Source organism: Strigops habroptila, chromosome 7, assembly GCF_004027225.2.
Source record: "Strigops habroptila isolate Jane chromosome 7, bStrHab1.2.pri, whole genome shotgun sequence".
Classification (NCBI taxonomy): domain Eukaryota; kingdom Metazoa; phylum Chordata; class Aves; order Psittaciformes; family Psittacidae; genus Strigops; species Strigops habroptila.
Genome location: NC_044283.2, coordinates 48,626,868 through 49,714,721, shown reverse-complemented (window position 1 = coordinate 49,714,721; position 1,087,854 = coordinate 48,626,868). Strand labels below are relative to the sequence as shown.

Genomic DNA, 1,087,854 nt, shown 5'->3' with positions numbered 1-1,087,854 from the left:
ATGGATTTACTGTGGGGAAACAATGCAGAAGAAAGCTTTAAATCCTTATTTATCACCAGCCAACACAACACGCAGCCCTTATCATAGATGGCCCTGCCTCATCCCTCTGTCTCCATCTAGGCTGGAGGCACTGCCCCTTGCTTTGGCTGTCACCCGCACAGCCCAGAGCCCATGTTTGGCCCTGCTGTGCCCTTGCCTACACAGAGTACCAATGTGATGATGGAGCATGAGACCCAAGCCCCAGGTGCCTGGGTGTGTGTGAAACCAGGGCCTGTCCAGTCTTCTGAGCCCTAGTTAGGTGAACCTTAACCAGGGGTGTTTTAACATTGTCCCACTGAGCTGTATGTCTTCTCAGTTGCTGTGACCAGGACAAATGCACCTCAAAACACATCACAAAAATAAAAGATTCTAAGCCCCACACTAATGTAGCCAAATCACTCTTTCAGAAATCTTTTTTCTTTACTCTGCTTTTTTCCTATTAAGTATCTCTAATCAGGCAAAACTGAAAATCCCCATTACACACACAGACTCTCTCACATGATTCTAATTCATGGAGGTAAAAATTCCCCAACACAAGGATTTCTCATTGTGTCACAGGGCCCTTAGGTCACTCCCATGCTGTTTTATTTATTAGAGTAAAAAAAGCTCCAGGACCCTACTCTCCAATGTGACTCGCATGACATCTCCAGGGTCAGCATGTCCCTGTGCTGACTGTTTGGGTAGCAATCTGCTCTCAACTCACCAGAGCGTACAGTCCTTGGTCTGCTTCATTTTGCACTTAGCCATGCTAGTGAAAAACATCCTTTTCCGCTTCAGTTCTCCAAAAGCCTTCAGCTTTTCTTGGAGTAGCCACTTGCCCAAGGTATCTGCACATGTAGCATCTCAAGACTACCTTACATTAACTCATGAGGACTGAAGGAGAACTTGCAGAGAGACTTTTGCTGGTAGGCGTTGCAGCAAGTTTCACCCTTGGCAAGCCTGCATGCACTCTGCACCATACCCACCCATTGCACAAAGGCCAGCTCCACTCCCAGCTCAAAGCTGGCAGTCTCAGCTTTAAGTCCATCATTGCTTTACTGCAGCGTGATCAGTTCATAACAAATGAATCTGCTTCCACAGACAGGGCACAGAATTAGAGGCAACTCATTAGTTCGAGATCTCTACATTCTTAGTCACTTTTCAAATATTCTCCTATTTGAGAAGCAGCTTTTCATTAGAGCTGAATAGTGAAACAAGAGATAGCAAGCTGAGCAAGAAACCTCAGGAGCAGCCAGAACTGTGGCCTGCCTGTTCTTCCTTTCTACCACCACTGGATTTTAGACAGAGCTTGCATTTTTCCCTCTGAACAAGGAGACAAGTCTGGAAATTAATTAAATGCAGTAGTCAGTTAGCCATGCAGATGCAGCCTATCTCAAAATTACTCACTTAAATCTTGTTTAAATGCTAATGAATGCCTTAGGTGCCAGATAATGGGCACCGCAAAACTCTGACAGAGAATATCACCTGCGGTCCTGAAGTACAAAAGGCACTCGTAAAAGGCAAAAGCAGCCCATAAATTATGAACCGATTAACAATGCACGGTAAAATTATTCTCAATTAAGCAGCAGTTAATCTAACGTTAGCTGTCTGTGTGCTACAGCACAGAACTATGAGCTGTGCTTTTACGGCAGTGCTACTTTCGCTTTTGCTGTTTTTCTCAGAGGTAAAGCTAATGCAAATATTTACAGTCACCATATAGCTGGAGTTCAGTGCAAAGTAACCCTCTCTCTAAAGAGGGTAATGGGAATATTGTCTATAGCCTAACAGTTTATTTCCCAGACTCAGCTTTCTGGCCAAGCAGAAAAATAAATTAGATAGTTCTAAGTGTTTCTGAGAAGCAGGGGCTGCAGTCAGCTTTTGACAGGGCAAGCTGTTATGCTTCAGTCATGGTGAAGCCCAAACTGCCCTGAACTGGTATCACAGGAGCACTTTCTTTTTTCTGTTTGGTGTTTTGTGGTTTGTTTGTTTTTGTTTGGGGGTTTTGTGGCTTGTTTGTTTGTTGGATTGTTTGTTGGGTTTTTTTCTTTTCTTTTTCCTGTCCTGGTTTGGAAAGATACCCAGTGCTGAATTACATGCTCTCTCATACATCCTGTCCACCACAATAACTTGGGTTAGACAAGAGACTTCCTTGCGTAGGAGGAGCCAGGACTGGGACACAGAGCAGCTGGCCAGGGAGTCAGCATCCAGCCAGCTGGGCAACTACACTCACCCAATTCATTTCGGGGCAGCTTTGTCAGTCAAAAAACCCCCATGGTCGAGTTTACTCTTACTTGTCACCTCTTTTTTTCTTCTCTTAGAGCCCTGTTCTTCCTCTGGCTATGCTGACCATCTTCACTTTTCATCAGCCTGTTTTCCTCCAGGCATGTTTTCTTGCATTACTGCTTCTGTAGCTGCCATCCTCTCTGCCTGCAGCTCGCTCACCGTGTCAGTGGTCAGGCCAGTTTTTAAGCCCATGGCTTTCATCACATTGAAACATTACCACCATTGGTGTTTCCAGTTTAGACTGTTAGCCATTAAAGCTCTGTTATAAATGAATTTGTAGTCTTTTTTTGTATCCTGATTTCTTCTGTATTTTAGCTTATCAAGTTTTTATTTTTTTCTTTATTGGTGCTTTTCTTTTTAAAGAAAAAGTGATGTCTACAAATTAAATATACTCCTTATTTATAATGTCCCCCAGAATCTTGGTAAATTGTGTAAACAGAGGAAATAAGTGTATGTTATTACTGGACTCCTTTGTAGTGACTGGGTGGATGCATCTGAAGCCTGGTCACTCATTGAGAAGCTGTAAGCTAGGCAAATCTGTTTTTTTCCCTCCTTCTCAGGTAAAACAAAGACCACCTATGTGGGGGCCACAGTTCGTGCTACAGGTTAAACATTGCCCCCTATCAAGTCCAAATCAGTGAAACAGCAACTAAATCTTTCAATTCTGGGCAACACAAGAGGCCTTTTGAGGAACTCCAGGTTACATACTTACGTGTTAAACATGGCCTGTTTTAGGGAGTGAAACGAACATGAAGCTTCTCAATACATCACAGCCTGGACAGCTTCATCCTCAGCCCCGCTGTGAAGCATTAGCCTCATTTTACAGATGGTAACCAGAGGCAATAAACATTCATACATGCGAGGAATCAACTGTCAAAGAATTGAAACCAGTTCTTCCAAATTCCTGTGCAGCTACTAACTACCGGATTACCCTACCCTGGGCTGACAAAGCCCTTTCTGCTTCTTCAACCACAGTGATGCATGGGAAGGAAAAAGTAAAAACGCCTCCAGACTTCATATTTACCATTCTTGACAGAGCCAAGCACATTACAGGAGTAATGCCTTCAACCATCCATGGTCATACCTCTTGAAGCGAGCTGCCTGCTTAAATTTCCTTTTCCTTAATGGCAGGGAACAGTTAATGCAGAAATCCATGGCTCAGTGTGGTTTAATTACAGTCCATCAGCTGCGCAGGAATGTCTTGCTGAGTGATGTCTTTGAGCTACGTTTGGCATATGCTACAAACACCAATACAGTAGGGTTTGGCAAGTAAACAGCCAAACTTTCAGAGTGATCCTTGCAGTTGTTTATATTAATGCCATGGGAGAAGAGGTGCAGATTCACCTATAATCTTTTATGCAATATATTGCCTTAGTGAGGGAGGGAGTGGGTGCAAGCTGTGGCATGAAGAGAGCTTTGCCTGGCAGGTTGGGAGCAGCCTGGCACAAGGGTTTGGACAGACGTCGCAGGAGGGAAGTGCGCAGCTCCCCTGCATTATTCCTGCTGGCACCACTAATTCACACAGCCTTTTCACAAGACAGGTCTGTTCAGCAGTTCAAGCATTGGCACACAGAAGATGCCATTTGGGGCTCAGCCACTACAACCCTGTGTCATCTCCACCAAACCAAATCACTTCAGCTAGTTCACATAATTGTACTGGCACAAGACTGAACAAAACAGTGAGATCCCAGAGTATCAACAGGTCTAACAATACATTTACAAGTGTATGGAAATAAACTAAGGAAAAAAAGAAAAGAAAAATCAACATAGCTTTCCTGTTACGTTGGCTTAACTGACCTGGATTTTATAACTATTTAGATAAAACCATACGAAAACCTCTGCATGCAAAGAAACCTCTCTAGCCCTTTTTAACCACCTCCAGAGTTACATTTCTCTGGTAAAAAAAATAAAAAAATAAAAAAGAAACCAACCGTAAAAGCAGTAAGATCTGAGAACATGTCAAGGAAATCTTATTTTAGCTGCTGCCCACAAAAAATAAATATATTAAAGCAGCTAATAGCTATTCCCACAGTAAATAAAATACATTTAATCTTTACTGACAGAAGAGAATCGGGAGAAAAAACCCCAAACAAAACAAAACAGCAGGGAAGCGTATATTTATACATTTTAAGAAATTGAACCAAATTTGCGCATATCAGTGGCATATTTATGTGTGAATTACATTACAATGATTTATTTGAGAAAAAGCCAGTTCCTTGTTGGCTTTGCCAGGTCAGCTGCCACATAGATCTGGGTGTTACTATCAGAAGAATAGAGCCTGCATTGTGCTAATATTTTTGGCCGACACGCCACACATAAATTAAAATGAGCAGGAGGGATAGAAGGGACCACAGGCACCTAAGAGCATCCTGCATCCCTGACTGGCCTAACAGTGACCTCTCTGTGCACTCACTGGGTGGATGCAGGAGCCACACAAACATGAAGTGTCACCGGCCCGAGCCTGAGCCTTTCCCTCCCAAGATGCTATAGTGTTTCTTCCCAATTGAATTTACATCTTCCCAATTTACATCTTCCCAATTGAATTTACATTTCTGGCCCCAGCTGTTCCCATCGGAAGGCTGTCCTTACCTCTATTTGTTTTAATGGCCAGCAACCTGCATCTTATTTCCAGGCTAAGTTTAGTCACAGACAAGTTTAAATAGCTTTTCTCCCTCACTGCTGTTTCACTCCCCAGTATTTTTAGATGGAAATCATATCCCCTGTCAACCTTCATTTTCCTGGACCGGACAAGTTGAGCTTGCCTTGCCTCCATTTGTAAGGAAAGATCACGACACCTCTGGTAATCTCAGAAGCGTTTCTTCACACCTGTTCAGATTTGTATTTTCCTTGGATGTGATACATCAAAATCATATGTAGCGTCCTGAGGACACCTTACCGATGTCATCTTCTTTAATGGATTTACTGTTTCCACTGGAAACATCTCGTTTTACGTGTCCTAGAATGACACTTTCTCCATCTCCAAAGAAAATTGTATCGGTGCTCCAGAGGTACCAGCGAGTTGCCAAGTTGACTCATTTTTTAATACTTCCATTTTCAGCTTACTGATGAGTAATCTCCGTAAGTGTGCTTTTGTCATATATGCTTTTGAATTTAACTTGAGTTTTCATTCTTCTCATAACATTTTTTAGACCTCCCTCCCTCCTGATAGTGCCTCCCAACTTTTTATCATCCACAAATGTCATCAGCAAACTTGTAGTCTTTGTGCCTAGTTAACCGATAAAAATATTAAGAAGGAACGATTCCAAGACCTTTTAATTTTATCACCATATGTTTTATATGTATATATACATAGATAAAATCCATTAACTACCTTTCTGCCTGGTACTTTTTTTGCAGTATTACCTGCTCACCTTGTGGAGAAAGATGGCCTTCAGCAGCATAAGGATTGGAGTAGGACATCAGATGCTGTCCCAAAGCCCAGACAAATGGGATCTGACACATTCCTTTTGTTTATAATTGCTGCAATGAAGAAAGCTATGAGGTTAGTCTGACATGAGCTGCCCTTGGCAAGCCCAAGAAGGCTTGCTGAGAAGAAACCACAAAAGTGCTGCAAGTAGTGTCTGTAGAGATGTTCAGGAGCCAGCAAAAGTCACAGGCCACTCAGGGGCCTGAGGGAAGAAGCAGAGAGCACCAGTATTAAAGTATAGTGAAGTTTCACGGTGTCTTAGACACAAAACATTATCATGCCAACGTTGGCAAGGCAGCAGAAGCAGGGAACTCAGCAGTGTCATAGAATTACAGAATAGTTTGGGTTGGAAGTGACCTTCAAAGGCCATCTGGTCCAACCCCCCTGCAATATGCAGGGACATCCTCAACTAGATTGGATTGCTCAGAGACCCATTTGTTTCAAAACTGGACAAGGAACAAAAGAAAGATGGGGAAAACAGTATGTTAGAGTAGGGTTTAGGCTGTTAAAGCAAGCGTAAAAAAACTTTTTACACAGATTAAGGAAAGAGAAAAATCTGCTGTTGGGAGGCAAGTATCAATGCTTCTTGTCAGCAAGGTGGTGGTCTAACATGGATAAATCAAAACTGTGGATATCTAGGTTATTCTCTAAGAGCTTATTTGTTGTATCCACCTATGGAAAAACATATCAGCCAGTTCCTGTAGAGGATGGACAGTATATAAACAACTGCAAATGAAGTAGGACCTAATGCAGTTGTCTTTACGTGCCGCCTTGTGCAGTCCAAAGCATCTGTGCAGCTACAGGTGGGACATGTAGTCAGATTAATCAATCTAGGGATAAGCAGGAGCTGACAGTACTTTGGAGGAGTGTGAAGTGCCTGCAAAGTATTAGCTGGGCGCAGGCCTGCACTTTCCTTCTCTTTGTGTGAGGACAACTCTCCAAAGCACAGTGATACAATCCCCTCACTCTCTAAGCTCTCATTTCAAAGAAAATATGACAGTGACAGGAAGGTGGAACCAATCACCTTTTTCACGGTGTACACATCAAATGCCTGACCCAGGTTCCACGGCAGTAGCTGTGCTATCTGCGCTACATGATAAAAGCATATTGGAGACTAATTAAAACAACAGCTAGAAAGCTGGTGGAAGGGTAAAATAAGTGAAAATGTGAGGGCGAAAAGTTAAACGTTTTAGCCAGCACCCATTGCCTCTAAACTCGTATTATTTCTAAAAATACAAAAGCAGGAAGCTGGTAGGAAATGTTGATGCCAGTAGAAAACTTATAGCAAATAAAGGGCCATGCCGGTGCCCAGTGTAAAACTGAGCTTCCTGAGCATGAGGAACATGCTCAGACAGCCGCGTCCTAATGCTACTGCTCTGCTCTATCATCAGCTTGACTGAAACTTCAAAGCCTATTAAAATCAAGCAGAAACTTTCTGCGGCTCCAGCTCCTAAGTTTAAAATTGGCACTGGGCTTTGTCTCGGATTTCACCTCTTCCCAGCCCTTGTAGCTCAATACCCCTTGTTAGCCTGCCCGGGATGGTTTCTGTGCGTCTCTCTGAAGAACATTTGTCACCCGGGACTGCTCCAGCCCCTGCTTATTTTGTGGGGAAGGAATTTTGGCAGCAATTAGCTGAAGTGAGTTTCTGGACCTTCAGCCTGTTTGTTTGACCTCTGGAAGTAGGTGGCTAATTCAAGGACAATGGAAGCTGTTGTGTTACCTGTTTCCAACATGCCATCAATCAGGGGAGAGCAGGAGTGAAGTCAGCCTTTCTGTTTTGATAAGAGGGTGGCCAAAGATCTCTGGAATGAGAGGCACTCCAGCAGCCACCCCGGGCACAGGGACGCCTGCTATTTATACACCCCGGGGGCAGGGCTGGGGAACAAAGTTGTTCTTCTGCTCCCATTTTATTTGCCTGAAACTAAAGGGGAAGGGCACAGCTTTTATCATCCAGAAGCATGCATGGGCAATGCTCTTTTTTTAACTTTTTGGTTAAAAGAAGAGTTGTCAGTATAGCATTATGTTATATACATGTTATTATGTCTAAATGTCATTTCAACTTTCAAAACCAAAATCGCTCTAAAGTTAACCCACGTGTAATGATGATATACCTGGTCTGTGCTCTGCACATCAGCAAACAGAAGACTGCTTCACTTGGAAACTGATTGTGTGAGTGACACGGTGGACAGGCATAGCAAAACAGAACAACTGAAAGACACAGGAGGCATGCACCAGATTTTATGTGGCAGAAGTAAAATTACCAGTGTTCCACAGAGTTTAATTTGCTTGCAGAGCTATGTTTGAAGCTCAATTATACACATGTTTATGCTAAGCCTCACTGGAAGCAGATCCAAGTCATCCCGAAGGCTGGGATTTTTCAAGCCGACCCAAGACATACTCATTGCAGTACTTTGCCTTTGAGGAAGAGAGCAGTAGCACTTAATTTCATTCGAAAGCGCCCTTTTCCTGTTGACAGAGATAAGCCCCAAGAGAGTTGCATCCAGTTCTCATCCAGTGCTAAATATGACAGAAAAGAGTCTTTGGGAAAAGAAGCCCAGCACAAAACCCTAGGGAACACTAATTGTAAGCTTATTTTAAGCATCTTGCATGGTCTGAATAGTTTACAAGGCTGTTCCAGTTGCTGAGAAATCAGAAGTCTTGGTAATAAAGACCCTTGGGAAACTGATCCATCAGTTTTACAAGTTTACAGCGCTGCTGGAAAAGGGCCAGCGAGCTGGTCTCTGGAAATGAATGAAATATTTCTGTATTACCTCATATAGCTTGCAACACCGTAGTAGCTGAGTAACTCGCAAGCGTTACTGCATTCATCATTGGAGTATCTGAATAATCCAGGGAAGTACAAGCACAAGTGGCTATAAAAATAGTTTCACCTGACTTTTGTGGGCAGGGTTTCCACCACTTCTAGCCTAGCAGGGAAAAACCTTGTCTAGAAGCTTCCCTCTGTGGGGCACAACTCAGACACTAAGCATGGAGCCTGGCCATCCCCAAGGCAGGTTGCTCTGCCATTCCCACCCCAGGGAGGGCTCCCACCCCACCAGGCCAGCTCTAGCAGGGCAGCAATGCTCACCTATCTTCAATTTCTGTTTCTCAGTGGATTAATGACAACTTCCTGGGAAGACAGAGGCACATACAAGAATTACCAGATAAGCCTCATCCCACAAACTGTGGACTGAGACAACATGAACCAAACATGTTGCAAAAGAGCGCTTAGGAGCCATAGAAGCTTTTCATTAATAGTTACATGACCTATAACTTAGGCCTTCTCATAGGTTATTACCATCATGTTATTTTTAACACTAGCAGTCACTGGGCATATATCTATGTTTTCAAACAAAAGCATGGCGCCAGCCCAGAGGCTTTTTGCAAAACAATTTGCTGCTCCTTCCCCCTCCACCTCCTCTTTTCCTTCCCTCTCCACCCATAAAATTCACATCCAGATTCAGTTATCTCTGTTTAGCTGACAGGAAGAGCAGAGGAAAAAAAAATAAATTGATGATAGATTTAAGAAAATAACACACTGTGTATACAGTACCTACATACCATAAGCCACTTCAAAATGCCATAAGCCAAAATATGTGCTAGGAGCAGGCTAAGCAGACTTATTTCAAAATAGCTGCTGTAGAAAACAAAAAGAGATGAGGAGCTGATTGCAGAGAGAACAGAGCAGATTTTCCATGTCTCACCAAAACTTATGCAAAATAAAAGGCTTCTAACCAGCTCTATTTACGAGAGGGAAAAGAGCATGAGAAATTACTTTTTTCCTTCTTGCACAAATCAGAACGTGATTGCTGAGAACAATACGTCCCGTCCCACAGTGGTAACCTTACAGCCTTGGGCACTCTGCTTGAAATGCCTCATAAAGCAAACAAACCCTTCTGGAGTGAACCACCTCCTTATCTATTCAGCAAGAAAGGAAGAGGTAAAGGATGAGCGATGGCAGGAAACTGGCATTTCATTCCAGTGACGAATTTTGACCAGCCTTTCATTCCTGTCACTGGAGATGTAGTGCTTCAGGGGACCAGAAAGACAGGGATGAATGTACGCAGCTCCTTTTAAGGAGTAGAGAAGCTCTCTTTTTGGCAAATAAACATGTTTCCACTGTTGTTCAGTCATCAGGATCACCAGACAGAGGGTGTGGGCTTATGTTTTTTCTTTTTTTGGGTCTGTCTAGTCAGACTTTGGCATAACTTCCCCCACCCTGCCTCACTGATCCCTGCAATGATTTTGGCAGTCCATCTGCAAGACTTGCATGTTCTGGCTAACCTGATGAGCGATTTCCTAGGAAGTGAGCTGTGTCAGGAATGCCTTAATCCCTGTGTAGCTGCACCACTGATCCAGCGGCTGGGCAGGTTCCTGCATCGCTGGGGACAGACAGCTAATGGGGCTCAAGCAGCCTTGGACACAGTGGGCATGCCAAACTGTAACTACCAAACTTGTAAGCATCTCTAGCAGGAGGAGATTGTAATCAGTTGCTTGAGATGATGTTAGTAAGGTCTGACTTAAGACTAAATGTGTGGGGGAAAAGGTGAGCTTAACAGCTATATATAGCTGTTGCAAGCCCAGAAATACACAGGACTGTAAAGAAGGTTTGATGGAGGTAGATAGAAATGTGAGTGAAAGGTAGGACAAAATGAAGCATACTGGCTAAAAACAGGTGCTGTAGGACTCACTCCATAGCTCTCCTGGATAGAACAGTCCCTTTGCTAGACTATGGAAATGAAGCAGATTTTATCTCCCTGCACTTCAGGAAGGCATCAGATCTAGGACTGCTTGGGAAGCTATTAAACAAACTGCAGGAAATGGGGATGCCTACAAAAAAAGGAAAATTGGTAAGAAACTCCCAAATGGGAAATTTCAAAGAAGAAGCCCATGAGTCTTTGTAACAAAGGGACGTACGAGGATGCAGGAGGGCTTCATGCAGTTACTCAGTGTAAGTTTTGAAATGGAAAGTATTGCATATCTCACTGGCTGTGCTAATGCAAAAAATCTGTTTTCTTCTTTTTGATGATAAATAACTAGGGGGTATTCTTAACAAAGAGAGAGAGTGGAATAAATTAAGGCTGGACATTGGCAGCCTTGAAGGACTGAAACCCTGGACCAAACTTGCAAGCAGCTGGGACAAGGAAACCTCACTGATTTTTCAGGATGGCATTTGCTCTTGCTTACAAAAGATGGTGTGGTGTGAGCAGAATAGGGAAGTGGTGAACAAGGCAGTGTAATGCAAGTTGGCTTGCTGTAGGAGAAAAAGTCAAATTTAAAGAAAATGAATTGCCAGTTCTCCACCCGCTTGAATACAGGTAGATCCTCTTCTCGTCCTCAGATAAAGTTCTTAAGCGTAGTTTCTGAAACATGTTCAGTTTTCTGCAAAGAAGAGCAGCCTGGCCCATCAAACTTACTCCTACTTCCTCATTTTTAACCAGAAAGAAAGACTTCTGAACCTGGAAAACGGTTTTGGCTGTTCATTTCAGCCTGCGCATTTGGTGACTGCTGGCCAACCTCTTCATGGCTGGATGTAGCTTGCGAACCATGACTAGGTCCCTTCAACCACAGAAAACATTTTGCTCTCTTAAGTATCTCCCTTCATGTCTTGAGACTGACAAAGAGTTGGTGTCTGCTGCAAGTTGTGATGTGGGTTTGCTCTTCAGGAGCAAAACCAGGAGTGCCTCTTCACACAGCCTTGCAGCTTCCCAGTGGAAAGCTGTAATTACTCATTGGTGAATTGGGATTGTTAAGGCAAAGACAAAAAGTATGACAAATAGCTTTGTGAGGTGCTTTGATATCATTCAGACTGCAGGCAGAGATAAAACTAGAAACTATTGCATCCATTATCAGGAATAATAATACACAGTTGCCCTTTATATGCATTAATCAGTTTTGGAGGAAGAACTATTTTCAGAAGCGAATGGCTTTGAATAAGCTTACATTTCATTTTGTCTTAAAAATTAGTGATATGAAACATAATCTTTAATCCTTGAAACATTTAAAATAACAGGAATAATTTGTTTATGGCTTTTCTGTCTTCCCCATATCTTTGGGAAGTATTAATTTCTCTAGCTAAGGAGAAGGTACAGGATGTTATTCCAGTAGTGATCTTTCCTTACATTCAACTTTATTCCAACAGCTAGAAACCTGACTTGACCCTAGCTAAATTAAAAGGAAGACCTATAACAAGCAGGAGTTTTAATAAAAGTAACATTCCATCAGGTACACAAAGTTTCTGGAACAGCTAAACTTCGCAAACAGAGTCATGGATTTTGGCAAAGCATTGACATGCTTTGACGAGGTCACCAAAGGTGTAAAGTAACTGCAAGACATTGTATTTGATTATCTCTGAGATTTATGGAGGATTTGCTTGCTTGGAAAGAATTTTTAGAATGATTGGCATACACAATTTGTGCAAGCTAATGGTGTTGGGATTTTATATACAATTCTATTTATATACAAACTGGGGGTAGTTTTGCTTCTTGATCTAAGCACATGCGTAGGCAGCGGGTGTGAGTCTCCATTTGCTACTTTCACGTTCGTTTGGACACATCCCCACAGCGAATGCCAAATGATCCCATAGAAGGGCAGCATTTTGCTCCCACTTTAGACTGTCATAGGCCTGGTCAACAACCACCAGGGCATTAATGAAATTGCTCTACTGAGAAATGGCATTGGCCAGCAAGGATCCGAACAAGATTTATTAGCAGCCTTTATGTAATGGACTCAGAAGACTTCGTGTACCTTTATTCTAATAACAGCCCATCCAAGTGATGAAAGGGATTTAATGGAAAGATAGCTGTAGATCCTATGTACTTTAAAAAGCATCTACTATGCTCTGAGTGTTTACTCATGTCTTTGCTTGCCCTTGTCTTTCAGTTTCACTCAAAGGTATGTTTAGGCCATGTACGTATATGACCATAAATTCCCTGAGGCTTACACTAAAAGCAAAGAAAAAAGTATCGGTTTTAAGATATGAAGGGGGCTGGGTGGAGTTACTCTGCTGATGTCAAATTACAAGCCCTCTTCCAAGGAACAATGGTCTCCTCCCAAGGTCTCACCACCAGCCCCAGGGTCTGGTGAAAAAAAGGATTGAACAACATCCTACTTTTTCCCATAGATGTGCCTCAAAAATGGATCTTGAGCACCTTTAAAGGTAACTAACTGCTTTCTTCTGCCTGCAGATGAGTAAAGCTACGCCTGAAGGAACAATTCTAGCATACCTCAGCAGGAGCAGAGGAACAATAGCAAGGGATGCAAACAGTTCCTACTTTAGAAGCAGGGATTTCTTACTAGAAAAATGGTGAGAAAGGAGGAGGATCATGCCATAGGGATTTTAGGTTTTTTTTTTTTTTCCTTGTTTTTAAGTGCTGGGGAAAAGGAAACAGACTGAAGATGGGGAAACAGATGAGAATCAGAGAAACAAAGCCTTGTACCTTTGTGCTGAATGTGGAGGTGGAGGAGAAGATATCATGGGGCTTGGAGGTGAATTTGTTGGATTCACTCCACTGTCTGTTGCTCTCCAGCTGGGGCATCTAAGTGACAGGCAACCCTGTCATCCCTGTAGGTAGAGAGGTCAGAGCAATAGAAATAAAAAAGATTATTCCAGTTAAATTTAAAGGTTAACAAAAAAAAAACCAGCTGAACTAATGCATCGCATAGATCCACAACAGCTTTTGCGCATCTCTTGTTTGAAGAGGGATTTGTAAGGCATGTTGTTGGTTAAGGACTATTTTGAGAGCTGACTCAGAGGCAGAGGTATGGCCAAAGAACTAAAAAAATTGCCAGCCTTACAACAAAGGACAAAACATAAACATGTTTTTTTCCAATCCATCCTTCTCCAGAATCACTGACCTTGTCCCAAAATTTGTTTGGTGTTTAGTTGCAGTCATCTTGGGAGCCACATTGCCCACATTCCCTCTGGCTTGGTGAAGCACAGCCATCACTCGGCAGCACACGTGGCTGAGAATTATCACCTAGGGTCATTCAGGCTGGAGAAGTGAAGCAGACTACAGAGCTAAATCTTTTTCTTCATCAGATGGGGAAGAAAAACTGCTGTTTAAAAAACATTTTAGTTAGGAAGGAGCTACAGAAGCAACACTAACTGCAGAGCATGACACAGGATCACATCAGCTAGTACTGTTCTATGTGATGGTCCCTTTCCTAACAGGTTCAGCTCAAAACCTGTTTCTCTGTTTAACTGTGATAGAAAGTTTTGTTATCATTTGCAATTCCCTAAGCTTTATTTTGCCAATTTCTATTTATGGCAGCATTCTCTCCCACAGATGTTGCCATCTCCTCTACTTACAGCTAATTCCTCATGTGCTGCAATTTCCTGACTGGCTTCTTGTTTTTCTTCAGGAGTTAAGTGTATTTTTACTGTGTAATCCAGGATTTGCGCCAGTCAGATAAAGTGGGCTAGGCTATTCATTTACTTTTCAGACTGTGAAGAGAGTCTGCTTTAGTTTTATAGATGCTAGATTAGATTTTAGTTTAAATTTAGATGTTAGTTTTGTAGATGTAACGCTTGAGCCACTCTCCTTTAATAGTGGGGGTCTGAGATATTGCTGAAGTTGGTAGAGGAGGCAAAACGGTTTTCCTCTAGCCCAGAGTTCACACTGTCTTGTGGAATGTGATGTTGTAGAGGTTTTAAAGCCTAAATAATGGCTAGACTCCATGGGTGCCAGGATTTGTAAGTCTCTAGTGCCACTACAGCTGACACCTGCAAGAACATAATTGAGGGTTTGGAGCATGAGATGAAGAGATGAAACTCCCTTATTCCTAGCAGCTCAGAGAGTGGATCTCCAAAAAACACAAAGAGATGAAACTCCCTTATTCCTAGCAGCTCAGAGAGTGGATCTCCAAAAAACCAAAATAATAAAAAAATCCTAGCTACCTAAAGCGTACTGAAAAATCTCTGCTATTTAATATCAATAATACACATACAGGTCTAGGAAAAGAAGAGGAAAAGAGATAAAATGACTTTTCTCTTTTTGTGGTTTGTCTCTTTCTGGCTGCCACTTCCCTCCTTGTAATCTTAGCACCAGGGATGACCAGGAGGGAAAGAAGAAGCAAAAGGATCATTATCTAGAATGAAAAAAGGCTCTGCTTGCTTGTGGTCAAAAAAAGTCCCCTTTCTTCTCTGTGGTTTGGAGGACTAAGCAGGAGACAGTGAAGTCAGTGCAGAGACAAAAGGAGATTTTTCATGCCTGAAGGGTCTTGACCTCTTTGAAAATTGCTGGGGCAGGTTCAGCTCCTTGCAGTTGTCCCTGTTCTCCCTGTAATTTTTATATTTGTGGTTTTGTTTTGGGGGTTTCCCTTCCCTCCCTCCCCCCCTTTTTTTTTCTTTAAATCAATTTCTTAGGAAGTTCTGTGCCCTCTTTAGGGATGGAAAGTTCCTCTTGGACCAGGAGGCTAAGCTGTGCAGATGCACTGCTACTCACATATCAATGACAGAAAATAGTCTCTCTGAACAACAAGGTAATTCTCATTTAATTTTAGGAACACTATGGCAAGCGGTTCGTGCAGAGAGGAGAAAGAGCAACAGAGAGAAAGGGAAAAAAAAAATCCTCTGTAAGATCTAACTGATAACTGAAAAACAAATAAAGGAAAAAAATCTGTTCCACTTGGTATTTTAATAACGTTTTCATCTTCATAAAAGTAGACTTTAGAAAATAGCCTTCTATGCACTTAAAAATCAAACCTAATCCTGACATGGTTTTTACTGGACAACCTGAACTGTTGGCTAGACTTGTCTGGGACAGGGATTTCAGAAACTCTTCCTGGTTTTCCTATAAAAATTCGCGAAGATCCTGGCAACTACTTTATCAACAGCACTGCTGTAGGTTCTCAAATGCAGATGTTACTGCTGGGAAAAGAAATCTCACTGATGACACCTAGTGTTTTCGCAAATCACAGTTGAGAAGACGTTAATGGGTTCCCAAGAGGCCTCTCCAGCCGCGGGTGGCCCTGGGGGGAGAGGGCCGGTGGGTGAAGCTGCAGTTCATGCCCAAGGGCTCACTTTTACACAACTGCATCTATGAAGAATACCTACTGAAACCACTTTGCTGCCGTCATGTCAGCAGAGAAGGAGACTGAACCTCAGGGAATACACATCTGCTGACAAAGGAGAAACCCCCACCAGTTACAGGCTTTCCCACTTTCCCAGAAACCTGGTAACCAATTCTCCTAAAGGATGTTTGTGCAAGGAGGTTTACTTGAGTAAAAAGCAAATCACAGCCTTAGATACAGTAACACACAACTTCCAAGTTGACTACGTTTGCTGTGAACTGCTAACAGCACCTGATAATAAAAAACACCGGAGGTGCAAGTAATGGTTTCTACTGATCTTCAGCAGAAGAAATGGACTTCTGACTGTGGATGTAAAATGAGCCCAAGAATAGAAACTTCTCTTTTTACTAGTTTGAAGAAGCAGCTATCATGAATTTAACAGTGACCGGTTTTAGCAGCAGGTACACAACTGGGTTTCCTGACAGGGCTTGTTTAGCAGCTGTACAATAGCACAGTAGAAGAAAGTCTGGAGTCAGGCTTTTCGGCTGATATGAAGCACTCAACATCAGTATTATGATATGAAGGGAAAACAACAGATTGGGTGCAAGCTTGTCATACAGGAGTCCTGCTGGTTCCTGTCAAGTGGCAAGTGAACGGTTTAGCTGGTTGTGAGGAACATGGTGAAGAGTCATAAATCTTTGTTTCCATCTCCCTGCTTTGGGCAGGCAGAAAACCAGCCAGAGCAACTGAGAGGATCATGAAAGAATGAAAGACTGAATGAGTTTTCTCAAATCTCTTAATCCTCAGACACCAGTCCAAACAAACAGGACCAGTCACATAGTCACATGCATCACAAATGGCCAGTATCCAGACTAATTCCTAAAGAGTTAGAAACAGTGGATAAAGCTTTACACCCCCCCCCTTTTTTTTTTAACCAGCAAAACCAACAACAAAAAAACCCAATATATTTTTAAAGCATAAGAGTACTGAGACCAGCTGAAAAGGGAAGAGAGCAAATTTGTCTTTGCCTTGTACCGTTCGTTGCACATAGCATCCTGTAAACTTCAGCCTCAGCCTATAGACCTTGAAAGCAAAGAAAGAAAGATACAGAATTCATACGTAGGAATGCAGATGCTGAGAATAAATCAACAGAGACATTTCAAAGGAGGTACAAGGCTGGCAGAGCTATGCATTGGCACAGCCTCTAATTTAACAAATGAATCCTCAATGCAGTGTATTTCTGGGAAAGCTTCCGGTCATTCCTTTCTCAGCACATCACTGCACGCTGAGTGAAGCGATAACTGAGTATTTACAGCCTAGCCATGTCAGGGAGTTGACAGTCCTGCTGATTTAAAGAATGGTTCTAGTAGGAAAAGCAACTCTGTGAATGATAAACTCATGGCTTTCTATTTATTGTGTCTCACTGATTTCCAGATCAAGTGAACTGGAAAAAAAAATTACAAATCAGTCAGCCAGATTAGGTTCATTCTTGTTTACCCATCAATGGCAATTGAAAACCCATGAGTCAAGCTCTGCCTTTGCTGAGCAAACTAAAACTGAAACATACAGTATAGCTTTTCTGCTTTTGCTGTTTAGATGAAAGAAATGCCTCCATCCAGAGCTCCTTTCCCTGCGATGTACAGCTTCTCCTTGGCAGCCAGGTGCCCTGGAACCCTTCTCCGGAGAGGGTCCAGGGTCTCCCCTCCCAGGTAGCAGAGGAGGGGGAAGACGGTGCTCATTTATTTCTTATGGTAGGAAAAAGCAAACCTTAGGCACAATTTTAGTGAATGCATTTCCCTCTACTATTGTTTTTAAGCTCTTCTTCCTGTCCTGTACACTTGAAATGCCTGCTGTTCTTTTACCTTAGTCCTGCTAGCTATATATGTTGCATAGCAACATAAATCATTAATAACTCCATCAAAGTAAGTGGAAGCAAGCCAGTAGAAGAGAAAGAAAATACAGTCCAATTTTTTCACTATTAATCTGGCCCATGTGTTCTCCATTTTCTTTTCCATTAGGCAAATAGCCACTGAGTATTCAATGCTGTATATAATATATTGCAAAAATGAAACCAGGCAGCTTAGTTCAGCTGCTTGAATCATGCGAGGCCATCAGCATTTTAAGACTGCCTTTCAATTTGCAGTAGATCAAACTTTGTTTTCCACCAAAGCAGAAAAGGCTGGATTTTCTGTTGCATTCTTTCTTCCTGCTCACCTTTTTTGCTCTGTGATATGGCCCAGAGATCCATTTCCATCAGTTTGCTCTGTTATGCTGCAGCTTTTAAAAATTTGGCTATGTTTAGGAAAGCACTGGAAAACAGAAAAAGGAAAAATGAAAAAAAGGGAGAACTGCCAAGCCATAGGTGCAGTTGACTCTGTTACCTTCAGTGAGGAAGCATGGAAACCAAGGAAGAATGCTTTCAAGATGTAAATGCTTCCTTTAGAAGTATTTCATGAGAACTGGGAGACAAACAATCCATATAAAGCAATGGTTTAACGTGTTTCAGGAATCTCGGATCTGCTTTCTCACAGGAAGCTGAACTCAAACTTTGACCTCCTGTTCCTCCATCTCTCAGCATTAGGTAACTGATGGGACCCTGAGGCACTCCTGGAGCAATTTTTAACTGGTAAAAATGGAGAAGAAGGGGGCTCTGTTAATCCCCAAGGAAACATGGCTTCTCTTTGGGCACAATGCTTGAATACTAGCTTATATTAAAAAAAAAAATCCAAACAAACAAACAAACAACAACAAAACCTCTTGAAAGAGTTCAACACAAACCCAGCAGTTTGATTTCAACTTTTTCTTGCTTATGTTCACTTCACATTTTGGTGCATGGCCACTATTGGTTCTCCTGCAGGTCAGAGCACATGAAACTAGGGATAAAGTGACAAGCATCACTTCAAAAATGTCTGGGTTTAGAAGGCTGGTTGCTCTTCAATTAGCACATAGCTCTTTTTTTTATAAGCTCCCTTGTGTCTCTGAACACAACTAATGGTGAGCTGCAGTCTCTCCCAGGAAAGACCCTGAAAGCAACTAGTGGAAAAATGAGTAACTATTATTAATAGTTACATGTTCTACACCTACTGCTTTAATAGCAACTCCTGCCACTATCTCATCCATTATCTTGTAGCAGCATGATGGGTGGCCACGAATACTGATCAGACTGAGATTTTTTTGCTGCTCTAAAGAATAGGCTCTTGATAGCAGACAAATAGAAGAACAGAGTAACTTTTCTGTCTTTTTATAAATTTTGTCTATCTCCCTCCCTCATCTGCCCTTTGTCTCCTCCTCATCACTGCCAGCATGCTTCCTATTGGTGTAGTTGCAACCACGTATTAATGCCAGCAATAGTATAGTAATGGCATCATAAAGCGGCAAGACAGCCTTGGCAAAGCACATCAATTACTGGGTTGCAGGGCATGAGAACTAAGAAGTATCCTGATTAAAAGCTTATTTCACATTTCACTATTACTGACCTACTAAATGCTTCCTATATTACTATTAGTATTTCAAAGGCAAGCTTTCAAAGCCACAGCAGAAAAAAGGTAATTTTCCTTTTTTAAAGGATTTACTAGTTTTCATGATAATTTTCTCCCAAGCTGCTTTGTAGCAACAAAGTGGTTAGAAGCCAGATCTATGCCTCTTGCTGGCTGCAGCGAAGGTTATCAGCAGTGATTTTGCAGAAGAAACTTAACTCACCTGTCACCTGCAGCGCCAGTATCTTAATTAAGGTATCTTAATTTCACATGGTAGCAAACACCAAGCATTTTTGAATAGAGATGTAAATAAATAATGTCCAGGTGTAACAAAGCACGAAGAGCTGCAGGAGAGCCTGGAAAACAGTGCTAGAGATTTTTTCCAGACCTCGTAGTTATGGCTTATGTGTATCTGAAGTTTAGAAAAGCACTACAACTCTTCAGTATGTCCTACACTAATAAAAGTAGCTGAGAAACCCCACAGATGCCTCTTGTACAGAGAGGAGCTCAACTAAAGATGTGTATAGAAGATTTTCTCCTGGGAAAATAGCCCTGTAACCTCTTTGCACCATTTTTGCTGGGCCTCAGGGAGGTAAATCTATGCCAGGAGGAGGAAGGCATGAAAAATAGCATGAATCAGAGCCTGTGTAAATGCGGGAAGAGCAGAAGCTCCTGCTCCCCCAGGCTCCTCTTGCTGCCTCCATTGGGCCATTGTGGAGGGGATGCTAGGGCAGTAGGGCTGTGACAACCACCAATCCACAATAAAACAACCTGCAGCATGCTGCTCAGCTAGACAGAGCTCCAGGAAGAAATCAGTCCCTCCAAAAATTGTATCAGTTGAGCATATATATGTGCACAGCATTTAACAGCCACACTGGCAGGCACATCCTAAGACTGCTGAAGGGATGCTGTCTAGACTCACATTATCTGTCCACCCAAATTCACTTGTTCTTTTGAATCTTCCTTTGCAGCACATTTAAAGGATTTCTCACTCCTCACATCTTATTCTGTTCATGCTGCAATATTCAGCTATTTATTTCTTGTAGCAACCCAGGGAAACAAAAAGAAGTATTACCTGACTCAGAGCTATTTCTTCAAACCCTTTCTTTGCAGGAATGCCCCTCCCAGCCCTATTTTGTAAAGGGGAGCAAAATCACACTGCCAGATGTTAACTTGAGACACCTGCCACAGTGGCAGACTCCTAGCAGAAGAGTGTCTGAAAGAAAGGCTCAAAAGCTGAAATTGACTGAATTATTTTTCAGGTTACCCTGCTGTGCCAGTTTTAGGCAGTTTTCATCCTGCCTCCCTTTATTCTGCGTTCGCTTCTTCCCCACTGTATTGCTGCTCACTGCTCTTCTCTGTGCAACTCTTCCAAGTTTCCACTAAATTTTTCTCTCTTGCTCCTTGGTCCATACATTTCATGCTTTAAAATGCCAGCAACTTTGTCTCTCCCCCCACAATGGGCCTCCACTATACAACAGCTTTTAGCTATACAATAGCTTTCAGTTCTGTTGCATATTCGTATTAAAAATTAAATTTTAGAAGGCAATGATCCCTGCTGCTTTTCCTCTGGAATGGGCTTTGCCAGACGCTCTCGCATTATGTCACTCAGATTCAATTTCACTTTCCTTCGGACTAAATATTGCCACAGATACCTAACACTTTCACTCTGCTGTATAAAAATAGACAGACCTTTCGTCCAGTTTTTTTCAGATCTATTGCAATTCATGGGTAGTACAACAGAAACCTTTGCAGTGAGCGGTTCTGGTTTCTTCCCAGACTACCAACCAACTGCTTGCGTTTAGAGGGCTGGAGTCTAGCCCTTCGTTATTAATGTGACAAGAAGTGTTTCCACTCACCCCAGTGCCCAGGAGCTGGATATAGCCCCTGCATCACCCAAAATCCAGAAGGACCCCTGTGGTATGTGGCACAGGACATTCCCAGGAGCTGCAGGCCTCTGCTTTGTTTTTAATGTGCTTGTTTCCTCTGAGTGCTTTAGAGCAGCATGAGGATAAAAGGTTATATTTTTAAAAGATATTGCTGCTTCAAACTCGGTAACATGGCTTTTTCCTGGACAATGCCACTAAAAGGCCTTACAGCTTCCCTTGTCCTTTAGCTACAAAACAGCCTCCTTGCTTTCACTACTCCCCTCTTTTGCTGCTGGTGGAACTAGGAAAAGGTGTTTTCACTGGCAAAAGCCCCCCATGAAGTAGGTGTAGAGACACCCATGACAAACTTTGTGTAGAGAGGGGCTCAGCAGGACATAGCCAGGATTTCAGGCATGATACAAAATCCCTAAATCGATCATGAGAAATTTTTAATATACCTGAAATACCCTTGTTGTGGAAGAGACTATGCCTGGAGTCCTGCCTGCATGCCCCGGTCTGCCTTTGTGGACAACTGGCTGATGCATAGGTGGGCATATTTTGAGTTATAGCAGCATGAAAGCATGTAGGATGTATCAGTTACAGAAGACTTTTTTAGGCTCATTTTCCGTGTAAAAACCTTTCCCTTGAGAGGGGTGGCAGCAGCAGGGTGGAGGTAATGACCACAGTATTTGACAGCCTGCTCAAAAGCAAGCCCCTCTTCCTTGGGGGTTAATGACCCTCTATGCTCACCCCATGGTTTTACTTGTGGGGCTACAACAGATCTGGGCATACCAATATAGCTACCACAGCAGCACCTAGCTGTAAGCATTAGCCAGGAAGAACAGCATACGGAGAAAAGCTGCTCATTAAATTGAGGTAATGTATTCCAGGAAAACGCGTTATATTTTGATTACGGGCATTAAGAGCGGGAACTGCTAGTACAGCACTTGAGATAAGGGAGAGGCCAGGTGGACTTAAATAGCAAGTCTTAGTATGACTTCTTATGTAATAATCTGCCCCCCATCACCATGAGGTCTGCGTGTCTCAGGCAGCTAAAAATAAAGCAGCCTCCCCCTGCCTTTCTCTCTGTCCAGCTTGTGGGAGGAAAGACTTGACTCACTCGCTTGTGTTTGGGTGAGCCCTGAGAGCCGCATCGGCAAAGGGAAACAAGGGTCACGCATACTGAAGCAATACTGGTCTCTCCCTAAACCAGAGGAAATATAGACAGAGGAAATATATTCACCCAAGTTATTAGCTGACCTGAATGGACCAGAGGCTGCCTCTGAAAGGTGTCACTTTCTCTCTGCCCTGGCTCCAGGGAGACAAATACCTCCTGCTGAGGCACTCCATGCTCCCACCCACTCTGGGCTGCAGAAAACCAGTCAGGGCTTATAGCCGCTTACCTTTTGGCTTTTTGGGGTTTGCTGCACCAAAAATAGACCAAGGCTTTTCCTGGTCTCCCTGCTCGTGAGCCAACAGGAGGCGATGACTGCCTGCAGCAGTGGCTATGGCAGGTCATGCTGTGCTAGCAGAGGCAGGATGGGCGCTGGAGATGACAGAGTTCCTCGTACTTCGCCAGGGCAGTATGAGGATGTTTAGGCAGATGTGCTGTGTCCTCATCCTTATGCCACCCTCAGCTGTTTCCTTTCAAAGACAGTATAAGCATAATATTGATTTTCTAACAGGATGTCCCATGCAGCACACTCACTATGCTTGGACTTTCACTGTCATTTGCCAATGTTTTGTAACATTGAGACTAGAAAGTTCAGTTACTGTGCCAAAAAGAAAACATCCTATAGACTGGAATAGAAGTGTGGGCAACACTTGTTCCAAATTGGTTATTAAAAAGTGTTATATTCTTTGGCAGAGAAGGCTTGGAAACCCTGCCTTTAGATATACCTTTTTTATATTGATTTCTGGCATTGCCATGAGACATGCCAGATTGAAGAATGACAATAATATTATGCTAATGCCTGATATTTAGTCATGTGTCCTAGAGTGGGTCCCAGGTGTATGTTTTGGTGACTATTCCAGCTGTGCATTTGAATCCGTCATTGAAATTCACCATATTATATGGGTAGAAATGTTAAATGGCAAAATTTGGATCCCAGTTGAGATCCAACATCACGGTTATTGCATTGTTTAGATCCAGGGGTTTGTTTTGTATTTATTTTTGGTGTGATACCTATGGCTGAAACCCAAGTATTTCGGGGACTTTGACCACATGCTGTAGTCAGGGAGGGTGAAGGGTCTGGTGTCTGGGCTTGGACAGGGGTGAGGAGGAGACTGCCACAGTGCTGCTACTGTCTGGGCACATGCTCGTGCTTCGTCCCAGTCTCTGCTAATGTTAAATGAGGATAATTAAGTTTTCCTTCTTCCCAGAAGAGCTGGAAAAGAGCCTCTTGATAAATTATTCCCCAAAGCGCTTGCCAACTACTTAAACAGTCTGTAAATATTTTGCAGACACTCTTTAACTGCAAGCACATCACATTTCTGCTCCAAGTTTTTCAGGCTTTTTCCCAACTTCCCAGCAATGCTGCTGGAAGAGCAGATGGAGGGCAGGAGCACATGGGGGTCAGAGAGGAGGGAGCAAAACTCCAGATCAGGGCATCCAGGGGCAAGGACAAGAATAAATGACCCAGGGCCTCCTCCCGGGGTGAGCAACTAAAGCAGCTTTGTAGTCTTCACATGGTATCCAGTGGCTTCACTGCACTGCTGTGCCAATGGGATGGACCTCCTGGGTTCAGCTGGACAGGACAGGACCCCTCAGCTGGGAGATGGAGATCATGCAGCCTCGGTGGGGCTGCAGGGAAGGTGCCCACCAGGCAGTGATTATCTGTTCTCTTGCAGCCTATGAGAACTGGAGGGCACCAAATGCAGTTACCAGGTGTTGCCTCAAAACAAGCAAAGGGAGGCTCTCTTTCATGTACGTTGCAAGTAAACCACAGAGCCTGCAGGATGTTTTGGTAGTTAGGCTTGCACATGAGTCCCAGAAGCGACTCCATAAATCCGTGAAAGAAAAAGAGGTCTGTGAAAGCTAATTAAATACAATTTCTGGCATAGAACTGCTGAAGGCTGGGATAGCGTAGCAGGAAAGTATCCATACCTGTTTTGCGTCTCTTCCTAGACACTTGTTGCTGGTCACTGTGGGAGACAGGATATTAAGTCAGCCAGACCCTTGGTCTGGGTCTGTATGATTTTTATTTTTTTCTGTGAAAAGATGAGTTTCTGTTTATTCAGGCTGGAGAGCAAAGCTTGAAAAGAAAGTCAAGACTCATGAAAATTCACTCTGGTAGTCCTCTGCTTTTTACATGCTCTATTATTTTAGAGTCTGGCTTGTTTAAGTGTTTGCAATCCTGAGCCTCCCTGTGTCCACTGGAGTCCAAGTGTGGACTTTAGTAGCACAATGGAGGAAACTTCTTTATTATCTGCCCTTTACCTTGACAGTACATTGATTCCCATCTACAGACTGATTTTATCCCTTTTTTTCCCCTTGGGTATTGAAAACATTGACTTCTCCGCAGCCTGTGGTAGCAGAGTTTTCAGTATTCTAGCATCAATGAGTGTTCCAGTGCACAACAGCCTTTACTGAAACAGAGAGATTCAAACCAGCAGACTTTGTGGGGTGGTTAAAACCATCCTCCAAATTTTCGATTTTCAGCCCTTCTCTCACACAAGTTTGGAAACAGCACCTCAGTCAAAATGGAAACATGCCATGGGAGTTTCTCCTCTAGAAATCTCAGCTGCTAAGTCTTGCTGGACAGGAAGCTTCACCCAATAGCAAATGCATCAGTAGCACCAGAGCGTGGCAGGACAACCCAACTATGAAGGACCATCTGCCAGGCACTTTCAGCAGTGCTCAGAAGCTGCTCCAGGAAAAATCATCTCAGAGGAAAAGTAAATCCAGACCAGCACAAAACTAAAGGCTTTCTGAGCAAGCACCCCAGGCCAGCAGGGATATGTGCCAAGGCATCCATGAGAAAAAAAGAAAGAAAGAAAAAAAACCAGTCACTCCGAAATAGGCAAGATAGTGAAACCATGGAAAACCACAGAAGACTTCTTTTCACTTGCCTCTTTCTCTTGGCGTCACAGACCAGCACATCTGGTAGACTAAAGGCTGGAAGGATAAGGCATGTATTGGAGAGCCCCATGGGCCTGTTTGGGGCTTCAACACTTGCTCCTGGGCTCTCTGATGCTGAAAAACAAGGTCTTGAAGCTACACTGCAAATTGTAAACACAATTTGGGGCCAGGAGGAGAAGGCCAAATAAGCTCAACTCCCAGCCCCAGAAAAGTGGTGGCTTTTAGGCAGCATGACAGCGAGGACAGAAATATAACAAAATGCAGGCTCAGCCCTTCCAGGCAGCTGGAGCTCAAGTTATTTCCATGTTGCAAAATTCCAGGCAATTTTTCCACTTAATTTGCAAAAAGGATGACAGAGATTCTACTGGTCACTTGGCAACTTTTCCCCTCCTCAAATCAGAAGCAGTTACTTGCCTGATGGTTGTACATTGTCAGGAAATTTGCTGCATTCTCCAGCAAGACTCTTGCCTTGTGCACTCTCCTGACAGTCACCCACGCACTGAGACTCAAAAGAACCTCAGCCTACTTAAAATCATCAGCAAATTGTTCATCTCAAGACATTTTTAATACCAGGATTTGTTTCTGTGGGAATTTGCACTTTAAAAGAATTAATTATAAACTTATTGAAGCAATCGGTGTCTGACACTGGCTACTGATTGCTGCCACTGGGGCTACAGCTGGCCGCATGTCATTGCTCATGTGAGGCTTGAGCCTAGTACAAAACACAGTTGTTTCTCTTGTGTCCACAACGCACATGCCCCAGGCTCAAAAAATCCCCTCAATGCTTAAAACCCCATGTAATTTTCAGAATATGTTAATTCACAGACAGTTTATGGTAACTTATTCCTGTGCCAAAATAGACACTTTGCTAGTACAGTCTGTTTTCCTCCCCAGGCACATGTAAAGATAGCAGTCATATCCCCCTCCGTCTTTTTCTGCTGGGTTTAACAAGGCAAATGAAGTTTGCTCTCGTAAGAGAACCTTTTCATCCCCTTTTCCTTCACATGCTGGTGCCCAGAAAGCTGAGTCCCTAGAGAATGACCGAAGCATGACAAAGCTGCTGGTGGCTCTGAGTTCATTTCTGTTGGATTGTCCATAGATGGGGTTAGACTAAAAGGCCTGGGTGTATTAATTGTCTGGATACAGCTTTTTACATCTTTTATGAAGATGGAGTTGGCCATTTCTCTGCACTACTTGTGGCTCAACAATTTCCACTATGAGCTTCTGTTTTCATTTGGTTTACATTTACCAAACTCAAATGCGTTCAGCCTCACATTTTCCACACTTGTAGTGTGCTCTGGGCTGAAATTTTTTTTCTCCATCTCAGGAAATAGGGATCATTTGTTTCCAAGAGCACGCCTGTGGAAAATTAGTTGTTAACATTACATACATCCATCTGTTCCTTTGAAGGGCTTTACCACCTGCTTACAGTGGAAAGGAACCTGAAATTTGGAAGGAAAAACTCTAGGGAGGCATCCTCTGTTGTCTCCATGAAAATCTACTCACCCTCAGTTCCCTATAAATTTCTGGAAAACACCATTTTCACCTGCACCCACTAGCGCATGTGTCTGACCATTATATGGGGATCAGACTTGCTCCTTGGCACGTGTATCACCCTGGGGACCATGCATGGCAAGCACCCCATCTCCTCATATGTTTCTGCCCATGTCTTTGGCTCATTCCATCCAGCACAAGGTCCTGAAGATGACAAGGGTCTTCTGAAGCTTTGTTTTCAGGTGAAGAACACAACTGACTTTTTAAATAAAAATGCCTACATGATACACAACCATAGAGTAAAATTTTCAGAATAAAAATGTCAATGTATTGTGTAAGAGTCCATCCCCTTCAGAAATTTTCTCTCAGGAAGCTCTACCATGAAGTATTGGCACCAGGATTGCTGGCACGCAGATAAATCCCCCCGCTGGCACAGGGAAGAATTAGTAACGGTGGATTTACACCTGACTTTGACATTTTGCAGTTAACTTTTCATGTCCTGCTACCACCTGTAGCTCTGACAAGTGCAACCAGAGTGCAAACATGAGTGCTACCCAGGCACATCATTAAGCAAGTAAAATATATGGACAGACATCCGAGTTCTTAGTAAGCTCTAGTGCATGTTAATACACAGGTAAATGTGACAGGCACAACAAAGGCATCCCAGCACCAAACTCTCCACTTCTATACCTGTCTATTCAAGGTGTGCAGACAGAACATTGATGTATAGTCTGAGCCTGTGGATGAGGTGCAAAGCAAGAAATGATCATCAGCTTGTGCTGATATGACCCATTTCAGCTGCATCCATCTTGTCCAACTTCATCCTGCAGTTATCCAGTACATGTGCTTTTGAACCGAAGCACTATGGTCAGTTTTGATCTACTCTTATAAGAGGAGTCCGCACTTAAAACACTGCATTATACACAGCTAAGTTTCCAGCTCCTTACTAGCCTACATGGCTTTCATGTGTTTGTGAAAGAACCAAACAAAAAATATCAAGGACACACAGGAAATCAATAAAAAGCAGCTGTAAAAAAAGAGGGGAAAAAAATAAAAGGAAATTAAAAAAGAGGGTATTGGCCTCCCAGTATTTTCCTGTTTTGCACATCACAACATAAACATTTTTCAGATAGCAGAGTGGGTTTTATTATTCAGGGGTGTCTCCTGAGAGGAGAGAAATGGAAGGATGTCTGGCAACTGAATGAGCTTTCTGGAAGAAAGTGGTACCAGGTCGTGCTTCATACCAACCAAAGGCAGCAAAATTCATTAAGATTCAAGTAAGGTCTTTTTTCTTCTTCTTTTTTGGAACCTTTATATAACCATTGATTTAGCTATAAAAAAATAAATTCATTGTCCAGGGAAAAAGAAAATGTTTACACTTGTGGTCTGAGTCTTCTGTTACTCATGAACACTGGAAATATCCTATAACTGTGCTGTTATACAAAGATTCAGCATAAAAAATACAATTGCTGGTTAACTGTCATTCAGATTTAGGACAAAGATCGAAGACTGCTGTCACAGTTCTAGTGTATTGACTTTGGTTAATTTTTTTCAGATTTGTTCATCCAATTCCTGACATTCCAGTTGAAGTCACTGTATTTCAAAACCTGCTGATCAACTTCAGATTTTTACCATCTCGGTGAACTCTAATTTTAGATGCTCTGCACTCAAGCAGTAGACTGCTTAGTTGCGTATGAGCAGTCTCAATGACTTGAAAATAAGGTTACATACGTAACTTAATATTCACTGGATCACAGCACAGGTTTCAAAAGCTTTGATTCAGCTTTGTCATTTCTCCTTCTGGCTCCTGAAATTAATGATTAAATAAGAAAAACAAGCAGTGGATACATTAGTTTAATGCCTAAGATTTTTTTATTCCATGCGAGTGAGTCAATACATTCCTTTGTGAAATAGGAAGCAACAGTTAACATTGTACAATTTTATGTGCAATATTCTATTGTGGCAACAGAGAAGTTTGCAAATTTTTCCTGTATTGTGGTAGTCAATTTAAGACTCGTTTAACTCTGTGACTGATGTTGCTGCAGAAGTCTCACAGTGAATGTAATGTCTATCTGATATTCCATACAACTTTATGTTTTATCTCCCTACTGCTATCTCATTTGCCATTCTAGCCTACATCAGTTGATGTAAACAGTTATCTTGACATTAGCTTTAGAAGCAATGGTACTAATAGTATATGACATTAACAGTATAAAAGTGAAACACTTCTTTGCACATACCTCAAGCCCTCTAGTTTTCTGATACACTTTGCTAGTACCAGCACATATCGAGAGATCACTGGAAAGTCATCTTTTAGGCTAACAAGAAGAATGCAAAGCTTTGTCTGGATACAGAAGAATTTGTTGACCATTACTTTAGGTCTTACTTTCTTCCTCCTGTCTGAAACTACAGCAATATCCTGCCTACACCAAATACGTTTTCTTATTGTTATTTAGAGTAATTAGAACAGTAAAAGTCGGGTATAAGACTTGGAAGCCTTATAAGAACACTTGCTTCTCAACATCTGGCTCAAGAAGAAAGGAGATACAGCAGCTGATGATATTAAATGCAAGAAGTAGCAGGGTCGCTGGCTGCAAGTTGACGTATGGGGAAAAAAAACCCAAACAACCAACAAACAAATAAGAGAGAACAGGTTCAGCAACAAAAAAAAAATGGAAAGAATCAGAGATGGCAGGACAGTATGCTTAGCCTAGGATTAAGCCTCCCCTGCTTTCCATGAACGTTGTATTTAATTAACATTTGATTACTCATTGTCCCTGCCCATGACAGGGGGGTTGGAACTAGATGATCTTAAAGTCCTTTCCAATCCAAACCATTCTATGATTCTATGACTGCGGCCAAAACCACACCCTGGTTGAAAGCCTGGCACCAAGGACCTGCAGGAGACCACATTCCTGTCCCTGGCAGCTGCTCCACGCTGCCTGCTCACTGTGCCCAACCTTGGATAGAGGAATTGCCTTTAGAAATGCTGAGCTGATGGCAGATGGCCTTGTCATTCCAGGAGTGGGTGGGCACAGCCTTCAGCAGGTACCACAGCGTGATGCTGCCCCGGCTGAGCCCTAGCTCCCAGCACCATGCACCAGGGGAGCACACAGACAACCACATGTGATGTGGCTCCACCGCCATTTCCCCCCCTTCTCTACAAGGTAAGGAGGAATGTTGGCCTTGTTTCTGGTGAGGCTCTCTAGACAGCAGAGTACCTCAAATTATAAATAGCAGCATTAAGAGTGTTAGCATTGCAACAGGCATCCTGTCTCAGCAATCACCTCTGTAATCCACCAGTGCTTTAGTTTTCCCCCTAAAAAAACCACAGCCTATACCAAAAGCAAGCATCTCAAAGGTCTGCTGTGCTGACACCCTGTGAAGCCCCAGGTCTGCAAGTGAGGTATTCCTATCTCTCTTGTGCTGCTTTGGGTTTTAGCTTGTTCTTCAGTGGTGTTTTTGCTAGCTAGTTGCAAACAGGATTTGTGTTAACTTTTGTAATAAAAAAATAGTTTAAAGAATATACTTCTATGTTTCTATTTTCCATCTGTTTTTTGCATCGGCAGAGCAGGAAAAGAGAAAGTACTTCTCAAGACCAGCCAGTGCATACACAAAAATTGGAAATGCTCTCAATGGCCTCTGCACAATCTAGAATACAGTCAAGGGAATAAACCAGGACTATGAACATAAACTCTCACTGTCTTGTGGGATGTCTGAATGCTACTACGTTCACTGGACCAAACGTTTGCACTATTAAATCCAGATAAATGCCTGCATTCTACTAAGACATACTGATAATTATGCGGAGAAAAATATAGTTCAAGTTGTCTACATTCACAAGTCAGAGACAGAAAAGAAGGAAGTGGAGAACATGGAAAAATGAATAATTAAAGAATGCAGTTAGGAATAAAATGCTAGGAGGGTCCTGTGAGCCTGAGCCATAAAGTGAAGCACAGATGAAATAATACAGTCAGTAACCACAGATAATGATGCAAGTGCAGATCCTGTAGCAAACACCACAGTACTGTGTTTTCTCCCCAGGACAATGTTTTACCTGCTCTGAAATCCTCTGGTAAGTGACCAGTAGGAGAAGACATCCACTGTGTCATTTTAGAGAGGAGAAGAATCTCCTCTGAAGAGACAAGTTATATAAAGCAGCCAAGGCTTTCTTTTTATCAATGACTTGTCAATGCAGCTGTGAACATTCACCCTTTTAATCACAGACTCGTTAGGATCCACACATATTTAATCAAGACTGTAACTCTGAAGGTGCTCTAAATGCTTCTATAGGTAGTAGCATATGTTTTAGCACACAGCACCTTGTGTTTCAACATTCAGGTGATCATGCTAATGCTGAGGTAAAATCTGGACTTCTAGCACTAAACTGCGAAGGCAAGCAGTCACTTCCTGGTTACACCATCTGTTTATTTTTAGCAAGCTGCCTATTTAAAAAACAAAACACAACAAAAGCAACACTGACAATAAGTTGATTAAAATCTAGTTCAGATCATTGATCCATCTGTGTTACCACTGGGGCTGGTGGAAGCTGTGTTCTTGTGGCTCTTCCCATCACCGTCCAGAAGACAGCGGCCAAAACAGGAATGCCATTTCATGCACAGGTAGCAGAAACATTCAGCAGCCACCCCTGCTTTTGCTCAGTCATTTTTCCTTCTGCTGGCACCTCCATCTGTGGTTACAAATCAGGGCCCCATGAAGCAGGCGGACGACTCGACCGATGTCACTCGATCATGTTGCCTGGTCTTCCACTGCTCATTTCCTGCAGCATAATCTAAAAGAAAGCCTGTTTCCATGCCTGATCTGGTCTGGACAAAGATAAATCTGAAGGCTGCCTAGTGACTACTGTATAAACATACAGAAAGTCTGATGATCTAACCTACAAGGCCTTGGTTATTTGGTATAATTAAGTGGAGAAGATGCCAAGAAAATAATTACCGGAAAGTTTTCTTTTGAGAAACTTATGATAGAAATTTCTCAACAGCTTCAAGGAACTCCATGGATGAGCTAAGCCCTTCCAAGTCCAGCAGATTGCCCTTTTTGTCATGAAAGTGGAATAATTCAGTCTCTTCCTCTTCCAGTTCCTCTCGAAATAGGTTGGTCTCTGAGGTAGGAATGATGATGATGCGAGGGACCGTATTGCTAATGATGCAGCCCAGGACTCCATTCACTTGACTTTCTTGAGTTGCCATTTGTGGAGTACATGAGTCCCCTCCTCCACTCACACTCCTGCTATTCAGACCAACAGGCAGAGAAGCTGCTTTTAGGGAGCTGGTCACAAGGGTTGCAGAGGTACCATGTAAGACTGGCTGCCCAAGCACCTTCTCCAAACAGCTGGAGGAGAGTGAAACCTGGAATGGAGACATAAGCTTTAGTGTTGTCATACAGCATATGACCATGGAAACCAGTAGTTGAAATGTTCATCACCACTAGCCATTTTTTGAGTCACCGGTCATATTTTCTAAACACTTGAGTCATTTACTAGAAAGAGGGAAAATCATGGTGCGTTAACATCTACAGCTTGGAAAGCAGGATGTTAAATGAGGCAAAAGAAGACATGCCTAAATATCAGCAGAGACCAAAAAGAGAAGAAGGAAGAAAAGCCCATTCATATATCTGACTTATTTTAAGAGAAGTATTTATCCCTTTTTAACACATCCCAAGGTACCAGATAATTGTATTTCTCTCTCTCTCTCTCTCTCACCCCCAAATGGCTCTTGGTACTGTCTCAGGACAGTCAATGGCTTTGCATTCATATATTGGATAGTACTTCTACCAGCAAAGAAAGGAAAACCAGCAACTGCTATTTTGCTTTGCTAACCATTTCCCATCTGCCTTCTTTGAGAAAACTCTTAATTTCCTACTTGGCCCTGATGGCAACTCCCCTGTGACCTTTCCATAACTCTTTGTACGAAGTATGCAAATCCAGAGTAAACTAAATAAGCTTTGAAACTGATATTTAATATTTAAATACTCTGGCAATGGAAGGCATGAGTGACCAATTTTGGCTTGCTAGAGAAAATGACAGTTCAGGTTATAAAATGCCACATATAGAGAGAAGTTAGAAGTCCCTCCTTCCTGGAGGAAATCAACATTTAAAGTAAAATGCAGTTTTTACCTCATTACTATGTGAATTCCCAGGAAGCCTAATGGAATTCAATGTACAGCAAAGTTTTACTCAGATTGCTATGAAGCCTCTATCAGAGTAACAGTTCTGTTTATTTCTCTTCATACACTTGTAAGGCGTATTAATTAGCTACAATGAGTCTCTCCATAGCTTGAGCTTCCCATAATAGTTTTGTAAAAATTTTTCCTCTATTGGAGATACTCCTGTTCTAGTCATAAACCTCATTAATTCAACTTTAGTCTTCTTGAAGCATTCAGGCATGTAATTCCCATGGATTTATAGGGGTTTGGTGCTAAAACATCTTTTTAAAATGTTAGATTGGTTTCTAGCATGATTACAGCCAGCAGGAGCTGTAATTTGGCTCCTTTGTCTCCACCTAGTCCATGGCCTGTGATCCTGCCCTTGTACTGAGAAATCCTTAAATCAAAAAGGGAAGAGGGGAGGGAGAGGGAGTATGGTGGCTGGTTTTAGTTTTTATTTATTAAGATTTAGGGGTCATCATCTCAGTAAGTAGTTTAGCAGAATATCTCATTGCATAGTGTAAGTCTAGTCTGATTTTACAGACAGAGAACAAAACACATTTGTTTTTCATACAAATTATGTTGTTCAAAAAACCGCAACAAACCACAACAGATTTTTTAGTCTCTCTCTCTTCCCCTCTGTTTCTCTGTCAGTCTGAGTACAAAATAAGATACTAGTATATACTGAAGCATTGTGTAAATTCACTCCACAAGCAGGAATCATTCACCGATCCCTACTGATGAAGATTTCTCCAGCCACTCTACCTACCCAAGTGGGGGGAAGAACAATGTGCTAAAAAAAGTGGTTTAAATCAACCTGACAGAGAAGAAAAGTCTGTTCCTCGAAATGAAAGATAATTATAGAATGAAAAACCTAAAACCACTCTGCCTTGCTTCAAGTGCTGTTTTCACTGCAGCAGAAGGGTTTCTTTTGGATATGGACACCACTTCTAAGTTTTTTTAAATAGTTTTCGTGCCAGGTAATTCCCTTGACATGAAACCTGGATGCAGAGAGCACACTTGGCAAGTCTCTTTTGAAATCAAGTATTCAAACCTATCTTATCCTCATAATACATGCCTGCATTTTAATGCTTCCAAAAGGCCTCTTCACTGCCACACCAGGTTTCCAGATGTCAGTCTACACCAAGTCTGTTACCATTCTAACTAACTGCAGTAAGTCATGGGGCTGGAGCATATCTTTGTGGCATATCTTTGTTGCAGTCCCATGTGTTTTTGTGCTCTGGAACGCATCAAGCCTGGGGTTTTGACTGGCTTTTTGACTTTCAATTGGGGGATGCCTTTTCTCTTTTGACAACCCATCTACAGCTGTGCATTAAGGAGTTTTGATCTCAGCCAGTGAAAAGAATTCAGAGGTACATAATTTTTTAGATGTTGTTTAGATAGTCTTAAAGAAAACAAAGGAAGTATAAGATTACTTAAAAAACCCCTCAACTCTATTTTGTTAAATCAAAAAGTTAGGTGACTCTTCACCAAATTCACACTTGTATTTCCATAACGGAGCATTTTTGAAAGTGCTATAGTTGGAATTCCGTCATAGACAATCCATTAATGTTATTGAAACCTTAAAATAAATATCTAAAAACGCAGTGGGGTTTCTTTAGTGTTCGTTGGGATTTTTTTGAGGGTAAATGGTGGCCACATAGTGAAACACTCTAACTGAGCTTGACAAATACATATTTATTCTGATTGATAGAATGAATAATGATGCACTTCATTTAGCTAACACACAGAGGAGCTTCACACCACACAGGAATCTTTCTTTGCTGAACATACTAAGAAAAGCAAATGAGGCTTTGAACATTCAATGTAAATAAACTCCACACATCTCGATGAACACCACTGAAAGCCTCAGCATGAAAGTATTTTGTTTGAAAGTTATTTATCAAAATAATCCAACAGATGTCTTTCAAGGACAAAGTATAGCATTCTTGTGGGCTATGCAGTTAATAAATTCCATAATCCAGGATCATTTTTTAAATTACTGAATACTTTTATGCAGACCACCCCAGATTTATTTTCCTTCTCCTTCCTCATGAGACTGAAAGCCGGTGGTTCTCCAGAACCTGGAGACAATCTCTTGTCTTTTTGACACTTGGCTACCACGCTGGACGCGCTGGGCTAGTGATGGAGGACAGCAGAGGTGGGTAGTAGATTTGAGCCCATGTCGCCTGCCACTATATTTGAATTCATTGTTTTTCCATCAATACTATCACAACAGTTGCAGGGAAAGATCAAGGTTTCTCAGGACTTGATCTTAAGGAGACACATGAAAGAAGACAGGGAAGACGCATGCAGGAACCAGTTCATCGGCTGGCTGGAAATTTCCAGAATAGCTCCTGCATTAAACTATGCTTTCTCTAGACAATTTGCCTCAGAACTAGAAGGGAACAGAAGGGACAGAAGCAGACGCTGTAGCTGACCAAGGTGTGGATGTTTGTTTACACACACTAGAGTAACCCCAAGAAAGGGTGCCTGCATCAAAAAGTAGGTGCTACTCAGTCCAGACAGAGGATTGTAAACCTGCCAAAAAATGCAGCACTTTGATATGCTTGACATTGTGCCACCCATACAAATACTCATTTCAAAACTGGTGTTATGGTTCTGGCAGATGCTGACTCATAGATGACCTACTGCTCTCATCCTATGAAGTTCCTCAGAACAAGGGGCTCCTGGATGGCATGACACCAAACTGCAGCGGTTTGGGCAACGAGTGTGATTCATCCGCAGAAGATGCGCTGAGTACTCACCATCTCCTCTTTCAGTGAGGGAAGGGTGGCAGCTGCCAGACTCTCCCACCCTTAGGGAGAAATGGGAGTTTCTTTCGTGTCTTCCCCCTCAACAAAAATAAAACATTTTAATGTTTTTTCTGAAAAGAAGGAAAAAGGTGGCTTCTATGATGTCAAATTCTTTTGCAACCCTGACTTTGTAATAAAAGGAGGCTACCACAATGTGGACACAAGGGTCAGGATGGGAGGAACCAGAGCTGGGTTAGATAAACAGGAAAAGAGACAAAGATTTCAACTTCTTACATTTGAAGCTACTGACTGTGCTTTCTGTAGCAAGAATAACACTAAAATGGAGAGTCCCCAGCAGAGACTTTTCCTTACCTTTTCTGCAGTTGCTGCATCGCAGCTGCAGGTCTTTGGGAGCAGGTCTCTCTTCTCCTGTCTCGGACTTGTTGAGAAAGAGTGACTTCGGCAAGGCTGCAGTTTCTTATGAGCTGGCTCTACAGGGTCAAGCTCTACATCACTCCAGGTCTAATCACAAATGATGAAGAATTTCAGACAGGTACATCCTTTCTCAAATTCTAAAACTTCTCCAACACTAGCAGAAACCACACACACTTACAGAAAACTAAAGCTGTTATAACACAGGCCTCACCCTCAAAACTGTACTGGGGAGAGGCTTGATTTTTAATCTTGTCACTGACCCTGGACTATTTTTCTGAACCAAAAAATTCTTTGAAATAATGAAAAATTATGTAATCTCTTTTCACCAGTATGTTTTTCACCCTTTTTTATCTCATTGTTTGTGCTATGCTTGTAGCTGCATAGCACCTGAAGTCTAAAGATGGGAGCAAATACCACCAATATGTTTAATACGGCTTATGGCATTCTGCATGACCATCAGCTGGTACAAAACCATGGACATGAACAGGTCCAAACCCACATTTGTACACATCCTAGCTGGATAACCAGAATGCCCAGGGCTTCTCAAGCCCCATGAACTTGCTGCTTCTCTGAACCATCATTAGTGGATGGGAGGCAATGAGTGGATTCTGCACTGATTTTCTAATAGCATGCCAGTAATGGAGCACAATCATGACATTGCAACCGTGCCATTCTATTTACAGGCTTGGGCAGAGGCCATCCATCATCCCTAACTTTGTGGTGACTTTTTTATTGAATATCAATGGTGAAATCTTTCCACTACTTTGCACACCAGCTTTTAGATACAGATGCATGGATGAACGGACAGATAGGCTTCCACACAAGTGGGAAGCTAGTGCATAATTCCACTGCATCACCTTGCTCACACATCTATGTATTGCCACCTCTTTATTTTTCCTCCCTTGTAGAATCAAACTGTAAGTACAGCTTTATATGACTTGTGACTATGTTGGCTCCCAACACTAAGATGTACACAACACACAGAGGAAAGCGTTGGTGGCAACGGGCGTGTCTTTTACAGTGTTGCTGATGTCATTCCTGCCCATCAACACTTTATTGGAGCATTCCAAACTTTCACTCAGTCCTGCTGCCATGCGAGAGTTGTTGAGCTTAGCTTTTATTTCAGCAGCTGCTGTTTCAGCTAAAAACTGTACAGCTGCACTGAGCTGTCAGTTGCCCCAAGGACAACTACCTTTGGATGCATCCACTTAGCACAACATGGTGCTACACATTGCTAACAGTAGGTGTTTTGTTTGTGAATCCTAAGCCAAAGTTGTGCCAAAGACTGAATCCTCTTATCCATGTTATACCATCTCTTTAAACAGCACCCCCAACCAAACACACACAATAACCTGCTAACTCCCAATTAACCAAAACCGAGTAGCGACCAACAGTGAAGAACAGAAAGCTTCTTGGATCAAGGTGTGTGATCCAGCTGAAATTACCTCATTTGACAGCAAACAATGGATTAATGGGGAGAGAATGTAGGAATGAACTGTAAGTCAAGGAAATTTAAAACTTGAAGGGGGCAAAAAAAGGCTGGAAATAAGTAAACGAGGAACCATCCCTGTTTTAAACTATGCCAACCCATTTCCATGTCACTAGACGTGCTATCTATGACCAGTGAATGAATCATAGAATCATAGAATAGAATCAAGTAGGTTTGAAAAGACCTTTAAGATCATCAAGTCCAGCTGTTACCCCAGGACTGCCAAGTCCACCATTAGACCATGTCACTAAGGGCCTCATCCACACGGATTTTGAAAACTTCCAGGGATGGTGATTCCACCACTTCCCTGGGCAGCCTGTTCCAATGTCTGACCACCCTTTTGGTGAAGAAATTTTTCCTGATACCCAATCTAAACCTCCCCTGGTGCAGCCTGAGGCCATTTCCTCTTGTACTATCCCTTGTTGCTTGGGAGAAGAGACAAGCTACCTCCTTGCTCCATCCTCCTTTCAAGTAGCTGTAGAGAGAGATGAGGTCCTCCCTGAGCCTTCTTTTCTCCTGACTAAACCTCCCCAGTTCCCTCAGCCGTTCCTCATCACACTTGTGCTCCAGACCCTTCACCAGTTTCGTTGCCCTTCTCTGGACTCACTCCAGCACCTCAATGTCTCTCTTGTAGTGAGGGGCCCAAAACTGAACACAGTATTCCAGGTGCAGCCTCACCAGTGCTGAGTACAGGGGGATTGAAGCACAAATGTAAACAGACAGGTAGTCCCCATGATCTCAAGGGGAATCAGGTACGTGTGGGTGCTCTGTTTGCTCAAGCTGTTCTATATATGTAGTATATATATATACACACATACTCCTTTTCTAAAAGTACAGTATTGGCATGTTGCACATACTAACCTCATATTTCAAGGATGATCTGGGTATTTTACAGTCTACAAAATCATCACAGTCGATACTTTCATGCATCATTGCGTAATCAGTGGTCTGTGAATGGAATTAAGTCAGCAGGATATATTACCTAACTTTAATTTACATTGCAACAGAAATATTTATGCATTTATTTAGAGTATTTAATCTGCTTAAATCTATTATATATATATAATAAATCTATTATTATTTAGAGCCAAGACAAACACTAAATTTCATAGCCCATACAAAGTGAGTCACCCTATTTTTCTATCTTATTAAGGTCTTTGCCCTAATATAGAGATAAACATGAAAGTGCTTCCTGTGCCCTGAAGACTATGGGAGCCTAGACAAGCAAATCAAGGCCAGGCTGGATGTGGTTCTGGGCAACCTGATCTAGTTGAAGATGCCCCTATTTATTGCAGTGGGGTTTGGACTAAATGACCTTTGAAGGTCCCTTCCAACCCAAACTATTCTATGATTTGGGGATCCTCATGCTGTGCAGTACGGTAGTGTCACACTCCACAGGAGCCCCATCACACACTTCAAACTCACTTTGGCTCAAAGCTGAACAACAGTACACTAAAAAAGGCTTTGCTAAGAGAGGCCTTTCACTCTTCCATTTATTGTTTTAATTTAAAAGAAATTTTATGGTAGACATTTTATGAAACACTATAGTAAATGCTTGTAACTTCTAGACAAGGTCTGCTTGAACATTGCATGGTATTTAATCACCTGCTAATTTTGAATGACAAAACACACCCCATTTAAGTGATTCCATGATGTTTAAATATCTTCATTATACCTGTCTGTAATGCAGTAATCCATAAGCTGTTTAGTGATAGCTAGGAATACTGCTGTGGTACGTGACATACAGTCACAAAGTGGAAGAGGACCCCTATTCCTAAATGATTCACAACTTCACAAGCTGTATGGCTGAGGCTACCCAGTGAATCACAGTTAGTCACTTCAACTGGAAGTCTACCTGATGCAGCTATATGGTTAATATGCAAGAGAGGAAGCAGCAGCATGGACTGCGAAGTAACCTGTCTTTTGTAATGGGATAGATTTTGTTTCATTAGGGCTCAGGCAGTGAGCCTTCCCCTCAGGGACTTCAAGTGGTTGAAGTGGTTTTTTTGTTTGTTGGGGGTTTTTTGGTTGGGTTTTAGGTTTTGGTTGGGTTGGTTTTTTTCATTCTGTTTTGTGATTTCTCAGCCGAAGGCCTGAATTTCATGTCAGCACCCTGGGCATAGTGCTCACATGGGCTGGGACTGCTTGGTTTCCCAGTGAACACTGCATTTTTTGCTCAGGTGTGTTTGCTTTACAGTCTGTCTTCTATGACTGAGTTCAGAAACCTCCCTGATGCTGCTCCCTGAAAGGAACTTCCTTCTCCAGGAGAAAATTCAGTGCTAAATTATCTTGTCTGAGACTGGTGCACTTTCATGCTGGTTTTCCTGGTGGTCCTAGGTCCATTTCTACATCAAGAAGCTCAGTCTTCCTGAAAATACTCACTGTTGTTACAATCTCAGTGAAATGCAGCTCCATGGCCTGACTCTCAGCAGCAGCACCCTGAAAGCATGCAAATAATGGAGCCCCATCCTCGCTCAGACCGCTGCCACCTGGCTCGAGGGGAGAGCCAAGAGTTTGCCACTCAGTCTGTCACAGTGATTTATACCTTTGTGAAAGGTTACTGACTGCAGCCGTCACTCTGGGAGGTTTCTTACATCCAAGCTCAGTGTGGAGCACTGCAGATCCCTGCAAGGGCCAGCCCCAGCCCAGCCCCAGCCATGGCAGCCATCTCTCCCCAGAGCCACCTTCCCAGCACCTCTGCAGGCAAGGTTGGCTTCCTGTGGCTTAGAGGGGCAGGGGAGGTCATCCTGAGAGGTGCTATGAAGACACCCAAAGGGTCCTTTTATTTATAACTCGCTGAATCACCAGCCTTACGAAACACCCCACCTTGCCCTAGGTGCAGGAGTCTTCTACTCCTCATGGTTAAAATCCAGGGAAACAAATAAAAAAGATTGTCCTGCAGGAAATGGACTTCCCTTAAACTAATAAGACAGCTTCTGGATAGGTTAGAAAACTCCTCCAGCCCCCTCAGATACTGAATTATAGGAAGTGATTGGTGACATGGGGAGGGCCTGATAATGGCTCTTTTAAATTCACATTAAAGGCTTAACTGGAACATCCATAGTCCCAGTAAGCATCTGAACCATGCAGATGTGCTGCCCCTCCCTCCCCCCTTTTCCATTCTCTAATTTTGAATATGTATTTGTAGAGTCACTTATTTTGGAAGTCGGAAAAACATTATACTCACTTTCCTTCATGGAAACAAGAAAAGACTTACAGCTTCTCCAGTGGAAACTGATGAAACACAAGTGCTCTTGGTCCTGCCAGCAAGAGACTGATGGCTGGAGAGAGAAGTCCTGAATGATGACTCATTCATGGAGCCTCTCAGGACATCATTCTTCGATATTCGTATTAGGAACCTCAAGCAGGGAACAGCATTGTGGATGGTTTTTCTGAAGGAAAACAGGACAAGAAAAAGAACAGATGGCACATTGACGGCATGGCTTTGAAAATCACGTGGTGAAAGTACCGTCTCTTTCCACAACCTCAGCACAGCTTCTGTTTTGATTGAGGAGGTCTTAAAGACTACATGGAAAAAGCGTGGTATATCTAGTGGAAACTACTTAACAGGCTGAAAGGAAAATAGCAGGTGGCTTCTGGGCCTTGGGTCAAAACACATATGGAAGAGCTGCATGGATAAGTAATAAGAATTGAAAATATATTGAAGAATATGATTGCTTCTGATTTAATTAAAAGGCTAGCCCAGAAAGCTTTCAGGTTAGCTGGTACGAAGTTCTTCACTGTGCAAAGGCACAGGAGAAGTGGAAAAGAGGAAGGAGAAGAGGGCCAGAAGAATCAGATATTGTTACTTATTTGTATCACGGCAGCTCCTATAAACTCCTATCAGGAATTAACACTCCGTAAAAGCACAGGGGAGAAGGATGGTCCAGGCCCCAAAGAATTTTAAAACTTCCTTATTCATTAAATAGAAATCTCAGTCATGGTTTTATAAGTCTATTTCTCCTGACCTCATCCCTGGCCTCATATGGAGCAGAAGAGCCCAAGAGCCTCTCCTGCACAATGCCACCTGGCCTTGCTCCTTGCTGCCGCCAAGAACTGGCAGGGTGATGCTAGCCAGAGCACTCCATTTGCTATAACACCTCCCCAGTGCCTCCCAGTCTGTTATTTCAGCCCAACAGATGAAGTTAATTTTGGCATAAAGCTAAATGAAGGAGTCAAGAAGCAAGACAGCAACAAGGCATATGGAAAACAACTGATGCACAGGACTTATGGATCAGTGAAGGATGTTAGGATATTGACTTTACACTGAGATGCAAGTCAAGTGGATGTATACTGTAAAATCTTTGCTTCTATAGTTACCAGGTTTGTTGAATAATTAGTACATTTTAAGTCATCATTTCTATTCTTGGAAAAGATCCCACACATTCAAGTATCAGAGACCTGATTATGGGGTCACTAGTTTGTCAATCAGTAAAAAAACCAAACACAAACCCACCACCACAAAACCCCACAAACCCCAATATTTGGCATCATCACCATTCTCAGTATACCAGACTTCTGTGTGTCCTTCCTTACAACTTCAAAGGCAACTGAACCGCAACTCTGTGCCTACAGTGGAGACGAGGACTGAAGAAAGCTTCCTGTCGCACCATCATTCCTGATTCTGTTGAGGTACCTGCCAGTGAGCTGGCAGAGCCCCACCGAGCTGCTTAGAGGTGCAGAAGGCTGCCCACACGGAGCTGGATAAAAAAGAGAGCTAGTCTCGTGCAGAAAATAAGTTCTGAGAATCAGCAGGGATTTACAAGACATGAGAAAATGCTAAGCCCCAATAAGCTCATTTTCATGTTGAAGACCTCAGGCGGGTGCTGAAAAAGCAGTTGACAGCTTTTATCCCCAGCTGAGAAGCTGAGCCACTTCCCTCAGAGATAGATGTAACTTTTGATGTCTGCCACAGCCTACCTCGTATTGTAAACTATTCAATAACTTCAAGTTCATGTAAAACATACCATCCTGTTTATTAAGTAGGATTTCATGCAGAGACCTCACGCTGAAGGTTCAGGAAATGTATGTCTAATGGTGAATTTTCAAGGACAACATAAGAACATTATTATTGATGTTTTGAGGAACCAGAGTTTCATTTTTACTAATATTTAGGAGGACTGTTGAGGGACATTTTGTGGGCTGGAACGAAGGAACAGATTTTGAAAGGTGTTTTAATACTGTATGTGTGAAGTACAAACTAGGTATAAACTGAGGCGCTTATTTAATGATATTTTTATAAACCTTTGAAATAAATATCAAAGTAAAATATGTAATAATTGCAAACACATTTTTTAGAAAATAATGCATATCAAAATTATTTATGATTATTCAGTTATTTATGATGGACCAGTTTTGAACAAATAATTTTTGTACAATTGTGCTTCACTTGGTAGCAAATCGGAAACACAAAGGTACAGAATTTCCCTGCTTGCTATGAACAAACGACTACAAAACCTAAAACTTCCAAAATCTAAGGAAGTTTCAGCATTCACTCTAACACAGCCAAGTGATGTTCTCTCACACACAGGTCGTTAAAGGAGTAAAAACTTCCTTCTCACACAAAACAGCATTTCCTGAATTAAAAATTTGTACACATTTCCTTACTTACTCACATTTGTTACTTCTAGTGATAGTTATCAGGGAAAGAAGTAATTTTCTTCTTTATACTGGTGGGGAGTGGGTTGGCAGGGGTATACAACAATCCATCTCTAGACCAGTTCTTAAAAGCCAAGTGCCAGCATGAAGGTCACTGTTACATTTTCTGTTACATTCGTTGTAATTTACTTTTTTTTTTGTTGCTTAAGATAAGGAAACTCCACAAAAAGACTTCTCTGATTTGCTGGGGTGTTAAGTGACAGCAATTCTCTGTGCAAAAAAGCACCTTGCTCTTGTAGTTGTACATCATTTGTTTGGGACATATCCGAATTCTTTAGGTCCTGATTTCTAAATTCCTCCTTCTAGAAAGATTTGGAAAATAACTTAGATTTAATTTGTTTCGGTAGTTCCAATACAAAATGGTAATTCATCCCCTGCCCAAACCCTTAAGTCTTGTGCCTGAACAGACTGTCCCACTTATCCATCATTGAATAAATTACTTTCAACTCATAACATGAATTATTAGAAGATTTGGAAATTATCCAGAAACTCTGATCTTTACATACATATTCATTATTTACTGTTCAAGCAAAATTGGTCCTGCCAACATACTGTCACCAGCTGAGTTGCTGGTGTACTGTAGCTGCTTTTTCAGTTTTAAAACTGCATGCTTAATGATCACAAGGGACCCAACATTACTTCTTTTCCTGACTGAAAGACTCCCAGGTCTTTCAGTGAAAAGTATTCACGAGAACTCCATAAACCCTTCTCTTGTTGATATGTCTAGAAATACAAATTAGGAAGCAGGGAAAAAGTAAAACAAAACACTTTTTAAGAGTGTCTGAAATTTTGTTGTGGAAATTTTTTTAGTTTTACTTGGAAAGGCCAATGCTGGTGGTAGAAAAAAGACTAATTGAAGCAGTTCACTCTGTGGTATCTCCTTTGAAAACACTGACTTGATCTTGCAGAAATAATATAAGGAATCACTCAACATAATAGCTTTGGATTAGAAAAAAAAAAATACCAGGTTCATAATGTGTCAGCCAGCCATGCAAAACTTCTCATTCAACTTCTGCAAGCCATCAGAGACTAGTCATTCTCCTATTCTAAATTAAAATGCTCTGGAACCTTCAAAAACTAAGATGAGCTCAGGTTTTTGGAGGATGTAAAGCGATGTTAGTTACGATAGCAGGCATTTTCAAACATAATATACGTTTTCACCATTTCTAAGTGTATTTCCACCAGCCTTCTGAGAATCTTTAACTGTTCTTACAACTGCACTGTCATTTATCAGGCATTCAAAACAACAAACTCAGTTTCCAGCTCCCAAATCCTAGTTTTCGGGCAACATAGCTTAGCAGCTTTTCCACTTCCTAGATGAAACAAACTTCATACCGACGACTAACCCTGCCATCTAGTGGCATTTGTACATTTATCACATTTATCAACATGGCATACCCATGTTTCATCCACACTTTTAATGCAGCACCTCTTTGTGGTAGATATGTTTTGAAAGACTTACAGAAAAATCTAGAGTTATGCTGAATAGAAGTTCATTACAAGCATTTTGCTTTTTATATAATAAAGTATTTTTCACTGCCAATGTTTCAAAAACACATTATGTCCATGGCAGGGGGGTTGGAACTAGGTGATCTTAAGGTCCTTTCCAACCCTAACTATTCTATGATTCTACGATTCTATGTACAGCTCTGGGAGGGAATTGCAAGCTCTGAGCTGTATCTCTTATGTGAGGTATAGCTGCTTCTGAGTACACTGCTGTGAGTAATAAAGGTGGGGAAAAAAAGCATTTAGGAGCCCACCTAATGCTAGAGATAGGGCTGAGAACACAATGGAGTTGTATCTCTTTCCTTACATTAACCAACCAAAGAAAAACCTCAAAAACAACCCCTCAAGCCCCCCTAATTTTGCCGGATTTTTGGAAACCAAGTATTTTAGCAGTTTTAACAGAAGTGACTTATTTTGCCAGTACCTGAACATGTTTCTCAGCTGAAGCTGGCAGGACATGTCTAAATAAAACGTTGACTACAAAAAAGTTTTAGCTTGTATAGTGTCTCGAAAGTGCAAGGTAAGTTTGCCCTTGTTTGAAACCATTCAGCAGAATACCAGGCCGGCTTATTCCCTTGCAAAAGTATTTTGTTAAGTCCTTTATAACTGACTCTAGGACCACACGACTGAAAACATAATCATTTTAAACGTGTCCATACTCTGCATGCCTCCAGGTTCTCGACGGCACAAAGAGTAGGTGACCTTTCTGAAATGCAAGGTGGCTTCTTCTCATGCTTTCCTCAAATGTCAGGGGAGGCTGAGCTGGTCTCTGGAGGTTAATTGGGATGCTCTAGAGAAGTTATTAAAGGAGATTATAATGGACCTTCTTCTGCAAAGAGAAAGGTTTCTGATTCTTTAGAGAAGTGTCTTTTATGGTATATTAAATTATCATCCTATTCACCTATTCCTGTAGGTTTCACAGCAGAGCAATAGTATGGAAATCTTCATTTTACAATGCATTGTTACCTTTCTAATCATCTACTCTGCGGGAACAAGTTATCTTCATACTCTCTATCTCTTACCTTACTGCAGTCGGAGGGCCTGGATTAAAAGCAAAATTTATAGCTTTCTGCTCAGAAACTCATTCACTGACTGTGAGAGGCTTGAGAAGGAACTAAAATGGCAAAAGTTGGCTAACCATGCAGCTTATTGAGACTGAATAGTGTTTGAGTATTTGTTAGTGAAACTATGCTGGGCTGGCAGAGAGTTCTGTTTTAAAATATACACTAATTGATATCTGTAATAATAAGTAGAATTATAGTATAATTTGCTTATGAAGACATAGGGTCAGAAATACTCTTTATCTGCAAAAAACATTTAGGCCTTTCAGAGAAGTCATCAACATTTTGCCCACTGAACCCCATTAGAGTAGAGTAAAACAACTTTTAAGTCTCAGCTAGTTTTTGAAAAAGAATGGAGATTCTTTTCCCTGAAACAACTAAATTAAACAAATACGAAAACAGCCTTCAGAAGATACTTCTTTCCACAGAGTATAGTATTTCAGAAGTGTCTGCTTTGTTTTTCAAAGGCAAATACTTGACCAAAGTTAGCAAGCCTGCTAATGAAAAGGCAGTTTTTTCAGTATGTTTGGAAAACTTTCTCATTTGCAGGGAGCTCTGCCTGGATTACCAGCTTCCTACAGCTCTCACTTTGCACAGAATTGCTATGAAAATGCTGTTTACTTCTCACAGCTCCCAAAGACCAGCAACTTATTCACATTTGTACTGAAGTTGGTGTAAAGAGAATAACTTAAGTGCTTCAGAAAACCAAACCTTGAACATATACATACATAGCTTCTTAAATTGGTGATGATGGGATTTTTGAACCCTGTTGGTTGAGACCTATTATCTGGAGAGATCTATTGCGTCTGTCCCTGATATGGCAAAAGATGACCCTGAGTATCACCTCCTCTTCCTCCTGTCAGTCCCAGTGTTGTGCAGCTCCACAGGACAGAGCAGGGTTGTGAGGGGGAAGAAAGGTGAAGACAGGGACTGTTCTCCCCTGTTGGACACCCCTGAGGCCATATCCATCTGCTATCTGGGCTGCCCTGTATCAGATGGATGCAGGGAAGGGTCTCATCAGATGAATCCCATCATGGGGTGGTGAGGGCAGGAGCGCACACTGCATGAGATGAGGGTGAGGGAATGAGTGTAGTTTGTTCATTGTAAAAATCACAATTGTATGTACAGTTATAGAGATATTTATATGTTTACTGTACCTGTATCTTGGGTGAATTATTGCATATATGATGGGGTTGTAGATTGCAGAAGCTTTGGCAATAACTGCTGGCACAGATTTGGAATATGGTGTTAGGGTGTTGGCTCGACTAAAACAAAGCAAAAACATTACACACAGCTATGCCATGGATTAATACCAACTTACTAAAACATATTACTCTTTTTGACCATTTTTGTGCTGTGTATGAAATGTTAATTCATTCAAATGCATTCTTTGCTCAGATGAAAGGCTTGCATTTGACAGAATGTACTTGATTTCATTTATTTGGAGAAGATGGAAGACTTGCAAGTAATTAGTTATCTATTTGAGGGTGATCAGGAACACAAAGAATCACCTTCCCTGTTTCTACACCAGAGGAAAAAAAAAAAACCGAAATAACACACCAAAACAAGCCCCATTGTGGCCATCTGGGAAAAGTGAATGCAATAAAAAAAGAAAACAGAATTAAACCTAAAAATCTTTCAGCAACAACATCCGTGCTGCACAGTAATGGTTGTCAATGACTTAGTTGCAAACACTGCAGAAGGAAGAGAGGACTAGAAGCGGTTTGAAACCAATATTTTCTTTTTAACCCACAGTCAGTCATGTGTGATCAATGTCAGCACAGGATAATTACAACTAATACAGAATCACAAAATAGTTTTGGTTGGAAAGGACCTTTAAAGATCATCTAGTTCCAACCTCTCTGCTATGGGCAGGGACATCTTTCACTAGACAAGGTTTCTCAAAGCCTCATCCAACCTGACCTCGAAATCAAGAATGTGTGCTGGCAAGAAAACATGTCCCTTTGGGGCAGAGAGCAGTTGGAGGAAGACGGGAGCTCAGGCATGAATATGAGGGAATATAATTTATCTTCTGCCCTTTGTCAGAGGCAGCAGTGTATGGAGGAAGCTTCTTGAGAGAACAGGTATTAGAGAGAAGAGATTAACTCCTCCAATTCATACAAAGAAAGTATCATGGGGGAGAGGAAACAATGTATAACAAAATGCAGATAAAAAGTCATAATAGTTTTAAAATACATAGAAAAATAATCACTTTTCTGGCTTTATCCACAAGAATATAGTGAAGAATGCAATACTACCTCTAATGTAAAAACTACTTAAAACCCTTTCAAAGGAAGGGAGATCTGCTTCTTGTGGGTGACAGTACTAACCATATTTGTATTTCAGAATAACCCATGCTCTTTGGATTATGTTTCCACTTACCCCGCCCAGGCAATCAAGGTGACACAAGCATATGGAGACCAAGACAAGACAAACACAATGATGGCCACAAAAGCAATTTTTGCCAGTTTCCATTCATTCTTCATGGATTGAGAGAGGTAGGATTTCCGGCTGCAGGACCCCAGCTTTTGAACATCTCTGTGAGGGGAAAAGAATACAAATACATTAGCAGGAGGGTAAAAAAGTGAGGTGCAACATCTCAAATATGTTCTCAGCAACATGCAAAGTGGAGCAGATTTCATCTTTCCCTCCTCTAACTCTTCTTTTGTCCTCTGACACTTAAAACCTCTGGTAATTCATGTAGTGAAATTGTCCCAGGCATTCTGTCTGAGCTTTGTTTGCCTGTGGAACTGAGCCAGAAGAACCCCTGGGACTACAGGACAGGACTGCCGTGTCCATATCCTAACACAAGGAGGGTTTCAGGTTGGGAGGGCAAGAAATTGGCACCCCTTTCCTTTCATTGCTCTCAGAAGTGGAGCAAGCAAAGGCACAGCTGGATGCAAAAATCAAATCTTATGGCTTTTCCTTTTCGAGGGAGTAACAGCTTGCAGAAATTCAGCTCATGAGGTAATATGCGCTGGAATACCCTGACTAGTCTGAGGAACCTGGCCCCAAACACTTACAGGGACATTCCCTGCAGATTCATTCACTGAAGAAGAGTATTTTCACAGGGAAGTACAACAGGTAGTCCTAATATTTTTGCAAAAAAAAGTCCCATCAAATTATCTTCTCATATCTGACAAACACCCCCCACTTTATTGGAAAAATTGTTTCATATAGTTTAGCATAGAAATAACAATTTTTACATATCAGTGTTGTTAAATGAAGATATATTTCTGTGATTATTAGCCAGCAGGGTAACAAACTGCTTCCTGGTGCACTGTGAATATACTCATAAAGTGAGAGTACTGTATTAGCGAGCAAAAAGGCACAGAAAAATCTTGTGGCCATTGTGCTTCATGGGTGTACAAGATGCCATTGTTTTTAAGATGCATTCTTAAAAACCAAGACTAAGGAAAAAATATAAAGTTCAGTAAGAACTTCAATTTAGGCATATAGCTAAACAAGTTTGTAAAAATGGAATTTAGCCTTGTGAAGCCAAACGACTTCAACAAGTACCTAGGCACAGAGGAAAGCCATCAGAGTTGGTGACACTGCAAGCAGTGGGAAGGACTCACAACCCCACCTGGTGCTGGATCAGACCAGAGATAAGTCATGTGCTCATTAAGAGAGAAATTATTAACAGAATGAAGTTACTTTACAGATATAAAAGTCTGATGATTTTTTTTAATTTCAAATCTAGACCAAGAATTTGGGAAAGAAAAAAAGAAGTGTCCTAACAAGCACAGCCGAATATTGTGTGCACAGTTGTGATGCCTGGGTGAACCACAAGGTTTTCTGGGATGCCTGCCTTAAATAAAACTGACAAAAAGTATGACGAATGTTATGTTTACAGAGCAGCTCAAAGGCAGATGATGCCCCCATTGCTACATGCTGAAAACTGTGCTGGAATGCACAAGGACCATGTTTCTTGTATTGAAAATCTGAAATACAAATAATCCAAACTATCAAATTATCTGATGTATTATTAACTACCACATATTGTGATAAGATTAGAAACACCAGGGACTTCTTCCCCTATGCCAAAATACACATATCCATTCCAGTTTTACATTGATAAAAATATTTGTCTAGTCACAGCTGTTAATGATCTGCCACTTAATATCCAATTTCAGTTCAGGTTAATTTTTAATTCAGATTTTTCTGCAGCTAAAGAAATTGAGAAAGTCTTCTAATACAAGAAAAGGGAAATTCACTTATTTCAGCTACATTGCTTACCTGCCAGTACGTCTTATGGCCAGGAACATAGATAAATAACAATGGAATATTATTATCAGGGGAATAAAAAACACGCAGCAACATAAAATCATGGTGTAACTTCTGTTTGCAGGGGAGTAGGTTACATAGTCCCATGTACAGGATATCATCAAGCCCTCAGGCACATAGGAACCTATGAAATACATGGAATACATTATTCACACATACACCCAAAGCTTGCGCAGTTGCTGATCCAACAACTGAGCGCTTAAAATAAACCTTGTACTATATACATAGTCTGCAAGAGCTAGGCTGGCCGTATTATACGTGTGGTCTGAGAGTGTGAGTGCACGTGGGGAGAGGAGGTCCTGACTGCCAGACTCTCACATATAGCTAATACTCCTTCTGCAATTTGTTCTGCTTGAACACAACCTGAGGGTAGGGGGAGGAGGGTATCTGTTCTGTAACATATACAGATATAGGGTACAACAAACCATGAGGCACTGGCTAGGCATCCTCCCGAGAACTTATCGAAAACCTCATTGTTTCGTATGCCAAGCAAGGCTAAAAGAGGCCACATAGAGAACACTAGAAGAGGTAAGAGAGCAGACAACATACTCCACCCGAGGAGCGGAGCCACGCTCCATGCCAGCGAGTACAGCCACACGAGAGCGATGATCTGCATGGTGCGTTTCTTTGAGCTCCACTGTATGGATTGCAGGGGCTTAGTGATCACAAGGTAGCGGTCAACAGAAATAGCTAATAAAGTCATCATTGAGGTTATTCCGAAGAGTGCCCCACAGAAAGCGTACAAGTCACAGCCTGAAGTAGAAAATGGCAATGTCAGGGATTTTCTTAAAACAGATGCATGTTTTCTCTCAGTGCCTGACATGATAAACCTCCCAGTTTTTTCCTGGCTCAGTACTTCTCTCCCATTAGAAGGATTTTCTTAGCCTCACAATTTTATAGTTATTAAAAGTTTATTAGAAAACCCACAAATATCAATAAAATACAAATACATGTATTTAACAAGTCCTACTCTCCACTGCAATTGTGGGCTGCAACTGGGAACCTCTTGTCAATGGAAAACTGCCTCAAAGAAAATCCAATCTAGTTAAAGTTACGTTTTCCTGGATTGTTGCCCAGTATACTGACCTTAACAGGCTGCAGCAGACATCTGTCTGCTAATGACAGATGTGTGTTTAAAACAATGGCTTTGGTTTATATGGCTTAAAAATGTAGAAGTGGTTTAAATTTGATGGTTAAAAGACCAGCTGGAGCGCTTTAAAAAAAGCCTGACAGTTTTTACACGAAGCAGGGTTTTTTCTCCCTTTTTGCGTTCAGGCATTGCACTAGCAGATGAAATCTTGTAGAGTTACACTGTCCCTAATTCGATTCAGAAACCTGTGCCAAATGATCATTTTTTGAGATCTTGTGTCAACCCATGTGGTTACAGACAACAGCCCACTGGTAACAGGAGGCAGTCAAAACACCAGATTCAACCTTAAAGCAAACTTCTTCTAAAGTCTTTGTAAGTAACCTGCAATAAAGGACAGAATCCTACTCAACCCAAATCAATTTCTTCACTTGTGGCAGCATGCTAATTTACACTGATTTTATCCAAAGGCATGAACAGAACTAAAAACATCCTCAAACTGAAGAAGAGTCCCTTCTGTGCTGCTAAATAATACATGGTCTCTGGGCTTGCTCCACTAATACACGACCACTACTTGGTGCTAATTTTCACCCAATGATGTGATCAGCAGCACCAAGCAGAGCATTGAGCCTTCTGAAGAACTTGCTATACTCACATTTCAGCTACAATTTGAGCATGCATCACCTTTGCTCTCTTGCAGTTGGAAAGAAAGGAGCTTAAATTTGCAGAGTCCTCAACTGACTATTGTTATTTAAATCTCTTAATTAAATATGAGATTCCTAGAAGCATGCTAATGGATATCAACATGCATTTCAAAATAAAAGTAACTCCCTCTTAAACTAATACAGAAAAAAATATTTACAACTTAATAAAACTTTTCTACCCATCTACAGTCATTTCATCTGCCCTTACAAGCTAAACAGTAAGAAGATTACATGTTGATCTTGATTCCTTTCTTTCCAAAATAAGTTAAGATCAAAGAATGACATATATAACACAAAACATGCTATCCTGCTGACTGATGATGTCAAGAACCAGGGCTGTCACTCAAGAATCTTGTGCTGCTCTCTCCACAGCACAAGCCGAGGTTGTTATGGCTAAAATAGGCTGCAGACAGTGTAGAGCTGGTGAGGAACAAATTAGTGTTGAAAAGTACCTATATCTCCAAGTATCCACTCTCTGTGCAAGCTGTTGACAAAGCACATGGGTGCCTGAGAAGCTGACATCAGGAAGTCGCTCACAGCCAAATTCATTATAAAGTAGTTTTGGGGTGTCCTCAGCTTCTTGTTGCTTAAAAACATGAGAAATAACATGATTTTAAATAGATAAAGTGAGCAGTTAACTTTATAACTTGGCTTACTAGCATGAACAGATACTATCCAGTGGTTACTTACAGTCAGTCAATTGCTAATCATTAAGCAATTACTGCAGCCACAGATGTAGTTATTTCAAAATGATGACTGACAATAGCAGGGGGGATAAAATAGGTTGTTTCCACCTCAAAATGGGGAGAATTCTAGCTGTCTTGAAAACCATGAATTTGTTCAGGACAAGAGCAGTTCCCTGTAAGTGCAGTAATAACTGTGAGCATCCAGCACTGCACAAGACCAGGATCTGAAGCACTTACAGAGCTAAAGTATCTGCTTTGGGTGAATTTCTAAAAGCTGCTGACCTCAAGAGTCACCACATTACCACCGATTAAATGACCCTTTGCAGAGTGCTACGGCACAAGCAACCCATGAGCAGAGATTTGAAAAAACATACTTCTCATATACATCTTGTAAGGGAGAACAAAAGCTCTTGGCTGCAGATGGGCAGGCAACATTGAATTCCAGAACAAAGAGTGTGAAAGCAGCAGCCGGTCTACAAGCAAAATTTATCCAAAGAAAACAAACATCACTTCCAGGCTGTTTTCCCCACATCTCACTACTTCATGTAGCCTCACTTCATAGGGATATCTGGAGTTACAACCTCCTTGGAAACTTTCTGCTAGTATTCAAGGTTACCCTTGGCTCTAGCCAAGAAGAATAAAGATACTGGTAGCATAATAAAGAACCTGTCACTTTTACCTGGGGTTATTTGGTTGAATATGCCCTTGTTGCTCTGATCGAATATTATGTCCCACTAGGAAAGTTAAGTTAATTTCTGAGTTCATTTCACCCAAATCTACCTTAAAACTGGCACTTTTGAAGGATGTACTGAGAAGGCATAACAGTGACCTAGTAGTCCCTCAATGTCAACCACTGTATTAGTTGCATGGTGAGATAAAAAGCTCTGATACCTAGAACATGAATTCAGGACTTTTCACAGAGCTAGGTACATACAATACAAAAGGAGGTAACACAGCACACTCTGTGAGACATAGGGAAAAATCAGAATTTATAAATAACTTTATTTCTGCAAACTGCATGCAGTAATTTTTAAGACTTGTTTCTTTTCCCTCAAACACCTTCTTTAGTGTAGATAGTTGAACAACTGAGGCCTTTCTCATGTGCTTTAAAATACCACTGTTGCAGACAACATGAATGCCTTTCCTCATGCTGATAAAGTAGTACTGAAAAAGAAATTGAGAAAGCCATCTCAATGCTGCTGCAATTCTAACAAAACCTTGGGTCTCATAACTGCCTGCAACAACTGGGTGAGAGAGGGTGAAGAGTTCACACCTTTGCACGTGCTCATCTGCCTATGGAGATTTTCCTACTTTGACAATTTAATGCTTTTATTACACTAGTTAAACAAACAAATTTCAAGCAAAACAGAGAGCTTGTGCTGCATTTCAGAAATCATGACGGTATCTACAGTTGCAGGGAATCCAATTTCTTCTCTATCTCATATTAAAAGCCAGTTATTCAAAATAACTAAAGTAATATATTTGTCATAAACATTTAAGAACAAGAAACTAATGGTTGGTTCATAACGCCACCAGTGTTTCTAGCATCATAAGCCCCTCTGCATAAACATGTACGATGACAGCAAGCAGTAAGCGAGGTGGATTTTGAAATCCAGCATCACAGTATAACACAGAAGGTGGCTATTTTTTTTCCATGAGACTTTTGCATACTCCAGCTGCAGTAGCTTTGGCTGTCTATTACGCTGTCAGCAGCCAAGTGAGCAAACAAACTGACAGAAATCCCATGATCTGCCTGAAGCAGGGAATACACTGATGGCATGAGTTCATCTCATGTAGCACATTGCTTTCTTGGTCCTTCCAGGACATCTGGGCTGCTGGGAGGAGCAACAGGTTTTGTCAAGTATTTCTGTACATTCTACAGGGTGAGTGAAGAAGTCTGCAACCAGGAAACTGTGGTTTCTATCATTAAAAGTATTAAACTCTTCTTCAAACTTTCAGTTGAAATTGTTTATAGAACAAGGTATTCTCAGGAATTTACACTGAGGTCATCAGTGATGTGTATGGGGGGTGGGGTGGGTGGAGGGTGTTTCCTTTCCCCTGTTTGGTGCAATAAGCTATTGCTTGGATATTTAATCCAAGAGGGAACCAATGCAGAACATCTGCACACACATACACATGTGAACCCTAAGGCCAGTCAGAAGAACTGTAAAAGGAATTTTTGTACCTGTAAAACGCATAGAGAACGAGGAGGTTTCCGATGATGCCAATGGAGCCAATAATGAGCACACATGTTCCTACGGTGTAAAGAACATAGTCAGGGATCTCTGCCTTGGTCACAGTGTGTGGCTGGGTGCCCATGTTGAAACCCTGAATGGAAAGCAGAGGAAAAGGAAAGCTTAGCCCATTCAGGATACTTATTCCAGTAGACACATGCTCAGCCTGTTGCAGCAAGGCAGAGCATTCACTTCCCCATTTCATGCAAATCAAATACACACCTCTGAATTCTTTTTTCAGCCCTTATAATCAAGTTTTCCTCGAGTAGCCTTCGTTACTTTTAAGAGTACATATTTATATTTAAAAATGCAACAACAGGGGAAACACACCGGGAAAAAATACCAAGGAAGTTATGTGGTGATGTGGAAAGGGCAAAGATGTACTAGCATAAAACTCACTCTGGGTAACTGCTGCACTTTGAGGGTGCAGAGCTAGCTGACAATACAAACTTCAGTTCAACAAGGAATTGCCCATCATAGTTTGGTATTATTAGGAGCACTGATATCAAATCCCACTCTTAACAAACGTTAAATCCTCTGGGTCTCCACAAACTCCCTATCACCAACTTACAGTGCTGCAAAACCTGGGAATTCCCCATGGAAAAGGTAGGAGACCAGAGGTAAAACAGCAGTGTAGCATTGCCTGTGTAAGCACAAATACATTAAATAGTCTTGACAACTCTTTCACTGTCCTTTATCTCCAGCACATGAATAAAACCCCACCAATTCTCTGTTTTGTTTTGGTTTTTTTTTAAACAAATTCAGATTTATCACTGGATAAATTCAGCAGAAGGGCAGCCTATAGCTAACCCACTCAGCTCTCATTAACATTATCAGCAAGAAGAGTCCGAATTGCCTGATGAAGATTCTTATTGATCGAGCCAAAAGCAGCTAAGCCATGCAGAGCACTCACACAGGCAACTTGTCACAGCTAAGGACCTGCTTCGCATCACCAAATTTCACTGGTGTGCAACTCAGCAATGCGCTGGGTGTGGGACAAGGCTGATTTTGGTCTGTGAGAGAGGATCTAGGTGACAGAACAGATTCCAGAAGGTGATTATCACCCCACTAGTAGTATTTAAGCAGTCATTTGAAAAGGGTGAGAATAGCCTTTCTTTTTCCCTGTTGCCAGCTCCTAATCTCCCATACTGCTACTTTTCCATTCTGCCTTCTATTATTCCTCACTCATCTATGAAGTGCACACACTACAGCTCCCCCCTCGTACAACAGTTCTAGCTGTGGGCATTATCCCCTCAGCTGTATAATCCCACTGGGAGTGCTCCCCAGGGCGGGTAGCGTTCAGCAATAGGGAGCACTGGGTGAGATGCATAACACACCGCAAGCATCTGCAGAACAGTGAGTCTGGAGCAGAAACGCTGACAGAAAAGCTCTGGGCTGAAAAGATACAGGAAATGGTACAAGAGCTATGGCTTCAAAGCAGAAAGCTGCCTTCAAGCCTTCTCATCTGTCTGATGCACTCTGCCCATCATAGGGTGGCTGCCACCAACATGACACTTCACTAAAGTTTACATTACAGTAAAAGTAGAAAGAAACAAAGGGGAGTGTCTGCTGGTGCTGGCTGTGCCAGGGGGCTGCCACTGCTGTTCCCACCAATTAGGCAGCAAGAAAAAATGTCACCCTGTGTAGCATTTACCCCTGAAAAGGTGCAAGAGGTAGTGTAAGAGCAGGCAGCACACAGGGAGGTGCTGCAAGGAAATAAATACAACTGTGGCTATTCAGTGGCACCGAGCACAGACTGCACCATGCTTTCAGAGCAGGGCTGCCTGGGCACAGAAATTAACCATATTAAACTCCTTTCCTCTTCCCTCAAATGTAATCTTAGCAGCGTGTGTGCACTAAATCAGAACCCTGCCTCATTTCTGGCAATGCATACCAAAGAGGCTAAACTGGGGAGTTAGAGAAAGGATCCTTTTTCTTTTCTTCCTTTCTAGCTTATCTGTTAGATATGCTCAGGGTTTACATCTAAATACCTCTATATAGAGAGTTATTATATAGACTAATATTACACAGATGTAATTCCCGGCAAGTAGTACTTTCCTGTTGTATGCATTATGCTTTACTTCACCATATGGGTACTCGCTGTTGCAGAAACTCAATTCAGAAACGCACTATGAATTTCACACCCAAAGGTGTCTCGCGTTATCTCTCTGCTGAAGAGATGCTGACTTGGATGTTTTGGCCTCGTTTATTAAGTTCCCGGTGATGAACAGCGTCAAAAGCTGAAAATGTCTCCTGTGACACATTTGTAAACTCAGATTACAGTTTGCTGGCAATACTAGATGAAATATAAACTACTAATGCTTACAAAGTGGAATTTGGAAGGCAATAAATGCTGGGGCTACACAGAGCCTGCAATCTCAGCAAGATGTGAGGAATGTTTGAATTATATAGGCTTTGAAGAAGGGATCTTGTCTTCAGGGAAGTCCATAAAATACCAGTCACTTTTGCTGCATTAGTAATAGTAACAAGAATAACTAAGATCTGAATGAAAAGACGGCTACTTACTCACTCTGTTGGTGTTACCCTGAGACAGCAGGAAGTGGCAAGCATCCAGTTGTATGAAATGTGGCAAGCTGATAAAGACAGAAAACCATTTATAATGCTGTAATTTGGATCTAAGAAGACAAATGTGCACATCTATGCACGTGTGCATATATATATTTCAACAGAAAACCTCAACTTTTATTAGCTTGAAGCTATTTGAACCTAAAACAGGTTTAGCCTGTTTTATTTAGAAAATTTCCACTAGTTTAATTAAATTATTTTTTTATCAAAGAGAATTTATACTGTTTCACTCAAAAACACAAATGTAAAAAAGCAGCCCATGAAGATGCCAGTAATTGCAGCACGGCCAGCTTCTGGCATACTTGCCTATTCTGTACTCACTTTGTTTGGCTCCTTCTAAATTAATGCTACAGTCACTTGAGTTTTGGCTCTATAAGATGTTGGACCTGACAACCCACATAAATCATGATGTGGTCTTACCCTTATATGCAATGTGACTACAATATCAAAATGCTGTCACCTACACAGCAGCTTGGAGGGCTTTCCTGGCAGGGAAACTAAGAGATCTGCAGGCAAATAGAGGATAAACAATTAACAGCTGTCCCTCAACTAGCTGGCAAAGGATGCAGGCACCAGATATAAAAATAAACTTGGTCTATTTCTCCCAAAATAAAGACAGAAAACTTAACAGATGAGGAAAGTTATTCTATGAAAGCTTTTGTAATTCGATTTTTAGTGACAAAACAATCTCCAAATAATTAGAGCCATCTGTTTCTATTTTCCAGCTAGTAAGCTTAATAAAGATTGCAATGCAGAAGACAAAAAAATGTGGTTGAAAAAGGAGAGCAAGGGCATGTTCCCTTCAGTGTGTAGGGGTAGAAAATACTGGATCGAATTCAGAAATGGTTGTATGATTAGTATTAGGTGTATATAAGAGTATCTAAAGCTTTACTTACACTCTGATTTTGGTCATGGATGCAAGCTCATCTTGTGGAAATTATTTACACTGAAATGAGCTTAAGTAAGGGCTAGCTTACATGGGGGATTAATGTGCACTAACAAGGGAGTGAATTAACAGCATAGCAGCCTCTCTTGTGCTGACCTGCTACATGGATTTACAATGTAGAAGTTTGATTTTACTGTATAAGACACTTAAGTCTGAAATCTCCAAGTGTAACTGTATAAAGAAAAATATTAAATAATACTTAGGTATGATGAGATAGGAGCAATCCAGTGTGCTAGATACTAGGTAGTACTTGCCAAGTTCCTTGTAATTTCTGTGATGGTCAGTATAAGAGGTAATTCAGTATGAAGCACCATCTGGTTTGAATTGATGACAATATGTGGGGCTTAGTGATTATGTTGTACGTAGGAACTCTCGAATCAGCAAACAGAAGACTATTGCTATGTGGTGACTAGCGATGGTCAGGCATTTTTTAAATGATGATATATTTAAAATGAAAATTTGCGGAAAATATGAATACCTTTGGGTATTAAAACAAACAAAAAAAAATCCCAGCAACACCTCACTGTAAGTACAGATGAATTTGATCCTCAGAAAGCCAAATCAAACTAGTGATCATCTGCATGTGGAAAAGCTGCTTTTCTTACCAGTCTCTGGATGACACTCTTCTTTCACAGCTCATTCCAATCAGTTCACATGCTAAAGCCAGGGGTACTCAAACACATATGCATTTAATTAAGAAGACAACTGGTTTAGCAAATGGAACTGTGAATTTGATGTAGTTCATCCAAAAGTGACAAACAAGAATGGGAACTGCCAGTGCTGTGTACAACAGGACAAACAGCAAAGGCAGCTGGGTACCAAAGTCAGGCGTCTGCTCCAGACTTAGGCGGGTGTTTATCCAAACAGAGGTCATAAGTTTGTGGAAAAAAGAATATTTTTCTATAATAAGATATCTATCTAGTTAATTCCATTCCAGCAAGTGCTTCTGGACTGTTACTGAAATGAACAGCCAGTTGAAAAAAGCTTTTAGTACTTCAAGACTCACTTGGGGTATGTATCCTTTATTTCACATGTTTAGCACAGCCCCTGCTTTGTTGAAAAGATGCTTTCTTTCGGGTCCTCAGTATGTGTGCTGAAACTTCTCATAGTTGCAAGCAATCTAATGGAACATAGCTAACGCAGTAGAAAAATCTCCTAAAAAATCCAAGAGAAAACCATCAAAACCTGATAAATTTCTCAATATCATGAGAATATTGATATATATGAACTCATGATATTGGTTACTCAACAAGGTACTCAACAAGATGTCTACATATCCAGCCTTATAAGTCAATGAAAGCAAGGGTAATCAATCACTCACATGTTTTATAATTAATAAGGCATTAATGTAAAAATTATTCACATGAGACTAATACAACAATAAAAAGTAAACAATAAACGTGAAAATAAGTGCAGCTGAAAAACAATCTGGCTTGTGTTCCAGCTCAAACACTAACTGCTTGGGTGGGGATTAGCAAACGTGATGATAGCTTACTCGAAGTTTTGCAAGTTATTCTAGTGAGTGTGTCTGCACAACCTGGCCTTGGGAGGAACGCTGTGTTACTCATTCTTTTGTGCTTGTGGGAAAGCACTGGCAAGTAACTAGCACATATTCTTCTCTGCCTTAATCTGAGTTAACCAAACTTTGAGGCAACAGATTTTTATTCCAAGACCTGAAAGTTTTAAAGCAAGATACCAAAGGCATGTTTTCCAAAGGCATTTCTGTTCCAGTACTGATATACTTTTACAATCAAGACAAATAGCACTAACCAGGTCTTCACATCTTCCTCTACAGAAATTTTATCTTCATTTAAACACATCCAAATCTAACCTTAGAGTGCAAAACTTAAAAGAACCCAATTCAACTATGACTTAAGCATTTTTGAAAAGCAAGACAAACAAAAGCCCACTACCAGAAGGTATAGTGGGCCATAAATGCCTTCAAAATTATCTGATGCTATGTCCAAATGCACCTCAAATTACAACACAAGCTGTGCACGCTTAGCAGGCAGCGTGCTCAGGCAGGCAGCATGCTCAACAGATCTAATCAATACTAACACTGCATCAATGCATATCCATTCAGTTCAATGCATATCCATTTGGCCATGAGAGAACACAATGCAACAACAAAGCAGTAGATAGAAATCTCAAGATATATTTTTAGAGGACTAGAGAATATTAAAGAAAATCATGTGCAGTCAAAACATGGCATCAGAGTTACTTCCTTCAACATAAGATATTCTGGAGTCTTCAGGGAGAAATCATTTACACACAACAGCAAATATTTACATTTTTATCTTATAACACATCACGTTTTCCTAGGTTATTTTTCTCCCTCAGAGCATCTTAGTGCTAACTGCAGTTCTTTAATAATCACACAAATTTCACCCCGAACAAATAAATCCCTTTATTCTACGCTTACCACTCAGCAGTGAGAGCGCTCTGAACTCGCTGGCACTGTAACCCTTTGGCATAAGATGGGCTCTTCACCTGAGCTGCTTTCCCCTCTCCACTTCCTTTGAGCTTCTGTAGCTCATCCTGGTCTATTTTACGCATATCAGGCTGCCAGGTGACTGCTGCTCCCATTTCATCAGTCATGGATGCCTCCCACCAGGATACTCCTGCTCCAGCCTGCCCACTGTGCCATGAATCAAGAGCAATTTCATGAGCTGCCACTGTTTGCTGATGGCAACACAGTGCTGCAGCACCCATTGCCTGCTGGGACCAAGCCCTCTCCCACTGCTGCAGCCCCAGGCTTCAGGCCAAGCAGCAGGAAGCACAACTGCTGGGTGATGCTCATGTTGCTGTTTTTAACAGCAGCACCTGAAGAAATGTCTTGTGTGCCCACAGATGTTGGCAACATGTTACCACATTTTGAAATTCTGATCTCTGCCAGTGGATATAACATCATATCCTGATGTTTCAAAGAGCTTGAACATATAATCTGGATTCTGGGCAACTAGGCTTTTTTATTTGTTTGTTTGTTTGTTTATTTAAAAGAATATTTTCTTCCTTACTGTTGAAAACTCAAAGCAAATCCTTCACCAGCCACCTCTGGCTTTATGGATCTAGTCAAGATGTGAGTAGTCTTTTCACTGCTGTCTGTTTGGCTTCCTGGGGAGACCCACTCAGCTGCTGCCAGAAGATCCATGTGTGAAAACTGCTCTGAGAGGTGGGCTTGCATTTTAAACAGATCCCATGAAAACGTGCTTATTTTTAAGGGTTGTGGGGAAAAAAGAATCAGCAGCTGACATCAGCTTTTCAAAGGGTGATTACCAAATGAAAACACATACATCCTAATAAGCCAGTTAAGGCAAGATGTTAATAACTTACACTAATCCTATACAGTCTTGCTAATGCTACTTTTAAAAATACCAATAGCTAATATTTTTCATCAATATGGCAATTTGGTTCCTGCTGGATTCTCTGCTATTTTTTCCTGTTCTGTCAGCTATGAAGAAGTGTGGTGAAGGAAGTGCAATGTGGAAATACACTTCCTCTATTAACTACATTTCAGTAAAGTTTTATTTACAATTTTTACTCTCTGAACTTAAACACCTGCAATTCTACCAGAGAATCCATCTCACTCTCTACATTTCCCTATTTATAAACAAACTGATTTTTCTTCTGTAGTATATATCTTTTACTGAAGGCCTGAAACCAGAGACATTCTTCACCAACTAGGATTATTTCCATATTTCAACAAGAAATCTTGGCCATGGGTGGTAGCATGGGGGTGGAGAGCAATTTAAAGCAATTCCCCAGTTTCTTGATGCCATTTGCATCATTCTACCATGTATGTTTAGGAACATGAAAACTGCTAAAAGTAGTCAGATCAGAAGCCCACCAACTCCTGTATCTTACATTTGACAGTGTGTGGCAACAGATGCTTTTAGGGGAAGAACATGGGGAATACAGGAAGGGTACATCCTCAATCTGTTAACTTCAAGCATGTTTGCAATATTAGTATGGACACTGTAGCATTCAGGTTCTGTTTAGATCAAAGAAATATCTAATCACTCTAAACTGAGGATTATTTCCATGTAATATCTGCTTGCTTCTATTTAATATTCCTCTGTGCATGGAAGGGGGATGTGCAGAAGGCAGAGCCAGACTCTTCCCAGGGGTGCACAGTGAACAGGCAAGAGGCAACAGACACAGTCGCAGCAGGCAAAGTTTTCAATGAGATTGGCGAAGCACACAAACAGCCCAGAAAGGCTGCACAATCTTCATCCATAGAGAATTACAAAACATTGAAGTTAGCACTGCTTGGAGCAGGTGGTGGGACTTGACAACCACTCTTCCAACCTAAAATATTTCATGATGCCAGCAATAAAAGTGTCGAAAATATACAGTCTAAAAAAAAACGGTTTAGGCCATAAGTAAAATGAAATCTTATTTCAGTGACTTGAGGACAGGTATGCTGTCTCAGTAAATTGAAAATCTTCCTACTTACTTTCTTTTACTTTCACAAGGAACTGGGGACAGACAACAAAAGTCAAATGAACCTATATGCATGTTTTGCACCCAGACAGCATAGACTAATTTCAATTAGGGACCATATTGAAAAGGAAGGCTGTGGTAAGTGCTCCACTTCATTTGTAACAGTTTTCCTACTGTGGCTTTAAGTCCCACGTGAAAAGACAGACTTCCAGAGGTTTTTAGGCACTTCACACCTATTGATTGTAGGTGTGGCAATACACCTACTCTTCTCCCATGTTGCTGAAAATACTCTTTGGTGTTTATTGCACTGTAGAGGCTTAAGTATCAGGAAAACCTGGCTTTGAAATATTTTATGATTAATTTTAGAGAATTTAACTGGATCACTGAAACATTGTTTAGTCCAATAGCCTATGCATTTTAGTCGGACATATTCCCACTACATACTCTAAAAACCGTTTAGAAAAAACTACCTTGCCACCATAGGTAATGGAGATAATGGAGGTAACTGGGAAGAGAAGGAAATTGAGATATATTTAAGATCCCATCTCTGCAGTGAAAGGCAACTCTTTATTGCCAAATGAAAGCATCTGGCAGTAACAGAACCTCCCTTAACTCTCCAAAACAAGAATAAAACAAGCTGTCATCTAGGAAGGATATCATTGCCATTCCAGTCACCTGGAGGGAATTCCTTGTGGATTTAGCATTACTAAAAGGACAAACAGACCAACGTGCAATGAACAAGTGAAACTGGCAGCTCAATTTACAATTACTGCAGTACTGAAGACTTATTTCAGAGGAAAGTTGAAGCAACACTGGCAAACTAATAAGTAACTGTAATATGGGCATAATTAGAGAGAAATTTCGGCAATCAAAAGACTCAGATTTATAAAATGCTAAAATAATGGAGTATGCTTTGGTACATTTAGTTGTAATAGGTGTGTATATTAAAAGTAATTTTGGTATCTCTCAAGAAACTTAATTATCTTACGGTGTTGCTCATCTTGGAGAAAGAAGCAATATCTCACACAAAAGCAAGTGCCTTTACTTTAATCTGGGCAAGTGAAGGAGCTTCACCCTTTCCCTCTCCACTGCCATGTGTAGCAAACTGAAAATAGGACTGACGTAGCTGTGTATATGTGGTGTCTTGTTTTAATTCTGCAGACCACTTTTCAAGACTATGAAAAATTACAAAATTTTCAGCACCTCTGTATTAGGAAACATCATCTTCCTCTCACCCTCACAATAATTTCCAGATATGGGAATACAAAATAATTCTGTTGCAAATGGATTACCTAAGGGTCTTGAAGCATCATCCAGGACACCATCAGACTGCTACCTCATGCGTTGTTGAGGAGCGACTGCAGATACTGCAGATCTTGCAGCCCACCAGCATTTGAGACAACCTGTCTTCCCTCATCAGCTGCTTTAACAGTAACTGACTTGCACTTGACTGTAGTAGCACCATTAGAGTTTTCCAAAGCACCAACATTAATCCCAGGGCTCTTTGGTGCTCTTACTGTCACCGCTACCCTTCATTTGCTAATGCTCATCTTCTGTGCAATGGTCTACTGCGTGGTGAGGCCAACACTGCATGTTTCTAAGCCATGCTCACCCTTCCTCTATCACGGTGAAGGTTTAGTCAGCTATGTTACTTGAATATTATCACAAGTTTCAGTATAGAAATCATAGCAAATTTTATCAGGTGTATAAGAAACTATGCATATTTTTCTTTTTTAAAAAAGGCAAGTAGTTTATTGATCACCAGAGTTACTGTTTGCAGAAAGTTCAGTGGAAGTACTTTGTCCCTTTTGTAATTAAAAATAACCCAAAACAAATAAATTTCCTTCTCACTTGAGATCAAATCCTTTTTCAGGCACTACTAACTTAACAGGTCAAAAAGAAAGCACGCTCCTTCCTGTTGTTCTATTAACACTAGACTATCTGTAGGTGTTTAAATGTTCGTTTTACTATCCAGTCAGTGCGGACTTGGTTTCATTTAGCCAGTCATTTCATTGGTAGCACACCTATCCTGATGGCAGTCAGTAAATTTCCAGAGGCATCAGGCACATATCCCACCTGACATTCAAGTCTGGTCTGCATCCTCTGCTGCCTGTTAATCATGGCAGGCTCTCACATGGCTCTGTCCATTTGCATGGCAAACATCAGAAAAATCCATTGGCCTATTTCTTGGGCTTTCTACTGGTTGAAGTATGCTTCAACTTTGCAAATGCTATCAAACAAAGCAGCTGATACTATTCCCTGGGTCTGCTCTCAGCAGAAGAGCCGGTAACTCCAGGCTCAGACCTCACTGCAACAAGCTGCCCCAGAGGCATACATAGTGATCCAGTTGCAGAGCAGCCCGCATCTGCATATTTATACAACTCCATGCACTCTGCATGTGTCACATCACATACTGGACTACTGACTACCATCTGGTATCGGGCATTTCTGACTGGTTTGTTATCTACTTGCTAAAAATGCTCTCAAGTCCCAGTATCTACCAAAGCTATATGTGATATTTGAACATCTTTTTATTTCGATGTTTCCCAGGGTGACATCTATCCTCATCACAGCATTCATAAAGTGTCTAATGGCCATACTTTTAAGTGCTCTAGTAGAGTGCAATCTGTTTGTGCAAGTCAGCCTGATGGTTGCCTCTCAGCTGCATTATGAATAACTCCTTCAATTCACTTGCACCAGTATACTAAGATTTCTCACTTTTCAGGGCTTGGAGAGCTTGGCTTGTATTGCAGCTACCGTGTCTTACAATTCTGCATTTCCTGTTACATTTGCATTACTGAGAAACTCTTAGGTACATTGATACCAAAAGCTGAATCATTTCATTTAGTAACATTGCTTTGTGGTGCTCTGGTGGTTCAGGAATCTAACAGCCTCATTTAATCACCTGCAACAATATGGAGACACACACTTCTATTTTGGGCCCAGTCTAGCGTGTGCAATGAATTCTGCTTCAAACTCTGCTTGGCCAAGGACTGCTGGATTAAGCAAACCATCTTCAGCAGTCACACTCTCTCTGCAGGCTGGCACCTCAGCGCACTGAAAGTACAGGACATCCTGGGAGGCATAATTTGCAACCTCTGAAAGCAGTCAGTGTCAGAAAGATTTCAACTTTAAATCCATTGATCAGTTTACCAAGGTGTATTTACACATACACGTTTTTTAAACCTAAGTTTATGGCAAGAGAAAGCAACAGAGAATGTGAACTAGTTCAAAATTTGGCAAGTAAATGGTGACAGGGAACAAAACTTGGACTTTCTAGGAAAACTTAGTGAATGTTTAACAGCAAAAAAATAACCTTCAGAGCCACCATGATAAAGATGTGAAAATAGGCAAAATCAATTAAAAGTGAAGATCTTCAGCACTGCCAGAACACACTCAGTACATTTAAATAATTTGGAGTTGTGAGATATGTGCTCAAACCCCTGTTCACTTGCCACTTAAGAGGGCTCTACAAGAAGCTTTATTCCAGGAAAATGACCTCTTGCAATGAGATCACGCCCACAGTTTCCCTCCCAGGCTGAAGTTTCTCCCATACCATTCCTATAACCCTTTCTCTTCCACTCTTAAGACTAGAAAAAGAAACAAATACTCCTGGTAGACTCCTCTGAATGCCAGGGTTTGGCTGGCTAATAAAATTAATTCCAGGCAAGTTATCAAAGATTTAGGAGGAAATCTTCTATCCTACAATCTATGCAAAGTATTGTAATGGTATAAGGTCAGGGTATACATGGTAGGGAGGGGGGTGAGGACAGGGGTAAACAAATTCTTCATATTCAGTTTGCTGATCTATCTCAGTCTTCTACCCCAAATCATCATAACTAATTTGTAACGCACAAGAAAATCCTCTGCTTTCAAATGATCCTAGCTAAATATATAAACAACTGACAAACCTCCAACAGCACTTCATTTAGGTCACTTTCCATTACATTAATAAGCTCCACAAAAGGATAACAACTCTGCAATCTGCTTTAGGACTTCATTTATACTTACTTTTCTTTTAGTTTTTTCTGCTATTAATGACCATATCACACTAAGCTTTAATCAGCTACATCTTGATGATGCAACAAGTACCATCATAAGCAACCACCTGCTACACCCTCCCCTGCACAGCCAATTTTTCTCATCAGCCAAAACTCCAAATCTATCCTGAAAATCTAAACAAAACAGCACAAATAAAATACATTTCCCTTTGCGGAGAGCTTGGTCAGCTGCACAAAAAAATAAATAAAAATTTATTACATCAAAACAATTCCAATAAGATTGGGTTTTTTTCCTTTTAAAGGAGAAGCAATTCATTTAAACCATTCCTTAGAAAACAAAGCAGAAGAGAAATGCACCCTTCCCTTCTCCCTGCCCAGCTCCCACTCTCTGAATCCTTCCTCCTGACACGTACTTTTTGGGTTCGGCGGTAAGCATCTCCCTTCCCTCCGCACATCTGCTCTGTGCAGGACTGCCGAGCTGTGACTCATGCCGAGGAGCATTTGAAATCCCAGGGTTTAAAAGCCACATGCAAGCAAGCCCTCCTCCGCTCCCAGCCTGATAGCTCCGGGAGCATATCGAACCGCAGTGCTAACTCCCAGCAAACCACCGATGCCGTTATTCAGCCTGACTGGTCCCACCATGACTGTTTCAAGTGCAAAAAGATTACTTAAAAAAAAAGAAAAAAGAAAATCCCACAACACCCAAATTTCTTTATTATTATATATATATATTTTTTTTAAGGATGGATACCCAGAGGAGTTTGTTTCCAGGCCATCCCAGCTGGCTACCTCTGCCCACCACAGCAGCATCCCGAACCCCCAAGGGTACCATCCGCAAGGCTGAGCATCCTCAGGCAGTCAGTGCTCTGCCTGCTCTGTACCTGCTCCCTGCAGTCTTGGGTAGGCAGCCAGGGAGGGAGGGTGAATCTTGCATGTCCCTCACAGCGACTCACGCCAGTGGCCTCTTATGCTTTTGCTGCCAGGAGCCTGGCTCTGCCTTGCCCATAACCCCCTCTAGGTGGCTGAAACCAGCAACCAAGCCCCCCCGCCACCACCCCCTCCACTCCCCGCCTCTCCTGGCTGGTCAGCCAGGCTCTGTCTTGCTCTTTGCATGCTCTGTGCTCCATGCCTATGGCCCATGAACCCCCATGGCTAGGTTAGGGTGGCTCTGCCCTGCTGCACATGTGAGCAGCCACATGCCTAAGCCTGCAGCTGCGTTTCTTGCAGGGCTGTCAAGGAGCAGGGACTGAGTATAAAAACGTAGAAACTCACCTTGGAGTTACCAAAATTTCATCTACAGCATCCTCAACATTGAAGCATCTGCTGTCCTGGAGACACTTGAAAAACCACAGAAAATAAAGTGAATGGCACCACTTAGGGCACAGGAATTTCTTACTTCACAGCATCTTGTTGGTGTCATGTTTGTAAAGCTGAGCTCTCCAGAGGCAGGGATGAAAAGAGCAGGGATCTGATGGCAAGCATGCTCTCCAAGAGCCTCTTTCTCTTACGCTCTGACCAGAAAGACATCACAAAAATAGTTATATTTTTATCCCTAGTTTTATTTTCAATGCATTGACAATATTTTCAACATAATTGGTTTCAGCATTCCTCTTTTAGAAGACATGAATGTAGAGGATTTGTGAGACTGAGCTTTGTATGGAGAAAAAGGGCTCAAAGTAGTACAGTGAGGAGTAGACTGAAATGATTCAAGGGACTTACATGGTCCTGCTATCTGGGACATGCCAGTGGTCACAGCTTAACACTATTTCTGCCCCCAGATTAGCTCTTTTAACTGATGTTTTTAAAGATGATAGAAATTAAACTACAGACATAAAACTTACGAATATGGCAAACATATACCACACAGATAATCTGTAAAATGCTGAAGAATACAGCAGAACATCCTAAATTGCAGGCCTAGATTTCAAAACAGAGTTTGCTTTGGCATTTAATATACTAAAGACATGATGGATATGTTATCATAAAATGAATAATCTGCCAGAACAGGAAAAAAAAAAAAGTGCTTCAGTGAAAACACAACATGCTGTTATGCATTGTACTATAAAAGCCAAAATTATGATATCATTGTTAAACAAATGTTCAGACATTGGTATTGTCTGTTGATCATTATTACTTCATCCTTGGGTTTCATTCCTTATCGAACCACCTTATTTCCTTTCAATTATCTGACTTGACACGTTCTACTTCCCTCCTGTGAAGAAGACCAGTAAAACACAAGATCAGTATTAGCTGCTGTATCTTACAGTCAATTGTACCTTGGCTTATCGATGCTTTATTTCTCAGGTCGGCCTGTTGACTTGATCTCTGTGATCTGGGAGTTGCAGATACATTTGGAAGCAAACTGCATTTCTTTCCATTGCTTTATATGCTCCAAGCTCTAATCCACCAAATGACACATACTTCAGACATTGTAACTGTTACATAGCTTTTTTTTTCCTTTGTTCATTGCATCTATTACCTAAATGATGTGATCCATTAGATTACCTTGATTGCCCTTAAAAATATTGTGATTGATGTCCTATATGTATCGTGAGACATCAAGTATTTGCTAACCTTGCAACTTTTTCCATAAACACTGGATTTCAGAGGAGAAATTATACACAGTTTCAGAAGTACTATATATTGTCTTTGCAGTTTCAGAACCTGTAGATTCATAATTTGTTAGCTGATAACATATTTTATCACTAATGTTTTTTAAATATTTGTTAAGGCAACAGAGGCCACATGAGAAATGATCAGCCCTCTGACATCCATGGATGGGTTCCCTTTTTCCCTCTACTTGCAGAAATGTGGAAATGCTGCTCTCTGAAACAGTGTGAGACCTGATGAGCTGTTCAGATGTCCTTTCCGAGGAACTGCTTGCTTTGCTCGTGGTGTTGTTCACTCCAACATCTGCAAGCTCGAGCTGAAACTTCTCTGAGGTCAGGCCACCACACACAATACCTTGCAGAGCTGGACCCAAAATGAACCCTATTTTGTGTGAGGTATTCTAATTAAAGCTAAGAATCGGATACCAAGGGAAAATTAAATGCCAACTAAAGCAAACTTTTGCAAGTTTCAGATGTGTTTAGACTGACAGGGTTTTGATTGATGGTTTGAGTTGGCTCCATGAATGACAGAGTTTAGGTGCAATTAAGCCTCCAGCTAGCAGCTTACTGGACACTCCTGACTCACACATCTCTCTTCCCTGCACTCACACCAAGATTAGTTCTTCATCAGGCCTTTCTATTTCAGCTGTTTGTAATTAATCCTGGGACATGCGAAAATACAGATAATCATTCAAGTGAATACAACCAGACAAAGTATTTGGACTCACTGAGCATTATGAACTGCATTTGCATGCTTAAACTCGTGATGTGTTTCACTAAAAAGCACTGAAAATCAATTCTTTAAAATTAGTCATGGGAAACAGGTCGCGCAAGTAACTAAAGTAGGTAAGGTAAATAACTGCCGAGATCCTCTGTTAAGAAACGAATGGTATTAGTTCCATGTGAAGAATTAAAGAAACCAACAGATCATTGAACAAAATGCAGGAAAGAAGTGGGTTTTTTTTTTTTTAATTAAAAAAAAAAGGAGCAGAGCAATTTAGGATGAATAATAGCACTTTACATGTCTATGACACCTTCCATTCCACAGGCTCCCAAAGCAGTTGGCAAAATTTAACAGATTGAAGGACATTATCTCCTGTACACTGAAATCCTTTTATCTGTCACTGAAGGTATCCCCACTGGATCAAAAAGCAGTATCTGTTTAACAGGTTAGATCTGTTGTGACAAACACCACATCTAAGTGAAGCTACAGGGAGAGTATAATTGTCAACAGCCAGAACTGGTGCTGAATCCTGGACTGAGCACTGGTTGGGAAAGGTCTGCTAGTATTTGTCCAGTTACCACTGGTGATGAAGACTTTATCGCAGATCTTGCAGACCTGCCATGCCCAGGGCAGGCATTCTCGTGAGCCAGCTCCTTAGGACACCAGCCTTAATGTGAGATGCCATCACAACCCATAGCCCCGCTTCCTGCAATGCTTGAGTGTTATATTCATCAGACAGGGAGAGAGCAGATTGACTGCAAACATCACACAAAGACAGAAAAAGGCACAAAGACAGAAGCTTCTTGGAAATCTGTCAACATTAGCAATCCAGGGTAGCAAAGCGGGCTAAATTCAGTGTACCTTAAGGACTGTTATCTAGAACAGCAACAAAAGGAGAGTCTCATTGAAAAGCTCCTCCAGGCTACAGGCTCAGTGGTGTGGGAGCAAGTTTCACACTGCCCTTCTCTCACAGTCATGTCAAGGATCTCAGTCCCTTTAAGGGATTATGGCCATAGCTGTGGCCACCAATGCTATGATCACTGAAGAGTGCAAAACAAGGCAAGTACAGCATGATTATTTAAAAAACCCCAAACAATAAAAAAAAGGCAGAAAGAAGAGAGTGTAATGAAAGAGAAATACACGGCCACTGAACTCGTATATTCTAGCTTTAAAAGGAAAAGAAATAGCATCCAAAGCCCTTTCCAGATTTGCTGTTGGAACAAAAGAAAGGTTAGGTATGTCGAAGATCGGTAGATAATCTACAGTCACATGTTCATTTTGGGATGGCAGAGAGGTATGTTTGTAAATGTGTTTTGAGGTGTAGAATAAGGAAGAGTAAAATAAAAGGTGAGAACAGAATCATATGCAGATGAGCAAAATGGATTTATTAAGCAGTCCGTATCTTCCAATGGTTTAAAGTAGCTACAAGGTTGATCCAGGAGTTAATCTTGGGATTGTTATAAACTGCAATGCAACTCTCAATGTCAGCCTACTGAGCTTCTGAGAACTCTGAAAAATCTCACATATTTAACATGGCAGCTGAAACATTTCAATTGCATTAAACGGCATTCCTCTGATATCCCTCCTATCCCCTTATTCTGCCAGCAGGAATGAGTTACCAGGACTCAGCCATGACTTTTCATCCCAGGTTCACCCTTTCCTAGAGTCCTTTCTGTGGAAAGAACAACCCAGCCAAGGTCCACTCTCAATCTTGTTCCTCAGGTGAGGACATTCATTGTCTTGGGTACAGGATTTTTTAGCCACATCTTTTAGTCTTCATGGCCTTTTAAACTTCTGCCTCCCAGGAGGGGGACTTCAGCACCAAGCCACATCCAAGGAGTGTTATGTCTGTTGGAGACAGAAAATAGCAGAGGAAAAAATGCAAATGTCAAAGGGCCGTAGGGCAAAGGAAGAGGAATTCAACTCCATAGTCCACTGGGAAGACACTCACCTGGGAGGCAGGAATACTGGCTCTTAGTTGCTGCTTCTTGCACTCGTATGTACCCTCTAGAAAGGCTGTTTGAACTGGAATGGAAATGGACCTGTCCTGGAACAGGGTCCTCAGATTAACATCTTTGCTGTGCCACCAATCCTGTAAACGAACCCCAATTTATGGTTGTTTGACAAAATTTCAGTAAATAAAATTCCATATTTTTACTTTTAACTCTCTTTTTGGTTGAAAAATACATTTTGTGATACAAGAATTTTCCACAGGAAAGACACTCTGATTTTTATTAACTCAGAAGTTTTCCTCTGGCCCCATTTAACCACAAAGTTTTCTCCAAGAACTTCTGGACAAACCCTAAAAGTCACAACTTTTGCTGTAAAAGTCATGGTAGTGGCAGCCACACAGACGTTTTTTTGTTGTACTGTTATTGTCTATACTGAAATGTTCCATTTCTGGTCAAAGGTGACTTATTTCTATAAACAGAAACATTTTCACACTTTAAAAGCTTAAAACAAAATCCTTTTGCCTAAAAAGCCAGCCTGGAGAATTCCATCCTGGAGGCTGAATTCATCAGCGTCCTGTCAATGCTTACAAGGGCTCTTGGTAATGAGGTTAAAAAACAGAAACCCAAACTTGTTATTTGCTCCCTAATTCAAACACTGTTTTCAAAAGAAACATGCCAAAACAAGGAAGCCCTTACAGGTCCTCAGTTTCTATATGCTAAAGGAGGGAAGAATATACTTGGATGTAAAGTAACTGTGACCAGCATGCCCTTGAAGAGCCAGAGGGACAACTTTTGAAATCCAGAAGGAATACATGTTAGGCAACAGCCTTGCTACCGCCTAGATGTCCCAGCCCCAAACACTTAGCAGAAAATGCTCTTCCCTGTTAAGTGCCAGCTCCAGGGAATCCAGCACAGCCCCTAATATGGCTCTGACAGTCCCTGGTGATAAGGTGACATCAGTTTTGCGTGCGCCAGGCAACATGCTCGCAGGTAGTGGGCTGCCATGTCCTAACTATGGCACTTTGCAGAGTGCGGTGATGGAAGCACGTGTGATGTGACCTTGAGCTTTGCCCTCATAGATAGCACCTCAGTGAGCAGACGCCAATTCCAGCTCTGCAGGTCCCTTCATTGCAATGCATTCCCACCAGTTTAGGGTAGCTAAAATCCAGTTCCTATTAAAATTAAGGGTATGAGGTAGTAATGAATTTCAGAAGCCCTCAAGATGTACTGCGATGCAAAGACCAATACATAACAATTTCTGCAGCCGTTTTACATCCAATAATCCTGCGTTTTGAATTGTCCTTCACATGATATTGTCCTAAAACAAAAGCTGACCCAAGATAAAATGAAATATAAACTACAAGCTCCTTTAAAAAGTTTTGGGTTGTTTTTTCTTTTTTTTAGAGTCTCATCTTAAATATCTTTGAGATTCAATGGCAAATACAAAAAACACTGTTGATTATTAACTCAGAAAACAGCAGCAATAGCGTGCATAACTGAAATAGATGCGTAATAATACATTTATACTGAAGTGAGAAGAAACTTGAATTCCATCTCTACTCTGAAAATAAGCCATCAGTAATACCTTCTGGGTGACAATTTGATAGGAGAATCTGAGACTGTTTTTCAAATATTCTTCCATTCACCATACAATCTCTGGCCTATAAATCTCTTGTCACAGACTGAGCCCCTATCTGGGCTTTTCTCAGCCTAATGCCACATGAGTTTCTGTAATCCCTATCCCATCTGGTACGGAAATCATCAGGGTGCACTTACCTTCTTCAGCAAAATAGGTATTACTGAAAATCCAGCCCTTCACTGAAATCCATTATTTAAAATGAAGCCCTTTTCCTAAGAGCAGGGCATATATACTAAGAGACTTGATGACTACCACGAAGGAGGTTGGTATGGGACTCAAATGTCCGGGCTCCTGCGACCAGCAGGTGTCCTCCTTCCCTCTGCAACAGGCATTAGTAAGAACAGGTACTTCCAGAACTTCTTCCCTGCACTTCTCACAGAAATCAAAACACAAAGAGAAACAAATTCTCTGAGAAGGAGAGAAAGCTTTGCTTCCTCTATAATCATGAAGAAAGCTTTGTAATGAGTTAAACTTTCTTCCCCAAACACACAGCGAATAAGGGATAGCCAGAATGTAAAAGCAGCTATCAGCCCGAAGTGATTTCAGGGGTAGATGCTCTTCTCCAAAGCTCAAAACTGCGGGGCAGAGAGAGAGAAGCAGATGGAATAAGGTATTAAAACAACAGGCTAAAAGGAGATTTTTGTCAGGAGATGTGGTGAATTACATAGGTCTCCTTTGAGGACCTTTTCAGGTTTATCTGAAACAGGGTTCATATTTTTTTTAAACATTTTAAATAGAGTGGGGTTTTTTAAAACACAATTTTATGCATAGATATTACAGAAAATTTTGTATTAGAGCTATAAGCAGGTCAATACAAGAAGAATTTACCGAATATGCTTCAGAAGAACCAAAGCAGCATAATGCAGATTCTGTCAGGCAGACAGCATAGGTTTGTGAGCTCTCAGGTATGTTTAATGTTGTAGTATCTGTCCAGCTATACTATTAAGTTCAGTGTTGCAGCTCTGTCAGAATCCATCAGCTAATGCCAAGGAAGCAGACAATGACACCTCATGCAGCACCACAACAATGGTATAGCTTCATAAGTCATGGAGGGAAAAGATCCTGTGCTCAACTGGCAAGATTTGCCACAGGTTTTTTTGCTGTTAATAAAATAAAAATTAAACTAAAATGTCACTCCATCCACCTCAATCTAGTAAAGTCAAATGATGGCAAATTTGGACTTGGTATGATACAACAGACGAATATAAGCTGCTTTTCAGCAGAAAAACTTGTTCATACAAATTCAGTTTTGTTATTCTTCCTATCAGTTGGTCCTTTGGCCATTGAGACCTCAGTAATGAATCACTTTCCTTAAATCATGGAACTAAATTCTGCTGTTATATCACAAGCTTCGTTTGGGCTTATATATTTGTGTTAGGGTAGCAAGAACCCTTGGTCTACACCATTGATCTTCACACTTGCATTTAAAACACAGCCTTATCCTATTTTCACACTGCTGATGAGAGCTATTTCTGGGCACAAATCACTAATTTATATTGCTGACTTACCAACTTCAAGCTTCCCCGTCGTCTTCTTCAGTTTTATACCTCTTCACATCACTGTGGGGTTTTTTCCCTTGACCCTCTGAGCTGCTAATCTTGCCTCTGTCTGCAGTTACCTTTCTTATCTTGCATGGGTCTAGTCTTTGTACTTTCTCACTTTTAAGCAACTTTCTCAGAAATCCAAGCCAAGGTTTTGCAGCTGTGCTAAATCACAGCAAGGTCTTGGACCACACAAAGCAGAATTATTCAGAAGAGGGTCATGGCTCTAGGATCAGGGATAGAAAAAGTAACTGGAAGGAACTGAAATACCAGATGAAATGGCCAGCAGATTAAGCCTTTGAAAAGCTAGCCCGAAAAAGGCTACTAGGTAGGTAAAGGGGGAGGAAGAAGTGAAAAGAGAAAATACCAGTTGGCTAGGCTGGTAGGCTGGAGATAGAAGTAAAAGTCATTACACAAAGGAATTGTAAAGAAAAAAAGCCAAGCACAAGGCAACCTCTGTCTGCCTATGACAAGGTAGATGTAGAATTGCAAATAACTACATAGAAATTTGAAATATTCCCATGTTTGTAAGATCCAGTTTTTCACTTGGCCAAATACCACATAACGATCACAGAGGTGATAGTTGAGGATGTATTTTGGTGTGACCAAACTGCTTGCATCCAAAATGATTTGATAGTTCAAACAGCAACAACAAGAGCTGATAAATGGAGATTTGACCAGAATATTCTAGTCTATCTAGATACCCATGACATTGAGTTGTGAAGAAATGCATGCTTGGGCAGGCAACTGGATGTCTGTGACTTACTGATCCTGAAGGACCATCTGGCCATGGGAATGCCTCTCAGGATGCATTAGCAATAGCAGCTGACAGCATTACCACAGCCTTGTCAGTTCCTCACTCCACTCAGCAGCAGGAGTTGCTCTTGCCTTTGCTCCTGGTCCATCACATATCTAGATCTCCTTTTTAATGCACATTCACACATGGTAATTTGCAGCCAAAATAGGCTGGAAGGTGCAGCTGCTCTAGCAATTGTAACATAGTAGATTGCAATAACTGGGTCAGCTGCAGTAGTCCCAATTTGGGCAGGGATCTGATCCAGGCCCTTGAGAATCTGTTTCCACTGTCTGCAGCTGGGTGCAGCTTGCGGTTCTTCCCTCTGCTTGAGAGGGACTAGCTAACTTGCTTCATACTAGCTAAACCTGGCCAGAAGAGGGCTGCTCAATCAGCTGATGTTGGAGCTCCCAACCATTTTTGCCTGTATGGGCTTCAGCCTCCCAACAACCGGAAAACTTCTTTCAGCGGCTGCCTTGTCTCCCGTTGGGAGTTGTTTCACACTGTGCGTAAATTATACCAGTAAGCCCCAAAGCAGCTTTCATACCGGTGAGTGGTGTGGGAAATGCATGCCCTGGGGCTCGGGAAAGCCTAACCCGCAAGTCACCTGACCTGACTTTAAATGCTGGAGAAAAAAAAAAAAAAATAAGAGAAGCACCAAATATACTCAATATATTGAGTCAAGGTTTAAATTTTGGATTATGAACATGAAACACAGCTGGAAAAAAAAAATATACAGATATGACAAGACTGAGAACAAACCTAACCTCAGTCTGCCCTTCTCGCTTGACCAGGGATTTCTTTGAGAAATATCTTGGCCTGCAAAACGAGCATGCCATTCTCTACCATCTTGCCTTGCCTGCCAAAGCTGACCTGTGGCTTTGTTCAACCACAGAGCCAAGACAACACCCCCCAGACTCATCCTTCTCCTGGGCACCATCTTTCAGAGCCAATCTTTCAGTGTAACAGGTACCTCCAGCACAGCTGTCTCTGGGCAGCACTGCCCAAGGTACAGCTGAGGCTGTACTGTCTCCCTGCTTCTTGTTTCTTTCAGTGCCTCCCACTTCAGACCTCCCTGATCCTGTTTTGGTCTAACAGGAACGTAACACGGTGCATAGTGTGGCACTGTGCAAAACTGTACAACCTCAATTTTACCCATGCACCAACTTGTTTTTATTTCATTTGAGTGGTCTCATTGAAAGCATGACATTTTCCTTACCACTGTACCACTTTATAAACCATCCATCAACCAAAGGATTAACTACATAAACATCTTGTTAAATTTGCTATCACTATTTCACTGTGATCTGATGATAACCACACAACTTACTGCTAATATTAATTATTAGTCTTGACAGATTTGGCACGTATAATGATTTCTACAGTCCTTTCCCAGCTTAAGCATTTCCCCACATCTAGATCACCACTGCCTCTGTGCCACCTGGAGAGCCTCCTGCTTTCTCCAACGGATTCCTTAACTCTTTCATCTGATCCCACAGCTGCTCCACATCCACCTAATTGAAGTGGTCACATCTGGAAAGGAAATGTAAGCATGAGTTGATATCGTATGTTTGCTTCTGGACATGGTATTTCCTCATGATGTCATACATCTCATGAAAAGACTGTAGGCAAAATGCATCTCAGGCAGAACTGAAAAGAAGAATAAACTGAATAAAGTCAAAATGCCTTCATGAAGGCACATTCATCTACTGTTTCCCTTTGTGGCATAAAAATTACAGCCACTGACCAGGTTTAATCGTTGGCTCATTAAATGATGCCAAAACTACAGCCAAAACTCTGAAAACATACAACTGATATTTGTTTATAAAATTTACTTTAATGGTTATAAAGTATTTTTGGTTTAAAGGGATAACTCGGCACACTTAACAACCAGATTGACAGAAAGCAGATAATTTTAGGTTTACAAATGCTGCTACAAAAATATCTTCCACAAAACTTTGGCTTTAAGGTATGAGAAGTAGATGCCTGGCAAGGTTAGCCGGGGCTTTAGATTTAGTTTCCAAAACTATGTTTTTTCTGGGTCCTTATACTGACAAATATATTTTGTGGTTAACAGAAGTTTAAAAAGGCACTGCTAAACCTTCATTTTTGGTGAAAGCATATTTTGGTAGATTTTAGTGAGAAGTATAAAAGCAGAATTTATGAACATGAAGGAACACCTTACAGAAAGCAAAGGATGATAGAAATTATTTAAATGGATTAATTTTGCAACCATATGTGATTGTATAAGTACTTTTTCCCTTGGACTTGCCTGCTTAAGGGCTCTCTCAAGCTGTCTTCCCAAATGTATTCACAAATATTTCCTATACTTAACATGTTGCTGGTTTTTCCATTTCCTACCCTGGCTAAAAATTTAAAACATTTAATACTATGTCTTAGTTATAACATAGAAAGTCAGTAATGCAATGAAAAAGAATCAGTGTGATATTGCAAAGGGGTATTAATACTACGCAACAAAGTTTCACTAAAAATGAGAACTCAGTAAAGGACTAAATACATCTTCAATGCTATGCAATCATAGAACTAACCAAGAGCTCTTTATTGAGGTTATTTCAAACAGTAATGCATTTTCAGTTAAATTTTTCCAGGGAAGCGCAGATTTTATGTGAAATTTTCTGGTTTAATTTAGAATAATAAAAAAAAAAAAAAAAAAAAAAACACAAACAAACAAACAAAAAAATCCCACAAAAAAAAAAAAAAAAAAACCCACCAAAACAAAAAAAAAAAAAAAAAACAAAAAACAAAAAACAAAAAACAAACCACCAACCAACCAAAAAGCACCAAAACAGAAAAGGAAAAAAACCACTATAACAATTCCATTTCAGGTTGGCTTATCCAGAAATAAGTGTATATAATTCTGCTGAGCCAACTGGCATGATTTACTTCCTGGCAGTTAACATAACAAGAAGCTACCTCTCCCTTTACCCCAGAGGAAATATGTTGACTCACATTCTGACTCAGAGATGACATTACAAGTTTCTCTCTAGCTGAACTGATTGATACGTAGAAGTCACACAAAAGTGGGTGATAAACAAAAAAATTATTTTGGTAAGGTAAGCATATCTATAAAAGATTTTTTTTTTTTTTTTTAAGGACACTTTTGCCCTTTGCCACCCCTCCAGGGCACTCAAAATAGGAAAATCTGGATAAGTACTGAAATTAAAGTGCCTTAGGAAATTTCACCAACTCAAGTCATGTGCAATTTATGAACTTTGAAGTATTAAAATATTCTGTTGAGATTGAAAGTATTCCTATATTTGTAAAGTCTTAGTTTTTAAGGACTTTGATTCCCTGGGAAAAAATTATTACTCTCCTAGAAATTCTTCTATTAACACTTTTAACACTTATACTCCAAGGTAAAGAACATTTCCTCACACAGGCTGTTACCCAGTGATACAACTGCAGCTCCTGGGACCTGACATTTCGGTGTATTACTCTATAAATCCAAGAAATCTTTTAAAGACATGACTCAACTTCATCCTGATTGTGCAAACACAACTCCATGGGGTAACATCTAGATGCAAAACATCTGCCAGGTAGGGAAGCCTCGCAAACTCATCTTTCCCAGGTCACTGTTCGAATGGAAAGCACCATAGAGAAAACAAAACGGAACCACATCCCAGAGCAAAAGTAATTGGGCATCTTGAGTTTCTGTGGACCTGCTGTGCATCGAAATGATTTAAAACCAAAGAAATTTGGAGTCTACTGATGTCTAACATTTCTACAAAGAACTCCCATATGCCTACCCATAAGGGCACAATGGATTCCCCATTCCAGCTCAGCGAAGAACTTATTCTGTGATCAAAACATAAAGCATCCACTTTTTTGCAGTCTCATTTTTCTCCCCATGATGTAAGTCATTCCACATCAAAACGATTGCACTGATGATCCCTAAGACTGAGCTGTCATTTGAGTATCGCTAAATAAAATCTGTCACTGTTATGTGACCGCTAAACTAAGACTAATGACTTCTTCACCAGCAGCCTATGGGCTCTAACAAGCAGAAAATGACATTGATCTTAATCAGATCAGACACCAGCTTCTCTCAAATCTGTCTCAAATTCTATTAGATTTCACGCTTCATTATAAAATCGTTTCATTGCCTAGTCATTTTGTATATTATTTATAAAACATTGTGTTGATATTCAAAAGATGGTAGGCAGTCAGGGTATTTTGCACTAACCTCACACAGTATGTATGGAAAACAGCATCATTTTTTAAAAATGGAGCACATATAAACCAATGCCATGAATGCACTTCACCTGATCATCCAAAGTGGTATGATCAATTGTACCAGCCAGGGGGCATTTCCTGCCTGCCTAAAAGCCCTGCTTCCACAGCCTTTGACAAGGAGAGAAGTGCCATTCATAAATCCATCCTCAGTGTCACTTTTTGCCAGTACACTCATACTTCCCTGCAGAAGAGCTCAACCTCCTTAGAGCTGAGACCTGAAACACCTTCAGTGCAGTGAAATATTTTAGAAACTGAAAGTAAGCATGGAACGCTATTATAAAATGCTGGACTTGTGAAAAATTTAAGGCACAATGAGGCTCTGTTGCTTCACAGTAATTATTTCATTTTGCAAGCAACTTGAAAATTTGAGTGGATGTTTATGGAAAACTGGATCTTTCACCCAAGCACAATTTTCCAAATTATTTATACTTTCTTCATAGTTTACTCTATCAATTTTTATAGTTTACTCTATCAGATTTTTCATAAGTTGAGGCCACATGAAGAGGACCATGACTTGTGGCACATATGCCCCTGTGAATGGGATGAGCACACTGCAATGCTTGATTGCTGCTAGGGAACCTGTCTTCAAAGCATACGTTCCAGCAGCTCACATACAGCCTCTGTTCTGACTCTCCAATGGGCTTGACATATTGGGTGTGCTGAGTAGAGCCCTACCTACCACAGGGGCTCCCGGAGTGGGGGGGCAGCAAAACTTCCATGATAAAAGTGTAGTAAAAGCTGGAAAGCATTGGAAAATAGGATCTGAAGGAATGAGTCTCACTCTGAACACTCAAGACTAGATATGCCAACTTGACAAGTCCTAATCTTCTGGAAGATGAAATCTATGACTCTTCTGGAATGAGGATATACATAGTACAAATAAACACGTGGCCTCACAAAATTACTGATGGTTTCCATTGACTTTATGACTTTAACTATGTGATACTAGGAGATATTTTTATTTAAATATCAATTTCCAGTAATTTTCTGAGGCGAAGAGATCAAATATAGCTGGATTACTTATTCGACAGTCTTCGCTCCCTTTGCCTGAAAGATACCTATCTCTAAGAATTAGGTAAAATATTTCTTCTGGCAAATCTACTTACAACAGCACTTTCATAATGTGATTAATATAAATAGTTTGCTTCAGCAAAAGCTTGCTTTATCTTTGTTTTTGCATTGTATCCTGCTTGAGCGCAATCGTGTAGGTGGACGGGAAGAATGTAAATTCCTGAAACTGTGAAACAAACAGGAATAAGCGACTTTTGTGTCCGGATATAGGACATATGACAGTCATGCTTGATTGAACCATCTAATCTGGAATAACAGAACAAGGTCTAAGATAAGACCTTTAGGCACATGCACGGGTTAAGTAGATCTAAGGTTCATATCAAAGACGACTACTAGCCTTTATCAACTAGCTCTTAAAAGATCCTCCTGGAAGAAAGAATGAAGATTCAATCAGCCGTTGGGAGGTGGGCTTCGTCTTCCTAAAAGTCCTATGAATATGTAAAAGGCTTGACTATAAGAAACTTTGACTCTGTACTCACAAGTGTGCATGCAGGATATGAAGGCATGCACCCAGCGCTGTAAATAAACCTTTGCTCCACCGACTTTGTCCCCGGTTAAATTTTTCTAAAGGTGAGCCTGTTCCTCACAATAAACTTCCATAAATCACGTTGATTGTACACAGTACTCATAAACTGAGAATTAAATTCCCTGTTTATGACATCCGTAAGAATATGGAACTTTGCTTCCAGGCTTCTGCCTTCACTATTTCAGAAACAAAGAGTGATTCAGGACTTGCTGGTTATTACCCACCCATCCCGTGACCAGGAACATAGTCACTGATTTCAAATTCAGAAAAGAGACCACTTTCATGACTGTTTTCCGATAAGGAAGAGGAGAAAAATAGCTATAGATCATAATGTCAGTGGTTTTCACATCTGTGATCTGACTTTTCTACTCAGTTTGTTAAAAATTAACATCATCATTTGGCCACTGCAAGGATGACGCCTAGGATAAGAGGTTTTAAGACTAACTTAATCATGAACAGGCTAGGTTGTTTTCAAGTTTCTGCTGTGTAGGATTTGAAGGTCTTGTGCTTAGAGCTAAGAGGTCACATCAAGTGCTACAGATACTGAGATTGTGCAACACCTTCCTGGAATAAGTTCTGAATTTGCATAATTTGGAAGCAAAACTTTTCCCAGAGGATAGCACAAATTGACAGATTTAGGTTCTTACTGCTGGTCAGTGTACCTTCACCAGCTCCAGCCACATTTCCAGGCACCCCAGTAGAAGAAAGATATGGACTTACTGGAGTGAGGCCAGTCACTTACTAAGGGACTGGAGCATCTTCCCTGCATGGAGAGGCTGAGAGAGCTGGGGAAATTCAGCCTGGAGAAGGGAAGGTTCAAGGGATCTTATCATAAAATCATACAATCAACTAGGTTGGAAAAGACCTTTAAGATCATCATGTCCAACTGTTACCCCAGGACTGCCAAGTCTAAATGTATAAGTTCTTTGCTGTATATAAATGTATTAATGTATATAAATACCCAAGGGCAGAAGGGTGAAGATAAGGGAGCCAAACTCTGGTGAGTAGTGCCCACTGACAGGACAAGAGGCAATGGATATATTATTAAAGCACATGAAACTCCATCTGAACAGAAGAATACACTTTTTGTTTTACAGCCCAAAGAGGTTGGGGAGATAATAAAAACCCAACCAGTCCTGAACAACTGGCTCTAGCTACCCTGCTTGAGCAGAGGGGCTGACTAGGAGATCTCAAGAGGTCTCTTCGAATCCAAATGTCTCTAACATTTGCACCATAATCTGCAGTAGCAACACACACACATAAAAATCATTACTGCTATGTTCTTGTACATATAACATCAATTTTTGCATCATCTATAGCTTTTATTGGGCTACAAGTAACTGCAAATAGTTCCTATTGATTAGCCTCTAGTTGGTGGGTAATGTGAGGAAATGAGGTCAAAGACAGCTTCAGCAATGGAACAAACATCATCTGCAGCATTAGTGGTCTGCTAAAGTGCTTGCAACCAAAGTCATACAAAGGGCAAATCCTGTTTCCATCAACTCATTGTGCTAAAAGAGATAATCCTTGCATTGCCTATGATTGCTTTTGGTTCAGTTCTTTGCTTAGAAGGACCTACATAAAAGAAACCTGTGAGAAAGTGTAAACTATGCTAAACTTGAAGGATGCATGCCAACATTTTTTACCATTTTTCCCCCCCCTGGAGAATGCAAATACATTCCTGTGCCAGTGAGTAACTAAATCAACAACTGCGCTTCTGCAGGTGACAAAATTCTCCTTTGTTTTTCAAACACTAACATGCACATATAGTACTCCTTGAGAAACTCTTACTGCACTTTCATTCCAGAGCACTGCACTGCACTGCACTGTCTCATACAGTGTCCTTAAATCCCTTATACCTGATTTCTGTCAGAAGGTAACTGATCCATCTCAGGTTGGAAAAAGAAATGTCACCCTTCAGCTTTCACTGGGGAGAGAAATCTCCACAGACAACTCAGAAAAGAGATCCTTACTTCTCTAGCTCGATTTTATCGTCTGTGGATTCTTCTCATCACCTTTCTGGGCAGAATTATCATTACTCATGGTAAGAGATCAGCAGTATAAGGTGTAGGCAGATAACACTGTTCCTCTTTCTTTTCTTTTTAAATTGACTTCCTTAAATGAATGTACAATTAATTTAATTCATGTACTTTAATTTCAGTTACTTGAACTCAACAGCTTTCGAAAGTTTGCAAAATATTATATTAGCTATGAAGAACACAAAGCTACTTCCATTTCTTTCAATACTGTTGTAAAAAAGATTTTGCTGTTTCCTTAGAGGAAAACCAGAAGTGTATTACTGAAAGCCTGCAGAGTCTGGCTCAAATTAAAATTAAAAGGAACTTAGTGAGTTTACCAGCTTAACAAAAGTGGATATTTCAAAGCAGAAAGTAGTCAGTAAGGTACTGAGTATGGAAGAAAAGCCATACGCAGCATGGCAAACTTATTCTTCAATGTTTTTCTATTGCCTGAAGACAGGAAATCCATTTATAAGGATTATGTGTTCTTCAGTGAGAAGCAGATAATGTTTACCACTTAAAGGAGACTCTACTTTTCACACTCAGCACCAAAAGAAATGATACAGTATCATCTCATATCTGGGAATGCAGCAATCGATGAAAGAGGATAAGGAGAAAATCGCGTCGAAGAAGACATAGCAGTACTCGAGCAAGTACTCCGTGTCTACTCTCAGGAACGCACCAAGGCTGCAAGCCTGCTTGCAAGGATCTGTGCAGGACACGGCACTCAGCCTGTGAGCTCTCAAATGTCTTAGCTCCCACTTGGCTGTGAGTGTAGATTGTCTCTCCAGCTCCGACTGCCGCCTCCCAAGAAGGGATCTCGTGCTGTGTCTGAGCCACTGGCATTGCTGCCTAGTGGGAAAGAAGCAGCTGGGCAGGGAGACTGATATCGAAATGAGACGAGGATGACTTGGGTGACTTCTAACAAACCCAGGAGACCAAGTGGTCTTTTGCATAAGCAAAAGCTCCCTAATCGCTCATTCAGACAGGTCAGGAGATTAATAAAGAGGTGAGAGATTGGTAAAGAGGTGAGAAAGCTGCAAACTGTCGGACAGACAGCCTAACAGTTAGGGTCAGACAAATACCCCTGCTTTATCTTTGAGTATACAACCAGCCTGGTGTAACCATATCTCTGATATTCAACCCCACCCTAACAACACAGTCAGCTCCTCCAAGCCCGTGTTGCAACCTGCTTTCCTCTCTTCCTGCCGGTGTCTGAATCAGTGGGAACAAAAAGGCACATTGTCTGAACGGGTAAGTGGTTTCATCACAGACTTCCAGAAAAGCTAAGCACTGAAAGAGGAAACAGATACCTTATCTCGTCTCATTTTCAGTCCTCTGCAGAAATGCACTGATTATTTAACATACAGGAGGCTCGGAGGAGCCTCTGTCACTAGCAGGCTGCTGTATAATCACAATTTTAAAGCTTATTGTAAAATACCGTAATATGTCAATCCATGTGCCATGCAGTAACACATTTCTAAATAGGTCAGAACTCCACGAGAAATTACAGGTAAGAAATTATCTTAGTTATCAAAACAGTAAAAACCAAAACCAAACAAAAAATAACCACCGTGGAGAAAAGGACTACTTAGATACTTAATACTCTTGGAAAAATCTTTTTTTTGCTAAGAAACACACACTTACAGACAAAGATGATGTTGCAAAAGCCTTAAGATTACAGCAAACATTTTGGATAAGAGACCAAAATAGCTGTAGCTTAAGAAATGTATGCTTTCCTATGACTTTATGAGGGTAGATGGAATGGTCCAAAATATGTAGGAGTAAATCAAATGTTTTACATCAATGTCCAAGTATTTTTCCTTCCCACAGTAGACAATGACAAAAATATCAATGTCTGTAACATTGCAGAACTCTGTCTTTTCACATGGTGCACTTTTAACTTTTTCTTTCTTGTTACTAAAGGACTCTCAAACACCACTTGTACCCAAACCCAGGAACATTTTTAGTGAAGTGCCAATTATACTTGTCTAACCCTATAAGTAGTGCAGTAGTAACACTCCCAATACATGCACCGAACACAGAGATCAAGCTGCTGTGTGAATGCCACTGCAATTTGTCACTAAGACTTTCTGTGTTTCAAAATTGACAACAACAAAAGCTGCTATAAATTTAGCAGCAAAGTATAAGCATCTCGCTTACACTCCTTACAGTATTTGCTGGATGTGTGCAGTCAGTTATATGGCAGCATCTGTCAGAAGCAGGAGGCTCGCTTCTAATTTTCACTCCTTAAAACCCTGCAGTTTGTGGAAAAAAGGAGAAGAACAAATAACTAAAGGACAGTGGCCATTTGAAAGTGTCACTGTTTCTCAGAGGCTGTTACGCTATCTGCATCTCCTGAAAAGAAAACTGGAAGCAGAAGGGAGGGCAGAAATAAACATTTTCACAGTATCATGATTGATGGAGGACCAAGCATTCAAAACCAGAAACCTCTTGGGAAAAACTCACCAAACAGGAATCTTGATAATTTCAGACTTCTGCAAAGAAAACAGGTAGAACATATTCTGACTGTGGTGAGGCAATAAAAGTACTGATACTGACCTTGCAAGGATCGGCTCTGGGAAGTTGGAGGCATTTCACATTACTTTTCAGTTATGCTGAGGAGAAAACATGACAAATCCAGGAATCCCAACAAGGCAAGCCTGGTCTTCGTATGAAGCTCAAGTCATTGAAGTTGATGAATATTTTCACACTGACAGAAAACAGTAATTGAATTGGTTTTATGTAAGATCATTTTACCCAAAAGTTACTTCCTCCGGAGATGTCACTTTGCTCAGTGCCATCTCTTCACTTTGGAAGCTGTACCATTATGAGCAAATATCTCTGGTTGTTTGCTGGTGATGGACTCATCTTGTCTATCCAAATGTATCCAAGGCATTTAATAACAACTCCCAGTATGTCCCCAAAACTAAAATGAGCGTGTTACCAGAAAAGATTGTCTTTCTTCCATTTTTCCTCTATAGAAGAGGTGTAAAGAGAGAGTGTTTCAATCTACATTTTCATAATTATATGTCTCATAATTACCTCTACATCTGGTTATCAGAGCAGGAACATAGAGCACAGCTGCTGTTGGAAATGGCTTTTTTACCCCGAGCATCCTTCCATGCACCATGCTGGCAAGGCTATTTTAGTCTCTCTGACACCTAAGAAAAAGGAAAAGGACAGACATTCCTCTATTCTCTGGAGCTGAAAGAAGAGTGTCTGAAGCTAAAGGCAACCCCTGGGTGCTCTCCCTGCAGAGCTTTCCCCGTTCTAGACTGATTCTTATCCCAGTCATGCCTGGTATTTGTTAATTTTGAATTAGCTTTGCAGTTTACACTTGTCTAAGGTCAAACAAATACTAGCTCCCTTCCCCTTCTGCTTGAAGCCACTAAAGGCACTGCCTTAATACATGTAAAACCTCTGGGTCTCAACAACTGCAGACAAGCACAAGACAGAGACAAAGCAGAAAAATGTTTATGGCTAGATTCAGAAATGGCATCCAGGTCTATGCACCCAGCTTTGTGCTTCTTCCCTTTCTATGGGCGAATCAGGAATGCAGCTGCCTACCACACAGGGTCACCTGTGGTTTTGCACCCAGAGCTTCAAGCAACTGGAAGCAAGTACCCTGAAAGATATATCCACAGGTCTGAACACTGCATTGACCCAAAAGACAATGCAAAGAAAGAGGTCTTCTACAGTAATAACCTAAAAAATTACAAAAACAGCCAAAAAAACCCCACCCCAAAACCAAAAAAATACACAAATTTTTCAAACAATCTTCTTCCTAATCCATGTTAGTTTCCTTGAAAGTGATTGTGATATAGAATTATTAATTTTGTTGAATCACAAAGGACGGCATTGGAAATGATTTTTTGGGGAAACTCTCACATTTCAAAAGGTTGAAGTGAAGGATTTCTCCTCTTTCAGCCTTTCAGTGCATATCTATAAACAGGGAGTGTGCCCTCCCTGCCCAGGTCCTGCACCTGCTCAGGACCTCCGGGGACTAGGAAGCGAGACCATCCAATACTCGTTCCTGAGATGAAGCAGCTTAATGTTCTTAAGAAGGCTTCTCTTTAAAAGCTTTTGATATTTGCTTGTTAAGTAACACATTTGTGAAATGTTATCCCTGCTGAAACTGATGTAGATAGAATCAGGCAGACAGCACGTTACATTACATTACGAGGTTTAACATTTCATTAATTGCATTGGCCTACTTCTGTGAATCACAGATTATTCTCAGACTCGTAAAGCACATCTGATTCCTTTACGTAGTTGTTCCTGCAATGTGATACAATTGCAAGGGCCCACAAGGGGACAAACCTCATGATTTAGCTATTCAGACGTGAACATGCAATACTTTGATCACATGCACAAAATGAGGAACAAAGGTCACTTGTACACAAATAATTAATTATTAGCTCTTACTTCACTTTGATAGATGGATAACAAAACATTAATTGAAATAAGAAAAGCAGCTGACTGGCCCTGGCTTGGCTATGTGGTTTTTTTCTGTTCCATGAAGGAATTTCTGCAAGATGTAGTGGGAAACAAAGCATTAGTACAGAGACCACAGAAGAGCATGGATTAGCTGTCAGCTGACATACCAAGGACCTTCACTCTGTGCCTCTATGCTGAACTGCATCTTCTGAATAGATGGGTCCCCTGGCTATTCATCAAGAATTTGTGCTTGAATATCATGTATGCATGTAACTTCCCCTATGAGTGGGGAAGAATGTCATTGTTCCTCTGCTAAGGCAGAAAAGCTTTAGGATAATACATGCTACAGGGTAACCAGGTTTTCATTACCTTGGCCAGTTTCTCCTCAATAGGAGTGCTAAGATAAAGAAAGTAAACAGTCTGCCAGCTAAATCAGGACCAAGCATTACTTACATGAAGCAAATGCAGTGGAAAAAGTAATTCCAAATGCTTCATCTAAATGAGCCGTTATGGCCTTGCCCAAATTCTCAAATGCAAAACCAGCAGCTGAGACAAGAGCCTGCTGAAGTTAGCACAAGTTCTTAAGCAAGCTTCAACAGGCTTTGTATCAGGGTCTTTCATATACAACCACTTGCAACCAGGAACTTCTCTACTTCTTACGAATAAAGCCAAGAGACTGCTTCTGAACATGAAGAACTGTGTCTAACAGTCTGCTTTTCACTGCTTATGCTCACAATGTAGCAAACTGAAGATGAATCTTTCAGCTGATGCTTTTCACTCATCCATGCACAAAAGCTCCCTGCTGCCAGGAGCAGAAGCAAAAAAAGTTATCATCTAAATTCAAAACCCCAAAATTGCAGGCTCCTCTGTAGTTGATTACTTCTGTAAGCTGCTCTGTTTCAAAAGCAAATCTCATTATTGCTTGTTTAATGATCTTATCAGTCATCGAACATTGCCTTTTACTAGAGCTATAGTAACACTGGAAGGACCTTTGACGAAGAATGGATAATTTCTTTAAAATGCATTTGTGACCCTTCTGTATACTTTTTACAGAATATAGTAAACAAAGCAATGCCGCATGCATGAACAAAGCAAGCTGCAAATGTTCAAACATGGTTATATTTGCACAGATGGTGTTTTTAAAGTACATTCACATTTTTTTTATGGTTTTATTTCGGATTTGAAAAAAGCACCGAGAACATTGATTCACAATAAAAATTTTGAACATGTCAACTTGAAAAAAAAAAAGCCTTTTCAATACCTCCCAGCATTTCTTTGAGCAAAACTGTTTGTAAACTTAACTTGCAATTGTCAAATGTTAGGTCTGTCTGAAGCTGGTTTCTTTGGCTGAATTTACTGCTTTCCAACAGAGAAGGCAATCTGCTGAGATCTATTACATAGAATCAAAGAATGGTTTGGGTTGGAAAGTACCTTAGGATCATCTAATTCCAGCCGGCCTGCCATGGGCAGGGATGCCTCACCCTAGACCATGCCACCCAAGGCTCTGTCCAACCTGGCCTTGAACATTGCCAGGGATGGAGCATTTACCACTTCTTTTATAAACATAAAAGATCAAGCATCTTCGCTGCTTTGGTAGGTTTCTAAATACAGGCCTAATATCCCTCATTTTAAGGGACTTAAAAATTATGAAAGGTATTATTCACTTCCTATAACTTATATTAAGTGTTAATTTCTTCAAATTTGTAATAGCACCATAATACTGTAATAAAAATTGAAAAAAAGGATAAAAGTCAGGGATGGCGTGAGAAAATTACTAAGGAAGTGAACACGACAGCTGTATCTAAATTTATGTGAAACTTCTGGCTTGAGTAGATTTATTCTCCTGGACACACAAGTAGATGCACTAACTACAGGTTACCAGTCTCGATAAGATGGTAACGTGCAGTGCAGAAGTTGGTTCACTGTAAAAGCCTGGTTGGGATTTCCCTTCCAGTAAGGAAAAGCCTGCAGCACAGTCATGTACTTACTCCTGTTCCAGCTCAGGAGGAGCTGGATCCTTACCATTCCCAAAGCAAGCCATCAGGAAACGCTTCTGCTACAGACGTTTCTACTGACACACACAGTAAGCAAGGTAGCTCTCTAGACGGACTTAAAACAAGGGCAAAAGCATGAGATGCTGTGTCTTGTTTCAAATCTTCTGCTGAACTATTAACTGGAGTGCAAAGTAGAGCAGCAACTGGGAAAGAAGAGGTGGGGAAGGGCTGGCTGTGAGTCAACATCCAGAGCGATCCCACAATGCTTAGGGAATCCCAGGGCAAGAGATCTCCCCTGTAGAGTACTGATCCTGTAATAGCCTGCGAATGCTCTGAAAGGGACATCTGCTGAACTAAATCTTGGATTTAATTTTAATCCCTGTGACTTCCTCTGCATTTATCCAGGGCTTTCAAACTAAGAGAACCTCCATTCTGACCAAGATAGAAAATGTGTCATTTAGTTAATATCTTTGTGTGCCTGTATAAAATGGACAGAAACCATCCTTTCACTGACCTGGTAAGTCCACACAATCGCTAGACACACCATGCAACAGAGCTGTCCATGGGCTTGGCCAACAGCAAGAAAACTAGATGTTGCTCCATGACCAAAAGGCAAATTGTCAAAATGCAAACTGAGTCACAGGTGTTTAACCACACATCCTCCCATGAAGATGCCGTCTAAGGGGAAGATATGTGACCTGGTGTCTCTCCACCCAGGTTTTATAGAAGCCTCATTTAATGCATCATGATGCTAACTAGTTTGTTCTCCCAGCCCTAAAGCTTCCAGAAGTTTGCCTAATGTGTCTTCTGCTTCTGTCCAAGAGCTTCATGCAACAAATATACACAGTCCCAGCTTGACTTCAGTTCAGCAAATTTTTCATGCCATTGACAGCTGTTGCAGGCCAAAAGGGCAACAGAAATTGAGAGATTAACCATCAACAGAGGGAGCTAAGATTAAATCAGTTCAGTGCATTACTAATTTCGTTATTTTAAACTTGCAGGCATGAATCACTCCCTGTTTTGGGAAGTGCAGGAATTTATTGTGTACGTGCGCATTGAGTGGAATCTGGCAGAAAGGAAGAATTACTTTTTCTTCAGGAGAAGAATCCTACCTCTTGATCTTGTGAAGATCTGTGCTCTTGGATGAGAGGTGCCATGAGCACAGCCTCACTAAATACCACTGTTTATATAACCATACTCCCTGCCAGACCCTCAAGTGCTCAGAGCAGTGCAAAGGGGAGGGAATAGCGCCTGCCCACAATACATGGTTTAAGCACAGCTTCCACTGGGCAGGTACTGAGTTACACATTCAAAATAGGAAGTTTAAAAATTAGTCCCACAGTAGCCCTGCCATAGTTTGGAATGCTTTTTTGCCCAATCCACATAAAGGGTTTCCTACAGGCAAAGGGAAAAGGGGCTTTTTGCTACGTTGCCAGACATTTGAGGTGTAATTCTAGCACAAATAAACGCTTGCGCTTCATACGAACTCGACAAAGGGAGCTCTTGGAGTGAAGGTACAGTTTCAACACATTAGCCACCTCACATCAAAAGTAAAAGCTAGGTTACCAATGTTCTTACTGATGCTTTACTATGTATGGTGACCTTGTCAAGGCAGGAGTAAACTGCTGTCTGTTCGAGAAGCGTGGGAACCAAATCCCACAATATACTGCTGTATTCCACATTCTACTCCAACTTAAAATAAATTCAATTTCTTAGCGGCTCAAAATCTTGATATTTGTAAAATAAGCTTGTTTCATATTCCATTTACTTGTCTCCAAGAGCAAAGTTTTTGAGAACTTTGTTCTCAAAATATTGTTTTATTTTTATAAATATTGTTTTAGTTTTCTGCTAATGAAATGAGGAAAAAATCTCAAGCTTCTTTGCAACTGAAGGAACTGTCATACCCCATAGAGGATGCTTTCTGTACAGTAAACAATTAGAAACTGGTGAAATATGGTTTTAGTTAAACCACTTTACACTTCCCTTTTTGGATGTACTCAAAAACCACCACTGCATTGACATGCTGGAGAAAAGGAATGTTAAAGCATAAATCTGCAGCCAAGGCAAGTCCAAATGAAAAAGTGCCACTGTTAAAGTAAATCTCAGTAATCTGGTTCACAACTCAGATTACACCAGTCCCGATCAGAAGACGCTTCGGGGTTTTTTTTGTGAACTTTATCTTAGCCGTAAAGGCTGCTGGTGGTTGAAAACTCAGCTGTTGACATCAGGGAAAAACATGAATTGCATGGAAATGAGCTGACCTGCAGTAAATGATTAATGGTGCGAGCTACAGGGATCTGGCACCTCCTCATCCCGGGGAAGCGTGCTTTGGGTAGCAATGCTCTCTGCACCTGCAAAGAATGCCCACAGCCATCTATTTATATAAGGTGAATGAGGCTCCAAAGCAGATTTGTGGGGTACACATCAGACCTATCTCTTTATCACCGGAAAGCTTTGCTCCAATGCTGCCATGTTCTGGTTGCACACAGAAGGGAAAGCAAAGCACAGCAACATTGAATGGACTTTCCTAAGGTTCTTAAGTACAAATGAATTGGAAAAAGAAAAAGCAAACATAAAAGCACAACATCCATGACAGATAAGAATCAATAACATCACAGAGCTCTAACTACTAACGCGTATTACTCATGGACAGAGCTTGCTCAAATCGTCTTTCCTCTTCTTTACTGATAACAGAAAAAAACCCGCCTTAAATCATTTTTTCTGTATGACAAAGACTTGGAAGCAATATTTTCTTTTTTTTGGTTGTTTTTATTTCTGACTCCTCTGTTTTAATGAGATTGCAGTTATTTAAGGCATTGTTCTATAATTAGATCAGATACTGTAGGGTTTCACATTAGTTAGAAACAATCTAAGATGACAGACATTTCGTGGCTTGCTCCACACTTTTACATTTAAAAAAAACCCCAAAACACCCATCATCTGACTCAGCTCCTCAGTATTTTTTCCTTATTATTATTGCTATCTGCTTTTTCAAATGTCTTTTTAAAATATTTCTTTCCCTTGAACACAAGCTGAAAAACCCTAGTGCCCAATTTGCCGTACTAGTCCAAAAAGTCACAAAGCTTGCTTGTTATCTGAGGGAATGATGCATTTGCTTTGTGTGTGTGTCTGTGCATGTGAGAGGGGGAAGAAAGTCATGATAGCATTGTCATGGGGAGTGGTTTGCATATTAATAAACAGTATATATGAGCCTTTTCCACTGGGGCCAGCACTCAGAGGGACTCCTGTGCACTGAGGAAGGGACCACGTATCACTGCACCAGAGTGAGTTCTGTTTCGGCTTTGTTTACGGCTACAGCCTGGCTCCTCTCTTTCTCTTTTTTCCTTCTAATCCTACTCTGCCCTCCCTAGGGCTGCTGTTACACCAGCTGCGTGGGGGTTAGTCTTGTCCAATTGTGCTACATGTAGAGCAAGCACTGAGAGTATTTCATTTTTAGAGTTTTGCTTGGTTTATTCAACACGAGGCTCTGAGTAGCGCTACTAGCATAGAGAGGGATAACTATGAGCTCTACACAGTGGCTGTAAGTGTAACTCAAGTACCCTGTCTATGTACTTTCTTTGCTACTTACAGGCATCTTTAAACTTCCTGCTGTACTTCAGACATCTGTACAATCACATGCACAGCTAAGATCAGACTTCAGAAATTATGAACTGCTTTTCTAGAGGCAAAAAGGCAGATCACTCGCCTGTTGTTACAGCAAGACCCATTTCTCACCAGTGCCTGATGCTATCAGTACTGAGCTGCTTTGATAATCAGGGTACATGTCAGAGAGACGCTTTCCAAAAAAACAAACTTATCAGCATAGCAGTTGGTATGGGGAAGCTCCTGGCATTCTACAAGGAGTTTTCAGTGAAAAAACATTTCAAAGCAATATTCTATTAGATGTAAAGGCTGACTTATATACTTTCACTTACATAACCAAGCTGAATCTAGGCTAATGTCAGAGGAATTAGATTAATATTTAAGCAGCACCAACCAATTCCTCCAGGTCATTTTTCTGCACTGTTCTGTCCGTTTTCTAAATTCCTGTCTTTTGGTTCACCAATGGATTAACATATTCTTGTCCTAATTCCCACCATTATTCTATAGAGGGAAACCTCATGAATCTGCTTCCACTTGCTCCATTTTTCTCCTTATCAAAACTCACAGGCGTTTTTTGCTGTGGATTTTTGCCTTTTATTTGAAAATGGTATTCTGAGTAACTGTTCATGATTTTTTTTACCTTTAAATTCTAACTGCCACTATTTGCCTGTGTGCATAATCCTCCTGCACACATTTCTGTTAAAAGTCATCTTTTATTCACTGCTCATTTCAAACTACCCAAGCAAACAAACCACAACTATAAGGTATTTTTCCTGGACTTCTATGTTCCTTAGAACTGTTCGTAAACACCAGTTCTTTCATACTCGAAAGTTGCAATAGACTCAGAGGTCTTTTGTAAGTTTACTTTTGTTTATTCTTTTGTTTTCTTTAATCCAAAACAGAATCCACCTCTCCCTAAAAATGCATACATAGTGTGAATAAGTCCATGCTGCAGATGCACGCACACCCAGACACACAATCAAATCTATTTGGATAGAAATAAGACTGAAGCTCTACAATTTTTAAACCAAAAATATACACAAAGCAATTCTTAGACTTCTGGGTTTGTGCACACACAAGCATGTTAGCTAGTCACCTTCAATACAGCACACTTCTGTGCCACTGAAAAACATACTCTGCTGCTCTAGGAGTTTTCTTTTAATATTCCTAGTTGCTGTCTTCCATACATAACCTTCTTTAAGCAGTTAGAAAGCAGAAGTAATTGAGGACGGTGCTCACTTTCAAAATACCTTTGATCAAAATCTCACCAGCAAGTAATTACACTGCTTAGGAGCCACTGACGTATTGCTGGTGTTGGCTTAGCAAGTGGCATCCCATGCCACTAAAAGCTTTGCTTATTCACATCAGCATATATGCTGCAAATCTCAGACAGGTGATTTTTTTTACCCTTTTGTCAGTTAGTCCAAGGAGGGGCAGGGTGAGAAGGAAAACAAAAAAGAATCTGCCATATCCCACATAAACATTTTAAAGTGCCATCATCTTGAAGAACCTCGCTTATCTGGAGTCAATCTGCTAAAACTCCAATAAAATAAGCTACAACAAATAACGGGGGGGGTCAGAAAACCAAAACCAAACCACCTTCATTTTGCACCTCTTTAAAAGTAACTAAAAATATTGCTGGAATAACTCTGTAAAGCATGAACATGAGGTGGGATCGGAGGGAAAACAAGGACATTCAGTGATGCCAGACACATCTACTCTTTGGATTTGGGTAGCAGATCGCAAAGGGAGAAGGAGAACAAAGAAAGGTATTCAGAAAGGATGGTTTGATGTTTGACAACAGGAAAGAACAAATGTGGGACACCAGAGACTGGCCTCTGTAACCGTATGCCTCAGGTAAATGAGCATTTTTGTGTGTGCGCCAGGGTGCTCTGGGGCAGAGCAGGGAACCTGCAGCAATGGGCACTGCCCCAGAGCCAGAGTCTGCCTGGTGTTTCCATGAACAAAGGCAAAATGGGCTGCTAACTGCTGCTCAGAAAGTACTTTCTTCTTAAGTATAGGGACACATAGGTTATAGCATTACATACTGAGCAGTATGTACCCATAGCTCATGGAGTCTTGGATGTTTACTACTTATGGCCAAATGTAGGTGGTCCCCAGGCTCCTAGCCAGGTGTTGCTGAGGGCTGTATGTCCACACTTACCAGCGCTGTTCCCCTCAAGGCAACTGGCAATGTCTGAAGAGCACTTTAGCAAGGTCCTGGGTCTCCTCAGGCTCACTCTGGCTGTGAAAGCAACTTCAAAATACATAAAAAACACATGGCATCTGTGCTGCAGCCCACTGTGCTGGTGCCTCCTGGGCAGGGTGGTATGCACCAGGCACCCCAGGACAGAGCAGGGGGACAGCAGGAATGTGTGACCAGGAGACCTGGTGGGTGGTGCTGGAGAACTCTGCAAAGTGAACAGCATCTGGCCTTGTTCTGGCTACAGGGAACACATGTTGTGCTGTAAAACCTATCTAATTCTTTTTCTTTCATGCCTGTAATTTTGTTTGTTTTTGACAAGTTATACAGTGGATTCACAACATGCAACAGTTCAGAGCAAAGTAGTTTAGACTAAAGGGGAAGGATTTAGTGTTTGTACTCCCCCTTGTAAATACACACATACACATGGGTGAGATAGGAAAAAAGCTCATTTTTTCACATCCAAGGAAAGATTCAAGTTGACAAAACCAGCAGCCACTTAAAAACACAGCAGTGTCACTCACAACTGCATTCTTTGCTTTGGAGGAATATTGTGAGGCAGTGCCAATTTATCTGAAGACTACAGAGGCAGATGCAAGACATGAATTTTACAGGAATGACTGGTGTTTGCAAGAGTTAAGATTATTTAGGCTTTTGTTCTACCACAAAAAGCTTCAGGGAATTCTTAAAATATCTGATGAGAAAATAAAAGACTTAAATAGTCTCTCCTGAAATATTATCCTAACTGCTCCTTAGTCTGCATCTTTCCTGAGATCTCTCCTCTTGCAATTTTATTTACCAGTATTTCACAGTCTGAGGTGTGCAATTTATTCATTTGAAGTTCACTACAACTTGGGAGGCTGCACAGAACAATTATAAAAGTTATTTACATAAAACTAAGGCCAAGTAGCTGCAAATCAAAAGACTGAGGATCAGACAGAAAGCAAAGTCATCGCAGATGCTCTGGTCCTAAATGGAAGAGCCTGGCATGCAAGGCAGCTCAGCAAAGCCCTGTCCCTCATGGCCTCTCTGCATCCACGTCCCTGCTGACATGTAAGCTCTCCCTCACTTCAGGTCAGATGACTGGGGTAAACTTCAAATATCTGAATTCTTCTCGTTTTGACTGCAGCTGCCTGAGGGGCAGTCATATGAAGAGCAGCAGCTATGAAGTCAGCTTGGAGAAACCCAGATGACCCTGGTGTTCTTCCCACAACAGTCTTGACAGCAACCACCTATTCACTGTCCAGTCACGCTGGACTCTCACCTTCAAAAAACCCTCTCAGAATAAGTCTTTTTCTAATCCTCCTCTTTCACTCAGATGTGTTTTTTCCCTGTGTTCTCGAAGGATTTTTCTATAGCTCTGATTTCCCACATTTCTAAACCTTGAAATCCCTTGGACAGATAATTGCCTTAAGGTCTCCACACCCTCTTTTCTAAACCCACACATTGACAGATCAGGCTTTCAGAAGGCCCTGCTCATTTAGCAGAGCTTTACTCATCAGGTCATTTATCATACTCATATCATTAATACTCCTCAGTAATCCCACAGCAATTCCTTGAAAACTTCTCATGTTAGGAGGCTGATTTGCACCACAGGCTGCAAATAACTGGGTAAAGACATACAAAATCCCGCTGAAAAAACCCTATATATATGCTTTAAGCAATGCATATATCTAATCTTGAAAATCATGCTAAGAAGTATCAGGCCACAACCATTACATTTGAGATTTGTTTTCTCAAAACTCAACCCTACAGCAAATTGTGTAAGCATTTACTTGAGACCGTTTGTGTGTTAAACAGAAAAGACTGTGCAGATTTTTTTCTCTTTTCTCTCCAAGGTCCAGGTTGCTATCTGGCATGGAAAAAGAACGGATCAAATTAAAATGTTGATTTTCTATAATTGGGGCAGAGCAGGAAAAAGACACCATCGCTTTTCCAAAAAAGTTTATGTCAGAGAGCTGACAGGAATTAGATAGAATTACTTAAAGCTTTTCAATTTATTCTCTGTCAAAACACAGATTGCTTTGGAAATCTTCCGTTGGAAGATTTGCAGTCTTCCATTAATCTGCCACTATTCTCCAATCCATCTCCCCCAAAAGGGGGGCAGAACGTTTCTTATTTTCTTCAATAAAACCAGAATTAATAAAAACTTTTTTTGGCAAGAAAAGAAACAAAAAGTCATTGCTATTTTTTGTTTTCAAAGGCTGAAAATATCTCTTAAGCCTCTAATATTTTTGTCTCCATGTTAAAAGCAGAAGGTTATGCTTGAAAAAGGGAAAATGAGCCTTTTTCCTTTTTGCTGAGCAAAAGAGAGCACCATCCCAATTCTTCAATTCTCTGTTTCCTAATGAGAATCCCAAAGTCATTAGCTACCCTATTCAGGGACTATATCACATAAGATACCTACTGTATCCCTTATTTTTTCCCAGGGAAAGGCAAAAGTTATTTGTCTTAGTGTTACTTACATCCAGATAAACGGCTTGGATTAAGCCATTGCCTTCACATGGCAGTCACCAACCTTCTTACAAGTGAGTCAGAAGGGTGCAACAGCCAGCCCATAGCATGGGTGGATTTCTCAACATCAAACTCTTTTCTCTCCAAGAAGGGCCAATAGGAGACTATTTCTGTGTTTAATTTCAGCCCTGAAGTTAGACATAAAATATAAACACAGAGAGTCTTTAGAGAGACTAACTTTTCATCCCAGAGAAAAAAATCTAAGGCATTCCTGCAGCAACCTACTTGGTCAGCAGCCAGGAGAGCTGGGCTATGCCCTGCAAACAGGGCAAGGCTGCTTCCCAGCAGCCCTTTTCGGCATTGCTCAAGCAGGAAAAGATAACCAAGCATGCCTTTCCCCAAACCTTTCTGACCGTTACGTTAGGTTAGTCAAATAGAAAGGAAAAAATACTGGACACTGACATTTTCTATCTTTCCTACCTTGCTAAAATGGCAAGATTTACAAAGTTATGGCTGTGGAAGCTTTTCTTTACTTGCCTTCTACAATAACTATTTAAATCTTGTCATTCTGGTTCCTTCCTTTGAAAACTGAAAATTTAAAAAATGAAGTCAAGAAGACTCACTTGGACAGGGAAACATTTTTTTTTTAATTGAGGAAGGAGAAATCTGCTTTAATACTTGGCTCTCCAATTACAGGGATGAGGAATTCACATATCTGAGAAGGACAATAAGCAAGACAGGCAAAATGGAGCTTAATATTCCTAATGTTTCTCAGGTCAAATAAGACAAAGTATGTCTCTTTCCTAGTTAAAATTTTTTCTTTGGTACTGCATACAGTAACACAACTCTCCCCAATCCCTAAGGATCAGAATCAAAAATCCTGAAATAATAGCCTAAGGAAAAACTCTCCTGTAATGTGTAAAGACTCTTCTGTCTGTATATGCGAAGAAAAAAGCAACCCCTACAGCAGCCAGCTTCTCTTCTTTCCCGTTCCAAAATGAGCTTCCTACTAGACATTAGCACTACCGAGCCCTGTGACTGGGAGTAAGGAATAGAAGGAATAATTTTCCCTCCGAAATCCTAGTGTTCCCATTAATCTTCAGCTGATCCTGGTTATAAGACCTTCAAACTGTATACGTGGCATGGTACATCTAGGACATCACAGAAATAGATGAGTAAATATATGAATTGGCTGAACTTGCAGCTCCCTTTCCATCCAAGTAGGATACCCAACTCAGGCTGCTGGGTGTGCATCTATTTCAAACCTACGCATCTAATTTCCAGCCCAACTTTGCAGAAATACCTTGTAAAGAAATAGCAACTGCTGTAAAAGCAGCACTAAGAACAAAAAGAAAAGAAATGTCCACTACGCTTTTCGGCTTTGGCTAGATTATTGCTTAGAGAGGTCATGAACTCTGTTTCACACTTCATAAAGCAGGATGCTTCTTGGCAGTAAGAGACCTTTAAGCTTATGTGAGTGGAAGATGATCTGTTGTTATACTATTGTTTTATAAAATCATGAAAATGGAATGTAAAATATCAGCTCCAGCAACCCAAACACTCCAAACTGGTATGACAGCTGAATCTCATAATAAAATCCACAGAGGTATCCACTGACTGGATCATCACTCACTAGTCCTTGGAGGGACTTTTTCACTTCTCTCATCAGACATGGCAGCACCTTCCCTTCTCGGGCCCTTCAGGAAGCACTGGATTTCCACCAGGAGATCCCGAGGTCCAGCCTGCTCACCTGGTTGCCAATCACAGGCCCTAAGTTCACAGATGCAGCCCTAAGTTGTATTAGCAATGGGAAAGGAAATGGAGCTCCCTCAAGGCCCATGTTTTGGTCTGGTTGCAATTCAAATGAGGATTATGACACTAGGCAGCCAAGACCTCCAGGTCCCCTTGTTTGGCAGGCCCATGGCCAGGGCAACGCTGTGTCAGGTACTAGCTGCAGTGCTTTCTATAAGTGACTCTTAAATTAATGAAGAACCCTCATATTCTATGATTCTATATTAAAAAAAAATACACACACAGTGCTATGCATCGTCTCTTCCAAGGCAGATGGTTTGAGTACCAAATTTTTAGAAACACACAGATGAACCTTAATCCGACCCTACTGCTCTTGCTTGCTGGAGGAAACAGTTGGGCTTTCTTAAATCTTCTATCAATGATGAAACCTCGAGGCAAAGAAACCCTTAATTTCTCACAGTGCAAAGTACAATTAAAAGGGACTTTGAACCACAAGGTCCTTTGTCAGACTTTGGGTGAATGTGAGTAGCTCAAATTAGCTGGTTTCTCCTCCTCTGCTCCCAGCTCAGGGAAAAGCTCTCTGCTGCCTATCACCTCAAGTATTAATAACCTTATCCAAGAAAATTAAAGCCCTGCCTTTTGTTTTCTTTTTTTGTTTTCTGAATTCACATACTGAGTATCTGCATCCAGTTTTCAGTGTCTGTTACTAGCCTGAGTAATATTTCCTTGTATTACTTTGAGGGCTGGATTTTCCAAAACAAGAGATAAACTCTGTTCATCTACAAAGTCCAGCTTTCATGGGGCAAAGACTCAGACTGGGTGTGCAGAACTGCACACTGTCTGTCAGAAGCAGCCTGCTCTTGGTTGCACTGGGCACACACCCAAAACTCATCTTGAGGTGGCAAAATGCAGGCAGCACACTTGTGATTTACCCTTTAAAACAGAGTAGGGACACATACACTATCATCCAGCAAAAGCTAAAGTATTGCACACCTTGCAGGCACCAGGACTGTTTGCTTCCATAGTGTCCTGGTACATTCATAGAGTTTCCAGTCTGCCAATACTTTTTTCTCTTCCGTACTAGTGCTATCTGAAATTCAGCATTTTAGTTCTCAGAGAATGATGTCAGTTCCTTCCTGGGCTCTGTTTTTCCACCCTAATCTTGCTTGAAATTTTAAAATCAATTTGAAATCGATAAAAGCATCCCAAATTCATCAGGTTATATATTATCTTCATAAAGACGTGAACAGAAATTACTTGAAATCTGTTCTAAGACGTCTGAGACACTTGCAACTTCAACCTGAATTTTGACTCATGAGTAACACAGAGGGTGCCACCTTTTATGCACATTTGACCTTCTCTTTTCCTGTTTGATTTTGTCACTGAGTGGCTCCAAAAGTTGAATTAAATCACAAGATCCACTAATCTTCTGTTTAAAGGCATGTTAAAGCCAGTTAAGCTGGCTTTAAGAAAGCTGCAGAGGAAAGCTAGAAAATCAGCTAAGCAGGTCAACAATTTTAAAGTATTAAAGCTAATTTAATAGCAAATTTAGATTAGTGGAGTTCACCGCTTTGAAAGTAGTATGTGATAAAACTGGGGCTGAGTTTTCCACAGGTCTCCACCCAAAAAACCACAAAGCACAAACTCAAAGACCCAGAATAGATCTTTCTTCCCTCCTAGAAGTGGTGTTTTTCAATCATTTAATGATTTTGGATGTTTTTAAAATGTCTTTAATTTGTTCGTCATGATCCATTCCTTTACAAAACACACTGGCAAACGAAGTAAAAGAGGATAAGGGAAAAAAAACCACTAACTTACTTTGTATGTTTGGCCAAAAGCTATTCCCAACACAACCATCTCCTTCATTTAGAAAAGTATCTGTAATTGTTTAGGAAGCGCTACTCCTGACATTTCACAATAAATACAAATAAAAAATAAAACCTACAAACATTTACAAAAACATGCTTACAATAAAGCTATAGAGACCCTTAAAATGTCAAGTATTTTTGGTAAACTCCCTGTAGGACTTCTTTGTTCAGAGAGGGGAAAAAATCCATAAGCTTAAATGTGCATCAGCACTGTAAATATTTGATTACTCCTTACGGTGTATTCACTAGAAATTTGTTTAGCTTTGCTTTAGAAGTTTCAAACAATAGTTCCCACTGCTTCCTTGACAGACCAAAATATTCCACAGTCTACTACAACAGCCAGAAAGACCTCCTGATTTTCAGCCAAAATTCCCTTTTCTTTACATCATCTCACTACTCCTGATTATACATGTCTTTATATACAAAGTTCTCCCACAGTAAGGATTAGACTCTTTCAAAATACTCACCACCAGAAATATTACCCTTCACTCATCTCCAGCCCACTGTGTATATAGCTGCCTACTGCCTTCCTTATGCCTCTACCTTGAAACCTTTTATTTTTGTGCTTCTAAATGCCTTTCAGCTGTCAACAACTTTCTGCTAATGAACCCCTATTGCTGTTTATCAGAGAAGGAAAGCAGACACTGTGGGTTCTGCATGTTAAAGGTCATATCCTCTCCAAATACAGATTGAATCAGTAGTATTTGCTTGCCTCTAAAAAAATTGAAAAGGAAGAACCAAGTGGGGGTTTTTCCCTTTTGACTCCCAAATCAGTAAGTCATGTCTACTTTGAACCTCAGATAACACATGGTCTTTTAAAAATGCCATTCCTTGCCCTCAAATGACCAGACAAAGTCAGGAACAAGGATGAGTGGTGGGGGAAAAAAAAATCTACAAACTCATCCTCTCTTCTAACATTAACTTTGTAGACATATAATCCAAACTCATCCTGCATAAATAAGTAACAAAGTATGATAATATATAGTTTTATCATACAAGCACAATAAAGCATAAGTAGTAATAAATCTGAGAACAGAATTTGAAAATAGAGTAACAAAGTATCGCCACTTAGCTAAAAATTGCTTGAAAAATTTGGAATTGCAAAATTTTTCTCTTTAGAGATAGAAACAGTTACACTTGTAATCTGCAAACTGTGTTTACCAAGCAGCAGACAAACTGGTGACTAACACATCTAGAAATCTAATCACATCCTAATGTAACTAATTTTGCCTGCAGCTTCCCTTTTTTATACAGTGCAAAGGAATGCACTTGCTTGACTTAAAAAAAAAAAAAGGAAAAACAATAATTGTAGTGATGTCCTTTTTTTGAAGCATTTGTAGATACCTCCATCAGTAATTCTGCTTCTCTGCTGGGCCATCAGCTGTGAAAAATCTCCATTTACTAATCTCCTCTGAGCCTTCTGTGTGCTGTAGGGAAACAGGTAACTTTCATTATGAATTAAGCAGCCTCCAGCGTGTTCATTTGCTGTAGATATTTCTTTTTTTGCCTTTGCTACTCTGAGAGTGGAAAGTAGATGTTTTCACTTTTGGAGAGAAAGTAGCAAAGGCAGTTTGCTTCTGTCAGCATGAGTTAAGTGCAAGCTTTCACAGTTTCTGAACAAAAAGCCTCTCCCTCTAAAGTGAAAGCTGATGATACATCTGCCCTCAAGCATATGTTTTCAAATGCAAGATGACTAAATAGGGGGTTGTTTCTATTGCAAGGTTATATAGTTGCACTAACTCATTAAAAAAGTTCCCTTTCTTTCCTAGAGCTGATGATGCATGCATTATTACTAACACTCTGAATCTGATGGATATAAAACGATGGTAAATGACATGCAAAGTCTACTTTAAGACTAAAATGAGGCAGGGTTTTGCTTTCAGTGAGGAGGTGGATAGTTGTTTTAGTTTCCTTTAGACAGTACGTTTACATCTCAGCTGAGCTCACAGATCTCTCATCAAGGTGCTATGTGTGCAGAGTTTAAAAGCCTTCTTTGGTTTAAAGCAGACATAGCTGTTCATCTTTCCTGCATCATCTTTGTTGTACAATCAAACTCATGAACATTTTCTCTTGTTGCCTCTTACACCAAGAAACAAATAGAGCTTTCTTGTTAGATGAGTTCTAACTAGAACTGTAGGGGAAAAAAAATCATATGAAAATTTAATAAAGTCATTTCAGGTTTTCTTTTGGCTTCCATACAAGAAACAGAATTTGACGACTGTTTTTTCAAAACAACAATGTAGACTGGTATCCATATCAATTTCTTTCTTCTAAAATAACTTGGGTTGATTGCCTATGCAACTACGGTAATAGTTAATGAGAAAAATCACAACAGTTTGGCACTTCTTAGCTGTGGTGTTTGATGAAGGTCTCCATAAGCAATAGAGGCTGAGCAGGGCAGGCTTGAGCAAAATTGCTGCTCAAGACAACAACTATCTTCTGTTACAGTATATGATTTTAGATTTGCACTCTGAAAAACTTCATAAAAATGACCCAAGCTTGGAGTCACAAGAAAGATAAAAGAAAGCTGAAAGTTCTTAGTATGTACAAAAAATAAAACCATCTTTCTGGACATACACAAGGAGGAACTGGAGGTTTAACTGCCATTGTCCACGTCCGAACATTGTGGTTGACAAACGCAGAACAAAAAGGCATGACTAATGCAATGATTGCAAAGTACAACACATGATGTCTTACTGTAATATGTCTTTTGCATTGTACAAGCATGTGTTTCAAAAACAAGCATATGGCTGGCTTTTGCATAAAGGAGTTTAGTTACCTGTCTCTAGAGCAACACAGTGCCTTCCCTTTCAGGGATCCAGCATGCCTCAGTACAAGCTGACATACTTCAATCTGCGAGGACGAGCAGAAATCAGCCGCTACCTGTTTGCCTATTCAGGCAAGAAGTATGAAGACCACAGGATAGAAGTAGCAGACTGGCCCAAAGTCAAACCAAGTAAGTAGCATGAGATCTTATGCCCAAAGCTCTGCTAGAAATGCTGTCAAAAAGCATAGCAAATGAAGAGGTATCTAGATGTTTCACGAGCAGAAATACATTTAATTCCTGGCTTTAATTTATTATATGGGCATTTGTCTACACAGCCAAATGTCATTTCTGATGCTCTCACACAAGTCCAGATCCAAATCTTCAGACAATGTAAAATTACTTACCTGCTGCCAAACAGCTGGGCTTTTAGTGCTTATCAATTCAGTTCAGCTTTTGTCTGCCTAAAGCTAACCAGATGCATGCTAATCTTCTCAGCCACTTTGGAGGATTTGGCCACAAAGATCACATTGCAGCCTTCACCTTGGGTTTAGAAAACCAAATTGGAAATAAGTGTCAAGAAGGATACTCCTTTTCAGCCAGAAAGGTCTTCAGAGAGGGAAAGTGATGAGAGAAAACAAAAGAAGTTGATACAGCAAAAAGTAAACAAAAGAATCAAGAGGTGCTAGAAAACAATTGTTCCTAGGAACATGCCATACCAGACTTTCCCAGAGTATTCTGCATGATACCGTATTCCACCCATTTCATGTTTTTTAGTTAAAGTAACCTCTCTCCAGCTATTAAATGTATTTGTTATTTCTATTCATTAAATGAGCCTCAGTTCAAATGAAACAGGTCCTGAGTCTGGAGACTGAGAATATGAAATCAGAGATATCTGTGTCTTCATTTCATGGATTTGACCTGTATTTTGCTAACAGGCTGTGACTTTTCAGATGCAGGGTGAAGAATGGTACTTCTAGTTTGAGGAAAAGGCACAACTAATGCACAAGGTGATTTCTATTAATCAAGCAATGTTTCTTGATAGGTTTTCACATTTAATAAGCCTAGCCAGCAGGCTACCAAATTCTTGCAGGGTGCAGTTAAATGTGGTCTTTTTCCATAATGTTCACAGTGACTTGAATGACAAATACTCAAGCACCACTGCTCTCCAGGTGGCAGCTGAAGCCACTCGTGGCGCCAAATCTGGAAAACACTGGCTAACAATCCACAGAGAGGAGTGTAAATGAAGCAGTGGAAATGGGGTATCATTTTTCAGTTAGGGATGACTGACTTCAGAAACCTCTTCTTTGTAAGAGCTTAAGCCTGTTGACCATGTGGTATAGCTTATTTCTCTCCCACTGCAAGTCTCAGGGAAGCAGGGTAGAAACTAAAAATGAGATCAAGAATTCAGATGAACTGAGGAAGGTTCTGCATAGACCTTATTCATACTTAACTACACACATATTCATACATATACATACACCCATATATGTCCTGAGCCAAGGTTCAGAGAATATTAGCAAAGGATAATTCTGTGTAAAGTTTTGCATACTGATTTTTAAGTAAAGACAAATTAAAAAGGCAAAGCATACATAGTCACTTAAAGGCTACAGAGACATTAATATCCTAGGACAAGATGTTCTAACAACACATCTGTCAGACAAGGAGAAGGTATTGCATCTCTCTTTGAATACTGATGATGTCCCTAACACCTGAGCCAGCACAAAAATCCTTCGTATGTTTTCTTCAGTGCTCACACCATGAACCTATCAGTGAAGCTTTATATGTACAGCACTTGTTCATTACAGTGTATGGCCATGAAGACACTGGGAGCAGAGGCACCCTAGAAATACTAAGACACACAGTTTGTAGCTGTATCTGCTGCATTAATGAGTGTTGGTTAAGTCATTTAACCTTTGAGTGTCTTTGTTTCTGTGGTGTGAACAGTTTTTTAGCAGGTTTACCAAGGGTTAAGTAAGATTTTTCATTTTCTCTGCATAATGGCCTTTCATAGGAGCGTCTACTATGACTGAACCCTAGATGAAATGCCAAAGCAGATAAGGATTTTAGCAAAATGTGGGAGCTGCTGCTTTCGGATTTGTGAAATCGTCTGTGCAAAATTTATGTTGGCTTAGGAGTTCTTTCAATTTCAGGCTTCCATAGACACCCAGGCAGTCAGTGGATGGGAACTGGAATGTATCGTGCTAATTAACCAGGAAAACATAGACCTACAAAGAAATAGTTGGATGTATGCCTGAAAGTGCTATTACGTCTCATACCAGGATGCTAAACTGCTTCTGGAAGGCTCCCTGAATCCTAGCTCAAGCATCAATGTAATGGTAGAATTTGCCACCAGTGGCATGCGCACTGCAGACAATATGCAACTTAAGAGATTCTTCAACTAAAACAAGAGTAAAGGTATCTCGTTTGCATGGTTAACAATGTAATGCTGCTAAGGAAATTGTCTGGAGATCAACTAACTGTCGACTGTCTCCTCCTTTGTGAAGCAATCATTAGTCATAGTATTTCCAGACAAAGTAATCTCCCACAGGCAAATCATTCAGCAAAACTCTGAATAAAAGGTAGCAACGGGGCCTAAAGCCACTGCCCCAGTCTTCCATAAAGTACCTAAACACTGACTTTGCAGGCTATGACTCAACACAAGAAATGGTTGCCTCCTAGCTAGGGACTAGGCTGTGTAGGGTTTGTGTGTCTTAATACCACAACAATATTGCATGCAGCAGAGACGCACCATGCCTCGTGAAAGAAACAGACCACTTGCATTCTCTACTACCCTGAATTTTCAAAATGTGCCCCAGTTCCCTCAGCAGAGGCAGGGACTGAAGAGTCAAAAAACAGTCCTCAGGGAAGCAGATAGCAGGATCCTTGCCAAAAAAACCCTCAATTACTGCTGTGTTCAACAGCGAATATGAAACGAGAGGAACCCTCCAAGCCATTGCGCATACCAGAAGCATAGTTCACTATGATGAGAGATCTTCTACACTACTATCATTCTGTATTCAGATATATATATATATATTCTGTATTCAGATCTTTCTTATGAAGATCGGGCTCTTTTTCCACATGTTGCCTGGACTGGGTTTACTTCAAAAAAAAATAGAAAGAGAGTAGCAGATTCCAGCCACTCTTGTTCTGGTGAAAACAAAAGGGTGGTGTTTAGCAATGATAAGGGGAATTACAGCTGTATTTGATGTAACAGCAGCTAATGTAATAGCAGTTTGGTACGCTGCTTATTTTGCAACCCTCAAAAATCATTCAAAATTGGTTCAATTAATTAAACTAATTACATAATTATATATTGAAGCGAGAGTAAGAAATATCTGACAAATTGCTATGCACACGTGCATACACCGTGTTTGCATTTACCCACTTGCCTATGAAAGATCTAAACCCAGTTCTGCCTCCAGAGTCTGCAAGTACAGTGTAACATCCCTCTTTTTAATAACTTCAAGTATGATGAAATAAGATAAAGAAAAAATTACTTAGGGCAGAAGTTTGGACAAGGAGAGCACTTCACATTTTTTGAACTACTAAGGGAACAAATCAAAGAATTCAAGTTTGCCTAAGAATACGAGGAGTCGGGTCTCTGCACAGAGGATAGGCTTGCTTCATCGATTTTTACAAAATTAAAGTAAGGTTTTGCAACAAATATCACCTCCCAGCCAAATCATCATACCATATAAACCAGAAAATAAATGTATAACATAACATTAATAAATAAAGTAGGAAGCAGACTTGCAGCTGCTGAAAGTTTAATTTTGACCTAGACAGAAGAGCGTGATGTGTTTTGTTGTTTGTTTTGGCATTTTTCTTGTATTTGTTCCTCATGATCCAATTAAATATGAATGAGAAGGAAAACCAGTTACTGTTAGTTATCAAGGCAAAGGAGAACTTATTCTGGCAGAGATATCGTATTAAGAAAAGCATGGCTATGACATTTTTTTCCCCATCTTTGACTAAACCTGCTGCCTTACTATTGCATCCATCTAAGCTGCCTGATTGCAAAACCATTCATTATTCAGGATTTGAGGAACAATCAAATGCTTAAACACAGGCTGCTTAGCATCAAGGCTGTGGATGATTTCAGTAGAGGCAGGAGGAAACATGAGGAAGAGCAGGTCAACTTGCGAGAAACAGGGGAACCTGAACTCACTTCTGGGAGCAAAGCTGAGATGAGTCAGGGTAAGTGTGGTGAGGAAAGAACAGAGATGAGAAGAAGAAGAATGCAGAAGGTAAGATGAGTGGAAAAGGAAGAAAGAGCTAAGGGAAGGAGAAAATTAAAACTGTACCTGCATAGGAGCTCCTCATTGATTGAGGAGGACAACAGTGAGAAGCATAGTACAGCACTAAGCAGTGGTTTCTTCACACCAGCAGCCCACCAGCCTAGCTGCGAGGCTAGGACAAAACTGTGCTCAGCTGTGTTGTGTTTCTCCTCCCTGTCCTTGACAGATAAACTAGCCCACATGAGCACCATCCACTGAGTCATGCCCGGCACGATGAGTGAGGAGCTCATGGTCAAAGGGAGGCCTCAACACTAGTGAAAACCTATAGGCATGCTAGGATGGGAACAGTTATCACAGCCCTTAGGGACTTCGTGGGATGGAGACAATTCATACAGGTGCCCTTGCTTTAAACACACATTAGGCCTCATATCCCGTGCCCAGTATCCAGCAAAGACTGTATAAACATCGCAGTTTTATTCACAAAAGCTAGCCAAAATTAAATTTGTGTAAAAAGGAATTCATCCAAATCCTAAACACCTCACAGATCCTTCAGTGAGACCTTCCTAAAATGAGAAGAGAAACTGCAGATCAGTCTAATGACTTACACTCACCCTTTGTATCAATGTTTTCTTCATGGAGAGCGTAAAGCCTGTGCAGATTTCATGCCAGCATTCAATGCTAAAACCAACGAATAACCAAGACAAAAAAAGCAAGAATTTGCTCATGAAAGTTCAATTCAAAGGATCTACAGATCTAGTTATCCAAACAGCATTCTCTTTAAAAACCCTGTTCCTCTTTTCAGTGAGTTTTCAATCTAAATCTGGAAATCAACACAAGCATTCATAGGGCCTTCTACTTCAGAGGAGCAGCAAAGCAAGCAGAAACTGAAAGGGAAAGGTCATATATTTTGTGCATGCCTGAGAAATGACGCTGTTTATGTGATGACGGCAACAGATTTTTCTAGTTTTCTTTCTTAAAATGTATTTGCTCAAGTGGGAGTTGGAAACTTTGCAAGACAACATTGTTTTGAAAAACATGGAAAGGACATTCATATGGATACACAAGGGTATAAACTGACGTAAGCACAAAGCAGCCCCCAAACTGACCAAAGTTAAAGAAGAACTAGCCGAGTGACATGCACATCCTTCCAGTCTGCCCTACTCTGGCTTAACTGTTCACTCATGATTGTTCTCTGATACATGTTGTTTCATGATTTGCCCCCACAACCTCATTCTACCCCAAAGAGATCTCTCTCATATTCCAGTTTTATTTGGCACCTCTTTCACTTGCTCACCTAATGTAGGAGCCTGGCAGGAATGAACCTACATGCTTTGTTCATCTGGAGTCACACAAACTATGTCTTTCACCAAAACCATGTAAAAATTAGCAGTTTTAATACAATGCTTATACACATGGCACATTTGGCCATGCCCAGAGGTTTTTTGAAGATGTGTTGTCAATGAGCAGAGCTGGGGTGAAAAGCACCACAGGATGCTCAAAGCACGCCACAGAAGCCCATATTGTTGAGTCTAAAGGCAACAGTGCTTAAATTTATGTACAGACAGACGGTTTTCTGTTGTAGTTTGGAGCCCTTGGCTGTGGCTTTTGTTGCACTTCAAGAAATGGGCTACAGGTGAGGTGTCTACAGGCCACATTGAGGTCGTTTGTTAAACCCTGACCCTGACCTTGCCTCCAGCAATCCAACTGCACCCACCCAGCCTGAAGGCTCTTCGCATCCTGCCTTAGGATGAACTGTGTGATACAAATCCATCCCCCTCTTCTCCACTTGGAAAAGAAAGTCTCCAGTTTCCACAGAGAACACATTCCTGCCCACAACAGCCAAACTTCTATGTACTATCAATCTCCTGGTTTTGCTAGGAGTTTTTCAATACAGGAAGTTATTCTTCTAAGTTACGAGAGCAAAAAAATACTTCACTGCAGGTTACTAAAAACTTCGCTCTTGATACATGTATTTTGGATAATAATGCTTCAAAGGCAAAGAGATTTCCCCCCTCCCCAACTTTTCCAGACTGAAAATGAAACTTTATAAGCCATTATACCTTTCTGCCCAAGACAGAGGAGATGTACTATAAATATTTTCTGCTCCTTGACTGTTCTTTGCTATTTTCTTCAGCTGTAAAGCAACGTGGATATCTGCCATATTTTCTGGTGTGCAAGAACAGCACACCCTGAACCCAAGAAGAAACAACAATGATTTTTACAATGATCTGCAGAGCACAAGTGTGCATAAGCACTATGCTTATATTCAAATCACACTATGCTTATATTCAAATCCTGTTCTTTATAAGAAAAAAATGAAATGGCATTTTGAACACACAAGAAAGGAAGGAACATCTCTCATTTACCATCTGTTATGCTTTAAATAGTCCGTTGTTTAGTAATGATGGTGATAGATATGCTGCCTCTTAGTGAAAAAACCCCAAGCTTCATTATAAATCAAATCATAATGCCTTTTGGAAATTTAAGTCGCATGGGACAATGTGCAATAAAATCTGCTCTCATTTATTAATTTTACACTGGCATTATGAATCATGCAAGTATATGAATATTTGTAGTGCAAACAAAACAAAGCTGTATTTGTATTTTTAACTGTAAACTCAGTTTCTTTTCCAGGAAAGAGTAACCAGATCTTAATGAAAATAGCTCAGCACTTAGGAAGAAGCATTTTGTAGGCACTACGCATGTTTTCAAGGAATGAACAGCAATTCTCTTTCATTCTGTCAACTACTAGGAAAAAAAAAAAAGTGAATCCAGAAATAGTCAGGTTCCTGAGAAACAGAATATGAGAGATTACTAGCACTCTAGCACCCAGCTGCCTTTCACACCTTAATCCATATTCCTCAACTGTCATAAAGATGCCTCCCTCCTTTTGCTATAATCAAGAGTTTCTTAAGAAATAATGTATCCATACAAACAAGCCATCTTTCATTTTCCTAGTTGCAACTTCTTATAAAGTAGAACGTCTGACAGAGCTGTGGCTCTTAGACTGTCTTTCCCCTGTATGTAAACACAGCAGAAAATGGTCTATTCGGTTTCTAGATGAAGGAACCATAGTTTCCCAACCTGAGCATCAATCATCATTTTGACAGTTATTGCTACAGAGTTTGGCTTAGTCACTAGCTCAGTTGACCTAGCCAAAGCTGCATCAGCCTACTGGGGCCTCTGAAAAGGCTGCTTAACCCTGCCAGAGGCAGGTGTTATTGTTCCTGAGCTGGATGCACTTTTGCTGTCACCTCTTCTCAGGCATTGGTGTACAGCCTCATGCGGTCTGGAGATCTGAAGGTGGCTGTAGCCTGGCCACACTGGCACCTCCAGCAGTCACACACACTCTCAACCCCTCTACTCACACTTGCTTGAAAGATGTGCTTGTATCCTGCATAAGAAAACATTCCTTCATAGCTCTGTGGCTTTGGAGGCAGCGATGCTCAGGGCACTCTGCACCATTAATGCACATCACAGAACCAAGGCTCTTCTCATTTTCACAACCAGAAAGCTTTTGAGTTTAGCATTCAGGCATGCATCATTTTCTCTTTGGATTCTCAGTGAAGCAATACATGGACTTGCCAGGAACTTGCTGCTTGCTGGATAATAAACATATGAAGTCTTCTGTTCAACATGCTTGTTATTGTTTCAATAACAAGTAGCAGTGCACATTTCCTCCCTGGGGTACAGCAGCTAATGCTCTTTGAGCTCTTGTGCTTCTTCTAGTCACCAGCATCAAAATTCATACTTCTCAGTGTGCTGAACTTAGGGGTAAAAAAAGATATTGTGAGTACTGTGTTCAGATGCATGAAAAAAAAAAAAAATGCACAGAGAAGTCCTGGATGTCTTATGCAGCTGCCAAATTCATTTTGCAGATACAGATTTGACATCTAAGATCCTGTACCTGATGTCATTCACACACTGCATGCTAAACCACAGAGCCACGTGGCAGTGTTCACCATTGATGAAGTCAGCTTGCTAAACACATCATGAATGCATGAGGTTTCATTATTTATCCCTTTTCATTAAGAACTAAAGAACACTCATGGAGTAGAAGTGTCATTCCATCTGTCCCATAAAGACAGTTCTCCTGGAAAGTGCTTTGCATGTTTCCAATAGCCAACATGCTCATTTTTCCACTACTGCCCTTTTACAGTCTTAAGATGAGCATACATAATGTGTAATCCAGATGAAAACCAGGTACAAAGCATTTGGCTGTGACCAGCGCTTGCAGTCACATACTTGGAATTTACAAAATAGCATTCTTTGAAATGCAGAGATTTAAAGTTCCTCTGGTGAACAGCACCAGGCTCCCATGAGCGGATTCTCGCCACCCTAAGCACTATAGTTCTTCCCAGCTTAAGCTTTGCTCAGAGGTTCCAGACCCATTTGATACCATGCTAGCTGCTTCCTCTAAGTGTAGCAAAACAGCAGCCCAAGTTTTCATGTGCATTATGCTACAAAGTTAATAACTGAAAAGTACAATTGATTTCTTATCTCAAACTCTCTTACAGATATCTATGATCTTACAGATATCCGTGACACCTGCTTAGTTTGTCTTCCCCTAATCTTGAAGTCTGGAGACTTCTTCCCTATAAGGCTTCTCCCCCATGGCTTCTCCCTCATCACTTCTCCATACAAGCCAAGTCAAGTAAATTCGAGTATCTTAACATTTGTGGTTCAGTATGAAGGATATATTTGTCTCTAGGTGATGACTGCCAAGTGAAATGTCTTGTCACAATGTAAGTTCTGAAATACAGATACTTCTCTGAATCACTGCTTCTGAATTTAAAACAAGTGTAGATGAAAAAGCACCTCTGTAGGCTTTACCAATCTTTTACTTCATACCCCAGCTGGATCCTGCAAATCTTCAGTAGTACTTTGCTTAACCTTAGCAGTCACCCTCCTGGGGAGGAAAAAACAAGGAAGAGAAGGAAAAACCAAGATTGTACTGAAAAGTGCCCCTGCATGAAGAATTCAGGGTATGTAGGAGCACGTTCAGCCTTTACAGCACAAGGCTAAGAAGTAGGAAATGCAGTACCTGGTTTCTATGCTATAGTTGCCTTCTTGCAGTGTGATCTGGTTATATCCTCAACCTTAGTTCTTTTTCATTTTAGTCCATGCATTTCCATACAGAAATACTGTTAAGTGCTATAACAGTGCATACCCAGCAAGTGGTAGAAGTGCAGCTATTACAGACTCCCACCATTAAGGGCTGTGATTTAACTTCTGGTTGTTTTTTCTTTTTTCTTTCCCCTCCAAGCTATCCCATTCGGCAAAGTCCCCATTCTGGAAGTAGATGGAGTTACCATTCACCAGAGCCTGGCAATAGCAAGATACCTTGCCAGAGAATCAGGTAACATATTTGCCTATTTTATTGCTCTGTTCTGTACCCACCTTTAATGCTGAGGAAAAATACACCCACAGCAAAAATAGAAACAAACCAACAGCTTGGCAAACCCAACCAAGCAGAAGTCAACACCAACATGGCAATAATGGTACTAGGGCTTTCCCCAGCCACAAACAGAAAATAGTTATCAGACTCTTGTTGCATCTGTAGTTTGCCAGAGTCAAGTGCTGACCACAGAAACACCGCATACCACATAGGATGCTTTTAAAGGTGCCACTCAAGGAGTTATGGCTTAAAAAAGCACTGTGTGGTGGCATGCCTATGTTCAGCGGCCTTCATTACCATAATTTGGTGCCAATTTTGCTCACTGGGTTCGGCTACTGTTGTAATCCTGATGAGATCTCATGCTACATCCCCTTGCAGTTCCAAGTTCAGAAAGAAGAAACGGAGCAAGGCACATTGCTAGGATGCCGTGTGACACGGTTTGGAGTCACTCAAAGGTCATGTAGAAAGTAAAAAAAACAGACAAAGAAAGGTTCAGAGTAACAATCCATGGTGTGAAATGCTATGCTGTTCAGAGCCAAACTCACATGGCTCAGCTCCGTATCTGCACTGTGTGTAAAGTGCCTACAGAAGAACTCAGAAATTCCCCCTTAGGTCTGATTGAGTTTCCTCTCTGCATATAGTACCTGGGATGTGGGCTGACTTCTCCAAACAATGAGCTTTATTCATGTGTCACTGAACAACACAAAGTGGGAACCTGTGGCTTCCCTGAGGCTCTTGGGACAGTTTCCCCTGGAGTTAAACTTTGAGCTGCCAGGCTAATGAGAGAGACGAACAGGAGGAGGAGGTTTTGGAAGCATTAGAGATCATCACAGTTAGCAAACAGAGCACTCTGAAGGAGATTTAGGCAACAATTCTGAGCTGGCAGGGAGATTAGATCAGATGGTGACATCACTTGTATCTTTAAATACTTACATGTTATGGAAGTACTCGACCGGGTAGACAAAGTGATGTAAGACTTCTTAGTAATGCAAGTAACCAAAGAGAGTAGTCAGGGCTTGCTTTAGGCCAGCCGTCATTCAAAACTGTCTGCAAAACTGGTGTGGCTGAAGGCAGAAGCATTCACAGTGTGCTGAACGTCAGCAAATTGCAGAGGGAACTGGGAAGTGAGTACGATCCTACTTTTTTATACTCTGAGCAAAGACACATAACTCACCCTTCAAAATATCTCACATTTTCTAACTGAGGAGACAAGCAGAAGTACAGAGGGTTATTCTTCAGGGCCCAGCATGTGTGCAATACTGCATTCCTGCCGGTTTCCTCCATCCCTGATACAATCTACTACTTGCAAGAGAAGAGAATGATAAGCAGCCACATGGTGATGGAAACAGATAAGAAAGCCTGCATTGCACTCACACTGCCTCCCTCCCCACCTCCTGATGAGGCGCTGATCTGGACCTGTGCTCTTTTTACAGTCTGGAATTCCGACTTGGGTATTCCCATCATCTTGCAACAGCCACAAAGGCCGGGGTTCTGGAGCACATTCAGACCATTCTGGTCTCCTGTCAGTGTCGGTCACATTGTCAGCTGCAGCAAGAAGAGCATGCATGGAAAGGGAAAAACATCTCTTCAGCTTTATAGTCAAACTTGCTAGTCCTGCCATGAAGTCTGCATACATGTCACCAATCCTTTAAAATTAAAAAATAGCATTTTTCAGTGCCCATCACTAAGAACTCGTTACTGAATGCTCACAGAATTTGATGCCTAAAAGGAGAAGCACATCCCTCACCTTCAAAAACATACCTTTTCAGTAAGGGAGGTGACTTGGAAGAGGAAGGGTATATGGTTTATGGGAAACACAGAGCTTCCAGGTGAGGCTTAAACAAGAGAAGAGGAGAAGGATGACCTGAATGTGCACAGAGGTGAAAGCATGAACACAGGTCTGTGAAAGGAGAGTGAGGGGAAAAAAGTAGCAGCATTAAGACTGCAGGCAAGCCACAGGACAACAGGGGAGGAAACCAGATTCGTAAACAAGACAAAGTTGGGCTAAGGTGTCTGATTACAATGAAGTAATCAAAAGCAAGCAGGATGCCACAAGAAGATTCTAAATGGGGCTGAACGAGCAGGATAGAGGGAAAGAGAAGCAGACTTTCACAGAAGCAGGAGATTGTGTTGACCAAGATGGAAAGACCATGAGGTGGAGAAGGACATTGAAAGCTGGAATAAGGAAAGATTAAAAGAAAGGAATTAGTGCTGCCCCTCACTGAACGTGCTGGGATAGTGGAAGGCAGAGAGAAGGAGGAAGAAGCAGGAGCCAGGCTGTGGGTTCAGGTGATGAAAAGAACAACTCGCTACTTTGGATAGCTGTATGAGGCTGGAGGGGGGAAAAAAGAAAGCGTTAGAGGAGATTGCACCTAGAAGCAAGGAGTCAAATGCATGTTGTTAGCATCAAACCCTCCTAGAGAGAAGGAATGTATATGGAAATGTTCACAAAGAACAGAGTTGACCTTCGAGGTATGAGAAATTCCTGTTGATGCTGCCCCTAACCTCCCTTCATATGCTTGCTTCCCACAGGTCTGGCAGGTCAGACGCCTGTGGAACAGGCGCTAGCTGATGCCATTGTGGACACCATCGATGACTTCATGACACTGTTCCCTTGGGCAGAGAAAAACCAGGACGTGAGAGTAAGACAATTACTAGTTTAAACAAAAATAGCACATAAGGCATGACTCCACACCTGAGCATCTCCTCTGGAGACACTATATCTGTCAACCACCATGTCCACCATCTCATCTCAGCAAAGCTGAACTAGAGCAGCTCTGTATTTCTTCCTCGAGGCTAATCCAGCCAAGGTCTTCTGCTCCTTCCCACCTGCTCCTTCAGACTTTTTTCACCCTTGATGGAGCTAAGGCCATCATGAACCACCCCTCACTAGTTCTCCTTGAATCAAGGGCGCCATATGTGCATACATCAAACTGCCCTTCAAAGGGGAAAGACCTGACACCTCCACCCCAGCTGACACCATGCAATACCTGTATCGTGTTGCAAACAGACTAAGCTTGAATCTTTCCATTTCTGCTAGCTCAACAAGATTAACAGCCCCATCCCATCTTCTTTTTGTGCTTCTGCAACTTGATTTCTTATGGGGTTTTAACAAGTATCAGTCCTCAATAACATCAGCTGCCAGGGACAAATGCTTTTCAATACACAGTGGTGTAATACAGTGGGTGCTGCTGAAGAGGGGAGGTAGCACATCCCTCACTGTCACTGCAGCCTTGCTCTTCAGACCCCCATGGCCCCTCATCAGTCCTCTGCAGTGCTTCTGCATATACTGACAACAGGCTAACATGCTGCCACGGCTGCGTCAACACATAGTAATGGGCAAGTCCTACAGCATTTGGGGTTGTTTTTGACATCAGTCCAGTCCTTCTCACCAGAGTGCACGCAGGCAGATCAGCTGCTGCAGGAAGAGGGTGATGGATGAGTTAAGTCCCACATTAGAATGGCTCTGACCTCAGCAGGTGACCTGACCCTTTTAGGAAAGTATAACAACAGGTCTCACCATTTGCTACAGGTGCAGCCACTTTCCATTTATTCCAAGTTAAGGGGAGATTTAGATTATATATTAAGGAAAAATTCTTCACTATGAGGGTGGTGAGATGCTGGCACAGGTTGTCCAGAGAAGCTGTGGCTGCCCCATCCCTGGCAGTGTTCAAGGCCAGGTTGCATGGGGCTTTGAGCAACCTGGTCTAGTGGAAGGTGTCCCTGCCCATGGCAGGGGGTTGGAACTAGATGATCTTTAATGTCCCTTCCAAACCAAACCATTCTATGATTTCAGAAACCACAAAACATTGCCCCAAACCAATAATAAATAATGAAACGATATGAAAGTGCTCTGAAATCTTGCAGGCAAAAATCTGAGTATTTGGAAGTTTTAGTGTTTAAAAATATGAATTGCTTAATTTCCTAGTGATTTCCTGAAGTTTCCTAATTTGGGGAGGGGAGGTTGACTCATGATTTTTAATCATTTAGGAACAACCACACTATTGCGAATGTCCTAATGTGCTATTGCTAATGTGCAGCACTACTGCTACTCCTTTACAGGGAAACTCCCATTGTAACGCCTGCCTGTGTCCAAGCTCATGCTCAAGCACTTTCCAAAATAATGACCCAGACCATGTCACCAGTGATTAATTTAAAAGGGGAGAGGGTGCTCAGGAAGCCCTTATATGCCTGCAAGCACGTATGCATGCAAGGGAGTGCTTCGGGGCCAAGGAAGATCGAGAAGCTTAATTGCGGGGAATTTATAACGTTTTCCCACTGTTAGCTGTTTTCCCCCTCTCCTCCCGGGTCTACTGCTACCACCTTGTGGTAGAAGTCCCGTCTCATGGTCTCACAAGGACCGGTAGAAGTAATTCACGTATTAGTCAGAAAACTTCCCCAGGACAGATGATTGCAGGAACACACATCCCTCAGAGATAGATGAAAGGATGTTATGCTACCCGGCCAGTAGAAAAGAGACAACCAAGCGAGGTAAAGGGAGCAGAGGTGGATGCTGCCAGTGGAAGCTCCCTCGGTGCCAGAGACAGAGTCTCCCTTCATCTTACGCCCCTCATAAAAAACTATAGCTGTCATTGCAGCTGCTTTGTCATGCCTTGCAGGAGAGCTCCAGGATTGAGACAAGTAGGTCCTGCCACTCCAAAAGGTAGATCCTGGTCCTGCCCCCACCAGTGCCACTGGTTGACTGCATATTTCTGTAGTTGGGGGAGGTCATTACAGTCATGATCACACATGAGGCAGGTGACGCCTCACCCTAGACCATGTCGCCCAAGGCTGTGTCCAACCTGACCTTGAACACTGCCAGGGATGGAGCATTTACTAGAATTACTAGCATTAAAATACTAGTAGAATTTACTAGAATTTACTACCATTAACCAGAAAAGTTTCCCTCTCTAAAGGAAACAGCTAACCCTTTAAAGGCAGCCTTAAAACTTCCTGCTGCAAGGAACAGCTATCAGAGAAACACCACCATACACAACCTCACCTTCATCCATTAACATAGAAATAATAAGGCCCATACCCTTCAGTGCAGACTTCGGCCTTTAAAAACATATTTTATCCACCTCAAATCTCATTGCTGTGGAGACAAAAAAAGCAGAATAGCCTGCTAACATAAAAGTCCAAAGATAAACCCCGCAAAAGCTCAAAAGCCTGGTTCCACATCTCATATGGGAATGGTTGGTAATAAAAGATAAGTGACCAGCATCTGACAGCACAGAAAGACCGAGCTTAAAGGATTCTGGAAATCTGAGACCCTGTGCACTAGAAAACACAGCACCCAAAAGAGTGCTCAAAAATGACCGTGAGACATTGACAGTCTGTTTTATAGATGGATTCTTCCCAAATCTATGGCAGGACTCCCATCTTGGTGAAGTCGGGGGGCTATTAGCACAGGTAAATGAGCAGCATCTTCCCACACCTTGTGTCTCAGCATCCAGGAGCTCTCAGGTGCGCATTAAGGGAGCAATTGGCTTAAGTCACAGCTCACTGAGCCACAAATGCTGTGCTTTGGGCATTTAAGCCACTTCTGGGCAATTACCTCAGCTTTCCTAAGTTCTATAGTGCCCCATTGCATGTATCCAAGTGTATGCTCTGCATTTCTTTACTTACCTTAAATAACTGCTGTTTGCTGTATTAATCCTGACTTGGACGCTAACACATTCCTTCTTCCAAAGAGAACTGGGAGTGCTCTGAAGTTTGTGCCAGACCAAATGATTTCATTGTCCCCTTTTTCAGATGTCAGCTTTCTTTTTCACAAGCAAGAAACCCCCAAAGTTCAATTTTGTGGACTGCTGTCCTTACACATTGTTGTGCATCTTTGTGTTTCATCCTTCCCCCAGAAACAAGCATTCGATGATATCCTTACGAACAAAGCACCCGAGTTACTGAAAGACTTGGATACTTTCTTAGGGGATAACACCTGGCTGGTAGGGGAGTCTGTAAGTATAGTTTTTATTTCTCTATTCCAATCAGGTTGCCAGAAAAATAAATTCATTGCCTACCGTTGAATTTCTGGATTTCATGCCAGCACATGAAACAACTCTTTTAACTCTTTGTTCTTACCAATACACAATCGGTCACCCAATTGCAAAGTGAAAACTGTTTTCTGTACTATTAGACAAGTGAGGCAAACCAGGACTAGGATCTGCATTTTTTAAATCAGTTTAGAAGCATGTTGACAAAAAGTGTTATAAATGCCTTTGTACTAGTCAATACAGATGGGAGTTTACAACCCCACTTCTAATCACTGATCAATTTATAGAACAATATGAAAATAACTCTGTGAAAATGTAATCTCCCTTTTTACCCCAAACTGGAAACTAACTAAAATACTTTTCTGTAACAGTTTCAGCAGGGAAGATTAATATTACAATGCAAGTAATATTTGTAGCAAGGGCTTTATTCAACCATTTTTTACTTAAATCAAGCCTTGCATTGGAACCTGATTACTCGCTCTGTAATTACAGGCTTAAAAAAAACCTTACACAAACCAGATCAATTCACATTCAGTTTCTGCAGTTTGCTGAGAATATTAGTAGCAGTTCCAGCTTTTGAGATTACCAGCTAAAATTTACTGCTTTTCCTCCCGTTGCCACCAGGTAACATGGGCAGATTTCTACTGGGACGTGTGCAGTACGACACTTCTGTCCTGCAAACCTGACCTGGCAGACAACTACCCCAGGCTGTTGGCTCTCAGAGACAGAGTGCAAGCACTTCCAGCTATTGCAGCCTGGATCCAGAAAAGACCCAAGACTATAATGTAGATCAGCTTTTTAGACTGGAAAATACAAATGCATGTTTAGTTTTCAACATGACAAACACCCTAAGTTATTGATTTTAGAATCATTTAAATGAATTTCAGATGGGTATGCTATGCCAAATCAAAATCTACCACTTGTATCCATTTATAGGAGACTAAAAAGCTGATTTAGTAGAGTAGAGCCCGAGGGAGAGGTGTGGTTTCAACCACATTCCCCCCACTACTAATAAAGAGCTTGATAAACCCGATTAATGTCCTGTGGGCTCTCAAAGGGAGAAGAGATGAATAAACCTTCCTGGAGAGATGCAATCTCAACAATACTTTGTTTACTGTAGGTTCCTGCTCTGGAGGAAAGCAGGGTAATTAACAGAGACAATAAAAAAAACCCAAGACCTGCTTAGTCAACAAACTTCAAGCTTCTTAAGCACTTTCTTTAGCCTGTTTGAAGTGTATGCTGTGCCACTGAAAAAACAACCAATGACCAAAACCCCAAACCAAACAAAAAGCAGCGGCACAGCTGAGGTGATACCCACACCAGTGCCAGTTCTCCATAAGCACACCAGCTGCAAACTCATTCAGCAGTTCACTATCGCTTCCAGTAAGGAGGAGACAAATTGGTGGGGGGCAGTGGTGGAAACCAGGTTTAAAACATATGAATGGTTTGTTGTTCTGGCACTGGGGTAAACAGGTAGGTGGAAATCCTGGCAAGGTGGACAGCCGTAGATGCAAGTGGTTTACACAAACTCAAGGGGAGACAAGTGCTTGCAAGAGGACTCCACTGTGTGGTGTAAGCAGATAAGCCACAACAAACTTGGGTAATCCTCTTGGCTGAAAATGGCCACTGTTGGGAAAGTATTTCCCTTCACACTTGCTTTTCCCTCTCACCATATTGTTTCATTGAATCATACAAGTAACACCAACCAGCCACTAACAGTTCAGAAACAAACAGGTAATGGCACAACTGAAAGCAAGGTCCAATCTTTTGCTGATTCCAATGTGGCATCTTTGCCTCCTTTCCAATTCCTTGCATGCTTTGTTACAGCTCTCCTTCTTCAGCTCCCACTCTTTTCCTCAACAGACTTCAGATAGTTGTATTATTTTTCCCCCCCTCCTGTACATCTTTCCAAGCAGACACATGGAATCACAGAGCGGTTGAGGCTGAAGGGACCTCTGGGTGTCATCTGGTCCAAACTCTCTGCTCAAGCAGGACCACCTACAGCCAGCTGCCCAAGACTGCGTCCAGACAGCTCTTGCTGTCAAGGACGGTGACTCTACAATCTTTTAAGACCCCTAATTAAAAAGGGTAGAAACAGTTACAATAAACATTAAAAGGGCAGAAACACCTATGAGCTTCATAGCACTTAAAGACAGATACTGATCCCAGGGGTCTAGGGATGTGACTGTTTCAGGAGTAACCACTGCTCAGCCAGACTACATTAACCAATTACATGCACATACCACACCGTAACACCACACAAACCACCCTATAAAGCAGGCATTTTGTTTCATTTCACATTTGAAGCAAACAGGAGAGAACATGCACATACAATGGGATAACAGTCGGGTTAGGATCATGCTCAACAGAAACGGGCAAGCATTAAACACTTGTGGTTATCTGTTAAATCCCACTATTTGGTCCAACAAAACAGGTGGAATTAAAGCAGCATGGTAGACAAATTGACTCTTCTTCTTCTCCCTTCCCATATAATAAAGTATTTCTTCACTCTATCTCGGCTGTGCATTTTGGAACATGCAGCACAGCCACAGAAGATGACTCATAAAAGCCAAGCAACTATTAGTCCAAACTCTGAAAACATTTTAAAAGCTTTCATTTTTCATCCATTTTGTACTTGCAGAAATCATGCACAGGTGGAAAAAAATACCCACAGCCATAACTAAACCAAACAAACCAGATGCCCAACTCACAGACCACCTCCAAGCTCCTTTTCCCTACTCTTCACATAGAACTGTTTTAAGTTCCTTCAGAAGATGCAGTGTCTTCTGACTATGATAACCACATAGAGAAAAGTGGTAATTATCAACCCCATATCGCAAACCAGAGTGAATTCTAGGGTGCAATCTTCTGAGAGATTCAGCCTGATGCAGGTTCGCTGAGCTCTGCACAGAGCATACAGCAGCTGAGGCTTTAACAGAGAGCGAGGACAATAAGGACTTCCTCACACTTTGCCTTCCCCCAGCTTCCAAAAAAGCAGCAGTCTCAAACACTCCCGAGTTCAAAAGACTGAATTTCAGTCTTTTCCACTGTCCAGGGAAATGGACATCCTCCTCTCCTACCTCCTCAAATCACATCCTTGCCAGGAGATTATAAACTTCAGGTGAAGGCAAACCTCATCACTGATAGCACTGAAGCTCTTCATTTCACTGAGATGAATTAAAAATTTATTGAAACTTCCAGAGAACAGCAAGACACAAGCTTTGTGTTTAGGGCACTTCACTGTCACAACACAGATCTGGTATCTCCATGAAGGACTGACAAAAAACCCTGCAACCTGGACGGAAAGTCCACTTGGCAGGAATTCTGCTTTTATAATCAGTATCCTAAAACAACTGTTATTGGAGAATAATGAAACATTAGTAATTAAACCAAATCAGTACAAATGGAACACTTCAGCTAGTTTGAAAGCTATTTGCTTTATAAAATGCAAATTATTCCCCCTCTCCCCTTCCCCCAATAACCACAAAATGAAACGTTTTGTTAACCTGTGGAATTTTATTTGACCAAGTTGATACAAAGCCAGAATGGTACATCAGATGACTCATAACTAGCTGGAACAGACTCGAGCATTGTCAAATAAGGCACATATAAAAAAATCTATACGTGTAATCCAGTGAAACTGACAGTTTAAATATATATATTTGGAGGTAGAAATAATTATAAAAATACTGACAGATCTTAAGCAGTAGCAGATTTATTGAAATAATTACTACATAGGTCCCCATTTTGAAAGTCTGTAAAAGATGTTTTTTCGGCATCCAATGTTGGCACATTTGGGCCATTAATGTTTTCAAGCATTAAAAGAATGCCATTGGTGTTAAAAATTTTCAGCAACATGAAATAATAATAATAAACTACAAAAAGTTATAAACGTACATAAAACTCAAGTTAATCAGAAATGTAGAGTCCATGGAGTAAAATATCACTCTTCTTCCTCGAATTTCACAGCATATTTAGAGACCTAATGAAGCTTTCAATAGTGTGGCTATATCCGCTGGAATGGTTCCTTCTTCTCCTAAGGAACAGGAACAAGTGTTAGTACAGCTCAAAATGTTTCACACAGACAAAAGTCTAGATTCCCAAACCTGTGTGTAATCATCTACTACTAAGAGTCTGTCATTGATTTGTGGGTCAGAGTCAGCGGGCACTTCCTGTCAAACTCCACAATCATCAGCACAATCTAGTTTATTTAACATGGGGCAAAAAAAAAGGCTTGTCTGCATCAAAAACTTTCTTTTTTTTTCCTCTTTCTCAGAATAATACATTGCAGCAACCTTAATTCACTTAAGTGGACATCATTACGTGCAAGAGACTTACCTGAATCTGCTGCAGTCATGTCTTGTTCTAACTTCAATTTTTGCTCATTGATTTTGAGCATGTATTCTTCAATAGTCCCCTTACTGATTAGCTTTATGACTTTCACTTCCCTGAAAACCACAAAATAGGATGAATCGATTTTTACAGTTTCTTTGGATTAGTGTAAAAGGGAAGGGTGCTATGCCTTTGCTCAGCTCAGTTTAAAACAAGAAGGAGGAAATGAACAAAAGAGCAACAGAAAAAGCTTCTGTTTCTTCTGTCTTGACCAACCGTGCTCTGTACTGCCAGAAAACTTGTTTTCTCCTGCACTCCAGCCACCACAAAGTCTGGGCTGTCACCGAAATTTCCATTAAACAGAAACAACGTGACTTCCCCCTCATCCCATACTACACAAATAGCAGTTATTAAATGGGTTATATTTCTCGCATCAGCTTATTCTGACAGGACTCTAAAACAGTCCATGCTTTTGCTCTTCAGAGCTTAGAAGTCTCTCAAAGAGAACAGCCAGCTCTGCCAAACAGTCCCAACGACCTCAAATCTGCCTTGAAATAGTTCCTACCACCACAAATTTAAGGATTATAGAGAATCTGTGAGCTAGAGAACTTGGGGAAAACAAAGAGGAGAATGTAAATAATGTTTGTTCTGGCCACCACATGTGCTAAGACACTTAAAATTACCTAGCTCCCATACAATGCAGAGCTGTTTTACACAAATCTCTGCTTAAAACTGAATTTTTAATCGTAAAATATTGTTCTTTCAGCTTCCTTTGAGAACTTGCCTCCAAGAAAAGACAAGCATTACCATTAAAAAGTCTTACCTTGTCTGTCCTACTCTATGGCATCGGTCTTCTGCTTGCTTGTCATTGTATGGGTTGCAGTCAATGTCATGAAGAATAACAACGTTTGCCGAGGTCAGATTAATTCCCAATCCACCAGCTTTGGTTGACAGAAGGAATACAAATATATCCTTATCGTTATTGAACTCATCTATTAGATGTATCCTGCAGAACACAAGAAAACATACATGAGGCTGGAGAAACCACTGTACTGACTCCAGAGTTGAATACAGTAGTTAGGATGATGATCTTCTGAAAGGAAGGACAGTGGCATTGCAAAGCAGCCCAAAAGTATGTTATAAAAAGGTGTTATGCAGAAGGAAAAGTGGTACCAACAGTCCTCAGCAGTGACCAGAGAAACATACTCAGACTGATATATTGATAGCAAAGAATGACAAGAGGCTTAGAAAAACATTTTGAGTAATCACAGAACACAAAGAGCAAGTTGGAGGACGAGGGAAGGCTGAAATACATGAAGCAAATGGTGAGAGGGGAGGAATTTAGCTTCATGACTGTCTTCTGTACTAATTGCATATACAGGGGAAGTAACAGACATCAGCTGTGAGAAGTAATACCACAGCAAGAATGACAAGGGTTTTTTGAAATGAAGGAAAGAGTATCTAAAAAACATTTAAAAAAAACCAGGAAACAGCAGAAAACCAGCATACCTCAAACAAAAGCACTGCAGTATTTTTAGCTGCGAAGGACAGAGTAAACGGTTTGTCCAAAAGAAACAAAGGGCTTTGTATGCCTATTGTAAAAGATATACACTGTACTTCCAAGGAATATCTACAGGTGAGCTTTTGTTATGGCATGCTGTCACAGAAGCAAATCATACACATCACGAACTGCTGAAGACACAAGTTTTGAATTTTGATGGCTAAGACTGTAACCCAACCATCTAAAACTCACCTTTCTGCCTCATCCTTACTAAGGCGATCTGAAATCCAGCATGATCCTTCAGTTATATATAACCCCTTCTATAGTTAATGCTCAGTGACCACAAAATTCTACACATTGCAAAACCAAGGCAGGGGTTTTAAGTCACACGCACCCCCCTCCCCTGCCTCCATTCACACATCATTTTTTTCCCTTCTCATCTTCAGCACAAAAAGTCACATACCGGTCAGAAATCTGTGTTTTTCCGTCCAATCTAATGTATCTATGTTGCTTTTGTTTTAGGAAAACTTCCAAAATATCCAGTATCATAGTAAATTGGCTAAACAATACAACTCTGTCTCCCTGGAAATGACAAAGCGAAACATAAGTTTTAAAACACATCAATGACAGATAATGACCTACATAAATACTTTATTAGTGCAAATATGTATGCATAGTTGATGTTACTTTGAATCCCTATTTTCTGAACTAAAAGACTATGCTAAAGTGCATCAAGTCAGGACTAACTTTCAGTGAAGGTACCGTATCCAGTAGTGCTGCTGCATTAACCCACCTTCTGTCAGTGCAATTTGTTTTCTAGATACTTTGTACTAGATACTTAGATACCTAAGTATCTAGTCACCTAGATACTTAGGTGACTCAAGCAATCTAGAAATCATATGTCAAATGCATAAATGACAGATCTACTCCATCTATAAACATTAACAAAATATTTTCGTTAAAAACTTAAACTTAAGCTATATTGCATATAATATTGACTAGCAGCACTCTTTTGTCTGAAATAATCAAACAGATGCAGAGCACACACTTGTGCAAATTCAGGATACTCTGAAGTACTCTGGTACATGCTTATTTGTAACATAAGCTAGTCTGAATCCGTGAGTCAAAGCAGTGACCTCCTCTTATGTTTACACTTGCTTAACACATACATGATTACTCTAACGCTATACAGACTTACCCAAATGCCAAAAGAAGGTCAAAGTTCATGAGCTGTGAAAATAATGCCAGCCCTCTGTACATTTAGAAAGTAATGTTAACTTGGGATGACTATTCTGAAACTTGGAAAAATGGGAAAGCTTATTTCAGCTGTCTCTAAAGGGATGTGCGTAGGCAGGACTGCACATTAAAAGCTGTAAGTATTGCTTTGCAATGCTGCATATGCACTAAAACACATTGTAATACTCCACAGAAAATCAACTGGGTTGCATACACAGCTAGCAGATGTTAATTTGACCAGCTATTTACAGCCACCCTTCAGATGGACAGGAAAAGATGTTTCAGCCATCTTCAGTACCAACCTTCTCTTTAAGGTCAGCGAGAATGCGGTCCAGTGCCTTAAACTTTCCAGAATCCAAGATCATATCCGTGTCTAACTTGAAGTCATTGATGTGAGAGTATTGCTCACAAAGCAAATGCAGTTCAAAATCCGTCATTACCGTCATATCTTCAAAGATAAGGTCAGGGTTAGCATCGCGATGTGTGGGTTCCTGTTAGCAGAAATGAAACGAAATAATGTAATACACAATCTTGCAAACAGATGACAAAAACCAAGAACACCACACAACAACATCCAGAATTTCTGGGGAAAAAAAAAAAAAAGAGAAACCAAACCAAAAACCAAAGTAGCACAACTAGACATGGACAAAGGCCAAAGCATGGCTCATGCAAGCAACAAAAGATGAACTCTGCAACCCCAGGTTTATAGTAGAGGACCATTATTTTGCAATTCAGTGTTTATAAGAACTTGCACTACCAAAAACTAAGATGTATGTATAACCTCCATAGCAATTACCTAGTTCCCATCAAGCCCTACGACCTTTTACCCCTGTATCAGACCTCTTCCCCTGATGACACATTCCCTAAAAGGGAGGTCGAATCCTTGGATAGATGGTAGAAGACATGGGAAGCCCAGCCCAAGATGTAGGGTGGGTAGAGGGATGTCATGCCTGGAAGAAAGAGGAGAAGAAAAGCCATATCTGGAGGGTACAATGGTATGAGCAGGAGTAAAAAGGGACAAAAATCCTTCACAAACCAATGGGTTACTTCTTCCCTTCCCCCCAGCCTTGACTGGCTTTATCTTAAAACAAAGCTGAAGACATTCAAAGCCAGCTGTACCTTTCTTAGAGCCCTTGTTGCACATTCCAATTTTATTCTTTTTTATACTTTAGAAAGAAGCAACATTTTTCCCCAAACTCCACAGGCATTAAGCCAGCCAAATAAAAACAAAACAAACAAAAAAGTCCTCAACCATTCAATACTCATGCCTTCTCTATTTTAGTTCTGTACAGTCTGGATTTCTTGCTACTCAGAAAATAGTAAACTCAAATGCCCACCCAAGTTAAGCACTTCGGTTTTAAATTCTGGGATGGAGGGAAGAGTTGTTAAGGGGGAACTAATGAAAAGGAGGGGACTGCAGTCCCCCAGCTGTTCTCTCCATTCTAATATCTGATACAAAAGTCAGTGTTAAACATATACAGAGCTTGATTAGAGTATTGGATAGATGCAGAGAAATAAAAAACAGCAATAATGAATTAAGTTTTGCAAAGACACAGTTTCAACCAGAGGACTGACAATAAATAAAAAAAAAACCAAAACAAATCTATTTAAGTTGCATTAAAAATTCTGAGAAATTAAAGACTGCTTCGGAATGTCATCATCTTACCTTGAGCATGAGCTTGGACATTTTCCTGAGCTTGTCATTTGTGTAATACTGGCGATGTAAGAGAGGGTGATTAGCCATTTTTCTAAGCTGCATCATCACATTTCCCATATCAGAGTTTTTCTCTGTAAACAAAAAAGTAAGGCATATTCAGAAGAGGTACACAGATTCCCATCCGACACATCTCTATCTCTCAGATCTTTATTTGTAATACCTGAATTTGACATTTCATCTATAACGTGAACTTAGGAAAAATCCACAGGAGGGATATAGTCAGTTTATGAGTATTAAGACATTTCTACAAAGCAAGGGCTTTGTAGTCACATTTGACATTCCAGACATGAAAAATATCCAGCAAAAGGAAACAAGACTGTCACATACCGTTACTCTTAATATTTTTCTTGAACTTTTTTAGGAGATCACAGTATAGTTGTTCCTGTTTCTCGGACATGGCACACAATTCAGTGAAATCTTTTTTAGGAGGTAGTTGTTTAAGGACCTGACGAAATAAAAGCATACCAGGTAGAAAAAAGGCAGTCAGTAATTCTGTACTCTCTTACAAGCCTGCTTTTAAGCTACTCTGTTCATTCTCCCCATCCCAGCTCCTTTCATTGGCTGCAACGTCACTGAGTCAGCAGTTTGACATATTTAGAACTTGATTTGGATTACACATCACACCCATCACCCAACAAGTAACATGACCAGCACACTCTAAAACTGCTTGAAACAATAATACATGCAATACCTGGAACCTACTCCTCTGCTGATCAGAGATATCTTCTTCAAACCACTGACTACTAAAGCATGCAAATACACAGAAACACTTTTCAGGTCGCTATTAAGTTTTCCCTTTCTTTTATATATGCAATTCTAAATAGAAGAATTCAAAAGGTTTTGGATTTTGACCTTTAATTTTACTATTAGTAGCAAAGATTTTTGGTAACATGAAACCATTATTTTAAAGATAAAATATTACCTCATCTTTTACTCTTCTCAAGATGAATGGCTTTATTATCTGTTTTGCATGTGCAATCCTCTCTTTTTCATATACACTTTGTTCTTCAGCACTCTTCTAAGGAAAACATAGCAGGAATTTAATTAGAGCATGAAGTCTTCAGCTGTGACAACACTACCTTAACTATTCTAACTCGATGAAAAACCCAGCCAGAACAGACAGATCTAACAGGACCACTAGCATTCTGAGATACCCTGTTATATAACACATTCTTTCTTTATATGGTTCATTCATTGCTTCATTTTCTAGATTTTCATCGTCACATTACCCATTTCCATAAGATACCGGTAAAACACAAGTTATGCAGCAACAGCAGTGTTCTAGCAAAATTAAAAACAACACAGGTTATTTTCAAGGAAAGAATATGTACTACTTACTGTTTTTGAAGAGAACATCCTTCGGATTTCAGCTGTGCTGCTGCTGAACATATGTGGCATGACAAAATTCAAGAGGGACATCAATTCCAGCAGATTATTTTGAACTGGAGTCCCAGTCAGCAGTAAGCGATGCTGTGCCTGTTTGTCCAAAGTGGAAAATAGCAGTGAGAAACATTAGTCAAACAGCTTAAAAATTAACATTGGCAGAAACAACAGAGCTATGAAGAAGTGATAAAATGAGACTGGTTTAAATTATAGCTATTTAAACTCAATATATATTTAAGTCTCATGGAATAATTTCTTGCTTAAAATAAAAAAGCTGTTTACAGATCTGTGGGGAACTGAATGCATATCAGTTTCAGACTACTCAAGCGCCTAATTCAGATTTAAGAAAAGCCTTCCTGGGTCTATTAGGGTTTTTCTCGTTTGGTTTGTTTGTTAGGTTGTTTTAAGTAACTTGCTAATTGTCGCTTCTATATCATATTGCTTCTAATGTCATACATTATTTATGCACTACTTTCGAATTGCAAGTACAAGCCATAGTTCAATTGCTTAAAGATCAGCTTCTTAAAAAGGCTTTTGATGAAAATATGATCTTGAAAAATAAGCTGTAAGTAGGTAATCATATGTATATTATTATTGTACAAACACAAACAGTGCTAATTCACAGTAACTGGTGACAGAGCTATACTCAAGTTTTCTCGTTTTCAAAATGCTGCTGACTCAGGCCACAAGCTACAAGTTATTTTAAAGCTAGCTTTTCTTGCATAGTCCTATCGGAGTAGGTCCTTAAATACTACAGTGTTTCAGCACAAGTCATCAGAATAGCATTTTAACCATCTTTACTACTGTGAGAGAAAACCGGAAAATCACTTAATACTGAAACTGAACCGTCATTGTAATGATGCTATAGGGAATTTATTACATTTCTTTGGGAGCTTGTCTCCCTGAAAGAGTTCACAACACAGAATCCACTCTTGAGGCCACACCAACACTTACATCCACTTGCATACTGCAGTTTCTGGAACATTATGTGTACATGAACTTTACAGTTAATACTCATTTTGCCCCAGCCTGTAACTACAAAACAGAAAAAACAGGAGTTGTTCCCTCTAACCCAACAATAATTAAACCTCTTACATTAATTGTCATAAGGTGCTGGTAGCGTACAGAGCTCATGTTCTTGAGCATATGACCTTCATCAAAAATTGCATAGTTAAGTTTCAATTTGCGGAACAGTCCTCGATCGTCTGAGCTGCTAATTGCACAGTTGTATCTGTCAGAGAAAGACATCATAAAAGATACATTTAATGTTAATTTAACATGGACATACTGTTACAACAATCAAATCAGAAACTCTAAAATTGTGAAGAGTTATGGAGAGAACACATGAAGGGCTGTAAGCAAAACTGCCTAGAAGTAACCAACCATAACACAGTTTACTACTGGCAAATTTACTCTATGAGCCAGTACCCAGTAACACTTTCCCTCAAACTGTGCAAATCTAGCACACAGTAATATATTACCTATTATATGTCTTAAGAGATAGTATCTAAAGCCTCTACTACATAGTATCTGTCACACATTAATAAAATTCTAGTTAACTCTGAAAACAAAAATAAGTTCCTTTCCCATCTCACCAAACTCCTAACATTGCTTCTTGTGTTCCACCACTAGAGGTCAGTAGGAGCTAACTAAATCTCACTATTTAATTGCTGTACTTACGTAGTTATAATCACATTGAAATCGACCATTTTATGAATTATGTCCACTCTGAGACGTTTCCTATCTTCTTGGGATCCTATAAAATAACAAAATATAAAATGGGTACAATTACATATATTTATATACGTATGAAATTTAGAACAGTATGCAGAAACACATTCAGCAATAAGTACGTATATTTAAAGAACTGTCTTAAAACAACGCTTCCATGCGCAATTCATCTTTACTTAGGGCGACCATGAAAGCAACTGTACTATTGGATTAATTTCTAAATTGGATTCCTCACCATAGTAAAAAAGGACTTTCAGATCAGGACACCACAGACGAACTTCTCTTATCCAGTTATCTGTAAAACACCATTAAAATAAACAGAAAACAAATAATTTATACTTTATTATGACTTACATAACTTCAGACCCACATCAACATTAAACCAAACAGCAGATTTTAAAGCAAATCCCTTTAAATTCTGCTGAAGGTTAAGAAACTTTCTGTCTCAATGCTGGAAAAACTGGTAACATTTAGGAAAATTAACCCACAACTGGGCTTTAAGTAACTCTTGCTTAACCAGCTCGCACTTTAAACTCCTACAGAAACAGACTCTGCGTGGTCTGTAACCACCATGTAAAAATAACACAATGCTTAACTTTTCAGCCTGCTCTCTTCCCTAGACAGTTAATTGCTCAGAAGGCAAATCACTTCATTTGTTGATACTCGCACCCAGAAGCATTTCATCAGGAGAAACAGTGCCTCCAGGAATAGGCAAGGAAGCTTGACGGCCCGACCCAGCTCCAGGTGTGCAGGCAGCAGAGCGGCCACCCGTGATGTTACCATGCCTAAGGGGAAGCTGCTTGACAGCCAACACAAGTGCTGACCCAAAAACACATCAGAAGAGAGTCTCTGCTAAATGCCACTTGGCCCAGGCCAGACCCAGATTGGAGCTGAGGAGACACCTCCAGGGAAGTGTCAGGAAAGCTCAAGGAGACTGCACTTCCCAGGCATCCCCATGATGGATGGCTTAAGCCAACCTGCCACTACGATTCATGAGCCTCTACGATTCACTTCAGAAAAGCACCTTTGTTTACACATTTATGTACACCTCAGGTTTTAAGTGACATGTATTTTTAAGAGCCATTTTAAAAAATGGGTTCTAGTAGATTTTAAAAGCATACTGAAAATGGCAATTTCAAACTGACACTGAAACAACGAGGTTTTTCTATGTGTTAAGAGGAATTTTTGAAGCCCAAATAAGCATTTTCTATTAAAAGCAGCATTTTCTATCTAAATTAAACTTGCTTTCTCCTTTCTACAATAATTCAGCAAAACCAAATTTAACTCCATAGAGAGTTTCTCCAAACTTATCAGCTTTGCTGACATCTTTTATTCTACCATCTTCTGTCTGCTTTTGACTTAGGTCACTGAACAATCAAAACACTTAACTATAAGACAGTCAGCCTCATCATTTTAGGATTTTGAACTGCTTTGACATATTCTGAGGAAATGAGACACTGAATGTCTCAAATGCCATGAAACCTAATCCTAAGCACAGCCTGAAGACTAGGAATTTCAGCCAACATTTAGTAAGTAAAAAGACTACTTTGTTAAAAGAGACAAATTGTAACATGCAGGTTTATTTTTTTGTGAAGCATACATGCCATATTGAAAAAAATTCCATGTTAGGCCTAATTAATTCAGAACAAGTATGCCTTCAGTATGGTTTGCATTCCAGTTCACATTACTTAAGGAGCTGAGTAACACCATAAGAAAATCAAGTTCTCCTTCACGAAATTACCTTTGTTTCACAGTCTGTCCATGTTTTTTCATTTTTTAAACAAACAAGTAATTTTGAAGCTTGTAACTCACCTAACGTTGAAGCCGGCACAACAATCAAATGCGGGCCTCTATTGCCCTTTTGGTAAAGATAAGCTAGAAATGCAATAGCTTGAATTGTCTTTCCTAAGCCCTAAGAGAAAACAAATCAATTTAAACAAAACTTACAATGTGTAGAACATAATAGTGTTTTGTACTCAGAAGACAATTACTGCATAGTCAATGTTAACGAGAGATTACAAATCTGTGCAGAAAAATCGTTCTGTTTAACCACATTGTTTTATAAAAGACAATTCCTTCTTAGGTACAATTGCAGTCAAACTCAATTATCTTTTCAGATCAACATTTGAGCATCGAAGATTCATTTTTTCCATTTATGAAGTTTTTTATTTTATTCAAGTTCATACCTCAAATCTTCTTGAAAAATTTACCTTCCTGAAACAGTGCTGCAGACAAATGATTACTTGGAAACTAATTGTTTCTTTCTGTTTAAGCCAGTTGTACAAAGGATATTCCAGATATTTCTGAAGCGGAATTTAATATGGAAATCAGATTTAAGATAAGCTTATGTTTCTGGCAATACTCACTTTCCTGTCTTCCGTATCATGGATTTAAAAATTTATCTACCACAAAATACGTACATAAGGTAGGTCTTACAAATACGCAACAAATGGAAGTTGAGAAACACCGCCTATGTCTTAGTGAAGCAAACCCACCTATTCACTTGTGGTTCTTCACAAGATGAACAGAAGCCAGGATTAAAAGCAACTGACAACACAATTAGCAGCTGCACTACCAAGTTTGTTCTGCTGTACAATTACTGGCAGCATCAGCACCAAACAAAACTTCAAACCCATAATCTTTCCTCTGTTGTTTCAAAACTTACAGGGATTTTAATGACAAGAGATGGCTGAAATGCTGGAGAAGCAGAAAATGTTTCTACCCATTTAGTTTTTTCTGTATTTTTAACTACCTGTTTTGAAACTGATGGAGAAGTGTAGAAGTTAGGGGCTCGCTATGGACAAGTAGAGTGAATTATATTTATGGGCAAGGAGCTATTAAAATGAGTGGATTTGAGGATAACCTGTTGTGGTAGAAACTACTTCCACTGCATCAGAAGACACTGTGCGAGTTGTACTTACCAGTGTCCAGGCTACCTTTGACTTTCAAACTGAAAGTAAGAGCTCAGCAGCTTCTAAACATTTGGAGAAACTGTTTGCAAGTTAAGTTATATGAGCTAAAACAAGTTACTTAGAATCTGCTTGGGGTTTCTAGGAAATGAAAGAATTTAACAAGGTCATTTTTGCAAAGTTTTCAACGATTCTTAGATAAAGTTTACACTTACCATTTCATCAGCCAATATGCCATTCAATCCATGTTTATGCAGCAGTGCTAGCCAGTTCAAACCAATCTTCTGATATGGCTTGAGAACAAAACTATTAAAAGATGGTGACATGTTAAGCTTGATTTCTTATTTGTTTCTCCATGAAACACAACTTCACGCTTATGTTAATCATGGAATAGTAAGTTTAACACTGCCTATATTTTAATTCACTCCAGATCTCCGCATGTAGTGAAAACCACATACTTTATTTAGTCACCTGAATACCAAAGAGAATCTCTAAACCTTGTAAGTAGTTTATCTGAATTTTCAACATCTTAAATGATCAAAATTAATGTTACAATACATACCTTTCTTCTAAAATCAGTGATCCACGACCAGTTAAAATCAGTTACACAACTGATAATTTTTAAAATACATTGGCATTTAGCAGCTGCATCACAAAGTTTGCTCTGTTGTACAATTACTAGTGGTGATGGCACCAAACACACACATCTACAAAACATACTCGAGAGCACATCACCTGGTTCAGCACTTTTTGCCAAAGATGCAGCATCACTAATAAGCTCCTTCCAAACAGCTCCTTCTTCCTCTCAGGTTTTATTTTGACACAGCTGAAAATCCTTTTGCTATTTACCACTAACAACCTCCAAGCTTAATCTAGGTTGCTACTCTAGCCATTCCCACTTCACCCCTATGCTTCCCAACCCTTAGGATAATGTTCCCCCACCATACCATTTACACTCCTCCTAAGCTCTTTCTTTATTCCCAATATTCATTTGGAGAACCTTACAAATTTACCTAAAATAAAACCTTCCCCATATCACATCCCTGGTGCCTGTCCCACTGGATACAGGGTTCCAGATAATTTTGTATATCTGAACTTCCTGACCAAGGTCTTAAGTCCAGCTGATAAACTTTACAAGTTTGCTCAGATAAATTCTGATTTAGCATCTTTGAAATATAAGGTCCCCCATTACAAAAACAATTTTGTTTGGTCTTTGATTTGAAGTAAATTGACAACTCATGATCCCATCACTCAAAGTTGGTTTCTACATTCACGGAAAACCTGGAACAAGTAAAACAAGGCCTTGAGCACTGTTCTAAAACCTCACCAGCTTTTCTGATACACCTAAAAGCATCTATTGGATTCCCTCAAGTCTTGAATATCACTTTCTAGCTCACTGAGAGCTGCTAAGTGTCAAACATTTGCAACTCTACTTTCAGAGATCGCAGTTTTGAAAATCCCAGTCTTCACAAGTATACCTTATTATCTGACGCCCTTGTAAGAATAGAAAAGGGAAAGATACCTCTTATTCAGAATGGAAGGTTGCGCAATGTTCCATCCACATGCTCCATCTACAGTAAGCCTGGTTACTTGTTTTGTCAGTTTCCTTGAAATGTCTTCACATTTATTCATGAGCTTTAGAACCACATCCCTCTCTTTCAGCAGTGTCTTGCAGTTCCACACTATGTCTTCAGTCAAACCAGCAGTCTTAGTCATTTTTGCAAGCTGCAAAATAATGAAGAAAAAAAAATAAATACTGGGAACACTGATAACAGCAACAAAGGTGCTACAGTGAAAATCCACAGCTACTCCAGGCAGCAAGGAACTCAAGACAGCAATGGCACCCTGATCTCCTCTCAAAACTTCCAATATTCCTTACACACATGGTCCCACCTTGACCAAGGCTAACTTCCTCTGTTGCTCTGTACTCTCAGTCTAACAAGAGCAGAGGTGGCTCACTCATGCTTTCTAGAGTATGTATCTAATCTAGCATCAATTTTTATTTTTCTTTTAAAGAATATCTCCATGTCACAATCCTTCCTACACCTATCATGAACACAAGCTTTCTCCAAGAGCTCCTGACTTCTTTGTTGTTGGGAGAATGGCTACTTATAAGTCTCGTTCTCACAACCTAGTGCCAACCACAGACCTACCATGTGACACTGTGTCTTTAATTAAAACTTAAATGTACCTTTTTTTTTCCCCCAACTATAAAGCCTTATTAATTTTGACACAGACGCCTTACTTCCAACACTTGTTTCCTCAAGGCCACACTACTTTGTATTTCCTTCCCCTAAACTTTGTTATCTTCACTACAATATGGATATTCTCTGGTTTTAGAGCCAGGCACCCTGTAGTTGTGTCAAAATAGGCCCTTCAGACCCACCAGCTTCTCCCTGATTCCATAAAGGGCTGCCTGCAGAAAGTGTAAAACCTTATAATAAATTTATTTCTGCAGTAACTGGGGTCATATCTGTAATTATAGTATTTTCACGAATATTTATGCATGAAGTTATTTTACTGTAAAGAACAGACATCTTCCTTCTTTATTAATGGATTTAAAGAACTGAAGAATAGCAGGTCCTTTGGATTTGCCATTCTTTTGTTAAAACAGAAGTAATTTCCACAGATTTTTCTGAAATTTAAATCAGCGATGTGTTAAATTTTAGCACAAACTTCACAGGCGCATATCCCCCTAGAATTCCTTCCTTTAAAAACCTATTACCTAGTTAGTACCTCTTAAGTAACTGATCGATTTTGCCACATTGCAGAGTAAAAGCAGAGGGAGAGAAAAAAAATGATGAAATGGTGCCCTCTACTGAGAACCAGTAGAGTTTTGTTAGGAGTTTTGGAGTTTTCTTTGTGGTTTTGTTCCATTTTAAAGAAAACCCAGGAAGTTTACCAACACTCATAGATTAAACCAGGCCAAGGTACACATGTCAACACTCGCGATGAAGTTTTCTAAATAAACACCTCTATTTAGATATAAGAGAGACATAAGGAATGTGATTTTTAATAGGTTATTAAAAAAATTCAACATTTGTTTTTGATGCCTAAAGCTCTGGCTGGCATGAATGTAAATCCTGTAATCTATAAATGAAGGTGTGGAGAATGAAGCCATCTGTTACGAACAGAAATTGTTTCATGTCAGCACAATAACATTAGTCTCGAAGTTAAAACATGGAAAGCTTCAGCCACTGGTTCAGATGTGAAACACACAATACTGCCCTGTCACGCAGAACACAGAGCAGCGAGACCACCACAGACAACTGAACACATGGGCTTCCACAGCATGTGTTGTGGAAGGTCCACTGGAGCTCAGGGCTGCAGCAGCGCTCCTCAGTGTGTAACCACCATGCCAGCATGCCCTGCCCAGGCTTACTTTACACCACTTGAAGGTGATTTAGGATTCCACTTTACTCCTTAAGGGTGAAAGTTAGCCTCAACCTCGGTCTACAAACTCCAGCTCCACTTTAGGCAGCCCCCATTTCTAACCTGATGCATTTGCTGCTTCCCTTTGCAAGTTTGCTTTGGTGAAAGGTGCTTCTGGACTTCCTGCTAGTTTGGTTTTTGTAGCAGTTTGTACATTTGCAGCCAAACAAAATGAGATGATAAAAAAGCCGAAGCTACCTTCCCTTGAGTTTCTATCTCCTCATTCATATACTATTGCAGTATACAGAATATGATGGACAAGTCCAACTTATAAAAGTTGTCTACAATAAAAAAGCCATTTTAATTTATGTATTCCTGGAATAAGATGACCAATTTCCATATAAGTAGGCTTTAGTCTTTATCTTGTGCTGAGCGCCTTATGATCTTTCTCAATTCTAATAATGAGTAAGTACAACTTCTAGTGCTTTACGTTATATTATAAAATGCACCATTACAGTAAAAAGAAACCTTAAAAACAAGCCAATTTCTTTAATGCTGAAACTGAATCAGCTCTCTCCATTATTCTACCACTCTTTTTAATTAGTAGGAAAAATACTGGGTCACTGAGCTACTGGATCTTTACAAACAATTAAATCCACACTGATACAAAACATCTGCTAAAATCTGCTGCAAACTGCTTCTACTCTGGGCAAGTATTCACAGTACTATATAAACATGTGGTTGCTGACAGCAGGAATCTTTATGAAAGGCAAATTTTGAATGCAAACAGGCCCATGCAGCTTTTTTTCTATTAAATATTTTACACAAAAAAGGAGAACAGCCCTGTAGCAAATATTTCTGCAAAGAAATAAGCTCAGGCAAAATCCAACAAGTTTAGAAAGTAATAGCCATATGACAGATGTTCTGGGAGAAGCCAAAGGCTTGGGGCAAAACGGATTTCTTTTGCAGCATACCTGCACCTTGGATTTTTTTCCAACTATCTTCCTCTTGTCTCCCCGCGCTTGCAACACAATATACAAAGATCATTTTGTTTTCCTTAAAATCTGTCTAGTATCTTTTACTATTTTGTGGGAAAACATTTCACACACTGAATAATAAATGTTATTGTTTTACACATATTGAAGAAGTTCTAATCTGCTCTGAAAAAATACAAGCAGATCCTGCATACATCAGTAGTGGAGGTTTCAGAATACATACTGATAATAAAACATACCAATTACTCTGCAAGACGGCCTATGCACAGTTACTGCTTTAAAATCCAAAGCACTAATAACTTAAACCAAGAAAATCTGCCATAATGCATGTCAAAGTTTTTACCAACGTTGCTCTTACCGGGTCTGATGTCTTGCACTTTACCGGAGTTTCATAAAATGTAAAGGCACCAAACCATGGGAAACATTTGAAAGTAATATCCATGTGACAGTAGATAATCTACTTACCAAGAGGTATCGTTTTCCCTCTGTTGTGGATTAGCCTTCTGATGCTTTACCTTGTATTAATAAAATCACAGCAGCTTGCCCCACTAAAAATGGCTGCATTGCTCAGCTAGCAAAACCATGCTAGAGACTAAGCTGCAGTAGATTAAAGAAAAAAGACCAAACACCCCCCACCCCCAAAAACGACAACTGTTTCTTCTATGCAACTGAAAATATCCATGCTGGCACCTTCAATCATGGAGCTACCCTGGAAGCTGCTGCTGTTGCTGTTCAAGTGTCTGCAGCAAAGGTCCTGCCACATTCTTGTCTCCTGCATGGGTTTTCAGCTACAAGAGCTCAGGAGAGGCTAGCAAACACCCCCTTTCCAAGTGAAAGCTCTAATTTCTTCTTCTGCAGTGAAATCAACCAACTTTCTATGCTACAGAGTGAGTGACAGTAAAGTCAGCCAATCAGCTTGAGTTTTCCAGAAAAATCACCCCTTAATTCATTCAAAATCAGGTCATATGACACTATTTGAAACGCTATTGGCTTAGGAGGAACATAGCATTTTAGCCTAATCAGGATAAGGCCACCCATCTAAAGCCTCCCTAGGCTGAAGCCACCTTGACTCTAGGCAGGCTGGGGATAGAAAAAGAAGAATGCAGACCTACCAGAGCCTCCCAGCTATTAAAGGGCCGGAGCGCTATTATCTTCTGAGCTGTTTTCTGAGAACACTGGGGAATCAAAATCAGTTCACTCATGGAAGCACTCTGCAGGAATCTGAGGATTTTCGCTTTGTAGCCATCCTCCATCACTTCATTGCCGCTGCTGTAGTCCTCATCAAAGACGCTACCACCATCTTCAGAAGCTGACTTGTCCTCTGAGTCTATTTCTCTTTTAGTACTCCAAATGTTCATTGGGCCTTTGTCCTTTTTCTGAAAGCTGCTCTCCTTTTTTCTGGGAGATTGCTTCTTCAGTTTCTCTTTTCTCTTACCACTTCTGCTCTTGTCGGAGGTTTTGGTCCAGTCAGAATCGTCACAGCGGGGAGAAAATTCTATGTCTATGCATGCAATATAGAAGGCAACAAGTCAATGCATACTGGTTAAGAGCAAATTAAAACATACTGTTCTTCTAAAATAAAACCTATATAGATATAAAACAAAATTCTAGGATTTAATACACAAGTCAACAGCAGGTGTTCCTAAGAGAAAAGAACAGTTAACACCATGGAAGTCTGTCTAAAACACGTAAATAGCACCAACTCTGAGTGTAAGATGAGCAATGCTAACTTGTATACTGCTCAAATAGCAGAAGGTTTTAAGTAGCTATCTTAAAATATAGGCAATCAACACGACGTAATATGTGTGAACTGCAGAAGCTCTGAGGTAATAGCAGATAGTTAAGAACTCTGATGCATCACTGAGATGAGATACTGGTCCCACTCCACCCAAGTGCAAAGAGATTAATTCTGCTGATTTCAGAAAACAAGCCTACTTTCAACATGAATATTATGTATTTTTTCCATTTTATTACATCTCAGTACAGCATTCTTCTTTGGAAGAAAGCACTTGCAATGTTTCTCTTCTGCCCAATCCCAGCTCACTGCTGATTGACTCCAACCCCGATGTCTACCTTCTTAGAAGTAGCAGTAAGGACCCAACCTCATGCAAACTGATAACTCCACTTGTAAAGAATCCAGTCCTACCCCAAGAATACTTGAACAGCTGATACAGCAAAACATACACATTTCTGACAGCCATTTAACACTGAAAAGTAATCAACTCATTAAATATTATTTAAGTTGTAACTCAATAGATTTACCCAGAATCAGAGTTCTTGCTCCGTACCACATTTAATGCACTGGTATTTGTAAATTGGTTGCATAGTTTAGGGCCTATCTCTAGTATTTTTCTCTCCTATAATGTATTTTAAAAGGATAAAACAGCATATGTCACTTGTCATCTGTGCAGTTATTGGCAATCACTGATTTACAAATTACTCCAGTTAAAAACAACACTTAATTAAACAAGCAGGAGGGGAGCAGATGTCAACTTCGAGACATTTGAAAACATATTTTATGATATACCCATAGGTAATTCCAACTTCTTACGCAAATCTGCATTAGCAAGGCAAAGACATTTATCTTTACTTACAGAGCAAAAGATAAAATAATCATGACACTTAAAACTCTTATCTTCCTCATAATACTAATTTTAAGTATCAGTGCAAGTTTCTAGGCATACTGCTGTCAGGACTGTCATTGATGGACACTAGAAATGATTTGTATCACAAGTCTTTTTGTTTTATCCCGAGATAAAATGGATTATCAATCTGTCTTTACCCTCATCTTCTGCAAATACTCTCAGGGTCTCCAGTGCTTCACGAAACACCCAATCATGTTCTTGAAGTACATCTCTCAGTTCCTAGTAAAAGGAAAGAAATTTTGTATTGTGACAAGATAAGCAAAAACTAATTTTCTGTGCATAATGTTAAGGCACTAACAATTTTAACTGCATAAGGCAAACAAAACCCTTATAAATCAGATGATTCAAAATAAAAGGAAGTCAAAAGGAGAAAACACTTCGCTTTATCCTTATACATTCAGTTTAGGCAGAGCTGCACTCCACTTTTCAAAAGGGTAAGAACACACATAAACAAGCTTTGCTTCCAAAAAAAAAGTATAGTATTAAAATGCCCTGACCAGTTGCAGAGTATCATCAGGTACCAAACTAGTACAAAGCACACAGTGTATCTAGTTGTCCAAGGGAGAATGTGAGAGAGAGGGATAATTTCCTCATGCATTTTTAAAATAGTTCGTTAAATTTGACTATGCCAGGCTTGTCACAGGACCAAAAGTAGGATGAGAAGTTCCATATTCTGATTACATCTAACTGCTCTCAGAAATTACATTCCAGAAGCAGCAGCAGAGACCTTCCTACCCTGAGCTCTTTCCAAGAGTACTGCTGGTGTAAGGCCTGTTTAGTTTGGATCACCAACAGCTGCAATTTTCTCAAGAAGTCAAAACCTGATAGGCCATCAGGAGAGATGAGCTCACCTCTTTATCCAATGCAGGGAATGTATTTTGCAGCTTCTTCACCAGCATCTCTTGCCTCTCCCATTGTCCTTGGGGATCTGCCTCATCCAGCTACATTTAAAAAAGAAATCTATTAGGTTTAATGTAAATTATTAGCCTACAAACAAGTAAAAAAAAAAAAAACCCAACCAAAACCTACCAAAACCCCCACAATTAAAACCAATCAAACCTAATAAACATTGTTTATCCTTAAAGAGACACTCTGAATTACAAAAGCACTTAAGACAAATCTGATTTGCAGAAGTGATTCCTTGTCCGTAGCTGATGTAAGACCAAAACTTTCATAAGCATAGAAAATGTCTTCAGTCTTGAAAGATGGCATTCTTTACTTGATAAACATATACACTGCAAAGTTACATACCAAAATATAAATAATTTAGAACTGTCTAATCTGTATTTATTTAAAATGAAAAGTTAGTAGTGATTCTGGATGATATTTAAGGCAGAAGATGGCAGGGTTAACAGTCACTTAGGTTAGATCACTAAGCATGCAGTATTTAGCACACCAGAGTCTATAAACGTGTCTAATGGTGTGTTTATATGAACATGTACAGGTAAAAAAAGTCCACAAATACTATGTCGCAGCACCATGGAGTCACAGCAAAACCTGGCAAAAGTTTTCATCAACAATAGCTTCGCTAACAGCTACTATCAGCCTGCAAATAGGGACGTTTTTTATGAACCAGTGCCAAAAGTGCTACATGCCACAAGCTGCTCTGTTATGTATTCGCCACAAAGAATTACCCAAGTTTCCTCACAGAACTTTGAATGCAAGCTGGCTGCAGATCTACTTATCTACAGCAGAGATGCCAACAGGCTTGATCAATATTTACTTTGCTGAATGATGCTATTTGCTGAAAGAGCACAAACCAGATCACCCAGGAGCACTCCTTGGTACAGAGGACAATGTTCCTTTCCTCACTGAGCCTATGGTATCATTAACAGTACAGCTACAGTATGGTACAGTAGCTGGCAAAGTATGCTTAAGTCTTAGGAACAACCTTAGGAATGAGACAAAAAGCAAAGGTGAGGGGGGAAAAAAATAAAAACAACCTAACAACCAATCCTGCATGTTTTCTCACTACAATTCTCTTACTATGAAATCTAAAAACCCATATTTCAGCTTTATTTTGTCCCAATCCTTCCCCTTTTAACTGTAATGGAACTGTTATAGCACAGAAATCAAACTGTTGCATAAAACCAGGTCCAGTGAAGCACTGTTTGCTAGGGTGACTGGGTAATAATTCAGTAAAGACTCCTTTGTAACCACTTCCACAACAGGAGTAAACAGGCTATTAGGATATAAACCCACAAAAACTAGAGAACAAAGCAGGTAATTCCATTCAGAATTCCCAAGGAGAAGAATGCAGAAAAACTTCATTCAGATGGCAAGATTTGAATTTGATTAGACTTTCTGATGAAACACACCAAGTTCATGATACCACCGTCACTGACCAAGTCAGGTAATTCCACTTATTTTACAGTGCACAGAGTGAAAAAACAGTACTTACGTAATCTGTCTTTGTCTTTTTTGTGACTTGGTTAGTTCTCTTTTTGCAAGTTGGGGGACTATCTTTATGTTTCCTTTTATGAGGAGCAGCTTTAAAAAGAGTTGAGGCAGAAAGGAAGAATTAATTACTTTCATTAAGCTCACCCCAGAACAGTAGGATCATTCAAACCAACACTATAGTAGCTACTTATTGACTGCACAAGATGTTTACCAGTCTCCATAATAGTTTCCTATTATAGTCTACACACACATTGAAACTCCAAGCAAAGCAGCTGCTTGAAAATACATGTTTATTTACCTCCTAAGTTTTCTTTAGTAGTTTGGCAATTAATCAAGCAATTACCTCTCATATATTACAACTGAAATAGCTCTGCTTATTTTGGTTTTTTAATAATTGCCAAGTGTTTTACACATAAGTTGCATAAAGGTCTGTCTGGTTTTATTTGAAGCTGACTGCTTTTGGAAAGTTGAACCCCCATCGCAAGTTGGAATATGTACTGCCAATCTGGAAGTGCTGATGACTGATTTCTGGCTCAGCTGCACATCAGAGAGGTTACCACCAAATAGTTTTCAACACTAAACCAAATGTCTGAAAGAAAACTATGCATATTAAGTCAGTGATAACCAAGTATCAATGATAACTATGATACTTATGAATAGTTCATATGAGCCAGAACCTTCTGAATATCTTTGGTCCCTGTTGATTATCAAGAGATTATCATCTCAGCATTAAGGCCTGCCCAGTCAGGTGCATTTTCTGACTCTGCTGTGCACAGCTCCTGAACACATTACCATTATTCCTGCACATTAGTTTTGCTTGAAGCAGCAACTGTTACCAGTCCAAATTATTGTAAAAATTCTTAGTCCATGATCTAAAATAGTACTGCAAATTAAATCTTTTGTAGAAGAATAAATGCCTGCAGAGCTTTGATGTCTGACACCAGCATGTCTGGTCACCCTCCTCTCCCAGAATGCCAAAGGTGACCAGTGAACAAGCACACACACACAGAGAGCACACTTCCTTTCCAATCCTGAAGACTGCCTGGACGATCAACACAGAATTAATTAGAAATCAACCTGTGTTCTTCTGAAACCCACCACACCTGTAAGTGACAAAAAATCCCAACTTTCTGAAAGCATTCACTTTGCAAGGTACACTCAATTATTCCTTCCTGTGTTAAGAGAGCATACTGCTGAAGAGATGAAGAAACTCTTATTACTAGATGGGAACAATCCTTGGTGTGGAGGCAGAGCACACCAGGCCTTCCAGAGGAATCCTTGTTCTCTCCAGAAATTTTATGATTAATGAGCAATGTGAAAAGCAGCTCCAGGGTTTCAAAGTTTAGAGAAACATTTGCAATTACTCCAACCAGTATTTGCTGCTACCACTACAAAAAAAAGCCTTATTACTATGACATTCCTTACATTACAAAACAGTAATTTCTGCCTGTTCAAAAAGCAGTGAACATCAGACAGGTTTACTTGAGCTTTCAGCTCAGAAGCACCCTCACTGATTTCATGGTTTTTAAGATGCATAGAAAACACCATGAGAAACAAATCACAAGCCGCAGGTATCAATATAACTTCACATCTTTCATTCACATGCCTATTTTCAGTGTCACATCCCTACAAGTCATACCTCTAAGTCATCTGCAATGCTTCTTGTTTTAGCTACATACAACTACTGAATTCATGCTATAAATACAAATTTTTGTCATTTTGAAAGGACAGAAAAATTTGAAGATGACTCAGCCACATTTTTTTAGCAAAGCCATGCTTCACAAGACAGTATCCTGTCCCTGATCTCTCTTACAGTCAACGCTTCACAACAAGTTAAACGTATCATAAATTGACATAGATAAGCAGATGTTCAGTAATGTCTCAATTTTTAAAAATGTGTCCAAAATGACGTGATTTATACCATCACTTTCAGGCATGCTTACTCCTAACTAAATATTTTATACAACAGCTGTGATTAGTGAGAATTTTGCTGCCAAGATTCTTCTGTGGGCTCGTACTGAAAGTATGTGAAATAGCATTCTTAGATCAACACAAAAATGGCCAAAAGGCAGGGCCTACATAGCAGAAATCAGAGTGTTTTGTTTCAAACACTGTATATATATATATATATAAAAGTATATATATTTGCTTAAATTGCTTTAATATTAATCAAAACCCTTGAAAAGTAATCATAGTTTTCCAGGAAGGGATTTTCCAGGAGCAGCAGCACTCAGAATTAGTGTGTCCCTCAAAAATATGTCAGCTTTAGTTTTCTATTGCCAGCATCCAAGAAGTCCTATCTACAGAATCTGATCACAGTGGTAACCTCAAAATGTTAGCCTGGTTGGGTAAAAAAAGCTTTCTGATAATTGTTTTAAAAAAATCTTTGAAGTTGTATATAAAAATCAGAAGATGAAAATATGGCAAGTACAACGGGAAACTGAATTAGCAATGGATCTACTAGTTTAGAGAGGGATTAAAACTCTTCTCCCTCAGCACATGAGCTTCCTAGACATACTGCTTCAAAATCCATAGGATACTGCATGAAAAGACACATGAACCACTTAGAAAAACTAAAGTAATCAAGAGTGATCATAAATAGCTTTTCCCATTGTCTCCAAAACATGAAGATCTATCAGGAAAACTATGCAACAACTGAATTGCATTTGGAATTTTCAGCTTTTTATAATGATGTTAATATTCATACCAACCTCCCTCTCTTCCCCCATCAATCGCAGTACATCAGTCAAAAAGATTAATATAAGACAAGAAATTTAACCCTGGCCTTACGTGATGTCAAGAAACAAACCCAAAGCTCAAGAATTATGATGCTTTTACATGCTTACCATTTCCTACACACTCCCACATCATGTGCTGGGTTTTTTGGTGTAATTTCTTTTGGGTTTTTTTTGATAACAGCATGAGACTGCATAAATTCAGATGTAGAACAAAAAATCCCAAATAAGCTCTGAGGGCTCAAAGGCATGGTTTGAGAGATGTTTTGCTAGAGAACCATGGGCATTTGTCTGATGTTTAATGGTTCTTATTCAGAATCACAAACAAGTCTTGAAGTCAGCCTGAAGAGAAAATGGTGATGGGCCTTGACACCAACAGTTATGAGTGGCTACATACTCTGGTATATTTTTTCCGTATCACCACATTTCTCACCTACAACATTTAGAGTTACTACAGCTAGCCCATTACTATTTGCCTCAACTTCTTGGCAAGGAAGGAACCAGCAGGAACATAATTCACTTCATGACATACATGTAAAGCAATCCTGAGCTTCACAGAACAAATTCCTCTTTTTTGTTCTTACTTTGGATTTTGGTCCCCGTCTTCTTCTCATCTTTCCCCTTGCAAAGCCTGTCATTTCAGTTTTGTGTTATTACAATAAACAAACAATGTATAACTTTTAGCATATGCTTTACCACTTTTTAAATACCTCTCAAAAAAGTTTACTTTATTGAATTAGCTACAGCTCCTGAAGTTTAGTTTTGGTTTTTTGTTGTTGTTAAACATACCTTCATAACTGAATTGCAAACCAGCAGCTTCATTCATTGTGTGTGCTGATTCTAACAACTGGAAAAAAAAAAAAGACAACTGCTAAGTGATGAGATTTAATCCAGTTGAACAGAGGAGGACAATGACAGATCAGCATGATTGAAATACACTTTAAAAAAACACCTCAAAAATACAGGTATTTCAAAATCCAAAACAAAATAAACATTACCAAGTTAGCTAGACTGATCACATAAGCTGTATTTGGAAACACTTTCAAGAAAACCTAAAGGAAAATGTTTTTAATACAATCTCATTTATTATCACTTTTTTTCCTACTTCAAACACATGAAACATGCTTCGAAGTTTATCTGTTATTTCCTTACAGCCCTAGATTCTTCCTCCATCCATGTGTAAGCTCAAAATAAGTAACTTTTACAAATTAATTGGATGTTGAGACTTTCAGAATGTTTTTTGCAAGCGAGATAACTGCAACAGAAGCAAATGGCCTAAAAGTTAAAAATATAAAGAAAACATAAAAAATGAAGTTATGAAGAATCGTGATTCCCAAGTATCTGTCCACATTTGTAAATGGCATCTCACTCTTCTAGTATAATAAAAAAATTTCCTTTTCAAAAGGCTCATGATTTTTTCTTAATCGCCTTCACCAGTTGCTTAGGCTTTGTCAGGACAGACTGTTCCAGATCCTTCATGAAGGAACAATAGACTTGCCTAATATTTCTCTGTCTTCTTTCAAAAATGTTGTGGATATGTAACTTTGGACAAAAATTTGCACAGCCTCTATGTACTACAAAGTTCTGCTGATACAGGAGCTATCTCACACTCTCCTGAGAATAAATGCCACCAGTACTACATACCACTGAGTAGCACAAGGCTGTTCCCTATAATAAAGCCAGAGGCTTAGTAAGGCTGCCTACAGAACAGTCATGAAAATAAAGCAGAATAACATTATTACTTCTCGTAATTCTTGGTCATTTTTTTCAGGAAAAAAGTCCTTCAGTGTTTGCAGCCTTACAGCTCTGAGGTCTTCCTCTACACTCTTCTTCACAGCTGACAGCGGATCCCCAGCGTAAGCCAACTGGGACAGTTCATCTTCAGACTCTTCATCAACATTCAACTGTTCAGAGCTATGATGTATGGAGAAGGAGGAAAAGAATTAAAATTTATTTTTGCCTACAGATGTTTTACTCTACGAGAACATCACCATAAACCAAAACCAATGGGATCTCACAAAATGTGTTTAGATGCATTCAGTAACACTGAATCGACTTGTACTCAAAGCAGTACCTCCAATTCAGGACAAAATAAAGCATATATGATTGTGTACAGTCTTCCATTTGCAGTAAACACATTTCAACATTGCAACTACCCTATCATTTCCTATGGGGGATCAACATCTAGATACTTGTCAACAAAGCCAGAGTTGTGCACATCAGAAATCTTGCCCTCTCTGTATAACCATAATCACATTCTTACCAAGCAAGAAGAAACACTCATTTAACTGTTATACGAGTATGACTCCAACCCACAAAAACTTGTGGTTAGAGTTCTGTTTTCCAACAGAGTCCAGACAGTAACTTTGGTAGTAAAGCTTGCGGCACACTTCCTTTAGGAAAGTTGTGCTTTTTGCTCTGAACTTTCTGCTTTCTGCAGAAATAAGTATCCCTGATTCAGGATAAGTGAGGGCTGGGATACACTGCAAAAAGAAAAGAATTCACAAAACCCTCAAACATTAGGTAACACATGCACTAAAATGAACAGTGCAAAGACACTCGATTGACCAATTCTGTGCAAAGCCAGGCAAAATTCAGCACAAGCCGGAGCTCATAAGCCTGGCCAGATCCAAGCTAACTCTTGCCACGCTCTCAAATCGTTTATTAGTTCAACTGAATACCACTTGTGAGACAGCTTAGTGGGTTCAGCACACACTGATTAGCACCCAAGACAACACACCATGCCGAAGTGCTGGGCGCTGGGGTGCCTGGTGCATGAGACCAGTGGCTACGTATGAGTAATGACAAGTACAACAGAATGTAATTTACGCTCATTTCTCCCACTAGGAGCCATTTTGCTGTCCATCTCTCACCCCCGGTAATCAGAAAACAGTTTAGAAATTGCAAGCTGTGGCTCTGCAAGTTGGATCCTGCACAGCTTATTAGCATCAGCACCACATGGTAAAAAACCCCACTTGTAATGCTTCCAAATCAGGTTGATCCCAGAAGCAGTGTAACTGCGTTCACACAGCACTCTATACAAGCCAATTTGGTGCAGGCAGCCATCTTGCCATCTCTGTATCCTTGCACAATCAACAACTTAAGCCACAGACAGAAACAGGAATTCACTCTGCTAACTATTTTTGCTTTTTCTTACCAAGTACCTCCCTTAGGTTGAAACTTTGGGGAAGATACATTACAAAAAATTCAAGAATTTCTGCTCCAGTAACTCCATGCTCTGAGGACTGAAAATCTGACAAGAGACTATGCCTGTTAAGGTTACTATTTCTCTAATCTATTTCCACAGATTAGTTCAGCTAGACTATCAAAAAGCAGGTTAAGCCATCTTGTTTTGCATAGCACAAGAACATTTAAGGGGCACAGACAATTAGCACGTATCAGTCACACAGACATATAACTAGCAGGTAATAAATAGCAGGCATTTCTTTAAACCATTCCAACTGGTTGCGAAAAATGTCTGTCTACATCTTGTCTCTCCTGCACTCTCAATGCTGCCTTTTTAGCACCCACACAAGTGACTCTTGCACAGTATTCTCTGCCCTCCCAGCTAATTCAAATATATAAATTTCCAAATCATGAAAAAAAATCAGTAAGCATAGCAAACACATCATACAACAAACACTTAACTTTAGCTCTTATACTTCACACTGAAGCTCTACTTGCTTTCCTGTTCATTACGGTTTCAGAAAAAAATGGAACAAGCTAAAAGCAATTCCAATATGGTTTAAAACTAATAAAGTAAGTATTTTATAGTTAAGCTTTCTTGTGCCATTAAGAGGATTTCAGAGGGGCAAATGCACAAACATACAATGAACATCACACATATCATTCGTTATTAGAGAATTCCTCCCTTTCAAGAGTCTTCTCTGAGAAAAGAGCTTAAGAGCTGGATTCTTTTTCTCTGGAAATCCAGTAAAGTTTAGTTAGGGCAGGTAAATCACCAACCAGTAAACTAGAACCTAGCCTCTGATTTTCAATTCAGTATTTCAATTTAGAACATTGTATCAGGTTGCAGAAAATTACAGAAAACTGAATTAATGCATACATTAAAACTGTATCTCTCCTTGGAGCCCTGTTTTCTTTTGCAGCACTGAAGCTCCTTGGTAGTTCATCTTCGCTGTCTGAAGACACATCTAGATACTGTACCCCTCTTCGGTTCTTGAAATAGGGCTTTTTCATTGGCCTCTTGTCTTCAGGAGTTTCTGGGATGTCAAAGTACTCTGTGGAAGCCATTTCAATAGGAGAAAGGATTGGAGACAATGACATACAACTTACGACTTCAAATATTTAGCTGTATTTAGAGCATCAGATAGGTATCATTTCTTCCTTATACATAGCAACCACTTAAACAGAACTCACATCCTTATGCATGGAAAATTTCTGTAAGCTGTATTCCTTTAAGTATTCACTTACCTGGCAAAAGACCCTCAGCCCTCTTACATCAAACAAATAATTTTTATACTGCAAAGTTTAAGAGATCATGTATGTTATGTTAATAACTACTTAAAATTACATTTTTATTTTTGGAAAAAGTCCTCAGCAAAATCCTCTGAAATACTTCCAGGCAGATCAGGACACAGATAGAAACATACTGGTGTATCTGATGGCTGATTCATGATCTGCTTGTCTTGATAGTTTTCAGAAAGGGAACGTCAGCATTATACTGCAGAAAATTAGGAAGCTACCCTGAGTAACTTGACAGGTAAGTTGCAACTCCTATAATCTATTTAGCCAGTCTTTTCCACATTATGCTTTAGATGATTAGCATGTGGAAGGATGCTTTGTGTTATATATGAAGCACCAGGATACACAGAATCTGTATGTAATCAGGATATGTCCCTGTGAAGACATCTCATGAATCATATACTACCTTCAATGACACTAGCAAAATTGACCCAGTATGTGTGCATTAGCATGTATTAACTTTTCCATTTTGAACATGCTTGTAAGACAAATGAAAGCATAAGCAGCCAGTCTATTCATGTAACTCCTGAATTAGTTATGAATAACACATGGTTAAGTCCCCTAATGTCAGCTACACCTGAAACCAACTCCATGCACATATCTAGATGGGGAAAACATGACCACACAGGGAAACCTACACAAAGCCTGACATACTAAACCTGAAGCAGAGAGAGAATTAGAATACAGTAAATAAAACCAAGAAAGTTATGCTTTATTAGACTTTGCCCTCTTTCAGTAAGAGTACCAAATGCAGCTAAGGCACAGTATGCTCTAACTGCATAAATGGTGTATTTCAAGGTATATTCAACTAAAACTCTGATGTTCCCATATAAGCCTGGGCAAGCTTATGGAGGCTAGAAATGTTCTGGTATGATCTTTAGAAAACCTTGAGGAAAAAAATTTAGTTGATAAATGAGGACTTGAACACACAGCTTCTAGCTCTTCTGTCTCTAAACCTGCATTAAAGAGAACTAAACACTGTGACACTATTGCCACCCCTTAAGTGTGCTATTTCATGTCAGTAATTGAAGAAAAGCATTCAAGGCGTTTTGCAAAAGGTATGAGCCAAGAACTGTACTTAGCCTGACCTAGTGCAGCAGTCCCACACATTCAAGACTTCATTCCTTTCTACCACTTTACCATTTTTACAGCTAGTGCTGGAAAGAAAGAACAGTTGGCAAGCCGAGTAATTTTAAGACCAGACAAATTACGGACCCCAGAGGCATATGACTGAAGAGAGGAAGAACACATGGAGCAGAGAATGTGACAGCTGCAGAGAGCATTTTCCACATGAAAGTAATCTTGTAGAAAATAAATTTTAAATAACTCACTGTGGCAGCATTTGATGGAAACAAAGGTACATCCTAAAAATACAAGCAAATGGCTGACATGGGAAATTACCAGTAATACCGGCTTTGAAAGGGAAAGGTACCCAACAAACTAAAAAATATGGTGCACTAGTGAAAAGGAAGAACCCAAAAACGGAGCTTAACCCTAGTTAAAGGGATGGAAGTGAGCATAACTCAAGCTTCTTTAACATTCATGGGGAAACGTAAATAAGAGTTCAGTGACAGTTGAAGCCTTAAGTCTTCACATGACCTTCACTATGCATAAGAAAAATCCTGCCGAAAGTACAAAACACCCTTCTAAGTAGGCATTAATCCACCAATGTCTCCATTCCAGTTTGGAAACAGAGAAGCAAGAAGGAAGAGCGCATAATTATTGTCATCTCAGCTTTTAATTCATGAAGGAACATCACAGTCTGTCAGAGAGTTAATACAACATGAATTGTCTTGTTTCAGCATCCTATTTCAGCAGAGAATCCCATGTTTTAATTTCCATCTAAAAACCACTATTATCTGGCATTTCCATATTTCTTACTGACCACATTTAAAAGGGGGGTTGTGTTTCTTTAGTGCCAAAGAAGAGTCTGCCTCCCAGGGGACCACCAAGTTCTGCCTCCTACCTGCTGCTGCTGCCACCCAGCCTGGAGTCACTTGCCTGCTCCAGAACCAGGGCACACACATGATGGCCGCCTCCTGCTCCCCTTCTGGCTGATCAGAACAAAGGTCCACTGGCATCGACACAACGGGGAACCCTCCAGTCGCTGGCCCTAGACACCCAGTCCACCCAGGATGGAGCCTCAGTCTCCTCATTAGCTGTCAGCCCACAGGGCCTGCACCCCACTCTGATTGTCAGCACAGGCCCCCTTGCAGAGGCTCACAGACACACACGCCATGGATCTCTCCACCCTCTACCTTGTGGCTGGCACTGGGTTCCCCCATCTTGGGCCTGCCCCATGCATAAATGGGCAACTCAGTCCCTCTGGTCCCTCCCTGGCTTCTCAGGCTACTGCACCCACTAGCTGTTATACCCCTGGTATCCCCACTGCCTCCACAGGGGCCGCACAGCCGGGGGGCACCACAGATATCACAGGCCTCCATGTCCCACACTGGCTGTCACATGATTTTCCACTCACTTTGGTCCCTCTGGCTGCTGGCACCCCAGGCACATGGGCCCCTGCGACCCCTGGTCCTTACTCCAGAGGAGTGCCCACAGAGAAGATTCCACTCACCCAGGAAAGCAGATACAAGAGGATTTTAATAAGCATGATCATGAACAGGGCACGGCCAGACAACTCCACTGACTTATTTACATGCAACTAACCCCCGTTATCCCATTATCCCTCTATTTTCCCCACTTGTTCCTCTTCAAACTACTCTGATCCTTCCACTTTCCCACCTTCAGTTCCTCCCCTTAAACATCCCATAGTAAGCATTGTAAAAACCTGAAAAGCTTTTACTATGCATCTTGCACACCCCCAAAGGTAGCAACCCCCCTCAGCCTGAACAGTGCTCCCAAAAGCCTTGCTGTTTCCGCACAACAATGGGAATCATCCTTATCCAACTCACAGGGCTGTGGGCCCTGATGTGACAGCCTTGGGAGAAGCCAAGGCAGGGGCCACTCCTCCAGTCGGGTTATTCAGGTTCTCCCACTCACCACCATGCCTCTGTGCAAAGAACTGACACAACCCATCCCACCTATGTGGCTGGTATTGAATAAACAGGAGCTCTCCGTTGTTGATAGTGTCCGATTTACATTGTAAGAAGATGGGTGCTAACACAGAGCAAGAGGGAAAAGGTAGAAGAATTAGAGAAAGAATAGCTATGGTTATTAAGATCCTGAGTGAAGAATGACACAGTAATATACTCTGATTTGGATGCATAAAAAAAAAAGTCTCCACTCCTTTCCCACATCAGAGAGCTTTAAATCATGAATAAGAAAACAGACCAAACCAATTACACAGGGAAGGTGTATGAGAGTCAGCTACAAAACTCCTAGTAGAGTTCAGTTTTAATGATGTATCTGTCAGCATAAGTCCTTATATAAAAGGACTTGTCATTCCCATAATGCAAATACAGCATCATGGGCATCCTCTCCGCTCTAGCACATCAATCCTTTCTTAAAACTCATGTGCCTATAATCCAAACATCAGTGATGCTTTCTCAGCTGCTAACTCTGGAACCATAATTTCAGCTGGAAATAAAGGTAATTTCTTCTGCCTCCATCCACTAAGGCAGAAACTTGTTGAGGCAGGTTGCTATAGAGCATAATGCCAGTTTTAAAAGACAATTTGCCAGTGGAGACCAGACACGGAAGAGGCTAGAATAAATTAATGTGATCATCAAATGCAGAAATGAGCTACATGGTGTCTAATTCCTTCATCTGTGATAAAGGCATCAGTTTTAATTGTTATAAAAACCTAAACCTTTTCTAATGTTTGAAAACATGACAGCAGATTATCGTAATGATTTTTAGCACAGGCAAAGTCTCACTTTGCAAAGTACTCTTGTAATCTTGAAAAGCCCATACACATGTAAACTAGGAAGGGCCTAAAGACTTCTAGTTCTGAAGCAGTAACACATTATCCCAAGACAGGCCTCCCTGTAACCGAGACCAACATGCGTGCAGCAGGAAGTTCCTCAGCGGTACCTTCTTCTACCCATAAGGAGATGTGTTGTCCTTGACAGAGTTGCTTTGCTTTATCTGAAAACTGTTTAAGACTAATACAGGAGAAGAGCAAGAGAAACCTTGGGAAACATATCAAATGTTTTTATTACATTTAAACATAAAGAAGCAGGCAAATTTATTTCAGTAATTCCTGTCTAGTAAAGAAAAATAAAGCAGAAAAATTCTGAACATTATAAAGTTGGGCTAGCCAAGAAAGGGCTGTCACAATAGGACAAAAATGCAAGATGCATAAAAGCTGTGAATGGAAATATCAAAATAGGTCTATAAGAAACATGAGAAGTTCACATCTCGACTGAATTAACAAAATTGATCAAGCCAGTTTTCATGATCTTTGTCTTCTAGGCTAAATTATATTTCAAATATATTCCTTCTGCAAGCAGCACAACATGCAAATGACAGGTACTTAGGACAGCTTTGCTAAGAAGCTTGTTGGATTTGTTGGGTTTTTTGTTTGGTTGTTTGGTTTTGGTTGTTTGGGGTTTTTTTTTAAAGGCAACAAAAATCCCAAACACAAAAAAGGAAAGTTTACAAAAACAACACAGTCTTAAAAATAATTTTATTCTTTACAATCTAAACCTTAGAAGAGGTTTAGATAAGAGTATTTAAGTGTTTCACTTGGTGACTTCTCATTTTATTTTTACATAACTATCCAGTCTTCATGACAACTCCTAATTCCTAAACCTATGAAATGCTGAGTTACCTGGAAAAAGCATTCTCCCTCTCTTCCACTTATTCCACTGAACAGAACCCTTTATTAACGGGAGAGGAAGGGGAGAAGAGCAGAAATCCCGTATGTAACACGGAGCCCTCGTATTTAGAGCAAATTATACCCTTGCAGAGTAGTAACAAACAGACTAAACAGTTATTTCCACAGCATGTAATTATTGAAGGCACAATTTCTTGATTATAGGCAATTACAAAGGACTATTAAGGAATGCCTGCAATCATAAGACCATTTTTCGACTCTACTAAGGAAACACAGAAGTATCCCTAACTGGAGTTGTAAACAACAGCAAAAGTAAGTTGGTTTTGATTTTATCATACAAAAAGACTCCATGAGAATAACTAGATCAAACTGCCTATGATTATATGGAGACAGTGTTAAGTTATGGATAAAGGTACTCAAATGCAACTGCTTTTATAATGTTAGAGCAAATAACTTGCTTCGTTTAGTCATTAAATGCAGAGCTTCAATTACTCTTGAAAAAACTTCACCTTGAATTTTATTTTTTATTCCCTTTTTAAAATCAGGCTCACTACAGTCTTTTGGGAAGCACATACCTAGAGCAGAGCCGTAATACACTGCCCCATACGCCCTATAATTCTAAATATAGCCGCCTACACAAACCTTACCTCATATTTTGGGAAAGCCAGCCTCTTCTCACCCAAGTAAAAACAAAACTTAGGTAATACTTAGAGGCTTACCACATTTACTAACATCGCACAACAAACACTGTCAAATGGAAAGTAATTTCCGCCTAGTTTTGGAAAGCACAATCAAATGCATGCTGCTCAAGTCTACAAGAAAATTAATATTCCATTTTCAAAGGGAAGTCTTTATCATTTGCCAAACTAATTCTAAATTTCAGTGTTACTCTAAGGTGCTTCTTAAAGAGACCACTTTAAAATGATGATTACTTCAACATACCCTCCCATGAACCCTCAGAAAAGTTCACTAGGTAATGCAGTCATTGCTTTTTTCCAAATATGCTTTTTAAGTAGAATTATACTCTACAAACTGTGACATAAGCAAAAGACAAGACTTCCTCAGATTATAAAGAAAATTACACCAGACGAATAAAAGCAGCAGTCCCAGTGCAAGCGAATGATGTGACACCCTCAACATCATAACCTGGAAGTGCAGTCACTCGAGTTATATATTTGAATAATACAAAGAAGGTATCAACGAAATCAACCATTGATAACGGGATTATATATAGTCATTTAATTTCATCTACAACTTTAATTTCAATTGTTGAAGCTTTGTAAAGCATGTTTTTTGAATACAAATCTCATTTTGAAATTCATGATCAAAATTATTCTGATTTCTATAGTTCTAATACAGTTCTGCTCCATTTCTACAATTGGAATAGTCTCATTTTCATACACCAGGCTATTTGCATAATTATAAACATCTAATTGAAAATTAAGAAGATAACTTCACTGTTTTCTAACAGACTAATAGAAACCAAATGTGTGTATTACTTAGTAAACAATACTATTTTTTTTAAAGACAATTACAGCACGACACTTCAGAGCATTTTTCCAACTCTTTACAGAGGTATCTCTCAGATATAATTTTATAACTGCCCCCATAGTTGGTTTTTACCCCTCAGTTAACTGATGTTCAGAATGACCACCTACAACTTGGCTGCAAAGTCACTGCAAGCCTGTGTAATTTTGAATATGCAAGTGTATAAAGACGACCAATTCTTCTACTCATCATAAAACAAATTGCTTGTAAAAGTAAAAGGTAAACATGTTCAATACACAACAAGAAGCATTACATACATTTACACCCAGAGTGCAGAACAATTTACCAGTATTAGTTTGTTCTGGGAAAACAAAACAAACATAGCTAGAAAGATAATGGTGTTTCATGACACAGAATAGACATCACTTGGCTGTTTTTTCCAAGATGATTGAAAATAACAGTATCTTTTTGTTGATGCATATTTCAGGACACTTGACAAAACAGATACCTAAAGAAATCCCTAGGAAATTACACTGAACCATTTGCACTCCTGAAGGAAAAAAAATCTGATTTTAAGATTCTTTTTACACACACAGTATGATTGCATGATACCAAATTAAATAGGATCAAAAAACCCATCAGCTATTTTATATAGGTTTTTTTTGTTTCTGTAAGTATAAAAAGTACTATAAGCATAAAAGTATTTCTACAGTAAATAAAGAATTCTGGAGTTACATATTTAGCAGTAGAGAGCACAGAGTGCTATAAACTGGTCATCTGTGTACCTCTTCCACTATAATTCAAGTCTGTTTTGTTTAAACCAAAGCAAGAAAACTTCTGTCTTCCTGTTGCTAATTTGGAAACAAGGAGGTCAGGCATCTGCTAATCAAATCTAGTCTCCTCTTTTACATTTAAATGCCTCGTATCCTGCAGACATAATTTGAATGGTTTAATTTCGCTTAACTTCTATAGATGTAGAAGGTGTTATCTGGCTTTTAAAATTGTCAATTCCTTTCAATGGGTTACATAATGACATGCAAATAAGTGGAAAAAAGTCACCAAACCACTCCATCTTCTTTAAACATTCAGTATCTGTGAACGATGAAACATTATATAAATGCAAAGTACTAGTAACTACATCTCAATTTAAAATGTTAATTAGCACCCCAGTCCTACACCAGGATCTGTGTCTGTGGATTCTTAAGTCAGCTACTTGCTGTAATTTTGCCTGCACATCTACTGTACTCTGTTTTACTGGTAGCTAACATGATCTTCCACTAGTTTTCCTCACAACTAGCCTTCCACAACAGCTCCTCTTTTAGGCTGCCCTTCATCTTTCCTTTTATTGCCTATCTAAACTCATACTCATGCCTCTAAATTGGATATGACATCCCTTCTCCTCCTCAGTCCTACCCACACGCTTCCCCTGACAAAGACAGGTCCACAGGCAGATTAAAGGAAAAGATATAATATTAAAAAAATAAATCGCAATGATAAGTAAGCCATAAAACCAACAGCACCTTCCATTACTTCACACCTATGTTCAGAGTTCAAGGGTACCTGCATTCGTTAACTCCTACACCGCACAAGACAGTTGACTTACCACTAATAGGAAGATGACACCTGTTCCAAAGTGCACTTCCTCAGAGTACCAGTTTTTTCATGCAGTCTATTACAAAGCACACACATGCAGAAGCCACAACTAACAGTTTCTCATGTTAATACCAACTGATGATGTTGCTCCATTACTAAATGGATAGTCAAAGCCTGTCTGATCTCTCCAATAACACTGGTATGTTGACATCTACATCAGAAGTTACATGGAATGTCCAAAATGTATAAACTAATCAGCAACAAACAATTTGAGTTCTTCCATTCTTACTCCTTCAGTAACAGGAAAGCTACTGGTGAATGTGATTACACAGTTGACAGCCATTGCAGTTTATTAGTATTAACTGATGGATCCAAACAGAAATAGCACATCTCTAGTGTATCAGCCAAGCAAACCAATAAATTACTATGTAAGTTTTTCACCATTTCCATGAAAAGCACAAGCTACTGCCAGAAAAGAGGAAAAACACAGCTACAAAAATATTAATAAAATCAGCTTGTGAGAATCAGCAGCAGCTTGCTCAGCTCCTTACAAAATCAGGCCCAACTGAAAATAAAATGTTTTCTTTTCATCTGTGATATTCCACACTGCATTAGCCTAGAACTCTAGTGAGAAAGTTATGCCTATGTAGTGTTGTATTTATCAGACAACTAAAAGGGGTTTTTTTGTACTTTGAAAACCCTGAGTTACTGTAAAATAAGTATCAATAATTAATAAAAAGGAAAGCATAACATAAACATTTAAATTGCAGCTGGTTTATTCAACTGAAAAAAATCTTTTCAGTTTTAGTTATCAGAAGGTTTCTGACTTGACTGTAAATGCACAGGTTCAATTAGAGCAAGCACCGTTACAAATAAGGACGTTTTTGTGGAAACTGCTCTGACATATACATGCACAGAAAAGCACAATTATAGAAGAAAGAAAGAGGGGGATAAAACAAAAGAAAAAATACAATTATTTTATTTCTAGTAATGATGTACTTACACTGTTCTTACCCCACACGCAAAACACCTGACTCACCGTATTTCCCTGTCACATCCGAAGCTGGAGCATCCAACTCGCTGCTGTCATCTGTAGCTTCATCCTCATCACCTCCAGCAGCACCACTCGCCGCAGCAGAGTTACCTGCTGACACTTTGGCTGCCGAAGGACACGTAGTTTCCTGATCGGTGGCTTTTCTCTTACGGTCAAAGCGAAAGCGGTCCAAATTGTAGAAACTCATTTTTCACTCTCACGCCCGTCTGCAGGAGACAAGACGGGCTCGGCTGGGCAGTTCCTGTAGGAAAAGCCAGGAAGAGGCGGCCGGGCACATCAGATACAGCTCGGGAAGACGCCGGCGAAGTGTCGGGCAGCCGCGGCAGCAGCTGGAGGCCCCGCCGGCCGGGCGTTTTCGAACGCGTGCCCCCACTCCCACGGAAACGGGACCCACCTCTGCTGTCAGGCACCGGCGACGCGCCTGCCCGCCGCTGCCCACCCCTGCCTGCACTTGTTTGCCGCTGCCTGCCGCTGTCCACCGCCGCTCACCCCTAGCCGCCGCCGCCCGCCACCGCTCACCCCTGCCCGCCACCCTTCTCCTGCTCCCCCCCACTCACGGCAGCCTGAACCCTCTGGACTCTGGCGACAGGCCCCGCACGCACCTGCCGCGCACCGGAGCCGGCACCGTGAGGCTGCGGGCGGGCAAGGCGAGGCGCGGCGGCCACGCCGGCCGAAGGAGGCCGGCTCCCGAGGCACCAGGTTGCTGGTAAGCGGCAACCCAGGCGCCAGGGAGCACAACACTGCCCGGCGGCAGCGGCGACAACCCGGTTCCCTGGCGTTTGATGCGCAACGGCGCTCGGTTATAGCGTCACCGCCTCCCGGCCAATCACCTCGCGCGGACGGAGCGCGCGAGCGCCTGCGCTTTCGCGCCTTTTCGGTCGAGGGCGGCGGCGGCGTCACCCGTGTCCCGCAGGGTCCCGGCCCGCGCCGGCAGGGCGGGTTGCAGCTTCTAGCCTCTGGTGGTGCAGGGACGCCGGCTTGGTCCATAGTGACTGTGTGTTGCTCTAGTACCCCACCCAGCCAGGGTGAAGGGTGTTGGGCGGGACTGCGAAAAGCCCGTTGTGAAAGTTCTACAGCCGTAAAGCACAGGATCTGGGGCAGTTTTCAGGCTGTGTGCCTCAGCGTGCTTCCCCGATTGTGTCCCTATGGAAGGGTAGATGGAAGTACACGACCGCCTGCTGAAGCCTTGGGTCAGCACACTCTGCCTGACTGCGGGCTTCAGCTGGTGCTGTGTGGTGGTGGTGCGCAGGCAGCGTCGTCTGGGCAGACAGGGCCATGGGGTGAGCTGGCATTGTGCTGAGGACACTGCCAGGGCTGAAACCAGCAGGGCTCAAGGCCAGGTTGGACGGGACTTTGAGCAACCTGGTCTAGGGTGAGGCAGCCCTGCCCATGGCAAGGGGTTGGAACTAGATGACCTTAAGGTCACTTCCAACCCAAACCATTCTGTGATTCTGTGAAATGGTGTCCTTAGATACTGTAAATGGCAGAGAGGTACTGAAACTACCTTTACACGGCTGTCCTTCGTATATTAGCCACGTGTGAAATAAACTGCTTCAAGGCCTGGCTAAAATGAAGAAGTATTCTACTGGGGAGGCAGGTGCAGCAGCTATTAAAAGCATCCTGGAGAGGTTGTGCTAGCTAACAGGAAAAAGGCCACTTCCTCATCTGTCATGTCAGCTCTGTAGCAGGAGGCCAACAGGGCGCTCCCTCACCATTGACATTATTTGCCATTTAAATTTCACTAGCCCAAACATAGCACGTGTGTGCTGTACCACACCCGTTATGTGCTGCTGTCAGCACTACTACCAGGCTGCATGGAGGCAGGGCTGACTGTTGTCTGGCAAACTTGCTACAGCCTGAAAGCTGGAGGTGATCCAGGAATTTCCAGAAATGCCACCTATACATACATTACCTCTACCTGGAAATTTCTTCCTATCAAAATTAGTTTCTACCAGCAGTAGTCAGCAAATCTAGGTCTTGGCTACCTCACACTGAATCATCATCATTATAATAAAGTTCGGTTTTCCAAAGGGGACTCTCATGGAAGTTGTTTCTTGCTCTCTTTGCTGCTATGCCTGTTACAACATATCGTGGTGCTCGACAGTTGCCTACGCCCAACACAAGCAGCTGGTTCAACTCATTTGTGCCTGACTCCAACTCTCCTACCCTTTCCATTAGGCAAATGACAAGGAGAAGTGGTATAGGCTTCAAAAGGCTATTCTGTCTCATGCATCTAATCAACAAACCCATCTGTCATGTTTATTAGTAGTGTCTCCTCTTACTGCAGCCTCAGTGCTGCAGCGGAACAGTTTGTCATTTTGGTCTGTGCTAGAGCAAGAAAATAAACCCCATACTGAACAGGCAGATAAGCTTTGAGGAGCAAAAGGATTTGGAGAACCCCCTTCCAAATCAAGTTTCAGTGAAGATGTCTTGCCTCCAAATCAGATATTAATCTAATATGTGGATAGCAGATGAGTTGAAATTGGCTGAAAGCTGTATTGGTCTCAATCCCAAACTCATATAAGTTGTAGTTGAACACGTAAATTGAACGAAAGACAGATTTCCCCGCCAAGGCACAGGTGGATTTACAAATATGGCTGGTGGTGGAATAGATGGTTCAGAGATCTTGAGGAGGGCTGAATTGTGCTGGAGAAGGATGAGTACCTCAGCTAGAGATATTGTTGATATAAAAAGGCAACCAGTCTAGGGCTCACATAGGAGAACTCTGCTATGCAACTCATAGCTAAGATAAATAGTGGAAGCAACAGGCCAGTCTGAAAAGGGGAGAGGGGTCTGCCTGTCAGCGAGGGTCAGGCTACTATCAACTTGAAATTCCACCCACTTGAATGACAAGTTACCCCCCAAAATGGGAATAAAGCAGTTCATAGGTGCCTCAGAAGCTACAGGTTATAGGAGGAACAAGAATGAACCATGAACTAGGAAATAGGTGATCTAAAGATCCTAAAGGTCCTTTCCAACCCAAACAATTCTATGACTGTAACAAAATACACGTGTGATGGATGGTAACTCACATTGCTTGACTGACTTCGAGGACACAGTCAAACAACGATGGTAGATGTGCAGAGATAAATAGGCTGTGAAGCTGAAAAGCTGAAAGAGTAATGAGCTGAGAAAAGAAAGACGAAATCGAAGAAAGCAGGTGTAAAGGAGAGCATACAGTCAGGTCAGTCTGTATTTGCGACTCAACAAGGCAGTCAGGACCAAGGCAGTCTTGGGGAGGTGGTGGGGGAAGGACATGAGTTCCAGAATTTGGGACAGATAGCAAGTAAAAGCTAAGAAAACAGTGAAAATGAAAGGGCTTACATTTGACACTCCAGAACATGTCAGACCCTACAAGCATTGCTTTAACAGGAATTAGCATGAACCTAGAAAATGCTTCAGCAAATTATTTCAGTTTCTTTACAGTGCTTTGAACTTGAAAAGACTCGGTAATTGGTAGGTATTAGTACTATGAACAAGCTATTGTGAATTCCTGGCAAGCAAGGCAAGCAAAAATCTTTTTCGAGGTGCTAATGACACCAGTTAGACAGCTCATGCTTACTGGAGAACTGGCAGATTGCTGTCTGCTATTGTTTTGAAGGCTGATTTGTGAGATTTTTTTGAAGAATGGTAGGAGAAATTTGAAAAGAATCTATGTACAGAATTGCTTTACATGCAACATTAGAGCTGTTAAATTCGACTTGTTTTTACTTAAGCTACAGTTTTGTTGCTATGCCAGTGATAAAGAGAAGCATACCAGGTGGTGTGTAGGCCTTCAGAGATAATTATGAAGGTTTATAGAGCAATGATATATAATAATGGCCCAAACACTGAGAGGAGCAAAGGAAAACAAAAATACCAGATTAAAATTACTCTTTTTGGAATTGATGCAAATTGAATTTGCATTATCTGTAGTAAAAGTAAATTCAATTTTAGGAGTGCGATAATAAGAGTTAAAATCTGTCCGGATATGAAGAGTTGCATTTCATGTTAGATTTTACAAACTAAGAAGGCATTAGTAAAATTGGTGTTCATTAGTAAACAACGAGCCAAAACAAAATATATCTACAGCTGTTCCTAACAAGTCTCTTTAGTTTCAGCTATTGTTCTTTCATCTTTGATTCATGCCTTTTCTGTGCCCTGTCACTTCAAGGAGTATTGGTAAGGGTGCCGTTTTGTATTAAAAAAAAAAGTCGGGGGAAAGTCTGCATTAACTACAATGTGAGAACGCACCAAAGTTGTACTGTGGTATACAAGCAACAGAGTCTGTGACATAGATAGATCCTCATAGCACATCTGTTGGGGCTTGCCCCAAATATTGTATAGGATTGGTGGGAAGAGTTTCTGCTTTGTTATAAATTGTAAGCAACAAGGCAAGCTGTCAAATGCAGATGGGTTTGTACTTGATCATAAATGAAAAAAAAGAAAAAGAAAATATCTAATAAAATGTTGAAACTAGTTCAGCTACAGCTGGAGGAGCGCTGGGAGTTGAGCGTAGTACATGATGTTGCTGTAGCAACCTCACCATAACTAAATGTATGAATATCCAAACTATTTTGATGTGTGAGCTGCACAGTGATTATACAGTGAGGCCTCAGGTCGGAATTGTCCCAGAGCTGTCTCTTTCCTGTTGCCCAAGAGGGTGTTACTTTTTATTGTCCATTGAATAGACAGCTTATTCTATACAGCAGACAATAAAAAAGAACACCCTTTGGGGAAGAATAAGAGGATAAGACTAGTTTTGTATTGGTATATCTTTATATGAGTGTCATTTTTTGTGTGTCTGAAGATATTCTCAAAGTGGTTCATGTTAGGAAAGTGCTGTTCCAGTATCTTTTTTTTCCTCACCTGAGGTTATTTGAGATAGTTTATTTATTTTAAGCACTATTATGTCAAGATTAATCTTGCAGAAAATAAATATTTCTTTCATTTTACTTGTGAAAAAATAAATACATCTTAGTTATGCTAATTTCCTCCACTTCTGTGAAGTAGTCAGTCGCTCTTCTTGGTTTTATATGTATTTGATTAAGAAACAAAAAGGACAGAAAAAAAAATGACTAGAATTTAGGACATTGTACTTGTTACCCATTTCATTTACTTGGGCAAACGCTATCTCAAAAATCAAACTAAACATGTTTTAAAAACTGGCTGGCTCTCAAATGGCTATGTCTTGTCAGAAACTGTGCATATATAATGGTTCACTGATTTTGAGGTTTATTATATGTTTTCCAGAATGATGTTCTGGAAGAAATATGCAATATGATTCGGTACTTAATCATAGAATAAATGGATTCTGCACCAGTAAAGATGGTGGTTATTTCTCCAGAGATGGAAATGACAGCATGCTGAAGCCTAATAAGCACAACTTTCCACAGTTTCATCCTGCACTGCCCTCCTCCTGCAAAGATTTACACTAATTTTAAGTGGTCCTGCTCCCTTGGACACCATTGTTTTACTCTGTAATGGCCCAGTGAGAAGGTGAACAGATTTACTGGCAGATTTACTGGCAACAGTAAAGTTAATGAAGCTTGGTTTCCTATTAGTTTAGGTCTGTGTCCTTCAGATCCTCCTCTCTCGTTCTGTTTGTAGCATCCCAGCTCCCCATTTAAGTCCCGCATGATACCCTCACCTAGCAGAGAGCTGTCTCACCGTAGCACATGCTGTATATGCTGAGCAGCTGACTGTGGAACAGTTCTGCCTTATCCTGTCCAAGTTTCACTTCCAATGAACTATTTCTTATTATGAGGACTTTTGCTTCTCTTTCAAATTTGATTGAAATTTAGATGTCCAGTGCAAAAGTTTTTATGTGGAGCAGGAAGGAAGGGTTTGCCTGATTGGAAGCTTGTCTTCCTTAAGAAACTGGACTACATGTTACAGCAGCCAAATAGTCCCCTGTAGTAAACTACAGTAATTTGAAGATGCCATTTTGACACTTGTGAAATTACTTATTTACAAAAATAATTACAGAAGGAAGGTGCTAATTTTTCTCTAAGCTCTTAGGAGACTTTAATTCTTAGGCATTCCCATTCAAACTGATTTTTTTGCTTGTTTGTTTTTCTGTCCAAACTGACAATTTTGATGAGAGAGGGTTGGGTATGTATTTGGAAGGAGCAGAGCAACAAGGGGCTAGTCTCAGAAAGCAATCTTAGAGAAAAGCCCAGAGGACATTTCTGGACTGTTCAAGTGCTGAGAAGTTGTATCAGCGCTTGATACCTCACCCAGTCATGATAGCGTACCATGCTTGGGTATGCAAACTAGGGTGTTTGCACTGCCAAGCTCTCCTCAGGCATCACCTCTGGCCTTTATGTGCATGGCCTTAGGAGGGACACAACAAGATCATGCTTACATCAGGGAAATTCTTCTTTGGCCAGGTATCACCTATGAATGTTCGCGGATGGCAGGAGCCTTTCCTCATTGCTTTCTGTATCTGGTGCCTTATATATAATATGATTTTTATAAACTCATTGTTTCTGTATCTTGCTCGTCATATGTAATATGAGTCTTATAAACTTTCCTACACAAAGCAGGAACTTCTCCTGAAGATGCAAGGCAGTGCTGATGCAAAGGAGTAATGCCCAATCTATTGCTGATTGCATAAGGAGTAGATTTCCACTAGTTATTTCCCAGAAATACTTTCTACTTATGAAATAAGAACATTTATCTAAATACGGACACTTATAAATCACTTGCTTACAAAAAAATGTGAATATTAAAGTGCTGTTTATTTTCTCAAAGTCTTTTCATGATCCTAAAGTGATTAAACCACGTGCAATACCAGGGTTGGAATAATTGCTTTAAGTAGGGGATTCAGTTAAGGGGCAAGGAGCAACAAACCAAACCAGCACAGAACTTTACTGCTTCCCATGTCTGTTGGAGTAGCAGTTGTACTGAGTGGCAGCTACAAAGATTGGTACCACTTCCATTTTATGTACCTCTTGAAGGTGTGGACCTTATGATACTACAATTAACATTTCCTGCTGTTATTCTAAGAAATACAAGCAGACTAGTCTGAACTAGCCTTGTAGGTTGCCTGATGAAAAGCTCTGTTTCATGAAATACTTTTTAAATCTATGGTTTATACCAGAGGACTTTATTCTGTCCAGATCTGCTCCTTACAAGGACCTACTGAGTTGTAGATAAATCTGTCTGAGGCTGGAATGTCAGTTTCATTGGAACAATCAGGGAGTTTCACGTTTCATTCTGCTCCTGCTGTACTTGCATTTGGGCACAGCAGATCACCCATGCAGAGTTCACTGCAGGACTGCAGACTATCTTTAGATCATTGAAAACATTCTTGATAGGGTAGTCAAGGATGATCATCTACTGCACAATTTGTACTTACTTCAACACCCCTGGTTGGGTGTTGGCATCCTACGTATCCTAAGCACTTAGAAGCAATATTGACTCAGGAAATTATGCTAGAAAGGAAAGCAGCAGTTGCTGTTTATTTAATAATTAAGGAGTTAAATACATTGAAGAAAATGCAGCTTCATCAAGATCAATTTTGCCTGAACTGCTGTATATATGACTTTTGGAACAGTAAGAAGGGACATAGAAGTCTTATTCCTGTCAGTAATTGCTGGTGTTATTAACTGGTGAAATACACAGTATAATAGTAAACCTTACCATTATTTTTAAAGCAGCATTGGTGAGGATGCACACTGGATTACAAATGGAAGATTATTCTAGGTTAAGATGTTTTAAAAACTGGAGACATTTCTTACATTATTAAATCCTTGTATGACAAAACCTGCTTTACTAACTGAGGAAGTTTCATCTAATACAGACCTGTAGATGACAAAACCTGCTAGAACAGTTCCTAAATTGTTAGGTTGCTAGAACTTGACATACCTAAAAAATCACAGGCATGTGCTTAGGGTTTGATTCCACCAGGTGACCACAGCATGCCATGGCAGTGACCTTAAGCTCTCTGTGAAGCTGAGAATAGACCCAGAATGAGAATTTAGAAAGACTTTCTGAAGATGCTTTTCTACACAGCACCTTCATTTTTACATTGCAAAAAAATGCCCACAGTTTATCAGTTAGATACAGTTCTTCAGCAAGACAGTTTCCATTGTTTATAAACACATATTTATTTCTCTTTATACTATATTCAAGAGTTTGTACATTACCAGGAAAACTACTAGCATGTTAAGGCTGTCAATGAAGGCCCAAAGTCAATAGCTGATGACTGAAGAAATAACCCTAAAAAGGCTTTAGAAGCAAACTAATCAGTATGAGAAACTGAGTTTTAAAGGTGATAGCAATCCTGTGGACATCAGTTTGCCAGTCCTTAGGACTTTAAAGGCAACTTGGGTTCGGAGGTGTATGAACATACATCATTCTCAAGGATCTTGGGCTGATGACCCACAGCTGAGACCTTCCATATTGCTTGCAAATCACAGACTAATCACTTTTTGTTTCAAGGAACAATTTGGTGAGGAGCATAAGCTTGAAAGTGCATGCCAACAAATATTTTACTCCTTCTGACTCAAGGGAGACAAGTAAGTTTTCAGTGTATGCTCCCATGCTTACTTTTTGGCTTCCTGCTATCAGGCTACACTGATGCAACATCCTATACTATTGCATTTTTAACATTGTGTAGTACATAAACTGAGAGAGTAAAAATGAACAGCAAATGAAAGTTCTTTGGCCCAGCATTCATGTAACTGTCCCTATAGTTCACCAAAGCAACGTCACAGGGGCTTGCATAAATAAATACGCACGTAAATAAATACACTTTTGCACAAACACAGTTTGGGTTTTTTTTTTTTTTACAAATTGGATTCATAAAACCTGATCCAGCTATTTTTTCCCAGCTACTTTTGAGAGAGAGGAGGACTGAACCGGACTTCAGAAAGAGTATCTTTCAAGACAGAATTTGGCCTTAAGCAAATTTATTCACTGGCACATTATTAATGCATAAGCAGTAACAGAGTTCTGTCATGTACTGTTAATATCTCAAAGAAACTGAAGTAAGGCATATACAGTCTTTCATTAGAAACATTTATGTGTTATTTTATACTCCTTCCTTTGTCCTTAATTCATGATTTTAAATTCTAAAACCTTATTTTACTGCAAATAGGGTACTAGAAGAAGCCTTCCCTGCACTGCATAAAAAAACCAGCTAACTCTAAATAGAATCGTAGAATCACAGAATGGTTAGGATTGGAAAGGACCTTAGTTCCAAACCCCCTGCCATGGGCAGGGACACCTCACACCAGACCGTGTCGCCCAAGGCTCTGTCCAACCTGGCCTTGAACAGGGATGGAGCATTCACCACTTCTTTGGGCAACCCATTCCAGTGCCTCACCACCCTCACAGTAAAGAACTTCTCCTTATATCTAACCTGAAGTTCCCTTGTGTCAGTTTAAACCCATTACCCTTTGTCCTATTGCTACAGTCCCTGATGAAGAGTCGCTCTCTGGCATAAAGTTATTTTTCTGAAAGAAAAATAGTTGTTTGCATTATTTTTATACTTTCTTCAAGTTTCTTTATAACCTACTATAATCTGTTGTATCAATCTTTGGTATTTAAAAACTTGAGTAAAAGTTTGAGTAAATACCTTATTGTGCATACAGGAGAAGATTAAATACAGGTGCACTTCCACTCCTAGGATGAGTGTTGCTTCCTTCATTTCTGTTTCTGTAATGGGATGTTTCATTTTATTTTGCTTTCCAATAAAATAATCCTTATTTCTAAAAACACATCTCAATATTAGAGAAATATTTTTACTTCTTGTTGCCAAACTTGATTATCTTATTAAGAAGATGTCTTTAAAACTTTGGGATTTAGAAAAGCTCACATAGTTACACTGGGATTTACATAACATTTGTTAAATAGTAACTGCTTTTTAATTCAAATTTTTCATATTCTAAACTTTGCAAGTAACAATTGCTGTTATTAGACTGCCTTTAACTAGTTACACACAGTGAAAGCTTCACCCATTTGGGGAGAGGATGATGCTTTCCCGTTGGTATCTTCATAACAAGCTTTTGTATTTACTCCAAAGTGAAAGGGCTACAACGTGACCAGCTGAAGCTTGAAAAATTTAATGAGAGGGAATGATTATGCCAATAAAATGCCAAGAAGTTATAAGCACTTAATGCACGCCCACACTCCCTGCTAAGGAGTGACAGCCAGCATGGATTTGTGAAACAGTAATGTCAAACCAATTTAACTTCTTTTGAATCAGAGCAGGAAGACTTATGAATACAGGGAAAACAGCAAGTGTTACATATGCTGACTTCAGTAAAGCTTTTCACAGTGTGTCTTTATCACTTACCCATAATTTGGGGTATCCTAGAGCATACTAGATGATCTTTAAGGGCCCTTCCAACCCAAACCATTCTATGATTCTCTGATACCCATAAGCCATAGAAACATGGCCCAGATTAAACTCCAGCACTGGTTAATGGCCCAATAGTGAACGCTCAGCACAGAAGAATGTATCAAATGGTGTGTGTTCATGTGGCTTCTGTCCAGTCCTTGTATTTACAACCCAGGTCAAGGGATACACACTGCACATACCAAATTTGAAGTGACGCCAAACTGAGATGGAACTCTAAGCATGCTGGAGGTCAAGATTAAGATTCAAAGTGATCTTGCAAATTAAAGAAATTGTTTAAAAAGTTATATGTTATGCAACAGCAAAAAACACAGGACAATAAAAAGAGTGGCACAAATACAGTTGGAGCGGGGGAGGAGGAAGCCTATATAACCATTCTGGAGAAGCAGATCTAGGGGTGATAACAGGTCACACCACTCTGAAAAATGGAAGCACCATGTTTGGTTGTATGAAAACAAGTACATCCCAAGACTGTTCTTTGAGTAGAACTGTTATACCTAGTGCCTGGTAAGGCAAGAGCACTGTGTCCAGTCTGGGACATAGTTTGAGGGACACAGCTGTTTTTGTTGTGGTCAAATTTGATATAGTTCAGAAAAGACCTCTGTTTATTCTCATTTCTTTAAAGAAAGATTGAATAAATGGGACATACTGAATATAAAGCAGAGAATCCCACGGAGAACATACCTGCAAGCACATGGAAAGGTACTGCAAGGGAAACATATGTCCCCTATTTTTGTGAAGAAGTAGTGATTGCATTAGGCTTAAGGAATTCTTTCAAATCATAGAGATAATTAAACGTTGGAGTATAACATCTGGTGAGGTTGTGAATTCGTCATCAGTAGAAACTTTTAAGAAACAGTTAGGCAAACATCTGTCAAAGCTGGCATGGGTATAGTTGATCCTGCCTTCAGGCAGAGAAAGGATGGGATGATCTCCTGCAGCCCCTTCCAGCTACATTTAACACATTACAGTTTTCTTTGTATATACTTCAAATAACAAAAAACAATGTTTGAGTCTATTTACAATATAGGTTGTAATTAGACTTTTAGGGATGTAAGAAACCACACAAATTCCCAGCTCCTGCTTCTGAGGTGAGAACAAAAAGAGGGAAGAGGCAAATGCTGAGTAAGGACTCTGGTTCTCAAGCTACGATGAACTGAACTACAGTTCCTGGAGATAGATACTACTGCTTCCAGCTACCTGCCTCTTCTTCCCTCCATGGTATCTGCCTCTCTATAGCGTAGGGACAAAAGGAAAGACAGACCGTGGTTTTGTGGGCAGACTTTGCAGCCCCTTACAGTAACTGCAGCCATTGTTGAGGTCAGATATTTGCTGGTCTGGGGCTGACAAGAGTTCTTTTATCCCTGCTGCCAACCACACTTTCTTATGAACATCAAGACAGACAGACAACTATGGCCAGCACAGACACAGGGCAACTTTTCTTCTCCTCCTGCGATCCCAGCAAAGCCAAGAGCTGGGACACAGAGCTCATCCAACTAATGCGTCTTCTGCCGCAGAGGTGGAGAAACCAAGCTGATATAGCAATCCATAAAGTAGCTGTTGGTTAATGGACATGACCCCATATAAATGCAATGCTCCCCCTGGTTTGTTCCTGTACTGCATGTTTATAAAAGGTCCCTTTTTCACTGTGAGAACCAGCACAAAAGGAGCTTGGTACCACAAAGAATTAACCTCCAGAAGTTTTTTTCCATTTCTGACTTTATATTCACTTCTTTTTGGAGGGCAGGACAAGGGGAATATTTAGTAAGTGCTTCTGAAGACATGCTTCGCGTTTAAGCCTTTGTTAAGATTTTCAATTAAAACAGAATAAACCTTTTGGGATGAAATCAAATGTGCCTCTTAATTGGCACGGCACATTAAACACAAATAAACACATTGTATTGCCTGCGTAGCAAAAGCCAAGAGGATATTTGCGAAGTATTCCCTAGCAAGTACTGTGGTGCCTTATTTTCTAACTCACTGCTATGCTGGCAGCTCAGTTTTCAGATGAAGTCATTAACATTTCTGTCGTTTCTGTCTTAGCTTTATAAACAAACTAATTTCAAGCACGTTCTTTCCTATAAAAAGACTAAGAACAATAAAATACATATTCTTAGGCCTTTGTCTTTTCTATGGCTGTTTGGTTAAACTATCTAGTCAGACTAGATTGTTTAACCATTTTCTACTGGCCAAGGCTCTTTCACCTGTATGTCAAGAATTTCATTACTGCTCCATTAATGTCTTGAGTGCCAGTCTGGAGAAATCTCTCACCGCTGCTATCTGTAGCAAAAGATTACTTCTGTGCTATCTGTTGGTCCACTGGCAATTTTCATTTTAGGCAGAAATCTGGTTGCCAAGAGCCAAAGCAGGGAGATGGATCAGGGATGCTGCTGATGTGGAACCCGAAGCAAGCCTGTTCTGATGGCCACCAGGGGGAGAAAACTGCCACTGGGATTTGGAATGCTCTCAAGGTCAGTTTAAAGACGCACCTTTTATTCTTGCTAAGACTTTTCAGAAACTTAGGTTCATCAGTTGTAGTAGCAGTCTTACTGAATTAGTTAGGAGAAAATAATGCATTTTAGTTTTTCTCTGAAGTACTTTTAAACCCCCATGTAATACAATTTTACTTAATAAATATAAAATAATTATTACAAGGATCATAGAATCATAAAATAGTTTGGGGACTATATCTATCATAAAATAGAAGGGACCTGTTAATGTTGCATATTACCTAATTTCAAAATTAATCGTGTTATTTTTAATAGGTCCAAGTGCATAGTAAGGTATAACTTACCATGAGTAAGTACCAAAAAATATTGCTGCATGTGAAAGGAACAAATCTATTCAACGCGACTATATAGCATAACACATAGTTACCCCTTGGCCCCTAGGAAACTCTGTGTAAGCATATTAAAGAAAATAAAAAGAAACATAACTCAAATATTGGCTTGGTACTCAGAATAACATGCACTCACACTGAATTCAGAACATAAGGAGAGAAGAAATTTGGGGGGGTTTGCATCTTAGTGGAGCAACTAATAAAAGTGTATTTTACATTAAATGCAATAATGTGAGCTCTTCCCATAGTATTTTTATGAGGATTATATCTTGCATCTCTAATTCTGAGCATGTATTCAGAATTACTTCATCACATATCTTCTGACATTGGTTTCTTCCACATGTTTACATTCATTGTGGGGAAAAAACACAGAAAATAGGATGCATGGCAGAAAAGCAAGTTCCACAGAAGAGCTATTTAAAATCCGGCTCAACTGCACCCTTTTAAGAGGCAGCTGGTCAGATTTAAAAGTTGGCATGAATTTTTAACCGCGATTAGGACTAAAGCTCGCTACAACTTGCAGTCAGGGACACGAACTTAGGGTCAGGACCAGTTTTGGGGTGGGGTATAGGTCGTCCTCAGCTCTACTAACGAAAAAGCTAGAAGTGATGTAGCAGCTAAATGTCCACTAGATGCCAGGCTTCCTTTGCGGAGCAGAGCAGCCGTCCCGGCTTTCCACCCGCTTTATACAGCTGGCCTCTGAGTCAGCTCTCGCTCGTGTAGTGGACACAAGCCTTAGCGTTTAGCGCCAAATCCTGATCTCATTCAGGTTCGATGGCAAACCCTCCGGATTTCTCTCTTGTATCTCCCAGAAATTTCTGAGAGGCAAAACCCTTTTCAGAAGGATTAAAAATAGGAGTTATCAGTAAGAAGAATTGGAGGGTTTCTGTGTCCCTCTTTTCTGTACCAGCAGAAAGCTCCCAAGGAAGAGAACGGGGTGAGTTTTGTGATTGACATACTCAATCAGCAAACAAACCTAGCTGAACAGTGGCAAGGAAGATTGCTGACTGCCTCCTGTTCTCCTGGTGCCATCGTCGACAGGTAGGTGACCTCCAACCTCTGGCTGTCATCAAACAGGCTAGGCAGCAGCTCAAAATATTGACTTAAAACTGCACTGGGACAATATTTGCTTTCTGATTATCTCGCTTCTGTAGTTGAGAGTGGCTTCCAGAGTGCAAGCATCCCTCTGTGAGGAGGGGAGCAGGGGAAGACGGGCCAGTAGCTCTCCCACCACCAGCAGTGCCTGGGACAGGTCATGCTCCATCTCACTTGAAGGACCAAGCCAGAGCACTGGCGTTGGGCACACCATGCTCCAGCAGTACTGCACACCTCTCTGGGAGGTCACAGCTGTTCATGATGCTACTCCCTCATCCTGGCACAAATTCAGGCTTTTATGGTGGGATTCGGATTACCTCTAAGAAAATGGCATGGCAATCAGAAGCCACACTGGCTCCAATTTCTAAAGAGACTAGAGTTGTGTGGTGCTTGTTGTCTTGTTAAATGGAAATTCTGGTGGTCGACTCGCTCATCATTAGAATCATAGAATCATTGAGGTTGGAAAAGACCATTAAAATCATTGAGTCCAACAGTTAGCCTAGCACTGCCAAGTCCATCACTAAACCATGTTACTATGTGCCACATCTACATCTCTCTTAAATACCTCCAGGGATGGCGACTCAACCATTTCCCTGGGCAGCCTGTTTCAATGCTTGACAACCCTTTCAGTGAAGAAATCTTTCCTAATACCAAATCTAAACCTCGCCGGTACAACTTGAGGCCATTTCTTCTTGTTCTAGTGCTTGTTCTTGGGAGAAAAAACCCTCACTACAAGCTCCTTTTGTGTAGTTGCACGGAGACATAAGGTCTCCCCTGACCATCCTTTTCTCCAGGCTAAACAACCCCAGTTCCTTCAGCCACTCCTCATCACACTTGTGCTCCAGACCCTTCACCAGCTTTGTTGCTCGTTCTTTGGACGTGCTCGAGCACCTCAATATCTTTCTTGTAGTGAGGGGCCCAGAACTGAACAAAGTGTTCAAGGTGCAGCGTCACCAGTGCTGAGTGCGCAGATCAGTCACTTCCCTACTCCTGCTGGCCGCTCTGTTTCTGATACATCAGTTCCGCTCAGTAGTTCTGCTGAGAGTAGGTACCTTAATTTCAAAGGACTGCTCACAGGACAAGAAAATGCCCAATTTGAGTAAGGGCCTTTGGCAAGTTAGAAGCTACAATAGTTAGATTACCTATTGCTAATTTAGAACATTAACTACTCAAAAATGCCTGCCTATATTATTCAGAAAACCCTTTCTTGAAGTCAAATTAGGATAATGAAGTATTTCTGGACAACAAAACAGACTGATTAATTTGGAAAAAATCATTTCTGGAAAATAATAATAAATGCTTGCTTCTGTCTAGGGTAACGTAGTTGCCACTCTGTGACTAACGCATTTTAACTTCTTTCATTCATTAAAGGGAATTTTGGTGGGTGGACCCGTTTACAAGTATTTGTAACTGCATCTGTATTTCTCCTCTCAGCTCTCAGATTTTGCTTCTGGCTCTGTGGGACTTTTGTAGCTTCATGGCTTCATTTGCAGTGAGCACCCTGTGCAGCTCCAACAAATTCTGAGCAGAGATCCAGGCACTTGAAGGATTTGAGAAAATCACTCAGAGGAGGACAGTTAGTTCTCTACTCACCTACCAGCTCTTCCCGGTAATCCTGCCATACACTACACACTGGAAACAATTAGGGGGGATAGAATAGGGCTCTCTGCCACTTTGCCTGTCATCAGCTTCCCTGTTGAGGTCAAGTTGCATAAACATTAATGGTCCGGCCCGTCTCGTGCTCGACATTGTTGCATCCCTAAACCCAGCAAAACTCTGCAGTATCGAGTCAGAGTAATCGACATATGTGAAAGGATTGCTGCAGTATTAAACTTTGTCAGCCCTGTGAGCTGGAGATTTATTTTACAACTCAATTTTCCCGGTGAGTAAAAAGGAAAAACGATAAAAGCAGTTACTTGGTATCATATACAGGAAAAAATGTTGTTCTCTAAACATTTATGAGGAACCAGCCCATTTACACTGGGCAGATCCTCGTAGATAGAGACATTTCTTTATTCATGTATCTCAGTGAGTGGTAAATGAGGCATGCTCACAGAAGTTATTTGGGATGGAAATGAGTCTAATTAGTCTATCCAACTTAGGAATAGCACTGTGAGGCAAATCTGGGGAAGATGGGAGTTAGCAACAAAACAGCAGTGGAGGAACAGAGTTATGCACTTTGCACAGTTAAGCAGAATATTTATTTGAGGTTTCATTTGACAGAATAAACAATAGATAAGGGGGCAGCTCAAGCAGGCAAACATTTCTAAGAAACTAGTTTAAAAACATTCTTATTTTAATTGCAGGGTCTCTAAGTAGCCTTCTGCATATTCCTACCTTAATTTTCAACTTCATAATTTGTTTTACAGTAACCAGTAAAAAGCTGCTCAGTTACTTCAGGGCTTTCTGAATGAGGCAGGGGCAGACGTGCTCCAAACTTAAATTATACTAATAAAAATTGGTGTCTTTTAAGGTTAGTGAGGGTGTAACAATGATTTTAAAATAAGCTGCTAGAATATGTACATGTATTTTATATACTGACAAATCTTTTAATCTGCAAGAATCACATCTAGTAATGAATCACATTCTTGGAGTGAATAATTCAGCCCTTGACGCCAACCTCTGAGGGAGAATATTGTGGTCATGGTGTCTGAACAGTGTGGTAGCTATGGCTACCTATATAATTCTTAGCAATGGAAAAAAAAGTGACAATGACATTAAATTTAATCAGGTTCCCCTTTTCTGTGGTTCCCACTGGGATGAGCCACTAGTGTCTTGCCTTAAATATTCAAAGCCTTCAAAGTTTGCATGTGTTCATATACTGGGACAATATCCTGCTAATACAGAACAATGGATCTGTCATGTATTTCTCCTGTGGGTAGCCGTAAGTCTGAATTTAGTTAGTATAGGGTATTATGATTGCTGCTTCTTTAGCGATTGTCTTTACATTAGTCTGCACTTAGAAGGAAGAAGAGCAGTAATGAAATGTAGGGGAAAATACAATGAACATGGCTATTTTGGTTTGGAAATATGGAGCAAAGGACTGTGTCTTCTTAAAAAGATCCAGCTTTATTTCCAGTCACACTTCATCTGATATGAATGAGCTGGTACTACATATCACATGGCTGAATACATTTGAGAAACGCGACCTAACATGTATTTAGAAAAGAGACCTTAGAATCAAACTAGAGTAGTTTGATGCACAAATTCTTTGAATTATCGTTTGTTAAAATTCATAAATACTTTTTGTGTTCTGTTCACAGAGCTGTGAAAATGTGACTTTTAATAATAGTTACTAGTGCAGGAACTTTCATTTGGATTTCCTTAACCTGCAGAAAAAGTCAGTAGTGAAAAAGTTGAGACTGACTATAAATGTTTGTGAGTATTGATTTGAAGTAGGTATTTCAAAACAGAGTCCTTAAAAGTAATTCATTTTGTTTAAGTGGAAAAGGAAAATAAGAAGGGTATTTTTGCTATTATTTTGGAGGTAGAAGTTTCACGGCAGGTGAATGTACCACAGTGAAACACTGGTGCCTGTAACTCTTACAGTTAAAGACATTTGACGAAAAATTGTCTTGATTTATAGTTTATTGGAGAGTCCCTGTGATTAGAAAATTATAGTCTATGATGATTTTCTATTCTTTCTCTGACTTTTTGGTACCTTCATGGTGCTTATATCTGTTTGTCTGGTCATGGTAAACCCAAGCCTGTTCTTAATACTTTCTCAGAGAATCAGAGCCACAACTTTGAAAGCATCCTTATAAGGTGTACCATCTCTCACACACATACTCGGAAATCAATACTAGAAAGTGAACACACAAGCACCTTCTGCTATTTCCACATGCAAATCAAAACACTTGAGAAAAGGTGACTACCTCTGCACGCCACATTCTTACAATCTATATCTCATTAAATGAAGTGCAAATAGGATACCTATTTGTCCTGTTGGAACTCAAACTAAAGAAAACGCCACTCTCCTACAGTACAGTACATCATAAATGAAACAGGATGTTATCCACCTTTATTTATTTTACTAGGTTATTATACGGTCATGCATGCTACTCATGATCTTGCTGCCTGAATGCCTCTTATATCTATAATGTGTTCACATGGAAAAAAAAAAGTTTATTCTCTTGCCCGTTCTTTGCTCCATTCAGAAAGATCAAGGACCCAGCTTTATTTTATTTAGGTCATTTAACATTAAACTATTTTATATATATAGATCATGTAGCAAAGACTACATGACCCTCCTTTTATTTTTACATCATAAAATCTATTCTATAGGGAAGGCAGTTTCTAAAAAGCTTGATTTTGAGCCGGTGCAGTTTGCATCCAAGCTATAAAACCAAGCTCCGTGGTATGACCATGGGACATCAGTCTCATCAGCTTCAGTCCCTGAGGCTGCAGCATCCTAGGAATAATCTAACAGTAGAAGCATAGGTTTAAGTTTCATTGAAAATAACAGCATCTTCTTAGGCACAGTTTATCCCCAAAGGGTCACAGAAATACTTGCCCAAACAGTGGCAAGAATAGGACTGTCCATGTTTCCCAGACACGCTTGCTTTCTCCACATGGAGATTTTCTCCAGGTGGGATACAAAGACTCTGGCCTTTTGTCTAGGTTTTTACAGGCTGCCCCACTTAGTGCGAGCCTCTTGTTCTGAATGCAAATTTCACACCAGTGGCTTTTACACATGCACAGACTGATGACACAGCATGCGTGCACTAGTTACAGTTCTTCCTCAATTTAACACACACATGAAGGTCGGATGTCTCAGGCTCCCCATGGATGTGTGCTGCATAGCACATGCTTCTATCCAGGAGATGCCAGATGAAAATGGCAAATCTGCTTAAGATTTCTGGTTACCTTTAAGGATGAAGAGAGGAATTAATTCAGCCTGCTCCTCTGTTCCTCCTTGCTCATTACCCAGATGTTCTTGATGATGATTGCCCAGCCCTACTGCATGTCATACAGATTTTGGTTTGAGATTCATTTACATATTAATCCTGTGTTTGGTCCTGTTGTATGGACACCATTTCAGATTTTGAACAGGAATAGATAAATTTATGTTTTCGAACATCTGTAGGACTAGTATTCCAGTTTTATTTTAACATACATTTTACTTATACTTTTCCTTCACGCACACCAATCCCTTTCAAACCAACCTACTCCCCTTATTGCCACTTCGAAAACTTTGCTGTTATGATAATGCCAAAAAAAGGCTTAAGGGCATAATCACCCCCTGACCTGCTGACACCACAAAGTGATCATAGGATCATAGAACAGTTTGGGTTGGAAGGGACCTTCAAAGGTCATCTAGTCCAACCCCCCTGCAATGACTAGAGGATGTCTGGTCGAATAATGAGCTACTTGTTAAGATACAGAACAACATGAAGCAAGTCAGAAGAACTGAAAGAGTTTTACCTCTTGCAAGTCAGTCTTCTTAACTGGCCAGTCAAGTGCAAGAGACAACAGCTGCTTTGACAAAACAACTTTTGCATCTTTAAAAAAGTGACACCCAAATTTAAAATATTTAAAGGAGTGTCAGACCTTTCTTTTAAACAGAGCAGTAGCAAATGTCTGACTAGCAGGAGCAAGTTGAATAAATCAGAAGCAAATAAAACGCTGGGCCAGTTAGCTAAAAATTACTGTGCCAAAACTGGCCACATGCTTCCTACCTCTCAGCTGGCACCAGGGTTTCCCTAGGAGCTCGGAGGTGTTCAGTTCACTGATCTGACTGAGACCTAAAATGGATGGCAGGGAGTGCGTGTGGGGGGAAATCCCATTTCACATTTAATCTTGATGCAAGTAGATGGTGTGTTTTTCTTCATCTGTGTCTGTTATGAATATTTGGAAGTGTATCAGCTAGTCATGATGTTTTAAACAGATATTATTAGCATTTCTTCTTGGAATAAGTAAAGGGTGATTTCAAAGTAAATGACTGTTAACAAGGCACTTCTTACCCAGCCATGTAGCAAATCTATAAACTGGGACACCTAGATGTAACTCCTGCTAGCCAGTATGTTCTTAAAGGAATCCAAAAAATAAAAAGGTGTTTCCCCACAGAAATAGCATAAACTGGTTTAGGAGCAGATATCACAGAAGTTGAGAGGAACAACAGGTTTCCGAGGAAGTAGTGACAACAGGAGGGCTCGCTAACAGCCAGCAAGGCATGGGCACCACATCTGAAGCACAGAGATGCTAAAGTGAATTATCATCATAAAAATATTTCATTAGAAAAACACTGTTCTCTCTTTGCTGGATAGATCACATCACTGACAGCCAAAACACCACTCCTAATTGTCCAGTGTCAGTAATTGCTACCTAGTGGACACAACTATACATCTTACAATGAATTTACCATGAAGACTTTTTAGCTGTGTTTTCTTCCTGCAGTAGTGTATACTGATGATAAAATACATGCTGCTAGGCTTAGTTCTCATTTGAAATTGAAGGATATACCACCGAGGCCAAGAATACAGCAAACTACAAAAAGAACAGGTTTTCTGTAAGAGAGCATAGAAAAGCGGGTTGTAACAAAATGTTGTGCTTGATACAGAGAGACATAAGTTCAAATATTGGGTTATCAGTTTGAATTTTATCAGAGATTCCTACAGCAATGGCTACAACAAAGCATAAGTTGTAATTTTTTTTTCTAAAAATTAATAATGGGCCAAAAAGAAATGCCAGGGGCTTTTTACTTCCCCCCTTAAAAGTCAAATCAGGATCTTAGCATTAATAAAAACAATGACTTCAGACTTAAACTTCCTTTGGAAATTTAGGGAAATACAGATGTTGCCATCATTTATTTTCTTTCTGCTTACACAGTCAGATCTTAGTGCAGGGCTGTTTAAAAAATATGTGCATTTTTCCAAGTAACTGCATTCTTTAAGCCATGGTTAAATGAAACTTTCACAAGAATATAGCTGTGAAAATGTTTGAATCATTATTTTGAAAGTATGGATACTGGGATTCATTCTGCTATATCATGATACCTAAACTTATGCTTGATGTGTGTTCTGTTACCAACGACTAAAAGAATGCTGTACGTGGTTCACTTATCCTCATTTGACTCTTAAAATTACTTCACCAACTGTTTCATTATCATTGTATTTAAATTCAAAGTCCTAATATGGTCTCAAGACTGAAACAAACATCAGTGTACGTACATTTACACTCTAGGATCTGTATGTGTCTACATAAGTATTCAGTCCCAGTATACCAGCTTTACTCCTTGCACAAAATGTCTTAGGTAAAATACCCAAAGTGCTAAACCTGGCAAACGTGATTCTCAAAGAGGTAAAAGCAATTGAGATGTGCCCACAGTGACTAGTTCCAAAGCATAGTAAGAGTCTTTAAAATAAAACATTGATAAAGCCATTTAAACCAGAGAGAAGTCTGATCATCTCAAGATTTGGCAGAACTGCGTTACTAAAATAACGTTACCAATGGTTAAAAAAACTCAAACCAACCAACCAAACAGGAAGAGCTTTCAGATTATGGCAGCTAACAATAGTCAAGGGATTTCACCTTGACCAAATGGCCAGTGAAGATGTAGACTCAGGCAGGAATGAAGGGCTGGATTCCCACCATCCCACAGTAGCTGAGGCACAGGATAATCTTATGTATAATACAGGTTTCAGATTATATGGTTAATGGGCCACAAAATCACACTTCTGCCTCCTCCAGCCACGTTGTAAAAAGCATGCATACCCCAGCTATAGTTTTGTGGTTTAGATGTATTCTCTTTTTCATGCAAACTCAGTCAATCACACAGTGTTATTTCAGTATGATTAAAATAGTGGCTAGCCAAAATCAAAAGCTCTTCCTTCGACTTTCTACATTAACTATGGGGAAACCAGTTGACTTGCTTTCTGTGGTATAAAAACACTAACCAAAAATAAGGCTGCTACAAACTGAGGCTATGCAGGCTTAATGAAGGTGTGGCTTTTTATTGCTTGATTCCCTGGATCCCTGTGATAGCTCTCCAGGGGGGAGCAATATAATAAAAAGGGTAAGCTGATACGGCCCTTTAGAATAACAATCTTCTTAATTGCTTTATGCATCTCTTCTGTGGACTCGCCTCAAGGGAGCACACCCTGTTGGCAAACAGGAGGTTCTGTAATACAGGTATTAAACGGCGATTCCAAAGTGCACCAACTTGCGTGTGCCTGGCAGAGCCCGGACGATCCTTTATCGGCTCAGCACAGGGGTGATAAGGTTATTTCTTGTCATCATCCTGCGGCACAGCAAGGTTAGTTGTAGCTAATTCCAAAACATGTTCCTGCAAATCAGATTGAATGTTGGGACCATGTTAAGCCTGGGGCACGAGCTACACATCTGCAGCTCTGAACATCCTTCTGGGCTAACAAAACTTCTGACATGGTGCATCCCTGTTTAAAATCTTGAATCCCTTCAAAATGGAGAATATCTTTCCTGGGATGCTGGAGACCACAGGGACACTATTGTTGTCACAAACTGAAATGTACAGCATGACATCTTTGGTGCCCTCTTTTTGGGTAGGATTTGGTGACAAGCAAATATTATACCTTTGTCATTATGACAAAGACTCACTGTTCTTCCCATTGCGCTAAAATAAACCAGCTAAGTCAGCACAGTTGGGTTTCAGATTCCAGGGGACAGTGAGTCTCACTTGGTAGAAACTGCTTTTTATTTCACAGACTGGCTGACATCGACAATATCAGTTTGTGACACACTGATTCTGTTTTGGTTTTCTGGTGTTCGTGAACTGGCCTGTAAAGCCTGCTTACTTCAGAAGCCAGTCATTCCAGAGCTTGTGGGATGCATAGCTTCCTCAGTCTCATAAAGTACAAAGTTGCAAGCTTGCCATTGTGATAGGAGACATTTTTAGCTGCAGTGTTTAAATTAAGAGAAGCTGTGAGAAATCCAGGAACACCTGAATTGTTTATGAACAATTAACGCCATCAGATTAATCAAGGGTCAAAGGAGAGAGGTGGCTACAGTATATAGTGATTAGAAGTGGTATTGCAGGCTAATCTAATATAGTTGAAATGCTGGTTTATACGGTTTGCACAGATACCACAAACACAACAAATAATTTACAAAAACCATCCTGTCAACAACAAACACCACCGTCCTTCAGGAGAGTAGCCACAAGAGTAAGGTCCTTTTGAAAGAAGACACTGGCAAATAGACTCTCACACATACTTTTTCCCACTGTGATTCTATGCTAAAAGCCAGCAAGTAAAATTCAACTTCTCTTCTGGGCTTAGCATAATAACTGACTAGATGACTAATGGCTGGAATACATTTGCACTGCTCACTCCTCCCCATGACCCTGAAGGACTATGGCAGCTCTGATGCGAGGAGTGAATTCGGCATGGGGCTGGTGGGCAGCTGGCTGCTATCTCCAACTTCCTCAGCCTTGCACTAAATGCATTTTAAAGAGGAGAAAAAAGTCTTCCCTTTTCACGATGGGTCCTTGTGAGACCGAAGACAGCATTTATTTTGTTCACTTTGAGAAGCTATTTCATTGGTGCTTCTCTCCGGCTTTGGGAAAAAGTCTACTCAGAATTGCAGTTTAAGATGACCTGATCAGGAACTGTGTCTGCATGGATGGCAGAAAAAGCTATGCCTGCTGCTCTTAGAAGCCAGAAATAACACAGTAAACATTTTAGTTTTCCAATTAAGTAAGACCTGTAACTGACTAATGAAAGAACCCTTCCTTAATTCTTGCAAACAGATTTTTTTATGCCCCAGTGTGTAATATCAGTTGAAGTCTGAAAGATTTTTTCATCCTTGCACCACAGTTCAGTATCAAATGTTATATACACCCTTTGCTCCTAAAAATACTTTTCCTTTCTTTTTTTTTCATACCCAGAATACTTATAAGAGCAAATTTAGTTGAGGAACAGGGAAAAGTGCTCTCAATAAGGATAAATAGAGAAAAATAGCTTGCTAAGGGAGGTAGGCTGCTAAACTCACCAAGAGCTCACCAAAGAACATAAGGATTATTTTTCTTATCTTTTAACAGCCTGCTGGTTTGCAAGTCCATTCATCTTTGTTCTTTTATGTCACTACACATTCCCCAAGATATAGGTATGTGTGTATATTTCCTATATTGAGAGTTAATATGAGCTAATCAAAATCTGCCCCATTAGGAATCTTTGATCTAGTCCTTTATTGTGTTGATACTGTGATGGAGCAGATACCCATAGACAAACAGTGTGCCATTTCTCATATTGTGCCTATTACACAGCCTTTGAACCTCCAACTTTGAAAAAGAGTCATATGTGGTGACGTGGGAGTACAGTGAATCTGTATCAGTCAGGCAGAATTGCTAGTCCGAGGGGTTTTGTTGTTTGTTAAAATGCGTGGATTCTTTTCCACCCAGCTTAGTGCTGTTTATTCTTCCCAATAAATAATAAATATTTAGTGAGCTCCTACAGATTAGATATGTCAGCTTCGAGATGCTTGAACATTTTGAAGTGAAACAGGAAGAAAGGGGCTCAGTTGTTCCCTCAATCAAATTATGTGTTTCAGAAGACAGCTTGGATCACCAAAACCAGCAACACAGAGCCTGTAACTTTCTTCACAACTTCTCTGGTGGCTTTCAACCTTTTTACCTCTGAAGGAGTCTCCCAAATTGCGCAGATTAATGTGAGAAATCCTGCAGCTGAGTTGCTGTGTTTGCGCAAACCCTGGAGAAGCAGGGGCACCTGACTCCTGCCCGCTGCAGACAGTGATGGATGTCCCCGAGCAGCGCCGGGTTCAAGTGCTGGGATTCCTGGCGCACAGACCGTGCACTGCTCTTCTCTCAGATGCCGTATCAAGAGCTAATGTGGCGACAAGGCGTGCCAATCCCTAAGGTTCAGTGTCTGGTAGTTAGACTCATTACAATTAGTCAACTTGATATATTGTTTACAATTTACACCAAACAAGCTTGGGGCTAATTATGACTTAGCTAGTTTGTCTCTTTGATGTCAAGATCCTCTGCAGGAGGCCCAGCTAGTGAACAGCAACTATGTTTAGTCTCAAGCTCAGGTACAGAGAATCAACATGGCCTTCAAATTCAATTGTAGCTTAATGTCCTCAGACATTAAAAATTATATTAGCATAGCTGATAAGCCATAGATTTATTTCTGTATCCTCTGCAAGTAGATTTATTTCTATAGCCTCTTAAAACACCTGCTATCCAGGAAAGCAGTGATTAAGAAAAAAGCCCCACAGCTGTGAATTTCAGACATTGCTAAAGTGCATTCAGACAGAGCAAGACTTCGTCCACACAAAATGCAATGAAAAAGACCCAAATATTGTCTCATTGCATTGAAATTTATGGATTGCATTTCTGCTTGAAATTGCATTATTATGAAAGCTAAAACATAAAAGTAGATGATTTGACCCTTTCATGTAGAATTCTAGGTTTACTCTACCATTGTGCTGCTAACAAAACTGATGTGATCAGACATGCCAATGTATTTATTCTACAATTTAAAATCATAGAAATTAATTAATAAACTTTTTAAGGCAGAAACTAGACTTAGTCAGAAGTTAAATAAGAAAGTAAAGGGTTTTCAATAGTGCTCCTTCCCTCAGTGAGAATAGTGAGCCACAAAAATCCCCTTTGCTGTGGACACCACTGTCAGATTATTGACCTTGACTCTCACTCTCACCTTTGGCACTGGGTGCATAACTCACGTTAGCACCGATTATCCCACCGACTTGCCCACAGTGGCAAGAAGTGTTGTGATAAGAAAAGCTGAGCATCGTATAACCTCTCTTAAGAACTCCTACATCAAATTCGTACATTTTGTAGCTACAAGGTTGGTTTTATACCCTTCATTTTTGCACATCAGCATTTGAAAAAAAATTCATACTTCTTTGGACGTGGTAGCAGTAATAAAGAAGCTGCAGTTAGGTTTTAGCTGACAAGTATGGTGGTGAACCACAAGACAAAATAGCATTCCCTTTGTTCTTGCATACTTGGATGGAGTCTGCCCTGCCTCTCACAGAAGTCAGAATGTACGTCTATTCCCACAGTAAGGTGACATGCTGGAGTGTGGGTTTATTCACTAATTTGTGGTTTACAGTTCTAACCACACTGAGATTATAGACAACATTTAAAACCTATAATCAGAATTTTTATTTTCACAACACCTAACCTTACAGAATCAGTTTTGAACAAAACCAGAATAGCTTCCAGCCTTGGCCTAAAAAACTGCCACATTTGGGTGACAACTGTCACCAGCTGGGGGAGTGAGTGGTGGTGAAGGGAATGAAATCAGTGGAAAAAGTCTCATAACTCTCCCTGAAAAGTTAAGTAAAACCCAGCAATAACAACTTAGGATTTCCCAGTAAACTCTACCTTGTTCCTGAACAGTAATTTTATCCATTAGTACATAAGTATTTTAAGAAATTGAAAGATGGGTGAAAACAAGTGTTAGAAACAAATTCTGAATAGTTTGAATTTTACAGTAAGTTTCCAGACACTCTGTATCCTTTTACCTCTCTTTTTTCCTGTAATTACAGCAAAACTTGTTTAACTACTGAGGCAAAATGACAATAACAGATGGGATAAAAATTGTGGTCATGAAAAACATTAAAATAAGAGTGGGTAGTCAGACAAAGTGATGCCTGTAAATGCTACTTTCCTTGTCTGCCTCCAAAAAACCCACTTGTGAGTAGCACTGGTGAGGGAGAATCCCAGGTAAAGTCTCTGAAAAAAAATACCATGCCTAAAGTGAAATCAACCCAATTTTTCGGATCTTACTTTCAAAAGGTATTTCAGTTGCAGATTTATCCCTTCAAGCATTAAGAGAAGAGGTATGCCCTAAACTTGCACTCTGAAATTGGATGCAAACTTTCCCCATCATTTTAGGTACCCAGTCAGCTTATCCACAGAGATGGGCATTAACCACAACTTTCAGATGCATGGTTTGCATTAACCCATCTCTGTTATACAGAGAAACCTGCAAACTGAAACATCAATATCTGAAAAAGTCCTAACTAGCTTCCTCATGAGACTTTAGTATTTAAAAAAAAAAAAAAAAAAAAAGGAGTTTTCTACTGGATCCCTTTGGGGAACAGCACACTGGGTCGAATTCTTCACAGGGACAAAACTGAAGTCCTCCTGAAACCCCATGTGTATATCCAGGAAGGTAACTGCAGCCACGGCAGTTATTTTCAATATTGAAAGAAATGTAATGGAAAGTTTACTAGTTACAGATGGGATTTTGTGTTTCTTTTGAAGCTGAGGGACCATTGTTTTGCATCTATGGCTGCTGTTATCTGCTATGTTTATTCCACTTGAAAATCTCTGACCTCTGCATTCCCTGTGTCATAAAAAGAACAAAGCAGTGAAAATTGATTAATAAAAGTCTTCTACTCTGCTAGCAAAGCAGCTATGAGCATCATAGAACTTGAGTTGAAGAGCATGTCCTCTGAGACTAAACACCTCTTCTTTCTAGTCTTTTGACACATAGGAACCTGCTCCTCTCTCCCTCCACTGTGTAAATTCATCTGGCCAGCTAGTAGCAAAATTGTATTTCTGTCCCTCCAGCGATAGAAGGATAAAGTTAAGGGAATGTTATAATGCCTTTATAACATGAAAACCAGTGGCAAATCTGAACCACCTGAGTTCTGTCTCTGCAGGACAATGATAAATGTCTGCTTGAAGTGCAAAGATCAAGTGCTGGAAGAGCAAGGTCAGATGCTTTACATGACATCTAATGTGACTGTCACTTCTCAGGCTTGGTAGCCGATGGAAATGTGGCGACAGGATGAACCAATCACTAAGGTACCATGTCTGGCATTTAAATAGAGTGCAGTAATTCCAGCAGTGCCAAATGATTAGAGATCTAATTGCCATTGTCTAATGAATTCCTCTGTGGCGTGGCATGTATGTTCAAAAAAGTGTTAGGCTAAGTCTGGCAAGGTACTCTCACTAAAAATGCATGTTTGAAAGATTAAATTCTGCTTTTCTACTCCTAAATAGTCTCATGAATTAATGAAAGGTTCCATACAGGCATATTTATAAATAATGGAAGACCGTTTTGCTGTTTTATTGGGAATTACCTTTCTATATGTTCCATTTGGCTCTAGGGAAATACCGTTGTCTGTATTAAATGCCCCTCCAAGATGATGAGAATTATAAAATTCAATTTTTTGTTTTAAAAATCATTATCAACTACCTTTCTTTGAAGAGTATATCAACTTATGATTGTTTCAATGTACTAGTGACAGATACAAGATATAAAGCATTGATTAAAGGAGTAGAAAATATCATTTGTTGGTAGACTGAAGACCTCTGTGTATTCCAGTTAAGGGGACTTGATCACTCCCTCTGAGCACCTCTGAGGAAACCGAAATTTGGTGACAGATTGCTCTTCAGTTGATATAATACAAGTATTACACCATCCAGTGGTGTCATCTAACAAGCATAACATGGACAAACTCATCCACAAAGTTAGATGTCCCTATTTAAAATGGGATAGTAGTAATGAGTCACAGAGTTCCCAAAGACTCTCATGACCTTCCTATTCCTGGTGATGTCTAAATAAAGGGGGAATTTTAATTTTTCTTTTTTTATAAAGCTATGTTGTGTTTCAAAGAAGTACAGACTCAGGCAGTCCAACGGTTTGCCTAACACCAAGGAATCCCAGAGGCTGTAGAAACCTGATTCCCATCTGCTCATGTAACCTAAACATTTCCATTTGGATTCAGATTTTGACACTCACTTGCACTACTGCCCCTTACCAAAAAATGCTTTTCTGTAGAATCCTGATTTTGTTTTGTTCCGATTCCTGAAAACTTAAAAAATCATGCAGATAACTGAGAGTCTCATCAGCTGAACATCCATGGCATGGGGTTTTATCTGCCACCAGAGTCCGCCTTCTTCATAAACGGGGAGGTCTTCTAAATGCCTCTTCACGTCACTTTCTGGTCTCCTCCTAAAGGTCAGATCAAAGTGAACAAATGTAGGCAGATAAAGTTGAATGCAAAGGGGTCTAAGCTTTTTTTCAGGCCCTGTGATTGACAGCTAAGGCCTTGCACAGTGACAGTGTCGCTTGAGAGACCCTACACTTTTTTTCCCAGGTTTTCTGCACTCTCTGGTGTCACGGGGGGACAGCCCCCTGTGGTAATGCCAGGCTCCTCACTGTCAGGGGGCTAAGACCTGGTCTAATTCATTGCAGTGCAGTTTAATTAAACTGCACCGGAGTTGTTTCCCTGGTAAAATAAGTGTGGGAAGAGAATGTGTGTCAAAAGAGACATGCCTCTTACTGTGTGTGCTTTATTGTTACACCACAGCTAATATATTGTGGGAATTCCCATGGAGTCAATGATAAACTATATTATCAAGCTCCATAAAATAGGCATTCTACTAGTGAGGGTTACTGTAGCCCACAATTCCATTAATCCTCCTAATTTATTATATTATAGCTGTATGTGAGGTCTCATAAATTTATTATACCCCTTTCATCTCGATAAAAATGCTTGTTTCTCCTCTCAAATAAAAACCCTTATTATTTGTTGTGTCTGTCTCTAAAAAATAAATGTATCAGCCACTTGCAAGAAAATATGATTATTGGCTGAGAAATGTAAACTGCACTTGACATGTCTTCTGCCATAAAATTAAAGAATTTTATTAAACCTTGCTTTCTGAGTACAAAAACCAGTATATGAAGGCCCATTGAATTTTTATTTGCTTTTGTTTTAGAGCATTATGTTCTCTTTTATTTTTATATATATATCTTTACAAGGTTTTTTAATTTAAAGCCACAGAGCCTGCATCTGTCAGCTTTGCCTTTTATGAAGAAGGCAATTTTAGAGACCGCACATTACACGTCTCTTGAAAATTGATCTGGGTGGCAAATAAAATCATTCCATCTTTTAGGGCATTTCACATGAGTAAAATATTTGACAGTATGTTACATTGCACTAATCTATACTGAAACATTTGATGTATGCTAATATATATGCTGTGTTAAGTAAGTCTGTGATGAAAATAGCAAACTTTTCCCCTAGAGCTTGCATCCTGAGGGGAATGCAAAGTGGGCTCCATCTTTCACTGGGACTTAATAGGTGGGATAGAAAGCTTGCTTCATCCACGGTCTAAAAAGAGGAAGTCCTCTATCGTGGTCCAAAGCAAAATGTGAAAGTGATGTTGACTTAGTAGAGTCTTAACATGAGTGATGTCTGTCAGGTTTGATTGGAGAACACAGGAAAGACCATGCTGATTCAGCCCAAGGGCCGTTCTAGGCCAGTGTCTGTGACAGCAGCCAGAATCAGGTGCCTGACTGAGAAGAGGACAAAGTATATGACACTTTTCTTAGCTGCTATGTCAGACTGCTTTCAGAAGATTTCTTAAGTGATGTGTTTTGCCTTATTTACTGATCCTTCCTGGATCTTCAAACATTTCTCTGTTCTCCTCTTGAAATGTAAACTTTTTCTCCTCCCATGTAAACTTTTTTAAATCCATAACATCCTTTGGCAAGGAGTTTCATGCAGCTACTTCATGTTGGGGTGAAGAAACCATATCCTTGCATTCATTTTGACCCCGATTCTTCCACAAGTTATCTAAGTGCCCCAGATTTTATATTAAATGAAACGAAGAATAGCACATCGCTGTCCATTCTCTCCATGCTGCTCCTTATTTAGTTGATCTCTGCTATCCTCCCACTAAGTCCCCTCTGTCTCAAGCTGAAGAGTCCAATCGTCCTCAGTCATTTCATGTGCAGAAGCCACTCAGACACCTGCATTTTAAGAACAGGATTTCCTCACCCTCCTATATCTTTCTTCCTTTTTGACTTCTACTCCCAATTATCAAGCTATATTATAAACTTTGGTAAGTGATGACCACTTGGCTACCAGGTTGGTCAATATTTGTTCACTTATTACTGCAGTGGTGTTTTTAGTGGAGTATATATTCAATGCCTTGCACTGTCTTTGTTCCAAGATGTATCGTGTTGTGGTTGAAGACTTTTGTCAATAACTTACTGAAAGAAGCCCTCCATTTTTCATCAATCAGACTTTAGGTCTACACTAAAATACAAAGGAGGAACAATTAATAAGCCCACTTAGTGCCTGCTAGAAGCTAAGAAACTGGAGAAATGGGAGCACCTGTATCACATAAGTAGTACTCAGAGCTGGAAGATGTTTGTGAGGAGCTTGCAAGATCAGCGCATTAAACTGACTCAGATTACTCCAACAGGTCCCAGGCTTTCTGCCATAGTAGTCAGGACTAAACTTAAGCTCACATCACTTGAAACACAGGGAGACAGTGCTCTTAATAGCTCTTAACGCTGTAAATACCTACCACCCAAGGTACAGCCCATGGCATTCACTAACAGTAATAGTGGTACCAAAATCTGGTTCCAAACCCCAATGGAAAGCGTTGGGAAGCATAATGAAGTGATGCTGAAATCCTCCTGAATAGGAGACTTCCAATTGTCAAGACAGAAAAATCTAAATGAATCAGCTAAACTAAGTCTCTCCCAGGCCACTTTACAATAAATGTCGAAACTAGCATGTTTCTAGCATGGATCTATAAATTGTATAAAGTCGCTAGTGTGAAAGATTACTTTTGAATATAAACAAAAAGGCTGAGGGGGAAAGTTTGAGATGTTGTATTATGGTCTTAAAAGAGGAATAGGGAGGAAGGGTAAGAAGGCTAAGAAACACCCTAGGCAGAAACTCTAATGTGAAAGAGGAGTCAGTGTTGTCTCAAAAGCCACCCAATTTTTTGTTTCAACAGTTTCCCGTTCCAGGCCAGAAAAAGTCACTTTTTAGAAGACTATTATTCCAAGAAAAGTAAAGCTGTTAGACATGTCTGATTTGGTGTAATTAACTGCAGTTCAAGAAATGAACGTGAAGCAAATATTTCACTGGGAACCTGGGAGGAAAAATGGTATTGTTTTCCTAACAGCCTGAAAAGTAAAAACTGGCAGGTATTTCATAACAGAACAACAGGATTTTCTTGGAAGTGGTAGAGGTAAGAATCTGCCTCTCTCCACAGCAGCCTCTTGGCTGGACTAGGATGGAATACTGGACTCAGCAGCCTTAAAATAACATTGTATTTGGTAGGGAATAAGCTCCCGCTTGTGTCACCTCCTGGTGTGGCCACTTTTAGACTATCTTGTGTCTAAAACCTTCTGATCTTGCAACAAAAGGAAGAACTTTTAAATCTTAAACCAAGTACATACCTTGAAAACCAAGAACATTATTAGCTCAACATTTAAACTCTTTGGCTACATTTCTGTTAATTTCAACAAGAATTGTAAGGCTAAATAACCTTAACCACAGAGCTTTGTTTTTTCAAGAAGGAGGAAAGAAAATTCAGTAGGATTTACTGTGCACGGCTACAAAAGCACAGTTAGTGATTTTCACTTAAGTCAGCAAGAGAAGGCAAACCCAATATTCTTCACAAGTGTTTAACTCAAGTCACTGAAACTCAAATTCTTTTGCCTATTACAACAGATCCTATATTAATTGATTTGGGAAAGTGCATGCTTAGGAAAAACATTGCCATTTTCATTTTGTAAGGACCCCTTCTACTGTAGGCTTATAGGACCCAAACAAATTGGAAAAAGGGATAAAAAAAGAGTTTCATAGAATTAAACCATTTTTATCTGTAGGATGATCTGATATATTACAATTATTAGAATATATTAGAATATTAGAATTGGGATTAACATGTCACACAAGACAACTTTCCTTCAACTGAAGTGGACAAGTATGAATCCATCATATGTGCAGCACTTCCTGTCTTATTGAGAAACTGTTTACACATTGAGAAACTACAAGAGCTGCACACCTTGTTCAAGTAGAAACGCACCAACATACCAACGAAGTTACCTCCAGCCCAGACAGCAATCCAAATCTCAAAGCTCACCTCATACATAGATGTTTGGAAGAACTGATTTGAATCATGCCCAGAAGGTTGGCACTGGAAAGCACTGCAAGAAAAGTGAACGCTAACAAAGGGGACACTTCAGGTAGACAAACATATGAGGTTCCTTGCTCTGGAAATCAAGAGGCTTCTGCTTTGAGTCTATAACTTGGCTGAATCCAGCCGTGACATGAAGGGGTAAGAAGGGGTGATGTGGGCTAACAGTACAATTTTTATATTGCTTTCTATTTGGAGTCTGGAAATTTAGTTGGGAAAAAAGATCAGAAGCTTACATGACTTGGCAAGGAAATACAGATTCAGGGCACAGAGGTGTGTGGGCAGGGAAAGGGTCCAAATATGAATTACTAATAAAGTTAAGAAACATTCAGTTCATACAAGGTTCTTCCATGTTTATTGGCAGCAGTCCTGAATTGATGGCATATGGTGAGGCTGGAATTTAAATATCCTCCAATGACAGCCATTTGAAAAGGTTGTTCAATCTTAAAACAAAAATAAAGCCATTACACTCTTTGTCTGGAGGAAAGTTCAGGGAAAGAAAAGGGATGAGAAAGCTGTTGGTCAAGGTTAGGAAGATCTGATAGAAATATGACACAGTTTCTCAACCTAGGGAGTTTTTTTCACTGTACTTCTTTGGGGACTTTGTTAGACTTTACTTTTTGCAGTACTGCTGTAACTTGCATGTGCTTTTGTCATGACTAATACCTTGTGAATAGCTAAAGTGAATACAATTTCGCCCCTGCCTTCCAAATCTGTATATTCTGTGGTGGGTTGGCTGACAGACACCCACCCAGCCACTCTGTAACTCCTGTTCCTCAACAGGATGCAGCAAAAATAAGACAGAAAAAGTCATGGGTTGAGATAAAGACAGGGAGATCGCTTACCAACTACCATCATGGGCTAAACAGAGTCGACTTGGGGAAAGTTAATTTAATTTACTGCCCAGTAAAATAGACTTGGATGATGAGAAACAAAGATGAAATTAAAACAACACCATCTCTCCTCCCCATTTTCTGTGCATCAACTTCCTCATGATTCCTGACTCCTCTGCCTTGCCAGCCCTCTCCCCTGAGCAGCAGAGGGGGATGGATTTGGGGGATTGTGGTCAGTGATGACAGCCCCTCTCTGAGCTCCTTCCTCCTCACACTTTTCACCTGCTCCAGCATGGGTTCTCCACAGGCTGCAGCCCTGCAGGACAAACCTGCTCTGCCATGGGCCCTCTGTAGCCTGAAGGAGACGGGTCTTTGCCCCAGTGTCTGCAGCACCTCCTCCTGCTCCTTCTTTTACCTTCAGGACTGTTTGTCACAGTTTTCTCTCACTCCTGGGCAGCATTTTGCCCTTTCTTAAATACATTTTCCCAGCAGCAGTGGTCCGTTGGAGCTGGCTGATGCCAGCCATGTCCAGTACAGGTCAGGCCCCAGCCTCTCCCCATAGAAGCCGCCCCTGCAGCCTCCACTGCCAGCACCCAATGCTACTACCCATGAAATGCTAAGTGCTAAGGCCATAATTTGGCCTTTTAAAAAATCAGAACAAAAACAGTTAGAGAGAGCAAGGGTGAGCATATGCCAACGGACAGAAACCCAGATACATGTGAACCCCCGCGAGCACCTCCTGCTTTTCCCATTCTTGGCCGCTTACACTTCAAATTCCTCTTAATAAGTTAAGAGGGATATGTTAGCACATTTGCCATTGATAACCAACTGAGGCAAAGCAATTCAAAATTATCCTGCAGGTGACAATCCTGCCTACTGGCATTCAAGGGAACTTCTCCCAAAGACTTTTTAAACATATCCCAGTGAACTGCAGTCTCAATGAGAGAGGGAAGGACTTGCTGCTAGCAGTGTCTGTGCTTACTCCCAGGCAGGCTCAATTCCCATACTCAGTGCAAGGACAGCCTGTCTTACAGTAACCCCCAATCTGAACATGCCCGATGCAACCCAAGTCCCACCAGACATAAATTTTACTTTCACATCTCCAGCCTGCCGCCAGGGCTGGTAGGAGCCTTGTGTCTACACTGAAGATGTGCTTCCAGGGGGTGGTGACAGCTCTCAGAAGAAAGCAGCGAGTGAAAGGGGAACATGACAGGGGGCTCTGTCTGACATGGACCTTAGCAGCATGGGAGAGGTTGCAGGGATGGCGGAGGGAGTCAGCACAGCCTGGCAGGGGACAGGGCGGTCGGCATTAATTCTCACCCTCACACAGAGCCTGCTACTGGCAGCTCGAATCAAAAAGAAAAGTTTGCTTTTAAATCATAAGGAAAGTTTCAGGGTGTGTAAAAAAAAAAAAAAAAAATAAGTCCACCATAAATAATGTAAATTACAATAAAGCAAAGTTTAAAAATGGACTAATATACATTTCTGATCAAAACAAAGACTATTCACCTGACACTGCTCACACACAAACCAGCATTTTTTGATAACGAGAGCACCTTCTGCCTTGACTGTTTATGTGTCTTATTGATTTGTTTGAAACTCTTGCTCGGGACTGTTACGAATTTAGAGTAAAGCAGCGTGTTATAGAGACCAGAAACAGTGTATGTGAAATAACCAAGGTCACCGTTTAAAACCTCAGGAATGACCTAAGAAATAATGTGAAGATTTTCCAATATGAGTTTCCTATTTCTAGAACTAAGAAATGAAAATTAAAAATTAAAATTAAGAATTAAAGTCAGCTTTTAACATAGCCAGTGCATAGTTAAAAGCTGAAGCTCAGCCTTTATGCATCGATTAATTTCAGCAGTTGTGATTGATTGCCGGAGTCAGAGAGCAGTTTTGCTTCCACAATAAGCTGGCTTTATCACTTACAGAATTCATCACTGCTTAAGTGAGAAAAATGCCTGTTCACAGGTAACAGTTTAACCAAAACCCCGTACACACTCTGGAAAGAAAACAGGCAGTGAATGTAAAGGCAATGACAGCTTTGAGACAGAAGGACTTGGGTTCCCAGGATTTCTCATTGCTCTGCTTGCCCTTGCAGATGGAGCAGGCTGATGGAGCAGAGGCTTTAAATGTAATTGCATAAATTTCAGCAAGTTTTAAGGTGAGGGTAAATTAGAAATATGCACTTATTCTATTACAAAGTTCAATCAGAACAAAGCAACAGTTTCACATGGAGCAAAACCACCAATATCTTTAACAGAAATTCTTGGAAAATTAATTGAAAAATAACTTCCAAAAGACTTATCTCACTTTCCTCATATATGTAAGCAAACAGTGATTATGTTTACTAGGCACAGAACACAGTCTTAACAGGGAGACACTCTTAGCACCACTGAATAAACTCCACATTAAAACATATTTCAGAGACATACTGGAAGCGTAGCACAGCAGTAGATCACATTGCCAAATTCAGTCCCAGAATTACCAGGCTGGTAAAATCTGCGAACAGTGCCAAGATATCACCTCAAGATTGTTAGGGAAAAAAGCCCATCACCTATCAGCTGTCATCTTTGGCCAGCACCTGCAATAAAACAGAATAGCTCTGCAAGGAGGATTCATGCAAGTCTCCTCTGTCACAACAGTGTAAACACAGGAGGAGAGGTGGCAGGAGACGTTCTGCAACAGTATGGAAACCTGTCTGGAGAATAAGCAGTTAGGAATAAGCAGCAGCTTTCAGTCACTGGCTATGCCATCAGGCCCTTTCTGAGCATATCATTAGGTCTGTACACATCATGGCTAGTATAACCAAACATTTTTCTTGGCTAGAGTCTTTCAGGAACAGAAATTCAGCTAGGACTCCCAGAAGAAAATCAGGGTCCATCATGAATGAACAGAAATAAAAATAGTGTCTCACAATGGCCATGTTCAGAGGTGATAACATGTGAATTCACATAAATATGATGCTTCACTGAAGAGGAACTAAAACACTTGCCTGCACATGCCATCTTGAGAAGGAAAGGACTAAAAGAAAACATTTCTTCCAAAAGAGGCTTACTTGGTAAAAAAAATACCTGCCCAGATACACTAATCTGGCCACTTTCCTAACACGAACCTGTCATTTCCTAACACAAGCCAAAACAAAAGTGAATGTTAGAAAAGATCACCAGAAGGAATTACAGGGAAGGTAGTGCTGAGAGTTTGTGCTCCACAGACATACCCTCTTTTAGAGGAGTAGGGAAGGGGCCAACTCGGTGCTCTAGCATATTTCAGCACAGGTAACTCCTTGCTGACTACTGAATTTCTCCATGTAGTGTCAGCCGGACTGCAGTGACAAGAGACCACAGTCTCTCGCACAGAGAGCTCTGGGAAAGATCTGTCTGAATTAGACTTCCAGGCACAGTTTGTGAAGTTCTATGAGCTCTTCCAGGTTCCCTAAATTGCAGTGTAACTGCAGAGCAGCTATTGTTAAAGGACAAATGATTATTCAGCAATGAGTTGAAGACAAAAGAACAAGTAATCACTTGTTTTCTTTATAGATTAATTAGACTATAAGACAGAATCTAAGCAAAAAGTGTCATTTGCCATTAATTTCTAGTTTAGTAGATGGAAAATATTTGCAGCGCAAAGTGAGCATGGACCCTGGTTAAATTGCTATACTTTGTCCTGTCTGTTTAAAGATATCAGAGAGGAAAGTGTAAAGGCCCCTAAGGAAAGCCAGCTCAACTCTGCCTGTGATGAAAAGAGCCTGTAATATAACTGGTACCAGCTCTCCAAACCAATCTTTGTGTGAGGAAGTAACTGTTAAGACTTGAAATGGGAAACTGAAAGAGGTCATTCTCCTTTTATTGAGCTTTTCCTTCTTGTCAAACCAGCGGGTTGTGTGTTATACTCCTTATGGGTCACTGATAGCCTATCACAAAGCCTCTCTGTTTGGATACTGTCTCCCAAAACCCCACCAGCCAGCAGAGCAGAAACACTAAGGTAGAGCTACCATCCAAAAAGTTTCCCAGCACAATAGCTGCTGCTGTCATGGTAGGACAATAAAGTGGATTTTATGCTGGTATATTTTTCTCATCATATGCATGACAGAAAGTCTAATGGGCCTTGCTGGTTTCTTAGTGGCTTTTAAGGCCCTATAAAATAGCCCATTATCAGTTTGATCTGTGTTCTCAAGATGTCTGTCTGAACATCAGAGAGCTCCAGCAGGAGCTATGTTTTCATTCCCCCAACCTGCATGGAAGAGATAAGCTAATTAACTGAGAAATAAGAGAGGGAAACTATTAGCATCACAGAAGTGAAAATGAAAGCACTATGAGAATTTATAGATGGGAAGACCTACCCACCTACTGCTTTCTAAGGTCTGGAGGGGTTTTGTTAACATACCTTTTATTTGCCAGCAGTTCCTGCCAAAACTCCTGATCATCAGGGACTTGTTTAATGTTGGTGGAGAAACACTTTATTCTTCAATAATCTACTTGCAGTTTAATCTCCCAACTTTATGGAGTTTCTAAAGGAGGCTGTTTCTAGAGGACAAAACAATTGAGCTTCAAAATTAGTGATGACGAGCCTCAGACAAGAAATTTGGGTAAACAAATAGAAGGGGACATGCTTCTCTTGATCAATACTTAGTGTCTGGCCACTGAAGTCATAGTGGCCTTCTTTCTTGGCAGCTTAGGACTATGCCAATTCACTTGGTGCCAGCTCCTTTTGTGGGACTGGTATATCCTCATCATTACCCTGTATCCATTGTTATCCTCAGTTCAGGAAAAAGTACAAAACTTTCTCTTTTTCCTTTCTCTCACTCTTGGTTTTACTGGGCTGAACTACTGCAACTGAGTCCACAGAGACTAGTACTGCAAGAAGAGAAGACAGATGGATTGCGTAGTTTTTGCAGCATAACTTACAAACTTCATTCTTAGAAAAAAAAAAAAGAGATTGATTTATTCTGTTTTCAGGTTTAGACAGATCCAGATTTGCCTTCTTGCTCCTACAATCACACTTGATAACTTATTAATGAAAAGATGCAAGTCTGAATACATCTACTGCACAAACACATGCTACCATGGACCCAGATTCTGGCAGAATCTCCACTGCCACTCTCAGTTAGGAATACCTTCCCTTGCAACAATTTCCCACAGATTTAGCAGAGTTTTCCACAGACTAAGCCTCATACAATTTGAACATCATTAGCAGAGCTGGAATGATGGTCCAGAAAATGCTGAAGTTTCACGGAGAACAGTTAAAACTTGTCTCTGAAATAGCTCACAACTTCAGACTTGGAAGACTCTCAGGTTCAAGTTAGTTTCCAGAGATTATTCCCATAACTGACATTCATCCTATCTGAAATGAAGGCTGCAGGGGTGACATTTATCTGGCAACATCTTATATTTGGACCTTACAGACTGATGGCAAAATATCTCTCTATTCTGTAAGCGAGTGCATCTAGATGCTGAAGTTCTGCAGAGTGAATAGTCACATTGGTTTTGATGATACAAAGCAGAGAAAAATTTGAAAAATGAAATTTGTCTTCTCTTAAAGAAATGAAAAATATATTTTAAGTTACGTAGCCACCACATGAAAAAATAGGCAAAACAAAAGCATACAATCAGGAGAAGTCTAACAGGTATTTCACCTATATTAATCATATATGTAGAAAGTCAGCTGCAGAACACTTCATAGAATCACAGAATGGTGTGGGTTGGAAAGGACATTACAGATCATTTAGTTCCAACCTGCCTGCCATGGGCAGGGACACTTTTCATTTTTAACTCCTGTCCTGGGAGATATGAAGACATCCTTGTCTCTGCTAAACACTGCAGATATAAAGGTTACCGATAAAAAGGAACAGAGAGAGAGAGGAACAGACCTTGCTCACCTAAAGTAATTTCTCTGAGAAGTTTGACTTTTCTTTCTGATGAGGAGATTCCCTTTCCTGTCACATCTCTTTCCTGAGTTACATTCCAGGAGGCTCCAGACCCCTAACAGAGGAAGTGCTACCAGAGCTGCTCCAGACTGCTCTAACAGCACTAACTTAATGGCTATTCCCATGTTCCCTTCTTGCTGCTGGAGTGGTACTCTTTGTTCCTCTTCCTTGTCTCACTGCAGACACATTCCCATAAACAGATGCTAAAGATGAAACTCATTTCCTTAAAGGAATTTAAGGAAACTACGCTTCTGAACTCCTCCCCCTCCTCCCAACTCCTTCTTAGAAAACTTCTGTGCATAGCAGCAAAATGAATTGTGTCCCTTTCCATTTACTGTTCCTTTAATACTTAAAATGCTTTTCTTTAGATATGCCAAGCTTTCTCAGTGCCAGTTCCTGGAATTCGTCTTGCCTTCATGTGATCCCACAAATACAGGTGGCTGTCTAGGGAGAAACATGCTCCAGGAGCCAGAGGGAAAGGTACTGCTTCCCTACAATGACAAATTTGACTGCAAGGGTACCCAGAGGAGTTCTGCTTCAGGCTGAACAGGTGTACAACTGCACTAACTGTCACTGTGCACAGAACTACTCAGCTAAGGGAGGTAATTACAAGTTAATTCTGGAGCAACATGCCCAGTACTTCATGTGTTGTTATATACAGAAACCCCTTGCAGCAGCTACCAGGGCTCTCCCAACAATGTCATGAAACAGGGTGCAGGCAGAGATGCCCCCACCCATGGAAGTGGAAAGGTGTCTCAGTTTTCCTAGAGCACCTAGGTCAGAAGAGATGAATATGCACCACAGCCTGTTTTTCCTGGCATGCCCAGGCCATTTTCAGGACAGAAAACACTTGTTGAATTACCTAAACATATGTGTTACAGCGGTACCTAGCTCTTTCACAGACATCTGGGAACAACCTGGCTTCTTGCACTCCCCACCCCTCTTCTATGCATTGCAGTGTAAAGACACAGGATTATGTGGCCCAGTGTCCTACAATAGGCCCTTTGAAGAACATGATAAAAAGTAGAAGTTAACAAATCTCTCTCAATACCCTCTTGAAAAGGCAGAACTTTTTTCATCAATTGTTAAGGAAATGTTTCTTCTGTTTACTAGTACTTGCACTAAACGTATATGTATTTACATAAACATTTTGTATATTTACTGTTGGTTTCGAGAGACACGATACACGTGTCACTGAGGTCAACAAGATTTTAATTGCTAAAGAATTTTTTTTCCAAAGCCACCTGGGAATAGTTAAAACAGGATATGGGCTTTTATTCCTGCTTGCCTTCACGAAGCAAGCCCTATTCTCTGCTGTACACATGATAGTTGCTATGCATACAGATAGAGCCTTAACAATACTATTCTGACATTTAAGCATTTCACGCTCTGTGCAGGACAGCCTGGTTGTATTTTTAAGCCTGTTTTTTGGGCCAAATGCAAAGAGACCACTGTGTGATTCTGAGCTTATCTGCTGTATTCCCATCTAAAAAGTTAATGCTTGGGTGTGTCAGGTATCACCTGGGGATTTAAGCAAGAGGCTTTTTGCAGTTAACCCAGTCCCGTGACCTGCTCTGAATTACCTTTGATTCGAAGGCAGCTTAGTTAACCACCAAACTGCCCCTTCCATTAATTGGAATCAAATTCTCCTGAAATGTGGGTGCACAATAATTCCTATTTTGCTTCCTTAATGGCTCTGTACATACTCTGTTACACCTTAGAGCAAAGGTACCAGTGGGACACATGTGGAGAATGTTGTTTTGTTGTGCTCACCTCCTTGAACCTGATTTTGTTTGCTGAATGTTTCTGAAATATCAGCATCTAGTTATACTGGCAGTTGTCTATACAGAGCTTAATCCCTTCTTGGTAAAAGTGCTTTCTCATAATTCGTAGAATCATAGAGTGGTTTGGGTTGGAAGACACCTTAAAGATCATCTGGTTCCAACCACCTGCCAGAGGCAGGGACACCTTCTACTAGACCAGATTGCTCCAAGCCCCGTTCAACCTGGCCTTGAACACTGCCAGGGATTGGGCAGCCACAGCTACTCTGGGCAATGTGTTAGCCCACAGAAAGCACAGGCAACTGCAGCTGCACTGGTGTGACTCCTGCAGCGCCCTACAGTGACCATGGGATTGACTCTGCCACTACAGCCAGGATCAGCTTCTCTTGCAAGTCAGATAACTCCATCACTCTGCAGCAACATGTCCTTAGTTCTAGCCACAAACTATTGCATTGTGCAAAATAGGCAGCAAGGGGATATTTTTAGAAGTTATGTTTCAGAAAATAGGGGTATTTGATGCAACATCAGTGCTGGTTATTTCAACAGTTTACCAAGTTATAACTGTTTTATATATCTTTACTTACGGCACAAATAAGTAGCAACTGAAGAAGAAATATCAACCAGAACTGTGCCTAGAGAACTGCTATGTTGCTAGGATCTCCATCCTTCACCATCAGAGATACGTGGCACGTATCCCATCTCCTTCTTCTGGAGGCTGACTTGCCCACTTAGGGGATGGTGTATATGGTAGATATTCTGTCTTACTTCCACAGCTGATGCAGAGACAGAAGCTTTACAACAGAATCGTTTATGAGGACTTAGGGGACACATGGACATGCTTGTACACAGCAATTGTTGTCATTTTGCCACCCTAATAATTCCTTGGGGACTGGTGCCTTTTGCTTACTGCCCTCTAGGGTTTTAGAAGAAGCCAGGTTACTGGTTATGTTTAAGATATACATTAAATACAACTTTTGGTAAATGAACAACACCTCTTGAAAATCCTGCTAGGAATTATCCCCAGGGTATTTCCTTTGGGAGACCTTAACTCAATTTTGGTGATTTAAAGGTTCTGTCTAGTTCTTTTAAATATTCCTTTGACGTTGTATTGCTCTGCTTGTAATAGATTGTTATTGCCCTATATTGAGTTTGCAGAGTGAAGGTAAATCTTTTGTGATATGATTGTGCTACCCCAAACTCAATATTGTTCAGAGGTCCTTTATAACTCTCTGGTTTCACTGCAACAAGCGGGACAAATTTTCATTTTTACTCTTTTAGATTTTTATTCTCTGTTCTGAAACTCTAAGGGACTATATTTACAGGCAATGCCTAGTGCACTTTTCATGATCTGAGAACTCAAATGCCATGGTGGGACCACTATTATTCCCTTCCTCCCCCACCACTGATTTACAATATATATACAGGGACAGAGAAGGAAAGAGAGAATGCATGCATGTCCTGGCATCCTATAGTAGTATTCCTAATACTATAGAACATAAAAGCTCCCAGTTCTGCTACCAAGTATATAATTGCAATTCTGGCTTTAGAAATATGTAGTGTATATTTTTTCATATAATATCACCAGCCCAATTGCTTATATTGGTAGGATAAGTATGGTAACTAGCTACATACCACAAAAGACTTGTTCATGATAGGTAATGAGCAAATGGCAATAAATATACAGTATATAGCTGTGCTTTTTCTATACTGTGTCTATACATGCAAATGTATACATAAACACACATACAGTGGAAAGTTTGCCTATTGTTGCATCTACCTAAATGGCTTTTTTGAGGACCCTTCCTAGATGGACAAGTTGAATTTCACAAGCATGGTGTCAGGTGCAAGCACGCAATACTGACATCTACATGTCAGGAAACCTTTCCCTTTTTGATGTTATGGGCCCAAAATGTCCTGAAAGCATTCACAACCTCTGAGTGCACAGGACTCTGGCACAGATCTTGAATTTCTTCCTAGGTTGCATGCACAGAGCCAGCACAAGCACCCCCTTGGGTCTCCAGCTCGTCTTTCAGGCTGCCAAGAGCTTTCTGGGTCAGGGAGGGTAGCCCAAAGGCCATTTTTGAAGGAGGCTTTGCAACTGCGGTTCAACAAGCGTGTGTGTCGACCCCACTTCCAGGGCAGCACCTCTTTGCTTGCTCTTGTTCATTACGCACCTTATGTCTGAAAGGTTCCCCTGCTGCCTGCTTTCCTAATAGAGGCTTAAATAAAAACAATCAAACCTTTGAAGACAGAAAATTTCTTAAATGAGGCAATCCACATATCAAATTCCCTCTTCCCTCTTTGTAGAGTATATGGTAATGACAGTGAATATAAGATGGGGTTTTAAAATTTTGTCAGGGAATTAGTGTATTTTTGTATGAGGATATTTTCATTTTGCATTCTGCCAAGTAGCTTGCTAGATAGAAAAATTAATTAAACTTTTCTCAGAGTGATGGAGGGATCTCTTTATACATCAACTGTCCCCAAAGTCTTTGTGTTTCCCGAAATGCTTTGACCCCTTTTAATGTTCAGGTTTAATTTGGAAAGCCACACAGATTGCAGAGGCAGTGTTTCTTCTGAGGAAAAAAGGAGCATTCTTTTTTTCTCATCTTTGTGTTAGCAAAAAATATCTGTACTGCCTAAGGCTATTTAGGAGAGAGGCTCTACATTTATGCAGGTTAATAAAGCAAAGAAAGAAAATAGTTTGTCACTATTGTGTAGCTCTTCTTGTTTCATTTTGGTTTTCATTTGGGGTCTCTTTTTTGTGTGTGCACATACTTCTGGGGAGGTAGGATTTCATTAGAAATGCTAAAGAAAACCAACCTTAATTACTCTGAAACACATCAGTAAACTCAAGCTCGCTGGCGCAGAGTCATGTAGTGTGAAAGGCCAATACACTGGGGTCAGTCATGGTAAGTTAGTGGTTTAGTAAGACTCCCATGAGTCTACCTCTCAAAACTTTAAGTGGTCAGAAAGACAAAATAGCCGTGATCAGCACTCAAAATCGTGTCTCTCTGGGCTGGATGGTTAGCTACAGTTTTCTGCCTACTAATGTTGCAATTATTTGTGGTGGCCTTTGTATCCTGGGTCTCTTATTCTAAAATGTTTGGCTCAAACCCTTTTCCCAGGTGAGTGTACTTTGACTTTCTGTAAGTTAGAGGTCCTTTGTGAGATGTGGCTTTGGCTCAGAGAACATGATCTGCAAACATTTTGGAAGACATTTTGGGCTAAAATCCACTGCAACATTCAGGCAGACACCCCATGCAGTACAGACAGTGCTGGCTGGGTCAACAGACTTACCTCCAGTTTACCAAAGACCTTGGGGTCAATTAGTCTGAATTTTTACGTAGACCCCCAAAACATTTAGAACATACCAAAAAGTTGCTGGGTTTTTGGTGGGTTTTTTGGTCATTGTCATCGTTTGGTTGGCTTTTGGTTTTATTTTTCTTAACATGCCAAGCTGAAAACCCTAGACTTTGAAATTGCTGGGAACACTTATAGGAGAGTGGAGATTGACACTCATCAGGAAACAAAGCAGCTAGTGGTCAGGGAAGTCCCCAGCTGGATGCAGTGAGGGTGTCCATGTTTGGCATTGGGCCACAAATGTTACAGAAGAGGATAATGTCCTCACTCTGACCGGTAATTTGGCTAGATTCAGTCCATTTCAAATACTGGGACTCCATTCCAACAAAACCAAGGGATTTAAAAGCAAAAGTCTCTTGAGAGTATTATTTCTTATTTGGTGAGTTTCCTCTGGTTACAAAGATGAAGCTGTCTTGGGAGGGAGGACGGGAAGGTCTAGAGCAGAGATTGCTGGGCATTCACCTGAATTTTGGAGCAGAGGCTTGGAAAACAAATGGGGGAAAAAACCACAGCCTTTCAATGGTACTAAAAATTCTGAGTACTGCAATAATGTGAATTGACAGAAATGCCTGGTATCAAATAAAAAATACCAACATAATGAGACACAGTGTAGCATGGCAAAGCAATAGCAGCTATAACCTAAATCGACTCAAGATAAGCATCCACCTAAAACCCCAAATGGGTTCCAATCCTACCTGTCTATTCCTGAACATAAAGCAGTGGGCTTGCCAGAAAAACCCAAAACATCCTCTCATCCTCAAGAGCTTCTGCTTCCCCTAAGAAAGCAAACCACAGAAACAACCTTGTAGAGACTTCAGAGGGAGGTTTATTGGGTTATAAGAAGCTGCCCAGATTGCTGCAAGGAACATGGTAAAAGTGCAAGATGCTATTGTAGACAACCCCTGGCACAGTCCAGTGGAGTCAGGCTCCTGGAGAAGCAAGGAGAAAAAGGGGCCCCAATGCCAGTTTTGCCTATTTCACTGTTTTTTTACTTTCATATCTATGTGGAGATCTCTCTGGCTGATGTTTAGCTTTCTTTGTAGTGATTTTATCACTGCTACATAACACATCCCAAGGCATTAACAAAAGAATAAAGCTGCTGGGACAACCCAGCTGATCATTAGGCTCTGATATGCCGAGCTGCCATCATCTGTCTTTTCACAGAGTGCCTTGACTGAAAGGAAGCTGGAAATAAGAGGCGAGGAGGTAGTGCCCAGTGACACTGCAGGGACCACAGGAGGAAGATCACTTAACGCATTTTGCTTTCTTACTGCTAGCTTTGTCTGATCCTGAAATACAGGTGCTGGTAGGTGAGTTTTCCTAGGGTCACTCCCCCTCTTCACACGCTGCATTAACTCCTTCACTGTCCCATGGTGAGAACTGTCACATAGCCCATGTACAGCATTTTGAGAGGTTACACAGAAAATTGGCAAAGGGTTTACAGAAGTCTTCCACAAAAAAGGTGAAGGATTTGCGATGGCAGAAGTACTGAAAACAAGACATTATATTTTCAGTCTTCCAGGATCCTGCCTCTGTTGGGTGCAATAAAGCTTAGTGATTTTGTTTCTTTCAGAAAATTGTAGCTTAATTTACACAAAGTGGAGTTTCTGAATAGCGAAGTGATTCTTTCTGCAACGGGTAGCAGAGAAATAAAATCAAGCATCACCTTTCCCTCCTTCACAGGTCCTTTCCCACCCCTCTTCCCCAGCCTTTGTGGGATTTGTTTTTCCAAAGAGTTAAACTGGGTGGTTCTCAGGGGTTTGCAACACACATAACTATTCCTGAAAAACAATCTGATACATTCAACTTAGCAAAGCCCTGCTCTTTCCCTCTAATCTTTCAGCAGGACCCAAGGGAGGCTAAAGCTGAGATCAGCCTATTCTCCCCTCGAACTTTGATTCACTATTAAATTCCGCCTAATGACGATGACTTTGCCATCTCACGTTCATCAACGGGCTATGTGCAGAACAATGCAGGCCCGACGGCGTATAGAGGGACATTGTTCCTGCCTCTTGGTTGCTCTGTTTGAGCAGCATCACGTGAAAATCCTCATACATGGGAGACATGTAAAACCAGCAAGCAGTATTACTCTCCAGGGTGCGACAGTAACTCAAGTCCTACCTTGTGCATGGGCATTTATATTTATGTGATCTCCTGTTGAGTTTAGAAAAACAACAACAAAACCTACAAAAGAATAATGTATAAGGAAATACCAGAGAATTCGTTGGAAAGAGAAATGCAACGGTGTAGTGGAGGAGTGCCATGCAGGTCCACTGCCCAAGTGACTTAGTGATCTGTGCTAAAATCCTATACCTCCATTTGTACATCTATGCAAGGCAGAAAACAATTTATATAGCTTTTTAAATCCCTGATTCCATGCCTGTTCATAAACAGCACAGCCTTTAGCAAGTCAGCATGTTCCCCATCACTACTAAAACCACTACACAAAACTTGCAGATTTCTATGCCATTTTACAGATGTGCCCTGTAGCCAGGAACAGCACACATTAGTTCAAAGAATTACTCAGTTTTCTTTACTGTCCTGAGAGTTTATCGATTTCTGTGTGAGATTCCCCAAGCAGACACATGTGCACGTATATCTTATGCAATATCTGCAGGGATATCTGCACAACCCAAGCCGCACAGATTGTGCTGTGGGCTGCTGTACGCTTGAGGTCAGCACACACAGCAGTGCTACCCCTGGGACTGTGGGATAGTTAGAAGGTCAGGCAGATGGCCAAAATCCTCTTCCCCACCTGCATTATTCCACCAGGTACCAACCCTACCATACGGTAATAAGAACTGCAGTTCTCAGAGTTTGTCCATCTGTTTTCTACACCCCTATTTGGCTAAACTGCCAAGATTACAGGTAGGCTATTAGGGATGCACACTGTAAGCAGAAAGACCTGAATCTTCCATGTTCCTTTAGCAGGCACAAGGCAAGAAAACAACAAAAGCCTTACATTTGCTAGACTCGCTTCCCTCTTCACACACTATATAACTTTCACTGCCCTGCTCCAATAAAAAACATGCTGAGTACACAAGCATCATAAGCTCTCTGGGGAAAAACCTCACAAGGACTGGAAAGCAATAGTCCAGGCATGAAGCATTTTGATGCTAGCAATTGCTTGGAAACTACAAGTATTCTGTGTCTTTACAACATTCCGTCAGCTCTGTCTCTAAAAATACCCCATTCCTTTAACAACAAATTAAATTTCATTTCAAATAATTTTTTAAACTACTTTTGCAACTGAATTGCTTAATTTAGTTTTCTATTCAGTGGCATGTATACAACTACCCAAACTAGGTGGGATTTTTTTGAGCTGGAGCCTGAATGTGTTAGTTCAACTTTTACCAATGCAGCTCAAAAAGTATCCATGGCAAACACAAGTTGTATGCCCTTTATTTCTCTTTCTGCTTTTTCTACAGTAGGAAAGACATTTTTAAACATTTTATATAAGATGCTCAACCCAAAGGAGTAGCTCATGACCCAGAGGCAGCAGCAAAACAAAGCAGAAGAAATACCCTAATGCCACATATGGAAAAGTATTAGATATTTTTAAGTTGCTGTGCATGCACACACATCAGCTTGGTTTGGGAACATAATGTCTAAAATCACGCTAGCATCAACATTGCTTAGGTACAAAGAAATCCATTCCCTGAAGCACAAAGCTTAATCCGATTTTTCTCACAAAGGCTATTATGAGGTTTTCACTTGAGTTACTAGAACAAACTGATGTGGACATCAAATCAGGTACTAGACCCAAATTTACTGAAAATCAAATTTTAACAGGTTTGGGGAAGTTTAATATACTGTAATTAATATCCAGAATAACTGATCGGAAATAACTGGTAAAAACAGAACTTGATCTACGGATCATCAACATCTCTAAAACAACCATGGTTGAAGTGACCTGTTCATTTATGAAAGGACTTAACGTACCCCGTATTTCGTGAGGGCACTGAAATTCAGGTGCATTAGAACACAAAATACTGTAACAATATTATCCTCACAAGGGAAGAGAAACTGAACTTCAGAAGCTGGTTGATTTTTTATTATTGCTAAAAGGTCTTTTAGTCCTTTTGCTGATTCTACCAACAAAAGAACAAAGAAAGATCTAAGTACTGGCAAAGAATGTTTTAACCCATGTTCCCATCAAAGGGAAACAAATTACTCTACCCTTATCTCTGAAAGGAGATCCAGTCTCAGAGTAACTTGGCCTATACAAGGATGTGCCTAGTACCAAAAAGGAGAGCTCCAGTATGAAAAGGAAACCACTTGGCTTTGTGATTATTTTTATTACCTGCTACACCCTTTTCCATATCAGACACTCACACATTAGTTCATTTACCTAACTGGTCACAATTTCAGAAGCTTTTGTTTCTGGGGTTACCATTTCATTCTCCTGTTTGGCTTATTTTGTCCAGCTTCTCAACTGCTTGCCCCTCAAGCCTGTTTTCTACTTTGGAAGCTGACTGCAGTACACTGAGCAACCTGTCAGACCTGCAATTTAAGTTGGATACCAGGCAGCTCTGTTAAAGCAGTGAATCTGCAATCCTCACATAGTTGAGTCCCTGCTTGTGATGTGGGAAGTTTCCCCCTCACCCTCCCTGGGACAAGAGAGTCTCACTCTTGTTCCCAAAACACCCCAAGTTCAACGGCACACACATTAGCCCCAACTTCGATGGTGGCCTGTGATGGATTTCACATCAAAAGCCAAATTCCAGTTTATCTTGCATAAAAGCAGCACCCGTGCCTTAACTTCTGCTCAAGCACGTTGCCAGCCTTTAGGAAACAACATACCTTTTAAGCATAGGCCCCTTTTAAAAATTGTCTTTGAACAAAATATAACTGCTTTGATCGAGAGTAATCCAACTATTTGTTTTATTTTTTATTTTTGGCAGAAATGTTGGCAATCAAGTATTTCATAAAGCAAATGTTATTTCAGACAGGAGGCAAATTTCAAATCTCCAGCTGGCCTATGAAAAATAAAAATCTCAAAATCCTAAACTTTGGGTCAATTGTTCGCTATGCAGGAGAAGCAAAGAGATTGTTGTAATATCATGTTTTCTTCCATCTTTCACTCATCTTTCAAAACTCGGATGTGAATGGATTTTTCCCCTCTCAAAGCCTCTCCCCTTTAAATGCTTGTTGTCTCTACCACTGATCAAGTTTCTGAGAAATGACTTTATGTAAGAGATTGAGCAAGATAAAGTTGCCACATTTCGTTTTATCTTTTTGCTTGAATTATTAGGACTTAAAGTTGTGGTGACAAGACTGCTACCTTCTAATAGGCCTTGTTGCCATGGGAGTGGGCTTTTTGAAAAGAACAAGGCCCATAGCCACCAGGACCTTTTTTGCTATTATTTCCGTCCTCGACCAGCACAGAAATCCTTAGTCACAGACAGGAAAATGCAGTGTAGTATACACGGTAACACTTGCTGACAGTGAAAAACAAAAAGAGTGGAAACTAATACTGCAGAAAGCTGAATTGCATCACAGCCTACAAGCAAAAGCATTTCTCTTCTGTTAAAGAAATGCTTTGTGCATCCAAACAATTCCCTTGCTCTGGGTTTCTTCAGAGATAAAAAGGAAAGAGGGCTGTCCTCGTACAAAGTAGGCATTTTGGAACCAACAGGAATTTGTTTTCTTCCGGAAAAAGAAAACACCATGTGGCAAAAACAGGCAAATGAGCAAAAAGCATCTACCAGTGGTCCACCAGCTCCAGTGCCCAGCCATCACCTGCACATGGAGCGGATTAGATGCACGAAGAGAATTAAAGGGGAAAGATTGCTGTTCATGTGGACAGGGAGACCTGCTTCTGCCACCCCCATACCAAAAATGCCTTCAGTCAAATAGTGTTTAAGGCCCAGCTGGTGAACTCCATCCAGAATCACCCACAGGAATGCAATATCAGGGGAGAGGTTGAGAAAATCTGGTGCCTTTCCTTGGCCAAATGTTTCACAGGCTTAATGTTTGCATTCAGTTAAACCTTTTGATTAAAGAGGTCTATCAGGTAGAACTCTGACTGCAAAACCATTTTTTGAGATTCAGCACACTCTACCTAGCTGAAGACTCCAAGATTTGTCTGTACTTCAGCAAAGCACATTGCACACATCTGTTAAGAGAGGTGTAAGTATAGCGTGGTGGCTAACAAAAACTGTAAAACAGTTTACCTGTGTGAAAGATGTTCACTCATTTTCTACACATGGCAATAAAAAAAAAAAAATTAAAAAATCAGCTTTATTTAAAAAAAACCCCCAGCTTTATTAATATCTAATTATTTCTCTGAGAAACATACTAATTTAGCTGCAATCTAAGAGAAAAAAAGAATCAGATAGAAAAGCAAATCTCCATAGATCACACCAAAAGACAGTTATCCATGCATTCTATCCAAGTTTATAAACACAACAAATAAAGTAAACATTGTGCTCCTTGTCAATTTCCCGTATAAAAAAACCAGGCTTATGAAAGCATAAAAATATTTTTGAAAGAACACATCAGTAGCAAATTTCAATAGACACACTGACATAAACACACGCACACTTTCCTAAGAAGCTATCTTTCCAGACAAAGAGTGAGAACAAAAAACCACAAACAGATCAGCAAGAAAGAGTACCTTAAGCTGCAAAATGCATCTTATTTGGTAATGTCAAGTTGCTTTCAAAAACCTCTTCGATTTGGTTTTTCCAGCCAAGTTATAACTGATGTTGCAGCTATTCTTCCTCTGCATTCTCAGCACAGCTCTGAATATGGCATATTTGTTTGAAACCACCTATCATAGCAAGACCAGACCTAATTTTTATTTGAAACCAGCTATCATAGCAAGACCAGACCTAATTTTTATTCCCTATACTCTAGGGAATAATCACATTTTAACTTGTGATTTTACAAGTTAAAATCACAATGTTTCCAGAAAAAACCATCATATTGCACACCTTTCGCAGTTTTCAAATTCTTCTCAGTAAATTCCCAGGTCAAGGGGTTGGACACTACCTCCCCATTAGTGCTCCCTTGAGCACAGGTTTGCTGTATTGAGGCCAGTTAAAACCCAGTGTCAAAGCAAAAGCTAACAAATCGCCTCTGACTCCCACGTCTTCAAGGATGGTTGCCCTGTTTGAAATGCAAGCCCCACAATTGTGACCAACCCTGCTCCAATTCTGCAGTGCATCCCCTGTGAGTACCTCAGAGGAGAAAAATACAGGGCAGTAACCCACACACCTTAGCTGAGCCTTGTGGCTGGAAGACAGGTAAGCTGCTGACAGTAACTGACTTGTCTTAAAAAAACCCAAAACAACATAAAGAAGAAAAACTGAACCTAAAACATCAAGACCAGCATTATATTGCATGCCAAGACACAAGAAGAACAAAAAAGGAACCAATGCCATTGCTTTCTCTTCCTGCTTGTGTTACCAGCTAACAGACCAATACATAAGTAAAGTTACTGGGTAGAAAATGCTTAGGAAGTGTCATCCCCACTCCCTTGGGAAACAATTTTCAAAACTGACCAAATTATAAAGAAAATACTTTTTTTCACCAACTCTGGTCCTTAGTTCCCACCTTTAAAGCAACAGCACCAAGAAGAAAACTTAACTGAGCATCTTTACTTTACTGTTGCTTTTTGGAGGGTGAAAATTGTTTCACCTGCCAGGGAAAATTGTTTCACCTGCCTGAAATTTGAAAATATCTTAACAACAAAACCCCAGGTTTATCAAAAAGGTAAAGCTTGATTAATATATAAGAAACAAGATACTCAGTGTATGCCAGCTGTTTATTGAAGTGTGGCTCCTTAATGCTTAGCTCTTCCCATTTTTGCTGGTTGGCAATGCTGCTACTTATCAACAGAATGGGATTTATTTTTTTTCTTCCCAAGCCAGAAAATTTACTACCAAGTCCTCTGAAATTAAGTCACATATAATGGTATTACCACAGTTTGTACTAGAAGAAATGGTTTAGGATGTCAACAAAGAGCATTATCCTGGAGAAGAGTTTAATCAGGCAAAATTACTGCTCACTGGTGGTTAGTTCTAAGAAGTGCATGTGTAAATCTGTAGGTAAATGAAGCTGTTCCCTTGATACATCTGTGAATCTGTACTAGTTTAATTGCTCTGTCTAGAGCAACTCTATAGTTTAATACCCTGTCTTGAGCAGTTGTCCTTGAGTGGCTTTTATTTTTATTTTTTTTTCCTATGAGCAAATGAACAGTTACATTGAAATAAGAGACATGCTTTTAATTGGAGAAGTGAGCAGTTAATACTACAGGTCAAGCTGGGTGGATCAAGGCATCTCAGCAGCTCTCCCTGAGCAGAGCCAGGAGGTGGATGTGGGTGTTCCAGGGGAGGGCTCCAGGGATCACAAGAGTCTTGCAGACAAGGTGGTTTCTTTCCCATTCTCTCCCCATCTCTCACTTCTAATCTGCACTGCTTCTACAACACTCTCCTCCTCTTATGTATAGGACACCCATCTTCAGTCAACACTTTTTGCTGTAAGAGTTGCCTGTGTTTGCATTTACACCCCTACAAAATGCTCTCTCTATTCTCAGTCTCCAGTGCATCCCCCAGTCACTTTCAGGCATCTGCCAAGTTTTCAGGAAAAGGGTTGTAAAAGGGATTTGGGCTAGGAGGAAAGGGCTAGATATACTGTTGAGAGAAGGGTAATGACCACAGCACTTTCTACTCCTGCGTCCATGGAAAAGGGCACAAGATAACTGCTGATGCTTGGAATAAGATGTGAAGCACTGGTATTAATATCAGCTATTACTTATGTGACTAATTCATGCTTTGAGTGTAAGTAGGTAGTTCATAATGAAACAATCAGCTGTTTCTGAACCCTTGCTTACCGTTTAATGAGTTTGCAGTTGGCCTCAGTGATCTTAAAAGTCTTTTCCAGCCTAAATGATTCTATGATTCTATTCTATGAATGCAATGTTTAGTCAAAAAGTCTAAACAAAAAGAATAGGTGTTACAATGTGAAATAATTCTGATGGCTGTCATAATCTCTTTTTAGAATATATAAAAAAAACCAAAAAAATCAAGCAAAATAAAGTCTCTAAGTAATTACAAAGCAAATCAAATGAGGCTTATGAAACATAAATAAGTCACTCAAAATGTATTGAAGAAGAATGCCTATATTAAGGATTAAAATATTGTATAGGGAATTGGGGACTTGAAAGTACTGGTAAGATACTCACTAGCTAAGGAACAGCACTGTTCTCTACTTACTTTTCTTCTAACTACAAAGGAAAACATTAATCCGTTTCCAGGAACATCTGTGCATCCAGTGTTTTTCTTCATGTACACAATAATGTTATTCACACTAAAGGGCGTATTTCATATTAGAAATACCAGTATCAACAAAATGCCAGAAGTTTTCTTGAGAGGCACTGGGAGGTGCCTCTAATTCTGTAATCCTAAATTACATAGACATCACTTCAATTTAATTTATGTAGGAGAAATGTCAAGCGTCCCTGAGAGTGGACCTCCTGGGAAGCATTCAGAAATGTAGATGTTAGGTCTACAAGCCCATTCCTGTTTAATTACATACATCCTTAGAAGCAGAGACTTGAAACTGAGTAGGGGTATTCTCTTGATCCTCATCTTTTCTCAGGCGTTTATTTCAGAACTGCCTTCATTTTTAGTGCTGAACCTACACTTAGTATTTGTCTTCTAAGGTAGTTTCAAAAGGATCTGGATACAGCACTTCATAAAGAAAATTGTCAAACATACATCTGTATAAATGCCGCTGTAGTAAGTTCCGCTGTTATTTCCAACTATGCTCAGGTGGCTGAAAATTTATACCAGACTCTTCCTTGTGGACCCCAAGCACCTCCCATGAAAGTAAGCAGCTAAACAGATCCACATTTCCATCCTACCTCCTGCCTCCACACCCCTACAAGCATGTGTTTTTACACTGACTTTCTTCTTTTCTCTGAGGAGATGGTGTACTGGGGGGAAGCACAAATAAAAAGCCATGGTCTTTAAATTTGATTTGAAGGTGGCAAGTTTTGTGGTGGTTTTGATCTCCTCCAGGCATTCCATAATCGTGGGCCAAGTTGCCTAGAGATCTTTGTCTCCCACACTTCCAAGTGTCTCTGTTGTGGCTGACAGATCCATTGTTTTGGAAGCATGTAGCTGTCATGGGAGGTCATGATCTCCCAGGCGTGAGGCAGTCCCTTCCCTACTCTGGTTTGGGCTTTGAAGATAAAAATGGTAAATTTGAACTTGGGCGTGAGTGTGTTTGTCAGAAAGCTTTCCCTTTCACTCCTTGAAAGCTTGTGCCAGTGGGCAGCGGGCATCGCAACAGCAACCCCGGATTGTAATGATTGTTATTAACATTGTGGTTTAATAGCTGAAGTCAGCTGGGTCAGGGCCCATAGCGCCTGGAATAGTGCAAACATATAGTAAGTGGCAATCGCTTACCCAAAGCACATTTGACCTTTATGTTCCTTCTGTTGCATCCCCTCACTTGTCACCAAAAAATGTCTGCAATGACATCAGTGTAATGTCAACGTGATATTGCCTTGTAAATTTAATCTGAGGGTGAAAACTGGAAGTTCCTGAAAGTAAATCTTGTGCAAACCATTTAGAAATATAGACATGAGGCTCATGCCTGCCCCTACATGATAAAAATCAAAGAAAACCCACAACAAACATGCTAATGTTACAGCCCTGGTGTAGACTCTGTGTCTTCCTATATTGTATCTGTAACATATATCATTTCAGGGCATATTACCTCCCTCTGCAGAGAGGAGGTGACATAAATACAAATATGGGCAAAATCTGCTAACACTAAGCTAACAGGCACACACTCAGCTGGTCCTAATGGAGCCCTTCCTTATGGTTCCTTATGAACCAACCCTGCTGCTTGTTGTGCAACTTCAATTATCAGGTTTTTTCCTTCCTACGCTGATGCTCTGTCATTTACGGGTACCAGCAGAGTGGATTAGAGCTGCTTGTCAGCTTTCTCTGCCTGTGTGAGCTCACAGAATAGCCTGGGCTCATGGCGCGCTGGCCCTGCTCCTGCTCCTCTTGGCAGAGAAATAAGCTCCGGTTTCTGGCAGCGCATCCCCCTGGCACACGACAGATGTGGGGCTGCCCTTGCCCTGGTGCAGCTGGGTAGCCTAACAACGGGACTGGCCAGATGCTCACCCAGCTTTTTCTGCTGTTACACTGAAAGAGGAGTAAAGCATGTTTATAGCAGTGTATCAGTGTGCATGTGGAGGACTGAACTGGTGCAACCACACTGGAGTAAAACAGAGCAAAAAAATATAGACAAAACTTCTATAAGGTTTAAGAAAAACACATTTAAAACCAACCAAGTTGTGTTGGCTCAAAAGCTCGTTAATGCTGCCTGCACCCAGCATCACACACCTGCCTGCTCCCCAGCCCATACCAAGTGGCTTGGGCTTCATTGAATGCTGACCCTTGGTTATATCCAGGACTGGGAAAAAGCAAGCTGCAAAGGGAAGCATTTGTGCTCTAGCCTGCTCTGAGCTGCAAAGCAGTCCCTCTGCTGACCACTGGCACACCTGAAAGCTTCCCTGCTTTCAATATACATTCACCTAGTATGCACCTCCTTGTGTCGAGGGCCACAGCTATCCACATTAATAAACCAATGCTGCCCAAAATGTAGACCACTGCTGGAAAGGCAGCCTGTTGCTGGCCTGTTATCCTAATGGGCAAACCCCATCCTTCAGAGAGAGCAGGCATGCCATGCTCAGGGATGTGCAGTGGGCCAGCAGCCTCTCAGCACACGACATTGCTGACTGGTACCATTATGGGCACACAGCTCACCTGCAACAGCCCTGAACCAGAGAGGGATCTGGGAAGGAACTGGTCACTAAAAAAACTCTGTATCTTCAACTGAGCCCTGAAATGCAACGTACAAAGGTCAAATGCTCCCTTGGCCAGGTAGTGCTGCTGCGCTACAAAGCCAGGCAGATGAGACCATTAAATTATAATAGGTAAACAGAGTTGTCTCAGGGGCCAGTTTGGGTGAATGAGGAGGAAGAGAACCTTACTGGCATTATTCACCCAAGTTCACCTGTAAAAGGTTTTATGGGTTCACCCATAAAAAGTTAGCTAAGTTGCCAGAAATTACTTATTCACATGGTTTACAAAATCCATAGATAAGTTGTCCTTTAAAGATGGAAGTGTTAAATCATTAAAACCAGAACAAACAAGGCACTGTATCATTTGTCCCCACCAAGAAGACGTACTTGACAGATACTTCAGGTACATGTAATTCAAAGTGATGAAGAAAGCCTTATCATGTCAACTAAAGCCTCCCAGGAAGTGCACTTTCTAAGCTTTTCAAGATGCACACAGGATCTTAACAAGGGGGTAGGCTTTGTGGTGCTTTCACTTCCTCAAATGCATTTCTGCATAGAAGGGGTTACTCTTACCAGAGTCCAGAGCAGCCTTTTGCCCTCACTAGGCAGTGTTTGCAGGCAAGCATGCTCTGGATAAGGCAGCTGCACCACAAGTGAAGTTTGAAACAGAAACCCAAACTAAAATACCCCCGCCAGGATAGCAGAGAATATTCTGTCTTGGGACAAACACTAGGATTTACATATTTAATTTGCTAAAATGGCAAAAAAATACCATGGAAAGTATTAATAAAACCAAGAAACCTTTAAAAAGATAAATCATTGGCTTTTCTTGTCAAGAGAAGAGGAATAACATAGTTTCTGTCCAGTTTGCTTGCATTGGTATCGATCAGGCATGAATGGCACAACTTTTCTGCTTATACAGAACAGGAGCATCAGTACTTGCAAGCACAGTAAGAAATAAAGAAATGTTAACAAAAAATTAGTAGCTTACAAAGATTAATTACTTCATGCAAAAATTACCATTCCTGCTAGCAATGTTATTTATTTTTATTTCAACTAGATGAGGTGATGGTTGTTTTGGGGTTAAAAAATTAGTACTGAGGTTTAGATTTTGAAAATTGAACTTCATCTATTATTCAAGTAATTAATTACTTGATGAGTAACACTCCTTGCAAGCTGCATTATCATTGTTTCTATTTTATAATAGTGCCTTCTCCTACTGTTTTATGGAATAAGATACTCTGAAAATGAGGCAGCATTGGGTAGCCCAGGGTGCAGGGTTTTCCAGATATGGGAGAAGACAGGAATTAGCACCCAGCATGGAAAGGGACCCTGAATACTGGGGAAAGAGTCCACATATTAGGGATTAAAGGGCATGAGGTAACTGGGGGAGAAGTGGGGAAAAGAAACCTGATGCAGAGGAGATGATGCCCTTTGTGATATCCTCATGTGTGAACAAAGGGACTGGGGCAGCAGGTAGAGCTCACAGCTACAGCTCCCAGTGACCCACTTGCTCTGGCAAGGCCTGAATTTGCTGACCTTCAGCATCTAATTCAAATATTAACTAAACACTTTGGCTGCATGCAAGGAGGATGTTTGGAGAACTTTGTCGTTTGAATTTTTATTTTTCCAGTTTACTCAGCTCAATCTCTTCGGGTTTATAGCATGAGTAAGTGTGAAGATGAAAACTGACAGGCTGCAGTGCAAAAAGAACTCCAAAAAATTACTTCCTCAGAGCAGAGACTGGAAAAAGGGACTCTTGAGAGCTACTGGACAGGAAAAAACAGGAAAAAGTAGCTCAAATCTCAACCATGATAGGTCAATTTTTGTTATAGCAATAAATAACAGTTTTAGCTTAATGTACATTAAATGAAAAAATAACTTTCAGAGGTAAAGTCAAGAAACACCAGTTCCTTGAGAAGTAGGCTGAGATGGGAGAAAATGAGCTCACCTGGCAAAGTACAGCAGAGAGATTCCAAGAAGAAATGAAAAAGGGACTTCCCCTGGCCCAAGCAAGAGAGGGGCTGGGAGAGATCTACCAGAAGGACCAATATTCTGATCATCTGTCTTTTCAGTTGTTGATATCTTTTATGTATCTTCCAGAGGGTTTTTTTTTTTTTAACTAATTCTTTTATAGCCAAAAGAACTTCGGGATATTTTAATCCTTAAAACTCAAGGCAGACAAAATGCTTTCTCCCTTTTAAATGGAGGAGAAAGTGATGCACAGGTGCAATCATTTGTTTAAGGTCCCCCAAGGAAGTCACTGACAAAGTCAATTAACATCTTGCCCACTCAGCCACAGTGCCCTGCAGAGAAGGCACTTCTACATGATGTGGGTCAAATTCATTGCACGAGCCATACCCACAGATGTTTTAAGTCTATTGCTTAAAAAGATGGGCAAAGCATAGCAAACTTCTTATTTCCAAGTATTCCAAAACTTCATCCTAGCTCAGAGCTTCATCTTGTGCAAGTGTTTTACCATCATATGTTACATTTATGTAGATATATGTATCTCTCAGTAAAATACACTGATGATGCAATATTTCCATTGTAAAGCTGTCAGCAAAACGTTGACCTTTGCTCCCTCTGAAACAAACTTTCCTGTCAATCAAAATCTTGTTATACATGGATATGACATTAGATCTACGAATAACAATCTTGTTGATGGACAGCTCATCTGCAACGACTCTCTTTAAATTGCCGAGAGTTTAAAGCCTTGAATAGCCAACTAACCACACTCCCCTCTAATCCGAGAGCTATGCTTGACAAAATACAATGGTCACACAGACTGTAATTTTCCCAAAGCAAACAAGCAAGCTGAAGAGTTATAAGCATCTGGGGCTACACCTGAAAAGTAGGGGAAACAGTGCAAGAAAACAACTGAAGGTTTGGTAGAGCTTACCCCGCACTGAGGGGGCTGAGATTTAAACTGGGAAATTTTAGCACATCACTTCTAACTACCGGGCTGGGGGGTGGGGAGGGGGGTGGGAGGGTGGAGTGAGGAGTAAAAAGGAAAAAGAAAAAGAAAAAAAGAAAAAAGGTGAAAAAATAGTGAAATTTAGATTTAAATGAATAAATATATCTCTAAACCAAGACAGTCAGAGACAAAAATTAGAGTCACCTTGGGAGTACTACAGCTTCCACCAGTTGGGATGCAGTCACTCTCTAGGAGACCTCACACCTTCTTTATCACCAAAGTAGTAGTAAGGAGCTACTACCATTGGTTAAGATGCGTTTGTCACTCAACTTAGAACGTAGTTACAGACAAACTCCTTGACTTCAGATCACCCGGTAGTTCGGGTTGAAGGGACAGCAAAAGGTGTATATTCCAACCTCCTGCTCGAGTTAGGGTCAGCTAGGAGATCAGACCAGGTTACTTGGGCCTTTATCCAGTCAGGTCTTGAAAACCTGTTCATGATGGTTGGAAATTATCTCATTACTAGAGTACTTCCATAGAGCATGACTCCCAAAGAACTCCACCTCTTCAACCTTTTATCAAATAAGGCCACCAAAAATTAATGTGGTGGAGAGGGGTGGAAAAATCATTCATCCATCAGGATAAATTAGAAAGGATACGCTTGTTTGAGATGATCATTATAGCTTCGAAATAGATACCTGACTTCATTTTGTGTCATTTTGCTCACTCTGCTTCCAGAAGGGTTTCAAAAAGGCTTGTCTGTTTCCTGCTATACTATTCATATGCTCTTACCCTCCTTACAACTAGAAAGGCTTCAGTTAACTAGCCAGCAGTGATTCAGGTTTAGCATCTTACTTTAAAATCTCCAGTGAAGCAAAGCCATGCAGGAGTGCAGAACCACAAGGGCCCATGCAGCAGAACCCATTCACGCCACAGTTGTCCAGCATCCAAAACTCACCAACCTTCTGGCAAGCTCCTGCCCAGCCAAAAGATCCTGCTCTCTCTCGTGCACCACGCTTAAAGACAGCTTACAGAAGAAGAGAATGGTATTGCTGCCAGCTTAATACACTGAGATGGATGGGGAGAGGAGCTCTAAGCATCAGGTGAGTGAAACACTGTGCTGCTGGTATCTACGGGAGCTTTTCAGCATCAGTCAGTTTTAGTCATGCCCTGGCCAACAGGACTCCGCCAAGGAGAACAATCCTTAAAAGATACAACATGGTGGAAAAGACCCAACTCCTACACGTGTTGGATGCTAAATGGTGCAGAAGCACCACATTTATGAAGCACCCTATCAGACACACCAATATCATTTATATGTGCCAAGACCATTTAAGCTCACAGCTTTCTTTGGAGCACTTAGGAATTCCTTAGGGTCTAATGCGATTAGGAAGTGGATTATTTCCCAAGAGTCCAGAGTATAGCTTTCCTTCTCTTTTTGCTTTGGCTTTTTCTCATATACTCTCTTAGCTTTAACTGTAGTCCACACTTCAAAATTATGGGAAGGGAAAACTGTAGGAAACAGAACATGATGTGCTGAGCTGCTTTTCTTCCACTTCTGCCAGCTTTGTAAAGGTAACCATTTTTTCTCTAGGTCTCATTAGCACAGAGGTAGTGGAAAGACAACACTCCTCAGCTTGACGTGAGAAAAAATAATGTGCTTGGGACAGAAAGGGAAAGGGATTGGGAATAAAGGATTTAAAGGAAGACTGTGAAGCTAAACCACCTCCTTGTACTGCAGGAACTTAGTCATTGCTGAGTACCAGGACGTCGCCACCCTTGTTCAAAGTCTAGATCGCAATAACTGGGGATTTTCTCAGGTTGCTGAAGTTTTAACTCGACATCACTTTGTCAATGACTTGGTGGAACTGCTAAGAAACTGGTTTTGAGTACAGTCATTGTTATATTAGTGCAGTTCCACTAACAGAGTTAGTACAGCCAGGTAGTTTGCATGACAGATTTCCACAAACCTACCCCAAATACTTAGCCACAGGGCTCCTCCATTCACACCTCTTTCCTTTCTGCAAAATTCTCAAAAGAAAAGAAAAAAAAAAAAAACAAAAAGGAAAAAGAAAAAGTCAGTCTCATCTCAGAGAAAACAGTCTACATTATTCATCAGAGCCACACCACAGGTCCATATGATTTACAGATCCTGTAATTTAGAAGGCAGGAGAGGGGGGATTGAAAATAGAATCAAGGAAGAAGGAAGCATTATGCTATTCTACATTAGCAACCATAATGCTATAGAAACACTACTGTAAGAAGCAGTGTTTTGGTGTAACATCAAAGAAGATTCACTTTTACTAAACAGAAAGTTTTGAATTAACAGAAGTTTCTGATGAGAATTAAGAACTATACCCCACAACGGATCCAAGTCAAAAACAAAAGTGGAGCCCACAGAATTTCATACCTGAAATATTAGAGTCAAAGTGTTGTTGTTTTTATGGGTGTCGCTTTCAGATTTGGGAAATTACAGGCACCGTGATAAATATTTCAGGCAGTTGATTACAATGAAAAGTAATTAACACAGCTACAACAACAGGTGTTGTATGGGGAAATGCTGGCTTTTATCATGAAGTTGTGGGCGCATGTGCTAAGTGCATTCGTCATTTTCTCCTTTCTTTTATTCGGAGAATGCCCTGGGGAAAGTATTCCAGTGCCAGCATTTATAGGATATAATGAAACCCCATTAAATATGTATCTGACTGCTAACAACTGTGTAAAGAAAGAATAACCTAACTATGGTTATGTAAAGCTGTCCATTCAGCTTGTGGTAGTAGTAGTCCTGTCTGATCTCATTTACCCTGTACTTAACTGCTGGCTTTGAAATGAGGGGAAGAACTGTTACTTTTTGTGTCACTTTATTTCCTTTTATAATTAGCAAATGCACACAACAGGATTCAAAGCTCTGCTTGCTTTAACAGAAATATTCCAGAATACCTTTAAGTATGAACATGGTTGGCCCTAAATAATGAGGGGGAAATGTTTGAAGTGCAAAATAACAGATGTTCAGAGAGCATAACATACTCATGGGTTGAATGTTGTTATATTTGCTCACTCACAGCCCGCTCCTGACAGCCAGGCTCAGGCACAGACTCAAGCAGTTTGTGAGGGGAGGATGCTAGGGTCAGAATCACGTTCATGTTTTCAATTCTCTTTTCCTGCAGAAGTCACTCCTACATAGAAAATACCGATGGACATATAGAAACCTTTTGTTCCCCCCACCCTCCCAATAATGCAAAACACATGCAGAAGCTTCACTCTTCCCCCTCCTATCTAGCCTGACATAACCCTCCCCAGGCTCTGAGGGTCTTGAACAGAGGATAAAAAACAGGTAAAAAACAGCAGAGACAAGCCAGGCGAGCTGCTCCTGCAGAATTGTGGGGGGAAAACAACACTGGTTTCACAGACTCCCATGCTGTCTTGTCTTCCAGACAAGACCCCCATACTTTGCTTTTTTTCCAAGAGATTTCTTGGGCTGCCTGGGCCAGTGCATGATTAGAAGTGGGTCTGGAGCAGCACTTTAGCACAGGGCATCCTCTCCGCATAGACTCCTCACAGCCCATAGGGAGAGGCAAGCTCCTGGCTCTTACGGGGCAGGAGAAACACATATAGCCAGCATTGGTGAGCTGCAAAGTCTCTGAATTCATAAACTTTGTATTTTCGTTCCCCTTCTTGGGTTATTTCTCATTAGGACTATGCAGCAACATGGAAAAGAAAAACATTACTATAGATTGCTGTGGCTTCCCTCTCCAGTAATAAACCCTAAGGAAAAGGGCAAGGAAAATAACATTTATGATAGCACTTGTGATTTTTCTCCAGTAGGAATAGATGTAGGGGATATGTTTGCAAGGCGTGTTTGCTCGTCTAAAGATGAACAGAGTTGTCTCTTTCAAGCCAGTTGCATGAGTTATGAGGGAAGACTTTTCAGCCTCTGAACAGCCTTAACAGACTCTGAACATGCTCATAAAGCGTAATGTTCCTCCCTTCTGAGGCTGCGTGAGTTCAAAAGTCATCTCCCACTTGTGCAGAGATCACCACTGCCTCATAAACTGTGAATTTATGGGGAATAGGTTACATCCACTGACCTCCAGAGACAAAAGCTGAACCTGACATTGATTATTTAATATCTCGCTGACAAATGCAGCTCAGAACAACAAAATATTTCACTCTGGGCATTTTTAAACCTGAGCTTTCGGGTTTGGGTTGGACTTTAAAATCACAGGGTTCTTTTTTTGTGGTGCCTGCCACATTACTTCCCATGATCAAATACAGATATTAACATGTTACCAAAAGGCATTTTCCTTATCACAAATGTAAAGAGTTTCATAAAAAGCATCCAGTGACATGAAATTGCTATGACTGCTTATGGGAGACTCAAGAGTACACTTTGGCGAGTTGAAAAAGGTAGAGCAGACAACGTGAGACAGGTAGAAAAGATTTTTGAGGGTAAAAGGCCCATTGCCACTCGCAGATGTGGGTTTCAACATTAAGCGCCTATCTTAAACCTGCTACCTAAATAGCGACAAACAGCTTGCAATCCAAGTACAAACACATTTATCTGTCAGAAGAGGCTCCTTGGGAAGACTGTGCCTTGACATCTCAAGATTGACTGATAATTTTAATAAGGTCTGTTATCTGGCAGGGGGTTGTTTACTCCTGACATTCAGTAACACTGCATCGGTGCGTACGTGCGCACGCACACCACACATGTGCTGAAAACATGGTTGTTTCCTGGCACCAGGAGCCTTTCCAGTGCAGAAATATTGCTGCACTGACAGGGGCAGAGCAGCTTTGCCTGAATGGCTCTGCCCTTCTGCGTCCCATCAGCGCAGGTCTCGGCAGCCCTCTGCTCAGCACATACCACCATGTCATCGGCTCCGTGGCGTGCCTGGGGCTGCCTCTGCTCGCCCGGCTCTGCCAGCCTCCCTGGGAAGCTGGTCTCCCACAGGGAGGAGTGAGAAACCAAACCACAGGAAAGCAGCTCCCTTTGTTTAACTAAATCCAAACAGTCCCACTGGGAGGGAAGGGTGGATGCTTCCTAGGAAGGGCCAGGCTCTGGTGTCTCCCACGACTGATGCTGTTTCATGCCACACTGAATAGGTCTTATGCACATTTCTGCCCAGAGGTTTCTGCACATCACTGCATAACCCTGGCAGCCAGAAGGGCTGGTGAATGTAGTTGCTATTCCTCTCTCAAAAATACATACATACAAAGAAATACCCAACATCAAGAAAACCAATTTCACTAAGAAACAAAGTGGCTATAATGACAGGCAAGTGCCAGGTAGCTGTTGAGTAAATTCCACAGTCTGAAGCTAGTAAAAGCCAAGCAATTTAACATATTTAGGGAGATTTTTCTCCCCATTTTGTAGAAGATATAGTTATAAAGACTTCAGTTAGGCTTTGTTTTAATGTTATGTATTACATAATTTTGTTCACTTTTCCAACTTATCTTTGGAAAAGCCACAATCCCAAGTGGGATATCTGGCAACAGCTGGAGAAATAACAAGGCTAAACATCTTCAGTTGTAGTATCTCTTGCCATACACGCAAAAATCCATCTGACTTGTCCAAATTATAAGCCACTGAAAAACTCTGCTTGCAAAAATTCAAGTTGTTGACAGAGGCACTCCCTGAGCTACTGAAAGGATGCTGCATCCCATTGCTCAAATCCCAGGGACTAAATAGTCCTGAAGAAGGTCTCCTGCAGCTGCAGCCCTGGACAGAGGAGCTGATGGCAAGGAGGCCACACTTGCTCACACTGCTACTTCTTGAAAAACAGGGAGGACAGCAATAAAGACATCTAGGACAGCAGTGCGATGGGAAAGGGGAAGCAAGTCGAGCACGGGAGAGGCCAGGGCACTGCAAGGGTGAGAGGTGGGCACTTGAAGGCCTAGCAAACAGCTTTGGGCTCGCAAGCCTCAACACTTCCCTGGAGGCAGCAATGACTTCTGAACACCGAAAGAACGGACTTTTAACCATCAGTAACAACAGCTTCCTTGCAGCTTAAGACCTAACTACTGTTACCTGCAACCTGTTAGCTCAGGTTGCAGAAGGAACTAGTCCTGCTGATGGCCAACATAAATGTCAATATGAAGACACAACAGAAACTCTTGTCTACTAACTTAAAAAAATTAAACATAGAAATCGCAATAAAGGCATTTGAGGGTGCAACATCACAGCCCAAAAATTCAGGAAATACTAGAGCTGAAGTTGCTGTTACAAACATAATGCAAATACCTCCTTTAGTTATGTTAGCATGGACCATTTTCTTTTTTTTTTCCTTTCTTTATAGGATAATTGCTTCATTTAATGCATTTGGGGAACAAATCAAGACTGTAGCAAGAAAGGCTGTTGCCTAAGGGTTGCAGAAATTGTAAATGGCCTAGAAAGCAGTCAAGGGGTGGCAGAGTGGCCTTGCACTTTAGAGCAAGCACCAGAGAGCCCTCCCTAGTCTGTAGACGTACCCTCTGCTACAGACATGCTTAACACTGGTGGGCAAGGAACATGGCCAAATTCTTCACAGGTGGCATGTGATTTCTATCCCTCTTGAAAAACCCTACTTCTGAAAAGCTGGAGCTGAAGCAGCAATAACAGTGGTGCCTGCTACAGGACCATAAGCACCTTGGACTGACCACCCCAAGTTAGTCCAGACTTTAGGCACAGTCTCATTATTTCTCTTCCCAAGTGCATCTCCCCAGAAACCCCAAACAACCCACCCTGCTGCCTTACCCCAAAGAGTATTCTTAGAGCTAAACTGGTACCTGTGAAGCACTTGAGATACTGAAAAAAATCCCTTCAAAAGAAATAAAACTAGCTGCTTTATGTACAAGGTAGAAGAGAAGCCACATACAGTAAGGCAAGGGGCCAACTGAACCATATATTCAGTAGGTCAGTATATATTCTCACAACAGCAGTTACCCAGCAAATTAACTAATTAACCAATAGCGACATTTTGTGTGGAGGAATAATACCCCATGATCATGTAAATAAGACTAAAAAAAAACCCCAAAAACTCATGAGCATTTAAAGACACTAAAACCAGCCTTAGGAAGTGAGTTTTCATGATAAAAAATTACCCTGGAACTCTGGAACTTTTTAAATCTTTGTCTTTCCAAATTTTACATTGTTTATAAAATACTTCATATATGGTTTCTTTTTATACATAATCAAGTGTGCAAAGGGATGCTCAGCTCCCGTACACAGGGGTTACATGGCTTTTGGGAACCAACTGATGAGAGCCTGTCTTCAGAGTGTTTTTAGACATGAATTTAATTGTAGAGAGACCCCTTTTGGGCTGTTTTTAACTAATTGGATGTAAAAGGAAATCAGATCACTTCCTCTAGCCTAGGCTTTATTTTTTATTATTTAGAAAAAAGAAAACAAACAAAAATCAATAAACTGACACACAATTCTTTTGTGATACGGACTCTAATTAAAACCTCACTTTAGCTAGGCAGCAGGCACAGAATTTGTGGTACGAGCTGTCAAGAGATGCTGAAAGCGCAGGCAAAATAAAGGTTTGAGGGAGTCTATCTGTAGTATTATTTACAGACAGGACAGCTGTGCTGGTGACTGAAGTAAAACACCCTGGCTAAATATAATCTGAAGCCAGAGATAAGTAAGTGTTTCAGAGCTGCGTCCCTACAAGAGGCACATGTTTAGCTTTTCATGCATCACAATGGATGTCCCACATGAACTTTTTTCTTCTTCAGGTTTCCTTCAGCCCCCGACTGTCCCTGTCACCCTGTGCCAGATGGGAAGTGAGAGCTAAGCCGATCCACCTCTTTGTGGTAGAAACCCCCCGAGCTTCGGCTACAGGTTACTGAAGCCTTCATGAAAAATTCAGAGCTGGTATAACAAGCTTGCTGAAAGTAAAATGCGTGTCACATTATCCACCCTCCCTTTTTGCTAGCGCTGAACTACCATCGCGAGGAGGTAGAAAACATGCCTACAACAAACTTGTACAGGAATATAAATGCAAAAAATAGGCATTAAACTGATTCTTGTTTTCACTTATTTTAATGGTAAATATAGTGTAAAAACTAAGGAGCAATAAAAGAGCACAGAAAATTGATTTATAGAGACACATGAAGTAAGGGACACTGAAAACTGTTAAACTGCTAAAAAGATTGGAGTGTGAAAGTATTTTGCTTAACTTTCTCAGTAGCTAAGCCCTTGTTGTCATGCATCAGATGTCATTTATGAATGGTAGTATGCCACTCAAATTTTTGAAACTATTTCAGATGCTAAATACAGTGCCTTTTAGAGGTGCTGTAAGACATCAAGCAAAACAGTGGAAGGCAGCACAGCCCAAGTAGCAACCAGCTTTGTCATTTGGCCCAACAATCCCATTTGTGCTTTCACCCTGAAATGCAAGGGGACAGACACTTCCAGCACTTACTGCAGCAAGTATGCGAGTTCATCCCTGCTGTCTGACACAAGGAATGCTTGAGATGGGCTATGGAAGCAATACAAATGCAGAACATGGCTCTGTTCAACACCCCCTAGGGAGTTTGCTTGTTGTCTACATAAAAATCATGAAACAAAACCTAAAGTGGTGGATAAACCAGGGAGAGGCCATATAGGGATATATCCTGGTTCAGATGAACAAGGACTGTGTAGGACATTGCTTGTTTCCTAAGCAAGACTCCAACTTCCAAGATTTTGTCCCATATCCATTTGTCACTCAATGATGTTTTTTCCCAATCTAAAGTGCAAGCATGTTTCTAGGTGTTCCCTCCTAAGGTGGAGAAGAAAGCCAAATGCAATGGGTGCCCCCATTGCCACTGGCCAGTTCTGACCCTGCCTGCTAAGAGAGCCCCACAACAGGCACACACCCAGCTCACAATGGAGAAAGCAGAGGAGCCCCTACTCTGGTCTTCTGGAGAAAACACAGCTCCTCAAAGATGCAGTTTGTTCTTCACATGTGAAAAATCCCATGCAGGTGAAGTGTGGGCAGAGAGATCTCCATGGTCTTAACACTTGACTAAGGTCAGTGCTTCTTTCAGCCCTGGTGCCAACATGCACAGTTCATTTCAGGTCACACACACCTATTCATGGGGCTCAGGCACACTTCATAGCTCTTGCGGTGATCACAGGCTCTGCTCAGCTGTTTCAGAAGTTTTATCAAGCTACCATGATTACAGGCAAAACAAAAACCTTACAGCTGCCACATAATTTGATAACCGATTCTCAGAAAGTAGCATTAGTAACAACTGATTGTTTAAATAGAAACCACATTATTGCAGCAGAGGGAGTAATCTCCATGGAGCTTTAACATTGGGCAGGGCTTGACCCAAGTATGATGGAGATACAGGGAAAATTTAGCACCACACACTATTCCGCAACTTCCTACAGCTCCAGTACTCTCTTCTTAAGTAAAGCTTGGGTCATTACTTGCTGATGTCCTATTGATCTGAAGTGGCATGGGTAATCAAGTAGAGATCAAATCAAATCAAAAAAGAGAAGAAAATATGGTTACAATATGGCAAGACCTTCTTGTGGTATTTTTAACAAGAAAACCGTTGAACACTTGAGATAACTCGAACTCAGGGTCTAAATGTCACCTTATGAAACAGCTTCCACAGGGTCCTCTGGGGGCAGGAGTTGCATGGCAAAGTTCAGAAGCATGCTCCAACTCTTAAAGTCCTCTTCTCATTGAAGCATTATGGAAATGATCTTCACTTCTCACATCTCGTTCTACTATGCTGGTTTATGCTTTGCTGGTCATCAGATGAAAAAGAAAATCACCACCAGGGAGAATAAAGCAAGTCTTCAAGACATTTTATGTGTTGTCCCCTGTTGTTCCTGCTGTCCACCTGCCAGGGGTTTACACATGTTGAGCAGAGCCTTCTCTTGGGCACATGGGTTGGTAGGAACCAGGGTGGCGGGGACCCTTCTCCCATTCCATCCTAATAAATTCCTCACAGGGGCCATCACAGCAGAGGGGAAGGTCCTGAGAAGAAGCTTTTGCAGCTAGATGATGCCCCCAGCTTTTGATGCCTGGGGAAACAGAGCTCAGTGGGAAAGGGTCACGGGGAAGGCTGAGCAACAGCGGCCAGTGGATTTCAGTAGCTCCATGTAAGACATGGGACCTGAGCATGCCAAGTGCAGCATACCCGATACTTCACAGCAGGATAAGCAGCATCCACCTCCCTTGTCCCAACCTCTTTTCCCTGGGGAAAACAAAATATGGGTGCACAGAAGGGTACATGGTGCTCCGCAACCATCTGGGCAGTGGGTCACGGCACAGAGCCCCCCTACCTCCTGTACAGGCAACAGCACCCCTCTGACCTAACAGCTTGCTTCGGCCAAGCCAGGACCCGACATACAGCAGCAGCCCTAATAGGTAGTCCAAATATAATCTCCCTAGCAGTTAAATTGCACATGAGAAAACAGATTCCTGGAAGGCATCTCGCTTACTTCTTATACAGGCAACAAGTGTCGCTCCATGCCATTTATAGCAATTACTTTCTCCTGGAAGAACAGACCTTTGCCTTTATTGAATAGCATTTGGATTAAGGTATAATTACATGCTTGCTTGGAGAGTTTAGATAAGAGATTTCAGGCTAAACAGTAGCTAGTGCAGATATAATGTGATGTCTACACACATTTCTTGCTTTTCCAATTCCTTCTTGCCGAGAAAACTTCAATATAATAATTTCTGCATGAATACTCACTGATAGGATGCCACATAAGACTGATATGTACACAAGCTACTGAGAGCATGCAAGTAGTCTCAGGCATGCTGGAGAGAAAACCACAAAGACTAGAAACTCACATGACCACATCGTTTTTTCTACTCACTACTTCCTCCTCTTGCCAAACTCAGACTTTAAAAAAAGGGGGGAAAAAAATAGTAATAATAATAAAAAAAAAAAGCTAAGTAAAATCCTAAGCACTTTTTGCCGTAAACAGCTCTGAGATTTGTGACATGGTTTTACTCAAACTTGAGGTAAAAAATGCTTGCAACTGTTTCCCTAAGTAATGTCTTTTCTCTTGATTTTTTTGGTAAAACTCTGGCTTTTGAGGTCATATCCATCATATCCAACTCCATCGTCAAATACTGGTGCAATTACCTTAATGAAAATGATTAATAATTCACTGGTGTTGTCTTTTATGGTATAGGAAGGCTTGTGACAGTTATTCATAACATTCAGGTTTGTTTGCTAAGGATTTTTTCCTTATTTTCCCCTATCTCTATTATCTTACAACCTAATCCTCTACCTACCTGCCCTGGCTGCTTTTACACTCCCTCATTGTTTACAAAATGAATAATTAATGGATGATAACCTAGAGCCAAATCCCTCCCACCTTATTTCTCCTGCCTAGTCTATGCCATTTTCTAGTTTATTCCAGCAGCTTGGTTTACAGGACTTGATATCACTTACATGTTTGAAATAAAGAAATGGGAGCAAATAAAAGTGTAGCAAGGTGAAAGTTCACGCTAGCATGAGGTATAATATTTATTTGCAGGTCATTTTTGTAGCATTTGTTATATAGCAAAATTCAATATGTCTAGCCTTATTTTTATAAAGCAATACAAAAACGCACAGAGCATCTAGAACAGCATGAAAATCACTGCAAATGCCTTGACCAGTTTCTGAAACACTTCTCCCATTTTCCAGCACCAGCCTATGTCATCCCTGTCTCTCAGGGCATCTTCCAAGCATCCACAAATGCCACTTGAATTCCCTACCTTTCATGGCTCAGCAAAACACTCTCACCCACTTATCACTTATATTATCATATTTTGACAGCCAGTGCACAAATGTCAAAAAATGATCTTTGCCCCAACCAGCAAGTGACAACTTACAAGAGTCTATGAAGCAGAGCCATCTCACGGGCACTCACAGCCCTCCATGCAGGGACGAGCTTCCGCTTCCCTGCACAGCAACAAAAGCTAGGTCAGGGAATGCACATTTTGACTTCCCTGTGATGGCCCCGACTTCTAAAGACTCATTTTTAATTTAATTTTCCAGCTCAGCATCTAAACGAAGACCTGGCCGCCTCCTTGCTCCCATTGCAGTTTTCTTCAGTCACTTTGGACATCAGAGCCCAGGTTCTGGCTCTCAGCTTGCCCTAGGTGTGTTCCTCAGCACCTGCACAAGGAAGCTGAAGCTGCCCAAACTGCAGGTGAACAGTAAAAGCAAACAACAAAAAAGTACACGTGGCCCAGACTAAGCATGCCATGGAATTCAAATATTGGGCATCCATTTTTCTTTTTCAACCTAAGTTGCATACATTTCATTTGGCTTCAAAGAGGCACCAAAAGTTTGGCTACAGCTGTAACCAGGAGCATCCAGGCACTGCACTAGCAATGAATGCATATCAGTCCCACTTAAACCAACTGAAGTGGGCTTCAGTGCCTATAGAGCAGTGCTGATGGACTCCGTATTGTTCCCACAATACCCATTCAGTGGGGATTTTATGAGCCAAAACAGGAAAGCATGTGTTGTTGGTTTTGTTGATGATTCAAAAATTTAAGATGACACACTTCTACAGTTCACCCGCTGATGTACATCATGCAAACAACTACAAAGCCCGTTCAAATTGTTTATATATATAAATGCATCACATACTGTAATCTTACTGACAAAAAGAACATGATTATAAATCAAACAAATGAAATGCAAAACATGCAGCTAATAATTATTAAAATGCATACAAACTGTAAGAACTGGTAATTTAGAGCTTACGCTTTTCATGGAAAAGCCAAATTCATGCCCGCTTCTATAATAATAGAAGACTCTCTTGCTTACCATTAATTTGGGACCTGACTGTCTGCGATGCCCCTAGCAGAGGGCAGAATCAGACTTCTGAGTCTTAGCAGCGCTTTCACTAACACAGTCCTCTGCCTTTCAAGGGAAGGAAATTAGTCAAGCTGCCTGGAAGATCAATGCTTTGAGACTTGATTTCGTTCCAGTGCCCATTCACTGGAAACTCAGAGACATGGTTTGCAACGTGCCACTTCAGAGCTTCAGAAATGAAAGCTATTTTGCGTGATGCTTGTACAATGAGAGAAATTGCAGTTTCTGACAGCAGCTGCCCTGCAGAGTCCCCGGCTCTGGGCAAATCACACTAGGTCCAGACACCACCACTACTTCAAATCACTTTTCCTTTGGGCTTGCTCAAGAGATAATCCAAGACCCCCGAACCATCCCCTGTGGTATTTCTGACACTTTTGCTGCCCTGGTTTAATGATGGTTCTGACACTGGGGGCTTTCCTCAGAGCCATACGCAATGGAAGGTCTGAGTCTGTTTTTATCACAGCTGCCTTCTGAAGGGCAGAAGACCTTCAAGCCTCAGTACCTTTGACAGAGCTACAGGTTTCTGGCAGCTGCAAAATCTACCTGCATCTCAAGTTACTTGAGCCCAAGAGGTTTTCTGCAGAACAATTTGCAAAGCACATTACAAAGCAACACCTTTTTCCCCCCACAAAGTTATTTAATTTTTAAAAATAGTGGAATTGCTTAAAGTTAGAAATTAAATAGAAGGGCACTTGATGTTACCAGGGCAAGAGGGTTGAAGAGATGAAGAGTGGCCAGTGGGACATGAACACCTGGCACTACGTTCTGGATTCCACCAGCCAAAATACCATTTCTGGGGTCTCACTAGGAGGCAACACCTAACTTCTGACCTTTCCTGCTTTCAGACACTAGCATGCAGTGGTAGGATGTTTAACTGCAAGTCAGGAGGCATTGGCTTATTCCTGACTGTATCACAGAGCTTAAACAAGTACCTCTGAATTGGGTCCTCCACATCTAAAATGAAGATGTGAATTCCAAACATAACTCAGCAGGATACTTTGGCTTGCTTCATCCAAGTGCATAATAGGAGTTGTAGTTTTTAGATGGCAAATGCTATGAAATACAAGAAAAGTTTAAAGAAAATAGGTTGGCTCTCTGTTGAGAGGAAGAGAACAGGAAGAAGGCAGAAAGGTTCCTGCAGTAATGGGTGAATGGGCCAATGAAAGATAGCATAGGTATATGGCAGATAAAGAGATCCTCAACGTTTTTTAAAGGAAGATATTGGGAAACACATGAAAATTTAAGATGAGGCATGAGGACATAAACGGAGTCCACACATTTCAGAGTTACCCCATTGCAACTATGTAACTACCAACTAGGTAACTATTAAACTACTGCATGAAATGAAAGGGCAAGAAAGGAAGCTTTTAGTAGGATTTCAGAATAAGCAAGTTTATTTCATGTGGATAGTCCAAATCCCACATTCTGAGTTATAAATGAGGAAAAGAGACACTGGGGAAAGAGAAAGGATTAATACCACCATACTATCTTAAGCTAGCAAACAATCAAAGCATTTTTGTAGGAAAATCTTGTAACTAAGAAAATGCATAGTTGCTTCATTTTTAATTGAATCCAACAGTGAAACCTTTATCTTCTTTGCATTAAAAAAATTAAATACTGACAAAACAACTTCTGAGAAATTTAATGCTCTAATCCTCTCAAGAGACTTTTATACAAGGATTTTTAGACTCAGAAGTTAAACAATTTTCACTAATAAAACCGGAAACATAAAAAGACACTTTGAAAAATTATATTCACCTTTGTGTTGTATGCAAGGTTTGTGGCTTTTATGTATTCATACTATTGACAAATTATTTGAAAACCAAAAGTAACCTATTAAGAAACTATTTCTTTTTTCCTGTTCTTTCTGTGACGCGAGTTCTACACAAAGCTTCAAAAGGAAATTCTTTCCTTGTGTTTTATTTCAGCCATAAAATACACATGATGGTGCCACTGAAACAGGGCAAGACATTTATGCTGCGCTCATATGGCTTTATGCCACCTGGCCAAGAGACGTTAATAAGGCAGCCAGGCACACACCCTGTCGTGTGCACTCAGGTTTTATTGCCCATTCAGAAAACATCATTTCATCATTCTGAAATGGAACAGAACTAACACCAAGAAAACCCCAACATGGATAAAAATTAGTCGGCTAAACTCACAGCCAAAGAAATCTGAATACCAACTCCCTATGTAGGAAAACTATTTAGTTGATTCCTTGACTTCTCCATTGTCACACTTTACCTCCCAGTTACAAGCACAACTAAACCTTTCAGTGCTATCGATACCACGTGAAGCTGCTCTTCAGTAATCCGGTTTACCACCTTTTCTTAGAAACCAACTACCATCTCTTATCAGGCTGAAAAATAGCAAGCACGCACACATGCAGCTATGTGAATTTTCAAAACAGGCCCAGCAATGTGCTGGGCTTGGTGCTGCACACCAGGCTCTGCATACCCTCCAAATCCCCATCCACTAACTGAATAGGTATTAATTTGTGCAAGGGGCTTTTGAAACACCCCTTATGACTGCACAGCAAAGGGCAGACACCTGCTATAAACACCATCATTTTGGAGCCCTCTAGTAGAAGATTCACACAGAGCTGTAGCAGCAGTCGTTGCCCTTTTGATGGGCAGTTCCCATGCCAGAAGAAATTGCTGTGCTGGCAAATTACCAGTTCTGTCTGCTACAGAAACAGGAAGAAAATATGTTTCTAAGTAAAGGAGATGAACTTTCCTATTTTACTTTCTTCTTCTTTTAAGCGGGGATCTGCTCCACATGACCCAACCAACAGAAATGCTCCTGGAAATAAGTACTTTGATCCTTAAATAAAAATATGAATCTAGTAAGGGATCTATTTCTTTTGCAAGGGGAGAGATGTGTTTTATGACCTAGAAGATCATCAAGTTTTCAGAAACCTAAATGACAAAGATTAACTTTTACAAGGTTTTCTCAAAACACACAAGTTGGCATTTGTGCAGTGTCACAGAGACCTTCAAGGCACTGAGCCCATCAGTTCACCTGCCCTAATTTCTTTCAGATACATTCGTACATTAAGTGCATAAATGATTACATGACATTCAAAGCCAGGGCTTACCACGCCTACCAAGTGATCACATTAGAGCCCTAAATGAGAGACCTGTATGACTCCAGCTAAGACACACACACCTTTGTTTGTGTGAGCAGGACTTTGCTGGCCTTAAAGCTGCCCAAAGCTAGAAATATATAGGGAATCTTCAAGCACTAACATGAAACATGCTATGCCTGTTTTAACAGTGCTCTATAACATCAACAACAAGGGCTTTCCCTTCATGCATGGGATCCTCATTTTAATTACGTTGGATCGCTTGTTTTAGTTCAGTTTATGGGCACATCCTGTACACTCTTGCACAATTGAGTAATCCCATTCAATTCCAAAGGCTTATTTATGAGCATAAAGATGACTTACAGTAATAAAGAGCTACACCCTTGTCGTTCCAGCACTCACCTGCTTACAGAGAACGTGGACATGATACAAACAACAAAAAAAAAATTAGATTCCATTTTCAGCCGTGCGTGAGCAATGCAAAACTACACAGAGAAGGATAAACAAGGATCCTCCCTCATCTTCCGATTCCTGCACTGGTTCAAGGTGAGAGAAGGAAACTGGAACTACAGTTCTTGGAAGGATAAAAAGTTCTTGTTTCACTGTGGATCTAAGACACATGCTTCTGCCACTGTTTCTTTCATAGGAAAGAAACACCTACTTTCTAATGCCGTATTTCTGGGGTTTGGATGCGTTTTTTTATGCTGTGAATATTTCAGATTCAAACCGATTATAGTTCTTCAGGAACTGGGTTTTTTTAATCCTTGCTTTTATTATATTTTTTTTACCTTCTATACCTACTTATGTCAGTGGTTTTATTTCAACCAGCAATGAGCCCCCATGTCTCCATCTTACTTCTTTTCCCCACGCAATTTACTCATCTCCTACAGAGGTTTTCATCCTGTTTGCTTCTTGCCTCTCTCAGACAGAGGCCCTGTCACAGCAGAGGACAGGTTAACATCCCGGAGGTAGAGCCAGCTCAGAAGGAAACAGATCTTCCCCTGCCAGCCACAAACTATTGGGATTCTCTCTACACAGAGGCAATTCAGGAAGAGGCACCTGCCAGTATAAATCTACTTGGGCTGTGTAAACAGAGAAGGACCAGAGACTATGAGCTCCAGAGAGAGATTGCTTCCTTGTGATAAACTAAGCTAATAAGTAAGTTTTTAAAAGACCAAGACCTCAAATGTTGAGAGCTTCAAAGAAGGGTCACATTATGTAAAAACTGTGGGCAATATTTGGGGCAAAAATTTTACTTTGTGTTGGCCAGTTGCATCCTTTATTTAGGCTTCAGAGACTGATGAGAAAAAGAGGAAGAGTGCAAAGGCCATGCCTGTAACTCCACAGCTTACCCCTGCCGGTGCAGTGTGGCATGCCAGAGCCAGACATGGAGACACTGAAACAATCTCTCCCCTGATTTGTAACACCTGCTGATGTCTCCTAACTGAAGTCAGGAGAGCTGCTGTGTCATATCAGCTAGCAGACTGAGGCACTGAGAAGGGCAAGGAGAGACTTCCAGTGATTTCGAACACCCGCTCTTCTTTTTTCTCTGGGGTGCGTGTGCTGAATTTTATCTTGACATTTTGGGTCTGCCAGCTCTGTACTCTGAAAATATAGTTCATGCCACACACAAATAACTAATTATGACAGTTACCAGTCCTGTCCAGTCCTTGTAGCTCTCTCATGTATATGCCAAAAATCACCCACTCAGCAGCCCAAAGGATTTACTCCGACATGGTACTTTTTTTTGGATGAACAGTACTGTTAAACTAAATCACCAAACCACACATCTCTCCGTGGACAGCATTCCTGAAGATTCAACAATCTGAAGATTGATTCTTAGCACAGTTACTGTAAGAAATTTTTCTCTGTACATTTCATTCTGAGCATTTTTCTTCAATATTTGTTTCCATTAAAGCTCATAAATTGAAATACAGATTGTATCCATATTGTCTGTTTGCAGTTATATCATAAAGAAAATCATCTTGAGCAGTTTATACAAAAGAGAATGTGTAGAGACCAGAATAAATCGCTAATGTATCACCTGAGTAGTGAACCAAGCTTCACATTTGACGTATTACTCAGGTCTTACAGCTATGGATGCTAGATAGATTAAAACATACACACTGCATTGGGCAGGGTGAGGTGAAAAGGTTTTCACTGGGGTGTTTTGGTGGGGTTATTTTGCGGGGGTTGGTATTAGCAGGAAGGGGCTAAACTGAGGGAACAAAACTGGAGTTAGTCAGGAATCAATGGAAAGGAAGGAGGAAAAGAAAGGGGAAAGGATGGAGCACGACGGCGGGGCAGGCGCTACCATGGACAGAGCCCGCCGCACGGCCCGGCCGCGGGCGGCAGCGGAGGGGAACGGGGGCCGGGGCCGGCGGGAGCCTCCCCCGCGGTGCTTAGGTGGCATCCCCGGGCAGAGCAACCCCTGCAGGAAACACGCCTTCGTGCAAAAGCTCCAGCGGCGCTGCCGCCGCCATCTATGCCAGGAAGCGGAGCGCCAGCCCCGAGTGGCAGCGAGGGCCCGGCGGGCGCTGCCCCTGCCGGTTCTAAGCCTCCGGCCAGGATTCCCTCTGGTGCTGCTGCTCCGGGGCATCCTTCGGAACACCTGCCTCGGAGCGGTTACCGCGGCAGTTATTATTAGGCGGGCGCAAGAGCCGTGAAGTTCAGTTGCAATAAAACGTTAATGATAAAAAAGAAGTTTATTGCAGGGTGTGTAAACCTAAAATTTTAAGTTAATCGAAAGACCAGCTTATAGGCAACTTCAAAGGTTATTTTGTTAAACATCACTGCGTCCTACTATTTACAATACAAAAGCTTAGTTAAATACGTTTTTGTTTGGGCAAACTATTCTTCCTGCAGATTGACTGTGGAAAAGGAAACCGTGACCCCTCACGCGTTTACATTTTGGGCACACTGTGTCCTCAGCACAGCAATTACCTAATACCTATTTTGTAACTTACTATTTCTGAAGGATGGTCGCCATTAACACCTATTTTCCCTAGATAATGCGATGCTGAAGAAAAATCTGGAACAGTGAAAGAAAAGCTGAAATGGATCTGCTGACACTGCACTTCTTCCAATAACTTTTTAAAAAGCTGGTATCTTTAAACCTCACAGGAGGGGCCAGATGCTGACACTGTCATTGAAATCAGTTAAGTATCATCAAAAACTGAAACTGAAGTCGGAGGTACAAATGAAAATGTTTAAAGCTGATGAAGGTATCTGATACTGCCCATCAGTAAGATAAAACGATTCTTGCTCCAACTGAAGATTTTTTTCAGAGCATCAGTTTCCTGCCCAAAAAGATTAACGCTCAAGTAGCTTTAACAAAAAGCCAGTATCTTAAAAACAAATTAATCAAAACGCAAAAATGCATCTAATTATCAGAACTGCATTGCTCCATCTCACCATTAAGATTTGCAGGAAGTGCAAACCGAGGCTGATCCGTGAGAAGGGCACCGCATTGCTTAGAATTGGCTCTGTATTTTTTCCTTTTAGTCAAATAGACACCTTGACTTGATGTTTTGCATTTACATTTCTCAAATTTTAGGTTTTGAAAACTGAAAGGATACACCAAAATGGATGCTTTCATTAAAAAAAAAAAAAAAAAAAAAAAATTCAACTCTGGTAATGTGATGGGTGTTTTTTATTTGAATAAACAAATTAAAGAGCTGCCAAGGAAAACAACGAGCTGTTTTTTCGCAGTATTTCCTGCAGAGTTTCAAGAGTCTTATTCAGTCTCACCTGCCAACTCTATGTACAGACCCTGATGCTGTCCCACCATCTATTTCAGGAATCTCCAGGTCAGATCCCTACATCACCTCCACCAATGTTGTCAAGGTGTGCAGGTATAATAAATACAACTGCAAAACACACCCACAGATATCACTTCATTATTCAAGTGAGTAAGAGCCAAAACGGTCTGAACATTCATCGGCTTTTGAAAACCAAAAGCCTGGCTTTAGATGCTCATCTTTCATTTTTCTTACTTCTATTTTTGGGAATAACTTTTCTTGCCACTTGTTTTAAGGACACTTAAAATTATGACCACAGATTCTCTAATGTAAGTTTTGACCCACTGTTTTCAGTTGGGCCAGGACAATGCTCTTCTATTTACTCTTCTGGATTACTTGAAAAAAACAAAAGGAAACCAAAGATAGAAGTATTCTCCAGGGGTACATAGAGGTTAGTGCCCCCCTACACACACCTGTGTAGTTGCATAGCCACACACAGGCACAGCCAGGGACCCTCCAGCACTGGGGAGGTTGTTCTTGGTGGCTGCCACCACAAGCTCCAGCTGGAGAGATGTCACAGGTACAGCCCTAGGGATACCTATAGCTATACCCTGGGGTGTCACCCAAGCCTCACAGCAGCCCAATACAGGTGCATGGCAGCACTAGAACTCCCTCACATGCTGCCAGCGGCTCACAACTGCGTAAGTCATACCAGACCATGACCCAACCCTTGGAGCAGCCCAGACCTGCAGGCCAAGGTTGTGAAATCGCCATTAAAACCACAGCACAGAGTATTCACAGCCCTAAAGGAGTCCAGCCAAGAAATGGGGTCATTGTAATGATACCTGGCAGCCTTCGCAGGAGCAGCTAATGAAACCAACTAAAACTGCCTTTCCCCAAAATGTGCACCACTCCTGCAAGCCTCAGCTTTGAATGTTGCTCACTCAAGTTCCCCATGGGTGCCAGGGATGGAGTCAACAGTCACGGGCAGCAGCAGCATCATCCAAGTGAAGCAACCCCTTTACTTCCTTTACTTGCTAGCCCCAAAGTTACAGCCAGCAATGCTTCTGAGCTTTCACTACCTTTCTTAACAGGAAAATCCCGAGAACCTAATGGCGAATTAGAGCCCTTCTGTCCTGGTTTCCACTGTCACTGCACCAGACTTCAGTTATTCAAACCTTTTTAAACAAAAAGCTTTGAGGATATATTGCAATGCAGAGAAGAAGTCACCAGACTGTAAGGTAGACAAGAGGGTTATTTGGGTGCTTCACTAGCCAAGTAATAGAGGTATAACTGACTTCATCCAGAAGTCTTCATAACCAGAGTAAATCCACATGAAAGTTTGCTATGAGTATTTTTGCAAGACATTCTGGTAAGTGGTGCAAGGTGACAATGCAAGTCTGGCTGGATTGATCACAGCTTCATTACAAACACTGCAACACCAGTAATTTCAGAATAATAACAGATATTCTTCCTACCTGAGAGGTGACCAAGGCCAGTGAGTACTACATGTGCTGCCCATCAGACTGTGCCTTACCTTCTTGCATAGAAAGTCAGGAAAACTACCTCAGGCCCATACTCTCACCCACACCAGAGAGGAAGCTCGAACAGAAGCAATTTGTGCAGCCTGATTTTGACTGCCTCACCTCCAGGTACTCTTCATCAAACTTAACGAGGGAACAACCTATGGGTCAGGAGAACGATTATGCTCACAGAAGCCTGCATCCTGTTGCCATCCTTCCCAAGGCATTGCAACAGAAAACTCCACCTCTCCTTCCCTCCAACCTACCCTAAATAACAGGCTACACCTGACACAAGGCATCTGCTCTGCATCCTGCGTCCCTGGGTGTTGGGAGAGGATGACCCCACCAAAAAGCACAATGAATCATCTCTCTGCTGGTGAAAAGTCAGCCCCAAACTGAATATCTTTTGCTTTGAACAAAGTCTTGCAACTAGAAATGGTTTTGAAGTGACCGGGAGAAACTATGTGCTACAAGAAGGCAGCAGTGGCACAAAGCCTGCGCTTGTGCCCTGCCTTGGCCCTGGACTCCTGTTGTCCTCACCAAGTCAATTAATGTTGCTTGGCCTCAGGTCCTTATCTACAGACAGGATAATACCTCCCCAGGACACGGAAGAGCAGCTTAGGGACTGAGAACTATGTAAGCAGTGCCTCTACAGCTCTCAACTGTACTGTTTTTGTAGAGTAGTGCACATAGTCATCCTACACATCATCACGGCTTGCTCAGAGTCAGCGTTTTGAGGGACCTTCATGTAACACTGGCCTTTGGTTCAGTCCATTAGTACTTGCATGAGAAAAATAATAACAAAAGAGTATGTGATATACTAAAGTGATACTTTGCCCACAGCAACTGAAATTCAAAGAAATACAGCTGTATGGAAGTACTTATCCTGCTTTCTACTGCATTTTTAAGAGGGAGTGCAGAAGAGCCTTTCTCCCCAGGCTCCCAGCTCTGCTCTTGCCCTGGGGTAGCCTCATTCTGCTCCAGTGCGAACCAGCAGCATGCCAGCTGAAACTTTCTGCAAAATACGTACGCAAAATGACTGGACTTTCTATGGGAAAAAATAAAGTAGCGCACCCCCCCACACCCCCTTTTTTAAAAAGGGGGCTTTAGATGTTGCCTGAGGTGTTACCGCGCACGCCTTTTTCAGAAGCTGGGCTGGTGGATTTAGTAAAGAAAGAACTAACTAAATAGAAAAGGCGGCCTGCTCGCACTGCTCACAAGGAGAAGTGGTGGCGGCTCCTGCCCCGTGCCCGCCCGGTGCTGGGGAGCGGCGGGAGGCCGGGGCGTAGCTGCTGGCCGCGGGTGCCGCCCCGGAGCCGGGAGCGAGCAGGATCCCTCCTCGGGCAGGAGGAAAATATTGACAGTAGATAAGCGAGGTGCAGGTGGGGACTGAGGGCACAGCGGCGCGGCTCCTACCCGGGTCCCTGAGCCTTGCTGTGGGGTTTTATAGGAAGCAGGTGATGTCGCTAAACGGCCTCAAGCTTGTTTCAAAAGTGTCCCCTGAACCCAAAGACTTTACACCTGGGAGGGGGTTCGGGGTAGCCAAGCGCTTCGCCAGTGCATCTGCCTCCCGGCTTAGCAGTGCCATAGAGGAAGGACGCAAACAGAGTTCAGACACTCGCACAGTGAAACGCTTTCTCCTGCCCGGAGCTCCGACGGGTCGCTGTCGGGACGCGCCCCCGGGGGTTCCCGGGGAGTGCGAGCAGGCTGCGCCCGCTCGGATCAGCCCCGGGCGGGGTAGACGGACCGGGCACCCCCGGCGTGACCCGTCCCGGTGCGCCACCAGCACAGAGGTCACCGGCAGCAGTAGCAGGGTCCCGCAGCGCCGGGGAGCCCGTCGAGGGGGATTCCTCCCGCACCTCTGGGCAAGAGCATGCGTGATGCGCTGCTCGCTTGCCACCTATGCACCTCTTGCTTCTGCCTCTAGATAAAAAAGTGCGTTGCTGAGTATTCGATGGGAACGAAAAAAACCCACCCAAAACCAAAGATCTTGAAACATAAAAATATTAACGGATAGATGGAGATGAAATGACACGCGCGGGGCCGGTGGGATGGAGAGGTTTGCTTGTCCCAGACTGATCTTTTAAACGCCAGCCTGACAAGTCGAAGAGGGGTTCACCGTGCCGGTGGGCTGGGTGTCTTGTTTCAGCGAGTCACGTACCGTTTAAGAGGCACTTTTACAAGTTCGCGGTGAGGCGACGAGGCATTAAAAGTTGCTCGCTCGGGAGGAAAACGCGCAGCGGCAGCGCTTGGGGAAAGGGTTAACCCGCTGGACGCCCTGCCTGTGAAACGATGGTAAATTACCCGGCGCGTTCTCCCGGGGAAGAAATTAGACTTCAAAAGGGCTGGAGCCCTCCTGAATATATATCAAGCAGATGGGCTGATGCGCTGTCTCGCTGATGTGCAGTTGATTAACCGCCCCATAAAAGTGCAGCGGCCCCACTCGCCCGCCGCTCTCTCGGGCACCCCGGCGGCGGTAGCGCGCCTCTGAGGGGCTGCTGCCCCGGTATAGAGCGAGGGAGAGGAGGAAGGGGGGGGTCCACCCAAAAGGGACCGTGAAAGGAAGAAGACGGGAGCGGAGGGGAAATAACGAGAGGGGAGAACCGGGGAAAGGAGGGTGGTGGAGGGAAACGGAAACAAGTTGGGATGAAATAATACGAAAAAAAACCTCTTCGTAAGCGGAGGGGATTTGCTCTCCCGCTCCCAAATCTCTCTTTCCTTGGCAGCGCTACAGAGAGCCCAGCCCCATCTCGGCACAAGGCCTCATCGCCAGCCCTGGTATCCGCCGTGCTGAAGCGGGTGCGGCGGGTCGGCACCCCTCACACACACCCCGAGCATCCTCAGTTAAACCGAGCTGGGGTGGGAGCGGCAGGGGAGCCGAGCTCTCCCCGCTCCCGCGGCGGGACGGGCAGGGCGGCCGCTCCGTGCTGGCGCCCGCAGGGAAGCGCCCGGATGCGGCACCGGGCTGGGGCGCTGGGAGGGTCGTACCCATCGCTGTAGCAGCTCGGTAAAAACGCCTTCTCCCTCCTCCCGGTCCGAAGCGGGGAGGGAAAGGAGCACACGCCAGAAAGCCACCCATTGTAGCGTTTAAATGCCTCGCCGCTCAAACCGCCTTTGACACGCCTTGGCCGGGCTCCCAAAGGCATCCTGTGCCATTCGATAGCACTTCAGAAGAGGCCTCTGCGTCCTCCCGCGCCGGGGCAGCCTGGAAGTGGCCAGCGCCGGGAGAAGGGGGGTCATCCACCATCCAGCTCCCCGGGCCGGGCACCAGCTCGGGAAAATGGGCTTCGGGAGAGTCAGCCTCAAGTCAAACTGGGGGTGGCGGCAGGGCAGCATATGGCTTTCCGGGGCCAGACCTCCGTTCCGGGAGCGCTGCCGGCTGCGCGCCCCGATCCAGACCCCGGTCCCGGTGGACACCCAGCCCCGGGTAAAGTTTCTTGTACTTGGCCAGCGCCAGGGCCGCACAACTTGCCCCCGGGGTGCACCGGCCGCTCTGCGCCCCAGCCTGAGCGCCGCGGGCCTGGTCTGCCGGCGGAGGGGGTGCCCCCCACGCCGGGCTGAGGGGTCCCCTCCTCACCCACGGGCGAGCCGCCCCGCACCCTTTTCCTCTCATTTTCCTCTCCCCGCTCTCCCGGGGACAGGCACGTCTCGGGCAGACGCGACAGCGGCTGCGGGACACAAGCAGGACTCCTCCCGTGCTCATGGGCCGGTGCCCACGGCTGGCGGTGTCACAGACGGGGTCACCTGTGTCGGGGGGGCACTACGGAGCCCAAGCGGGGAGATGCCCCACGCGGGGCCGGGGCTGTGGGGCGGAGAGGAGCCGGGGATCTGCCCTCTGCTCCTGCGCGGTAGGAAGCGGGGGATGACCGCGTGTCTCCATGCCTACTGCAGCGGCTCGGACGCCCGTGAGCGTGTGCACGCGTGTGCGCGCCCGTGCGTGCAGGGCTCCGCGTGGGCTCCCCCGTCCTCGGTGGGCGCCTGACTCTCTCCGCGCTGTAGGAGCAGACACGCTGGGCCGCTCCTGCGTATCCTTTTCTCCTCCTTTGTCTTCCCTTTCTTTGGCTTTGACTCTTTCAGGTGCCCCGGCGGTGCCCTCGCGTGCTGCCGGTTGCTGGGAGGTGGCGTGGCTGCCACTGCGCTGCTGTTGTGCGAGGGGAGGGAGGGAAGGGGGCTTGAATGCGGGCTGTTGTGCTCGGCTGGGGTGGGGGGCCGCCGAGGAGGTGGCCCATGATGATGATGATGGAGGGGAGGGGTGACGATGGAGCTCACCGCGGGCGCGCAGCTCCCTGGGGAGCCGCCTGAAAGGCCGCTGCGCTCACCAGCTGACAACGCGTGCTCAGCTCCAGACACGGCGCACCGCGGCCGGGAGCGAGGCCAGACCCCCCCTCCCGTCCCCTAGTCCCCCGTCCCCCCCATTGTCCGTCCCATCGCATTGTCCGCCCCGCTCTAATTAAGAAACACTGGCCCCACGACCAGCTCTCCCCACCCCCCCGTGGTCCCTGAGCTTTTCTGGTCTCCCCTCGCCGGGTTTAACCCTTTCTCCCCATTCCCTCTCTCTTCCCTCCCCGAGGCCAGAGGTTGCGCAAACAGCAGCCGGAGAGCTGCAAGGCAGCAATGCGCCCTGGCAAACCCGCCACCACCGCGCCTCGCCCCCCGAAACCCCGCCGAACAGGGCGCGCAGAGCCCCGCACCGGACCCCGCGGCTGCGGCTCGGAAGGCAGCGGAGCCGTCGTGCACCTCGCACAAAGGCGGACCCACTCCCACCCTCCCCCCCGCCAAAAGACCTCCCCCTCCGCGATGGTTTCGCACACCCCGAAGGATATTTAGCGTTCAGCCAAAATTTAACGCTCGGATAGTGCGCATCTGACTCGCGCTTTTCAAATAAAAGCCCGTTTAAGATGATAAAACCCCACGAAGCAAAGCGGGCGAAACCGCTTCCAGGGGCTGGAGCGCGTCCCCGCTCTTGTTAAAAAACTTTGCGCTGGTCTGTACAAAACAAACATTGTCGCGGGCTCAATAAAGCGATTTATCCATCTTCATTACTTAAAGAAATGTTGTCTCTTTGTTTGTTTGGGAGATATTAAGCATGCTTAGCTTGCAACACATAGTTGATTCCTTTGCTAGTATCTTGGATACTTGGATCTGACTTTGGAAGGTAGGAGCTAATTGCTAATAATGGAGAGAAAGGAACCAGCCAGCATAGCGGGAGTGGCCCGGCATATGGGGAATGAGCAGTCTGAAATACTCAATATTCAAGTTTCCAAAATATTAATGAGATTATAGCAACCTGCAGCTATACGTTACAGCTTGTTAACGGAGTGGAAGAGAGGGGGGCTGCCAGGCGGTTGTTATGCAAACGCTATAGCTGAACCTTAACATGGAAATGCGGCAGGGTATCTCTTTCAAAGAAGTGTTAAAAAGAAAAAGAAGAAGAAAAAGACCCTCGGTCAGGGAGTGCTGTGCTGTGGCTGGAGCACAACACCCCAAACCAGTGATACTGCGCTCCGCCGCATCACTCCCGTGCTAGGAGCCCACACGTGCTCCCTATGTAAAGAAAGACCGGCTCCCAGAGCCCATAAATAAATACTGTAAACCAAAGGTGACCCACCCGTGGAAAGCTGGTGGCTTTTAGGAGGGAAACGGACCCTACGCATGACCTTTTCACCCTACGGGGCCGTACCCCGCCTCGTCAGGTACAGGGCGGCGGCGGGCAGGGCCGGGCGGCTGCCGGGTTACCGGGGACAGGTGCCCGGTGCCTGCGGGAGAAAGCGACGCTCTCACGGGCTCCTCTCCCGCGGGGACTGCTCGCTCCCAGCCGTGCCTGGACACTCCGCACCTCCCCGGTATCACCTGCTGAACCCAACGGGACCCCGGCACCGGCACGGCTCCGGTTTAGCCCCGGGTCTGGTGTCACGGGCAGGCTGGGCAAAGCATCACCACCACCTCCACCCGCCCGGGGTTTAACCCAAGCCCAGGGGCCACATCCTCCTCCTCCGGGGACCCACCGCGCTGCTCGCGTGTCCCCCAAGCCCTGTCTACTTTTTTCCCAACCCTTTCCGCGGCGCTTACGCTGACCCCGCGGGACAGACGAGACTCTGTGGTGCGATCGGCTCGTGTCCCCGACCGGGGAAGGGCGGGGAGAAGGGAACGATACGACTCGAGCGGTGGCGGTCGGGGGACAGCGCCGAGCCCCTCGCCCTGCACTTGTTGCAATTACCTCGGCTCCGCCGGGAGCGGCGGGACGGAGATGGGGCTCGATCCCGGCGGCGCGGGCGGCGGCGGGACACAGACCCCACGGCCCCTTTGCCCGGAGCCGGGGCGGCCGGTCTGCTCCGGGGCTTCGCCGCCCGGTTCTGACACCGGCCCGGATCCGGGCGTGCGAGGAGAAAAGCTGAACCCGATCGCGCTTGCAGGCTACTTTTGTGGTTTTAAATTTATTTCCACGTTTATTTGATCTCAAAAAAATTTAAAATTAAAATACATAAAACAATGGCAGCTGGCTTTGCTAAAATGAAAATAAACGATTCTCGTCGTAGGAAAGGTTGGGTTTGGGTTTTCTTTTTTTAAAAAAGAGAAGCAGAAATAGTAGCGAACACTCCATAATAAATACGTTTCCTATTTACCACAAAAGCAAAGTAAAACGGACATAAAAGTTTGACACGACAAAACCGTTTCGTTTCTAAGAGAGCGTTGGGATTAAGTGGCTTAATTAAATATCGGTCTTCGGCTTGGCAGTCAGTCAGTCAGTCGCTCTCCTCTTGAAACCGCACCTCCAGCCGCTGATAAAGTGCTTGCGCGAAGTTTCCCCCCAAAAGACGCCTATGTGGTGCGCTAAGGAAAATCCATCTTTTCTCCGCTATCTACAGGACACGACGGCGCGTTATTTATTTGTGTGTGCGTGTTCTTCCACAGCAATAAGACCCCGGGTAGGACCGGTGTCCTGGCAAGGAGGGGGACGGCGGCATCCCCGCCCGCCGGGCAGCGGCAGAGGGGCCAGGCTAAATTCTCCTTGAGCATCACCTGCTCGCCAGCGGTGCAAGCCAGGCTCCGCGCTGCAAGGTGGCGTGTTGGCAGGAGGGGACGGCAACGACTTCTAGGCAAAAGAAACTTTAAAAGTGGTAACTAAAACTTGAAACAAAAAAGGAAAACAAAACGACAAAACCAACCAACCCTGACAGACAGGGCGGGTACAGTCACTCGCTAACAGCCATCCCCCTGGTCGGACAAACCCAGGAGCTGCCGGGGGAGGGAGAAGCCGGGAGCATCGCATCTCACAGCGCCCGAAGGCAGCCGGTGCCTCCCGGGACGGCCTCTCACCCCACGGCGGAGTCCGTGCTCCGAGGGGCGGCCGGGGGGGTGCTGGGGTCGGCGCCCCGGCCCTAGCTGGCTTCGTCCGAGTCACTGTAGTGGGAGCGGGGCGAGAACTCCCCATCGCTCCTGTGGGACCGGGGCGACGTTTTGCTCCTCTCCTGCGGCGGCTGCCCGGGTTGTGGCATGAGGAGGGCGGGGGAAGGGGCTCTCTGTCCCATCAGGGCGCCCTCGGCAAAGGAGGGGAAGTGCAGCGGGTCGAGCTGCACTGAGTACCCGCCCGCGGCCGGCGGCGGAGGAAAGCGAGTCCTGCCGTGCCCAGGAGGCGAGGCTCTGGGCGGCCCCGGCGGCGGCGCCGGCGGCGGCCCGGCCGCGGCGGCGCAGGGCGGCTCGAAGGGAGCCCCGCGGTGCTCAGCTTTGCCGGGGGTGTCAGGGGTGGCGGCGGGGCTGTGCAGCAGCTCGGCCAGGGCGCTGATGTAGATCTGCGCCATCTGCAGCGTCTCGTACTTGGAGAGCTTCTTGTCGTTGTTGAAGGAGGGGATGACATTGCGCAGCTGGTCGAAGGCGTGGTTCAGCCCGTGCATCCGCCGCCGCTCCCGCGCGTTGGCCGCCAGCCGCCGCTGCTTCTGCACGCCGCTCACCTGCGCCCGCAGACCGGGCCCGCCGCCGCCCCGCGGCCGCCCGCCACCCACCACCGCCGCCGCCGCTGCACCCCGCGCCCCGCCGGGGCTGCTCCCGCCGCCCCGCGCCGCGCCGCCCCCCCGCTCTGCCGCGTCCTCCTCCTCCTCCTCGGCGGGCAGCAGGTAGCGCGGCGAGGCGGCGGGCAGGCGCGCGGCGCAGCACACGCCCAGCCACCCCGCGCCGAACCCGCACCCGCCGGGCTCCGGGACCGGCGCCGGCTCCGGCGCCCCGCGCTCCCGCGCGCCCTCGGCCCACGCGCCCCGCGGCAGGCTCATGGCTCTCTTAGCGCGGGCGCCGCGCGCACATGGGGGGGGGGGGCTGGCTGGCGGGGGCGGCTCGCGGCGTGGCAGCCCGCCTCGCGCGTGGCGCCCCGACGTCTCCGGTGTCGGCCGGGCGCCGCGCCCCCCTTTAAGGAGCGGCACGCGCCGGGGTCCCCGTCCCCCCCCCCGCCCCGCGTTACCCCCCCTCCCCCTTTCCCCTCCCTCGCGCCCCACCCCTCCCGCAGCCCGCCCTCCACTCGCGCCGGTCGCGTGTCGGCGCGGCCAATGGCGCGCGCGCGGGGGCCGGCGCGTGCGGGGAGCCAATGGCGCGCGGGGCGCGGCCCGCCCGGCGCGCGGCGCAGGGGAGCGGAGGTTGGGGATGGAGATCGGGGGCGCGGGGGGCGGGGAGGGGAGGGAGCCGCGGCCGGCGGCACGCGCGGTCCCGCCCCGCCCCGCGCGGGCTGGCGCGCGCCTGGCGGACGCCCTGCACGCAGCGGCGTTCGGGAAAGGGAGGGGGGTGTGTGCATGTGTGTCCCAGAGCGCTCTGGCAGCGCCGCGTCCCGCACCGGGCAGCCGGGAACCGGCGCCGCCGGCACCGCGCCCTCCCCGCGCTGCCGTCGCCGAGGACGCTCCGTCGCGCCGGGCAGGGCGGGCACCGCGTCCCTCCCGGCGCAGGGGCTCCGGTGAATGCCCTCCTTCCCTCCACGCGCGCGCGGGGTAGCCGCCTGTCCGTCTGGTCCCGACTCGCCCGGGCCGCCGCGGCGCCGCCCGAGGTGGCGGAGCGGTGCCCGGGCCGCTGCCGCGGGGTGCCCCGGCAGCCCGTCCCCCGGGCGGCACGCTGCGCCGCTTCGCGGGGGTTTATGTGCGGCGCGGACGCGTGTGCGCCCTCGGTCAGAGCAAGCGGCTGCCGGAGACAGGCGGGCGGCCGGGATCCGCAGCCGGGACAGCACATGTGCACCGCACCGGGAGCTGCCCCGCTTTCGGTGCATCCCGGTCCCCCGCGAGCAAGTTCTTTTGTTCAGCCGACAATGGCTCCCCAAAGGTGGCGGAGAGGGAAGTAACTCCGTGCACGCATCTTAACTCCCCTTCCGCGCAGCCTCCCCGCCGCCGCCCGCTCGCGGGGAAGAGCGGAGGTTTACCCGTGTGAATAGGCGTGTTGAGAGCAAAGTGATGGGCACAGTATGAGGTAGATACGTTTTTTCAAACGTGAATAACTGGCAAGCCGAGGAGGGAGCCCAGCAGCTCAAAGCCTTGCGGCCGTGACATAAAATGAGCAAGCTCCTGAGTGTACGGAGCCGGCTGAGCCGCTCTGCGCGCCGCCGCGGCTGGGGCCCACCTTCCACAAACAGCTGGATTTGTCCGGCCAAACAAACAGGGTGCTCGGGGTCCGCTTTCTGTAAAGGGAAACCGAAGCGAGCCTTCGCTCTTCTCTTCTTCTTGCAATTATGTTTCAAAGGCAAAGCTGCTGGATCCCACCCCCCCCCCCCCCAAAAAAAAAAAAAAAAAACCAGTTGTCAATTTCTGATCAAAATGAAAACGTTTACTTGGCAAGAAAGGTAAGAAGCAGCAGTTTATGCCTTGTTTCCGTATATTATCCGTGACATTGGCGGGCCGTCTATTTGTACCCAGAAGCAACTTTTATAAGCTCCTATCGTATTACTGCGCACACAGAGATGCTTTTATAATTAAAATAAAACAAGAAATCCTCTCTTCGCCGTGCAGAACGGTTCTATTTGCCAGCTAAATACCCAACCCTTCAGCTTGTCTTTCCATCCCCAGGCACCACACATTCCCTGACTGGCTCCCGGTGATGCAGGCTTGCTTTGTGAGGAGCCCGCTGTACTTGCCTCATCCCTGTTTCCAGTGCTGGGCACTGCAGCTTTAACCCGCTCGATGCAAGGACCACGGGACAAGGCTTGGAGCTGAGTGGGAGCTTTGCCAAGCAGCAGCTGCTGACACACACTTCCAGAAGCCTAGTGAGCTTGAGGCATGGGGAGAGTGGTGCTGAAGCCTTAAATGCCTTGCTCCTGGCCAGTGGGCCATGGGGCTGACACAGGCCCAGGACTCCTGCCCACAAGCCACCCGCTTTCCACGGCTACCTGGGCAGGGAGGGGAGTGGCATCCCATTAGCAATCCCTGCAGATGTGGGGCAACTGGTGCCCAGGCAGGGTTCTGGTTTCTGGGTACCCCCCACTCACAGCAGGAGCTGGAGGCTTCCCTTAGCAGGACCGCAGTGATTTTACGGAGCACATAGGAAGCTTAGCCTACACCCTGGCACACTCCTCAGACAGTTGGCCCAGTCGAGAAACATTACTGGCTGCTTATTTTTCAAGCGTGTGTTCTGTGAACGCACACTTTGAAACTGGAGGCATCCAAGACTCACTTCATAGTTTGCCTTTGAAAGGGCATGCATAGAAAGCCCTTTTTCCCCACCAACGTCACTGCTCAGAGGGGAAAAAATATATTTCATTGAACCCCCTTGCCCTGCGTACACCCGTATGTGCCATGTGTGCACACGCACTCAGAGTCAAAGTCAAAGGCAAGGGGTGGTTTATGTTAGTGCTGGGTTTAGCTCTGCTCTCTCAGAATAAGATAAATGTAAGTAAGTGATGAAGAACTCCTGGGGCTGGCTGAACTCATTTTGTATTCAGCACTGCCCGGCCCTTTTCTCTTCCCTTTCTCCCTCTCTTTGTATGTTCAAGCCTACTTGAGTTTCTTTTTTTCTTTTGTAGAAGTTGGTTCTTTTGAAGCGGTTCGAGGCACGCCCTGCCGCAAAGGGAACTTCACGGGAGTCGGAAACACAGGCACACCGGTCTGAAACACTTACTGTACAATAGCAGGAATGTAGGAAGCCTGGAAAATGAATCTGCTCTCTCTAAGAAAGTGTCAAAGCTTTCAGAGGAAAACAAACTGAACTTCTCCCCGTATCTTTATGCAGATTTCCCCCTGCTCCCCCCCTACTCTGGTTAAGGGCTGAGGCAGCAGCTCGGGGTCAGGCACGTATTAGTGTTACAGCTAAATGGGTCACAAAAGGTGTGGGGGGAGAACAGACCTGCAAAAAGCCTCTTCTATCATTATGGCCAGAGACATTTTCAAAGCACACAAAGCACAGAGGTCAGCCCTCAGCTTAATTGGACTCAACAGTCTAATTGCTCATTCAATCCCATTTTGAGATCAGCTGGCTGCTCTGCCGGGACCATCACCCCTTAGGAAGTATTTTATTCCTTCTTTTTCCTTGCCCCTCTTTCTCCACATGTTCTTTCATTTCCTCCCTTCCTTTTGAAAAGCAGGGGGATCCCTCTCCGTGCCTCCCCTGGCCTGTGATCTTGTCTTCAGGCAGTTCAATGCACAAGTAAATAGAGACAAACTTGTGAGTGTTGCTAACTGAGGTCAGGTAATCCTCACTGGATCCCAACCACCACCTGCCCAGGCCTCCAGCAAGAGGAGGGAAGGGCCATTCCTGCTCACCTGGTGACTGACCTGCACCCTGGATGACAAACCCCATCACCCCATCTAGAAGCTACGACACTGAGCTACCACACACACATACAGACCCACGCACAGTCTAATAGTTTTCAGTCTCATCAACCGCATCGTCAGAATATTCACCCAAAGAAAGCGCTCGTATTTACATTATTTAGAGCAAGTGAGGTTAAAGCAGAGGAGGGCCCAGCAGCAAGTCTTAGACTCCTTGTGCTCAGTGCCTGATGCTTTACTGTCAAGTATGTTCTAAATACACGAGAAGTGACAACCACAAGGAATGCAAAAGCCCAGGTACCTGGGACATCACCACGGACTTGAGCATTGGTGAAACCTGCCCCCTTCCACCCATGAATAACCAGGACCACATTGCCCCTGAAGCAGATGTGCTCCCATTTCCGCAGAGCAATCTTCCTGGGCACATCATTACAACTGCCCAATGTCATTCACTTTGACTCTTTGAGGGTCTATACAACCACCTCCCATTTCCTGGTGACAGTTACCCCCATAAAGACACAGCGCAGACCTGCACGCTGTGGCTAACCCAGCAGACACTTTCTGCTGTATACAGTTAATTCTAGCACAAGTACTCTCACTGCCTCCAAGAGAAATGCAAAGCACTGCTGTAACAATACTTGCCCACCTCCTGAGGTCATTGTGAGGCATAATGAATTCAGCTTTGTAATACATTTGGAAATCTTATCTACAGAATTTATACCTACATACACTTTGCCCTTTCATTTATAAGGCTATAACTGTTTCAGAGAACTGAATTTATGCTCGTAATTTAAAAATAAGACCCTTCATATTCAAGGAAGCATCAGTAACAACAATATCCTTTAGTCACTTTGTTTTAAGCACTTTCTCGTTTTTCCACTCAGCTTGGCAGAGTTTCCACTAAAATTGCTGAATGTCTCAGTCCCATCGAAGTCTTGGTGAGCTGAGGCACTTCTCAGCTGCAGGACACTTGCAACAACAGGCCTCCAGAAAAACAAATCCAAACCACCAAAACCACCACGCAGGGGTTTGCCAGGCTGCCGCCATGGTCTGGTAAGTACTGCCCTGGCCCCAGATGATCAGAGGACCTGGTTTGGCAGGCAGTGAGCAGTTTCCTCCTGTCCTGAGCTTGGGAGCTCTGCCTGCAGGGGCACAGAGGTCTGCATTTGCTTGGCTACTGCCTCTGACAGGAATTGTAACCTGGAGAGCTAGCAATGGCTCAGGGAGGCAGCTTTTGGGTTAGTATCTGCATTACCAAGCATATCCCAGAGCTAAGCTCTTGGGGGAAGAGAAGTTAATGACTTAAGAATAATTATACCCTGCAAAGAATTGGAAGCTTTTCCTTGCAGTTCAAGACTGCTTTAATACAATGGAAACACTAGTATCAGACCCAAGAGACCTATGTCAGAGGCTTTATACCTTCCCTATCAATGAGCTACTGTTGTCTTTTAATAGTGATGTTATTCCAGGCATAGTTAGTTTGTCCTTTGCAGCAGGAACAATTCTGTGTGCGCTCACCCACACCACCCACAGGTCCATCATTTTAGTCACTCTTGAAATGAGCAACAACAGAATGCTACTAACTGTCCCTGCTTAAGACATTGCATGTTAGAAAGTGTGTAAAAACAAGAGTTGACCACCATGCTTTCTTTAGGCTGTTGCTTAATGCGTTTTACTGATACAAATCACTTAATCAAGAAAATAACCAGTGCCATCAACAGTTTTACAGCACAAAAGCAACACTTCATCTGGTTTAACATTGGAGAATTAACACCCATCCATCCATCCGTCCATCCAGCGAGACAATATATTTCCTTCAAACCATATATGGTCACCTCCACTCATTCTCGATGTCTCTTGCACAATATCTCAGGGAGTGTAAGTACTCCAGGTTTGTAAGCATGTAGAATTGGTGGTACGAGGAGTTTTTTTCCCCCAGTCATAGGCTTAAAGTATAAATTAAAAGATTAGCTTGCAGACTCTGTGGCACAGTAGTAACATATTTCAGTGGACAAGTGGGAAAAAAATAACAGCTGACATGTAAGCAAGAGGAAAACAGGAAAAATCTGACATCTTAAACCATCTGTGTTGCCTCTCAACAACGCTGTCACTAGAGCAGTAACATGGGAGCACGGGGGTTTGCTTCAATAGTACTGGGCCTTTAACATTGTGTTCTTACCTTCATTACCTAAAAACCTCTTGGCAATCAGGCAGCCCTGAAGGTTTCTTAGTAGTGGAATTGCCAGTCTGGAATTTGAACCTTTGCAGGTCTCTCAAGAAGAGGTGGTCTCTAGAGTGCAAAGGGTAAATATTTACAGTTGCAGAAGCCAAAACAATGCAGAGAACAGTGGTCCTTCTAAGGGGGGAAACAGCAAGTGAATGGACCCAACCTGGTGCTGATCTGCACCTGACATCGATCCCCCAAAGCAGAGAGCACTTCCTCACGAAAGAAACACTTGTCAGCCGAGAAAAAATACTACCTTGCCATCCACAGGAATCTTCCTGTTTAATCCCTGACAGCAAAAAGCACAGGGTCTTCTAGGAACAGTCAATTTGCAACACAAAACAGCACCAACAGAACTTTCAGGAACTGTGAAAGGCTGTGAAAACAAACCCCTCTGAAGACATCTTCATCTGGTCTGCTACCTTGTATATTAGGATGTTTTAAGAAATTTTAAAAACCTTGTTAAAACAGTAGAACTAGAATAATTCCTTTTCTCCTTTGTTTTGTTTGAAGTGCCTGCAACAGGTGTCCTCATCGGTTGTGTTCGGAGGCAGTGGTGCTTAGCTGCAGTGCTGTAGCTCTTGGGAAGCAACTCTCCTGCAGCAGCAGGCTTGCTAAACCCTGCCTGTGGCACGATCTGTACCTCTCACACACCCCCAAGCTGCAGATGTGATTGCTCCAGAGCTGGAGGGAGCCTTGCTATAGATTGTAAGCATTTCTATTTACCAGGCAAGCAGGTTGCCTTGAACCCCATGAAAGTTTTAAGAATTCCCACAGGGTGAAGCCTAATGTTCACCTGCAGTGTGCAAGAGCTGTGCTGAGGCAGAAGGCGAGGCTAGACACAGCTGAGGGCCTGCTGAGACCAGGAACCCCCAGTTTTCACTAGGTGTACAGCTCTCACTGTGCATGCGACATCCCCTGTGCGTGTCACACAAGTGTTCCATGTCAGCACCCAAGCGCTCGGCTTTGGCAGGAGGGCTGGAAGGAGCAGTCACCATCCTACCTCCCTCATTAGCGAGCACAACCCCCCTCCTCTTGCTTCAGCGTGGCTGCTGCACCCATGCCACTAGAAATCATTTTTAAGGCAGGCCTGTGTGCATCTGCATCCCAATGAGAGCATGAGGAGACCACGTCTTGCCGGGAAGGCAGCGCACAAGCAGCATCCAGCAAGAGCTGCTTTGCTAAACACGAGCCTGGTGTCTCCACGGGTCCCTCCATGCTGCTGCATGGGCAAGTGGGCATTTCTCTCACAGCGAGACAGGTCTCCCTTGGTCAGGGCACCCGCTTCAATGGTCCTGTCAGGTTTGCAGAGCCAGGCTGCGCACCCTCAGATGCCCCCCCAGCCCCTCACCCTGGTGAGATGGCGGTGAAACCCACCGGCCCGTCCCCGTCCTCCCCCCGTCCCCCAAGCCCCTCGGGGGGTGTGCGCCCCGGGGCTGCCCCTCTGCCAGCAACAGGTTGAATATTGTAGGTGTGGGCGATTAAAGTGTCGCCGGCACAATGGCGGTCTGTGTCCCATTCGCCACGCCCGGGCTCCTCTTTGGAAACTGCACACAAGAGGTGACACGGCGCTGGCCCCCGCCATTATCCCGGCGGCATAGCGGCGCGGCCCGTCCCGTCTCCCGGGAAATGGGGCTCCCCCGGCCGCCGCGGGACCACCGCGGCCGCGTACGGCTCCGCGCTGCCCACCTCTACGCCTTTACCCCGCAACAACGGCTGCCTCCCAACGCGTCTCCCCTTCAGCAGCTCCCCCCTGCTGCACCCTGAAGGAAGATGGGGACGGCGAAAGCCTGGTGGGGGGAAGCCGGCGGGACAAGGAGCCCCAGTCCCCGGGCCGCCCGAGCGGGACCCGAGCGCCGGCCGCTGCCGCCGTGCGGGAGCCTGAGGCGGTGCCGCAGCGCCACCATCCGGGCGGCAGCGGGCAGGGCAGGGCCTCCGGTCCCCCGGCGAAAATCAACCCTGCCGCTGCCCCCGCGCAGCTGAGGGTTAACGACGGCGGCCGAGCCCTGCCGGCTGCCCTCCTTCCTCCCCCTTCCCTCCCCACGAGGAGCGCAACCCACCTGTGTGAGGCCGCCAGCACCGGTGAGGAGCCGTGCGAAGCTACCAGCGAGTAAAAGCGGTGGTTACCCGAGACGTGTAACGGAGCGAGCGAGCAGTAAATTTAAGCCAGGCTAACAGACAACAACAAATTTGGTTCCTTCAAGTCTGTTTGTCATTAAAAAAAGCACTGAACCAAATGTAATTGTTTGACAATTAACCAGAATGAAGCCAAAGCTCTTCATCAGGGGAAAATCCACCTAGATGTGGGTAGAAGTTTGCTGCACTGGGAGATTCCGACTCCAGCAGCTGAGTCAACAGTGCCAACAGCAGGGTTTTTCCCAGCTCTTTCCCCTTGTTTTTGGCCACCATTCACTCAGGAATGATGAAGTGTGGAGCAATGAATGGAGACCTGTGCAGAAGCACTGCACCTGCTAGTTCATTACACGGCCTCAGCCTATGAAATAGAAACTCACGTTTGTATTCGAGGTTAATTTCTATTTATATGCCAGCAAATTACTATATATCAGGGATAACAGCCCACTGGCTGTAAGTTTGAGAAGGAAAGCTGCTTGTATGTGTCAATATCTATGGACAAAATATTTAGAAATATTTATGGAAATAACTTTTCCCTTTTCAAAAAACTCATATACACATGAATAGGCCTACATTTGTCAGATGGTGCAGCAAGCCTTTAAAACTGAAGATCACAGTGGTATTTATTGAAGACAATAAATATGTCTTCCAAACGTCAGATTTCCAGGTGTATCAGCTCTACTACTACCTATCTTACATCTTGATGCAGGAAAAACAAACCTCGCTGTGCCCCACATCAGTTACCCCTTCTGTACTGCATAGATAGTCTAACAGGATTCTTTTCTATCATATAATGTATTTTAGGAAATTCTGTTTTGTCAGACCAGGGAGGGAAGAAGAAAACTTCACCTGCAGTCTCTGACACCTGCAGAAATGTAAAACTTATCCAAGCAACAGCAGAGATTACTCAGAAAGGTCTGTAAAAGCTAGAGCAAGACAAACCATTCCAGTGTTGCCTGAGCACTATTTGGTAAAACAACATGCTTTTCTGTTACACTACATCAATTTCTCACTGTGTTCACTGTCATGCCACAGAGACTATTCCTTAAAAACGTGTCAGATAGCAGGAGTAGCAAGTAACCACATTATTAGCTTTGTTCACAGTATTTGCTTTCTTCCTCGCGTTCCCCCGTGTGTAAGCAAAAGATTTAATTAGTAACAACATGGGTCAGCTGTGATTACTCTTACTGTGGTCCACAGTGAATATTCATACACAGGGAATATTCAAATCCAAACAAGACCTCCCCACTGTGTGTGTGAAGAGGCATGTCCTTGGCCAGTGGGGGAGAGGGGCGAGTTTACCAGCGGTGGCAGGGCTACAATGCACTCACAGAGCTGCCCACTCCCCCTCCCCTCTTTATTTCTTTCCTGGCACTTGACAGGGACACAAGCTAAACTGACAGAGCAAGGCAAACATAACACAAACAACCAATGAGAATGGTTCGTTTGTTTTTCCCGACTGTGGTCTGTAATTTCTAGCAGTTGTATAATGCTTACCACCTTCACACCAGGCTCCCTTGCCACAGCATCTTCTGGCTGCCTCTGGGAAAGGAGGGTCCCTCTGCAGTGAGTAAGGGGAATAAGAAACAGCTCTGAGCCTTTTTTTGAGTGGCAATCCAAGCCAGATTCAGGTGGGGCAATTTCCTATGCAGAGAATTTGTGTCTGCCCCATCCCTGGCAGTGTTCAAGGCCAGGTTGGATGGGTCTTTGAGCAACCTGGTCTAGCGGAAGGTGTCCCTGCCCATAGCAGAGGGGATTGGAACTAGATGGTCTTTAAGGTCCCTTCCAAACCAAATCATTCTGATACAATATGAGGCTGGTTCCCGTGGATGTTTGCATAGAGGGCTTTGATCCAGCTGATGATACATCACATCATACACAGTCAGAGAGCTAGCAGGAAAGCCTGAGTAGTTAGAAGGGGCTGCTGAGATGGAAGGAGTTGCTTTCTACCTCCCTGGCTTGGCTACATTTCCCATTGATGGTCATGTACCAGTGTGGGGGACTGGGACACTGTACCCCCCCATAATTGTGCTGTGCAATTGTGCTGCCACAGCTCTGCAGGGAAGGGAAAGGCAGGCAAAGCTCTGCTCTCCTAGTGAGCAACCAGATGTGAACTCTCAAATTAGTGTGGAGGCATCTTTGCCCTGAAATAAGCACTCCTTTTCTCTCTCCATAGCCTCCCCTGACTCTCGTGCTGAGGGTCAAATGGAGGTGGAAGTGGGGGAGGAAGGAAGCAGCTAAAACAGATCTGGGGGGAGCCCAGCTACAGAATACTCACCTGGTGGGCTGTAATATACAGCCCACATACAGGAATGTGAAAAAAACCCTGTGTGGTACTCCTGGGCAGTGGCTGTACCTGAGCGGCTAGTTTGCACGCCCTGTGAGGCTGGGTCAGCCGTGTCATAGACCAGGACAGCAATCCTGGGAAGCACCTGCAGCTCTGTAGTTACTAGAGGAGTTCAATGACTGTCTCCTGCAGACATGCTTGTGCACTTCCCCCCCCACACCTTTTGTCAACTAATGGGTTTGCCTTCAGCTCCTTATTTTGATTTGTGAGGGGAAAGTCTTATAATGGCTGATAGCTGGATTTGAAAATAAAGCTGTTGTTAATTTTTGCTTTGATGCTCTGCAGCAGTCCCTTATCCCATCTAGTGTTGGCGCATCACCCACTTGGAACATTAAAAGAAAGGATGGCCTTACTAGTGCTGGTAGAAATAATTAGCTCCGGTATCAGACTTGTCATGTCATGGCGGGGTGTCATGTGCTTGCTGGGTTGCAGGTAGCTTTCTTTTCCCGCTGGTATGGTAGTTACCGATCCCTGGCATTTGTACTGGGGCTCATACAGCCACTGTGCCTGTTCAGATATGCCCTGCTTTGGGCAGCATTGCCAGCACCTCTGGGGAAAGCTCCCTGTTGTGGGAGGCTAACCAGGTGTGCAAAAGCCTACTGCCCTGATACATGGCACTCTCCAGCTCCTGGTGGGCTTGCACACCACTTCTGGAGGGACTAGGGAGAAATGTGTCACCTACATTCCCACCTCATACATAACCCTGCTTATGAGCCTCAGGTATGTGTGTAACAGCCCCTGCTGCTGTTTTTAAGGGGCCAAAGATGGTCTGAAATGACTGCTGGGGCAGATGAGGCAGTGGTGAAAGTGTGTCTCTGGCCTGCGAACAGGACAACCATTGCCTCTTCTCACTGCCAACCCACTCGGCAGTGCAACCCTCCCTTGGCTTCCTGCTTGCCTCTCTTGCCTCACTATCTTCAAAGTCCTTGTCTTTAGCATTCAGGGCGGAAAGATTTATTCTTCCCCATAGAGCAGCGAACTGGTTCTGAGATGCTGAATTCTTGTTTCTACCTCAGATTTCCTGTGTGACCTGAAGCACAGTAGTTAATGACTTGACAGTTCAGTTTTCCAGCTGTAATATTCTCCTTCCTTCTGACGAATGTTACAGAAAAAAATTGTGTAGCACACACAAAGTGTCATGGCACTGTGATGAACAGAATGGGGGAACATACTTCGTAAGTCTTGAAAGATAGAAAATTTATTTTTATAACTATACCTCTTGAAAGGTAATATTTTTCCTGTGAAAGTCATGGCTCCCGTAGTGTGGGGCATTGGTACTGTTTTTTTGGTTAGGAATTCATTAGGCTGTGAATCACTTTGCCTGCACTGACCATCCTTTGGAGGCTTCTATTTCTGACCTCATGAAAGATGCCTGCAGTGAGACATGACAAGCTGATACGTTGTGATGGTGCATTCGCAGTTGCTCACTGGTCTTGATGTGACGCATGATGCGTGTGTTCATGTCTCAGTGTTTAGCAAAGACTTTGTCTATGACCCATACTGAGGAGCAGGTAGTTGATGTTGACATTTATTTCAAAACAGCTCTGCAGAATGCAGAGGAAACATGGGTATTGGGACTGAGATTTAAACGGTTAAAGCAGGACTGCGGGGCTATTGGTGTCTTTGTTGTTTCAGAGGCTCTGTTTTGTTTTTTCATTACCTACACCCGGGAGCATGCACATGGTAAGCTGCTTTACTTTTCATGTCATCACCTTTGTGCAGATTTGAGAAATTAAACTTATCTGGGGTATTAATCTTGAGTATGCCATATTGACCCGGCTGCAGTGAGTGTTCACAGAAAAGCAGCTTTATATTCTCATTACTTCATAGCATCCTACCTGAGGGTTAAAGAAAGAAGAAAAGATGCTTCTAAAAATGTGATCTATTTAGGGAAACAAAACTAGCACTCAGTTTTGTGAGGACAGGAGGGAAACCCAGGAGATTTTGGCTCTGGCCATGCTGCAGCTGAGTCAGTGACAGCTACAATCACAGCTACAATCATTCACTTGATTGGGGCAGCAGGACTATTTTTTATCTCTACGTGTTTTACCATTAGTCAATAGAAACATCTTACTAAGTGATTCTGTGGAATGGGATAAATAAATTTGCTTCCACTGCTTGCTTTTTGTCTGTAGCTGGTACATCAAAATGTTTGTATGACTGGAATCACCAGGCAAACAACTCATCTTTACATACAGCTGGCTTGTATTTCCAGTGGAGCTACAGCAGCAGACACACTTGACAGTCTTTAACACCATTACTTCACTGTATTTTTATTTAAAAAAGAGAAGGGTCACATAGGTTTCACCTTTATGTAGCTTGTTATAGAGATAACATATGTAGATCTGTAAAATCTTGTGTGCCTAGAGAGGCGTGTCTGTGAGCACAAGCGACAGGGACAATGCCTAAGTTAAAGACAAAGTGAATGACATCTGATGCCAGCAGGACAGCTATTCCCAAGAGGTCACGATTAATTCACAGATTAGGACTAGCCTAAAATTAGGATCCTGATCATGCAAACATCTCTGTGACTAAGGGAACCTCTACTAGACACCCTGTAATGTGCATAAGGGCTTATAGGGTCAGTGCCTCAGTTTGCCACAGCTCTGCCTCAAAAAATAAGCAGAGCTTGTGTCTAAGCTGAAATTTCATGAAATAATAAAAGTAGCCTGATTATAAAAGCTTCTAGCGCCCCGTTGCTAGGCACTCAGTGCCCACTGACGTACGAGCCTACTGGCATTACTGCATTAGGAACCTTTAAAGTTTAACCCCAAGTCACTTTCAATAATCTAACTTCCTTTAGATTTTTAAGTTATCTGGATTCAGATTTTTATTTTAATGTAGCAATGAACTGAGGACTCCTTCCAACGTATCTTTGAAACTATAAAATGAAATCCCCTGAATGCCTGCTAAGCTTAATAGAAAACTGTCAAAAATATTCTGAATGAAATATACCGAAGGTAAAAAGCCAGCAGACAAGCTTTGGATGCTGCAAGTTAAATCATCATGGCTGACGTTACTGCAGTACGTTCTGCATGACTTACTAATGACTAGGCCATTAAGTTTAACGTGTTAATGAAATGTGAGGATTGAGAAGGCCATAATGAAATATAGGCTAAATTCTCTCACACTACAACTTTTGTCAAATCTAAAGACAGCGTATGTCCAGTATCAGAGCAAACTAACTTCTGTGCAAATAGAGATGGCAGAATTTGATTCTATAAAAATAATGACCATGTTCCAATAAAATTTCCAGATTACACTAAAAAGCATGGAGGTGCGATGCAGTATTTCTACAAATCACGTTGTGTACATGTCAGTGCCAATGAACTCTAAAATCATTCTCCAAAATGCTGTCCATACACATATTCTGAAATCTACACCTGATGCTGATAAACATGGTAAGTCTTGGTGATTTACATGGATGGTCTACACTGAGCTGACACACAGGAACCTGGCGAGCTCATGCCATCTCCCTGGGCTAAATCCCTTTGAGTAATGGTGTGGCAAAAACATCCACAAGTGGACACCTTGCCATGCACTGAAAATCCCAGAGCACTCAGGATTAAACAGGAGGAAACACAAGTTTAGAAAACAATTTTATTAGACAAATTATTTAGACAAATTATACACAGAAAGCTCTGCCACTTGTAACTGAGGCCTCCAAAAAGTGTTTTGTGTATCTGTATAATAGGCAACACATCAAAATAGGCCTATTTTAAATATCGTACATGGTTAACAGTTTGTTTTTTTAATAGCTAAAATCACTGCAACATCTGGTATGTCCCTACGTAGCTTGTTGGAAAGAAAGAATATTTTTTTTTTTTTTTAATTATTATTATTTTATTCAGAAATGTGGATGAGTTCATGAATGTTACAAGGGGGAAGCAAGTTGTGCATGCTTTTAGACACTTGCTACCCTGGAAACAAAATGGCCTTTTGCACGATAAGAATTTGTTCTGCCTTACACAGTAGACAACATTTGAAGATTTAGTACAAAAAACAGTGACAGTACAAGATGCTCCCCCAGAACAGAATTAGCATCAAAATAGAATAGATCTGAAGAATATACCTTTTAATTTATCCTAAAGCAAATCACATAGGCTGATTCCTATTAATCCTAGCCAAAGAATGAGTTAGGTTAAAGTAAGTGTATGGTTGCATTAAAAACCAAACCAAACCAAAAAAAACTCACAGGATAAACTGCTTGCTTTCTACTTAACTGCATTTTTAGTTTTAAGGATTACAAATCGAAAGCTCTTCCTACATTTCTAACAGGTAACAGTGTTACTTTAAAAAGCTGGTGCCAATGTAGGCACTGGTTTTGCTCTCACTGCTGTTCTTTCTCTTGTTCTATACAGTTGGCACTAATGTAAAAAATACACAGCTCCTCTACACCTAACTTAACATATAAAGGGTTAAAATGAGTGCCTGTTCATTTTTTTTTTCTCCTTAGAACAATATGTAATTATAATTAAGGCCACATCTGTATTTCTTGAGGGCTTTTTTTTTTCTCCACTAACATCATTATTGTATTGATCAACTGTACTGATCTGGAAAATAATTTATTAACCTTTGACCTATGTTTAAACTTCTCTACAGCTATATTAGTTGTTCATGAACATGGTATACCTAAGAGAGAGTTCCATTTGTCTAATTAATTAAAAGTAAAATTATCAAGGTTAGCCTTATAGAATGCTCAATAGCCAATGCAAAACCTAACCAAAGGAGTTACATCTAGGTACAAACGTTAAATTGCCCCAGATGTCCTAATAAAAAAGTATAAAATATGCTCTGTTGGCAAACGATGCAAGTCAGAATCACGTTAAAGCAACCTGTCTTTTCTAAATGAAAAGACCCCCTGCACTGTACATCTTTCCTGTATACAACACATTTTTACTAAAGCTTTATTAAATGAATTGCAATAGCAATGGCTGCCATCTTTTAGCTATATATACATGTATATATATATACATACCTGTGTGTATATATGTATATATATATGTATGAGATACTAATTTATTTAACACAAGAGAGGCTTCTGCCATATGATACAGTTTACTGTACATAAGAAAAACTTTTATCACTGTACAATCACATAAAGGTCATATGCACTGTTGCAGTGCAAAAGTAGATTTAACTGTAGTCTTTACTGGCATAGTAATGGCTTTTTGTAATCCTACAAAATTGCATTCTGGTATTACGGGGCCTGAATGGTCTTTTAACTTCATTTGTTTTGTTTTCCTTTTTTTTTTCTTTTTTCTTTTTCCCCTTTTTTTTTTTTTTTTAAATTTTTCCATTTTTTTAAACTGCAGGGTTTGCCTTTGGTCCACAGTTAAAAGGACACACAGCAGTGGAGCTCTGACTGGATGCAGCAGAATACATGGAAAGGACTTAAGTTATTGCAATTATAGTAAAAAAAGGCAGAGGGGGAGGAGGAGCAAATGCCCTTCTATAAAGTAATCCTCAGGGTTTTTCTATGCATGAATTGCTGCACGTTTCCTATATTTAAAGTATATGAAAAGCCTGAAGTAACCAAAACCTAACGCGGCGATAAACCAAAGAATAAGTGATTCAAGTAGTAAAGAGAATAAGGGGAGACAGAGGAGACCAGACTGAGAAAGCAGAGAAGAGGAGGAGGAAGAGTTGTTGCTAATAATCCTCATTCTTAAATAAAATAAAACAACCAAAAACAAAACCCCAAAACCCAAACAAAAACAACTCCCAAAAAATTTAAAGAAAACCCCCAAAAAAAAAAACAAAAAAAAAAAAACCCACCAAAAAAACCACTCCCCCCCCCCCCCCCAAAAAAAAAAAGGTTACATCCATGTTAGTCCCATGATATTACAGCTGCTCCTTGCAAAGGGAGTCCTAAAAAACAAACAGTGAAGAAACTTGGTGTGATGCTCAGATGGAGGTGCCTCGGTCTGGGTCACTACCGATATTCAGCCCCAGAGTGGGAGTTGGTTGGTAAGGGATAGATGACATTGTTTTGATGGGGCTTCTGAAAAAGCCACCGTTGGGTGCCCTGTGCCTGAAAGGGCCAGTTCGGTGCTCAGGCACACTGCCGAAGGAGAAACCCGAAGCAGCTTTAGCAGACAGCGTGCGGCTCAGAGTCTGGATTTGTTCTGGTATGAAGGTGGTTGTGGTGATGTGAGTGTTTCTGAAGTCACTGATTTGCTCCAGTGCCTGACGTGTGGGTAAAGTGTCAATGTCCAGCGGGGTCAAGTCAATCGACGAGGTGGAGAACTGTTTATGGGGACTGTCGTCGTCCGTGCAGAGGCTGTTCACGCGCCTATGGAGGTGCTCCAGGTCGATCTCCTTGTCGTCCTGGGGAATGAGAAAAACAAGAGGCACTGCTCACCATCGCCGTCTGTGCTGGGCTGAAGCTTCACAGTGCGATCAGAACTGCTCAGGAAGCACAACACACAACTAACTACAGCTGGCTCTTGGCTGATGGCATGTCTGAGTGTCACCAGCAAACACTCCCACTGCCTGAAGCTGAGTGGGCTAAGCAAAACTTATACCACGGCTCCCTTCAAACCCTGGATCTCAATAACAAAACTCCAAGCACTAGTAGTGGGTTTCTGTCAGGAAGAGCCAGGCTCTGAGCTAGGGCTTGGACTGGACTAGCAACAGCTGAATAACAGTAAACTTGCTGCCACGAAAGCAAAGCATAATCTCAAATGTCTAGGATGATGCAGATTTTTCAACTTGGCAATGAAGACTAAATTTGGATGTCAACATGGGATGCTCCAAGGGATGAGCTTGCTGTCTTTACCATCCTCTCAGGGCTTATGGAAAGTCTAAAAACATCTCATGTTGCTTTTTGCCTCTATAATATAAATTGTGGTGTAGAAAAGCTGAACTTCCAGACAAAAAACCAAGCACTATTGACTCATTGACATCACACAGAAAGCAGTACACCAGGCGATTTTCAACTAAGGTGCCAACAGAGGGATTAATTCTCCCTTTACCTACAAAGAAGCAATTCCATTGATTCTAATGGAATTACACTCTTGTGGGTGAAAAGAAAAGGCGACCTGGGGTATTTATTATATCACCCCTCTTCTTACCTCTGTCCCCTTTCCTTCTCAAATCTCTCCTCCCAGAGAATTCAATTAAACAGGTTTGGTTGTTATAATTGAGAATTTAAAAGTGTGGAAGTTAAGAAAGAGGAGAAAGTCCCGGGTGACATAGTAAATCACCTGCATTGCACATACATATTTCCACCGAACTGCAAAGCTTAATTCAAAGCGGCATTAAGTGTAAACGAGCAGGGGTATTCCCTCAGTCTAGGCAGTGCAGCTAATTCAGAACAAAAACCAATTTCAACTAACCTTAAAATTTACCTTAATCTCTGTGAAATCTACTTTTCCAGGCCACTAGAAATATCTCACACTCTAGGACCTCACAGAGGATAATTAGGCAGCCGATAGATGTGCACTGGTGACTTCCAGCCTTGATTACTGCAATTCACTGACTGGCTTGATCCAGAGCTCCCTGAATCAATGGCAGAACTCCTAGAATAATGTATGGGCTTGAGATCCCTCCTTTGTTTAGGAATGAAGTCAAGTACTCTGAAAGAGTCCACACCTAGAACAAACTGCAGGAGTTCATCTGCTTAGCAATATGGATCACTGAATATTTGCACTGGTACCACACCAAACACAGAGTCTGACTGGAAGGAGACTGACAGGCCAGCTCTACTCTGGGATTTTACCCTCTGAGGGTAGGGACAGGGTGACAAACCAGGGGAAAAGGGGCAGGGAACAGGGCATCAGGGATCTTCCAGGGACTGGATGATCGCTGACCACAGAGGCTTTGGTTTGAGCTCATCATGGGAAGGAAAAAATGCAGTGCTCATTTCTCGGACTTAGCTTTCTGTCTATAGTTTATTCATATGTGGACATAGACATGGATGCACATAACAACTACACAGGTGACATCAAAACCAAACGCATTCACCAAACGCTCTCTCTTAAAAACTTTGGAGCTGCATACATATGCAGGAGAACTGAGGCCACATCAGAAGCAAAAGAAATATACAGAGGCTCTGTTAACACGTGCAAGTCATGACTATGTCGCTGAGGTACAGTCCTAAATATTTTTCCTTTTTAAAAATTTTTATAAATATTTGTGTGTTTTGTTTTTTTTTTTTGTTTCTTTTGTTTTTTTTTTTTTTTTTGTGTTTTTTTGTTTTTTGTTTTTTGTTTTTTGTTTTTTGTTTTTTGTTTTTTTGTTGCTTGTTTTTAATTTTGGGGGAAAAAAAAAAGAAAAAAAGAAAAAAAAACCAAACCACTTTCTAATTTAAAAAGCCAATCATTAAAAGATTGGAATTTCATCACTTCTGAGCCTCTATAAGTTACTCAAAATATTCATCTTTCTTTTACAGAGATGCATTTGGGGCTAGGGTCAGACCAGTGAAAATATATAAGCAGTGATATTCTCCCATGCTTAGCCCACAACCCGATCTCCACCCAATTGATACACCAAAATGAGACCCACTCACAGTAAGATTGTGCATATCTCCATAATATGATCTTTCCTCTTCTCTCTTGTGTGATCAGTAGTGAAATATTCAGCAGTTTTCACATTTAAATTATCATCAGGCTTCAGAGTCAACATCCCATTGAGATTACTGGGGCGGTTGATACTTCTCTCAGAGCTACCGTTTAAGGCTGTCTGCAGACTCAGGCAGACATCACTGAATGGGTTACTTCTGGTACGCGACCAAAATGTTATCTTCGCAACCATAAGACAATTTTTTTCAGTATAAATGCTTGCATTCTGGAGCACAAGATGGCAGCCACCAGGAAAAAGGGTTGGCTTGCTGACCACAAACTGGCCCAATCTGACCCCCGATTCTGGACTAGTGGCCTGGAAGAGCCAATGGATTTCATGGAAGCTAAAATGAATTTTAAGAAAGTTAGTTAAGATGTATTTCTTTGCTGAATGACCCCCACATCCTGGATAGTGGGGACATTCAGCACACACATCCACGTTAAACTCAGTTTTGAGCCAAGCTTTTCAATTTAGTGTTGAGATGCAATTTTAAATGCTAAGCTAATGACCATGTAAGAAAGATCAAGGAGGCCAAATTACACCATTTGTGGAAAGTATACACCTGAATTTCTCTGCATTTGAAAACCGAAATAAGAAATTTTATATAAAATATCCGTGTTGTTTTTTTCTTTTCCTTTGTTACTCATTTTTGTTTTGCACCAGATAAACATGAAGAAGTTCTGAAGTTTGGGTAAACAACAATCAAGTACTTTTAGTTTTTAAAATAATTCACCAGTTGAAACTCTATGGTTTTCATTCCTGAGAAACCCAATTTAAACACTAGAGATTTTTTTTTTCTTTCTTTTTTCTTTTTTCTTTTAATAATGGTCTGGTCCATATCTTGAATAAAAAAAAAGCTTGGGAATTAAAACAGGCAAGAAAAGATTAAACATTCTAACATCAGTGCCAATGCTGTCTAATTAGGTAGTGTAATTAATTCTGCCTAATTACACAGCATTAGGTTAAGCAGGAATAAACACAATGAAGAAACTGCAGAGAAGGTGAGACCACTGCACACAAATTAAGAGCAATACCCCACAAGCTACACAGATAGAAAAGATATAATTGATAGTACTATATTAAAGCTCAGTTTTAGGTTCAGCTTTGGGCATTGCTGCCAAGCACATTTTCATAACTTCTTTTTTCCCCAATGTTTTTCTAGTATTTTATAGAACTAAAGACTTCATTATGAAGGTAAAAAATTTGTTGTAAGACTGCAATAAGGCTCAGATGGCTGGTAAAGGGACAAGTAGATTGCCATGGGAAGGAAAGCATTACACGTGCAGGTGTAGAAGCAAACTCATCTCTGGTGTAAAGTAACGTATCTCCCCACGGTCTCCACCCAAGGGTTTCTGAAACAAGTCTGTAGTAGATTTCAGAGATAAGCATGGCCTTAATCTGAAAAATCTACTGTGCTCTTGCTTCCCTGGACTTCAGATGAAATAATGAGAGCTGAAGTTCATGGAAGTCTCAAGAGGTTAACATTTCTGAAGACGAGGACAAGCTTATTTAAGAAGCTAACTGCTAATTAAAGGGCTAAACTTTGCAAATCTATTTTGAAAGACTCAGCCATGGAGCTTAGGGGATATATTTTTCAAGAAGCAGCTAAGAAACCTTTGAACTTACTGGTTCAGTAAATTAGCTTTCACCAGTGGGAATAATGAACAAAACATTGATGTATTAATAATGTACTATTCTGCAAGTAACAGTTGTGTTTTACTCAGAATAGTTGCATATTTATACATCATCAATATAATTTTTTTCATTCAAGTTTTTCTTAGAAAGAATAGCCAGAGATTTTGAGGAACAACATTTACCTTAACAAACTGGGAAGCTAAGGATATATCTCTGAATTTGATTCCCCACCCTCTCTAATGCTATAAGGACAAGGCAGCAATCTTTACGGTGCATGAAAACTCCCCAGGAGAAATGGAGGGTCTAATACCTCTTTTGACGGAACCCGGGAGCCTTTCCTTTTATTCCACCACGTTTCCAGCATTGCAATGAAACAGGATAGGACAATCCCAGCAGCGAGGATGCAGAAAACACCTGCAAAACTTTTTATGTCCAGGGCACCTCCTTTCTGTTTTGTATCCACAGATGAGTAAAGATCACATTGACTGTTCTTTGGCCACCACTTATGCTTCAGTATGTCCATGTCGCCATTCTGCTGTAGCTCCAAAATCCTTGAGGAGAAAGCACAGAGTCAGGTGTTACAGTGGGGCAGTGGAGGTGGCACCTGAGAGTGCAAGGATGTAATCTGACTACTTGCAACTGTCGCATATGTCTTGGAAAACCGAGCAGCTGATGAATCCAGATGGACTGATTCAGCTGGAAAAGAAAGTCTGAATATTGGCTTGCCTGTAAGACTGAGCATATTGGTATCTATGCTGCACTCAGGAAACAGGAAAGCGCACCTAAGTCTCTCTTTCCTTCTTTTAGGACCTTTAATGAAAATGCTTTACTTAATATACCGTATTTTCTTAACTGGTTTCCACTACAGACTATGCCAATTGATTTTTATAGTGCATTAGATATTTGACAACATGTTTTTTGTATTTTAATCACCGGAGAAGAGATATTTCAATTGGGGGGGGGGGGGGGGAAGAAAATACAAAAAATGCAGTTCAGGTGCACGAAAGGACAATGAGGGTGGAGTGGTGGTAAAATACTGGCATAGGCTACCCAGAGAGGTGGTGGATGTGCCATCCCTGAAGACATTCAAGGCCAGGCTGGATGTGGTTCTGAGCAAACTGATCTAGTTCAAGAGGTCCCTGCTCATTGCAGGAGGGTTAGACTAGCTGACCTTTGAAGGTCCCTTCCAGCGCAAACTATTCTATGATTCTACCTTATTGTAGACCTTTGTAAAGGTCTTATTGTAAACCTTATTGTACCTATTGTATTGTACCTATTCTACCTTATTGTAAACCTTTATCAGGTTGCCTACTTGTTGCTTTGGAGAGAGAGCAGAACCGTGACAACCTAAACTAACCTTGCTCAATGGGAGCATGCGACCTGCTGGTAAGTGACTTCCATAGGAACGTTCTTTGCTGCAGAATTCACTCGTCCTTGCATCTACACACCCAATCACCGTCGAAGATTTACTGGGCAGTTTGCACTGTTTGTGTACTTAGCTAGACTTCCTGTGGATGAACAGTTTGAGAAACGAGAATTTTGTTTGGAGGAAGATTTTCATATTCAGTTTGTTTATTCCTGAGGAGATTGTTTTTTTAACAAACATCCAGCAGCAACTAAAGTAGCAGCTGGGTGCCTCTGGTTAACCCAATAAAAATTTCAATGATTACACTTAAAAACAATAAAACAAGGGGAGTGTTTTCCTTCACGTAATAAATTTGTTTCTCATTTCAGTGTTGGAAGGCAAACAATTACTTGTGCAATCATTTGACACAGCATGCAAAAAATCCAAGTGCACACAAAGCACAGAGATCTGGGATGTTGCTACCAAAGACTGCATTGAAGGGGGAAGAAAAGCTGTTCCACTGACACAGGGCTACCATAACAGCTCAATGCAGTGGTCTACCTCAACCTCAGAAAAATACAGTCGTATGAAAGGGAGTTTGAATGCACCTGGGAAGCACAGGGCAACTACTCTATACAGAGATCATTCAATCTCTAATGCCACTTGACCAGGTAGTTATGTCAATGAAGCCACTTAATTTTCTATGGCAATCCTATGCTGGTTTTGGCTGGGGTAAGGTTGATTTTCTTCATAGTAGCTGGTATGAGGCCACGTTTTGGATTCGTGCCGGCAACTGGTGGTAACACAGGGATAGTTTAGTTATTGCTGAGCAGTGCTATGCTAGTAACATAGCACTGCTGAACAGTACATCACTGAAGGTCCAGCCCTAGAGAATGGCAAACAAGGTCAGAGTTGCCTGGGCTATATTTCAAATTGTCTGAAACCCAATGACAACTTAGGGAAGCCCCATCCCAAAGCTTCCTGCAGGGGAGAGGAATAAGTCAAGGATGGGAGGACTCTATTCTGTTGCAAGAAACAGAATAGCTGTTATGAGACATCCATGTTCAGAGGAGCATTGGAGACACAGGATTGTTGTCATTGCTGCCTACTGGGAGCATGTAGAGAAGCCAGAGCCAGACCCAGTGACAAGAAGATATGTAACTGGGACAAACTGGAACATGAACAATTCTGACTAGATAAGAGGAAAATGGGAAAGGTCAAACACTGGAACAGAGAATTTGTAGCACCTCCATCCTTGGTAATATTCAAAGGCCCACTGAGCAAGGCCCAGAGCAAACCGACCTAACTGGACCTGCTTTGAGCAGAGGGCTGGGCTGGAGACCTCCAGAGGCCCTTTCCTACCATAACTACTCCTCAGCAACTGCAAACAGTCCATACGCTTTTCTCTATCATGTCTTACAGTGCTTGCAGATATAACTCACCATAATTCTGGTTCTCGCTGCCCTTGCATCCTGCAATAGGACTTATGTAAGTATTTTGGCCCAAATATTAGTCTGACAAGTTAGCCAGAGCAGCAGATAACCAGCATAAACAGAACTCTCTTGTATACATTCTTGTGGAATAATAGAAGACGAATTTTCGATGCCCAATCCAAACATTTGGCATATGTGTTTTTGTATTTAGGAATTACTGTACTATCTACACAAGGCAGTAACAGAACAACATTGTTGGGTTTATTTCTTCCAGCAGCAGCTCTAATCCCTGAGCAGGGCTATTTTCTCTCTTTTATTCAGGCAGTAGTAGAACGAGCCATCCAAATGATTGCTCTATTCTCATTAATTAAATGATTCTTCACTTGTCAGTATAATTCCTGATTACAGAAGACATCTTTTTAACAATTGGCATTTGCATAAAGACACTGAACTTTGGCTTGTTCCTTAGCAGAGATTTATTCCTAATTGTACTCCTGCTAATTATCGGCAATTTTCTTTATGGATTTGACATATAAGTTCAATTATTTAAAGGAAAACACAAAAAAGAAGCAGAAACCAGAGACTGTAATTGTATCAACTCATGGAAAAGCTTGAGAAATGGAATGCTTATAATGAAGTCTTGTAAAACTGCAGCAGAAAACAGATGTTGAGAAATAAAATACATATAAAAAGAAATTATAGGAGCATGAATATATAACTATATTAACTTCATAGAGAGAAAAAAAGAGATCCTGCTTCTGTTAGACTTTTAGTAATAACACTTTGTTTCTAAATTTACCTGTTTATGGAACCAAAATAATAGTTAACTTATTAAGAAGATTTAACACTACCAACCTGTTCCCAGTTATAAAACTTCCTATTTTTTTAGCACACTTTCAGAAATGAAAATCGTACTTTTATTGAAATTCCATGAAAAACAACATGATGAAGGGAGGCTTCTTGCAAGTGTGCATAGCACACTGGCACTGCTATACTCGGGTGCTGCAGAAGCTTCCCACACGATGGCACTCTTTCCATAAAAATAAGTGTTTTTGCTGCAGTTCCCGGTGGGTGCCCTCACACACTCTAATCAGATACCTGTTGGGTAGCAGACACTACAATCAGTTTGATATTTGATTTTCAAATTTAATAAATGACTAAAATAATAATGCATTAACTAACTGCTCTGAATGATAATGATGTGATAAATGCTACACTTCCAGCAAGTGCCTCTTCTCACAAGTCCCCGATTTTTACAACTGAACTTTTCCTCGACAACCTTGGCTCCTTTGACCCTGCTGTATTGGTTGTATTGCAACACATAAGCCAGTAGTAAGAGTAGTGGAAAGTAGTAAGTAGGGTGCATGAGTTCCTGCTGTTTTGAAATACCAGTCTTAAAAAAGCTTACAAAAGAAGCCTATATATTGAAATTATCTGATTTGTCTGAAAAACATGGCCTTTAAAACTCGCTTATGGATAGAGTGCAGGTCTTACTATATTTTTCTCTAGCAGGCAAACTGTTACAATAACGTTTTTCAAGGCAATGATGTAAAGTTATTGAGCTGCACAAAAGAAAACGTCTGCATGCACTTTAACTAATTTGGCCCTGAATTCACAGTGCCAAGTGATGTCTAGTGGATCTAAGCACAGAAAACTAAACCACCTGTCGTTTCCAAATCTGCCAGTCATGTGAACAAATCCTACTGAAACAATGGGAAAAGGCCTGGATTTGGTTACTATGTACTTTGCTCCTCGCAGTGAAATGTAATTAGTCAGGAAAAACACCCACAGATAAAAAAATCCCAACTTCTTACGATTATGATATTCAAGGCCAGGCTGAATGGGGCCTTGAGCAACTTGGTCTAGTGGGAGGTGTCCTTGCCCATGGCAGGGGGGTTGGGACTCGATGATATTAAGGTCCTTTCCAACCCAAACCATTGTATGATTCTATGATAGCAAGGTGTCACAAATGCTACAAAATTGAGACATCTCTGACAACAGTTTTTTGATCTTGATTTAGTTTTTCTGAGTAGCGAGCCAGAGACATGACAGGCCATTTAGAATGAGATCAAAAATGCTAATACATGGTTTCTGAGATGCCAAAGGTTACTGAATATTGGTTTCCTGCACGAGGAGCGTGTTATGCAGATGGATAACTTCACCATTGGCACTGATGAGGAAGAGAAGATAATGAGGTGCTACTCTGTCTCTAGTCTCCAGGATCAGGCTGCTGCAAAGAGGAGATGTGCAGAGCCATGCAATGAGTGCCCAATTGAAAGGGGGAGAAAAAGTAAGGAAGTAAATAAATAAACAGGTTATTTGTGTACCTCAGTGGGCTGTGCCTTGGGGGCCAGAGGCAAGGCCCCAGACCATGCGCTGGCTCCTGGGTAGCTCGCACAGGTCACATTTGGGAGTGCTCAGTGCCTGCAGATGTGGTCAGGCACTTGACAGAGCTCAGCTAACTTCTCCAGTGGCCAGCCATGAGTCAAATTCCTTGAGCAAAACCTCCACACTGGAGCTTTTCTAACAAAAATCTGGTACAAAGTCTTCAGAGAATTTGGTTTCCCTCCCGTAAAACAAGATATAAAACTAAGCTGATTTGTGACCATCCTTCAGTTATCAAAGCAGACAGATAGGAACCCACAAGAGCGAGCTGGGTTTTTTTTTTTTTGTTTCAGTGAAGTGACTGCCCAAATCTTTCTTATTCCTAGGAGTGGAATAGGAGTGATGCCGACTCCTATTGCATCTCCCTGAGCAGTCTTTAGTTTTTGGTAAAGCAAGCAGGCCCACCTCCTCTGCAGCAGAGCAGCTTTTGCAGGTGCCACCTGCTTTAGTGGTGGAGAGGGGTGGCCACTGCCCAGCCCAGCTTGGTGCCTCCTGCCTGGGGAAGAGGAAAACACAAAATAAGGATGGAGACAAACAGGATGCTCTTGGGGATCTCTCTCACCTCCTTCCCCACCAGCAGCACTTCATTGTCTCACTGAGACCTGATGAGTTTTCATAATTTTGACCTTATCCTTGGGACCTTGTGGGAGACACAGGTTGATGCTCTCCCCAGTGACAACAAATAATATCGTTCCTCAACTGCCCAATGAATCACATTTGCATCATATTGCAGCCATGGACTGTTACAAAGCTGCTGAGCAGAGTGAAGGATATATCTGTATTCACCTACAGGAGGAAAACATTCCTGTGCAATTTCATCTTGCTCAAACAGACAGAATAAAGAGATAGGGAATGGTTGGAAATAAAACTCAAAAGTGTTGAAAGAGCTGGTGGGAAGGTGGTCATCCAGAATCGGCTGCTTGCCCAGCACCAGCTGCCCTACCCAGTTAGCTATCCCTAAACCTAAGCCTAAAATTAAAAGGGACACCAGATCATTGAAAAGTACAGCCCAAAGGCGAAGGAGGCGTGGGAAGGTGTAGGACAGAAGTAGCTGTCCCGAGGTGAAAGAAAGAAGGGAGCAGTGCCTGCTCCTGAGCAGACTGAGGCAATGATAGGAGAGCTTGCAAAATGAGCAAAGCACCTGGAGGCAGAGAGATCATTGCTATTCCAGTCCTTCCTTCGACTACCGGTCTTGGTATCTGTAAACAGAAGTGCTGGTTTTGAAGAGACTGTCTTCTGTGTGGTTTTCTTTTCTTTCTTTCTCTTTTCCCTTTTTTTTTTTTTTTTTTTTTTTTTTAAAGCCAGTGTTTTAATGAGCTGCCAATCACGGGCTCCATGAGAGGAGATTTTTCACACCAGCCAAATGTAGCTTGGGCTGCCAGATTAGACAAAGTTGTGCTCCCTCTCCACCCATTCCCACCACTTAACCCAGCAAAAGAGTGCCCTTGGGGCCAGCTACAAAACCTGTTTTCTGGCAGGGACTCCAAACAGATTTAAATCAAACTAACTTGTGCCCCATGAGGGTGGGCAGGTGGTCGCCTTCTGATCTGCCCCTCAGCAGTGCTTGGCATCACACTGCTGTTGCTAGGAAGCCAGTGCACAGAAACAAGGATAAGCATCTCACCTTCTAGATATGATAGAAGGAGCAGTAGTAAAACGGACCTGCTGTTCAGCATTAAGGATTTGCATATGAAACAATATGAAAAGAGAGAAAGTGGCTGACCACCTGTTTTGCTCAGCAAAGAACCATTAGCTTAAGAAGATGCAGCACTCATCACTTGAATCCCGCTAATCAGTATCACTTTGTTCAAACTAGTGAACTACTTAGATCTGTTAAACTTACACAGACACTCTCAAATACAGAAGGCCAAATTTAAATGATATGGCATCTGCAGTAATAAAAAAAAATATGAGATTTTAACTATATTTATGATACAACTGTGGTGGAATTTTATAAGGACAGCTCTATAATAGCTTTGTTCAACAAGCCACATAGTTTTGCTGAATACTAACAATTTAGAAACCTAGATAAAGACAGAAATAAAGTTATCCAAGATTTTCATCTTAATTTTAATATAGAAAAAGTTGAGGTGAGCTTAACTGGCATTTCACCATGCAGATCTTTCCTGCTCAAGAGAAACCGGCAATAAACAAAGTAGTATGTATTCATAAATCCCGAATGACAAGAGAACATCTACAGACAGTTGCATAAATATCACAAGTTCATTAAGCTCAGTGCTGTTATGGTAAACACCAAATTAATTAATTATGGTGAGTCATGGTACACTGCCACTCATATTAAAATGAATAAATGTACTTTCAAGGTATATTGGTTCCTGTGCACTACCCGTATTCTATCCTTTTTTAGAAAATTACTTGAAAAATGACAGTTACTAAGCTTTATAAAATATTCAGTACTTCATGGCCACGTGAATGCCTGGGGCCTAATTTTCCTCTTGTTTCATTACCATAAACCAAAAGCACACAAAGGCAGGGAGAGCTCTTGGAGTCTGCAGAAGAACAAAGCAGACTTCGATGAGCTCCCTGCAGTCGGGGCAGCTCTTCACCTCTCCTCCTTGGTTTGCACCCCAAAAGGCTGTCTTGCTAACTGCCCTGCTTCCATTGGATCCATGCTAACATTGAATCTGAGATCCAAAGGTCAGCTGTAGTGTTGCATGTGATAATGGAGGCAGCGCTTCTTCCCAAAATTACACCTACATTAATGCTTGTGCAACACCAGTCAGCCATAAATGACATTTTGACTATATGAGACAGTATGATTACATACATATAACTTCAGGTCCCAAGCTGCATGTAAGCAAATCAATAGCTCTTTTCAGAATTGAAATAATTGACAATTTCACGTAAAATCAGGAAACGTCAGTGTCCAAAGTCAGTGGGAGTTTCATTAACTTACAGACTCTAGCAGACACCAACACAGAGCACACTTGGGAACCCAGCTTTCCGGTTCGGCTGTGACAAAAGTGACATTTTTCTGTGTCAGTAGAAAAAAAATCAGTAGAAAACTGATTTTCCTAATCAGTTCCTGGATTAAGGAAAAATAGAAAGCTTGGAAAATGTCTTTTCAATCACCACATACTTACACGTCTCCTCCCCAAAACCTCACCCAAGCAAACATTTCCTCCAGTGTCACTTGTAGCTGCCCCCTGCCTGAGAAGCCCTGTGGTAACAAGCCACGTAAAGAACTGCTCTCCTGCTTAGCAGGAGAAAGCAAACAATTGAAAAAAGTACTTTAGTTTGATTTTGTGATTGTTTTTTTCAAGAGTGAGATGCAAACAGGTACTTATTTGGATCAATTAATATTTAACCTAGTTAATTCTCAGATTTTTTTTGAGCACAAAGTGCTAAATTAAACACCGAAGTTTTCATTAAGAAAACACCAAAATGAAATATTAAAACACAAAGTGTTTGTCTTTTCTTTTGAGGAAAAAAGTATTTTTAAGAAATAGTTAGATCCTAAGGAATAACTTTCATCTGTTTAGACAGTCTTCTGATATCCTGTTAGAAGGATAAATAAATGAGTTCACTGAACCTGACCTAGCAATGAATGAACATGCAAGCCTCGTCTTCAGCTAAGAAGCAATTACATGAGAAATCAAATTACTAACACAATTAATCTTATGAGTTGTGGTGACTAGTGAAATTTAATTTTTTATATATTGTACATGTTTATGTTACCTTTAAAAGTCAAGCACTCATTACAGCTATGACAATATGGTGTTTGCTAATATCAAAGTTGGACTCCAACAAATTGATAGCAGGCAGAATGAAAGCAAGCCAAAAAGACATAAGAGAGCAGAAAAGGAAAAGACACTAAATCCCACGGAGACCCAAAGCGTATCTGCAGCCAGAAAGGGAACACACCTTGGGTGGTCTTTGAAAATGTCAGTATCATCCTTAAGCATAGTGTGATATTTGGGTTATTAAATACAAGAAAAGATCTTTCATTTTAGGGTAAGTGTCTGGAAATGATCATCTTTGCTTGGAGTCATGCTTCAGGCAGTGCAAAGCCTCATTCTTATACAAACTACCTACATCCTCATTTTGAGAAACACAAAACACATCAGTTGCATTAAGTCCATTAACTGACAGTCTAGAACAGCTCTTTTTAGAGTAAGAGATCTAGGTGACTCTTGCATATTTGACATTTATTTGCTATTTAAATAAGTAAAAATGACAGAATATATAGCTGATGATTCTCTTGGTTTTTTAAACTATTTGTCCAGTGTTTGTTTTTTCTTTTTAAGCCCTAAAAAATGAAAACCAAAACCTTCAAAATTTTCTTTTAGATAGTGCTTAAATGAATGATTTATATAGCTTGATTTAAATATCATCCTTTGGATCATAAAGAACCCAAATCAATAGTTTAAAGTTATCTCCAAGGTAAACAGAGTTGTTGATAGGAGAAGCTAGACAGATAAATACAGAGTCTGAAGATCAAATCACAGTAATATGCTTTGCACCTGAAATTCGACATTTAAAAATATCTCAAAGGTTTTTATCTCCTAGGTACTTGGCTGCAGCAATGAAAGTTTCTCAGATCCATTCCCATCCAGGATTTTAAACGTGTTGGGGTTTGAAACCAGCACTTCTGAACATGAGCACTACACTAACCAACCTTAGAGATTAATGTTGTCCTAAGAGCCCTCTCCAAACAATCCTTTGGACACTGAAAGTGAAAATGTTTAAGGTATCCCATATGATGTATTAGTGCTTCAGAATTTAATTCATTAATTTGCTCTCCCAAGTAAAAGCATTTCACAGAGACACCCCCAAAATACATTCACACTAATGAATACTCTTCAAATACACACAGCAGTATAGTGGCTATCTAGGGAAGCCTAAGGAATTGCCACAGTTCTGCCTAGGAAATTATGAGAGCCCCTGTCAAATTTACAGGAGGCATCTAAGAGTGAATTTGACCACCCTTAAAAAGAATTTGAGATTTCTTACATTAAATCTTGTGATTTGAGAAATGCTACTCCTGCTCTTCAGGCTAAATGTGTGCCAAACCACACTCTTGACACAAGGCTGGCCCAAGTTACAAGTAGATCAGCCAGAGATGGGTGCCCCTGGAAATATTGCCTAGGGCACCTGGGCTGGCCTGGGGCTAGCTCTGCCTCCTTTCCCTTCCAAGATGCATCAGGTAAGCCTCCCTGCAAGGCACACGAGATCATAACTTTCTCTACCTTGACAAGCATTCAGATCTTCCAGCCTTCTTGGGTGTAGAAGGAAATGTCAAAAGATGAAGTAGTACAACTTTGCAGGCAAATAAGCTGCCTGACTGCTGTGCTACACATGGTCTATGCGCAGCCCTAATTGATGCCATGTGTTGCTGCCGCCTTTTGCACTGTGTTGCTCCTGTGTGTGGGGAGATAAGCTAGGCATTGGCCTAGTCACTCTTCTTCACCAGACGTAGTGATTACCTTTAATAACACATCAGTGTGCCAGACTGCCTACCCTGAATATGTAGGTTTTCTGCCGACAGGAGAGTTTACTGGCAGATTTTTAAGACATCTTCCAGTGCTCTTGCAGGACTACCAGCAATACAGAGAGGTGAAGAAGCCTGGCACAAAACCCCTGCTAGCTACTGGGGGTTACAAAACTTAGTAATTCATGGTTTATTGCCCTCCTTTCACTGCAGTGTGTGCCCTGAGGGGCTGCAGTCTACTTTGCATGATAGGAATCAGCACGGTGTTTACTCACAGGATCATGCTATGTGACATTTCCATATTGCAGAAAAGTGCCCAGTGCCATTCAGCCCCTGGTAACAACCTGCAGGAGGACCCGGTGTTCGTTCTGTTAATAAAGTCATCTCCCTGGTAATGCTGCAGTTTTTCAAAAGCTGCAGCCAGCTTGGCTGTATTCTTGTATCCCAAACTTTGCCTATTTGGGTCCTCTGATCCTTTCTGCATTGCAATAAGCAAGGGCTAATCCTGTTCACATCTGTAACAGTATTTTTTTCAGCCTCTGGGGTTTTTAGTGCTTTAGAGCAAGGCATCACAACCAGACCCACCATTACTTTTGCTGGTGCTGGAGGAAGCAGAGCAGAAGGAATTGGCAGCAAGATCTGAAGCTTTGCATTTCACCTCATGCCTTTTTTCCCCTCAAATCTAGGCCCATGCTATTCATGCAAACTTGAAGTAGCTCTGTTCTGTGGAAACCAAGTTTCTTAGGCAAAATATACACACAGCAAATCCACTAGTGTACCTTCCATCAGCCCAGGCAGCAGGAGAAAATAACTGCTTCTCTTTGCAACTAATCCATCCAGGTAAGAACTGAGACTTTCCCATAGACCAAGAAGAGTAAATAAGAGAGTAAGTAACATAAGATTAAGTTCTTGCCACCCGCGAAAACATATCCCTCTTGTGCCCTGTATTTCTAATATTTCATATTGGAGTGTCCAATGATTACATTCAACAGCAAACATACAGAAGCATAAGTTAGAAACAATCTAAACAGTGAGAGTTTGAAGGAGAAATCTCAAGCTTAGTTTCTTAACTGAAAGTTAAAAGAAAAAAATTAAATAAAAATCATCAGCTTCCTGACAGAGCAATAGTACAATCCAAGGGTTTTTTAACTCCAGAAAGATTTTAAGACATTTGACATTGTGACGAAGTTTAGTGATTTTCATGAGAAATTCTGTCTTCTTTCACTGCATATTGATTCACTTGATTATCAAAGTCCACATGGTTAAATCAAGTAATTTTCTTACATTCTATTCTTAAAAGTAAGCAACATAATTTCAGTATTTAGTTTTTCATTCTCAATTATTTCTAAATGTTTGGGGGTTTTCTATGTTTTTAGAGGTGTGGGTTTTTTCCCCCCTCTTCTCACCAATCCATTGACAACTGACCTGAAGAGTATAGTCCATTCAGCTCAGGGGAATAGGAGACATACAAAACATATGTGTGTTGTCATTGCTATGCAAGCTTCACTTGTACTCTTTAAGTGTTTTAGAGCTTAACCAATGAAATCTGCAATTATAGGAGATGCCTTAAAGCAAGAATCTTTCATAGCCAGCCAGATAATGGGCACACTTACCCTCTGTTATTGTACCTACTGTCACTTCTTTTATAAAATTATCAATCCTACTTGTAGTTATGCAATTTCTACCATCCAAATCTCAGAGTAGGAAGCTTGGGAGCAAATAAGTGAACTTTTCTCTCTTTCTCCCTTTCCTCCTTTGTCAGTAGGCACAGCCCATTGAGTAACTTCCCACAGGGGCTGCTGGGCTTGCTCATACTCTCATGACACCGTGCCACAGCAGATTGGCATGGCTCGCTACTACTAACAGAAAGCAATGCCAGGGTTTGCCATGTAACATCCCAAAACATACTCAATTTTCCTGTGGTTTGTGCCAGATAAACTGTGACCAAAAGAAAGAACCCCAGAAATAAAATACAATGTGTTCTCAGGTGCTCCTATCAACTCCCCTCTGCAGAATGCCAATGGCTTTGTAGGGAATTTAACAATTTTATAGCATAGGTCAAAACCAAGCAACATGGCACTGAGATTCAATTTGGATAAGCGGTGAGCCTCCTCAGATGATCTGTACATATCTTTTTCAAGACCAAGGGCATGAGGTCAAATTCTGCAGCTTCTTTCTGACAGCACAGAGAAGCAAACTTTTTTTCTGCTGGCAGAGGCAGATCCAAGAACTGGACAAGGGCTCCTATTGCTGGCCCACTGAATGTTGCTCAGCTCAGAGCACGGGGCAGGTTTGGCGACAACCAGGTCCCATCAGAGATTCTCCCTAGCAAGATCTGCTGCAGTCAAAAGTGGAGTTTGGAGGAGAGACATAAGAGAAGAGGAGACATACAAAAAAATTAAAGCCTCCCAAGTTTAAAGGAAGAATTGAGACTATCTCAGCTTCTCTTGAAAAGCTGTCTGGTGGGAGAGAAGGGGGCATGAATGGCAGGATATTCCCAATCCTAATTTCCCAATTCCAGAAAGTAAAAGTTCATTTGTGAGAGGGCAAAGGAGGATATTAACGGGTTTTTGTTTTCACCCAGCCAGTTCACCTTTCTCTACCTCCATGTCAGACTGAAAATTAGGATTCCACTAAATGGCCCTGCTGCCATGCTGCAGATTCACACCTGCAGAAGATGATGTACAGTAAATCACTGTCCTCTCACTTAGAGCTGCCATTAATAATGCCACAGGAGTCCTCCCCCTGCAACCAGCAGCTGCCTGCAACTGCTGGGAGCAGAGATGTAACACAGCCCCCAGATAGGGAATGGAGAGAAAGTAAAACAGAGCAGCCTGAAAAATAAGATCCTGGCATTTATAATCACATTAACTTCTAAGCCTTTCAAAATATTTGTCTCTCCTCTCCCACAGGAGAATTTCAATAAGCAAGTTATCATAACTTCAGACAAATTTCAGAAACGTGCTATGATAATTTTCTAGAAGTACCTAATCTTAGAAGTATTTTCATTAAGAGCAAATATTACCATTTTGCTTTTACAGAGGAGAAAGCTGAGGCAGAGGCTGTGAAGCAGCCACAGCAAGATCAAACTGCAGGTGAGAGGTAGAAGCAGTGGCTGAACCCAGCCTCTGCTCTCTCTGTTCCCTTTGCAGTGGGTGTAAGAGCAAAGCTGGGAGGAGGGAAAGAGGAGGAAACGAAAAAGAACAGTTTGGCAGCCTACATGACAGGTGGAAAAGGCCAAAGATGTGCAAGTGTATTAGCCATGACTTCCCAAGCAAGCAGTTGGCTGACTCTATTGCTCAGCCTCTACATCAATGACAGCTTCTGAAGGCTTGTGCTGCAGCGCAGCCTCTCCCTTGCTGGTTGTAGGCATTTCCCGAGCACAGCCTCAGGGTTACCGGCAGGGCTGAGCTCCGGGCAGGCTCAGCCCAGAGGGGATCTGCGAGGTGATGGGTTGCAGATAGGGGAGCTGGAAGGGACATGGCCCTCACAGCAGCTGGGCAGTACCTCAGACACTCTCCATCTCTGGAAGGATTAGAGCAGCACCAGTGCACATCAAGGGGTGATGGGAGAAGGGACTGAGATCCTTCTCTACATTCCCAAGCAGAGCTGTAACGCTTCCCAGCCCTTTACACCACCATTCACATCTTGCCTAATGTGCTGTCCTTAACTACAATTACCTCACCTAATTTGGGTCAGACATCACAAAGATGTATCCAACCTCTGAGAATTGGTTAAACCCATAACTGCAGGAACATTCAGATATGGCTGTTATTGACTGTGGAGAGAGTGATCATAAAGGGAAGATTTCCACGGAGATTTTTATATGGATAGTTAGGGCTGAGCAAATTCCAATAAGGTGTTTTGTCTTTTTTTTTTTTTTTTTTTTTTTTTTAGACTAGTTTAGAATTGTCATTTCAATTATAAAATAAGATTTTTTTTTTTTTTTTTCCCCTTCCAACCCTCCCTTTTTGGTCGGGCTTCAGGTCAAATTAGATATTCTGGCCAAATTTCTCAGAAAGATGTACATGCAGGATGCAGGCAAACTGGCCTCCTACCCTGTTTGCCCAACTCAAAGCAAGGACTGGAAGCCAGATCTCCTTCATAACGGGGATTATCAGGTAGAGAAGTCATGCCAGAGACACTGATAAGAGATTTTTGTCAGTGCAAGTAAATCCATAGTTTAGGAAGCTACTGCAGTGTGCAGGATGATCAGATATAGGAACCTTCCTGCATTAAGGAGAGCTGTAAGCCTCTGGAAAAAGCAGATACCAAAGCTTTGGTTTCTTCTTACTTCCCCCTCCCTCTGAAATAGCATTTTTGCTTTCCAGCAAGCTCTTCCCAAAATAAGAATTAAACACCCAGCACAGCATTTCTCTGTTGGTGAGGGCCACCTTCAGCTGTATTGCTGTTGGACCAGAGCCTGCACTAGCCACTCATCACCCTCTCTGGCACAGGGAGGACACATTCAAAAAGACAAAGCTCACCCACACTACCTGCTCAAGAAAAGCTCTTTGTACTGGTTAGAAAGATTGCAGAGGGCTGGCAGCAGCACTGGCTGCTTTTCAGAAGCCAGACCAAACCCTCTACCTCCTAGCACCTACCTTCCCTCAATTCCCACCTCTTAGGATGAGCAGAGTAGTGCAGCCAGAAATCCCAACCAGCAACACATTGAACATAAAGCCATACCCCCACTGTGAGAATAAACACACTCCTGTTACTCAAGGAGCTTGCAGTCATGGCCTGTGTCTTTTGATTGTGTAATTCTGACTACAGGTGAATGGGATAAAATTAAATGGAACCAGCTGCAGAATAGGGCAGCAGAGAATTTTCTTCTTGCTCGAAAAAGAAGCCAGCACAGTGAGGCAGCAACTAATGTAACAGGAGTGGGAGATATATTTTGTTTTAACGCCTCTGCTGTTAGAGGGGAAAGTCAGGCCAGGCAGCCCAGCACAGAAAGCTTTTGCAGGCAAATGAATACTTATACTGGCTAATTCTTACACCCATTTTACTTTAGAGCAGTAATACTCGCAAAACAGTTAGTTCTTGTTCACATCTACAAGAGAAGTCAGGTTTTACTACTTTTCCTGATAGATGAGCTCCCGAAGACTGTGCAAATAGAATTAATATTTAACATGATACACTATGGATTTCTTTAAACTTATTTTTAGTGTAAGCTTGGAGTTTAATCAGGTTCCAAGTGAAATCCCTTAGACTTAAGAATGAAGTTCAGAGTTACTGCTTGCTCTTTGTTTCTTTTTCTTAAATAAATCAAGCAAAGAATAAATCCCATGTGAAGATGTGAGGGTTCAGTAGAAAAAGAGATTCATGTTTAATTCTAAGATGATTTTTGGGACACACTACATTTTCAGGTTTCTCTTATAATTTGTTTATTTTCAGAAGACATGAACCTGTTTTGCATTTGGCACTGTTACCTGTCTTCCCAGCCCTGTGCAGGGCCCTGGGGCTAGGAAGAGACTTTACTGGGTAAGTGGCCATATTACAGTGTCTTCTTGGATGCTTCAGCCTCATTTACCTGCTTAGATTTTGAAGTCAGAGGAAAGAGGGTTCTGCTTGCAAGGGAGACATTTAAGATCACAGGGTTGCTTGAAGTCTTATGTCTAGAAAACACATGGAGAAACCTCCATGCTCCTTGGACATGCTGATCCTTTGCATGGGCAGTGTTTCCACCTCTTGTGATAGAGACTTGTCCCTGAAGTCTGATACACACTGATCAAAGCCAGTGAAAATTTCAGGTTTGCATTTCATTAGCTGTTCACTGATTGCAGTCTGCCATGCTATGGAGGAGAACCATCACAGTGTCATTCGAAGATGCTTGAAAAACAGAGAGGAAAGTGAAAGATGCATTTCCTTTTCTTTAAATGCACCCCTTTCAAAAAGCTAATATCTGTTTTTTGGGGTCTGGTTCACAACTTTGGGGCGTGCAGTCATTTACACCTTCACTATTTCTTTTCAGACTGAAAATGAAGAGATGTAATAGACTTCTGTTTACCTTATAATATTACTTGACTTCTGCTTTATATATGTATCACTGATTAAAAAGCAGACAAAACAGGTCATATGCAAAGCCAGGAAAGATTAGAGCATAAAGGGTTATGATCTGAGACTAGACAAGCAATCATACATTTAAGAAAGAGAGGTGGAGATGGGACGTGAGCAGAGGCTGCAAATACCTGATAAGTAGCAGTACAGCCAACAGGAAGTGATTAGGCTGATAATCGGGTGGCTGAAGCTGAGACAGAACTGATTTAACTGAGACCATCTACAGCAGAGGAAGGAAATCCTGGTGGAGGACAGGGATCTGCAGCAGTAACCATGGTGAAGTCCCCCTCAGCTGCAGGGAGATGTCCCCATACTGGGATGGTTGGTGCGCTAAGGAGGAACGGTGCTGTCAGAGATAATGGCAAATCTCTCCCTAACCAAGGCCCATGGGCACTTAGTGCCTAATTCTCTGTCAAGAAGATTGTGACCTTCTGTGCCTTGTTGGAGTTGCTCTCTACAACTAAGTTTTTAGCAGAGGGGATGGAGTCATCAAGCTGATTGACCTCATCCAGCTGGAGAGGGACCAGTGGCAAAATGGGTAAGTAGCCAAGTAAAGTCAACAGGCTAATTTTATAGTTTCCCTGCCTTCTATCTCAGTAAATCATGTATAAGGTCTTTTAGGACAGTCTGATTGAAAAACAGAGTTACCTGGTAAGTGGTACTGGAGAGACAGGTGCTCATTTGTGTGCTCCATAGAGACATGGAAAAATAGCCCAAATCTTGTTAGTCATGGGGCCTTAAAATGTAATGAATTTCATTTCTCTTCATACTGACGCACAGTTTATAACATCAGTACATTACCTCCCAAGCTGACAATTTCAGACAACATTTTCCAAAGCAGCTAAATAACATCACCATCTCAGGATTTTGCAAAAATAGACCTTAGGTTTGAGGAATTTTATCTTTCTTGCCACATTATAAACAGTGGCTGGTAAAGGTCCACCCAGTCCATCTCTAACCAACAGGACAAGCCCTGCCCATCACCAAATGCCTACTGAATTTTCCCTTACATGACTGCATCTTTGACATGACTATACTCATATTTGACTCTTATCTGGTATGCCACTATATTGCAGCAATATTCTGGTGGATTGCCAGCAGGGTTGGGGAACACCAGCACCTCAAAAACATCACAAGGAGCATACATTACAACGTTTTCTCATCTGCAGATGCTGTTCAAAGAGATGAACGTTTCTTACACTAGCACTTTTTGCTTTGGTACGATGCAAGATCTCAGTGTGAGCATTGAGATCACCAGGCATACACACACAGCTGTGCCAGAGCAGGGTAGCAAGCAAATTCCATCATCTTTATGGAGCATGTAATACCACACATGGCAGTCAAGCAGCAAAGCTATTTTTCCCCTTGTAATTACTTACAACAGCACTTCTTAACCTGTACAGCACTGCATCCCACCCTGCTGAAATGCTATGACCAGCAAATGAGGTATGAAGCCCCCACCTCACCTCAGGAGCCATCAAATATGATAAGGTACAAAAAGCTCTTAATTAGGTTACCATGGTTTAGAGGAGAGATTTATATGGAAGCACGCATGAAGCTTTTTGAGGGGCGCAGAGAGAGGTCCCAGTCTCATAGTGCTTGTACAACATGAGCTCCAGGTCTTTACTGACCTTGACAGAAAATACAAGATGACTCCCCAGCTCCCTCTTGGTTACAAGGTGGGAAGAGCAGCCATGTGAAGCTGTACTTGGTGTCAGATTTTCCCCCAGCATTCAGTACCCACTGTGCAGAGATAAAAGTGATGCAGCCACAGCTGTGATGCTTAGCTCCATGCCTTTATGGTTTGCATCTGATAGAATGCTGTTCAGAAAAGGTCTCCAGCACAGCCACTTTGTCAAAAAGGGAGACCATGGCCTTTCAAAGATGGGAGTCTGTTTTATTCACTAGATTATTATCTGTTCCCACTGGGCTAAGTTAAGCAAAACCACCCCTCAGCTGACTCATTTCAGCAGCCAGCAGCTGCTCAGTTTTTCTTATTAGCACCTTGTAAAAGATTTCCTAACATGTTTAATTTCAAAAACTTAATAGTTGAAAAGAAAAAAACTAGCTCGAAACGTAAGATAAAAGACAACTATAGAAAAAATAATTATCTTAATTACAGAGCAGCTTTGTCCTCTAATGGGAAGGTAATTTTTTCACAAGACATCCTCTAATGGAAGATGTACTTAAAATAGGACTGCAGTTTGCATGCTGCACTGAACACCTATCCCTCACAACTTGTATTTACTCTGTTTCAGAATTTTACTAGTGGGTAAAACCCACCCTTTTTTTCCCCCAGGATTGCAGATTCATTTTGTAGAGCTCCCCTGCTGTGGCATTAAATATCCCATGATATTCAACAAAGTAAATCAATGGCAATCAATATTTTGCTCAGTCATTTTTTTGGGTTGTTGGTTGGTTGGGTGGGTTTTTTGCCATGGCAGGCATTGCTCTCTCTTCTCTGCATATAGAACAGGCAAATTTGCAGAGGTGGAAGACATAATCCTCTGCCTTCTGCCCCCCATGTGGCTGTTGGTCTGCCAGGTGATTCTAGGGAACTGTATCTGAGCCAAAAAGGGGTTGTTCATCCCCAAGGAAGCATTACCTGCACCCACTCACCTTCGGAGATTTGGTGCCTCAGCTGCAAGCCCAAAGCTCCCTCTTTGCACTCACAAATCACCCTGCCCTGAGGTAGCATGCAGTGCATTACTGGCTCCTTCTGTCCCTGTTTCCATCCCCTGTGGTTCTATTATTCTGTCTGTTTCCAAGTTAAAGCCAAATGTGGTGGAATACTGTGGATGTCTACTCCACAGAGACTGCTGAAAGGGAGCTACTGGCAAATAACCTCTTTGTTCTGCAATCACTTTTCTGTCTTCAGCAAAACAGAAGAAAACCCCAAACCCAAAGGAAAGTAAAACCCCACAACCCTTCTTGATGTAGTTAGGTATCCCTTAGCTAATACTGGGTATTGCACTGCACTGTCCAGTTGGGAGCCACTCTTGAATTCTGAAAAATCACATCAGCTGAAATCACATAACTTAGAAAAAAGTTGTCGCTTTGCATGTTTGGAAATTCATCAAGGATGCTGGATGCTCAAGTGGCTCTGGCCAAGGAAAACTGTAGCGGATTCTGAAGATATATCAGTATTTTACACAGGTTATGTCCTAACAGAAACATCATTAAAAGCATTTCTCTGCTACATTTTTTCCTGCAGTGTTGTAAATAATCAATTAAATTCTCTAATAGCATTATCCTTTTAGAGGGGAATATAAAACCTGCCCTTTTCAGATCTCGCATAAAAGTATGCTTCTCCTGAGTGGGAGTAAAGACTTGGAGAGCATCAGGTTAACTTTGAGACTTCAGGCCATCTTATAAGACCTACCAAAGACATACAAGGATGAAAGATTCATGTAAGCCTTAAGCTGAAGTCTTTACATCGGAGGTCCTTCTGATCCACAGGTGCTCCTGAAAGGTTCAAGGGCAGTGTATGAAACAGGCATGCTCTTCTATAAAGACTGAAATGCACAACCATAGCTTTGAGGTTATGACAATTGTCAGCGGGGTAAAAAAACTCATGTTCATGATTATAATGAGAAGATGTGACAGCTATGAGGACTCCTGAAGAATCACAGAATGGTTTGGGTTAGAAGGGACCTTAAAGATCATCAAGTTCCATCTCCCCTGCCATGGGCAGGGACACCTTCCACTAGACCAGGTTGCTCAAAGTCCCATCCAATCTGGCCTTGAACACTGCCAGGGATGGGGCAGCCTCAGCTGCTCTGGGCAACCTGTTCCAGTGCCTCACCACTGAACACTGAAATGACTTAAAAATAGGAAGCTACTTCAAGATTCTTAGCACTCCATAAGTTCGAAAGGATGTTTTGGTGCCACTAACTCACTCTAGTAACCAACATCACCACAGAGTTCTCTGTTTCCAGCAGACTCAGATGCCCTTTAGCTGGCAGAACACACATTCTGTGTGCTTGCTTGGATGTAGGTGGGCAGAAAAGGAAATCAGTGCTAAAGGGTAGAGCCACAACTTCCTGGTAATATCCCAAACAGGAAGTTGGATGTGTTGTATGACGTTACTCCTCCTTGCAGCTGGAAAGCATTTCTTATTTGCCCCAAGAGCTCCTGAAAACTATCTGTCAAAGTGGAGAGAGGGCTGAAGCACAGATTTGATTTCTCGGAGTATGCCAGGGGAAGGATGCTGGATAGATGGTCCCAGCACTGGTGGTGCCAGATGTGCATGTGAAGCTTTCAAAGTGTCACTGTAGAGTGCCACAGGAGCAACTGAAGTCTGAAGGAGGCCAAAAGTCTATTTCCCAGCAGGCCTGTAGACAGGCTTAGTAATCCACACTAATACGCCTTTCTTAAATATCCAAGGAACTAGGCTGAAGTATACTCCCTGGTGTGCCACTAGAAGAAGAAAGGATCACTGGATTTGGTCACAAAGGTGACCATAAGAAAGGCTGCCCAAAGAGCACTGGGACTCATGGAAACATACTGGTGGCTTTCAGGTTTGTGGAAGATCTGAAGTAGGGTTGCCTAGCTCACAAGAGGATTTCCCACCTGGCACACATGAGAGGCACAACCATGGCACTGTCATCGGCAGAGATCCCACACCAGAATCTTGAGCCGCTGACCTCTGGCAGACCTTCAGAGATAACAGAAACAAGACTTCCAGCTTAATCAGGCATAGACACAATTTCAAGTGTGGTGCTATGTAGAGAAATTGCACCTCCTGAACCTAACAAGAAGAGTTAGGCCCTAAGGTCTTTTTCCACTCATTTTTCATTAATTAGGTTTTTCTCTCAGAGGTCCACTTCAAGTTCACAAGATGAGTTATGACAAGAACATTTCCTTTTCTGTCAAGAATGCATCATCCACCACAGATCCATTCTTGATATGGACAAACCATAATAAGATTTATTTCTCATCCTAAGCACTGCTTGGGAAAGTAGTTGCAATTCTCTTCATTTGTCTATGTAAAAAAAAAAAAAAAAAGTATTAATTTACCTGCCTAACCTCTGTTCACAATTCTTTTTGGTAAAAGCTATATATAGTGCAACATAAATAAGAAATCTAAATATTTCATGCAAATGTCAAGACGGACTCTAAATATTATGATCCTACACAATGCAGAGTGTCAAATGTGACAATGAAGACAGGATTTATTGCTCACGGTCCAAACATATAAGCCACCGTTAATTCAAGTGCTGCCAGTAGCTGATCTACTTTGTGCAGAAAAAGTACACTCAAATGCAAATAACAGTTTGAGCTAAGCAAGCTGAGAAAGAAAACCCTTGAAAATATAGTGCCGCAATGGTAAAACAAAACCTACAAATTGTATTTTCAGCACCCAGCCTGGCATATATAATTACTCATATTCGAGAAGGTTGTTTGGCTCAATTTGTGATAATTTTAACTCAATATCTTATTTATCATTGTGGCTTCTGGAACATTCGTTAAAATGGGAATGTTCACACTCACAATTCCTCTTTCTGTTCAAACAGAACTGCTTGTACTTGCAATTCCTGTTTTTCTTCATGCTCTTGCAGTCATGGCTTTCTCGCAACATTTTGTCCTAGGGATAGGTGTAATATTTCTGAACATTATCACCCGTAGAAGAGCTGGCTCTGTGTTAAAGATTCAGAAATAATAGCCAAGCAATACAATTCTTTGCCAGGGAACAGCTGCGCTGTGCCCTCCTATAGGAGACCCTGATTTGCAACTTTGTTGAAGAGGAGGCAAAATAATGCAAAGTACAAATCGATCTTTCATTCTGAGCTGCCAGGAGAAAATACATTTTCCTCTACAAAAGTGTAATTCTTTTCAGAGTTTCCATGTCCTCATTTAAATGCAATGAATAACCAGTAGGCTATATCTACTCTCCTGTCTTGATCCATAAATAACATTATGGAAAGTGTTTCTGCAGAAGAACTTTGTCTAAGGGATACAGCAAAGCTTGACTCTCAATTCTAGCAATCTGGGTTCAAACCTGGGAAATCAAAATTAGGTCTGTATAATGTTGATGTAAATTACTTCCTTTCTTTCTGTACTGGAATAACTTAAAAACACATACCTCCAAAATGAGAAGACAGTCTCTTAAATCGTGAATCAAGTCCAGACATTCTTTCTTTAGGCAAAAATGTAAGTTTTGACAATAAGCAATGCTGATTTTAGAAAATAGAATATGCTAACGAACTTTAAGGCTATTGAGGCTAGAAAGGATCATCATGACAGCATGGTCTCCTGCTGAAGGGAGGTAGAGAGAGACAATTCTGCCTACAGCTCCCACCACAAGCCCAGCTGGTGCTAGAGCAACATCTTTCTGAAAGATAAGAATTAAAATCTCTACCTAACAGAATATCTTTCATGTCCTACTTCCCTGCCCATAGAATTGTTCCAAAACTTAATTACCAGTGTTTAAAAGAAAAACACAAACACCGCCCCGCCCCCACCCCAAATCCCAAGATTGAAGTCATGACTGAGTTCATCTGGCTTCAATTTCCAACCTTTACACTTTGTGATGCTTTTCTCTTCTAGCTTAAAGTACTCTGTTATTAAAATTTTCTTCCAACGTAATCACACTATAATCACACCACAATTGATCACCTTTTCTCTCTGATTTTGATAAGCTGAATAGCTTGAGCTTCTAACATCTTTCATAATAAGCCATTTTTCTCAGATTTCAACCTGCTTTTATAGCTCAGAATTTTTATGATGTATTTGTACCAGAAATGAACTTAGTATTAATGACCAATAAAAAATTCACCACTGTTGCATAAAGAAACAAGTCCTTTTTGCTTGCTCAGTAGCGTCCAACTTGCAAATTCAATTCCCATTATTTCTCCTTAGGACTCTCCAAATGATTAATTTTAGGGGCTGTTCGTAACAGAAAAAGATTATTTCGTTTCTAACAAAATATTTCATCTGGCCTAGAGTAAAATGTTTTGTTTCAGACTTATGTGTCTAAGAACTTCAATTTTTTTGAAGTGAAATGAAAGACAACTAGATATAAAATTAATTTTGAGTAGAAAACTGATATTAACATTTTGATGTCAATATTTGACATTCTTTTTGGGGCCCTAGTTCTGAAAGAGAATCAAATTTATGTCACTGTTCCAGCATATTTGCCTCCTCTTGCCTTCTTTTCCCTCCTGAAATAATCTCAAAAATTTCACAATCTCTATGAGGGTTAAAATTTGGGTTAAGGCAAAGTGCAAAACCAAGACACAGTGACTACAAAGGTCTCATTTCCATGAAGTTCATTCCACTTCAGAGCGAGCCAAGTTAAGTAGGAACATGGAATTCATCTTGCTCAGAAATAATCTTTACGTGCACAGTTGTTTAGATGAAGGTGGGTGGTAACAACCTGAATGCAGGGCCTCAATACATGCCAAAAGAAAAAGAGAGTGCACTGAGTCATTCAATGCAAAATGTGGCTTGGGGAAACTTTATTACCTGTAATGCCAAGTTAGAACTGAGCTGGCGCAGCTGGCAGCTAGGGAAGCAAAGAAATACTCCTGTTTGAAACGTGAATACCTCTGATTTGAAAATTTTTGAAACTATAAACACTGGACCCAGCAATGTCATTTTAAAGTTAATTTTCAGAGAGCTAATACAAGAGCAGTCAATGCTGAAATAAACCAACACACCTCACCGAACTATTTATTGTCAGAACAATGACTATGATACACACCGCCACTATTCTGGAAAACAGCCTTAAGTATCACTTTTTAAAAGGGAAACGAATGCAATAAAGGGTTCTCAGCCACTGCAAGAGCAATAACAATATTAATGTCATTTGAAAAGATGGTCAAAGCACTTTGCTAATGCTCATAAATCATCAGCTTCTTTTGCAATGTAACTGCTGTGTTTGGAAATTGCATTTCCCCACTCATTTATATTATTCTAACCCCTCTTCCAGTCTGTCTGATTTTTAAAGTGTCACCGCACATCCAAGAAAAAGTAAACTTGAGCCTTGGATGTGCTTTTCTCTTGTTTTCATTACAGAAAGGGTAAATACAGTTGCAGGTGCCCCCTCTGAACAAGAAAAGCTGTCGTTCCCCACAAGCAGCCCTGCAATGTGACCACGAGCTGCTGATGGAGTTGCTATGGTTATAAAGATGTCCTCTGTGGGAAACATCTTCACTTGTGATTAGGTTTTGACAGCGGCAGAGGGACACTAGATATGGGAAGGAAAGAAGGACGAAAAGAGCTTCGTCCATTTTATCCATGTGAAAGTGAAGTTATGCTATATCTGAAGTGTTTTTGGAGAAAGCCCTGTTTCTCCAGGAGCAGTGCACCAGGACAAGCTTTGTTGCTGACATACAGGACATTTCCATACAGGCCAGAAGTGACAACCATACACAGAAATAAAATAAGCAGAAGTGGGGCTGGTCTTGACCTGCAGATCTTCCTGCAAGAGACTATTACACTTTCCAAAGGTCAATGAGACAACAAAAAAATTAACTTGAATGTGGCAGGTCCTAAGCGAGGTTTTGTGCCGCTGCACCAGAAGCACTAGAGGAAAACAAAATTTGGGCTTTTCATCCTAGATGCTTCTACTTCTGTTCCTGAAGCCACGCCTCCTCACTAACAGAGGCTGCTAACAAGGGGAAAGGCAAAGAGGAGCTGGGGAAGATAGATATGGCCTGCCTCAACTAGGGCAGAATTTAAAGGATTAAAATATTGAGCATGGCACTGCAGCACTTAGAGACTGCTGAGGAGATTGGTTAAATCATCAAATGATAAAAAAGTCCTCTTCCTTTATCTCCCTCTTCCTCTTCTCTGTCCTTCAGCACCTAGTCCTTTGCACAACAATCCCCCTCTCTTGCTGCACAATTCTTTCCATCTATCCTGCCAGTCCCAGCTGAGAGGGATGAGCATCTGAGATAGTGCCAGAGGGGAAGCTATGCTCCATTCTGCTGTTTATTAAACTTTTTGCCTCATCATGTAAAATGTGTGAGTTCTCTTCCCTCTTCCTGCATCCTCATCTTACATCTTCAGATTAGCCTCTTCCATGGGAGGATGGGGTGGGAGAGCTACATCTGCTCTGAGAGAGATCCATCCTTGTAAAAGGGAAAACTGAACTCTTTATTTCAAAATAACAGGAAAGCTCAAATACTGACAAGCAAGAATCCTTCCAAATGGAGTTTTAATGAAATAAAGAAGGCTGACCAGAATGTTTTGGAGCGTGAAAAATTGTAAATAATAAACAATGTGTTCTGTTTTACTAGCAAATGTCATCACATAAAAATATCAGTCCAGTGAATCATCCTTGATGCTGGCTAGCAGACTCTACGTTTAGAGCACGTCTGCACTGTCTATAAATATTACTACGGCCAGTAAACTCAAGGCAATGGCAAGGGGCCTGTAAAACTGTTGAAGGTACCACACACTGCAGTGGTTGTAAAAAGTGCCGTAAAAGAAAAATGATCTTTTATGAAATCTTTTGTTTGGGAGGAACTTTGCATTTTAAGAGGGCATTTAGCAATTAAGATAGCTTTCCAGAAGCCCACAGATTGTATTTGGAGCCCTGTGAAGTTCTAAAATGATTTCATCCAGGAGGTGAGGGCCCATCCCCATCTGAAGAATTAGAGTGTTCAGTGCTAACACAAAGAACAGCTTGCCATTTCTTCTTCCCTGGTCTTTTACAGCTTTTATCACAGTTGATGTAAGGGGGAAGGCAAGATGCAGAGCCTAAAGAAGTGTTTCCTCTTATAGTTTTGCTTTCAGCAAACGGACGCCCCAGTTTACAAACTCGCTCTCTTCCCAGATGATGCCCAGAGCCAGCGTGAAGCTTCACTGCAGGCACAGAGGCAGGAGCTGGCCCCAGGGCAGAGGGCACAGCGTGAAGGGCCTCTGTTGCTCATGAAGGAACTACTGCTTGCTCTCAGGACATACCTGACACCTCAGGGACTGCGGATAGCTGATGGGCCACATCTATCCATTCATAGTTAGTATGGCAAGGCAGTGCGCGCCTTTCACTTGCAATGAATTCAAGGGAAAGTGCAGGTGCTAAGTCTGCCCGTAGTTTTATATGTTCTCAGCTGAGATGAAACCTGCATCACCTCACGCAAATATTTTGAATTCAAATATGCAAAGGTCTCATTTCCATGCAGTTTATTCCACTTTAGAGCAAACTTTAAGTGAAGTAAGAACATGGTACTCATCTTTCTGAGAAAGATGAGCATATTTCCTGTATATTCAGGAATAAAAATAATATTTCTTCTAAAAGCTTAATACACAACCACAAAGGCTCAGTATGGAAATGAAAAATGACATCTAAAAAGCTACACAGAAGCCAGCTAGAACTAAACTCCATCTATTTTATTTATCCCATGTAGCTAAATACAGTGGCAGTGTAAGAAAACTGTGTGGGGCCTGATGGGCCAACTGTGGTGCTGTGGCTTAGTACCACAGCTGATACCAGGCTTTTACTATTCTTTTCCTGTAGTGGGATACATCTGAAAGCTCTGTGGGGTATCTATAAAAATCAGAATGATGGGGGGTTCTGAAGTGCATCTGTCTTATGAGACAAAAGAAACATTTGGCCTTGACCTCTAGACTGTTTCCTGGTCTTAAGGCAAATACTAAAGGACCTCCAATGCCATGGCTGGGATGGAGACAGCTCACACGACACAGATATTATAAAACTCAGTCTCACTGCCTTCCATTCAGGTATCAGTACTGACAGGATTATGACCAGATCGAGGGAACTTTAATATTAGAAAGCCTGACGCAGCATCCCCTCAGACTAGATGCAGAGATGTTGATTATTTCAGTGGGAAAACAGAAAAAATATTGCTTACAAAATAGATTAGTATTTTAGAGGTTTGATAACATTTGTCAACATGTGCAATCATAACAAAATACGATACACTCTAAAGATTAAGTATGACTCTTGTGTAATGCCAAATGAGTACTCTGGGAGTTGTTTTTACATATCAGAGTTTTAGGACTTGGCCCTATGAGCATTAATATTTCCTTTAGGCATAGCACATTAACAGCAGATCCAGCAAATCCCTTCACAGTACACTATAAAACACGTCTAGAACAAACTCTACCTTACCCACAGAGAGGTTCAATCTTTGGATAATTCAGCACTTCTCATTCCTATTAAAAAAAATCCTTCAGATTGAGATAGATCCAATCTGTATAATCTTTTCTATTTCAATAGTCTCTCTATATCAGGATATGCAGAGCCTAATCAAACACAAATGTTTACTTAAACTAGTTAAGCTCTAGTATTTTGTACCAAAGCCAGCATATCATATCTAACCCTTCTACTTTTGTGGCCATGGTGGTTGGATTGCATCTAACTGAGTACTCAACCTGTTACCATGGAATTGAAATAAAGAGCTCATGAGGAAAAAAATTGCACTCCGTTCACCTTAGCTTTTTGTGGCACCAGCTAGTGACATTTTTAATACGTTCTGTGCTCCACCAAAATTCATCCCACAAATACTTCTGCAACCATGCTGAGTGGGAAGAGGGCAGCACTGTTTCCATCCAAACAAGATTTGCAGAATCACACTATAGGGTATAAAAGCAGTATTTGCTCCTGCAGGCACAGTAACTGAATTCCTGGGCTATAATTGGATGATGTGGTTTGCACTGTCTCCAGAACCCCTTGATGGAATTACATCTGCCTGATAAATTATATAGTTTTTAGGACTTTATTTTACATGATGTGTGGATCCCTGTGTCCTAAAGTCTCCATGGGTATCACTACCTTCTGTTCCTGACATCCCAAGAAAGGCTTAAAATACAATGAACTGTCCTTTGCTTAGACATGAGGCAGAAAGGGAATGTCCACAACCTAAAGGGAGCCTGCTCTTTGCCTAAAGGACCTTTCCTTTCAGAGTGTGCCATTCATTTTCCCTCCCTGGGCTAATGAGAGGTGGCAGGGAAATGGGACATCTGCTGCTGTCTACAACTCCTTTTCTTCCCAGAGACCATCAGCCACCAGGTTTTCATATGCTTGGTAAACTGCAAGCATGACCAGCATCATGGACAAGCTGCTGAGTTTGGTTTGACACAGTATGTCTTTATTAAAGAATCCCAGCATTCTTTTATAGCTGAAATTTTAATATGCCGAAACGAAGTGAGAATGAAGCAGGATTAAATTCTGGGTTCCTCTGATGCCTTTAAGTAGAGGACAGTATATGCTGAGGGAACAGATTTCAATCTGAGAACACAGAAGGAATTGAAAAATAACCCATATATAACTGTAGTAGTCCTAATGGCAGCCTAAGCCCCTGAGAACCCATGAAAGAACAGGGTCTGCCTTTCTCTAGCTATCCCCTGCCTAAAAGAGAATACACAATGAGATTGGAAAGAGAATAAATGAATGAGAAAATAGTAATTTAGTATACTTATTTAATTAGTTCTTTCTGCTTCCAATGGTAATGTGGCAGAATACAAGACTGAACAGAACAAGGTAGCTGCCTGTGACATAATTAGGTCTTTTAAGAAGGGGGAGAAAGACATCCGTTTGCACAGGCTGGCAGAGAAGTGAGCACCCAATTTCCATAGCTGGAAACATGCAGCTTCTTTAATTAATGCATCTGATAAAGCATTTAGGATTTTTTTGTTTGTTTGTTTGTTTTAATACTTTAAACTAAAACACAACTGTTCTCTGTTGAAGCAACTTATTGAGTATTCTCTACATTAGACAATAACAGAGTCCCCAGACAAAAAGATGCTCCCTGGCCCTGAATATGGAAAAAATCACCTTTGCTTGTTAAACAAGAGAGTGAGTAGGAATGAGACATGAAGAATGGAGGTCATCAGAAAGGAAGACTGTCCCAAACCTCTCCTGCTTCCTTTTAGAGACAAAACTAACCACTCTGGATTATGACTGAGTGCCCTGGAGTTGGGCACTCTCCCTTTTCCAACACAGAAAAGGGACCTTGACACGCTTGTGAGGTGGGCCAATGCCAACCTTATGAAGTTTAACCAAGCCAAGTGCAAGGTCCTACACCTGGGTCGGGGCAACCCCAGGCACTGCTACAGGCTGGGCAGAGAAGAGATTCAGAGCAGCCCTGCAGAAAAGGACTTGGGGGTGTTGGTTGACGAGAAGCTTAACATGAGCCGGCAGTGTGCACTTGCAGCCCAGAAAGCCAACCGTATCCTGGGCTGCATCAAAAGAAGCGTGACCAGCAGGTCAAAGGAGGTGATCCTGCCCCTCTACTCTGCTCTTGTGAGACCTCACTTGGAGTACTGCGTACAGTTCTGGTGTCCTCAACATAAAAAGGACATGGAGCTGTTGGAGAAAATCCAGAGGAGGGCCACGAGGATGATAAGGGGGCTGGAGCACCTCCCGTATGAAGACAGGCTGAGAGAGTTGGGGCTGTTCAGCCTGGAGAAGAGAAGGCTGCGTGGTGACCTCATAGCAGCCTTCCAGTATCTGAAGGGGGTCTACAAGGATGCTGGGGAGGGACTCTTCCTTAGGGACTGTAGTGGTAGGACAAGGGGTAATGGGTTCAAACTTAAACAGAGGAAGTTTAGATTAGATATAAGGAAGAAGTTCTTTACAGTGAGGGTGGTGAAGCACTGGAATGGGTTGCCCAGGGAGGTTGTGGATGCTCCATCCCTGGCGGTGTTCAAGGCCAGGTTGGACAGAGCCTTGGACCACGTGGTTTAGGGCAAGGTGTCCCTGCCCATGGCAGGGGGGTTGGAACTAGATGATCTTAAGGTCCTTTCCAACCCTTACGATTCTATGATTCTATGATTCTATGACATCTTAACACACAGCAACATACACTGTAGCATTAAAATCCAGAGACTCACATAAATTAATTTTTTTTTAATGGATGTTTGATCTCTTAAAAGAATCCTGCCCCGAATCCCTCTCTTTGCTGAGACTTCTCCTAATATGTCAAGCCTCATAACAGCTTCAGTGTCCACCTGCAACACACATCACATCTTGGTAGAACTCTTTCCCTTAAACTGATCAAAGTTTTGCTCTAACCTACACTCCTGCGAGACGTAGGACAAGAATTATCTTAAGTGCATCTCTGTTCACTGAACAGCCTAATTTAGGGTACAATAAATACACACAAGTACAGATCTGGATCATGTCTAGTAAGTCATGTCTGACTGAAGCTGATAAAAACCTAGCAACTGATTTTAGTTGGAATTGGATTGAACTACCCAACAGGCCAGTAAAATCAGTATCTACCTGAAAAATACTGTAACTACTCCAAATTGTCTCATAGAATTACATAAAAATGACGCATAGGCTCAAATGAGGAATTCATGCCAGCACACCATCAACAGCCTAGAAAGTAGCATTAAAAAATGTGGTCTGATATGGATGACAATACTCTATTTATTCCTAACTCGATTACATTAATGTTTATGTCTTTCCTGGTATTAATAAACCTGCATTTCCCTGCAACACAAAGAGAGGCACTTTACAGATCATTCAGTCTTATTTATCAGGTAGATAAGCATTTCATCAATTTTTTTTGCTTAGCCATGCTTTGCATGGCATTGCCCTTTCATCTCTTGCAACGGTTTAATTATACAATTAGGAGGTTTTTTCCTTTTTTAAAATTCAACTCAGCCTTGTATTTCAGCACCTTATCTTTATCTGGGGAGATGAGTCACACCTCTACTTAACTTTTATGGTTAAATTTTCAATGTCTGGTGCCATTCCTGGCAGATGTTTGGCATCTGCTTGCTCTGTACAGCACGCACATGGGTTCATCAGGCTGCAGGATTGCAGCCAGCCTCCCCAGATGCTCATAGAGCACTCTATCAGGTACCTCCACACTGATCTGCCCTCTTATCCCACCACCCAGGACTTGGACTGTTTCAGTCCAATCTGTATGAAGGTGCAAACTGCTGTGACCACAGGCCACGTTACTTGCACCTTTCTGTAAACACAGCAGGTATTGGTTAGACACCTTGGGGTCAGACTGCACCCCAAAATCAGTCTGTGTGGGTGTCATGATGATGTCCACCATGCCTGCAGAGGAGGGAAGAGCCAGAATAGCACGGGTGGTGGTTTTCAGTTTGTAAACCAAAGCTGGAAGGGGGTTCAGCCCCCAGCAGGCAGCTATCAGGCATGCTGCCCTCACGTGTGCACAGCTGCACTTGTGCAATGGACTGCCTCATTTTCAGGAACTCAGCTTCTCTCCTAAAGGGAAAAGATATCAGAGAACAAGCTGATAGATGATGGGGAATTAAGCCAATGTCTACTAAACTCCTGGAAGGGAATAATTGACTTCGGTGTGTTTTGGATCTCTCCTTCATTTTGCAGGATTACTATTTTATCTTACATAAGCTTCGGTGCCACTTCTGCAAATACCCTGCTACACCTGATTCTGAAAATCCAGAACAAAGTAAAATGTCTTTGGAGAAGAGAGAGAGAGAGTTGATAACAACACTACAAAACAGACTGTGCATCTTGCAAAAAAATATTACTATCTGAAGTCACTGCCATTCCTTTAATAATACTAGTTAAGCCGGAACAGAGATTTTACAATTTTCTAAGTAAGATTTGCTCACTGCTAGGAACAAAAAGTGAGCACAGTTAACATTAGTCTGGGCAGTGAACCTTCTGAATATGTTTGTAAGCTTCTTACTGGAAGAAAATAATCAATGTTTTTCCAATCATACTCTTCAGATAAGGAGCATCTCTTTCCCCTTTCAGATGGGCTTTATTTACACTGCCATATTTACTGTTGCATGTACAAAACATAAGCAGGTTTTGGGGTTTCTTTTTGTCAGGTCCAGAACATCAATTTAAAATTGATGTACCTAGTATCACTTAAAAAACCAGAACAGGTGAACACAGCATTATTGTTTCCAGATCCATATGCATTTATCTCAGAAACTGGAATATTGGGGTTTTTTTATAGGCAGAACTTTAGCATCTCACCATTCTATTAAAAGTGGGAGTTGCTAGGTGAATTTATGGATTTTGTTTACAGATTATATTCAGTTTGTTTATTCTAAATAAACACTTATGTAAGAATGACACCATATCAGCAAATTGAAGTGATAAATTTCATAGTGGTCATCATGTTACTTCTTTTTTACCATTAATTTATTAAAATGATAACATACACTATATAAACCCAACTAATATAATATATACCATGTATATATTTTTAAAATTTAAATAACAATTATTATTTATTACCAGCAGAAATAGCTGCTTTCAGTGTTGGGTGCATAGAATCCAGTGCAGAGCCCTGATCTAACCTGGATCAATAAGCCTGGATAACTGGCAGCAGCTTTCTGAATATGCAGCATTGATACCAACCCCATACAGTGGTACAGGAACCCTGAAACTATTATCCTTTGAAAGGAGTTTGGTCCATAGGTTTCATAGAATGTCTCCATTTCTTCTGCCCTTCCTTCCATTTCCTGTTCTTGCTGCCTGCTAGAGCCTGGCACTGCATGTGATGTGGGTGTTCAATAGACCAAAGTATGAAAAATACTTAATAATGACTTTTTCTCACCATGGTTAGCATGCATGAAACGAATGAGGCTTCCTGCACAAGGGATAAATCTATAACTAAATGTCAAAAACTATAACTCTCTCTGAAGGTAGCTTATTAAGAATTTGCTATGGTTCATTTTACAGTGACACTGCCATATTCGGGAGTGTCAGAGTACAGAGGGAGCAGCCTGGGATCAATTCATTCTGACATTAAAAAAAAAGAGGAGGTTGAAAAAAAGGAGAAGGAGGGAGAACAGAACTGGTATCTAACAAAGCATCTGGACTCATTCAAAGATAAAACAGATTCAAGATTCATTATTGAGCACCCCAGTCCCAATCAGACAGGCTCTGTGACACAGTCAGGGTGATTATAGCTCACTGGAGGAATGCACGGCAGTCCTAAAGCCCCATTTGCTTAAATAGCATGATATAGTTCTACCTCTTAAATCACTTATTAAAGCTCTATAGAAAAAATAGCATAAGAGCAAAATACACAGTATGCATGTACCAGAAAAGACCAACACCAAGGCTGTTGGGAAGAAAGTAAATTAATGACTATAGTAAACTCAGGTTTCTGATGCTTTTAGTTTTTAAAAGCAATACTGAAACAATGCAACATTTTCCTTAAAAGCAATAGTAAAACACAGCTCTAATTCTGCAGACTGAAAGAGAGCGAGAACATAGGTTTGGAGGTAACAATAAAGAAAAATAAAATCAGTTCTAGGTGCTAGCTAAATAACTGCAAGTGAGAAGTTCCCCTCTGGAAAACGACATCTCTGTATCAGTGAGCCAACCTCACCAGAACACTGGTGGGGAAAGCTTCAACACTGGAAAGGGAAATCTCTCTCTATACTGTCTTCCCCAGCACACACCGTATGTCATCATCTGCTGGTTGGAAAATGAGGAATGGGTGTTTTCCACCGTTAGAGAAGCTTTTAGACCTGTCTCAGGCAGAAAATTACAATGGAGGTCAGGCACAGCCGAAGGGAGCACTGCTCAGGTCGTTTGCTGCCTCCAAATTGCTGCAGAAGATGGTGAAAACAAATGGGAAGTACGAAAACCCAGTGTGTCCCTGCTGCCCCAGCGGGACCCCCCAGCAATGCTTGTCAACAAATGCATGTTCCTGAAGGTGTTTGTTTATGAATTTGCTTTTGCAATAGCCGCCTGAAGCTGAGATGGGACAGTTACCAAACTACCTGGGTGGTTATTGGCTAAGTACCCAATAAAAAGGAATTAAGACATGTTCTAGCAGCTCTGGGATATACAGCAGTATTCCTGGGAACTACCATCTCTTACTGGGAAAAGTTTGATGCCACCTTGTTTGCATGTAAGTGCAAACTCCTGGAGCAAGCCTGAATCAGAGATGTTTGCAACATATCTTGGCTTTGTTTAGCTCTAAGACTCCTCCAGTTCTAGGACAAACAGTTCCCCCACTTACATATTTTATTTCAAAGTTTGATATACTAGCATTTTAAAAGAATAATAAAATAAATAAACAGCCATCTCTTAAGCCCTTTTATCTTCTGGGGTGATTTCTAATGCCACATAAGAAATGAAATCCATCTTCTAATAAACTGAAAGCACCAGCACTGCCAGACCCGTGCATCTTTTATGGAGGTTGGTCTGTAAAAGAGCCTGTTTATGAGAAAGAAAATTACTACCTGGCCCAGACCTTAGACTTTAGGTGCTGCCTGCCTATAAATTTGCAGACTATCCATAAGAAAAAAAGGGATTAAAAATTGGGATGCTCTTAAGAGTTCATAAAAGCAATGGTAATTGCAACATACCTTTATGTTCTTGGGTGGGGATAATGTTATCAGTTAAAATGCACGGGTATCCCTAACAAGCTAGCAATTTTCTCTTGGGGTTTCCACCCTGTATTGGCAGTGTCTTACCACCACAGCTCTGGCTGTGGGTGCCAGCGAGGCTGGATGTGGCCTGGAAAGGAGAGGTGGCGCAGGGTTCTGGGGAGGCCCCACAAGAAACATGTCCGGGGAGAAAGTTGACACTGAATGTCTCTTCTTGTCTCCGTTCAAGAAACTATACACAAATGTAAATACAAGGGAAGGCCCCTAACCTTCCAGAATATGAAGTCTGGTCAAGGATGTGAGAGATCTGAGATTTCTAACACTCTCTCTATAGGTGAAGATGCTTCAAACTGATGCCAGTGGCATTACCCAGGCAAGAACAACTCAAATGACTCTCCTGTTGATTTTTCCTCCTTATGAAAATGAGCAAAACCTGACGTTAAAGAGTCACCTGACATTGCTGAGGTACTGCTGCTGTAACCAGTGCCAGTTTCTCTGATGCTTTATAACACTGTTTATTAATGGAGAGAAAGAATTAAGCAAGTTTAAATGTTTTAAACAGTGAACAAGCCAACAACTGTCCACCACCAATAGATACATAGAGATCAAGTCAAAACAAAAAGATTAAAAAAAAAAATTAAAAGGATGTTTAAACATATTGGTAAGGAATCTCCTGGTTCTTGGGGCAACTCTTTGTGCTCTAATGGAGTATGCTGGCAGCTCTAGTGCCTTTGTAACTTGTTGCCTAGAGACTGATGCTACATGGACCATCCTTAAATGCTCCCCATGTTTATTCTCATGTGTGTAAGTACATTAACCCTGGCTTCCCTTTTGGCAGCGTACTGCCCTGCTTATGTGCTCTAAGCTCCTCAGTGGCTGGATTGATGGGCCGTCAAAAGCAATGTGAAGGGCAGCACTGGTTAGGGGATTCTCTCCGGTCCTACCCCATTTGCAAAACTCTTCCCAAGTGCATCCTGGCACAGCAGCAGCTGTACTCGTGCTTGGGACCTAGGCCTGATGTAAATGAAGTGCTTGGAGAGGGACCACTGTGGTTTAAACTGCTGGGAGTGTGAGCACTGCTAATGCCCTAATGCAGGATAGGAGGCTTCTTTAGTAACTCCATTGAAGTTAAAGGATGATTCACCTCAGCGAAGTTAACTGCATGAGGACATGTTTCAGGACAAAGCCGAAAAAGATTAGAGAAATACTTTTTCAAAACCCAGAAATTTTTTGTGTTTTTTAAGTGGCTGTTGTCTATTATAGCACTTTTGCGCATTTTTAGTCACGTAATTTTTGAGTAAAGAAACAGGATATGTAAGTAATATCTATTATATTTTCTGTTAAAATGATTAAAAGACATCTCTGATGCACATAATGTAATAGAAGGTCTGTGCTCTCTTGAAGAGGCAAGGCAGGATACTTCTGGAAACTTCTGGAAAGGAGATAGTCACATTTGCAAAGGAACAAACTGAGAAGCTCTCTTCCCCCCTCAGCTAACATTATTTTCTGCCTGTTTTCTTCTGTCTGTTTTAGAAGAGCTACTTTCTCACTCACATAGAGAACAGATAATACTTCTTATCCAAAAAAAGCTCCCATTTTAATCACATTAACATTAATTAGAAGAAAAAAAATTTATATTCTAATGATGATAGTAATTACTTGCAGAGATCTCAGTACCTTCAAAGCATTGCATTAGAATGAGTAATGCATAACTGTGCATTCCTTTTATCAACTCCAGTATTATTTGATATTCATTAAATATTTTGTGTAATTAAAATGCACGGTACTTTATAACTGAAAGCCTAGTTGTTTCAAAGAATAGAAGCCACAGAAACAGCTTTCTATGATGGAAGAAAGTTTAATTTTCTCATCAGAAGAACAAAACATGTTTAGATTAGCACATTTACTGTTTATCTTATTATTCCAGGAGCACTGTACACTGCAGTTGTGTGTCTGTTTTTCAGAGAGACTGTGGATAAGTACAGTTTATTAAACCCTGCTGAGACAATCTGTTGTGTCTGTCTGTTTTAATGTTGTTCTAAGTCAGTTAAGCATGTACCATACTTGTTAGCTGCATATATACTAATTTAATGTATTGATGGGCTTGTCAGTACAAATACCTAATGAATATTAAAATACAAACTCAGATACAGAAATGCAAAGCAGAGCCAGCATGTGGTCAACGTTTTGAAGGACAGGCAGAGAAAGGAAAAGACCAGAGTTCAGAGTAAATGGCAGTAAGCACTCATGAAATGAACCTGAAAACAAATCACTAGCGGCTTCCTGGAAAAGATGGAGGAAAACAATAATTAACGGTCTCAAAACCACCGGCTTTACATATATGCTGTGAACTTCGTCTTCTGCCAGCTGATTTCAATATAAATGAAACAAAGGATGGTTGGAAGACCAGTACGCCAGTAAGACAAAGAGAACTAGAGAAAACAGAATAAAGACACTGTACCAGGGGAGAGAGAGGAGGGGAGAATGAGAAATCTCCCACTGTCTCTTCCACGATGCTAATTTTCTGTTTGACAATGGCTCTAAAAATGGATAGCAGTTGATACTTTGCATGCTCTGCATAATACAGTCTTTCAGCGAAAGCATGTACATACAAATCTTTCCCTCTTCAAGTGAATGTGGCAGGAGTTTGTTGGGCATGTTTCTCCGTATCAGATCATATTCAGAGCTGTGGCCAGCTGCTTGTTAGAGATCCAAAGCCTTGCGCACCATTCAGTCTGAGCTCAGAGGCATGCTGTCTCTCCTTCACAAGGTTTGAAGTGAAAAGAAAATTACAAAGAAAAAAACCCTTGGGCCAGGGGAGAAAATATCAAACCACTGTGAGCAGGTAAGCAATGGGGTAGAGACATGTGAGCAGCCTCAGGGCTGATGAAACCAGGAGAAACAGCCCAAGTCATGCACGGTCTGCCTGGAGTTTGATCGGTGCTTCCTTCTCCCTGTCCCACCTCTCTGAAATCATAAAAGCATCTTGAGGCTGATGGGGAACTGGTATATCTACCAGTTGCAGAAAAGGGAAGAACAAAAGAGACGTTAAATAGCAGGAAAGCAGGGAGCCCTGGGAACACCCTGCAAATGTAGTAGGGATACTGAAAGGGGTCCAGTCCAAAAAGTTATCCCTGGAGCTAGTGGCTCATTCATGAATGGAAAGCCTGTGTGGACCTCCTGCTCCCACCCTGCGTGGTGGGCACCCACCACCACCCATCCATCAGGAACTGCAGGGATATGCAGTGTCCCAGGGATGAAGGGACTGCAATGCAGATGCTGTGTGCTCATCAGTGTGCAGGGACATGTGGAGGTGTCAGGAAATCTCTGCCTCCACAGGCGACAAGGGAGACGCAATGCTGAAGTGGGCTCCATCCGCAGTTGTTAGGGAGAGTGGTCAGTTTTGATTTAGAGGCGAGTGATGTTTCTCAGTGGGAGACCTTCAGCAGAGGACAATGGGGGGAAAACCTGCAGATTTATCCATGGCAGAACCCTCCTATTTTGCAGCCAACAGCTGTGTTTGCTGATGAAGAAGAGAGTATGTCTTCATGGATCAAATGCACAAGGGCTTGTAAAAATTTCAAGCATTACAGAAACACCCAGTAGAAAGACAGAGAGCAAACCTTGGGAATGAAAGGGAAAATCAGTGAAACTGTAAAATCATGTTAAGAATCAGAATCCCACATTACATTAAATATACGCTTTCCTGGTGGCATCAGTCACATAAACATTTAACAATAACCTTGTGATTTAAATACAACCTAATATGATCAAATACCTCCCCTTATTGACTGAGCTAGAAAAGAAGGGTAAACATACAGATTTCTCTAACATTTCTCTGCCTCTTTGCTGATTCTCCTCCTGATTCCTCTTCAAATTACTTCAAATGTCCCTCTATAAAGCTACAAGGTGTGAAATGCTCTCTACTTCCCTGATCATTTGGGCTCTGGCTGCTCCTTCTCCAGCCCAGGAAAGCAGTCACAGTGGTGGCCATCAAGAATCTGCTTGAGGAACTGCAGCTGGGTGGAAGGCTGGGGTAGTAAAGAATAGGAGGAAAGACTAATCACAGCTTGGCAAGAGGTACTTCATCACCTTGACTTTACAGGTAAACAATCTCCCCAAGTGAAGCAGTACGGGCAAGGACATTCCTGGTAGAAGAGAACAACAACCTGCTGGGAAACTTCCGGAAGAAACAACTTTTTGGTCCACTTTTTTGGGTAGAGGATAGAAAACCCAGCTACACAGACTGGGAGGGGAGAAAGAACACACGTTTTGAATCCAAAGGTACCTACAGTTTTGTGATGGTAAAGAGCTGAAGTTTGCACTCATTAGAGCTTTCTTACTCAAACCAAAATGTGTGTTGTGGAGAGCTCAGTGCAAAGCCACCACCAGACTTTTAGCTAAGAAAAGTGGGATCTGGACAAGCACTGCTGCCTAGGTCCAACCAGTTTCTAAATCACTGTTATTCTCCTAATTTCCAGTTCTTTTTTTTTTTTTTAATTTGCTTTCTACCATCAGAATAAGGCCTGGTACACAAAGGTAGATGTCAAGCAAACATTTAGTTCAGTTTAATAGGATAAAGTGTAAATAACACATACTCTACATTTGATGCTCACTAAATAAGACTGTGTTACTTCCGCCTCTTGTGGCTTTTTTCATTGTTTCTGGCAGGAAAACATAGAAAGGCAGGAAATGGCTTACTCTGAGGTAGACGGTTTGCTTCTGTAATAATTCACTAAAGGCCTAATCCTGTTGGGTTTGAAAAACTTTGGTGGGACAAAGGATGTTTAATTTAATCAAGTATTAAGGCCATGTGCAAGACAAACAATAAGGAAAATAAAGACAAAATAAAATGGAAGCCTTCCACCAAGACGCTGAAGGAAAGAAAAAGAAGTAATAGACTAACTGATGGCTATATGGAAAAATGGCTAGAAATATTTGCTATGCCTAGGAAATAACCAAAATTTCTGAAATCACCCTTTAAAACAGAAAACAGCTCCTACTGCTGAAAATGGACCAGCCCATAAAATGCTTCTCTGCGCAACAGCAACACTGAGCTGAGCAATGGTGCAACTGTGACAAGAAGGCTGCATGCACTGATTTACTGGAAACTAGGGAGACAAGAAGGGACTCAGGCTCAGCTCCACGTTCCTCCACTTGGGGAAGGATGGTGGCTGCAGCCTAGGGAGCAGGGCTGGAAGGAGACAAGGCCAGGGCACTGCGGGGATGTGCTGAATGAGGCAGAATAAATCCCTGCTCATCTGGAGCTGACCTGGTGAGCACGGGGAGGTGTAAGTGTGCCCACTGGGGCGAAACATTTCTGAATTCACCCGCGCATCCATCATCCAGCACCGGGGCAAGGAAAGCGACCTCATTTCCTTTGCTCAGTCATCTTAACAGCAACAACAACAGAAGTCACCACCTTGAAAACTTGGCTTAGCTAATATATGCAGCCTCAGGTTCCCATCAGTGTCACTCCTGACTGCTGCTTTCTTCAGCACTGCCATGTGCCAAACCCACTTTTCTTGCCCTGCTATTAGTTACCTGGATGCTAGGCATGAAGGTTAGCTGCTTCAGCTGAAGACTCGAGCATCATCTGCTGAGAGTTTTCAAAATACCTCTTTCTACATCACTCTGGTCTTGCAATTTCCTTGTTGTTAAAGGTCCAGAAATTAAATTGGTCTCTGGCACTGCCTTTGGAGGAATTGATGAAATGAAAATGTATCGCAACTAAATTTCTCCTTTGAAGCTATATAAGGTTAGATCTAATCAAGCCGTCACTTGTCAAAAATTAAGAGAAGGCCATCATTAGGCCTCATTTCAGTTGGTTTGAAATCGGTAATTAACTTCTCAGAGAAAACAGATATTTTGCAGGGAATCAGAGATAATGTTTTTTATGTGTGATGTACTTTTTGAGCCAAAAGAGGCTGTAAACATTATACCAACAAATCTCAGTAGGTTGGAAAAATCTTCTTCTGCCCTAATTGGGGTTGGTTTTCAACAGTGGGGAGATTAGAGCTGAAATAAGGCAACGCATTTAAACTGCAGTAAACAGGGCGTTAGCAATGTGAGGCATTCTTATTAACCACTAGTAGAAATGACAGAGGAATAACCACAGCAGCCATCAGCTCTGTCCTGCACTGCTGCCGGCTGAGGAGCCTCAATCTGGGAACAAGAAAGCAGGGAGGGATGCAAAGCAACATCAGCTCATCACAAACCCTAAATTATGGGGCCTCCAGGGTAGGAATGCTCTGGCTCATGAGTGCTTTGCTTTTGCTGGGATCTCAGACAGACCAGACCAAGAAGCAGGGTACAAAACTGCTGGCAGACCTTGGTGGGCAAGTTGCACCAGTCACAGACATGGAAAGACTGGGTTTGTCTGTAACCACAGTGCCCAGTTGCTTTTGCAGTGGTTGCTTAGTTGTTCCTCTTTTGCCTTTTTAAAAAGCTGAGAATTTGGGAAATGACAGAAAGGCCTGTCTTATCTCACACCAGAAAATGCTGATACAGGCTAAAACCAGCAAGCTCTGTAAAATGCTGTAACTTATTTAAACAAACACATCTGCACACACAAGCATAAATATTAAGAATACAGCTGACAATCATAAATCATGCCAACCCACTGCATGCACAGGAAGGGAAACGAAAGCTGTCACTCTGGTGCTAAGACACCACAGTGATGGGCACCATATAAATGGATAGTGCTCATCTAATATAAATTAGATAGCTGTTGCCTAAAACAACTACCATTATGGAATACTAAGTACTGGAAGTTGGGTAAACCAATAATATAACATTTCCTGTAGCAAGAAAGACAGGAGTGCCACAGGAGAATGAAGTTTTCCTTATTAATGACTAGATAAAATACTTGCTTCATTCCACTTTGAAAAAACCCAGAACAGCAGAAGCACAAGGAAATGCAGAGGACAGACGGAGCACTGGGAAAGGCAGAGGACAGATCTGCTTCGTCAGGGAAATGAACTGAGTGATCTAACAAGCCTTTTCCATCTCCAGCTCCTGTTCCTGTGCTAAGGGCAGGATTTTCTTCAATTTGCAGAACTGCCTCTGCCCCAGTCAGGACAGTGTGGGAGAAAGCATGCAAGGGGAAATTTCCTGCCCTCTTTCTCGTAGGGATAAAGCATGCAAACCTGCTAACCAGCACCCTTCATCTCTCAGGGTCTCAGCTGCCACAGCTTTACCCAAATACTGGTGCAGCCTTTGCCACGCCAGCTAAGAATCAAACTGGCAGCTTTTATCTTGTAAAATAAATTTAATACAACCGGGAAAATCAATTTTACTTTGTTTTGTTCTAAACTGGGATCTACTTGCTGACATGGATCATTAAGTAAAGTAGAACGAAAGGGACTAGAAATGAATGAAAACTTATTTAAGAGCGCAGCAGCACTACCTATAAGGAATAACAACAAAAAGGCAAGGCAGAGTATTCAAGGTGGTGGGTGATATTTCATGTTCATCTCATCATGCCAGAGTAGTCCAGCTACTCTGAAATTTGTTTATGTAAATCAAAAAGACAGACACAACATCCTGTGGCAATATGCAATTTGATGAGAGAAAATTAAATTCTGCACAATAGCGACACCCAGCACTGTTACGGATGTAGACCCTTGGAACATTTTTTATTATAATCTCTGTCACACAAGGCTTTGAAATGTGGCCATAAAAAAATTGCTTCATAATAAAGATTTGGCACAAGCACAAGAAGATCTTAGCCCAGAACAGAGTTGTTGATTTCCTTTCTTCTCACTGCACAGACCAAATCCTAAATTCACTTACAAAATGAAAACATATAAATACATTTCCATTAAAGATGAATTAAGCATGACAGTTTGGCCTGTCTTACACATAAAAAAGAGAAAGGAAAGTTGTTCCTCATTTAGAAATATACTGCCTTCATGAGCCATAATGGCAGCCGGGACCTAAGCAATGAAATCCAGCTACTCTGCATAATTATTTAATTACTTAGGGTATTTTAACAAATTCTACAATTTATAGGACAACTATCATTAAAAACAGAGTTTCTTTTCTTAAAGCTCCTTGTTGTGCTTCATCTAAATATGTAATCACAACTGGACTAAAGCTGTTGAAGCCTGTAAAGCTATGAGTTTTCTGTTTCCACTGGATCATGTGGGTAATTCAGGCCAAACAGACCTTGCAAAACTGAGGCAAGAGAAGGAATATCCGAGATGTTGCTGATACAGAAGAGGAGCTCCACAGATCCCTCATGGCATTACAGCCCTTGGTTGGTCTATTTTCCAACAGGGACTTTTTGCAGAATCTGACATTTTTCTCCCCACAGAAAGGATGCTCAGCATGCTGGAACAGATCTGTGCCAAATGGCAAGAAATCTTGATGGAATAAAGAAACCAGGGAACAATGTTTTTTACAAACATCCTCTGTGCAGGCTGACATACAAAAGTTTTAGTTATAAGATGACCAGAGCCTGCAGACCGCTAACTAAAAGTGAAATTTTAGCATATTTATAGTGAATAAAGAAGCGGATGTCAAAGGCAAATACCAACTTCAGCAAATACGTAGTTGCTTCAGTAACAAATTGCACAAAACCCCCCCCAATTTGCTGAAATGAGCCGATCCTCAGAGATCTAGTCAATGACTGAAAATAGGTGTGAAAAGACTTGCAAAATTCCAAATTATCCCTGCCTATTATCCAGTCAGTCTGGAAGGTGATGCATTAATGCACTCTTTTTAAAAGGGATAGAAATTAAAGGTGGTTTTGCAGGACATATGGAAAACTGTGAATTCTCAAAAACTAAAATGTCTCTCCTTTTTACAAATGTGACAGTGCAGAAAGCTAAATGCTTTCCGTAGTTACTCATTCATGATTACAAAAGATATAAATAGCAGCTTTATGAGTTTTAATGAAGGTAGGAGGCATCCAACCTGTGCGACTGCCATGTCGACAATATTGGCAAGGACAGTACAAAAGCATGCGTTTTCTGGTAGGACTGGGATGCTCAGTATATGTAGCTCAGACTTTTGAGAAACAAAAGAGAAAAACCTCTCCATTCGGTGAATTTGATTCCTGGCTATTGTCTCCCAACTTTGCCAAAGGCTATTATATACAGGTATCCTTTATGTAATAGATCCCTCTATTGCATTTTATTTCCTTGGCTCCCACCAACAGTTTCTAGAAAGAATGTGCTGTTATTCACTTAAATTGGACAATTCAACAATAGCGGAGGGAATAATAGAGAGGAACCACAATCCCTCAAAGTGATAATAACCTGCAGAGATATTTCACTGCTCATTTTTTAGCCAAAACCTGACATTTCTCATTATTTCACAGTGCAGACTGCCTAATCCAGAAGTATATCTATCACAAGTAATTCAGGTACAGAACTGACATTGCAATTATTTTTACTAGTACTAACCAAAAATGAACTATTTCTCAGTGACCACAGATCAAATCTCTCCTAGAGATATAGCAGTATACCTGCACTGAAAACTTCCAATTATTGGAATGAAAACATGAAGTTGTTGATCCAAACAAAGTGGTTAAGGAAGAAAGTGTCTCTGATTCAGTTTATTACTTTCCAATAGCCCATGCCTGTCAAATAACAACAGTATTTTATATGTTATTTAACATGTAAAAATCCATCAGAAAGCATAATGAATTTATTTATCAAGCAGAGATAACCGTAGCTGTAGTGCAAAATGCTCACAATAAAATTTCAATCAATGAGAAACGCACTGGAGCCTAGCTTTTGCTGGAGACTCAAAAGCAAGCCCAGTTTTGCTAAGAAGTAAAGGACCCAGGTGAAGAGCACTAAGGCAATTTATTTTTCTCGTCTCACAGCTCTTACATGAAATCAGGCTCTTGGTGGCAATCACAAATACTACCTCTGACTGTATGAAAAAGAGAAAAATAAACTCCATTCTACTTTTATCAAAGCCGTTCTACATTTTTTTGCAACAAAGTGTAGTAAATCTCAATAGCACCATAGAAAAAAAATCAAGATTTCTGTAATTGTCCTACTACAATGAATAATCAGAGACTAAACATTGTGCTATTATCATCAGCTACATCTCTTATGCAATCTACATTTATTATTCTCTAGGTTTGCAAAGAACAGAGACTTTCTTGGAAGAACTCTGAGCTTTAGTTTACAATAGCATTTTCTCCTGTGCTACCATTCTGTTCATGCTGAAGGAGAATCATAGAATCATAGAATCATAGAATCGTAAGGGTTGGAAAGGACCTTAAGATCATCTAGTTCCAACCCCCCTGCCATGGGCAGGGACACCTTGCCCTAAACCACGTGGTTCAAGGCTCTGTCCAACCTGGCCTTGAACACCGCCAGGGATGGAGCATCCACAGAGTGGAGTGCAGGTGTGAGAAAAGTGAACGGAATTGAGATCTCTCCTAAAAAAAAAATGGCTAACTAAATAGAGCTGGTTTCTTGCTCAACTACAGTAATACATTCACTTCAGGCCTATTCCTACACGAATGAGCAAACTGGTAATACTACATTGCTACTTAACTACATGATTGGGATTTTCCTACCAAAGGCCATCTTCAGTTCAAGAACAATAACAAAAAAATCACTACCCCCATATCTATGCCTCCTAAATTTAACATTTTTTATTGAGGTTTCGGTAAAAGTTATTTACCATGTTGAGGGTTGGAGTGCACGGCTAATGAAGAACGCTATACCATACCAGCTAGGAATTCATTGCTTGGAGGTGAATGAGGACAACAAGGGTTGGGGTGTAACAGTGGCTAACGACCTCCAGCACCACGAGGTTGCACAGTGGACAAATGCTTTGCTAGAATACATCAAGCATGGTATTTCTGATTCAAATGGTGGAAGGTACAGGTGTGATCTTGTCTGAATGCTCTGCACAGCTGCCCTTACCCACCTTCGAGCAACCAGAATTGGTGCAGATAAGAGATACAGGGATGAACTGGAGAACAGAGAGACCTTATCTCAAGAGAATAAAAGCCTTTCTGACATGCATGAAAAAGAGGAGAACTGAGAGTGAACGAAGGCAGAAACAGTGACAGAGAAAAGCAATGTGAGGGAAAAGACAAAGTTAACAAAAGCAAACAGTTACACACTGGCTATGAAGAAATACGGACTATAAAGAATGCACTTGGAGTAACACGAAGGAGGAAAAGCTTCCCAGCAGGAACAGCACCAGAAAAACAACAGACCTTCCAGGGGAAAACACTCAAGCAAACAAAAATCCCCCAGACTGGTATTGAGATGGCGCTTGATGAAGTTATGAAAGGACTCATATGGTATGTTTGCCTATCATAGCAGGATAATGGATTTAGTGACCCAGCAGATCTCTTTGATTCTTATGGTCATATAACAGCAATAAAAGCAAATTACCTGTAGCTTTGTCACTTGGGTGTCCTATCAGACAAATGAAAATCTTGGACTGCAGATCTAAAACCAAGCACCCCAGTGCAAGAGTAATGGGTTTTGGCATTCCCTTTTGGTATTCCCCCAGTGATAAAGGAGACATATGGTAAATGAAGGACACCAGACTTTTCATCCCACCACTCCTCCCTTTCTCTGCTCTGCCCTCCCCCTGCCAGTGCCCCTTGGTGCTCCACCTCTGTGGGCCTGCCTGGGAAACCTGGCATGGGGAACCCAGCTTGTCCAGCTGTAAGCCCCAAATGTAGTTCCCTCTATAGCCAAAACATGAGAGAGATCTCTGCCCAAAGACGACATCAGAGGAGTTTCAGAGCACCTAAGGTAAAGTAACCCCAGGAGACCTGTGTGAGGTGCAAGCTGCCAATAGCTGGCTTTTGAAAGCAGTTTATCATTCAATGGCCTACAGTAAGTGGTCTTTCTAAATAGAAATGTCTATACAATAGTAACGAACCATTAACTTTATTAATGCCAACCAAACTTACTTACAATATTACTGTAAGGGAGCATATAAATAGCTAAGTAAATGCAAAGTTATTTCAGAGCTCCACAGGGGATATTAATAATGATAACTTCACTCTGGTGAGAGCCTGAAGACTACTCAAAAGTTAAGGTTTTCTTATTAAAAATACACTTAAGGCTTCCTGGTGCAGCAGAGATTTATTTACAGCAACCCACTTTTAGTACTGAGGGCTTATAACTCTATTACTCTGGCTTTATTATTAGTGGGTAAAACATATATACTAGTGAGCTGAAGGTTAAATCCAAGTGTTGGATAGATGGATGGTTCAGGGACCACTCTTCCTTTATGTGAGGATTTTACACTCTTTACTCTGTGCTAACATGTGATACTGGGAAACATTTTCTTTCCTCTCACTCATTACGTGTCCACAAAGAAATAGAAGATTAACTCTCACTTCACCAGCTCTCTAAATATCTGTAATGACAAACCACTATCTCTAGTGCCTTCTCCTGATGATAATTCTCGATATACAATGTCAGCACAACTATGATATTAAAGCATGTTAGGGCAAAATGCCTTCCAACACTGTTAAGAGTCTTGGCCTCCCACACAAAACATATTATTACAGTATTAGTTTCCTTTTGGTTTTGCTGTCAGGTTTTATAATGGTTCCTGTCAGCTTGTGTCCGACTGCCTCAGAAACATGCACAGTTGACTTCAGCCATCGTTTTATCCATAATTTCATCTTAAACAACCCCAAGCCCAAAAAAACCACAGAAGAAAAATTCCCACTTTATTATCATATCGAACATGTCATGTTCTTGAAATAAACCAGCATCATGAAGCTTTAATCCTATTTCAACTCCTCCTAAATGCCATCAATGAGAAAACTGTCAATTCCACTGTGACAAGAAACCTGCTTCCATTCCCCTAAGATCCTGGTGGACTGAGTATTACTAGCCCATTTTTTCCTTTAAAGATGTTCATTACAAAAGAGTGAAGCATCGAGAAATGCAGTCTCTAGCACAAGATCAATATTGATACATCCCCTGTTGAGATGTTTTTAAATGCTACCCAACATGCGGCAAAAGCCTTCGCTGTTTTCCAAAGCATGTGGTTAAGAAAGGCACTGGAAAGTGGCTGTGTGACTTCAGCAGGCATATGACAGAGCCTTCCTGCAGCAAAGCTGAAACACATATGTGACAACTTGTGTGTAAAGACTCCTCTTTTCCCTCCATTATGAAAGCCAGACTGTCAATACAGAAGTAGATGATGCTTGCCTGGACTTCACCAGTCAATAAGGTAAAAATCTTTCTCCTCTTTGTCTAAACATAAACCAACCATCAAGCAGCCTGGGATATTTGAAAACATCTCTGTTTGTGTCAGGTTGCTCAGAAAAACAATAAATTCATACCAAGATATTCCAGAGGCATAATTTTGTCTTATTAGGTATATCCGACTTGAAAACGCTGTGAAGCATTTTTTCCAAATTTTGATAGAAATGAATTTGATCCTATCTATGGAGCTATGAGCTGAGCAAATTTAATACACACTTCTCTCCTCTTTTCCAGACTTGTTTTGCAGGGAAGGGGATGTTTTATTTTAAGAAAAGAATATCCCAGGAGAGCATATTTGAATAGGTATATATTGTAACACTGCTTCAAAGCCCCAATCTATTAATTTTCTCTGTCATTGTTTTACAGAAAAGAGCATTGATAGGTTATTCTTATGAGCACCTGGCATGTTTACATAATTTTCTTTATCTTGCATTTCTTCTTTCAATTTACATCTATTTACAAGGATTTCAACTTCCTTGGTCAATACAGACAAAATTCCTGTGGGGAAAATTTAGTGGGTAGACAGGTTTAGTAGTTGAGGGTATGAAGCCTTCTATTTTGTGTTGAGGGTATGAAGCCTTCTATTTTGTGCTTATTATCTGGTAAAAGTAATCCATTATTGAATTGGTTGTAATGGTATGCTGTTATCATGTGTGGATATTCTTCAACCTTACGCATAGATGTTTTCAGACTTAGTTCCTTAGCTTCATTAAAAAAAACCCCAAACATAACCAACCCAACCCACCCATGTTAGAAGGGTCAATAGGCAAGCCTGATGTTCAAAAGCACTGAAATGGAAATAACAGCCCATAGGCCCTATCCACAATGTAACAGATGACAGGAGATAAGTGGTTAGCTTCTACTTCTGCAGTCTTTCTTCCCTAGAGCATTCGAGGAGCTGGGGCTAAGCACTGTGGAGAGGCTAAACGACATTAAAGAGAGTCCATGTTTTTTCAAACATGGTGGGCTCCTTTGTAAGCTATTTCTTAGTATAAAATGGCCAAATCACATGCAGGATGGGCAGACATATGACTCCTGTAACTATCTGAAGAATGACTTCATAGAGAATGACCCGTTTCTTTCATTAATTTTTCAAATGCCACCATTATTAAAAACCAAACCAATAATATTCACCTAGGAGCTAATATGAAAAACACAAAGGATATTGACTGAAATCAAACTACTAACCATTACAGCCCCAAACATTTTGGATACCAAGCAGTATTAGTAACTGGTATTTTATGCTTTGAACTGCTACTTCTTCTGGCCATCAGCTTTCCTACCCTCCTCCAAGCATACAAGTTGCAACTGTCTGACAGTAATTGCCATGACAACTGATGCTGGTCCCAAGAGTATGAAAGACAATACTGCCAGCAAAATTCAATAAGCAGTGTAATGAAGTAGAATATATCACAGGAAGTTAGTTGTGGGTTCATGGTATGGACAGTGAGCTATCTGGACGATCCTCTAGACGTCCTGGAGCTATCCACTTCCCAGGCTGAAGCATTCACATATGCTGCTGAGGGTGACCTAAGCGCCCTGAACGTGATGGAGAGACGCTGCAAAGGAGCAAACTATAAGCTTGGAGGAGAAAGACAGCAGGCTGATGGCAAGCGAAGAGATTTACAATGAAGTGAACAGATTTGCAGACAGTAGGGATAGAAAGGCCATTACAACACCTAGTCCAGCATCCCGGTCCACAGAGGATCTCACACTGATGTAGGAAAAGCCAGAGGAAGATTTACAGAGCACGAATCAGGATTCGCATGCATTTTCAACTTCCATGCATTTTCAACTTCCTAAGCTTTCAGCTTACTGACCTTCCCATCCTTGCCAAAAAGTAATCATCTGAAGACAAAAATCTAACATGCTCTTACAAAATTGAAAACAAAAGAAATAAACACTTTTGGTTTTGTATTTATCTATTGAGGCTGTAATAACTAAGGAAATGCCTTAATTATAAGCACAGGTTAACTACATGGCATCATTACCTGGCTGATATGGAGCTGGCTGCCTGGATTAATTGTATCCCTTACTTTCAGGTTTCTTTGATGTGAAACCTTAATTTAGGCTTTCCTCATTTTATGATGACTGATTCTGGTGTTATTATAAGCATTTTTTCTCTTTCGTTCTATCAAATAATGAGTTTCTACTTCCAATTTTAACAAAGATTTCAGTTTAAGAATGTCTAATGACATCTGAGTATCTAGCTAATAGGTAATTTAGCTAACTATAGTGTTATTGTGGAGCAGACAGGGTAACATAGCAGCAATGGTGTGCTAAAAACAGCAGTTCTGATTGACAAGGCCTTGAGCAAATGCCTCATGATTTCATAATTTGTTCCCTATTTTGAGTTAAAAAATAATCCTTGAATATTTTCTCCTTCAACTACATTCAACTCAGCTTCATTCAAACCAAGTCCAAAAACAGCTGAAATTGCTTTGAAAGAAAGCTCAACTTCAGAGTGGGTAATAAGCCTCCAGCCAGGAAACAATTCTCTAGAAAAGCAAATGTTGCCAAGAAAGCTTCCTGTAACCCTGCTGTCAAAGCACTATGATTCAAGGCAAGCACCACTAACGCCCCAAATGAAAGTGAAGCAGACTGCCGGAAAGAACAGCAAACAGAAATAAGGGACTTTCTTGCTCAGATGCAATGTTTACATTGGTGTTTGCAGTACAGCAGGAGGCTCATGAAGCCCAGCATCAGGCCTACGGAGAAAAAGACTTTGATTGTAGGCAGCACATTAGGTATGCTGCCATATCCACGAACAGTAAATCATCAATTTTACCTGCCAGCATCACAAACTGAACGTTAAGAAGATGCCTCCAGTTAGGAATAAACTATACTGTTTATCCAGATCAATATATCAGTGCAGACCTGCAGCATTTCTCCTGCTGAATAAAGATACTGTGCTATTTACACAGAGATAACCTGCACCATTACTATTAAGATTCATCCCAGCAATTCCAGCTGTACAGGATCAGTTGGATGTATATTAGTGCTCTAAAGGGCTGTAACATTTAAACATTTTAGCAAGGAGCTTATCATTGCCTAGACAAGATGAAGGGCTGGCAGCTCTACTTTTTCCTCAATTTGGAAAAAGATACTAGTGTGTATGCAAGTGCCTGTGGGGGATGAGAAAGCTTCTCTGTGAGCAAGCAGATCTTCAGAATTGAACCTGAAATGCAGCACTGTGGGAATCATCTTGAATTGCAATAGGCTGAAAGGAGCACAGCATGGTCTGCTCCCAGTCCTGCCAGCCTGGGACAGAAGTCTCCTGGTGACAGTTGCTTACCCAGGCTTTATTTCAAACACAAGCAAAAAGATGACGGTTCAGCCCAACGAACAAACAAATCACTTACACTTTCCAGAAACTGGGAAAAAAAGGAAATACGAACTCTTCTCTCCTTCACAATGAACAACAGTACTGATCCCAAACAATAGTTGTGTTATTGAGGTGGTTTTGAGACCACCACCTCAAAGAGGCAGCCCTCTCTACACCTCCTGGACCCAGACCTTGCCCAGACACGATGGGAAATGGTCCCCTGCACTCCCTGGGCCCTGCCGCAGACCACTATCCCTGTCTGGCAGTGCAAGGGAGAACAGGTTTCTACACAACACTGGAGCAGCTAAAAGGGTCAGTGTTAATTGAAGCAGCAGTAGGAAAGCACTTTGGGCAGAAAAACGGACACAGCTGGTGGTGCTAAGGCACCAGGTAATTTGAAATAAAGCTGGCAGGAGGGAGAAGAAGGATGCTGTGCCTGTGCGCAGCGCGCGGCTGTGCCGGCTCCGCAGCCTGCAGTCTCTCTTAATCTCAGCTACTGCAACTCCCAGTGGAAGCAGTGAGGCTGTTTCTCCTAACCTCAGGCCTTAAAAAGCCCCCACACCAAAACCACCCTGATTTCTTCTACAATAAAGGCCTCAGAGCAAGTAATCATTTTAGCCATGTGGCCTGCGTTAGGAATAAAGAAGGAAAAGCTGGGAAAATGGGGAGAAAAGGTGTGGTGGGAGAAGTGACGGCTTTGCTAGCTGGCCAAGTGATTTGTGGAGTTACCTTGGATGTGTTATTTATCTCCCCAAGCTTAGTTTCCCACTGCAAGTTGGAGTGACAGCCCCTTCACTTGTAAAGCAGGAGGAGAGTGTATTGCTATGCATTATTCCTCTGCTCTCTTCTACTGGCCCAGCCATACAAACAAACATCTCATTTTGGGGGTGAGAATAAAATATAAATGCTGCTGCCAGCACAGTGACTTACTTGTATATACAACCATGGATGTATTTGTTCTTGGGTTAAACACCTGTCAGAGGTTCTTTCTAAAAGCCCTTATTTTCAAGAGGCCTTATATATTTAACTTGGAGCAAGACTGGTATTAAAAAAAATGAAAAATGAGCATTTTAGGGTTTCTGATTTAGGAAGGACACAAAGATGATCAACAAACCTTCACTTCCTCTGGGTATGAACCATGCTTCATTTTCAATTGCTTTTTTTTATGGAATTTACAATTTTCCCCAGATTTATATAAAATGGTGGGAAAACGCAGGTGAATTTGATGCTGCAGGTGAACCCCGATGAGTTTTTGAAAGCCCTGATAGCTTCACAAGTGTGGCTGTCAGAGCTGACACATTTCTGTAGCTTTGCATAGTACTTCACAGGCAAAAAAAGAAATTAACATCCCCATGAAACAGGGAATTTATGTTAATCTCGAGTCTTACATCTAAATTATACCAAAGACATATTTACAGGATTAAATTCTCCCATCAGCTAAACCAGCATAAATATGGCATAATTCCATGATCCGAAGATCCTCTGCTAATTAATTAAAGTCTCTCCAAAACCAAGGAAATTAATACAACCAAACAACATTAAAAATAGAATGCATACTTCTCAATTAACTCAAGGCTCAGTTCTGCATGCTTCCTCTCACCTGTTGCTCTAGGAATACTCCAAACAGAGCCAAAAAAATCAGTCCTGGGACAGGAACTTCCAGTCCCTGCTCTCAAAGCTGCAAATCTGTGCTTACTACTCTGCTACTTTTCCCTCCAAATATTACTGTAATGGAGTTTGTTTTTTTAAATTAAAAATTTCAAATATTTAATTAAAAAAGCCAAAGAAACCCAAAACAACAGCTTATCTGTCATACGGGCTTTCTGCAGGAATCTAATGTCTTTGGAGTTACTGATGATCTCTTTGGTCATGTTTAGGCATCACACTTGTGAAACTGCAGCCAGTAAAGTTATTTTGCCCTTTTGTGCTTTTTACTAGTTGAAACCTTTCTGGTTTGGTGAGAGTAGCTACAGTATGTAGTTATCTACAAAGCCAGGTAGTTAAGTGGCAGATTTTGTTCACTGCTACGGAAATTTGCCTATTGTTATACTCTTCTTTCAGCTGGAGACAACAGTAGCAAATATAAGGAAAAGGATTTTTAAGTTAAAGTAAGCATAAAAGGACCATTAAATTTCCAAACAAGTGTGTTTCCCCCGGGCTCAGTCCTAAACTGTAAGGGCTTTTAGAGTGAACTAGCAAAGTCCCTGCACGCTATTAAGCACATGCGAGAGAGAGATGTGCTCATGTGCCATGACAAATTACTACCACCAGGACTTAATCAGGAGTGTAAGCACCCTCTCGGGCTAGGCCAAAGCCCCTCGTTATATTGTGCTGTGACTATAATGGACTGATTATTAAAATATTTCTGTTCAGAGGGATCATTAGACGAATATGATAAATTATTTGATTAACAGAAAGTCCAAGTATGACATACTTTACTGACTTACTACCAAGCAGCAGAAAAGAGCCATTTTCAACACCTTGCACACGAACTTAAAAAATTAGATTTTTCCTGATTAATTCTGTTGTATAGGATTATAAATCCTGCCTTCCCTCCTCCTTTTTTTTTTTTTTTTTTTTTAATTTAGTTGGTTGGTCGTTTAAAGCATCTATTTCTGTTCATCTGCTCTAATTTTATTCTGCATTATCTATTGTTTTATTGAGCAGTTTCAATATTCTGGTTCTATATAAGACTTTTCCCTTAGTCAGGAACTGCAGTCTGTAATAGTAGCAATCAAGGCAGTTCAATCTGACAAATGTATGTCAGAAAGAAACTGCTGTGACTTTGAAATATTGAAAATGACTGATAACATAATGTGTGAAGCAGAATAAATGCATACAAATGGAAGTTTTAGCTGAGCAGTCAAAGTATGAACTAAATACAGTGCCAGAGCTCTGTACTGAAAGCTCTACGTGCAGGTGGCTACAATGGCAAATTACCAAATGCACTTTGCAAAAGCATGTTATGGATAAAGTGGCAAGCACAGTTTTATCTCAGCCATATCATCCTTTCTTTCTGCCCGCACTTAGTCATAAAGCAGAATGAAGTCATGTTTAAGTATAAATCTTGGGTCTGGAAAGGCACTTGGTGTTTAGAAAAGTCATCGAAGCTATGATGGCTGGGATCAGGGCCCTGCTTTATTTTGGGCTAACCTAACCTGATTGGCACTAAACCACATTGTGCAAACAAGAGCCCCCAACATATCCAACTGGTTCATGTTAGCAAATGCTTCTATCTGTTTTGACCCTGCAAAAATAGAGAACCAAAGTGTGCTTGTCTGGGAGACTGTTCTGAATCAGGCCAATGCTAGAGACTAAGTCTGTGAGCTATTTCTTGCCTGGGTTGGGCAGAGGCTCTGTAATGCCTGCAGCAGTTGACATCTGGATGTGTGCTCCAGGTGCCTATGTGCCCGCTTCTGATGACTCGGAGCTTTGCAGACTCTGGTGCAGCCCACTCGGGCTGCATGGAAACTGGAGCACATAGCACAGAAGTTTTCCAAAGCCACTTACTGTTTACACCATGCCAGGTAAAAATCTTGAGCCTCTTTGCAGCTTACTTCCTTTGTTTCCTTGTCACCGCCAAGTCTTCTTTGGGATTTGGACAGAGGCCCTTAAGACCTCGTGATACCTCATCTCCTGAGCATTTTTACCTCAAGGATACTGACGTCTCATACATTCAGAGAGTAAAGGCTTCCCCACACCATCTTCACCTTCCATCTTCACTAATCCAATCTCTGTTTAGACATACTGGTGACCCTGCTGGGGCCACTGTCCGACTTCTCCTCCTGATCTCCACCTTATTGCTCCGGGATGCAGCCTACCCCAAGGGTTTGCTCTGAGACACAGCAGAAAGCTTCTCTGGGTAGTTTCCTTAGACTTCTCACTTTGCTAATCTCCTCCCTGCATGGAGCTGAGCAATATGGAAGGTTCCATTTATTCACTTCCCCATAATCATTCACAAGCATCCAGCTCCTCCCTCTCCTCAGTGCCTCTCATCTCATTCCCTCTGCTCCTGCAGCCAGCTTTTCTCTTCCTTGCATCCTATTTCAGTGAGAGAAGACATCTCTGCTTCAAATCCTGCTACTGCCCTTCCTTGGCTCTACGTTCTGGGGACTTTCCACACACTCTTTTTTCCTTTCCCTATCTCTGAACTTGACTGAAGTAATAAAGTAGAGGCTACCACCTTTCTTCACCTACCGATGATTCAAGGATGGGTGACAAGTAACAGATAGGTGTTTTATGGCAGGCTGAGTTAACCCCTGTCACACAGTTCCATGGGTGGAAGCAAAATTCTTAGCTCAGGAATGGATAAATCCCTCCAGTTGTCACACCATCAAGTTCACTATTCATATTTCAGCTTTGAAAACAAACTTTATTTTTAGACAAAAGCCTTTCATTTTTATCTGGAAAACAGGACCAGCTGAAGACTATCTTTATGGTCCAGCTGAAGGTTAGTTACCTTTTAAGCCAACAAAATGGGTTAGAAAAGATCCATTACTCTCTCCTGTTTTGCTACTCTTGCTCATTTTAACTGAAATAGGTTGATCACGGTTTTGAGCAACTTAGGTCAAGAGTCAGGAATCTTTGGCAGGTAGTGCTGGTATGGGGTAGGCAAGCTTAACCTTTATTTGTCGTTATTATGTTCAGTCATCAAGACAGCTGCATGCCCAGATCTTTCCTATGTCCAGGGAAAGCTTTGCACTCATTTTCCACCCCACTTAAAAGGCAATGCTCCTGCCCAGCTGAGTCGGAGTGAGAAGTTAAACCTGTTCCTCTCAAGACTGATGCACACAAATGTAAGAGAAGGTAGCCAGAAAGCAAAAGACGTATTACAGGAACATATGTGTTAACTGTAAAGCTAATCTCTTCTTTAGGAATTCATAAAAAGGCAAGTGCTTGGAGGGAAGCCACTCACTGTGACTTCCAGCTTTACTGTCACTAGATTTATAACCAAGCAGTTTCAAATTCTGCAGCCATGCACTTACTCACTCTATAAAACTTTGAAACAGGTGAACAACTCAGCTTTAAATAAATGCTGCTTCCATATAGTTGGATGAGCAACACTGCTTCCAATGGCTGTACTGCACACATGTTGCAGGGTAATATCTGGTCATTTTATATACCAAGTCTGAGGTGCCTAAAGCTGTGAAGTGGATAGAAAGTAGTAAGAAATAGCTTGCAAAGTGATACTTGCTGGCAATTAAACACATTACAGTTAGTTAGACTGTTTTCACTAGAGTGGTTCATGGGCAGTGATGGGTAACTAATATGCATAAACAACTCACGCAGCTTGCCTTTCTGAAACATTGAATGCAGTGCCCTTTCTGAAAGTGATTTCATTCCTAATCATTCCATTGATCAGGAATAAGAGAAGGCATGAAGCTCTTTTTCATGGCACCTCTTTTCCATTGTGCAACAACTCCATCACCACAGTATCGTTTGGATGCATAGGTGCCGTCCCATCATGAAGATAGCAAGCAGCCCTCTGATTCTCATAGCTCTATGCTATATGTATGCAAGAAGGTCAAATGCCTTTTCCTTATGATTTTCTTTCTTATGCTTCATTCCAATGCTTCTATTTCAGGATCCTTCAACTTACCCCATCAATTAATATTATGGTATATTTAAAAAGCCCACTACTCTGCTTGCTACCTTTATATGTTTTCATTAATTAATTTTCCATTATGTGCATGTTACAAACTTCGGACCTGCTGCAGAAACTTTTAACCCACCTCATCAGTTAAGATTACAGCAGATTAAAAGGTTGCTGAAGTCTGTGTTTCTGTAGCATCTCCATCTCTTTCAGCTTCTAATTGCGAATTTACTGCGAGACCTGCAAGCACCAGATGCACACCGTCAGCAATCAATAAACCCATTTCTCCTGCCCTTGCAACAACAATGGGTGAGAGCCACAGCTTCTCTGCAGTCCTACAGCCAGCGGCCCCTGCTAGCAAGTGAGATGTGAACAGATAATAAAGCGAGGAAACACTTCTGATGACAGCGCAGGAATCTTCAAAACCTGCAGCTCTGCATTAGGCCATTAGAGGGAGTTGGATGCAAAAGGACAACATCCCTAGGGAAAGCTATTGGCAATGTGCTCATGCAGGATTACAGAACACTGTAAGCTTGGATCCGACAGTTGTGGGCTTGGTAGAAAGAAGAAGAGAGAATAGTGGTGGGACAAAAGCTTTCTGCTAGGGCTTTATATGAAGTAATAGATAGCATTTTTAAAAATGAGAACGAAGCTACATGTTTTCTTATAGTCCACTGGAGTTTACATGTCTTCAGCCTGGATTCGGTGGCCTGGGAATGACTCTGCAGAATGCAACTACCCCTAGCTCCCCCTGCAGGTGGGGGGCAGGCGGCTGGCTGGCTGAGAAGCATTTCCACAAGGTGAGTTTCCTGGCATGAAGGCCAACTGCAGTTTATATCTGAGGTATTCAGTCAGGAAAAGGGAAGGTGGATGTGCTTTGAGACCTACGGCCTGCGCAATTCCCAGTTTCACCCCTATGAGTCTAACATAGACAGAAAAAAAAGGATAAACTGTGTTATTTTGGATGGTCGAGAAATATTACATTGGTGTGTTACTACAGGGTTTTTTATTTAGTATTCTGGTTATCTGAGAAACTATCTTTTTATTATGTGCTCTGAAGTTAAGGCTTTTATTAACAGTGCCTATATCTGAATCAGTTATGACAGATTGCTCAGAAATCTGGAATTAATTTTGATTTCTTTTCCTCTCACTAATGTAATTTGAGTTATATGAACTTGTGACATGATCTAAAGGTAGGTCCTAAGAATTAAAGTTTCCTACTTAAATTCAGGAGTTTGCTTCAAGTCCAATTGTTCTCCCAATCTGCAGAGTTTTCTAATTTTCTGGAATAATAAGAAAAAGGTTCATTGGGTGGGGATTTTACTAGTTTATCTGCTGTGTTTTTCAGAATGTTATATATACAGCTCAGAACAGTATTTAAATTCTAAGCAAATAACCAAAGCAAACCAAAGCTGAGGTCTTAATAATGCATCCACTATTCTGCAGATGATCACTGTATTTAACAATGAAAAATCCAATTAGATCGTTATTGTCAGTCCTGTGCAGGGTTAGGATGTTACCCAAAACACTGATTTTCCCCATAACTGGTAAAAGATAAATCAGCGAGTAAGGGACACCCTCTTGGGTTTTCATTAAGAAAAAAAAAACAAACCCAAAGAAAGGAAAAAAAAAAAAACCCAAAACCCAGGTAGGGGAGGATCTCCTCAAAGAAACGGGTACATAGTCCCAAGGACTCAGAAAAAGAAATCAAAGCAGTTAGGAAGGAAGTAATTTTCCTTGCACTGGAGTCTTTGGACGTCATTGACCTCCAAGACACAGAATGAAAATCTAAGGAGAGAGAATTAATAACAAGGAGACAGGAAGAACATATATTTATGACTCAGGGCAGGAACTTTCTAAACTCAGGGTTTTGCTGATGAGATAAAAAAGGACAAGAGAAAATCCATACCATTTATTTAAAGCATATAGCTTCTGATTTGCTAAAGAAAAGTCTGAAACACTACACGATGGCTCTCTTCTTTGCCTCCAAAGCTTTGGACATCTGAAAGTGCAACACTTGCTGCTAGTGAAGTGTGTTTAGGGTTGCCATGAGGAAAGCAGTATAAGTATCTATTTCTTTCCCTCCCCCACAGGAAGAAAAATGTGATTGGCTTCTCAAGCAATAACACAAACTCTTTGCTACTTTTTGTGATTTATGCCAAATTCAATAGCTTCTGTAGAAGCTATATGGTAGTTGTACCTTCCCTACAATACTCCATCACACGCCCCACCTCTCACAGATGACCACCAGGAAGTATGCAACTGCTGCTGCTTCTTTTGGCACACAGACAACTTTAAGTGTTCGTAAACTCATGCTTGGCTGGGGTGAGCGCCATTTGGGGCAACACAGCTGATGAACAACAAGCAGGAGTCCACTCTGTGGGCTCTGAGGGCTTTCCTGCCTTTTTTTAAATTTTGTCACTGTTTCCTTTTATTTCAAAGTGAAGTCTTTGGGGCAGAATGCACAGGAATGCTCTCGGGAGATGAGGAAGGCAAAACAACTACGGCTTGATTTTTCAGCAGTACTGGGTGTTGACAGCTTCTAGTTACTTAAATGGAGAGCTGGCTGCTGGCCTCTGGTATGAACTTAGTGTTTCCTCTCCCTCTGTCTCTAATGTGCTGTGTGGCCAGGACGGTAGTGCAGAAGAAGAGAGAACCAGCAGAAGCAGCAGGGATGTGAGCAGGATCCAAACGCTTTGCTGCTGCCCCCTCCTTGACCCCCACCAAAGCTGGCCACCAGTGCAGTGCCTCAGCCATTGCTGCTGCACTGTAGGAAGCACAGACATCCTATGAAACACTCTGAAAAGAGGTTGCAATTATATTAATACCTCCCAGGGGTGCAATGGAAGTTTTAAAGTTTAGGGCTAAAAAGACTTCCTAACAGGTGCCAAATTTAGTGTCAGCATGCAGCTCCTCATGAACTGACACATCCTCTTCGAACTCTCCTAGTAAATTTGGCAGTTCCTATTATTATAGCCCCTGTCATTACCTTGAAAGAAAAATATATACTGAGAGAAAACCGACACTCTGCCTGGGTGCTCAGAAGGTTAAGTCTTAGCGGCAAAGAAAAGGGAACAGCAATCTACCTGGGCATATCAACTGGCTGCGTAATAGCATGGCTAGACATGTTTCTTAAGATCTGCAACATGTGAACGAAGTCATCAGGATGCTACAACAGGTCCATCATTCAGATGCTACCCACATTATTTTCTATATTGTTGTGCTACAGCCACGTGTCTATTTTCAGGATGGACTTGAAGGACCTGTTTTCAGAGAGGGCATTAGTCACAGACTCATCACAGGATGGACAGTGAGACCCCAGCTGGCCATTCTGCCATGCCAATACAGCAAGAAGCCAATCTCATTCTGCATTCAAACCACTCACTGCTGCTCACGTCTTTGTTTTGGCCTAGAAGAGATTTTCTGCCTGTGAAGAAGAAAGGTCTCAAAGACCAGTTTCTTTACGGTGTTTTCAGTTTGTTACCCTTCTTCACTAAACTGTACCTGCACAATATGCTTTTTTGAAGGCATACTGATATTGCACTTTGAAAGGTATAACTTTTTTCATCAAAAACATCTTGTTCATCCCCAAAATGTTAGATTTCCTTGAGTCTAATTTCCTTGATTTTCCTTGGAAAGAATAATTGTGTACAGGGTTTCATCTTCTGTAATATGTCTAGAATTCATTTTTTTAAAGCCCAGCAAATGTATAGGAGTTTCTAAGTGATGTGCATTTTGCCACATGCTCCACTAGTATTTCACTATACCCAAACTTGCATTTGTAAGAATAATTCTGATTTCAAATTGCATCACTTCAAATATGTGGGAGTACTCTTCTCTCTAAAGGGTATAGGCATCGCCTTACGCTTGTAAAATTATAAACACGGTATGAAGCAAAATGCAAGCAAATGTACCTCAATTGCAGCACATTCTTGTACCATACTTGCCTAATTGTATCAATTCAAAATCAGGTATATACTGAACCTTTTGTGTTAATTTAGCTGTAGCCTAAGGTAAGCATTTTCACTTTCTGGTTCCTTGGTAACTGGAGGCTCATTCCATACTGGTAGGACGGCATTGCATGCAAATACATGGGTACTAGCCAGTTAGCAGCACTTCGAGGCTGGGAGCAGGGTGGCTGTCAGCACTGGCTCTGCAGCATGCTCAAGGCACCGCATCTTACGTTCTTTCTCAGTGCAGTGGGTACCAGACAACCAGGAGGTCATCAGCTGCAGTCCCACATCCCTAATACAGGTACATGGCCACAGGACCATCCCCCTGGCTTTGGTTCTCACCACATTCTCAGTTGTTCCAGGCTTCTTTTTAGCATGACTCAGACTGCCTGTGGTATAAAGGGGCATGCCATCACCATGAGTTATGAGAGGAAATTTCATCAGGGAACTCAATTTTTGCAAGGTCCTGGATGTGTTTTGATGGCACCCCAGCATTTCAAACTGATCGCAGGTTTAATACCTTTCTTTAGTAGCCTAACTGACGGTAAACTCCCATAGAGACTCAAATACTTAACAGAGGTGGTGAGTATCGTTGCAGTTCCCAAAGGCAACAGCATTTTGCATGTGTTAATCCCCTGGAGAACAACATAGCAGACATCCCAAACACAACAGTGTTTTTGGAAATCCCAAATGCCTAAACAACTTTAACACAGCGTTATCCTAACTATAACTCACACCCCATAGCACTGGAGAGAGGTGGTGGGTGTTTACACCTCTCTATTGCTTTTCCTGTTTCTCTGGGAATTGCCTGAATGTTTGGAAAAGGTAATGAAAAGCCCTAAGCTCATGCCTATACTTCCTGCACTGAGACCAAAATCTCCAGTAAGCTTGCCAGACCTTTTACAGCGGCACCCAGGGATTTAATACTGTATAGCTTATGGGTTTATATGAAATTTCATAAAAGAGAAGCCCTGTATTTTCACATAAATATATTTATTTTGGGAAAGATCAAGAAATGCTAATATATTTCAAACCAGTTCCCTGCTGCATTAAAGAATGTGAAATATTCATGTGAACATTTGCGAATCCTATACAGTGAAATCTATTTCCCTCTCTATTTAGCATGCAGGCTGCAGCAGCTGAAAGTTGTTCAGCTTTTTCATTAGGAAGAAAAGTAAGGATGATTTGTGAAAACCACATGGAAGTAATCGTAAGGAATGGTACTGAAGGGTTTTTCGAACAAAATCTTATAAGCTACCTTGTAAGCATGCTTTCTCTTTCATGTGTTTGTTTCTTATATGGCATTTCACAGCTTCAGACTGTAAATCTCTATTTATGGACATAATTAGAAGTGCAATATAATATGCTTTCATAATACAGAAATAAAGATTTAATGAGCAGCACACACGTTTTCAGAATATATATCTCAGGCTCTCTAAAGTCTCCAGTAAGTAGCATCACTCCAAGCAAATTCCAGTTTCTCTGTTCAACCATTACTCTTGATAATGTTATGAGTTACTTTCTCATCAGTGCTAAGTTTTGCGTATCCATTCAGACCCTGCTGTGGCCCAATATCTCACAAATAATCTCCTTCTTTATCCACCTGAACTCTGATAACTATAGCAGGAAATGGAAAATGAGGAAATCTAAGTGCCTATGATCCCCAATTCCACCAGGGAAAACATCTGGCCTTGGGAATTCATGTAAGTCTCCTTATGCTATGGATTCCCTAAGCATTAAATGGAAATTACATTTACTTTCCACTGAGAGATGCTAATATTTAAATATTGCTTGAAGATCCTCAGAGAGAGCTATATATGTGCAAATTTTTATGCTTCTTTCTGCTTCCTACAGCTTCCAGATATAATAATACACTGAAGTGCTGAAATTTTGTTACAAAACAAAGTTGTACTTGGAAATCTCAGGCCTGCACAGACCAATGATCCAGAAGTTGCTAAAAACAGCATATCAGAAGATGCAACCTAGCCTCTCCAGGTACCGAATTCTGTGACAAAGCAGCTAATTGCTTACCAGAACCAGCCATGACTACTTCCCCCATGTACCGAGAACTATAACAAGTATATAAATGATGCCAGAAGCAGTCCCTAAGGGGTGGTTTGGATGCATTCACCTTCATTTGGAGAGCCCTGGTGGCAGGGATGAAAAATGCTCATCTGTGTGGACATGAGCCATGCTCTGCCACTTGGCAGGTTCAATGCATTCAGTAATAAAGTCGCAGCCTATGAAACTCCCCTATGTGTGCAGATTTTTGTACTCAAGCTTACAGGGGTAACGCTCTGAAGGGTCTGACTTAACATCTTCACTAGCACCGGAGATCTCTGGAAGCATTTCTTAGAAAGATTACAGGGAGAAATTTTACCTCTTTGTTTTGCATGGAGACCCCGAGCATTACAGAGATAGAGATTTTTAGCAGAGCCAGCCTGATCATAGCTGGCATATTAAAGTATTTAGTAAATAATTGACTATAAAGCTAATTGTAATATATAAAGTATATATAATTTTCACCGAAATTAAATTTTCATTGATCCTGTGAGAGTTTGTATTATGTTACTGCTATGTCAGCACAAAATTCAACCAAATCACTCCCAACGTAGAACAGATTCAAACAATTCAAGCCTTCTCTCTTCATGCAGTATGCGTGAGCAGACAGTGACTCCTTTGAGTCTGCATACTGTCACTTATTGACTACTTTCCCCCTACCTCATCCTATTGACTGAAGGCAAATGCAATAGCCTGAATGAAGAATATTCTTAAGACGTAAGGGTTCACGTTCATTATGGCAACCACATAAAAGAAATTCCATCACAGTAACTGTAAAATTTTGTTACATGCCTCTAACACAAACCATTAGAAACTGGATTGAAAGAATAGGTTCAGAATGAAAAAGGATCATGAGATTAGCCCACATCTTCTAAAAATCAGACTGCAGATATAATACTTTTTAAATGTTTGGTTGTTTTTCACATTTCACACACATCCTGATTTAGGAATCAATACCAGAGTGAAACACAAATACTGCAAAGGCACAATACATACAATTAACTTACTAATTCTGACCCTAATAGAAACACAGTACCAGAAACATCCCTAGAGATCTCACTGTTGTAGCCCAAGAGATAGATCAGTAGTGGGATAAGCATGTATGCTTTTGGGTACCAGCAGGGGTCTTTTCACTGAAACATCAAATTTTCTTGTACATCCCCTTCAGGTTTCCCATCAGTGTCCCAATTTACTTTTTTCTTTAAGAAATGGCTTCTGCAACAAGAAGGGTTGAATTATGCTGTCCCTTTATAACAAATGATTCAACTCTTTCCTCATTTTCCTGCTAATGAAGTTTAGCCTATCTCATTAACGTTTTCCAAATGAAACAAGAACAATTCAAATTAGAGCAGCACAAAGTATTTTTAATGTCTTTTCTAGGGAAGTAAATAATCCTATGTCTCCGAGGAAATGAATGCCTATATAAGAAATGAACTGGATTGCAAGCACAAGATGTTTCCTTTCATGGAAAATTAAATTAAAAGAATGTTCCAGAGCTAAGAGAGACCTTCCCTTAGGACCTGCTCCTCCTTCTCCAAACCCTTACCTTTGTGAGAAGACATCTCGGTAGGGGCTGCCGTGCTGCAGTGCGATCCCATATCCTCTGTCTGCCACAGCGTTTCCAACCGTATAAAAAGAGCAGTCTGCGTCATTGATGGCCACATACTCCAGTACTGCTGCATCCCACACAAAGGCATAGTTCCCGTGTTTCACCTGTAGTAAACAGAGGAAGAGCTCAGACTATGGACTGTCCAGTCCAAAAGGAGGTCGGTATACCTAAAAATGTGGCAGTTTCTGCACTTCTTTAAAAGAAGTGAAGTTTGGGTGCCCAACAGCCTTCAACACAAAAAGTGTGCCTTGACTGCTGCCATGCAGTGCTTCGGCCAAGCACCTCTGCAGAAATGGAAGAAACATGATCTGAAAACAACATGGTGTCAGTGGAACAGTGCTGTGCAGGAGATCTGTGCTGTCCCTCTTCAAGAAACAAAGGAAACACCAGGCTTCTTCCATCAATGCTAAATTCCACCCCAAATCTCCCACAAAGCTTTTTTCTTTCAGCTGTAAACCCAACCATTTAGAGGAGGGTAGATAGTTATATTGGGAGAAAAGCGGGACAGTAAGCATGGCTATCCAGATGTAAGACCACCGTTGAAGATGCTTCACATTTCAGTCATGCTTCAGGTTGCCATAGGTGTCATGAATTTGTCTTTTGGGCTCTGTGAATGATTGTGGGCAAGATCATGCCATCTAGATTTTTTGCAGTTATTTTTCTCATCATGAAGGGTTTTCATATATTTTCAAAGACTTTTTGTACAGCAAGTTCATGTTGGCCATTTTAACTTTCACTGAGATATATACACAAACCAACTCATTATATTGAAAAGCTTTTAAAGTAACATTGTGCTACCCATTCACATTTGAAACAAATACAGTTTCTTCTTTTCATTTAAATATATGGGATGTATTTCAGCATAATATAATTTCAGCATTTATTCAGAAGCAAGCTTTTAAAAACAGAAATTCAGTCTAAACAAATCCTTCCCTATTTCACTGGATATTTACTTTCCAGTCAAATATGTTTTTCCTGAAAAAAAAAAAAAAAAAAGAAAAATCTCTAGTTGTTCTACCAGATCTTTTACAGTTTTCTGTTCTGTTGGTCTCTATGTCAGACCTGAAGAACCACACTGCTTTTTTCCTGACCCTCTGCTTGGCTTCACTCAGTGCTTTCCTGATGCCATATTAGCCAGCTAAGCTGTAAAACTAGGCTGAACCCATTGACTTTGTATATCTAAAGGGAATAAATATGTGACAGCTAAGTGAAAAGTAAATAAAATGCAAAAAGGCCATCTGGGGCCAGGCAATCCAGAGAGAATTCAAAACCAACTCAGCATATCAAAATAAGCAATGTCAGTACATCATTTAGATTAGGCTTTGACAATGTAGATTATGTTTTTAAAGACTGTTTACATATAAAAGTTACTGAAGCAAGGCACACTGGCTGCTTGCTCACAAGATGTAGTGCACAAGGAACAAATTGCATTTGGGACACATTCCTTTTCACTGCAGGCCTGGGAAGGGAGTATTTCCTATTTCCATTCCTAGGCATGATACAGGGAGGATTTGTGCAGATTTTGGAGCAAAAAGGGAGCAATATTACCTGTGGACTCCACAAGACTGGCAAGATAAAGAAAATTCTTTTCAAAATACACACACACCAATGCAGGATTGGGTCAGTTTAATCTTCTGGGTCTGAAAACGGTCAATAGTTTTCTTTTTTTTGGCCTCCCAGTGAAGGTTTAGGTCTGTCTAAAAGGCCAGGGAATAAGGGATGGAAGTGAACTCGCCGTTAACAAACAATACAGCTTGTATGCTTGTCTTACAGGCACTGCAACTCACAGAGCTCTTCCTAGCTTAGGTTATTCTGATCTTCCTACAGGCACTGCTTGGCTAAGAAATAGATAACACAACTAAGAAAAAAAGCCCTTCCTAGGAGCATTGAAAAGGATAATGACTCAGCCTGAAAAAGAATCATGATGTGCAGACAGCAAGGGAGGGAAACAGGAGACAAAAGCTCAGAAAAAGATCAGAAGGCGGGAAATGAATCCTGAGGAGGATCAGATGGCCTTTGCAAACAAAGGAATTAAGGAAAAGTGGGGTTCAAAAGACAAGCAATTTTACATGCAGAGAGATAACCTTTGGGGTGATGGCAAGAGTAGAGGGTTATGTTTTGGCACCTGCTTTTGTCCTAACCCACCCTTTTAGTATCCTAGGGCACTGAATTCACCCAAGTAAAGAGACTTATCAGCTGCTCAGCTGGTCAGGAAAAATTCTCTTGATTTGGCTGCCTGGCTGTAAAACAACTCACAATGACAATACATAAAAGTGGTAAAAGCATTTACTGTCAATAGTATCTGTGATGAAGTGGTATATATAAGATCCTTAGAGCAGACCCAATAACATCACAGTTCAGGTTCCCATAAAGATATTGCATTTCATAGATAAGATCACAGTGAGCTTCTGTTAAAGCCCACGGGGCAGGAAAGAGATTGAAGAGCCAGAAGGGATCATCCCAGCCATCTACATTTGTCACGTGATTGCTCTATGCAGTAAAATACATTCTTTTTAGCATTTCTGCCCTATCCATTTACAAATCTAGGGAATTCAAATCCATGGAGCAAACCTAAATTGCAACTGTTGTGCTTGCAATCACTCCTTTTATGGAACTACTCCTCAGTCTGATAGTTTTCATTGCTTTTTGGTGTATTTATTTGTACTACTTTTTATAAAAAAATAGCTTTCTTCTGTCATTCCTAGTTATTTTTCCCTTTTCACTTCTAAACACTCTCACTTTGGGGCTGACACTTTGCAATTCCTGGTGAACCTTTCTGTTACTTAGCTGAGCTGCATACAGCTTGCTTTAATCTTTCCTTCCAAATCTCTCATTTCAGTCCTCCCATTAGCAGTGACACTACTTTTGAACTGCCTCCAATTCTTAATTTTTATATATGAGAGAAACACCTGTCTCACTAAGAGAGAATTAGTTATCTGGCAGCTCAAGGAGGCACATGATTCCCTTTTTAGCATACCCTTCTTCTGAGATTCATAGCCTAAACTGTCTGCCCATGGATCTTTCATGCAGCTTAAGACTGGTTTTAGCCTAAAGATCTAAGAATAAAATTTTGCTAGAGTATAGCATATCCAGAATGGTGCTGACATTTCACAGATTTGCACCTACAAATATGGGGTAACTGCACCATGAAAAGGTGGACGATGCTCTGTGGGAAAGGAGAAGGGAATTTCAGAACAAAATGTCAAAACCCCATATCCTTCCCTCTCTCCCTCTTACTATGAGAAGCATGTATTTTGTAGCATTGCTGTAGCTATGACGAAGACTTCCACTTCGGGCCTCAAAATGAACAGCAAAAAGTCTAGCTCTGCATTATGAGAAAAAGTTAAGGAGCTTACAGTCAGTCAATTATGGGGACTAAATGAAAGCAAAAGCTCCTTGGAGAAAGAAATGGTTCTTTGTAATACATATCTTACTACTTACAGAAGATCTGCATCCCTGATTCTACATTTCCACATAGCAGATTTGCATTTTGTGTTGAGATAATAACATTTCAGGATGGTGACAAATCTGCATGCTGTTCACATACCACCGCGCAGCCCAGGATCACCAGGGACGCATTTGTAGGAGGGCAGCATATTATCATTTAGCAGCAACTCCAGCTTTCCAGTCCACCGGGGCATGGAAAGCTGACACTTCAGTCTTCTTCCTTGTGGCATCCTGCCTGTCAGTATGACAGAGCCTAAAGGTTTTTGGAGTATCTGATGACTATAGTAATAGGAAAATGAAAAAAATCCATTAAAAAAATTACAGGCAAAATTGAGCCTGTTGGTTGTTCATCAGGGTATTTTGAACTCATGTGCTACACTGGTCGTTAAGTGTAACTGGGAGGTACGGTACCAGGCAGAAATGCTTGACTTGACTTCACGGTTTTGTGAGCAATTCCAAAGGAGTTACTGTAAAAAGAGTTGTTACATAGAATAGGGACCATCAGCACATAGATGGTCAAACTATTTTTATAATGCTCTTATATTTCTATTTTCTATCACTGCACATCTATGAGATTTTTATTTGCTTGAAGCCCTGCTTGTATATATTAGTCAAAATGATGACTCCACCAAAACCCAGTTGAGTTATACCAGGAAATCACTTAAAGCCATTACACTGTTGCATATGGACATATTTTATGCCAGCACAGATGTGGATACTATTTCTTCTTACAGCTAACCCATTCATGCAGAGTAGGCTGAAAGAAAATATGTACACAATAGGCTGCAGGTTAAACAAAGTTGGCTTTTTTTTCCTTGAGACCTCTCAAATATTTAATCATACATAAAATGTGTTACCTGTTATAAAAACAATGCAACTTTTAAGACCAGTGAAATCTTAAGTTTCAACTGGTTAAAATGATATTAATTTCCTAGGAGAAAATTATTAACAATGCTGATAAAGCACATTTTCTGAATACCCTGTGCTTACACTCAGGTGGCAGAGTGGTGGTGCTTTTTTCTACTCATTTCCACCAGAGTCAGGCACCCTCCTTCCCCTCTGTCTGCTGTACACCTCTACCTGCCTACAAAGTTGCCAGTTGCATTTTAGCCAAGAACACATGACCAGAAACAGACTCTTCCACAGCACAGCAGCAGCAACCCCAGCTCTGACCTAAAACCTGTCAAGGACACTGATTAATCACCTGCTACAGACAGCACTTTCAGGTTTATGTTCTCCAGTATGGACCATTCCACTGCACTGACTACACAGGGGAGAAACACCATCCGATACTGCTAGCCCTATGCCTATCAGTGTGGACCTGAGACTTCGGCATATATAAATACAGAAACTATATTTCTGACATAATCTTTGCATATTCAACAAGCATGGAGTAGCTGCAGCCTGCGGAGGGCTGTACTGCATTCTACAAAACAGCCTGGCCAAGACTGCTATTACATGTGGAATGAAGAGGGCACAAAATTGAATGAACATTTACAAATATACAAGTGAGAGCTAATACACATAATGTGGATATCGTACTTCAAAATGGGAAAAGGCAAAGATAAAACTTGTAGTGGAAGCTTAAATCTAGATTTTTGTGTTGTCAGATGCTGCCAAACAGCTTGACAGCATTCACAACACAGGTACTTTTTCAGCAGAAGGGAATGGAAACACATAGATCTCATTAATCCTCTTGCCAGAGGCCAATGAAGTAGCTGTTTATCAGACTGAAACAGAACTCAGATCTTCTGCCTTCTCAGACATTCCCATTTGCTGATTTGTTTTACTCCAGGGACAAAGATTTCAAGCCTTGGTTTTGTTCACAAAAGGCACAATTCTGGCTAACTTCTATTTGGATCCCAGTGAAACAAAATCTCACATTTCAGCTTTGTTGAATGACCCCCCCTAATTTACAGTTCTCTCAAAAATAAACTTTCTGTAGTTTTGAAGTACCATTTTGGAGCTTCTTGCCCCAAACTCCCTTGCAGGCCAGCACGTGTGGCAGATCTGCATAACTTTACAACGAAATGCAGTCATGCAATCAAAGAGGCAGAATACAAACCTGACCGACACCTCTCTGCGGTGCATGACAGGAGTTGAATTCCCATGGTGGTGTTAAAGCACAGAATGAAAATACCTATACACATAAAACTCTATTCAGTCATCAAGGCAAGCATCTAATTAAATAATAATAATAACCCTTTAGGATGCCATTTTGCAGGGTGTATAAAAAGCTTTTTAAATTCAAGGGGCACTATTTGACAAACATTGAAACTTATTCTTTGTACTTATTCAAACAGAATAGTGCAGAGTAATTTCTAAAAGCATTATTGAGCTAGTGCCCAGGAGTGCACGGCAGCAGGAAATGAAACACTAGGAAGCTGAGGGGAAGAAAGAAGAGGTTAGAAATCCCAGCCTCATCTCCTCTTCAGTATGAAGTTTATCTTTCATTACATCGTCATATCAGCTTCAATGGCATGCCTATTTGCTCCAGATAAAGCTTCACCAGGAAAAGCATTAATTCCTCATATGCAACCTGCCATCACCTTCTTGAGAAAAGCCTCATGATCACATGTTTGCCTGACACACTAGGCAGACTTTGAATAATTCATCTGGAATTAGAAGAATTACAAAGGTATGACAGCTCTGTAATGAGAGGGTGCCTTTGTTTTAGAATTTTCCCAGTGTTCAGTGCAATAACATCTTGCACTGTAATTAAATGCATCTTGTAAGTTACAAGAAAGAAAAGAAGATGCAGAGCAAGACAGAGAGGGGGCCGATCAACGGTACAATTTCTGAGGGACGTGGGAGAACAGAACCAGCTGCTTCTCCAGGTAATCACAGCAAAGCATGAAAAGGGCAGCAGATCATGCTGATCGCTGACATGCAGCTGAACCACAGGTTTATTAAAGCTAACATTAATTTCAGATGGAATAGAAGCAGGAGAAAAAAACATCATTAAAGAAACATCTCAGCAAAGCAGACCTTTGAAAGGCAAGATTTTTTTTTTTAATGCCAGTTTCTCATTTTTTTTATGACAACTAAGTGCTGCAAACAGTAATGGACTATTTTAAGGGTACCACCAGTGAAGGTCATATACAGAAATCATATGGAAGCACTTCAGGTTCCTCAAAAACTTACTTAGATCTGTGGTGGCCAAGTGGCAATCTCAATAACAAGGCAAATTTAAACTAAATGTCACTAAAGTGATCCCCCCATTTTCTGATACATATGTATCTCTGTGGCAGCTAATCCCAGTAAAAGAATATTTAAATGATAAGTACACAGATCAATCCTCTTCATTTGGGTGAAAAAGCAAAGTTCTGTGGATTAAAGTATCATGAAGAAGATAAACCCAGGTGAATTTAGAGAAGCAGCATCCCTCTTTAAATTAAATCAATCCAGCATGACATAACTGAAGGGTTCTTGTCCTGTTCCTTAGAACAGAAGCAGAGTCAATCTAATTGCAATTCTTGGGCAGCATTCCTTATTCAAAGAAATACCTATTGAATACCAACTGTGAGGATAGAAAAATCATCAAAAGTCAAAAAGCTGCTCATCAAAACCATTCTTTTTCAGTGTCTGAAAAAGAAGTTTAACCACAAGAAAATTCTTTGTAAAAGTACCATTACTGAAAAATCCTCCAGTAAAAGCTCATTTGAAACAATACAGTTTCATTTTAGAAACTTAAAGACATTAACTTTCCATGTTTTATATTCCTTGTACAAAAGCTGTGACCACTTTCACAGTGTTTAATAGGATTCAGAATGTCCCACTACTCTCGTAAAAGAATTGAACTATCTTCTTTTGAACCATTTTATCCTTCTCTCTGTCAAGCATTTCCTGCCCAGGTTCAGATGGAGCCAGCTTAGCACTGCAAACCTAGACATGGTATTTTAATGCTCCAGAAGAAATACTTCTCAGTCCCTCTTATTTCCTCGCTCTGAAATTGTACTGCACAATTTAGCAAGTTTCCCCTCATTTTGGTACGCTGCAGAAGGCAAAAAACACTAACTGCTGGCAACCTGCACTGTATCTCACAAGCTTGGGCTGGGGCATGGAGGAACAGGTTTGGATCACAAGGCTAACTGCTCCCACATCAGTTTGCTTTCATACAGATTTTGGTGGTCTTGAAAGCTACTTTGTCTGGAAAACCTGCACAAAGTTAGCAATCTTCTTCTCTAGCAGTCAATCTTCTACTTAAGCACAGCAGTTCATGTGGCTGTGGAAAGAAACTGAGATTTGTCCTAGCCCATTAAGTTTTTTACCTATCGGTGATACCTGGCATCCCCTTCTTCTGAGAATTCAATAAGGGCTGCGCTCAGAGTGTCTCTAAGAATTTCTTTCATCTGTAATTTCAGGTTGCTGCATAGACTGGCAGCATTGATGGTTCCCAGTAAGTAAGCAAACTACTCCAGAAAAGCTCCACGGAGAAATTTCTGCCCTATGGTATTTCCAGCTAAAGCAACTGTTTTAAGCCCCATCAGGTCTTTTGCAAGTGGACTGGTCCCTTCTGAGCATGCAGCCCAGATTTTGGATGCTGCACAAATACATGTTCCTGTACTGCCACGTCAGTGCATTGTTAAGAACCACTGTTCCTCTAACATTTGGGTTCCTAATGCCTCCACACCTCCCCTTGTCACCAGCTTGTCAGGTCTTTGGAGACCCCGCTGCTGAATGCATTTTAGTTTTCACAAGAAGGTACTTCGAACCCACAGGAAAAGAAAACATTACAGATCTGAGCAGAGAAAGTTTTCTCTTTCTTTTGCAGTTTAGGACCCATGGAAAACATTAGGAGGAGGAAGACCAGTGCTGTGGCATTTTTTACTCAGTTCAGACTACCTACTTGCTATCACCATGCAGACAACTGAGAAGACACAACCTAACAAGTTGTCACATATTGTCCCCATAGTCTTAAAAGCTAGCTCCCCCAGCAAGCTGCTGGGCGTGGCAGGGTGCTAGGGCAAAAAAGACAGACAGTGCATCTCCTGCAATCCAAAACACTCAGCGTTTTGTGGTCACTAACTAGGAAGTCAAATCCCGCATATAAAAAAGTTAATACCAAGAATACTGTTACAGTCATTTAAAACACTCAACTAAGCCTCTGCCAGATACAGTGAGTCCAGGTAAAGGAGCAGACACCTGAGTTCTTTACATACCAAGGTAAAAAAAGATCTAAATGGTGTCCAGAAGGAGTTTCAAGGTCAGACAGCACCCAAACCAGGGAAACTAATGCATCTGAGCACTTTTTACTTTTATGTTTATCGCAACTCTAATTCCAAGTGATAGGTTTGGCATTTGCGTCCTTACAGAGTGAAATACTTACAGCCTTTGCCTTAGAGTCAGGCAAATTATTTTATTAACTTCAGTTTGATGTGTATACACTGTGCCACTGGTGTTCTTTTGAAAAATATAGTACAATTGGGTTAAATTCAAGTACTTCTTCTAGCCCTAACACCTTTTATTACCTTGATGCCAAAGCATCTTTGAGACAAATGAGAAAAGTGGAATTCCATTTATGGAACAGAAAAAGCTGATGATACAGGGTTTTTTAAATTTTAATCATGATGATACAATGCAATCAGCTGATTTGCCATCTTAAAATGAAGTAGCATTTCACCTAGAATTAGGAACATCAGGTGAGATTTTCTTAGTTACGAAATGTACTTGCAAACCAGGTATTTGGGCATGCAGCACGAACAACTAAGTGCCCAGCTAACCACGTGCACCAGTAAAGTATCTTAACTCGAATGCATGAAATAATTTCATTAGTAAGCATCAAACAAGGGGAAAGTAAATTAAAACCACAAGCAATAGCATCATAAAATCATCAAATTTACATTCTAGCAATGTGTGGCGGGTATCACCTAGCATCTGTGTGGGGATGGCTTGAAAAATGCCACTACCTTGTTAGGAAATGTAATCTCATTCAGTGTTGTCTTATTTATGTTACTGAAAACCAAAACAACCCTGACTATATCTAAACCAATGGTTAATTGTTAGTTACATTTATGTAATAACCTAACTTAAAAATATCTTCTCTTTTCCAGAACTATGCCATGAGAGGGATAGCACATTGGACAGACATATACTAAATGCAGGGAAGAACTGCAGTTCTTCTCTGGCTTTGGAAGAATTAGAGAGAAGCCACAGTACTTCACTGTACCTGGGAACATGTGAGCTGCCAGCACAGTAGCAAGGGTGGAGAAAAGGTCTTAAGTGTGTGCCAAGGTAAAAAAAATGATTTGCTTGCCCAGGTCTATTCTATTGGCATGCTCCTCATTCCTTCAATCCTTATAGATTTTTAAATGGAAAAAATGAACACAGTTTTCTTCTTCGCTTGTTTGGGGAGGTATTAAAAGATGTTACACAGCTTCTCACAAACCAGTGATATATACCTGACCAAGTTTTCATGAAAAGCAGCTGTGTGTCTGCATCTGCAGGCACAGCCCACACAAGACGCTATGCAGCTGTGCAGTGCTCTGTGTGTAGATACATCTCCCTTCTGTGTTCAGTCAGATTGAAAAATTGTATGCAATGCAACTGCACACATATGGGTTCTTCTTTTGAAAATGTGATCCCTTCAGACACAAATGGAAAGCATAATTCCTACTGATGGACATCTACATCAGGTCCAACGTAGCATCTTTTTTGCTGTATGATTCATGTTAAATTTTAGATAGAGTTTAATTCACAAGATGTATATGTGAAAGCCGAATAAATACAATGCCTAGAAAATATATCCTCCTTTATCTTAGGTATGACATATCTATGAAGAGCATATTTTATTGTAGCTGAAGAAGATAAAACCACAATAATATCTTATCCTGTCTCTTTTAACTGCTTTTTAGCTGTGTTTATTCTTTTTGTTGTATTTCAAGTTATTTAGAGCCCAATAATGCAAGTTCAATGGGAATCTGAGACCCAGTACACGCATCTACTTTTGGCAGCTACTGAGTGAGTAATAGTTCAGCAGACTTACTCTTTACCTACACAGGGCACATGCTCAGAGCAGAACCTAGGTCTAGCAACGTACTAGCTGAATGAACTGAGAGATAAAATGCCTGTATGGACATAAAATATGGCAACAGCATAATAAAAATTAAAAAAATCTACAAATTGAGTATAATATGATAAAGATTAAATCAAAACTAGAGTCACATAATGTACATAAAACTTGTCATGGGGTGTTGGAAACGTCACAGCTTACAGATTTTATAGAGTCGTAATAACTAAAACATACTGAAACACGTACAGAATTGTGTGCAGTATAAATCATGAAAGGATACAGTAGAATTTGACACAGTAGCTGTCAAAAGGCGTACCACGTAAAACTCTATGGGGACTGAAGAAACTCCACCAGGCCTAGGACCAGTAGTAGAAAGAAATTCAAGCAAACCTTCTGCAAGTTTCTCTGTTATGTGGATGTAATTTGTCTTTGTTCAGCTAGGAATGGATCTGGATGTTATATAGTGTTATGTAAAGTAATTCTTGCTCTTATGAGATTTCCTCTCCATGTTACTTGGTTCATGAGATCTGGAACAGTCAAGTCAGCTTCCAAATTGGTGGATGCAAATACAGAGCCAAAGTCTACCACTGACTGTTTTCAATGCATGTCAAATTTAAGCTAATGATTTCTCATGTTCAATGTAGGAGGCAATTAACTCTGAAGATATGAGAAAGGGTGTTGTAGAAAGACAGGGAAACCTTTGATGGAATGTTCTAGGAAGGTGGAGAAACGGGTGGACATGCCAGTTGACGAGAGGCTGACTTTGGCTATGCAAGATTTTGATAAGTGGGATGTTAGTTCAGGGGTGGAGAGGCATGGCAAGAAGGATAGTAAAATCCATCATATACCAAGAATTTACATGATCTTGAGTTACATGCTTGGTTGATGTTTCCACTCCAGTAAACTTCACTTTAATTTTGCAAAGCTGCTATCATGTCTGATAATGTGGAGAGACTCTCAACACCACAGTGTAAGACGATGTATTCAGAAGCACAGTTCTCTAAATCAAGGTTTAAATTATTGGTAGCTATGGAAAGAAAAAACAATACCCTGAGTATTTTCCAAAATTGTAATTCCCAAACATATTTTATATGTCATTATTTTAGCCAGAATTTTGGTATGAGTTCATATGATTTACTTTGGGGTTTGTTTACTTTGATTCTCTTCCACGATCTCATATCGTGTTTCATATTCTGTTGTTCTGCTCCCTTTGTTGCGTTCCATCTGCTGCTCACTTTGTTAAATCCAAAGTGATTTAATGATCAAGCTAACCAAGAACAAGATACCATTTAAAGAAAACCATCTCCTTCACTTACTTCACTTAACTTTCAGCACAACCATAGCATAAGCAAAGATGTTAAATTTATTAATAGCATCATCTGAAGGACTGAAAGCGTTTTGCAAACATTTATTAACCAATGCTCTAATTTTCTTTTTGTGATTAATTATTCCTGCCTTTGCTGTTTACACTTGCCCGATCTGCACCTAAATTATTGTGTGTTGTCTCCACACTATGCTGTGAACTGAAACATTTAGGACTCCAAGAGAGATTCATATAGCAACTTGTGTTTAAAGACAACTCTTGAGGAAATTTTTAGCACTTGAGGTCAAAATTTTGATTCTGAAGATACTGCTGCTCATAATCACCTACTTTTTTCCCATGTCAAATTCTGCTTTTGATCAGGCAGTAGCTGTGTGCCTTTCCCCTATAAGGGGTATACAGGCAGATGTCCTCTCTCACACACCAACAGTCCATGAAGACCCATGAATGAGGTGACAGGGTACCAGTGCCTGTTGAGGGGCCCAGTCCAGCAGCTTCCCCAGTGCATATCTGTGTCCCAATGTAACAGATCCATGCTCAAAACTCCTGCCACAGATGAAATAAAATGTAGATGCTTTCAAATTTGGATGTGTCATCTTTTGACCACCTGCGACGTAGGAAGGTAGCCGATGCCATTTCTCCATGCTGCAGGGGACACATTATTTTTTTAGTGTCTCCCAGAAGTCACAAATTCAAACTCCTTTGGACCAAGGTATGTTTCAGTAGCTTGGATTAATCACAAGAAAGATGTCCTGGCCATCCATTTCTTATTCAAAGGAATATTCAGGAACTGCAGCCAGTGCTTTGTGGAAGATTGATGAGAAATTTTGAGGTTTCCTGGGAATTTGTATCCCAGTTAGGGACAAGACTCGCTAATGGGAAGGTGCCATGTCCTGTTTACTTACAGGTTGAGAGTTCTTGCTAGAAAGGTGTTTGTGTTGGGTTAATTTTCTTCACAGTAGCTGGTATGTGGCCATGTTTTGGATTTGTGCTGAACGGTGTTGATAACCGGGATGTCTGAGTTGTTGCTGAGCAGTGCTTACATAGAGTCAAGGCCTTTTCTGCTTCTCACCACACCCCACCAGTGAGTAGGCTGGGGGTGCACAAGGAGTTGGAAGGAGACACAGCCGGGACAGCTGACCCCAGCTGATCAAAGGGATATTCTATACCATATAATGGCATGCTAAAGCATATAAAGGTGGGGGGAAAAGGAGAAAGCAGGGGACATTTGGAGTGATGGCGTTTGTCTTCCCAAGTAACCGTTACGCACAATGGAGCCCTGTTTTCCTGAAGTTGGCTGAACACCTGCCTGCCCATGGGAAGTGGTGAACGAACTCCTTGCTTTGCTTTGCTTGTGTGCACGGTTTTTGCTTTACCTATTGAACTGTCTTTATCTCAATCCAAGAGTTTTCTCACTTTTACCCTTCTGATTCTTTCCCCATTGCACTGGGGTGAAATGAGTGAGCAGCTGCATGGGGCTTAGTTGCCAGCTGGGGTTACACACGACAGTATTACAAGGAAATCCCATCCTGAGGTCAGAGCAATAAAACAACCAAAGCTTCCGCTCTTTGGTTGATGTTGCAACCAAAACCCCTTGGTACTTACAGACTTGTATAATACAGCTGCTTATCTACTGTTTTTTTTGTTACAGATGCATTGTCTTTTCCATCCATCTTGACACAGTCCCTGGTATTTATATCCCTCCCTCTGTTATATTCAGCAGGGAATAGGGTCTGTTTTATTTGATTAACTAGCCATTCTGCAAACAGCCATAAACACCAATCAACCCCCGTGCAGTGGGAAAGCTTTAGAGCCAGGAATGGTAAATAACCCACTCCTGCCATTGCAATCTCAGCGAGGGAGTTGTGCAGTCTATCTAGATTGGGTATTTTACGCAAACTGATAGAAGAATGAAATGTGATTACAGCCTGGTTAAAATGTTTCTTAAAATACTCCACACGGCACTCTAATCCTCTCCTCCTATAGCTGGGCTATTGAAAAGAAACTGATTTATTGTAGTCACATTTTCAAACTGGACAACTCTGCCACCTAAATCAAATAGAGAAACAAAAACTACTTGCTGGCAATTTAACTAAAGAGAATAAAATGGTGGAAAAACCACAATTATCATTATCTTCAGCCTAAGGAAAGATTCTGCTTATTTAATAGGAGAATTTTAGCTTTATTTTCAGTTGACACTCTTTAAGAAAGCCAGCTTACCTACCTGGCATACTTTCCCCAGTGCTGTCCTGTTACTTCTAAATTTTTAAGCTGATGACTGGAAAGTTCACTCCATCTATTTCTTTCCAAGAAAAGAACTCAGAAAACATCTCAGTTGCTTGAATCAGGTCAGAATAAGACAACAGCAGGAGGCATCATAATATATGGTTTAGAAAATACACGTTATTTTGTTTGGCTTTCTAAGAATTTTGTTGCGTATGAAAGGTGCCACGCTAATGCCAGAGAATGAAAAGTTTTCTTGTCACTTTCATTTGTCACTGCCTATGCAAGTACACCACCGGCACATGCCAGTCTTGCTGGTCTAAGTAACAGGAGAGAGAAAACTACTTTTTTACATCCATCTGATCCTCTACGCAGCTGGGATGACTATATGTTGCTGACTATAACCATGCAAAACCTGCAGAAGCTGAAAAAACTGCAGGTAATGTTTAGAAAAGCTCTTCTGAACTCCCACAAAGGAGCTCAGAGAGATAAAGTCAAGAGGCAAAGCCCAAATAAGATTTTTCCAGGCTACTCTCTAGTCCACTCCAGGAGCCATCCACAGCCTGTATGCACAGCCATGATGCGCATGCAGAGTCCCATTTTAGTTTGGAACACTCCTCTCCTAGATTTCAGAGCCCTGTACAGATGTTAGGAAGAAAGCTGTGGGAAACTTCTGGCTGAATGGAATTTGAACCCCCCCTGAAATATTTAGTGGGAGTTAAGGTGGAGTGTTTGCAATTTGCATTGCTCCAGAGGAGGCAAGTGAATAAGGCTAGAAAGCAAAGCATCCTCAAGAGGTGTACTGACAACAGACCTTAGAGCAGCTTGACAGCATCCACACCGGAGACTTTCTACTTCCTATAGTTGTCCTTTAAAGAAATAATCCCCTACATCCCAAGCTCAGGACTTCATGGGCATGAGTATGGTTTAAGCTCACAAAAATTAATCATATGTTCTGGCACTCTGCTGCGTCATACACCAGTTAATTTTTGTGTAACAATTACCAAGTATGAACCACCAAATCTGGTGCTTCAAATGGGTTCTGCTCTTCCTCTCTCCCTCCTTACACACAACATAAACATCTTTTTTTTTTTTTTTTCCCCCTCAGAACACTTGGGGTTCAATTAATTCATATATTCCAACAAAATGCAGTTTTACTAGAATATTTCCCACTATGTACAATCAGATGACTGAAGACAATCTTAAAAAGCAGCCAGAATGCATAGGAAAAATTTTGGGTTCCTCTTTCGCATTTGAAAAATTAGTCTTTTCCATACTTTATTTCTCTAGATGATATCTTAAACCACAATGGATTTTCTCCTCCTTCCTGTTTTGAGTCTAGGATGACTTTAAGGGCAATCATTTGTTTTAATTAGAGCTTCTGATACTTAGATACTTGATACTTATAAATGTTAGAGACTTAGAAAGCTTGATTTTCCTAAGTATTCTGCCAGTGCTTTTTAGTTTACAATTTAATTTTCCTAAACCATCCTTATTACTTCACTAGCATTTCATTGCCTACCAATATGCTTGTTAATGTACTGATTATTTAAGGATGATAGCCTAAAAATTTGCTATCAGAGCAGCTGCAGGTTCCCCTTGAGCTATCCTCTTTTGCTCTCCTATTATCTGCAGCTGTATGAGTATTAGAATTTAAAAATTCTTAATGATTTAATGAGGGACTATTAAATGTGTCACAGTGCTACAGATCTACTCACTGCATTTGCTTGTCTCTAGAATAGACATTTTTCTTGTTTAGTAACAAGTTATTTACCAGATACTATATACATCTGTCAAACTGTTATGAATGATTGGTATAGCGGCTTAAAAAGATGTGAAATAAGATCTCTCTGTTACTTCTTATACCTCTCTCACCATTTTAGACTTGCAGCCTCATAGTCCATTACTTCTATTCATATCTCTTTTCTGTCGCATATATCTTCTAAACAACCTTACAGTTAATCCCATAATTTGCATTTGTTAATGCATCACATTGTTTTTGGGTATTATTAAAATATGTTAATACACAAAAATAATAGCTGGAAACATTTAAGCAAGAAAGTGAATACATTACTAAGTTTTGTGCCTGAAGCAAGAGTATGCTCGCCTGTTTCCATCAACTGATCATTAAACAGAGTCTGCATTTCCCCTGATCTGTCCCCAGTGCAGCCCACCACACTGTAAGCCTGCAACTGGGCTTCAAAGAGACAGAGTTTTGGAAAGCTTCATCTGATTGCAAATTGAAATTCACAGAATTCATTGCACAGAGAAACAATGTAAGCTGATGGAGATAGCAAAGCGGATGTGTGACTGCACAGAGAGGCAAAGGGTGAAAAGAAGAAATGCTCAGAGAGCTGGGGAACAGTTGGAGTAGCCGGTATCCAAACAGAAGGGATAGTGTCAAAAGCAGAAAAATGAAAAAGTAAGGGGAAGGGAACAAAGTGAAGCAAGAATTCAGAAGGAAAAGAATGAGCCAAGGTTGCTGGATCTGTGTAGGAGTCTGTGTAGTCCCCAGCATCTTCATGAATCTGGAAATGTTACAGAACCTCTGTAGGACAAGCAGTAAGTTAATGGAGATAAAATGGAGAAATAAGAGCTCACAGGACCAGAATAACAGATGCCTAATACCTTTCGTGTCCCCTGTAGCTAAACTAGAGTGCTCCAAATGCCAAACTACTCTGTCAGGCACTCTACAGAGTTTTTCTTTCTTAGGATAACGAGAAACCAAAATGAGGAATCAAAGCATGGACATATGTCTCTGTTGTGGAAAGGGACACAAGCCACAGAGGGTGTTTGGTGAGGGAGCTGTGGCTTTACTGCTGCCTTTGTGTGAGTGAGTGAAAAAAAGCAGGGGAAGGACAGAAGGTACTGACAAAGGAGGGGACATAATCCAAATGTCTGTTTCTCCCTGAGGCAGCAATTTTTGACAGACCTTTTCCACTGATGGTTTTGAAAACAGATATGAAACTAGATCTGGGCAAAAAAGAAACTGTGTGGTTGTTAAACTGCACAAATTCAAAACTTTCTGTCACCCTCCATAGGAAATTTGCTATAAGAAGTGACCTGAAGAAGTAACAAAAAATAATTCAAGAAGGATGTTTTACTCATCCCAATCTTCTTCCTCATAGGTTGCACAGAAATGGCCCACATCTTCTGACCAGACTTGGAAAGCATACTTGTAGGAGTTTGTAACTTCCATCAGGCCTTGTTTAATAAAGAGCAATCTCAGATGCCAAAAAGGTAACAGGACTTGTTATATCATATTCCTTCAAATTCTTGCTAAATCAAAATAAATGACCACTTGCCAAAATGGAATGAAATGCAAGCAGCACATCCCATTTCTGAAGACACCAGGCTCTAACAGAGCAGAGCAGTGAGTGCTGAGCTCAGTCACCCTGCAGTAACAAAACCTGAGGTAACACACATGCTACTCAAAAAACCAGAGAAGGGTGTGAACTTCCACAAGCTGCTGACACACAAGGGGAGTTTCACTACTCTGCTAGCATCACAGCACAGCTTGCTCATTCCTCTACAGGTTTTGGTCTTTTAAAGCTGCTGGTCAAACTCTTTTTCCTGAAGTAATGCCACAGATGGAGGAGCTTATGAAGGTAATACATACAATTTTAGCAATTGCATTAGAAGTAGATTTACGGGTTGAAAAAAGTTTATTATCTAGCAGAGGTTTCCCTGTATTTCTTTTTCAGTATATAATCCAACATGCTTTCACCGTAAGATGCCACATCAGGACCACTGTCACTCTAGCAGCAGTGCCCAGATGACAACTGACACTCTATGAAAAGTCTGCTCAGTATCTCTCTGACCCAAAGAATCTTCCTGTCCCAAACCCTTCCTGGCCTCTGCAGCTGATAAACAGAAGGGAGAACATAATCTAGTTCTGGTTTTGAGAGAGTAATATGCAGCAGAACTTCCATTTTGCTGTGAATACATCCATAAAGACATCTCCTGTTTTGCAATCTTTACTAAAGCCCTTTCTTTACTCGTCACATTTTACTCATGAGATGGTTTGTAACAACACCCATGAGAGCTGTTTCTCTTTCAGACCTCTGCTGTGCAAATCATAATAAATGCACGCATCACATACTAAATACTCAGGAACCTTTTTTTTTATTTAATGGAATATGACAACAGCATTGCTCTGTTAGATTCAAATACGCAAAAATTGAGCTACTTGTTTGTAGGGGTGGCTTCAGCATCCTTTCCTGTCTATGCCATGCTTTCTAACAAGTGCCTCCGAAATACTGAGTGTGGCCAGCTGAGAAAACTTCAGCAACAAATAATGCTAGCAAAAAAATTTCCTTTGAGCATTATCCTGACATACTCATGCTCACCTTTTACAATTACTGACTGAAAATGCACTGTTTTTCTTAAATTATCTCATAACTGTCAGTTTTCTTACTGCCTACTCTCTTCCAGAATTTGTTATCCCCTAAAAATCCCAGCTTCAGGAGGGAGCTTGGAATTTCTACAATTCATCACTTGCCAGTGCAAATGAAAGCAACACTCGTGCTGCTTAGTATTCAGAAATTTAAAGTGTCTCATATATAAAACTTGGGATTATGGTATTCAAATGTGATATGGGCACAGAAACAAATGGGGATACATACTACTCTGGCAGCAATTCCCAAAGCTGCACACTACCAGAAAAAAGCACAGGAGATATAAGGGGGATAAACTAAGCATTGCCAGATACAAACTCATACACGCAGCCACAAGCAGCCACTCTGCATGTTGTGGTCCAGCTAAACTTCCTGTCAGAGCATGGTGTTGTGGTCCTGCCTTCCACACTTATCAGAAATATCCAAAGTTCTCGGGGGGGGGGAGGGGGGAAAGAAAAGAAAAAGGGAAACTCCTATTTGTTATCTCTACAGGTAGAGACAGAGGGCTAACGAACACAAAATTAATACTACTTTTTGCATGTGCATGAGGATTGTTTTAAACCAAATGCTTGGTAATACACCATATGCCTTACAGTGGCACCTAGGCTCACACTGCTACAGAGCTGATCTCTTACCAGCAGGACAGGAATACATTCCAGGTTTTTCTCTCATGACACCGTCCTAAGTAGTCCACTTCTGCACAGGAGAAACCTCAAGTGAAATCTCCACCAAAACAAAGGAATCAATTTTCCTCTGTGGACTGTTTTGCCTTGTTAAACCAGGCATGAAGTACTTAGCTTTGCATTTGGCCATCAGGATGAAGGGTGGGGACCCCTGTGGGGAACCTCTCATCCCATGCTCACTCCTCAAAGGGCTGTTAGCTGTCCTTTTGCAAGCTGAAAAGTCTGGACTCAGCTCTCTGCAGAATGCAATTCTACAGGATTCAAGCAAAATTAGTTTCTCAGGTAAATTTTGCTATTTCTCTTTTTTTATTGCCATTTATAGTCGTGCAATATGATCTTATTTCGATAGGTACTGTACAAAATAAGCTGCCAAGAAAAACAGGTTCCCAGCTTAGGCACTCCAAACCATGACCTAGAGAAGAAAACTGTCTATCTACAATAGCTAGGAAAGAAACGTGGGCACCTAAGTTAGGCACCTAAAGTTACAGATGATGGGAGTATAGTTGTAGCCGCGACAGTTTAAGGATCTAAGCGAAGCAAGGTTTTAAGAAAGAGATACCTTTGAACAGAAAGGATGTGTACATGAGGGAACCCAAGGGAACCTCTAAATAACCAAGCAAACAAACCTCTGAAAACAAGCAGAAAACTTCAAGAGTAGAAAATTGTCTCTGAAGTTAATGCAATTATGTTAATCAAAGAGGCAATTCAAGAGAAACATGTAGTTGGCACCACTGAAGCTGGAGAAAATGAGAGACAATAAGGGCTGATTGCTCAAAAAAAAAAATCTTTTTTTTTTCACCCCTAATTTTTTATATTGTATCAGACTTTTATGAACTTTAGCTCCCATGCTCATCTTTTGAAGTTAGGCTGTAGCTTTCCTTTGAGGATGAAGACTGAAAGGTCAGACACAGAGAGGTTGCTTTCTGAAAAATACTCTTCATCTGATAATGGTCACGTCAATTAACTTAGTTCATTCTTGGGTATAGTAGTTCTTTAGTTTTGCCCATGTCACATTTATGATGGCATTTAGATGACTACAGTGTGAGTCCTCCTCTCTCTTCTTTTTGTCAGCTATAAAATAAGCCAAATGAAGGGGAAGAACATAAAGAAACAACAAGAGAGTGCTGCTCAGTCGATGGGTAGAGATCGTAGCACACCAGAGACTTAGTTGTCAAGGTTTTTGTTAGTGTAATAACAAAGGAGAGTGTTAAGGAGTTTGAAGAAAAGACAAGACTACTGTCTTGAGGGAAAACTTCATAGCTTACAGAAAAGTCCTTGGAGAAGGCATAAAGATGCTTGCTTGAAAAAGGAGTTGCACTGGAAGCTCACGCAAATGATTTCTAATTAAGAAATGAGAAAGCTACAGGGGGAGTCAGGATTGACCATGAAGGGCCTTGAAACTCAAGACAACTTTTTTTTTTCTTTTTTTTCCAGGAGCATTTCCAATAGAACTAAGTGTAGAAAGAGTGCTTTATAAGGCCCTGGAAAATAACACTAGAAACTACTGAAGTGACGGACTGGAGGTTGTATGGGTAAATAATAGACATGTAATGGAAGGTAAATATGCAAATCTTAAATCATAGAATCATAGAACGGTTTGGGATGGAAGGTACCTTCCAGTCCAGCTCATCTAGTTCCAAACCCCTGCCATGGGCAGGGACACCTTCCACTAGACCAGGTTGCTCAAAGTCCCATCCAACCTGGCCTAGAACACTGCCAGGGATGGGGCATCCAAAGTTTCTTTGGGTAACCTGTGCCAGTGCCTCACCACTCTTATAGTGAAGAACAGAAATAGACACACAAGCTTAAGCAATAGAAAGCTACAGGAAAGAAAAAGATGATAAAGTCAGCTACTGCATGTTTTTATGTTGAACTAAGTTGGCTGTCAGATATGGAAAGACAGTAAAGGAAAACACATTAATTTCAGATAAAAGGAGCTTGCTTTAGCGTAAGAGAAGCAGAACTGTAAGTTGGCTCTCTGGAGCCACTAGTTGAATTTGTTTGGACTTGAGAATACTCAGAGATGAGTGCTATGGTCTTGGATGTAGCCCACAAAAATTGGAGAACAGATCTGGAAAATTCTGAAAAATAGTAGAGAGATAAGAGAACGAGCAAGCAAAGACAGTGGTGGAAGGAAGAATGGCATGGCACCGCAGCAGGGCATCAGTCAGTGACATCTGAGGCTGTTGAAGTGACTGGCAGTCATATGCAGACTGATGTTTGAACAGAAGTCATGAGCAACTTGGATGGCATTTCAATGAGAGCAAAAGGGGGAAAGTGAATTTGGGAGTATGCAAGATGAAAGAGGAGAAGATGAACTCAGATAAAATTTTCAGGAAACTTTGGAGACAAAAGGAATACAGTAGTAGTTGGCTTGCTTAGTAGTTGGATGAACACGTCTGTGTAGATCCATTTCTTGATATATAGGCTGACATAAATTTTGACTTACATTTTCATTTGAATAAAGCCAAACTGCAGAAAATAACTTTTACAGGTGCTCTACTCAAGATAAAACCTGTGAAAACTCTCTAGAAAGCCAAAGTTGGATCAAACTTTAGTATATGCTTAGGGGTGTTCATGAGGGAGAGCAAGCCTTTTGTTGAGCCTACCTTGAATTCCAAGAAAATGAGGCAGTGGGAAAAAAGTTTTACATCTTGTTTTTAAAGCTATGCACAGAATCTTCCTCATGTTCTGTTAAATGTCACAGATCAGTTATTACACATCCAGAACACACTGACTCCCTAACTTAAACCAGGCAGCTATTAAGCTTTCAATAATGCCTGAAAATAACACCACACTGTGTTTGTAGTGCTTTCTGGTCAGGATTCTAAATTTTCCCCCTGCTGCAAGCCCTCGATTTGGAAGCAAAGATACACAGTATTATAGGAAAAAATAAAAAAAATAGCCAGACCATCCATGATAATACAAAGTGAGGACAGCAGGTGCATTTTGTACTCCCAGGCACCCGTCAGCTCCAAGTCATGGGCTGTAGAGGGGATGGTAATTACAAAATAGATAAATTGCACTTTCAGCTGTGGGGCTGAACATGTCAAGGTCTTAAGAATACTCCTGAACCTTATTACTTGTAGAGCAACAATAAAACATCTCATCTGCCCAAGAAGCATTTCCTCCAGAGGCAGAAAGGAACCAGGGAACCAGTGCTGGTTTTTAGTTCATCTGGTAATTAGTTTGCTAACCAACAGCTGCATAGCATAGCTGACCCCCTTGTGGTGAATTAGGATATAAGGGGGACTGGAGTACAGTCCCAGAATTTTTATATGCTCTTGCCTTTTTTGCTTCCTATGACTTTCTTAGGTACTGTGAAACTTGTATTGGTACAGGCCCAAAACTCAAAAAGTCTGTCTCAGTTACCTCTTGTTTTCAGTGTGTTTTTCTTGGCCAGCTCCACGGGCAGAAATGTTCATAACAAAGATGTATGGACTTGCATATATTAATGAGGTATTTTTGTGGTATGATCAGCATATCTGCCACCAAAATATGATTCTAATGGCAAATCTCTGAGTAAATTATCAGTTATTTCAGGAGTTTTCTGGCCCATCAATAGCTACTGCTGAAAACAAATTAAGAATAACCATGTCCAGTTATTAACAACTTGTTCTAGCACAGAATTGCAAATCATTATTACCCCTTTCTTCCCCAGACAAATCAGCTTAGCAGAGCTTTGTTATGGCCTATTCATAGGTAGTTTAAACAATATTTAAACAATACTATTACAGTATTCTCAGGAAGGTAAAAGTGCCATCCCCAGTCTCACAGAATCATACGGTTTGGGTTAAGATCATCTCGTTCCAACCACCCTGCCATGGGCAGGGACACCTCACACTAGACCATGTCACCCAAAGCTCTGTACAACCTGGCCTTGAATACTGCCAGGGATGGAGCATTTACCACTTCTTTGGGCACCCTGTGGCAGTGCCTCACCACCCTCACAGTAAAGAACTTCTTCCTTATACCTAACCTGAACTTCCCCTGTTTAAATTTGAACCCATTACCCTTTGTCCTATCACTACAGTCTCTGATGAAGAGCCCCTCTCCAGCATCCTTGTAGGCCCCTCTCAGATACTGGAAGGCTGCTATGAGGTCTCCACAGAGCTTCTGTCTTCCAGACTGAACAGCCCCAACTCTCTCAGCCTGTCTTCAAATGGGAGGTGCTCCAGCTCCCTTATCATCCCCTGATCAGGGCCCTTCTCATGTCCAGGGAAAACAAATAGGCTCAGCAGTTGCTAGCATGTTTCCACTGGCAATGCAAGTAGGATCACAAGAAAAACAAAATCTCAAGACCAAATTCCTTTTGATACCATGTGCAAGCTGAAGAGGAAATATGAGAGCCTAAGAGGAGTTTCTTTTAATGCACCATCCAGAAGCATTATTTCACCTGACAGTCACTTGCAAGTTTCCTACCGGCTAAATGTTTTGCAGATAGAGTTAAACAGACAGAGGTTTCAAACACATTCGGATTCTGACGATGCAGCCTGGGGAAGGAATTTTCCACTTTGTATTGCTGAGAAAAATGCAGACGCTGTAGGCTATGGTATCATGTTCAGAGGAACAACATGGGTAGGATAGGGCATTAGGCACTATTATACTCTAGGGAAGAAAGAGCAGACGGGCACAATGGAAGTGCTTCATTATATTTTAAATGGGAATAGTTCCAAGGATAGGAAAGCCTGTAGTGCTTGTAAAGGATTAAGCAGGGTAATGTGCTTTTTAAGAAGACATAAAGAGGTATGTAATGTGATATATTTAAGCCTAAATGATTTTTCTTGGAGTCCTCAATGAATGTTTAAGCAGGCATGACTTAGGCCTCTGTAAATCCTCTCCGAATAAATAACTTCCATGAAAATAGAGATTCCTTTGACAGAATGAGATGCATATTTCATAACCTATGCAGAAAAGGAAAATCAATTTGAAAAACGTGAAAGACTTAAGAATAATAAAGAAAAAAAGAAGATAAAAGTGAATATTCTTCAGACTAATCCAAGCATATATAGGAATACAGCTACCGTCCCCAACCAGTTTGATTTGACAGAGCAGGAAAACAACTAAATGCCTCCCTACCTTCAATTCAGGTCTTCAACTGCTTTTTGTTGCCTTTTGAGAAAGAAAGAGACAATAAGTGGCAGAAAATATCTAAAGTGCCTGCACTTTCCAGGCTATTTCCTGTTAACGTACCTCTGCTCTCTCTTCAGGGTAAATCTACCCAGCTGCACTCTAACCAGACCTGATGGTGTATATAGCTGTTCACTATGGATGGAATAGGAGCACACACATGTATGTATGCACCTGATTTATGAGAAGAACAGGACTAATAAATATCAAAACTTGAGAACTTACAATGGCACCATCTTCCCATCTTATTTCTTTTGCCTGTCCTGCCCTCCTGTCAGGAAAAGCAGGTCAAAGCAGTAGATTGCCTGATGCAAAATGGGACTATGCAATCACTGTCATTTGGCTGTATTGTATTTTCACTCACACAGGTGCTATTCCCCATGCAGTCACTAGTACAGAGAGCACACAGTCCTGCTGAGCAAGCGAGATGATGCAATGAGTAAATCAACAGTTGATCCCACTCCCTTTCCTCCTGTTTATATATACATTACTATTAAACTGCTACTTTCCTTAAAATGAGTACCACTGTAATTTGTGGAATAAAATCAAGACAAAACCGAAGAACTTTTAAGACATTTGGCAAAGCCTCTTCTCTGATATTTACTTGAAAACCCCATTTAACAGCAGAGAGGGTGCAGCAGGGACTGTTGTTAAAGAAAAGCATGGCCACTGTGTCCACCACATCCTTCCTGCACACCTCTCTCCCATGGCGGTCCCTCCTGTCACAGTTCCTTCACGGTCATTAGGCAGCCTAGTGGAAATCCCTTTCCACAGACGCATTTGGAAGCATTCAAGTCTCAGCCCTCACTTGGCACTCTAGGAACTCCAAGGTAATGGCCTCAGAGAACTTGAATAAACTGCTGTTCAGTCATGCTTTAGTGCTGTTTAACGGTAGAAACAAAGCACAGAGGGAGACCTGTTGACTTAGCTTGTCCAGTGTTATAATCTGGTTAATAGCTCTGATGTGGCCAGTTCAATTCATTCAAGGCCCTGAAGAACATTACTAAGTGTATAAATAAGCTAAAGGGACCCACTAATTCTTTCCTCTGAAATGTTTTCATTTTTCTGAAGCATGTTACAGAGATTATAATCTCTGCCTTTTACCAGCTCTTTCCTCCAGCTTTCTTCCCTATCAGGCCAAATGTGATCTCCCAAAAGCTTCTGTTGAAGAGCAAGTGACAAATAATCCTTTTCTGTCATTTCTTCCTGGAAGGTGAAAGAAAGGAAGGAAACTGTGCACACACAGGTAGATGTGCATGTTCATTAGAATCAGGCCTGAGCCCTCTGATATTTTAAAATCAAAAGGTGGTTGGTTTGCTCACATGCTGCAGCTTGGTTTTTCAACACCATCATTTTCAAGTGCTTATTCCTGGGAAGCAAAGGCATGGAAAATTAAATAACTCAGATATTTCTGGTACTGTAGGATTTAGGACAGCAACTGCCATGTTTCTAGGAATGAGAAGTCAAAGACTGTAACCTGGAATTACCTACCACCATGATACACTGGTTGAATTTTCAGGTAAAAGACATTAGTCAACCCAGGTGTGTTTGACATGCTCTCATTTTTTGTTCTTCTGAAACCTCAAGTATAACTTCGGGAGGGAAACCAGAAAGAGGCCAGCTTTTTTTCATATATATACAAAAGGCAAACTCCAGCTTTATCAGGCTCTTCCAAACTGAGCTAAAATATATTTTCTCAAAAAAAGCAATTTCCTCTTCCAATAAATCTTCAGACTGTCTTTTTTTTCCTTGCTTTTTCAGCTTAGACTTTATCTAAAGGGGTTTCAAAGGTACGGTTTCTCAAGGCCTCACTTGCCTTTTCTTTCATGCTGTTTAGTCCTTCAGAGGAGAAAATATCATCTCAGTTACACAGAGGGTGGATTAGTGATTTTTAAGACTCAAAAAAATATTTGTTCTTTTGTAGTTCTTTCATTATCAAGAGATCGCCAGTGATTTCATCATTCTTTTTAAGATACTCTTTTCTCTCATATGTTTGTATCCAGTGTGGAAACACCAGAAATTACACGTTTTCCTGGCAAATGGATTTTGAGAGAGACAAAAGGCAGAGTTTGTCTGTATTTTCAGAAGTCACTAAGCCAAGCTTAGAACAAGTGAACACATGACTTCATGGATATTTGCTCTAATCAATCTACAAATTTTGAAGTTTAAGATCTATAAAATATGATATTACTCAGATTTGATTTAAAACTCTCTCTGTGAAAATACAACAGTAGGAAGAAGTTTGTAAACAGTGTCATAAACCCATATTCACTTTCATACTGAACCCTTTCATGGACTAGTGTTCTTATAAAAGCTGTAGCTGTCAACAAAAACACTGGGAGGGAGCTCTTGCATTCACAAATGTGCCTACACAAAGCCAAGCTTTTCAGTGCCAGGAGTCTACAAAAAAAAAGTTAATCAATGTCTTGTATAAAAAGTGCTTTCAGCTTTGTACAGTACATTGCCACAACTTCTGGGGTTATAGTGCAGTGATCCTTTTCCCATTTTACATTCTGACAAATTTCATCTCTCATACCTATAAATCCTTTTCAGAGCAAACAGTTCAGGTACTTACATTTTAAAATCTCGTTAAAAGCAAACTACATACTGAGAAGTCACAATCCTCTGTGCTGATGCAATCGGCTTGCAGAAATTGGTACCAGGCATGATCATTATCTGGGTGCAAATGCATCCCTTTTAGTTAAAAGCAACAACTAAGCAAATGTGGTGTTAAAGCAGAGCATCTCCAATGGGAAGAAAAAAATAAGTCATACCAGTACCTTTTGGATGCCTGCAGTCGACTCCAAGACATTGTTCTCTGAACCATTACTTCTGTTAATCATCCTCCACATTTGGGAATACATGCTGTCCCTCTCAAAAGGATTCATCCCTTTCACTCGGACGTGCTCATAGACTGCAGAGTCCAACACAGTGCCATAAGGAATATCCGTCTGCCTTGAGAGATCCTGGAGAGACCTTAATTGTGGGTGAAGAAAAGAGACACAGGGGACTTGAAGCCACATTTTCAAGAGGAAGGAGCTGCAGGCAAGCAAAGGGCAACACACTGGAAGACAGATGTCAAGCCAGTTTCTTTTGTTTGGTGGTTTGGGTTTTGTTTTTTTTTTTTTCTTTTTTTTTTTTCCCCCTTTCCTTTTTTTCTTAAAAGAGAAAGTGAGGCTGAAAAATTGTATGGTTTAAGACAGAAGGAGAAATATGAGGTGAAAGGAAGGGGTGGAAAAAGTCAAAATGTATGGAAGGAGAACAACAGAAGGAGTAAGAGGGTCCTGTCAAATGCCAAGCTCCTTTGAGCAGGGGTAAAGGAGAGAAGGGAGCATTGCAGCCTCTCCAGCCATACGTGGCAAGTTCAGCAGGAGTTGAGTAACTCCTTAAGAGCCTGCAGTGCCACCACACACTGCTGCTGGGGAGCAGAAGTGTTAGCATCAGAACTCACCAAATTAGCACAAAGCACCTGGACTGAGTACTTCTAAGTGCTACTGGGTTACACAGTGAAGAGCAGCTTTTTGGTGGTATTCCTGCACTGAACTGTGCACCCACCACACAGGTCACATCCTACACTATTTTCAGCAACAGGAAGATTTCTGTTCTGGTTTCATGAACTGCCTTTTCAGCACAGTTCATGTTATTTAGTCCAGTAAATTTGTTCTACTTTACATATTGGCTGGTCTTATACATTCCCTGTAAGTAAGAAAAATTAATCAGTTTAGAAGTTACTATAGCATCTCAAATATGGTTTTGTCAACCCTGCTTTGGACTTAAAAATGCATTTTAGAACCGTTCTATACCTCTTGGCTTTTATTTTCCTGTCCTACAGAATTGCTCTCCAGTACCTTTGGTTCTTTAATGACATTCATTAAGGTTTCAAAATAACTACTTCAATATGTTTATTGCCTAAAACCCATTACAATTTTCCTGGCACAAATTAACTTTGTATAAACTGCTCAAATGTAGTGGACGACACCGAAGGACAAATCAAGGGGCTGATTGTTGTGTTGAAGTAGGCAATATAAAATTGTAAAAGCTCATTGCAGCCACAGAAAATGCAAGCACAAATGTAGATAACTCATCAAATTCTAAGTTGTGTTTCCGAAACATGTAAATATAGAGGCTAGTGAAAATGGCCCTATGGGGGTGACGTGTGGGAGGAATTCTTAGATGTTACAGGGATGGCATTGAAGAAAACAGTAATCGAATCTCAAAGGATGTGTATACCTCTGAACACAACAGAAAGCAAGAACGGAAGAAATCAATAGAGCTCAATGCAAGGGTTTAGAGGTTAGTTGAGTCAAAAAGAAATCCTTTAAAATTCAGACATGTGGACTTAGAAAAACATTGATCAATAGCTAAGTTCTAAGCAGATAACATATAGTAAATATAAGGAAGGGATAAATTAAATTTCAAAGAGTAAATAACTAAGGGTATTAAACCCCCCACGATCCTCTCCCCTTTCTCCAACAAGATGGCATTCCTCTTTAAGAACATAAGCAGCAGAGAACCTTCAAAAAATCTAAACATACGGGATCATCAAAGGCTAGCTGCTAGATGAAACTTTTCCTGAAACCAAGTATATTGGTCTTCTACCAGAGGACTAAGACGTGCCCTTTTTTTAGGAAGAAAAATGTGACACTTTACTGGACTAAGGTATCAGAGGAGTAAGTACCGTGGCTAATTTGTAACTGAAGTAAAAAAATAAAATTGTCAAGTCTAGATAAACACCTATGAATTCTGAAAGATTAAATATGAAATGACTGAGCTGTTCGCAAAAATGTGAAAACTCATTACAGCCCATGTGTGAAAAGGAAGCAGTAAATATTTTTAAAAGGATGTAGTGGTAGTCAGGGGAATCATTGAAAGTAAACTACTAAGAAGTTATATTTAGATTTAATAAATAAACTGAAATAAGGATTGATACAATTGTAAAGATCAGTCCTGAAGATTAGACATAACCACCAGGTAGGTTTCGCCAGGGAAAGTAATTCAATCATCTACTAGACTGAAGAATTTAGAAAAGGCTTTCACCTTATCAACCAATTTATGGAAAGTAGAAGTATGGACTGGCTATAATGGTAGAATTTAGAAACGCTTCCTGGTAACTCTCGATAGCATTAGGAAAGCAAATCATCAAAAAAAGCATCCGATGGATGTTCTTGAGGGACTTCAAGGGTAACAAGACCAGCTTTCACAGAACTAAAAGCCTGAACAACGGAAGTGTGGACCTGTTGAGGGGGACAGCAGGCACAGCTATGGCTGAGATGCTCAATGCCGCCTTTGCCTTGATCTTCCCCAACAAGGTCTTCCAGGTCTCTGTGACTAGAGGCAGAGTTCAAGGAGGCAATGAACAAACAGCAGCAGGTGGTCAGGTAAATACCAACTAGACAAGATGGACATTGACTAAGAACACCAGACCAGTGGAAGTCCATGGACCTGGCAGGCTGCACCAAAGTGTGCTGAGAGAGCTGGCCAATGTCCTTAAAAGACTGCTTGCTTTAATTTATGAAAGGTGAAGGAGATTGGGGGAGATCCCTGACCACTGGAGAAAAGAAATGTCCAGACTATATTCAAAAAAGATGATTCATGGAATTAAGGTGGGCCATCCAACAGCATGGGGTGAGTCCTCTCAGAGTGCATTTCTGAGCACATGAAGGAGAAGCAGCTGACTGGGAGCAGTCAACATTGTTTCACCAAAGGTAAGTCATACCTGACCAATCTGGTTGCCTTCAATAATAAAATGACTTAGTTTGTGGACAAGACCAAAGAAATAGCTGTAGTTTACCCTAACTTTATCAAGGCTTTCAATACTGTCTCCCATAATACTCATGTATCCAAGTTAATTGATTAGGCCTGGCTGGGTGGGAAACAAGATAAATTCCTGGTTGGATAATCAGGCTCACAGGGTGGCTCACCTGGAGGCTGGTAACAGGTACCACAGAGGTCTAATCTGGGACATGTCTTTACCAGTAACCTGGATGAGGTAAGCACCCTGTTGTCAAGTTGGCAGATGACATGACACTGGGAGACTGCTCAGACAGCTGACTGCCCCAGGACAGGCTGCCGCCAGATGGACCTAGAAAGGCTGGAGGAATGGGCTGACAGGAGTAGTGAAAATTCAGCAATGACAAAATACAAAGCCATGTATTCCTGTGGAGGAATAACCCCATGCAACAACCCAGGCTGGGGTGCAGCTCTGCAGAAAGGCACCCTGGTAGACAGTGATGGGCCTTGTGAGAATTTCTCTGTTTCACTATTAGGCAGAGTGTTGTGTAGAAGTAAGCGTATTTCTGTTGCATTGACAGTCCATCATCTGTCAAAAGCATCACTGATGAAATGCACTAGCTAAATACAACATTTTATATTCATCAATTCTGTGTTGCTGCTGCCAATTCACTTCTGTATGTCCTGGCAGTGCTTAGAAGTGCACTGTCACAGGGTGAATACTGTCATGGCCTGTAATTGCTGTGTTATTTGTCATACATACTGTTAGAAAAGTCTACAAAAAGTATTTACTGAGTCTCCAGTTTCTAGTGACAACACCTAATGAAATTGCAGTCATTACTTTGCAAGCCATATAATTTCTAATATAACAAGCAACAAAGCATTTTTTCTGAAACATTGCTAACTGGTATATAAATGACATGTATCTGCTGTCACAAAACAGTATGGTTAGAAAGAACACAAAAAGAAAACAGTTCCTCTGTATATCCTGTGGCTATAAAAGCAACCTTGCTATTTTCAGTAAGGCAAACCAACATAAGACATGAGCTGTTAGTGCAAAAGTGTGCTACAATCAGGTATGAAAAGCATATTACAAGCAGCCTGAGAAGCAAGCAAGACAGAGGCATCACCAGCCAGGAAATCACAAGGAGGAGAATTATGTTAATGTCTTCAGGAAGGCATGGTGTAGCTGCCAAGTCTGGCATTAATTAGTCTGCAATTCTTTACTGTTTGGTGTCCTATCCTAAAACACAGGTTTTATCTCAGTTGCCCTGCTCTGCGTCTTTTCACAGTTGCAGGTGCTGCTCTATGCTGAGAAAATGATGGCAAGAGGCAAGTATGAGTATAATACTTGGCAAGCCAAGTATCAGTATAAACTCTAGGGATATGCTAAACACTGTCAGCAGTAAACCCAAGTTTTGGTTCACCTGACTCTATGCTGAGGAGCAAGAAAGAAGTTTTGGAGCCTGCGAGGTGTACATGTATGCATGCTGCTGCATAGGCAAGCTGCAAAAATGGAAACAACCTATCACATCAGCGACTTATCCCCTCACACAAACACGTCGAATGGGATCATAATATATATGACCTCCTTCAGAAACTTTTTTTTATAACCTGCAACTCTGAGACTACTGGTATGACATTCACAACCCAGCAGCCAAGGTACAGCAAAACAAAGTGAAATGACAAACCTTGACAGAACTAATAAAATTATTAAGGCATTGAGGTTCCTTTCCAGCAGAAAGAATTTTTATAACTACTTTGCCTCCAGCCTGGTTTGTAGGTTACACATTGTTCCATGTACCTTTATTCCTGGATTAAACAACTCATTTTCTGTTCAGACAAATACAGTTAGTGGAGACATAAATTCCCAGCCTCACTAGGTCACCCAGTCTCGCTACACAGCTGCCACACCAGATCTCAAAATAAGGAAAAAGTATTCATCAAGCTGGTTAAATCCTATGGGGTATCCGTTGATGCCCAATTTCTGATACTGTTATCCACACTGGATGGGAATTTAATTTTGCAGTAGTTTTACTGATGTCAGTTGAACCTCCTGCAAAGCAAAGCACACATCTAACATGAGAAAGGGATTTATAATCCCATATTTTAAAACATTTATCTCTTTGAATTTCTAATTTTGAAACAATAAGATAATGAATGACAAAAAATTGTCTTAAAATAAAAAAGAAGATATAGTTGAAAAAATTGTTATAAAATAAAATATCTGTAACGGAGGTTGTCTATAGACAAATTCTACTTCTAGGGAAATGACCATGCAGTCAGGTCACAGTTCACTTTATGTTTGGTTATCACTCATGAAGCGCTGTGAGGAAAAATGTTATGTCTGGTCTTTATGATAAGTTTTTTTCTCATTGCAGTTACTAAGGTGATACTAATACTATCCTAATACAACATAGATTAACTACAATATAGGGCTATTCTGAGAATGAATTGAGTCAATTGAGAATGAATTATTAACAGGTACATGTATTTTTCAGCCTTTGTTGATTTTGTTTAGTATTCTACACCTTAATCAGGCAGCAGTTGTCAGGTCACTTTCATTTTCTGGCTTAGTACAAATTAGTGACTTTGTAATTTAAAAAATTATCTCTGCTTTAAACTCGAATTAAAAAAAAAACATATTAGGATTTGCATATGTTTCTTTCCCCAAAGCATACCTTCTGTAATTCAAATCCTAAGCTTAAAATTGGTAAAATGTTTTTCATATGTGTCAGCCGAAAGCATTTAAAAAGTACACAGAAAATATAGAAAAACAGAAGGTCAGCTCCATAAAGGAATAACCAAATTCCTTTTTAGGTGGTTAAACAGCACTGAGGTCAGAGGCTTGGGCATCAATGTATCTCTGCAGATCTGGGTTACAGAACGATTTAGGCTAGCTGTGTCATTAGTCTTGGCTGTTGCACAAAACTGCATGAAGTAGTCACTAAATTTTAGGAGAAAATAACTGATGTCATGGCTGACACTAAAGTCTTTATGACTAATTCAGATAAAGCTTTCCAATGCTTCCCCCCCCTCCCCCCCCCCCGTTTTTTCTAGGACATGAAGGATTAATTCACAGGCAGGCTTAGGGAACAGGGACACTAAGTCAAGAGGTTTGACTGTTGGCAGTGACGGCTGTGTCAGAATCTAGTAACACTGCTTGCTAGCCAGTTCGAAGATCTGGGTGAACCACATTAAAGGAAAAGTTTAAGAACATTCTGCTTTTCAGTATAAGGAAATATCTACTCCAATTACTGCATTCTTCTGTAACCATCCTTGCAGAAAACTTGTAGTCAGTTTTATTGAGCTGTTTAGAGCCTTGGGGACATGTTGTCTTCAAAGGAATCATAGTGTCCTGGTTTCAGCTGGGATGGAGTTAATTTGCTTCCCAGTAGCTGGTACAGTGCTGTGTTTCAGCTGTAGTCTGAGAACAATGCTGATAACACACCGATGTTTTAGTTGTTGCTAAGTAATGTTTACCCTGATCAAGGACTTTTCAGTCTCATGCTCTGCCAGTGAGGAGGGGCACAGGAAGCTGGGAGGAAGCAGAAACAGGAGACCTGACCCAAAATAGCCAAAGGGATATTCCATACCACAGCACATCATGCCCGGTGTATAAACTGGTGGGAGTTACCTGGCAGGGGAGATCACTGCTTGGGTCATGCTAGAGCTAGCTGAAGACCTCCAAATTTATTTGGCATTTACGGAGAAAAGCCACTCTTAATTACTATTCACTCATGTTGCATTTGAGACAGTGATCTAAAGATTTAAGGAACATAGAAGTTATGCTTTGCTTTGCTGCCACAATGTTTTGGCATTTGAAATGCTGGCTGTCTTGATTTAAATGTCATCTGCAATGTGGGGCAAGTGTGACAAAAGATGTATCTAGGAACTACTCAATGACTTGAGTACCTCCACTCCTGACACTGCCTGTTGGCAGAAGATGAAAAGCTGAGCTCCCAAAGGTACGAATAGTAGCAATTTGTCTGCAAAAGGAGATTAACGTTCCTCTAAGTTCATTAGAAATTGTAGCAATTTGATCCAAATTAATTGGTAGAGAACAAATGCCGTCAACATCAAGCGAGGTTATACAGCAAAGACCTACTAGGAAACACTCTAGGGCAAGGAAGCATTTCACTAGTCCTCCATAGCACACTGCCTAACAAAAGCTTGTGTGCTTTTCCTCTTAAAACAGGCTTCTGGATGCCTTGAGGCACTGACTAGGAAGAGTAGCCCAACCTTCATACCAGTCAAGAAAGGCAAGCTGCAAGAGCTCTGAACACAAACTGGCTACACATCCAAAAGCTGAAATGCATTAACTATCAAAACATTTCATGGAAATGACATGTGCTGTGGGCTGCTTGAATCGCCCCATCTTTTGTAAAGATATCACAAGGACCATACTTTCAGCAACACACTGTAATATGTGATGCCAGCTAGAAACTGGAAATGAAAACCTATTAACTACTTGTTACATGTGTACAAACCCACTGATGTAAATTTCATTTTTCTGACTTCTCTGAAGCTGGCTGGATAGCACTACAAGCAGAATCTGCTTTATTTTCCTTAAGTACTTAAACTCATTTCTATTCTGGCCTTCAAAACTCCCCAAGGTACATTCCGATCTGTTAAAAAAAAGAGGGGAAAAAAAAGGCATCAGCTTTTTTCTTTATTGCTTATTCATGTTTCCCAGTTTGCAGTAATTCAGCATGGTAAACAAACAGCCTCTCTCTTATGTGCTGGTTTGAGTTTCAATTTTGGCAGTTTTGTAAACTAAAGTTTTACACTCCCACTGTAGTTAGGATAACTTCATTCCCTAATGGATACTTAACACATCTAATTACTCTCTTTTTGAGCTGAAAGCGCTGTTGAAAAATGTCTTCGTTTTTTCATTCCAGGAGCTTTCCAGCTGCAACATTTTCTACTGAATAAAACATTTCCAGTGACTTTGCCATAAATAATACAGCACAAAGACCAATGTAGTCCCAACTATACATAATAACCTCAGAATTCCACTGAGGGTTTTCTCATGACATCAGAATAAACTGCAAGAAAAAGCTGAAAATGTATTAAATTATAGTTTGGGTATATTTTATTCCTTTGTACACATGACAATAAAACTCAGTCATTTATCACAGTAATTTGAACATTTTCCTGGACTACTTCAAAACTAGAAGGGGCATAATTTCAAAGCAGGATGCAGAGGCATATCTCGTATTTGTAAGGACAAACTGAATGACTGAATATATCATAATTATTTATTTTGCATGTACAAAATCCCATGTTGTTTCTTCACACTCCTTAGTCAAATGTAAAGCTTTTTAAAATTTAAAAAAGAAAAAATTAACCTCCTTTAATGCCTCAAGGTCAATGTTGATAAACATTGATGTAGAATATCCTTTTACTCCCCTATAAATCATGAAGGGTTTATAACTGGTTGAGGTTTTTAGTCGAGGAAAGAAGGATAACAACCATAGACACTTCATTTCCAATTGGGAATGAATAAGGACTGATAATGCCTGGCTAATCTGGGCCATAGGATACCAACTTCTCCCTCTGCCCTCTCTTATTCAAGGAGTAGGGAGAAAGAGAAGTGTAAGAGGATGCTCTCTAATGGGGGGAGAGTCCAGAGATAACCATGCACTCAAAGTGAAGGCTGCTTCTGCTCTTGGGTGTGAGCTTCAGCTTCCAATCACAAATAAAACTTGGCTGCTATTGCAGATGTTTATCTGTCTATGTGCTGTTAAAGCCTGGACTGCTTTTAGTATTTAGAAAATCCTCACCTAGAGGAAAAGTGCATTAGTGAGACCCTGGCGATTGGCTGCCATGCAGTGACACTTGAACTTAACCTATGAATTCACAGGAGGCCAAGGCACCCTGCCCAGTCTACACTAGTGGCTCACTGTCTCAGAGGCACTATTTCGATGAGACTTGGAAAGCGGCTGAACTAGAGACAGCAAGACCTTAGGTGATGATACAGAGAAGACAGGGACTTGAATCAACAACTGGAGTGAGAACACTGGATTTTACCTAAGGTCAGCATTGAGCCTGCAGGGTCTTACTCTTCTGGAGGAAGAAATACAGCAGAATGTGCCTCTCTTCTTTAAAGTCATTCTACCATTTTTGCAAAGAAGGATTTATGGGAAAGGCTAACCCTGTCACTTTCACATACTTTCATGGACTTGTAGCCTCAAGATTAAAAACCTTCTACGAACCAGCCAGCTCACCCCTTGGAGTACTTGGTTTGCTAATGTTTCACTGTATTTTCTAATCTCTGCTTTTACCCAGGAAAAAGGATTTAGTGGTGAGGGAGGTCACTGGACCAGCGGGAATGAGGATAACTCAGCATGCAGCTTGCTGAAGGAGAACAAAAGGGCAGAGAGAGAAAGGGTAGGAGACCTAGAAAGGTTCCTGTGGTATGGAAAGATGAGATGGTCTGGAAAAAGGGCTAGAAGAAGTGACAGAAAAACAGTTCTCCATAAAAGGAACAGGAGAAGACAAAGACATTCATGTTAGGGAGGCATGAAGGAAAAGAAACAATAGACAGAAAAAAGAGAACAATATGATCTGTCAATGTAGTAAGAAAGCACTTGGGAGCAGAAGGAGCAAAGTGACCACAAGTGATTTTTTTAATTGTGTGTTGCTATTAACACATCTTTGCCTTGTTAAGAAAAGGTGAATTCAGCTTTGACTGACTATTCCCCATATATTGAAGAAGCATTGGGGTCCTCATCGAAGTGTCAGAGCACAAGTATTGTGGGATGCATCTGAACGGAAAGCATAACCTGAAAACACACAGCACACAACTTTCCCATTTCAAATACTGATACCCCAGTTATCTCAAACTCATTTGCTTCTTTCAAAATATGTATGTATGCATACATATGTATATATACGTGCCACAGAAGATTATCTGCCAGAGGCCAACAATTCTGATCCTAAAGACAAAATGTCTCCAGAGAGACTGGCTGTCTATGGTATATTGTTATTTTTTTTTAGCTTCCAAACTACTTCTCAGGATGATAAAAATTCCTTCATTTTCTCACACTTAAGTAGAACATATATACCGCTCTACATGTTCACCCTCCTTTCCTTCAGTTCATTCTTTATCAACTTACTGGATGGAGTTCTCAATGCGTGTGATGGTGAGGAAGGCTGCTAGGTTTGCTGTGTAAGAGGAGATGACAATCAAAGCAAAAAGCCACCAAGCTCCCATCATCAGCCGGGTTGCCAGGGTTGTGTATGGAACCTCTCCTCCTGTGGGGAAGAAGGAAAAGCAAGAGTTTTCATTTGGCAGAAGGAAACCCAAATCCTCATTGCTCGTGCATTGCTCAGGAGAACTAGGCCTCCAGGTCAACAGGGAGCTACACTTTCTATGCAATGAAAAGTGTTGAAGGAAGCCCACAGTGTCAGCTGTCATTACTGTATTTCTTTTGCTATTGTGCTGTTAATCACAATTCATCTGCCAGTCCTGTCCAGTAATGGAAATAGACTTCAAGATCTGAGAACAAAACCATCAAAAGTAAATTCTCACAATGTTCTTTCCTTAGAGATTTTATCTACAAACATTAAGAATTTTTGCGATGTAAGGAATGTAAAGTTAAAATAACCCCATTGAAACATAATTACTTTTCACAGTTCTGTAGGCAGGCATATGCTCATGAGAAGCGTATGTGTATGTGTACAACTTGCTGCAAGTGAACCTGGATATGCAAAAAACTAATCACATGTATTGAGGAATACAAAATTGTTTTGTATTCCCATAGTTGCTTTCCTTTAAAAATCCAACTGTCATGTAAACAAAACATTAGCAGCAATTAAACCTACCAGGAGCTGCACACCACCACTTATGTGACCAGAGCCAAGTTTAGCAAGCCATGAAAAGCATTATTTTTTGTTCAAACTGCTGCCCCCAAAACACACTAGTTCAGAGTTTCGAAAGAACTCTTTCAGTTAAAAACATACGAATGACAGATTTTTAGATGAAGGAAAATTCATTGTTTTAAAAACACCCATTTTGTCTGCAGTGTAAGTTTTGTCACAGCTACAAGTAACTAGGTGGGGGACAGGGGAATGCAGCAAACACCCACAGTCAACTTTTCCTCTTTTCCTATACTCTTTTCCTCTTTTCCACAACCCTCTTCCTTTTCCCCTATACTCAGCAATTAGAAAAGTTGTCATTATTGTTGAGGTAGTTTTCTCAGATGCAAAATCTCACAATGGTACAATATCTGGGATTTGTACAAAAGCAGTTTGTTATAGACTCAATCATTTAAGTATTTTGTGCTGAATCTTCACTTACATAAATACTCCTCCATATTTTCCCAGCACGTGGGTGTAAAGGGAATATAAATTAAAATTATTCTCATTCCAAGTACAAATAAGTTTCAATTATATACACAAACTAGATATTTAATCAATTCTTGAATACGAAGGATCACCTTGCTGTTTGGTTAAAAGTTTGTCCTACTTATACAAAGCATTGGGAACTCTGCATCATCATACAGTAACCAAATGTGAAGCTTTCTTCCTACTTCAGTGACGTGGAGTTCTACTATATGTGAAATAATAACTGACTACATTTATATTTTTTGAATATAGGTATTGAAATCCTTTGCCTTTTAAGAATTGAAAAGACAGAATCTATTTTAGACCTGTTCAGTCAGAAATAAAGTTATTTTAATTCCCAAGATGCCATGTGATTATCTGAAATAAGAATCTACTGGTCAGGCGAGGAGCTATTATTTCAATATAAAGACCTTCAAAGATGAACTTTAGCTTCAACATCTGAAGATATGGTTTTCTCTCCTACATAAATTTTAAATTATATTAATAGAATATTTCTACTTTACAAGAGTTTTTGCAATATCTTTGGAATGCTTAAATTTAAAAATGATTTTTAATAAAATTAAAAGAGAAGACAGCTATATCAATTTATCTGAAAAGGCTGTCGGTCCTTTTAACTTTCAGGTGCCAATCCCTACAGATAATCTTCATATTGAACTGAGCTGAGTAGAGTGATAGAGAAGAAGCCAATGATCTCCTGGGCATCCTTGAATTTTCGTGTTTCAGTTTATTGAGTAAAACTCAGTTCTCACATTCTTTTGTTGAAATGAAATGTCAGAAAAGAGAGGACCACTGAAAGTCACACACCTGCTTTCTGGTTTTCAAGTAAGGATGATGTGTAACAAGTGACCATGAAAGCCATCGTAGGTCCCTCAGTCACAGCATCCCCCTACTGTTCATACAGTGTAGTTTTCCTATACATTGGTAAGGTTATCCCCAGTATTCAGAGAATCATAGAATAGCTAGGGTTGGAAAGGACCTTAAGATCATCTAGTTTCAACCCCCCTGGCAGAGACATAGGCATGAGATAGGCAGAGACACCACACACTAAACCATGTCACCCAAGACTCCATCCAACCTGGCCTTGAACACTGCCAGGGATGGAGCATTCACAACATCCTGGGGCAGTCTGTTCCAGTGCCTCACCACCCTCACAGTAAAGAACTTCCTTATACCTCACCTAAACTTCCCTGTTTAAGTTTAAACCCATTCCCCCTTGTCCTGTTGCTACATTCCCTGATGAAGAGACCCTCTCCAGCATCCTTGTAGGCCTCCTTCAGATATTGGAAGGCTGCTATGAGGTCTCCATACAGCCTTCTCTTCCCCAGGCTGAACAGCTGCAACTTCACTGCTACCTTTTCTTTTTTAACACCCATATTAACAATAGACTTTAAGAAACTGTGAATGCTGGTCATCACAAGTGCTTTTACTTCAGCCAGGTGTTTGTGAAATCTTGTTCCTAATTCACAGTAGTGCCTTGTATATCAGCAGTCAATAAATGAAGCTTAAGGACAATGCATCCAAGTACATGTAAAATACATATCAAAATAATCACTCCTGCCTGTACTCTATAATCTTTACACTGAGGCTTTTTAAACCACCATTTCTAAAGCAGGACTGACACTGCAACTGCATAGAAATCATGATTTTTAAGCAGTACAGGCAGTGTACTCCACCTCTCCTAGTGAAAGAAAGAAAGAAACAAAAATCAAAGGAGATCTCTTACTGCCATGGTATTATTTCTTTGGCATCTATTAGGAGACTTAATGTGATACAGTCTTGTTCTATTGTACTGTTTGCTAAAACACTCCCCGCACCCTGACAGCTCACCTTAAGAAACCTCTTCACTCCCCCCAATTTTGTTTCTATGGATAAAACTTTCCAGAGTTTTCTTTCAGTCCAATTTTACATGTTTTCTCAGTGCAGAAGAGTACCAAGTTATTCAGGAGAGCAACGTTCATTGGTTTTACATTAACATTACCATGAAAAAGAGCTACAGACCTAACAGTCACTATTGTTGACTGTAAATTGGTATGCAGAAGGGACATGCATAAAAAACTGCCTGAGCTCTCCTTGCCAATATCTAGTATAAGTTTCAGGTGCACAGACATCTTTATGGATGACAGCATATTTTAGTTATGGGGGCTATGCACAGGACACACAGTGCAAGGGCAGAGGAAGCCAAGAAGATGAATCAAATCTTTCCCTGCTATAGTCTTTCATATCATACCTGCAAAGCTTAATAACCCCTAATGGCAAAGGGGGGTACCTGATGCAGCGTAAACACACGTTGGGACCAGAGTAAAATCTGTCCTTTGACACCTCATTCCTATAGCAAAATTCATCAACAGGAATTAACATGCTGGTTGTGGTTACACTAAACACACTACTGTTGTAGCATGCTGAGCAACACTCAAAAGTACTGAGCTCTACTCAGGAAACAAATGGAAATCAAAGAAGACACTCAGCAGTCCTGGAGTTGCTTTGTCATCTTGAGAGACAGACCTTAAATGAATACAGAGGCTGTATTATTCTTTAGACTTGGCCTTCCAACACACTGGCAGAAGGGTATAAGGTGGCACAAAATACCATTACCTGTAGATCACCTATGTTGTGGCTACAGCTCCTAGTAAAATTCAGCTGACACTTTTGATATGTACTACAACTAATTTAAAAATCTAATCTGCCTTTAAAATTTTCAGATTGGAAGGAAAAGATTTTTCCAGAGTAAAAATCAATCTTATTGGGAGTTTTGTGAAAGACCTGAATTACAGTAGAAGTGACAAGTGAAAAAAATCACTTTTAGTCCTCTCACTCTCATCTAATGCAGCTCTCCTTCATCAATCCTAGACTGGATTCAATTCAATTCAATGCTGGCCTACTTCAGATGACAGGATTAGGCTGCAACTTAAGTTATGAATTTTTGTTTATTCCCGTTTCTTTCCAAGTGCTTCAAGCTAAATATCAGAAGGTAAGAAAAATATGGAGTTGTCTTGACAATGCAAAAAATATAATGTGTAATTACGACAAACCTAAATATCAGGAAAAATCCACCTTAGGAGATAAAATGTGAACCTATACAATTCCCATACAGATTTGTAATACCCTGTTAGCAGTGAGTTTAAAGGTTTCTTCAAGTTAAAAATCACAAGAGAGGATTAGAGGCAAGAAGGAGGAATGAAATAATGGGAAAATGAGCAAAACATGGAAACTGAAGACCACAGCCTCATGAAATCTTGGTATTTCATAATTCTGGACTAAATTAAAAAATTTTCATCTATGTAGTCCAGAACCATGACAGTGTTTCAGACAAAATTGGAAAAAACTTTTTAATGGACGAAAAGAAATGGTGAAATGTTTCTCGGAGAATTTTAACTGCACTGTTGGCATTTCTGAGATCAAGCCTGATGGCAGCCATCTTGCTGAAAAGTAATGCAATTTTTGTTACTAGTTATTCAGGCAGTAAATGGGCAAGATAAGGTCTCGCTCAAATTTAAAATCATTTAACAACTTCACTGGGAATGCACAATAATTTTAAATAAAATTAATTTCTTAACAGTTCAAGAATAATTTTCTCACTATTACTAAAGCAAACAGCTTGGCAGCATAGAGCCTACAATGCTGAGAAAGCTCAGAATTGATTATTGAAAACAATAATGCCTTCTGAAGATTAATTATTGAAATATACTTTAAAAACAACTAAATACAGAGAGAAAAACCACAAACCATTATTCTATGTCCTGAATTTGATAACTGTACTAAATGATGCTTCTGGGGGGATTTGAGAGCTGAACCAGGAGTCTGCTGCAACTACTCCATATGTGAAAGAGAGGCCTGGATGAGAAGGCTCTACCCTTTACCTACAGGAAGGACACTACAAGAATCATGGCTTGCAATTTCTATTTGTGATAACCACAGATGCCATGGAAATCCTGAAGACTAAGTTTTCATTATAGACAAAACTCAATTTGTCACCGATACTTACTATCATAGTTACCCTACCACTCTCCATTTAAAAACGTAACTCAGTTGTGAATAACTTTGTCAGATTTCAATAATTTAATCTGCAATAGTTTCTGCTACAGGTCTGCAGTGAACTGAATTTCTGTGTATGGATTTTTAGCCAGATTTTTTTCAAATGATTTTGAGAATTGTGAAAAAGATGTTAATTGTGATGGTCTTGCTGAGGAACTCTAACACTATCAAACTTAAAAGAAAGGATCTTGATTGTGCTTGGAAAAGGAAGGTGAAGAAATAATAGGGTGGGTTATCTGGGGACAGGCTTTTTTTTTTGTTTTCTCTTGCAAAAATTCTGTCCACAGTCAGTGAATTATTGGCCTTTGGAAAAAAGCACAAAGGACTGAGAGTTGGCTGCTGTTTAGCCTTTAGCTTGTTAGAACAGTCACATCAATTATGCTGTGCATCTGCAATTTCCATTTGCACAAATACAAAGTGTAGAGTTCCGTTGCAAACAGTTTAGATCAATGTACGTCTTATGTTTTCTTTGTGAAAAGGATATTAATAGAGAATAGGTGTAAGGGGAGTAGTTTATATTAACAAAGAGGCAAAGGCATTTTATATTTCAGCTATTTCTGCTACAAGAAACAAAACTTAAAGTTTGACTGAGCTCTGTTATCTTTATAAAACTCTGCAAAGCAGAGCTCTTGAACAGCAGAATCTTTCAGGGCATTAGGTAGTGCTACTATTCTGTTAACACCTTTCTTGATAATATAAATTTTTTTACCGGTTTTCGATTGGAAATGTTCAATTCAGTAAAGGACAAAAAAAAAAAAAAAAATACTTTGCAGTCAATGAAGCCTGTACCTATTTCTACCTGCTGTGAAATAAATACAGCTTGGAAGTTGTTGGAAAATCTCTTAGCATGAATTTTTCTTCCTTCCTTTTCATTTTTCATCCATACTTTTCCATTCTTCCTTAAACAGTGCAAAGTACATTCATTTCCATAACATATAAGCTGGCATGTCATAACCTGAGTTGGTAAGGTTACATTGTGTGCTGAAGTGACCACAGCAGGCATGACATGTATTCTCCAACAGGAGAATACAACTCCTTGAATTGGTAATGCCTTCCAAATAAGCCTGTAAATCAGAGGTTGAATTCCCTAGCCTTGCAAATATTGGCAGATTGCAGTGGTTTGAGAATAGGGAAGGAACTGAGCATGAGGCAGGGCTGACAGCCAGATTATACAAGGTCTGGACAAGTTCAAGAGCCAGCTATTGCTTTTATTCTCCACACCACCTGTTTCTCCCCTAGCATTTTGTCTTTATTGAAACATAGGGTGGTTTTTTTTGTTTGTTTTTTATGGTTTTGTTTGTTTGTTTGCTTGTTTTTTTATTATTTCTAATTAATATATGAAGAAAGACTTTCAGGCATTTTGTTTCACACATGAAACGTTTCTTCAGGTCTTAACTTCCTAAACAAAGAGAACTGCATCTAGGTATTATTACTACCATTACTATTAGTACTGTGACAATACTCCAAATACATTAGGTAATAAGTTATAGGAATTGCTTTTTTCATTCACTGGAAGTAGTAGGATTGGAGAGGAACTAATTTTTTTCACTGAAGTGATTATGAAAGGTTCCATAAAAGCAAAAAAATCAAGCAACAATTTTTTTATTTATTTTTTAATAAATAGAAAAAGTCATGTAACAGGGGGTTTCACTATCAAGATATTTTCACATATTAGTTTCCTAAAATAAACATGAAGTAAATCAGAAAGAAAAAAACACCTCAAATGAGATATTTGAAACATTTAAAAATTTGAAATGTTTAGAAATGTTTATATATTCTTCTATTTACCATAAAAATAATTTAGTGGACCCATTGTAAATTCATGGAAATGTTGGTATTCATTAATCTTAAAATCTGAAATACTAGATAATTTTTTGATGTCTATCTTCCTAGAATATAATTGACAGAGGAGATATTTTCATGTGCCTACTCCAACAGTATTAGAGCTCTTCTGAGTTTATAGCTGGCCTATTCTTCTTCCTGAACACAAGTCCTTTATATTTCAAACACTGTGCTTAAAGGACAAACCAAACTCTTCCTGTGTCTGTCTATACTGAAAATCTCCTTGTATATTCTCTGTCATCAGCTTCTAGCAGTTACCTCTCTTTAGGTAGTGTTCAGTGTCTGGCTCGGGTATGGCTCCCAGCAATACATTATAAAGCATTTTTCTATATGCCACTGGTGCACTTACTATGGACAAGCTTTGGCTTCCTTTTTCCCATTAGTTCTACAGCCTTCCTCCTCCTCATCTGGATGATTTAGAGGAGAAGAACTGTTGTTGTTCTCTTTGAGAAATACTAATAGCTTGTATAAATACATATCTTCAATACCAAACTTTATAATGGTGATATCTTTTGGAACTGTTGAGTGTCTGTCTATACGTGTGAGGTCTTTCAATTTCTTACATCCATATATGTATGGATGAAACACTTGAGTTGAAGGTTTAGTTTGGTCTTTAGGTTTTACATAATATTTTTTGGTCGGCTTTCTAAAACCTGCCCAACACTCCAGGAGTCGGATTAACAAATAGAGGTCCTGGAAGCTCCTTAGCAAGCTGTTTGAAAACGTTCAGGTGAAATTTGTTTGGATTTGCTGATTTTAAAATGTCTGATGTTAGAAGCTGTCATTTAACATTCTCTTGAGTTGCTACTGACATGAAAAGTACTTAATTTGCTTTTTAACAAACAGAAGAGAAATATTAATTGCCTTTCTGGAATAACTATTTTGAATGGTATCATCTTCACCTAATGAACTATTATCACTAAAGTTTCTTTAGCTCCTAATAACATTTTCAAAGCCCTCCTCCCTGTTGTCCTCAACTCTGACTCACTTCTGTGAACACTTGCTCCCCATGGCGTTTTTCCTGAAGTATGTAGCTTCTAACTCTTTGGTTCCACTAATGTTCCTTTTTCTTTTCTCCTCTATATGTGCATTCAAAATGCTTCAGCTTGGGCAGCTTAAGACTTGAAACATACATAATTCAGATTGAATGCCCCTATTATATCATACATCTTCCCTTACACATTACAGATATGCACTACAGAAGCCAATTATCCTCTAATCGAGTGTGATTTGGTGGTCTACAGCAGACGTTGACTTCCATCTCATTTTGTGCTCCAGCCATTAGCACACAGTCCACAAGAAATCAAGATCCAGTCTTTCCAAGTTCTCAATACCTCTGAAATACCTAAAGCCATTTTGACATAGTGGCACTCTTCCTCCCTTTTTGCCCACCTTGATCATCTGTCTTTCAGTGCTTCATAGTGTCATATGTTCCTATTAGATTTTAGTAACACCATGAAGACCAAATCTATATTCGTGAGTAATTCCAACTATTCTTGTTTATTACTCATATGCCTTGTACTGGTCTATAGGCAATTAAAGAATGTGTTCACTTTGTCATTTGGTGCCCTGATTAATTTTTTTCCCCTTTAATGTCTTACTTCTGAACTAAACAATCACTTAATCTCTCCCATTTGTTGTTGTTACTGTAATGATCCCCTGACTAATCTCATTATGCTTGCTTCCTGGAAGATTGTTTCCTTTCAGCTGGGAAGCACTGCTCTCATTGCCCTCCCAGAAGGGAAGCAATGATCCACAAAAGAAAGCTCTCCTCATTTATTTCTCTCCTTTAGGTAACAGGGAGAATATCTGAGACAATATTTCTTCACCTTCAGGCTTATTTCAAATCAATCCTACTAATCTGAAATCTGCAAAGTAGTTTGAGAAGCTGCATCTTATCCATGCCTACAGATTTTTATCAACATCTCTGAAAGGCAGCTAACCTGATGGTATATGCACAACCTTGTGCAGGTAGATGTAGGCTCCCTCCAACCTCCTACCAAGGAGGCTAGGCATAAGCTAACTCCAATCTGAAAGAGAGATTGCCATGCTACCTTGTCACTCTTGGATACTGCTGGCCAGTAATCACCTCCAAGTTACATTTCACATCTTGCAAACTCCCTCTGAAAATCCTCCATTTGCTACTGCTGTGCATCTGTTTGGATGTGCCTTTGGCATTTGGCTTGCATACTAAGGCTCATTGCTCAGCTCTGTTTCCTCATTAATAGGAAGAGATTACCCATACTGAGATTTCAAATGCTGGGGCTAATCAAGGACCGGTGGCACTGCCACTAAGCCCTCATTAAGTTGCAGCCCAGTGTACCCATCTCATAAATCTGGTCAGAGGGCCTTGACACACAACCTGATGGACAAACAGAATATCCAATAGATGGCCCAAATGACTACTCACAAAATATTTTGCTTGAAACATAGGATCCTGTTCTTTGAAACCGTCTTCTCTAGACCTAGAAAATGCTCTAGCGCCAAGGAAAACGGTAGTGCTACACAGTGCAAAGCATTTCAGCCTACTACTGTGTTGGCTGACCACTGGGTTAACAATCTACAGACTGTTTATAAGTTTGAGTCTCTGCTACTTCTATTGTCAAATTATTTCTCTATCTGTCTTTAAACACCAAGCCTGCCCACCTTGCTGTCTCTACTGCAACCACTTCAATCTAGTGACAAAGGGCTAATCATTTGGCCACCAGATTCCCCTGTAAAACTCTGCCAAGACACAGCAGGAACTGTCATAGGCATCCTTGATTAAAATTTTGTTTCAAAATTAATCTATCTGCAGAAGCCTGTCAGACACAGCTATTCACTACATGCTTCCAATCACTTGTTCATGCAGCGCCCTCCTTTTCTCCCTGGATCTAATTTATACACAACAGTAGTTAGAGGCTCTATAAAACTGAAAAATAATTTGTGACAATAGCAGTACTAAGGGCAGATCAAGGAGGGCAGGCAGATACAACATCCCTTTAGGTAAATGGGACCTATAAAGGTCAGCTTTAACTCTGTCCTAACCCTCAGGTACTGAATACAGGCTTTCTACAATGTTCACCATTTCCATTTTGAAAACAAATGAATCAGAGCCTCTTTTAAATCAGTTCTAAATTATGTCTAGACAATGCAGGATTCAGCCTCAGAATAATCTAAATAGAACTGTGCTCTCTCTGCTACTACTTTTTAAAGCTGCTGCTCTTTTATAGCTGTAAAACCATTCCATAAATCAACCCCCTATTCATCCTAAACATAATGATCAGGTTTGCAGAGAGAAGAAAGCAGAAAATCAAAACAGAGAAAAATTGTTTCATGGGAGAAGCACTAGCATGTCAAATCCCAAATTTAATGGACTTTGTTTAAGGTTATATTAAACAGAAATTTAAGCCTCTGATTAAAAATAAGAACAGTACAATGATGAATATTTTTACTTACTTTTCTACTCGGGAATTTTTAGATAAAACCCAAACATTTAAATATATACTGAAAGTATAAAAAAAAGTCTAATAAATGCATTCCAGAAGAAAGGGATCTAATGTGATAATGGAAAGTCTAACCTCTTTTCAGCTGAGCTGAGATTCCAATTTTCTGCATCACTAGCAATGATAATGTTACACAAACAGTGTTCAATCATTAAATTAATTCCCATTAAATCAATGTCCTTAAAGGCCAAACAGTCCTTTAATAATTACTTGATTAAAATGATGTTAGCATAACATATTAGTTATAGTATATTTATAATTCCCTTCCCAACAATAAGTTGTTTCTTTCCACCCATCTTGCTGAAACAGTGACAATGAGGCAAAAGTTGGGGAAGGGAAGCATGCCATACCACCACATATCAAATGGCAGTGGTCTAGCTTCTCCTGGTATCGGTGAGATACTTCAACAACACACCAACACACCTTCATTAGATTTGCATTTCTGTTATATAGTATCTACAGTATGAATCTTTAAGAGCTATAGGAATTAATTCCTGGCTTTTAAGCCTAGAACCAGAAAATAAGTTACTTATTTCAGATGTTAGCAACTTTGCTGTGGTCAAATTCCATCTTTCTGTGGAATCAGCAAAATAAGATGTTTTCAGATGAAAATCAAATCAAAGTGCACCATAGATAGAAGAAAATGTTACAAATGAGAGTGTGTAGTAATTTAATACCAATACACTGTAGTGACTTGTGCAACATAGTTACATGAGACAGTGCTTCTAAAAGTTCTGGAAAACGTATCATAGAAGTATATTTCGTTTTTCTCTTCTGCTGTCATTAGAAAAGAAGAGTAATGACTGCAGCTGAGATTTGAAAATGGAGGTGTTTACTTGTATTTGCTGAAGCTACTGGTAGCTCTTAGATTAAGTATTACTAGACTTATACTACACATATCCAGATGCTGAAATATCATGCAAGTCTTGATATTTGAAAGTGAACCTTTTGATTGCTATAAGTATCACTAGATTGGAATTGTGGGGCTTGCTGCGCACCTCTAATGAATAAGTTGGCCAAAATCTCTCATATTAATGCTGCTGAAATGCACTGTTGTATCAGAAGACTTAGCAGGGTTTCAAATCTAATTTTGGGGTTTCCAAATACAGTACCATTCAATTACATAATGATAAAAAATTGCGCAATAAGCCTAGCAATTTTACCAACAGCTGTTTGCTCAAAAGCAGCTCTGACCAAATAATGTTTTGTTGCCACTTTTACAACATAGGACAATAATTTCACATGATATAGTTATAAACTTACACACCGGCAGAGGCAAACACAGACTAGAGCTCAAAACGCGTGGGTAACAAACACAAGGAGCTGCTGGGGATCCTCTTCTACAGCGCTATGATATAAGCTTTAAGATTGCAGCTGATTGCATGCCCGTATAAAGGCACTATTTGCAGCCACTGTGAATACATCAAAATGATACATGCTTGCTATTATTTTAGAGAATATTGGCACCCAATCTTAACAACTAACCTTGAACACTGGCAACCTTCCGATTAGATTTCCAGAAGTGCTGAGACCCAATCTCCCTTTTACTAATGTCTGGATACGAATGCTCTAATGCCTCAAATGATCAACTACCATTATCATCTGTGGTGCATGCTCATAAGTGCCTAGGAAGCTAATTGTAACATAGTGGAGGCCTTTCCATAGACTACTGACAGTGTAATATGTAGTACTTTCCAGGATGTCAAAAAGAACTGTGCATAATGGACTGAAAACAGGCCATCTGTACAAACAATTAACATTAAACTCAACAATGTCATTAATGAGGTATTAGAGGGCTGCTTTAGCTAAGCGCCTGTCAGGGAGGATATATGAACAAGAGGGAGAAAGAGTCCCCTTTAGCTGAAACTGAGAAACTATGAACCAAGCAAAACAAAAGACAATTCAGTGAGACCATAAGGACAAACAATAATTCCAGTAAAGCCTCCGTGTCTTTTGGCAGGAGCTTCCCCCGTCATCTCCTATCATTTTTTATTTTTTCACCTCTATGTGGCTCTGTGACTCCAGATTTTGGGAATGAAAAGAATTTTTTAAAAAAGATCACATACTGAAAGACAGGTTTTTGCTTGAATTTTCAAAGTATTATGAAATGCTTTAAAAACCTGTTATTGCAAGATCTCCAAGTATATGTCATCACAGAGTGGTACCTGACTACTTTAGAAGCAAGTGAATCACAGACATCTTGGATACATTAGTTCAGTTTTCATGTCACTAATTCTAGTTATCCTTTAATTTTCAGAGTGCTTCTCTGCAGTGAACTCCTAACCTTGCATAATTCAATCATCACTAATGCAAGAGTTCTCATTATGTTCCTAAATAACACATTTTAGGATTTAGACTAAAATTCCACTTCAGGTACATCCTGTAATGTTGTTATCAAAGTCATCTCTAAAACTCAGATGACCTAAAGTAGTACTGTGACAGTTCACAGTGAACAGAGGAAAGAAAAATCTCCTCATCCTTTTAAGTTTCACTGAGAATAATGCTATAATGTCATTTATTGATGAAAATTACTAATACAAATACTTATGTCTGAAAGCTGAATAACCTGGTTTTTACTGCAAATCAGCTATCACCCATCTTAAGATCTTGACTCAGATTCGTTAGAAGTGAAAAGCAACTTCAAAGATGACTTTACTGGATAGTGAGGATTTTCCTCCTTGGGGATAGATATAGAAAAAAGCTATTGTAAGAACAGAATATGTGCTTGTACCTAAAAATGTTCTATTAGCAAGTATATCTGGGCATGAACAACGAACACTCCCACTCAACAGATTTATTATCACCATTCCTTAACAGCCTGTTTGCAGAAGATGTTCTCTTTCCCCTTCACTGTTATCTTTACTCTATCCTGGTGTGAGGGAAGCAGAGTCTTCAGTCAAAATCAGACATGTTCCTTTGTATCAGTTTTTGTCTGCTATATGAGGTATCACACATTTTTAACTAAACACCATCTCACTAACTTCAAAACCACTGAAGTTAGGTGAAGTCCTACTTTATGAAAAGGTGAAGTCCTACTTTATGATCTCTCCTTCCTCTATTGACAGCGGAAGAATAAAAATTAAGCAGCAGGAGGTTCCTACACCAGGATGCTGCTGTAATGAAGGCAATCCCCTTAATCTGCATGCTGGGAAGCTGACCAAATAAAAAAAAGGAAACAAAACCCCCAACAGCTCTCATTTTCCCATATTTGCTGAGAGTGGACCTTCATCTCAGCAATCAAGGAAATCAACAGGGTGGTTAACTTAAAAAATATTATTTGGTATCATTATTTGCTTCCTTTTATTATTAATTTTGGCCTACTTCTTTTATACACATTTTAATATTACAAGAGGTCTGAGGAAAAAAACCTCAACAGCTGGAGAAGGGAGACTTGAGCAGCTTCAAAACCTCTTTTCTACTCATGCCTTTATAGTTTGCAGGCAATTTTCCTGGCACCTACCCACCAGTTGGTGTTATGAAGAGCAGCCTCATGGGTGGATACAGCTATGGCACAGCTGTTGCAGAGGAGGGGCTCCACACAGACCAGAAAAGTGGTGGAAACTACCATGGGTTCCCCTCTAAACCCGTGTTCATCTGGTGCCTTGAATGTCCTCCGCTGAAAAAGGCTGATCTTCTTGTAGGTGAAATTGCTGTCATCCAAGCAGAGGGGGAGTATTTTTAATAAAGCTAAAACTCATTTCCCACTTCCTCCCTATCCTAAACAGCCAAGATTACCAATTTAAGTATAAGCTTCTGTGCAGGAAAATCAAATAGCAGGACAAGCAAGACTTGCTTCTAAACATCTTTGCAGATTAAAATGTGGGTTACAGTCCTTTTTCATGCAAGAAACATTCAGTTATTGGCTAAATTGTTCTTCCTCATTTCCTCAATTAAATCTACATTATACACAGGTGAACCCTGAAAAGTCAAAACTGATTACTTAATCTAACTTATCCATTCTTTACCCAAATGTAATATAAAGTCATATTAGAAATCATAACAATTAAAGAAAATGTTCTGAGTAAAATATTCACCTTAGGATGCTTTTGAAAGAACACAAAAGGATGGATACATGCTACAGACATCCAATTCTACTTTCTCTTTTGTCTCATTTGGTCTTGATCAGCATTTATGCTATAGCCAGACAACAGTAACTTCTCACAGTCAATTAATCAGGCTTGGAGCTAGTCCAAGGGGAATGAAGGTGTTTTTGGGGCTTTCACACCACCATTCATTTTCCACCTCCTCACAGAAGGTGTGTCAGACAGAACACCTCTAAATATACTGCCTCATGTACCCAGTTCTATTACTCAAGCAAGCAGGTGCACACAAGATATTGAAATCATTATTTTAGATGCCTCTGAGAACTGCCTCAGTCTTAACTTCAATTTAGGGGAAAATCCAAACATATCCCCTGGCAGTTTAATGCTAGTGATATCACATTGTTGCAAACAAATGCCCACACTATTGAACATTTTTCTCGGAGCATGCTTATTTCTCGGAATTATGTTCTCAAAGAAAGACAATCAAATAAACCTCCAGAAGCGGTATGCACATAAAGCTGCATCCAATGTTTGCAAATGTGTACTATATACATGACAATAATTCTCAGTATATGTTGTCAGTGATCACCTGTTACCAAACACATTTGAGACACAGGATAAAATTGTCAAAATTCAGTTATTTTTTTGATGCTGGCCAGACCATTGAGACATGAGGAAAAGGAGCATGGATACCACAGGGATGCAGTAACTTTTTCAGGGAGATGACTTTATATCTATATATATATATAGAAGGTACATATAAAGACTAATACATAAGCCTGAATTTAATATAATAAAATGAGAATTTCATAGAATCATAGAATAGTTAGGGTTGGAAAGGACCTTAAGATCATCTAGTTCCAGCCCCCTGCCATGGGCAGGGACTCCTCACACTAGACCATGTTGCCCAAGGCTCTGCCCAACCTGGCCTTGAACACCGCCAGGGATGGAGCATTTACCACTTCTTTGTTCCAGTGCCTCAGCACCCTCACAGTAAAGAATTTCTTTCTTATATACAACCTAAATCTCCGCTGTTTAAGTTTGAACCAATTACCCCTCGTTCTATTGCTACAGCCCCTAATGAAGAGTCCCTCCCCAGCATCCTTGTAGGCCCCTTTCCGATACTGGAAGGCTGCTATGAGGTCTCCGCACAGCCTTCTCTTCTCCAGGCTGAACAGCCCCAACTTTCTCAGCCTGTCTTCACACGGGAGGTGCTCCAGCCCCCTTATCATGCTCGTGGCCCTCCTCTGGACTTGCTCCAACAGCTCCATGTTCTTCTTATGTTGGGGACACCAGAACTGCACACAGTCCTGCAAGTGGAGTCTCACAAGAGCAGAGCAGAGGGGCAGGATCACTCCTTTGACCTGAATTTCAGGGTTTCATGTTTAAAGCTGGAACTCTAATGTCATGAATACACCTGGTGATGTACGTGTTAGAAAAACATGGTGAATAGTTTTTTTCCTAACTTGTCTGGTATTTGACTTTTCATTTTCCCAGTTTAATGTTGTACATTTTAGGATCAGCATGTCTGCTCACCTTGTTACAGGAATATGTCAAGACATGGCATTAGTTTGAAGAGCAATTAAAATTGTTAATTAATGAGAATGGCATTTAAGTTTTGCTTTGTATCAGAAGATATGAAACATGTTTTTATGAAGGAAGATAGGCAATATCTCCATTTTACAACTGAGAACTGACATACAAGATATTTAATGAATTTTCTATGATTAGCCAGCAGATCAGGTGCAGAGTTCAAATTAGGAACTAGGTCTTAGTCCTAAAGCCTTTATACTGAATCTTTTCTGATTTTCTAAACTTAAAAAAAATAATTAGGTTTCACCACTAAATAGAGCATGTGAAGATATAACTGATTTCTAACACATTTTTTTTCAAAATGCTTTTTAAATTTTCCTCTGAATATTAAATACATCGTGATTGAGGTACAGTTAATTAAGAGAAAAAGTCACTAAGAAAATATGTTGCTACAGCATAATGGTTTCCTGCTGATAGAGATATGCCGAGAGTGAGATAAGCAAGACAGAGTAATTTATGAAGCAACAGCACACTCCAAGCAGAGGATTTCAGGAGGATTATATCACACGTTGGGTGGCAATACAAGAAACAGACTGAGAATTCTGAGCAGCTTTAACCATCCGAGAAGTATTATAATAACTTGGAAGTGCCAAGGCTTGGAGCCTATTTTATTGCTCTTATGAAATTTAATTTAAACACGGCAAACAGTAAGATTTGCTCATTTACTGGGCATTATGAACATAATGGCCATTACAGACACCACTGAAGACCAATCAAAACCTCCAGTTGTGACCAGCATTTTAAACTAACTAAAACATAAGGGGATAAAAAACCTGCCCACTAGTGATGCTTTCACAGCATTCATTTCATAACTTTGCTAGGTTAAGCAAGAGTATTAAGATCTCTGAAGAAAATAATACTTTTGCAGGTAATACTTCAAGAACCCATTATCCTATGGTCAAACCCTATTTATAAAACTGTAATGAATATCTGTTTTGTTGCAAACACTGAGAAGTGATTAAATCTTGAACAATTAAGTCATTTTAAAAATATTTCCTGTTGTAGCAAAGAAAAAAAAATCATCTGGCTGGTTCCCTTTCTTACAGACATTTCTAAGTGAAACAGAGCCTTGCGTCTTTACCTGCCTAATCCTGCCAGACCAGTCCAGAAATACCTCCTCTTACATCAAAATACAAAGTAAAATGAACAGAGTGGGATAAGAGAAAGACAGTCTTTCTATTGTGTCTTTCATACTAGGTAGAAAACATTGTAATTTTCTACATAACTTACTATTTTGTCTACATTCAATTGAATTCTATTAAACTAAGCTTATCACTGCATTCTGAAGCAAAATTTGAGAGGCTGCTCTCAAAATAAAATCCTCCAGAACATTCCTCTTCAAGTTCTTGATAATAATTATGCAGCATTTCACCTGTCTCAATAAACGATCTATTATACCAAAAGGGTTTGGAATAACTCTAAATCCTGAGCCTCTGTTTCTTAAATCATTTGTTTTCTCCAGTAATGGTGAGAGCAGAGTGCTCTCTAGAGTATTTCATAACAAGAGCCCATAAAGTAGTAGGAAGCTAATAGAAAACCTTCAGGAGATTAAACTAGGTTCTCAGCAAGTATAAACAGACATTGTGTCATTGCAGTGTGTGGATTCAGTTAATCTTGATGAAGTTTTTAGTAAACCCTATTTTCCCTCTGAGACAGTTCTTTGGTCCCTGTTCATATGGCAGATTTCCAACATTAGCATGTTCTAATGAGGGCAAAATTTCAGGGAATCGCAACAATACCAGGGCTGAAGAAAAACACAACAGTACAGAATAGCGCACAAGTTGACCAAAGACTAAACGATACATCGCTGAGACTGGCTGAGGTAGGAAGTGACCTCTGAAAGTCATCTTGTCCCCCATCCCAAGCATGGCCTCTTAGAGCCAGTTGCCTAGGACCATGACCAGTTGGCTTTGGAATATGTCCAAGGATAGACGTGTATCCTAGGGATATACTGGCAACTGGATGCCAGTGCTCAGTCAGCTGGGTAGCCCCCAGCATGCAGTGGTGCGTGGGACTGTAATTCCCCAGGGGCAGGACTTCACACCTCTCTTGGCTGAGCTTTGTTGAATGTATAGTAATAGAGGCCTGGGGAAGAGCCAAGTCAATGGTGAAGAACAGGAGCAGTAGGACCAGTGGGGTCCCAAGAAGAATGCTACAGCAATGGTGACCATCAACTGCAGTGTGAGCGGGCAGAGAGCAAAACCTGTGAGGAGTGGATTGAGAAGCCAAGGGGAAGTATGGAGGGGGAGAGAAAGGAAACTCACTGAAAATGAAGCCTTAACATTTTCTGTCCAACTGGCAAAAGATAATTTTGAAAAGAGGCAAAATACAGAGCTTTTGCCACTTAGTTTTCTAAGATGAGCATGTGGAAAAGAACAAATTCAGAAGCCATGAAACTAAACTTCAACGTAATTGAAATCCTCCACAGTCTAAATCTATGAATTTGCTTCATCTTTAGACATAAACAACCAATTCATGGTTACCTTCCCCAGGTAACAGATGATATCTAAACTGCTCATGCCTGAATGAATAGTTCTGAGTCAGAAACATTTATTTTCAAGATAATCCACAGTGCTGCGTAGCCAAGATCACCAAAAAGTCTCTGCCTTCTTAGCTGTCACAGTATATTGCAAATTAAGCAGGTATATTGGGTAGTAAGGCAAAGCATTTCAATGCACTAATCATCATTTTTTATTTGAATGAAGGGCTTGAGTAGAAGAAACCCCCACCACTTATCAGTTTATACTCTTTATATTAACTCAGCCTCTCCAGTTACATTGTACCTCTATCCTCAGAATTGTTTCTTCTAATAAAAAATATATCTTACAAATACAAAAATAATGTATATAAATACATACACACTGATCTCTGTAATGAATGAACATACAATTAAAAGGGCAATGAGAGAAAAATGTATCTTTGTATTATGAGAGTCTCAAAATGGTACCTAGACTGGTCACTCCAACATGGGAAAAAAAAAATAATTGAAAGCCAAGTTCAAGACCTAAGTTTAAATGATATAAGCAGCAGTGAAATTAAGTTTCAGTCTACCTTCAAGGAAACCATGAAAAATACTTCAATTTTGCAACTGAGTATGACAGTAATCTTAGATCTGCCTTAAAAAACTATTGGACTGATTTGTGCTGACTCTAGTCTACAGACAATGACACAGTATTTTTCTCTGGTTTCAAAAATTACAAAAGGTTAAAACTTGTTAAGAGAATTTCATCAGAATATCAGAGTCAAGGCTGAAAGAAGATATGAAGTGACGCAGTGGACTGAAGCTACCTGCTAAAATCTGCAGAATTTTTAACTCTTTCAGAAGAAACAAGCAAAAGAAGTCCTTTCCGTTTTAATCAAAAGAAGTTGTGAGTTTCCTTAAAGAGTGACTTGTATTTTTGCACCAAAAGCCTCTTTTGTCTTCAGAGCCATGGCAGGCCTGTAGCCAGCCTGGGTGCTTGCAAATCTTTCCTCTAGCTAGAGAATAGAAGGAGAAGACAATGCCGGAATGTGCTTGCTAGCCCCAAACAAAGAATCCAGTGCTAGAATCAAATCTAGTGCAGAATCAAAGCACTAGCAATCCTTGGTTCATGCTGCTTTGTTTCTGCCAGTGCAGGATATAAAAGCATCACTGCTTGTATATTTTGATCACAGAAATGACTACCTTGTCATGTTTTAAATCAGAAGCTGAAAGACTTAAGTGAACGTGACAGTATTTGAAATGTCCCATGCTTCCACACTTAAGATATGCCAGTCATAATTAATAGCAACAGATTTGCTATTCCAAAACAAATAAAACCTGCAGAGTTTTTCTGCTGAATGAAGAGATGATGAGTAAAAACAGAAGCAAAATTACCACAATAGCCAGTTAGCCTGTCAATGGAAATTACTTTCATTTGTCTGTCTTCACAAGGGTTAGTAAACAATAATGCTTCAGCTAATAAAGTTTTTGTTATATTCAAATTGAATCTGAAATCCAGGCTGACATTATAAATGGATCTCTTTTTTTTTTTTTTTTTGCATTGGATTTCTGAGGTCTTCTGAGTCTTTATGTTTAAATTGGTCTGTAAGTTTCATGTATTTTGGTATCAACCTATTAAATGTGTCATTTTTCCTTCTAGCAAATTAAGGGTTGTCCTGATTGTTGTTCGAAGGAGAGATATATCTACAGCTTCTCCTCTCTCAGTAGGAACCAAGCAAATATTTTATATTATTCTAGTGGATTCTAAAGAGTTGTGCTGAAAACCCACTTGCTAAGGTGGTAAGATCTCTCTTTCTGTGAATAAATGTCTCTCACATTCCAAGTTCTGCAAATGTCTGAAGTCCCACAACAGTTTTGGTGCTCCCAGCTGTCCCACTTTCTTTAATTTATTTTATCCCTTATCTTCAAGCTTAATTCAAGGATTCCCTCTAAGCCCTCCTCAAACACTCATTTTTACTGACCGGTCAAAGAAACCTTTTCTTTGTAAGCAAATGGAGCATCTATTGAAGGGCTCCCTTGATGGCTACTACTCTGGACCTATGACTGAGGAAACTTTGAGACACCAGGCAATGCAGGTTTACTTGGATAGACATAAGGCAAACAATTCAGATGGTCATTCACGAGAGTGAAGTGTGTGATTAAACTAGCTTTGCCTCCTTTAAACCTTTGCTGGGCAGTCTCCTGTAAAGCTTTTAGGGACTAATGATGTTGGGAGTACAGCAGGGATGCTAAGGCTAATACCAAGAAATAAACTTATGTAAAATTAGTTGCAATCATGCCGTAAGGAAACTAATTCACAAGTTTTAACCTAACAGGAAGACAGATATAATGAGTCTAGTTCTGTAACAGACCAACTGCTCTCTCACAGTTGGATTCTGTAAACAATTACACTGGGAATATTTTGAACGGAAAGAAAACTTTATAAACCCACCCACATACATTCAAAAAACTTGTGTAGCTCTCAGCTGGCTCTGAAGTATTTGGTTTTCTTAAAAAAAAAATTCCACAATAAACATGAAACAATCTCTTCAGCTTTCCTCAGCTCGCCATCATTGCTAAAAGCAAATGATAATTTTAAAAGTAAGGTCTCTAGGTCAGTGTGTTTAAAATCATATCTAAATTTAAAATCATATTCTAAACTACAGCTTTTCTTTTTTTTTTTTTTTTTTTTTTGGATGGTGGTGTTAATTTAGCTTTTTTTCCCCTCTAGGAGCTTCATACTTGATTTTCATGCATACCTTTAGCTTTTACAGGTGTCATCTGATTGTTTCTAACAAGGAATAATGTAATTTCTGCATTATATGTCGCCAGTGCTACATAAAATGGTGCTTCTACCTACAGTGTTCCATCCAAATTCATGTTAAAATAAAAAAAAAACTAAGTGGGAGTGTTGAGCCTGCAGCGGCCATGGCTCTTAGTAGAGCAGATGCTCCATGCAATTACAAATAGGTGTACCTGCAGTGCCAGTAGTGACTGATGAACAATTGCATGGGGATATGCCAGAAGGTATTAGTTCTGTTTTGTTGTCAAGCGTTATTATCTAAATCTTCTTTATTCTCATACGAAGCTGTGTTTTTGTATTCCACTTTGCATTACAACCATGATTTGTAGACCAGAATTCTAACTAGTATGTAGCAGGCCAAGATCTGTAGACCCTGATGTCTTTAGGATTCATGGTTATAGCTCTACCAGAACAGGTAGATTGTGAAGAATTTGGGAATATAAACAGAATTGGAGAATAGCCTGGGCTACACCAGATGCTAGAGGGTATTGAGAAAGCATCCAGGAAGGCCAGAGAAGGTTGAGTCTGAACATTATATAGGAAAACTGAGATATATAGCAGAAGAAGGAGGAAAGAGTATCAGCTACAATAAGACCATTTTGCACTGGTGACTAGTCTAAACTTAGTTCAAAAGCTAAATACCAACATTTTCTGTCTGATGCATAAGAACACAGCACTCACAATAATTCTCCAGTATATGCAAAATACTTTTTTTTTCCCTAGAAGAAAATCATCTTTCTCTAACTGTAGTAATAGACAACTACAAACCAAAGCAAGCTAGCATGTAGTGCTCTAAAGGTCTCATAGTTCCCACACTGGGCAGACAAATGTTTTAGAAGCCTTATAGGAGAAGGCTTTCCAGCGCTTCCAGCCTCTCTGGGCTGTGGGAGCAAGGCAGGGAAGAGAAAGGTCTCTATAGCAATGGGGAGTATATATAGGTTTTGTCTCAGAGGTGGGGTTTCCCTCTGTCTCTTACCTTGTTGCACAAAGGATCCATACACAAACCACATGGAGTTGTAGAGGGTTGTGGAGGTCATGGATCCCATCTGAAGGCGTGGAGGGTTGAGCCAGTTCAAGAGGTAGACCAGTAGCCCTACTAACAGCACAGTGCCAGCTATGCATGCCCACAGGGAGAGGTCAAATGGTGCCAAGCAGGCAAACATGTCCACTGTCTTCTCTGCCTTTCGAAGCAGCACGCCCACAGAGTAGTCCATGTAACGTGTTGTGAAGTCCACCACATTTTCCCTGTCGGGGGTGATGGTTAGGGCAGAGATCCCTATGTCAGCTCTCTGAGAAAAGAGAGAGAGAGAGAACAACATGCATGAGTGAGAGCTACAAAAAGGATCTTTGTTCCTCTGTGATTTAAGCAACTTACAGAGAAGCAGATGTGCCAAGGCCAATGTCTTAAGTATCGTATATATGAACACAGAAATGTGACTAAGGCTTGAACAGAATAGCTGTACCACGGGTCTGTCTCTGTAAGCAAACCTCACTTAGTGGACTTGGACACATTAGCTTTCCATGTGATTATTTTCCAAAGAATCAAAACACTTCAAATACAGATAATAGCTGGACAAAATCTATTTCTGGTCATTCTTCTCAGCCTGGCTTACCGAAGCCATCACTGTCATTGTGGCAAAAGGCAGACCTTGTGTATAGCATTTCCAATCAGAGGAAATTAGTTGCCGGACAGAGCCACATGACATACAACATTTTGGTGACATGATGATTATGACAAAGGGCCACTGCACTGGGGGAACTTGAAATTTTGAAAAACATCAATTTGGCTGCAGAAAAGCAGATGTTCCACACAGTTCCTTTGCTATTAATTCCTTTATATCCTCCTCCTAAGCAATTCCATTCTTTACCAATCTGTTCTGCAGCTACCTTGGACTCACTTTGTGCCATTTAGGGTTTTTATTTCTAATTTAAAGAACCCATTTCAGATGAGAAGAGGATGAATAACATTCCTTGATTTAATCATTGTATGTCACAGCATGACTGGGTATTAGGTCTCCAGAGACATCAGGCACAACTACAGCAGCTGCTATTTTATTTTTCACAGGTACAATTATAACTGCAGTGAAAACAAGAAAGAATATTTAAGGCAGACACATTAACACCACTTTGAAAAGCCCAAATACCAAACAAAGACTGTAAATTCTAGATATTTTAATATGAAAAAGAGTACATAAAATACTTAAAGCTGCTACTAGTTTTAATCCATTTCTGCTCTGCCTAAAGCAGTGTGTGGTCCCTTAGAAGGGGGTGAGGAGAGCACAAAGGCTTTGTGTCAAATTTTATTAACCCTCTTGAATTTCCTTCTTCTTGCCCAAAGAACGCAGAGATTACTAGCTCCTTAGAAATGTGATGTGAAATATTAAGTGGCAAGGTATGGCAGCTGAAACTGATTAGAACTAAATTTGCAAATCATCTGGGCTCTTTTAATGCCATCTGCAAAACACTCTGCTGCCCACGGTACAAACATACTTTTAATCACAGTGCATTTAAGACTTCAGTTTCAATGACATTAACTTTATATTAATTGTTCACTTGCTTCAGAAAGTGGCAGAAGATACCTGGACGCCTGATGATGTGGACAAAAAAGTGTTTGAAAATATCGATTTGCTTGAAAGCCATAAATAAGAGCTTCAGCTTTAATTTGTCAGCTAGATTCTCTGGTGTCTTAAGCGAACCTGTGTTGATGTACACAGCTGAAAGCGTGGCTTCATGAATTCACTTCATGTCCCTTCCTAACAATTTTTTGTGAGTGATGATTTAACTGCCCTTTGCCTATGGGCAGCAGCAAACTCAGTCAGTAATCCAAGTAAAAATTTCATCAGAATTGCCCATGGAAACAACTGTAAATATAAATTTATTTTTAAAATCATTTACAAATGTAAAAGTCCAATGCTCTATACCAATAGTTGTCAAATAGGAAAATATGGCTATATTTACTGAAAAAGGTTGGTGTGTTTTGTTTTGTTTTCTCAAATATGTACCAAAAAGTGAAACAGGAATTCAGAGTTAAAGGAAGATAAACAGAAACAAAAAGTCCTAGACTTAGCCCCTGCTGTTTAACTTTAGCTATGTTAGTAATTATCAGCATGTTACCAAAATACCTCCCTACCACACTAGATTATTGTTGCATTTGTATTGCAAGTTGTATTTGTAAGATGTTTAAAGATTCTCCACTGAAAAGCAATATATGTAAGTAAAGATACTTTCACCAAATAATGGATCACTGTAGGACTGAACGATTAATAGAATTTTCTTTTGCCTTTTTTCTCCTTTTTATAAAGACAAATGTATTTATCCATAAAATACATTGAAGGACATTGCATGAAAAAGCACAGTGTGTGGCATTTGTGGAAATACTGCTTCTATTTTACGTCTCTGGGTAGCAGTCTCTCCAAATTTCCCAGCATTATGGTTCTAGTCTGGTTATCAGACAGCTATGGCAGAGGATCAACATTGTCCTAATGGAAATGTTGCATTTCCTTTGTCATATTGTAGCAGCGATCGTCATACAATTATGTCTTGCAATTGAAGAGTGGTAGTAAAGTAAAAAATTGAAAGGAGAGAGGTAAGTCCTGACTTCTCAGTACTCCTATGTTTAACTGTTAAAAAAAGTTACACTGATATATGACAACTCATATTCTTAAATTGCTAAATTGAATCATAAACACCAGTATACCAGAAAACTATGTTTAGCACAAAACCAAGCTTAAGCTTCATAGTTGATCTACTGATGGTGAGCATTCTTCATTATATATAGATTCTGTCAACTTGTATTAAAATTGTAAGACGAAAAAAATTAAATGCTTGTCATTAACATGTCAAATTGTATCAGAGAAGACATCCTTTTGAAGAAGTCAAGGTTCACTTAGTGCTTCTAAGATAGAAAGGCAAACGCATGCAATTATGTCAATATTTAGATATAAAGCTGCCAATCTGAATGATAAACATGAAAACTCTCCACTCACTAAGTTTTTGCAGTACCCAAATCAACCATCAGCATCTTAGATGTCTGTTTAACACATTTCTGATGAATGAAATGTGACTTCTGAAACTGACTGACTGAACAGCAGAGGGCATTATTTTTCTTTATGTGACCAGCTCAGGAATTTATGTCCCTTAACAGAAGTTCTCTTGAGGTCATTGTAGAGCAACATCACCAGAATTGGAAAATCCAGAATAAATGTCCAAATGGGTGTGATAGCATTGTTAGTGGTGTCACAGAACCAGCTCATCAGCAAAGGCTAGAAATCCCTGAAATGCCCCTGTGCTATTGCTTAACAAGCACATCTCATACACATAGAAAGCAATCCTATGATGATTCTTGTGGTTTGTGATCAAGAATAGCAAAAATAAATGAATCTACTTTAAATTTTTCCTATGAGCCTATCATTTTATCCATTTAAATATTAAATCAAGTTTCAAAGAACGACAGAAGCAATAAACCCACGTTCTGCAATTATTAATATGGACATGCAAAAATTAATCAGAGAGAAATTTTTGCGCAAGTTAACACACATACATGCAAATAACTGCTCTTTCACCCAGATACTATTTTTGATTCTCACTTTTCCCTCCCTGTTTGCTTTCTTCCTTCCTGTGCTACTCCCCTTAGGAACATGTGTTAAAAGTGTCTCATAAGAGGCTTCTAGTTGACTTGCAGTTTCTCTTAGAAATCTATAGGTATGTATTTAGTTTTCCTCTTCTGATGGACCTAAGTGGAATCAGGCATTTTTCCCTATGCTATTTGCTTCCTGATGGCTCCTCATTGGGGGGGGGAAAAATAAAATTAAATAAAATCCTAGCAATCAAGGTAGCATGGTGAAATGTGGCAAATAATGGTTGATGGATGTGAATATCCCTGGGAAGTTCAGAGCCATGCTGGAATGAAAACCTACTGTCCTCTCCCAGAAGTAACATTAGCCACATCTCTTGCCTGTCACACAGGCTCATCCCTCTGCTAATGTGCACTTGAGGGTAACTAAGGGAAGCACTGTGAAAAGACACAGATAATTAACAGCAAGAGAAAGATTTGCAGTAAAGTGCTGCTCCCCTGAGATGGTTTCAGCATCTCCACAGAAAGGTGCTGCTCTCTGAACTGATCCTGTTTGTGAGCTGAAGCTCTGTAGGATGCATTGAAAGCCCTGGTCATTTGGCAGGAGAGCGGCAAAAGCACCATGTTCTTCACTCTAAAAGCATTTATCCTCCATAGACCTTCTGATTCAGGCACTCAGCAAACAAAAATTTCCATGGCATGGTTACATTTGGTTTATTTTCACAGGAGAAGGTGTATGGAGCAACGACGTACCTAATATAGGTCTTGACAATCAAATGAGGGGAGGCTTGAATCTGTTCCCAAATTCAAATTAAAGACTAGTTGCTTTGATCTGCTGATTCCAGCTCCTATTTTAGCAGCCAACAGGGACCTTGTCAATCAAAGAGATATCCTTTCCAATGAGATACTCTCTAGAACTACCTGAAAGGAGGCTGTAGTGAGGGGGGTGTCAGTCTCTTCTCCCAAGTAACAAGTGATAAGACAAGAGGAAATGGCCTCAAGCTGTGCCAGAGGAGGTTTAGATTGGATATTCCAAAAAATTTCTTCACTGATAGGGTTGTCAAGCATTGGAACAGACTGCCCAAGGAAGTGGTTTAATCATCATCCCTGGAGGTATTTAAAAGCTGTGTACATGTGGCGCTTAGGGACATGGTTTAGTGATGGACTTGGCAGTGCTGGGTTAACAGTTGGACTTGATGATCTTAAAGCTCTTATCCAACCTAAGCAATTCTATGATTCTATGCACTTAAAAAGAAAAGGTGGCCAGTATCCATTACCCTTGAGTGGGGCTTCCTTTTGCAGAAATACATAGTTCCAAACTTATTTCTGGCTCATGCATTAAGAGGCAAAGAGCACTCCCTCTGTTTCTGGACTTCCTCCATGTGTTGGACAGACTATAATGTAATACTTGGTTGAGAAAACAAGGAAATACTCTGGTTTGAACAGCTTAGACCTTTAATTTAAAACTATTCTCTACTCTTTTGCTTCCCCTTGCAAAGTTGCCAAGCAGACAGATATTTGAGTTCTGGGAGCAGAACTCAGTTTACAGTAAAGAATGCAGCCTTTCAACAAGCTTGCACTTGGTAAGGGGTAGATATACACTGGCTGCTCGCCCAGAGATTCCCTTTTGCCTTAGGAGGCACAGGGAACAGGAGAGAAGGACACAGTGAATCTTTACTGCCAATTATATAAGGGGTAAGGAAGATAAAAAATTATATGCTGACATAGTATTGTGGAAACATATTTTCTGAATTCCAAAAGCAATTCCATTATTTCTTCATGCTATCTAACTGTATAGAAAGATTTCATATATATTAAGACTCATTTACAGCAAAACTTTAGCAGACTGGCAAGTCTGTTCCACGTACAACATTTACTTACAGTTCTAAGAGGTTACCACCTTAAGTGTGTTATTAGAGTTATTGGAACCCCTGTCTACTAAGGGGACAAGAATGCCATATATATTTTTCAGTGAACCATTTGATTTCAGTTGTTATGAGTTCTGTCTTATGAATCATTAACTTCAAATAAATAAAAAATGTTCCAGGCCCACTTTCATCTCTAGAGCCATCTAGTACTAAGACCCCTCTAGCCTGTATTATGCAGTGGCCTGCTGAGTCCTTTGCTGAGTACTGTAGTACTGAGAGAGTAGGGTATAGTATAACATCAGATATAAGGAGCAGAAAAAGTGGTAAAAATAAATCAATAGGCAATTGTGGTGTCATGCCTCGTAATTAGATGAGGGATTTTCTGCTGGTAAAGTTTAGAAGAAGAAGGAAAATACACTTTTCTAAGTGGCTTCAGCTTATCATCTATAATCACAGCTTTGTAAGGCCATAGCGAGATGGCAAAGGAAGTTTATTGTTACAGTAATAGTGTAGATTATGAACCGTGCTACACATACGGCATGTGTGGTTCTTTTCCATTTCAACAGGCTTCCTACTGCTCAGGAAGGCAAAATAGGTTAAACTTATCGCTATTTATTTTCTCCCCACAGGGATTTTTTTTTCCTTTTTCGATTTTTTTCCTCCCCTTTACTACGAGACTTATTTTCCAGCATTTTGCTAACTTTTATCTGAAGCATTGAATGATTAGGTCCTGTATCTGACCACATTGCTCTTAAATTCCACTTGCAGATTTGGAAAAGCACTTCCGTAAACAACCAGTACGTTATTTAAGTTAATATGTACTGGAGTTATTTAAGGAAAACTAACAAATGTAGGTCTCTATAGCTGTGAAAGCTGCCTCTACAGGTTATCTAAGAGCAAAGAAAATATATATGTTCATGGCACAAATAAGACATCAGCAGAACAGAGTCTGCATAGCCCTTTCCCTCTCAATGTGAGAAACTGCAACAGATAAGATGTGAAGAGTGGGAAAAAAATTGGCACATTTACTTGGTTTAATTTATGTATGATACAATATTGAACATTTAATGTAAAATTAAGTAGACTAAATGGTTTATTAATTACAGAATAGAGAATATACTACTCGATTCATACATCTACATAATGTGTTATTATATATCAATAAAACATTTACTGTTGATGACATAGTTCATCTATTCACTCACCAACATTTTTCTAAGTGCTATACATTATTTATGTAATGTATCACTAATTACTGCAACACCAATTTTTCCTCTTTCGAAAAGCCTCTTCAACTCATTTGTGTCAGGTCTTGCCAAATTAATTAGGATGCTGTGCATCCCATTATTTGACTGTATTCAGATTTCGCACTGCTGTACTTTGGTTGGAAAAAAAGAGATTGCCCTGTTTCTTAAATAGTTATCAGCAAGCACTATTTCTAGCTTTTTCTTTACCGCCCAATGTACCTGGGCACACTATTAGATGCTGGCAACACACAATGAACAAAGTGGTATCAATGACTCATTAGAAAAGGTTACTGGCTAGTGCAAAAATAATAAAGCACATATTATTTAGCTTTATCACATGACCTTATTTAGCAAGCTATTAATAACCTTACCTTAAATACAAGTTCTCCTATCAGTCCGTTCCATGACCCATCATCCTGAGGACTCCCATACTTGTGATCTGGTGCAACGTAAATTTCGTACTTAAAGCCAAGGTAAGTAGCCAAGGCTTCCAACACATCTATTGAGAAGCCTTGATACTTCTTTGGTTTTCCCAGAACATTTTCAGACACCATGACAAAGGGCTCTTCCTAAACGGAAAACAAAGGAGCCAACTGTTAGTAAAGAAATTACATCCCACACGTGGATGTCTCTGGCTGGAGAAACACCATATCTGGCAAACACAACTAGTAAGTCATGCTGTCAGGAATGAAAAACATGGCAAAATAGGCCATACCAGAGAAACATGCATTTTTCTTGTCCTTTTACTGTAACCTGAATACAAAATGGTTGCTTTTAAATAGTTCTATCCAAACAGCATCCATTTGATTAGTTTAAGAAGAACCAATTCTGGGACCTAAGTTTGTCTATGAGAATGACTGGTGAATATTCATCAAAAACATCCATCATAAAGGACACGTATAGATACTGAAAGTCGGAATTGGTTGGTAAGACTTCTGAACAATATGCTTTTCTTTTCCTTCTCCCCAAGATCTTGTTTTCTCTATTTTTATTAGTGGTTCTAATAAAATTCTCAGAAAGAAATTATTTTTTGCTAATTTTTATTAATATTTTTTATTTTTATTAATATTTCTAATAATATTTTCAGAAAGAAATTACTTTTCATCTGATTTTCTCCCCCCTTATTCTTTCTGTTGAGTGTTCAATTACTAGACATTCTTCTTCACTTTTTTTTCAATGAAACACAAAAAGAGATCATATTTCTGAACACACAAAAAATATTTGCCATGGATGGATCTCACTTATTTTGTTATTTATTTTCTCTGAGAACATCTGCCTGATCTACCCAAGTAGAGCAAAAGCATCAAATCTCTCCAAGAAGCTTGAGGGAACTGTAACACTTTTTATTTTTTAAACTACATTTTTGCCTTTTAATTTTTTAAATGGTGCTATAATTTAGTATTTAGTATGAGTTTATCAGAAACATAGTATGAGTGCTATAATTTAGTATGAGTTTATCAGAAACATCTATTGTGAGGTGCAAAAAGTTAGTTCTGGCTCATTGTGGCTTGGCCATGAAAAGCACATGAAATCACTTCCTGACCAATTCCTCACAGTCTGCATAATACACAAGCACACAGAAAACAGATTTGTTTTTCTGTAGTATTTGTGGCCCAAACTTTAATTCTATCTCCAGATGCATTTTTGTTGTTCTTTAGATCTTTTTCCCCCCGCTATTATTCTACTTCTCATCTCTTCAATGACTTTGTAGCTTTAAGTACTTTTCACAAATTTTTCACTAAACGTACCTAAATATTTTTAGTTTGGTAGTATGTCACTCTGTGTGAACAGATATCACTGAATTGTAGGCAGGATGTTCTCAGAATAAGAAAGCATCATTTGTAAATGCTTGAGTTAACATTCATGAGGACAGTCATATGCTGAGGATGCTGCCAAAGAAGCAAGGATTTAACCAGACTGCACTGGCAGGATGCTCTTCTCTGTCTGCAGTAAAACCAGAAAAAAAACCTCAACCCCCAAACCAAACCCCAAACCAAATAAAACAAAAACCAAACAAATAAAAAAACCCCCAAAACAAAAAACCAAAACCCAACCAAAGGTGGGGGGGGGGGGGGAAGGCAGAAGGGCTGACTGTCTCAAGTTATCATTTCCCAGTTCTCAGAATTTCTTTCTTCCAAATTATCCAAGATCAGCCAAATGGAATAAAATGGAGGACAACAAGTGCAAGTGATTTTTTTAAAGTAGCTTTCCAGTGCCTGGGTTCCAACTATATTGAAGAAATTTAAACTAAGTTGATGAAAGCCTCTCCTAAATGAGAACAGAGAGTGAATTGAGCCTTGCTGATCACTTGGATGAGAGATTCCCTATATGCAGACGCAAAACTACTGGAAAAAAATGTTTCCACAAAAAATAAATACTGTAATTTATCAATCTAAGCACACTATGCACAAAATTCTAAAGATTTGTGTGTACAAAGGGTATTTTAGGAGTTGATAATTTTCATATTAGAAAGGATTTATTCTTATCACTTCAAGTTATTAGAAAATAATTGTTCGTAAACTGAATTTTTGTTCAGTTAGTTACAAAGCAATTTCTAATTGTACTGATTTAAAGCACTGTTTAAAATGCAGTTTGTCATGACTAATTTCAGTCTTTTATTAAGCTATGTAATACTGTTTGCTGTTCAGAGATTTACCAAAAAGCCCCCAATGTCCAGTGTGCTATATATTTAATGAAATATAAACAGGCAAATAGCTTTATGCAAACCAACTAATACTTCCCAATTTCTGTTGAAGCCTGAAGCAGCAAAATATTTAATCATATTCCAACCCAAACAAAACAAATCTATTGCCATGCAGGGGTTTTTTGTAAACGTTTACACTTCTCGAAAGGCACTGAAAGAGGACAAAAATATTTGTCTTTAATTTTTCCCCCTTTAAATGCTGCAGGCTGAAGCTATGCCTGTTGTCCTTTCGTACGCTAAGAGGGTGCTATGGGAGTTCCTATGGAAAGCCATATACATGCCATCAATATTGGTGTTAAAATGATTGTCTCCATCCTTAAGAAGGCAGATCTTGTAGAAAGAAAATATGCAAAACAAAACCAGCCAATACATTTCTCACCTACTGAACAGAAAAATAGTAAGAACAAAAAATAAGCTCATAGAAAACAGGTGTCAAAAACTGCCAAGCTAACTGATGAATGTGGAGGTGGCAAAATTCACCTGCATGACGAAGCTTCCATTCTACCTTGAACCAGACTTTTCAAGAAAATCCTGATACATTTTCTCTCCAAAGCAAGTGGTAATTCAGACTATATAAGCAGGTCTTTATCAGAGAAGCCATACAATCATGATCGTTGCAGATATACTCAATACTCAGCTGGACAGTCCTGAACAAACTGCTCTAACATTAACCCTGCTTCACACAGATGCCACCCTAGGGTCCCTTCAAACCTAAATTATTCTGGGATGCAGTGAAGTGATCCAAGGAAGGCCACTGTTCCTGCTTCTCCTTTCTTCCACTTTTGGAGCACTTCTCTAGGTGACTGATGAGCCCCTGTGAGGCAAGAGCAGACTTTACAGCTGTAAAGTCAGGGAAGTCTGGAAAAGCAAAGAAGTTGCAATCTGCATGACTGAGGAAGGAAGAAAGAAAGGTAATGAATGGATTGCTCTCCCTTAACTTCTTGATTTTGCAAGATGGATGATCTGCCTCACTGGGCCCCGTAGCCGCCAGATATATTTAGGGGATGGGTTTGCATTCAACCTTAGTGGAGATCCTTTTAATAGAGAAGCTACTTTCCTTCTACTTTACCCCCAATGTGCTTCCTTGTCAACTGAACATAGCATTACTAAGCCCATGACAAGGGCTCCTTCTCAGAACAGCTGTGCAGTTCTCACTGGCTGTTTTCTTCTCGGGATTTAAGATGTGCTGCCCTGATAGGAGGAGGATCGATTTAAGACTTGATGTGGATCAAAAGGATTTCATACAGTATTGTGGGTTAACCGTGGTAAGACAGCTAAGCACCACACAGCCTGCAGCAAAATGAAAGTCAATAGCAAAGAGGTAAAGTTTCTATTAGAATCATAGAATCAACTAGGTTGGAAAAGACCTTTCAGATCAAGTTGAACCTTTACCCCAGGACTGCCAAGACCACCACTAAACCATGTCACTGAGAGTCTCATCTACACAGTTTTTGAACACTTTCAGGGTCAGTGATTCCATCGCTTCCCTGGGCAGCCTGTTCCAATAACCAATTACCCTTTTGGTGAAGAAATTTTTCCTAACATCCAGTCTAAATCTCCTCCGGCACGGCTTGAGGCCGTTACATCTTGTCCTGTCGCTTGTTACTTGGGAGAAGAGACCAATCCACACCTCACTACAACCTCCTTTCAGGTAGTGGTAGAGAGTGATAAGGTTCCCCCCAATACTGGGTGAAGCTGTGCATATTGCTTTTTACAACTGTAAGAAGTCAAAGTCTGGTTCAAGAGATGATTACCCCCTGAGCAAGAGAAACTGCAAAATACTAGCAGACTTGCACTATCTTAGGAAGGCTAAAGGCAGACCCAAGTTAAAGCAAAGTGGCACAAGAAAACGAAAGTGTTGGGAAAGATGACATGATAGTACAAGTACATTGGAGAAGCAGGTCACAAAAACACTTGTCTCCATTCATTTACCTATTATCACTAGGTTTATAAATCTTTTAAGGAAGAAGTTACACATTGAAAAGCTACACATCTTCTTTCCACCAGATCAACTAGCTACCTTCTCATGCAACAGCTCCGCTGATGCTTGGTTCCTTAATTTAATTAATTCAACCACTTGACCATCACAAATCTACTAAATTTTGTCAGGTGAGTTCATGTAATTGCCAGAGGTCCAGACAAATGCCAGAGCCAAGACAAGTGCTGGAGTAAGACTGTACAAGCAGAAGTGGAGGAAGTACCAAGGATGTGCTTAAACCTATTTTCAGATGTTCAACATGATATTATTTGAGCACATTTCACAAATTAGGATTTATCACTGAAATACTTGGTTGAGTAAATGCACAGATTTCATGACTTGTACAGCTGAGAAGTGAATCCAAGGGACAAATGCCTTAAACACAAACCGTTTTCCTTTTGTCTTAGTGCTTTCAAACATTTATACTTACAACTATATCTGTGTTCGGGCGAACCACGAGTGTAAAAGCAGGAAAACCAATAGCGGAAAGCAACCATTATATAAGAACTAAGGAAAGTGGGATCCAAAAAATGAGGTCTAGACCCAGGGAGAGAAAAGTCTTACTCTTGAAAGGACTGCTTGACAGCATAAAAATCGTAATGTGCCTAGTCCAGGGAGAACTAATAACAGGGCAATATAGGCACAAAAAGGAATGTCACACATCCAAAATCCAGCCCTCAAACCTTGCCCTTAATTTTACACGGGGTAGAAGGTAGAGAATTAATTTTGTTTTATTTTAAACATAACAGCGTTAATCAGAAGTTGATAGTATGGTGCTTGGAGCAGTCTAGATTCAAGACTAGTATACAGAAATGCTGCTCTTTCTTGCTTTTTTCCAACAATATAAAGGGTTAACAGTTTTGCCTATTCAGGACTTAGGTTCTGGTGCACATGAAAATGAAGTAATACAAGGTTTTGTAAGCACTTCAAGAGTCTAAGATTGAAAGAACAATATAGAATTTTTATTTACTCTGATGCAATTTGCAGACATGTGCCAATAATTTGGATGTAATAGTTGGTCTGAAGTAATCTTTTAATATCCTTTACTACACCACTTAATAAAGTTAAAAATAAGGAAGAAGAGAAAAGCTTTTGGGCCAAGAAGACCTTCACCTTTGGAAACAGAAGGAGCAATACTTAAGCTAAATAGCAGAAAAGAACAATTACTCTGAGTTTAACTCACGTTAATTAATTAGACAATCAAAGTGAAACATTGGTTTGTAACTGTGCTACAGAGGTGGGTGATAAAGTCAAGCAATAAATTCTGGCCCTAGAGGAGGCAGGGAGGGAAAGCAAGAGAACAAGCGCTTGTGTAGCGTTCAGGGACAACTTACACGTAGGGAAAAAGCATACCCCTAAACCCAGCCTCTATTCAGGATGATTTTTGGAAGCCACTAGAATTGTGACTTTAAATTCCAAGCTTTGATAGCCATCTTTTATTTCTTCAATGAAAATCAGGTTTTGGAGGTTCTGGTATTTTTTCATAGATTCTCTCTTTTTGCACAAATTACAGAAAACTCTCTTGAAAGAGCAGAAAAAGCATTCACATCTTCAACAAAGCATTCTAACTAAATATGTGAGAGAAGAAAATGTTGTGTTCAGTGGCCTGTGGTGGTCTCAGCCCAAGCTGTTAATGATTTTCCAAACACATCACATCGTCAGATTACTGAATAGGCAACAAGGCAGATTTTCTCTATAATTACAAGGGTGGATTCTGTGGCTTTAAGCTGACACTTATTTCAGGTTAGAAACTATATGAAGCCATGGCACACTGCTCTGCTGCACTCATTTTGAGTCATATGCTTGCTCTAAAGGTAAAAATGCTAAAAAAAATATGCTGGGACATACTTTATAAATGGAAAAGCAAAACAGAATGTTTGGTATTATTTTCCTGTGCATCTGAGTCCTCTTTTCTCATCACTCATCAGAAATTTCTAAACACAATGGAATATAATACTTTAATATTGACACTCTGTATTCATTAGAGGGGACTGTGTATTCATTAAACCCTCCCTTCTCCACTTAAAGGAGAAAAAGAGTGTTAAAAAACAGAAGCAAGAAATGAAGCTCAGTTGTGGGCAAGACCATCAATCTGTGCTCGGCACTGACTAGGAACAGTGGACAGACACATTAAATGATTCACATAGCTCTAGCAGAGCCTTGGCAATTGCATGAAATAAACATTCATTGTGATACTTTAAAATTCCCATCACCTGCAAATATTAAGAAACTGCTCTCAAAACTGAAATTCACTCTCATTAGTGGATCTCTCAATTTCCTTTCAATGGCTGCTGGATGACCAAGCAGAGCCATTGTAACCGTCAAGAAGCACTAAGTCTCATAAACCATAACCAAAACATTTTCAAGCACAGGATGCTATTGTCTCATTGCTAGGCATAATTACTTTTTCCTTAACTCATAAAATAATTAACCCCTTGCTTTTAAATGTTAGCCATTTTGCACTTCTTTCCCCAAAAGATTAGTGAAATATGCAGCCCCAAACACTTATTTTCCTCAAGTGCTTTACTGACCACTGTTTTGGGGATTTTATTTGGCTAGGAACAGCACAACAGCTTGTTATTTTTAATTGAACAGCAATGTACATTACTTCATGCTAGAATCAATAACCAAATTTTAATTGAAACATTTCATTCTCTCATTACGGAAATTCTCCCGCTAGCAACGGTTATAAAAATTGCTGCAAAACACAACACAATCCCCACCCCAAATAACACTAAAACAAAGATGAAGGTTTCAAACCTACAAAATCTTGGATAATTAAGGTATTCTTCTCATTCAATATCCTACTGTGCCAACAGGCTGTGTAACAGTATTGGCATCGAAAACCACTGTTCTCAGATCCTGTGCTTTTCAAATATACTGATTAGAAAGTCAGTTGTACTAACAGAAAAGTCTCCTTGCCTGCAGGAAGAAGCTAGTTCATGTCCCAGAAGCTGAATACAATATTAAAGGAAAGGGATTTTACATTTGGCCTTTGTTTGCCACTATCCTTATGCATGTGCTTAGTCTCTCATTTTTTTAAATGACAGTTCTACTGTCATCTTCAACAAGACATGAGTTTGTGCTTTCAGTTACAGTACTTTAAACAATATTTTTTATCCTGAATGAAATGGTGGCTTATGAATTTCTTATGCTATTTAGTTTAATGCTATTATAAGAACCAAATAAAAAAAGGTTAGCTCCCCTCCCCAAGACCTCCCATTGCCCTGCAATAGGACTAAGGCTTCTTTCAAAGCAATCTATGGCAATGGTCAATTAAGATGCGGCCAAGCTTTGCGTATTGATTTTAATTCACAATAACTTTATGCATCTAATAGCTCTTTCTGAACCACTATAGTTGTATGATAGGAATATGGATTGAGACTGGAATTGATTGGAGTGTTTCAGAGTATGTCTAAACAGCACAACACTAGCTATAACATAGCTAGCTCAGATACTGAAATTAGCAAAAGTGTAGTATGGGTATATAAACCTGCTGGGAGCTGCATTATACTTCTTCCAGCCACCATACAAGAGCTCCTATTCATAACGAATTCACATAGTACTTCATGACATTGCACTATCAGGCAGTTGAACCTCCTTTCCTGTCTTGCATAGTATGGATAATTACAATCAGAGTAAGAACCTCTTTCTGGCTAAAAGTAAAATTCCTGTGTGCTCTGTGAACTATATGATCACTCTGGAACGCAAACATGCCCACAGAGCAGATGGGTAAGGGTCAGTGAGAAGAGCAGAGCTGAGGAGCCTTGAAAGGTAGCCCTTGACATACAGGTGAGTTAGTTTGGTCCTACCAGATTTTGCGTTGGACCTACCTTGCTGTCAAACTGTGGCTCCTGCCAGGTCCCAAAACATTTGAATTCCTCATCTAGTATATAGCACCTACTACTTTAGAAAAATGGATTGGAAATATTAATTGAAAGCAAAAGGGGCTGGGTTTCCCAGCAGACTGAAATTAAAGCATGTAAAACTAACAATCAAAGTAGGCATGTCCAGTGTGAATAGCTGTAAGGATTATGACCTACCTGTTCTAATGAAAGCTAGGTAGCTCAAAGGGACATAAAAGAGCTATTAAAAGTAACTTGTGCCCAGTCAGAAGCAATTTCAGTTTGGCCCGTGTAGAGGTGTGACGGAGAGAAAGGGATGGAAAGACAGGCTCTGCCTCTATCAAGGAATATTAGAGTCTGTTATAATAGTAATTTTAATTATTCATATTTTGAGGAAATCTCATCATGGTACAGTAGCACCTGAGAAAAAAATCAGTGTTTTCCAAAAGAAATCCAAATCCAAATGCAAATGTTTGCAGACAGAGGAAAATGGAATGGGAAGATTAAGGGGATGAGGCTATACCAAAACTACATCTCTGGCAAAGCAAAGAATACTTAATCAAGGCACACTCTGTCCTGATTGGTGCAGTTATGCCAATTATGGTGCTCAGTTATCAACACTGATTAGTTGCAAGGGAGCTGAAATGGCTCCTGTCCCCATTTTCTGCCTAGAAGAGTGACCCTAAACAGTGCTGAGAACCCTTGGAAAAGAAGCAGGGCAGACGGCTGAGGGCAGGAGGCACTTTAGGAACCTTACTTTCTTCCATCTCTGTTTGTGAGTCATTGTTCTTAGTCACCAAGAGAGAAATGCACAAATTCCACTCTTACCTGCTTTGTTGCTTTAATACTGTCACTTTCTCTGAAATGATAGAACAAACTTTTTAGTAGGGCCTGTTGTGATAGGACAAGGGGTAATGGTTTTAAACTATAAAAGGATAGATTCAGACTAGGTATAAGGAAGAGATTTTTTACAGTGAGGGTGGTAAAAAAGTTGGCTCACTGTGGAGCTAGTATATCCCAGCACTATCTCCTTGCTTTCTAACAATAGCTAGCTCAATTGAAGTCTAGTTGTCTTTCCTTACTTTCAGAAATGAAAGTCTTTATATGAAGAACCTGAGATAATCAGGCTTAGAACTGCAAGAAAAGTGCCTTTCTTTGGTTGGTTTTTTTTTTTTTTTTTTTTTTACAATTAAATTGTTGCTAACCATTATGTTCATAAGATGAAATCTTTACTTAAGAAGCAGTGTAAAACACATTATATGGAGTTGGGAGATAAGAGCACTATTGCATTTTCTGCAAACTCTAAAAAAACCCACCCCTTAATTACAAATAATTCTGAACTAAAGTTTCTGAGCAGAGTTAGGTCAATACAAACTGATCCTGCAAACCCCTTTTCTTAGTTTGTAATTCTCTATACATGTTACTATGTTCCTTTATTCCAGTAATATTTTAGTTGCCTAGAAATAGATATGGTTTTATGGAAATGCAAGCTAGAAAGAACCTCTAAAACCCTGTTCCCTTTCTCTGACTCTGGATGAAAGTACCTAGACTAAGCAAGACAAACACGAACGTGCTCTTTCTGGACTGACCTTTGACAAAGCAGACTCCACAGCCTTTTTACAACTGAATGCCTAAGTATTCCTAACACTAGAAAGAGTAATAGGAGCTCTGAGGGCTACACGTACCTTGTGATGGGAAAAAATTGCTGTAACTATTAAGTTTGCTTATCCTTAAAATCGTTAAGAAAACTTTTGACCAATCGAAGAGCAATTAAGTTCAATTTTTTAAATTTTAAAGATATGACAGTAACTTTTTAGGAGATTAAAAAGTGATTCATATTGTCAGCATACATCCCAAGCTATTTTAAAAAGTCCTCCTTACATTAGGCATGAGCAAACTATTAAATCCTGTAAGAGTGAGTAATCTTTTAATGTCAGAATTTCAGTTTCAATAAATGCTTGTCCAGAATCATGCCCTGAAATCTGAGTTCATGTTTCCAAATTGGAAAATCTACCCCATGAAAAGCTATTCCAATACCAGCTAACTTTTCCATACATGAAAGCCAGTCTCCTTGTATGTATCTCATACTAAATGACAGCTTTCATGTCAACAACCAGGGTACCTATGAAGAATAGTAAATAGTGAGCCTAATCCTGTCACGCGTCATTACTCCTGATGATTTTGTTCATTTACTAATGAAATTAACTCCTCTACCACTGTTGCTATAATTTACCACCACTTCCCTGAGCATTCTTCTCGATCTGTTTGTCTATAAAAGATCCATTCTTTCCAACCTTCTTTCAAAGATGGATATTGGCAGCAAAAAGGAAGAGAAATTAAGACACAGAGATTTGTTGCTGCCTAGGAAACTTTGCATTTTTTAAAATTAGCAATGGAATATTCTAAAACTTAAAGTACTTGTGTTAACTACAGCACATGCGGTATACACTAAATGCATTCCTGAGTTAGAGTATCTAGAGATTTTATGACAGAATTCAGATAGACTAAACTACATCAATCACAGCTTTTCTGCCATTCCAGCTCCATGACATGACAGAATGAAGGATTCACAGAAGTACACACCATTCAATTGTGAAAGTGGGGAAAGTGATCAGGGCAACATGAGAAAAGTGAGCACCAAAAAAGGGGAGAAAATGGAAGAGGCATTATCTGTGAGATTATTCTGATTGTGCATTATTATAAAATACTACCTCAGTATTTTCTGAGGTATCCCACACATAATCTTTGCTGCAGTTGATCTTTATTTTACAGTCATTCACTGATAGTTTTGTCCTGTCATTTTTTTTTATCCTGTTTGTTCCTCTCTATCTGTTTAAACACTGGGGGTTTTTTTGTCTTTCTTATATCTCTCCCTTTTTCTATCATTCTGAAAGCTACTCCACCTTTTTGGAAAGCACTTGTAAAATTTTGTTTAAACCCGTGTTGGAAGTCAAATCCCAAAGACAGTCTCAGCTTTCAAAGCCAGGACTCAGCTTCATATCTTACTTTTCATCTTCTCCGAGTGGTAAGTTCAATAGAAAAAGGGACTGGAGATGCAGACTTCTGGCCAGCTCATGTCCCTAAAGATACTGTCTGCTTTCAGGTTTGTTTCTTTCCCAATCTGGGCAAAAAATGCTCATGCATTTAATGCCAACCATTGAGAATTAAGCTAGTCCACATATGGTAACATTTTCCCTGGTGTAAATGATGTTTTTTGTTTTTTGTTTTTTTTTCTTCTATGCTTGTCTACTGTTGTGGTTTAATTCTACTCTTCTGCCAGGCCTCTCACTACACCATGTCCCAGAGTGCCCACCCAGAGGCAAAGGTCACCAAACTGCCTCTGGTCCACCTAGCTCAGTGCAAGCAACTCGCCAGAAACAGTGCACAGGGATGTATGGCAAAGCATAATTCAGTATTCACTATTATTTTTCTTTCCTTCATCCTGCCTGCATTTGCAGAACCATCCAGATATGAAAATACATGCCTTCTGTTTAGGAGCTGTGTTGAATTTTCATGTAAAATCACAAATATATTTTGCACTATTTGCAAGTTCTACCTTATGCGCTTTCAGGAAAGACTCTGTACTTTTCAATCCAGGTGTTAATTCTTTAAAAAAGGGAATTTCAAACTTTTTTCCTTTTCGCACAACAGGGGCTTTTTTAGAAACATGATTTTGTGAATACCTGCTGGCCTATTCATTTTCAAACAGGCCATATCTCATCTCATTTCTGATGGCTTAACATTCATATGAATAATTCATTAATTGCCACTGTTACTAAAATGATATAATGAGAATATCTGCTGTATTCTAGCTCCCTTTTAATAAAAATGAGCAGCTGAAAAAGAAAAGGATAAGCTGAAATAGCCAAAATGGATATTTAGCTAAATTTGTTCTTGGACAATTGTTCAGTCAAGACACTCTGAATTTGTTTGGGGTTATTATGCTGACCTTTGATTGAGTTACGTTTCAGAAACTCACTATACATTTCAGAAATTCACCAGCAAGTCACTTGAACTTAAAAGTAACTTGTCAAATTTTAGACTTCAACTACATGTGGGGAAGCAGTCCAAGACAGAGACACCTGATATTTAAGTATGACAAGATAAACCTTTTCTAGAAGTGTAGAAAGTGTGGTACTAATCCAAGTCAGGTTAAAATGCTGAATCACATGTACACAGGCATGACTATAGTTCCCCTTAGAATAAAACACAAGGAATTATTTCTTATCCCCATTTATGCAAAGGTGAGAATTCCAATTAACTTCAGAGGAGTCAGGATTCACTGCCAAATGAAACCAGAGATTTCCAATTTGGGACATACTATATTCTGTCATATTCACAAAGAGATTTTGTTTTAGATCTGCAGATAAGTAGCCCATAATTATTAAATTTATCTAGGGAAAGGATTAGTGGATGGATGCAGATGATGGGAATTGTTCGGCACTTGCTTTTTGAAGGACTGCTTTAGGGAAATTAATCACAATTATTTATCATTTTTTGACTACAGAATGTTTCATTTCATAATAAGTATAATGCAGTATAACTCAGGTGCTACCCTCTCAAATTCTACTGCAATTTTAGAATGTGTCCTTTTCAACCTGAAGGCATAACAAAATGAAATTGGAAGAGGAGAAGGGTTCATACCTAGAAGGACACAAGAGATTTGAAACGTTAACAGAAAAAATTAAGAAATTAATGTTAACTTCTCAAATCTCAATGCAAAAGAAACCTATTCATATTCAAAGGTATCATTATTTAACTTTAACATAAGCCACCTTCTTTGCCCAGATCAAGACCATACTGTTAGAAACTGGCAGAATTAATAACAACTACTAATCATTCATAGTCAAGAATAGATTCTTCACTTTTAACAGAAATTTATTGACATAATTGAAGAACCTGGAGAAAGATGGAAAAGGAAGTATGATAAAGATCATTGCTAGAATAAAGCTGATGGGTGAAATCCCTCCTGCATCCACATAAAAGGCAAGAATCGCACATTTTCATTGCATAGGTTAAATCTCCAGTTTTGTCCTATCCAGAAGATATGATATCAGATGAACACCGCACTTCTGTATATTACTATGGTCTTGATTTACCTGAAAGAGTTCTGTTGATTTGTCCAAACAAAACTTGTAATTTTTATTTCACAAAAATAACAGCATTAAGACGAAATGTCCTTTGATAATAGCTGTAAAATGAATAGGGCTTAATGAAATTCTAGTCAGTGTCTTTATTGACTAAGTTTTTCTAGGAACAAGTTTGTCTAAATTGAATAACAACAAACAGGGAGATTAAAAATCTAATTTTTAAAAGAGAGAAAACAAGTATTAGTGGGTTTTTTTATAGCTTTGCTTCATTTCAGGTGTTACAGCACCCCGGCCAAGACTTCACTCAAATTCAAATAGTATATCTATTTATTCATTCTATTCCAGGAAAAATAACATAATTGCACCATTGTAATAAGCTACATGAATAAAGATGGGAACCAGCTACAATTAGCAACAAGTAAATGCTTTATAAATTTATCCTATAACAACATATATGTTTGAAGTAATGATATGCTAATGAAAGCTATTTAGAAGCCACCACATCCTCATGAATAACCCTTACTTATGCATATTAAGAGCAGTAAGAGAAACTGCTAGAGGGTAATCACCCTAAATCTCTGTCACCCACAGAAGTGGCAGCAACATCTGTGGATATCCAAAGATTAGAAAGGGTTAGAAATAATTAGCACTTTGAAATCCTGGCATCTGCACTGTTCAACTTCTCTTCAGACTTTTTGTTAGTATCTTGATTTTATGTTAGTGTCTGCATGCCTGCCTGCCTTCCTCTCAGCCATTACAGTTTGTGGACGAGGTAGAAATGGTATTTTATCTTCCCGATTTCTGGCATTTAGGGGAAAGTATCATCAGTCAAAGGAAGTGCTCATGAAAATATTGTTACTGGCTCAGGAGTTTAAGTAAGTATTTGCTTCCTCCCTTTTTTCATACAGTTTACAAAATCCTTGCCTCTCATCTTTGCTGAGTAAAGTCAAATGAACTTTGATTTGTAGTGTAGTTCACAGTTGGTTTTGCCTAGATTGCTCTGACCATCCACACAAGGCTCTACAATTTTAAGAGAATAAAGGAAGTTTTATGTTATGAAGCCAATGTGAATAATTTGTATCTTCCCCATATATTGCCGTCAGTGCACATCCAATATAAAACAAGAGCCAGGTAGCAAAACAAGGTAGCAGATTTTAACAAATATTTTAGCTAAATTCAGACTAATTGTGTTTTTCACTAGTTGTGCATGGAAATTATCACCAGTTGTGCTTTAAAACTGTTAACAAAACCAAATAGCTTTTGTGTGCTCCCATGAGACAACACGAGGCCTGCAGTGAGAAGACTGAACTGCCATGTGCTGTGTGCTGAACTTTAAATGTCCACCTTCTGTTTTTATTATTAATATAGAATCCTATCAGCATAACTAATGGTATCTTTGTATTTTTGCAACTTGCTAAATATTCATGCTATAATGACTTGAAAGAAGAACGCTCTCTGGCAGCTCAAGATAACTGGGGATGAAATCAGAGGAATAGAGTGGGGAGAGACAGAAGAAGAAATAAGAAAATAAAACAAAAAACAAACAAACCCCAAGGCTTTAATTTGAAATTATTTTGCTAGACAAAATCCTCTGATCATTTTTGTCAACATAAAATTATAATGAATCAATGAACATCAGTATTGGGCAGAACACAAAGACCAGCCATAGCCACCATGATGCTATTTTGATAAACATGCAATTAAATTAGAAAACCCCCACTGTACTGCTTTGTCTTTTTCTATGCATTCATACATCTTACTTGGTGGTGGTTGTTTGATTTTTTTTGTTGTGGTTTTTTTTTTTTTTTTTGTTTGTTTTGTAGATATTATCACAGGAAGTTCTCTAGTGTACTAAGAGCCAGAACAGACTGGGCACTCTGACAGGTAATAGGTTTTAAAGACCCATAAAATAATTGGAGGAGTAAAAAACTGCTCTGTCACTGACATGCTCTGATGATTTCACTTTCTGCCCATGGCTGAGCCTCTTCCTTCATCATGCAATGTCAGCAATACAAACTGCGCCTTATTTTGATAGCAAGCGATCAGTCCCTCAAACTCCGAGTTGGTAATTAAAACCATGAGTAGATAGCAGGGAGATGGAAATAGTTCAATACAACCTTTACAATTCTGCAACCCTGGGTCAACTTTGTGCTTGGGCATTGGTCCAAAGAGATTTATACATCTTATATTCATCTCTTTCTCTGTCCCTTTCCTTGCCCCTCCTCGCTTCTCCCGCTCTTCTTTTTCCACTCCTTCTGCTCAAGCAGCCAAAATGTATGACAGGAAATACGCTGGCCTCATATCACAAAATACCTTCCCATTCTGGTAGACATTGTTCTACTTTAAACCTACAACTTTGCTGCAGCTGCTTAATGCAAGGTGTCCACACAAGGGAAGAATCTTGCTGAAGAAGAGCTAGGATGGAACAGTAGATGTTTTATTGATACAACGCTACTCACCCTAAGCTGACCCTGAATATTTTCTGAGTGTGGCAATTTGTGTCAGACTGCACTCATTTTGGCAAGGTAATTGGAAGGCAGCTGCATCTTATGAGTCATTTAAAGTTTCAGCTAGGTAACTTTAGCTAAAAGGGCACTTGAAGTTGCCCTTTATCAGTTGATACTGTTGTGTTATCTAATTTACTATGTGTTTGTGGAAGAAATAGGTTTTAATGTGTTCAATTCACTCTGAAATGAACTTTGCTGATACATAATTTTATTTTGTAGAAATTACTCCATTGCTTTGGTATTGACAAGATGAAATCAGACACTAGAACATCGACTAAGTTCCTGGTAAAATGGTGTACTTAATAAAAAGATAAGACAAAAGGAAGAAAATACATTCCTGCCAGTGCAAAGGATGAGGATCTGCTTACCAGCACAGTCACCACACGCAGAACCACTCCTCGCATGTTATTCTCCAACTTTCTGTCTGTTAGTGACCCATTCAGACCAGTGATGGGATTCCAGCAGCCAAGCTGAAAGAAAACAGAAATCATTCTGTCATTGCCCATAAAACTTTGCCAGTCATTCCTTTTAGGTGGCTTTAAGCAGGAACGTATGAAATAAACAGAACACTTTCTGGACTCAAGAGGAGGGAAAGTCAGGCTCGCGCACAGATTCATCTTTAAATTGCAAATTAAGCAATTAGGGATATCAGTTTGTGCTTTTTAAAATACCAGTGTGCAGTGGATGACAGCATCCAAGGTTTGGGGGTAATGTACTGCATTAGAAGAACTCAGGGAGGACTTCTGTATTAATGAAAAACATTTAAAAAGTAGTATTGCTGTAACAATACTTCCACCTTTCACTAATACCCTAATTGGAGAAATAATAGCTACCATAATTTTAGCACACTGTCTCCTTAGCCCATCTTTCCTAGCAGAATTCTGTAGAAAGGAATTACACTAGTTTTAATTGAATCTTATACTAGTCATTGATTATGAAACAGCAGTGATTTTTAGCCAGGTTAAAAATCACATTTTAAGATGATTGAGGAAAAGACCATCGGATAGCCACCTCACAGTACTGAGAAAGGACTGCAACAGATAATGCAGAAAAAGGAGTTCGCTATGAGATGCTTTGCTTTGGTGTTATTGTATTTCTTGGGCTTCTATGGACAGAAGCTTTTTCTCAGGGATCTCTCTAGGACTCACTGCCTTTCAGTCTGAATTTAGTAGATACTGACCTGTAATGTAGCTTGTCTGAAAATATAACTTGCCTACATTTTTACATGATGGTAGATGCTTATCTTGGAGAAACAAACAAACCAACCACTTATCCTTTAGCACCACATACAAACACTACTGGTTTAATTTTTGTAATTCATTACCGCATTAATCTGGCCTGTACAATTGCCAGTATTAAATCCAAAACTCAACAGAAGGACAATGACTGGGCTTTGAAGAAAGGTCGCAATGATGTCATGTAAACTGATTGCCTACGTAAACCCGTCATACAGTCAGAGGTAGGCACCTGCAGGTTCCAGTGCTTGCTCTGAATTACCTCCTGTGTGGATGGTGAATGAAATCTATGGAAGGATGTTCATCTTCTGACGCGGGCAGCTGACTTAAGCCTCTAAACCCAGGCAGTTTTTGTGTCTGTATTTAAAGACACAAAAGATCTTACTCTGACAATACTAAGATTAACATCAGTAGGTTACTGCTGGGCCCAGTGGCTTTTAGTAAGACTAGTCTCTCAGATAATTCAACCCTATAGTCTGCAAGAAATATAAACTGTAAAATATCTGAAACATTGCTGTACTTTAATGCACAGTCATTGAAATGGCAGGGTGCCTGAATCAGCTGAAGGGGTCGGTGAAAGAACAGGAGTACCTTTCCTGACCACGACTGAACGAAAATTTACAGAAAGAATTATTATTCCTTCATGGGAAAAGCCTTTGTATATATGTTTCATAGATCCTTTGAAATGAGACAAAAACCAGGAACAAACTCCAAGTACACACACATAACAATTTAAGAAATGGACCATTTGAAATACTTGTTTTCTTCATTACATCCACTAGGCTATTTAAGAGTAATTTCTAAATTATTTCATTTCAATATATTAATATCAATTACGTGAAGATGCCTCCTTAAGAAATGGGTGCCTCAAAAAGTAAAAACTCCAAACCTTTATGTGATGATAAAGTTTGATGATCTTAAAAGTTTTTTCCAACCTAAACGATTCTATGATTCTATGTTTCCCAATAGAAGATGGCCTTAAACCAATGTTGTAATTTCTCTCTGACATTTTCAGAAGTGCTCAGAGCTGTCCTAATTCTTGCTGCTCTGAAGTTAAGGTTATACTGTTTTCCAGGAATGAGCAAGGGTAATGCTGAGCTTACTTTTAATCTCAAGTAACAACTAAATCAAGGAAGTACTGGATTCAAAACTGCAGCAGAAATCATTGGAAGTAGCAATAGGATATAAGGAGGAACTAAAGTATAAGGCATCATATTCATCTCTTGCAATTACTCATCTTTCCAATACCTATTTCTAAATAAAAGCATAAACATTCACTGCTTGGTTTCCTCATTTCATGTCCCCATCTGATCACAAAGACCCACAACAGTTTATAGTGGCTATTTCTGCTCCTTCTGTACCTCTATAGCATGTCTAGATGTTCACAGCAGTATGGATAGACTGCTGACATGTTCCATGCCCTCATCACTCCTGCGGGCAAAGCCCTCCACACTCTGAGTTGAACGATAAAACTGCTGAAGTTTGTTACCCGTAATAATGCAGTGAAATGTAGTGCATGTATTTGAAGTGTGTGCACTGGACACTGATTGTGATAAACCACTGCCATCCTATAAAGCAAATCATTTGATAGTCTACATTTTCTGTACTAAAAATATTGAAAACAGCACTAAGTTCAGAACAAAAGTGCATTAAATTTACTCAGCGACTGTCATTCTTAGTCACATAAAGAAACTAATTAGAACTTAGATCCAATTAGCATATCCAAATATGTTTGAAGTATAATTACCACAGAAAATGTACAGCTTTTGCCAAATTTAAAACCCTAGAAAGTTACTGAAAAGCTTTTGTATCCTTCAGAGGTTAAAGTCCATTTCTAATTATGTATATTAATGTGTACATATTTATATAACTAACTTTTTAGCCCAATCCATCCTATCTTTTTAAGGAAAAAAAAAACAAAAAAACAACATAACTGATTCCTGGAAATTTAGCATAGCACTAATTTTCCTTTTAAAAGACACATTTTGTTTTCAATTATTGTTCATTTAATTATCAATTCAATTGTTCCTTTATACAGCACAGTCATGGCAAAGACAAATGTGCAGTGCCTTGCCAATAAAGTTGAAATTGATTTTGAGGTGGAGCTGCTTACTATTATTAGGTGAAAACAAATCAACATTTATTGATGACAATTTAAGCTTGTCATTGCAGCAAGAAGCAAATGTAACTATTGCTGAAACAGCAAGATGGGGGTGGGATGACACTACCTCCAGCTCTACCTCTTGCTTAAACTGCTTCTACAAAACACTGGCTGCTTCTGCATTTACTTCTTTTTTCTTCGTTCTTTCTCTGGTAGTTGAAAGAATAGATCAGGCAGTAACAGAATCTCACATTAATTCTGCTTGATTTGTGTAGAACAATATGGGTGACGGGGACTCTCTATTGAGCACATACTTGCTGTCTTCATACCACATGAATTTTGTCAATTATAGTGCTTTTTACTTCCATTGCAGCTTCTTTTATTTATTCTGATGACAGCATTCACTCTGCTACATTCAGGTATAAAATGATGAAGACGGAAAAGTTGTCAATGTTCTGCTTCCTTGGATATCCAATTTACAATCTTTCTCTGATCATCTCACCTCCCAGCTTGTTATCCCCTCTACCATCATTATTAGAATGGGGTTTGCTCACTTGTTTTGCTGCCAGAGCCTAAAGTTGACCTCCCTTCTTCATTAGAAATTTTTGCCTATGTGAACTATGTATTATGGAAGGTCTGCAATTTGTATATCGATATTAAAATAGGCAAAATCTATTTTATGTATATCTGCAATTTCCAGACATTGATTTATAAGGAACTTAGAACAGTAAAATCTATAATGCCTTTACAACAGAGCTTACAGTCAGATTTTCTCCCCTACCATGAAATCAGTGAACTCTGCTGAGTATGTGACAGCTTCAACTTCTTTTCTAGCAGAACATAATGCAGATTAAAACTGTCAATTGATCAGTAAAACACATTGGCCTGGTGTGATCACAGTTGAGTACAATCACAGAAAATAAGTAAAACCAGAATACTGACAATGAATGCATTGCTTAAGTGCTTCTCATTAGAGAATGTAGTGTTCTGTTTCTTCAATTAATATAGAAAAGGTACAGGAAGCGGTTCATCCAGCACTGCAATGCGACCACCTCTGAACTCAGACTGCATCACAGCAACACTACAAAACAGTCAAGAGACTTTTTAGGGAAGCTGCAAGGGAAATCTGAAAGATAAAACACCATTATATCTGCAACTGGAATCGATCAGGATACCGGGATCACTATCACTCCTCCTTCTTGGTTTTACTGCAGAAAGCCTGACAAAACATTTCCAGTGGAAATGCCCACCACAGCGCACTGTTGAGGAACTGCTCCATTAGCAGTTCATAAGAGAGTCACAGAAATACCAGCCTCCTCTGTAGTAGCCATATCTTCTTCAGAAACTCCCTTCTCAATTTTCACCCAGGTCCAACCTGCTTTAGGAACTGACTTTTTCCGTGATATGTTTTCAACAGAAGAAATATGCGTTAATAATGCCCTTTTCCATTCCAAGGCATAATAAATTCACATGACTGGAAAAGACACCATGAAGCTGTCATGAAACATCACTCAGATAGGAGATTCTAATTGTCAGATGTGCTGGGAAGACTCAAAATGGAATACACAACAAAAAATAATGAAGAAAAAGGTGGGTTGGTTTGTTTTTGGGTTTTTTTTTTTTTTTTTATTTGTGGATTCAGCACTTACAAAATTTGCTAGGACAACAATTTAGGCAAAATTCAAGCAGGACAACACAGAAATAGTTTTGCATGGAGTATTCCTGATGCCTCTTGTCAGTTGTTGTCCAACAATATGCCCAACAGTGACTGAGAAATCAGAGACTAATCCTACAGATGAATCTCACAGAAGAAAAGCCAGAAAAAAAATGTTTTGGTTCTCATTCTGATACTGTCAGTTGTATAAAATTTAGTCAGACACTCTGTCACCTAGGTAAAGAGTCCTTTCAGTTCAGCTCCCGAGCCATCACCTAACAGTTGGTCAAACAAACCTGCAAAAAGCCTGTTAGCCAGGGGTTAATCAAGGGCCTTCGTACTCCTGGGCTTGATTAAAGAAACAAGGATCAGTTTTGTTCTTCACAGTAGTTTCCTAAGACTACTGCTTATCAAGAAAGCTTTCTATGCTTAACTTCTCCCTTCACTGGAGCCTAGGTAATAGTCAGCAAGTAATAAGTTGTTAAAATCAATAGAAAATACTGTGTTCAACAAATTGGATAACATATAGCAGCACTTGTTTCTCCTACATTCTGTGTGTTGAAACCTATATAGTTCTGTGCATTCAGTTAATTATTTTGTACAGTATGTTTTATTGCTTTAATTTGTTTCTGGACTAGAAGGAATGACCTGTTCCTGGACTCGCTCTGTTATTTTCAAGTTATGTTACGAGAATGTGAATACCGAAGTGTAGTTTTATATCCAGTGACTTAAGGATTATAATTGCAGCAGTCAAGGTGGTCTGTTTGTTTTAGTAACTGATCACAGACACAAGTGCAAGTGGCCTAAGTGAGAATTTCTTTCCTCGAAGCCAAAGCACATGGCAGAATAATGCTGCACAGAGTTAATAAAATTTTTTGCTTTGGGGACTGCCCAAATTTCCTTTTCTTACTGAATTGAAATAAAGAAGCTAATGGAAAGTTACCTGCTGGTAACCTGCTGTCTGTTTGCCTACTAGCTTTTGACTCAATATTTTCTCAAGGACTCATGCACCCAGATTGGTGCCAGAAGCTATAATTGGATGTTTTAGACCACTGACAAATGCTAAATGTATGGGGAAAAAAGCATAGACTGCATAGCTAGTGTGTGCTCTGCTGTGTGCTCTGCTCCTGAAGCTCATGCTTAGAAGCTTCCAGAAGCCTAATGGCATGATTTTTTGAAAGTATAGTAAATCATCACATCTCAAAGATAATGAGCCATCTACCAAGCCAGTCGTGTCATTCTAATGGTCCCTCACTTTTTTTTCCCCTTCATCTCTAGCTTACTTTCTCTATTACTACTTTCCCTTTCATTTGAAATTTGGTGGTTTTAATCTATTATTTCCCACTCTTAAGTGTCTTCTCTTTTATCACTGGAAAACACCCTTTTTTCCTTCTTTAGTCTTCTCTGTGAACTCAGTACTCCCTACAGTTCCCTAACCTGTGGTTATCTTGCTCCTTCCCATATTGCAATGCCTTTTGCCATTTCTCTGTGTAATTTCAGCATACTTTCTTTCCTCTTTGCTTTTCTTTCCCTTGATCTTCCCCCTGTTGTTTCCCATACCTTTTTCCTGTCTTGCCTTTTTTTATTTTGTTTAGGGTTTGTGTTGGTAAAGGGACCTCACTTTCCACTTCATCCAGCTTTGACTCATCTTTCAAATCACTTTGGGTCCTTTCTCTTTAGCCCTTGGATCTCCTTTTCTCTCAGGCAGTCCTCTCAGGAAACTTCCTCTCAACTCCTCTCTCTTTTGTTATGAGGGAGACGGGACTTAACAAAACACATTATTATATAGCCCTGCCTCTCTTGCTTTCACCTTTCATAATTCTTTTTCACTCCCATCCCCTGAAATCCTTACAAAAGTCCTAAGAAAAGACCCGGACAAGGATAATAATGAGCCAGATAATGATCTCTTTCCCACTGCCTCCATATTTCAATTAAAGTCAAATACTCTGAAAATCCTGTTCTTTGACCCGATGCAGACATCACCCCTTTGCCATTCAGTCGCTTCAGTGTCGATTGCTGTGCAGGAAAAGCTCCACTGGAAATCCCAGTGGTGCTTGGGATTGCGCAGCAGCAAGCATTCCCAGGGAAAGTATCCATCCTTCTTCATTTGTGCTGTACCACAAGCGCAGAACACAGAGCAAACACATGCATGCAGGCTACTGGCATGTGCTGGCATTGCTGGAATGCCAAAATGATCTTTGTGAGGAGGCAGCTTTTGTTCTCCTTTTGCTGAAACTTGAGGCAAAAGTGCAACAGCTGACAACAATATGTTACTAGTGGCTGGGGTTCTGGTCAACAGCTATGGAGATGCCAGTAACCACCCGAGAAACACACTTGCTTTTCAGAATTTATGAACTGATCTGACTTGGCCATATATTACCCAGAATACACTGTGAACAAAAGGACATTGAGAAGGAAAAAAATAAAAGCTTCACCGAAGACAGATATTAGTCATTAAGTCTAACATCTACTTTTATATGTTTTTTTTAACAGCAGATTTTACTTTCTAGAGACCAGGTTACCACCTTGTTATAGTTTATCAGGTGACATAACTAAATTAACTTAAAAGGACATAAATAGGCTCTTCCTCCTCCAAACAAAAGAGAAAGTAATAATCTTTCCCCAAAGCACATGTTCACCCTCTTTCTTTTGTCTTTAGGAGGCAAACCCTCCTTTAGACTATCAAAGTTCTTCATACTGCCAGGGTAAAACTCATGAATATCATTTTCATTTTACACTGAAAGCTTACTCACTGATGTCTGAATTATTTCATGGAAATTGACAATACCAAGTAAGTTCAGGTTTGTGTGCAGTTTAAATACAGTCCGTTTGATTTTTAATTCCTAATTTGTCTCCTTTCTCATTAAGCATTAGAAGAGTTTAAAAGGATGTCTTTTATCTCAATTATGTAAGGTCTAAAAAAAGAATTTAAAAATCAGGATTTATGATTGAACTTGGCCCTTTTCGTGCTGGGACACCACTGCATATTTATGAAATCAAAGAGAAAAATATTCAAAATTTACTTTGAACACTCCAGTTCCTATTAGATCACAACATACAAGATTTCTGTATCATAGTAAAACCTTTGATCAAACCTGATCACAGACAAACAATGAAAAATGTTGTTTTCCATTGGATTGAGTGAAGCTCCCTCTCTACAGGTAGCAACGAAACATGCATTGCACATTTCAGCTTTTCATCAGTTCCCTGAGAGTATACAAACATCCTTCAACAGACTCCCAGCTTTCGCTTCAGCTTAGTAAGGTGCTTTTGGGGGATTTGATTTTTCAGAAAGGTTTTGACAAAGTGGAATATCCACCAAAACTGTTTGTTCTGCTGCAGGGCTTAAAAATTCTGGGGGCAGCATTGCAGAAATAAATCAAAGTTGTCATAGCATAGAACAAATCCAGCACCATTTTCCTTGGAGAAAAGTGGGTTTATGAAGCAGAATTCTGAACAAATGCAGTCCAATAAACCACATAAGTGAATCCTTCAGAGTAAATTGTCGTATGTTGAACACCCTGCTTCTGCAGCTGACCACTGCCAGTGCCGAGTTACCTGAGTACCTCCACACTGCATTGCAGTCAGCTCTGTGAGCAGGCATGCTAAGAAGCATCTTGGGTTTTTTTCTGCAATGAAAACCTCCCCTTGAATGTAACCACAGAATTAGCAGTCCAGGAGTCAGTTCTGGAAGTAAATCCACATGGAGAATTGTGTATTAGCTTCATCACTGTCCAAGCCGGAAAGAAAAAGAAAGGCTGCTGTTTAGCTCCAGCCCAGGAGCTGCAGTAGAAGAGCAGTAGTAGAGACCGGAAGAGAGACCTGCTAAAGAGATCTGTGCTTGTTTTAAAGGCAGCTGACAAGGAACGCTGTGTTTAGGTACACGAGCCCCAGTGAGGCTACAGAACATCTGGATTAATCTCAGTGGTACCTCTTTAGCCCTATTTTTGAAGTGTGAGCAGAACTATCACACCACTGTTCGCATGGAAACGCATCAACGAATTCTACATTTGGTTATCTTTTCATATGAAACACAAAGCTATGAAGTATATTTTCTTCAGATAAACATATGGGAATCTCCTTTTTTTTTGGCAGGCTAAAGGATTTTAAATGAAGCAATACTCCACCACTACTTAACTCAAAAGCAGATGTATTTATTTATTTAGCTACTTCATGCTCCTTGAGCAGTACTGTTGCTGCGGTTTTCTTTACGCATGAAAAACAAGAGTTGCATTCACAGGACTTGAGTAAAGGGTGTGAAATATTCCTAAAACGCACGTACCATGGAAATACATATTCTGAAAACCTTTTGAAAGAGGACACCCTCATTTTTAAATATATACTTACACTTAGCATATTTGGCATTGCTACATAATTAACTTCAGCATGAAACACAGAAGAAGAAACAGACAGAAAAACACATCATGCCTTACTCAAGGCACTGATGTACTGGCATGAAAACGCTCCTTCCAAATCCCAGATACAAAGTCAAAGAAAGGCATGAGTGATAAGATACTATTTTTATCCCAAAGAATGTGGGTGCCTGTCTTCTCAGATATATTCACCCTCTCATCACCAACATGAAAAGCAAAGGAATTAGTATGCAGGTAGTGTGAGAACATGCACCACTGCTCAGTACAGATGATATACCTATCTTAAAGCATATTTGTACCTGTCTAGAAGCTACACAACATCAAAGTAGCTTACACTCTCTGTTGTTCAGCACAGATGAATTTGCCAGCTCCTTCTTAAATATGTTACAAAGGAAGAAAGATCTGACGAGAGCATCTCCTATTCATACATGCTAGTGCAACATGGTTCCCAGGCACAGGGGCTCTGAAACAACCTGCTCACAAAGCATCAACACCACCACCGACAACAAAATCTTAACCTGCCTCAAAATAATGCTGATAGAGCATGAGAAATTCACATGAAAGGCAAATTTAACCGGTTTCTTTTTTACATATGCATATGTGAAGGCACTCCTGCAAGTGCCTAAAGAATGGGGACCTTTGGCAAATGAAACACATTATTACTCGACTATTGCTTTCAAGTTTCTCACTACAAAGAAGCTAATACAACAATGCAGCGAGTGTAGTGCTAGATAATAAACTGCTTTCTGTTGATTCTCCAGGTTCCCGTGACGCTTACATGGGAAACACAGAGATTGAAACAATCTTTGCTTACACATGGATCAATACTGTATTCCTAAAATCCAGGATTTACTCTCACTGTTGGCAGAAAAAATAGAGGCTTGCTAAGCTGGGTATGTCACAGGCTTACTAGCTTGATACTGCCTGGTAAATCAAAGCAACATTTTGTCACTGATATGCTAGAAAATATTCTTTCAGTAGAACCCATATGGTGTATGTACATCACAGGGTGTATGGCTAGAGTGCCACCAGTTTTCAGTGTATTATGGACCAGATACTGCAAGTGATTTACTGGATCATGTATTTTTGAGTTTGGTAGGTAAAGAAAATAAGGTTGTGGGGTGGTTTTTCCACTTCCTCAGCATAGAGCAGCTTTCTTAGGCAGAAGAACTGACAGTGGAGAAATAAAAAATTTAGAACAGCAGTGACCAAGCAGAGTATTAGTACCAAACAACAGCTGAGAAGAAGCAACAGCTTCTTCTGAAGGCTGTTTTCAGACTGTGAAGCTTGGGGCAACAGAGAACAGAAAGGTCAAGTGTAAATCTGAAGAGATGCTTGTGACCAACAACATGGATTACAAAAGGGAGCTTCTTCCCACTAAATGCAACTGCAATGAGAACAAATGTGTTCACCTAGAGTCCTAAAGGTCAGCACAGGGGCCAGGAGCATCAAGCACTGGGAAATCTTTGAGGAACTAGATCATGGTCTGTTTTATACCAGGGGTCCCGCCCTCTGTGGGGTGCAGATAATCCTTTCTAAGATTTTTGCTTGCAGGTGATCTAGCCTCAGTTCCAAAGCACAGGCTTTTTTAGCATCAATAAATTGTTACTGAAATTAGTTCTGTGCTAGAGGCCCTGACAGAACTGCTACATTGATAACCAAATGCTATACTGATAATGATCAAAAGCAATTTCCTTTCTACCTACTAGCACTATAAACTCACCTTCAGCACAAACAACACATACATTCAGCTTCTTTCTTTTCTATATAGCACAGGACATCTGCTACATCAGACCTGTGCTTCTATGGTCTTCTGATGATGCCCACAGTGACACTTTAGAAACATCATCATCTGATCACCAGGAAAAGCGTAATTCTGATTGCACAGTGGTTTTTGCTAGGGGTGGTGCTGTACAGCAATCATAGCTGAGAGTCAGACTGTACAAAACCTGTTTTAAAAGTTTATGCTACGCTTGTGTGCATTACACAACATACATGGTTTAAGGCAAGTTTGGAACCCACTGTATTTACTACTAAACAGTGCTCCACAGAAGAATATCTAAAACCCAGCAGGATCTGTTAGTAGCTAGTTCAATGGAGCCACATACAGGAGTGGGTGATTTTGTATTAGAGAAACAGAGGCATAAGAGAGCATAAATTTTATATGCTGAAGTAAGGGTGGGGAAAAAGCTTGCCTATTAAAGATGGGCTCAGCTAAGTAGTATAGCATTTTGTAAAAAAAGTGGGACATTTCTATATGCCTAATATTTACTAACGAATATTTTAAAAAGCACCACAATAAAATAACATTACAGAAGCAGGCTATGACCCTCTGTGATGCATAACCCACCAATATCTCCAGATCTGGACTAAGCAAACCCTGAGATGTTTGCACCAAAAGCAACTTTAATATGGTGAGTATCTAAAACCCAACAGCCAGGAGAAGTTACCACAGGATCCTTTTTTGCACTTTAAATATTACTCACAAACACTGAAATATTTGTTTTCTTACTTTTCCATATTTGGGAGGATATCTTTATGGCTCATTTAGTATTTAAACACATGAATGTTACTGGTTTCTCTGAGAATTAGCTGCCTATGACCATTTATGGTTGGACCGGATGATCTTAAAGGTCTTTTCCTACATAAATGATTCTAAGATTCTAAAAAGACTACTCTGACAATTAGACTCAAAGTTTCTAAGGAAAAGTGCTAATAAAACCCCCCATATCTCTTCTGCTTTACCATCAACTGGACAAAACTGGAGGCTAAAGAATTTTGGGAAGGAAAAAGCTGAGTTTTGACTACCAAGACAAAATATTTTTAGTAGCTTGCTCTGGAGAGCACAATGGCTGACAGTGGGAGTTGTTTTACAAACTCATTGCTCCATACAGTGCAACTATTTGCTCTTATTATGGTAAATAAGCTTGTTAGAACACCATAAACATTTAAATGGCAAATGATATATAGTAGAATACCTGAAGGCTTAAATAAAGGATCCTTGTGGAAAATAGTAAACCATTAGTTTAAAAGATTAATTGACAATTCTAATAAGCCCTTTCTAGAACAGCTGAATCAGTAAAACACATTTTCATTACAAATGAAAATCACTGTTTTAATAACACTGGAATTTGCCACGACAGTCAATTAGCAATATATCTCAGTAATTAAAACTACAGAAACACATTATAAATCCATCTTGCAAATGATGGGAATTATATTTGCTAGCGCACTATATTCCCACAATAGATCCTGTTTCGCATGCACAATGCGGAGATTATGTAAAGAAACAAAGAACTTTAAACCACTGAGATTTTTCTTAGTTTAAGATTGCAAAAATCCTTCTAAGAATTTATTGGAGCATATATGGCTGTAATTATTTAACCAGGTAAGAAGTTATACTGTGCTCATCACTACAGCGTTTGTAGGATTTAATTTTAAGGAATAATATGAATTTTAAAATCATCTTTCCATTTGAAAAGATCTACTACTTTTAAGAAGAGAGAAATTTTAGAGATTATATTAACAAATCAGTTATATTAAAGATTATATTAACAAATCAAATTGGGCTCAAATTACCTTCTTGAGCACCTTACAGCTATTGTGCTTGCCCTGATTGCTTGCACTGCTTCCCATTTTCAGCAGCATCCACTTGGTATGACTGTAAACAATCTGAGGTAGGAACTACATTAGTACACATTAGTAACTTATGTCATGGAGCTTTTTACTGTAATCATAATTATCATTAAAGTTACAGCTAAAATTAAGTATTTTGTCCTCATTTCCCCCCAAATTTCAGGTATACCTTGTTTATGGTGCCTGCCTGACAGTGACCAGGCTGTTTCTCCTGTATAACCAGTAACTGAGGGGTTGGAAATGTCTATGAATTCTCTTTCTGTATGATCTACTTGTGAATATGCCAGAATGACAGCCTTTATGTTATGCTGATGAAAGTAAGTATGTTAAGCTCCTTCCCAAGAGAAGAGAGAAATTTCTTCAGTTGGAAAGGTGACTTAAAAACAATAATACTGCTCCAGTTGTTAGGCACAGCCCAGGAACAGAATCCTGGACTCCTGTTTCTCAACATCCTGTGGGTACCACTGCATTACCTTCCAATGAATATTCGAAGCTTTTCACTGGGGACACTCATTATCTTCCAATCAGTAGGCCCTAAGGTTAACAGCCATGCTAGAGAAGGTGTAAATATCTCCAAGGCTAAGAGTGCTTGCTTGAAAGAGAACTCTTTCAAGTGTCTAGTGTCCGGACTACTCTCATCTGAGTGTTCATCTCCATCATAGTCATGACAGAGAACTTTACTGGTTTACATAAACTAAGAAAGAAGAAATTATTACTATAATTTCAGACTTTAACACAAACTTCCTCTATTTATTCCAGTTTTGAGGTATTTTTAATATCATAGAATCATATCATGGTCTTTTAAAATTTTGCTGTCAGACTAACCTCCATCTATGCAATCCCTTTAAGTCCACTACTTCAGGCTGAATAAAAAAAAAAAGTCAAAAGAGCCTATTACCTGGTGTGGCATCTATCCATTGTCTAAAGCAGAGATGAACCTATTAGTCTGTCAGCATTAGTTCTGATTTAAACACTTTACTCTAGACACTTCTCATTAACTGTCTTGACATAGCTATATATTATTCATTTAACCTGCACTTCATTGCACTCCTAATATGCAATCATGTTTTGCAAATGCGAACCTGAATATAAGGCATTCAAGGCTAGAATCCTGGTTGGTGTAAGTCAGAGTACTTTAGTAAAAATAAGCCTCATGAGTGTAGCTGAGGACCCAACCCTATCTCTACACCTGCAAATGCAACTATATTTCTTCCTAGGAAAGGTCCTGAATATGTCTCCATTTTTAGTACAACACCTGGGATTTATGCTCAGCTCACTTTTCACTGCATTAAAACACCCATTAAAATGAGAATTTGTACTGTTATAGGAAAGGTAAAATGCCTCTCTGCAACATGCACTAAAACTAAGTGAATACTTCATCTATTTTTAATATACAAATTTATTCATGGAATAATATCCTCTAATAGCTCCAGTTATGGAGATTACAGGCAGTTTCTCCAGAGCATCCAGAATATCCTCTAATAGCTCCTGTTATGGAGATCACAGGCAGTTTCTCCAGAGCATCCAGAAAGCTATGCTGGTTTATCTGGCTGGACAAATTGCCCTTACAGAACATCTCTGTCTTGTGCCTGGACTATCAGGTTTCTGGCATGAACATCTGCATTTATCAATTTAATTCTTACCACCTTTAGAACCCATGAAAATACAGACCACAGACTTTCTAACGTAAGCATTAACAGTAACTTAGTTAAGCATTACACAGCACATGATAGTCCTACTCTCAGTAACTGTCATTCTGAGTTTTTAGCAAATTTTAAATCCTAGAACAATCAAAACTAAGTCCTTAGGCAAACAAGCAGTGGTAAGTCCAAGCCCCTGGCACCCAAACCACTCTGTCTAGTTGTTTTGCCCTTTTTTTTTTTTTTTAAGACAGATTTGAAAACTCAGAGCACTATTAACAATATATTAAACTGCAATATATTCACTAATGTCCTTCTTCCCAGCTAACAGAATTCATAATTATTTCACTTCAGTAGCTAAGAGAATTTCCTTAGTATTTCTTTGCAGTTACTTCTTAGTTCTTGGTATTGCCCTGATGAAAACAAGGTATAAGCCACCCCACCGAGTCTATTGCTACCTTTAATGCACTGGCATCTTCTATTCCCATCTCCAGATAGCTATTAGAGTCGTATCTCTTTTGGAAAAAATTCTCTAATCAGCCCAGTCTGTATCTGTGGTAATTATCACTATGCTCAGAATGACTACATTGAACAGATAACCTTAACATATACACATTATTTTGAATTATGTAGGCTTCTGTCTCTCTGCTCATATAGAAGTGTCATTGTAGCTGTGCTGGTGTAATTCTACAAACAAGCTAGGCTTGTAGAGAGAAGTAATATCTTTTATTAGACCAAGAGATATAGTCAGGGGAGAGAACAAGCTTTGGGCTCAGAAAACTAATGAAAGTCCTCTGAGACAAAAAAGCTTTCTTGTTTTCTCTCCAACTGTATTATTTGGTCTTATAAAAGATATAACCTTTTCCAACTGTCCCTATAGACAGTTCCCTATAACCTGACTGTCCTTGGTCATAATAGATTACTTATGATGGAGATAGGTTAAAAAGGAGTTGTAGAACAAAATAAAGTGAACCAAAAGGCCAAAAACACAGTTAGGGAAGGCAAAATCATGGCCTAGATAAATAGCAGCTCCTTACAGAAAATAGCCTGCCTGACAGTCCTGAAGATGGTCTCTTCAACCTCAATACCAAGACAGGATTGCTTGCCAAGACTACTAACCTCTACACCAAAACACAATGATCAGGTTTTTTGGAGGGAGTGCACAGGTGAGTTGCTAATTAGCCCACTGTCATCTATGTGCAGGTGAAGTGATGTGCATCTAGGAGATTTAAGGATATGTAGGCACTGAAAGAAGGCCTCCCCATGCTCATGCATTGTTTAACTGTGTAATTAAACAATTAAATGAATTAAATTAACTGTATAATTAAACAATTAAAATAATTAAACAATACCATGTTGTATAACTGATGGAGGGATGAGTTACAAAGAAGATGAAGCCAGACTGCTTGGTGGTGGTCCACAATGGAAGAATGAAAAGCAACAGTCAGAGGCTGCAGCAAAAGCAATTCTTTGTGCTTAAGTGACCAAACACAGGGAACAAGGGACCAAAGGGGTTTTGTTTAAAAGAAACAGCTTTTGTGTCACTGAAAACTATGATTTTCCCAAGAAAGGAAAATTATTGTAGATGTCATTACTCAAAGGCCATATAGTCACCATGGTCAACAAAACTAAGAATCAGAGGAAGAAGGGAAGGACATGATTCAGGTTTCCAGTCAGACAGCAGTGATATGCCAGGCATAATTTAGCAGAGAAGTGAAAGACAGCCCTTACTATCTGAAGGTGATGCTCTCTGGGGATCAAGGCAGGACATCCTGTCCACATGCTTCACAGGCAGTTGATGTGAAGGAAAGCAAACTTCTGTAAGTAGAGTGAATTAAAATGGTGTACTTTTTAAAGCCCATCCTTCATCCAAGTAATTTCTATCTGTATTTTCCATCCAAAGAATCCTCTTTCCTTATATGACTCTGATTCTTCGAATTCCAGTTTATCAATCAATCAATCAATCAATCCAGACTACTTTTTACAGTAGACAACTGCTGCCTTAGTTATCTGCAAATTTTAGCAATGGTGGATGTCTAGTTTCTTGAAGAAGGTTCATAAAAATATTTCAAAGGAAAATAAGCCATTTTTCATGCATATAAATAGACCTCAGAACTAACAGCAGTTGTAATACAGAATCGTAGCATAAATTGATGTATTACAAGATAGGTATAATAGATGGAAGCTAAGCAGTAATTATTAAGGTCACCTTATGATATCAGCTATGAAGCATCCTTTTATCATTTGTTTAATACTGGCAATTTGAACTACGTGGGATGGTTTTCTATAACAGATGTCAGTTATGGGTAAAATAAACTGTCATAACTCATACACACATATAATCTGAATTACAAAGGCTTATGTTCAAATAAATTGGTCATTTTCTGATTTCTGAGTAGTATTCAACCTTGGAAATGCTTTAAACACTTTTAAGTGATAATGCAGTAGGTAATGTTTTAGCATAACTTCTACAAAGTTCCTCTACCACTAGTTTTCTACTTGTTTCACATTTTTTAGCTGGAAAAGTTCCAGGTTTTGTCTTTGACTTTTTTTTTTTTTTTTTTTTAACTAGGGCAAAATTTTTCCAACTCTGCAAAAGGAAGACTGCAGGGAAAAAAAAGTATTCTCAAAATTAAAAAAAACCCCAAAAAACCTAAAGGTGTCATAACCTACTTTTAATGCTGTTTGTGACAGGAAGTTCAGTTCAGCAAGGAAACAGTCTGTGAAAAGTTTGCTTATGCTAGCTGAAGCATTTTTGAGCTAGGCAAATATTTTCACTTTTAAACTGTCCTACAAAGATCATCTTGGAAAAATCTACTTTGGACAAATTTTAAAATCCTGATAATACACCTTTCTTGACAGAATGGAAGTCTTAATTCGTAGCTCAGAACAGTAGAATTAGAGCTTTAGATTTTAGGAGGCTTTTTAGAGATTGTTTTCAATCACACCAGAAAAGGCACTTTTTACAGTATTAGCACTAGCATTGAAAACCTGAAATTTCTGAGGATTCCATGAAGCTATTTCTGACAGATTCAATAATGGCTTCCTACTAATCAGTTATTAAAAAATAAAACAACCAAAACCTACAACACCCATATAAAATATACGGGTTTGGTTTCTGCCATTTCTTCTTTGATGAAACAATTCTTTGAGCATCAGGAATGGCTATTTGTTCTTTAAAGCAAAGAGCTCTTTTTATCTTTTTGTTTAGTATAGCACAGGGTTCACAAGTAAAATACCTAAGGAAGGATGTCTCTCTGGACAGAACAAACCCGTCTTTTCTAAGGTAGGCTTGACTCAGTGATTTGTAATTTCTCGAGGCATCAGGTTGACTATTTTATTCCAGCTCAAACTCTCCCATTTTGAAATCAATCATAGGTACCTATCATAATTTGAATTACCACCTTAAAAAACACCACCACACTCTTCCTTACATGTAGCAGAACAAAACAAAAAGCTCAAAAGATAGTATCTTTTCTATCCTTTAACTAGTACAGAAATCATATTAAAAAAGAATTTTGCAAACAGCTAAGTCTTTCACTCCAGTCCTAAATCAAAGACCCAAGAAACTCATGAAAATCTACTGACTTCAGGCATCTCTAGATAACAGAGCTCCAGCTTAGATGCTCAGCTCCATTTTTACTTTGCTATTCTTAAGGAATGTGTCTGAAAAAGTCACTCTGAGTAAACTGTCTCATGGAATGAACTCCAGTTCCTGGTGATCGGTTCACAGCTTTTAGGTATTGACAGAATTAATGAAAAAAAGAATATGGCAAAGCCTCAGACCATCACTCAGCATTGAGCTTTTTGACTGAATGTCTGAAACTCTTTATTGGATCATCTATTAGGAAAGGACTCTGTGGTGCAACTGTTTAGCAGAGAATTCCTAGCTAAAGAGGGAAGATGAGCTACAACAGATGACTTCAAAACATCCCCACACACCCCCAACTCTGGGCTCTGCCATGGGCCTGGCAACAGCACCAACATTTCTAGCAGCCCATGTAGGCTACAAAACTACATGAAATCAAAATAATATCTTCAAATATTAATTTTGGAGTCATATATTGGTTTTAATCCCTGCATCTCTTAGTCCCAGCATTCTGAGACAAAACAGGTAAGAAAACCTTTCAGAATATTGTTAGAATTTAGGAAATAAGTTAAGAAGCAAAGAGAGTGAAATTCTATAGGAAGTAACAGGTGTGCAGTGGGACCACAAGGGATGGGATTAGCTGGAATACAGAAAAGCTCTTTCATGAATTTTTCTGTTAACAATTTTGTAAGCCCTCTCATTATTACAGCTCAAGACCTGCAACTCTAAAATCTAGAGTTCAATATTGGGCTTCTCGGATTTCCTTTTGTTCTTATGCCAAGCAGATGCACTTGCTATTCACTTTCTCTGCAACACTGAAACAGCGTAACAACAGAAAATTCCAAAACGCCAGAAGATGACAGAAAAGACACTGTTGCAGCTGCAGAAATATGTATAATCTGAGTTCATCTGCAAGTGTAAAGAATGCACAGAGGAAAATAAACCCCAAAACCAACTCTTTTGGTTTGGAGCCAGGTTGCACAACACGTAAATTAGCTAGTTCTCACAGACCTCTTCCTAAAGCTTACTGCTGCCATATCGGGTACCTCCTTAAGATTTGTGGATAATGGATGGAAGTTAATGCAATTTGCTTTTTTTTTTTTTTTCTCCTCATTCCAATGACATGAACCCAGCAAAGCCCATAAGCACAAGGAAACTGCACGTACAAAGAGTAAGTTGAAAGAGGAGTTAGGATTTTTCCTGTAGTGAAGCTACTGTTACCTTCCTCCAAAATACAGCAAAGGTGAAAATGAAGCCTCTTTTGCGGCACAGAAGATTCTGCACTTGCAATGCCTATAGTCCCAAATGGGGTATGTGGGAGAAACTTAGGGTAATGAAGAGCTTCCCACTGTCCCATATCCAATATCTTGACAAAATGAGTAGAATCAGACATAAAGGTGTATTATTGCAAAAGAGGAAAATGCAAAAAAACAACAACTCTCAAGGAAAGACACAAAAATAGACAAGGGCCCTGGGCAATCAGTTCTGGATCCAATAAACTCTGTGAAAATTCAGTATCTTTTCATAAATCTTCATTATCTCCTTTGATCACAATCTGCCTTTTTATGACCCATTCTAAATCTTAAAGGGTTATCATCAACGCCACATTAAAGAATCACTGTTCCCTTTCCACCTCACACTCCTACTTTTGAAACCATAGGAATATAGTGAGCCTCCTAAAATGTATACAGTCAAAGGTAAAATGTTGACAGCTGTAATGAGAAGAATAAATTTCCGTTCATCTGGAAGTCATGCTTTTTAAGCCATATATTTCGTAATATAGGAATTATATTTCATAAGAGGAATAAAAGTGCTGAATTTCTTCCTTGATGCAGTGTTCATATATAACAGCAGCAATTCAAATAGCCATGGCCAATGCTGGCGAAAACTGTAGTACAATGTACTGAGTTCTTTCATAGGGCTTTTATCACTCCAAGTAATCTTCAAACACCATTCAGTAAGAACATGTTGGTAGTGATAAGATTCAAAAGAAAAGAAAAAGGATAGAAAAGAAAATTAGTACTTTTAAAAAATTCTTAATGTTTTCCAAGACACAAGTATCTCATTGCCAAATATAAACTGAGTGATCCCCACTGGCTGCAGCCATTACCAACTATTACATCATCTTGGTCTGCATTCAAGTCATATCTAGGGTTTCCAACAATTTGAGTGGGCATTGAACTTAGTCCCTGAATTCTTATTCTCTAGATCAGATTAGCTACCTTACCTTGCTAAGGAGTAGAGTTTCATAAATGCCTACCATAATTTAAAAGAAATAAACTTTTATGAATACCAAAGTGATACAAGTACTTGGTTAGATAACTAGAAGCCTAAGATTAAACTGGGACAGTTCAGAATGAGACTCCAGAACTCATTTTTGAACCAAAATCTTCATTTTCCATCTTTTCAGAAGTTTGTGACACTCCAGCACTCCCTCTGGTACAAAATCAGCCCTGAGAAGATTGCCTAAAGTCTTGAGCACTCCTTTGCTTTGCATATACATTAACAAATGTTATATTGAACCCACTACCTTCCAGTACAAACTATCTCCTATGAAGCTGACTCAAGCAAACATTCACACAAATTCTATTCACATTTACTGCAGATAGCATTCATGACAACACCAAACATCATATTTTATGATAGTTTGGTTTCAACCCTGTAGCTCTCAAAACTGCATGGCTTATTACGTGCTGACAGGCAGTTGATGCTATGGAAAACACAAGTCAAATGCCAGATTACTTTTAAGAGAGGTTGAAAACTGGTAGATAACACAAATAGAATTCTATTAACACAAGATGTGAGCTGGCCTGCAGAATTAATGCACGAATATATTTCTCCACTTTGTAAATTCAGTTCCCACTGCTATTAATGAGAACAGTGCATTTAATTTTCTTTGCACTATACCAATAATCTGGTATCACAAACATGACTAAGTTAAATGCTTCCTACCCTGAATGCTGATTTATCAGATACACAAAAACATATCTATAATATGAGACTAGCTTAAGTGCTATGTTAAATAACACAACGATATTTTAAAAGGGTAAATCAAACAGGAATTGTGAAAGAAATTTCAGTTCATTGACACAAACTGAAATAGGATGTAAATGTCCTTAACTTCAGAATTCCTGAGCTATACAAGCTGACGTCTGTTATATCTGTACTTTAAAATAAATGTCCTAAATTGCTGTGGAGATCAAGGAGATTTCTGAAAGTTTTCAGAGACAGTTCTAATTTTGGCAAGAAGTCTGATACCTTTCTTTGCAAGATTATGATCTATCATCATACATGAAATCTCCAGTGATAAGCATTCTCAGTAATAATGATCCAATATGAAATATTTCATTTACATACTGAATTACCTGGGAGACTTCTACATGATCATCAAGGATTATTAATCCTATCAAGTTGATTAATTTTAATGTGAAACTCTATAAATCTTTAGAATTTTGGATAGAGCTTCTACTTTAACACAGTGATATTGACTAAACTGTGCTACACACCCTAAAAATAATAATATTGATGGAGAAAGATTCAGGGATCAATATGCATAAGACTGAAGAAATTCATGACCCAGCACCAAGAGAGCAGTCATGCAAGAAATTTGATACCACAAATACCAAGGAAGTGTAGAATCACAGAACTGAAACCTAGGTAAAACAGAATGTGGCTTTACTTCCCCGAAAGAAAATTTTTTCTGGTTTTTTGATATGGACATACTAAATCATTCAAGCAAGACCTCAGACTCTATCTTGACTATGTTTTTCAGACCTAACTGATTTGTGTGATTGGACTTAACAGTCTTACTTCAAAGCTTGATGTAAAAAGCAATGAGGATCCACTGGGTTTACTTCTCTCATTTTGGAGCTTCTTAAAGTGGGTGGAGGAGAGTGTTATTGGCATGAAACATTCCCCTATATCTCATTATTAGAAGTAATTGATAATTCTTACATAAAAATCTACATAAAAGTTCTTTTTATGTAAATTACTGCCTTTGCTATTCATTATGTGGTGGCATTATTATAAATATTGCTGTTGTGTTTAGATACCTAATGAGTACTAATATTATCATAATGGTGACTGGGAGAAGAACTAAAGCTCCCATCTGGTGAATTAAAATATACGGAGCAACCTTTGTTCCTCAATAGTTTTGAAATGTCATTGTCAATCAAGTGGTGCCTTATAGTTCAGCATCTGTTGGAAATACTTTCCTTTTCCTCTTTCACTCAAGCTCAGCTGCAGCTCAGTTACACCATATGTGAATTTTTAAATTTTTCTCATTCACATTCAAGAAATATTTTATTTATAAAATTAAAATGATTAAGACTCTCTCCAATTTCACAAGGGTTGTTTAGGGATGACAGCCAGTTACTAGTGGCTTGGACCAGATTAGAATCAGTGACGTAAATAAGGGACATTCTGTAATTTGTTATCATTTCCTGAGCCAAGCACAATGATGTTTTACATGTTCACATCAAGGAGAAGCATGTAATTTGATCAAGCTGCAAGTGCAAACTTCTTGGCAGAGCCTGAGGGAAAGCAATGACAATAATAAAATGGATAGGCAGCTTGTCAAGAGAACTGAAAGTATTTTCAACTGCACACTTTTAAAGAAAATCCTGCAGCAGAGGGGCTCAAATGTTGTTTACGACAGTGCCCACAGCTATCCTGGAGGTGAAGGATTAGTTTTTGAACTGTGGACATGCTATTATTAAATGAATTCAGATAAGAATTAAATTCATTCATTTACTTAACTCTATTGTTGGCAGTGGAGCAAATCCTCAGTGATGTAAATTGGAATTGGAACTATGACAATTTCTAGCATGAGAGTGTCTGACCCTAGAAGTATTTATTTTGCTTGAAAAAGTAAACACTGTTTATATGTAAATGAGACGCAGCTTTCCAGCTCTGTATAATTTGTCAGTATGGATGTTAATTTCACAAAGACTGAGCAACCTCTATTCTAGAATAATAATAGGACTTGATCTCACCAACCCTTTACTTGTAGTGGTAATCTTATTATGGTGGTGGGACTAGAGGAACGAAATAAAGGCTACTGTCATGAACATTTTCAGGTGAATGCATATCATATGATACTTTCTTTTATATAATTTCTTTGATGTGTTTTCTGGTCTCTTTCAACGTAACAAGTGATGCTAAGAGCTAAAATGAAATGCTAGGGCACCTATTAAAAGTCAGCTTTTCGGTGGATTTTCAGGCAGTAGTATTTTTTGCAATTGGATCTGGATGTAGGTAAAAATATGATTTTATAGGGGAAATCTGATATCAAAACTACTGCTATCCTTTCTCCTCTTCATTATAAAAGGATTTATACCTGAATGTAGAAAACATTATGGAGCTTAAACCTGTCACATGAAGTGTTTCTTGGGAGAATTTCCCATCCTGGGACTTTCTCTGATTTACTCCCAGTCTTGATAGCACTGGCCTCAATCTGCAGACTCTGCTTTTAAGGATTTGAAAAGAGCCTTAAAGCATCTTTGAAAGTGAGAGTGCTAAATCCATTTCAAGGTGTGTCATAAGATCATAATAGAGGCTATAGACATATTTTTCAAAAAGGAAATGACAGGTGCAGAAAAGGAATAGCAGCATATTTCATTTCCATTTTCATTTCACCTTCTCATTAAAACACTAGAATTTACTTTGTTTTTATTTTCTTCTGACCTAATTATTATTGACTTCAGGATTGTACAGATCTGCTGTGATTGTAACATACATGTTGTTACGGTATGTTTCAATAACATTTTCTAATAATCTTTCTCCAGATCATTCTGCTGTAACAAAGTTGCTAATAAAATGAATGCATACTTTTGTGTGTTACATGCATGCTGTGATAGAAGTTAAATTACCTAGAGCTCATCTCAAAATGAAGCTTAGAAGCATCTGTTCTAAAAATTATCCTAAGCCTCTCTGTTTGGGGCACTAATTTAATTAGTGAATTTTTTAACTTAGTCTTGTTTGACTCTGCTTTGTTTTGTTTATTCTAAGTTCTTTTCTAATATGCCGATATTATTTCTACCTTCTTTGGGACTATAACCCTAGCTTTCATTAATTCTCTATATCACTTCCTCTTTCCTTCCTCATTTCCTGCTGTCTGCTAGACACAATCTCTCCATCCCTACAGAAAGCAGTGGATATTATTCAGGAACACATTAAAAGCACATGGTTAGGCTTAGCTTCTATCTACCAAAATGCCATGGATGTCATTGGAATTTTAGCCTGTACTTATAAATAAAGTGCCAAAAGACTCAGGCACTTTTCAGATTGGGATGATTAGAAAATGGTAACCTAGGAATCGCATCAGTGATAATATTTATTTGGACTCAAGAGTCAATTGCCCTAACTAAACCCAAACGAGTTCGTTAGTTGTCACTGGATGGAGAATGGTTAACTTGTTTCATACTGACAATATTAAAAACAGACAACCAGCATCTTCCAGAAGAAATTCTTTTTCATACTCTTAATGACACTTCAGTATGTGTAAGGTCATTTACCAACACTAAGACAGCTAGAGTAGATAAGTATCTGTCAGCCCCGTATGGTTGCTTGAAATATCTACAGAGCACAAAGCCAGAATACAGGAATACACAGCAACTTTTTTCTAACACTTTTTCCTTGGCAGTGAAAGTCAGAATGCAGGAATACACAGCAACTTTTTTCTAATACTTTTTCCTTGGCAGTGACTACTGCCATTTTCAGAAACAGGCTATAGGGCTAAGTCGATTTTTAGTCTGACTTCGTACAGCAGTTTTTGTCCTACAAAACCAAAAGACCTACATGCTGTATCATACAGCATTGCCAAAAGAACATCACTGATGTTCAAACCTCATCTATCAACTTTATTTAGGAAACTAGCTTTATGAAGGACAGCAAGTACCACTGCTTAGTCCTACTGGAACCTGAACATATTTCAAACAACTAAATACATGCTTCATTGCTCTATCATCTTTTGTACGGTTGAATTTAAGCATGGCCTTAACTGTTTGCCTTGGATCTGCCCCGGTACATATTTACTTCTAACATCCATACTTGAAACTTAAATCCCTCATAAACAGCCTTCTGCCTTCAAAAACTGTAAAACATGAAGCATTTAATTCAATATCAGTTGCCTACCTTACTGGAACAAACATTAAATCAAGCTCAAAAGCCCAAAGGCAGTTTAAAATAAACAAACAAATAAATAAATTTTGTTTCTTTTCACTGAAAAAGGTGAATTGCCCAGGGAAAAATCTCCTTCCCTTTTCAACCCCCTTTCCTATTGCCTTCCCTTCACTCCACAAATAAATAAGTAGCACTTATTCTCTCCAGTGTGCTGCACACCTCTCCAAAAGTCCCCTTTTACATATGAAGCCACGGGGTTAAAGAATTTGGAATGGGGATTTATGAGCCAATGGGAAAATGTTCTCCTCAAATGGGAAAATGTTAATAGTTTTGGTTTGGTTTTTTTTTTTTTAATAAGAGAATGTGAGTATCTCAACGAGGATGCAGGTAGAACTTCCATAAGCCGTACCTGTGCAAAAAAATTATAAGGCTATAAAACCAGCATTCTGTAGATCATTAAATAAGGCTATTCTTTTCTTCTTAATTTATTGTTCACTAAGTGCATTTTTATTTCTGTAAGGACGTACTATAATGCTGTCTTAACAGGCAGCACATACGAAATTTGTGACCTTCTCTTGTGTATATGTAGGCCATGGGCCCACACAACATATATTTTGCAGTCACACTTACAATTTGCAAGTTGTCAGATCTCTGTAACATTTATTATTAATGCTATCGTCTGAGAATATTTTTATGAGCCAAGACACTTTTTTTTTTTTTTATCACCAAGAAAATGAGCCAGAAATTACACCAAAAGCAACAGCCACATTTTCTAAGACTGAAGTTTAACAGAATGCAGATAAAGGTGCCCTTGATGTTTCCAAAATGTGTATGTTCCCTTCACACTCAAGTTTCAGTATCAACTGACTGTGAAATAAAAGTGAAAAACCCAATGCTTCTAAAAGAATTACAAAAAAATATTTGTTGGACAAAGACACACTTTAGAAAAACTCTTACTAAATTTTCCAGTGAATGAAAAAAATTTTATACCTTGCCTGTCCTGCCAGTTATTCCATTCTCTGAAAACTGTAAATTACTCAGAAAGAAAAACAATGAAGAAACAAATTCTTTGGTTTATATCACACATTTCACCAACATAAAGCTATTTGATCATCATATAAGGAAGTGGAGCACAATATCATGACACACACAAACAGATGAAAAGAAATACAGATACAATTTAATGACTGTGCTGAGGTTTATACTTCTGTTAGATATCTTTACAAGAAAGAGACTGACATCTGTTTTTGGTAGACGGGTATGGAAGTGGCTAATCAGGTCTAAGCACTATTACCTTTAAATAGCTGTGTGTCTCTTTTTCCAAAAAATAACATCAAGTCAAATGTTGCCCAATTTGATTGCAGATAGTGAAATGTAGTTATTTCCATCTTTTGATTTCTGAGAAGAGCCTGAAGTAGATATTATATACCATATGTGTATACGTAAAAGGACTGGATGTCGGCACCGCAATCCCCTTTTCTCCCTGCTCTCAAAGTCCGTTTGTCTAAGTGCAAGATTTTTCAGTTCATTATGTTGATTTATCTTTTTTCTTAAGTAAACACTGACCTTTCCTTCTATTCCCACTTTTCTCTTGAGGTCTTTTAACACAGCCCATGTCCTTAGAAAAGTAAGCCTGTTAATTTTAGCCAGAACCAGACAACCTGACATTTCCAAATTAATGATCTAATCAAACAGGCTTATAATGCTAAAACCGTGATGACAGGTAACTTGGTCATTAGTCTAGCTGTTTGCATTTTGCTTGCATTTATTCTGGCAGGCATTGCAGATCAAGTTAAGAGGCATGAATCTTTCCCAGTCTGAAAAACAGCAGTCAGTTCTGCGCATGGAGAAAACCCAACTGCATCAGGAAATGAAAGGTTGGTCTTCAAACACTGTTGTTTGGAGAAAGTTCAAGTATAATTTCTAATTTCTAGCACTAAATTTGCATCGACGTACTTTAAACAGCATTGTGCATTAACTGTGCACTTACACTTTTTGGCTTTATTGTGTTGAGCTGCTTTTCTACAGAAGTTTGCATCTTACTTTTGAACATAGATTTCTTCAGTGTATCAGCAACATATTTTTCTTTTTTGCAAGTGGGAGTAGACTATGTTTCTAACAAGATGTAGAAAAATGACCTAAGCACAGCAAGGGCATTGCATCTCCAGAACTTGGACAGAGCTGGGCGCAAGCCGGTCTCACAGGAAGTCTGTGCATCAGGCTCACTGGAATGAGGAGACAGCTTCTGTGTTTTACACCTTCCCTGAAACTGATTGTCCATGAAAAGATAAGGTAGTAGTTTCTGATGAAAAAAGATTTCTTTTTCCTGTTTCACGTGGGTGGAGAACACCAACTTCTCTTACACAGGCTACTAGAAACCTATCAAATGGTTGTAATTTCTGCAGTAGGGTCTGAGTCAGGATTTAACTGTAAGCTGAAAGAAAGCTCACACTGACATTCTGTCTCTTCCCAATGCACAAGGAAAACATTTACATTATATGTATTTCTTGGATTCGGGCTGCCTCTTACTTAAGAAGTGTAAAACTTCAGGGAGTCTCTGGTAGAAAATACTTTAAGCACTGTAAAAGGACAGATTTTAGATTTATAGAACCAATAATTGTAAGACAAGTCTACACAATTGTAGTTCTGTCTCACAATGAAGCGTTTTCATCCAAAACCATTTAAAGAAAATATATACAATTATTCATCTACAGTCAGACAAATAAAAGGGTTTTTACAGTAAACAGGCAACATAAGATATTTAACAGCAATCCAAAAAGAGGCTATAAACCCCCCACTTTCAACTTTAATGGAGAAAGAAACACTGTGATTTCATGATTAGCCATAAATGCCATGCAGTGAGGAGAGTTTCCTGTACAAAACAGATGACTCAAAATGAAACACAAAGTAATTCAGACCACAGCTAAGGGAAAGATAGCATAAGAGGAAAATGACTGAAGAATCACATATACAGTAAAAACATAACAATGAATTTGCCTGTGCAACATCAGGATGCCTTGGGACAAGGAAGAAATCACAGCAAGGGCTGCAACAGTCAGGGCAGGCTGCTCCACTCCACCGCACCAGAAGCTGATAGGAACCATCAAAAATGCTGCAAAAAAATGGGTCCACCCTATTGCTTTGCACTCCACAATAACCTGAAGAGTTAGCAGGCAACCTTGGCTGCAGCATTACAAAGCTAGGATTGCTACGTTTCTCTCATGCTGAGGTGTAACATCCCTCTCTTGTCTAGGAGAATCTTGCCTAATCCTATTGTAGAGTATCTTCCAGGAACCTGTTAGGTTTTTTGGGGGTTTGGTTTTTTGTTTTTTTTTTTTCAACTTATATATTATCTATTTTTGGATATCAGTTCAAGCTTCTGGACAGAGCTATAGTTGCACCTACTGTGTTCCTGCCCCTCTTCCTCAGGCTTTTAACTAGTCACTACTACACTGCTGCCAGCAATCCTTTTTTGGGGTAGTAGCAGTAAAGCGTGCATCTGGTGGTGCTCAAGAATATTTGCTGCCTAGCTTGTGTCCTCTCTCACCTTGCCCTTACTCCAGCTTTGCTGTAAAGCAGGACTACAAATCAGCATAATACATAGATTAGCTTCTGAATATTTTAGTAGGAAAACCAATATTGTACAGTAATTATTCTTTCCACAGTTCACAAGTGATTTTCAGTGCTCAGAATTAAATCCTGTTATTTTTACCAGTAGGACAATAACTGCTAACCACAAACGTGTGCTTGTGCACTCAGATGAATGCATTGGTGTGGAGCAATGAGGGAGAATAAGTGAAGATAAAACCATATAGTAAGAAATTAGGGCCTGTGGAACATCAAATTTTGCAACCTATCAGATACACTTACAGTAGGATGAAGATCTTTGATAAAATAAAGTGAGTACAGTTAACAACTACATTCCATCTTAAAGCAATATCAAGTTCTTAAGGTTGTGGCATTTGACTTCAGACATTCATAAATACAGTGCTAAAAGCCTGAAGCTAAATATTACATTTATTACTTATGGAAGTAGTTTCACTGATTTCAACCACTGGTATAAATGAAGATAAACAAATGAATGAGCATATGTAAAAAGAATTACACTGTTACGCACCTGCTTCTCATCATACCTTCATATTTCTGATGTGCTACATTACAACTGAGTCTTAAAATTAAGAACTGGGGACAAAAAAGAAATCAGTCTTTCAAAACCATTTTAGCAGAAGTTAACATGAATGCACATGTCCATGCACATACACATACGGATATCTTAATACACATTTCATGAACATGAGAAAGTCAAAGACCCGTGCTTACAAACGTGGCCACAGAGTTAGAGTACACACATTTCCAGATACTCAAATTTCCACGATCTAGGTCTGATTTTATGGAAGCTCCACAAAGAGACAATGTCAGCTGAAATCAGTGCCCCATTAGATCAATGCTTACTGGGTAAAACAATTCGCTTTACATCCAGAGGACAAAACATACAGCTTTTTGACCTGTAAAAATCCCCTGAATATCTCTAGCAGTGTCCACAGATTTGTAGTTTCAATTTAATCTAGAATAAGCACAGAACAAGCAAGACACAGTGCATAGGTCAAGTGGACTCGGGGATATGGTATCCACAGAGACAAATTTATCCTACCTTTCTTCTACCCATGTCAAATAGGCGGAACTCACGTCCAGGAATTAGGGAAAAGGAAGAGGCCAGGTTGTCAGTAACCAGAAGAAAAAGAAAGAGATAGAAAGATTATTCCCTGCCTAGGCATTGAGGGAGGTAAAGAAGAAATAATTGAAGAAGGAAGTGGAAGAGGCTTTGCAAGGCTGCCTAACTTCACCAATTTTTATAAGGTAAAGGTAATTGTAATGATACAAACTTTAAAGACAGACCTTTTGCTCATATGAATGTATCAAGTCATCATTTTGCCATGCAATGTTTGCTAAGCAAACTGCAGTTGACCATCAAGGTACAACATGATGTGCTCTGTATGTCCTTGCAGAATGAAAGGGTTGGCTTCTGGCTGTTAAAGTGAGATACATCTACTTTAAATACAAGACAATGGAGTTTAGAGCATTCTGTGCCTGGATGTACTGATTAGGAAGAAAAAAAATTATTTTCTTTTTTCTACCTGAGAGTTTTTCCCAGAAACTTTTCACATTAAGCGTCAAATGGGAAATGACTCTATTCTTTTCCTCCTATGAATTAATCTGTTAGAAAAATCACAACAGAAACCATATTGGGCATAGTTCCTGCTTATACAGCACAAAATTCAAGTCAGCTGAATGGAAATGTCTACATGAATCAAGCTTGCTTATTAAAATACTTCATTCAGTTAGCAGGAACACATTACTTGATTTATTTTAGTCCCATGGCCCATCAGTAACCCACAAGTGCCATGTTACAATATTTAACAAAAGATATACTCTTAAATAAAGTATTTGTGAATAAATCAGCAGCAACTGGTCTGCAATGTCTAAGTATGAGCAAAGTATTTGGTTGATGACATTTTTCCTCTTGGTACAGGATGGAAGTGCAAAATACATTTTAAAATCTTCAATTATGTTACAAGTTCAGAGTTTGTCATCGGCATTATTAGTCTGAGATTTATCCTTTTGTTCAAATAGCTCTGCCTAATAAAATGTCCCTATCCTTTTTTTAACTACATAGCTTTCCTATACACTTGAGGCTTTAAATGCATTTTAAATATTAACAAAGCTTTCATTAAAATGCAGAAACAGGGGTAAGGGAGCTACTAGAAAAGGCTTTACTCCATCTCCTTTAGTTTATGTGGAAGTATTAATCAAAACCTTCATTAATATTGTATGAATTCAGAGCCTTCGCACAATTGGAATGCACATTACTTCTTATTTACATTACTTTTACTTTAGGGTACTCCATTTAACAAAAAAATTCAGGACTCTGAGGATATTTATGCAGATATAGAAAGTGCTATATTGCAGAACTCATGTTGCAGATAAGCTTCTGGATTTACAATAGGGAAAACTGAAATTCAGTAGGAACCTCAAGCAACATTTCCAAAAATATGCATTTGATATGACAGCTCCAGCTGTGGGAGAGACTGAGTACTGAATGCTCACGATTTATGGCTAAGGTTTTCTTTCTTTCATTCCAAGACTTGGAGTGAAAAAATATGTACCGCTCACATGTACAAACATTCCTCAGCCTTCAGGAAACTGGGAGAGGTTAAACAAAATTATCAACTGTGTTGCTAAATACAGTATTATGGTGGGAAACAACATGCCTGTTATAAATTAAAGTCACACACAGCAGAAGCTGTCATGACATGTAAGGGAAAGTCCCTTCTTAGATACGGTGTTAAAGGACAAAACCCATAAGAAGATAGAAACAGTTTCATATTAGCAGGATATTACTAATATCCTGGCATCTGTACTAATCTCCTGGGACCTGTGCTGTTTGACATATTCATACATGATCTAGGAAAGCTGACGAATAGCAAAGTGACAAAGTTTGCATCTTCTGCTAAATAATTCAAAGGAGTAAATGTGAAAACGGATGACAAAGAAGTCAGACAGATACCTAAGGAATTTCCAAGTTTCTTTTTTTTTTGGAATCAAAGTAGAAATAGGAAATGTCTTGATTCCAGACTGGAGTATTACCTCAACCTGATACTGAGGAAGTTGCTTACACCATTTGATACCTCCTTGCCTTGATACTACTGTGTAGATACTAACTCCATACTACAGACTTACAAATTTTCCAGTTTTCTCTCTAAACATACAGCAGATGTCTTGCCCTGTTCTTTACATCCCGTGAATGGTGTAGTTGTATAGTTGGCCTTCTTTGCCAGTTCCCAAAGGTTATACAAACTTAACAGGTAACAGCTAATTACAGGCAAGATAGGTCAGGCAATCAGCTCAGTTCCTTAAGAAGAATAACAATAAGAAAAAAGATTTCTATTGAGGTGTTCAGCTGCATAAAAATTGTAGCGCAATAGAAGGACAAGAATAGGACTGATTAGAGACTATGATATGTTCACAGATCATGCTGGGAATCTCTGGTAAGCACAATGCATCTTTAATGCAAATCAGTATAGACAGTCTGACGATGGCCCTTGAGAAGGGAAGCGCAATCAAGCTGCTGCTCGGAAAGACAGAGCCAGTCCAGCAGTGAGCACACAGGTTCTCTATTCCCAGCATCAACAGGAGTGAAGAATTCGTCTGATAATTACGACCATTTAAATGATTTTTGCTGTTAAGTAGGCTGTGAAATTCAGGAAGATATCCTGGGTTTTGCCTTATAATGGCACAATTACTCATTGACAGAGCACAGCAGCACCATTGTGGTGAGCCGCTAGCAAACATCAGCCTCACAAGCTGTAGATAACATCTAATTTGAACAGAAGTTGTAAAGTTTTACCCATATTGTCTTGGGAGCTTCAAAAACCCACTCTCAAAACCACTGAAGTTTTGTGATAGCTTTTTTAAAGAGAGAAGCTACAAAATGAAGGCACATATCTACCTCCAAACTGCACAATCTTATTTTCAGTTGCTCAGCTGTAATTGTGTAGGCCCTGCTCACCAAAGAACAGTACGTGGGTAGTAATTTTTACAACATTTACTCACTTATTCCAACATGGTATCTAGAATTATACTTCTTTCTATGAAAAATCTTCAACAGTCCTACTAAGTCTCTTCAAAACATATGGACCTAACCCTACTGTTTTTAGTAACAAAATGGAGTGGGGGTAAGCATTAATATTCAGCGAAGGAAAACCCGCTTATGTTGAAAAGTCACTAAGCTTCTAAAATGTAGTTTACATTGCACATTAATTCAGGACCTTGAATTAAATGTAGAATTAAAAATAGGTTGAACTAATTTCTCCTATCCCCTGTTCTCTCTAATAGTGTGCGTGATTGAACTTACAGGATTTTGAAATTAAAATTGGCATTAAAAAAAAAAAGCCTACTGCTCCCCTAACAACCACGTTTCTGTCGGAAAACATTGATTTCTTAAAGGTGTTTCACTGACATTTTAAATGCCACATACTATATATAGGCACACTGTCAGCGGCAAGCCCTGCTCCTGTAGACCAAATGCAGGAGATAAGGGGAGAACTTGCACCGGCAAGAGATGGTCATGGTGATTAACTGACCCTACCCTTTCATTCTCCTGACTAAGTTTTGTGGGAGACAGGAGTCAGTAGGGGAGGTCACTTCAGAGAGGTCCAATATGAATGGTTCAAATGAATTGCTTGTGCCCAGGCCCTGCAATCACAAAGAGCTATGTGAAGAGTCGCACAATCCCCAAAGCAGCTGAAATGAGCAGAAAGCTTTACAGGACCGCACTGCTCATGCTATCTGCACATCATATATCTTCACTGGTGGAAACATGTAGGGGGGAAGCAAATTATTACCTCAAGCAGTAAAACTCTATGTGATCTTTGGAACTAGGAGCTACAGTTTTGCTTTGGTTTTTCTGACATACTACACCAGCTTTCATCTCGTGAGGCATCTGAAGATGTCAGATGATGGTAAGTTAGGCACTCAAATTCACAGGAAACAGCTTTGCTAACAGAAAGTACATTTGCTTTTAAGCAGACATTTTTTTCATGGTTAAACAAACACCCCAGAGAAGTAACCAAGAAAACAAGTTAATGAGAAATACTTAAAATTCACATGGATGAATCATCCGTGGAGCTTATTTCTGAACATTTTGTTAAATGGATTAAATACTTGTAAAGTTATAAAAATGCGTTAAATGTTATTACTTCTGCACCTAAACTTAGGAACTTCAATTGGCCATATAAATTTAAGTGCTTTTATCTTCTGAGATGCTTAAGACACTTAGCTTCCATTAACTTTGTAAATTTAGGTATCTAACCCCAACTAAGCAAAAAACAACTCTCCACGCTTCTAGTGTTTTCATCAAGAATACTTTTAGTGTGGGATGGTATTTCCCTCTCTGAGGAACAATTATGTAAATAAAATTAACATATATGTATTTATGTACATTACACACACTTAAAAATGTAGCTAAAATTGCTTTTACAGTGTACTGTTCCATCACACAATCTCACAGTTTTATGATTAGCATATACAATCTTTTCCTCATTTTTTTTTTTAGTTACTGATGTGTTAATTATATAAACATCCTACGACCACAAAGAATGGGAACTTCGGCTATGTGCGCTTTTTTATTTAGTGTATATTCCACCATACCATTTTTAAAGTACCCTAAAAGGTCGTAAATGTAAAGTTACACCTAAAGGGAGTCTATCATATCTGAGGGTTTTCAAGCAGTTTTTCTGAAGTTTCTGAATATAATTTAGTCTTATTTGACTAAAAAATTTAAGCATTCCAGCAAAAAGCACATATATGTATGTATTTGTGTGTGAAGAAGAATTTTATCTAGCTACAGGAAGATAAAAACAGCTTACCACGAAGAAGATCTATCACAAAGGAAAACTCAAGCCAATAGAAAAATCAATCCGACATGCCACAGATACGGCATGCAGTCTAACAAATCCACTAATGATCAAACATCAGGAACAAAATTTGAAGACTAAACATTCTGATGCATGGTAGAAAAAGCAAATCTGAAACAAAACAGAAAGGACCATAGTAAGTGATATCCAATCATGACCAGAGATCAGAGCATGACATAAGATCATAAAATAAAATAACCTCCTCATCATAAATCTGTTGTCAGGATTCATGGTAGCTCTAATGAACTGCTCCATCAAAGCCTAAACCAAAAAGTAAATGGCAAGTGACTCTCTTCTAATTCCCCATCCAAGTCACTTGGCTCATTACACACTTACATTAGAGTGATAAAAGTCTAGTGAGTGAGTCATTTGGCAGAACAAGAAGAAAATACAATTCGATAGCTTCCCTGAGTTTCTCTATCTATCATCAAGTTAGGGAGGGACAAAAAGAAGGAAAAAACTGATCACAAAAATACTAGGAGTTCAGAAGGTAAGGGCAAAAGTGCTGGAGGTTAAGAAGAAAAGAGAAACCAAGAGGTAAAATGACTCCCTGTAAAGCTATTAATCACAGAAGTTAAACCCCAGGCACAATTTCCTAAGATGGTCTCTGGCATAATGTATTCAATTATTGCTATAAAGAAAACTGTGATAGCAAAGCTTTACATTTACCATCAGCGCTTGCGATGAGAGGAGATAGGGCAACTTCCCATTCAAAGAGGGCTCAACAGAAACAACAGGAATGAAACCAAAGCAAACCCAATAATATGTTCTATTGTCCACAAGCAACCTTGAGTCTTTTGCACACTTGCAGTAAGCAATCCCTCCGCGGAACTTAAGCGCCCTCTGAAATAGAGATTTCCAAAAGACGTATGATGACCAGGAGGGAAAAGCCTCAGGGCTTTAGAAATAGCAGGACCTGGAGTCAGAAGTCCATCTCACCTTTGGGGCATTCAGGGTTTCTGAACATCCTGTGTTTCAAGATAGGCAATCTATTTTCACACAGAGAGCTCTGTGGCCTAGGGCTTTACAGGAAAACTGCAGGCCACTAGCTTTTGCATGCATGCACCCATATGTACATGTGTAGATGCACATACACATTAATGAGCTTCTCTATGAACATAAAATGAAGCTGAACTCAGCCAAAAAAATTTCTCCGCTATCTCAGGTCTCCCTAGTGCTCTGTGCTGTAAGAGAGGGGTGCAATTTAAAGTCATGATAAATATTTCTAGAAAAATAAGATATACAAATAATAAGCCAAAATTACAAGCAGGCACTGCACTGGAAATTCTTTTCATTAGTTGAATTATGGGGAGAAATCTGAGGACAGTGGCAAAAAGCTAAAACTAAATGTTTCTTCCTGATTAGTTTTTCAACTTATTAGGAAGTCAGTAGTAAAAGCTGGACAGTGATCTTCTAACTGTAAAGGGGAGTAGAGCAGGTATCTGTAAGCAGCTTTTGGCATTTCACACTGAACTCATGTACTTGGAACCCTTAGACAGCAAAAACAAATCAAAAGAAATAACATGGAAAGTCAGCATTGGAAGCAGACATATTCATTCCCTTCCCACACTTCTCCCAAAAGAGTGTTCCTCAAAACTCTCCTGTTCCCACACTGACAGGGGCACAGGAAAATTAACATCCTTGCTGTTGTATCACCCATCCCACTGGGGGGTTGAGGGTGAATGGGCAGCAAGAGAGTGAGGAAGAGACTGTGTGGTGGTACTTAGTTGCCAGCTGGGGTTAAACCATGACAAACAAGAAAAGAGATGCCTTGCCATTCCACATTATTGAAGGGCTTCTCCCCACCACTCACCTCGATCTCCTACTTGCTTGCCCCATGCTCATGTCTCTAATTTGCACCAATTCTCAGCCTAATACTCAATTTCAAGTAGTGGTCGTCCAAGACTAGTCAAATCCCATAGACAGGCTATGTGGAGAAATGCAGCAGCCAGCCAGGTTTGTATTCCCAAGTTAAAATGTTGGTCTTTCTACTAATGCAGAAATAGTCAGTTGCAAATACCAGCTAGTTGTGAATCTGCCTTCTACAAAAATGCAGTAGGGGATAGGACATATCCCACAAGACTGACTTGAAATAACAGCTACACAATAAAGAAGGCAGAGAACTGTGCGGCAGCCCTGAGGCACTTCGCAACACTGTATACCAAGCTTGCTGCATCAAAATATATTGCATTTTTAAAACATGTTATGATTCTTCTTTTTCTGCTGTGTTGAAAGAGATATGATTGTTTCCTCTTTCAGTAAAGACACAGGCAAAAAATTAATAACCAACTCTCAACCTGGTTCTTGAATTGTTTTTGCTCCTTCTAATTTCCTGCCAAAGCATGTAGTCGGTTTGCAAGGTGACATTTGCAGAAGCTCCTTACAGATTGATTGGCTAAACTGCTGGAGAACCGAGAGAATTCGTATAAAGAATTCGTATAAAGAATGACCTTCATCATTATAAAGTCAGACCTGCTGATATTGCCACACGCCAGAAAAGCCCACCCGCTCCCCACTCAATGCTCAGAGAGGGACGCTGCTGGATGCGGATCACGAGCAGGACAGCAAACAATAGGCTGGATGATCTGCAGAGTTCCTGGCAACCCTCTGGTGAAAAGTCAGGTCATGGTGCTGCCTACTGAGTGCTAGACAGGAAAGGAAAAAAAGCAAACTTTTCCTGGAAGACATCCTGCATAGTAACAAAGAGTTACTTGGAGGGTAATAGCAACTTCAGGCAGTAAACATGCAAATCCCTTCTCCTTGTGAGCATTTGCAGGCTCTCCTTGTCTCTCTGTCACTATTTGCCTCCCTTTAAGCCTTTTCCTTGGAAGTTGCTGCACTCTTGGTTTAGCTCAAACTTTCTATTGCTGACATGTCTACACTTCCATGCTTTCAAACCATGCAGCTCAGGACAAAGGCACTTGCCAAATTTACATTTGGTACAGGACAAGTCATTGCTCAGTATAAAAACATCTAACACCGATTAATAACTTTGCTATACTGCCAATGACAGAAAATTGTGTTTTAAATATTTCTCAGTGCAAAGCAGCATGTCTGTGCTTTGGCAATAGAACAGACTCTGAACTGCTTACATGGCTCTGGACATGTACCAAATTTCTGTTTTCTTTTACTTTGGCTTGAAAAAACACATGGGCAAAAGATGAGACATGTTGGTTTATTTTCTCCCATTCACTCCTTCGTAAACATTGCCACAACACAGAACTCCTGAAATATATGGCAAACCATAACCTTTATCAAAAATGATCCCTTTGGGAGTTGCAAGCTATATATGCAAAATCTGTGGCATTTCTAAATTATAGTTCCTCCTGCAGTGTAAGTTCACAGCCTTTCTGAACCAATAATGCTATCACTGAAGAACTTGCCTGATTACTTTTAAGTAAAACACAGAATTGACTGAAGTTTAACTACAGTCCTTGACTTAATCAGATTTAATCATGGCACAGAAATCAAAGCTCATGTTTTTGTGATGTGTTTCACAAAACCTTTCATAATAGCATGTAGTTAGGAAATTGGTTGTGGTTTAAGACTCCATGTATGAATTCTTAGTTACCCCATTGGTTTGGGGGTAGCTCAGAGAGCCTGCAAAGTAGATCTTCTTTTCACAGAGATCTGAGGAGGAAAGATATTTATAGGCTTTGAAACTGAACTCTGAAATTAGCTATCTAATATCTTCAGATATCATTTGCAGCTCTGAACTGCCTTCTAGGGAAGCACCACCCTCTGCATGTTTTAGAGGGAGATTATTATTTAACATATGCACCTGAATTAGCTGTCTAAAATGGATATGTTTTAATAAAATAGTGACAAGCTCATTATTACAGCAAGCAATTAAAATATCATTAGCTTTTTCACTGCTCACAAGACAGACTTTTTATAAGTTGTTTTAAAAATATTTCTATACAATTATGGAAAAGGATATATTGTCACAAAACTTGAATAAGGTCAAATACATAAATAAATATTGCTATATGCATATGTCCACGTCATAGATCAAACCAGTGAGTTCAGTTACAAACTTCAAGCTGAGATAAACCATACAACCACCACAATCACAACATTCAACTTGCTAGTTTTTCCTAGCAAACAACACTTGCACCAAAGCAAAAATCCTTTTTGCTCTTGGGTTAAGGTTTGTGAAAAAGAGACCAGTTTTAACTCTCACCGAGAGAGGGCAGTGAAATATCTCAAATTATCAGAAGTTCCCACAAAAGAGCCATATACCTTTATAGCAAGCATGATAGCAAATAATCTCTGCAGACATTTAATTTTAAATTCTGTGGAGCATTCAGCTGATGCTGTATTATTTTTAACTAACATCTTCCCACCCTTGAGTAAGTGTACTGTTGTGTTTGGAACTGGAAAAAAAATAGAAAAAGAGATTGTGGATAAAACTATGAGTACTTATGAAATTAAATTCTACTTTTTTTCTATTTCGATTTTCAAAGCAGAATGTTCAGAAGTACCTGAATTCTACAGTGAGGATCATCACAGTGTGTAAGTTTTATTTACAATTTTAGCTGATTTCTCCAGAATGTGGGGACTTTACTGTCTAGCTCTATCCCACACTTTCTTTTTGTTCATAACCCAAAATGCCAAGTTAGAGGGCTGCTTTTTTTCCCAGTTTTTAATGACCTTGTTACAGGCAAGCAGCTGTGCTATGCTGTTCAAGATGATTGATTGTTTTTAAAAAGTCAGTATATCCATTTTTTTTGCCTAAGGTTATGTCAAGACTTTCAGGTTGAGAAGTTTAAATTGACCTAATCCAAAATCTTTTATTAAAATATCTGACATAAGTCTGCTATCTGTGGTCTCCAAACGACTGCAACAGTCAATGGCTTCTTGCAATTCCAAGTCCACGGCTATCCCACAGTTCCAAAAATACAGCTGGCAAAAAGCCAGCACCTTTCTCTTTTTCACATCCAGGTGAAGATCACTGTTTTGCCGAGCTAAGATAATAATCAGCAACTGAACATGTAACCTTTCGGTGGACAGATGTAATCCACAGGAAAATATTCTGTCTTCTACAGAAAAATTTTTGGGGTTTATGTTCAACAGGATTTAAGAGAGATCACACTGATGATAGAATCTGGCCAATCTGGCACATAATTATATATTATTACCTTATTTGCACTTGCCAAGACACCTTTCAAAAGATGTGGGGAAAAAGAAAGGGATGGGAAATGGGAAAGGGGCAGGAAAATACACTTCATTTTATCACTGGTCTTTGAAGGTTTAGAGTAGTTTTAGGTCCTTTTTTTAAAAATGGTTTTAAACAGACCAGACACTTATATATGGCTTTTCCTCTCTTTCTAAGGCAAACGGAATGAATAAGAAAATACAAAATAATAATGAAGACAAACGTTTATTTAACAAGGTATCATAACATTCTGTGTTTTCTTTCTAGATGTTTTAATTTTCTCCTGCAGGAATTATTTGCCTATGCTATACGCTAAAGTGGCACAACAAACTGGAAAGCAGCTTCTAATGACTAATGGACTGACTGACTATTTAGATGTTACAAACCTGTTAGAAAAGAGCCTAATAAAACTTATAAGGAATATACAACCGGAACCAAGAGGAATTTGGAGGAATTGATCTGTAATAAATGTGGAGTATGATGTTACATACTGAACACAGTAAACAAATGGGGATGTGATACCCTATGAGAAAAGAATTACTCATTAAAATTTCCTAAAATGTTTGTCCTCACACACCCTCTCCTGAATTTTAAAAGCAGCATGAAAATCTCTGCCATGAAATCAGTCTGATGTGAAATTCATTCCCCTTTGGACTGAACAGAAATGCTTCAGTACATAAAGATGCTAAAAACATTTGTATTCAGTGCATCAATCCCTGCTTAATACAATCTGTTGGTAGCCTACAGTCACAAAGCAACATAAAGATTGTATTCTCATGTGGGAAGATATCCATCACTTAGTTGGTCTTGTCATATTTGCTTTCCTGCAGACACAATAAGTGGCAAAGCTAAAAGCAAGCAGGGTGCAAGGTCTTCAGCAGTAAAGTTAGTAGCAAGAGAGGACAATAGCTTCCACACGCTGTTCAGTGTACAACAAGCCCCAAGGCCAAACAGAGAAAACAGTTTAACTATCCAGAATCAAGTGTATCAAGAGACTCATTATAACTTTACTATAGAAACTAGCTGTGAATTATTCCAGTCTTTCAAACGTGTTTGAAAAGGTAATTTGTGAACAGATAGGTCAGAAAATATTGGGGAAATACAATTCACCTTAGTATACACTGACCAAAAGGCTGTACTTTACAATCTTTCCGCTAGCAACCAGACATACTGACTATTGAGGTACCGTAGATTGGGCTTTGTATAAAATATTTCCGCTTTTCATTACCACTGTAGAACAGAAAATCCGCTTTACCTGTTCCTCTGCAACAGACTGTTACAGGGATAACAATAAAATCCATCCATGTGGCACTTCATTTTCTAGGCTGTAGCTGCATTCTGGAATAAATTTTGTAGAATTTCAGGCACAGACCCCCATCATTAGCTAAAATCCACTGTGTGAACAAAACTGCTCTGAACTCGCACTATAATTCTCTAACGTCCCCTCTTGGACAACCCCTCCTGTAATCTTTTCTGAACAGGTTCTTCCAGTGTGCAGATGAACCTTTCATGTACTTTATGCCATTGCCTACATCCCTGCAGCAAAGCGTGGAAATTCTCTGACATTATTCTTTGCTAATGCAACATTACCTGTGACACACTTTGCAAGACAAAGCAGGCTCATGCGTTCTCCAACATCAGAAGCAGAAGTTGGAATTTGAGGAAAAAAAAGAGAACAAAGTAGCCAGAAATATACACCTAGCAGTAGGCCTGGATGGCTGGTCCAGGGCTTGCAGGACAAGATAGTTGCTATAGAGCAAAGATGAATAGGAAGATGAAGATAACTCTTAAAGCATACAGAAATGGATACAAAGAAAAAGAGTTTATAAAACTTTAACCCTTGTGGCATGAGTGGGACTGATATTCCCTTCAAGAACTTCATAAATATGTTTTAAAAATTGCATTGATTGACACCATTCCAGTGCGTGGTAAGTGTGGTTTAATCATGGATATATGCTATTTAACTAGATTCTAACTAAAATATTTATTTTCTTACTTCTTATGTTTATGTCAAATATTTGTCTCAAGTAATATAATACTCAAAATAAACTGACTAATGAGATCGCAGACATGCACATTCAATGGAGAAATCACACATCTTATCAGTAGTTAAGAGAGAGCTAAGAGTACCTGAGTGCTAATTCAGAATACTAATAAGTTTAGAGTACTGAAACATTCTAGAGCTAAACTGAGGCAGAACAACAGTGTCAGGACTTTAAAATATGATCTATTATTTTTAAAAGCAATCAAGTTATAAGGCAAAATCAGTAGAGGTGTATACAAACTGCATTTTGCATAAAAATATTCATATAAAACACTTAAAGCTCATTATTAAGGTACTCCATTAGAATGCATACTTTAAATAAGATTTTTATGAGCCATAAGCACATTAATTATTATAAAAGTGCATTTAAAAAAACCCAAGCAAATCCAGCGTTTCAGACTAATAGATTTATGACTAGATAAGGTGCTGAAGCAGCATGGTTCAACATAGATCAGGAAAACTCAGCAAAGTGAGACTAGATCAGAGCTTCAACAAACACCATGAGGAAGCAAAGACAAGATGGAAGAAATACAAAGAGGCAAAAAAGCCACAGGTAAATGGAATTGGAAGCAGGGAAACCTCCCAAAGATAATACACAAAAAGGGTAGCATAGTTAGCACAGGAGAGCAGAGTGTGGTAAAAAGGAAGAGAGAACTCTGGCAATGCATGCAGTAACGCAGGGATACTCCTGAAACAGTGAATGGCCCAGCCATAGCAAAACAACCCATATTTCTTGTTCTAGCCATGGCTTGGCTCCTAATCTCTGGTTTTGCTTTGACTTCTTTATACATCTCTCCCAAACAGAAATGTTGGATAAGTCCATAAAAAACCACGGGGCTTAATTTCCATGCACTTTACTCTCAATGTATGTTTCTGCTGTCTGCAAATATGTTATTAGTTAAAGCCAGTAAGTTATTAGTTTAAATCCAAATGTTATCAACTTCAATTTACATTTGTTTTAAAACAAACATACTAATTTTGATATATTACACTATATTTTTCTGCACCAAGTCATAATATGCTTTACATATATGACCAAAATGAAAGTTAATTTGAGCTCAAATTTCAGCAGAAGACCTTCTGTAATTTATCCCTTCCTACCCTTTTCTGTTTACACATGAAAAATATCCTATCCACTACTATACTTCAGAAAGAAACGGCCATAATAATTTTCACAGGTTTTGAGAAATGGACAGTAGTAGCACTGGAAGTAACAAACTATAAGATTATTTTCTAACAGACATCTTCTACAGGTGCCAGACACACCTTACCATATTCCTAAAAACATAGTATTTCCCCCCATTTATTTCTAGTTTAGATCATTGACATAAATGCAATATTGAGATAGAATTACATATCACTTCTACTTCTGAAGGTCTTTGGGCATATAAGAAAATATAATTCAGAACTTTTACTTTACAAATTATGATTTATGCATAGTAAACTCTGCCATATTTTGAAATAGATAAGCTGAGTAATTTAGCTAGAAACTAACAGTATGTTATAAACAATGGTACAGCATCCAAGTTGAAATCACTGGGATGCTTCTCCTTCTCTTCTTAAATATCATAATTAGTTTCTCATCTGTCTTAAAAACACCACAACAAACAAAGATTTACTGTACTTTAAGCTGCGTTGTGCTAACAGTGGAAAGCAATTTCCACAGTTAGACACATCATTTCTCCTCTTTCTCTTTAGCTAACCACTCTACCCACATGCATTTTCTGATCCAACCCAAATATGAGACTATCTGTTGACTCACTGTTCTCCCCAGTGGCCACCGCTCTCCTCTTGCCAGGGAACAGCTGACTCATGACTCTTTGCTAATGTAAGTTTCTGACACTTGCTATAGGCAAGTGCCTACGTCCTTCCGATGAATTTGGGAGCCTTCAGCAGCTTCATGGATGTTTTCACATTCCTGGCCACTGTAAATCTACTCCCATGGCTGTGGAGGCTGAGGGTGGTAAATATTACACAGATACATGTATAGAAAGATATATAGACATAGAGAGGGTGTTCTTAGTGGAACTGCACAGGCCCTGCATTTTCATTGAGTTCAATTACCAGTCTCCCATTCAGCTTATGACTTCGCTGGCTCCTCTAGATCCCACAGCCTGTGCAGGGAGGACTAAAGGGGCTGAATTCTTGTTTTGGGGTTCTCCCTGCTTTTGTAGAAAGTGACAGTGAATAGTCTACAGCCACAGAGGAAAAGGACGTTGAGCTTATCAGGGCCACTTACCCCACTGCAGGAAAATAGTGACTACTACCGTCAACAAAATATCATTCAGCATCATGCTTAATGAAATACAGTCTTTCCACAAACAAAACCAAAAGCACACAACATCAAAACAATAACAAAACAACACAAAAAACCCCAAATCAAACAAAAAACCAAACCACCAAGCCTCCCCCCTCCCCAAATTAAACAAAACTTAAACCAACTTGCTTCCAACTCTGCTATACACGAATATTCAGTATCTAATATGACAAATATTCTTATTTTCCTGATAATAGGCTAGCTTGCAACAAAGAGATCTTACGGTGAAAGATAGTTCTACCTACTTCAGAAATGGTACCAGCAAAGTTTTGATCATTATGAGCCTTCCAGAACTTTCAGATGTACCATAGGGGCTTCTCTGACAATCATCAGCCTACAAAACAACACAGTCTTCAAGGAGAAGTCCCTTACAATATATGAAAATTAGAAACAATTAATTGAAAGGTTGGACCACATTATCTTTGAATTCCAACCTGGGCTGTCCTACAATTTCATGATTCATTATCGTGGGGAAACATGTTTGGGAGGACATAGCAGGCCACCTAACTGTGTCAGTCTTGGCTTGTGGTTCTTGTAGAAAACCGCAATTTATCAAATTTTGTGAAATCTGTATAGATCTACTTCCACATATTATGGGCTAAGATCTGTGTTATAACACTCAGATGTATCACACTTCTCAAGGCTGTGCATTTGAGTTCTTACATGTGAGAACCGAACAATACCCTTCACCACCCTCAAAAGCTAAAGCTAAACAACCCATTTCCTACTACCAACTCTTCATGCCTCCTGTTAAAAGATCAATTTTATATCAAATTTATATCATCCCACTCCCCTGTCTACATGGTTTTCTAATTAGTATCTATTTTGACTAGGATATCCAATTTCCATCCAAACGTGGAAATATTTAACTCACTGAAGATATAGTTATTATCTCCTACTTCACATGATAAATTAGCTAGAACACCTCCCTCTTTTGGATTAATTGAGGGTTAAATGCACTTATTACTTCTTCCTAATCATGGAAAATATATGTTTTTTCCAGTTACAAGTATTTGTGAAATGAAGCAATTTTCATCAGATGATAGCTTTGATCAAAACCAAATCAACTCTAAAGAGCAAAAGACAAGAATTGAAAACTTTTGAAAACTTTAATTCTGAAAGGTATCTATAATTCATCAAGAATCCCCACCTTAAAACAAGTAAGCTAAGTGTTTTATCCTATTAATTTCAAGGATGCTGAACCATAGCCTTGAAAGAGCACCACTGAGTGCTCCCTTAAAGGTGATGGGAAGTTCCTAATGGGATTTCCAAAATCACATAGAAGGATTACTGCCCAAGAGTTCAATGAAGCATTAAGTCCATTATTAAATCATACACACTTCCTTCTGACATTATTCCAAATGACAGTTCTGAGGCTCTACAAAGATCCCAAGCACTTCAGGTGTCTGAAGTGAATTACAAAGCTAATTTTCTCAGCTGAAGTATCTGAGGATAAAAATTCACCACAACTTACCAGCCACTTCTGCAGATCGATGTTCACCGGGAGGCTTTCACAGCTACTCAAGCAGAAGAAAAAGCCATACAACCATAGCAAAGGTGTTTAAAAAATGGCTCAACCAATTACATTGAAAACTGTAAGGGGTTACTATTTGCAAATATCAATTTGGAAAACCAAGCAGTTCAAGAGGAAGAGAGAAACCCAAAAATGAAGGAAAAATGTCCAATGGATACAGATCAAGTTTCACACGCTAAATTCACCTGACCAACATTCAAATCCAAATTCTCTTTCCCACGGTAGTTATTAAAAAAACACCATGCTATTTTTGCTATTCAAAATCTTTCAGGACAAAAAAAATCTCTGCTGTGAAAAAGAAATTAATGAATTTCTGTATCATTCTTTGCTCTTATGCCCATTTTGAAGTATAGATTAATCACAGAGGAGCCTTTGTGGTTAGGCACTTGCCTAGCAGCATCAACAGAAAACAGGAGTTACTGTTACAATTCCTAGCTTTTATTTTTTATTATTTTTTTCACTGATATTTCTTAAGTTTCCATTGTAATAGCAAGATACGAAAGAAAATTAAAAACACAGCTTTGAGACTGGAAAATATTTCTCTTGTTCTTTGCTGTCAAGATAACTGCATTTTCAACAGATGGGTAAAATGTAACCTCTTATCCCGATGAACAAAAATGAATAAAATACATGAAACTATATAATTTAAAGCGCATAAAAAATTTGTCTCTTTCTAATGAAAGCAATCAGTCAAAACAGGCAGTTCCCAAATCCACTGAAAGCAGTTTTCAGTAAGAACATTCATATCAGTTTTGACAAGAATGGAAATTCTGAGCAGATTTCTGAGAGATGGACTCATCCCTGCCAAAATTGCCAAGAGAAATACTATAGAGCACCAAGGTCATAAGGGGAATTTTTGTTTGACATTCTCAGGGTCACATTGCACTCTCCCCTCCTGCCGCACATTTTCCCTTCCCCCTCTCTGTTCCCAACGCAGGAGCAAACACCTCTTCACTCCAGAGTGCTGCAGTTACTCAGAAGTTTTAAAGATGTTTTGGGGATTCAAATCCCACTCCTTTAGCCCTATAAATGTCCCTGCTAAAAGCCATCCAATCTGCATGCTGGAAACTGGACAAACCTGTATCTTAGTTATTTCAGTTGAATTTTAACCCAGGCACTTAATCTTATTATTTTAGACCAGGAAATCTGGACACTCACTTGTCTTAAAGCCTAAAATCCCCTTTCTGTTTTACAACAGGTCCTGCTATGTTCAAATGCCTGAGTACACTAGAGCTCAGCACGCACGGCTGACTATGCTGCTTCTAAGGAGAAATAGGTCTCTATTGCAACATGTTTGCCTTCGCTTTGCGGGCAGAAGTTAGGAGCTCAAGTTCTGGGTGTTTTTGCTTATAAACCTGACCTTGGCTCTCATTCCCGGTGGAAGTCCTGCTCCACAGGCGAATAATTGCTCATAACACCGCCTCTAGTAACACCTCTGCTCTGCATTTATTAATGATCACTAGAAGATGAACACTGGTCTTCCATATTCCGCTGGCAGCATCCACAAAACCAACAAAACCATCTCTGGCTTCTTTATTTTGTACTTGTTACGAACACTGAAATACTCATCAACAGAAACAGCCTGGGGTGAGGGCAGGCACCTGAACACTCCAGCAAAAATATTTAGACTCCCCCCGTCCTCATCTGATTCACATAGTCCAAAATTCTCCAGGTAGTACACCACTGATTACTTTGAGTCAGTCTGTTTCTCTTTCTGAAGCCTCAGATTTTAAAAGATGCTTTATTCAAACTCAAAGAGAGGGAAACTTTTTAAGCTTCAGGAATACAATTATGGATAGAGGCATTTTTTCCATTTTCCATTAGACTCAAATATACATTTAGTTTGACTTGTAAGCTAAACAGAAATGCAGTTTCAAGTAAATCACAGTTCTCTACTAACACTAGTTTCGTTGTGATAACATGCAAATTCCTATCACTTTCCAGACAAATTAAATTTCATTGAAATTTCACAAAAGGTTTGCAGAAGCCGACAAAAAGCAAAGAATCAGTCACCACATCTTCATCTATTGCACAGCATTAAACAATGGAAGAAAATGGTACTCTTCAGCAGGCTAAAGCAGATTCAAGTACTGTGCTGAACTGGAACAGCAGGTCCCAGCTCACTAAGGTATTTAATTACATTTTTACCTTTAGTACTAAATTAATTAGTTTAATTTCTAGCAGACTGCTTATGCATTTAAAGTTGCTTCTGAGAGTATCATGTTCATATTGTGCCAGGCCCATCTTTTCTATCAACACTAGAGGCAAAGCAGTCAGACACAGCAACATTTATTTTCAACTCACTAGAAAATACACCATCAATAATGTCTCTGTAAATTGCAAGTATATCTTTCAGTCACATCATAAATTGCATGTCAGCCTTTAGAAACAGCTGAAACGGATCACAGCTTAAAGTACCTGGTGCTGATATATACACATTTTTAAAATCACATTACAGAGCTCTCTCTACCTTTGATCGTGATCACAAAGGGAACAGTTGAACCTATAATTTACCTCAAGTAGCTAACCAACAAGCTAACCAAGAAGAAATCCACTCTTGGTTATTAAATAGCATTAGTTAATAAAAGTCAGCAGAACTGTATAACTTCTTTTTTTACCTAATGAGGCAAAAGGGAATAAAAGATAAAAGATGCAAAAAATAAGTTTTAACTTTATAAGAAGGGACAGAAACTTCCCCAAGATCAAAATATACACATGGCATATACGTTGCTTCATCATGCAAATGTAAGAAAAAAATATATACTGGATAACAAAGCAATGCCAATATTAATGTAATCAACACTGCTCTCAGGTGAAGTGAAAGTAGCAATTATTTTACTAGAATGAAACCAAAAAATGCAATAAAGTTTTCCCATATCTGAAAAAGTAACACAATTACAGAATATTCCACATAACCTTTAACAACCTGTGAAATAAAAACCTGCACGCATTGACTCCATAGGGAAGGTCCTGCCATTCACACTGGTAGAAGGAGAGAGGAACACAGCTGGCAGGCTTTAGCCAAAACCTTCAATCACTTTTCACATGAAATGCTTTGTGCCACAGACATCCCTCAGATTAAAGTAGATAAAATTTCCTCCTTAGGTCATCAAATCAAAATAATTTAGGAAAAGGCCTACAATCCTACTGGACAAAGGCGGAGGGGTTGAAGCATCCTGGATTACTTGGGTCCTGCACCCAGGGTATCTGTTTTCCTGCATGCCCACAGCTCTATCCTTGCTCCAAGTCATCAACAGATGTCCTGAATGCAAAGAAAGCTTTGACATGGATATCCTGGTGCAGAGAGGAAGAGATGCAAGATCCTGGCATGACATCTCATTCCTCCACTGGGAGGAAATGACAGAAACCATCTTCAGAAGAGAAGAGAAAGGCACAGGAGGCGGGTGTATGCTAACAGGGTTATAGAGGCAGAGCAAAATGCATCACAATCTCCAAATGTCCACATGTGGCAGGAAAAACAGTGTGGGAACAGGAAGAAAGTCCTCTAAACTTCAAAAGGTGTAGCACAGAGCCTTTGAGGATGAGCCCATTCTGAATTACAAGGAGCACTGCAAGAAATATGAAAACCACTTCATTTCTCCAGTGCTGTTTTCTACACCACAAAGATATAAAACAGTACTCCTCTGAGCTATCAACTCCCTTTTGTTCGTTTGTTTGTTGGATGATTATTCAGAGGAATGGCAGCTTTTATTTCAACAGTATAGATAAAAGTATCGCACTGAAATTTAAATGTCAAAGAGTACATAGTCAAATGTCAAATACCAACAGACAAATGCCAACAGAGAAATGTCAGAAATACACCCATGTCTCCCACTGAATATAACTATATCTGCACAAACGCAAGCCACAGCATGATGTGTAAAAACAAGAGTTTTTCTGCAGTTCCTTTGGGATCGTAACACCACTTGTGTCAATAACATCAGGATCTGGCAACCGTCTGACTGGATTATTCCAAGTACCTGACTCATTTAGAGACATGACAGTATGAAATTTGTATTTCAGCCAAATCCCACGCCTGAGTTTGTTAACTCGTCACTAAATGAAGGACTCAACTCAATGAACTTCCAAATGAATGCTCCCCCACTTTCCAGCAGCCCATGAAAGGTGAAGGTGGGGACTTGCAGACAGTTTCTGCTAGACATATTGGCTTAATTTGGCCAATAAAACCAAACACGAACATGAATTCTTGGTGTTTCTTAAACTGTTCGATTTTTTGAGTCCTAGAATATTAACCTTTGAATATAAATGAACTTTTAGAAGTAAGCAAATGACTCCAGAACCCAGATAGAACTAACTTCAGGCAGAATTTGGACTCCTGAGAAATCTGAATGCATTTAAAAATTTTACTTCTGTTAATTAAGATCAACTGATTGTTCCTCAGGGAAAAAAAAAAATAAAATAAAATTCTTTACACACTTTGTGTGAACCTCTGGTCCCAGTGACTTCAATAGGCCTTTTGTCATGATTTCACCCTTCATTATCTCATATGAAAGTACTTGGAAACATGTTCATTAGGGAAGATGCATTTGTTTAGAAATTTCAGCCAGTATGCTAATTGCAGCTGCTTCCACTAGAGCTGAGAAATAAAAATGGTTAGGTAGTTCTGTACTCAGACCACTAAATACATGAAAACCTGAAGTGTGCTTTGATTAGTGTAGCTAACAAAAATATATCTGACTCCTGTAATTATTGTGATTTGCTTCCAACACTAGTGGCTCATACTCTGTGAAGTAAAACCCAATCAAAGATAAAATATGTGAAATTTTGTCAAAAGAGTAAAACTGACATATGGCATTTTACCCTTAAAAATTTTCTTCTCTGTATCTGATGTAAATGTTTTAGGAACCCCAGCCTGTTTTTGTTTGTTTGTTTGTTTTTAACTTTGTGACATTGATTAGAAATACTGTATTTATTTTAAACCATTTTACTATTCATTTTAGTGTAAAAAATCCAATTTTTAATTGGATTTTTTTTTTAAAGATGCTTCCAAGAACAATTACCACATTCACACCATATATACAGAAATTTCTTTCTAAAGAAAATTGCTTTCTCTACACCAGAGCTCTTTGTAAAGCTTTCTGTGGATCACTGAATGCTGTTTACAAAAAAAAAAAAAAAAAAAAAAAAAAAAAAATCAGAACAGATTAAATCTGTTCTGCTCTGGACACTTTCTTCTTTTTAACCAGCCACACCACACCACAAAACTCTACGGATAGATATTTATAGTGCAACCTTCAACAGGAAAATTTTCTTATAAGTTCTACATTTAATTTTAAACACTTATCTTGGCAAACATAAAAAATACATATTTTCAGCATCTTTTAAGCTTTGCTTTTCTCCTGAACTGTGTCTTGTAACACTGAGTTTCATGGTTTAATTATATTCCATGCAAAACTCTATTCTCTTTGACCAACTAAAAATCTATTTCCTTTCAAAGACAGTGAATGTCTTTTTATCCTTGAACTAAGATAAAGGGTAAACAAGGAAGGTTCAAACAGCCTGTTTGTACTATCTCATTGTTTCGCACAATTTATGTGTGCCCATGGTCCTTAACCTCTTCTTTAAAAGTAAACTGTACCATAGTTTAAATTTGCACTATAAATATAAATTATACCATTAGAAAAGAGTCAGAAAGTACTGGAAGTCTTTTTGCACATTTATATTTCTAAGACCTTTATGTGGGTATCTGCTTCTCTTCTATTTTTTTGTGAAACGGGAGAACACAACTTCATGCTTCCCTCAGGCAATCACCCAGACAGGCTTAAAGTCAAAAACCAGCCAAAGACAGCCAATTAAATTAAATGAAGGGATACAGATTTGTCTTAGGAAGGGCTACCTGGTTGCTCTAAAGAATAAATAGGTCCTTGATGCATAGCATGGAAAATAAATCAAGTCAAAATACATTGAAACAGGCTGAATTTATAGGTGAGGGAATGAGGACTCATCCAACATTCTGGTCGCCTAAAGACTTTGTGAAGCACACCTCCAAATATCAACAAGATCCCATTCTGTTTAGTTTCTAAAGCATCTCTCATGGTCTCTGCTCAAGGTGACATAACTATAGGCATGTGCGTACATCAAGGTATTGACAACAGTTGAAACAGCAGGAACGGAATAACAATTACAATAGGCATGTGCGTACATCAAGGTATTGACAACAGTTGAAACAGCAGGAACGGAATAACAATTACAATAAATAGCGGAGGAGAAATTTCAGGAATTTAGAGACACTTCTTTATCGCTCCCTTCTTTCAGAGCATTTCTCTGTTGCTGCAGAAGAACTTATCTGTTGTATGCAGATAAATGATGTCCTACATTATATAGTGAAGCTGACACATGGAACCAGTTTACATATATTAAGATAACTTTCTCTGTCATTTGCTTTCAGACAATCACTTCAGCTTCCTCACATATAAAAACCAGTGTGATTTGATACACTAAATGAAGAGATCCTAATATTACCTTTCAGGAGATCTGTCTTTGAAGAAGAGTTGCTCCTGGAAAAGCCTATTAGTCTTTTATTTTCCTAAGAGGTACCATATGATTTTTGCTACTTTTGCCATTCCAGATGGGCAGTTGTCCGAAGTTAAGGATATGCATTGCAAATAGAAACTTGCTTCCAACATTCCTTACACAGGACTGAAATTTGTTTTTACAGGCTAGCAAAACTGAAAAAAGTAATTTTGCTGGAGATGTAGGAAATTTCCATTTCCTCAAAGAAGCTAAGCCCAAGTATTTGGACTGTGTCTGGCAGCTGAATACATAACATTGCACTTATTCTATAAAGGTTAATTTTTACTAAAACATCAAGTATTTATTTCATGAAGACAAGAGATTACAGAAATTTTATCTATGTTACGACAGATTTTCTGTACCTATGAATTTTAATCATCTAATGGTTACACATCCCACTTTGACCATAGCACCAATGTGGGTGCTCTAAACATAATTTAATGTAAAATTTGCTATTTCGGAAATGGGTTGCAAGGGTTACAAAATAACAGCTTTCACTGCTCTTTTGGGACAGTCGACCAATAGCTGAACACATTCAGTATTACAATCAATACCTTGATTGACACAACGTACTCCAAGGCCTCTTTGCAATAGTAAAATCAATGTGTATCGTGAAGTTCACTTTTCTCCCATTTCTTACTCCTCTTAATAACACACAACAATATATTATCTGCCATCAAATAGCTTTCTATTACCATGGAACACAAGAAAGGTTTTTAAAAGATCAGTAAAAATAGTCTCTTGTTTGAATACATGTAGCCTCACCTTGCGGATGCCTCTGCCAAGATCTTCTCCATAATTTGTCCCCAAAATTTCAAAATGCACATTGGGATTCCCCCCATTTTCTACAAATTCCAGTTCTCCAGTCAAGCCATTCACTCCACCCTATTGGAAAAACAGAAGAATGGATTGAAAAATCTGAAGTAGACAATTATAATAACCTTTTGTTATTTTATTCTCCAAGGCATTTGTGCACTGACTATGCAATATACATTCACAACTACTAGAATCAGTACAGTTTTCCCAAGACTACATTTCCCTAAAAATTTTGAAGCCTGAATTGTTTCTGTATCATTTAAGTTCTCTGCAGGAGACTCAAACTCAGCAGTGTTAAGCAGATGCAACGCAAGCAATAGTCTTAGTCTATCTGCACTCCAATTTTTGTCCTTTTACCCGCCAGTGTATATGTGTAGACATTCTAGCCCTATTAAAAAGAAAGTTTTCTACTAATTTTAGTGGATGTGGACGTAAAACTAATGACAAATAAACAAAAGAAATTTAACAAAAAATAGTTTGGTTTATTTTTGCATCCCTCCCTTCCCCCCCCCCCCCCCCATGTTTCTCATGCAAGAGATTTCCACATAAGATCAGGTTGAGTTTTGCATAGTTAGGTATTTTTTGAGACCAACATAAGTGATCTGCACAAATGAGGGGCTCGTCTAGCTGAAAATAGGGATTTTTCTGTTTTCCTCCAAAACTCTACTGCTACAAATGCATGAAATGAGCAACAATGCAGCACATTTTTATTTTATTTGCTTTTACTTTTTACAGTTTTGCCAGAAGGGATTAAAATACTAAAGAAAAAAACAGTGAATATTTACTGTAAAGAATCAGAGCTGAAAGGGCTATAAATGCTACAGCAATACTCAAAATATATTCCAGGGTTGATTCAACATGACACTCATTTCATCTTTGTATAAGAACTGTGATGACCTGAACTTTAAATTCAACAGAGACACAGTGAAAACCTTTAGCCTTAAAAAATTTCTTCAGATTTCAGATTCAGGGAAAATTAGATGTTTAACCCACTCCCTCAAAATAATTTGAACAATATTTTAAGTATGTACGAGAAAAAAAATCTGCCCTTGGTGTAAACCCATATGAAACGCACAGCTTTTCTTCAAAACATGAGGCGAGAGTTTTGCAGCTGCGATTTATCCTTCAGTTAAGAGCTTTATTATTTGAACTGAAAGAAATGGAAAATGAATGCTTTATATACAAGCTACCTAGCCAAGCACATGAGCCTTGCTGAATCATGATTTTAAAAGCTCTATTCTCACATCTTCAGTTTGGAGCAAATCCAGGAAGGAGTACAAAATTTGCATCTCCATTGCTGATTATTATGAACTAAAAAAATGTGTCATCCTTTTATAAAGCATCCCATAACAAAAATAAGGAAGTTGATCACTGAGATAATACCTTTAAAATTTACTAGCAACTACTAGAGAGTAGTATTATCAGGGAATAATATAAAAATATTTAATAAAGTGCCATTTTCAGTTAAAAATAAGGTAATACTTTGTGCATATGTATATTTAATCTTTTTTAATCTTTTCTATAATCTTTACTTTCTGGATGAGATAGAAGATTTATGGGGGTTTTTTGGTTTTGTTTTTTGTTTGGTTTTGGTTTTTTTTTTTTGTTTTTTTTTTTTTTAAGGAAAACAACATCCTGATTAAGGGTGCACCTGCACAGTCTTTTGCAGGAAGACCCTGGGTCATTTTGCCCTCGGTGAGAGCCAGCCAGACAATTTTGACACAGATCCCTGTCATTAGTATGACACTGAGGTCACTTATTATGCTTGAGCACAATCCTGTAATAATCACACCTTCATGGCTTTCAGATTGGGGTTATCACACCTCTGGCAGGTTCAGAGTAAAGACAGAGTGCGCTTGTGTTTGCCTGCAAAATCATTTGAACATATCCTTAGGTAAATAACTGAGTTTCACAAATATAAACCTTTTCCGTAAACTTCAATTTGACTACATCCTATTCATGAACCAGAAATAAAAACCTGTTCCACATGCCTTTTATTCTCACATGATCTCATCTGGCTTTTTGATTAACAAAGCCAGAATTTTGTGGTACATATGATGTAGAAATGCCTGCAAAGCAGCACACATCTGTAAAGCTTGGGATCCCCATTTGACCTCTGAAAGCCTCCATCAGGCTGACTTGCCCTCCCTGATAGTATACACCTATTCCTAGTCCTGCACCACTCTGACCCCTTACCATATACTGCTTTTATACACTATGCTTCATATTTCCTGTGTTACTTTTTTCCCCACAATGTGAATTAAACCTATGGGTCTCAAGTAGGTAAAGTATGAATATTAAGCTGCTATAGACCACCTAAGCTGCACCATAATTTCTAGTGAGCCACAAGCAAGGTCTGGAAAACGGAAAGCAAAACTCTGGAACAAAATGATAAAAGAATGGAAATATTGAACAACAACAATAACAACAACAAAAATTTTTATGTAGATGTTTTGTAAAACAGAAAGTGCAGAAAGTGTTTTTCTTTCTTCTTATTTTGTGACAAAGTAGTTTTAAATTGGGAACTTTCAACATAAAAGATTAAAGCAACTTTATTTCCCAGATTGAGAATGCTCCCAATAATTTATGGGACATGAAGATAGAATCATGTCTAAAATATAAATGATTTTTTGAGACCTAAGACAGCAATTTAAAATCTTAGTCAACTTTTAATTTCATTTTTTATAACCTTTGTTCTTATTTGAGCAAATATGACAAAAAAAATGAAGATGTATTTCACCTGTTACATTTGAATTGATGTAATCCACTTTTAACGAAAACACTTTTGTCTTTGTTAATACATAACTCCTAACATATAGAACAGGTTAACTGACTTACCTATCATATTTCGGATTTGAATCTCTACCCAAAACCATTGTGTGTAAGTTTATTTACCTTGATTTTTTAAATGGCTGCAAATACTGGGGCAAGATAGACACTCTATTAGTTAATTTTATTTGTCTGCAACCCAGTGATACCCATAATAACAATTTTTCTCACTCATCTATTTTGCAATTTTATCATGCTTTGAAAATTTCTCATATAAGAATTGGAGCTTTCTTTCCTCAATTGTATGCATTTGCAAGTAGTGTAATAAGAGCTCAGATTAGATGGGAATGCTCCTGGCTTGGAAAGGGAAGAGACAGAAAGACAGAACAGTAAAGAACCACCCATATCATAACAACAACAAAACTAAATCTGATAGGCAACTTCTTGGAGTGCCTGATGCCCCCTGCCTACCCAGGACATACCTTGCTGCTCCTGTAGGCCAGGCAATCTTGCTATTGCTCTCTAGCCCTAATTGTCCCACACAGCCTTTTTGCAAGGCTTACATGAGCCTGTTCTATTGCTTAGGGCTGATGGAGTGGCACAGTGTATTGCCTAGGAAGAGTTTCAGGACATTGCTCCAATTTTTGTGCATAGTCTTTCACATCATGGATCCCTCTAAAACACATACTTGATTTATGGCATGTATTTTATCCCTCTGCTAATGCACAGTGGAAGGAGATCACAAAGAAAACGGACATCTGTATGACAGCTACTAATCCAGTAACTTCTCGATGAGATTTTTCCAAGTTATTTTAGTGGTAATTATGATAAGGGACAAGAGTCAAATAAATTTTTCATTCCATTTAACTTACAGAAACAATGCTATTCGGGGGAAAAGGAAGGTGTGCTTATTATCTACTCTCAGATTCCTCTAAGGTTGAGCTGCAACCATGTGATTTCCTGACACATTTAAAACTGAAGAGTGAAATGCCAGTTGTTAGAACAAAAATGTTTTACTTGCATTTCTGATCACTGCTCTGGGCTTTGCAGAGCTGCTATAAAGCTTGGCAATATAGTTAAAGCCTACTTGAGTCCCATCTAGACTGGCAAGATAAACTACAGTTTATATACGCTTAGGCACCACTATACTCTAAGTCCGTGAAGAAAGCACTATTTACTTAGCAGTGAGGACTTTGCTTAGGCATGTCAGCTTCTCAATCATCAGTCATAAAATATTGTATTTGCTCTGACAGTTCCTGGGCTTTTTTTGTTTTGGTTTGGTTTTTTGTTTTGGTTTGGGTTTGTTGTTGGTTTTTTTTTTCCAAAATACATTAGCTATTTTGCAATTAAAGAAAAAAAGGTGATTACAGGCAGACAAAAGTGCTATAATCATTAAATAAGAGTTTCATCTTTTAGTCTTGGAAAAAAACTGACATCAAAAACACTGTTGAGTTTTAAACTCAACACACCACTTTTAGCTGCTAAGGAAGAGAGTCTAATCTACCACCTGAAAACCAGTTTGGCATCTTTTTCACGTGTCACCACTGAACATCACTGACATTTCTGAGACCAGAACTATTTGACAATTCCACCTATGATTCATGAAACAGCACAAGGTACAACTCATTTTCCACAAAGGAATAGGCTTTGTGTTGCTGCTAGCACTAAAAATTTCTTGCTTGTCAGTGAGCTAAACAAATATGACTGGGAAGAGATCAGGTAAGCATGAGAGAAGATATATGCAGTAACTTCTTGTCATTTTTCTGAGTTGATCCTCCATATAATCCTACTTACATTTATTCTCCAGCTATTTGGGAAGATTAATTTTTCCAACAGTAGAATTGTTTTCTAGTAATACTTACTTGTCTCACTGTGAAATAAACAAGTGAGCATGTGTTTGGGGATAGTTCCTCTTACAGAAGTGAATTTAGAACTAATTGCTAAAGCTGGCCAAATTCATTAGAAGGATTGTATTTCCTGATGAATGTAACTATTTAGCCGGTTCCAGAATGGGTAGAAACAGATATTAATAATTGTAGTGGGCTGAATTCACACAGAAAGAACAGCTTTTGGAGCTGTTTGTAGAAATAGTGATGCAGGAATCAAAAGTTCAAGAGTGAAAAGTAAGAAAAGACAATAGGAAATGATTCAGACAGCTATTCAGACAGACAACCAAGAAATGGTTGAAAATCTAATTCCCCCTCATTCCCTACTCTTGCCTATTGGTTTATTAATCATAAAGAAATTAGTTTATTTACCACCAGATTTCTCCTATTTTTAACAAGTGCTGACGCAGGTAGAACATCAGCATCCCTTTCTCTTACCTTCACACCTTCAGTGTGTAGCTTTATAGAGATTTCCCATCTCTTTTCTTATGTACGCCTCCAGAAATCAGCGAGAGATTCCCTCTGCAGCTAAAACACCACCAAATATTCCTGTTTCTGGGTCTCTGATTCTAGAGGATAAATGTTTTTATTCCCTCCCCAGAATATCTTCCTCCACAAATAGTTTTTCCTGGGTTTTCTTTTTGTTGTGGTGTTTTGTTTTTTTTTTTTGCAGCAAGACAGTTAAGAGCTCTGCTGTGTGAAGCAGGAGATGGCTGCTGCCAGGAGAACAGCTACTTCAGTTGCTAGTCCCTTTCTACAGCAGGCAGGCTGGAATTAGGCATCTCTTCCTTAACTCTTTCCTCACCAACACCATACTTGGCTACAATGCAATGCCCACTGAAACTACATTGAAGAGAGGGATAATCTGGAACAAGACGGTGATTCCAGCCCTGTGATAAAATAAGTCTCAGGTTGTATCTTCAGCCTGAACTAACAGTATGTTCTTGCACTACATTCTTGAACACAGTGACTTACAAATGAAAACACAGAACCTTTTATTCAGAAACTATTTAAATGGTAACTTTTTTTCTTTCAAAGTTAAGGAAAACTGGTATGTTTTTGAGAAAAACTTTTTATTTCACTTGGTTTTTATTTTTGCTTTCATTATTTTTTAATTTTATTGTTTTCCTGACAGCTCAATTCAAAATATGCCGCTGTGATACTGAAGTTCTTATACAGAAGCTTCTTATCAAAGCCATCTCAATCAAATAGAGGAGAAACCCAAAAGAACAGGATACAAGCCTGGTTAGCTGCACATGGCAGGGATTTTATTGGCATTTGATTGACTTTTTTCAGTAAGCTAACCACAACCTTAGAATTTCTACTTATTCCTGCCTTCTTGAATGCCTTCATATTTCTCTTGGAGCTATCTCTTCATGTTTCAGGGTTAAAAGCTACATAAATTGATCTTTAACACAGTGCAGCTCTTCTGTGAAAGGTCATGGAAGGAATTTGTTTTATTAATCACATCGTTTTAGGCGGAGGAAGACAAACTTAGCTAGATAGCTATAACGATGTGGCAATGAATGGAATAAACTCTAACATGTAAAGAGACGAGATGGTGGTAAGAGTGAGCATAAATGATGTTTATGTAGAACAGGATCAGACTCACATCCAAAAACAACACAAACAAGCAAATAATCATAATGCAAAACAGTCAGCAACTCTTTCCATGGTGGAGTACTTCTAAATTTAGAGATGCTAGTATGGCTACCAGACTTTGCCTGAAACTCCAGCTCAGATAATAAAATCTAACTCTAAAGGCAAAGTGGGTATCTTTACTTCTATGGCTCAGGCATCCTATTTGGATTTCAGTAAGTAGAAATAGCTTTTTATTGATGAAAAAGTTTGTAATAGTATTTACAAAAAGTAAGTTGAGAAGAAAAGTTCCAGAACCAGCCTTGCCTGAAACATAGCTTAAAATACATGGGACTGTCAAACGTGAATTTGAAATTGTGCTGATAGGTTAAGAGCAATACAGTTTAGAGCCCCTGAAAGCCATATCCTGCCCCTGAAATAAGAAATGTGTCCTGGATTATCCTTTCAGTCTCATGACTTCAAACTATTAGAACAGAAACCAGAGACAGCCACCAAAGAAAGCCTTCAACTGTTATTTTGGAGCTAATGCAGATTGACCCAGGACTGGGGAAAAAATAAGCAGGGTTCAAAGGAGCCTTCCATTTTGCCTGCATAATCATAATTTCTGGTGTAGTTAAAGACCTAATGCAGAATGGCAACTTCTTGAAACAACATTATATTTTAAATTATTTTTTATTTCTTTTTAATGAAAGCCATAAATAAACCACCTTTATATATATGTATTTTTTTTTTCTTTTTACTGTTCTGGCATTTTTTTGTATTTACAATGTAAATTTTAAGTCTCTCCAGGGATACCTTATAATGGTTTTCCAATACCTAAACGAGGCATGTAGTGACAGGACAAGAGGAAATTGCTTTAAGCTGAAAGAGGGTAGATTTAGATTAGATATTAGGAAAAAAAAAATCTTCACTATGAGGGTGGTGAGACACTGGCACAGGTTGTCCAGAGAAGCTGTGGCTGCCCCACCCCTAGCAGTGTACAAGGACAGGCTGGATGGGGTTTTGAGCAACCTGCTCTAGTGGAAGGTGTCCATGCCCATGGCAGTGGGATTGGAACTAGATGAGCTTTAAGGTCCCTTCCAACCCAAACCATTGTATGAGTCTATGATTTTAATTCAGAAACTGTAAATATATCAAAACTATAGCTTTGAAAAGACAGTGCTAGAACTGGCAAGAACACTACACACTTAAGAAGGGAATACTGCCTAATGCAACTATTTGAGAAATCAAAGACGAGGAAATACAAGGAAAAGGTACCTTCTTGATAGTTTCCAACATTGATCGTCCTCCTTGCCAGGGTTTAGAGTTCTTCCTGATGCAGGTGAGGCTGGCCATGCTGTGCCACTTCCTGTCCTCCAGCTTCTTATGAAAAGCATTTGCCAACAGGAGGACGGTGTCATATATATATAGGTTTGAAATCTGCAAAGACATTAGAATGGGAGTATTAGCATTATTATTTTTGGTCTCCTGCCAGCAGCCAGAATTTGTCATTTGTTTTGCCTCACCCATAATCCCCTGGTAATTAAATGACTTCTTTGATATTAAGAAGAAATTGTAAGAGTCAATAAGTCGTATCTTCAGCTCCTTTAAAAACTAAGGGCTGCCACGCTACAAGTGATTTGCAGGAACAAACTACACACATGTGAAGTACAGGCAGCCCAATCACTGGCACAGCTCCACTTGCAGGATTTAAAGCCCTACTCATGAAAGTAAACAGACTTCCATTTATTTTTAACCAGCTGCCTGCAACTTTCAATTTTCAATCACCAGATATTTGGACATCATCAAATTTTCTTCAAGATTGTTTTATTCTTCTGAAAAACAGAAAATCTGAGAATTTAAAATAAATAATTTCATTATGATTTTTTTCCTATTTTTAAAAATCAGTTCTGATTGAGACAATTTCTGGAATGCAATATGACCTGATGAAATCTTTCTCAGTGTGCAGCTGCATGTTGATTCTACATTTTATAGTGTTTCCTGACATAGTATTTGGCAATGGCTGTTGTTAATTTCTTGCAGGACAAAACTTTTATTGAGTAAATGTGTACATGTTTCACAGTGAGTACAGTTAAACACATATGGTGTGAGGAAGTTCCAGTTTGGCATTAAAGAGAGAACAGTTGAAATCAAGAAAAGAAATTACTTGTGTGCCAGATCCACTTACCCATGTATAATATCTGTACATGTACTTTTAAATACACACAATACAAAGTCAGATGTGAAAGACACATTTTAATGTAAAGGAACAGAAGCTCAGAATTCATGAGCACTTCTGAAACAAGTAATTTACAGTTTAGCTGTATTTCAGTCATTTCTGTCCTCAAATGGCAGGAACATTTAAGTTACTATCATAAGGAGAAACCTCAGCTCTCCTGAACAGAGGTTCTCAGGAAAAGAAATGTATTCAGAAATGCAAGGACCTTTGGGAATATTATTTTCAGATAACCTACTGGTCATTTGAAGCCATGGGGCCTGAAGTTATTGAGAGAAACTCAGATTCCTCAGCTGCACTATGAAAGAGACTGTAGAATATTCCTAGTGCCTGAAAAACAATCAGCCAGCAGCAATTTGCTGACTGAAGCAAGGTTGCTGAGTTTTTATCTCCATCACTCACAGACAAGACAAAAGACATTTCCAAGATTGTGGAATATGTTGACTGCTCTGTGTAAGCGTTTCTCCATACAGATGGTCTGCTCAAAACCTTAAAAGAAAGAAGCTGCCTAAAGGAAAGTACACCAACTTTGTGGAAAATACCCCTATTCTGTCTCTTAAAAATATCCAAGAACTGGGAAAGTCCTGAAGCTATTGGTAGGGGGTGCATGCCAAGGAAGCACAATAATGCTGAAGATCTGAGACACTGATTGGCAAATCCACACATCATCTTAAAAGAAAGGAGGGGAAAAAAAAAAAAAAAAGAAAGAAAAAGAAAAAAAAAGAAGTTTTTCTTCCTGCCTCATTTCTCATTTCCATATAACCTATTTTGTATGTTTTTATTTAATTATGTAAATTCCATCTTTATGCTGACTTTGCCTGTGTCATCCTCAATCTGATCCGTACATTTCCTACAGGAAGGTTTTGTGACAGACTCCTTCCCTGCCTAGCATTCAGGGAAGAGGTGGTCTTTCTCCTTACTTCGCGAGAATTTCCTGGGACATTTTGTCTTCCACACTTTATTGAAGATCTAATGGTCTGCTGATATCCCTTCTGATAAAGTCCCAGGATCCTCCACTGCCTTTACAACTGCATTGGTAGTACCATAAATGCACAGAACTTCTGACCCCTACTTCCCTTTTTCTTTAAAAGACAATGATCCTTCACCCCCTCTTTCTGGAACACGCTTCTTTATACTACTCAAGGTTCTCCCATGACTCCAGTGGCTGTGAGTACTTCCATTTCTGTATTCACCAAGGAACAAATTTACATTCTGCAGATGCACAGGCTAGGCACCTCTATGCATGACAGGATTAAAAGCATGCATTGAGGATCAGGGTTCAGATTAATCAAGCATTTTTAAAATAACATGGATTATTTTTCTGTGTATTGTAAACCTACAAAGAATCCAAAGCATTTCAGCTAAACCTGCACATCCCCAAAGAAGTCAGCACCACAGGGACATTTAAGGGAGACTGAAGGAATTATTACTATGCTGTGAGCCAAGTTTATTTTACACAAGCCTTTGCCAAAGGAAAAAAACAAAACCAAAACAAGATTAAAGAAAGACCCCAAACCAAACAACAACGAAAAACAACCCAAACAAACCACCTCTAGAAAATAAGGTCACTAATCAGACTAAATTGGTACATGAAGGGCTACAGATGCCAAGTCATCATTTCCCAACAAAACGACATTGCTTTCAAGCTAGCTTCCATAACCTAATATCACATAAATAGAAGATTATTGTCACAGTTCCTAAGAAAGGATGCATTCAATAGTCTTAGAGTAATATAGCTGGGTCTTCATTAAGTATTAACAGGGCTCAGGAGTACAGAGTTCAGCGATTATTAAGCATTGTTGTTCCTTCACTAACAGTTCATCTTAACATTTACAACAATCAGCCACTGATAATGCAATGATAAAGACACTAAAATTAATTTCTGCTTCTCAAAATCAGCCTTCCCTATCACTACCAGAAGTATGCTTCATTAGTAACTGTCCCAATGCACACAGAAGGGCTGTAATTTCAAATCACTTTACACTTTTATTCATGTTCCATGTAAATTTACTGGTATGTTTAATGCATTGCCTGGTATCGATTACTGATCCTTTATTTGTTGCAAGCCTCTTAAACTAATGGCTGCACACTTACATTAGCAAGCAGTATCTAACTGCATAACCTCCTGTTGATGCAATTCAAAATTCAGATGTGATTTTTTGCTCCAGAATGTAGAAGAAAGGTATTTAGCAATCGGATTAAGTATGAGTCATTAATCGGGACTAATGGCATTTACTTTATGTATGCCTAGACCATTGCACTTAGTTTTTAAACAAAAGAGTCAGGGTACTAAATACTCATGTGAATCCAGGTTTTAACTTTCTGCCTCCAAAACGATACAAATTTATAGAAGTTGTTGATTCAACTAGGACAGTCCCAGAGACACAATGAGAGATCTTCACGAAGATATTTTTCAGTGTTTTAATAAAGATGCTGAAAAAATTAATTGTTCACACAGACTTTAGGGGCAGTAATTCGGGGGGGGGGGGGGGTGGGGAGGATCAAGAAATCCACCCTTATAATTTCCTGAGAATATTTCTGATTAGTCACACTTTGATGGTATAAAAAAAAGCATTAGAAATTTCAATTTATAACCTGTTTCAATTCCCCACTGTAATGGAAGTTAATTTATAATATTGTTGGGGAGAACAAAGCAGCAGCAAATAAACCCCAGAGCTACTCAAAGGTCTGTGCATCATATGAAGACACAAGGGAAACTGTGTCAGTTTTTCTTCCTCTCATTTTTTAGTGTTGTCTCCCTCAGCCACTAATGAAGTGCAGCCATCTCAGGGAAAATATGCAAAAAGCAGCTCAGCTTTGTAGAACGGTTAAACCAGTCAAGTTTCCATCATTCCTTTGAAGCAAAATGCCATGAAAGCTTTCAATGGCATTATTATAGCTCTCCAAGCTACAGGTTGATAAAGAAGCACAGGTTAAGGTATAAGATCCAATCTAACATATTAAATGGATTTTGCCAATTTGTAGAGAACAAACGTTGGTTTCTAGAACTTTTTTTTCCTACAGTCAGTTCACTACTGAACTGAAAATGAAATGAAACTGAAGTTGAACAGAAAAATACATCAAATGTGAAGCCTTCTATTGACACACGATTCTTATTTTCTGTAGTTAGTAGGACCACGTCGCCATAACAGAATGGAAGACCCTAATGAATTTCACAGTTCCTAAATAGCCTCTAGAAATATCCTATGCATCTATTGACCTTACACAGCCATGTTTATTTTAAGAACTCTAATAGGAACACCATGCAGCATGCTACAGCCAGCTTTTCATGTCATCAATAGCTGTTTACTGGCTGCTTTGTGAACAAGTGTGAGACAAAGGCTCTTACAGCTAACCCAAAACAGGGCAAGACCAGCCACACTTCTCTTTTTCCTCTTACATATTTTTATTTTAAGCAAGGACACTCTTTAACACCTCCCTATTTCTCTACCATTGTATTCTTCCACTCATTAATTTTAGCATCACAAGATGACTGTTCTTTGGTGCTAAGTCAGATATGCTCCTCCTGCACCACTGCCAATGCAGTCATCTTTCCACAACTTCATAAATGACCATGAAAAAAACCCCAAAAGTAAAATCATCATCTCAAGCCAATTTCAGACTCCTGATTTGCGATGGCTTTGTCATGACAAAGACTAACCAGATACAAGAGGACTTGCTCTTGGAAAACTACGTGAAGCCAGGAGGACAGTGATCGTGATCTTGTTGCTGATTTCATGTGATAGGAAGGCTGTTATAGTTTAATTGTGATTTGTAACTACCAACCCTGAAAATAAGGCCTCTTTTGGAACATAGGCATACATCTAAGTGCGTACACTAAGACACTTGCAAGAAATGATGCAGGAAGCCCAGGAAGGCTCTCCTATTCATAACACATTTGAGGCTTAGAGAAGACAGGAGACGTTGGCCATGGAGATGACAGTGAGGTGTCATCATGGAGATGTCATCAGTGAGATGACAAAAAGTAAAATTTAACAGGACATCAAAACAACCACCCTAATGCCTGGAGATCAGGTGGTTTTTTTGGAGTTTATTGTGGAGTGGGGGAGTTGTTCTAGGCCATCAATCTCACTCACCCACTGCCCAAGTATTTTCTTGCCATGCCATGAGCCATTAAACTACATGTCAGAGAGAACACGAAAAAAAAACCATTAAATTACACTAAGTCCCTAGGGAAAAACCTTGATCTGATCTAGAAAGACAGTTCCCAGGTGGGAATAGACAGGTATATGAACTACCTCCATGCTTTGGGAGAAGGGGTCCTTCGGATCACACAGTGATGAAGATATTCTGTGGTTCCCACGGAAACAGCGCTGACTTATGTTTTGGGGGACTGGAAATGTTTGTCGAATAATTGTTAACCTTCCAATTGACCTTCTCACTAGCTCCTGCACATCCACATCATTTATTTCCTGGAAGATAAGGTAAGAGAGAGAATATGCATAAAAGTTAAAATATAGAAATGTTACCACCAGATTATAAACAAAAAAATTAACTGAAAGGGCTGAGAGGAATGTGATTGCTACACAGCTATTGTTCTGCCATTGCCTCAAAAATAACATATGCCTTCTCAGTAAAACAACTGACATACGACCCTTCCAATAATTGCCAAAGTTTAAAATGCACTGTGCCCAAACTTCACCAAATCTTTGTAGATGTAACTGGGCTTAGTTGTTTCATTTTGGGTTTTCTCTCCCTCTCCTTTTACCTTTGATCTTTTACTTAAAAGTGTTTCACAGCACCCTTTGCAAATAATGTGTAAATCAGTAGGAAGTCATGCCATGATGTATTTCTAAGTGTAGCATTACTTAGGAGCTGTAAAGGCACAGACAATTATTCAGGCCTTAATTGTTCATTTCCTGGAAAACAAGTATCAACAACCTATGAACAATGTGCAAGTTAGCAAACACGATTTACCAAAAGGGTAAAAAAAATGCATCAGAGTATTCTAGGTGTGTACATGCTTGTTTATAGCAGGACCTAATTTAAACCCAACTTTTTACTCCATGGGGTACCTATTAAGGCTTACAGTTAAACTCTCAGCTGTATGGACACACACTTTAAAGAAAAAAAAAACAACCCCTAGGTAAATACATCAATATGTGAAATATTAACCTTAAAATATTAACTTTAAGGCAGGTTAGGGAAACCAGAAAAACAGTTTTAACACAGTATAAATTCTTGCAGTTTTGGAATATGGTCCTTTACACCATTGAATGATTGAGGCCCTCAGGGAACACAGAGCGAGAGGAGCGTGAGCTCACAAGCAACAGCAACTGTCTCTAATCTTCACATAAGAACTTGAACTTTAGTTAAACAGCCTTTTTCTGGTGACTCAAATAGGGTCAGCTGGTAGCTTTCAAGGCAATTATGTGTATTTTTCTGCAAAGCAGGAGAAATAATCTACAAAATTGCTCAATCTTTTTAACTAGAATTTATTTTTCATCAAGCTGAACAGTTCGTCCATAACCTGTCTTAACTACAGAGGCTGATGCCCTGAACTTTTTAGACACTTAAATGTCTGGATACCCTCCACCCCCCTGTCTCTCCAAGTAAGGGAGGTGCTCAAGGAGCCTGCACTTAACACACCCTTGCTTGCAGCCACAGTTTATTGAGTATTTCTGATTCTCGTTTGTGTATTTATAGCTTTTCATTTTTTAAAGGATACAGCACATCTGCACTGTTATACCTGTAACTAAATGCCATCATCTGATTTTGCCTCTAGCCTCCTGATCTATGGCTGTAACCAAGACCTTAGGAGACACCAGGAGATAGACTTGAACTCAAATTATGGAATTTTTCTTGTGAAAAGGAAGCCAAGCTTTTCAAAAAAGCAGCTCTTGAAATGCTAAGGCAACTGTCCCAGTAATTTTGGCTTCAGTTCATATTCTTTAAATTAATTATTTTGAAGCAAGTTCTTTGGACATACTGGTATTTAAATTGAATCTTGGTGCTCCCATTAAATCTTAGAAGAAAAATACATGAGATGAAAATTTTAACTTCTACTCTCCTGACAAGTATTTTATTCTTCTTCACAGATTGTCATAGTTTCTGAATTAATCTGTTGTTAATGTTCTTTATGAAATATAGATTTTTCTGCAAACAAAAATAGCACGTGGCATCAGCTGTGTCCAGTGTAATATCTTGCATTTCTGGTCGATTAATTCTTAATGTACCACACATAATGGTTTATCTCATCTTAAAAAGCCGTCTTTTCATTTAGTCTGTATCATTTCACTAGCTGCAAGGTAAAAAACCAAAGCAAAACAAAAAATGCTATTTTAACAAAATGCATATAATTTTCAATATAATTGGAAAGGAGAGCTCAAGAAACTTCTTGTCCTGATTTTAAACTATATCCTTTCTCAGAGGATCTAAAAAAAGTTTGCCTGGTTTCATTACACACCATGCCCAAACTGTAACAGCAAGACTATTAGACTTGTTCTAATAACGTAAAACCTGATAGATGCATGGCCACATTATATTGCTAAGTAATACTTTAAAAGAAATTTTGACTTTCAGCTGCTCAAACATTTATCTTTTCCACCTCAGAAGTGTATTTATTTTTTCTATAGTCAGCATTTTTGGTGCATTTTAATTAGAGTGTTCTCATTTTAACCTTTAGGTTACTACCTCATATTTTTATACATCAACTGAGAACTAATAATAGAATCCAAACACCAAAGAGATTTTTGTCTGGTTGCCAAGGAGGTATATACATCAATAGATTAATGACAGCTATTATTTTAAATGCTGTGAATTCCACTGATCATATAATAAATTCAGATTTTAGATTAACAACAAAGCAATGTCATGCAAAGCCAAATTCAACTTAAGTAATTTGCTATATCTTTGTCATTTTTTAATACTTAGCATTGACTGAGTGACAAGCCTTTTATATAATGATTCTCTAACATCATCCCTCATTCTTGAATTTTGGATCTGACTTAAGAAAACTATATAAAGCAACTATTGTATGAGAGGAAACAATTTTCATTTGCACTTCAAAGGAGGATACAGTATAATGATATAAGGATGGCAGATGATCTGTTACACAAGCACCAAATGTAAAAAAATATTACAAAGTTGGCCGAGCTGAACTGAGTTGGCACCTGTATAAATTTAGGGTAGGTTATGTGGCTTGTATTTATTATTTTTTTTTAAATCAGAAGATCAATACATAGTTTCAAAGCTTTCTTTTGTTAGTCTGAACTTGGAATAAAGGGGAGGTTGTCCTATTTCAAATGGAGCAAAGATAAAATTAGACGTACATTTCATCTGAGTAGGCAAATAAATAAGGAAAGAAATGCTATTTTAAATTAATAAGTCTTTACAGATGAATTAGGAAAAAGGAACTGAAGAGGATCACACCAACATATCAGACAGAGACTCATCGGAAGGAAGACCTAATATACATTGCTGTTCAGCTTTCATTATCTCATTATTTTAAGATAAGCAGCCTAGGCAGAGACCATTCACCACAGAAAAACCGCACAAGTAGGCAGAGACATGGAGGGAGAGAATGTATTCAGTCTTGTAATAAGCACCAAACAAAGGCAGCAATAGTTGCTTATGGAGACATCTTAACTCGGGGCCAAGATAATTCCAGTACTTTTATCATATACTGGACGTGCCTTATTTTCCAGTACATGCTATGTCTTCATCACATTCTTCATGACACTCAGAGAGGAGAGTGTTTCTTCCTCCAAAAGCCAGCAGCAGAGAGCAGGAGGCAGAGCAGGAAAGGGTGGGCACTGCACACTCTCTTGAGGCTGGCTCATGGGCTGCCACTGCCCATGCCAAAGCACACTTGTGCTACGCCCTTCCTGAATTTCTCACACTTCCCAAAGAGGAGTAGCTAGGGGAAAGGCATAACCAGATGAAGCTCCAAGACAAGTAAAGGGAGATATTGAACTTCATAATAATTTGCTCTCTATATATCCTTTATGTTTCTTAGGTTCTGGAGAGTATGATGAAAAAGAGAAGAAAATTGATAGGACGAGGAGAAATCAATTTTTAGCTTTCACAGAGGACAAAATCCAAGAGTTTGGAGATAATAGGGCTAAACCAGTCTGTTCATTGGCTCTCCCCTCTGAAAAAAAAAAGAGCTGGCAGCTTGGTTACCGATCTGCACCAGAGAGAGTGGCATTTCACACCTGACCTGCCATCACCACTGGAAAATGTAAGGGTTCAAATAAACCTAGAATGCTATTATTATTCTATTATCCATATTAAAATGCAGAATTATGTGAGCTCCTAGAACTGAGTTGTGATTTTAGGACCTGAGCTAGATCCGGTCTTAAAAGATAGTTATACTTTATGCTCTTCTTCATGGTGGAGTGCATTGGGCTGCAACACAGTGGAACTAGATGAATGCATCAGCCAAGGACCAGCCCTCCCCTAGAAAAAATGTGTTTATCTGAAAGTAGCCTTTGAATACAACCCTTTGGGTCTCCCAGTCATCTCTTGTGCTATGATGGGCAAACCCATTGGATCTTTTTCTATACATTGTTCTTTAAAAAAGTTTGTTGGGTTTTTTTATTTGGTTGGTTTGGGGTTTTTTTGGTTTGTTTTTGTTTTTGATTTTTTTTTTTTTCCCCTCCAAGAAGGAGTTTTTCCAGACAGATGTCTCTGGTAATTAGAAACCTTTTACTAACTTTTGATCTGAACTTATTCATGGGCAAGTTGAACTCATTTGTTTTTGTGCCAACCTTGTCCTCTGGACCTTGACAATGATGCATTTATTCACACTCTCTCTGTGTTTATAAACAGAGAGCATATCCTCTTTCAGTCTTTGTTTTCACAGGCTAATCAAGCCAACCTTTTCAGTCTCTTCTCACACAAATAAGCTTTTCTGTGCACCCATTCCATTGTAATTTTAATAGAGCTGGTCATAATTGTGCACATTATTGCAGATGAAATCCAACCAATCCTTTGTAGAGTACCATTAATATTTTCACCTCCTTTATGGTAACAGTAGGCAGTGGAAAGTGTTTTGGGCTGTCCTTGAGCAAACAATAGTAACAGAGAACTGGTGGCAGCCATGGGCATAGTAAGATGACCCTGTATGTTTAACGAAGGAAAACACCTGAGACACATGGATTTAAAATAAAAAGGACATTTCTTTCATTTAAAAAGAGCAAAAGAAAGTGATGAAAATCATACAAATGCACCTTCTTCAGTTCCATTAAATAAAATCTAAGCTTACTGTACACTTGTGATTTAAGAGTCATAGTGTATATACAATTTTACTATCTTGGTCTTTTTGAGGTTATATTTACTATTGTGCAGAGGAAAAGAAACAAGCAGAAACAGACAGACAGAGTGTGAGAAATCAATTGTAATATTTTTTTAAGGCATATTTGATCATGACTACATTCAAATCTATGACTCCTGCAAATTTTAAACAAAGAATTGCACCATCTGTTTTAGGGCCCTGAAGAAACAGGAACAATTATTTTCCTCAGTTGACTGCACTGATCAGAGGAGATCTGTATTATTTGCAAAGGTCTAATACAATGTATTATGCTTTAGAAAATTATGAATCCTTTCATTTCATAGGAACAAATCCCCTCCTCCCACACATACATTGCTATTATGACAGTCTTCAAGCAAATTTGCTGTATTACATAAAATAGCAACTAATGGGACTGTAAAAATTAAGGAACTCTTTCCAAGCATTATAGCATTTAGAGTGAGCAATTAAAATAACAGATGTTACCTCAAAAAGCCTAAGCAGATTCCTGATCACAAAACTGAAGGTTATATTTCCTTCTGTACTACTATACTCAGTGTGTTGTATCCCCTTGGCACAGTGATGGAAAAGGAAATCAATTTAATCCTATTTTGGTATCTCAATTATTTGAATCGTATGTGGATTTTGCAAAACAATACATTTTTACTGTAATAAATCATCTGAAATTTTCAAATTAGGAGGCCAGAGAAGCAGTCAACAGTCTGATTTCGCCAATACAGGCACACACAGAGAGATATCTAAATTGTCAAAGATGTCACAAAAGATTCATATAAGCAACAAAATGGGCAGAGCTCTGAGGTCATCAACAGCAAATGGACAACCATATCAAATGGACTTCAATATGAAGATAGCTATATTAAATATCACACAGTAAGGGGCCCATAAATCACTGCATTTCCAAATCTTGCACTGCTTAAGTGAGCGTATTGCAATCTCGTTACTGAACTGGTAAAATGTTGCAATAAGCATGTTATGCAGCATTCACCATTCAAGAAATATTTAAACTTCTGTTGCAATTTGAGATAGCGATAAGGAAAACCAGGACAAAGCATGATACTTTCCATAACATTATCTACAAATCTTACTTATTGCTAATCTCATTCCTGTGTCTGCAAAATATTGAGATTATTAACATTTTGAAACACAGGTTAAAAGTAAGTTACTTAAGTGGGAAAATATGGATTTATGTCCAGAAGCAGATTAAGCAGAGATGGCATTAAACATGTTCATGTTCTTTAAAATAGCAGGAATGACTAAATGAAATACAGAGATTTTAATGACTAGAGTTTACAGCACAGTTTGTCAGAATGAAGTTAATAGTGGCTTTCACCCATTTCACATACAAGACTATAAAACTAATAAGGGACAATGTATGTTTCACTGCACAGATCATTCAGCTTTCCCAAGTGTTGGGACCACAGCCCAGCGAAAGAGTTTTGGAGTGAAGAAGGTAGTTGAGTGGTAACCACTTCCATTGCTCTGCCATTTAATCTGCTGCAATGTGCAAATAACAATGCTTAGAAAGCAGATTCCCAACACCCCCCCCCCCCCCCCGAGACACTAATTTCTGAATAAAAAGCAAAGAGAAAGCACATACACTAGGAATGGATCCTGGGTTTTATTTTGCTTTTTGAGGGTGGAGGAGCTGACACAGCTAAAAACAAGCACCTTCTTTTGAACTTTCCTAGTCAAATACCATTTAAAATGAAAACCCAATGGCAGTGTCTTTAACTTGAACAGCATGCCAGCATCTGAGCTCTGCCTAAGAAACTATTGTTTAATCCATTAATACAGAGATTAACGGCGGACCGGTTTAGATTCAGTTAATGTTGTGGGGTTTTTTTTGAATAATAAGTTTTAACTCTGAAGAGTAGAGATGAACATTCTCTTGAAGATTCCACTCACTACAAATGAATTCTAGTTTAATCTGACAGGAAAAAGAAAACATATATGTTGTCCACATGACCGTCTGTAGCTTAAATCTGGGTTCTCAACCAGTAAGGCCCCATTCAGTGCTGGAAAACACACACATTACTGGTCTGTGTAATTGACCAGTAATTGCATTACAGTGCAGAGCCTAAACCAATAATTTTTGTGGGACCTGGGTTGTTTTCACAGCACTTTCTGTAGCATAATTTTATCTGGAGAAAACTGGTTAAAAATCTTCTGGTTCAAACAAGTAGGCCAAAGTACAATCCCACTGCAATGACGTTATATCTTACTATTTAACCTTGAAAAAAAAACCCAAACCACTTGGATTAAATTACCTCACCATTAGCACACTGTACTAATGAAAATCTAGTAATTATGTATGAAAACATAATACTTATGTAAATCCAGAGAGTAGACACAGAATTTACACACATTATCTTCAAGCAATGTTTTATCCTGAGAATATACAGAAGTCTCATGATATACATGTTAGGGGAGAGTTATCTCCCCAGGGAATTCAAGGGTTCTGCTTTTTATAAAATGAATGAAAAATGTGAATGTGATCAAATCTAAGAACAATTATGTGTTCAATGTCTTATATAGAAAGCTACTTCATATACTGACTTGCCATATTTTAGCTGACAAGCATTCATGGAAGAACCTATTTCACAGTTTAAAAATAGGATTTCAATTTAATTTTCTTTGGGTTTTTTTGCTTCAGAAACATTCATACAGGATTCATGATTCACAACAATGTTCACTTGACAGTTACCTCATTTATAATGATCCAGTGACAGTCGAAAGCAACCAAATTAGTCTCCACGACCTGAAATAGAGAACAAACCAGCTATCAGTCAGCTTGCTTGTGAAAGCCAGAAAAAAAATTAAGTGGATGCTCTCTGCAAATGACAAAACCTGAAGCACCTGCTCTCTAAGACCTGTTACTCAACCGAGGCTGGAGAACCTTTAAAAAATTCTGCAGAAGCCTTTGTGTTATTGTTAGACTTGCTAATTAAACTTGGAAAACACATTTCATTGCTGGCATCAAAGAAAAGAATATGTTTCAGTTGACTGAGAAGAAAATGAAATCGTTTTTGCCTTAATATTATGTGTTGAGAGGGAGCAACAGAGGGGAAGGCAGAAAATTAATATTAAGTAACTCTTGTTAGATTTCTGTAGTTCCTGCCCCTAAGGTGTTTCCAGTGTACACCTACTCTCAAAGCCTGCAAATTAAAAAACCCAAGCCAAACCCAAACCAAATAAACCTACGCCACAAATGGTGGGGTTCATAGAAGTGCAAAGAGCCAGAAGGAAAGAGTTCTCTTGAAAAAGAGGGCTTTCACAGGAATGATGAATGACCGCCTGCTTCAAGCTCCATGCAGGTCATCTAATCCTTCTCCCACACATGATCTTCTTTCCTTTGCTGAAAATTATTTCCATGAGTTGCCTCCATGCTGGACTTAAAATGTACTTCCTAACTCATCTTTCACTCAGCCCTATTCTTCCCCTCTGTGAATCCAGTACAGTTTTGTGGCAAGTCATGTTTGATTCACCTTCACAGTGGAAACAATAAGCGGGAAAATATACATTTGGTCTGTTTCATTAGCTAGGAAAGAAGTCATCAACAGAAAGGAGGCCAGAAACAAACTATAGAGAAGGCTGGACACCTTTACATATTTTTTTTTTTCCTAAATGAAATTGAATTAGCATTGACACTGAAATAGTTTTAAACCCAAATTAATCCTATTTTATTTATATAATCTCTATGCTCACCTTGATTCACAATTCAAAACTACTGGATTCTTAAAACTGCATCGAATCCCATACATAAAAAACTGAAAAACTGAAACAAGATTTGGGACTTACAATGTTTTAACGTTCAAGTAGAGGACTAGTGCTGGGCTGTTATTACTTGGACCATTGCACAGCAATCGTATTTGGCTTCTAATGTCAACCAACACAAATAGCGGTTGCCAAGGATGACTGCAATTTATGCTGTGCCATGTCCAAAGGAAAACAATTTGTCTGGCCATAAATCTTAAGAGTGGCAAAAGATCCCATACTGATAACCTTCATTATTAATTCAGAGGCCATGAGAATTGAGGGTCACTGATTACTTAGTAAAATGATAGGCAAGATTGGAAATTCTGATCTGGAGAGACTGGGAAGAAAAAAGCCAGAGCAGCAGTATATGAACTGACTTCTTATTTGAAACTCTCACAGCACCAATAAAAAATGAGTGAAAACGAAAACCATAGCATCTAATGCGCTTGTGGAAAATGGCAGTAGTATTAGCAGCAGGAATCAGGGTCCTCACTTCATGTGGAACTTAGACTCACTACTCTTTCTCTGTGGTGACAACAGTGTTGCTTTGACATTTTCTTGCATCCTCCACAGTAGGCATCCACACAGCACATATAGAACAGGATAGAAACTGAATAACTAAGTGATGGGAGGCATCACAAAATGCTCAGCCAGGATGGTTAAACTGGAGCATGGCTCTTCTAATCAGATCTCTCCTATCAAACCAGTTGAAAGACAAACACATTCAGGAACACAGAAAGTTTAAAAATGGACTGGATAGTAACAAAGTTCTCAAGGGAGTATTTGCTCCTTATGTAAAGTTCCCAAACACAGAAAGTTTATCCCATCTACAACATAAGTGATGCCATTTAAATTTTCCATAAGACAATGAAGCAGACAATTCTGCCAGTCAATCTATATACATTTCTGCTGAAAGCAATCAGAACTTAAAAAAACAAAAACAAAATCAAACCAAAACAAAACCCCCCAAACCCCAAAATAACACATCTGACATACTGGCTTCTTGCCAGGTTCCTAGTAACCTAGTCTCTCCTAACTTCTGGCTCCAGAATGTCCCACTGGGAATGCCTGCCCTACCTTAACTACTCTGCTCAAGATGAGGTCTCCTAAGATTCCTGTGGCTCCAGGGCAGCAAAAGGGATGTCTTCAGAGTCAAGGCTCCCAGTGGTGTTAGGGGAATGACAAAAATAATTATTTTCCACAAGGGGTTCCTAAGCTCTTTCACTGCTTCAAAATGGCAGTCAACTGAAACTTCAGAATGAAGGAATCCACAAAATGAGAATTCATATTTCTGTTCAGTTTTTAATAACACAGTAAAAGTGGGGTTGATTTCTTCTTTGTGCCTGAAGTTTCAGCTGATCAAATTTTAATGCACTTTATCTTCCATTAAAACTTCGGTTTACAGTTCATTTAGCTTCTTTATAAATACTTGGTTCTGTGTATCTACTTTGCCCAGGCTCTCAAATTTCAAGTAAACAAGGCCTTTTTAACAGAGTAGGGTTCTAAGTGTCATTGTTTTTATTATGTAGAACTCACAGGCTGCTTCAACCAGACTCTGGAAGGGGCTTACTGGTCTCACAAGTCACTCTTATGATTTCAAACATCTCAGGCTACCTATGACAGATTTATTCACAATTTGCAAGCAATAAAATGAAATGCACTCATTTTTTAGCTTCACTTGAAACTCCTCAGCAGAAAGATCATGTTTTATACATTAAAGTTTATGCATTCATGAATCTACTTAATATTAAAGCCATTTTCAAAAAGCTTATGTCAAATTGAGATGAACTTGTAATGTACTCAGAGACATTCAAACCAATATATTTTAAGTTTAGATGGGCTAGGGATAGCCCCTAGTTTAAGAATTCACTTTCTCTTTCAGGCTGCCTGAAAAGAAGCTGCTTTTTGGCATTTTCCTTAGCCCGTCCACCCAAAGCTTGTCTTAGTATTGACAGTGGTTGCTTCAAAAGATGATAAATGATGCCCTGAGAAAGTTGATAGGGTTTTTTTTTATTTTCCCATTTTATTTTATTTGATGAAATATAGATCTACATCTAAACTGGGATTCATCATTAGATTTAGATTTCAAGGCTGTCTTTTCACCCTTAGGTAGTTTGGTCTTATTTGATGAAATCCTAGTCTCACTGGTAGCACTCACGAAAGAGCTGTCCATTTCAGCAGGATCATGATGCTGCATCTCAGTTCCCTCACCTCTGAACATCTCTTCTCCCTGTATGGCCTATATTGTCCATTTAATTAACTTCAAAGTTAGGCAGTGCATATTCTACATCTGTGTGAATTTCAGGGCTTATACTATTATCATCATCATTAATAAGCTTCTGATATTTTCCAGTTGTTGTGCTTCCTATGGTTTTCAAGGCAAAAGAATGCACAGGCACCTACACTGTTTTACAGAAAATAAATACAATATTATGTAAACCTTCACTTTTGATGTTTGCAGGAAAAGGTCATTCAACCAAAAAGTTTTCTTCAAACACTAACAGTAATCATATGCATAATCTCACAATCAGAAGATACTCTTGACCAGCAGTTATTAAGCACAAGTTTACAAGTTCAAGATTATATTAAATCAGTCCAAATAAATAAATATATAAAAATATCTAAAGCCAGCAGCAACACAACCTAGATCCAATTATCCATCAGTAAAGCAGCCATTACTTGGACACAGTAAACCTTTACCGTCATGACACAATGTTCCCCAATGCCCTTGACAGCCTACTCAGTTTGCTGTTTTGTTTACTTAAAAAAGCCACTGCATATTCACTTGGAAGGGATGATAACAAACAAGATTAAAGTAAAAAAAAACAAACGCAAAACAAAACCAACAAAAAACCAAAAAAAACCCCAACCACAAAAGAGCATTGCTGGTTCTGCCTAAAATGGATCATAACCTAAAAGTGCATATAAGCCAGCTTCAATAGAAGTATATAATGCAGTTGTGTAGAAGGTTTCTATGACTAATAAGATCAGAAAGTTAAAACGTGTATTAGTTATGTGAGTGATGGTCTTTTTCTAGTTGAAATTCACATCTGCAGGCATATCAAGTGAGCTGGCATGAACTTCTGTTCTGTGCCAGGGAACAATGAATGAACAAAATAATGCTTGCAAAGGCATAAGGGCAGTAATGAAAAAGAAATCTCACAGCCTGTACATTAGAAGCAATAAAGCAATTTGATGGGGGTGTGTAGGATGTAGGGGTTTCAAGACCCCAAGCACGTGAATACAATGCAAGTTTCAGATTCATCTACTGGTTCTGCTGGCTCTGTGACAGGAAGCGCTCTGTGTGCTCCTGAAAGGCAAGGGACAGATTGGAAATTTCCATACAAGACAGAAGGCAGGTAAACATATTGTTTATGCAGCTCACCTCTTAAGCTAAAACTAAGAAAAATGAGTGTGCATTCATAATGAGGGCTGCACACCAAAATCCTACACAGATATGAAATCGAGGACAGTTGACCCTTTCCGAAACAAAGAAAACCATGCACATACTTGACAAATTCTCTTTTCACACTTCCTCTAGAGGAAACCATACAAGAATTCAGCTGTGTCTTACTAAACACACGAAGCTATATTCAATGCAGAAAGCTCTGTAAAGCTAAACATAACTGCCCCCCCCTTGAGTATTCTCTTACAGCCATCTTTGGAGATAAGACACAGAAACATTCTTTGGCCTAAGCCAAGATGGCTGCTTTTGTGCTTCCAAATATATTTTGCTTTCTTAATTGTGATGAATCATACTAGAAGTAGCTAAAAGAAGCAAAAACTTATTAATTCTGTATCAACTGTTGTGCAGTTCAGACTGATTTTATTTACTGAAAGGGTAAATATTTGAAACAATACTAAAAAAATAATTTTGTGCTCTTGAGATGGCATTTCTGCTGTGCCATTGAGTACCTTCACTGTTCAGGAATATACACAAGCAGATGAATGCCACTGTGAAAGGGGAAGCTGCATCTTGCAGCCTAATGCCCATTGCAACTCACACATTCCTATCTTACACAACTAAATTGGTGTCAAAGAATAAGCAGAGAACAGCCAACATAGCTAACAACTTCAGAGAACATATTTTTCTGAATTCAGCACTTTTTCATCTATATGCTGTTAGTATTCAGTTGTTTTTAATGTGATATCACGTAATTCTCCAGTTCTAAGAATCAAAGCAGCAAGTTAGCAAGCCAGTTCTCAAACAGACTTCATGAAACTGTGGAAAAACTGAAAAAGAAATTCACTCTCTACCCACTCAACCACCGTGCAGACTGAGTTCACACCGGAGTATTTGAAAACATTGTGTCATTAGTTGCATAAGTCTTGCATCAAATGATACAGCCCGTCGAGTATGCAGTGCCATTCATACACCTTCACAGAAATCCACAGCAATAGATATAAAAGATAATTCTTAACATCTTTGTAACTTTAGAAATGTGTTCATGTCAAACTCCAGCAGTTCTCCTAACACCCTAAAAATAAATCAAACTTCTGCTTCATGAGGAAGGTGTTCTGCTTAGTCAAACACAGATGCTATTGAACTGATGAACAAGAACATGGATGAAACAGAAAATAATTCTCTTTTTTTTAAAGAATTCAACTACACAGCAAGGGAGATTTTGCAGAGAGCAGAAAAATGCTGTCAAGGATACAAGTGAGGAGCAAGGACAAACCATCTGTCACTGGCAGTAACTCCAGAGCTTCTGAATCTTTGGAAGAGCCTGACAATTTATCACAACTATTTCTACATTTTATGTTTAAACCTTCAAAGGGGCTAAATGCAAGACAATCTAAAGCAAATAAACCAATAGTAGTGCCAGCATGTAAGCTTTTTGTATGTGCAATAATAAGCAAGCAAGGAAAATAATTTCCCAACAAAAGGGGCAAGTAATTTAATGGAAAATGATATAAAAAGTTCTCTACATCTCTTCTTCCTCCTAGATATGGGCCCACAGCTGTGGGCCAACCTACAAGATACAGATAGAACCCTTACAAAGGAAACCCAGGAAATTTGCAAAATTCATTTCCACGCATATGCAACAAGTTGGACAAGTCTTGCAGACATCTAATGAGCAGTAATGCTGCACGTATGAAAAGAGCCATACAAAATTTGGCCATCTCAAGTATCTGCTGTCTGACACATAGGGGAGAGCTCCTGTGCTCCAGTTTTACCTTTGCCACAGCTGGTACTGCTCTACAACAAGCCACGCAGATGCCATGGCTGACCTTCCTGTGGTAGTGACTGTGAGCCTCCTTCTGCTGGACCACCACAGTTTGATTTTTTTTTCCCACAAACGCCACAGATGGCATTGTATAATCCCTTGCTTTGGAAATGGCTAGTATTTTGACATAATATAGAAAGTGATTTAGAAAGTTAGTCTTCCCAAGATTTCAGCTGGGGCACAAACTCCCTGCTAACCTTTTCCAAACATCCTCTGTCTACAATATGTCCCATTTATGTGGTCTTCTAAACTGAACTGCACTCTTCCAGCCGGAAGACTAGTAAATTGCTTTGATCCAATACCACTAGATTTGTTGCCCATGTCTTTTCCTAGACCAACCTCTTGGAGTCACCACTGCTGTTTTGTAGGTGAATGTGTGACTCAACCTAATTTTCTCTCCCAGGGACAAAGAAATTTGCTGATTACTAAGATATGACAAAAAACAGGCTTCCTGTACACATATGTGAGACAGAACCCCTTCCCCACAAACAAAACAAAAGAAATGCCAACCACCAAACAAATAAAACAAATAGAAGAAGTCAGAGGCCATTTCTTAACATTTTCTTTAACTGAAAAGATGCGATTTGACTAGTTTGGGCACGTAGAGCAGTCTCCTGTAGTATAGACAGCTCCTCGAGCAGTGATACACAAAGCAAAATATGAAAAGTTAGACTATTAAATAGCTATTGTGCAGGTAGTAGTGAGAATGTTAGGGGATAAACTGACGGCTACCTTAACTGATTTGAAGTTTGGAAAGGTAAATGCTTAGAGTTGAACTATTTGGTACGTTGTACTGCATTAAACAAACACTGCAGGACTTGTGCATGGAAATCCTGAGCTTGTCTCCAAATTTTCAGTTGTGTGTGTCCACCTCTGCCCATGCCCGCCTCTCTTCCTTCCTCCCATTCCCCCCTTGTTTTTTATTTCTAGCTGCTAGTTCATTAAATCACCACCATTTTATCAGGGTATCTGTACCATTTCATCCTGCTGGTGCTACAGCAAGACCTTTTCTGTGTCTCTGCTCTCAGCCTTTGAGCTTCTCAGTAGGGAAATCAGTTGCTGATTTATAAAGCTCATTCTTGCACACCAGAAACCAAAGCTCATAAAATTCTCTCTTCACTGAAGGCAATATTTTTTGAATCTAATTTTAATCTCTATCCATTTTGACTCTTGAGAGAGGAAAAGACCACACATGGCAGTACTTATTTTTATTCTTATGGAGAATGATCTCTTTCTGAGATTCCTTTCTCTCAAGTTCCTTCTAAGCAAAAAGCTGAATACATTGGGTGAAACCTGACAGAAAAATCCCTAGGCCATTAGTCATCTAGTTACCAACGATAAAAGCAAGCTTCTATAGCACTTGGTCGGGAAAGATGTTTTCTAGTCTCCTCCTAAGGACAGGTGAGATGGCTGACATAGCTTCATTTGCTTTTCTCATGAGAGCGCATTTCTTGAAAAAGAAAGAAATAGTTGAAGTACTTGATCAGTTTTCCCTTTTTTCAGATTTATTTCAAAAGGTGATACTTTTAAACTAAATGAATTGTGTTATTCTCCTAAATAATTAGTTTTATATTGAGTTGGCTTGCCATTCTAATTATATTTGAAACAAGTAAAGCTCCAGGGAGGACTTCATCTCCCTTGCCCTAAGATTGTAAGAGACTGAGGCAGTTCAAGTAAAGAAATCAGCCCCATGCTAAAGAAAACAAGTCAACAGTTAAATGTTCAATAAAAGTGAATAAACGCAGCATTAATACTTCAGTGAAGTGAGTATGACCATAGGCTTGTACTGAGAACAAAAAATAAAAATGCCTTCTGTCTGGTAGAAATGTCCCTTTTAAACTATTTCCTTCATTATTGAGAAAAGCTAATAATGTATTTATTTTATAGGAATCTGAAACCATACATCTTCCTCTGAGGTCAGCCTGTAGACTATAGGTTTAAAACAATAATAATTATGTTAAAACAATACCTATAAATAATTTAAGCATCTTTCATTGTAAGGATTTTATTCTTACAGTCACTTTTTTGCTATTTCCAAATTTATGTTTTGATTTATAATCCAATTATCCTTTTAAAAAGTGTTTGTAATATCCACTCTGAAAAAACAAATCCAAAACAAAACCAAAAACCCACCACAGAGCTGTTCTGAAACTACTTGGCTTTAATTCAGGACCATGAGCACATTACACTACCTGCACTGGAAGATAGTTGCTAGAAAGCAGAATAGTATTCTCAATGAACAATAACGTGCCTCCCCACCTAGAAACTGCTTATTTCAAAGTACCAAAGTGATTCAACCCCTCACATAAATTCAGAAATTCAGGATTCATTACCGTTGTACAATTGCCTGTATGTTCCTTTCTTGTTAAGAAGTAGATTTTATTCAACGTGATAGTACTAAATTGATACCTGAAGATCTCTTCATCTTTATCTGTTTTTTGCTTTGTTTTGGCGGTTGTTTTCTTGTTGATTGTTTTGTTGTTGGTTTTTTGTTGTGGTGGTGGTGGTTGCTGTTTTGTTTTATTGATACTTTGTTGTTGGTTTTTTTGTTTGGTTGGGGTTTTTTTTTAAAAGCTGAATTCCAGTTGGAAGTTTGAAATCCAAGCAGAAAACTTGAGTATTTGTTTTGAACACGGGCTTTGAATCAAACTGGTGGTTATTGTCACTTATGGTGAAGAATCAAACAAAAGAAGCCTAAATCTATGGTAACGTATCAAAATATCCTTTGTATGGATTAAGAGCTGGAGTCAGAGATTTCTCCCAGCCGTGTTGTTTGTTTTAAACACTTTGCCATCTCCCACGCTTGAACACGTTCAGGAGCTACCCTGAGTGAGCTCACTGTAGAGTGTAGGCTGTTGACAAGACCTGCAATAGAGGAAAAATAATTGCCTTGCTGATTTTGTCATCTCTGTAAGCAATTTCACCAAGGCCAGAATTTCTCAACAGGGAAAGCTCAGGATTAATGAAGGTTTCCCATAGGTTTATATTTATTCTATCCTTACCCATAAGTTCTTTTTTGAAGCAGAATTAAAAGTTCAATTCCTACTTTTAACTCTTTGCAGACTTAATGGGCAGCAACAGGTTTATGCTAAGCCCTACTAATAGGAAGAAATCTTTCAGCCTGCTAGGATGACATGAGAAACTCAGACAAACAGCCATTAACTCTAGGCTTTAACTTGTAGAGAAAAAAGGAATGTCAGATTGACAATGGATCATTCTTAATGTACGCTTTAGGTAATTAGGCAGCAACTGAAGAGAGCTTTGGAGGCTGCAGGAAAAAAAATACAGATGATAAAATGGTATCTGTTGTATATTCAACATATGCTCTTTTGGTAGCTCACATAAAAATATGCAAATTCATATTTACTATTTCTTTAAACCCATTGCCAAAATGGAAACACATACATAATGTTTCTAATTGGGAATCATGATTAACCAGATAAAATTATCTCTTTAGTAAACAGTGAACAGTTAAGAGCGAAGAAAAATACACTTGTGAGGAACAAGATTCCTTCCCAGTATGCATTAGTATGGGTTGACTGAGCTCAGCAAAAGGACATGGATTCAAATTAAGTTGTAAAGGAATCATGTAAGGGTAGTATTTTAAATAACCTTGCCCTTCTCATCCATGTCTGATTTTATACCTGAGTAATTCTACAGATTATAGTCCAGTTACTCTTGCTTTACACCAGTTTAAATGAGAATAATAGTTAATTAGGATGGAAACCACTGTCAGGAAGAGGGTGAAAAACATAGGGTTTGAGGAAGAAGTTGAAGGAAGGAGGTGGAGAACAGCAATACAAGAACAGGGTGACTGTTTCGGAAAGCTGTTTGGTAGTGTGAACAAACACACTGTTTAAAAGCAAGCAAACAAAAAACCTCAAGACAAAACAACAGTTTGCTTAATAGCAGCCAATTTCCATTAAAACTTCTTTTAACCTGATTTTTGTGGAATCCTTTCTGCTACTTGGTATGGGTGCTGCTGTTTTTAAAGGTTTGAAAGAATTTAAATATAAGAACTATTAAACATATAGAATGGTTTTATAGCTTCAAATTGAAAATGCAAAGGCTAGTTCACCTTCTTTTTCCAAGAGTATAAAGGGAATATTTTAGAGCCAGACCCTCTGAATCGCTCTGCATCTGTAAATTAGCCATATTTTCCTCAACAGGGGCTGCAGAATGCTGAGTGCTTTTGAAAACTTGCCCATTCCATTCAGGTTTTTAAATGTAAGTTGAGTGCCTTGAAAATCCATCCCCGATTATACTGGCAGCATGTTGTTTATTTTATTAATGATAGGGAAATACGGTTTTGAATCCTTTTGCGAGTGTTAGAAAACCAAGATCTAGTCTGACCGTGTAGCACAGAAAATGTTAAACATCACACAGTACAGAAAATAACAGTGCTGCTCTTTCTTTTTCTTCCTTGTCTACCTTAGAAACATTTGTTGCTAAGCATCAAATTGACATTATTGAAACAAAGTATTTCATTTTCCTATCACAGGTATTATTAATGAAAGTCATCATTCAAGTGACAAAATATCACTAAAGCCATCAGCTCTTTTTTTTGCTCTTCAGCTTTATGCTGGTGCCTCTCCTGTCACTTCACATATCTGTAGAGAACAACAGCGGCAGTGGTTCAAGCGAGATAGCCTGTATTTCTGACTTGCACATAAACTTAGCATTCAGCTCCTCTCCAAGTATGCAGGCTGAAAGCATTTTTTCCGGTAATAGGAGTTCAAGAACCAAGAGCAGTCTAATAGAGTTCTAGTTGGTTGCAGCCTTGAAGCTCCTCATGAAAAAAAATCCTCTCAAAAGCAAGTGTAGCAAGACAAAAATCTATTCTAAACATACTGAAAATATTCTGACCACTAAATTGCAATATCAAATATGAAGCCCATTAGTCATTTTGGTTTTTGTGCTTCACAACAGATGAATAAAACAGATCACTCTTACTAAGGGTCTGAACGCGTCACAAGCCCAGGAGATCTGCACAGGACTCACTGAGTCTTAGAGAGAGCATGGATCGAAACAGCAGCTTTTTTTCATAATGGTTCTAAATTCTTCTAATAAAGCACCACTACATTTGGGGAACTTCTGCTATTACCCTCCTTTCAGCCAGTCAGCTACATGAAGCTAAGTCAGAATTTAAAGATTTTTAGTATTACCATATTTATGATAAGCAATGTTTGTCCTAACATCAACCATGCAACACTGTTCAGCTTCAGCTTCTCCCCAAGAAACTGCTGGCCAGAAATTTGTTTGCATATCTTAGGTCTGAAATCCTTCATATATAACATTAGAAGTTATTTGAAAAATAAGGTTCAAGGTGAATACAAAGTACTCTGTGTATTACAGCTGCTAATGGTTAAGCTAACAGAAGTACAACTCAGCAGAAACTGATACAGTTTTATTCCAGCCCCCAAAAGAAAGAAAATATGTACTTTTTTTTTTTTTTCCCATTGTTCTCTGATGTTGGTTTAAAAGTAATTGCATCTTGATCCAAAGCATTCAAGAATCAGCTATTTTTTTGAAGGACAGATATTGGGGGTACAAACATGACAGAATTGCAGGCTTAGGCACACCTGTAATACAGCTGTGGCTGGGACATTAGCTCAGCTCTAATACGGGTCAGATCCTAACAGATTAGAAAGAACTTTTATCAGTGAAAGAATAGCACAACTGGCACATGTTCCTTTACAGAAGACGAAACTCTCTAGCTGTCAAGTATGAGTAGATATTCTAAGCCACTTCTGCTTTAAGGTATTGAAAGGAAATGCAAAATTATTACAGAAGAGGCAAAGGTTGCAATCGTAAGAAAAACAGAAAACTGTCAGCATTTAGCATACACAGTGTAATTTGAGCCATTCCATACAGTTCTTTAATAATTTATAGAGATTATCTTGCGAAGAACTATTTCTCAAATTTTCATTGTGGAACAGTTGCCCATTTCTTTTTGCTCACTGAACAAAGAGGCTTAAATTAGATCCTTGCTATCATCTTTTAAAAATAAATTGGAAAGCTTTCATGGAGAAAAGTGAAAAGAGTGGGAGAACTTTAAGAGGATTTGTGCATTCCAGAAAAGGAAAAGCAGCATGCACTTTGTTAAAAATACAATTAGTTCTGCATTTTAAGTTTGGGAAAGCAATGATAGCCTTAGCAAAATGAGCTATAAAGAAAAATGAAAACCTTTTTTAACTTTTGCAAAAAGAAGTACTGAACACCATTCCAGTTTAAGCCCAGATTCCAACTTTTTCTTGATTTTTCAGATTTTTCTTGAAAAGGAAGCTAAACACATTTTTTTTGTTTGTTTGTTTGCTTAGTTTAGTTGGATAAACATCAGTAACTTGGCTCATGGTAACAGTCTCTCTAAAGTCAGTGTAATTACTCAGTTGAAATTACTCATGTGGGGAAAATAATTCATATGTATAAGAGATATCAGGCACAGGCACCTTGATGTAAATTATGAAAGGCACGTTACAGAATGTCATAATTTTTCTAGAATCACATTTCTTTTTCCCACTGGTACTGTCAAACATCTTTTTACCTTTAAGCACTGCATTTTTGTAGCGTTCTTTCAATCATCCTTTTTGACTAACCTGAACCAGAACAGTGATATATGTCTCCTATTTTGACTATTAATATTATGGGCACATGGTCTTTGCTTTTAGACAGTGATAGAAGAAAACTGACAGAACCAATAGCCAGGCAATCCTTGAAGTGATACACGAGCTTTACACAAGAATGATCAACAAGATAGAATGCTATTCTCTCCAGACTGATTGATAGGAAAAACAAGCTGGCTATAAGGCTGTACTTTTAGCTGGGAGCAAGTACATCAGAAGTAGGCCTCCATGTATACAGAGTGCAAAGCTAAGCCAATCAGAAGAATAAAAAGGAAGAAAAAGGAAGAAAGGTAAAAAGTAAAAACAAAACAAAACAAAAAACCCACAACACTTTAGGAAGGTCATTATTTGGTGTGATGCAGGAAGTAGGAGAAATAAACATCTGTCATGAAGAAATAAGTTACAGTGAAGTTTGCTGCTCACCTAAGAAAAATTCTGAATGCGTGAGCATAATTATGAACCATCTCAAGTCCAGCCGAATCCCAGCTTACTTACTGGCTGGCACAGCCAAGTGGTGCTGTGTCAAATTTCAGGCAACTTCCCAAAGCTGAGTCAGGGACAGGATGTCCCCCAACCTTTCCCCACACAGGAACCTCAAATGCAAGCAAGCAGGGAATGTGACCACGGAGCACTGCAGTGCAATTAAACATAACTGCTCAGACATTGCTAACTAACTGTATCTGAACACATTTCTACAGCCGCTTTCAGAGACACGTCAAATTCCCTCTATGTGCTACATGGCACTGCCTACTATGAGGATAGCACTTATGCCCCTGTCAGCCCCAGACCTCTGCCTGGCGTCACCATGTTTTCTCATCTGCCAATGCCACGTTTGATCTCCATCACTGAAGCACCATCAGGATGAAAACAAAGATTTCAGAGGCAGAGGAAAACTACATCAGCAGAGCCTTTGCTGGGTATTTTAGTCCTTTCGCTGGGTGTTCCTGTCCTCTGTTTTTTCAACATTTGTGGCTGCTGGCCCCTACTGAGCAAGGGGCCATCTCCCTGGCTGCCACAGCAAGAGCAGCAAGGGATGCCATGACACACTTGCTCCCACTTCTTGCCAGTTGGATAAGTGGTGCCTTTGTACACATCTTTTTATGACATTTTTTCTTATGTGCACACTAGGAATATTATCTAGAGGAATAAAGATAATTATTAAAAAAAGAAAAAAAAAGAGAGAGGAAAAAAAGTAATATCTCTGCAATCAAACAGACCCTTGGAGAAGGGAAAGGAATGGACTTTTTATAGGTATGCATTAAAGTTCATGAGAGACAGATAAGGATTAAAGCTCAGCGAGAGACAAAAGCTCTACGGAATCATGAGAAATTCAAGTTCAGATCATTTTCAGCACTGGTGCCCTGGTAACATGTTAAAAACCTTCATTAGTGTTATGTCTGATGCTTGCAACATAGGCTACAAACTACAGCTATCTGAAAACCTAGCACTGTGCCGACTATAAAAAACAAGCTTATTTTCCTCTTGTCCTACTACACACAATTCATATATACATATATGCACGCACCACACCTTGTCTCATCCTACATGTTGTCAGCTTTTTCTGAGAGATCAGAAATGTATCTTTGTACCTGTGAAAATGTCCTTCACATGAATTACAATCCATCCCCTAAATTTCTTTCTCAAACCAAGCATTTCCAGGATCCTGGACCACAGAAAATTTTCCTCATAAACATTATAGAAAATTTCTTCCACTGAAGCAGATTCACACTTTGATCCCTGACCCTCTGCACACCATAACATGTCTCCAAAATGGAAGAGAGGCTATCAAAATTGTTTAATGTGTATCTATTTCATTCGCCTCCGAGCAAAAGAAGATGAAAGCAGAGCAGTATCATATTTCTGTCAAAATATGAATCTTCCTGAATGTACGTTTCAATAGTCAATAGATGACTTTTTTGTGGGTTTTGTTTGTTTTACGTTTATGGTAAATAAAAGATACTTTTATCACTATTGTTCTGTGCTTCTATGATGTCTAACAATAGCATCCTGGCACATGACTGAGCGATAACTGAAACAAATGAGATACCTTTCCTAACAAGAAGTTATCACTGTTCTTATGATTATACATTGACATTTTAAAGCAAGGAGTATAATTTTTGCCTATACTTTGAGAGCAAATGCAACAGAAAACTTGGAATTAAATATTCAGTACTGTATCTTTCAACCCCAAAATCAAATTTGATCTGAGAGTAGCTAGGATTAGAGGTATCATGACAATAACTCCTGCTTTGGTTCAGTATAAGGAGGGATACATGGAAAGGAATGAAAAGTCATACTTCTTCACCTAATTCAACTAAAATAGGGTTGATGTCTTGGAATATTTCACGTTGTAAGCACAAACCCTCTTTTTGGAGGCAGCAGGTTTTTCATTATGTTACAGGACCCACTCCATTTGTAGTGTACCCTCATAATGCACCAAGGCTCCCCACAGCTGCATTTCACTTGTTAAAAAGGGCATTTAAAGTACAAAAGTATTTGTCATCTCCTACTCGGAAAAAAGTGCACAGACCACCTCCTTTGGTGGTCTCTGAGGCTTTGTTCAGTTTATGGATGTGTGCTTCTTGAAACCTGATGGTGTTTTTTTGCAAGTGTATATATATTCAGGGAGATGGAGGCACGGAAAACATAATGCTAGGTTAATCAGACCTGTATATTTAACTCCTACAAGTAAAAATATTGTGATCACATTTTTTTTTTTTTTTTTCTGCTCTTTCTCTGGTCCTAGGGACAAAGTAAAAACACAGGAAAGTGTCACACCATGACCTCATGTGCTGAACAAGCCTGTATTTCATGTGCAACAAGTTCCCGTCTGTTGCACTTGAGACAGAGATGGGGCAGTGCTTTGCAGATATGCTTTGGTGCATGCATGCAGGCATGGAGAACATGCACCAGATCTGCTGCATATTAGCTATGAGTGCTCTTTCACACTGGGGCACGGAGCCTGAGCTTTACACCACTTGCAACTGTCACTAAAAAAGACTAAGTAGGGGTGCTAGTTCCACTCTGCTCACTTCAGATGGTGTCACAACCATCCTCTTACCGATCAGGGCACATATAAACAGCAAAGAGAAGGGAGGATGTACAGCTGTACCTTCCTTTCCAGGAGTACATCATATTAAAAGGAACAACTGTGAAATGTGCTACGACATTTTCATAGAACATAGCGTAACAGGGAATGTTTTTTATTAATTTTTAATATAGTTTTGTCCTCAATGGGATTCTGATCCTAGACTCAGCTAGAAAACACATTACTACAAAAAAATGATAATAATGGTGAGGTGGAAAAAAAAACCCAGACATGACTGAATTTTCTGAAAGCAGTTTCCTGCATGAAAATAAGACAGAAAGTAGTGCCTACCAGCTATATGAGCAAAGCTGGAGCATTCTCTAGCTATATTCACACTAGCAAAGGCAATATCCAGTTTCCCAGCACTGCTGCAGCTGAGCTGGTGGGTGCAAGTGAGCACATAAACAGCATTCAGACCTTATTGATGCTGTGTGAACACTGCCTGAGGCCTGTCTACATTAGAGCATGTGTTGGTGCTAATATGAATGCACCTACAGAAGTACTAAATCAGGTAATAGTGACCAATATTGATGCAATCATAACACATTTTTTATTTTAGTCTGGAAAGCTTTCTTTATAATCTTAAGCACATTAACTGGAATTTTACCATCTCTGATGTGTAAGCATGGAGGAAACATGAAGGAAGCCATAAGAAAAAAGAAGAGGATGAAAATGAACACAGAATCATCACACTACCTCTGGGCTAAACATACACACCAAACAACCCCCTGATTATTACTCAGTATGTATAGTAAATGCCACTACAGATGTGAAAGAATACATCCAAAAAACTGTATCTGATTTTAAAAATGTGACCTATAAAATAAAGCAAAAATGATACCCTCCTAAAGAGAAGGAAATGTCAGGAAAATTCCATGGATATTGAATAGCAGAGCACTGAGCCTCAGTCAACAAAAGAACTCAGACAGAGAAGAATCATTTGCAGTTTACACCTACTTGGCTTATTTCGAATTGTGTTTCAATCTCAGGAAGGGAACACAAATCTTTCAGTGTGTACCTTTTTTTCAACCCTCCATCTTCCTCTTTGCTCAAAAGACAATATAAAAACAACAGAAATGGATACATGGCCACGTTAAAGTTAATCCCAAACTATATCCCTGACAAAGATAATTTTAAGAAGCTTTTATTCATACTAAAACAAGTGATGTTGTTTCCATGACAGCAATCATAGTAACAGGCGCTTAGATTATTTTTGTGCATTATTTATATCAGTGTCCAAAACTTGGAAGTGAAGGATTTATGTCAGCTAGTGAGATAATGAATCCAATATAAATTGATTCAGCCTTCGTCCTTACATAACCTGGAAAACTGCTGTTTGATGTTCATTTAAACATCTGACTTCTATTTTCTACAGTACTGTGCTGTAAAATAGGTCCAATAAGATACTGCTTTGCCATCTGAGCTTCTGATCCCCCCAAAAAGAGCTAAGTCAGCAGATGTCTGCCAATTTATACTTGCTGAGCTTAGACACCTAAATTTTAATACGCAGAGCTACATGAGATAAGATTTTATATTTTTAAAATACATGTACATATTATATTGTGGAAAGAAAGGAAATGCTTCCCCCCAAAGGTCTATTTGCTCCCTCAATCTTAAAGGTAGGAACAAATTCTTATTTTCAGCCTCAGGACCTTTGACCTTGTTTCATGCAGTGGAAGCTGACTTTTCAGCCAATTGCTGTTATTTGCCAGTGCTACCACTTCATTCCCAGAATAACTGGATGATATTAGGGATTTACTAGGGCAGAAGCACAACTTGCTCATGGGAATGGAGAGAAAGTGTCTCTGAAAAATAATCATATAGAGATACTTCTTATTTTTGCAAATAATTTTGGAAAAAAAAAAACCCCAAACAAAAAAACCCCAAACCAAACCCAACAGAGTTTCAGTGTGAAGGGCTCTTATTTGCCCTGGCTTTTATGACAGTGATTATCTCCCCACACTAAGATACAGAGAAACTCACCTTTCTTGTCTTAACGTCTTTTCTTCATAGATGAATACCAATGCAAATAACTAAGGACAGAGGGTACTACAATGAATCAGTTTCTTAAAGTGTCTCTAGCTCTGTAATTAAGGCAGGTAAAGCATGTACCAAATACTGACAAAGAAAAGTGAGCCTCTACCAAGCTTATTTAAAATAAATAAATAAATAGAAATCAGTCCCAGGCATACACATCCCCATGTGCCCATGTCTCGTTTTATTAGGTTTGTACTTTTTCTTGGTTTATCCAGTTCCATATTGAAGGCACCAAATTCTGCAGTACAGTGCATTGGTACAATACCCCACCCCACCCTCTCCTAACCCATAAATCATGGCAACTTATTGTATTTAAACTAGATTGCCTATAAGTGCTATAGTGAAAAACACTGCATTCTTACAGTGACCACAATTAGCCTGAAGTTAAGCCCCCAGATAGACTATTATATTCCTTGTGAACCATTTCTCAATGAGATATGAAGCTCTATGTGAACTTTGAATTAAATAAGCAAACTTCTTAGCTCATGGATTGCGGGAAGATGCACATCAGAGCCCAGAACAATATCAATATACCAGTTTAGATCTTACAACATAAATCAAGAGTACACCATCTCCTTCAGAGGAGATTAATTACTGATGTACCATGGTAATGCTTGGGAGAACAGACATTTGGGCACAAGTAGTTTAAGACTTGTTGATTTACTTGCAGTTATTCAATCCTTTCTATTCAATCAGTTACTGTACTAAAAGTCCTTGGGGTGAAGCATTTACAGTTAATTATGGAACTGGCATAATCTGTTTTGCTTTCAAATTAACAATTTATCATAGCAACAAATTAATTCTCTCTTGCTCTTTTTTCTCCTTTTTTCTTTTTAACAGCATATTAGCACATCAACCAGTGCAGCCAGCCTCCTTTCACTCCCATTAATAAGACAGTTTTTCCTTTTAAATTAGAGAAAGCATGAAATTTTACCAATAAATCCACAACTCAGCTATAAATAACTTCATAAGAAAGTTTTCATTTCAAATACAAAATGAGTTACAGATGCAAGTTTAACCAAGACTAAGCCACTGTACATAGTATTGGTGATGAAACCATTAACTTTTGAACAATAGAGAGGTTTTTTATTTACTTCTTGTTTAGTTGCTACTTTCACACAACACTAGCGATTCCAATAAACAGACAACTAACAGTTCTCCTAATAAAATGTTTCATTATGGTTCTTTTCACAAATTTGCTGCTTTCAAAATCTGTAGTGCTCACTATTCATAAAAAAAAAAAGTATAAAGTAATTACAGCAAGGAAGATGCTTTCATGTAACAAATTGGCAGTCTGACTGAATCAAAGAGTGAATGGAACTAAATTGAGATTATTCCTTAAAGTTTTGAAAAAGAGTTTTCTTCAACAACAGTTGATTTTCAGTTCCCAGGTTTTGACTGAAGTAGAGTTATAAAATACACCCTGAGAAAACACAACTATTCTTGTAGTATTTGTGATCTTGTGCGAACCTAGGAATATTACAACAGCTGTTGAAAACTGATTCTTAGGGGTTTTCCAGATTAAAGACTGTTCAACTAGCTGGACATGCCCCCGAAGCTTATCTTCACCAAACTGAGGACTGTTTGTGGTTTACTCCCTCATATTTCCACCTACTGAAAAACATTCTGAAAAATAAGAGAAAACAGACCTTTATTTCTAGGGTTTTTTTCACCATGAAAATTGCTTCTCAGACTAGTCCTGTAGGAGAATCCACAAGGGCATACTGCTGAACACACAGCAATGGCTTCAATGTTAGAAGCTCTGAGCACTTACGAGGACCAGTAGGCAATCAGCACTCAAAAAAAAAAAAAAAAAAAAAAGGCTGCAGAGAGATACCTGTTGTCCCAACTAAATGTAAACATATTAAAGCTAATTATGTTTACTAAAAAAGCATATGAATATGTTGTCAGAGACTGATTCTTCTTCTTAGAGGCAATACGCACACACGTCTTGCAAAACTATGTCTGAAGAAGTGTCTTGATATACAGACTGAAGTTGTTATGCTTTTAAGTAATATTAAGAAACTGAGCTTTTTCCAGGATAAAGTATAACTATGCTATCTTAATTTAATAGCTTTTGGAGAAAACCTTTCAGCTACAGGGGAAGAAGTAGCTCTGTATATATGTATACGCAGATGCATTTTATGCTAAACAATCTAATTTCTTTGTTTTACTTGCAGCTGAAATGGAGAAAAGTCAGAAGAATAAAATAAAAAAGTAACTGAAGAACTATTTGAATGAAGCACAAAAAGCAAAAATTTCACATGCAGCCATATATCCTTCTATTCAAAAGTGTCTCTGGGGCCTTGAGCCAAAATGAGTTATACACAGAGTCCTATAGAGAGTCTATAGCCCCACTGAATTCTCATGTCAGTTGGTTAATCCACATATAAGAATATATTATCTGGGGAGTTTTATTTCAGTCTTTCTGACAATTTAAAACAAGAAGAGAAAACAAGAAAGACAGACACCCCTCTTGGCCCAAAGCCTAAAAGAAAACCCTGTTAATTACGTAAAATGACTTTTGCCTTAGCCCAGTTGCTCTTTTGTAATCACAAGGCTACCTATTGCTAAACCCTTCTCTTGTTTGCTCCAACCAGCATGCTGCACTTTCACATCAAATTTTATATATCCAAAATGAAAGTTCCATAACACCTAAGGGTATGATTCCCCATAACTTGAATCAAAGATAGCAATGCCAATATCTTCACATATACGCTTTCAAAGGGCATCTTATAAAAAACTACCTTCAAAACAAGAAATTAATTAGTATGAAATACATACTTAGTTCCATAACCACATGCAAGAATATGCGCACTTGCTTTTACATGCATATAAGCCATCTAAACTTTCAATAAAAAAGAAATTGGAAAACATTCGATGTGTGGCCAGTATGCCCAGAAAATGATCAAGTAGTCCCCTGGCCAGTCCTCAACTAGCCTAAAATCAAGTGTGAGCAAAGGAAGCAAAGACTCAAAAGAAAGCAAGATATGGGGCATCTGTGACGCTGACCAACTACAAGTGAGGAAGACCAGCCTCCCCTTACAGTATCTATTCACATGTAATAATTCCCACAGGTTTGTTGTTAGAAAGAATGCCATTAGATAATCCACAGTGACACACACGAAAATGCAGATTTCTATGTTTATGGTGATGCTTATTAAGTGCTGGATGCCTTTAGCCACTTGCAGTGATGCTCTCCCCCCACCTCAGAGCTGATGTTGTCAGAAACAGACAGGCAAGCAGGGGAAGCTCAGTGCAGGAGATGAGCATAATTGTGCAGCTCATCAAAGCTCCCCCTTACACCTTCCAACCTTTGCTCTTTTCTTTCCAATTTTCTATTAGTTTCCCTTGCTGTGCTTTTCCTGAACTCCAGCTCAGAATAAAATTGCATTAACAAAATGTCAAGGCAATAACCACACTTTTATTTCTCTCCTTCATTTTTGTCCCCTGCAAAATATATACACACCGAAGGTGTTACTATGGCATTATTATTTTAGATAATAGTTCCAGTTCAGGATAGGAACAGATTATGCTCCATACTCTGTAGAGATATTCTGTAGAGCTTGCTGTCCATATTAATATACAATGTACACTACCCATTATATGTAAAACACATAGTTGGTATTCAGTGGAGAAATACGGAAATAATAGTATGGCAACTATGAGGTTATTTAAGAATCCTAAATCTTATATAAATAATACCAGGTACAACTCAAATGCTTAAGAATCTGTAAGTTTATTTGCTATAATAGACAAAGTTATAAAAACTGATTTCTTGTGCTTTGCCTCCAACATTCAAAACAACTTGATAAAAGCCTGTAAAAAGCCCTTTTCTCTGTGGCAGAAAGGATACTTCTGGCAGTCAGTGGAAAGTTCTCATTCACTCCTTACACACACACATCCTGTTGACTGCAGTTCATTAAACCTCCAAATACAGCCCCAGTCTTTCTATGAAACCACTAATTGACAATTATGAAATGGGGAAGATCCCATCTGGCTGCTCTGTCACAGTAATGACACTTGCCCATGAACCCAGTCCGTCCACTCGTGAGAAAGCCCCCTCCTAAAGTGTCTCCTTTCTTGTCGTACTTTGGTGAACAGTCAGAAGAACTGAGCCAGGTTTAAAAACATTACAGAACTCTTTATGTGGAATTTCTAAACAATTGTTCTTTGTTGTTGTGGTTAAATTTCTACTTCTTTTCCCTACACAAGAGGTGCTTGCAGGTCAGTAGGCAGAGACTGCATTGGTCAAGCATAAACGAAAGAGCTGACAAGGCCAGTTCAGTATATAGAGATATATGTTATAGACATATATACATAAAATCCAACAAACTTCTATTGTATCATAAAGACATAGCACCTTTAAAAGCGGCATCTATCAAAAGCAGGAACCCAGCAATAGATATGTATGTCCATCTGGAATAAATGAGAGCTTCTGCAGGTATATCCCTATATCTCAGCTTTCAGAACTGAAACAAGAGATAGAATACAGTCAATTTTCTTGATCTGCTGTGCAGACATTGGTAATGATGACATTTCAGGTATAGGTTTTTTTCCCCTCTTTCTTAAAAGAAATTGCTATGTCCCTGAATCCCCCCCACAACAGGCTGCTTCACTCAATGTCAAGAACCTGTATAAAATTCTACTTGAGATGGGACACACCATTGTCAGTGAAACATCTCTGAGGCCTCACGTTTACAAAGAGAAAACACCCAAAACAAGGACAAAGTGTTAATGACGAGCAACGATATTATTTTTCTGGCTTTTTTTACAAATTATAGCCAGAGGGCAAGTCCCTTCACCCTGTGAAAATTACAGCATAAGTGCTACCTGGCAGACCGTGCGAAAAGCCAGAGTATCAGATCTGTCACCCCTCATTAAAATAAATAGATAAAACAGCATTAAACTCATACCTGAAGAATGGTATTTTTTTTATTTTAAAACAGGCTTGCAGTGCTGAGATTGAAACACTGTTCTGTGCCAGGATACCTACTCGGAACTCCTGTAAACAGCACTGAATTGACGCCACCCCCTCCATCCCACCCCCCAACATCAGAGCCAAGAAATGCTACTCTTGAAGCTCTAGCCAGCCACACTGTGATGTGGAAAAAGAACAAAATGCACCAGTGATCCACCTCTCCTCTCAAACCCACGGTTTCTTTTACTTTGCCTGTGGAAACAGGACCACTGCTGCTCCTCCAGTGCAAAACTCCCGTTGCACGGCTTTGTCCCTCTGTGAGCTGCAGGGTCTCTGTGGAAACACGGTCCTCCCTTGGGAGGGCGAGGGAGGGCTCCCAGGGCAGCGAGAATCTGCAGACTCAACTGCCTTCTCTCAGCACTGTTTGTATTTTCCAAGAATCAGATGTGCATTAAATTTGTTGCACAAAATGACAGCTGAGCTGCTCCTTTCTCTTTACTGAGTTAATAGCATCAGACACATGTGCCACTGCAGAGTGCAGCCTGCTTGGTGACTGATTTAAGTCTCTTGCTTTACATGTTACCTGGATTTTTAAGGTTAAAAGGCTGTCACAGTGCAGGGACTATGTGATTTTTGCATCTTGTATAGAAGTTAAAGTTGGCAGCAAATTAAACACAAGACAAGGACAGGATGTTGACAACTACCTGTTGTCAAAAACCTCACCATAACTATAACCTTTTCTAAAAAAAAAAAAAAAAAAAAAAAATCCAAAAAAAAAAAAAAAAAAAACAAAAAAACAAAAAAACCAAAAAAACCCAAAAAACCCCAAACCCTAAACAACCCTGCACATTTGTTTCAAAGCGCTTGCTTCTAATTTTTATTATAGTCTTTAGAGAGCAACCTGGTCTAGTGGAAGGTGTCTCTGCCCATGACAAGAGGGTTGAAACTAGATTATCTTTAAAGAACCTTCCAACCTAAACCATTTTAGGATTATGTTCTATGATTCTATGACCTTGGAGCCTCATTCTCCCATCTGGCGCATTTCTAATAAGGCTGCTGATGCAATCCATACTGAAACTAAACTGTTTTAAGATACCAGGAAAGCAAACAGAACTGCAAGATGGGGATGATAATAATAGGTCATGCAACTTCCAGGGACCAGAAAAATTTCTGCCTCTAATGTATGCTTATGAAAATTCACCTCAATTCCCATTCTTCCCACCTCTTTCTTAGTATGCTGTTTGAATCATAAATGGCAGCAAGCAATAAAGTGACTATCCTGAGAAACAAGGAGGAACATTCTGTAGCAGCAGTGATTTCTTTCACTCTCTGGCTCATTAATTAGCAAATATTTTCTTCTGAATGCCCACAGACTATGTCCAGGAGAGTGTCTAAGAGGAGACAGTTTAAAATAAGCAATAGCAGAGCTGCTGTAACACCAGCTAATGAGGTGCTGTGAAGCATATATGCAAACAATTCCCACTGTCTGCAGTTTGAATTTACAATGATTTGTAGGATCAGACCTTCTATTGTTAGAAGCTATAAGCTATTAGTATTTTGAAGAAAGGACTAGCAAACAAAAACTTTCAAAAGGTTTATTCTCCCGTTTCATCATGTGTTGGTTGTTTAAAGACAGGGTATCTCAGAAGCTGTGTTGCCTGGCCAATTTAAAGCAATTGTGAAAGTCTGTTCCCATAATTCCCAAGAACTTAAGTTCAGCAATTCCTAGGAGTTGCAGTAAAAGCAAGCTGGGAAGCACTTTTCTAAAAGGCTTAGAAATCTGAGTGGAAAGAGCTACTGGATTTCAGGAGACCAGTATCAGCTTCTGTAATGCTCTGCATGAGTATGAGAATTGGAAGGAGCAGTTTAACACCACAAGTATTTACTATTAAAGCTATAAATGATAAAAAGAGGAAGACAGTTATTTAGAAAAGCAGTATTAGGGAAATAATAAGAAAAGTTTGCAACTGACATCAAATTTTCATATGGGAGAGGATAGCTTCATATGCACTTCCACTGATTAAGTTGCATCATGTACAGGCATTAGTCTCTCATATGCTCTAAGACTCAAATTTTGTTTCCATAACCAAAGTCCTAAACTGACCCAAAATTAAAGTTCCTCTCATTTTAAGACAACATGACCCAGCTCAGTGGAATGAAATAGCCATCAATGAACAAAAGTGACGACCAGGAAAATAAGACTCAGTGTATTGATACCTGAAATTCAACTAATATTGGGTCCAATGTTTTTAAAAAAGCACAACAGATACTATACCTCAGCATGGCTCTAAGAGATAAGCCCAAGATATATGTGTTATCATCTCTGATTTCATCAGAAACCTTTGCTTTCAGAGAGAATTAATTGTAATAGAATAAAATATTCTATTCTAAGCAGAAAAGTGGATTGTAGAGAAATAATTCTGCAACAGCTTTCCTGGAGCAACTGTATAGATTGAAAAATCCTTATTTTTCTCTCATACAGATTACTCCACTCCTTTCCCCTCTTAGATTTTCAGTCGCCACTGCATAAAAGAAATCTAATATGAAAGTAAAACTAAGCAGAGTGGCCTCAGATGTAAATGAGAGGAGGAAAAAAATACAGAACTTGTCTCCTAAAAGTATTTCTCAGCTATAACTATAGCTGTGCAATTAAATAAGAAAGTTTGGGATAAAAAAAGACAAGACAGAGGTGTCATTTCTGTAGGTTCCTGACAAATCCTGGCAAATTCCTTGGTTAATCAGACAGAAACCCAGAATGGTGAAAAGGGCACTTCAGTTAACAAGGGAAGGTTCTTGCATTCACTTTACGAAACTGATGTCCAAGTAGAGGGAGATAAGGGGAGCTGAAGGGAGGGGGGCGTGCTAAGCACAGTATTCCAGGACAGTATCATAGTTATGTCACACGTATCGTATTATAGCACATAGACACTTGACTACCTCTGGGGTAGATCTCTTGCTTGTGTAGTTTTTCATGCTGTATCCTGGATTTTTCTAAATAAACAATGACAATGAAAAAACCCACAACAAAACCACCCAAACCAAACACAAGCAAACAGAAGGCACAAAACCATCCAACCAAAAAAACCCAAAATCAAAGCCAACAAACAAAACCAAATGAAAATCCCCAAACCCCGCCCCTGTTCTCTCCATCATGATCATAATATAGAATTTACAAAGGGACTGTGAGAAATAAACTATGTATGACTAGGATGGTAGCCTGAGGATGGTGATAAAGTCATAATGCTCATTTTTCTAAAAGTAATAATCATTTGTATCAATGTTTAAGGGGGTGCACATTGTCAAATTTGGTTGTAACTGTTTTGCATACAATTATTTCAGGTTTAATGCAGCAACTCATTCTGTAGTCTATGAACTTTTCATTACTCTGATTCCACTGGTCTAATATTTCAAAGAGATTTGCTCCTACTCTCTCATTAGGTGTTTACTAGATATATTTTGATTTCTGCTGATATTTTCTTGTAAAGTGTTGCCAATTTCTGGGTAATAATTTTAGTCATTGCTTAGGTGGGATACTGAAAGTGAAGCCAGGAGATCTCAAAGGAAGATGCATTCATTTTGGCCTTTCTTTTCTGAGAATCTGACAACCAAATATTTTTCAAATGATATTAAAAAATATTTAGCTTACCAGATTATTTTTTTTCTGTTTGGCAAATACAGTTAGCTGTTTGCATTGCCTGAATTGTCCCTTTCTGAAATAAGGAAACCTCATGAAAACCCACTACCTAATTCCTCAGGCCCTTGAATTTATACCATAATAATATAATTGTTCCCAGCTTACCAGCTGTTAAAAAAGACAATTATATGAACCTGATGTTCTGATCTTAGTAAAAATCCATTATATTCAAATCTATGCAAAAGATTATTTTTCCCCTTGTGGAATGTGGAATGATTCTGCAGATAAAATCTTTTTTAAATGCCTAAGGACAGGATTAATTCAAAGAACAACATAAATCTCAACTTTCTGAATGGCCATTTGCATCTACATTGTTATCTTTATATCTTAGTCTCTAAAATTATTTGAGTGGAATATGAAAAAGTAAGAGGTAGTGTTGGTCTCCTCAGGGCACCTGATTGCTGGTTCAGTTCTTTCCCCCTCCACTGCCCAGCTCTGCCAATAAAACACCAGGCTTAAATTGTAAATCATAATAAAGCCAAGCTGAAAACCTTCCCCAGGGGCAGAACATGTTGCTTCTGTATTTTTTTTTCTTTCAGATTTCACTATAAATCCAGTGTTTTCTGTAATTGCAATATATGGTTGAGCAGTATTCTTCAGAGTGCAAGTCAGTTACATGTCTCATTTCTCCTAAATTAATCTGCTGTGTTTATGAGAAAAAATAGCAATATATACATCCATAGGGGGAAGATATAATCTATATGATAAAAATATAGGAGTGTTGCTTTTAAAAACGTGTATTAATAATAATATCTCTGTAGCTTTCAGCTTGCAAAAACTTCTTATGTGATTACCGATAAAGGATTCATTTCTTGCTCTGGATTTGCATGTTTCTATTCTTCTGTTTTCTCAGAGGTACCATTAATGAAAGCTTCTTTACATGACATTCATTGCCAATTTACAGGATCTTTTCAGGGTATTTAATATGCATATAATATCGATATTTGTCAAAATTTAGATTATATGCAGAAAAAAACAGCATAACTACTCAGCATTTTACTTTTGTGTAACTACATTTGCCAGAAAGAACCAAAAAAAAAAAAAAACCAACAGTTAACAACTGATCTAATTACTAAGAAAAGTATTTTTTGTTACCTAGCATGAAAGGCCAGATTAGACAATCCACTGATGTAGGGGATGGAAACTGGAAGAGAAGAAAGAAGAGGAGCAAAGGTCTCATTCTGAAGGGACTGTTTCAGTTCACAGCTTCTGCTCCTTGAACACAGTCAAGATAAGATAAAAGAAGAAAGGAGGACTTCTGCACTGCTTCTTTCTTCTCCACCTTTAGTGGGCACAGATGCAATAGCATGACCTCTCCTTTGATAGTGTAAAAGACAGGAGGAAATTCTAATAGCTTATATGCAGTACTTGATATGAGTAAGAAACAAGCGCTGTTTTAGTTTCTAGTCCAACTACCCCACACCCTTCCCCAAACAACCCACAGCACAACAAATAACAAAGAAAACCCTTTGAGTGTGATTATAACGTGTTAGGAGTGTCTTAGCATGCTGTTTAGGCAAGGACAGCAGAGACTCCTCTACCATCACGGGATCATGCCTGTGTCTCTTCTCCCACAGTGTGAGCATGTCATGACCATTTCCTGTAGCTCACTGTGCTAGCTACAATCAGGTTAAAATAGAGGGAAGACCCAGAAGACCTTCTTCCCCTTCTTGCTTAGCTCTTCTCTCCACTGTAAGCAGACATCTTTCAGATAAAGGCACAGCAGGACTTTTCTTTAGCTGGACCGTCCAGTACTGCAGCTCAGCATTTTCTTAAGATGGAAAGAGCATTATATAGAAAAACAGTTAAGCTGCTGACACTGTCTCTACCAGGCATTCAGGTTTGAACTCCAAATACGTATTTCCTCTAAAATACTAAGACTGTCTATTGGTGTTCTACTTATTACTGTTTCTGAGAGGACCTTTCAGTTGCTTATAGAAGCATGAGCCCTGTGTTCTTGCTGTACAAAATGAAACACAAGAGAAATACCAGAACAGGGCCTAAGAATCCCTTCTCTTTTCCACTTTTTTTGCTCGCACTATAATGTAGAAGCCATGCTACTCAAAAAGAAACGAAGAGAAAGAAATGGAAAGGGCTTCCCTTACTGCAGCATTTTAGCCTGAATCACCAAGTAAATATTTCAAATGCTTTTTACACTTTAGAAAATTAAATTTTTCAGACACTAGGCTAATGAGACATTCCTCTGGGAGTTTAAGATGCTACAAAAGTTCCTGAATTACAATGTTGACTTAAGCTTGTTAAGGTAGCTATTCAGTAACTTTCAAAATAACAAATGATAGTGGTAAGTTTTCTAGCTAGGAGAAGCATTTACAGGTGCATTTGGACTACACACGCAGTTCTGACTATAAAGTTTAAACAGGTTTTTTTTGTGACTGATCGAAATGGTGTTTAGGAATCTGAAGTTATAAAGATGATATATCTCCTGAATTGCCTCATTTGGAGCACAGATCTTCAGAACTGCATGAGAAAAAGGTGTCAGATAAGTTATTACAAGACAAATTATGTCTCACATTTATATCTTTCAAACACTGGAAAGTGGAATGTAAGACAAGGACCCTTTGCTAGAATGCAAAACAGGTTTTTGCATTAATCTTGATCTAGTTTATTCTGCACGATAAAAAATTGGGACTGAGGTCCATAAGTCACCTACACCAACACAGCTTATTTAGGGGGAGATACAGCTGAGGGTCCAGCCTTCGATGGGGTTGGAATCAGTCCAATTTGAAATTACTCAAGCAAATGTCATTTAAGATCAATCCACCTTACAGACCTTCAATTACCCTTAAAAAGGGAAACATGCTCCTGCATTTCTCAGCACTGAACAGCATTGTTATTAGGTCATTTTACCTGGGCTAAACTAAACCAAGTGACTAAAATCCATAGCAAAAGGATCCTTCCCAAGTACCTGAACTTCAAAAAGAAGGTGTGGCAGTCACCAAGAAGTGAAGGGACTTGTCCACCTTTACAGAGCAAGTCATGAGCAGGCTTAGGAATTTAGATTACTAACCCCTACAATTAATCCAACAGGTCACCACATATCTTCTAGGTTTCTTTTATTTTATTATAAAAACCCTTGCTTCCACGATGACAGAAGTTTCCAGTTTTCCTTGGAAATAAATTTTAACTTCTGGTTTTACATAACCCTGAGAGTCAGGGCTTGTAAATGGAAACATCAGCAGACCCTGAGATACAGCAAAACTATAATGCTTCTCTAATGACTTCACCTTGGCTAATGCAAAGTATTGCCAGTCAACAGAGGGTAAAATTTCATTTTGTAACTTATGCAGTGTGAATAAAAAAAAATAAAATAAAATTAGTTTTTTGCTCAATGGCATTAAATGAAAGTGCTGAATTTTAAAGTCTGCAAATCTCATGCGGATTTCACCTCGATTCAGATATTATACTGGTGTTTGGAAATGTGAGCCTTTCTGTGAAATTTCCATAAAAATCCAATTTACCTACTTTATAATTTTAAAGGCTTAAACTACAGCATATGGTTTGTGTTCTCTGTAGCCTTGAAACTGATTTGGTGTTTTCCTAAGCTTTATTGAATAGTTCATGACCTTTCTTCTCTCCTCCAAATGTCTCTCTTTAAAATATTAATACTAAGAAGTCAAGAAAAAAACCCCACAAACATGTATGTCTGACAAAGAGATGAGGACAGTACACCATGGCTCCTAAGATGAGAAAAAAAAAAGACTCCTGAGAACAGCTTTAAAACATATTTAAGAATTTTAAAAAGCTACCTAGTAGAGCAAATGTACTCAAAAGGAGTCTTCCCCTACTTCTCTCTACATTATCTAATTTCCCAGATTGGATTTACAGCATTGTTTCAAGATAGAGAAGTGATCTGGGGAGTGAGAGTGAATAATGGTACTTATTAGGCAATAGAAAATAAATAGACTAAATGAAATTGTGGTACAGTCTAGTAAGTATAAAACCTTCTAATTATGCAATTAGATTTCCATGCTCTCCTTTCTATTATAACATATTACCTCCCAAGATTATATTCCTTTCTGTAAATATGAACGAATATGTATTATGAAAATAAAGACTTGTAAAGTATTCTATTTCTGAAAAACACCACTGAAATTTCCATTATAAATACACTGGTAGTACCCAGAAGAGAGATTTAAAAACCTGGAGGAATTTGTTCGAGTTTTATCTTTCTCTAAAATAATAAAACTACTCAAAGATCCACTTAATCTGATCATAACCTTAGTGACCCAAAGCCATGTGCCTTCTAACAGTATTTCCAAATGGTATTCTGATTAATTTCAGGTTTTGCATCTGCACAATATATTACGAACAAATATGAGCTTGCCCCACCCACACTCTGACCTGAATGAAAGTCAGAAGCGGCACACACTCCATATTCATATAACCTTACTGTCAGCAAAGATAATTAAGTGATATTCAACATTATACCATCTGAACTCAGTTAGCTTCCTACCCACTCTAAATGCGGACAAAGAAAGCTCATGTCTGCCTCAAACATATTCCATAGGCACAACCCATCAGAAATTCATCTATGACCAATCTCCTGCCCCAAACGCTAAAGCAATTACCTACATTACAAATACTCTTTTATGCATGAACATTTTATAACAGTGTGCCAGTTGTAATATGTTTTCTCTAGGGACATACCAGAAAAATTTGACTTTCTCATTTCATCCACATCCAAACCTCTGGACACTGTTGTGGCTATGAATTTATGCCTGTAAATATATTATTACTAATATGGTATTGTATTTATACTTTTAGTTGTATTTTAGCACTATGAAAAGAAAATGCTCAAGAAGGGTTTCTTTTCCTAACTTTACATTCCAAAAGAAACTTTCAAATACTAGCTTTTAATTGCAGCTCATTAAAGTTTAGAGGTCTCAAAAATTATCTCTTCTGATCAAGTCCCTTTACAGCTAGAGTTGAAAATATTCCCTTTTTTATAAACACAAACATGTAATTGAATTATCTTTCAGATATTCTGAATGAGCAATTTATAATGCAGATAGTTGAACTTGCCTATTATTATTTGAGGAGCATCTTTTGTCTCTCCAGTCTCTGCCATTTCCATACATATTGTACTGTTATTTCATCAGATGCCAATATAATAGTAGCAGTTTGACCATACATCCTTATGACTTGATACTTTTAACCACATGGATTTCACTCCTACATTACATGAGTTGTCAATAGTGATTTTGTTATAAATATAACATATATGTATTACATTAAAAAGTAGATACACCAAATAAAACACAGGAATATATTTAACTCTAAGAGAGACCATGGCATGTGTGATACTTTATGGGCACCAAACTATCATACCATAAAGCCAACCTTTTTAAAAGAGTGCAGGCAAAGCAATATGTAAGTGCACACTTGAACATACCTCACCTGCTGGGATTCAAAAAGGTCTACATACAAATTTCCACTGAGGAAAACTGTGGATAAAAAAAATCAAAGAGAATTATAAATGTTTAACCTCTCTATATGTCACGAATTGATTTTCAGATATCAATACAGATTTAATGGTAACATTTTAAATGCTTGATATATTTAAGAATTTAAATTGAATGTTGGCATGCATCTTAAGTCATTTTGCCTACAGATTCTGAAACTAGATGATTTAATTCAGTCTATATGAATAGCTTGATGGAGCATTGCCATTTCATAACATCAGTAGCCTACCATGACTATCTAAATTTAGATTGAAAGCTTACTTCCTTGTCAGTCTTGTAGAGTAGCAGTTCCCTTAAGAGCTGGTAACACTGATACTGGAAACCTCACTGCTCTCTGAGCCAAATGCAGGAAATATCTTGTCCTTTTCTGGTTCTGAAATTAAAAGCATGACCTGTCTTGATTTTCCTGTTGCAATGTGAAAGCTTGTTGAATTGTGTCTGGCATTTTTAAATAAGTCTTTGCTTACAGCCCTTGATCTTTTCTAAACTGATTTCAAATAATGTACATAAAATCAGATGAATAAGACGTGTGACAGAGGTCCTGAACATTTCTGATTGTGAAGGACAGTTTCTTTCAGGAACTCCAAGTGCTGACTGGTAATCTCCCAGTTTTAATGGTAATTTGATGCCTAATTCTCCTAGGTTCTTAGAATTTGATGTCAAATCTCAGTCTGAGTCACCATACTTTTCCTCCACAACTTGAACCAATCAGAATATTTCTGACTTTCTGCTCAAAATAGTAGACCTCATGTCAGGGATGTGCTCTTCAGTACTTCAAGTGTCACGTTTGATGCTTAGTAAGGTTTAGTTATTGTTGCTGTTCTATTATATGAGGGAGAAAGCACAATTATTAGAATTACAGTAAAGAAAGCTAAGCACAAGGCCAGCTGAAAGATTCTGCACCTGGGTCATGGCAATTCCAAGCACAGCTACAGGCTGAGCAGAGACTGGATTAAGAGCAGCCCTGAGGAGGACTTGGGGTGTGGGCTGACAAGAAGCTTAGCTTGCAAGCGCACACTGCTTCTCAGCCCAGAAACCCAACCATATGCTGGGCTGCATCAAAAGGAGTATCTCCAGCAGATCGAGGGAGGTGATTCTCCCCCTCTACTTCAATCTCGTGACACCCCACCTGAGTACTTCATCCCGCTCTGGGCCCTTAACACAAGAGGGACGTGGACTTGCTCAAGCGCGTCCAGAGAAGGGCCATGAAAATGATCAGAGGGCTGAAGCACCTCTCTTATGAAGACAGGCTGAGAGAGTTGGGCTTGGTCAGCCTGGAGAAGAGAAGGCTTCAGGGAGACCTTAGGGCAGCCTTCCAGTGCCTAAAGGGGACCTACAAGAAATCTGGAAAAGGTAAATTTAGATTAGACATTAGAAAGAAATTCTTTACTATGAGGGTGGGGAGGCACTCAAAAGGTTGCCCAGAGAATTTGTGGCTGTATTTAAGGCCAGACCGGATGGGGCTTTGAGCAACCTGGTCTAGTGGAAGGTGTCTCTGCCCATGGTAGGGGGGTTGGAAATATATGATCTTTAAGGTCCCTTCCAACTCTAACCATTCTAGGATTCTATGACATTACTAATCTATATTGAAACAAATATCATTTTACATTTGCTCACTGCTTAGATTGTGTATGTTTTTATTTCATGTCTAAGCATAAAAAAAGAAACAAAAGCTTCAGCAACTGAGTGACAAGGAATGAGCTTCAGCAAAGAAAGCTTAGGAAAGCATATATGAAATACCACATACAGCCTCAGAGCTGCCATCAGAGTAATCATCTCCAGAACAATTTCTTGCTTATGAACAAATCTCTCTTTGATATTATTCCTTACTCATAAAAAAACTCTGAAAAATTGAAATTAATTTTTCACGTAATAGTTTTCCAAATCCACTCTGCAGTCTCCAAAAAAATTTGAAAGTCTCAGCTCCAGTGAAGAGATTATTTGCATCTAATACAGGATGATGGGCACAATTTACTGTTGTAATCGTGAGGTCTTTCACCGGTTCAAGGACTGAGACAAGGTAATTTGATACAATTCTGACCTACCCAAGTTGAAACAATGGGAATCTCATGTTTGCTGCTTTTATAATGAACTTTGCATATTCCAAGCTGCATCATTTGTTCTTGGCCTCTTTTTACTGTCTTTTTCCTAATGCCTCCAAAATCAGTCTCTATTATACAATGAGAAAGCTGCTACAATAGCAGTGTAAAACACTGGATTTCTTAGTTAAATTATTAACGCTTGTGAAGTTTTCTGAAAACGTAGAGCCATGGATATTGAAGGTAATTTTACTAAAAATACAGTCTTTAAATCAAATTGGTTTGAGGCATACATTTATTTACAATAAGAGGGCAATGGATATCGGCACTTATTAATATAGAATATTTTCTTGCTGTACTTCTGTTTCAAAAAAGAAAGACAGACATTGTGAAATCACTATGTAAAATGAAAAACTTTGCCAGGCACATGCTTAGTGCTGCACAGGTAAGAAAACCAGTTCCAGTGTCACAAGACAAAATGAATCAAACTCTCTCTCTCCAAGAGATGGACACTGTCTGAATAACCTCGCCAGCACAAGAGCTCCCTGTGTCAGATACTAAATGGCAGAAACTAGTGCCAGAAATAGCAGTCGCTTCTTCAGGGTGAGTGGGCACAGTTTAACACAGCTTCGAGTTTGCAACAGGAAAAGCAGCATGTGCTCTCTTGTCACTGAAGATCATCACAAGCATCTTTAGGAAAGCCGGTTCAACACTGTGTCCATGAAAGGATTGTTTCCCTTGTAAGGAGACAGCCTATTTTGAGACCACACATGCTACTTGAATGAACTTTGCTTGCTGTTTTTTTCTAAGTTGTGCATGACTTGACGTCACTAAGGCCACATAAACATAACAGTAAATGACCTCTTATTTATTAATTTCGAATTTTCTGTTATTTTCAATTTAGGCAATATAGATTTATGTTTTAGGCCACCTTTCAGTCTCTTTCTCATACTGGTAAGTAGTTCTTAGTTGATATGTTAAATTCACTACGTACTGTCCTACAGAAATAAACTGCTTTAACATAGTCAAGACTGATAGAACTTGAAAACACTTAATTGTTAATAAAAAAGGTACATTACTTAAAAATAATTTCATAGACTGTTTGGGGATTATACATACACATAGGCAAAAAATTCATTCATACAAATGAAAAATACTCTGTTGCACCAGTGGAAACTGCAGTGTGAGAGAATATGGTCCTGTGCTTTGGCATGTCATGTATACTCAGGCATTCTGTGATACTAACTTCCACCTCTGATTAACCTGTCCTTTAGAGTGACTTTAGTATTTGAGATGGTAAGTCTACATCAGCATTGCTGAAGTTTACAAGCATAAATGCCTGTCACATTTTGAGTGAGACTTAAGGTCATTTAACATCTTAGCACTTCTGAAAATTTTCCCTACAGTCTTACTATGTCAGTTCCACCTTGTTTGTGAGATGGAAACAGTACAAGAAGTTCAACAAAGATCAAATAAATGTATGCCTCAAAACATTACGACTGTAATTAGATGATGCCCCTACATTCTACATTACCAGCAACATTTGTTGTTGCTTAACCGAGGAAAAGTATTTACCCACCTGTCACACCAAACAGTGTTCCTGACATTCTATGAGGAACTAATTGCTATGGATAATGTGATCTTTTAAAAAAAAAAGAAAGATCTGTGGTTCCATCATCACCAAAACTGGAAATGTCAAAGATAATTCATCTGGGATGCAAAAGGGAAGGAAACACAACCCACAACCTCAGAGCCAGAGATGCACTGTTGTCTCTTTATAGGAATATAAAAATGTTGAAGAACACAGTCATTTTTAGAAAATGTTAAAAGCGAGATCACAAAAGGCTAATTTCCCTTTCCAAAAATGCGTGTCTGCAGAAGGCCAACTGTGGAGGAAATGTTGTACTAGATAAATCAAAATGTATGCAACTATCCTTGGGAGACTAACAATAGAAACTCATATGTAACCAATGTGTTCAAACTGCAGAAAATTAAATGTTGTTATTTTTACCAATGACTTCAGAAATTCTCTATGATAGCTTGGTTTATGAAGAACACCTAGGATTTAATCTGAACAAATGTTTGTGGCAGGTTTTTTTCCTTTCAGTAATCATAATGGATAGAAGGAAGATTTAGACAATAATTTTGCACCTCAGTGGCTATGGCTGTGAAACAGCTTAAGAAATTAAATTAGGATGTGCACACTGAATAGCAGTTTATATCCATATATAATGCTCTGATGTGTACAAATAGGGCAAACTATGATTTAGACTGAAGTATTGAACTAAGTCTTAGAGCAGAGGTATTTTATCCCTCCTTTGCTTTTACAGTCCCTAATACAAGTAGGCAGTCAGCAGGACTAGTGTACAAATATTGCATATGAAATTTTAATATACAGTGTCTTCTGTAGCTAAAATCCCACTCCAGAGAAATTAGAGTTGTCAGAGCATGCTACTGGAAGATGAGGAGTTATGATCAGGTCACGTACCAGAGAAGTGTCAATGAGCAAAACCTTCGTAAATTAGAAAAGATGCAAGTTGCATGGTGCAGTCATTACAACTGCATGTTCTTCTGCACTCAGTAATACTCAGCTCTTTTAAATACTATTCTTTATGTTACAATGTATTTGAATGCATAAAGTATAGGAACTGAGATCTAATTCTTCCTTCACGATATTACAAGAATTTAATCTGCTAGTTTTATTGGCATTTCCTTTTACTTATAACTGTAAGGGGGTTTGTCATATTTTGTGTTACCTGAAATGGTTTTTCATCATCTATTTTATTTCCAAGGTTTTCAGAACAATTTAGTTTGTGAGTTCTACACACATTTTAATAATTCTTTGTACCAACCAATTCATACTAGAGCTACATTAAATATTCTTATTATTTCATGGCTTTATGACAACAGCAAGAAACACACTTCACATTTCAAGTTTTAATTGGTTGTACAGAAGCAGTAAAAAAAAAAGGCTTTTCATCTATTTGAACACTGTTAATAGAAAGTAACAGTGTAGCCATCTTACAAGAAAAGTGAATAATTATCTGCTGGGTTAGAATCACAGAATCACAGCACTTTGGAACAACTATGCAAACAATCTAACTAGTGAAAGAGTTGGCACAAAGGAGCTGCAATATGGAATTAGGGACACAGGGAAGATGAGACCACAGCAGTCAGGAAACTGGGCTAGTGTGGGTCCTCAGCACAAGCAAATTCTTAATAGCATTGCACATTGCACAAGGAAGTCCCACAGGTCAAAACCCGTCTGGGCACATGCATAAAGAAGAGAGAGAGAACCTGCTTTCTGAAAGCTAGCATCTGAAGTGTAAAAACAAGCAAGGTAGGTTATGTAGTAGACGGAGACATAGGTAGACAGGTGGATGAGGAGTATAAAGAAGCAAGGGAATATTAGTCACCACAGTAGGCAGTTGTCTCAGCGTAATAGCTGCCTGTGTATTGTCAAGTTAATCATAGGCGAGGTGACAAAAAATTCCAAGGAAAGATTTGAAGCAGGATAGCGAATTGGTTTAGTATGCATTAGTAGTGTGCTCTTCCCACGTGCAAGGGAAAGTCACTGCAGAAGAAGGATCACTAAGAAAGAAAGCAATGAACAATAGATGGGCAAAGCAAACAAGAGCTGACACCTGTACAGCATCTAAAATATAAAAGGCAACATTCAATACTTCAAAAAAAGCTCTGAAAAAAAGCAAAAGCTTTGTATTCTACACCACTAAGAAGGCAGGCCTAAGAACAGGTAGATGATTAGAGCAACAAGCTAGAAAAATAACCTTTCATCAGTACTTTGAATAGCTTCAAGCTGGGTTTGATTGTATTTATCAAGAGCAAGAGCAATTGCAAGGCACGCTGTACCTGTGCACCTTCTATTGAGAAAGTCTGCACCTCAAAGTTACTTTCTAGACAGAATTAGCTAAACACTGGACAGATGTGAAGATCCTGAAAAAGGTCAAAATTGAGCAATAACGGACAGATTAGAAGGTAGCAGCTTGCCCAGAATGATTAACAAATAAACATTAAAACTTGCTTGAGTTTAGGTGATTAGACATTGAACAGAAGAATCAAGCTGTACATGTTGAACAAAAGATATTAACAACAATACCTTGTGCCAAACAAATCCACCCTTCAGCTATTATGTGAGATATGAGCTCCTTGGAAAAATAACTACCACCAGGAAAATCAGTTAAAAGTTATACAAAAGGAATCAGTGAAGATGTTTTGTGAGAAACACAATAATTGTGGAAAAGTAGAAAAATTATATTTATTTGAACAGATATGCTTTAGTGAGAAATATGTTCTTGTGAAAAACATCTAATACTCCATTTGTCTTAAATTCATGAACTGTCTTCTGCCTCAGAATAAACTTTCTGACTAAGTGTTGCATTTCCTAGCAAAAGTGATTAATTCTCCTTGCTGAAAATCTGGTATTTTTGTTTATTGCAGAAAATTAAATCAAAATAGCAAACCCCATCAGGGGGGGTCCTCCTTCCCTAGGAAGGAAAATCCTTAGCAAGTAGAGGTGCAGGACTAAGCAAACTGCAGAATAAACTCAAGTCAACCCAGTAAAGGAGAAGCAGGCTGAAATGGAAGTAGAACTATGAGCTGTGAGGAGGTTACGGGGTTCTCTACCATGACTCTTGTGGAATATGAAAACAAATATCAAATTTGATGGGTTGATCAAACAAAGAAAACCAAAAATCTTCAAGCAACCAGAAGCTAAAAGTCTCAGTTTAGTCTTACTGAGTGCAGTAGGTGTGATTGCCTCGGGCAAGCAAGAAATGTGTGCAGAAGGCAGACAGCTCATCATCTTCAAATCCCAAGCACTCTGTCTTGAGGTCAGATTGATTGAACTGGATAAATTCAAAAAGACAAAGTAGAATATTGATAAAGTTTGCAGGGACATCATAAACCAGTCATATTTCCACCCTAGCAGGCTGTGTGCTACTAAGGAGGAAGGGCATCCGAAGTCATCAGCACATTAACTCCTGGCAAGGTAAAAATACCAACAAACACCACAAATGGGACTTTGTGCGAACACCACCAGATCATCACACAAAGGAGGATCTAACTCAGTCACCCCATGAAAAGCAGGATGCCATCTAATCAGAAAGAACAAGATATGGAAAATTTTATTGTCAGATACAATATAAGTGGAAGTTGCATGCTGACTTTTCCTCTGACAGTATGCAGTAGGCCCCACAAAGACAGCAAGCTGTTGGCTGTGGTCCATATAGGCACCAGTGACAAAGGGAGAGAAGGCAGCAATGTGCAGAAAGGGATCTATCCAAAGCAATGTGGAATCAAGCAGTAATCACTTAAGACTAAGAGGCTGCAAATGATTCCACAGTTAAAGATAGACAAACTCTGTATTCCCAAGAATAGGAGGTGGCAAAAATCTTCCCTAAAACTGATATACAAAAAGAGTCAGACCATGTCCATATTATATATACATTTCCATGCAAATCTTGGAAAGTCAACAAGGCAAGAAGGATGAAGTGATACATTTAATTTTAGGTCACAATTGATGTATGGGGCATCTTGAATATCTTGCTCAGTGGAAGATTTATCAGCTTAAACATTAAAAGAATTTTATATTATATTGTGGTAAAGGGAAAATTCACTATAGCGAGACTTACCTTAAAAAGAAGACGTAAATACATACAAAAGAGCAGTTGAAAGAATAAAATGGTCTCAAGTGAAACCTATATTAATTGTGTTAAAGTATAAACTGTACCAAATGTTCAGAATGCAAGCAAACTATAGAAATATGTTTACTTTGAATCTATTCACTTATATTGATCCTCAACAATCATTCATTTTCTTTGCCCTTCATTAACTCTTCATTTTCTCAAATCTTTCTGTAACAGAGTACCTCAATCAGAAAAGCAGCTTTTCATGTCAGCCAATATTACTTCCCAGTCCTGTGAGGGGATGCACATTTGTACCAGGCTTAAAGTTGTATTTCTCACTCTTACTACATACGTGTATATTTGAACTCAACAAATTTAATGCTGTGAAATTTATTTTAAAATCCAATCAAAGCATTTGCCAAAACTGAAATCCAACAATTTCTCCCAGGGGAATTCTGTGCCTCTGTTCTTCTCCCAAGGGCAAGCATTATGCAATTGAGACATACCTGTTTTCCCTATTTTTTGTAACATACATTAGAAGTATCAAAAAACTTTGAGTATACATATCTTTCTAGTATTGTATAAACATAACGAAAAATTCCTCGAGCAAACACTAACAGTTATACCTCATGGAACAACACTGCACTGACAGAGAGACAGACAATATACTGTAAAACCTCTGATTTGACTGCTTTATATAACAAGGATAGTGAACAGAAACAACTATTTGAGATTAATATTTAAATTTAGATTCCAATGAAAATTCAGTTAATTTCACATGTTAATACTGTTTTCTGAAAATAAATCTCATGTCTCTCAGATTTTCAGACTAGAAAAAAAAAAAAAGGCACAAATAAAAGCATCTGTAAGTTATCAGAACTGACCCTGTATTTCATTACTAGTTCTCTCACTGAACTTTTCCACTAATAGTAAATATACCTATGTATATTATAAATAAGATTACTTGTGGCAACATAGCTGTAAGAAATCAGATATTAATGTCATTTTCCTCTGATAATGGACAGAAGTCAGATGAAAGCACTGATTTTTGGGTCTGTCAGCAGTATTTGATGTGGTTCACCAAGTTTCATGCCGTGGTTCATGCCCATGGGCAATGGCAAAGGTAAGGAATATAGACTGAGGGGTTTGTCTTTTCCCGCACTTGAGGTGTGATCAGACAGCTGGGATGCGAAAGTGGCAGTACATTATGGGATCTCTCACCCTGTTCTGCCTCTTCTCTCATTCAATGTGTGTGTGGTGGCTCCAAGCTGCACACTTTAGCATGCATAAGTCCATCAGCTAGCTTTAAGACAGTGCTTGGTTTTCTACATCCTCGTTGAACACTGGCTTGACAGTCTGCTTGGATTCACTCTTGCAAGCCTAATTAGCATCCTCAGTAATGGCAGGCTGTAAGCCACTATCTAAACAAGATTAAAATGAAGATTGATGAACTGGACAATGAAAAAACACTTTCAGCCCAGCATTAGCAGTTGGCAATATGGATGCCCTAATATGGATGCCTTAACACCAAAGACAGTAACGTTCTCCTTGTAATGAAAGACCCATGACCATAATACACCAGGCTGAAACGTAAGGCACTCGTCTTGGAAGCAAATTTAAAAGACAGTCAGGAGAAGAGCAGCACGAAAAAAGGTCATGTAACTCTGCAGAGTATATAGATATTTGAAAATCTGGGTTTATTCTGCTTGGAATGAAATCCAAGTTTTGAAATTCTATGAAAGAGATTTCAGAGCCTAGGCTCTCAAGTAGTCTGCCCGACTATCTTGGAACCACAGACCATAGGAAACTTGAATTTTTTTGATGGAAAAAACCTTGTAGCTGGCTTCAGTCAGGATCTGAGCTCTTGAAGCCATTGAAGTTTTTCCAACATTTAACTAATTTACTGAATAGAAACAGCAGGCTTTATTCCTTGAATATTGATTCCAACAGCAGCATACTGCTGGCATGATTTCTGCAATATGAGCATACTTTTTGGCTATGTATGTGTTAGACAAATATCTGTGAAATAGAATATAAACAAAACACAGTCTTATTTCATAATCATTAATTTAAAATGAACAAAAAATAAAAGCAGCACAAATCAGATCCACATTTACAGTGCTATCATGAGGATGTGCCAAAGATTTAACAGAGGGCATGAAGTGTGGTGTAATTTACACATTTTAGGCATACATTTTAACCACCTGGTGAGGGTATTTTGCAGGTACATTTCTGTGCTTGTCTGCAGAATATGTACAGGCCCTGTGACTTGGCTTTTCCAATACTAGCTAATGCTTTTAGCTCTAAGGTGCACAGTTTGAACCTGGCTGATGGTTATCACACACTGGTTCTTCAACACTGCCCAATTTAGAGTCTGACAGATAACCACACTGATGAAGACTACTATCTAACTTCATCTGAGACCAAACCAGCAGAGCATTCAGAGAAACAACAGACCTTCACTGAGAAGGCAAAAATTACTTACATATTTTATAAACCACAGAATAGTTTACGGCCATTGACTGACACACTGAATGACACTCTGAAGGGGACTAGAAGCTACTGTACAGCTCAGGTTTGAAGAGCTCACATAAATTTCAACAGCTAAAGAGACAAAGTTATATTTTGCCTTTGACAGAACATCAAAGCATCTGGAAAAGTTCTGACCCAAAATACCCTTGGGCTTCCATGAAGTATGTCTCTACCATGCTATCACCTGGGGATGCCAAAGATGCCATGGGCCCCACCTGCAGGGTTCTCCTTGAAGCAGGAATTCTGCAGACCCAACAACTCCTCTCTCCTGAGAAAGGAAAATTTCAATACTACAGTGTTTATTTATGAAAAACATACCTACCTCTGAAAGCTGCAAAGACGCATTATCTCTCTTTGTTCATACCCATCCAGGCAATTCAAACATGAACTCTGTTTTAAGGAGATCACACATGAAAAGCTTTCATTCCTCAGAGCATCTCAAAATGCCAAGTATGTTACTTTTGAAAGTCTCTGTTTAAATTAAAGCTTGTGGGCAGATGCTTTCATCATTGGTTGACTGAAACTGGAGAAAGCCTGAATCATCCACTTCCCTTTCCCTTCACCTACTTCTTCTCAGCATATTTCTTCTCAATGCAAAATGATGAATAAGATATGTAATAACCTATGAGATTTTTTCCACTGTAATCCCACAGAGAAATGCCCAGTCACACGATGAGAATCAGTCTACTTCCCTAAGCTAAAGCAAGCTGACATTGCCTGAAGGCCTTCTTGTGACCTGTCTCCAAATACCTCAGGAGGAGTTACAAGGAACCCCTGCTCCGGTGCCTTTATAAATAAATGATTGTCTCATGCAAAGCACTCTTTAAGGCTATTTTATTTACTGATTTCCTAAAGAAAGCTGACAAAAATCAATTCCTTCATTTAATCTGTTCTGAATTTGTGTCCATCTAACTGCACAGTAATGCTGGCTCATAAGCCAGATAAAGCACAAAAGACCAAACAAAACAGCCTTCTTTCCCCTTTTAAACACAGCAGGCCATTAGCATCATCACATTTCCCTTTCCTTCTTTCTCCTTGTGTCTTCATCTCCAGCCACTCCTCTTAAATGAATTTGTGCTGACAGCATAAACTCCTACTGCTTCTCATTCTTTATTTACTCCAAAATACAGGAACTTCTGTAAGACAAAAATTTTATCTTAAGTGTTGATTCCCTTCCCAAGCAAATCTCCTGTGATTCTCAAGATTACATTTCAAGAAACCCTAACAGTCTGGAGTATGGTATCAATTTTCAGATTTTGATTCAGAAAATTGTAGAATCACAGAATGGTTTGGGTCAGAAGGGACCTTTAACAATCATCTAGCCCAACGCTTCAACAACCAGCTTTAGCAGCACTGACTGCCTTGTCACTTGTAAAGAGAGATAAAATGAGTGAACCCTACAAGAAAGCTTATTAAAAGATGGGGTTTTAGTGTGGATGACATAGACAACCAGTAGATAACATGTCTTTTCAAAATCAAAGCGATACTTTTTATATCCATTCTCACAATCAGCAGAAGCAGCTGTTATTTTCATTCATGGAAATTCTGAGATGAATCACAACCATTAATTAATTTTCTATTTGAAATTAGAGCACCCAGGGGAAAAAAAAAAGTAAGAAATTAATAAATAATCTTTTGAAACCATTTATAAATAAGCTAAGTAATAAAAGTCGTAACTAGGGAAAAATTATGTAGGGAGGTAAGAAACAAATAGTGCCTAAAGCTAAAATCAGCTCTTGATATCATAGAATCATTGAATCATAGAATAGTTAGGGTTGGAAAGGACCTTAAGATCATCTAGTTCCAACCCCTCTGCCCTGGACAGGGACGCCTCACCCTTGACCGTGTCACCCAAGGCTCTGTCCAACCTGCAGTCTGTAACTCCTTACACTCTGTGGAGACTACAAAGTCAGCTACTATCTGCTAAGTACTTTCAAAATAGAATAAATTGTCTTACAAGAGTCTTCAAAAATCTCACTGCTGATCATGAAGTGTCCACAAAAGCAAGGTGAATCTTGAGGTACTCAGCATTACAGCAATTTTTTCTAATGGTATACTAAGCATTTTTATTACTGTGCTGTTAATCTTTTTGCATGGAAATTCTGCAATTGTCCAATTTTGTTGACCAAATTTTTAAAAAAGAATTTAAATTGACATGAAGATTACTAAAGCGTACATGGCAAAAAACATTACAGCCAGAATAAAACTACAACACACACACTGAAACAAGCAGAAGAAAAACATGGAGGAGACTGCTCAGCTAAATTTCATAAGGAAACTCCCAGCAAACACTATGGAAGGGGTGATAGGGTATAAAATTCTATCTTTACTTTTGAGCAAACTAATGAGGGAGATTCATCAGTGCCACCGGGAATGTTTTTAAAATAGAAGAAAAAACGACTATTAGTTCTCCTCATTTCAGTCTAACAGATAGGCAAAACAATTCAGATATTGATTTCGATTCAATTAATTGTGCTTCAGGGTTAGAAACATTCAACACTGAATTTTCATGGTAGCTAGGAAATCGGTTCTCTTTTAGGGAAACCTAGGTAAGCAAATGCACTGGCTATACATTTATTTACTGGTGGGAAGAAAGGAGGCAGAACAGTTCTGCCGATCAGGCAACATGACTCTGGAGGAAGAATTGGATTAAAAACAGTTTTGTCAGATCTTATCTCCCCTTTAAGTTAATCCTCTCTAGCTGTCATTTTATTTCAAAAAGACACTTATCCTGTGGCAGTCAATTGCATGTTAGTTTTGCAGGTGTTCAGAGTGGACTTTTTGTAACAACTACATGAATCAGCCACCCTGAGTCCTGTAGAAAATATGCACTTTAATACAGTACTGACTGTCTCTACCAATGTGTATATGATAGCTTTGTTTCATTAATGTGCTTCATTTTTACTTTTTTTTAGTCCTGTTTGGCTGGTTGAAGCAATTTGCTCTCTATGGGAAGATATTTGTCTCTCAAGAGGAACACAACAGAGGTGTTTATAGTGAAGCTATATAAAAGCAGGGAGGAAGAATAAACAATAACCAAAAGTATCCGATCTAATTAAAATAGCTGGTATAACAGGAGAATATAATTAACTTTGACAGCAATTTAAGAAATCAGGACCAAGCATAGCCAACACAAATAGAAGAAGAAAAGAATTATTACGTCTTTAAAAATCATGGGAGGCCAGCCCCTCAGTTATTTGTTTTAGTCCAGAAAACAGCGTACCCAGCAAGATCCCAAAGAAGAGAATGTCAATGACTGAGTTGTTAAAAGCCATAAGTAGCAGAAAGAAATTTATACGAAAGCATAATCAAACAATTGTCTGTGCAACAGCAAATATTATGAGATTCCCATAAAGTACATAATACATCTACTCAGTACTTAATCACTAAAGCTCCTCTTGTCTCAAATAAACATGCTAACAGTTAAACTATAATTTTCATAAATATTTGTAATAAATTATGTATGAAAATGTAGTGAAACTAAAGAGTTGTACTCAGACCCATGAATCTGCATTCCAAGTTACAGATCGGGATAGAAAGAGAATTAAGGATAGAAGAGGATATTTAAAAGCTCACTAAGTAGTTCCAAAATTTGAAGAAGAGAGTGCATTCAAATCTAGAATACTGGTCAAAACACAATAATATATTATAGCTTTTGCTGTTGACAACAGAGGCAGACCTGATTCACATCTCGCAACTGTGCTACCCTCTGGCATAGGCTAGAAACCAGCATCATGTGAATATCCATTTATAAAAAATGCCTAGACACCATGAAGCCAAAATGAAGAAAATCCAGAAAGAAGAAAAATGTAGAGATATGCTGTGACTTTCTTATGTTGTAAACCACACAAATGCTCCAGTTCATACTGGCTTTGGATGCAAACTTCAATGAGGGTCTCAGACTATCAACACCACAGGAAAGGATGTAAAACCACAGACGAGCATGGTATGATCCGCAGGATATATTGGTACCACCAGGCTTGTAACATCACGCAGGCATTTGTCTCACTTTTCACATTGCAAGCATATTGCAAGATGAGCATGCCCATATCCTGCCTCTCTTCAGCTGCTGATGTTAGCAACCTTAATTAAAAGACAAAACCAATATGCAGCCAACACACATGTGCCAGCTGAGCTCCTGACTACTAATACGCAACTTTACTTTTCATGAACAGCAAGGTACAGCCCTAGTTCCAAAATTCATAACACTGCATAGGAGATGCAGATGGCCATCAGCTCCTGTTCTTTTACATCTAGACCCTCTGTGTTGGGACAGATTTCCCATTATGTTTCCTCTTCATTTTAGATACTAAAATAAACTACCCTAGCAACAGCAAGCACTGCATTTTGCCCCAAGAACCCAAACACTACGTTGCAAACCTGGGTTTCACTCTCCTCCTGATACTTTCCTGAAAATACAGGAACCAAAAGGATTGCTTTAGGTTAGAGACACAGTAATGATGCATTTGATACAAATCTCTCTGAAGCTGACTTATTTCACCAGTGAGACTTACTTTCCACTTTCATTTTTCTGTAACTAAAATGCTTTATCTTCACACTTGTACCCTATGGTAAGTAAGTGCATATAAAATCGATACCATCACTCCATTCATCAAGTATAGGAAAACAGCATGACTTTTCGCATCCAATCATTCAGCCATCAGCTGGATGGCCTACACTCACAGCTGCAAGAGCATAAAAAGGCAAGGAATTGGACTAACTGGTAAATTCAAGAACTTTCTCAGATTTTTTTCTGAAGGGTAAAACCTAGCGTCCTCCAAGACCCCGCTTCACTTCTTGCGGATTAAAAAGAACTCAAAAAGACTCTTTTGCTACATTTAAAGATGAAAGTTTCAACTTGTTTAACATTCTGAACAAGTTTTCTGAGCATCCTTTTACTAGAGATTTGGAAGATCCTATGAAGTAAAAAATCCTTTAAGCCTCTAGCTCAGTTTGCAGCTATAAATTCTGTGTTTAATGTTGGAGAAAGACAAAAAAAGAAGATATATTTCATTACATGTATATTATCATTAACAACAACAAATTACAGTGGAGCATGCTGAAGGGGATGTATTCCACCACAAGCTATGATGTAGAGAATAAGCTCAAAAAAGGCAAGTATGGTCTACAGGAGCGTGCAGGCCTAAAAAGCTCAAATGCTTTTCAAAAAACAATTGGTGAGAAAGATGATCTTAAAGATTAGAGCGTTCAGCTTACTTATAAGAAAGACAAAGGAGCAAACAGCCATGAACAGTGCATGATCTAGTTTTAGCCTCTGAAGACCAGCTCTCCTAGATAAATTCCAGTATAATCAATATATATTGTTATGATAAAATGACAGGAAAAGGAGGTAAAAACAGCATTAGGCAAGTTCATATGGCTGCTGCTGATCCTTCACCTTCATCACTGCCATCTAATAGAGAACTGCTTGAACAACTCCTGCCTTTAGAGACTTCAGACTTGTATTTTATGTAAATAGGATTTTTTCAAAATTCCCAGAGATCACAAATTTTTACAAAGAAAATACTGAAAATCTCTGAGGGAAATCATAATTAATATCTGCATAATGGAAAAATTACCTTTTTCATTATTATTAGCATCAACTAACTACCAGCTACTGCTATATTCATCAGTGCCCAGAAAATTATGATGTACATACAAATGTGCCAAGCCATCAAGTCACCTAATGGAGTATCCAACGGGCTTAGCATGAGACCTGTGGTAGCTTTCCAGTCCATCACTGGATCAGTTCATCAATGCTGAATTCAATCGACAAATTCTTTCTTGCCCTACCTTCAAGTTGCCTTGAGAAGAAGAAACTCTTCAGGCAGTAGAGTTCATTTTAAAAAACCATAAAACCCAGGGTAGGTTTTAAATGGTAGACGAATATGCTTTTACTTTTGCAGGAAACACATGGATGTACACAAAATAATGTTACCATTTAGCTCTTATGCATTATGCAAAGGTATGCAAGCATTACTCTTCCTTTTATCTAGGGAAAAAGTAATGAAGCGTGATTCAGTAACATGTTCAAAAGTCACATAGCATGTGCATGGCAGAAGAAGAGAAACCAGCTTTCCTAAATCCCAGTTTGATGACTGCTTCTGAATGTACCTGGGACTGGCAGTCCATGGCACACATGTAAAAGGCAAACCAGCAGATTTTAAATGGCAGAAGATCAAAAGCTCAGATTTACAAGATTTTCAAGTAACTAATAGCTGAACTACAGGTACAGCTGTGCCACAAATAGAAGCAAGGTACTACCTAGCACATGCAGTTAAGGGATTAGATGATAATTTATTCTCCAAAGCTAATTATGTGGACTTGATATCTATCTGGAGTCTTCTGCCTTTCTCTGCTATGTATGTTATCTGTTCACATCTGAACAAAAAAACACTGAACAAAACCCATCTGCTTCTAGTGGAAACTACAGAATTTTTGCCATAGGTTTCAGTGGAAGTAGCACCCAGGTGCATTGGATTCCTATTTTCAGCTGCACTCACTTCACCTCTGTACACACATGCTTATATACATTTCTATACATGTCTACAGATTATGCTTGACTAAAACCAGGATAATTTTCTTTATTAATAAAAAGAGAAGAATAAAACAGTTAAATGTCAGTGTAACATTCCTTAGGACACATGTAAAACCCAATGTGCATAGCATCATAGAGCAAGGTATTAAAAAAAACCCAAAAAAAACCAAACTAAACACAAAAAAAACCAAAACAAACAAACAAACAAAAAAAAAAAAGCCAAAAAAACACACAAGAAAAAAAGAAAAGACTGAGCTTCCATGAACTTTGGACACACAAAGGCTGAACAAACCTTGCAGGGAAGAAGTTGAGTAAACTTTCCTAATTCACAGCAAATAAGTTGTTGTGTAGAGTGGTAGGTAACACTAAAGCAAATCCCTGTCACAACCTGTGATTTGCTGCATGATCAGATCTAAAGCTAAAACCTGGTAAAATAATAACCATGTCACTATATGAAAAAAATGGTATTTTTTCAAATACTTAAGTTTAAAATGACCTGTTATTTTCAATAGAGGAATAGTGATAAAATAAATACCAGGACTTGTGCCACCAGGGATAATCTTATTTCACAGAATAAATCTTATTCCTCATTCTATTCATAGTAACCATTAGGAAAAACATGGTGAAGGTTCAATAACATAAGGCATTTTTAAATTACATTTGCTCCTAAAACATTCACCGTCTCTTTTTCACTTGCCTGGTACATTGCAAGAACTCTTCAGTACTTCATTTACATTCTTTATTCTATTTTACCTATCCATTTTAATATTTCATTTATAAAGAGTTATTTTATTCATGAAAGTAGTAATGTAGCTTCTCTTCATTCAAGGTAATCTTATTTTAGTACTGTCCCACATCAGCCTAGGTTATAAAAAAACAGTTCAATTCGCCAAAATCATGTGCAGCAGATCTTACTAATGCCTAAGAGCTACATAATTTTAATTTTCTTTGAAAATTAATATCGACAAATAAAATGGCACCTATACAGGTTGGTACAATAAGCATGTCTGCATACACATGGGTCAACATACAGGACTCATTGCTAAAACTCTCAGATTTGGCAGCTGCGAGTTTTGTTGAATTTTAATACATTTTAAATAACTACAACCCAGCTCTGTGATGCATGGGAGCTTAATTTTAAATACCTGTTTAACAGTAAACATTGCCAATATCTCTAGCATAATCACTTGCACGCATGAAGTCCTGAGACTATGGGGCTCAGTAACTTCAAGTTGATTGCAGAATGGAGCCTTTGGAATAATAAAAAGTTAATATTTTTAATTACACAAACATATAGTGTGCAGTGACCTGAAAAGCAGCACTCTCTCCAATCTGGGAACTGACAATGCTCACTGCATTGATGGCTTGAAATAGTCAAGACCTCACAACAGCCTTGATGGTTATACACATTGCCAATGCTCTGAATTTCTGCTAGAAAAGCTGTTGAATCTTGACACTGCAGTTATAAAGTGTTCTCACCTCTTTCTCTAAGAGGTCACTACCCCTACAACAGAACCAAGGGACATAGCAAGGGGCATCAAGGTGTACAGTCACATCTGCCACGCTTGCCGCTGGGGTGGTAATCCCTCCATTGAGAGGAAGAACTGACAGCTGGACGTGGCACAGTGTTTTCAGGACCTAAAACCAAGACCTTACAGAGCTTGCCTGTCAAAACTCCAGCAAAATCCCTGGCTGATGCCAAGGCTCTTTCACCCATGGCTTACTGGATTTTCAATGTGTAAAGTCTGCTAATCAACATAATTTTCCTCTATATCTGAGAAACCGAATCAGCTGCAGCATCCCTCCCTTGTAGTCTTGTTATCAGCTCCCAAAGTCTTTGCACAGAACACCACATTCAGCTGATAAGGTAGTTTCCTTAGCAAAACAGAAACAAAGTTGCAAGCAGAGCTGTCCTGACAGCATACTGACCCAAGTGAGAATATCTGGCTAGCTTCCTAAAGTCTTGCTTCCCTAAGTTGTTTTATTATCACCAGAACCTCTGCTGCAACCTGAGTTTCCTGGCCTGTTCCTCTTACTACCCAGCCTTCTCACACTTAGCTTTAGAAATCCTTGTTTTGCAAGGCAGGCTCTACACAGAGGTGGCTTCTCTCTGACCTTTCCTAAACCTTTTCTAGTGTTGTTTTGTGATGCCTTTCTGACAAGACTAACAAGGTGACAGAGACTTCCTTGGCCAAAAGGGTCCCTGCTCTTTTGCACCAGGTGATTTTTAATACTTTTGTATTGTGTCACTTGACCCTGGATTTTTGCTCCAATGCTGAGCTGTCAAGGACATCATATTCCTTTTTCTCTGTTTGTCTTCATATCCTGCAAATTCATCAGAGATCAGAAGAATGTGTGCAAAAAAAACCCACCCCAAAATAAAAAACAAGTGGCACACTGTTCACATCAGTCACCAGTGATGTCAGACAGCATAGCAATTTTTGTTCAAGATGGTTGACTCCAAAGTGCTTTTCAGTAATCACAAAAGTTTCAGTGGGAATATTTTGCTTCATCTGTGGGACCTGGGTGATTATTTGAGGGTACAGAAAGATCCCAATCTACTGGGAAAAAAAAAATAAAATAAAAAAAAAAAAAATAAATGAACAAGCCACCAGTATATTCCTGGCATGGCATTTTCCCAGATGCTGCCACAAACTGATCTGGGAAGAGGCCCCAGTCTCCTCCACCTCCATACATCCACACCCCTTACTCCCACTAAATGTCACTATTTCAGCTGAACTTTCCCCTTCTGCCCCTCCATCCCCAGCTCAAAGCAATGAAGGACATTAGGGAATTTGGCTGGACCCTCTCTCTCTCTCACTTTACATTAATCCTGTAGTCAGTAAGAAGAGATGCTGTGATACCTGCTCCCAATTCTTCCTGCCTTTCAATGCTCTACAGAGGGCAAATTAGTACATAATGGTTAAAGAGAAGGAGGGTTTTATCTCTACAGCCAGAACAGTGTATTTACATCTTAATCCCCATTTTCTTGAGTATGTAAGTATAGATCTCATCTCTGCGAGGTTTAGAGATGCAAAAGCTGGAAAGAAAGAAGTGATCTGACATAAAAAAGCAATGCTGCTTAAAAAACAATATTAAAATTAAACCCAATATTCTTACTTAAAAATAAGAATTTCAGAGAGTCGGAGCAGAGATAAATTCTACCGCAAGGAATCTCCAATTTACAGACTGCCTATTTACACAGGCCAGTATCTGACTATTTACTCTGGAAAAGTTGTTACTTGCATAGTAATCAAGCCTACACTTACTACAGCTGTTGCAGCGTGAATGAATCCTCTTCTCAGATAAACAGTGAGGGAGTTCAGCCAAATCAGCCATCTAAGAGGGACCAAAGCAGCAGAGACTATGTGAGGTCTGGGGAAAGAGGCTGACAGCTGAATCCAGCTAGGCAGCCAAAAGCATCTCCTGGGCAGAAAGGCCACAAAAAACCCAAAGGCTTGTCTACATAAGCAGATGTTTCTCATTAACTTCTTCAAGTTTACATGTGAAATCTACCAGGTTAGACTGAACTTCCAAGTTAAAATAATCATGCACAAGGCAGAGTCTTTGGAATAAGCATGTCTATACTTGAGTTGTTTAGGAATATCTTTACCCATAGTCAGTCCACAAGCTTTATAACTTGTTTGTCCATAGAGTACAGCTGCTGGTTCAACTGCAAAACAACAGTTTTTAATATCCAGTGGTAAAACTGTCCCAGCAACTTTCTCCTTGCACAGACACTGAGTGTTGGAGTGCAGTTGTGTAGTTCATTCCAAACCACCAACAGAAATGAAGTACAGCAGTAATCACATTTCTATTTGAGCAACTCTTCCTATTGAGAGGCTCCTGCTGTCAGCTTTACTAGTCACACATCATACTCCAAATAAATGCTGTTATGCTGGCAAAACCTGTAACTGATGTGAGACACTCTCTTTGAGCCCCACTCACAAAAGAAGATAATGACCTTTCCTGGTAGTCTTACGGACTTCCAGGAAAGGAGAAACATTGAGAGTGTTTTGTTATTAGGGGTTTTTTTTGTGTGTGTGTGTTTGGTTTTGGATATTTAGTTGTGGAGAGGGATTATGGGTTTGGATTAGTTGGAGGGTTTGTTGGTGTTTTTTTGGGGGAGAGAGGGTTTGAGTGACTAATGCCAAAGTGACAACTCTGAAAGAAACTATTCACTTTCTTGACAACATACTTCAAAAGATGACAATGACTGCTACTATGCTTAAATGTGTAAAAATAAATGATAAAGTGTTTTGGGTTTTTTTTAAGAGTGTTTTTCTTGAGGAACAACAGGACTTGTGTTCACTAAGTTATTGTAGTTAGAGCCCTGAACCCTGCTGCTTTGAGGTTGAAATGTGAAATATCTTACGGAAAAATAAAACACTTGTGACTTGGGTGATGAAAACAGTGCAGAACAATCTAAAACAGGCCCACAAACTGTTTACATCTTAGAATGCACTGAAGACATTTAGTTAAAGCTACAAACCCTCATTTCTCAGAATTAGCAAGCTTCAGTGTGTAATAAGGACAGCAGACTGCCTAGCCAAATAAACAACAGGAAAAAAAAAAAAATCAAAAAGAAACAAAAAAGCCCTCTTCTGACTAATGTTCCTAAAAGGCATTCACTTGAGACTACATATGCAGAGTTAGTTTTTAAGCCTCAATTTCTGAAGACCTTGGCAACAGGAAAGCATGAAAGTAATGTAAGTTACAAATAGATCCAAAGAGAAATTATTGCAGAGAGAAAGTGTATTTCTACGGAACAGAAAACAAATACATTTTTTACCATTGGTTGATGATGACGTGTATACACACATGGGAAAAACCATATTTGAAACAGCACAGTACTGTGTAAAAAGAACCATGCCACTAATAAAAAAAATACATGTCATAATCGAATGTGATATGAAAGTCTTCTGTCACTAAATCCTGAACAGGATTTAAAAATTCTGTCCATACTGTTTGCAGTTTTTGTTTAAATGCATAAGCACAACTGTAAGCCCATTGTCTTAAATTCTTCATTCAGATCCAGCCCTTCATAAATTCCATTACTCAGTAATGTACATAACAGATCATTATCAAATATTATTTAAATAAAAATTGAAATGCCAATTGGGTAGACGCATTTTATCCACAAATACATATTATATATATTCATATAAATAATAATAAAATTGTCACTTGTAAAAATTATCTAGTGAGGGACACAATGAGCAAAGAAATAGCAATGTAATATCCATAAGCTTCAGCAGAAGTTGGAGTGCTGATTCTTCTGCATGTTTCCTAAGTGCTTTTGCTCATGCAGACTGTAGCTATACTGCTCGGTGTGTACACTGATAAGCATGGAAACATGCCTTTGCATGATGATCTTTGAAATGAAAATATTTACATTCTTAGTTGGAGTTTTTGTTTGGTTGTTTGGGGGGTTTTTTTTTGATTGTTTTTATGAAGTCAAATAAACTGAATGTTTTGACAAACAGCTGTAATCTTGGTGATCAAAACAAGAAGTTACCACTGATAAACACATACCTCTGTTATGAATGATTTGGCTGTCGAAGGGTTCATTATAAGAATAGCCCGTCTCAGAGTATCCCGGTAGCGGTTCAGTTCTTCTATTCGCATAGTGGCAAAGAGCCCCGTGATCATTTTATTGATGTTGTTTTCTACTTTCTGCAATGCTACATCCATTCCCTGTTGAGATACTTTGTCCAAAAACTCTTGTATTCCACGGATATCTAGGCAAATCAAAAGCCAAACAAGATGTTAATTAGTAAGTGGAAAAAAAGACACAAAGAACTGCTCAATTCATCTCACAGAAGTGTTTCGTCCAGTGTCAGGTAGACAGACCCCTTTGGGCTTTAACTTAATATTCATTGGAGCTCTTCCTGAGCTATGCTCATAGCATTTTTTAAAGTACTAAAAGAGGAGAAATGGCCACACATCAGCTACTGTGCAAAGGAACCATTAGCAAACAAGCCTACAAATATTTCTAGCGTGTTTAATTTGTTCTTTCAATCACCACACTTGTTCCTTATTTTTCTTAAAGGACTGACTTCTGTGTTAAAATCCATAACGAGCAGTGAAGCTATGATGACTGTATGATGACAGTGCTTCCTTCTAGTGAGGGTTGTTGGAAGGCAGTTGAGGGGGAGAAAGGTAGGAAGCAGATTATTTTCTTCTGAAGGACTCAAAACTATGCAACACTATGTAGTTTAATGTATCTAAGTGAAGCTTGGGACTGTTCACTCATCCAAAAGTCTTAATGTTGTTCTAAATTGCACAGCTGTTTATTTCCTTCAAAACCAAAACAAAAACGACATAGAGTTGCAATAGTACTGCCTGCCCTCGTGTGGTACTGCTACTGCTGGTGGAATTTAACAAGTTCTTCCATAGCAAACTGCTCTAATAGACCTTTCTGGCTAATTCTGAGTAAATCCTTCTTTAAAAATTACTTGGAAGAATTGATCAGCAAAATACTGTATTCACCAGGTAGCTTGTAATATCTTTGATGTCCCCCAAACTGAAATGGCTAGGTACCCTTACACTGTGATGCTGGTCCTTTGAAAGGCTTTTTCCAGTAGTGAATTCCACAAGTGCAACGAAAAGGCTTGATTCCGCCCCCCCCCCCCCCCCGCTCTTTTGAATGGCTTTATCTAAACCCCCAAACTTGAAGCTTAAATTTAAAATCATTCAATGACTTCATAATTTAGAGCAGGGTCTCCTCGACCTCAGAAAAATCCCTCCAGCCTCAGGGAGTCCTCACTGTCTGACCCCTACACACCACTGCAGGTTCTCAATGTGTTTTCTGGAGCTAAGTCACCAGTTCCCTGATATGTCTCCTCTCCCCAGCACTTGCTCAGACCTGTTCTCCCAGGGGACATTCAGCAGGACATCCTTCTTTCCCTGCTGGCATGCCAGCCTCCTGCACACCCATCCAATCTCATTTACAGAAGCAAGATACAGCCTTAGAGACAACAAAACAGATGCTGACACAGGCACTAGTTATGAGGGGGAAAGGGGAGTGTGAGGAAGGAAACCAGTAACCCATCACAGAAAGAAATTCCTGAAGAAACACTTCTTTAAAAAGAAAGGTTTCTCAGGGTTTAGGGGGCATTTGTGGTTAAAACTCAACCAAAAAGTATTTCTCACATTAGAATACCAAATCTAGTCTCTCCTAGGTGTGTGGTGTTCAATCCCATCCCTGGGAGACTGCAGTTCCTGCTCTGCTTCCCTCCTACACCCTTGGTGCTCTGTCAGTCCCTTGTCTTCCAGGGGAATGGTCAAACCTGAGGCCACAGGCTGATCATGTGTCTTTCTTCATGAAACACCTTATATTTGAGAAAGCTTCCAACTAGATTTTCATAACGGCTTGGCTACTGTGAGATCTTTCATCCTTACATATCATCTTTCCTACTCTCTGCCCTTATACCTGGGGAAGGGGGAAGGGAGGAAGGCTCTATTTAATCCTAACATAGAATGAGTAAACATAGGATGAAGAAGCTCAAAAGGGTTCATACTACTAGAAGCACTTTAGGTGCAATTGGCATATGATGCGAGAGGACAGCAAAATCTGGAAAATCAGACTGAAAGCAGACTGGAGGAATGCTTGAGCACGATAGACTCTAAGCCCTGGAAGAGCTATTACATGAACAGCCATAAACTCTGTCAGGAAAGGGCTTTTGGCTGGCCCTTAGGATGGTCTATTTTGCAGGTGATACAAGTGACATGGTACTGGTACATTGTGATAACAGGTAACCCCAAGAGAAGCCACAGAGAATAAGGGAGCATGTAGCTATTGTTTACTTTATCAGGATTGCAGTAGCTACCTTCTCAGGGGTACACTGACAGGTGACAGCTTTTAGAAGAACTAAAGTTCATTTTAAGATCAGAGAAAATAATCAAAATACCTGAGCTAGAAATCTTTTCGCCAACTTTGCTGGAAAAACTGCACCAAAACTAAATTTAAGCTTTCCCTTTTCCAAGCCCAGCGAATACTCTTTTTACTGAGTTACACATTTGAGGATTTGGGAGGGCCCAACACACTCTGAAAGTTCAAAGGTTCTGACAAACACCAGTGATTTTGGTATTTAACTTCAGGTTAAGGCAAAATAAGATATTTGGGTAGTTCTGTGTTTCACAGAAGTCCAACCGGTCCTATCAAAAAGATCTGAGGCTTAGATATTCACACTCTGATTAGCTTATTTCCAGCCACAAACAGTTCCATAAGGAAAACTAAGGTCTGCCACCACGGAAGAGAAAATGCTCTGCCTGTCTTCCCAGGAGAGATGTACTCACTAGAGAGTGTTACAGATAGCCATCCTCCTCCAGCACCAGATTATTGAGATACTTCAAATTACAAAGAAATAACCATGTAAGAGCTTATAATCAAGCAGTCCATAAAAATAATTCAACAGGGTTAGCCTTGGAAGTTGGATTGCCACAGTCAGAAAGTTGGGTTTCTTATCTAAGTGCTCTAAAATACCATGAACTGGAAAGAAATGGTATTTTAGGCATTTAAGATATTTTAGGCATTTAAGATATTTTAGGCATTCAGCACTGCAACCCCATTCTTCAGACACTGCTGCAATACCAGTATTACTAAACACTTGAAGAATAGTTTAAACATGAATAAAATACATGCTTACCCTAAAAATAAAGTTCCATAAGAGAATCAGATACTAATTACAGCTTCTATTTAATATCTAAATCAGGAAAATTAAATTCAGTCTAATCAGAGATGTTAGAATTTTTTGGCACTTTAAATACCAACAAGATTATTTGAACTGCTACAAACATGCCTAGATTTATGCAAATGATAAAATAACTTATTTCCACTTTAACCCCTTCATTCTAGTGTTTCTGAGGCTCATTGCCCAGAATTACTCAACATCTAGACAAATGGAATAAAAACCTGGGTAAAACTGACCAATTGGAGTCAAAATTATTGAAGTACAAGCAACGCATGTAGATAGGATCTAGGTACACTATCTAAATATCAATGGGAAAAGTTACTTAGGCTATGAAAGCCTTTTCAAAACCTTAAATTCTATAGCATATAGAATTTATTGTTCTCTGTCACCAGAACAGGTTAAGTAGGAACCACCTAAGTTTTATTTGTACTTTCAAAACAAGATCCTTTGACCTTAATTTATAAGCACACTGGAGTTATTGTTCGATATTCTGTATAATCTGTGTTGTCCCAGAAGACAGATTATGAGATCAAACAGCTTTGTTTGCCACAAATATAAACAATGCAACAATTATATTGAATCTTCACCAAATGAAGGGACAAAAGGAACAGAGGTCTGGTAGTATTCTATAGTTCTACATTTATTATCACTGATAGCAACAGTATGGTATCAGTGTAATAAATACACTTTTAGGAAATCGCCACAATTCTAATGGAAAAGATATCAGACCATTCATAAACCTTCTTTACTACTTCTGCCTTTGGCACTGATACAACACAAAGCTGTGGGCAGGAATAAACACACACTTTGTGCATACCCAACTTATCCAGTAGAAGAATGGAGGTATTGGAACATTCACCTGCTGCTGTGAACCAGCAGAGAGCACATAAAAGCACCCTGCTATTTAAGTGCTATTTAAATCATGATAGTGCTTCCAATATTTCAGCAGCAAGTCACTAGCAATGATCATATTCAAAGTGTATGCCAAAGAACAGATGCTGCCACTGAATGGGCAGCATTATCTTTCCTGTGTGGATTGTCTCAAAGTGGCACATATCCACAGTGCACTGTGGAATCATCTTTCTAATAGATAAACTCCTTCTGCAGAAAAATCTGGCAAGCAACCTGTGTCACAGATGGCTCTGCTGCGGAGACACAGGACTGTTCATGTCTGGAACACAGGTGTTTCTCGCCCTGAATTTGCTCACCAACCTGCTGCCCAGCCAGAAGACGCATTTCTATTTTCTATTTAAATCAGATGAGTCACAGTCATTTCCAGAAACACAGAAGAGCTGCCCATTATCACCAGTATCACTCCTTGCTGATGAAAGCCAAAGTTACCACATAGACCCAGACCAATGCAAGAGCCAAAGTTGCTATCTCCCCTCCCAACTCAGTGTCACTACTAATTAGTATTACGTTTTCTGTTTTTTTCACTGGAAGGCCATCACTTCCATTCTACACGTGTGCACAAGAACATAACACCATTCTGCAGTCATACTCAGCATCAGCTATATGGTTAAAACAGGCTGGAAATTTAAAAGAAACATCACATTCTCTTAACCAAAATTGTGGCTGATTTAAGTGATTGTGAAGTTGGCTTGGAAAGTGTAATAAACAAAGAGCAAGGCAAGCAAAATTTATCAAGGATTTTATCAGAAATTACCTTTCCCGACTACCCATACATACCCACGCCATCACAAGGCAGAGGTCTGTATGAAGGCTTTGTGGTCTACACTGCTGGTGCACAGAAGGTTCAATACTGGATGCACCAGACTGGCTGCAGCCACAGCTAAGGTGTGTGAACAGAGCATCCTGCATGGGTGAGCACAAGGCCTCCTAAGCTCTCAAGACCTGACTGATACATTCAAATGCAGGTACTCAGCATAATACTAGGCAAGCCGAGATCTGAGTCAGGTGCCAGCTTTACTACAGACTTATCATTACTGTGTCAGTTATTATGGAACTGACCTAAGAAAGAACTTAGGAAATGAAGCGCAAGTCAAATCAAATGCAAGCATCTAAAGTCACACTGTCTTTTCATCAAACAACTTGTCAATATTGGAGAAACCACAAGAAACAGGGAAGTATCTTAAATGCTGTTGCAGAACATGCCCAGGGCAGAGCTAAGCATCCTTCACAGACTACAGATCCTATACCTAAATCTCCTTAAATGACCAACCCAAAAGCAACACTCAAACCTCACCTAAGAAAAACATTAGCACCATTTAATGGAAAGCTCACCAGCTGTGTGGCAGAAAATATGCACAGTCAGCTGGTAGGGAAAAGGAGCCAGTATTTTCAGATCTGGAGGATTTAAAATCTGCAGCTTTCCTCAATACCAGATTACAGGAGAAATTGTGTCTTTGCTCTCTTTTCATTGAGGTCTTTACATGGCACACATGACTTCCATGACCTGACCTTAGTATTAAAAAAATTAAAAATAGTCCTTCCACAAGGGTTTATTTTTGATCATTGGATCAGGTTTTCCTCTCATTTCTTCTCTCTGGTCCTAAGTAACCTTCCTTTGCCATCTCTGTTTCTATGCAGAGGAATAAATAATTTCAGAGGGGGCAAGTCCCCTAAATCCATCTTGGGGAAAGTCTAATGATCATGATAGCCTAGAACAAAATATGCTGGGGTTCAGGCACGTCATATAGGAAAATCAGTATGTATACACATACAGATTTTATAAACTGTACAAAAAGAGCAGCAGATATTAAATAAACAACTCACATGCTAAGTACCTCTTACACCCTAATAAAAAATGAGAGATCTAAAAATTAGAAGCAGATGCAAAGTTTCTAAAAAATTTTCTCATCACACTGTGGCCAGGAGAAGAGAAAGATGGCACTCTTCACTAGCAGTAATGAATTAATCCATTCACTTCTATCACTGTATTCCATCTAAATTACAAGGCACTCAACTCAGCACTTTGGTTATCTCAACCCTGGTTTATAGTTATTAGCTCATCCTCCCTCTGATACCATTTCAGATCTGAGAACATTTTCCTCACAGTATTCAGATGATTCAGCTGTGGCACTAAAGGTGAATGCACCTGTCATAAATATTCACTGGCTGATTTACACAAAAGAACACTTTATTTGCACAGTTGATGAGAAAAGGCATTGTATAACGAATGACACTGTTCAAATTCTTATCAAGAAAGCTTTATAAGTCTAGCACAGTGATTCTTCCTTTCACAATGATGGATAACATGACAGCAACTGTTAATTATGGAAATGCACTGTACACAAGGGAGATGTGCAGCTCCAGCCAGACTCTGATGGTGCCAGTGCTCTGCTTAAAGCCTTGAGCAAAGCGTTTGCATTCCTGTGCACATGCTGATATTTATTAACATGGTTAAGATCGACACTGAGAAAAACAACAATTCAGCATGATGATTCAATAACAGTCCTTCATACAGCTTTCACAGCAGTGGGATTCCTTCTCCTTAGTCAGCTTATATGTAATTCAGCGAGCCTCCAAAGCAAAACAAAGACATTAAAAAGCCCCCAAATCTACATAGCTTTCGTATTAGCATGTGGGAATTGAGAGGGAGCAGTTACCTGAACTGTTTCAGCTGGATAATCTAGGTTCAGAGACTATAGCAGCAGACAAACTCATAAGTAAATTCAAGCTCAAATGTTTAATTACATATGAAATCTCCTTTATATTATCAAAATTTCTGGAACCTAACAAGTAGGGATGACATTTCTTGGGGGAAACTGAAAGTTTGTAAATGCTAATACTGACTGGCTTTCCCCTCTCTTGCTTGCAACTTCCTGAAATTTCACTTTTCAAAAAAAGAGACAAACTTTCTCAAATTTCTTAACATCATCCAATTAAGAAAAAAGAAAAATATACTTTCTTCCCATTGTTCTATTCCAAATCATAATAAACCCAAATAATTTCAATTTTGTTTGCTATGAACTATGGTGGCACTGCTGAAATATCTATGTAATCCTTATTTTAATGGATCATCCAAGTGTCATTTACATTAACTTTTTGTTTCACGCCACATGTCAGTTATTAGAGATTACCCTTTAAATATGAAAAATCAGTACAGATAGTCTCAAGTAGCTGAATCAATGTTGGGGGGAAACATAGCAACTTTTTGAGTTTTCAAATCATGCAAGACTTTAAGTTTCCAACCTTACTGGTGATTGACACAAGATTTTTCCTTTGACTTTCTCATTTTTAACTAGAAAGAAGGAAAAAAAACCCCAAAGGATGAAAACGATAAATCAAATTGAAGCTAGAACTAATCCTTAAGAGTATCAGCTGCTACCTTAGCTTCTCAGAAATAAAAAGGGAGTCAGACTGTGATTACCCCTCACTCGTGGAGGTTGACAAAGCAATATACTCTATAATCACATAGTTTTGACTGTGTAACCTGCTTTCTATGTCTTCATTCAATTTCTTCTTACTACAGTTTGCATTAGAGATTCCAAAAGGTTTCTAGGAGTTGTCTTTAAGTGAAACAACCTCTTTCAGAGAAATAAACTTTCCCTGCCAAGTGCCTCCAAAGATGATAATGGTTTAGAGTGAAGTGCTGTTTATCTTCAGCATTTACTCTCTTTAAAATCACACCAGACTTGAAAAATTGTACTTAAATCCTATACAACTGTACAACAGAGCTCTATACCTCTGCCTAGATATATACCTTTATTTAATAACATGTAATCTATACTTCTGTTTGTATGATACATCAACTCTCCCTGTAATCACTACTGCTCCCTGTTGGTTTTCACAAGTATGAGGAGCTGTGCATCCCCTTCCAAGGAGGTGGCGAGGAAAGGCAAAGTGAGTGTCCTTGCAAACTTCCTGGTAATAAACCAAGTGTTACTATGTGTGTTATAATCTTATTTCAGACAATTTTTTCTCTTTGCATCCCTCTGCTCTGCAATAATGTTTTCAGTCGGTTAAAAGTTTATACTAAAGAAACAGGAGTATGAGTGGACTGATGCTGTGAAGAACATAAGCTATGAAAGCCATGTTGATAAACTAAGATTTAGAAATACTGTACTAAATATTTTCTAGCTTTTTCCTGTCTGTGCTTCCTCTTTTTCTTGACTGGTTAGAACTCTCAAAAAGAAATTTTCTTTTTCGATTTATGATACTATCTGACATTTATGATGTTATTATGTTTAACTCATGCCTTTTTTCCAGTGGTGGTATAATTTCTTCCATTAAACATGCGAAGTACTTTAATAGTTTCTTCATTTGATAACTGTTCATTTATTTAGCTGCCAAAATATCAGCCTACAAACACCGTTTTAATACTTCTGAGAAGATTTTAAAACAATGCCTTGAGAGTTGAAAACTACTCAGCAATCTATAGTGGAGGTCAGTACAAGGTTTAGGTGTTCAAAAAGTCTTCAAATAAGTCACTTTTAATCTAACATTTGCATATATGAAAGAAATCTCATCTCTCTGCAAAGCCTTGAGATAGCATCTCATTTACAGTGATTACCCATTACATGGATATTAGGAGAACATCTACAGTTTTATTTTGACCTTAGGACTGTAATTCTAGATATAATAAAAAATTTGGTCTTCCTTCCTTACTAACACAACACAGAGAGTTGCCAGGCCAAGCCTCTGAATATTTTATCCAGCAGTATGAATGAATGACAAACCCTTTCTTACCTTTCTACATGTTCACTTGTAGTTCCTGGAATGCATTTCCCCAACTATTACGTGGTTAAAAAGCAGAAACATGGCCATTGTTCCACTAGAGAAATTTTATAGAATAGTTCAGTTATCTCAGAAGTTGGGTGATTCTAGGGTCAACCAAAACGTATATTCAATTTCCAGTGGTAATGTCAACCAGCAAAAGCAAGTTGTTGCAAAGGTTTCACAGTTATATCACAAGTTAGCAGCTAAGTGACACATTGAAGTTACACAGATGAAAAATACATGTTCCTTTCTCTATATGGATGACATAATAAATACTAATGAAAAAAAGTTTGATAATAAGCTTGAATTAATTATATGTTTATTAAGGCACCATGAAGTGAATGAGTATGGGAAGATGGCAAAGAGCCAGATGAGTAATAAACAGTTTTAAGACTGTCTGGAGACAGACTTGAGAATATTATAGTCATTAGGCAGCTGAAAACAGCCCCAGGGTAATTATAAGCATTTGCAATTGATTAAAGAGATCATGATTCTTTTATGAATCTTTATTAAACTTGCATTAAGACTTTAAATTATTTGAAAATGTTATGGTTTCAAACACATGTTTGTCAGTGGTCATCAGATATATGCAAAATGTGTGTAGAGGAAAGTGTCAATGGAAGTACTTAGAAACATAGAACAGTTTAGGTTGAAAGGGACCTTAAAGTTCTAACCCCACTGCCATGGACAGAGGCACCTTTCATTAGACCAGGTTGCTTAAAGCCCTATCCAACCTGGCATTGAACACTACCAGGGGTGGACCATCCACAACTTGTCTGGGCACCCTCCACATTAAAGAACTTCTTCCTAATATCTAATCTAAATCTACCCTCTTTCAGATTAAAAACCATTCCTCCTTGTCCTATCATTACCTGCTCTTATAAAAAGCCCCTCTCCAGCTTCCTTGTAGGCCTCCTTTATGTACTGGAAGGCTGCTCTAAGGTCTCCCTGAAACCTTGCTGTTGACCACAACTCTCTGAGTGCAATCATCCAGCCAATTCCTTATCCACCTAGTGGTCCATCCATCAAATCCATGCCTCTCCAATTAAGAGACAAGGATGTAGTGCAGCACATTGTCAAATGCCTTGCACAAGTCCAGGTAGATAATGTCAGTTGCTCTTCCTTTATCCACCAATTACTTTACATATTTTTTAAAGGAGATACAAAGAGTTCAGGGCCCATATGTACAGATGAGCATCATCTCAGAACAAGCAGCCCTCTTACAAAACAGGAGGCAGCCTCTCTGCAAGCAGCTCAGCCTTTTGAGTTTCAGGTAAAATCCCTTTTCCAGGATTACTAAAGAACAATACTCTTAATCCTATAGCACTATATGGAATTCATTTGAAAACAACCACCCTCCTGGGGCAGGGATGGGGAAAATGGTCTCTTTTACCTTCTTAGTTTCACAGACTTCTCTACTCAGGCTGGAATCCTCAGAAATACAGATCTCACTGTTCTCCTCCTTGAGACTGTATTTTGTGTTTTTCTCCAAAATACTCCCTCAGATTGAGCTTGAGACATCTTTTTAGTGATGTGACCAGGTACCTCACACTACTGCCCTCATCCTTTACTGGTGCACAAATAATCTGAAACCCCTGTGTATGCTGAGGGCCAAGAGGAGAGATCCATGAGCAAGTTTTGTGAGACAGATGCCCTCTAAATTCCTTCCTAGTGCTAACCTCCTCCCTTTCCTTTCAGTGAATTCTTCGGTCACTACTTCAACCTCCATTTGCTATGGGAATGCCTCACAGAGCAAATCCCCTTCATAGCCTTAATGCTGGTTATGTTTCATTTCTTCACAAAAGTTAAATTACCACCTAAGGGAATGGCAAATATCCATTGCCAAATAGACATAGTATTAGTAGGAAGGTCAAAAAATTGTAAGCAAAGATATCTTAGTCCCGGAATCAGTAAATAGCACATAAATCGACTGATGATTGCATATCAAAGCCACACTGGGCTGAAAAACACAAGATTAGGCCAGAAACTGGACAGAGAAGTGGGGTTTCATAACTTTTTTTTTTATATATATAAAATACAGATGGGTTTTAAGGTATTACTGCCATCGCTATAAAAGAGAATAGGAAATAAGACAAAAATCATTCTCCAGAAACAGCCTAATTCCCCCAGCTTTTCCAGAAAACGCGTAGAATCTTTCTATCTGCTCTGGAACCAATAAAACATTAAAAATTAATGTTTTCAAACAGCTAGAGTTTCTCTCTTTCATCTTGGAGATGCAGAGATACCTACACTGTAAATTGCACAAAATTCACGATAATGTTCTTGCAATGATTGACTGGTTTCTTCATAACGAATTTACCACTACAGAAAAGTACCTACGCATTCCTGGAAAATGCAGTGAACTGAAAACTGCCTGAAGACTAAGACAAAAATTACAAAAGCTTTCCCCTTGTTGATACACCACGGAGATAAAAACCAACAATACACTGGGATTCTAGGTCAATTACTCTGCTTATATAGCCCTGGTTCACACATTCGTATCTGAAATGACTATTTGTTTTCCTCTGCAACTGAATGTCTAAGGGTCTTTTTCTCGCTACTGTTTGGGGACTTGCCCTTGACAGATGCCAGTCCATGGATGAGGCTCTTTCAAACTCTGCTTTGATTGCTTTGAACTGGAAACCATAAAGTAAAAATGTAGTAAATTGGCAAAGCTTGCTCAAAATGATTAGAGATTTCAGTGGCTCTTTTTACAAATGTAAACTCTGCAATTTCCAAAGATATAAGTTATAGACTTACAGCATCCAGTCTGAAAATGCCTTCACTGAAGAGAGTGCTGATGGTCCTAAAGAAGAGTTCAGAGACTCAGTGGAGGGACTGCCCAGTCTCTACACCTGCTTTTAACCAGGAGATGCAGAGCTACCCTTTGCAACACAGTGATCGTATAGTTTGAGCTGAGAAGTCAAGAATGAAAAGAGTAAGAACCAGTTTGGTTGCCGAAATGAAGTAAACGTGGCCTGTAGATATTGTGTGGATAGTAATTTTAATATCAGGTTGAGAAAGGCGTCAATTTACTGCATAATTTTGCTGCATTTCATGCCATTTACTCTTTAACTCTGCAAGAAGACTGCTCTTAACGGCATTTGAAGAAACACAGAATTGTCCTTGAATGCTTTTAATATCCTCCTATGAAATTTTCTTAAACAAAATCAGATTTCATGTCCTAGGCAGGCCTTTAATTTGTTTTACCTCAAGGAACAAAACACACTGAATACAAGAAAACTGACTGCAATATTTTCACTGGGAGTTTGATCTAGATCACCCCAGCAGAGAACAAGAATGGGGGGAAAAGACAACTCACCTCATTCTGATTTTCACAAGTTCATCTGCGTTTATACACTAAAGTTAAAGATGCAATCATAGTAAATGAAATAAACAAGTTAGTGTTCTCTTTTCTCACCTTCTCACTCATTAAATGTTACTGGTTTTTAGCTTCACATTTGTTACCGGCAAGGCTCTACCACTGACATAAGACTATGGCTTTACAAAAATATTTCACTTGTTATTCGGCTTAATTAAGTCAACAATAACAAAACACTTTTTTGATTATTATCAAGGTGCCTTTTGTTTTGTTTTGTGTTAGAATAGTCATGCTACCTACAATTTTACTTGGAAATAACCCATCAATTGACCACAGATGTCAATTATTTCTACATTACTTCTTCAATACCCAGCTGGTTATGACTTAATAAAAGAATTACTTCCTTCAAAAACTTCAACTTTCTTTGTTGGTAAAGAACCTATAAGTAGACTTGAACCTTCTAGCATTTAGATGGAAGAAGTGTTAAAATGTTAAAACAGAATATACTTGTCTATTTATATTCAAGAAAGAATTTGGGAGTTTTGAAAAGGATAGCATTGAGGAAGTAACTCTCAGCCCTGCAGAAAGACACATTTCCAATTATAAACAATTCTTCAACTCTCTGATAATGACAAGGAATCTATGACAGACTGCAATATAAAAATCAAAATTAATTTCACTAATAAAACTGTGATACTGATAAATTGATACATAAATGGTTGCAGCCTCTTTTAAAGGATCAAGGAATCTGGTTTAGCACAGTATTTACTTCGGATATGAGCCCAGTTCTACAGAAGGATTTATTTTTCTTAATATGAAAGACATTTTTCTTTCACAGAATGAAATTATTAGTGGAAATAATTTCAGTAATACAACTGAAGAATTTTGTTATAAATTGTTACATTAAATCACTATACAACATAATTTCTCAGAAAGGAGTATTAGAATTCTGCTGGTTGTTGGAACCAGTCTAATACCATTTTCATGCTTTCTAACCTACAAAAAAAAAATTACAACAAGGGGAAAAATATGCATTAACACATATCAGAATCTATATTCCCATTACTTTTCAAGTGTCATTTACTACTATGGAGACATCACTTAATGTTATAATACATACCTTGAGAAAGAAAGCACACATGCAAAAAGAGACCACCAGGGCAAGAAATTGCTCCACTTGCACAAGCATCAGTACTGCAGAAGGCTGTGCAGAACATATTAATAATCTCTCCCTAATATGAATTTAATTCTAATGCAAGCATTGGTCTCCCACCTACTTTAATGTTTAATACTAAATGTTACATTAAAATGTCTAATACTAACTGCTGCAAGCAGCTAAACTGAGCAAAGCTTCCAACTAGATTTTGATTTTAGGGCTGTGTGAGCTGAGAAAAGAAATAAATCTCACACTGCAGCAGATCCTCTTAGGAAGGCTGAGGAATGAAGCTGGGATCTTCCAGAGGAAATTACAACCACCCTTACTTGCACTGACACTGACCAACAGGATGGCTTGCCCCTGGGCTTCCATCCCACATCTGCATGCCCAGTCTTGATTTCTAAAACAGGCACAGAAGCTAACAGTAATGTTCCCTTCCTCAAGCTCTTCTGGGGTTCGCAGGCCAACTCTTACACAAAACTCAAACTGATGCTGGTTTGTTTGCTTTCTTTATTTGTTTGGTTTGGTTTTGTTTTGTTTCTAAATGAATGGCTTCCTCAAACATCACAGAATCATAGAATAATTAGAGCTGGATGGAAATGCAGAATGCTACGTAGTCCAATCTCCTGGTCAAAGCAGGGCGAATACTGAATTCAGACTTCTCCACTCTATAATCCATTAACAATTCATTCCAGCTTCTCTTTTCATGCCCTGAATTTCTCCACCTGTCCCTCTGTGCAAGACCCTCTTCAGTCAATACAGAACCTGGAAAAATGTGCGCTGCTACCATACTGGAAATGCTTTGAGTATATTAATAAAATAGGAGGAAAAAGGGAGAAAGTGACATAATTTGTTAAGATTTATAACAAACTCCTGTCAAGATTGCTCTGTAGGGACTGCTAAGAAAATAATGTCATCATGGGTATGAGGTAAACTACCGCCATAGATCAAAAACTGGCTAAGAGAATTAAGAACAGGCAAAATACTGTGTCAAACCTAACGATTTCACCTGAAACAGGGTACTGAGGAATTAGAGAGGCATTCCACTATGAGCAAGAAGAGGGATTGGAGAGATAGAGAACAATTCTCAGGGTAATGGAAACAACAAGAGAAGCCTTGGGTTAGAGACAGTGAAACTTCCGCTCTCTTGTTCCTTAGTAGAAGTGGAGGAGGAGATAGTCAGTGAAATCAGCAACAAAATTTTATAAAAAACCTGTAGGAAGCAAAAAGAAAATATAGAAACATCTTGCTGCCCCAGGATGGTTGTTGAAGTCAAGGATTTAGCTCAATTTAAAGAAACATAATAGCCCTATTCAAAGTTGCAGCTTAACTTAAAACTCGGGTTGCATTTCAATGCTATTTTGTGGTATTAGTCCCAAACTATGCACACACACAAACAAAACAGACAACACAAAACCCCTAAATAAACACAAAACCCCCACCCAAAATACCCAAACCACACAAATGGTTAGAAAAGGGCAGACTGCTCAATATCTACTAAATACAGATTTTTTTGGCACCTTTTCCTGATGTACGTGACGATGATCACTGATCCGATTCAGATTACCAATCTGTTTCGACCAGTATGGCATTACTGAAGTCAGAACACCACAAAGGCTGGTAGGAAGACTTGGTATCTGCCACATGTCATGTCTGGAGATGATATGTCACTGAATGAGCTACTGGTCTGAAATTTGTTCTTTGCAGGCAGGCATCTGTCTTACATAAGTCACATGCTAGTGAGATTCTTACCCAGAAATCAAGGACAAAACAACATGATGTCTGAACTGCATTCTCAAATTAATAATGAAATTTGGATAATTTAAAACTAATATTTACAGATATAATTATTCAAAAATATTAATTATATTGGGGGGTTTAAACTCAAAAATACATACAAAATGATATCTTTTAGCTGGCAAGATTATGATCTTCATAGGTCACTAGTACTTAAATGCATGAACTCATAAAACAGGAGCAAAAATACTCTGCTGCAAGCTTTCTGGATGGGTTTTTTTGGTGTGTGTTCTTTATCCTGTAGCTGGTGCTTTTAGGTGCTGCTTAGTTATAAATAGGAGTTCTCCTATTCATCATTTTCTATCATTCTAATTTAAGAATTTATTATGTACCCAGGGAACAGAAAAATCAATAACATCTGACCTGAATGAACCAGCTATTATGCACAGCAAGTCGCTGAAGTAAGCAGTTTTCCATAACTCCAAGATTTAACTTTGCAAATAAGTTATAAAATGTTCATCCAAACCAGTCATGATTACTTATGAATTATGGATGCGTCTGAAGAAAACAGGTCTGGTTTCAAAGCAATTTTCCATAGAAAACAAGATCATTAGTTAGATAATGCACCTATACTAGAGAAATCTGTCCAGCTCTCCTCTCAGCCATAGAAAATACCTGTATCAAACTCGGCTGAGTTACCAAGCTGGATGGCACAGCCTTGTGACGCCACCATGTGTGTCACTCTATCACACAACCATCGACTCAGCACTTTTCAGGAGCACTGAATGAACTCAAAATAGAAGCAACATTGCCTTCTCCAGGCCCTCCTCTTCAAGTTCCTCGTTCTGCAAAACTAAGTAGTCTCTACAAGTTCTACATGTATGAATAGCAGCCCCTTCTTGCTGAGGCCCCTGACCTACATTTGCCCCTGCTTCAGCTTCTGGCTATCAAATATACACCAACAAAAAGATTCATCATACAATAAACACTTCTATAAAATATAAAATCTCACACATTGATTGCCACTTGAATTGCTATATTTCTACAGTCCAAAGAACAAGAGAGCTTGCTAAAAACTTTTATGCTTCATAAACACTGGCAGAATAGAAAGCCAGATAAGTTCTCCATTTATCAGCTAACTCTAACAAAGAAATTATCAAGTAAACCTGTAAATGTTGATGGATTTTAGAAATAGATTTCTCTGAGGTGTTGTGAAATGCTGACAGAACTGTAAATGTTCACGAGCAAAACATAATCTATTGGAAGACTATAAAAGTATAATGCGACTGCTTTCAACAGAATTATGAATTTAATAAAAGTCACCCTGCTAAATAAATACATACCATAGTCATTATCATAAAAAACAATGAATTTCTGCCAGGCATATTCTGTGACCACCCTGAAGATGACATCATTTAAGTAGACAGGGGGGCGGACGGAGAGCGTGTAGTCATCGTTGCGGTTGCTCCTGGTGAGTCCGCAACCACTTCTTGGCGTTCCTGCTGTTGAGCGCTGGATGAAGAGGTGAGGGATGTGCATGGCATCTGCCAGCGACTGCAGGGATCCTGCTGACGTACAGCCAATGGAGCTAACAAGAGCCAGGATGCCTTGGTTCATCAGGTCACAGGCTGTAAGAAAACACAGCAATATTCAAGGTGAGAGTGGTTTAGTGCATAGGGCCTATTTTGCTTTTGAAACACAGACACTGGGAATTGAAACACAACAGGTTCAAGCAAGTGAAATATGGATCAAATTTGAGCTGTCTTGTGGTGAAACCTGGAAGACTTCCCTGTCCATCTTGCCCAGAAATTAATTATCCCTTGAAAACAAGACCCACCCGTGTGCCTTTTGAGGACCATTAACTGATTCCAGCTACTGAATTAGCATGACCACCCAAGGAGATAAGCACTCCTCAAAGTCTAGCACAACAACTCCATGAATAGGATCTTTGCATTATACAGAGAAAACTTGCAGAAATAAGAGCTCAGGCTTGTTGTCAACTTTTAAAGACAACTGAATATGATTACAGACATTAACTTGTCCAAGAAAAACTGAGTGGCTTTTGGATTTTAGGGGATGTATTTGATAATCTTTTCTAACTTATTCTTTTTCTTTAAATAAACAAACAAAAAAACCCCAAAAGCTAGTCTTATGAATAGCAAAATGTTTTCAAAATTCAGTGAACAATTTTTATACGTTTACTCTCCTCACTTCTGTAAGAAAGGCATGGGGTTGTTTATGCAAAAATAACACCCTGTAACTTATGGACCTGTTAATGAGGGCTGAGATACAGTAAACGGTCTGAAATACAATACCAATGACATCCATATTAATACCAAAGGTGTTTATCATTATTAACATTAATGCAATCAATAATTATCAAACAAATTAATAATGATTAGGTGTGCAATTTTGAAGGATTGCCATGTGAAATAAAGCACAGTCAAGTGTTTATACTGGGTTTCTAACAGACTTGAGAGCTTGAATGAAGAAACAGCACAGGCTCGTACCATAATTCCCCAGAGTACACCTAAGACTAAATTTTGAAATACTCAATTTACCACTGGCAAAGCTACACCTGCAGTTAACCTGCATTTATACATGTAAATTAGGCAATGGGACAGTAAAGAGTAATATGCATTTACATATGAACATCTAATACTGAAATGTGCAATTACTTATTTTGCAGGAATATTCTGAGGACAAAACAGGTGCAGGCAAAAACAAGAAACCCACATGTGAGAATATATTCCCCTAAAAATATGAAAACATATTTTAGTGCCAGACCTGTTGCCTCATATCATATGGCTCTTAGTGTGACTAACGTTTTACTTCGCAAACACTTATTGATCTCAGTGGAAATATTTACAGTGTGAGGAATGGAGTTCCACATTCAGGCACATGTGGAGAGTGACTTTGTAGCCAAAGGATAGCACAGGAGTTCATGAATGCAGAGAACTACCTTCTAATGCCAGTGCATTATTCTTGTTGAGATACAGAGATTTGGAACATGCCACAGTGGATCCCCCGAGCATGCAGATGCTGCTGAGGCTCTGTCTGATGGAAACACTTCTGAATTCCTTCATGCAGATAAATATGGGAGGGCAAGTGTTTCCACAGGGGGGTATCAAAGTGTTATAGCTTAGGATAAAGTGTTCCTTCTGTATATGCTCTGAATATAGCCCAGCTTCTGGGCTTCAGGTTGAAGGTAATACATTTTCAATAACCACAAGTATCCTTTTTCAGAAAAGTACCAAATATCGCTGGTAATTGGCCAAAAAAAAAATACCAGCATCTCATAAGTTTCTAAAATTCAGAACATTTCAAAACAATCTTATTACGTATTCATCTTTTATGCTGCTTGTTACATTCTTCATCATCACATTCAACGAAGATAAAAGGCTTGTCAAGTTATCTTTGTAGGGAGATGCTGAATCTTTTTCTTGATGTGGTTCTCCTGCACCAAGTCCTGCAATATCTAGGTTGCATATCCCAGTGAGTATGCTACTGCTTGCGAAACAAACTATTTTTAATGATATATCGATCTATCCATCAATAAATACCTGTATCGATATGTCAATAGATATCTTTATAGCTAGATAGTAATAGACAAAAAAAATCAATGTTAGGTTTTGCAAAGCCTGCTTTTAATTAAATTAAAATTTAAGTCTACATGGCCTGGAGAAGAGAAGGCTGCGTGGTGACCTCATAGCAGCCTTCCAGTATCTGAAGGGGGTCTACAAGGATGCTGGGGAGGGACTCTTCCTTAGGGACTGTAGTGGTAGGACAAGGGGGAATGGGTTCAAACTTAAACAGGGGAAGTTTAGATTAGATATAAGGAAGAAGTTCTTTACAGTGAGGGTGGTGAAGCACTGGAATGGGTTGCCCAGGGAGGTTGTGGATGCTCCATCCCTGGCGGTGTTCAAGGCCAGGCTGGACAGAGCCTTGAGCCACATGGTTTAGGGCAAGGTGTCCCTGCCCATGGCCGGGGGGTTGGAACTAGATGATCTTAAGGTCCTTTCCAACCCTTACGATTCTATGATTCTATGGCCCTGATGCCACCTGTTCAAATAAAATATGTAGTATAACCCTCCAGTCTGTCAAACACAACTTTTAAAAATATAGCAGAGTCAAACTGTATTACAAAAATTGCTTGAAAATGTCTAAATTTCCAGGCACACTTTCAGACTGAGAATAACCAGTACATTCCCTGTAATGCTCTGATGTGGGAAACATGGTTTTTGTGAAAATTGTTATTGAAATATGAAGGGGAAGAAAGCAGCATGGAACATTCAGCTCCACAGGGCCGAATGCTAATACTGGCAAACGAACTGAATAAAGGATTAAAATCTTCTCTTTTGACGCTGCACCACATTTGTTACAATAGCCTCAGGACTGAAGCTGCCCGTGTGGCTCCTTCTTCCATGTTATGCTTATGAGAATCGTGTGTGCGGGCCTGGGACAATATGCACTTAATTATGCTCACAAATAGACCTTATTCCTGTACACTTAGAGACTATTTAATACACAGAGAGTTAGCTGCTGGAAAAAGGGCTGTTATCTCAGAGGCAGGCTTTTCTAGAAAATGAGTGCATGAACTGCAGAGTTAGCCTCTGAGTCAGTCTGACTGGATTATTCGTTGAGCAGAAATATAATTTCTACAATATATACACATACAAAGTAAAGCCTGTACAATATGTCAAACTATCATATATGGTATTCATATATTCCTTAGCCAAGCAGAACGTCCGTTGGCTTCAGCAGAAGAGTTGATTGGTAAAAAGCGTAAGACTAAGGTCTAGATGTTTTCTTAACCCTTTTTTCCCCCCCTTACAAACAAGAACTCTATTAAATCCTTTTCCAAGTGATCCAAATCTTTCAACTGTATCTTATCAATTGACTAAAAGCTCTAGTTCAAATATATTTGAAATCCTGTTTACATTCTCTGCTTGAGCCTGAGATATCGAAGTTTATTTTGTCCCATCTGTGTTAAAAAAAAAAATCCACACACATGCATATATATGTAAAAGGACTTAAATGGTATCTCACCATTCAAAACTCTGCTGCAATTTTATTTACTATGACCTCCTTAGAGGTTGAATTTCCAAGCAAGTATTTAGTCTACTGCCAATATGATCAAGGAATGTTAGTTTGCCATCAACTAGAATAAGGAAAATATTACTGTGTCTTTTAAGTCCTCAGTCAGGACAGTAGAAATGTCAAATTCAAATGGACTTGTACACAGCTCCATTGCAAGTTCAACAAAGAAGGAACAGAAGATTAGTAATAGTGTTTATAAAATGCTACTGTTCCATACTATAAGCTATGTTTAAATATAAGTTGTCCAGACATTCAGTCATCCTCATAATCACCAGATAGCAGCTGCTGTTAAAAACTTTATCTTCACTGGCTAAAGGAATAAAACTGATCACAGAATTCTACACATTGCATGGACAGATTATGTAGAATATCTATAAAATAGGATAGAATCATAGAATGGTTTGGGTTGGAAAGGACCTTAAGATCATCTAGTTCCAACCCCCCGGCCATGGGTAGGGACACCTCACACTAAACCATGTCGCCCAAGGCTCTGTCCAACCTGGCCTTGAACACCGCCAGGGATGGAGCATCCACAACTTCCCTGGGCAACCCATTGCAGTGCCTCACCACCCTCACGGTAAAGAACTTCTTCCTTCTACCCAACCTGAACTTCCCCTGTTTAAGTTTGAACCCATTCCCCCTTGTCCTATCATTACAGTCCCTAAGGAAGAGTCCCTCCCCAGCATCCTTGTAGACCCCCTTCAGATACTGGAAGGCTGCTATGAGGTCACCACGCAGCCTTCTCTTCTCCAGGCTGAACAGCCCCAACTTTCTCAGCCTGTCTTCATACGGCAGGTGCTCCAGCCCTCTTATCATCCTTGTGGCCCTCCTCTGGATTTTCTCCAACAGCTCCATGTCCTTTTTATGGTTGAGGACACCAGAACTGCACACAATGCTCCAAGTGAGGTCTCATGAGAGCAGAGTAGAGGGGCGGGATCACCTCCTTCGACCTGCTGGTCACGCTTCTTTGGTAATTTAAAATGTTTCTCCATTGTAGATATACACAGCACATACGGCACATGGCATGTATAGCACACTCTGATGTGCACCCTACACTACATTTAACCCATCAGCTTATCTTGCCTTTCTCAAAACGCCAAGTTACTGAATTTCCAACACTGGTGGGCCAATCACAGTAACACAAAGAGCCATCTTTTAAAATCTCGTCTAGGTTAGTTTGGCACAGCATCTAAAGAAAACAACCCCCTTATTTTTGTGTTTGGTATGGTATTTTTTTAAATAAAGAGCATAGCCAATGCAATTTGAAATAAATAATTTACTTCTAGGCTATCAGCCTGTATAAGCACTTCCAGGAAAGCAGAATTTAAACGGCTGTGGTTACACGTCCCCTTAAAATGTGTTCTCTGTAAAATGGAAATGAAGGTAGGTCCTTAAATAAGTAGTTGCTGTAATTTAGGGAAAAAAAAAATAATCTATAAATAAGAGTGAATTTAAAAACAGATGCAGGAATAAATAAGGGGCACCTAAAAGGACTACTGAGATTTATTGCTATAAATGTGAGCATTTTCTTACTGATTTCTCCTTTTTTCTTCCTGATAATAAATCATGACAAATCACCTTCATACACCACAAATTGAAAAAACAACAACAAAAAAATTAGTATAAGATCTCAGGAGACTTCAGTAACAGCCCTAATTTCCTCCCATTTAAATTACAGAGTAAACAAAGTCAGACCAACTCTTAACACTATTTATTTGAAAATGCTAAATACTGTGCATAAAGAGTGGGTAGTATCCCTTTAAACATTCGGGGATGTATTTTAGGATCCTTTTCATCTTCTACAATTTAAAATCTACCAGGCTTCTTCCAGAACTGTGCTGTTGTTTGGGTATATGTTGAGTGAACAGAAATTAGATCTAAACCATCTTCCCAGAGTCCTGGTCCCATGGGCCTGACTTGGACACCCCAAGGACATCCCCTGGATGTCCTTTCCAAAGCTGGCATAATTTCAGTCTCACTACTCCCGGATGTTCTCCACATATTACCCAATAGAGAAGTGCCCCAAAGCTATTTAGCTGAACGTGAAGCTAGGAGAAAAACCAATCCCCTCTTCATTGATATTTCGGGTGGAGAGTGAGAAGTTATAAACAGTTTTTTCCCTGTGCCTTGTGCTCTGTGTTTTGGAAGTGCTCCAAGGACTCTGAAACTGGGAGGGCTCCATATGATTGGGCCAAATTAGCTTTCTCGCGATTTCTGTAGAAAGTGAGTCACCCCATTTGGACTAATCCACATCAAAATCAGGATAATCAGCTGATTCTAGGGGCAAAATACAATGGCAAGTGACTTCAGCACCTTTAAATGGATACTAGGCAATCAGAACTTCTATGCAGCTTTGAAAATACAAGCTATTAGTTCTTGTTTACTTTGAGTATAATATGCTGCTGGCTGCTCCTCAAGTCCTTTCTTAGTGTTGGGATGCTAATGAAGACTGAGGGACTCTAGCATCTAAATTCCCTGTTGCAAAAGGTGAGGAATAAGGTTAAAGTCTGGATTTCTTTATGCTCCCTCTTTATCAAGTGGCCATGCTAACCACAACGCAATTTTTTGGTCTTTGTCATCTTAAAACAACAGTCCCAAAACTTTCATGAATTCACTGCAGAAAGAGAATGTATTCACATGAAATAAGACATGAAAACTTACAAGAAATTTAAACAAACAAATTACAGGTCTTTTTGTTTGGTGTTCATAATCTCAGATGCAAGAAGTAAGGATAAAATGTGATTATGAGACTCATGATCAAGTCAGCCTAGCCTCCAATTTTCAATAAATCTTTTTAGTCACTTCTGGATAGTGATTCCACTCTTGCAAATTATTTTTCCTTTATAACATAATGGTTTATCCCAGTCTTAGAACTGAATTATTTTGAGATGAGTGACAGCACATTTTTAATATATCCTGAAAATTATTCAGAAGGAAATAAGGGCAAGATTGGGGGGGAATATTATTGACTAGATTTAAAGAATATTCTCCTCTGCAGTGCAGATAACAGAGTCTATCCTGTTCCTTTTCTTGATAAGGTTATAGAAAGCCACTTCATTTACATCTTCTCTGTAAACATTAGCCAATCTCCCCCTCCCCTCCACTACATTATCCACAACTCAGAATACTAACAGTATTTTAAATTCACTTGCAATTAACCTTTAAGGGATTTTAGTTTGTCCTGACTGTAAAACAAACGTGTTTGAGTCTTAACAGCTGTGCTTCCTAAGCCTTGGGATTTCTTTGTTTGGGAAAAATAATCCAAACTTCTGACATCTAAGAGTAACAAATATTACCAGAGAGCACATTTGCATCACTGTTACACCACAAGCACTTTTGGATGTTTTTATGGAAAATCATTTTGTGAGAGTCTTTTCTGGGTCAGATTTGTTCCTGTATACAGGCTTTGTCGATTATGCTAATGTTAAATCCACCACATTAAAATTTAATAAGTCATCTGAGCCTTGAAAACATAAACTAGAAGTTTGAAGGAAGGCATGACTTATACACAAAAGGTATTTTGACACCTTCTCTTGCAGGATGCTATGGGAGAGCTTGAAAGAATCACAGCTTGAAAAGGCTACCAAATTGAAGGCTCTGAAAGTTTTCTTTTTGGACAAAAGTCCCGATTAATTTTTTTTTTTTTCCTCCTTGCAAGCCAGCCTGCAGCTCTTCTGTTCAATTCTACAGAGGCACACAGAGGGCACGTATCTTGGCAGATTACCACACCAGGCAGAGAAACAGCAGTAAAACGTCTTATATTTTTCAAATCTTGTTTCACTCAGTATTCAACAATTGCAGCCAGGTTTTGTCTCAGAGGAGTGATGGCTCCTAGCCTTTCAAGAAGCCTGGACTGCTTTGGAAAACATTACAAATCTTCCAACATTTTAAAGAAGTTACACAGACACAGATCTTCAGCTAAAGAATGGCTTTAGCTGCCATCTCCTCTAGCAGGTGAACATGAATATACTCCCCCCAAAAGTGCTACAGCTTTTCAGGTTGCCTGTGGTTGAGAGGTAAAAAGAGGCTGTAGTGCTAATACATCTGGCCAGAGGAGACTGTGCCTTGCCAGCACTGTCATAGAGGGGTTCGATAGGAGTGCTAATGGGTGAAGAGGGGCAGGGAAAGAATGAGATTAAATCAACTAAAACCAGGCAGTGACAGTCATTGGAGAAAGGGCTAGAGACACATCACAAAATTGACCTCTAGGATCCTGGCATCCCAACAAGGATGACTATTTGCAAAGTTAATGTAGCCCATTGGAAAATAAGGAGTGCAAGGAAATAAGGGCCTAGATTCCAAGAACGACTCCAAAATCCTCCCTTTTCTTGTGCTGATCCCTCACTGACACAAGCCAAATCGCACCAGCCAGCATCCTTGCTCAAAGTGTTGCATGAACGATTTCCATTCACCCATTCAGCAAAATGAAAACTTTTCATTTCATTTGTAACCATGGGTAGATTACAGTTGATGATGAAGCATTTACTACTTTAGTCTACTGTGCAACTTCCTCCATCCCTTACTTAGTTCATTCTTGCCCTTGCACTGTTGTTGAGTATTTTTACATCCCTACCCAGCACCCTTTGAGAAGTTATTAAGCTGCACATAATGTCTGATACCCTTTTTAATAGCTAGCTTGCCTGCTGCAGAGCAGAAAATTGCTGCATAGCAGCAATTATATGGAAACAAAAAGGCTGAGTCTTAAAGCAGTTTAATATAAAATTAAGGACAATTTTAGCAAAAGATAACATCCTGATAAAATCATAGGAATTTACTCTAGTTCAGTGTTCTCTAAAAGTCTGTGTAGAAGTGTTGGGGAAAAGATATCAACAACAAAACCTGTTTAGACCTTGAGCATCAACAATTCCCATTTCATGGACTTGTTCAAAACAAGCTAGGGCAACAGTCTTGTTAAGAGAATAAAGCACTGAACTTGATGCCATTTGACAAAAATTACACTTTCCTTGCCATCTATCAGTCAGATTGTCAGGCAATTTTCCCTTCCAGCCTTTCTATCTTGGATCTATCTTCAACTTCTTATCTGCTTTTTCTTCCCCTGAGCATTTCAGAATACTGCCTTTCATCCTCCCACTGCCTATTCTCCCTCTCTCCTTAGGACGTGCTCCAACCAGGCAAAGCATCTTGCACTCCCTCTTCATGTTTCCTCCTCCATCTCTTAAAAATAATAATAATAATAAAAAACCCTCCATAAACCACCTACTTCATCCTATCTTCTCCAGTATCAAGAAACAACAAGATCTAGATGATTTGGCACTGGACTGAGAATCTGAAAGCTTATATCCTGGTCCCACCTCTGCCCTTACTTCCTTGTGTGACTAATTCTGGATGAGTAATCTGATTTCTCTTATACTCTGGTGATTATGATACTTTGACACCTTTGTGAAACACTTTTGCATGATCTAAATAGAAAGGATTACATGTGTTTTCCCCTTAAACATTTTTCCCAAGGTTAGAAGCCCATTTCTTAGCATAACTCACATTGCCTGAAGTTCCTTTACATCCCCTCTCTTTTCTGAATGTTCATGTTTCACAGCCCCCCTTTCTTGCCCAAACTATTAGTACAGAGACAACAGGCTCTGCTGGAGAGATGCAGTGCAAAGCACAATACCACAACCTAGTCCAGGGCAGACAAAAGAACACACAGCTGGTAGCATTAGTTTAATTGGAAGCCCTACAATGGAAAGAGCTGCCTGTGCTGCTCTGGATGAGATTGGCATTCTCCCAAGCATAGATATTACAGAACAAAAGAACTCAAAATAAGACCATCCCCCAAAGGAAAAGAAATCTGTGAACAGCAATCTCGGAGTGCTTTCTTTCCTACAGTGCAAATAGCAAAATTTCAGGGAATGTTCTGCTAAGGGGACAGTAGAACAATTTTTTTTTTTTTTTTTTTTAATGTGGCATTGTAGAGAGAGAAAAGTGTTCCCATAAATCAAAAAAAGCACACATTTAATTCTTTCTCCTTTTTCCCTGCTTTGTTCTTTTTTTTTTTTTTTCCCAAGAGAAAAAGAGACAATTCTACTAGACAAGCGGTTCAAACAGAGCAATTTGAAAAGCAAACAATACTAAGGCCAGACCTTGCATTTGCCATGAAAGAAGGAAACAGACTCTACATCAAGATAAGAAAAACTTTGTAAGAGAATAAAGAAAGGCAAGAAAGACAGTACATCATCAGTTGCAAAAAATACATGGGTGTGAAAAAACTGAGAAGTCTGTAGGAGTTCAGAACATCAGTTCCATTAGCAACTTAGCCACTCAAGAAAGCCTCAGACGAGTCAAAACAACTATCACCATTATTATTTGCTAAGAATAGACATTGTGCTTATTTCACTGACACACAGAATAACAATCATGATAAGAATAATAATATCAACTACCTTTTATAGAATGCTTTTTTATTTGTAGCTCTGAAAATGCTTTGGAAAGAAGTTCAGCATCTTCACCTCTATTTCACAGAAGAAAAAACCCAGATGTGCCAAGGGGAATTACTTGTCCAAGGTCAGAAAGCAAAGCTAGGAAATTGTTTTCTATGCCAAGCTAAAACATACACAAAGACTGAAAACAAAGTCTTTTGTTACAGCTTTTCATTGTTTGTTTCGCACATTAGTGTGCCATTGAAAGCGCTTTATGTTCTGAGATCAATATAACTGAGCTTCACAAAAAGTAAAGATTTGAAAGGCAAGGCAATGTGGCCTACAACAATGGGATTAAGTGACCAGGAGTTCCAGATGCATAGAGACCCCAGAGCAAGAGCACTGCTGATTATGAGGGATGGTGGGCATGTGCCACAATACTGAGACTCCAGCATGTACCTAATGGAGGGGGTGAATGAGGTAAATAAAGGCAGAGCTGCAGGTGGGAGACAGTCTTTTTGGATAGCACAAAATGCCAGAAGACATGGGGAATGTATTATAAGTAGAAGTATTCAAGAAAGGACTAATCATTTCACAAGGAAAACTACAGTCTTCAACTGAAGGAAGATCATGAAGTATTGAGGTAAGATGGTGAAACACAGAGCAACACATTTAAAAAGGGTTTGAGGGCACAATTCTTATATAGTGAATATATGCATTCAGAGATGCTAAAGCATTACTAGTGGAAGGCATGGGGATAGCAAAAAAGCCATAGGCTTTTGCAAGGAACAACAAAGGAATATGAAGAGTAAAAGGGATGTTATCATGGCTTTGAGATTATGCAAAAGGATGTTAAATGTCAGCTGGTAAGTGATGAGGCAGTGAGATTTGCAGTTGGGAAGTAATAAATCAATTTAGACATCAAGGAGGAGGATGCAGTTGCTGCAATGTGGGAGTAATGGAAGAGAGCAAAAGATACAGCAAGGAGGCCAGTGACAGTGACACTGCAACAGCTGAAGTGGTAGATAGCCAATGCCTTGACAGTACCTGCATCAGTTAAAAGGGCGAGGAAGAAAACACGAATTGGTGCATGTTATCGACAAAGCAGCAGCAGCACTTGACAGCAGCATCAGCAAGTGAAGAGGAGAGAGAAGTCAAAATGTGCCTAAGTCTGAGAGTCTGGTTTTGCTCTCTTTCTCCAGGAATAATAATGGTGCAGTGTTCCTTTGGTGCCAGTTGCAATCTTTTACTGAGATTGCTTTGACTTTAATGGTTGCAAGAGATGCCAGGAAAAGAATGTAATGCAGTTTTTCTTTCCCCTTGACTTTTTCCAATGTCATAGGAAAAGAAATTTGCATAAATCCAAAATGGAAAAGATACGTTTTTGATAAGGAGCATTTGAGTAACAATAAACACACTTAACCTTAATTGGTTGTTAAGAACAGTTTAGAACAATCACAGTTGTTCTAAACCATGAACACCATGGTAAAACAGGATTGCCAGATTTAAAACCCACCTCTGACAATCAAGAGACACGTGTCCAACAAAAGGCATACCCAACCAACTATCAGAAATCAACTGACTCAAATCCTATTTGGAATCAGGGGAAAAGCTTCCCTTTGCCTATAAATAGCATTCAGAACTGTACCTCTCCATAACAAGCACAAAACCATGCGGGAAAAAACAAGTGATCTCAGCTTCCAAAATGGGAGCAGACGTAGTTTTCCACAGCCTGTATAGCGCAAGAAAGCGGCACTATGCGCAGGAACAGCATGTGGAGTGAAGCAGTTGAATTGCTGAGTCTACTTGCTTGCTTTTCCCTCAAATGAAGTTACAATTTTCTCCCTATCTCTCTTAAAAAACTTTTAATTGTTATTGGATCTAAGCACCAGTGCTCACTGAGTTACTTCAGATACCAGGAACTTCATCCCTTTATTTCAGTGTTCAATCCTGTGGATGCAGCATTTCATAGAGTGACTGAAGTGATTTTCTCCCCTTTCTCCAATTCTTTCATAAAAGGCACTGCCACAATAACTCTATACAAGAAGAGTATGGACTCCACTACAGAATTCTGCCGCCTTGGTGCGTTTACTCATTCTGCACTGGGATCACAGCTCACAAGTTTCAAGCAAGTTGGTCTGTCACTACTGGATGTGAATGAGGGGGGAACCAGGCTTATTGTGCACAGAGAGCTCCTGGTTGTGCATTGCAAATAGTGTCATTCCCTTCAGCTTGTTTTTTCTATGCGCCATCACAGGAGAAGCATAAAACTCGCGGATGTTTGCTTCAGATGTCAAACATCTCTGGGGCATTGCACCTGTGTGTTTAGCTCCAGTACTGAGTTCTGCACACATGTGGAAAAAGGACCCACCATCATTTAGCTTACATAGCTTGCACGGATGCTCTGAAACTGACACTAAACCAGAGTACTAGCTACCACCAGCTGATCTTCAGTACTACAGCTATCATGCTGTAGGAGAGCAAAGAGGCAAAATAGAGAAAAGAACTGACATAAATAGTATTCTTTTCATACAGGCATGTCTAATCCTTTATGAAAGCAAGGAAGAATAGTTATTCTCATTTTACCAAAATACCTGAAGTATATAACAGATGAAGCAGCACATCTGAAAAGCTGGGGTTACAAAACCCAAGTGTCTTTTTCTGCCTAGCACTTAGGTAAGCAGTAAAAGGCTGGTCCATATGTATGTAAGTGGCACTCGAAATGCCTAAGTCTGCTGTTTGAATCCTGGGTGCACAATAGAAAAATGCTGAAATTTCAAAATTGTTTCTTTGGGACTGTGTAAAGTACAATTTCTTTCATAATGTGAGCACTGCCAAGGGCATTGTAGTAATGCCTACATGTTCTTTCTGCCACTGGGCTGTTCTGATCAAAGAAAAGTCAATGCCTTCCTTTCCCACTGCATCTCATCAGTGTGCTGCAAGAGGTGCTCCACGGAAAGAAGGAAGAAGGTCAACTTTCAGAAAATTAATTACAGCTGACTAGCTGCCAAGAGTAAATAATTTCAAAATGCATTCTAAGGCATGAGTTTGCATAATTTTAGTACATTATTCCATTGTCTGTAAGTTCATTTCTGCAGAACTTGTATAAAACAGGAGGCTTAAGCTTAGCAAATAGCCCTGATCTCATTTCACCAGCTTTGAAAGGTGTGAAGTTTTCTGACTTTTCCAAGAGCCATACCTGGTCTTCGTTTACGAATTAGTGAGGAGAGAGCCAAGTACACTTTGCCATTTCTCACATTTCATACAATGAATTATTTCCCTTTGTTAGCAGGTGAATTTCAGACTGCTATATACTAAGGCACTGTTAGTTAGCCTGTATTTTTCGCCAATTCTCCCCTCCTTGCTGCTTTTGATACAGCTAATTTTTAAAAGGAACATAGTCCATACATCAGAATTACTTTTCTTTTAATTTTTTTTTTTTTAGGAATTGGATGCATGCATTTTCTTATTTGGTATGTCTGCAGCACCCGTACACACAAATACATATGTATACACAGAAATAATCACATGGCTCTCCAACTTCTCCTTGTGCACAACAATATTCTAGGACAAACTGCATGGGCCAGATGCAAAAGTAAAAGACAGCTTTCATCTTTAAGAACATAGTCTCGATCATTTATGGAAGCTCCCTGCATTTATAAGCCTTTAAGTCATCCAACCACAGAAAAAGTCCAAGGTCAGTGCTTTGTAAAGCTTCAATTAACACAGGTGCATATTTAGTATTAGTGCAAAAGATGACCAAAAATGCAGTGATTTTGTCCCCACAATAGAAAATGAAAGCCTTTTCTAGCGTGAAATGACATTTGAATCAATGCAGCTTTCATTCCTTATTATTTTCTATGAAGGCAGATAAGCAATGTCAAATACCCCAGAATAAGATGATTTGCACAGAAGTTTGAAACATATGTAAGGACTGTCAAATTACCCTTTGCAAAGTAAGAAATAAAAGGGGATACAGAGAAGGGAGAGAAAAAAAACCCTGAATACTCTTATTATCAGTATCAGTGCCATTTCTAGAGCCAAAACCAAACAGTGTTAAAATCCAGGCATGTTAAATAAAGAATGGCCAAGAGTAAGCCCAGTATCTTCATGCATCTCTAAGATTTGCAAACAACGGGACCTGGTAGAGTATTTAAAACAAAAAGAAACCCAAGCAACTCAGACAAACAAAAAACCCCCAACAACAACAACAAACCACCACCAAAAACCACCAAGCCCTGATCTCAGTCTCTATTTGAAAACTAAGAACACGGTTCTGGAAACGCAGTAAAAAGCCCTGCTTAAAGCAATCTTCCTACTGATTCAACAACTTCAACAGTTTCTTCCAGTGGGAAAAACTTTTTTTCCTATAACCTCATATTTTTTGGTCTGCTTGGTGCCAATCAGCACTTCAGGCACCCTAACATTCTGAGGTTTTGGTGGCAATCTAAAATTGTGATTATAACTCCATTAAATGCCTTGGGAATGCCTCCCAGGTCTCACATCAACAACACGCCTTATCCCAACTCCATCGTGAGAGGCCTTGTTTTCCCATTACTTCCTTTCACTTCAAAGGAGATGCAGGTATAGAGCCTTGAAGAGACCTCTATGAAGCTCTTCCATCCTAGCATCCATTTTTGACAAAATGGGTACCTACCCTCCCCAGTGGAACAAACTGCAGCCACAGTTTCACTTTGGAACTTGTGTATTAAAAAAAAATCATAAAAGCTCTTATGAGGTGGGAGGAAGTTTCAAAGGGCTGCAGACCTCAAGCCATCCTCATACATCACCTTTTCTAGGATCTGATTCAGCTGTTTCTTAAAAACAATATATGCTGTTCAGGCCATGGTTCGTTCTGCAGTACAATCTCTAATCGAATATATCCTACTGCCTTGTAATCACGTGTATACTGAGATGTCATTGTATCTCATGTTTCTATCAGCTAAAGGACAGCTTTCTTCACATGCAAATTTTTTATACCTGGGAGTATATAACAGAAATAGAAACTCCTCTGGCTGCAGAATATGTAAACTTGCCCACTGTCTTAGGTTATTGCCTTTTTGCTGTTAATAGGAGCTGTCACAGGCTCAGGGATTCACAATAGCACAGCCTGCTTCAGAGCTAGGGACTACTGTTATTTGTAAAGTGTTTTCTCCTTTCATGAAGCACATAATACCGTTTAGCAGACTGATAAAATTGTTTTATTTTAAATAGGTACAACTGCAAAGGGAATTGTTAACAGTACTGTTATTACAAAAAACAGATCAGGCAAAACAATGCATTTTGTAGAGAATGCTGCTTATGTGACGAATGATAAAATTAGCAGGGCAACTGTTTTAAAATACAGGCTATGACTACTTTCCCACACCTGAAATGAAGAGGATTAGCAATTCTGCGAGTCAGAAGCCTGACCACTTCAAGTAAGGGGATTTTTAAATAGCGCATCCTTATGATCTTAAGTAAGCCTGAACAAACCAGACCAGGGAAGCCTTTACATAAAGACAGACAGCCTGGCAGTGTGAGAGTGAGTGCATCTGTGAGTGAGGAGGAACTGCCTGCCCAGCAAAGTTCAGGTTTTGACTGACTGCCTCTAGTTACAGATGGCCACACTTCCTTCCACATTCACTTAAAGCAGCAGCCAAGGGACACTCTACCTTTCTAGATTTTATTGTTTTCACCCCATAATTTCCATCTGCAATACTACTTGGTTTTCCAAGCTGATATGGACAGAAAGGAGTCACTGCCAGATATACTATAAATTATGGCAACTTAAAGAAACTAAAGAACAAGTCTTACAAATGGAACTGAGCTAGCATACACCAAAGCAATCAAACTACAGGGGAAAAAATTCCAACCAGTCCAATGCAAACTGTAGTACTGTGTTTATTTTGTATGCCATGCATTTACCCTGTAATAGAATATTAAAAGGAGGACTATTACAGTTCATAACAATTGTATTACAAATTTTACCAATTCAGGTCAATCAGTACAGATGTATTTAAGGCTATATGACAGAAGGTGGAACTGAATGTAAAGCCTTGACTTCATCTTTTCAGAAAATCTATCACTACCACTAGAGTTGTTCCAGCAGGATGGGTAAAACCCCAGCACAGACAGGTTGCAGTAGGATTTTAACTATCGTGTTACAGGCACAGTGTTTTAGAATACCTAAGATAGGACCTCTGCATAACTCTTACCAGCAGTTGTCTCTGCAAGCAAAGGTCACCAGTTTTTCATCCAGAAGGCTGCTGATGCCTTCAAATTCCAAAGTTAAATTGGTTCACCTGAATCTGGGCTCTTTACCCACTTGCTCAGCCACGGTGCTAAATTACTCTTCCTTTATGGGATATAGCCCTTGCAGCCCAAATGCAGGTATTCCTTGAGGGCCTGCCAAACTGGGAAATTTTTTTTTTCATTAATTTTAAGCCCCTCTTACTTGGAGAGACTTAGCGCTCGTAAGCAATGCCTACACACATAATCAACACACAAGTGATTAAAGCGATCATTCAGGATGTGAAGGATTTAGACCCAGTTTTTTCTTTACTTAACACCACCAGCGCATATGTCCCAGTCCAAGGAAGCCAGTTGCTACTTGGACAGGAATATACTGCGTGGTGTAGCGCCAGGTGCCTCTCAGACCATTTCACTTTGCATAGGCCGTCAAACGCGTAATTGAACAAGGACTGTAACCCAGGGGTCCAGCAGCCTACTACTCTCACATCAGACACTCGGTCCTTATAGAAAAGTGATTATCAAGAGATACAAGTTCAACTCTTTCGTGGCAGAAAAGAATTTGTGCTCCTATACCCTGACTGCGTGCACAAATCACTCAGCTATCATGTAAAAGAAGAAAATCTCCTCCCTTAGGAATTCTGTGACTCTAGACTTTCATCTCCCTTCCTGCTTCTTACAAAAACTTCACAAAAACCATTTTGCTTCAGGTAGAACAGATACTGCTTGTCTACTGGAATAAAGCTTTTCTCTTATTTTATTCTTTTAATCTCTTCTTTTCAGCAGCCAAACCAAGAAGTCTAATTGCACACATGCATGAAATCCCACATCATCCAAGCTGTCTTTAGTAGACTGCTGAGAAGATATATCAAATACATATCCAGGAAGCGTTTTGAAAGAAAGGAATTACAATTGCCTTGCTCCGCTTAATGACAGATGATATGGCACTCAAGTAAGATAGGGTAAACGTACATTGCTACCATTGTAATTCATGTATTTAATCTTATCCTGTGGTGACCTGTGAGAACAGTAAGGTAACTTATCCGCTGTACTGCAGATGGTCACAGAGCATTTTACAAATCAAAAATTTACACTCTATCCTAGTACCCAATAACACACTCTCTGTACCACAGTCTCGTAATCTTCTTTTCAAATGTAAATGAGATGTCCCTCTGAAATCCATGTGCAAAAATCCCTTACACAGAATCTTCAGATCCAGCAAAATAACGATATGGTTATACTTTATACAGATTTTGAAAGACAAATGTGCAATATTTAATTTAATTTATGGTAGAAAGCAATATAAAATCAAAACAAGTACATGGCAGGATTTGATGTTTAACCAATATTTTGCCATTTTTTAGACTGCCAGAGAGAGTAATACTTATGAGGAATTGTCTAAGAGACCTCACTTCTTTGTATTATTCAAATTCAAAAAACCAACCCAATAAACCAAGCCAACGAACCAACCAAAACAAAACACCAAAACCCAACCCAACTAAAAACCTGCCAGGCAAACAGGAAATGCAAACAAGACAGTAGCATCACAGAATTATAGAATCACATAATAGTTAGGGTTGGAAAGCATCTTAAGATCATCTAGTTCCAACCCCCCTGCCATGGACAGGGACACCTCCCACTAGATCAGGATGCCCAAGGCTCTGTCCAACCTGGCCTTGAACACTGCCAGAGATGGAGTATTCACAACTTACAGCCTGTTCCAGTGCCTCACCATCTTCACAGTCAAAAAAGAAACTAAATCCATATAATGCTTCAAAGTATTATATTTTAGTTTCGAACCCTTCAAACCTTTTGCTCCCATCCCAAACATTCTCTTATAGAAACTAGGAACACTTCTCGCTATACTAAAAACAAAAATATAAATATGAAAAGCCTTATTTGTAGACATTTAGAGGAATCTACCCTGTACTTCCTTTAACTCTACTTTGCTTTTATTCTTTCCCAAACTGAAATTTCTTGGCTGTACTAGTTTATGAGACAGATGAATTTTTAAAAGCAGGGACCACAAATGAGCACACATGGCTTTATTCATGAGACAGTGGTAACAGATATTGAACTTAAGAGTTACATGGAAACAATTTACCTCATCTACATATTTTGATATTTCAGTAATCTCTACTGCTTTGCATCTGAACAAATCCAATACATCTAAAAGCTTTGCTGTTAAAAACATTAAAACCACAAAAATCACAATGACCAGCCTTGAAACCTTGCCTATGAAGGTGAAAGAGTACAGGTGAAAAAGAGCAAAGTTCAAAGGATTGGTAAGTATTTATCTTTATAGACTAAAAATGCTGCAACAGTAAAGGCTGAACCAAGGTTGTCTCACAATAACCTAGAAATAATGTTTATAACACTCATGTGGGATAAGGGGAAACCAAAAGTTAGAGATGCTGATCTAAAAATCACTGAAAATAGAAATAGAAAGACAAATATTCTACACTGCCACCACATTAACCTCTCCGGTTACTTTGGGGGAAAAAAAAAATAAAAAAAAAAAAAAAATCCATTGTGGACCTACAAAAATATTTCCAAATAAGTTCTGCTGGAGCATGCACAATAGCTCCATTTTTACATATAATGGAAAAAAATTTTTCCACCAATTCATTAGCAATAATGAATTGGTTCTGATTAGAAAAACTGGGTCAAATTCAAAGCTAGTATAAGCAAATGGAAATCCATGCTGTTATGGAATTGCTTCAAACAAAAAATCCACTACGCTTTCATTTGCCCTCTATTTCTTTGGAACCATTTCTCCTAGGGGAAAGCTGCCTTATCCCATAACACTTCCTAGAAAGATAAGAGAATTACTAAACCCACCTGACAGTACTGCTCTGTATCAATTGATATGTAGTGTTCAGTACTCTGAGGTTAAGAAAAGCACTGTGTAACATCAGAAGAGTGATATTAGATTGCTGGAGATAACACCACTTCTAATCCTAACAGAGGCTTCACAACTCCTGGTTATCTCTTAGGAAGCAGGGGATAACATCACCAGGGGTGCTTTCCTCTTTACCTACCATACAGAGGCCATTTCAGGTTGCTGAGTCATTGGATAGGATCTAAGCCATCAGATCATCCTGAAAACATCACATTTAATTACAATTTTCTTTTCCCATTACTTTGTCATCTTTCTTTCATCAGATGAAAGCCTGGACATCAAACCTCAGAATGCCATCTTTCTTCACTGCTGCCAAAATCAACCCTGGCACAAGGGATATTTATGTTCCTAAGTGGCTCGGGCATGTCCCTAGCCTGAATGGAATTATATATATACGTATATATATATTTTTATAAATATATGTGTGTACGTATGTATAAATCCCCCACAAAAAACCCACCTTACAAAAAGAAGGGGTTTTTTTTTTAGTAGTTTCTTATGATTGCAAGGTACTGCAACCTTTTTGCTTCATAGCATTTCTCTCAAGGACTTACAAAGAGTAGAGACGCATGAATCTAAACAACTTCAACAAGTTAAGAGAAACATAGATAAGAAAATAAAGTGGCGAAGAAAATATTTTCTTCCACTCCCTTTGGCATTTGTAGAGAGGTTTTGGAGGAATCAATATTCTCAGATTCATAAGAAAAGCAAGCAGGGGGGCCCAAATTTCATTGCCTTTACACAAGCAGACTTCCTATTAGATCCGCCTAAGAAACATCAGATCACAATGACAGCCCACATCAGCAGCTACCCGAGAGCCATTACATTGACTAAATAGCCTGGAAATAGGGAAGTGCATGAGTCATCAGCTGGAAAGTGCTAAGAAGCTGTCAAAAAACCCCCACAAAAACCAAACCCAAAACACATACACAAGATACTATGTTGTTTTTTGCCAGAAGTGAACATAGAAATAGGTCTTCTAGTTATAAATTATTTTTGGTGCTACAGAGCAGCAATGGGCAAATGTGATCTCACTAGATAATAACCCCCTGCAGAGCAAACACAGACAGTAACTACTCTTGCAAGCTCACTGGCTGTGGGGTGATTGGTTGTGATGTGCCAAGTTCAACTTCAAGAGCAAAATCTTCTCTGTGGGAAACCGACTGATGTTTGACCACAAGTACTATGGTAGCACTATCAGAGAGAAAGCAAAAGTGGAGATACTGCATCCCTTCAAAAAGAAATCAGAAAACTGCATTGATTTTTAGCTTATTTTTAAAAAGGAGGGGAAAAAAAGAACAAAAAAAACCCAACCCCATGTAAATGTATATTAGTTATGAATGCTCTATTGGCTCATCTGGGTAAAATCCACAGAAAATAGCAACTTGTAAGAATGGTTGTTGACCTGAGCACAGGCCAATCAATCCATTATGATTTAAGTGCAAACTGCTGTGATAGAGGCATTAGTTTCCTGCTACATCACATTTGCCAATTTAACAGGAGAAGGGAAAAAAGGGGGGGAGGGGGGGGGAGGAGGCGGGGAGGAAAGGCATTGGAATCAGAGACCTCTAGGACTGGGGCTCTCCAATGACTCGCAGATGTCAAAGAGAACCTTGTTCATCAGATGCAATGATTTGTCAACACGCCTTATATTTACAGCACACATGAAATGTTCACTTTTCAGAATAAGTGATTTCCTAGGAGCAGGGGCATCTAGATTATATACTCTCATAACATCTAGGATGGAAGAAATTAAATTAAAAACTTGTTGCCAAGCCAACGTGTACTAACGCTCATCAGAACGCAATTTTCAACCAGCGCACCACACCCACCATGATGTGAAATATGTAACAGACTCCTTGCCAGAATGACAAATATTTCTCTTTTAAAAAGAGAATTTGGGAATGGGGAGGGGAGTTGACTGGAATATAACCAAGTAAACACATATATTACCCCAAAACTTCACTAAAATCAACGTAGGGAAAGAAATATCCATATGCCCAAAAGAAGATGGCAGTATATGTGCATTCATTTCCAGCCAGTTTATGGCTTGCCAACTACCTGAACTTTTTCCAAATCCTTTACAGCTAGCTCAAATTTGACTATGGTCCATTTTGGCCACAAATTTAAAAATATGTCCTTCCATTCATGTATATTGCAATCATTTTGCGAGTGCTAAAGCTAGGCATTACAATTACAACATGCATTACTCAAGCATTTATGTGCTCTATTTGGTTATTTTTATCACATTCATGCATGCAAGCGTACATCTCAAATCATTCAGACCACACCAATTTAAATTCGTTTAAAGCCTAGAAAACCTCTATTCAGAAGTTAATACATCTACAAGATTCCTTATTCAGGAATGGGAAGCATTTCTTTAAATGACTTATTTATAAAGCAGTCAGTGTTTATTCTTTAGTTTCCCGGGCAGTCACATTAGTTTAGTATTTTCCTATACAACATTGATTTAGGTGGAAAACACAGGGAAAAAACTCAGATTATTTTCGTGAGACTATCTGATACCTCATGGAAACTTGTACAGCTGAGCTGGTTTCTCAACACAGCAGCTTCCCAGTATACTTCCAATAGCTAAAGGGCGCCTACAACAAATCTGGAGACAGACTTTTTACAAGAGTGTGTAGTGAAAGGACAAGGGGGAATGGCTTTAAACTTAAAGAGGATAAATTTAGATTAGCTATTAGGAAGAAATTCTTCACTGTGAGGGTGGTGAGACCCTGGCACAGGTTACCCAGAGAAGCTGTGGCTGCCCCATCCCTGGCAGTGTTCAAGGCTAGGCTGGATGGAGTTTTGAACAACCTGGTCTAATGGAAGGTGTCCTGCCCATAGCAGGGGGGTTGGAACTAGATGATCTCTAAGGTCCCTTCCAACCCAAACCATTCTATGATTCTATGATTCCTAGAATGAAAAATGACAGTAAACTAACAAGGCAGATGCAGAAAGATAATAGTTGGCTTTTTAACATTGAGAACTTCTTCTTACTATTTTTTTTTTCATTGATGAAAGTTGTATTACCAGGAGCTACCACTCTGCATGATTTGTGTGGCACAGGGGAGAGGAACTGTATCTAAAAATACATACCTAGTCCCATTATTTAATTTAGCAACTACAATGCAGAAAATAGAGTCCAGGACACTTGCTTGTTCGTCAATATCCTCTGATGAACATGAAGAACTAATACCATCATTCTAAGTGCAAAGCACTATTTTCAGGCTGGCCTGTTATAATTGTCATACTAGAACAGTTTTCCAATAATCTAACTGCTCTAATATTCTTGGCGTACTCTTAAAAAACAATAAGAAATTACATTTTCCTATGGATGCATGTCACAAGGTGCTAGCAGTGGGGGCTGCAGGGTGGCCCCTGTGAGGAGCGCCTGGACACAGCTGGTTCCAACCACCCACCACAGGACACAGCTGGGCCCCACGGTCAAGGTGGAGGTGCCTCACGAAAGTGTGTTTGAGAAAGGGCAGAAAAGATGGGAGAGGGGGGGGGGGGGTGAGGAAAACAGCAGAGAAGATGAAGGTTGGAGCAGGAGGATTAGAAGTTGCTCCATGGCAGAGCAGGCATTCCTGAGGGACTGTGGCCCATGCATCCACACAAGACGAACACCTGATACCTGAATGGGTCAGAATGGAGACACAGCGGTCACTGCTATGGACATTATTTGTAGCCTGCTTCCTTGTAGCATTACTTTTACACAGCACAGTAGCCGTAAGCATTTGTTTTTCATCATGTGTATTGTTACAAATCTTGCTTAAATGTGATGCCGACACTTCCTAGTAGAAATGCTCAGCTCTTCACAGATCTCTTCCACATCAGTAATGAGTTTCAGCAGTGATAAATGATACTCTCTGCAGTGTTTTCTCACTCATCTTCTCTATACCCATTTTCCTCAGTATTCCCTGCTGAGTACCCTTTAAAAGTTTGAATCATCTTCAGACATAATAGACAAGCTAGTGGTTCAATAAAGAAATATTAAAACTTGCAGGATTAAAACTTGAAATACTAGTGGAGGAGGGCAAGAGGCATTCAATAGGTGGGATGACTACACCAAAACAAGTTATTTTAAAAGCTCAGATTGTTTATTGGTGAAAACAGAAGTTGATTCAAAGTCTAAACAATTTTTAAAAGAAAGAATTTCTAGAGGTGAACCATTTTACTTTATAACTGCATGTTAAAAAACAAGTATCTCCCAATAGAAAGCTATATATTTTGTTTTGCTTTGTTCAGTCCTTGTATGTACCTCTTTTCAGGAATGAGGATTTAATATTGGGAACCTGTTTTTCATATTTATACACTTCTCATTTTAACAGCCAATATCAAAAAGCATTGCTTTTAATTTTGAAACTTAATAGCAATTTCAAAGTTTCCAAAAACTCAGTAGAACTGTATTTTGTGTATTTCTACCTAGAGATTAGATACATATGTTTATTTCTCTTCGTCTAAGTCTCCTTTGCCATACATAATTCCAAAGAATATTTCCACCAGTTGGCAAATAAGCTTAAAAATACGCTGCAGTGTATCAGACATGATGATTACATGTTAACCGTGATCACTTAACCAAACAGCCACAATTGCTACACACAGCTTGCTATCTAAAATCAGCTCCTTCTAATGAACAGTGTTTACCAAATACAGAGCAGACTAGAAATACAGACAAGACCGTAAACAGTATCCATGGACACATTCCTCTCAACTTGGTGCAAAATATGGGCACAAAAGCCCAAATTTCCCTGCTTCTGTGTGTGAATACTTGCAGGCTCCCTCACTGCTTGACTACCTGATTCTCCACATGTATTTGATTCAGAATGAGAAATGTGTTACTTCTCTAGTGTCACTTTGGTTTAGTCCATGGCATACAAAGCCACAACAATAACTGCAATCTGGAAAGTATTTGGCTAGAGAGAGACTTGATAGACAAAGTCAGATAGAAGCAGAAATCAGACAACAAAACTGTTCAGACTCAGATTTCTGTATCTGAACATGACAAATCCTATAGCAGTTCAGTAATAATCAATGTATTAAGTAGCTGTATTATTATATACTATTGCAATGTTTTACCACTGTTTAACTTGGTGTTACTAGTGATTTCATACAAACATATCTATTGTCATGAAAAATGCCATTTTTCATGACTGGGCTGCAGCACTTGGAAGATGATAAAGATTCATAGAGAAAACTTGTCCTGAAGGCAATGACTAAAATCAGCTCCTTCCTAAATCCTATTCCTATCAACAACCTCTCTTTTCTTGGAAAGCAAGGGGCTGTTTGCTTACTGTCAGACTCTTCTAAGGTTTTATTTTATTAGAAGGAATATAAAAAAGTTCAAAATCGCCTATTCCAAACTATGTCTGAAATACCAAATTCTGAATTTTGTTTCAATAACATCAGAAATTCAACTGAGTTTTACATAAATTATTAAAGGTAGAAGATTTCTGTAAACTGCCGTTCCTTCTGAATTTCAGTGGTATGCTCTTCCTCTTTACCTTGGTGTAATAAATGCATATGTATTACACACTTAACATGTATTTCTCATACAGAAGTCTCCAACAACTGATAAAAGTGATGCAAGACACACTAAAAAAAAAAAAAAACAAACTAAAAAGCCAGAGTGACATGTATTATCAGAGCAGACTTATGAGTAGGGTCAGGTTTAAAAAAATGCAAGATGTTTTAACATAGCGTAAATCCTTCACTTAAGTACAGTTTCAGAATTATTTTTTTATACTGAAGCACAGTAGCCCTCCCTATAATGAAGAAATCTTCCACTTTTTACATGGTACAAAGCTATGAAATGCAAGTTGTTCATGGTGATGTTAGCAATCCTTCCAATACTTCTGGAAACAGTAATTCACCCATAAAAATTCTAAAATTTTACCATCATTTTTCATCTGTGTTTCTATCCCTCCCCCTCCTTATACTTTTTTAATTAAAGCTTCTGAAGAGTACTGATTGAGAAGTCTTTTATCCTTTTATTGCTTTTTTAATTCTTTACCTCAGTCCTTTCATACTCCTACTTAATCATGAATGCAAATAAAGTGCACAGTGCAATCAGCAGCCGCCTAAGGAGAGCACTGAGCTCTGTTGCCATGGGAACAGTCAAGTCAGTCCTTGACCAGAGGAAGACTCATACCTACACCTTTTTGCCTTATTCCCTTCACCATACCTCATTCCTTTCAGTTTCAAACCACACATTTCCCTGGAACATGCGACATCTCACAACAAATATTTGCCACTGATATAACGACAAATGGTCACCAACATGAAGGTCTTTTACACACAAAATCAACCACCAGCAGCAGTGGTTTATGCGCTGGTCCTCCATGCTGAGCATCATCCCATAGCTCATGGGTACCAGCCAAGAGTCCTGGTTGCCCAGAGTTAACCACTCACCCATAATCTGCATCTCTACAACGGCACTTCCTCAGTCAGAAGTGCTACATCTTTTTCACTTCAACATCTACAGAAATTACATTATTGTCTTCCTATTAAATGTCTCTAGAAAGGTCTGAACAACTTAAACTTGAAGGTCCAAAGACAGAGGAATTTTCTGATACAAACAGGAAAACTCACATGAAGTCATGACTCCTTTCTATTCTATGAGTTTGTCTGTAAAAGTATATCATCAACTACATCAACAGTGCCCACCACATTTTAGAAGCAGCTAGCAACTAATGATGCTGCCAAAGTTACAAAAAGCTAGAATTTAGTCCAGTTATTAACAAGAGATGAAATCAGACAGTTTTTCCTGCAACATTATAACACAAACGTTTTTAATTTGAGAGAGATGCTTTCAACTACCTTTATCTTGGTGTTATTCTATGGAAAAAGAGGTGCAAAGTATAGCAAAACTGCACGGATGGGGCCATAGCACTGTTCTCCCAGGTCTGATGGTGCCCCCACGAGGTGGGCTCATCCTGGTTGGATACCAGGTGTGCATCAAACCTGCTCTATCACTCCCTTCTTGAGCTGGGCAGGGGAGAGAAAATATAATTAAATGCTCATGGGTTGGATAAGGACAGGAAGCGATCATTCACCAATTACCCTCATGGACAAAACAGACTTGGTGAAATTAATTAAATCTATTACCAGTCAAATCAGAGTAGGATAGTGAGAAATAAAACCAAATATTAAAAACACCTTCTCCGCACCTCTCCATTCCTCCCAGGCTTATCTTCATTCCCGAATTCTCTACCTCCTCCCTCTCAGCAACACAAGAGAATGGGAAATGGGGGCTGAGGTCAGCTCATCACATGTTGTCTCTGCTGCCCCGTCCTCCTCAGGGGGAGACTCCTCACACTCTTCCCCTGCTCCAGTGTGGGGTCCCTCCCACAGGAGACAGTCCCCCATGAACTTCTCCAATGTGAGTCCTTCCCATGGGCTGCAGTTCTTCATGAACTGCTCCAGTGTGGGTCGCTTCCATGGGGTGCAGACCTTCAGGAACAGAGTGCTCCAGTGTGGGTCCCCCCACAGTCACAAGTCCTGCCAGCAAAGCAGCATGGGCTCCTCTCTCCATGGGGACATAGATCATGCCAGAAGCTTGCTCCAGCACAGGCTTCCCACTGGGTCATAACCTCCTTTGGGCATCTACAGCTCCAGTCTGGGGTCCCCCATAGGCTGCAGGTGGATATCTGCTCTGCTGCAGATGTCCACCTGGAGGTCTACCTCCATGGGCTGCAGGGGGACAGCCGGCCTCCCCATGGTCTGCAACACAGGCTGCAGGGGAATCTGCCTCAGCACCTGGAGCACCTCCTCTCCTCCTTCTGCAGTGACCTTGGTGTCTGCAGGGCTGTTCCTTGCTCTTGCACTCCTCTCTCCATCAGCAGTTTTTTCCGTGCAGTAACTTTTTTTTCCCTTCTGAAATATGTTATCCCCAGAGGCTCTACCACTGTCACTGATGGGCTCAGCCTTGGCCAGTGGCAGGTCTGTCTTGGATCTGGCTCTACTGGATCTAGCAGCTTCTCACAGAAGCCACCCCTGTAGCTCCCCCCACTACCAAAACCTTGCCATACAAACTTAATACACCTCAACACCCAGACCATCTGCTTAGTAGCTTTTTCTTAATAGAGAGCCACAGCTTTCAGTGGTGCTGCCGAACTATTAACATACTCAAATAAACATACATTATATTAACTATTTATACGATTTTCAGGACAACTCTTCCAACATCCTGCACTTCCACCTGCTCACTGCTTTGTTGAGGCTCTTGCCATACTTCCATTTACAGAGTAAATAGCTTAGCCGACTGTTTCCATTAAAGGGGGGAGAAAACAACATTGGATTGTTCTGAAAATAGCCAAAGAGGGCTGGTTAAGTTCCATTTTAGATAAACTACAAAAGATCTGAAGAAGTGGAAGTATCTCATAATGATGGCCAGTTTCGTCTTATTCCAACATGCTTTGTGACAGCTGGAGCTTTTGCCCAGCATTTGATAAATGACGGACTCTTCTGTGTTTTTTGGTAAGTGCACTGGGACTCAACAAACTGTGAATATGTCTCAGTTATTCAGCACTAATTAAATTTTTCAATAAATAAATAAGAAACCCTATAAACTTACAAACTCAGCGTCCTCAGGGGACAGCTATCTTCCTGACTGAAGCAACTGGATATTTAAAAAACTTACAAACATATATACATACACACACACGCGTACATACATATACACACATTCAAGAAAGCAAATTAAACCAAAATAATAAATACAAAAATAATCCTTTATTTCCTTTAACCTTTATCTGGAAACTACATTAAATAACCAAAGTCTAAAATTTCATGCTTATTAAAGACTTGATTAATCTCACTTTTACTCCTTGGCACTTGTTGAATGCAACTTCATTAAGTGGAATTCTTCATTAAAATGTCCCAAATAGGCCACAGTCATCTCCATTCACTCTCATTATACCACATCAGTCTCATCAGATATGTCCCACTGATATACCAACTCTAATAAGTCTGTTCTAATGAAACAAAAGTTAATCACACAGGATGCCACTGCACACATTTGGGAGCCGGCAAAACTGAAATACATGGCATTTCCCTGCCGAGTGAATTTCATTCTAAGACATTCCCAATTATATCTTTGGGAATAGAGAGAACCAGCTTGCTCCTTTTGAAATTTGATCAGACAATTAACTATATACAACTACTTTCCTATAATATCATTATTCCTCTTTCAATCATTTGAGAGCTGAGTACAGCACACAGCATGCTTGTAAGGAAGACAAAAAGGCAAGTCTTGAACAGAACAGTCTGCTTTCTAACACTCCATATAATAAACTGTGTCATAGGAAGAAACTAGGAGGCCCTTAGGTATAAGGAATGCTTGATATTCAAAGTGCTTGTTAAACATTGGTTATGTAAAGCCTATGAAGCATAGTATGTGGTCTTCGTTGTGGTTATACGGTATTTTTTTGCTGGCAATTGTAAATTCAGTTTGCTTTTTGAAACACCCATAGCAGCAAGAAGTCTTCAAGAGTTTATCTTGAATGTTTACCTTATTTTCAGCACAGAAGGCAACTAAAAGAAAAGAACAGAATCAAAATAGGAGATAAACGATAGATAGAAAATAAGAAAAGCAATCTTAGAAGAAACTGCTTTGATACCCTATTAGAATGACACTTGTTTTGGCACTGTGTCTTCCTGGCTTTACGCTAGATGCTTACTTCAAATAAAAATATCATGCATTGGTATAAAACTTGACGTAAATGTGAGCAACAAACCATAATATAATCTAGAAGATTCATCTTAACATTGCAATCTTTTGTGGACAGCCATTGTCTTAAGACAGTCACATACTAAAAAATAAAGAAAATTACTTAAAGGGAATGACTATAACTCTATAAACATTTGCAAATAAAACACCTGTCTGAGAACAACTAGTAATCACAAAATTAACGGGGGCACTCTGTCCTTCTCTTACAACTTATAATTCTTTTCTATCTAGAATATTAACAATGATAAAATATGATGTCTGTACCTACAATTATGCCAACACTGTCTCTGGAGAGCTTATGAGTTCTTTTTCTCTCTTATTGTTTACAGTGTTGTATATTTATAATTCATGTCCTTTAATTACACTAATATATTGTATCTGAAGGTTGCTATTATTGCTCTTGGTTTTTTACTCTCACTCCAGCTTAATACATTCTTTCAAAACCAAACCTAGATGCTCGTGTCTCCTTCCTAGGTATGAAATTTTAAATCAAGTTTGCCTGCAGTTAGTTGCAAGGCTCTGTTAGCACCGTACATTTTATGCTCTTGTGAGCATGACACGTAGTGCATAACCAGCCCTTACAATGTCTTTTACCATTCTGTTGCTGTACATTCTCTAAAACCAGCCTTGTGGGAGCACAGAGAATTTACCCACACTAAAAGAAAGCTGTAGAGAATCACATCACGCACTGCCTTCTGAAAATCACCTGAAGCATCAATTGGATAATAATGACTAGCGATTCACTTATTCCCTTCATACACAATACCTAGAAACTGAACCCCTTATAGCTCTTCGCATCCTGATCCTATCAGTCTGAGACACAGGCAAGCTCCTGAGTTGTTTCATGATCTGATAAAAAGAGGTAGAAACACTACTGTTTTCATTTGAAGCAATGAGGTCTCAAGACTTAACTTGGTCTTTTTCAAGAAGACTCACACGTCAGCAACTGATGTAGGAGCTAAACTTTAAAAAACTTAAATTCTATGTGTAGAATAATTTCCCTTTTGTTATTTACTTGCACAAGCCAGACGTGAAAGATGCATCATTCACTTCTATTGAGTGTTTTCTTGCATTCTGAAAACTTCCAATCAATACGTGGGGCTGCTTTTAGAACAAATCATCTAGTCCAGACCCCAATGTGCATAGACAAAACGTATATCCATGATTTTCTTTCTGTGCATTGGGATGGTTACAAGGTAAATAGAGAAAAGTTACCCTGTACTTTTAAAAAAAAAATAATTTTAGGCTCAACTATATTGTGCGCTTTTCAGGTAGCCCCAGCTCATTTAAATCTCACATGCTTATTTATTCCCATTCAGGTTTTTTTTAAAAGAACCCTTCATTTTCCCCTGTAAAATCTGATCAGAAAAATTCTCGATCTTGCATCAGAACATGAGGCAGGCTGTGAAGAAAATACACCCTTTAAAATGAAGTCAGAATATAATAACAATTACTATAAATGCTCTTTTGTACACATATGCCTGTGTCAAAAGACATCTCACCATTATTTGTTATATATCTTCAATTTTAACTTCTAGAACAGCTTTGCTTTCCCTGTCAGTACCAAAATAAGCCAGTTAGTCTTTTAATCTAATAGCTTTCAATTTTTGTCTTGAAATAAAATGTCACCTTAAAAGCAAAGGCCAGTTTAACGAAAAATTATTTTGTTCTATTTCTCCTTTCTGATGCATGTGTCTGCAATTTCAACAGGAAATTATCTTCATCCTCCAGGAATAATCTGCATTAAATGGGTTGTTTTAAAAATGATGTATGTATTGTTCTTATTGTGAAATGTAAAGGAGGATGGTACAGCAGTCAATTTTCCAGTGCAAGAGAATAGTGCGTAAGGTACTGAAATGCTCTAGTTAAATAACTGGGATGTTATTTCGAACAACATAAACCCAGTTGCAAGGTCAAATTAAAAAAACCTCAACCAACACAAAAAACACCAACGAAACAACCCATACTCCAAACACTCAATTTGAAATCTGCATTTGGCAAATACTTATCTGATTGATTCGCAAAAAATTGCACCTTTCATTTCTCTCTTATGGCAGAAAGCTGCTTCTCTATCAGACGTTACCACCCCTTTCTCCTTCCCTAGAATTAATGGGATGAAAATATATTGCACTCTCAGTAACTAAGATAGCTGATAATCAACACAAGTCATAACAATGTTGGAATTCCTAGTAAAAGCAGTGTGGGGCTTCATTGCCATTTCTGAGAGTTCAGAGCTATAGTAAGTTCAGCCAATTGCAGTGTAAATAGTGTAAGTAATTCTAGTTTAACAAGTCTAGTTCATTTAAATCAAATTTTTCTAGCCACTTTTGTAAGTCAGAGTTCGGTGGAATTATTTGACATAAAAGGAGAGTTTAGGGACACATCAGTATCATAAGACAAGTTTAGGGCACTTAAATGGCTTTTATATACTCCACAATTATTGCTTGTTTGTTTCACCTTGTATTTGCATACCCTCAGAAGTGAAAGATCTAATCTACGTGAGGGGAAAACAAAGCAATTTATTTGCATCTTGTTTAATGTGCCTATAGAAACTGCTAATATTTTTCCTTTTTGGTTGCCTTTCTACGTTTCTTATTTATATACTTCAGCTGTCCTCTTTAATAATGTTAGTCTCTTATTCAGGAAGCAATGCCTGAATTTGAAATATGGATCAGATTGTTTTTAATGTAGACAAAAGCACGGCACAGTAAAATAAAATAAAAAAAAAAAAAAAAAGTAAAAAAATAAGTTGTAGTGCCTCCAAAAAAAGGAATTTAAAACTCAGAATCACTCTTCACAGATAATGCTTCATTACAGCTATACTCATTTTGCTTTAACAACAAATTAAAGGAGTATTTAAGCAATAAAAATAAAACTTTCATTGCAAGCTATAGAAGTTAGAAAAAAACAAAGACCTTAATGACACATCAAAGACATCCAGAAAAAAACACTCTTCTTCATCACAGAAGGAGACACTTTAACTTTCATCCCATTAGTAAGTTTTCCTTCTCTTGCAAAATTTCTTGACATATCTCAATTCCTTAAAAGCTACGTTCCAGAATACATGTGTAACCAGTAGACTCATGTTAACGGATATTTCCACAGAAAAGCAGAATTTTGCAATTCTTCACTTAACCTGAAGGAAGTTACCGTAAGCATAAATAAATGCTATTTATAACTAATCAAGCACACCAAAACAATCAAAGGACACAGAAGTGAATGAAATGCCACAGTACCATGGCTACTTACCAAACTGCTAAGAGCAAATGCAATTTTTTTCACACCATAATGTGAAAAGAAATAATTTCTGGTTCAAGGGACAGAACTGGCCCTGAGCATCAGGCACTGACTTCAGATAATCATTTCTGAACTATTTGAACTAAATAGAATTGTAGTTCTCTATGCAATATTCCTGATGCAGCAAAGCTTATATGTTCCTGTTAGGATGCTGTGCTGAATCAGGCCCTTTCAGCACTTAAGGCACTTAGAGCACTGATCTATGAAAGGAAAACAAGCATCTGAATTTAGAGAGAGGGCAAAGTTACCTGGTAAATTAAGAAGGAAAAAAAAAAAAAAAATATATATATATATATAAGCAAAGGTAAATCTTTAAAAGTACTAGAAAGATAATTTTCTTCCAGTCAAAACCCTTAACTGCTGCTAGAAATTATGTAAATATTTAAGCATAACCAATTACCTGCCATGAGTTCTCAGCTGTAAACAAAACAATGTTTTACAACACTTCAAATATACCACTTTACCTTTCTTCTATAACTTTCTTTTCTATCTTTCATTACACATTTCTTATATAAAAATGTGGCTGTGCTCTTCTGCTATGGTGTAACATGATGAAGACTCCAGCTCAGACAAACAGCTAAATGTTTTGGGTTTTTTTAAGGATTGATATGTGTGTGTTCTTTGGTCTATTCAGTCTTCAGCAATTCCACAAACATTTATTCCTTAAATCTCCAGCATGCAAAGGCTTAATGCAGTGATGTCACTTTCAACTACTAGCCTAACAGCCTCTGAAGTTTATACATTTAACTCACCATGTCAGATGGTTCCCTTTTCATCATTTCCCATGCTGATTCTTGGCTCAGCTTACCAGCTAGCATGTGACAGTCAAAATGGTCATGCTAATATATTGCCATGACCAAGGGCAATGAGTGACGGTTTTACCTTTCTCTGTTGTTGTTTTTTGGGGGGAGGCTGAGAAAACACTTAGATAGGCACTATACGCTTGTATTTCCCAATTTATAACTGAGTGATTTGCAGGTTTTGTTTATTTGCTTCGTTAGTTAAGGCAAAAGATCATAGAACAGTTAGGGTTGGAAAGGACCTTAAGATCATCTAGTTCCAACCCCCTGCCATGGGCAGGGACACCTCGCACTAAACCATGTCGCCCAAGGCTCTGTCCAACCTGGCCTTAGATGTCACTTCTGACTTTAAGAATGCTTGAGGTGTAACTCTTTCTCATCCCTTTAGAAACAGATCCAGCCTCCGTGGCTTTCCTCAAAGGTCTGAACTATGCACTAGAGGAAAGAAGAAAAGGTTGCCTTCTCAAACCACAAAACAAGCAGCAAATCTGTTTGATAGATCTGACTTCTTCCCTGAGTCAGAAGTATCTTCTGTTAGGGTTGACATGAGGATTTCTCTGAGTGCCTGTTGCCCATCCGAGATCTACATCTTACTCAAAGGGAGAACACAAAACAATTTCAGTAAAAATGATATTCACATTCATATTCTGTCAGACAAAATATAAGCCTGCACAAGCCCAGTAAAACATCTGTAGGGTAGCAACAGACAGTAAAGTGCTTGAGGTACGAATGAGTACCTTGGAAATTATGGGTTGGCTGGACGTTTTTCAGAAGACAGCCTAAAACCAGAAGTAACTTCCTCTACATACAGTGTGAGAAAACCCTTTGTAAACTTTGATGTTATTATATTTACAGTACTTAATGCTTTCCTAGTTTATGTTTGATTTACAGATAAAAATGTTCTGCAGATTTCAGCAGCTGTGCTCCCTTAGCAGATTGCAAGATGCAACAATTTGAGAGCAGCTGTTAGTTCACATGTAGTTTTGCTTGCATCGGTGTAAAATAGCAGCTTGCTACATGAATAAACCATGCTTTTTCTTTGCCCTATTCTGCTAGAAAGGTTTATCTATTTTATTTAGTTTTACATAGAGAAGATTTTATTTTCTAAAAATTAATTTTCATTCATGTAATTTAAGAATCTGAAAAATCCATGTAGTCTTTTTGGAATGTGTGGGATTTCATTTTGGTCTGAACAGAGATACATTTGCAAATAGATTTAAAAAGCTGTTCAGTTTATACATTGTTTGAAAAGCCCACCTCCATGCCAATCTTCAAAGCAATCACATGCACAGCACACTTTCAGAGTTATATACAGGAATGTGCCATCTTCAAAGCAATAGTAACTACATAATACTTGGAAATTTTCAAACAGTGCCTAATTCTAAATACCTAGAGAGGTATCAATGATGATCTTTTATCCCAGTGCCACAGATGAAAATCAGCATGTAATTTTGGTTTAAGTAAGTAAGCCATAGGAGACCTCTGAGAGAGTTTTTAAAGTGCCTAAAGCCCACTTAAATTAGATTTATGGCCATCGCTTCCCAGTGGGACTGACCTTGACCTTCCATACTCCGTGATGACTGTTAACACAGATAGGCCCTCACAGTACAAGGCCACTGACCTCTCCTGCAACTTCTCTAGGGAGAAGGGGGAAACCCATCTGGGAACTAGGCTTCAGCCAGGAACCTAAGAGAAACGCTCCAAACAGCACTTCTTGACAGCTTTGGGCCATTTTCTGTGTTCTCCCTGAATGCTTTCAAAACACCTCTGTTTTGTAGAGATCACTCATCCCACTGGGGCTTTAACTTCTGTCTTCTTCCTGTCTTAGGCTTCTTTCTTAACCCTGCCTTTTTAACTATTTAGGTAGAATCATTTAAATACACTGCTCCATAGTTCCCTACTCAGTTAAGGATCAACAACATACAGCTTTTTTTGTGCTGAAATGAGGGAGGCAAGGTGCTGGTGTAGCTTTTTTTTTTTGCTTGCTTTGGGTTTTTTTAAACATCCTTTTAGCACTTAAGTGAGTTTGGTTGAATATAACTTAAGACCATGTTTCCACTCACTACTGCCATATGACAAATCAGCCAAATTTGGGCCATCTCCTTTGTTTTTAAAAGTTAAGGATCAGATTTTTCATGAAACATTTCTAAACATATAGAACACTAGCTATTTGTATAAAAGCTATTTCTCAAAAGAGTTGCAGAACTGAGGGTGAAATTAAAACATGACCTTCACTGCACCTACAGTTATCCTTCCTCTAAATGTAAGACAGCAGTAAGGAGGAACTATCCAGTATGTTTCAGACACACCTCTTGAGAAACACCAGGCTCCAAGGAAAAAAACTCATCAGTGTTTGAAGATGTTTCAGCAAATCTGCAGCCAAACACAAAGGTCAGCATCTCATTCTTTTCCATATGAAATAAATCACAGCTTTATCTGGCTTCATCAAGCATTCTCCAATGTTTCTTTTATTTTTTAAAGATGTCCATTCTACCTCTCAGATTGCATTTCTCTGCCATTCATGAGATTACATCTTTACCAGCTACAGCCTCACCTTTACAAAGCCTCCCAGATAGTTTCGACAGATATAGGGCACCAACCATTTGTCACTTTTCTGTAACAGCTGAACTTTCAGATCGATTACAAAAGCAAGCAGTGATAAAGTAAACAAGATATGTTACCAGTTTGGATTCGAGGAAGCAGATTTTGCCACACTGACAAACAGCATTACTTTTCCCCTGGGGTGATAACCAGGCTATTCATAAGGCAAGGCACAATCTACACTGAACAAAGGTTAAGGACCAGACACTACATAGAATAGAATCATCAAATCATTTAGGTTGGAAAAGACTTCTAAGATCACTGAGTCTAACTGTAAACCTAACACTGCTATGCATACATCATCCTATATCATACACACACCCCCCTCCAGTTATCAAATTCCTGTTCTGACTAAATTCACACAAACTGTGCAACATCTGTTCAGCACACTAGCTGGTTGCAGAGCCTGCCATTTTAACTTGTGCCTCATTTGGCTCCAGCTAGATTTTTGAAAGGATTTAAAAGAGGCATTAGCGCACTACTCTGAAAAGTATGCTAGAGAGTTTGGATCTGGCTGTGGCATATAAATTGGATAAAAGCATTAACTTACCCACCATTTCACTACCTAATGGCCAGATCTATCTGATTTTTCTCTGTGCTGCTTCTCTCACAGACAGCAGGGAGTATACCACAGTGAGAGTAAAAAACCCCCACGTTTTGAACTCACTTGAACTTGTTGCCAACAAAAGATTCCTGGAGCAATGAGTCCCATTGCCTATAGACTGTTCTTTTGTTTCTGTAGACACTCTTTGAGGTGATTTCATGGACTCTTCCCCATACAGCCTCCACTGAAGAAAGAAACAGCGAGTGAATAAATGAATAACCCTTCATCTTGTTTACGCCTCTCACAATTTTTGACAACATGATTGTATTCTCCTCAAGAATCCTATTCTATTTAAACTCTGTGCCTAAAAATTGCAGAGTTCAGGTAGTCTGAATTTCAGGTGGCCATCTTTTTAATAGTGCTATGTTTGAAAAGTAAGTCACAAAGCCTCAACTGAACCCAACTGCATTTGTATAGTGCCACTATGGATTTCCATTGAAATGTCTATAAAAAGGCTTCTCCCATTTAACCACAGCAAACCTTAGACTAGTAGCAAGAAGTTGGTATATTTAGTCCCATCCCTTCACTGTTTCACAGAAAAAATATACTCCAAAAGAAACACATAAGGTAGAACAGTGAACATGATAACAACAGCCTATTAACATCACTAGAAGTCATAGGAACAACACATATTCGTAACTTTATTCAAATAGTGAAGGGCAAGCATAAGTTAAGCTAATTGGAAGTGGTCAATAAATCAAATACGATGTTAAATATGAATATACATACTAAGTAAAAGACTGGAAGGCACAACGAAAAACTAATACAGTTGAGCTAAAGTTTACGTTACTGAGGACAATAAGTCAAATCTTTTTACCAAACCCCTCTCTCATACTCACTGCTGATGCTTTTTGTCATATTTCTCTACCTGCAGCATTCAGCTGGTATTGAGCTGTAGAAAGAGATCTATTGTTCACTCACACAAACTAAATGCCCACACCCCATTTTCAGTTTTCACAGCAGTTTTCCAAGTCATTTCTTACTGGTATTAAAGATACAGCTGCTAAAAGTGAGTGAAAATTAGTTTTAAAAAAACTCCGTTCAAAGTGTTCAGAAAACACAACATCCTTAAGAGCCAGACTAAAGGAAATGTTATCACACTCATTCCTGCTCGATTTTTCAAAGAAAATGCATTACATTTTAATTCTTGGCTCCAAATGCATCTTCTGATTTGGATCTTAGGAAGCCTTATGAGAAATAAGGGTTTGAAAGGGTTTGAAATCAGATAGAATTCAAAGTAACAAAAATCTTGTGGAACCAGTTCACTGCATAGACTGATATTTGAGCTGAAAGCCACCAGAATGGCTCAAGAGATTTTTTATGCCCTCCAGTTCAGATTAGACCACTGACACTGACTTTCAAACAAATTTAGATACAACTACTCATTTCTCATCTGCTCTTGCTTTTCTTCTATCTTCTATTATTCGTTAGCAGCCAGCCCCGTTCTGAAGACAGATTCCTGCTAAAAAGCAGTGTGACTTCCTAAACTTTGAAGGGCAAGCTTACCCATTTAATGAAATCACGCATTAAAAAAATACTCAGATTATTTTAGGGGAAAAAAATAAAAAACAATAAAATTGGGGGGGGGTGGGGGGGTGGGGCGGAATCAAACAACTAAAACCCAAGCATCATCACATGTCAAAGTGTCCTGAAACAACCTTCATTGCTGGGTCTTTACTACAGCATTAGAGTTATAAGGCTTTCCCCCAGCCTTGTTAGATCTCAGTGTGGGTCCTCTTCAAATCTCCACCTCCTTTATACCTGAAACAGTGTCCATGTCACTGACATCCCATCCATCATATTACCCAGATTTTGCAAGCGGCCAAGTGCATGATGCATGGTTTGGAAAGGATGATGCAAAGGTAAGATAAGGACCAGAATATATGGTGCTAAAGCAAATCTTTGCTGCATCCTGCCTTCATAAATGGTCTTACAGCTCTTCCATCTCATGCAATCCATTGAAATTCAAAACAAGCTATTCTGACAGCTTGGTTTGGCAAGACATCTGGTTATTGTGGCTGTGAGACTGGAAGTGGGATGGTTGATGTTGACAGAAGCAAAGTAAAAGCCCTAGAGAATTAATTATTTTCAGCCTTCCTGCAGTTACGAGGCAATCTGAAATACATCAATAGACTCCCACAAACAGTTTTTAACCAGAGAGAGAACTGGCCTTATGTTCCATACGATACTGAGCCCAGAAAACCAGACCACTTCAGTTGACTTAGCACTGAGGGAACTGCTGCTGCTGCTGCTATCCCTTCCCTACAGATTTTAGAATAACATTCGTAGCTCAACAAAGCACACAGTCACCACATCCTCGGGGGGTTGAAACAGAGCACCTTAGTTCTGAACTCAGCTCTTAAATCTGCATCATAGGTCCAGGTTTGCCCCACAGCTGCTGAGGGACATTCCCTCCTGCCGTACACTTTGCCATTTTTCTACTGCAGCTAAAGTGTAAAGATCAATGTGAAAGGTAATATCTTAGCAGGCAAAGAGGAGATGATACTAGTTTTATTTCTAGTGGCGAGATTCTGCCACTCTGCATCAGAAATAATCATGCCTTTTTACTGTAGAAGACCATGAGGCCATAACACAAGCTCAGGCACAGCTTGTGGCAGAACTCTGACTTTTGGGAAGGTCAGAGAGAGATGTGTTACTGCAGGCTCACACAGACACAAAGGATCACAAAACCCACATTTACATTTTTTAAAAGGATTTCTTACCACTATACTCACAAATAGAGTGATTTTTTTTTTATTTTTTTCTTTTTAGAAACACTACACAGTAGTGATGCTGCAAAGTTGTATGCACTGCAGAGTAAAAATGATCAGAACCTGCAAACTATCCTAAAAATCCATGCTCTCCCAAAAGATAATTTAGTAAAGTTCTCACAAATGTTCCCGTTTGATAATTAAATTGAGTACAAAAGAATAATAAGACCTGGCATAACTGCAGTGCTAAAATAATCCTGCATCTGCCCAATGAACTGCCTGGCAATCAGCCAGATGTTACATTTTATTTAAATGCCTGTATTATAACAATGACAATATCCCCATGTGCCTTCTCCTTTCTTTCTCCAATAGCACCAAAACTCTCTGAATACCTCCTGTGGTTGATCCCAATAGTTCAACATCAGCTTCTCAGTTGTGACTGACTATACCTTAGGCTTTGATCTCAGCCAACTCGAAATTACGTAGAAAAAATGCTGTACATAGCAACAGGAAAATGAGACTAGTACATGCTTTTCACCTTAGGATATAAGGTTACATATGCACCACTACATTTTATTACAATGTGAATGACTCTCTCAGCAATAGACAGCCTCGTTCCCCTCAAAGGATCTAGAAACATAAGCAGAACATATCAACCAACGGGCCTTGATATGGCAATGTTTTAACTGCATAATTTAAAGTGGGGGAAGGAAGTAGTAGTATTTGGAACTTACTAGTTTCCATACATTCCTCAGCAAATATGTGCAATATGAGGTCTTACTGCACATCATTCCATAAACCACACTTTTCCCCTCTGTTTTTCTCATTACCATAATGTCATTGTTCCTTTGTCTCAATATTGTTTGAATAAATTTTAACTTTTATGGTTTGCAAATACGGTCAACAAAATCAAGCCTGAAAGGAGGCATCTATCTTCTCAAATGGCATTTTCATTTTTATGTGCAATACAATAACATTCTCCCCGAATTTTCTTTCAAATAAAAACAGTTGGAAGACACTTATCTGTGATCCAGAAAGCTACCTGTAATGAAATTATTACAGATGGCCAAGATGATGTGTTCATACCGCAGTGAAAACTCCAAAATGTGAGTTACTACAAAGCTTTAATGACCCTTTTTGGCTAAGATCAAGTTGAGCAACGGTTCAATATCAGACACACCCTCTGCCTGAGAGACAGCAGAAAACCAGATTTTACGATTTAAAAGGTTTTTTCCTCCTTCTGCAAATATTTTATAATTCTAAAGGTTCTGGTTCACTGAAGTTTTCACCAAGGTCAAGTGTCTAAACTGAACTATTATGAAGCATTTCAGAAGAGTCAGTCTTCCTTATGTCAATAAATTGTGTATTAAAAAGGATTTATATAAGACAATGCTTGCAGACTAACAGGTCAAATCCTCATTCTGTAATGGGGAAAAAAAGTCTCAAAATATTGTCAGACTATAACCGTGGATTTTCCTGGTCCTCAATTTTCCTGGTCCTAATTTTCCTATTAGAAAAATTATATACACACTCGAAGTTTTATTTGTGCTTGATAACAAATCAAAACATTTTTAACCAAGTGAGGTATTATACGTTTATATTTCTCAAAAATCAAGCGAAGCTGCTCTTTGCTTTCTGCTGACTTCAGATATTTTTATCAAATTTATTTTTGTTATTTGCCCAACATGAGACTTCATAAGGAAGCTCTGTCTTCAGAAAGTGTAAGGTACTCCACTTCTGAAAATGTAGCTCTCCAGAGTTCCCTGTGCTCCTTACTCTCAGTGAAGCAATGAAAAACACTAGTTAACTCTTACCTCTTTATCAATGAATGAGCTTCACACCTGTGAGATGGGCTCACACTAAAGCATTGGCTTTTACAGGTCTCAGTATTACCTAGGGCTGCCACAGGTATTTCATTACAAAGCCAATATAAATGAAAACAGTATTCTTTTTCCCTTCAAACTAGGATCCCAACTCTAAAAAATATTGAGCACCGCAAACCTTTATCAGCAAAAGCAAGCAAAACATCTCCTCTTTCCCCTCTGTGTTATCCTTCTAATTACACTGTTTTAAACTTGGAAAAGGTAAAGTACACAGCTACTGATAAACAGTGTATTTTTATACTGTTATCCCCTTCTGATCTCCCCTCACCTTATAACAGGAATTAATGTCCAGCCACCCACCAGCTGATTAGATAGCACGAGGGAATCCTACCTTCACTAGACTCTGCAACAGTTTAACAGTTGCGAGACAGATGTCCAGCTTGGGTATTACAACTTCACACAGTATTTTTAAAAACCAAAACCAAACAATAAAAAAAAAAAAAAAAAAAGGAAGAAACTCACTTTTTATGTTCATCACACTGCAGAGACAAGTGCTGCAGCTGCACACATACTGCCACCACCGCAATACAAATCTAGCAAAACATGTGCCTTTGCACCTTATACGATCACACTTTAGTATAGCAATTTAAACATTTGACTACATACAGCGCCTGGTACTTAGGTACTCTTGCTGCCAAACTCTTTAGTTTCCTGGCCTTGAGGACAGACCAGCTACAGCAGAACTCTCCTCCAACATTCCTGCTCTGCTTTTACCCAAGTCTATGCGTCTGCAGATGCCACACATTAGGAAGAGATGTCAGGAAACGCAGGAAATGACAAATGGCCAACTTTATGCATTATAAAATTGGTAACTGCCTACACTGTCACCTCATTTGCTACTCCAACACTATACTCTGCACACTAAGACAGTACTTTTCTTCTTTCCAGAACATATAATGGCTTTATGCAGCCCAAATGAAGTGGTCGATTCTGGTCATGGTGAGACATAATAGCCTGTAATTTATTTATTTTTCAACATTTCTTTAAAACCATTTCCTCATTTAGATACAAAGATCTAAACTGTTTTTATATCTCCTGTCATTTCTCATCTAAACCAACAACCTTCTCTAAACCATTTCATTATCCATTACATTTTTTCCCCATAAAGTCCTCTCTCTTCAGTAATTCCAGCAAGCAGAATACATTAATACTGTTAACCTATTTTAAAATATTATTTGCTATCAACTGTATGTTTTGCTTTTGATTACTCTAATAAATTATAACTATTTCTACACCATGCCTCTACATTGCAAATTTCACACTAACATGTTTTTTGTTAAAAATGTACAAAGAGATTAATTTACTCACATTCAACTCATTGCAGATTTTCTTAAATCCATTACATTACCTACTACTTTATAATCCTATTCCTGTACAGTTGAAAATTCACAGTAGAGATTGGTTATTATAATATTAATAATACTCTTACACTCACATTCTGGGAAAATTGTCATACATGGATGCATCAGAAACTCAAAAATCTACCCAGCTCCAGTCAGCTCCTTAGTTCAAACCAGCAAAAGCAAAGCAAGTTGTGAAGAACCAATTTACCAATTGCTTCATTTCCTGATACAACCCAGAACCTGATAAACCCAGGTGATAAGGTTGAGAGTCAGGTGTAGTGGTGTAGCAACACTAATGATCTACAGAAGAAAAATCACAGAGGAGTAACTCTAACGAGCCCATAAGAAAAATCCCTCACACTCTACTTACAACATTTAATGTTTAATGGAATGTTTTCTTAATAACATATGGAAAATAAGTGAAAACTCATGAAACAAACAATTTAACTATTAAAATTCTGTTTGCTCACATTCACTAGCTTACACTACTAATTTCTTGATTATTCCACCTGTAGAATCAGCACTGGCCATTAAAAGAATCAAGAGATAATCTGAACAGAAACCAAAATGCCTTAATCTCTACTAAGAAAAAATTGTCTTTACTGATTTTCACCTCTTGTTTTTTTGGGGTTTTTTGTTTGGTTTTTGTTGTTGTTGTTGTTTTGGTTTTTTTTAAATCAATTGTGTCATATTTTGACATATCAATCACATTGTGACATTTCAGAAACCATTGCAGTATTTTGTGCTTTGACTTAAGTCATGAAATATCATACAAATGAAAATGCAAAGCTTGGAATTAAAATGAAACTGTTTGAACTGAAAAATCATAAATTTCTCATTATATCTCTCTGAAGTACTTTTAATCAAAGTCCATACAATGTAATATGGTTTTTACCTCTAACTTCTCCCACTGAAAATGTCTTTTGACAAAAACAGTCCAATCCTTTCCATTTTTGAGACATATTATAGTATGTTTTCACTGCATCAAACTTCTTTGTACTGTTACTATTTAGCAATAGTGTTACCCATTCAGCACCAAACTAACGACCAAATGTAACATGACCAAATGTAACACATACTCCATTGCATTTTTTAACACATCATTTTTGATTGTGTCAACAAAGATAGCATAGAAAGTTTGATTTTCAGCAAACGTCTTGAGAAGTCTGTGCAATTCACACTATTTACAAAGAATCAGAAAAGGAGAGCTGGAATGGATCGTAAGTGGTCATTTAAGTCTCCATTGCAGGGTCAACTATATATAAACTATTTGTGTCAGATATTTGTCTAATCTATTCTTAAAACCCTCCAAAAGATGGCAATACTGCCGTCTCCTCAGGCAATCTATTTCAATGGTTTGCAATCTTTAGTTTAAAAGCATTTCTCAGTATCTAACCTCAGACACCCTTGCTGCAATCTCCTTCCATTATTTCTTGCCCTAAGTACATTTGGAGAATCTTTGTTCCCGCACTCTTCCAGCCATTTTTTTACATCACTGAATAGTGCTACTGTCGTAAGTTTCCTAGAGTTAAATAAACCCAATTCTTTCACCTTGTCAAATATATTCATATTTCTCACATGGACAGTCCTTTTTGTTCCTCTCTTCTACATCCCTTATATAGAAGTTCAGTAGATGGAAGTATACAACAAAGGAATCTTCAAACTTACACAAAACTGATTAAATCAGCCATATAATTTACTAGACCACTAACTGAGCTGCATTTCTGGAATAGGTCCAGAAACCCAGGGACAACATACTCAAGTCTTGTTGCTAGTACGTACCTTCTTTTCGCTTCTCCTACTAAAAACTTGTGAGAGGTTTCACCAGTCAGAAAAAAATGTGCTAAGGTACACCCACGTGCTTCACTGAATGTGGTGCCCTTGCTATAAAATGCAGTTCCTGAGACTTCTGTGAAATACAGGCTCTACTTCCCTCATATAGTGAATTACAGAAGTCCATCCTGGAGTAGTTTTACAGCTTCTGTGCAAAGAGAGATCAACAGTGGCAATGGGGTGCCTTGTCCAGACGACTAGCTTTATGCTTTAAAACAGGGAGGTGTAACTCTAACTTAGAGCTGTGAATACCACAGACTACTAAAATCAGGGATCTTCTTAACTGCTCTGAAATGCGATCTGCAACAAAATACTCCTACATGCCCTCTCCACTTGTTAATTGGTAACAAGCCACACAGCATTTCTAGGCTGATAAAAAGACGAGAACTGTGAGTGGAGTTTACATTCTTCTTTGCAACAGCAGACAAATATTTTTAAGGTTAACCAAAAGTTCATTTCCTCCACCTCTTTTGTTAGTCAACGAAAGTAGCAAGTCACATCCTTGAGACCACTCTATAAAACTGCAATACCATATCCTTAACCTCTTTGTAAACCACCTGTTAAAGATATTATGAAAGGTTAGATAGGGTCATTCATTAACTGTTCTGTAAGCAGTTTGATGAACAGCTACCTGAAAGATGTTAATTTTATGAATACTGTATAGTTGCACATTAGAAGCAATAAGAAAATATATTAACATGTCAGGGTTGTAAACAAAAGAAACTAAAGAGTTGTCGGCATTCCAAATTTCACTGGGTTGGCAAAAATGAAACAAACAACAGGAGACAAAGAATCCAGTCACAAGAGACAGCTACTCCTCTTTCATAACCTAGAGTCCTGCTGTTTTAGCCCTAAACCATCCCACCCCCCTACTTGTCTGTGAGTATAATTCCTTGATTATGTATTTAAGAATGGTAATAAAAACTTGTGCTAGAAATTAATTATATACTCCCACCACTCACCCCTGTGCCAAAACAGATCAGTCTCAGGGCTATCTAACAGATCTTTATATTATCCTGAAAGAAACTCCACTCAGTTCTAACAACCACAGAAAAGCAGAAAAATATATGTTGGAAGAGACCTTTTAAGGTCACTTACTCCAACCCCCTGCTGAAGCAGGTTAACTTCAAAATCAGATCAGGTTGCTCAGGGCATTGTCCTGACAAGTGTGGAAAACCTCCAGGTTTATATCCTCCTTATAAGGAGGATATAAAGAAAGATCATAGAATCATAGAATTGTTTGGGTTAGAAAAGACCTTTAAGATCATCACGTCCAACCATAACTATTAACCTAACACTGCCAAGTCCACCACTAAACCATGTCCCTAAGTGCCACATCTTCACATCTTTTAAATACCTCCAGGGATGGTGGCTCAACCACTTCCCTGGGCAGCCTGTTCCAATGTTTGACAACTCTTTCAGTGAAGAAATCTTTCCTAATATTAAATCTAAACCTTCCCTGGTGCAACTTGAGGCTGTTTCCTCTCATCCTATCACTTGTTACTTGAGAGAAGAGCCTGACTCCCCTATGCTGCAACACTCGCCATGCAACAACCTCATTTCAGATAGCTGTAGAGAGAGATAAGGTCTCCCCTGCGCCTTCTCTTCTTCAGACTAAACAACCCCCGTAAGACGTATTCTCCAGACCCTTCACCCGCTTCGTTGCCCTTCTCTGGACCCGCTCCAGCACCTCAATGTCTTTCTTGTAGTGAGGGGCCCAGTATAGAACACAGTATTCGAAGTGCAGCCTCAGTGATGCAGCCGCAGTGGTGAGTACAGCGGGACAATCACCTCCCTAGTCCTGCTGGCCACTCTCTTTCTGTTACAAGCCAGGATGCTGTTAGCTGCCTTGGCCACACTGCTGGCTCATCCTAGGATGCATACATTTTTTCAGAGAGCTTATTAAAATAAAAATCCCTCTCAGACTACTGATGATCTCAGTAGTCAGTGAAAATTGTCAAAGCATTCCTATAGTTTACTTTCCAGTTTTTAGTAATTTATAGGAGGACTTTTCCTCTAGTACCATTATCTTTAAATATCACTGAAGAAAGTTCATGTCAAAGCTTTCAGTTTTTTATTATTATCTGAACCTTGAGCACACATTTTGAACCAAATAGTTTCCATCTACATGCTTAATAATATCTTCAAAGTATTGAGTAATATTTGTGACATACTTTTTTCAATAAGTATATGGCAGCTAAACAGAGGTAGCAGTGTTTATGTGCAATACACATTTCCCTCCTATAACATACTTAAGAAAGTATCATCACCTGAAGCAATAATTTAGGGAGCACATAGTGGTAAATCAATGGGAATGAAGCCATGCTTAGGCCTTCTCCTTGCTAAATGAAATGAGAATGTAACTTAACATGCATTCACAAAACATGGGGGGAAAAAAAAGTTTGTTATAGTCCAGTTGAAAGTTAGTTACCAGGATATATTTCACTATGCATAGCACGAAGAAGTAATTTTTGGACAAAGCTACCTCTTCAATGTGCTTGACTTATCAATGACCACTAGGACAATAAAGTATCTACGACTCATGACTCATCATGAAAAGTACGCTCCTTTAATCCACTCCACTAAATCTGATAGACAAGCACAGGACAACTAGCCTAAAACTCTATCTAATCATAGATATTTTGAGGGATAAACTGAATTACCATCATATACTGATGTCTGTGCTTTCCTTGTCTGTCTTTACATTCTGAATTCAGTCTTATGACAAGAGAGCAGTTTCAAGTAAACTTTTTGCTGAAAATCCTTACTGATAGCCAATGTGAGGTTAAGACAAATACCATTATTCACTTCCACCCAGAGAAACATAAAATCATCCGTTTACAGAGTATGGCATTATCATTGATATCCAGCTAGCCATCTGCACAGTAAGAGATGTATTTTAAGTCATCCTCAGGGATTCCTGTACTTTCTGGGAGAGAAAAGAGATGGCAGAATTTTTACAGATATACTATATATGGACAAGGTATCCAGAACTTTGCTGAACCGAGTTTTCACTACTTGCATATAGAACATCCACGAATAAATATGCTACTCATCCCTTCTTTCTGCACATGTAGTGTAACAGACTCTTAAACTGCACGACCACATCCTGTCTTTTCACCAAAGATGCAATTCTCATTTAATGCACAGGACAAACAATGATAACATATATAATTTTTTTTTACATTTTTCTTTTTGTCCTTATTGGTCCATGTTTGATGACAAGCATTGTCTAGCCAACATTTCCCAATACTTTTATACTTGGATCAAAAAGTTACTGTCCCATACAAGTTATGACTATTTCCTTGTTCTTATTTACTGCTTTCTCAGCTTACAAAACCATGGGAATGTTCCTACTCCATTTTGTAGGTAAACCTACTCGATAATGTAGGTAAAACAGGTTAGCTTAAATCACCAGAAATAATCACCATTTAAAAGTGTTGGCTATGTGGGTATGCAGTCTCCACACATATGATCAGAACAGGGCTTTTCCATTAATTAGAGGGTGTGGTTTTTTTCTTTTGCTTTTTGATTGTTTTACTCTAAAACTAAAGATTCTGCGTACAGGAGGAAAACAACCTGAAAACAAAAAGCAGAAGGACCAGACAACATCAAGGAGTACTGTCTTGCATAGGAGGGAAATGGCTTTGTATTGCATACAATACTAATGAACCTATTATTGCAATACTATCGCTCTTACACTGCCCACAATTTATAGAAGACACTGATGATCTGGAAAGTTCAAAATGTAAACTGATGAGAAACAATAAGAAAACTGTTTCTCAGTAAGATACTAAAAGAAGCTCCTTTCTGTAATTTACTTGAAAGATTGAGGAATGACAAAAATCACAGTCTGTTTATTTTTAATAGAGCTAGCAAATACAAGCAGAAAATGATTCAGTGAAGCAAGGCTTACAAGTAAGGAGAAGCACCATTTTTGAATAGATAAAATAAAACATTAAAACTCTTAATAAAGACTAACAAAGACACAACAAACATCAGTTTAAGTACTGATGAGAATAATTGGTCTAGATATTATGTGATTAACATAATTAGTTCAAGAGGGAACTCAGATGAAGCAGTGATGTCTGCTTCCTAAGGCCAAATATCTCATCATTAAAGGATTACCCTTTGCAAATCTCTGACCATCTAAACAATTCTAAATATGCAGGGGAGCTCCAGAAAACCAGAAAAATACTTCCTTCACCTGACCCACTCAAAAAAGAAATAAAATCAGACAATAAACTCTCACATACTTCAGCATATTAGAAGAAAACAATGTAGAAACATATTCAGCTAATATGCCAGGCTCATTTTTGCTGCTGATTGGATTTTGCTAGTGACAGCCATTCAAATTACAAAGAACAAAATTATTAACTGCTTCAAAATCAAGACACATACTGAACAAAAAGCACCATTATCACTCAAGACTTCAGTATTACCTACCAGGAGGTCACTGCTCAATATTTCTGTACTATCAGTACATAAAACAATTCCTGATCTATCTGACCTATATATCCTTTCCAATAATCTTTTTTTCTACCCAAAGGAACAGCCTGACAACACAACAGGTAGAAACTTCTCCACTAAGTCCTCATCAGTATTTTTACAGGCAAAATGAATCCGCTTCTAAGCTGGCTCTCTTCTAATTAACTCAGGGAAAATAATAAAAAACTCATTGAACAAGACACACAGGAAAGAAGCAATTTCACCTTGGACAATTACACAGACTGTTTCAGGAAATCACACAACGATAAAAGACACTACAGTCTCCCCAGAAGTCAGTTCCAAAATTATTCTGTACCTGTGACAGATGTATGCCATTTTCATCGTCTGGACTAAAAACGGCATTCCCATGAGGACGTCTACCACAGCTCTGGGAAGTGCCATCACTTAATCTGTCTGCCTCTGAAATACTGATACACTAACATAAACTTTCTGGACACAAGAGAAATGCCAACCTGTGAACTACTCAGGACAAAAATCTACTGATCAGTTTTACCTCTGTAGAAGTGAGGACTATACCAAAACACAGAGGAAGAGGGTCTATGCAGTCAAGCCCACAGATACTGTTGCAAGTTTTGAAAAACATTCACAATAAAGACAACTGTTCTCAGTCTGGACACTACCCCAGAAAAGCAGCACCTGTGAGTATCATAACAGTTACATTGGTTCAGACCAACGAGACCACCCAGCACAACATCTTGTCTCCAACTGGCCATTAGCAGATGCTGAGGGAAGAGTGAGAACAGGGCAAGCAGTTATGCCACTTACACTGGGGGGAATGGGACTGGAGGCTTCATCCTTTCTGTCGTACTTAGAGAAAGAAAACAAACCTCCAAGAAAGAGATTAAAATATGTAACTAGTGGGGTTTGGTAATAAGAAATATTAAGAGCTACCACTATGGTGTTAGTGGTGCAAGTCATGCATTACCCAAATCATTCCTACATTCACTTTTGCTCTTTGGCGAGTATTTGTTGCCTACTTGGGTATCACATAAACACAGCAGGGCTGCATCAGAATGAAATAGCATCATGAAGTATTAAGACAGCCTAATTATAAATCAAGGAGGTCATTAACATGCTACCATATCAGTTCCTCTTGCCTAGGTTGTGGAGATGTCAGAATTACAGCAAGCTGTGGAGTATCACGACAGTGATCGATCATCTCCATCTTCTGAATATCCTTCATCTACAGTGCTACAACTACTACGGTACACTACAGAACAGACATTTCTGATTAGTTAGTGTGGAAATGCTAATTTCCACAAAATTAGTTCTCAAAAGTTAATTAATCAAGCATAAGTTGTGGTTTTTGAAGTTTTAATTCTGGCAGTAAGCTGACATATATAGCATGTACATACACTTCCTGTTTACATTTATCTTTTCATATATTCTATCCCTACTTATGGAAATGCACATTAGACACTCTTTCACATATTTAACAACCTTAGCCAAAGTGCAAATAACATTCCTCTATACAGCACCATTTAAAACCAGTAATGAATGAACTCTTTAAAGGAGTAAATAAAGGAATAACTATGATTTACTGTAGAAATGTGTACTTCAGTATTGCTTAACAATAAATACCAAAGTGCAGACTTGCTCCCTAAATAGAGGCACACATCAACATCTCTCCAAAACTCACCGCTTTCTCTCTCACAGGACTGTAGCAAACTTTAAAGCACATTATGCTGATATCTTAATATCTGAAACTGCAGCACCAGAAAAGGAACAATTTTCACTCTTCTAATTTGGATCACTTTTTCTTTTCTTGTAATGATGCAGCTTAGCACATTTCTTTCTTTTGGTATTAGCTTTAACTGACTAGTAAACAAATTCTGTCTGTATATACATTCTCAAAGTCCGGGTATGACAAAGTCTTCCATTACAGATCCTACTCCTCCAATCCCTTAACAGGGGAAAAAAAAAAAGCAACAAACTTCCTTGTCTAAAGACCACAGAAGGTATCAGGCTAAAACTGTCAGGCACCAGAGCCATTTCAGTCACCAAACTCTTCAGCACAGACTATAAGGTAAGAAATAGAAAGTGTTTAACTAACCTCCACAGAGCTATATCCTTTCTACGCTCAATTAGCTCATTGAAAGCTATCACAGGTATTGCTAAAGCATACATATATATAAAAGTACATTGGGAAGACCGAAAGGAACTTTCGGGTGAGGGAATCTACACAGATGGCTTTCCTTGTGAAGCCTGATCAATTTTCTACCAAAGCGACATTACAGTGAGTTTCCGAATGATTAGAAAGAGTGTATTAAGAGATGACTGCTTCCAATCCTCAGCCAAACATAAAGCCATCCAGTGTACCAAATCTGACTGCATCTTTGTCCCCTTCTAGCGCACATAGTAGAAAGGAAGGGGAAAAGAGTGAAAAGCAAAATAGGCGAGCTAAAAAAGGGACAGAATTGGGGCTTAATTTGAATTCTGAACCTACATGCAATTGTCATTTGCTTGACAAGAAATTGATGGATACAGGAGAGCACAACAGGAAAGATCAACAGTCCATAAAAATAATCCATGTAAAATTACTTAAAACTATTTTGGTCACATTATATGATACATTCTCTTCCTGCTTGAATGCACAGCAGGTTACAGAACAGTATTCTATTATGAAGTCTGTAAATGGAAATATTAATATTAGGATGGCAATACCTTGGGCTTACCTTAGGACAATCAGTCCTTTTGCTTTTCAAAGCCCGGGAAAAACAACATGATATCTTCCCGAGGACTATACATCCTGAATAAACATTACAGCAACATCACACTAACATTATATCAAGCAACTGATTTTCTAATTTCTCCACCATTTTTTTTTCTTTTTTAAACAGGTCAATCACGAGATTTTGGGTTCCTGTAAATGAAGTAAACCCACTGCACTTAACAGACAGAACTTCTGATTGTGTATAATCAGAGTCACAGTGTGTACTGAATGTACTATTCTACATACAATTTTCCATTTAAAAAAAATGTAGAAATTCTATTTAAGAATTACTTAACGATATCATTTGTATGGTAGCAAAGCACCTTAAGTTTCCACTATACATAGCTTTACATGGTTTTGGCAAATATTGCTGGAATAAAATAATGTACAAAGCTGTTATTGAGGTGTCCAGATTCAGCAGTAAGCACATGATCATGTGCTCAAGAGCCATCCCCTCAGGGAAGTGATAACTTTGCTCGCACAGAGCAAAAGGTGATATAGGCTGTTTTCCATGTCAAAATTCTGTGTCAGTACAGTTTGTCCTTTCTTCCTATATAAAAACACCATTAAAAAATTAGGAGAAGCATCTCTGAAATTCAGTATTAGCAGTTTAAAAGATGCACATCTGTTTTATAATCAATGTGCTAAGCCACCTCTATTGTTATGGTGGTGAAGCTTCAAAAAATATCATTAAGGTTGGAGTTGCAAATATTTTTCTGAGAAATTTGTTGGGACATGAAGATGTATCCAGCAGAGCCTAAAAATTCCATAATCTTAGGCTCTTACTACAATCATCTGTTAATTTTGCTTGAATGATATGGAAGAGGACAAATGGAAGATGTCTTGTGAGTTCTGTATTATATCTAGGCATCTAGAATAGACCTTCTTCCTGCAGATTAATTCTTAAATTCCATTCATAAAATCTCCTTATATCATGATGTACCTTTAATGAACCTTTAAAGCAAGATCATGTATCTTACTGGTATAACTTACACCAGCACCTCAAGATTAAATATATGAGCAAAGGCACTTTTTGCTGTGTCTATATGAAGATATTTTTCTCATCTATAAAATTCATAAAACACCCCATAAGGCCATAACGCATGAAGTACAGACCAGACCTCAGACTACAAGTAGTAGTCTTAGTCTGTAAACAAGTTTCTTCCATAGCTAATATGTGAATATAGCTAATACGTAAACAACTTTGAAGAAGAGTTAAAATGAACCCAGAAATATCTAATCAGTTTCTTTAACCAAGACACCCTCTATGTGGTTAAATTTTGCTTGCAAAAATCAATCAAAAGTACTTTGCATGAGAAGCAGTCCAGTTTGTGCTCCAGTTTTGAGTCCTGCCTAATTCAGCCATGACTGGATATGAAAAAATTAAAACTCAAGTGTTAGGTTATTACATACAGACTTTGGAAATGCTGTGTGCAACAATACAAGACCTGGGTATGTTCTGAACATGTATTTCATTGGTAGATAATAGTCAGGGTTCAAAACGTTGCAGTGAATACCCAAATATCAGTATGAGCAGCATTCCTTCCAAGTGTTACCTTCGCAGGTTTTCTCCAATATACTGGAAAAAAAAGTAATCTTATTACCCCAGGCTGATCACCATCAATCTGTCATGAAGGGCTTGCAATTTTACATCTACTGTGACAGATACAAGATTTATCTGGTACACACTGATGACACCACTCATGATATTTTGGGATATAGTTATACCTTACACATCGCAGTATTTACTGATTGCCTCCCTTTTTAATACTTTGGGTTGTAAAAAAACCCAAATCCATCTAAAGTAACTAATTCAGTGAATCTCAGTCATAGACAAATTTTGGTTCATCTAAGTCCAAATCAGAAAACTCAGTTTATGTTTGTGCTAATTAAATTCATATAAACTACCCTGGCTGTTCCTCAATATAAACCAGGACATAATGTGTGGGGGAAAATAGAACTCCAGCTCTTAAAGCCATCTAAGTTAGACAAAGGCAAAAGGAGAAAGAGAAAAATGTTCTTATCAGAAAATGCTACCAGCAGCGAAAGAAAACATAACACATAAATATTCCCATGTAAACAGTGTCTTTCCCTGTGGTCAGTCTGCAGACGATGGCAATGCCATTCATTTTATAGTGCCCTAACATCATGTTTGAATTGCTTCTTTTCTACAGATACGGCAAATGAATCTTAGAGACATTTATTATACTCTCAAACAAGATCTCCTTCCCTGTTAGACACGCACTCCATTTTACACTAAATGTGATTTGGACAAGCCTGAGATGCCGGCTGAAAGAGTTGCCCTTGCTGCTACATCTAAGAAATGCCCAAGAAGCTTCCCCATGACTGCACCTTTGGGAGTTGCACCACAGCACTACTCAATAAAGTGCTGACTGCACAAAACCCTACAAGTTGAGTGGGATTTTCATTAAAATAGCTTCCTTACTGCTTGATTAAACACAGAAGCAAAATCTACCTGCTTTTATTTCTCTTTCTTCAGCTTCATTTTATGTACCACGAAACAACAAAAAAAAAACCCCAACCAAATTAAAAAAAAAAAAGCAGCATCTTCATTGCTTTCATCTGTAGAAGAATATAAAAGGATCCAAGCATGACAGTCAGCACTCTCATGATGCAGACTAGTTAAATTGTACACACATCAAAACAGGATGATAGTTTCCTGAATTGAGACAACAATTATACTAGCTTTAGCTATGGAAAATATAATATGCATAATCTAATTCCTTTTATTTTTCAAAGAAATTCAAGCTCCTGGAATTTGCGTAATTCATTCAGCTACTTTATTGAACAAGATCCTATATTCATCTGTCTTGCACGTAACAAAGAAACAAGTATACTTGCCATTTCCGCTTTCAAAATTAAAGTTACTGTAGGAATGAGTTGCAGTATTCACAGCTATTATTGCCTCTCCAGCCCTCACTGTGAAGGAATTAAAAGCAAAAATCTGCTCACACACAGAGTCAGCTTTATGCTTAGATACAACTTTGTGAAGCAAGAAGAGGCAGTGGCAGTACATAGAGGCAAAGAGGGCAATGCATATATTCAAAAGATGTGCTATGTTTTCACTGAGAGAACTGAAAGTATTTAATTTAAACAGAATATGAAATCATTCCAAATATTGTGTGGAAAATTAATACTGGCAGGATAAAAGTGATCACATTTACTTAGCTCCATTTGCTGATTTTTTTCTAAACTGCAGACTCAAATGCAATTTAAAAATAAACTCTCTTTGAAATATGATCCTTGAAAAGTTGAACACGACAGAGGCACATTCACCAGCAGCCTCAGTAGACTAGTCTGCATTTAAAGCTATTCAGTTCTATTAAAAAAGATAACACAGCTCAGGATGTATCTAAATACATCTCTAAACTGTTTGGACAATTCAACAGATATGTGGGTGTTCTAAGTATGCCCTTAGTTAGCTCCATAATTATACTTAAATTTCAACTTTGTTATTGCTGTAGAATCAAACTTGTAAGGAAACTTACAACCAGATAGTTTTACCACAAGCTTTTCAACACTGTAGTTCTTTAAGGCTGGATCACGTGCAGATATCAGCAGAACTTTTTTTAAAGTGAAAGATGAGAGTATTCAACATAATAACTGCGGACAGGATCTTGAAAATATACAACTGGAAAAGGGTAAACTAAAAGGTTACATGTCAATGGAGAGGGAGAAAATAAAAAATACTCCTTGTGCCCAACTATGTCTGAATGTGCAGGATTGATGATGCTGAGACCATCTCTCTGATGTTTCTTCCTGGAAGACTTGCCGTCAGTTTGAACTTAAGACAGCAAAAGATTTTATGTCTTTTTGGCAAAAAAAAAAACCAAAACCTTTTTATTTCCCAAAGCCCCTTCTCATTTTAGCTGTCTTTCCACTGAGGATTGGTTGGATTGGTATTTTCTTATACAGAAAGCAGAAGAAAAGGTAGTTTCAAGGAGGGTACTTTGTAGAAGAAATAGCCAGTGCTGCATGCTTCTACTAAGAATCATCCATGAACTCTCCTTTTCTCCTGCTTTCCATATAGCTAAAATTCCTGTTTATGCCTTCATCAGTATAAACTGAGGTTATTATAGCTCCTTCCACCACGGCCTTCTCTATCATCTGTGTTGCTCTGCCTGTTCAAATTAAATTTAACTGTAAACTTCAACTTTGTGAGGTATAAACAGCTTCAAACTTCAGCAGCTATCTTTGGCTACTTACTTTTAATCCATCTGGCCATCACTAATACCAGGAATTGCGTAATCTTGCTTAATAATGCTGCCTCATTTCCTGGTCCCAGGCTCCTTACCATTTGAGCTACTGCACCGGCCACTTCAGCCAAGCCAATGTCTTCTAGTCTTGGCCAGCTGCTTACACAATCATTTGGCTGGATTATGATAGCCAGAGAAGGGAAATTAAACTTTCTGTTCTCTTCAAACAAGCCAAGGGAAAACTGAAATACGTAGAACAGCAGTATACACTACTTGACTACATCTTTCTGTCCTTAGACTGAAAGGGTTTTTACAGCCCTGTAAAGAGAAGCTGGGAACTCTGTGGGGAATGGTGCTGAAACCCCCTTGGTTTTCCACGTATAGCCCTACAAAGAATCGTAACACCAGATAAAGTTCAGCCACTATGGCAGGGAGGTGGGTATTATTTGTTGGGTGTAATAAAGATTTTTGTGTAATTAATCAGAGTCATAAATTTGTTATGCTTGTCTGTCTTTTCATGCAGGCAGACTTTTGCCCAGGTAGAAATGTCACAGGTGTTGTGGTTTAAGCTGGAATTCCTGTGCACTGGAACCTCTAAGGCTGGAATTCCAGTGCCATTTTTAGGAAGAATTTCAGAGCTTGAGAGCTGTGTATCATCACATCTTCTATGCGGTCTTCAGAACAAATATTGTAATACCACTTCCCACTACACACATGGGGCTTGTGACCACAAATTAAAATCAGAGTAACAGCTAAATATTTTATGTTTTCTGAACAGCTCATGCCAACTAAATATATATTTAATGAGTGCATTAAATATAAACAGAAGCAAATGTTGTCCTGTTGGCCTCCATTTACCCAAAATATCTGTTATTGATGTAATTTACTTTTTCTTGAGGAAAATTCCTTGTTTACTGTAATCAGATTCTAGAAAGTTCTTATTTGATGTTTTCCTGTTTCGTTTTTAAGAAATTTTTCACACAATTTGCCGTAAGATGGCAAAAAAAAAAAAAAAAGGACATGCTTCTCTGCCCCTGAAAACTGAGAAATGTAACAATCTTTGGTTGATGGCCAGACTGTACTATGGGGCAAGCACTCTTTTATTTAGAGGAGGAAAAAGAAATTAAAAAAATCAAACTCCTTCATTTTGCACACAGAGGTTGAAAGTTGGCATAGCAAACCTTCCTCTCGGCCAGCATCTTCTTTTAGGTCCAGCCAAAATGTTCTGAAGTCACAAGGGAGGAAGAGATGTGGGGAAAAAAACCATGGTATAGAGGATGAACAGTGGGAAAATGAGGAAAAAGTTATCAAGAAAGTGGAGTTGAAACAGATGTGAAAGTGAATTTAGGAAAGAAATGGCACAAAGAGAGATATACATACTTGAAGAGCAAGTAAGAGGAGACAGTACTGTAAAACAATGAAGAAAAAGATATATGGCATATAGATTGAAGAAGACTAGATCACGTGAAATCACAGCAATTGAAAACCTAGCAGCTAAAGTGACACCAGGAAGAAAGAATAAGAGTTGGCATTCAGACAAGCTAAAATTAAGACAAAACAGAGGGTGTTCGACTGAAAACAAAAGGCAATGAAGCTATTGGAAAGTGCTAGGAAAGGGGAAGAAGTAGTGTGGGAGAACTGAAGAGGCAGCATAGAGACAATCTAGACTTTCACATTTAAAGTGGTTCAATTACTTAGAAAAGGAAAGACATGGGTTCATTACTTTCAGCAAGTGGAGGAGGAGTGGGGAGAAGCTCTTCAGAGTGGGATCAGTTTTAATCTGAAGAACAGCAGATACAATATTCTAGGAACAATTATTATATTAATCATTTACTGCATCACACGAAATGTAGAACCAGACAATCCTGCAAAATGAAAAAATCTATTTGAGCAACTAGGGAATCTAAGAATCGAATATAACGTATTCAAAGTTATTTTATCATGGCACAACAGCTGTTTGTTTATGTAAAATAATGTATCAAAAGGCTCAGGGACTTGGAATGTTTAATACTTGAAATTTTAATAGGTTCGAGAGAAGAAAACTCTTCAGTGATTAAAGCTGTTTTATCTTACAGGCATCTCATAAACTGTTTAAACAGAATTTAAAATATACTAGCTATCAGAAACAAAACTGTTTAAAAATGGACTATGATATGTTTAGGGGCTAATTTTGCCACAAGAATTTCAAATACATCACAAAAATATTGTGTAATGTATATAATGTGTCAGCTGCTTTTATAGCTTTTACTAATCTATTTCTTAGCCTTTCGGACCTTTGCTCTTGAAGCACACACTCCACCTTTACATAATGCCATCTCTGGATGCGAAGCATTTTTGCTATGGGAGGAAGTGGTGATGCATGCAGAATTATTATGTGGCTCAATAAACTGTGACACAGGTACAACAGCAATACACTCAGGGTTGAGTGGTGAGTTTTAAGGCAAAGACCAAATTTGAGAGCAGTTAAGAGCCTTGCCATTACATCAAGGAGAGCTCTGATTAGACGTGGGTGAAAGGAAGGTGAGGTGCACTGTTTGGAGGTCAAGCACTGCCCACTAGCAGTGGTTGACCTAAAGTGATGCTCACCAATTTTGACCTTTTGCTGCCAGGATGATGCATGTTTTTGGGATGGATTAAATGAAGAGAAAAACTGCCTACTGCTGCTGGTCTCCAAAAAGAAAGGCACAACAGCTCTTCCTTAGGAGATGAGGAAGTGGCCTGCATCTGGCTGGAATGGAATTAATATTCTTTGTAGCAGCCTGAATCGTGCTGTGCCCTGCATTTGTGGCTAAAACAGCACTGATAACACAGCAGTGGTTTAGTTATTGCTGAGCAGTGCTTGCACAGGTTCAAGGCTTCCTGTTTTTCCCACTCTGCCACTCAGGTTAGTAGGCGGGGGATGGGCAAGAAGCTGGGAGGGAATTCAGTTGACCACAACTGACCAAAGGGCTATTCTGTACTGTATGAGGTAGTCAGCCATAAAAGCTTAAGCAAGGTGGAGGAATTCAGGATGTTTATTGGTATGGCATTTTTTTCCACCAGCAACTCTTGCTTAGGTCCTGCTTTCCAGGAAATGGCTGGACAGCTGCCTGCCATGGGAAGGAGTCAATAAATTCCTTATTTTCTTTGCCTTATTTTTCACTTTTGTTTCGCTTAAAAAACCAATTTTTATCTTGATCCCTCAGTCTTCTCACCTTCTTTCTATTTTTCCCCTAGCCTGTGGGCGAGGGGAATAAATGAGCAGCTGGGAGGGTGCTTGGCTGCTGGCTGGGGCCAACCCACCTGAGGAACAATTTTTTATTTCTCACAAAATAGCTTGAAATTACAATCAGGAACAAGTTATTCCCCCATAATCACAATGAGAAATGCAGGAGCCTCTTTTCTATCCAGATGCTGCAGCACAGATATTGCAAAAGGTAGGTAACAATAATACAAAATCTCTCCCCGTTCTAAAATTCTACACCATAAGGTTCATGGTCTCACTTGGGAAAATAGCTTTAGGCCTTTATAAATATGTTTAACTTTTCTGACTGACTTGTTTGACAGATATTTGACTACAAGAGCCAGAGGTAGAGGAACAAAACACATGATTAGAAATTTTACTGTGCTTACACAGCTCTGAAATATGATGCTGTGTTGGTGCAGCCTAAGGGCTCAAACTCCTAGTAATCTATCTAGAATGCTAATTAATGCTGAAAACATATGAAGCCAGTTTAACATTTCTCCTGGGTGGGCTTCTTCAGAGATAAGGATTACTACACCATCAGTCTGATATATTTGTATTGTATTTCTTGAAAATATGGCATCTTCTCAAAAATAAATATCAGCTTGCTGAGCTTCTGGGAAAAAGTGCAGTTTTGCCTGCTGCTATTTTCCTAGCAAAGGAACATGATCAAACACTGATTGGAATGATAAATCAATGTAGTACTGAGATGAAACTCAGTTGAATACAACAGTTCTCACCTCCACAGTATCTGTGCATTGATCTTAAAATTTTAGATCCTGGATTCAAATCTGGAAAGCACTTTGATTTCTAAATACAGCTGTCAGCAGACATCTGCCTGCCTTTGTATTGAAGACAGATGGCGTGGGAGAGTTAATAATAAAGAAAAAATACAAAAGGAACAGAGTCCTCCATCATGATTGAGAGTCAAATATTAATATTTTCAAATACAGACAATCCAAGAAGCTATATTTTTTATCTCTTATTGAGCCATACAGTCTTAATAAATCCTACGTATGAAACAGTGGGTAGAAGAGACAAGGAAGGCCATAACACCATTCATTTAGCATTAGTCTAAAGAAAGAGCTGAAATACGTAAATTACGCTATTTTCACTGCATCTTTTGTTATTGTTCCTTCAGTGAATACAAGAGACAACAGTAAGGAACTTCAAAAGAATAAATAACATCTGAAGAATGGACAAGCTGACAAAAGAGATTAGTGATGAGAAGAGAGAACATTCCAGCCAGATAATCCTCAACATCTATGTAAGAAATAAAGAAGAATGTGAAGGTCATGTACAGGATTACTTTTCCTAGCAAGAAGTGTCTGAAAGACAACAGGGGGTGGGTGGAGGGATGGGGGTTAGAAAGGGAAGTTACCATTAAAAAGATAAGTTTAAAAGTTAAACAGAAGTCACTGCAGTCACTGTTTTCTTTATAAAGTGGGAGCCACAGGCTACTTGAACAGGACTTAATACATGTGAGGCAAGAGGTTTGTTCAAATACGGAAAATCGTCAGTAGGAAGAGGAGGAAAACAAAATAGAAATGTACCTGTCAGGAGGTTGCTAGTCTTCATGGTCCCTTAGCATCAGGCATCTCTCCCATTCATTTGGCTGTATTTCATTGGCTTTTTCTGGTTTCTTTCTCGCATGATTTTCTCAGTATACTCTGGTGCTGACACTGATTTCTGGAATCAACACCTTACTATGCATAGGAGAATTTTATACTTCTCAGGATTAGTATTTTGGTTTGTCCACAGGCTTGCCCAAACATCCTCAGGTAGGGCTTATGCTTTTTGGTTTATACTAAAATGGCTATTGTGTGGTTGTGTGAGATACAGGCCTATTAGAAATGCATAGTTTCTGCTGGGCAATGCAGCAGCTGCACAAAATGTGATTACTGATTTCCTAGCCTGCATTGACACACCAGGGAAGTAACAGAACTTGTCCGTTTTGCCACTCCCAAGAATCACAGTCTGACATGCAGTACGTATTAACTAGAGAGAAAGAGACACATAAAGTCAGCAAGACACTTGGTAAAGAAAATCTCATGATTCCGCACAAGCTTAGCACTTTGATGTGCATTTGAGGCAAGTATGCACACAAATATGTGAATCAGTTCAGGAATTACTTTAGCAATGATGGGGGATTGTAATGTCTTTTATATTTTACCAATAGCAAAACTTGGATCTTAATGACTTTGTACAGGAACCATTTACACCTGGGAGCAGAGATTCTTATCAATCCCAATACAGAGTGTTGCACATGCTTTGCTCAGACACCTGGGTTATGCCATGTTACTAATCTATAAATAGTAACACCTATCTGCCTAACAGGTTTTTCTATGACTTAATGCATTAGTTTTCTTAGCATCTGTGAAAGGTACTTGGATACCTTCGTGAATGCTGCATTTTAAAAAGCTTAATAGACAAGCAGTTCAATTATTTAACATTACGTCTTCATAATACCCAAGTGCTTTGGAATTTAAGGGAAAGTTTGCATGTGAAGAAACTTGTATGAGTGTTAGATGCAATGCATTAATTTGAAAAATTACTTCTGGAAGAGTCTGTTCTGTAGCAGCAATCAGATGCTTCTATATTAGCTTGTAGCTATCGTCCTTCACCTTAATTATTGTAGGAACAAGTTCATCAAAGCATCAAAAAAAAAAGGGGTCATCAGACCCTTTGAGAAGCAGAAATGATATAAATCACTGTATCTCTACTGATTTTAATAGAACTACACCAGTTTATCCTAGTTCAAAACAATAATTTAAGCCTGTTGTTGTTGAAACTCATACATGAAAAACAAAAAAAATTTACATGTATGTTGTAATCAACAAGGACTAGAATACTACTACATATGGCAGAGAAAACCAGCCTACTGTCAGGGCCCCAAAAACCTCTAGTAATTCCCACCATGCTACAAAACATCTTGGAGTATGACCCGCTTCTAGTGTTTTTGTTGTTTGGTTGGTTTGTTTTCAATTATATTTGAAATATGCTTGAGTTTACCACTCATGTTGTTTAGGTGGCAGCCCATACAGAATGCTATTCATGTATCTTTTTTTCTAAACATCTGCAGAATTTCCCTGGGGGTAAGTAATTAGTGCTACAGCAACCTGTTTTGATAAGGTACCTTCCATTCACGCATCAGGTCAGTTACAGATAACTTCCACTATTAATTTTTTTCCCTTTATCTGTGCCAATACCTGAAGCACAACTACAGATTCCTATTTTATGGAAATACATTTGCAACCATTTCCTTGTTAGTTGAAGCTACCTTGATTGTATCAGCCTTGTCTAGGAACACTTTACAGCTATTCCAATGTCTGACTACTGCTTTACAAAGGCAAAGAGCAGGAGGGAAATCTAGGATTTAGAAACAGTTGTGAACCCTCTTTTGCTTCCACTCCAAAGGACTATTAAAATATTTTAAAATGAGTATCTGAAAGAAATGTCATTGATGCACCTATAGCACAAGCATTACGATAAAATACAGTGGCATCTAGAGTGTCCATTGACCATATTTTCAAGCAGTTCAAAGATTTATGTTTATGGATGAACAATCCCTGGCAGAAGAATTCTTCTGCATAGAAAGATTATAGAATAATCTGAGAGGATCAGGTTCGAGACCATCTTAAGAACCTGAATGTTCATAAGTCCACGGGACCCGACGAAATCCATCCGCGGGTCCTGAAGGAGCTGGCGAATGAAGTTGCTAAACCACTGTCCATCATATTTGAAAAATCATGGCAGTCAGGTGAAGTTCCTGATGACTGGAAGAAGGGTAATATAACCCCCATTTTCAAGAAGGAGAAGGTGGAAGATCCGGGTAACTACAGACCAGTCAGCCTCACCTCTGTGCTTGGCAAAATCTTGGAACAGTTTCTCCTGGAAAGCATGCTAAGGCACATGAAAAACAACGAGGTGTTTGGTGACAGCCAACATGGCTTCACTAAGGGGAAATCCTGCCTGACCAATTTGGCGGCCTTCTATGAGGGAGCCACGGAACTGATGGACAGGGGCAGAGCAGTTGACGTCATCTACCTGGACTTGCGCAAAGTGTTCGACACTGTCCCGCATGACATCCTTGTTTCTAAATTGGAGAGACATCAATTTGATAGATGGACCACTCGGTGGATAAAGAACTGGCTCGATGGCCGCACACAAAGAGTTGTGGTCAGTGGCTCGATGTCCAGTTGGAAAACAGTAACGAGTGGTGTCCCTTAGGCATCGGTGTTGGGACCGGTCCTGTTCAAAATCCTTGTCGGTGACATGGACAGTGGGATTGAGTGCGCCCTCAGCAAGTTTGCCGACGACACCAAGCTGTGTGGTTCGGTTGATACGCTGGAGGGAAGGGATGCCATCCAGAGGGCCTTGACACGCTTGTGAGGTGGGCCGATACCAACCTTATGAAGTTTAACCAAGCCAAGTGTAAGGTCCTACACCTGGGTCGGGGCAATCCCAGGCACTGCTACAGGTTGGGTGGAGAAGAGATTCAGAGCAGCCCTGCAGAAAAGGACTTGGGGGTGTTGGTTGAGAAGCTTAACATGAGCAGGCAGTGTGCGCTTGCAGCCCAGAAAGCCAACTGTATCCTGGGTTGCATCAAAAGAAGCATGACCAGCAGGTCAAAGGAGGTGATCCTGCCCCTCTACTCTGCTCTTGTGAGACCTCACTTGGAGTACTGTGTACAGTTCTGGTGTCCTCAACATAAAAAGGACATGGAGCTGTTGGAGCGAGTCCAGAGGAGGGCCACGAGGATGATAAGAGGGCTGGAGCACCTCCTGTATGAAGACAGGCTGAGAGAGTTGGGGCTGTTCAGCCTGGAGAAGAGAAGGCTGCGTGGAGACCTCATAGCAGCCTTCCAGTATCTGAAGGAGGTCTACAAGGATGCTGGGGAGGGACTCTTCCTTAGGGACTGTAGTGGTAGGACAAGGGGTAATGGGTTCAAACTTAAAACGGAGGAAGTTTAGATTAGATATAAGGAGGAAGTTCTTTACAGTGAGGATGGTGAAGCACTGGAATGGGTTGCCCAGGGAGGTTGTGGATGCTCCATCCCTGGCGGTGTTCAAGGCCAGGTTGGACAGAGCCTTGGGCCACATGGTTTAGTGCGAGGTGTCCCTGCCCATGGCAGGCGGACTGGAACTAGATGATCTTAAGGTCCTTTCCAACCCTTACTATTCTATGATTCTATGATTCTATGATAATAGAGATGATCTGCATTTTTTTGGAGACTAAAACTTGTATCTTGCCACTCTGTGAACATTGACCATGCTCTATAAACCATTAGTTTCCTTAAAAGATCACAACAGGTAAGTATGTGCATGACCTGGAGTCAAGACCCTCCTACTGGTGTATCCCTTTCTCTTAGATTTCTGAAAACATAAAGTATTACCCAGTAACACAGCACCAATTTGTTGGAGGAGCTATCTGCAGCTGGAACAGTTTGAAGATTTCTTAATAATGACCTCCAAGCACAGAAGTAAGGAAACACCGAAGGCCAGAAGTTTTTAGACAATGACAAGTAAAGAGGGTTCTTGTAGTCCAGAATACTGACGTAGCCTCATACCAGTTTGCTATGGAATTGCCTTCACTACAAGCTTTAATTCATAAGTGAAAGCCTCCATGTTTTCTACATGCTAATCATGAATCTTTTTATAAGTAAAATGATCAGAACATAGAAAAAGGTTTGTACATAAGAAAACTGAATGGAAAAAAAGAACTAAAGTTTGAAATAACAGCTTTACCTGAATCTGTAAACGAATTATTTCTGTGCTTTTCATTTCTATCCAACTCTACTTTTTATATAGATAGGTTTCTTCACAGAACTGGAATATGAACTCATGAGTGTTTTTCACAATCTCAGTGATCTTCATTGCTACTCCTTCATAAACTGTATATTAAAAGATATTATTATCCTTACCTTTTTTAAAATTATTTTTCCCAACAAATTCCCTCCAACCTTACATATTCTTTTTATGAACATTAGTGTTCCGTGGTAATTGTTTTATCATAAAAAAAGAATAAAAGGAAAATAATTTGAAATTTATTCTAGATAGTAATTTTAGAGAGGGAAATTTCATAGTATTATACTCTCATTGTATTTGGAAGAACATAAGGATATTGCAGAAAGAATGTCTTCAGACCTGTCAGTTTTGCTCTACGTGTGAAGCTCTAGCAGTGTCATGACCTCAATTCCCCCATGATATTTCCATCGATAACACTAAGGATGTGGGTACAGTTCTCAACCTCTTCAGCTCTAAATTTGTCACTCTCCAAGTTCTGGAGCTAAGAAACTCCCAGGTTTTCTGTCTCATATTTTATAAAAATGTTAATTGAAAAACTTACACGTCAAAAAGCTGAATGAAGCTCAGCTGATTTTAATCTAAGGACAATGAAAGATAATTATCTAGTCTACAACAAATTCAGTGGCATGTTCCACAATAAAAAAGGTTTTAAATATATATTTGAAAGTAGACATTTGTTGCCCAAATACTAATTTCTGAAAATGGTCATCTGCCGCAAATTAATTACCCAGCCTATACACTTTCAGTATTTGGATTTCTCTTATCTCCCACCTTGAAGTACCACAGAGCCCTGCATTTTTAATAATCTTTCTAGGTTTAACTTCAGATCTTCAAAGGCATTTAGACATCAAATTCCCTTTGATTTAAATGAGAACTAGACAGTTAAACAATAAAATATGCTTGATTATGAAAAAAGAAATCATCTTTTTTCAGGAAAATATTATTTAGATGCTTAAAATATATCTTACATAACTACAATCAAGTAAACAAAATGTTATCACAACTATACAGGAGGAAATATTCAGCTGGTCAGGATGCTTTCTGAATTCAGAGGATTACTCAAATGGTCATTGAGACCAGGGGAGCAATTTTTGGGGGGGTAAAATATCTTGGAGACTGGTTTGGGGAAGGTCTGGATAATGAAAAATGGTACTACCCCACTACCTGCGAAAGTCATTTTTCCTTCTAACCTGCCATCACCTGAGGTGTCTTCCCCTTTCTCTCTTTCCCCAGACACTTTTGTGTTATTTTTCCTCTCTTAGGTTATGTCCACATTAGAATGTGAAACATTCCCCACGCCAGCTAGCGGTGATTCCCAGTCATCGTGCAGAGGTTCAGAAGTTCCAGGGGCCATTTCTAAAGGTTGCTTTTATTCAGGACCCTGATTTTTGGAGACTCACTGGAATACATGATGGCTATCATGTCAGTTGACCTGTGCCTGGAGACAGTGTCAGTATCCTCTACACCTTTGTCTACATTGACGCCATTTCTGTCTGCCCTGCTTCTTATTTTTGCCGTTAAGTCAGCTTTAACACAACCATAGCTTTCTAGCATGGGAAAGCGAAAGGAAATGGTGAGCGTCTGCTGCTGGGCAGCAATAAGACAGGCAGGACAAGCAAATTGAAAAAGAGTGGAAAGTGGAGGACTGAGAAGTAAGGACAACAGTGACAACAAACATCTGAGAACTGCAGGAAGGCTCAAATGTCAACTTAAGAAATCACCTTGATTAGTCTCAGAAAGAGTCAACATCTGAATGATACCATGAATGGATGTTACGTGAGAAAATTCAAAATGTACATTTGCCATATTATCTTTCAGTTATGTAAAAATGATGCTAGATGAATGTGAATCTTTTAATGTATGATGAGTAGGGGAAAACCACCATTTGAAAAGTTCCAAAATATGCATTAGCACTAATTAGTCTTCCATAATAGCATTAAAGAGACGCAGATAAGGACAAATTAAGCTTATTTCATAATGATTTATTTTTATACGGCATTTCTCCAAAGTGCCATTTCGCCATCAAACTCTCAAGTTCAGTCAAACCAACCCAAAGCAAGCCTTTACTAAACAAAATAAGTTCAGTCTCTTTCTTTTTGCCATACTAGTTATATGCCTGAAAGAACATACAAACTAACTGAAGCTGCACTATTGGAATCTGCACAGGTTTAGAATCATGATGTTAGGAATGCACTTTTGTAAAGCAACAATGTATAGATCCCACTTGTTTCAATTAAACTTCAAAGAAAGCCTAAGATTACAGATGTTTTACAAACCAGAACTAACACTTGTTCATGGAGCGATATTCAGAAGTGGATCTAAGCAAGCCTAAATAAGCCCACATAAAGAATCTGAAAATATATGATCTGTGTGTATTTTCCACCCTCAGTCATATCTGAAATCAACTTGGGCTTCAGCTTCACATTTACTTGTTAATGATGAAAGTCATCTGATCCCCTTGCCCAGACTGGTATGCAGTGCGAAAAGTAGCACAAGGTGAACCACATAAGAAACTCATGGAAAGAATCTAGTCAGCAGAAATAGCTAAAACACAGATATAGCAAACATGAGAAAAGCGGAGAACTTCCTTCTCTTATAACTTCAGTGCTTCCTTTTTTATGGCTCCTTTTTTTAAGAGCATATAGATTTTGGTAAGTGGAACTCACTGTAATATTGGAGTCCAAGTCTTGAACTACATCGCTTCCCATATAAATTCTAAACTCGACCTCAAATGACTATTGTATTATTATCATCTGCTACAGCAACTTTCAGAAAAATACTGTCCTAGAATAATTTACTCAATATTTATATACTGTTTGGGTTCTTCCAAAAAGAATTGCACCAAGAGTGAGGTATGACGAAACATTCTCTTTTTAATCTGAACATACTTCCACAGCAATGTCTTTTTTAAAAGCAAATCTGGTAGTCATGTATTTAAATGTGCCTGAGCTAAGACTCTGAACAACAAAACATCTAGAACAACATATCACAGAAGTGGATTTTTCTGTTTGCTTGTTTGTTTGTTTTAAGATTTAGGGGAATAACTGCCTAGCTCTTCTGCTTAAGTGTGTTAAAAGCACGAAAATACATCAGTAGTTGAGGCAGCAATATAGAAATTCCTTACATTTGCAGGTAATATACTAGGGTTTGGATGTGAAAATGTCTTGAAAAAATTCCTGCTTGTTATATCACAAGTAGCCATTGCATTTTCTGAAACAGAAACCATGATGCTTTCATGTCTGGCTGTATTCCCATTTGGGTAATTGCATTCTACCTGCATAAATTGCCTTGGCAGTTTTCATTAGGCATGATATTACTTTTTATTTCCAACCTTACATTGTTGCTATATGCTATTAACACACAGCTTTTTGTGCTTCAGCCAAGAAGCGGCTGCATGTCTGTGAGGGAAAGCCCAAATATTTGTTGCTTCTTTGTTATTCATTCATTCTCCACTACCCCCCCAAAACAGTATTCTGAATAAAATCAAGAAGCAACTGTGAAATCAATAATGCATTGCAGTAAGTCTCTAATTTTACACACACACACACACACACTGCCTTTTTTAAGATAAGATAACCTTAAAAAATCAAGAATTTTGTTGTTGTTTTTCCAGATAATTGTAGAGGTAGTTATAAGATTTGTGTATTTGGTTTTGTTGTATTTTGAATTTTGTTCTGGGTTAGGTATTTGATTAGCTTATGGCAAAAAGAATGAAAAGCCAAAATGGTATTTCATCAGAATTTCATACAAAACAAAATATTGAGAAAGTTTGGAAAAAAACTAAAAGGAATTGCCTCTCCTACATAACATACAACATGCAGCCCAAGTCCCTAAGCAGAACCTGAAAAAACAACAACCTGTTGTTGGTGGTGGACTGAAAACAATGGCAGTAAGGCTTTGTCTCCAGTGCAGAATCTGTCCCGAGAGAGATCCTTCTGTTTATTTTGATATGCCTTTGCAGGTTTATGTTCATTTGTAAAATTCTGCACGAAGCTAGCCTATTTCTTTACAGTTATCGCACAGTTGCTTTTGCCCATAGTTTCAAGTGCTTATGAAACAATGATTTTCAACTTTTCAAAGTCAATTAATTAAAAGAGTAATTAATTAGATATGCATTAGCATCTCTTCCAAGATATTTGTTGAGAATAAAGGTCTGAGCGGATTTGGTTCAGAAAAACTGTCATTATGTAGGAAAATTCAGATTCTGTTAACAGAGTCAGGAAGGCAGTTTAGACTAAATTGTCACAAAGAACAATCTCACTAGCTTGTTTTGTTTTGTTTTTAACTCTATGCCCTCTCCAATGGAAGACAAAGTACCAGGACAGCACCATTCGCCTCATTTTGCAGCATAAGCAGCATAAATAAAAAGATAACTTAAGAATGGTGCACAGCTGTACATTCTCCACTGCCTTTGTTCTGCCTGAAGTAGAAGCCAGATAAGGCAAGGTAGTTTCGTCTTCATTTATCCAAAGATCTTGTTGACATTCCATAAGCTAGGCTATTGGAAGACATTTTTTATAACATCAGCCTTGATGAGCTGAAGACAGGAATGAATATGTTCTCCCATGGCTGCAGAGAGTTTTTCAGACCATCTACCACAATTCCATCATAAATGATAATCAGAAGGAGGTTATTATTTTCTCTCTCTTCAAAAGCATGATGAGACTAGAAGCTATACTCACAGTTACTGATCCTAGAAAAATACTTTTTAATATCTTAATGTAGAAAACCAGTAAGGGATCTGGGGGAGGAGGAAGGGAGAGGAAGAAGGCTGCAAAGGACAGATTATCCAACACAGTCAATAATCAAATCTTTAGGCAACTGTACTGAAAAACAAAATAAAATAAAAAGCACTCTAAATGCACTTTCATCAGGCCCTGAATTTTTTATTTTTTCAGCAACTTTATTGGATCTAACATAATGACTTCATATCCCTTGGAAGATGTGTTATCGATAAAACTGCTCCATAATGACGTGACATCAATAAGGTAATTTCTAGGGTTGGAACTAACAGCTAGTACACAACATGGATCCACATTGGCAAGACTGCAGCTATCCATTGATTTCTTGATGGATAACTGAAGAAATATCTTTCCTCTTAGTGGCATGAGATTACCAACACCACAAGAATGCCAAAGGCATTCTCTCATAGGTGCACTTTACCAATTCACTATATCTAACACCTAAGGCAGATACAGAAGCTGTAAATCCTTCTAGATAATTTTTTATCTTTGCAATAACTCCTGAAGGTTTCTATGAGATGGAGGTGCCAGTGAAGAATGGCCATCACCATACTTAAGGATTGCAATTGGCCTTTCTGGAGACACACCGAATATTCCTTGAAGTGATGAACTTAGAGAACTTAATCGTATGGCCTTATAAAGACTAGCTAAGATGTTTAGAAACTAGTAGAGAGAGTATTGAGTGAAAGCTCTGTCCTCTGTTGTAAAACAATATCAACAATGATAGTCACAGTCAAGACCAGAAATCATTTCCATTGGTACTTGAACTGGCTTAGTACACACACATGATTAAAACTCAAGTTAAAAAAAAAAAAAAAAGCGCAGAAAATGTGCTTGCTGAGGAATGCTGTTTTGTAGCTAGCAAGTCAGATGAGCGCTAAGAGTTGTGGTGGTATGAAAAGAAAGATGACTTGGTTAGCAACCAGCTCCATTGCCATTTGATCTGCAAATCATTTTTTCCTCCCAGGCTCACAGAGGTGACCTTTCTTTTGGTGTTGACTCAAAGGTAATAATGAAAGAGGACAGCTCTCATATTCCAAAGGTTGGAAAACTTTGAAGGTGCTCAGCATCTGAAGTTCTAGCTCTTTTAAATTAAGACTACAATTTTTATCAGCAGAGATCTTGCATTCATAATTTCAGAGTTTCACTAAGTAATCAGAGAACTATTTTTTCAGCAATGGAAATAAATCCTCTGCTTTTCTAAATATTAAACCAAAATTAATGAACCTATTCTACATTTAGGCCCACGCTTTTCTAAGTTTTTACTGAAAAAAAGTAAGACTTTATATCTTGTGTTTGTACAGCCAGTCTCCACAGTCTCTGCTGGACAGAGAAACGAGTACGGCCAGGATAACCCAGACTACTGCTTAAGTCTCTGTTGTTTGTAAGTTTTAGTTTCTTTTTTTTCTGATAAAGCCTTTGAAGTAAGCAGAACTATGACTATTACTCATTATCGTGCACAGGTGAATCCCCAAGGCTCAACTGCCTCCACTGCATCCAGAAAAGATGTGCATTTCCAACATTGTTCCAGTGGATGTCAGCGGAACCTACAATTTGTTTTATTGTGTTTATTCTATTAAACAGTCTAACTCCCAGTTCTTCTATGATTTACAAGGCATGATCTTGTGAGGTTATAGTAAATGGCAGAACCATTATAATATGTTCAAGTGCAACTCTGATAATGGCATATGGCGGTTTGAATATTATGTTTGAGAACATACCTAGAACAATCATAATCCATTGATTCATAAAGTCAGAAGTCACAGTTCTGAATAGAAAATGCTTTTACCATAGTTACACATACAACTTCTAGGACTATATGCATTCTTTTCTGGTAACAAAAATGAATACTAGTGACCTATGGAGTGCATAAAAGATGAATGACTATCAGCAGACAACATCTCCACATCAGTGAGGTGAAGGAGCAACATTACAAAAAATAATATTTTGGAAATGTTTCAGCTGCAAAATTTGAAACAAAATCCCTTCCTATCAAAGAAATTCTAGTGCACTGAGCATGCAAAATAAATTTCATAATGAAACAGTTATAGTAAAAGCCTCTTAATGTTCATATGAACTCTTACAGCAAATATAAAATGTTTCAAGGAGCTGCCTTTGTTTTCTTGGTGTTTACTTAACATCCCTGCCATAAATTAATCAAGTTACTGTAATTCCCGGAGATTGCTCAATTTAGTGTCACAGAAGGCAATATTAAAAGCTGCTTCTTATGTCAGGACACAAAAAAGTTGACCAGTTTTACAAATTGAGAGTAACACACTTGTACCTCTCACCACAAATTCTCACTGTCTCATTTGTGTTTTATTTCTACTCAAAACTCTAAGACACACCATCTGTACTGTCAGCCTACAGTCTAGATTAGATGTTTAGGCTCAGATGAAGTTAAAAAAAAAAAAAAAATCAAAAAGACATCCCCAAATACTGAAATGTGATTAGCCTGACGCAAATCCCCCCTCTTCCTCCTCCAAGTCCCGACATGATCTGACCGACTGCTGTTGAGGATACTGTTTTTTTGAAAAAGTGAGTATTCAATCTCTTTAGAGGGCTTTTTTTGCCTCTTTTTGGGTGCCTCTAGAAGGAATATTCATTCCAAATCAATAGCACTTTTGGTTTCTGGCCAAATGCTAGCACACTCATTATCTCCCACATATTGCAATTAGAACATCTTTTTCCTCTCGGGGAAATTAAACCCTTGGCAATGGATGGAAACGAAGCACTTCCATGGCTTCCTGAAGGTAACTGACTGATCAGTCGACCGATGGCTTTCTGAAACATCTTTCATATTCAGAAGATCATTAGTTTTAGAAAGGTTTCTTCACCAATTGTTTCATTTGGATTCAACAAAAGCGAAGTTACACTGATCCTAAGTAGATGGCAAACTGAAAGTTTCTCTGACTCTGTCAAAGTTTACAAAAATCTTGAAAAACAGTTTTCTTTAGAATCCCTGACATTTGTTAATGTAGTAAGTTTTCACTAGCTAACTGATCAAAATGCTTTCTGTCCTATGTACAGTAATTATAGATTGCTAATATTCATTTTTTATTTGACCATAATAACCATATGTGATGAGCACGTTGATTTCAGAGATGGATGAATTCTGCACATGCACTTCAGCTTCCTAAGGTGTACTGTGGATATTGCAAGATTTTTTGAGATATATCTCAGGCTATAGAAGAGGTTCAGTTCTGTTTGGACTGTTTAAGCCTATGTGTAATGGCTACTACATTTCTGCCGGCTGTCTCTGTCAGTGTCCTAATAAAAGGGCAATGGCCATCTGCCTGAGCTAAGAGCATTGCAGCTAAGTGCTGCCCTACAACTGAATAAGAGACATCGGGACTTACTCGACTGCAGTTCTACATGGATGTAGGAGAGGATGCTCTTCATGGATACAATTTCTTACCAATTGAGAATATCAAATAGCACTCACTTACTGATGTGTTCTGCTACCCCTTTTATCCACCTTAAAAATGACATTATCTGGAAGACTGCTGTAACAACATTATTCTTCTTGAATGCCCAGGAATAATGGAGCAAATCTCAACCCAGATAAGGGATATCTCTTATGTAGTCGAACACCACATCTTTAGTTATGCAGCAGTACAAAGATGCTCTTTTTTCTTGTTTTTAAACTATAACACTGTATCTGACAGAAACTGAATTCTAATATACTCTGGCAAGAAAAATTAATCAGAAGAATATAGAAACGATAAATACACATAAATCCCACATTTTGTCTCACATCTGCCACCATCAGATAAATAATGTTTACTAACCATATTTATATGTATACACTTACTATCTGCCACTGTATAAGCTGAGAAGCACAAACTAACACATGCAAGCAGCCATACAAGCAATGACAAAGACAGACTAAAATATTTTGCAATGTAAAATAGTGTGAGCTTTGTGCACTCAATATACTATAGTTCTATTTAATTTCAAGAGTTCTATTAAGCATTACTCTAATTGTACATCACTTACAGTTCTTGATCTGTGAAGGGGGATAATAGCTGTCAAGTCATTGTTCTAGTAACCATTCATTCAATTTGTATTTTCAAAATAAAAATCATACATGACTCAAAAATCCTTATGAGAGCACTAAAAGCATCATCACAAAGCCATCTGTTTTAGGCCATGCAGAGCTCAGTAACAAAACAAATGTTGCATTTCATTTTCAGATCCGGGCTTATTGATTATTTTATCTCCTGTGCTGCAGAGTATGCCAGAAGGCCCTGCTCTGGAGACAAGTTGCAATGAAAAGAGACAAGAATTTTATTAGCGCTGGAAGATGCATAGCTCTGCTTTGGGAAAAATTACACAGCTCTCCAATGAGAAAAAATAATACAAATGAATGAAGCCTGACAAAAAGCAGGAAGGAAAAAGCCTGCAGTTGCCATAAAATTGACAAACGCTGAAAGGGATCTCAAAGATAAGTGTAATGATGCCTAGGCCAATGACATTTCATTATTATCTCTCTGTAGTTGTCTAGAAGAACAGGTGAGTCCTTGATGTTTTCACTACAATGCCCATCACTATTTTGCCAACCGAATTAGAGATGAATCACCCACAAGATCTGCAGAACAGTCTAGTGCAGCTCCTTTTGAGAGAAAGCTCCTTCTGACAAAGCAACACTGCCAGTAACAGCATTACTGCCAATTTTATTACCCAACAGCACCTGGAGAATTCATTGCCTTTATACATCTGCATTTTTTAACAGTTGAAAATGTGGAATAGTGTGTGAGTGGGTGCTGTTGATGGCACTGTGATCTTTAAGAAGACATGACAGAGCCTCTTTTCCTCACATTATTATCCAATAGAAGAAAATAATTTGTCTGGGGATGTTTTAACAACTGTTTTACACTGACAGAAAGATATCTTCAACAGACAGAGCTGGGAACAGCAAATGGACTAATGACCTCTGCAACGCATTCACACATGCAGGCACTCCCTCTCCATCACCATTCATGGAAGGGCAAAAATCAGTGTTGTCTTACCTGGGAAAGAAAAGGTGTTTAGGCAAGTGGGTATATACCCCTCATCCCCAAGTACAAGCGCTATTTCCATCAACTGCACAAAGGTGATGGTTGGACATCAGCTCTAGCTTTAACCTTGATAAGTAGCAAACATGGCTGTACAAACCCAACTTTGTCCATAAACTAACATTTTCAGAATCTTGCTCGGCTCCCTTCTGGACCAATTTACTGAACTCAGAACACTGGGTCTGTTTTTCACTTGCTCTCTTCATAGAGAAAGTGATTCAATTTCTTATGAATTAATTTCTTCTCACTCCACAAAATCTTAGACATCTTGATGGTTTAAATTACTTATCTCTAATAATAGCATATTAGCATCAATCCTGTTCCCTCTCTCGCAGGGTTTAATACACCTTGATGATGCCCCCCTTATTCTAGTCGCCCCAGAGCTTCACAGATCAAATTTGGCTAATCTTTCACATCTTGCAGACAGTAAATTAGGGGTCTCTGCTGCAACCTAATCTCAGCAATGTCTTCTTATTATAAGGTCACTGGAAGTGCACAAATTACTCCAAATGCAATTTTATTATTTCTTCAATTTGTACCAAAATAATTTAAAATGGATTATAAGCATAATTTTCTATTTAGAACCCCATATCAAGACTTGCTTCTTTTCTGCTGCTATGTAGTATTCTATGCAGACTGTATTACCTAGAAATAATTTTCTTGAATTTGTATTTCTCTCCCTCGTCCTATTGTAGGGTGTATTATTACTTTCAGGTCTCAGTTTCATTTTCCTTTAAATTTTTATATCTCTAATCCATTAAAATAATCCAGTACTGTTTTCTATGCCAGTAGAAGCAGTACTGGACTATTTTAATGGATTAGAGACATACTGTATTGAAGGACACAGCACAAAGAATCTCTTTGTAATATGAACTTCTCCAAGGTCATTTACCTGTGAAGTAAACATAATGATTTCTAAAATCATCAGGAATTATTTTAGGTGCAGGGACACTTTCCACTAGACGAGCTTGCTCAAAGTCCCATCCAACCTGGCCTTGAACACTTCCTGGGATGGGGCAGCCACAACTTCTCTGGACAATCTGTTCCAGCATCTCATCACCCCCACAGTAAAGAACTTCTTCCTAATATCTAATCTGGATCTACCGTCTTTCAATTTAAAGCCATTCCCCCTTGTCTTGACACTACTTGCTCTTATAAAAAGCTCCTCTCCAGCTTTCTTGTAGGCTCCCTTTAGGTACTGGATGGCTGCTATAAGGACTCCCTGGAGCCTTCTCTTCTCCGGGCTGAATAACCCCACCTGTTTCAGCCTGTCTTCATAGGAGAGGTGCTCCAGCCCCCTGATCATCTTTGTGGCCTTCCTCTGGACTCCACAACCCTCTTGTGTTAGAGCCCCAGAGCTGGATGCAGTCTGCAGGTGGGGTCTCTTAAGAGCAGAGTAGAGGGGGAGGATCACCTCCCTCTACCTGCTGGCAACATTCCTTTTAATGCAGCCCAGCATACAGTTGGCTTTCTGGGCTGTAAGCACACACTGCCAGGTCATGTTGAGCTTCGTGACAACCAACACCCCCAAGTGCTTCTCCTCAAGTCGTTCTCCTACAAATATTCCTATTTGTATAGCTTTATTTCACTTTTTTATAATAGTCCATTTGGTATTACACTTGAACATTTACTTTAAATTTAGCTGATGAATACCATCCGAATTAGTTCTATAATAACACAGCAGGGTTCTGTGGAAAGGCAAAAAAGCTTTTCCAGACACTAGAACTGAACGATTAAATTGTGATAAACTTTCTACAGATTCTTTCTACAATTCTCTAGAATCTGTCAGGAGGTATTTAATTCTTTATTAAATTCTATGTTACAGTTAAAATATTCAGGCTGATGTATGAAGCATACTTTAAATTGTAAGTGAAATGTCTTGCCATTCATCAGCAATTATGCCCTTAATTAGTTCTGACTATTGTCAAAGCTTTCTAGCTTGTCAGTGAAGGTATGCAAGTGCTGATCTCTACAGGAAGATTTATGAATTCAAAGAACTCTTCAGAAATCCCGCAGTAAAATCTGCCTTCAGGATCTACCAATAATCATTATGCACAGTTTCATGAGAATCACCCAACCTTGGGTCAGAGTGAATAATTCAAAGCAAATACATATTATTCATCTCCTTAGGAAAATATTTGTGAGCAGATCACAGTTTCTCTGAATGTACTCATTACCACACAGAACTGTAATAGGCAGAAATTCTTCTGTTAATTTTAGCGGGCTCCAGATTAGATCCTATTTTAATTTCCTCTAAATGCATTTTTAAGTAGGATTTTAGTTGCTTAGAAATAAACTTCTATACAGAGCTCATTTATAGAACACTGAGTATTTGCTGCTTGCTTTGTTTGGCTATCATGTTGTTGCTCATGTCAACGTGAATGACACGACACCATTCTTCCCCATTGGAGGAACACGACTCTAATCCTAAGGAAAGGGAGTATGTAAAGGTAATGGGATAGTTTAATCTCTCTAGAGAGGCTCAGGGATGAACTGGGTTAGGGTGTTTCACAAAATTCCTACACCAATTCAACACTGCTTATCCCCAGAAAAACTATGTAAGCTGTGTTTACATCACTATGTTATACTGACAGTGTGCAGTCTTTATATTCAATTTATTCTATCCTTGATGGAGATTTGAGGATAAAGATGCAAAAATATAGAAGCAATCGTGAGATGCAAATGTCATTTACAGGGTGACAGCATTAGAGGTCACAGGCAGAAATCTGGGGTCACGCTCCTTAAACAATATTCCACATGGAAAAAAATATCATTCGATTACTGATTTTTGTCCTTCTCTGTGCTATGAGCCTAACAGCGTCTTACACAGATTAACACTATGCATGAAGTATCCTGGTTAGAGCGGACAGAAGAATAGTAATACCATGCTCATTTATGAACTTGGTGATATTTTCAGGTTCCTGGTAAAACCTTTTGGTGTGCCTGCAGTACATAAAACACACCTCCATCCCTGTAGACTCTTTGAAGGAAGAAGTTTAGCATTCTAGTGTACAAGAACAGCTGCCTATGGGAACACCCTGGGAACACACATACACAGTATTCACCCAATGCTACAAAAGACATACTACAAAACTTGTTTCTCACTTATATTAGTTCTGAATCAGAAAACTTCAGGGAGCAAGGGCTTCACTCAGCAACTCAGTAAAACAATTCTTCTCTCTATGGCCTTTTGGCAAATGTACAAAGATGGAAGTAAGGGCAGCACCGAGTTATATAAATGAATGCAGTCTTGCCTATCTGATGCGAAGCCATAAACTTGTAATTTATCCACTAAATGATTTGATTTTTGCTATGATCATGTATTTTACTAACTACACTGTGTTTCTTAAAGATTCATGAAACCTTCACTTAATCTGGCTTTTAAGCTATTTGCTTATTCTTTGTTATTCTCCTACACATGGAATTCCTCTCTAGATCTCAGAATTAGCAACAGGTGCTGATTTTATATCCTTTGTGAGCATGTCACGTTTCATTTTGTAGCAGGATATTTTTTAATCATGTCATCTTAAAGTTTTTCTCCCCTCACCAGTAATGATTCTGGATAATCAATACTCTGCAAGCACTGGTCAATGCAAACTAAACTGCATAATGCTTCTTGAATCATCATCCCCCAAATCTTAAAGCACCTACAAAGAATCTAAATTCTTTATTTTATTACTTGTTTACCAAAGCTGTGCATTTGGCTCATTTGAACTTTCCTGCAGAGTTGAAGGAAAACTATGCAGAGACTTTCAGCCAGCCGAAGCCCACTATTTGCACTGTGTTACCAGGATGTGACTAACACAGTGGAGGATAGGTGTAGACTAGCTTTTGTTAGTTTTATTTCCATAATCACACCACCAGAAAACCATAGCTAATATCCACTTGCACTTCTAACTGAATACATTTCATACTGGAAGTCAGTAACAGCAATAATAGGGGAAAGCATTAAATGGATGTGGTTTGAGTTTCCTCCAAAGCTACTGTCCAGCCATATTAAATGGCTAGATGGACAACATACAACCTGGCACAGTGTTCAGCAGTTGGGTTGGCAGCAGGCAGGACTTACTGAGTTTATGATTGGTCTGGAATAACACTACACAGATTTTACCACAAAATTATGAAGTGATTCAGAATTGTGCAAGATTCAAATACATGTATATGCAACATACATGCCCTTATGTTACAGCACTAAAACTGGGTAAACATAGACAAGGGAACAGTGAGGGGGAAGTGAGAGAGTGAATGAAGTCTGCTGGAGATTTTGCTGTTGGTGTATGTATGAGAAGAGAGCACATGTTAAAAGTGATAATGGCAAAGGAAAACGATGAGACAGGCAAGCAGCTCAAAGAAATTATCTTTCAAATTCAGCAACTCCTAGTATACTTTGTGGATATTTTTTTAAATACAGATTTACTCAAGAGGGTAAGAAATATCCTGCTGGGCCTTCTCATTTGACCAATGATAGCCCTACCACAAATGAAACCGAGTACACTGATCTACCCTGTCTCTCTGACCAAGGCAGTAGTAAAAAGCTATTCAGGGGCATATTATCTGCAGTTTGTCCTTTCCCAGGCAACTCCTGTCACTCGCCCAGGAATGTTGGGTGGAAAAGTCTTCCCTACCTGTTCCCCATGATGCCTACTATGAACCTGCTGCCCACAGGTTTGACTAATCCTCTGTGAACCTCCCACTCTTGTCTGCCTGTATTTTCTGCTCTGGCAACAAATTTCAGAAGTTCAATACTATTATTAAAGAAAACAAACAAAACAAGTACTTTATCTTCTACATTGTAAATGGCTTTCCCATTTTTGGCACATGCAGCCCTGTTCTACTTTATGTTTTTGTTCATCTCAGTCATATCCTCAGCACAGTATTTTCTTCTCCAAAAAGCCCCAGCTTTTTTATTCACCCTTTGATAGCTTATTTCTTATGCCAAGATGACTGTTACTTGGCTCTTCTAGAGCTACTAACAGCCTTGCCGCATTCTGCCACCTTGGTCCTAGCCCCAGTAACTGTTTTTATCAGCATAATAGAAAATATTATTGTCTGAGAATTCTATGGGAAGAAGGTTTTTTTTGCAAAATCTGACATTATTTAGGAACAGAACAGCTCTGAAATACCACATCTTTTTCTGATACCTTGGAAGACAGGACACACAACTTCATGGAGCACATTAGAGTAATACTTTCTGTAGTTATGAAATGAAGCATTTACAAGATAAATAAGCAGAATCACATTTTCAAGAAACAACTGTTATTCCTGAAGTAACTCAAAATCCTCAAGAGCTTTGTGTATTTCTCATTGTTTCCATGAGCTTCCTGGTGAAGCTCAGGACTACAGAAAATAATTGGCTGAATTGCATTATTAGGGTTAATGTTGATAAATACATTCAAATATTTTCTCATATTTGCCATCTCTGTAGATTTCACATTGCTACAGTAGAAGCCTAAGCCAACATCCTATCTGTAGAAAGCAAAGATTATGATGGATACCTAAAATGGATCATTATAACATACCAACTGTGGGCCCTCCAGGACAAGGATATATTATTGTGATAATACGTGAAACCCTAAAACTTCAAGATTAATTTAGTATTTATGAATTAGAATACAAAACCTGATCTCAAGAGACCTTTACAAGACCTCAGCACTTTAACACAAGCTTTTTAATAAGTAAGAAATAAAAGTAAATGCTAATTCTACACAACTTTCAAATAAAAGAACTATAGGGTAGATAAAAAAAGAATAATTTACATGCTTGCTCTATCAAAATCAATGTAGCCATGTAAATCTTGGCCTAAGAGTTACAATTTGTCAGCTTGTCAAATATGGTTTGTTTAATGTGAAATTAGTGGTAATCTTTAATTGGTTTCTAATGTCAATGCAAATTATTTCCGTAGTCACCTTGCCAGTTTGTGAACTGAAATAAAGAAACACAAAAATGGTAATTTTTGAGAACTTGGTTTTGCAGGTTGTCAAAACTGGATGCAGTTTTGCTTAATTAAATCTAATTATTAAATTCTTCAGTTTTAATTAGTTATACATTTCAGATAATCTTTCTCACCAATGTTGAAAGTACCCAAATCATGTCACTCATACATGCGTTCCTTAGTACAAAATCTGTCTTAACTAATGACAGCTCATAACAACATGAAAGGTTTTCTTTTCTCCTTCTTTTCATCTCCAAAAAAGAATGGAATTTCATTGCTCTTTCCAGTTCAATATGGTGACTTCTGAAAATAACTACTTGACTGGCACAATATTGTACAAAGGAGCTCATGCTGTTGATTTTTTTTCATTCTCATCCTCCACACAGACACTTGGGCTTTATTTGATGAAACATTCACTGTCTCTCTGTTAGCCAAGGGTGATTTTGAGTAAATTAATGACAGACACTTTCCATAAGTAAATAAATGAAACTCCTGAAGGCTCCAGTATAAGATGCAATTATATACTTACCCCAGAAGAAATGGTTTGTTTCTTGCCAAGATTAAAAACAAGGAGTCCAGAAAGAGAACAACTAAACTAGAGACAAAACCCCCCAAAATTACAAACTTCACAAAGAAATCTTCAGCTCAGATTTTCCTCATAAGCACAGAAAGTCTTTTTACTTGTGTATTTTACCATCGATAAAAAGTCACTGGTTCTAAATATATAGCATTATTATTATTATTACAGACTTAAATATCTTCATCATGCCCACGAAATAAATGGAAGTAATGGTGACACAGCAGATCTGAAACACCAAACCATACACTCCCTTGAGTATTTAGAAAGAGACATAAAGGAATACAAATAGGACTAAGATGAAATCCTTCACTAATTTCATTAAGAATTTACAGAAATCTGACCTATTTACTACACTGGAGCATTATATAAAAATGAAAGGTTGAACCATCAAAACAACAGATGGCCCATATCCAAAACAAAGGCCTTGAAGTTGCTGTATTTTTATATAATTTTTAACAAAAGAACACTGTTTTCTGCCCCCATTCCACCCCCCCCCTCCCCCCCCCCCCCCCGGGAGCTTAGCTGGGATGCAATTAAACCTAATATATGCTTTTTCAACCCAGGCACATATTTCAAAGCACTAATTTTCATGGTTTATGTATTTCTAATACAGTTTCAAGTTTCAAAATAACCTAAGAAATATACCCTCTTTAAAAGCTGTTCTTTTTTTCCTTTGATTTTTCCATGGTGGTTTTTTTTTTTTTTTACCCTTTTAGCAAAATAGGTAATCCAGAAAAGAAAGTAAGAGAAAAGGAAAGGAAAAGGGACACTCTGGCCTTGATGATGTATATTTAGGAGAGAAATGTCTGTGAGCAACAATTGTGCCATTGCAGTCTGCTTTCCTGAATGATCACTTCTCACCAATTGCATTTGTATGGGAACATACATCTTTTGTACAGCTGTTTTTTTAATACCTTTCAGTGCACGACAATCTTAGTTGATCAATGTACATGACAATAGGATTTTACCCAGGAAGACAACCCCATATTAGCTTTCATTTAAGTAGCACAAGGACAATAACAAAGCCAGAAGTGTAGCCTTCATCCATCAACAAGCCAGCTACTTCAGGCTAGAGCCTATGGAAATCTGTGCTCTTTCAGTAGTCCTGCTCCCTTGGCAGGCGAAAATAATGACCTAGCCATCCCACATGAGGTAACCATATATTCATTTACTAGATAGATACTCCACACTGAAAAAATCTTTGCCTCAGACATGCCCTCTCTTTCCAAGTGTGGTAAAATGAGCTAAATATGCTCAGAACTCGTGACAAATGGATGATTGTTTACCTAAATAAACCCTGTAGAGTCTGAAATTGCATGCTTGTGTATTGTAAAAAATTGAAACAGTTTTCAAATGTCAGGTATGTGAGGCACATCCTTTCCTTTCTTCTTGAGGAATTAAAATCTATGTTTTTATAATTCAAGCTAGTCACCAGTTCTGGGTAACCTACCTTTCAGATCTCTGCATCCAAATTTAAGTAAAGACTAAAGATAATCTGATGATTAGATAACCTAAAACTCATAATAACAAAATAATAGCAAGTGTCTTTTCTTTATATAAAGCTTTGTTTTTGCAATGAAATATGTAAGTCTGGGGTTAGTATCCCAACTGCAGCACTACACTAGTGTGGCAGTACTGTCTCTCCAGTCATCATTAAAATTGCTGCTGAAGTTTTGCTCAAGATGCATGCCACTCTACAATGCCATTTTTATATAATCTCCTTTAGACCACAACATTTTCTGACTACAGGTCCTTGCTGTGATGAACAGAAGGTCAGTAGATCATTTACCAGCAATTAAAGTGTCTTCATAGAACAAACGCTTGTTGACCAAACCAGTCCTCTAAAACTCAGTAATAGGAAACTGTACACTACTGTTCTGTATGTAAACAAGATATTTGATATAGAGAACATCCTGAAAGTAAGGAGTAATGGAAATAAGCCAAGCGTCTTTTTAAATCTCTATTTTTTTCTGTAAATTCTTTTTAAATCTCTTTTTTTTTTTTTACCTGTTTTGGTAGTATCAATGTAGAAATTGAAAGTAAACTTTTATGAACAGTACGTTTCAGTCAGCACCTGGTTTGAATTTATTATTTAGACACACAGCAAGATGCAGCTATAGCTTAGAAGTGAAGTTCACATGCACACTAACAGGTAAATAAAGCCTCAGTAATCTCCCACAGACTAGACAACTAATAAAATCATGAAATCAAAGTAGTAGCAGTTCTAATATAAACAAACTTAGCTGAGGGTACACATTAAAATGTTTCACATGTGGCATCACCTCTTCACACACAAATTGAGATCAGTTTGCTATTGTCTCATAATAAACAGAAAGGAGGGCAGGAGGTGGAATTGCAAAGAAATAAAGACATTTAGCACTGAACTGTTTCATACAAAGCGGGAAACACTTTCTTGCTGGAAGAAATACTTTTGTGAAACACAGATACCATGCTGTTTATCTAATGACAAAGCAGTTGAACCAGAAAGATGGATGGATTCTCACTGGCACTTCCTGCTGACCACGTTAAGTACCATAGCTGAGAGATTTTTAGACTCTTGGAATTACTTTCCATAGACACGACTGAACTAAATATGCTCTATGCAAATCTCTGAATATAATGAAAAATGGAATCGGCAAAGAGGGTTTTCCTTGCACTCACTCAAACCACAGAAAACATAGCTATGTAGCATAAAATGCAGAAACACTGCTTGCACAAAGCCTTCATGGTGGACAGTAACCTTTCTGTGCATCATCAGACGATTCAGGCATTTTTAGATTTGACTCTGAATTACAGAGGAAATGAGGTTGAGTTTCCACATTATTCAGAGTGCAATCAATTATAATGCTTCGAATTAAAGCAACTATCTCTACAAATGCTCATCACTACCCTGCAATATGATGTAGACATGCTAATTTCATTAGGACACTTTGAAGCATCAGTTACACATCTCACATTGCACTCCTCCAAATGAGCTACTCTCAGATTTGCCTAAAATTGCCGAGAGAACAGTCAAAGGTAACTTTGCTATTATAAAGCTTAAACAAGATCTACAAAGAAATTGGGACTACCACACGGCTAAGGTCTTCAGCCAGCCAGCAACCCCTCCTTCCCACCAAACAACGCAAACACCCAATATAGTTTAAATCAACAAAAGCATTGCTCACCACTTTGTGGTTAACTCAGTGACTAAAGTAACAATGCAGAACATTATCTCAACGGACTTTCAGAGAAGCAAGAATACAACTGCTGTCAGACTGTTGAGACTATTGTTCTCAGAATACTTTAGCTTCACTCAGATATACCTTTCTGTCTGTGTTAGTTTTTAGGTTCAATTTCTTTTCTTTTATAGCTGTGAATCAGTTTGCACTAGCCTGTGCAGCCCTTCTCAAAGCACTGGAGCTGTGTAGATGAGCTGCACTGATTTACATCATCTCAGAATTGGACTCAGAAGGCTTTAAGTAGCATGCTGAGATCGGATATGTAACATCTATACCAGAGCATCTAGGATTTGATTGCAATATAATGAAGAGTCATTTAAGTAATTACTTTTGCATAAATTACTCTATGCTCATACATTCCAATCTATAATTGCTGCACATTACAAGCACCATGGTTACTAATCAAGGGGAGAAAGGAGTTCAAGACCTGGAAAGAGCAAGAAAAATTAGGTAGAGCAAATATATGTTTAGACCAAAGAAGACATTATTCATCTGCTGTCTTGACATGTAGTATGCGTATAAGCAGGCAGGAAAAGGACCCCAAAGTGACATACCTACCTACCCCAGCCCAGATAACACATAATTCCATGTGTCACAGAATGTATAAGCAAGCTGACTAAACTCGATCAATATAATAAATTCCCTCATCATGGTTGAAATTAAAATATGACTCAAGATGCCAACGTTGCGATGTTCCATAATTCCATAAAACCCAGTAATCCTAAAAAGCAAGTGCTCCATTCACCACAGAAAACCCTGTGTCCTTGGTGCAGCAGTCTCCCAGCCTTCCCCTGTGTTAGGAAAGGAGGCTGTGGCCATAGCAAAATCCTTATGCTGACTTCCAATAGCAGAGGTCACCACTGCACAGGACCCCTGGCAAATGCAAGGAGAGTAACATAAATAGAACAGTGGTAACCTGAGGGAAAGCCCACCCATTCCGCAGACAGCATGGGAGCAATAGTGGCTGCTGACTACTGATGCATATTTGCATTTTTTTTATGACCCTGGCCCAAAGTGGAGGTTTTGCAGTCAAAGCCAAAGCAGTTTTGACTGGTACTCGTTTTTTATTAGGAATACTTGGCACAGCTTCTCTCATGAAACTAAATGTCTTGTGACAGTAAGCGTAGCATGATGGAGGGGGTCTGGCAGAGATGCCAAATGATCTTTGGCCTTTATTTATATCTGACATTTCCAGAAAAAACATTTTATTAGATAAGCCACTAGGGAGAAATCCTTCAATAGATGGCTACAGCCAGATTCTTCTGGAAAAAAATAAGCTTCTGAGAATGCAAACACAGGTTACGAGGATATCTTCTGCAAAGCAAAGTAGAAATGGAAGAGTAGGAAGGGAGAACCCTTAAAGGGGAGTTATATTTGGACTGAATGACTCCTGAGGCATCACCACATTAAGAGCTGTCCTGGTAAAGCACTGGTGCTAGCCATCAACCTCAGCTGCCCACTTCAATCTCAGCAGGTCATTGACTGATGTTAAATAAACTATCTCTGTGTCACCGTTATCACAAATAATAATTACATATCCTCAGACCATATAGAAAGCAAAGTGGAATCTGATGTAAATACAAGCAAATTGAGAACAAAAGATAACTGATACGACACACTGACATTTCTAGAACACCGGAGCTCAAGATAGTTTTCTTTCACAAATTCCATCTGTGGTCCTGTCTCAAATAAAAGTATGGAAGTTACAAAATCTCTAAGTTTACAAACTATTTAAAATAACATGTGGGAGAACATTTCACGTCATTGATAACAGCTTCAGCCGTCATCAGAAAAAATCATTCAGGAAACTGTGTCAAAGTCTGAACTGCTTCCCTATCATCAGGAAAAAAAGGAGATTCAAAGTTTCTGCAAAAGGCATGGAGAGAGTAATTATTAATTAAAAGACATAATTAATGAATAAAACATAGACTGAGGAATACAGGAAAGAACAGCTTTTCTTTTTTCCCCTCTTCTTACAGGTTGTGTTGGTGGGCTATGATGTCTACCAATCTGAAGTTAAAGCTATCTAAGGCTTCTGTGTGGGAATAGATCTATATGCACATATCACCCATATAGCTACATAAACACATATGCCCAAGCACAAGCTAATCCCTTTAATGAATATAGCCCACAATAGTCTAATCATTACAAATTTTCTTTGTAACAGAAGCTATATTCAGATGCACAAACACAATGCAATCTTGCCTGTAAAGTACTATAAGCTTTATCCTTTAAGAAATTGAAAATAAGGCCTGGTTATTTCTTTCTCCTCAACTTTCAGGACTCCTTGGGCCCAGATTTTCAATCTTTCTGATGTTTCTGATGTTGATTTCTGCAGCTTATTTATGCTACCATGACTCTTCTTCCCCGCTAGATATATAGTGTACAAATCTACAGAGAAAACATCAGTTCCTGGCAAGAGCTCTTGGCAAAGTAGTGATCCTTCTGCCTACTCAGAGCCATTTTGAATATTGAGACTATGCACAGAAATACTAAAATTTGCCATGAGCTGGTTAGGATTTGCTGAAGCCCCCTTTGAAACCCTATGGAAATGTTTGAGTCAGGTTTTGAGCTTGGCCTTCTCGTTGAGATGAAAAGAAGTGCAACAGAACAACAAAGGAAAAACAAAAGTACAGTACCAATTTGGTGGCCTTCTATGATGGGGCTATGGAACTGATGGACAGAGGCAGAGCAGTTGACATCACCTACCTGGACTTGCGCAAAGTGTTCGACACTGTCCCGCACGACATCCTTGTCTCTAAATTAGAGAGACATCAATTTGATAGATGGACCACTCGGTGGATAAAGAACTGGCTCGATGGCCGCACGCAAAGAGTTGTGGTCAATGGCTCAATGTTCAGTTGGAAAACAGTAATGAGTGGTGTCCCTCAGGGATCAGTGCTGGGACCCGTCTTGTTCGTCATCTTTGTCGGTGACATGCACAGTGGGATTGAGTGCGCCCTCAGCAAGTTTGCCGATGACACCAAGCTGTGTGGTTCGGTTGATACGCTGGAGGGAAGGGATGCCATCCAGAGGGATCTGGACAGGCTCGTGAGGTGGGCTGGTGCCAACCTTATGAAGTTTAACCAAGCCAAGTGCAAGGTCCTACACCTGGGTTGGGGCAATCCCAGGCACTGCTACAGGTTGGGTGGAGAAGAGATTCAGAGCAGCCCTGCAGAGAAGGACTTAGGGGTGTTGGTTGATGAGAAAATTAACATAAGCAGGCAGTGTGTGCTTGCAGCCCAGAAAGCCAACTGTATCCTGGGCTGCATCAAAAGGAGTGTTATCAGCAGGTTGAGGGAGGTGATCCTGCCACTCTACCCTGCTCTCGTGAGACCTCACTTGGAGTACTGTGTGCAGTTCTGGTGTCCTCAATATAAAAAGGACATGGAGCTGTTGGAGCGAGTCCAGAGGAGGGCCACGAGGATGATAAGAGGGCTGGAGCACCTCCCATGTGAAGACAGGCTGAGAAAGTTGGGGCTGTTCAGCCTGGAGAAGAGAAGGCTGCGTGGAGACCTCATAGCAGCCTTCCAGTATCTGAAGGGGGCCTATAAGGATGCTGGGGAGGGACTCTTCCTTAGGGATTGTAGTGGCAGGACAAGGGGTAATGGCTTCAAACTTAAACAGGGGAAGTTTAGATTAGATATAAGGAGGAAGTCCTTTACAGTGAGGGTGGTGAGGCACTGGAATGGGTTGCCCAAGGAAGCTGTGAATGCTCCATCCCTGGCGGTGTTCAAGGCCAGGTTGGACAGAGCCTTGGGCGACATGGTTTAGTGGGAGGTGTCCCCACCCATGGCAGGGGAGTCAGAACTAGATGATCTTAAGGTCCTTTCCAACCCTTACTATTCCATGATTCTATGATTCTATGAATGGAAAAATATCTTAGCAGACTAATCCCTCCAAACCTCTACCCTTCTAACACTATTCTGAACAGATAGGTTAAGGTTTATCAAGTGAAAGATGCTACTTTCGATGGAACCTGAGTCAGATTTAGAAGTTTCTGCTGCTCAGTAGTATTACAAGTTGCACAAAGAAACAGCTTGCAATATACGCAGTCTGAACACTTCTGGCTAATACTGGGTATGACCAGCTATTAGAAGTTTCCAGTTGGGATTAGACTAAATAGATTGGACCTATATATCCCAGCTGATATTATAACCCGTATGACATGAAAGAATTTTCTCCAGAAGGTAAGTAAGTAAATTGAGTAAATGAGATACTGACAAAAGCAAACTTCATTAAGTGAGTTATGGTTATCAAGTAAAATTATCTTTCAATAAACAGACTTTTGAAAATGAAGAAATTAATTAGTATCTACAGTCATACAGACTTAGCTCTTCCCTCTACTGTCCAAAATCAGTGATAACCAGTGTGTTTTTTATTTTTGCAGGTTTCCCAGCTGCATTCATTGTTACACGTATTTGTATATGTATTGAATCATAAGTAATTAGTTGCAACCAGCTTAAAAAACCCGACGTACAAATGAGGCTATCAGGCTAGTCATGATCAGTGAAAATCATCACTGAGATAAGTATTTATCTCCCAACACCTCTGCCTGAGATATGGAAAATTCCCGAGAAATGCAGCATTGCATGCATAGATTGAGCCAGTTGTCAGCAGTTGAAAGCATAAAAACCAAGAATCTTAGCTTTCACTAACAGAAAAATCCTTTTTCCAATAAAAAATACAAACCAACATTAAAAAACCTGTTTTCAATAATTCTCATTTATTAGAATAGAGGCATTTAAATAGTCAAATCAGGGTATGACCGGTCATGGAAACTTAACTGCCCAAAAGGACACAGCCCTTGTATCATCTTTTTCATTCTGAAATATGGTATCTTCCGCAGACAAATAAATCAAACATTACGGGGCTAGATTTACTGCAGTTACAGGAAAAGCACTATTTGCCTTATAAATTCTCGCAGTAGTCTTTTCTTCATACCCACTAGCTAAGCACTGGCTAAACAAGATGAAATACTGATGTAGTATGGCTACCTTTGTATTATTAAGGCATTAAAAACCTTGTTATTACTAAGACGTCAAAAGCAAGACAAATTTTCAGGCGCCATTTATCTTTCAGTGGTGGCAGTAAAAACTGCTGAATTTTTTCTCAAAAACAATTTGAACTTTCAGATTATGCCACTACATGCCGTCGCCTATGCAGCATTTATTGTTTTCAATACCCACAATGAGCCACAAAATGCCTTTTTAGCCATAGATGTTAAGGGTACCTAAGATTTCATTTAGAAGAGCACAGAAAATAAGCTAAGGTTTTTCACCTCTGTCTCTCTAGAGAACAACCAGGCTGCATGCCATTTCTCCTTATCTCAGTTGTGAGCAGATTTTAATACACTGTCCATGCTACACTTGAGACACAGCTTCAGTGGCCATGCAAAATAAATTTCTGGGCTTTTCTGGTTTATATTACATTTTTATATTACATTTATATGCTCTATTACTAACATAATAGTTTGATCTGACCTACTCAAGGATATATGGACTGTCAGTGTCAGGTAAGCAGAACAGATCAGGGACCACAGGCATGCCTCCATCCTGTCTGCATTACTCACTTGAATTCAGCACGTGACTGCCAGCACAAATCACAATTTCCAGCTTATGCAAGATATCTTTTTTCCAGCTGTTACTATTAACAATTATGTCTGGTTTATTTAAAATAAGCTCATGGAGTACTCAGGGAGGAAGTCATGAATTAGATTCAAAGTGCTTGGTTTCTCGCTAACAGAGAGATTTGAATTTTTGTAAGCGAACAGAAAGATTTATCACCTAACTCTAAGGAGGAGGATTTAAGTTTTACTTATACACCAAGACACATGACCAGACCCCAGATCTACCACTTAGGTATTTTGAAATGTACCACTGCTAGAAATTGCATCGTAATAAGTCAATATAAAACATATTCTTTAGAAATATCATCCTGGGAATAACTCAATTCCTCAGGCTCTCCAGCCAAAGCTGGTTGAAGATTACCACAGAGTGAAAAGGCTTGCTGGAGATTTTGTTGGGGTGCTGCCAGTTTTAAGTTCGGGTGCAACAAAAGGCATTCTTTGCTACAACGGAGACAAGATGCAGCATCTGATGCGATCATTAGCTGCCTACCTGTTTGCTTGCATTCCCCAGCAGCAACACAATGCTTGGGCACAGAGGAGAGTTTGATGTGAAATTCAAGCTTCAGTCACTGCGTAAGTGATAGACTTGTCAAGAGATGAAACACAGCTGCAAAATTCTGCCTTGTCTGTACAACTCCACTCCAACTAGAAAAAGCAGCTACATAAAAATGACGTGTCAGTAAGGAAAGAAAGAGAAGGAAGAGAAAAGGAAGAAAAAGAGTGCAAAAATGTAAAGAGTTTGACAAAGATCACCACAAAGGATATCTTTTAAACAATGAAGTAAGCTGGATGTCCAGAATTGCCCAGCTAGGACCCTAGTATGACCCGTATGTTAAAATCTGTCTAAAATTGCTTGTGGTTTTAGATCTTTCTAGAGCACCACCATGCTGAAAATATGTGGCTCTCATGCCACTTCTTTCCCCTCTGTGCATGGAAACATGTAGCAGATGAGTGCAAGCACCTGAGCGACTGGGTTTTGCACAGGCAAACAACTGCTGAATATGCAAAGAAATAGAGAGGTGAGGATTTAAACAACCTCAGGGGGAAAAAACCAAAACAAAACCAAATCAATCAGATCAGAATCAAAAGAGCATAGTCCAAATATCTGTTATGGTCTAATGTGTCAAAATAATATCTCTATTATCAGCTTCCAAACTAGAAATATTTCATAAAAAAATATTTATCAGTGTTGAAGGCGAGTTTCTTATTCAAAATTGTAAGGACTTAACACCAAACAGTTTACGTTGCAGAGAGCAGAACTATCAATCTGGAAAATATTTATGATTCCCAGTTGAAGATGATGTTTAATGAAGCCAGTAAAAACGCAAAATTATCTTCTGACTGCAAACTCTCCAAAACATTTCAATGAATTTATATCTAGAACAGCCTGCTTTCATCAGTTACTAATACAACTCATTTCATTGCAGCCTTGGAAACAGGCATTTTTAGACTTTTATGGCCATATTTTCCAAGTCATGTACACTTTATGCTACAAACACATCTGTTTGAAATTAACTCATGAACATCATTATTTAATGTGCACAATAAAGTCACAGGGTTTAGCTGGCCATATGCTAACAACTGAACTGTACACCTGCCCTCAACTTCACTATAGTTCAGTTTATGCATCAAGCTACAAAGGCCTGGGGAATTTTGATTGCAGGGGGGTGTGTATTTTTCCTTCTGTATTTGTACACCACTGACTTGTAAAATATAACAAACTTTGGGTCCAAGATAAATGTTTTCTTATATGATCTTTAGTACTTGGAGAATACTGCCAGGCAGGGCTTGCTTTTCAAAGCAAATCTGACAAATAATTTCCAGCATGCACTTAAATGAATGTCAGTCATGACAAAGCTTACAGTCTGTAAATATGTAGGAAGAATTCATTGTGTAATTTTATATGACACTACTCAGGATTCACAAGGAAAAAAAAAAAACAACCAAAAACAATGCCAGAAAAGCTACATCCTGTAATGATTCACTTCCCAGTTACAATGAATCACATGTAACTATGAAGATTTATGCTGTGCTATCAAACATTAATGTTGATGCTTCATGCCTTTACCCTGCTCTTAATTTGTCGACAATTTTCTTTCAAGATGCTGGCACTATGCTCAAGAGATCTGCTCACCTTTCACTACTGAACTCTACATTCCTAAAAACAGTAAGAAGCAACAGTTTGATGTCTGACACAATACATAAAATATAATTTTTAAAAGATCTGAAATCCGAGCATTACTTGTGAAGGCAGAGAATGAACTTCAGAATCTATGTGGGGTTTTAAAAAAAAAAAAAAAAAAAAACTATCACAGGAGTTACGTATCAATATTTACCTTAAATTTATCAACTGAATCTGAAATATTTCTTCCTTCAAAGTACAAATGGAATCTTATTATTTTATGAGCATACAAGGCAAACAGGAATCATCCAAGTGTCTGGTATTTTAGATAATGTGTGATAGCATACTGGTTTCAGTAGATTTTCTAAATGGATTTTTTTGGTATAAACTATGGCTGCCCTTGCTTGACTTGAAATGTACTCTATCACTCAGCAATGAGATCCAGAGAAAGCCCAGGACACGGGATAATGAGGAAGTAAACACCCCGCCTGTATATTTACCCAGCTTTCAGCTACCATTGGCTAAAACTGGAGCTCATGATCCCTAGTTAATGGTCCTCCAGGGATTGTTTCTTCCTTGAATTTGTCCAATTGCTTTGGAATTTTGTTTAAAACTTTCAAAGACTTTAAGTATCTACATCATTTGGCAAGAAGATGCACAACATAAGTATTCGTGAGCAAAGAAGTAACTATGTTTTGTGTACAAAATGTATGTCTGCAAGTTACGTAGGTTATTGGCTATTATTTACAGGATTCTAAATATGCAACTGGGCTAAATTAGAGATAGTTGAGATAATTTGGGTTAATCCTATTCTGAAGAATATCTTGCTATAAAGAATTACCCCTGGGAGCCTATAGTTAATACCTGGACCTGAATTTACTGTGATAACAGTAAATATTCTTGTCAAAACTAAGACTGAGGAGGACTTTTTGTTTGAAATGATGGTTATTATATTTGAATGAAAAATCATAATTAGCTTGCATGAAAACAAATCTAGAAGAGTGACTATAGTAATGATGATTCACATGTGCTGGAGGACCTGACCCTTTCATATTAGAAAAAGACACATATCTACAAAGCCAGTGTCCTCTGTATTATAGCTACACACTCTCAGGTGTTATGCTGTAATGAGGACAGACTTGTTTAATATTCATTATTCCTCTTTTTGTTTGCTCAGTACAGAGGGTATTTGAACTCTACAGTGTTCAAATGGACTTCACAGACTAATTTCCCTTGGGTAGTCTTTTTGTTGAAATTCCTATAAATTGATATCTAATCAAGAGAATAAAAGGGGATGGGGAGAAGTAAACAGTTGCAAAGCTTGCTAGGGTTCATGAACTGAAAAGTATTTTCTTTTCTGAGAGCACTGAAATTTCAGACAGAAGACTATTATTTGAATTTTAGCCCTAAATTAATTTTATCAGATGGTGCTTTCTTCTTACATTTGCACAGGTGAGGAAAAGACCAATTTTTAAATTATCAGTTTCCTTAACATGAATAAAATGCATATTTATAAATGAGTCATTCTGTTACGGAACATGATAAAACTCAGAAGCAGAAAGCAGTCCTGCCATTCTATTGATCTCAAAGAAACAGAGGATTTGTGACAAAAGATCATCTATTGAATGAAGTAATGCAACAGGTTGCCTCTGGCAGTGACCAAGCTGATGCTTTATAACACAGTAAATAAAACCACAATACATTTAGCCACCCATGCAGTGTTGTACATAGGAGAGAGTTGTTTTTTTGTTTTTTGTTTGATGGTTGGTTGGCTTGGTTGATTGTTTTTTTAAATTGATTCTTACACCAATTGGCTTGTATTTTCTGATGTGCGATTTGTTTATTCTTACTATCACACAAGCAATGACGTACACATCTTGGAGGTGGTGGCCTAGAATCCACTTGCAAGATGCATTCTTCTATAATGTAAGAACAACCCAACACAGAAAAATTAAAATCATGATCCATAATTATAGGTAACAAAAGAACACAGCAATATACCACCCTGAATAAAGAGAAGATTAACTCTTTTAAAGTATTCTTGGTTATCTTAGCCTGATGGTCTTCTGATTGCTCTCATCTTCCAAGTTTTACTTCTATTGTTCCATAATCCATCATTTGCCTTGAAAAACAATTTTTCAACATTTATAATGCTCCCTTGAGCAGAAATGTTTTTCTTTGATGTCTAAGATTAATTTTTTACCCTACCAAGATAATCAGTTTTACTGAAGCAAAAATTCTCTAAACATCCAGTGAACCAAGAAGAGGAGAAAAAGGCAAAATTGAAGACAGGGCTGAGGCCACCTGATCTATGAATTACATGTGTTTAGTTGGCAGAAGTACAAGGTGTATATATACTGAAGATACAATCTAGCTAAATGTTTATATTTACAACCATTATTAATCCTGAAACACATTGAACGCTGAACTTCTGCACTGACTTGTAGATCGTTACTCATCCCTAGCTTTCCAAATGATATAATGGATGATATTGGAGCATACTAAACAGTGGAACACCAAAAACTCCATAGTGGGTTACAGACAGTTCTTTACCCTCCTTTACCATTCAAATCTTGCACTAAAATCCAGTGAAACCATAAAAATAAAACCCAACAACAGCAACTGAACAAAAATGTTGGATGGCTAGGTTTGTAGCCTTGGAGTGAAAAGATGGGGAGGCTCTATCTCACTTTAAAACTGTCTTTCTGTATGACATGAAGCACTGCACTTCCCCTTGCTCCTTTGCCTGCTTGAGCTACATGTTCCTGCATAGTGTTTGTGTGATGTCTGCCTAGAGCAATGATGTCTCAGTATCAGCTAGGGCTCTGCTACCTTCTGTTAACCCTTGACTCATTCATCATGGTTTGCTAGTGACTCCAAAGTTTGGATGTGATTAATAATAGGAAAATATCAACAGCCTGGTAACTGAGCTTTGATATGAATTAAAAGTAATTTACCAAGCTGCACTAATCTGACAAAGACAATGGGAGCTAGCTCTTGTGCAATATTAGGTCCTCTTTTTGCCCTACAGTCAGAACCCAGAGCCATATCCACACTGATCTTGTCAACTCACATTACTTCTTCAGAGAACCCTTGACTACATCTCTCACTTTCCCAGAAGGACCATGACTCTTTTGTTTGTTTAGGTTTACCATCGTGAAGTTGGGAAAATGGTTCTAACCATCATTTTAACCATCTTTAACGAAAATCCTGCAAAATGGATTTCAGAGCTGTGTCGAACATTACATGAAGGTTAACAGTTTAATAATTTTAACCAGTCATTCACCTACATGATATTACAAGTACTTTTGCATTGCACGAATCTGCATTAAGAGTCTTACATAAAATGCACCAGTAGCTCTCTTTTTATCAATATCTCTATTGTTCATGCCACTTTCATGCAAGGGTTTCTCAAAACTGCCCCAAGGACTGGGCCACTGGGGTCTCATTTTCAAAGGAGACTTCAAGAGAAGTTCTCAAAATGTCACAGAAGAATTTTGTCCCAAACCACTGCTAAATTTACTTCTGAGCTGGCTATTGACCATCTTTCAGGCTGGCAAGAAATCTTCTGCCTTAGACATTTAGGAATTTATGTGCTTGCCTGCCCTACATGCTAAGTCATGTCTAGAAAGCCACGATCTGATATGCTCACAGTGTGATCAGTACTATATATGACTGACCCTGGAAAGCCTTACAGATGGCCAATGCAGTAACACTAATAAGCCCCTGCAATGAAAGCCAGCTTACCCACATGGGCACCTCTTCCACAGCACAGTTTCCAGCTCCCAGTGTATCTCAGAGAATAGCCATCATTAGTTATCAGCAAGGCCCAGCAAGTGCCAGCCTGAGGAGAGACACAGTTGACAGTGTCCACACTTCCCATGTTTTGGGCGGGGATAAACTTGAAGCTGTGCTGAGCCTGCGGACTGCATGTCCTACAGTCAACAAGCTAGATCTGCCAGTGGAAACTCACTTGAAAGAAACTTAGTCAGGGTGCTCCAAGTTTACTCTAGGAGGTGGGTGGGGATGATTAGAAGAAGGGATTTGAAAGCAAAACCCACATCCAAATTAAAAACTCAACAGCGCCCAGCTCCCCACTCTTTCCTCCGCAGCAGAATGCAACCATACCTATGTCCTTAAACAAAAACCCCAACCTTAGTTTTCCATATTCTGCAGTGGGTTTACAGTTCACACTGATCTCGTGAAGTATAAGCAACTACCCAACAAGTCCATCTACACAAGCTGTAGTTGCTGTAGTATGGATCCTCTTAAGATTAAAAGCAGTTCCCTAAAAAAAGTTGAATCTCGCATATAATTACTTTCATATAATTGAAAAAAACCTTGCATATAATTGAAGGGCAGGACTAGTAAAGTTAATGACTTCGTTGTCTGTAGGACTAAGGAAAGAGATTAGATTTTTTAGTAAAGTTTCAATATTTGATCCAAGTTCAACCCAATAGGCACAATTCTGCAAACACCTCGATAGGATGAAGAACTCTGATGACAACAGTTGTGCTGCCAGAAAGCATTTGTGAGACAGGGCTATGGGAACTATGACCCATAAATTAGATGGCACTGAATTTATGCAGAAGAAATCCTCAGTTTAGGACTGTATCACTGCTAGAGCAATTACTTTTCAGTGGTTTGTTGGGCATTTTTTGGTCCTTTCAAATAATTTTCTGACCCAGAAGGGTCACATTAACTCTCAGTGCTGGTTCTGTTGGAGCTTGTCCAAATATAAACTGAAATTCCCTGACCTTTGAGGTTCAGGCAGGACCTGTTAACATAATCTGCACTGATCACTTTTCCTAATTTAAACTGTTTGGGTTTTTTCCTTCATTTTCTGAAAAACAACCACAGTGTGTGTAACAGACACTTTCAGACTCTATAAATTAACCTGGTTTGGCCTCCAAAAGAGAAAAATGTTTTAAAAGGAGAAGGAGTAATTATTAAGCTTTTTGTCTGTGCTGCTTGTCAATTTGCATAACATTATCTTTAATGCTTTGCAAAGCTTTTTCTGGAGGTCATCTAATCTTGTTAAATCTGTCACAGGGCTGCCACTGTATCTGACTTAGACAACGCATTTGCACGACACAAGTCTCTAGCAATGGTGATAAATGCATTTGTTTCTGGCAGTCCGACCACGCAGATGCTTATTATGTATGTATGCATGCATTTACATTATTTAATCAGCTTCAGAAAGGAGAAAAAGGTCTCAGACACCCAATATATAGTTTGTTTTCCTATGCACTTACAGCCTGCTTGTGACAGTTGTAAGCAAGCATTATTTGCTAGCTGATCCAGAAAGATCATGAACTTCTTAGGGATTCCACACTGTTAGCATTGTCACTGTTTATTTACATAGACCTAAACATGCAGATGGAATAATAACCAAGAGTATCTTTACCCTGTCTAAAACACACCAACTGGAAACTAAAACATAATAAGCAACATCAAGTTCAGGGGAAGACAAATGTTGCTAGCTAGATTATTTGTACCAGAAATTTCCTGTGGCTAACAAAATAGATGAAACTAGTAAGTGGACTGTACACAACTCGGCTGCTTTTATAAAGCCTGAAGAATTGAATTCATTTTCACTTGAGGAATCCAGTCTGCAGGCAAGCCGGATCACAAACAGTTGAGGGGAAAATCTACAGGCAGAAGTCAATCCTGTAAACCCACACTGACAGGAAAAAAAAAAAGTTTCAGGCACATGTAGGACTAAAAAAGGCAACTAAAAAAAAAAAAAAAAAAAAGGACACTATTCACACTAATCAGAGGTTGGCAGATAAGAAGTAAATTGCAAGCCACTTTATTCTCCTGAATACAAGAAAAAGGAATAAATCTGTTTCTCAGCATTTCATAAATCCGAAAGCTACTACCAACTAACCTGTTTCAAGAGCAGCATAAATCCATAAAATGCTACAAATTGAGACAGAAAACTTCAGATTCATTATTACTGTCCTGAACTAGCATTTCTCACTGCTAAATTTTAATTTCTTGACCATGGCTGGTTAGTATTGAAGATGGTAACTTTTATTTGATCAAGCTTACAAAACCACATGGAGAATTAGGTTCAGTATTCCCATGCACATGCATTTACAGGTGAACAATCTCTCAAAACTTGTAACTGCTTAGATAAAACTTAGTAATTCCAGTATCTTCCATTACCACTCAAATTAATACAATAACTAGATAAAATAGAGCAATACAAGCTACTGTGTAGGAAAATTATTACATACATGTAATGTTGTCAACAATGAAAAAAATGTTTTGCTGTGCAAGTAAACAATTAATTTGTTACTAGTTAGTCATGATAAAGAGCGGATGAATTAAGGGGGCACATTTTGATTTTGGTAAACTGCTGAATTCATGTAGTTAGCAAAACTATCACCTTAACATAACCTACAGTTTAAATGGACTTCGGAATTTGAAAGACAATTTATTCTTGTCAATTCAGTGAAGAGCTGAAAAAGACAAGCTTGGGTAGTGTGAATACTGACTCCTGCTCCTTCATCTCTTGTGAGGAAATTCAGCAAATATGCTTGTGGAAAAACTGTTTTCAGATCAAATGTTGCCCTCTGCAGAAAGGTCTGTTTGCTGGGCTTACTATGGAGTTAAATACGTTTCAAACTTCATGTTAGATCTTCATTTTCTTTGTATGTGGTGGGTTGACCTTGGCCAACTGCCCACCCAGTTGTTCTCTAACTAACTCTTCCTCCTCAGCAGGCCAGGGGGAGAAACTAAGATGAAAAAGCTTGTGAGATGAGATAAGGACAGAAAGATTATTTACTAGTTACCATCGTGGCCACACCAGATGGGATGGTAAGAAAAAGACAAATACTAAACCACTTTCCTCCACTCTCACCTTCTTCCCTTCAATCACCTTGACTGAAGATCAACTTCACTCTGTCATCTCCATCTTCTCATCACAATCTTAGCTATTTACAGAAGATACTACACATACCTAGGTGAACAATGACATCATATTTTGCAGAAAAACTCTTTTACATTGATGCAAGTTTATGCTAGACAAATTCCCTGCTCACGTTAGAAGATACCTCTAGATTACAAGCTGTAGCTTGAAGATCATCTTGACTCAAGACAGTAATAAGTTAGCAAAGTCTGTAGATTACTTTTACTCATTTGCCTTTTCAAATCCAGACCCACTGTCAAGTAAGAACTCAGGAAAATTTAGAGGAAAGCAAAATTAAGAACCTGGGGTTCCATATTACTACATTAGAAATCCTGTTAATAACGAAAGTGTCCAATGATGATTAACACTAACACTACATATAGCAATCTTGCCTGAAAACATTACCTTATTTTATAAATAGCAAATGACCATTAAAAGCAGCATAAATACTTATATAATTTATACTTAATTGGTCTAAGTCTGGTAATTTTGGCAGGTTTGCCCATATTTCATAGGGGACACATCTAACAGTTGATTCAAACCTAGCTTGTGAATCTGTGTAATTGGTTTTGAAAGAATAAAAATTGCAACTAATCATTAACTTTTATGGATCAAAATCACTTTCACTCTGTTTCTAACATATAGTAAGTTATTTTAGGTAATATGGTAATATCCTAAAAATAGTTTTGATCTTTATTCCAAAAGTGAACAGTAAGTCCAAAATCTTGCAAACACAACAGATTTTGAAAAAGCGAGTTCCTCAGATAGTATCATACAGCGTCATGCATGGAATGCCAGAAAGAGGGGACGGCAAAGTGACCGCATTCACACTACTGCTGGTGAGCTGCTCTGCCAAAGGTTGCAGCGGAAGCTGATTTCCAGCTCTGCCATTATCGAAATGCAACATTATGTCATGTCATGAGCTGAGAATACTGTACAAGAAGACAGAGATGCATTCTGGTTATTTTTATACAAGTTAAATAATCAATAGTACAGACTGGAATCAATCACTTTTCCACTGATGCAGGCCACTATGTATATTTCTAATGTACAGCACAATGAGGTGGATTTTTGGAAGAGAACTGGGAGATACAGATCATCAACAAATTCTGTTAAATGCTAAGATATTACATTCCTCTCAGCACTGTGAAAATTGCCCAAATCAAGTGTTTCCATGTCTAAAATACGAAGCGAAAATTACAGTGTTTCCAGTATGACCTTCAATCTTTCTCTCTTGGTTATGATTACAAATGTCTAAAATTTCTGGATATATTTTCTCAAGTGAGAACACAAATATTCATTGGCCTGAATATACTGGTAAAGGGAGACATATAGCACCTATCATTTGCCAAGAAAAATATTTTTAATAAATACAAAGTATGTGTGTGCATATATATATCTCAGATGGTGGACTATGCAGCATATTGTTTATATTATTGCTGTTCCTGTTTAAGAAATAAGCCAACATATTCAGTACTAAGTCATATATTCCAAGACTTCCTTAACAATCTTACTGACAGTTATTATATTAATATTGACTCAGATTATCTCTTAACAGATCTTTCTAACCTTTGCAGTATTCTAGAAATTAAACATCACAAGAGAGAACAAATTCTGCTCAAGAGTCTGTATCTTTTGTCTGCATTAAGGCCCAAAGTGGCAGAAGAAGGTAATGGAGAAAAATGCCAATCAATTCTGACTATTGTTTAGGAGAGAACAACTCCAGTTTGCTGTAAGTCAACTTTTGTGCACTCTTATCACAAAAAGGCTGCTGTGTTTCCTCAAAAGAAAGGAAGTGATGAAATCTTAACAGTAATGGCAATATAACGATACTAAGCAGACACAATATTTTAAAGGAAAATCCCAACTAGGGAAAAATATACGTCCTTATCATCTATTGAATAAATTCCTTTTGAAATAGCTACTGAAGCAAAATTAGGGTTGGTTTTGTTTGTTTGTTGGTTTGTTTTTTTTTTTACAATTACATCAAAACAATCATGTAATTTTGCATGCATGTGAAAACAAGGTGGAGTACCGTTGTAACTCCAGACAGACCACTGTTTGTCTGATGCAGCACCTCTTGTCTTGCACAGTGTCAGCAACTTACTATTCAAACGAAATAATCCTCCTGGCAAGAAATTCACCTCAAAACATACAGAATTGGGTGGGGGTGTGGGGAGGGGTGTATGTGGCAGGAGGGTGAAAGTACAAATGTTCAAAGAGGCATGAAATACTTCATCTGAAATATCTCTATACCTTTAAATAAGAGCTGATTGACAAAAGACTTGATCTAAATATGTGATCACATACAAAGGTCTACTCGGAAACACAGGACAATTAACTTTGACTTTTACTTCAGAGCAATTTAGGACATTGATTAAAGAGAGGAAAGAACAGCATTCAGTGTTAAGCCACATGTATGAAAAGTGTAAATCAGCCATTCAACCTTACCAATACTTTAAGTGGGCTGTGAACTAATGAAGTGTGTTCTGTCTGTACCAAGGCAGAACTCTGAACCCAGACATGCTTTTTTCCCTCCACAAAGAAGCTGGGTGAGGTGGGGGAATGGTAGTGGAGATGGAAAAACAGTGAGCTGTAAAAGAGATAGAGTTGACTTTTGCTGGTAATGTTATCATTCTCTCATAAATTTAGTTATTCCTAAAACTCCGCTTCTACCAACTCAATAATATGTCTTCAAGAAGAAAAAACTAAAAGAGTGGGGGGAAAAGAAATCCCCTAAATCTTCCATTGTCAGTGTCAGACTGATTCCTAGAGTAGGTTTATGAGTCATCAGCTGTAGGGATAGATTTTTTTGAAAGTTTGCTTATGTTACAGGTAAAAATATACACCATCTCAATTTCAAAATCTCCAAAGCGACAGAAAAAAACATGTTCCACTTTCAATCACACAGATTTAAAAACATAAACTCTAAGACAACTTTAGGGAGGTAATGCTTAGGAGATGATCTGAAAAACATTTTGAGAGAGATCTCAATTTTCCAACCTGTTACACTGGGGTGTTATAAGTTGAAGTATATTCTTTTGTGATTTTGACAACATTGTATCTTCCTAAAGAGGTCAGGAAGCATGAGAGAAATTAGAGACTGTTATTGATCAGCTCAGTGAAAATGAAACAGAAACTACAAAAAATTTATGAACAATTTCCAGTAACCATTTCTCTACTACAGAGATGCTCCATGGGATTCACCCTACATGGGCTCAGGTAGGCAAAGCTACTTAGTCATTCCAGAAATATAGCACAGCCCACACATAAATCTGTAAGAAGATCATATAAAATAAATGAATAATTGACTTGAATAGTCAATTTTTTTATCAGACGGCTTCACAATGACAAAACTAGAAACTGTCAGAAAGAAGCAGGAACTGGTTCATCCATTTAAATATCAGAAGAATCAACCCAAACCTAACTTGAAATTACTCTGAGATTAAAGAAGTCTTCTAATTAACTTAGCAAATATTTGTGCTGAATCAGGTTAGCTGTGATCCTTCAGGGGAAGACAGGCTGATGCATTTACTACAATCCCCCAGCCTCATGCATGTTCACTGAAGAGCAAAATGTGGTGTTTTCAGAAGGGCATGGCTCTGGCAGCGAGAAGGGGGGCTCTTAGCAAAGGCACCTGCTGATAGTTGGTTAAGTGTGACAGAGCAAAGGTTTCAGAGCTGGGAAATGCCCAAACTGAACTCCACAGAGCTGGACAGCCTCTATTCATGTACTGTATTTATTCATACATCTACAGTTGGACTCAATGATCTTAAAGGTCTTTTCCAATCTAAATGATTCTGTTTCTATAAATACTGTGCAGCATAAAGTACATATATCTCACTATACACAGTTATCTTTGAACACAAGCCACTTTTGAGTGCTTGTGACAATTCATTTCTGGGTGCTAGCAAAAAGCCCTGAGGCTGTAGGCTCACATATAACAGCATTTGTTTACACGTACCATGTGCACATCCTTTCTTACTATGTATGTAAGTCCTATTACCTTAAGAGAATACATAATTCTGTACTCCTTCGCATTTTCTGTTTCCATCTGAAGCTCAAAAATATGGGAGTAGGGGGATGGAAATCTAGTCTTGGTTATTTCCACCCCAGAAAAAAAGCACCAGCAGGATACTTTGCGAAACAAGCTGTCCCTGTGAAATTCCTGCCTACTGCAGATTCAGTTGGCAGCCTAAGCTTTGAATAAGCTTCTCAATTTCTAACATGCTTCTTTAGAAAGGTGCTGCACATTAGAGTTTCAAACCTGTGTGAGACAGACAAACCCTCTTTTTTATTTTTCATGTCAAGATTATTGAATTATTCAAATCTGGAAATACATACCAGCAAAATACACTTGCCTCTATGCTTTGCTGTTTAATCATTTACCAAAGACATTTGATGCTGGAAGTTAATGATGACACCAGCTAGATGGTCATACAACTTGTGCTTCCATATATTAAATTATTTACCCCTAATCCATTGCCTGAATTCAGCCTTCCCAGAAAACTCCCTCTGAAAGCCTGGCTGTTTACATCTGTTCCAGACTTTTGGGACCCTGTCCCAGTGCTAAAACACTTTGGGATGCCCAACACATGATAAGAGGTCTGGGTCTCTGTTTAGTATCTCTCCTGCAACTTATCAACAGTTTTGTGCACCACAGGCCAGGAAAAAACAGAGTCCTAGAGCTCTGTGTGGGTTTCTCCTTTTGTTTTTCCCATATTCTCAAATTTCCTGAATTAACATGATGATCCTTTGTTACAAGGGGCTCTGGGCCACTCAATATTGCTCTTTAATCGTAGCATTCTTAACTCTGTCTATATGAGGAGATGTCATTTAAATTTATATTTAAAAATGCGAAGTTGAAACCTAGTAATGATAAACTGGAAATATCATTGGTTTCCACTCGTTACATCTAGAGTCAATTATATAGGTGGTAAAACCTGCTGTTTCCCTGAATGAATGACAGATCTCAAGGATGACCCAGTTCATTTTAGCCTAAATGAATCTTTACATACCTTCATATGTAAAGATAACTATGATTCACTGAAGATGACTTCCAATTCACAAAAGCATAGTTGTCTGCCTTTAGATAGGATAGGGCCAAAATCATCACCAAGGGGAAATGTGTATTTCAATAGCATAACACACTCGAGAATCTTCAGCATGCAAATAAATCTGATGTTTGTTTCAGCAAAGTACTGCAGAATCAGGAGAGTGTGTCTCTTCTGCTGTCCCCCAAGACAAAACACAGGGCTGACACTTTGAGGTTACTGGTGCGTAAGAGCACCCACTGGACAACTCTCGTGAAGATTTTTGTCTACTGTCTATCAGTAGCTGTTATAATACATCTTCTGTAGCATATGTGCAATACAGAGTTGCAGCTTGTTGAACATTTGGAGATACTTGACTGTTAGCTTGTAGCAAGTGCTGCCATGGTTTAGCATGTCAATAAGCCATGTTACTGTGGAGTAGAGCATCAATGGATTAAAACATTCCCCAATTATGCCATACAGCACAATAGACTGTAACAGCTGTGAATGAGCCATTGTGTCACCATTAAGTGTTCTGTCACGGTCTGTCAGAGAATACTAAGGAAAATTCAAGCCTGTAGATTGTTGGTAAGATATAATGCAATGTACCATTCAAATACATATGAAATCTTGTGGAAGATTTATATGCAAAATTCCTCCTAGTGTTATGGGCATTAGCTCTATGAATTCCCCACACACTTATGGCAGCAGGATAGACCCTTGTGACAGCATGGCAACAAAGCATTTGGAAATTTGTAACTGAAAAAGCATTTAGAATTTACTGGTGAGTAGGCTTGTTGCTTTTCACTGGCTCTTTTCTTCGATTGAAATAGCAAGTTGTTTTTAATCCTTTTGTACTCAAACACCCAAAAGGCAATGGTATTTGTATTGCAAAACTTCAACTAAGTAATTTTTTACCTCCTCAAGACCTCTCAAGACCTCCTTTGAAAAGTATTGAAAGTGCTCCTAAATCTCTCTTGCTCCCTCCTTCTGAGTACAAAAGGAAACATTTGTAAATGGGTATATACAAACTTCTTTGTAGCATGTTAATTCTCAGGACTTCCATCAGTGACAGAGAGAGGATTTCCTGACAACAGGACTGATGGAGTCACCCTACATGAGTGAAGAATACCCATGATACCAGCACAAGCAACTCTGCCAGCATCGGGTTTGTGGAAAGTTCCAGTTGACTGTGCTCATGGCAGGTTGTTAGGAGCCTTTAACCAGTGCCACTAAAGAAAGATATTGAAAGCAAGTGTGTATGAAACAGACCAAAACAGAACCTGAAGTCATTCCTACAATGCCTGTGTGTACTCTTAAGATTACCACTGCAACAGGGTATGAAAACCCCTATTGTCACAGGCAAACAGCATTCCAGGGAAGAGTTCAGCAATAATCAAATTTACCTTTTTATCTTGTCTTTGCTGTTTTCAGATACAACAAAACCAACTACGTAAACAAGTCTTTTATATGAGAAAATATTGGGTTAGTCCTTGAGCACCTCGTTCACACGATCTCCCTTTCAATTTATTCCTTTATATGCTAATCTCATATGTCATTTCATACCACCAGAAACCTCCAGTGAGCCTTAAAAATACATATGACACCTCTAATGCAATTTTCTTTCTTCCTTTAGACAGATGGTCACACATTGACAGCCCACTCTGTTTAGATTCACACAAAAACTAAATAAATCTTGAGCATAGTACTCACTTTAAATAGCAACCAATCTTAAGACTGAGCTAACATAAGACATATTTAGGGTGATGCTGTATACCAGATACAACTTGGCAGGGCACAGGCAACATTTTTACCAAGTCCATAACTTGCACTGCTTAGAAGTAACACTCGGTGGTTTGCTTTGGGCACCCATTATTACAGTCTTGTGTTTCATTGTAACGAAGTTTGTGCTAAGTCTTTCTGTTCAATTTTATGCAAACCAAACCCAAATAGGTCACCTCATTTTAACTTGCAGATTTTTGATTCACAAGAACAATGGAAAAAAGAAAGTTAGTTGCCAAAAGCAGTCTGACAATGCCAGACTGTCAGAAACCACATTAAATTAGAAGTTTGCCTAGTTTCTGGCCTCACACCGCAAAGCAGAGAACAGCTCTGGCTGCAGGGCCATTCTAATACAGAAAGATGTGTTTCAATAATGGATGCAAAGTATTTTATCAGCACAGCAAGGAGGGATAAGGGTGGGAAAATGTCGAATGACTTAAAATTCTGCAGGGGGTTTCTACTGATGTAGTTGTTTAGAAAGATGCCATGTTCTGTCACACTGCTTTCCCTTTCTCCAGGCTATAAGGAAATGAGTGCAGCTAGGGAATCATAACCTCATGCAAGAGCACGGCATGGTCTTATCTATCTTTAACATGTAGTGCTTTACTATCTACAGTCGTGTGGCATCAGCTCAGAAGATGAATTTCTTCAGAAGAACCAAGTCAGAGTCTAGTCGCTTTGACTGCAAGAAATGCAGTTTGGATTAGCAATCACAACATGACCTTTTCACCACACTCAGGGACAGAATCTATTAGGACACACCAGATTTGTTTCAGACTCTTTACCTGCAGACTCTTTACCTGCATTGCAAAACACTAAGACGTTTTTGTTAACTACCTTGATGCTAAATATTCAAGGGACTAATTACCTATAACTATCATTCATGAGCTATATCAACTACACCAACCTTACATGCTTTCATCCAAAGACATTTTTCTTTTGACAACACAGCTACAGAATACTTGTTTCTTTTGCAATTTATTTCATGGTAGTGTTCTGCCTAGTGCCTAACATAGATATTGACTCTTAATGTCAGTATTAAAAGCAGTTGAACTTAAATGTATGTACATATTCTGTTTAAGACTAATTCACATCACTGCCAGTGATCCCAGAAATGCACATTTACATTTTACTTTCTCTAGTACCAAGCTAAAATGAACAAAAATAAAAGCTAAAACTTCAAAAAGAAATACTACAAGTTGGATGCGGAAATTTGAACCTCACTATTCTTTTAAATGTAGCCTGCCTCTAGAGAGAACACACAGAAAATGGGGGTGCTTACACCATTTTAGAATCAACAATTTTGTATTTACTGTACAACAACAGAAGTCATAAGGACTTGATTCCCTCTCTCTCTTCCCATCCACGCACCTTTTTTTTCCTCTGCTAGGAGCTAAAAAAATACACAAACCAGAATACTGTGTTTCAGCAATACATACTTCTGTTTTACATCACAGGCAGCAAGAGGGTGGACATTCCAGAAAGCCAACCATATCCTGGGCTGCATCAAAAGAAGCATGACCAGCAGGTCGAAGGAGGTGATCCTGCCCCTCTACTCTGCTCTTGTGAGACCTCACTTGGAGTACTGTGTACAGTTCTGGTGTCCTCATAAAAAGGACACGGAGCTGTTGGAGCGAGTCCAGAGGAGGGCCACGAGGATGATAAGAGGGCTGGAGCACCTCCCATATGAAGACAGGCTGAGAGAGTTGGGGCTGTTCAGCCTGGAGAAGAGAAGGCTGCGTGGAGACCTCATAGCAGCCTTCCAGTATCTGAAGGGAGCCTATAAGGATCCTGGGGAGGGACTCTTCCTTAGGGACTGTAGTGGTAGGACACAGGGTAATGGCTTCAAACTTAAACAGGGGAAGTTTAGATTAGATATAAGGAGGAAGTCCTTTACAGTGAGGGTGGTGAGGCACTGGAATGGGTTGCCCAAGGAAGTTGTGAATGCTCCATCCCTGGCGGTGTTCAAGGCCAGGTTGGACAGAGCCTTAGGCGACATGGTTTAGTGCGAGGTGTCCCTGCCCATGGCAGGCGGACTGGAACTAGATGATCTTAAGGTCCTTTCCAGCCCTGACTGTTCTATGATTCTATGATTCACACTGATTTTAAAATAATAATTTAATAACACACCTCCCCCCAGCTTATTTTGCTCATAATTTCTTAAGAAAAGAGCACTTTGGTAACTTTTAGTAAGACTATTTCACAGGTATTCCAAGGAAACAACTGAAGAGATCCAAGACTAACTTTGGAATGTGTAACCAAATGGACAGTTTCACATACAGTACCTTTGAGCATGTCACTGTACTAAATGACAAACACAACACTCCTAACAAAAGCTGCAAATGCTGTGGCTGAAGCATGCAAGCATTAGTCAACAAGTTAAATCAGAGGGGTTAAAAAAAAAAGAAATACTTAGTCTTCAATGAAGAGTAAACCACAGGAACATCCAAGAGTTACACACAATTTATATCAGGTGCCAGGGATTTCACACAGCACATACTGAATGGAAATACTGGTGTCATTATACGGTGTCCTGTTCAACTGCAAATCAGAGCAAACAAGCAGCTCCTGAGCCATAAACCACACTCCCACCAGCAAATTACACATAAACATCCAGGAGGACACAATCACAAAAGATAATTTAACAATACTGGAAATGCAAAGATTTAAAATTAAGCTGGATTTTCAGTGCGAGACCTGCTACAGTAAAAGCCACGTTACAGACAGGTTAGAGAAAAACTGTAACACTGAGAGCTGGAGCCAGCTCCGTGGCTTGTGCAGATGATGCAGTTCCCAGTATTTCACTGCAGCTGGGAATCTGATTCCTGGCCCTCCTGAAGGCGGAAGATCCAGCCCATTATCTCCTTTGTATATTTATCTCGAAGAAAGAGCATGAACAACAGAGAAGCTTTAGTAACTGGTTATGCTTTTGAGGCTCTAAATGGCTACACAGCCCACCATTTTCTGACTGAATACATTGTGTTTCACTTCCTTTGAACACAGCAGAGGAGGCAACATCATTTGATCTATTGAACTGTTAAAGGTCATTTATTGCAAATTTTAGGAAAATACATGCTTAGATTAGATTCCAGACAGTAAAAGGATGCATTGACAAAGGGCACATTTATTAGAGAAGACCTAATTGCATACTTAACCTTAGGTACATGCTGTCTTAATGGCAAATGAAAATATGCCAAGCATTTTATATTTTTCAGAACAAGGGCCAAAGGCAACGGGAGGATCAAACTCTCATCATGGAGAAACCTTTTCTTTTTCACCATTCATCACGGCTAAAGCAACCTCTGGATGCCCTCAGATTAAAATATCTGCATACTAATAAACAAGATGCTTCACAGAAGAGGATCTCTGTTCTCTGCAGCCCCAGTTGTCCCACCCACCATTCTGCATATTTACTGCATTCTGATGCATCCCAATGGCAAAACAATTGTCCTTAGAACTAATGGACAACATTTGGTAAAAACTGTGTTATATTTAACCTGTTTGCACCTTCCTATCTCTATTTTGTTGAAACTCCCATCAAACCTTGCCTTTCCTACCAGTGCACGGCAAAGCAACGTGCCACACTGAGGGAAATTATCTCCAGTCATCTGCGATAAACCACTGAGCCTCTTAGTAGCTGCTAGGGGCTATAGGGACCTAAACTGTCCTCCAAGGCTTTGAAGGGAGATCATGCATGATTATGTATTGAAAAATCCTTTTTGAGGGTAAGAAGAAACAAAACAACATCAACACTCATTCCAGAAAGGAAAACTGAAATCAGAGAAAAATCACAACACCGATCTCTCCTCTGCTTGAAGCTGATCACCATGATCATATACCAGGGAATCAATTCCTTGGTCCCAGAGTCACTCTGCCAGTTTCAGAAGCCTTTTATGAACTAGTCCCTGGGAAAAGGAAAGGACCAAAAACTCAGCCCACAGTCATATCCACCTCTGCCCAACAATGAGAGCAAGTATTTAAGAGGAATCCTCTCTGGAAAGTGGATGGAGAGCCACAGTTTTCTTTCCAGGGTGAAAGGGAAGCATGTGAATTGCTTATTTAAAGAGAAGACACTGTATGCTCCTTGTTCTGTGAGCAAGGATCATGTCAGTGGCCAAACAGAGGCAAAACCAAAAATTCTGTGGAAAAACAACCTGTGAGGCATCAGCAGATGCAATCCAAGAAAAAATGGACAATGTGTCTCCCTGGTTTCCTAAATCAATGACTCCCTGGGGAGAAGAAACCTGACAGTAGGGGTAATACACAATAAGTCCACAGTACAACCTGGGTGAAAGAAGCCTGAGTGTAATTAAAAGCAACCGGCACAGAGGATGGGGAACTAACAGATGCAGATTTGGATATTCACCCCGGTAAAACAATCTTTAGGATTGTTCCAATCTTCTTACCACATACTAAAGATTTATACCAAACCTGGGACATAGTCCCAGAAGATGTTCAACTTGCCGGAGAATTCAGAAAGAGAAACTAACAAAACAATAAACACATTTTTAACTGTATTCCCTCTATCTTCACTCCCTACTTGTGCATGGGTTGTAGGGGCTCAACCGTAAGAGCGCTGTATGAATGTGTGATCATAAACCCTCCTGAAACTGCCAGCCACTGAGCAAGTGTGTGCTGTACTCACAACCTCCTCTGTTAACATTAGAAACCTGATGGCATAGCAACATATTTATCACAGTCAAGTATTAGAATACAAAATAAGCAGGCATGTGAATACTAACAAAATAACTTATAATCCTGATAATTTATTCAAGTGAATGTAAACTATGCTTCTTCCTGTGACAACAGCAACCTGTAGTAAAATTAATGCTTTCATCTCCTCTTGCAATGCTGTCAACAGATACTGAAATTTTAGTATGCAACAGAAGTTGTATTTTTGTATTCTTGGAGGTGTGAAAGTATGGAAAACAATAATAATCACAAAATAATTGGAAATACAAATAGTATTTGAGCCTCAAATAGTGGTTTATATTATGAAAATAATGTAAAAAAAATTACTTAATTCTAGTAGTACTTTAGTAAGCAAGAACATATTTTCTTTCACAATTTCAGGTGGGAAACAGGGGAAGAGAATTATACTTTTGAAGTTGGACAGAGACACCCAGGACCCCAACTCATGTCTTTTTAAATCTCCCGATCAGGTGTGCATTAGCCAATACTACGCATTTATTCTGTTATCCTATATTTTGAGACTTCATGGGGAAGGAAAAGTTTGCTTGCTTTTAACAACCCTCTGATACACTTGGTTCGGCCAGGTTTTTTAAAGGACTGTCATTTGCATTTATTTTTTCAGATTTTTATCAGCAGTGTTGGTCACCACTTTCATTCTGTCCACACACTCTTCTAAGTTTACCATGAATGGATGGGCAGATCATTTAATTTACAAAAAGAAAGTATGGACTATTCCCAAGATGGGGAAGTAGGGACGGAAACACCGAAATGCCCTTTATTACTGATCCATATATTATTTATTGCTTTTATGAAACAAGTCCAACATGTTCATTAACATCCAAAGAAATTTTAAAGTATTCTGAGTAAGGTGAAAAACAGACTATGCAGAGCTAAAAATGGTAAGGTTTCTAGAACCAGGAAAGAATACATGAAGAATACAGAACAGCAAAAGGGGATTAAGAAAGAATTTACTTAACAGAAGAATAATTAAAAAGTTGACATGTGCCAAGGCTGAAGCTGCAGCTTATCTGAACAGTTTTAGGTTCCTATAAATAACCAACCAGGCAAACAAACAAAATCTACTTCTGGTGAGTTCTTAATCCCCTAATTACCTGAAACAAATTTGATCCTCCCTGAAAGTCCGCTTAATAGCAGAATGCACACTTCGTGGTATAAAAATCACCTCCTCCAAGCTCAGAAGCAAGGCATCGCAACAAAGAGGAAGTCAGGCAAGAATGCCAGGAGGCCTGAATGGATGAACAAGGAGCTCCTGGATGAACTCAAACACAAAAAGGAAACCTACAAAGGGCGAAAACAAGGGCAGGTAGCCTGGGAGGAATACAGGGAAATTGTCTGAGCAGCCAGTGCTCAGGTTAGAAAACCTAAAGTCCTGACAGAATTAAATCTGGCCAGGGATGTCAAGGGCAACAAGAAAAGCTTCTATAGGTACATTGGTGATAAAAGGAAGACAAGGGAAAATGTGGCCACTCTCCAGAAGGAAACAGAAGACGTGGTTATCTGGTATATGGAAAAGGCTGAGGTACTCGATGACTTTTTTGCCTCGGTCTTCACTGGCAAGACCTTCAGCCACACTGCCCAAGTCACAGAAGGCTAAGGCAAGGACTGGGAGAATGAAGAACCACCTGCTATAGGAGAAGATCAGGTTCAAGATCATCTAAGGAACCAGAAGGTGCAAAAGTCCTTGGGACCTGATGAGATGCACCAGGGAACTGGTGGATGAAGTTGTCAAGCCATTATCCATATATTTGAGAAGTTGTGGCAGTCTGGTGAAGTTCTTGCTGACTGGAAAAGGGGAAATATAACCCCATTTTTAAAATGGAATAAAAGGAAGGAACTACAGGCTGGGCAGTCCCATCTCAGTGCCTGGCAAGATCATGGAGCAGATTCTCCTGCAAACTATGCTAAGGCACATGGACAATAAGGAGGTGATTGGTGACAGCTAACATGACTTCACTTAAGGGCAAACTGTGCCTAACAAATTTGGTGGCCTTCTATGATGGGGTTACAGCATTGGTGGGTAAGGGAAGAATGACAGATGTCATCTGCCTGGATTTGTGCAAGGCATTTGACACTGTCCCGCACAACATCCTTGTCTCTAAACTGAAGAAGCCCACATGCAGTACTGCATCCAGTCACCAACATAAGAAGTACATGGACCTGAGCTGTTGGAGCAAGCCCAGAGGAGGGCCAAGAAGATGATCAGGGGGCTGGAGCACCTCTCCTACGAAGACAGACTGAGACAGTTGGGGTTGTTCAGCCTGGAGAAGAGAAGGCTCCAGGGAGACATTGAAGCAGCCCTCCAGTACCTAAAGGGAAAGCTGGAGAGGGACTTTTTATAAGAGCAAGAAGTGATAGGACTAGGGGTAATGGTTTTAAACTGAAAAAGGGTAGATTTAGATCAGATATTAGGAAGAAGTTCTTTACTGGGAGGATGGTGAGACACAGGCAGAGGTTGCCCAGAGAAGCTGTGGCTACCCCATCCCAGGAAGGCCAGGCTGGATGGGGCTTTGAGCATCATGGTCTAGTGGAAGGTGTCTCTGCCCATAGCAGAGGCTGGAACTAGATGACCTTTAAGGTCCCTTCCCAAACCATTCTATGATAAAAGTATATCTAAAGAAAAATATCTCAGAGTTATAAGAGTAACTCTGAACATATTTGATGTAACACAATGCATAATATATTGTCTGAATGGAAGATGACTGCAAGCAACTACTTTCAGATACTGAAGGGATGGCTGAAGAAAAGGAAGTTAGACATTTCTAAGAACCTCAGGAGTCCCCAGTAAGATGGTCTGTAACATTTCTCTAGTAATTTCTCCCTCCAGCTTTTTTAAAGTTTCATTCAACATGAAACTCAAAGCCAAAACAGCTCCCCAGTGGGTTAAAAAATGCTATGATTTTACCAGTCAAAATGGCTGAACTCTGTTATCCCAATCAAGCAAAGATCTCATGATCTGAATCCTTCAAGGGCAACCAAACAGAACCTGTAACTATGTGGATAACCTACCTGAGTTGAAGCCTGATTTAATAGCCAGTTTATCCCTCTTTCCAGGCATCAGTCTGAACTGTGGATCAGATTTTGAGGAATTGTAGTATTTTGTAGTCAATCAAGTGGAAGCAATATTGTGAGAGTAAAAATCCCCACTCCAGGAAAAAAACAGAAAAAAGAAAAAAGAGAAAAAAAAGTGAGAGTGAAAAAAAAAAGGAAAAAGCTTTCAGGTTGGCATGTTACCATTTGTGAAATACTCACCTACACTATATCCACACTTCTCTTTCTACTAAAATTCAAATACTGAAGAAGACAAGTACCATCAATTTATATCTCCACTAAGCTCTATTTCGTAAGGTTTTTTTATTCTCTAGAGGTTTTCCACTTGCCTAGGTCCAGATTCTGCTGCGAATACCTATATTTTACATTTTACCACCTTGTAGGGTACAAACACCAGCATTGACAGGAACAGGCCAACTAAACTGTTCTTATAATGAATGCTTTGCAGTATTAGATTTTTAAAACTTGTCTGTACCCTTGTCAAATTTCAAAATACACTTTAAAGGCCTTCTACTTTTATTGCAGTTTTCTTTCACGAAATATGTGTTCAGGCTAATTAAAGAGGTTCCTAAAAAAACCCCTCTGCTTCCATACAGTAAAAAAGTAGGTACAGAAAGCTTCCAGAAGAAACCTTTTTCTCAGTGATGATTACAGAAATCAATATATCACACAGGATTTTTCAAAACCACAAAAACAAACCAGGAAACTGTTTTAAGTTGTTTGTTGGTTTTGTTTTTCCCCTTACAGAAAACTTGCATTTAAGTCTAACTCAGAGAATTCTAGGAATATTTTAGTTAAAGCCTACTCTGTCTTACAAGGAATCTGAACATGTAAATTCAAGAATAACTGCTGAAAGTATGAAATATGCTGTAGAATATCTTTGATGCTTAAACAGTCGATAAGGGTAAAAGCCTCCTTAAGCTATTCAATTGCAAATTGCAAAAACTGCTTAAAATCACCGCTATATATAGTAAGTTGTTTTATGCATAAATGTGTCAAGGTCATTTGGTGCCATTACTGATATAAGAAGCCATTTCAGTATAAATGTTATTAATTGGGGGATTAATCAGTCATACAGCAATGCTTAAGCAACTGCTTCACAAATCTTGCAAATTCAAGGGTCACCTCTCCAAACATTTAAAAAGGACAATTGCTTCTTTCCCCAGTTTATAAATCTCTCAAGGACACAAAGTTGGGTTCTAGCTATCAACTTTTGATGAATTTCTGCCACCACAGAGGCAATCACTTCATACCTTTTAAGGAACAAATAAAATAGTGGCTGTTACTACCAGTCTCTTTCCTCAGCAGGTTGTTTCTTGCATGTTACTAATCGGAAGCCCTTACTATGGTCTCATAAAATTAAGTACATTTACCATTACCCACTTTAGCTTATCCATGACAAACTAAAAAGGATCAAGTGCGGCAAATCACCTTGAAACAGTTTACCATTTCCAGGTGAACAGTCTTTACAAATTTTCAAAATAAATAAATAAAATCATAACTAACTATAGAAAAGGCTTATCTTAGTTTAACCACCCTAGAGGAGTGTCACATGAGACAGTCCTGTTTAATGGTGCAATCATGATGTCAAAGACCCCACTGTGACTAAAATAATGAAAGATGCATTACTGAGAGATTTAAGAAATGACCAAATCTTGACCTAGCTATGTTTTGCTGGCATTTAACAGTTTGTAGCAAAAAAAAAAAAAAAAATCAAAACCCCAAAGACCATGATGCAAACAGAAGTCTCTAGAAATGAATGAGAACTTTAGGACTTCAAAAGTATTTTATTCCTATTTCTACTAGAAATAATTCAATCTCTTGTTTCTTTCCAAAGTCCGCTAAAATTAAAGCAATGAAATGATCACAGATGTTAATAACCAATGCTAGCTTCAAAACCCTTATGTACTGAGCTAATACACTCCAGAAGATACTAGTTTAAAATGTAATCCAAAAGAAATTACTGTTCTGATTATTGGGGTTTGTGTGCATCTTTTTTTAAAGCTTGATAAATTTTTCAGTTTTCGCCGTACATTGGGATATCTTATACTGCTGTGGGAAGGGTAAAGCTTTTGGGTCAAAGCAGGTACAAAAAATTCAAGTTTTTTTTAAGCTGCTCATACTGCATTTTTTTGAAGAGAGAAGAGAAATTTTAAGTTATTTTTTCATAACCATGGTCACTAAAGACTTACCTGAAACTAATCAGAGTTAAATAAATAGGCTTTGAATTAACACTTAAAATGAGCAATTAGGATGTAATTAAGGTAAAGTCTGAAAAGATGCGTATTAAATTTGGGAAATTGATCAGAAGCCTATTGTCTTTCCAGATTCCTACCATGTTCACTGCTAATGCAAAATGGAGATGAAGAAAACAATATCAGGTCAAATAACAAGAAAAGGAACTCTAGCTCTTAAAGCATAAAAACAAGGCGAATATTAGAAATGAGTTATTTAAAGTTACCCATTCTATTGCAAGAACTTTTCATTGAAACACCATTCATCTGCTTTTTCTCCTTCACTAGAGCAACCTTCTCCCGTTAGAAAGTCCAGACTTGAACTAGTTGTTTAGAGATTGAGATGGAGCCCATATAAACCCATGTTTTCTCATTATGCCAACAGGCCTTGGGTTGGTTCCTTTGGAATATTAAATCATAGGATTTCACCACACTGAGAAATGAGAAACTAGGTAATAGGCACAGTTGTAAGCATTGGCCACATCCACCTATAAGGAATATAAACCCTCTTATGAAATTAAATAGGCTTAATATAACAGTAATACTTTTATATAGAAATTATATAACATTTTATATATGCACCTGTATGTATATATAAAAATTTACACACACACACTGTATGTACTATTAGCTACTTACTATTTCTCAAGAAGACTCTACAGCTGAAAGTATCAGTTAATTTTAACTCAGCTAGCAAAACACATCTATCAAACTGTTACTCCCTGACCATTCTTCTTCTACTGTTTATTCTTGCCTGTAGCACCACAACAGCTTCAATAAACACATATTTACAAAGGCTGTACTTTCCAAAATGGCCTATTTCTGTTCCTCTCTCTTCTATCCTGCACCTATTGCAAATGCAAATCCATGACTCTTCAATAGGTTCCTTTAAATAACCTCCTCCTTTCCCTTCATGCAGCTGAGATGGCAAAGGGCAGGAAAGCAAAGCAAAGCATTAACTCTTACCATCAGATACAGCTGGTGAGTCAGTCTTTTAATCTTAAGGCGCTGTGTAAAATGGGGCAACTGGCCCAAACTTGTGCTGTGACATTTTCTAGGCAGGAAGATATAGTACACATGTAAACTAACTATTACCTAGAAAGGACAAGTGCTCCAAGTGCTCCAAACGCTGGCTGTCTTTGGTTTTATGACTGCAATCCTTTTTCAAGATCCACACCTGAACTCAATGTGGTAATTCATCTGCGATTTTAGACAGGAACTTCACCGCACACAGCTTTACCTAAAGAGAAGCAATCCTGGCAGCATGAGTCTGCTCTTCTTGGCCTGCTTTAATACACGACACCATGACATAAAGTGTCTTTTTACTCTGAGGTGGGTTTGTTGTTTTTTTATTCCCCTGCCCATTGCACATCTACTTTTTATAGTACTTGATGAGTCACAGAAAGAGAGACAACTTAGATAAATTGGATCATAGCCAGTAAAACCTATCTCACAGCTGCTCTCTACCTCTGCAACAGAAACATCCTTCCTCATAAGATCTGTTAAAATAAGCTGGCAATAAAAATTCCCCATATTTATCTGGAAAATAGTTGCTGGCAGAAAAGGCCAGTAGCTATAAAATCAGAGATAAGGCACTACAGCATCGGTCAGCATTCAGTAAGGAAACAGAATCAAACCACTGTTTCACATTTAATTAGGATTAGGCAGAAAAAAATACAGGACCAAATATTCAACATTTGTAAATCACCAGATCTCCACTGAGCTTTACCTATTGACATCCACTAAAACCACAAGACTCTCTCTCTCGAAATGAAATGCCATATACACTGATCTGGAAGAGAGAGAAAAGTGTTTATACACTTACTAATATCCCATACATCCCATCCAGTGTTTTTCTACCAATGCAGTACCACATGGACATATGCCAGCCTACTCTGAGCAGGTCAGCAATTTCTACACAGAAAATGGCAGCCCCTTGTCTTGGATATAGTACCTAGCTAAACTGCAGGCAAGAAGCTGTACTGTCTGGGCTGCTATAATGCTAGGTGTGAAACAAAACACTATTTCCTTATGCACTGCACAACCATAGGATTAAGCTTAATAGTCATTCTTGTTGCAACAGCATTAATATAGTCATTTTACATGTGATGGAAGTATGGCAAAGAGACAATAAGTAAATTGTCCAGCCACTGGCAGGACCAGGAGTAGAAAAGAGATTTTCAAGTCCCAGTGCATTGCTGCCCCTTCTACATTTTCGTCTTCTTAATGGTTCACTATTGATCTCCGTATAGAGCTCCTTTCAGACTCTGTATGTCTTAGGCAGAAAAGACAAACCTAGCTAATCTTTATTGGCACAAACGCACTCCATTGTCTCAGACTATCTACTAAGAACAAAACAATGTTCAAAACAATCCAGCACAAGGCAATACAGCTGAGGAAAAAACAATTAATCTTCTATTCTTCCAAAGTTTTACAATACTTATTTTTGCTTATAGAAAAATACTTACACGGCATCTCTAGAATTGCATCACTATTGTTTAACTGAGAGCTAGAAAGAGGCAAAAAAAATGCTAGTTACAAAACCAGACTGTTTCAGACCTTTGAAGTATCTTATTGCCCCACATAAGCTTTTGAGGTCTCAACATTCAAATAACTTACTCACTCAACACAAGTCCTGTCAAGGCCATTCAAATTGGGTGGACAGCAGAGGTCTGGTTCTTAAAAGGAGCAGGCAGAGCTGCAACTCTCTGTGTATAATGTAAGCCCCAGTGAAATCCTCAAAATTAAAGAATACTGAAGTGCACAAATCTCTGGCAGGCTCCTTATCAAAGGATGCCTATCAATCAGACACTATGGAGGATTAGTTTAATTAGCTCCCAGCTTCCTACCCAGCTGAAGAGCCTGGACAAAAGGTGGCATGACATAAGCTGGGAAGGTCTGTCTACTCTCCTTCACTGAGGACTGTGGAACCAAGGAAACATGAATGCTTTTCATCAATTAGGTTGTTCAAGGACATTTTTTTTCACTTCTGAAATTAGATGCTAACTGAAACCATATTCACATCATAGTTTGAAACCAGATTTTAATATTAGAGGTTTGATTGCAAAACTGCCACAGATGATGTTGGTCAGTGCTGTTTCCTACTGCCAATAGTTAGGGCGCTTTCACAGAACACAAAACTCAGGTTCCTCCCTTTTGATTGAAGCTGTAACTCGCATTGTAATCACCTGGCTAGTTCATAGGCTTGAATAAGTTGGTCCCAGTTTCTCCCACTGACACTGTTCTTTTAAAAAGTGGGCTTGAATATTTTAAAGGAAAAAGACTGAAAGTCTGCCATTCATCTTCCATTCCTTTTAAAGTGGCTACGGATTTGGCTTCTGCATTTGTCTTTGGGCATCCTGTTCATCCAGAGATGAAACACTGCAATCCACTCATAGTTTGAAACTTCTGTGTATTCATTTCTGAAGAGCTTCCATTTAGCTTGTTTTTGTTTATCATGAATTCCTTTTTTCTAATCACTGATCTGAATCCTTCCCTCTGTGTATAATCCTGACTCAAAGAGGAAAAAAAAGTTTCAGTGCTTTCTTACCATGAATTTTATTCTTGTACTGTGAATCAATACGTTTTGTTTTAAGGCATTTTCCTTTACATTCTTTTAACCAGTGATGAGCTGAATGTTCATCAGCAGCTGTGGGACACAGAAGAGAGGAACAAAACGAACTGCGCTGCTTCCTTTGGGAATGAGTGATCAAATCCAATGAAGGACTTGTGCATCTTTAATCTAACATCCCAAAGACTCTGTCACAGAGCACAGACAGCATTCAGGGTACCCTACCCTGAAAATCAGCAGATTATTCCACTGACACTACAAACTCAGCAAGAAACAGCCTAAAGTCTGCAGATTGATTGTACAACTGCCAAAAGTTCACCAGCAGAAGGAAGCTGAAAATGGTGTCAATCCTTGTCACACTGCAGCTTCCATAATGTGAGGCACCTTGAAATGACATAGTCTACCAGTCAAAGCTGTGTTCTTGTAAGGCACCTACCTATTCCTTGTTTGCCACGTTCATTCTTACGGTTTCATAGCAAAACACAGCAAAGAGTGGAAGAGGCTACAGTGATGTTGTTCTTACTTCCCCTTGCATAAACAATAGCCTAGTGATTGGAATTCACAGTAAGGAAAGGACAGCTCTTGGTTCATTTTTGCTCCTCTGCTAGAGGGGGACTTAACTGTATACCTACCAAGAGAAAAATGCCCCATGCAGCATGCTGCTTAAGGAGCTAGGAGGCACAGCACAGTGAAAATAATCCAAGGTTTACAAAACAGGAAGGAATGCAACTTCATACTTGAGAACTCACATGAAAAAAGACACCTAATCCCTTTTCCTTGGACTGCTCACGTTCCTTATGCAACAACTGATTACCTGGGAAGTCTAAAGTAAAGCCAGGATAGCAGTCAGACCTCCTAGGCACTAAAAATCAAGCACCAATCAGTGTGCCAGCACTCCTTTTCCTGAAGTACCCTTCCACCCCACAGTCTCAATAAAGCTCTTCAAGCCTCTTCCTCCAGTGGTCTGAGTGAGGTCAATTCCATGTTTACCTTCCAGGAGCCTCTTAATTATGACGTTACTCAACATCCATTTTTCCCAGTAGAAGTTTGATGGACTTATTAAGTAAATTTTACAAATAGCTTTCTCTAAAAAAGTGTTAGGCCTTTGAAGTCTACAACATTTTCAGCAAATTCCTTTCATTATGCAGTCTGCTCTCTATTCTGTAATTAAAACAACTTTAAAAATAATCTGCTGGTTCTTATTCTCAAGCCTTCTTAACTCTTATCTTTCTTTATGAGTAATAAGAGCCTTCCATTTGTACAGCATTATTATATGAGAATTTTCATGTTAAAAAATACGAACTTTCCACAAATTCCACAGGCATTTTTTGTCCATGTAACTCATACAGGAAATTATTAAATTTTCATATACAAATACAGTATGTACCAAAAATGCTGACAAGGATAGTTCTTATACTGGTAAGAGTAGATTAGGAAGCTTTACTTCAGACAGAGAGAACACTCACTAGTCTCTTGAACCACCAAGATTCAGGAGGCTTCTAGTCTGCTGGATCCCGGTGAATAATGTGTCTAGCATTACACTTCCTACAACCATTATGGTCAAATTTCATTGAAGTTATGATTACATATAAATATTTATGTGTGTCTGTGTGTATTACTAGAAGTGGTGATATGGGCTATCTTCTGCACTAGCTGTAGAAAAATAAACTTTGCTCCTCATGCTGACACCTTCAGGGACTCTAAGAAAAACAGTACCTCCTGCTGATGTAGGCCAACTGTCATAGCACATGACAGGAAGGCAGAAGAATAAAATGGTGAGAGGAAAACTTTAGGGAACTTTGACTTATTTAGATTGGTTTGTTAGATGACATCCTAAAATTTCTGATGGCTTTCAAACAGCCTCTTAATACCATATTGATGGGAAACGTCACAGAGAGGTAGACGGACAGAAAAATGGCCCTGTATTTCAAACAGGGATTTATTCAAACTACTTAAGAATGCTTAAATCTTTTCAATTACTGTCTCCATCTTTTTGCTGGAAAGACTTCATTTTCCTTCGTCCAGTTTCCCTGGGAAGCCCATGCCAGTGACAGAACAAAATACTCAACAGAGATTTTTGAGGCTTTCCAGAACAAGTGGAGCGTACCACAAGTCTATGTTGCAGAGGACACCACCTTCAGCATGGACACCCATCCCTTCAGCACTGTGCTAATTAATTAGTTGAGAGGGGGATGCAAGAAATGTCTTTGTGTCTGAGGGTTGGAAGTAGTCCCTTGAGACTTCCCCAACAGGTTAAAGAACTGCTAATCATGTTTGGACCACAAAGAAGAAGGAAAGGAAGATGTGAAGAAAAGCATTTGAATCTCCGGGCATGCACCCACATCCAGTGGGCAGGACATTTGCCAACCCTTTATGAAAGAGTAATGCTACAATGAAGTGAGTGAGCAAGATCAATAAATTTGAGATTCCACCAGTAGCTTATGACTGAAACAACATCTTATGACCATCCTGTGCCATTAGCTCCACATATATTGGAACATTATATATATAGGTAGTGAGGCACTACACGTCTGTTAAAGTTCAACATGAAAATACTCTTTGCTATCATTTTTCAGTACTAAGAGGAGTATTTTTTATCTCCTAAACTGAAAGCTGAAGTCAGCGTGAACTGCCTGGTGTACTTCAGGGACTTTTTTAACTTGAAGGCTTAAAGCAAGGTATTTGAGCATGCTCAAATTTCAGAGCTACTCTACATTTTCACAGGAAGCAACACTGGCCCATCCAACTGCACTCCCCTCAGTGCTGAAATAGCCTTCAAAAGCAACCCAGTTTTTTGGGCAAGAATTCTCAGGGACTACCCTATGATTTCTCTTAAAAATAGATGAGATACATGAATAGTTTATACCTTAGCCTCTTCAAACCATCTTGTGGTATTCAACTTGGATGGCAATTTTCTTCTTGCACACTGTGAATATAAACACTGTAAGCACATAAATGTGACTTTCCATATATTGTGCAATACTTCCTTATTTTGCAAAACTAGTAAACTCTAAAAAGCTAGTAAACACAAAAAGCTAGCATTCAAATTACAAGCAGTAGAACCTACTAGGAATAAACTATATTAAATATCCTCTAATTAGGCATAGTGAATTATATTTTCAGAATTAGACTATTCAAAGAGCTTTCTGTAATTGTTTCACTGATAAAAAAGGCTCCACTCAAAATGGATAAGTCTAAACTATGAACAAAGCAGCTTAAGATTCAGATAAAGAATTCCTTCCAAGAGAGACTTACTACCAACAAGCCATTACTATAATCTGTTGTGATTTGCAAAATGGTGATTTTACCAATAGATCAATTTACTGATTTGAAACAAAAACTTCTGCACTCTTGAAGTCAGAAACTCGTTTTTAAATGAACTAAACCTCTTATATATTTTTCCAAAAAGCCTCTTTCAAAACAAAGGAAGGAAAGATTTGACTGTATAAATTATTTCGTTACCCAAACCCAACCACAACACAAAGCTGTTTATATTATCTTGCCTACATAGCACAATATAACAGTTTCCTCCTATATAATAGCGCATTCTGCATTTATAGAACAAAGATATTATGTGTTATGACAGAGCTGTTTTATCCTCTTCAAAAAATGACATGCATCAATGGGAAAATATCAGAAGAGCACAAGGAGGAGATTTTTTATTATTACAGACACGGTACTCTGTTGTAAATTAGCAAGGCCATTATCACCCAGAGCAGCGATATATGCTCCCTGACATGAGCTCATTTCAGAAGCTGAGACATCTTGATTAATGCTATACACTAGCACTGCATTTTACGTGCTATGTATCTTTAGAAAAGTATATCGCCTTGGACAGGATTTTGTCCTGGTTCTTGACAGCCAGTATTAGGGACTGGGTATATGCCTTAGTTAAACATTTGATTATGACTACTAATTGTTGCTCAAATTAAGACAAGGTGCAAAAATTCTAATAACTGCTTTTTGGAAGAAAGGGTTTCTTATTTTTATACTATGGAAATAAATGCACAGACAACATCCAGTGAGCTTAAGGCATTAATAAGAGATAACATGTTTACAGAAGTTAAAACAATTCAGTTGATTGCATTAAGCACTGCTTGTGCTTGCAAATTTTCTTAGATGCTGCTTGCTGGAAAGTGTTTTATAGGTGATCTCTTTCTGTTACAGCTGCATTATTTCATCTTTCATACAAAACCAAGTCAGGGCCTTATGAGAAAAGAGAGAGACTGGAGATCTGAGATCTAACACCACAGAGTCACAAACTCACCATGTGTTTTGTAATGCCTGCATTAAATTTGGGATTACTATTCTGCTTTACAAACGTGACTGAGCTTGAGCTGCCGAGATATTAATCAAAACCAGGTAGAAAACGAGAGAGCTGCCATTTTTCAAAGAATACAGAATGAGATGTTTAAAAAAAGATTCCCTATATACCTGTCACATCTCCCAGGAAGGGGTTCCTGCTACATCCATACCCACATTAGGAATAATTGACAAGTAATGAGAAACAGTGTGCCCAATGCCACGTAAAAATTGCAGCTTAACAAAACAAGTCAGAAGTAGAATTCTGTAATTTATCTGCCTCCAACTTCCTAAACCATATCCCTGATCCTCCCTTCTTAACTTCTAAGCCAATTTGGTTGATGAGTTTTGAGAGACAAATTGTCTTTATGTAATGTAATTTATTCAACTGGCAGGTACAGAGCTCCAGTCATATCTGAGACATGCACAGTGCAGGTTATATGCAGAAATGACAAGCAGGGTATGTTGTGGTCTTTAAACTTTGCAAATCTATGTTTCAGTAAGAACCACCTGAAAAGAGAGAAACAATCATCAACTCACCTCCAAGAGTGATTCCCAACCATAAAATGTGGATGGATGTGAACATCTCACACAGTATACGCCACTTCCCTTACAGAGGACCAGAGGAAAGAAAGTAGACAAGAAGAAATTAATTTCACTCAATAAGGAAAGCACTGTCTGGGGAAAGCTGATTTTAGAAATATACACCCTCATGGTGCTTCTTTTAACTGCAGCTGTGTTAAGTACATTTATTACTGCTTCCTGGGACTTCACAAAGTCAAGTGGCTCAAGACAGGTTTCTTCTCAGCTCTCACTGACGATCTTGCCCTTGGGCACATACTGTCATTCTCCCTCCTTGCAGCTTGTGCAGGTGGTTCAAATTCCTTATGTTGGGTCAGCCCTCATAAGCCTATGTATTCTTCTTTTTCCTGGGTGGACAGTGTCAGACAAGGGGAGATTAATGTATTATCACACAGCTTTTGATTCAAAATTAGTTTATCTATTGAATCTCTTTCAATTGGCCTTTTGAAAAGGATAATATATTCCAGCCACTGAGCAAAGATGTCTCCTCTGGCATTGACTGAAATAAAAGAGCAGTTTTGCTTGAAGAGGATTTCCTTTCTGACCCTTCTTGCACTTGAGACTTTTGCCTGTAATTTCAGTAACCCAGAGCAAATCTCTAGCATATAGTCATTAACCTCATGAACCAAAGAAGAGTGAAACTTGGCAAGAGACATACCTATTTTCACACTTTCCCTCCACAGGCAAATTCCACATTTTGTTCAATTTTCCAATCACTGTTCATTTATGCATTACCAGCTAACCTCTCTAGTCACAACAAAAAAAAAAAAAAAAAAAAAAAGATTGCATTCATGTACAGTTAATATTCAAATTGATTGTGAGTGAAAGTCAGATTTTGCTTTGACACAATTATGTAAATGAACACTGGAAAGTGTTAGACAGGTGAAGACCACAGGGTTTGATATGCAAGTTTACGCTGGCTTAACCCAGTTGGGTTTCTTTTCTATTTTGAGGCACCGATAAAGAGAATTGACAACTATTTTACAATAGAAAGTTGTTATTAATCCTGGTAGAGCCTACAGTGCCTGCCTGTGTAGACAAGAATACTACGTCCTGGGAAAAAAGGCTATACAAACAACTCAAGCTATACCAATATTAATCTATCACACCACAAAGGATCGGTAATGAAATTTGCATAGAATCAAGTCAAAACTCTCACTGATCATGTATGTGCACAACAGCATACATGCTTTTATAAAATAAAAGGGAAAACTTTTTGTTGGACCCTCTGCTTTCGCTCTGCAGCATTTATTACCTTAGAGACGAAGGTTTCCTACTAGCAAGTGATTTAAGGCCAGAAGTGACACTAGGTATGCTAAAAACACTTAATGAAAAAAGGATTTTTTGAATGCCTTTAAAAAATAAATAAAGGGCAAACAGTGGAGAAGTGATAGGTACAGCATTTTAAGATCTTACTGAAACTTTCTTCAAACTCTAGCTAATGTTCAAGAGCAAGTACATTTACCACTCCCTCACTTGCCAGCATTATTGTAGCTGTTTTTCATTGAAGCTACAGAAACCAGGAAGCACATTGTTAGGTGATATCAGAAGGAAATCTCCTGTCCACTGTGAAACTCTTGTGTTTCCTTTGATGGACTGAAATTCAGAAGAAAGCAAGCTTGCCATCTCTTCAAACAAGTAAAGGTGTGCTACTCAAAAAAGCCATGCCCTGCAACATTTTTTCCCAAGTAGATTGAAGATGCACTGAATGCCTGCATACACTGTGAAACATTCATGCTTGCTGCAGACACAGTGAGCTAGCAAGATCCAAAGGCCCTCAGGTCTTAAAAGACCATCAAAAGTACTGGCTAGGAAAGGATTTTACTACTTGGAAAACAGATCTCCCAGATTCGTAAGTTGCCCAAAGTAAGATATCATAAAAATCTACCCCACTCCACAGTATCTGCCATGTTTTTTCAGTAGATAAAACTGGTTTTGCTTCAAGCAGATACACCACTAATGAGTTGGAAGCCTGAGACATTTTATCACATGGTATGAAGTAAGCTTTAGCATTTTTAATGGAACAGTTGATTTCAGATGGTACTGTGTTTCCTCTTTATCACAACCTATAAGTTATAGGAAGCTCATCTTTAGTTTTAATACCTGTTTTACTGTGGTATTTTCCAATTATGGTTTTTTTTTTAAATCTTTCACTTCCAGCATTTTTACCATTATGTGTTTTAAGATTAATGTGAATTACCATATGGTTTAAAATGCAGTAGACTTCAGAGAAAATGTGTGTGAAGCACACCTGTCTAAGTCTGGATAATGGCGGTTTTGTCTGTATCATATTCAGCACTCAGCTCATAATCAAAGCCTAGTACAGATCACACAAACCTCTTGATGAGCTGTAAATGAGCCTCCATCGTTAATCAACAATCCTAAAGAAAAACCCACCTTACTGCTTCAACATTTTTACATCTGGCACCCTATATGTGGGTAATAGATTGGTGATACACCCCTATGACAGTCAAGTTCTTCATGCGAACTACCTCTGGGACTCAAAAGCTGGCTAAAAGGAGCCAGAAACCTAGTGGTTATGTGCACAAGTGTGTGTGAACGTTCTCAGTTTGCACCCACAATTTGTGTGAACATACACACATACTGTTTCCTCATGCAGAATGACTAAAGATCTATATCCAGAAGATCCACTCATATTTTATCTTGGTAAGCCTTACACACCAGGTTAAAAAAACCTCCTGCCCAGATGCTTATATGCCAAAGTATCTGAAAGTGCCTAGAACTATTAAGAAAATCATACCGTTACCTTTTCTCATTGCACACAACTGCAGGCATTGCAATATTGGCCAACCTGAACACCATGGCACTTCTACCAAATAAGGCCAGTTAGGCTTTGTAAGCTAGATGCCACCGCACTTACATCTTGTAAGTAGCTCAGCACACACCTGACACAAGCTCACAACACTCTATTAAGTGCAAAGTAGAGCAGCAGAAACACAGTAGGAGAAAAAAGAAATATGCAGCTTTGCAATATTGGTAGCAGCTGAAGAACTGCAGGCTGAACTTCTCCCTATCAGAAACAGTTCAAACCTCCTGTGTTTTTCACTGTTGGTCGATAGAAAAATCTAAACTGGGTCCCTCAATGCATTTTCTCTTAAAATGGAACAAATGCCCAAGAAACACTGCAAAATTCAAAGAGACAGAAAGAAAGAAGCAATTTGGTACATGAAGAAAAGGCAGAATCCAAGGTGCACACCATTCATCCCATCTCTGTGAATGGCAGAAGCAACAAGAGAACTGCTGGTCTCTTTCTGGGAACAGAGCTTTATCTATTGGGCTATAGTCATGCATTTTCACAGCTATTTCTGTCTTTTCTGGAAGGCATGCTACTCATACCTCTGAAAAAAATGATGAAATGAAGTAAACACACCACTCTGCAGCAGGACTCTATTGCTGCTAAGGACCTAACCACAAATGACCAAGTAAAGCTTCATTTTAAATTCTACATTACACCAGAATAACCTCTGGATGCCTCAAGATCACTTTATAAGTGAATACAAAAATCTAAGCAAAATCATCAACAAAATTTTATCAGGGTATCTATTTTCCTACCAACCTTTTCTTTAAGCTGGAAGAGTAAAAGTATAACTAAACATCGGAAGCCTTAACCTGTTTGTCTGTACAACAGTTTGGAGAATTTCTGCCAAATTGATGTGCTGAACTTTGAAATGCAAAATAGAAAGGGGGAAACACATGAAAAATTATAGGAAGTTGCAGTGCATTTAGGTTGGCTCTACTGTAGGTGAAGCAGCACCTGAGTTCCTGGCCATACACCAACCCACCCAAGTCAGGAAACTGGTTAGCCAGTGCCAGTCTCATAAGAAAATGTTTTGCAGGACTTAAGGTACTTGAGTGCAAACACCTCAGTAAGATTGAGTAAGGTCCCTGCAGGGAAGCCTCCTCTTTTTAAAGGAAAAAAGTTGACCTAAATTTTAATGCTGCTCTCATATTTATATTGATAGCAAGAAAAAATAGTTTGCATTTTTATAACACCTAATTTATAGGAATTTCAATACACTCTGCAGATATGAATAAATTCTGTTTCTTAGTTTTCATGAAGTCTGAGGATGTTATCCCCATTTTAACAAACAGAAATTTCAGGTGTTGAGATTAAGCAATTTACCATGGGTAACAAAGGAAGCCTAAGGAGGAGAAAGAACAAATTAATGCTACAGCCCTCTCAGCTTCTCTTCCCCCTGCTCTACACAACTGCAGCTTTGCAAAGTGATTTAAAAATGCATCTCTATTTTTTAAAAAAATAATTTGAACTTCATTTTCAACATTAAAAGAAATAACCCCTTTGACATAAAGGGGAATGTGCAGCTTTAGCAAAGGGGACGGGATACATCAGCATGCTCTCAAGGTCTTCCTTTCAATAGTCTTCTCCCAGCTGCACACTTGTCTTCAAAATATTCTTCCAGCATAACTGACTCCAAACCACCCCATCTGCTAAACAACAAACTGTTCTGTTTCTTCTCAGTGAGAACACTGAAGCATAAAAGCCAAAGGTTACGTAAAGGTATCCAAGGACTCACGAACATTGGATTAGCTAGAGATGAACAAATATGTTTATTTGCTTTGATGATATAAAATACTTAATAATTTGTGTGTGTGATTTTAGGTCAGTCTGGGCGTCTTTTTTCATTTATTGTAGTGGGGGGAAAAAAAGAAAAGAAGAAAGGAGAAAATAAATAGTCCTCCTAATCTGAAATTAAATAATACTATGTTTCATTTATTAGAACTGCTACTAGTTTGACTTTTTCCAAAATAAAAATATATAATTAAAGATTGGATGGCTGTTTTACTGTAGTTTTTTAATAAATTGAAAATTATTTTGTAAACAAAGAAATATTTCTGCCACCTTCACTTTAATTTGCCTTTTCTCTGAACTAAACCTAAAGATCCAACTTTCAGACACCACCTTCAGAAGCATGCTGACCAAGGAGGCAAGAGAGTCACATCACAGCTTAAAAGTCACCTGTGCTTACCTCACGATTTTCTTCTTAGGTCTAGCCACTGGTATCCAGATGAAGTGGCCCTGTCATGTGCTTTGATAACCTTTTGATATGTTTTTCTGACATGCTTTCTCTATCAGGGAACCAAGTCAGCTATGATAAAAGCCTGCTTAGAAACCTTCCTGTTGCATATGGCCAGCTGTAAAAAAAGAAGAATTGCTGACATACAGGTCTTCAGCTCCAGGGTTGTAGAAGTTATCGTGTGGGCTAAAACTAATTTGGAAATCCGCCCCACTCCCATCTCGTTTCTTGTTGTATACTTTCAATTTCTTCTGACAATAGTAAATACATGGCTAAGCAAAAGGATCTGAAGATAAGCCAAAGGGGGCACACCCTTATCACGACAATTTTCTCTTGAAAGAAACTGTGGGAAGTATAGATTTTCAAGAGTGGATTGAAAAAGGCAGAAATTTGGCTGAAATATGCAACAGCCATATAAGACAGAGAAGCCAATTTGCTTAGTTACAAAACTTGTAAAACCAAACAAGAATTCTATAGCTATGGAAGTCAGCCTAATCACAGGATTGCAGGGACGCTCCCCAAAATATTTATATTTTACTGGTAATTTCCTACAAGCTAGGGCATGTAGTCTGTGTGGCTCTTAATAACTTCAGGTAATATGTTTCGAAAATTTTCAGGTGGATTCCACCCCAAGTTTATGTGCAATAAGAATAATATAAAAGCCTTATTGTGAAGCAGCACATTAATTGTGATCCTTTTTAAGAAGGCCATACCAGGGCCAAAAGATCAGGCTTAAACTCTGTTAATCAAATGTCATGATGAAAGGTGGAACAATTTCCTATGAATTCTTCTGAAAGGAAAATGCACAGGGCCTTAAACTCTAGACTGATGATCACGAATCAGCTGCTGGCCACATCACTTCAAGCAACAGTGACAGTAACTGAATAACAGCACACGGCAATGAGACAAAGTTCTTTTGAGAAACTGCTTTCTCCACAGAGGCAGATACATTAGTTTAGGCCTGAGAGCCATTTATCTTCAAGCTAACACAAAGTAACACAAAGAGCAAAGAAAATTTAACAAGTGGAAAGGAAGTAGCATGGGTTTACAAAGATCCCAGAACCTACCTCTTTCACAAGACTTGAAGGAAGACTTATTTCCACTACTGAATTCAGTTATCATCCATAAACATGTCTCCCTCTTATTTATCGCTTGTAAATCAGACTATCTTTTAGGCCAAAATAAATTGAAAAAGCATTTATTGCTCAGTCAATATCAGTGATAAAAAGCTCCCCAAAACACAACAAGTTCCCTTCCCAAGGTAAGTCCTGTAGTCAGTAACTGAACAGTATTCCCTTAAAAAACAATTGGAAACTCAGTATTATTAACTTTCCAGAAAAAACCTTTAAAATAGCGATATGGAAGTTTATTATTGATTAAGAAGTTTTAAAAGTTCAGTTAATTTTTTGTCAGTTTTGCTCTTGATCCACTTGACTCCAAGCCTGCTTGTATAGTTAAACTAGCTTAACTCACTGTGGTTCCTAGATAGAGATATATTCAATATGCACAAATAAACCAGTGTTACTCATGCTGGAGATCATACTAATAAAGGTCTATATGTAATGTATTCATTTTTCCAAGTTTTCTTCCTTAAAACCCAAATCCTAGCATTTTTATACTCTTTTATAAAACTATTTTAAAAATCTTCGTTATATTAATTTGTTATATTTCTTTGAAGAAACATTGTCATATTAGGCTTCATGTTTCAATGCGATTTATATCCAAAGACATTAATAATAGAGGAAGAATTGACTGAAACAGCCTAGCTCTAAAAAACACACTTAGGAAACACCTTCTACAATTACACTGGTAACCATGTAACAATATCCATAACTTCAGTGGTGAGAGGTTTCTGCTTTTCTTTAAACTTGGACAAGAATCTATGTTTTTGCAAACTTAAGTTGTTTCACTCCACACAGGAATATTCTGGGAAGTTCTATAGCCAGTATTGTACAACATTCATCCTTTTTTCTTCCTTTTTCTTCCAGTGTAATGAAAACCATGCATTTATCACTTCCTGATTCAGGACCAATTTTACTAACGCAAACCAAAGTGTAACTCAGAAAAAAGCAAAGCATGATACATGAGGTTTACAGTTTTAAAATGGTCTTTACTTCAAAATACACAGTGTTTAATATATTTCATGTGTACCATATTACAGTACCTGAATTTCTCAAAACATGGCAGGGTTGTTGTTTCTTATCTGCTTAAGTACATTTCAGGTAATTCTAAGTATTTAATGACAAGACATAATTGGAAAAAGAAGAAAAAGCTGTATACATATTTTAATAGAATACCATTTTCATTCACTTACAGTTTTGAAACTGCATTTTTTTTGAAGGTGGGAGGACCTATCTTTTTTTTTTTTTTCCCCTTTTCTTTCCCCTTCTTATTTTAAGGGTAAGTTATAATTAAATCAATCATTTACATATGAGAGTAAACGAAGGATATTTTGGTAGGGAAGATACTGTTCTGACAGCTAGGTGCTCCTTTAAACAATTCACTCTCATAACCTACAGCCTACAAAACAGAAACATGAGGAAAAAAAAAATGCCATCATCATAATTAGTGAGAAAAGATTTCATCCTTCATGAAATGTATCATGTCAGCAATCCTCACTGATGTCACATGGACATTGCTACCACTGAGTAACATTCAGCATCAGCATCAGCAGCTTCAAGGAGTGGGATCTTCATGCAAATGGGGAGACAATGATTTTCTGTATAGCATCCACTTTCCAGGGGCAGTGGGAAGGGTGTAGAATGAAAGCAACATTACTCCTGCAATCTGCTCTCCTGATGGTTTATGCAAAGAGGAATGGCATTTTCTTTGCAAAATGGAAACAGCCAGTCAATTGCAGAAAAAGTAATTTGGCCTTGAGCAGCTGCCAGCCATGTTCTCTCTGGACAAACATTTCAATTCAGCCATGTTTTGTAAATGTCCAATGACGGTTTGGGTGGATTATTTTTTCTTCTTCTAAAAAACCAAAAATTTCTATAGAAAGTCAGCTACAGAAATCTGTAACAGACTTCCTAATAAATGCTACCAATACCCCAAATGCAGTTAGGGAAAAAAAAAATCTTACACTATATCTCATGAATTCAGATATGAACACTTACTAGAAAAGGCTTCCATTTCATATTTATGAATTGCTTTACGAAATAAAGGCTTTCCAAATTTCTTTTGTTTCATACCAGTTTGTAAGTTGAAGCTATAGGGATGAGCAAAAGGGATGATGAATGGGTTGAGTGACTAAGAACATCCTTTGCTCTCCATCCTGACTTGTCAAAATATGTCATTGCTTTAGGAGGAAGAAGACAAATCAAATCATGTCTGGTTGCATTGCTGATATGATTTTAACCTCAGGATAAACATCTGGACCAACTCTCAGAATCATTACTGTTGGTTGACACTATTATTCCAGAATCCACAGTTCTGGAGCAAGACCACAGCAATGCTAAACTAGTATGTCTTGGCAAAATAAAAAAAGCTGTCTCTTTCTGAAAAAAGACACAGAAATCTGAACAGAAAGACTGAAATTGCTAAAACTAAAAAAACAAAAAATACAAAACAACCCCCTATACATCCCCCCCAAACAATGGCATAATACAGATGAGAATGGTATATCTGCTCCCTTTGTATTGCCTCCTTTTAAATAATCATTTGCATCTTTTCATATCTCTTCCTAGTATACAGAAAGACATTTGTAGCTGAGGAGGGTCATTAGGAAATCTTCTGAAATAGCACAAATTTTACTGTAACTTCCACCAGTTAATAGAGTAATATGGTTAATAGAGAGCGCCTATTAACCATACCTGTAGGCAAAAACTCTTGAGGAACACCTGATTCCTAAAGGATGAATATGATTTTACTCAAACACCAACAAGAGAATGCGCCCGTTCCCTCTCCCAGAAACTGAAACCAAGATATAAACATGAATTAGACACTCCAATACCAGATACTTTCCTCAGTCTCTCTCAGTGTTCATAAGACAAACCTTTGCTAAATTTTTATATAGAAAGCTGAACAACGCTTCTGCAGAATTGCTTCTGTAGAATTGCTTCTGCAGACCATAATTACTGAACACATTTGCAATGTGTTGTAACTGTGACTTTAGCACATTATCTGCATTAGGTTTAAAATGTAATTTAACATAATAGTAAAATCAACTCTTGTATTTTATCCATGTGGTTATCACCAAAACTAAAGAGACACTGTAGCCAAAGTCCACACGACTGCTTAAACAGAACTCGAGACTGACCCCTAATGTAGTGAAGCCCATTGGCATAACAGAGTTTCCATCATTACATCCAGACTAAAGAGAGGGGCAGAGAGTTTGTGCCAGCATGCAATGACAGATTTCCAAATGGATTTATGGCAGATGACCTGTCTTACTCCCTCTTACCTAAGGAGTACATCCCAAGCTCAAGAAAGCTTATATAGGTGGTCTAGCAGGCTTTATTTCTTACATAGCAATGCCAAAATTATGTTCCGGAAATTGACTTTTATTTCCTTAAAAATTTTTCTAGTTCTTTCTTTTTTAATGTTCCTGTGATACTTTATGTGTGTTGACTCCATCCATTTTGAGCAATATCACCTGTATGGCACAGATTACATATATCACTTCAAGCAATATGTCTTCAAGCAAGATGAGTTTCCTCCATTCGTTGCACCTGTGAAGTGGTCTTCCTGCATACATTCTATGCATGCCATTTGCATTGCAAAGACTGCTTGCCAAGGTGGCTGAGAGCCAAGGTACTGTGGTCTCATACAGATGTGTTATGTATGTAAATCTGCAATAGCAAACAAAAAGGCTGCCTAATCTTGTTGACATTTGAGTCACTGCTGCTGACGGTGCTTGTGTAGGTCATCATGACAGCTCATAGAATCATAGAATCATAGAATAGTTAGGGTTGGAAAGGACCTTAAGATCATTTAGTTCCAACCCCCCTGCCATGGGCAGGGACACCTCGCCCTAAACCATGTCGCCCGAGGCTCTGTCCAACCTGGCCTTGGACACCGCCAGGGATGGAGCATTCACAACTTCCTTGGGCAACTTGAGAAGCCCTATCATATAACTCACAGAAAGAGATCTCACATGCTTAGCTCCCGCCTGAGCAGGACATTAGCATGAAAGGATATTCACTCTGAGTTGTGGTTAGCACTTCACAGAAAGTCTGGCATCAAACAAGCTTCTCTAGTTACCCAAGAGGGAGTCTGCAGGGAAACACAGCTATTTGCTGCCTCCATCCTGGACAGAAATGAGCTTGTCCATGCTGCTGAAATCAGCTAACTATTACCACTACATTATACATCGCAATCTCATTTCAAACCACATTATTTCTCCTGTTCAACAACAATGTCTAAAAGGGAAAAGAGGAGAGCTTGAACTAAGCAGTATCGACAAGTTCAATTTAATAAACAAAAGTTCTTTGAGTATTGTAAATCGGAGTAATACAGTCTTTGAAGATTTCTGACAAATACTTCAGTCCTCCAAAAAGAATATTTGAAGAGATCAGTCAGATGAAACATGTCTGTGAGTCCCGAATACAAACTGATCATTATATATAGCGGCAGAGGGGTGTTTCTCTAAGTCCGTAAACACACACTTCCACTGATATTAATGGGGAGAAGAACAGTCTCATTAGTGTTGTATATTTATCTTTTTTAGTCTGGGAATTTCTTGAATAAATTTAATTAAAATGTACCTGTGCTTTCACGCTTTGAGAGCTTGGCATGGATGGTTAAAACATGTGTGCTTACTTGGTAGTCTCTTCCATTTGCTTAACAGTCTTGGACAGAGGAGAAAAAAAAAAATCGAAAACAAAGAATGTCCTCCAAATCACTCTGACTAAAACCTGCATTTCTGCTTCACTCAACATTGACATAAAATCATTAAACTTGCTTGTCTGATTATAAAAGGACAGAAACTGATTTTAATTCCAATAACCTGGTCACTCCACATTAGTACTAGATAGAGAGAACATGATGACACCATTTTTCCCTTTTGTGTCTTGCAATGTAAAGTGGGTTACATGCCATTACATGGGTCTATAATATATCAGTACCAGCCTAGAAGCTGAAAGCACAGTATGACCTTGGCAAGCAGGTAAGAATATACAACACAGTTTTTAATTCATCGTTATCTAATTGCTGACTCTTTTTCTCAAACAGCCATTATTTCTGCTTGTCATTTTTTCACTCTTAACTCTGAAGTGGGTAATTTCATGTCTGAAGTGCTTATTTGGGCTTAAAAATTGAGGATAAAATCTAGGTCCTGCTGTAGTTGAAGGGAGTTTTGTCACTGACTTCAAAAGTGTTATAATTTCACCTTGTGAAATTCAAAATCCTTGCCTGGTGAATCTTGCATATGTTTTCCATGAATACCCAATTCTGTCAGCTCTGAAATACTAAGTATAAGGAGATGCTGTAGAAAAAGTACAGGAGAAAAATGGAACACTTGGTTTAGATAGAAACAACTCTGTGTGGAGGACTTGAGTGAGAGGTCATGTTTGGGGATTCCATAAAAGAAATAACGGAGAAAATAGAAAGGCTGTAACATTAGCAATTTACTTGACTATCAACTTTATGTATGCATTGAAAGCACACTGCATGTGAAGAGCTGTACCATTTCACAAGCTAGTAAATTCTGCTACAAAAATCTTTAAATGTGGGTTTTGGTTAAGATCCTTTTCATCACTGGACACCACACAGAACATAGAAGAGAAGTTATAATTATGGCTACTTTTCTGTTCATCCTGTAGCTTTCAGGGAAAACATTTTACCTCACTAAATACAATGAGCAAATCTTTTCAATGAATAATCAGTCTGCTGTAAATTTACACCTAGAAGAGGCTCTGTAAAAAACAAACCACATGAGCAAAATTCACACATGCAAGAAACACAACCACACTTTCATCAAAAAAAACCCAACAAACAAACAAACCCCAAATTACTCAACCCACATGTGCAACACTAGATTTTAAGCCAAACTTTCACTTTATAGTATTTGAACCATCTATTTTGGTTTGACTGCAGTATAAGCAGAATATTAGTCTTATAGCCATATTCATTAACATGCAGGCCACAGATTCATGTAGAAGAGGGGATACAAGAGTGGAAAGTAAGCTAATGCCACATTCATAAACACAATTCATTTACATTCAGGTGGACTGCAAAGCAAGTTACCCAGTTTTGCCCTGATTTCACTTATGTCAATCAGTTCAGCAACTTTAGTACAAGGTCAACCAAATTTTGTATGCACATATCATGCATGACAGGCTAAGAGGCTTGTTTCCTTCCTTCTGCCCTCAAATTCAGCCAAACTACTATATTCACATGTCCCAATGGCAAGACCTTTTGTGAGCCAGTACACTTCTGCCCATATAGATAACTAAACACCTTGAGCACACTACACGTAAACACAGAATAAAAGTGTGCAAACAAACATTTGCATCGCATTCTCACAGATGCAAATCATAATCACCTCCTCTTTCACCTTGTGGCAAGGAACAAGGACACTCCCATGGAGCCTGCTCCTTTCCAGACATATTGGCAATCCTAATCTCCAGGCACAATGCACAAATTAGCTTTCTCTAAGTATGCTCTTATCAAACTCAGACATTTCTCAGTTATCCATGCAACTTAACTAGCACTATCTCACCAGAACTATCTTCCCTGCAGAAAGGTGCTGCACCCAATATCCATTCATCTCCATGTTGCTGTAATTAATACTAAGCTCCAAATTGGATTAGCCGTGTAAAGCAGCTCCGTAAACAAGTTAATAGGATATCTCTGCTAACAACACTGTTACCAATATCCAATTACTGTAACCAGGTATTAATCTAATGCTGTTAATCTGTCAGACTCTAAAACTTAAAGCACGCTGCTGTAACATTTTAATACAATTAAAAAGTAATTTTTCCCCTTGACCAGAATATGTGTACTAATTAACATTTTATTTTGGTATCACAGCAATGGATATGTAGAAAACAAAAAACCCAAATCACCCCAGAGCCAGGGACTTCTATTACTGCATTAGTTGGTGATGTTGACATGGGTTTTTTGCCTGTTAGGTAGAATAAGACCAATGTGTTCAACCCACTTCTTTGAATAAATGTCAAGAAGTCTCTAATAATTCTTCCAAATCCCTTTAAAAAACAATTAATAAAACCAATAATGATTGCTACCTGAATCCACTGTGGAATAATGAGAAAACCTGCTCTCCTAGCTTCTTTTAGCGAAGTGTTAAGTACAATCTATCAAAGAAGAAACAGCAAATTACTAAAAAGAAAGCCAACAGCTCATTTAAAATAAACCACAAATTGTATCAGACAACTGATTGTTTTTGATGTTCTGTATAAGAAAGGGACTAACCCAATAATTACAATTTCTGTTTGTTCATTCACATTTAGCATAACAAATCACGAGCTTGCTAAGTGCTTACACCATCTTGGGTACAGGAAGCTACTGTAGTACAGCAAAATACAGCAAGATGGGCACAAAAGAAAAAACAATATCCACTAGCATTTGCACCCTGGACAGCACAGTTGTCTCTCAAAAAAACCCATTATTTTCTGAATATTCTTCCCACCATAAAAGAGAAGGAAAAAAAAAAAAAGAAAGGAGAAATGGAACAATAGCTAAATTATCACGGTTTTCACGTTTTTGAGTTATTCCTGTTTCTGAGTCAAAAGTTCTTAGCTCAGCTAGGAAAGAAGATGCAGTCTCCCAGGGGCAGTAGCTGTGGGCTCATCTTACACCTCCTATGGGCTCCGTTCTTAGGACCTTCCCGGGAAACCCATCTTTCCTGACCGCAGTGAGGAGCTATCTGTGTGTGCTCACGAGGCTGGTGGGGATGGCCAAGGCCCCACTGCCACCCCGCTGCACCGGAGGCAGTAGTGCTGCTGCTGGGGATGCTGGAGAGGCAGATGCAGAGAAACAAGTCACAGCTGTAAGCAAGCCAGATCACAGTGCAATCACACACCGTAGTATAGGTAACAGTTTCAGCTTGCCTTGAAGCAGGAAGAGCTTTTAACTTAGCATAAGATCAAAAGACTGATCTTCTCAAGAGACTGAGGGATGTAACAGACATTAATTAGGAGTGCAGCAGCAGATGCTACCTTAGCTACACTGTGAGTTCTCTATTAACTTTAAACATGTGAAAGAAGCATTTTAGAAAACAGAAACTAGACTGTAATAAATAAAGCATACAACAATAGCGTGAGGCTGGTGTACAACCCAGAAATTTGAGTCACAAAATCAGATGCAAATAGGAAGAGATAGCCAGGGTAAAAACAAACTACAAGAAGTAGAAGGAACTAACAGAAGTAACATTGATTTCAAGTGTGTAAGACACAGCAAGAAAAGAGCATGTTAGAGGATACGTAAAGAAGTTTCTAGTCCATCTGATCCAGCTAATGTAAAGACACCTTTAATAGACACTTAAAGAACTGCCAGAAACATTCTCATGGAGAAATGGGGAAACAGTAGAGAACGAAAAATGAACTTAAAGCCAGGGACTTACAGACCAGCAGCATAAAGAAGGGAAGAGGTCTGCTTGTACCCTTCCCCCTTAAATCCTTACAAACACACAGACAAAAACAATTTATCCTAAAATCATAGCAGAGCCTTAGCCCATGTAAGCCTGTGTCAGGATGAACACTTTATTCTAACACAAGACTCCCCTGCTGGACTTCCCAAGAAGTCCCTGCCTCTTGCACACACCTTCCCCAGCCTCTCCCACTCATCAAGTTGGCAGCCCAGGGCCACAATGAGAGTGCTGAAGGAGGAATGGCAGAGTAGGGATACCATAAGCAGCCTGCCCACAAACTCATTCACCACAGGGCATGTGTACAGTGTTACTTATATGCTGTCTAAATATTTCCCTACCCATGGTGCCACCACATAGTCTGGACCCAGGCGTTATTGCTCCTCCCCAGAATTCATTCTTCATTTTCTCTCCTGCATGTTTCCTGTCTCTGTTGTCTGTGCCCCTTTTACCCAAAGTAGTAACTTGTCAGATACAACCTATATTCAGCTTAATCTTCTTGAGAGCAGGTGATCCACTACTCAAGCAGAGATGTGCAGAATTCTGGGGAAACACGTGGACACATGCAAACACACAATCACAGCTGTTCAGGTGTCAGGCCAAAAGCACTTGGAAAGTTGGGGTACTTAAAGCCCGTGATGTTTTGCAGCTTCAGCTTAGCATATGACAAGACATATCCTGCTGGCAGCTCCTGGTCTTATAGTCCCCTGTCTGCCAGGCCAAGTTCCTGCTGGAAACTCCTACAGTTGTGAAGTCCCGTTGTGGGGCCACCACACTTGTATACAGGGCAGCAAATCTAGAAATGCTTTTTTATCAAGTATTAAAAAAATCTCGATAGCTGCAAGCAAACTGTACTGGCCTTGCAAAGGGAGTACTTAACCTTGAAAGAGGTTCTACATTCAGCAGCACTGCATGGATTTACCCTTCTACAGAGAGAAAGAACAAAAAAACAGATACAAAAGAGAACATTTAATAAAGGTAAGTCCCTATGCAGAGACATCGGGATATTTTACCCAGGGCACAGTCAGATCACATAAATAAAATTAATTTTTATTCTTCTTACTGGACTAGTACACCATATTCAAAGGACAGCTAATAAACACTTTTATACAGACCACCTTTATTTACTGTGGCCAATACAAACTGATAATATTCTAAAAGAGAGCACTTAGCCACAGAACAAGATCCTTCAAGATTTTTTTTCAGATTTACTTCTATACTAGAGGCTAAGTCCATGGAAGGGCAGATAACTCAGAAAAGGAACATCACAAAATATGAGCCATGCACGCAGAACATGTTTGTTATCACACTACTCATCCCTGCTCAGCTGTGTGTGGTATCATGGCAAGCCATGATCACACAGCTAAACTCAGATTCAGCAGTCCAGAGAGTTCAGGACATATTCTGGGAGCAAGTGTAGTTGTGGTGGAAGAGGAGATAATGGATCATTTCCCAGTCCTGACCTTTGGTACCCAGAGAGCCATGGTGTTATGTCTCAGTGCCAGTTTAGATGCTGAGGGATCTCAACCTCTAGCTACCACTCCAGAAGGGCATGACAGTCTTGGTGGTCCTATTATTGCCACCCTTTGTACCCTATGCAGTCTGGAACATTCTCTGAAGCATTTGTAGTCTAGGATGTAGCTCTCCATCTGTTATTTCCAGGTTAAAGTACACCCTGAATCACAGCAAGCAAGGACTGCACAATAAGGAAACACTACTTTTTCTTTAGTCTTCTGCACTAGAGTGAAAAGAGATGATGTCAGCATAAATCCTTGCTCTCAATATGCAACATTTTGGAAGAAAAAAAAGATGAAAAAGGCTGTCACTCCTTAAACAGGTCACCAGTATTCCTCAGCTTTTTCATTTTTATCTTTTTTTAAACTTTTTGCCAGTCTGGAAGACAAGAGTACTTATGTGAGGTTTGGGTCAGGGAACAACCCTTGCATAGTCACTGCCTCTTAACTCTATCCTGCAGTCCTCTTTCAGGATCCCTCTCCTAGAGTCAACTCATTCATAACATCAAGTGATCCAGAAACATATTCAGTGAGACGGTGATCCTACTCCTTAAGGGGCTAGTGTGGGCTCCCTAACAGAGACTATTGACACAGGCCTTCCCCCTTCCTTCAGGGTGAGAAAAAAAGGTATGGTTCAGGCGAACCCTTGTAGCTCACTGTGGATTCCTTCTGGCTACCTTATAGCTCTAGAGAAGAGTTGGTGAACATACTTTGGCAACTGCTGGTCCACAGATGGATTGAGGCACACTCTCTTCAGAAAGAGGCTTTCCACCAGCCGTATGACATTTCTGAGGTTGTTTAAGGACCTGGTTTAAGGAAACTTGCAATTTGTATGGATATGCAAGATGTTTGACCACCTTTCTTACAAGACATAGTTCCATTCCCGAAGCCTGGTGTGCTTCCTTTCACTCTCTCTTCTCCCAGAGATGTGTTTATTCCACATTTCAGACTGCAGCCACTTTGTCAAAGCCCTTCTGTATCTCTGCAAGAGGATTACCTCCATGAACAGTTGTTATTACTTCAGAATAGACCTCCTTGATCTTCCACATGGCTTTGTGGATAGATCTGTTAAAACTGTTTTGCCTGTACACAGTCTATACTGAAAGGAAGGCATAAATATTCTTGAGCTTTGGGAAGAGCAGCTCTCCAAAGACGCATCCCCATGCACAAAAGCATCCCAGCAGCAGCGGGAGATAAATGGTATGGGCCATGCCATATGTCCTTTAGAGAGATGTGTTGGCAGAAGCGGGTCATTCCAAGTAGGTCCCTGTGAGGTGCGAGTCATCCAGACTGTCTGCACACACTTTGGAGGGTAGGTGCTCCTGAGGTTCCGCCCACATGCACCAGATGGGGCACCCTATAGGCACCACTAGGCATTAGCCAGGGAAACTGAATCCCTGGGTAAACCTATCAGTGCAGTACAGACATGCCTATGGACCCTGAGGTCATAGTAGACACATTTTCAAGATTGGTGGATGGTGATGACTGGTAAGAATCCATAGCTGCTTTTATAGCATTTCATAAAATAACTGCAGAGCAGAAACAGCCGAAGTGCTTTTTCTTAGGCATTTTCCCATGATGGAGATTATGAGCACGGGATAGACTCTAATGTCCAATACTGACAGAGGTTCCCCAGCTATACATGCTATTTTTTGAATGATTGTCCTGGGTTGCTGAACCCAGGACAAAGATTCTTCAGTATCCAAAGGCTTTAGTCAATAAATGTTCTAAGATAAAAATTTAGGAGTTAGGATTGCAAAGGGGCATTTTTCATGCTCCTATATAACCTTAAGAATTTCAGTTAGCCTGTATATCTTTAATAGAACATACAGCAAAATCACAATATACTACTATGCAGCTACATATGGCAAGTGTGCAACTGTGATGTCCAATGCTTGCAGTACAGCAAAAAAAGCCTTCTTGTGGCTTGATGTCTAACAAGATGAATTAATCACTTCTGAGATAAATTTCAGAATTTCCCTTCTGTAACTAAATAGTAGTGTTTGCACAGCACCTTGCGTAATGGAAATTACAGAAGAAACTGATCTATCCAAGCGCTGCATGGATTTAATGAAACTGATTTATCAGTTTTAATTCATCTAAGTTCAAAAACATTCTGAGTTCTCACAACATATGAGAAATTACTTTTATTTGTCTCCAGAATAAAAATCAATTCAGGTCAGGTTTTCTTGAGATTTGTCAAAATAGTTTTATTACTTCATCAAGACTCTAAGATTTATTCAAAATTAAGTTAAAAAGAAATCCCTGAACACAGGTGCATTGTACAGGTCATACCGGAATTTCAGGCAAATGGTTTAAATTACCCATACTGGAATTTGTCGAAGATGCTAAATTTAAAAACAGAGTTTAAAATGGTCTGCTCAGTTCTTTAGCTTGACCTCTCACCATAAGTACAAGAGTGCAAATAGCATTGTACTTTTAAGCCCCATTACACTATAAAATGAAAAGGAAGAGGACATCTCGCATTATTTCCTGCAGTGCCTATTATGATACCAGAAGTCATGGCTAAACCTTGTTAAGCTTATGAAATCCCGTAGAAGCACTACACAGACTACTAGTAGTAAATAGAGTTATTCTGTATCCAAACTACTCAGAAGTACTCTGATTTAGTTACATTAGTTCAGGTTTGATAATGTCAAAACTTCAGGTCATTTTGCTGGTTATACACGGTTTCTGCCTAAAGTTTAAAGTGTTATTAAAGATTTAACATATAAGCTGCAGTTCTTTTGCTGTTTTTACTCTCTGGTACCAGCTCCCATGTATCTGTAGGTCACCAATGAATGTGCAGATATGTACACAGAATTTAATTCATAAATTAACTACAGACTTCAACGTAAGAAGAAAAAACATTATATTAATTGCAAACAAGAGTGAATCAATACAATTTTTTCCCCAGAGAGCTTTATACTATTACTTTACTTGTCTACCACTTGAATCATGAGACAAAAAGGTAAGTCACTTCAGTTCAATAGACAATTCACATTACCTGAACAGTAATTCATACTTCAGCACATATGAATCTCTTACCTCTGGGGTTTTCCTCCCCATTTTTTCCAGCCAAACAGAGGACACAGACTATGAAAAACGTAAGTCAAAACTGTTCTTTGAAACTCAAATATTCAGAATCCACCTACAAAACTTACAATACGGAAAGCTTTCCTGGAAAGCATTTAATGTTACTGATCCCAAGACGTGCCAGCTAAATATAAGAATGCTGTGTTCATCCTACTTACCCACAGATACTCCTAATGGTGCTTTCTGTCACTATTACATCATCTTTATAGATGTAGAAATGACTATGTTGTTCCAGGAAGAAATTTACTACAGGATCAGCAGTTACAGCAAGAAGTCTTAAGTTAGGACCTGAACTTTAACCCTAATTAAAACATAGTGTGTTATCTACTATGAAGCATTTGTTTATCTCTCATTTGGATTGTGGATGGGTACAGTAACATTTACATGCAATATATCCATATGAATTATATACACGCATGCATTTTCTACATATTTATCAACATCACAGATTTGTTACCAAGTCTTGTAATTAATATCCTTGCCTAAAGTTCCTATGCAGACATATACTTCTTATATTAACCAAGTAGGTCTCCACAAATATTATACATAGTGATTGAAGGTGTGTGTGAAAAAACAGTTCATTTAAGTTCACTACATTCACTAGTGACAACAAAAGCTGTTGTGTCAAGTTCTGACTTGGATCATAACTTCCAGCACTAATTCAAATTAATTTTTTTTTACTCAACTGTACTCCTTGAGTATTACCTCCACTTGCTGCTACCCTTGAAGCCTCCTCAACAGAGCTCACCAGCCACATCCTGCAGGTATCACGTCACACAGACAGTTAGCTTTGGGCTTTTTTGTAGTTTATCTAAGCAGCTAACTTCTCTGGAAGTCTTAAGTGACAGCTAGCCTAATAGTTCCAAACATTCTATTGACTAGAAAATCTATGGGGTTGTTCTCAAGTTCTAAATCTTGATGAAAATGTATTTGGCAAACTGATTTAGACTAAGCAGCAATTTGAGTGTCTGAGATTAAAGCTGTTTTCCTGACACTTCTCTTGACACAGAATCTATTATTATCAGGTCCTCAGGGAAACTTGAAAGAGACCAAAACCCCCACATCTTTTTCTCTCATCTCCAGACCTTAATGGTCCCTGATGAGCACTGCAACGGAGCAAATTGTCTCAATGTAGAAGAGTAAATCTGTGAAACCAAGACATGCTTCAGACAATAAACAATATGAAACTACTGACTTTCTATATTTAAGTTACCTTCCAGATATTTAGCAGAAGAATTCACTCTTCAGCTCTGTTCTTCAAACATTTTTCCTCGATACTATCATTTTGACATTCTGTTTTGAATTAACTCCCAAGGCGAATTGATTCCTTTTCTCTTTTTGGCCTGCATTTTCCAGATTAGGAACTGTTCATTTCTACTCTCAAGTCAAAGCTTAAAATACCACTACTAACTAATAATAATGTCAACTTCCTGCCAAACTCAACTATAAGCCTTATAGTACCTAATATTTCAAATAGCTAAGTATCTAAGTTGCAGATGATTTTAGAAACAGGTGGCATTATTACAGAGATTATTTAAATACACAAGCACACAAATGCACAAACATATATGTATAAAGTATTTCACACCCAAAAGACCTGCAGTAAAAGAATATTAAGGATGTAATGCCAAGTACTCAAAACCTAGGCAAAGCGTCTGTATTCAGTTCTCTCTACACTATCAGTTTTTAATTTCACAAAGACACTTTTTATTCCTCTCATGTGGAATCACACGCTTCATCCAGTGTGTAGTATGGGACCATATCACATGGATGAAGCAGGGCCGAGCAGTGAAGGTTGCTGTCCATGCCCCATTTGTTGCCAATGCTTCAAGGAGTTAATAAATAGAGTTGGAGACAGACGGAAGAGAAATGAGGGTTTGATGGTGAAGACAATGGAATGCTACTCTGGAGAATTGGATTCCATCCCTATCTCTGCCATTGAGGTCCACTGTGATGCTGGGCAAACATTTCACAGATGGCTACTAATTGTGTCTTTCATTTCCTGCATGCACAGTGGGCGACACCTGAGGCCAGATTCACAAAAGTGTTAAGCATTCGAACTGCAACTGTATTTGACTGAAGTGGTTTTCTGAATGGAAATAGTGCCATAAAAATTTGATACTTCTGAAAATTCAGATTATGCCTCCTCAGACAAATGTTTGCTTGACAATTTTGGTCATAATCTGAAGAGTCAATTGTGTATCTTTAAAATAGAGATAAAACAATAACTTCCTTTTGGGTATGGTTAGGATAAATTCATTAAAGTTTATGCAGCACTTCATGACCATGGCCCTCTAATATAAAACTCCCACTACGACACTGGTAATGTTGATGTAGAGTATTTAGCGAGAAACTGCAATGAAGTGCACTAAATACAGCATTCAGATATACATTGGAGAGGATTAAAAGTACAAGTACAATGCACCAACAACTGACAATTTCCTCACTATGTAAGACTTTTGAGAAAACAATGTGTAACCCCAGAGGAAAAACTGCTTTACAATATAACTATATACAAAAAGATAATGGACTACTGATAGAAGCAGTTTAATTCTGTTATCTCTTATCTTCCAAATATTTGATTTTTTTTACAATTTTAACATTCATATTCTGTGACACAATTTGTACTTACATGAATGCATATACATTACAGAAAGATGTCTGTCAAATTTCGTATCAGTTTATAACTGTTGCCTTGGCAACTAAATTTAACCAGATCAGCTGGCTGCAATCTTGACTCTTTCCTTCTGAAGTTGTGTTGAAATTTAACTTTTCAATACTGCTCAATATCCTTTTGCTCTAAAAATGAAAATATACCACAAAGTGCAGCAATAGGGTTCCTATGAGACTATGGGCAATTTCTGTCAATTTTTGCTGTACCCTTCATATGTCAGGCTGGCTGACAGTAGAAGTCACACAGGTTTCCTGTTCTCATCTAGTCCACTTGAAGATTTATTTCTGAAATTAGCCATACCCCCAATTCACACTGATAAACAGGAATGTAACTTTTATCTCTATTTTTCAAACTTTGTAGATGTACTCTATTGATTTTGTCTTTACAGTTTATGCATGCTGTCTTTCTACACCAACGTTCAGTAAATTCAAGGTGAATGTTTCACAGTAGGGTTTATCCTGATCCTGTTGACATGCTGGTGGCAATACCTTGGCCTTACCCTTTTCCTTTTATCATCAAATCACTGGAGCCACCTCAAGGCTGCTCTAAATTGTGCTCAAGTGCAATAGAGCCCTTCCAGACTCTTGGATTTACTCTAGCCCTTTTTTTTTTCCCCTCTCCCTGCTCCCTAAGGTGCCCTCTGACACATATTTCATATTGCAGGCTGCAAAGAGGAGTGAAATAAGATAGTTCTCCTGGCACAATGCCATCAAGGGATTTTCTTCCCTCCAGCACAGTCCCTGGGCAGTAAACTGTGCCAGCTGCCCTACTGCTTGTATCTGCTGGAACAGCGCAAAACAGCGTGAAAGACGATGGGAGATCTAGGCCATGATATCTGTTTGAAGAAAGCTGTAATTCCCATTCTTCATTTCATATTCAGAATGTTTCAGATTAATGCTTTTAAAACTATAGCTCTCAGGTTGCAGAAAAGAGAGTTTTGTGTTCTCCTTCCTTTTCCTGCAACACGCTAAAGTTTAGGGACTTAGACCACACAGGTCAATAGGTAATTATTAGCAGATAATGAACACAGATTTGCAAGAGTTGGTTGAGCAGTTGTCAATCTGCCACCAGCAGCGAGAAATACCATCAGCAATTCCTACATCTAAGGTATTTTTTTAATGTTTCTGTGAAGAGCTTTCTTCCTTTAGGAAAAGAGCCATGGTTATTTATTTACATGCTGTTTAAGTCAAAATAATTACATCTGCAGGCTATTTTAAATAATATTAGGAAACTTCTATTAAAAACTCAACAACCTAAATTTCTGCTGATAATGGTATTCACCAAGTGATAGTTTCTGAAGAAGCACTGTGTGAAGAACTGTCAGTTTTCATTTGAGTTTTACATTAGAAGGATGCATTTGGAACGATAAACTGAAAATTACAGCAAACTGGAACGAAATTTCATAAATATCAGTTATATTAACTAAAGCATGATTCCTACACACTGAATACAAGACAATCAATCAAGCTCAGCTTCAGTTACACACAGCTACTAACCAAATAGCTGCCATTGTCAGAAATGATGAATCCTTTTGAAATTCTGAGTTAGAAGTGGATAAAGGTTTTACCATGTGATACGTCATGTGGACAGAGAAATCCTTGTGGCTTGGATACACTGTGAAAGGGAAACCCACGTAGCTAAGAAACACTGAGCAATGCTATGAAGATACAGTTTATGCATATTGCAACTCCAACCCAAATCACTTCCATGTGATTTCTTTTCCATGGCTTGATGTACTTCTCATTATGCCCTTCTACCTTTTGACCAAGCTGTGCTCAGCTGAAGTCATGCACTAAGCAAGACTTTGATATATTCATTTGGGTCGTGGAGGTCCACATTTGCCAGTAGCAATGCTGAAAAAACCCATTAGGCAGATAGATATATTTCATTCTGAAAGAAAACTTCAGTAATAGGCAAACTAGACATGCTTCATGCTATTCTGAGTTTGCACTTGATATCTGTCTAACTCTTTACAAACCTAGAGACCAAAAGCCACGTAGCAGAAGAAAGCTGGCATTAGAGACAGCCTTTTTTATTAAAGGGCAAGACCTGCATGCTTTGATTGATTTCCCAATCAAAGTGAATAATAATAATTTAAAAAATAAGTCAAGGACTGTACTGTAGTATCATCTATTTTAAGACAATTATCTCTGGAAAAAAATGGAAAGATGGATGTATTGGCAACAAGTCCTCTTCATATTTACACACACTTAACAGTGAAAGTGGCAAAAGATCCCCAGTTTCACAATTCCATCTGCAGCATTTCAAATTCTTGTTTATGCTCCTTACAGAGACACATATGGAAGTACTGAGCTCATCTTTCAACCTTCGTAGCTGGTACCATAAGCTTTCACAATACAGTATCTGAACCCTTTATTTACCACAGTTCAGTCCTGGAATAATTTTTTCTGTTTGTTTTTGTTTAGTTAAATATACTTAGTTTTAGCTTAATATTCACATTTGTGACAGCAGACTTTGATCCACTTCATGCATGTCTATGTTTCATCAATGAGAACAGGGCAAAACTACCTGAGTCATACACATACACTAGCTTTAGTGTACTAGAGTCTTGCTACAGCTGTACCTCTTCTAGTGCTAGCTTGTCTTCATTTACTTAGAATTTCAAATTTTATTCCAATCCCACATTTTAAAATAAGAGCCTTAACTTTCCTCATAGCTTTCCCCATTTAGAAATGTAGTTTTGTATCACCTTTAAGTATTTCTGCCCGGCTACATGAAGGATTTATCTAAATTCCTTCTGGCTGTCAAAGTCTTGCAGCAACAACTTCCCATTACATTATTTCCTTTTATGCTGAACTTCCATCATATGAAGATAAAAGGGGCATAGCAGAAATTGAGGCCAGAAATGCACACAATCAAATGATAATTGTCTTCACATGTACTATAGCCCTTATTTAAGCCAGGGTTCTTCCCCAGATGCAAACTGCCCTTCTCAGGGCAGGGGTTATTTGCTGAGGCTTCACACCATGCTAGCACACTCCTACCACTTTTTTCTTTCGCTTCAGTTACTGGAAAAGGGAGCTGCTAGGAAAAACAAGCTCAAACAAGTAGAGAGTCTATGAGCACAGTTTGCATCCACCTATGTCCACCAAATCTTGCAGCACTTCATATTATTTCCCCCCAATATGTTTTGCTTTCTGACCAGAAGTTTGCAGATCAACTTTGAAGCATTTTTTTAAAGCAAAACAGAACCCCACACTTAAAAAACAAAAAGTAACACACAAGGATACAATGTTGTATACTCTAAATGCAGTATAAAGCTGAACCAGCACACCTCCATAGTGCTAGATACTACTTAGACAGATTTAATGTAACCTTTCTGAATCAACTTTCATTGTCATGTTTATTCACCAAAACGTTACTACTAGCTGGTGAATTTTCACTACAAAACATCACCTTCCAATATGCTTTCTCCACCTAACCATAAATCACTAACTCATCACTAACCAGCACAAGCTAAAGTAACAAAAAAGTGTGCTGTATATGGAGTCTTAACATAGCCATTTTGGAGGCCTCACACACTTTTGGGCTGGAGGGTTAATCTGCTTGAGGGTAGGAAGGCTTTACAGAGGATCTGGACAGGCTGGATCAATGGGCCAAGGCCAACTGCATGAGTAAGGTTCAATAAGGCAAAGTGCCAGGTCCTGCACTTGGACCACAAGACCCCCATGCGATGATACAGGTCTTGGAAAAGAGTGACTGGAAAGCTGCCTGGTGGAAAAGGACCTGGGGGTGGGTGGTCAACAGCCAGCTGAATATGAGCCGGCAGTGTGCCCAGGTGGCCAAGGCCAATGGTATCCTGGCTTGTATCAGAAATAGTGTGGCCAGCAGAACTAGGGAAGTGATTGTCCCCCTGTACTTGGCACTGGTGAGGCCGCACCTTGGATACCGTGTTCAGTTTTAGGTCTCTCACTACAAGACAGATATTGAGATGCTGGAGCAGGTCCAGAAAAGGGCCTGCTGGTGAAGGGTCTGGAGAATAAATCTTATGAGAAAATGCCAAGGGAGATGGGGTTGTTTAGTCTGGAGAAAAGGAGACTCAGGGGATACCTACTGGCTCTCTACAACTACCTGAAAGGAGGTTGTAGCAAGGTTGGTGTCAGTCTCTTCTCCCAAGTAACAGGTGATCAGATGAGAGGAAATGGCCTCAAGTTGCACTAGGGGAGGTTTAGATTGGATATTTGGAAAAATCTCTTCACCAAAAGGGTTGTCAAGCATTGAATCAGGCTGTTCAGGGAAGTGGTTGAGTCACCATCCTTGGAGGTATTTAAAAGACATGTAGATGTGGCACTTTGGGACATGGTTTAGTGGTGGACTTGGCAGTGCTGGCTTAACAGTTGGACTCAATGGTTTTACAGGTCTTCCCCAATCTAAATGATTCTATGATTTTAACCATAAACCAGTGTGCTCTGTTCTCTAGGTTCCCACGTTTGCACACAGAAACTACACAACACTTGAATATAAGCTCTGCCAACAAGATCTCATCATACTAAAATTAACAGAATTTCCAGAGCAGACAGAAACAATAAAGCTTGACAACATTTTTTTTTCTTTTCCATCCTCAAGAAATGCAGCATAACAGTATTCATGTTAGTATTTCATACTCTATGCTCATTCAGACTCAAGAAATCAGGTTTCCCTAGCAACCTCCACTGCTTTGCCTCCACAGGTTGCTTTAGTCTACCATCACCTTGGCACCTGCGACACAGTGCGACCATCACAGCCTGGACAGAGCTGCACTCGCTTGTGCCACTACCCACAACAGCCGCTGACCTTCAGCTGTTGTAGAACCCATCACCAAAGGACTGGGACTCTGAAGCCTGACCTTGCCTTCTTGGTGGAAACACAATTCAGTTTCACAGATCTTTCCCGCAGCTTCAGGTTGTCAAACCACACAGCACCAGACTGGCTTAAACTGCCTCCAAAGAGACAGCAGCTACAGCTACAGGCCAGCTCCCTTGTGCAGCTGGCAGTCTATTTCAATGAACTGATATTCAAGAGCTGAAGGGAGGGAATTAGAGAAAGTGACAGACAGACAAAGGGTGAAGTCTTTGCTTCCAGAGGAATTGCCATAATGTGTCTGAGCAGGTGGTAGCAATGAGAAGGAAAACCTACAAGAATATTAATTTAATTTCTATCACCAGTCATTAATAGTAGCTGAGGCATAAACCCTTTCACAGCTGAACTGGCATTTGGATTGATCAGTATTGACAGCTTGTTTACCACGAAGATCTCAAGAACTAGAAGTGCTCACCAAGTAGCTTAAGCTTCTTTCTTTCAACACAAGGAAAATACAACGAGGGGGAGGCTAGCTCCTCACACTCTACTGCTGCAAGAGGAAAAGAAAACCTTTTATTTTCTGGTTTTGCATTGAATTTAGTAAATTTGACTTGCTAATCTTTTATACGTTGGCATTCTTTCATCTTCTCAAGAGATAAATATTTTTAATCAGGCAATTCCCTTCAGGATAACAATGATTCAAATTATACTGATGAATGATATCAATCAGTTATTAGGCATGAAAAATGTGTGTATCAAAGCCTAATAATGTTTATAGTAACAAAAGTGCAAACCTTTTTTCCCCTTCTTAAAAAGAAACCCCTCTAATAGTTTTCTTATACACTCAAGAGGTTTTTTTTTTCTTCAAATGTTAGAATAAATCCAGCAGTTAACTGGTGAGTTCTGTTTGCAGTAGAACATTATTAAATGTAGAATTAATCAAATTAATGGGAGATACCATGCCATATCCCTGTAGATATATGGAAGATGATGTTTTCCAAGGCTGCTTTTTAAAATGGAAAATTAACATTAAAATGGCACTGTTGACTTTAAAGCCCTAGATAGGATTGCCTTTACTTCCCCATTATTTTGCCAGATACCTATCTTGACTCAGACAGCATCTGACTTTTAAGGATTTTAAATGATCAGCATTTCAGGCACAGAGCTCTTCCTCCCTCTGTCCCTCATCTTAGGAGTGACACCGTGACCCTTGCTGCAGAGGTGGTTTCAGTAAAACAGGACATCTATCAAAGCTGCTCATCACTCAGCTTCTTCATGCAGCAAGGGGAATGCCAGGATCACACCGTGAGGTTTTTATTGGCCAACACCATGCCACACAAATGGTTGCTCCAGGGCACCTATATATCTGGCCATTTCACATACCAGCTAGGATTTTGTAGCAGGCTGCTGCAGAAGATGTTATAATGAGATAGTGATTTCAGGCAGAACCTAGGAGAATACAACCATTGGCCTTCCTTGTGGAGACCTATATGTTAGCGTGAGTAACCACTATACAACCTGAGCATATACTATGATTGCCCTTAACTGGTTCCTGTGGAGACACATAGGAACACGCTACTTTCAGCAGATCTCAGCGGCCGCTGGACAAACTTAGCTGATACATTTGTAATGGAAGCTTGTATGTGGTTCCCATCTAGTCCATGCGCATGACACAATCTACATACCATATCTTACCTTTAGATTAAGCAGCATACCTCCACATCACATTCCTTTACCCTACAGCAGAAATTATGAATAAGTTTGTTTACTTATAAGAAAATCCTATGAAACCTCCAAAGACCACAATGCCAAAAACCCTCATCATGGACAGGATCTGCATAGTGGGATCAACTCGATGGCACTCGTCTGATGTTGCAACAGCCAAGGTTCCCAGCATCAGAAGGAACTTAAGCTTGCTATCACTTTTTCCACGACTTCTCTTAACATCAGAAGGGATATAATATTGTTTTCACCTTTCCTGTTATTGCTTTCACCTTTTCTACTACTTCCATTCTTTATGCCAGAAACTCAAGAGTCTTCCTTATTGAAGAACCTCCACACTCCGTGTGATAAAAAGAATTCATGATGTGTATCAAGCTATTCACATGCTCCTGTCAGCTACCATACTTCCTTAAATTATGAGAAAAAATAAAATGAACAAACAAATCAAAACCCCAACTCTGATTAGCCAATTTGTTTTGAGGATAACACAAGGACTAAGATTTGTAACACAGGGCTACAAAAAATATACTGCAAAATCAAGTACCGGACCTGTTCTTTCCAGCTGTAGCCAACATGGTCTGCTTTCTGCATGGGACCAGCATTAGCAGTCTGATCTAAGAGGCCAGTTGTGCTTCACTTACTGTCCACAGAAGACTTGCCTGTCCCTATCTCCACAGTCACCAGTAAGCGTAAAGTGCTCCATGAAAACCAGTTTGACTATTATCATTATTTTAAACTCCCCCTCAAGAGAAAACTGAATGTTAGATCTCCAGCATTCAGAGAAAGGAAGACATCTTAATTGGTGTTCACAAAAGGATCTCAGCAGAAGATGAAAACAGTAAGAGTCTACCAAAAAAAAAAAAAAAAAAAAGACATTCTAAAAGTAAGTCAGGAAGCACATCCAATATCCAAACAGCTCCCTACAGAAGGGTGATAGAGGACAAACAGTGTTCATCTAGATTAAGCTATAGTAAAATTAATTCATTTCGTAAACAGAAAATTCGTATCAGTAATGAGCAGTACAAACACCTAAAGCAAAGCAAGATGCAACTACAAATTATGGCATAACATCTTTACAGCTACTTTCTTTGTCATTATGGAACATTGCTTAGCTGCTGCTTGCAGGAGTCATTTTTACAAAATACTATTTGTTTTATGCACAATACATCTGGTGCTGAAGATAAAAATTCAATATATAAAACATATGCATGAAGATATTTTGCTTAAGTTAACACAGTCTTGTGAAAGAAAGCCAGAGCTTCCAAGTTTGTCTATGAAGAAGATATGTACGTTATAGGGATTTCTCACAAACCATAAATCAGTAAGTGTTGTTCAAGAAGGGTACTTGGCATGGAGAAGTAGTAAAAACAACTACCAAAAATTCTTGCTCAGAAACATTTTAACCTAGAAAGAGTTCAGAAATACAGAAAATACAATCCTGTGCACAAAGTTCATTTCCCAGCAGCAGGCAAATGCCTCCTCCAAATTGATTCTGGCCAATATTTCATGCTTTAATCAACAAATATATGTTTCAGAATGCTATCTGGGGAAATCAAAAAAAAAACCTGAAAACAAAACAAAACATGGGTCCCGATCTGATGCCATGAAGGATATTCATTAATGCAGCAACAGATGGTTAATCTGCAGACTTAAAATATGTCAACTTCATTTAATTAAAAGTCAACCTTACTATAATATTGGCATCATAAAATCGGGTTTTGACAGCATGCCATGACTTTTAAACAGAAACTTTTTGATGAGGAGCAACACACTCACCTCTTCTCCTGTGAACATTTACATGTCTCAATAAACACAGGGCAATTCCTCCTGTGGGCTCCTCCTGCAGTTGCTCTCCCATACAGAGCAGGATTTTGACACCTCTGCTCCTACCCTCGCTAGCATTTCAGGCTGCAGAGGGTTCTGCAGCTGACACAGCTACGCCACTACTGGTACTCAAGCTAACTGGTTTTGTGTTATTGAATAGCTCAGCTCTGTCTGTAACTGGCAATTTACTTTATTCTGAATTATTCGTCACCTTGTAATTTGCTGTGTAAATACCCAGCAGTGGGTCTAACTGTAAGTGAAGTATAACTCATTGCAGGGGTACCTATAGCTGGCTTAAGTTATTTGTAAGGAACTCCACACAACGATACATCTGACATAAGTAATACTCATTCTTTAACACCACATGCTGTCAAAGTAAACTGGCACTGAGACACGAGGGGTAACTACTTGAGCTGGTTGTTAGCACTGGATAGAGCAGTCGTTACAAAACACCACAGCATTATTTTGATCTCTAGTCCACTATGTGATCCAAGCTTCTCAAATATTTCACTAAGGATCACCTAAATTAATCCCCGAACTTTTCTGGACTTAAAATCCCAGACAGCAGGGATTTTAGAGGGACAATACAATAAAGAGACTTCAGCCTGTACTGCATCTGTAAGATCTGCAAGACTTTTATCTCAAAACAACCTTCTCCTTGTGCAGCACACTCCAGATGTCAAATGGGAGAAGAGCATGAACCGCAGGGCCCCACAGAAAGCAAGCACTCTGCACCCACTAATACCAGGGCAGAAAGGAATCAAATCTTGACGTGTGGGCCCTGCTGACAGCTGGTTAGGGGTTGCAAATCTTTCTAAAGTGACAGAGTCAGGCAAAGTCCCATCCAGTTATGGTTTTTTTCTCTCCCCTGAGGTTCGGTGCAGACCCCTATTCTGTTAATAGTATGAAATGCCATCTGACTGGCTTGGATTAATTTTTCATATTCGCAAGAATAAGAAAATAAATATAATGCTTTTATTCGGGAGGAAAACAAAGCTTTCTATTTATTTTTTTTTTTTTATCTAACAAAAAAGCACCCAATAGTAGTAGTAGAATAGACCCCATATGTCACTGGCCCAGAAATGTAAGTAACAGCAGCAGCAGGATACCCTGGCTTAGGGGCCAGAGTATGAAAGCTTATTCCTATGTTCTGAGAAAACACATATAGGCCATCCTTTAAAACTGTTACAAGTGCGTGGTCTGCAGAGAGACTGTGAAAAAATTCAGAATGCTGTTTTGCTGTATGTTTCCAGACATCAAACAGGGAGCTAGATTCCTGAAAGTCGCATCTGCATAATTACCTAACCCTTCCCCAATCCCTATGGACAGTTTCACAGCTGCTACAGTTCTGAAGCAGCAGAGCTGGACAAGAGGTCAGAGAGGAGGACAGAGCCAATCGCCCATATGCCACGGCTGGAAACAAGCAGCCAAAGCCTACGTTTTGCAGCTCCTAAGCATGCCTCTTATCTGATTGAGTGTCTGAATTCAATCAACACAGCAGGCAAATGCAGGGGGACAAGTCCTACATCTCCAGTAGGAAGGTGTACAGTGACAGTCAATAATAGAGTATTTACATATGCCTCAAAGTATTAAAGGATGCTAAGCAGAACTTGGTAGATGCTACCAAAACTTGGTAGACACTAACTACTTATTTACTTACTTACTACTTATTTTAATAACTGTACCTTTTCCTTCAGAGTTTTTGAAGCTTACTCCTTGGATGCACAGAAGAACAGTGACAGACGCACTCTTCTTAAAAATACCAAAACAAAGAAACATACTAAATTCTTCAAAGCTGAAGTGAGAAATGTGCTGCAGGGTTGTCTTAGCAGTTTGCATTGGTTTTTATTTTAATTAGAGATTAGATCAGCCACTCCAGATGCCAATCCCATATCTGGACACCACAAGAAGAAAGCATGACAGTTACATACTCTCATAGGCGGTAAGAAGGCAGCCACCAGCACATGCTGGTATTGCAAACCAAGTGGGAAGGCAGAAGCTGGCACATTTCTGATGTCTATTTCCCATTCACAATCTCAGGTAAGTGCTGTTAACAGCTGCAGAAACATGGCTGTGCAAAAGAAGCAGTCTCTTAGGTAACCATATCCTAATCCACCTGAAGCTGTAGAGATTTTCTATTATTACTAGTGGACACATGAAAATCTCAGTGGAAACCCAATGTACAGATCTAAAGACAAAATGTAGGTCTAAACCAAACATGATTCTAACAACGCCCACCCAGTGTTCCCTGAAGTCCTGTAACAGTGGAATTCAATCAGGTCCAACTGTGAGAGAAACATACTTTCTGGTAGGAAAATATGCACTGAACCCACAATCTCTTTATTGTAATTTGTGTGCTAAATAGCACAGAATTTCAGTAAACATGATGCCTTGCTGGGTACAGGGATATACTCAACTTTACCTAATATTCAAAGTAGTAAACCTGGAGTGAACGCTAATTGTGAGCAATACTGCTGTTTACACGAAGAAAGCGTTTGGTGAAACAGGACTTTTTCCTTTTTTGTAATTGAATTTTGAACACTGTGATTTACTTCAGTGTAAGAAATCATCAGCCAGTTTTAACGGTTTAAAATACTTCCCCCCCCCCCCCTTTTAGTTAAGGTAATGATGATAGTTTTCACATAGATAGTAAATGTTTACACCAAAAACCTCACTGAGACCGGCTACATTAGTTACTCATGTCTGTTGGAGCTAGATAATGCCCTGATGCTTAAATACTTTTTCAAAGCAAAGAATGAGCATCCAAAGACATATCCAGTAAAGATATATTTTTCAGAAGCAAAACAATTCATTTCCCAGAGCACTTCAGGATATGTCCCAAGTATGTCACTATGTCAAAGAAATAAGAGAGAAATTACAGGAAAACATGAAATGCTTACAACCTGATCCAAAGGTCACAGGGATCAAAGGAGACACTCATAATGACTTTGGCAAACTTTGGGACTTGACTATAGTCACTCAGAAAAGGACATTTCAGAAATTTTACTATTTTCTTATGTTATTGCCAATCTGAACTCAAGACTATTTCAAAGAACTAACAATAAATACATACAAATAGTTGAAATACTCAGTACTGCTCAGTGGTAATATACTATCATTCTTACAGCATCTCTGATTAAAGTACTGTATTAACCTCACAGAACTCCTATACATTGTACATATGATAAAAAGATATCATATTCAAAGATAAAACATATGCTGATTACCTTGTATTTTTGGATATCACAAACTTCACTTTCCAGTTCAAGTCATTTCTTCTAATCCTAACCAAAAATATCAGACTTGCCAATTCCTCGGCTAGCCTGACAAGTAGTTTAGACATGGTTAGATAATAGCATTCACCCCTGACAGTCCCCTCTGACATATTAAGCACTTGCTAGTAGTTTAATAAATTCCTGTTTAATGGTGCTTTATGACAATCACATCAGTTAATAAATTCCAAGATGTTTAGAACTACAAAGATCACCTTTGTCCTGAGACACCTGAATTAGCATTAATTATCAACATACAGATGCTATTGACATACGGAATAAAAACATATTTGATTAAAAACACATTGTAAAATTCTCTTTATGCTCCCACAAATACAAGCAAGTAACAGTTGCATTTCTTATGACAGATACTCTAATGAGCAAGTAAATATCAAGATATTTTGTGCTATTCCAGAAATCTTCAGTTTTGCAAAAACTGATTTAAAATTTCCCTAATATTATTCAGCATTCTGTAATCTTCACATCTAAACAGCCTTAAGAAGAGGCAAGTCTTAGTAGCACTTAGAGCCACAAGTCCAACACACTTTCCTCTACATCTTGAAGTATTTCTTGAAACAGTTTCTTTTCCTTAAAATCCATGTATCTTTGATTTTCTAGAACTACTTAATTTCTCAAACTACACCCAGTATCTCTGAATAACATGCAGCATTTTACAAAGTGAAGATACAATATATTTTCTTACAAGCACACCAATCCACATAGCCAAGAAAGTTTTCACATTATTGAAAAACATTTGAAGCATGCATGCTATTTCCAGGATATGTATTTATCTAAGCCTCATCCTTCAGCTTTCATATGTAATTTCAAGCCGTCACTGCTCAGCAGAAGGTTTAACAACAAGGAAGGAAATAATGTCTCTATGTGACTCAGCAGCACCTAATACAGCAATATCTAAACCTGCAAAGAGCATCTGTATTGGTTGATAAGAGATCTATACAATCATTAGGTTACAGATCATTCTAGGTGAATTTTTCAGTTTGCTGCAGTAAACCCTGGCAGCTTCAGTGATCACAAATTTTTTCTGCTCCTGCAATAAAAGGTTTAATATTGCCAACACATTTACTCCCTCCAGCCTTCTTTAACCCCCAACACAGTGCATGAAAAACAGCAACCTGTACAGTATGGCTACCATCAATGAGCATACGGGCCTCCATTTAAGAAGGATAAATTTGTTCGCTGCTGATTACTTTGAGAAATATAATTGGTGTCCAGCTTCCGCAGAACACTTGGGTTTCCCCTTCCTCTCTTTCTCATAGACAAGAGAAGGAAGAAAATTCCCATTCTGTCTAATGACTCTGCAGAAAGAAGAGCACTGCTGCTGTTCTTGGTGGGGAAGGAGGAAATTCAATTTACTGATGTTAACCTGACAAAGAGTTCTGGTTGGGATTGTTCCCATCTATTCCAGAAAGCCAAGGTAGGGAGATTAATCTGGCACTTAAACTGAGAAAAGAAGAGTCATAAGCGATTTTCTATACAATCTTTTGTTAATTTCTATACCTGGCCACAAATCACGAGATCTGATCACAACACCTCCTGTTTAGAGAGTCAAGGTTAACTGAACTAGTACAGCACCTGTGGTGGGCAGGGATGGTGTTCAATGTGATAAAAGCTCACTTATCTAAGACAGACAGGGCAAAAATGTTTTATCCTTTTCAGAAAAGCTCTTTTGAAGTGCTTCAAGATCTAAAATACCAACTTTACAAAGTGGTTCACAAATGAAAAGGCTCATCATTGAAAAGATCTAGGGGTGGCCAGTCCCACATGTGTTAACGTTTCTCAAACTGTCAGTGCATGGTTAAAGACTATTACTTTCCCTTTTCCACTTCTCATTAATTCCTTCTCCAAGAATACCACTATTAGTCAAAGCATCTGAGGAATCACATCACCTTTCAGGAATTCTGTAACATGGGAATTCAATATGAATAGGATGAGTAGGAGTAATATGCAGTTTCACAGAGCCTGACCCATGTGGCCGTGCTCAGGTCCTAGAGAACTTCAGTAGCGTCAATGCTGTCAGAAAAGGCCAGCCTATGGTTTTGTGTCAAGCTGGTGTCGTGGTTTGAGCCCAGCCGGTAACTCAGAACCACACAGCCGCTCGCTCACTCCCCCCCCCACCCCTTCTTCCTCCCCCCGCTCCCGGAGGGATGGGGAGGAGAATGGGAAGAATGCAACTCCCACGGGTTGAGATAAGAGCAGTCCCGCAACTAAGGTATAACACAAAACCACTACTGCTACCACCAATGATAATAACGATTAGTGAAATAACAAGGGGAGAGGATACAATTGCTCACCACCCGCCGACCGATACCCAGCCCAACCCGAGCAGTGATCTGGGTCTTCCGGGTAACTCCCCCCGGTTTATATACTGGGCATGACGTGCTGTGGTATGGAATACCCCTTTGGCTAGTTTGGGTCAGGTGTCCTGTCTCTGCTTCCTCCCGGCTTCCCCTCCTCCCTGGCAAAGCATGAGACTGAGAAAGTCCTTGGTTGGAATAAACATTACTTAGCAACAACTAAAAACATCGGTGTTATCAGCGTTGTTCCCAGGCTGAAAGTTAAAAAACACAGCACTGCACCAGCTACTAAGCAGGAGAAAAATGACTGCTATAGCTGAACCCAGGACAGTATCCACCCCTTATTCCATACCATTCACGTCATGCTCAGATCCCACATCTCTCAGCACACCATCACCCCTGTCCCATATATACACATATATATACACCCACACCCACACACAGAGAAAGATATCGTTCCCTAGTCCATGGACCAATCCCTGTAAAATTGCTGAACTCATCCAGTCCATGATGTCAGGCTCCATCTCTTGTAATAGTCTTTCAGGGCAGGAGGGACGGTACATAGTGTTGGGTTGTTGCCTGCTGATGATACCGCCAAACTCATCTGGTCACTGCTGAGCTCGTCTGGTTTCCTCAAAATTCATTCTTTGTTGAGGTGATGATCGGAGGGAAGTCAGGGTCAATGGCTGGTGACCTGAAGATATCTAGCTGGTGGGCTATAAAAGTGTTATAGAGCAGGCAACAGCGTACAATTGAGTTCATTGGCTGTTTTCCCCCAAAATCAAATCCCCTTGAGGTACTCATCGGACTTCCCCATCTTCCCGCATTACCCACCAAGTATATCCAGGTCCCTGAGCAAAAGCAACCCCACGAGTGGGTTTGCCTTTACCTGAAGCAGGAATAACCCAGACTGTCTTCCCCAACAAATTCTTTATGTGCACCACAGGAACTTTATCCCCCTCTACAGTACGTAAAAGTTCTGATTGGGCTGGGCCAGCCCTGTTGGCAGATCCCCTCCTGTTGACCAACCAGGTGGCTTTTGGTAAATGTGTATCCCAGTGTTTGAAAGTCCCACCACCCATTGCTCTCAGTGTAGTTTTTAACAGCCCATTGTACCGTTCGATTTTCCCAGAGGCTGGTGCATGGTAGGGGATGTGGTATACCCACTCAATGCCATGCTCTTTGGCCCAAGTGTCTATGAGGTTGTTCCGGAAATGAGTCCCATTGTCTGACTCAATTCTCTCTGGGGTGCCGTGTCGCCACAAGACTTGTTTCTCAAGGCCCAGGATAGTGTTCCGGGCAGTGGCGTGGGACACAGCGTATGTTTCCAGCCAGCCGGTGGTTGCTTCCACCATGGTAAGCACATAGCGCTTGCCCTGGTGGGTTGGTGGGAGTGTGATATAGTCAATCTGCCAGGCCTCCCCATATTTGTACTTCAGCCATCGTCCTCCATACCAGAGAGGCTTTAACCGCTTGGCTTGCTTAATTGCAGCACATGTTTCACATTCGTGAATAACCTGGGCAATAGTGTCCATCGTTAAGTCCACCCCTCGATCACGAGCCCATCTATATGTTGCATCTCTGCCTTGATGGCCTGAGGTGTCATGGGCCCACTGGGCTAAAAATAATTCACCCTTATGTTGCCAATCCAAGTCCATCTGAGCCACTTTAATCTTAGCAGCTTTATCCACTTGCTGGTTATTCTGGTGTTCCTCAGTGGCCCGACTCTTGGGTACATGAGCATCTACGTGGCGTACCTTCACCACCAGGTTCTGCACCCGAGCAGCGATATCTTGCCACAATGCAGCAGCCCAGATGGGTTTACTTCTGCGTTGCCAGTTGCTCTGCTTCCATTGCTGCAACCACCCCCACAGGGCATTTGCCACCATCCATGAGTCAGTATAGAGATAAAGTACTGGCCATTTTTCTCATTCAGCAATGTCCAAGGGCAGCTGGATGGCTTTCACCTCTGCAAACTGACTCGATTCACCCTCTCCTTCAGCAGTTTCTGCAACTTGTCGCAGGGGACTCCACACAGGTGCCTTCCATCTCCGATGCTTTCCCACAATACGGCAGGACCCATCAGTAAACAAGGCATATTGCTTTTCACTCTCTGACAGTTCATTATATGGTGGGGCCTCTTCAGCACGCGTCACCTCCTCTTCTGGTGACATCCCAAAATCTTTGCCCTCTGGCCAGTCCATGATGACTTCTAGAATTCCTGGACGACTGGGATTTCCTATTCGAGCTCGTTGTGTAATTAGTGCGGCCCACTTACTCCATGTAGCATCAGTTGCATGATGTGTAGAGGAGACCCTGCCTTTGAACATCCAGCCCAGCACAGGCAACCGGGGTGCCAGGAGGAGCTGCGCTTCAGTTCCAATCACTTCTGAGGCAGCTCGAACCCCTTCATAGGCTGCCAGTATCTCTTTTTCAGTGGGAGTGTAGCTGGCCTCGGATCCTTTATATCGCCGACTCCAAAAGCCAAGGGGTCGACCTCGAGTCTCCCCTGGAGCTTTTTGCCAGAGGCTCCAGGTAGGACCATTCTCCCCAGCTGCGGTATAGAGCACATTTTTCACATCTGGCCCCGCCCGGACTGGTCCAAGGGCTACTGCATGAACTATTTCTCGTTTAATTTGTTCAAAGGCTTGTTGTTGCTCAGGGCCCCATTTGAAATCATTCTTCTTCCGGGTCACGTGGTAGAGAGGGCTTACAATCAGACTGTAATTTGGGATGTGCATTCTCCAGAACCCCACAACACCTAAGAAAGCTTGTGTTTCTTTCTTGTTCGTTGGTGGAGACATTGCTGTTATCTTGTTGATCACGTCTGTGGGGATCTGGCGGCGTCCATCTTGCCATTTTATTCCCAAAAATTGAATCTCCTGTGCAGGTCCCTTGACCTTATTCCGTTTTATGGCAAAACCGGCCTTCAGCAGGATTTGGATTATTTTCCTCCCTTTCTCAAAAACTTCTTCCGCTGTATCACCCCACACGATGATGTCATCAATGTATTGCAGGTGTTCTGGAGCTTGCCCCTGTTCCAGTGCAGTCTGGATCAATCCATGGCAGATGGTAGGGCTGTGTTTCCACCCCTGGGGCAGTCGGTTCCAAGTGTACTGGACGCCCCTCCAAGTGAAAGCAAACTGTGGCCTGCATTCTGCTGCCAAAGGGATTGAGAAAAATGCATTGGCAATGTCAATTGTGGCATACCACTTGGCTGCCTTTGACTCCAGTTCATACTGAAGTTCTAACATGTCCGGTACGGCAGCACTCAATGGTGGTGTGACTTCGTTCAGGCCACGATAGTCTACTGTTAATCTCCACTCTCCATTAGACTTTTGCACTGGCCATATGGGGCTATTAAAGGGTGAGCGGGTCCTGCTGATCACTCCTTGGCTCTCCAGTCTGCGGATCAGCTTATGGATGGGAATCAAGGAGTCTCGGTTGGTGCGATATTGCCGCCGGTGCACTGTTGTGGTCGCAATTGGCACTTGTTGTTCTTCGACCTTCAGCAACCCCACAACAGAAGGATCCTCTGAGAGACCGGGTAAGGTGGACAGCTGCTTAATTTCCTCTGTCTCCAAGGCAGCGATACCAAAAGCCCATCTATACCCTTTTGGGTCTTTGAAATACCCTCTCCTGAGATAGTCTATGCCAAGGATGCATGGAGCCCCTGGACCAGTTACAATGGGGTGCTTTTGCCACTTCCTCCCAGTCAGGCTGATTTCAGCTTCCAGCATAGTTAACGCTTGGGATCCTCCTGTCACTCCAGAAATAGAAATGGGTTTCACCCCTTGATACCTTGATGGCATCAGAGTACACTGTGCACCGGTATCTACTAGAGCCTTATACTTCTGTGGGACTGATGTGCCAGGCCATCTGATCCACACAGTCCAGTAAACCCGATTATCCCTCTCCTCCACCTGGCTGGAGGCAGGGCCCCTCTAATAGTGATCACAAAATTCTCCACTTCTGTCTTGTAGAAAGGGATTAGTATTCCTTATCACAGGAGCTGGGGTAAAATCAGCTCTTTCGCTCCATCTGGGAAACTGCTCGCCAGAGACTGGAGCAGCAGCTTTCCTGGGAGGATCATCCTTGACCATTGTTCTCCTCTTCAGTTCACGCACCCGTTGCTCCAGAGCTGAAGTAGGTTTTCCATCCCACTTTCTCATGTCTTCTCCATGATCCCGCAGGTAAAACCATAGGGTGGCCCGTGGCGTGTACCTCGTATATTTTCTTTCTCGAGCAGTAGGGCGCCTTCTGTTGATAGCTGAGACATGGGTTGGTACGCGTGGAGAGCTGGATAGATCGGATAAATCGTCTCTCAATTGTTTGAACTCCTGGGACAGTTTTTCCACAGCTGAAATGATGGAAGGGGTGAGATTGTCTTCGAACTCTCGGAGTTGACGAATCAGGAAATCCACTGTTGGTGATACTCCGTCATTCCAGGTCATTGATGCCAATGTGTGGGCATATGATGATGGCGCACTCCGTGTAAGTTTCCGCCACATGGGTCGTGTACATTCGACTTCATCTGGGTCTACGGATGTGTTCCTGGAATCCGGCCTACGATAGATCATCTCTATAATGGCTGATTCCCTCAGGGACTGGATGCCTTTCTCTATCGTGGTCCAGTTGGCTGAGCGATTCGTAATATCGTCTTTGTAGGGAAACCTTTCCTTCACAGCTGCCAGGAGCCGCCTCCAAAGACTGAGGGCTCGCTTCTCTCTTGCAATCGCTTTGTCAATTCCTCCTTCCTTAGCAAGTGATCCCAGCTGCTTGGCTTCCCTACCTTCTAGTTCATGACCGTCGGCCCCATTGTCCCAGCACCGGAGCAACCAGGTGACAATGTGCTCCCCTGGAAGACGGGTGAAATCTTTTCGCATATTCCGTAGTTCGGTTGAGGTCCGGGGTCGAGAAGTGACCTCTTCTTCTTCTTCCTCTTCCTCTGACCCACGTAGTAGTAACTCTTGTTCAGGTGCTGTTGCATATAGTAATGGCACTGGGTCTTCATCTTTCTTCGCTTCACGGGTTGCTCTTTGTGCCTTTCGTTTGCTTTTGCTTACAGGGGCAACAGACATTGTCACAAACTGGACATTTGGTTTAGCTGCAGTGTTTGTCACTGTGGTTGGAGTGGCTGCAGTGTCTGCCACTAGGATTGGAGTGGTTGCAATGTCTATTGCTGGGGTTGGTGCAGCTGTTGTGCTTGGGAGTTGAGTAACACCAACAGCTGCATTATCTGTTGCTGTCAGGGTTTGAGTAGCTACTGTGCTTGTCACTGGGGTTGGTGTAGCTGCAGTGCTTGGAGTAGCCATATTGTCTGTTGCTGTCGGGGTTTGAATAGCTACTGTGCATGTCACTGGGGTTGGTGTAGCTGTGGTGCTTGGAGTAGCTATATTGTCTGTTGCTGTCGGGGTTTGAGTAGCTACTGTGCTTGTCACTGGGGTTGGTGTGGCTGTGGTGCTTGGAGTAGCCACATTGTCTGTTGCTGTCGGGGTTTGAGTAGCTGTTGTGCTTGTCACTGGGGTTGGTGTAACTGCTGTACTTGAAGTTGGAGTAGTTGCGTTGTCTGTTGTGGTCAGGGTTTGAGTAGCTGTTGTGCTTGTCACTGGGGTTGATGTAGCTGCTGTACTTGGAGTAGCTGTGTTGACTGTTGTGGTCAGGGTCTGAGTAGCTGCTGTGCTTGTAGTTGGCATAGCTGCGTTGTCTGTTGCTTTGCCATCAGATCCAGAGACATTTTTTTCCCTTTGAAGGTGCTGGATAGTGTTGAGCAGGGCTCTGTAGGCATAGGCCAAGCCCCAGCACGTTGCCAAAATTTGTCCCTCTCTGGTATAACCAGGACGACAGCACACCTCGTTTAAGTGTTTTACTAGTTTTTCCGGATGTTGCACTTGTTCAGTGGTGAAGTTCCAAAGCACTGGAGGGGCCCACTGGCCTAGGTACTTGCCCATACTATCCCACACACCCTGCCACTCATAACTGTCCAGCCTCAGGGAAAATCTCCTGGTGGTCCTCCTATATCGTCGTCTAACCCTAGACCAGATTCGAACCTGATACTGCTGAATTTTTGACATTAAACGAAATAGGATGTTCCTACGACGGGATGGCCGTGGGTAAAACACACTCCGTATGTTTGCCAACATGCTGATCCCCAGCACAATCAGCAGGCAGGTTTCAAGGGTACTCAAAGGCCATCTAAAACCTTCAGAACTCTCAATTGCTGTTGCAAATAGGCTGGTGGGGGAACGGGGGGTGAAAGAGAATGCTTCCTTCGTAAGTTTACCCCCCGAGGAGAAAAAAAAAGATATGCAATTGCTAAAATATTTCATTATATACCTCCCAATGTATAGTGGTGATGGCCACGCTGGAAGCACAAACCAGACCAGTTTCATGATCAATGAGTCTATTGTATTACAAGTCATTACCATGAAGTACAGTGAAACAAGAACCTTAGCCCAGGCCCCCCAGCCGATAAACGCTAAAACAGCAAATAGTGGCTGTAAGTAAGGTACAACATGCTGAAACTCTGAGATCAAGCGCAACACGTCTGAGAGCCAAATAATCACCATTGTGACGAGTAGTAACAATGAATGCTTATCACAAATATGATTAAACACACTCTGGTCAGATCTGTCGTTATCTCAACCTTTCGTGCCCCACGTTGGGTGCGAAAAAGAACTCTCGTGGTTTGAGCCCAGCCGGTAACTCAGAACCACACAGCCGCTCGCTCACTCCCCCCCCACCTTCTTCCTCCCCCCGCTCCCAGAGGGATGGGGAGGAGAATGGGAAGAATGCAACTCCCACGGGTTGAGATAAGAGCAGTCCCGCAACTAAGGTATAACACAAAACCACTACTGCTACCACCAATGATAATAACGATTAGTGAAATAACAAGGGGAGAGGATACAATTGCTCACCACCCGCCGACCGATACCCAGCCCGACCCGAGCAGTGATCTGGGCCTTCCGGGTAACTCCCCCCGGTTTATATACTGGGCATGACGTGCCGTGGTATGGAATACCCCTTTGGCTAGTTTGGGTCAGGTGTCCTGTCTCTGCTTCCTCCCGGCTTCCCCTCCTCCCTGGCAAAGCATGAGACTGAGAAAGTCCTTGGTTGGAATAAACATTACTTAGCAACAACTAAAAACATCGGTGTTATCAGCGTTGTTCCCAGGCTGAAAGTTAAAAAACACAGCACTGCACCAGCTACTAAGCAGGAGAAAAATGACTGCTATAGCTGAACCCAGGACAGTTGGCCACAGCTTCAATCAATGGCCAGGCCAAACCCCAGCAACAGAGAAAACAGCCAAGAACTGTATCCAAAATACTGTACTGCATTTCATTGCAAGCACTCAGGAAAGCAGCTCCATACACCTGAAATAATGATGAGCCTATTACCCTGGGAGCAACCCAAGACAGTTCCATACATGTGAATTTTTCCAAGCAGGCCATCAGACACCAAAAGCAGAGAATTCCTACCCTTTGGATGTTAGCATGCAGCAGAAAGAATGAGCCCCTGGGGAATGACCACATTTGACAGATAAAGACTATCTGCATTGGAGGGCTGCTAGCCTATATTTATATACTAAGGGGATGGGGGCAGGGGATAGGGTGAGGGAGGAGTGTTGCAAGCTTGGAGATGTGTCTGAACATGAGAGATGCACATCATCAGGGTGGAATAATTCAGGGCAATCTGCTCCAACTGCAATATGAAGAAAGCACTGACATGTCTCCGCCTCTGCTGTGATGAAGCCTGCTTAGAGCCCTACCCAGACACCACACCAGCAGGTGTCTGGTTTTGCCCTTTCTGTGAAGGAGAAGTGATGCTGTGTAGGTAACACTCCCCCTGGCACATCCTCTTTGTGGAAGTGAAAAAACAACTTGCCCCTTTACTAAGTGCCTGCTGTGTCCTGCTGCGTGGTATCCTGAGGTCAGCATGCCAGCCACGCTCTGGATCTGAATGGCCTGATTTTTCCTGCCACCTCTCCCCTCCCTACACACTTCAGAAGTTTCAGTAATAAAAATAATATTAAAATAGAAAGCAAAATATCCTCCCAAAGGTGGTTTAGACACATTTTAAATACAAATGTCTAGGGAGGCTGAGGGGAGACCTTATCGTTCTCTACAACTACCTGAAAGGAAGTTGTAGCAAGGTGTTAGTCTCTTCTTCCAGACAGTGAGCCATACAAGAGGGAATGGCCTCAAATTGCACCAGGGGAGGTTTAGATTGGATATTAGAAAAATTTCTTCACTTGAAAGTAGTACTGGAGTGTCGAGTTACCGAGTTATTGATATGGATATCGATATGGAGTTATCGAATACTGGAACAGGCTGCCCATAGAAGCAGTTGACTCACCATCACTGGAGGTATTTAAAAGAAGTGGGACTTGGCAGTGCTAGGTTAACAGCTGGACTCGATGATCATAAGGGTCTTTTCCAGACGAAATGATTCTATGATTAACATCCTAAATTCACCTCTGTGGCTTCCAGTTTCGCTCCTCCCCATCAATGTCATCCTCTGCTTCTCCCAACCACCACCGCTGCTCCACAACAAACGCTATAGGGCCTGGTTTTCCCTTTCCTTCAGGGCCCTATCCTTTTGCTTCTACCTTGTCTGGATGCTCCTTTCCTCTCTGACCTCCACCTCTCTTGTCCTTTACCTCCTCCACTTTCCCTTGCTCTTGCTTTCTCCTTGCTCTTCCATCAGTACTGCCTCAACACCATCCCTCTCTTAGCACTCAGTAGCAACTGCACTAATAAAACATAAGCAACTTACTAATCTTTTTTGAATCTGTGATGTAGCTAGGTTTGCAACATGTCTCAGGTGTTAGCTAATGCTTAACTCTTCAGACCTTTTTCCTCACTAACTCCTGAACTATAAAATGCACAATTTATTTGCATGTATCTTTGTTCTTGCTTACATGTTAACTACATGCAAACTTGAACTCACAGACATTGGTGCATGTTTCTGAATTTTAGGATTCTTTTTTCCTGGAACATATTTCTCCAGATGAACAAAACACTCAAGACAAACCCCTTCAGAGTATTTTATAGTTGAGTAAATTGTACAGTTCACTAGCAGCTGCTCCCTATGGTATTTGGTTAATACAAGCTAAGCAGCTTTATTTGCTTTACTGCAACCCTGTCTTGTTTGCCCTTTAACGGCTCTTTTGTGTGTGGCTTTTTTTCCTCCAACATCACTCAACAAAGAATTTTAAGACAGAAAACAAAATCGACAATTCCTAAATGCCCTTGCTCCCAAGCGGGGGCTTCTCTTACTGCTACAAACACTTAACTGACCCAAAAGCACACAGCAACTTTTGCTTTTGTTTACTAGAAAAACACATTAAACAATAAATATTATTTAATAATATTTAAACTGATAAAGTCAAAAAAAGTAATAATAAAGAAAAAAGCAATAAAAACTACCAAGACCCTATCATCAGGAAAAATAGCAATTCCACTTTGGCACATATTTTGGGAATAATCATAGGAAATTTACTCAACAAAGCTAGAAATGAGACATTTTTGCAGGTGTATAACTGATGATTTGGCACAGACACCAAATGAACAGCAATTTTCTAGATGTTATATACCCAAGTTCCCAGCTAGAGCTGGCAATTGCATGGGAAAACACTGTCTTCCCCACACATCGCACAAAACATTTTCCTTGCCTTTAAGCAATCACTGTTGCTAACCAATAGGTCTGAGAATGCACACAAGCATAGAGGTAACTATGCAGAGTTACATATCTTACTTAGGCACTATGACACTGCTCTCGCATTCCTGGTTAATGCCTTTTCAGTAGAGAAAACTCATAGGGGTCAGACTCTAACACTATCAGATAACTCCCCTGGTTTCAATATATAAGTGTACTCATCACCCATCACCTCTGAGCTGCAGATGCTGAGCTCTTCTGGGGCAGAAGGAAGTCTCCTGTAAGTTTAGTAATGAAGGCAAGTGCCTCCAAATCCACCTAGAGGAAGAGATATTTACAATTATATATTTTCTTCTGAAATATTTTTTAGTTCTCCCTATCCATTACCTCTGTTGTTCCAATCTATTATCTCTGAAGGTAAAAATTCAATATTAAACAACTGGCATCAACACATCCTGTACTTCCCCTGAACAATTTCTCCAGAATAGCAAAACAAGTGTAACAATCAAGCAAAGAAACAAAATTAATACAGAAAACACTAAAACAGAACTGGACAAATCACTGATAATATAAATTGCAAGTTATTTGATTTTCATGTATTACTCCTCAGGTAATAAGAAAAACAATGAATATATATTGTTGGTAATACTTCTGGGGTTTCTCTACATAGCACAAGTTTGCATATAAATAGCCAAGGACATTAGTGCGTATCACATTATTTCCCCATAACTCCTTTTTTTCTTCCAAGGATTCTTACCATAATTAGAAAGTATCTCTCCGCAATGGAGTAAAGAACTGAGAGTATCTACACTGAGCGCAACCACAGACTAGCTAGTGAACTACAAATTTACCCCTACTTTGCCTGGCTGTAATTATTCTTCCCAGCTAGAGAGAAGAGAAAAAAAGAACCAAAACTGACCTAAACCCCATCATCCTACAAAACTGGAAAAAGCCACCACACTTTCTTTTCAAAAAGGAAAAATATCACAGGGCTGAATATAAGGAAAATAATTTTTTTAATTTTTTTGTAATCAAATTCTCAGACTGTGAAGAGTTTCAGGGATGGTACTTCTAAAAACCATAGCTAATATTTATCAGATGTTCCATGTGATTTTGAAGAAAACTGACTAATATTTTTGTGTTTACTGTCAGAAGTATTTCTGTAACTAGAGTCACTATTTTCTGCTAATACAGTATCCAGATGAAGACTGAAGAGAGGTTAAAACCAGAAGAACTAAGGCCATACTGAAAGCACAAATACTCGTTCAAAATGTGTTGGGTATCTCATTTTGCAACTGAATTGCCTAGAGAGGAACTAAACAAGAGCTACATCAATTTTCTCTTCTCATCCAGTTCTTAGATTACTTCTGAAGTACTGCTATTCATGTGCAAACACCAAGCTCGGGACTGCACTAAACGATGCTAAGTTCCTAACAGTTATTATCTGAGAACTACATCACTTCGGTTACCTTTTCGAGGAGAAAACATCCCTCTTCAAACATAACCACAGAACAAATCCAGTGATATTAACAGAATGCTTTTTGCACTGCAGTACCCAATCCTGACTTGTAGCCCTTTTGTCTCCACTGGCATGTTTTAAGGACTTTTATTCTACCTGGTGATCTAATGCACAGTGAAATGAGAAGATAAGGACAACACACCAAAAATTTCCTAACACATTCACCTAAGAACTAAAGATGAAAGATAGTTAGGTTTTCTTGTGTTCATGCCTTTGTGCTCAATTCCAAGCCCTTCACTTACATGAAGGTCTGAGAAGAAAAAAAAAAAAAAGGCACCAGGGATATGATTCCCCCTCCCTGAGGTTTCTGAAAGTGATTTTCTTTAATTCATTGCATTAACTGAATGATAGGTCCCAGTTTTTAATAAAGTGCTTAGTCCGCTTCATGTAAAATAAAAGCCTCACGTAAAAATATTTCCTATACTAAGCCTACCATCTGCAGTGCATCTGGCTGGTGTCACACGTCTTTAAACAATATTTGTCACACCAAATGTTAGGGCATAGCTTGGTTTTGTTCTCAGTTTGTTCTTTGTCTGCCAGTTCACTAACAAAATAAAACCCCCAAACCCAGACTTTCTCTTAATTCTTTTGCAGCATCAAATATTTCCATAAGATGTATTATGAAACATACCTGGAATCTTTACAATAGCATGGAGCTGTGTTATGTTTCTAAATAAAACTAAGGAAACTCATTAGAACTATTCAAAGAGTGCAAGGACAGTTCTTCAAAGCAGCATCAGTAAATTCTAAATATACATATGCTTACTTCAAAAGTTCTCAATTGAACAGGAATTAGATCTTGACAAATACTTCAGGATCTAAGCAATGTCAAGGACTGATGAGAAAGACGAGAACAAGCAGAGCACAGCTTTTTCTAAGAAGTGATAGGGAATCAGACTGAGCAATGAGAAATTTTCAGAAGGCAGCCAAACACCCAGGGAGGAGAGAAATGCTCTCCTGGAAGTGAGAAAAAGACTATCATTGCCTCCTAGGACTTGGGCATCCTAAGCCCAGATGTTTAGTTTTCATTACGCCATACTGATGTAAAGATTTCAGAGATCTCCATGACAGATTTGCTACTCTCCTACCAAGTTCAGTAATACTTCTCCATACCGTCCTGATGTGAAATCACATCTTCAGTGCTTCATCAGTGTAACACACTTAAAATATCCCTAAACAGGCAATCTAAGGTGTAAGGTGTTAAGGTTTTTTTTTCTGTTGTTTTTGCTTGTAAGATTTTTTTGTACCCTGATTTAAGTTCATCATACTCAGCAGCTTGTGCACTGCAACAGGAGCCATTCACAGCCTCTGGCTCTTTCCAGGCTTAGACTTCCATTATGCATCTTACTGCTTCTCACAAAGCTAATCCTGAAGAGAAACTGTTTCCTAACAGAGGCTGCAAGCCATGTCAGAACATTCTGACAATAGCAACGCACTTGAAAAAAAAAAAGACGGGGTTAGGAGGGTGCAGGGTGTGCAAAACTTCCGTAAATACAGATGTTTCATAGATTCATAGAATACTAGGCTGGAACGAACCTCAAGGATCATCTGGTCCAACATTTCTTGGCAAAAAAACAGTCCAAAACAAAATGTCCCAGCACTCCATCCACCTTAATCTTAAAAGTATCCAATGCTGGGAAATCCACCACTTCCCTAGGGAGATTATTCCAATGGCTGATTGTTCTTATTGTGAAAAATTTTGCCCTAGTGTCCAACCAGAATCTCACCATGAGTAACTTGTACCCATTACCCCTTGTCTTTTCCATGTGATTCCTTGTAAAAAGGGAGTCTCCATCTTCTCTGTAGCCATCCTTTAAGTACTAGGACATGGTGATAAGGTCTCCCCTGAACTTTCTTTTCTCTTCGTTAAGCAAACCCAGTTCTCTCAGCCTTTCTTTATACATTAGGCTTCCCAGTCCTTGGATCATCTTTGGGGCCCTTCTCTAGACCCTCTCCAGCCTGCTCACATCTATTTTGTACAGCAGGGACCAAAACTGAACACAATATTCCAGGTATGGCCTGACAAGTGCTGAGTAGAGTGGGATAATGACTTGCCTCTTCTAGACAGGTGGATCCCATCCCTCCGTAACAGGCTATAGTCAATGAAGAATGTCCCATTGTCATAAAAGCCCAAACCCTTATGACAGCAGCTGCCACAAAGCTAGAAGTCAATTTGCGTTTTATGTCTATTTCTGGCTGCACTTTTCTTCTAACTGCTAAAACAGAAGAAAAGATAACTTGGGCACTGATACTTTTCACTTGCACCCTCAGAGCTTTATAGTCTTCCTTGATTCTGCCCAGGCTGTCATTCATGCCCACTGCGATGGTTATTGGGGGAAGGAGCCTGTATTACATGCCCACATCAAAAGCAGCTCTGTGCAATTGACCAGTCAATTTAGCTGACACTGCACTGTGGGGATCAGATTCCAGGACTTTGATTACATGCTGACGGAAAGGAAGATATCTTTAAACAAGCTGTTCTGACTTACAAATGTGTAAGTACTCAAATTTCATCTTACAGGAAAGTATGAGAAGAAAGATGCAAAAGGCCCAGTTGCGACACTGCTTTTATCACCCTAGGAAAGTGGGCAAGTTTCAAAATTTCCACGTATCCAAGTCAGAAAAATACATCAAGATCCGAGGCTGAATTTGAGCTGACAATTAATCACCCATTATTTTCTATTATTATTTCATCCCATCCTTTGCAAACAGCTCAATGAATCATATTATCCTGCTGAACAAAATAACATACCTGCCACGAATCGTCACATGTGATGTATTGAAAATTGAATGTCTTTTCATACAAGAAAGAAGGTGCATGCATGAATACCACTGCAAGTACTTAATCTCAATTAACTTTATAAAATTTATAGTTTATATAATTTTCTTCCATATTCATTAGCATCAATTCTTTTGCCTTCAACTTTACTTTGACTGATTTTTTACCTAATACCTCTAAAAATCTGTAGGGACTATAGCATATCGCACAGACTTCACTGCGAATGATCAAGCACATGGAACATGTCTAAAGGAGAAAAAGCTGCAACTGTTTACCCAACTGTTTACATTGCAAAATCAGTAGAGGATCCAGAGAAGGGTCATGAGTATGATAAAGCGGCTGGAGCACCTCCCGTATGAAGACAGGCTGAGAAAGTTGGGGCTGTTCAGCCTGGAGAAGAGAAGGCTGCGTGGAGACCTCATAGCAGCCTTCCAGTATCTGAAGGGGGCCTACAAGGATGCTGGGGAGGGACTCTTCATTAGGGACTGTAGTGGTAGGACAAGGGGTAATGGGTTCAAACTTAAACACGGGAAGTTTAGGTTAGATATAAGGAAGAAGTTCTTTACTGTGAGGGTGGTGAGGCACTGGAATGGGTTGCCCAGAGAAGTGGTAAATGCTCCATCCCTGGCAGTGTTCAAGGCCGGGTTGGATAGAGCCTTGGGTGACATGGTCTAGTGTGAGGCATCCCTGCCCATTGCAGAGGGGTTGGAACTAGATGATCTTAAGGTCCTTTCCAAACCTAACTATTCTATGATTCTATATATTGAAATACAATCTGGCCTCTGCAGCGCTGTATTCTTAGTCACACAAAGCCTTCAAATATTTAAAACATTGGGGGTGGAGAAGAATGCACCAGAGAATCTCAAAGCTCAGTAATGTCTGAACAAGTACAGATGATGTCTGCCAACGATTTGCTGACCTACTAGAAGGCACTCTAAATAAGCTATATAAATAGAGAACTGGTGGTTATCCACATCTGTATCTGGCCCAGATTTCAAGATCAACATATATAAACATAGGTTCTGTTACAGGAAGCAATTTCAGGGGCATGACACTAGAGTTCAAATCCATCTTGTGTTAATACTGTTTAAATCTTTTCCCCTCTTGTGACCTCCAGCCACTGGGATTAACCAACAGTTTCGAAGGTGCGATATTGTCCAAACCCAAACGAAGTCAAAGAGGATCCTTCCAGGCCCAATGTGGGTACCATCTGTGATACCCAGAAGCAGCAGGCACGCTGTAAATACTAACAGGGTAGCCTCCTAAGTCAATAGCAGTTTTGCTGCTCGTTTCGGAGGTGCATGATAAAATCCCACAGGTGTTATTGCAATCCCTGAAAACTGAAGAAGGGGATAAACTCTTGGGTTGTTATTATTATTATTATTAATGATTGATCATCCAAAGCACATTGCAGTGAACAGAAAATCACTTGAGCAGATTTTCATGCATATGCATTTACATAGTTATAATTTCTACAGAGTTACCGATGTCAAGTTATATTATGCTATAATCTAAACTCAAACAATTTCAAATACTGGCACAGGGGATGCAATTAAGCATTCCAGTAAAAATCTATTGTTGATCATGAGTATAGGCTTCCTACTGAAGTTTATTTTTCTACCTTTTAATATGAAATACAGGCTTGGCTATTATATAGTTAAGAATAAAGCTCATGTTTCTAGCAACAACCAATACATTCATGCAACTCTTTTATATATAAGCAAAATGCAAAGACATAAACCCTGATATTTTTGCTTAAGATAGTTACTCTAGAAATTCCATTTCTTGACTATGGCCAGCTGGAAAGCGCTGAATTCAGTCCAGACTCTGCTGTTAATGATCACTCAGTGGCAATGGTACTTTCGGTGATGCTCTCAGCAATTATGTGCCTGGTCTCAAATAGCTGCTTGTAACAGTAACAGTTTCTGGGCCCTGCCCAGATTCTTCCCAGAAACTTTTACTCTTAAAAGAAGATTTCCCACTAGTGAAAGATTTGGCCAGGCAGGAAGATGACTCACTAATGGCCACCCTCATCAGAGCCCCAATAAGAAAGATGATTGCATGCTAGGTGCACAAGAATACATAGGTCTGAACTCACTCGAGCTAGCAAATTACAAAAAATAAAGAGCAGCTCCTTTGTCAGCCTTAGCAGGCCATAACAGAAGCAGAGACATCTGTGCTGCAAGCACAGGGTCCTGTAATACAGCAGAGACCAGCAATACTGCTCTTTCCTGATGGACAAGGACTAACCACATAGTCCTCCACAACATCAGGGAAAAAAGAAAACAAGCTGCCCAGAACAGGTGTTCCTCTGCTTTATCATAAATTTAGCAAAGTATCAAAAGACATTTCAGGTGAGCTTTAGTTATTAGCCCCTGCAATTAGCAGATACTGAAGCAACCTGATGGCCCTAGAGCCGTGACTAAGAAAACCCATTACAGAACTCAAGGTGGCAGACCATGATTTAGGAAAGGAAGAAAAAAGCACTGCAAATTCAACTGAATGCATCTCCTTGGGGGTTTTTTGTCCCCTGAAGATTTTTTTTTAATATCCTCACCATCTTGGGTGCTCACCTTATATCCATGTACTAAATGCAACCTACGCTCAATTACACTTATGACAGCTACATTGCAAAAGTGAAGATACAACCTTAACACCTGTATCCGTGTTATCCTACTCTGTGTGTCTAAGCCAATGGCTGTTGCAATCAGGAAGTCTCAATTTTACTTTTTCCCTAAATTGACAATGAGAATCTCAGTCTCATTCACACACACACACTTAACTTCACTTTGTAAAACCCTCTTAGAAATGTTTGAGGGAATCTGCCATCACCTGCTTGTATACTTACAGGAAATCTGCAAGTTAATTACAAAGGAGACCCTCTATCACACTACCAAGTGTGGCTGTAACCAGCCAGATATACACATAAACACACATTTATCAACTACTGTGCTCTGGAAAAATCACTTTAACTGCTTCATGTTTTAAAATCACTTAATTTCTTCTGGTGAAGGAGACTGTATGAATCACTGTTGTAAGCACATTGACAGAATGCTTAGCTGACACTTGCTCAATTGAATAAAAATGTAGAGACCAATAGAAGTTGAAAGCAGAACAATTCTGAACGTAATTGTCTAAGGTCCTTTTTTCTTAGTCCTCTTAAATCACAGCAGCGCAGTTTTATGTTGCTCCAATTTGTCTATGGAACTACCAGATTTGTCTGAGTCCATTTTAAGCTGTGCATTGTTATAGTTACTAATATTTCACAGATGAAGAGTTGCTTGTAAGCCGCAGTCAGTCATAAACCTTTATATTAATTTCTTGCAGTCATTTTATTTCAAGTTGCTTATCAGTTTTAGCATGAGGACTCAATTATCTACTAAGCATTTTCCTATTCCTATAAGCACACTATGCTCAGGACGCTCTTTGAAGCTTCCCAGGTGGATGGTATGTGTCAGAAGCAAGCTAACAGGAAGCAAATATATGGACCAGAGTGTGCTCAACCACTTCCAAATGATCATGTTCTGAAAAGTAGAAAGCTTAGCTATATATATATATTGCTTCTAGCAGTAGTGCTTCATTAAAAATAACCCACAAAATTAAAACAAGATCGATAATTTCTTGCTGAAAAAGTAGGTCTTAAACATTAACTCTTCTGTCCCCTTACTGAAAATTCCATGTTTAAAACTTCAACACTGGACATAAATGAAGCTTGTCTTCTGACAGAAATGTAAAACAATGTAGGGCTACTTGAAAATCCAACCCTCCCAGCAGAGTTTGTTTGTTTTTTGTGGTGGTGTGTATCCTTAGATTTATAAGGTTGCTTATTTCTTGTCTTCACTCTGAATATGCTGCTTCTTCATCAGATTCACACACACAGAGACCTTTAGCTCAACTCAAGGAAAAGCCCTTCATCTTTTCATTTGTCATTTTTCTTTATTCATTGTTCTTTCTAGTTTTATATATTCATCAACAAGCTGCATTTTTTAAAGTCCAGAATAGAATAGATTTGCATCTAGCCACTGAATTAATTCTGCTAACACAAGCATAAATCCTGCTTTAAAGATGTTCTACACTTGCAATGAACATAGCATTAGCTTAAAATTACAAAAGTCGAAGAAGCTTTCATATAGGACTTAAGAGTACCACTGCCCCACAGCATTTATTACATTTCTTCAGTACCCTTCTCTCCATCCACAGCTCTGCCACAATCACTTGTCAGTAGCTTTACAACTACATCGGTTTGAAATCTTTATCCTATGCTTTTGTTTCTTCACCTTCCTCCCTTAACCTTGCCTTGCCCCCTTTCTTGGCTCCAGTCTTCTCAATGTCACTATAGTAAGGCTTTAGCATTCTTTTACGGCCAACAGTGCTACTGTTTCATCACGATTCTGTCCCAAAACACAGCTGTTAAAGGAACTTGAAAATTCATCTTCTAGTTCATTAATTCTTTTTTTAAAAACAAAACAAAACACAAACATTTCTGCTCTTGGAACTGGTGTATTTTCCATCAATGCCCAGTGATATTTCTCTGTTTATTTAATTCTTTTATGGTTTTGTTTCCAATTCTATAAAGATATCACGTGGAGTTGTCTTGTTTCTACCTGGCTTTTTCTTTTTCAGGGCTTCACCAAGTAGCAGTACTTTTAAGAAAATCTTGAAATTATAGACCAAACAAAATATTTCTCTGTTAGTGTCTTAGAAGTCCAAGCAGTTGCCTGCATCCAATAATACCATTGTTTATATTAGTTAAATTAATGGTGTACACTAATTTCAGCCTTTTAAAATAACAGTCAGGCCCAAACCATTCACCTTGTGTCACTCAGAAAGTATTTTAACATACCATGCGGTAAATAAAATACTGGTTTCCATGTAAATTGACTGTGGTCTTTAAAAAGATGTCATTATCTCCCTACTTTGACTGGATTAATTCTTCTCAATAAGTCTAATATCTTAATATCATATACATTTTAGCAATTATGTCTTGAAAAGGATTATTGCTGCATAAGGTTTAATTTCAATGAGGACATAACATTAGAGAGAGAGAAAGAAAGGAGAAAGGGCTGGGTGAAGAACGATATGAAAGAATCTATTATCCAAAAGACATAATGAGGGTGGAATGAACTCACATACCAGGCATATAGATTTCAAAGCAGAAAATATGATTTCCAGTGATACATATTTTATAATGTAAGACTTTTATAAGTCTCTTAATAACTAAGTTGCATTTTCAGCCAAAAAAAAAAAAAAAAGGAGAAAAAAAGAGAAATCAAAATGCAAAACCAAATTATATGACAGACAAGGAAATAAACCAAACAGAATGTCAACTCTTGTCCTAAGCAGCTACCGAAACTGTGATTTAAGCTTTTCATATTGAACATCAGGATACAAATTAAGTTGGATTAACAGATACTAAAACTTGAAATAATTATAACCTGAGAAATTATACATAACACACTGAAATATCAAAATGCATCTCTCATACACCTTATGCAATCCTGAAGTGCTGGTGAAATATTGATTAACTGTACTCCATCTACAATTGCTACTGAAACAACAGCAAGATAAATTGTAGCTAATACAAAATACTTTGAGAGTCATCAGCAGTGGTACGCTTTGTCTTTGGAACCACATCCTTAATATCAAATAAGAATGCAACTGCATTTCAAGAGCCCTGAATTACTCTTTTCCCTTTTCAGTTGAACTATCTGTACATCACCAAGGAAGGAAAGAAAAGGAATCATGGGATATACTGTGCTGAAAAAGTGGATTAGATTTTTGGTTTGGTTTTGTTTTGAGTTGGTTTTGGTTTTCTTCAAATACCTAGACCCCTTGTTGGAATTGCCTTGTTGGTTAGTTGGGTGAGTTTGTTGACAACTCTCTTTTGGGTCAGTTTATTTGGACATGTGCAAAGACACTGCACCAGCAGTACACACACAGCTTAAAAATATAAAGCAACTATTTATTGATGAGCACACACACAAAACAGCAAGTTTAAGAGTTACTAGTGACTAAAGTCACTACCCTGATAAACGACTCAAAGGACTTTTACTGGCCAGGGAGACCCAAGCCCAAAGGAGAGGGGTTGGCCTCTGAAGCTCCCTGGAACAGATTCCCCATGCAGCCAAGCCGCCACTGTCCACCACCTCTGCTGTCTCCAAGTACCTGTCTGGTTCACAGTTACAACTGCTCATCTCCAGCCAGCCTCTCCATTTTCTTTAGTATTAGTTTTTTATACTTTTCCACATTGGCTCTTTTCCTCTCGATTCTTTGAGGTACCAACAATCCTTGTCTCTACAATTCTGCCTCTGACTGTAATTTTAACTTTTTATTTATTATTATTTTTCTTACAGGCTTTCTCACAGCTCTTTCTCATAACTTCACAATTTTCTCAGACATCTGAGCCCAGGTTATATAGCTGTGCTGTGCTGGAGCAAGACCCTGGACCCCTGGATGAGACACAGCTGAACTGGTAGTTCAGGAAGAAGTTACAGGGCATATGCAAGCAGAATTGGTTACAGTGTATGGATAAATCAATACTACAGCAGTAAAATTCTCATTTTGACAAAAGTGTCTAGATCCAGTCTAAGCCAAAAAAAAAAAAATTATCTTGACTGCTGCATTGGGGAAAAAGAAAAAAAACCCCAAACAAACAGCAAAACCAGTTAAAATATCTAAACACGGCTTAGGCTTATGCATATTTCAATATTGATCCTCAAACTTCAGCATTTATTAAGATATGGAACTTACTTTCTAAAATGATTTGCCACAAAGGACTGATAGTCGTCACCAGCACTGGAAGATTTTTGCCCTTCAGCCATTTCAATAAAATATCAGAGCTTATAATGTTTGCCACCTTGCCCTGATTGCTATTTGCTGATAAAGTAATCTCAGAAACATTTTTTAGCCGTTAACTTACTAAACCCAGAGGTTAGTGAAACAGTTAAACATAAGGACTTTAGAAGAGCATTTTTTTTTTTGCCCTTCCTTATGATCCACATCCTCTGTTGAAAACTGGTTAGATCTTTAGAGCATCTAGTTGGATTTGTTTGAAATCGTATGTCTCTTCTTTTGTGTTTTTATCTTTATTTTAGTCTTCAGCATTCCGTTGCCCTTCTGACCCATACACCATTGAACACCAAAACTCTTGGGGTACTCACATGCTATACTATAAATCCCATTTCTTGATACATTCACAGGATACTTAGATTCCTCTTACTGAGACAGAGCAAGTCTAATTCTGTGCATTAATATATGCTTGTACAAGGGAAGTTACTGCTTTAAATATTTCATGCAGAAGTATCTCATTTCACTATGTCCTGAAATGAAAGTCTGAGTGATCTGAAGACTGAAATTCAGAAAACAAGTCCAAAGCTAGAAAATAAATATAATACCATCTGAATAAATATAAATTACATTTTCAGCTTGAACTAGATCTTCATCAGCTTTTTGGATTTTTTTCAGAAAGCAGGAATAATTTTTTGCATCATGAGAACTTCTAAGTTTCTTTACTGCACATACAGATACTCTGATGCAAAGTCAAACCAGTTTACCCACTTAAAACTACACAACTTGATATGTGTAATCTCTTCAAAGGCAGCTGAACTGAAATCCAAGTACATAAAAAAACAGACCATACCTGAGATCTTAAATTGCCATGTTTCCTCATACCCACATGGATACTGAAATGTGCCTTTTCGTCTGAAAAGCCATCCCTTTAAATGTTGTGGACAGGTAATAGATCTGCCTACAAGGCTCTCTTTTCCCATTATGCACCTGCCTTTCAGAAAAAGAATGATCAGATTACAAATAAATTTTATAATAAATGATGCTTTCTTCAGCACAGCCCCAGGCATTTATGCAGTTTTAAATATCAAGATACATCTCTGGATTCTTCCAGAATCAATAATCAGTTAAGAAAGGATGTAAATACAATGAGAGTAAAAAAAAATCTGCTTTCCGGCCAGAAATTAATACCATTCCCTTATTTTCAACTTGAACTTTAGATCTTAAAAGCCTTTAGCAAGCAGAATATGTTTTCTGTAAGATTGACAGATACACAAGTTACATTGCCAAAAATGGCAGAAATGCTTCAGAGATTCAGAATAGCAACATACCTTTTTGAAAGTAAGACCCTGTCTATGTACTTTAATACATAACCAATGAGATTCCTGCTTTTATGTTCAACATGTGCTCATGACTTTTACTAAATCTCAGCAGCAATTTATTCATTTCAACATCTGTCATATTACTTGTTCAATACCATGTGGGATTTCACTTTTTATTGTATCAGCAGCAATTTCAAAACAAACATTTTAAAAATATATGTAATTATTACTCAAAATGCCAGTGATTCTTTTCTGATTCTCTTCTGACCACTGCATGAACAAATTAAAATTATATATCACAGCTATACTTGCAAACTTACAATTAGTATTTCAATTTTTAAGATAGTCTAAAGAGTTTTTTCAGAACTCAGATTCCTTACTAATGTTACAGACAGATGGGTATCCCCAGCTCCCTTTGCTATTGTGTCGTGGTTCAAGCCCAGGTGGTAACTCAGAACCACACAGCCGCTCACCCACTCCCCCACTTTACATACTGGGCATGACGTGCTCTGGTATGGAATACTCCTTTGGCTAGTTTGGGCCAGGTGTCCTGTATCTGCTTCCTCCCGGCTTCCCCTCCTCCCTGGCAAAGCATGAGACTGAGAAAGTCCTTGATCGGAGTAAACATTACTTAGCAACAACTAAAACATTGGTGTTATCAGCGTTGTTCCCAGGCTGAAAGTCAAAAACACAGCACTGCGCCACCTACTAAGAAGGAGAAAAAATGACTGCTATAGCTGAACCCAGGACATATTGATATTATCCCACACATTTTGAGAAAGAAAAGTCTTACTATAAGACAGAAAGCCTGTCTTACAGGCAAAATATAAAGTATTTTCAAACTGGGCTTATTAGTTCATTTCTTTTGTAAGAGGGTCAGCAGCACTAAAGCACTATTGACAGGTAATAATTGTTTAGCTGTTCTTTCATCAAAAAAAAGCTCTTTGATAGCAAGACTTCAGTTGCTGAAATGGATAGCAATGATTTCTAAATTACAAGAATATGAAAACAACTGCAAGGCAAGTTTTCCACATTAAGCATTTTACAGATGCAGCTGATGGGTTTCGAGTTGGAGACCATAATACCATGAAAAGGCTTGGGTCAAGAGGTCTCAGTTATAGCACAAAGGAGTTGAAATTTCCCTAAGAAAGAAGTGATGACTACCAACGTTTCTTTTTTTACACACACTTACAGTTCTTAACCCAACATTGTCACTAGCAGATGATTCAATTGAACAGAAACCAATTTAGCTATGCTACTGTAAGCAGACTGTTTACACATTTAACCCCACACTGGGTTAAAAGAAAAAGTTTGCGTATTGTACCTCAGTCACTTTTACAGGAGAATAACAGGTAGATTTGTGGAAAAAATTTGTTCCTGTCTTTTAGCCTAGTGCAGTAATTCACAAGCATTGGCTAAGAAAGGAAAGGCTACTGTCACACAGGTTTGGGGTGGTTGCTTTTTTTAAAAAGGCGTAACTTTTTCCAAGTTCTATTGTGGTGGGTTTTTTTTTTCTTATTAACCTCTAACTTTTCCTAAAGTCACCATTTCCTATCTGGAGGAAGTAGCAGAAGCCAGAAAAGAAAACAGGCCCATTAACCAGCCTATCTTGATAAACACTGTTACTCCACTTCTATAGATTCCTGAGGCTTATACAGCTGGAAATGTCAATGAGCATTGAGAACACAGACCTAGACCAACCAAGGAAATTCAAATTTGTGGAGGTGAGTATCACCCATGCTAATCTCCTGCCTAGGCTCTGGGGAAAATTTAGGTGATTCCAAAACAGGATCAGAAACAGTCAACGTGTAATCAGGACACTGGCTACGGCAGCCAAAAATAAACTGAGGAAAATAAAATCTAATTCCATCAAGGTCAGGTTCAGAAAGAAAAGTAGTGATTTAAACATGATGTCAATACACTTAATCTCAAGACAAGTTAAATAACCAGTAGAATCTGAGCTTCGCTTCCAGGATTATGAGAGATGCAGAGAATTTTAGGTTCAGAAAGGCTGTAACTTTCTGCCAATCAGGTGTTTAAACTACTTTTTACCTAAATAAGAAAAGAATGTCACTTTTCTTCCTTTAAAATACCTAATAACTCAGCAGGAAAAGGACTCATACCAAACATGACACACCAAGGTTGAGTTTCCTCCTCAAGCTTTCAGTTTTCTCCCATTCGTCTCAGTAATACATTACTATAGACTTAAACTTTTAAAATTACTTTTTCCAAAAAAGAACTGCAGAGTTCATGGGCCATTTAAGGTAGCCACGGTCATCTAGACTTTGTCATTGTCTTTACCTTATCTGTAAGTATGAAAGAGTATGCATCCGCACTGCTTTTGTGTGTTAAATTGAAGAGGTAATGGCCAGCATACAGGTAGAGATCAAAACATTCACAGACAATGGCTCGATGTCTGTCGATAAAGACTAATGTGTGATGATTGTCTCTGTTTTAACTTATCTGAAGAGCCCACTTCCTTCTCAAAGACATTTTTCTACTGATATTAAATTGTTGACATACCAGACTTTTTAGAATCACAGAATGGTTAGGGTTGGAAAGGATGTTAAGATATCTAGTTCCAATCCCCCATGCCATGGGCAGGGACACCTCACACTAGACCATGTCACCCAAGGCTCTATCCAACCTGGCCTTGAACACTGCCAGGGATGGAGCATTTACCACTTCTCTGGGCAACCTGTTCCAGTGCCTCACCACCCTCACAGTAAAGAACTTCTTCCTTCCGCCTAACCTGAACTTCCCTCATTTAAGTTTAAACCCATTACCCCTTGTCCTATCACTACAGTCCCTAATGAAGAGTCCCTCCCCAGCATCCTTGTAGGCCCCCTTCAGATACTGGAAGGCTGCTATGAGGTCTCCACGCAGCCTTCTCTTCTCCAGGCTGAACAGCCACAATTTTCTCAGCTTGTCTTCATACGGGAGGTGCTCCAGCCCGTTATCATCCTCGTGGCCTCTCTGGACCTGGGGAGGGACTCTTCCTTAGGGACTGTAGTGGTAGGACAAGGGGTAATGGGTTCAAACTTAAACAGAGGAAGTTTAGATTAGATATAAGGAAGAAGTTCTTTACAGTGAGGGTGGTGAAGCACTGGAATGGGTTGCCCAGGGAGGTTGTGGATGCTCCATCCCTGGCGGTGTTCAAGGCCAGGTTGGACAGAGCCTTGAGCCACATGGTTTAGGGCAAGGTGTCCCTGCCCATGGCAGGGGGGTTGGAACTAGATGATCTTAAGGTCCTTTCCAACCCTTACGATTCTATGATTCTATGATTCTATGACCTGCTCCAACAGCTCCATGTCCTTCTTATGTTGAGGACACCAGAACTGTACGCAGTACTCCAAGTGAGGTCTCACGAGAGCAGAGTAGAGGGGCAGGATCACCTCCCTCAACATGCTGGTCATGCTTCTTTTGATGCAGCCTAGGATATGGTTGGCTTTCTGGGCTGTGAGCACACACTGCCGGCTCATGTTCAGTTTCTTATTGACCAACACCCCCAAGTCCTTCTCCACAGGGCTGCTCTGAATCATTTCTTTTCACCAGTTACTTACTGGGGAATAGGGTTTTAAAGATTTTCTCTCTTTCTACTGGTAAAATAACTGAAAACAAAACAAAATAACTTTCTTTTTTTAATTTTACAGTCAGACTTCAACAGTTTCTCCTTTGTTTCTGGGATAACAACAATAGGCTTCATTTTTACATGACTTCCTGTTAGTTTTTATGACAAAGCCTTTAATACTCTTAATTTTCTCTCATTTTTGAGAGAAAGCCAATGCTATTCAGATTGTTCCACTTCTGAAACTTTCAGTACAGCATTTTAATGATAATTTCGTAATTTTGTAAGAGTCATAACTGATAGCAAATCACACAAATGACATGGAAAACTGAGGAATTCTTGTCTACCTTATGCTCAGTTTTAGCTATCTTACCAGAAGCTACAGGAAATAATTCTTCCATTGCAAATGGTCCTACCTCTTATTTACTTCTTAAACCTGTATCTAGTGCTTTATCTTCCTGAAACAAAATGTCAATATATCAGAGGGAAGCTCTCTTAATAGCGAACACATTCCATACCTTTACTGTTCATTTAAAAATAGAAAACCACAACCAACCAAACAACAACTTTAAGTGCACCCTGTATATGCAGAATCTCAACACAAGAATAAGTTCAGCCACACCACTGCAGTCAATAGGCTTTGGAATTTAATCAAGGATGTCTTCCATGAGTGGTGAAGTGAATAATTGCAGGTACCCTACTGTAGTCAGAAACATTGCTTGCAGATTCATTTTAGCCTTCTCCGGAATAACACAGCAAGTAAATCTCCACCAAGTCACTGAGCAATGTTTTTCAACTTTTTTTAGCCCTTGCAGGTGAAAGAATTAATTTAACAACAAAGCACTCCATCTGACTGGGAAATCATAGCGTCATTGATTTTTTATCACTTCATAATATCACACCAATATTTCCTAAAGGAAATTTACTAAGCCTTGGAATGGCAAAGTGCATGGGGCTCAGCCAGGTGCGCAACTCTACTGACATCCTTGTGTGTTTGAGGTTCAGATTAGAGACGCTTATTTTTCTTAATAAGGTAACCTCTCACAGAAAATAATTATGATCTCATTTTGCTAGTGTCACATCTTATACATGTAATTTTAGCCTGTGATTCCTATATCCTTAATATTTTAATAACTGTCCAGCAAAATTTCCACTGATAACAGGTTTGCTAGGCTTTTCAAGCCTGAAGTAGCATCTTAAACAGGTATGGAAAACAAATGTTAACTTTACTCTGAAAAATGAAACACCACATCCTCTTACACCTTTACCTTTTCCCTCTTCAGGCTGCCCAGCTCAGGACTCATTCATCATTATCCTCCCTCTATGGGACTCTGTTTTGAAAAGGCACAAAATATTTCTTGTAGTCATGCCTACCAGATCTCCTAATGGAAATCTTGACTAGGAAGCCATTGAGCAATCAAGACACAGCAAAGGAGGAAGACAAAATATTGAAATCTATCATAATCAGCTTCAAGAGGCCCAATTCTTTTGCTCTCTAGTTATCAGAAAGGAAATGACACCTTATCTCCCATTTACCTAATTATTACAAGGCATTTGCAGCTGCCTAACAGACTACTTTCAATTTGTAACCTGTAATTGCCTTATGCTATCCAAAACTATCCAAAGTCTGCTTTCCAAGAAGCCCAATGGATTCTTATTCATCTCGGCTCCTTTAACAGATTCCTTAAGACCTCATTACTTTTACTATTTCATTCTTAGTTAAGAGGGTCTGTGCTATTGAAACAAGTTATTGCAGGAAGTTTGGATCTACGGCTGAACCATCTTCACTGCTGGAGAACATTACATTCAGAGTAATTAACTGCCTCCAGTTCTGTTACTAGGATTTCATTTCTTAGAGTGTAAACCTCTGATAAAGAAAAGAAATCCAAAGGAAAGTACCACATGAATGAAGTATTACAGAAATTTACTTCACAAAGTCCAAAAAATGTCCTTACTTAGCCATTCAGAACTACTAATAAAAATCCACAGTGAATTTCAAAATTGTTTCATTTACTTTCAAATATACACACACATATGTATGTATACGCTGTCTCTCTATCCAAAGTTATTTACAGTCCTGGTCTAGAACCTGCATGTCAGCTAAGGTTGAAACATTTTACACAACTAAATTAATTTAAAATACACAAACACATAAAATAGTTAGGATGACACACCTTTGAGAAAGCAGAAAGAAGATTTTATTTATTTATGAACAATAAAAGTTTTATTAAAAACTTGACTGTATCAATTTAAGGAATGCATTCTGACAGCAACGATTAATTTTTAGAGAGCTCCCAGTAAGCCAAACAAATTACATTTTGGACACTTACCAGAACAGTTTCAACAAAAAATTACTGTCCCTTTAGAATAACCCATTCATGTTTGTCATAATCATCCCACTAATACAAAATTGAGAGTCTCTTGATCATTCTCCACTAAAGTCTCCAAAGTTTTTCTGAAAATTCAACATAATAATTTGTTTACTTGAAACAGATTCTTCTTTTTAAGGTCTGTCCAAAAGCTTATGAAAATAAGATCAGAAAAATAAATGCTATCTAAGCTCTGTAATAAAACTATACTTCAATTTTTTCTCATGACAGGCTACAGAAGCATTGTATTAAAATTTAACTTATCAAGTTTCCAGGAAGGTTTACCAAAGTAAACAGACACTATCTTCATGTGCTAAGTGCAAACTACTCTTCCCTTCCTGTAAAATTAACGAGAGAAAGGCTCAGTGGCTCTCCTCTCTCCCCTTGCCGTGACAGAAAGCAGTTTTCTTCGTGTTTCTGGATCTGATAAACATCTAATAATGAAAACACTCATTTGTTCTGAGCTATTTTTTAGCTGGGCAGGAGTACACACAGCCAGCCCAATTAGAATAAAAAAGCCTGTGTTAAAATCTCAATATGAGTGCAACATTAATAATAAGCACATCCTCACAACATGTAGAGTAGCAGTTCCCATGGCAACCATAAGTCTCACTGCACATCTATTAAAGTAGGGCCTTTCTTCACGTAAGTGCCAAAAGTGCAAATAACTTGCCAACAATTTGTATGGTATGTATTTATATGGGTGTATATGCATCCTCTCCTGCATTAGCATGAACCTTACTAACTACAATTAATGCCACAGTTGCCCTTGCTCCCACGATCACAGAAAAAAGCCACTGTGGAAAATTGTTTATCATGTTATACACCATTCCTCAAATATTATGACACGCCTGTCATGACTGGGTGACCTTCAAACCACAGACACTCTTTAGACATCCCCTGATGCCAGTTAAAAGGGTCAGAGTCAAGATTCCAGAACAGCTGCTAATACATGCCCTGTCCTCTTTTGCAAATACAACTTCGTGGTTCATACTGGACTAATCCTGTGTCTGGTTCCTAAAAACTTTCCTGCTTTCTCCTGTCAACCTATTTTCCCTTTGACAAACCAGAACTTCAATCAGTATTTAACAGAAAAACTTAAGTCTCTCAAGTCTCTCACCATCACTCTGACAGCACAGACCTCACTCTTGGCGCACGAACTCTTCTGTTTGCTACTCTACCCTCATTTCACTGTTAAAATGTTTGCTTTCTCTATAGCTGTTGACCCCTCAGTAGCCTTTCCAGTCTGCTACAGAAAGAAATTTTCATGCTACTGTCTGAAATATACTTTGTGATCTCCACCTTGCAGCAAAAAAATACTGGAAAAAGCTTCAAGAGCTAATGACACATATCGGGATCAGGTTCAAAACCCAAAGTAAAGGCCTGAACCAAATGTCTCAAATGCTTTCCCATTCCTGACTATCTCTTTTGGCATCCTCTTAACTCATCCAAGATAGAACCCTGTCTATGAGATTATCTATATTAGGTATACGATACGTTATTATAACCTCAGTGCTCTCATCCCAGTTTGCATCTTTTCTAATAGTAATGTTGCAAGAAAGCTTGAACTATATACTGCATGAGCAAATTTTGAGAGGTTTTAGTATGCAGTTACCTTTCAATGCTTTTCTGAAGTCTATACATAAAGATGGACCTTACCTAGCTCTCTGAAATCTTACAACCCTTTTCTAGAAGCAAAAAGTAAAACAACACTATTCTTCAGGACATCTGGAATGTCTCCCCATGGTATTAATTTAAAGCACTAACAGGAATGATGCACGTACCAGAAAAATCACCTTTTTAAGTCTCTTCCCAAATAGAAAGTCTAAGAAACAAATAAAACGCCTCCAATTCAGAATGACATACACCCAAATTTGACTCACTAGATATTCTGAAGTTCTAAAAGACTGAAGTATTTAATTCTAATGGTGAAAAAGTGCTGTAAGTCTGACCCTGAAGTCAATTATCTTCATTGCAGGTATGACTAAAGTCATGCTTTTGAGAAATGTGTGGTATACATATTTCATCAGCTATGTCTTAAACTAAGAGTAAATAACATGGTGATGGTCATATTACCTAATCATTGCAAGAACAGCTGAAACAGTGCACTGAAACTTCTCTAAACTATTAAACCATAGATAATTTCAAGATAGACATACAAAAAAAAGCTCTTCAAAGCTTTCATTCCTATCTTACAGTTTATCAGAATTTCAATATTTAATACAAAAATTCAGAAAGTCTAAGCAGTTTGAAACAGCTGAAACTTAATAGGCAAGCCCTATGGTACAGTAATAGGATACTAAAGAGGAAGTAACCTTCTGCGTTCCACTTCTGAGTTTTGTTTTTCCTAACACTGAAATAGAGCAAATTTGAAGAAGGCATAAGAAGTTCTCCGTGAGAAGGCTTTATGAACCCTGAGTCTGCTGTCACTGTGACAGACTTAGTAGCCTGCAGCTAGTCACTGTTTTTGCAGCTGTTTGTTTTCTGATAATCTCAAGTTTTATATTCTTGACAGTTCTATAGTGCTTCAAATTCTAAGTTGGTCTTGTAGACAGGAGAGGTCCTAATAAATGTGATGAAAGCGTGTGTTTCTGAGTAAACATCTAGACTGAAGTTCCGCAATGCTTGGGATTTGCTGTTCATCTAGAATGCGCTACTCAAGTCCTTGTGTGGCCATGAGTGCAGACTGGATCAGTAAGGGCTTTTCAGACTTTAAAGAATGTTCAAAACGCTCTTTCTAGTCATCAAAATATCTTATATGTTGCTCAAGAGAACATGTGGACATTATTGTTTCCTTTTTTTAAAAAAGCATAAAGTCAAACAAGTTGGTTCCCATGGGCAAAACCTCAAAACTTATTCCATCCAGTGGCCTGAAAACAAACAGCAATAACACTAGCACTTTGGATAAACACACACTGTGGATCTTCACACCTCTACAGACTCATTAATGCATTCCCCAAAAGCATTCAGATGCAGAAAGTATGACTAACCTTCTTACTGGATTAGGAAACAAGTATGTGGTGAATGTCTGACTTTTCAAACTGTTTATTGCTAGACTTCTAGCTTTAGTTAAGAGATAGGAGTCTTTCAGGAGACATTATAAGACAGACTTATATAAAAACCACTGCAAGTCATGACTCCTAACATGTGTGTTCTTAGGAAGTTGAAAATGACAATTTATAAACCATAACACATCATAAAAAGCTTACCAAAAAAAGAAGAACAACTGTCAGGTAGTGAGCTTCACTCAAAGAATTTCAAACACAAATTTTGCAAGTTATCCACAAAAAATACAAAAAATGACAAAAATGTTAACTGGTTTTCTGAAACAAATAACAAAGGAAGTCATTCCAAACAAGAAGCAACAGAAATAGGAAAGTAAACCTTGAGGGGAAAAAAACAAGGAAAAAAACCCCCCCAAAACCACAAAACAAACAAACAAACAAAACCAAAACAACAACTACAACAAAAACAACCCCCAAACCAAACCAAAACAAAAAAACCCAAAACAAAACAAACAAAACAAAACCCAAAAAATTTTTCATTTACTGTTAAAGAGCTTCAGAAATGGCAGATAAAAGATAATGTATGTATAATACACTTATAACTAATCTATATTTCTAATATGTCAGGATATGCATACTAGGCATATATTAAGATATATTGCCAAAGTGCATATGCTGCATAAAAGAACACTCAGATACAGTTGTCTCCTCATCATCTTTACTTATGCTTTTTAAGCTATTCTCCCTATTTCCATTTAAAAATCTCATTTACTTCTTACCATTTTTCTCTATATAATTTCCCCTTCTACCGACCATCATTTTTTTCTTCCTTCTGTACATGTTATTTGTTTACCTTCCCTCCCATTAACCAGATAAAAACATTTGGAAAATAAATACAAGATGTTCCTGTAGTGAATGTCATAGAAGGATTACAGAGCTGTTCATTCAATTTAATTAAACTTAACAACGTTCCTCTGCAAGCTGAAAAGGATTACAATAGCAAGTTTAAAGATGGGAAAATGAAACCCAGAGAAGGTAGAGTCTGTCCTGACAGAGAAAAAAATAAACCCCAACCACATTTAATGTGTTGATCTGGGCTGCTGATGCCTCAGACTTTCAATTTTTTTGCAAATTCATTGCTTGCTTCCTTCCTATACACTCTGATGAGCAGCAGAATTCTTGTAATGGGCATAAAGAAGGAGGCTGCGCAAGACTAGACTACACACCAAAGGACACAGTGCCAGAACTAATTCTGAGTTAGAGGGTCCCAATTCACTAGCAGAACTGACAAAGGTATAGGATACATCACACATTAAAGGTAATGTTCTCTGATTAGGACAGTTGTAAGAGCATCATACCCTGAGGGCTGCCAGTCAGGCTTTGCAGGGGTGGAGTACATGAGCCCAGAGCTCAGAGTAGAAACTTCTCCTGCCTAATTCACACTTAGTCATACCTACATATTCACAATGACCTGAACAACAGCTTTCATGGCACGTAACATTCTAGAAAGCTGAAAACCTATCATTACAGATGAAATTAGAAGCAGAAATAAGATGCTTCTAAAGGTTCAAATATGTTTGATCCAAGTACTTGATCTGGGAATTTCTCCATGTTCTATCTTTGTTTGTTTTATATCAATTCAGCTAAAAAAAACTTCCTGAAAACCTCAAGCTGCAGCAACTTGACACACACTTTTTTGACTAATTGAGTGGTAAGTCTTCAAACAGGAAAATGAAGAGCTATTGAAGCTATGCAAGCTGGTGAAGAGTTAGAGAAATCATTATGAGCTGTACCAGGAAACTTCAAACAGTAATACATTTAATACTCAGTGACACTAGCCTCATAAATCACATCAACTAGATCTTATTAGAAGGGGGGTGATATTCACTTTATACCTAATCAGTATTGACACTTGGTCAGAAGAAACTCACAGCAATAGGAGATTTTATTCAAAGAAGGGCTACAATCAAACATTTCTAAAATGAAATGAACTGAAGAAAAAGGAAGAATTCATGTTTGTTTTGGGTTTTTGTTTGGGTTTTGTTTGTTTGGTTTTTTGGTGTGTTTTTTTGTTTGGTTTGTGTTGTTTTTTATTTATTTATTTTAAATCCATAAAAGTAAAGCCTTCTAGAATATGGCACAAAACATTATTTACCTTTTTGAATATTTTAATATTCTTCTATAAAATTAGGAATTAATGTTGCCTCATCCAGAAAATACAAACGATTCACATAAGAACCATGAGTGAACCCATGGCTGATTTCAAAATTAAAAGTGGGATGTCTTCTTTCCCTGACCTTTGTATTCTGTTGCCATGTCTTACAGCATCTTGATTAACGTCACTCATAAATGAAAGAAGGAACCTTATCTATAAGCAAGAGTCGTATCTTGTAAGGGCAGTCTATTTGACTTTCAAGCAGAAATGAAAGGGAGCTTTGCTTTTTCTCTAAAATTAGCCCATTGATTTTCCAGGAAATATCGTTTATCTAGTTCTATTCTGTCCATGTCCTCTTAGCCCAAAGTGTAATTAAAAAGCCAGTTCCCTCAGGTAGTGGTAAAATTAAATGGAATGTGGGATCTTACAACACAGAACATTTCCCAAAACTAGTAGATAGTGAAGAAGTTGTTAAATATTTTTAATGCTCTGAATATTATAGGTCAAATTAATTCCTAAGGTAGCTGTGTGGAAGTCATGGTAATCTGCCCCAAGGGTAGACTTACAGAAGATACAGGACTGTCTTAGTGTTTACGATTTCCTGAATTGCAAACCAATGGCTGACATTCTGCAAGTTTACAATTCTGAAACTTTTGAAATGGGTGTTTGTTGCTCTGAGAGAAGAGAAGAGCACTTGTTACTCCAATAAATACGTCACTGCTACAGCCTCTAACATGTCTCTAATTAATATATTTAACTATTACAATACACAAGCTGAAATACAACTGCTTAGTCTTTATTGTGATGCTTCAAATTTCTTAACAGAACTTTGGATAAACATCAGCACAAATAAAAAGTAGCATTAATACTATTAAAATTAAGGGAGACTACATGATGCCTACAGGGGAAAAAAGCTGCCTAAATTCACATCTTGTGTTCAGTCAATTTGAAAGTGAGTTTATATAGCTGATGTTCAGCACTGACTGTCAATTTTGTAAGGTCCAGGCTTTCTGGAATCCAAATGATATTTCATTGCAAAGCTTTCTCCTTGGAAATCGTGATTTTGATGCTAAATATTAATACATTCAGTCTCTCTCAAAGCTTGAAGGGCAGAAAGCCTTAATAATCACTTTTAATAAGCTGTGATGTTTGCTAAGATAAAAATAAGAGCATAGTAGATTTCCACCACCTATAATTCATGTCTCCTACATGCTTACCCTAGTTGATATAGGTTTGTCTGAAGTAAGGCAGAGTGAACATCATGTTCCGCAAAATACTACACCAGTGATACATGCAACAGCTTTATAATATTTTCAGCATTCGTCTCTCTTCCTTTATTAATACAGCCTAAGGTTTTTTATAGTTCCTGAAAACTATGCAGATGTTTCTACTGGAGCAGTGATAATGATGTCTAACTTCTGGGGAATGCAGGCGGTCCCTGGCTAGTTACCTCTTTAGAGCTTCTTAATGCATCAGGATTTGTATTATTTTGCAGCTATTTAAAGTAAATCAGTAAACCAAGTTTACTGATATTATAGCTCTTTCCACAAATTTGTCCATTTACCAGTATTCAAGATAAAGCCTGAATGAAAAAAACTTTTTCAGAAGTTTTTCCAGACTTTTAACTACCACCATATTTTTGCAAGCTGCTAAAAATCTTTTTCAGTTCTCAGAAAATAGGTATACAACCATTCAGTTATAAAGAGATAAAAATGTTCCAGTTAAGTATCATTCCAACAGCTTTCCATGCAGATCTAGTGTAGTGTCTAACATGTCTCACCTCGACCACACACTGTATTACATCTCACTGATTCTGATCCCTACAGTTAATTTTTAGTTATATGGTATGTATAGCAATGAGCTGCCTGAATTCATGTGTCTGTCTGTTTTCTGGTATTCTGCCTTCCATTTCATGTAATTCTTTCTCTCCATTAATACAAGCTGCTTGCTCATCTAGAGACTAGAATTATTTAATGCCACATCCTTTCCAGTTTGCACCAAGATTTCCAAGAGCATATTTTTGCATTGTCACCGGAGGATACATTACATTTGTACCAAATATGAACTAGATGCATATTACACAGCATTACACAATAATTCCACTATCAAAAATTCAATCAGTGTAACCAAGAGTAAGCACAGAGAAATATGGCTTTATTCAACATTCAGTCTGCTTAAGGTATCCTAAAGTAAGAATGTACATTGGTTGACTTATCTGTAACAATTACAATGAATTCTGTCAAACTGGCATTGACAGTCTAAGACAATCACACCTAGGTTTCAGATGTAAAGCATGACTGGGAAGGACTAATAATATGAACAAATAGCAGACAAGGTGAGTATCCTCCTGTTAGCTGCAGGACATTTGTGAAGAATTTGTAGTATTTTATATGGTACTTTAATAATTTCTATATAGGATGCATACAAAATTTGGTATAGATGCTTATAGAGGCTTTTACAAGTCTAAAAAAAAAAACAGGTAATGTATGTCATTCTTAAAATGAGTTAAAAGTATAGTTTTAGCGGCTACATCTGCTCTAAACCCCTTCTGCCAAACAAGAAAAACAGCTGAGTAACACTACAAACACAGGCTAATTTTTTTTAATGATATGCATTGAACTATGAAATAAAAAAAATACTTGTACAGAACCTGTCTCTCTGTATTTACACTGGTTTTACTAAGATAAGGATTTGTTCTTAGTTATCTAATTTAGGAGAAGTCTGTGCATTTTAAAGAAAGGGTTTAAATGTGGTACGAACTGCCTGAATAAATGACAGGCAGCCTTGGACTGCATCCAGGAGCAGGCACATCTGGGAAAGCGGAAGTCAGAGAGTATTAGTTATATTAGAGGATTTTTAAAATAAACTGACTTACAAATCTAAGTGGATTTTATTTTAGACTGCTATAAGGAAAAGCAGCAAAGTCAGAACTGTGCAATTCATGTTAAATTCTATCTGGCAGAGATACATTAATCGGGTATTAGTCAATTGAAGAATACACAACAGTTTAACCTAGTGTCACTAATAGCCAAAGCAGGGCTCCTATGCTTTGCCAGTGAAAGTGCCTGCTAAGAAATAACTGCAAAGAGCATGAATAATCTTTGAACATAACTATTTTCTCTTATGTATACCTATATCACATCCCTTAATGTATCTATCATGGGACAGAGTGAAACCTTGGCAGAAAGAAAGGGCTGGGAGGAGTGCAGGTCCAGGGAAACTACGCACAAGTAAAATTCTGATTTCAGTAATGTTTATGTAAATGTTTTTCTGACTCTAATAGGATCAATTCATTTCACCCTAGTAAGTCTGCAAGAGTGAATGAGTTACTAATTTCTCCCTTCGTGGATGCTCTGCCTGTTATATACACATGTATATTTTTCATTTCAGTGATTTTCAATTACAACACTTCACTCTTTGTCTTCTAAAACACTTCTTTTTCTAAAATCTGATATATAATACATAGCTTGCAGCTAAATATTTTTCTATAATATTATTTGCTAACACAGTCTTTTCAAAGGCTGTTTTTCATTGCTGTTGCTGAATGAAGAACATTTGTCTCAAATGTGCTTCTGTTTTTCAGTCGTCTGTTGGACTGACCACTACATAAAAGAAATCTGAAATTGAAAGAACTAGGAAGCTCCTAACACAAAGAACATTAAGAGATTCACTTGAACATTTGGATATTCTATGAGAAGGCACATCTTAATGTCAGATTTACATAATCTGTCTGAAGATAAAGGTAAGTAAAAGTCATCTTTTATCTGATTTTTTTATTGACCTTCAAGCAGCAATGTAGAAACAGTAAAAACTTCATGGCACTATCTAAATGAAGGTGAGCTGAATGTATAAAACCTTGTGATAATCAGTTACTGCAAAAACCCCCAAAACATTCAGTCTCAGGCTTCCTGGTAATGTTTACCTCAACTTTTTCCTGATTTTGGCATATTTTGATTTTTTGATTGAATTTGCTGAAGGCTGAGTGCCCTTCTGAATAGGACCTTACTTCTTGCTTGGACTTTAGGCTCTTTAAGAATTGATGTAAATAATTTTTCTTGAAGAAACTCAGTGAATAAACCTGATGTGAACTATTTAGTAGTGACAACAGTGAGTTTCACTGTCAGAGGATCACAGACCACTGCAGCCTAGGAGTAGAGTATGTTGTCACTGGACATGTATACAAAAAGGTTGAACTTATGAAAGTGAGATATTCTGACAGCAAAACTTCTCTGATTAGCATCATTCACCACTCTTAAAGGTACATGTCTGCAGGATGTATGGCCATACATTTGAGTAGATAAATCTTATCTGTTCCACGAAACAAGTAAATCTCCCTAACAAATTCCTCAGCAAGGACAAACTGAAGCTATCGGAAAGACAAATCTGTCTGATGGATGCAATACAGTTTTTCTAGTGCAAACTTCATTTTATTTATACGTCTATAAAACCTGTCCTACAGGGAAATCCACCCAGCATTAGACTATTACTCTCTTGAAAAAAAAACTTGTCATAAACATACAAGAGTGTAAGCATCAGCTCCGAGATCCTACCAGTACTACTCTCAGAGCCAGGAGTTATTTTACATTGATCAAATAATATTAGACAAATGAGAACATCAGTAGGATATTATTTTGGGTGGGCAGAACACTGAGAGACTGAGGCTTAATTAATTAGAGCTAAATTAGTGCACCAAATACATATTTTTGTAAAACATTTCTTGTTTTGTCAAATCTTTCCTCTTACAAAGGATAAACCCCACAAAAATAATACTCTTTCTGTGCTTATAGCAGTATGAATAGCAGAGCAGGAATGGCAATCTTATCCTTCTTAGCCTTATTACACTCTTGCTAGTAAAACATCTGCTAAACCTGCAGCACAAAATACATCCATTGATAATGCTTTGTTCAGCTCCTTAAGTTCATAAGCTCATTGTATATAAATTGTCTAAAGCAGCAGAAGCCATTAACTGATGATCACCATTGAGCACTTAGTCTGCAAAAGTACTGCAGCTCTTCCTGATCATATATATAGTCACAGTGAAATTACTTGGACTAGTCAGTATTTAAAGGATGTTCTAGTATCACCATTGTCACCTAATTCAGAAATCACAAGAGGATGTTTTCCATTCATGATGGTGATAACACGTGTACAGTCCCTTGGGCTGCTTTTCTATTCTTGTATGACGTATGACATGGATCCTTGATCACCTGGGATGGCATCCATTCAAAGTGACATCTGGGCCATACCCTTAGGATTTCTGTGAAAAGCAACTAGTGTGCAATAGCAACAGGGGCAGGAAGGGAGGGCTCGTGCACACTGTGGAATCAGAACACTGCTGGATGCACATCTGGATTCATATTGGTATGAAATAATTTGTGAAATGCTCCGAAATATATAGCATGAAGATCGGTCAACTTCTCTTTCTTTCAAGCAAGTGTCCCAGAAACATATACTTGCCTAACAACAAAAAGCACCTGAGAACTATGTTACACTATATTACATACCAACCCAAATTATAAGTACTTATGAAAACAGTACAGATAAGCGAGGTTGACTGGGAAGATCGGGAAAAAAGCATAAAGATAAGTAAAGTAACTTATATCTGATTATTGCTATATTTTTGGATACTACAGATATACACATCAATAGAACCGTGCTCTTTAACTAAACAGTAATCCCACTCTTAGCTAAATTGTCAGGCATTGAACCATAACTGTACAGTAATACAGTCCAAATTTAAATGCAGTATCTTTGTTTACTTTCTGATACCTATGGGGATAAAATAAACAACCAGATGAGAACAACCACAGTAACTCATTTGATCAAAGTCACAGACTGCTAGGGATTTAAATATAAACCTATAAACCTACTTTGAAGACTAACTACAGACTAAGTGAAGTCTGTATACTAAGTACAACAGTTACCTGGCCTTGAATTAACAGTATATAGCAGCATGAGCTGATGAACCAGACATGATAATGTTAAAAGAGAGAGCTAACTAGCTTCTAGCTCTAAAATAACACACATAGAATGAGAGAGGAAAATGCGTGCATTCTGTTGTTTTTAATGGACCTGCAGCAAAAGTTGAAAATGCAAAACTTTAAGTGTGATTACACATAAGAGTTGGAGAGACTAGCTCAGCTAAAAATGAGGAATATCACAGACCACCACTGACCCATTTTTGAAATTTTAAGTTTTGCTTTAGAGGGGTTTTTTCCATTGCCTTATTTTTCCAAGTGAATCACAATTTGAAGCAACACAATTATAAACACAATTGAAAACTCAAGTCTGCTGCTTAATTTATGATTTTAAGAAGCTATCATAAAGCTTTTTCCCAGAAGATTTCTGATAATTTTTCCATGAATCAAAAGTCTCAGAAGGATAAAATTTAAGATTAAAAAAATCCCTTAGTATTTTATCAAGTGCAAAAAGCATTCTTGATATACATATAAAAGTTGCCTATTTTTAAGAGGAGAGGAATGAAGAATCATGCTTAATGCTACACAGTCCAAAGTCAATTAATAAACCCCCTTAAAAATTGTACTGTATACCATTTGTCTCCTCGAAAATGCTGAGGTGGCAAGTATGACACAAATGCTATCTGTGCTAGCTGGACCCTGGCATTCAGGACAGGGGCATCATGTCAAAGGTAGCCTTTAAAAAGAGGATAGGGAACCAAAGCCACACTTTGGTGCACACTTCTTAACCAGATTTAAACAATTTAGTTTCATGCCTAAAAGTTAGTTGTTTAAAACTAAGCCACTCACACAAATACTCTTTTTAGTCAATGGAAGGAAAGAGGAAGCTAAAGGGCTCTTGAGTTCATCTATCTTAAAATAGGATGCATTACCTTTGGAAAGTATCGACCTTTGCATTTATTTTAGAAGGGCTTAGACAACTATCTTGAAAACTGAATTTAACATAAAAACCTTTGTATCAGCTGGCAAATGTACACAGTCCGCCCCAGATGCCGTTATCTATTTCAGGCATAGGTGAAGTCTGCAAAAACTATCAACATCTGGTTCGTAGTACATATGCTTCGACTCTGCAAAGCAGCACAGCTGTACCTGTGGGCCACTGAAGTTCTCCTTACACTGTTTAATCTTTTTTCTGGTCCTGTTTATGAAGAAGAACTTCACTCCACAGAAAGACAGAGTGAAAAAAATCTATCAAGAAATGTTGAAATTTCGAATTGCAGATCTGTTGGCCTGTAGCCATGATCCTACAATGAGAGGCTGGGCAGATCAAAAATAGAAAATGAAAGCATACAAACTGTGTTGACACTTTAAATTTGATCTGGTGCTGAGAAAAGGCTGCTTTTGAAGGAGCTGTGTAATTTCCCATATAAAAGGATAGAGAATGAGCAAAATGAAAAGCATGCAGTTTTTAATATGTTTTTTGTCGCCAACCTTTAAGATGTTGCAGCCCTTGCAGACATTTGGAAATACCCTGCTTAAAATTAAAGTAGTAAACAACACTGATCTCTACCAACTTAGCAGTACCAATAAAGAAACGAAAAAGCATCTCAAAATGCACAGGGGAGAGACAAATAGAAGGCTGAAAGGGTCATTGAATACCAGACTACAGGTTATAAACCAATTTTTGAAGATTAAAATGTATCCTAAAGAATGCAAATAGATTATAATTATCTACTCTAGACATTTGCTTCTTATTCAGAAGCTCCATTCCTTCCAGCATATTACTTAATCTTTTCTAACAGTGTCTCTTCATGCTTTCATTGGCTTTAGTGAGAGCTACTGTACATTATGCATGACTTATATGGGAAAAATCCATAACTAAATGCTCATGGCTACCATTTCTATGGGATGCTGCCAGCAATAGACATTTTCTTTTGCTTGTTTGTCTTAGGTCTCAGATTAACTTGCCATATTCTAGTTGAACAAACACGTGACCCTCCAGCTACCAAAAAGGGGAAAGAGCCCAATTTTCAGTGACTATATTATGATCTGTTAAGGACATGAAAGTGCCTAAGTTTCCTAGGGTGAATTTTTGATAAAAGCTGGCTTTCTGTTTAGACTGTGAAGTGATGGTACTTTACCAGTGACCTTGCAAAACCACTTTACTAACAGCATATGCTGGGAAAGAGAATATGCTTGACTAGTTTTTCTTATTTGATTTCTATCATGTTTCTTTCATACTTGAGTAAGCCATGTACTGCAACATACATTATTCCCACTTTCCCATTCGCATTTTCCACGAGATCATACTTTTGGCAATACCAGGCTCCTCCCATTTGATTCAAAGTCAGAGTTGCTGTTTACCACATGGGAAAGGACTCCTCAGTGTGCCTGCAGCCAAGGTGCTGGCTGCTGTGAGATGTCAGGTAAATCACATGCCCTCCCCCCTGCCTCACGCTCTCCACCTACACAATGGCAATAATTCTCTGCACCTGCTTCAAGTGCTGCAGAGATTAAGTAGGTTTTATTGGGGATGGCCTTTTTGTTCCCAGGATAAAATTAGTTCTGCATCTTACACTGACATTTTGGTTGATTAGGGGGCTTTGCTGTAACTACTGTGAGCTGCTATTAAGTATATGCTTTAATATGATTCTAACGTGAAGTGTACCACATTTGCTGTCATTTCATCAGCAAGAAGCAAGCTACAGCTTCAGCCATTGCCATCCCTCCACCTTCAAAGAAAAATTTGGCTAGCAGCAGTCCACGGGAAAGAAGGGACAATATTCTCAAGTATGTTTGAAACAGCTGCCTTTTCAGTGCTTCCCTAAGGGGATGAAGCATATGATTTTGTGGACACGCACATGCTCTACTGGCCCAACCAACAGCAGAGCAAAGTTATTTCTAAATTTAACTTTTGTTTAAAATAGTAATTCTATGTTTTTTCATTACATGCAAGAATAATTTCATTTTTTCAGAACCTTAAGCCTGGTTTCATTTTTCCTGAGCACAAAAATATTAAAAAATGGCTCTGCCAAAGAATACTGGTGACACAAAAAAGTGTAAGATCAGTAGATACAGGCTGAAAAAAAATAGAATGAGAAAACCCAAGGAATAAACAACCGTTAAACAGCACCACAAGAAGTGTATGATAAAGGCTTTGTTTCCTAAACAAGGAGAGACAAAGATAGGCCAAAATGAGAGAAGTTTTGCAGGCTTCTCTTAAAAAAAAAAAAAAGGATTTGGTTTGCGTTTTTTAACTGTGTAAGTAAAATTCAGGTGGACTCTGATGATTTGTGACATTAATATAGGAGACAAATGTCTTGCATCCAAACTAAACAAATATATTCTTTTTTTGGCAAAACAGTCATGATGCAGCCTAAAAGAAATCCTGCTAATTCATTCTCAGAATCGTACCTCAGGTTAGAATAGTTACTTTCTGGTATCATTACGATGAGACAGGAATCTAATGTCTCCATCATACTATAGAACAGTGATAAGCTTTAATGACAAAGCTTTCAGTGTATTTACTGTAAAATTGTCAGTTTGCTCTTTTCTGGAGATAGCAAGACAGTTTGTGTATGATTCAAAGACAACCTTTGCCCAATAATTCATTGTGTTTGGTTTCGCTGAGTTCTTCTCTAAGGAACGTAAAGTGTTGAATGCTATCAAGCTTTTCTCTCTCCCCTGCAGAACAATCAAAATCATTTTCAACGTGGAAACAAAAGTGATATAGTCAAAACATCCTTTTGAATTGCATTATCTAGTTCCAGATACAATACAGAGGGAGAAAGGTGGTAAATACCCCATAATTCACAATTGCATTATCAAATTTAAATTGTTTAAATTATTCTGCAGAAAGCTATACTAGCTTACATCATGATCCTTCAAACCACAAAATGACTTAAAAAAAAAAAAGAGAAACAAGAGCTTCAAGGTAAGTATTGTGTGGAGTAGTTAATTATATTATATATAATTTCCCTCTATAAAGTTTGGCTAACACAGTTATAGCTATATTTCTCAAGTTAGTTCTTCATTGCCAAATGGACCTCCTACCACTCTGTTACTAAGATTTAGTACAGCTAAATAAATAAGATCACAAGCTCCTTAGAGCAGGACTCTCCTTATTTGCGTAAAACCTAAGTACAGTGATAACACTACAGTAAGAAAACACAATAGTATCTATTTATCGTGATCTGTTCTGATGAGCTAGTCAGAGCTGTGGTCTTGTGCGGAGTTTTATTTTCAAAGCTTCAAGCATTCCAAAGGTTCAATACGTGTTAAAAAATGCAAGTATATCTGTTTGACAGTGGATGAAATGGGGTTCACTTATTCATTATGCTAGAAAAACTGAACAGTGTTCAAATTTCTGGTCAGAGAACTGGTCTGAGGCTTGGGAGTGGAACAAAACAATGATGAAGAGGTGTGCAGAATTGCTGACTAATTGCAAGTGACTTGCAAGTTTACCAATAACCAGGATCACCACCAAAATTACACATTACCACTGAGCAGTTTAATCTGCCTAGATTCTGCTTGACAGTTATTTCAACACATCTAGAAAACGTTATGTGGCTTTAAATAGTTTTAATTCTAAACAGTGAGATGATTTTTGTGATATAAAAAACTTACACACAGCCATAACATTACTAGGTGTTCTCATGCACCTTTGCTTTTTCAGTCTCAAAATGTTTTAAAAATAATGGCAAGTTTTGAAACGTCATCAATATTCTTTCTAGTAGCTTTTAGTGGCCGAGCAACATCCAGTCAGAAACTAAGTCAGCACTGGTTTATACAAGGATAGCAGCTATATGTGGAATACGTCTGAAAACAGCCCATCACCATAACGAATCCACCAGCAGAGAGGCACATACACATATATACACAGGATGGGGATCCAAGGAAATCCTGGCATTCCTCTCTTCATCCTTCATCAACTAAGAGAATCCATGGTATCATAAGGACAGTCTAACACATCAGCAGTTAACACGAATGTTGGATTATGACTTATCCATTGAGAAGCTATGCAGACCATGTATACTAAGTGCAGCAATACTCTCCCCTGCCTCTCTTCTACAGGAGGAAAGCTCTTCTTGTGCTCAGACTGTGCCAGACTCTGTGAAAAAGGAAAGCAGCCTGTCCCCTCCCCCCTGACAACACTATGCCTGCTAAGAAGCGGGCAAAAACCAAGCCAAATTGGGGTTCCCTGTGTCTGCATCACCCCATACAAAAGGTAGTGGAGTAAAGTGGCCACACTGCATTCAACATGCAAAGAGGAGCTTCCTTCATGCAGGTATTTCTTAAAGAGTTTAGCAGTAAGCTCAAGGTATTTTTAAGTTGGAAGCATTAAAAAGTGCCTGTATAGCCAGGCTTGCAGATTTGTTTACTTCAAAGCTTCTGAAGCCGAGTGCTCCAAAACCACATCATGAAACTGAGCTAGCCTCACCACTGTACACCCACAACCTCTGATATAAATGCTAGAAGGCAACAGAGAACCCTTGGCCTCCCCAGCAAGAGTTTTGCCAAGGCCTACCACTTATATTCAACACAGTTCTTCTCCCCCAGCAGAACGGAAATACAGTCTTGCCCTTCTCCAAACCCATTGTACTTGAATATTATTAATGGTTCTGTGGGCTACAAACAACTTTTCTGAATATTTGCAATGACCAATAGCTAAAGGGACATAATGTGCATCCCTATAGATTAGCAATTTGATCTTTAAGTTGTCAGGTACAATGTTACCCTGAAGTGAGATAGCACAGCTCAGGTACTTAGGTGACAGCTGAACAAACATAATATTAACATGATGTGCCAGTGATTAAAGCAACAAGACAAATAGGACACAGTTTTTCCTTTCTTTCAAAAATAAAAACATTAAAAGGACTTGTGTTAATATCTGTATATACAATTTATAAGAGCAGGTAATGATTTGACTATAAGCTTCTTTTTAATAGGGTGAGAAGAGATACAAATATCAATGGGAGCTGGAGTTTCTCTGCAACCGGAGGTCAAGCCTTTAATTTTCAGATTATTGGCATTTGATTTTGAAAGATCGAAACATGTTTTAAGATCTAGAAGGTATTTTTCCAAGCACAGTCATCTTATTTAATTTTTTAACTCCCTTTTCCAGTTCTTCCCTCTCATCAATTCTATGGTTCCTCTATTTTCCTGCTTCACAGAGGAGACTACTTTAAGGCAACTTGTGTACCTGGACTGCAAGGAGCCGCTCAAGCTCCTGCTGTGAGGGGATTCGAAGGAAGAGTCAGTTTAATCTGTGCACGTAAAATAGGCCAGTGCTATTTGAAGTGACAAATTTAGGCCTTGACTCTGCAAAAAGAATTATGCATATGCGTAATTTGATATACATGAATAGTCCCTTTGCTTGAGTTTATTGTAAGGCTAAGAACAGTTTTCAATGGCTCAGGGGTTTGGATTCCATTTTCAATTTGTCTTACACACCTATAAGACCTCCTGGTTTTGAAAACAGAACTTAGCCTTGATTATCATTTTATACTAACTGAATATACATTGTGCAGTACCCCCTATTAATTTTTCTGATCTACCAATATAAGGGAATGAATTCTTAATACAGCACCTCTTCAGAAAGGGACTGCCTGCTGCCATAAGTAATGCCTAAAATCAATGACACTTATATGTTGCTTAGAAGTGAGTTCTGCTTTTTTTGTCAACTCTTTTCATCATTTTCAGGGTTTGGACATTAGGTTAGGAAAAACTTGAGGGTTGTCTGAAAGGCTGCATACTCAGCTTCATGATTAATATGACGATTAAACCAAATGCACTGTGCAGCTCCCAAAATTTAATATTCAAGAAGTAGGTGACTTAAATTAGCTAGGGGGGAAAGGGGAGGGGAACACGAATGCATATATACACACATATATATATAAAATCTTAAACATCGTATTAGCAAAGATACAGGATGTCTCAGGCACTTCTGTGCCCAGTAAAGATGCTTAACAATTATATGTATTTGAATGCAATTTCAGTTCTCTAGGGCACTTTTACCATGGATTACATGTTTATAGATGAAATACGCAAGAAAATGCAAAAACTTAGGAACACTCATAATGGCTTCTGTCAAAGGTCCATTTACTCTGTGTGTTAGGTGGGATGTGAAAAGATGCAAGATACCTGAAATATCATGAAATGCCTGTGTAGGGTCGAGAGTCCTGCACTACCCAACCTCTCACTGCCAAAAGCAACAGGATGGTGAACCCCCAAATACAAGGCATAAAACTCTTCCTTTTTCATTTTTGGTCATTATTTCAGTGCTTTCTTACCCTGATGTCCATTCCCATCAGGGCCCAAGCATATCACACTTCTCCTGGCCTTGCCTGTGAGGGACAAGGAACAGGAGTAACCAAGCTGGCCTTTGAGACAATCCTCTACTTATTTTGCAATGTAAACAGTTAGGTAAACAATTGCAGCTTTTTCTCCTTTAGGCATGTTCCATGTGCTTGAAATCTTGTGAATTCTGGAATTCTAGAAATTCTGGAAATTGAACTTCCTGAATTTGATGACATTAAATTATTCAAAAACTTGATAAACCTAATCACCAACTTCCAGATTCCATATGCATTTTGGCACCCCTCATTCTAGAAGAAATTATTTTAAAAAAGCTTACAGCATGAAGAGATTATACCATTTTGTTACACACAAGATCAGCAATTATACCTCATTCTCACATAACAAGAATGCAATTCAGTTTAAAATGAATTCTCAAACCAGTAATGCAGCCACAGTGGATCAATTTTTCCTTTCACTGGAAATGCTTTTCTACTTCCAGTTGTCATTTTGCTGCATTATAAAGGTCGAAGCATCTTCAATGCTGTAGCAAACCATACTGTAAAAATGACAATGTGAAGGCTAAAACATACCAAGCATTTGTCATGTCAACATGTCCCCAGTGAAAATCCCTTCCATTTCATGGACAAGCTGTATGCTTCATTAAGTCACAGACAGCATGCTCATTAAAGATCAATGGCATCTTCCAAATGCATTTTGTTTTTCTTTAGTCCTAACATATGGTCATAATAACACATGTAACAGTATGCTTGGGCACTGATTTTTAATGAAAAATAATGTTCAAACTAGCCCATGTAATTTGCTTTTATGTCTCTGACCTTGTTCTGAAATGAATTCCCATAGTTCGAAAACATTCTCATTCCAGGTTCTCAGTTCTCTTGCCAAGAAAGGCAGATGTCATGTTTGCAACTTACAACGTCTCTATTTAAATCACACCCCTTCAGACAATGCTGGTGTATGTTTTCCCTTCCTATGTGTACACCAATTCCCAAAGAAGAAAAAAAAAAGAGGTCTAAAGCATTACCTGTAAACTAACACTTCGTGATAGCAATGCAGATACCCTTCACAGAGGCACGCCGTGCTTCCTTCTACCATGAGAAATGTTGTCATTTTAGAGACATACTACATCAGCCTATTTTACCATCTGTGTAGGAGCTCTGTGAGCCCAGAAATGATCACAGTGAAGAGTGATCAAAGGTCTGGCAACTATAACAACATATTTCATTTTTCAATTGAAAAAAAAAAATCCCACTGCATTCGCTACTAAGGCACTGTGTAAAGAACAATTGTCTTCATACACTGGGGTCTTCTTCGAAGTATACTGGCTTAAAGGCACAACTCTCACCTTGCACTTTCACTTTCATTTCTGTCACCTTTGCTAATTATATATACATGCAGCATCAATCCTTTCTCCACTCATTTTCTTTTCTGACATCCACCTGATGGTGAATGGTAACATGTACAGTTAGAGTGATACAGCTGCAAGACATGAAGTATATTTTTTTAAGGTGTACCTGGAGTCTGTGCACAATATTGTTTTTCATGGCTGAGTTGAAACAGCCCCTCATCTCTAAGTTTCTTCAGGTCTGTATCCAAGTTCTAGGTTTATAATCATACTTCTTTTAAGGTAGAAGAATCATATGCATTTTCAGTTTGACCACTGGGCTGAACTACCTACTCAGTTACCTAGCTTTTAATCAGTCTTTAGATATTATTTAATCTTCTACTGAATAATCATTAGAATTTAAATGCTTACCTCCCCTTGGGGAGATGCTGGCTTCTAGAAGAAAAAAATAATGAGGACATGTTTGTTATTCCACATTTGCTTAGTGGAACATTACTCTTTCCTGAAATACTCACTGAGAGCATAAACATTTGGTCTTCTGAGTCTTAATTGTAACTATGGCTTTAACCAAATTTCTCCAGACTACACCTTCACCACACCATGCTTACATTCCTCCAGGTTTGTTCAATAAACTGGCCTACTAGTTGTTTTAATTTCCCAATCTCCAACCCTGATCTAGAAATATATTTGTTCCTCTAATACAAGGACTGAGACCTAATGCTTTGGATAGTCCTGCAGTAAAGAGAGCACTTCATTCGCTGATTTCCTGTGTTCTGATACTAACCATAATTCTGTATTTAATCAGTCTACTGTCCACACTTCTGCACCAAAATAAACTGATGTAATCTGCTTTTATATCCATCTTCATCCTACATGACTACTACATGACTATTTTAAGCCTTTTCTTCCCATAACTCTAATGCAACCTTAACAAAATGGCAATGAACCAAAATGACAACAAAATTAAAATTCTGTCGTCCGTGTTATTCCCCAAGACCCTGCAAAAACCTGCAATAAACTTGAGATTTTCAATCCTTTCTTCCTAAAACCTAACCTGACCTCTAGTTTTATCAGCCAATAGAACTAGCAGCAGGTAGTCCTGTAGGTATTCCTTTATTACATAGTTGTCAGTATCTTTAAATTCTTACTTTCTAAACCCCTGACTTTCACTGAAAATTTGAGCCAGACCAATGCATCATACTTTTCTTACACAGTGAGAGCAGAAGTCAGCTATTGCTCTTCCTCATACCAGCAGCCATCCACAAAATCTGGGGCACTGGCACAGCACAAAAAGAAATACAGTGCTTCTACCCATAATAGCTGGAATCTTGCTCCTAATTGCAGCCCCAACCATAGTTTTTATCATAGCTGAAGGGATCTTAACTTTACAAAAGCAGAGATTTTAATTCTGAAAGCCTAAAAAAAATTAATAACCAGAGGTCTTCAGTAGCTCCTTTCTCAAACCAGCCCGAACATTTGTTTTAATTATAGCCTAATGATGCATGTGAATATGTGAAGCAATGCATCCTTCAGATGCTGACCACCATCTTAATGCTAGCAGGTTTCCAATATTCTTCAACAGACCTGTCCGATACCTGAATTCCCAAATTCAGATTCTAATCCAAGATTAAGCATACTTTAATGACCCGTAACTTCACCAATACAAGCATTAAAACCAGCAGTCCTTTGCAGAAGGGTATAACTCTGACCAGTTGATCTTTTTTTAATTTATAAATGACAGGTGCAATGTGCAAAAAGCTGAGAGATGACTCCATCATTCTCCTTCCAAAGAGATTTCTAATACTACTTTCGTAACAAGATATCAGCAGAAAAGCATTAAAAGTGTAAAACCAGGATTAAACATGCTCCAAATTCCTCATAATTTTGATTAGACAAATTAATTTTCTTTTGCTCCTGATTCCCCCCCCCCCCAAGGTACATGCCTGTATTTAACTTTTTTATCATTAATATTCAAAACTGGAAATGAAGTTTGTATCAAAGTGAAATGAATTAGCATTAATTTAAGGAAGAAAAATATTAAATTAAATTCCAATACTTCATTTTTACATTTTGATTTCAAGCTTATATGTCACAATAATACAAAACAGACAGGACATATTTAATCACTTCACGCTTTTATTATGTAATATTTGAGTAGAAAAATCCTTCAGCAGTATTTTTATCTCCAAACTCAGACTGTTTGGACTGTCTGGAGTTCACATACAGGAAATGGTTCAGTGATTTTTCTCAATTCTCTGTTTTGTTCAAAAACCTATTTGTTTCTTCTATCTGTGTCTTAGAAAGCTGCCACTTTTCATGTACAGATGTCTTTTTAGCAGTGTCGTCACTAGCTTGCAAAGCACTTTAGAACTGGGGGGCTGGAAGGCATTATGCATGTTTAAGTTGTTATTACCACATTCTGTAAAATTTATTCTTGACAAGGCTTCTTTTGTGGTGTTAGTATCTTATTCTGATTTTCCCCTATTTATATTCGCTTCCCCAATTCTTCAGCTGTCTAGAGGGTTTTCTAAGTGGCTACAGCAACTATGTATTGTGACATTCCTTTACATTTTCCTACAGCTAATGCTTAGCTTTACTCACTTTGTTGCTCTTAGAATTTTGTTACCCTTATTTAAAGATGCATTTGTTTTAGACCTCAGAGTGGTCTCCCTGCTGAGCTATTATTACCTGTAAGAGGAAAATGTATTTTGAAAGAAATGAAAAACATACATTAGCAGAGAAGCTTTTATATCGGCAATTAAATTACTTACGAGAATTATAGTGACAGATTTGCAACTAAACTAAAACGTCACTTTAAAATTACATGAGAGCATCAATATGGCACAAATACTTAACTTGCTGTAAAGGAATGTAATTCCTCCAGGAATGAGCAATACTGTAGCAACCTAGAGTCCACATACTTCATTATTTTAGCAGAGTGGAAAAGACACATTTTCCCCTCACTTTTTCATATTCATTTAACAAAGGACATACTTTGAAAAATTTAAATGTGTTTATTAACCGTTGGATAAGATCTTAGTGAAGGCAGCCATGAAGCCAATTCTTCAGTTTAACAAGAGGAAGCACAACTGATAAAAAGCCGAGACGGCTATTACTGAAACATCTTCATTCTCAGAAGTTTTTAAGGAGTGTCTTCAATTAGTTTGCAAAAAACCAGAAATACTAGCGCATACAACTCAACTCCCCTGATGGCAGCTGGGTGTCAATGAGATTACCAGTACATACAAGATAGCCAGCACTGGCTATATACTGCAGGTACTGACATACTCAAATCCCATGCAATTTTTCAGTCGTGATTACATTGATTTCACAGAAACTGTTTAAGTGCTTCAAGTTAAGCACGCATTTAATCACTGTTGCTATACAAGAGTCATAATTTGTGAACTACTCTGTAGCCTCCTCGGATTAAAGATACAGCCTAATTGCAAAATATACTAACGCCAGTGGTAAAAAGTATTTTTGCATTATTCGCATATTGCATAAATAGCATATGTATAATTTCACTGCAATCAATGGAAATCGCAGATTTCCATATCACACGCTAAACACTGAGGTTGATTACCTTTATATTTAATTTATCTTAATCAGTGTGAGCCAAGTGGGGCTTTAATACCACATGGAGATTTACAGCAATTTTCTTTTTCTCTTATTTTTTTTGTTTAAAGGGAAAAATGTACATAGGACCAGAAATGGGTGTTCATACACAACACACGCAACAGGGGCTTAGAGAAAGATACTAAGTTTTAAAAATATTTGAATGTTGCTATTTGAAAATATTTCAATAGAAAGCTCTGTCTTTCCTCACGGAAAGCAATGACAACAGAATTTAGTAACCATTTCAATCCATTTCTAAAGGTCTTCTCTAGAAGTAGTTTCTTATCTTTATCAGAAAACAAAAATATTGGAGAAAATGACAGATTAAAGTCAAATCAGTACAAGTTAGCCTATGGTAAGTATGTATGTTACCTCAATATAGATGGTTCTAATTTATATACTGACAATTCTAAGGCTGCATGTGTCTTGCATTGCATGGGCACAGGAGAAAAAAGAAAATAGAATGAAATAAAAGTAACTTCCTATCATACTAGCACCAGACTTCTGATCTTTCAAGTCACGCTGTTGAAAGTAAGGAAATTTCATTTTGCGTAAGAATGCCAAATCCCTGATTTTCGAAATACCATCAGACAGAAATCTCTAACACAACTGAGGTGACTCCTGGAAGTAGCTGCCTAGAATACAGAATAAATCAACACTGGCCTTTCATATTTTATAATTTTTTTGGAAAGGGTTTTTGTTTGTTTGTTTGTTTGTTTGTTTTTTTCCTTTGGGAGAGAGGGGGTTGGGGTTTTTTTGGTTTTTTGTTTTGGGGCTTTTTTTTCAGTGAGGGTGGGAGGTTACATTAGCTGTATAGGGAAAACAGTGGAACAGTTGGTCTATACAACCTTCCATGCTGTCTTCTACTTCTACACGAAAATAAAGACACTGTTTTTCCCCTTTGTGCTTTGTTTCAAAATGAAGCATTAGCCACAACACCATACTAAATAAAAAAAAAAAAAAGGCAGTATGTGTTGCTTAATACATCTGGATTTCCCTTTTTGTTGAAAAGATTCCTATTTATGACAACAGTGTTACAGAAAAGTCCTGGGTTTTTAACACAAGCTTAAAATCTGCTCCCAGACAAAATATGTTAAAGTCAACTGAATTTAATGAATTCTGAGGTCACAGCTATTAAACATTAATGCTTATTAAACATTAAACTTCAACAGTTTAAGAAGCTAGAGGGTACTAGTGGGATGGATTTCAAGGCAAGCAAGCTTACATGGCACATAAGATGATACAGTTCATTTCAGACCTACGAGGCAACATGAAAAACAAATCAATGGGTAACCTGTGGAGAACGCAAATTAAGGCTGTTGACGTAGTGTCTACAGTTGACACTATAAAATGCATTTGATGCATAGGAAAAATAAAAGCTTTCTCACTTAAGACAGAAAGGGTAAAGATGACAATTCTGAACTGAAGCCTGTGGAAGGATCTTTAAGTAAAAATATGGCATCTTCTCACCATGAGAACCTAACAACCTACACTGGGATCATGAAAAATTTTATACATTTATATTTTTCTAATGAAGCCAAAATGACCATTCACTTTCTTCACGTATTGACTTGCAGAAAATATCTCAGACTGAGATATATGAGATAAGGATTGCCTAATTACCTCTTTGAAATTGAACTAGCATGAAATTCTGAATTTAGATCCAGAGCTCTGGATTAATTCTAACTTTCAAATAATTACTTCTTGACATACTCATCTAATTTCATACTAGCAATAGATGACTTAGAAAAATAAAAAAGAGCAGAGAATGTCAGTAGAAATTATTACAATGTCAGAAATGGTTTTACTTGGACAAAAGTAAAGAAAAGATTCCTACGAATAGGCAACCTGAACATTTCCACTATTTGAACTGCAGTAGCAAAATTAAAAAAATAAATAAAAAAAAAAAAAAATAGGCAGCCTTTCTTTGGGACTTTTTTTTTTTTTTAAATCAAGACTCTAAAGCTATATCCTTATACTAACTTATACTCATATCCTTATATAACCTAGTTCATAACATTCCGATTTAGAGATAAAAGGCAGAGTCAAAGAAAAGGACAGCTGGTAGTGAAAGGAAGGAACTGATCAATCCACAAACATTTCCTTGTAGAGGGAACTCAGAAGGCAAAAGCAGAAACAGCAGGTGAGGTATGATGAAAATCTGAAACACCTTTTGGAAAAAGATTTGCTTCATTAAACATGATGCTGAAATTCATCCTTTTCAAGTTCAAATGCAAAACCATGACAGTTCATCACAGCTTCCACACTCATATCAGATTCTGAGGGGGATTTCCAAGAACTAATAGGCTGTGGAAGATGTTTAGGAAGCAAAATGTTTTCCATAAGGAAAAACCTTTTCATAGTTACTAAAGAGCAAGGTATTGCAAGATACCCTGCTAATCCTCATCCCCCTGCATCACTCAGGGTGGGGAAGAAGGTAGAGGAGTCAGAGATGAAGGACTGAATTTGAACCTGAGAAAGAGTGGGAGGCAGTTTTTTCATTTTTGATTTTATCACTAAACAGATCTATTTTAATTGGCAATAAATGAGATCAATTTTCTTGAGTCTTTTTTCCCGGACAGTAATTAAGTAAGCAGTCTCTCTGAATCTTCACTGACACTTATTTAAGGGTAATATACCATATACACCTATATCTTACTACAAAGTAATAATATCAAAACAGATTTATGAACCTGTAAAATAATTCATAAGGAAGAGCAGATTTTGTATAGTCCCTTTTACATTTACCAAAGTGAAAATGAATGTGTAACATTCACTGGACTCTGCAATAACAAGCACAAATACAGATCAGCTCTTTCATCAGAGTGTTGTTACATTGTATTGCCATAAAAACTGTTTTCTTACTCCTTTTACTCTTTTTGTTACTGCTAGAAATTAAAGACAAAATTACCTTCCTCAAACCCCTTACAAGAGGCTGAATCCAATTATCACTCAGTCAGTGAAGTTTGAAACTTACATTCATGCAGAGAGAACAGCATTTTAGAGTTCAGGTGCACTGCATATGCCTGAAATCAGAATGCCCTCTTTGTTTTTTGCTCCTTACTACACTGTAGATAAGACTAACCAAGTATTCACAGACATCTCTTTCAAAGATTAAGAAGAAAAAGGATAGGGAGGGGAAGTGGTTTTGCATAAGTAGTCTATATAAAAGAACTCCAGGCACTTTTGCTTTTAGGATGCGTATTGTATTCATCACCTCAGAAGCTAAGCATCCAATTCTCACTCTCCCTGGAACAAGACAGAGAAATTGAGGATCTTGGCTCAGATTCTTGTCCAATGGAAATGATACATAATAAGAAGAAACACAAAGCTGTCTTCTCAAGGACAGAAAAAGAGTAGTTTTACTGCCAAAATTAACTCAGTCTCAGCGGAAACTAGTGTCAATACTGCTTGGTCCTATTTCTGTCTGTTTTAATGGTTTGTTGATTTTGAAGAAAAATGTAAAAGAAAAGCAGTAATTAAGATTCATAACAGCGTTCTTTGTTGCTGTATTCAGTTGGATATTTGTCTTTCAGTTTACTTATTTTGATTTTATTTCAATCTCTAAGAATATTAACAAAGGAAACAACTCATGCACAAGCAATGAAGAGCTACAAGTAAGATCTAGAAGGGTGCACACAAAATTCTATACTCACAATTATTACCTCAGATGCCAACCTCAGAAATTAGTGTCTGGAATAAGTAAAGCTTAAGTGAGACCAGAATTTATCCAGTTGCTTTGGAAATAAATTCACAGATATAAACTGTACTAGCAGTACAACACAACACTAAATTTCCTTCCTCTTCACTGTTTATTCTCACATTATTTTTTTCTTAAAAATGTTTCACGATTGTGTTTAACCAACAGAAAATTCAACTTGTAGTACCAATACTGAATACTCACACCAAATTCTCATTATTACACTGCTCAGTTGTATAATCACAGCACTTTCCATGGTGAGCTACAATACCTAAAAAAACCCTCAATTTTTGTTCTGAAATTTATAATAAAAATTCCAGCAAGAATATGAATCACAAACAGAAGCAGCAGCTAGAATAAAGCAGATTATAATGGCTATTAATATACAAATGTGCCAGAAGTTGGACAAAACTTGTCCAAAGCTTTCACGTGATTCGGAGATATGGGAAACTTTCATAGAAAGAAGCGATGTAGGAAGGGTGGTAGTGAAGCTCTTCAGTGCTACCAGAGAATCAGAGGGAATATAATGCTTTCATTTTGCATGGGGAAAGTCAGGAATGTGATATTTTGAGAAGAAATGCTTCTTCATGGTTATTCAGATATGTGATTTGAGATAACTGGGCTTGTTATCAAAAGCTTTTTGAGTCCAACAGCCAAACTGTGGACTCAGTAGGAAACCAGAGATAGGAAGCTCACACGTGCCTCAACCAGATCTGCATAAGAAAAACAGGCTAAAATTCCCCCTGAATTTCTCCATGCATATAATCGTAAGACAGTAATGAGACTGCAGCAGATAGTGTCTGTTCCAAACAAATGACAAAAGCAGTTTGACTGTTAGCCATGCAATTCCCATTCAAGAAATGTCCAGAAACCTTGCACACGATAGTCAATGATAGCCTGCTGAGTTAGACAGTTTCCTGTTTCCAGTGGTATAGCACTACTATAAAAACCTAATACTCCTTGGCACATTCTTACTGCTTTAAACACTACAGGCGAGGAGAGAAAAAAAAAAAAAAAAAAGGAAAAAAGAAAAAATTACAACGAACTGGTTCCCAGCCAAATCCTATTACTTGGAAACCTCAATTTACGTGCTGAGCATGTTTTTTCCTTCTCATCTCCATTTTCTCATTTTGCAGCACTAAAAGTAGCTTCAGGGTGCTTCAATATTTAATTCCATTGAGAACCTTCAATGCTTACATCTAGCTTTGTAAACTTAATAAAAAAAAATTAAACAGCAATATTGCAAGCACCATGGCTAGCGCTTCAACGTCTAGAAAGATCAAAAGAGAGAACACATGCATTAATACACTATCCAATATAGTTTTTGATGCTAATAGTTAGCCCAAAAAAATTATTGTCACTCACAGTATTTTAGTAATTTATCTTACATTTAATTTTGACACAAGACAACATATCTTAATGAATGAGAATCATGCCACACAACAGATCAGTCAGGATGAAATTAATACATTATCTTATCTTTTTCTTTTTTTTCATAAAAGATTTTGAAGAACCCAAGAACATTCTCTGATGTAGGGGAATTCCACAGAATACTCTTCCAGATTTCAAATTATAAATGAGTTTATCCTCAGAGATTTATTGGTGCTCTGATCCAGGTGACTCCAAGGACTCATTCCAAAGAACATAAATTTCTTAGGGTGAGGATCATGCATAGTTGAGAGAGTTGGGGATCATTTAACTGGGAAAATTGCTGGGAATAACTTTGCTTTAAATAAGGAACTTTATGCTTAATTACTGATCTCAGTTAAGAAAAAAATTGACTTGTTCTGTAGTTCTGCTGAAATAACAGAAATAAAAAAATGACTCAGTGCACTTTCTTGAAGGAAAGTGTTGCATAAATTAGATGCACTGATTATGTCAGCAGTTCCAAAATATTTAACTGTAGAACTATTTTACCTTCTTCAAACATAAATAGAATATGCATTAGCTTCTCTGCCAGTCTATATAGAGTCTATATATTTCTTTTTAAGTGCATCAGACCTTTGTGATAAAATGTAGAATTAGTTCTAAAATAGCAATTCTGTAAGGTAGTCCTTTTCCAACAAGTTTTCTGGGGTTGAATTCCTTTCAGCTCATCACCCTTTTCTTTTTCCCTTTGCCTTCCAGACTTAACAAAAGCATTCACACTTTCCTTTAGATAAGCAGGCAGAAATTGCTTGTTTTGAAAAAACCTCTTCTTTTGAAAGATATCAGTCAGGAAAAAGAACTGATCCATTCATTTAAAAAAAAAAAAAAAAGCATCATACCACACCCTCCTGCTTTGCTGTGCAAAAGAACTGTACTACTATTCATAGAATCATAGAATGGTTAGGGTTGGAAAGGAACTTAAGATCATCTAGTTCCAAACCCCTGCCATGGGCAGGAACACCTCACACTAGACCATGTCGCCTAAGGTTCTGCCCAACCTGGCCTCGAACACTGCCAGGGATGGAGCATTTACCACTTCTCTGGGCAACCTGTAATCATTTAAGTTTTACTCAGCTCCTGAATACATTGACTGAACAAATTTCCAATAAGTCAGAGACTTAAAATATAGGACATCTGAAGCCATAAAGTCAACAAACATCACACGTAATGCATTTGTCTCTGAAGTCAAGAGGAAGGCTAGCGTTTTGTCTATTGTTTTGGCCTTAAAGGAAACATATTTAATTTCCCTCCCCCTTTAATCAGAGTAAAGACAAAAAAATTGTAATCATATTCCAAGAATTAAATCAGTTACTGGTTTTAATAGTGGCAGCATTAAAAGGCTATTAAAGCCTTCTTCAAAGAAGATGTAATCCAAGGAAGTTTCTTTTCCTTGAGCTGAGGGAGGAAGAGTTCACTTTCTCAAACATATTTATGACAATAGGACATATTTCTGTTTAGAAAAAAAAAGTATTTTTCAAGACTCGATTATAGTTAGAAGTACCTATTGATTTTTATAGACATCAGTTCAGATGGAAGATCTTGCTAGAAAAATGTTTCCACAGCAGATAAGTAACCTTTATTTGGTGCATATATTTCATATATATTTTTAAATTTTAAAATATTTAACTGTGGTTTCTTTTTTTCTTCTCAGTTTTGAGAACATGTTTACTCATTTTTCCTATGATTGAGGGTGCAACCATCAGCTGAGAAAACAGGTCAACAAACACACTGAGCAGCCTGCAGGCAAAACATTTTGAATTAAACAAAAATTAAGTTTGATAATACACAGACAAGCACTATACATGGTCCCCTATGAGCCTTCTCCATCATTTTTCACAGAAATGGATGGCTGAAAGGATATTAGAAATGCTAAGGAAAATTTATGTCCAAACAATTTCACTGACTTCTAATTAATTTGAATTTACTGCAACAGATTGTTGTCTTGCAATGTAAGACACCTCGCTGAGGACAACGCTAATGCTCATCAGAAAATTGCTTTCCCTTTAAATACAAGCAAAGACACAGAAAGCCTATACATGGCATAGAAAAAGCTTGTAAACTTCAGATGTCTAGTAGGTGCATCTAAGAAAGAACAAACAATTGAAATGTCATCAGTTTCATGTTTTCAACACAGATCTCAAACTCCTCCCTAATTTAGCAATCTAAAGGTTATACACAATGTAACTGATATGAAATAACATTTGCTTTTAATGCCAAATCATGTAAGATTTTGTAGTATTAAATGGGGTTCATTTTTCAAATGTGAACGTCAAAGCAAAGCTGAGTTGGTTTGAAAGAATCAATTCAATAAACGAATACAACTTAAACACTAACCTTAAGGATGAAATTTGAGCAATGTTTGTAAGATTGTATACACTGTTATTAACTTGTATAATTTATGTTTTCATACCTTTTCCCACCACATAGCAAAACAATAGTAAGGTTAAAGCAATATGTTCATACAAGTATTTGGAAGTATAAAAATTATCTTTCAACGGAGCTTATGTATCTCATAAATGGTTTCTTTCAAGTCATCGCTGTAATTTTTTTCATTAAGTATGACAGCATAGCAAAGCTTTTAACACAACATAAAAATTGTTAATAATTAGAACTGAAATGCCCCTGCTATAGATCACTTCAGGCATGGGCAGATGTCTGGAGATATGGCTATGAGATACTTCCATTTCTGTCTCTCTAGTATATTTAAGCCTACTTTAAAAATCTTACCTATGATTATTAAGGAAATAATCAGCTTTTTGACTCCAAAGTATTTTACAGATAGGAAAAAAAGTATCAATGAAAATGGAGTCATTTATCCTGTCAAGCACGTGGTTTTTCTTTACCAGGAAGGAAATAACAATGAAAAAAAAAAAAAAAGAGAGAGAAAACCAAACAAACAAAAATATGAACAAACAAGGAAAAAAAATAAAAAAAAGGCAGACAATATGGAATGCTGAGGATGCCAGTTTTACAAGAAACCCTTCACCTCACGTGACATCACTGGGAACACTCACGAACATGGGTTCCAAGAGCAGGGTTCTGAGCTCTAACTATGCAAGGTCTAACTCTGAAGATCTAACTTTGCAAGCCACGGGAATATGAAAGCTATGGAAAACAAATGATCAGTTAGCCATGAGTCTATATAGAGGACCTCCTGGCACTTTAATGCTGGAAAAACTAAAAGCAGAACAGCAAGACAGTTTCTGTAGCTGAGCTTTCCGCCTGTGTTATTCCATTGCGCTAAGCTGCACTAAGCACAGTCCAAAATGCATCTAAATGCCAAGCTCTGCTGAGCTTTCAGTCCCATTTGCAGGGCCGCAGGGGACCAGGGCTCCTAACCTATCTGCACCTGGGGAAAATGCTCTCTTCCATCAGCACTCCCTAACTAATAAGGAAAATGGATACGCCTACTTTGAGCACACCCAGAATGAGGTAACTCCTCTGAAATTAATTTTAACAGTGTCTTGAGTGGTCTTGCTATTTCATGCTGGGATTCCTACAGCATCCTTGTTGTCAGAAAACATCCCCCTCCCATAAATTGACAAGAAGGAATGAGAAAAAAGAGATATAGTAAAGCATGAGCAGAAATAATGAGTGTGAAATATTCCTCCTTTCACCACTTCTCTAAGTGTGACTGTTCCTCTTACTCTCTTTTCTCCTGCCCTGCATTTTCTTAGATGACATTCCTATTCTAAGACTTGAAGATGATAATAGATTAAGAACAATTACTGGAATGAGGATCGGTATTTCAGCTTCCTTAAGAATCTCATTCTGATTTCCAGAAAACGATACCCTGTAGATGAGCTCCCAAATACATACTTAGCTGCCAAAAAGAATAGGTCTGACTTTCAAGTATAGTGTAACTTAACCCAGGAGCTGTTGAATGTTCAACCCTTTTCGATGTCAGACTGTTCACTTAAATATTTTTCTTTAAAAATCTGACTCTAACCTCGTGTTTACCATCATTCCTCCCAAATACCCACAAGATAAAGACCACAGCTAAACTTCTTTATTGACCAGACACCAACAGGTCCACCAGGTCTCCAGATTCCCATTAACCCAAGGAGTCCACGTGGGAGGAGAAGGAAAAGTGGTAACCATGTTCCAGATTTCCTTCATGGATACAGGCAGTTAGAGAAGGCCTGGGGCTGGATTTTATTTTGAAATGGTGAATGAACACAGCTGAAGACTAGAAAGCCCTCTTGAGTTCAAAATTACAGGCACAGTCAGAGAGAAAAAAGATACACTTCAAAGCTAATTGAAGTCATTAAAGGTACTTTGAAGACAATAAACTATTTAGAAAGATTTAAAAAATGATTAATGAATTGGTCAACACACAACACACTGACTTCCCCAGTTGCTTAGTTCATTAAACAGGAAGTGTTCATTTGCCGTGGAAAATGAACTCTTCAAGGATAGCACACTTTAACTGAAAATTTATTTTTTCTATTAACATCATCTACTGCAGCTACTGTTTATTGCATACTTTTTGTAGTAAATTCCTAATTGTAGCAATTCTATTATGGGTTATAGAGATTTTTAGATAGAATTAGATAAATGAATATAGCTTCACTGCTGAGTGCACCTGTGCTAAGTATCATTCCTAGTATCTACTTCTGTGAGCTAAAAATATGCATCACTGAAGCATATGTTGCCCTTATTTCTTTTTCTTTTTTTTCTTAATAGTATAAGAAACCACTGTTCCAAAAACTGTATTGTGTGCCTAGCTAGTCTGTGAATCTTTTGTGAATCTTTTATAAATATTCTCACACAGACAATTTGAACTGGCTGATGTAATGGATTAATTTGCTTCAGCAACCACATGGTTCCAGACACAATCCATCTAAAACATAATTAAAATACACTCGGTAGATTTGAGGCTAAGCTTTTTGAGAACAACAGATTACATTAGAAAGATTTTAATGAGGACAGGGCTGATTAAATCCTTGCTTCCTCTTTTGGATAGGAACTGGGGAATCCTCTGAATGAGGTTAACATACCACTCACCAACCAGAAGTATGTGGAAAATAAGAAGGAAAGACTAAAATAATCACGACGTCTTTTGAGTTTTTAGTAGCATAAAATGAACATGTTCAGCTTGTATCCACTTCGCTAGAAGAAAAACAAGTGGCTGTTATGTATCAGTGTCACCAGAGCACTATTATTTACATATTATTCCTGTATCACTTCCATAAAATACTGTTGCTTTCATATTATCTCAGGTATGTTTTAGCATGCATCATCCTCCACAGCTGAACTAAATGCTAAGTACTCAGTGAAAGAAAAACTGTTTGGGTAGAAATGTGCCACACTTGTGAAGTAATTTACATGAATTAGAATTCACATTAGCAATGTTAAATACCCTCTGATACCTCTAGATGAAAAGTGTGGGATGACAAGATGCTTTTACAGTTCTCAAAATTTATTGAGGAAGACAGAGGTAAGGTCCTCCCCAGACCCCAAATGTTGTGAGTTCAATTCCCAGCCTTGTCACATATTTCCTATTTCTTTCACTTTAGGCAAATCACAGGTAATTTCTCTACTGTCTTTGGCAGATTTGGGAATGTAGCAATACTCAAAATTTATTCTCTGCCTGCAAACTGGAGATAATTTCCCTTTTTTTTTTTTTTTTAATTTAACTACCATGCTGCATGGATGCATTCATTAGCATTTGGGAGACATCCAGATGCTTGGGTGGCAGAGATCATATTAATAATCTGAGTGTTAATTATCTAACACTTAAACATTTCAAAACAATCACCTGCATAAACGTCCAGACGTTCTAAAGGATTCTCTACCTCAGGGTTCCTGCCGCCCTCCCCCATACTAGAAACACAGGCCATTAATTTTGGCCTCTAACTATGAATTCAGAAGACTATGTATGTTTGCTTGTTTGTTTTTAAGATCCTATCCTAAGCCACCTAAGTTTCCCAGAAAGAGTAGGTGAAATAAAATGTCTGGAATAGAAGACTCCTGTCTGTCTTCTTTTTACCCACGGGAAAAGTGTGGGCAGTCACAAACAGTGAGTTGGGACTTCACAGGTTCAGAGGTGTTTTAACAATGTCATCATGTTATCAGACAGTAAATCTTCACTGGGTCACCGTAATAGTTTGTTTCCCTATTAGGATACTTACCTAGCAAGATGAACATTGCCCAGTGTTCACCTGACCATTTAAACTTCCCCACTGTCATCACACAATTCCTAGAAACCTGCAGCTGCTACAGCCTCTTCAGTATATGATCACAGCTTTTAAGATACTACAGAATTACTACTTAACACTGAATATTGCATCTAGTTACTATTTCATTTCAAAATTTTAGTGCAAAAATACCTTTTGCAGATCACTTAGGTAAATTGTCTAATGCTATGTACCAAAAGCTTAATACTGTGTTCCATCTTAAACATTTACACCATGACTCTGTTGTAAATCACCACAATGATACGCTCACTTTGCATTTTTAAATTGAAGCAATCTTTCCAACAGTAAGCTTCAGATGAACATCCACATAATAGGTCTTACGGCTGACTGAAAGATGAAATGTTCACTATGGTGATGAAAAAAATAATGCTAAAAAAGACTACTGAGCTTACCTGCAGGCAGATCATAACCAAGGGAATATATTTCTTGATGTTAATCTGTTAGATGACTGAAATTAGGCATAATTGAAATACCAGAGACACATACTGCAGAAGAAGAAATAAGTTTATATGCAGACCCCAGTTAGAACTGGGATGTTTTAACAGTATTTTTTGGCGTGGAGCTAATTTACAATACTGTGAATGTATTCTGCTAGTATGAAAATCTAACTTCTAGCAACACTTAGATATGCGTCTCAGGAAAAAAAGATAATTTTTCAACAATACAGTTGAAAAAATTAAAAAAAACCCACAACAGATTACAAGAGTTCGAAATAGCAAAGGTCTTCAAACACGAAGATGTATTCCACCAACCATAAACACATGCGTAATGCTAGGAATAAACAATCCAAGCAAGAGTTTATAATGCGTGTGCAAACTCAGTGTCAGTGAACCCAGCATCACTCAGTATAAAACTAAAGACAAGAGAGCAAACTCAGAGTAACCCAGTGTGTGACACAGCCACAGGAAAGAGTAGACAGTATTTTTTAGATAGGCATATGTTTGCCCCGTGTTGACCAAAAGAGTAAGGGGCTGCCTTTAGCAAAGCCTGAGCCTGAGGAAACAACCTGTTCAAAGAGACGGGCTATCTAGCTCAGGTTCAGGACTGAACTTACTACATTCACACAGCCTGGGGGCAGCTCAGAGCACAGGCTGGGGGAACCTGTGTCTCTACACAAAGCTGTGCTAGCACAGACACAGATAAAGAGGTGTCACAGAAAGAGCTGAGCAAAACAGGGGAGCAACGCACAGGTCAGCGTGTGAAGGGAGGAAGGGACAGAGAAAAGTTATTGATTACTTCAGACTCCATCAGCAAACCATCACACACATCCTTTGTTTTTCTGCCATTAGCTTCTAAATTTCTTGATTCAACAGGTTACAACTTTAAAATATGCCTTATTTTTAGCCATGCCATGCTGTACAGGTTTATCTCCACTTTAAAAAATTGCAAGAACAAGTACTACAACGAGAACTTTCTTATTAAATATTAAAGTTTTTCTTTACTATAAATATTTTATATTTTAAAAAGTTGCATAATACTTTTAGTACAGAAATTCCACAGCTATGAAGACTTAAAAGTTATATTGTAAACATAGAGAATTCTTTCAATCCAAGTTGCTCAGAGAAATTCCACTTATCCTCTTTCATTTAATTAGTAATTCAAATACTAAACTCGTTTATTTTACTTCTGGGGAATCTCATGTGCAAAGGGTTTCTAATGATATAGAAACGTATTAAAATATAATAGTAACAGACAGGTTATTTTTTACTGGGACTAGTACATCTTCGAGCAAAGCTAAGCCAGTCAAATGCATATGATTTAAAGGCTTAACATAGTACAAAAAGATTAATCCTCAAAATTTGCAGTTTTATTGACTCAAAAGCCATGCATCCTCCAATTTTCACTTCATTAGGCTATTTACATTTCATAATTACTTTCCTTTTTATATTTTAATTAACTGGCATCCAAACTTGCCTTGATTTCTCATAGCTCTTTATGAATGGCAGGATTCAGGCTGTGACTTATTTACTCTCTCCTGTGAAAGCAAAACATGAAAGACTTGTCCTTTGATTCCACTAATCCAATGTGTCCTTGCGCAAACCAAATCAAACCACGCTGGCCCTTAATTTCAGTCTTTTGTAGCAACGTGAGCATTTTATACTGGGTCACTCCAAGAGTTCTTCATTCTCAATATGGCAAGTGAGTATGACATCTTCTTGAATGTGCAGAATTTTTAATGTGGAACATTAAAATAACATTAAAATGAAGTAATATGTAGAAACATGAGTTATGAAAAATGTCTGAGAAAAACTGGCGTGCATGCATAGTCCAGTGACTATGTCTATAGTCCAGAAATAGCACTCACTTCTACTTCATTTTCATTACCTATTTTCCCCTTTGTTTTGCTTGTTTTCTCTGCAAATATCTGCAGTGACATATAGTTACTTCTCTTCATTTCCAAGCTCTCTAATCAGTTTGAACTACCTACCTGTAATTCAGTGTGGCAGTGGAGAAGGAGTGAACATTTTTCATTTCAGAAACTTCCCAAGATATTTTGTTTCAGTATGCAAAAGTCAAAATACAAAATTGCTTAATGAGATGGGCCATTTTTGACATCCCAGAGAATACAAACTAGCAGTTGCTTCTTTATGTTCACGTCAGGAACACTGTTAATGTGACACGTTCTCCTGTGCAATTTGTGTGAGGTGGAAAGACCAACACAAAGGAAAAAAAAAAAGTTGCTGAGAGTGTTTCAGTGACTCCCAAGTACTATTACCAGTATTTTCAGTAGCATCCTGCTTAAGGTAAATGATGTGCCATTTGGGATACCTCTGACTATGGCCACCTAGACTAGCACTCCCAGAGTCATTAGCAGTATTTAGCTAGATCCAAGTGACGGCTGTTTTGTTATTTTAAATGGTATTGCTATCAAGGCATCTACACAGTGCAAGTGAAAAAAGGGGCTAAAACGGAGCACCCATCCTGAAGTAAATCTGATCTGAAGAAAAGGAAGGGTTCCAAGCACTGTGCTTCTAGAAATTGTATGTAATGTTTCAAGTCTATTTCCTTTAAAGGTAGAAAATTACATTTCATAAATTTCTGCTAAGAATAGAACTAGAGAGATAAAGGAGAGCTATAAGGAACTGTTCACGTTATTAAAGGTTTTCATAAACAATCCCTCAGCTTGCTATGCACCTGAATTTCCTGCAGTCTGAAAGGGAATTATATACCTCCCACTGAGCACTGTGGGAAGGTTCAAGAAAGTTACAAAGGGTGTTATTCTCTATTCAACTTCAGAGGTGTTCTGAATTGTTTTTTTAGACCTCTGTTATATATACCTATAAATCAAATTATGTATCTAATATATCATATAAGCTTTTTGTTCCTTGCAATTATTTGATGGAAAAATTTTAGTCTTTGAGACTATTACTATTTGTATGGAATTATTTTCACATTAGCAGTTTTTCAGTGTAAAGCCTCCTTGCTGATAAATGAGGTTTAGCACTTTGGGATGATGAGCTGTGCCCCACTACTTCTGTGCTGTGAGAATCTCCACTGCTCAGCACAAAAGCTAAAAGGCTATCGAAGATCCTATGCGTGCATGAAGGTTTTTTTCTTACTTGAATAAAGCAAAAAGAGCAAAGCCATACTGCTAAGCAGAACTGCCAATCATCCCACGCTCTCCTGGGAGATCCCAAGCCAAGGTCCTGAACAGACCAATTTCAGCTGCCCTTGAACCTACATCTGCTTCAATAGAGGACAGTGTCCTAGCTGCTGCCTTGCTGTAGAGATGACTTTTTCCTCTGCCTGGCATTATTACAAATAATTAAACATTATTTAATGTTGCTCACCTACAGCACAGGACAGCAAGGCTCAAAATCCAGATCTAATGAGTAGTTAATTTCCAATACAATGTGGCACACTAATAAATTAGACGATTTCAAAGAACACAAAGCTGGAACATGCCATATTTGAGATCAGGGTTTGAATCAGGCAGGATGGGAATTTGCATCCTGGCTTTCTGTATCTGTACTTTTGGGCCTTTACTTTCGATGAGAAGACTTAACACAGCCAAAACTGGCAGGAGTATTCCTGCAATAAGTTCTGGTTTGAATTTAGAAGCAGAAGCAACAATTTTTCTTTTCCCAAACTTATTCCAAATGTTATTGGGAATATGAACTGCAAGAATTAGAAACTTTCTGGGCTGTCTGACAAAAAGGTGATACACACTTCAGATTGACACAAACAACTACCAGCACTCCTAAATAATTTAAACAGAAAACAAATTGGACTGGGAAAGATCTCTAATCTCAGATTAATACGAACCAAGTCCCATGCCCAGATCATACAAGCAATAAAGCAGGTCTAGCCTGGAGACCAGAGAAATGGCATCTTTCTGGATAATGGCAAAAGATTTGAGAAGTATATAAGCAAGAGGAGGGGGTACTCCTGACTGGCCGTTATGGCTCTTGTGCCAATGGCACATTTCTGTGATTTTTTTATCTATGCTTCTCACTATTTTTTGAAAGACCAGATTGAAATTGCACATTCCCACGTAATAAATACAGCCTGGTTCATTTCCTCCCCTCTTTGCTACCATTCTTCAATTTGAAATTGATAAAATGTAGACTTTCAATAATAATTGAGAAGGAAAAGAATTCATAACCATTGCTTTTGCTGATAAATACTGATCTTAAGAAACACTACTTGACTTGTCCCCTGTCTGATACATGTCAACCCTCTTGAGCAGAGAGAATCTTTGAATTGTACAGTGCATATAACCAATTCCTCAGTAACTGATTCTTAATCAAAGGAAAAAAAAAAACCAACAAAAAAAACCCCAAAACCCCCAAAACCATTTACGGCATTTAGCTGTTTTTTTGTAGAAGAGTCTGCTTCTTTCTGTTGCATAATATCCATGTACATATTTAAGCTCTTTATGATATGAAAGGAATACACTTTGTTACTTTAAAAATCAATTATTGGGAAATGGGTAATGTAAAAATACGATAGGCAAGCACTGTGGTATCATGGAATAAGCAATACCCAGAGAATGTGCTACTCTGAATTCCCCAGCACTTTGCTAGCATCAATTCACAAAAGCTTATCTCTCACCCTGTGTTAATCAAGGCCACTGACACTGACTGCAGAATGTACTGGTAATAACAATAATAATAAAAAAGGTTCAGTGCTTGGTCTCGTCTTTGCTGTTGTACTTTTTTGATAGGTACGACACAGTCTACTTTCCTTGATGGTTGGGGTTAAATAGCCAGCAATAGATGTAACTTCCAACACACTGCAACAACTGTTCAACCATAAAATAAGCACTGCTTAGAGTGTTTTAAATAAATACTGAAGAATTAGAGAGCACATGGTAGAAACATTAATCTCATAATCCTCCTAGCATGTCCGTTTTTTATGTGAACAGAGACAGGTGGTTCGGCCAGGACTGATGGCTGCCATCAGCTCCAGCCTTCAAATACATACAGGTCCTAAATTTAAAGAACAAGGAATAATCACATTCTGTCTGAAGCTGTTGGGTCTGGCCTCATTGTTCAGGACAGCCTGCTAACGGAGGAGGGTGAGATGTGCTTGGATATGTAACAAATAGAAGATGCACTTTTTGTGCCCAGAACCCTTTATGAAGAAAATAAGTATCTTCCTGCTTTCTGTCTGGAAAAGGTGCAAAATACACAACTGACAGCTATATCCAGGTTTCAGCCTGTAAGACCTATCACACAGTAGGACTTCATTAATCATTATCTTTTACAATCCACCAACGCTGCTGTTTTGCACCTCTGTTCTGGAAAGCATAAGCAACTACTTGGTGCGACATACCAAACCCACATACATGTCCCTAATACTTGACATGCAGTAGCTAAAAAAAATTGGTTTTCCCCAGATCAAAATCAGCATGTCACAAAACAAATGTATGTAATGATCTTTACTTTGAAAATGACGTTCGTGACACAGACTAATTCTATTTCATTCAAAATAATGGCAAACTATGAATGCAATACAGATCAGATTTCTGTTGAGATTTAGAAGTCTCATGAGGTCTTTTCTGATCAATTAGCTATTGTTTATCAAAATACTGGATGTGCTGTGCACAAACAGGAGGAAAACCTGCAGCTGATTTATGTTTTTACTACTTGACACTAACATAGTGTATCACAGCTTAGAAAATGCATTCTCTAAAGTGATCTAGGTCTGGATGGTTTTATGTCATTAACATATTATAACCAGAGCTCAGAGGTGCTCTTTGAACCGGAAGTATTCTTTTCAATTAAATGGAAACTGACATCCATTAGTCTTGAAAATAATTAATTAATTCCTTCCACAAGGGACCTAATTCCACTTCTACCTGTAAACTCCACATTATTTGATTTCTCACAATTGCCAGCAAAATTTCTATTGTTTTTTTAATTCATTTAACAAATCCCAAAATTAGGTGCTAGGGCACTGCAGAAAGGCTGTTACATGTGCTAGCTCTTTTTGGTGGCACCTTTCTGCTAGGTACAGCAAATACTGATAGTAGGAACCTCTCAGAAGCAGAGTAACTAGGGAGAATGGAAGCAGAACTGGTACTACAAGAAAACTCTTAGTCACTGTCAAATCCAGGAGGAAATTTAAAATTAAATCCTTAGAATTCTTTATTATTTAAAAGGAAAAGAATTTCCTTGCTCTTATACAACTCCACTTACACTTTTCATTATCAATGCTTCACTTTACAAGTTTCTGACTTCATGACTCATCCCTCTAATCCTGCAAAACGACTGCTTTGTTTGGTTTCTTTTTAGTTTAGTTGGTTGGTTGTTGCTATAATCTAATGGCACAGGAAGAAAACAGAAGTAAAAAGAAATTAAAGAATCAGAAGACAACTTACACAGGATTCTTTTTCAAACTCAGCTTTAGGATGTGTTTGGATGGGGAGGGAGCAGAGAGAGCAATGTTTGTTGGGGAAGTGGTCAGAAGCAAGGAGTTGTCAGTGAATAGTTCTTTAAGCAATAAATGCACAATCTTCTCTCTTCTCTACTGAACCTAGCAATGCTTGCTCTTTCCATCAATACCATTCCTTCAAATCCGCACTGTCTCTCCTTCGACACGATTTTGCTCAAACCTTCCACCGGAAAGTTTGGGTCAAGCTTTTTCCTGACCCGGAAAATTTGGGTCAAGCTTTGCAATTTTTAAAAATCATGCAGCTTTTTCCATCCATTGCCAAGTCTCCAAAAGCACAGGAAAAAAACCCCAAAACCAGTATGTTATTTTGTAGAGGCAATAATCCCCTGTCCTGGGTTTCAAATACAAAGAAAGTAAGTACTAAGACATTAACAGCAACACTATAAAGCACTTTTCAAATCTTCCTTTTTTTTTTCCTCTTTACTGTTACTTCAACCCCAGAAAGTTCTGTATGGGGAAAAATTATGATCTTTCCAATGAACTTTCCAGCATTAGTAAGGTGAGGTTTGAATATGGTTCTCACAAGAAACAGATTGCTTTCTAGCTAACAACATAGCAAGAAGACCAAAACATAAACCAAGTCTTGAGGACTCAAGAATAACCTATGTTTATCTTCCTTTATTTGGATAAAACTAACTACTGCAGCATGCACCATAGAATCAAACAGTGCATGAGCTCAACAGTGGGTGAATTTGGTCACTGTATATTTGGTCAAGTATACTGAAGTTAATTGACTGCATGCAGGAAAATGCAAAATACAGATGCCAAGAGAGTATCTCTTTTTGCACCTTCATTAAGATTCATTAAGTGACTCTGAGACTGTTTACTTTTTGCAAAGCCTTCGATGTTTCACTGGGATTTTCAAAAACACCTGTATGACATGAGAGCAGAACTCCCATTGATTTTTCCAAGAAACTGCTTCTAGATTACTTGTACACTTCTGAAAATTCAATTTCCCATGCTTAACCCTCCATTCTGTTCCAGTCAAATATGTACAAAAGCTTTTGTTCTGCAAATACAGTATGTGCTGCCTAGGAGAAGCAGTGATTAAAGAGAAAGGGAGGGATGACCCACACTAGCACCCCTAGAACTGAGAATCTGAAAAGTGCATCTCACAGGTGAAGGCTGTTTGTGACTAAGTGTTTAATTGCAAAGACCAACAGTACAGTCCCTGCATTCTTTTCTAAAAGGACACGTTGTGACAGAAGATGCTCAAGAAATTCAAATAAGCTTCCCGAAACATCATAGAATCATAGAATCGTTTGGGTTGGAAGGGACCTTAAAGATCACACACCTAAAAGAATCATGTCCTAGTTCTCCCAGCCCTCTTTGGTCAGAGTGACTGACTTTTCCTGAAATACTTGGCTGGCAAAAAGGGCTGAAATTTTATTGATGCAACAAATCAGTAAATACGTACATTAGTGTGTCTTTGTTTCTTGTTCAGTACTGCTTTGAACCAAATCCTCATTTCTGCAGTCTGAAAATGTCTAGAAAGTCTGGATATTACTTATCTCTTATTTCTTAAATCCATTCAGAGGGACTCTGAAATAGTCTGAACCAAATTCACTGCTTCAAATTTAGCTGCTAAACACTGTAATATATAGAGAAGTAAATTTCAAAGAAAGTGAGCTTCATGCACATATACATGTGAGTCCTCACTGACTAATGCAGAGCTCAGAATATTTCAGAAATGACGAGCTGTATTTTTCTCCCCATTTAAGATTCAGCTTTACTATTCTAATAGCAAAATGTGGACTTAAAGAAGTATTTCGGGAAGATGGAAGGAAGACAGCAAAAGTGGATCTGGGTGATGTCACAGTACTAGGTCTCACCAACACAGCTGATCTAGTGAAGTTCACACTGCTGCTCAGCGTGAAATCACAGGTCATTTCAGCCTCAGTATTAGGGATGAAAAAGAGGCAACTGCAGGCCACCTGCCTCTACATTGCATTAGGTGAGCACACCTTTGTTCTCAATGTGTAGCAGTCCTTCACCCTTCAGCTGAAGCATGGCTACGGAGATGCTGCATTAAAAAGCAGATGCCAGCAATCAGGACAAACAAGTCCTATTAATTTAAGTAATTTTTAAACCATCATAATTATCACTATAATGGAATGAATGAATGGGGATGAAAATGCTTAGTAATTTAGATAACACATTGGAATATAATTTTCCCATGTTTTTGCCAGCCGTATTTCAAATGGAAATATTATAGATTGCAATGATGTATGTGTGGAAGGGAAATGTAAGTACTGTACATGGGTATAATTACAAATCCATACCTGTTTACTAACATGATGACAAATATAAAAGCTGGATTTTCATATGATCTACTGCTAAAACTAGACCTGAAGTACAAATGCAATTTCATACTACCAAAAATATATCTACAAGCACAGTAGCACAATCGTTTTAATAACCTGAAGCTATTTTTCTAGTATAGGAAATGTAAAGATAAATGACTAAGATAAAATACAATAGTTTGTTTTACAAGTACACTGAGATAAGATTTACTTCACTTTTGATTTGTTTTCTGCAGAAGATATTCATATTGTGAGTCTTTAATTGGTAACACGTATAAAAGTAGAAAACAGTTTTTGTCATTTATAGCAAGAAAGCTGAAGTGAAGAGGCAATGTCACACTCTTGGGTGTTAGGACTTCACCACAGAAATCACACAGGAATACTTCTAGAAATAGCTTCAGACCTTCAGCAAGACATGATGCATGTTTTCCTGCCCTGTTTACCTGTGACACATCAAACATTAGTCACTGGTGCAAGCAGGATCTTTGCCTCAACAGGCCAGTTGCTTTACCTTGTAGAGCAAGTCACATAACTACTCCAGTGGTGATGAAGAGCAAAAAGAGCATTAAAAAGAACCCAAAACAAACCAGGAACCAAAAACCAACTGGAGAACACTGAAAAGTGACATCATACTTGACAGGTTAGAAATATCGCTGTACTTCTCTTTCTAAAAAGAAATGAAAGCAGCAATGCTGCAGCAAATTACTGGAACTTGAAAAAGTGGAAGTATAAGAAAAAGATGGCACTGCAAAAGAGGAATGCTCAGGGAGGATTCAGATCACAGATGATGCTCATCAGTAAATCCCACAAGGTGGAGAACTGTATCATCAGTGCCTGGCTCCTAAGGCTCCAGGATGCCTAGCGAGGTCTCACTTAGAAAGGCCAGAAAGTAAAAAGCCAAAAAAACTCAGTTGCATTGATATTTACATTTGGAAGACAAATTTAATTTGCCTGAATTATTCCCTGTTTTCTTCTATTCTAAGTGCATATTATTACAAGTAAAACATTTTATCAGATTAGCCAGAACAGTGAGCTTTACTCCAGTATTTCTCAAGTGTGTAAGCAAACAAATTTTCAACAGATGCCTGGTTCTGTTAAGTTATATTCAATACAAAGCTGTAAATTTGATACAGATTTTCATAGTTCCAAGGCAAAATTATGTGGAACTTTCTTTATAGCAATTTCAAAGCTTTGCAAGTTCTTTAGTTCCAGAATTCATTTCATAGGGTTCACCTCAAATTTTAGAAATCTATCCAACATTTTAGTTTTTTTGTAGTTCTTCCTTTTCCTGCAGAAGAAGTTCATCATGTAGATAAATAAGGCAAATAAATAAACCTCTTAGTAGATACAGATAAGAAAATTTTAAAGCAATGGTAGTGTGTGAAAAGGGGAAAAGACAAAAAGTATTCATACCTCAGAAATAACAGACTTTAGAGGCATGGTTCTTCTATTAAAAGTAGCCGTTCTGTAACTACCAACTTGGATATTAGTCCTTCCCAATATACATAATTCCTGTAATTGTAGCTTTTTTTTTTTTAATCTTCTCATACTAACTGGAGAGTTTCCTGAGTCCCTGTCGGTCTGCAAACACAAAATGAAAAGGACAGTCTCTGCCCTAAAGACCTGCTGGTCCAAGTACAAGGCACAAGACAACTGATGGAGAGAAGCCAGGGACAATCTGAAAACAGCAAGGTATCAGTAGTCAGCATCACAGGCTCACCAGTCGCCTGACTGTTGTCAAGGTTTTTCTAGAGATAAAGGGTGTATTAAGGCAAGATATAATGGAGAAACAAGTTGGTGGATGTTTTACTGTGTCAATGCAAGCAGCTCCTAAGCAGGGAAGGAGGAAGCATACTAGCATGCTAACATGTGGGTGAAAAAATTGTGGCCTGTCTGAAGCGGCATGATATCACACAAAAAATAAATAGGCTGGGAAAGGCCTTCAGCATCATTAACAGAAAAAAATAAGCATCTTATTCTGCATGATAGAGAAAGGGAGGGCCATGAGAGATGTTAGCTAAGAGCAGGCAAAATGCTCTAAGTCACAGGTTAAGAAAAATATTTTGACAGCAGCTCTGAATAGATATGGATCAGAAAATATGGCATCTGCCAAAACCAGAAAACAGAATATTGCATTACTGGGATACGAAACGTTACGACTTTTAGATCTGCACATGGCTAACAAAAGCTGTATGGTAGAGCTGTCACGTAAAACCAACATCATGTAAGAAGAAAGCAGATGCCAGGATACAAAAGGTAATCAAAACTGAGAATGAGATCAAGGTTATAGGCCAAACAGAAAAGAGATGATACTGCCCAAGGGACTAGGAAGGCTGTACCCTGCGATAATGGAGAGAGCTCTGTTTTAGCCACTTTGAAATGACAACCAATGCCAGGTGAAAATTAAACTGTTTAAAAGGACATGAAGAAAGAAACAACACTGCTATCAATGTGTTAATTGTTTCTCGCAAAATTATCTTTCAAAGAAAGAGGCTGTTATAGATGCTAATGATACCTCAACCACTACTTGGACCACTATTGATAAAGGAAGGCGAGCTTCCTCTTGCAATACTTTTTATGGGGACCAGGGGTGTGCAAAGCAGTTTCCTATTCATCTCTACTTTAACTCAGATACACGGCCTTCATGTTTTTCAAAACACCAGAATAACTCCAAGCTAACTCTTTCTCAAGCTGAAGAGGGCAGGGTGCAGCATCCTTATCATCCTTTCAAAAGACTCAAGAGCACTAGGTACTACTGTGCAATATGAAATTATCCCAGGGACCATGATCACAATCTCCAAAAGCACCGGCCCACTCTGCTCCTCAAGAAAAGGTGGCATTAATTCCAGGAATCCACGTAAACTTGAGAACATCATAAATGTAATTTGTCAAACAAGCAATCGTAAATACCTCATAAAACCCAGGAGACCTGAGGCAACCAGATAACAGATTTTAAGAGCTGAATAAATTAAACAAGATGCCTTTCGGTTCAGTAAAGCAAAGTTTAGCTTAACCAAAATCTCCTTCTGGGAAATACACAGAGATTTCACTGTGTGTAAGAATGGACTGCAAAGGTAGGGCACGGAGAGACGGGATAAGATAGGCAAATGGTAGACATGTGGGATGAACAGGTTGACAAGGGGAAACGAGCAAGTGCCAGTCTAATCTATCTACAGTTCTGACTCTAGCTAATGCCTAAGTCCCCTTCATGAGAGTTTAAAAGAAACCTCTGTTCACAAGCCATATGAAATCAAGTGTTTGTGCGGATTCTACCAAAGTGCTCAGACTTGCCTAGTAAAAACCATTAAGAGCATGGGAATTAAACATTAATTTTCAAATACCAAAAGAGCAAATCACCATGCTTTTAAACCCACACAATTTTGTGCATCTCTAAACACACACCCACACTGTTCTGTACATGCAGGAAATTCTCATTAAATTAAATCTGAGCCCATTTGTGGAGCTTGCAACGGCACCACAAACAAAGTGAAAGGTATTATGGCAAGTTCATGAATAATTTAGGAACACCAGAACAAGCTGTCTTAAGTGTTGCCAAAATGCAATAATGTTAATTTTAAAACTGGAAGAAATATTTAAAACAGTATGTTCTTACCTATCTACAGCACAAGCCACACTGCCATCCTGAAAGTAGATTTCTAGGTGTTTTTGCCTGCATGTAAGTACAGTAAGATATTCTAAAGACTTAAATCTAGGCATTTGTCTTGCCATCACAGGTAATTACAGATACGCTTGCTACAACACTTCTGCATTATATTTCCACACAAAGATAAAGGATCCTCCTATTTTTCATCATCATTTTAAGACATTTTTAAAGGTGCCTTTTTACACTGTGGGGCTAAAGCTTTCACAATGTGCTCAGTCCTTTGGAAACAATTTGAAAATCACAAGTGGGTTTTTAAAAAAATTTGTTTCTTTAATACAATATTTCATCGGAATATGAAGAAAGGCTCTGCATTTCAAATATACATTACCCAGGTAGAGATTTAAGGTCAACTACAAGCACCACATGAGAGTCTAGACAGTTTTATTTCCTTCATGTGTATGTTTTTGATACTAGTTACTATTTTCTCATTTTCACTTCATGCGTGACCTAATACTTTTCTGCTTCTTACATCATATTCGCTCCATCTTAACAAGGACCTTTTCTAACAAAGTAATCCAATCTATTTATTTAGCCAGGTTGACCAAAAACTTTGTGGTTACATTTAACTATTATGTGACTGCCCACTCTCTTTCACATACTCATTAAGCATGTACCTGGCCACCAACACACCTGGCCATGTACAGGAAAAAAAATAAAATTACATCATCTTTATTCCAGACAGCATGTGTGGTTATTTACCGCTATTTCAGCACAATTACTTTGTTAAGGCACTATTAAGCCAGTTATCTGTATCTCACGAGTTTTACTTGCTCTAATGCCTGGCAGGATATTATATTGAGAAAAGATATTTAGGAGCCATTCTATGAATGGGAAAACATTTAGATGCAAGATAAACAAATAATAGGACAACCGTAAAGATGACCGATAACTTTCCTAAGTGAAACCCACATAGCACCATCAATTCTCATAACTAAATAAATAGAAATTATTATTATCATCACTAGTATTTAATACCTGTGAAAGAATAATCATGTTTCAGATCAGAAAAAGTGTGACAAACTGATTAATTTGCTCTTTTGGAAATGAAGGCAGACAGTTCTTAGTTGCAATGAAATCTGTAAGAATCCCAAGTTACCTAAGAGTGAAGCAGCCTATCAAGCTCCATACTCCTGAACTTTCTTGGGCCAAGATGTACATCTTTGGGACTAAGCAGATATATGTGAAGAATTAACAGCCTCAGACATAAATCTCAGAGATTCAAAAAAAGAACTGATTAAAGACAATAGCAAGTAGCCTGAGACTAACATCTTAAATCCAAGCTGAAAGCCCTAAAGGGGTAATTTTTATGTTTCCTCACATCCCTAAACTGAACTGATCTAAGAAGTATCTTTCTCCAGGATGGGTGGGGGAAGAACTCTTGGGTTTTTTCATCCATAAAATACTGCTGCAAGTGTAATGCTCACCTAGACAGCAAAAAACCTGTTCCACAAGGATGCATAAACCAAGGCCATAGTTTGCAGGACAACAAAGGCAAACTAGTGATTTTAGCTCTGCTCTTATGTAACAAATCAGCAGCTCCCAACAGCTACAACTACTCATATTGACTGAAAATAGCGGGACTGCACAGGTGTAAGTGGAGGACAATTATACAATGAAAAATAACTTTTAAGCACAGCAACATTAAAGTTGCAGCATAGCCTGATTTACTGCTCCCAGAGGTACTGTGTAGGGCTGGCAGTTTAGAAAACACATACTGTTTCTTGTAAATTGAGAATACTTTATATGAAATATTAAAGAAATAAAGAAATTAAATTCTAAAATGTCATGGTTACAGATCCATTTCTCAGTCTTGGATCTTCACCCTCTGAATACAATACTGACTGAAGGAAAGGCTGGCACACAGAGATGCAAGAAGAGAAGAGGAGAACAGAAGGTTCCTGACACAGAAACGGTGCTTGGGCTTCGACCAGACTCAAGAGGCTTAGAGCTAATATAACATTTCTTCTTAGATGCCTTCCAAGCATGTGGGAACATCAGAAATGTATGACCTCCCAGCAGTGCTGGTGAACCAAGCGTGCCTCCCCCATACATCTTCAAAGCTAATATAGGCTATATTAAAACTGGCTTCTGTAACAAGAAGAAACCTGAGAGCAACAACGGTGGATGATAAAATACTTTAAGATAACTTAAGCATCATCATTGTAACAGTTTTGTCATTCTCCAAAGACTGTGGAAGATGACAAAGCTTCCAGAAAGCAAAATCAAAAACAATACCAAGGATAAATTAAATTTCACATTTATTGCTAGGCATAACTGTGAAGCATTAACAATGTACAAAGTTTCATTTAAAGTTATGAAGAACATGACCAATCTCCAGTGTTTTTTAAAAAAATTAAGCAATAATTTCATTCTAAGTGAATGTTCTAGAGGGTAAATGACTTTTGCAGTGCAATAAATGGTACAGCAAATTGAGGAGTATATTTTAAAAGTAGGAGCAATTTTCCTTCCATAACCTTCACTTGAAAGAACATTATTGCTATTTTATTAAATGGACTAAATGAAAAATAAATTAGAAAGCATTTTGTGGGGTTTAAATACACTTAATATCACAGTAAGATATGTGGATTTAAATGGCAACTTTCTAAATTATACTGCATTGGCAGCACAGAATATACAGAACATTTCAAAGAAATAATCAATCAACATGATGGGACATTCACTATTGTTTCCTAAAAGACCCCTGAATGGTATCAAAGATCTATTCTGCCTCTGCTTATATAATTTATTATTCAAAATTTTGCTTTATACAAATCCAAGATCACGGCAGGTTATTACTCCCCCGCTAAATAAAAATTGAGGCAAAAACTAATATCTTCAGGACTTACAGTCTGTAAAACATATGTATGGGGGAAACTGTTAGGTAAACGAGGCACAGCAATCTGATGCATTTCCCAACTAAGAGAAAGAACACACCACCAAAAAAAACGTTGCTGAACGAGGTTATTTTCGTAATAATAAGAGAGAGATTCAGTTTTCAGAAAATACGGAAGGTGCTTTTGATGTTACAAGATGTTCTACAGCATAGCACAAAATCATTAGGAAAACAGGTCTTATGGTGAAGCTGCACAACAACAACTTGTGATTTTTTTTGCAAAGTTGCCTAGTTGGTATGACAAAATTGAAGACTTCTTGTTTTGTTACACGAAGAGGGTCTGTCATGTTTACCTAATTCGTAGGTAACTAGAGTATTCAGGTTTCCATTGATGTAGTTTCTTTTCATAATGTAGTTAATAAACTTTCAAAAATGGCAAAAAAGTATGTGACTCTCCACTAAACCTAACCCTAAAAGGAAGCTGTTGCCTTATGCAGAAAGTGAAAAGCCACTGAAAAAAAGAAAGCTGTGCATTGCTACTGTACAGTACTATTTTTCATCAGCCTGTACTTGAGTCTCTGAGGATTTTCCAAGCTGTTACGTGACTGTAAGTTGACTCTGGAACTCTTGCTGAGGTCGATCACAAAGCTAGGAGCCCTCGGGTGAAGAACTGCGTGGCCAGGCAGTTTGCCTTTAGCATGTGTGAATACAAGATGCAGTGTCATGGTGTTTTACTTTCTCACATAACATTTCATTTCTTTACAAACCTATGCCAAAATGTATTCTGCTCCTTTTTTATATCCTGGCAGTTTGAGACTGCCTCTCTGCTTCTGTTTTGTGCATTTTCTTGGCTGAAAGTTTTTATATGATGCTTCACGAAGTAGCATAAATATGAATATTAATTACTTGAGCTGCACACAGCGAAAAGGCATATGCAGAACCATGTGTAGAAATATCAATTGCTGATTAAAAGTCTGTAACTCTGACTAGTTCTAGCATTTTACTGTGATGGTGCTATCGGTTTCTCGTTAGCTCCCACCAGGATATTGGGCACACTTTTAGCACAATCCAAATTTTGCAACAGGGTGCAGGTCTTAACCCTTTTATGTAGACTAAAGGCTACCCTTTTTGACATACAGAATGTTTTCTCAGTATCTGAGTAACAAAGAAAAATGTGTGCAGTTATGAAAACAAACGTAAAAAAAACCCAGTGCAACATGCATAGCCTAATTTTAAGGAAAAATCAGGGCTCCACTATTGCTCTTTCTCCTTTTACCCATAATTTTGAATTCACTGACGGACGCATTCTCAAAACAAATATGCAGCGAGTGCTGCGGGGTAGAGGAGGACCACCAGAAAAGCCAGTCTGGGAAGATTTCTCTAGCCTTTCACCACGTGGGTATCACTCTTCATCACTGATAACAAGAAATTAACACCCACCGACTGAGCTCCACAACCTGAACTAGGGCCCTTTGCTGCAAAGTCAAATAGTACCTTTGGAGAGAGGGACGAGAGGTGAAAGGGAGACAAACTTTATTAACACTTTTTTCAACCTAAAACCTCTTGAGATGTCATGAAGTTCAGACAGTCTCTGACTGAATCTCACAGGAATCTTTTCATAAACCACGGGTCTATCCTGGGCATTTTAAGCTAACACACTTGAGGCACATGTTTTCAAATGGTACAAAAATGAGCAACATCTAGAATAATTTTGAGACTTCCTCAGACTCCCAGTTCAGAAAAGTGAATTACCATTAATAGTTTCAAAGCTCCCTTAAATCTACACTGGGCTACTTGAACCCTTTTCCAATTTCTAAGATAGAGCTTTCTTATAACTATTCCTTGCAAATTGAAAATTGCTCCAAATCTTTCAGAGTTCAGACACAACCTGTGCTCCACAAATGTATCTTAAACATGCTTTCAAGTCTGTCACAATACTTCCGAAGCTAGAGATAAAAATCGTACATATGTCAGGAAGAAGCTTAATTCTATCTAACAGCTATATTTGTAGAGGAGAAGCATAAAGCTTTTTAAAGATACGTGCATTTTAAAAAATTTATACTTTAAGCAAATATTTGCTTTTTAAAATTGCAAGAGAGAAGCTTGGGAGTAAAATAAGAAACTTTGAATATGGAAAGTTCTGTGCACATGAATGCAACAAGCTGTCCCCTGTCCTACAGAATCCCCACAGTCTGCTGTGCCAAGGGCAGCTTTCCCTATGCTGAGACAGAGTTTACAGTGGCAGCTGTCTCACCCTTGTAGGCCAAATTAATCTGGCATAGTGACTAAAGGATGCAGTTGGGGGAGGGGAAGCAAGTTGTTTCTAAGGCAGTTTTGTACTGCACAAGTTGGTGCTTGGTGGGGTTTTTTGTTTGGTTTTGCTTTTTTTATTTAATTTGGGTACCTTGCTCTTCTATGCAATCTGCCCTTTTCTCCAATAAATCTCTTTTCAGGATTAATTCTTGCCTAAGATTCATAAGAGCTATTGGTGAAGAAACTATGTTTAAGCTGAGTGGCACTTGTGGAAAACTGGTATAATTTATTTATTGACACATGTAAAGCAATACTTTGAAACTATAACGCTATCTTAAATCATGGTTGTATTTTGTTATGCTCAACTTTGTCGTTCCTCCCTTTTCTTTCTTTTTAGTCCTAATTACTGTGTTTTCCTTTTAACGGAACTACAAGATGAGATGGCCTATTCATAGGCAAAGGCAGCTAAGCACAGAACAGATAATGACAGCTCATTTCTGATCAGGGACCTTTGGTGCTATTGCAAACAAACCCATAGAATCAGTATCAGCATAAAAGAAGAAAAAAGAAAAAAACCCTGGATCCTTCCAGATCAAAATGGTTACAGAAAACATACAAGCTGTTGGAGTTACGTGAATAACACAGCTGGTGCATTTCTTCAAACGCAGATAAATGTAGGTAAACAAATTGTAATATTTTTTAACCGCTTTATTTCAGCTTCTTTAAGCCAGAAATGAACATGTGTTCCCATTCTAAATTGCAATAATTAAATAACCCACCACAAAGGTACTTGTCCATTTGTTCTTTGAATAAAACTGAAGAAACGCAGTACAAAATGCTTTCTTGATAAAATCTCCATCTGAAATGTATCTCCATGAGAATGGTGAAATTAAATTTTAAAAGGTTCCTCAGAAACTGGAAAATGATGTAACAGGTATTTACTAAAGTGCGTAATTTAGAGGCGTGGATGCAGTAACAAATATGGCTTTGTGCTACAATAGTGGCAAGTGGGCTGTGTTGCATCAAAAAAGTTTGAATTTCCAGTAGAAAGGAAATTGCTAGAAATAGACAATAACCAAGATGTTGCATAGAGAAGTAATTTGCTTTGTCATTCAATATTTATCTATTTTGAAAACATAACTATATTAAAACATCACTTATACTCCAGCTTGATTGATGATTTGTCACTTTTGCTACCCTTTTACTAAGCAGCAGACCAACAAATAGATAGTGACTTTGAGTGACAGTAATCCCAGAATTTCAAGTAAATTACAGGAAAACATTCTGTACAGATAGGAGTCAAAACAAATACCAAAGTCTGATTTTTCTTCTCTTCTCATACAAAATTGAGATGTAATTTAATTTTGTAATGACAGCTTTGAACTAAACCATCTGCTTCTTTTTTTGTTTGTTTTTTATGTAGACTGTTATACTCTCATGTTCCTAGGAGTCAAGAGCAAAGAGTACATTTACTGAATAGTGACACTCTCCTAGGGAACAGTGACTGAAAATGAAGATTTACAAGTTACAGCACTTAGCCAGGATGAACCTGAGCAACTCTCTAACACGGCGTAGGTCGAAAAATTAGCTTGGATGTGTATAGGTAAGCAAATACTGAGTAGGCTCAGGAGTGTCCTGGTACCTCTGAATCCATCACTGAATCAAAGTACTACTGGATTGCTGGGTCCTGCCTGGCTGTTCATACTTCAGAAAAGTTCTTGAAGACTGAAGATTCAAAAGGTAATGTCAAGCCCCGAGCCTAAAGAAGAATGAAAGTATGCCATAAAAATGAGCGGTGATGTGTTTCACTGATCTAGAGGAACATGAAGGAGTGACTTGATTACAGTCTTTAAGAATTACACGAAGCAGATAAATTTGATAATGGAAGAATCACAAATGAATGGCCAAAACCTGAAGTAAGATTAATACAGTCTAAAAATGAGGATATTTTTAACACTGGAGGCAATGAACCACTGAAGCACCTTATCATGGGTTGACGTAAGCTCAGCAGCATTAGAAACATTAAGCTCAGTGCTTTCCAAAAAGCACAGTTCTATAGTTCAGTGAGGGCTCCTCAAAGAAAGGTGTCTGGTTAAACTGCAGTAACAACCTCTCACAACCTCCAACACTGAATCTAGAGAAATGATCGGGGGCAGAGGGAGAAACAACTAGAGTTAACATGCCAATGGGTCTGAATTAGGTGACAGCCCTGCACACTGAAACCTCATAGCACAGCAGATGATAAGAAGGTAAAAAACATTCACATTCTAGCATATAATATAAACAAATTGTTATTCTAGCATCCACTTCTTAATTGTTTTATTTGAATGTGTTTCAAATTCAATGACATCCCTGAATAATTCCTACTCAGGAAAAAAAATAAAAAGGCAGCTTAAATAAATTCTATGAACTCAAGAATTTGGATTGACAAAGAAGGCCAAAACTAAGATGTGTTGTCAAGGCAACACGGGACAAGAATTGCCTTTGATATCTGCTAGACCTGACAGTTGATAATATTAGGCATCATTTGTACAGAATACTGATGCATCTAGCTGTAATTTTAATTTATAATGAGGCAAAAGCAATGCCTATAAGCAAAGATAAAATCTCATGTTTTAGAAATGTGATGTAATTTTTAGTTTGATTTTTACTTATGCCAATCAAGCAATACTGAATATAACCCCTGGATGTTGGTGTCAGATTCAACACAACACTGGTAAGGAAGTGTTATCTCTAAGGGCCCAATTTAATTTTTAGCAGTTTAGGGTTTGATAAATGTTGGAAGTCAAGCAAAAATGGAATTCCCTCCAGCCATCTCAGTCAGATAGTTTATTACAGCATCAATAACTCCACCTTTGTCATGTAATTAGAAAGTAAAATGCAGAAAGGTATTTGAAAAACATGCCTTCATGAGCAGTTTCTAAAAGGAAATACAATAAAGAAAAAGGAGTAAGGATATTATTCTGACTTGTGACGAGCACTTGAGACACTTGAGAAAGCAAGAGAGAAAATTAAAGACACTTAACATATAGAACTACAGCCATTTTAAGTGGCACATTTCACTTCTATAGGCTGGAATAACAAGATTTAACACAGACCATATTGGTAGTGCTGGACAGCAAATGTTTCTGCTTTTACTAATTATTCATTGTCAAAAGATCTAACTGGAATAAGCACAAACCTGGAAGTCAGAAAACTTCTGTTTTTCCTCTCTCCCCCTCCCTCCTTATTTTAGAAGAAAAGCATGACTGGCAAACCAACCAATATTAATATACCCTCTTCCAGCTGGTTTGGAAAAAAAGAAAAATTTTGTAGCAGTTCAGGAACAGGTGAATGGAATAATTCCCAATTTTACTATACAGATTCATCTGTATCTAGATGTTCTTGAACTCTCTCAAACTACAGTTGCCTCTTGACTACAGATTAAAAATAACTCCCTGACGCTTTTCTACTGAAGTTTTTGTTACTCTATCTTCAGACAAGCAGAGACATTAGAAGTGCATTATAGCTGTAATTACAGTTTCTGCTGCTAATATTCAGAGACGCAGTCTAGAGTCTCCATACTACTTCATTAGAAAATGAAGGTTCACTGAATCCTTTTCTATCATAAAACAAATTCAGATCCTACCATATTTGTCATGCAGGTCTGCAACACATCTGCTGCAGTTCCCAGAGATGAGGCCCCCAGGTTGGATGGGGAAGGTGCATTCCCCCGTGATCCCTGCGTATTTTCCCAGCACCTTGTACTTCTTTACTCACTCAAAGAGAAAACTGTGCCATTCTAAAAGTAACTAACTTTACAACCTGTGGTGGATTTTACCTTGGCTGGCTGCCACATGTGAACCCAGCCGCTCACTTACGCTCCTTACTCAAAAGAACAGGGGGAGAAAATGAGATTAAAAAGCTCATGGGTTGAGATAAAGACAAGAGAGATAGCTTACCAGTTACCATCGTAAGTAAAAAAGACTTGACTTGGGGAAGACTAATTGAATTTATTACTAATGAAAAATAGAGTAGGATTGTGAGAAGCAAAGACAAAACAAACCTACAAGACACCTACACCCAATACACAATCTGAAGGCAAAACACCAAAGAAAGCACAGTCTCTACATGTCAGACATAATCATAGGTCCATGATTGTTAGTAATTGTCCAATGTTACACCCAAAGTGTCCCATTTTGAAATGACAAAACCAGAAACTATTTGCCATAATTGCGATGGACTAGGTCTTCAGCTTTTGTAAAATGGTTGCATATACCTGCATTGAAAAGAATAAACAGTAAAACACAATTTCTCTCTTGAGCAAACTAGTGAGGAGACACAGCCCTGGAAATCACAGTCTCCTGAACTGGCAAAAAGGGAAATGTTCCACCCCGTTTAGAATCATAGAATAGTAAGGGTTGGAAATGACCTTAAGATCATCTAGTTCTAATCCCCCTGCCATGGGCAGGAACACCTCGCACTAAACCATGTGGCCCAAGGTTCTGTCTAACCTGGCCTTGAACACCACCAGGGATGGAGCATCCACAACCTCCCTGGGCAACCCATTCCAGTGCTTCACCACCTTCACTGTAAAAAACTTCCTCCTTATATCTAATCTAAACTTCCCCCCTTTAAGTTTGAAGCCATTACCCCTTGCCCTACCACTACAGTCCCTAAGGAAGAGTCCTTCCCCAGCATCCTTGCAGGCCCCCTGCTATGAGGTCTCCATGCAGCCTTCTCTTCTCCAGGCTGAACGGCCCCAACTTTCTCAGCCTGTCTTCATACGGGAGGTGCTCCAGCCCTCTTATCATCCTCGTGGCCCTCCTCTGGACTCGCTCCAACAGTTCCATGTCCTTTTTGTGTTGAGGACACCAGAACTGTACACAGTACTCCAAGTGAGGTCTCACAAGAGCAGAGTAGAGGGGCAGGATCACCTCCTTTGACCTGCTGGTCACGCTTCTTTTGATGCAGCCCAGGATACGGTTGGCTTTCTGGGCTGCAAGCGCACACTGCTGGCTCACGTTAAGCTTCTCATCAACCAACACCCCCAAGTCCTTCTCTGCAGGGCTGCTCTGAATCTCTTCTCTGCCCAACCTGTAGCAGTGCCTGGGATTGCCCCAACCCAGGTGTAGGACCTTGCACTTGGCTTGGTTAAACTTCATAAGGTTGGCACCAGCCTACCTCACAAGCGTGTCAAGGTCCCTCTGGATGGCATCCCTTCCCTCCAGCATATCAACCGAACCACACAGCTTGGCGTCGTTGGCAAACTTGCTGAGGGCGCACTCAATCCCACTGTCCATGTCGCCGACAAAGATGTTGAACAGGACCGGTCCCAACAGCGATCCCTGAGGGACACCACTCGTTACAGGTTTCCAACTGGACATCGAGCCATTGACCACAACTCTTTGCGTGCGGCCATCAAGCCAGTTCTTTATCCACTGAGTGGTCCATCTATCAAATTGATGTCTCTCCAATTTAGAGACAGGGAGCTTTGTTGAGCTTTGGGTAACAGTGGTAACCAGCACCAAAGTAGTGAGTGGAAAGTTATGTCCATACAGCCCAAGGCTTGATGTTAAAGTATTTCTACTTTTAAAATTTCCATATAGGGTTTTGGGAACAAAAAACCCAACCAAACAAAAATACATAAAATGTGGACAACAGCCTTGCATCTACAGCAGTGTGTGAAAAAATACATGGAAAACTAGACTGTATTATGGAAGTAAAATACAACTCATTACAGGAGAAAAAAACCTATGAAAGTGAACTTAAGAGAGATGATTAACTTAAGAGAGATGATTCATTTGAACCTCTGTAAATTTATTCATTTCTAGTTAAAAGTCCAGAGGAAAGAATCAATTATGTTTCTAGCCTGGCCATTAGTTCTTTGTGCTTTTCTTACTGCATCTGATTGCCAGTGCTATCCATGTAAGAAGTTTCATTATTTTGTTGTTTTAATAAAGTAGTGTGAAGATGAATGGCCCTTCCCATGCTACTGAAAGAAGATTAAATGATCAAAATAATCCTGCAGTTTAAAGTTAAATACATGTAAACTTATACCAGACTAATATCACAATACATGAAAGAAAATTACTTTCATGAACTGTGCTTTTCTTAAAGCCAGGAAGCATCTTAGAATCGCATTTAATTAACTGAAAATGAGCACAGCTATCTACAGCATCACTAAAGTTCCACTTTCAGAGCTGTGTTTTGAGAAAGAGCAAATAAGGAAAAATTAAACCAGAATTGTCTATACAAGATGAAAGATCCACTCGGCAGATTCATGTCTCTGGAACAACATCAGTCTGCTTAGCCCATAATTAGTACACCTGTATATCTGTAAGACCTCACTTTCAACTGCAAAATACATGCATGTAGATTTTAAAGTTGATCCCTGAACAACTAACAGCTGAATTTCTGATCCTTCTTGCTTCATGAAACTATGAAGTACACTCACATATTTTTTGCTGATGATATTTTAGGTAGAGAGAGGTTGTTTGGCACCTCCACTTAAATGACTAAGTTTTGCTGTCTTGGAAATTCATGGCAGAGAAACTGAGATGAGAAAGGAAATCTTGGAAATTCAGTGTGTAATAAAAATGTGGGGTTTTGGGTTTTGGGTTTTTTTTAGCTTGAGGTGGTGGTCTTTTTATGGGCTACTTATGCAAGCATATGTGCATTTAAAAACAGATTAGCCAAATTCATGGAAGCCCACCCTGCCAAACACAAAGAAGCAGCTGTAGCAGGAAGGTGGGAGGACCAAAAAAACCAATTGTCAATTCTTTTCCTAAAGATCTGCCACTACCACTGCCAGCAAATGGCCCCATGGGAGAGTCCTGTTGTTGTATTTAATGAATTCTCTAAATTCTTTTGGTTTCTTTTAGCATTGCTAAATTACATTTGAACACATTTGAACCTTCAAATGTCAGCTCTGAAACCTCAGAATACACTTACGACTGCCAAAAAAAACTACAGTCACACAATAGAACAGCTCTGATACGAAGATGAAGGTAGGCAAAATACAGCAGAAGGAAGAAAGAATACTTTTTTTTGTATCTTTTATGAAAAATATATAGAGAAGACATCTTCCTTTGAAAGTCATACTTTGCTAGTCACATGTGAATGCCTGAGCACTATATGACAAACTGTTCTGCAGTTGAAGAACTAAAAAATAAAGCCCGTTGTATACCTAGCCCAAACTTCTACTGCCTCCAGCTGTGACTGTGAATTACAATTACAGGTTTTTCCTGTAGAAAAGAACAAGTCATATTTCATATTCTTTTACAGTATATAATCTTTAATGTGTGTAGAGAATAAAAAAAAAAAAAAAAAGGTCATCTCAATGTCTTAGCCCTCATCTAAAGTTTTATCTTTGCACTGATTTTCATAAAATAAATCTTTGTTATCTGCATTGATCCAATCACCACTCATGTATGGCCTTGCTTTTCATCTTGCTGATATTAGACAGCCAAAATAATGCATAGTATCTCAGGCCTGATGTTAACAAGACCATGTATCATAATGCTAAATACATTTCCACTTTATTGATATTTTTTCTTTTGCATCCACTGCACTATCCTTTTCACTGCAATTCTGATCATTCTTTTTATTCCTAAGGGTGTTTTAAGTAAAAGTAATTAAAGCCAAATCCAGTTCTAATGAAAAAAGGGGAAGTTTTGCCATTGACCTTAGTATTGCCATGAATTGACCATTATGGAATAAAAGCAGTGTACTTTTTTATTATCTGCATGTTATTCAGTCTTCACAGCACATCCAGCACTTTCAGACTTTTGCTGATTTTCTAATGTATTTACATTCTCCGGCAAATGTGCAATGTCTTGCTGTGATAACCATCTGTTTTATTTTTAATTTGCCATTTACTATGTAATGTATATTGTATAAGGCATGTTATAACATAGCATTGGGGGCGCACACTGGGGAGAAAGCTGTTACTTGCTTTGTCCTGTTGCTGCACATTGGGTCATGATGAAGATTCCGGGAATGGGAAACATTTCCTTGTGAGTAAGATGCAAGCAGTGTGAAGAGAAGGGAGGAAGAAAGAGAACTGGGAATGGGAGCTTACCAAAGGGACATGAGCCTAGACAGCAGAAATGACTGTGAAGTGACAAGCATACACACAGTCAGGCCTCAGGTAACGGATAAAAGCCATGAATAATGGAGACCCCGTGACATAAGAGATGACATAAACATTGCTCTCCAGCCATAGAATTGCTGGGGTGAAATGAAGTCTGGAATAAACGCTGCAGTGGTACCAGGGAAGGAATGTGAAGACTGCAAGTGGAGAAAAGGTGGGCAGAGTAAAATTTCTAACTTTTCAACATCAGTTCAGTTTACACAGCTATTTAAAGGGGTTTTTTCTGCTTTAAACTAGTAATTGCCATAATTTATACTCAAGGTGAGTCTGGCTTTTGGATTTAAAACTATTTTTGTCTTTTGGGATACTTGCTACAGAGAAGAGTAGGCAAATCCACCTAGAAGATGCAGCTGACTCAGTCTTATCACAACTACAGAATGCCAATTATTTGTGAGACTTTTCTACCACACAAAGTATGAACTCATGAGGTCTCATCTGAAGACTGAGAGATTTATTACCCACACAGACTTGCACTTCTGCTTGCACCCTCTCTCCCATAGATCCCACAACTCTGCCAGGAAGCCTCCTAAATTCATGACTCTTGCATGCAGGAAATACAGTCATCTGTTTAATATTTATTATGTACGCTTATTGGAGTGCTAGCTTTCTAAAAATGGGTCTGTGTACAGTAAGTTCTAATTTGTAAGACACTCATCCTATTCTGCTCTGTGCCGGTCTCCTTGATGACTTATTAAGTACAACTCACTGGACCTTTCCTGCAGGTAATGCTTGATCTCTCTCATAATTTCAGCAGTAGTAATGGCCTACTCTGCATAATTAAAAAACTGCTCTAGTTTATCAAGCAGTTTGATGAAAGTTACTTTTATATGCCTTTATAGTAAGGTTTTCTCTAGAATTTTATCTGCACTTCAAGAAATACAATCTGAAACATCTTCCCCTTTATATTTCGTAAATATTCCAACACACAAAATGCATCAAATAGTTGTTTGGTAAGTAAAATTGAGTTTTCTCTGCTAAATAACCAAAGTGTTTATTCAATAAACGAGACATATATACAAGCATGTAACTAACCACCTTATATGTGATCTATTTTATAATCTCTCGAAAAGATCGTAGTAGTGGATTATATAATTGCTGCCCAAATCCATAAATTTTCCTGGAAGGTCCATGGCAGTTTTCAAGGAATCTTTGGCCTCTTACTTTTTGCTACCTTATGGGAGGCTTGGTGTTATGCTTACAGAGTTCCTGCAGCATTAATACTTTCAAAATTAAGGCTATTTACCACCATCTAAAAGCTCTTACTGAAGCTCTCTCAGTTTCCTGCAGAACTAAAAGCACTTTTATTTTTCCAGGTTTCATAAAAATAATCCAAGGATTTGGAATGCAGTTTTCTCCAAAGATGTAGAGATAACGGTAACTACTGTTTCGAGGTTCTGCCTCATTGAAGACACTGAAAATTTGGACAAAACATGCATCAGATACAAAATTTTAAACAAAACCTGTTCAGGACAGCAAATCCTACGAAGGGAACTGCCGGAGTACACCAGAGATACTCCCTTATTTTCAGATTCAGCCTCTAACACAGTAGGTTATACACTACAACACCAAACCCCAGTCTACGTCCACACTAGCCACTTAATCCTCTTTCAATCAGTCTGCTGAGGAGCTGAAAATATCTGCCTAGAAAGGAATAAAATGCAAGCATTAGTCTGTGAAAAGAGTAGGTAGGGGACACATCTTGGCAGTAGTGACTGGTCACTATATTTAGTTTTTAAGAGAAGCTGAGGAAAACTATTACAAGAATGAACAGATTCCTGCAGACTCTGGATCGAGATGTCAAGATGGGACTGCTCCTCTATGGTTTCTGCTAACTAAATACTCCCAAATGGCAATGCCACTTGCACGTACATCTTTTACAGAAGGCATTGATGAAAATCATTGTAATTCAAATATTAATCTAATTGAAAATTCCATTAACAAAGAATGTTGGAGTGGTGGTGTGTTTCAGATTAATCAGAATTCATTACAATTCTCTTCTGTGGTGCTAATGATTCATTGGTCTTTCAGTAGGAAACTGAGAGATATCTCCAGCAGCCTACCGTTGTCCAAGAAAAAAAACCTATCAGTACTAGCTCATTCTAACAAACTCCTAGCAAACTATTACATCTTGCAAGGAAAATATCATACTGAAGTATGTTCACAGCACATATCACTGTGGTCACGCACACATGCAAAGAAAAGTAGGTGCTTTAATCACCAGACTCTCAAACAGTAAGAACTTGTTCAATTCCCTTGGGTAGTCTCAAAATAGCAATAAAATATCACAATTATATTAAAAATCAGCTAAAAGAATGGGGGCAGCAGGAAAGTAGATATGTGCAAATTCAGTTTTTAAGTCACAGTGTTTACTTAAATTCTGGAGGGAAGCAATATTGAGCATGTGTTTTGCATCTGAGGATTTTAAATTTTTTTTAGTTCTTTTTCTCTGAGGCAATGCACATTTGATTGTAGTGGCATGCCTTTTAATAATTGAAGGCATTTAACTTGAGTTGCAACCCAAAAATTTTTCTGCAATCTAATTTACTGCTCTTCAAGGCACAAGTTCTTTGCACAAGAATAAGCAAGAGATGCACTGGGGGCTGCCATGATTTTGCCATTTGTTTTTTATTTTTCTACTTTGGAAAGTGTCAACTATGCAGTAAAAGTAGATAATGTTTTGTGGCAGATTATACAGTCCATGGTACATACAGGTACTGCTGCAGAGTTGTGGTGACAGTGACATGAATAAAGGCAATTTGATCTTCCCTGGAACGCATTACAGCAAAAATAGGATGATAACATGAATCAATGCTATACCATTTTCAACAAGAAGAATATAGAAAACTATATTTGTTACCTTTCCTTTTCCCTTCTCTATCCACAAATATTTATACTTTCAAATGCTACCTTCTGGTACATGCAAAATTAGTAAATAAATAGCACATTCTGTAGGCTTTACGCAAGGGCAATACAAAACCCAAGTAAGCACCTAAATTACTGTTCTACAAAAGACATAGCAGGATACCTGTTTTTCATCTCTCATCAGCATACATTTACCAGCTGCATGGAATGATATGGAAAATACACTTTCATAGAATCACAGAATGGTTTGGGTTGGAAAGGACCTTAACATCATCTAGTTCCAACCCCCTACCATGGCAGGGATGCCCCACCCTAGACCATGTAAATTTCATGTCCTTCTTACACTGAGGACATCAGAACTGCCATAGTCTGCAGCTATCATATCAAAGTTGAGGCAATGGTGAAAATGTCACTGGATGAGAAAAGGCCAGATTTTATATTCAGGTAATATGTAACACACAGCATGTCCTGCCACATGTGATTCTTTTTTGCTCTCATAAATACAATCTTTATTGTGACATCAATTAACATATATGCTGAGGAATGAGGGAGTGAATAAATGGTAATGAGACCTAGCAGAAAAACAGACTTAGATGGGCTGGTATGTCTTTCCCAACTCCGAGTCCTCCAAATATTTGAAACATTTCATTGTACACTGACAACATGTATGTCAATAAGACAAGTAAAGAAAGAACACAGGATATCTTAAGCAAACTGAGTTTAACCTTAAGCAAAACAGCAGCTGAAAATAACCTACATCAATCTTACATTTAAGAGACAGAATCATATCCAATTAATTTTAATTAAGTTACTCCATTAGCACTGATTTTCTTTGATACTGCAGTGCATAACCTCGTCTACGCTATGGGTTAGCACCAAGGCAGAGCTTCCATCATAACAAACTACCTCACTTAAACTTCATTACGATGTTGCACTAATGGAGTGGAAAGGATAAAGAGAGCATTGTGCACTTCTTTTGCCAGTATCTCTGCCCGCAGAGAGGTATTCTGCTAGTTCACAAGCTCATACAGGCGCTCGAAAGATGCTGCTGTCTGCTACAATAACTTCAGCATAAACTTCTATCTTTGTATAACTTATTTCTATCACAATGTAGCAACAGGAGGCATAAGTTACCATATAATTGTTTTCTTCCATTTCAGCAGCTTTATTCCAACCCACTCATAGCAATTCCGATTCCCCTGCCATCCTGCCCCAAACTTCTTCCCACCTTTGTTTGGAGTTAAAATTTAAAAGCATTTTGAAGTTAGAATTTAAAAGAATGTAAGAATTTAAGAATTTAAAAGAATATGACTTTCGCTGTCATCATGCAGCATGTCCCTTGAGCAAGACAGTGGTCTTCACATCGTGCCCTACAGGCAAAAGAAACATTCACTTGCAGGAGAAATACCACATTTCTACCTCAAATTTCTATATCCAATTTACTGACACCTGCGATGATGACCAAGAGGAATCCAGAGAAAAGACACTAACCTCCTTTTTCTTTCAAATATATTTACTCAGAGCACTGGCAGCTAATCCAGGTGCTAAAGTGGTCCATAGATTTTAACAAGATCTCTTGGATGGAGACTCAGTGCTTTCTGAAACCTAGTAACTAATGTAATATTTTATAGCTCAATCTAAAGGTAGCTGAAGTCTATCATGAGAGACTGCTTTAGATCACTGTGGACCCCCAGAAATAATTTCATTAGATCATTTGAATAGTAGGCTTTAAATAGCAATGAACACAATTTTGAAGAGACTGCATTCCTAAAAACAGTATCCAAAAGTTAAATTATAGGCAGAACTTAATAGTAAAGCCCTGGATGGCTTTAAAGCCATTTGTCCTAAGAAATGAGCCAAAACCTCTTGAATTATCAGAGGTGTCAAATCTGCTTTCAGTAGAAACTCTCCACAGAACATTTCATTAAATCATTTGATCACTGGCTATTAAATAAAAAAGGAAACAATTTTGCAGGAGAGCAGAGAAGGGAAAAATAGCCATAATTAAGTATAGCAATTTAAAGTTGCATTCTTCACAGATCATTACTGTCATTAGAAATATACTAATATGCTAGCAAAGTTGAATGCTAGAACTAGTGTATGAAGAAAAGAGGATACAGAGTTTGTTTGAAGAAGTTCAGCAAAGTTTATCCCCACAAATATCTGAACCGCTTGTTCAGCTTTATATGTGGAAATATTGAAAACAAAAAGTGGTACTTGCTGCCAACTTTCTGTACTTCTTCACCATTATTTAGGCTGGGATTATTAAAAAAAGAAAAAAAAAGAAAAAAAAGAAAAAAAAGAAAAATATTTTAGGACTTTGATTCATCTTCTGCTTGGTATAAATTGTGTTCTACTCTGTAAGAACTTGATCCAATTTCAAATAATTCATAGTATTCACACGTATATTAACAAATTGAAATGAAATTCAACCATCTGTGGCATGACCTTGTTTTCCATTATACAACTCTGGGTCTCAGAGGGCAGTGACAAAGCACCAATATGCCTGCTACATTTTCAGTAATAAAAACTGGAGAGAGATGAGGGCGAAGAAAAGGAGAATTCAGCTATGTGTATGAAGGGAATAGAAAGGTAACTGTCATGCAGAGCGAAGCAGATTACAAATTTGCTGAAATGAATAATTTACAATTACACAAAAATGCATTCAAATACATTTTTTTCCTTAAGTGAATCTTAAAACCCACACAGAAATTGCATTGTTGAAGTCTTTAATAATACAGTTTGCCAGTCTGCATCAGTCTATTGGTCTATCAAACCAGTTAGCCAGTGGCAGAAGCTTCAGGGCTCTTGACCATGCAGCATCTACCCCATTGCTTTGGACAATTGCTGTTTTCTTCTAGTATTTATTATGCATCCTGAAAGATAGGTTTTGCTTACTTTTTGTTAGTAGGCAGAACTAGAAATGTTATTGAACACAAAAACAAGTCCCTGTATTACAGGCTGATACTGTTTTGTCTATCTTCATTGCTGCAAAGTGCAAGAGAGCAAAGGAGACCATTCTAAATGGATGATGATAGCTTGTCTTCACCAGACCTTTAACAGATCAGAAGAGAGCAAAAACTCAGTAACACATCCTATTGTACACCATTATCCTGTTATAGAAAATTTCTTTGCACATGTTGACGCTACTGATTTTCTCAAGTATGAACACCAAGGCAGATTTAAGAATCAACAGCGCTGTTGGTCTTCCCTATAAACATGTAAGTAAAACCTCCTATCCCAAGAAGTATGATCCCATACCAACTGAATTAATGTACATGAATCCCCATGTCAAAAATATTTCATGAGATTACAGTCGCGCCCAGAACTTAGTAACTCCCATCATAATGTGGAAATTTTCTTAGATTATGTTTTAAAAGGTAAGCAAGAGCTAATAAAAGTTACCTTTATAGAAGCCTGGGCTGCACTTCACTGTCAGGAGGAAGACCTCTGCTGAGCACCCAGGGAGTGCTGAAGCTGTGACTCCTGAAACTGGTCTGAGCATGAAGTTTCACATGAGAGCTGATCCAATAAGCTGCTGTTTATGAAAACAGGCACTTATCAAATCCCAGTCTCCTGGCCTCCTACTCACAGTTGTATTTCCACTGGACAGGACACTCGCTTCTTTTTGGCTCAGTTTGTTTTCTCCTAGATCAGTAAACTGAGTTGACTTGCCAAGGGAGTAAGTGACCAATTGAAACCATTCAGAGAGGAGAATAAGCCAGGAGTGGAGTGTGGGAGGAAGCTGTTAAATCAAGCAACCTCATTTATCCCAGCACTCCCAGGCCAGCTTCAGATAACGCAGAACCACCTTCTCAGGTAGTAACCACCTCTTCAAATAGATCTGAGGAATGAAGACTGCAAGACCTTCTTATTTATTACCTGGCAGTTTCTGCGTTCATTTACACTTGCACAAAGGGACTGCCACCAAGTTTAGGGGTATTTTATATCCCTTCTTCACAATTTTAGTGATGATATAAGCATGTAATGCACTGATCTGGGCCGTGCTGGTAGGAAATATTAAATATGTATTTTTAACAAGTCAGCTGATATATTGCCGGACAAAGCTGCAAAGCTTGGATAATAAGAACATGAAACTCAAGAGATCCTGACCTAGGTGACTTGGCTGATAATCAAACTGTGACTGGTCCCTTCTTAGGCACTGGATAAGGACAAAAAAAACCCAAGAGTAATTACGCAGTGCAAGCATTCTTCTCAGTTTGAGATATTTTAAAATTCTTACCTACAAGTCAGTAAGTGATCAACATGATTAAAGAACTCATCTTGAGTCTTGGCAAAACTTTTTTTCTGTGGGGAGTTTACTCATCTGCTTAACACCCAGTGATGCAACTTACAATCAGCAAAAGGTCTGGGAGAATGCCATTAGAGCACAGATTCAATTTCACAGCCACTGGTCTAAGGCATAGTGCTACAATCTCACCTTTACAATTTTTTCCATGGCTTTTATGCTTCAGACTTCCTGGTCCGTGCCACCACCACACCTATGCAAGATAATCCAAACACCTGGGTAGTTTACTGAGTCACTCCCCTTAGTTCTAGTCTGCTTTACATCCAAGAGAGAAAAAGGAGACATACTTGCAATGAGTTGGTCTTACTCAGGTCTTTCTCACATTTAGTTCATAGTTTGTATTTAGTTAGTTGAGACAGATGACAAGCAAAAGAAACAGGTATTTTAGTGCTTTTCACCACAGCATCTAATCATGGATCTAAATAGTGTTTTGGGCAGAAAAATGAAATTAAGGTCATGATATGAGAAGGATGAGATTGAAACTTCTTGACCTCTGATCTTTTAAGCTGAAGAGTGATGTGTCCTCTACATTTCAAGCCAAGGAATATAAAAGGAAAAAATGTGGGCTGCCACTGTGGTCTAATCATGCATAGTTAGGTGTTCCCAGCCATCAGCACTTTAGCATACTTGACTAGTGATGTATGAAGTAGGCCACCCCTGGAAATTGGTTTTCTTGCACTGTGTCCGGCACCAGTGTAACCACAGGCCATAAATACTTAGGATGTTCGATACCCTCTTACTTTTATTTTTTTTATAATGATTTATTCACGTAACCAGGTTAAAATTGCAGCAGTAATTCAGATTGGGGATTGAAAAGCTGTCTGGCTTCAAGGCACTTGGGAGTTATTACCCATTTAGACTACAGGCAGAACAAGCCCTGTAGCCTGATTTGTTGACATTTGTCCAAAAAGGTTTCAGCACTCCTGTGTTAATCAACTGGCCTTGATTTGGGAAGGAGACAGAGCACAGATTTACTCCCCTCTTTCAACATAATCGCAATTCCTACTTCCATCCTCTTTTGGTCTCCTTAAAACCTGTCACCAGAAATAATTAGTAATACTGAAATGAAACACTCCTTTTGATTTTGTTACCCAAATTGTTTTAAGGGTTGTGGTCCACTGAAATTAGCCACTAGCAACAAAGTACAGTAAAATAAAGTTTCTAAGATAACAATCCTGTTTGCAGAGTGCGAGCTATTGCCCTCAAGTGAACCCTAGAAAAAACAAAAGACATTGCAATAAAAACTAAGTGCTTGCTTCAAGCTTTCATAAAAACATCTTAATTTTCAGGCATGTGACATCTAAAAAACAATTGCTCTGAAATTTTTGTAATTTTCAGACTATATTCCAAAAAGTGACATGCTTATTTCCCTGACACAATCTTGTTACCATAGAGACAATTTTGAAAGTAATTCATGGCAACATAATGGTATATCATCTGGATTATACTCTTCTCCCCTCCATTTCACCCACTGGATTTAGTGAGCCTCCCATGATGCCACCTAGAAAGTTAATAAAACTATATCTTCTTTTCTAAACAGTAAGGCAATCTTGATTCTTCACATATGCAAAATAATATTATTAGCTGAGTTGGGACAACAGTCCCAGGAACAGGGAGCTGGAAAATCAAAGGACATTCAAATTGATTATCTAGCATTAGCCCCTTTCACTCCTGCATTAAAATTGGATGAACGGCCCCAATAGCCTATCCCATTCCTGCCAGTGATAACACAGTAGCAACCCAGATGTAGAGAAATTATTTTATAATTATGGGCCCATCCATTTTGTTCATGGTTCTTGTTCTCATCTCAACATGGGTCCCATATGTGATTAAACACTTTCCTAAGCAATATGCTAATGCAAGTGTGAAAAAATGCAAAAAGCAGGGAAGGACGTTAACTCATCTAGGAGTTGACACACAGAAGTATGCGGAGAGACCCTTTGCACCTGCTTGTCTGGATGCTGGGATAACCGTTCTGTCAGGCGCTTCAAATCTGTATTATTTCTCCTGCTGTCACCACTTCTGTATTGCTGACAGATGCAATCAGTATTTGCCCAAAGAGCAAATAATTTTTCAACTGGACACCACAGAATGCACACAAATCACGCAAAACTGAAAAGAATGAAGGCATAATCTCTTTTATTTTGTAGAAATATTACTTTTACCTCAGTTTACCTCCTTGATGCTGAGCTGGCTAACTGCACAACAAATTGCAACAGAGGAGGGGAAAGACTATTCTTTTCTGAAACAATTTCTGAAGTATCCTGTTTACCTGACCTGAGATAGGAAATTTCTGCCAAGCTCTAAATCTGGTGACTGGTATCAACTTTATGTTAGCACAATTTACAGAAAGACACCTGGGAGAATTTTTCTGCCTCCTCACAGCTTACTTAACTTGCTTAGCATTGTATCTTAAAGCCATATTTGCAGAGCTTATCTACAGGTATCCCAATGCTACCCTCTGATTGAAGTGGAGGTCTTTAGGCCTTTCCGAAGGTTACATTTTTCTCCCTTCATTCTGAATGTATCTGATCAAATAAGCTATTTCAAGTCTCTTTAATCAGATATTGGTCAAAAGCCTTTATGCTGGCATGCAGGAGTTAGGAAGCTGGACTTCTGAGATCCTCCTACAATGCAACATTTAGCTCTAAAATAACAAATCTAAGTAACTATGATGGCACAGAGCTCAGTGAGTGACATTAATTCAGTACCAGGCAGCTCTCAGTTCTGCTGAGCTTCATCCTCATGCAATCGCCAGTATTGGCAGGCTCTCTGAGTAGTGGGGTAATAGACTTTGACTTGAGGAAAGAAGGGAAAAAAATGCAACCCCTCCCATCACTTGAAGGGTGCAATGGATATGCAATGACAGGATGTAAAGCAGCTTGCTGTGCCAGGGCAGAGGAAAAAAACTACACTCTGGAAAGGACATGTGTTAGTGTACAAAACTGCAACCTGGGCAAAGCACAAAGAAACACTGGGTTCACCAACACTGCATCCTACCCTGTATGAAAACGTGAACAAACTTTGCAATACCGACAAATGCAAAAATACTAGCTTGCACTTGACCACTTGCCCCTCATGCCAGAGGCAGCAAATAATATTATTTACAAACCTCTTGCAAGCATATAGGTATTTGTGCTAGACCTAATGGGGCTTCAATTCATGTTGCGAGGAACAGTTGGCTGGGCAGTGTGAGAGAAGCTAGAAAGTCTGTGCATGTGGAGATAAAGAGAATATTAAACGCTGCAGTAAAACACAAATATTTCCAATTATTTGGAATTTGTTTTCAATCACTGGAATACAGAATCAATTTTAAAAAATCAACTCACCCCACCACCAATGTCACCAACTGGAAGTAATGCTTTAAAGTGCTTTCCCTACAGATGACTGTGATTGCCAAGTTTGCTTTTGCAAGAAAAGAAAGGTACTGTGAGATTTTCAGGTGTTCAGCACGAGGATGCTTATGGAACCCTGAACTAATGTTGATTGTTTCTGTCAGCAGTCAAATTCAAAACTGCTTAGCTCCTCTCTAGCTTTTAATTTGTATCTTTTTTGTCCTTTGCAGTTTTAGTCCTGGATCAGCATAGTCATTATACTGTACAAAAAAAAAAATATCCATGAAAAGTGCAGATTTATAAGGTGTGTGAATATATATATATATAAATTTTTTTTAATTATTCACTTGTAAACAAAGGTATTTTGCTGTATGGTGCTGGGAGTAAAGGCTGGCTAGAAATTTACCCCTCAGTACCAGATTCACCATATGTACAGCTGCAGGAGCTGGAAACTAAAAAGGAAAGAAACAGTCAGAGCCAGTTATGTTCTGATTTGAAAATCTAGAACTGAGTTTTTCACTCATCCTACACTTGATGTAGGATTCAACTCTGGATAGTTGAATTGCTCAGCTGCTTATGACAGCCCACATCAGAAACCTTCTTCAGGTAGAGTGAACATAAAATCCAAAATAAATGTGGCTTATTTACATATATATATATATGTATGTAATTAAAGCAGCCTTTAATAATAGAAAAATATTCTGATTCCTACCTAATAGACAGGCTAGATAAATAAGCCACTACTAATTTATTTGACAGCAAACAGCTCCTGTCTTTAGTGTTTTGATGGTTGCAAAGCAAACTAATCTGAAGTCTATGTGCAGACTGCCAAATGGGATAGCTAATGAGAATCTATGAGACACACAGTAGACAAAGACAGTGCTTTACCTTACTGGCTCTCATATCAGATTGCTTTTTTTCCTTTTGAAGAAAATGTGATTTTTCTGAGTAAGAAGGAAGGAGGAGGCAAAATCACCACTTAACTATATTTAATGAGCCTTTGCTTTTCCCATGCAGTAATTTATTTCACTCTGGATAACTTGTTAAGTAGTACATCTTACAGTCTACACAATATTTCTGATGTTCTAAATTAAACTTTTCTGGATTTAATACCTTTCTCATTTTCCCAGCCTAAGCAACTTAATCAGTAAGAGAATTAACAAAAATAAGGGATATGGACACCGGGGGGTGGGGGGGAGTAGGGAATGAAAAATAAAAAATTCTTAAATTCTCCATTTTTTTATATTGTACATGAACTGTATCTTCTTGATCTGGCTGTATATTACATTAAAAAGATTCCAATATAATTTATGCATAACTATCTCATAAGAAGTTATGGCACTGATTTTCAAAGGCCTAACTCTTCATTCCAATATCCTCAAAGAATATTAGCAGAAATTAGGAAGCTAAATACCTTACTGGATCTGAGCCTTTATCACTACACTTGACAAATATCTAACAGTCATTTGTGATGGTACAATAGATATATTCTACAGTACACCAAAGTTGTCTGAATTGTGATACAGATTTTACACATTTTACTTTTAGTATTGTGCCTGAGATCTGTTAAGGCTTCTGAATACTGAAGAATATTTTTGCTTTATAATTTGCATTTCTTAAGGAAAACGGGCAAGAAACAAACAATAATAATATGCAGTGAAGACTATGTAAAAATAACTAACATTTAAAAGTACCCTCTTGAAAAATTCACTTTTTGCATTAGATCCCAAACGAGAGAGATTACTACTAATTGAGACTAGTATTACTACAGTAATTCCAGGAATAAATTACATGGCCCTGGTCCAAAGTGAAGAGAAATTCACTGACTAATACGTACCATACAGATCAGATATGCTCTCAAAAAAGAGAATCCTTTAATCTCAGGCCTCTCATACCTATGGTACCGGGTCATGTCTACACCGCGTTCATTCCTGTTGTCATTTTTATATAATTCCTGTTTTTCCTTTGCTCTAACTGCATTTAATAAGTTTATTGAATGTATTACCGAAGGGAAACTAAATTTACTGAGTTATTTTGACCTAGTCATTGGGCTCAGCAGTGCTCATCCTGTCTTTCTCACGCCCCATCAGTGTTATAACAATATCATTGCTCTCCTTTTGCAAGTCACAGACAAATATGACATCAGATAAAAATTAAATCCTACTTGGCAGATACACCAGACATTTTTTCACTGGGTCTGCTTCTCATCTTTGATATTTCCACCCTGGCTGACAGGGGCTGATTTTCTCCTAATTACCACCTGCGTATGGTCCTTCATAAATTATGCCAAGTGGATCGAAAAATACTGTCATTTTAATCTGGTAATGTTTTCCATCCAGATTTTGCAAATAATTAATTTTGAAAGATTTCAGAGAGGCACTAATTTCTTTTTTGCCTCAGCTATCTCACATAAATAATTCTAACATTCCATTGTTTATTATGTGGAGATGCATATAGGTACTGCAAGTCAGTGGACAGTAACAGCCATACATATGGTAAACTTAAAGGTATAAATGGTTAAATAAGCCACAGATACCATATTCCTTTTCAAACACAGAGCAAACATTGAGTACCTTAAATGGCATTTGTAAGATTTTTGGTCAGGGTTTGGGTTATATAGCTCAGCTATACAAATCTGAACTTCCAAACTTCTACACTGCTCAAATGAACAAAATCTCTTATCTTGGATTAGGGCCATCTCTAGCTGGGATGCTGGCAATGCTACTATTTATCATATATTTGGTTAGAATTTGTATCATGAAAAAAAAGAAATCCCATATTGGTATGAAAGATCCATACGGAATGACTTTAAATTATGATTTGTAAATTTAAAAAAAATTAATTAAAAAAAAAAAAAAAAAATCCACGCTGATGAAAAGGACCATGCAGAAATAGCAACTACTGCTCTGGTTTGTGGGAAAAGAGGAAAACAGTTAGTAAAAATAAAAATCTTACACCAGACTTACAAGTATGTAATCGAATGAGAAGCCAACATTCGGAAATAATAGTGAATTTTCTCATGAGTTTAATTTATAGTAAGTCTGGATTAACATACATATACTAAAAAAAAGAGAAGGCAATTTAGCTGAGGTCCATTGCTAGATTAAGTCACTGTATAATAAGAGGAAAAGCAGCTTCTGATTAACATGGCCGTATTCAGCAACTACCAACAGTTTGTAAAACCTAAGGAACTATTTCTGCTGCCACCATTTAACTTTCCCTATCTCAAGAAAGTTGTGTTTAAGTGATTTGACAAGGGTCACACAAGAAACAGAGGTGGACTATCTGAAGTTAAATGGGCAAGATAAACCAGCAAGTAGTCCATAACAAACACTGACTTTGTGAGTGTAACTTTGCACTTGCAAAACATTAAACTGAAAGCTAAATATTACTACAGTACTTTACTACTTTACAGCTGAATTTTACAATGCACTGCATTCCACTCTGTACTTTCTTGAATCTGAGGGAAATCTATTTGTAAATAAGGATGTTTTCCTAGCAATGAGGCTGGATATGGAACCAAACAAGAGAAGAAAACAAACATTGTTTCTTCTTAGCATCTTTCCAGGTAGGTCAAGAAATCATAACAAAAATTTACACCTGTTTCCTCTGTCTCTCTGGACTAAAAAAAAAAAAAAAAAAAAAAAAAAAAAAAAAATCAAGAAACCCTAAACTTACTCAGAACAAAAGTACAGCGTCTAGTCTTTTGGTACCATAAGTACAGTGGGAGAAAAAAAGCTAAGTGAGGAAACAGCATAAGTCAGCGGAAGAAACTTCTGCCAAAGGCAGCCACATAGAAAAGGACAAATGACTTACAGAAGCCTCCTTCTGCTGGTGTATTTTCCTTTGCACCAGGAGCTCTCCCAGCAGAACAGAGGTGGACTCATTTTTCTTTCTCTGCATGGTTCACTGGCTACTTCATGCTTTTGGAAGATTTCTAATACAGACTGGCTCTCAATTATTTCTGGGCTACATCAGCCTACAGTACAAATGATGTTTCCCTTGCACACACCACGCAAGATTTTATATGAAATCAGAAACTTGCCTCTAGCTGTAGTGAAAAAAAAAGAAAACAAGGCTTTATACTCTTTGGGTGTGGGACTTTACACACAACTGTCAGAATACTCATTACACAGTGATGAAAAGAAGCTCCACAGAAACACAGGTGCTTTTCTACTACCTCACTGTGAAATCTGGCACAAGCCTCAGCAAAATTGAAATTGCTAGTGCTGATACCTACTAAAAATAAAATTAAGTATAAATCCTTCTACTAAACAGGTATAAAGTTCTGCTAGTCCTGATACACTCCAAAAAAATCCATTTTTACCTTAAAAACACACAAGCAATAGATTGACATTAAACAATAAAAGCGGCTTTTTAACCTTTTTGCAGGTGTCATAATTTTGCTTGTACACTAGTTTGATGAACAGAAGTTGAGCTTCTCACTCTACTTAAAGCTGCACCATTAACATAAAAATGTATGACATCTATAAAAGTGAATAGGCATAACGCTAAAAGCTGCCAAGTATAAGAGCAGAATAGAAATGAAAGCTCTTGCCTTCAGAATCCCCGTAACTGTGAAATCCATACCCATCACAGCACTGTGCCCCAGGTTTTTCTGCTCCAAATATAACACTGCCACAATGTTATTTAAGCAGTGCTGTGAGCGCTCATTACATTTTAGAAACACAGCCACTCTTCAATAGACAAACAAACAAAAAAACCCCTCATATACAAAATAGACATATTTCATGAAGGGATTTCAAGTCACACACCAAACTGGAAGTGAATAAGTCTTCCCGATCTATTTTAAGTACTACTGTTAGCTTGCTTAAATGAAGTCTGGCATCATGCATCATCTCTATTCATGCTTCCAGACTGATGGCAATACCCAATAAAGCACAAATCCAGTAAGTTCATTAATGAAGGTTTTCTTATTACCGTGCTAACAGGAGGAATAGTTGATGTCTGCTGTCTGTCAGCTCCTCTAGCAAGATCTGATGCCTCAGAAAAAGGTGTAAGTTGCTCTCCAATTGACCTACTCATCTGTACATAGGCATAAATTATCCCATTGAACTATATGGGAGATCAATAACAACAGAAATGGGATTTTATGTGTGTTTATTTCATTCCACAATTAGCCTCAATTGTTCTACATGCCTGTAACAGTGCTTGATGCTGTCTCTGACAAGGAATATAAAACATACGCTCAAGCCTAGCTGTGTTTAATTAAGAAATCCCTACACTCCAAAATAGATGGTTAAATTAGACTTATAAAATCACCATGAAAACTTATCAGTGCAGATGCAAAGACACATTGTTTCTGCTTGCAATAATTATGAGAGAAGAGGATGAACATCTTAACAACAAACCAGACAATGAGAATAAGCACATGCACATTAACATCTCATCAAACAACTTTGATGGGGTAAGCTGGGTAGGCTGACTGAGTACAATTTTATGATCCTCCTAAGAAAGTATTTGTTGAATTCCCCGATAGGTAATAGTGGAACAGGACATTAGTGGACCAAGCATGAAATTTGGCCATTTAGTCAGGCAAAAAAAAGTTTTCTACTTCACGTCCCTATTACTAACCCAGCAATATCATTCTCCTGGAACCATTAACAAATTCCCCTTTGACCATTATACCGCAAGCAGAAAAGGAAGAAACCAGTTTTTACACATCGATAAAGCCCACATGATGTGCTTCTCTCTGTGTAGCTTGTCTTATCAAATAGGAGCTCAAATACAACCTAAACCTCATATAGTCAAAAAAAAAAAAAAAAAAAAAAATACTGTTCAGGGATCAGTTTGTCTAAGTAAATATACATCCACTTGTGGATGAAAACAAAGACATTATTTGATAATATACAGACTACAGGAAGCATAATTCTTATCCTATCTAATCACATATGGAGTTAGACAAGATGATCTCAGTTTACCTCTTCAAACAATTTGGTTTTTGCTCTTTAATTCCAGAGAGAGTGTGACAGGTAGAGAGAAAAGGTGGACGAACAGATCTAACTGAATCAACAAGTATGGAAAGTCCAGAGCAGTCAAAAACAACTAAAGTTTGGAAGAAAAAGAGATGGAACAAGACAACCACTTGTGGAGACTTGGCACTGAACGCTTTGCTCATAACCACAACCACAAAGAAGAGCTTGAGAAGCAAGCTCAGGAAGCCATGTATAGCAAATACAGGTATTGGCCAGCCCTGCTCCTGTGTGCACATCTGCTACTGAGATGCCTGTAGAGCAGAGGCATCTATCCCTACAATGCTTTGGAAGGAGCTTTTCATCTAGCATCGCATTGGTTTGAAGGCATAAAAAATTACCTCCTTCCCAGGAATGCCAATTTCAGCAGCATGGTGTACCTACATCAGGACACTGGACATTTGTACCTTAGTGGAGGGAAGAAAAACATTACTCATAGATTTTGAAAGTGGAAATATGTTTTTGACCATCAGTCAAAACTGATGGTCAAAATCAGTCTCATCAGTCCCCATTTTATACCTCCTCTTCCTTCCATTGCTGGAATCAAGACATTTCATTGCAAGTACCTCTTCCCCTATTCCTTCCACCTGTTTGTAAATATGTACATCACAGCTCTTTTTTTCACTTCTCTCTCTCTATAGGGAGAATATTATGGACTTTTTCAGTTTCCAGCAGCTCTTTGTATCCTCAGATGCTTGCCCTGTGCTGCCAGGTATATGTGTACCAAGTTGAATGTAAAGTCTTCCTACAACCGCATAAAGCAATGAATGAAGAGATGAAAGGAAACAGCAGCTCCTTCAGTGCAGGAGCATCATGAGGTGAGAAGGTGTCATAAAATATGTTCCTCTAGTCTAAAACTGTTGCACTGGCAGAGTGAGATAACAGAAAGTTGCCTGCAGTTATATTTAATGATATCCTGAATGTCAGTCATTCATAGAAAGTTGTTATACACCTCAAGCTTCGGGTTCAGTTCTTTCCCAAGGGTATGGGGCTTATTCAATATGTGGACCTACAGCGAAAGCACAGGCAAAACTATCCCTTGGATGAGTTCTCACCTCTTGCCCTACAATTTCTTATGGAAGTAAATAAATTCCTGTTACTCTTTGCTGAACACACTCAAATTAGTTTTAAAGGTTCCTAGGTGAATAAGAGTGTTGAGGACTTCTGTAACTTTCCAGGTATGAAACCCCAGTTTTCTGAATCACACTATTATGATCTGCAAGCATCAGTGGAGCAAAACGTATGACCATGGGCAGAAAAGACTACCAACGGTTGGTCTCCCTCCTGTTGGAGCTAACCTGTTGTCACATGCTCTGCACTAAGGCCAACAAGCCACATGCCAGTTCCTCTCCCCTTTATCCCAACACGCTTTCTCATTTGCCGATTTGGCCTATTCACATAGTGAAAGTAAAAATCTTAGTTGGAAGACTGGCTTAAAGCACTACTGATCTATGACAGATAGGTAACTAATGTTTTAATAAACATAATACATGTACAAAACATTACAAAAGGTTGCTAAGCCTCCTGTTTGCTCCAATCTCATGTTTTATCTATATGCATTTTGGTGTATAAATACATGCTTGTATCTTAAACAAAAACACAGAAATAAAATATGCACAAAAAGGCATGAAATTATTTGGTGCCAAGATTATCTGGACAGCTTCAAGGACAATTCTCAGCAACCACTCTTCACATGGCTCTCTTTACAGGTTATAGTTTTTTAATAATACATAATGTTAAAGCTTCTTGCTTTAAAAGCTTCTGCTTGAGGCCTTACAACATTTTCTTGTAAAAATGTTTCTAAATAATAAAATCTCCTGTAAAACTATATTTGCATCTAGACAATTTATCAGAGACCTCTTTGGTTATAACTGTGCAGAGTAATCTCAGGGGAAAAAAACCTATCCCATGAATGAAGGAGCCTAACACCAGCCGCCTTTTGCCAAAACACTATGTAGGACTCTGCTACTTGTTTTAAACATGACCATAACATTCACTAATGCAATTTTTAAAGCAAATGCCTCAGACTGGAATTATTCTTTCATTATAAATACAGAAACTCCTCTGCCAAAGTGTTTAACCACCTCTGCATGGCCCGTCAGGCCTCTTGTTGTACAGTAAAATTAAAAATAAAAGAAAGGCACATTTAAAGCAGCTCTGTGTATTTCAACCCTGGAGTCAAATTCCCACAATTGCTTCTTTGGGGATTATGTGCTTATTTAGCCAGTGGATGCTCTTTCTGGGGCTCCTGGTGCTACGCAGGAGTTGTGGAGTTACCTGATGAAGTGTCCTGCTTTTCCTTCACAACCCTGCACTGCAGTACACACAAATGAATTGCACAGTCTCTAACATCTCCATCTGAAAGCACTAGTCCATCACATAAAAAAAATTACCAGTGCCAAATAGCATTAAGCGTAATAAAAATAAATTTGCTCTCCCTTGATTTTCTCTTCATTTTTTGAATAGGTTATTGCATTGTATATACTGTTACAATTTCCAATGGGCCTTGGTAACTAATTAGTAGAGAAAAATACATTACACTGTGTGGTAATGTCTTGCAACGACAAATATTCTTGGGGGAAACAAAAAGAAAGAGTGATGGGCAGAAGAAATTATAACTGAATAGGCAATAAAAATTAAGTAACATTCAAAACAGACCAGTGACTTAATAAAGCAGCCACAACTGGAGACAGTTCTGACTGGAGTTTATTAACTAATGTACCTATAATAATAATTTTAACATTGCTAGTAGGCTGGATGATACAATAGCACTAATACAATTCCCAATCAATTTTCTCTCCTCCCTCTCTACCTAAAACTGGACATTAAAAATTATGGTGCAGATCTGCATTTTATTAACAGAAAGAATAACTGAGAGAATTTAAAAGCCTGGCAGACAAATTTTTTTTACATTTTCTGCTCTAGAGCAAAATACTCGAGTTGACTCCAACTCATTACAACGGATAGACGGGTGAACAGGGAAGCCTCTGAGTGCTTTCTTGGCATGTTGCCACTAACGGAACAGCAGCTGGTAATTAATAACCTTTATCTAAACAATAATTCATACAGGATTAAACTGCCTTACAAACGTTATGTCTTGATGTTGCTGAAATTATAGTGACCTAATTTGAAGTCAATGTTTTTAATGAAATCACCCCCTAACCCATGTTATGTGTATATTTTGGCTTACAAGAGGGTGGTAGGAGGTAGTAAGGACATTTGATCTGGTGAGTCACAACACACCCACCATTTTTTTGGCAATTCTTATGTCAAATACATTACAGAGTTAAGCACCCTAAAAATCTGCCTAATGAGAAGAAAGTTAATGAACAAAATGCCACCCTCCTGCAGACTGTACAGAATAGGTTTGTCAACTTCATATAACAGTGTATTCATAATTCTGGCTTCCAAATGGTAAAAAATACACCAGAAGGACAAAAATAATAAAGAAGTTATATCCCTGTAGGAACAGGCAGGAGAGGAATCTTGGGAAGATTAGCCCACCACAGGTCAAAAATTTTGTCTTAAGATGCTCGAGCTATTTTCATATCCATGTTGTAACTATCAACTTCACACTAAGATCTTGTATTTTAGGAACCCTTCAAAAGAATTTAATCTTTAGAAAAAAAAAAAAAAAAAACCCACAGTAAAAGATTTGTATTATGTGCTAGTCTAGAACTATAAAATGGAATGAAGATGTAGAAGTTGACATGGAAGAGGAAGGCATATATAGTGCTTCTGTATGTATGTAGTTCAGTACTAGGACACCTGTGCTGACATACAGCTTTTTAAGCAAATGGAGGCTTCCATCTACCACGAAAGTTCTAAGTAGTACAAAAAAGTGGGCACTTATCCATATTGAAGACACATTGTCAAAACAGTACCTAATTTCTTTTTTTAAGTGATATCTACTTTGGTAATCACTGCTTGATAAAACATGAGCGGTACAATTGCACACTATCGATAAATAGCCTCTTTGGACCAACCTTAATTACTTTAATTTGATTAAAGAGATTTTTCTATCTGTGTTTGCACTTCAGAACATTTATTAGCTGGTTGAAAATATTATCACCTCAGCATCTAATTTGGAGAATGCAGATCCTTTTGCATGATATAATTCCCATCTCTGTGTCAGGAACAATAATGCAAAAGGCATACACTACCCATCAGAAGTCCAGGGATATATTTGTTTCATCTTATTTCTGGTATCTTTCATAACATGCAATCCACCAGGTAAAAAATGCTGTCTTAGAAGCCCATATCCTGCAGTCAAACATTGGATTAGGAGACATAAATTTCACTATCACAAACTTTATATACTCCCTTTAATAGCGGCCATTTTTTTGTTTCTACATTTCTCAGGTAGACAAGTAATAACTTCAGAATTACAGCCTCAACCGTTTCCAGTGGCGGAGAAACTAAAGGAAGCATTCATTAGTGTTTAGCATACCTTGGTAGCCTCTATTTATCACTTAAGATTTTCTTTCTCCTCCTGCAAACATTTGAAGTGAAATGAACAGGCAACACTGAGATGGCTGCACAGTTATAACTTCCTGCTACTTCATGGGGTATGGGTGACAGTTTTAATACAGGTGAGCTTTTGACTGGCATGTTTGTTTGAGGTTCTGCAAGATTTCCCAATGAAGCCATTTCTGAGAATCTTAGGATTGCCCTACAAGCAATTAAATTACCATGTTCAGCGCTGCTGAAGTTGATATACTTCACCTTCAAAAACATTAAAAATGCAAATTAAATATACATTATATTACCTGAATAAAACATGAGGCACTCTTGCCCTCTTACAATAATGCAGAGCAAGGAGCAAAAAGTGAATCAAGCAATAAACGCGGGCTTATCTATTCCTGAATTCCCTGTATTCAGAGTTTTAGTTGGAATAAGCAGATTTAATTTGTTTGAACAGCTATTGAAAACAAACAGAAGGTGATGCCACAGGAAGTGGGTGAAAGGAATGGAACAGATTCATGATGCTAAGGGATGGCGCTTTTCAAGTGATAGCAATTATTGTCCTCTGAAACACCTCTACCCCATTCCTGGATTTCTCAGCCTCCAACATCACACATTATGCTAAATGGCAATCTCGGGAGCCTCCAAAACTTGCAAATGGCAAGTGGTATCAGCCCAGTCTGGGGAGCACGTCTCTCTTCTACTTGGACATCTGCACTGCATTATCGTAGCCTTGTTTTTCCTGACAGATCATCATCACACAACGTGGACTGTCCTTCAGAACAGCCCAAACGCTGATGCTGTGATCAGATAGGAAGGCTGGGCTGCTGGCTGCTGCAAAGAGAGACAGTGGGGAAAAACAGCACTAGCATTCATAAAAGGATGCATTTTCAGTATGTTTACATCATTTTCTGGAAGCAATCTCATTCATCAAGGAGAAATGCTTTCAAATCAGTAAAGCTAAATATCTGTAATCCAAGAATCCTAAAAGCTGAAGAGATAATTGTTAATATGCTGGTACTAAATTTTTAAGTAAAACTTGAAACAGTAGAGATTTTCTGTAACACTAAAATTGTTACTATTTCAATACTAAAGGAGGGTGATGTGATAACCGTAGGCTTCTCACTATGGTATCAACCATCAAGAAAAAGAATAATGAAAAATTATAGAGGTGATAAAAGAATTAGAGGACAGGTTATAACTGGCACCAATCAGTCTGATAACTCTATAAGTCTGAGATATAGTGTAGGTACACTCCTGGGAAATCTTTTGTAATATATTTTAGAAAATTGTAAAATTAGGCTTTGCATAAATTGATATTTACCTGGAGAGGCAAAATGCATGAAATGACAACCATCTCTAGAGCAGCTCCTAGCAAGATCACAAGACAATTTGTCTTTAATGAAATCTTAGATAAATTACATATTTTGCAGAAAACTAAATGCTATCCAAAACCTCATGTTGTATAAGTAGACAGCTAAATAAAACACTAAAACAAAAGACAGGAAAATTCTACCTCCAGGAGCACTAAGAAGTTATCTTCTGCTCCCTCCTGACCCTCTTCTTCCATGTTATGCAAACCAGGTAAGTTGTTTACACGTATGAGAATATTAAGCAACAAGAAAACCAAAGCAAAGTGTCCTAAACAGTAACGGATTTTTCGTTTGGTTGTTTTTTTCCCCCCATACATTATGGTTAATCTTTGTCTCAGGTAGCCTGAAATTTCAGTACCTGAGATTCTACCTGCTTAGAAATTTGTTGCAAAATAGCTATTCTTGAGTAAGCATCTTTGTGGACATTCATAGTGAATAGCTTCTGCAGACTGGGAGAGAGCACAAAAAGATTTGATCAGAAAGAGTTATTTCTCTCTTAATTCATATCCTAACTTAACACAAATAAATTTCTCTGGGTACAATATAACCTTCATTCCTCTTTGGCCCACTGCAGATTTCTTGTTACCAGTCTATATGATCACAGCCCTACAGATCTGTAATGAGGACGTCTGCCATAGGGAACCCAGCCAAGGAGCACGTGCTCCTTCCAAATATAGTGAAGTCCAGAGCACAGTATACAGAAAGACGAAACTTGGTTGAATTGTTTCAAGAGGCAGCCTGGAAACAGCAAAGGTAAACCCCATAAACCAGGCCATTTATGTTTACACTTACATGCTTCGGCTTTACAGAATTCTGTAGCAACAGTCAAGATATGAAATCTTATTATTAAATTTAACTTAACTTAATCTCGAGATGAAGTAACAGTTTAAGAAATAATCAGACTGAGCGAGCTCTAGGAGTGTTGACAGACAAGCTACTAAAACCAGGAAAACATTTCAAATTTCCCTTTCATCCAAGTGTAATACACAACCCGGGAATCATTTTACTTTCCCAAAAGTCTTGTATTTCTAAAATGGCAAGGTAGCCTATGTAGATACATATTCCAGCTGCCAGATGTAATGACTCCGCATGACAGATACTTCTGCCAAGTAATTTTTATGCCAGGTGAAGCTTTAGGAAATGTCTGTTTCAAATGCTCAAGTTGCTCCTACAATGATAGGTTTAACAGAAAAGATTATTGATGCATTTCAAGATGACATCATGTATGTTCTTGTAGCCTTGGTAACTAAAAGAATTTTATCACAAGTTAATATCTTGTACATATCCACACACATCTCTACCCAAAACTATTCTTTTGTTTGGTGGTTTTTTTTGTTTTGTTTTGGGTTATTTTTTTTCCTGATTGCAGTACTTTCTTTTCCAATAATGTATTGCTAGGTATAAATAACAAGAATTTATACAGATGACTGATTTGAAGAAATATCCTCAGATTCCTTATATTAGCCGAAAAACGCAAACCCATTCATTCTTGCAACATCACTGTTCAGGCTTTCTGTAGAGTTCAACAAGTTACAGGCATGAGTTTCTACTAATTTTTCAAAATTCCTATTTTGAAAGTGAGAGCTAGAGAATCAGGCTTAAACCCTTCATACCTGTCATCTATACATCTATTTCTGTCATCTATACACCAATTAAAAAGGCATAACCCAATCCCTTAGGAGAGAGCTTTTCAACTCTTATTAACAGAATATGAGAGTCCTCAGCAGAAATTGAGGGGGGGGGGGGGAGGGGGAACAGAGATCCTGGATTAGTCAGATACACTAGACTTAAATTAGTCAATTCATGACAAATAAGTGCATTTCATATTTTTCTAAAGGTTTCTTTTGTTTCCCATTACAAAAGAACCAGATATACAAATGCATTTTAGACTTTGGAATGATATAATTTACTCTTGCTCGATGTAATATTTACAGTTAAAACAAATTTGGTTAATTTTGTATGTTCTTCTATGCACCACAACTGAGACCCTCAGAGGCTGCAATCCTTTCTTCTTCAGGTTCCACAAAGAAACAGAAAGAAATAGCACAGATATTTTTTGTACGCACAAGTGTTTCTCCAGCTTTTCTGTTGTCCTTATAGAGTACAGCTCCCTACAGAGGAGAGAGAAATATTTGGTACTAAACTCTTCTGACTTAATTGAAAAGTCTGTTAACCCCTTCAGTAGCCACACACAGACACCTCAGTACTTCTAAAGCTCTCCAACTCTGCAAAGTCTGAAGAGTAGTATGCGTGTAAAGAATTCCACTTATCTTTTGAAATCAAAATGGCCAGCCTAATTCACCTCACAAAACAAAACAATTTGAAAAGCTGGAGAAAGTGACAATTTTCTAGATAAGAGAACCTTCATTCACTCTGTAATCCTGCAACTGAGTAACAAGTAGAGATCTCCTGTGATGTAGAGATGCCACCAAAACCTGCATTCAAAACCTCTTGCTGGAATGTTTGTTTCTCAAAAATGTACAGGCCCTTTTTATAAAAGTATATAATACATATATACGTCTTGCAATGAATCCTGCACTGCTTCCCAAGTGGCCCTGTATTACCAGTAATGTTCAAAACCTGAGGAGGTTGCAGGGAAGGAACAGTTCAAGCAATTTTTATTGTGCTACAGTCAAAGATCACCTACCTTTTTGTTTACTTCACTTCTGCATCTTCTAGAAAGCATTTAAAAGCCACCATGAACTTTTTGTGTTTGCCCTTTGGATAGTTTTTCAAAATCTCTGGCATGAACATCACTGCATTTTAACAGGCATTATATTATGCATGTTTGGAAAGGTACTAACAAATCTTTAGATGTTACTTGCACGTTTTTCACTTTGTACCATCCCTCACTATTTTCTTACACATCAGTGGCACAGTGCAACTTGTCAATTTGTGAGAGGGAAATCTTCTCTGAAAAAATATGATGGCAGTATGTCTCATGTGCCGCTTTGCTTCTGTTGCTTTTTGACAGACCTTACAGGAAATTTAAGAATTTCAGCTACTTTTACTAAGATTGAACATCCCTTTGCATTGTGAAGAATCTGAGTTGAAATCTGAAATAAATGCTCCTGAGGAGTGGCACCCACCAAGATCCCATGCAGCAAGAAAACTCTGCAAAATATACAAAATACTACAGTGTGCTGATAAGTTACGTTGATTCTATTTTTTTTTTCTATTATTTTCAGCCTTAACTTAGAATAAAATCACTATAACACACACATTGTTGAGTTCATGGATTTTTTTACATGTAATATTTTCCAACTTGCCATTCTACAACTGATCTGACTGAAGCCGAGAAATCTGAACTGAATCAGAGAGATTTGCTGAGGCTGGTGCTTCCAAGTATGAGCAACCATACTTATTTTCAGAGGTAATTTAGAGTCTGGAATTTTTATTCTTTCATAATGCCAGCTAAAGCTGCATTTCTTGTATATTAATGTCATAAGAATTGGCCAGATAAAACCAAACACTGTCAGAAATATCCAACGATCAGCCAGAAATAACCAATAGGAATAAACTGGGCTAGGAAAAAGGAGTTATAGTCTACATTACAGTCTATCCCTTAAAGGAAAGCTCAAGCAGTTCTCTAGAACTTGTTTGTGGAGAAGGATACTATAGTTTAGCAATACAAAAAGCATTCACATCAAGAAAAACTACTAAAAATTCTGCTTTTCATTATCACATCAAATGTAAAATCACTTATCCACAGTTTTGAACTCTTTTTTTTTTTTGTTGTAACGTAAATTACGTATTCAGTTTCAGATAAGAAAACAGCATCTGCTGATTCATAGCAGCTTCTAACTTTCCCATAAAGTTAGATTACACAGAAATGAATATTCGAAGAGCAGAAAGTCACCCAAAGAGAGAGGTGAAATGTATGTGAACTGGCACGTCTATTTCATGTATCAACCTAGACTAGGGACTTGACACAGAAGTAAGGGTTAGAAATTCCCTAGGTATGATCTTGGCATGGTCAAATACCTTTAGCAGGTACATTTCATTTTAAAAAGTGATTTGAGCTTTGGAACTAGTTCTGCTCAAATTCTAAGGAGTTTTAGTATTATAGTGCTAGCTAAGTTTATTGAAAGAAGGAGGAAAGGAGACTAACAATACCCAACCCCATTTGTTAAATTCACAACTGCTTTTTATATGTGGAAACCAATTCTTAAAGAATTTTGATGGTACATAACATCACAACCTGCCAATTTATTTTTTATGGCATTTTGTCTGTGAAGAATCAGAACCAACTTCAAACAAGCCTTACTGACCTTAAGGCTCTGCTGACAAGGTTTGAGTAACACCTTACATGCATTATGATTGCTTATTCTCTCTTCTGACATAATAAAACCCTTCACAATAAATTTTAATAATGTATTTTCAGGCATGCATTGATGGGGGTCAAGAGATCCTATGCAAAAAGAAAGAAATAAAATAGTGTTACAGAAATTCTTAAGGTTGTCCTGCAATATAAACAACAAAATGTTGATTTCCTCTGATGCTCTTGAAAAAGAAGTATGTTTTATGCTTAAAAAATTGTGACTCGAATGTGACTCATAGGCACAAGCAATAACTGTGCATGGGGCTCCCCTGAATGCTGACCTTCTTTTAAAAGGTTAATCCTCCCAATAATCAGTCAATGAAATAAATGTTCCAACTACAGGATTTCAGTGAACTCCCAATATAATGCTGTTATCTGGTATTTAAAGATATAATTTGCCTCTAAGGAAGTAGTTGTTACTAGCGAAGACTACAAAGAAAAGTTTTACTTCCTGGAATACAAAAAAAATGCTTTTCTGAATAGTTACATATTTTTTCAAGATTAAGATAAGGTAGAACAGTACATTTTTTTAATGCCATTAAGTGAACTATCACAAAGAAAATTATTTTAAAAATTTTTTTAAGTTATTGTTTTCAGAGGTTTGTCTTACACTCAGTTACTGCTATTCTAAATCAAGGTCCCTGTGTCTTTCTAACGCAACTGAGATAGGCAAGGTACTACTTTCTTCTGTGCTTCACAGGTATCTAGACTGTCTCCCCCTCTCATCAGAGGATGCAATTTGTATTCCATGATGTGTGGAACTCAAAAAGCCAAGCATACAGAAGAGTGTGATTCTGGCTCAACATTTGATCCATCAGTGCCAAATTAAGATGAAAAATATATTAAAAAGAAAATACTGGAAAGTCAAGAAAAACAAGTGGAAATTGTCTTCATCTTTCATTTGTACACATTTACTCTCTTTTCCTTTCTTCGATCAGATAATTAGGATTAGAAAAGACTTTGGGAATAAACTCAAATTTCATGTTTCATTTAGAACTACCAAGCCTTTTTACAAGTGTCTTGACAAGACCACATTTCAGATTGCACCCATTAGAGAGCATGTTAGCTGTTATAAACTACATAATTTGTTTTTTAAACTCCTTCTAGTAGTCTGAGTGGATTTCATCTCCAAACATTCCTCTTCTCTGTTTCAGGAAACAAAGTTTTGGCACCCCTTTTCACTGAAATGGCTTCTCAGAAATGCAAAAGTCTCTTCTCTTAGGGCAGCTGGCTGCTTCTCTATTTGACCAATTAACAACTGTTTGCTTTCAGCTTCTGGTGCCCAACACTACAGCAAAACTGGTCCAACATCTGGCTGCACCTGGAAGGGGGAATTATGCTTGCTCCCCTCCTCTGCCCTTTGCAAGAGCTGGCTCTCACAAGGCTTGCCGCTGAGCCACAGCTTGGTACTAAAGAGACATAACATTTTTGAAAAAGAAAGTAGCTTCTTGCTGGTTCCTTTCCTGCACCAGGTCACAGAGGGATGGGGTGAACATAAATTGTTTACCTGTAACATGAAACTGCAATTTCTGAGTACATCTCTCTGGTCTTTTGTGATGACCGAGCCCAGTACATCATAACCCTCTTGTCATAAAACATAGTGTCAGAAGCAAAACCTCTGTGGGCTTTTACTTACTCAACTGTTTTGTGGCCTGGCAGTATGGAAAATTTGTTGTGATTTCAAGCTTTTTTTCCAGGTATCACCAGGCATAGCCATGACCTGCAGCCACATTTTCTGCCTCCAGCAACAGCAGAGGAGCTACAGCCGCCTGGCACAGTCATTCGGGCAGCCAGAGACGTAGGATGCAAAAATGCTGCTATGATCTATAAGTTTCATGAGAAAATATGCCCTTAAAGTAAACAAAATAATGAATATCAGCTGACAAATAAAGTTAAGTCACTGATTTGGGATTGCTTAAGTATATCCCTGCTCAGGAAAGCTTTTAGGCAGGTGCTTAATTTCCATATGAAGCTAAATCCCACTTATTAGTTCTTTATACTCTTACATAAAGCTCCCAAAGCCAAACTTCCTCTTGTGTGTCAACAGCACGAGAGGCTCTGCAAGGCTCCCATGACTATTCCAGGCTTAAAGTAAACGTTTTCTGATTACCACCAACACTACCTGTTGCAACCCCCCCTGTGAGTGCTCCACTTAACAACTGTATCCTTCAAAGTGGCTTAGCTCACCTCAATACTCTCAGACTACACAATGAAGAATTGAAAAAGACTGGATTTTAAGGAGAAAAAAGAAGTTTTAAAAGGGCCAGTAATCACAGAAGCTAAAGGCACACTGACAGTCAAACAGAATAAGTATTAAAACACCACAGCAGACATCCTTTCAAAAAAGAACATGAAAGGTTATGGTATTCTGATATGATTAGTGTTTTAATAAAATTCTCCCTAGTTTCAAAATCTGTCCTTGTAACTGCTCTCTTTTGCTCAGATAATTTTCCGCAAATTGATATTTAGTCAAAATTACTTGGTAGTGTACAATATAAAGAGTCTAAGTAATGGGGAACCAGGCTAAAATATAAATAATTTCCCCAACTAAGAGAAAGACGAGAATGACCTTCATAATTCACTTCAGGCTTCACCTCCAGAGTGCCATGGCTCATTTCCTCATTATCAGAATTAGATTTTAAAACGCTACTGTCTTCCATAAAGTACACTTCGTCTCTGACTATATACACAGAGAGAGAGAAGAGTATGTTCAAAATTATTTGCATCACATAAATACCCAATTGCCTCAAATACAGATCAATGTACTTAGTAAGAACACAGCCTGTGCCCAAAGAGCTAACAGATTACAGCAGCAAAAAAATCTTGTAAATGAAACAAAAAGTATTTGACAAGGGAAGGAAGAAGAGCAAGGAAGGCTTAAAGGGAATAATTAATTACTTATGCAATTAATTAAAATAATTAAAATTAATTAATTGCATTGACTTTTAGACAAACACAGATACAGATGCATAGAGCAAATATGGATCTGTACACAATCGGATACATATTTGTACCTAAACTGTCAGGTGAAACAAAGACTTGGTGACTTACACTTAATTCAGAGAATTTAGTGAGGAAAAGCAAAAGCCCAGATTAACGCTGTTTTATGAGAAGGCACGAGAGGACTCCATAGAGCAGAAAACAATTGAATGCAGCAGTTTATTGCTTGGTAGTTACCACAACCTGTTGCAAGGTTGCAGGCTGAAATGTGTATTCCCCTGTCTGGGAATATACATTTCTGGTTGGACAGTGATGATTGACTGCTGCAGTGATTTTAGTGGACATTGCTTCACAAAAAGATGGGGAGGAAATCCAGATAGGGTGTCCATTACTTAAGGAGATTACTTTGGGGGACTGACAGCCTAGGGTGCTAGCTAAATAATTGGCATCTAGGAAGATGAAGCTTCTCTCATTTATTTTGTCTTTATTCTTCTGTTTGTTAAAATACCCCAAAAGCCTTCTGGCACAGTGGCTTTAAACATTTAAATGCACTACTGATACTATTTAATCACATCATAATTTGCATAGCTCTTTTAAAAGTAAACCACTAGCAGTGTGTCAGAGTACATTAACACAACAGACTGAAGCACTGTGTTTAATGTATGAAAATGTATATTGGGCACTTGTGAACTGCAAGTGGGAATATGCATATTGCAAAATCAGAAATGATCCAGTCTGGATTTAAAGTGCAAGTACTGCACAATATCAGCCTATGCAGCTACCCCTATATTAATGTGATAAAAGTCACTCTACACCCACCATCAAAGGGCATCCCACTTGTCCAGTTATTTATTCATTTATTTCATTCACCTTTTTAAAAGAGCTAAAGAGGTTAACAGCCTGCCTCCGTGTCACATGCTTTTTAACCAAAAGCCTGGGAAGAAAATTGTTTCAAGCCTTTTAAAATCCATGTCTGTCATCTGAAAGTGGAAGCTCTGATAGAAATGTCAAAATCTGCCATAACCTGGCAACGTTGAGCCAAACTTTGGCAACAGCAAATGGCATCCAGTGTTAGGAAAATCACTCTTGCTGTTTTAAAGTCATGAGAAAGCAGAAGGAAAAAAAGGCTGCAAAAAGGTAGTGGGGTAGGTAACAAACTCTGAAACACTAGTCTTTGGTTTCATGTGTGGTCCCTACATAAATACCTTCAGCCGTATCATTGCATCTGAATGCTGTGATGCGGCCGAGTAGAACATTGGGATGCTGCTGGGTTTCCTGGTCACCTAAAGAAAAGTGGTTTCCATAGGAACACTAATATTCTTTCGTTAAACCACAACAAAGACATGCAGCAGCCATAAAGTGTATGTTTGGTGGGTTTTAGATACTCTGTGAGACGACATGGATAACAGTAACTAAAAGATGGCAGGTTCTTGTCCTAGCCTGCACTGTAGAAAGCCTCTTTTCCCCTGCTTTGGCCCAGTGATTTGGAAAGCATATTCCAGAAAAGGCTCTTCAATTGCACTAATATCTGTAGTTTAAATTTTTTAGATTCGCCTTTTAAGTAATACTAAGGACTGCTGAGGTTTGCACCTTTTTTTCTCAAATCATCTATCTCACATTGCTTAAACTACTTGGAGAAATCCATTCTTGATGGACTGTTTTTTTGGTTTTGGTTTTTTTTCTTTTTTTTTTTATTTATTTATTTATTTATTTAGATTTAGGGGAATCTTTTGGAGATGAAAATAAAGGATCTTTTTCTTTTTATCTTCAAGTACCTGAAAGTCTAGCGCAGCTTACAGCTGCCAGACTTTTGCTTTCAAACTGGAAACAAAGGTAATGGAAGTTGTCTTGCAACTGGAGAAAACATTACTACAGAAAAAATTAGGAACTAGAAAACATTAGAGCCCAAAATTCAAAGACTGGACAGTGGTAGAAGCCTTGCAATTACTGTAACTGCTGTAACAGTATGAGGCCTTACTCAAAATGAAACTGATCCCCTTTTATAGTTCCCAGTATGTTCTGGGTATATTACGTCCAGGCAAAGGAAGGTCACAATAGCTTTGAAATTGTTGCTAAAAATGTGTTAAATATGCATCCTGCTCCTCCTAAACTAAGCCTCTATTACACATCCCTTTTCTAGTTCAGTCAATGTTCAATCTTTCCCTCTCCCTGATCTTCTCCCATGCAACCACTGTCTTCCCAACTGTCATGATGTTATCACCAGTGTTGTAAAACGTTTTTTCTTAAGCTGCCAACGCTTGGACTCCCGTTGTGCATTTATGCAAATTGGAGATCTGATTGATTTTGTGGGGTTAGCAGGACTAAAATGAGAACAAAGCCTGTGTAAGAGTACAGGCTTCTCACCCAGTACTTTGAGAACAGGGCACAGTGCCACCAATGCTGCTACATTATGTGGATGCACAGAGGATAGGTAATTCAAAAGAGGGTTTTTGCCATATTTTCTGAAGTACTGATGATACAATCAATTTGCAATTGCAAACATTTCCAACAGTTTCTGATTTTACAATGGAATTTTATATTACTATTGAAATGCTTCTCCTCCTTTTCTCCCTTAACATTTTATAGTTCAAATCCTGCTGAAAATTATTTTTTCCTCCTCAGTACTAGCAATATCATTTCACATCAAAATCCACTTTATTGGGAAATAAGAAAGCAAGCCTGAAATGAAATAGAAGGGCAGTGAAGAAGTGCAAGCCTGTAAAGGTTTCATCTCAAACCTAACATGTACTGGTTAATAAACAGCACAAGAAAGAATGAGAAATTTGAAGAAATAACTGACACAAAGTGAAAGAAAGCTTAGCAGTCCATGAAATCTGTGGATTTGAACAGGTCTCTACAGCAATCAGAGAAACAGGAAAGGACAATCTTATTACATTCATCTAGTCCCAAAGGCCAAAGCAGATGTATCCATCAGGCCATAATTTCTGACCATAAAACTTTGCTTGAATAAAATCCTGCATGTGACCTTCATACATATTGCTGCCCTACAAACCTCTGCTATTCTACAGCTGAATCCCATTTAGTTATGACTCACTGCCTTATTTACTTCACTGATCACAATAAGCTTTCAAAAGCCATTATGAAGGCTTGGGTTGGTGTCTGTAAGCATACTCTGGTGACTAACCTGAATGACAAAAAGGTTGGTTTAAAAAAAATAAAAATACTCCCCCATATATATATGGTTACAATAGGAAAACCTGTTAAACAAAGTGGACTTCAAACAGCATCAGTCAAATCTACTTGTCATGCGCTATAGGTAGCCTATAGAAGGAAAACTCTGGATTACTAGAAATATTATTTAAGATAGGTAAAACATGATATTAAAAGAAAAAAAAAAAAAGGAGGCAGCAGAAAGGAGCAGGATAAAAAAATATCAGCAGCAGATAAAGAGAAAATGTTTGCCATGAGGCTTAAAATATTGCCAGTGAATCTCCAAAGACCCTACACATCTTTGGACATGGGTCCTACTGAGCTCCAGCAACCCTCCACATGCTGCAGATGCCACAAGCACTGCAAACACCTGCAGAGTTTGCTCTGTAACTCTTGGTGTGCAAGTGGAAATGGCAGCATGGGAGCGATAGAAACTGTGCTGCCCAAGGAGGCATATCAGCATGAGCAAAAGTATTACCTCTGGTTCAAGCTATCAAAGCCCCCCTCCACCTATTTGCCTTAGGATAAGAATTATAGCAGACAATAAAACCTGCATCAATGGAAAACACCTTTCCCCAAATATAAGTAAATCAGTATTGCAATTATATGCAAGGCTTTGTGGAAAATGTTTAGATGACAAGGAGGGTTTAGAGAATCATTAGCAGTGATTTGAAACAGATATTTAGTGGTCTGTCTACCAAGGTAACTCAGCAGAGAATCCCACAAAAATGCACAAGCTTTTGCATATTTCACATTAGCCATTCAGCAATTGTATGATCATATTATTAATAAATTAAGGTTTGGAGGAAATAGCAGGCTTTCAACCACAAAATTTAGGCTTTAATTATTAGTGTATTGAAGTAACCACAGGAATAATGAAAGAGAAAGAGAACACAATGATATTCTGACAAACAAAAAAGAAGCGATGTCATAATTTCGACCAAATTTCCCAGTGAAAGAAAAAAACCCCAAACTGTCCATTAAAAAGAAATACAGAAACATGACTCTCTTCAAAAATAATTACACTTTACATATATTGTCGAACTCTAACCTGTTTGAAGGCATATCCCACACTATTTGAAGTCTCACAAGAAAGGAAGTAAAGTTTACGCTAATGTATATTATTGCCACCGGTCTGGCTCTGGCATCAAAATTCATTGTTTCTTGGGGCTAAAATACTGACTTGCTACCATGCAAAAACTGACCATCCCTACCTCCGTCATTCTCTATACAAAGAAAACTTCGGTTCCTGCTTTCCCTTTGTAGCATCTTATGTGGCCACAGCAAAAAAAGCTAGCCACAATATTCTTCCTCTCTCTGTATCACACAGGCTCACAAATATTTTGAGACATCACATACAAGAGTATTATAAGTATTGTGAAGTATTTTGTATTGAAGAAAGAAGGAAGAGACAAAGGAACATGCTGCGTTGGAAACTTTCACAGGTGCGTGTCACTGTGACACATCTCAGCAACTGGGCTGCACCTCACTGGTCTTTACCCTGACCTACCAGCCAGCCTTGCCCTGGGCTTGCCTCCCACCTCATGGGGAACCTGAACCTCATCACATCCTGGCAGGTGTCCATGCCACTCCACAAGGCTGACATTCAAGCATGAGCTGCACAATAAAGCATCAGGCTTGCTGTTGGCCCTCTCTGACAGAACACATACTGAAGGGGAGAAAAGTCTCCCTAACTTGAGGAAACTAAATTTCACCTTCTATTACCATGCACATTCCTATAAATTGTCCCTCAGGGCATTTCCAGTGATATTATGGGGCATGTCATTCACAGCTCTTCTAGGATAAAACCACTCAGCTTTGCAATACTGTCTTAGTGCACCAATCAGAACTGTTAATGAGATGCCCTAAGATACAAATGGAAGACATTTCAGGGCACAATAATAATTTATAAAAACAGATTTAGAGGGAAGAACAACAAGTACTGCACAGCAGCCAATCCTCTCAAATTAATTATCTTTAAATTCCAAAATCAATATTAAGTATCTGAGTTCCTGTTTACATTGTTTGGGAGTTACTTACTAATTTTGCTAATAAAATGAAATAAAAAGACACAAATAGTACATGCTGTCTGTTAGTGGATCATTATGAAAAATAAATTTGTAAATACATCCTCTGTACCTTATGTCTTGTTTTATCAGATCTTTGCTTATGACTTCTTGGTTTTTGAAATTCAAAATCCTAGGCAAGTTTTTTAAGAACCTATTCACTAAAAGGGACATATTTTAGACAAATGTGGACCAATTTTAAGTTGTTATTATTATGGATTTAATACTTCAAATTAACATTTACCAAATATTGAAAGCTCTTTTTTTAAAGGCTATTCTGTAGTTTAGATGAGATGAAAAGTATCAAAAAAAAAAAAAAAAAGGCAACAAAACAACCAGATATTGTGAACTAAACCAAAGCAAACTTTAAGCAGCTTACATTAAAAACAAATAAATAAATAGCAGAATATAATAAAGAAATAATCTGGTTTTTGCACATTAGGCTCTACCTCGATAGAAGAGACAAAGATACCTCAGACTCATATTAATGTTGTTATGCTTTCAAGAAAATGATCATGCTGGCATGGAAATGTTAAGTTTTGGCATTTTGAATGCCACACACTCAAGAACATGAGATTTAGCCTCATTCCAGTACTTGTTTTACAAATGGAATGCAGAAATGGTTTGAGTCTTTAAATTATCTTTTTTTCTGTTGTTTAGTATAGTGCATTTTAGCGAAGTGTTTTCCCAAGGGATAAACCATGAAATATGTGGCAACAGTTACAGAGGTCCCCTTCCCTGCTATTAACACTTGTAAGAAATCCAATTAAAAACCAGGGGCAAGGGACATGAAGATGCGGAGGAAAGAAGAAAGGGAGAAAACTGTAATTGAAACATTACAGTGCAGCTTATGCCTATATTCAGTTAAAACAAATTAAAAGAAAACACATTAACTGTGGTAATACAGTTCAACAAGCAAAAATTCACAAATATATGCATGCAAAAGATACAACCTTTGCTCTTCACTCAAATCATGCCAAACAAAACACAGGGCACTTAAACAATGGCAATTATGAGGCTTTGCTAGCCATGTAGCTATATTTTTTACTGGCAAATACTTTCTTGAGCTCATCAGTATCACGACAGATCTTTTTCCCCCAACACATGGTAATAACATTTATGTCAAATCTACTTGATTCACATTTCAAATATTGACTATACTAAGATGTTTTCCAAAAAATTACAAATACAATTTTTGCAAAAAATAAGTAATTGACTATTGAAATATTGGGTCATTAATTCATTTGGAATGTTCTACTTCACCAGATACTCCTACTTTCTTTAAGTTAGAATAATTAAGTTGCTTAAAACATCGTTCTGTGAAGTAATTTGCAACTGCTGTACCACAGTGATCAAGGAAATTAATTGATAAATTTCAGTGTTAATTACAGAGCATCAGCTAACATTATCCATCCTGGATGAACTGAAAAAAAGCTTAAATACTAACAGTGCAGAAAGTATCTAAAAAAGATTGACCCCTTTTGGGTTCTAAAAGTATCCAATAGCTTCAGTTTTTATGTTGGTCTTTTAAGATTCTTTGATTATGACTGGAATACTTTCAAAATTCCTACTTTTTCTACCTCACCCTTACCAAGCCCAGACTGTAATGCTTCTCATTACACAAGTCTATCCACCTGTAAAAATTAACAAAACAAACAAAAATTTCTAAATTCTCAAAAATTAAGAATGTCACTGCTAAAAAATAGTCATATAAGCATTAAAGTCCTTTTCATTAACAATGCCTTGCTAATAGTCCATTGGAGCCACAGGTACTAACCTCTGACTTCACGAGTATCAGAGCAACTGTGCATGTTTGCTGATTCAATCTCAAGCTCCACATTAAGAGTCAATACAGAGCCAACAAGGATATAGAAAGTCATCAAAATTTTGTTTTCTTATCAAGAAAAGCTTAATAATATACCTACAATAAACATAATCTGTCTCAGACATAAATTAGTGTGCCAGAACAATAAAGAAAGAATGTTTAGAAAATAAATTTCAATCCATATTTCTAAAGACTTCATACAGCTGTCTTTCCAGAAAACTCCTCAGTCACACCAGCGATTTACTAATCCAGCTCAGAAGGATTTCAGATATTGAGTCCTGTTATCATCCTACCGCTATCCAAAAGCCCGGAGCAACATCCTCATCTCTTGACCAATAATTGGGGAATGACAAAGGATGGACTGAGTACAAAATCATATTGGACACAGGTTGCTTTTTGAGTCTCTAATCCCTCTTACAAAACAGCTAACTTTTTCAGGTGTATGTGCTGAAAATGTTATCCACACAACAACCTATATTTTCCAACTAGGTGCTGCTAGATATATGAAATTAAACTGAAAGCTAGTATATGATGTCGTAATTTAAGGACTATTAGTTTGACAATAACTTCAAAGCAGCCTGCAAAAGAAGGAAGATGTAGGCAAACTGTGCCTGACTTCTCTGCCATTTTTTCAAGAGCCTTTGCTTACAAAACGGATAAAATCTAAGTTTATAGCTTGAAGTCACTATACCAAAACAAACCACAACAGCTAAATCCAAAATTATATGCAATATTTTATATTCTATGTATAAAGAAGCCAAATTACAAATTACATTTCTCATAAAGCTAGGTAGCATTTTGCATGTCTCTGCAGAAACAACAGCAGGAAATCTCTTTAGATGTCCTACCTTCTTGAACTGCCTGAAATGGATTGTTGCCATCCACAAATGTCACTGAACATGTGATTTTCTCCGTTTGTAAGATTTCATCATTTTGGTTGAGATCAGCAACTGCCATTCGAAAAACTTCCTCATCTTTTTTGGCAGATTCATCAAAAATTGCTCCTGGGGGAAGAGAGAAAAAAAAAAAAAAAGGGAACAAAAAAAATCACATTGCACCTTTCACCTGCAGTATTCCAATGCATTAATCATAAGCACTTAAGACATTTTACACTATAACATCATCCCTTCCCTCACTCCTGAAGAGCAGTTTTCTCAACACAGAGCTTCACAATATACAGTATTTCTACATTTTTACATAAATTAAAATATAAATGGAAGAGATGTGTAGATTCCAGCTAGAAATATTGGGGAAATCTAGTTAAACACAAAACAAGTTATCTGTGTAGGAACATGGCTAAGAAATGAGAACTAATTACCCTTCCAACGGTGCCATTTAATATACTGAACGACTGCAACGGGCTAGGATATGTATTTAATATCATGCCAAGTGACAATTAAAAAATACAAAGTTCAAATGAGTTGAGAATAAGCCTAAAATGGTAGCAACACTGGTGAAATGAGTTAGAACTGACAATCATGATCATAAGCAGCCTTCCAGTATCTGAAGTGGGCCTACAAGGATGCCAGAGAGGGACTCTTCACCAGGGACTGTAGCAATAGGACAAGGGGGAATGAGTTCAAACTTAAACAGGGGAAGTTTAGGTCAGATATAAGGAAGAAGTTCTTTACTGTGTGTGTGGTGAGGCACTGGAACGGGTTGCCCAGAGAAGTGGTAAATGCTCCATCCCTGGCAGTGCTCAAGGCTAGGTTGGACAGAGCCTTGGGTGACATGGTCTAGTGCGAGGCATCCCTGCAGAGGGGTTGGAACTGGATGATCCTGGGGTCCTTTCCAACCCATTCTATGATTCTATGAATAGACTGGTCGGCAGCTGACATAAATTATTTCACATCCAATTCTTGTTGGATTTGTAAAACAACTGCTTTAGCTAACTGTCTGATTCTTGAAGTGAGAACATTAAGTTTAAGCAGTTAATTAAAATAGTTTCTGCCTTTATGTATGTGTCAGAAAGTGACTGTTCTGCCTTTCCCCAAAAACATGCAAGCAGAGCATCAGAAACTGGAAACCATTAAACTCAGGAGGAGCTGGCACAGTGATTCTGTTCAACCCTCACACATACAATTCTTCAGGTGTACTGAGAAAGAACTCCAAAGCTAATCCAGAAGTTTTAGACTTTTTTGCTCTCTTGAAACTATAGTGCTCTTTCAGCATCACTAATTTCCTATTATTTTACATCTGCTTCTTCTATGAACTATTTATGCAGAAATGGCTCAAATTACACTGTTATAGTCCTATGAAGAATGCTATATTGTTTCAAACCTTCAAATCAGAGCTATTAGATTTTCAAGCACCTTTCAAGCTTTCATTTCCAGGCAGCAGATTAAAAAGACAGAAGGGATGCTTCAAAACCACACTTTTGAAAACTGTATTTAATAATTACAAAATTTCTCCAATTTTCAGGTTTATTTATTCTTGAGTGTCTGCTGCCAACACAAAGTCAACTAAGCCAGTGCACGTGGTGAGGAGGCCAAAGATAATAGAAAATGCTGATCACTGATGATTTCAAGAAAATACCTGCAATCAGTGTTGAAAAGAACTGAAAAAGATTCATTTATAGGAAATGTCTACTTTAAGAGAAATGAATAAACTTCATGCGCAGTATTTACTGGGTTTTTCCCACTGACCTCCAACACTCATTTCCCTGCCAGCACCACTCATCCTACATGAGCATCATCTCCTCCTACAATCTGACCGCTCCGACTCTAGCATTTTCCCTCCTGAAGCTGCTGCCATCTGGAACAGCTGTTCTTTACCTCTCCACTTCATTCACCTGTCATCTCTGTGCAAATCTCAGCTGAAAACGTTCATTTTCTCTCTTGCCCCCATTTCTGTTTTCCCTGTTTTATTTAGCTCCATAACGCAAAGCTGCAAATGGCTGAGAATACTGCTGGTATGCAAACATGCAAGGTGCTGCCAACCATGCCTTCTCCACAAAGATGACTATTTCCGCACCCATGTAGCATTTAAGGGTACAAAAGACTTTGTCCAATTATATATCTTAAAATATATTTGCTTCTAAACTCACGGAACTGTTCAAACCAAACCCACACATGCTCATGACAATAGAACACAGCAAACATCATAAATAAGCATCTGAAGAAAGAATTTTACATGGCTCCTAAGTAACAAGGTTAAAATTAAGAAGGGGGGGGGGAGCGGATAATAATGATAGTAATTAGTCAAATTCTATCCCTGTGGAGTAGTTCTGTAACAAATGCCACACTGTAAGGAAGTGAAATGCACAGGTTTCATGCACACACACAGGACAGCTGCTGGCTGTGTTGCAGAACAGCATGGCAAAACAAAGACCTTCCAGCCAACACCGCGGAATACAGCTTCTTATTCTACAGCTGGGAAATGTTATATTCAGCCTGGCTTTGTCCCCAAAATAATCCAGGTCATTTATTGAGTAGAGGATATAGAAAAGTCCAAGGTATGTACTGTTTCTTTTGCATGGTCTATCACAAAAAACTTCTTTAGCCACACAGCCCTTCCACTGGGCAGCAGAGAACTGCTCCCAAGACAGAGCATTTGCCAGTCCAGCACCTAGTTTCTCAATAGATGAATCTCCTGAGAATCTTTCTTGTTTCTTTCGCACGCAGATATCCCTAATAAATTCTTATGCTTTTGATTCCATTTCTCAGCCTTGCACGGGCCCTACCTCTGTCAGCATTTGCATGCATGAGGAAGCCGGTTAGATGAAACTGTGCAGCCTTCACAAACAATTCTATTTCTCACTAGAAGCATTGTTCCACTTTTGCTCTTACGACTGCTTCTTTAATTTACGGTTCCATGTATTAGACGCAAATTTCAACATTTCTCCTCTAGCCAATACTACATCACACACTTCAAACAAGCTATCTCATAGAAACAATGCACTATCCATGCTGCAAAAAAAGTTGTAACCATAGTTCTCTCCTGAGCATCCTAGCAGCAATTAGATTGCCTTCCTTCAGAAACTAAGGCCTTATTCATTAGAGTATCTAACTTAGCTACACAAAAAGCCTTTTAAGATATAATAAAGATTACAATGTTCCTTTCAGGAGATGGCAGTGCACAGCAGCACATACATTATACTTCAGACAGCGATAAGAGAAATTTTTTTCATAATTGATTCTCAGAGTTTAATTTCAGTTGTTAAATAAAATTAGAAAAATAAATAAAAACAAACAAACAACACAAAACCAAAACACAAACCACAAAAACCCTGAATAATTTTGAAATTGTTCCTATTCTCATATACACATTTTTAGGTCCCTGTGTTTTAATTCAATTATATTCCATGTGTCTAGATATTACTCTATGTTACACAGGTTGGGGGGTATTATTTTTGTTTGTTTCCTAAAAGATAAGCCATTTCAATTAAAAGGTTAAAGGTGTTGTTTAGATAATGCTAACACTCCTAGAATATTTTCCTTTTCCTGTGGTTTCAGGAATCATCCTCTGGTTGAATGGAGTGAATTTTCTGATGTGAAACTGTTCTATTGAAATTTTTACAGCTAGCCCAAAATTCAGCTGTTAAATATTTTCACATGAGGTATGATTTTCTTCTCTTTCTGAGGCCCGAAATCACACCGAGGTGTTGACGCTTATTCTTTCAATCATAGTCTTTTAACCAAGTTAAACAGACAAGTCAAATGAACAAATACAGGGTATCACACTTTACAATTACTCCCACAGTGAGAGTTCGTACTCTCTCTTTTCCTCATGCTCAGCTGCAAAATGAGAGAAATGGAATGACTGCAAACTTATTTGCAGTATGTGTCCAAATACTTTTGGCTGTAAGAAAATGAAAACTTTTGGCTGTAAGAAAAATTGTTACAGAAAGTAATGAACAGATGAGGAGAAAAAGCAAATTATTCCTACAGATACTGTAAGACACTCGCTTTCTAGAAAATGATGCAACAGAACTATTTACAAAGGGGAAAAGTCTTCAAAATCATACAAAATAGATACTGTTCATTTCCACCCTCACTGCTCACCTCAGCTGAAACAGGCCTCACACTAAACATGTCATTTCTAACTATACTCAACGATTATTCCCATGATTGTGTCAGGAGCTGACATGCTGACACAGCAACTACTTTGCACCAGCTTCCCCCTTCTGTTTTATTAGCATGTCATTACTTTCAGCTTTATTTCAAAATCTGGATGAGGACAGCACAAATGTAATTCTCTACAGGCTTTTTAAAAACCGTCAGTACATCAATAATGTCCTCTAGCTTAGCAGAGAATTCTTTGTGTTTAACTATCTCATTTGCATTTGACCATGTCAACCAGAAATCTGTCAATTTAAATGGATACAGACCAAATCATACAAGTGCTCGATATGTCCACCAGTACCAATGACCTTATCAGAAAGGCTTTTCACAAAGATCACTTGTCCTACTGACCCATACATACAAAAATATAATCCAAATTAGACATTTTCAGCTACGTCTAGAGTAATTTGCAGTCTCGTGAAACTGTCCCAGAAAACGTGAAAATGGGAAATGCGTCATGACTAGAAGGATGAAGTGTGAAGAGATTTGAACCAATGTTCATCTTTCTATTGAGTGAGAAAGGACAAAGTCCACAACTTGCAGTGTTTTCAAGTATTATAATTTGATTATCTATGAAAGTATGACATTTCTGGACCCCAGTGCCCCATATTAGTCTCAGGAAATTAAGTACCTTGTTTCAAAGAGGAGAGGGAGAGTATGTGGATTAAATGTTATTGTGAACTGAGGTCACAGTTCAATTTCAGTACATAAGTTTGAGTTTCACTTTGTAACATTTTATTCACATACCTCACCAACAGAAATAAGATACTCTTTGCCTAGTAATTTACTGGTCCACAATTCCAGGAACATTTGGAGAGAAAAGGAAGAAAATGGGGAAGTGTAAAACACAGTAACTTTTTGAGCAACTATGTGATGTTCTTGACAGCTGATAATTCTATGAAAATTCTTTGTCCCCCTGATACTGCCAGCCTGTTCTAGTGTCTGAATCCAATTCCACTGTATTTTCACAAATGCTATTATTGCATTATTGTTCTGAATAAGAAACTTAATGCACCTGCTGGGAGAAGGATGGCCACACAGTTAACACTCAGAACTGGAAGCTGGCGGGGGTTCAGTCCTCATGGCAAACCTGATTTGAGACATCCTTCAGGGCTGTGAGCACATAACCACAGGTCTAGCTCCCCAGTATGAAATAAGGTCAGGAGACATTAATTTCTGGGGCTTAAATCAACGAGACTGATATTTGAGATCCTTAGATACACTGTAGAATAAAATCCCATGTTATTTCTAGGCCATATGAGTGTCTAGAAAGCAGTTAAAGCCAGCAAATGCCTGGCTATACCGCATACTATCGGATCTGGCTGAATGAATATACACGTACAGCTTTAGAAGGCAAATTATATTATAATAGAATTATTGTCAACAAGAACAAGAGGGAGTTGACACATTTGAGAGTCTGGCTCATGTAGGAATTTAGAAGGTCATATACAGAGACCACCTCTTGCACAAGCAACTCCCATTATGGTATTCAGCATGCATTAGTACAGCTAGGCTCTAAATTTCTCTTGTGACGCATTCAGAGCTGCTGTTAAGTTTCTCTATTGGCAGTTGATACACAATCACATCCTGATTTTTTCAATGAAGGGAAAACATCAGCATGCTTCTCCTTTCTAAGTTGAATAAGTTTTAAAAACCCTTTAGAATGGGCACAGTAAGCTTGATTTTGTCACTGCAGCACAAAGTGAGTGAAAATCCTGTCTCCTCTGTATTAGGAGGGAGCTTCCAGCAGATGTGTCTTCAGCTATGTCATATGTCACACTGTGAGTGCCAGGTATGGCACAGGGCTCGGGAGTTGAGCCCCCCAGCCCTTGCAGACCATGGCCAGCGCACACAGGGCCAATATGGTGTAGCTCAGGGCAAAGCCAGTCCCTTGCATCTAAAGTCATCAGACTTATGTTTTGCTCCCTAGAGACTCCCTATTCTGCAGCACAAGGATCTCAGCACCAGTGTGCATCTTGGCCAAGCTGAATTTTTTTAAAACATTACTTGTTTGTTCATTTTAATTTTTCAAGGCCTTCACAGCTCCCATGATGACAAGGAAAGAGACAGCGGGATAGGCTGAGGAGCACCTGTGCCAGCTCCTTCTGCAGAGAAAGTAATGTTCCCCTGCCCACCAAATGGTAAAGGCAAGATTTCCAGCCCTCTTATCATCCTCGTGGCCCTCCTCTGGACTTGCTCCAACAGCTCCATGTCCTTCTTATGTTGGGCACACCAGAACTGCACACAGTACTCCAAGTGGGGCCTCATGAGAGCAGAGTAGAGGGGCAGGATCACCTCCTACTACAGGCCTATTGTAATTTTTTTTTTTTTTTTTCCCAGTAGTCTTTTGTAAAGGTCTGCTTCTGGTAGAGAAGAACTAGTGTTTTTCCAGGCCACATAGTGAACAATGACAGTTTCCCCAAGATCAGTGACGGTGGTTGACAACACATTACCTATGCCTGCATATTAGTTGCTGCCATTTCCAAAACACATTCTTTAATCAACCATAACTGCATCTATTTTAAATCTAAACAAAAATTTAGCAAAATTAGTAAATACACAGTCCACACTTAATAAGTGTGACTGCAATCAGAATACATTAAAAAAACCCACCCCAAAATACAAAAAAATCTACATTATTTCCCAGGGAAGCCATCCTCCCTGCAAATCTTGCCATCTTGTTCTGCACTCTGGTGGACGTATACAAACAGATTGTACATTACTGGTATTTAAGGAATAGAAGTAGCTACCCTTTTAGTTGGACACAAGAATTAAATCAAAGATTAAAAAGCTGGACTGGAGAATGTAAGTTTTCCACCATGTTTTCCCATTCACACCCAAGTTCAACAAATGTATTGTATGCACTTGTAGATATATGAATATACCTCTCTCAAGTCACACCTTAAAGTGAGACTCTTTGCTGAGCTTAATATAGTGCTGCCAGCTTTCTATGGCACCACTTGCTCTAACCAATGCAGAAGGTATCTCTGCTCACTCTGGAAGCTACACCATAAAAATACACAATTTCTGTTCCTTTTTTTAAGCAATTAACTCCCTGTTCTCAGTGTAGCTATATGGCTGGAACATCATATAAACGATACAGCAATTCCTTCCTTTTTTTTTTTTTTCTAACTTTAAATATTTGAAACAAAGAGATGAATGAGAAATTTTACAGCTTTTTCAATCTGGCAAACTACTAGAAGCAAAGTCTGTTTCAAATAAAATGAAAGTAAGAAAAGTGCTGTTCTCACCTAAACACAGAAAAGTCTCTCCATTTTTCTGCTGAAGCATGGTGGTTTTTTAATGTCCCAATCTCACAGTAAATCAATGAGTAAAACTCTGCTTGTTTCTGGTCTATTACTTGTTTCAAATGCTTCGACTACAGGAGAGTAATCCACCTCATTACACATTTTCTCTCCTCTGCCTCCCACCCCCCCCCCCCTTTTTTTTTCTCTCTAGAATATACTACCCAGTTTTGGAAGCATTAAGGTGGCTTGAGAAGTTGACAAAGAAAATAAAGACTCAGCTTTTTATGAGCTTTTCTGAACAGATTTACATACAGTGAGAGCCAATATTTCAGGTATTTTATGTCAAATCTATTAATTAAAAAGAAATATAGAATTTCTAGGAAAGCTGAAACACAAGCCTGAAGGTATGGAATCAATTGTCTTTGCATTGCCTTTATAAAAGTTAATTTAAATAAGTTCAGAAGTAGTCTAGGGTCAATTCATTTGGCCACAACAGGTGCTGGAGAGACATGAAACTCTTAGGAAATTTTGAGAATCACTGCTCTCACAGCAGCACCAAAATAATTGGAATTATATTTTCTTTTTCTGCTTAATCCTTTACAGCATTATGGATACACATCAGTGTCACTGGGAATTGCGTTCACGTTTGGAAGGAACAGTCTAAGGTCTCACCCTCCTTATTTACACTGTTCATCCATTTGTATGTGCAAACACGAACACTTTCCGATCACCATTGATTTATTTTAAGCTCATCCTGATGGACATTTCTAATTGTTCTCAAGTTCTAAACCATCATTTTACACTTACATTTAATATAATATAGTACAATTTGTCAAAAGCATCTGGCTAAATCTTGTTAATCTCATTTTAAATACAGCTGTCATTTGCTAGTCTTTTTTTGTGAAGTGTTATTGTTGCCTCAAGATTACAAGGAGTAGGAGGGCAAGGGCAGAGGAAGGCAAAACATTGGGCTCCTACTAAAAACTACACATTCAAGTGCCTTTTTATTCTATGCAACATATCAAAAGCATCTTAAAAAGGCTTTTCTAGAAAAAACTCCTAGTAAATAATAAAGTCCCTTCTCAATTGTTCTACATTGTCATTAACTTACGTGATCTTTCAGCAAAAAAGTGTAAAAACTATTATATCAAAGGAATAAAAATTGACATACATCTTGCATTTTTATAGACAACTAATTGATTGCACAAATTGCAGAGCCACAAAGAATTTGTTCCTGAAAATTGAAAAGTACTGCACAAACACCTGTTGTGGCACTGGAGACTGCTATCTTCTTCTGTAGATGCAGCAGGGCACAATATTATCATCATATAAACAATACATTTTATACACAATGTACCTTTCACAGGATAAGAATTAAGATATCCTCTGTGCACTGTTCCACTATAAACTTGATGTGGTGATTAACTACAGTGATAATAACTTCACATTCATTATGCAACAAATGAGCTGATAATAATGAGAAGTTTTCATGTTTTCTATCATATCCATAACTATCAAGTTGGGGTCTAGCTGTGAAAAGCATCTGCTTTGGTACATATTATTGCTACATTAATATCACATACAGAAAGCTAGTGTGATTATCATAAATTTGCAGAATAGTATCTGCATTCTTACAAAAAATATTAAAAATAAACCTTACAACATACATTCAGAGATGCTGTTTTAGAATCAGAGCAAACACTGATGCCATATACTATTTTATCCTTTTTATTAGCCCCAGCCTGTGAATTCAAGAATACCCCCCCAAGTAATGTCAACAAGGATGACTGCATCCTAAAAGCCCCCTAAATTGTTGTTAAGCATTTGTCATTGCTCATTGTTGCTGCTCTCACTCTCATTGCCCTGCCTCTACATCAATTCTGCACTGTAGTTTTTGAAAGACAAACTAATGCTTTAATTAATCAAATGATGCAGACTGCTAGGTAGAGATGGAGGAAGACTGCTGGCAAACCATTTCTTTATGACAAAGAGCAGCTGCAGCACCTTGCTCCACTAGCAGCTGAACTTTGTGGAGAACAAGATTACCAACATGCTAGAGATGTTAACATACAAACATATGCCTACATACACACACACAGACGTAAAAGTGCAAAGATTACAGTGTGAGATTTTTCTGGAGGGCATTTTTCTGGGGAATTTTTGTTTGGGTTTGTTGCTTTTTTTTCCTTTCTATTTCACTTCAACATTTACACTACCCTTTTGCTGCAAATAGTTCAATCTTTTCATGCAGTAGGAGCAGCCTGGTTTACAACACTGAAATACAGGTGTTGACACTAAAGACTGCCATCGGGAGAGTATTACTGGCATAAGAGGTTATTTCTTGAGTACCACAGAGTATATAAATCCAGCTTCCTATTCAAAATAAAAAAAAAAAAAAAAAAAAAAAAAAAAGAACAGGTGCTGAGTCAGCATATCATAGACTCATAGAATTATGGGTTGGAAGGGACCTTTAAAGATCATCTAGTTCCAAACCCCTGGCCATGGGCAGAGGCACCTTCCACCAGACCAGGTTGCTCAAAGCCCCATCCAGCTTGGCCTTGAACACTGCCAGGAATGGGGCAGCCACAACTTCTCTGGGTATCACAGACGGATGATCCCTGTTAAATATATTGCTTTTAAAAATCTGATACCATGTGCAGTGTTACGAATGTCACAGTCAAGAATTAAATAACAACAGGGAGGAAAGTAGCACCAAAAAACTGGTTTATGTGTCTGCCTAAAAATGCAAAGGCTGACTTTGAAATTAATCCTTTTCTTAAACAGCTCTTCTGTTCTTTACAGCAGGTTTTCATTCTGATGGAGGATAGGCATTCAGCAAGTCTACACACAAACATGCTTTTAGAATGTCTGAGGTGGAAGAAACCAAACAATTTAGTCTCATAGTCAGTTAGCCCATTTTCTTGCCAAGGCAGGACTGTCCTGTAGAGCGCAATTTAGATTCCAGTAAAAAATTAACATATGTAGCCTCTTTCACTCTTATGTCACACAGAGGGTAACAAATCTGGAAGCCATCGGTTTCCAATTTCAACACAAGCATGCATACAAAAATGCCCTAAGAAACAGCCACTTTCTAAAAAGCATATAAATGACCCTGTTTCTACTAGCATGTTTCTTATTTACTTATCAGTACAGATTTTGCTAAACTAGTGCTACTCCCCTCAATTGTTCAATCTGTATTATATCATTTTGGTAAAAGGACAACCCATGTTGCTCCAAAATTTGTTCTCAAAATATTCAGGGCTATGGGCTCCAAGTGACTTCAGGATCATGGATGTTTAATACTTAAATTCCTTGCCATTTTTTATAGAGGATAGTGCAATATCTTTGTAGTTTTTACTGACGGTTAGAGAGAATAATTTCTACTTTCACAACTCGTCATTTACAAGTGTGTACAAAAAAACCCCAGACTCTCAGAATATAACTCACAGATAAGCTGAGTTAAACCTTTTATTTCAAAAATTTCACCCAATAAATTCTGGTAATGATGCTTCTATTTCAGAAAGGGCAAAAGAAGTGGAGAACAAGGAAAATTTAATGTCATTCTACATGAGACACGCGAAAAAAAACCAAAAAGGCCTAATTTAAATTCCTAGCATTCTCTGCTGCAATTTGACTTCACACTTTGTTTTTAATAACGCTACAGTTCTTCAGCAATATAAAGCTCTTTGAAAATCATAATATTGTAATATGAAATGCCTGTGAATTTACATTTCCCAAAGCCTCACTGCAAGTCAATTAAATGTAGTCAAGTTCTGCTAAAGAGTAGTTTCTAGAGTGCAATAGATGTCTGTATTTATTTTTTTTTTAATCAACTCATAATTTCCAATTTTAAGACAGAAACTGCATGAGGAATGAAGAACAGCTGTTTCTTCCACTGGCTTCTGTAATTTCTGTGCTCTAAGAAGGCAAAGTAAAAAGGTAAGAGTGACGCAGCAGCTGAGCTATTTCCATAAACTGTGGATGTGTCAGATACCTCTTTCAATCCAGATATTCCCTTCCTCTTTCCCACATTTTTAGAGGACTTCCTAAGATAGTGCTATGCAACAGGCTACTTACAAACCTGAGGCTGCAAACCTACTGGTCCACCATTTACAGAAATAACCATAGAAGAAATAAATGAAGCATAATGCCAACCTCCAGCTCCAGGTTCAGGGTTGTTATAAACTCAAATAACCCCAAATACACAAACATTTCTGAGAAACTAGCCTGACATTTGGGGCTTTTTTTCTTAACGAAACCTAGAAGCATGCATTTGGTTTAAGTTATTCCCTGTCAAGAACCACTTAGAAAAAGCCATATGCAAGTGAACAATTATATTCCCATTTTAGAGAATAAGGAATATTAAGCATACATGCAGCAACTTGCTCAGATGTTCAGTAATTAGTCACCTGTCAAAATTAGAATAATCTAATAAAAAATTACTATTCAAAGTACCTGTCTCTATTCCTATTACTTAACACGTATCATAAACTTGGAACATTGATCTTAAAATAACAAAGTATGCTACTACTATAGATCCCACTTTACCTGAAAATTTCATAGGAAAAGAGAAGTGGCAGGTTTTTTGTTTGGAGAGGTCTAGGAGGGGAAGTTGTAGGTTTTGGTTCGTTTTCTTGCTTTGTTTTTTGGTTTTTTTTTTTTTTTTTTTTTTGGGGGGGGTTAAGTGAAGTGGGTGTAAACTAAAGGCGACAAAAATGTTGTGTGTAATATTAATATCTTGAAAATCATTCTAACTTGAATGGATTCAATATCCAGCAGTTTAGGCAAAGACTTTTGTTAAGTTTTAAGATCTGACTTAAATTAGGAAGAAAACAAATGCAAGCTGGAAAGTAGCTAAAGAAAAGTTAAAATTACACAGGAAAAACAAGAAAAAAAACTGTCATTAACCATATTCAAATGTAAACATGCAATACAGAGACTGGAAAATTAATTAAAAAAAAAAAATATCCAGAAGTGATACTTGTGGAAGGATAAAACCTGTTGTTACTGCATGATCTCTACTGATCAATTCGAGTTTGTGAGGAGGCAACCAGTGTGAGAAAGCAGCACTCTCACAGCAGCCAGCTGTAGCCAGCCATTTTGAGAAAATTTTCTTATGAATTTACAAAAGTGATAAAAAAAGAACATGCAAACCCCCACTATCATAAAAAAAATATATTTACTGTTTGGCAAAGCACTAGTATAACCTAAACCAGTTCCTGCTACCAACATCCTGGGAACAGATCAAGAGGTTTTTTTTCTCTAAGTCAGCAGAAGAGTACCTGTAAAGAATGTGCATTTTATTTTCTGTCACGTTTGATAAATATCCAAGTGACGAATGCACTGGAAAACCCATGTGAGAAGCATAACCTTCATACTATTCTTCTTGTAGTCACTTTTAGTATTAGCAGCTCTCCCAGGTCACTGGTATAAGAAAAGACATTTCTAATACTTCTGCAACTTTGAGAAAACAACCCCAGTAATCTCTATACGTAGGAAATATGAACATTATAGGAAATTAGGAAATTATTTTACAAAGTAGAAGGACGTGTTACATTCCACTTTAGAATCCAAATTCTGCCCTCCTGTGCACTTTAATACTTCAGTGGATAGATTTAGCTCCATTTTCCAGTTACTTCTGCCTTAATCAAGTCCTTCTATGGTTTGGGAAAAGATGAGTAAACTTATCTTACACTGACTTTGCCTGCAGGCCTATCACATGAGTAGACATAAAACTTTAAAATTTGTCTACAGGTTTTGATCTCATTATTACTGTATCAATTATTACTGCATCATTTTAATTAATTAGTTCTGTATTATCAGCGATTTATACAGAATACCTTGAGTATATTTTGACCCATTTTATCTGGGAGAATGTTGAATTAATTTTCCAAATTACTCCACAAGACTTACACTAGAATTCTACCTAATATAAATGCTTCTTGTACCAGTAACTCCTGGCACTTGATTTCCCTACTAGTGGTCAGTAAAAACCCTGCAAAATTGAGCACTGCTACAGGAATTCCCCAGCGGACTATTCCAAACACAACTGGTTTCTTAGAAGTTTATATATATATATATATATATATATATATATATATATAAAAACCTGTTGGCCTGTTTCCAAGCAAAAAGAGGGTATCTAATATCCTATATTTGATAGTAACAGAAAAGGCATTTCTAGGACTTAGATCAAGCTGCAGGCATGACTCCAAATCCCTCATTTTTAAAAGTAGGTATTTCTTTATTGAAGTAATTATTTCCCACGCTAGATCTCTTCCCATCCCTTCTTCACTTTCCTGGGGTTTGCATCAATAACCTTTCAACAGTTTTCTGGAGAGTAGAACATCTTCACCAGTGCTGTAAATATGTCCTGCTACCAGGACACTGTGATAGTGGCCAGGACATTTTCATGGGACATCATAGTTTAAACTCCTGAGACAGAATAAAACTGAGCAGAGATCTTGAGCACTTTTTACAATTTCTTTCATAATGTCCTAGGACACAAGAGGAAATTGCAGGTCCCCCCCACATTCCACTGTATTTCATAGGTAAGAGATTTCATGTATCTGAGTCCTGTAGAAGATTCAAGGCTGCAAATCCCAAAGGACTTTCATACTATCCTTCTCTGCTTCTCACAACTCAGGAAAGAGCCAGGTTTGAAAGCACACCTTTGTCATCAGATATGTTTATAGAAACAAAGATGCATTGTGGCTGAAACTTCAGTTTTCATCTCAGAACAAACATAAATACAATACATATCTGCAGACCATGTGTGTTTCTGATCTAAGCCCCAGGAGTTTACCCAGGAGAAGTTCGATACCTGGGTAACTTTTTACCCTGTTGCTGGCTATTCCACCTCACATAAACTGTCTTTGGAATAGTTACCTATTCTCAGAAGCTTTTAGTATCTATTTCTGCTTATCTTCTTCCTCTGTGTCTGAATACATACGTGTAGAAAATTGGAAAGGAACTATTAGTCAGGTTCAAAGATGAATGGCTTACCATATTTTCTTTTTCTAATGACTTTAAAAAAATCTCTCAGTACATCTTTACATAAGGTGGCAAGGAAGTTCTCTTTCTTATCTATGCAGGGTATATAAATGAAAACATCACTCTAAAAGGTCACACTATTACCTCTGCATCTGCAATAAGCCACCCTGCAATACGAAATTCATGGAAACTTTGATTAAAAAATGAGAACACATATACAAGCGCACAGAAGGGGAACACTATATAGAATTATCCTCTGTGCATACTCATGCATGCGTACTCTCTAAAAGAAAGTGAAGAAGCAAAAGAATGTTTCCCCAAAGAGAAAATGGCACATTCCATTTTCAAAGTGAAGGCAGCCCCTTCAAAAATGAAATACAAACTGGCCAAGTAGAAGTCATTTGGAGTTTATAGGCTTTATACTAGAACATTTAAGAATGACAAAGCTAATGAAGACTCACCATTCCATTAAAATTCTTCAGCATATGTAGTCCATTACATATGAGTCAACGACTCAAGCTTAATTTTTCAGAGATGGTTACACCACCAAAGAGCAAGGACCCAAATGTAAAAAAGCAGCAAATCTGACAAAAAGCTTATGGGGTCAGTTCTGCTTCCTTTCAGTAAATACTTATGCCACTAAGTCATTATAAAACCTTATAATTTTCACCTACATTGCCACGCATAAATTCTTCCAACTTCCTCTTCCATATGACTGTAGAAGAGTTCATTTACCATATTAGAAATATAGATTTGCATATTACCTGCCTTTTTTTGCACTTGTTTTATTAGGTTACTTTATTCTCAGAATTGTGCAGAAGAGTTAGGGAGAATTCCAGGAACAAAACAAACATCTGAATTCACATTAAGAGATGGGAAAATTTATGTACAATAAGATCATCAAATAATGATTAAGAGAGAATGAGGAGCCATAATCACTGCTTAAATGCAAAAGGGGCAATATTTTCTAATAAACTCCCATAATGAGATTATTTTTTTCTAAGAATCCAGCAGTAAACAGCTATCCATGCACTTTCCATTGACAATGTATTTCTTAGCCCATGTTACCAAAAACACTCGAAGAATCAATTGCAATCTGCAACTCCACTCCCATTTAAATGCTAAATGTGCTTTTGAAATTATCTTCCAGTATCTCCTGGGCTGCTTTTTACAGCCTTTTCACTATCAAATACCATATTCAGTTTTTAGTAATGATATCAAAATTTTGGTATCATCTTCTGAAAGTAAATGGGAGTAGAACCAAATTTCAACAACTGTGTGGTGGTTCTACTGCAAAGCACACAAGTACCAGGTTACCCTCAGCTACCCTGAGCTACCCTCAGGAAATAGTGTCTGTGCTTTTTAAAAAACATTTATTACCATTTCAATAAAGGGTTTTTAAGCAGCAAGCAGGAGAGCAATCATGATAATCATGCAGAGAAGCTAACCTGCCTTTCACCTACTTACACTGTTCATGTACTGAAACAGTCCTGGTAGAGATATAATTAAGTTCTTTCAGAAACTAGAACTAATTTTCAGAAAGATTATTTGTGACACATTTCCTGAGAAACCTCAAAAACCTCTGTGGGTTTCAGGAAGAGCTTGACACTCGACCCACATTCTTGAATAGATTATCAATGCATGCAGGTCTGCTTGATATCTTTGCACAGCTTGAGCATATACCACCATCTTTAAAACACATCTCTTCAAAAAACAGATTCTCACCCACCAAGCATGGGAGACTCAATGCTTGTAGGGCATGGAAATTAGACAGAAAGGTTTTATCAACCATGGGAAACCAATGCTAAGAGCTTGCTCTTACTCCAAGGAGCAACAAATCACCAGAAAATATAGACTGAAACCCTCCATCAGGAATCCTCATACGTCCGTTAGTTTAAGTTGCACCATAAATGAACTGAAGATATTTCAATATATATTCGTTTTATATATATATACACATATATATGAATATATATCAAATATATTTTCCTTTTTAATTACAAATCCTACAAACAGGAGTCAGTGTGAAAAGAGCAACTCCGGAAGCTGCAGATGAGATTAAAAAGGAAGACGCAGAAATGGCAAGCAAATTACTTAAAAAAGAGTTTCTAGCTTTGCATTACTTCCCATGGATTTGCAGTGGGGTTGGAAGCATTATCCAGGCAGCCTGAAGTGGCTGCAATTGTTTTGCAACAGAACGCTATTGTGCAAATGAAGTACTGCAAATACAAAGTAATTGGAGGTTCACTTTTTACATGCCATTTTCAAACATCTCCCTTGCCAAATTAAAGGCTTGTCAGGTGATTAAATAGTGGCCTGAGGTTGTACTTGAAGGAAAATGTGGCACAAGCTGCACATTAGCTGCAAGGTAAACACATTATTGAAGAGCAGCTGATCATGTGCCACCCTAGGACTCAATGTAGTTGAGGTAATCTGAACCAGAAAAATGGCATTTATAGGGTGCAAAGACTGTTTTTCCTACACATTTCAGCAAGCTCAAATACTGTGCTGTGTAACATGAGAGAAAAGCTTACCCAGCCAACATTCACTAGGCTGATTTATATTGTAGGCCTTTCTAATGCATGCATAGTATTATTTAGCATTATAATTATTGTTACCAGATCTTTTAAACCCGCATGCTTATCAAAAACCCACCAGAACCACCCATTTGCAGCTGAGGAATATAGTGTTAAGGAAATTTCTCTATATATTGTGTGAAGAAGAGACACTTCCTGCAGCTTTGCTGCCTTTGAGAGGCAGGCATGCCAAGTGCTGACAGGAGAATGAATAGAGCCAGTCATGCTAAACATGCATCCTATTGTTTTGGACTGTGTCGGTCAGATCCACTGTCAACACATTTTCTGTTTCTCCCTCTGCCTCCCCCCACCACCATCTTTTGTTGCTGTTGTTGGCACTTTACACTCATCCCATTGGATTCAAGAATATGCTGCAAACCATGCTGCATCTGCCGAAGCCACTCTTTTAAAGAAGCACATGCATGTTTAATTTATTTTTTTTCCCCCATGAAAGGGCTCCAAAAATCACCCCTTGGGAAGCAGGAAGTGTTTTTCCCCTTTTGAAATGAAACCAATCTCTTGGGCAAATTCACTGCATCCCTTCTCACTACAAGAATCAGAGTTTCAAAGGTGGCCCTTGCTGGAGGACGCCCCTCTCCAGTGCATGCACGTGTGCTGCCATACACACACATATACATGTATACATGAAGTGTGCATCTCTCATCACTGCTTTACAACTATTAGGTACTGAAGGAAGGAGTCTCCCAAAATTTAATCATACTCTTTTTAAAGACAGGCAGCCTGACCAGCCATTTGACCAATAACTCAGCCTGAGACACCTTTGTGTTTGCACACAGAAAGAGTTCATGTTGAGTTAGAAACCTCTCCATGAGATGTGCAAGTTGGGATTTAGATATGGGCAAAGTCTGAATGCACTTGAGTGCATTCTCAAGGTATTTGAGGCTATTTCTTTTCCACTACTTTCAATGAAAAACTGTAGCTTTTCTGCCCCCCCCCCCCTTTTTTTTTCCACACCCAGGTGAAAAAATAATTCTTTAAGCTAAAATAAAATGTTAGAAAAATTAAATGAATCTCAGTAAATGCTAATGAAAACTGTTTTATCTTGTAAAGAGATTTATAAATGATGAGGTGAAAGAAAGGAAAAAGGTGTTATCCTCTAGGAAAATATTTTACCTGCAGTGTCACAAATGGACACATTTCCTGAGAAAACACTGTCCATGACTTCAGTAAGGTCTGAACCTTACTCAGATGTCATTTTTTTTCTACTGGTAAATGAACATGTGGGTGAACCATCCCCCCAGAAACACTTGAGGTCTGATGTAGATTCAAGCTCAGAACTTTTGGAGCAAGGACCTTAAAAGTCAATGACAAGCCATAAGGCAGCTTCGGTTTTGTTTAATTTTCAAAACAGATTAAACTGGCAACTAGCCTTGAGCCTAAAGAACAACAATAAAATGTATGCACATCGCAAACTGGTTCCTTTGAGGTTTCCCCTTAGGGTAAATGTAGGGAACACCATCTCTTGCCTCCCCTGTGGTCAAGTAAAGGAACTGTCTTAAGAGATGCTTATGCCGCAGCCACTATGAATGAAATCAAAAGATAAGCTGCTAGGGTTCTGGCCTACACACATTTGAAAGAACACCGAAACTGCTACCTACAGGGAGAGGCTGTCAAAAGATAGATGGCAGAAAGCAACCCTGCTAGACAAAATAGGAAAGACTGTGATATCTATTCTTTATCAATCACATAGACTGCATTGCATTACCCTTTTTAACCCTCAAGCTTCAGGAAGAAGAGAGGCTTCTGAGAATCCATAGCTTATTGCAATGACAGGGAATCAAGCAAGAAATAAATAATGTTAGGGAGAGTGGGATTGAAAAAACCCCCAACAAACAGAGGCTTATCAATCAACCTGTTTCAGGAAAGCTTGGGCACCTGCAAAAAAAAGAGTATTATATTCTAAACTGCAAGATATCCTAAAAGCGACATCCAGAAACTGAATAAACAGCGTAACTCCCCTTAGGAGGAGGGAGAGAAGATGTGCAGTTAAGGTTACAGTACTTAAGTACTTAGGGTTACAGGCTACCCCTGATCAGCAGGTTACGTACTGAATGATTTTTAAACTTTACAACTGCTTCCCAACCTAACGCTGCTTCTGGTAACACTGCTGAAGTATGAAAGGTTTTCTTGATTACTGAGTAGTCTCATTTTACTTCAAACTCTACAAATGCATGAAGAAATAGGGCGAAATGAAATGAGTTGCCAAGGTTGAGCTCTTTGACAAAAGTTTTGAGTGGTATTAAAAGACTGGACAGTGCATTCTGCCCTGATCATGACCCACTGCGAATGATTAAAAACCAAACAAACAAAATAACAAAACCCCCCAGCAAACAAACAACAAAAACTCCATGTATTTTTAAAGGATTATTGAGCAAAACATCCTGAAATATCTGGGATGCTCCATCTGCAGAGTTTGGAAATAACACATTCCCCTTGTTAATTTTTCACACCCACATGCTTCAACTTTAACTTGCTAACTGGGTAATAGGGTTGATTACCAAATAATACCTGTGGGAAAGGTCTCTGAAAGAAACTTGTTATGTGACCTCAGCCTATGACACAATCAAGTGTGGGTCCTCTTCAAAAATCTCATTAATTTCTTCTTAATCTTGGTTTCCAGTGTTGTGTTCAATAATGCCTGGATACTTTTTTGCACTCCCTTCTCACCTACTCTCTTTCCCTTTCAGCCTTAGCTCCATTTTTGGTTTTTTTCTCTGCTGCATTTACCACACTATCTCCCATCTATTCCTGACTTCATCTGCTAAGCTTTTGCATTCCCTTGCAGTCGCTCTCAGGAACATGTTTTTCAATCATACCTGTAAATCCTAGTCTGCCTTTAGAATATAAATACAATGCTTGAAAATGAAATAGGAAAAGGTGACAAAATAAGTCTAATCACTTTTGTATGTTTTCTATTTTTCATCCCAAACTTTTACTCTCCGCTACGTATTTAGAGTGACTTCTTCAAAATAAAAGCTATTTAAAAAAAAATTGTGACTCCAGTTTCCCTAGTTTCTAGCTGCAGTATTACCTTAGAGTTGCATATCTATCCATTTTCCATGACAAATTCTAGTTGCTGCACTCCTACATTCACTTTCTCGCAACCTAAACACAAACAAGTAGATGAAGTGAATGGAGATTACAAGAAAGAAGTGCAAGCTTAAGGAAAAAGCTCTGTTTTTATAAATCAACTCAATTTAGAAGCCTACATCAGATTTAAATCAACATTATTAAATTGTCGTTGGCTGCTTGAAAATGGAAATAAGAGCAGAACAGGTCATAACTTATATTTTGGCCCTACTTTTTGAAAGGAAAAATAACATTTTTTCCACATGCTTCTGATAATAGCCACTTTCCAATCTCACAGGGTTTGTATGAAGATAAGTACATGAAGAACTGTGCAATGTTTTGATAGTACAGTGGTTTGGGCTAAGTATCATCCATCACCATTGGAGCACTAAGGTGGAATCTGCCTTGACCTCAGATTTCAGTAAATGTCCATATTCTAAGGAAATGTATATGAACCTATACAAGTGAGAATTCAGAACATCAGGAAACCTTAGCCTGGATCCTTCTCTGGAGCATTTTCTTGCTCTCACGATCCAATAGCTAGAATCAGAAAAGCTTTAGCATAATTATCAGTTTTCTCTTTTAGAAGTGCACTAGGCTAGACTTGCCCCATATATGAACTTCTAGTGATTGCATTCTTGCTGTTTTATCATGATTTTTTACCTGTAATTAATATTGTTCTGACATCCTGCAACATTGCCAATCTGGTGTTACAGGTTATTTCAATGATTCCAATATTAGGTATTAATAATGAAATATGCTTTATATAAAGACTTAGTAACATGCAGAATACATTTTTACTTATTCTAGAAGAACTTCAAAATAATATTTTATATCATTAGGCTTAGTCTGGCTTTATTAAATTAAATAGTAATACAACATCAAGACTAAAATCAAACAGTTTCAGTGCAACAGCAGAATCTTCTACCCATTTGCAGACAGGCCGTTATTTCAGAGAAGTCATTTCTCTTTTCTGAGAACAATGGTGTTAATTAAAATAGGCAATGAAGAGCATCTGGAATCTAAAAATTAACTTACGCCTGTGTAAAGACATCCATTAGCTTCACTGGGCATTGAATCAGGCTGTTACTGCAGATCGGTCAATGCAATTCTCCTCGATGTGTCAGACATTAATGAAGTTAACATGGGAAAGAACAGCACACAACAAACAGCTGATGACAAAATTGCTCAAAGCGCTCATCTACCACTGAAGCCTGCCCATCAGGCACAATTTCATATAATTCTGAAAAGCTTTCAGACACTAGACAGTACTCTGTTGCTGTCATTAGAAACATACTCAGTGACTTTTCTTAATCCATTGTAGGTTAGTACTCACTGTTATTTCTGGTTAACAAGAGGCAGCATTCTGGCACTGCTTTACAAACAATGATTCCAAGTGGGAATTTTTCAGCCCAAGTTTATGAAAAGTTTCATTCTCTACTGTCTACAAAACCAAAGTAACAACAGGATAGATCTTTGCCACATCCTAGCTCACCGCTCCAGCAGACAGAAGAGCTTAAAAATTCAGGTCTTTCTTCCTGGGGGCATACTGCTCTAATAGAATTTATTTCATCAGCTTGGACACCCTGCATTGCATGAAATTTGCCTTCACTCATTTAGGAACAAATGATTCTGTTGAAAAAGTCACACATATATACACATATGTATATACACACAAAACCAGGTACCATTAATGTTACAAAAGTGAACTTCCCTTTGACGACAAGCTTTTAGATTCCTCTCTAACTTACTAGCTACTAACTTTATTGAAAGCCTAGTAATATTAATCTTCGCAACCAAGGACCTAGAGCCTTCTGGTCTACTTATAAGATACTAACACAAATGGAAATTCCAGCAAGTCAGTCAGGCTATAGCCTCAGCACAGGGTAGTAACTCAGAGTATATACTTCCCCAGCCAGATTAACCCAAATGAAATATTGAATCACGTATAAGGCTTCTAGTACTCAAATTACCTCATTTAGATACCAAAAAAATCTCTGGAACATTGCACCATGCTGTATGGACACTCTCCACAGTTTTCCTTATAAAACACCTTTATCTGCAAATATTTTTGTTGCTGTTCTCCAAAATCCCTGATACTTGGAACCTGAAACACTTCCCTTGCTCTGCCCCATGTCTGACAAGTATGAACACAGACTCACCATTTTATTTCCTGATAAGACAGAATAACATGTACTTTACTTCATGTAATGGTCTTAGTAAAATTAGTATTGCTTTGATCAACACTGCATGCTAAATGTTTTTTTGTTTTTTGTCAAAGGCCCCTCTGTGCTGGAATATCCAGTTACGAACAACATAAGTAATGCTTGTGTGAAAGATTTCTTGCAGAGCTTACTTTTCAGAAACTTTCTTTTTCTACACAGCTGTCTTCCAGTAAGGACTTCATTATAAAATTTAATCTCTTTCATTTGATTTAGGCTTATTTTTCACTCTCCTCTTGCTTTGATTTGCCTTAACTCTGTTCCAGCCAAGCCTGAGTAGCTACAAGAGATGTATTTCTGTTTCATAGCAGAGCTAGCTCACTGTTGCTTTGATTCCCCCAAGTCAAGACAGATTCTGGGGAATACCTACACAGTGCTAGATTCCTTTGGGGTTTTATTTTTATTGTTTTTGCATCATTGTCCAGAAGTAGGTGTGGCAGTACTAAGACCATCTCATGCAGCTCTTAAAAACTTACTTTGTCTTACAGAGGAAACGCAGAACATCTGAAACAAACTGATGGGTGTTCAGATGGGAAGACCTTGGGTAAAAATGTTACTGAGCAAAGCCTAGAGAGCTCTGGCACCTTTGGGGAACTTTTTTCTTGTCTGAGAAACACTAAGCCTAACAACTGCAAGATCCGTGCTCTACATCAGTAAGGCATGGAGGGGTTTCAAGGAACTGAAGCAAGGTTTCTCCACTCAAAAGAATGAGAGGTCGAGGCAATGAGAAGTAGACACCCACCAGTTCTGGAGAAGGGCTCATAGATCAGGGGAATGTACAGGTGAAGCAGATTGGCCCAGAGTAGATTTGGATGATGTCAAAGAGTAAACTCTGCAATCACTCAGGCCGGTTGCTAACCATGCAGAAAAGTATTAGCAAGAAACTAGGCCAGTTTCTGATGGTATCTCCTCTCCAATAGGGACGTTTCTGTTGGAATGCTGTCTGGCTTCTATGTGATTTTCATCACTACCAGTTTCTTATAAAAACTGATACATCTTGCAATTGACTGGTTTCTGTAGAAACTAACAACTCTGATTTTTTATTTTTTATTTCTTTTTTATTCTTTACTCTAAATGAAAGCCAGCCTGATGCTGACTAATTTACCAAGCCTCAAATGGCTGTGAACTGCTCTGGGTTAGAAATATCTTTCGGCCCTTAAAAAGCTACTTTCCCTTTGTACAGAAGGGAATCAGACTGAGACTTGCAAGGCTTCTGCATTAAGGTGAACAAGTACAAGTTCAACTGACGTGGCGCACCATTCTCTATTCACTAAATCTCAAAGACATTTTATGATTCTGAAACTGTAGAGTCTAAATTACCAGGCTTGCCTTCTAGCTCAAGAAATAAAGGTTCACGTTTCCAGGCAAAGCGGCCAACAGTTCTCTCTTTTCAGATGACCAGTTCAAAGAACATTATTACAATTTGAAGATCTTTACTCACAATTAGTCATTTACAAACACACTGTATTGAATGGATTTTCTTCAGTTAAAAAGGACAATGCTCATTTGAAGAGGTGAGTGCCATTTTGTCAGTGTTACAAACACATTACATTAGCTCTATCTAAAAATACTAATGGGAAACAAAAAAATCAGGCATTCTTTTATTCCTTACATTAACTTTATGAGCTACACATACACTTCATTGTACAGTAATTGTTATACTTCTTTTTATAGTCAAGAAGTCAGCTTTAATTTTCATTGGCATATTACTATTTTAAACAACACAGCAAGGGAGATAAAACAGATGAAATTGCATTTATAAGAACACAACAAAATTGGCAGGGTGACCCAGAATCAGATGCAGTTTCTGAAACCACTGTGAAATTGATCTTTTTGAAAATGACAAGATTTTGAATAATCAACATCCCCTTAAGTTACTACTTTCCACCAAAGCTTATAAACACCTGTTATAAAGGCACAAAGAATTGCATTGTAAATGTCACAGTAAGGTTAAAAGGGGAATCAAAATTAAAAGAAAAGAAAAAACAACAAAGCAGAAGTAATCAGACATTCAATGTTACCCAGCCCCAGTAAAGAAAAATGGTGAATACTTCTATATTGCTACTTCCATTAGACCAGCACACTTATACCTAAGATGGGACAAGTTCTGCCACATAGTATAACGTGGCCAGACATAATTAGTCTACTGCTGAGCTATCTAAACACTCCAGGATCTTAAATTATAACTTGTGTGATCACCTGGGACGTATTGTTCATGGTTTATTTAAATCTAAATAAAAATGAAACACAGATTATCTAACACCAGTTATGCAGATCTGATCGTAGTCAAATTTTGAGGGACTTAATATGACCTATGAAGCCCTGATGGCATTTTTTTATTATTATCACAAAGAGGGAAGAGTAGCTAAAGATCTGTCCTTTGAATTCAATTGTTTATACTGGTTCTGTATAACAAGGGGAAAATAATACACAGTCCATTTTCTCTGTTCTTCAACCACACAAAACTTATGGCTACCGTCTCCTGCAAAATGTTTCCAAAAAATCAAGTTATCTTCATTCACTTACAATAAACTGAGCACCAAATTTACAATATCTAACTATATAGGATTCCAGCTTCTATTTGAAAAAATAAAATAACCCTAAAAAATACCCAGAAAAGTACAGCCAGAAGACCTGCCCTACTCATCTGGATATTAACCAATCCACAGCATTTCATGGCAGTTCACCCACTGATAGAGAAGAGGTTTGCCAATACACTATAGCATGAAAAAATTCACAGCACTTCACTTTTCTCTCATACGCTTTATTAATGGAGTAAAAAGCCCTTTATTTTCCAGTTAACTGTACTGTTGTGGCATGTGTCTTTCCCATTAAAACATAATTCAGACAAGAGTAAAGCAAACACCTGCTACCTGCCAAACACAAAATAACTAGCATAAAACTCAACTAATGTCCCTTTCTGCATCGCAGAATGTGTGCAGTCCCTAGGAGGGGAAAACTGTAGGATTCACTTACATATAATTAGCACTTTAAAGGGGATATATCAATAAAAAAAAATATTATAGAAAAACTTTATAGTAAAATATTTATAGACTTCAGAATGTCATGAGAATATATCTTTCTCTCACCCTACAGACTACATTAATGTGTATATCCTCACCATAACATACAGAAACAATATGAGAATGGCTATGGTTGGATTATCCAGCTCATGAATAGCCTTCTCCCTAGAAACACTCCTACGTTCGATTCACTAGCAAACCAATGTCAGAATTTTGGTCTCTTATCTCATAAATAAATAAATAAATAAAAGCTGGCAGTCATAAACCAGAAAGAACTGCTAATGCTCTGAGAAAGTGTTTCTTCTCTTGAATGCTTTTGTCACTCAGCTGGTCCAAGAACAGATCAAGAATGTAACCCTACATGGGTACCATAACATTTAATGTTATGGTTTATAGACAACAACACTGACCTCTAGAGATGGGCCTGGAGGGCAGACAAGCCTTTTTTAGAATTAAAAGAGCTATTCCATTGCATGCTGAAGCAGTCCTGCTGTCAAGCTCTCTCTTCTAATTGCCTGCCACTGGGTGTTAGAACCAGAAGCCCTTACAACTGCATTTAACAAAAATGTACTTCTGTCCGGGGCACATACAGCTTCAGGTAATGTACTGCTATGGTCAGCTTGACCCTAAGCCACCCATCTCTCTGTCCGGTTCTTTTTCTCAACATTTTTGCCAACTAACAAAATAGACCATTGTATTATAAGTATATATTAGCACATACCTTCTTAAAGTTAAGAATGCTTGCCTCTCAAAATTGTCTTCAGGTGGGAATAGAAATCCCATTTTAGGAAAGCCAAATATTTAACTGGCTCTACCAACTTGTTAATTACTCTGTCACTGGTACCAGATAATATGCTCTGAACAAACAACTCAAGAGGTGAAAAATTCCAGTAATAAAGATCATCTTAAAGTCAGCCTAACAAACACCAGACAAATCTCTTCTTCCCTTTTCTCTCTTTCCCAGCAAAAATGGCTTATCATCAACACCAGTAAGTGATTAAGGATGATAGCTGTCTGTTAGCATAGGTAAAATTTTAGACACCTGTTCATGTTAACAGTTAGGTGGGTTGGATGGGTCACAAAGAATTTGCTGAAAGGGTGGTTTGCAATTAGAGAGGGAAATTGAAGCAACTCACTTTGAGAATCAGCTAATAATTTTTGTCCGAGAAGCCTGAAATACAGATAAACAGGAAAAGAAAAAAACAAAGAGCAATACAGACTTTCTGTAACACCAAACACAAATACTTAATCACACAGAAACAATAGTCTGCATGTATTTAATTCCTATCTTATTAATTGTATTAAAATAAATCAAAGAAAACTCATTTGGCGTGAAGATATGCATCATAAAGCAGAGATGCCTGTATCCTATCTAAACTTATGTGTTTTTGTAATTAACATGTCTAACTGGTAGTAAATATCACTGTGATGAATTCTCACCTGCAAAGCTCAAAACTATAGCTTACAGTCTCAGGCAGCATGACAAACAACTGGCACCTGAACGGTAAGCAAAATTTGGTCTTTATGCCTGAACATTACCTTCTAATGAGAAATAAATGACCCAAAATAAAAAATTAGAAGTAGGCTCTTCTTTGCATGGAAATTCTTCTATAGATCTGCATTAATTCTATATATTGTAAAATCTTTCCCTGTGGCTGTTTTCTGTTGGATTGTGCGAAAAACAAGAGGGTAAAAAAAAGATAACTGGAACTCCATGTAGCATGGGAGCACTGAAAGAGCAAAGCTGCCCATGGGGATTAGGAATAGAAAAATGTTTTTCTTTACTGCTCAGTGGTAAGCTGTGGCCCTTGTACTTGCTCCCTGATCCAAACAAGATGATGCTTTTCCCCATCATAATTGGAACTGTAAAACCAAAAGCACATATTCTATTTAGCTGGCTTACTGATGTCAATAGTGTTTCATGGGAACAAGGGAGGCTGCTGGAGAGAAAAAATTAACATCTTGTGAAACAGTGCACTGGACTTTGCAGGTGAGGCGACTTACTTATTCCTGAAGAATCATTAGCATTGTTGGACATCTGTATATTTTAACAACAAATAAAAAATTCACATCCAAACTTTACAGTAGGAAAAAAGGTGCTGTTGGATGGGGGCCAGAGACGTTGATGATACTGCTTCTACTACCACAGAATGAAATGCCAGAGAGTTATAACTGAGATCTATTTTCTTAGCTCCTCCAGCAAAATGTCAGCAAACTGACTGAAATGATAGTGACAGTTGCTAAACCTTTCTTCAAGGAATAGTTCAGAGTGTCAGTGTGAAACAAACAGGACTCTCATGTTTTCTATACACATACTCACTGCCTTTCTACTGTACAGGTTTTCTGTTCTCTTATGTTTTGGCTTGGTTCTTTTTTTTTCTCTTTTTTCCCATTCATTTTCAGTACAGCTACACTGACAAACTAAATTTGGGGTTGAGAAAAACAGTGAGAATGTTTTTGAGAGCTTTCAAAAAATATCAACAGAATAAATAAGATAATGACTTTGTAGAGCTGTGTCTTGAAGCTCATTTCTTCCCAATCCCAGCAGAGCTGGGAGATGATCTGCTATTCCATTATAAGAATGGAAACACACAATTTTCTGAAAGACCACAAAACACATTTGAAAACTTCACAGAGCTGTCATGCAGATAACTTTTGAGCATCAGACTAGAAATCCCATCACCATCCCAGGGCTGACATGAAGCTCCTGCAGCTGGCAGAGCACTGCAGAAGGTGGGCATACAGGGCAAATGGCACCTGCAACTTCCCCACCTGGGAGATAAACTTTAGTTTGTCTGGATCCAAACCTTAACAGCATTAACGCCTCCTCTAGCAGTCCACTAAGACTAATGAGGGGAACCTGACTTCTACCAAGATTTTTGCCAGCAGTGTGCCCACTTCAATGCCCCAGGTGCTATCCTTCATGATAAGAGGCGAGGACGGAGCTGGCATCCTGAGTCTGACAGCAAAACACCTTGCTTTCCTGTAAGCCAAGAACCAAGTGTTCAATTCTTTTTAACACGTCAAGCTGCACTCTAACCTGGAAATCCAACAAATACTTTGAAATACCAACCAGATTTAATCTGCTAAGTGCATCTGAAAGCAACAGTTCCCTGGATTTAATACTTCACATGAGAAGCAATGACATTCAAATACTATCAACTGCTATGATTAGCTTAGTTGTATCTATAGTATTCTCCTGTTGTGTCTCAAAGTTTTTCAGGAACATGTTTTCCCCAAACAGTGCCAGTCCTTCAGATTCAATGTCTTTGTTTGGACAATGATCACTTAAGAAAGCTTCTGAATCTCAGGATGAAAATTCTGCTTGAGACAGAGCTAAAGACTCAGTCTGGATTTGGAGCTGGATCCTTCACATGAACATGATGTTCCCTACCAGTTACCTCAAACTGCTTTTCCTTTTCATTTATTATTTTCTTCAATTGTGGACTTAAAAAAAAACAAACAAAAACACACACAAACCCAAAAACAACCCTTCCCCCCCCCCCAAAAAAAAAAACCAACCACCAAAACAACCTTAAAATAAAAAAAGTTTTTAATATATTAAAATAGCTGATTCTTGTCTACCCAATCTGTGAGAACTCTGGGGGCCAAGTCTGCTTAGTTCAGATGTAACCTTAATGGTACTCGCAAGATGAGAAAATCCCTCGGCGAAGATCTTCCTGGTTTTTGGTTTTTTTTTTTCACATGGATACCTGAGTGATATGCAGAAATAGGAAGTAGTAAATGATTTATATCTTTTTGTATTTTAAAGTGAGTCAGTAATGAGTGTCTCTGGAAAGACGCCCAAAAGGCCTGTAGGATTTTTTTTTTTACTTAGATGAATATACACTGGAAATCTTGTAAAAATTATGTCATCAGAACCATGAAGAAGTGATATTTGACTTAATAGCAAGAAAGTGACTTTTGTTCAAGTTTCTTAAATATTCTCTTTCGGTGAACACGTATTTAACTCAGACATCTGGCAAAACAGTTGGAAGGAAATCCTTGTGATTAAGTGCCAAAGGAGCTATGAGCACTGGGAAGATCTCCAGCAAAAGAACTAATGAAACTGGTAAGGAAAAAGAAAAATCTAAACCTTCTCGGCTACATCATAAAGAAGCAGAAAAAAAAAATAAAAAATAAACAAACCCAAGAAAATCAGCATAGAAACTCTACATTCCCCTCCTTTGGTTTCAAGTTATTTTCAGCTCTTTCAGTCTGACCAGTCTAATATTTTGGGGTTTTTTTCATTTGGTTTCTTTTTACCACTTTTATCACCAGTCTTTGGATTCAGATCAGGCTTAATGTTATCACAGAATGGTGCAGCCCTAAGGACACAGTAGTATATGGTAACAAATTTTCTTTTCCCTCCAAAAGAATGGCAGGAAACAAAACTGGCTCAACCTTTGAGTATTTTTCTACATGCATCACTCAAGGGTTGTGTGCCTCCTAGGATGAGCTGTTAAAAGCAAGTAGTCTCTGCTCTTATGTCTGTACTCCATTAAGGCATTTAAGGCTGTCAGAAATTAAATTCAGGGTCAACAGTCAAACATACTGTATGTACATGTGAACCTGAACTCTTCAACCCAGCAGTATTTCAGAACCTAAAGAGGATGCTGCTGCAACTTATTTGAATTACACTTAGCAAAACTTCACAACTACCTCTTGTTCAGTTTAATTCTTACTTATATTCATAAAAGAAATAATGAAAATCAAACCAAACAGCTGTAAGAAAGCAGCAGGGAACTGCTTTTAACTGTTCACTCCCCCAGTTGAATTTCACCTTCTAGAGCTGTCTTGGACAAAAAAAACCAACTCTTTGACAGCTGAGTTCTAGATTTGATAGGCTTCTAAGAGCTAACTGTTCAACTCATGCGCAAGGTTTTAAACTGCTCATTAAAACAGGATGGCTATAGGCAACAATAAAACTAAAAGAGCATGCTACAACCTGGTTGCTCGAGGGAAACCAAGGTATCTTTGAGAAACTCAAATTCATTGATTCTTGAGAAAGAAAAGTTTATTTCTGGAAGAAAATTTTTTTGGAAGAAACTTTGGAAATTATAGATCAACCTTACCATGTTCTTACCCAACTTTTTTTTTCTCCCATCTCATGATTCTCACTGTATTTGCTTGCCATAATTTCTTCTTTCTTATACTTAAGTTAGAGGAAAAGATCTCAGAGCAGTAACCACCTGCAGCTAGGAGGAACTGTGACCACTGCATATTTCATAAGAGGACTTTGGAAATCTATTCCAGATGTCATGTTGCCTGTATTACCATATTGAAAAGCTCATATTTGACTTGGTCTGTTTTTCTGTTTCGAAAGGATAATGGCAGGCAGAAAATATTTTACTCATTTGTCTGAATTTTTTTTTTTTTTTTTTTTTTGCTTTTTATTACTGGACTAATGCCCCATGTTCTAGATGAGCCCTCATGCTATCCTTGAAATTTAAAGAACTTTTTCCATAAACAGTAGCTACCACCATATATATGTATGTTGATATAATGATAAAAAAAATCTGTATCGGAGTGCAGAAATGGAGGCTTGTTATGTGAGAAGGAAAAGAGAACCAAGAACATATCTGTCTAGTATTCCAACAGACTTTAACCAATAGAATGGGCTTGACTGAGAGATTTTGCCTACAATGCAATATACATAATCACAGGATCAAAAAGACACTGCATTTGCTTTGAGGTTTCAGGCCTGGATATGCTTGAAGGCCCTAAAGCACAAAGACCTTCCTCTGCACTTTTAGCTCAGACATCTCTCTGTTGTCTCAACACTCAGTCCAAAGCAGCTATGAATGAAAATTACATTAAACTGGGTAGTTATCAGCTGATTTGCACCAAATTATGCAACGACATATAACCTCAGATGCCAGATCCGGGTAAGTCACATTATGAAAAATTGGAGGAGCGGTAGGCAATAAAACAAACTTTTCAAGCACTAACATGTCTTCCATGCTACAGGTAAGAACCCAGCCATCCCTAATGCCTGGTCAAACAAGGAGTGAAATGAGACAACGTGATCTTGATAGGTAGAAGAGAAAAAATTCTGAGGGAAGAAATGGATGCAACAGGGACACAAGAAGGGTCTGTGACCCAACATTTCATGTCTTTAAACAGCAGTTTCTGAACAGTTTCTCAAATTTACACTAATATTTATATGCACTTCTTCCCTTAAAAGTGTATTAAAATGTTATAAGTACTTGTATTGCCGAGGTGAGTATCTCCAGAGAGGACGCCTTTAACACCGGAGCGGGGGGAAGCACAGCGTCCAGGAGCCTCAGTTCGGAGCGGCAAGAGCCACCGAGGGAGCCTCAAGCCCTCGACATGACTTGCCCAGGAGCCGGGAGCTCAGCTGATGCGAGCAGCTGACTCACAGGGGGCGGCGCCAGGAGTGACGGCACCAGCCCTCAGTGGGGAAAAACCCACCCCAGGGAGCGCGAGCGAGCAGGGCGGGGCACGTCAGTCAGGGCGTGGCGCGGCAGCTTGCGCGGCAGTTGGCGCAGGCAGGGCGACCGGAATGGTGAGCGCTCGCCTCAGGAGCAGGGCCCGCTCTGGGAGCTCTGCCCCGGCGGTGGCCAGCGTAGGCACCCAGACAGAGCCGATGAGAGGGGAGGCTGCGGCGCAGACCTCGGAGTGTAGAGAGTGCCTCGACTGGTCTCTTGAGGCGAGGGTGCACAACGGACAGGGCTGCACAGGGTGCGCCCTGGTGGAGGTCCTCCCGCAGCAGGTGGCTGAGCTGCGGGAGGCTGTTGGAGAGCTAAAAGATGCCAGGGAAGCTGAGAGGAAGCTGGGCTGCTTGCTCCAGGCCCAAACTGCACAGGGGCTGCAAACGTCCAGCACTGCTCATATAGGAAAGAAGGAGGGCAGCAACCCAGGAAGCTGGGAATTAGTCACGAGAAAAACGAACAAAAAAAGGAGGAAGAGGACAATTAACGACAAGGGGCTTACTCCTAAATCTGATGTCCCCACCCAGAACCGCTTCAGAGTTCTGCAGGGGGCTAATGAGAAAGCACCCACCACACCTAATGAACATCCTGCTGATGCAGCAGTAAAGAGGATCACTACTGGTGCCTCCAGGAAAAAGCGGAGGGTCGTAGTAGGGGACTCTACTTTGAAAGGCACAGAGGCACTCATCTGCCGGCCTGATCCAGTCTCGAGGGAGGTGTGTTGCCTGCCAGGGGCTCGGATCAGGGATGTTGCTGAGAGGCTGCCTGCTCTAGTAAGTCCTGCTGACTATTACCCCTTTCTAGTGGTCCATGTGGGTGCTAGAGATATAGATAGCAGTAGCCTGGAGAACATTAAGAAGGACTACAGAGCCCTGGGAGAGGTGGTTAGGGGCTCTGGAGCTCAGATAGTTTTTTCATCGATTCTCCAGGACAAAGGGGAGGACGTTAAAAAAGCTAGGCATGTTTGGCAGGTTAATAAATGGTTAGAATGCTGGTGCCATAGTCAGGGGTTTGGCTATTTAGAACATGGGGCTCCATTTGGGAGGCCAGATCTACTGGAGACTGGTGGAGCTGGTCTGGCAAAGAAGGGGAAGAGCTGTTTTGGTAGGAGGCTTGCCAGGCTGGTCAGGAAAGCTTTAAACTAGATGTGTTGGGGGAGGGGAGCATTGATCCATCCCAGTACTCCTGGTCAGTTGCTAGCACCTGTAATAAGTGCTTGGAGCGATGTGGAGATGTTCCAGCTGCCCCACCCATTGAGTCGGCTGCATTTGGAGCTCGGCTAAGGTGCCTCTAGACAAACGCCCGTAGTATGGGGAACAAGCAAGAGGAATTAGAGATGTGTGCAAGGCTACGGGAATATGATGTCATTGGTATCACAGAAACGTGGTGGGATGGCTCCTATGACTGGAGTGTCGGAATGGAAGGTTACAGGCTGTTTAGAAAAGACAGGCCCGGCAGCCGGGGAGGGGGCGTTGCTATCTATGTCAGTGATAGGCTAGAGAGTATGGAACTCTGTCGGGGGACAGGTGATGAGGTATAACAGAGTGTTTGTAGGTCAGGATCAAAGGGAAAACAGCAATGGGGGACATTACGGTGGGGATCTGTTACAGGCCGCCTGATCTAGAGGACTCTGTGGATGAAGTGCTCTACAGACAGATAGGAGCAGCCTCACGCTCGCAGGCCCTGGTCCTCATGGGGGACTTTAACCATCCTGACATCTGTTGGAGGGACGGTACGGCCCGGCACAAGCAATCCAGGAGGTTCCTCGATTGTGTGGAAGACAACTTCCTCTTTCAAGCAATAGAGGAGCTGACGAGGAGAGGTGCCATGCTGGACCTTGTGCTCACCAACAGGGAGGGACTGGTTGGAAATGTGACGCTCCAGGGCAGCCTTGGCTCTAGTGATCACGAGATGGTTGAGTTTGAGATCCTCAGGACAGTGAGAAGAGCGTGCAGCAAGCTCACTGCCCTGGACTTCAAGAAAGCAGACTTTGGCCTCTTCAGGAACCTGCTTAGTAAGGTTCCATGGGATATAGTCCTAGAGGGCAGGGGGGCCCAAGACTGCTGGTCGATATTCAAGATTCACCTGCTACGTGCTCAAGAGTGTTGCATCCCGACTAGAAGAAAGTGCAGCAGGAGGGCCAGGAGACCTCCATGGATGGACAAGGAGCTGCTGAGGAAACTTAGAGGGAAAAAAGAAGCTTATAGAGGGTGGAAGCGAGGACAGGCGGCCTGGGAAGAATATAGGAGCATTGCCCGAGAAGCTAGGGACCAGGTTAGAAAAGCTAAGGCCCAGCTAGAATTAAGTTTGGCAAGGGATGTAAAAGATAACAGGAAAGGATTCTATAGATACATAGCAAATAAAAGACAGACTAGGGACAACGTGGGCCCTCTCCGGAAGCTATCAGGAGAACTGGCTACCCTGGATTTGGAGAAGGCTGAGATTCTTAATGACTTCTTTGCCTCAGTCTTCACTAGCAAATGCTCTGACCACACCACGAAAGTCTTGGAAAGCAAATGCAGGGACTGTGAGAATGAAGACCTTAGGCCCACTGTAGGAGAGGATCAGGTTCGAGACCATCTTAAGAACCTGAACATGCACAAGTCCATGGGACCTGATGAAATCCATCCGCGGGTCCTGAAGGAGCTGGCGAATGAAGTTGCTAAACCACTGTCCATCATATTCGAAAAATCCTGGCAGTCAGGTGAAGTTCCCAATGACTGGAAGAAGGGTAATATAACCCCCATTTTCAAGAAGGGGAAGGTGGAAGACCCAGGGAACTACAGACCAGTCAGTCTCACCTCTGTGCCTGGCAAAATCTTGCAGCAGTTTCTCCTGAAAAATATGCTAAGGCACATGAAAAACAACGAGGTGGTTGGTGACAGCCAACATGGCTTCACTAAGGGGAAATCCTGCCTGACCAATTTGGTGCCCTTCTATGATGGAGCCATAGAACTGATGGACAGGGGCAGAGCAGTTGACGTCATCTACTTGGACTTGTGCAAAGCGTTCGACACTGTCCCGCATGACATCCTTGTCTCTAAATTGGAGAGACATCAATTTGATAGATGGACCACTCAGTGGATAAAAAACTGGCTCGATGGCCGCACACAAAGAGTTGTGGTAAATGGCTCGATGTCCAGTTGGAAACCTGTAACGAGTGGTGTCCCTCAGGGATCGCTGTTGGGACCGGTCCTGTTCAACATCTTTGTCAGCGACATGGACAGTGGGATTTAGTGCGCCCTCAGCAGGTTTGCCGACGACACCAAGCTGTGTGGTTCGGTTGATACGCTGGAGGGAAGGGATGCCATCCAGAGGGACCTTGACACGCTTGTGAGGTGGGCCAATGCCAACCTTATGAAGTTTAACCAAGCCAAGTGCAAGGTCCTACACCTGGGTCGGGGCAATCCCAGGCACTGCTACAGGTTGGGCAGAGAAGAGATTCAGAGCAGCCCTGCAGAAAAGGACTTGGGGGTGTTGGTTGACGAGAAGCTTAACATGAGCCGGCAGTGTGCACTTGCAGCCCAGAAAGCCAACCGTATCCTGGGCTGCATCAAAAGAAGCGTGACCAGCAGGTCAAAGGAGGTGATCCTGCCCCTCTACTCTGCTCTTGTGAGACCTCACTTGGAGTACTGCGTACAGTTCTGGTGTCCTCAACATAAAAAGGACATGGTGCTGTTGGAGCGAGTCCAGAGGAGGGCCACGAGGATGATAAGAGGGCTGGAGCACCTCCTGTATGAAGACAGGCTGAGAAAGTTGGGGCTGTTCAGCCTGGAGAAGAGAAGGCTGCGTGGAGACCTCATAGCAGCCTTCCAGTATCTGAAGGGGGTCTACAAGGATCCTGGGGAGGGACTCTTCCTTAGGGACTGTAGTGGTAGGACAAGGGGTAATGGGTTCAAACTTAAACAGAGGAAGTTTAGATTAGATATAAGGAAGAAGTCCTTTACAGTGAGGGCGGTGAGGCACTGGAATGGGTTGCCCAGGGAGGTTGTGGATGCTCCATCCATGGCGGTGTTCAAGGCCAGGTTGGACAGAGCCTTGGACCACGTGGTTTAGCGCAAGGTGTCGCTGCCCATGGCAGGCGGACTCGAACTAGATGATCTTAAGGTCCTTTCCAACCGTTACGATTCTATGATTCTATAATTTTATGATTCATATGAAACTTTAGGGAAATCGCCTGAGAAGACTCTCAGCAAAATTTAGTTTGAACAAATCCAACATTTATAAAGAATTTAGCAATAAACATTGATCATTAATTTAGCTACATTTCCTCAGTAGATTTTTAAATAGTTACATTTTCTTCTGTATTTTAAAAGCAAAATAAAACATTTACTGTGTGCTACACTAGACACGAATCGTACAAATACTGAGCTTTTGCTTCAGTGTGGTTTGCCCAAATAGAACTAGCCCCTTACTCACAGCTCCTCAGATTTATATTCACTTTTATACTTTTAATTGTAGTTTCTGCCAATGTTAGGAAACCAGCACATAATTTTGCAACAATTAGGACCATTTTTAATCTTTTTGTCCAAAACCTAGTGTTTCTCAGGCCTCTGGGCTTTTCATAACACCTGAAGAGCAATCAGAAAAAGTATCTAAAGAAAACTGATGTAGAGAATGAAAAAAAGGATCAGATTACCTAACGTATTTTATATAGCATTGCTACTTTGAAGAGCCTCGTCCTATTTTTTTATCATTGCATTTGCATTGGCATTAAAAAACAACTTCTGCAGAGAATGTGCTACCAAGAAATGCAACCCAAGGGGTACCATTAAAACATAACATAAAAGAGAAGCTGATTTGCCTGGGGATTGAAAATAGCTCTTAAATTTAAGCCAAGATTCTTCTCCTATAAAGCTGTATCTTAATTCTGACCGACATTGAATAATGCTTTTCCTAACAGTTTTATAATGCTTGTTCAAAGAACAGTCTACAGTTTCTGTTTCATTTCTCTATGCAAGGGTCCCTTCCCTAAGCAACTGGTTGATGCCTGGGCCAGAATATGACATACCAGAAAATCTGAACTGAAATGTGTAAGCTATGTAAACCAGCTATTTCACTAGGAAAAAAAAAAAAACACCCCACAAAAAACACAGCAAAACCAAAAACCACACACACACAAAACTAAACTCAAGCAAGCAAAAAATCCACCCCCAAAACCCCCAACAAACCACCAGAAAACCCCAACGTTATTTAACATGTAAGATTTTTTGGCGATTTAGTAACCAGAAGCTTTTCAGGATGTTAATGAAGAAAAGGCAGACGACAGTATCAGCAAGACAACCATCTTTTAAGCAATTAATACTAAATGGAAATCACTCACATACTAAAGTATGTTTGTTCTGGAGGGATTGTAGTAGAATGGGAAAAACACTATGGTGAACTGTAAACTACTTCTAGATTATTTATAGCCCTTAATTCTTTTCCTTGTGCTGCCCTGAAACCTTTAAGTATATGTATGACTGAAAATTTGTTGACAACGTCTTGCATGGCTCAACTAAACTGGATATTGTGCTAAAATTTTCATTTCCTTCCTCGTTTTAGAGTGGTCTGTGCTAGAAAAGGATTATTCTGTGCAGAAAGTCATGAAGATATATACATCTGTGCATCATCTTAATAAAATGCAGTTTTAAATTCCCCAGATCTTCCTTTGTTGAAAACCTGAAGCTGAAAAAGCAGGAGATAAACACACAGCTGAGTGTACGGTGTCTAAGCAGCAAGAGATGTTGTTATACAGCCTTGCTAGAGTCCTCTCCACAAAACATCACTCAGAATGGCAAATATTAGGCTACCCTAATGCCTCAAAACCACTGCACTTTTCATCAAAATTGAAGTCTTGGTAATTAGAGATACTTAAGTAGCACTTTACTCCCTCAAGAGTTCAATAATACCACAAAACAGGCCACAACCATCAACAGATTTTAACTTTCTAAAATACTGACGTTTGTGCTGGTCCGTATCTAAATTTGTAACTTCAGGTGATAGAAAACAAAGGTAGAGAAGGTGTCCCTGCCCATGAAACTATACGATCTTTAAGGTCCCTTCCAACACAAACCATTCTATCATTCTATGATATACACCACATTTTTTTTTTGTTACAACACTAAGAAGGTCTGCTGTTGTTTGGATTTTTAATCACATACATATTCTAATACATAAATGGATGTAAAATGAGAAGAGAATACAAACTAACAGTTGTATAAATGCATGCATGTCAGATAAATTAAGATGCTCATGACTATTGCCTCTGTGTGCACAGCTAGAAAAACTGGACATGACCACTTTCTGTATATACTGTTTAGTAATGATCTTAACTAAGAAACAATTACTGAACCACATGTGTGACAGTTCATAAGAAAACCCATCAAAAAATTTTGACAGAATTTTAATTATCAGGAAACTTAATGCTATGCAAAAAAGATAGTGAATGTCATGAAAACAAGTAAAATTGAGAATATGTAAACAGTAAAGACCTAATGAAAACTAGTAACATGTCACAATACGTAAGGGTAAGTACTGTGACTGATTTTGCAGACACTGTCCTATTAGGTTCACAAGATAAACTGTTGTGAAGTTACACGTCGCTGTTTCTGGAAGTTTCACAATCCCGGCTTAAATTTAACCATAAATATTAAGTACTTGCATGATTCACTGATACTGGTTCATTACCTACACTGCTTGATTCATGTTAAAACCGAATCCTCTTTTCCATCAGCGGAACTTCATTAAGTGAATTATAGGTCAGTTCCCTTGATTTAAAAACACAGCTCTTTTTCATTCGTATTGAGTGCAGGAAAGTTCAGGGCAATATCAAAATAGCCTCCACTTAATAGAGGTTCCTCTGAGCCATAACCATTTTATCTGCAGAACAAAACCCAAGGTGCTTTGCTAGAAACTCAGTGGTAGACATGACTATGTATCTACAGAGTTCACCTATCAACATCTGACTGCATAAGGTGGCACATAAATGCCAAGTTACCTGTTAGCTGCACCCAGCAGATTGATAGATTTCTCTTTCTCCCTCTCTCGTTAGACCTGGAAGTTGACCTGTATGTTGAATTGTTCGTACTAAACCTAGAAAGCTTATTTTATCTTGTAAAGGTCATGCAAGTACTCAAACCAGTATGAAAATTTAAAACACTACATTAGTACATTTCATTTTCACAATTTATAATCTTCATGACTGATTTAGTACTATTTAAGAATTACAATGAATATATTCATGAGACCGAATATAATATAATATATCCATTAGGTTTGGATGACAGACTATGGATCAGCAGTCATTATTTGAAACTCCACCACCACCACCACCACCACCACCACTCCTTTATCTTGGTCTTGTCTCAGACTTTTTAGTTTGTATCTTGAAAATGCAGACTTAGCCTTAAGCGTGACAGCACAAAGATGAGCACACTGTCCATGATGCATTAAAATTACAAATCAGTTAATTTTATGTGCATGCTACATAGTTGTGACTAAAGAATCACCAGAAACCAAAAAGAAATTGATTAATTGCAATACTGGCTTGAGAAAAATCAGATGGCACTATCCTGGGTTTGAAATATATTACACTTGCCTGGACATGCCTGCTAAACCTCTTTTTCCATCACAGGAGATAAATTTTAACAAGAAGAAAGAGAGAAAAATTATATGATTTGCCAAAGGTCATAAAACACATAAGTGGCCCAGTGGGGAACAGATTTAAGGAGCTCCAATGTCATTCTAAAACCATGAGTCAACAGTACCTTCTGGGTACATGCTCACAAGGGAGCGTGGTGCACAAAAAAAGAAACACATAATTTGAGTACCTGATTACTTGTTTTCTTCAAGAGCCAGCACAGTTTGTTCCTAATACTAAGAGTATGTTACCTGTATATACGTAGTTCACTTTGTCAACTAAAAATAAATAAATATACTGCAATCTAACGCAGATTAAATTTCAAATTGTCTGCAATGGCAGATGATCATTAGCTGCAAGTAAGATCAATTCCTTAAAGCACTGGCATTATGTAAGACAAAGTTTTCTGGTCCAAGTTTTTTATGACAGAAATGTCAGGATGCTTCAACCTTGACTGAGCAGGTAGGAATACAGAACTGTGCTGGCACAAATGATATGGAAAGGTGCCACGCAACTTCAAGCCAGAAGCATCCTATTATCAAGGAAGCTTAAAATGTAAAGAATATGAACTCTCTGAAGGAGAACCAAAGTAAATTAAGTAAAGCCTGGCAGCTTGTATCTTAGTGAAGCATGCTAAATTTATACAGTAGGTGGAGACATCTCTTCCATAGAGAGAAGCAGAACTCAAGTAGCATCAAGCTGGCATCATCAGTGTCACTTTGAATTCAAGGGCCAAGATAACCAAAGACTATGAAGAAGGAAGCAATAGTTCTAATTCAGGCTATGAGTTACTTTACTTCAGTGATAATTCTTTTAATATTTTATTGCTTTTGATACCTTCTTGGTCTTTCAAGTTATCAGTTTCTACTTTTGAATACTTTAAGGTAGCTCAGTTAGAGTGTCAGGCTCTGTAAACAAATGATGCACCCCTGTATGTCTCTACTTTCTGGAGAATCCTTTTGTTTTACAAAGTTTCAGTGATATAAAACAAGAGATGACAGTGTAATTAATTTCAAGGAAGAGAGCAATAAGGGTTCTTCAGAGGGGTAATCAGGTATTGCAGGTATTACAGAGAGGGTAATCATGTATTGGAACAGGCTTCCCAGCAAAGCGGTGTAATCACCGACCCTGGACATGTTCAAAAACCATGCAGATGAGGCCCTCAGTGATATGGTTTAGTGGTGGTCTTGGCAGTCCTAGGGTAATGGTTGGACTTGATGATCTTAAAGGTCTTTTCCAGCTTAGTTGATTCTATGATTCAGTTGTGGAAAACAAACGGAAAAGAAAATGCAGGGCAAAGTATACTTGCCAGATATGTGTCAGTAATATAAGACTGAGCTATCCAGAAGCATGGCTTTTTAACCATTCAGAAGTCTGTGAATCTTCTTTAAGTAATAAATATACGAAGAGTATAACAAAACTGAGTATCTTGGCTGTGCAAGATGCATGTGCAAGCAACTAAGGCCTCAGATGCTCATTGGAATATATGCAGAACTCATGCAACAGCTATGTTCACAGCTTTCCATGAGCCAAAGAGATAAACTTTTATATATGTAAATACAGAACCAAGAGAAATCAAGTACGACCAGCTCAAAAAAAAATCGTCTAACACTTCCACCATCTAAAAGAGTAATTCAGAGCCTGGACAAGATTCTGCTCTGCTTTTTATTTGCCCTGCTTTTGTTCACACAAAGCTATTGTCATTGCTTTCAGAAGACCAGCATTATTATATTTTAGAAGGCAAACAATGATTTCACAAGTTAAATTTTGTCCCACCCTGACCCACGATAAGACTCCCACCATGTCAGTGCAATGAGGATCAGAAATCACACCTTTCCTACTCATCCTCTAGCAACTGGTTATTGAGTGGAGCAGGAAGACAGTTGATTCTTTATTTTTTTAATCATGTTGGTTGAGTTACCTAGCAATAGGCCTTAAAGTAAAAATCAAAATAAAATTAAAAAGAAAAACAACTAGTCACACATGTGAAATACTGACTAATAATCCAGATCCCCTACTGATTTCTGCAATAGTTCTTCTGGGTACTATCTTGGCTGAGAGCAAAAAGCATAGGAATAGGAAATTCCCTATGGTCGTTTGAATTGTAATCCTTAGTTTGACTTTTCAAATGAAAAATCCTCATCTTCAAAATGGGTTTTTCCAGCAAAAGCTATCTTGGATTCTGTCTTCCAAAGGAGAAAGCCATTTGAAAACTTTACAGGTTTATTCCTACTGGAAAATCCATTTAAATAAACATTCGAGCAGGCTTTCCTCAGTGCAAAAGATGCTTCTGAAAACTTTAAAAAAAAGCTATAGAGTTTTCAGCCTCCTGAGGTAAGTCTTCCTTGCACAGTGACTGCCAGTCTCAGTTCTTGGGAACTGTCAAACCTACAGTAGAGCTTGAGAAATGCCCTGCCAAGTGAAAAATACTTCTCTCGCAACACTGATAAACATAAGCACAAAATAAAAACCAGTTATCTTTACTGCAACAATGTAAATATATACAACTTACCAGAGAAAGACAATCATCTACTATATGAACGTATCTCAACTATCCAGCCCTGGTCTACGGCTAACTACAGCAAAAAGGTTACCAGAGCCTTGAACACAGCCAAAACTTAGTGAAAGAATTGAAATATCCAAAAGGTGAGGTATTTAATTGAAGGATAAAACATAAGTCCGTGAGAAAGAACAGGGGAAAAGGGGTGCCTGAATGACCATGTGAATGAAGGTTATTGTTAAAACAAACTAAACAATTTTTGCCATGTTTCAGGTAACCATTTCAGAAATGAATTACTGGGATGGGTGCCAAACTAAAAATTAATTTTCTGAAGGATATGTTATTTCTATAGTGTAAATGTGTATCAAATGTTAACCAGAAGGCGACACAACTTCCATGTTCTACATAACTTTCCAAAAAGCTTTACTTGATTTAGGGTCAGATCCTTACAGGCCACTGAACTGACATTAAAAAAAAAAAAAAAAAAAAAAAAAACAAAAAAAAAACAAAAAAAAGAAGCAAACAAAAAAACCCTATGAGGATTTTTTATTTTCTTTTTTGTAAAGGTTCACATAAAGCTATCCAAATGACTTACAGCAATATACCTTCTGCTACTAGGACATTTGTCTCAACTCAGAAAAAGGCAAAAGTAGCGACCACTTTCTTCCCACTTTTCTACATTTACAGTGTTCTGGGTTAGACTCAGTGCTTTTTCAGCAATGTCAAAGTATGCATATTTCCTTTGGGCATTTACACAAATCAGTTATTTGTTATTTTTGTTTGCCTGCTGTACCAATCATGTAGATGAGCATAATCATAAAGGGTTATTCTAACTTCTTCATTGCTTCTGCCTTAATGATCCTTAGGGAGCATAGTCATTAATATATGTCTTTCAAATTTCATTCAATATAAAATCATAATTCTGCTGTCTGCGCATATTGTACTGCAATTTGTAGCACTCTAACCTGATTTCTTCCTGACCTCTTACTTTGAACACTGAGTGCAGAATTCAGGAAACTACAGTAACCATATGTTACCCATGTGTTTCATAAGCATTTCTATCACACTTTGCTCATTAAAGTTAACATTTCTGAAATTTCTTTGCAATTATTATGTAATTTCTTTATTTTAATTTCATGTAACATTTTTACCTTTCCAATCTAGGCCTTTACTGAAGCCTTAAGCTCTTTCTGGATATTTTATTTTTACGTGCAGGAAATGGATGTTGAGGCACCATTAATATGTATTTTCTCTTTTTCTTTCTTTTTCTCTCACACCCTCTATGCGTGTGCAGCTATAGATACATACAAAATGCGTGTGTGTATGTGTACACACATGTATGTATACATACTCACACCTGTATATGTATTTGTACATGTATACACATACATATTTGATTGTAGTAAACAAATTTCTGAAGTAGTGTGAAAAAAAGCCTAAATAATTTCTATGTTTTTTGTTCTCTAATTCTACTCTTTAGACTAGATACACTTGACAGCTTATGAAGATGTGCTGGCAGATTCCTGTTATTTAGCAAAGACTCCTCTTACTGAAGCTTCTTAGTCACAGTGCCTGTTTTAGCATATTAATCTTTACACCTCCCCTGAGAGGTAAGATAAATACCATTATCCACTTTCATAAAACCAAACCAGAGAGGTTGCATCTAAACTGGACGGTGAGTAGCAATGGTGATGACCTATTTGCCTGGCTGCCTAGATCTCATTCAAGACGTACGTGCTCACTGCCGTTGGGGTAGGACTAGATGACCTTTGAAGGTCCCTTTCCAACCCAAACTATTCGATGATTCTATAATTCAGGTCTTGGTCAGACTTTGGCTTCCTTATTTGGTGGTTTGTAGTAAATTCTTTCCACCTCCAAAAGAGATCTCTCCTTTTTCATTTTCACCGTAGCCCATAAGTTTTCAGTGTGTCTAGCTCCTTCCCTGCTCTTTCTGAGATCCAGAACTTTGGCTGTTGGGGTGGGAGGGAAGCTACGCAGGTCCTCAAAAATCACCAGTGAAATGTTCCTTTCTAACTTTACATACAATGATTCTTGCTACTTCCCATTGCCACTCTATGAACAGAAATACAGTATAATGTCAAAACAAGAATGCAGGGAAAACTAAAATATAAGCTGCAGTTAGAAAAACGTGCTCTTCTGCAAATTACAGGAAAAAAGGAGGTTTCTCTTCCTTGGGAATGCAATCAGATTCTGACTGCTACAGGGCCCAACAGAACTGTCATTACAACAGGAAGTTAATACAAAAAGCCATGATGAACCTAAAGCAGATTGCATATGGTTTTCTTCTGCTACACGTTCATAGTGACCCTTCTGAGATACAAAACTCAGCATGTTCCTGCCCCAATGCCAATTCCAGCTACGATGATCTGTACTCAAGGATCAACTCACATCAGGAAGTAGGAATAAAAATTCAGGACGATGCATTACCCTTAGAATGAGATATTACTGCCCTCTGCTTTGTTTTTACAAGCTAGAAATGAGACGAAATATACTGCTAGAAAGTACCTCAGATAACTCATTTCACCTATCTCCCTCACCAAAAACATCAGACAATCCCATGCTTGCTTTAACCATTTTAACATCCCTTCCTAGACAGAGAATTCACAGCCTAGTCCAGTACTTAGCCATTCTTGCACCAAAAAAGTCTCCTCTTTACATCCAATTTCTCCAAACTAGTTTTCCTCCATATGCCTTAATTAAATCTCGCTTTGGTTAAGGCAATTCCTAGAATACAAATTTGAATACTTCCATTTTTGTAAAAGTTAGTTGTTTGTTTGGGGGTTTTATTACACATAACACAATCACATCTCATTCAAACACTTTTTATTCCAAAGTCTTTATATGCAGATATTCCAACAATCCACAAAAAAAAATTTGTTTTCTAGCAGTCCTACCTTTGTCAACTTCTTAGAGACTTTGTCCAACTTTCTCTTGAAGTCCAGAGGCCAGAATGAAACAGAAAAATCTGCCTAACATTTTCCACTGCTGACAAAGAGATGAAATAAATATCTGCAGCCTTATGTTTGATGCTGCAGTCCTTAATTATATCATTTTTTGTTTTGTTTTGTTGTTTTGTGGTTTATTGGTCACCACCATGTTAATTTGTCATGCAGTTTCTGCTCCATTATTTCTTTTTCATTACCAGGTCCCAGGTGATTTTCTATAATCCTGTTTTCAACCCAGCTATTCCATTTTCCCTTCCCCCCCTTTTTTTTTAATTATTATTATTCCAAAGTAGGAATATAAATAAACGTTTTATATTTGCTCTTATTCAATTTCATCTTATTAATCTCAGATAATTTCTCAAAATTTATAACAATATAATTTTACAGCTTTTGGGACAGTGATTCCTGTTTCTTAATGAAATGACAGAGAACTAGTGATGACTACTGTAAACAGGGTTACCAATAAAACATAATTATCTTAGAATCCTCTTGCATTTGCATTATTTACACAATTTTCTTTTTCTGAAAGTCATGTGCAAAACTACCAAGGAACTTGTCATATTGCATGTGCTAAACAAGCTTTCCTACATTGAAGGCACTCAGGTTGGTTTGATGTTATTTTTTCTTTGTAAAACCATATTGGCTTATTCTTGCACGCTAAGTTCTTAAGACCAGTTGTTTATTAATTTGCTCTAGCCTCTTTTCAACTTTTGAAGTCAGGAAAGAAAGACTGTTAGATCAGTCACGCTTGCTTTTCCCCTTTTGAAAGATTAATTACTATGTTTGCCCTTCTTCAGCCCTTTGGGGCCAACCCATCCTCTATGAGCTCTCAAAGATAAACACCTCTGGTTTCTGAGCCATTGATTCGGTTAGCTCCTGAGGGATTGTAGGTAAACCTCATCAGACCCAGCTAACCTAAATACACCAAGCTGGGATAAATACTCTTTGACTCATGCTTTTCTTCTTGTGGCCTGTGTTCCCATCCTACTGTGGATTTTTAATTATGTTGAATTGTTATAAGTTTCTTTAAGAGGCCTGAAACACAGAAGAAAATGGAGCATTTTAGTTTCACTTGAGCAATCCATTATTTTCTCTTCCTTTGAATTAAACAATGGATTGTTTTCCTTTGTTTTCTTTTAACACCTAATATGTCAAACAGAATGCTTTTATGGCCTTTTAATGTCTTTTAGTCACTGGAAATTTCTACTTCTTTTTAATTTTGTCCCTACGAGTTTGTGTCACACTTTTATATGTGCCACTAGCAAGACGGTGCTATTTTACCACTTACAATATAGTTTTCCCTGATTTTAGAAAGCTCTCATTAAACTGTATTTTTCTCTTAATATACTTCCAATCTGTGTTTTACATCAAAATCATTTTGTCTTGTGCTTTTGATATCGTCTTTTTAAGGAACCTTTCCGAAGACCTTTATCCCTTAAATGATGACTTCTATCTAATTATTTTATAAGTTGGCTGAAGTCTACCTTTCAATGCTCATTGCCGTTGATTTTCTCCCATCTTCCTTCTTTTCTTATAGCCAGAAAGATGGTACTTAGTGGTTCAAGTGGTCCTTTGAAGTATTATGTTTTCAGAACGGTTTCATCCTAACGGCCTTCCGCTTTCAGACTCTGAGCTCTAGCCTCGCTGTCCGTTAGAATCAAGTCTAAAATACTTGCTCCCTTGGTTATTTTCTCCACCTTGGCAGGTCACCTTTCTTTGCTGTAAATACAGTGAAAATGAAATCTATTTCAAGCTGTTTTAGAAAACACCGATTCTTTTAGCAAATCAGATACTTTGATCTCAGCTGTACACGTCAACTACCCTCCCATGTACTAATCTATTATGGTAAGTTTCTACTTCTTATTTCAATAGACCTTCATTTTTTAATCAATCCCTAAAACCCTTTGATGTGGAGCCAGCTTTAGAGTGAAACTCTGCCATCACAGTACTTAGTACACTTCTGCAAATACATTTACACAGTGAATGCAGTTTTTCTGCTCCTGCATTTCAGGTAGGAATTGACATAGTAAATCCCACATACTTAAGGAAATCATAGGAAAATGTCTGGGCGAAAGCTACATAACTTCTTCCTAAAAACTGTGTGGACCCTCCCAGTACACAATATTGTGGCAAGTTCTGTGAATACAGCAGCTCAATAAATTTTTCAGGTAAGAGCAGGGAATAAAATATCTTTCAGCTAAGAAAGATTGTTTTCTATGACTAATCTTGTTAGCTTCACTGGGAGTAAAAATGATGCTAAACTGTATAGATCACTGACTAATGCTAGACAACATATGGGAAATTGTTTGACCTGTTTGCACTCATAATAAAGAAACCATTTCCCCTAAGGAGACCTAGAATCTCTATGAAAAAATTCCAGTGGATATTTTCATATTGTTCAAATCCTTGGTATAGCTACTTAGTGAATACTGATCACAGTATCTCAAAAAGCCTATCCTAAAACTAAAAAAAGAAAGATTTTTATATCATGAAGAATTCATTGAAGAATTCATTGGGGGAGAGAAGGTAAAGTGCATGTAGCAGATTAGGTGACATGTTCACTTGAACAAAAACCAAGCAAAAATCAAGCATTTTATAACTACTATATACAACTACATGAAATCTCTCACCTTTTTTTGCAGTTTGTTTTTTTGTTTGTTTGTTAGTCTGGGGTTTTTTGGTTTGGTTTTTTGGGGTTTTTGTTGGTTTGTTGTTTATTTGTTGTTGTTGGGTTTTTTCAAGCTGGAATGATACATATGTGGATAACAGTTAAAGACAACTAAAGAATCTGTAATGAAGTCTCTGATCCTATGTGCTGCTCAGTATTTTTTAAAAATCACAAATTTCTGTATATATTAGAGAAAAACATCATATTTTTAAGTAGTAGAGCATTAAAGAAGTATTTCAGAATACTGGAAAATAAACTGTTCACCCAGGAAATATATCTTCATAAATACAATTTGCATCATCTCTAAAGAGGAAATAGGAACTCTTCTGCAAACATACAAAATTGGTATTACTACTCTTGTATTTTCTATTCTTTTTTCTTTTTTATTAGCTGAAATTAGCCGTAATGCCCCTATTGCAAGTGCGAAGGTAACCCGCCTTGCCATACCTTGCTTCAACACTGCCTCACATTGAACGCCAATAAAATGAAGTGCCTCCTGAAATTTGAAAGTTCTTGTGGAATTCCCAAGGAAGGAAAATTTCTGATACTTGGTATTTGGGATTTAACAATAACTTCCTGTTTGAGTAATTTTGTCACAGCATGCAGTATATGAAAAAGGCAATTATCTAAAAACATTTCTTTTCCTATTACACTGTAGATAAAGTAGTATCTTTCAGAATTAATCTATGCATTACCAGCTGCATTGTCAAACTTCAAATGTGTAATATTCACTTTTTCAAAGCATTTCACTGCTCAACTGATAATGTTTGAGCAAACAACAGATTAGTCCCCTTGCAACCGACAATAATGAGCAACTATGAGAAATACTTTGCTGTACTCATGGACTGAGGCACCAGTGAACAATATATTCTTTCCAGCCAAGTCTTGAATGTTTTTTTCTAAATTTACCTAGACTGTGAAGAGCACAGGGCACCACCCACCCTAGCTACGTGAACAGGGCCTAATGTAATGAAAATGCAGTTTATGTGCAGGATTTTGCCATAAAATAACAACAGTAAAAAAAAATAAATTCAACATTAACAAAGATTAAGGCTTGAATTAAACATTCCATAAAGAAAACTAAGAAGGTTAAAATATACCTCATGGGAGAACTTGATTAGAAAAAAGTAGATGGAGTCTGAACAGGCATGCTTTTGCTACCGCTTACGTTTTGCTGGATTTTTATCACCAGAACTTGTATTCTAAGAGTTTAAATTACAGTCCTGCTGTCAGTGCCACAGCTTTCTAAATTAGAAAAAAGACTGGGATCAGCGTGCCACACTTCACTGAGCAAAACACATCTCTCTGGTGCATTCTGGGTCAAGTATTATTAAAATATAATCTATCATTTCAATTCAATGTCCTGTCATTGCATGAAGCCCTGCTATGTTGACAAGAAAATGCATTTGAAGAAATGCCGTGACGACTCCCAAAATGACATCAAGAAGATTTCAATGTTGGTATCAAATAGTCTGCTCTCAACTGACTTCAAGAGAGTCCACAGCTAGACCTCTCAGACCTCCGCAACACGTGGACTCTTTTGCATCTTTTTTGGAAAGAAGCTGCACAGTGGCAATGAAAAAGTAAAACTTACAGCAGGTTCAATATTTATTGCCTTTTGCACTACCTGAGCAGTTGAAACTTCCATCATTGGTGAAAAAAGTCTGATGACACAAATGCCAGATAAGGATACAACAGACCTACTATAAATTCCACAACATTTTTGGGGTAGAAGAAGAGATTACAATAAAATAGGATAAAAAAAAATTACAAGAAATTTTGTGTCTCTGGCAGAATAACAACATTTTAGTTTTCCTAGATGAAGCCCATCTCATGTAAGTCACTTGGCACATTAACTATGACATTATGGTGGCCCTTCATGCTTTGAAATTAGAAGAACCTTTAGGAAAAAGAAAAGAAAACAAAAAAACCCAAACAAAGGAAAACAACAACAAAACCTACAAAACTCCCTCCACAGTTCTTAAAAAAATAAATAATAAAAAAAGATCAGGATCAATTCACCCCCATTCCTCCCCTCCCTTTCTCCCTTCCCCTCTCGAGACAGTTTTTGAGAGGGTTGGGGTTTTTATTTGTTAATCCCATATTTTCTTTGCTAATCCAAGATGTTCAGAAGGTGGATTCTGAGAAACCAGAGATTAGTAATTATGTGATTAACAGTACCAAGATAATGATCACACAAGCCTCTGTAGTTGGATTTCAACTGCTCCACAAGCCCTTACAGATGTATTATCTTTTCAACTAAGAAAGGTTGTTTTCTACAACTAATCTCATTAGTTTCATGGGGGGTAAAAATGATGTTAAACTTTATAGATCACTGACTAATGCTAGACAATATATGGGAAATTGTTTGACCTGTTTGCACTCATAATAAAGAAAACATTTCCCCATAGGGCCTAGAATCTCTATGAAAAATAATCAGCGCTGAGGTTTGCTAGTTAATGCTTATAAAATGTGTTGACGTCTGTGACGGGAGCCACTACAGAAACACAACATCATTTCCTATGATAAAAGAGGGTAACACAGAAAGCAAGACTAATCTTGAAAGCAGAAGAGTCATATAAGCTCTTAATTGTTTAGCATAATTATAAACATATGAATTCTTAAAAGACTATTGCCCCACTGGGTGCAGCATATTTTCTATAATAGAAGATGAAAAATGAAAAGTAAGGTAATATTTTTGCAGAACACAATTTACATATTATAATGGCTCACAAACTCAACATAAGTAAACACTGTTATGTTTTTACAGGGAAAGATAAACATCACAGTGAGATGTACAAAGTGGTGTTTAGCCTATACAAGACATCAGTTAATTCTTTCACTCTCTGCAGCTCTCCCAAGGAAGCTGCAGAAGTGTGTTCCAACTTGCACACATCACTTAAAGAAAAAATACAAGTTCAGTGAAGAACCATAAGATGGTCCTCTCTAAAAAAACCAAAAACAAAAAACCTCACAAACCCAGGACATCAGCAAGGACAATAAGACCTAGAAAACTTGATCTGTGAGTTTAGGCTGAAGGAAAGACAGTGTGGTGGTAAAATTATTGATATTTAATATTTGGGAGGTCTGGCTAAGACATTATCTTTACTAAAATAACATCCCTTTCGACTAAAAGCAAACAGCCTGTGATGGTTTCCAACTCCCCACCTCTGAGCTAAGGTAATACTGGGTGTGCCACTCCTGTAGGTTCCACCAAGAGCCATCTCCTCACTTTGTAATATTATGTACTGTTTCGTTCTTTTTTTGAACTGTGGCAGTTAGCAAGCTACTTGAGTCCATCCCTCTCAGGGGATGGCTCAGGGTACCTGGTTTTGTTCACACCGAAATGATTTTTTTTCTCACCTCTTTTTTTTCTGAAACCATCTACAGGTTGGGTCTGTGCAGACCAACCCCCTGGCGGAGGACAGGGTGGCAGACAGGGAGACACCATCCCACTGTTCTCCCACTGTGAGTGACCACAGTAAAAAAAGTTTCTGTCTGACCTGTCCCATTGGGTTGTATGGTTACACACTTAGAGTCTCCAGATCCTCTGACAACAGAATTAATCCAAGAAATGGAAAAAATAGCCATTATGCGTGAAAGATGCATGGCTTCCCTGACTTCTGAAGACAGAATGGTGAAGGGTTTTCATTGGGTTTAAGAAAATCTGTATGGAATTCCCCTCAATTTTTTATTTTTATTTATGTTCAACTCACCTTATCTACCTAACATAAAAATACAACAACTTTTGTGCTAGGATTCAGGAGGGATGAGTGCCTGACCTCGTCTGGTCATTTCCAATCCTACTTATTACGATTTTACAAAATGAAACCTGCTTTGGGGTGAGGATAGGGAGTGATCATGAAACATTCATTTCCTGGGCATTGACACAATGGCCCACGGCTCTAAGACCACATTGTATGCCAGAAGAAGAATGATTTATAGCCTGCCTCCCTTACCCTGAAATCACCCCAAGGGAAAAACCATCAGATATTCAGTTATTCACACAATCCAAATACTGTCACGATACCTACGAAAGCTTTAGAGAGCTCATAAAACATCTAAGACTAACATTTGATCTGATTAAAGATGCAAAAGCTTCCACAATAGTCATATGATAATTGTCTCAATACCATGAAAAGATTTCAAAGCAAGAAAAGAACTAATCTTAATCTTCATACAACCATTCAAGGCTTGTAATTACCACATCTAGGGTTTATATTGGAAAAAAAAAAAAAACCTTCAATTTGAAAAACATCTAGTTCAAATGATAAACAATTTTCTAATTTCTCTATTAAAAAAATGTAGAAAAATAATATAGGTAACATTTTTCACATTTTCTTTTGTTTGGGTAAAGATTGAAAGGAAAATCCTCAGAAAAAATTATTTTATAAAGGGAATGTTAAGGAAAACTATAGATGTGTGAGAAGTGGGAGTTACAACGGAAAGTATTTTACAGCAGTTGCTACTAGCAACTGATGTATTGTTTCACACACTGTATAAAATTACTCTCTTTTAGCTTTAGATATCTTTCTATGGATATTAACTTTTGTATTATAATCTTTACTACCCTTTCTACCTTCAAGAGGAAAATTAAGAAAGCAAAGCAGCACCTCAGCAGCTTATATTTTTAAATATTCAATTTCCTACTCCATCCTTGGAACACATTTCTTCCTGTTCAAGGAAAATACTCCTTTTTGCCCCAAACGCTGCACTACCTCTTCTATTTGCTTTGCAAAAATTCCTCCCCTCTTGTTTTAATTGGAAGAACAGAAACAAGGGTCAGAGATTTCTTCTGGATAAGTGAAATTCATCACTCTTGCCATGTTCAGATCAACATCCCATTACACCTTTTTTTTTCAGAGCCCTCCTTAACACCACAGATAAACATCAATTACTCATTTCCTTTCTGGTCAGCAGCCTTCTGGTCAAACAGCCAGCACAGAACTTTTATAATTATTCAGAACTTGAGATTTTAGTTATTTCATTTAGAGATTTAAGGAAAGGAAAAAGGAAGGGAAAAAGAAAAGGAAAAGGAAAAAGAAAAGGAAAAGGAAAAGGAAAAGAGAAAAAAGGTTGGGATAGAAACTGAAATGAATACATCCACTAAATGGGTACAGGCACATGGGCATTGCTGGTTCCTCTTGCCCTCTTTTCCTCTCTTCCCCCTGATTCTTCACAGAAAAAGACTAATTGTTGCTAAGAAGCTTTTTAGTTTTGAAATATGTATTCCTTCCAGATTTTTAAGTCACATTTGTCTTCTGGGGAAGCATGAAGATAGTATCAAGGGCACAGATCATGGTGTGAGATACAAAAACGAGACCCTGACAACCAAACAATCAAAGAGACTTGGCTCCCTCCTTTGCTTTTTCTCTCAGTCTGGCAACCAGGTCTCACAGGCTTTGCTGCACACTCAGACACTACATTAGCCAGAAAATTTTGTGACAACTAGATAACAAGTGAAAGCACTTGCTCCCAAAGGGTAAAAGACTAAGATGTCAACAATTAAGAAGCTGAAAAAATTATAGTTTAAGTACAATTTTTGGCATTTGTTTATCTCCACTGTCATTCCTCCTGCCGCCTTGAAGATTTCATTACAAAGTCTGTGCTCTCAGCCCTCTCACCAAAAGAACACAGCAACAGATAATGTAGCAGCATATGCACCAATGTAACAAATAATGGGCATCTCAACTCTCAGGGAAACCTTCCAGGGAGAAAGAAAGTTAAAATACGAAAAAAAAGCAGTAAGGACAGAACAAAACCTCCTTTCTTAAAAGCAGTTTACTCCACATCACTCTGAAGAAGATGGTTTATGTTGAAGGAAAATCGAAGTATGGAAAGAATTGGGATACAAATGGGTTTTGTTAGAGGAAGCAGTATATCGAAAATATGCACCAATGAAATTTCCAGATCTCAAGGAAGTTTCAAACAGAGGAGCAAACAGACCAGTCCTCTTTCTACTGCCTATGACATCCCATGAATATGAATATGCATATCAACATAACGCCCACTTAAAATACATACTCCTACTGGAAAGTCATTACTATAGTCAGTTGAGAAAGAAAAAAAAAAAAAAAATCCTAATGCCTGAAGTTAAGATTTCTAACATCAGAACTGATTTTCAAAGGTTACCCAATGACACTGAAATCAGAAGAGCCTTGCCTCTGATTTCCATTAGACTTAATTATTGGGGTCTTAGTCACTTAAACCTTTCTTTTTATGAACTAACGTGTTTCTTCTAACAGATTAAACCATGGTACAGACCTCCTGCTTTCTGAGCCATGTTGCATTTTTGGATGAGTCATGGATGCAGTTCTACTTCTTTAGCTTCCGTGAACAAATTGCACCTGAGTAGTGTGCTAATTAGCAAGAAGATGACTTACACTGACAGGCAAATATCATTCTAATTACTAATGATGAGAGAAGAACTACGGAAAATACCCTTGTGGTTTAACTGTAACACCATCATTGATGAATAATATAAAACCTATTTAACTATATGAAAGTTGTGCACAGAGTACTCTTCAGCTCCTCTTTTAATCAAAGCAACCTCTAAAACCCCTTTTACAGACTAGGCTCTTATGTAATTTCCTCTTATGTCTTCAAATCTACAGAAAAGCCTGAGTCACCCTGCTGCCCCTTTCAGCAACTGGGTGCCTTAATCTCTCGTCTGATGTTTCAGTGATATCTACACATCACATTTAACCCGCCCTTTGAGCTTTCTCTAAATGGCTCTGAGCCCCAACTTTACCCATTCCTGAATCCCAGGTTAGCTTTCCCTATATATGAGGCTGGTTGTATCCAGTAGTGAGGAAGTGAGAATTTATTTTTTTTTTTTTAATATATGCTGCAACTGAAGAAATCTGTAGGGAGAAGGTACAGAGAGTGACTAATGCAAGTGACTAATAAAAGATCACAGCAAGTTACAAACCTGTATTTGACCCCAGCCTAAAGCCCATATATTTTCAGATGAATCTACAAAACTGCCTCCCACCAGCCTCCCATTTGGCTAGAAATTATTAACTAGCTAGATTAATAAGAATTTATAAAATGCTCAGAAAACACAAAATCAGATCAATCAGATTTTCCACATTCTACTTTGCTTTTTTAAAGTTCATGAATAATAAAAATAGATTGATCAGTTTATCCATTAATTTTATTTTCAGGTTTTCAAGCAGCTGGACACTCCTGTATCATCCAGATCTCAAAAACTCTAGGGAAATATTTTAAAAAGCTGAACAGTGATTCTGCATAGGAGTCTGTAGTAGAGGTTGTTTGCCTCTTTAAGAAGTCATTACAGTACTTGGCTTAATATCATGTTATTTCAATCTTACATAACATACATTTCAGGAAAAATCTGACCATAGCAGCCCCTCTACGAGAAATACTAAGACATAATCACACAGTTTCCTTGATTGCTCTGCAGACATATCTGTTGGATTAACAACTCAGAATCATAATGCCTCTCACTACCAGTCTAAAACAAACAGGACATCCATCCAAGCACCACTGAACACCTAGGAACCAACTCCATATCAGTGATTTTCTGTTGTCACTGTAGCAATAATTCTCCCCTGCTGTTATTATTGTTTTTCATGCATGCCTTGAGACTTGTTCATTTGAGAGTGCTCAGCACTTGTACCAGAATAAAAATTATCTTGTTAGCAATTCAGTATCATGTCAAAGATACAGCTCCGGGAATGGTCTAGTTAAAACTCCAAGGAGCCCCAGCACGATGGATAAATGGTGATACACTGTCCTCAAGTTAAGCAGTTACTCTTAATGACTACTTGTAGCGTTAAGGAAATAAAACCCTGTTAAAGTGCAAGAGTTAGAAATAAAAAGGCAGGTATGACTTTTGGTGTAAAGTACTATCCTTGAGAGAATAAAAAAAATATGTTTTAAAACAAAAAAAAAGGACAGACATTTGCATGAGACACTTGCTCTAGTGATAATTTTCTAAAACTCTTCAATACTCCAGTAAATTTAAGTCAAAAATTACCTCAGCAATAAGCAGACTGCTGCTGAAAGTGTGTCCAGTGTTACAAGAAACTACTGAGAATTTGCTAAAACTGTCTGGCATGTGTCTCGCCTCTGACAACCTTAACCTCCTTCTGCTAAACTAAATATACGCTGAGGTCACCGTCTGCTTTGTAACTTTATAACTCTTTTATTTAACTTGGTGGGTTTTAGTAACTGAAGTTGTAAGGGAGGTTGGAAAATTAGATGTTAATGTTCCACAGACTTCTTTTTAATCCTGTAGTAAGAAATACAAAATTCAATGCAATCAAAGAAAATAAGCTGATAACTGTCACTGTTAGTCCCTTCTTTGGAATAAAAAATTAGATGGTTTCAAAGAATTGTTGGGAATTTAATCATGTCAGAAAAGCTGTTCTGGAGAAATTTGTTTCCAAAGATCATCTATTTCATTCTAACTCTTCCATGGTGAGTTAAGCATGAATAAGATAGAAAAATTCTTGCCTTCTCTTGGACAACACCTAACCTCTAGAATTCACATCTTAAGTCAAGTCTTTGAGGTGTCTATGTAATTTTTAGCTCTGCTGTCCCATTTTCACCTACACAGACATCAGTAAGATATATTTCTTTCTCTCATGCTTAAATTAATTCATAGGCTTCAGAGCCCTAACTGCACAACACTTCTGCTTCCCTGAGCTAAACCAATCCATCTCCATCATAACGCTGTCATTCTTGGAAACATTGTTTCCTATTCACAGTGCAAAAATCCCTCTTTGCACCTGAAGACCTGAGTTAGTATCACTTCTTTCAGCACCTCTTTCTCCTTTTTAGCATGGAACATAGTATTCTCAATGCACACAGATTAATTCTGAATTAAACATTCAGGTGCAGACTGGAAAGTCTACAATGTAGAGGAGGAAGGAGTAGACACAGCTCTAATAAAAAAAGTAGAAGGCAGGGGCAGCCTTATTAACTATGGATTACTACATTCTAAATTTCTTTGCTCTTTTGGTCTCTTTCCACACAGTGACATCTTGTCCTAAAGCTACAGATTGCTTTGTGATTACATTTGCATGAAAAAATGCAAAGCTAAATGAGTGCTCTTGTTTTTCCACGGTCAGCTCACACATCTCTAGTTTTCAGAACCCCGTAGTCTTCACATGAAGACTACTCATCACTATGCATTGCAGGCTCTAACTAGCCACCAGACTTTCACACATCCACTATCCCCTATAAGCCCAAAAATGGAATGAGTCATTTACTGGACTTATATTACTCGATTGCTTCATAGTTTCCTAATGAACTGGACACTGAAAGGAGAATCCAAATACTGTGTGAGGAATAGCAACGACACTGTGTTTTATGAGACTGTTCAGAAATGCCTCTGATGTTTATAGCTCAAAAGCTCCTAAATCATTGACATTAGCTATGCTGCCTGCTACTTTCTTAATAATAATAATATAATGAGCAAATAATACCTTTTAACTCTTTTTGCAATAAATTCAATAAACCTATTATCTATAGCTATATTTGAGATAGATACTACTAGTCTCACTGTTTTTCTGTGGAATTAGGGGCCTTGGTGCCAGAATGCATTAGGAGAGATGACGTGCAATTTTATCCCGCTTTACTGAAGTGAAAGATAAGAATCTAATATATTATCTGATAAAGGGACCAATTATTTCCTAAACAGGTATCCAAACAGCACATATAATTAGCCTTTCTGAGCTCTTGTGAGTAGCACATGTCAACTGTTCGGATTACATTTTTATCTGACCCTTAGACAACATGACTTGGCTCAAGGCGTATCTCAATCAATAACAATATATTTGATTTATATACATATAAACAGAGGTGCACACACATATTCCTTTTGCCACGAAGTAGAAAATAAACTTACGAAGCAAAGTAAACATTACAATATTTATAAAACTGTATTAAGTCCTCTCTTTGCTTTGTCCTCAGGATTTTAATTCTTAAGAAAAAAAAGTCTCACCATTTAAATTTCCACTGAAATACACACCTAATCATAGAATATAGAAGGTTTTTCTTCACATTAAATAAAATTACCCTAAGAGCAGACACAATGGGAGATGGAGGGCAAGGAGGAACCAATAAACAAAACTAAAACCAAACCACCCACCAACAGAATCAGATTCAGGCAGATGTCTAGAATCAGCTCTCTGATCACTGAAATTAGGAGTCTGCAGCACACATTAATGAACTGCAGATTCTACACTGCAACAAGTGCAATATATATATTCCAGGATATTGTGTCTTCATTCTCACTAGGCTACTACAAACAGGCTATGAAGTGTACCTATGTTGTATCTGTATTCGCAGACTCAATTATATTTGATATATTGACAGGTCTTCAATGCTTATTCAGGGAAATATTTGCCATCAATTTACCATCTAACTTTCCTTTTTTTTTTTTTTTAATCAGAAGGAAATAATAGTTTGAGAAAATAAACTGTTCCTGGCAATATTCTTGAACATTGCCACTGCAAACTAATGAGATCTAAGCAAGGTGTAACACTTTTTTTTCATCTAATGAGGTCCTCTAATGGGAAAAGAAAAACCCACCGCAATATTAAAACCCAAATGGATCTAGCTGTGTAAAAACTTTGGTGACAGGTACAAGCACTGCAGCAAAACATCTACTTCAATATTTGTGAGGGGCTTTTTCTCCCCCCCCCCCCCTTTTTTTTTTTAGAATTAGAGAATTAGGTTAACAAGTAAACCAAAAGCCAGCCACTAAAGAAAAGCTAGGCATGTGCAATGAAGCAGAGCCATCTCTACATCCCTTGATGTAGAATTAGCATACATTCATTTAATGTGCATCAACTACTTGGTCACTTCTTTCCAATTTCTGTTGGCAGGCAAGTGCCTTTAAGTCATCTACTTAGCATTGTCTCAAACTGGCAGGACCTCCATTACTGTCAGACTTGACACAGCTTACTGTTTCTTTTTCTGTGCTGAGATTACAGTAAGGAGAAAATTTCTGGATTCATTACTATACTGGATACCTAAACTTAACTCAATCTTGATGCTCTATAGTCAAAATAGGTTAATAAAAATATTGATCATCCTCATTTTTGCAGTTTTGTGACTGTTCTCAACAAGGCTAACTGCAACACTAAGAAAAGCTGACACTTCCCACGAGGGAAGCCTGATAATAAGAAAATTGTGCTAAATGTCTAGTAATCTTCCCAGATTGCTTTCACAGCTTTGGAAGGTCTGGCGACCATTAAAATGTTTGGTAAGATTTAGCAGTTCTCCAGTATTGATGTTTGTCCAACTGCAGCACAAAGCTTCAATTTCTTCTTACGAAAACTTGCCTGGGCAGCCAGCCTTCAACTCACTTTGATTTACTTCCCCTTTTGCCTCTTCCAGCTACTTTGACATCAGAGAGGCAATTCTGTTCAAACACGTGACAGGTTCAGAAGACACCTGTTAGAAATACGTATTTCAATTGTACTTCCACCTCAGAAACGTGAATGGACAAACCAAGGTGTGAGACCAATGGCAGCATATGTGCACACTTACACAGACAACTTGCATTTGAGATTCCACATGACCATAGAGCCTAGCCCGCGGAGTGAAAGAAGTTATTAGACTTTCATTCACTTCCAGTAAGCAGCCTGGGACACAATAGGCTATTTACAGCTAGCTTAAAAGAATCTTCTACGTAATGGCTTCAATAAATGTGACTGAAACCATACATTGGATAAACTCATGGTAAATATCTAAGATTTGAGGAAAACCAGCTTTTCTCTCCTTCCTCTGATTCTAAGCACTGAGAGAACTAGTGACTCCCACACTAGGAATCCTTTACATGCAAATGACACAACCAATTCCTGCTAAAAAAACCCTGAAAGCATTGAGTCAAGTACAGTATTGATGACTGAGGACCTTTAAACTGTTCTTCCTACAGTAGGAGCTTTTCAATTCACGTGTCAAGTTCTCTCTCATTGCCAAGATGGCAAGCTGTTTTGCTGCTGTTGCTCTTCTAGATCATCAACAGAAAGACTGAGATTTACGTTCCCTTAGGCTTAAACACAGAAGTTGCTCTTTCAGCTGGCTGCCAAAACTCTCCTACTAAACCATATTTATGATGAATGATCCTCTCCCAGGTAGGTGATATGCAAAGGAAATCCAATCAGAGCTTCCTACTTGGGGGTTGAGGGGTGAGAAGGGAAATAATCAGAATTCTGGCTTTCCTTTATCTTTTAGTTATTTAGACCACTTTAACAAGAAGGGTGAACTGTAGTAACATAAGCAGTAACAGTTCCTGCAACAGACAGGGTCAAAAACCAGGATAACCAAAATCATTATCAAAGAGAAAGCCGAGAAGTTTAAAATGCCCATCCATTTCAGTCTCAGCTAGGCTTTTCTGAGAAATAAAAAAATGAAAGTCATAGGCAATCATATTTCCTGCAGCAAAACCAACACGTGGAATAACCAGGTGGGGAGGAAGAAGACAAAATTATTCACATGCTGCTTTTATTTATTCCTCAGAGAGCACTGCAGCTGCAGGGAATCCTGAGTAGATGTTCACTTAAAGAATTAATGTTATGTAGAAAGAACAAACATGAAATTTTTCATACTCTGTTTTGCTGCTTTTGCTGCTAACATGCATCCTTTACATACCTCACTGCATGCAGCCATCATTCTTTTAAGTACTTGACAAACCACTAAGCACAATACCCTATCCTTCACTGAAAACAGCTCAATAAAAAACTGACAACAGTTGGTTTGTAAGTATAGACATCAAATTAACAAAATGCCTCTTTGTTCAGGAAATCTATCATTTAAGGGGAGGCAAGCAGGCAAGCATAGCTGTGCACAGTCACCTAATTGGAACAATTACGTATTTGTATTAGTGACTCATTTCTATTCATATTTAAGTGCACATTGTACAGTTGGAGTAATCCACTGATATTCAAGCTTTTTGTGTTAACATTTGCATCCTTTTCAGATAGATTAAAATTTAAGTTAGTGAATCATAAGCAATTCAGGTAACTGGTAAAGGAGGAAGTCTGTTCACATGGCTACTTAAAATGACTCCCTGTCCTTCACCAGAAGGATTCACATCAATAACAGTTAACTTTGTCACAATAACCAGTCTACCCCCAAAAAAGCCTAACCCGCCCACAAACCTCATGTAAACTAATAATGCAAGGGGTAGCTGGTGGATTATGAGAGTGAAACCTTTATATTCTTACCAGGCCTCACTATTAGCAAGTCATCTCTCTTTACACAGTTGCTCCCTGCCTTTTTTTTTTTTGGGGGGGGGGGAGGACAGACCATATGTATATTCTTTATGTTTAAGCATAGAGCCCATAGCAGAACTGTAGACAGAACAAGTTGTATGACACTGAATCCATGCAATAAACAGGATAAAACCTGCATCACTGAAAGAAATTTAAAAAAAAAAGGAGGAAAAAAAAAGGGGGTCATAAAGGGGAGATACTGTTCCCTAATATCTTCACTATTTTGAGTTCCTTACTTGAAGTTACGAAGCTGCACTTGCACTGTAGCATAACCTAAGCAGTGTACCAGGAAGGCTATCCAGCACAAAGATAGGACTGAAAAATACCTATCCTGGGTTCAGCTATAGCAGTCATTTTTCTCCTGCTTAGTAGCTGGTGCAGTGCTGTGTTTTTTAACTTTCAGCCTGGGAACAACGCTGATAACACCGATGTTTTTAGTTGTTGCTAAGTAATGTTTATTCCAACCAAGGACTTTCTCAGTCTCATGCTTTGCCAGGGAGGAGGGGAAGCCGGGAGGAAGCAGAGACAGGACACCTGACCCAAATTAGCCAAAGGGGTATTCCATACCACAGCACGTCATGCCCAGTATATAAACCGGGGGGAGTTACCCGGAAGGCCGAGATCACTGCTCGGGTCGGGCTCGGTATCGGTCGGCGGGTGGTGAGCAATTGTATCCTCTCCCCTTGTTATTTCACTAATCGTTATTATCATTGGTGGTAGTAGTAGTGGTTTTGTGTTATACCTTAGTTGCGGGACTGCTCTTATCTCAACCCGTGGAAATTGCATTCTTCCCATTCTCCTCCCCATCCCTCCGGGAGCGGGGGGAGGAAGAAGGGGGGGGGGGGGGGGGTGAGCGAGCGGCTGTGTGGTTCTGAGTTACCGGCTGGGCTCAAACCACGACAGTTCTTTTTGGCGCCCAACGTGGGGCACGAAAGGTTGAGATAACGACAGATCTGACCAGAGTGTGTTTAATCATATTTGTGATAAGCATTCATTGTTACTACTCGTCACAATGGTGATTATTTGGCTCTCAGACGTGTTGCGCTTGATCTCAGAGTTTCAGCATGTTGTACCTTACTTACAGCCACTATTTGCTGTTTTAGCGTTTATCGGCTGGGGGGCCTGGGCTAAGGTTCTTGTTTCACTGTACTTCATGGTAATGACTTGTAATACAATAGACTCATTGATCATGAAACTGGTCTGGTTTGTGCTTCCAGCGTGGCCATCACCACTATACATTGGGAGGTATATAATGAAATATTTTAGCAATTGCATATCTTTTTTTTTCTCCTCGGGGGGTAAACTTACGAAGGAAGCATTCTCTTTCACCCCCCGTTCCCCCACCAGCCTATTTGCAACAGCAATTGAGAGTTCTGAAGGTTTTAGATGGCCTTTGAGTACCCTTGAAACCTGCCTGCTGATTGTGCTGGGGATCAGCATGTTGGCAAACATACGGAGTGTGTTTTACCCACGGCCATCCCGTCGTAGGAACATCCTATTTCGTTTAATGTCAAAAATTCAGCAGTATCAGGTTCGAATCTGGTCTAGGGTTAGACGACGATATAGGAGGACCACCAGGAGATTTTCCCTGAGGCTGGACAGTTATGAGTGGCAGGGTGTGTGGGATAGTATGGGCAAGTACCTAGGCCAGTGGGCCCCTCCAGTGCTTTGGAACTTCACCACTGAACAAGTGCAACATCCGGAAAAACTAGTAAAACACTTAAACGAGGTGTGCTGTCGTCCTGGTTATACCAGAGAGGGACAAATTTTGGCAACGTGCTGGGGCTTGGCCTATGCCTACAGAGCCCTGCTCAACACTATCCAGCACCTTCAAAGGGAAAAAAATGTCTCTGGATCTGATGGCAAAGCAACAGACAACGCAGCTATGCCAACTACAAGCACAGCAGCTACTCAGACCCTGACCACAACAGTCAACACAGCTACTCCAAGTACAGCAGCTACATCAACCCCAGTGACAAGCACAACAGCTACTCAAACCCTGACCACAACAGACAACGCAACTACTCCAACTTCAAATACAGCAGTTACACCAACCCCAGTGACAAGCACAACAGCTACTCAAACCCCGACAGCAACAGACAATGTGGCTACTCCAAGCACCACAGCCACACCAACCCCAGTGACAAGCACAGTAGCTACTCAAACCCCGACAGCAACAGACAATATAGCTACTCCAAGCACCACAGCTACACCAACCCCAGTGACATGCACAGTAGCTATTCAAACCCCGACAGCAACAGACAATATGGCTACTCCAAGCACTGCAGCTACACCAACCCCAGTGACAAGCACAGTAGCTACTCAAACCCTGACAGCAACAGATAATGCAGCTGTTGGTGTTACTCAACTCCCAAGCACAACAGCTGCACCAACCCCAGCAATAGACATTGCAACCACTCCAATCCTAGTGGCAGACACTGCAGCCACTCCAACCACAGTGACAAACACTGCAGCTAAACCAAATGTCCAGTTTGTGACAATGTCTGTTGCCCCTGTAAGCAAAAGCAAACGAAAGGCACAAAGAGCAACCCGTGAAGCGAAGAAAGATGAAGACCCAGTGCCATTACTATATGCAACAGCACCTGAACAAGAGTTACTACTACGTGGGTCAGAGGAAGAGGAAGAAGAAGAAGAGGTCACTTCTCGACCCCGGACCTCAACCGAACTACGGAATATGCGAAAAGATTTCACCCGTCTTCCAGGGGAGCACATTGTCACCTGGTTGCTCCGGTGCTGGGACAATGGGGCCGACGGTCATGAACTAGAAGGTAGGGAAGCCAAGCAGCTGGGATCACTTGCTAAGGAAGGAGGAATTGACAAAGCGATTGCAAGAGAGAAGCGAGCCCTCAGTCTTTGGAGGCGGCTCCTGGCAGCTGTGAAGGAAAGGTTTCCCTACAAAGACGATATTACGAATCGCTCAGCCAACTGGACCACGATAGAGAAAGGCATCCAGTCCCTGAGGGAATCAGCCATTATAGAGATGATCTATCGTAGGCCGGATTCCAGGAACACATCCGTAGACCCAGATGAAGTCGAATGTACACGACCCATGTGGCGGAAACTTACACGGAGTGCGCCATCATCATATGCCCACACATTGGCATCAATGACCTGGAATGACGGAGTATCACCAACAGTGGATTGCCTGATTCGTCAACTCCGAGAGTTCGAAGACAATCTCACCCCTTCCATCATTTCAGCTGTGGAAAAACTGTCCCAGGAGTTCAAACAATTGAGAGACGATTTATCCGATCTATCCAGCTCTCCACGCGTACCAACCCATGTCTCAGCTATCAAGCGAAGGCGCCCTACTGCTCGAGAAAGAAAATATACGAGGTACACGCCACGGGCCACCCTATGGTTTTACCTGCGGGATCATGGAGAAGACATGAGAAAGTGGGGTGGAAAACCTACTTCAGCTCTGGAGCAACGGGTGCGTGAACTGAAGAGGAGAACAGTGGTCAAGGATGATCCTCCCAGGAAAGCTGCTGCTCCAGTCTCTGGCGAGCAGTTTCCCAGATGGAGCGAAAGAGCTGATTTTACTCCAGCTCCTGTGATAAGGAATACTAATCCCTTTCTACAAGACAGAAGTGGAGAATTTTGTGATCACTATTAGAGGGGCCCTGCCTCCAGCCAGGTGGAGGAGAGGGATAATCGGGTTTACTGGACTGTGTGGATCAGATGGCCTGGCACATCAGTCCCACAGAAGTATAAGGCTCTAGTAGATACCGGTGCACAGTGTACTCTGATGCCATCAAGGTATCAAGGGGTGAAACCCATTTCTATTTCTGGAGTGACAGGAGGATCCCAAGCGTTAACTATGCTGGAAGCTGAAATCAGCCTGACTGGGAGGAAGTGGCAAAAGCACCCCATTGTAACTGGTCCAGGGGCTCCATGCATCCTTGGCATAGACTATCTCAGGAGAGGGTATTTCAAAGACCCAAAAGGGTATAGATGGGCTTTTGGTATCGCTGCCTTGGAGACAGAGGAAATTAAGCAGCTGTCCACCTTACCCGGTCTCTCAGAGGATCCTTCTGTTGTGGGGTTGCTGAAGGTCGAAGAACAACAAGTGCCAATTGCGACCACAACAGTGCACCGGCGGCAATATCGCACCAACCGAGACTCCTTGATTCCCATCCATAAGCTGATCCGCAGACTGGAGAGCCAAGGAGTGATCAGCAGGACCCGCTCACCCTTTAATAGCCCCATATGGCCAGTGCAAAAGTCTAATGGAGAGTGGAGATTAACAGTAGACTATCGTGGCCTGAACGAAGTCACACCACCATTGAGTGCTGCCGTACCGGACATGTTAGAACTTCAGTATGAACTGGAGTCAAAGGCAGCCAAGTGGTATGCCACAATTGACATTGCCAATGCATTTTTCTCAATCCCTTTGGCAGCAGAATGCAGGCCACAGTTTGCTTTCACTTGGAGGGGCGTCCAGTACACTTGGAACCGACTGCCTCAGGGGTGGAAACACAGCCCTACCATCTGCCATGGATTGATCCAGACTGCACTGGAACAGGGGCAAGCTCCAGAACACCTGCAATACATTGATGACATCATCGTGTGGGGTGACACAGCGGAAGAAGTTTTTGAGAAAGGGAGGAAAATAATCCAAATCCTGCTGAAGGCCGGTTTTGCCATAAAACGGAATAAGGTCAAGGGACCTGCACAGGAGATTCAATTTTTGGGAATAAAATGGCAAGATGGACGCCGCCAGATCCCCACAGACGTGATCAACAAGATAACAGCAATGTCTCCACCAACTAACAAGAAAGAAACACAAGCTTTCTTAGGTGTTGTGGGGTTCTGGAGAATGCACATCCCAAATTACAGTCTGATTGTAAGCCCTCTCTACCACGTGACCCGGAAGAAGAATGATTTCAAATGGGGCCCTGAGCAACAACAAGCCTTTGAACAAATTAAACGAGAAATAGTTCATGCAGTAGCCCTTGGACCAGTCCGGGCCGGGCCAGATGTGAAAAATGTGCTCTATACCGCAGCTGGGGAGAATGGTCCTACCTGGAGCCTCTGGCAGAAAGCTCCAGGGGAGACTCGAGGTCGACCCCTTGGCTTTTGGAGTCGGGGATATAAAGGATCCGAGGCCAGCTACACTCCCACTGAAAAAGAGATACTGGCAGCCTATGAAGGGGTTCGAGCTGCCTCAGAAGTGATTGGAACTGAAGCGCAGCTCCTCCTGGCACCCCGGTTGCCTGTGCTGGGCTGGATGTTCAAAGGCAGGGTCTCCTCTACACATCATGCAACTGATGCTACATGGAGTAAGTGGGCCGCACTAATTACACAACGAGCTCGAATAGGAAATCCCAGTCGTCCAGGAATTCTAGAAGTCATCATGGACTGGCCAGAGGGCAAAGATTTTGGGATGTCACCAGAAGAGGAGGTGACGCGTGCTGAAGAGGCCCCACCATATAATGAACTGTCAGAGAGTGAAAAGCAATATGCCTTGTTTACTGATGGGTCCTGCCGTATTGTGGGAAAGCATCGGAGATGGAAGGCACCTGTGTGGAGTCCCCTGCGACAAGTTGCAGAAACTGCTGAGGGAGAGGGTGAATCGAGTCAATTTGCAGAGGTGAAAGCCTCCAGCTGGCCTTGGACATTGCTGAACGAGAAAAATGGCCAGTACTTTATCTCTATACTGACTCATGGATGGTGGCAAATGCCCTGTGGGGGTGGTTGCAGCAATGGAAGCAGAGCAACTGGCAACGCAGAAGTAAACCCATCTGGGCTGCTGCATTGTGGCAAGATATCGCTGCTCGGGTGCAGAACCTGGTGGTGAAGGTACGCCACGTAGATGCTCGTGTACCCAAGAGTCGGGCCACTGAGGAACACCAGAATAACCAGCAAGTGGATAAAGCTGCTAAGATTAAAGTGGCTCAGATGGACTTGGATTGGCAACATAAGGGTGAATTATTTTTAGCCCAGTGGGCCCATGACACCTCAGGCCATCAAGGCAGAGATGCAACATATAGATGGGCTCGTGATCGAGGGGTGGACTTAACGATGGACACTATTGCCCAGGTTATTCACGAATGTGAAACATGTGCTGCAATTAAGCAAGCCAAGCGGTTAAAGCCTCTCTGGTATGGAGGACGATGGCTGAAGTACAAATATGGGGAGGCCTGGCAGATTGACTATATCACACTCCCACCAACCCGCCAGGGCAAGCGCTATGTGCTTACCATGGTGGAAGCAACCACCGGCTGGCTGGAAACATACGCTGTGTCCCATGCCACTGCCCGGAACACTATCCTGGGCCTTGAGAAACAAGTCTTGTGGCGACACGGCACCCCAGAGAGAATTGAGTCAGACAATGGGACTCATTTCCGGAACAACCTCATAGACGCTTGGGCCAAAGAGCATGGCATTGAGTGGGTATACCACATCCCCTACCATGCACCAGCCTCTGGGAAAATCGAACGGTACAATGGGCTGTTAAAAACTACACTGAGAGCAATGGGTGGTGGGACTTTCAAACACTGGGATACACATTTACCAAAAGCCACCTGGTTGGTCAACAGTAGGGGATCTGCCAACAGGGCTGGCCCAGCCCAATCAGAACTTTTACGTACTGTAGAGGGGGATAAAGTTCCTGTGGTGCACATAAAGAATTTGTTGGGGAAGACAGTCTGGGTTATTCCTGCTTCAGGTAAAGGCAAACCCACTCGTGGGGTTGCTTTTGCTCAGGGACCTGGATATACTTGGTGGGTAATGCGGGAAGATGGGGAAGTCCAATGCGTACCTCAAGGGGATTTGATTTTGGGGGAAAACAGCCAATGAACTCAATTGTACGCTGTTGCCTGCTCTATAACACTTTTATAGCCCACCAGCTAGATATCTTCAGGTCACCAGCCATTGACCCTGACTTCCCTCCGATCATCACCTCAACAAAGAATGAATTTTGAGGAAACCAGACGAGCTCAGCAGTGACCAGACGAGTTTGGCGGTATCATCAGCAGGCCACAACCCAACACTATGTACCATCCCTCCTGCCCTGAAAGACTATTACAAGAGATGGAACCTGACATCATGGACTGGATGAGTTCAGCAATTTTACAGGGATTGGTCCATGGACTAGGGAACGATATCTTTCTCTGTGTGTGGGTGTGGGTGTATATATATGTGTATATATGGGACAGGGGTGATGGTGTGCTGAGAGATGTGGGATCTGAGCATGACGTGAATGGTATGGAATAAGGGGTGGATACTGTCCTGGGTTCAGCTATAGCAGTCATTTTTCTCCTGCTTAGTAGCTGGTGCAGTGCTGTGTTTTTTAACTTTCAGCCTGGGAACAACGCTGATAACACCGATGTTTTTAGTTGTTGCTAAGTAATGTTTATTCCAACCAAGGACTTTCTCAGTCTCATGCTTTGCCAGGGAGGAGGGGAAGCCGGGAGGAAGCAGAGACAGGACACCTGACCCAAATTAGCCAAAGGGGTATTCCATACCACAGCACGTCATGCCCAGTATATAAACCGGGGGGAGTTACCCGGAAGGCCGAGATCACTGCTCGGGTCGGGCTGGGTATCGGTCGGCGGGTGGTGAGCAATTGTATCCTCTCCCCTTGTTATTTCACTAATCGTTATTATCATTGGTGGTAGTAGTAGTGGTTTTGTGTTATACCTTAGTTGCGGGACTGCTCTTATCTCAACCCGTGGGAGTTGCATTCTTCCCATTCTCCTCCCCATCCCTCCGGGAGCGGGGGGAGGAAGAAGCGGGGGGGGGAGTGAGCGAGCGGCTGTGTGGTTCTGAGTTACCGGCTGGGCTCAAACCACGACAATACCCGAAGAACCAAAAGCCTAATATTGTATACCATAACAGAAGAGTAATTTTCAACCTAATTTAATATAGCAGTAAGACCCACTATGGAAGGAGATGCCTGAGACTATGTAGAGGTCTAACAACTATTAGGACTCTAACAGCTCTTAAGACTACGTAGAGCTAGACAACTATCAGTACCACAAACTAAGGCAAATGTGAAACTGCCCAGAGACCTAAAGCATGATGTATATGTGAAAGGAATCTCAGAAGAAAAACAAAATGAAGAAGCAAGAGAAAAAAAAAAAAAAAAACCACCACTAGGAAAAAGTATAGGAAGCGAATGTTCATGAATTTTAAGACAAATGCTTCCTAGAAAAACGTTGACTGATGTCAGCAAAGAAGTATAGTGAATTTGATTTCACTAATGCATGGAGAGATTGGACTTAATACATCCTTTGTACTTAACTACGATTGCATCAGCAATATCTGCTTTCATCAACAATTTCTCCTCACTGAAACAATCCACAGATAATGTGACCAGGCTTTCTTTTTTTTTTTTTTTTTTAATGTAGATAGAAAACAATCATGTGAGGGGATACAGTTTCCCTTTGTTAGTCTGCACTGATGCCAAAGCCCTTCATTCTTGCTTTGGTACTAGAAATAAGTAATCACAGGAGATGGGAAAAGCCTTATGTTGTGGGATGGTGCATATTGTCCATCTAAAAAATAGCATCTTAAACTTGTCTTTTGTAATAAAAGGACATCTTTATACTCTAAGTGTTTCAGACATCCAAGAGGTTCAGTTACTTTCTCTCAGAACTCTAACATGGTGAAATAATGAAAGCTTCAATTCGTATAGTCATGATGTCTGGTACTCAAATCAATTTTCCAGTTATTTGCCAAGTTATGTTTGATTTCTAGTTCTAGAACTTCTGAATTTTAGTTATCTACCAAAAGCTTATTCTTTACAGCCCAATATCATGAAAAGCTTCTGACAGATAGCATGACAATGCATTTTAGGATTTACTGTGCAATATACCAGATACATTAGATTATTTTTGCTGGATAGCTTTTAGCCAAAAACCAGCTTAATGTCACCTCAGGAAACTTGGCTGGTAGGAACTACCCCATCAGCTTGTCAGCTAAGCGCATTCTTATAATTGCAGTCTGAGGACTAATAATCAAGACTGAAGCAAACCTAAGACACACGACCCTTTACCCACGCATGATCAAGCATTCCTTCACCAGACACACACACTTACAGTGAGATATAGTTTTAGTGAAAAAAACAATGACATCATAAGCAGCACTGTCAAAGGCAAGAACACAAAAACTTATACTGAAATGGGAAGAGGAGATTTGGGCAGAGGTGAACAATTACAATCTGGTGGTGTAGTGTACAGCACTGCATGAACTTGGAAGTCCATTTGACCCACTACTTTCTCTGGTCCCACAGAGATATAAGGGGGTGGTGAGGGTGGGGACGTTTAGAAGTGGCTGCAGTTTCCACTGAAGTTTCCAAATGTCAAATTTTAATTTTCCATGGTGTTAGAATTTCCCCAAATAAATTGTGCTTAAAAAAAAAGGGGGGGGGGGGGAGGAGGAGGAGTAAAAGAAAAAGAAGAAAAAAAAATCCATCCCCCCCATGTCTTTACAATCCATGTCTCACTAGGCAGAGACTACATGAGTACATACAGGCACACACGGCCCCACTACTACTTCCTCGAGGAAAAAGAAGACATTATGATTGGCCAAGGCCTTGTCACTTTGGGAAGAAAATAAAGTCTCTATGCGCTTGGTTTTCCCTTAACGTAGTAAAGCCACAACTTCCATAATAAACCTTTAATACTTCTAGATGTTCCTTACTGAAATGACGCTTGGTCATTGGTCCCAATGGATGAATTTTTTCATTTACAAAGACAACGATGGTAATTTCATAATCCTTAGTAGTTCACTTTGTATTCTGCAAGGATTTTTCTTTTATTCTAGCTCATCATGTTTTTTAAATCCCCATAATCTCCTCAAAACTGAAAACTACTAGTATGTTTTCCAAATCTCAAGTTCTGTCCAAATTCCATTAATATTATCACCTTTTAATTTCAGATCTTGGTGTATTATCCTTTTATCCGCTATCTAGCTGTTTATCACACTTTTTTTCTTCTTAGCATGAAAAGATCCTTTGCCACAACACTTTCACACAGAACCCACATATTTTGCTGAGCAGCTGAGTTAATTTAATAGCAATAATGTATTTTAATTTCACATGGATTACAATCCATTATTTCATTGGCTACATTTATAACTTGAATTACTTTTTAAAATAACATAAATAACAGAATATGAAGAAATAACAGAGTAAGAAGCCGGAGTCTTTAAAAGTTTATATTTAGATTCCTACTTACAAGCAAAAAACTACTGCATCCTCCATTGAGAAACTGTTTTCAGTCACCCCAGTTTCATTGGTATTCATTTTGGGTCATGAAAGAGGCAAGAATTGCAGACAGGAGAAGAGGAATATGGTTTGCATGCAAAGGCAAACTGCTCTCCTACAAGGTTAAACAAAGATAATTTTATAAGCCATTCCCAGTCATGTATTAATGCAGGTTTTACTGACCTAAGTGAAAACTTAAGAAGAAAAAAAGAATCTTTGAAAGAGGGAGGGGGAAGGTCTTGGGCATCATTACTTTCAGCTAAAGAAAGAAGAATTCTCTCTTTCCACATATAAATGAAGTAGCTTAAACATGCAGTATGGAGTTTTTATAAGATTAGTCTTTTTAAAATAGCATTTTATTACATCCCACTTATTAATACAGACAGGATCATAAGTATCAGTTCTTTTATACATTCTTAAAATTCATCCCACAAAGCCCATACTCTCTCTTCTCCTTCCACTCCCCCCACCCCTCCACTTTCTTTTAATTCTGTTGAGGTCTTACAAACCCCAAAAGGCTGCAAACCTGACAATTACTAGATAATATAAGAGACAACCCATTGCAAGTCAATCTTCTCTATTCTTACTCAATATTGCCAAATTCTGATTCCTAGTCATCCATAATTCATTTACATTCCTATATTTTATATCTATCACATATTATATATGTCATAGATACCTCCATGGAAGCACCCAAACCACTTTTTCCATGCTGGACTTGCATTTGGACAAACCACCAGATTTCCATGACACTGCTGCTGTTCTCTTCTGAACTGTTATTTCTACTGAGAAAAAGGACTAGTACTTGTCACTGAACTTTATCTATTTCCTCGAATGTATCTTCACCAGTGATAATGAGAATCATACCACTTCTAGGTACTTCAGCCATTTTTAAAATGTACATAATATGCAGCACTTAAATGGTTTCTTACTGATACTGCAAGTATAATGATAAATATCACTGGTATCCTAAAATGAAAGGCCAAACACACACACACACGCACACACAAGCCAGTATCTTTGGAATCATAGCTGCAAAATGCATTTACAAAATTGTTAAAATAGTTTAATAATGCATATACTATCACATGCATGTCTACTTATCGCAGGTACCAGAAACCTATGACTGGAAAAGCCTGTTCTGCAGCTTCCACTGACTACATTAGTAGTGAAGCAGAAGTGAAGCAAGAAGCTCCATTTCAGCACAGGAGAATGCGATATTGCATTTCTCTTGGCAAGAACGATGCAGAAATCAGGAGGCAGTCCATAAGGATCTGCATGGCACTTTATGGTGCCCTCTGATTCATGAAAATCATGCTGAAGTTTACCTTATTCTGTGACTAAGCTAACATCAGATTTGGTTTGTTCAAAGCCAAGGCTCTAGCACGCTAAATTTTCATACAGTATTTCACTAGCTGCTTTATCCATGATTTTTTTTTTAGCAGTACCTTCAAAAGTAGTTGGACAGACCACAGCTTGAAGTCATCAGCTTTCTCCACATTCACATAACATTAGTTTTCGATAACTCAAATTTTCACCAAAAAAAAAAAAAATATTTTATTTAACTAGTTATAAAATTGTAATGTGAAAAAAGTACAAATCAAATATTTTTGTAAAAACTAAATAAAGGATTTTACTACCAACAAGAAAGAAGCAGTTCCACATCTCAGTATTCTCACATTCAGAACTTTATTTCAAAAACAACCAAGTAATTCATTAGCAAGTATGCGTAACATTCAAATAATCTTCATAAGAAACAAAATGAGTCTATACTTCCCCCAGTGAAACTGAGAAGTCTATCTTTAAAAGAAGAGGTCCTCTCTTACGATTTTGTAAATAAACACTGTAGTAATGTATCAGATTTATATGCCACTTAGTCTAACAATCTTTTACAATAAAGCCATCACACCAGAATGCTTGATGTCTCAATGTAGCCATAGAATACTGAGCAATAAGTAAGTATCAAACTTACTAAAGTTTGCTTTTTGCTTTGGTTTGTTGTTCCAGGCTTTTTAACCAAAAACAACAAAAACACCCTGCACAACAACAAAACCTGAAGTCCTAGATTTTTCTTTTTAAAACTATATTCATAATAATCCTGATTCTCTTCTGCTACCCTGCTCAATCCTGCAGTCCAAACATAACTTCAAAGCCTTGAATAAATGAAGGCTATAGTCAAGAATAATAATTTTCTATGTTGCATTCATCCTTTCTGTTACTTAAGAATGAGACAGTCCTACTGTTTCCATAACACAGCTATTAACTGATTTTAATACATACAAAGAATGGAAAGCTAGCCTCTGACATGAATTTGCTCCAGTTAACCGCAGTGTCATCGAGACTTACATAATTAGGAAGACCTTTTGATGGTTTAATCCTTCTATTTTTATGGAGCTTTACCCTTGAGATGTTACTTAAAATCTGATTTGGCATTGGACCAAAAAGTTCTCTGATAATGCAGAAGAATAAGAAGTTCCATACACTGTAGTAGGAATTTCCTTGATAAATTCTCCTTACATAAGCTTGACATAGATTCATAGTGTTGACAGTCTGCAGAGAACAAAAGTAAATACATTTTTCATTTTCTTTGTCTTCTTTTAAAAGGAATGAATCATCACATTTTCAGTGGATGCAAAGGTGGAATGGGTAAACGGGTCATGGCATTAAAAACGCATTAAAAAGGTATCTTGAATGGTATATAACCATTAATTTCAGGCTGTTTCAAAAAAGGAACAAACTATCTAGATTTGCTAAGAGGACCAGCATTCTTGAAGAGTTATGATAGCATATGTATGAACGAACAGGCCTTCCTCCTTGCAGGCAGATGTTTGCTTACTAGAAGCTGGGTGCTGCTGCCATATTTTCCATTTGCCAAAGCAGAAAATTCTATTTCTATCAATGGTGTTTCATTTCTTTAAGCCCCAGAGTTGGGGGCTTCCTGTATGGTTTCTGTTTTTGGAAAAGATGGAGATTAATGGAAGCCAAGCTTCTCACTCACAGACTAGTTTACATTTGAGAGAAACATGAAGCAAGAGATTATCCTGATGAGGTAAAAAAAATCTCAAAAAAGCACTTATTCAGACATTTGGAAAGGTAGTGTGTGTTAATTTTGCAGCCATGCATGCATCCAAAAAATCCTAGGTATTATCATAAAATCATTTGTAAAACCTTTAAAGTTTGGATAGGCCAGTCATTACAGCAGCAGACTGGCCCTTTCTATTAATTTTAGAGTGAACTCCTATTCCTACCTATGAGTGCAAAGACTAAAGCAAGAATCCAACAGCAGCTTTGTTAGAAAGCTGCCTTTCATAGAATATCCCAACGTTTCAGTTTTTCCTGTTTTGACTCCAACAAAAATAAAAATTTCCCATGAAATTCTGTTTTGAAAATTAAATGTGAACAAATCATTCAATTCAGATTAAAATGTTATATTTCAGTAAGTAAAACTACTGTCCCTTCTGTATATTTACAATTAATTTCATTCTAACATTTTTACTAGAACATTTTTATTTCATTTTAGGCTGGATATGCTACATTTTCTGGCATTATAATATGAAATGTTTTATCAAACGAAACTATCCTTTATCTCTTAATAGACATTCTTAACTCATTTGGAATTTTTTGCTACTGAAAATTGTCAAAATTACATTCACACAAATCATTTTTTTAATGTAATTTTTTATGTAATTTTTTAGACTGAAGTGTCTCTGAAAAGAAAACATTCTGTTTGAAAGTCTGAATCAGTTCTAGGTGTCAGGTACCTGCTACAAAAACACCATGGAAACTTACCCTGACGTTGCTACACCCACCCAGTGTCAAAGATTAGAACAGTGGCATCACCCTGCAGACTTCCAATCATAACAATGGCCTTCACTGGAAAGCAAAAGCAACCTGATAGATAAAGGGTGCGCAAGTTCAGATCAAAAGTAACTAGAGTGGAAAAAGCATATAAAGAAAGAGGGCAATAAACACATGCCTGAACCTACACTGTAGATACCTCAAACTTCCCTAAATTACTTGGAAAATTTATTGAATGCTGATTCTTCAGATACGAACCAGAGAAGCTTAAGGTCTTTCTTTAAAATATTTAAGTTCTTTAAGTAAGGATTTAAAGCAGTTTATTAAAAAGTCTACCCATGTCCGAACAACATTTTATTTTCTGACAGAAGGAAGCAAATATCATTCTAATGACCTTGCAAGCTGAATTTCTGAAGTTAAAGGAGGACATGTATTTAAGCTGTGATCATAAATATGTGTCTCAACAATATAATAGCTTTTTGTGTTACTACAGCAAAGATCTTTACCTCCATACAGGATGTTCTTACTTGAAACTCCCGAATACAAAATAATGAGGTGGCAGAATAGAAGAAGCAGAAAAGAACTGTATGTTTAACTACAGTCTCAGCCTACACACAGAATAGCTGGAAAGAGACCTGTGTTATTCCCTTCTGGTTCATTCAATCAGCTTTATTTTTAAATTGGTTTTATTATTTTTCGCAGCTGCAAAAGTTCAAATATCCTAGGCGGAAAAGAATGTGAGATTCCACAAAGATTTTTAAATGGAATTTTGGGATGAGTAATCCCCAGAAAAGATCCACCAAAGCAAAATGATGATTTAAAGCTGTTGGCTAAAAGGGAAGCAAAATTTTGTGATATACTCAAAACACTCACAAGTGGTCAGGTCTCTATTCAGTGCCGTTTAGCTTGAAGGGAAAAAAAAAAAAGATATGGACTAAGATAGCTAGATATAACTGAAAAGATATTTTAAATTCATTTATTTATTATAATAAATGGTCATAGTGTGAAAAGGGGAAATACTGAGATTCTCATTCTGTTGCAAATATGAAAGTTAGTCTTCCTTTATGAAATTGCCTATGAAAAATTTGGAGTAATTTTCATTTGCTCATTTCACCCTACTTCTTGAAGAATAAGCTGAAAATTATTACAACCTACTGTTTCTAGACATATTTAACATATTAATAAAATGCTAGTTTTGTATAAGTATCATTAATACTGAGGTCGGCTTTGTGAAGTAACCATGCTGGCTAACCTACGCTAAGCAATGAATACAGTAACTTTCTTTTTCTTCTTCCAGAATGGGAAAAGCAGTTACCCAACAATAACCACATCACAGAATATTCATAGAATACCAGGATGGAAGAGACCTCAAGATCAGCTGGCCCGACCTTTCTTGGCAGTCTAGACAAGATGTGTAGACAAGATGTCCCTGCACCCTGTCCAGCTGAATCCAATGCTGGGGAATCCACCACTTCCCTGGGGAGAATATTCCAATGGCCAGTTGTTCTCATTGTGAAAAACCTTCCTCTAGTGTCCAAACATAATCTTCCTGGGAGTAACCTGTACTCATTACCCTTCAGCTTTTCCATATGACTCCTTGTATAAAGGGAGTCTCCATCTTCTTTGTACCTACCCTTTAAATTCTGGGACATGGTGATAGAGTCTCCCCTGAGCCTGCTTTTCTCTAGGCTAGACAAACTCAGTTCTCTCAGCCCTTCCTCATATGGCAGGCTTCCCATTTCTTGGATCATCTTTGAGGCCCTTCTCTGGACCCTCTCCAGCCTGTCCACATCTATTTTGTATAGTGGGACCAAAACTAAACACAGTATTGCAGGTATGGCCTGACAAAAGCCAAGGGATGATGACTTCTTCATCTCTGCTGGTCATGGCCTTGCTGATGCAACCCAGCATCCAGTTGGCTTTCTTTGCCACAGCAGTGTCAGAACATTGTTTGTTCCCAATCAGAATGCTTCTTTTGAAAAATAATTATGAAAAAAACCCAAAAAACCAAACACAACAATGGAAAGAAGCAAGGTCACTCCTCTGAATCACTAAACTCCCAAATGACTCCTATATAATTTTGATGACTGAGCTATGACTGCTTACTTACTGTTAAATAGAAATCTGCAAAATGACAATGAGAATGAACAGATATGAGTTTTGTCAATGAAACTCTGTACCATGCCCCACCATCATGCACTCCCTTGTATGGTATTTTCTTTTAACAGACATGCATGTACTGCATACACTTGCAAATTTTGCACACATCTATAGAGTCACTTCTTTTTAAATACAACTTTGTATTTATACATAAACAAAATATGGAAAGCTTTCTATACAAACAAGCAGCGTTAATGTGCTTTGTTTGAAAAGTAAAGAGGTTAAAAAATACCAAAATCAGTTATAAACGTAATAATGATGTATGTAATAAAAGTAATTTTCACTCTTGGCAATGTTTGTAGTGCTTATTTCTGAAATACTGAAGTGTACCAGACATTTAGAGCAATCTAGAGCAACTCCAAGTCAGCGAAGCATTGCCTTAACCCAGGCTTCAGTCTCATTCAGACTGGAGACTTTCTTTTTTGTAAGTTTATACTACAATGCTAAATGCATATATATGAACTAGTATTAGTGAACTAAACTGAAATCCTAAACTTAGTTTCACCCATGGAAAATGCCTCATAGAACTCAGGTACACAGCTATCAGATTTTAAATTTAGACACGATGGCTGCTCTGGGAATTGCATGAGGAGTCACTGCCATATAACGTTTTGCCCTTTCTTCTGACAGCCCATTTAGAAAAACTACAAGAACCCTTCAGTAATCAGTAATCCACCAGCTGACTTCAAATTTCTCACTGCCTGAAAACTGTGGGTCATTTTAAAGTGATGCCATGGACCACATTGTGATTTAAGAAAAAGCTATAGACAGGTAATCTATGCCCAGGGAAAAACTGAAATACGATGGCTACTAATGAATTAATTATAACTGGATTTTATAGATATTTTCACAATTTAAGACTTTTGAAAACAATAACAGATTTTAAATCCAAACAACCTACAACAATCAGTTATCATATCCATTACAACTAATAGTACAGCATTCAACAAAAGATTTTAAAGTAAGAGCTTCTAGTTTCTCTTCGGAATTTTCCGTATTTCAGTTGTAAACTGTGACAAAAATACTGCGGCAAAATACTTGCAAATAAGTATTAAGGACAGATGTGTACTGCAGATAATTTTATAATTTGACAGTTTCACTTAAGTGGACTTGTACTATTTCATCTCACTCCCAGTTTTTGCATTTCTTCTCCACTACAAAGCGGACTACAAGAGTATAATCTGCATATAATTTTTCTCTTTTTTTAAAGCAGTTATTAGTATTCTCCACATACTTACAAGTTGCCTGTCTGCATTCATAACAGGGTAAGTACATCTTTAATGGATGAGATAAAGAGATCTAAAGCAGCTCTTCATTGTTGAGACAACATTGCGTTCAGCCTATTTGTGAGTTAAAGACTTCATTTAAGTGTGGTTCTTCTAACAAAGCCCAGTTGACTATGGGCTATGTTAGGTACCACACATCACATCAGCCCCCAAGATACAAGAGTTCCTCTCTATGCACCAGTGTTCTCAACCTTTGCTTTTCCACTTCTGCTCTGCTTCCTGCTACATCCAAGTTTCAAATACAATCTGCAAGTTTTCCTTTTTTTAATTTACATACTTCAGCAGCAAATGATAATTGAAGAGAAAAGCTCAGCCTTAATTAAAATCTTACAATATTATTTCATTTCAAAATTCTTTTATCGCCCAAAAGAAATATGTAGTATGACCACTACAAGATTGTCCTGTCACCCTCAGGCCCTGCAACATAAAGCGTATCATCCTTCCTCAAGCACAGAAGGATCAGTCAGATCTCTCTTCCTCCATTATCAAATCATGCTTTCAGTATGTAGCATAATACCCTCAAAAGGGCTTAGAGTGAAGAGAACTGGGTAAATCAGAGAAGCAGTCAGAATAAAAAAATCAGTCAAATATTCTAAACTATGAATATGGAGGGCTGCACCTAAGACCTACTGGCATCCCCAAACAGGAGCCCTACACAAATCCCATGAGTTTCTACAGCTGCCTGTGCACACCTTGATGGTCACTCCACAAAAGCAGGAAAACCTGTTCCAAAGTAGCAGGTCTGCAAGCCAGCATCCCCTTTCATGTTAAATTGGCAATAATCCATCTTAAAAGCCTTGTGGCATCGTATACAGAGACCATGTGACTCATATATGAAGGTCTCAGTAAAGTCCTTAGAGATCAAAATGAACAACCTACTCCTATACACAATCCTTTTGACTAGCTACTACACTGTGAAGTAATACTTCTAATTTGGCATACCACAATTTTTGTACAGGTAAAATTCCAGGCTAATATAAGGAATTACTAGTCAATTTCAGAAAGAATAAATGACAAAACTCTGACTTTTCATCTAATAAAAATGTGTTTTGGTACATTATTATTTTTTTTTCTCTTCTTTCACTCTAGATGTCTTCTTTTACTCTCCTGATGAGCTTCAGTAAACTATTTGGAAAATTATTTTCCTTTGAAATATCAATAGCTGTAAAATGATAGTAATTTTATTGAGGAAAGGATTCAATTTTATAGGACCTACCAGTTAAAAAACAAAATCAAACAAACAAAAAACAAACAGAAAACAACCCACCCCACACGCCAAAAAAATCCTACAACCAAGCATAGAAATTGTAGAGAAAGGCAAAAAATACCAAAATGCATTTTCTTGACACTGACCATCACTTTCCCTGATAAAAAATGAAAACTACAAGGTTTCCAAGTGCCCCTGAGGAAACCTATTTCACAGTTACCATAATTTGCCATCTGTAGTTTCCTTCTTTAATGAAGTCCTTAGAATAGACTTCACTGCAGATGAGTAGGAACTGTTAACCCTTCATTGTGGGGGTTTTGACAACTTGTGCAAGCTCTTCTAAATTAGAATTTTTTTGCATATTAAAATGTAGGTTTATACTTTTCTATATGAATCATTACACACTCTGTTTGTTAGCCTGTTAGTCATGAAGAACATATCAGTTGCATTTCAGAAGCTGCAGATTTTATTACTGTCTAATGATACATTCGAACTATCTCTACAAATGAGTACCCAGACCTCCACATTCAGGTGTGCTATAATAATACAGGCACGACTGATGCTTCATATATTCTATTGTTCATATAATTAGATAAATTTAAACAAATATTGAAAGGATTCTCTTACGTTAAAATTATTATAGTTTGCTTTTGTATTTTGGCAGTCAGGATTAAAATCATCACCTAATGCTTTTACTGAACTACGGAAAAAAAAACCCACTATTGAAATCACTCAAAGACCATTTGACAAGTATCGCATATTACAAAAATGAATCACCTGCAATTATTTTAAAGACTTATTTGCTTTCTAAATAAGTGTCTGCATCAACATGATGCTGAGCCGAGATCTACGATCATTGCTTTATTGTCACCACAACCTTTCATTCTCAATCTGTCTCATTCATCTCCTTCAGTCTGTCATGACCTATACAAGGAGTTGAGGAATATCCTGTAGCTAATACATCAAACTAAAACGCATAATAATGTATACACGCAAAATATGAACAGGTGATATTGAAAATCATGAGATTTAATGTTTGTCATTTAACTGTTTGAGTTATGGTCACTTCCTTTTATTTTCACAATTATCATCATCAGCACATTTGTGGCAAGCCTCATTTTGTACCTGTGTCTCATTTACCTACCGTATCTTCCTTATCTGCAGATTTAACAGTCTGTTAACTCCACTACATGTAAGTAGAAACCCTGCTTCTTACAGAAGAACATCAATTTACTATATAGTCAGAATACCTCCAAGATATCAATTAAAGGAAGAAAAGAGATAAGCAGCTAAGTCACTGAATACTCCACTTTCCACCCATCAGTTCCTCTTTTCACTCTCACCTGTATCTTTTTCACTCTCCTACCCCCATATATTACAACTCTTGCCACCTCCTGCTTTATGGTGATCATGCTAGATCATGCTTAGTCTAAGATCTGTATGGCTGTATATATAGTTATGGCCCAATTTAAAGCTATATACTAGCTGTTTAGGAGGAAGAGTGGTTTGTCAGCCTAGCATAATGGCGGTTGAGAATAGGAACAAACATGGAGTAAGATGAGAAATGAAAAGATTCATGAAGTTGCACAATCTCAATGTGTGAAATACCTAATCATAGCCTCACAGCTAATAAAATTTAAGTGGAAATACAAGAACCACCACAGATATTGGAAAAAAATTAATACGGCTAACCCTAGAAAGCAGTAGCCCTGTACTAAAAACACAACCTTTAATGAAAACGCTTCCTTTAATGAAAGCTGCACATTTCTGCAAACAGAAGATATCCTCCAACTGCTTTATATTTACAATTGCTGTAATATAATCTAATAGCCAGTCAAATATCAACCATAAAATATTTAATAAGCAAATAGTTCCATTGCAATCTTTAAGCACCTGCATTTAGTAATACTGTTTTCTTGATTTATGATCATGATAGTGAGATGTACTTTCAATGTTATCACTACTATACTAATGGAAATGTAATTTACCTAGACAATTTAAATACAGCATTGAGGTTCAGAATACAGTCTTGTAAAATATGTCAGAAGCAACCTTTTATCTGTGTCATTTCTTTGGATACACTATGTATAAGATGATCATTTATAAACCTCTAGTTTTACAGCCACTTTTCATACCAGTATTTTCATTTACATTAGTGAGTAAACCTGAACTTTAAGCAAGATGTTACCTTTTTGACACCATATGCTTGAATTTCAATTAATGCCATATGAATGAGCACATACTTATAATTTTCCTTTCTTTCCTCTTGCCAGCTACAAGGAAAGAACACTAAAGAATATAAGGCAGCATAGAGTGTGAAGTTTTATCCAAATTTCTGTTTCAGAATATTCAATTTGTTTGCCCAATTAATCCAGAAGTTACAATCACTGTGTTTCAATACATACACTCTGTCCTAAAAGCATAGATAGAGGTCAGATGACTGAACTCCACAGAAAACACTGGTTAAAAGCTAAAGATTTCTCTTGCACGGAAATAACACTAACCCAGTAAAAGGTGAAGGAAGGATTATTTACAGTAAGGCAGAAAAGGAGACTTCTTTCGGTTTTTGGGTTTGTATTTTTTTTTTTTTTTTTTTTTTTTCTGGACTCAGACACTGACCATGTTATCCCCAGGATTCCAGAACTAAAACAGAAGCAAACTTCTAAATGAAATATAGATTGAATACAGAAAGTGTTAGACTTCCTGAAAATAGCATCATCTTAGTCGGTCTTCCTCACAGAACCTAACATGGTCTTTGCATAAGGGAAGAGTTGGGAAGAGTGGGGACAATTGCACAGCTTGCACAACTGCAATCATGTCATGACACACACCCTAACACCTTGTGATGTGAAGTGCTTGAGTAACCCAGGGCAAAATCTAACTCGATTTAAAAAGAACTTACCATGCTTGAGTAAAAAATACTGTAACTTCACAGTACATTAAGTATATCTAAGTCTCAATGTTAACTTGATCACTATCTGCATAAAAATAGTTTGAGAAAAGGGGAAAAATGCAGAAGAAATCATTTAGGTTAATTACTCTTTCAAAGATCTAATAATGAGAAAAACTATGTTCTGTAAAATAACTGCCCCAAACTCTTATTGGTGTTTGAAAGCTTTACCATCCTATTGCTCTTCCTGTAGAATCTACAGCTTAATATACATAGGGCCTATATATAGTGTTCTAATGGTTTAAGCCCAGCCGGTAACTCAGAACCACACAGCTGTTCACTCACACCTCTTTCCCCCCGACTCCGGGCAGGATGGGTAGGAGAATCAAAAGAACATAAACCCCACGGGTTGAGACAAGAACAGTCCAATAACTAAGGTACCATACAAAACTACTACTACCACCACTAATAATAATAAGCAAAATAACAAGGGGAGAGAATATAAAACTAAAAGGGGAAAGGAAAAAAACGATAAACACAAGTGATGCACAATACAATTTCTCACCACCCATCGACCCAGCCAGCCCTACCTGAGCAGCAATCTGGGCCTTCCGGGTGACTCCCTCCAGTTTACATAATGGGCATGACGTGCTGTGGTATGGAATACCGCTTTGGCTAGTTTGTCCTTTGGCTAGGTGTCCTGTCCCTACTTCCTCCCAGCTTCTTGTGCCCCTCCTCACCGGCAGAGCATGAGAGACTGAAAAGTCCTTGATCAGAGCAAGCAACAACTAAAACATCGGTGTTTTATCAACGTTGTTCTCAGACTAAAGCCAAAACACAGCACTGCACCAGCTACTAGGAAGGAATAAAAAAATAACTGTTACAGCTGAAACCAGGACAAGTGTACATACATTGTGTGTGTGCATATATATAGTATGAAATGTATAGATGTTTTGTAGATAGAATTTAGAAATTTATGGAAGTTACACACAGAATTGAAACAAGGAGTATGCAATTAAATACTAAATTAGTTTTAAAAGTCAAATATCAAAATACTGTTTTATAAAAATTAAATCAATTATATAAAATCAGGGGGGAAATGGAAGACAATTTTCTCCAGTGTTGTAACCATGTTTCAACAATAAACCAAGATAAACAAACAAAAAAATCACATTTTTCTTTTTATATTTTCCTTCTGAGTGAAAAAACGACAAATTTTTTTTAGGGGAAAGAGTATACATTATATATACTCAAGCAAAAAGAGACACTTCCATGGTAAAATAAAGAGCAATGAAAATTATTGTGCATTTCTGACAGGAAGCTCTGAATTATTTCTTCATTTCAATGTTAATCTAATTTCTTGTTCTAGAGTATTTTGTTTTCCTGCAGAGTCATCCTTCACAAGCCCTCTCAATTCACAATTCATGTCAAACAACAAAATTTCCCGTTTCGTGTAGCAAACTGTAAGTAGATCTATAAATCAAGATCTACGCAAATAAAATTAGAGCTTCTTGCATTAGCATACAATAGTAAATTTGGCAAACCTCTATATTAGCTTTTCCCAAACTCATTATTTGTAATGATGACAGCCAATTTAGAACCATGACAAAGTAGAAGTACATGTCAAATACAAGTACAATGCTCTGTGAACTGCATCGACTTATTTGACAGGAATATCTTTTGAAGATTTTTAAAAGATTTAATTAACCTAAAGCTGATCATCTTTCATTTCAAAGAGAATCACTTTCACACAAAGAAGTACTTTCACACTTTGGTAGAATTAAGTAAAAAGGACACCTTGAACAGCTAGATGGTTCCTGAAACAACACAAGCTTTTATTAAGCCACCACTGTTAAAAAAATTGAGGCTTCTTTTCTGTTATCACTTCTCTGTTAAAGTCTGCTTGGGGAGGGGAAATCACCAGTCTGCCCTTAACCTTGCAATTGCCACAAGGAGAACCTGTAGCATGCCTTAAGTATAAACAGAGACATTTTCTCAACAAAGAATCCAAAGCAGAGTGTAAAAAGAAAATCAGGCAGTAAGTGCTAGCAGTAGCGTACTGAGGCTTTTTTGTTTGGTATGTCCTTTTCTAAGGACCCAATCATGCTAATTGTCAAGTACATTCTGCAGGGCTGAGTACCCCCATTTCCTGTTTGGGCTTGAGCAAGACTCTTAACTGAATGCTGGTCTCTGCCTGATTCAGAAAAACGTGACTCTGCAAGACCAGGGAACAAGAATAGCATATGAAATGTGTAAGAATTCAGGGAGAAAGACTTCGGAGTCCTGGTGGACAACACGATGAACACGAGCCAGCAACGTGCCCTTGCAGCCAAGGATCTTGGACTACATGAGGTAGGATTACAGACAGCAGGTCAAAGGAGGTAAAAGCCTTCCCCTCTCTGCTCAACACTGGTGAAGCCACACCTGGAGTGCTTGGTCCAGTTCTGCACTCCCTAGTACAACAAACATACGCACACTGGAGAGAGTCCACCAACGGGCCTCAAGAGAAAGCTCAGGGGGATCACCTGGATGTTGAGTAGTAAAATGATAGAGCCAGGCTCTTCTTAGTAGTATCCAGAGAAAGGTCCAAAGGTGATGTGCACAAAATGAAATACAGAAAACCTCATTTAAACATAAGAAATATTCGTTCACTGTGGGGTGGTTGAAACCTCTGGGCATATGTTGCCTAGAGAGGTATTGGAGTCTCCATCCTTGCTGATATTCAAAACCCAACTGGATACAGTCCTCAGCAACCAGCTCTGAGCCAGGGGTTGGACTAAGTGATCTAGAAGCACCTTCTAACCCAAACCATTTTTTGACTCTGTGTATGATACTTTGAAGTAAAAAAAAAAAAAAAAAAGAAAATACTTCTGATGCTATTCTTTACAACCTTGTATTTTCTAGGCTTTACAAGAATAATTTTAAAAAACAAAGCCTACAGGATTAACAATCTACAAACCTTGCTTGCAGATTTTTGCATGCTCTTTATTTTCCTAGGATACCTTGTAAAATTCCCCTCTACGTTCACATGCATCAAAAGTACTAAACACCATCATTTTAAGGTCTCCGAGACGCCCACCCTTACTTGCCTCAGTAGGGAAATACATTATGTTAATCAATCACTCCCATTTCCATCTAGAGAGAATCAGTAAGTGCTAATAGAAGAGAATGCATCAGCTGGTTTTACCTTTGACACAAAGTACTTTGTTGGACTTCAAAAGGCAAGTCTGGCTTTGAGTCATTTGGCTGCTCTGGGCCTTTTTTACTGTCAACAGTGACATTGTTTGACCATTCTGTCTCAGAAAGCAGCTAATTCTTCTACAAGCCAGAAACTGGTTCAAAGCACAAGGTTAATTAAATACAACATGTATATAGGGATATAAACAGTCATTTATATGTCCTATAACCTGGACAATCCCTGGAAGTTTGGAGCGGGGTGGGGGATGGGGGGAGAGAATTGTGGAGTATGGAAAAAGTGTACCCAGCATTGGTATTTTTAGCTTTACACTCCCAGAAATGGAATTCCCATCTGCTAGAATGAAATAGAGACACAGCATTTCTCCCTTTCCGAGCTCCTGCATACTGAAATTACATTTTGTTTTAGTGATCAACTGCTGTAATGCATATTGCTATTTGTTTCCCTTTTCAACACAGGAAAGATGACTACTTCCTTAAAAAAGAAAATAAAAAAATAGGCACAGTCAGAAGAGGAAGAGTAGGTGACAAAAGTGCTAAGAAATTATACACATTTTCCAATCTGTCAAAAATAGACCTTTTAATTTGTAAATGCCAATATGTACCAAAAATATATAATGTAGAAAAATATCTAACTAGGAAGAAGAGCATAAACACAAGCTTGTTATGGATAATGAACTGAAATTGCCCACTGTGTAAATAGGGCAATACTGCTGAGTCAATACAGCATTGGTAGAGTGAATAACACATCCCCCTTACTTACTCAACATTTCCAAGCTCTCAGAAAAAGACTGCCTTGTAAACCAAAGAAAGTTAATTTAGACATACTGGCTTACAGGTGATAGCTATTGTGAGCTCTGTCTAAGGCTTCTGAATTCACTCCTGACCTCAAAATTGATTCAAACTATAATCCTTTATGAGCACCTCCCCTCCCCTTGAGTGGGTTTAAGAGTGCCCTATAAAATGATAACAAAACCCACCACTTTAGATCAAGCAGGAACAAATAATCAAAATCAGGAAACAGTAAGAAAACCAAGTACTACAGCCATTACATGTAAGATTTTCTCTTTCAAAAAGAGTAGCACTCATTTTCTGAGTGACTGTTCCATCTTCAGAGAATGCTATATGTTAGCAGTGAGCAGTTCTGCGAATACCAGTGTTTCTAGGATGACATGGCCACTTACGTGGAAGACTTAGATCCTTAGATATTTTGCAAGGCAGATCAGTTACTCTAAGTCTTACAACAGGATAGAATCTGTCACAAGTACATTGTACCATGTTTGCACAATCTCCAACAAAGAAAAGACAGAAGGCAAACAAGAGTAGTTACACACAGTAGTACTAGGATTTCCAAGTGTGCAAGGGAATCTGGTCACGTATTTCTGTAAAAAAACTAGCCCTTCAAAGGATATTAATCACTATAAGAATGATTAAGCACCTTTGACATTCTTCGAAATGGAAAGAAAAGTCAAAGAAAAACAAAAAAATGGTTATGCTAATGATTGCTGAGGTCAAGTGGAAACTTGAGGAAAACTGTTATTTGTAGAACCTGCCTTAAAATGGTACTCAGTATGAATGACCTAAAAGCACAGGCTCTACAGGAAATGAAGTTTTTATTCACAGTGGCAACCACCTTTTGCAAATGTTGCCTAAAACAGTGTCCCACAGTGTCAATTAAAAAAAGAAATTTCTGATTTTTCTATTGGTTTTCTAAATGTCAATATAACCATGACCTGCATAAAGGTGTGTTCTTTCATCTCAATTAGAGCCATTATTTACTTTTCTCTGTTACCCTATATCCCAGCGTGTAAGTCACTGAAGAACATAAATATTACATTCAGAATCAAGGTTCAATACTAAGTTTTTAAAGCAAGAAGATGTCATAGTTCAATAGAGATGGAGGGAGAAATGTCATGCCCCAACAACTTTATTGGCAGGGGGGAAAAAAAAAGGCAAGAAATATCTACTTGTTCGAGGTAGATAATAGACCCAGGAAAGGTACAAGTCTCTTAATTTGCAAGTGAACTTCTTATCAACTAAGACATTGTTTCTCTTTCCTCATAGTGATAATACTTAATATGCAGTATTGTAAAAGCTTTTTACAGTTAATGCATGAAATTTTTTAAAAAAATATGTGTGGTATGTCTCAGCATCATCATACAATAGCATCATAATCCTGCACCAAGGAGATAGAAAGAACTGAATAACTTCCTGAGCTTTTTCGTGATCTACCTTTCTACGGAGTTTTTTTGTGACAATAGATTGTAAGACACATTGTACAACAAAGCACAAATTAATTAAACAATTCGCTATTGTTATATAAATACATATTGCATGAGGAACTTCATAAAATTCAACAAAGGTGAAGTCCTGTACCTGGGATGAACTGACCCTTTCCATTGGTACTGCTAGGCGCGTGGTTAGGAGCTTTGTGGATAAGGATCTAGGGGACCTCGTGGATGTTTGCCTGAAGATGAGTCAGCACTGGACTCTGGAATAAATAAAGGCTGATAGCCTACTGGGCTATAACAAGAAAGATTGTCGTAAACTTCAGTGAATCCACTGGAGAGCCCTCAAGATGTTTTCTCCAGGGTTGGAGAAAACAGGATTTGTTCAGCCTTGGATTGATAAGGCTCTTTGGGGGCTTACCGGCAGACCCCCACTACCTACAAGGAGGATACTGAGCCACACTATTCATGGTGGTGCACAGTGGAAAGTTGAGAGACAACAGCCATAAACGAGTTGTTCCAACTGGATAAAGGGGGAGGAATAAAAAAAGAGTTTCATCATGAGCATAATAAAATATCAGAATCCAGAGAGGTTGTGGAAGGTCTGTCCTCAGACACTTTAGAGCCCTGGACAGCACAGTTTGAATTTAATGCTGACTCTGATTTGAGCAGAGACTTGAACTAGGGACCTCCTGAGATCTCTTCTGACCTGAGTGGTTCTGCAATTCTACATAATGAAACCAAAGAGATATGCAGAAACTTCTTACGAAGTACAGCAAGAAAATCCTTTCTGCATGATTGTTTATAGCTCTTGTACTGCTAATGAAGCAGTCTTTTCAAATGTCTGACCAATTGATTCAGGGACTAATGTATTTGATTATACTACCATCAAAATAGGAGAAGAAAGTTGCTCATTCCTCTAGCATTATTTAGTTTGGAGAGACAATTTAGCAAAAAGCATCCTTAATGTTGTATGAATAGAAACACCTGAATCACCAGCAAATATAAGCAGCAGGTTAAGTTTCCTGCTAACTCTCACATGCAATGTATATTGGTCACTCTCAGGAGATAAACAGTCTAACACACAAATACATCTCCTTACTTGAAAGACCAGTAAAACAAGTAAACTGAAGAAGGGGGGGGGGGGGGGAAGTACTCTTATTTCACCCCAAAAGATGACTTATTTTATTGTGGGATACAGGAAGAACACACAGGAATGAAAAGACAAGAAGTAAATTTTTAAATCTTCATTTTAACTGAAACTGCTTTTCGCCTCTTTCTAATATTTAGATCCACCTGCTACAACAGTGTTTTTTTTAGAGCTGCTTCCAATACTGCACAAATCAGCGCTATATTCACAGAATTCCCCAGAGCACATATGTGGATATTCTGCAGGAAGACAGTACACCCCCTGTTATTCAAATGCAAAAATACTAATGCTGTTCTCAAACTTTAATTAGTGCTGACATGACTAATTCCCAAAATATACCAAATAACTTGGGGTTTTTCAGTGCTTTAAGGTTAGTTATATATGATATACATTAATTCACACTATGACAAACAAAGAAAAAACTATTCTATATTCAACCAGTATTCAGTGATTCAATTTATCACTGAAAACAAACCAATAATGTTTACAGAAGTACAAATGAATGCCTTGTCCTGACACTAGCTGCTCTGCAGCAACACACAACATGCCCGCCCACAAACACACAAGTATACTGATTTTACATGCTGTGATAGTCCTGTTGACTTCAAATATCCTCCTTATTCCTACTTGTCTGAAAGTCTCACATTTTTCAAGGAATCATCCAAGAAATCTTCTCTCCCTCCACCCCTCCCAGAAAAAAAAAAATCAAACAAACCTAAAACCCCAAACCATCTTCTCTGACACTTGATGAATACTATTCCCACCAGAAATCAATAGACAGCATTTAGCTGGCAGAATCCTTGCATTATAAGGAGACTGAAGTGCAGTAGCTAAAACATGTCACAATATCATCATGTTTGCTTCATGAAAAGGAAAATTAAAAAGAGAAATATGTAAACAAATATTCTTGAATTACTTCCACAAAATACAACTATTTCTAACATCAAACACTACTTGCCAATAACAACTCTCACTTCAAGGCAAGAAATGTAATTCTTATGAACATTCTCCTGGAAGGAATGCCTGCAATTCCTCAGAAGACAAATATAATTATTTTGCTGCCCCAAACACCCATGTTCCTTTTCTCAAAACAAATAAAAGCCCCAGCATGTTACTCTAGAGCTTAAGGTACTTCAGCCTGTAAAAACAATTTGACTGTTCATGTACTTAAAATTGGACAGTTGCTTAAACACTGATGAATTAGACACAAAAGGAGGTAGAAGTGAGAATAAAAGTCTTACTTTCACTCCAGGGCAATATGCTTGGTTGCATATTAGTTAGGTCCACTTATTTTCCAGACTGGGATGCTACTCAGAGGAGAGTATCCCCAGAGATCTCTTGCAGCAACTATGAGGGCCATCTTTTTCTACACAGTGTTTATTTCCCACACTTCTGCTAGGCAAGTAATGAAGAAAACTGACTTCCAGTAAGATTTATCAGAAAACAATCCAAATCCCAGCACTGCTACCAAGGACAAAATTGTATTGATTAAACAGAAAAATCATTCTAATAATAACCTGATACACACATAAGTGTGATCTCTTTCTTCTGTACAAAGCAGTGAAAAAAAAAATAAAGAAGATCTGGTAACAAGAGAAGAGATTGGAGCAAATATAGGCAAAACTACAATTTCGTTCTGAAAGAAACTTTTGAAAGCCCCAGTCAGATCAAAACACATTTTTCATTCTCAGAAGATGGTATGTGTTACTTTTACGGTACCACTAAGCAAAATTAACCTTACTGTATTAAGATCAACAATGGCAGTATACAAAATCTCACTTAATTTCACTTAACTCTGTTCTCAATCCAACTGGAGCTCTGCTGGGAAATTTCTTTATTTCATCAGATTTCATGTATAAAACTGAAGGCAGAAGAAGAGGTTTTATCAAACTGTTTTCTGAGGACAGGTTGTAGCAGATCAGAATTGAATTTGTAGTCAATATTTCTCCTAACCAAAAATGTTTCATGAGGTACTATACTAACCAAACAGCTCTAGTAAAAGGTATTTGATAGCAAATACTGCCTACATGGTTTTTTAGAGCCCCTTTAGAAAAAAGGAAGCATTATATCACGCTGTTTAAAAAATATCATTGGAAGGGAACTGGGTTTTCTTCTCCATGTCTTTGGGGAACTGTAATCACTATGTGATGAATCAGAAGAATGAGGCAAAAAGGATGGTGGTTTGAATTTCAAACCATGCTCCTAGCATTGCACTACCTGCCCATGCAAGATGTAAGACCAGGTCCAGCTAGAACAACTAACTTGGAAACTTGAACCACTGGCCCAGGGATTCAAAGCAGTACCAAACTGACTCATTTGGGTGACTGTGGCTTATATAGAGAGGAATGAATTAGACACAATTCTTGCCTTAAGAAAAAAAGAAAAAAAAAAAAAAAAAAGAATAAAACAAGAAAAAAAAAAGGGGGCAGTTAAAGTGAGCAGACTTAATTTGAATGCCTGGACCAAAATGGGAGAGGTCCTTTTTGAGGTCACTTAAAAAAGGCAAAAAACCAAACTGAGCCAAAATAGCCTTGCGTAAGTGATTTAAACTCTTGTAAGAATTTAAACTTAATTCAGCTGTAATCTAGGTAGCAATGCTAATTATACAGCTGAGGTAAATTGTACAGTTAGCGGATGGGCACAAATGGCAAATTTGGCATCTGAATGTTTCTGGCACAAGCAGGGCAGGCAGGAGAAACAGTAGCAGGAAAAAGCAAATAAGCTTGGCTTATTTACCGTTCCAGTGTGCCAAGGGCAAATGCATCTTTTGTGAAAGTGCCTCTCTACTCCTCCTAATTTAAGTACCAGTTGTGCCATTTACCAAAGTACTCTGCTTCAATCAATACAATATTTTGTCACATGGATTACAGAGTGATAGCTGGAGCGCTTTACATGCCCTTGGCATAAAGTCAAAAAGCCACTGTCCCACCAAGTCTTATTTTGCCTTCACAAGTAACAGTACAACTAGAGAATAAATTATATAATAACTAAGTTCACATTTTGTAGCAAGGAGGTCAGTAAGCTAGATATCAATAAACTGATTTCAAGAAACAGTTTGGACTCAGACCTGAATACCTCTAAATATGTACAACAGAGTCAAGCATCTGCTTGATACATGCTAACACAGTAGTTATGACTTTTGGTAATATTCATATGTACGCAACATAGGTAGTATAAGGTCTTTTACTAGAAAAAGAGTGGGTTTCACATACTGAACTGAGGCTCAGAGACAGCTGATTGTTTTGTTTTTCCAAGGACTTGCCTCCCTCTGCAGTCTTCGCCAAAGGACTTATCTCTCAAACTGAAATAAATAGCATCTGGGAATGAAACTCACCATAAATAAGTTGTGACAATGCTCACATAAATGAGCTGACTCAGAGATGTATTCACATTATACCTTCCACCCTTCCACACCAGCAGAAACTATGTCCTCACAGAGAAGTCACCATAAAAACAAAAAAACCCTAAGCCTTATCCCAAAGGATCCTCCTCCATTTCTACAAAGCAGAAATTGCTTTACAGGCACTTAACAAAGAATAGTGTGTACCATTTGACCAGCGTGTTTCCATCACCTTCCCTCTTCACACAGGAACACCCACTTTTCAGATGATCTCTTACTTTCTCAATAGGAGTTGGAAGTAAGCTATAGCAGGGAGGTGCCCTCAGCAAGGCCTTTCTACCACATGGCATCCATCAGGTAGACAAAGACCAGCTGCTGCAAATTTAACAGTTATGAAAAATTTCCAAGTTATTATAAATACCGTTCTGTTCTACCAGGAGCAAGCCACGCTTACTTTTTTTGATTGTAAAGTGGATAAATTCCTGCAGCAGCGATGCGGATAGGAATGGTGCAAGGTAATTTTACACTAAGTAAGATTCATCATAAAACTGTTAACATAGATGACAGTATCCAAGCCTCTTGTTAATTACTTGACTGTAAAATTTTAAGAGCTTTAAGTTGACGAGTGTTCTCAATGGAACAGACATAATTAATTCCCTAGGAAGCAAAAACTAAAAAACATTTTAAAAAATGCATACTTCTATGTAACAATGCAAATTATATTTTTCAAATTTCTAATTCTTCCCACTCCCTCACAGAACAGAAAAAAATCTGCAAGATTTATAATATCTTAACAGTGGAAATAAATGTAAAAGTTAACTTTCCAAGACTTCAACAACAGAAAATATAACATACGAAACAATATTTAGAACTAAGAAAAATGATACTATAGGGAAAGGTCTGTAACTGTTGTTGAAATGAAGAGTTTATTTCATTAAAGTGAGACCAATTTCTGTTACTACTAAATAGTTTCACTTTACTACTAAAAACTAGAACAAAAATGAAAAGGAAAATCAAGAAACAGGATCTTCCAAGTATGTCACATATTCTCACATGGCTTTTAGCTTTAGTAAACAAGAGGTGAGGAAAACATTAAAATCCATTATTTTTACTATTTTTTTTTCCTCAAGATTTCAAAGCTACAAGACCCAACAATGCACTATAAACAAGTTTGTAGAAATGGAATTAATTAAAGCAGTGGTATTTTTAGAGATGCTGTGAGAAAACCAGAAGGCAGCGCTTGCTGTTAGCAAGCTAATGACACAGGGCTTTCTTTTAAATAAATGGATGTTTAAAGAACAATACAATGTTTTAAGTAAGCTATTAAGGGCTAAGCTTCCTTTAATAGAAGCAAATCTCATTGCTTGCAGTGTGCATTTTTTTCAGAACAAATCAGAAAAAAGGGTTAGTTTTAACTTTTTATATAATAAGGTGTGACAGAAGAATATTCTTTACACTTTCTATAGGAAGAAAAAAGTACTGTCAATTTTTCTTCCTCTTCCCTAATTTTTTTCTCCTGCTCTATGGTATGCCATATTGGCAAATGGAGTCAAGAAGAGCTCCTATTTTCTCTTCTCTAATGCCTCCAGAAAAGAGGCTGACTTCTTGGGAGCATCATTACATTGAGTGGAAGATGCCATCTCTTTCCACCTTAGGCATTATCCCATTTAAATTTTTGAGACACATTCAACAGAGCTTGGAAAACTCATTGGGAATGGGTTTTTTTGTCTATTATCAAGCTTACATTATCAATCGTGACTGTGTTGTTATGGAGCTAAGGTCCTGAGTCCTGGTCCTCTAATTTTCCACACTTAAAAAACTGTTTTTACAGGCAAGTCAACCAGCTCACTCTGAGACAATTTTGCTCCATATACTATTTCTCATATGCTGTTATGGACAAGATTATACCTCATTTGACCCCCTATGCACACCGGGAATATTTTTTCCAACACTTTCCCAGAGAACTCTGTGCCTTCAAACACCCTAATGCGTCTTTATACCAAGTCCCACGGCATTTAACACCTACCCTTGTTCTCTTGCTTCAAAAATACAACTTGAGCAGACTGCAACACAGGCTTCAAATTATTTCAGTTAATCTGTACCAAAACTAAGCAAAAAACCCCCAAAACCCAAACAAACAAACAAAAAAATCCAAAAATGACCAGAAATAATTGTTACAATTAAAGGATGTAGAGATTACCAAGGATAAACACTCCATAGAGTTCACTCGCTGTAGGATGAATGAGTGTAGACTTAGTCAAAGATGACAGTAACATATAAAAGTGCATTTCATTAAGAACCAAGGTAACAAACTACTTGCAGACTAGAAAATCCCTACTCCATATCCCATAGTTAGTAAACTTTTTCAGACTCAAAAACTTAAGGCTGAAGTGTGAGTAGTTATAAGGTGACATAAAAGATGTCTGGATCACTCAGCTCCTCCTAACAAGGTATTCAAATAGATTGGTTATCTAAAACGCATAGTAATTTGCAGGAAGTGATACTGGTTTTGGATGACAGCTAGACTCATGAAAGCTTTGTTTCATCTTGATACTGTTTCATCCATAACTTTTGCTGGCAGACAGAACAAGTCAAAGATGTTGATGAATGCAAAGGGCAAACAGAGAATGATCCTTCTTTTGCCTTTGCATCTCCGTCTTCAGGCTGTTCTTGTGACCCACTGTGTGTTTTAAACATCAAAGGTTCTTTCTAGGTCTGCAAAGACAATTTTGAGACACAGAAAATACAAAACTAGCACAAGCAGAATGTAAGGACTATGTCTTTGCCCTTCTGCATATTTTTCCCCAGAGCTTTCACATATGCCAATGTTGTGTGTCATGAATTACTATATTGAATGTCATAGTGTATGACAGAGTTATGCAACTTTCACATTTGGAAAATTTGCTGTGCCTGTGGCATGAAGTTTTTGGGTTTTTTTTAGATCACTATACATCTAATATAAATTTTGAATAAAGATGGTTGTGAACATATCCTGGTGCACAGCACATCGGTATGAGGGTTGGTGTTGAGAAAGTGTAGTTAACTGATTAGAGATATTAGAGATAGAAATTAAGGTTTAGGAATCCTGGACTCTTTTCCCAGCTGATTATTTTACAACTGGAGTCTACAGTACTTTATAATACTGCAAAGAATCCTGAGGCATAACTAATATTTATAGCATAATTTAAGGCCCCAGATGATAGGTGTATTCATCAGGACATAGTATAACAATTAAAACTTGCTAGCTAAAAAAAAAAACAAATTAAAAAAATCCTTAGTGACATAAAAATTAGTCTTAGTGACAGGATTAGACTTAGTGACAGGCTAAGTGTGAAGTGACCTGGGTTTATTTTTTCTGAAGGAAGTCTTCTGAATCATGCCAGCTGAAGATCCGCCCATGGCATTTGGAAACGTATGCTAATAGTTTTTCATAGAATCATAGAATAATTCAGGTTCAAAGGGACCTCAGCAGGTCATCTGGTCCAACTTCCTGCCCAAAGCAGGGTCAGCTACTCTTTAATCCTTCATAAAAAGCCATTTATCATTCCCTCAGAGTTATCATCATGAATTGTTTAGTAACCTGACTAAGATGATGAATTAACCAAGCCTGAATTTTGCTAAACCAATTACAGTACCCTCAAAGAACTCATGTTTGGATGCAGTTACTTGTGATACAGGGCAATTCATAATATTTTGAAGATAAAGACAGTGTGGTTAATTTGGCACTGACTCTGCTAAGAGAGTGTAGACATAGGCATTCTCTGTTATTAGTCTTAGTGACAGGATTAGCCAAAGGGTTTAATATTGCATGTTGAGTAGACATAATGGGAAAGAATGCTTACGATGGGTCATCTATGGATGCGGAGCCATTGCTCAAGCAGCCATCAAGAAGGGGGAACATTACTACAGATCTCAGAGTAAGGGTGCACTTTACTAGCAGTAGCTCATGATTTATACACTGGGGCACATGAGTCACAAAAAGAACTGGCCACAACTACCTTTTAATACAGTGCTGGTAGACAGCAGCCTTGCCCTGAAAATATGGAGAATCACTTAGAATATATTGTCTCCATGCACTTTAGGAATGGCTGTGAATGACAATCTCATTCATTTGAGCTAATGTGTATATTTATTTTGGGGAGAATAGCAACAGGAAGAAAACTGAAACTGTCATCTTGCCTGATTGATCACAGAATTCAATCCATGCAAACCTTCCTCACCTCAGTGTGTCATATATCCCATAAGATCTGTAGTGTGGTGGTGTTTCAGGAAGACAAATAATATTATTAGCAGAGAGAAGTTATGAAGAAACAGCTTCTGTAAAGATTTTTGCATCTACTTGCAAGTTAGCATACACTAAGTCTTTGCCTAGTCAGATTTCCTCTGACAAGACTTTGCCGCTGGCATAAATCACCACTGCCCTATTGCCAATTTCTGCATTTTAAATTATTCAGTCCACCAGAAACTAATTCATATTTTCAACAATATTTTAATGTGCTGTTTATATAAACTTTCAGAAGAAAAATAAAAGACAGCACACACACAACCTAAAGGATGATGAAAAACCGCTTATTTGAATTGGCATTTAAATTTAGTCTCTAATCCTGCCATGATTGTGGATCTTAACAATTGAGACCTGATCCTGACAAGCAATTATGAATATATGGATCTCAGTCTAACAGGAATACACACAGCAAAAGTAAGCTTATCTACCATGCATGTTTCATAACAACTGGGTTTTTTTTTTTATAGATTGGAACAGAGACATTGGTTAAGTTTTATTTACCATAACCAGGAGTAAAAATCTCAAATTTTAAAACAAGATACAGAGTTGCAAGGTTTGTATATGTTATGTATAGGTGGGAAGTGTAATGCATACTAGGCAAGATACAGAGCAGGTGACAGAGAAGCAAGGTAAAAATGAACCTGGTGCATGCGGATATGTGTGTGTCAGCAGTAAATAAACTACATTACCTGGCTTGAGGTACAAACAGAAAGGCAGAAAAGAAGGACTAGCAGAGGGTAGCATACCCTTCAGCTGGTTGAGCCTGAGAATTCTTCCCAAAACCATACAGAAGGTCTCCAGCACATCCAGATAAAGGCTATTTTAAAAATTGTTACCATAGATATCTCTGGAGATTTCTTTTTTCCATTGTTACATCTGTTGATTTTTCTCTCCCCTCCTTTCTCCCCTCTCCTTAACCCTCACCTGCCCCCTGCATTTAACTCTCCTCCACTGCCAAGTCTGTGCTTGTACTGAAGGTAGCTTCACTGGATACCTGGACTTCAGTGACAACACATTGAATCTGAAGTATCTTTATTTACATAATATTTTAAATTATACTGTACTTCATAATAAAGCCACAGTAAACCGCTGTTTTGCTTCTGCTCCTGGGATGTTTACAATTAACCAGAGCATAAGGCTATAATGTCATCCCACTCTTAAATTCAAGGGTGCGTGAAAAGAGCAGACAGGAACACACAATGCACTCGAACACGTGTATTATGTGATCCCCAGCCCCCAGGTTTAAGAAGGCCACATTCAAAATCCTCAATACTACTAACATGATCGAATGACTATGTTTAAAGGCTGTGAGTTCATAAACTGTACTGAAATTGTGTAGAAATAACAGCGTTTCTCTTCCCAAGCACAAAACTTATCTTACTCTAGAAAGAAAAAGGAATTATTTTCATTCTTTATATGAAGGAAGTAATCTTCTTGCCACTCTAAACAGGCAAATGATATATATTTCATGCATATCCAATACAGTTGAAGAGTGGGGATGTGGCAAAAATACCACTTTCTGGGTCTGTAGAATTCCACCAAGCAAACAATTGAGCAGTGCTTTGACTAATTGGGTTGCTTTGCCCAAAATCTGCTCTTTCCCATCTAACATAATAAATCAAAGTATATTTTAGATCATGCCAGCTCCATTAATGTAAGTATACTTGCAGCTTTGTGCGCCATACATAAAATATCTCCATAAAGCCTGTCACAGCAATGGTGGTACCTTGCTCCTTTGCATAGTCATTCTGCCCTTGCAGATTGGGTCTTGTACAGTCATAATTAAATTCAATCAGCACTAATTTATCTTGTATTTTAGCCAAAATTATTATACTGAGATGGGCTGAAAGTAGCTGTAGGGCTTTACTTATTCAGTTATTACAGGAATTGCATTTGTTTCCAACAACTAATAAATGGTAGCCGATACAGCTAGAGGACAATACATTAGCAATGATGCCAAGCTATCATGTTAAAAAACATTTCCAGACACAAGTAAGAAGAGCTTTTGAGAGGCAGAAATACAAACCTTCAGTCTAAATATACCATTAACAAATACAGTCTTTCATGAACTAGGGCCAAACCGAAGACTTCCAAGTTGTCTGTTACTACCAGAAAGGAAAGGATTGCTCAGCACAATATATAAGGGTCACACTGTGTGAGCTTTAGATGTACCAGTCAGGCAAATATCTAAAATGGAATAAGTACATGAAAACAAGCCAGTACGAAATGTTGAACAAGTACTTCGAAGTAACAAATAGTCTTGACTTCAGACTTAACTTCCCTGGCTCTTCGGTCCACCCATGCCAAAAGAATTTAAGAAGTAAAGACAACTGCACAGCAACTAATAAAAAGGCACATAATTAAATACTTCACAATTTCATACGTAAAAATAAGTCTGGTTGTATTACATACAGTTATATTTTGATCATTTAATGCTATTGCTATTCTGCTATATGCTAAAAATACCTCCACAGATACAGAATTATTTTTTTCAGCATATATATTATTGCTTTTTATGGAGCTATGACTTATTAGATGAGGATCTAACCCTGTTTTCTTTCCTTAAACAAATCCAGCATTTCACATGAAATCCATTTTGCAGAACAGCTGTTTACTCTTCATTATTAATACATGATCATCACAGATCACATTCTGTTATCTTCTATATAGAACTATCATGAAAGAAACAGCTTATTTATGAGGATTTTAACAACTTAAGCACATTCTGTCCTTCCTAAGCCACAACATTTTTTTCTAAGCAGATGACCAGTTTCCTGAATCAAATTATATTGTAATAATATCTGAGGTAATTTTGCCTCTGAAACTGGTATTTAGGCATTTTAAGGTATGATTACACTGATAGTGAGATGCTGTCCTGGTCCAGGTGAAAAAAAAAAAAATTTCCCTAAAACTACTATTGGAGGAGGGAGTTTTCAAAGACTGCTAAGGGCAAGAAGCTACAGAGAAGCATTTCCCATTCTCTATTAAACCCACACAAAACCCCATTAAAATAAGTTGGGCAAGCCTACATAGCATCACGGATATTACACAGATACAGTGGCTGTATTTAAGCCATGCAAATGATAAGCTACAGCTGAATGCAGGTAAAGAAATACTGTCTTTGGGAAACGTTCACGTTTTTTGCTGACACAGAAGATCCCGTTGCCAAAGACATCCCACAGCCTGAATCGTTTAAGTAGATCCTGTACTTATCAGTCAACGCTACTTGGCAGTAGTGTCACAAGTACTAGAAATTCTGGCTGAATGCTTGCCTCAACAGATGAAAAACCTTTCAAAAACTGCTCTGTTAAGTTTAACCTATTTTTTCCCTCCAGATTGTGGGGAAGGGCTTCCAGTTCAAAAAAAGAAAGAGTAGGAAGCCATAACTAGAAAGCCATAATTAATGGAAAGAATTCAGTTTCGGTCACTCATTTTACATGTTCATTAGAATGGGGGGGGGGGGGGGAGGGGGTGGGATCTAACACAGCCTCCAACATGTTAGATACAGTCTTAACTATGAAAGCAGTACCATATCACAGACATGTAACAAAGTGCTTTTAGTGATTTATCCATAAACTTTTAAAAACTAAAATGTTGTGAAACCTTTTATGCTAAACTATTTTTTCTGTTAACAAGGGAAACATAAATGCCAACACTTTATAACATAAATGCCAACACTTTATGCTAATTGCATGTCCTGATAACAATAAAATAACCATGCTTCTCCAGGTATCTCTCTTCTCTCTAAATTGTCACCTCCCCTACTAATGTTAGAACTTATATGCCAATACATCTAGAAATGCATGACTAAAGTGCATTTAATATATATACATTAAAACATGTAACATGAATTCTGATCAGCATAAAGATTAATATAGAATCTGTACGTAAAATATGCATAAAAAATTTATGTTGTTTATACTCTGCTTTACATTAGAGAGAGTAATGATCACTTACATAATTAGTTTGTTACATAGGATTACTTTTTCTTAGTAAAATTGATTTTTTAAATATCCCAGTATAGGAAACAGAGGCATTAATCTACTGCACAATTTCACAAATAAATTGATATAGTTGGGGCTCAGTTCTCATTTTTTGCCTTCAGACACAAAATGGAAGAATCATGAAGCTCAGGATTAAAACAGAAGCATTTTGTCTTCTGTCTAGAAATAAACATGCTAGAGCTCTCTGATGGTGTTGGGAGAATGTTAACAACCCTAAACACATTTTGGAATGCCAGCACATTTTTGCACATGCTTTTCCACTGCACCCTGTGCATCTGGCCAAAAGCATCGTCTTGTTTTCCATTATCCTTCAGCCCTTCCCACCTATGACTGGAATACCAAGCAGCACCCTGACCTGTACTTTGCTGTACTCTGCGTACAGAAACTTCTGTCCATTCTATGTCCAGCTGTCTAATGGTGGGGAGAGAAATCTCGTTACTTCCCATAATAAATCCATATTAATGACTTCTCGAAGAAATGACAGGCTATGATTCTTAATTTTGTGTGGCATTTGGGATACTGGAAATAATGTTATTATTTTAATAACTGCAGTTATTTTAAGGTAAAACTTTTTGAATCTTACTGTGTTTTAGTCAGTGCTATCAGTGCTTTCAGTGGAGGGAAAAAGTCAATTTCTAGAGCTAACGATTAATAATTCACTTATTGCCAATTACTTAGAAATCAGGTTAGCTAAGGAAATAACAATTTTGGTACATTCTAACTCTAGGTAGCTAATGTTTGCAAAATATAAAGGTGGGGTTTTTCACATAAAACCCTCAACATCCTTTTATTCTTGAGAAACAGCCAGTACTGCCATAGCCCTGCTGAAGCCCAGAAGCAGCACCATCTCTGGCATTTATACATTCAGCTTCAAAATCTGACTGTGTCCTATTAACCATATCTATCTACAGCTACTAATCGCTAGTCATAAAGCAGTTGCAATGGTGGCCCTGATCTTTTCTGTAAATAAATATCCACATAATATCTCACCTCAGTCTTTCCTGGGCGAAGCACTGAATAGGCAAGAAGACCTGGAGGAAAATTTCACAAGTTTTTCCATCACCCTAAGAGAAAAGTAGAGCTTCACAAAGTATTTCATTTGTTGAATACGGAAATATTCATAGTTACCTCAAATATACATGTGTGATAAGATAATTACTGCTTTGGTCAATTCACTGGTGATGCTTTCTTCCATACTATAGCTTCCATTACTCTGATGAGCCAGTGACACCCAAATGACACAACTTAATACTGTTCTTTCCTTTCTAAAAACAAAGGAAAATCTTTCTACCCTTTCTCAAAAATATTCACTGGCTTCCTTCACGATGTCCAAAACACCTAAAAAAAAGGTTTTTTCCTCACTTCTGTCAATATGTGATTATGCAAAAACCAAATAAATACCGGGGTTTGGGTTTTTTTAACACACTATCAACTTACTTTCACTGTTGTCAAATCATGCTCTGAAAGACTGATTTGATTTTGCTCCCCACTGCACATGAATGCTTAAGGTGAGGAACATTTAATGAAGAACTCCATAACAAAACCTATGAAAGCCAAACGACCAGCAGATGCCAGAAGGGGTTGGATGCCGCATCTGCAGGGCGGTTGCTGTTAGGAGCGGCCGGACACAGACAGTTCCAGTCAATTCCAACCAACCCACCACAGGGCATGGCTGGGACCTGCAGCCAAGGTGGCAGTGCCTCAGGGAAAGTGTGTTTGAGAAAGGGTAAAAACCCTGTGTAACAGTTGGTAGAGAAGGGTTAGGAAAAAAAAAAGTGTGAGGAACAGCCATGCAAACACCAGGGGCAGTGAAGAAGGAGGGGGAGGAGGTGCTGCAAGCACCCGAGCAGATATCCATGCTGAGGCCTGCAGAGAGCCCGCACTGGAGCAGGTTTATCCTGGAGAACTGCAGCCACTGGAGAATCCACACTGAAGCAGGGGAAAAGTGTGAGGAGGAAGGAGCAGAAGAGAGGAGCTGTTATACACTGACTGCAACCCCCAATCCCCACCTCCTGGCACCAGTCAAGGGGAAGCAGATAGAGGAACTGGGAATGACGGAGTGAAGTTGAGGCAAGAAAGAAGCGGGGAGGGAGACAAGGTGTTTCAGTTTGTGTTTCACACCATCCTACTCTAATTTTAAAAGGTAAAACGTTAAATTGATTTTCCCCAAGACATGTCTGTTTTGCCCATGATGCAACAGGCAAGCAATCTCCCTGTTTTTATATTGATCCATGAGTTTTCTCATCTTGTTTTCCCTCCCTGTCCTATGTTGTTAGGGGTATCTGTCAGCCACCTAACCCACCACAGACGGAACAGTAACATGAAGGCTATCCGCTGCAGATACAGAAAGACAAATTTTCATTGACTGCAATTATCTGAATTAAGAGAAAATTATTCCTCACAGAACTACTGTTATCTTTTTCTCCTCATATGCCCAGTGAGAGCATACAAACTGAATATTACACTATAGATTTCCCAATTAAATTTGAAAATGTTACCCAACACAGCAGCTATGGCAATTTTTTTCATACATATGTGACAGACATATATAATGGATATGAACTTTGCCTTTAAAAGTTGGAAGACTTCAATGCTCTTGCAAATGAAGATCACTCCACTACAAAGAACACAAACACACTTTTAATTTTAAGCACATAATCCCACTTATTTCGAAATAACAACTCAATGATTCAAGTTTAGCTGCTCAAAATTTAAAATAAGGCAGATAATTATGATCTGATTCTTCGTTCCTTAAAGATAGCTGGGGAATGTTGGGTAGTGGTTTATCTAAATGTAAAAATAAGATACAGAACTTAACTGTTTTAACCAGGTATTTAAAAGCACATATTTAATTCCAGTTTTATGTCTATTTTCTTTGCTAAATATGAAAACTAAATTTCTTCCACCATAACAGAATGATTCTACATGAGTCTTACCAATTCTCATTGGAGTTCACTTTTCCTATAGGCTGTACTAACCTGCCCATTTGGTAGAAAAATATGTACAAAAGTGTTAAATATGATTTGAAATTGGATTTTACTAACTCTCTGACAGTGTACTGCAAAATATAAATTCCCATCTGCAAGAGAAACGAAGTGTCCTTATTCCAGGAAATGCAGTTTGGCCATAACTTTTATGCCCTCAGAAACATGTAATTTACATTCTTTCAATTTAAAAAGGCCACTGTAAAAGGTGTCACCCTTATAAAAGCTGTTTCAATAAAACTTTACTTCTGCTCTATACTTTAAAATTAATTTGACCTTGAATTCTAAATTTCTCAAAGTTATGTAACACTTCATTCTGGATGATCATTTAAAAAAATATATAGATATTTGACAGCATATCTGCTGCATTTTAGACCACAAATTAGAACACTTGGCAAAGAAAGATGTGTTCCACCCTAGCTTTTAGGAAAGTATATGCTATAGTTTGGAGTATACTGCATTGATTCACTTAAAAACACTACTTTTTTTTTTTTTTTTTTAACAGTTAATTAAAAAGCTTAATAGACCTATGCATTTCTGGCTCTCCAAGATGGCAGAAGACCATATTTAATATAATTATGCCAATAATTGGAAGAATCTGCATCCCCGCAACAGGAGGAGTTTAACCCCGGCCTTTCAAGGACATGTATAAGGTACACATCAACACAGAGCAGCAAAACTAAAGCTCATCAAACACTAGGTTAATTAAAAATAAACAAATAAAGAAAAATCACACACACACACGCACACAAACCATAAACAAAACAAAACCCAAAACTACCTAAATTAGCTTCTTGTATTTCTTATAGCACATACCTCTTGAGACAGAGATCAACTGGCAACTTTGAGTGAACATCTTCAAAATATCATATTCCTTATTACCCCATTACATCCCATATAGGTGCAGTGAAACAATACCTCTTGCTAAGGTGTAACCCACCACCACAAGACAAGTTGTTTTTATGCATAGCCTCCCTCCTGCAGTGGTGTAATATTGTTCATTTCTGAATGGTACTGGCATTATGGGACAACATATTTTCTTCAAGCACCACCAGATCTGCACTCTGAATTGTTTTTTTCCTACTCAGACATTTAGCCTTACCTGTGCTATTTCACAGTAGCAGCTATCAGCTGCATTCACATAATTTCTTTTTGCACATTTCAGTACAGAAATTATATATAATGTATCACAAGTCCTTTCATGCCCTTTTCTCCTTGGTACAGTCTTAAAAATCATTCAGTCATTCTTCATAGTTCATTCGTTATCTCCCTGTCCACTAAATGCGACACCATATTTTAACAATTGCTCTCCTGGATTTGTCCTCAGCCAAAAGACATCTTCTCAGTAAGTTTTTCACATTTCAGTTCTCTCAAACTTTTGGTAGCATGTGCCATTATTTGTGAGACCTAGAGCTTGCGAAAAGACTGGAGTGATTTTAGACTTCAATTTCAATGGCTCACTTCTAGGATGTATCTGACAATGTATCTCTCTTAGGAAGGGGAAGAGAAACATTCTTCTTAAGATTTAGGATTTTTCTCTGCTTTCTTATATATAGGCTGACAAAGCAACAGCATTTTGTCCTATGGTCACAAGTAAAGCACTAATTGGAAAAGTGGTCAATAGCAACAGAAAACTGGTGAAAAATACCTACCAGGTGAACTTGTATTGAACTGTTTTTTAATTCCTATTAGAAAGAGCAGGGTGTCTCTGAAGTTAGGAAGATTCTTTTGGTTGAGTGCAATGCTTGTTTGCAAATATACTGCCCTTATTATTAGCAGCCGTGTTTGCAGTTTGAATGTATGCTATGCTTGATGTTTTCATAAATTACTGATCTAAATGGTGCATGTAAAAAGCATACAAAGATATTCCTGAGGCTTAGAAAAGCATATAAATAAATATACCACAGTATACATGTTATTTTTCTTAAATACTGTGTTCTTAGTGCTCTCAGGGTTATTTGTTTACACTTTATGAACAGAAATGCATTAGTCCACTATAAACATCTACAATAAATATTGTATGAGAGTACTTTCAAATACAGGGCAGATTCTAAAATGTATAAAGAGCTCTACATTGCTGGCATCAATTCAGGAAATACTTTATGGAATATTTTATTTTTATCTTCTTTCTCTATATAATTATGCATTTACTAGTATCTGTTGTAAATTCTATTCAAACAGGGTGAAAAACTTTTAGAACAGCACTAGCATACTTTCTCCAATATAGAGAAAGAAATGAAAGGTTGAGATCAGCACACCGACCCCATCAAGAATTTCCAAGTGTCCTAATTTCCCATTCTGCAAAGACTTACGTATGTGCATCATTTTCTACATGTGTGCAGATTTCTCTGTAGATGCCTGAGCTTCTCATGTACTTGAACATAAGCGTGATATATGAGTCTTTGCAGGACTGGGATCTTTTCCAGCTCCTACCGACTTTGATGGGAATTAGGTTATCCTTCAGCATACATCGTCTAACAAAATGCATGTTAACATAATTAGACTAAAGATAAGAATAGTTCAGCTAGAAGTATTAATAATAGTTGGAGCTGTTTAAAATGCCACAATATCTTATTTTTCCTACAAATAAGAAAATGAGAATTCCCTAGCTTTCCATGTTACCTTTTTTCCCTGCTTTTTGTGCTTGCAAATGTAGGAAAATTTAATTTCTCCCTTTTCCAAGTAATGCATTTTACACATCAATACAAATGCAATACCAAGTGGTAAAGAAGAGAAACATCACCACTTATAAAAAAAGGACATGCCAGCAATTCATTTTCCTCTGTTCCTCAAATTACAAAAATACATTTCTCCTCTGTTGCTGGAAAAGAAGATTATGGTACAAATTTGGACTGTGAAGTCAGTTGCCAAACTGAGAGACAATAATCTTTAAGATTTTTGCTGTTGAGTCACAAAGAGAGGTCAGTATTTAAATTTTTTTTTTTTTTTTGAGAGCCAGAGAATGAGTTCAATACTGGTTTTATGTTAGAAACAAGACAACTTTATTAATGGGATAAAATTAGCCATACTTCTTAAACATCATGCTCAAAGGCAATGGGCTGAGACTGTCAGCCATTTCTTCATATCAGCATGGAATCCCACTGTCATCATCAAGACCATGTAGAAACAAAGAAGCCCACAGTTTGGACCAGGGATGATGCTATTTCTTGCTGAATAAGCATGGCTCTTAACAGAGATGGCACTTAGGTTTACCGTCTAGGTTTCTAGAAAAATTGAACTGGAAATTGAGGTTAGGAGATTAAGAATTTTCACAAATTTCTCTAAAATGATGGGATAATCCTAATATTTATACAATAAGATAACGTAATAATCTTAAATTACTCCTAAACAAACCAAAAGATTTTTTGAGTGGGCTCATAATGCAAGTTTGATTTTATTATATTACTATTATATTACTACAAACTGCTCATGACTCAGTCCTAGCTGAGAAGTGGGAAGTAAGATCAATTGCAAGGTGATATTCAAAGCATTTGAGACTAGAAATTTCCTATGAATAGCAGTCATTACTACCCCCTCCTCTGTAATAGACCCACAGACTTCTCCTTCTGTGAGATCCCATCCAGCCAAACACCTTTTCTCATGCAGAGTAACAGTCTAAAATTTCTGAATCACATTGTTTCACTGCTGCAGTCCTGGAAACATGGCCAGAGTCTGATCCAGTGCGCTATGAAGCAAATAGGCAGGCCTTCACAGACAGTACAGAACCATGACCAGAAAGTGTCCACCCCTGTACGGAAGTCATTGTAGCAGGTTACTCTAATTGGGTATCTGCATGAAAATGCCCAACTATCCTGTTAGATCTTTGATTTCAAGCCAGGGCTTTGTCTATATTGCCAAGTGCCACCCCTTTCTCACAGATTATTTTGTGCATGCATGACATACATACAGACACAATTTAAAATGCTCTATTCACAGGTGTGGGAAGAAATAATTGGCTTTCTGTCAATTTTAGTAGAAGCAAAATAGTTAAGCAGATCTAAAAAGTAAGTAGAACAGTTCTGCTGTTGTGGCACAGAAAATTCCTCTTCTGAAAGGGACAAATTCTGAAAAGCTGCTGATTTTAGCACTACTAGTCTCTTCCAGTTAAGATGTTTAAAATCAGAATCTCAAATAAAGATGATTTATTCAGAAATACTAATATAAGGTTTTGGTTGATTATATTCAGCCTTTTCTCTAGCACAAATTGGACATTACCAACTTAAAAACAAACAAACAAACAAACAAAAAAAAAAAACCAAAAAAAAACCCAAAACCAAACAAACAAAAAAAACCCCCAAAAAAACCCAAAAACCCAAAACACATTTCTGTCTACATATTTTGTGCCTTATTAGCAAGAAAGAACATGAAAAGCACAGTTGTTTTGCTAAGTGAGATTAAAATCTTTTCCTTATCCTCCAAGGAGAGTATTTTATTTGTGCATGGTTAGTAAACTTTCTTTTAAGAGCTGAACAAAGTTGAAAATTCCAGAGCTTGGTCACTTTATGTTATTCTCTTTCAATTGCAATAGATGGTCTTGTACAGAATCTGCAGGAAGTGAAACATCTGTATGTTCAAAATGGCTTCTTTATACTGATTGTCCTAATGATCAAAAGGTATAAATTATTTGGAATGAAACAGGAAAACTAAGTGATAAGTTTTTCTGCAATCAATGTCTCAAATATCTATGAGAATAGGACATCATTTCACCAAAACAATCCATCTGCAAAGTATGCTAAGGGATGACTGCATTTGGACACAGCAATTAATCACCACATTATTTACAGCACTTCACAAGCAGCTTAAAGTACATTAACCAGGGATAACTTCTGCTTAATTAACAAAGCTGCCAAAAACGTCAAATGACCATAAAAATTAGAATTGAGTAAGAAAGAATTAGCAAGGGACTGGTAAAGACGAAATATTCAAAGTTTCTTTTCAGCAAAGGTCTTCTCCCCGTTTCTTTCCTACAGCACCAGTAAGCAACAAATTCCATCTACAAACAACTAAACTGGGAGATGATATTAGCAGCACTAGAGACTCATGAATAAAAAGAAAACAAAGCAACAAGAAGTTGACCCCATCGGTTTTAGTGCACTGCCGTGCACACAGAGCTACATGGTTGTGGAAGAATTTTGAAAAGAAGTAGCTTTTTTTTTTTTTCTTTAATCTTCCTTTGTGTAATTAGAAGGACCACTGGAAGGAGTGTGGATTACGCCTAAAGTCATTGCCTCTGCTACTGGAAGGACTCTGTTAGAACGAAAGAGGAGAAGTGCAGGGTTTGCCATTTAATCTGCTTTTCAAATCATGATTCAGTGGAAGTCTCCTTATTATGTAGAGGCTCATAAAATAAAATGCTGTTTGCCAGAAGTGTGGAAGACAGTATAACTCTCCCATTCAAAGTAGCTGAAAAGAAGTTAAGCAATTAAAACTAAGTAAAACATTAGTGAGATACGGGAAACACAAGTAATTTGCATGTTAGGCATATGCAAATTAAGAAACAAGATCTGGTTTAAAGGAATAAAGAACTTCATAAAATTATGTGGCTATTAAAAGTAGCTTATATGCTAAGAAGTATTCCGATTTACATAAGCAAATTTATTTCAATTACTACATGCAAATGGTAATTATATCAAGTAAAAACAAATTTTTATTGAAAGCACATGTAATTATAGAAAACATTAATGAATCTTTCTAGTGTAGGTCTTCAGTAAGAAGGAATGATGAATAACATTTTATTATTCAGTGCACAGCTGAAAGTTTAACTCTGAAAGAACTGTAATTAGGATTCGTCAGTCTTTTTTAGCACTGTGTCTATCCATCTCCAAAGGAATTAAGATTTCCACTGGAAATATCGAAGTGTTTATTGTTACATGCCATAACATCCCATAATAAAAATACTTTTTCTCTGTTGAAACTGTGTCTGTCTTTATGTAAATGAAGACATCTAGATCTATGATTAGTCTAAGATTTCATATGTATAAAGATAGGTACATTTAGAAACTTACCTTTATTCTAATAGTACTCACAGAAGTCTTCATGAAACTGTCACCTGACACCAGAACATGCATGCACAAAACGCTCTTTAGTGTGCATGCTTGGATGTATATTGTCTTTATGAAATGAATAAAAATGAAATAAAATGAAATAAAGTGGAACTCTCTACATTTCAGAAGCAGTTGAAGAAACATCCATCAATTTATGTAAAAGAAATTATTTCCATGTCACTTACAGCTGAAGGAAAAAGAATCATAGGAATTATAAGGAAAGTAAAAAACACCAACAAATTCATTTGCAAAATACAGATCTACATATACAGCACGCCAAGCTCCCACTGCCCTTCCCCCCTCCCCCGCCCCAGGTTAAAAGTTGCTTGTCTGGTAGTAGAATTTTGGGCAGTGTAAAAAGAGCACTGCCAGCGGTTTTGCCATAGTCATTTTGAATAGTATCGTTTGCTTGGTTATTATTTGTCTTCATGGGTCTTGAAATGCTTTTGTCTCATCATACTGGTAACAAAGATTGCCATGACATCACTGAAAACACACTTAAAGGGTTCAAATTAAATATTCAAGTTATCTGGCAACAGTAACATCTCCAGCCACATCATTTCAAATTATTTGGAAACAAATATTCCCCTCTCAATAGTTGTGGTTTGATGACCTCACTGAGCATTCTCCTGATGACTCAAGTGCATTTGAGATCAGCAGGGCCTGGGGCAGGGGGAGGGAACCCTGTAGAGTTACCAACTGAAAGAATTAAGAAATACAATATTTTGTGACAACCCTGTTTAAGTGAAACTATCAATCAAGAGACCTATACATTACTCTATTTGCTTATATCAGTACTTTCTTATGTTTTGTTAGTATTCATCAAATGAAGGATGGCAGCATGTGAGCACGTATAGTAGTATTCCCTGTCAGCAATTCAGAGCAATAAAAGACTAGATTAGTCAATTCTCAGCAGTACTGCACAGATGGTATAGGTTCTTCAAACAGGTGTGGGGACCTAAAATGTCCCTCTGCCTTTACCCAGTGACAGTTCATTACAACAAATTGCTTAAAATAAAGAAAAAACCCTAATCTTAATTGGATGAAACAACCTGATTATTCTTCAGGCATCTGAGACTCAGAGTGACTTAAAAGGTAGTCCAGCATGTACTAGAAATGGCAGATCAGTCTCTAGGGAATCTTACAATTCCTACCTAAAATGCAACTCAGTTTGCTATTTTCTGACAAACCTTTTATGGCTGAAACCAAACACTACCCATCTGAAGTCACTATTTCAATAAAAATTGCATCAGGCCCCCAGAATCACAAATACAAAACATACTCCTGAATATCTCTATAACTCATTGTAAAACATCCCTTTCTCTTCTGCAGAAGTCCTTTCATCACTGATAACTGCTCTTAGACAGGCAATGTTCTTTCACCACTGATAAGCGCTCCTAGACGGACAGACTATGCCAGACAGATGAAACTGCTGCAGATAAGCAGTTTGAGCATTTCATAGAACTACAAATAAAAAAGATTTCTAGAAATGATTGATAACAGAAGTAACACCACAAGCCCAATGAAAAACCTCTAAACACATTGAGAGGCCTTCGCTTTACACAGAAAATACGAAAAATACAAATAAATATGACAAATAGAAAAGGCTCCATCTGCAGAAAACCAGCATTCTGCTTTGAATCAGAATGCATTTAAAAATGCAGTTTAAGAAAACCCAGTCAGGCAAGACCTAAGCTCTCTCTACGTTTACCAGTGTCAAATAAATAACTCACCATATTTGGCTACAAAATCAGACCTTAAAACTTGGCCTGAGGAAGTTAACAGTCACCAAACGGTCTTCTGAACAGTTCTGTATGACACAGAAATTAGTTACATGCAAACTAAATGACATGGCACCAGCTTTCATTGACAACCTCAGAGACATCTTAAAGTCAACAGGAGGATTCTCCTAATCTTAGCCCTAAAAAGGGGAACAGATTACCTCCTTATCACTTGACAGCTCTGAAGCAAGAAACAATCTTCGGACAGCTAGTGAAAGAAGAGCAAGATGTTTTTGCATGCCTCAAGGAAAACTCAAACTCCCTGAACCTCCCCAGGTCCTAGAGTAGCTGCAGGCATTTATAGAGGCAGATAACTGCCAGCCACCAGACAACTTTGTTAGGTTGATTCAAAATCCTAATCACAGTCCATCTGAATGACAGATAAAACCTAAGCCTCAGTGAGAACTCTCTTTAGTGTGGAAAAACTAATGCAAAATGGTTATTCCTCATTCAAACCTTGAAACCCCAGGGTTACTTATATTTTCACATGTAATCCAATTAGTAACATTGAGACTAAGCTAACTGGAGTAAAAAAAGCAATCATCAGGTAAACCTTGTGGTTTTCTGTGGTTTCACACTTTGCCTTTAATACCTGTCCAACACATAACAGAGGATTTTCATTCTGAACCAGCTCCCACTGCAGTGGGATAAATAAATAACAAAACCACTTAGGAGTCATGTGCAATGCATTCTGCATGGAGTATTAGGTTGGAAATGAAATCATGTATGCTAGTAATCAAAGGAATCAGCTTTCAAAGGGAAGCTAATCCTCTTTTACATCTAAAAGAGACAAATAAATCTAGCAAAACCGTACCCCACAAAATCCTTGTCTTTCACCAGCAGATGTTAGAGAGCAATCGACATGATTTAGCAGTACTCCTGGAACTGACATTTTACTGGATAATTTCCTATTTGTATGAAATATGTAATTAGGAAGTATTTTGCATGTCTGAATTAACTAGGTATTAGAAATAACTATATTAAGGATTAACCAATGATTTGGGCAAAAAGAAGTTACTCTGTAAGCAAAATGTCCTCTTCCCTGCCTCTTTTATTAGCTATGACTTTGAGCTTAACTTTAGCATGCCTTTGAAAGTGCTGTGTTTATCAGCCTTAATTTTATGTCTCAGCCTAATGTAAAACATCACCACTTACCTCATACTCAGTGGCCTTTCCTGAGCCTCTCTGTAATCAACTCTTTGGAAAGCTTATAGTATCATTTCATTCACTAGGGAGCTGGGGTTTTTTTGTTTGGGTTTTGTGGGAGTTTTTTGTTTTCTTTGGTTGTTTTTGCTTTTTCTTTGGTTTTGTTTTTTTTTTAAGAAAATGAAATGGTTCCATTCATAGAAATTAATTTCTGTTTTCTTTTGCTTGGATACCTGGAAGATTCTGATGTTTCTATTGATCCTTGCTATGCTAACAAGCTAAACTTTGCTCTGACAACAGAAAGAACTAATGAATAAGAGAATAAACCAACATAAAAATAAACTAATATATATACTACTGATATAAGAGAGATCTGTAACAAGACCAGGAATGAAATTACGATATGGGTTCCACGAGTGTAAGCTAGCTGATGATCCTGATTTCATTCTCATACATGCGAGAAAACATTTACATACTAAAGAACTTTCAGTGTACTGGAATTTACATCTCAACAGAGTTCTGATTCTCAAACTTTCATATGTTACTTTCTTTAAGCACAATAGCCTACAGACACATCTTAAATATTATTATTGTTAAAAAAAAAAATCGATCAAACATTTCAAATCCACTAACATACAGTTTAATATCAGATCAGGATCAATAGGCTAACACTCAATCCAAGAAATAAATATTGCTATACACACAAAATATATTCATTTTCAACTCTTCCTCTGCCATTCTCCTATGGTTTTCATGCTGCTCCTTTTTAAATGAGATCAGTGCTATGCAGCATTGGTGCCAAATTCCCATTCTTGCTCTTTCAGCCACCTGCAATTTCCTTCCTCTCTGTCTCCACCCTTTCTCATATACCACATTCACACCTTCCGATCCTTCACCACTGTTGTTACTTGCTTCCTTTCATCAGAAATACACACTTCGTCTCCCCTTTCCCATAGTTGTGCCACCATTCTAAAGCTCCTTACCATCAGCAATTTGCTGCTTAGGAGCTTTTTCCTTCAGTGGTGCTACATTTATATTTAGCAGCCCTCTGAAATCTCCTTCCCTGCTTTTGTGCACTTGCTTTTTTAGATCCATGAAAACCACTCAACATTCCTAACATTCAACAGCACAGTTCTGCACAGCTTAATTATGTCTTCTAAGGATCATCTTCTCTTGCTCGTTTTGAGACAGCCTTCTGCTATCTTCATCTGATGCCCTATTGTTCTTGTAGAGAAAGAAACTGTAAATAATAATTCTCCATTCGTCTTCCCTCAGCTTAACAATGATTTCTGGATTCCTGTCATATACCCTTTAGTCATATCTTTTTCTAGTCTCAAGAGTCCTTGATTATTCAATTGCCACTTCAGAGAAAGTAATTCTTTAATAAACCTTATCATTCTTCTTCTTACCTTTGCAAGTTCTAACATTCTAACATCTAAGACAGACTATAAGACATGAGCATACTGTGAATGTATACAAAGCCACATAAATTATTTAGGGAGGAGGGTTCACTCTTTTCCCAATAATTTCTAATGGCTTAGAATTATTCATTGCAGCACCTACATCTCATTCTTGAAAAGCAGTAATTAATTGGTTCCCATCACTGTGTACAATTGCAACTGGGATTTTTTTCTACCTCTAATGTACCTCCTCACATTTACTTAGACTGAATTTCATCTGCTTTGTTGATGCTCTTAGAAGTTGCTGTTTCTCTTTATTATCCTGACTAGCTCAGGAATCTCATGAGAACTTCATTCTTACTCACTATAAACCCAATTATCCAGAATATTCAGACCCCCAGTGTAAAATCCTATGACATCGTCTCCATTAAGAAAACTGAACACTAATTCTCACACTGTTGGTTTGAGTGTTTGGAGTTTTTTTTTAGATATTTCTCGATGATGAGTACCTCTCATTTTCTTTCATAGCTGGTTATTTTCAATAGCATTTTTTGTGAGAAACCTTTTTAAATACTTCCTGGAAACTTTAGCAGATTGTATCAACAGGATTAGTGTAGCCTCCAAAGTGAACTCTAGCAGTGAGGAATGACTAAATAAGCCATGTTGAGCCTTCCCCTACACATCATATTTATTTATATGTCCAGTAACTACACTTTATTATAGTTTCTGTCAATTTACTGAATGCGGGCTTGCTGGTTAGTAGTTCCCAGGATACTCTGAAGAAACCATTTCATAGCTTGAAATCACATTAATCTTACTCCAACTCTTTGGTACCAAGGAAGTGTTAGGCAAAAGGCAACACAGTAAATATAGTTCCATTTAACTATTTCATCCTTAAAGGTCCTCTAGAACTCTTGGGCAAATACCACCAGGTTCAGAGATTTTTAACCAATATTTATTCTGTCAGTTTGCTCTGCTGCCTCTTCTACTGAATTACAATCTCCATGCGGGAATCTGCATTCACCGTTACTGCAACAAATCCTTTTTGTGTGCGTGCACTGTGCTTCAACTTCTTATACTCTGATCAGCCTTACAGACTGCCTGACAGATCCCCCCTTCCTGGAGAGCTAGAGAAAAGGCTTTGGAAGTTCCTCCTCAATCTGGTTTGTTCTGCCTTATTGTATTTTTTACATTTAACCTAACAGATTTTATATTCTTTATTTTTGATATTTGAAGGGGGATTCAATTTTGTGAAGAACAGATCTGTATTAGGTAATCTCTCTAATCTCACTGTTTCACAATGACTTTTTTTAATCTGGTCTTTCTAAAATGCTTCAATGCATTTTACTTTTTTTTTTAGCTTCAAATATAGTGGCTTGAAACAATACCTATGTCATCTGTAAAGATGATTTTTTAGCTGCCTCTCAATTTCTTTTTAACAAACATCCTTATTTTTCTAAAATTCCCATTTGCGGAATTAAGTACTGCTGTATTTATTCTTCTGACTTACATTGTTTCTAAAAAGATGTTGAATTCAAGCATGTTGTTACAGAACGTACTTTGGCAATAACATTGTGTCAATAAACCACCCCTCTGTTGATTCTCTGATTAGCTTCCACAATCAAAAGTCAGTTATAGTCTTTAAAAGTTTAGTCTGAAATTACTCGACAACTACTACCCAAATGACATGGGAAGACAGCAGTCATCGGTAGCTGAAATAACACATTTCTTTTGTGTTTCGGACCTCCCCTTGGGTATGCCACATTCATTGTCTCCAATGGTCAAGCACTTACCAAAACAGTCTTATTACTTCTACTAAAATTAGGCCTAGAAATTCAATAAGGATTCTTACTTACTCTCTGACATAGTTAATTTGATATAACTTTGCATTTCATTTACTAGATAGCACTATTTCTTCATGTGCATGACCTACTCTTTTATATATTATCTCATTATTATCCCAGTACTTGCTTTCCTTCCAGAAAATTCCCAGTATGCTTTTTACAGCAATAGATTAAATTAAAGCTAGGCATTCTATAAAATGCGGGTATCATGAATTTTACAACCCCCCATAGAATACAGCAGTGGCAAATTCAGTACTTCAGACGGTGGAAGATTCCAGAAATAAGCCTGTCTAAACAAACTCTCCCTGACAGCCTTTTATGCCTATGGCATAATCTCTATTTACATTCAAATACTATATTTCTACAGGACATCTGTTTTGTTCAAAGCAGGGTATGGATAGTACTTTATAGTTATTCATCTTTTCTTTCCACATTCACTACCCAAAGTGTAATTCCACAGTGTATTTACTGGACATGATCCAAACCCTGCACTGAATACAGAACTGTTATTTTCCTCATGGGCTTTCTATGCCTCTCTTATTGTATTATCTTAGTGTGCTCCTCTTTTAAGCAAACATAATTAATCTAACTTCATAACTCTCCTGTAAAATAAGGTGGTCTGTATTATACACAAGGAACAGAGGGGCAACAATTAAAGGTAAAACTGCCCATGGGTCAATTAATTGTAGCTGGCTAGTTAGAAAACAATATCTTAGAACCCACTATGTATCTCTATGAAACACATTTCCAATGATACGATTAATGCAATAACCACCCAGAACTTCCTCAAGTGAAACACCATGTACATCAACTGAGGAAGCCAGAAAAGAACAAGCATGAAAGTTTAAAACTGTGACTCCCTGCATATTCAGCAAATGTTGGTTTTCTACAGTGAGGTTTTCCAGACCATTTTGCTTTCTGTTCCATTGCCTCTTTTTCCATGTGCCTTGCATCAAATAAAGAAACCAGAGGACAATCTACGCAACTTTGCTTTGTTCCCAGAGCACAGGTTGTCATGTATATAAAAAATTCACAACCACCCAAACCAGAACACACCTGATTGTATAATTAGATTAATACAGTAAGCTTATTAAATAGCCGCTAACAAGCACACTGTGACCTTCTCTGTGGACAGTCTCTAGAAGTACATGAGATGTCTACCCTACAGTAGGTTCCACCAATCCTCACCGTCAGCTGTGAACAAGTTCAAGCTCAGGCTCTGATGAGTAATACATAGAAGTTCAACTGCTCTCTCATTGCACCCCAAGCTTATTCCTGTCCTCCTTTCCTGCATACATCTGCTTACACTCAAGGTCATGCTTCTTTACTATGCTTCACTAGGGTAAGTGAGGCCCAAGGCTGCCAAGTACTGAAAACCAAGACAGAGAACCTAAGAAAAATATAGATGAGGAAGAAATACAACAATTTGAACAAGCCTCTTGCCATGCAAACAGGGCAACAAGCTCAGCTCACAGGATGGGCAGCACTGAAAATAAGTGCAGCAGGTTCATGCTGCTGGGCAAAGCGACTGAAGAGAGAGCTGTGCTTAGACACCAAAGCCTTATGTTAAAATTTAACTGTGTCCTTAGTGTTTCTTCACATCAATCAAAAAATGCAAAGGAGCTAAACAGGTTGCATCCTCTGTGGTTTGTTTGCCAAACCGTAACCAATTTGTCTAAATCTCACACATATAAATAGATACTCCCTTAACAACTGCTGCCTTTTTTTTTTTTTAAGAAAGATGTAGAAGTGTTTTGTCCAAGCAAGAAATTTTTCATTTAACTTAGCTCCCACTTACTTCTAAAATGGATTGAATTCATTATACAGTTACATGTAAGTAGCATCACCTTGACAGTCTCAATTTAGGACAGACAAGAAGTCACCGAAAAATCTGCAACACACAATGCAAAAAAAGCCTGCTAGGGACAACAAGTTGGGTATGAAAATAGCCCATAGAGATCTGAAAGAAATGTAGTAATTTTCTTCCAGGTAAACAAGGAAGGCTATTTTCAGTCCTTTAAATCTACTCATCTGACTGCCTGGTTATAGTATGTGCCTTTTCAGAATTTTAGACAAACTCCAACAAACAGTACTTGGGAAGCCAGGATAAAATTCCTTCATCTGAGATCTCAGCAATTAACAAAATAATGTGTAGTAGCATTGAAGACAGGCTACAAATAAGCTAGAGGAGATGCAAGATGATAATGCATAGGTACATAAAAGGCTGCTAACAAAGAGGATGGGAATCGCCTATTTTCCATGTTCGTTAATTAATTCAACTTGCAGCAAGAACAATGCATATTAAACATAACGGAAACTTTCAAACAGTGAAAAGAGTAACAGATTGTGACAAATTGTCTGGTAAGATGTGAAAAGTCTGTAATTAGAACAGGCAAGACTGATATATGCTTGGAACAATACACATAAAATGACTTGGGGCACTAATATTACCTCTTGAAGCCCTTTCCAGTCCTAGTTTTCCACTTTTCTTTATACTCTGTAACAGCGTATCAAAATTAGAACTATTTCCCTAAAATTCTCTCTGTAAAGAACGTATATTTAAAAGAATTCACCTCTCGGTAAGCAGTATAAAATTGTTGTGACTATGCAACAGAAAGAGAAAAAACCCGAACGTTTCACAATTCCTTATACTGGTCTGTATCAACTAAAATACTGAGAACCTAGGAAATGTGTGCCAACAGACAGAGTAGCTCTCTGTGCACACAGAAGTCAGGTAGCTGCATATACACAAAATTATGACATGCTAAGTCAAAGTGCAGTGACACAACAGCATTCATCTAAAAGTTGATTACCTGATGCGAATGTGCTTCATTTACCTTTGGCTGTTGGGAAAAAAGGGAGGGGGCAGGGGGAATCTGTAGGTAACAGTGTCATTTTTTCACTCAGACAAATGTATTCCACTATGACAATTTTAAATTCCTTATCATTGTTATAACCACCTGAGCACTTTTTTTTTCCTCTAGTGAGTATCTGTCTGAGTCTAATTATCTGTTTTAAACAAAGGCAATTGAACCAGTGTTGTAGAAGAGATAGTTCCTCGTGTTGCCATTTCAGCATCTTTTCCCAGTCCACCCAGGTTTCATTTCCAAGGTATGCCACAGCCACCCTTATGGACTTCTGACAAGAAAACCAAGAAGGAGGAGCTAAAGGGAAGAAATTGAATTGATATAAAGGAAAACAACAAATAACTAAACCTACCACTGTTGGGGAGCTGAGGTGGTGGTGGAATGGGACAATGGGACAGGAAGGAGATTAAGTCTAGATTTGGATCCACAAGACAGGGAGAATGGCACAGCAATCTCAATGAGAAGCAGAGAGGAGTTAAAAAAAAGAAAAAAAAAAAAGAAAAAGACTGACTCATACAATGGCAGGAGGGAGAGAGACACTCGCTGGCAAGAAGCCTAAGTAGTGAAAATAAGGTCTCAGTAAGTAAAGAGAAAGAGCCTAGAACAAGGAAGGAGAAAAGTGGAATCACAGACATGGGATAATTTGGAGTAAATGGAGTATATTCCACACCAGAGCCTGGAATGAGACCAAAGAATCCCCAGTCTCACCAACACTGCTTTCAGCAAGTATCTAAGAATCCCATCTGAGAAAAACCCAGATATAGTGGGCTTTCACAGACAGTCAGCAATTGCGTGCTCTCATTTTCTGGTTGCCTGCCTGGAGACCCCAGGGTCTGATTTGCAGAAATGCTGAGCACTTGCAACAAGGACTGAAGTCAAGGGAAGTCACTGTTGTGAAAATAAATTCATTAATGTTTGTGATGCACTTAGATACTATGGCAATGAGTGCCATGGAAAAGCTCATGAGAAAATGAGTAATTCTGACTTCAGAAAGAATTAAAATGTAATGCAGTAAATAAGACATACGGATACACATTGAATACCAAGGTAAAAGCAAAGTATCAAAGTTGCTCACAGAGGGAATCCATTCAGTCTAATCAATGCACTGTGAGTTAGAAGCTGCAAGGAGAAAAAAAAAAAGAACATAATATAAATAAGGACTTTTAATGTAGGTACACAAGGAGAATATTTGTCTAGCGTCATGAATGCTTGACTTTTGAAATTATATTAGCTGATGAGTGTTATTTGTGTGAACTTAATCTACATATTCCACTCACATAGACAAGCAACTGGCATGACTTCAACATAAAAGCTACATCTAAAATGCAGTTCCTGTCTTGCAGACTTATTAGGTATGGGTCACAAACACTAAAGTCAACGGGCAGTTTGGTGATGACTTCCATCAACATTTCTTCAATTCCATGATTAGTTCCACTTAAAGTAGTAATACAAAATGCTTTTCTCAGATTTGTAAATACCCTGAAAAAGGACAGCATTTATTGGCCCATTACAACCTAATACACATTAAAAAAAAATGAAGTAAACAATTATTACAGCATCCTAAAATAATGAAGTAATAGTTTTAATAGTACTGGAGGGGGTTTATTTTGCTTAGTACTACCCGATTCCTCTTTCCACTGTTCTCAGTTTGGCTAACTAACAAGGCCAGCATCATACTTACACTTCTTGAGGCTACTCAAAATCATACAGTTTCTCCCATATTTGATTGCTATACTGGGGTCAGGTCAATTTAAATTTTGACCTTCTTCTGTGCTATATTTGTTTTCTTTTTGTACTAAAATCAGTTTACCATTCTGGTTTTCAAAAACTGGCACAAGTACTGTTACATTACAGTTTTCCAATAAATAAAAATTTAGCTGGCTTAAGAACTAAGTAAAAGATTAAAGTCAGTACTTCGGGAAGGGACTAATGATTCTACCCAAGCCCAGAAGGCAGATAGTTAGCACTCCTGAAAAGCAGGATGTATTGAGTTGGGCAACCCAAACATTTACCAGCTTAGGAAAAATCTCCATCTGATTGCTCAAACACAAAACAAACTGGAATGTAAGTAACATGTAAATCTAATTCCTTCACTTTCAAAAATCCAACCATTTGATTTGGAATGGAACCAAAGACACACAAAATCATTCACTGCTGATCCAACTGAATAATGAGTGATTTAGATTCTTACCAGGATCAGCATTTTTTTCAAGCTACTGTCAAGGCCTATTAGTTTTTCATATTATTGGATATTTTTTTATCTGTTTGACAAGATTGCTTACAACAAATATGTCTGTAAAAGCAGTAAGTCCCATGCTATTTGTATAGCACTGGAATTTTGTACTTACACACTGGGGACACCTTAGAAAACAATTTAAACTCCTGTGATTACCAATGACGCTAAACAAATGCAATTTTCCTAAATGCTTATGTAGCATCTGCATATGGGCAAACAGACCTACAAGAGAAGTGTCTTCCTGATACAAGAAGCAAAATTTCCTGATACTAGATAAAAGTTTTTGTTCAAAACTGTAAAGCACATTGTTCCCTAACAAAGCAGTCATTATATCATAGAATCATAGAATAGTTAGGACTGGAAAGGACCTTAAGATCATCAGTTCCAACCCCCCTGCCATGGGCAGCGACACCTCGCACTAAACCATGTTACCGAAGACTCAATCCAACCTGGCCTTGAACACTGCCAGGGATGGAGCATTTACCACTACTTTGGGTCAACCCGTTCCAGTGCCTCACCGCCCTCACAGTAAAGAACTTCTTCCTTATATCTAACCTGAACTTCCCCTGTTTAAGTTTGAACCCATTACCCCTTGTCCTATCACTTACAGTCCCCAATGAAGAGTTCCTCTCTGGCATCCTTGTAGGCCCCCTTCAGATACTATGAGCCAGCAGTGTACGCTCGCAGCCTAGTAAGCCAACTGTTTCCTGGGCTGCACCGAAAGCAGTGTGACCAGCAGCTCGAAGGAGGTGATCCTGCCCCTCTACTCTGCTTTCATGAGACCTCTCTTGGAGTATTGTGTACAGTTCTGGTGTCCTCAACATAAAAAGGAGCTGCTGGAGCAAGTCCAGAGGAGGTCCACGAGGATGATAAGGTGGCTGGAGCATATCCATACTTAATAGTTTGGGTTTTTTCTTTAAGTATGATGAAGATGAAGGCTCTCAGAGAAATGTTCTACACAGTAATTCTCACTCTTGATTTGTGAGAAAGTTCAAGTAAGATATGAAAGAAACTATCTGAAAGCTTTTTGAAACTCCATTTTTTCAGCACTTCCTGGTTTTCTCCTCCTGATGTGAAGCAGGACCCAAATTAACATCAATATATTTCAGAACTTTTAAATTTCATTTAATGAAATATATACTAATCTTGGTGTCTATCACAAGTGTCAACTAACAATCCATGTCTTAAATGTACACACAGCTAAAGAGAGAGATCAGTAGCCTTGAGCAATACTCTTGCCCATCAGTTCCTCATCAGCTGTGACATACATATATCAAATGTTCCCATTTTTGAGACTTTAGTCCAATTCTGTAAGCTGTTTGGGTTGTTCTCCTTATTTAGATCAGAGATAAGAATGGACAACATGAAGTGGGGAAATGGGCTGTTTTTCTGAAGGCAGTTGACAGATTTAAACAGCAATATCATGTTATTTGCATTTGACCTGCAGCTTTACCCCATGCGTCAAGAGCTGGAAAGAACAGCTGAAACACAAATTATGTTCTCTTGTGTTATGGCTAACCATGTCCCCAAATCTCCACAGGAAAGATGGAAGCAAACAATGAAGAAATGCTTGAAAAGAAAAAGTCTAAGGTCACCCCTCAAATCAGAAAAGAAATATGACAGAATAGAAAACATTTGTAAAATTATAAATAAATAAACATACTTTTGCTCCTGTTGGGAGGAAGGAGGCCCTGACTGAAAATCAAGATAAAATTTTAAACAAATTAAAATTTAAAAATGAAATTTATTACAATTTATTTGTTTCCCATTTTAATCTGCAGCATTAAAAGGTATCAGGATTCAGAATTTCACATTAGTTATCACCTGGTTAAACAGCATTTAATAGCACAGAACCGGGGATCTGCTGTGCCACCGAGCAGAACATAGACTGATTCTATCCTGATCAAGCAGCAGTCACTGCATCTTTATATCATTAGGTTACCCTTAGAGGGAGATCCCAGTACTGTGGCTATTCTAATGAAGTTTGTTATGAGTAAGTGAAGTGTGGTGCATGGTAATTCAAACATTTCTATGGCAGAACTATAAAACATTTCAACAGATATGCAAGCTCACTATAGCTCTGATGGAAGGAGAAACATTCCAGATTTACATCTTAAAATCTGCCTTCAGAAAGTCAGGATTGAAGTCAGCTGATAAATTTTAAGGCTTAATTGAAAGGAAAGCCTGTCAGTAGCTTTCAGTCTCATTTTGCTTCTGGGTAACAGATTCAGTTTTAATTTGTTGTGCAAGATGAGCACGAAAAGGTAAGACTGGGTCACTTTGCGAGTCACCATAGATAATAAATGACTAATAGGTGGTCTATCTGCATTTAACAAATCAAGGTTCAAATCCTGCTGTGCCTCCAGGAAACGCAGATCTACAGCTAGAAGGAAAAGGGGTTCGTGGCTTCATGGCACAGGTTATGCAGAGAAGTTTAAAACAAAAACAAAACCAAAACCAAGCCAAAACAAAACAAAAACCTGAGCCACTTTCTATATGCCTTTAGAAACTTCCTGTTCACTTTATTAAGAAAAAAACCCATGATTATTGTGTGTGTAATCATTTGCCTCCACACAAACTCTTAACTCCGCTGATGTGACCATGGTTCTTATCTGCCCCCTCCATTGACTGTCCTTTGCACAGTAAAGATTTAATTTCTTCATATGCTTCCCTGGTTGCCTATATGACTGTCTTCCTATTTGTTTTTCCCACATGCTAAACCAGTCTATTCAGTCTCTGTATCTTCCTCTCACTTTTGCTTTTCTCTCAAATTTTGAATTCATCAAAACGCAAAGGTTTACCATAGCTTCTTTAAATTCCTTCTCAGCAAGATTTATCATATACAAAGACAGCTATTTGCTAAAACCAAAGTGGTTTTCTAAGGTTAACTACTTAATCTTCTCGCAGCCAAACAACACCCTGAAAAAAACAAAGCCCCAAAGAAAATGGTTTAGAAGAACTGCAGCAGTCCAGAGAACCAGCAACTACAGATTAAAGCCAGTCTCCAACCCTGGTGTTCAGACCATTTTAGATATTCCGTGGAACGGAAATATTCTGTGTATGCGCACCAGCCACGCCTAAAATCCCACGCAGTTACAATGGTGAATTCATGTTGATCTATATGAAATAGTTACCTCAGACACGACTGTTTTAACAAAGTTGCTCAATTTTAATGGAAGTAACTTGAACATACAATTAATGAAGATCACAGAATGGCTGAGGCTGGGAGGTACCCCTGGAGACTGATTGGCCCAAATGCCCTGCTCAAGCAGGGCCACCTAGAGCTGGCTGCCGAGGACCATGCCCTTAGTTTAAGGTGCTCCTTACCAGGCCGGCCAGCCCTCTGGCAGACATGCTTTTTCCCGGTTTAGTAAGGTTGATCCTGTCTCTTCCAAGCAGCCCTTTGAAAGAGTCCCATGGTCATAAAACCCAAGAACTATCCATTAGTATTTTCCTTTAGAGTGAATGAGAGGACATAGGCAGAAAAAAATCCCAGGCATAGGTCTAGCCATTATGTTCAGATGGCCAGCTTACTCAGACTTGTAGTAAGCTGGATAAAATAAATCAGCGCCAAGCCTAGAAAACCAGCAGAACAGTGAGTTCTCTCTTCCCTGTACAATTCTTTCAATTAGGGAGCTACGTATAATTCTTGTTTCTTCTCTGTTCAAGCCAGAACCCGCTAGTGTCAGTGTCTACCTCTTACATCAGTCTGATTGAAAGCACTTTGGTATCGTTTGCTTTGAAGTTGGTAATATTTTCTGTTAGACGCCAACCTCGCTGCAGCATTTGAGGACACTGCTATGAGAGGATCAGAGAATTCAACATTTGAGACCAAGTGGAGCCTTTCATTTGTTCAAAAAAGAAGCAGAGTAGTGCTGAATAAAATTTCTGATAGAAATCATCACCCAACTGCACCTGCATTAACAGTTTATGGGAAGGAAGACAACCGGAATGAAGGGAAGAAAATTATAGCTAATAGCAAAGAGGAAGAAAGAGATTCATGACTTATGGTTTTCTTTCATTGCCCAAAAAGTTGGTCTGAGACACTGATTTCTTCTAAAACAGCAAGTGGTTTTGTTTAATTAGAGACTTATATTTTCCCAATTGCACAAATTTTATGATTTGCTTTTATTTAATTTGCTGGATATTTCAAAGATGTGGCCAAAACACTGTTTCATTCCTCCCAATGGAGATGAAGTAGTGAATTCATAATAGAGACAGCTTCTTTCTTTTTTCCATCCCTAGCGCTTTAATTAAACAATAAGACAAATTTCAAAAGATTGAAATTTGATTCCTTTCGCAGTTATTCCAGTGTTACTTGAATAATGTCTTTATGTCGGTGCTTTGTTAGTCAGTTGTACTACTTACAGTGCAAACATGTAACAATGACCTTTACTCCAAGAAGCTTATGAAGGATAAAACTATAGATAACAGCTGGGTATAATTAAAGTACAAAACCAAAACTGGTATCTCAGGGTTCCACGGTCAATCAGTTCCATAGTACATCAAGGTCTGAATTTTTAATTTAAAAGGGGGAGGGAGGGGGAAGGAACTTAAATCTTTCTTGCATATCACAGATCCAAACAGAGCAGCAATTCACTGTTGGCAAGGAAGAATTCATTCTGGAGGACCAGAACATTCATAATATCTATCAGCAGGAATATGCCTAAACTAAGAATGTCAATTCCCACACCTGCCAAGTCCACTGAGCTGAGCAGGCACTGTAATCCAGACCATTATGACACGTGTGAATACAGCTTTGCTCATCTTTAGATTTCTGAACTTTATCAAGGCCAGCCTTTTTCATCCTACCTTGTACGGTGGAGTTAGGTTATTAGTTGATAATAGAGAAAAAACAATTATGATACCAAATGGCAATGGAAAAGACAATTCAGTTTGAGGACTCAACTTTACAGACCTGAGGGTGTCCATCTGAAAGGCTCATCAGCCTTGGGAGACTCTGCAAGCCAAAGCAGGTTTGCCTGTGACAAGCGGTAGAAATTCTAGCACTGCAGACGACTAGGTGCCTGTGGAAATGTCACCAGCATCAAATTACGAAAAGGTTTTCCAGTTTACTGGTCATAAGCAATTGTGCTCCAACATCCTGCTATGATGTTTTTTTGTTTTGCTCAGGACTTGTAGTCAGCTTTGGTGAAGAGAAGAAGGACAAAATATCCAAATGAATGCTTCAGTACTTTTAGTAGATGTGCTACAGAGGTGAAAAAGTTAGCACTGGGGTTCCTGAACCTCCTCAACATGTTAGTATCTCAAAAGAGGAAGCAGAGGAAATTGGCATTGACTAGCTATTCACAGAGCCCATGAGGACTGTTGAACTAATAAACACTGGAGAAAATACGCTACTCCACCATGTGAAGTTCCTGTGCTTGTCCCTTCTTTTTACATGAAAAAATCACCCTGCAATGTTAAGTCCACCCTCCACTCTCCACATTGGTGTTTCATCTGAACTCAGCAGCTGTATTGAAAGGAAGGTTAATGACAAACTGCAGTATTAGCACTTTTTCCTTTTTCTTTTTTTTTTTTTTTCAGAAAGTAGTGCAGTAAACTAATAGACTCATCAAAGCTTAAAGAATTGCTTAAAATCAGTCACTCCGGCCAACCAAAGTTTATCATAACAAAAAAGCAACAGAACAACAAAAATACCCTACACACTGTTAATTGTAATTACTTCCCAGCTTTTGACATGGCACAGTTTAGAAACTAAAACAGCAAAATCAGATTAAAAAAAACCCCAACACATCTAGATAGTCATACAACTTCTATTTCCTAAATCCCTTCCTCCTCACTATTTTATTCCTTTTTCATACTGGCTTGTAAAGCACTGCACTCTTCTTGGCCTGCCTCCAGGAGAACATCAGTTTGAAGGTAAAGTTTCCATGATTTGACTGTGAAGGACATACCCCTTCCAGTCACAGCATTCCTGATCTTCTGTCAAAATAATCTCTTTATTATTTGATGCTGACATTCTGGAAGACATTACTTGAGTTAAAAAAAGGCACACAGACACACATGTACACATGCTTGGGAGACTGATTTGGGTGGGCGGGCATAGCAGACAAAACCGAAAGAGCACAATAACCTTCCACTGCAGTGAATCTGAGATGAGTTGGAGGCTTGGCACCATTATAAAACTAGTTCAGTTTCATTTGGGGAGCACTGATATATGGTTTAAAATTACTTTAGAGACTTTAATGGGTAAAATAAGTTGTTGGGAGAACAGCATCTCTCAAAGATACTGTGTCCAGTCCTTCATGTGTGAACATCTCTGTTAGCATCAATGTCAGTTCAGGACACACTACACTCGCACTGCCTTTCTGTCACCTCTGACAATCCAGATAACAACAGGAACAACTAATGCCTACATCAGTGGTGCTTACTTGAGATTGATGATCACCAATTATAAAGGGTCATAAGGTCATTTGGAGTGAAACACATACCTCCATTTCCTCTATAAAATTGGAAGTGTAATTTTGGTGTAATCTTTCCTACTTACTCATGCTTTGTAACCAATAATTCAAGCAATACTAGTAACTAGTGTCAGTTCTGATGCTCCATCAATGCTCAGATAATGAAAAAACCTCACATTTCCTTTCTTTTCTTCCCCTCCAGCACCTTCCCCTCCTTTCCCACACCTTCCCTTCCCCTCCCACCTCCCCCCTGAAAGAAACTCTGGACCTGTTTCTCCTCTCTCTTCTCACTGTTTCTGGGACTGCCTACAAAGCTGACTAATCCAACCCCACAGTATCTGTCCGGATGTAACTGCCTACATCCAGCTGTTGTCTCATCTTGTATTCAAACTGTAGGCGCTTTAGAATTTCAAGTTATCTTTTTTCTTTACCAGTTTAGTAGTAACAGTAACACAGTAGAATTCCTGGTAAAGACCAGAGTCTCCAAGTGCTACAGTACTACTACTAATTCCAGCACCTACAACTGTTCATTGATTTAACAGCATTCTATAGAGTTAGTCTAGATTTCTAACACTGCAAGAGTACATAATGAGGTATACTCTATATAAATAGTTAAATCCTATTGATTTGGCTACTCTGAATGTACAATAAAATGGCTCTGTGATTCAGAAAAATGTGTCATTTGTAGATGAAGTTCTAGCCAAATCTTTTAAGCGAGCAGAAATGAACTTTTCAAATTAAGATTTAAAAATTCTCCTGTTCTACTAAACAATATAATCACCTCACAGAAACTTTGACAAAGACAACTGGTGACTAGAAAGAAAATATTTTTGAGTTCTATTCTATAGAATGTGAATATGTTATTCTTATTTGTAATATGCAACTAAGAATGATAAAGCTACTGGTAACAGAAATATCCAAGCAGCATTTAGAATCAAATATGAAAATATATTTCACTCCAGTTCTCTTCCCACTCTACCTTATAATTGAAGGGAAAGTTTAATTACTGATTTCAGCCAGAGCAAAATTAAACCCTTGAAACCTCCTGAGAGTACATAAGGCACTGTTAGTGCCGGGAATGTATCTGTCTGGGTTACAAATCAAAACAAGCCCAACTTCATCTTTGCCATCACCATAAATGCTGCTGTAAATCTACGGCTTATGCTAAGTCCAAGGCATGGGTGAGCCTTCTCATTTCCTAGAGTTCTTCCTCATTACTTGGGTCAGAAGGAGACAGGAGAGCTCTGAATGCCTGAGAGCAGACCTGAACATGCTGCCTGTGCATAAGTGGATTTTGGCTGTTGAAAGCCTGCCATACCTTGTTCCTTCTCTTATGAGCCAGGTTGCAAAGTGAGTTGACACCTAACAAGCCCAATATCCATAACGTCAGACCTGGTCTGGGTTCCATGCCATGGCTATTCAGCTATGGGTTAGGTTTCACTGTCTGCATGTGAGTACCCTGATTGAAGAATAAACTGTTCATCTACATATAAGCACAGCATAAGCTATGGAAAGCAACTTTAAGCTCAGTATCTGTCAAAAGAAGAACAAAACATGAGGAGATACAACCGAGTCTAGCTTAAAACTCTCAACTGTCCTAAGTTTCATTGACTACAGCTTGTACAAATTAGTTCAAACTATGTCCTTGAATATGCTGCAGGAGAAGGTTACGTGTACTGGCCAAACAGAAGAACTAACTAGGATAAGCTTAAGGCGCTATGGTTATGCTCTCTGAATGCAGAAGCCTAGGAGCATTCTGGAGATGATGTCTTGAAGTGTGAACATACAGAAATGCTACTTTTGTCTCTCAGTAACTTTTGCTGGAGTATTTCATCAGGCATACACCCACTCAAGCGCAATACTTAAAGTATTTAGGAATACTAAAAAAATAAAATAAAATAAAGATTGTATGTCCAGATTTTTATTAGAGGCAAAATAATAACAACAGCTAAGATCACACTAGCTTATTAAAGGCAGTCACACTTTCAGAAGTCCCTGGAAACGTCAATACTCATTACCTCAGTTTTCAGTAAAGAGGTAAGACCTTATAGGACAAAACATGCCTATTGATTAAAATTACTACTGAAGAAGGGTTTTGTAATTTATGAACACAGTGCACTTATTTTTTCCTCAAATCCCTAAAATTCTATCAATTTACAGGAATTTTTTAATGCTATTTCTTATTACAGAGAATAATATATTTACTATATTATTATTAATATATTATATAATATTTAGTAATTGTTTCTTATTACAGAGTCCGTAATTTTCATCTTTTAAATCTGCGCTTTATATTCTCAATTCTTCTTAACTTCTTTTTCATGTATGATTTATATTCCTTGGTTTTCCTCTTAACTGGCAGATGCCCTCTCGTAATACTATCTTTCTTTTCTGTCCAAAAATCAAGACAGTGAAGAACTTTTGCTGTACGGATGATAAGCTCAAAGACTTTTTCCAAAGACTGACTTTGACTATTAATAAAATTATTTCAACATAAAACCCAAAATCCATTTGTCAAGATAGCAAGTGGTCTGAGATTTCACACAAACATGTACATTAATACTAAAAAAACCCCACACTAAATCTGTTTCTTTGAAAGATCCATCTTTGGTGTATTCCTCCTCTGTACAGCTGTCTGAAAGCTTTTATCATTCCTACAGTCATTAAAGGTTTCTTCCTTGTAACTAAGTTCTCCGAAAGCTAAATTTTTGCCTAATTTAAAATGAGAAAGAATGACAGCAAGTACATTACATGTTTTCTTAAATTATTTTTGTGTTGCAAATATAAACTTCTGTAAATATAAAGTTTGTATCAGCAGCAAACCTAATGTTTTTTAGCCAGTAATGATCTAATAAATAAATAATAAATCTATCCCATTCAGCTTCATCTTGAAAAAGAGAGCCAAAACTCACTTGGATTATAAATCACTACCACTCACCCCAGAAATTAAACCACAAGGCAGCCAGGCTGCTGTGGTAACGTACCCCCATGCATCATGTTTTCTGCTCAGGTTGAGCTGTGGCATGCCAGTTTCTGAGACTGTGGGAATAGCCAGGGAAAGCCTCACTGACGGCTGCTGATGATCTAAGGTGCCAGGTTTAGTGCTAGCATGCACACCACCCACGTTTAACAGAGGAAGAAAATAAGGCACAGAAAAATCATAAAGGATTATGAAGCTCTGGTGGCAATAGACAGCACCATTCTCAAGGTTCCAGCCTCCCTGGTTTCAATTCAGACCCATAAACTCATCTTTATCTACTCTTTTGAGCTCAAAATAGATGTTTGGATTCCATCCTATCCCTAGGTTGCTGCCCACAATCACTATTTTCAACATATTCTTCCAAATGGCTGGAAAAATTTCTTCCCTCATGAGAGCATATATTTTGTTAAGCAGATCTCAGTGGTTTAGCAGCAAACACTTATTGTATTGATGTAATAAACTGTAACCTCCTCAGCTGTAGGATTATAAATTACCCAGCCCCTGATGTCATTAAGAAACTACTCTGTAGAAGTAGTATTAATGAAACAAAGGAGATACCAGTCCTGTGTTACAAAAGCCAAGCAGTTAGTGTTTGTAGAGAAGGGGGTCAAAAAAATTCAACAAGGGCAAACTGATTTCTCCTGGGCAGCGTCCACTTAACTCAATGATTGTAGAAGAGGAAGTAAAAAAGTTCGTTTTCATTATAGTATGAATCAGCAAGCAATAAACAAAAGCTGAATAGAAATTCAGGTTTTTGTTAAGTTGTGCATGTATCTTTGAAACTCCAGTATAAAAGTCAAAGGTGTGGCATTCAAAAGGAGGGAATTTTAGTATAGGGAAAATAGCCATATAAACAAATTACAAGAAAAGAATAGAGTGCATATAAGGTTTCTAAGTGAAAAGGATTAAAATGAAACTAGAGAACATATCTTTAGTAAAGACAACTTTATTCATTTTATTGTCCACTGACATGCAAGTCACTTCTAATTAAAGCAAAATTTAGACCTCTAAAATAAAACTGGATTATATGTTTTTAAGCAGATGCTACATGACATGAGTACCCCCCAGAAAGCAGAATATTCTGACTCTCTTAATGTGTAACTTACATAATTTCTGCACAAGCCCAAATGGTTCCTAATTTTGAAGTTCAAATACAGACAATTTCATTCATATTCAAGAGAAACAACAAAACTGCACATTTACATGACCATTTCTCAATATTTCTGATACTAATGGTAATAATACTAGAACTATCTGCAACTGTGTGCTTAACCTAAGAGTCCCTTGCCAACTCAGAGAGCAAAACAACATAGTAAAGCATCATTACCCATGTTGTTTTGCAAACTGCCCTATAGCCAAGCCCTGAGGCAATGCTGCTAGGCTTTGGAGACCGGTTAAGGTGGATTTATTGTGGGCTGTTTAATATCATGACAAGAAAATCCAACCAATCCAGTACATGCTATTGGAGGGACTGTCATACACCAACAGAATTGCATATATATGAATCAATATGCATTACTGTTTTGATATAAATCAGTACAGCATGCAAGAAAGGTATATGCTTTATACTTACTAATCTATTAAAAGTCTTGTTTTAAGCAGCATCAAATAAATGTTATAATAGCGTTTGATTTCCTTAGTTATCAATTGATTACATGTAACCAGCCCTCCACCAGCTCTTGGCTCACACAGAGAATCCTAAGTAGCGAATTACTATGGTGTTCCACTGGGAACAGCAATCCCCTGTAAAGAGAGAAAGGATGCTTAGCAAAATATTTAAGCTCTAATCACACTTGCTTCAAGCTGTCAAACACAGAAGTGCATGCAATATAATAAGGTAACAAGGCACAGTCGTAAAAGCATGACCATGCATTCATCCCTGGCCTTGAATCCTGTCAAAGCTTGAGCGTGAACCCCTGGCTTTGAATGCTGCCCAAACTCAGCAACCCTGAAAGCTTCTCTCATTGAACAGGACAGGGTGAAACACTGAATCCTGTCAGAAATTGCCAGTCACTAGACAAAGAACACCAGTTCATGGTATGACCTGCATGCCCTGCCGAGAATCCAGCTATAAATATGAGCTTGCTTTGCTAACCCTCCAGGCTGGGAAAAGGTTGCTGATGGCTGTGCGGAAAGGGCTCCCATTTTCCCCAGAGGCAGGGTCACCTCCTGTTGCTGGAAACACCTACTTCTTTCTGCAGCACTGAGAGGACAGTGACCAAGACCAGAAGCTCAGGAATTTGATATCAGGTTGTTGCTAATCCCAAGTGAGCATGTGTGCATAAGATCTGGTCCTTTCACCACGGAACCCATGAACCCAACTCACAAATCATTAAAGGTGGTGTGACAAGTCCCTCAGAGCCTTGTCATCCTTACACTAAGCAGCACTGGTGAGATTCGGCATACCTTAAGTGAGTCTGTTGAGACAGTTCAGACTGTTCAGACAGTTTCAAGTCTCCGGAGAGCTAGTTTCACCCACAGCATGGGATCGTCTTCTGAAAAGTGGTCATGTCTGTGGGGTAAGCTACTGGTGTGACAATTGCAAGCTTTGTTTACACCAACCGCTCACTGAAATTCGTAGACCACAGTTTATTCGCTCCAGACACACAACAACTTCTTAAGCAATCCTTGACTAGCAAAACTCTGAAAAAGCAATTTAAAGCTGTCTTCTCCCATGCCGTTTCCCCACACCTAACGCTTTCCTCTGCCAGGAATTTCAGCTTTCTGGAATTGTTTTGCTTTTACTCTACATCAGCAAATGGGGCACAGTAAGATAAAAAAAGCTGCGTGCTATTTTTCCTCCTCTCAGGGTGTATTTCCCACCTGGAAACAAACAGCACTGTACAGAAAGCAAGCAAAACATAGCCTTGCTGACTGAGAATCAATTGTCTTCAGATAATTTATGCTTTTTATACATAGAACATTTAATTTCCTGTTTAATTCAGCAGAATCTGTTTGCTTTCTTCTCAGTTTGTCAATTCATGACGTTTGCAATGCACCAAAAACTAGAGTCTGCAGTTTAAAGACAAAACTAACATGATGCATATAAAGCTTTTCCTTATTTTTTTTATATATACATAATTATGGAAAAAATGTACTTAATTTGTTTTGTGTTTAAATTTATAATCACATTAAATTAAATTTGCATGTCAGTAAATTGAAAACTCTCTGAAGTTATCTGAAAAGTATTCCGTATACGCATGCATGGTTCAGTCGGTTCCAAAATCAATACAGCTGAACATTAAGTTGAGAGACAAAAGGGATCACATTTCTTAAACTAATGAAAATTACACAGAAAGGGACTGTTCAAGATGAGACAATCCATGCCCTTTCTGATACCCTCTGATAAAATTAGTGTTAAAGCCAAATACAGGATGATGTGCATGTTTCCTATGCTGTAGTGACTTTTGTCTAAGTTAGAAGACCTTTCTAAACAACATCAGTAATGATGAGAGAGGGGTTTGAGGAACTGGAATAAAGATTATTTTTTTTGTTTCCCCCAGGATGGAGGTATATTACTTTTTATCCAGACTACTACAAGTAAAATATATACTTGTAATTAAAGTTACAGCACAGCAGAAACAAGAACTCCTAAACTTCTGGTAACTGAAAGTATATAATCATTCTCTTTTAATTAACCAAAATTACTTTTATTTGAATAATGAAAGTTTCTTACAGTTTTATATTATTGGAACCACAGGAAAAAATCTCACATACAGATTCTTTACCATTAGTACTGTGAAAGATACAGCTTGAATAATCTTTTCCAAGGCCAGAAAAGATCACAAAGAATCGGCCCTAGCCTCCTCATTACAAACTAAACTTAGTTCCCAGGCCACTAGATCAACACCAGCTCAGCCAATCAGAAATCAGTGGAAAAGGACCAACCTGAGCAAGAACGCTTATCACCACCAGAAAATTTAAGTGTTTTTCTGTGAGGTCCCCTTATATTATTTGAGTTAGCAAATATATTAGATTACTAAAGCTATTGTTATTTTTTAACAAGAAAAATAGTATTGTTCATATTTCAATTGACTTCCTGTCACTTAATTTTACTGGAGCTGTATTTGCTTCTGTCTCTGCTAAACTGAGGGACTGGACTATCTGGTCACACAAACTGAATTAACACATATTCCCTCCTTACATGCCAGTGATATCTTGCATAAACAACTTCTTGCATAAAGGTCACCAGTTAACAGTAACAACTGGAAATAAGATGATAGCGAACCCAGATTCACCTCAGGTACTTGGAGGCTACGTGGGATACCAAACTCTGCTGAGCAGCTGAGCCAGGTGTATTCATTCTAAAGCACTGCAACTGTTCAGTGACTGATCTGGTATTTATTAAGTGACTTTGTACATATACATAGAAAGAGAGTTTGTAATTTGGCATACGCTATGGATACTGAAGCAGTTTCTTTACAGAAGCATTCATGAAATATGCATGAAGTGTTTAACTTGATTTTCAAGAAGTCCAAAAATCCACTGATTTTCTTGAAGGTTACCTCAAAGCTTTTGCCCCCTGAGAAACTAACTGAGCCAAGAAATTATCCTGAAGAAACCACAGACTTTCTTTAGTCCAAGAACACATTGAGGGAACCTGCTCCCTCTATCCTCAGCTACCACCTACTCGAAGACCAACAACTCTCCTTGGAAAAACATCACAACAGAATGAAAAGGCAGCAGTGGCCTGTCACCTGTGATTAAAAAGAGTGTGATATTTTACAGAGGGCTGTACAGAGGAGGGAGAGAACAACTAGAGCCCTTATGGCTTTTCTTTGTTTCTGCTGTAGAGAAATCTTTTGAAGGCCGTTACCTGCCAGACAGAAGTTGTTCAAACCAGCAGTTGGAAGTCAAGGGGCCATGGAGTTTGAATTAGATCCCACAAAAGCCAGATTTTGCTCACACTTGACCGCAAGCAGCCCAGGAGCTACCACAGGCAGTAAACACTGTGGCAAACTGGTACTAAAATGCAATTACAATCATATTTTAAAAATACATATTAAATGAATGTATTACTTGTCATGTATTTATTGTTTGCTTTCCACACCAATCTCATGTATGGTAAAACACACAAATCAAGCAAAATTTCTGCAAATTGTATTTGTCTCTTCGCTCTTTTGCCTTTTGCAGATGTCAAATAGCTCCACAATGGTATGGGAATTAGGTAAACCGCAGAGTAGGTCTCTGTAGCATTTTAAGAAGTGTTTCTAAGCAGAACAGCTAGCACAAAAACAAATGTCTTACTGAAGGCAAGTGTCTGAATCATAATCTGAAGTCTCTAACTCCTTAAGTGTTTTTCAATTGCTGCAGACGTACGTGTTGATGGAAATACATCACCTAATGAGTTTCCAGCTACTTTGAGTGGTCCATCAGCCCTCTTAATAGAAGTGTGTTTCTTTCTTTTTTTCACATTTCTAATGTGCTAATGGCTAAAATTTATCATCCTCCAGCACAACTCTGACCAGCTAATCTAACAACTCACAGTATAATTCCAGAATGGCTTAAAATGTTAAAATATATAGGTTAATCTCATCTAGGACACCCATTTGTTTCCTCTTCAGAGTCCAGGGAATGTATTTCTCCTACGTTTTTAGGTAGCAAAACACAGATCTTTTCTCCATTCAGAGCAAAGTCAATTGGCAAAGTTGACAGTCTTGTAGGAAGCTTTGAGAACTGGTGTGGCCCAGAAACTGAATTACTTGCTTCCTACAGAATTGGATATTGCCCGAGGTTTAGTGTGAGAGTATCAGCAAAACAGTACTAAAGCCAGTGGGTCACACAAAAACAACAGTATTTACATGCAGAAGGCCAAGTTACCTGCTAATGCTACCACCTACCTGCTTTTACACACATACACACTCCTCCAAAAATAAACACTGTTGAGCTGATAAATAGAGTTTATAGCTGTCCCTTTTAATAGGCAGCTATGAATTTAAAGAACAATCAACATACTACACTTCTTCCCTCTTGTCTTAGTTATTGTTCTACATAGTTACAAAATATGACTAAGGAAGAGGAAAATTAGAAGAAAGATTAATTCCAGAATCTATCACAAAACACTAAGATTATACAAACAAATACAGAATTACCCATAGAAGAAGAGCTACATATGCATATTGGAATCAAAGCAAAAATACTTGGTATGTAGGAAAAACAAACATTTGTAACCAGAAAGAATTGTTTACCCTCTGCAATAATAACAGTCTTAACATTATCAATTTGGATAATAGATACTCATTTAGCCAAAGTACTCAAGTCTAGGTTGAGGTATAACTTTTAAACAACACAGTATTAAAAATAAATAAACCTTACATGGAAGTTTTCATTAAACTATAAAAGTAACCAATGCCCACCAATGCAATTTATCTTTAATAAAAAGAAAAGAGTAAGGTATGGGATTTTTTTTTTCTTTACATATAACTCCTCTCACTTTTGATATTAGTATATTGGTCAGCCATGGTTCTGTAACAAATCTTCAATCAGAAATGGGGAAATTCTTCGAATTATTATTTTGGATCAGTTGTTGAAATAGAAGCAATATTACATTTTCAGTAATGGCGTGAGTAAATTTTCTCTCTGAATATTGTTGGGGGAACAAAATAGTAAAGCATGCAGTCGCATGTGACTATGTAAGTAAATATGTGTATAAATAGTCTAGGAAGTATCCACACTGCCACGCTAAAACATTTTATATAGATGCTGTCATCACCTTGTCAAGATCTGGCAATACCACATTAGTTACATATTACAGATCATATCATTCACAGGGAACAGAACATCCTGAGTGTGCCTCAAAGTGACATGGAAAAGCTCAAGGCATAGGCTTTTGTTTGTTTTGAAGCTCTAGATAACACATATCTGTTCAGGATGCCCCAACTTTTCCATGTTCTCTTATAAATCCTAATAATTGTAAACAATAATTGAAGATAATGATGGAGCCAGCACTACTCACTGTTATTCATACGATAAAACAAGACAAATGACTTGCCCAATGTCACCCAAGAATTTGTGGCAATGTCAAAAAATTATGGGAATCTCCTGAGTGAAAGTACTTTAACCACAGCATTATTCTTACTTCTCAAGTGCGCTAGTAATTGACCTTGTTTGCTCAGAAAATACACCTAAAGCTAAAGTTCTACAGTAAGTGCTAACATTTCTTCCTATGAGTATTTGAAATAGGATTTGACTAATCCAGCCAGCATAATAAACAATCCGAATCTTCCTAAAATGTGAAATCATGCTTTAACATTTAAGACTTACAGTTGTTGGGTAACTTTAAAAAAATCCTAGTTTTACACTGCTTGGCCTGACATGAAATACCATAAAATATTCATTATTTTAACGAGACTTCCAGATGAAGACTCTGAACTACTTTAAAATAAGCTGTCAAGTACATGAACTTTGAAAGCTTATTCAAGCTTAATCCCTTCAAATATTTTAAGTATATGATGCTGCAAACCCATGGACTTCAGTGTACAAATAAAGGGATTAGTATATGATATGCTTTATACTTCTACCCCTCAGTCACCAGTTCCATCCGTACAAGGCAAGTACAGATGGAAGAAGGAAAGAACATTAAGGGGAGTTTGCTGCCCTTAAGAGACACAAATGGAGATACTGACACACGCACACTAGGACAGCCAAATGAGGAAGATGAACCCCAAATTATAGAAGCTCCAAGCAAAAACAAGGACAGCAGGACGTCCTTCAGAATGTAATAGTGGAGGCTATCCGAATCAGAGAGATGGTGAAGCTGATCAAGTGACAGCACACAAGTAACTATACACAGAGAAAACACCCATCTTGGATGCGCCCTGTTAAGTGGAAGAATACATAATGTTTTCTTCTCTGCTCAGGCTACGTGGCTCACCTTTTTTGTTTGTTAACTATGCCAACTTTGAACTGGTTTCCCCCATAGGAAAAAAAACCACCCAAACCTGAAAAATGAACATAAGCAATAACCCTACAGATTACTTTTATCAGTTGACGAAAGTCAACTAGTCTATTATCTATTATTATCTATTTAGTGGTGCCCTCCCTTCAAAAAACACATGATGTTTGTAGTAAGCCATTCATGCTAACTATTAGAGCATCTTCTCTTAATATTTCCAATGGGAATGTAGTTCCCCAAAATACTTCTGTGTTTAAAGACAGCATCTTATTAAGAAGAAAAGTGTGAAACAAAAGAAGCTTGTAAAGGTCACCTGGAATATAACCAGAAGTTCAAGAACAGATGTGCACTCCTCCCCACTGACACTTACTTTGCATTGTAGAATATATGACAGGGTTTTAATTAGCCTGCTATTTGGTCGATTTACAATGCTGGAGTATTGTATGCCAGGGGGACATGGGGTAGGGGAACCAAACCCAAACAAAGCCACAAATAATCCTCTGGTAATTCAGAAAATAATTTACAATTTTCAGCTTTAGGTTTTCAAACTGAATATTCCAGATTCTAACTGAAAATACTGCAGCAAACGCAAAACAAAGCAATTCCTTCAGAACAACATTTGTTTGCAACAATGGATATGAATATGTAAAAGAGAAAGGTGTAGTAGTTTCCCACACCTGGAAATGTATTTACAGGGCCATTTGAAACACTGTCACAGCTACCTTTACACAAGATAGAGTTTGACTGATTTCATACATACAAATATGTGCTTGAAACTTGCACCTGAACCCCCCATTTCTGCCCATAACAGTGGCAATTCACATCAGCACTTTCCATCCTTCAGTATAATTGAGCTAACAGACCAGCTTTATCACTCACAAACAATCATCTTGGAAGCATATCATAGAATAAGCTCATTGCTTGCATCCAAATTTTGCATTCTTGAAATGACATAGCTTGTTCTAGTCACTGATGCAAAAAATACATTTTTAGAACTAACAGTTGTACAGTAAACTTTAAAGCTTTCAGCTGAAATGGTGTCACTGTGATTGGCCATGCAGATACAACGCGGCATGATACAGAGCTCTACCTGAAGACTGCAAACACACCAGACAAGACAAAATGTGTTCAGTAAGGGGATATAACAATCCACATGGAAAAGAGGTTCAACAAGTCAACAGCTGAACAGGGTACAACACTAGCTCTTAAGCAGCCCTGATGGTTTCATTTTGACAGCTTATATGCTTCATTGTATGTCTTCTTCAAGGTCAGAAAAGACTCCAAAATTGAATCCACCTTTCACAAATTCTAATCATATTCCTTAACTATAAAACTGGGTTTTGTCTCCTTTCCTATTAGTGGCAATAAGAACAAAACATAGAGTAGTAGATATACAGCAGCTGTCCTGGACAGACAGGAGTGTAGATCAATGGTCCATCTTGTCCTGTCTTTAGTAGTTGACAGCAATCGATGCTTCAGAAAACCATTAAGCCCACTGAAAACTAACTAGCTTCTGCATAAAGTTTTTGCCTTGAGACAAAAATAACTTAAAGCAATACAAAAGATTATGACAATAACAGAAATAATACGTCAGTGGGATTTCCACCTATGTTTAAATCTGGAAATGTGGAGATTTTCCTAATCAGTCTCCCTCAATTCATTACTGAAAGGATGCTTACGAGTATTGGCAGCTACTAATGACTTTGAAATAAAAAAAGGCAAGGAAGTAGTTGATGGAAGGGAGAAAGGAAGGATAAAAGGAATCACATAAACATTGAAGATGTGATCCAAAGTCCAATAAAGCCAGTGGAATGATTCATACTGACTTCAGAAGTCAAGCAAGATGGAGTCTGAAAAGGCAGAGAACAGATTTCAGGCCTAATAGTAGACATGTTATTTCTCCAAATGTTCTACAACAGAGAACATGATGTTTTACTCTAAAATAATCATCTATAAGAGAGTTATAGCCCATTTTTTCCCTTTTAAATATCTCTGGCAGCTTTTTCTAACATCTGATATGGGAAATCTTTTCTTTTTTTTCCCCCTATCATATCTCCTAAAAAAGGTTCTATCCACACACACATCAGACTGTTAGTGGCCACACAGCCACAGCCCTCTGGGGCTGTGAAAATAATGTCTGCTATGAACTACATGCCCTGCTTGAAAAAGTGTCAGTCAGTGACAAGTTTGAAAACCCTTTTGTCATATTCCAGTTAGAAATGAGAAAAAGCAGCATGGCCAGGAGTCTTTATCCTGATGACCATTCCAGTAGGAGCTATTACCTAGAAAAGAAATAATACAGGAATATAGTTTCATCCAAATTCAGCAACATGTTCAAACGCACACTATGGTCTGGGTTGCTCAGAAGGTGTGATGAGACTATGACAATTTCTTTCAACTCTTTATAGAGTCTGAAAAACTTAAAAGTCTGAGAAAATTTCAGGGCTGCACAGAGTCAGCAGCCTCAGTGGTCAGTAGATGAAGGTAGAAATATTGTTTTGCATAACAAAAACAAATGCATGCAAACCCATTTGTTGTGCCACTGCATAAACTTCCTGGCTGCACTATTTCTGATTATCGGTTAGGAAAAAATAGAACTTCCCTATCTGCTCTTCACTTCTGATGGTGTATAAAATCAGTTTAACACAGACTGTACAGTGAACAGAAGACCAACGAAAAGTGAACTTGGTACTATGCCAATGCAAGTTAGCCCCAGGAACCAAACCAGTACCATTTAAAGGCATTGTAGTATACTATGGAAATGACACCAGCAAGAACCTAAAAACCCTCTTTTACAAGGAGCAGACCAATAAATAAGCAATTTAAATATAGGATCTTAATTTTTGGAGTCAAAATACTTACTATGTTGTGCTAATAAATGTCATCTGTCAGCACAGATTGCAAAAAGTAAGAGGTAACAGAAGCAAAAACATTGCCCAAATATTTTCAGGCTAAAAGTATTACTGAAGCTTTCCTTTGCCTTTCTGGAAACATGAATACAATAGCATTGTCCTGGGGCATGAGAGGAAGTAAATGAAGCTGACAAGAAACAACAAGAAAAGATTACAGAAACTTCACCACCGACTGCTTGTTACCATGTACACAGACAGCACGTAAAACAGATCCATGATCTCAGGTGCTATTACCACAACATGGATACTAGGCAATACTATCGGATGAATAGCACCAGGGAACACAAGGTACACTTCTCTTGCCGTTCAGCTACAAATTTCAGTGACAGCTCTTGCCTGAAAAGCTCGTGTCCCAGAAACTTCTCCGTTTCCCGTCTTCCAGATCCCAACATAAATACACTTACACGCCAACCCACAAACACATAGTCACATTATCTTAAAGGTCCAAGGGTACTGTTTGCAACTTCGATACCATGATGATAAATGTCACTGCAGGTATCAAATTCAGTCTGGAGCTACTGGCCCAAGACACAGAGATGAACAACTGCTCGTGATAGGTACCTGCCATGTGGCAGAAAACTCTCCACTTGTTTGGCTTCACTCCTTGGCATTTCATAAGCATAAGAAACTGCTGGCAGGCAAGTAAAACTGTAACTGTCCCTTGGAAGTGACTTCTCTGGTAGAAGTATAAGGGCAAACCTGGGATGTGATGAGATAAAAGCAGCTTGATGTGAATGAGAAAGGTAGGCAGTAGCATACACAAAGCAGGATGGTCAGAGTTGGCGTGGAGCATGTCCTAGCTTTTTTAAGCGAGAAGGTAATGAAAGGAGGGCAGCATTACACCTGTCCTGTATAACACGCAGCTTGATGCAAAGCTACGAGCTGGCTTAGCTACCATGAGTGCCTCCTCAGCAAACTGTATGAGGATATTCTTGGGCTAACTCACACTCAGTTTTGCCTCATTTAGGCCCCTGACACTTTCAGCCAGGCTGCTCTACCTTTTGGTAATTATGTTTTTAAAAGACACTTCCTGATCTGTAAATAAAGATAGGTACTGAGGAGGACTCACTGTAAGGACTGTTTCTGAGCACTTCTAAAATTATTTTTTTTATAGAATCATAGAATGGTTTGGGTTGGAAGGGACTTTACAGATCATCTTGTTCCAACCCCACTGCCACAGGCAGGAACACCTTCCACTAGACCAGGTTGCTCAAAGCCCCGTCCAACCTGGCCTTGAATGCTTCCAGAGATGGGGCAGCCACATCGTCTCCAGGCAACCTGTGCCAGTGCCTCGCCACCCTCACAGTAAAGAACTGCTTCCTAATATCTGATCTAAATCCGTCCTCTTTCAGTTTAAAGCCATTCCCCCTTGCCCTGTCACTATATGCCCTTCTAAGAAGCCCTTCTCCAGATTTCTTGTAGGCTCCTTTCAGGAAGGCCGTTATAAGGTCTCCCCAGAGCCTTCTCTTCTCCAGGCTGAATAAACCCAACTCTCTCAGACAGCCTTCATAGCAGAGGTGCTCCAGCCCTCAGATCATCTTTGTGGCCCCCCTCTGGACTCAAACAGTTTTAAATCTCACAAAACACCTTTCTGCACAGTTTTAAAAGAAGTGTTTAGACCCAGTGATTCTAAAGGAAGAAGCAGATAATGAACACATGCCCTGTACAGCATATCACCATTTTTATGCTCCGTCATGGAGCTGCAACCAAACCACTTCCTCCCTTCCTTTTCCCCTTACTCTCTGGTGCTAGAAGACCAAGTGTTTCCTTCCCTTGCTCTTGGTGAAATCCATCCCATTCTTTGTCAAGGTGCTGAGAATGAGAAGAATCAGTAAAGAAGTAGCTGCTGGAAATAGCTCTGAGTCCTTCCAAAAAATAAGGGATTCATGAGGTGGAAATTGCCCATCCTAGCCCTATGACAAGTTGTCTCTTTATGAAGTGTGTATCTGTATATGCTTTGAACCTGTCAGTACTAAAACAGTTGTTATGAGGGAAGATAAACATTTAAGTATGAGGAGACAAGCAAGGAAAATGATGTGGGAATACATCTGACTTTGTTCTCATGCAGGGTCACCATGCTGTAGACATGGCAGAGATTACCTTGCACCCAGTCATGATAAATGGAGATCCCTCAAAGGGGCAGGTTTACTAACTGACATCTGTGGGCTCGCCAATTCTATTTTATCAGCCTACTATTCACTGTAAATGTGTGGAAAATCCATCTGTTCTTAATTCTCTGTATACACCAGATATAAAAGGAAACAAAAACCTGTCTAAGCAAAAAGCAAGAGTACGACAAGAATACCCTTAAGATAAGGCCTTATTCTCAGAGTACAAACAGTCTCTGTTCACCATACCTCAGACAGATGTTTGCTAACACAATAGAAGCTGGCTCTCTGTACGCCCTCTCTCATATCAGATAAACCAAAATACCTCTCAGTGATACAAGACAACATAGTTATTTGGATTGAGCAACAGGCAGCCAAGAAATCTTTCATTCACCCTGGCTCTAGAGTGACTAGTTTCAAGCAAGTAACTTTCTGGGCGATCAGCCCGTCTATGTGAAAAACAAGAAAAACAGCATGGGGTCCTGAAGGGCAGTTTGGAAGAGGTGAAGATCTTTACACTTATAGTAACAAGTAAAAGAGACCTGACTCTTCAAATAGGCAATCAGTTCCCCTTGTACTTCCAGAATGGAAAAATAATAAAAAAGAATAATAAAAGGTAGAACTGGTGTACCAACGAGGAGAGTTAGTCTTAGTATATCTTAGCTACATGGACCACTAGCCATTGTATCAATAAGCATATGTACACACATACAACCGGTATACCAGCAAGAAATATTGACAAAAATTATATGCTAAAGGCATATGAGAGACATGATCTATTTCTCTGCAGAGCTAGTTAAGAGTATTAGCTACAGACCATGAAAGACTGTGAATAAATAAAACTCAGTGAATCCTTTTTAGGAGAGGAAAGAGAAATACACCAAATGGTTCTGGTTGGCCACATTTTCCTTTTTTTCTCAACTGGAATTTTTATAAAATGCATCTTTTAATATGGATCTCAAAAAATCCTTCCTAAACTAGGCAATCAACATCTACATGTAGTCTGTCATTACTAGATCTCTCCTCTTGGTCCATTCTTTAAATATTGTGCAAGACAGAATCATAGAATGGTTAGGGTTGGAAAGGACCTTAAGATCATCTAGTTCTAAGCCCCCTGCCATGGGCAGGGACGCCTCACACTAGACCATGTCACCCAAGGCTCTGTCCAACCTGGCCTTGAACACTGACAGTGGTGGAGCATTTGCCACTTTTTGGGCAACCTGTTCCAGTGCCTCACCACCCTCACAGTAAAGAACTTCTTCCTTGCATCTAACTGAACTTTCTCTGTTTAAACCCATTAACCTTTGTCCTATCGCTACAGTCCCTGATGAAGAGTCCTCTCTCCAGCACCCAACTGCCACAGCACTTGCAGCCCAGAAAGCCAACCATATCCTGGGCTGCATCAAAAGAAGCGTGACCAGCAGGTCAAAGGAGGTGATCCTGCCCCTCTACTCTGCTCTCGTGAGACCCCACTTGGAGTACTGCGTACAGTTCTGGTGTCCTCAATGTAAAAAGGACATGGAGCTGTTGGAGCGAGTCCAGAGGAGGGCCACAAGGATGATAAGGGGGCTGGAGTATCTCCCGTATGAAGATAGGCTGAGAAAGTTGGGGCTGTTCAGCCTGGAGAAGAGAAGGCTGCGTGGAGACCTCATAGCAGCCTTCCAGCATACGAAGGGGGCCTACAAGAATGCTGGAGAAGGACTTCTTTAGAGTTAGACTTTCCTTCACACCATGATTCCTCTGCTCGTTTTGGGAATTATGGCGATTTTTAAATAGTACTAATCCTCACTAGCAGATGGTAGTAGCACTTTGTCAGAGCATTATTACATTGAAGTTAACTCTTTGGAATTTTAATGAAACAGCTCTAAGACATACTTCTCAAACCCTTCCATAAAAGAGCCACTTCAAAGCTTACATCTACATCTGCTGCTGGCCACTGACTTCAAACCATCATGAAAAGTGGCCTTTTTTATTAAAAATTACAAAATACCTTCAAACCCAAAATAGTCAGGGTGAGTTTGTGACATGAACCGCAACCTGTAACCTCTGTTGCACTGCTAAAGCAATGCTAAAAACAAAATACCTCTCTATGACACTTAGTTCTCAAGCCGCCTCAAGAAATCTGGACGCTGGTTATGCCTAAGTAGCAGATACTTGATTATTCATTGCAGATGCCTGGAGGTGAGAAAGAAACAGCACACTCTTAGTTCTAAAGAGAGGATTAGGCAGAAGGAAGGGATAGGGGTTACAGGGACAACTTTAACAGCTTCCAAAGCACCAACACCAACAATTTCAATATTCTATTTGTTACTGCAAGCTAGTAGTACAAAATGATGCAAGGACCTTTTAAAGTTAGCCTCTCTCTCCCTTTCATGTTCTGGATGGGAGTCTATAAACCTAGTATTTTCTGTAAACAGTTGTACTCCTTACTTGACACAACACAAAGAGCCAATTAATTCTAGCTCAGGGACATTTGGCAGTCTTAAAAAAAAATGGGGGGGGGAAATGCATCTCTTAAAAAAAAAAAAAATTAAAAATGCTGACACCCCCCACCTCCACCCCAGTACTTTAATGAACAGCTTTTTGTTGTTTGTTTGTTTGTTGTGTTTTCTTGGGTGTTTTTTGCTGTGGTTTTTGTTTGTTTGCTTTGGATTTTTGTTTTAACTCCTAAATCTTGCAGAAAATGATTTTCAGCAGTTTCCAAATGCTAGCATTATCATAGAATCACAAAATCACACAGGTTGGACAGGACCTTACAGATCCTCTAGATCTAACCCTCCTGCCATGGACAGGGACACCTTCCCACTAGACCAGGTTGCTCAAGGCCCCATTCAACCTGGCCTTGAACACTGCCAGGGTTGGCGCAGCCACAGTTTATCTGGGAAACCTGTTCCAGTGCCTCACCAACCTCACAGTAAAGAAATTCTTCCTAATACCTAATCTAAATCTGTTCTCTTTCAGTTTAAATCCATTCCCCTTCGTCCTGTCATCACATGCCCTTCTAAGAAGCCCTTCTCCAGATTTCTTGTAGACCCCATTTAGTTACTGGAAGACTGTTATGCCTTCCCAGACCCTTCTCTTCTCCAGGCTGAACAAGCCCAACTCTCAGCCAGGCTTCATAGGAGAGGTGCTCCAGCCCTCGGATCATCTTCATCGCCCTCTGGACTTGCTCTAACAGGTCCACATCCCTCTTGTGTTGGTGGCCCAAGAGCTGAATATAGTACTCCAGATGGGGTGTCATGACAGCAGAGTAGAGGGGGAGAAATCTCCTTTCTGGTCATGCTCCTTTTGATGCAGCCCAGCATATGGCTGGCTTTCTGGGCTGTGAGTGCACACTGCTGAGTCACGTTGAGCTTCTCAAACAATACCTCCAAGTCCTTCTCTTCAGGGCTGCTCTCAATCCATTCTCCACCCAGCCTGTGTTTAGAATCACAGAATCATAGAATAGTTAGGGTTGGAAAGGACCTTAAGATCACCTAGTTCCAACCCCCGTACCATGCGCAGGGACACCTCGCACTAAACCATGTCGCCCAACACTCTGTCCAACCTGGCCTTGAACACCGCCAGGGATGGAGCAGTCAGAACTTCCTTGGGCAACCCATTCCAGTGCCTCTCCACCCTCACTGTAAAGAACTTCCCCTGTTTAAGTCTGAAGCCATTACCCCTTGCCCTACCACTACAGTCCCTAAGGAAGAGTCCCTCCCCAGCATCCTTGTAGGCCCCCTTCAGATACTGGAAGGCTGCTATGAGGTCTCCACGCAGCCTTCTCTTCTCCAGGCTGAACAGCCCCAACTTTCTCAGCCTATCTTCATATAGGAGGTGCTTCAATCCCCTTATCATCCTTGTGGCCCTCCTCTGGACTCGCTCCAACAGCTCCATGTCCTTTTTATGTTGAGGACACCAGAACTGTACACAATGCTCCAAGCAAGGTCTCATAAGAGCAGAGTAGAGGGGCAGGATCACCTCCTTTGACCTGCTGGTCACGCTTCTTTTGATGCAACCCAGGATATGGCTGGCTTTCTGGGCTGCAAGCGCACACTGCTGGCTCATGTTAAGCTTCTCATCAACCAACACCCCTAAGTCCTTCTCCACAGGGCTGCTCTGAATCTCTTCTCTGCCCAACCTGTAGCAGTGCCTGGGATTGCCCCGACCCAGGTGTAGGACCTTGCACTTGGCTTGGTTAAATTTCATAAGGTTGGTATCGGCCCACCTCACAAGCGTGTCAAGGTCCCTCTGGATGGCATCCCTTCCCTCCAGCGTATCAACCGAACCACACAGCTTGGTGTCGTCGGCAAACTTGCTGAGAGCGCACTCAATCCCACTGTCCCTGTTGCTGACAAAGATGTTGAACAAGACAGGTCTCAACACCGATCCCTGAGAGACACCGCTTGTTACTGTTTTCCAACTGGACACTGAGCCATTGACCACAACTCTTTGCGTGTGGCCATCGAGCCAGTTCTTTATCCACTGAGTGGTCCATCTATCCAAATTGATGTCTCTCCAATTTAGAGACAAGGATGTCGTGCGGGACAGTGTCGAACGCCTTGCACAAGTCCAAGTAGATGACGTCAATTGCTCTGCCGCTGTCCATCAGTTCCGTAGCTCCATCATAGAAGGCCATCAAATCAGTCAGGCAGGATTTCCCGTTAGTAAAACCATGTTGTGCTTGGGATTGCCCTGACCCAGGCGTACCTTGCACTGGGCCTTGTTGAACTCCATGAGGTTGCCACAGGCCTACCTCTTCTGCCAGTCAAGGTCCCTCTGGATGGCATCCCTTCCCTCCAGTGTGTCAACCGCACCATGCAGCTTGGTGTCACTGGCAAACTTGCTGAGGGTGTGAGGGTGCACTTGATCCCACTGTCCATGTTGCTAACAAAGATCTTGAACAGTACCAGTCCCAACACCAACCCCTGAAGAACAACACTCATCACTGGTCTCCACTTGCACATGGAGTCATTGACTGCAACTCTTTGGGCGAGACGATCCAGCCAATTCCTTAACCAGAGAGTTGTCCATCCATCAGATGCATGTTTCTCCAATTTAGAGACAAGGATGTTGCGCAGGACAGCGTCAGATGCCTTGCACAAGTCCTGGTACATGACATCACTTGCTCTTCCCTTATCCACCAACGCTGTCGCCCTGTCATTAGAAGGCTGCCAAATGACTCAGGCATGCTTTGCCCTTAGTGAAACCATGCTGGCTGTCAACAGTCACCTCCTTATTTTCCATGTGCCGTAGCACAGTTTGCAGGAGGAACCGTTCCATGATCTTGGTGGGCACTGAGATGAGAGCTTTTTTCTCTTTATCTACCTTCCCCTGAGGAAGTATTTACCTCCTCCTCCCATGCATCATTCAGCCCTGCTATTAAAGATCATTGATCTCAAAAAAATATTCAAAAACCTATTACCCCACTCTTAGTGTGTCTCATTTAGTGGAAATACAAATCAGTGGCTGTCCCTTTACTGCACTAAATGGGGGTTGGACAGACCGATATTGACAGAAAACCAGACTTCGGCCTCAACAGCCCAAATGAGAACAAGGGTAACATAAGCATGAAAACAAGACCCACTCACAACTCTAGAGCTTCACTGAAGGGAGATCTAACTTTCAGTGCAAGCTATGCAGCTATTTCAGATAATCAGTGAGGGGAAAGCTAGAGCTCTCCCCCACTCCACAAAAGGACACAGCAGGCTTTGAATCCAGAAGCACACTGCATTATTTTCCCTCTCTTTCCTTCCTAAATTAGGTCAAAAGTCAATGGAGCAGAAGCTGTGGCTGTGTACATTCCTTCCTCCCACTCGCCAGCCACAGAAGCTGAGCTTACACAGAGGCACGGTACAGACCAGCAATAAACTGCTGCACAGATGAAGCAAAGGAAGATTATTTAATTGGAGGGAAAATGCTAAGGCACAGGAAAGTACAGTACACTTGGAGCTACCCTGGGAGCAGAGGGGGGGAAGATGATACTTCAGTACTCATTGTTTGTGTACAACAGTACTAGACAATAAAAAGATAAAATGGATCTTGCTTTTCTGCAAAGTAACCAGGCACAATTATCAGCTAAAGAGAAAAAAGCCTACCACAGAAACTGAATGCTTTACAGTAAAACTATAGAGGCTGGGTGCGGAGAAACAATCCCATTTTCTAATCTATAATTTAGTTTCTTTAAAGCTTAGTGTTATATTCTAGACATATTGTTCTCAAAGCATTGTTTGCATTATTTTATTCTTTTCAGTAATGTTCTGGCCATTCCAGTGCCTCGCATCTTCGGATTTCCCAACTTCCCTCATATGCATACACATATACCTGTTCTGTACGGCCTGTCCCAAATGTTGAAAGCCAAGCCTCCAACCCACATAAATGTAAAACTGCATGCTATTCCCTAGAATTAGCCTGTACTCTTACAAAGTTAGCCTGACCCATCTCTTGGGCCAAATGTTTCCTGCACCCCTTCACCACCCAACCAACTCCCACCACTGCTAACCACAACCACCCACCTCCTTCCAAACCTCCCACATAGAAAGCACCACCAGAATCTTCCCCACAGTACTCCTCCTCCCAGAGCCTCTCTGCTGCAGAGAAACCCCCAGTAATGCTTTGATCCCTGCCAACTCATGCTGTGCTTTACCTGCAGACTTCTTCTCTCCTTGCAGTTAGACACAGTGTCAATGATGTTCCTAAGACATCACCCTCTGTGATGGTGACACCAAGCAAAGCTGATCATTCCCTATCTAACAAAGACATTGTACATAGCACATGCTTTTCTCCTGCCCACTCCCCTCAGCCATTTCATTTGACATAGTCCCTATACCCTTTGCAGCACTGGCAAAAAGCAGAGAAGTTTTTCCAAAGAGATGAGTGTCTCTCATGTATCTCCAGGACGCAATCCAATTCCATACCAGGAGAGCTTCTCCAAGGACTTGGAAAATAATTTCTCTAGATTGTTTCAATAATATTTTAATAACATTCTAGAAACTCCATGAGGCTAGCTAACATGAGGCTGTAGATGCTTTCAGAATCACTGACTGTATTTAAATACCTCTTTTAAAAAAAGTAGGGTATTTTGCAACATACATTCTTCCACTTTCCCACAAAGGGCTCTTTTCTTTCTACCTGGATGTCATGTCTTTGAAAACTGTACTATGAAATATATGCCCAAACAAAAGACACAGAAAGCATGTATGTGCATAACCATGCATTAGTTTCTGTACTAAGTAAAATCAGAGACTAATATGTCAATGGCTGATGAGATAATGACCGTTTTTATTTTGCCAATTTAACCAATGTTATTGGCAATAAAGCATCATAGGTAATGATTATACACATATTGATGGCCTTTATTTCCCGTCAACTTTCTCGCCTCACAGCACTGTAACTTTTATCATCACATACCCCAAACCAGGAAGTATGGCATCTGCCCTCTCAGGACATCCCTGTAGACATACCTGCATGCTTTCATTCCTTCATACCCAGAGTGATCATTCATGAATGTGAATGAATGAACCTATCTCCCAGAAGACACAAAAAGATATGCAACTTTGTCTCCTGGTGTAGAAACTGTCTGAGTCACAGGGAGATCCAAGCCCTCTCTTTTACTTCATCATCAAATCTTCTGACAGCCAGCTTCTTGTTTCACATTTGTACAGCTTCTAGCACAGTGGGGAGCCATTTCATTATTTGCACTCATGTTATGACTTCCTGCCTCTAAGTAAAAAGCCTCCCAAATCTCTGTGTTGTTACTTAAGGCAGAAACCAATGTCATCCCAAATTAAAGAAAAATCCAGTCAAATATTTTCAAAACGAATAATCCCTCTGATTTCTAAAAAAGTGTGTGTTTATACATTGTGTATGCATATGTTAATACATACCCCACTGCTTGCTATTAACCTGTAGCATGGAGCTGGAAATTTAAGTAGTACCTGAGTAGTAAATTTTTAAAGATCTTTATAGCAAATATATTAGTGGATATAATGCAATACTGCTTGGGTCTGTATGTTCACAAAAGGAAGAACTGATGAAAGATTAGCCTTAAGCATGACAACCAACTTTTGGAGGTATATTTGTCTCAAAAGAGGTCAAATAAGTGGAATTCCAGAGAAATAAAAAGCAGCTTTTTCTGTCCAAATAACAGATATTTGTGTTATGGTATGTTTATCTTTATTCTTACTGACTGAAAAAAAAAATACAGGTATTTAAGAGTATAGAACATAGCAACCATCACAACTTCTTGCCATGAACTTGGAATGTAAAAAAGGAAGAAATGGATAAAAATAGTAAAAGAGGGAAGCATGTGTATTTTAATATGACCAATTATAGCTATCACCTTCCACTTGCCTTTTAACACACAGTCTGTACCACACACTGGCTGTACAGTGCCAGTACTCTATAGTGGCTTCTCTGAGTGAGAGCTGGATCTTTTCTACTGGCTTTTTCCCTTTAACAACTCTTCAGTACACGAAATGGTTTAAAAACATTTGCAAACATTTAAGCTGAACATTAGACTGAAAAAAGGCAAAGGCTATACATCAACAAATATCCTTGCTTAATAGTGTTTGGTCTGGAGATGTCCCCACTGCATGCTTTCAGCCCATGATACGCTACCACACCACTTTTAGTACTGGTTGCCATCAGTGAGATAACTCTGCAATAGTCTTGTCACCTCAGAAAGACAACTGCCATCCTCAAAACATCTCAATGGCTCAGAAGCCTAAGCTCGACTGGCAGTCAGTCAGACTTGTACTCCTGCATGCTTTAAAACCAAATTAAGTTACTGTCTGTCATCAGGTCTAGGTCCTGAACACAGGCTTTCAGCTGGAGTCCCATGGCACGGAAGACTGCCCTGTGCACATTTTCATTTCTCTATTTAAAACAGATTTGCAAGAGTGCTCATTTGTGAGAGTGTTATACCTGTATATGTTAAAATACAGCATAGCAAATCCAGGCCTGACATTCAAGTCTGCTGCTACACCATCCTCTGCTCTCTCTGGAGTTCTCATCCAGAGCTACTTTCCACAGCACCGGAGCAGTGCTATTTGATTTTGATTTATCACAAGTGAATTATTATAATGAAATCACCAACTCTATTTAAGCCTCTGAGAAAGATATGGTTGGGCTAACAAAAAATTGTGCTGCAAAACAAGCAATTATCGTTAGGTTCACTGGATATTGGCCTTAGCAATCCAACTGATTATAGAAAGTTAATGATTTAAAAAGCAATGAAGAAATAAGAGATTAAATCCTTTAAATCTGCATGAAAGACTCCAAGAGGGATTTTACAGTGATTTTCACTGCATATTTTATTAGATATGTGATATTTTATTCATGAGTAAAGCAAATATAACAATTAGGAATAATTAGCATTTCAGCGCAGAGTGTTATCTAATAGATTAAAATACATATATAATTCTTCATTTAAATTGTGTATCTTCACATTTTCCCCTTTCTGGTTCCCCTTTCCCCTTTTCTTTCCATCTAGCATAGCACTTACAGGAACATTACACAGCTCCCAGAAAAACAGAAACAGAGAACTAGTGGCTCTTGCCTTTGATATCTTATTTTCCTCCCCTCCTTGCATTTTTACTAATTTTCTTTTTCAATTTCCTCTTGAGCACAGCTGGTCAGACAGACTCAGCAAAACTTTCAGATAACTTTTTCCCTTTCATCTCTTTTTCCACCCTCATCTCCCATCATTCCAGACCTAAAGTGTGCAATGGAAATTTACTTTAAATCTAACCATGCACTTACAAGTCCATCAGTTTACAGTTAACTAAAACTGCAGTATATGTCCCTGTACCACCTCTTCCACTATAACTTTAATGCTACAGAGAAATGCTGTAGTTACTGCATTATCTTTTCTCATTAAGTGTCACTTCTTATGTGTTGGGTTTTTTTTTTTAGTGCAACACTTTAAGCTCACAGTATATCCCTTCCTCAAGCTGATGTGGTTACCCCAGACCCAAGCAGGAACAAGACTCCAGCTGAAGTGCACTCTGTGGTACAATACAGAATTCGAAATATCTCCTCCTCTGAATTAAGTATATTATCACTGAAACCAGGATATAAATTCTGAATCTTACAAAATCACAGCACTGCACAATTTCAAGCCCGTTCCCTTGCCAAGTTTCGTAACTGTCATCCAAACACCAGTACATTTTATCTACTAACCTTCAATTTCAGCCTGTGTCCTCCCTGTTATACAGATCAGTTATAACTCTCTAAGTCACATAAACCATTATTAATTATAGTGGTTGCAGACACAAGAGATTCTGTCCCTTACTCCATCATCTTTCACAACTGCTCAGCCAACAATACCCAGAAACCAAAGCCTGACTTCTATAATGAAGAATAGCAGAGGAAACTGCCATCCTGGTGCTCATGGGAAGAGACTGAAGTACAGAAAAATAAGGCAAGAAAGATAACTTTTCCTCATCCACTCTTCCCCTAAACACTTCCATTTTAGTCTCTATGTTTAAATTATTACATCAAGAATACACACTTAAATTCTACTTTGTAGCATGGGACAACAGTGCTTCCTCTTCTCTGCATGCTGCTTCAGATGCACAAGCCACCTAAGAACCGTGCCCAGATTTTGCCCAGGTCGTCCTTACTTGGTGTCAAGGATGGTTTAACAAGAACAGCACCATACTTATTTAATATTCATTTAGCATGCATTCCGTGCCAAATGCACCAACTCAGCATTGCACCATCTCCAACACAGTCTACTAGCCTGGATGAGCAACAAAGCCATGGTCAACAGCTTTCATGCCCAGTTCCCAGCCACTATGACAGTTTGCTGGCAAACTGCACGTTATGCTTTACTGCGACTGTCATACTTGCCTCTTGGCACTTCTAGATAACACAAATGAGTATATCTGGGGCTCTCAGAGATGAGTGTCGGCATCACCAGAGCCATGAACTGGACTGTGAGGCCATTCAGGTGTGGAGCCATTCAGGTTTCCAGAGACATGAGAAGCCTGCCACTAAAATCAAAGTTTTCTTCCAGTTTCACCAACACAGATAATAATTTACTCCTGGAATTCAAATCTTATTAAAAAAAAAAAAAAAAAAAAAAAAAGAAAAAAAAAAAAGACATCTGAGTTTCCAGATACAGAAAGGTACCTTAGTTTGCCTTATTACCAGTGTATCACCTCAAGTCAAAATTTTGCACACATTAAGCTGTCATGTATCGTAATTTAGTTTCGGAGTTTGATTATTTTCTCATATTTCCTCAAAATTTAGATAATTTTATGAACATTGTTTCCTTTTCCTATTGGTCATTCTTAGGTCCAAACAGTAATTGTTTGTGTGTAGGAAGTGTTTTAAACACTGACGATGTAAACCACAAACTGTTTGGAAAGTGTGTAGACTTTCTGATTCTACATAATATATAATTCAGGTAATTAGAAAAAATAACTAGAAACACATAGCCAAATAGAAATACTCTTTCACATAAACTATTTTTAAAACCATTGTTAGCATATTGACAAAAAAAGGCAATGGAGTAGCAGTGACAAAGAGCAAAAATACAAACCTCAAAAGGCAAAAGCCCCCAATAAATTTCAGCAAAAACCAGACTGTCATGGCAGATTATAGATAGCTATATATCAAATGGAAGAAAATGATGTAAGTTCAAGTCTATATCTAGGGAGTAACCTAATGGCTTACAAAAGTCATCTCCTGCCAATACCACTTGCTTTACAACGCCAGGGAGTGGAAGAGAACCATACTTAATGCCTTTGTTCATTAAGTTAAATGAACCTTAGTTGGTAGGTTTATGTAGTCACAGTCTTAAAAGATTTTTCTCCAGTGTGTTTTTTCAAAGATGGCATTGTGAGAATAAAGACTCTGCGCATCCATAAGTACTCATCTGAAAGCACACAGCAGCAGCAGTGATTGCCATGTCGGGCATTTGTTAGGACACCACTTGAAAATGGATCGTTGCTTTCCCTCCCCTCCTCCCCTCTGTCTTTATCAAGGACAAAGAACTTGAAATAACACTAAGAATTATTTAAGAACATGAAAAGGAGCTGCCTGCTATAGTCAGCAATCCACAGGCTCAATTTAAAATCTTCTAAAGTCAGCTAAGCGACTCACCTGGATTAGGACAGACTCTGGATCAGGCCCTGGAGATCACTAAGAAACACTCCAGAAAGCAGTGACACCTAATGGCAAATACGCCTTTGGAGGATAGCAAGCAGTAATCTATGGCAGGCAAAATTATCCCTCTCTAGCTGCAGAATAACTAGCACTAAAACATGTTACAGGGCCTGAAATACTATTGCAAATCTAAGCACATGGGAGAGTTTGAGAAATAGTGCACATAGAAACACCGAGTACTTCATGCATGCTGTGCGTTTAAGTAGAACATAGTTACTAACAAAACCCACTGGCTGCTAAGCCACAGCATGCTAAACCACAGTATTCCAGGTCTTCACTGTATGTTTAAAATAAGCAAGTAACCTTGGCAGGTTCTAGAGCAGGGAAGACAGAGCCCTGAACCCTTGTCTGTAGACGCTATAGACGCATCAATATTTATTTGGTTTTAATAAATCTGTTTTGCTCACTTGTCCTGCACTTTACAAAATGTATGTAAGAATACTGTAATGCACAGTGACATACACTACAACATCTTCTAATGAGGCTTTACCAATAACACAGCAAATTAAATTCCTATTACCAATGCGCAATACAAGCCGAACCACACTGTAGTACACCAGCTTACAAGGAGAAATCTGGACACACATATCACCAAGCTAGAAGACTCCCTTTCCCTTACAAAAAAAAAAAAAACCAACAAAAAAAAAATTACATTTTAAATGCACTACCAATATCAACAGAAGTAAGACCCCATGTTGGAATTGCCCTGATATTATCATCTATGGTACAGAGGAGCTTAGAAATACGAGCCAAAACTCAGGACACAGCAATTCTGGGAACTTCTCTAACACAAGGAATGCAGCAGTCCAGGCCTCCAAAGTCTAAAAGCTGAGATGTGCAAGGGAAGAGCAGATCTAGTCTTTTCTCTCGGAAAAAAAAAATATAGCGTATATATGAAAATATCTATTAAAAGAATGTGTATAAATATATGTAAAAGCACATATGGTATATATAACTATATAGTATATGTCTGAACTTACCATTGAAAATAAAAAAGCTAGGAGCAGTACGTAACTGCATAGGACTGAAGCCACTGGTAAACATGCAAAAAAAAGAACTTTAAGTAATGAGGGTGACTGAACTATTGCTGCACACTGCTGATTGAATTAGCCTTTAAAAACACTTTAGTGTATTTTTTTCAGCCAAACCTCTTGTACCCGTTCTGTGTGACTGCTGCCCTAGGTCATGTTGCTGCACCTAATAGACACATATTTGCATATATGTTTCTATAGGCACAACAGGAAATGCATATGCACATACAGATGTATTACTATGTACATGTCAAGGGAAAAAAAATGAGCACAAAGTAAGAAATATAAAAGCATGAGACCATCAGCTGTAGAGGATACAAAGCATGCACAAATTGTGCAGTTGACAAGGAATGCCACCTAATCCCTGCTTAATTAAAGCACTGTTCTAAACTCCTGTTTAGGGAGTGAGGAGTGTGGGACGACTGATGTATGAAGAAAATATCAGGCAGCGTGGCTAATCTCAGAGACTTTGGAGCTTTCGAGCTACATAAATCAGAGCGGCTTTTTGAATAGCCTCATAAAACACAAAATCATTGCCATTCCACTCACGACTTTCAGATTCTTCCTACAGCATACAGATCATTAGGAAACTTCTAAGCAATCAAGTAATGTGGGGCTGATGAAATTACTCAATCAATGCATGGGCTGAGAAAAGCAGCATAATACAGAATTGCACAGTTTTGACATGGTAACCCTGCCCCTTTTTTGTATAGGGGTAAGGAAAATTACAGTGGAGTCAATTCATTTTAACATTTTCACGAGAGTGCTTAATGTAGTCTTTCTGAACTGCCAGTTCCTATTTATAATAGCAGGGCAGCAGAAACATATATACTATATAAGCAGCCCTACCAATATTCAAAATATGCTATAGGAAAATGTTTATTTTCAAATGTGCACATTTCCATACACACAGACCTGCTCTAATGATCAAAAGCAGCAGCTGTAACCATTCACAAGACAGGAATATGAACAAGCATATCATAGATAAATACCAGTCACCATACCCCTCCCACTGCCATCAACACATTGCTAATCTATACTCACTGAATAGTAACATTTTTTGTCATTGTCTAAGAGATGGCTGATAACATACTTCAATACAGGAAACACATTAAACATCACATAGGCAAGCAAGACAGTGCATTATACTGGAAAGTAAATGCTATCAGAAAAGGGGTATACACAGGTAACGTACGGGGTTTTTTACAACCATCTGCCCCTCCCAAACATGGGAAAATATTTTCCACTTGAATATTTTAACACCGTCGAATGAGAAAAAGATAATGCATTTATTCTGTTTGTTGCCTAAGGCATCAGTACTACCTCTGGCAGTATTTCTTTTCCCCTGAACTGAGCATTTTAGTTTTTTCTCTGGCTTTATGAATTCTCCTGTAGTTAATGTGTTCACAGAGTACCTTGATACTGCTTTTGCTAACTCGTATATATAAATACAGTTTATTATTTATGTCTAAATATTTTACATGTAAATTTACTCTATACAAGTGGGAAAAAACAAAAAGGGGTCAGAACAGCCAGGTCACAAAATACAGTGGCGTTACTAGGGGCCACATTTTCATCTGGCAGCTGTACAAGTTGGAATGTTTAGCTGTCTACCCATTTAGTGTTGAAATAGTTCTAACTTCAGGTCATTTATTCTCAGTGTATCCATTTTAGTAGCTTTGAAGCTCTGGGTAACAATTACCAGTTTGCCATTTTCACGGCAACATAAACCAGTCTGTAAATAGAGGTAATCCCCTTGTCAACTGTACTAATTGTCTCTCAAGACAAATTAATTGTGGGTGAAGCAACTACTTTCAGTATTTTATTTTGCTTTCAGTAAGGATTTACTGTGTTGATGAATCTAATCACTAACAGTGTTATAAAAAACATTAGTTTAGTAAGATGTGTTGCATCCGTCATACATAACAAGTGAAACAAACAAAATTGTCATTAACAGGAAGAGAGAAAAGCCATCGCCTCCCCCCATGACGATGCAGAGGCATAAAGCCTGCCCAGCACCACTCCCGGGGCAGGGAACTGGGAGAGAGGGGATTGCAAAGAAACTCCTCACCTGCTACACAGTCAAAATTACCCCCAAACCCCTAATATCTGAGCAGTGTGTTACAAGCTCTTAGGAAAGAAATCCTAAGATGTAACCTAGTGTCGCTTTAAGTCTACAACTAGGAAGAATTTTTTAAAACAAGTCATTCCCCCTTTAAAAGGAGGGCGTAAGGCGCTGCCTCTCCTGGGCAGTATCTGATGCTCCAGTCGCACACAAGCCCTAAGGACTGACCCCTATAAAGTTGCGGTACCTAAGGGGGAGCGGTAGCCCATGGGCTACACGGGAGGAGAGCTACACGAGGGGCTGGCGCATCGCTGCCCAAATATCGGTGTCCTGCAGAAAAGCTCTTGGTGGCCGGGCATTCCAAACGTTCTTCCCGCTTACCCTTCCACAGAAACCCGCTACATATCCTCACGACAGGCACCGGCAGACATATTTATAAAGCCAACCCGGGGAGAGCCGCAGCTGCCCCACGGTGGGGGCCGGCACCTCCCCGGGGACCGCCTCAAAACGTTGACGGGACCCTGCCCCCAAATGCACCTTCCCTGGGGCAGCCCCCCAACCCCCAGCGTTTCCAGGCTCCCGCTCCGCCTGCGTGCGGTGCCTGCAGACGGGGGAGCGGCCGCGGGGGAAGCGCCCTCCTCTCCTTTCCTCTCCCCTCCTCTGCTTTCCCTCCCCGCGCATCCCCGGCCGGCGCATGGGGGCGACCCGCTCTCGCCAGTCGCGGGAACAAACCGTCGCTCGGTGGCGGGGCCCGGCGCTTCCTGAGGATGCGCCCGCCAGGGAGGAGGGCTGCCGGGCCGGAGCTGGCTCCGGATCAGGGCGACAAAAAACGGGGACGGGCGGCGGGAGGAAGCCCGGTTGGGAGCGCGGGCAGCACCGTGCATGAGCATCACCCCAGCTGCTTCCCTGTACCCGCTGGCGCCGGGGGAGCCCGCTATCCTTCTAGAGCGCCGCGGCCCCGAGAGACGGCCACCCGGCCGGCGGGGTGGCGGCTCAGGAGGCGGGGTGCGCGGTGGCCGAAGCCCCTCGCCCCTGCCCGCCTGCGGGAGGGGAAGCGCTCACGGTGCCAAACCACCTGTTCCGCCGCGAAAGAGGAAGGCGGGATGGGGGATAAAGAAAGGCAAGGGGGGGGGGGGGGGGCTTTGCAATACGGGGAGGCTTGGGGTCTCCTCTGCCCCAGGGCGAGCCGGAGGAGGAGGAAGGCAGGCTGGAGCTGAGGGTCTGCAGGAGGGACCGGGGAAGTGCTTGAGCCCTGCCCCCCTCCCGCTAGACCAACAGCCGCGCAAAACCTCAAGGTCTAAACCTCGCACATACCCCGCCGGCAAGAAACCTTTACACAGAGCTGTAGGGGAAAAGAGGACGGCCAAGATCCTGGCGGAAAGCAATTATAAGAGAACAAACAAAAAGCAAGGGATAAAAGAGAGCGGGGGCTGCGGGGGAGGGAGGGGAAGCCTGCCAAGAGAGGGAAGGTTGCAAAGGAGAGCTGGAAAAGTGTCCAGCAGCACCAGCAGTCGCAGCACCCCCTTACCGATATGAATGATTGAATCTGCAATCGCCGCTTTCCAGGTTCGAGTCCAACAGACGGACACGACCAGTATGAGGGAGAAAACTTCCATCTCCTCTGGAGGTCCAGGCTTTGTAACAACAGATCTCTTCGCCAAGCGGTGCAACAGCGGAAGACAGCGCGGCGCAGGAAACCCAAGAGTTTGAGGTGCCGCCGAAGGAGCGTGTAAATCCCGGTCGTCGGCGCAGAGCCTCGGCTGGGCAGGGAGCGAGCCGGGGCTGGGAGCGCCTCGCTCTTCGGCGAACCCCCGCTTCACTTCGAGGGGCTCCTGGGCAGCACCGGAGTCGCTGGGAACGCCGGCAGCGAATCCATCCAGCCCAGGCGCCACCGCGGGCAGCAACCGCTGCTGCCGGTCAGACAATCCCCATCCTTCCGCCGGGTCCAGGGATCCGCTCGGTCCCGGCTGCTGCACAGGAACTTCCAACCTACGCCACGCACACGCTCACACACACACACGCGCGCAGACACGCACACAGAAGCACACACACAACCCCCGGAGAAGCCCCGGGAGCCCGCAGCAAAGAGCTTGCCCTCAGCGAGGGGGGAGGAGCGGCCAACCGCGAGAGCAGCCGATCCCGCTTCCAGCAACCAGATTCCTGCAGGAAAAGCCCCCCCGGAGGCCAAAAAACAAAGTGAACTTCAAGGTAATGCAGATAGTAATGCAGAGATTTCCCCCCACACACACACCCTTCGCTTAGAAAAATTGCTTCGCACAACTGGAGGGGGAAAAAAAAAAATAAAGCAATCTGCAAAGGAAGCCCAGCGTGCTGTCTCTGCCGCGGGAGGTAGTGGCTGGACAGGGCAGGAGCGAGAGGAGGAGTGCCCGGAGCGAGGCAGAGGAGAGGAGCAGATGATGGTCTGCAGGTTGCTTTTGGAGCTTGCTTTGCTGGTGGGATGCGGAGAGAGCTGGCAGCTCCGGCAGCAGCCAGCACGTTGCCTAGAAATGGATCACCTAGGAGAAGGAGAGAGCGCGAGAGATAAGTGCTATCAGCCAGAGAGGGAGAGACGGAGAGAGCGAGAGACAGAGAGCGCTTCTCTCTAATAACCACCTCCTCCCCCTATCTGCAATACAAGGGAGAAACAAAATAGAGCTCTCATCTCCCTTGAAATCTTCAGCTGGGACTGAGGAACAGACATAGGCAGGAGTGCATACAGCCTAAAAATACATTAGGGGAGGGAAGGGCGGGGAGAAGATGTTTTTGAACTGTTACGCTTAGCTTAAAAAAAAAAAAAAAGCGCCCAACACCACAATCACCCCATTTATTTAACCTTGTAACTCCACTGCAGGTATCAAGTTCAAAGCTAGGTGGGCACTTTTGCTTCTCGGTCTTTGACAACTGAGTCAGGGACATTGCTTGAAGGGGAAAAGAAAAAAAAAAGATAAAAATCAGGGACACCTGGCCTCAAGGGGAAAATGAAGACCTAAAAATCTATTAATATGATTTTAATTATCTGTGTTCTTGATAGAATTCTCACAATTCTTTAAAGGAGTGAATTGGCTTTTTTCTTCCTCTCTCTTCAGGTAGTGAAGAAATTTCTATGGGAAAACATTTAGAGCACACTTTTCAAGCTCAGGGTACTAGGAATTCATTAATCCTCAGACTTCTCATGCTGTAGTTAAATACATTATCCCCATTACACAGGTGGAGAATTGCACAGAAAGGTTAAGTATGTTCCTATAGACTAGTCTAAATCCCCGCTTTATGTCTTAATACACTTTGTTTTTTCTAGTCACACTAAAGACATGATGCAGAAATCAAAGAGTTGCTCCAACATAGTGGTTATAGCCTAAATTCACAAAAGTCCTTTTAAAAGTTTAAATGAATGGTGAGCAACCCCTTTTCTTCAGAAAGAACCCTTTCTGAAGGAATCTCCTTAGTTATAGTATTTAGATTAAGTTCATCACATCTGACTTGCATAATTCTCTCTCTCTCTGTCTTCTTTCAGCCAAGGGACTAGTTAGCAAGCACAATTGTATACCTGAAAATTTAACCATTTAGTTCAAGAGGAAGAAACAAGATTTTTAAGAAAGGACAAACTAAATCAGCATTAAGGAGCAAGATAATTCAATCTGTAAAACAAACAGAAACAAAAAACAATCAAACCAAAACAAAAAACCACCCCTACCACCCAAGAAAACCTCCAAACAACCAAACCCACAAAGCAACAACACACCAGCAGCAATTTCAACTTCGCTTAGGTCCATGTTGGCACATGAGTACTTCCATAAAAATGGTAATTCAAAAGGCTTTGAGCCAGATCCAAAGCAGAAGGCAGGGCTCATCTTTTCGCTGGCTAGAAGGCTTTCTCTCTTTTAAGAGAAACAGATCACAACTAAAATTGACTTTAAGAGACAAAAGAAAAGGTCCATAAAAAGCACAATAGCTGATGAGCAATGTGAAACAAAAGTCTCACAAATTATGCCACTCACACGTTGCATTTGTTCATATTCTCTGCGCAAGTCACAGATTTGTTATTCATAACAGTAAAAAAGGCCCTTTTTTCCTATAAATGACAATTTATGCACAGTATCAGTGAGTGTAACGGGCATTCATTTTACGATTAATAAATTCTGATTCATCTGAGAAACTTTTGGAGCTTCTTGAGTCATTATTACTTCTCCACAAAAGAACAGAGTTCACAAGAAATGTTAATTCACTTCTTTGGGGGGCATGTCAGAGCAGTACTCTTTAATAATGTACAATGCACAGTAGGCAGAATAGGAAATGTAATGGAAACCGGTGGAAAACTATAATTTTTTAATCCTCAGTTTAGATAATACTGAGAATTTGAGGCCCTATCTAGAAACCAGCTATTCTTACTGGCTCTTTAAAGCATCCAGTACCCTGCCTTGGCCACACTGGAATGTGACAAATGGAAATCTTTGCTTAAGCCTGTAGACATATTTAAAGGCCAGGAGGAGGGACAGCCAAGAGTTTGTAGCTCACAAATACCCTCTAACAAAAAATACTTTTGGAGTGTAACTCTGAATAATAATTCCAGTGGTGAAAAACACTACCTGAAAATTTGAGAGGAAGATGACTGAAATAAATTTAAAAAGTAAACTCAAATAAACTCGCTTTAAATAATGAGCATATTATTGACTTAATATGCATCTGCCACAGAGATAAAATCATTTGCGCTTCCTCACTTTAGTTCTCCTCTATTCAAATAAAAACAAAACCTGGTATCATTTATTTAAATACTGAAAAAATCCTATGCTATGTGGTTAGTTCAAGGTATCAGAGAAAAATGTTGAAAAGGGATAACGGTCTTTTCTATTCAACATATGCTAAGCATTTGAAGAAAGTTGGGGGGAAGGAGGGAGAGGGAAGAATTCCAGAACAGGAGTTACTGATACTATGGAAATTGGGGGAATGCAGGGCTTTCTAATAAGCCACAAGCACCATTCTCCATGCGCACCATTCTTGGAACTTCAGTGATTGCTGCCTCAGGTACTTTGGAAACATAAGTCCCACAGGTTTCCACTGTGCTGCTTTTCTTTCACTACAACTTCCCTCCCAAGATGCCCTCAGTTACATCAACACTTCAGCTCCACCGTTAGCATCTATGGGAGAAACACCACCATCGACCAAACAATGTTTCTAACAACAGGGAGTAGTTGTCTTCTTTCTAGCAGTCTAACTAAAATGCAGTTAATGGTTGGTGTACCTTATGTTTCCACTGATCAGCTATTACAGTCTTGCATATTAATGCAATCCCTAGAGGAGCAGCAATGATGTTCTTGTGAAACAGATGCAGCAGGGGGGTGGAGGAGGAAGTGTCCATCTAATGTTTATATCCTCACACCCACACAAAGCACTCTGCTAGCTGAAGCAAGTCAGCCTGGGACCTGAGATTCTATCTACAGAAGAAAGATAGCTAAATACAGAAGTCTCGCATGCCTTTCAGTCATCTACAGCCTTAATTTCAACAATGCTATGCCCCCTTTCCTGTGTGGTTGGCCATACAAAGAAATGTGACCATGCAGAAGTCAACTTTTGATTTGTTCAGTTCTAAGTCCCAGGAGATCACTCAGGTATTTGAAGAAATTAACATAGTGCTAATATAGTCTCACAACTTTCAGTGTTGGGAGATAAACAGAACAGCTAAGCCTTACAATGCCAGTCCTAAATAACATAGCAGATATTTACCATTCCTACACATGAGCGTTAAACATGCCTTTTGCACATGAGAATTTGATACTTTATATTCATAGAATCAACTAGATTGGAAAAGACCTTTAAGATCATCAAGTCCAACTGCTACCCTAAGACTGCCAAGACCACCAAGTAAACCATAGCACTGAGGGCCTCATCTACATGGTTTTTGAACACTTCCAGGGATGGCGATTTAAGTGTATTGCTTAAACTGACAAAAAATTTAGATGAGATGAGATGAAATGAGGTTACACCCTAGGCTAGTCCACTGGTCCATTTGTTCCAACACCTCTTTCATGAAGGCCTGGAAGTTATTACTTCAGAAGAAAAAAACCCCAAACAAACAACAAACCAGTACGTACCCATTCCACTGGTCTGTGCTGTGCACACTGGGAAAGGGAGATAGAAGAAATTCCTTCCTGACCAAAGTAAGCCATCACCTCTTATCTTGAAGTTCAATATTCAATTAACCTTTTCATCATAGCTTGCATAGCTATAAATCTCATCAACAGTCACAGAGTTACCCTAAAATTAAAATAAATATAAAAGAAAAAAAAAAAGGAAAAAAAAAAATCAACATTACATTCGGTGACCTTCTGTAACAGTGAATTGCAGCAGTGCCAACTGGCCATGAAAAATAACATTTCTTTTACTTGCTTCTAATTTACCCCAGTCTCTTTCATAAGACAGTTTAATATTATCGCATTAAGAGGTGGGATTAAAAAGAACTGATCATCTGTTACAGGAGAGAACCATTAATCACAAATATATAACAGTCACCCCCAAATTGTTATTGATGCCAGGAAGGCCCGCCTACTATTGCTAAGATTGGTTTTTATTTCTGGACTTTCAATGCCATTTGTTTTCATTTTCATTGCAGTGTTATCATCTTCTTCAAGTCTTTGTGGGTCGTTTTTTTAAATAAATGCTTGTGACAGGAAAATTAACAGTAATTCTGCGAATCTCCATATTTCTTTGATGGCTACATGGAAGCACATGCTTTTTTCTCTGTTCAAACACTATTTGGAAGTTCTGACTTGCCACCAAATAGTAACATTATGGATGAAATGCAGGACCCTGTAACACCCTCAGTACTAGAACTCTAAAAGATAAGAAGCAGATATGCAACTGGATCAGTATAGGCAGCTCCCTGCAGAGACACATTTGAGTGGAAACGGGATCTCCCTGTAAGGATGCCATTCCGAGATCATATCCTAATTTACGTGTGATAAGGTAAAAAAAAAAAAATTATCATTAAGAATAGTTTCATTCTTGTTACTTATGATTATTATGATGTAGGTTGTGAGGAGATCTGCCTAACTTTAAAACTTGGCTGGCCTTGATTTCATGATAGTAAGACAATCAACCTCCTAATTTATTGAGCCTCCACCCCCTAATTTATAGAGCAATGCTATTTCAAATCTAAATAATACTGAGTTTCCACAATTTTAAAAACACAAGCTGACAAATAATCCTCACTTTGAATTGCCTTCCCCCCGCCTCCCTCCCCCTTCCCCCCCGGCAGAGAATGCATTCTTAAAGTGCTGATATAAAGCAACTGACTGACAGATCTACCAAGAGACCCTGTGCAACAAGCAAATGTTCCTCTGCCAATGAGCTGGTGTGTATGTGCACATGCAGATAAATAGATAGAAAGTAATTTCTTTTGGCCATTATATAAATTAACATTAGATACTTACTGCACTGCAACAGACAGTGCATGTTTTAGTCTTAAATGTCTTATCACAAAAGGAACAAATACAAAACCAGAATCAAGAGTTATTCTGCTGTTTTGAAGAAATCAAAAATATTTTGTGCAGTACATAGCAAGGATTTCAAAGCTTTTTGCTTTTTTAAAATGACATTATTATTGAGTATACTTGCACTCAGAAAGTGGTTATGAAGTAAAGTCAGCCCTTAAAGAAACCAATGTTATCTGTGTGAATTAGCAGGGACTGCTGTTGGTGTAGATTTATTTTGCCCCTATTTAAACTCCTGTTTATAGATCTCCTGTGTTGCCTGAGCTACCCTGTTATGTACCTTGCTTAGAAGCTGTTATGCTACTGGAGGGAAGACACAGTGCTTAATAGCAGTAAGACTTCTTGGCATGATCTGAACAGAAAAAAACAACAAAACAACAAAACTTTGAGAAAACAAAACCAGAAAGAGGAATGGTGTCATTCATGTAATTGGCACATGAGAGAATGCCATGCTTTGAGCTATATGTAAACACCTTTTCAATTTTATCGAGGTAAAAAGGAAACCAGAGAATAAACTCTCCTTTCTCTTACTTCATCTGTCTAGTGAGTATTAAGTATCAAGCCAAATTCTTTTAATGCCAAATCCTTCTCTGTCTCTGTAAGCACCCAGCTAGTCACCCATCTTTATCTCTGAAAATCTCCCTCAAACTCCCTCTTACTTACTCTGCAAATAGCGGTTTTCTCCACCAGGACTTCCTTGGTTCCTCCTCAAGATGCCTTACTGTACCTCAACAGTGTATACATACAGCTTCACTCTTCTCTTTTGCTGGCACTCCCTGTCTTTATTACAGTCCTTCTCCCATTATTCAGCACATTTCACAATCATGGCTCTTGCTGCTGTCTTCCCTTTACCCCTTCTTTCCTTTCCCTTCAAGAGCTATAGAAGGCTGAAAGAGATGCAAGGCACTTTCTGCCCAAGCCACCTCACAATTATGCCAGGTGAAAAGCAAGTCACAAAACTGTGGGGAAAGCCAGTAGGTGAACCAGGACAAGCAGGGAATATGTTGACACCTGCAGCCACAGCTACAGTTTCTACTTATTAATCTTCTATTGGCAGCAGGATAGGAGTCACTTCAGCATGTGAAGTGTTCAGTGAAATGAAAGAGCTTGGGTAGGGGATGAGCAGCAAATGCAGAGACAGCACTCTTCACAACTGGTGAAGGACAATGTGTGTGTTTTGTGTCTGATGTCTGCCCATCTCACTCCTAGCTCCTCTCCCAATAACCAGTAATGACTTTTGGCTCATTCTAGCCACAGATTCAGTCCAAAATAAAACCAGAACAAGGGCTTATTATGTTCTGTGAAGAAGCCACCATCCAAAATACACGAGTCACTGGGGAAGGAGTGCACAGAGGAGGAGAAGTCATGAAGGCTGGAAAACTATCTCTGAGAACATGATGTGCTATAGTGGAGAGGAATCTATAGAAAAGCTTTGATGAAAGTAAGGCAGCAGGGCGGTGGCAGAGCATGGTGAAGTCACAGTTTGAATCCGAGTAGCTCTTCATGTAGACTTTTACTGTCATGCAGCTGAAGGACAGGCTGTTCTGGATGGTATATGGAGTGAAAAAGCCAACCAAGAGCAAACCATTTTAGCTGATCTCATTCTACACCTTCACTGCTGCTGAAAAGAGAGGAGGGAGTTTCAACTGTGACATTGAAAGAAAGGCCAGTCAGAAGCTGTCATTGAACCAGAAATGCCACATGCTGTCTATTTGCTTTGTATCATGCAAGACCAGAATCAACTCAATCTTTACCACTGCAGGCAGTGGAAGGGATAGTCAGAAAAGCTTAGTATTGGAAAATAGTATTATTGTTGCTCTATGAGCCCATGGTTCAAGTAGGGGAAAACTCAGCACATTAGATTCTTTTACTTATATGAAAAAGTTAGCAGGAAGCCTGTTGAATTTGGTGATTTAACAGAAATATGACTTAATTATTTGTGAAAGAGAAATAGTGCAGGCATTGCTAGTTATTTAACACTCTAGTTAAGCTGGCACCTGTAAAGCTGTACATATTTTTTTGTTGCATCTTTATTTAGTAGTCGTCATTAGTGTTATATTGGGAATTCTAGCATTTCATCTAGCATTGAGAATTAAGATTTCATTGTGGCAGATACAGCACAAAATGCGTAGCAAAACAGTCCTCACCACAAATACAGTACACTCTGATTACACAAAACCCCCTAGAGTCAGGAAGGGAAATAAGAAAGTCGAGCGTGTTCTGAAGGTCATATGTCATAAAATCCAAAGCTGGATTTGGATTTCCCAAGTTGCATTGCAGAAAACTCCCCACCAAAACTGTCCACTCTCCTTCCTGGGTGCATTTGAACACCATCTAGTCTCTTTTGAGCAGAGGCAGCAACATGAGAAGAATTACTTTTACCTGTGAACTTGCACATGGTTTTAGCATGAGGATTCCAGAAACATTTGATAAGTTGTTGTAACACAAGATTTGAACTATGGTGGGTGCTACTTTCTGCTTGCTGGCTTTTAATAAAAAATCCTTAGTACAAAATAAATCTTATGTCTTGCCTAAGATTTGCTGTCCAGTGCAATTATTGGTGCTAGGTCTTTCCAGCAAACAAGGAGCTAACTGAAGCAAACGAAGACCCAGGTACAGAAAGATGACTGCTAACTTTTAGATCTGTATAAATCACCTCTCTGTGAAAAGTCAAATAATTCTCCATGCCAGAAGGAACTAATTGGTCATTTCACTTTTGCATATTAGTATGCCTATTCTCTGAAAGAGTTCATATGTCCTTCCTCTATGACAGAAATATGTTTCCATATCTAAGAGTCTTTAACTATATTTTATGACACACATTTTTACACTGTTATTTTCAGTAATAATTCCTCACCTTTCCCTCATTCTTTCTCCCCAAAAGAAATACTAAGTCAAGGTAGCTGAAATAACCTATTTGAAATTTCTTGCTTTGATGCATTAAACATAATTTCCTTCTCTCTGTGTTTTCATCATAACAAACAGCATCATTATAGTTGACATTTACCTTATTCCACTGTATTTCTGTCATAAATTAAGAAAGAATCATTAGATCTGATGACACGGCAAGGAAGAAAGTGCCTAACTAACATGATAAATTATTTGTGGTGATTTTTAAGATAATACAATTTTGTCTGTACAGTACCTAAAATTAAAATAAACAACCTATTTTTCTCAGTTGGACCTGGCTTATACAAGTACCTTTCATGTAATATTTACCCTATATAACCATCCCAACGGGACTGGAAAGGCCACACAACTCTGAAGTGGTACTGTTTCAATGAAAGCCAGTCAGAAAGACTTCATTTCAAAGAGCCTCTTGAAAACATACTATTCTAATAAAACCCTACAATAGATGGAAAAAAGAAAACATAAAGTAAAATTATCTTCCTATTATGACCTACTTTTTGTTGATGCCTACTTCATTTGCTTAGAATTACTAACAAGTGAATTTTGAAAAGAAAAAAGCTGCATTTTCTATTTTGACTAGAGTAAACATTTTCTTCACATTAGTGAATTCATGCTGATAAATTGAAACAATTCCTATTAGCCTGACTGTAAAACGTGTTTTGGATGACTCCAGATATTGAATGTTCCTGCATCATCCCCATCACACACACAAATACATTTTGCAGTATCTATTTATATTACAAGCTTTCCAACCATTACAGTTCTCAATGATTTTTAATCTCTTTTCACTTCTCCTCTTTAATGTCTGTCACTTTTTCATCAGCTCACACAATAAACAAGTCACAAAAAATAAGCAGATGGTCAGTATACTTTTAGGTGACCAGTGAAGTATAAGATATTTCTGATCACCTACCTGTTGGCTGAGAACAATTTTACCACCAGGGATGATGACAAATGCCTCATTCTGTTGTCTTTTGTCTTTCAAATTTGTGGTCTATTCTGAAAAGGCAAGTAGTAACAATAGTGTTACTCGAACAGAATACTTTCCACATCCCAATAATTAAGAGCATAACCACTCTCCCCCCACAAAAGGTACTCGGTAAAGCTTCATTTTAATCTCATGAAAGAAGATATCGACAGCAATATTGTCAAAGAGTAATGAATGGCTTAATAACATTCAGTACATATATTGGTCATTTGGCTATGGAAAAAGGGGGATGTTAATAAACAGAGTACTTCCACACGTTACGGTATAACAACAACATAATTTAAATGGTTAGCAGAGTTTGAAAAAGCTGAGCACTTAACGGACCTTAAAAAGCCCCCACATTCTAATTACTTTATTAGATAATTTTCCAAGTAGTGCAACACTGCAAATGCATATAAATTATTCTTGTAGATAAGCAATTACGTGTTTTATGACCCTCCTTACATGCAGAAGTCAGAATGGACTTCTACTGACACATGAGCTACTTATCTGAAAAGCTGTAAACCATTTAGCCTGAATATCTGTGGCCTGATTGCATACTTCTCTTGAGTATCAAAACAGTTATTCAGGTGCAGTAAGTTCTGCTTCACTGAAGGTAAATACTGTGTTATTATTTCCCACTTTTACTCTTTTTTCACATATACAGACATGGTGACACATTTACACAAATATATAAGAGTTTTGTTCATTTAATATGCATTACTCCTCAAGCATGTGCAGGGAAGCATAGTGGAATTGCTTAAAGAAGCAAAGGATAGCTAATGGGGGCACATCGGACTGTGGTCCTTGACTTCTCCAGGTTAACTGACAAGCTGGAGTTCTAGATTTTAAACTGCCACTCTTGCAAAATGAGTTTTATACTGACACAGGAAGCACCCACTGAGGGAGAAAAAATAACTGCATTAAATCACATTTAGAACATTTTTGACAGGTGAATTTTTGCACAAACTGGAAAGCAGGAAGTCACCTCAGGCATTTAAAACTCTAAGTGTATCCAGAAACTTGTGTTAGCATCAAGACTTGGTAACCTGACTCCCTTTCAAATCAGTTGTTTAAACTAGATCAAGGTTAAACACATCTGCTCAACTCTACTTCAGAGAGTTTCAGTGAAATGAGAAGCTTTTCCCATACACAGAAAGCTGAACACCCAAATACAAGTTTGAAGGACTGGAGTTTAATGGCATGTAATATATCTATCGGTTCTCCATAGCATAAAAATCAATAATCCAGAGGAACTGCCATGTCTCATTTTTGGCTGTCAAAGTTAAATGGAAATGAAAACAAACAAACAAAACATACTTTGGTAGATGACAGAGCATAAGTAACTTTAGTAAAAACTTGTCAGAGAGATTCTTCTAGCCCCAGCTTTGGACAAAACTACCGGGCATAATATGAAGTAGACGTATGATTTCAATCTCATTACAAATAGAACACAAACAGCAGCTCATTTTTAAGAGAAAGTGGTTTTGCAGGAGGCTAGCAAACTTGGACTTGAACTTAAATATAGTAATTAAAATTAACACAGGTGAAGTCCACCAGGCGAAACTGAGTTAAAAAAAACAAGTAATGAATTAAGCACTTTAGACTAATTACTTCTGTGTTCTATCAACCTAAGTATGAAATGAGAATTATTTCAATTTAAAAATCAGACCTTTTGTAGAATGAAGTGAGAACTGATTTTTTAGGTCTACTCAGGGGAGCAGAAATAAGGGAATGACCTCCTCTATTTGCTAGAAAGTGACCTTGAAAGAAAGAGAGAGAGAAAGAAAGTGAGAAAGAGAGAAAGACAGAGGAAAGGAAAGGAAGGAAAGGAAGGAAAGGAAGGAAAGGAAGGAAAGGAAGGAAAGGAAGGAAAGGAAGGAAAGGAAGGAAAGGAAGGAAAGGAAGGAAAGGAAGGAAAGGAAGGAAAGGAAGGAAAGGAAGGAAAGGAAGGAAAGGAAGGAAAGGAAGGAAAGGAAGGAAAGGAAGGAAGGAAAGGAAGGAAGGAAGGAAGGAAGGAAGGAAGGAAGGAAGGAAGGGAAGGAAGGGAAGGAAGGAAGGGAAGGAAGGGAAGGAAGGGAAGGAAGGAAGGGAAGGAAGGAAGGGAAGGAAGGAAGGGAAGGAAGGAAGGAAGGGAAGGAAGGAAGGGAAGGAAGGAAGGGAAGGAAGGAAGGGAAGGAAGGAAGGGAAGGAAGGAAGGGAAGGAAGGAAGGGAAGGAAGGAAGGGAAGGAAGGAAGGGAAGGAAGGAAGGGAAGGAAGGAAGGGAAGGAAGGAAGGAAAGGAAGGAAGGAAGGGAAGGAAGGAAGGGAAGGAAGGAAGGGAAGGAAGGAAGGAAAGGAAGGAAGGAAAGGAAGGAAGGAAGGAAAGGAAGGAAGGAAAGGAAGGAAGGAAAGGAAGGAAGGAAGGAAAGGAAGGAAGGAAAGGAAGGAAGGAAAGGAAGGAAAGGAAGGAAAGGAAGGAAAGGAAGGAAAGGAAGGAAAGGAAGGAAAGGAAGGAAAGGAAGGAAAGGAAGGAAAGGAAGGAAAGGAAGGAAAGGAAGGAAAGGAAGGAAAGGAAGGAAAGGAAGGAAAGGAAGGAAAGGAAGGAAAGGAAGGAAAGTCTCTAGGGATTTAACATAAAAGCATCTAGAGGAAGCAAAACTAGTTGCATACCACAGAATCATAGAATAGTTAAGGTTGGAAAGGACCTTAAGATCATCTAGTTCCAACCCCCACACGTAGCAATGTGATATTTTTCCAGGACTTTTGACTAAAGGGGAAAAACCCCACGGCGTGTCCTCCTTCTGAATGACCTTTTGTTACCCAGATCCATGTATAAAAACCCCAGAGCTGTAGATAAGGACTAGAAGCAGGAGGAGACTCACAAACCCTGTGGGAAACAATACTAAACCAACAGATGGGTGTGAATTTTGAATCCCAGTGTTAGCTTCCTGTGGTATACAAAGCAATACAAAGGGACTTATCCAAGAACAGCATACATTTGAATAGACGGTTGGAATTTTGCCATTAATTTAATTAAAAAAAGGAAAGGAAAAAACCCCAAACCCTGCAAGTTGAGACGAAAACTTTGCATGATACATTGCTATCAAAAAACCCTAAAAACACCTCCCCCCAAAAAAAAAACCACCCAAAAAACTAAAACCCACATAAAAAACCCCAAACAAAAAAACCAAAACAACCAAGAGGAAGCTGTATCATCATAGATTAAGTTCTAAGGCAGCATAGTGGCTGGAATCTGAATCTCTGTACATCAGGCAAGCCCCCGACTTATTAGGCTATAAGTAAGGTCTGGCTGAATGGTGCTCATAGCTCGTAGGTCATGGTTCTCTGAGAGAGGACCTGGACAGAACATTTGCCTTTCCTAGGTAACCAAATCACTTCCTTAGGTAACCAAACCACACCTAGGTCTAAAGCCCGACACAGCCAGGGTGAAAATCCAGCACTAGGACCTCAGTACTCTTCCTTGGTATGCAATTTAAACAAGGCACCCAAGCTTCTGACAGAGCTGTTCCACTTTCTATAAATAATGCTCTAGCTAAGGGAGACTGGCTCTCTGCTTAGGCCATTCTCACATATGATTTAATTTGGACCTTCTACTTTCACAGTGAATAGCCTTGTCCATAGAAGTAGCAGTTATTCTGAAGTGTTCTTTTTTTTAAACTTTTTTTGGTGAGGATGCACTTGGTGAGATTTAAGATTAATCACAGGAAGGACAGATACTTAAACACTTTGAAAACATCTGTGAAATAGACTGCTTGTATTACATGCCAAATCCACGTATAGTAGAAATGGCTCCACATTTTTTTTTGAGGTTTTACTCCAAAGTTGCCATGGCAGAGTGAGCTAGTGGCACTGAAACTGTTGTGTGATTTCAACTTTGGTTTTAAAAGTGCTGAGAGACATAAGGCAAAAGACAAAGATATGCACTCATCTTTCTTTAAAAACAAAAAAGAGGAAATGAAAGACTGAAAGAATCAAAAGTATATTCAGCTGGTCTTTATAAGAGTTTGCAATAAAAGTCAGTACAAGTAGAAGAGCCCATCTCCAACTTGACACATCTCCAGCAGGTCATAACCATTCAAAGGAAAGCCAGTATGTAACATACAGACTTCTTCCTGAACTCCAGCCTAATATCGAAGTGACTACCCTTTGTTTCAGATCGTTTTAGTATATCTGGAGGAGGGACACAAATGCTTTATGAGAGGGAAATTGCCAGGGAGACAGAAACAGGGTCAGTGTTTAGCAATGAGTTACACACCCTATTGCTCTTGCCCATTTGTACAATTTCCACTCCTTGCTAGAAGTCAGTCTGAAAAATCATTAGAGAGAAAAAGCTGAAGAATGGTGCCATAGGCAGAGCTAATGCTGTGCCATGGAAAAAAAAATATTAAAAACTATTAATAAAGATTAAATATTAATGATACACAGTAGCTGTAGGGAAACTTTCAGTTGTTTGATTTTTAAACAAAATAATTTTTTGCATATGCATCCTCATACAACTGAACCTCCCCACACACAATTCCAAAACATGCATCTTAACCTCAAATAAGGCAGGAAAACCCCCCTCCAAAGCATTTCATCAGATTAGTGACATTTATGATACCATTTAGACTATCACGCAGGAGACCTTTAGCTCTCCAGTTTTCAGGGAGATTCTCAGAGAGAATTTCTAACAGAGTTATTTTCTATCAGAGTTATTGACGCATACTGTATGTGAAAATGGTCTGTGTCAAATAAGTTTCCATGCTATTTTTAACAGTGCCTGCTCAGCATTATAAACCATTTTTTTAATCATAATGGTATATAACAAACAACATGGTGATGTAAAAGACAAGGTAAATTATTTTATTGGGTTTTGCCTGTGTGATTATGAAATTTTAAATATATTCACAAATGTTCAGATAATTTGCTTTCTAAGTATGTCATGTTTCATAAGTCAATTGTGGATCAGAGCTGAACAGGAGGCAGAAAAGTGCCTACAGTTGACGGGCAAATATTTACCTCCAAATCAGTATTTATGTGTACTTTGAATTTAAATTTACTTTTATTTACAAATATTGCACATTTGAGAGCAGATGTGAGGTTTATTTAGAAAGAAAACCTATTCCCAAATGACAAAACTATCCCAGTCTGGAGTACTAGCACTGAACCTTAGAAAAATTCTAAAGTTAAGATAACTTTACCTGCACTGTTCTAATATACAGTATATAACATAAGCACAATTTGTTACTGGCTTTGAATTTACCTGGCGTAGTTGCATTTATGTTGAGGTAGCTTTCAGTTCTAGTTAGAAGTTTTGTTAATACTAGATTTCTTTCTGTGCTTGATGTTTTGGATATACTGATATACTGTCTGGCTAGGGAACCAAGCAAAGACCATTTGCTTTATAGGTGAAAACCTACAACTTCCTTGAAAGACACAATATATTTGAGAGTCCACCAAAACCTCCTGAACAAAAATTCTGAAAGTCAAACATATGCTTGTATAATTTTGAACTAAAAAAGCTACCAAAAAAGGCAGAAGAGCAAAACTACAGCCTATTATATCAGCAGTAAAGTCCTCTCAACATTTCAAGAACTTCCATCTACTTTCAATAAGGCATGCAAGTATTAGTTTTAATGCATATCTTACATACCCCCAAAAATAGTAAAGAAACAAACTAAAGAAAAACGTCAGCTAAAATTGAGAGCATTAATATTTCACAAGTAAAAAAAAAAAAAAATTTAAAATTTAAATTTACATATATACACACACACAAATACATATACACTTACAATATATATACACATGCATATTTCAGCAACCAAACATTTTCTTTGAAGTTTGGTTTGTTTTCACTGTATGAAATATGTCTTCATGTGATCTGCCATGCAATGTAAGAATCAAAGTTTTACTTTACACATTCATGAATTCCTAGAATTGTTAAGATTTTTGTTTGAGCTGCAGACTTTAACTGCTCCTCTTCAGAATATCAACCAACTATTTTCATTAATCAGCAACAGAATGATGTTAGTTAAAAATCCAGAACTTGATCTCTGTATCCTGGAAAGGTGTATAGTATACTCTGAAAGGTGATGGGATACCCCTGAAGTATTTCATTTCTCTAAAAGAAATGTCTTCTCTCAGCTGTTCTTCCGTATCACAGAAGTTGATGATCATGGAGATTATAAATGTACAACATCAATTAAACAGCATTTAGAAGAAGTATGACTTCAGCTTCTGGTCTCTTTCTCAGTCCAGGAATGTTCCTGAAGGCTACTTCTCTCATTAAAGTTTGCTGAATTCATCTTCTACATATTTCAGTGCTTATACTCATGACTTTGACTAAAATACAAATATACTCTGGTCAACAGCAAATCAAGAATATATATGAATCATAGGTCCACAAATCTTGGAGAACACTTTTAAAAAACAGTTGGGAAAAATAATTCGATGAAAAAAAAAATAGTTACATATCAATATTTTTTCCTTGCAAATTTAATAAGTACTTGTCAATCACCCCATAAATAAAATCTGCTCAATAAAATCTAACAGATTTAATTTTTATGTATTCTTTAGATATGTCTTTTAGTCACCAAGAATACTTACAAGTAGGTGTGGGACCCTGACAATTATGAGAATCCATATTTTGCTAATGTAATACTCGGCTGACATTTTAACAACTTATCTAGATACATCAGACTGTTTCCACATCATTTTTTCCACTTTCAGACGTTCTGATTCCTTTCAGCTGATGTATTAATTTCACTCACAGCTGTCAATTTGTGGTGTTCCTTGAGTGCACAAAATTTCTTTAGTAATTGGATCATGTATTTTTCCTTTCCATTTTTTACATATGTACTTTGAAAACTTAGTCCTTCTCACCTGGAATTCACTTAGTCTCAAAAAAGTGTGTCTAAACTTTGTGCTTTCTCCAAATATTAATTCCATGCTTAATTGAAACTTCTCAAGTTGTCACAGTCAGTCAACGTTTCCAATAGATTTGTCAGCAAATTGATTTCTTCCTTAACTGCCTCATTCTTACAGAGTTTGGAAAATACCGGATATTTTAGACAGACCTAAATAATCTAAAGTGTTAACATATACAATCACTTATTGTAAGTTCATGATTCTCTGTTACAACTGAGGGTCTGAAAGTCTTGCTAGGGAAGAAGAACAGTGTTTTGCTTTAAGAAGACTATACTTCTCTAAGACATCCCAAGCTTCCCTAAGCGGTATTCATTTCTGCACATAGGGACCAAGCTCATATTAATTTTTGCCTGATATGTTTCTTTGCAGAATGTCTCCTAAATGTCCCACAGATGGTTCAGAAAGCTGAAAAGCATTCACAAGAGATCAGATAGCTTCATCTTCTCTTAGTAGTTCCTCATTCCTCTCAGTTATAATTTTTTTTTTCTAATCCTCAGAGTAGACCTCAGACATGCCATGCTGCCCTTCTACATAGTTATGTCAATTTTTCAGTTGTTCACCACTACTCTATTTAGAGTACTTAACTCTATCTAGATAGACGACAGAATGATCCGTGTTCATGGGAGCCATCCACTGATGCTCTATTAAATTATTTGATTAATGCGTCAAACAACAGAGTATCTAGGAAGGCTTTGGTGTAATCACAGAAACATAGAAATTTTAGAAAATGTGCTCTTTTATTTTTCTTGTTTTCACATTCTATGGCAGGAACATAAATTTACATGGAAATTAGAAAAGTTCAGATGTCCCCAATGTATTTGTCACAGATCCTCCACAAATAGCATCAGAGTCTGATCTTGTGTGTAGTTGTTGATAAAACGCCTTGTGGAAACATCTCTGGGAATTCCACAGGCAGGGTTTTTTCCACTGACTTCTTTATAAAATGTTTATTATTTATGAAAACTTAGCACTGCTAGCTCCCTGGGATCAGATGCTCCTTTCTATCAGCTTCTTCTCATAGGACACATTAATCTAAGTAACAGAGGGACTGCACACCCACAGGTATATCTGCGAAACCCTCTCTGACTTCAGCTCATTCACTCAGTTACAGATGTACATACCTATTAGTCTTAAATGGGTTTGGATCAGCAGCCCAGGGGAATAACAAAAAAAAAATTGGGTTGCACGGGAAAAGTTTGGGGAGCGGCAGGCCTGTGGGCTTTCTCTGAGTACAGACATTACATGAAAAGAAGTCATGTTTGACTGTTATATCTAAGCTATGCTTGCCAGACAGATTTTATGTTACAAATGAGTATACATTAAACAGGGAGAATAAACAAGTGAGATACAATGAACCACAAACCAAGTATATGAATAGCCCATATTTTACCTGAAGTGACAATTTAAGAAGACATGCTTCTGATACCTTTCTCATCTTCTGGCAAGACCTCACTGCATATATCTAACATTAAAATGCCTGTAGGATTCTATTACAGTGAGGTGAAGACTATGCAAGTTCATCCAGCAGTTACATCTTTCAAGAATAAAAAAGATTATTTTGCTCTGTGCTTTTCAGTGATAGATTCTTCTTTATATCAGCTTAGTGGGAAACCATGTGAAAAAGACATCTGGGTTCTGCTCTTTATTCAAGTTACTTGTATTTTCATACACATTGCTCTGCACTGGTAACAGAGATAAGGATTTTCACTGGGATTTGTGCTCCTAAATCAGTAGGACATAAAAAGAGAAAAAAAGAAAAAAAAAGAAAAAAAAAAAGAAAAAAAAAGAAAAAAAAAAGAAAAAAAAAGAAAAAAAAAGAAAAAAGAAAAAAAAGGGAAAAAAGGAAAAAAAGGGAAAAAGGAAAAAAGGGAAAAAAAGGGAAAAAAAGGGAAAAAAGGGAAAAAAGGGAAAAAAAGGGAAAAAAGGGAAAAAAGGGAAAAAGGGAAAAAAGGGAAAAAAGGGAAAAAAGGGAAAAAGGGAAAAAAGGGAAAAAAAGGGAAAAAAGGGAAAAAGGAAAAAAGGGAAAAAAAAGGGAAAAAAAGGAAAAAGGAAAAGAAAAAGGGAAAAAAGGAAAAAAGGAAAAAAGGAAAAGTAAAAAGGGAAAAAGGGGGAAAGGGGGAAAGGGGGAAAGGGGGAAAGGGGGAAAGGGGGAAAGGGGGAAAAAAGGGGAAAAGGGGGAAAAAGGGGGAAAAGGGGAAAAAAGGGGAAAAAAGGGGGAAAAAAGGGGGAAAAAAGGGGGAAAAAACGGGGAAAAAACGGGGAAAAAAAGGGGAAAAAAAGGGGAAAAAAAGGGGAAAAAAAGGGGAAAAAAGGGGAAAAAAGGGGAAAAAAGGGGAAAAAAGGGGAAAAAAGGGGAAAAAAGGGGAAAAAAGGGGAAAAAAGGGGAAAAAAGGGGAAAAAAGGGGAAAAAGGGGAAAAGGGGAAAAGGGGAAAGATAGGAAAAAAGGAAAGATAGGAAAAAAGGAAAAAGGAAAAAGAAATAAAAGAAAAAAGAAACAAGAAATAAGAAAAAAGAAAAAGAAAAAAGAAAAAAGAAAAAGAAAAAAGAAAAAAGAGAGGAAAAAAAGGAAAAAATAGGGAAAAAAAAAGGAAAAAAATTCCTGTAAAGACCCATTACAGATGAATTGTACAAAGTGTTAGGAAAAAAAAAAAAAAGTGGTCAAACAACAGACTATCAACCCATTGCTTTACTTTAAAGCTGAAGGGAGTCTCTTACCACAAGGCATGCACCATTCACAGAATCACAGAAAGATTCAGATTGGAAAGGACCACTGGGGGTCATCTAGTCCACCTCCCTGCTCAAGCAGGGTCACCTAGAGCACATTGCTCAGTATTGCATCCATATGGCTCTTGAATATCTCCAGAGAAGGAGACTCCACAATCTCTCTGGGCAGGGCTATGTATTCCAATGCTCAGTCACCCTCACAGTAAAGAAGTAATTCCTCATGTTCAGGTGGAACTTCCTGTGTTTTAGTTTATACCCATTGCCTCTCATCCTATCATCTGGCACCACTGAGAAGAGTTTGGCCCCATCCACTTGACACCTTCCTTTCAGATACTTATAACACCATTCATCAATATTAAATTTCAAAACCTTAGGAAAACATATAACTTTAATTTCTTGGTGGCTTTCATGACTGATTTTGTGTCAACCTTACAAGAACCTGATAGTAATCCTGTGCAGTGAATCCCTTTTGGCATTCCTCTATTTTAACTCCACGGTACAGCAAATCTCATGAACAGAGCTACATCAAGAGAGACATCATCTGACAGGTAGGCTAGACCTTGGAAAAAGGACACCTTGTGCTTCCAAATCAACATAGGGCCACAGGTCCTTTTGTTGCACATAACTCCTAAAAACAAAGTGGCCCACAAAATTAAGCAGATCTTGCTTTCAGTGTTTCCTGTTCGATTATTGCATTTGAGACCTTCAGCTGAAGCGTCAAAGCCAGAGAGAAAAAGCCATGCTTCAATAAACATGTTTATAACAAAATAGGATCCGTGCAATTAGAGCAATGGCATTTGTCATGCTGCTGAAAGCACATCTCTGGGGTGATCCACCTTTTGGTGTGTTGTGAAATACAGACATCCAAAGGTGACACCTGCCAGGAGTTTCCAGTCATTTTCACAGTAGCATTTGATACCACCGTGGGAAAAGCATCCATTAAATTCGAAAGCTGTAGCAGCCAATCAATGTCTGCAGGGCCGTCCAAGTCGCAGGATCTACTTGATATTTATCACTTTGTAACTCATGGCAGATTTGAACATTTTACTTTTCGGACACAAATATAAACTGTTGAATGGAGTAGGCTCCCTTTTTAGTCTGATGTTAACTATCTAGAGGAGAGGAAGGAGCACAGCTGTGTTAGGCTTAAGAAACATAAACAAGTACATGGACATGCAAGTAGAGGCCAGCATAGTATCCTAAAAGGGATTTATAGAGCAATAAACCTTCACTTTTCCACTTCCCTCTTTCTCACAGGATGTGCAGTGGGTTGCCACCATAATCACATTTCTGTAAGATTTGGAGAATTCCCTCAAGATTTTTACACCTTGTTGGCAATAGTAACTTGAGGGTTTTTTGCAAGTCATCAGTGCTGAAAGAATTGGGGAAATAATAAAAATTTTGAGTCTATAAAACATATACTCATGTTGGGTACTTCTATGTTCGTGAATTTACCACCTTGTGTGATTATTTGCATGCTCAATTTTTCTTCAGAACCTGACTAACAACAAAGCATGAGAGTTCTGAGCAACCTGATCTAGCTAAATATGTCCCTGCTCATTGCAAGGGATTTGAACTAGATGACATTTAAAGGTCCCTTCCAAGCCAAACTATTCTATGATCCTATTACAGCAGCCATCACAGCCTTTGGCATTACATGCCAGCAAAGTGTAGCCCCAAAACTTTGTGCCCATAAACAACTGAATCAAGTCCACAAGACCTGACATGTCCCCTTTAAACTCCTGTTATCATTCAGTTTTCCCTCCTGTCTCTTATCCATCCTTAGGGCATCCAGTTATAACTGCATGGCAAAAAGGTAGTGAGGGATGTACGTCCTGCTTTCCTGCATACATTCCACACCATAGATAGTATAGTCCTGCCCTTCTGGTTTTTAGACAAGAGGCATGAACCACTTGTGCTGGTTTACATTGCAGTTCTGTTCACAGCATCTGCTCTTCCAGCTTTTGCATTCATGATGTTTTTCTACATAGATGCTAGACTTTACATCAATAACCACAGTCAAACAATCAACTTGTTTCTTAACAGCTAGAGGCTTGTGCCTCTATAAGCACTCCCCAGACCTGCAGAGCAGCCTGCAGCTGGGGCACCTTATCCTTGTCCCCAGGTTAAATGCATGGCCATGAGACAAGCAGAGCCAGCAAATACCTTCCTGACATTCTTAACACTGTAATAACGTTAATCATGTAAAATGAAGAAACAGTGCTTGGAATACCTACAACTGTCCTTGGGCTTAAAAATCCCCCAACCCTTTTTTATTCCCCTCAAATATGAAGATAATGCATTTATTAACCTGTAGCAGATCCTCAGGCAAGATGATGTCACTCAGCATGAACTTTGTACACCCAGACCAACCCTGTTTGTGATGTGGCTCTTTTGCTCTCTATCTGTGAGATCACTCGCTGTAAGTGCTGTGAGACTCCCAGTAAAACAGAGATTGTCACTTACTTTGATCAATTACATTTTTTTTATGTAATTTGGGGATGGGGGATAGACTGCAAGGTTCTGCATACCTTGCCCCCAACGGCTTTTATAGTAATGATAGCCAGGCAGAAAGTCTGGTCAAAACATAGTTCTCTCTTACTTTGCAGGAGAGTACTGACCCAGTGTAAAAATTTAATCTCATTCATAACATTTAGATTAACAGCAAGAGAATACAGAGTCACACAAGCTGGCAGTTTCAAGATGGAGCCGAGTGTGGTAACCATGTTCAAACAGGTGGCATAGATATCAAAAATTTGCTCTTCGCCCTGAACAAATGTTTCATAAGCTTCACATAGTGACACTTGATTTAAATTAACAAATCTGTATAAATTGCGAATCTATATTCTTCTAGCCCCAGAATTCTAGACCAACCACTTCCACCACCAAACATGCTCCATGGAAGCCATGGGATGGTAAGAACAGTAGCTTGTGTCTTGCACAAGGCAGCACTCAACAGCTGTCAAAAAAAGACCAGACTGAGTATTTAGAAGCCTGAAATCTTGAGCAAAGGGAAGAGAAAGGATGAGAATCAGTTGCACAATGACTTTTCCAACAGAAGAGCCAGAAATGTCACTAATATCTTAGTTATGCAATCGCAAGAAAGAGTTTCTGTCATCAGATATAGCACCCAGACTTGTACAATTACTACAGCTGCAGGAAAATTCTTTATGCTTCTGGAAGAGATAATTTTCAGCTACTCTGTAGTGATGATTTATGAAGAGTCTGGTGATTTCTGGGATCTGCTAAAAGCCCAAATAGGTCATTATCTGAATAATTTAGCTGTTGAACTCTAAGATGAAAATTCAGTAAAGATTTACTAGAGTTCAAGCTAAAGCAAAAAGGAGAAAAATAGTTAAAAAATTGTGTTTTCTGATAATATACCATTGCACTTAAATATAAATACTGTACTTACACTGTTGCTTGTTTTGCCTCTTGCAGTGACTGATCAGAATAATTTAGGTTTTTTGAAAAGACCTCTGGAGGTCATCTGCTCCAACCTGTCTATTGAAACCAGCCTAATAGTTTGTTATTTCTATATATCTTAAGTATTAGGCTTTAAGTGAGTGAACATTAGAAAGCAGTCTCAGAGACCTGCCTTTTCTTAAGAAAAAAAACCTCATTTTATCAGTATAGATGAAATATTCTACTGAACTGGAACAACAGACCGTAGAGACATAGCACTTCATAGAAACACACATTTCTCCTTACTCCCATTGAAATTAAGAGCGGTCCTTACGTCCTGCTTTACATATGGAATGAATACAGGCCAATGTGAAAGTAAGGTGATCTCTACAGAGAAGAAAGACAGCCTCTACTTGTAACCATCCCCAAGTGGAACAGTCATTCCATTTATAGTTTACGGTCCGATACATTATCATCTCAATCTCCCTCTATTTCTTCTGTCATTTGAAGGGAAGACACCAAGATCTGCTTCATCTTGTGCTTCTTGACACAATGGAATATCTGGATTTATCTTCACCATGTAGGAAAATGGGGTCTTGTGCCCGACATAAGGCAGTGCCTTAAACAACTCTACTCATGTAGAGTTATGATGATGATGGCCTAGTTAATTAGAAGTTTCATCCTCAGCTGATGAGGCTGAATGATCTGAATGACTTCTTAAAAAAAAAAAAAAAAGGTAGAGATTTCTTTGCAATTGGAAAGATTTTCTAAGCAACTCTCCCTGTGGATCTTTTTGGGTTTTTTGTTTGGGTTTTTTTTTTTTTTTTTTGTAAATAATGGAGAGAATGTTAGCATTTATTTTTTTTAGGTTAATGGGGTGCATTACCTTGGGTAACTGTGGAAAGAATTTTAGTAGTTTTAGTGTCAAAAGATTTTTTTTAAATTATCATTTTATTAGAAAACAACATTTACCAACATCAAGTGTCCTGTTTGCTGGTCTATTAACTGGGAGAATGGCACTGTTTATTCAGGCAGATGGAGTACCGCTTGTCGTTTGGCAGATCTGAGCCCTTTGACTTGCACGTACAAGTAAATGAGCACCTTCCTTTTGACTAGAGTAGGCTTTCATTCACTTTATTTTAAAAGCATTTCAGACAGACAACTGACAAAGACATGACTAGCTACCCACTCAATGGTACATGATGTTACATACTGTTTTCCACTATTTTAAAAACAACAAAATAGTCAAGAAATAAACGTCACACACACAACCACCCAGATACAAAAACGAGAAGGGAGGACAAAATATACCACGCAAATTTGTTCCATCACTGGTGACATCAACATTCTACATAATCAGTGAGCAAAGCTGAGCTGCTGCTTTCTGCAAGTCTTCTGCAGAGGGAATTTTTCTCACAAGGGAATTAAACAAAAATGAAGTCACAATGCCACAGGGTTCTGTTGGTCATCATGGAGCAAAGATTACTTTCAGACTTACATAATAGAATAGTTTTTTGAGAAAAAGACTGTCTGCTGACATAAAAGACTGGCTGACATAATTGCATAATTAGGATTCCACTGGAATGAGGGGAAAACACACTCCTAAACTACCAGAAGCTACTACCAGGTAGAGATTTTTTCCATTTGTATAGTGAAATAATTATATAAATGAAGTTCTTGCCTTAAGGATGATACTGACGTGCTCTTCAGGTAAGCTTGCAAGTGAGTAATGGACAAAGCAAAATGACTTCAAAAGGTCAAGAACCATCACCTTCCATCAATGTAAATGCTAAAAGCTTAAAATGAAGAAAGCCTAAACTAACGTGGTCTCTTTGTAATACACCCATCTATGTAAAGAAAATTGAGGAAGTGTTCCTCTGAAGTGCAAAGGGAAGGGGACGTCAACCTCCATGTCATACAGGGAGATTTGGTACTGTTGTGTTTTGTGGCCAGGTTGTGTTCAGATGCTGCCAATTTCAGTGTTTCACAAACAAAATTATTCCTAGTGATTTCTCTCACTTAATTTTGTTATAGTAGTAAGAAATGGAGGTGATTGTCTGTTGAGTATACTGGCCTGCTACTTGAAAAAATAATAGCTTTGTGTTTATTTCAATATGTCACAGAGCACCAAGAAAGATATTAAAAAGCTCTGAACACCAAACTGAAAGATTATTCTTTTTTATTTCAAGAAAATTCTATATATCAAAGGCCTGAATTGTTAACCACTGCAGTCTCACTAAGGAAGTGACTGTCTGTCAAATCAGAATCTGCATTTCCTTCTAGACCTTCTTCAAGTTTCTGAACACCTGTCTGCTATAGAAATTGCGCTACGTCTTTCTTCTATAGGATTCACTTCCCTTGGAGGGTTTTTTCCAGACCACATTATTTAGAATTAGAAGGACAAGCATCAGACACTCAAATCCATTGTGCTTTAAGGCTATGTGTTGAGTTCAATGAGATTTGTGGCTGCTCATCTATTTGTGGAATCAGGTCTTTAAACACAAGGGTCATGTCTACTCCCCATACTACAATATTATGCATTAATATTATCATTTCATGCAAAACACTGGTAAATTAGTTTATGTAGGTTACAGGTATTAAATTATATTCTATATGAAGTTACTCCATTTACTGTATTTTTCAGTGTTTCCTTTCTTGCGAAATTATTTTATTCTGTACACTTGCAAGGAGAGAAATCTTACTTTTACTTTTGTTCTCTTTTGTCAGTAATAATGACACGTAAGTTACATTATTAAGGATCCTCCATAGTATTTTGGCTATTATTTTCATTCTTTTCTGCTTTAAGGTGCTTCCTTGTAATTCTCCAGTAAGCCTTTATGTATAGATGAATATGGTAAACTGTCTTCTAGCTAAAGTGTACGCTCCAATTTATTCAGCAATCTTTGGTATACCTGTTCTTTTCAGCTTTTAAAATATATGTATTCCCAAATACTTTTTAAATTGTAAAGCTAACTCAACTACAGATACAGGCATCAGGTGCCTGAAGTTTCTCTGTTGTATTATACATTATTGTAATTAACTTTTGGCTTGTTGAATAAGAATTGCTTGTTGGGCTTTTTATACTCTAAACACTATGAAGATACTCTTTTGCCATAAACTACAGTTAATCACATGAGAAACGCGTGTCTATATTAGAAGCAGCTGTATGGTACTACAAACAAAATTTGAAAAAGCATACTCATCCCGATACACACAGGCAATAGGTGAAGTTAACACAGAGCATGGAATATTAATGTGATCGTTTCCTGCCATCCAGATACTTTCCTTACCCATATAAATTTTAGTTTAGTATGACAGCATAAAATTACCATTATTTGTGTTTTGGAAAAAAGATTTTTTGGCACATTCCAATTAGATGTATGATCACTGGAGCATTCACTTGACAGATTATAAACTGCTGTTCATTATAAATTACATTGTTTCAAAGCTCTAACTGCTGGAAAAGTTGAAAGTATTTTCTCTTGGTTTGAAGTAGAGAAGTAATATTTCATTAATTTCCTTATGTTCTAAGACGACATTGCTTGAAAGAGCTGAATCAAAAGTTATCTCTCCAAAATGAAACTATTCAGAAGTTTTCCAGTTCTGATTAGAGGGAGTTAAAACAAAACCTCGATTGTACTGAATGCCACAGCTCTCACCAGCTCGCTTTTTGGTAAAGATAACTGGAATGCATCTTCCTTGCTTACATACCTTCTATATTCTGTAACATACAGAAACAACTAACCTGCTGCTGCACAGTCCTGCACAGAACTTCAATTGCCAAGTTTTTCAAAGGCAGAGATTTTTATGTGTATGTGCATATTATTTTTTAAGCTTTGTAAGGGAAAAAAAGCAAAGGAAGAAAACGTGTTTAAAGTAACTGAGTGGGATCACTGTGAAATGTGGTCCAAGTTTCTTAAAATGATGATGACATGGACTCACATACCATTAATATTGTTCAACTACCAATCAGAAAGAACCAAATTATTATTCTCCAGGTACATGCACCATGATAATTCTGCAAGTTACCATCTGCAACTTTGAAATGGAAATGAAACTTTGAAATGTATTTCTAAGACAAAGGCTGCAATAAATTATCCCTTTTTAACTCAACTAATTAGCTTCACTTCCCCTGAGTCCCTCTTTAGTAGTTTCTTTTAACTTCAATGTCACCCTTTCATGATGACACCACCAATCCACATACAAACTCATTATCACAAATAGGCTCTTGTTTCAATGACTAGTACAAAAAAAGAGGGAATATGCAGCAAACAGGATTAGTACCTTGACAGGTATAACAAATGGAAGAGTCTTACAAAATAAGAATGATATCTGCCAGCAGAGATCAACCCTAAAACTTTTTAACATTAGGACTTGGAATATAAATATGTTATCTTTCACTTTCTGGAACATGAAAAGAACATATATTTATATGACTATATATATATTTATTATACAGTGCTCTGAAAGTGACAAAAAATTATTCTTTTGCACTTTGGCTAGAACAGTTCTGCATGCGCTGTCCTAATCTAGCAATAATTTTTTTTCTATTATTACTTTTCCAAATCGTCAGTAGTTTCTTTTGTATATATTATCTGTGGTCAGTTATCCATGCAAATCCTGTTCTGCAAAGTATACCTCTAATTTATATTTAGGGCTTTCCCTCTCAAAATGTATTTTCATGAGAGCAAGTGTCTTAAAGGTTCAGAATCTAACATACGCTCTTGTAACCACTGGAGTTAATTGTTCCAATGAATTTTTTTTTCAATTTGGTGAAATTAACTTATTTTCTACACCTAAATGGGCTATGAAAAGATTGTGGTATACCGTATTTTGTTATTTCCAAATACACAAAAAATTCTACAAAAATAACAATTCCACTGAATTAATCAGTAAGAACGGGTAATTTATTCACTTATTCCTTTGATCTCCAACTATTTGGGATCTATTATTAACCTACTGAATATGTTATTTTCGTCATACACTATATCCGCACTCTGAGAGGCTGACCTAACCACACAAGAGGCTGGGCCTGCTGTTTTAATGCAAACTGCCCTGTGAACAGAGGAAAACTAGAACATCTCAGTTTCTCTAACTCCACATGTACCCAAGAGGGACAGAGCAGAAATAATTTCTTCTCATCCATTGAAAGACCTGTGTACCTCCTGATTTGAGCAGGGACTGAAGTCAGATTTTCTTCTGCTTTCCATTTTCCCCCTCAACCTATTTACTCTCTTCAGTCAGAAAGCTGGAAAATTAGAAGAAGCTTTCTGCAATTTGGCTGGAGTCATAGAGGTGGCTGGAATAAACCAAGTGCCTGCTCCTTCATACTTGTCTTTACCTCTGAACAGGAACAGAGATACTCTGTCCTTAACTATTAAAGGGATTCTACCCACAGCCTCAATTTTTGTATTTTAGAAGCAGTCTCCTGGAAAAATATTATCCTCACTAAAATTAGTAAAAAGCAAATGGCTGTAATACATGGACAGGAAGCTAAATGTTTGGCAGTAATTAAAACATCCAAAAATTAGTTGGTTTTGTTTTTTTCTTTGCCATTTCTCACATTCCAGCTAAAAAAATCACGTCTGTGCTGCTCATTCAGCTGAAGGCCTGATCCAAATTTTTAATCAGCCATTATTTCAGATTTAATAATTAAGAATATTTCAGCTGTTTGTATTGGTCACTATTATTTCAACTTGAGTTTGTATTGGTCACTAGTGACTTAAAATACTGAATCAGGATTATTGTGCCCTGATTTTTAGTGTTTTTTTAGGCTGAAGCAGGGTGAAGCTATAAATCAGGTAAATGTTTTTTTAGATTTGAAAGGAATTCACAATTCCTATACAACACCAAGGAAAAAGGAAGCGTTTAAGGTTTTCAGAATGAAACTGGATGCCTTTCTGTAAGTTAGTCATGATTTAAATTTAAAATAAATAAATAAACCAAGTGTTAAGCAGTTGTAACAGGGCAAATGAGGAATTGGCTTGTAATATAAGAGCTAAACCTAATTGCAGCTTGTGACTCAAAAAGCACCATGCTGCTGTTATCAGTATCTTCTGTTCGAGTTTTTCCCATCCTGTTCAGCCTTCCAGTAGGTCCTTTCAAGCTGTCACCCATGAGCACTGCCTCCTCCGCTGTGCTGCTTCAGGAGTTTGCACAGCCCAAGTCTGGGAGATAAGCTCCTGCCTTCAATTGTGGGCCTGCTGCTCCTTAAACAAGTAACCCAAAGAAGTCTTACTGATATAAAAATAGTCTTCAGGAAATCAGGTAATGGGAGAAATAATGGAGAACTGGCAAAAAGGAGATGTGCCAACTGATGATCAAAACATGGAAGCAGGATACACAGCGCTATGTTTAAGCAGGAGTGATGTGACATGTAGTAAGGAAGACAGTATGTGAACATGTGGGAGTAAACGTGTGAAAACCAATAAACAGTGTGGGTTTGTTGAAAACCTAGTAGGTCATGCCAAAAGAATCTAATAACTGTTTTGTGCATGTTTATTTCTGATTTCACTCTACAACAGAAGCAGTAGTTACTGAAAACTGGAGTTGGGTTGGATTGGACCAGGAGAGAATTACAGGGTAACAATATAGTACCATATCATAGTGACATTATCTTGGGATTCAATTGTAATACAGTGTAACATACTCTTACCATTGTGTAGCCCTGCATATGTTTCAGGAAGAAATATACCCTAAAGGAAAAAAGAAAAAAAAAAAAAAAAAAAGAAAAAGACAAGACAGCAAACCAACAAATAAATGTTAGTTTAACAAAGATTAAAAATGCCCTAATGAAATCCACACTTACTGCACGTCCTGCCTTCTCTTTTCTGTGCAAACAACTAATTACTGTATGTAAACCACAAAAGTTTGTTTGGCATGTCTCAGTAGACATGTCATACACAAATGTTGTTTATCATTTAGACAATTTTTCACTCTGAATTTTTACATGCTGCCATGTACAGAAATTAGTCACTGGGAAAGTATAATTGCTTGTCTAGGATACAGCTTATTTACATTGAGATATAGTGATAAAGAATAGCACATCCAACTGAAACTGCAAAAGAAGTTGTAAGCAATTAGACTCTGAAGAAGGTATCTGAAATCTCCCATGACTAGAGCATTTTGATGGAAAAATCCTGATTCGTTCTATTTTTAGAAGCAGTGAATACCTCAAGATTAACTCTCAATAGGAAGTCAGTATCAGAAAGTTGCGCATTATTTGGGCAATATTAGTTCATAGCACATGGTCAGAAAAATGCATCTTTAGCAGCAGATTTGTCTTAGTAATTTTTATCTACAAACATTAAACAGAACTAGTTTGTTTTGCTTGGTTTTATCAAACAAGGTATAGGAACTTAGATTTGCCCGAGAGTGCACAGTCTATTGCCTTCTAAAAACACTAGAATGATTCACAGAACTATACCCAACTAGACTGAGACAAATAAAAACACTTAATAAAGTAAAAACAACTGGAATGCTACTGTAGCAGTGTTAGTGTAGTGTTAACAGGAATGAAACTGGTTTTGGAATTATAAAGCAATTACGCTTACAAAGAAACTATTAGAACTAAATCAAGTATTTACAGATTGTATTTCATGGCCTCCTACACCTACACATCTCCTACATGGTCTCCAGCAATGCATTGGGTATTGCTTGTGCTTTCTGGAGTATGCTGAAAAGCATGCAAAACTGTTTTTCAAGATTGCCACCAAGTACAGTATAATGTGGTATATCATATAGCTAAAAATGTAAACTTTAAAGCAAAAATGCCGATCCAAGATTAATCAAGTAGTGCAAATTATATGTGTCTCTGAAGTTTAATCCAACTTCACAGGGGAAAAAAAAAATGTTAAAGTACATACCATTTTAGCATGAGGAAAAGAGAACTCTAATGAGATATATCAATTCCACTAGAATGTATGCTAAAGGTCCTGTAGTTAACATTTACCTTAATCTTCAAGTATAGACCCCCAACACTGATGAATTTCATAGGTAATACAGCACCAGATTTTCTTCAGAATTGGGGTGTTTGATTATGCCAGAGAAAGCATATACTGTAATAAAATATATATATTGTGATTCAGCTGGAATATTCCTTCCTGCTATGACAACCATCAGTTTCAGCAGTTTGTAGTTGCATCAGACTTAACAGGTAGCATGTTGTTCTGTCCAGAAAACAAATTTGACAAATGTTAAATGTCAAAGCTGATGAAGCAAATGGAACCCCTAAGAACAAATATGGGACAAAGCTGTGTAAAAACCAGTCATTTTTACCAGAATACTTCAAACTACCTGCGTATTTTAAAAATATAAATATAGACAAAGATAGCTAAAATATTTCAGGTGACAATGTTCTCCAAGTGAGTGAACACACACATCTAACCTAATGTTAGCATGACACATGAGAAGGTGTGGAGCTAAGCCCCCAGTGCTTTTGCCGTACTTATAATACAATGAAACTAGTGATGAATAAAACACAATCACTCTCTGCCTAAAATATGACCAATAATGAAAACATTCAGATAAACTCCAACCCTCAAAATTCAGTTGCTTTTATGAGACCCAAGCTTCACACTGGGGAACAACATTTTCTATTTGTCTGTTTTCAACAATTCCTAAAACCAGGGAAAAGAGGTTCTCTCTTGTGTCCTGCAGATTAATTCCTTCTACCAAGGACAGAACTGTGAGAACTATTTCCACCAGAGAGCATGTGGCCAAGCTCTCTGGCGTTCAAAGGAAGGGGGCAGCAGTCTCTGTTTTTTACCAACTCTGTTATTGGCACAATGGCTTTGTAAGAAAAAAATCCTTTGGAAAAGGAAATTCAATACCATTTAAGCCTGTAAATTCCTAGCAAGTATCTGCTTGTAATTCAATGCGTACCCAGTGCAGATTCGGGATTACCAGTGTAGTTTACACATGGTCTGAAACAGCACTCTCCAGATGGAAGCTGGGCGAAAGTTAGAAAAGTAAAAAATTAAACAAGCAATCCCTCAAAACACACACAAAACCAAACACCCCACCTCAAATCCCCTTCCTTGCATGGATAACCATCTCTCTAGACACAAAAGCATCAACTGCAACAGAAGACACTCCTTAATGATAACTAAAGAATAATTGAAATAATGCAAGTAATTTTCCTACTGTAATCTACAATTCCTCCTTAACCCTTCCAGTATTCTACAGAAACACTGAAGAAAACTGGGGAGAAGACCAGATAACCAAACGTAAGTAGATTATGGTGGAAAACAATTTCCTCGGAGTTTTTCCCAATTTTCCCAGATTATGAAAGACAAACATCTTTCATAGCCAGTGTTTTCTCCTCCTTCCTTTCACTGAGAAGTTAATCTCTCTTCATTACAAGTAGAATATTACCTACTGGTTTCTGAACCACCCCAAAGAGTTGTCCTAAAACTGATCAGTATTATGTTTGAAACAGAAGTGCTCCAAATACATATCATTGAACCTTTCTTTATAATGTAAAAGGGAAAAGAGGGGTGTAAACCAGAATTTACCACAGGCACTCATGAAAGATCTTTGACAATGTGACCTTCCTGAAGCATTCACTGACATACACTACAAATAACAGCAATACGTTTCTTTTCTCAAAGGAGAATAATAAGAAAAAAAACCCCAAACATTTGAACCTGAAGCATTTAATAAAACTAAATTATCAGTTGTAAGTGTGCAGCATATAATACAGCTTTCAATCTATCAACACTCAGATGCATCACACAAAAATTCAAGGGCAGATGCACCAAAGACTAAGACAGCTCTTAAACTTCCTTCCCTCTTTGTCTCTTTATAATTCTATCTGAGATTATTTGCTTTATGGGACCTGAGAGCCAATGCAACTGCTCTGTGATCGTTGCAGAAAGATACTCACCTGTTAAGTGTATAGGCATCTTTGAAGAGCAACTTACAGAAGAGACACCTATCTTCAAATTTTCCTTCAGAAATGGTTTCTAAAAAACAGCTGCTTCACATCTGAGCTTTCATCAACTTTTATGAAAGTTAAGCAACTGGGGAGAAAATTACCCCAGTGTGTCTTATTTAATCTGACCTTTTAAATGATTGAACCTTTTCTAGCTGCATTTGGTATTTTTCTGTCTTTATTTGAGTGACCTTTATTTTTTCTGAATGAACTTTTATTTTCTAGCAACTGTTAAACATTTTATGAAACTACATAAAATAGCAGAGATAAGTGCAGGAAGGCAGGTGACAGAAATTCAGATCAACAGCAGGAATTTAACCCTTGACATTTGACTAAAGATTCAGCTACCTTGTCTAACTCAGTAAAGAACTGTATCTAGGCAATGTTTGTAAGCCTGAGCTGAAATGTAACAGGTGATCATGGATTCATGTAATTGTGGATTTAGGATATGCTGGAAAAATATGGGAACAAAAGGCAATATATGGTATAACGTGAGAAAGTATTCCTTTGAAGAGAGGGGCTAGAAACACAGTGGAAACTTAAAGTGAGTAGGGTTTATTCTCATTAGATATTGGAAATTGGAAAAGATTAGTTTTTATCTTTTTACTTGCTATGGTTAAAACACAGATACTATGTCTAAATGTTTGTGAACTTGCTTTTATTAAGTAGATTTTAAACTTGAGAGAATATACCTACTGTACTACACCAACAGCATTTTCTCATTTAAAAACATTTTTACATATGCAACAAAAAGGAAAGATCATATAAAAGTAAGAAAACCTGGAAGTGAATAGGGAGGGGGTCCTGCTGGCCATTTCACTGCTCTATAATCATTCAAGTGACTCTTATCTGAACAAGTTGAATATGTGTCCATACTGTGCAAGTGAAGAGCAGGAGGCTTCCCTCTGGTGAACCCTATCACAAACAGGGACGGTTTATTTGATTAAAATTCTAGGGTAAAAGAAGGTACAAGCTTTTTATCAAATTTTGCAAGAAAGACTGACTTGTATGATACTTTGAGGAATGTATATATATTCCTCAAAGACAAGATGAGCAAATAAGATCTCCACCTGTTATTTACAGGTTACAGAGCATTGCATTCATTGGGAAAACACTTAATATTTGATCCAATACAGACTAAGGTTGCTTTCAGCTCTTGCAAAACAATATAATCAGACTTCATTACAGTCCTTACAAACATGTTTAAGAGTTTTCATTATAAATCTCCAGAAAGCATTGCTTGTCTCCAATATCCTGGTAGCAATATTGGCAATGGCACCTTTGGAGAACTTCAGCTTGCAAGTCAGGCACAGGACAGATGCCAGGCCTGTACCTCTAAAACAGGATATTAAACAGAGGGATGTGATAAGACAAAAGGAAATGGCCTCAAGTTGCAACAGGGGAGGTTTAGTTGGATATTAGGAAAAATCTCTTCACTGAAAGGGTTGTCAAGCATTGGAACAGGCTGCCCAGGGAAGTGGTTGAGTTGCCATCCCTGGAAGTATTTGAAGGACATGTAGATGTGACACTTAGGGACATGGTTTGGTGCTAGGCTAACTGTTGGACTCCATCATCTTAAAGGTCTTTTCCAACCTAAATAATTCTATGGTTCTTTGATACTGTGGGTCAAGTGCAATGTTTTGAAAGAAACAAACAAAACCTTCCTCAAACTGAGTTGCTACAAGAAGTTTCCTATCACCACTTGCAAAACTAAAGCTTTGTCTCTTTACCAGTTTCCTGAACTCATTGTATTCTTTGGGGATATCACAAAGTGCATGGAAACCAATGTGGGACAAATTTAAGAAGAGAGTGAGTTCCTTCTCTCCTCCTTCACTGGTAAACAGAGCTGGCTCTCCTCTCCAAATGAATGGCTCAAGTACAAGTGCCAGTACCACTGGGAAGGCACATGTGCCTTCCAATACTTTATGCTATGGATAAGAAGTGCAGGATTAGGGTCTCCAGCTAATTATCCCTAAGCACATATTTGTGAGGGAGAAACTTTTGTTGACATTATTCACCCCACACCAAAATAAACAACTTTATTAAATATTTAAATAGCTTGCTAAAATTTATTTGGAAAGCAGAAAGTAGCATTTCTGCAGAAATTGTAGTTACAAGGACAGATAAAAGTGTCAAGTTATATCTAGACATAATAGTTAATGTTTTGATATAAAATATTTATACACCACTTGTTTCCATCCTCTCCATCTTTTCTCCCCCCTTTTTTTAGCTTTTCTGCATACACCCTCAGTTCAATGAAAACCCTTCAGAAAACAGATACTTATTCTCTAGGGTCATTTATTCCAAGGTGGAAAACTCCATTTAAACTTTCTCAGAAAAACACATAAGAACCCAAGATGAATAAGAAACACCTATTTAAAAAACATCATTAGAAGTGAGGAAGCTGCAGCAGATCTATTTGTTTTGCTGGCTAGATGGATACTAACATCTGAAGGAATTAAGAAGCCCATAAAACAAGAGTTAAAACCTCTAGGAGAACAATTACCTGCATTATAGTAATTAGTAATTTTGTCAGTTAGTGGCTTGCATTTGGTGGATACAGTAAGTGGTAAATCTGGTAACCTGCAATTCATTACCATAAGCACGCAAGAGAAAAACTCGATTCCCACTGTGGTATAATAGAAATTACAGCAGAGATTTATAACAGTCCCAGATTGTTAGCCAAGGCCTGAGAGAAAGAACAACCTAAGCACTGCATAATCTATCTTTGTAGAGATAGATGTGGGCCCACTCTAGCATAATGTGTCCAAACATACAGTAGTTGACGTAATGCCTGAGCACATCACAAATAGACAGGTATTAGTAAGCAGTGCCAATTAGCTCATCCTCTAGGCAATTTTAGTTCTTTAGTATAGCAGACAAAATTTAGTGACATCCATGCACTGAAATTCAGAAGGTAATTGGCTAGATACTAGGGTCTTCATATTATGTATAGGGAAACTAGCACCAAGAGAAAGCAAAGACACTTCTTCAAGATTACGCAGAGGTGGGAGCAGGAGCAATGATTAGACCCAAACTTAGCCCATCTGATCAAATGTCTGTAAGCACCTTTTGAGTTATTAGATGCTTGCAGAGCACAGCTACATAAACCTGATATCTCACCCCACCTGCAAGTTGCGGGGGGCGGTGACACACATCTTTTGTTCTGAAATGCTGAAGGCTTCTGAAATGGTTTCTGAAGTTCACCTTCTGCCCCTGAGGTTTCCTTATAAAGGACAGAGAAGCATGAGCAGTCTTCTCTGACACATTCCCTTTCCTCCTTCACCACATGCCATTTCATGATGAAAAGCTTTTTTCTGTTGCTCCATGATGTCTTATTGATGGCATCTCAGTGTCAAACCCTCCAATTATCCAGAATAGCTGCTTTGCTGCCTCAGACCTCTACACTGCACCACGTAGCAAGCAACCTCAGCTTCACGTACCAAGCCTGAAATGATGAGGTGGGCAGGGGAGAAATATCCATTACATCCATGTGGTCCTGATAACACAACACTGGGAGACATAAGCACTGTCATGGTTTTCAAGTTGTCTTCCCTGCAATTTTCTTGCTCTCCTGAGCCTCATCTTGTATAGGGTTATTTGGAATACCTCAAATGTCTTTCTGCAAAAAACCAGAAAGGAACAGGCTGCCCAGGGAAGTGATTGAGTCACCATCCCTGGAGGTATTTAAAAAAATGTATAGATGTGGCACTTGAAAACATAGTTTAGTGGCAAACTTGGCAGTGCTAGGTTAATGGTTGGACTTGATCTTAAAGGTCTTTTCCAACCTAAATAATTCCACGTTTCTGTAAAAAGAAGTTGGCACAGGTACAGCAAACAGTATACATCTATGAAGAAACCAATGCAGGGAAAGGCTGGGAGTTATAAGAATCATAGCAGGAGTCTAAGAGCCCAGAAGTTCACTAAGTCAAGCTCCTAACTCTTCAAAGTATAGTACATTAGATATATGAGGGAAGCATCTGCCTGGGCCAGGGAGTTGAATCAATATTAAAAGGGATCAAGTAGGAAATATTTAACTGCACTTTGAATAGCTAATTTAAGGAAGATGAATCTTATCCTTAGGGCCACATTTCACATCCTTTCTTCCTTCCTAGTAGTACATTGCTTTATCCAAAATGACTATTTGCAAAGTATATATCTTTGCAAAATGAATAAGGGTATTACAAGCTGACACTTCAACTATATAACTCCATGGCCAGGGACTAGCTTTTATTGTATGCAGAACAAGCTTTCATTGTTCTGTTAGGCACTATCAAATATACAAATATTACCTAGGTAGCAAATTAGCAGTCTAAGCAAGCAAAGAATACTGGAACTTAATATTTGTTGCTGAGTTGTCCTAAGGACAAAATGTCTAGTAAGGAAAGAGATTCTTTTTCCTTCCCCCTAAACTTTTTGGTTTCTTGCTTCCGCTAAACTTTTATACTTGAAAAATGCTACTGTATTTTTATACATACAAAGAGACACAGGACAACTGTAAAAAGGCCTTTGTTATCATGACTACAGTCTTACTGACAGGCAAACAGTTTACAGGAGCCTGGCAATGTCTATGTTGTGTGATTCCCTTGGGCTGAATACAATACTCTGTAGGCTATAGGCAGGGTTAGAGCTGAATTTAATACTGCCTAGAATGTTGGATTTAATACTGAACAATGACAATGCACATGAAATTTATAGTGCAATTTACAGGTGAACTTCAAAGACCAAAATAAAGATATCATAGAAGAAAAAAAATACATGTTTTATTCCCTTTTATTACTTAAGAAATTGATAGATACTAGCATTAAGTCAGGTAAGGTGAAAATTACTAAATTACTGAACATATGTAATCACACCATTGCCATCTCCTAATAGTATATGAAGTCTTTATATGAAGTCATAGTCTTTAAGGCATCATTATATGATCTAAATCTGATTTCCAGAATTCCACCAAAAAAACCTTTTGCCTGTTTTCCCCATAGAATGCCAATAACCAAGATAGGTCTATAGTCAACAGAACAAGAAAGATACTATGATTTATGCTTGCATTGGGCCTCCCACATCCAAACTCTGAACCAATGCTACTGCTTCCTGTGACTCACTGGTTACAACTTCTACTTAAACTGGGGGCTGATGCCAACTAGAATCCAAAAGGAAGGACAGTAGGTGATATTGTGGTTGTAGCAAGGTGAATGAAGAGGCCAAAATTGACTGTGATAACTGTTGATGAAAACAAACCAAAACAAACCAACTCCTAAAACCTAAACTGAAACAAACGTCAATTCCACTTCTAAAACAGATTAGACTATTTGTGAACTGTTACCAAGCCTAACTGGAGCCTAGCTGGCAGAAAGAACATTTGGTATTAATTGGAAATCTTCAGAAAATACACAATCCACACTTCACCTTTGCAGTTTGTTTCAAAGGTTAATCACTGTTGGCATAAAAATCTGTCTTATTTATAATTTGAGTTTATGCATCTTCTACTTCAAGTCATTAGTTCTTGTTATGATTCTTCTATTAGATTAAAATATCCCATTAGTATGCTTTCTCAAGCCTGTCAATCATTTTCTATCGCTCGTTTCCACATTATCTTCAGGTGGTTGTTCCATTAAATATCAACACCAAATTGTGCAATGCAGCAAAATCAGTCTCAACGTGACTTTCCTTACAGAATAATGGAGGTAGATGGTACTACAGATCTACTATCCTGTGTACAAAAAATACAGAAAATACATGCAACAGATAATATCCTGACAGCAAGGCAGTAACTAGTGTTTCTATATTGTTTCTGCAACCTCTAGTAATATAGAGTCCACAAGCCTTCCAGTTGCTTCAAAACTTCTAACACATAAGAAAAAAAAAAAAAAATTCTTTATGCCCATCATGTTGTGTTTGGTGCATGGGAGAATATGGAAAATATGTAATGCGTTTTGTCACTGCAACTAATTTGTATATGCTTGAAGATTATCATATTACCTCCTCTGCCTTCTTCATATCCCAGAATCCATTCCATTCAAGACTTCTTCAAATCCTGGAGTTTAAGCTTCCTATCATTTTTTCAATATAATTTTATAGACTTTGTTCCCTTAGTCACAAATTCCATGAAGTATGGTACAAAAATTTAGAAACAGTAATTAAACTAAGTTTTCACCACTACTGATAAAGCAGTAGGCAAGTCTTGTTTCCTCATTTTGCTGATGATCAACACCTGCATAGTCTGCCTACCTTTAAGCACAGTCACTAATAATACCATGTTATTCCTCAGAGGGCTATGTGTTTTAATGCCTATGGCATTAAGAATAATGCCAAATGTGGTGCACATTTAAACAAGGTTCATATAAAGTTAGACGGTATTCAGCAATACCCATGACCAACATGAAGACTCTGTTCAGACACAGTTCTACAGATTGGTGAAAAGGTATTTTTAAAATTCATTAAAAAGTGATGGCAAATGTGAAAGTGTGAATGGGTAATAGGCTCTATATACACTATTGTCACATTTCAACTGACACGAAAGCTTTTTTGCCCTAAGCAAGGGGAAAGTTTAGTCTGATATGACCTTAGTCTCTATGTGACATTCTACCTCTACTTTACATATACTTTGATGAAGGATGTGCCTTTCTGTGGTTTATTCTCTTTGATAGCATTAGATTTGTGCCCTTGTTCATGTCTGGGCCATCTTTATATTACTACCACTATGATCAAAACTAGCATACCTATGAAAGCATATGATCTATTTCATCAGAAGCACATCCAAATGAAACGCAGCATTATCAAAACTACACTGTAACAGGTCTACATTAGACATGTAAAATTACAGCTTCTTAAAATAAAATTTTGGATTTTCTAAAGCCTGTTTATACATTTGCTATTTACAGTACATACAACAGAAATCTTGCGTGGATAATGAATTCCATGATTTAAACATATGCTGTGCTATTCACTGCAAAATGCTGTAATTTTACCCTTTCCCTCAGTTTTAAAAGTAATTGAGGGAGAATTTTATGTGATATGTTTCCTCCATCATCTTCTATCTTTAAGCACAAGGTCTTGTCTTTTATGTCATTGTGAATAGTAGTAGTAGAAAGACAGTAACTACTTTTCTTATAAAACTCCATTGATAGGAGATCTCAGCTGAAGTGTAACATATTTTCTATGTTCAGATTTTCAATGAGTACCTGTACTTTAACCAGAAAAAGTTTGCACAGATTATTTTTCTTCATAAACACAACTTTATAGCATATAAAATATTTTCTTACATGTCCTGCAGTTTAAAGAGGTTAGCTAAAAAAGGTAGAAGCTGAGCTAAGCATCTCTAGTGTGCTGTTGCAGGGCACCAGAATGGACAGTTTTGCTTTGACTGCCTTCAGTGTTTCTTCATCCTGTCTATTGGGTCATTTAATGCACTTCTATTGACCACAATCTAATGGTGATGCCACTGTCAGGCTTTTCCCTCCTGCCAAAATATGCCTTCTGCATGTGAGAAAAAACTTCCATGGAAGACATGTATTCAGAAAAACTCTCCTTTAAGATCTCTTCTTGAATCCTAACTTTATTGTGGTCATGATGACTAGAAATTATTCCTGTCTGACACTGGTTAAATAAACCACTTTATTTAAATGGAATCCATTACTCCATTTTTATGCCAAGTGCTATATTTTGTAGGGCTTGCCCTGTTTGTGTGATTTAACTAGGCTGTACTGATGTGTCCTTTTGTCTTGCCAGGAGAGCAGTTATAATAGCATTTTCAATAGCAATACTTAGTAGAGAGATGTCTTACTCCTTTCTGTATGTAGTTCAGTTGCTACACTTAACATACACTTAAAAAGTCACTTTAAACTTCAAATTCTTTCTGGAATGGTTACAGAAATCAGACGTTTAATGTTATTTGAACATGTTTACCAACAGTTCCATCCATCTCAGCTTTGAGACCTCTTTCCAAATTCAGTTCAAATTTTCAGCTTCAGGACTTTCAAATTCAGTCCTCCTAAGACACATAGAGTATTTAAACGGCACTTCGTAATTTTGAAGGATCAAAGCATAATTCAGTGTTACATGTATGAATTTTCACCTTCTACCAACACCTAGCTCTACTAAAAAAGCTCTTAATAATTGGTCTTGACATGGATGCACTAGTCTTGTCCTTATGCAGTTAAAATTTAGAGTGAGTGAACAGTGACTAAAGATACCATTCAAATCGAAGTCTAAACTGGCTTAAGGATCTAGTTTTCTGTTAAATTCAATCAATACATTTGAGCAGTGAAAACAGGTTTTACTTAGTTTGCCTTAATTACAATATCACATTCTATACCATTTTGTGCTTTTCATATTTTGCCATTGATTTTTTAAGTGTTTCTGAGTTCTGGGTTTGTTCCTTCCTACCTAATGAAGATAAAAAGAAAAGAAAAAGGAAAACAAAAAAAAAAAATGACACAGAACCAATAGTCCCAAAGTCTAATCAAGACTTGGTTTCTGTTTGAATTAATTCTTAAAGAGTGCAGTGAACCTTTATTTTTTCCCTCGCAGATCCATGCCTTTAAATATCTTTGAAGGAAGATGACATAAAACATACTCTATAAACTTAAAGTGAACAAAAAAGTTAGCTTTTTTTTAGTTTGCACCACAAATTACAGCTATTTTCTGCAGAAAGGCCTAATCTCTCTAATGGATCATCTAGTTCCACCACCTTTCGGATATTTCTTGTTGATAAGCCTAAGAAGCCTCTGTAACTATCTACAGTCTCCATGATGCTAAGCTATAAATACAGAAAACTAAATAAAACTGAAGTACTGTAGCTGGAAGTGAAAAAACCAATATCATCCACTTAGAAATTTCATATACTCAGTTGTACAAAGGTCACATTAAATGCTCAGAACACAATGATTAAGGCGAAGGCCTCGCATAGACTGCTGCAGCAGGTCAGTGGTTATGGTGGAGTTTATTGTTTCAGCAAATCCTAAGGCACAAAAGTCCAGATATTTAAAAACAAGTTGTCATTCTCAATGCTGGGAAAGTTACCACTTAAAATGAAGCAATCTTGCCAGCAGTCTATCTCCTGTTGTCAAATGTACCCTGGTACACAACAACATATGTACATAGCATTTTAACATACAGGAAACACAAAATTTGAAATAATGTTTGACATTGAAAAACTCCACTTAACAACTGTCTAATTATGAATCAATAATTTGCTTTGAAACTGTGATCTGGGGTAGCAGATTTTACTAGTAGAAATGCATTTACACTACCGGCATACTTGATTTCAGCTTATAGAAAGATCCTCCAATGCTGTAATAGCTCTAATGAATACTACATCTTTTTTAGTCTCTGATTTATTAACTTACACTCCTGCTAGCATGAAGGCAAGGTACCACTATGTTACCCCAGAGAGAATGAAATATGTGTTTTGGGAGAAAAGTGAATAACCAGATATAAGCAGCATATAAACAGACATATTTATATTCTATTTTCCACTTCAGAAGACAAAAGAACTTCAATTTTCCCGTGCATGTTGATGTCTTATAATCAAGTTTGTACATAATACTTTTCCATTCAGACAGATAAATCCATGTAAAAAAAAAAATAAAAAAAAAAATGATGTGCTCATGATTTTGAGAGACAACTCCATTTACTGCAGAAAGAGCACTGCAAAACAGAGTAGCAAGTCCCAGCTAGTGAGGGCCTTACTCTATAATTGCTTACAGTATGGCATGGAACATTATATATGATCATAGCAATTTGTGATTAAGGTTGCCCACGGAGAGGATGACGTGTCTGCAAGGACATATAAAGAACATTTATAGCACAAGACTAGAGCTCCTTTTCAGAGATGGGTGAAATCTTGCAAAGCCCTTACTTTTCGCACATCAGGTTTTTAAAAGAACAAACTCCTCACCACTCTCCTGAAAGATAAATAACTAATCTATCCAAGCCATCATTTTTACAGCCTTGTTAATTATCTTTTTTGCTCAGTTATGAAAAATAAGCTTTGTATATACAATTTATTACTTTTAATTAAGTCATCAGGCTGACATAAGATAGTTTCTCATACTGAGAACAGCATATTAGGACATTTGTGATTTATTAATTGGTATGTCTTAAATTGCAAGTATTTCTAAGCTAATGCATATAACAGCACCTCATTATTTTGAATATATCTTGTTCAAAGGCCAAGGTCTTGCCTCTTTCCCATGAGGAAATTGTCACATCATATTGCGCACTTGAATTTATAGAAGCAGTAACTTAAATGAGCCAATGTTTCAATTATTGGGTATCATATGAGCATCAAAGTACTTTTTCTCTTCTCTCAGTTATTGAGGTTTCAGTTTCAATGGATCTGTGCTTGCTTTACGTTGCATTACCTCTTCTCATAAGTTGTATTCTTCAAAGTCAAAGTTGTGTGTGAGCAAAGTATTTCTAGGTTACAGAAATAACTGGGATAAAACACATGTGGTATAAGACAGTTTTTCTTGACATAATTGGCCCAAGTCAGGCAAGTCAACAGTATTTGTTCAAAAGGATATCTATTCACTTATGTTCCCAGAGCTGAAAAAGTTGACCTGGACCTAATCAATCTTATGTCCAAGCCTTTACATCACGGAAAAGAAACATATTAATAATTTGCTAGCAGATTCTGTACATGACACCTAATCTTTGCATTCTGCTCTAGGATCACACTCATCACCATCATTATCCTTCTCCTTATCCTTAAGGCACCCTGTATGGAAGGGCCCTCCCGAAGTCCTTCCCTCCCTCTGCTTTCTAATAGTCTTCCAATCTGCCCTACAGAAATAACACATTAATCTTTTCTCAGTATGTTTGGACTATATCTACTGTGCTTCTCAAGATTCAAAATCTGCATCTGGATGCTTTTTCGCCATTTTTTCCCCCCTTGTGTTAATATCTTCAAAAAACAAAGGGAAAAGCACATTAGGAAAGTGACACTCACTTTACCCAGATTTTCACTTTTGTGGTAGTCATAGTACAGATACTGTACTCATGCAAGTGAGTCATATTTTGATGTAGGAAATTCACCAGCGTAGCTGAAAAGGACACCTCACCTTCACATCTGTTATCCTCACTCAACCATGATTTTTCTGCTCAAGATGCATCCCTTCAGAATGATGACTTAGAACTATGTAGCACTACTCTGACTATAATGTATAGGAAAAAGTACATGCTGTCTGTAAAGCAGGAATAAATACTGGAAGCATGAAGGGACTTTACTCTTTTTGATAACACCATGCTTTTGTGTGTCCAAACAAGGACAATGAAGCTCTTGAAAGGTCTAGAGAACAAGTCTTATGAAGAGCAGTTGAAGGAACTGCAGATTGGAGAAAAGGAGACTCAGGGTAGACCTTATCACTCTCTGCAACTACCTGAAAGGTACCCACAAAAAAGAAAGTATCAATATGTTGACCTGAATATGATAGTGTCTGTTGTCTTGAAGCAGCAGCTATGGAGGAATAGAGCAGTGGGATGTGTGTCCAGAAAAATAACATAATATGATAACGTGAAAAAGTAAGTACAGATCACACAAACCATTGAAGGTCAAACATTATGAGTAAAGGGAGTAAGATCAAATGTTGCATAGCCAATTTTCTCTATTTCATTTCCTTTTGCTCTGATCTGTTTAACTTTATGAATTTTTAAATAAAGGTGTGAAGAATTCTTATTTTAAAATGTGCTACAGTATAGCCAGATTAAGAAGCATTGACTGAGTTCCTCAAAAATTTTGGTTTGTTTCAGTCAAAAATTCAGAGAAAAAAAAAATAAAATTAAAAATCACTGTTGTGGCTTGAAACAAAACAAATTTCCAATAACCCTCAGCATAGCAAAACTAACCAAGTTTCAAAACAAACACCAACATATTTTTTCTCCCAGCAAAGCCCGCTTACTGGTTTTGAACTCTATTTTTATTACCAACTGTTAAATTAAGAAAGAAATCATGTAATTATCCTGATAACCTCTGTAGATTGTGTAAGTTAACAATAGACTATGTAAATAATGAAATAAAGTGATGAAAAAAAGAATAACCGCATGTTGTAATTTCTTTCCTTTATCTGAATACTACTTTAAAACAACTGTTTCAAAGATCAAAACATTATACTCATTCTTTTCATTTTCTTTCATGCATTAGGGACAATGGGATATAATTAGAGAGCTGTGACCATTTTTAAACCTTACAATTCTGAGCTACAATTTTGTAACAAAGTAGAATTATTTTCTTTAGCAATCCTATCTTGTTGCACTGTTAAACACTTTTCATGCTCGATTTCCATTTTGTTCCCTTAATTTGTGTCAGGAAGCCTCCATTCATCTCCTATCACACAATATGAGCACAATGGGTTCCCTGTAAACAACTGTTTGTCCTATAGGTGTGTGTGCTACTGAGGTTCTGCAAAATTTAAGAAGTGAACTAACTCAGAAGATCTAATAAAAAAAAAAAAAAAAGAAAAAGCTACTATGAAGCCCCATTGTTGTCCAAGATCTTTTCACATGAGTGTGCTGAATACCAGTCAAAACCATTCCTTTTAGGCACCAGCACTTATTGCATGCAGAACAACAAAAAGAATGGTCCTGGTCAGACAGCCATTTGACCTTTACCACACATGCTGGACAGCTGTTTCAAAAATCTTATGTCTGATGTCAATTTTTTCATGTTTTTGTATTTGTATTGGTCCTCACTCTCAGCAGACAACATACCAGCTCATTGTGCTCTGGGCATCTTCAAGCTTCGAAGTTATTTATGACATTTCATCTTCACACTGGTGTGAATCCTCTGTCTTCTTGGATGCATTTTTGTTTTTGTCTTTCCTCAACCCTTTCACTCCTCCTCACTCTTCATCTACTGTCCTTAGTCTTTGTCTTACTCAACTCCAAGTCCTCTGTTTTTCTGTTATTAAATTATACTTTGTGAGATCTTCTGTCAAGCCTTTTACTTCTATCTGTTCCTCTGTGCAGGAAGCTTCTTTGACAACTATGTTGTTTTCTCCTCTAGCCAGTCCCTTCTTCTGCCTTATCCTTCACAGCATGAGTTTTCATGGATTGCCCTTCTGCTCTAGAGTTGCATCTCCCTTCACATTTTGTTCCCTAGCTATTTACAACTCCTAAGATTATAATCTCTTCTTTTCCATTGTGTTCTTTAGCTTCAACCTGTCACTAGCTCCATTTGCACCTAAACACAGTATAAGGAGTTAGACATAAGGAACATTAGACATTGTTAGCATAGGATTACAATGCTAATATTAGTTATAATCACATTATGTTTTTCTTTTCACATAAGTAGTTACATATAAGCTTGTTTACTTGGCACGAGTGTGTCTGCCCTGCAATCACAATGGACATTCAATGGCTTAACGGATGTGGCAAAGGGTAAAAGTCCATTTAAGGACTTGTAAGTATCAGGCAAATTTCATGAGTAACTAGCTTCCCTGAAGTGTCTATTTACATAACTTTGCATCCGCTCAGAAGCAAAGTTAAACCTAAGAAAGAAGGCAACTTTATCAGCTGGTATAGTTGTGACAGTGAAACCAGTGCACTGCTGCACACAGTTAAGCCATGCTCATGTATATTTATCTAATCTGTGTCATAAAAACTGCTATTTTGCAAAATATCTTTCATCATAATTTGAACAGACTGAAACTGTCTTTCACTGTTCCACTGTTGCTTTCTTTTTCTTAAGTTTAAGGGGGAGAGGAAAAAAAAGAGAATTACCTTTTAAACTCAGCAGTAAAGTTGCTCTTCCCATTCACCCACCTGGGTCCTGTTATTACTGATTCTCTGGCATTTTAGGTTCTTTGTCTAGCTCAACCTTGTTATGCCCAGCTCATTGTTGTGACTAAGGTAATCACTTTCCCCACCAAATCACTGAGACATCTAGAGCTGCCCAGGGCAGGAATTGCTGTCAAGCTGTATTTTGCATAAATACACAACCCCCAATTTCTACTCAACCTGAATACAAATGTGAATATAATTAGGCACTATCTGAACTAAAAGGGATGGAAGTGAGGTGGGGGCAGACCCCAAACCATCATTCCCATTGTGGATGTTCCAACTTCCCATCCTTGTAAGAGCTAGATAAAAGCATTCTACTTGACAATCCAAACATAAGGTCTTTAAACTCTGGTATTATTGCTTGTGTTTTAGAGTAGTAACTCAGAGAAAATGTCTATGCCTTGATTGTTGTGTGTGAATATGTTAAATCACAGAGGGAGAAGTTCAAACTAATTTACATCCTTTGCACATTTATTGGACTGCTGAATTTCTGTTGAGACACAGAAAAAGCATCCCTTATGCCTTATAATCTGGACAAAATTTAGACTGGAGGTGTTCCAATGCATAAATCTCAATTTATATTATATTTCTAACTCACTTTAAGAAATCAATTTTGCCCATTTCCAGAAAGTAAGAACTTCAAGTACAATAATATTTGCACAAGATTAACAATTTTGGGTGATTCCAACACCCTTAATTGTGATGAACAACATTTTGCTTTGCCAGCAGCCCGAGTAACTATTTGCAGAGAAAATTACTGCCCAACAGCAGAAAGAATGTCAGAATTCAGATCTGAATTTTATTAAAATCCTTTTTTTTTAAGAGAAGTTATACAGTGTAACTATTATTATGAAGACTAATATAATAAAATAGTAAGAGTGTTCGTTATACTTTTGTTGGACAGCAGCAATACAACACATACAGGATTGTTGCATTAGCACTGAGGTCCAACAGAATTTGTTGAACCTTTATTGCAGAGAAATTACAGATATTTATTTCCTACAATGAGACCGAGTCCTTAAAAAGCAAAGAGAATCTGTGTCCTGTAAGCCTGAATGTAAAGTTACCACCAAAGGTGAAACAGCATTTTCTCTGTAATAAGGGCAGCAGGAATAGTTTCAATGTAGGAGGCTGAATGAAGTTTAAACTGTATGTTTTATTTTTCAAGCTCTGATTAAAAGTGTTTATGTAATACTGAACTATCAAATTAGCTGGTCTCGATCAGTTCTTTCCTTTTGTTACTTGCAGAAGAGCTAAATGATAGTTCTCAATGGTTACTTGCATAACATACTTTAATGAGACTGAAGAAATGTTATTAGCTAGGAAGAGTTATAACTGGAAACTGGTACACCTTAATTGAAAAAAATCACTTATAATCACATTGCATAGCACATTCCTTGATAAGGGCATAGTGAAATATCATATAATTAGCTGAGTGCCCTGCAATGATCCTTAAGACTTCTGTTGAACAGGATGCATCATTTTTGTGGTAATTGAGATGGCCACATTTATAAACATATTATCATCAAAAAATATTATCCAAAAAGGGTAGTTAGCTATGTCAAAACCAGAAAACAATCACGTTTTAATAATTGTTAATGAAGTTGTATCTTGCAAGTAAATTCTTTCCTGAAAATTACTATTTTCAAAATTGGTTATTATCCATATGTAAAGTTCCATATGTTCAAATCTATCAGCAAGCCTGAGATTCTTTCTGATTATGCTTGAAAAGTTTTACATCCTCCAGTTTTATGCAAGTAACTAAATACTAAACAGCAAAACTTCAGAAAATAGATGTGCCTTGCCACCCCCAAGAACAAAGCTGAAAAGTTATGGTTTTCCTTGTATTAATGAAAATGTTAAAATTTATAAGTCTGGGAAAGCTGTTATTTACTTTCTTTCTTTAAGGTGACAAAATAACATGAAATAATTCCCTCATATCTCATTCTCATTGCATTCAGAAATGGAGGCAAAAGGAAAAACTGAAAATGCCAAGATGCAAAATACATATATTCCTATTTTAAGGGTTGAAGAAAGTGCTAATCATAGAATAGCAGGCCGGAAATGACCTTAAAGATCATCTGGTCCAACCTTTCTTGGCAAAAACACAGTCTAGACAAGATGTCCTAGCACCCTGTCCAGCTGAATCTTCAATTACCTAATGTTGGGGAATCCACCACTTCCAGGGGAGATTATTATAATGGCTGATTGTTCTCATTGTGAAAATTTTGGAATCTCCCTGGGAATAACTTGTGCCCACTACCCCTCGTATTTCCCATGCAACTCCTTGTAAAAAGGGAGCCTCCATCTTCTCTGTAGCTACCCAGAAATGTGGGGGGGGGGGGGGGGCGGGGGGAGATGAAATTCAACATATAAAATTAGTATTCCTGCAGTTAGTAATCTTGCATTTTCTTACTTTCAAATACTTGACTTGTGATATTTTTGAAGATGATGCAGGACATTAAGCATTTCAACCAGGAAATCTATCAAGGACTCACTTTAAGAGCTTAGAATTGGTAACATTAGCTAGAAAGAATCATCTTCCCTCAAGAAATCTTGTAGCTAACTAACCAAAGACTGACATAAAGGCAGTTACCAAAGTAGGCTCTTTACCAGATCATCTTTGGGTAGGTGAAAACTAAACTAGCTCCTCATGGGGGTTATTTTACTATGAAGCTGGAATTAAATCCTGCAAATGCTGCTATCATGCCAGTCAATGCATAGCAACAAAAATGTAACATACCATGGCTACCACCTTGCCCTGTGCATATTGTAGGGAGGGGAACAAGCATAATTGTTTGCAATCTCTCTTTGCGGATTTTTGCTGACCAGTCATGCCTCCAGAGGCTGTTTAACACACCCCATATTTGTGCAGCTAAAGCAAGCGACAGAGAATCAAAGGGTAGAAGTAATGCACTGAAGTCATAGTGTGCTAACAGGCTGCTTTGGAAGTCCACAGAGCCCTAATTAAACCAGCATGGTTCCAGCAACACCAGTGCCAGCTTGCTGGTAGTATATGTTTGCAGTGCTATTCTGAAAGCTCTTTACCAATCAATTACAAGAATGTCAAGCATCCTCTGAAGGAGAGTGGTCTCAAACTGCGTGTGCATGAGGAGAGGAAGGAGCAGGCATGCTGAACTGGACCTCCCAGTATAACTTGAGATGTTACTTATTAGTTCTGCAAGGATTATTTGGTTGTTTTTACCCTTTAGCAGTGCTGCACTGGCAAGGCATGCAAGGCCAGGATCCTGCAGAGCTCTGATACGCTCAAGGTTGCTCAGTCCTGTATTCTTTACTGATAGCAATTGTAATACATTACTAAGTTAATGGATGCTACCATCAGCAAGACTCATTTGCCTATCACTCTTTCAAGGACCCCACTTATTTCCTCCTGTTGTAGATTATGAAGCTGCACTGGTACCACAGTCTAGCCAAGTACAAAATACAGTTATATACTAAGCAGTTAGATGAGGGTGATTGAATGAGCACTTGAAAGGCTGAAGGCAAGATGGCCCTAGATCTCAATTTGGATGTAATGGCTCAAAATGTTATTTATAACTCTCAGTGGCTACTTCTTGTTAGAACAACTAAAAGTGAACATTTTCATCAGACACATAACCCTGCACACTGATTATTTTCTTTACTGATTTGCTCAACTGGAAATCAAAGCAAATAGCAATAGCAGCCCAGCTGCAAGAAAGGTAGACAGTGATGGGCACCTTACATGTGCTTTTCCAATAACATGATTTAGATCTTGTATGTACATCTTGTCTTGCGTCTTACCATGGGATATACTATGTCTGCATGATACAAGAGTTTAAGGCCGTACTTGCTTTAAATTTCTGGGATGCTGTGAAGTAAAGTATTTGCAGAGCATGCTGCGCTTGTAAAGCTTAATAGGCTTCAGGCAAACATAAATGTGCTGTTTAGGAAATATTACATCAGAAGTCTCAAAGTTAATTTCTACCACTAGTTTAATATTCTCCCAAAATTTTACTAAAAATCTTTTGGCTTAACCAGATCTGTGAATTGCTCATAGATACGCTAAAGACAGTTTTGCTTTTATTAGCTGGCTAAGCACTTAATAAATTGTCATGGAAAAGGAAGTTCCAGACAGACCAGCTTATCGCTACCTGTAATAGTATTGTATCATGGTAATCATCATTTAAGATGAGCATTCAAACAAAATTTCATATACTAAGAACAGCTCCAGCAACTTTAATGTCAGAAATTTGGTCTCTCTCGTCTGGTGACAATAGTCTGTCTTCCTTTCTCCTATTTCTTCCTTCACATGTGCTGCAAGAAGGTGGAAGTGTTGTCTGCCTCCATAGGCACCCCAAGGTCACCAGTGCTTAGATCCCACACTGCCTGCCACCTAGAGCAAGGCAGGCAGAGAGCCTCCTGTGGGAAACCATCCTTGAGCAGCAGCAGCACAAGCCACTCCAGGGCTCTGCATCCCAACCACCTGCTGCCCAGCAGGTATTTCCATTTGCCACCATCCTCCAGGTAATGACTAAAGTTTGTTGGCACTCCTCAAGCTAGCTACCAGTTGCACATCATGCAACCTCTGCAGTTTCGCACAGCAGAACTCATCTCAAAACCCAGGGTGACAGAATAACATCTACAGTCTGGTATTGTCTGCAAGGAAAGCAAGTGTGGTGTCCCTCAGGGACTGGTGTTGGGACCAATCTTGTTCAACATTTTTGTTGGCAACATGGACAGTGGGATTGAGTGCACCCTCAACAAGTTTGCCGACGACACCAAGCTGTGTAGTTCGGTTGATACGCTGGAGGGAAGGGATGCCATTCAGAGGGACCTTGACATGTTTGTGAGGTGGGCCAGTGCCAGCCTTATGAAGTTCAACCAAGCCAAGTGCAAGGTCCTACATCTGTGTTGTGGCAATCCCAGGCACAGCTACAGGTTGGGCAGAGAAGAGATTCAAAGTAGCTCTGGGGAGAATGACTTGAGGGTGTTGGTCGATGAGAAACTGAACATGAGCCGGCTTCAGTGTGTGCTCACAGCCCAGAAAGCCAACTGTATCCTGGGCTGCATCAAAAGAAGCGTGACCAGCAGGTCAAAGGAGGTGATCCTGCCTCTCTCTCTGCTCTGCTCTTCTGCACCAGAAAAAAGGTGCGGGTGTGCTTTCTGGTTTTTTTTTTTGTTTTGTTTTGTTTTTTTTTGGGGGGGGGTGGGTGTTTCCTTTTTGGGTTGTTTTTTTTTTTTTTATTAGGGAATTAGAGAAGGCACTACCCTACATAGAGCTCGTAACCTGGCATTCCCAAGGCTCCTGTACCCAGTGAAAGCAAACCTAGTAGAGTTACACTGCCAAAAATATTAGCCAAAAGAAGGACTCAGAGACCCGACCTGAAGAAATTATTTCTCCATGGACAAGCCTGACTTCCTGAAGATCTCAGGGAAATGGTGGTATAGCAATATAGCTTTGCCATTGAAGAAAAATCTTGCATCACCTCATGAGATGACAAAGTAAAGCTAATTTCCATGGAGGAATCATTCTTTCCAAGCTCTTCTGAGTTATATAAAAGAAGTCAATCAGAACAAAAAACATTGAAGTGCAGACGTATTAGATACCAAGTATCCCATAAGAGTGTTTATTAGAACAGCTCAGGAGAAAGGAGGTCTCGATATCCCAATTTTAACTTTAAATATGTGTTAGAATTTGTGAAAACTAAATATCTTACCTGAAAAATATGAAAACCAGATAGTTAATGGTGACTTACAAAATTGATATTCATCTACTTAAACATGCAAGTAACAAGTTGGAATAGTTTGGGCATTTATGTTGATATCTACTGTTGATATCCTACAGGAAGTGTTTACAGGCTAACAAGAACTAAAGCACCAATCACAAAGCCAAATTTCCAAACCAATTGTCATCTTTTGCATTTGTTATGTAAGCCTAAAACTTGAAAGTATTTCTAGCAAAAAAAATTTATTCCCACTGCCACCATTAGTAGTGGGCAAGTAGAATGACAGCCAGTGTAATCTAGTCACTTAAAAGAAGAAAAACTCATCAATTTTAAGCAAGAAGGAAATACAGAAAATTTCAGTCTGAAATAGGAATCATAGAATACCAAGGCTGGAACGGACCTCAAGTCTCATCTAGTCCAATCTTTCTTGCAAAAAGCGCAGTCTAGATAAGATAGCCCAGTACCCCAACCACCTGAATCTTAGAAGAATCCGATGTTGGCAAATCCACCACTTCACTGGGAAGATTATTTAACGGCTGATTGTTCTCATTGTAAATAATTTTCCTTTTGTGTCCAACTGGAATCTCCCTTGGAGTAAACTGGATGCATTATATTGTTGGAGCGAGTCCAGAGAGGGGCCACAAAGATGGTCGGAGGGCTGGAACACCAATCCTATGGAGACAGGCTAAGAGAGTTGGGCTTGTTCAGCCTGGAGAAGGCTCCAGGGAGACCTTAGAGCAGCCTTCCAACACCAAGGTGTCCCTGCCCATGGCATGAGGGTTGGAACTAGATGATCTTTAAGGTCCCTACCAACCCAAGCAATTTTATGATTCTGTGATTGCCCTTCTCTTTTCCATGTGACTCCTTGTAAGAGGGAGTCTCCATCTTCTTTGTAGCTACTCTTTCAATGCTGGGACATAAGGTCTCCCCTGAGCCTTCTTTTCACTGAACAAACCCCATTCTTAGCCTTTCCTCATACAGCAGGCTTCCTAGTCCTTGGATCATCTTTGTACTCTTCTCTGGACCTTCTCCAGCCTTGATGGATGCCCTTGTTGATGTAGCCCAGCCTCCTGTTGGCTTTCTTTGCCACCACAGCAGCACACTGTTCACCGAGCTTCTTGTCCACCAGGACCCCCAGCTCCCTTTCCACAGAGCTATTCCTCAGTGGGGGAAGATGCCAAGAGCTCTCAAAATCCTGGTGGGGTGGTGGAAGCCCCTTCAGATTTAGTGGTAATAGTTGTAACAGGGCAGAGGGACAAAACCAAGGATATCCACACTCTGTAATACTACATTCTTCACATATTCAATAGTATTCACTAATTAGTGTTCTGATAAATGTCACACCCCTCTAATTGGGACTCCTGCCAGAGAGCAGATTCACCACAGTGTATTGGCATGGCTCTAAACAATAGATAAATGGTACACCTGCCTACAAAAGACCTTAATTATAACCATGCACTAGGGACAGCACTAGATTATCATTATTTACCCAGGAGGGAGGAAAAGCCTAGTGACATGATCTAATAGGTTGGAGCATGGTTTGATGTAGTTGATCAACTTTAAATTTTCCTGACACTGAGTGCTGAAGGTAAAGTGATTCACAAAACAAATTGCACCTGCTGAATAACTGCTTGTTTATTAAAATTGTTAATTAAGGAGCCTTGAAATGATACAGTTTAGATACAGAAAGATCTGAGTTTAGGGGTCTGGCCTCTCAAATGGAAGTAAACCCAGTGTTACAGATCAAGATTTTGTGCATTATATATAAAGAGCAGAACACTTCAAAAAACTGTGCAAGGACTTCAAACTAATCAATCTAAAATGCTATGCCAACGATGCTTGTGAACTGCTTCCCTTCCCTGGGCCACAGAACCCTGAACTGGGCTCACACTGTGCCTGCCTCTGAGCTGTTCCAGCCCTAAATCCTTCCCAGGAGTCAAGGGGCAGAACTGTTCACAAGGACCTGACCAACTTTTCCTCTCAGCTGCGTGCTGTTTCTGGTAACACTAAAAGTGGCTGCCTTATTATGTCAAAAGACAAGTTATTAGTACCCTTAGTTCAGGAAATTTGAGACCAAGTTCAGTTCCTCTTCTAAAGCCAGGAAGAACATGATGTTGTTGATGCTCTGTCATACCAAGTAGTGTGTTTAGCTTGGGTGAGGAGGAACATGCTGTTCTCTTTCCAAATTACTCTTTATATATATATATAAATATACACACACACACAGATATTTATAGCTACAGATATTCACTATATATATACATATTGTGTATGTTGAACATTTGTTAAAGAGTAAAAACAGTTTACAGAGCAGTGTCCAGAACTCCTCACCTCCCGTTTGAGTGCCTTTTTCACCCCTTATTGCTTCTTCCTGGAGGGCTTTGCATGCAGCTGTGCGGTAGATATCATATGGTATGGTTCTGTATTAGCTGTACAACCTTTCCCTGTCAGGAATCATTTAAGATGTTTTTGCATCTGGCTATCAAAGTATTTTTCACTTCCTGACATCTATAGCTGTACCTTCCAGAGGGTGCTTAATCAGTATTAAGACGCTATTTCCAATTCTGTGACTTAACTATTCCTCAATAATTTTTGACTACCAAGAAAGAGATCTAAACTAACAATTTGCTCACGCGTTTTTGTTTCAATACATGCTACTGTCTTTCTGCGTACCAAATATCTGCAAGTAGACTGTAGTAAAGATATTGATAGTAATGACAAACTAGAAAACAAGCAGTTTTGGCAGCAACTAGGAACATATGTAAATATAGAAAAGGACAGCAAGTTCCCAAAATAGTTATCAAATTATAAAAGCAAGTAACTAGCTCTTTCTTCTATTAACTGCAGCTTCCCTTGTCTGGCCTGAGCACATTAGTAGTGAGCCTCAAGCAATATCTGTGGACTTGGGGCATGTAACCACCTACAAAGAGGTCATAATGGAAACAAAACCTAAAACCCCCCGCAGCCCAAGGTGTCCAGTATATTAAACACACAATTTCAGGCTATTTGAAAGAAGGTAGAATTGCACAATTGCAATCATTTCTGATTTTCTGAATAAAAGTACTTGGGATCCAACAAATCACTTTGTAAAGGCTTAAACCTTTGAGAAAGATCCCCACCCAGTTCTTCATTGAGGAAGTTTGTCCACTGAACTTGAGCAGAGTTAGCACTCTGCAGAACTGGGAAGGGCTGGAGAAACACATAGTAACATGCTCGTTCACGGTCCTGCAGGCTTCTGCATGGAAATGCAATTTGGAGACATTGAAATAACTGCAGATCCCCTCAGATACACAGGTTCTGTCAAAAGTTTGGGAAACCTCTGACTGACAGAAAGTTTTATTGAAAGGGTAAAAATTCTATTTCACAGTGATTCCTCATTGATATTCCATGAGAGGGAGAGGATACTTTTCTCAAAACAAATCTTTAGGGCTAGGTCATTTGAAAGCTCCTGGTGTTCTTTGGAGACTCATGTCCACACTGATTTTTCAAATATAACTGGGAAAAAAAAAAAACCAACAACCCAAAAAAAAAAACAACCCCCCAAAAAACCCAACGAAAAAACCCAACACAACCCAACCCAAAGCCCCAGCATCAAAACCCCACAAGAACACAGGCTTTCTTATCCTGTTATAGTTATTAAGCAGAAATGGAAAAATGTTCATTTGTGCTGCTTGACAAAATGTGATTTTTTTTTAACAGTGATCTTTGTGGAGTTATTCTCTGCCTACAAAGACAATACATGGCCTTGGCTTGATATAAGGATTAGAAATAAGATACACTACTCTTCAGTGAGAATTAATGTATTTAGTCCAAACCCAAACTAATAGCTCCATTTTGATTAAGAATACACCTTAAAAACCTTATAGCGGTCTAGTAGGACAGGAATCCTTCTTTAAAAAGAAGTGTTAATTTGCAGTCCTCTTCAGAAAAATGACAATGTGAAAATGACAACTTTCAACTCTCTTCACAAGCAGCCAGTCTTGCACCATCCAATTTCAAGTCAAATAAAATATGATACGTTTTACTCTTCTTGGTCCTGCAGGACTGGGATAGATTTAGTACCCTGCATGCTATTTCTATACCTGACGGACCAGTCACTAACTACTATTCACTTACACTTTGCCAATATGTTGTGAAGCAGATTTAAATTAGCTTGCAGATCGCCATTTCCAGGGACCAAATGGATGTTAGAAAGTAATCATAATTGTAGCCGTAGCTGTTTACAGAGATGGCAGTTAACTTGCAAGATGAATAATTACTAAATTAACTGTACTTGTCTAACAAATAACTGTCAACTAAATCCACTTCTAAAATCAGTTAATAGCTAATTAACTCAGTCAGCAGGCAGATGTATCTAGACTAGATATCCTTCTATTAAAGAAGCCAATGACAACAATATTTTAACTATAAGTCTGCTTTCAAAACAGCCCTTTACTGCCATTGTCAATACTTATGTGCTGAATGAAACAAAATCCTTAAAATGAAATTCTGTGGCCACTGATCTTGAAAGGTACTGTACAGTCCCAATTCCTGAAGGAGTTAAAGGCGTCAGAGTAAAATAACGGAGCCAATAATATATAGGCAATCATACCTCACAGTTTGGGGTTCATTCTTTAAATCACAAATTTCTGAAAACCTTTGCATCAGATAGGGGCAGACAGGAGAGCCAAGCAACAGCCAAAGTTAAAATTGGTAAAATCCCATGAACCTTCCTCTAAGGGGTTTTCCTTGCAAGAAAAAACAACAGGTGATTTATTTCATTTAGACAACATGCTGGAACTGATTGAACAGAAGCGTTCTGAACTTCCAAGACATAACCATACTGATGTTTTTTCCCTCCCTTTAGGATAGGCCAGAAGAACACGTTTTTACAGAAGCATTCTTAGGGTTTACCTTCTTTTACAAGGTCACCTTTTACAATTAGTGATAATTGCAATTTTGCAAGTGCTCCACCTGTGGAAACATTCAGAACTGTACAGGCTTTAATCTTAGTGCAGCTTTTGCTACCAAGTTTCTTGCTAAAGAATATGACAGACTTTCATATGCTGCCTTCCCCCAAGCTACATTTAACTGTGATCATTGACCTGATTTAAGAATGCAGAGACTAGACAACCATTTCATGGAGAATTATGCCCTCAGCCAGTAAACTGAACATACTGGACACCGCAGGGGTGATAAGCTGGATACCTACATTATCCATCCGTGTCCTGACCCTCAGGTGCATTCACACTGTGAAGTCACATAACCTTCCAAATTGTCTCCCTGAAGTAGAGGCCTCTGAACTCAGCAGATCAGAGGCACAAGCTTTTTTTTCAGCAGATCCCACGTGTTCATGCTGAAGTGCCAAGAGTACTTCAAATCTACAGGAGAGGAAGATGCAGGATTTAGAGGCAGCTCAGTCTGCCAATGAGACAGGTTGCACTGCAGCAGCATCCAAGAAACCAAAGACCACTTGTGGTACTGAACACTAAACAGAAGGAGACTGCTGCCTGCAAGCACTCTAAATGGAAGTGCAATCACTAAAAACAATAGCTTGAGGAAAATATTTAATTAAAAAATTCAGAGTCTACCTTGAATTTTGCTTCTCTCATGGTAATAAGCACATCTTATACATCTACATGATCCTCAGACCTGTCCATGGCCAGATACCATTAATTCACCTGTATAGCTTGATTGCAGCTAACCTGAGGTAACATTCAGCCACACTGCAGAGCTCAGGACAACACAGAAGACTTACCTGGGAAGCATCTTGCTTATACTTCTAATCTGCTTCTAGGACCTAACCAAGTGATATTTACTGAAATACATTCACTGACTCATTACTTTGTCTGTGAAATTAGCCTAGCTTTGAAGTGCTGCATGCCTTTACATTTAGAAAATGAAAGCGTCTGGTGCTTGACTGCATCAATAACTGCACGTAGCATCCAGATAAGTTGTTTCAGAGAAACTAGTACAGGATGCTAACATTTCTGGTTTAAATTAAAGCATAGAGACATTAAAGAAGTTGGGGAGAAAGATACTACAATAACTTTAGAAAGACTATATAGGGCCATAATTCTTGTAATACTGACAATTGCGTTATTCTCTTGCTCTGATTTTTAGTACTAGAGTCAGCCCCAACCTTCTGCTTCTCTAAAACAGTCTCTCCTAACCTGGTACTAGATCCAGACTACAAACAGTTAGAGAGGAGGATTTAATCTTTAAATTAAATCGAGGGTCCCCAGCAATTCACAGCACAGTAAGCAAGCAGGAGCTGTGTTACTCTCACGTTGTACCCTAGGTCTGGTTAGCGATAGCATCTACTTTGAAGTTATAGCACTTTCATACAAAGGTGCCCTAAACACTGCTTTGATCCCCAAACAGCCCAGGGTATGAAGAAGGTATGAAGATGCTGTAATGCGGAAGCTTTCTTTGCCCGCCAAAGTTTCATCGTGCTGTTCTGGAAAAGACAGGGCAAACTTCCATGATTTTTTTGTTTCATTTTGTTTTCTTTTTTCTTCAGTGTCTGGGATAAAACTGACATTGTACAATACAAATAGGCCAGACAGTGTTTCATACCTTTCTAGGAGCCCTAAATTCACATGGTTCCAAGCAGCACAGGTACAAAGGCAGCACACCAAACTTAAGTAGTGGATATAATCTGGCAGTCAAAGTAGCCTTGAAAAAGCCTTTTACATCTGCCAATAGATCATGGCTCATTGAAGTGGGAGCATGAAGAAAAGCTTTTAGGTATCATAGCAGCATTTGCAGCAAAAAGTTATCCTCAAAGTATGACTCACCTTCACTGTTCCATTCACAACGCAGCTAGCACCTACTTCTCAAGTGCACGACTTTGAGAAAAACACACACAGCTACACACGACCAAGCAGAACCAGATAACTATATAGTCTGCAGTCAGCAGAGGGCAGTGGAAAGTATTTTCTTAGAAACTTCGTTTCAGAGTGTAATGCTTCTATTATCCTCTGCATTTAGATACTGTGCCCTGATACTGATCCCCTTTGGTTTTATAATGATCTGGGTAGAAAAGCTCCATGGTTTTTGTGGGTTTTTTTCCATATGCCTTCAGGCTCTTGGAAGGTATTAATCCCTCAGCCCTACTTGATTTTAAATTCTGCTTCATAATAATACATATTCTGGATAATAAACCTGCTCAAGCATTTATTTTACCATGTATTAAGTAATCTGATTTTAAAATAAATTTATAGATATAAAATAATTCGTAGCTCCTCAGTGATCCATGGTAAGCTGCTTCCCCAATTTGATATTGTCACATTACTTCTACTTGCAACAGCAGAGAGAGTACTAGTTCAGAGAACGCATGGGTTGTCATCAGCACAGGCACTGCTTTAATTAGATCTGCTTGAGCTAGACTTATGTCACTAGAACAACAACTACTAATTAATAGATCAGTTCATCATATAGAAAATTATACAGCATTATTTCATGTTATTTGGACAAATTAGCTAGTTATATTTAATAACTTCCATTCTCTTAAAAAGGAAAAATTAAAACTGTAGTATTGCCTAATCCATGATTCCCATCTCCACTGCATGATAGCACATAACAATCTGGAAACCACTTTTCCTTGAGCTTCCTTATTGTACTCCATATCGATAGATCATTAAACAGAAGTTATCAGATTTTTTTTTTTTTTTAATTGTTAAAAGCTCAGAAAAACACCCTCACTTTGCAGCATCCAAAAACCCTATTAGCCCCATTTCCTATAAATATCTTTTCCTTGCTGAAATGCTGTTTGAACATTTTGGGAACAGGATATTGCTACACAAAAAATAAATTATTAAAGATTCACAGCTAGTTTATTCTTTCTAAAGTAGAAACATACACAACCAGAATGGCCAGAGCCACTACAAACAAACCTGCACCCCTAGAAAGAACCACAATAGCTAAAAAGCACTTTAGTTTCTTAGAGAAGAGTTACTATACAATAAGGAGACTTAAATGCAGGCATCTGCTTTCTGATAAGCCTTTAGTCCACCCTTTTATCAGAAGACTTCTTAGCCTTGATTTTGTTCATAAGCTATAGAGAGGCCAAAGAAGGGAAAACAGAGATGGAAGACAGATGTATCTCTCTGGGAAATAAAGCTACCACCAGCAGCTCCTTAATTTTACTTTTAGGTCTTCAGTTTCTTTGCAAACCTTTATTCTGTTTCTAGTTTCAAAATGACTAAAGATTTATGGAGAAGTATCTGAACAGACATTTGGCATCCAAATTCTTGTGTTAAGATCAGCATACTAATTTCTTTCCACAAATGTCTTGTAAATCACATGAATAAAACTAAATAAAGAATAATCGTGACCAAAACCAGATAGCGTGTCCCATTAAACTGCATTTTATAATATTTGTAGCCTGCACCAATAAAGCAGTCATAATCAACATAGAAAAAACCCCTACACTGTGAAAAGCTTACTCCTTTTACTAATCACTCCTAATAAAAAGAATCTGTCTAGTAGTTTTCAGCCTGGACTGCGTGGTGCTAAAGCTTCCATAGTCCATGCCCTTGATTGCCCTTAAACTGGTATACTGTCACCTGCTTATTATGAACCCTAGATGCAAATGCAGGCTCTACAGTGTTTTTGTTTTTCCTTTAACTTTTTTCATGATATTCAGATATAAAAATTACACTGTCTTGCTAAAACTTAGTCTCATTCCTCTAAATTTCATGTTTTATTGATAGTATATGGAGATAACCTTACATAACTTAACTTGGGCAGGGAATTTCAGCAAGGAAAAGACAAGTAGTTTCATTTATAGTTATTGTCCACAGCTGATACCCCAATTTATCTCAGTCAAAGCAACATCAGAAATCTGCATACCTTTTTTCCTGAGGTTTTGTAGGTTGTTGGTTTTGGTTTTATTTTTTTATTATTTATTTGTATATAAAAATTGACATCTTGTCTGAACACTACAAATAGCATCTTCCAAAAAAAAGCTCTGAGTTGCTGACAAGTAAATACAGACTATGAAGTTTAATCTTTACAACAGCATAATACCTCAGCAGGGACCACTGCTGTCTCCTCAGCAGCACTGAAAAAAGCCAAAATTAACTCAGCCTAACCTTTTGAAGTTAAACAGGTAGAGACAAACAGCTCAAAATTACCCCAATCCTGCCAAGTATCAATGTTTCCACTAGTCACCTCAACATTATGATTTGTTTTCTAGGCATATACACAAATGCCTGTGACCTGATTACTCAGCATCTAGTTATGAGATCCTTGAAAGGCTTTTCATCAGGAACGGGTTAAAAAAAAAAACAAAAAACCACACAAAACCAAAAAGACGTTTGCCATCCTAAGAGCAGAGTTAAAATTAATGAAATACACTCAATAATGTTAAAGCTGCTTACAGTCATGAGGCACAGAAAAGAAAGGTGAAGGGAGCACAGACAATCCATTCCATTCACTCACACTGCTGGGTGCCTTGTGGTCCCTTTGAGCTGTTTTCAGCAGTCTGATTGGCATTTAGCTTAACTTCACCCAAATCTGAGTGTGCTTATTTTTCAGCAAGTCTCCATGAAAGCCCTGTAGCTTGTGGAGCAGCTCCAGCCAAATAACTTCACCAGCTGAGGGCTTCGAAGATGTATATCACGTTCCATGAGTTTGTGCTATTGTGCTATACTGAAAGAGGGTGCAGGTACTCACCTGCTAAAGAGATTCAGAATTACAGCTCCAGAGTTGAGCTTGCAACCCTGTGAAAGAGCTTAGAAAGGTCTCCAGTCAGTGATTATTTATCGAAGCTTGCTCTTTCCCATGCCTACAAATCCTAGAGATTTTGCCTTACTAAAGTTTAGGCCATTGTGTCTTCAATACCAGGGTTCCAACAGCCATATAGCAACAGTGTAACTTTAATGGGGAGGTTATTGATCCTGGAATCAAGCTTTTAATGAATTCCAGCTGCTAGCAAGGCTATATAAAGCCAGCTGTTGCAAAGTACAAATCTGTGACACTGAATTCGTCCATGGTGTCAGCAGAACTTAAAGACTTGGACTTTTTTTTTTTTTTACTTTTTCTTTATATGCTGTGAGTCAGAAGACAACTGAAGTTAAAATATATATATATGCAGAAAAAACTTGAAAGTTATATAGGTTGTTCAGGCTGTTAAAAGATGCAGGAACGCGCACCTGAACCTTTTTCACTATGCTAAGCCATCCTGTGCCCAAAAAAAGTTACTGAGAATTAACCGCGTTTCAGACTCAGAGTTTACACAACCATTCAAATCTACACATACTTCTCATATTGAAAAAAGGGAATTTTTTTCAAATAAGTATTTTCCAATCTAGTTTTACATTTTAAATGTTCTTTGGCAAGGTGCTGTCACATTGAAGATGTTGGATTTTCTCAATTTCCAAACATCTGTAGGGTCTTCACATGTCTGAGTAAGCAAAAGAGTCTCTTGACAGATCTTTGTTCTTCAGGCAGGGCTGAGAGGAAAAAAAAAACCATCAGGTTTGCCCTTCTCAAATGGTGTAAATCCTCAATTTCCATGCCAGCAGCATTTGACATCGCCTTTTTTGGGGCATTCTTTGGGACTCTGCTATATAGGAGCCTAGCTTGCTTTCCTTGCAAGTAAGGGTTAATATTGTAATGCACAGTCTCTGTGAAATCATCCTATTTATCTCAGGAACAATAGCAAAATTCAAGAGTTTAAATATGGCAACAAAAGTGCATCTTTATAAACCCTAGAGAGTTTCACAGCATGGCTACAAAGCTCTCACTGGGAATATGCATTCCTTTCAGGTTATGAACTGCCTGCTGCAGCCAAAGCTGTATGGCTCTGAAAGGCTTTGTGTTACAGATTATGACAAGCCCAGGATACAACCTGTAGACAGCAATATGAGAATTCACTAGGGCTCAAGCTACTCTTCTTACTTCATAGGGAAAATACAGTATATAAAACCTATCTGACCCAATGTTGTATCACCTACTGGGAAGTGCCTGTAGAGGGATATATTAAAATAAATAATTATTTCAAACGAATCCAATACCCTTGCCATAAAAATGCTAAAATTTTGAGACTGTTGTAAATTATTTTGTGAGTTACAAGCTGTGTGACACTGTCTCTTTTCTTTGTTTTTGTCTTGTTTCAACTTTACCGTCTAGTAGCATCTGCTTACCAAGCTAATCATTCAATTTTTCTATACCTTTGTCAGTGAACACAATCTGGATTTAGATGCCAAGCATATGAATACTTTCCATTTTACTCCACTTCTCTGCCACCCACAAGAACAGACTCAAGATCTGCAGGTTATCTTTTCTGGTAGCTACTTTGCAAGGTCTTTGGCAAAAATTGATTGTTGACAGTAGAACAGCACTGACATTAAAAAGAGCTACAAAAGACTCAGAATTGGATTGGGTTTGATACCACTTGCTTTCATTTTTAGAATTAGCTTTGCTGATTGGTCTGTACATTGCAAATGCCTGTGCAGAACACTAGAGAAACAGTCTTTGTATGTGGAAAGAGTTTGGTAGTAGCTGAAATAGCTGCTCTTTTTTTACAGTGACTGACAAGTAACTTGGTAGGAGGCATTTTTAAGCAGCAGGCATTTTAAAGTAGTTGCTATCATGTAAGAGCTCATTCAGTTGTTGGAGGAAGCCAATATACAGCAGTAATAGTATCTGTGCATATAGTCATATGAGAGGGCTGATACACACATTCATATAAATCCATAAAGTACTATCTGGCAGCACTGCATCCACAGTCATTTTCTTACAGTTAGTCTACTGCAGCCATGGAGAGACTGAGCTGCGTTGTGCCTTTCTGCATCAGATTCCCAAATAATGTTTCTACGCACTGCAATGAAAATGCTATGTAGAACGTTCCTTTTGTTCCACAAACTTAAGTGGTCTGTGCATGCTTATGGAATCCATGTATGCATGCAGTCCATTAAACCAGAAGTTTGCAGCAGCACTGACACAGGGGGCATTTTTCTTGCACACAGCATTATCAATTCAGTTTTAAATGGAAGAACATAAAGTCTCTGAAGGAATAGATTTGTACTCAAGTATCTTCATCAGAACCTTTCAGGCGAAAGTTGTAAATAAAGCTCATTTTTAATTTCAGCAAGAAATCTATCATCCCATTGAATCATAACAGCATGGAGTAGCTTGTTATTTACACACACAAGCACTTCACACTGAAGCACGTTAGTAATACAGGAGGAAACAAAAGCCACAAGCAGCTTCTAATAAAATACTGAGTGCTAAGCAAGCAAAGGTAAGTAAGCCAGTCTACCGTGAGATTGAGTCTATAACATCGTGGCTCAAAAAGTCAATAAAACACCTGCTTTTTCAATCTACATAGGGAGGTCCTGCTGCACAGAAGCAGCCTCTGACCCAAACAGCTGCATAAAGTGAAAAAACTAAACAAAACAAAAAAAAGAATACAGGGCTGGCTATTATCAATAATGACGTATTTATTTTCACAAACTATATTAATTTTCTGGATAATTCTGCTATTGCAGTATTCTGAGAGTACAGAAACATACTGTTTCTAATCAAATGCTGAAGGATAAAGTTTTTTACATCCCACAAGTCATTTGATGCTTGATTCAAGAACACCACAAATGGAACACTTCCAAACACAACACAGGTTGCACTCTGCTAAACATGAGCCAACAACCACGTAACAGTGAAAAACACAGGTCTAGATATGAAGAAAATGAAGCCTAACCTACTTAGTTCTAACTTGATATAACACATTGAAAGACATGAGGTGAATTTTACAGTCTTTGTTCTGTTTACAGTTTTTGTCTTAAAACTCTCATTAATTTCTAAGGCAGCTTCACCTTTTCACGAAAAGTCAAGCACTCTATTTGCCCAAGGAAACATACACGAAAGGACACAGCTTTATCAGGACCAGAAATAAATACATTCAGTATTAACAACATATATAGGACACTTCTTTTTAAAACATTCAACTTCAGATATTATTTGTTGCAAAATAGTTAAGAGCAAAAAAGAAATAGAAGGCGGCTAGAAAAAAAACAAAGCAAAAAGACAAACCAGAATAGTTAAAGCCAAACTTACTTCATCTCTCTGCTCTCCTACTTCTATCAGCTCTATGTTGAAAGAGAGAACAAACTCTACTGATTAATTTACAGGTTAAGGTTTCACAAACACTGATCAACTGTGCTTCATTTAGAGCTGATTTTTGGGTGCACCAATCAGAGCACAAAAATGCTCACTTGCCTTAGGAATCTGACCTAGTCTTCTCTCATGCTTTTCAGGTGTTTTTATTTCATGCATTGGGTTTCCTCCACTGGAGTTGCTCTTAACATAAGGTCAACTGCACTCTCCCTTCAGAGTCTTCTGCATTCTTCCTGAGGGGAGATCCTATCATCTAATGCTCTCCACTTGCTTCCCCAGCATACAGACCTCTCCCATCTTTCTACCAAAGAGGTATCCACAGCAGTCAGACTGAAGCTGAACTACACATATGTTTTGTAACCTCAAAAAATCTCCTTGCATTTTATGTACATTGTAAACCTTTATGTACCTTTATAAATAAAGCCACCAGAAACCTTGTCAGTGGGATGTCTTCTGAAAAACAGCAAGCATTGTGCATTTCTAATAGCTAAGTATGCAAGCATCTGAATACTAGCATAGATAAAGGGACACTTAAGGATGAGCAGGGAGGATACCACAGAAAGCCTAAACTATATTAAAGCAGCCTACATTACCTTTTCTACAGTAATAGTAAGAACAAACAAAATACACAGACAATGTTTACAGTGTAAGTGGAAGGCCAGCATCAATATATACAGGCATACTCAAACAAAGTTTAGCCTTTCATAGATCAAAAATAGTTCTCAAACTCACACTATTGACTGCCTAGAAGATTATCTTAGAAAAAGATCACTCATCCTCTTTTTTTGCCATTGGTCTTTCTGATGTATAAGCCTCTTTCCATCAGCCAGAAACCACAGTGATGCAGGCTGAAGCTCACTGAAAAGACAGAATGAAATGATACCAAGAAAGAACTGTAAAATACAAAAAAACCCCAAACAGATCAAGTCACTGTGACCAAAATAAGATCTATAAAGAAACAGATGAAATATAATAATAAATTATCTATCACTGAGACCAGTGAAGTATGCATATTTGCTGGAGGGACATAAACTTTGTTACAAAGGACAAAGCATCTGTGATGTCTTCCATAAGCCTGAAGAGGAACTCTACCTGAAGGGCTTCCCAGAAGAGCTTCGTGGAGTGCCTTGGGAAAATGCTGACAGTGCGAGCTTTGGAGAAATCAAGACAGGATTGCATGCAAGACTAAACCAACACATGGCAGTCATCAGCAAAAGCCCAGCCAGCTCCCAGCTAGGAAAACATGCCTTACCCACAGGTTATAGAATAAACACAGATGCAGCAAAATGAGTCACCAGAGGAAAACAAAAATTTAAATTGGAGGCAAATGAAGCTTTTTGCACATGCATGACAAGAAATCCATTGAGCAAAACTAATTTTATGTCTGTGCTGCAATAGCTGTCTTGCATGTTAAAAATAAAAAGACTACAATGGTAAGAAGTACCATATAGCTTTAGATTCTAGAGAAAAACCAACCAACCAAACAAAAATCCCATCCAAATAAAAAGGAAGATATATCCCAGAAATTTATTTCGTAATGAAAAAAATGTTAAGAAAATAATACAAATGACTCAGCATTGTCTAAAACAGTGTGAGAGGAAAAATTGGTGCACATAAAATAAACATTCCTACTTAGAACTTAAAATGGTTAGGTTTGGAAAGGACCTTAAAGATCATCTAGTTCCAACTTCCCTGCCATGGGCAGGGACACCTTCCACTAGACCAGTTTGATCAAAGCTCCATCCAACCTGGCCTTGAACACTTCCAGGAATGGGACATCCAGAACTTCTCTGGACAACCTATTCCAGTGCCTCACCACCCTCATAGTAAATAATTTCTTCTTGATTTCAGAAAAGTTAGGTTCTTTTCATGGAACCTTATTTTAATATATTTTACTTTCTACATACTGCAGGCTAAGAAGATAGCATGGTCATTCAGTGCGCCTCAGCTGACAGAGAGTAGCTCATTAACCCACAATATTTTGACTGTGGGTCTAGTATGCATACAGTGCCTTTTCACACCTATGAAACTTACTTTGTTTCAAATGACAAAGCATGTCTAGTGTGACCTTGCATCCTGAGACATACAGAAAATGAATGGTTCCCAAACCACATAAATATATGAGGAATACATTAAAGAAATAAAGAAAAAAACCCTCACATCATAATGATTTTGTTTTATTGAACAGCAGAATTGGTCATGGAATCAGACCCTTATTCCACTTGGTCCTCTGCAAACATCAAGTGAAAAGCCAGGGCTAGGTTCAGTTCCAGCGAGCATAGTTGAAATATTAACCAGGCATCTTCTGAAATGTGTTTTAAAGGTAACAAATATTTTCATAAAGGCTCAAGTATGAGTGTTGCTTCAGAATAATGCAGTGTGTGATGCAGGTGCTTCATGCACAGTGGATCCTACCCCTGTACTCTATCAAGGGAAGTGAAAAATGTTTCCAATAATCTGTGAACATTTTCACTATAAAGTAAACACGATTTATAAACTCTTTGAAAATGAAGAAAATAACCTACAGCTTCTAGAATTTTGGTATACTATTACAATTTTACATCAATTTATCATCTTGTAATAGCCTTTCTAGCAAAAAACCATATTCATGGTTGAAGTGCCAACTGCTTCCTACAAACCAGCTCTGCAAAAATAACCGCTGTCAGGGTGGTGAAAAATGTCAGAAGTCGCAAGTGGGTTACCTTGTTTTAATACATGGTTTTCAGAAGTTGCTCAACCTTTTGGTGGACAGCTTACCACCTACATGTGCTGATTCTTGGTGAATCAGAAGAAGAGAAGGAGCTGAATAAAGATTTTTAAAGCCATCTGCTGTTCTCAGATAAAGGGGGATATATGGCCAGATTTTCATAAATATACATGAGTATACGTATACTTACATTTGTGTGCATTCATGTTTTATGTTTCCTAAGTTCAAATACTGCAGACTTTAGAAATCTAAATAAAATAGATTTTAAAATAGAAACCTAAATAAAATAGATTGTATAGGAAGTAAAGGAAGCTCTTAAATATGTCACTTATTCTAAGAGATGTAAAATCATAAACAATGAATGAATATAAGAAGAGAGAGTATTCAGTTAGGCATGGATAGTTGGGCCTTACAGAAAAAATCTGTCTTTTCATATGATAATGTATAGTGGTGTGTGCAACGCTGTAGTTGTGATTTCGGATGTGGACCCATAGGAATTGCCATGCCTTCCAAGGCAGCTCTGTGGTTTGGAGTCTTTCTTATTTGTTTGTTTATACATGAAATGGGTAAAAGAAAAAAAAAAAATATCCAGACAGACTTGTTTGGAGATATACTTGCAACAACAACAAAAAAAAATTCAGAAGAAAAGTAAATGCTAGTTGCTAAGCAATACACTTTTCATAGTCCAGATGGAATCCCATCCTGTGTGAGAGTCTTACTGTTTCCCTTTAAATTCTGTATAATAACATCAGTTGAGAATGTACTCTCCAAATGGCACCCTGTGAGTCTGCAAAGTGGAGTGCTTGATTCAGCCTCACTGAAGTCAAGTGCTGCCTGCCTGAGGAAAGCCCAGCTGTCAGGCAGTTCCCTCACCCAAGCCATTCAGCAGTTGTCCCATTAGCTCGTTGCATTTATGGTGATAGACAACAGCATTTGTAACTGCTCCAGGTTTTTGTCTCCCTGACAGGTGTGGAGGGAAAAGGGAAAAAAAAATAGATGGAAACTCCAATGGTTTATGCCTATACACTGCCTGCTGGAAGTCTTTCTTGCCACCTGATTTCCATTGAGGACAAAACTAGAACCCTTCCCCCCCAACCCCAAAACTGCACACACACACACACACACACAAACTCACAGAAGCATACACAAACAGGAAGAAACAAAAAGGAGAAAACCAGGAGTGGCAAACCAATTCATCACAGTTCAGCCTTGCGAAGTGCAGGCAGGACCACACGGAGTCGTACAACTCCTAAATTCAGCCAGCTCCACAAATTTGCTTCCCAAGTTGAGGCTGCCTCCTAATTTGCTATTACAGCTCAAGCAGAACAGAATAGACCATGCATATGTAGTTGCATAAACACAGAAGAAACTCCCTTCCAATCACCTTTGCTAGCTTAATTTTCTGAAATATTGATCAGTATTAGCAAGTCCCTGAGCAGGTGTACCAACAAACAAGTTAAGCCAAACACTCAAATATTTATTTACTGACAACTTTCAAATTTCCTGAGTATCACTCATACAAAAATAACTGCAAGATTTAAATATCACAGTGTGTTATTGCTGTGAGATGATGTGTAACAGCTGGCAATCTGCATTTTCTGGGTATTAAATATTACTGAACAATGTTAAAGAACAAATATACTGTTCTCATAGGGCCCAATTCAGGAAAAGGAGAAGGTCTGACTCCCACTCCGTTTTCTGGGAGTCAAGAGAATTCATCTCAGAGGAATGCTTTGAAAGGGTGAGCTTAAAATTAGATTTTTTTTTTTGTTATTATTGCATTCTGGATCTGTAATAAGCACATCTGTTTACTTACGTGCTAGCTATATTTAAATAGACATTAGAGGTTAAAATTTAATTTTCTAATTCCAATAGTATGTGTAAATGGTCTTGCTGCTGCCAAAAAAGTCATAGCATGCTATAAAAATCCATAACAACCTTCATCTCTGTTTTCATAGTGCACAAGTATATTATAATGGATAACTGTGCTGACATTCAGAAGCAGCAATGAGCTTTTTAGAAATGTCTGCTCAAAAATGAATACTGTAGCTGGATGCATATTGTAGCCAATGAAACACATTTGAAAGGATTATATGGTATTTTGTTTTCTTCCATGTTTATCAGATATTTTGCCAAGTGAGCTTATGTTGTACCAAGAGCAAAACAGGAGGAGTTTCGCCTTCCTTCCAGTTTCCTTCCATTGCTATGCTCATTCAGAAAATGGATTGACACCACTTGTTGCCTCTGCAGCTAGATGTAAAGCAGTTCTTTATTATATTACTGTAAAGACATCAGAATAAGGCTGGGATTTTTTGGTTGGGTTTTTTTGGTGTTTTGTTTTGGTTGGTTGGTTTTTTGTTTTTTGGTTGGTTGGTTGGTTTTTGGTTTTGGTTTTTTTTTTTCTCAGAAAAGGGGTATGTTGTGCCACCAGAAGAAAAAAAAAAGAATGTTTCTTAATTTCCCTTTAGCTTTATTGCATTTTCCTTATTCTGCATGTTGTGCCTGAATGTGTTATAGTCTTCTTGTTAAAAAAGGTAATTTAGTGAATGTGTATTGTTTGTCTTTTTATCATTAAAAACAATTCAAGCAATTGGAGGAAAGAGAATTTATTCTGTCATTTCTGATGCAACTGCTGGTCTTTGTTAAGTTATTGGTTAAAAAAAGATGTTTCTTCACTCATAATTCTGTTACGCTTTGAAGAGCCCATAAGGAGAATTTGTATATGAGCTCCTTTATTTTTTTGTGAGTGCAGGGATATCTTGTTTGGATTTTCAGCCTTTGATTGATGTGTGAGTAAAATATAACAAACAAATGGCATTATGCAGTACTGATACGGTCAGCCTTTGAACATTTATTGTTTGACTATGAAAGTAAGACATTTTAAAGGATTTGTTATGTTATCTTATCTTCCTCAGGGTTGTAACATTTCCACTCTTTCGGGACTTACTTATGAAAGCTTTATTATTGTCTAATGCCAGAAGCCACATCACAGAAAAGTAAACAAATATGGAAGTAGACCAAGGGAGAGTGACCTAATACGGGACCAAGCATCAACAGAAAAGGAAGAAAGGTAAAGCAAGGCTTCTTCCATATGCATAAGCATGCTTAAGCTTTGACAATATTCTCACATATGTGCTCTGTAGGTAGAGCAATGGCTTAAGGTTGGTCTGCATGGTGCCAAGAAACAGCAGTAACTTTGTGGAGAATAATGGAGCGCTTGGGGAAATCAAAAAGGGAAGGGCTTTAAAGCAAGAAGGAAGAGGGGAGGAAATTGCAAACTGCAAACAGTGTTAAGTGAAGACATTCAGAGAATATCGGTAATCCTTAGCGCAATCAGAGGCCTGGTAAAATTGAAGTACGTAACTACTTTATAGCCGTGAGAACAGGGCTGACCTTAGCCGGTCTTGCAACACCACACTTGGCAATCTGCTCTGCAAGATCCTTAGTGACTTTATTGGGGTTATTTGAGGCTCAAAATGTTTTCCAGTATGAGCCCAGGTTCATAAAGAGACCTCAAAATAGCCAAGTCAAATAGAAAAATGCAAAGGAAACAGAAAAGGGGAAAGAGACCAGCATTAAGATGATCTTTGAGAAAATTAGTATTGCATTTCACAGCTTAAAAACTTACAGAGTGCAGAACTCAGGAGCAAAATAAAGCACTGACACACATGGCAGTCTGAAGAATTTAAAGATGGGTATTGGGAACTGAGAGATGGGAATTAATTCCCCCGTCATTGAAATCTATGTGCCATTCCAAAGTGGCAGAAAAGGAGATACTGCAAATGAAACATCAACTATTTTAAAAAACTGATATTATACTGTGTTTCTATTCAAAATCATGATGAATGTCTTAGTGTGACATCAAAGGAAAAAATGTTAATGCAAAGGTTGGTTGGAGGCTATCTTATATTAAAAGTCACGACGTGTAACTGAACACAAAATCATCCTGGGCAGCAAAAAATATTTCCCAGTAACTTTTATTTGTCTGAGGATATCATTGAGACAAGGAAGAGTGAAAATGTCTTTATCTGAGTTCTTTGAAGTGGACATCTACCAGGTGGAAAAACATAGGCAGACAGAGTGGATTCTCTAAGATAAAAATCTATCATATCAAACACTTCCAATAGGCAATGAAATTTAACTTGTGGTACCCTTCCATGTGGAAACAAACACACATTCAGGTGGAAAATCTTTATAAGTTCAGCCTGAAAGTCTGGTAAAGTACAGCCATGGATTTAGTTTAACATTTTTATCTTTCTGAAAGTTCCAGCCACTGCCTTATCCTACTGGAGGAGGAAGATCACAGAATCACAGAACTGTTGGGGTTGGAAGGGACCTCTGGAGATCATCTAGTCCAACCCCCAAAGATGATCAGGCTGAACTGAATTCCCTTCTTAAAATCCCTCTCATGCTTTTCTTGTTCTTCATCAAAATCTTTAAGACCACTTTCATAAGCTTTAAGATCTTTAGAAGGTTGAAGCTCTCTAAGATCAATTGTACTGAGGCCTCATTTTTGCCAAAGGAGACATTATTGTCTCTGTTTGTCTGACTCTACAAATATTCTTCTGTGTCCTCTGCTTAATGTTTAGATCGGGAACCATTTGGCCAGGAATTCCCTGTTTTGTAAATACTTCTACACACCTACTACAAGTGACATGGCTTTATTGGAGAACGGCTTTTTTTTTTTCTTTCCCTGGCTGCTCTGATTCTTACTATTAATTATGGTCATATTTAAAATCCGTTCTTCAATAAGGCCATGTCACTTGGAGAAGACATTAGCAAAGCAGTAATTGAGTTTTCTGAATAATTTTCACCTTACAGTAGAAAAAGTACAGAACCATGTGGTATTTCATGTACTATTACAGTCCTTGAGAAAAGCAGTAAAATCAAAGTATCACAGAATCGTTGAGATTGGAAAAGACATATAAGTTCATCGAGTCCAAGTGTCAGCCTAGCACTGCCAACTGAGTTCTTAACTGCCACATCTACATGTGTTTTAAATATCTCCAGGGATGGCGACCCAACTGGGTAGCCTTTTCCAATGCAGTGAAGAAATTTTTCCTAAGATCCAATCTAAACCTCCCCTGGTGCAACTTAAGGCCATTTCCTCTTGCCCTATCACTTGTTACTTGGGAGAAGAGATGAAGCATCTCATTGCTGGAAAATAGTTATAATTTAAGACTTACTAATGCCAGGCAAAAATAGAAACACTCATTTATCTGGAAGTATAAGAAGATGATCAAGATTTAGAGATATTACTTCAAGTTGTTATAAAAAAGTTGGGGGGAAGGGTGAGCGATAACTGTAATTATATTTGGTTTAAAAAGTGCAAACTGATAATTTTTTTGCTAACTTTTAACTATTTAAGATGTTTGCCATTAACATGGAAAGTAAAAAAAGTTATGCCAACTGGCATAGCTTAAACGAAAACATATGCCAATTCATGTGAATGTGGACGAAAAAGGTATTACAGCTAGAACAATATGTAAGATGTTCTGATGAAAGGAGGTGACTAGAAGAGGGAAAAATGTCTGCTTATTAACATTTTATACCATACTACTCTCAGATTTTAAAGAAAAAAAACCCTCAAAGCTCACTAAAGCTTAAAGTAGCAATAGCTTTCCAAGGGTTTAAACTGTTTGAAAAGCTGGCTGTAGTGAACGCTGTTAGAAGGCACAAGGTACACTAGGGGGTTTGCAGTAAAGCCAAAACCAAAGTAGCTTTCAAGATCAATCAGAAACTGCTGTTACAGGAACTGTGCTAGAATTAATGCCAAATAAAATGCACGCTACTCCACAGAGATTTTAATGAACCTGCTTGGAGGCAGCAGAATGAAGGTGCTGTTGGCATGAAACAGCATTTCAAAATAACCTGAAGCAGGTGCTTAAAGTCCAAATATTTATAACAAAACTGAGCAAAACATGAGCAGAAACAGGGAAGAAGTTAATGAAGTTCTGTAAGCAGCATCAATTGCTTCCTAAAACACACAAGAAAACAAACTATGTTCAATTATTTTTTTTTCCAAAGCACTGTGTGTGATACATTAAAATCCTTTGAAAAAGAGGGAAGTTTGCTTAGCTCCTTTGAACCACCTTAAGCATTTACAGTCAGTAAACAAGACATCTAGTGAAAAATTCTAGTCAAGCTTTCTTGTCCCTCCAAGCTAAGTTCTTTGGTATTTGTCTCTCTTTTTCTTCCCCATCCACCCCACACTCCTTTTCATCTGTGCTTCACTTTCAACATACAGCTTGGGATCAGTACACAGCAACAGCCGCAGTATTTCTGTGTAACTGTGCTGTGCCAGAACTAGTGATGAGTTTATTCACCTGTACTCCTGAGACATTCCTTATTTCAGAGTTCTTTTGTGTGTGTTAGGAGATTTTCTTGCTACTTCTGGAATCTGAAACATATTTCAGTCAACTATGTCATAATTAGAAATTACACTCTAATAATTGGTACATTTTTCAAGCACTTTACATTTTTCAGTGTTTGGAAAATGAATATTTTCAAAGTCACCACTGGAGTAAAAGGAGTGCTCTTCTCACAGCTAAAATATATTTTACTCCCTTATTTTCCCCCCCTCTTTATGTTGTGTGATTCCTGACCCTAAGAGGAAATGCCCATCACCACCTGATACAGAGCTGAGCTGCTGCTGGTAGGACAAGAGTGCTGCTTGTTTGACCTCTGAAGACTGGGCCAGATTATTGCTTTAGTAGCGTTAACTGATGGTGATGAGTTCCAGTTGTACAAGGCACAATGGATGCTGGATCCTGGCACAGTCCTCGAGGTAGCTTCTTTGCAGCAGTCCCCAATGGCATGAGACTGCAGCTGAATTAGTGAAGTATGGAAGAAAAGTCTTAGAGGAAGAAGAAAAACCAGGCCATAAGTTCCAGCTTTTAAGCTGCTTCAAACTTTCTGGTGAAATCTTAGCTTTTCCAATGGAGACCTTTCAGAAACTTTTTTTCTTTTGAGGAGAGTCTCTTTCCTTTGTATTTTTTGTGGGCAGCTAGAGTGGACGCTATTAATGTATCAGGTATGGTACTTCAACAAGTGTGTCACTCCAATAGAACAATTTTTTTAAAACAGTTTGGTAGTTAGATTTTTCATCCCATTGGTAACTAAGATGATTTCATCAGTTTCAGACACCAAAAGGACTTGTAATATACTTGAAACAAGTAGAGAACATGTCTTCAATTCCACTTTTTATTCCTTTTTTTTCCTGGTAATTTTGAACCAAGTGTTACAAGGAAAGAATGCATTAGAAAATTGCAATGTATCAATGTTACCCAAGTGAAGTGCAAAACCAAATAACACTTACATGGCAATAAAGGTAAATTAAATCCTTGCAAGTCTTTACTGTTTAGTAGTCATATTAATAGCAATACTGTTGATGACCATTATGAATGTCACTCATTGCCTGTTTTTACTGCATTCCTGTATCTGAACCTGGGCTAGCTGAAATTAACACTCTTTCTGAACACTAAGAAATTACAATAATTGATCTGTGCAGCTATTCAAGCCTGAACATGGTAGGGATGAATGCCTTTGGAGCAGGTCTTGAGCAGCTCACATATAGCTTTTTTGTCTGAAAAAGGGAACCTGTTTTGATAGTTTTATGCATTAGGACCACCTAAACAAAGAAATACTTCTAGTAGTTAACGTCTATGTTCTTGGCTATACCTGGCAGACCTGGTGTGTGTGTGTATGTGTGTCGGTGAGGTGGTGGTGGTGTCATTCTTTCCTTCTAGTTTTTTAAGATTTTAGAAGTCCTTTAATGAATTATGGTTTCAAAAGTTTCTGGGGTATTTGCATGGCCCCCAGCAAAGCTGTGGGAAATGGCCATTTATGGCATGCAGGTAAATGTACCAAAGCTATGAATATCCTCAGTGGCTGTTTTCCAAGCCATGCAAACAAGCATTAAGCATAGCTGAAAATCATCATCCTCTTTGTGTTTGGATTCATAACAATAAACTTCTTTTCATAGAGAAGACCAGGAGGGACAAAAATGAGCTTAATGCAGAAACATTATATGTATGATAAAAGAATAGCTGACTACCAGCAGAGTACCATTTCCATTTCCCTCTGACTTTCTTGTAGACAGCATATACAGACTTATGTAAGACTATGTAAGGCTTCAAACCATCAAAAGTCACAGTGATGCTGAAGATGCACACAGTATATACAAAATCTTTAAAAAGAAACAGTAGGCTGGGTGGTATCAGGTTTAAGATCTCAACAGTCTTTCACCACAAACCTCAGGGATTTCAGGACTAGACTGCAAAGGCCTACTGAAACATTCATTATTTATGACCTTGGATAATGATAAATATAAACAAAACACTGACAAACAAATAAAAAGCTCAGCAGAAATTATACCATGTGATTTTATTACGTTAAGAGTTTGGGTTAATAAAGTGTGGGGGTTTTTTTAGCAACAGTGTACCAATTTAAAATAATAAAACCTAATGAAAAATTAACAATAACATGAAATGTTTCAGTAGTGTTCCCTGTAATGGCTGTTGACATGGGAAATAAATCATCAAAAGGATTTCTTAAGAACAAATTTAACAAAGAAATATGTAATAAGGGTGGCTTGATAGCTATATTCAGTACATAGACTTAAAATGTAATTCTACATTCTCCCACATTAAATATTTAAATTCTCATAAGGAATAAAAAGAGAGGGACTAACTCTCTCTCTCTGCAGGCATATTACATTTCAAAGCAAGGATGTCCTCAGGATCCAGCTAGAGCCTGGGTCTGCTGCTATATTCTATTGTTTGGCCTCTAATTGTAGCAGAAAATTAATTACGATGTCCAACATTTCAAACTTGAGTTTTTTAAAAGCAGCTTGATCCTGAAGGGCAGGAGTTGCTCAGCATGTTACATATTGAAGCTCTAAGCGGCCCGATTTTTCAGAACTGCTTGACTCATCTAACACATTAGCTTTTGGTAGAACTAGATGGTGGTTAGGTTTCAGTATTTCAAGGCACCTTGACACAGATCCTTAAATGCATTTCTGTATAATTCAAATTGATTTTAAATACCTCTGAGAGTCTTGCCCTGGGTATATAATGGCAACATTTGGAAACTGCAATCCAAGCATTAAACCTGTGTGTTTAACTGTGTCTGTGAAACATAGGTGCAAGACAAACACAACTTGAGGACTAGAGAACAAAGGAAACAGTTCTTTTTGTATACATCTAATACACAAGGGAAAGATTGTACTAAAATTCTGGTCTATTTTTAATTTCATTTTACAGTCTATGACTTGTAAAAGGACTCCAAGTTTAAAAATCTGTTGTCTTTAGCTGAAGATTTTTTTTTTCAGGGATACCAGGTTGCATATAAAAAATACCTTTCATAACAAATGACTGGAACGAATAAGGGGAAAAAAAAAAAAAAAGAAGAGAAATCTGATCTATATAATAGATTTTTTTTTTTTTTTTTTTTTTTACTGTTCAATATACACAAAAATCAATTAAAAACCAAACAACTTGAAATTAGGACTTGTTGACTTGTTGACTTATTGACTTGACACAGTAGAGTGCAAATCTTCTGGAAGATTTTGCTTCTGAAAGTTGGGCAAATGTTGCATGGGAAAGTCTCAGTTCTTTCATGAAGACTCGTAACTGCAAGGGGGGTATGCTGAGTATTCTGTAAAAGCACTGACTTGAAATATAAATGTCCTGCCCTTGACTTGTGCTGAAACTCTAATACTTTCTGAATTTTACCACAGACACAAATGTTGCTTATACCTTTTGGAGACTTTGAGGCAGATATGAAGATATTTATAAACTGTGAAATAAAAGATAATATCAACTACTGTACCTACTTCGTAATTGAACCCCATCTTTTTTTATGTAACTCTTCAAGCACCATTTTCTAGACCTCTTAGGTTTAATATTTGCCTATAGCTTGACATGGTATTGTCTGAATTTAACTAAAGCTGTCAGTGAAGTAATGCTTAGGTCAAAACCAGAGCAATCTATGACACCCACCACCCACCACAAATACTCTATTCGCCTACATTTTCTTTTGTGTGCCACAAACATCTTTAACAAAATTCTTTCCCCTCCTTCACCCTTCTGTGAAATGATCTGTATTGATCTTTACAGACCTACTATAGATAGAGTGTAGAGGGGGAAAAATGTAAATAGAAATAAAAATTTTCATTCTTCTCTTGGCCTTTTAAATACTCTATCTTCAAAAATAGGGTATGAGTGAGTGTCAAGGATAGTAATTTTCCCAGATAACTATATTATTCACAGTGTTGCAGATTGTGTAAGCAATTCTTTTGCTTTTGTTACAAACAGATATATGCAGATACTATTGAATTTTATCTTCTGGCTTTATTGTTGACATTAAAAAGCAACCAGAGGTTGCAGAGAAATTAAAATGAAGCAGCAACGTGTGCAAAATAGCATGCTGAACCAATCCCACTTTCAATGCCACATCCGAGGCAAGACTTGGCATGCAATAAATGTTTCACAAGAGTAGCTGTTGTCAGTAGGATCCTCCAGTGGCCCTGAGTGGACTGAGCAAGGAGAGCTCACCTGCTTGTTGGCTTGCCTGTTAAAGCAAATCCAAACGCAAAAAGGCTGCTTAGTCTCTCAAAGTGTCTCAAGCAGATGTCAAAGACTGACAAACTGGAAGTATTCAAACTTTTTTTTCTTTAATCTTGTGTCCTGGGTTCAGCTATAGCAGTCATTTTTCTCCTGCTTAGTAGCTGGTGCAGTGCTGTGTTTTTTAACTTTCAGCCTGGGAACAACGCTGATAACACCGATGTTTTTAGTTGTTGCTAAGTAATGTTTATTCCAACCAAGGACTTTCTCAGTCTCATGCTTTGCCAGGGAGGAGGGGAAGCCGGGAGGAAGCAGAGACAGGACACCTGACCCAAACTAGCCAAAGGGGTATTCCATACCACAGCACATCATGCCCAGTATATAAACCGGGGGGAGTTACCCGGAAGGCCCAGATCACTGCTCGGGTCGGGCTCGGTATCGGTCGGCGGGTGGTGAGCAATTGTATCCTCTCCCCTTGTTATTTCACTAATCGTTATTATCATTGGTGGTAGCAGTAGTGGTTTTGTGTTATACCTTAGTTGTGGGACTGCTCTTATCTCAACCCGTGGGAGTTACATTCTTCCCATTCTCCTCCCCATCCCTCCGGGAGCGGGGGGAGGAAGAAGGTGGGGGGGGAGTGAGCGAGCGGCTGTGTGGTTCTGAGTTACCGGCTGGGCTCAAACCACGACAGTTCTTTTTGGCGCCCAACGTGGGGCACGAAAGGTTGAGATAACGACAGATCTGACCAGAGTGTGTTTAATCATATTTGTGATAAGCATTCATTGTTACTACTCGTCACAATGGTGATTATTTGGCTCTCAGACGTGTTGCGCTTGATCTCAGAGTTTCAGCATGTTGTACCTTACTTACAGCCACTATTTGCTGTTTTAGTGTTTATCGGCTGGGGGGCCTGGGCTAAGGTTCTTGTTTCACTGTACTTCATGGTAATGACTTGTAATACAATAGACTCATTGATCATGAAACTGGT

At 39.1% G+C, this 1,087,854-nt stretch overlaps 5 protein-coding genes across 16 annotated transcripts; 1 reads left to right on the top strand and 4 right to left on the bottom strand.

The window, feature by feature from the left end:
- Positions 1 to 31,570: 31,570 nt before the first annotated feature.
- Positions 31,571 to 105,420, bottom strand: LOC115610579 (melanopsin-like). 5 transcript variants are annotated; one of them, XM_030492303.1, is made up of 12 exons: positions 105,318 to 105,420; positions 86,395 to 86,545; positions 68,107 to 68,216; positions 54,681 to 54,823; positions 52,262 to 52,395; positions 50,568 to 50,771; positions 49,971 to 50,142; positions 48,114 to 48,269; positions 46,889 to 46,996; positions 40,724 to 40,898; positions 35,955 to 36,104; positions 31,571 to 32,030 (listed from the first exon to the last, which is right to left on the bottom strand). In XM_030492303.1, the coding sequence occupies exons 4-12, from the start codon at positions 54,812 to 54,814 to the stop codon at positions 31,641 to 31,643; spliced, it is 1,623 nt and encodes a 540-aa protein (XP_030348163.1). In that variant the 5' UTR covers positions 54,815 to 54,823; positions 68,107 to 68,216; positions 86,395 to 86,545; positions 105,318 to 105,420; the 3' UTR covers positions 31,571 to 31,640. The 5 variants fall into 5 exon arrangements, with proteins under 5 accessions (XP_030348163.1, XP_030348164.1, XP_030348165.1 ...); XM_030492304.1 differs by lacking the exon at positions 105,318 to 105,420 and adding an exon at positions 87,416 to 87,464; XM_030492305.1 differs by lacking the exon at positions 86,395 to 86,545.
- On the top strand, positions 93,473 to 121,578 carry HPGDS (hematopoietic prostaglandin D synthase). 3 transcript variants are annotated; one of them, XM_030492309.1, is made up of 6 exons: positions 93,473 to 93,550; positions 104,961 to 105,102; positions 114,421 to 114,513; positions 117,085 to 117,194; positions 120,411 to 120,509; positions 121,170 to 121,578. In XM_030492309.1, the coding sequence occupies exons 1-6, from the start codon at positions 93,473 to 93,475 to the stop codon at positions 121,332 to 121,334; spliced, it is 687 nt and encodes a 228-aa protein (XP_030348169.1). In that variant the 3' UTR covers positions 121,335 to 121,578. The 3 variants fall into 3 exon arrangements, with proteins under 3 accessions (XP_030348169.1, XP_030348171.1, XP_030348170.1); XM_030492311.1 differs by having other exon boundaries at positions 93,508 to 93,550; positions 104,946 to 105,102; XM_030492310.1 differs by lacking the exon at positions 93,473 to 93,550 and adding an exon at positions 100,807 to 100,902.
- Positions 121,579 to 124,041: 2,463 nt separating this feature from the next.
- SMARCAD1 (SWI/SNF-related, matrix-associated actin-dependent regulator of chromatin, subfamily a, containing DEAD/H box 1) lies at positions 124,042 to 161,751 on the bottom strand. 2 transcript variants are annotated; one of them, XM_030492301.1, is made up of 24 exons: positions 161,462 to 161,751; positions 160,845 to 161,100; positions 151,568 to 151,742; positions 149,244 to 149,415; positions 148,291 to 148,348; positions 144,768 to 144,856; positions 143,218 to 143,307; positions 142,504 to 142,585; positions 140,834 to 141,222; positions 136,877 to 137,079; positions 135,570 to 135,660; positions 134,258 to 134,357; positions 132,681 to 132,740; positions 132,395 to 132,470; positions 131,810 to 131,945; positions 130,670 to 130,807; positions 130,254 to 130,349; positions 129,659 to 129,776; positions 129,281 to 129,402; positions 127,917 to 128,105; positions 126,842 to 126,960; positions 125,701 to 125,883; positions 124,884 to 124,993; positions 124,042 to 124,581 (listed from the first exon to the last, which is right to left on the bottom strand). In XM_030492301.1, exons 2-24 carry the CDS (start codon positions 161,044 to 161,046, stop codon positions 124,520 to 124,522), a joined length of 3,060 nt encoding a protein of 1,019 aa, XP_030348161.1. In that variant the 5' UTR covers positions 161,047 to 161,100; positions 161,462 to 161,751; the 3' UTR covers positions 124,042 to 124,519. The 2 variants fall into 2 exon arrangements, with proteins under 2 accessions (XP_030348161.1, XP_030348162.1); XM_030492302.1 differs by having other exon boundaries at positions 149,304 to 149,415; positions 161,462 to 161,645.
- Positions 161,752 to 249,259: 87,508 nt separating this feature from the next.
- ATOH1 (atonal bHLH transcription factor 1) lies at positions 249,260 to 250,144 on the bottom strand. Its single transcript, XM_030492896.1, has one exon. The coding sequence runs from the start codon at positions 250,142 to 250,144 to the stop codon at positions 249,260 to 249,262; it is 885 nt and encodes a 294-aa protein (XP_030348756.1).
- Positions 250,145 to 264,808: 14,664 nt separating this feature from the next.
- GRID2 (glutamate ionotropic receptor delta type subunit 2) lies at positions 264,809 to 1,009,650 on the bottom strand. 5 transcript variants are annotated; one of them, XR_003992319.2, is made up of 17 exons: positions 1,008,198 to 1,009,650; positions 848,190 to 848,345; positions 562,084 to 562,368; positions 545,683 to 545,888; positions 491,268 to 491,321; positions 483,546 to 483,719; positions 478,329 to 478,490; positions 470,767 to 470,886; positions 417,960 to 418,061; positions 401,839 to 402,036; positions 394,756 to 395,068; positions 372,290 to 372,428; positions 362,219 to 362,414; positions 335,163 to 335,329; positions 270,821 to 271,061; positions 268,823 to 269,218; positions 264,809 to 266,640 (listed from the first exon to the last, which is right to left on the bottom strand). XR_003992319.2 is itself a non-coding variant. In XM_030492665.2 (16 exons), the coding sequence occupies exons 1-16, from the start codon at positions 1,008,283 to 1,008,285 to the stop codon at positions 266,218 to 266,220; spliced, it is 3,024 nt and encodes a 1,007-aa protein (XP_030348525.1). In that variant the 5' UTR covers positions 1,008,286 to 1,009,650; the 3' UTR covers positions 264,809 to 266,217. The 5 variants fall into 5 exon arrangements, 3 of the variants coding, with proteins under 3 accessions (XP_030348525.1, XP_030348526.1, XP_030348527.1); XM_030492665.2 differs by lacking the exon at positions 268,823 to 269,218; XR_003992318.2 differs by having other exon boundaries at positions 266,552 to 266,640; positions 268,823 to 271,061.
- Positions 1,009,651 to 1,087,854: the final 78,204 nt, after the last annotated feature.

Coding starts and splice junctions, on each gene's coding strand:
- ATOH1 (XM_030492896.1), bottom strand. CDS start 250,144: ATGAGCCTGCCGCGGGGCGCGTGGGCCGAGGGCGCGCGGGAGCGCGGG.
- LOC115610579 (XM_030492303.1), bottom strand. CDS start 54,814: ATGGGCACCCAGCCACACACTGTGACCAAGGCAGAGATCCCTGACTAT. Junction 52,396..54,680: donor GTTCTCTATGCGTTTTACAG/GTACAAAAATTC, acceptor CATGTTTTTAAG/CAACAAGAAGCTGAGGACAC. Junction 36,105..40,723: donor CAGTTTCCACTGGAGAAGCT/GTAAGTCTTTTC, acceptor ATTTGTGATTAG/ACCTGGAGTGATGTAGAGCT.
- SMARCAD1 (XM_030492301.1), bottom strand. CDS start 161,046: ATGAGTTTCTACAATTTGGACCGCTTTCGCTTTGACCGTAAGAGAAAA. Junction 126,961..127,916: donor TCGCTGACCTTAAAGAGAAG/GTTGGTACTGAA, acceptor TGTCATTTCCAG/GGAGACAGAGTTGTATTGTT. Junction 124,994..125,700: donor CATAGAGTAGGACAGACAAG/GTAAGACTTTTT, acceptor TGTGGTTTTCAG/GGAAGTGAAAGTCATAAAGC.
- HPGDS (XM_030492309.1), top strand. CDS start 93,473: ATGAGCCTTTTCCACTGGGGCCAGCACTCAGAGGGACTCCTGTGCACT. Junction 114,514..117,084: donor ATACCTTGCCAGAGAATCAG/GTAACATATTTG, acceptor TGCTTCCCACAG/GTCTGGCAGGTCAGACGCCT. Junction 117,195..120,410: donor AGAAAAACCAGGACGTGAGA/GTAAGACAATTA, acceptor TCCTTCCCCCAG/AAACAAGCATTCGATGATAT.
- GRID2 (XM_030492665.2), bottom strand. CDS start 1,008,285: ATGGAAGTTTTCTCCCTCATACTGGTCGTGTCCGTCTGTTGGACTCGA. Junction 491,322..545,682: donor CCAAATCATTCATAACAGAG/GTATGTGTTTAT, acceptor TCTCTATTTCAG/GTCGTGGAGACTAATTTGGT. Junction 402,037..417,959: donor TGCGTGTGGTGACTGTGCTG/GTAAGCAGATCC, acceptor TTTTCCGTTTAG/GAAGAGCCCTTTGTCATGGT.